At 52.3% G+C, this 979,351-nt stretch overlaps 4 protein-coding genes, 7 long non-coding RNA genes, 3 other non-coding genes and 1 pseudogene across 82 annotated transcripts, besides 121 other annotated features; 6 read left to right on the top strand and 9 right to left on the bottom strand.

Annotated features, from left to right (window-relative positions):
- Positions 10,767-10,826: a silencer, noted in NCBI's record as "silent region_15257". NCBI's record gives its function as "represses an Ori minimal core promoter by ATAC-STARR-seq in GM12878 lymphoblastoid cells {active_cell/tissue: GM12878}" and the evidence as "EXISTENCE:reporter gene assay evidence [ECO:0000049][PMID:35858748]".
- Positions 11,167-11,656: a silencer, noted in NCBI's record as "silent region_15256". NCBI's record gives its function as "represses an Ori minimal core promoter by ATAC-STARR-seq in GM12878 lymphoblastoid cells {active_cell/tissue: GM12878}" and the evidence as "EXISTENCE:reporter gene assay evidence [ECO:0000049][PMID:35858748]".
- Positions 11,373-204,859, top strand: ABLIM2 (actin binding LIM protein family member 2). 51 transcript variants are annotated; one of them, XM_047416299.1, is made up of 24 exons: positions 11,373-11,506; positions 63,549-63,692; positions 72,904-73,087; positions 81,902-82,017; positions 89,384-89,510; positions 92,465-92,558; positions 109,132-109,219; positions 115,940-115,998; positions 124,945-125,022; positions 133,891-134,037; positions 137,506-137,538; positions 140,410-140,530; positions 142,329-142,427; positions 149,883-149,984; positions 150,515-150,568; positions 159,637-159,756; positions 161,084-161,136; positions 161,986-162,127; positions 164,422-164,544; positions 177,259-177,320; positions 185,293-185,347; positions 186,632-186,639; positions 186,842-186,922; positions 203,083-204,859. In XM_047416299.1, the coding sequence occupies exons 1-24, from the start codon at positions 11,497-11,499 to the stop codon at positions 203,194-203,196; spliced, it is 2,214 nt and encodes a 737-aa protein (XP_047272255.1). In that variant the 5' UTR covers positions 11,373-11,496; the 3' UTR covers positions 203,197-204,859. The 51 variants fall into 51 exon arrangements, with proteins under 51 accessions (XP_047272255.1, XP_047272257.1, XP_047272264.1 ...); XM_047416298.1 differs by lacking the exon at positions 11,373-11,506 and adding an exon at positions 42,526-42,639 and having other exon boundaries at positions 161,989-162,127; XM_047416297.1 differs by lacking the exon at positions 11,373-11,506 and adding an exon at positions 42,526-42,639.
- Positions 19,161-20,035: an enhancer, noted in NCBI's record as "H3K4me1 hESC enhancer chr4:8151878-8152752 (GRCh37/hg19 assembly coordinates)". NCBI's record gives its function as "activates a minimal SCP1, AML or CMV promoter by ChIP-STARR-seq in primed H9 embryonic stem cells {active_cell/tissue: H9 hESC(primed)}" and the evidence as "EXISTENCE:reporter gene assay evidence [ECO:0000049][PMID:30033119]".
- Positions 43,343-43,967: an enhancer, noted in NCBI's record as "H3K4me1 hESC enhancer chr4:8127946-8128570 (GRCh37/hg19 assembly coordinates)". NCBI's record gives its function as "activates a minimal SCP1, AML or CMV promoter by ChIP-STARR-seq in naive H9 embryonic stem cells {active_cell/tissue: H9 hESC(naive)}" and the evidence as "EXISTENCE:reporter gene assay evidence [ECO:0000049][PMID:30033119]".
- Positions 59,250-59,544: a silencer, noted in NCBI's record as "tiled region #605; K562 Repressive non-DNase unmatched - State 13:Ctcf". NCBI's record gives its function as "represses a minimal TATA promoter and a strong SV40 promoter by Sharpr-MPRA in K562 cells {active_cell/tissue: K562}" and the evidence as "EXISTENCE:reporter gene assay evidence [ECO:0000049][PMID:27701403]".
- Positions 60,725-61,460: an enhancer, noted in NCBI's record as "H3K27ac-H3K4me1 hESC enhancer chr4:8110453-8111188 (GRCh37/hg19 assembly coordinates)". NCBI's record gives its function as "activates a minimal SCP1, AML or CMV promoter by ChIP-STARR-seq in naive H9 embryonic stem cells {active_cell/tissue: H9 hESC(naive)}" and the evidence as "EXISTENCE:reporter gene assay evidence [ECO:0000049][PMID:30033119]".
- Positions 64,027-64,736: an enhancer, noted in NCBI's record as "H3K4me1 hESC enhancer chr4:8107177-8107886 (GRCh37/hg19 assembly coordinates)". NCBI's record gives its function as "activates a minimal SCP1, AML or CMV promoter by ChIP-STARR-seq in naive H9 embryonic stem cells {active_cell/tissue: H9 hESC(naive)}" and the evidence as "EXISTENCE:reporter gene assay evidence [ECO:0000049][PMID:30033119]".
- Positions 64,737-65,446: an enhancer, noted in NCBI's record as "H3K4me1 hESC enhancer chr4:8106467-8107176 (GRCh37/hg19 assembly coordinates)". NCBI's record gives its function as "activates a minimal SCP1, AML or CMV promoter by ChIP-STARR-seq in naive H9 embryonic stem cells {active_cell/tissue: H9 hESC(naive)}" and the evidence as "EXISTENCE:reporter gene assay evidence [ECO:0000049][PMID:30033119]".
- Positions 65,447-66,156: an enhancer, noted in NCBI's record as "H3K4me1 hESC enhancer chr4:8105757-8106466 (GRCh37/hg19 assembly coordinates)". NCBI's record gives its function as "activates a minimal SCP1, AML or CMV promoter by ChIP-STARR-seq in naive H9 embryonic stem cells {active_cell/tissue: H9 hESC(naive)}" and the evidence as "EXISTENCE:reporter gene assay evidence [ECO:0000049][PMID:30033119]".
- Positions 66,157-66,868: an enhancer, noted in NCBI's record as "H3K4me1 hESC enhancer chr4:8105045-8105756 (GRCh37/hg19 assembly coordinates)". NCBI's record gives its function as "activates a minimal SCP1, AML or CMV promoter by ChIP-STARR-seq in naive H9 embryonic stem cells {active_cell/tissue: H9 hESC(naive)}" and the evidence as "EXISTENCE:reporter gene assay evidence [ECO:0000049][PMID:30033119]".
- Positions 72,414-73,133: an enhancer, noted in NCBI's record as "H3K27ac-H3K4me1 hESC enhancer chr4:8098780-8099499 (GRCh37/hg19 assembly coordinates)". NCBI's record gives its function as "activates a minimal SCP1, AML or CMV promoter by ChIP-STARR-seq in naive H9 embryonic stem cells {active_cell/tissue: H9 hESC(naive)}" and the evidence as "EXISTENCE:reporter gene assay evidence [ECO:0000049][PMID:30033119]".
- Positions 84,025-84,933: an enhancer, noted in NCBI's record as "H3K27ac-H3K4me1 hESC enhancer chr4:8086980-8087888 (GRCh37/hg19 assembly coordinates)". NCBI's record gives its function as "activates a minimal SCP1, AML or CMV promoter by ChIP-STARR-seq in naive H9 embryonic stem cells {active_cell/tissue: H9 hESC(naive)}" and the evidence as "EXISTENCE:reporter gene assay evidence [ECO:0000049][PMID:30033119]".
- Positions 90,961-91,460: an enhancer, noted in NCBI's record as "H3K4me1 hESC enhancer chr4:8080453-8080952 (GRCh37/hg19 assembly coordinates)". NCBI's record gives its function as "activates a minimal SCP1, AML or CMV promoter by ChIP-STARR-seq in naive H9 embryonic stem cells {active_cell/tissue: H9 hESC(naive)}" and the evidence as "EXISTENCE:reporter gene assay evidence [ECO:0000049][PMID:30033119]".
- Positions 98,051-98,914: an enhancer, noted in NCBI's record as "H3K4me1 hESC enhancer chr4:8072999-8073862 (GRCh37/hg19 assembly coordinates)". NCBI's record gives its function as "activates a minimal SCP1, AML or CMV promoter by ChIP-STARR-seq in naive H9 embryonic stem cells {active_cell/tissue: H9 hESC(naive)}" and the evidence as "EXISTENCE:reporter gene assay evidence [ECO:0000049][PMID:30033119]".
- Positions 109,149-109,876: an enhancer, noted in NCBI's record as "H3K4me1 hESC enhancer chr4:8062037-8062764 (GRCh37/hg19 assembly coordinates)". NCBI's record gives its function as "activates a minimal SCP1, AML or CMV promoter by ChIP-STARR-seq in primed H9 embryonic stem cells {active_cell/tissue: H9 hESC(primed)}" and the evidence as "EXISTENCE:reporter gene assay evidence [ECO:0000049][PMID:30033119]".
- Positions 120,341-120,952: an enhancer, noted in NCBI's record as "OCT4-NANOG-H3K27ac-H3K4me1 hESC enhancer chr4:8050961-8051572 (GRCh37/hg19 assembly coordinates)". NCBI's record gives its function as "activates a minimal SCP1, AML or CMV promoter by ChIP-STARR-seq in naive and primed H9 embryonic stem cells {active_cell/tissue: H9 hESC(naive and primed)}" and the evidence as "EXISTENCE:reporter gene assay evidence [ECO:0000049][PMID:30033119]".
- Positions 129,449-130,404: an enhancer, noted in NCBI's record as "H3K4me1 hESC enhancer chr4:8041509-8042464 (GRCh37/hg19 assembly coordinates)". NCBI's record gives its function as "activates a minimal SCP1, AML or CMV promoter by ChIP-STARR-seq in primed H9 embryonic stem cells {active_cell/tissue: H9 hESC(primed)}" and the evidence as "EXISTENCE:reporter gene assay evidence [ECO:0000049][PMID:30033119]".
- Positions 132,241-132,741: an enhancer, noted in NCBI's record as "H3K4me1 hESC enhancer chr4:8039172-8039672 (GRCh37/hg19 assembly coordinates)". NCBI's record gives its function as "activates a minimal SCP1, AML or CMV promoter by ChIP-STARR-seq in primed H9 embryonic stem cells {active_cell/tissue: H9 hESC(primed)}" and the evidence as "EXISTENCE:reporter gene assay evidence [ECO:0000049][PMID:30033119]".
- Positions 144,683-145,183: an enhancer, noted in NCBI's record as "H3K27ac hESC enhancer chr4:8026730-8027230 (GRCh37/hg19 assembly coordinates)". NCBI's record gives its function as "activates a minimal SCP1, AML or CMV promoter by ChIP-STARR-seq in naive H9 embryonic stem cells {active_cell/tissue: H9 hESC(naive)}" and the evidence as "EXISTENCE:reporter gene assay evidence [ECO:0000049][PMID:30033119]".
- Positions 145,192-145,715: an enhancer, noted in NCBI's record as "H3K4me1 hESC enhancer chr4:8026198-8026721 (GRCh37/hg19 assembly coordinates)". NCBI's record gives its function as "activates a minimal SCP1, AML or CMV promoter by ChIP-STARR-seq in primed H9 embryonic stem cells {active_cell/tissue: H9 hESC(primed)}" and the evidence as "EXISTENCE:reporter gene assay evidence [ECO:0000049][PMID:30033119]".
- Positions 156,490-156,784: a silencer, noted in NCBI's record as "tiled region #2931; K562 Repressive non-DNase unmatched - State 21:Repr". NCBI's record gives its function as "represses a minimal TATA promoter and a strong SV40 promoter by Sharpr-MPRA in K562 cells {active_cell/tissue: K562}" and the evidence as "EXISTENCE:reporter gene assay evidence [ECO:0000049][PMID:27701403]".
- Positions 156,490-156,784: an enhancer, noted in NCBI's record as "tiled region #2931; HepG2 Activating DNase matched - State 8:EnhW". NCBI's record gives its function as "activates a minimal TATA promoter and a strong SV40 promoter by Sharpr-MPRA in HepG2 cells {active_cell/tissue: HepG2}" and the evidence as "EXISTENCE:reporter gene assay evidence [ECO:0000049][PMID:27701403]".
- Positions 163,533-164,121: an enhancer, noted in NCBI's record as "H3K4me1 hESC enhancer chr4:8007792-8008380 (GRCh37/hg19 assembly coordinates)". NCBI's record gives its function as "activates a minimal SCP1, AML or CMV promoter by ChIP-STARR-seq in naive H9 embryonic stem cells {active_cell/tissue: H9 hESC(naive)}" and the evidence as "EXISTENCE:reporter gene assay evidence [ECO:0000049][PMID:30033119]".
- MIR95 (microRNA 95) lies at positions 164,805-164,885 on the top strand. The gene has a single exon (NR_029511.1). It is a non-coding gene; the product is annotated as a microRNA 95 (primary transcript).
- Positions 171,082-171,582: an enhancer, noted in NCBI's record as "H3K4me1 hESC enhancer chr4:8000331-8000831 (GRCh37/hg19 assembly coordinates)". NCBI's record gives its function as "activates a minimal SCP1, AML or CMV promoter by ChIP-STARR-seq in naive H9 embryonic stem cells {active_cell/tissue: H9 hESC(naive)}" and the evidence as "EXISTENCE:reporter gene assay evidence [ECO:0000049][PMID:30033119]".
- Positions 176,566-177,106: an enhancer, noted in NCBI's record as "H3K4me1 hESC enhancer chr4:7994807-7995347 (GRCh37/hg19 assembly coordinates)". NCBI's record gives its function as "activates a minimal SCP1, AML or CMV promoter by ChIP-STARR-seq in primed H9 embryonic stem cells {active_cell/tissue: H9 hESC(primed)}" and the evidence as "EXISTENCE:reporter gene assay evidence [ECO:0000049][PMID:30033119]".
- Positions 183,666-184,618: an enhancer, noted in NCBI's record as "H3K4me1 hESC enhancer chr4:7987295-7988247 (GRCh37/hg19 assembly coordinates)". NCBI's record gives its function as "activates a minimal SCP1, AML or CMV promoter by ChIP-STARR-seq in primed H9 embryonic stem cells {active_cell/tissue: H9 hESC(primed)}" and the evidence as "EXISTENCE:reporter gene assay evidence [ECO:0000049][PMID:30033119]".
- Positions 184,619-185,573: an enhancer, noted in NCBI's record as "H3K4me1 hESC enhancer chr4:7986340-7987294 (GRCh37/hg19 assembly coordinates)". NCBI's record gives its function as "activates a minimal SCP1, AML or CMV promoter by ChIP-STARR-seq in primed H9 embryonic stem cells {active_cell/tissue: H9 hESC(primed)}" and the evidence as "EXISTENCE:reporter gene assay evidence [ECO:0000049][PMID:30033119]".
- Positions 190,690-190,984: a silencer, noted in NCBI's record as "tiled region #1176; K562 Repressive non-DNase unmatched - State 22:ReprW". NCBI's record gives its function as "represses a minimal TATA promoter and a strong SV40 promoter by Sharpr-MPRA in K562 cells {active_cell/tissue: K562}" and the evidence as "EXISTENCE:reporter gene assay evidence [ECO:0000049][PMID:27701403]".
- Positions 196,035-200,427, bottom strand: LOC124900657 (uncharacterized). 2 transcript variants are annotated; one of them, XR_007058012.1, is made up of 2 exons: positions 199,987-200,427; positions 196,035-197,232 (listed from the first exon to the last, which is right to left on the bottom strand). It is a non-coding gene; the product is annotated as an uncharacterized LOC124900657 (long non-coding RNA). The 2 variants fall into 2 exon arrangements; XR_007058011.1 differs by having other exon boundaries at positions 199,771-200,418.
- Positions 196,242-196,321: a silencer, noted in NCBI's record as "silent region_15255". NCBI's record gives its function as "represses an Ori minimal core promoter by ATAC-STARR-seq in GM12878 lymphoblastoid cells {active_cell/tissue: GM12878}" and the evidence as "EXISTENCE:reporter gene assay evidence [ECO:0000049][PMID:35858748]".
- Positions 197,567-198,123: an enhancer, noted in NCBI's record as "H3K27ac-H3K4me1 hESC enhancer chr4:7973790-7974346 (GRCh37/hg19 assembly coordinates)". NCBI's record gives its function as "activates a minimal SCP1, AML or CMV promoter by ChIP-STARR-seq in naive H9 embryonic stem cells {active_cell/tissue: H9 hESC(naive)}" and the evidence as "EXISTENCE:reporter gene assay evidence [ECO:0000049][PMID:30033119]".
- Positions 198,124-198,679: an enhancer, noted in NCBI's record as "H3K27ac-H3K4me1 hESC enhancer chr4:7973234-7973789 (GRCh37/hg19 assembly coordinates)". NCBI's record gives its function as "activates a minimal SCP1, AML or CMV promoter by ChIP-STARR-seq in naive H9 embryonic stem cells {active_cell/tissue: H9 hESC(naive)}" and the evidence as "EXISTENCE:reporter gene assay evidence [ECO:0000049][PMID:30033119]".
- Positions 201,330-201,624: an enhancer, noted in NCBI's record as "tiled region #6491; HepG2 Activating non-DNase unmatched - State 23:Low". NCBI's record gives its function as "activates a minimal TATA promoter and a strong SV40 promoter by Sharpr-MPRA in HepG2 cells {active_cell/tissue: HepG2}" and the evidence as "EXISTENCE:reporter gene assay evidence [ECO:0000049][PMID:27701403]".
- Positions 213,079-213,578: an enhancer, noted in NCBI's record as "H3K4me1 hESC enhancer chr4:7958335-7958834 (GRCh37/hg19 assembly coordinates)". NCBI's record gives its function as "activates a minimal SCP1, AML or CMV promoter by ChIP-STARR-seq in naive H9 embryonic stem cells {active_cell/tissue: H9 hESC(naive)}" and the evidence as "EXISTENCE:reporter gene assay evidence [ECO:0000049][PMID:30033119]".
- Positions 213,579-214,080: an enhancer, noted in NCBI's record as "H3K4me1 hESC enhancer chr4:7957833-7958334 (GRCh37/hg19 assembly coordinates)". NCBI's record gives its function as "activates a minimal SCP1, AML or CMV promoter by ChIP-STARR-seq in naive H9 embryonic stem cells {active_cell/tissue: H9 hESC(naive)}" and the evidence as "EXISTENCE:reporter gene assay evidence [ECO:0000049][PMID:30033119]".
- Positions 220,015-220,514: an enhancer, noted in NCBI's record as "H3K4me1 hESC enhancer chr4:7951399-7951898 (GRCh37/hg19 assembly coordinates)". NCBI's record gives its function as "activates a minimal SCP1, AML or CMV promoter by ChIP-STARR-seq in naive H9 embryonic stem cells {active_cell/tissue: H9 hESC(naive)}" and the evidence as "EXISTENCE:reporter gene assay evidence [ECO:0000049][PMID:30033119]".
- LOC389199 (uncharacterized) lies at positions 229,890-231,185 on the bottom strand. The gene has a single exon (NR_172651.1). It is a non-coding gene; the product is annotated as an uncharacterized LOC389199 (long non-coding RNA).
- Positions 230,125-230,554: a silencer, noted in NCBI's record as "silent region_15254". NCBI's record gives its function as "represses an Ori minimal core promoter by ATAC-STARR-seq in GM12878 lymphoblastoid cells {active_cell/tissue: GM12878}" and the evidence as "EXISTENCE:reporter gene assay evidence [ECO:0000049][PMID:35858748]".
- AFAP1 (actin filament associated protein 1) lies at positions 230,325-411,473 on the top strand. Of its 9 annotated transcripts, none has more exons than NM_001371091.1 (18): positions 230,325-230,530; positions 274,344-275,121; positions 298,106-298,234; positions 301,467-301,564; positions 314,612-314,720; positions 326,836-327,047; positions 331,483-331,662; positions 351,015-351,110; positions 354,087-354,168; positions 360,423-360,572; positions 369,533-369,744; positions 376,360-376,505; positions 383,875-383,992; positions 391,310-391,424; positions 395,283-395,447; positions 397,176-397,366; positions 401,178-401,342; positions 406,395-411,473. In NM_001371091.1, exons 3-18 carry the CDS (start codon positions 298,108-298,110, stop codon positions 406,419-406,421), a joined length of 2,193 nt encoding a protein of 730 aa, NP_001358020.1. In that variant the 5' UTR covers positions 230,325-230,530; positions 274,344-275,121; positions 298,106-298,107; the 3' UTR covers positions 406,422-411,473. The 9 variants fall into 9 exon arrangements, with proteins under 9 accessions (NP_001358020.1, NP_001128119.1, NP_940997.1 ...); NM_001134647.2 differs by lacking the exon at positions 274,344-275,121 and adding an exon at positions 388,559-388,810 and having other exon boundaries at positions 406,395-411,472; XM_011513544.4 differs by lacking the exons at positions 230,325-230,530; positions 274,344-275,121 and adding exons at positions 297,878-297,984; positions 388,559-388,810.
- Positions 230,860-231,364: an enhancer, noted in NCBI's record as "H3K27ac hESC enhancer chr4:7940549-7941053 (GRCh37/hg19 assembly coordinates)". NCBI's record gives its function as "activates a minimal SCP1, AML or CMV promoter by ChIP-STARR-seq in primed H9 embryonic stem cells {active_cell/tissue: H9 hESC(primed)}" and the evidence as "EXISTENCE:reporter gene assay evidence [ECO:0000049][PMID:30033119]".
- Positions 250,702-251,511: an enhancer, noted in NCBI's record as "H3K27ac-H3K4me1 hESC enhancer chr4:7920402-7921211 (GRCh37/hg19 assembly coordinates)". NCBI's record gives its function as "activates a minimal SCP1, AML or CMV promoter by ChIP-STARR-seq in primed H9 embryonic stem cells {active_cell/tissue: H9 hESC(primed)}" and the evidence as "EXISTENCE:reporter gene assay evidence [ECO:0000049][PMID:30033119]".
- Positions 251,512-252,322: an enhancer, noted in NCBI's record as "H3K27ac-H3K4me1 hESC enhancer chr4:7919591-7920401 (GRCh37/hg19 assembly coordinates)". NCBI's record gives its function as "activates a minimal SCP1, AML or CMV promoter by ChIP-STARR-seq in primed H9 embryonic stem cells {active_cell/tissue: H9 hESC(primed)}" and the evidence as "EXISTENCE:reporter gene assay evidence [ECO:0000049][PMID:30033119]".
- Positions 254,584-255,550: an enhancer, noted in NCBI's record as "H3K4me1 hESC enhancer chr4:7916363-7917329 (GRCh37/hg19 assembly coordinates)". NCBI's record gives its function as "activates a minimal SCP1, AML or CMV promoter by ChIP-STARR-seq in naive H9 embryonic stem cells {active_cell/tissue: H9 hESC(naive)}" and the evidence as "EXISTENCE:reporter gene assay evidence [ECO:0000049][PMID:30033119]".
- Positions 275,985-276,178: a silencer, noted in NCBI's record as "fragment chr4:7895735-7895928 (GRCh37/hg19 assembly coordinates)". NCBI's record gives its function as "represses an EF-1alpha promoter that drives an FKBP-Casp9 reporter gene in an ReSE screen in HepG2 liver carcinoma cells {active_cell/tissue: HepG2}" and the evidence as "EXISTENCE:reporter gene assay evidence [ECO:0000049][PMID:32094911]".
- Positions 287,339-287,840: an enhancer, noted in NCBI's record as "H3K4me1 hESC enhancer chr4:7884073-7884574 (GRCh37/hg19 assembly coordinates)". NCBI's record gives its function as "activates a minimal SCP1, AML or CMV promoter by ChIP-STARR-seq in primed H9 embryonic stem cells {active_cell/tissue: H9 hESC(primed)}" and the evidence as "EXISTENCE:reporter gene assay evidence [ECO:0000049][PMID:30033119]".
- Positions 316,773-317,273: an enhancer, noted in NCBI's record as "H3K4me1 hESC enhancer chr4:7854640-7855140 (GRCh37/hg19 assembly coordinates)". NCBI's record gives its function as "activates a minimal SCP1, AML or CMV promoter by ChIP-STARR-seq in naive H9 embryonic stem cells {active_cell/tissue: H9 hESC(naive)}" and the evidence as "EXISTENCE:reporter gene assay evidence [ECO:0000049][PMID:30033119]".
- Positions 319,467-319,968: an enhancer, noted in NCBI's record as "H3K4me1 hESC enhancer chr4:7851945-7852446 (GRCh37/hg19 assembly coordinates)". NCBI's record gives its function as "activates a minimal SCP1, AML or CMV promoter by ChIP-STARR-seq in primed H9 embryonic stem cells {active_cell/tissue: H9 hESC(primed)}" and the evidence as "EXISTENCE:reporter gene assay evidence [ECO:0000049][PMID:30033119]".
- Positions 325,722-325,771: a silencer, noted in NCBI's record as "silent region_15253". NCBI's record gives its function as "represses an Ori minimal core promoter by ATAC-STARR-seq in GM12878 lymphoblastoid cells {active_cell/tissue: GM12878}" and the evidence as "EXISTENCE:reporter gene assay evidence [ECO:0000049][PMID:35858748]".
- Positions 326,259-326,439: a silencer, noted in NCBI's record as "fragment chr4:7845474-7845654 (GRCh37/hg19 assembly coordinates)". NCBI's record gives its function as "represses an EF-1alpha promoter that drives an FKBP-Casp9 reporter gene in an ReSE screen in phorbol 12-myristate 13-acetate-treated (for megakaryocytic differentiation) K562 erythroleukemia cells {active_cell/tissue: K562(+PMA)}" and the evidence as "EXISTENCE:reporter gene assay evidence [ECO:0000049][PMID:32094911]".
- Positions 338,490-338,784: an enhancer, noted in NCBI's record as "tiled region #14367; K562 Activating DNase unmatched - State 9:DNaseU". NCBI's record gives its function as "activates a minimal TATA promoter and a strong SV40 promoter by Sharpr-MPRA in K562 cells {active_cell/tissue: K562}" and the evidence as "EXISTENCE:reporter gene assay evidence [ECO:0000049][PMID:27701403]".
- Positions 341,364-341,864: an enhancer, noted in NCBI's record as "H3K27ac hESC enhancer chr4:7830049-7830549 (GRCh37/hg19 assembly coordinates)". NCBI's record gives its function as "activates a minimal SCP1, AML or CMV promoter by ChIP-STARR-seq in naive H9 embryonic stem cells {active_cell/tissue: H9 hESC(naive)}" and the evidence as "EXISTENCE:reporter gene assay evidence [ECO:0000049][PMID:30033119]".
- Positions 341,709-341,818: an enhancer, noted in NCBI's record as "active region_21280". NCBI's record gives its function as "activates an Ori minimal core promoter by ATAC-STARR-seq in GM12878 lymphoblastoid cells {active_cell/tissue: GM12878}" and the evidence as "EXISTENCE:reporter gene assay evidence [ECO:0000049][PMID:35858748]".
- Positions 343,205-343,704: an enhancer, noted in NCBI's record as "NANOG-H3K4me1 hESC enhancer chr4:7828209-7828708 (GRCh37/hg19 assembly coordinates)". NCBI's record gives its function as "activates a minimal SCP1, AML or CMV promoter by ChIP-STARR-seq in naive H9 embryonic stem cells {active_cell/tissue: H9 hESC(naive)}" and the evidence as "EXISTENCE:reporter gene assay evidence [ECO:0000049][PMID:30033119]".
- Positions 343,705-344,206: an enhancer, noted in NCBI's record as "NANOG-H3K4me1 hESC enhancer chr4:7827707-7828208 (GRCh37/hg19 assembly coordinates)". NCBI's record gives its function as "activates a minimal SCP1, AML or CMV promoter by ChIP-STARR-seq in naive H9 embryonic stem cells {active_cell/tissue: H9 hESC(naive)}" and the evidence as "EXISTENCE:reporter gene assay evidence [ECO:0000049][PMID:30033119]".
- Positions 361,796-362,296: an enhancer, noted in NCBI's record as "H3K27ac hESC enhancer chr4:7809617-7810117 (GRCh37/hg19 assembly coordinates)". NCBI's record gives its function as "activates a minimal SCP1, AML or CMV promoter by ChIP-STARR-seq in primed H9 embryonic stem cells {active_cell/tissue: H9 hESC(primed)}" and the evidence as "EXISTENCE:reporter gene assay evidence [ECO:0000049][PMID:30033119]".
- Positions 362,133-371,659, bottom strand: LOC124900656 (uncharacterized). Its single transcript, XR_007058010.1, has 2 exons — positions 371,468-371,659; positions 362,133-362,539 (listed from the first exon to the last, which is right to left on the bottom strand). It is a non-coding gene; the product is annotated as an uncharacterized LOC124900656 (long non-coding RNA).
- Positions 363,305-364,013: an enhancer, noted in NCBI's record as "H3K27ac-H3K4me1 hESC enhancer chr4:7807900-7808608 (GRCh37/hg19 assembly coordinates)". NCBI's record gives its function as "activates a minimal SCP1, AML or CMV promoter by ChIP-STARR-seq in primed H9 embryonic stem cells {active_cell/tissue: H9 hESC(primed)}" and the evidence as "EXISTENCE:reporter gene assay evidence [ECO:0000049][PMID:30033119]".
- Positions 363,305-364,064: a biological region, named in NCBI's record as "Sharpr-MPRA regulatory region 8435".
- Positions 363,770-364,064: a silencer, noted in NCBI's record as "tiled region #8435; K562 Repressive non-DNase unmatched - State 21:Repr". NCBI's record gives its function as "represses a minimal TATA promoter and a strong SV40 promoter by Sharpr-MPRA in K562 cells {active_cell/tissue: K562}" and the evidence as "EXISTENCE:reporter gene assay evidence [ECO:0000049][PMID:27701403]".
- Positions 364,762-365,330: an enhancer, noted in NCBI's record as "H3K27ac-H3K4me1 hESC enhancer chr4:7806583-7807151 (GRCh37/hg19 assembly coordinates)". NCBI's record gives its function as "activates a minimal SCP1, AML or CMV promoter by ChIP-STARR-seq in primed H9 embryonic stem cells {active_cell/tissue: H9 hESC(primed)}" and the evidence as "EXISTENCE:reporter gene assay evidence [ECO:0000049][PMID:30033119]".
- Positions 365,331-365,900: an enhancer, noted in NCBI's record as "H3K27ac-H3K4me1 hESC enhancer chr4:7806013-7806582 (GRCh37/hg19 assembly coordinates)". NCBI's record gives its function as "activates a minimal SCP1, AML or CMV promoter by ChIP-STARR-seq in naive and primed H9 embryonic stem cells {active_cell/tissue: H9 hESC(naive and primed)}" and the evidence as "EXISTENCE:reporter gene assay evidence [ECO:0000049][PMID:30033119]".
- Positions 377,321-377,400: an enhancer, noted in NCBI's record as "active region_21279". NCBI's record gives its function as "activates an Ori minimal core promoter by ATAC-STARR-seq in GM12878 lymphoblastoid cells {active_cell/tissue: GM12878}" and the evidence as "EXISTENCE:reporter gene assay evidence [ECO:0000049][PMID:35858748]".
- Positions 377,511-377,580: an enhancer, noted in NCBI's record as "active region_21278". NCBI's record gives its function as "activates an Ori minimal core promoter by ATAC-STARR-seq in GM12878 lymphoblastoid cells {active_cell/tissue: GM12878}" and the evidence as "EXISTENCE:reporter gene assay evidence [ECO:0000049][PMID:35858748]".
- Positions 387,326-387,486: an enhancer, noted in NCBI's record as "heart enhancer 19". NCBI's record gives its function as "activates a minimal c-fos promoter by transgenic reporter assays in zebrafish embryonic heart {active_cell/tissue: heart(embryonic)}" and the evidence as "EXISTENCE:transgenic organism evidence [ECO:0001131][PMID:20075146]".
- Positions 391,258-416,096, bottom strand: AFAP1-AS1 (AFAP1 antisense RNA 1). Its single transcript, NR_026892.1, has 2 exons — positions 416,027-416,096; positions 391,258-397,982 (listed from the first exon to the last, which is right to left on the bottom strand). It is a non-coding gene; the product is annotated as an AFAP1 antisense RNA 1 (long non-coding RNA).
- Positions 397,749-397,978: an enhancer, noted in NCBI's record as "active region_21277". NCBI's record gives its function as "activates an Ori minimal core promoter by ATAC-STARR-seq in GM12878 lymphoblastoid cells {active_cell/tissue: GM12878}" and the evidence as "EXISTENCE:reporter gene assay evidence [ECO:0000049][PMID:35858748]".
- Positions 398,889-399,088: an enhancer, noted in NCBI's record as "active region_21276". NCBI's record gives its function as "activates an Ori minimal core promoter by ATAC-STARR-seq in GM12878 lymphoblastoid cells {active_cell/tissue: GM12878}" and the evidence as "EXISTENCE:reporter gene assay evidence [ECO:0000049][PMID:35858748]".
- Positions 401,605-402,520: an enhancer, noted in NCBI's record as "H3K4me1 hESC enhancer chr4:7769393-7770308 (GRCh37/hg19 assembly coordinates)". NCBI's record gives its function as "activates a minimal SCP1, AML or CMV promoter by ChIP-STARR-seq in naive H9 embryonic stem cells {active_cell/tissue: H9 hESC(naive)}" and the evidence as "EXISTENCE:reporter gene assay evidence [ECO:0000049][PMID:30033119]".
- Positions 406,418-407,124: an enhancer, noted in NCBI's record as "H3K4me1 hESC enhancer chr4:7764789-7765495 (GRCh37/hg19 assembly coordinates)". NCBI's record gives its function as "activates a minimal SCP1, AML or CMV promoter by ChIP-STARR-seq in primed H9 embryonic stem cells {active_cell/tissue: H9 hESC(primed)}" and the evidence as "EXISTENCE:reporter gene assay evidence [ECO:0000049][PMID:30033119]".
- Positions 407,125-407,833: an enhancer, noted in NCBI's record as "H3K4me1 hESC enhancer chr4:7764080-7764788 (GRCh37/hg19 assembly coordinates)". NCBI's record gives its function as "activates a minimal SCP1, AML or CMV promoter by ChIP-STARR-seq in primed H9 embryonic stem cells {active_cell/tissue: H9 hESC(primed)}" and the evidence as "EXISTENCE:reporter gene assay evidence [ECO:0000049][PMID:30033119]".
- Positions 412,787-413,287: an enhancer, noted in NCBI's record as "H3K4me1 hESC enhancer chr4:7758626-7759126 (GRCh37/hg19 assembly coordinates)". NCBI's record gives its function as "activates a minimal SCP1, AML or CMV promoter by ChIP-STARR-seq in naive H9 embryonic stem cells {active_cell/tissue: H9 hESC(naive)}" and the evidence as "EXISTENCE:reporter gene assay evidence [ECO:0000049][PMID:30033119]".
- Positions 416,080-416,306: a silencer, noted in NCBI's record as "fragment chr4:7755607-7755833 (GRCh37/hg19 assembly coordinates)". NCBI's record gives its function as "represses an EF-1alpha promoter that drives an FKBP-Casp9 reporter gene in an ReSE screen in K562 erythroleukemia cells {active_cell/tissue: K562}" and the evidence as "EXISTENCE:reporter gene assay evidence [ECO:0000049][PMID:32094911]".
- Positions 416,851-417,350: an enhancer, noted in NCBI's record as "H3K4me1 hESC enhancer chr4:7754563-7755062 (GRCh37/hg19 assembly coordinates)". NCBI's record gives its function as "activates a minimal SCP1, AML or CMV promoter by ChIP-STARR-seq in naive H9 embryonic stem cells {active_cell/tissue: H9 hESC(naive)}" and the evidence as "EXISTENCE:reporter gene assay evidence [ECO:0000049][PMID:30033119]".
- Positions 417,351-417,852: an enhancer, noted in NCBI's record as "H3K4me1 hESC enhancer chr4:7754061-7754562 (GRCh37/hg19 assembly coordinates)". NCBI's record gives its function as "activates a minimal SCP1, AML or CMV promoter by ChIP-STARR-seq in naive H9 embryonic stem cells {active_cell/tissue: H9 hESC(naive)}" and the evidence as "EXISTENCE:reporter gene assay evidence [ECO:0000049][PMID:30033119]".
- Positions 424,011-424,511: an enhancer, noted in NCBI's record as "H3K4me1 hESC enhancer chr4:7747402-7747902 (GRCh37/hg19 assembly coordinates)". NCBI's record gives its function as "activates a minimal SCP1, AML or CMV promoter by ChIP-STARR-seq in naive H9 embryonic stem cells {active_cell/tissue: H9 hESC(naive)}" and the evidence as "EXISTENCE:reporter gene assay evidence [ECO:0000049][PMID:30033119]".
- Positions 426,128-426,187: an enhancer, noted in NCBI's record as "active region_21275". NCBI's record gives its function as "activates an Ori minimal core promoter by ATAC-STARR-seq in GM12878 lymphoblastoid cells {active_cell/tissue: GM12878}" and the evidence as "EXISTENCE:reporter gene assay evidence [ECO:0000049][PMID:35858748]".
- Positions 427,359-977,648, bottom strand: SORCS2 (sortilin related VPS10 domain containing receptor 2). Of its 9 annotated transcripts, none has more exons than XM_011513515.3 (28): positions 977,060-977,648; positions 773,831-773,898; positions 638,557-638,656; positions 531,694-531,858; positions 515,979-516,052; positions 508,622-508,686; positions 505,715-505,833; positions 502,973-503,062; positions 493,957-494,136; positions 487,297-487,443; positions 480,598-480,700; positions 472,912-472,988; positions 466,815-466,906; positions 465,902-466,009; positions 457,333-457,453; positions 455,813-455,946; positions 454,875-455,003; positions 452,003-452,174; positions 446,303-446,489; positions 444,899-445,032; positions 443,283-443,406; positions 441,724-441,836; positions 440,474-440,599; positions 436,765-436,864; positions 435,812-435,914; positions 433,014-433,120; positions 430,259-430,338; positions 427,359-429,986 (listed from the first exon to the last, which is right to left on the bottom strand). In XM_011513515.3, the coding sequence occupies exons 1-28, from the start codon at positions 977,537-977,539 to the stop codon at positions 429,963-429,965; spliced, it is 3,522 nt and encodes a 1,173-aa protein (XP_011511817.1). In that variant the 5' UTR covers positions 977,540-977,648; the 3' UTR covers positions 427,359-429,962. The 9 variants fall into 9 exon arrangements, with proteins under 9 accessions (XP_011511817.1, XP_047271962.1, XP_005248044.2 ...); XM_047416006.1 differs by having other exon boundaries at positions 433,014-433,117; XM_005247987.5 differs by lacking the exon at positions 430,259-430,338 and having other exon boundaries at positions 432,972-433,120.
- Positions 435,180-435,972: an enhancer, noted in NCBI's record as "H3K4me1 hESC enhancer chr4:7735941-7736733 (GRCh37/hg19 assembly coordinates)". NCBI's record gives its function as "activates a minimal SCP1, AML or CMV promoter by ChIP-STARR-seq in naive H9 embryonic stem cells {active_cell/tissue: H9 hESC(naive)}" and the evidence as "EXISTENCE:reporter gene assay evidence [ECO:0000049][PMID:30033119]".
- Positions 455,331-456,060: an enhancer, noted in NCBI's record as "H3K4me1 hESC enhancer chr4:7715853-7716582 (GRCh37/hg19 assembly coordinates)". NCBI's record gives its function as "activates a minimal SCP1, AML or CMV promoter by ChIP-STARR-seq in naive H9 embryonic stem cells {active_cell/tissue: H9 hESC(naive)}" and the evidence as "EXISTENCE:reporter gene assay evidence [ECO:0000049][PMID:30033119]".
- Positions 458,700-459,200: an enhancer, noted in NCBI's record as "H3K4me1 hESC enhancer chr4:7712713-7713213 (GRCh37/hg19 assembly coordinates)". NCBI's record gives its function as "activates a minimal SCP1, AML or CMV promoter by ChIP-STARR-seq in naive H9 embryonic stem cells {active_cell/tissue: H9 hESC(naive)}" and the evidence as "EXISTENCE:reporter gene assay evidence [ECO:0000049][PMID:30033119]".
- Positions 460,465-460,981: an enhancer, noted in NCBI's record as "H3K4me1 hESC enhancer chr4:7710932-7711448 (GRCh37/hg19 assembly coordinates)". NCBI's record gives its function as "activates a minimal SCP1, AML or CMV promoter by ChIP-STARR-seq in primed H9 embryonic stem cells {active_cell/tissue: H9 hESC(primed)}" and the evidence as "EXISTENCE:reporter gene assay evidence [ECO:0000049][PMID:30033119]".
- Positions 460,982-461,499: an enhancer, noted in NCBI's record as "H3K4me1 hESC enhancer chr4:7710414-7710931 (GRCh37/hg19 assembly coordinates)". NCBI's record gives its function as "activates a minimal SCP1, AML or CMV promoter by ChIP-STARR-seq in primed H9 embryonic stem cells {active_cell/tissue: H9 hESC(primed)}" and the evidence as "EXISTENCE:reporter gene assay evidence [ECO:0000049][PMID:30033119]".
- Positions 464,075-464,946: an enhancer, noted in NCBI's record as "H3K4me1 hESC enhancer chr4:7706967-7707838 (GRCh37/hg19 assembly coordinates)". NCBI's record gives its function as "activates a minimal SCP1, AML or CMV promoter by ChIP-STARR-seq in naive H9 embryonic stem cells {active_cell/tissue: H9 hESC(naive)}" and the evidence as "EXISTENCE:reporter gene assay evidence [ECO:0000049][PMID:30033119]".
- Positions 467,786-468,454: an enhancer, noted in NCBI's record as "H3K27ac-H3K4me1 hESC enhancer chr4:7703459-7704127 (GRCh37/hg19 assembly coordinates)". NCBI's record gives its function as "activates a minimal SCP1, AML or CMV promoter by ChIP-STARR-seq in naive H9 embryonic stem cells {active_cell/tissue: H9 hESC(naive)}" and the evidence as "EXISTENCE:reporter gene assay evidence [ECO:0000049][PMID:30033119]".
- Positions 472,218-472,760: an enhancer, noted in NCBI's record as "H3K4me1 hESC enhancer chr4:7699153-7699695 (GRCh37/hg19 assembly coordinates)". NCBI's record gives its function as "activates a minimal SCP1, AML or CMV promoter by ChIP-STARR-seq in naive H9 embryonic stem cells {active_cell/tissue: H9 hESC(naive)}" and the evidence as "EXISTENCE:reporter gene assay evidence [ECO:0000049][PMID:30033119]".
- Positions 472,761-473,302: an enhancer, noted in NCBI's record as "H3K4me1 hESC enhancer chr4:7698611-7699152 (GRCh37/hg19 assembly coordinates)". NCBI's record gives its function as "activates a minimal SCP1, AML or CMV promoter by ChIP-STARR-seq in naive H9 embryonic stem cells {active_cell/tissue: H9 hESC(naive)}" and the evidence as "EXISTENCE:reporter gene assay evidence [ECO:0000049][PMID:30033119]".
- Positions 492,449-493,441: an enhancer, noted in NCBI's record as "H3K4me1 hESC enhancer chr4:7678472-7679464 (GRCh37/hg19 assembly coordinates)". NCBI's record gives its function as "activates a minimal SCP1, AML or CMV promoter by ChIP-STARR-seq in primed H9 embryonic stem cells {active_cell/tissue: H9 hESC(primed)}" and the evidence as "EXISTENCE:reporter gene assay evidence [ECO:0000049][PMID:30033119]".
- Positions 496,169-496,669: an enhancer, noted in NCBI's record as "H3K4me1 hESC enhancer chr4:7675244-7675744 (GRCh37/hg19 assembly coordinates)". NCBI's record gives its function as "activates a minimal SCP1, AML or CMV promoter by ChIP-STARR-seq in naive H9 embryonic stem cells {active_cell/tissue: H9 hESC(naive)}" and the evidence as "EXISTENCE:reporter gene assay evidence [ECO:0000049][PMID:30033119]".
- Positions 513,102-513,691: an enhancer, noted in NCBI's record as "H3K4me1 hESC enhancer chr4:7658222-7658811 (GRCh37/hg19 assembly coordinates)". NCBI's record gives its function as "activates a minimal SCP1, AML or CMV promoter by ChIP-STARR-seq in naive H9 embryonic stem cells {active_cell/tissue: H9 hESC(naive)}" and the evidence as "EXISTENCE:reporter gene assay evidence [ECO:0000049][PMID:30033119]".
- Positions 513,692-514,282: an enhancer, noted in NCBI's record as "H3K27ac-H3K4me1 hESC enhancer chr4:7657631-7658221 (GRCh37/hg19 assembly coordinates)". NCBI's record gives its function as "activates a minimal SCP1, AML or CMV promoter by ChIP-STARR-seq in naive H9 embryonic stem cells {active_cell/tissue: H9 hESC(naive)}" and the evidence as "EXISTENCE:reporter gene assay evidence [ECO:0000049][PMID:30033119]".
- Positions 516,646-517,236: an enhancer, noted in NCBI's record as "H3K27ac-H3K4me1 hESC enhancer chr4:7654677-7655267 (GRCh37/hg19 assembly coordinates)". NCBI's record gives its function as "activates a minimal SCP1, AML or CMV promoter by ChIP-STARR-seq in primed H9 embryonic stem cells {active_cell/tissue: H9 hESC(primed)}" and the evidence as "EXISTENCE:reporter gene assay evidence [ECO:0000049][PMID:30033119]".
- Positions 518,418-519,008: an enhancer, noted in NCBI's record as "H3K27ac-H3K4me1 hESC enhancer chr4:7652905-7653495 (GRCh37/hg19 assembly coordinates)". NCBI's record gives its function as "activates a minimal SCP1, AML or CMV promoter by ChIP-STARR-seq in naive and primed H9 embryonic stem cells {active_cell/tissue: H9 hESC(naive and primed)}" and the evidence as "EXISTENCE:reporter gene assay evidence [ECO:0000049][PMID:30033119]".
- Positions 553,515-553,704: a silencer, noted in NCBI's record as "fragment chr4:7618209-7618398 (GRCh37/hg19 assembly coordinates)". NCBI's record gives its function as "represses an EF-1alpha promoter that drives an FKBP-Casp9 reporter gene in an ReSE screen in HepG2 liver carcinoma cells {active_cell/tissue: HepG2}" and the evidence as "EXISTENCE:reporter gene assay evidence [ECO:0000049][PMID:32094911]".
- Positions 576,197-577,094: an enhancer, noted in NCBI's record as "H3K4me1 hESC enhancer chr4:7594819-7595716 (GRCh37/hg19 assembly coordinates)". NCBI's record gives its function as "activates a minimal SCP1, AML or CMV promoter by ChIP-STARR-seq in primed H9 embryonic stem cells {active_cell/tissue: H9 hESC(primed)}" and the evidence as "EXISTENCE:reporter gene assay evidence [ECO:0000049][PMID:30033119]".
- Positions 598,670-599,224: an enhancer, noted in NCBI's record as "H3K4me1 hESC enhancer chr4:7572689-7573243 (GRCh37/hg19 assembly coordinates)". NCBI's record gives its function as "activates a minimal SCP1, AML or CMV promoter by ChIP-STARR-seq in primed H9 embryonic stem cells {active_cell/tissue: H9 hESC(primed)}" and the evidence as "EXISTENCE:reporter gene assay evidence [ECO:0000049][PMID:30033119]".
- Positions 599,225-599,778: an enhancer, noted in NCBI's record as "H3K4me1 hESC enhancer chr4:7572135-7572688 (GRCh37/hg19 assembly coordinates)". NCBI's record gives its function as "activates a minimal SCP1, AML or CMV promoter by ChIP-STARR-seq in naive and primed H9 embryonic stem cells {active_cell/tissue: H9 hESC(naive and primed)}" and the evidence as "EXISTENCE:reporter gene assay evidence [ECO:0000049][PMID:30033119]".
- Positions 629,627-630,133: an enhancer, noted in NCBI's record as "H3K4me1 hESC enhancer chr4:7541780-7542286 (GRCh37/hg19 assembly coordinates)". NCBI's record gives its function as "activates a minimal SCP1, AML or CMV promoter by ChIP-STARR-seq in primed H9 embryonic stem cells {active_cell/tissue: H9 hESC(primed)}" and the evidence as "EXISTENCE:reporter gene assay evidence [ECO:0000049][PMID:30033119]".
- Positions 630,150-630,444: an enhancer, noted in NCBI's record as "tiled region #5388; HepG2 Activating DNase unmatched - State 9:DNaseU, and K562 Activating DNase matched - State 10:DNaseD". NCBI's record gives its function as "activates a minimal TATA promoter and a strong SV40 promoter by Sharpr-MPRA in HepG2 and K562 cells {active_cell/tissue: HepG2 | K562}" and the evidence as "EXISTENCE:reporter gene assay evidence [ECO:0000049][PMID:27701403]".
- LOC124900654 (uncharacterized) lies at positions 647,718-654,949 on the bottom strand. The gene is made up of 2 exons (XR_007058008.1): positions 654,544-654,949; positions 647,718-653,370 (listed from the first exon to the last, which is right to left on the bottom strand). It is a non-coding gene; the product is annotated as an uncharacterized LOC124900654 (long non-coding RNA).
- On the top strand, positions 653,666-661,533 carry LOC124900655 (uncharacterized). Its single transcript, XR_007058009.1, has 2 exons — positions 653,666-654,064; positions 658,311-661,533. It is a non-coding gene; the product is annotated as an uncharacterized LOC124900655 (long non-coding RNA).
- Positions 654,733-655,376: an enhancer, noted in NCBI's record as "H3K4me1 hESC enhancer chr4:7516537-7517180 (GRCh37/hg19 assembly coordinates)". NCBI's record gives its function as "activates a minimal SCP1, AML or CMV promoter by ChIP-STARR-seq in naive H9 embryonic stem cells {active_cell/tissue: H9 hESC(naive)}" and the evidence as "EXISTENCE:reporter gene assay evidence [ECO:0000049][PMID:30033119]".
- Positions 658,017-658,844: an enhancer, noted in NCBI's record as "H3K4me1 hESC enhancer chr4:7513069-7513896 (GRCh37/hg19 assembly coordinates)". NCBI's record gives its function as "activates a minimal SCP1, AML or CMV promoter by ChIP-STARR-seq in primed H9 embryonic stem cells {active_cell/tissue: H9 hESC(primed)}" and the evidence as "EXISTENCE:reporter gene assay evidence [ECO:0000049][PMID:30033119]".
- Positions 660,344-660,844: an enhancer, noted in NCBI's record as "H3K4me1 hESC enhancer chr4:7511069-7511569 (GRCh37/hg19 assembly coordinates)". NCBI's record gives its function as "activates a minimal SCP1, AML or CMV promoter by ChIP-STARR-seq in naive H9 embryonic stem cells {active_cell/tissue: H9 hESC(naive)}" and the evidence as "EXISTENCE:reporter gene assay evidence [ECO:0000049][PMID:30033119]".
- Positions 668,806-669,404: an enhancer, noted in NCBI's record as "H3K4me1 hESC enhancer chr4:7502509-7503107 (GRCh37/hg19 assembly coordinates)". NCBI's record gives its function as "activates a minimal SCP1, AML or CMV promoter by ChIP-STARR-seq in naive H9 embryonic stem cells {active_cell/tissue: H9 hESC(naive)}" and the evidence as "EXISTENCE:reporter gene assay evidence [ECO:0000049][PMID:30033119]".
- Positions 672,405-672,572: a silencer, noted in NCBI's record as "fragment chr4:7499341-7499508 (GRCh37/hg19 assembly coordinates)". NCBI's record gives its function as "represses an EF-1alpha promoter that drives an FKBP-Casp9 reporter gene in an ReSE screen in phorbol 12-myristate 13-acetate-treated (for megakaryocytic differentiation) K562 erythroleukemia cells {active_cell/tissue: K562(+PMA)}" and the evidence as "EXISTENCE:reporter gene assay evidence [ECO:0000049][PMID:32094911]".
- Positions 683,194-684,064: an enhancer, noted in NCBI's record as "H3K4me1 hESC enhancer chr4:7487849-7488719 (GRCh37/hg19 assembly coordinates)". NCBI's record gives its function as "activates a minimal SCP1, AML or CMV promoter by ChIP-STARR-seq in primed H9 embryonic stem cells {active_cell/tissue: H9 hESC(primed)}" and the evidence as "EXISTENCE:reporter gene assay evidence [ECO:0000049][PMID:30033119]".
- On the bottom strand, positions 710,068-710,158 carry MIR4274 (microRNA 4274). Its single transcript, NR_036238.1, has one exon. It is a non-coding gene; the product is annotated as a microRNA 4274 (primary transcript).
- Positions 724,031-724,546: an enhancer, noted in NCBI's record as "H3K4me1 hESC enhancer chr4:7447367-7447882 (GRCh37/hg19 assembly coordinates)". NCBI's record gives its function as "activates a minimal SCP1, AML or CMV promoter by ChIP-STARR-seq in naive and primed H9 embryonic stem cells {active_cell/tissue: H9 hESC(naive and primed)}" and the evidence as "EXISTENCE:reporter gene assay evidence [ECO:0000049][PMID:30033119]".
- Positions 724,547-725,063: an enhancer, noted in NCBI's record as "H3K4me1 hESC enhancer chr4:7446850-7447366 (GRCh37/hg19 assembly coordinates)". NCBI's record gives its function as "activates a minimal SCP1, AML or CMV promoter by ChIP-STARR-seq in naive and primed H9 embryonic stem cells {active_cell/tissue: H9 hESC(naive and primed)}" and the evidence as "EXISTENCE:reporter gene assay evidence [ECO:0000049][PMID:30033119]".
- PSAPL1 (prosaposin like 1) lies at positions 735,256-739,901 on the top strand. The gene has a single exon (NM_001085382.2). It carries the CDS (start codon positions 735,307-735,309, stop codon positions 736,870-736,872), a length of 1,566 nt encoding a protein of 521 aa, NP_001078851.1. The 5' UTR covers positions 735,256-735,306; the 3' UTR covers positions 736,873-739,901.
- Positions 738,787-739,330: an enhancer, noted in NCBI's record as "H3K4me1 hESC enhancer chr4:7432583-7433126 (GRCh37/hg19 assembly coordinates)". NCBI's record gives its function as "activates a minimal SCP1, AML or CMV promoter by ChIP-STARR-seq in naive H9 embryonic stem cells {active_cell/tissue: H9 hESC(naive)}" and the evidence as "EXISTENCE:reporter gene assay evidence [ECO:0000049][PMID:30033119]".
- Positions 740,419-740,962: an enhancer, noted in NCBI's record as "H3K27ac-H3K4me1 hESC enhancer chr4:7430951-7431494 (GRCh37/hg19 assembly coordinates)". NCBI's record gives its function as "activates a minimal SCP1, AML or CMV promoter by ChIP-STARR-seq in naive H9 embryonic stem cells {active_cell/tissue: H9 hESC(naive)}" and the evidence as "EXISTENCE:reporter gene assay evidence [ECO:0000049][PMID:30033119]".
- Positions 740,963-741,506: an enhancer, noted in NCBI's record as "H3K27ac-H3K4me1 hESC enhancer chr4:7430407-7430950 (GRCh37/hg19 assembly coordinates)". NCBI's record gives its function as "activates a minimal SCP1, AML or CMV promoter by ChIP-STARR-seq in naive H9 embryonic stem cells {active_cell/tissue: H9 hESC(naive)}" and the evidence as "EXISTENCE:reporter gene assay evidence [ECO:0000049][PMID:30033119]".
- Positions 741,507-742,050: an enhancer, noted in NCBI's record as "H3K27ac-H3K4me1 hESC enhancer chr4:7429863-7430406 (GRCh37/hg19 assembly coordinates)". NCBI's record gives its function as "activates a minimal SCP1, AML or CMV promoter by ChIP-STARR-seq in naive H9 embryonic stem cells {active_cell/tissue: H9 hESC(naive)}" and the evidence as "EXISTENCE:reporter gene assay evidence [ECO:0000049][PMID:30033119]".
- Positions 742,594-743,137: an enhancer, noted in NCBI's record as "H3K27ac-H3K4me1 hESC enhancer chr4:7428776-7429319 (GRCh37/hg19 assembly coordinates)". NCBI's record gives its function as "activates a minimal SCP1, AML or CMV promoter by ChIP-STARR-seq in naive H9 embryonic stem cells {active_cell/tissue: H9 hESC(naive)}" and the evidence as "EXISTENCE:reporter gene assay evidence [ECO:0000049][PMID:30033119]".
- Positions 747,058-748,023: an enhancer, noted in NCBI's record as "H3K4me1 hESC enhancer chr4:7423890-7424855 (GRCh37/hg19 assembly coordinates)". NCBI's record gives its function as "activates a minimal SCP1, AML or CMV promoter by ChIP-STARR-seq in primed H9 embryonic stem cells {active_cell/tissue: H9 hESC(primed)}" and the evidence as "EXISTENCE:reporter gene assay evidence [ECO:0000049][PMID:30033119]".
- Positions 755,003-755,681: an enhancer, noted in NCBI's record as "OCT4-NANOG-H3K4me1 hESC enhancer chr4:7416232-7416910 (GRCh37/hg19 assembly coordinates)". NCBI's record gives its function as "activates a minimal SCP1, AML or CMV promoter by ChIP-STARR-seq in primed H9 embryonic stem cells {active_cell/tissue: H9 hESC(primed)}" and the evidence as "EXISTENCE:reporter gene assay evidence [ECO:0000049][PMID:30033119]".
- Positions 770,523-771,024: an enhancer, noted in NCBI's record as "H3K4me1 hESC enhancer chr4:7400889-7401390 (GRCh37/hg19 assembly coordinates)". NCBI's record gives its function as "activates a minimal SCP1, AML or CMV promoter by ChIP-STARR-seq in primed H9 embryonic stem cells {active_cell/tissue: H9 hESC(primed)}" and the evidence as "EXISTENCE:reporter gene assay evidence [ECO:0000049][PMID:30033119]".
- Positions 788,539-789,242: an enhancer, noted in NCBI's record as "H3K4me1 hESC enhancer chr4:7382671-7383374 (GRCh37/hg19 assembly coordinates)". NCBI's record gives its function as "activates a minimal SCP1, AML or CMV promoter by ChIP-STARR-seq in primed H9 embryonic stem cells {active_cell/tissue: H9 hESC(primed)}" and the evidence as "EXISTENCE:reporter gene assay evidence [ECO:0000049][PMID:30033119]".
- Positions 834,273-835,062: an enhancer, noted in NCBI's record as "H3K4me1 hESC enhancer chr4:7336851-7337640 (GRCh37/hg19 assembly coordinates)". NCBI's record gives its function as "activates a minimal SCP1, AML or CMV promoter by ChIP-STARR-seq in primed H9 embryonic stem cells {active_cell/tissue: H9 hESC(primed)}" and the evidence as "EXISTENCE:reporter gene assay evidence [ECO:0000049][PMID:30033119]".
- TRSUP-TTA3-1 (tRNA suppressor (anticodon TTA) 3-1) lies at positions 846,004-846,075 on the top strand (annotated as a pseudogene).
- Positions 847,263-847,822: an enhancer, noted in NCBI's record as "H3K27ac-H3K4me1 hESC enhancer chr4:7324091-7324650 (GRCh37/hg19 assembly coordinates)". NCBI's record gives its function as "activates a minimal SCP1, AML or CMV promoter by ChIP-STARR-seq in primed H9 embryonic stem cells {active_cell/tissue: H9 hESC(primed)}" and the evidence as "EXISTENCE:reporter gene assay evidence [ECO:0000049][PMID:30033119]".
- On the bottom strand, positions 859,662-859,736 carry MIR4798 (microRNA 4798). Its single transcript, NR_039961.1, has one exon. It is a non-coding gene; the product is annotated as a microRNA 4798 (primary transcript).
- Positions 862,107-862,606: an enhancer, noted in NCBI's record as "H3K4me1 hESC enhancer chr4:7309307-7309806 (GRCh37/hg19 assembly coordinates)". NCBI's record gives its function as "activates a minimal SCP1, AML or CMV promoter by ChIP-STARR-seq in naive H9 embryonic stem cells {active_cell/tissue: H9 hESC(naive)}" and the evidence as "EXISTENCE:reporter gene assay evidence [ECO:0000049][PMID:30033119]".
- Positions 863,170-863,670: an enhancer, noted in NCBI's record as "H3K4me1 hESC enhancer chr4:7308243-7308743 (GRCh37/hg19 assembly coordinates)". NCBI's record gives its function as "activates a minimal SCP1, AML or CMV promoter by ChIP-STARR-seq in primed H9 embryonic stem cells {active_cell/tissue: H9 hESC(primed)}" and the evidence as "EXISTENCE:reporter gene assay evidence [ECO:0000049][PMID:30033119]".
- Positions 871,052-871,856: an enhancer, noted in NCBI's record as "H3K4me1 hESC enhancer chr4:7300057-7300861 (GRCh37/hg19 assembly coordinates)". NCBI's record gives its function as "activates a minimal SCP1, AML or CMV promoter by ChIP-STARR-seq in naive and primed H9 embryonic stem cells {active_cell/tissue: H9 hESC(naive and primed)}" and the evidence as "EXISTENCE:reporter gene assay evidence [ECO:0000049][PMID:30033119]".
- Positions 871,857-872,662: an enhancer, noted in NCBI's record as "H3K4me1 hESC enhancer chr4:7299251-7300056 (GRCh37/hg19 assembly coordinates)". NCBI's record gives its function as "activates a minimal SCP1, AML or CMV promoter by ChIP-STARR-seq in naive H9 embryonic stem cells {active_cell/tissue: H9 hESC(naive)}" and the evidence as "EXISTENCE:reporter gene assay evidence [ECO:0000049][PMID:30033119]".
- Positions 902,976-903,791: an enhancer, noted in NCBI's record as "H3K27ac-H3K4me1 hESC enhancer chr4:7268122-7268937 (GRCh37/hg19 assembly coordinates)". NCBI's record gives its function as "activates a minimal SCP1, AML or CMV promoter by ChIP-STARR-seq in naive H9 embryonic stem cells {active_cell/tissue: H9 hESC(naive)}" and the evidence as "EXISTENCE:reporter gene assay evidence [ECO:0000049][PMID:30033119]".
- On the bottom strand, positions 906,962-913,374 carry LOC105374371 (uncharacterized). Of its 2 annotated transcripts, none has more exons than XR_925105.2 (3): positions 912,887-913,374; positions 912,396-912,630; positions 906,962-907,349 (listed from the first exon to the last, which is right to left on the bottom strand). It is a non-coding gene; the product is annotated as an uncharacterized LOC105374371 (long non-coding RNA). The 2 variants fall into 2 exon arrangements; XR_925104.2 differs by having other exon boundaries at positions 912,938-913,374.
- Positions 911,864-912,364: an enhancer, noted in NCBI's record as "H3K4me1 hESC enhancer chr4:7259549-7260049 (GRCh37/hg19 assembly coordinates)". NCBI's record gives its function as "activates a minimal SCP1, AML or CMV promoter by ChIP-STARR-seq in naive H9 embryonic stem cells {active_cell/tissue: H9 hESC(naive)}" and the evidence as "EXISTENCE:reporter gene assay evidence [ECO:0000049][PMID:30033119]".
- Positions 912,855-913,016: a silencer, noted in NCBI's record as "fragment chr4:7258897-7259058 (GRCh37/hg19 assembly coordinates)". NCBI's record gives its function as "represses an EF-1alpha promoter that drives an FKBP-Casp9 reporter gene in an ReSE screen in K562 erythroleukemia cells {active_cell/tissue: K562}" and the evidence as "EXISTENCE:reporter gene assay evidence [ECO:0000049][PMID:32094911]".
- Positions 925,013-925,513: an enhancer, noted in NCBI's record as "H3K4me1 hESC enhancer chr4:7246400-7246900 (GRCh37/hg19 assembly coordinates)". NCBI's record gives its function as "activates a minimal SCP1, AML or CMV promoter by ChIP-STARR-seq in primed H9 embryonic stem cells {active_cell/tissue: H9 hESC(primed)}" and the evidence as "EXISTENCE:reporter gene assay evidence [ECO:0000049][PMID:30033119]".
- Positions 930,827-931,326: an enhancer, noted in NCBI's record as "H3K4me1 hESC enhancer chr4:7240587-7241086 (GRCh37/hg19 assembly coordinates)". NCBI's record gives its function as "activates a minimal SCP1, AML or CMV promoter by ChIP-STARR-seq in primed H9 embryonic stem cells {active_cell/tissue: H9 hESC(primed)}" and the evidence as "EXISTENCE:reporter gene assay evidence [ECO:0000049][PMID:30033119]".
- Positions 977,645-977,814: a silencer, noted in NCBI's record as "silent region_15252". NCBI's record gives its function as "represses an Ori minimal core promoter by ATAC-STARR-seq in GM12878 lymphoblastoid cells {active_cell/tissue: GM12878}" and the evidence as "EXISTENCE:reporter gene assay evidence [ECO:0000049][PMID:35858748]".

Genomic DNA, 979,351 nt, shown 5'->3' with positions numbered 1-979,351 from the left:
GTTCAACGGGTTCAACAGATTCAACAGAGACTTTATTCCTTCCCTTGGCAGAAACATCGCCACCCTCCTACCCTGAACCCAGACCTCTGATGCAACAGAGCTCAAGACTGAAGCACAAAGCTTACAAGGAGGTCCCTGCAAAGGACAGAGCTTCTGCCCTTTGCTTCCAGGCCCTGTGCACTGCCTGTTGGCTTGGTGCACGTGCTGAGTCCTGGGAAATAGGACCCAGCCCTCAGCACACAGCTCAGAAGGCTGAGCCTTGGGTGGGTCATTCTAGCACCCGGCAGCTGTCCTGAGATGGGGTGTGTGGAAGGACAAGTGAGCCCCATGGTCAGGAGCTCATTATCTCACTATCTTTGCTGCAAAATGGGACATTTGGTATGAGCCCCCTCCCCAGGAGGCTGCATAGACAATACTATCAATTTTCATTAGTAAATAAGTCCTGATCATGGCCTGCAAGACTTTTTGCCAGCCTGCATTGTGTGAGGAATGGGGGGCCTTGGGAACATTCGGTACTGGACATATTTCTCCTCCATCTTTCAGCGAGGCGGATGCTAAGGAGGCTCCCTCACACAAGGCGGAGATACCTTTCTTCCTGAGTCTTGCCTGAAGTAGAGTTGAGAGGTGTCATCTTTCCTTCCACCTCTGAAGAGGGGTCAGGGAAGCCAGAGGCTCTCAGGAATCCCCCGAGCACAAACCGCCAGACCAGGGAGCAGGTGAGGGGTGAGGGCCCCCTGCAGTGTTCTAAACCAAAAGCAAACCAAATGCCATGGTATTTTGAGGGAGACCATGCCAAGGACACTTAAGCCCACTGGCATTCATTTCAGTGACATCACAAACACTGATGACTTGGGGCTTCGTGGAGTGTTATAAATAATAAAGTACTCAAGTCCACGTGGCTCAAATGAAAAAGTCTTCCTTGGCTCATGGACTGGGAAGTCCATAGGTAGGTGGGCCTCAGGACTGGCTTGATCCAGGGGCTCTGAGACCACTTCTTTACAATTGGGTTCACTCTCAGGCTCACTTCCCACATGGAGACAAAATTGCCCAAGCTGTCCCTGGCATACATCCCACACTGCAATATGCAGAGCAGGAGAGAGGGCAGCTTCCAAACTCTCTCCTGAAGGTCAGGAGATGCCCTTTCCAGCCTTTCTTAGCAAGCCACCTACCACACCCCATTGAGCCGAATTGGGTCATATGCCTTTCCTGGAGCAAATCTTTGTGTCCAGGGATGTTGACTAATGTAGCCTGTCTGTCTCCAGAGATGGGGTCATCCTTAGACTCATTAAAACCTTCTGAGCTGGATGTGGAGTCCAGCTCACTTACTCTCACTTACTGAGAAGTCCATGGACTGCATGGGTAGGTGTTGTGGCTCCTGCACAAAAAACTGCGGTGCTACAAGAAAGCAGGGAGCAGGGGAAATGGGAGTGAAGTAAACAACCCACCCAAAAACAGAGACTACAGCGTGTCTGACTGGCTGCCTCACCTTCTCCACACTCATATGCTTAATGCGATCACAGTTATAAGCCTGCACAGCCTCTGGACCCAAGACCTCAGAAATCAGGAAGGGAGGGTGGTTAAAGATCTTACATGAAACTACCCCTTCCCGTCTGTCTCTTTGTGTTGGCCAAAGGCAGATGTTTGGGTGATCTTTGATGAGGGCAGTGTCTGCCCACTTTTCACAGTCTGGGTGTCACTGGTGGGATGGAGGGGACTTCTGATCCTTGATAGTATGCCTGCAATTAGGGTACTCTGCCATCAGGGGGCAGCAAAATCAAAAAAAAAAAGCTCATTTGCCTTGGCATCCTGAGAAATGTAGATGATCACATATTTTCTCCATGAAATTATAGGTAACTTTTATGTTAAAAATACCACTTCATTATACAACTAGGTTCCTTTTAGATGGTTGCTCATCACCTACTGTATGCACAGTAAGTCCCCTGGTCTCTGCATCCAGTGACAAAAAGGGACAGGAAGGAAGGGATGGTTAGGAGAAGGAGTGCTCTGAGATGCACGCTGTGTTGGCTGTGGGCTGTGGGGGAAGCCAGACTGGCCTCACCCCACAGGACCTAGAGAGGCAGGTTCTTCAAGTCTCAGAGTTGGGAAGCATGCTTCTTCTCAGCAATTCTTCTAATCCTGTGGACACAGAGAATTATGTAACTGACCCTGTTCCTCTCTCTGCTGGGGCTGCTGGGCAGTACAGAGAGGAAGGAGGGGCTGCCCTGGGCTGTGTCACCACCCACGGCAGAGATTCCAGGGCTTGACCTCAGCCCCAACTTCCTCCTAATCTATGTAGTTTTCCTTAACTCTAGTTTTCTTACCAGCTTTTAAAAAGATCTTTCTATAGTAAGGCTTCCTTTGTAAGAAGCCCCATATACTCTTTAGAACAAGATAGGATAAAAGCATTCAATTTTTAATGTTCCAGGTACTGCAATCAAAAAGTCAAGTAAAACACGCAGGCCTTCCTGGATTTTCTCGACCCATCCTTTACCTGTCCCATTACCTTGGCCCTTTTAAATCTCAGCTTTCCTCAGAGAAGCTCATAGTACTCAAAGCTCACTGTTTAGTTAGGGACACAGACAAGGAAACAATCAATGACAATCCCAAGTGACCAGCCTGTAAAAGAGGAAGTCCCAGGACTCATGGAAACCGGGGGTTTGCACAATTTAGCCAGGGGCCAGGGAGGACTTCTAGGAGGAGACGATGCCTGGGCTGATCCTTAAAGAGTGAAGAGAATTTGGCCAGGCAGAGGAGGAGAGGGAGGCCCCTGGCAGGCAGGGGTGTGATGGAGTGGAATTAGCTTTCATTTAGCAAATCCCTCTGGCTGCAGGAGAAGGAATGGGGGTGGGGGGAGTAGGAGCAAAGAGAGCAGGAGAAGGTGCCTGCACTTGTGTCTAACTACGCTGTGGAAGGACTTGGAGGCAGGACCTGGGGTTGGACTAATGTGATGGAGCAGGAAGAGAAGTCTCCCAGAGGGGTTCTCAGGAGTCAGGGAGAGCAATAGGGTGGCAGCAGGTGCCGTTTCTGGAGCTGGGAGGAGCTTAGGACAGGCTGAGCTCAGCCAGGGGCCTTCAAGTCATGGTGCCAGGGAGCCCAGGGAATTATAGATTTGGAAAGTATATCAGTCTGGCTTCTCCAGAGAAATAGTACTGATAGAAACAGATGGATGGTGGGTGGATGGTGGATGGGTGGCAGATGGATGGATGGGTGGATGGGTGGTGGAAGGATGGATAGGTGAATGGATGGTGAATGGGTGGGTGGATGGATGGATGGTAGGTGGATGGATGGGTAGATGGATGGGTAGATGAGTGGTGGATAAACGGGTGGACGAGTGGTGGATGTATAGGTGGATGGACAGATGGATGGAGGGATGAGTGGATCAGTGGTGGATAGATGGGTGAATGGGTGGGAGATGGATGGCCGTATGTGTGAGTGGATGAACAGATAGGTAGACGGATGGATGGGTGGATGGGTGGTAGATGGATGGGTGGATGGACAGACTGACGGATGAATGGGTGGATGGGTGGTGAATGGATGGGTGGATGAGTGGTGGATGGGTAGGTAGATAGATGGATGCATGGATGGGTGAATGGGTGATAGATAGATGGCTGAATGGATACATGGGTGGATGAGTGGTGGATGGATGGCTGTACGGGTGAGTGGATGAATGGATGGGTAAATGGACGGATGGGTGGATGGGTGGTGGATGGTGGGTGAATGGATGGATGGATGGTTGGGTGATGGATGGCTGGATGGGTGAGTGCATGAACAGATAGGTAAATGGATGGATAGGTGGATGGGTGGTGGATGGATGGGTGGATGGATGGTTGGGTGACTGGATGAATGGATAGATGGATGGGTGGATGGGTGGGTAGATAGATGGGTAGATATATGAATGTATGGGTGAAGGGTGGTAGATGGATGGATGGTGGGTGGATGGATGGATGGGAGTGGATGGATGAACGGATGAATGAATGAGTGTGTAGGTAGGTAAGCAGACAGGTACAAAGGGCAACTGATAGATAAACAGGGTTCTATTTTAAGGAATGTTCTCATGGTATTGTGGGGGCTGACAAGTTCAAAATCTGCAGGGCAGGCAGGCAACTCAGGCAGGAGTCGGTGCTATAGTCTTGAGGCAGATCTTCTCCACTGGAAACTGTTTTTGCTCTTAATGCCTTCAACAGATTGGATGAGGGTGATCTCCTTTACTTAAAGTCATTTTATTATTATCAAACCACTAGTGTTATCATCAAACCATGCAATTCCTGCTCCAAGCAGCTTGGCCATAGCCAAAGAAGAAATTCTAGTGGAGACTGCTCTGCTCTGGTCATCTCAGGGAGCCGGGTCCAGCCCCTCCCAGCTGACTGCACATTTCTTAGCCTTGGTGAGCCTACAGTGTCTCGTCTGTCAGACTGAGTAACACTCAGCACCATGACCTCAAGGGAACACCCGATTGGGAGGCCCACAGAACAAGCACTTTGTAAGTTATGCAGGCAAGGGCTCCTGATTAAGCTTCTTCGAAACCTTATCCCTTCCATGCCCACACAGCAGCTCTGGGAAGCACAGCCTGGTGACAAAGTTGCTAAGAAGGGACACGATGTCTTGCTTGATCAGCAGCTGGGGGGCAAGCTTGAGCTTGCCGGTGAGGCCAACAAGGCCAGGCCCAGGCTTCTGGCAGGACCCATCTGCCTTCCCAGGACAAGAGCTGCTCTCACTGTCAGGGATGGCTGCCTTCTGGGTTCCCTGCAGGGCTGTATGCCTGTGTGGTTGTCAACCAAGGGTCAGGTGGCTGGGAGAGCACTGTGGCTTCTGGCCTCCTGGGGACCTGGCTGCATGTGACTTTGTCTCTCTGGGCTTCCATTTCTTCTCCCCAACTGGGAGCCCTCAGACCTGCAGTTTTCCTCCCAGGTCCCACAGACCACAGATCTGGAAGACCATGCCCCTTGTGGGGTCCAATAATGGTGGTCCCCTCTGGTGGGGTGCACTGTACCTTCCAGAAAGATATGTTGAAGTCCTAACCCCAAGATTTAGCCCCCAGGAATATGATCTTATTTGGAAATCAGGTCTTCAAAGACATGACTGGTTAAGATGAAGTCAGACAGTATTGGATTAAGGTGGGCCCTCCATCCTAGGACCAGTGTCCTTATGAGAACAGAAGGGGAACATTCACAGAAGAATGCTGTGTGACAGCAGAGGCAGAATGAAGAGATCGGCCTCCGGCACTGGGAGAGATGCCCTACCCTTTTACAAGCCCCTTCAGCAAAGCCTGCGGTCCTCTGTTCCGCAGCGCGGCTGACTCATGCACCTGCCTGCTCTAGCTGAGCTTCTTCATCTCACTTCCAGCACAGAGGCTGACATGCAGTAGGTGCTGAATAGAGGCGGCACCTCATCTCAGACCTTGCCCCTTGCTCTGCTCTTCCATTCTCGTTCCTTCCCAGGTGTTCCTGACGGTCCTCGTCTGTTTCTGCTGAACAGGAATGAAGTTTAATGGGAGGAAGTGCTTTCAGAAGACCAGCCACATCCAAGCCTTGCACGGTGTGGGTCATATTCCCAAATCAGGCCTATACATTCTACTTCCTTCCATCACTTGTAATGAACCATCTTTTGTGAGTTTTCTGTGATGGCAAAGCATTGCCAAGTCTACAAACCACTCAGAGTTAACTGGGCAGCTGGAACTGTGGCATAGATCCGGTGTTAGGGAGAACAGATACCTGTGTAACCCAGGGCTGCGCTTCCCCTCCTGACCCACCCGGAGGCATCAGGCAAGCCATGGGCATGCGAGGGTGAGGCTGGGCCTGACTTAGCGAGAATCCAGGTGTGTGGACCCGTGCTTGAGAGATAGGCTCCAAGCCATGAGTCACATGCTATTTTTACTCCTGGTTTCGTATGGCGTGGTTTTAAATTATTGAGCGGCTGGAAAGATCCCACAATGAAATCATATTTCATTTGTTTCTCCATTTGGCTGTGAAGTCAATCAATTCCTGGACTGTATTTAGAGATGAAGAAAGGACAAGGAATCCTGCCGCTTTGGTGAGAGAAAGCCTGGAGGCTCCCTTACTGAGCAGAGCCCCTGATGGGCTCAGGACGCCGTCTGCTCTGTCTGCTGCCCTGCGTCTCTGACTTGCAACGTTTCCGTACCGCTGGGTTTCCAGAGCAGGCACCTTCTTTCTAGCTCAGGCCCCAGGTGAGCGCAGCCACACGGTGCTGCTCTCCATAGAAGCAATTTGTGGGAAACCCCAGCAGACCCAGGGAGAGGTCAGGACGGTGGGAAAGGGGCTCAGGCGGGTCTGACCTCTTTCCATTGCTGAGTGAGAGTGGCAGCCGCAGTGCGGGTACCTGCTGATCCCACAGTTCAGTGGGCACTCTCCTCTGTGCTGGAGACCCCCTGGGGGAGTGGAGGTGGCCCCCAACTTCACTAGAGGGCCAGGGAGGCTTATCCAAGGAGAGGATCTCAAAACAAGGTTCAGAGGGTGAGCATGAGCTGTCCGGGAGAAGATGCGGCACTCCCAGCAGCCCAGGGTGGGGGCAGCAGGCCTGGCATTGCTTGGGCCAAGTGGAGCAGGTCCCCTGGCCATGCACCTCACACTGGACCCCACAACTCCCAGCTTCATCCCTTGACTTCTTGAATGCCCCCTGGAGGGGATGACAGATTCCGGAGGGCCATGGGGCTGAAGCCAAGCCCACGGGCTCTCTCTTCAGCAGGGCCTGGGTGTGCGTCCTACCTGCTCCACTTGGTCGTAGTTTTCAATTGGGTAAGTGAATCCCTCAGTTTCCCCATCTGTGACATCGGGATGATGATGATACGATGACAATGATAGGGTCCTCTGAGCCTTGGCGCAGAGCCCTAAGGACACAGCAGTCCTGGCTGTCACTGTTTGACTCATCTGGCCTGGCCCCTGGGAGCTCTCGGGTGCAGTGTCACACATCCCTCCACCTCTGAGCCAGCCCGGAGTTGCTCCCACTGGGACTTAGACAGGACCCCTCCATCAAGGCTCCCCTGCCCCCTAAAGCAGCTGCCAGCCCATGGGGTGCTGGCCCCTCTCCCTCCTGGCCCCTCCTGGCCCAGCCTGAAGAAACCCACAGCCCCACCTGTCCCAGTCCATGCGAGGCCGGCACTGTGGGGTCTGCCTCAGCCCCCAACCCCACCCAGCATGTGTCCTTCTACACTTTCTGAGAGCTTCACACTCTCTGAAAGGGCAATAGCTTTTTCAGGACAAATGATCCTAATTTTGAAGCAATTTAAAGGTCATAGAGCAGTGACAGGTGCCTGTGCTTGTGGTGGGGGCATTTATCATGAAGAGAACAAGTCTCCACCTGCGGTCACAGGACTCACATTTTAGGAAGCCTCACCCAGCTCAGCCATGCAGGAAAAGTATTCCCCAGACACGCCATGGCGCAGCTCTTCACTCGAGCACCTGGCTTTGTTTTCAATAGACATTTGTGAAAGTGCGTGTTTGTGTTGAATTGCCTTTTTGTTATTTCTTTTTTTTTTTTTTTTTTTTTTGGACAGAGTCTCGCTCTGTCACCCAGGCTGGAGTGCAATGGCACGATCTCGGCTCACTGCAACCTCTGCCTCCCAGGTTCAAGCAATTCTCCAGCCTCAGCCTCCCCAGTAGCTGAGATTCCAGGCGTGCACCACCACGCCCGGCTAATTTTTGTGTTTTTAGTAGAGATGGGGTTTCTCCATGTTGGCCAGGCTGGTCTCGAACTCCTGACCTCGTGATCTGCCAGCCTCGGCCTCCCAAAGTGCTGGGATTACAGGAATGAGCCACCGCACCTGGCTGCCTTTTTGTTTTTTTATGGCTGCCTCTATCAGCGGGTCCGGGACCCCACATGTAAACCTGGAGCCCCAGGGAAGCAGCATTTGGCTTCGGATGGTTTGACCTGGGGTGTGATAGGCCACGGACCTGGGGCTGCCCTCTCTGCATTCTGCTCCCTCCATCGCTGGAACAACCAACATCCCATAATAGTGGTTAGGACACTCAGAAGGAGGGGGTGCTCTTGTTTCCCCCAGGGTCCTACTGGGGGTTCTGACCATTGTCTTCTGGCCTCCTGTGGGCCTGTCACCTTCCTGCTGGCCCTGGGCCGGCACCTGGCAGACCCCCATAACACTGCTGTCCTCCCCGAAGCCCAGAGCACCCCATCATAGAGCAGGGGAAAGGTGGACACATCACCTCTAAGTGTCTCCTAATCTCAAAAGAAAGCAGAGTGCCTGAAAGCGCGTCCCAGGGAGGCCAGGCCAGGGGTGCCTCCTGAAGCCTCCAGCCAGGGGCACCAGGAGGGGTGAAGGAAATCCTGCCCTTTACGCTGGTGCCTTGGAAAACTCTAGCTTTCCCCCTAGTGCTTCCCGGAATGAGAAGCCTGGGCCAAGTTTCTTCCCCTGTATAAGACTCCTCTCTGCAGAGCAGAGAAGTCCACAGTCCAGTGAAGCAGGCAGATTCTCAGGCAGGAGCGGTGCAGCCAAGGGCCGTGCTCCAAGTGTGGGTGTGGAAATGGGCAAATGGGGCCTGGGGCCTTCAAGGTCACTGCCTGGGGCACCCGCCTATCAGGGGCTTGATAGGATCCCCACTGAAATGGGATGGGAGCCCCCAGGGAACCTGGATAAGCACTGGAGGTAGAAGGGAGCCCCCGGAGTTCAGGTCTCTACCCGCTGCCTGCTGGAAGGAGGCATGGGTCACTGCAGGGCTTCCCTGTGTGGTGAAGGGCATGTGAGCTGAGGCTGGAGGAGGAGGGCAGGGGCTCCTGCTTCCATGTTGGTACCCTCCAAGGTACCCACCAAGGCCCTCCTCTAAATGCACGTTTAATGATTTTTTTTTTTCATGAGATAGGGTCTGTCACCCAGGCTGGAGTACAGTGGTCCGATCATGGCTCATTGCAACCTCCGCCTCCCAGGTTCAATCAATCATCCCAGCTCAGCCTCCAGAGTAGCTGGGACCACAGGCACACACCACTATACCCAGCTAATTTTTGTATTTTTTATAGAAACAGGGTTTTGCCATGTTGCTCAGGCTGGTCTCAAATTCCTGAGCACAAGCAATCCTCCCACCTTGGCCTCACAAAGTGCTGGGATTACAGGCGCGAGCCACCGCGCCCGGTCCCCTTTTAATAAACCTTTAAAGGACCTTGGTTTGACATATTTGGGGCCTCCCTGTGTCCATGAGCCCCTTGAAGACCCCCTGACACCCCACCAGGCCTGCTAAAAAATAAGAGGGGCAGCATTTTTCTAGAATGAATCTTGTGGCATGTGAAATGATTTCTTGTCTATCTTCTTCACTAGGACTAGAAAGCCCAGCACACTGAAGGTGTTTGAGAATCCTAAGGGGTATGTATGCACTGTGAGTTGAAGGATATAGAAACTGAGGCACACAGAGGGCAAGCAAGTTGCCTGAGGTCACACCTGGCCTGTAGTACCATGGACAGAGAACCAAGTCTGTTTCAATCGATTCAATTCAACCAGCAGATTCGCTGAAGTCCCAGTTCAGCAGACACGGAGCAGGAAGGAAAGAAAAGACCTGGCTCAAGCCCCACCCTGTCACTAACTTGCTGGGTGACTTGAGGCAGTATGTCTTTGGGCCTTGGTTTCTGCCCTTGTGAAAGAAGATGTTGGAACCACATGGCCCCGAGGCCCTTCCAGGTTGAGAACTGTTAAGGCTCCCCAGCCCCTTGTCCTGGGCTCTGGAACCAGTCTGGAATGGGGCACCCACATCCACCCTCTGGCTCACAGGGTCTTGGCAGAGAGGTGTGAGGGCTCCCTGCCGTCCTCACCAGGCTGTGTGGGGGAAATCATGGCACCCCTGGGAGGTTCTCAGGAGCCTTTGGAAACAGAGGGAGGAAACAGAGGCTGCGGGGGAGCCTGACCGAGAGCTCCTTAGAGGGCAAGTGGCAGCAGGGTGTACCTACGGCAGGTGGGTGCCTGGCCTACCTCTCAGGCTATGATCCAGGAGTGCCAGGTGCCAGCACTCTCCCCTCCCCTCTATCCTTCTCTCCGTTTATTCAACAGATATTTGCAGACTGCCTGCTCTGTGCCAGGCCCTATGTTAGCCACAGAGAATAATAATAGCAAAGCAAAGACATTTATTGATCTCAACTCACACTGGGTCATGGCACACATTAGTTCACTGATCCTTAGATCTGGCGCCCCCTCAATTACATGGCACAAGATCCCAGTGGACTGGCATGGGAACCCTGCGGCTGCGGGCAGAATCACCTAGCTGGGCCTCCTGGATTTCTAGGGTGTGTGGGGCTTGGCTGGTTCCCCAGGACTTCAGCTCCCCCACTGAGCCACTGTACTCCTGGCCTCCCATCCTGGCCCCTCTTGGGGGAGATGGCTGCTGCTGAGGGAGGGGGAGGAGTACCTGCTCCTGCCTCAGTGTTCCATTCAGTCTACATTTTCTGTGCCCAATCTTCTTCCACTTGTTGAAAGCATCTCCAAACAGCCCTGGCCCAAGCCAAAAGTCCTTGGCCTCTCTCTCCATGCCAGGTTCCCGCGATTCTGCATCCTAAATGCTCCTCCAGCCCAGGCCCTCCGCGCCTGGTGGGCATCCTTGTGTTTGCCGGCTCCTCCCGACCTCTCTGCAGCTCGCCTTTTGTCGCACCAGGCACACAGTGGGGACCCCTGCTCCTCCCCGTTCCCTGACTCCCTCTCCTGCACCCGCGTCCAGGCCCTGTGCTGGGCGCCTGATGTCACAGGGTAGCCGGTCACCGTGGAGGCTGGGGCCGGGGACTGCGCCGAAGTGAGCCGCGCCACCTCTCCCGGTGCACCCCCCAGCTGGGCGCCAGCCGGCGAGGAGCGACGGGAGCCTGGGGTGGGTGGCGAGGCGCGGACAGCCCAAGCCCGGAGGCAGGAAACCTGCGCACGAATCCCCACCAGTGCAAGCCTCGCCGACGGATGCGGGCTAATCCTGCCCGAGCACCGCCCCCGCCTCAGTTTCCCTCTCTGTAAACTGGTAAAGAAGAGTTGGCCCAGAAGGTCTTCAGGCGCCTTGTAGCTCGACTACTCAAGAAGAGCTGCACCAAGCTCGCTTTTCCCTGCGCCGCTCTCCTAGCGACTCCCGGATTCCGTGAGCGGCAGTCCCCACGTCGCCCCTCAGGCCGTGGCGACAGCTCTGCAGAGATCTAAGAACGATTGCGAAAGGCCTCAGCCGCCGTCGCCCGTCTGCGCCTGCGCTGGCCGCGAAGCGTGCTGGGACTTGTAGTCCGATCGCCCCGCAGCTGGGGAGCCAGGCGGAGCGGTGGCGTCGAGGTGCCTACACTTCCCAGGGTGCTCCCGGGCGGCAGCGGGGGCGCGGGGCGGGGCCGCCAGGAGGGGCGTGAGAGTGGGCGTGGCACGGGCGTGGCCTGCGCGCCGTGGGGCTGCGGCGGCGCTGCCTGGCGTGTGCGCAAGGAGCGGGCGCGGAGCCGGCGGGCGGGCGGAGGATAGCGCGGGCGCGGCACCTGCGGGCCCGAGGGTCTGGCTGTCGCAGCGCCGGGCCGCCCCGACTCCGAGCGGCTGCTGAGATGAGTGCAGGTGGGTGCTGGGGACCGAGGGACCAACGGGTCCCCGCGCTGGCTCGCGGCGCCGCAAGGGCTGGGTGGCATTCGGAGGCTGCACCTGCAACGCCGGGGAAAATCACCCAGCGGCTCCACCCAACTTTTGCTCCAGGATTTTGCAGCCCCGAGGGGCCAGAGCGCAGCCCTCTGCCCTGCGCCCGGAGCGCGTAGCTCAGTGGCGCGGGCCGGGGATCCTTTCCCAGCGCGCCGGCCGGCGTGGCTGCGCCAGGATGTCTGGAAGGCGCCCCTTCTTTGCTTCTCACGGGGGTCCGGGTTGTTCCAGGCTGCAGAAAGCGGTCAGGGTCCGCGCGGGGGCCTGGGGTCCGGGCGAAGGGCCGGGGCCCCAGCAGACCTAGGCACGCAGAGGTGAGATGATAGGCGGGGCTTTGCAGCTGGGGGCGCCGCCCTTGCGCCGCTCTGGCAGCGCCTGGGTTGGGGGCGTCAGGCCGACCCTCGGCGCCCAGGACTCTCCGCAGCAGATCTGGGGACCCGGAGCCCGCATGTGTCAGACCCGGCCCCGACCCGATCTCTGCGCGTCTCCAGCCCCTCGCCCCTGCGCGTCGCACCCCTGCCTTTCCCGCCGCACCCACCCTCCGGGATCTGACAGCCTCTGTGCGGGGCTGGAAAAATCCCACAGCGCTGGAGCCCAGCCGCGCCTTGTGCTGTTGGGGAAACTGAGACCTAGAACTGGAGCCCTTGGCGGTGAGCCCTGGAGGCGGCCTGAGGATGCCCGGATCTGAGAGCCTCCTGGGGCCCGCACCGGGCTGAGGGCTTGTCGTTGCATTCCCGGCAGGGAAGGGCTGTCACCCCATTTTTCAGGGTGTGACCCGAGGCGCACCAGGCTTGAGTCACTTGCTTGGCTCAGGAAGGGGGGGCGGGGATTCGAACCCCGGGCTCACTGACTCTTGTGCTCTTTCCTCTAAGCCTGTCGCGCCAGGGACTGCAGTATGGCCCTTGGCCATGGTGCAGAAACCAATGGGGACAGCCGCTTCCCCTGAGGGAGATCGGACTGGGGAGAGAATGTGAATTTAGTAAGAGCTTCCTGTGGGCTGTAGGCCTAGAAGGGGGCGGGGGCTAAGGGCCAGGGACTCCCCTCCCTGGGGAGATTGTCTCCCTCCCCCTCCAATCCAAGGAAGGAGGGACGGCGTTGCCGGGAGCCTTTGGGAGTAGCTGAGAGCAATGGCAGGCGGTTGGGGAGGTCAGAGGCAGAACCCTTTGGAAGAGGATTTCTGAAATGGCCAACCTAGTTATCTGGGAGTGGCTGGGGAGCAGGGCACCCTGAGACTTGGCAGAACCTCCAGACACATTTATCTAATGGCAGGTGGGGATAATGGCTGGGTGCACACAGAGTAATTTTATGCTTCTTGTGGCCATAATTGATACCTGTGGTCCCCCCTGTCATCAGGGAGAGCCTCAGAAGCAGTGCTGGCATCTCTCCTCTGCATCTGACGAGAAGGGGTGTGGGGGCACTGGGGCAGTTGGGGGCAGAGACTGGGGTTTGAACCATGGTGACTGCCTGGTGGTCTTAGGCATAGGTGGCACCTTCCAGAGCTTGGCTTCCTGACCTGTAAGAGCAGTAGCATTGGTTGCCTGGAGGGGACAAGGTACAACATGAAGAGCCCCACACCTGGGAGGCCCTCGGTAGTTTGGGATGGTCATTGCTGGGTGGCCAGCTCAGCTCAGACCCTCTGAATCAATCCAGCCCTTTGGAACTGGCAATGTGTGCTCTCCGGGCCACCTGTCGCCCCTGCCCAGCCCTGTCCCCAGCCGATGATGCGCACAGCAGGCATTCCACCCACACAGTGGGGGAGAGCAGACAGCATGGTCCCTTGTTCCTGGCATGTGGGCTCTAACGTCCGGCCACTGTGTATGTCTGGCAGGACAGGAGCTTCCATCATCAACAAGGGCAACAAGGGCAGGTCCCCTGTGGCCCTCCCCACACCCGCTGGCATTATTCCAGAGCTCAGCACTGGTAGGAGTGGCTGAGCATCATCTGGTCCAGTCTCCAGCTGCCCAAATGGGCCGAAGGCTTAGAGCCCAGGGCAGCCTGTCTAACCCTCGTGTGCTGCAGGCTCCCTGTTCCTTTGGGCTGTGTCCATGTCTTCAGTTCCTGACACAGGGCACCTCCAGGATGACCCAGGTGTGGATCGAGGCCATGCAGTTGCCTTACTTTTGTTGCCTGTTGATTTCAGGTGGCCAGAGCGATTGTTTATATAGCACATGGCAAGGTGGAAGGAGATGGCATCCCATACCAGACAGGCCTGGATCCGAATCCAATGTCCTAGCTGTGGGGCGCCCCCTGCCTCAGTTTCCCCAGTAGTATGGCCGGCCAGTCCACACATGGTGAGCCCAGCAAGTGACAATCAGTGTGGTGTAGCTTCATCTCACTGCAGCCCATGTGGTCACAAGGGGACCAGTAGGGGGTGGGGTTGAGGAAGGTACCTGAGCTGGGGCAGGGGGTGGGGTGGGGGGATTCCAGTGCCAGGTCTGCCACCAGTGGGCACCAGATCCTTGAGCAAGGCCTGTGCTCCTTCTGAGCCTAAATATCCTCCTGGGCAGCTGCTGGCCTGGCAGATCAGATTCCCCCAGGTGGACAGAGGCTCCTGAGGGGTTGTGTTAATTTGCTCCATAACAAAGTACTAAAGACCAGGTGGCTTAAAGAGAAGACACTTATTTTTTTGCTGATTCTAGAGGCCAGAAGTCTGAGATCAAGGTGTCAGCTGGGTTACTTCCTTCCAAAGCCCCTCTCCTTGGCTTGTGGACGGCCGCCCTCTCCCTGTGTCCTCGCCCCGTCTTCCCTTTGTGTGTGTCTGTGTCCTCGCCCCGTCTTCCCTTTGTGTGTGTCTGTGTCCTCGCCCCGTCTTCCCTTTGTGTGTGTCTGTGTCCTCGTCCCGTCTTCCCTTTGTGTGTGTCTGTGTCCTAATCTGTTCTTATGAAAACCCCAGCCAGACTTGGTTAGAGCCTACCCTCATGACCTCGTTTCACCTTAGTGGTCTCCTTAAAGGTCCTGTCTCCATGCATAGTCACATCCTGGAGTACTGGGGGTTAGGACTTCAGCATATGAATTTAGACAATTCAGTCCATAACAGGGGTGCGGGGCCAAGGGCGGCCTTGTGGCTGGCTCAGCCTTCTGTTTCCATGCTGCTCTTAGGATCATGGAACTGGAAGGGACATGAGGAATGTTCCAGCCCAAACCCACCCACCTGCACAAAGGGGGAAACCAAGGTTTAGGGAAGGAAAAGCAGCTGTCCAGGGCCAAGGAGAGGATGTGGCAGAGCCCGAACCTGAGCCCTAGTCCCCAGACTGTGGACGGTGCAGATCCTAGTATTTGGAACAGAGACACATTTCTTCACCTAATCCAAGAATGGGCAATGATGTAGCCACAGAAACATTCATCTCAGACTTACTAGTAACAACAAAATGTTAGAAACCACCAAACCGTGGAAGCCAGTGATGGAATATGAGCCATCTGTTCCATCTCACTCACTCGTTATTCAGCAAAGATGCACAAAATGCCTACTATGAGCTGATACGGTCTGGCTGTGTCCCCACCCACATCTTACCTTGAGTTGTAATAATCCCCACGTGTCAAGGGCAGGGCCAGGTGGAGATAATTGAATCACAGGGGTGGTTTCCCCCATACTGTTCTCATGGTGGTGATTAAGGCTGGCGATAGCTGGTGGTTTTATAAAGGGCAGTTCCCCTGCACACGCTCTCTTGCCTGCTGCCATGTGAGACGTCCCTTTGCCCCTCCTTCGTCTTCCGCCATGATTGCGAGGCCTCCCTAGCCATGTGGAGCTGTAAGTCCATGAAACCTATTTCCTTTACAAATTACCCAGTCCTGGGTATGTCTTTATTGGCAGCATGAGAACAGACTAATACGTGAGCCCACGCTGCTCCAGGCCCTGGGATTCAGCAACAGACGAGAACAACCCAAAATCTATGTTCTCTTGAACTTACATTCTAATTGGGCGGTGGGGAAGATGTATATGAAGTTACTACCCACATGAAGAATTAACTACATATGTAAAGAATTTCTAATGTTAGGAGAAAATGCTTAAGAAAACAGGTTTAATTGGCCGGGTGCGGTGGCTTACGCCTGTAATCCCAGCACTTTGGGAGGCCGAGGCGGGTGGATCACAAGGTCAGGAGATTGAGACCATCCTGGCCAACATGGTGAAACCCCATCTCTACTAAAAATACAAAAATTAGCTGGGTGTGGTGGTGGGTGCCTGTAATCCCCACTACTCAGGAGGCTGAGGCAGGAGAATCGCTTGAACCAGGGAGTCAGAGGTTGCAGTGAGCTGAGATCGTGCCACTATACTCCAGCCTGGTGACAGAGCAAGACTCTGTCTCCAAAAAAAAAAAAAAAAAAGAAAAGAAAAGAAAATAAGTGGCTGGGTGCGGTGGCTCACGCCTGTAATCCCAGCACTTTGGGAGGCCGAGGCGGGTGGATCACAAGGTCAGGAGATGGAGACCATCCTGGCTAACACAGTGAAACCCCATCTCTACTAAAAATACAAAAAATTAGCTGGGCGTGGTGGCAGGTGCCTGTAGACCCAGCTACTCGGGAGGCTGAGGCAGGAGAATGGCGTGAACCTGGGAGGCAGAGCTTGCAGTGAGCCGAGATCACGCCACTGCACTCCAGCCTGGGCGACAGAGTGAGACTGTATCTCAAAAAAAAAAAAAAAAAGAAAAGAAGTTTAATTTAGAAAACAGCTCAGGACAAAATTGTATTTCATATAGGATGTCAACTCTACAGAAACAGTGAGGGAGGCAATGTCGGGAAGTGCCGTCGGTGCCCATCTGTAAGATGTGGGAGAAGGAACAAAGTTTTCCGTCTTCTGCACCTTTTTACTTTCCATGTGTTTTCCAAGTTTTCTTCATTGTGTGCCCTTTTCTTTTGTACTGAAAGATCAAATGGAAAGAAGAGAGCACACTCTGCCTCCAGCGCTGGTAGAAACCCATCACTCCGGGAGAAGCCCGGCGATTCCGTTCTGCAGGGCCACTATCTGCTGCGTGGGATGGGGGTGTCTCCCAGCATCGAGGGAGCTTAGCACAGGCAGCTGCACTGCTGCAGATTTTCCCTGCCTGACTCCACTCTGAATGAGGTGCAGCAGAAGCCAGACCCCCCTGACCCAGAAATTCATCTGAGATTGTATCTGGAGAGGACTGCCGTTGCCCAGGCATTGGCAGTCTCCGCTTAACCTGGTCACCCCCAAGCTCTGCCCTGTTCTTCCGTGATGTGCAGGGTTCCTTCCTAACCTGGCCACTCAAGATCCTTTGACTCTTTATGGTTTCTGTCAATGAGATGGTTTGGGGGTAGATAGGATATTTTGTAGAATCAAGTCTTGAGTTTGATGAACTCTTGGAAAGTTCAATCTTACTGTCCCAGAAAAAGGTGTGTGTCCCTGACTCATGGAAAAGCTGCCTGGCCCGCACCCTGGGCTTCCAGAGCATCATCTGGGTCACGGGAGACCTCTGAGCTCGAGAGGAAATTGGCAAGACTGGGAGATGAAGGGGCCTGTCTTGTCGCTGGCCCTTTAAGCGGGCACTGCCTATCCTTGAAGCCAGATCAGGCTGCTGGCCTGATGCCATCAACCAACCCCAGAGCCTAGATTCCATAGTCCCTTCCCTGCAAAGATACTTAGGGCCCTTCCTTGCTGCACCCCTTGGCTGTGCCTCTGCCTGGGTAGGGCTCCGTAAAACCTACCTTGAAGTGGGGTCTCAGGCTCACACCCAGCCCTGCCACTTGCTAGCATGATCAAAGATAAGACCTCTGTGTCCTTCTTTCCATTGCTGCCCCTCCCCAGAGTCTTGGTAGGGATTGAGGGTCTCATGAGCTGACCAGTCTCTGCCTGGCACGTGGTAGAGGCTCACAGAGGTTGTTAAAATAGTTGCAATAGGAAAACATGGGTCATGTCCTGGGATAGCTCCTAGTGCTTGAGGCTGATCACATGGGTCCTGCAGTCATCCCCGCATGATGGACGCGGCTGTCCCAGTCCCGGGGAAGCCCCGAAAGAGCAGACCTCCGAGGCTCGCACCCAGCACAGAGCAACCCGAGTCGAGCAGTCTTAATTTACTCAAGGAATTTTTCCATCGCCAGGGCTGCTCAGGGTGTCTAGGGTGTCGGGCAGCACCCAGGTGGGACAGGCTTAAATGTCGCAGAGACTGCGGCTCATCAAGTGCCGCCCTGGGGCCCTGGGCCAGATGCTCGTATAGGTTTCCTCCCGGGGTCCTCGCAGCGCTGCTCGGAGCGGCCGGTGGCATCTCTACCTACGGAGGAAGAAATGCCTGCGAGTCCCGTCTGGTGCCTGGTGTCACGTGATTTGTAAATGGCAGCGCTGGGATTTGAACCCCAGTGTGCCCGACTCAGCCGCAACACGCGTATCCCTGGCTAGGCGGGCGCTGTCTGCCTATCCCCTGCCTGCGTGCTTTAGCCGGTGGCTGTGGGGGATTGGTTGCTGCCTCATAACGCGTGGCTGAGTGTTGGTGTGGATAAAGCCTGGCCCGTTTGGGGGCATCATGATGGCGCTTCTTGGTGAGGGTCTCACACAGCCCATCTTCTCGCCTGGGCCGTGGTGTGTTATTCCCATTTTCCAGCTGCGGGACCTGCCAGCACAGAGCCAGGAGGCAGGACAAGACCCAAACCCGCCTCCTATGGGGGTTCCTGCCTAGCGTCATTGCATGGCCTCTGTGACTCACCCTCAGATAGCCTGGGCCTGAGAAGGACTTTCACCACATTGAGCCCATGTGCCCCCCTGGAACCCTGACCCTCTGCTCCGACTCCCCCACCCCCACCCCAAGTCCTGCAATCCCCCCAGGGCCCATCTGTTCCACTGAAGGCAGTGCCTCTCCCCCTGCTTACACAGCCCAGCCCAGCAGCGTCTCCAGCCCCTCGCCTGGACCTCTGTGACCTTGGACAAGTCATCGTCCCTCTGTGCCTCAGTGTACCCATCTGTAAAAACAGGGCCACTGCCATCCTCGGGGTACAACCCTGCTTTCTTCTGACACCACCGCCCCACCCCGCCCACTGTTTGGGTGTGAGGCCTGGCTGCCATTTTAGGGACCCTGCTGCGCCCACCTTTCTCATCTGGCTCTCGAGATGCTCCCAGCTGGGTGAGCAGTACTTGGGCCTCACGCTGAGGGTCTCTGGCGTGGAGGGAGGTGCCTTGCCGCCTGTGGATTAGCAGCTTCTGTGGATGTCTGCCTGGAGCTCGAGCTAGGAGGGCAGCTGGGTCCCTCGCGTCTGTGGGAAGGACTGGGGCGGAGGAGGGGGCTTTGGATTCTGGGACGCTCACTGGTCCTTGTGGGTGCCAGGGCTGGCTCTGGGGCTTCTCGCCATCAGCAGCTTCCAGGCCTACAACAAACAGGTCTGCTGCGGATAACGAGCTGGGTGGCTTCATGTCACTTCCCTTGGCTGAACATTTCCAAATGTGAGGGGGCCAGTCTGGGTGCCTCAGAAGATGCACTGGCTTTGGGGCTGGGCACACCTGGGCTCCAGCCCCAATCGTCACTTGCTAGTTGTGTGTTTCTCCAAGCGGATTGTTTAAATGCCCTTTGCCTTAGTTTCCCCACATAAAAAGTACAGGTGATGACAGCTGCTTTTGAGGGGTTACTGTAGACTCAGAGATGCTGAGTGAGAGTCAAGGGCCTGGGCACGGCAGGCACCAGGGAACGGGCAGAATGGCCTTTGTCACAGCTGTAAATACCCTTCACAGCTCAGGGACAAACCTGACGTCGTGCCCCGTGGGAGCCGCTTTGGCATCATCAGCCACACCCTAGGCTGGGTTCATAGCTTCCCCTCCCCTTCTCTGGTCCTGCTGTCTCCCCTGCCAGCCCCATCTCAGTCCTGGTTACAAGGCTGCAGCCCAGTGCCAGGAGAAGCACCGTCTCCAGAGAGCCACCCAGCTCCCGGTTTTCTCGGCACAGCATCCTCAGGAGGCGTGGTGTCTTGAGTCATCGGTCTCAGCTCGAAGCTTCATTTTAGCTGCATTCTACTGAGCAGCCCCCATCCCAGGCAGCAGCAGTGGCTCCTCCCGCCTCCGGCACGGAGCTCGCACCCTGTGCTGGAAGTTTGGGACTTTGGTTTCTCTGTGCTTAGAGAGACGAGTTAGAGAGACGATCTGGAAATGTGAGTCCAGCCAGCGCACCAAGAAAAGTGCTCAGTGTCACTGCGGCTAGCATGCTGCCTCTGTCCTCGCTGGCGTCTGTCCTCAGGGCACGATGGGGCCTTGTACTGGCTCCCCTGAAAGCCACTCAGGTAGAATGAGAGGAGGCATTTCGTGAACACCCAAGGAGTGGAGGATGTGTGATGGGTGGAACTCCGTCCCCAGTTCAGCATGGCCTCCTCATCTGTCTGCCGTCATTCCATAAGACAGCCTGGCCTGTCTCTCTGACCCTCTGCTTCTGCAGACCTCAGTGTCCCCGGGATCGCACATGGAAAATGACATCAGTTGATGCTGCAGCTGGACACGAAGTGCCCAGAAGGAAGAATTCCAAGGAGCATCCAGACCTTCAACCTGGCAGCCTAGTTTCAAATGCCCTCATGATGTTCCAACCCCTTTGCCCCACAACTCTCTCCATTTAGGCTCCCTGAGTAGGTGCAGTGGGAACTTGGGTGCAGGTGGTTTACCTAGGAGGTGACCCCAGGAAGCACGAGGGAGGTGTGAGGAGGGTAAGGGGGGAAGGGAGGGGAAGCCAGGAGGGGGCATTTGGATGGGGGCCACCACTCTGGCAAGTGGGGACTCAGTCCCACTGGGAGCCTCTGAATCGTCCCACAGAGGGACCGGCTGTGTGGGGTCTTACTCCATAGGCCCCGTCCTGTCTGGGCGCAGGGCCAGTCCTGAGTGTGAGGTGCTGGGGAAGTCTCAGCCTAGGTCCGGGCCTTCTCTGTGTCCAGCAGTCAACAGCCTCCCAAGGGCTCAGAGCTCTTCCAGAATGTCCCTTCTGTCCCTCCACGACTATTTATTAAGCACCTACTATGTGCTGTCTTTGCCCTGATCCCCCAACAGCCTTGCATTCTTCCTGCCGCCTTCTGCCTGCCCCCGCTCCCCTGGAGTCCCTCCTCCTCTCCCTTTCAAGGCTCTGCCGGACTCCAGGGCCTCTGTGAAGCTTTCTTCCCATCTCTAGGCCCTCTGCTTCCCTCCTTCCTCTGAACCTGTGGACACAGACCAAGCTGGGGTTTCCTGTGGAGATTTGTGCCTGCTCCTGCCTGCTCTGCAGCCTGGAGCTGGGACCTGCCCTCTCTGAAATACCTCCTCTTGGATGGTGTTGGGGGGCTGAACAGTGGACTCAAAGGTGCCCATGTCCTAATCCCAGGCCCTGTGACTATGTGACCTCATGCGGCAAAATGACTGTTCATATGCGACTATGTGAAGGATTTTGCCACAGGGAGACTGCTCTGGATTTCAGGGGGCCTGAGGCTTCTCGCTAACGGGAGGCAGGAGGCAGCAGAGAGGAGAGAGAAGTCTCCACGCCTGGCTCTGAGGATGAAGGGAGGGGCCCCACACCAAGAAACTCGGGTGCCCCTAGAAGCTGGAAGAGGCACGGAAGTGGATCTCCCCCGGAGCCTCCAGATGGCCCCAGCCCTACAGACCCCTTCACACTCTGGCTGGATCTGCCCTGGTATCTGGGGACCCCAGATCTCAGCGTGGCCTGACTCTCCGTAGTGTCTGGGGACCCTGGGCCTTGGCACAGCTGGACTCTCCCTGGTGCCTCCAGATCCCGGGTCCTGGCGTGGCCTGATCTCCCGGGTGCCTGCGGAGCCCAGGTTTCTTGGTACATCAGCAGCTCTGGGAGGAGATAGGGGTGGTCTCATGGAGAGGTGGGGGTCCAGGAACCAGCCCAGGCCATGTACCCCCTGAGCCTTGGCCTCCTCATCTCTGTTGGGGTTGGGCTTGTCCTAGAGGATCTTTCCGACTCTGAGTTCCTGTGTGGTTTGGGGCAATGGACACCTTGGGATGTAGCATTTGCTTCCAGGCAAGCAGGACTCTGCTGTGCATGCCCACGGGGGAACGGCTTACGCGCTTCCCCAGTGTGGACCCAGCACCGCGATGTGCTTTCACCCTATAATCCTTACATCAGAGCTCCTTGCTCGGGACTACCAGTATTCCCACTTCACAGGTGAGCAAACGGAGGCCCAGGGAATTAGGTAACTCTCCCGAGGTGATTCGGCTGAGAAGCACCGTGCCAGCTGCAGAACCCGCACTCCTAACTGTGGTGCGCCATGGCCCCCCCGCGTCCTGAGCGGCTCCCTCACCTCCTGTGGGCCCTGCTTCACTGTAGGCCCAGAGCCCCCTCTGGAATCCAGTGGGGAGGCCTCCGCAGGCCCACAGTGCTGCTTAGGTCACCTGCAGCTGCAGCCCTCTCATCCACCAGCTCATCCTCTCCCCTCCAGACACACTGGGCCCTTCAGAACCTGCCTGGCCCAGGGCCCCCACAGGAGAGCTTCTGCTGCACCGCCGCCACGTCTTCCTTTTCTCCCTCTGCCCCTGCCTCCTGCCACTCCAAACCCCTTCTCTGCCGGGGAAGGTGCGCATGGTGGGCTTTGGTGAGGGGTTTCTCCCCCAGCAAGGTCGGGCCACTATCCCTTGTTGCCTGCCCACCTGGGCCTCAGGGAACCACACCAGAGTTTGGGGTTGGTCTGCAGCTGGGCCCTGACTCGTGCCCCTTCTTCTGGGATATTGGGCCTAGGGCTGACTTCGTGATTAAAGGGCGATTCACCCATTAAAGAAAGGGTTTTGTGCAGGTCCGTGCCTCGCTCAGGGAAGATGGCACAACCAGAGTGCTGGGCAAAGGCCACCTGTGAGTGTCTAGGGGCTGCGGTCACCAGTGACCACAAGCTGGGAGGCTTAAAGCAAGAGAAGGCATTTCCTCCCAGCTCTGGAGGCCAGCAGTTCAATGTCAGTGTCCGAGGCTAAACGGCGCTGGCAGCTCCCTCGGGGGCTCAGGGGAGGCTCAGTCCTCACCCCTGCAGCTTTGGTGGCTGCCAGATTCTGAGGTTTGTGGCCACGTTGCTCCAATCTTCAAGGCAGAGTCTTCAAACCTCCCTCAGCTCCATCTTCATGCTACTTCTCCCCTGTGTGTGTCGTCTCCCGCTCCCTCCTCCCCATAAGGACTCTTGAGATTGCACTCAGAGCCCGCCCATAGCATCCAGAATCATCTCCCAGTCTCTAGACGCTTTATGTAAATCACATCTGCAAAGACCCCTCCCCTTTTAACCATATATGTCACAGGTTTTAGCGATTAGATGGGGATATCTTCTGGGGGAGGCATTACTCAGCCGGGCACAGGTAGTCTCTTGGTGCATCCTGTTTACCGGGTCAATACCTTTTCTTCTCCCTGTGGAGTCTCTAGGATGGATGAGAGAGTGAGAATGACTTCTCATAGGATAAAAAAAATGTTACTCGCTAAATTTAAACGTCCCGGGAGTTAGATCCTGTCACAGACTGTGGATAAGAATATGAATTGGTCTAATCTTTTGAGGAGCAGTTAGGTGAAATGTATGGAGACTTAAATACATTCATGCCTTTTGATGGAATAATGCGACTTCTGGGAATCTCTTCTGAAGAAAGCCTCTGAAACACAGACATGAATTTCAGAAATAAAAAGCCGTTGATTGCAGGGGTTACATGCTCTGCAACGTAAATGTCCAACCGCAGAACACTGGCTAAGGAAATTCCTGTCCATCTATGGCAGCATTTATCAAACTTCTAGGGCCTCAGGGTTCAATTACTGAGGACCCCAGAGAGCTTTTGCTTATGTGCATTATATTTCTTGATATTTATTGTATTCGAAATTAAAACAATTTAAAAAAACATTTGTTGACTGGGCATGGTGGCTCACACCTGTAATCCCAGCGCTTTGGGAGGCCAAGGTGGACAGATCACTTCAGCTCAGGAGTTCAAGGCCAGCCTGGGCAACATAGTGAGATCCCGCCTCTACAAAAAATAAAAAAATTAGCTGGGCATGTGCCTAGTCCCAGCTACTCTGGAGGCTGAGGCAGGAGGATCGCTTGAGCCTGGGAGGTTGAGGCTGCAGTGAGCCATGATTGCACCACTGCACTCCAGCCTGGGTGGCACGGTGAGACCCTGTCTCCAAAAATATATATAAATAAATGAAAATTGAAAAATAAAAAATGTGTTAAACCGCAAAAGGACAATGACTGCTCTGCACGCTAACATAAGAGCATTTTTAGCGAGCCGAGGCACTGCTTTACAGCTTTGCAAATCTCATTAATATCTGACTTTGTAGGTGACGGCTGGATTCTGACGTCTGCCCTGTGTTAAATCAGTTGTGACGTCACATGTCATGCGGCCTCTGCAAAACTCCATTGTACACTCAGGACAGACTGAGAGTGAAAAGGGAAACCATATCTTCGTGTTGTTATTGAAAGGATTTTGACCACCAAACCCTGTGTGAGGTCCTGAGGACTGCCCTAGACCATACTTTGACAGCTGCTGATAAAAGATGGAATATTGTGCATTAAAAATATTATGAAGCATGAATAAAGTCTATGTGAAGGCTGGTGGTAGACGAAGAATACAGGACGCATCATTTCTTACAGTCTGCAAAAGATGCAGAAAAACATCTCAGAAAAAAAATGTGCTAGGATCATGGGCAATTTTCCTTTGTTCCTAATGCTTTGCTGTTCTATGTTTTCACTGCTGATCCATTTTAAGGACATGCTAGTGGCGGGTTTGCTCAATTCTAGTTCTCAAGGACACTCCATTAGGAAGCAGCTGTCAGCCTCCCCGGCGGCTGGCCAGGTCCTCTTGCTCTGAGATACTCTATTTTGAGAGGTGGACTTTCACTGTTGAGCTAGGGCTGTGAGCGGTATTGACATGTTACAAGCACAGGGATCTCGTGTGTGTGTGTGTGTGTGTGTGTGTGTGTGTGTGTGTGTGTGTATGAGTGTGTAGTCTGGGGATAATTTAGTCTACGGTTATAAAAGAGAGGGAGTTCTGCTCTGGAGCAAAATCCATGGTTGCCAATGAGAAATTAGGAGCTGGCCTGAGATTTCATGTCCTCAGCTGGAATGCTAGCACCCAGCAGGGCTCCAGCAGAGAGCTAAATATATCCTGGGTGTGCTGGCAACCTCAGGAACCCCCGGCGCTCACCAGAGTGGGATCCAAAGGGAGTGATTGATTTGTCTAATGAAAATCAATACCTGGCCGGGCGCGGTAGCTCATGCCTGTAATCCCAGCACTTTGGGAAGCCGAGGTGGGCAGATCACCTGAGGTCAGGAGTTCAAGATCAGCCTGGCCAACATGGAGAAACCCCGCCTCTACTAAAAATACAAAAATTAGCTGGGCGTGGTGGTGTGTGCCTGTAATCCCAGCTACTCAGGAGGCTGAAGCAGGAGAATTGCTTGAATCTGGGAGGCGAAGATTGCAGTGAGCTGAGATCATGCCACTGCACTCCAGCCTGGGCGACAGAGCGAGACTCTGTCTGGAAAAAAAAAAAAAATCAATACCTGCCATTTACAGAGCACCTAGCAACACTGGGCACAGGAGCGAGGCTGTAGATTGATCTCCGACACCACAAAGCCCTGTGGGGTGATGTCACTGCTCCCAGTTGGCAGATGAGGGTGCTTGGATAAGACAGGAGGCACGACCCGCCCCAGGTCACACGGCTGGTAAAGATGGGAGGTGGGCTTCCCACTGGCATGCCTGCCTCTCAGAACACCCACTCAGTGCTGCCGCCTCCCCAGAGCGTGTCTCCCCACGGGTTCTTTCAAATTCTCAGGCCAATAGGGAACAAAGAGTTCTGCGCCTGATAAAAAACATCCCTTTTGCGGATGGTGCATTTTTATGCTTTCCAAAGAGCTCACGCTTCTTGATAAAAGGGTGCCCGGTGGCTGGTAGAGAACAGCAGCATAGCGGGGGTCATAACACTGGCTGAGTGTGGGCCGCGTCACCTCTGTGAGTCCTCTTCACACCAGGTGGTGGGGTGGGGAGCTGTGACTCCCCATTTTACAGGCGGGGACATAGAGGCAAAGTGACATGGAGAAGCCTGCCCCGCGTCACCCGCTGGGCTGGCACTGGAGCTCAGGCTGTGTCCTTCCAGACCCTGTGCTCAGCTGAATGGCGCCCTCCCTCCCTCCCTCCATAATCTGCATTAAATGTGGGTCAGCTTCCTGCGAGGCTTTCACAAGCCTTCTCGCAGCTCAGCGCGGGAGTCATTTTATGTGCTGTCTGCGTATTTGTGATTCTCCTCCACGCCTTGCCTTTCAAATAGAACAAGTCCCCCAGCGGCGGCCCTGGGGCATAAGGGGCAGTGTCATCACTGCCATAGGGGGTGGATGCGGATTCTGGAAGGGACTTAGAAACTGTCTCTCTCTCTTCTTCCTTAAAATGTGACCCACAGCCTCCTAGGAGGTTGACAACTTAGAAAGAGTATTTTGCTGGAAATTGGGATTTTACCAGGAATTTCTGGCCGAGCACCAGGGGCTGCTTCCCCGCTGAGGCTCTGCTGGGTGCTTTGATCCCTTCCCTTTCCCCAACTCTGCCAGGCACCCCTGTGGCCCAGCAGGAGATGCCAGCAGGACTTTGCTCTGGACTTGGGAGGAAGAGGACCATCAGGCTACAGCCGGCCCCTCCTTGGCATTGACCTGGGAAGTCCCCAAGGGGCAGCTTTCAGGGTGGGGGCTGGTGGTTTCTCCCAGGACCTAAGTCCTCCCCTCCGAGCGCCAGTTTCCTCGGTGAGGACCTGCCGCTCCCCGAGGAGACCAACACCAGGAAGGATGCCCCTCACAGAAGACCCCCCAGCCTGCTGCAAAGGCCTGGCCCCACCCCAGGGCTGACAGGCAGCCGTGTCCTCTAACATGCAGCCAAGCAGCATCCACAGGCTTGGCAGGGAGGCTAGAGGTGGTATGTTCCCTGGAGCATGTCGATCCTCTTGCTGGGCACTGGAGGCAGTTCTTCCCTCCAGGAGCACCCAGCCAACAAAGAAGGCATGCAGTAAGCGATGACACTCCATGAGAAAGCACTTCTCAGGGAGGCAGGCTGTGGGGCCAGAGAGAAAGTGAACCTGGCCTGAGAGAGAAATCCTGGCAGGCTTCCTGAAGGAGGTGACATCCAACCAAGTAGGAGTTAGCCAGACAAAGCAGTGGGAGAAGGGCACCTGACAGCAGGGACAGCTAGTGCAGAGCCCCCGAGATGGGAGGGAGAGTATGTGTTTGAGGAATTTCATCCGTGCCCTGACCTTAGGCCCTGGGTAGGGTGCAGGGTGCAGGGCTCCACAGTGCTATCTGCCTTTTGTGCACCGTGGTCCTCCGGTACCTCCCATAGCACCTGGCTGGTAGTACGTGCTCAGTGACAGTGTAGGGAACCCAGCCTTGGGGGCCTGGGAGTCAGTGTCTGAAGGAAGCTCCTTCCTTAGAGGGGTGGAGACCGCTGACAGTACAACAGGCAGATGCCTGGGCCTCAGCCTGGGACGCTGTGATAGAGCTGGGCAGGCCCCAGGAGATGCATTTGCAGACGCCCCCCCCCCCCACTCTCGCCCCCGCTCCCAGTATGGGCACTGTTGACACTGACACCCTTTTCAAGACGTTTAGCCATGAAGGAAGGGGAGAAGAAGGACAAGAGCCGGTATTGCCAGGGTCAAGGGAGGACTGGGGCCTTTGCAGATGGGAAGAGGGGGCCTGCAGAGGGGAGGGAAGCTGGCTGAGAGTGTTCAGGGAACAGGTCCCAAGGCCACGTCCCTGTGCCTCCTCTCTCATTCACTGAGCTATCTTCCTCGCCCTCCCACCTTCCCCAGACCTGAGGTTCCTCAAGGGCCGGGCCAGGCTGATGTTCTCATTGAGGGCTCGTTGACCAGAAAGGGATGGTGTTGTCCTTGGGGAGGGCAGGGTCCAGAGAGGGGACAATTGGTGCTGCACAATTGCAGGAAGTGGCACCTTTGTCCAACCGTGCAGGGGAAGAGTGAGGGCCATCAAGGGCAAGGCCGCTGATTCAGGAGCCCTGGTCCCCCTCTGTGCCCACCTCGTGGCTGCGAGCACACATCAAGGATGCCAGCGCCCACCATGCACCATTCAGCAGCTGACCCCAGTGAGCCCATGCAGCACACCCACAGCCCTTGTCATAATTTCACTCAAGAGCAGCAGAGGGCTGGGGTGGGCACTTGTTTTGAGGCTTAGCAGCATCTTGTTCAAGCTAGTGGCTCTTTAACTCCTGGGCCAGGGAGGGCAATGGGGAAGCCGGGTGACCAGGACATGTGCCCTCTGTGCCCGAAGGTGGAGAGTCATCGTAATGCAGTCTGCCAGTGCACCCCCTGGGCTGCACCTCGGTGCTGGCCCCAGGGGTGATGTTGGGGCAGTGAGGTGAGGCAGAGTCCATGCCCTCGGGCAGTGCGGGCAGCAGGAGAGACCAGCTGGGAGCAGGCAGTTACAGCAGTGGGGGTCAGTGCCATAGAGACTGTGAGACCCAGACACTCTGGGAGGGGCTCGAGCCGATGTGGAGACCTGGACAGTGTCCTGGCCCTTGCTGTCCCAGATCCAGGAAAGAGGGTTAGTTATGCCAGGAATAGAACCCTCTATCTCCCATGGTGCCACCTGACTCAGGACAACTCGAACAGCTGCGCCACTAGAGGCTGGGCTTGCAGCTGGAGGGAGGTGGGCTGGTCACGGCGCCCCGCTGGCCCCAGGATGACATGGCCAAGCAGCTTGTTCCCCTGTGCACCCATGGTTAGGTTTTCTGGTGGGCTCCTGCATGGAGCTGGGGGGGCCCTCCCCCTCTTCTCAGATCCAGGGTGCATGTATTCGCTCTCTACTCAAAGTGCAGGCGGAGCATTTGGCCCCACCCAGGTGGACATATGAAATTTAAGATGGGACCCTAGATACAGTGTGGCAAGTAGCACTGGTTGCAAATTCTCCTTTACTTAGAACTCACAGGCGCCCTCCCAAATAGGTCTCCTGTGGATAGATCTGCACGTGAACCTGCTCCTAATATCAAGCATAACTGGCTGATACTAGGAGCAGAACTGTGTGCTCATTCCTGTAATCCCAGCACTTTGGGAGACCAAAGCAGGAGGATCATTTGAGGTCAGGAATTTGAGACTAGCCTAGGCAACATAGCGATACTCCATCTCTACAAAATAAAAAATAAAAAAGCATAGTCTGCTTAATATTAAGCATAACCTCCCTTCCCCTTTTATGGAAGTTGAATTATTCAAATGTTGGTGCATGTGTTTGGCAAAGATCATTCCCTGGGTGCCTGTGAGCTTCAGGCCAACGGAAGCTAGCTGCGGGGAAAGCTGTGAAGGAGGCATGTGTGGCTGTGATTTGCCGAGGAGGAAGAGGGGCTGGTAATTAACTGCAGGTCATGTCTGGGGCTTGGACTTGTGGGTCTTATAATCCATAAGATTATAGCTTTTGTTTGCTTAGGGCCAGGCACTTCGATGTTTGTGATCTCTTTAGAGTGATTCCAGAATTCTTAGAAATACTTAGGGCTCCGGGGGGTGGGGAGAGGGGGTGGCCAAGGTCACATGGCCGGGAAGAGACAAGGCTATGATTTGAGCTCAGGGCTGTCTGTTCCCAGTCCCAGTCCCTTCCCGCTACCTGGAGATGACTTGCAGGATGGCGAGAATATCTATACAGGTGAGGCTAAGGCAAGGGCAGCTCAGGGGCCTGGAGACAGGGGCAGGGTCCACCTGAGCCTGAGGTCAGGTTCAGTGGCCTTGGAGACCAGCCCACAGCTGCAGGCTTTACCGTGGATTTTAATGAGTAAGGAGTTCTAGAAAAACACCGTTCACACCACCCAGGCCTCCTCTGCATTGGTCCAGCTTCTAATTCTTCATAGCTCTTCTTGGCAGCCACCTCCCTGCCCTGAACCCCACCCTGACTCAGGAGCTGGGGTAAATGCACTCTTTTCTGAATATCGTCAGCCCTTTCCCTCCTTCCACATGTGTCTGGGTGCTACTCTCTGCTGGCCTCCGTGGGACCTTCAGGAGGCCCCAGCTCCCCTGGGTCACTGCCCTCTTGTGTATTCTCTGGGGTCGATTTTATCATCATTGCTTCCATCATCAGTAGCAGTGGCCATGGGAGTAACGGTATCACAGACAGAATGCGCGTTTGTTTTTGAAGGGGCATTGAAGCCGGTTAAAGAGAGGCCACGTGTGGCTCCCACATGCAGGCAAGGCCCCCGTGTCACTGCCCCCTTTCCCCCATGCTCCCCGCCAGGTTTCCAAGCCTCCAGGTGGTGCACGATGCGGTCCTCCTCTGGCACTGTTTCACGAAGTTCCTGCCTGGCATGAAATCCCCTGCCATGGCTGATTCCTTAGCTGCCGTGTAGGATCCCACTGCATGGCTCCCTGTGGTGTGTTTGACCACATTCTCTGTTTCCTTCACCAGATGGGGAGCATTGCTTTTGTTTTGTATTTTTTTCTTAATTTTATTTTACTTTAAGTTCTGGGATACATGTGCAGGACATGCAGGTTTGTTACACAGGTAAACGTGTGCCATGGTGGTTTGCCGCACCTGTTAACCCACACCAAGGTATTGAGCCCTGCGTGCATTAGCTATTTATCCTGATGCTCTCCCTCCCCCCACCCCTCTGACAGGCCCTAGTGTGTGTTGTTCGTCTCCCCGTTTCCATGTGTTCTCACTGTTCAGCTCCCACTTGTAAGTGAGAACATGTAGTGTTTGGTTTTCTGTTCCTGTGTTAGTTTGCTAAGGATAATGGCTTCCAGTTCTATCCATGTCCTTGCAAAGGACACGATCTCTTTCCTTTTTTATGGCTGCATAGTATTCCACGGTGTATATGTGCTACATTTTCTTTATCCATTCTATCAGTGATGGGCATTTGGGTTGATTTCATGCCTTTGCTATTGTGTATAGTGCTGCAATGAATATACACATGCATGTATCTTTATAATAGAATGATTTATATTCCTTTGGGTATATACCCACTAATGGGATTGCCGGTTCAAATGGTATTTCTGGTTCTGGATCTTTGAAGAATCAGCACACTATCTTTCACAATGGTGGAACTAATGTATATTCCCACCAACAGAGTAAAAGCATTCCTGTTTCTCCACAGCCTCGCAAGCATTTGTCGTTTCTTGACTTTTTAATAATCGCCATTCTGACTGGTGTGAGATGGTATCTCATCGTGGTTTTGATCTGCACTTCTCTAATGATCATTGACGTTGAGCTTTTTTCATATGTTTGTTGGCTGTGTAAATGTCTTCTTTTGTGAAGTGTCTCTTCATGGCTTTTGCCCACTTTTTGATGGGGTTGTTTTTTTCTTGTAAATATGTTTAAGTTCCTTGTAGATTCTGGATATTAGATCTTTGTCAGAAGGATAGATTGCAAAAATTTTCTCCCATTTCATAGGTTGTCTGTTCACTCTGATAATAGTTTCTTTTCTTTTTTTCTCCCTTCCCTTCCCTTCCCTTCCATTCCCCTCCCCTCCCCTCCCTTCCCTTTTCCCTTTTCCCTTTTCCGTTTTCTCTTTTCAAGACAGAGTTTCACTGTTGTTGCCCAGGCTGGAGCGTAATGGTGCAATCTCGGCTCCCTGCAACCTCCGCCTCCTGGGTTCAAGCAATTCTCCTGCCCTCAGCCTCCCAAGGAGCTGGGATTACAAGTGTCTGCCACCATGTCCGGCAATTTTTGTATTTTTATTAGAGACGGCGTTTCGCCATGTTGGCCAGGCTGGTCTTGAACTCCTGACCTCAGGTGATCCACCCACCTAGGCCTCCCAAAGTGCTGGGATTACAGGCGTGAGCCACTGCACCCAGTCTCTGATGATAGTTTCTTTTGCTGTGCAGAAGCTCTTTAGTTTAATTAGGTCCCATTTGTCAATTTCTGCTTCTGTTGCAATTGCTTTTGATGTTTTTGTCATGAAATCTTTGCCCATACCTGTGTCCTGAATGGTATTGCCTAGATTTTCTTCTAGGGTTTTTATTGTTTTGGGTTTTACGTTTAAGTCTTTAATCCATCTTGAGTTAATTTTTGTATAAGGTATAAGGAAGGGGTCCAGTTTCAATTTTCTGCATATGGCTAGCCAGTTTTTCCAAAACCATTCATTAAATCCTTTTCCCATTGCTTGTTTTCTCAAGTTTGTTGAAGATCAGATGGTTGTGTATGTGTGGTCTAATTTCTGAGATCTCTATTCTGTTCCATTGGTCTGTGAGTCTGTTTTTGTACCAGTACCATGCTGTTTTGGTTACTGTAGCCTCATAGTATAGTTTGAAGTCAGGTAGCATGATGCCTCCAGCTTTGGTCTTTTTGCTCAGGTTTGTCTTGGCTATATGAGCTCTTTTTTGGTTCCATATGATTGTTTTGTATTTTTAAATTTTATTTTTTATTGTGATTAAATACACTCACCCTAAAATTTACCATTTTAACCATTTTTAAGCATACCATTCAGTGACATTAAGTCCATTCACACGGTTGAATGATGATGTAGCCATCATCACTGTCTATCCATAGAACCTTTTTCATCTCCCTCAACTGAGGTTCTGTCCCCCTTAAACACTCACTCCCCATTCTCCCACACCCAGCCCCTGTCACTCCCATTCCTTCTGTCTCTGTGGATTCAACAACTCTAGGGGCCTCCTATCAGTGGAATCCTGCACTATTTGCCCTCTGTGACTGGGATCTCACTCAGCGTAATGTCTTCAAGGGTCATCCATGTCATAGCCTGTGTCAGAATTCCTCTCCTTTTTAAGGCTGAATAATATTCCACTGAATGGCTGGGCCACATTTTGTTTATCAGTTCATTTGCCGGAGGGCACCTGGGCGGCTTCTGCCTCTTGGCTGATGTGACTAAGGCTGCTGTGAACGTGGGTGTGTAGGTATCTCCTAGGGAGCCTGCTTTCTGTTCTTTGGGGTAAATACCCAGAAAGTGGGACTGCCGGATCAAATGGCCATTCTATCTCTAAGTTTTCGAGGGCCCACCCTACTTTTCCACAGTGGCTGCACCATTTGACACTTGGTGGGGGCATTTTGAGGGCAGGACCCTGTCAGGCTGGCCTGTGAGCCCTGTGCTCAGGGAGCGACTCCACAGCTTGGCTGAGGGGCTGCGACGTGGCTGCCTCTCGCCAACTGCACCTCCCATCCCTTCTTCACCACCGCCTGTGCCCGGCCAGGCTGAGCTCTTAGGGGCTCCCATGAGGGCCAGGCCCTTCCCCAGCCCTGTGTCTTTGCACAGGCGGTTCCCCTCATGGGACGCCCCCGCTCCCCTGCCCCTTCACCCAAATCCACCAGAGGCCTGCCCCATGGGGCACGATGTCTGTGGCCACTCCCCAGGCCCTTGGCCGCCCCCACTGTCTTTGTCCCTGTGAGGCATGGGCTTGTCCACTTGTCCGGGGTTCATGCCCTTTCTGTCTGTCTTCCTTGACCAGGGACTCCCAGAGCAGGGACTGTCTCACCCAGCTCAGGATCCCTTGAGCCAGTGAGCCCCTAAAGCAGAGTGGGGGGGTCCTAGCGCCTGCTGGGGACTAAGGGCCTGAGGAGTGCCCAGGTCAGTGTATGAGTCAGCCCGGCTGCCGTGACAAATACCACAGCCTGGGCGGCTTACAAAGACAGACGTTGAACTCTCACACTTCTGGAGGCTGGAAGTCCCAGAGGGAGGCACGGAGAGTGGGCTCTGTTGGGGGCCGCCTCCTCATAGATGGGGCCTTCTCACTGTGTCCTCCTATGGAAGGGGACAATGAGCTCTTTGGGCCCCACCCTCATGACCTAATCACCTCCCAAGGGCCCAGCTCCTAATACATTGCCTTGTGAGTTAGGATTTTCTCACACAAATTTGGAGGGGGAGCCACAAACATTCAGACCATAGTAGCGAGTGACAGGACTTGGTTTCCTGAGGCCTGAGCGGGGAGGCCCCGCTGTGTGCTCTGGAAGGTTGCAGCTGGACCCGAGGCCACGTGGCAGGACATGGCACTAGGCAGTGAGGTGTACATTTAGCCACACTGAGTGGGAAAATGTCATGCACCTTCCTTCCTCCGCTTCCCTCGGCCTTGTCGGCATGACTCAGACAGTGGTGCTGTTGGCAGATGCCCTGCAGACCACGAGTTGTCTGGTGGGTCCCGGGTACTCAGGTGGGCAACAGGCCACTGACAAACAAAGTCAGCCACGTGGGGTGCAGAAGGCGAGGCCCCCACCTGGTACTGCAGAGCCCTTCCCCCATGTCTAGTTTTGGATTTTTGCTGCCCTGGGTACAGAGAGCATCTATTGGCATCATTTTTTAAAACAGTGGTACTATGTATACATTATATTTCCATCTAGACCATTCTTAAGTGTGCCATCCTGTGGCACTAAACACATACACTTACACGGTGCTGTGCAACCAGCAATGCCATCCATCCACAGGACCCTCTCATCTTCCCAAACAGAAGCCGTGTCCCCCTTCAACACTAACTCCCCGGCCCCTGCCACCCACCCTTCTACTTTCCATCTCTATGAAGTTGACGACTCTTGGGACCTCATATAAGTGGCATCCTGTGATATTTGTCCTTCTGGGACTGGGCATGGTGTCCTCAAGAGCCATCCATGCTGTAGCCTCTGTCGGGATTTTATTTCTTCTTAGGGCTGAGTGCTATTTCATCGTCCGTATAGACCACGTTTTGCTCATCTGTTCATGTCTATGGATGCAAGGATCGTCTCCAATGCTTGGCTGGTGGAGATTCTGCTGCTGTGAATGTGGGTGAGCACTTGCACAATTGTGTTTTTAATGGTCCTGTCAGCAGCTCCGTGGCAGGTGACCTCAGAGCAGGGACCGGTTGCCAGGCCTCATGCACAGCACTTTCCACGAGCTGCTTTATTCATTCTTCACCACGTTGGCTCTTCACCACCTGTGAAGTGGGAGCTCTTATTGTCCTGATGTGCTGATGAGGAAACAGGTCAGCCGTGAGAGGCCCCTTGCCCATGTTGCCGGCCTCCGGGCTGGGTGCCGAGTCCTTCGGAACCCGCGTCATCTGCGCTCCTTGAGAGCATCTGTCTTCATCCACTGGGGCCACTCTCACAGGATATCACAGCCCGGCGGCTTATAAACAGCAGACATTGATTTCTCACAGTCCTGGAGGCTGGAGGTCCCAGATGAAGGCACCAGCAGATGCAGTGTCTGGAAAGGACTGCTTCCTGGTTCATCAATGACGTCTTCTCACTGTGTCCTCACACTCAGAAGGGGCGAGGGAGCTCTCTGAGGTCTCTTTTGAAAGGGCACTAATCCCATTCATGAAGCTTCCACACTCATGAACTAATCACCTTCCGAAGGCCTCACGTCCTAACACCCTCACACTGGGGGCAAGGACTTCGACACATGAATTTGGGGAACGCAGGCATTCAGACATAGCAATACATTAGTACCTATCGATAGCAAAACATCGCCTGTGCAATGTCCACTTTCTGGCTGCCCCGGTTACCCCTAGTTGTCTGTTGCGGGTATTTGCTTACCTTTTCTCCTCCAGGATCCGACCCAGAATCATGCATTGCAGTTGGTTATCATGTGTCGTTGTCCTTAGTAGCTTTTATTCTGGAATGTTCTCCCTACCTTTTTTCCTTTTCTATCTTTCTTTTGTGCCACGGACACACTTGAAAAGTCCAGACCTGTGGCCTTGTGGCATGTCCCACCATCAGGACTGGTCTGTTTCTTCATGTCTGGGTTTGGCTGAGCATTTTGGACAAGGGCCTGCCTCGGTGACGCTGGGTCCTTGCCACTGTGCCCATCAGAAGCGCATGGGACGCACTGGCTCCCAAGTACTTTCAGATTTTAGCACACCTTGTGTGCACCTAGTGGAGATGAAAATTCTCACACGTATGTCTTTGCACCCACATGCAAATAGACATGTAAGGGATATTCCTGGAAGAGGAATTGTTGGATAGAAATGCCTTCTGCCAAGCCACCCTCCCCAGTGGCTGTCCTGATTTGTACCTGTACCAAAAGGGCACAAGTCCCTCGTCCCTGGTCCCTCCGAGCCCAGCTCAGGACACTGTCAGTCTTTTAAATATTTGCCAGACCATGGGAAAAGGGGGCCTTCCTGGCACTGTGGAGCCTGAGAGCGTTTTCATACATTTCCGGCACATTTGTGTCTCTGTGAATTTCCTGTCCCTTTCTTTGCTTATTTTTCTGTTGGATTATTTGTCTTTATTGATTCAGGAGGCAGACGGGGCATGTGGTCTGCATTTTGCAGGCAGGGAGATGGATCGCTATTGGTTTTAGCATGCGTTCTTCTTGCCGACGGGGGCTGGGCCGAGCTGTGTGTGGAGGGGCTGTGGGTGTGGAGAGGGAGGGGCAGCAGGAGACGGCCCAGTTTCCGGCCTGGGCGAGTGCCTCCTTGGGGACAGAAGGCAGGGAGTGGTGGAGGAGCGGCACCTCCCAACAGGGAGACGCAGCACCATCCCCTCCGATCCGCCCTGGTGGATTTTCTCACTGCATCTCTGTGCTCACCCTGCCCTGGGGCTGCCTGAGAGCTCAGGAAGGGAGTTGGCATGCTTAGTCCTGGCCTTCGAGGCTTCCCTCATGGCCGCTCAACATCCTCCGCTTGCCTTTGTTTCCGCCTGGCCTCGGAGCCTCTGTACCTCCATCCCCTCTTCAGCTGTGTCCTTCAGTGCTTGGTGCAGATGTCCTGTCCTCATGAGGCCCATCCGCCCGCCTGTGCCCATGGCAGCCGTAGCAGCTGCAGAGGGCACTCACCTCGCTGTTCACTGTTCGTCACCCCCCCCTGCAACCTGCCAGCTTCATGCATGACGAGACCCCCATGTCCCCACGTGCCTTGCTCTGGTGCCTGACAGGTGCTCCCCCCATGGACGAATGCACTGGTGTTAGTGGCACTCAGGACTGTGGTGTGGGCAGGGACACTGCCTAACTAGCCCAGCCATTGGCTGCCTGGGTTGTTTCCATGGTGGCCAGCTCCCTGTTGACACCTCAGGGGGCTCTGGGAATCGCTGTCTCAAGGGGCATTTGCAATGCTCATTGTCCTGCAGAGATGCTGTCGGAGGGCCGGGGCATGGACCCAGGTGGAGCTGGGCAGCCTAGGTGTGTGCAGAGCACAGAGGGGTGAGGGGCGAGGAGAGCGGGACCCGGGGAGGAGCTCCAGCCGGGCTGGGATCTTCAGATCCGAAACCAGGGGTTTGCTCTCAACCTGGGAGGCCTAGTGCGCCCCAAAGAGGACACTGTGTGCTGGAGACTGGGAGGCTAGTTTGCCAAGGAGTGGAGGGCCCATGAGGGTGGGGTGGGGACCTCCCGTCTCTACCAGGAGAGATATGGACCGGCAGGCAGGAGGGAGCAGGAGAAGAGATACCCCGCAGGGGACGGGGAGAAAACTCCCTTAATGGGGACATGTTGTGCCAGGGCACCCGGGGTGTAGGTCCCCTGATGAAAAGAGGAAAGCCGCCGCTGTGGGTTGAATTGCATTCCCGCTAAGTGAAGCCCTGACCCCTCTGCATGTGACCTTACTTGGTGGTAGGGTCATTGCGGGATGGAACTCGTCCAGATGAGGTCATGCTGGATTTGGGAAGGGAGAAGAGGGAAGGTGATGTGAACTCACGCAGGGAGGAGGCCACGTGACATCGGAGGCAGAGATTGGAGTGACGCGGCTGCAGGCTGAGGCTCGGGAGGATTGCCGGCTGCCAGCAGAAGCGGGAAGAGGCCAGGAAGGTCCTTCCCAGAGCCCCAGAGCCTGCGTTGTCCTCACAACCCCTGATCTGGGACTTCTGGTCTCCAGAACCGGGGAGAGTAAATGCCTGTTGTTAAGCTGCCGTCTGTGGCACTGTGTCACAGCAGCCACGGGACACCCATCGAGTCAGGAACTGGGGAACAAAGATGCCAATTACCGAGTGCCCACCACGTGCCCGGGTAGGGGCTGGACACTTTCAGAGGCATCATCTCATTTAGTCTCCCTGCAGCCCAGTCCGTGGTATCCCCATTTACAGATGAGGAAACTGAGGCTCTAAGAGGTTCAGTCGCTGGGCCCAGGTCCCAGGGCTCTGGAGTGTTGGGGCCTGTTGCAGGCCCAGGACTGAGTCACCCGAGGGAAGACAGCGGGGTAGGGGCCGTGCTTCATGATGTGCAGCATTGCTGGGGAGCAGGAGTGGCGGTGAGGGAGGGTGGCAGTGAGCAGGCCTTCCGCATTCTGTTTTCTGACCGTGAGGTGCCTGGAGCATCCCCACGGAGGCATCCAGCACTCAGAGGGAGCTGGGGGCCCAGTGCTCAGGAAAGGCCAGGGCTGGGCGTCCTTCTCCAGGGACTGGATGGTCTCAGATCCCTCTAAACCTAAGTTTTACAATCCTGAAAAAGCACTGGTGTCTTCCTCGCTTTAAGTCTCAGTGAAAATCTCTCTCACCTGTCCCATGTGTCAGGGCCTGATCTCATTACTTCTCAGCTTTTAAGCAGCATTCAGAAATGAAGATGTGAGTAATTATACCCCATCCATGCCCCCGTGATGGGTGGCAGCCACAGCGCTGGGCTGTCAGGGAGTGAGGGGTTCTGTGCAGGGGAGGGGGTGAGCATGAGTGAGCAGGGGGGTGATTGCAGCCTCGTGGGACCATGTACGCTGTTTCCTTTCCAACCAGGTCGTTCCTGTGCCACTTGAGCCATCCCGCTAGTACACCACACCCCACGGAGGGATGTCCAGGCACCCCGAGGCCTGAGCTCGGCCGGCACAGCTGTGCTCGGGGATGCAGGCTGCCGTGCAGGGGATGCGGGCTGCTGTGCAGGGGATGCGGGCTGCCGTGCAGGGGATGCGGGCTGCTGTGCTCAGGGATGCAGGCTGATGTTCTGGGGATGCTGGCTGCTGTGCTGGAGATGCGGGCTGCTGTGCAGGGGATGCGGGCTGCTGTGCAGGGGATGCGGGCTGCTGTGCTCAGGGATGCGGGCTGCTGTGCTGGGGATGCGGGCTGCTGTGCTCAGGGATGCGGGCTGCTGTGCAGGGGATGCGGGCTGCTGTGCTCAGGGATGCGGGCTGCTGTGCTGGGGATGCGGGCTGCTGTGCTCAGGGATGCGGGCTGCTGTGCTGGGGATGCGGGCTGCTGTGCTCAGGGATGCGGGATGCTGTGCTGGGGATGCGGGCTGCTGTGCTCAGGGATGCAGGCTTCTGTGCCCAGGCCAGCAGAGGGTGGCTGAGAGCATGTGAGAGAGTCAGGGAGGGGTCGGGGGTCCTCCCAGGCCCTTGTCAGTCCCATCTGCCCTCCGCATGCAGAAACAGCTCATCCCCCTCTTTTACTAAAGTCATCATAGTTCTCGTCCCGGTCCCCACCCTGGCAGGATGCAGCTGCAGAGGTTAGGATATAATTTTCTGCACTGCAGGTGGCGACCCAGTCCCTGGCAGGAAATCAGTTTAGTGGGTCGCAGCAGTGTGCGTTATATAAGAAGGTGAGTTGAGTAGAAAATAGTAGAGCACATCACAAGGAATGAAGGTGTTTTCTGTGAATTTTTTGTTCGCCATTTACATATAGTATCAGTTAAGCTGCTGCTGCATGTGGTTGGCTGAGAAATTGTGCCCCACCTCAGCATATCAGGTCCTGATCCCTGTGACCTGTGAATATTGCCTTATGTGGAAAAAGGGTCTTTACAGATGGGCTTACACCAGGATGCTGAGATGGGGAGCTGATCCTGGATGATCTGAGTGGGCCCTCAGTGCCATCACAGTTATTCTAAGAGAGAGGCAGAGTGGGGTGACCACAGAGCCAGAGGCTGGAGTGATGCTGCCATCACCAGGAAATGCAGGCTGCCCCAAGAGCAGGGCGAGGTAACGGCAGCCTCCCCTAGAGCCTTTGGGGGAGCTCAGCCCTGGGGCCACCTTGCCGTCCACAAGTCAGGAAATGCAGGCCGCCCCAGCAGCCAGGCAAGGCAAGGACAGCCTGCCCTAGAGCCTTCGGGGAGCTCGGCCTTGGGGCTGCCTTGACATCAGCCCAGTGATACCGATTTTGTATTCCTGTCCTTGTTGTACTGCTCTCTGCCCAGACCGTCTCTCCCCTCCCTGGGCCTGGCTAATTCCTCCTCCATCTCACAGCTGGACTTTGATACCCCCTCCTCCAGGAAGCCCCTCTGCTCCCTCCAGGCCAGGTCAGATCACCCTGTGCTCCCCTGGGTGCCGTCAAGCACACCCTGGACTCGGGCCAGGCTGCCTCCCTTCAAGTCCCAGTAATGCGGGGCCAAGCGTGGCGCCACCTCACAGTGTCTCGGGGAAGCTTAGACAACTTGATATTCTAAAAAGCTGTGGAAAGGCCCAGATCAGTGCCCGGCGCCGGCGTCCACTCTCCCTGCCATAGCCCCTGCAGTTGTTGGTCTTGAGCCAAGAGGACCCTGAGGGCCCAGGCAGGACTCAGAAGGCCAACCTCTCCACATGGCCCTCTCCTGAACATTACAGAGAATCCCCTTAAGATGATGGCCTCAAAGCAACGTGATGTTTCCCAGCATGGGCCATCCCGGAACTGGTGACAGATGCGGCCGGGCCTCAGCCATCCAGCACCACCCTGGCCACCCTGCGTCTCCATCCCTGGCCCTGTGAGCCATCAGTACCTGCTGGCTGAGTTCCTTCAAGACTTGAGTGTTCCCCTTCCAGGCTGAGACCACCAGGGCCTTTCTTGGGGGCTGCCTTTGAATAAACTAGATGCTTAGGGGTGAACAGCAGGCTGGAGGCCAGGGGAATCTGAGGCTCCTTCTCCGTGGGAACCCCAGGCAGTGCTGAGTGCTGGGAGCCCGCAGGGCACCAGCTGTGCTGACTAGCAGAAGCCTGGCTCCAGCAGCCTCCCTGGCCCACGTCCTGGGCTGGTGCAGTTGGCTCCCCAGTGTCTCTGAGCATGGAAGAGGTCTCCTCTCAGGATTAGGTACAGAACTCTCCAGACTGCCCCTGCACTCCCATCCGTACAATGGCGGGGAGGGGGTGGCCGGTGATCATTATGGCCTCTTCTAGCCCTGACACTTCTCAACGCCAGCCCTCCCAGGGCCCCAGAGCCACAGAGAGAGAGAGAGAGAGGGAGCATACCTGTCTCTGCTCCCAGCCCCACTGGCTGCTGCTGAAAGGTGTGTCCGCAGGGGACTCATCTGTGCATATACTTGTCTTGCAAACACAGTCATGATGACAGCACAGTGTGGTGGGCTTTGGGATGGGGTGTCAAGTTTTCAGGTTCTGTGCCCCGGATTTCTCCCTGAATCTTAGAAACACCATCTTTAAACACCTGTCTTACAGCGTGTCTTAGTCTTATTGCATGAAACAATATGGTAGCTACTGGCCACATGTGTTTATTTAAATTAAAATGAATTAAAATCAAATAAAAGCTAAAACTCTGTTTCGCATGGTGCTGGCCGTGTTTCGGGCGCGCAGGGGCCGCGCAAGCTGGAGGCAGCTGAGCTGGGTGTGCAGGTGGGATGCATCCTACGATGGGGTGCTGGCCTCTGATTCACTTGTGCAGGGGATTTGAGTGAGTCACAGAGGGGGCGGGGCATACGTATTTCTGCTTTTTATTCCTTTTCCCTTAAAGATGGCATTGAGAGTGTTTCCTCTGATGTCAAATTATAAATGTCAAAAGCTTGGGGAAATGTTAAAAGGAAACATTTCCTGCCCCTAGTGCCTAGACAAGCCCACCATGTGTGGTCTTCCAGGGCCTCTGCCCCCAGCCTCAGGTTCCTGGATGGGCACAACCTATGGGGGTGCTGGCAGCCCAGTTGGGGGAAAGCTGGGGGCAGCCAGGTAGGATGTGTGGTCTCGGTGCAGCTCAACGAAGCCTCATAGACTGGTGGCTTCTGAATAATAGACATTTATTTTTCTCAGTTCTGGAGGCTGGAAGTCCAAGATCAGAGTGCCAGCATGGTCGGGCTCTGGGTGGGCCCTCTTCTGAGCTGCAGACAGCCGCCTTTTCCTCGCACCCTCATGTGGTAGAAAGAGCGAGGCAGCCTCTGGCCTCTTCTTACAAGGGCACTCATCCCATGATGAGGGCTCCACCTGCAAGACCTAATTCCTCCCAAAGGTCCCGCCTCCAAATCCTGTCACACTGGGGTTTAGGATATCAGCATGTGAGTCTGGGGAGGGGACACCACATTCAATCCACGGCAGTGGCCTTGGGCTAGACAATGACTTCATCGCTTTCCTGCCTTAGAGCCAGGGCAAGGAGACCTGCTGTGCAAGGTCACTGGAGGTTTAGTGCATTCGTGTTTTAGAGCCTGGGAGTACATCTGGTAACCAGCAGGTCCCCTGGTTGAATTAAAATTAAATAAAATCTAAAACTCTGTTCTGCGTGGTGCTAGCCATGTTTCGGTATGCAGGGGCCTTGCGAGCTGCAGGCAGCTGTACTGGGTGTGCAGGTGCAACGCATCCTATGACGGGGTGCTGGACTCTGATTCGCTAGATAGAGACACGTCTTCTTGTGGCCCCACCCACCTGGAAGCTCTGAATGTGACCTTGTTTGGGTGTTTCCGTATGTAATTATGGTAAAGATGGAGATGAGGTCATTGTGGATGAGGGCGGACCCCAAATGCAGTGACTGGTGTCCTCATAAGAGACTAAAAAGGACACGCAGAGACACACAGGGAAGACGGCCTGTGAAGGTGGGGGCAGAAACAGGAGCCCTGAAGCCACATACCAAAGGGCGCCTGGAGCCACCAGCAGCGGGAAGAGGCAGCCTGAGCTCCCTATACCCCTGTGAAGAGCAGGGTCCTGCTGGCACCTTCATGTCAGACTTCTGGCCCCCAGAACTGCGAGAGAATCCGTATCTGTTGTTTGAAGCCCCCATTTCAGGGAACCCTGGTGCAGGCTGTCACTCCCAGCACGCGGGGCTGTGGGGGTTGTGAGCTCACTATTGCTGCCCCTACACATGGAGGAAGGGTCAGCAGATGCTCCCCACCCCCACCACTCCTCCCCCACCCCGAGTGCCTTTTCAGAGCCCCTTTCCCGGATGCCTGGGAGACAGGTGTGTCTCTGGCGCATAGTGTGGCGGGAGTCTATTTCAGTGTGCCGGGAAGGGCTTGGCTCTGCCCCTCCCCGGGCAGAGGGTGGCAGCTGCCACGTGACCTTGTGGGAGCCCTGTGGGCCACAGAGGCTCTTCCCCGGTCCACTCCTGCCCGATCCTCCGTGGGTGCCAGGCCCAGCCACGCAGAGGGAGAGCCGCCGACCCGCTGGCCCTTTGCAAGCAGCCACGCTCCATGGGGGTGCCAGGGGGAGACACAGGTAAATCCCCAAACTGCGCTTTTGCCCAGACCATCCGGCTGGGAGCCGTGAGCTCCATGAGTCAGCTTCAGGGGACTGGGAGCTGTGAGCTCCATGAATCAGCTTCAGGGGTCTGGTGGGAAAGGACGGGTCCAGTCAAGTTGTGCCCTGCGTGAAGGTCATGAGCGCCGGCACCACGAGCGCCAGTGGGTGCAGGCTTCGGGGACACTCTCTATGGACAGCACTGTGGGGTGAGGAGGGTGACCCCATTGTACAGGTCAGCTAAGGCTGGGGACGGGAAGAGTCTGATCCAACCTCACACGGTGCTGGTATCGGAGCTGCGTCTGGACTCCAGCACCCACTGACCACAGCGTCTGGGCCTCCCTCCCTCCCTTTTCTTTTTTCCTTTAAGGTGGTGATTCTCACCCACAGGCAGCTGTGCTCCTGTGCTCCCAGGGGGACATGTGGCAATGTCTGCAGGCATTTTTTTTTTTTTTTTCTGGAGGCAGGGACTCACTCTGTCACCCAGGCTGGAGTGCAGTGGCATGAACATGGCTTACTGCAGCCTCAACCTCCTGAGCTCAAGTAATCCTCACAGCTCAGCCTCCCGGGTAGCTGAAACTAAGGTGCACGCCACCAGACCTGGCTAATTTTTAATTTTTTTAGTAGAGACGGGGTCTCACTTTGTTGCCCAGGTGGGTCTTGAACTCCCGGGTGTAAGCAGTTCTCCCATCTCAGCCTCTCAAAGTGCTGGGATTACAGGTGTGAGCCACACGCCCGGCCATCTGGAGACATTTTTGATGGTCACAGCTCAGGAGGGTGTGCCTCTGGCATCTGGCAGGAAGGGGTCAGGCCACGGCTGAGCGTCCTGTGGTGCACAGGACACCACGCAGTAGCACCTGCCTGGCCCGGTGTCCTGCTCGGGGGACAGCATGAATGCCGCAGTTCCCTGATATTAACATAAAAGACAGGGCCCATCAAGCTCCTTAGATACGAACAACCAGCAATTCCAATAGCTCCAATCCTGCGTGTTGACCAGGCGGCCTGTGGGGTGAAGGTGATGGCAAAATCTGGGGGGCTAGGGAGAGAGGAGAAAAGGGAGGCAGGGGGAGTGAGATGAGGGGAGAGGGAAGGGAGGGGAGGGAGAACAGTGGGGAGGCAGCCCAGACCCCTGGAAGCAGAGCAGGGGGTACACAGGGGAGGGGGCCTGACACAGTGCCAGGGCCTCCAGCGGCTCCCTCCTCCCCCTGAAATGTTCCCCACTCTGTGTGGGCACGAGGCCTGGTGCCCAGCAGGGCCTCATCTCTGGGCAGCCAGACCAGAGTCTTCCCTCCCTGGTGCCCTCCTTCTGGCCTGTGGGTTCTGCCCTGCACAGAGGAACTGGGACTCTTGTCCATAGCCCCCCCTCAGCGCCTCACACTCTGAAACTCCGTGGAATGTTACTGAAGGGAGCAGCCCTGGCTCAGGCAGTGACAGTGGCCCTGGAGTCCAACCCATGAAGCTTCGAGCCCTGATTCTGCCTGACCTCACCGTGGGGCTTGGAGGAGACACTGCCCTGCCCATGAGGCCCCCAGAAAAAGCGGGTTGGCTGTGTGGCTTCCCCCTCCCAGGGTGTTGTGAACCAAAAAAGGAGACATGCAGGTGTGTTCCCAAAAGCGGCGGGTCCCCCAAGGCTGCCCACGCACAGCCGAGTGTGAGTTCGCCCTCCTGCCCAGGAGGACGAGCTGGCATGGCTGGGGTGCTGGAGCATTCTGAGGACAGCCGTGGATGCCCAGAGCAGACAGCAGGTGACGATGTCCGTGTCCCAGATGGAGTTTCCATGGCAGAGGCTGGGCGGGCCTCTCCAGCTCAGCTGAGTCTGCGATGCCTTCTCAGGCCCACTGTGCTTCCACCAACTGTGGACAACTGTGCTGGACGGACCGTCACACTGATGGCAGAGCCAACCACGACCATCCCAGAAGCAGCCCCGGCACCGAGGCCCCATGCAAACCTGTGGCCATCAGCACTGCAGATCGACTGTGGTAGATGGACCAGACCGTCAACGCTGATGGCAGAGCCATCCCAGAAGCAGTCTGGCACCAAGGCCCCAGGCAAACCTGCGGCCATCAGCACTGCAGATCGCGATTCACATGCGAAGCAAGGGTATCCACAATTAAAACTAGCAGTCACATAGATGCAATTCTATTTGTGTAAAATTATTCATGTAAAATTACAGTAAAACCAAAAAACCCGTAAATCTCTTAGAAGAACACTCAGAAGCGCATCTTCATGACGGTGGATCAGGCGATGGTTTCTTAGAAAAGACACCAAAGCCCAAGCCGTCATAACAAGATATAGACGACTGGATTTCATCAAAAACCTCTGTGATGCCAAAGACATCGTGAGGAAAGTGAAAACACAACTCACAAAATAGGAGAAAATATTTGCAAATTAGCAAGCTGACACGGGACTTGTATCTCGAATATACGAATAACTCTCATCCCTCAATCCTATCAAGACAACCAAGCTGAAAAATGGGCAAAGCATCTGCATCGACATTTTTACAAAGAAGACTCCCAGAGGGAGAATCTACACATGAACCATGCCCAGCATCATTCGCCCACAGGGAACGGCACATCAGAATCCCAGTGAGACGCGATTACAGATCCGCTAGAATGGCTGGATCAAAATCGCAGGCACACCCAGAGCAGGCTGTGGGGATGCGTAGAAATCAGAACCCGGTGTGGAAAATAGTCTGACTGTTCCTTGAAAGGTGGCACACAGAGTGACCACAGGACCCAGCAACTCCACTCCTGGGTATCTACCCAAAAAGCATGCAAACCTATGTCCACACGAATATTCACACTCGAATGTTCATAGCCGTGTTATTCACAATCACCAAAAAGTAGACACAGCCCCAAAGTTCATCCACTGACTAATGGATGAGCCAAATAGGGTCTGTCTGTACAACGGAATATTTCTCAGCCATCAAAAGGAAAGAGGCACTGACGCCCACCACACCACGGACACTCCCTGAAAACATGACGCCGAGTGAAAGAAGCCAGTCGCGAAGGACCACGCAGTGTGGGATTCCGTTCGCATGAAATGCCCAGAGCAGGCAAATCCACAGAGACAGACCAGTTGTTACCAGGGGCTGCGGAGGGAAAACGGGAGTGACAGTAAAGGATGCAGCATTTCTTTTTGGGGTGATGGAAATTTTCTAAAATGGATTATGGTGATCAGCACGCAGCTCTGTGAAATACCAAAAGCCATTGAGTGTGCATTCCAAACAGGCAAATTGTACGGCTATGTGAATTATATCTCAATGAAGTTATGATTTTCAGATGTGTGCACCGAGCACTTCTGCAGAGCTGGCTAGGCTCTGTGGAGGTGCTGAGAATATTGTTTCTGAAAGCACATCGAGGTGCTGCCTTATGAGAAGATAGATGAATTATTCTAGGTTGTGATGTCATATCATATGTCCCAGGTGTGTGAGAGTGTGTGGTTTTTGTTTGTGGCCTACAGAAGCACATGGTAGAGCAGCCGCTGAGCTGTTAAGAGTGGTCGTCTCAGTAAAAGGGAAGCAGGGGATTTTAAATTTTCCTTCATCTTTGATGTACTGTTTGGGTTTCTAGCCATGAGTAGCATTCCTTAGGTCATCAAAATGAAGTTATTTTTGTCATTGAACCCAAAGGAACCGTGTCTCCAGAGGTTAGCAAGGATCCCAGGCAGGGCTCCCACCCCGTGCCACCTCCTGCCCCTCCTCTTGGCCTGTCCGGGTGGAGCCAGGACCTTGTCACCCCAGTTGGGCTGTGTGACCCAATGCCGGCACACCCCTGCCTGCCCATGTGTAGACCCACAGGCTTTGGTGTGTGAGCCGGACCCTGTCAGTACAAGGATGACGCCCCCAGGAGACCCGCTTTAAGGCAGGGGCTGGCTGCCTCTGTCATGCAGGTGGTTAGTGAATGTCACAGAGCCTCTGCAGCCAGTTTCCCCTGCCTGGCCTGGCTTTCCCTGGGCTCCAGGCCAGCCATCCCGACGACCAGTTTTAATTAGACATGCCGGAAATGCTTCCCTCACACCAGCCTCCCTTGAATCAGCAGATCAGGAGAACATGAGAAGGGTCAGGAATTTGAGGGGGAGACGGGAGGGCAGACAGGCAGAAAACCAGTTCCCTGACATAGAGGCCCAGGCTCCAGGCCCCACCCTGCCAGTTGAAGGCTGTGTGATCTAGACAGGTTACTGAGCATCTCTGAGATGGGGTTCCCTTGCCTGCAGCCTGAGGGTGACAACGCCTCTCATGCCAGTTGGAGATGGGGCTGGTGCTGTTGTGCCCACACCATGCCTGCACAGGGGAGGGCCAGGCAGGGATTAGAGACCCCAAGTAAGGGGCACCAGCTGCCAGGGAAGAATGCTCTGAGGACCGCAATTAGGATTAAGGAGTCCAGACCCGGGCAAAGAGGTCTTCCTCCAGCAGTGCTGGGACACAGTGCTGGGCTTTGAGGGCATTAACCACGCACAGGGGACTGCTTCATGCCAGGAAGAGCAGCAGCAGATAGGAAGGAGGCTTGCAGAGTGGGAACGCCAGGGGAGGCAGGCACGACCTCCGGGAAGACGTCCCACACTGGTCAGGTCCCAGACAGATTTGCCACCCCTAGGGCTGGTTCGCCCCTCACCCCTCTCCCTCTCCCATCCCCTCATCCACGCGGTGGGGCATGGTGGAAAAGGCCAGGGTCAGAGAGGCCTGGGTCCCAGTGGCCTGGGGAGGTGCATTCCTGCTTGGAACCTCTGTTTGCCCATCCGTAAATGGTGAAGAGAGGACAGGTCCCAGCTGTGCAGGATGAAAAGAACTAAAGTGGCAAGTGGACTAAAGTGGCAAGTACCATGTAGGGTCTGACAGTGGATGGTGTTAAGAAGTGAATGTTCATGTTCCCCTAGCATTCACACTTGGAAGCCCAAACCCCCAGGGTGACGCTATTTGGAGGAGGGGCCTTGGGGAGGTGATGGGGTTTAGATGAGGTCGTGAGGGTGGGGTCCTCATGATGGGACTCCTGCCCAGAGCGCGCTCTCTGCCTTGTGAGGACACAGTAAGAAGGCGGCTGTCTGCAAGCCAGGAAGGGAGCCCTCACCAGGGACCGAGCATGCTGCTGCCCTAATATCAGACTCTTAGGCTCCAGAACTGTGGGAGATAAGTGTCAGTCTTTTAAGCCACCACATCTGGTATTGTTCTGGCAGCCCACATGGACCAGGACAGAGGGTGTCCCCTGGGAAATGGAGGATGGGAGCCGAGGACAAAGTGGGGGACCTCTCCAGCTCTCTGTGGCCATCCTTACCAGGCCATTCGGATATGATGGAGATGCACAGGGGGCAGCGAGACTCCCCATCCAGGCTGGTGTGGTGTCTCCAGGTCAAGGCTGTGGCCCCATCTTCAAAGGCCTGGGGAGGAGTGGGTTGCAGCTGAGGTGTGGCCAGTATATGCTTGGGGGCATATTGTCAGGTCCCCTAGCCTGCCAGGTCCCTGCACTGGGGACATGTACCACAGCAGCTGCCTGGAGAGAGAGTGGGGTCCCTGGTGGGACTAGCTCAGCCCCTCAGCTCCTCCCAGAGAGGGAGTTGAGAGCTGGCTTGAGGTCTGGGCAGGTCTGGGTCCGGTGCCCAACTGTGTGGTTTTGCCATTTGCAGCTCTGTGACCTGGGTTGTGGGTGGAGGTGCTGAGTGCAGTCCCTGGTGTTTGCCTGGACACAGGAACTGAAAGATGATGTGACATGGGTTATTCATCATCACCCCCCCATCCACTGGACAGTGCCCTGCAGTCACTCAGCGCATTTCCTGTTTCCTATTAGATTTGAGAAATATTCACTGGGCATCTGCTGTACGCTGAAGGCCTAGAGGAGGTCACCTGTTGGACCAGCGTGGCCACTCTGGCTCAAGGCAATGAGACCCTGGGGGACAAGCCCTGGGCTGGGAGCCTGCAGACCCGAGCCTTGGTGTTGGCCTGGCCACAGACTTGCTGCGTGACCTGGGCTGGGCCGCCCTGTCTGCCTCTGTGTGGGGGGTGGCAGGGGAGTCAGTGTACATGCTCTGAGCCCTGACCCTCCGGGACACCTCCCATGAGCTCCTCAGATGCTCCTCGCTCTGGAACGGCTGCACTCTTCTGGTGATGGAATAACACCCTCCAGGAATGTGGGTGCCGGGGGCGCCTGGGCCAGCGACTGGAGGCCTGGAGAGTCCTGGAAGCAGCAGGAGCTGGGCTGGCGTCTGCCCGGAGCCCACAGCCAGCCTGAGCGGGGGTGGCTGCCCAGTACCGTCTCTCCCAGCTCTGCCCCTGGAAGGAAGCCCCCACCTGACACTCACACAAACTCCTGCCAGCCCCGTGTGGTCACCGTCACATCACCGTTCTCCAAAAGCCCAGCCTTGGGTAGGATCAGTGTCCCACTTTGCAGATGGAAAACAGGCTCGGGGAAGTGACCAGGGAGCCAGCCAGTCCCCAGCTGGGCTCTGAGGCCAGCTCTGGCTCTTCCCACCTGCAGGGATGGCGTGTGGACAGGCCCCCACTTACCATGATTGGACTATCGTTTTTTGATTTTATAATGTTGCAAAAACAATATGCATTCAGTAGAAACCATACTTTGAATTTTGAATTTCGATCTTTCTCTGAGCTAGCAATCTGCGGTACAGTACTCTTACGTGAGACGGTCAACATTGTATTATAAAACAGGCTTTGCGTTAGATGTGTGTGCCCAGCTGTAGGCTGGCGTAGGTGTTCTGAGCATGTTTCCGGTAGGCTGGGCTGAGCTGTGATGGTCGCTAGGTTAGGTGAAGTCAGTGAAGTCTCAACTTAGTGATGTCACGAGCTTGCCCCGGGTTCATCAGGACGGACCTGCACTGTAAGCTGAGAAGTGCTCCTGCTGGTTTCCCATGCTCCCACGACAGAGCACACAGATGGGGGCTGGACTGGCAGATGTGCATCCTCCCACAGTTCTGGAGGCCAGAAGTCCCAGATCAAGGTGCGGGCAGGGCTGGCTCCTTCTGAGGCTGCAAGGAAGGACCCGTCCCAGGGCCCCTCTCCTGGCATCTAAGTCGCCATCTTCTCCCGCGTCTTCATGTTGGGTTCCCTCTGGTTTCCCATGCTGCCACGACAAAACACACAGACGGGGGATTGTCTGGGGTTGTCTCTGTGTCCACATTTCCCCTTTTTCTGACACCAGTCAGACTGGATGAGGACCCACCCTCCAGATCACCTTGCTTTACCATAACGACACCTTTGAAGGCCCCGTCTCCGAACACAGTCACTTGCCGAGGTCCGGGGGTTAGGACTTCAACGTGGGCATCTGGGGGTCCCGGTTCAGCCCACAGAGATGGCTCGAGCTCCCCGCTGGCACCGCTCTTGCTTCCTGCCACGTCCTCTTCTGGGAGGAAGGGGCAGCGTGGCCGCTGGGCTGTTTTTCTCTTCCTGCCTCCCAGAGGAGAGGCTCCTCTCAGGCTCTGGGGGCCGCCAGGGACCCTGCCGCCCGACGTCTGTGCCTGTCGCTCTGTGAACAGAGCCTATTTGTGGCCAAGAGTGACTTTGTCCTCATGGACCCCTGCCTCAAAATAGGGAAATCACAGGGATTTCATGCCGGAAGGAGCTGTAGGACACCTCCACCCGCAGGACTTGAGCACGCACCCCAGATCTGAGCGGAGGCGAAGGGTCTGCTCTTCCCACTGGGCTGGGAACCCCTCCCCTGACCCCTTAGGCTCACTCAGGGCTAGTGGAGTTTCAGCCTCGCAAAAGCCCCAACTTCACAAAGGGTCCAAGCAACCAAGCCCTCGAGCCAGGGCCCAAGAGGAAATTGTTTGTTTGATTGTTTGTTTGTTTTTTAAAAGACAGTGTCACTGTTATTTGCAGCACTGTGCAAAGTATCAAGAAAATGGAATCATTTTCTTTGGTGATTTTAAGATTGTTTAGTAAGAAGGAAGCCCAGTCTGGGCACGGTGGCTCACGCCTATAATCCCAGCACTTTGGGAGACCCAGGTGGGCGGATCATGAGGTCAGGCGTTCAAGACCAGCCTGACCAACATGGTGAAACCCCATCTCTACTAGAAATACAAAAATTATCCCGGTGTGGTGGCACGCACCTATAATCCCAGCTACTCAGGAGGCTAAGGGAGGCAAATCACTTGAACCCATGAAGCGGAGGTTGCACTGAGCCAAGATCATGCCACTGCACTCCAGCCTGGGCAACAGAGCGAGACTCTGTCTCAAAAAAAAAAAAAAAAAAAAAGAAGGAAGCCCGAGACCTGTGCCACAAGACTACACGCCCTCTCCAGCCTCCTTTGGGCTTCTAGATCCTTCCATACCCAGCATCCCCAACTCACCTCACCTCAGAAGTGAGATTGGGGCTCTCTTCAGCCCCACACCCCACCCTGAGACACGTTTGAGACCAGTGATCGTGCCAGGACAAAAGTGTCCTGGGACAGCCTGAGGCTTGCTGGGCCACTTGTTCCCCAGGCCCAGCACAGGTCTCTAGAGGATCCCTGGCACCATGGGACTGTAGACAAAGCCAGAGGCTTGTCCTGTTTCAGAGAGGTGCCCTGACTTGCTCAAGGTCACCCCATCAGTGGGCCCAGGTGGACAACAGACAGATCCCCTCACCTGGTGAGCTTTTGCGTCTGTAAAATAAGGACAATTTTCTTAAAGTTAGGGTGCAAAGAAGGGCGCTTAGGTCCTGAAGCCTCCAGTGCAGAGCTCAGCACAAGAGTGAATCATTGTCTGTGAATACGCTGTCGGTACAGAGGGGGCATTTGACGTGGGCCTGGAAGGACAAGTAGGGTCTTCCCAGGTGAGATGGGCACACAGTGCTCCCCGGAGCAGGAATGGTGGGAGCCCAGGCTGGTGCCAGGACTATCGAGGACAACTTTGGGAAAGAGTGTGGGATCAGAGGGCAGTGAGGAAGTCAGGCAACCAGGTGGGTACCAGGCTTAGAGTGCTGGTTTAGGGGCTGGGCTGTGTTCTGTGGGGAGCCATGGAAGGTTCTTGAATGGGGGAGGGACCTAAGCAGAGGGGTGCAGCTTGTGCTGGAGGCCACCCTCCCAGATCTTGCCACCTTGCCAACTTGGAGAGCTTGTCTTGGAGACTCCATCATGCTGACGGCCCCCTCGCAGTGAGGCCGACTCAGATTAGAAACTGGGCTGGAGGGAAAAGGGACCTACCCCAAGTTTTCCAGCAAGACAGAGGCCTCCCTACAACCCTGTGGGATTGGAGGACGAGTCTCATGGGGCCAGCTCCTGCCTGAGCTCTCAAGGGCCTCTAGACATGAGTGTGGAGTGCTCTTCTGGAACTGTCCTCTGGCGTCTCCCCAGATGGCAGTCAGTGTGCAAGGATCCCTAAGCCCTGGCGTGTGTTGAGCTCATGCTGTGTGCTGGGCTCAGGGTCCAGCCTCGGCCTCTGAGTCTCACCACACCACCAAAAGCTCAGTACAGCCGCAGCCTTCCTGCGCAGATGGCAGGGAGAGGCTCCAGAGGTGGTGACTTTCCTGGGAGAATGTGGCCTGGAGCTAGCAGGGCTGGCCTGGATCATAACACAGGCCTCTGAAAATCACCAGGGCTCCTCTTCCTGGGGCTGTGTTTGGCTGTGATGTCCTGCATGAAGCCCAGAGAATGTGGGGCTTGATTCCCTTGAACTGTCCTGAGCTTTACAGTTGATCACTGGGGTGGGGACAACCCATCATCTCTTCCCACAGTGAGCAGCTGGGCCAACAGGACGCTGCGTGGGGGGATAGGAGAGAGGCCCACATGGGAATTGGCCAGGACACCCTGCTTGAATTTAGAGTAAGCGGAGCTGGCTTCTGGAAACATGCCCAGGAGATAATAAAGTCATCCCAGTACGGTTAGGTCTTCTCGGTCGAGCCTAGGAGAATGATGATCACAGGGTATGGGAGAAGAAGCAGTCTTTGGGGCCAGAGGAAAAGTGGGTGGATCCCAGGCAAGGCTGAGAGGAAGGAAGGCTGCAGTGGTGGCACTGCAGTGGGTGGAGTCTGCTGGGGGTGGAGCCTCTGGTGGGTGGAGTCTTAGTAGAGCCTGTGGTGGGTGGAGTCTGCAGCGGGTGGAGTCTGCAGTGGGTGGAGTCTTAGTGCGTGGAGCCTGTGGTAGGTGGAGTCTGCAGTGGGTGGAGTCTGGTGAGTGGAGCCTGAAGCAGGAGAATCTGCTGTGGGTGGAGTCTGTGGTGGGTGGAGTCTGTAGGTGTGACTTGCAGTGGGCAGGGGCAGTGGGCTGCAAATCGGTTAGTCGCAGCTTTCTTTGGAAATGGGTAGCTGAAGAAAGGCAGACTTGGGCTTGAATCCTTGCTCTGCCACTCCTCACGGTGTGGCTTTGGGCTGGTCACTAAACCTCAATAAGCTTCCAACTCTGCCAAATGGGCAAAAGAATATCTACCTCCAAGAGTGGCTGTGAAGATTCCAGGCAAGGTCACGCCAGGATTTGAAGGGCATTTCCCTTCTTGGATCAAAACGGCAAGTGCCTCCTCTTGGGACTTTGGCTGTGGAGAAAGTGACTTTACTGTCTCTAGAGAGGTCTGGAGCCAGGCTGTGCAGAGATGGTGAGGAGACCAGGCGTCGCCACTGAGTCCCCTCTCCTACTGTCTATACCAGGGAGTTTTTGTATGAGCAGAGATAAAATGCATAAGGCTTATTTGTAAACTATAAACTGCTATCCTCATCAAACCTAACTTTTTGCTTGGTGGGCAAGTTCCAGAAATTAGATCAGGAACAGTTTGGGACCTAGTATTTTTTTTGGAGCTGTTTCTCCAGAGCAGGGAAGCTGCTGTGATCTGTGTTATGAGCCACCTAACCTTCCAGAGAGTGAAGACCCCTTTCTCAATGAACTCACATCCTCGTGCTATATCCAATCCTTATTTTGCTTAAGAACTATTCAGTAACAAAGGCAACTGAGGATTTTGTAACACTTTCTAGCAGCCTTCATTTTTTAAAAATCCCTTGAGCATCTACCTGCAACTGGAAACCATAGTCCCCGGATGTGCAACATAGATGGAGCCATTTGTCTGCAGACAATCATGGTGTGCAAATGCATTTACAGACCCCTTGCAAAATCCCCAGGGTCCCCAAGTGGAAACCCACGGATTTAGAGAACCCGTTCCTGGGCATCTTGTGTAAGCCCATGTGTGCGATAGCAGAAGTGGGATCGGAGAGTGAGGAGGAGGTGGCCAGCCTTGGGTTTGGAGGGGGAGCTTCTCAGCAGGGTGGGATGGGGTTCCTGCCCTTGGGGGGCATGCACAGAGAGAGCTGCATAGAAACGATGTGAGCAAAAGCTTTGCAAAGAGGTCTTTTGATGTCTGGGGCCATCACTGTGGTGGCATTCTGGTTTTCAATGGCTGCCTAACAAACCACCCCAAGCCTCAGTGGCATAAGACAAACATCCTGTTACATTCACGGGTTGGGAGGGGCTGCCATTCAGAAAGGGCACAGTGGGTATGCCTTGTCTCCTCTCCACAATGTCTGTGGTTTCACTGGGCCGACCCAAAGGCTGAGAGTGACTCAAGAGCTGGGAGCCAGAATCCTCCACAGGCGTCTTTGCTGAAACTTCTTGCTGGCCATCCGTGGGGACTTCTGTGGTCCTTCTGCCAGAATAGCGGCATGTGGGCTCCATGCGTGGTCACAGCGTGGAGTGGTTTGAGCTTCGTCCCAGCATGGCCGCCGGGTTCCCAGAATGAGCATCCTAAGAAAGCAAGGCAGAAGCTGGGGGTACTTGATGACCCAGCTTGGAAGCTGCCTGGTGTCTTTTCTGTCATATCCTTTTGGTCAAAGCAGTTGCAGAGGTCCACCCAGGTTCAAGGTGAGGGGCTTTAGACCCCATCAGGTAATAGGAGAAGGGTCGACATAGTGTTGTAGGAGAGCATGTAAGAACGGTTGTTGTGATCGTCACCTTTGAAGATGCAGCATGCCACAGGGCTTTGCTCAGACAGCCCGTGGGGAGCTCAGAGGGATAAGCTCAGAGGCTTCCAGAAGGACACCATGGGAGGTGCTGAGATGGCTGGATGCTACTGTCACATGCTGAGGGGAAGGTGGTTGCGGGTCAGAGTGAGATGCATAGGTTCATCCTGTTCCCCAAGCACATCTTAGGGTTCAGGCACTGGCAGGGGGCTGGGCCTCCAGGTGAGCCCAGCAGGCATGGAGCCCACTGGCCCTACAGAGGAGATGGATGTCAAAGGATGTGTTCTGTGCAGCAGGCAGGCGCGAAAGGAGGAGTGGCTCATGGGCTCAAGTGATTCCCCTCATGAGCTGGTTCGCTGGACAGAAAGAGGAGTTTGGCTGCTGATGTCCGGGCCAGCCCTGAGCAGGGCACTGAGGGCCAGGGTGGATGACATCCCAGGAGGTCGTAGTTTGGGGTGACAGTGATGCTGAGAGGGGCATGTGGAGGTCAGGAGCCTGAGGTATTTTCCCATAATCAGTTTCATCTGCACACATCTGCACACAAGCCCTGCGTCCATCCTCAGGACCCCAAAGCAGAGCCAAGCTGTTTGCGGTCCTCAGGGACCCGTGGTCTGGCCATGGGCAGGTCAAGGACTCAGATGGGAGAAGCCAGACTGCACTCCTGGGGAACTGGAAGAGGGCCAGGTCGTCTCCTGGTGGGCGTTCCAGGGCGCCCCGCAGGTGTCTCATGTCACCACTGAAATAAAGCTGGGTGGGCCCCGGGAGGAGTGTCCCTGGGCCTGGGGTCCCACAGCACTGGCACCATGAGCTTCCTGTGTGCTCTTGTGCCCAGAACTGTCTGGTGACTGTTTGGGGACGGGGCGGTGGCTGCCCAACATCGGCCCGGTGCTGGCCTAGCTCTTGGCAAGGAGAGAGTGCCCAGTGCATCTTTGCTTAATGGGGGATTGAACAGAGGGCCGCCCTGTCTGGACCTGCAGAGCTCCCTTGCCAAGCCCAGGCAGTGATGGCCGTGGTGAGAATGGGGCCGGCTCCAGAGAGCAGCGTCCTCGGTTCATGGTTATAATCAGCAGCCAGCCCTTAAGTAGGTTAGGAAGGAAGTGCCCGCCTGTGATCCGGCATGATTTTCTAACAAGTAACACTTGGGCGGGGCAGTAGGGAGGCCTGGACCTGCTCTTAAACCGAGGCATGACCTATAAAGTGAGAACCTGAGGGAGGGGACACACTGTAAGGCACGGGCGGGGGTTTGTAAGTCCCCGAAAAGACAGTGTGGCAGGATCCATGAGGATGCAAAGTGTGCGTGCCTGTACGCTTTAATTCCATATTCATAAAATTAGCCCAAAGAAAGCCCTGTGCCCCAGGGCAGAGCTGGCACAGGGTGTGTGTGGCCCCATGGTGTGTGAGAGCCATGCCTGTCTCCCGGCAAGGACTGGCTGAGCACACATCAGCACAGGGCCAGCATCAGCTCTGGTCTCCTCAGCACCTGGCCCTAGGGAGACAAATCCCTCGGGCACAGCCCCCGCCCATGAGGGCTTCCAGGCCAGGGGAGGCAGGCAGGCCAGTGGACAGCAGCCACCCATGTGTCAGGGCTGTGCCGCAATGAAGGTGAGCTGAGCACTGTGATGTGTGCTTGCTCCTGTCCCAGAAGGTGCCTGTCCATCCTCTGAGCTTCTAGTTTATGTCACCTCCTCCCAGAAGCCCTCCCTGATTGTACACAGGTTCATCTCCCTGCTGTGCCTGCACACAGCCCTGTGCCCCTCTCTGTATTGCTCTGCTCGTTGCCATGGTCAGAAGGAAAGGTGTGAAAGGGAAGCTGGAACTGTGTGTCCTGTGACCCGCTCTGGGTGAGCCGGGACCTCTGGAGTTCATGTGTGCGTGTGTAGGCTTAGAAAACTGAATATTATTAGAACATCCTTAGGACATTTGGAAACCCCAAGCCAGCCGTTTGGATGATACAAACAGCAGACGGGGAGCTTTCTGAAATCATCTTGGCGGATGGAGCGGGCCTCCGATGAGAACCCCTGCCATGGGTGGACCCCAAGTTTTCCCCTGTGTGAGTACACAAGGGGGTCCCCTGCCCATTCTCAAGGTGGATTTACCTCCAGAGCAAATGAGGAAAGCAAGAGAACAAGGCGAGCACAGCTGCTGGTCTTTGGCCAAACCAGGAATACATGCTCAGAGGTCCAAAGTTCACTGGGCCCTTAGAGAAGGGTGGAACTAAATATAGATCCGTGGGCACAGATCGGAAATAAACAGTCAAGCAAATCCCCAGCCAGGCACGGTGGCTCATGCCTGTAATCCCAGCACTTTGGGAGGCTGACATGGGAGGATCACTTGAGCCCAGGAGTGTGAGACCAGCCTGAGCAAGATAGCGACATCCCGTGTCTACAAAAAATACAAAAATTAGCTGGGTGTGGTGGCACACACTTGTGGTCCCAGCTACTCGGGAGGCTGAGGTGGGAGGATGGCTTGATCCCGGGAGGTTGAGGCTGCAGTGAGCTGAGACTGCGCCACTGCACTCCAGCCTGGTTGACAGAGCGAGACCCTGCCTCAGGAGAAGAAAAAAGATTCCCAGAGATCACGGAATGATGAGGACTCTGCTGTCTGGGTCGTGAGAGCTGGTTCGCTGGACAGAAAGAGGAGTTTGCCCCCCTGCCTATGCCCTTTTGGCCTGGCATGTCCCTCTTCCTGTGCCTGTCACGCTGGTGTGGTGCTGAATGGCACACCTCTCTCCCCAGTACCTGACAGTGCGTCTGCTCCCGTGTCTGTTGAACAAGTGAACACATGGTTTGCAGCCCAGCAGGTGATGGAAGGGGTGGGAGGAGGAGCCTCGGACACACCTGAGCTGGGCCTCAGTCTCTTAGCCGTGTGACCATCTCCTAGCCTTGGCATCCTCATCCGTGAGATGAGGATGACTGACCATTCCTGTGGGGCATGGTATGGAACAAACAAGAGAATGTCGAGGGCTGGGACCGTGGCTGTTGTGTTCACTGTGGTGTCCCTGGGGCCTACACTGTATTTACTGTCTTGCCTTTTCCTGAAAATGCTTGTGGACTCCCGCTCTGGACTGGGAAACCTCGAGTAGACCTCAGAGTCATCGTTTTTCCTCTTTCTGATAGCCACCCCTGATCTGACCCCTCCATCCTGCGGCCTGCAAGTCTGGTCTCTGAGCCTTGGAGAGGATTCAGCTAACAGCTACTGTTCACGGCCACCTGTCAGACCTTGCACGTGGAGCTTTCTCTACTTCAATGGACATTTAAAACATCCTCCTAAGATCAAGCCCTGATTTACAGATGTGAAAACTGAGGCTTTGCAGAGTTAAATCCATTCACCAAGGTCACACCGCTGCCCCTGGATGGTGGGTCCAAACCGGACCCTGCTGGCTCCCATTCTGGCTGGCTGGTGGCAGACCAGGAGTTCAGCCTGGAGGGGGAGGCAGGGGGATTTCCTGAGAGAGCCACGTCCCTTTGTTGTGAAGGTTGTGTGTTAACGACACCAGCAATCATTTTTGTTATTCCCGGTGGGGCTTCCCAAGGCTGGGGTTTCATTATCATGAGGGATTAAATACTCTCAGCCCCTGTGTGATAGATTCTTAGCACTTGAGTTTATGTTCTATGTTATTATCACAGTTAGAGACTTGTTAAGCCAAATTATTGGAGCCAATCTTGAAACTGCAGTGAAATGAACCTGCCGCAATTGTGGTTAGTTCCTTTTTAAATTTTTTTTTTTTTTTTTTTTGAGACAGAGTCTTATTCTGTCACCCAGGCTGGAGTGCTGTGGCACAATCTTGGCTCACTGCGACCTCTGCCTCCCGGGTTTCAAGTGATTCTCCTGCCTCAGCCTCTCGAGTAGCTGGGATTACAGGTGTGTACCACCACACCCGGCTAATTTTTGTATTTTTAGTAGAAACAGGGTTTTGCCATGTTGGCCATGCTGATCTCAAACTCCTGACCTCAGTAACCCACCCACCTCAGCTTCCCAAAGTGCTGGGATTACAGGCGTGAGCCATAGCGCCTGGCCTAGAATTTTTAAATTTTTTGATAGATTTTATTTCTCAGAGCATCTCTTGGTTTCTAGATAAGACACAGAGAGTTCCGATGTGCTCCCATCCCGTCTTCCCTATGATTAACACCTTGCACTGGTGAGGTGCATTTGTTGTAACTGTACCAACGTTGATGTATTCTTAAGCGAAGTTCATACTTTACAGTGGGGGCCACTCTTAGTGTTATAGGTTCTATGGGTTTGGACAAATGTACAGTGTCGTGGATCCACCATTACAGTATTGCCCAGAGCAGCGTCACTGCTAAAAACGCCCTGTGCTCCGTTGATCCCAGCCCTGGCAACCATCAATCCTCTTACTGTCTCCTTCATTTTGCCTTTTCCAGCATGTCACATAATTGGAATCCTGCAGGGCATAGCCTTTCCAGGCTTCTTCCAGCTAGCAGTATTCATTGAGGGTCCCTCCATGCCTTCTCATGGTGTGATGGCATGCTTCTTTTTGTTGGTGAATAATATTTCATCGTCTGGATACACCCCAGCTCGTTTATCCATTCACCTGCTGAAGGACCACTTGAAACTTCTCTTTTTAATGTAAAACACGTGGCTGACTTTGGGCCAGGTTTAGGGGAACAGAGAATGCCACTTGGCCCCTGCTTTTGCATGGTTTGGCTGTTGCCCCCCTAGCCGTCCTCACAATTTGGCAGCTGCAGCCAGGTGAGGAATGAACCCTCTTGGGAGGCAAGCGCATACCCACTTACCTACCTGTGTTCCCAGGGCCTGGCAGGAAGGGCCAGCTGGAGGGAAGCCTGTAGGAGCGGCACCTGCATGGAGGCAGCGGCGTCCCCACGGCGCAATGTCTATCTCCCATCGCGAGAGGGCAGCGCCTCCGCCATGACCCTGCAGCCCCCGGACGCCTCGGAGGCGGCCCCAGCAGGCGAGATTGGGGCCTCCAAGCAAATCCATGCTCTTAGCAGCTTCCCTCAACCCTCACCCCCACACCCCACCCCCGCCACCCCCGACCAAGTATATTTCCAGTCACCTGGAAACAGTGATGTCAGGCCAGTGTTCTTGAAAATAACCATGACAATTGTGTATTGAGCACTTGTTGTTTGCTGGGTTGGTTGCTATGGGAACATTATTGCTCATGGTCCTGGCATCCTTGGGGCCAGGTAACACAAGAAGAAGATGGATGCCTGGGTGGAGAGACAGACAGACACACAGACAGAAGACCAGGAGTTTCAGGGCCTCACCTGAGGTCACAGCATGCAGAAGGCCAGCTAAGCCTGCATCCCAGGCCAGCTGACCCCACCACCCGCGCTGTCCCCCGGGAATCTGAAGCTGACACTTCCCTCAGGCTGGATTTGGGCCAGATTCCAGCAGCGTGAACCTCTCCCTTGTCGGATCATGAAGAGACGCTTGTGCATTTTTCTCTTTGTTGCCAATAGATGAGAACATAAGCGTCTTGAAGATGCACGGCCCCCACCCCTGTGAGCTCTGACTGAGCCTCAGATGTGGACTGGGTGCATCACCCGTGTGGCAGCCTACAGGGGCCCCCATGGCCTGGGCCATGCGTGGCCGAGAGAGGCACCATTTGAAGTTCAGTCCACAATTCTAATCCTCGTTCTGCACTGGGAGGCTTCGATTCCAGCCCAGAAAGCCTTCACCTGCTGTACCCTCCCCACCATCTTTATTAAATAACGGATGAGGTGGTTTCTACAATGACTCCGCAGGCAAAAGGCGCGTGGGACAAGCCTGCTGTGGATTCAACCAGAGTGAGAAAGGCCACGGTGGCCTCCAGCGGCTGCAGACTGAGCCCACAGGGACCCTCACTGGGCTGTGCCCCGTCCAGTTTGCAAAACCGGAGGCAGGCCCAGGGTGATGCTGAGTTATTTTTCATGCCATTCATCTCCTTTCCCATGCCTGCTTCCCAGGCCAACCCCTCTCCCTCATCCCCAGACAGCTGATACCCACCGCCCTTGGTCTGTTTGGAACCCCTGGCCTGGAAAGACCTGCGGCCCCAGCATGACCCAGGTTCCTCCTTTGCGCTGTCCTGTCACAGTTCCATCCGTGGGCAGGGACCCTAGGCGAGGATGGGTGGCCAGATCGGTGGCTTCCGGGATGTGGGGTTCTGGGAACGCTTAGGGGCAGGTTGGAACTGGATGGGGAAATGGCCTCCTCTGTCTGAGATGCAGTCACTCGATTTTTACCAGGGAGATGAGGAGACCTTCCAGGCTCAGAGCTCAATCAGCGCTGGCATTTAGCAATTGGGTAAATAGATGTGAGTGAGTACGTCTGTGCGTGAATACGCTTAGCCCTCAAATGAAGGGGGGCAGGTGTTTTCTGGGCCTGTGCCACATCCCTCGGCCCACCTGTGGTTTCGACTGCAACCAGGTGGGCCATGCCCCATCACCTGCAGGCTGCCCAGCCCTGGCATCTGCAGCACCCCTGGCTCTGTGCCTCAGAAACTCACTCAGCCTATACGCCAGGCAGACCAGAAGAGGGGGCTGGGAGTTCCGCCTTGGAGCAGCTCTTGCACTCAGGGGACAGGCGGTGGGGGGCCAGTGCCGCGGCCTCCCTTCCTTCCACGGGATGAGCTGGGACATGCTACGCGGGGTTTCCTGGACGGCCCCAGTGAGTTCCCTCTCCCACATGGGGAGCAGCTCAACAACACACCTGCCACCAGCTTTCATCTTTCCCACTCCTCGCTCTGGCCTGGTGCCTGGGGTCCCCGAAATAGACCATCGCACCCACAGCCTGGTCTCAAGGCCGGCTTCATGGGAACCCAGACCAAGACAGGGGGAGCTGGCGTTAGACTGCTGTGGAAATAAAGGAAGACGTGAGGACAAGTGGAGGCAACTTTCTCAGAGCCGCTGTGGCAAGGGAGTTGCCCACACAGGCAGGCAAGTGGTTGGGAAGCCTCTGAGGGGAAAGGATGGCTCCTGGTGAGCCCCCATGGAGGCTGTCGGCCTCGGGGGACTGGAGGCGGCTCCCAGAAGGGGGGCGTCCCGTGTGATTGGTTAGGGATGTATTTGGCTTTCTCCAAATGATCCTAACTGGAAAGCGGGGGCACGAATTAGGACGGCTATCAGTTGTGAGTCAAGTCCTGGCCATGTGGGACCGAGTTATTGTTTAACCTCCTGGTTGTCGAGGGAGAGTAGTCGCCTCCCCGCGAGTCTGCCATGCAGCTGGCTTCCCGGCTGGGTACCGTGGCCGGACTTGACTCCTGGGCCGGCAGCTGCAGGTGTTGTCTGAGCTCTGCCTTTCTCTGGGCCCGGCCATTGTCTGTGTGTTCAGTCTGTCAATGAGATCATTCGGGGTGAACTTGGCATGAGCAGAAGGCATGGGGCGCAGCCCTAGCCGAGTGAAAGCCCGCCCTGGGCTGCCGCACTGCGGTGGTCCTTGCTGTTGGTGGCTCTCACTCCCAAACAAGGAGTGGCTGGCAGAATGCAGAGGGGAGGGGCTTGGTGCCTCTGCCCCTGCGTCCCCCACCTATCTGACAGGTTGACCACTGCATTACCTTCCCTGGCTTCTGTAACAAGTGACCACAAACTGAATACAACACAAGTTTATTAGCTTCCAGTTCCAGAGGTCACGGTGCCCACCAGGTCTTGCTGGGCTAAAATCAAGGTGTGAGAAGGGCTGGTTTCTTCTGAGGACTCTGGAGGAGAATCCTTTCCTTGCCTTTTCTAGTTCCCAAGGCTCCCACATTCCTTGGCTTGTGGCCCCTTCCTCTGCCTTCAAAGCCAGCAATGTGTCATCTCCCTGACCTTCTTCCACAGTCACGCCTCCCTCTGGCCACAGCCGCATAATGATCTGATTTTAAGGCCCCCGTGATGATGTTGGGCTCAGCTAGACGATCACATCATATCCCATCGAAGCCCTTAACTTAGTCACAACTGCAAGCCCCTCTGGCCATGTCAGAAAGCATATGCACAGGTTCCGGGGATTAGAAAGGGGACATCTTGGGAGCATTGTTCTGCCGACTGCAGCACTAGCTACAGAACCTCCTGCCCACCGCCTGTGCCTGCCCTGGGGTCTGAGCCTTCAGTCCCCACGCTGATTCACTCTCACAGGCCAGCACTTGCCTCCACTTGTCCGGGCAGCTGGGTCCTGCCCGGGTCCTGTGTGGCTGGCTCTGTGCCTGCCAGAGCTCCACATCCAGATCCTGCACCTCCATCTACCAACTCCTCCTCAAGCTTCAAAGCGATGCCAGCTCGGCCACCTGGTGGTCACTGTTGCTCACCTGGCCATCCCTAATGCCCACTGGGAGCCCCTCAAAGGGCAGACCTGAGGCTTCTGGGCCGTGGCCCTCTGTCCTGGGCGCTGGTCTCTGCAGATGCTTTGGGAAGATGGGGATGAGGAGTGTGTCCCCCTGCCCGGTCCCCGGGAGCCCCACAGTCAGGCCCTGTGACCATCCATCCTGACCTGTCCATCCATCCACTCCTTAAATGTCCTGTACTGTGGTGGCTTTAAGGGAGATTTAAGGGGACCGCAGCAATATTCAGCTCCATGTCCCAGGACCCAGAGGAAATTTGAAGTGAGCTCCCCTGAGGACCGTGGCTGCTGTACTGGCAGAAGAGAGGATGTTGGTCCCTGCTGCTGAGGGTTACTGAGCTCACAGAGGGGTGCCTTGTCCCTGAGACCCCTGAGGGTAAGGTCGTGCCAGGTTAAGGCAGCAGTGGTTGGGCCATCTTCCAGGTGGGGAGGTGATGGCCTCATTGCCGCAGTTGTGCATGTGGATGAGAAGCACGGGCCCCTCCCTGCATGGGGCTACTGTAGACAGGAGCCCACACTGGGGCTTGACCAGATGACCTTCTCCCTCTGGCCCCTAACCCCTGCATAATCTGACTCCTGTGGGTCCCCAGGCAAAAGGAGACAACAGACCGACCCCGATGCCCCGTGCGGCTCGTGCTGGTGGGTGCGGGGCCCGCTGGCAGGGTCAGCTGTGCGTCCTCACACGCCTGCTTTGCTCACCTTTGTGCCTCACACATCCACCCTTGAACGCTGCTCTTCTCTCTTTCCCAACAGTGTCGCAGCCCCAGGCTGCTCCCAGCCCGCTGGAGAAGTCGCCCAGCACGGCGATCCTGTGCAACACGTGTGGGAATGTGTGCAAGGGCGAGGTGCTGCGGGTGCAGGACAAGTACTTCCACATCAAGTGCTTCGTCTGTAAAGGTGAGTGTCCCCCGGTCCCCTGCAGTGTGGCCCCTGAAACGGGCCTCCCAGCGGCGATCCTGGGCCCGCAAAGCCTCCTGGGAAGCTCTGCCTGGGCCTGGGATACTGGAGAACACTCCAGATACAGAATCTTCAGAGGAGAGTGGGATCTTTTCAACATAGCCTTGTCACTTGTGGATGTGATGGAGAAATCACCAGATTGGGGAGGGTCAGGGGATGAGGGTCCAGGTCCCTAGGGGTGTCCTCGTGTGGCTGCACCCAGCCTCAGAGAATTCTGGTCCTGCGGCCAGAGGAAGGTGGCCACCTGAGCACTGTAGCCACACAGGTAAATAAACGGTCATGGTCAGCCGCATGAACTCAGTAGTGGGGGACACGCGGGACCTTTGCTGGATCCCAGGCACGCGGGGACCCCCACCCGAAGTAGCACTGCGAACACTACCATTACTCCAGACTAAAATCACTTCAATTTCTCTATGACTATAAACCAATAATGTAAATAATCTACTAAATTCCAATCATCCTGAAAAGTTGAGAAAAAAGGAAAACAAAAAAAAAATCACGTGAGGCCCCACCAACCGGGCCCGGCCAACGGAGATGGCCTGTGCCGAGTCTCCCTCCAGCCTGTTCCTCCTTCCTATACAAAGATAACGCATGTGCCCTTGCTAATTTTCTAAAAATAGATTAAAAATAGCACTGGAGGAAGGGATGTGCAAATCAAACCAATTTGATGGATGTCGACCCGAGGAGTTTGCAGTTTTAAAGGAATCACATTAAGGACACTGCAAATCCCTGCTGCGGTGTGCGGCCCCGTGCCTGCCTGCCTTCTGCGGGTTCGGTATGACGGCCCCCTGGGCCATTTGGAGATTCACACTCGCTTAACCATAACGACCCTCGATGAACCCTAGTGCGCTGACGGTTTGCTTTTTTCTGGGCAAACAAAACTAGGAAATGTGCCACAAGCCGATAATTGAGCATGATGATTTTCATCAGGCGTTGCACGGCCCCCATCCAATGGCTGCGGGCTGCATTCATCCGCTCCACAAAGGCTCTAGGAGGCCCTGCTGTGCGCCAGGCTCTTGAATGTTCTAAAGACCAGGAAGGCGCAAGCTTTAGCATGGACACATTCGCTGTCTGCTGAGGGAGATAATGTTAGGTAAGGTGTGCAACACGATTTGAAAAGGTGGCTTTTTATAGTAAAAACCAAGTATATGTGTGTAGGGGGGGATGCCCACAGGGAAGGATTTCGAAGACTCCAGAAAGGACTTCGCAGAGGAGGTGGCGTGCTGGCTAGAACCTCGGGAGTAGAAATCTGCCTGGCAGAAGCAAGGCTGCTCCAGACAGAAGGGAATCCTCCCGACGCCAGCAGCCCAGGGAGACATGTGACTGTGTTTCAGAAAGAGGGACACTGAGGTCTGGAAGCGCGAGGAGCTTGCCCAGGGTTTGCATTCCAGGCGTGTCTGCAGCCCTGGGCCAGGGTCTTCCCTCCTGGGTTTCTGTGGAGGCGCCTTGAGGGTCTCCTGGGTGTGAGTGGGAGCAGGAGGGGAGCAGGTGCTGTCTCCAGTGCTGCCCATCGGAGTGCAGACATTGTCCACTAGTCCGGTTCATGTCTGCAGGCGCAGTCTAAAGACTGTGTGTAGAGTCCTGTTGCTTGAAAAGGAAGCTTGAAAACCAATGGTCTAGAGTCTTCTGCTGCTAAAAGGGGACCATCTGAGAACCGACCCTGGTGCCGCTGGCCCTGGAGGAGGTCAGAGGCCACAGCGCGGCACTTGGAGCCCTGCAGGGGGTCGGTGACTTAGGGAAGACGCTGAGCTCAGCCAGCTCTCCACTGGCCCTGGGACCCCAAGGGGGCTGCACCATTTCTGGCAGGAGTGGGAGTGCCCTGAATCCCTTGGGCTAAGGCAGACCCCAGCCCCGACCTTCAGAGATGCTGAGACTCTGTCCAAGGACGTGGGTGACTATCAGGGACATCACCGGGGGCACTTGATGCCCCAAGAATCACCTGGATCCAGGGATTCCCTGTACATCCACAGCCTGGCTCAGCCCTCAGTGAATTCTCCCCATAGCACCCTGGCATCCCAGGTACCCCAATACCACTGCCCTGACAAAGGCAGCGTGAAGCCCAGTCCTCATGGGGGGACCCAGGGACACCCCCAGGATGGCAGTTCTGGGGGCTACTTTGGAAGAACAACGAAGTGAACAGCACGCTCTCCGGCACACGCGGGGAAGGATTTGTTTTCTGGGAGTGAGTGCACGAGCTGTGGGTGTGAGTGTGGCCGGCCTCCATCCTCCCACATTTCCAAAAACAAGCAGGTGGTCCACCTGCCTTCCTGAGCCTCGGGATCCCCCGCCCAGGCTGCAAAGCAAAGGGGGCGTGTCAGCGCCAGGGAGCGATTGCCTGGGAGAAGGGGTGGCCTCCACCCTGGCCTTTCTCTCCCTGCAGCTAGTGGATTTCATGCTTTTCATTAGGGCTTTCCAGGGCATCGTGGGATTTAGCTGGTGCAATTTTTTCAGCTCTCCCTGAAGATACATTTGCCACATTTCTGGAAAGCAAAATCCATTAGATGCCTCTTTTTAAAAGCCTATTTTAAAAGACAAAGGGGAAGCTTGCACTTTATTTGAAAGGATTTCCATAAGCACAGACCTTGGGCATGCAGCAAAATGCATCAGACCCGAGTCAAGCTCATCACCTCCTGTGACCCAGCGGACTCATAGCTGGCGGAAACTGCCCCGGGTCCCCCTCCTCTGTCACCTGGGCAGGCCATTTCAGCCTCCTTCAGTGGATGTGGGAATAACCATAACCTCTTCCTCGCCAGCGACAGGCGATGGGATGAGACAGTGTCAATGGCAGGCTGACCCAGGGCTGGGGACTCACACTCCATCACCCAAGATGATTAGTGACCATGGACTCCAGCAGTAGCAGGGGTCTGAGGGCAGGCCCAGTGCCAAGATCCACCACATACCCACCCACAGCCAGTTAGAGTCTCACTCTGTGCCAGGCACCTGTGCCAGGCCTGTTGGCCCTGCAGATGTGGCAGCCAGGGCAGTGACCACCCCTTCTCCTGGGAAAGCTCTGCCTTCAGTGGGTGGCCTCTGTGCTGGAGAATGGCATGGAGTAACTACGATTTCCTGCAAGCTTTCAAATGAGCTGCACTTGTTTAAGCATGAGGACCTTGCAGTCTTGCATTAATCTTCTCTCCAGGCTCTCATGAGAGTGCAGCGTATGAATCATTGAGGGTGCTTTGGGATGAATAAAAAGAAGACCCAACTCATAAATATCCAACATGGATATTTGTCATCTTAACACGAAGTCTGGAGGTAGCCCCACACCCCTACCCCAGGGCTGGCTAATTAAACAACTCACCAGGGTCATGATGGATGCCCAAATGTTCCCTCTCCCACACTGCACCCTGTGCGTGTCAGCAGTGCCTCTCCTCATGGTCTCAGATGGCTGCCGTTGCTCCAACATCACGTTCTCACCGCATGGCATGCAGCCTGGAGATGTGCACAGGCAAAGCCTGTCTCCTCGCATAACCCTCCCTCTCATTAGGGAGGAGAACCCTTTCCTGAAGTCCCCATAGACTCCCCATATGACTCATTGGCCAGAACTCGGTCACACGTTCACCCCCACCGGCAAAGAGGAACGGGGGGCTCGTGGCTGACTTAGCCCAATCATGGCCGTCCTCAGGTGGGCACATTACCAGTTGAGCCAAAGCAGGATCTGTTAGCAGGGAAGACAATTCAAGAGCTCCTACTGTGTTGGGTTCCCACTACCCAGGCACTTACTTGTGCCTCAGTTTACCTGGGAAAATCTGTGAAATCATATGATTATCCTCTTGTCCGTGGCTGCCCCAGGCTTGGGCATTCGAATTCCACCTCTGCCACCCACAGCTCATGTGGATCTTAGGCAGGTGTCTCAACCCAGTTTTTCTAAGTAAAAGTCATTCAATAACTATTTATTGAGCACCTACTATGTGCCAGGCACTGTTCAGGGTATTTGGGAGATAGCCATGAACAAGACAGACATCCCGTTATGGGGATGGGGACCAGGTCTAATGCAAGGAGACAGATAATAAACATGATAAAGAATAAATAAGCAAATTTCATCATGTGCTAGAAAGTGAGCCCTGCTAGGGAAGGAAAGATGCAAACTGGGTGGTCAGGCTGGGCCTCACGGAGGAGGTGACCTTTGGGCAAAGCCTGGTGGAAGGAGGTGAGGAAGTTAATGAGGGAAGAGCATTCCCACCAGAGGGAACAGCCAGTGCAGAGACCCGGAAGCAGGCAGGCTTGGGAAACAGCAGGAGGCCCATGTGGCTGAAGCAGAATGACCAAGGGGATTAGGGAGATAGAGCCTCTACATCCCTGCAAAGACCGTGGCTTTGACACTAGCAAGGAAACACAGAGGAGGGTCCTGCTCCATCCTTGTAGGTTTCCATGGATCTCTGGGTGCTTGCTTGTGCAGGGAGGCCAGGGTGGGAGTCGGGAGGAGGCTAGAGGCAGGTGCGGGCACCTAGGCTGGAGCCAATGGCGGCTGGGATGAGGGGTGTGAAGGTGTCTCATTCTGGATGTCTTTGAGATCCAGCTGGCTCTGTCCTTACTCTACAAATGGGAATACATGCAGAACATAAATACGTCAAACGCATAGCACAGAATGCCTGGAAAAACAAATCTGGTTTACTTGGCCTTCAAAGGGTGGCTGAGCTCTGTGCTTTGGGAATATGTTTTAACTGTGATGTGTTGTTAATGCAATGATGAAAAGATGAGGCCACACCCATGTGTGCCCTCGGGAGAGCGGGCATTTTCTGGTCCTATTGGAAGTGGAACTGAGCAAGTCCACAATGTTAGCAAGAGCCAAGAAAACAGGCAGGGAGGGAAGGACGTGTGTCCGGGAGGAGAGCCCGTGAGCTGCGCATGTAAGGCAGGTGGAGTTGTCCCTGAGGATGCATCCATCTGGGACTATAAATAGCCGCCTGTTCTAGGCGGTCTGGGAGGAATGAAGGAATGGTGCAAGATGCCTGCACACGTGCTTCCTGGGCGTTCCAGGCGTTTATGAGAAACAGCCCTGGGCCTCCAGCATCAAAGGGAAGCTCTAGACAGGTGGGCCTTGGCCCTGGCCCAGGGCACTCCTTGTTCCGCACAGCCTAAGCCGCACAGGGCACGAGTGTCAAGATCACATGGCAGAGTTGTGAAAGTCCCGGCAGGAGGAATCTCAGATGACGTCTGCCTCATCCCCCTGTTATTCACAGAAGGGGATCCTGAGCCGGGCTGGGCCAAGACTCGGAGCTGCGATGCCCGGCCAGCCCTGGAGCCCTCGCCCAGGTTAAGGCTCACTCAGGCCCCTGGGGTTCTCTGTTTTCTTGTGTTTTGATGTGAATTGGCATCTCCGTCTTCCACTCACCAATATAGAAAAATAGCAGCGGGTGGACAGCACCTTGGGTGGTCCCTGTTCCCATCTGGGTGTATATTCCTCCCAGCTTTCCCCTGGTCTGAGTCTCTTTAAAATGTGAAGGCATGCCGTATACCTGATTCGTTCGCTTCAATTTAGTGTGTGGGCACTTTCCTCACCATGCAGATTCCTCACATTCATGTCAATATCCTCCCAAATTCCTTCCAATGCATGCCCCACAGTAAATGTAGTCGTCACTCTTGCACTGTTGGATGTCAACATCATTTCCAGGCAGACACTGGGCTAATCAGCTTGTTAGACCTCATCTCATTGATTTCTTTTTTTTTTTTTTTTTTTTTTTCCTGAGATGGAGTTTCATTCTTGTTGCCCAGGCTGGAGTGCAGTGGCGCGATCTTGGCTCACCGCAATCTCCGCCTTCCAGGTTCAAGTGATTCTCCTGCCGCAGCCTCCCGAGTAGCTGGGATTATAGGCATGCACCACCACACCCAGCTAGTTTTGCATTTTTAGTGGAGTCGAGGTTCCTCCATGTTGGTCAGGCTAGTCTCGAACTCCTGACCTCAGGTGATCCGCCCCCCTCAGCCTCCCAAAGTGCTGGTATTTCAGGTGTGAGCCACCGCACCCTGCCTTCATCTCACTGATTTCTTACAGCCACCATGCAAGATCAGTATTGCTAACTCTATTTTACACATGAGGACTCTGAGGTTCAGAGAGGGTAAGTAACTTGGTCAAGGTCACACAGCTGGGAAGTGGAAGAAGCAAGGACTCAAGCCCAGGCTGCCTGACTCTAAAGCCCAGGCATCTATTTACAACATTTTACTGTACCCATAATGCAGGGAACATTGTTGCAACTGAATTTCTGTGACAGTCATGGTCATTTCCTTGGGACAATCCCAGGAGAGGGACTGCTGGGTCAAAGGGCGGGAAAAGTTTTCACATTCCTTAGAGTCAGTGCCAAATGATATTCCAGAAAGTGATGTTGATTCATCTTTTCCCCCCAGCCGCCACCCTCTCCTGCCTGTTTCTCGTAAATGAACACAGCGTGTGCCCAAAGGATGGTGCTCCCATCACCCCCACCTGCCCTGCCTCCTGCCAGTGTCTGTGCTAGTTTGATAAATTGCAAAATGCAATATAAGAACAATGTGTTGTCTCCATAAGGATTTCTAAAATGACCAGGGAACTTGAACATTTTATTTTTAGCACACAGAGGCCTGGGGTTTTTGTTGTTGCTGTTTTGTTTTTTGTTTTGAGATGGAGTCTCACTCTGTCACCCAGGCTGGAGTGCAGTGGCGCGATCTCGGATCACTGCAAGCTCCGCCTCCCAGGTTCATGCCATCCTCCTGCCTCAGCCTCCCGAGTAGCCAGGACTACAGGCGCCCGCCACCACGCCCGGATAATTTTTTGTATTTTTAGTAGAGACGGGGTTTCACCATGTTAGCCAGGATGGTCTCGATCTCCTGACCTCGTGATCTGCCTGCCTCAGCCTCCCAAAGTGTTGGGATTACGGGTGTGAGCCACCGTGCCCAGTCAGAGGTCTGGGTTTTAACCACCTTGTGGTGACCTTGGCATACTCAGGACAGCTAGAATCTGACCAGCAACCTCCCAGATAACGGCTGGGGCTGGACATGCTCACTTGCCTGGTGCTCCCGGGAGTGGACTCACAGCACTGGAGTGGGGCACCAGAACCACTGCCACATGTTTCTCCTTCAAGGAACAGCTCACGCCGTCACGTCTTTAAGAAGAATAGAGAAATACAGAAATGCCAGAGCCATGAGTGCTGTGAGCCCAGTCACCATCCAGCTACTGTCTTGGGGCAGGTGGCGCTGACATCAGAATACTATAATGCTCCAAAGTGAGGCCCCCAAGTCTCTGCTTCTCCCCAGTTGGGATGTATTTGCTTGGTCTACGCTATGGTGCAAGATCGGACAAAGCATTTTCATCCTCAGCCCAGGTTTCCTTCTGGATTTTCATGAGCCAGAGCATGGAGTGCAGAGCAAGGGCACCCTGGCCCAGGGCTGAGGCCCACCTGTCTGGAGCTTCCCTTTGATGCTGGGAGTCCTTGGCTGTTTCTCATAAACGCCCCGGAACGCCCAGGAGGAGCGAGTGCAGGCATCTTATACCATGCCCTCATCCCTCCCAGACCATCTAGATGGGATTTCGTTCTGAGTTTTCATTTTTACCTTGAGACAGAATTCAGAATCAGCATCTCTGGCCTTGGGCCTCTTAGGAGCAGCCATTAGAGCAGCAGCCAGGGCCTCGACACTGAGCCAGGCAGGACTCAGGTCTCACATCGCACTGGCTCACGGGATGCTCATCTGTGCTGCCGTGTACCCCTCTGAAGTAGGTTCTGTGTGCTAGATGAGGACAAGGAGGCCCAGAGAGGTTAAGGAACTTGCCCAGGGACACACAGCACACTACGCGGGTAGAGCTGGGATTCGAATCCCGGCAGCTCCGGCATCTGGAATCTAAGCTGCTCGGTTGACGTCTCACCATATCAGAAGAGCTAACATCTCTTTGGAGAAATGGAGACAAGTAAACCCTGGAATGTAGGCGTTCCAGCCACTCTGGTGCTTCCAGCCAGTTTGTTCCCAGAGCTCTGTTGGGGGTTTTGTAGGCAAATGTTGAGGGTCTTGCTTTGGCCTCGATATCCCACTGGATGCCCTCAAAGGAATGATGTAACAGTTAACTTTAAAGGTGCCCATATTCACAATGTGCAGAAACGACGTCCTTTGCAAGCAATTAACATTGTGATGAAAACTTTTAGATGTCAGGTTTAAAATGTATGAGGGCTACATGGTTTCTCAAAGCCCTTCCTTGGTGGCTGTAAGCTGCATTGACCCAGCAGGCAGGACCCAGGACTGACCAGGCCAGAGGGGCTGGGGCTGCAGGGGGTTCCTCTGTGACTCTAGCAGGGAGGGCCTGGGCCAGCTGGGTCAGGGGAGGCTGTGGGCTGCTCCCTCTGAAACCATGCATGGCCTGGGCACTGGAGGGGAAGCTTGTGGGAGGAATGCGATCGGGTCTCAGGACATGGACTGGGGGCCTCTGAGCTGGTGGTGACCAGCAAGTTGTCCTGAGGGCGAGTGTTCCCTTCCCTACCTGGCAGAGATCCCTCAGCCCTCCATGGAGCTCCAGGGCTTCAGCTTCCTGGGCCGGGTGTGTGTTGGGAAAAGAGACAAAGTGCTTCCCTTTCAGGAGTCCACAGGCTCTCTCCTCCTGCAGGTCTGGCCTTGTTCACACTGTGGGGAGACAGGCGTCGAGGGCCATGAGGGCATGGAGACCCAGAGGAGTGGGGGAGGGGGTGGGAAGCCTAGAGGTGGGCTGGAGGCACCGACCACAAGGACCTGGTCTGTCCTCCTGGGAACCTTCGGCCCCCAGCACAGAGTCTAGCACACAGTAGGTGATCAGGCATTAGCCCCTTCCTGATCTGTATGCCCAGTGCTGGAAACAGCCCACTGGAGGACAGCAGGGGCTCAGGGACCATCCCTGGCGGGGTCACAGAGGCTGGGGGCACTCTAGCGAGGGTGGGAGGCTGGGCAGCCCCTCAAGAGAGCCTGGCTCTTGTCCCGGTCAGTGCCCTTTCCCAAGCTTCTGTAAGGAAAGTCCACTCACCACCAGGCCAGGGGCCAGAGCTGGAGTCTGTCCCAGGAGCCCGGCCCGCCGAGAGTTGAGCAAGCCACCCCAAGTGTGTGCCGAGGCCTCAGTGCCTGTGTCAGGTGGTGGTGTGTGTGTGGAGGGGGGTGCACCTCGGGCCTGGGGGACGTGGAGATGGTCCCCTCTGCCGCTAACGCCACCTCGCCCGTCCTCCCCCAGCATGTGGCTGCGACCTGGCCGAGGGCGGCTTCTTCGTGCGGCAGGGCGAGTACATCTGCACGCTGGACTACCAGAGGCTCTACGGCACCCGCTGCTTCAGCTGCGACCAGTTCATTGAGGGTGAGGTGGTGTCGGCGCTGGGCAAGACCTACCACCCCGACTGCTTCGTGTGTGCCGTCTGCCGGTGAGTAAGTGGGCACCTGGCCTCTGCTTCCCCTGCCTCTCTGGGCCTTTTCTCCTTCCCTCCCTCCCTTCCCTTCTTCCTCCTGCTCCCTCCCGTGACCCGCCCTCTGCATCCTGCAGCGAGGCTGTTCCAGGCCCCACAGTCTGCACCCTTCTGTCTTGGTGCATACAGAGGCCTCCTCACAGGGAGCTCCGTGAGGGCAGGGGTGGGCTGCCCCGCTTTGGGTCTGGTGCATGGCACAGAGCAAGCATGCAGCAAGTGCTGGCTGCGGAGACTGGGTCCTCATCCCGGCAACAGGACTGCACCGGCCCCGCTCCGCCTGCACCTCCTGGGGCTGAGCAGGAGCCTTCCTACGTGGTCCCTGCCTCCCCCTTCCCTCCCCAGCCCCTGACTCGTTCCTCCCAGAGGAAATGTTCTGTTTCTAGAAAACAAAGAAGAGAAACATGAAAAACAGTTTGTTTTCTGTTCTGTACTCCCTGTCTCACCACACCGTGTTTGCAGGGGACGTTTTCAATGTTGTTTCCAAAGCAGTTCCCTGTGGTTACAGCGTGTGCCGGAGACAGAAATGGAACCTTCGTCAGAGGATGCTAAGGACAGGAGGTGACGATGACAAGGAGTATGTCTAGGGAGAGTCGCTCTGTGTCATCGTAGCGTGACCTGAGTCAGACCTCTCTCTCCCAGGGATTATCCGAGTGTTTGATTTTTGTGTACGTGGCTTAGAGATGAGGGTTGACATCTCACAGTTGGTTTGAAAGATCGCCTCTGGTTAATCCATTATTTTAAAAAATAATAACAGACAGCCCTGGTCGCATTGGAGTCACTGGAGCTGGACTTGTCCAGCCACCATCAACAACTAGGAAACTGGACAAAATGTATGAAACAACCATTTCCAGACTCTGGAGCTCAGAACTAAGAGAAAGGAACAAGTTAAGCGAGGCGAGGCCTGTGATTGCCCCAGCTTCCTTCCTGGAGGCAGTTTCCGGAAGGATAGCGTGGGGTTGGGGGAGAGACCCAAGGGGAGCGTGGCATCGTCCTGAGGCAGGAGACAGTGACTAGAAAGGCAGGCACAGCTGGAACATGTTGGGCAGAATACCAGAGGGGCAGGGGCACCACAGAGCAAGAGCGCCGAACTGCACAGGTACCTTGGAGTCTTTGACCAAATATGAAGCCCTGTAGTCGCAGAGGAATTTCACACAGTGGGGCAGAGAATGACCAGGTTGCTGCAAGCGAAACAATTCCTGGATTTGGGAAACATCTGAGTCCTGTCCAGGGCAGAGATTCCTCGTCGAACCCCAGGGCATGCAGTGTGGACACCAAAAGGTCGCGTCTCATCCAGAAGACAAAACAGCCCTAGAGCGAAGGCTACAGTGAACCTGCTCTACCAAAGCACAAAACGAGCCTCAGGAAGATCATGCTGGCTGGGCGCGGAGGCTCACACCCGTAATCCAGCACCTCGGGAGGCCAAGGTAGGAGGATCGCTTGAGACCAGGAACTGGAGACCAGCTTGGGAAACATAAAGAGACCCCATCTCTATTTTTTAATTAATTATTTTTTAAAAAAGATCATGTTGATCTGCAAATAAACTGTCTGCCAGAGCAAAGCCCAACACTTTTCACAAGAAGATTTTTAAAAATCCAGCATTCAACAACGTAAAATTTATAAGTGTTCAGTGTCCAATCAAAACTTGCTGGTGATGGCTGGGCACAGCAGCTCATGCCTATAATCCCTCCACTTTGGGAGGCCGAGGTGCGAGGATCACTTGAGGCTGGGAGTTCAAGATCAGCCTGCGTGACATAGCAAGACCCTGTCTCTACAAAAAATTTAAAAATTAGTCTGGCATGGTGGTGCATGCCTGTAGTCCCAGCTATGTGAGAGGCTGAGATGGGAGGATTGCTTGGGCCCAGGATTTTGAGGCTGCAGTGAGCTATGATTGCACCACTGCTCTCCAGCCTGGGTAACAGAGCAAGACCCTGTAGAAAGAAAAGAAAGAAAAGGAAAGAGAAAGAAAGAAAGAGAGAGAGAGAGAAAGAAAGAAAGAGAAAGAAAGAAAGAAGGAAGGAAGGAAAGAAGTGGGGGGAGAGAGAGAGAGAAAGAAAGAAAAAGGAAAAGAAAGAGAAAGAAAGGGAGGGAAGGAGGGAGGGAAAGGAAGGGAGGAAAGGAAGAAAGGGAGGGAGGGAGGGAAGAGAGGGAGGGAGGGAAGGAATTACTAGTTGTATTAGGTTGTTGCAAAAGTAATTGTGGGTTTTGTCATTAAAAGTAATAGTAAAAATCAGCAACCTAATAAAAGGAAACTAGAAAATGTGACCCAAAGCCAGAAGAAAAGTCAGTAGCAATAAGGGAGGAGACCACCCCTCATATTGTCTTATGCCCAATTTCTGCCTCCAAAGAAAGAAGAAGTAAAACCTAAAAGGCAGAAATGAAATACACGGGCAGACAGCCCGGCACCACACCCTGGGCCTGGTAGTTAAAGATCGACCCCTGACCTAATCAGTTATGTTATCTGTAGATTCCAGATATTGTATAGAAAAGCACTGTGAAAATCCCTGTCCTGTTCTGTTCCTGTCTGATTACCGGTGCATGCAGCCCCCAGTCACGTATACCCTGCTTGCTCGATCGATCACGACCTTCTCATGCAGACCCCCTTAGAGTTGTGAGCCCTTAAAAGGGACAGGAATTGCGCACTTGGAGAGCTCAGTTGTTGGAGACGTGAGTCTTGCCGAAGCTCCTGGCTGAATAAAGACCTTCCTTCTTTAACTCGGTGTTTGAGGAGTTTTGTCTGTGGCTTGTCCTGCTGCAGCAATAGGCCCAGAAATGACAGGAATGGTGAAATGAGCAAATAATGACTTTAAAATAGCTACTGTAAATATGTTTAAGTATTTTAAGGAAATATGAACATAATAGGAGAGTTATGGAAGATATAAAAAGAAACCACTGGTACTTGTAGAAATGAAAAATACAATGGCCGAAGTGGAAAATCTCCTGAAAGGAATTAGCAGTAGATTGGGTATTTTGGAAGAAAATATCAGTAAACTTGAAGACACAGCATTAAAAAGAATTCAAACTTAAGCAGAGAGACAAAAAAACTGAAAAACACAAAAAGCACCTCAGGGATCTGTGGATGTAGATCTATTTCTCTATCTAGGTGGATAAGGGAGACCAACAAGTGTTTAAGGAAGTAATTGCTGAACATTTTGCAAATTTGGTGAAAACTATAAACAAATGAATCCAAGTATTTCAATGAACTTCAAGCAGAATAAACACATCAGAATCTACCAAATCTATCCTAATCAAATTGCTGAAAACCAGTGCTAAAAAGAAATCTTAAAAGCAGCCAGACGAACAAAAATTATTTACAGAGGAACAAATGTATGACTCCAGACTTCTCATCAGAAACTATGTATGCTAGGAGACAATAGAACAACATTTCTTAAATGCTGAGAAAAATATCTATCAAATAATTCTAGACTAAGCACAAAAAACTTCCAAAAATGAAGGCAAGACTGCTAAAGGGTATGGGATTTCTTTTGTGGGTGATAAGATTGTTCTAAAATTGATTATGGTGATAGTTGCACAACTCTGAATATGCTAAAAGCTGCTGGATTGTACATTACATTGTATGTGAATAAAGTGTCAAAACTGTTACTGAGAAACGAAGGCACGATAAAGACTTTTTTAGACACGCAAAGCTAAGAGAATTTGTTGCCAGCCAATCTGCACCAAAATAAACTTACAGGAAGTTTTGTGGGCTGAAGGAAACGCAAAATGAGAAACTGCAAAAGCAAGCCATCAGCTGGCAGAGAGTGCCATGTTAGATATGAGTTCAAGGTTGCACCCTCACACCTGTGTCTGATGAAGCGCTGCTCTACAAAATATTGATTATTTACAAAATATTGATTATTCACAACTCAATAATAATAAGACCCAAAATACTGTTAAAAATGGGCAAAAGAGACTGGGTGCGGTGGCTCACGCCTGTAATCCCAGCACTTTGGGAGGCTGAGCCGGGTAGATCACTTGAGCTCAGGAGTTTGAGACCAGCCTGGCCAACGTGGTGAAACCCTGTCTCTACTAAAAATACAAAAATGAGCCAGGCGTGGTGGTGGGCGCCTGTAATCCCAGCTACTTGGAAGGCCGAGGCAGGAGAATCTCTTGAACCCAGGAAGTGGAGGTTGCAGAGAGCCAAGATCACGCCACTGCACTCCAGCCTGGGTGACAGAGGGAGCCTCCATCTCAAAAAAACTTTTAAAAAAATGGACAAAAGAGTTTAATAGAGATGACTATAAACCAAAAAGAGATTGAGGCAGGGCTCAATCAACAGAGGTTTATTTAGCCAAGGTTGAGGATGTGCCTGGGGTCAAACGCAAGCCGCAGGAGCACTTGTGAGCTGTGCTTTTTCCAAAGGGGGTTTGGGACACTTCAGTGTTTAAGGGGGAAAGAGCAAGAAGGAGAGAAAAAAGGGGAGGAGGAGGAGGACCATGAGGCAGATAGCTACAGTCTTTATAGTTACATCTCATATGCTAATCAGAGCCTCAGTAAATCTATGTTTTACATGTGAAAAGAGGGAGTCCAGGAAACAGTTAAGACTAACCCTCTGTAAATCTACATTTTACATTTGTCATACGCCATTCTGTTTTACATTTTACATGTGACATGGGGTTGTGAAACTACAGTTCTCTGGAAACAAAAGGAAAGCAGTTTTTGCATGATTCCGTTCCCAGCTTAACTTTCCCTTTGGCATAGTGAGTTTGGGGTCCTGAGATTCTATTGTCTTTCACACTTCACTAAAGAACATATACAAATGGGCCAGGTGTGGTGACTCACGCCTGTAATCCCAGCACTTTGGGAGGCTGAGGTGGGCAGATTGCTTGAGGTCAGGAGTTCGAGACCAGCCCGGCTAACATGGTGAAACCCCATCTCTACTAAAAATATAAAAATTAGCCAGGTGTAGTGGCAGGCACCTGTAATCTCAGCTACTCAGGAGGCTGAGGCAGGAGGATCACTTGAACCCAGGAGGCAGAGGTTGCAGTGAGCCAACATTGTGCCAGTGCACTCCAGCCTGGGTGACAGAGCAAGACTCTGTCTCAAAAAATATATATATATTATATTATATATTATAATATATATAAAAATATGTATTCTATATTATAATATGTATTATATATTATAATATACATTATATATTATAACAATATATTATATATATTATGTTATATATTATAATATATATTGTATATATAATATATTGTATAAATAATATATTATATTATTTATATAATATATTATATAATATATAATATATTAATTCTATAATTATTAATATATAAATGCATAATAAATATATAATATTAATATATAATACATATTAATATAATATATATTATATAATTATATTATGTATATTATATAATATATAATTATATATAATTTTATATAATATATAATTATATAATATATAAAATTATATATATAATTTTATATAAAATTATACATAATATATATAATTATATATATAATTTTATATAAAATTATATATAATATATATAATTATAAATATTATATATAATTTTATATATAATATATATTTTATATTTTATACAAAATATATAAAATATAAAATATTATATATTATATATAATTATATAATTATATATAATACATAATTAATTATATATAATATATAATATATAATTATATATTACATATAATTATATATAATATAATTATATGTAATATAATATATATATAATTATATATATATTATATATATAATATATATATAATTATATATATATAATATAATATATAATATTATATATAATTATATATATACACACAAATGACCAACAGCATACATGAAACAGTGTTTACCATCATTAGTCACAGGGGTATGCAAATGAAAACTACAAAGAAATGCCATTACGCCTCCATGAGAACGACTAAAACTGAAAAGATGGACCATGGCAAGTGCTGGTGAGGATGTGAAGCCAGAGGAGTGTCCCTCCAGTGCCGTTGTGAATGCAGAATGGCACAACGGCCATGGAAACCGGCTTGGCAGTTTCTGATAAAGTTAAACACACACTTAGCATATGATCAGAAAATCCATCTTCTGTATTCACCCAAAAGGAAAGCTTGTGTCCGCGGAGAGGCTGGTTGGCAACCGTGCTTAACAGCTTTATTTGTAACAGTCCCAAACTGGAAACAGCCCAGAAGCCCCCAGCAGTTGCATGGAATGGCTGTTGTGATTTATCCATGGGATGGACACTGCTCCGTCCTCAAAGGAACAAAGGATCGATATTGGCAAATAGCATGAGTGGACCTGAAAAACGCGAGGCTGACAAAACACCAAAGACTATGTGCTCTGTGATCCCGCAAAAAAATAAAAATAAAAAAAAAGACAAATCTAATGCACGGTGACAGTGACAATCACAGTGTCTGGGGCCATGGTGACAATGATGATCACGGTGCCTGGGGCCAGAGGTCGTGAGCAGCATGATTGTAGACAGCCACAGGGGGCTTTTTGCAGTGGAAAGAATGTTCCATATCATGACTGTGGTGGTGGCAGTTATATGGGTGTGTACATTTGTCACAAGGTACCTCAATAAAGTTGAGGAAATACAATCATAGCTGCCATTGAGTCAGCCCCTCCCAGGTCCAGGCAATAAGCCAGAGCTTCCTAGGCAGGATGTCCTGTGGGCGAATGAATGTATGAATACAAACCTGGAATGCAGGCATTCTCAGTCCTACTTTATAGGTGGGAAGTGTTTCAGAGAGGCTGAGTAGCTTGTTCCAGGTTAAACAGCCAGAGATTCGCTCCAAGCACATCCAGGGATGGGGAGGGGCTCCCACTCTGTCTCAAGATCCCCCATGACAGGGAGGGTGCAAGACACGGAGACCCAGGTGGCAGCAGACCATAGCATTGACACGGTGGCAACACGGGCATGGGAGAGCCGTGCAGGCTCCTGGGCAGTGGATGGGAGGGGAGGGCCCTGGGTTCAGCTCAGCCTGTATTTGTCCTGGATCCCCAGAAGGTACTGGCCCAGTGGGAACCCAGGAACACACCTGCTGCATGGACCGAGGGTACTGGATGCCAGCCCCACAGGTGGGTGCTCTGGCAGGCCTTCAGCAGGGGAAGGCACGGTGGTCTCCAGCTTCAGGGAGCTCCATCTGGCAGGCCCTGGTGGGAGGCCAGGCAGGGACTTGGCAGGAGAGAGTAGACCAAGCGTGGCCCCCTAGGAGAGCTTCAGTCCTTCACTTATTCACCCATTCATTCATTCAACAATGAATGCATTGTCTCCTCCCTGAAGAAGACAGACAGAACCCAACAAAGGTGTTTGAGCAGGGGCTTTTTTTTTTTTTTTTTTTTTTTGATATGAATCTCACTCTTTGGCCCAGCCTGGAGTGCAGTGGTGCAATCTCGGCTCACTGCAACCTCCACCTCCCAGTTCAAGCGATTGTCCTGCCTCACCCTCTCAAGTAGCTGGGATTACAAGTGCACACCACCATGCATGGCTAATTTTTGTGTTTTTAGTAGAGACCAGGTTTCACCACACTGGCCAGGCTGGTCTCAAACTCCTGACCTCAAGTGATCCTCCCACCTCAGCCTCCCAAAGTGCTGGGATTACAAGTGTGAGCCACTGCGCCTGGCCACACAGGGGATTTAAGGGGCACCCGTGGTCTGACACTTCCACGGGCTTCTGCCTGAAAAGCACCTGGTTCTCTGGCCAGGCTCAGATGGGGAAGGAAAGTGGCCCGGTGGCTGCTGGGAGCTTGATGGCAGCAGGTGTCGAGGGCAGACATGGCAGCATTCTCAGGCTGTGCTTCTGGCCCTGTCTGCAGGTGGCCTGGCCTTAGCTTGCTAGATGCAGCTACTTGAGCCATCCCTCAGTTTCCAAAGACATCCCCGGACTGCAGGAGGATGGGCCAGCTCTCTGCGGTCCCTCACCTGGCCTCACTCCAGGCACTTGCTGCGGAGGCGGACTTTAAGGTGGTGCCAAAAAACTCAGTAGTCAAGTAAATGATATTTTAATGCGATACTTTAAAAAATTGAAATAAATGCAAAAAATCCATTTAGAGCAAAATGGCAGAATTTTAAATAAAGACAGGATCCGATTGTCCAGCATCTTCCTGTCTACGAGGTGTGCTTTTATAGACACTGCCCTCTTAGAGGCCCAGGTAGTTAAATCGTGGAACTTTGAAGCCAGACAGGTCTTGGTTTGATTCTGGTTCTGACTCGTATCCATGTGTCCTTGGAAAAGTTACATATCCTCTCTGAACTCCAGTTTCTCACCTATAGAGAAAACATGAAGCAAATACCAACTAGGTTGAATGGCGTGGGGTTACTCATGAGGCATGCCTATAGGGCACCTATCACAGTAGTGGGCCCTGGGCACACAGGAGATGCCCAGTGTACATAGCTGCTGTCCTTGCTGCTGAGCTGATATGAAGAAAGCATCCCATGTGACTGGGAAGGCAGGGTGGGCTGGAGGGGCCGGTGGCCCAGGCAGCCTGGCATGTTGCCATGTGCCAAGCACTGGGCTGGCCCTCAGCTGGTCCTCACCACCACCTTAGGTGCTATGATTCTGCCTGTTGGTACAGATGAGGAAACTGAGGCTCAGGTGTCGATGACTACCTGAGGTCCTATTGCGGGGACGCAGCAGTGCCTGGGTGGAGAGGCCCTGCATTTCCTCAGCCTGTGAGTGGTACCTTTGCAAGATCCTGGGGAGACATTGGCCCTGGTCTCCTGCACTGGGACAGGGCTCCCCCAGAGAGGAGCCAGAAGGTGGGCCTGGCTGGTAACGAGCTCTCTTGTTTCAGGCTGCCCTTCCCCCCCGGGGACCGAGTGACCTTCAACGGGAAGGAATGCATGTGCCAGAAGTGTTCCCTGCCCGTATCGGTGGGCAGCAGCGCGCACCTGTCCCAGGGCCTCCGAAGTAAGTGGGCGCTGAGTGGGGGCATGTTGAGTGGGGGCATGCTGAGTGGGGGGTGCTAAATGGGTGGGTATGCTGAGTTGGGGGGCGCTGAGTGGGGCGTACTGAGTGGGAGGTGCTGGGGGGCGCTGAGTGGGGGCGGTGCTGAGTATAGGGCATGCTAAGTGGGGGCTTGCTGGTTGTGGGGGGGGTGCTGAGTTGGGGGCTTGGTCTCTGCAGTGCCCAGGGACAGAGCCTGAGAAACGGGGACCCAGAGCAGCAGCAGCTGCAGTGAACGCTGTGAATAAATGTGAGGAGGCAGCCAGGGATGGAAGTTTCTGGGGCTCTCGTGCCGCCAAGTCTTTGCACTGGCTGTTTCCTCCACCCCATGTGCCACTCCTGCTTTCCCATCTAATGCCCACTGCTGCTTTCCCATCTAATGCCCACTGCTGCTTTCCCATCTAATGTCCACTGCTGCTTTCCCATCTAATGCCCACTGCTGCTTTCCCATCTAATGTCCACTGCTGCTTTTGCCCAGCTCTAGCATACCTCCTCCAGGAAGCCTTCCAGGTCTCCTTCAGGTCCTCTCCCTCTGGCATTCACTCCCCTCAGCTCCCCTCTGTTAATTCCAGGCCACCCGGGACCCCTTTGGGGGAACCTGTAGAGGAACACTGAGCTCCGGGCTCCCGCAGTCAGGGGCCCTTGGGTTCACTGCTCCACCTCCCAGGAGTTAGGCCAGGTGTGTATGCAGTGGGGGCTCAAGATGCTTCCTGAATTAGGAAGCAGGAGGTTGTTAGTGTGGAAAAAAAACAAATGCCAGCCGAAGTGTCAGGGGTTTGCAGGTGTGGGGCCAAGTATCAGCAAGGAGTGGGCAGCCAGGTGGCCTTTCCCAGCTGGGGTGGCTCTGCCGGATCATGAGATGGCACACAGGCTCTGGGAGGGAAGCCCAGCAAACCAGGCCCCGCCGCTGCCAGGCACCTGGTGCAGAAGCCCACTCTGAGCACCGTGGTCACTGGGGTGTCCCCAGACAGAGGAGGGGTTTCTCCTGATTTCTGGGGTCAACATCTTGCCCGCAATTAATTTCCTCTCCTGTGTCAAATGCCTCCTTTCTCCCCCACCTTGTCTGCTGCGTTGAGAGTCTCTACAGAGGCGATTCCACTTCCAGCCTCCCCGAGGTGCAGCACTGGCCCTGGGAGCTGGTTATAATTTGACTCTGTGAGCCAAAGCAAAGCCTTCATCCCTTGGGATGAAGTTCACAGCCCCACCGGGTCGGGAGGGCGCTGCTTCCGGGCTTGCTAGGAGAGTCCTCCATTCAAAAATTTCTCTCCAGCTGGGGCCTGGATTGACTGCTTTTTTTTTTTAATGTAAACGTGGTTTTATTTAATGCCTTTTATCTATCTTTGAGAATTTGGCTTCACAAACAGTAGTACTGTTATAATTAAATTCAGATAGTAATCAAAAGCTCTATGGCAAATTTTAAAAGGGGGAGATCAGTTTTGAACAGTTTGTCCACAGCTTCCTGGCAGCCAAATTAAAAAGGGAAACATGGGCTGGGTGTGGTGGCTCATGCCTGTAATCCCAGCACTTTGGGAGGCCGGGGCGGGTGGATCACCTGAGGCCAGGAGTCCGAGACCAGCCTGGACATGGTGAGGCCCTGTCTCTAATAAAAGTACAAAAATTAGCCTGGTGTGGTAGTGCCCACCTGTAGTCCCAGCTACTCAGGATGCCGAGGCAGGAGAATCGCTTGAACTTGGGAGGCAGAGATTGCAGTGAGCTGGGATTGCACCACTGCACTCCAGCCTGAGTGACAGAGTGAGAATGTCAAAAAAAAAAAAAAAAAAAAGTGGGAGGGGATGGAAATATGACCAACCACAGAATCACTGTCTGAGATTTTTTTTTTTTTTTTTTGAGGTTTTCAAAAATACCCTTGGCAGAAAGGCTGTGCCCTCTCCAAATGTAAATTTATTTTGAAATATCAAATTTGCATTTTCAAAGAACAAATGTTCCCCGGACCCCTAGATAACTAATAATGTAACCTGCCCCTTCCCCCAGCCTGTGGTGAGAATCCTGAGCTTAGAACCATTTCTGTGCCTAGAAAGCATTGAGCAGCAGTCCTGGTTCCTGCGTGGATGTCTGCAGTCTTCCCAGTCCAGCCTCCTTTAGTTTTCTCAGCAGCTGTGCCTGGAGGAGCTCTTCTGCAGGTGCAGGAGTGCCCTGTACCTGGCAGGGGTGGGTGTGCTGGGTGCTCTGTCCATCAGGGGGCGGAAGTGCCGAGGGGTGGGCCAAGGCCTTTCAACTCCAAAGCAAGTGAGCTCACCCCACTAGGACTAGAGGCTGTCCAAGGTGGCCTTGGTTCTGAAACTGGAGACGCAGGCTGAATTCCAGCAGGTGGGTCTGGAAGGGGGAGGATGCTACAGATGAGTACAAAGACTAAACACCTGTGAAATGTGCTGGGTGCACCCCCCAGACCCGCGTGAGTGGACGGGGCTGCAGCGTGGGCACCCCCAGACCCACGTGAGTGGACGGGGCTGCAGCGTGGGCACCCCCAGACCTGCGTGAGTGGACAGGGCTGCAGCGTGGGCACCCCCCAGACCCGCGTGAGTGGACGGGGCTGCAGCGTGGGCACCCCCAGAGCCATGTGAGTGGACGGGGCTGCAGCGTGGGCACCCCCAGAGCCGTGTGAGTGGACGGGACTGCAGCGTGGGCACCCCCAGACCCGTGTGAGTGGACGGGGCTGCAGCGTGGGGGCGGGGAATGGGAATGGCACTGAGACACCAACACCAGATGGCAGCTTCCTCCAAAGCCACGCCGTGGTGTTCTCGGTACATCTGGAGGCCGTGAGGAGCAATAGATGGTTGTGGAGTGGGGTAGAGTCAAGTCAGTCCAGAATGTAGGAAGCAGCACCGTCTGCCTGGCCAGCTTGCTGGGCCGGGGGGCAGCAGGGTGGGGCCTCACATGGCTGCCTGTGTGGCTGCCCCTCCCTGGGGAGGGGAGAGTGGCTGGCTCTTGAGGCAGAGCTCAAGCTTGAGTCCCGTGGCCCTGAGCTTCCCTCTGCTGCCCCAAGCAGGCCACTTAGGAACAAGAAATCCTTTAGGGTGGGCCGCACAGGCTTCTTCCAGAAGGAGCAGCGAACACCCCGCATGCCTCAGCTTCCCCACCACTCTCGTTGGGAGGTCCCCTGTGTCCCTGAAGCTCTGCCCCTTCCCGTGAGGCCCCCAGCTCTCCAGTGCTGACCCATTGCTGGTCACGAGCCTGTCACAGGGCGGCCGTCGCAGAGTGCGAGCGCCGTGCCGAACCAGAGGCAGCTCTGAGCCCAGATACCCTGGGTGGACCCTGCATTCACCACTGTGTGCCGAGGGCAAGAGGTGTCCCCTCTCTGGGCCTTTGATGTGGGTGTGGGGCCAGCAGGGGCGTGGGCGGCAGGCTGGCAATTGGGAAAAATGGGCTTGGCCTGGGGAAAAGGGATGGCAAGCAGCTCCATCCGTGCTGAGGAGACCCCACAGCCACTTCTTGGGCCTGGCCGCCCCTGGCTCTTTAGCTCCATCCCCTGGACCTGGGGAGGCCCCACCAGAGTGAGGGATGAAGAGGCAGGAAGGGATGTATGCAGTTCTAAGGTCCCAGGCCCAGGAATGGGGCTTTGGGGTCCTCCACTCTTCCAGCAACAGGGCTTGACCACCTGGGCTGTGGCACGTGGAGCCCCTGTGTCCTTTGCTCCTGCAAGGGTAGTGCTAAGAGGGTGGGTGCCCAAACCAGAGCCCCCGCCCCCTTGCTGGCTGCCTGGGAAACAGGAGAGCCTCGAGGTGAGGCCGGGGTTAAACCCAGGAGCTCCCACTGCTCCCGGGCTGCCTAGGAAACAGGAGAACCCCTGGGTGCGCCTGGGAGGTAAACCCAGGATCCTCGCAGGAGCCCCCGTCCCGCTCTGGGCCCATGGCAGGCCTGTCCCGGTCTAGTCCTGACCGCAGTGCGCTGGGGCCGAACTTGAACGTGTTTTATCTTTTCCAGCGGCTTTTCTTCCTCAGTACAGGTTCCTAAATGAAGCTGCAAGCCAAGTTCGTGGATTTTCAATCACTCTCAAGTTTTGGAGCTCGGTCAGAGTCCTTGTTTCCAAAACTCAGTCTCAGATTTGATCTAGAATCTGAGACTCCCCCCTACTCCCCTGACCCCCAGTTAGACCTGAGGTGCTGCAGAGGGGGTCTGGCTCCTGCACCTGCACCCCCTGAGCTCCAGCTGAGGCTCCAGGAGGCTGCCTGGCACATCCTAGCCACCCCCCAACAACCACCCCCACCATGACCACATCTTGTGGAAGAGGGAGCCTTTTGGGGAAAATAGGAAAGTGGAAGGTTCTAGGAGGGTTATGCCATTGCTGCTGATGGCAGTGCCAACCAGGATGTACGGGCACGTGGCCAGCTGACATTGGGGGGTCCTGGGGCCCCTTCTGCCCTGCTAGGGACATCCTGCCGCTGACAGCTCTAGTCCACAGCCTGTGTCACACAGGACTCTGAGCTGCCATGCGCAGAGCCCGCAAAGCAATGTGGAGCTCCGGATGTGTTTAGAAAGTGAGGATGTGGTTTCCATGGCAACGCTCCTTTTGCACCTTGCTCTCATCTCCACGTGTACTGCTGATAGGAGAATGAGGGGGCCGAGGCAGGTGTGAGGTTCACATCCCCTCTGCAGTTTGGAGCTCAAGGTCAAGGGAGCTTCTTGGCAGGGGAGGGCGCCGGCCAATATGGTAGGAGGCAGAGTGGCGGAGATGCCCATAAAGGCATCACAGAGGGAGCAGGCCACCCGTGAGGGGACCACCTGGCAACAACAGCAGTGGCAGTGAGAGCAGAGGTGGGCCCACCTCACCGGTCAACGTGTGTGCATTTATTCACGGATCACACGTGCCCTCATTCCAGGGGCACAGAGAGGTGAAGTGACTTCCCCAGGTCACAGCCGGTGGGGGGCATTGCTGGGATCTGACCGCTGCTGTCTGCTGTCTGTCCTCTGGTCGACACACAGCCCCATGTGCTGTGCTCCCTTGACATGCAGAGAAGCCAACAGAGGCTTGGAGCCGGGGATCTCAGCTCCAGCACCATTCACATGTGGGGCCAGAGAGCCCTGTTGAGGGCGGCTGTCCTGGCACGGTTAGCATCCTGTGTCCACTGCCCACTAGATGCCTGGAACCCCCTCCAAGTTATGACAATCAAAAGGGTCGCCAGACATTGCCAAATGTCTCTTGGGCAAAAGTGCCCCAAGTTGAGAGCCACTGATGCAGAGCTTTGCAAAATGTGCCTCATCACCTGCTAAGTGGGGGAAGCCAGGAGGCTAAGTCAGGGCTGTGCGTCGTCTGACTCTGCAGAGACACAGGAAGGAGCGCGGCAGATTGGGTGATGTGGGGGTCGCCTCCTGGACTTGAGAAGGGCGGAGGCATCCTCTCACTTTGGTTCCCATTCATTCATTCATTCATTCCCCACGTGTTTCTCAAGCCCACAGCCTCTGCTGGGCATCCAGGGTCCTGAAATGAGTAAGAGGCCCCCCTTTCCCTCAGAGTTTGAATCTGCTCTCTGGCTGTTTTCCAAAGTAGCATGTGAATGTGCACAGTGTGGTCACTTAGGAAATCCTGAGCTTGACCAACGGCTTTGTGAGTGTTCGTTTGTTTTAATTGTTAAAAACAATATGACTCAGGTCTCTGCCAAAAGAAACTAATGAAGCCACGCAGGGAAGCAGCCTCTGCTGAGCTCTCACCGCACAGCAGGCCCACAGGGGGTCTCGCCGATGCTCACTGTTCACCCGGGATGCGCAAGGCTTTGGGCCAGGTCTTCTGTGTAAATTAGCACTGGATCCGGGCAGGCACCAAGTGAGGAGGTGATCACCCCACCCCACGATGAGGAAATGGGGGCTCCCGCAGGAGGAATACGCTCAGTGTGACCCAGCGCATAGTGGGGGCCAGGATTTGTACCCAGCACGTCGGGCCCTGGGGCCACCTTCTTTCCATCTTGGGTAGAGGTTTCCTTGGGCACGAGGGGTCCCTGCTTGGTCTGTGAATTACTCAGGGGCTCCTGCAGGCGGCAAGGCCCTGTTTGTCAGACACCCTCTTCCTCCCTGTCCATTACGGGGTCCGAGGCCCTTCCCTTGTCATGCCCCCAACACACAACCACACCCTTAAACACACGCAGACACACACTTCGACAAACACACAGACACACTCTCACGTGCAGACATATTCGCACATGCAGACACAAACACATACGTAGACACACTCACGCACCAGTCACACACACTGACGCACATTCAGCTATGACAGGTGCAGGTCCCTGGAGTGAGGACGTGTGTGATCCATGAATCAATGCACACCTGGGTGGTTGACTCAGTGGGCCCTGCTCCGTCCCAGTTGCTGCTGTTGTCACCAGGTGTTCACCTTGTGAGAGGCCCTTTCCCTTGGGGATGCTGTCACAGCGTCTCTGCCGCTCTGCCTCCCACTCCCCGCCCCTGACCTCATATATTCACAGGAAGACTCACAGGAAGACTCAGGTGACATACAAATGCTCACAGTCCCATAAGACACATCCACATACTTAGACAGTCACACCCTATGCACACAGATGCACATGCACTCACACGCACCCCGCTCAGGCTCGTGCACCAGGCTCTCCCCAGCTCCCCAGCCTGCTCCACCCGCTCTGCCAGGGGAGCATGCCCATGATGCTGGCTGTGGAGCCCCCGGTATGGTGGCTCATAGGGTGGAGGGATTGTGGGCCGCTGGCTCAGGGCAGGGCCAAAACCTGGAGGCCCTGTGCACAAAGACCAGGCCCTGGGACACAGGACAAGTGAGCAGGGCAGGCACGGCTGGGAAGGACAGAGAGGGCACCAGGAGGCCAGGCAGGGTCCCACGAGGCTGGTGGCCACGGGGTGGAGAGCGCCAGTCACCGTAGGGATGGCAGAAAGAGAGAAGGTGGGTTTGGCTGGCTGGGTGTGGCGGGAGAGCTCCCAGGGCTGACGGGGTTGGGGGCTGGGGGCTGGCTCGGCCCTCTCTAATATGGTCCATTTCCCTTTGGGGGGCACATCGAGTCACAGTTGGGTTCAACCTGGTACGTCTCGGTGCCAGGAGCCAACTCCGCTCTCCTGCAAGACAGGACCTCTGTTTCTTCATCTAGGTTTCCCCAGCTCATAGCCCAGGCTGCATGCAGTCAGTGCTCAATGCATGCAGGGTCAAACTTCCCCAGTTGCCTTCCCTATGCTCCAGAGACTGCTGTGTAAGAGACTCCTCCAAGCACACTCGCTGTGGCTGCTGGTCTGTCCCGCCCCTCCCGGCTGCCCCAGGGGCCTTCACGGAGTGTGGAGAGCAGGAGGCCTCCCCAACACCTCTCACAATGGTGGGGGTGTCTGTGTTCTCTTCTCTTTCTTCCAGGTTGTGGGGGCTGCGGCACAGAAATCAAGAATGGCCAGGCCCTGGTAGCCTTGGACAAGCACTGGCACTTGGGCTGTTTTAAGTGCAAGAGCTGTGGGAAGCTCCTGAATGCCGAGTACATCAGCAAGTAAGTGGGGGGAGGGCTCTAGTGAGAGCCTCCGCTCAGGCTTCCCTACTCTGTGGGGGTCCCACACTCTGCACGTGTCCCCAGCGCCACCCTCTCTGTGTCTCTCCTATTCCTCACACAGCTACTACTGCCCTGCTGCTGGGTGAGAAGCATGGCTCAGAGCTCAGCGAATTTGTCCCAACAGCCTTATGTCCCCCTTCCCTGGCCAGCCCTGGCTTCTCTAACGGCATTTGCAGCATCCGGCTCCTTTTTTTGGATGAGAAGCAGAGCTACCAGGGCTGCCAGTGCTGAGTTTTTGAAGTGCCTTCCCTCCCCGTCGCAGTCCCCCTCCACCATCCCCATGGGATCAGCTGCCTTTCCGGCGCCTGGATGTCCTGCAGGAGGTGAAGCAATGTCAGCAGAAGCCAGCATGGAGATGAGGAGAGGGGGCTGACCCATCCCAGGTGTCAGGGCTGGGGCCCCACAGCCACGCACTCTGTCTTCTGCAGAGCGGGGGCCCCTGGGGCAGCTGCCATCGACACCAAACATGTCCCACAAATGTGCAGTCACACTGGGGTGGTGGCCGATTTGGGAACCAGGGAAGGCTTCTGGGAAGATAATGGCCTTGAATGGAGGCAGCTCAGGGCCAGGAGCTGGGGGTCGGTTTTAACCCTGGGGGATTGGGGACCTGAGGCAGGCAAGCCTTCCGCATGGTGCAGGTGAGGGGCGAATATGTGGACGAGCTGAAGGCGGGCAGCTCCTCTGAGCGCAGAGGGCCCCTTCCTGGGAGCTAGAGGGTCTTCTGGCCACTTTTATCTATGCTGTGCTTGTTCTCAATGCCCAATGGGAACAAAATCATCACAGGAATTGATGGGGATGAAAAACGCCCTGTGATAAAACTGCATGGAGTGAGGCGCGCGCACACACACACACACGCACGCACGCATATGCATGCACATTCGAGCACATGTCACACGGAACCTGAATCACGTCGGTGGATGTGCCCGTGTTGACTTCCTGGCTGAGGGTGTATACTAATTCTGCATCACCACTGGGGGAAACTAGGCGAAGGGTACATGGGACCTCTCTGTATTGTTTCTTACAACTGCTGGGGAATCTGCAATGATCTTCAAGACATCATTTTAAGTAAAACCTCCAAACCAAGGTGAGCTTGCACCCAGGGTGAGGGACCTGTGCGGTGCATGAGTTTCCCCGCCTGTGTCACGGTCATCCAGGGACCGCCCGGTGTGGTGCACGCAGCACTTTAATATAAAATGAAAATGCCCAGCCCCGTGCAGGCGGCAGGCCCCTCCCGCAGCGTTGGCAGCTCACCCACACCGTGCATGTTACTTAGCAGCCTCCAGAGCTGTCCCAGAATTGACAAGGAGGGCGTTGGTGTTGCCATGGAGATGTTATCTTTAACTTCCCATTTGCTGCAAATAACACTCGTTTGTGGGTTATTACGGGAGTCCTGAGGTCAGCGGCATTTGGAAGTAAGCCTGAGGACTCATTGTATGTCTCCCCCTCACATGGAAGGAAGGGCTGCCACTCTCTGAGCGATGGCTTATCCCAGCTGTGGGCCACTTCCAGGCCGCAGCCAGAGAGGGGCACCCAGGCCCGGGGCTCATGACCCCACATCCTGGGGACCTAGCAACAGCCCGGAGCTTGGAGGAAAAGAACGTGAGCTGGGGTCTAATCCATGACAGCCTGAGAAATCCTCCCTTCTCTAGTAGCTGTGCAAAAACTCAAACCAAATTTGGAACACTACAGCAACTTCAGCGATGCTGGAAGGGGCGCATTGGAGTGGCAGGTACCTCGCTCTGTGCCAGTCACCCCCACACGTGCTGGGTCTGGCCGGGGCTGAGAGGACAGCCCTGGTTAGTAATGACAATGCTTCAGCCACCTTGGAGAGTGCCTGCCATTCTCTTCATTAGTCCTTACTATTATTTCCCCCATTATGCAGTTGGGGAAGCTGAGGCTCAGAGAGGTTAAGTGAGTTGCCCAGGGTCACACAGCTGGGATGTGGCATTTGAGCACAGGCCTGTTCACTCAACCACGGCTCAGCAGAGCAGCGCCTCCCCACACCGAGTGTGGCCACTGCTGACCTGCTGTCCCCACATCTGCACAGCCATCCATCTTGGCATGTTGATCTCTTAATAATCATGATAACGGGTGTGAAGGTCAGCTCAGGAGCTGTGCCAGGGATGACCCCGCAGACGGCTTTTCTCTGTAGCTCATTTATGGAGACTCGGAGGAAGCCTCTGCTGGAGGGGCAGGCCCAGGATGATGGGCATTCGACACCAATTCCCTGAGCCCTATGCACCTGGCACATAGCAGGCAGGCCGCACGTGTGCGTGGGGAGAGGGGATGGACGCATACGTGCAGCCCTCCTGCTCTTTCCTGCACTGCGGAAGGCCAGGCCTCTCCAAGTGTGGCCAGAGCCAGCCTTTGTCACCCCTCATATTCGGGGGCTGTGATGCAGGCCAGGATGCAGGGGGGACAGTAAAGTCTTGTCCTAACCTACCACACCCTCATCTGGGCTTTCTGTCATTCTCCAGCCCTGTTCCCAATGTGGGTGCCCTTACTGTCCCCCCTCTTTGGCTCACAGTTTTCTAAGGCACCCCAGATGTTGAACTTTGGATGGAAGGAGCCAGAAAGAAGAGCCAGGTCTACAGAAGCAGCTCTCGTTTCCCAGAAGCTGCTGCTGTCAGCCCCTCCCACCCACTGGGCAGGTGGTCTGGCCTGTGCTCCTCAGTTTCTCCGTCTGTGAAATGGGACCATTGTCATCATATTTCTCATGGGGCTGGTGTCTGTGAGAGCCCAATGACACTGCCTGTTGGAAGCATTGTTACCTGAGCAGGAGGAGGTGGGCATTCCCCCACTTTGAGGGCAGACTCTCTTGTTGGTGAGGGTTGTTAGATCTCAAGGGTCCTCGGGCGACACCCGCCCTGTGTTGACTGCCTGTCTCATTGCAGGGATGGGCTGCCCTACTGCGAAGCTGACTATCACGCCAAGTTCGGCATCCGCTGTGACAGCTGTGAGAAATACATCACGGGGCGCGTGCTGGAGGTAAGCGCGGCGGGCCGGGCCCCTGCCCGCTCTGAGCTAGGGCCTAACTGCCCCCCTGGGAGTTGACTGGGAGATTTGTGTGTGTTTGTGCAAGAATCTGTCTGGCTGCAGCTTCACCTCCCTATTCCTGCCAGCTCAGCCAATGGACACCCTCATCAGCTGTCCAGGGCCTGCCCAGTGCCACCTCCTCCAGGAAGCCTGCCTTGTGATGCTCTCTTCTGTGCCTCTTGACAAATTCAGAGCATGTGGGAAGTGCCTTGAGATGTTTTGGCCCAGCCGTTTGCTGTCTAGATTGGGACTCAGAGGCACGGAAGATGGAAGAGAGCCCACACCAGGACCTCGTCCCCATAGGAGGCACAGCGGGGTCGCCCGGGAGGCAGGGCAGATAGCAATTATGCAGGGGGAGCTTCTGAGGTGCTGATAGCTTTGTGTGCCTTGGTCTGGGAGGTAGTCATGTGGGCATGTTCCCTGTGTGAAAATTACACATTATGCCCTTTTCTGCGTTTTGTTCAATAAGATAAATCCCATGGGGCAACTAGGACCAAACCCCACCCTCCAGATTCACAGACCCCCAACCCCCATCCTGCAGCCCACCCTTCGGATTCACAGACCCCCAACCCCCATCCTGCAGCCCACCCTCCGGATTCACAGATCCCACCATCCTGCAGCCCACCTTCTCTGGGTTCACAGACCCCCCCACCCTGTAGCCCACCCTCTCTGGGTTCACAGACCCCCCCACCCTGTAGCCCACCCTCTCTGGGTTCACAGACCCCCCCACCCTGTAGCCCACCCTCTCTGGGTTCACAGACCCCCCACCCTGCAGCCCACCCTCTCTGGGTTCACAGACCCCCCCACCCTGCAGCCCACCCTCTGGATTCACAGACCCCCCCCAACCCTGCAGCCCCTCCTTGCCTCAGTGCTGTGGTGCTGGTCAGGCAGGTGGACTGTCCCCATCCCTGGATTGGCCCATGGTCCATGGGGGAAGCGACAGGTGACCAGGGGGGTCTCGAGAATGGAGAGGGGCTGTGCCTGGTGTGGGAGCCCCTCTCGAGGAGGTTGCAGGAGCTGGCCTCTGGGGTTTGGCTGGGAGGATAGGGTGGGGCTGGGGATGAGGCTGTAGGGAGGGGCACTGAGGAAGGCCTTGGTGCAGGGAATGCTGGGCCACATTGGAGTTTTAGAGAGCTCCCACTGGCTGCCGCAGAGGCCAGTCTGGAGAGGGTGGAATGGGGTGTACCCTTGGATCCCCAAGGCTCCCCTCTGCAGCTCCCACAGCTGGTACCCAGGACCCAAAAGCATTCAGAATGCGGAGGGGAATGGAACAGTGAGCGCAGAGTGGCTTTTCTGGCAAGAAAAAGGCAGCTGGCGGAGAGCTGGACCTGGCCTCAGGCCACCTTCTTTCAAACCCGCATCCAGCAACTCTACCTGGCGGGGAGACGGGTGGCCACACCCATCCCAGTCCCAGTCACTGTGTCTCACTTCCCCAGCTGCAGACTCCAGGGGGCTGGATGCCCCCACGGGAAGGGTCCTGGCCCTGCAGAGAGCTCTGCACTCCTCTGTGGAGTGGCTCTGAGAGGGATGTCCTCCATTCTCATTGATGTGAGGAAGTTTGCAAAGTCCAGAGAGGTGCTAAGAAGAAAATAAAACCACTGACTATGCAATCATAGTTAGCCTAACTTTCTGGCCAGTTTTCTTTCGTTTTTTCTTTCCATGTAATCATAGTTGATCTCAAACCATCTGTGCCATGTTGTATCCCAAACATCCCTGTGTTTCCCAACTCATATTTCCTATTTAGCAGATTTCCAGTTTATTATAAACTCCCCATAAGCATTTCTTCTTTTGGTATTGTGGGGTCTTTTTAAATAGCTTCATTGAGATAGAGTTCACAATTTGCCCATTTAAAGGGCACAAGTCAATGGTTTTCTTTTTTTTCTTTTTTTGGAGAGGTTCTCACTCAGTTGCCCAGGCTGGAGTGCGGTGGTGTCATCACAGCTCACTGCAGCCTCACTTCCCAGGCTTAAGTGATCCTTCCACCTCAGCCTCCCGACCAGCTGGGACTACAGGTGTGCGCCACCACACCTGGCTAATTTTTGTAGTTTTTGTAGAGACAGGGTCTCACTATGTCACCCAAGCTGGTCTCGAGCTCCTGAACTTAAGCAATTCACCTGCCTTCACCGCCCAAAGTGCTGGGATTACAGGTGTGAGTCACCATACCCAGCCCATTCAATGGTTTTCTTTATCAATAACCATAGATATTTGCAGCCATCTCCACAGTCAATTTTAGAACAGTTTCCTCACCTTAGAAAGAACCCCATACCTTTTAGCTGTCACTCCCCGTACCCGCAAGCCCTCGGCAACCACCATTCTACTTTCTACTTTCTGTCTCCATAGACTTCTCTTCTGGACGTTTCATATGAATGGAATCATGAAATATGTAGTCTTTCATGACCGGCTTCTTTCACATAGCTTGATGTTTTCAAGGTTCGTTCGGACATAAGCTTTACTCTCGCATCATATTTCATCATGACTCTCAGAATTGTCAGGCTGGGCCGGGAGCGGTGGCTCATGCCTGTAATCCCAGCACTTTGGGAGGCTGAGGCAGGCGGATCACGAGGTCAGGAGTTCAAGACCAGCCTGGCCAACATGGTGAAACCCCGTCTCTACTACAACTACAAAAATTAGCTGGGCATGGTGGTGGGTGCCTGTAATCCCAGCTACTCAGGGGGCTGAGGCAGGAGAATTGCTTGAACCAGGACCAGGAGGTGGAGGTTGCAGTGAGCCGAGACTGCGCCACTGCACTCCAGCCTGGGCTACAGAGCGAGACTCTGTCTCAAAAAAAAAAAAAAAAAAAAAAGAATTACCAGGCTGATCATTTATGGCTGGACACAATGCCGCCTTCCAGTTTTTTACAACCATCAGTAACATTGCAGCGAACACCCTTTAAAAATAATGCTTTGTTTGCATTTCTAATTTTTCCTAAGATATATTCACAGAAATGTAGAAGTTGAGTCAAAAACTAGGAACATTTTTAGTGTTCTTGATGGTTACTATAAATTGCTTTCTAGAAAGATTATTCTGATTTACAATCTTGTCAACAAGATATAGTATTTCTCCTCTAAACCTTTGCCAATTTGATAGGTGGAAACATGGGATCTTGCTTTTTTAAATTTCTTTTTTTAGAGATGGGGTCTTGCTCTGTCACCCAGGCTGGAGCGCAGTGATGAAGTCATAGCTCCCTGTAGCCTCGACCTCTTGAGCTCAAGCAATACTTCCTCAGGCTCCCACGTAGCCGGGACTACAGGCATGCAATACCATGCTTGGATAGTATTTAAAATTTTCTTAGAGACAGGGATCTTGCTGTATTGCCCCAGCTGGCCTGGAACTCTTGGCCTCAAGTGATCCTTCCACCTCAGCCTCCCAAAGTGCTGGGATTAGGGGTGTGAGCCACCGCACCCTGCAGGGTCTAGCTTTAATTTGCCTTTCTTCCATCCCTAGTGAGGCTGAGTCTTGTCTTTTTTTTTTTTTTTTTTTTTTTTTTTTTGTGAGACAGAGTTTTACTCTTGTCATTCAGGCTAGAGTGCAGTGGCGCAATCTCGGCTCACTGCAACCTCCACCTCCTGGGTTCAAGCCATTCTCCTGCTTCAGCCTCCCAAGTAGCTGGGATTACAGGCGTGAGCCACCACGCCTGGCTGATTTTTGTATTTTTGGTAGAGATAGAATGTCACCATGTTGGCAGGCTGGTCTCGAACTCCCGACCTCAGGTGATCTGCCTACCTCAGCCTCCCAAAATGCCGGGGTTACAGGCGTGAGCCACCATGCCCAACCTTTTGTCATTTGTAGCCATTCCTAATTCTTGTATTTCAGTTATCTGTTGTAAATGTTGCCTGCTTATCTATTTAGGGTCTTTGTGCCTTCTGTGCGGGTGGATCACATAAGGCTGCAGATGTTCTGTCTGTCCTATAAGTATTTTCCTGGGTGGCGATCATATCTGATATTTACAGCCAGTGATGCATCCCAGGGACGACGTCCTGCCTGGCCCTCTCCTCTCTCCCCTTCTCCTGGGGCCGTGGCCTCTCCCTCCCTCACCCCTCCCCTTGCTCAGCCCTTGCTGGCACACCCCACCCTGTAGGAGGTGGTGAGGGCTCTGGAGGAGCCTGCAGGATAGGATGGAGCCTGGCCTGATGCACTGCCTGGCAGTCCAAAGCCACGTTTCCGTTCTCCGCGAAGAACAGCCCAGACCTTCCACACTGTCCTGGACTGCGCTCCCTGCCCACACAGCGGCCTTGTCTTCTGCTTGACAAAGAGTTGGCAGCCAGACCTCAGCGAGGACGGCCTGGGTGGCTCACTCTCTATGAGACCCCATTTCTATCCTGACTCTCTCCCTTGCCCTGCTGCTTCCCGCACACCACCCCCACCCCTACCACGCCTGTGCCTGGGTCCAGCCGCTCTGGCCATCGCCCCCTCTGCCGTGCTTGATCCTGTCTCCTCCCATCTTCCCCACCTTACCTGCCAGGGCTTCCCCTCCAGTGGCGTTTTAGAGAGTGTTCATCTCTCCCGTTAAAAACAGCAGCCTGGTATGGAAGTCCCCACTGCAGAGACTCAGCCTCTCCTCTCCCTTCGCACCGGCCCCACTGCCTCTCAGAGACCCTCTCTGTGCTCCTCCACCTGTACTCTCCCTGCTCTTCTGCAGATCCGGGGGCTTTGTGTGCAGGAAACCCTAAGGCCTTTAAGCCTCCTCTTACCGACCCCTCCCTACTTCCCCAGGGGCCTTGCAGGGCCTGCGTTCCCCACTCAGGTGCTGTCCCTGACCCTGCTCCTCTTATGCGCTGGTGGCTCTGATGCTCAGCCAGGCCAACACCACATGCAGGCACTCTCCCTCCGCCACATACACACTGCCTCCCACCACTCACCTGGGCGTCCAGCTGGATCCACCCACGTGCCCGGCCATCAGCCACTGAGAGTCGGTGGCAGAGCCAGACTGGAGCCCGGGGTGCGCAGGTTTCCCCCAACCCTTTGTCTTCTCCTGGTGCACAGATGCAGGTTTGCATTTTTGGCTTAATAGCATAGCCACGTTGGAACATCTGGTGGCCTAAAGTGGGGTGTATCTTGGGTGCAGTCAGCTGCGGCTGTTGCTGCTGCTGGTGCAGGAGCCTCACCTGCCCCGCGTTTCTGACACCCATGGGCAGCAGCCCCCACACCAGAGAGGCCCTGGCCTGGGGTCGGGGGCAGACCCCACCCAAACTGGGGCTGCTCTGCCTCAGGCACGCTCCGCACTGGGCGAGCAAAGTGGGTTTCATCAGGCAGCCCCCCCTCCCCTTGATGGATTGGGAGGCAAGCGTCCCATGTCTGCAATGTAAGCATCCCTGATATTTAATGCCAAATACAGAATTTGGGGTGCGCCCTGGTTCATCGGGAAGGAACCATCCTAATTCGAGGAACAGGAGCAAAACAGGTCTGGGTTTTTTCCTCCTCCTCTGCTGTGGAGGAGAAAGGGCCTCCTGGGGAAGATTAATGCTTTTGTTTTCGCCTCTGCCGGGGAGGCGAGTCTGTGGCGGCGTGGCTGAGTCGGCGGGCTCTGCACAGCTCTGAGCATCCTCCCCGGGTGCAAGGTGGGAACTGCGGGCGGGGACAAGCCTGGCTCCGCAGAAGGGGAGCTGCCGCCGCCGCGGTGGCACTGCCTGATGCTCGGCCCAGTGTGCCGGTGCCCCGCTGGGTGACAGTGGACTCCCAGGGCGCAGCAGGAGCAGGTGACAGACTGTTGGCTGAAGGTGAGGGTGTCCACCCTCGCAGGCACACGTTCCAGGGAGCACGGCACTCAAGCAGGGCCGTCAGACTGGGCTCTGGTGCCCAGAAGCTGTGCAGGTAGGAAACCTGGCCCGCAACTCCAAGGGGCTGATGGGGGCTCACAGGGGCCAGGAGGGGCTGCGGGTGGGTGGGTTTTTGGGGACAGAGCAGTCAGGTGTGAGACCTCGGAGCCACCTGTTCCCCCACCCCCGTTTTGCCCCCTAAGGCGCTTGGCAGTGCCCCTGGCTTCCCTCTGCAGGACCCAAGCACAGAGCATCCCAGGCTCCCACTGCCAGCCGAGCCCTCGCCTGTGCTGTGTCTGCGTGTGGTGGGCATGGTGCCATCCTAAGTGCTGGCGCCCGCAGTGCCCGCCTGCCCGCGAAATGTGCATTTGGTGGTGACAGTGGGGTTTTCCTTCCCCGTCTCTCCCTCAGTTTCTCCTAAACGTGCAGCACCCTCATGCATGTTGGCCTGCATCCCACCCATCTCTGGGTGTCTGTCCTGATGAGCCGGCTCCTTGCTGGGGTCCTGTGGGGGCATGGGAGGGGCTGATATCTGTGTCCCACTCCTGGGCCGGGATGGCTGGCTAGGGATGGGGGAGGCACTGGGCTGGGGCAGCAGAGGTGGGTGGCGCCTGGCAGCAACTGTGGCAGAGCCAGCTGCTGGGGACGGATGGCGCTGCCCCCACAGAGGGAGCTGGGACTCAGCTGGCGAATCCACGGGGACAGCGGTGTGACCAGCCTCTAGACCAGGGCTGCATAAAGGGAGGAGGTGTGGATGAGGAGAAGCCACTGGCCATGTGTTCAGAGCCCCACCTTCCAGGAACCCCATCCCTCCCTCGCCCTGTCAACACCTCCTGAAGAGGTGGGCGGGAGTGGGGGTGCCTGTTTCCAGCCCCACCCTCTGTTAACCCTGTCAGGGCTGAGGTCTGGACCGGTGTGCCTCGTGCAGTCTGTGCAGGGGCCGTCTCCCCGGTAACAAGAAGCCCAGCGTCCCCCTGGTTCTGCGAATCAATTCCTCCTCCCTTTACTCCTCCCCTCCTCCTTCCCTCCCTCTGCCCCTCCTCTCTTTCCTTCCCCAGTCAACCACTCCCTTCTAGACCCTTCCTGGCCTCACTGTGTGTTCCACCCTGGGCTAGATGCTGGGTTCACAGAGACGCAGGTGACAGATCCCTGCCACAGGGGAGGCTGGCAGGAAAGGGGGTGCCGAGGCTCTCTCTGCCCTGGGTCAGGGACCAGTTGAACATCATTCTTGCAATTGCGGGACATTTGTTCTTTGCTTCCTCCTGTCTGTCTTGGGGCAGGAAGCACGGATGACTCTCGTCACTGGGAGAAAACAAACCGTGTTTCCAAATAAATACAGCATTTCTGATGGGTAGAGGTGATAGCGACTTCTCAAGTCCCCAACTTCTCTCACTCAAAAGGAATACCTGTTTATCATAAAATAAGCCAAAACATTCATAGTGCCACCCCCACAGCTAACTACTGCTGGCATCTAGAAGTCATCCTTTCAGATTTTGCACACGTGCAGATACACACATCCACAGACACACACGAGATATACACACACATGCACAACCCACAGACAACACACGTGGACACAGAGACACAGGACAAAACACAGACACACGCGGTCACACACACAAGACAGACACAGCACAGACAGACACACAGGCCACACACATACACACACAGACGTACACACACAGACACAGATTGTAGACATACATAGACACATGCAGACACACAAACACACAGAAAGACACAGATGACACAGACACACTCAGATACACAGATACATACACACACAAAGCACATAGACACACACAAACACACAAAAGGACACACAGATCACATACACATACAAGACGTGCAGACAGCACGCTTAGGCACACAAACAACACACATGGAAATAAACACACAGAAAGAAACACATGACACACACAACCAACATAAACACAGGGACACAGACATCGACAACGCAGACACACAGAAAACACACACGGCACCCACAGACACGTACACACAGACAACACATAGAGACACACAAGCACACGGAGAGACACAGACAACATGCATGGACACACCGAAACGTACACAGACAACACAAGGACACATGGACACAGAGACTGCACATAGCAACACACAGACAACACACAAACACACACAGAGACACACAGAAATGCACACAGACAACCAAGACAGCACACACGATGCACACACAGACACACGGAAAGACATCCACACAGACACCAGGCAAAACACAGAGACACACAGACACGCACATGCGCACACACCCTTTGCCGCATCTCTGCCTTCCTGCCTTGCCTCATGCCGGCAGCGCATCAGAGCCCCTGGTCCTACCCTTCCACGCTGGCCTGTCGTGTCCTCCCTTGCGTCCCCTGGTCCCCGGGCAATGTGCTCATCACTGTCTTCGTGGTGGGACCCTCCGAGCCTGGACACGCTGCAGTGCGTGTGAACATCCACAGGCGGGATTCTGCCCTAGCCTTTCCCAAACTTAGTCAAGTTCTCTGGTCCTCTAGGGCCGCTCAGGCTGGCCTCCTGGGCACCGTGTTGCCTTGTTCAGAACGTCCCCACTGGACGGCTCGTCTGCCAGTGCCACTGCTGGAGGGGACGCCGGGGTACAGCAGAGAATGAGGCCGCTGGGCCAAGCGCTCCTGAGGCTCACGCCTTAACGGGAGCTGGGTAGAGAGGAAGAGGCAGTGGGGCCAGGAGTGAGTGTGCTAGACAGGCCTGGGGCCAAGAGGAGCTGTGTTCCAGAGGGTGTGGAAGGTCTGGGGAGGGCCCAGATCTCAAGGGGCCTTGCTGGGCACTGCTCAGAGTGGGGCCCTTCTTTCTGGGATGCAGTGGCCCCTGGGGATTCTGGGGATTCTGTCCTGGCCGCCAAACACCCCCAGGGGGATCCCCTGCTCACAGCTTTCATTTGTTTCTTTGTAAATTTCATTTTGTTTGTGCATCATGGTGATTAGGTCTTTTAAGACCTGGACTCAGTTCTGGAAGTTCAGAAAGGAAACTAGAGCTCTGAACTGGGCCGATGACTGTGAGGAGCAGCTGCTGGGAGCTGCCTGCTGCAGGGAGGTGCAGCCCGCAGGCCCAGCCCTGGCCCTCGGCTGAGCGGGAGCCCGCAGCGGGGAAGAAGCAAGGGGAAGTGTGGCAGCTCTCCAGTGGGCAGAGGAGGCCTTTGCACCCGGATTCCGTGGTTGGATTCAGGGAGGAAAGGGGCCTCCTGCCTCAGGTGTGAGGGGCTCATGGCAGAGAGGGCTGATCCATTCTCCAGAAGCCCAAAGACGGGGGACCACTAGCTCTCCTCTGCTGGGACAGGAGGGGTTTCTGGAGGCGGGACAGCTTTGCCACACCTCTGTCCTGCTGGCCCTATTCTGCACGTCACAGTGGGGACGTCCCTTAAACCGCTGCCCTCTGACCCAGCACTGGCTGAGGACCTGTGGTCACCCTGAGCCACCACAGGCTGTGGGTGTGCTTCCCTGGCACCTCGTTCTGCCTTATTAAAGATGACAGCCACCCTTCAGAAGGCACAAGATGTCTTCCTAAAACCACTCACTGCAAAGTCTTTCAGTTGCTCATATATTTTGAAATCCGAGCCATCATGAGCCCCACGCGGGCGAGGGTGGGACTTCCGCCTGCCTGGGGAGCCGTGCGCCCACTGGAACAACCAGCGGCCGAGGTTTCAGGCACTCCTCGGGTGGCAATTGGGAGGATGTGGCCACTGTACCGATGACTGGGACGCCCCAGTCACTATGAGAGAATGGGAATGACAACAGGAGGTGACACAGGGAATGAGGACACTTCTAATTTTTGACTCCATCAGCCCATCGATGGCCGCCTGTGACCCACTGGTTCTCAGCAGGAAGTATGGGGTAGGGAGGGGGTGACCTGTGCCATGCCGGTACCTTCCAGCTAAATGTCCTCTGGAATCACAGAGCCCGGTTATACTACCCCAGCCTGAGAGGGAGGGACAGTCCTCTCCATCTTATACACGGGGACACTGAACCCCAGCACGTGACACAGGGCCTGAGTCACACAGCCAGGAAGAGAGAATCTCAGGCTGGAATCTGTCACCTCCATGGCTTTGGCCACGAGCCTGGGACAGGCCTGAGCACCGGCAGGCACATTTGCTCCGTCCACTTGACGGCCCCGTGGTGTTCCTCAGAGCCTGAAGACACAGGCCCTCCAGCCCTGCCCCTCCACCATGGGTGGATTGTTCCAGAACATGGAGCGTCCTTAAAATGTAAGGGTTTGGCTGTTGACTCTCATACTTTATGAGTGGCCCGAACTGTGAGTGAGGGTGCCGGCTGCCCCTGGCCACGCGGCTGTGCCATCACTGGAAAGGGTGCAGAGCTGGCACTGGCTCAGACTTGGCTCTAACTCTGCTGTGTGACTTCTCAGACCCCAGGCTGCTCCTCTGTGCCATGGGCCAGGCCGTGGCGTGTACAGCGTGGAAGGCTTCCGTCTCTGCCCCCAGCTCACTAGGAGCTCTGCGACCCTTCCTTTTCCTGTGTCTGTGCGTTGGGTGTGGGAGGAGGGCTGTTGACAGGGAGCCGGTGAGCTGAGGATGCAGTTAATTCCGTGCTCTGAGGCCCCGGACCTGCAGGGGCTCAGCCACAAATGTCCCCGATTGTCCCCATGGCCCATGGAGTCTTCCCAGGAGGTAGCATCCAGCCTGCCTTCTTTGGATCCTGGCTCCTCATTCTCTCAATGACATGGCCTTGGGTAGGCCCCCCTCGCCTCTCTGAGCCTCGACCTCCTCCTCTGGAAAACAAGGATAGACAAGAGTGTTCACCCCAAGGGGCTGCTGTGAGGATGAACTTGAGGCAGGCAGAGCACCTGACACAATGCTTGGTATGTGGTTGGTCATTCAAAAGTTGGCCATTTGGGGATCAGCTCTTCTTTAAAAAGTTGAGGTGACATTCACGTAACGTACAATTAACCATTTAAAATGTTCGGTGGCATTTGGTGCATTCACAATATCATGCAACTTCCAGTTCTCTCTAGTTCCAAAACTTTTTCGTCACCCCGAGAGGAAACCTCACCCCCACTAGGCAGTTACTCCCCATTCCCTCCTCCCCCAGCCTCTGGCAGCCACTCACCTGCTTTCTGTCTCCATGGATTTGCCTGCTCCGGATTTTCCATAGTGAAGGAATCCTCTACCCCGTGGCTTTGCGTCTGGCATCTTTCACTGCACACGTTTTCAGAGTTCATCCATGTTGTAGCAGGATCAGTGCTTTCATTCCTGTCTGTGGCTGAATAATACTCCCTGGCATAGATACGCCACTATTTCTTCATCCACGATGGACACCGGGGCTGTTTCTATCCTTTCGCTGTTATATAGAATGCTTCTGTGAACATCATGTACAGGTTTTTATGTGGAACCACCCCTCCCTTCCTTCCTTCCTTCCTTCCTTCCTTCCTTCCTTCCTTCCTTCCTTCCTTCCTTCCTTCCTTCCTTCCCTCCCTCCCTCCCTCTCTCCCTCCCTCCTTTCTTTTTTCTTTTTTTTTTTTTTTTGAGACATAGTCTCTCTCTGTTGCCCAGGCTGGAGTGCACTGGCGCTATCTCGGCTCACTGCAAGCTCTGCCTCCCGGGTTCACGCCATTCTCCTGCCTCAGCCTCCTGATTAGCTGGGACTACAGACACCTGCCACCATGCCCAGCTAATTTTTTGTAATTTTTTTTTAGTAGAGACAGGGTTTCACCGTGTTAGCCAGGATGGTCTCCATCTCCTGACCTCATGATCCGCCCGCCTCAGCCTCCCAAAGTGCTGGGATTACGGGCATGAGCCACCGCACCCGGCCCCCTCCCTCCCTCCTTTCTCCCTCCCCTCCCCTGCCCTCCCCTCCCCTCCATTCCCTTTCCTTCCCTTCCATTCCCTTCTTTCCTTCCTTTCCTTCTTTCTGGAGTCTTGCACTGTTGCTTAGGCTGGAGTACAGTGGCGCGATCTCAGCTCACTGCAACCTCCGCCTCCCAAGTTCAAGCAATTCTCCTGTCTCAGCCTCCTGAGTAGCTGGGATTACAGGCACCCGCCACCAAGCCTAGCTAATTTTTGTATTTTTAGTAGAGATGGCGTTTCACCATGTTGGTCAAGCTGGTCTCAAACTCCTGACCTCTGGTGATCTGCCCATCTTAGCCTTCCAAAGTGCTGGGATTACAGGCTTGAGCCACTGTGCCCAGCCAAGTTTTCATTTCTCTTGTTCTTTTCTCTTCATTTTCTTTAAATGCCAAAGAGTGAATTTCCTGGCTCCTGGTAATTCTGTGTTTAACTTCTTGAAAAACCAATACACTGTCTTCCACAGTAGCTGCACTGTTTTGTGTTTCCATCAGCAGCGCACGAGGGCTCCTGTGTCTTGACATCCTCACCAACACCTTTTCTTTTCCTTTCTGTGTTGTTATTATTGTAGCTACCCTCATGGGTATGAAGTGGTGTCTCCTATGGTTTTGATTTGCAATTTCTTAATGACAAGGATGTTGAGCATCTTTTCATGTACCAGTTGGCCATTTGTATATTTTCATTGAAGAAGTGTCTATTCAGGTCCTTTGCCCACCTTTTTAAAACGTTTCTGTAAGAGTCTGGGTTTCACTCTGTCATCCAGGCTGGAGTGCAGTGGCATGATCAGAGCTCACTGTAACTTAGAGCTCCTGAGCTCAAAGTATCCTCCCACCTCAGCCTCCTGAGTAGCTGGGACTACAGGTGCAAGCCACCATGCCTGGCTAATTTTTCAATTTTTTTTGTAGAGACCATGTCTCACTATGTTGCCCAGGCTGGTCTTGAACTCCTGGCCTCAAGTGATCCTCTTGCCTTGACCTCTGAGAGCACTTGGATTACAGGTGTGAGCCACTGCACCTGTCCTCTTAACAGCATGTTTTCTTCTAATCGTTTTTCAGTTTTAGCTCTTGCGTTTAGGTCTTTGCTTTGTTGGCATGTAATACACACAGAGGGGTGCGTGAATTATACCTGTGCATCTTGGTACATTTTTACAAACTGGACACACCCATGGAACCAGTACCGAGTCAAGAAAGAGAACAGGTCTGGTGCCCCAGACTCCCCCGTGAGTCCCCAAGGGCACCCTAGCCAGGTAGATCGCTTTGCCTGGTTTTGAACATCCTAAACCTGGGGCCTGTTCTCTTGTGTCCGACTTCTTGGCTTGGATCAGTTCACCAGCATCCTCCATGTTGTTCGTTCAGGACACGAGGGTGCGGCGTGTGTTAGTTCACTCCTGTGACATGTAACAGAATACCTGAAACTCCTGGGGAATTTATAAAGAAAAGGATGGATTTCCTAAAGTGATGGAGGCTGTGAAGTCCAGCGTGAAGGGGGCACATCCTGTGGCTGTTGGGAACTTTCTGCAGAGTCCCATGGTGAGGGGCCGAGCATGCTGGCTGGCTCAGAGCTTTCCTCCTGTCTTCAGAGCCACCCGTCCTGTTCCCATGATGGCCTGTTAATCCATGAATGTATCAGTCCATCCTGATGGCAGGACCTTCACGGTCTGCTCCCCTCTTAAGGGCCCCCCTCTCAATACTGCCACACAGGTGATTAGATTTCAACATGAGTTTTGAAGGGGATGTTGAAAACAAATGCTCGGTGCCACAAAGAAGAATGAGCACTGGACAAAGGACAAAGGGTTTCTCAGCAAGGCAAATTTATTTCTGCAGAAGAGCATGTCTCGCTTGTGGAGCAATGGCGAGAGCACACAGAACAAAGGAAATCAGGGTTTTTATTATCTCTAACGCAGCTTCTGCTTCTGTGTCTTTCCTCTATTGGCTAGGATCGGACTGCACAGTCTAAACTAGTCCCAATGGGCTAAACATTTAAACTTTCTTAGATAAGGTAGGCATGTAAGGGAGGTGAGAAGAGAGAGAAAGGGGGTCATTTATGGAGCGACTAGGAAGGTAACTTATTCCCTGGTAACGAAAGGAATGTGGACTGGGGCTGTAGCAAGTCCAGGCATGCCTAGGCTTATTCAGACAAGTTGGGGCACAGCAAAGGCAAGGGGGGTATTTGGAATTATAGTACAGAGAATGGGGAAACTGGATAAGCTGTTTGAAGAGGGAACATAACTGTATCTAACAGGGACAAACATTCAAGCCTTAGCAGTGAGCATGTGAGCAGGGGGTGCACACCCCAGACCTGAGATCTGTACCAGGACTTGCGGACAGCCAGGCTGGGGGTTGAGTGCCTGCCAGGCCTGGGCATGGGCTTAAGCTCTGCACTCGGGGGCCAGGCTCCTGGACTGTAACCGCAGCTCTACCACCTGCTGCTGTGTGACCTTGCTCAAGCTCTTCCACCTCTCTGTGCCTGTTATGGTCAGTGAGAGTAATAATATACCCATAGCACTGCTGCAAGGACTTGACAAGTTAATGTGTGTAACAGGCTTCTTGGCCCGAGCTGTGGAGACCATAGCCACTGCTGCTGTGGAGGGCTCAAGCCCATCGTCTTAGAAACTGTCCCAGAAGGCTGGACACGGTGGCTCACGCCTATAATCTCAGCACTTTGGGAAGCCAAGGGGGGCAGATCACAAGGTCAAGAGATTGAGACCATCCTGGCCAACAATGGTGAAACCCCATCTCTACTAAAAATACAAAAATTAGCTGGGCGTGGTGGCGTGTGCCTGCAGTCCCAGCTACTCGGGAGGCTGAGGCAGGAGAATCACTTGAACCCGGGAGGCAGAGGTTGCAGTGAGCTGAGATTGCACCACTGCACTCCAGCCTGGGCAACAGAGCGAGACTCTGTCTCAAAAAAAAGAAGCTGTCCCAGCAGTGTTCTCCCTTGATTCACATGTGGACGTGCCATGTAGACATGCTGTGTAGACAGCAGGGTTTGTTTGCCCTGCAGGGTTGCTTTCTGTCCCCTGTGGCTGTCACAGAACTCCTGCTGTTAGAGGAAGTCAGTGTGAAGTGGGGGCACCTGGATTTAAGCAGGTGTGAGGACAGGTCACAGGCCACAAACTCAGGAATACTCATTATGAATGCAGTGAGCCAGCAGTTGACAACTGTGACGTTGATACCTGGTGACTTTTATTTTTAAAAATACAGAGCTGTCTCAATCTCTGATTTACACTTAAGAGTGCTACTCAGACCAGGCCGGGCGTGGTGGCTCATGCCTGTAATCCCAACACTTTGGGAGGCTGAGGCGGGCGGATCACGAGGTCAGGAGATCGAGACCATCCTGGCTAACACAGTGAAACCCCGTCTCTACTAAAAATACAAAAAAATTAGCCAGGCGTGGTGGTGGGGGTCTGTAGTCCCAGCTACTCGGAGGCTGAGGCAGGAGAATGGTGTGAACCTGGGGGGCAGAGCTTGCAGTGATCCAAGATCGCGCCACTGCACTCCATCCAGCCAGGGCGACAGAGTGAGACTCCGTCTCAAAAAAAAAAAAAAAGAGTGCTACCCAGACCACTGGGCATTTGAATAATTGTGATCAGCGAAATGATTGTTTCACCCACATTCTGGGGCCAGATGCTGTGGTGTGACCTGCTATCCAGAGAGATCCCTGCACCTGGTACTCCCTGACGTGGCCCAGGTGCCAGGCCCTGCGCTTGAGAGACTGGCCATCTAGTGGGGAAGAATACACCCAAGTAATCCCTGAACAGTGTGGAAATGGGGCTGTGAATGCCCAGATTGGGGAAGGGTTCAGAGAAAGCTCCCGAGTGGAGGTGGCAGGTGGGATGAGATAGCAGTCAGGGTGGCAGGGGTGGGAGTGTGGGAGGGCTGCTCCAGTGGAGGGGACAGCTGGTGCCGAGGCCTGGGCCCTGCGGGAAGAGCCCCTTTGCTGGAAGATTCACGGCCTTATCACCTGGCCCGGAGGTTGGCAGAGGAGGCCACACCAGGCTCTGCGCAGGAGAAAAGCCTGCTCTGGGCTCTTCCTCCCAATACACAGGGGCCATCTCGGGGCTGTTTTCATCCTAGGGAAGGCACAGGACAGGGAAAACGGGATGCTCAAAATGACATTTCAGCCCTTTACTTACTGATTCAGGAAACTGGTTATTATAAATTCAGATGTAGGTAGGGATTAGGAAACTTCTTCCCGTTTTAGGAAAGAATGAGCCACGGGGATTTAGCATCCACATTTAGCAATAGGCTGCACCCGCCGTGCCCTCAGGGTAGGAAGTGTGTGCTGGAACGTGGGGGTAAAGGGAGCATTTCGGGGTGATTTTTTTTTTTTTTGCTCCAGGCAAAAATAAGCCAAACCAGGCAATGTGGTTTGTTTGGGTTATTTCAGTATTAGCATTTGTAGTCTAATTTAATAAACTTCAAGAATGATAAAAACAAAATGCTCATTGAACATACTGAGCAATACAGAGATGTGAAAAGGAAAGTATTCATCCTTTTTCACCCCACTCCCCTAATTCTTGCACCTAGGGAAATCATATTATCTTTCCCTCCCCTCCCTCTCCCCTTTTCTTCCTCCTCCTGTCCCTCCCGCTCCCTCTGGAAATACCAAGACCTCTCTCTGGATGCCGCCTGGTAAAGGAGGCTGACCCCTCCTGGACTACCCCGGCAGGGAGCTGCATGCTGGGCTCCTGCAGGCTGGGCAAGTGCAGCCAGGTCTCCCCCTGCCTCCCCACAGGGCGCCTTGGACAGCCCGGGGGCACCCCCGGGTCTGGGCTCTGCTCAGGGGTCTTGGGTCCCGATGGTGGGGGCTGGCCCTTCCAGTATCCCCTGAGTACCTGTGCTCAGGGCATGCTGTATCCATGCCGGGCGCTGGGACCCAGCCGACCTTTCTGGCTTTAGTAGAAACATTCTGCTTTGTGCTTTTCTTACAGGCCGGAGAGAAGCACTACCACCCTTCCTGCGCGCTATGTGTCAGGTGCGGCCAGATGTTTGCAGAAGGCGAAGAGATGTATCTTCAAGGTACAAATTAAAATGTGTTGTTTGGTCCCCTAGAGCAAGGAACTACCCTCTTCGATGTCCACACACATGCTGGGTGTGAACAGGTTGGTGACAGTGTCATCTCGCTAGGTCACGAGCAGCCCAGCCACAGCGGGGAGCCGGCAGGGCAGGGCGGTGGCACGTGCCAGGCCAGCCTCGTCAGCCTGCCTTGTCTGTCCAATGATCTCAGCGAGCCCGAGACCAGCAAGAAAGGAAAAGGGCCGAGCCAAAGACCAGCACCCAGAAGTGCTGGCTATTTGGCTCCAAGTAGCAAAGCTTAAACAAATACGGCCTGATCACATCCGTCGCCACTTTAGGCCCCTTCTAGAAAGCCGCCCCAGCTCAGGGAGTCCAAGTTAGGAGTTTTAGGTGTTTCCCGCCCCAGCCACCCCAGCCTGCTGCAACCCCTCTGTCCACAAAGGAGGTTGGTAATGAGGTACTGAGGGTCACTGGCAGCAGCCGAGGCTTTCTTCCAGGAGCAAGGGAAGAGCCAGCCCCACAGAGCATTGACGAAAGGAGGATTTGGAGGAAAATGTAGCGGACTTCTAACAGGCCCCATGGGAAATGGCCCAGGCCCCCTCACCATTAAAAATAAGTGTCATCACAAAGGCGGGGCGTCCTGTGGGCTGCCAGACCTGAAGAAAGGGCGAGACTTGAGGACTGGTCGTCTCTCCTCCTCCCAGATTAACCCTTTTTAGCTCATAGCTTCTCATTTTCACAATTAAATTAAGCTTCTGATGGCGGCATTCGGCTACCCTTTATACCTTCACAATGCAGGTATCCAGTGGCAGGGGAGGAGGGAGACAACGACTCTTATAAGGGGAAGAAACACAATTTTCTACCTTTTATAGGTCTTAGTTGGGACAGATCCCTGTAACAAGACAGATTAACAAGATAAGGATGAACAGAAGCTTATTAACATGTGCACCTTGTGTACGTGCAAAGGGTGGCCCAGAGAAATGAGGACACACAGGACACGCAGGGGCAGATCTCCAAGAGGCAGCTTTGGGGTTTTTTGGGGTTTTTTTTTTTTTTTTTTTTTGAAACAGAGTCTTGCTCTGTTGCCCAGGCTGGAAGTGCAGTGGCAAGATCTTGGCTCACTGCAACCTCCACCTCCTGGGTTCAAGCAATTCTCCTGCCTCAGCCTTCCAAGTAGCTGGGATTACAGGCATGCACCACCATACCCGGCTAATTTTTTTTTGTATTTTTAGTACAGATGGGGTTTCATCATGTTGGTCGGGCTAGTCTCAAACTCCTGACCTCAGGCAATCTGCCCGCCTCGGCCTCCCAAAGTGCTGAGATTACAGGTATGATCCACCATGCCCCGGCCATCAAAGAGGCAGTTTTGACCTCAGGCTGAGACAACGGCATCCCCTACAACAAAGAAGAAAGGTGTGGGGAGGCATAGTTATGTCAAGTGGGGGGGCCGGGGGACAGGGGGCACCTTAGGCAAGGGGGAGGAGTGCTGTGTGCCTTCTCCACTGAGAAGAGACCCAGGGACTTCCGGTCATCCTCATCTTCCTGGTGCAGAGAGGAGACACCGTTAGAGTTGGAGGTTTCCTTTGGAGATCTCAGTTCCCCTTACAAAATGGTCACTTCTGCTTGGTTTTCAATGCTTTTCTGAGTCTGCTGTTTCCCCCAGTAATCAACTCAAAATAACCCTTATGCCAGAGGGGCATGTCAGGGGCAGCAAATTCTGGCCTGCTAGTCCTGTTTGGGGTGGCATGTTCTGAGCCCCATCACTCTCCTTGCAGACAGGCACCTAGAGTTATGCTTCATCTTATCACTCTGACCACCCCGCTATGTATTGCTTATTCATTCCCTGAGCACTCCCTGCTAAGGAAAATTATTGTGGCACTCATTAAAACCGGTAAGGAAGACTCTTCCCAACAGGAGTCAGGACCATCGCAATGGATGAGAGAGGGGGTGAGATTTTGAATATGGCAGACAGTGGGGGTTGCAGCCAATGAGCAGGGTTGGGGCAGCAGGTGGAAAGTCGCTCGAGGTACTGGGCTTCTTGCTGAACTGACCCCACAAGATGGTTGCCGAAGACAGGCTAAGGACTGAGTCGTCAAAGATGGGATGAGGAACTCAATCAGAAGTGGAGGGAGATTAGGCTTCTAGGCCAGGGGATTCCTGCCAGACTGATTTTGCAGTATTCTCGCTGAAACTGAGCCAGGCAGGCCTAAGACTGGATGGGTTGGGAGGGTGATGGTGGAGACCTGGGCAAAGTTCGAGGCCTAATTGAGAAGAGGGTTCAGAGGAGCCTGACCCAAGGGTCTGGTCCCAGCGAGCACTGGTGGGACAGGGGCCATGTGCTGGAGTGCAGCCCCCAGACTTGATGATGGATTGGACGGGGCATAGGGGCCCCGGCGAGGACAGGTCTGCTATTGTGACTTCATCTCTTTAGCCACAGCTCCCTTTTGAAGATTCTCTGTCACCAGTGCTCCCAGAGGCCAGCTGGGCCCGGCCAGGTCTGGGAGAGCTGCTGTCAGAGCGTCTGCCGTGCAGGTGCCTGCGGGCTGTTGAATGACCTCATGCGGCCATTGTCACAGGGCCGTGGATCACACAGGCCTGCCTTTCTCAGGCCGAACCCAGCGGGGTGATGTCAGACAGGACAGCCTCGTCCCCGGTGTCGCCTGTTCCTTGAGTCTCTGCTCGAGAGCCCGTCAAAGGGTCCTTTGGGACCGTCCCAGCAGTGCCAGGCTGTCTGGGCAGGGGCCTTGCTCTGCATGGGGTTTGGCCCCCACAGTAAAGGGCACCCTTAGACAGTGGGGCACGGTGGACACTGAGCACAATGGCCTTGGGACAGCAGCTCGGGGACACGAGTTCACATCAAGGGTAACCTCATCTCAGGAACAAAGGCGCCCTTCAGGACTGGCCTGAGGCCAGCCCCCGCTTCTGCTGTGAGGTTCTGTGGGATGTCGAACCCAGGCCTGTCCCCTCTCCTAACTTGGATTTCTCAGTCTGAATCATGACAGGTCTGACCAGCTGTGTGGCTTTGAGGCTCTGCTCCCTGGCACAGGCCTCCTTGGGGCACCCACCCTGCCTGGTCATCCTGAGACCCTCTGTGTGGCCTCCAGGGATGTCGGGGCTCCATGCAGATGTTATTTGGCTGGCAAATCCTGCTGCAATAAAGGCTCTGAAAAGCATGGGCCCCAGCGACCCCCACGGTCTCCTGGGCGATGAGGCAGGCCAACCCCCGCAATGCCACCACCGTTCCTGCCGCGGACTTTCCCATAAACATGGGGTGGGGCATTAGATCCTGCTAATTGTTAAGATGCCCGTATTAAAATAATGAGATACTCCTTTTTCCCACTGGGGTGAAAAGATAAAAAGGAAGTGTGAGCCCCATGTTGGTGAGAAGTCAAGGACACAGGCCTCTTATGCAGCTAGTAGGGGCGAAAATTGGGAAACTGACAGAAAAATCTCAAGAGCCCTAAACATGACCCCACTCTTTGAGCCAAGACTCCATTTCTAGGAAGTATGTGCCAGTTGTGTGCAGTGGAGCCCCTGCAATGTCATTTAGAAATAAATAAAACGTTAGAAAGATCAAAAGAGGAGGCCAGGTGCAGTGGCTCATGCCTGTAATTCCAGCACTTTGGGAGGCAGAGGTGGATGGATCACCCGAAGTCGGAAGTTCAAGACCAGCCTGGCCAACATGGCGAAACCCCATCTCTACTAAAACTGGGTGTGGTGGCGCATGCCTGTAATCCCAGCTACTCAGAAGGCTGAGGCATGAGAGTCTCTTGAACCTGGGAGGCAGAGGTTGCAGTGAGCTGAGATTGCATAACTGCACTCTAGCCTGGACAACAGAGTGAGACTTTGTCTTAAAAAAAAAAAAAAAAAAGAAAGAAAGAAAAGAAAAGGAAAGAAAAAAGAAAGATCAGGAGAGGAGTAGAGAGATAAAATTCTTATCTGTCCACATTGTATAGCCCTTAAAGTTGCATGTTTTGATATTTAATTTAATTAACTGGGAAATGTTCAAGACTTTTTTTTTTTTTTTTTTTTTTTTTTGAGACGGAGTTTCGCTCTGTCGCCCAGGGTGGAGTGCAGTGGTGCGATCTTGGCTCACTGCAAGCTCCGCCTCCCGAGTTCACGCCATTCTCCTGCCTCAGCCTCCCGAGCAGCTGGGACTACAGGCGCCCGCCACCATGCCCAGCTAATTTTTTGTATTTTTAGTAGAGACGGGGTTTCACCATGTTAGCCAGAATGGTCTCGATCTCCTGACCTCGTGATCCGCCTGCCTCAGCCTCCCAAAGTGCTGGGATTACAGGTGTGAGCCACAGCACCCGGCCTGTTCAAGACATTTTTAAGCAAATATGTAGGATATGAAATTGTGTCTGTAGCCTGGGTGTGGTGGCTCATGCCTGTAATCCCAGCACTTTGGGAGGCCAAGGCAGGCAGATTGCTTGAGCCCAGGAGTTTGAGACCAGCCTAGTCAATATAGTGAGACCCCATCTCTACAAAAAAATGAAAAATTAGCTGGGCATGGTGCTATGCTTCTGTAGTCCCAGTTACTTGGGAGGCTGAGGCAGGAGGATTGCTTGAGACCAAGAGGTGGGGGCTGCAGTGAGCTATATTTGCACCACTGCCATGCTGGGTAACAGAGTGAGACCCTGTCTCAAAAAAAAAAAAAAAAAGAAAGAAAGAAAGAAGAAACTGTGTATTACACTGAACCCCTTCCATTTGTAGGTACACCTGTACTATAAGGCAGCCAACAAAAAGTGGGTGAGAGATTAGAAATGATTTTAATTTCATTTACATTTTTTAAGGTTTCTATAATTTTTAATAAGAGACATCTGTTACTTTTTTTTTTTTTTTTTTTTTTTTTTTGAGACAGAGTCTTGCTCTGTTACCCAGGCTGGAATGCAATGGTGCAATCTCAGCTCACTGCAACCTCTGCCTCCCAAGTTCAAGCGATTCTCCTGCCTCAGCCTCCTGAGTAGCTGGGACTACAGGTAGCCACCACAATGCCTGGCTAATTTTTCTATTTTTGATAGAGATGGGGTTTCACCATGTTGGCCAGGCTGGTCTTAAACTCCTGACCTCGAGTGATCCACCCACCTTGGCCTCCTGAAGTGCTGGGATTACAGGCGTGAGCCACCGCGCCCAGCCCTATTACTTTTATGGTCATAATTTATTTTTAATTTATAAACAAGAAATGTTTTCTATGCACTCACACACACATGTAGTCCAATCACCATCTCTCAGAGCTTCGAGTTGCTGCTATGTCCCTAGAAACGAGCCGCCATGAAATCCACATGACCCAGAGGGCTTTGCAGGCAGGAGATGGGATAAGTTCCCTCATTGCACACACACTTTTCAGCCCCTACCATGTGCTAGCCTGTGTGGCTTTTTTGTGGGATACACAAGTCAGCCACAGCCCTCACCTTCGTGGGAGCAAAGGGTGAGAGATGGAGACACAGCCATGCACCTAGCAGAGGGTGTGTGAGTGCAGTGCCAGCCCATCACAGGGAGTGGCGGGTCAGGCTGGATGTGTGAGTGCAGTGCCAGCCCCTCGCAGGGAGTGGCGGGTCAGGCTGGGTGTGTGAGTGCAGTGCCAGCCCATCGCAGGGGGCAGCAGGTCAGGCTGGGTGTGTGAGCACAGTGCCAGCCCATCACAGGGAGCGGCAGGTCAGGCTGAGGTTCAGGGAGGCCCCAGGAGGAGCAAGTGCCCCAGATCCTGAAGGATGGGAAGGTGGGCAGAGAGAGTTGACATTCACTGAGTCCCCCATGCACAAGAAGGATCGCACTAATGCAACTAACATTTGTATGCAGCAACTCACAAAGCACTTTTCTGATACTTTATTACCTCTGCTTGATTTTATTAAATTCACCCAGTGACCTGACAAGGTAGAATTCTTATTAGCTCTATTCTTAGGTGGAAAAAAAAAAAACAAAAACAAAGACTTGGGGTAGTTTGAGGTTGAATTAGTAGAGACCAGAGTGCCAGGGATGCTGGGGGCACTTGGTGCCGGGTGGCCTTGTTATGTTGATGGTAGTGGCTGTTGACATGGGTGACTGGGCAGAACTGACAGCTAGAGAAACTGAGACACAAGAAGCCACAGAGACTGAGTAAATTAGTAACAGGGTGGGGCTGGTGTTTGAGCCTTGTGCCCAGCTCCCACCGAACACACCTGTTCTTCACCCCATACCCTAAGGAGCAGGCCCACTTCCCAGCTGAGGTTCTCTCTTCCTACCTCTCAGCTTAGAGCCCTGCCCTGCAAGTCCTCCTCCCCAAGGCTGGCTCCCACCCAGGTTGCAGCACCAGCTGTCTCTGCAGGTGGGCCCAGCCATTGCCCTCAACATGCAGGCAGCCAATCCTACATCCTAGGCAGGGACTTGAAACCCCTTCAAATACCCCCTCCTCAGAGAAGAATCTTCCAGCTGCCCCCCAGGTTCCTCAAGACCCTATGCCTCCTCCTGTGGGAGCAGTTAGTGCACAGCAGCCATTTCCCTGTTTGTTTGCTGCCTCCGTCCCACAACTGGGCTGTGAGCCCCTGAGGGGCGGGGACTGTGATCTGGGTACCCCCTGCCCGGCACTAACTCCAGCACAGAGAGGATGCTCAGGGCCGCTTGGAGGGTGGAGTCCGAGTGCACGTCTGTGCATGGACCAGCTCCCTCCTCTGCGTTTCCACACAGGCCCCTGCAACATGGGAAATAACTCTAATCATTTCCCTCTTGGGAATTTGTCAACAGGTTCCTCCATCTGGCATCCGGCGTGTCGACAAGCAGCCAGAACTGAAGACAGAAACAAGGTTGGTGGCATTCACTGGTGTCTCTGATGTACCCTTCACTGCTCCTGCACCATCTTTGTACAGTTAAGAGGACACTGACCAGATTCTACAGGCTCATTGTCCAGTCCCACGGGCTGCAGGATGGGGGCAGCCAGGCTTAGGAGGTGGGGAGGGTAAACAAGTAGACTGGTGAGCAATAATACAGATGGAACAAGGGCATCTTTGTTTTCTGTTGATATCACAGAATACCACAGGCAAGGTAATCTACGTAAAAAGAAGTTAATTCAGCTCATGGTTCTGGAGGTGGGGAAATCCAGGAGCAGGGTGCGGCATCTGATGAGAGCCGTCCCGTGGCAGGACGGGGAGAGAAGGCGGGAACTCATGAACAAAGAGGAAAAAGGGGCCAAACTCCCGAGATAACTAACCCACTCCCACAGTAATGGCATCAGTCCATTCAGGAAGGCAGAGCCCTCATGAACAGTCACTTCCCAAACGCCCCACCTCCAACACTGTCACAAAGGACACCAAGTTTCCAACACACAAATTTTGGAGTGTACATAGCAAAGAGGCATCTAAGAGCCTTTGTGGACTGGCCTGCTGAGCTTTTCTCTCATTTGGTGAACTCCAATGGCTGTGAAAATTTGAGAACAACTACAGTGTTAGGGGGCCCAAACAGTCCCCAAGACCCCCCTCATGTCTGTGAACCCCGAAAATCCCAGACAGGTCTCAGTTAATTTAGAAAGTTTATTTTGCCAAGATTAAGGATGTGCACCCGTGACACAGCCTCAGGAGGTCCTGGTGATATGTGTGCAAGGTGGTCAGAGCACAGTTTGGTTTTATACATTTTAGGCAGACATGAGACATCAATCAACATATGCAAGATGAACATTGGTTCAGTCTGGAAAGGCGGGAAAACTTGAAGCAAAGGCAGGATGACTCAAAGCGTGGAGGGGGCTTCCAGGTCATGGGTAGATAGGAGACAAGTGATTGCATTCTTTTGAGTTCTGAAAGGAGGCAATCAGATCTGCACTTATCTCAGTGAGCAGAGGGGTGACTTTGAATAGAATGGGAGGCAGGTTGGCCCCAAGCAGTTTCCAGCTGGACTTTTCCCTTTAGCTTAGTGATTTGGGGCAGTCCCCATCTGGCTGGTGGTCTGTGACCCAAGGGTGGTCTATGGCCCCATCTGGCTGGTGGTCCAGGACCTGAGGACACCCCTAAGGCCCACAGGCCAGGCCATGTCCTCATCCTGCTGCGGATCTCAGCAACCCCTGGCCTCCCACTTACTCTCGAATGTGGGGTATCCCGTAGACCTCATCCATTCCACCAAGCAGGCTACCTTGGGGGTCCTGAGTGACTCTGATGTCCTGTAGCGGCAAGTCTGGGCTCTTGTTTGAGCAGCTGTGCCTGCAGGGAACAAAGTGGGGCATTCAGAGTGTCTGATGGGGTTCAGGACAGCATTCCGATGCAGGCCCGTCTGAGCGAAGCTGCAGGATGCCCAGCATCTGGACCCTTCCTGGAAGGCCAGCTCCCCTGCTGGCCAGCAGAGCAGGCAGGGCTGGAGGCCTGCACGGGGGCAGGCAGGGGCCCTGGCTTCCCACCTGTGTCCCTGATGCTCTCCTAGCAGCTCTGCTTTTGGCAGGGGAGGGGGTCCCAGGGGAAGTCTGCCCTTTTCTGCCTTCCACAGTGGCAGAAGAGTCACGCGATGAAATCCCGCTGTGAGCTTGGCCAGGATCGCAGCAGCTAGCTGGCACATTGTGAATTTTGTTGTCCTCTCAAATAGCTGCTGCAGTCCATGATTCATTCTACAAGCTACCCTGAGGCTGCGCTGGGTCTCAGGGATGAGCAAGGCAGCAGCCCTTCCCTCAGCAAGCCACAGTGTGTGACTCCGAAGTGACCACAGGGCCCGCACCATTTGTGAGATCCTTCCATGCCCACCAAAGGCCTGTGGAAGGGACCTGAGTGAGGGAGCCTCTCACGCCAAGGCCACCAGACCACACTGTGGCTTGCATGTGTGCATGGGAACACCACCCTGTCTCCTGATGATGTGGCTCCGATGAGTGGAGAAACACCAGGGTCTTCATCTCTAGTAGAATTAGAAAAAACAACGCGGACACACGTGGTGTAGTCTTAAAGAGCGGAGAGTTTAATAGGCAAGAAAGAAGAAAGGCAGAAGGAAGAAGCTCCCTGGTAGAGAGAAAGAGGGAGGGGGGGCTCCAAAGCCAAGACAGGGAACCCCAAGTGGGGTGGATACCAGTCAGGTATATACACGGGCTCGAGGTGGCAGTGTCTGATTTGCATAGGGCTTAGGCGATTGGTTTGACCAGGCGTGTCATTCACATAGCCCATGGAAAAGCTGGCCCTCCCACCCTAGTCTTTTAATATGCAAATGCAGGGCGCCCTGATGTTCCACATACATGTGGATATGTGGGGGTGGCCATGGTGCCAGGGACATGTGGGGCAAGGGCAAGAAGGCCACAGGAATCGCCATGTTTGGGTGGACCCAGTTTCTAGTGGCCTGCATTTGCATATCAAACGGTGCCTGCCTGGTTCTAAGAGCTGCTTTGAAAACGAAAACTGCCCAAGGACCCCTTTTCCTTTCTATCTGCCTAAAATAATTTCTTTTCTTTTCTTTTTTTTTTTTTTTTTGAGATGGAATCTCGCTCTGTCTTCAGGCTGGAGTGCAGTGGCCAGTGGCGTGATCTCAGCTCACTGCAACCTCTGCTTCCCAGATTCAAGCTATTCTTCAGCCGCAGCCTCCCAAGTAGCTGGGACTACAGCCACGCACCACCACGTCCAGCTAATTTTTGTATTTTCTTTTTTTTTTAGTAGAGACAGGGTTTCATTATGTTGACCAGGATGGTCTCAATCTCTTGACCTCGGGATCCGCCCGCCTCGGCCTCCCAAAGTGCTGGGATTACAGGCGTGAGCTACCACGCCCGGCCCCTAAAATAATTTCTTAATAACTCCTACCACACTGAAACCGACCAGGGCTAGAAAAGGGAGCTCCGCGGCCACAGCCAGGTCCCCGCAAGGGCGGGGTGGGGGGTGGCTGGCGACAGCTCCCGGGTTCTGACCCCTACTGTGGAGCGGCCATGAGACCTGCAGGAGGCCTGACTGGCCAGGCGGCAGCAACAGCTTCACTGTCCCCACTGATGCCAGCCCGTGCTGACCTCCGGGTCACTGGCCTAGCGGGCAGGGGTCACTTAACCACCGGATGCTGCCAGCAGAGGAGGAAGGAGTCCTTGTGCTCGGGGGCCTGTGCAGGCGTCCTTGTTTCCTGGGCTCTGTTTGAAGTTGCTTTTGAAGCAGTTATTTTTAACAGAGGGCTAGTTGGCCTCTGGCCAACACAGGGAGGAGGCGGCGCAGGCTGAGAGCGGCTGGCCTCTTAGCGCCGAGTCCAGGGACTGGCGTGGCTCCCGGCCTAATGGTTCTCATACACATCTCGGTCCCCTTGGAGCTAACTGTCCGGAGGGCCTGGCGCTTCCTGGCCTGGGGGTGGGAGGGAGAGCCCTCCTGCTCTGTTTTGTTCCGTCAGGTGCAAGCCAGTTAAGGAGAGAATATGCAGAAGGCAGGCAGACCTGGCCGGCTCCCGGCAGCATCAACCTCACTTGTTTTTGGAAACCCGACACCCAGGTGGAAGTAGCTTCTCAGTGCTACCTGCTAGTCAAGAGGAGAAATGACTCCCGGTCCTAGCCCCTCTGTGCCAGCTCCTGGGGGACTCCAGGACCCTCACAGGAGCCAGTCCATCCCTGCCTCAGGGTTGCTCTTCAGCAAGAGGCCAACCCCTGAGCACCTGGCCCCAGGAAAGGTTGCAGTAGGGAGGAGGGAGCACTCACTATTCTCTGCAGCCTGGAAGGTGGCCCTGATCGCATGGCTGCCCCTTCTGCACCATGGGGATGGGAGCTCTCCCAGGACAAGGACCTGTCCACGGAAAGAGTGAAACTGTAAAATACTGGAAGAGATTCATTCTGAGTCAAATATGAGTGACCATGACACAGCCCTCATGTGACCCTGAGAACAGGCGCCCAAGGTGTTGGGGTGCAGCTTGATTTTATACATGTCAGGAAGACACGAGACATCAATCAGAATACATGTAAGATTGACATTGGTTTGGTCGAGAAAGTGGGACAACTCAAAGCAGGAGCTTCCAAGTTATAGGTAGATTTTAAAACATTCTGACTGGCCGTGCGCAGTGGCTCACACCTGTAATCCTAGCACCTTGGGAGGCTGAGGTTGGTGGATCATTTGAGGTCAGGAGTTCGAGACCAGCCTGGCCAACATGGTGAAACCCGCTCTCTACCAAAAATACAAAACTTAGCCAGGCATGGTGGCACTTGCCTGTAATCTCATCTATTCAGGTGGCTGAGGCACGAGAATCGCTTGAGACGGGAGGCAGAGGTTGCAGTGAGTCAAGATCATGGCACTGCACTCCAGCCTGGGCAACAGAGTGAGACCCTGTCTCAAAAAAAATAAAATAAAATGTTCTGATTGGCAGTTGGTTGAAAGAGTTAATATCTGTAGAAAGGAATGTCTCTGTGGAGTGTAAGGTTTTGTCATGCAAATGAAGCTGCCAGGTAGCAGGCTTCAGAGAGAATAGACTGTAAATGTTTCTCATCAGACTTAAGGTCTGCGTTGATGTTAAATGCTGGTGAGCTTTTCCTGAATTCCAAAGGGAGGCGGGCATAGTGAGGCATGTCTGACCCCCGCTTCCCATCATGGCCTGAACCAGTCTTTCAGGTTAACTTTGGCATGCCCTGGCCAAGTGGATAGAGTCCATTGAGATGGCTGGGGAGCCCCAGCATTTAATTTTTGGTTTACAGACAGCATGTCAGACGTCCCTGGCATCTGGCCAGGGTGCTCAGCGGAGGTGAGAAGGATGTGGTCCTAGCTGCCCTGTCCCCAGTGCAAATGCCCCCGCCTCAGGCGTTTGATCATATGGTCACTCAACACACAAGCCACGAAGCACCTACTGTGTGTGCTCTGGGATTGAGCACTGTGAACATAGAGGTGAATAAGACCTGAGGGGTCCCTGCCCACAAGGAGCCCCCTGTCTGGTGGGGGAGACAAACGTGGATGGGCAGCCTCCGATGTGCAGGATGCTCAGAGGCGCCGTGACCGAGAGGGGCCCGGGCCCAGCTGGCAGTGGTCACAGGCGGCTTCCTGGAGCTGCGGCTGATGGTCCAGTCTGGTTCTGGCTCTGGGTGGTGTGTCTGAGGAACCAGTGATCTTCAGGGGACTGAATGTGGGTTTCAGGACCTTGGGGTGAGAAGGGGGTGGCCCTGTGCCTGTGGGTAGCCCAAGGTAAGCCCCGAGAACGGTGAAGGTGGCCACAGGGACAGCTCAGCTCAGAGGGGTCCCTGCTCTGGCCAGGGGCTGGGTGACTTCAGTGGAGGGAGCCTGGACTGGCCGGGCTGGTCCTGTAGGTTGTGGGTTTCCAAGGTGGGTCTCCTTTGGAAAAGTTAAGACTGAGGCCTCAGTGGTGGCTACTGTGGGTGGGAGTCCAGGAGGAAGCTGGAGACTGTTGGGGCCATTGAGGAACGAGGAAACAGGCTTGTGGAGACCAAACGCGGGGCCGTTCCGGCTGAATGGGAGCGAGACGGTCCCGGCAATTCTCCACGGTGGCCAAGGGCGGTAGAGCGAGGCTTGGCATTGGAGTTCTGCTCTGCCTCCTCCCAGCTGTGTGACCTGGTGCAAGTCACTAGCCCTCTCTGAGCCTCAGCCCCTCAGCTTTCACATGGAGATGAGAGGGGTCAGACCATGTGACCGTAATGGCAGGCCTCCCCAGTGACTGTTGAAGGACAGCTGCCTCCCTGGGGCCAGGCAAAGCCGGTGGGGATTGGAGCCAGGTGAGCTCCCAGCCCTTCCATTTCTGTGGGTCTGAACAAGGCGCTTGTACTGGGGCCTGGGAGAACATATGGATATTGAGTTCCATTGCCAAGCACCTTTGTGCGATTGGAGTTGGGTAGGGAGAAAGTCAGAAAAAGCTCCAGCCTCCTCCCACTGGGGAAAATCAGGCCTACTCAGCTCCCTTCTGACTCATCCCCACCCATCGCAGAGCTGGGGACTGAGCCCAGAGAAGGGAATGAGGACAATGACCTGGCTGCCCCGCCTAGACCCCCTCAAACATGCAGAGAGCAAACCTGGCCCCTGGCCCCGTGCTGAAACCAGCCAACGCTCCCTCCCTCCCATATGTACCAAGGCACAGTTGGAGGCTGTGAAACATTCCTCGGGAGCCTGGGAGACTTTCCTGTGCTGCTGTTGGTGTGCTCGGCTTCAGAGAATCTTTCTTCTAAAACACCCAATGTTCATCTGCTTTGCAGAGGAGAGGGTTCTCTGTCAAGGTCATCTCCTGAGCCCACCTTGAGCTGAAATAATAGTGGGGAGAATTTTTCAGTGCTAAGCACCTCACGTGCCTCATCCCTGATCTAATCCTCAGAAACGGTAAGCCCGTTCAGGGAGCTGTTGCCGGGGGATGGACGAGGATGCTGAGACTCAAAGGGTGTTTCAATGTATTCATATAAAATGTATGCAGCCATCATTTTGGCCAGTAAAACATTCGACCTGGCCCAGGAACAGTGGGAACAGCAGATCCTATGTCACATACCTCAGAACTAGCTGTCTACTTTGCAAACAGCAGGTGGTATTGGGCCATCGTGGGCATGACTGAGGACCCAGCCCCTGCCAGCCTGCAGAAATCCGTGGTCCCAGGAGGCAGGCAGACCCCAGAGTTGATGCCCACCTGGTGTGTTGCACCAGGGCTGAGGGAAGCCCAAGGAAGCTGGGCAGGCCTCATAGAGGAGGAAGAGGAGGAGGAGGAGAAAGAGGAGGAGGAGGAGGAGGAGGAGGAGGAAGAGGCGGTGGCAGCGGCAGTTGCCAAGCTTAGGATATAAGGAGACACGGGGCATGGAGAGGACCTGGGCCGGTGGAGCGGAGGCGAGTGCAGAGGTGGCGGACAGGTGGTGGAGTGTCATGCCCACTCCCTCCTCTCCTTCCTTTCTAGATACAGAATCAAGTTTGCACTCAGGGTTGCCCAGGCGCCACCCACATGCCGCACAGGGTTGTCCTCCTGCTGCTGCACGTGGCCCCACATCCGGCGCTGATGTTGCCCATCCTCGCTGGTGTGCGCTGAGTGTAGGAGGTGCTGACTGTCACCCACGCCAGCCGCTGCACGATGCCCAGCCTGAGTCAGGCAGCTGGGGCTTCCCCGATAAAGGCACCCGGCCTGGGTGGCCTGCACAGCAGAAACCCACCTTCCCACAGCTCTGGAGCCCAAAAGGCCAAGATCACGGGGTTAGCTGGGGTGGTTTCTCCCTCGTTGGCTCGTAGATGCTGCCTTCTCCCTGTGCCTCCACATGGACTCCCTGTGTGTGTCTGTGTCCTGATCCCTGCTCGTAGAAACCCCAGGCATAACAGATTAGGGCCCATCCTAGTGACCTTTTAAAAACCCTGTCTCCAAATACAGCCACATTCTGAGGTCCTGGGGGTTAGGATTCAACCTACGAATGTGGACACAGATCAGCCCATCCACTGTGGTGCCTCCTGGGCTGCAGGCACCGCTGCATGGATGGGCCCCTGAAATGGGCAGGACAGAATTGTTGGGGGTGGCAAGAAAAGGGTCTACTCAGAAAATGAGAGGAGGGAGCTGCAGTGGGGGCTGTGGTCGGGGTGGGAAACCATCGAAGCAGCAGAGGACGTGGGGGCCGTGGGGAGAGTGAGGGCTGAGCTCTTGGCTGCTGAGGGCTGGGGAGGCCTCTGTGGATATGGGCTTCTTTTGGACAGGGTGAATAGGAGGCGTGGGGAAGGCCAGGCAGGTGGCCCAGGAGTGAGGGCTGAACCAGGAGAGGGGTGTGCAGCTCCAGTGAGAGCTGAACCAGGAGAGGCCCCTGCCCTGCAGGTGGGGAGGGACAGCAGGTGCAGCCAGAGGTGTGGGGACCACAGAAGGAGTGTGTCCGCAGGGCTGGAGGGGGCTGAGGTGGGGGGAGAGGCAGGACAGTCACAAAAACCATCAGCCCAGGGGACACAGCGGGTGTGGTCCGGAAGGGAGGAGTGGCCCCAGACAGCAGCGAGCATGTAAGGAGGACACAGGTCCCAGGCGTGACAGCAGCAAAAAGGCCAGGACAAGCCCACAGGTGCAGTTGGGAGAGTGGCTGCCAGGGGGCTCCGAAGGGCCATTTCTAAGTTGTGTGTCAGGTGGGAGCAGGTGCTCTTTGAGCTGAGAAAGGCTTGGGGGCCCATGGAGGGTCAGAGGGCATGGAGGACAGAGCCGGGGGCCAAGCTAGAGAGGGTCTTCAGGGTGACCAAGATGGTCCCGTGTTCCCAGGAACCTGGGCCAGTGGACTAAGCTGCAGCGAGTCCCCATAATCCCGGTGGAAAATGACGCCTCTGAGCATAACCGGAGCTTGCAGAATGGCTTGGCCTGTGCATCACTCTGGTCTCATGTGGCCCACCATGTCTGCCTGATGCTAGCTTTTCAGTCATTCATCCAAGCCTGTGTGTTTATTCCAAGAATTCCTTCAGCCCCAACTTTATTTATTTATTTATTTATTCATTCATTCATTCATTGAGATGGAGTCTCTCTCTGTCACCCAGGCTGGAGTGCAGTGGCGCGATCTTGGCTCACTGAGCACCGCCTCCCAGGTTTAAGCGATTCTCCTGCCTCAGCCTCCTGAGTAGCTGGGATTACAGGTGCCCGCCACCACACCCGGCTAATTTTTGTATTTTTAGTAGAGACAGGGTTTCACCATGTTGGTCAGACTGATCTCGAACTCCTGACCTCGTGATCCGCCCACCTCAGCCTCCCAAAGTGCTGGGATTATAGGCGTGAGCCGCCGTGCCCGGCCCAGCCCCAACTTTAAAGAAACACCGCAGTGCGCTGGCGTGGCTGCTGGAGTGGAACTCCTGACAGTCGCCTCTGAAGGCCCCGAATGTTGGTACCTGCCTTCAATCTCTTCCTCTCTCCTTTCTCAGGAAACCAGAACTTCCTCAGAGAGCATCATTTCTGTCCCTGCTTCCAGCACCTCAGGGTCTCCGAGCCGTGTGATTTATGTAAGTCAGGGCCTTTTTATGGGGACGGCGGTGGGAGGGTGGAGAGAGAAGGGGGGCCCGGTGGCCGTGGCTAAGCCCACCCCTAAGAGAGTTTTCCGAGAACTATCATCTGGGGCCTGAGGTACGGCCATTGCTCTTGTCCCTGCTTCGGGGTGGAGGTTGGTACAGGCTTTATGAGTCTGAAACACAGACATGTTTGTTTGACCCGGCAATTCCCCTGGGAACCTGTCCCCAATTATCTGGTGACAAGAGCCACACAGTGGTGTGTACACAGCTGTTGTTTATAGTGGTGCAGACACGTCACATCAACAGCCGACAGTTGGGGCTTGCCAGACACCCAGGCGGGACCCTGCAGAGTTTGCAAATAACGGCACGGATCTGTGTACATCAACACGCACGCTCTCCCAGCGTGTTCCCTAAAAGAAGCAAGTTAAGGGTGATGTAAATTATGTGATCCCGTTTTCGTTCGTTCGAGAGAGAGAGAGAGAGAGAGACTCTGTGTGTGTGTGTGTGTGTGTGTGTCTGTGCGCCTCACACGCTTCCATAATCACATACAAATATAAAAATGATTGAAAACATTTTAACAAGTTGTTACCAGAAATTTCCTCTGGGTGGTGGGATTCGAGATGGGAGATTATTCTATTTAATATTTAATACATTTAATATTGTATATTTAAATTTATATATGTATACATACATATACATATGTATATGTAAATTTAATATTTAATATTGTATTTAATGTTTGCTAATATTGCTTGTGTAAATACCAAAATTCCTTATCTAGGCGAGGACCCCCAGGCGCCAGGTGAGGGATGGCTTATGCGGTGGTGGCCAGGGGTCACCCGGGACTGCCATGTAGGCTGCCCCTGCACCAGAACCCAGCACTGGAATGGCTGGTGACTGGGACAAGCCCCTTCTCCCCTCCCCGTCCCCGCCAGGCCAGGACCTGGGTTCTTCATGCCTCAGCGGAGGCTGGATCCACTGGGTTTCTAGGCTCCAGAACTTTAAGACAGTTTATTGGATCTGCTGTCTGCTGTGCTTCTTTTCGACCCTCCTCTCTCATAGTGGTTGGACACAGGGTCCTTCCTGACCTTAATCCTGACAGTGCCACTGAGGGGTGCACGAGTCCTCAGTTACCATGACGCACTGCTGGCCTGGAGAGTGAGTGGCACTGTGGCGCTTGGGATGTGCACTCTGAAGCTTAGGCGGGCGCATGAAGGCACCAGGTTGGCTGCATGCCCTGGGCGAGGTGCCGCCCGCCTGGAGCCTCTGGGAGCCCCTCAGTAATCCACGGAGACCCCCAGGCACCTTCGGTCCAGGGCTCACTGAGGCGCTGCCTGGGTGGCAGTGAGCACAGCGCCTGCCCAGAAGAAGGCTGTGGGAAACGCTTGCTGCCGTTACTGTTACCATCATCTGTGTCAGCCTCCTGGGGGCTTGAACAACAGAAATAAATTGTCTCAAAGTTCCAGAGCCTGGAAACCCAGGATCAAGGAGTCAGCAGGGTTGGCTCCCCATCCCTGGCCCGCAGGCGGCCGTCCTCTCCTTGCATCATCACGGGTCATCTGTGTGCATCCGGGTCCTGATTTCTTCCCATAAGGACACCAGGCAGATTGGATTGGATCCACCCTAACGGTCTTGTTTTAACTTGATGACCTCTCTTAAGGCCCTGCATCCAAATGCAGTCACATTCTGAGGTCCTGAGGGTTAGGACTTTACCAACACAGGAATTCGGGGAGACACAGTTCAGTCCATAATACCATCATCATCCTCATGAATAATGATTATGACAATTATCATGTGAATGAGATCATGTTTGTGTAGGCGCACAAAGGTATGGTCTGTTTCCTCACCCATTGAAAGGGTCACAGCTGACACTCCTATAACGAGAGACAAGTTCACAAGAGAAAAGCATGACAGACGTATTTAATCAAAGTTTTAGGTGACACAGGAGCCTTCAGGGACGCAGGTCCAAAGACCCAGGGAGGACTGTCCTTTTTAGTTTTGGTTTTGAGACAAGGTCTGGCTCTGTCGCCCAGGCTGGAGTGCAGTGGTGAGATCATGGCTCATGGCAGCCTCAACCTCCCCGGGCTCAGGCGATCCTCCCACCTCAGCATCCCGAGTAGCTGGGACTACAGGCATGCACCATCACACCTGGCTAATTTTTGTATTTTTTGTTGAGATGAGGTCTTTTTATGTTGCCCGGGCTGGTCTTGAACTCCTGGCCTCAAGCAATCCACCTGCCTCAGCCTCCCAAAGTGCTGGGATTATAGGTTTGAGTCATCACGTCTGGCCAACACTGTTCTTTTTTTTTTTTTTTTTTTGAGTTGGAGTTTCGCTCTTGTTGCCCAGGCTGGAGTGCCACGGCTCCATCTCAGCTCACTGCAACCTCCACCCCCTGGGTTCAAGCGATTCTCCTGCCTCAGCCTCTCAAGTAGCTAGGATTATAGACATGTGCCACCACACCCAGCTAAGTTTGTATTTTTAGTAGAGACGGGGTTTCTCCATGTTGGTCAGGCTGGTCTCAAACTCCCGACCTCAGGTGATCCACTCGCCTGGCCTGCCACAGTGCTGGGGTTACAGGCGTGAGCCGCTGTGCCTGGCCTATTTTTATGCTTAGATTGGATGATAACTGGGTGGCCATGTAGAAATATGATTGGACAAAATGTGTGTGATCTGATGGGAACAGACTGAGTGGGGAAACAGCAGGGCCGTCTGCTCAGATGCTCCTTGGCCTCTCTGGGGAGTCCTTCTTCCTCCAGGTATAGGGCACAGGGGGTCTTAGGACCTACTCTCAGGCAAGCTAGGTCAGAGAATGGCTCCATGGCCAGGTTGTGCACAGAATGAGGGAAAGGTTAGACTCATGTTTCTAGGCTTCATGGCTGGCTTTGGGGAGGAACTTCTAGTTTCTATGACCCGCCTTGGGGAAGAGGAACTCTGGTTGGTATGGCTCACTTCAGCGGGGGTAGGAAGGAAGAGGGTGAGAGACAGGAGGGCAGGAGGCGGTCAGAGAGACCCTGCTTCCGAGGCCTTCCACTCTCCCTTAGGTCAAAGTCCTCAGCATGCTGTGGCTCCGTACTTTGGGGTATTGTTTTCTGAGCGCCAACATTTGCAAAGCACTTGGCATCCGGCTTGGTGCCTGCTAAGCGCTCATTCGTGGTAGCTGTTGCTGTTGCTGTTGTTGCTGCTGTTGTTGTTGGAACCTGCACGGCACATAGTAACTGCTCATTAAATATGAGCTCTTTTTTTTTTCTTTTTTTGAAGTGGAGTCTCACTGTGTCGCCCAGGCTGGAGTGCAGTGGTGCAATCTCAGCTCACTGCAAGCTGCGCCTCCCAGGTTCACGCCATTCTCCTGCCTCGGCCTCCCGAGTAGCTGGGACAACAGGCACCCGCCACCATGCATGGCTAATTTTTTTTGTATTTTTAATAGAGACGGGGTTTCACCGTGTTAGCCAGGATGGTCTCAATCTCCTAACCTGGTGATCCACCCACCTTGGCCTCCCAAAGTGCTGGGATTACAGGCGTGAGCCACCGTGCCCAGCCTCTTTTTTTTTTTTTTTTTAAACAAACTGGCATTTGCAAGGAGCGTGGGATGGTAGTGACTGTGTGTGCATGCAGTGAGCAGTGACAGCGGCCTCTGTTGTCATGGTCCCACTTTCAAGGCCATGCAACACTTTCAAGGCAGAGCTGGGCTTGGAGCCCACAGGTCTCCGTGACTCCGAGGCTTAGGTTTTTTCCAGGAGACCCTGCTGCTCAGTGCTGTAAACAGCCATGGTGGCTCCTTTCTTCTTGCATCAGGCAGTTACAAGCATGGGTGAGCACAAGCTCCCTGTGGAGCCCTGGGGACCCAGCCACGATCAGGCCAGATGGCATCCCTGTTCTGGGTAGGGGAAGGAGTTCCCGTCCACAGGAGAGATCGGGGCAGACCCAAGTGGGGGTTTCAGGTGGGACGCCTGCCAAGGGATGTTGGTGGGCAAAGAATTTCTGCACCAGTGGGGCATGCACTTGACCCAGGTCAACTGCAGCGTGGTGCACTGTGTCTCAGCTTTGATGGACTTCCTGCTCGGCCAAGTAGGTGTGCTCACAATTCCAGTTTTAAACAGAAGGCCTCGAACAAATTAATCCAGTCTCCCGGCTCTTAGTTTGACACAAGGGAGAATGTGTGGGGTGCCATGCTGCTTCCTCTTGGCCTCAGAGCTGCCCAGGGACCTGCCATCAGTGTGCCCACGTCGCTGATGCCACTCTGAGATATGAGCTGACTTTGCAGCCTCTAAGTAATGGAGCCACAATGCAAGGACACGTGCTCCCAATTCTGACACGTGCTCCAAGCACCATGGTCAGCACCCAGCCTGGCTGCATCCCAGCCCTCCCAGGGGCCAGACAGGCCAGAAGCCCGAACAGCCCTGCTCTCTCTCCCACCTTGGGGTTGGTGCCACATGAGTGGGCACTGCACACGGTCCGGCTCTTCACCAAGATGATGTGATGTGGTGGGCAAGCCCTCCTTATCCCAGGGTTCTGCCCTGCTTTTCTTTTCTTTTCTTTTTTTTTTTTTTGAAATGGAGTCTCGCTCTGTCGCCCAGGCTGGAGTGCAGTGGCACGATCTTGGCTCACTGCAACTTCTGCCTCCCGGGTTCAAGCAACTCTCCTGCCTCAGCCTCCCAAGTCTGTGAGATTACAGGCGCCCACCACCATGCCTGGCTAACTTTTGTATTTTTAGTAGAGACAGGGTCTCACCATGTTGGCCAGGCTGGTCTCAAACTCCTGGCCTCAGGTGACCCACCTACCTTGGCCTCCCAAAGTGCTGGGGGTACAGGTGTGAGCCACTGCGCCTGGCCACCCTGCTTTTTATCTCACCTCTGCTGGTGTCTGTCATCAACCTACTGTGCGCCTGGCCCCCTGCTCTGTGCTGAGCACCCCCACGGTCTCAGAAAGGGGCCGTTCCATGTCCCCGTCGGGTGCTTTGCAGGTTGCAGCTGCCCACCCCTGCCTGCTGTGGGTGGTTGTCAAATGCAGCATCCCCTTCCTTCACCGTGAGGAAGAGACCGGCTCCCCCTGCCATTCACGTGCACAGGAATGCACCAGAATCCACCAAGTGGCTGCATCTCCTCCACGGACCGTGAGGGCTTGGCGGGCAGGGACTGGGCCTCGTTCATCTTAGTTTCCAGGATAAAATGTGCACACAGTAGACCCTCCATAAACCATGGGGCTTTTGGACATCACCTATTTTACTGCTCTTTTCTTTCTGCCAAAAGCAATCTGCATTTATTAAAAAAAAAAAAAAAAAAAAAACAGTAATCAGCACACCAGAGGAAATTAAAGCATTTACATCCTGCCAGCCACAGTGGCCCTGCCGATGCTTCTGAGATACCCTTCAGGTCTCGCTTCTGTGTGTGTGTAATTTTTATAACATGGGGTCACACTGAACATATTATTTTGTAACCTTTATTTCAACATGGCAATAGTGCAGAGTATAAAAGCAACGTTCTTCCATTCTGTGTTATCATTGACTGGGTTATATGGTAATGATACTGTTGTAAGTGGCCATATTAGTGTGTATTATGCTGGGTGGAGTGTGGGAAGGAAGAAGGCAAAGAGGAAAAACCCTTTACACACACTCCAGAGACCTTCCGCCAATTAGAGAGTGCAGCCCGTTGTCATGGCAACCACCCAAGGACTTGGCATGGGGGAAAGTGGATCTGCAAGGCCACTTAGCAACCTGTCTGAGGGGTCGGGCAGGGGCTGTTGGCATCGTGCAGGCTGCCCTCTCTGACCCCTGCTGTCAGGGCTGGGTGGTTCAGGGAAGCCTGAGGAAGGCTGGGAGCTAACCCAGGGCAAGGCGGCCCCCTATGCTGTGGGGCTGGACAGGTGAATGCTGTGATCATCGCTGCTTGGAGGGGACGGAGGTGGGGAAGGGAGGATGCAAAACACACCCCGCCAGGCATCTGGCTGAGAGTTCACCTGACTTTTGCAAATGCTTGATTGGCTTTTGTTCAATTCACAAGCCTGCTGTCAACCTCACAGCTGGGCAAGGGTCTCAGTGATGAATCCTGGGCCTCTAGGAGCCACAGTCTTGAGGGGATAAGGGACAACTCAACAGATGAAGATCAACACTAACTTGTTGCGGGGGTGTGGGGAAGGAAGCCTCGAGGAGGGGCCTTCGCTGAGCCTGGAAGGACCAGAGGCAGAGCTTAGGGAAGAGGTGTGGGAGGGGCACATCCCAGAGAGGGAACAGCAGGTGCAAAGCCCCCAGGCTGTGAGTGACTGGGAGCTGAAAGGACTTGAGTGCTAAGTGGCATGGATAAGTGGGTAAACAAGCGCCAGAGTTCCAATTTCCCAGAAGGCAGAGGGGAGCTGCTGAAAATCCTGCAGGATCAGATCTCATGATTACAAATGGCTGGCTCGGGATTGGATCTCGGGTCTTTTGAACCCTGCCCCAGGCTCCAAAGGGGCAGCCAGAGGTCTGAGATGTCAGAACTTCTTTCTCTTCATGCATATCACAAATGTCAGGGTTCACCCCAAGACCCAACATCTCAGGAGAACCCTCAAGCCTGGTGATCAGGGAAGACTTCGTGGAGGAGGTGGGCTGGAGGCTAACAGACCCTGAAGAATACAGGAAAGCTGGAGTAGGGGGCTGAACCTGGCACACCTGGGGACATGGGGAAGAGACAGCTTAGGGTGAAGCTGCCAGGAACAGGAAGGCCAAGTTTGGGGGCCATAATGAGGGCTTACATTGTCCAGCTGAAGAGGGGGCTCCCAGAGGGTTTGAGCTGAGACCACTGGGATGCATCTGGGCCTGAGAGGCATTCCCCCCAGCAGTGAAGCCTGGAAAGGGGAGAGCTGTGGTGGGGAGCATGGGCTTTAGAGTCAGACAGCCAGGGTCATGTGCTGCCCTGCACCCTCCTGGCTCTGTGAGTCTGGGCAAGTTACCCAACCTCTCTGGGCTCTGGCTTCTACATTGTGAAAAGGAGCTTCTGTGAGCACCCCTTTGTGGCATCATTGTGTTTTGCGAGCAGATGATGGAGGGCTCAGCCCAGTGCATGTCTCGGGGTAGACAGCTCATCATGTCCAGAGGAGGCTGAGGCAGAATCGAGAAGCAGCAACAGGGATCTCCACCAGAGTCACCTGTGGCTGGAAAATGCCCCCGGCAGCTCCTGGGGAGCCCAGAGCCAGGGAGAAGGGGACAGGCAGGGGCAAGAGCACGTGCACAGTGCACAGTGGGGTACCGCGGAGGAAGGCTGGGCAGAATCAGAGCAGAGGGCAGCACACACCAGCTGGACCTCCCTGAGCAAACACAGGGGTTCTCCCAGCGTCCCGCATTCATTCAGCAAGGGCAGGAGCGCCACTGTGGGCCAGGGTAGGCCAGAGGTAGACAGGACAGAAGGGCCCCCGACCCTGCTGAGGGGTGTCCCAGCTGGCCTGTCAAATGCCAGGTGCTTTGCTGCAGGCAGCATGTGAATGTGTGTGAGTGCGTGTGGGCATGGGGGGTGGTGAATGTGAACTTGCTTGGTAGGGGTGGGGTGATTGTGTGCAAGTATGTGTGGGCAGATGTGCATGCACGTTTGTGGGTGAATCTGGGTGTGCAGGTGTGTGCCAGTGTGTGGGGGTGTGCCGGTTGTGTGTGAGTGAGCCATGGGCCTGGGGAGTGATTGCATGTGTGAGCACGTGTCAGTGTGTGGGTGTGGGCATGTGTGTGCTAGTATGTGGGAGTGGGCCAGGATGTGAGGGGGGTCTATACCTCCACAGTCTCAGACAGGCATGTTCTCTGTGTGGAGGTATACATGCACATGTGTGTAGTGCATGTGTGTGCCTTATGTGTGTGTGTGCCTGCATGTGTGTGCATGTGTGCGCATGCATGTGCGTGTGTGTGTGCATGTGTGCGTATGTGTGTGCACATGTATGTGTAGGTATGTATCATCACCCTTTGTATCCATGCATTCCACATCTGCAGATTCAACCAACCTCAGATTGAAAATATTCTTAAAAAACAATAAAAATAGCAAACAACAATAAAAAATAATACAAATAAAATAATATAAAAATAATACACTATTTTATTTATGTAAGTTAAATAATACAGTATAACATCGATTTACCCAACATTTGCATTGTGTTAGGCATTACAAATCACCAAGAGATGGTTTTAAGCAAATGGGAGGATGTGCACAGGCTACAGGCAAGAACCACATAATTTTACTTAACAACCTGAGCATATGAGGATTTGGGGATTTGAGGAGGGTCCTGGGGCCAATCCCACATGAATAGTAAGGGATGCGTGTGTGTTTGCCTATATGTGTGTTTGTGTGTGCAGTGTGTGTGTTTGCATGTGTGCGTGTCTGTGTTTGTACGTGTGCGTGCATGTACACATGTTTAAGCCATGGACTGAGTCTCACTGCCTGCCAGACCCCATGCCAGGTACATCACAGGCATGGCCTCCTTAACCCCAGAGCCTTCGGGTGTGATCATTTCCCTCATTTTGTACAGAAGGAAACTGAGGCTTAGAGAAGACACTTCCGCAAGGCCTACTGGCTCTTTTGTGGCTGGGCCTCAGGACCCAAGCCTGCCTGCTCTGGAGTTCCCTGTGCTTTTGACCCCGTCCCCATTTCACCTATACCAGGAGCTGGGGGTGAGCTCAGACTCTGCCCAAAGCGCTGTGACCCCAGCACCCTCTTCACGGCTGCTGGAGCAGCCACTGCCCTCTGGCTTTGGGGGCACTGTCCTGTGGGATGCATCTGGCTTTGGGGGCACTGTCCTGTGGGATGCATCTGGCTTTGGGGGCACTGTCCTGTGGGATGCATCCGGCTTTGGGGGTGCTGCCCTCTGGGGTGCATCTGGTGACTGTCCCCTCCCCAATTCTCTTTCCCCTCTCAGGCCAAGCTTGGTGGTGAGATCCTGGACTACAGGGACTTGGCAGCCCTTCCTAAAAGTAAGGCCATCTATGACATCGACCGCCCCGACATGATCTCCTACTCACCCTACATCAGCCACTCTGCAGGGGACAGGCAGAGCTACGGCGAGGTATGGACCCTGCCCACATGGCCCTGGACACCTGTGTCCCCAAGTGCTGCCCTGCAGGACAGGCGTCATCCCTAGCATGTGTCCTATGGGGCCAGAGCCACTTCCATCTTCACCACTCACCCACACGCTCAGCCTCTTCACGCCCATCAGATAGCCATGTGCACATCCTATTTCAGTAATGCCCAAGGCACTGTGGCCCCAAAGCTGCCGTTGCTGAAGGAGTGAGCCTGGAATGCCTCCTTAAATGGAGTAGAAAGTAGGAAGCATGCTGGTTTGTAGGAAAGATGATAGTGACTCAGTGAAAATCTCCTAATTTTCTTAAGTATTAGATTATTTTCATAAAGCATGAGATGCATTTCCTCTGTAGCGGACTCTTGGCCCGTGCCACCCTCGCTGCCATGGCTCTGCCCCATGCTCCTCTGCCCCATGAATTCATGAGCCAATGTAACCGACCTGGTTGAACCACAGATTATTTATTTCCTGGCCTGCCTGTGGACGGCGTTCCTACTCCTCAGAGGTTTCTTATTCAGAGCTGCTCTGTCCATTTCCCGTGGAATGCCTTGTTGGTTTTTGCTTTTCCTCTTGTGGTTCTGAGGTTTCAACATGACCGCAGCTGCCTGAGGTAGGAGGAGGCGTTGCCAGGCTGTTGGCCCGAGTGTGTGTGCTCTTGACATGCGTGCCGCCAGGCATGGGGGGCTCCCCGGGGTGGGGAAGCTCAGTCCTTTCAAACACGTTTCCCTTGGGCCTTCTCATTTTGAGACTTCAACAAGGGCCTCCAGGGAAGCAAGAGCTGAGACTCCAGGGCAGCGCGTTCGATGCGGATGGTGTGGGGCGAGAAAGTCATGGCTGCTGGGTGCACCTGCCAAGCTCAAGGGCTGTGCAGGGAGGGTGAGAAGAGCTCAGGGCCAGCAGGTGCCCTCCTGACTTGCTTCTGCCCCTGTGGATCACAGAATTTGAGGATGTGGGTGACAAGCCCCACTGACAATGAGAGGGACCAGTGGGGGGAGCTGAGGGAAGGCATCACGACCCACACCCACCTACCAACCACCCATCTGCACCCACCTACCTGCCACCCACTCACCTGCACCCACCTACCTACCACCCATCACCCACCTGCACCCACCTACCTACCACCCACCACCCACCCGCACTGACCTACCTACCACCCACCACCCACCCGTACCCACCTACCTACCACCCACCACCCATCCGCACCCACCTACCTACCACCCACCACCCACCCGCACCCACCTACCTACCACCCACCGACCTGAACCCACCTACCACCCACCACCCACCTGCACCCACCTACCTACCACCCACCACCCACCTGCACCCACCTACCTACCACCCACCACCCACCTGCACCCACCACCCACCTACCCACCTGCACCCACCTACCTACTACCCACCCACCTGCACCCACCTACCTACCACCCACTACCCACCTGTACCCACCTACCACCCACCTGCACCCACCCACCTGCACCCACCTACCTACCACCCACCACCCACCTGCACCCACCTACCTACCACCCACCCACCTGCACCCACCTACCACACACCCACCCACCTGCCCCTACCTACCACCCACCACCCACCTGCACCCACCTACCTACCACCCACCCACCTGCACCCACCTACCTACCACCCACCCACCTGCACCCACCTACCACCCACCAGCACCTACCTACCACACACCCTCCCACCTGCACTCACCTGCACCTGTCTACCACCCACCTACCTGCACCTTGCCTGCACCCACTTACCACACACCCCCCTGCACCCATCTGCAACCACCTACCTGCACCCATGTGCATCCACCTACACCCACCTACCTGTACCTACCTACACCCATCTACCTGCACTCACCTGCACCCACCCACTGCACCCACCTGTACCCACCTACCACATGCCCAGGCTGTGTGTTGGCTTTATTGTCCAACATCTGGTCTGCACCTGGACCAGATGCTGGAAGAGAGTCCGTGAGGACTCGCGTCTCGGCCACAGGGCTAAGACCCAAATCCAGTCCCTTCTTCCCCGCAAAGACCACAGGATGTGCTGGCTATTTTCTCAGCACATCCTGGCGCTCTCTCTGGGACGTGCGATTCAAGCCTAGAGGACTGGCCTCACGATCCTCCTCCACCTCCTGGCAGCCTTGGGGCATCGGGCACACCCCTTCCTGGTTTGAGTGCGTGTGTCCCTGTGGGAGGGCTCTGTGGCCATGAAGGGCCACATGCAGAGGTGATGTGTGTTGGGGTGGGCTGGTATCTCTCCCTGTCCTGCTCCAGGGTCTCATGGTATGACCAGGACACAGCTTCCAGGCCCAAGTGGACACGGGCCCTTAGCTGTTGTCACTGAGGTTTCTTTCAGCCTCTCTGGGGCTGCGCCTCTCAAATGGCAGGACATCTGTGAACCATGGATGATCCTGACCCCAGGACCTGTCCCCAGAGGGCAGAGAAGGGGCAGGAAGGGAGGGACTGTGGCTCGGGAGTCACCCCCTCCCTCTGGGGAGACCTGGGTTGGCCTCCCGCTCTGCTAAACAGTGGCACCTGTGTGTGAGCTTCCGCTCTCAGCCATAAAGTGCGACCCCATGGGGCCTGCCTCGGCAGGTGGACAGGGCTGGGCTCCTGGGTCAGGTGTGTCCATACAGAGCTTCCTCTATGCCGATGGCCGGGAGCAGCCTGAGGGTTTCTCCCTTGATTCCATCATTCCACCCATGGCCTTCAGCTTCCCACCTCCCATGGCACAGGGCTTCACAGGGCCCGTGGCAGCCTCCCAGAGGCCGTCGAGTTATTGCGCTGTAATAACCATGGTTCCTGTGAACAGAGTGCCTCCCCGCTCTGCTGTGGGAACGGCGTTCTCTTTCCCAATGCTTGCTCACCTCACAAGGGCTGTGCTCTTTCTGGGCCCCTCCCACCTCCATGCTCCTCACTGAACATATGTGCAGGTGGTGGTGGATGGGGTGCCAGCCTGGGAAGACGGGTCAGCCTGCTGTCTAGGGCCCCAGGACCCCCACGGCAGAGCCGTCTCCAACCCAAAGGCTTCTGGTCACCCTCTGTCTCTGCTGAGCACCTTTTCTCTCTTGTCCAGAGAAAACCGAGGTGATGGGCCCTCAGGATGTTGCTGCCTGTGCCCTGAGCCAGTGTCTTCCTTTTGGGAAAACACATCTTTGTGGGAGAACAGTGGGACGTGGGGGTGGCCAGGTAGAGACAAGCTCTGGGCTCATTGGCACGAAATCAGTTTCCCCGGGGGCCTCTTTCTCTGGGAAGAATTAACCATGTTTCTCCAAAGAGAAGGTTCTGGAACCCTGACTTGTGTCTCTCGGGGTAGAGTTCTTTTCCTGTCTGGAGGATCAGGGCTCTGTGTGGGTGTTTGCGCCTGTGTTGCCTGCCAGTCACGGAACTGCCCTCCTCCCTCTCTGCCTGGCGCCAGCACTAATGGCCACTTTGTGTGTTGTGTCCACAGTCCCCTCAGTTGCTCTCGCCAACGCCGACCGAGGTAACCACCACCCTCTCGCCTGTCCCCGCTTGCCGTGGCGCTGCTGCCTGGGTTATAAACATAACCACCCAGCCGCACTCCCGGGAAGGGCCTCCTCGGTGGCTCTTCACCATGGGGCCCGGGGCCACGGCCCTTGTGACATGGGGCACCCTCCTGGCTGCTGGTTATTTTTATGATCACCCCGCACTTGCATGCCTCCCCGATATGTCTGCCAGCCCTGCGGATGTGGCCGCCTGGGACGCGGGTCTACCCTGAGCAGATCGTGGTCTGGGCCGTGGCTTCCTTTAGGGGAAAATTCAGGATCCTGGCTGAGCCTGGGAGCGCTTCCTGCCTCCTGCCCCTCCACGTGGGTTGTGTGGAAGCACCCAGTCCTCGTGGAGAAACACTGGACGTGTCTCTCTACAAAAGAGCTTTTACTGTTAGTGGTCTAGTTTTTTTTTTTTTTTTCTGTTTCTCAAAATTAATCAGTGACATAGAGAGCTGCCAATCAGACTGCAGTCTGTGCGGCCGCACGGGTGGCCACAGCAGAAAGGTGTCATGGTAGCCAGGAATAGACAGCCTGGGCAGTGACCGTGCCCTGAGCTCTTCCCCTGTGCTTGATGCCATTGTAAACATTTCATAGGCTGGGCGTGGTGGCTCACACCTGTAATCCCAGCACTTTGGGAGGCCGAGGTGGGCGGATCACCAGAGGTCAGGAGTTCGAGACCAGCCTGGCCAAAACATAGTGAAACCCCGTCTCCACTAAAAATACAAAAATTACCCAGGCATGGGTGACACACACCTGTAATCCCAGCTAGTCGGAAGCTGAGGCAGGAGAATCGCTTGAACCCGGAAGACGGAGGTTGCAGTGAGCTGAGGTCACGCCACTGCACTGCAGCCTGGGTGACAGAGCGAGACTCCATCTCAAAAAAAAAAAAAAAATGTATATTTATTCATCCCCCACCACGACACCCAGAGGCAAGTTCTGTGATTTTCCCCAGGTTACCGCAGAGAAACTGAGGCACAGGGAAGTCACATAACCTTTCCAGGGTCACGCACTATGAGGTGCAGGAGGATTTCAGCCCAGCGGTCGGCTCAGAGCCTATGCTCACCCACTGGGATCTCCAGCCTCCTGCTCCAGACAACCTGCCCCATGGGAGCTGTGACGGCCATGGTACCTGGGTGCTGTATCCCTAGAGCAGTGATTCCTATGTACCGGTGACTTTTGATGTCCCAGGCCTGGGGCCGGGCATCTTTTCATCTCCTCATTTACCTGCACAGGGAACCCCTGAGGGAGGGATGTCAGCTTCCCTTCCAGATGAGGTGCAGGGTCTGCCTGACACAGAGCACACTCCTGGGAAGAGCCTGGTCTCCCTGCAGAGGCCCCTGTCTCAGGCTGTACCCCAGAGTGGGGCACAAAATCATGCACACTTGCTCAGTGGGAGGGTGCACAGCCATGCACAGCCTGCAGGCTTCTGGTCCAGAGGTGGTCACAGGACCTCGGCCAACCTTACTGGGACTTGCCTGCTTCCTTCCTTCCCTGCACACAGCCAGGATTCCCAGTCCAGCCCTTAGGAGTGGTCCGAGGCTGAGGCCCTCCCCAGGTCCTGACAGCTTTGGAGAACCGGAATCTTCTGCAGAGCCCCTTCCGTGGCTTCTCCGCTTGGCTCCTTAGCCTGTCCCCATAGACACAGTGCTGGGGGATGGTAGAGGAACAGGGCAAGTGTGGGCCTTGGTGGTGCTGTTCTGCTGGAAGAACATGGCCCACCTGCAGAGCCAGCAGCAGCTGGGCATCAAACTCTTGGATCCAACGATGTGACGGCCAAACACACAAGGGGCCACTTGCACCGAGCTGCCAAACCCACATGTAGCTGGAAGCCCTGAGTCCAAGCTGAACAAGGAGCCAGGACACCTGTAAGGTGGACAGGGCTGTGCAGAGGACGCCCGGGGTAGAGAGGCAGGGCACTAGCCGGCCCGAGAGAGTGCGCCCCGGGCTGGGGTTAGACAGTCGCCAAAGGGAGCAGGGTGAAGCGCAGGTAGGAACCTAGCATGAGGGCTGGCCTGAGCGCATGGAGGTGGCGCACCAGGCAGGCGTTAGGGACAGCACACCTCGGGGTGGGAGACGTGCTCTGACAGGCCAGGGGAGCCATGGGCCCAGACCGGGAATTCCTTTGCTCATCACTGTGCTGGCCTTGAGGGCAAAACTGCAACCTCCACCCTGCAGCAGGACACTGGGCTGGGCCATGTAATGACCCGGGACAGCATGCCAAGCTGTGGTGGGCCAGGCAGCCTGCTCTCCCCCGTGCCATGGTGCCACGCCACCCCACACCACCTGCCTCCCACTCTGCCTGCTGCAAACAGCTGCTCCTGCTTGGATGAAGTCTGCCATGTCGGTGCTTGTGGGTCTGACTCAACTGGGCTTCCCGGCCTGGGGTGGAGTAACTTTCTACCTCCAAATGTGCCTCCAGGGCCGTTAGAGCCCCCAGTTCACACGTGAGAAACCCCCATAGGGACTGGGGGAGTCTCCGTGGTTCTCACACTGTGTTCTAAGAGCTGGGCGCTGGCGAGGGTCAGGCAGGAGGAGACCTGGAGGATGAAGCTGGAGCCCCCACCGGCAGGAGGGGAAGATGGGGGATCCCCGCCAGTGGGTCCCTGTACCACACCCTGTGGCAAGGATCCAGCAGGCACAGCGGGGAGTGTGTCTGCACCACACCAGCCCCACTCGGCTCTTCAGACCTGCCCTGACAGGTGCAGGAGATTCCCACATGGGGCCATGTTGAGTCATCCACTTGGGTCAGGAGGGCAAACACCAAATGGTGTCGGGGGATGGGTGGACAAGGGGTGGGAAGTGCTCCCGGCTCCAGTGTTCACAAGCTGCATCTTCCCTCCCAGGGGGATCAGGATGACCGGTCCTACAAGCAGTGTCGGACCTCCAGCCCAAGCTCCACTGGGTCGGTTAGCCTCGGGCGCTACACTCCGACCTCACGGTCACCACAGCACTACAGCCGTCCAGGTACTTGGCCCCCTGGTTCCTCTGAGCCCCCAGGATGCTGTCCTTTTCCTTTTTTTTTTTTTTTTTTTTAGTTTTTTTTTTCGGTTATAAGTGGCATTTTTCTTATACAACTGGAAATATGATGGAAATGGGTGGGATTGCCAGCGGGTGGGTGGCTGAGAACCTGTTCATTTAGTGGCATAAAGAAAAGGACCTCCTCATGCCTTGGGGCGAGGTGAGCTGCAGAGGCTGCCCTGCTGGTTAGCGGAGCCCTCCGTGGAGCACACAGCCTAGGGGGCACACGCTGAGCGCTTAGATTCCAGCTAATGATTGGGTGGCAAGAGACGTCAGGAAGATAAGACAGCATATGTGTCAGGAGAGCAGACGTTGGCCGGCTGCAAGCTCATGTGGGTCTCGGAAGATGTGAGCTGGGAAAGCAAAGTCAGTGGTGGAAAAATGAAGCCCATTAACATTTCACCTGTGGCTAGGTTGATCACCCAGTGACAGCTGTCCTCACGGGAGAATGGGTGAGAGGTCCCCGCCAGTCAGGAGAGAGCCCCGAGACAGGTCCTTTCCACACGTGTCACCTTGTCCCCTGCCTGGCGCCCAGCTGTGTATCAATCCCTGTAGCTGTGAAACTCCTCGACCCCCTGAGCGTGTCAAAGCCACAGCAGGGACGCTCCACACGGACACTGCCTTTCGAGGGATTTTTCCAAGCTGCTTCCTTCCTGGCCAGCTGCTGCATGCCTCCATTTATACATCCATGGACTATGGCTCTTATTTTTGCAGCCTTTGTGGAAAAATCAAAACTCATTCATTTGCAAAGTTATTTCCATTGACTCCTTGCAATGTGCCTGGTACATTCTGCTCAATAAATGTTGAGAAAGTGGGTAAAGGAGTGAGTGCATGAGTGAATGAGAGAGTGAATGAGTGAATGAGTGAGTGAGTGCATGAATGACTGAATTAGTGAGTGAAGGAATGCGTGACCAAGTGAATGAATGAGTGAGTGAACAAGTGAATGGGTCAGTGAGTGAATGAGTGATTGAATGAGTGAGCAAGTAAGGGAATGAGTGAGTGAGTGAATGAGTGATTGAATGAGTGAGTGAGCAAGTGAATGAGTGAATTGGTGAGTGAATGAATTAATGAATGAGTCAGCGAGTAAATGAGTGATTGAATGAATGAGCAAATAAGGGAATGAGAGAGTGAGTGAATGAGTGATTGAGTGAGCAAGTAAGTGAGTGAATGAATGAGTGAGTGAGTGAGTGAATGAGTGAATAAATGAGTGAGTGAGTGAGCAGGTGAGCAGGTGAGCTAAGGGCAGTCAACTTTATTGAGCTCCTCGTCCTAAGGGCCCTTTGCTGGCTCAATCCCCATAGCACAAGGACAGCCTGGGCTTGTTGACTGCGCTTGGCCCAGGCTAACCCAAGAGCCAAGCTTGCATCTCGCCGGACGAGTCCGGTGACGATGTCTGGTGGCAGACCACTCCCTGAACTGCTCTCCAGCTGAGTCCTTGATCCCCAGGAGACCCCAAATGCTAAGCGACAGGCCTGGCTAGGGGCCTAACCCCCCCTGGGGAACCCCAGCCCAAGGCTCCTATGCAGCACCCTGGGCCTCTGCCTGGTCCTCTGAGGTCCGGTTTCCTCGCTCCTGGAGGAGAGTGGTCTAAAGCATGTTTGGTGACCACCTTCAGGTGCAAAAAGTTGTGCATTCCTCAAGAGAGGAAGCAACAGTGTTCGTAGCAGAGTGGGGATGAGGAATATGTGTGGCGTTGCACCAGCCAGCCCAGGTTGACTCTGACTTGCTCTCTGTTACCCCGTAGCTGGTACTGTGAGTGTGGGTACCAGTAGCTGCCTCTCCCTGTCCCAACACCCAAGCCCTACATCCGTGTTCAGACATCATTACATCCCCTACTTCCGAGGTAAGGCACGCAGTGATGTGGGCTGTGGGTGCTCATGGGTGTCCACGCCCGGCGTCTGTGTGCTCGCTGTCCATGTCTGCCGCATGGCTTCACCGGAGCCCCTGTTTCATGCCCTGTGCCCCTCTCTGTGTGTGTCTTGTGTGTCTGGCTCCGTGTGTCCATGAGCAAATGTTCCTGGAAGGAAAACTTAGGTACCTTGTTACATAAAGGAACAGAAGGGAGAGAGGGCTTGGAAAGCTACAGGAAGAGGGGACCCGGGTTCCTGCACACCCGCCCACAGGCTTTGTCCTCAGAACCCCTACCCAAGTCACCACCTCTGATTTCATGTGTCAGCCGGGGGGCACAGGTGCTCTCAGGGTTTGTGTTCAGGAGCAGAAGCTACGCTGTACGGAGGGCCCTGACTCTTCCACAGCCCCAGAGCTCCTGGGGCCCAGGGCAGGGTTCACACCCAGTGTGGCTCCAACTCTCGGCTCTTCCAGGAGTGGATGAGCCATCCACATCCCTGCACGGGCACCCACATGCTGGTCACGCAGGGAAACGGCCACGCTCATGTTTTCCTGTATGCTGTGGACTGAAAAATGCATCCCCCACATTCATAGAGCCCTAATTCCTGACGTGACTGTATCTGTAGAGGGGGCCTTTAAAGAGGTGATCAGTTAGATGAGGTCCTCAGGGTGGGCACAGATCCCATAGTACTGACATCTTTATAAGAAGAGAAGAGACGCCAAAGCTCGCTCCCTCTCCACACACACTCAGGTAAAAGGCCACTGCAGACACACACTCAGATAAAAGGCCACTGCAGACACACACACTCAGGTAAAAGGCCACTGCAGACACACACACTCAGGTAAAAGGCCACTGCAGACACACACACTCAGGTAAAAGGCCACTGCAGACACACACACTCAGGTAAAAGGCCACTGCAGACACAGCGATGTCTGCAAGCCAGGAAAAACAGTCTCAGGAGAAGCCACACCCTGCCAGACCTGGCTCAGAGATGTGCAGCCTCCAGCACTGTGAGAGGAAATATGCCTGTTGTTTAAGCCACACAGGCTGTGGTATTTTGTGACACAGCCCAGCTGACTGGTGCACCACAGAAAGACACTCAGAACATTAGAGGAGGCAGCAATGATGTTCTTGCCAATTCCCCAAGCAATGCAATAATTCCCCATCCTGAGCAGCTGCTGAGTGGGAATGTCTCTGGAAAAGCCTCCCAGGCCGCAGGCAGCGAGAAGGTGGGGCAGGCAGCTGGACTCTCCATCACTGGATGGTCACCAAACAGGGTTCATTCAGACCTGCACACCTCTCCGTGTACCTCATCATCATTGCTTTGGGCGGGCCCCGTGGCCTACTGAGAGTTCCTGGCCATTGATGGACATGGCCGTCCTCATTTTTCTGAGGGCCTGTCCCTACAGCTTTGGGATGATCTGACTCCTTTGAGAAGAAGCAAAGTCTTCACCTGGGTGCAATGGCTCATACCTGTAATCCCACTGCTTTGGGAGGCCCAAGCAGGAGAATCACTTGAGGCCAAGAGTTTAAGACCAGCCTGGGAAACCTGGTGAGACCCTTTGTCTGAAAAAAGAAAAACGCCGGGCATGGTGGTGCATGCCTGTAATCCCAACTCCTCGGAAGGCTGAGGCAGGAGGATTGCTTCGGCCAGCAGTTTGAAGCTGCAGTGAGCTACGATTGTGCCACTGCACTCCAGCCTGGACAACAGAGTAAGACCCTGTCTCAGACAACAACAAACAAACAAGCAAAGCCAGAAAGGGCCCCTCCCCAGAACAGAAGCATGGCCAGCAGGGGCTTTGCTGCGTGTGGTCCACGGCAGTCGTGTGGCAGGGGGCGGTCCTGAAACCCAGAGTGAATCAACCATTTGGGTGAGTCACGGCAGGGCACCCAAGGAGATGCCGCTTCTCCTGTTGCTCCATGCCAGGAGGCCCTGGACACCCGGCTCTCCTCCCACCTTCAGCCCTCCTTCTGGTGTGGCTGTCCCAACTGTGAGTCCCTGAGAGGGAAGTGGCCAGAGCCGAGGGCAGGCTCACCCCGCTCCCCAGGCAGCCCCTGTGAGCAGCCTCTGTGGGTCCTAGAGCCAGAGCCAGCCCTGGCGACCCTCCCCTCCTCTGCCCCGTCCTGAGTGTCCACCGTCTAATTCTTACCACTTCAGGGTGAAGAAGGCCCAGGACAGGCCCCCTGGGGAGCAGCCCCCTCCTCAGCTCCCGAGACAGCCAAGGAGAGAGCCCAAGGACTGGCAGCCCTCTCCCCTTCCTTCCACGCCTTGTAGCAGAGGAGGGTGCCCACCTACCCACCACCAGTTTGGAGGCTACCCACCTACCCACCACCCCCCACCACAATGTGGCTCCGAAGCCGTCTATGCCACAGCCCCTCCAAGGGCATCTCCCGGGGCCAGGAGGCACCTTCCCTTTGAGACCTCCCCTGGGTGGGGCCAGGTTTTTGCCTCTTTGATGCCCATCTCTGCCCTGGTTCCCCCGGCCACATTGCCTGCCAGTGCCCTTCGTTCAGAAATCACATGAGGCCAGGCGTGGTGGCTCACCCCTGTAATCCCAGCACTTTGGGAGGCCAAGGTGGGCGGATCACCTGAGGTCAGGAGTTCGAGACCAGCCTGGCCAACATGGTGAAACCACGTCTCTACTAAAAATACAAAAATTAGCCGGGTGTGGTGGCGCACCTGTGGTCCCAGCTATTAGGGAGGCTGAGGCGGGAGGATTGCTTGAATCCAGGAGGCGGAGGTTGCAGTGAGCTGAGACTGAGCCACTGCACTCCATCCAGCCTGGGCAACAGAGCGAGACTACATCTCAAAAAAAGAGAAAAAAGAAATCACAAAAAGCCACCTGGCCACCTCTCTGGTGTCTGGTGTGGGGGAGCCTGGCACCCATGCTCTGCCCCTACTAGACTCCCCTGGCTGTCCGTAACCTTGGGAACACCCAGCCTCTTTCCAGAATGTACTCCTGAGGGAACTGAGGCTCAGAAGAGAAGCCACTGGCCAAGATCCCAAAGCTCCTTCTGGCAGAGCCCAAGGTCAGGCTTCTACCCGGGGTCCCGTTCACAAATTGTGTTCACCCTCAGGTCCTGGGTCGACCTCGGAGGCCACACGAAGGTGCCTGTCCTCCTCTGCAGCCATGGGCTCCAGTGTGTCCCAGCCTAGGACCTCTTGGTGGCAGCCCCCAGGGGTCAGCTGGACACCAGGCAGCGTCGCCTGCCCTCTGGGAAAGCCCTTCCTGTTTGCTCCCCGGGCTCCTCTGGCGTCTCTGGCCCCTCTCAGTGGACATTTCCCTCCGGACGGCACTGTACGGGGGCGGCTGCCCGAGGCAAGGCCTGGCCCCACCCCCCACCGAATGCTGGCAGGGCCTCACCCCCGGCACACCTTCCCACCAAGACCCAGCTTCCAGAGTGGTGCTGGCCACAGCCATGGGCACTTTTGTGTGAATTTCAGTTTGGCGTGTCCCCTGTGGAGGAGCCGACAGCGGGGGCAGGAAGTGCAGGCTGGGAGGGGAGTCGGTGCTGCTGAAGCCTCTGGCCAGGCAGCCTCCATGTGCTGAGCGGTGGGCCCACTCTGAACCCCTGGCCTGAGAAGGAAGGAGGGAGGGGCCCTGGGATGGAGCCTCAGGTCCAGGCCCGCACCCTCCACTGCCCAGACCCCGGCAGCGCCTCTTCATCTTGCTGAGCGGCCATTCCTTCAGCTGCAAAAGGTCCTCATAACTGAAGCATCGTCCTCAGGGTGATTGTGGTTGAGGACCCAGGATGTGGCTGTGCATTGCAGCATGGGCATCATCCTACCTGGCCTGCCCGTGGCCACCAGCTGGCCTCTCTGCGGTGTCACCTGGAGGAGGCTCCACAGGAGCCAGCTGAGCCAGCACCAGGCACACACTGGGCCACTGGGAGCACCACGATGAAGGATGTGTCATTGGATTGTAAACTAGAGTATAATAGCAAGAGCCGTCAGTCCACAAGGATCTACATAAATGTTGAGTAAACAAATAAATGGAGAGAAAGCGAGATCTCCCACACAGAGGAATTCCAAATAACGGGAGTAGATGCCTCGTCCTCCAGGAGGGGGTCGTAACTCCCACTCCTGACATGTGGACAAGTGTGGGCTACACAGAGTGGCTCCTTCCCGAGAGCGCCATGTGGGAGGGGAGAGAAGGAGCAAGTCCACCGTGGAGCAGGCCACCATGGCTGACGAGCATGACCCGGTCAGCAAGGCCGCCACGGCCAGTGATCCGCTCTGCTGACAGCAGGTGCCCTTGATAGGATGTGGTGAGGACACTTCACCTCATGGGCTTCCTTCTCAACCCCATAAGCCCAGTATCGCCATGAGAAAACATCAGGCAAAAACCCTCAGCAGCCCTCCTCAAAACTGCCAGAGTCCTCAGACACAAGGAACGTCTGCAAAAGGTCGCAGCCGAGAGGAGCCTTGGGAGACGTGCCGACAGAACGTCATGTTTCCTGGGTGGGATCCTGGAGCGGAAGAACATCAGGTGACACCCGGGGAAACCCGAATCCCGTGCGGCGTGCAGGTGGCACCAATCTGTGGGCACCCTAGTGATGGGAGAGGGGACGGCAGGGACGCGGGCCGGGAGGGTGCGGGAGCCCCCTGGACTACCTGAAGCTGTTCCTAATGAAACATTTACTGAAATTTTTAAAAATGGAAGAGGAGAGGAGGGGGAGGAGGAAGAGGAAAAAGTAGAGAAGAAGGAGGAGGAGGAGGAGAAAGAGGAAAAAGTGAAGGAGGAAGAGGAGGAGGAGAAAGGAAAAAGAGGAAGAGGAGGCAGAGGAGGAAGAGGAAAAAGAAGAGGAGGAGGAGGAGGAAGAGGAAAAAGTGGAGGAGGAAGAAGAGGAGAAGGAAGACTTTTCGAAAGGGCTGAAGCTGCTCCTCTCCTAACAGGCAGCATCCCAGGTTAAAGGATGCTGAAGCATCCCCGTCTGTAGCATATCAGAAGCCCCCTGGGATGTGAGCCTAGCAGCACAGTGCTCCAGGTGGGAGCTGGCGATGCATTTTGTTCCAACGAAGCCTCACAGGCAGCAGGCAGGCATGAGTGCAGAGGAGGGAGAGGTCCTCAGAGACCAAGTCCTACCAGAAGGCTGAGCAGAGGAGGCAGAGCCTGAACCTGGACCCAGGAAGGGTCCGGACAGGTGGGAAGCCCTGGAGAGGACACTCGTCAAGGGGCGGGGTGCTGGGAGGGAGGGACCGAGGTGGCAGGACTCGGGCTGGTGTTAGAGGGCCCTGGGGGGCCAGAATGAGGTGGGCCAACATGGCTGTGTCCCCAGCTTCCCTGCGGCCTCAGGCCCCTCCAAGTATCTGATGAAAGCTGATGAGTCTCCGGACCCTCCTCAAATAGACGTGCACATGTGTCCACAGACTCTGGTTTGAAACTTCAGGGGATGCTGCCCTGTGGCTGGGAACTGGGGAGGGACAGGTACACTGTGATGTGTTAGATCCTCGGCCCACTGAGTGGGGGCTGAGGCAGATCAGGGGCCATGATTCCAGATAGGAAGAAACCAGCCCTTCCTGGCCTCCCAGGTCCACGAGCTGTGCCAAGAGCACACACAGCTTAGAGATGGTGCCTGAAGCAAACCGTCTTCCTCTGTTCAGAGTTCGTGTGGGTGCAGTTTTTAAAACCTGCCCTGTTTTGCTGCCAGTGGGGATGGGTCCAGCACAGCCGTAGTCGGTAGGAGGGATCCGCGGTGTCCTTTCCGGGCACGTGAGTCCAGTCTCCCTGCTGTGAGGCCCCTGCTGCCACCAGGAGGTGCAGGAGTCCACCGTGGAGCATCCTGACGAGCGTGACCTGACCAGCAAGGGTGCCACGGCCAGCAAGGGCACCTGTAGAGCCAACTGAGGCTCTAGAAGGTTCCATGCTGTTCTGGAGGGAGGTTGCTAAGGGAAGGGCAGTTATCTGACGCTCCATCAGCATTGACAGGCAAAATCAGCACCCATGCCCAAGCACGAGAAAATGCTCAAAGTTAGAGCCTGCAGTCCTTTCTACGGCATCAGCCTGGCTGGGGCCACCCTGCTCCTAGGTGACCTCCCGCTGCATGCAGCCCACCACCAGGCAAGAGCCCCCTCTGGGCCAGTGTCTGTCGAGCCCTCCTCACGAGTCCACTGTGGGGTCCCTGGCCAGTCCACCTTCAGGCCCAGCACATCACTCACCCACCGCAGAAGTTCTATTTCTGTTTCATTTCGATGTCACCGCAGGGTCCTGCTGCTCTGAAAGGCTGTGCAGCTTGAGGGAACGTTCTCAGGTGAAGAGCGCCTTACCCCTTGCAGCCCATTGCCTAGTGCTGAGGGGGCTTCCTGGGGCTGGCAGGTGGGAGGAACGGGGCCTTGGGAGTGTCTTCTGCAGGGAGCGTACACCTTCTCTCATCACAAGCATTCAATACCCTGCATCTGTCTGTCACCTCATTCCCCAAACAGGTGTGGGGGGAGGGGCGTCACCCAGGTCACCTCGGCCCTCTGGATGCGTGACTTGATAATCCAACCTTGTTCGCAAAACAGAATTATAGTTCCAGGTGAGCTCAGCAATTGAAGCAGGGTCAGAGGATGCTTTCCATTTAATTTGCCAAAAAGCAGTTGTATTTAAGAATGTGGCCAGGGTGCGGTGGCTCATGCCTGTAATCCCAGCACCTTGGGAGGTAGAGGTGGGCAGATTGCTTGAGCCCAGGAGTTCAAGACCAGCCAGGGCAACGTGGCAAAACCCCATCTTTACAAAATTAAAAAAATTAGCCAGGCGTGGTAGTGCACACCTGTGGTCCCAGCAACTTGGGAGGCCGAGGTGGGAGGATGGCTTGAGCCCAGAAGGTGGAGTCTGCACCCTGCAGAGCCGTGATTGTGCCACTGCATTCCAGCCTGGGTGACAGAGTGAGACACTGTCCCAAAAAAAAAAAAAAAAAAAAAAAGAATGTGGTAATGGATGGATACTACTCTTTTCTTATCTTCTGCAGCTGGCAAAATTTTACTCAATGGCTTTTAAAGGACAATTTTGATCATTTTAGTGCTTTAATCCTATTCTGAGCAGCTAATTTTTAGATTCTCAAGGAAAACAGCATGTTTATATACAAGGATAATTAGGAAGAGGGGCCTTTGTTTTGGCGAATTTGCAGTTGGTTGGATTCAAACACCAGCCAGGATGCAGAGGCGCAGATGGAGTGAGCCCCCTAAGGTGTTCTTAGTTCACCGCCCAGCCCTCTGCCCTCAGCAATGTCGCTCCTCTGCCTTGGGACTCTGGACAGACTTCAACTCAGGGTTGGATTAGCAAGTCCTTGGACACAGTCTGGGAACGTGGATGAGGCCCACACTCCTTCCCCTGGGCAGGGGATCTGGGCTGCTCCACCAGACAGGAGAGATGGGGCTCGCTGCAAATAAGCTTTTCATGCTTGAAATATTCTACTTTGCTTTCCCGTTTCCCCTTCTATCTGCTGCCTTTGCCCTTCCGTCTGGAGGCAGTGAAAGTGGCCGGAGCACCCCCAGCCTCTCCGTGCTCTCTGACAGCAAGCCGCCCCCCTCCACCTACCAGCAGGCACCTCGCCACTTCCACGTCCCAGGTAGGCTCCGGGACACGCTGGCTGGGCTCCTTACACTGAAACTGTCCACACCGAAACTGGCCACACCCAAACTGTCAGCTTGCCTTGACTCAGCAGGCGCCAGACGACACTCCAGGCTCCTCCACTGCTCCCCAGGCACTGAGATTTCTTTAAAACCATCAGACGGGTTTTCACAACCCCAAACCGATGTGTGTTTGAGTTTCTTCCAAATTCCCACAAACGGCAGGGAGATACACCTGTCCTCCTGGGAATGGGGTGAAGGAAAAGGGCTGTCTGAGCTGGCTACACTTCCCGGGGGACCACAAGGTTCCTGGCTGCTGCCCCATCTCCTGCAGATGAGGGTGGCATCTGGAGTCAGGGAGGCTTGATCTGGGGCCTGGGTGTCTGTCGCTCGCTGGGTGCCAGTTCCTGCCTGATGATTCTAAATCTGGGTGAGTGCTTGTTGCTTACAAAAAGCTGTAGAACAGAAACCATCACAACTTGCTGCTTACCCTCCTGTTCTCTCCTTTTTTTTCTTTCTTCTTCCCCAGACACTGGCGTAAAAGATAACATCTATAGGAAACCCCCTATCTACAGACAGCATGGTACGGTTGGATTCCTCCCGCTGCTGTGGTTTGCCCCGCATGCCTGTCAATACCCATCTGCTTCTGAATGCATCCTTTTGTTGTGTTCTGATAAATGCAGTGAAGGCACCACCAAGGCCCTTAGCAGTCTGACTATTAAATGCAAATTCACTAGCAGCCTCCCGAGAGTCCTGTTCTGATAAATTACGATGAAGGGTATGTCTGAGTAAGGAACTTCTGTGCGTTACGACGCCGAGGCTAATGCACATCAGCCAGGGCTTGGGATGGGGGTTTATAGCCAAGAGCCTGGTGGTGGCGCCTTCAATTATGCAGCCAGAGAGACTTTAGCCAAGATGGTGAGGGACAGAGGCTCCTAGAACCACAATCTGATCCAGGCCCGATCTTTGGAATATAGAACAAACTTGAATCGGTCGTTTATTCCTCAGGGAGACTTTAGTCTTGAGTTTTGAGAATTTCTGATGATGGGATGGGTGACCTTGCCTTCCGTTACGGAGATTTCTTGCATAAGCAAATAGGAGCTGACGCCCAGCTCTGCTCCACGTGAACCTGCCTGGGAGGTGCGCAGGGAGCAGCTTGCGTGGGCCATGGAGCAGGAATCGGGGCCACATGGTCTCCCCTCTCTTTCCTCCTGGGATTTCTGGGTGATTGACAGCAGGTTGCTTCACCATCCTGAGCCTCGGTTTACTCATCTGCAAAACAGGACCGATCCCCTCCACCCCGCCCTTTCCACAGGCTGACCGTGGGAACTTCATGGGATATCGAATAGGGAAGTGCATTCTAAACTGTAAAGTGCTGTGCACATGATGGGAATTGTATCAAGTCACTAGCGATGGGAAAAGGCATTTCCATATTAAACGTTCTTGTCCAGATGTACCTAAAGCAAATAGCCACATCCCACATTGACAACTGGATGGACACTTTTAGATGGAATCTCATAAAAAGTGTGTTTCCTGTGACTTGCTGACAAATCAGTGATCAGGTTATACAAACTTTTAAAATACTTTCTCCATCATGGCAATAGGTCCTGTACTTTGTGCATTTTTTTCCTCTTTCCAAGAAGGAAAAAAGTGAATGAAATGTCTTGAGTTTCCAGAAATGATGGCTTCTACCATTGCCTTTCCACCAGAGAAGCGTAGAGCATGAACCTCCAAGAGGGATCAGAGCGGGATGGGCTAGATAGACTCTAGGGCCCTTAGAAATTGTCCAGACCAGTTCCCTTGGGTTACAAGTGGGGAAACTGAGGCCTGGCCAAAAGAAGGAGCAGCCACAGTAAGTGACTGGCTTTCCATCATGGCACCCAGCCTGAACAGCCTGCCTGGAGTGCTGTGTATTCTGTGCTGGTGGGGCTACAAGATTGGGATTGACTACCTTGGCCTTTTATTAACCCCCCATTTTGTCTCAGATTGGTGCCTTAAAATGTGTGATTAACATGTGCAGGACAGGAGGGGGTCTGCCCCTTAGAAAGGGGAAGAGAGCAAACCAGGTTATGAAATTGTTCATTGTCATCCAACAGACCCAGATCTAAGACAAAGAGTTTCGACCTCAGTCCTTTACCTGAACCATCCAGTGGAGAGATTAGATTTTACTGTCTCCAGTGATCGTCTTTGTGCTTTTTTTTTTTTTTTTGAGACGGAGTCTCGCTCTGTCACCAGGCTGGAGTGCAGTGGTGCGATCTTGGCTTACTGCAACCTCCGCCTCTTGGCTTCAAGCAATTCTCCTGCCTCAGCTTCCCAAGTACCTGGGACTACAGGAGCAAACCATCGTGCCAGCTAATTTTTTTGTATTTTTAGTAAAGGTGGGGTTTCACCATGTTGGCCAGGATGATCTCAATCTTTTGACCTTGTGATCCACCCGCTTCAGCCTCCCAAAGTGCTAGGATTATAGGGGTGAGCCGCTGCACCTGGCCATCTTTGTGTATTTTTAAAAATCTGGCTATATATGATTCTCCTATGCAAAGGCAAGTTAATTCCTGTTTGATTAAACCCTAAGCAAGGACCAAAATTCTTTTATCATTCCAAAATTTTGCTGTAAGCCGGGTGTGGTGGCTCACACCTGTAATCCTAGCGCTTTGGGAAGCACAGGCGGGCCGATTGCCTGAGCTCAGGAGTTCGAGACCAGCCTGGGCAACACAGTGAAACCCCATCTCTACTAAAATACAAAAAAAATAGCCAGGTGTGGCAATGTGCACCTGTAGTCCCAGCTACTCGGGAGGCTGAGGCAGGAGAATGGCTTGAACCCAGGAGGCGGAAGTTGCAGTGAGCCGGGATTGCGCCACTGCCTGGGTGACAGAGTGAGACTCTCTCTGAAAAAAAAAAATAATAATAATAATAATAATAAATAGGGAATTAGGAACACAAGACAGGCAAGAATAGAGCACCTCCCTGAACAGTCAGGAATGGTCATGAAGCAGGGCTAGTTGTATGAGGGCCTGGGAGGAGGCGGCGCAGGAGGCCTCGCACCCACCAGCATGTCATCTACTCAAGGGCTGAACGTTGAGGAAGTTTAACAGGTCAGGAATAAGTGTGGACATTTTTGTGTTTCCACACACCATCTAGGGTCACTCATGGTATTAAACCCAGTTACTTTTAGGAGTGTTGACCTAAAAAACCGGAGAGAAGTATCTCCAAATATGTTGAAAGTACTGAGGAATTAGAAAAGAGGATTCTAATCCGAGATGCATGGCTGTGGCAAGCCATATATGCACCCGAAGAGGAGAGGGTAAAGGGAAGCTCTTCTTAGCAAAAGCGTTTCACATAAGCTGCCTAGAAACAGAGTTCATCGGCGGCAGAGGCTCGAGGCTGGAGCTGGCGTCCGTTCATTGGTAGAGACGCCAACACTGGGCAGGTGTTCTGTGGAGAGCATCTTATCTTGGTTTCTGCGGTCCTTGAGAAGGAATTTCTGGTGAGGTTACTGTGGAAAGTCCTCGAGACAGTCTTTATCTCCAGCACGCAGGCAGGAGCTGTCCTGCCTCATGCTTTCCTGGCTCTAGTTTGTCTGGTCTGAGAAAAAGTGATTTCTTCCTGGGACCTGCAACCCTCCCAGGAGGCAGACCCAGTGCAAACCACAGCCCCTGGCTTCCAGCTACATCGTGGGGAGCTTCCTTTCTCAGAGTCTGTCTCCCCTGGAAAATGGGACTCAAGGCCATATAACCCGTGGGGCTTTGAGGCTGTTTCAGGGAGATGACACACGACACTTGATATCGGGCAGGGACCTTCTGTGGATCGATTCCCTCAGGGGAGGGAAGCTGTGCGCAGTTTAAAATGAATTCATGACCGGCCAGGCACAGTGGCTCATGCCTGTAATCCCAGCACTTTGGGAGGCCAAGGCAGGTGGATCACGTGAGGTCAGGAGTTTGAGACCAGCCTGGCCAACATGGCAAAACCCCATCTCTACTAAAAATACCAAAATTAACCTGGCATGGTGGTGCATGCCTGTAATCCCAGCTACTTGGGAGGTGAGGCAGGAGAATCGCTTGAACCCGGGAGGCAGAGGTTGCAGTGAGCCGAGATCGCACCACTGCACTCCAGCCTGGGCGACAGAGTGAGACTCCATCTCAAAAAAAAAAAAAAAAAAATACAACAACAAAAAAGAAATCACCTCTTATTACAGACAGGAATAGTAGCTTACGATCGTCTCATATCTGATTTGAACTTATAAAATGAGGAAGTGTGGTGATTTTATCATCGATTTGCTATATAAAATTTAGGAAAATATGCATAAAAGATGAAAAACTCAAAAATAAAAATAAATAAATAAAAGGATTTCATGAGGGAAAAATGATGGCTCCCCAACATTTCCCAGTAAGTTCGACTCTCCAGATGCAGGGACAGTCCTCATAGTTCACCAGATTTGCTGTTTCATTTCTAAGCAAACATGAGCCACCAGATGGCAATGCAGCTCTCTCCTCACCCCCCAACACACACCTCCCACCACTTGTCCGGCAGGTGGGGGCTGTCACTCCTGCCCACCCAAAGCCAACAGTGGAAGTGACCCCACGGGACACACGTTGTTCCCTGTGTCTTTGTGCCCTGGTTTAAAGCAGGAATTAATCACTCCTTGCTGTGTCTCTGGGATTCCAGATTCTAGTGGGGTTGAGTTTCATTTTGGTTTTGGGTCCTTTTTGACCTCAAAGGGTGGAGTCTCATTTTGGTTTGGGGACCGGCGGGATGGGGAGGAACGGCAGGCTGTGTCCAGAGTGCGGATTGCACTGGGAAGCCCCCACTGAGGCTCCCCAGGGGAGCCGGGGAGTAGGAACTCAGCCTCTCCCTAGAGGGTTCCTCATGGCCGACGCATTTTGGGGCTCTGAAGGAACTGTCTGTGTGATACAAAAGACACGCTAACCTCTCCTTCTGCAGTGCAGTGAATGCAGAGAGGCTGTCCTAGAAAGGTGGAAGACAAGCCGGGCACGGTGGCTCACACCTGTAATCCCAGCACTTTGGGAGGCTGAGGTGAATGGATCACCTGAGGTCAAGCATTCGAGACCAGCCTGGCCAACATGGTGAAACCCCGTCTCCACTAACAATATAAAAATTAGCCAAGTGTGGTGGCCGGCGCCTGTAATCCCAGCTACTCGGGAGGCTGAAGTACGAGAATTGCTTGAACCTGGGAGGCGGAGGTTGCAGTGAGCCGAGTTAGTGCCATTGCACTCCAACCTGGGTGACAGAACGAGACTCTGTCAAAAAAAAAAAAAAAAGAAAGAAAGGAAGGAAGGAAGAAAAGTGGAAGAGAGGGAGGCCGGAAGGAGAGAGGGAGGGAGGCAAAGGCGCTGGCTGGGGCCGAGACTGCAGGCCCACTTTCCTTGTCCTCTGCAGTCTTTTTCCATCCTGACAACCAGGGAGCAGAGGTTCTTATTCTGACTCAAGAGAGGAGAAACCCCAGCATGGAGGGATTTAAGTGACTTTTTCATTAATTTGTCCAAGGGATGTTTTTCAAGCACCCACCCCACTATGTGCTAGGCTTGTCCCAGTGCTGGGGATACATGGGTGACCCTGCATTCCCCCGATCCTGTGGAGCTGAGATTCTAGCGGATTTGCCCACGGCCAGACAGGTGAGAGGCTCAGCAAGGTTTCTAGTTTCCAACGCCCATGCTGTGGGCCCTGCCCACATACTCACTCACATACACACACACACACATTCTCTCCCTCCCTCTGCCTCTCTCTCTTCCTCTCAATGTCATTCCAATTCAATGTGAATTGTAGAGATAGAGATTATTCTGAGAAGAACAGAAAAAAATCCTGTTGATGGGTCAACTCCTTAGAGGCTAAGTCTGGAAGACGTAGGAGGGGACAAATCCTCAAAGCCTCCTGCACAGCTATTCGAAGTCCCAGGAGTGGAGAGGGCGTCTCTCTCTGGCCTAAGGGATGAAACCCCGGGCACCTTCCCCAGTTGCTATCAGCTCCTTCCCTTGTCAGAGAGAGCACCTGCCGGGGTGCCGGTCCTGGCTCCTGGCTGCCAGAGTCCCAGACTTGCCTCAGGTTCTTGCAGTCTCAGGAATGATTCTGCACTGGAGGCAGAGAAAACTGGTGAGGAGCATGGCATAGACCACTTGCTGGCTGCAGAGCCTTGGCTGGCACCCCTGGCACAGTGGTGGAACAGCCCCCACACCTCTGCTGGCCCCCTGGACATGGGCAAGAGATCCTTGGAGGTTAGAGCTGTCGGTGTGTTGATGCCGCCAAAGAGGGAGCTGGTAGGGCCCTCTCTTGGAAACACGGGGCCCCTGTGCCATGTCCATCTCACTCACTTCCTCCGTGCACCTGAGGCTGCAGGTTGGCACATCAGTTACTGAAGGGAGTGCAGAGACTCATCAGATGCGGCCCTTTCCCTGGAAGCATCTCTCTTCAGCTGCTCCGTGGGAAAGTGGATTTGTACAAGTCACAGGAAGCAAAGTCAGTGGCGATGCAGCCCTGAGTCTGAAAATTTACACGTGTGACGTGGAGGACAAAGTGGCTCCAGCTCTGGCTTCAGGGTCAGACAGACAAGGTTCCAATCACCAGCTATGTGACCTTAGACTCCGGACCTCGGTCTCCTCATCTGTAAATGAGGTTCATAGCATCTATTATTATCTGTTAACATGCTTTACAAATGTTTACCCAAGGGCTGGGCGCAGTGACTCACACCTGTAATCCCAGCACTTTGTGAGGCTGAGGCAGGTGGATCATTTGAGGTCAGGAGTTCAAGACCAGCCTGACCAACATGGTGAAACCCTGTCTCAACTAAAAATGCAAAAAATTAGCCGGGCATGGTGGTGGTCACCTGTAATCCCAGCTACGCGGGAGGCTGAGGCAGGAGAATTGCTTGAACCCAGGAGGCAAAGGTTGCAGTGAGCCGAGATTGCGCCATTGCACTCCAGCCTGGGCAACAGAGTGAGAATCCATCTCAAAAAAAAAAAAAAAAAAAAAGGAAAAATGTTTATCCAGACCACAATACAGTGCTTATCTGATGAGTAGGTATTCAGTAAGTGTTTATCACATGCATGTTCTCAGGGAAGTGTCTCTGTGTTGACTTTGCTCCTCCCATCAAAGTTCTTGTTATGTATAGAAACCCTCTCATCCACCTCTGCCTCGACTTCACTGGCCTGTGAGCTTCTGAAAGACAAGGGTCATGTCTGAGTTTTTTCTGCATCCCCCATTCTTAAGACAGTACAGTGCACAGTAGGCACTCAGCACAGGGAGATGGGGATAAAGGTTGAGGGGCTAAGGGTGAACAGAGGGTAGATGGACTGATCGATGGATTAAGGGCTACATGGATGAATGGATGCATCAGTGGGCAAAGAAATGAAGTGGACAAAGAGAGGAATGGATGAATGGATGGGTGGATGAGTGGGTAGATGGATGCGTGAGTGTGGGTGAGTGGGTGGATGGATGGATGGATGGATAGATGAGTAGGTGAGTGAGTAGATAAGTGGAAGCTGGATGAATAAATATCAAAATAAGTGAAGGCACAAGTGGATGGATAGATGGATGGATGGGTGGTGGGTGGATGGATGGGTAGATGGATGGTTGGGTGGCTGGCTCGATGGATGGGTGAAGAATGGGTGGATGGATGGGCAGTGGATAGATGGGTGAGTGGGTAGATGGATGGATTAATAGATGGGTGGATGGGTGGGTGGGTAGATGGATGGATGGATGGATGAGTGAAGGATGGATGGATCAATGGGTAAATGAACGAATGGGTGGGTTGATGGGTGGGCGGGTAGATGAATGTATGAATGGACAGATGGATGTATAGGTGGGTGGATGGGTAGATGGACAGATGGGTAGATAGATGAATAGATGGGTGGATGGGTGGGTGGATGGATGGATGGATGGGTGAAGGATGGGTGGATGGATGGTTAGATGGATGGGTGGTGGGTGGATGGATCAGTGGATGGGTGCCTGGCTGGCTGGATGAATGGACAGATGGATGTATAGGCGGGTGAATGGGTAGATGGATGGATGAGTAGTTAGATGAATAGATGGGTGGATGAGTGGGTGGGTGGATGGATGGATGGATGGGTGAAGGATGGGTGGATGGATGGGCAGATGGATGATGGGTGGTGGCTGGATGGATGGGTGGATGGCTGGCTGGCTGGATGAATGGACAGATAGTTAAAGGAGTGGGTGCATGGATAAGTAGGTAAAAGGGTGAATGAATAAGTATATGGAAAGGAATAAAGCAGTAAGGGATGCACACAGGCTGGCATGGATGTTCAGATATGAATGAATTATAAGATGGGGTTTGGGAAGGAGGAAAGGCAGGCCAGTTCTGTATCCAGAAAAAAAAATTTGAGACCTCTTACTTTCATTCAGATGCCTCCAACCAAAGATTTCCCAAGGAATACAGGGAGTAGAAAGCCAGCCTTTCCCAAGAGGGTTCCTCACTGGCAAATGCATTCCAGAACTCAGAAGGAGCTGCCTGTGTGATACAAAAGACATATTAAACTCTCTTTCTCTGATTGTCCTGAGTTGATCTTTTTCTGACATCCCAAAGCAGCATGCTGCAAATTAGCCTCAAAGTTAGCCTCTTGTTTATTCCTAATTTTTCAAACCTGTAAGCTGAGTTTCCTATTATGTTCCAGCATCCATGCAGGTTATCTCATGTGATCCTCACAACGTGGAGGGGTGGGCATCCTTTGCCCATTTTACAGATGAGGAAACTGAGGCTCAGAGCTGTTATGGAAGCAAGCCACCAATAATCCGAAGTGCCAGTTTCCTGTCTTTTCCTACCCAAGCTCCTAGTTCTCAAGAGACTCGGTCATCTGTTCTGTGGGCTAGCAAACTGGTTTTTAAAAAAGCCGTTGGTACAAGTCTGGTTAAACTGTGCACATCTGGAGGAGCTGGCAGTGTTTGCAAAGGAAACTTGGTAAATCTTGGCAGAGCATCCCTCTCTCAGATGGCGGAGGCTGTTTTTGAGACCTGAGATGGCTTTTCAGCCAGAATGTGTCAGTCAACCCATCTTCCATGGCCAAGGAAAGTCCCTGAAGCCAGGCTGACCTCTGGGGACCCAGGCCTGAATTCCAAGGGCTGGGATTTCAGGTCCCCAAGGGCCCTTCAGCTGGAGCGACGACTTAATTGTCCATGCACGTGCAGATTATTCCAAGAGTGGTGATCCACTTTCCAACCTCCTGGCTTTTCAGGAAACGATGCACTTATTTTTGCCAGCCAACTCAGCCCCAGGGCCCTTCTCTGGCTTGGACAATGGTTGTGCTCTTAGAGCTCCAAGCAGCCCCTAGCCTGCCTTCTCCCTGGGACTTGCTGGGCAGCTGCCAAGAGTCATCGCTGATGTATGGCTGCACACTCAAGGGCTCCGCTGCCGGGTGACGGCTGTTGTCTGGGCAACAGGAGAGTCCAGCTGCGGGCATGCGTCCCCCGGAGCTCCCTGCCCCCTCTGCCTCTCCATTAAGCGCTTCTTGAGCAGGCTTGGCGTTGATTTGCCTCTGTGAGTGGGGAGAGCAGGGCTTTGTATTTTCACGCTGAAAATCACTGTCTCTCCTGGAAGAAGGAGAAACAGGTAGCCGTTGAGAGTAACGAGATGTTAGTGTATTCGGAACGGAACTGCTCAGTCTTCAATTTTGGCCTTATCTTGTCAAGGTCCTGTAGCCCAATCCCAAATTTCCAAGCTCTCTGGCCTGGTATCAGTCTTGTCCTTGGTGGTGCAGGAGGCAGGGTACGGCAAAAGACAGACGGGCCCGAGCCCGCCGCCCGCTGCAGGTAAGAAGCCCACCTCGGCGTGTCCTTCCTGAGGCCTGGGTCTTCGTGGCGGGCTGGGGACGGAGACGGGTTTTTGTGTAATTGTTCAGTGCATGGGGTCAGTGTTTCTGTAAGGGATACACAAGGTGTGGGTGTTTACCTACTAAGTTGGATGCCGAGAAATGTCAGCATGGCCTTGTGTGATTTATTTGCTCATTCTTCGCTGGAAATGTCAGCCCAGCTGGGTGACAACCCCCCAGAAAAAGGCAAATGGAAAATCCAGATGCCTCGTTGCTCAGCTGCAGATGGTATTCTTGGTAAAGGAACTGTTGCAAAATGAACTTTTGCTTGTTCTATTTCATTGAGTCCATTTCTGGTTGCATTCTGTAATTTTGTCATTTCCTGACTGCTCTTCGTGGATGTCTTCCAGTAGCAGAACTCGTCACCATTTTGCAGTTTGCCAGCAGCAGTTAGCCAGGTGTGGCAGACAGGGAAGGACTTTGGACTCAGAAGGCCTGGGCTCATGTTGGCCCCTACCGCCCACTTGCCCGTGACCTTGGGCGAGGTATACCATGTCCCTGAGCCTCAGTCTCCCGATCTGTGAAATGGTGCAAAGCTTCTTCCTGCGGGGGTGGGCGGGGTAGTCAGTGGCGTATCCAGAGCCCCTCGCCCAAGTCAGACACGTAGGCCTCCACGACTGAGACCTTGTGTTACGTGGGAGGTTTTTAAAATGCTTGTTCTCAAAAGGCCAAGTGGGCCAGGTGCGGTGGCTCATGCCTGTAATCCCAGCAGTTTGGGAGGCTGAGGCACGTGGATTACTTGAGATCAAGAGTTCAAGACCAGCCTGGCCAACATGGCAAAACCCCATCTCTTCCAAAAATATAAAACTTACCCAGGCATGGTGATGCACACCTGTAATCCCAGCTACCGGGTGGCTGAGGCAGGAGAATCGCTTGAACCTGGGAGGCGGAAGTTGCAGTGAGCCGAGATCACACCATGGCACTCCAGCCTGGGTGACAGAGCGAGACTCCATCTCAAAAAAACAAAAAACAAAACAAAATCAAAAGGCCAAGTGGCTACATCTGAAAACATTACTCTGTGTGGGTGTTTGGCTAGAACTGAAATCAGGCCTCACTTCACACCCCTGCTGCTGATGCTCCCTGGGTCGTGATCCCTGGGGACCTCCTCCAGCTTACCTTGTTCCTTGCCCTTTGAAAGGCACTCGTACTACTGACCTTCTCTTTGATTGATTTTTCATTTTTGAGCATAACTGTAACATGGGAAACCATGAGGCAGAAACCCACAAGCAATGGTGTGTGGCCTTTACAAATGGATTTTTCCCTTCCAGCTGCCAGGCGATCGGATGGGGAGGATGGAAGCTTGGACCAGGATAACAGGAAGGTAATGCCAGGGAGCAGATCTGGCTGAGAACAGCCTTGCTCAGAAAGAAATTGCTTTTGTGAGGGCTTCTCCGATTGAGACTTCGAATCTTCCTCTTACATTCTGTTCCTTAGGGGCCCTGCGAGGCCAAAGGTAGGAGGCCCTTCCATCAGTTTCCTTCCTACATTTAGGATGCACACGTCTCCTACCGAGGTCCTGGGTATATGCCCGTGTGACTTGGTTATGGTTCTGTGACTGAAGAGATGTGTACCGTGAAAGGGAAATAAATCAAAGTGCATCCCTGGGGCATCCATTATTCTAGGACAGGTTCATCAGACGTTCTTCATAAAGGGCCAGAGAGTAAGTACTTTTGGCTTTGTGGGCTGAACCATCTCCGATGCAGCTACCGAACTCTGTGAACGCAGCCGGAGCCAGGGCACGAACAGGCATCTCCGTGTTCCAACAACGTATTCATGACAAAAGGAGGCTGCAGGCTGGGCTTTACCTGTGCTAGGGCTGGAAAGCAGGGCTGTGCATAGGGAGAGCCCGAGGCTGGACTTGGGCAGCAGCCCTCATTCTCCCCGTGCAGAGCCCTGTGGGCCCCTGGCCTCCCAGAGCCTCAGTGGCTGTGTCCGTAAGATGGGGCAGCTCCGTTTCCCCCAGATGCTCCATGTACCTGTATAGCGTCTGGATAGGTCTCACTAAATGGCAAGATTTTTATTGAAAGCTGCATCTCTCACATATTGAGTTTTCTCACAGTGGGGTCAGCTCGTATGTTAGAAGTAAGGAAGCTACAAGAAGGGTCCAGTGAGATGTTCCCACCATTGCAGATGACCTTGACATTTGCATGACTTTGTTTTTTACCTTCAGCAGAAGAGCAGCTGGCTGATGCTCAAGGGGGATGCAGACACAAGGACCAATTCTCCAGACCTGGACACCCAGTCCTTGTCCCACAGCAGCGGGACCGACAGAGACCCTCTCCAAAGGATGGCAGGGGACAGCTTTCACTCACGTGAGTGGTTCTTTTGAAGAAGGAGCCGTGATGTGCACAAAATGCCTCGCGGCAAAGAGGCCCCAGAACTCAGAGCTATCCCCCTACATCTAAGCCTTGCCTGTTAAAAAGCATGAAAGCAAAGCCCACAAATCTAAGGACCGACCGGAAGGAAATATGGGGCTTTTGCAGTTTGCCGGCTTCCCAAGAACTGTCCCCGAGCCAGTGTGCTAACGAGGGCCACGCCTGCATGTCCCCTCACAGATTTCCAAGGTGTGCAAGAATGCAGAAACCCAGACCTGCTCCTGGGCTGTTTAGGAGAAAGGCGTCCGGGCTGCCGGGTGGAAGTCAGGGCCTGTTCCCTCCAGAGCAGACATGGGCATGGTCCGGCTGATGAGTGCAGACTTGGAGTTGGTGATGGGCACCATCCCTGTCCCCTGTGACTCATCCTGAACGAGGCACAGCCTCAGGCTTCATAGAGAGACAGTGATGGTGTCTGCCTGACCCTAGGGGTGTTTTGAAGACTGAATCAGGAGTGATTTTCAAATGTAGAGAAAACTCCAGATAATGCTGTTTGCTTCCGGCCGCTGTAAATCATAGGTGAAAACCAGTAGCAAGTGCTCACTCAGTGCCTCCCAGAAGCGGTCTGCGGGTCTCAGCTGGGCTGGGGGCAGTTTTCATTGGGCAAGGCTTGGGCTTAGCTTCGAAGCAGGGGCTGGGAGAGGATGGATGGGGGTGTGAGAGCAGAAGAAAGACCTGGCTTTGCAGTGAGGCAGTCCCAAGTTCAAATCTGAGCTCACCACTGACCCGTCGTGTGATGGGCGCCAGGTGTTAGGAGACTGGAACTGGGTATGTGTGTGGCATTCGGCCGGCCATAGTAGCTGCTCAGTAAACAGAAACTGTTTCTCATCCTCATCCTCATCCTCATGCCTGCAAACTGTAAACCGTCCTACTTAACAATGAAAGTAGAAAAGTGTTTCAATGTGACAGGAAAGAGTGAAGACACAGAAGCTTGGAAATGATGATGTGTTAAAGAATCACTTTAAACAAAGAAAGGTGTGTTGCTTGTGTATGATCTCTGTAAGCAGGTGTCTGTGCACCCCTCAGGCCTCTGCCCCCGCCTGGGGTGCAGCTTTGTAAATACCAGGATCCCAGCATTCAGGCACAAGGCTGATGTCACCATGGGAAAGCCACCCCCCCCCTGCAAAAATCCCCCAGAGGGAGAGGGGTTCACCCCAGATGGCAGCCTGCTCCTTCCGGAGGAACTGCCCACCTCATCTGCAGGCAGGGCAAGGGGGCTATGGGGCTGGTCCACGCGCGCCTGCCTGTGCCCCCGTGGGCAGCTGCATGCCAGTCCTCCGGTCCCTCTCTCTCGGATCCTAGGAATCCCTGCCCCTGGCTGGTGTAGCACCTGCCCACGGGCCAGGGAACATTGGCCTGGCTCATGGCCCATCTGCCCTGCACTCACGTGTCAGATGCCGTTGTGTTTAGAGGAGGAGAGCTCCTCTTGCACCAGCTCGGCAGCTTCCCCAGCACCCTCCCTACTTTGCTCAGTGTCCCGGCATCAAGGCATTTGCCCTGGGAACCAGGAAATCAGTGTTTAGGGATCTCAAGGTGGCATCGTTCAGTGTTCAGTTCTTCCCTTGCCAGGTGGCCGGCAGAACTCTGCAAGGCTGGGGCCATACTGATGACCTCCCCCACTTGATGACCTCCCCACAGACTCTTCAGGGAGGCCAACTACTGTCCCCAGAATTTCTACTGACGTTTGTGGCCTGCCTGTGGCTCAGGACTAAGAGAGGGGGGTGCTGTGTGGGAGAAGCCGGACTAGAGACGGGCTGCCCCCTGTGACCCCCGTGCCCCTGATACTCTCTGTGACCTGCACATGTGGCCTTCACCTCGTGCACTGCTTCCTCGTTTGAAAATGCCAGAATGTAGGTGCCCTGGAGTTGCCCCAGGAGAACACGAGCCTGGTGGGTGGCCAGCCTTGCGAGGCCCAGAGGCCATGTCAGGTGTGTGGATGTCAGGTGGTCACTCAGCGGCAAGGGCATGTGTGCCAGCCCCACCCCTTGTCGTCACATTCTTCTCCCAGGCTGCCTGTGCAGATGCACGCAGGCTGCGGCTGCCTCCATCCTGGCATGCTGGGTCTGCAGGACTCCAATGGCCCGTGCTGCACTCATGAATTCCCCGGGGAGATTCTGCTCCAGCACAGACATATGTGTCCTTCCCCTGGCCATGCCTGCTTATGAAGATGTGGCTATGATGCTGTCCTTCCTTCGCTTTCTCCTGGTGTGCTAACATCCACTTCCTCTGAGCAGGAAACCCGCTGTGTCTAACCATTCTGATTGTGCCTTTACTTCTGTCCCGATGGCATTGCCTTGTTTCCCGATTTGCATGGAAATGGCAGCGAGGACCCAGACTGCCGGCTGTGCCTGGATCAGGTGAGCCTTGCCGTCTGCGGCCTCCTGAGGAATCCAGGCGGGAAGGGGAGCACATGGAGATTGAGAGGGAGCCACCCTTTTTTTTCTCTCGGGGTTCTTTTGATTGTCACCAAGTAGCCCCCAGACCTGAGTCCGTGGGCACCAGTTCCATTTGCACACAGCTTTTACTGAACAAAGCATTTGCACACAGCAAGGCACGCCACCTGCACCCCGGGACGTCCATCTGTAGCGCGCCCAAGGAAGGTAGGATTGTGACACCCAACACAGTGGGCACTCAATAAATGTCTGTTGAATTGAAATGCGTTACATTCAACGGGTATTTATTGAGCACCCACTCTGTGCCAGACGCTGAGCGGGGCGCCGAGGGGGACAGAGAAGACAAGAGCAGCCCCTGACCTGGAGAAGCGTGCAGGGAGCTGAGAGAGGCAGAGACGCCGACAGAGCGAGCGCACACGCATCCCGCCGCCGCCTGCCCGCCGGGCACCTCTTTGGCTTCGCAAGGGCCCGATCACAAACTCATCTCACCCACAACACCATCTGCACATCTCACCCGGGACTGAGTTCATCATTCAGTCATTCATCCATCCCTCCACCAGATACTTACTGAGCACCTACTATGTGCTGGACATGGTGCTAGGCAGTGGTGAGCATGGCCCAGTCCCTGTTCCCCAGCAGGGAAGCCAGAGGACTTTATGGCGGTGACAAACCCGGGAGCCATCCCCATTCCATTAGTTCCCAGCAGGCATTGCCACCCCTCCAAAGAGGGCGTCATAGTGAAATCTATATTTTATTATTGACTGCTTTTCTGTTCCTGTTTATATTACACATAGGGCATTATCTGGACTATGTGCAGAGTAGTTTATATTATCAGTGCACCTGATTTCTGCACAGGAAGGGAGGCTATTGATTTTATGTTATAGGAAGTTTTCTAGAACAAGACTCGCTGCCTTGGGGGAGGAACACAAGGTGGTGTGGACTCCGTGTCCCCGGCAGTAGGGCCTGCTGCTGCTTGGGGTCCCACATTCCTAGCCCCTTGAGGCCCCATCCTCTCTTTTGAGGTCTCTCACGTCCCACCCTCGAAGGTCAGAGGCGTGTCAGCATAATACAAACCCCCGGGCAGCTTGAGGCACTGCCCAGAGGACTCAGTGGCCCCTAGAAAGGACCCAGCACTTCCGAAGGGAATAAGACCCTTTCCTCCAATCCCAGCACATGAGGCATGTGTGAGAGGTGGGATAGTGGGAGCCAAGGGTGGTCTGGCCAGGTGGGAGTGGGGGTGAGGAAAGCTCTGAATTAACTGCTGCAGCAGCACAGGGGAGGCCCCAGTTGGGGGCACTTCACCCCCAACCTGCCTGTGGCTTGGCATTTTCTGTCACTTTCTGTGTGTCCTCTCGCTGTGGGACCGGGCGGAGTCCCATGTCTGGTGGGAGGTGCTTGTCTCTGCTTGTCTCTCTGCTGCCTGGTCTCGGAGCCCGTTGGGAGGGAGGGTTAGGAGACAGCGACCCTGCTGCAGCTTTTCTGTGGAAGGGAAGGTGGTGGGTGGGGACCAGGGCAGAGGTGGTCTTCCTCCTTTCCCTTTTTACTCCTCTGGAGCTGCAAGATGGGGCAGAAGAGTTCTTCTCGCGTTCCTTAGTCCGTGGTCGAAGGAAGAGCCTCCCTGACGTGCTACTGTCAATCTCGTGAGGATATCTGGTGGGACGGGCAGGGCACCTGGCCTCAGGCTTAGAGACGTGAGACCCCCTAGGTATGGAATATGCAGACATCAGAACTGGAAGAAGAGGGCCAGGCACAGTGGCTCATGCCTGTAATCCCAGCACTTTGGGAGGCCGAGGCGGGCAGATCACCTGAGGTCAGGAGTTCGAGACCAGCCTGACCAACATGGTGAAACCCCGTCTCTACTAAACACAAAAAATCAGCCAGGCATGGTGGAGGATACCTGTAATCTCAGCTACTTGGGAGGCTGAGGCAGGAGAATCACTTGATCCCAGGAGGCAGAGGTTGCAGTAAGCCGAGATTGCACCATTGCACTCCAGCCTGGGCGACAGAGCGAGACTCCATCTCCAAAAAAAAAAAAAAAAAAAAAGAAAACTGGAAGAAGAGCGTAGTGGTCCAGAGACAGTGGGTGGGAGCTGCCAGTCAACAGATTCAGGCAGTCCCCAACTTCTGACATGGGACCGTGTGACTTTCCGCTGGCGTGAAAGCGATGTATATTGGGTAGAAAGCGAACCTCAGTACCCACACACCCTCCAGTATCCACACACCCATTCTGTTTCTCACTCTCAGTACAGCATTCAGCGAATGACATGAGACGGCCAGCCCTCTATGATGCACCAGGCTGTGTGCTAGATGACTCTGCCTGGCCGAAGGCTAATGCAGGTTTCTGAGCATGTTTAAGGCAGGCTGGGCTAAGCCATGGTGTTTGCTAGGTTAGGTGCATTCAATGCATTTTTGACTTTTGATCTTCTCATCTTACTGGGTTTATGGGATATGATGAGCCCGTGGTAAGCCAAGGGGCATCTCTCTGTATTTCATGAGTGCTTGGTGTGTTCCGGTGCTGTCCTGGGTGCTGGGGACAGAGCAGAGGCCAAAACAGACAAAGTTCCCTGTCTGGGGAGCCGACATTCTACTAGGGGCTGGGAGACAAAGAGAAACAAGCTGAAAGTGAGTTATATCAGTGCCCTGTGCTAAGAGGGCTAGAGAGGGCTGGGGGAAGGGTGCACTTTCAAATACAGTAAGTAGTCAGTGCAGAGAGACGGTACCTGGCACGGCTTGAAGTGGGTGTACACTTGAATAGGGCCGGTATATGGGGGAGAGCATTCCGCATCACCCAGGGCGGAGGCCGGGCCGTGGGTTGGAAGAACAGTGAGGGCCATGCGTCAGGTCACAGAGCAGTTTGTGTGCCCTTGGGAGGACTCAAGCCTGGCCTGACTCAGGATTTAAGCAGCACAGACAGCCTGTAGACAGGTCTGGAGGCAGGAGCAGGGCGGCCTTGGGAAACCGAGACGGTGAGGGTGGCGGAGCTGGGACTCGCCAGAAGCTGGTGGAAGCAGGCCGAGGTCCAATCAGGAAAGGTCTGGAGCGCAGTGCCAGGGAGGGGAACGTCAGCACGACACGAGCGTGACAGGAGATGTTGCATTTTCTGTGTTTAAAACATCAGAAGGCAGCTGCATAGACGGTGGACTGGAGGCTGCCCAGTCAGGGCGAGAGGAAAAGGGCTCCCACAAAAGCAGTGGGGGGCCCTGGAAGGATCTCACTGGCAGGGCCCACATGGTGGCAGCTCAGGAACCACTGGCTGCGGGGGTGACGGAATCAAAGAAGACACTGGGTTGGCTCTGGTGCAGGCCGGCAGAGGCCACCTTTATTCAGAGATGGGATGAGAACAGGTGGGTGTCTTCATGTTGGCTTGGAGAGCCTGAGACGTCCGGGGGGTTGCCAGGGGGCAGACGGAGCTCAGAGGAGAGGTCCAGGCTGGAGGCAGAGACTGAGGGTCCCCGGCTCCCAGATGGGACTGGAACCGTGGGAGTTGGTAGCCCCAGCCACTCCAACTGTGAGTACGTGGCTGTGTCCTGAGTTTGTGTTCCTTTCTCAAGAGGGTCTGAGACTCAAATCAGGTGTGATCTCCTGCCTGGCCCCCAGCCTACTCTTTGTCAGTGTCCTCCCATCTCCCCATCTCAGCAAAATGCTGGGAGGAGAGAGAGCAAGAAAAAGAGAGAGAGAGCACGCACATGTGTGTGCTGACAAGCGGGCAGGTGGGAAGGTGCCATCGGGGGGCAGGAGATTCCACAGAGGAAGTGGGGAGGAGCGCCCAGGAGGGAGAAAGCCAGGAGAGGAAGTGGGCCAGGGAAGTGGGGAAGGGGGCAGCCAGCAGGGCTGATCCTGCAGAAAGGGCGTGGAGGGACAGCCCAGGGAGAGCTGGGGGCTCAGGCGTGGCCACCTTGGCATCCAGCTAGTGGCTGGAGGGTCCCTCTATACAGAGGCTGTTAGGGAGGAGTGGCCAGCTGGGGCCACAGTGATGACCTTTCTGGAAGGCCTGGCCTCCTGCTGGGCAGGCAGGGTGCTCTCTGAGCCCCCAGAGAGAGCAGAGGGAGCTCCAGAGGTCAGGGCGAGGACCCCAGCCCAGGAGAAGATGCTGTGGCTGGAGGTATACACCACCCCGAGGACAGTGGCCCCAGGCAGAGCATGCTGGGCTCTGGAGCCCCAGGGAGCAGCCGCTGCCGTTGGGTTGCCTGGGGACTAGCCTTCAGCCGGAATCCCCACACCTCCCCCTGCCCAGCAGGCTTATCCACACCTAGGGACTGAACAGGGTGTGGCCTCCCAGTTCTGCGGGTAGCAGCACAGGCCCTGGGTGGCACCCCGTGTCCCTCTGAGAGCTCATGTTGTCTCATAGCCACAGCCCCAGGGCCTCCTCTGTCCTCCTCCAATGCTGCCTGGGCCCCGACACCGGAAGCTCTGCCTCCCCTCCCCAGTCCAGCTGAACCAGCATTTCATTCACCGCTGCTCAGGGATGAGGGGTGCCCGTCTTCCTCAGATGGACACACCAAGGCTCAGAGAGGGGACCCGAACCTGTGCAGTGCCACAGCCTCCAAACCTCCTGCCCGTGCACCCAGGAGCGGATGGGAACTGCCCAAGCGAGTGGCTCACGGGTCAGGTGCCCACAAAGCAGACCCGGACGCTGTGTGAGCCACAGTCCTCTGCCCATAAGGTGCCCGGCCTTGAATGTCCAGCGGTGACTTTGACCTCTGATGAGCCAGCCTGGAAGAGGACAGACCCGCAGAGAACAGGCTCAGGGCCCTGGATCACAGATCTGTCACCTGTGTGCTTTTCTCCCCATGGACTCTTAGTGCCTGGGAGCAGCGTAAGAGTCTGGTGCCTCCCGTTCCCAGGCAGCAGCCTCGCCATCCGTGCTTGTGATTGGCCGCATCTTCCCAAAGCCTCCGGGGACAGCTCCCTGAGCAGCAGCCTTCTTTCCTGGGACCCAGCATTCATTCTGTGGGGTGGGGGACATGAAGGTGGCTACCCAGAATACAAAGCCGCAGAACTGTCCAGAAGAGCACCTGAGGGGGCCCCAGAGAGTGCTGCCTGAGGGTGCTGCTCCACCCACAATTCAATCCCAGCCCGTCACTTGCTGTGTGACCTTGGGCACTGCATGCGGGCGCTAGTCCACCCATGATTCAATCTCAGCCCGTCCCTTGCTGTGTGACCTTGTGCACAAGAGAAACCTCTCTGAGTTTGAAGTTCCCTCATCTGTAAGAACAGGGATGATCCAGTCCTGCCAGGGAGCATGTGGGGGTTGAGGAGCTTGCACGTGAGCACACGGGGATCCTGTGGCCTGACTCTGAGGGTTGTTGAGGCTCAGCATCTCGAGTCTACAAGCCAGGCCATGGCAAGCCCTCTGTGGACATCTTGGGCCCATCTCACTTGCTTCTGAAGTCTGCAGCTCAGACCAGCCAAGGGGCCTCTCATTCACCACTGCTCAGGGATGAAGGGTGCCCCCCTTCCTCAGATGGAGACACCAAGACTCAGAGAGGGGACCTGAACCCGTGCAGTGCCACAGCCTCCAAGCCTCCTGCCCGTGCACCCAGGAGCGGATGGGAACTGCCCAAGTGAGTGGTTCATGGGTCAGGTGTCCACAAAGCAGACCCGGATGCTGTGTGAGCCACAGTCCTCTGCCCACAAGGTGCCCGGCCTTGAATGTCCAGCGGTGACTTTGACCTCTGATGAGCCAGCCTGGAAGAGGACAGACCTGTGGAGAAGAGGCTCAGGGCCCCAAGAGCAGGCCTGGCGGGGTGCTGAGGGCAAGGTGGCTATGGCAGGCTTCATGGAGGGGAGGCGGCCAGGAGCCTGGTTTGGCTGAGCCTGGGCATGGAGTGGGTAGGCCTCTGGTGCCTGCAGAGCCTCATGTAACTGGCATCAGGACTACCCAGTTGCCGCCATGCTCCTGGCCCCCTACCTGCCTTCTCCCTGTGGGTCTCTCTCTGTACTACACACACCCCGCCTCTTGAAGGCTGTCTGCTTCCATCTGACATGCATTAGACCCCACATGCCTGCAAACCCACACCAGGGCACACTGGCTTGGGAGCAGATAGGGTTACTGGTTCCTGAAGCTAGGGAGCCCTCCTCATCTCAGCCTCTCTAGTTAGTAACTGTTTGACCTTGAACAGATCGCTTGATATCATTAGGTCTCAGCTTCCTCATCTGTAAAATGGGTTCATGTTTAGTGTGTAGGCTGGTGAGAGTCAAGTGAAATCTCTGAATATGTAAAGGGACTTTTTAAACCAGTGATTCTTGGCCGGGCGCAGTGGCTCACGCCTGTAATCTCAGCATTTTTGGAGGCCGAGGCAGGCAGATCACCTGAGGTCGGGAGTTCGAGATAGCCTGACCAACATGGAGAAACCTTGTCTCTACTAAAAATACAAAATTAGCTGGGCGCAGTGGTACATGCCTGTAATCCCAGCTACTCAGGAGGCTGAGGCAGGAGAATCGCTTGAACCCAGGAGGTTGCAGTGAGCCAAGATCACGCCATTGTACTCCAGCCCGGGGAACAAGAACAAAACTCCGTCTCAAAAAATAAAATAAATAAACCAGTGATTCTCAGCGCTGGTTGTGCACAGCATCCCTGGGACCTTTAACATCTACAGATTGCTGGTCCACCCCAACAGAGACCAACTTCAGGAGTCCAGACAGCAGTCCAGGGGGTGAGATAGTGTCGCCTCGTCTCTCTCTGCTCTTCTCTGCTACATACAGCTAAACGGACCTGCAAATGATACGGCAGACGGTTGGTCACAGGACAACTCTAAAGGTGGGAACAGCAAAGTGGCCTGGCGAGGCAGCCTCGGGACCTCAAGGGACAGCAGCCCTGCCTGCCCACTCCCACCCCCACCCAGCAGCAGGAGGTGGCCCAGGCCAGCAGACTCCCAGCCTCCCATGCAGTGGCAGGAGGTGGCCCAGACCTGCAGACTCCCAGCCTCCCATGTGGTGGCAAAAGGTGACGAGGCAGGTGTTTTCCTCCTGCAGCCACACTAGCAGATGGGCAGGTGGCCAGCAGGCACCCCGCAGTCCTGGGAGTGAACCCAGGGGCATGGTCTCCACCCGTGGCAGGCATCTCCCACCCCCACCCAGCGACACAGGACACCCCAAGAAGGGCATTTTATCCCCACAGGCAGCACCGGCAGGGACCCAGGTGGGCAGACCGGCAGCTCCAGGTGAATTTAGCAGACCAGAATAGCACTTCAGCAAGCATTCTGAAAAGCAAATTGTCATTGGAACCGTAGCCTCCAAAAGAACAGGCTGTACACGCGAAACCTAAACAGGGTGACAGCCTGCTCAAATAGAGGATTTAACACTTAACAAGATCAGTCTTCTAACATAATATCCAAAATGCCCAGGATACTGCAGAAAAATTACCCGTCACACCAAGAACACCGAAGATCAATGATTTGAATGAAAAAAGACAGCAGAAGGCCCGGCGCAGTGGCTCACACCTGTAATCCCAGCACTTTGGGAGGCCGAGGAGGACGGATCAGATCACCTGAGATCAGGAGTTGAAGACGAGCCCGATCAACATGGAGAAACCCCGTCTCTACTAAAAATACAAAATCAGCCGGGCATGGTGGCACATTCCTGTAATCCCAGCTACTAGGGAGGGTGAGGCAGGAGAGTCACTTGAACCCGGGAGGCGGAGGTTGTGGTGAGCCGAGATGGTGCCATTGCACTCCAGCCTGGGCAACAAGAGTGAAACTCCATCTCAAAAAAAAAAGAAAAAAAGAAAAAAAAGACAGCAGATACTAACACTGAGAAGAATCAGATGGTGGAATTGTCTGACAAGGATTTTAAGGCATTTATCACTAAAAAATGCTTCAACAAGCAATTACAAATAGTTTAGAAACAGTAGCTGATGAGGGGGTCTCAGGACTCGGGGAAATACGCAGCAACCCCACATCTCCCACCCAGCAGCAGCAGGAGACCCGGGCCTGGAGTCTAGAACACGCAATTGCAGATACTTTTGAAACTGAAAAGGAAGCCTCACCAAAGAAATATAAGCTATATGAAAATGGAAATTATAGAACTGAAAAAATAACCAAAATTAAAAATTTGACAGGAGAGAATCCATGAACTTGAAGACAGAGCAGAAATTATCCTACATGAACAAAAGAGAAAATAGGGGGAAAAATTAACAGAGCCTCAGGGACCTGTGGGACAATATTTGTTTCATTCAATTCCTAGGAAGAGAGGAGGAAGAAAATGGGTTTGAAAAACTATTCAAAGAAATAATAGCGGCTGGGCGCAGTGGCTCATGCCTGTAATCCCAGCACTTTAGGAGGCCGAGGTGGGCGGATCACGAGATCAAGAGATCAAGACCATCCTGGCCAACATGGTGAAACCCTGTCTCTACTAAAAACACAAAAGTTAGCTGGACATGATGGCGTGCACCCATAGTCTCAGTTACTTGGGAGGCTGAGGCAGGAGAATCGCTTGAACCTGGGAGACGGAGGTTGCAGTGAGCCAAGATCGTGCCACTGTGCTCCAGCCTGGGCAACAGAGCAAGACTCCGTCTCAAAAAAATAAATAAATATGTAAAAAATAATGTCTGAAAACCTAACAATTTTGGCAAAAGAAAGACATAAACCTACAAGTTCCAGAAACCAAGTGAGTCCCAAAGAAAGAGGATAAACCCCAAAAATCTGCACCAAGACACATCATAATTAAATTTCTGAAAATTAAGGACAAAGAAAAAAATGTTGAAAGCAACCAGAGAGAAAAAACAGAGGGGAAACACCAATTCAAGCGATAGCAGATTTCTCATCAGAAGCCACAGAGGCCAGCAGGAAGTGTCCTGACGTCTTTCACGTGCTGAAAGAGCAGAACTGTCCGCATGAATCCTGTGTTCAGTGAGATATCCTGCAGAGCTACCCGTAAGGAATCTTCTCCAAACAGAAAGGAAATGATAATAGAAGAAGGCTTGGAACTTCAGAAAGGAAAGAAGAACGTCGGAATAGGTAAAACCGGGGACAAAACATAATAGCCCTCTTCTTGGAAAGAATCATATTCTTATATCACATTGGATGGTTGAAGCAGAATTTCTAGCACCATCTGATACGGGTGCTCAGGGGAAACAGAAGACGTCCCTGAGACTATCATAGTCAAAGTGGGGAGGATAAAATGGCCTTCGCGGAAGCAAGGTTTCCACCTGCATGTGAAGTGGTTAAAAGTTGAGACCGGTCGGCGGCAGCCTGGGCACTGGGAACCTGGCACGCTGTCCAGGTGACTCCAGGGGCAGGCAGGTAGAGGCCTTCGGGCTTAAGAGGGGTGCAGGACACCACCAAGGGTGTTCTCTGTTCTCGAGGCAGTAGGCCAGTGTGCATCGGAATGGTCCAGAAGCCTTGTAAAAACACAGATCCCTGGACCCCAGCCCCAGAATTCTGACACAGGAGGTCTAGGGTAGGGCCCACTAATTTGCATTTCTGACGAGTTCCCTGGCAAGGTTGGGGCTGCTAGCTGGGGATGCCAGTTTGAGAACCACCCCTCTAGCACCTTTGCTGATAAGGAGCTCCCGCTGCAGCTGGAGGGGCCCTCGGGCTCCCAGAGCATGCCTGGCTCTGGGCATGAAGGAGGAGGAAGGTGTCTCCTGGAGGACCCCAGGACTGCAAGGCAGGAGGCCTTGTCTGGCATCCTGGGGCTGCCGCTACCTGGCTGGGTGACCTCAGGCAGGTTCCTGCACGTCTCGGGGCCTTGACTCTCCTTCTGTGACATGAGAAGAGCTGGCTAGGCCATTTACTTGGGGGTGCCGAGGAGGGGCTGGGAGGGGGAGGAATAGCCCGAAGGTCTGGCCCCCGACCCCCGCCCCTCTCACATGTCTGTCTTCCCAGCTCCTCGTTTGCCTGTTTTGCATATCGGGGTTCACATAAAAGCTCATGCGTCGAGGGAGTTCCTCCGCTAGGAGAAGTTTGAGGACCTTGATCTTGATGTTTAAAACACCTTCCTGACCCCCATGTGGAACCTTTCCACTGGCTACCGTGTTGCAAACAAGTCCCCAGCTGAGGCTCCTCCCACAGGCTTCTCTGTGTCCCCATGTGACCTTCATGGAATTTCTTCTCTGTCCTCATTGAGTCCATGAGGAACCCCCAAATGAAAGGCCCCCGGAGAAGCATCTTTTGCTCAGAAGTGAGGTCCCCGGAGAGAGCGGGTGGGCAGTTCTGTGCACAGAACCTGCCTTGCCCCTGGAGGCATGGTCCTTGCTACAGACATGTGGCCTTGTGAGCCACCTTCCCCTCGGAGGCCTCGTGGGCAGCTTGGAAGCTCCCATGAGTGAATGTGGGCATCTGGCCCTGTACCTGGCCGATCTCCGCCACCAGGGCCCAGTACTGGGGTGACACCCCCAGATGAGGCAGGTGTGAGCCATGCTCTTTAAGGCCCCATAGGCTAGTGGAAAGACAGACAGTTTAGGGACCCAGGACAGGTCTTTTAAGAATGCTTCCCTGACTTTTTAATGATTGCCATTCTAACTGGTGTGAGATGATATCTCATAGTGGTTTTGATTTGCATTTCTCTGATGGCCAGTGATGATGAGCATTTCTTCATGTGTTTTTTGGCTGCATAAATGTCTTCTTTTGAGAAGTGTCTGTTCATGTCCTTCGCCCACTTTTTGATGGGGTTGTTTGTTTTTTTCTTGTAAATTTGTTTGAGTTCATTGTAGATTCTGGATATTAGCCCTTTGTCAGATGAGTAGGTTGCAAAAATTTTCTCCCATGTTGTAGGTTGCCTGTTCACTCTGATGGTAGTTTCTTTTGCTGTGCAGAAGCTCTTTAGTTTAATTAGATCCCATTTGTCAATTTTGTCTTTTGTTGCCATTGCTTTTGGTGTTTTGGACATGAAGTCAGGAAACAACAGGTGCTGGAGAGGATGCGGAGAAATAGGAACACTTTTACACTGTTGGTGGGACTGTAAACTAGTTCAACCATTGTGGAAGTCAGTGTGGCGATTCCTCAGGGATCTAGAACTAGAAATACCATTTGACCCAGCCATCCCATTACTGGGTATATACCCAAATGAGTATAAATCATGCTGCTATAAAGACACATGCACACGTATGTTTATTGCGGCACTATTCACAATAGCAAAGACTTGGAACCAACCCAAATGTCCAACAATGATAGACTGGATTAAGAAAATGTGGCACATATACACCATGGAATACTATGCAGCCATAAAAAATGATGAGTTCATATCCTTTGTAGGGACATGGATGAAATTGGAAACCATCATTCTCAGTAAACTATCGCAAGAACAAAAAACCAAACACCGCATATTCTCACTCATAGGTGGGAATTGAACAATGAGATCACATGGACACAGGAAGGGGAATATCACACTCTGGGGACTGTGGTGGGGTCGGGGGAGGGGGGAGGGATAGCATTGGGAGATATACCTAATGCTAGATGACACATTAGTGGGTGCAGCGCACCAGCATGGCACATGTATACATATGTAACTAACCTGCACAATGTGCACATGTACCCTAAAACTTAGAGTATAATAAAAAAAAAAAAAAAAAAAAAAAAAAAAAAGAATGCTTCCCTGGGTGTGGAGGGTCCTGCCCCTCCAGGGTCCAGGCTCTGCCCCTTCCTTTCCAGAATGCAACCACACCACCTCTGAGCCAGGCAGGCGTTCACTTCCTCCCTGCTCTCCCATCACGTGGTATTGAAGAGGTTACTTCGGAGGTCTCAAACTCCCAGCAAGCTCCCAGGCCCACCCAGGGCCAGCCAGGGACATGAGTGATGGAGGGAGCTCGGTGGGGGCTGGGAAAGGCTGCCCCCTCCTGACAGCCCCAGCGAGCCTTGCCCCACAGGGAATCCAGAGTTCATTGTCTCAGACCAGCCCTCTATTATTTCACGAGAAGCTAGAAATTTGGATTTTAATATGAAGCCCCCCAATTGCAAGCAACTCAGGATTTTTTTTATTTATTTTTTTAGAGACAGGATCTCACTCTGTCTCCCAGGCTGCAGTGCAGTGGTGTGAGCATAGCTCACTGCAGCCTCGAACTCCTGGGCTCAAGGGATCCTCCCACCTCAGCCTCCCAAATAGCTGGGACCACAGGCGTGCACCACCACAGCTGGCTAATTGCTTTTTGTAGGGGTGGTCTTGCTATGTTGCCCAGGATGGTCTTGAACTCCTGGCCTCAAGTGATTTTCCCACCTTGGCCTCCCAAAGCTCTAAGATTACAGGCATGAGCCAACATGCCCAGCCAAGAAGTTTATTAAAATAAGATTGCCTCCAGGCCCCATGTGCTTGGTGGTGGGCCTCCATTTGCCACCTCTGGCACAGGATGGCACAGCTCTGCTGTTCCTCCAGGGTTCCAGAGACTGCGCCCCTTCCTGACTCTGCTCAGCTCCCCTGTCTGTAAAGTGAGGGGCTTGGCCCAGGTGCCAGGTGGTGCCCAGGCCCGAGCCTGTCCCTGAACACAGGGGCCAGCTGGGCTGAGGTTCTGTGGCATTTCCGGTGTCACGGGCAGGCTCAGGACATTACCCCTCTGTGGCTTCCTCCTCGGTCAGCGCCCTGGGAACAGAAGGTCACCACTGAGGCAGGTCATGGTCCTCAGGGGGCCTCCCCTGTGTTGCTTGCCCAGCCTTGCCCACCCCGGTGGGAAGCCCCCCCAGGGCTGCACCCCCATTGCTGCACCGAGTCTGCGCGCGTGACAAAGCTGTGCTGTGTCTGTTTCAGGATTCCCCTATTCCAAATCTGACCCTCTCCCAGGACATGGAAAGAATGGCTTGGACCAGCGGGTAGGTACTGACCCCTCCCTGGCCACAGGGTACTAACGATTGCTGTGAGGCTGAGCACGTTTCCCACAGCTTCTTGACCACACAGCAGGAGGAGAGGCCCCGGGGACCCCGCGGCCCACCTGCCTCTGCCTGATGCCCTTCCCAGGGGCTGCCACTGCCACCACTGCTTTTTCCCTAGCAGGACCGAACCAGACCTGGGCAACACCCTCCCCACTCTGCCTCCCTGCCCCCGACCCCAGGGAGAGCTCAGTGTGTGGGAGCAGGGGAGACAAGGGCCACCCAGAGTGATCAGGCGCAGCTCCAAGATGCCCCTCCTAACCGTCTTCGTCCTCCTATGGCACAGAGCCTGATAACCAAGGGCTGTTGCATTTGGTGAGCCAGTGTGAGCCAAGTGCCCACCTCCTTCTCGGGGATGCCCTGGCCTTCCCTGCTATTACTGTTACCGTGATGACACCAAATAATCCTTAGCGTCCAAGGCTGTTACTTGAGGCTGCACGGAGATTGGATTAACTTGAAGTCAGGCTCTTTGGCTGCCCCTAGCTGAAGACTGGTGCCACCTCCTACCCTGAGTTTTCTGATGCTTGGGACATCTGAATATGAGCCCAGACAATCTGGGGGCTGATTGCCTTGCAGAGGGGCCAGGCCCTGTGCCCCAGGACAGTGAACGCCTTAGGAAGAGCGGCTTATGTTTGTTCCTCTGCCCACAGCGTCACAGGGGTCCCCAGTGAGGATCCTTAGGGTGGGGCAGGCTTGCTGGTCCCAGACCCCCCAACACACAGACACACACACACAGCCCAGGGGTCTCCCCATTGCGCAAGGCAGCCTCGTCCCAGTCTGGAAATTTGTTCATAAATAGAGGCAATTCACCTCTCAACCGAGGCCACTAAAAAACTGGCCCCCTCTTTGTTGCGCTGGAGCAGCCGTGGCTGTGTGTAACCCTGGGATGGCATCCCTAAGCAGGTACTCTCCCCAGGGGCAAGGCCACAGGACACCATCTCCAGAAGCCGTGGGTGTCCTCTTGGGCTGGCATTTGTTCTCTCCGTCTCCTTCAGGCTCTGTCAGACCTGCTGCTGTGTTTTTGTCCAAGGCCCAGCCTCCCCGGATCTCCCCCAGGGCCCAGGCACCTCTGCATGGTTTGAATCTAGCAAACCACACCCCTCACCCCACGAACTGCTCTTCCCATTCTGGAATGGGCCTAACTGGGGACCATGCATGTGGCACGCTTCTTTGAATTTTCTCCAAGGGAATTCTCCATTTTTCATCTTCCACATGGAAAGCAGGGGAGATAAGAGAGCTGGACCAATGTCCACAGGACTCCTACGACACCAAAAGACGTGCAAATCCCTGAGCTCAATGTTAGGGGTCCTGGGGACAGTGGGAAAACTGTCTAGAATGTTCCCTTCTCACCTGGAACAGCTGTTCTCTGACAGCCCTGGGGCTGGTGAGCACAGTGTTCACAGTCCGACCAAGCCAAGGTGTTCCACCATCCGAGTGAGGTCCTGGAGACTTTCCTCAATATATAGAAGGAAAGCGAGAGAGCAGCACACTCTGCATTTGTAGTCTTGCGTCACTGACGCCTGGGCTGTGCATCCTCTGGGAAGGTTCTTCTCTAGGCTCACATGCTAAAATGATGCAAATTGATGCCTCTCAGCATCTGCAGAGAAGGTCATGGTCTCCAGAAGCCACACTCTTTTGAGAACAGCCTATTCAGACTTTCTGGCAGGGATGGTCCTCACTCCCTCTCCTAGAACTATTGAGAGCAGAACCTCAAACTTTACAGAATTAAGAACTAAACTTTCTGTGAATATGTTTCTCCTGCAGACTAAGGGGTGGGAAGGAGAGCGTTAGCTGGCGTGCTCTCTGCATGTGCTTGGAGAGCTGATATGCGCAGAACTCATCATCACGTGGAGATTCTTAGCTTTTCACATTGCTTCTGGGGGAGATTGGTGAATATTATTAATGACTTTGCTTTGGGATTCTCTTTTCCCTGCTAATGTTCTTTCCTATTGTTTCACTCTTTCTACGACTTTTATGTACTGTTATGCCTTTTTCTCAGTGAGAAGGCCAGATACTTGATCTTTCACATGACCAGCCTTTTTCAGGGCGGCCCTGCTCAGCACCTGGACTCATGACCTTCCCCTGGAGATGCCCTGGGAGTGCGTGCCCCTGCCCTGTTGCTGATGGCCTACAGTGCTCCTAAGTCATTTCCTAGGCCGTTTCTTGATTTGCCTTTACTTCCAGAAAGGGTTCTGGGTGGCCTCAAGCATAGGTGCAGTGAGACCAAAATCCCATGAACACCAAATCACAAAGGAGGAGAGGAGGAAACTATGGAGAAAATTACATCAAAACAAACAAACAAACAAACAAATATTACATGAGAGGTGGGGCGTGGTTGCTCATACCTGTAATCTCAGCACTTTGGGAGGCCGAGGCAGGCAGATCACTTGAGGTCAGGAGTTCAAGACCAGCCTGCCTCCCTGTCTCTACTAAAAATACAAAAATTAGCAAGGTATGGTGGCGGGCATCCTATAGTCCCAGCCACTCGGGAGGCTGAGGCAGGAGAATTGCTTGAACCTCGGAGGCAGAGGTTGCAGTGAGCTATTATGCCGCTGCACTCCAGCCTGGGTGACAGAGCGAGACTTCATCTCAAAAAATATATATATTACATAAGAAAAGCTGTCAAAGCTTATCTCTGAGCTTCCTGGTGGCCAAGGCATAGAGGCAATCATGTCAGTGATGTAGGCCTCACTGTCTGATGGAAGAGGGGAAATTAGTTCATCATGGGAGGCAAAGGCTTTCCTGGGTGTTCTTCCAGAAGGATTTGTTACAAGGGCCCAGTGACCTAAAGCACAATATGTCCTAAAGGTCATTAAAACGTCCTAATAGCCAAGCCTGCCACAGTGCCTGATGCATGGTAGATGCTCATAACCTACCCTTGAAGTGAATGGAGCAACAGAGGCCTGCTGCTTCTCTCCCTGTGGGTAAGGCAGTAATGACTCTGATGCATACCATGTGTCTGTTATTCAGAGAGTGACGACTGGTGGCAGCAGGTCCTTGTGGTAGCTCCCTGGAAGAAGTCCCATTCTGAAAAAGCATGATGCCAAATGTGAAGAGACTGAGCTGTCCTATTAAAAGACAGAGACTGTCAGATTAGATTTTTAAAATCAGATGTGTTATCATAAGATGCACACTTAAAAACTACTTTTAAAGGATAAGCAAAAGGATAAGAAAGATACTAAAATCACAAAAGGCAAGCAAGAGTGACAATAGTAATATCAAATAGGGTGAAAGTTAAGATTAAAAGGAATTAATAAAATTAATAGTATAAAAGGAGAACACTAATTCATTATGGAGGCATAATGGAATAAAGCAGTTATAGCATTCATCAACTTAAATGCACCAAGCAACATGGCAATGCCAGACACCTTGATTAAATACAAGTATGGTGGGTGATTTGAATATGACTCTTTTGAAATAAAACAAATGGGGCCAGGCAAAGTGGTTCAGGCCTATAATCCCAGCACTCTGCGAGGCCGAGGTGGGTGGATCACTTGAGGCCAGGAGTTTGAGACCATCCTGGCCAACATGGTGAAACCCCATCTCTACTAAAAATAGAAAAATTAGCCAGTCATGGTAGCACATGCCTAATATCCCAGCTACTTGAGCACAAGAATAAAGAATGCTTGAACCTGGGAGGCAGAGGTTGCAGTGAGCTGCTGAAGTTGTTCCACTGCACTCCAGCCTGGGGCAACAGAGCAAAACTCTGTCTCAAAAAAAAAAAAAAAAAAAAAAAGACTAATGTGTCTAGTGAACAAAAAATTAAATGTACACAGAAAAATTAAATAGTACAAATAGCAAACAATCAAATAGGTATATGAAAAATATATCTCTTGAATGAGATTTTCACATGTTTGGAAAATATTTATTAAAATGTTTATGCATGTGACTACAAGACAAGCATTAACAAATTTTAAAAGTTTGGTATTTCCAAACTGTAATGCTGAAAAGAACACATGTGTTAGCATCAGACAGTCCTGAGTTCAAATCCCAGCTCTGTTTTTGGGCAAGTTACTTAAATTTTCTGAGTCTCTCTTTTCTAGTCTTTAAAAAATTATCCTTACCTCTTGAGGTCTTTTTGAGGACAAATAACATTAGAGTTGTGAAATCTTTTATAAGCTCCATAGCATGGTTCCCACATGAGTAATTATTTAAAAAGCAATTCCTGCTCTATCTTGCTTCCATGTCGCTAGCTGCTGAGTAAAGTAACACATTCCAATGTGAGCTTTAGCAAGGAAAGAAGGGTGACCAGTGGCAAATGGCCATAATCTCAATTCCTATTAGCAATTTCAGTACAGTTTTTGGAAAATAAAACACATGGGCTCAAATATTTACAGTCCCATGTATTTGTCATATGATCTCAGGCAAGTTATTTAATCTCTCTAAGGCTCATCTGTAAAGTGATAATCATGCCCACCTCCTGGAGTTGCAGCAAAGGTTAGAGAATGTACCTATAGAGCCACAGGCACGTAAGAAGTGCTAAACAGGCCGGGCGTGGTGGTTCACGCCTGTAATCCCAGCACTTTGGGAGGCCAAGGCGGGCAGATCACTTGAGGTCAGGAGTTCGAGACCAGCCTGGCCAACGTGGTGAAACCCTGTCTCTACTAAAATTACAAAAATTAGCCAGGCATGGTGACGCATGCCTGTAATCCCAGCTACTCAGGAGGCTGAGGCAGGAGAATTGCTTGAACCCAGGGACGGAGGTTGCAGTGAGCCGAGATCACACCACTGCACTCCAGCCTGGGTGACAGAGCGAGACTCTGGCTCAAAAATAAAATAAAAATAGGTAGTAAACAAATGGGACAGCTAAATCATTTGTTGCTTTTAAAATCCCTGGTGCCTGCACTGAGCGGCGTAGGGGAGTCAGCCAGGAATATGCCAGGCAGTGCTGTCTTTGTGGTGCCCTCTGGCCACTTAGCTCTCCTGCTGGTCCACACATAAAGGCAGTAACTGAAGACCCCTTGCACCTTAGAGGCCTTGCACACCCCATCCCCACTTCGCACTTACAAGACCGGAAGTAGACCCCACTTTCCCTGCTCTAGACCTAAAAAGTATTCCCCCTTCTCCACCTGGTAGATGCCTCATCTCCGTCCTAGAGTCTCCACCTTATCTCAGATCCTGGAATACCAAAGGAAGCTGGTTTTGCTGCTGGAGAGTGAGTTTCCAACCGTCCAAGGTGAAGGTGGTGCCCTGCGAGTTTTGGAAGCCCGTTATGCAGAGCGATGGGCACTAGGGGGCAGCATTTCTCTTTCACATCAGACATGCCAGGTGGCAAAGACAAGGCCATGGCTGGTTGCCTTGCTTTATACTGGGGGTTCCCTGACCAGAACAGGTGCACCTGGGATGGTAGTCTGAGACTAAGAAAATGTATCAAAACATTGTTCTTGAGTGGACATGGTGGCTCACACCTGTAATCCCAGTGCTTTGGGAGGCTGAGGTGAGAGGATTGCTTGAAGCCAAGAGTTTGAGACCAGCCTGGGCAACACAGCAAGACCCCATATCTACTTTTTTTTTTTTAATTAGCCAGGCATGGCCAGGCGCAGTGGCTCATACCTGTAATCCCAGTGCTTTGGGAGGCTGAGGTGGGCAGATAGCTTGAAACCAGGAGTTTAAGACCAGCCAGGGCAACCAAGGGAGACTCCATCTCTACCAAAAAATACAAAAATTAGCCAAGTGTGATGGCATGCGCCTGTAGTCCCACCTACCCAGAAGGCTGAGGTGGGAGGATTGCCCAGGAAGCAGAGGTTGCAATGAGCTGAGATCGTGCCACTGCACTCCAGTCTGGGTGACAGAGCCAGACTCTGTCTCTTAAAATAAAAAATTAAAAATTATTTGCATGACCGGGCGCAGTGGCTTATGCCTATAATCCCAGCACTTTGGGAGGCCAACGCGGGTGGATCACCTGAGGTCAGGAGTTCGAGACCAGCTTAGCCAACATGTGAAACCCATCTCTACTAAAAATACAAAAATTATCTCGCCGTGGTGGTAGGCGCCTGTAATCCCAGCTGCTCAGGAGGCTGAGGCAGGAGAATCACTTGAACCCGGGAGGTGGAGTTTGCATTGAGCCGAGATCACGCCATTGCACTCCAGCTTGGCTGACAGAGCAAGACTCTGTCTCAAAGAAAAAAAAGAAATTCTTTGTGAATACCCCTGAAGGCAAGAATTATTTTGTGAAGTGGTGGAGGCAAGAGGACCCTGGCTCAGGGTCCAGGCCCAGAACTAGAGTGAGGGAGCAAGGCACTAAAGAAGAAAATGCAGTCAGGATAAGTTTAATGCAATAGTTTTAGAAATCCAAATTAATGTAAAAAATTTCACGATAAACAAAATAGCAAAAATGTAAATAGAGACCAGTTCCAGTCCTCTGCCTGGGTGCTTACCCCACTCGTGAGCCTGACTCTAGCCCTCTGACTCCAGCTCTGCATCAGGAAGAAGGTCCAGCTTCCCTCGGGGCCTCGGTTTTCCTGTTTCAGATAAAGGGCTTTGGACTCGGTGCCCTCTGAGGTCTTCCTGCTCTCGTGCTCTCTAGGCTGTAACCAGCTCCTCACTGATTTCCTACTGCAAAGCTCGCGTTGAAAACACTTTGCCCTGTGACAGACCCGCTGGGCTGAGCATACCGTCTCTCCTTTGGCTGCAGAACTCTCCCTGCTGAAATGTGATCCCTGTACCCAGTTTCAGCAGCACTGGCCGAGAGCCCTGACCCCGTTTGAGACCCCGTTCCAGGTGCTGGGGAACGAAGCGTGAATAAGACATTTTCTTCAACAGGCTCCGTCCACCGCGGGCAGCCAAGGCACAACCGCAACAGAGCATGGCTCAGGGCTCATAGTGCGAACCCCGGGCCCCAGCAAGGGGCAGGAAGTGGGCAGGGGCAGGACTGCCCGACCCCTGTGGGGGTTCAATGCATGCTTTACAGGTTGGGGAACCCTCCATAGAGGTTTGCAGGACGTGTCGATGATGCTTCCAGGTGGACAGAAGGGAAAGCGTTCCAGACACTAATGGTCTCAATGCGCTAAAATGGCAGAGTTTGCTGATGAATGCCACGGGCACCTGAGACAGGTGCAGGAGCTCTCGGGCCCATCCCCCTCAGAGTGTCACCCTTAGTCATTGTCAGAGACACAGCCACCCTGTATGGGTACTTACAACATGCCAGGTGACATGCCAGGGGCCTTACAGACACGGGGCTCCTTTAACCTTTGAAACAGTCACACGCAGAGCTGCCGTGAGTACCACGGTTTCCAGGGAGGTAGGAGCCCCCTCATTTTGGAGCATTTGGGGTGGATGGACTTTGACTCGCACGCACAGCCACGTGCGTCCGCGTAGCTCTGAGAATACCCTAGGAGTTCCACAACCGTGCACAGTGCCAGAAGACGGCAGCCAGTCTTCCCCCTTGGCCATCTTGCAGGGAACAGAGGGCCCAGGGTGGACCCTGGGGCTCCCTGAGCACCTGGGACAGCAGGTTCTAGGCGCTGTGCTCAGGAACCCACCATGTGGAGGGGACAGATCACCAACGGGGAACCGCAGAGCGCTGTGCCTAGCGCAGCGTGCGCAAAGAAATGGTGCTGAGCCCCCAGTGGTCGTCTGTGCCAGCTGCAGAGTGGGGAACTCAGGCACCTGGGAGCAGCTTTCAAATGGGGTTGGAGCTGTCCACACAGGAAGGGTCTGTGGAGACCGCCCAGGCAGTGGGCATCCTATGAGCAAGAAAGCTGGCCAGTCCCACGGGCACAGCATCCTGGACTCTCCCCTTCCCAAGCCACTGTTGCTGTCCTTCTGTCACGCCCCACTGCTGTGCTAAGGACACCCTACTCCCCAGGCAGCACGAGGACCTCGGCCTCCAAGGGGCCACATCTCCTGGTCCCTGCCCATCCACACACCCTCGTGCCGCCTGTCTCTTGCCGCCCAACCTCTCTTTCTCTTCCAGAATGCCAATCTGGCCCCCTGTGGAGCAGACCCGGATGCCAGCTGGGGCATGCGAGGTACACAGAGCGGGGACCCTGTGGGTCTCTGGCTGGGGCAGGGGTCGCTAACACATTCCACAAGACTTGTTCTGAAACCACCCCATCCGCAGCCTGCAGAAGGCTCCGGGAGTGCCGGGCGGGGACACCTCGGGGGAGGGCGTGCTGGTTTCCCTGCCTCTCCTGGCCAAAAGTCAGTTCCACTCCAAGCTAGCTTTACCCGCGATGCTCCCTCTGTCCCATCCATGGCCACGGCGGCCCTGTCCTGCATTGTATGGCACTCTGTGTCACTTGGGAAAGCAGAGTCACAGGCACAAGGCTTCCAGGGTCTGAGCGGGACGGCGCTGGGCCAAACCCTGCCTGCGCCTTGCTCCCCGTGTGGCTGCCGGCACGCCGCGTGAACTCTCCGGGTTCAGCAGGGCTACTAGGAGGTTTGTGTTACCAGAGCGGCCACCTGGTCGTGTGGCAGGTGCCTGACACCTCCCACAGGCTCACCTCCTGTCAGCCTCTGTGCCCGCGAGTGGCGGGGGAGCCTTGCTCTGCTGGACTGGGTTGCATGGGGACGGAGAGCATCAGTGCACCACAGCCTGCTCCCTCTAAGTGGCCTTCAGTCCCCGGGCCTCAGAGCCAGCAGGTCCAGAACCACACGGGGCAAGTGGTGAAACTCAGGGACCGGCTCCCGACACGGGGTCTCCCTTCCGAGACTGGCTTGAGGACCAGGTTCTGTAGATACTGCTTTCTGTGGGTTCTGTGTGCGTGGAGGCCCTACGATCCACACTATTTCATTTTCGTGATAAGACGCTTTCAGTCTGGAAGTAAGACATTAGGGGGCAGAGCTCAGTAGTTTGAAAAAGAGAAAATGTAGAGTTAATAAGGTAAGACGGTGAGAGATGGGAGAGGCTCAGAACATAGCAAGATGTCAGTCTCCACAACACCCTCTAAAAGTTTCCCCTGAAATGCCCGCTGTACAGGCAGGTAAACTGAGGCTGGCATCTTTCTCAGGGTGGCCCAGACCACCAGAGAGACAGCATCACAGCTGAAAAGCACAGTGCCGCCCTCCGGCTTCCAGCCTGGCCTGCAGCCTGACCATGCCTCCTGCTCTGGTTTCCCGGGGGAGGCCCTCAGGGCCCCTCTGCCTGCAGCTCTGAGATTAGGGCCTCAGTGCAGGCTGCTCGGGGACCATGCATGGCCCAGGTGACTGCAGGGGGGAGACAGGGGTACCCCAGGGCAGGGATTGCACTCACCTTGGACGACATCTTGCACTTTCTAAACCATTTCGTGGTCTCCGCTCTCTCTCTCTTACAGAATACAAGGTAAGCGGGGCCGCTCCCACACTGACCTCCGTGCCGCGCCACACCTGCCCAGGTTAAAAGTCCTTTCTGTTGTGCTTTACCTATGAAATGTGTGTGTCAGGTGCAGACGCAAGTATGTATTCTCGGTGACCTTCTGCTCAGTTCTTTGGTGCCAGCATACACTTGCTTCGTGAGGTGACCCTGTGGTTTCCTCCCCCAACAGATCTATCCGTATGACTCCCTCATCGTCACAAACCGAATTCGCGTGAAACTGCCCAAAGACGTGGACCGGACGAGACTGGAGGTAAGCGGGGGACTGCCGGGGCAGGGGACTCATTTCCCATGCGAGAGTCCCCGCAGATGCCTCCTCCGTGGTGTCAAGGTCGTTGCCCAAGGGGCCACCGTGGGGGACAGTGCAGAGCCTTGCCGTGATGCAGAGTCAGGCCCACATTGCCTCAAAGGCCAAACGATGTGGTGATGTTCCCCAGCCTTGATGGCTTTGCAAAGAAGACCACCCTGGTTTGTGGATGAGGCAGGGAAGGCTTTGTAAGAATAATGAGCTCTGGGCTGGGCACAGTGGCTCACGCCTGTAATCCCAGCACTTTGGGAGGCTGAAGCAGGCAGTTCACCAGAGATCAGGAGTTCGAGACCAGCCTGGCCAACATGGTGAAACCCCTCTCTACTAAAAATACAAAACTTAGGTGGGCGTGGTGGCAGGTGCCTGTAATCCCAGCTACTCAGGATGCTAAGGTGAGAGAATCACTTGAACCCGGGAGGCAGAGGTTGCAGTGAGCCGAGATGGCGCCACTGCACTCCAGCCTGGGTGACAGAGAGACTCCATCTCAAATAATAATAATAATAATAATGAGCTCTGCAGGAGGTGCCTGTTCTCTCCTACTGAGGTTGAGTAAACTGCCCCAGCTTCCCACCCGACCACACTTACACCCATCTAAAATAACCGGACAAATGCAGAAAGCAAGTATGTGTTTCTAAGCACCGGCAAGGTGTCAGCAAGGAATAGGTGTTTGAATACGATCTGTTGACTGAGAGAACTGACTTAGTTGAGTAACTACTACGTGCCAAAGTGGCACGTGCAATCCTCTGTTACTCCTCACAACCGCCCTACGGTGTCCCAGCATCCAGCCCGGGGGTTTCATCTCCTGAGCCCTGTCATGAATGTGCTGCTGCCTTTCAGTAGACTCTCTTGCTAGAGTGAAGGGTCTTGAGGCTCCTGAAGGAAAGGGGACACCCAGCACCATCTGAGCCCCAAGGCTGGAGAGTGTGTATGACCCCATGTGCACAGGGCCAGCTGCCAGGCTATGCCCAAACTGCCCACCAGGCAGTGGCTCCCTCTGCAGCTGGGGAAGGAGTTGGAGGGGCGTGGATGCCGCTGAGGGGCGGTGGCTCAGTCTGCTGCTGGGGAGGGAGTTGGAGGGGCGTGGATGCAGCTGAGGGGCAGTGGCTCAGTCTCCTGCTGGGGAGGGAGTTGGAGGGGCATGGGTGCAGCTGAGGGGCACTCAGCAGTACCCTAGTGCTGGGGCCAGAGAGGGGAGAAGGCACCAGGCTGCTCCTCAGAAGGGGAAGTCTGGAAAGGCATTCCAGGCCCGGGGAAGCCCCTGAGCAAAGGCTGGCAGGGAGCAGGTGCTACAGGCTGTGTCCCCAGATAGGAAGTACGTCCTTACCAGGAACACTGAGCACGCACCCACTGCCCTGCACTAGCTGGCTGGGTGCTCTTGAGCTGTGGTTTCTGCACCTCTAAGATGAGGATATTGATTCCATTTGACCAAGCTGCTCTGCAGACGAGAGGCTGCATAAAGCCCTTTGCCCAGGGCCTGGAAAATAGCACTCCCTCGGTACAGGGAGGGGACCAGGACACTGGTGTGACTGTAGCACTGGGGATGGGATGCATCCATTTTGACCTGTTTGTTGCAAATGGTAGGAACTTGACCTAAAGTGACTTAAGCAGAGAAGGAATTTACTGTGTCCATGAAAAGTGTCAAACTGTAAAATACATCAAGAGGTTTCATCTGAGCCAAATGTGAGTGACCACCCAAGAGGTGCAGTCTAAAGAGCTCCTGAGAACACGGGCCCACGGTGGTTGGGTTACAGCTTGGTTTATATGTTTCCGGAAGATAGAAGACATCAATCAATACATGTAAGGTACACATTGGTTCGGTCTGGAAAGGTGGGACAACTCGAGGTGGGGGCTTACAGGTCATAGGTGGATTCAAAGATTTTCTGATTGGCACTTGGTTGAAAGAGTTAAGTTATTAAGACCTGTAATCAATAGAAAGGAGCATCTGGGTTAAGACAAGGGGTTGTTTGCACTGGGCGTGGTGGCTCATGCCTGTAATCCCAGCACTTTGGGAGGCTGAGGTGGGCAGATCATGAGGTCAGGAGACCGAGACCATCCTGGCTAACATGGTGAAACCCCATCTCTACTAAAAATACAAAAAATTAGCCAGGCATTGTGGTGGGCACCTATAGTCCCAGCTACTTGGGAGGCTAAGGCAGGAGAATGGCGTGAACCTGGGAGGTGGAGCTTGCAGTGAGCCGAGATCGTGCCACAGCACTCCGGCCTGGGCGACAGAGCAAGACTCCATCTCAAAAAAAAAAAAAAAAAAAATAAGGGGTTGTGGAGACCATGGTTCTTATTACGTAGATGAAGTCTCATAGGTGGCCTTCCTTAGAGGCAATAGATGGCAAATGTTTCCTATTCGGACTTTTAAAAGGTGCTAGACTCTCAGCTAATCTCTTCAGGATCAGAAAAAGAGCTAGAAAGGGAAAGGGATTCTGGAATGTAAATTTCCCCCACAAGAGACAGCTCTGCAGAGTCTTTTTTTTTTTTTCTTTGAGACAGAGTCTCACTCTGTCACTCAGGTTGGAGTGCAGTGGCACAATCTTGGCTCACTGCAACCCCCACTTCCCAGACTCAAGTGATTCTTCTGCCTCAGCCTCCTGAGTAGCTGGGACTACAGGCACCCACCACCACGCCTGGCTAATTTTTTTATTTTTAGTAGAGATGGGGTTTCACCACGTTGGCCAGGCTGTTCTCAAACTCCCAACCTCAGGTAATCTGCCCACCTCTGCCTCCCAAAGTGCTGGGATTACAGGTGTGAGCCACTATGCCTGGCCTGCAGAGCCATTTTAAAATATGCCAAAAAATATATATTTAGGGGTACAATATTTGTATTTCTTTCAGGGCCTGCTCTCTGTCATGTGATGCTATACTAGAGTCATACAGGAATTTGGTATCTTATGGCTACAGTTTTAAGATCTCTGTTTTAATGTTAATGTTATCAGTTGTGCCTGAATTCCGAAGGGAGGAGGGTAGAATGAGACATGTCTGACTCGCCCCCTCTTCCCTTCATGGCCTGAACTAGGTTTGTAGGTTTCTTTGAAATCCCCTTGGCAGAGAGGGGGGGTTCATTCCTCCTCAATCAGCCATTGCAGGGCTTAGAATTAATTTTTGGCTTACAGCTGGCTCTCATGACTGAATGTCTCCTTCAGGTGTGGCTTAATCAAGGGCTAAATTATGTCTCCAGCACCCAGTTTCCTTCCTTCTATCTTTTGACTGTGCTTTTTCTGTGCTGGCTCCATTGATAGACTTTTACCTCACCTCTCTCAGGCTCTAAATCTGCGGGGAAGAGACCCACATCTTTCTCTCTCTCAGCAGTCCCAGAAAAAGCCCCATCTCTGCCCTTGAGTAGGTAATATGACCACCCTTTAATCAGCTAGTTTGACCCAAGGAATGCAATGCCCTAATTGGCCAGGCTCAGCCATAGGCCCGTGCCTGGGCTAACAGGGCTGCTGACATCACCTGAGCTGGGTGGCGTATTTAACACTCCATCTTAGATAACCGGGAGAGAGGAAAGAAGGAAGTGAATCTACAATGAAGGTGAATGGTTATGAGGAAAGGGGTCTTCTCTGGTGCCCTTTGGTCATTTACAACGTTTTACAAAACAATGTAGGTAAGGAAAAAGACTAATCTGTAATCAGAGAAACAAAGGTGACAGCTGCTTAGGTTACAGCTGCCTGTCACATGACTCAGGTCCTATAATCATATTCTCTTAAGGCTCAAAATATGTTAAATTTCCAACAGCTTAGATTTTGAACAGCAACTTGTTTTCACATTCCTAAAGATGGGGAAGAGAATGCCGGGCCACAGGCAGCGAGTGTTTGCCTGCGGGAGGGTGGGAGATGGGGCTGAGCAGGAGGGAGAAGCCACATGGCAAGCCCTTGACTGCCGTGGCCAGTCAGTGCGGTCAGTCCTCCAGGGTGTGCCGAGCACCCAGATGTGTGGGGATCGTGCTAGCAAAGGAACCGCAGAGCCAGATAGCACAAGGGCCTTTGCCGGGGGGAGCTGGCAGCTTGTGGGACATTTGGACTTAACCCCACAGAAGAGGAAAGGCCACCAAAAGGTTCTGATGTGTTAGGATGTGCATGGGTCATCAGTAGGAGGACGCCAGGCAGCAGGAACTGGCTAGGAAGCTGGCATGTGGGTCCAGACAGCACCAGGTGGGTGGAGAAGCCCAGCATCTGCGCAGAGTGAGTGTGCAGGTGAGGCTGTGAATCCAGTGAGTGCGCAGATGAGGCTGCAAATCCAGTACGGCCCGCCTCACACTCAGGAGGCGCCCCTGCCGTCTCATCCTCAAGACCTCTCTTGGGTAGCCTCTGCCTACCATCACATGGGACCATCCCCCAGTGGCCAGAGAAGGCACCCCAAAAGGAACTCCAACACTGCTAGCAGCCTGCGGGGACGCATTCTTCAGCTCCTGTTGAAGTTGTTTCCTTGAGTTCTGTGGTCAGGTCCCATCCCAAGCACGAATACTACTGACCTTTGTAAAATGGTTATCACTGGTGGGGTGGGTGGCTCACCCAGTCAGGAACTGCTGGGAGGGTTCCTGCTGGCTGTGTTTCTTTGTTCCTCAAAGGGCGTGTCCCCTCTGGGCTGTCTAATGGTGCTGGAGTTAATTGCTCTCACCACAAAAGGTGAGCTCAGCCAGCAGGTCTGGCAGCTCCTGGCCCAGCAGCAGCGTCCAGGGGCCTGTTGGGACTCACAGCAACCCTCTTGGAACTGTAGTATGCTTGACAGGACTTCTATTTCACTTTTTTTTGGCAATAATACAACATGAAAATTGTAAAATACAAGTGGTTAACATTTGTAAATGTATCCTTTTAAAACACCCTCTGACAGCTGGGTAATGGTTTTAATCACTCAGATTTCCAAGAACACACCCAAGGGTGCGACCCTAGTCCTCCTTCCTCCTCAGGCTCAGCCAAGCCAGGAGGCAACTGGAAATGTTACTACATATGGGGAATGCCCCTCTTTTCTCAGCAGCGGCTGCCTGTCTGCCTCGGGCTGAGAGTGGGACGTGAGCCAGAGGGGGTGCAGGAGCGGCCACCTCCCAGCAGGAGAGAAAGGGACCCCTGGTGTTTTTCTTTCAGAGGAAAGAGCTTTATTTTTAATATATATTTAAAAAATCTTAACTGTCATAAAAGTCCAGAAAAATACAAAGAAGGACATAAACCTCTTAAGGAATTCCCCCACCCAGTCACAGCTGATAACTCAGTGGGAGATATGCTTCTGGAAATCTCTTGCACATCATCTCAGAGCTAACTGAATCCTATTTTGGATCAAGAGGGCTCATACTGTATATCCAGGTTTGACATCCTGCTTTTTGCTTTCAAATTTGACACGGATATTTCTAGGCCAGTCAATGCTGATCTGCCCCACCTTTTATTTATTTATTTATTTATTTATTTATTTATTTATTGAGACAGAGTCTCCCTCAGTCTCCCAGGCTGGAGGGCAGTGGCGCAATCTCAGCTCACTGCAGCCTCCACCTCCTGGGTTCAAGCGATTCTCCTGCCCCAGCCTCCTGAGTAGCTGGGACTACAGGCACCCACCACCACACCCGGCTAATTTTTTGTGTTTTTAATAGAGATGGGGTTTCACCATGGTGGCCAGGCTGGTCTCAAACTCCCGACCTCTGGTGATCCCCCCACTTCAGCCTCCCAAAGTGCTAGGATTACAGGCATGAGCCACCACACCGGCCTACCCTACCTTTTAAATGGCAATATGGTGGCCCACTGGGAATGTGGTTCCCACAGGGGACGTTTGTGTGCCTGTGTGCATGCATGTGTGTGTATGTGTGTATACCTGTGTGCATGTGTGATATGTGCATATACATGTGGGTATGTGTGTGTATTCATCCATTTTTACACTGCTATAAAGAAATACCCGAGACTGGGTATTTTATAAAAGGAAGAGGTTTAATTTGCTCACAGTTCTGCATGACTAGGGAGGCCTCTGGAAACTTACAATCATGGTGGAAGGCAAAGGGGAAGCAAGGCACATCTTACATGGTGGCAGGAGAGAAAGAGAGTGTGAAGGAGGACCTGTCAAACACTTAAAATACCATCAGATCTCGTGAGAACTCACTCTCTATCACGAGAACAGCATGGGGGAAACCACCCCCAGGACCCAATCACCTCCCACCAGGTCCCTCCCTCCACATGTGGGGATTATGGGGATTACAATTTGAGATGAGATTTGAGTGAGGACACAGCCAAACCATATCAGTGTGTGTGTGTGTATACACGTGACTGTGTGTATGTATGTATGTGGATATGTGTGTATGTGTGTATGTGTGTGTGTACATGTATGTGTGTATATGCGTGTGTGTATGTTTATGTATGTATACGTGTATGTGTGTATATGTGTGTGCATGTGTGTATGTGCGTCTATGTGTGTATACATGTGTATGTGTGTATACTTGTGTGTATGTGTATATGTGTCTGTATATGTGTGTGCATATTTGCATATGTGTATGTGTGTGTATGCATATGGATATACGTGTGTGTGCATGTGTGTGCATGCACATGTGTGTGTGTGCATGTGTTGTGTAAGATGAGGGATGGCAGGTAGGAAATGAATTCCAGGAACAACAAAGTACCCGTGCAAAGGACCTGGGACAGGAGGGAGCCTTAGCTGCTGGAGGAAGTATACGAAAGCTGAGGTGTCTGGACCTGAGCCCGGATAGGCCCTGCAGGGCCCTGGATTGTGTTAAGCAGTTTGGTTTTTAGCCTAAGAGCAATGGCATTTATGACCAGGTGTGCAATTGAAAACAACCCCTGTGGCTACATGGTGAAGCCCAGATTGGCTGCGTAGAGGCAGGGAGACTGTTTCAGGGCCATTTGGGTCTGGGGCAAAGCATGATGGCATCTTGGACACTGTTTGTGGACTGGTGAGTGTGAGAAGTGGATGGATGCAGATGATCTGTGGGAAGTCGAAGGGGCGGAACTTGGTGATGGAAAAGTACCCCAGGTGTCGCTGCAGGCTGTGCGGGTGCGATGGTGACACCCAGCCAGATGCTCTGTGCCCATGAGCAGCAGCCAGTCACTGTGACAGTGGATTTCACAAAAGAGGAAAAATTTATTCACAAGACTGCTGAGCAAGGAGACTGCAGAACAAATCTCAAACTTGCCTCCCAGAAGAGTAGGGCCTAGGGAGGAATAAGAAGTGGGTGGTCTAAGGCGTGGGAAAGATGACTGCTGGTGGGAAAGGTGAGGGCATGGGGACTTTGCCTGAACACGATTGAGCTACATGGTTCTTCGTGGGACATATGTTTAAGAAAAAGACATTGTTAGCGTGATCCGAGAAAGGTGTTTTTGGCCCTCTGAAGTCGGGCATTCGCTCAGGCCTACTTGAAGGGCTCATGGTCTCTACTGGCTTAAAATGGACAAGAGCTAACTCTAAGTTCCCAAAACACAACTTTAAGCAACCGTTACTATAGCGACGCACACATCAGAGATGTTATCCGTAAGGGAGCTAGTGGGAATTTAGTTAGATATTGTTTGGCCACGTGACTTTTAGCTATATATGTTAAAAAATTAAGGAGCAAGTGACTAGAAGCAAGCAGGCAGATTAAGTTTGGAGGCCCAATCAGATGAGTCCCTTGGTTTCAAGGGGGATGGAGCGGACATCATTTAGTGGAGCAGCATGTGGGCAGATGTGATTAACACTCACTGATGGGGCATGGCCAAGGGGATGCAGGATGTCCAGCCACGCAGCAGTGAAAGGTGCCACGCGGCACATAGTAGGTGTTCAGTTAGAGTGGATAAGTACGCAGGAGTGTGGAGAAGCTGTGATCATCCTCTTCCACTCTGGGAGGGCTGTCCCATGGAAGAGGGTCAGATGAATCAGGTGGTGCCAACATGCAGAGCGGGGTTCAGCACACAGAGCTCATAAGAGGCAGAGCTGAGGTTCAAACTAAGGTGTTGCTGAGAGCCACTGCAATATGCTGTCTTCTGAGTTAATTGCAGTGTGGAAAATGAATTTTTTTTTGAGACAGGGTCTCACTCTGTCACCTAGGGTGGAGTGCAGTGGCACAGTCACAACTCACCACAGCCTCAACCTCCTGAGCTTAAGTGATCCTCTCACCTCAGCCTCCTGAGTAGCTGGGACTACAGGCATGTGCCACCACGCCCAGCTAATTTTTTACTTTTTGTAGAGACAGGGTCTTACTATGTTGCCCTGGCTGGTCTCAAATTCCTGGGCTCAAGTGATCCTCCCACCTCAGCCTCCCAAAGTGCTGGGATTTCAGTCATGAGCCACTGCGTCCAGCCTGAAAATGAATTTCTAACCTGTCTTAGGTGTCCCCAACTTCCCAGTACAGACAGGCATATTGCTCCTTAGATAGGAAAGTCTATCAACCAGGGTTTTCCAGAGAAACAGAACCATTAGGTGGATGGATGGTGGTGGATGAATGGAGGGATGCATGGATGGATAGATAGATGGATGGATAGATGGATGAGTGGATGCATGGGTGGGTGGATGGATGGGTGGATAGATGCATGGGTGGGTGGATGGATGGGTTGGTGGATGGATGGGTGGATGGATAGGTGGGTAGGTGGGTGGATGGATGCATGGATGGGTGGATGGATGGATGGATGGATTGGATGGTAGGATTGGATGGATGGATTGGTGGATGGGTGGATGGGTAGGCGGTTAGGTGGATTGATGGGTGGATTAATGCATGGGTGGACAGATGAATGGATTAATGGGTGGATAGATACATGAGTGGATGGATGGGTGTGTGGGTGGATGGATGAGTGGGTGGGTGGGTGGAAGGGTGGGTGGATGGATTGGTGGATGGATGGGTGGATGGATGGGTGGATGGGTGGATGGATGGATGAATGGAGGAGTGGATGGATTGGTGGATGGGTGGATGGATTGGTGGGTGGATGGATTGGTGGATGGGTGGATGGGTAGGTGGGCAGGTGGGTGGATGAATGCATGGGTGGATAGGTGAATGGATGGATAGATGGATGAGTGGATGGATGGGTAGGTAGGTGGGTGGATGGATGGATGGATAGATAGATAGATAGACAGACAGACAGATAGCCACAGCCATATACTAAGAAATTTATTTTAAGAACTTGGCCCACACAATTGTGCAGGCTGGCAATTCTGCAATGTGAAGGGCAAGCCAGCAAGCCGGGGACTCAGGCAGGAGTTGATATTCCAGGCTGGGTTTCTTCTCTGGGAAACCTCAGTATTTACTCTTCAGGCTGCCAACAGACTTCATGAGGCTCCTGCATTATTGAGGGCGATCTCCTTCTCTTGCAGTCAGCTGACTGTCAGTGTGAGCCGCATCTGCAGCACACTTTCACAGCAGCATCTAGACTAATGCATGACCAAACAACTGGGCCCCACAGCCCAGCCACGGCGACACATACAGCTCAGCCATCTCAGAACGCAAGGTGGATGGGTGGAAAGGGACTTGTTGTCTGGCCTGAGGCCCTCCCGGTCCATGGCTCGTGGATTCACACTCTGAGACCTTTCTGCTTGCTTGGCAGGGCAGGGCTTAGCAGGAAAACAACCCCGTAGCCACAGGAGTTTTTGTAAATTGCACACTTAGTCATAAATGCCATTGCTCTTAGGCTAAAAACCAAACTGCTTAACACGGTCCAGGGCCCTGCAGGGCCTATCCTGTCCTCACCTTTCCCGGCTCAGGTCCAGACACCTCAGCTTTCTTTTTTTTCTCTCTTTTTTTTTTTTCAAGACGTAGTCTCACTCTGTCACCCAGACTGGAGTGCAGTGGCACAATCTCAGCTTACTGCAACCTCCACCTCCTGGATTTAAGTGATTCTCCTGCCTCAGCCTCCCGGGTAGCTGGGACTACAGGCATGTACCACCACGCCTGGTTAATTTTTGTATTTTTAGTAGAGACGGGGTTTTGCCATGTTGGCCAGGCTGGTCACGAACTCCTGATCTACCCGTCTCAGCCCCCCAAACTGCTGGGATTACAGGCATGAGCCACTGTGCCCAGCCGACACCTCAGCTTTCTTATGCTTCCTCCAGCAGCCAAGGCTCCTCCTGCCCCAGGGCCTTTGCACATGCACTTTATTCTTCCTGGAATTCCTTTCCTACTTGCCATCCCTCACCCTACACACACACACACACACACACACACACACACACACAGCAAGGGGAGCAGCTCATTGCTGGAGTCCTGTGGTTTCTTGAACTGTCGTCTTCCAGGCCCTGAGGCCAAATGCACACCAGGGTTTGCTCAAGCAGTGAGAGCCCAAATTGTTGGAATGCGCCTGAAAAATAAGGGCCCCACAGTGAAAGAATATCTCCTTTGTTTAAACTCATCCAACTGGTCTGATGAGAGGGTGTGTCCTGGTAGACTGAGGGTGACAATAGGAGGTTTGGAGCCACATGGGTGTGTCTGAGAGATGGGTTTGCACCAGAATCCCAGCCTCCCTGGCCAAGACAAGGAAGAGAAACACAAGCAGAACTGTGTGGCTGGGAGAAAGCGTCGGGAGTCAGGAGAGTGGCAGGCAGAGGCCAAATGCAGGGGCCTCGTAGGCCAGGACAGTGGCGGGGGAGCCCCCGTGGCGCCACAGCAGAGAGCAGGACAGGCAGTGGAAGCTGGAGGTGTTGGGAGGCAGCACTGCAGAGGGGACAGCCCAGATTCAGATTCACAATGCAGACCAGACATCTTGTCCCTCAGTGAGGATGGGACAGTGCTGTGAGCAGACAGGCCTGTGCCCACCCTCATGGTGCTGAGAGCCAGAGAAGGTCAGCACTGACTCAGCCTTGAGGGACACAGCATAGCCCCAGGGCCTGCTTGGTGAGCGCAATCTAGGAGGGCCTCCAGGAGGAGGGGACACTTGAGTCAGGACCAGTAGGATGACGAAGAGCTGCTGGTGAATGGGAGAGGGAGCACTGCATGGTGCTTCCCCTGGGCTTTCACAGTACACCACGCAGCAGAGGAGTGGAGAAGAGGCGTGCAAGGCTGTGGAGGGGCAGGGCCCTGGGGCCACCTGACAGCCACGTCATTGCCCCGCTAAGCCGCTGTCCCCTCTGTGCCCCATAGGCTGTGGAAGAGGTCCCGGGGTATGGAGGGAAGGCTCTCCTGGAGGGGCAATGGCCACCGTCATTATGACAGTGATGTCACTGTAGGTCCTGCAGGGACCTCCTGCTGGGAGGGCTGGAGCTTCCGGGCCTGGGCCCGGCTTAAGCAAGACTCACCCCTGTATGCAGGGCCTCCTTGTGCAGGCCAAGGCAGTGTGAGCCGGTGGAATGCACCACGGAGCCCAGGCCTTGGGAGAAAAGTGGCCCCTTGCTGGCCCTGGGGGCCCAGGCTGAGCAGGGCTAGGACCTGAGGCCCACCCGGTCAGCCAGCCCTGTGCTGGTACAGAGGGGTGGCTGTGACTGGTGGGCTGTGTGGAGGAAGGAGGTGTCAGAGTCCCTCCCAGGGGTACCTCTGAGCTTGGTGGGGTCAGGGAAGCTGGGAGTACCCTGAGGGGACTTAGGGCTGGAGGTTGGTAGGGGGGTAGGCCAGGGCAACCTGTCCCTGATGGAGTGGAGGTGGCATAGGTCCCTGAGGCTTCACCGCAAACCTGAGATGGCCCTGGAGGTCCAGGTGGGAGGCAGGAAGTAAGGGTGGAGGAAAGGTCAAGCCACCTAACCTGGCTCCCAGGTCTGGCTCTGCCACTTCCTGGCTATGTGACCTTGGGCAAGTCACACAACCTCTCTGAGCCTGAGCCTCCTGAGGCAGTCCCCCTGCCATGCTGCAAAAATGCCTCCCTGCAGGATGTTCCCTGGGGAAACCAGTGCACCTCAGCAGTGAGGCTGCCCCACCCTCTGCAAAGACCCCCACCCCAGGCTTCCTTCCTTCCAGCTGTGCTTGTCCTGCGCGGGCCCTGGGGGTGAGGTGCACTCCTGCAGGGCCTTCAGGAACCTGGGGTCAGAGGAGCTGGCTTGAGGCCAGAAAGCTGGCCCAGTCTCTGGGGTCAGCTGGGCCTCACCCACCCTGCCTGCCCTGGCAGACCCATGGAGAAAGCCTGCCTGCCTCTGGCCCTGAGTGAGATTGAATGCCAGTTTTGCAGCTGGCCACAGAGTAAGGACCTTTGAGCCCCTCTCACCTAGGAGGCAGTGGAGACTCAGCCAGGTGAGGTGTGACACTCAGAATTCCACAGCTGGAGCCCAGAGTTATGAACAGACCCCCTGCTGCGGAGAGCCCCTCATGTGACCCTCACCCAGCCTTCCGGATACCCAGGCAACCAAGTTCTCTCACGCTGCAGACAGAAAACAGGACTGGAGCCTGCGGGGAGGTGGTCCCTGTCAGCCCCCTAGACCCCTGGCCCCAAGTCCTGGGCCCTGTAGGCCACATACGAGTGGCCTGGCCCAGCCCACATGCTCGGGACACCCCCGGCCCCTCCCTGTTGCTGTGGTCTGCCCAACCAGGCTGCTCCCCAGGGCCTCTGGTGATGGAGCGTCCCAGTCCCAGTGCCACACTCCCAGAGAAGGTAACCATTCCCAGCAACTTCAGAAGCCACCCAGATGCTCCCTCCACCGCCCCCCCACAGTCATCCCCAAGGGCACCTCTGCTTCCCACACCCACCTCCCAACACCCTGCCAGCCTTCCTGCTTGCCCGCCAGCTCCAAGTCTTCCTCGAATCGCCCTCCCCAGAGGCTCCCACAGCCTGGAGCACATGGTGTCATCCTCAAGCCTGCCCTTCTCTCCTTCCCCAGCATGCGGGGCACGCCTGCCCACCATCCGCTCCCTCTCCACTCCTCCCTCCTCCAGCAAAGACCTGATGCCAGCTAAACCCAAGAGACCACTCACTCACCAGTCCTCCTCCCTTTAAGTACACGATTGCAGATGGCAGGGGGCACACCACCCCCTTGACACCTTCCCTCTGCCCACCAGCACCTTTGCGCCCCTCCCTTAGCCTCCCCCAGCAGGAAGCAGGAATGTGGCCACAGGGAGGCCTGCCCCAGGCACCAGCACTGAACTCTCCTCGCCCTTCCGGTGTCAGCCTCCCCTCCTTTACATATTTACTTACGTGTCAGTTCACCACCCCAGCCTACCCCTGCCAGGGGCCTTGTGTCTCTGACTTTCCATGTCTGGAACAAGGTCTGGTATCACCAGGTCTTGGATAAAGCTAGAAATGATTTTCCTTTTTCTTTCCTTTGATCTCATCCGTCTTGATTGTTCCACCATAATTCAGAAGATGGTGATTTTGTACCTGTAAGTGCAGGGCTGCTATCTTAAATGACACATTGAGTGTCAAATGTCTTAAGAGACGCGGTCTGAAATGACAATTCTAAGTTTCTGTGGACTGGCTGATGGATTTCTCAGCACCAAGAAACCCTGATCTCAGCACCACGCAAGTGGTTCATTTCTGGCAAGCACCAGGATTCTTTTCCTCTTTGCAAACTCGAGATAGCAGCAGGCGGCTGAGGGCCTCTTCCTGGCAGACTTGCTGGATAGGCTGTGTGTGTGTGTGTGTGTGTGTGTGTGTGTGTGTGTGTCAGAGAGAGAGAGAAAGAGAGACTGACTCTGAGCCCAGATTCAACTAAAACATGGCATTCTGGGGGATTTCCTGAGTCCCTCCTCCAGATCACCCCAACTACTGGGGCTGCAAAATCCAGGGCATACCACACAGATTTGGTGATTCTTGTGAAATGCGTGAGTGGCAATGGTTTACACTTTTCATAGTTGACCAGATGTCTCCACTTCCATTTTCTCTTTTGCTAATCACAGTGATTCTAATATAGCACTTGAGTTTTTTGTTTGTTTGTTTGTTTGAGACAGGGTCTCACTGTGTCACCCAGGTTTGAAGTGCAGTGGTGTGATCACAGCTCACTGCAGCTTCAACCCCCTGGCTTCAAGAGATCCTCCCACCTCAGCCTCCTCAGTAACTGGGACTACAGGTACACGCCAGCGCACCCAGCTAATTTTTGTAATTTTTGTAGAGATGGAGTCTCACCATGTTGCCCAGGTTGATCTCAAACTCCTGAGCTCAAGTGATCTGCCCGCCTTGGCCTCCCAAAGTGCTGGGATTACAGGTGTGAGCCACCACACCCATCCAAATTGACCATTTTAACTATTTTATTTTATTTATTTTTTTGAGATGGAGTCTTACTCTGTCACCCAGGCTGGAATGCAATGGTGTGATCTCAGCTCACTGCAACCTCCACCTCCTGGGTTCAAGCGATTCTCCTGCCTCAGCCTCTCGAGTAGCTGGGATTACAGGCATGTGCCACCATGCCTGGCTAATTTTTGTATTTTTAGTAGAGATGGGGTTTGCCATGGCTGGTCTTGAACTCCTGACCTAAGGTGATCCACACGCCTCAACCTCCCAAAGTGCTGGGATTACAGGCGTGAGCTGCCACCCCCGGCCCATTTTAACCATTTTAAAGTGTACCATTCAGTACAGTTCAGTGTATTCACAACATTGTGCCACCAACCCCACTCTCCAGCTCCGGAACATTCCAACTCCGGAACATTCCAGCTCCGGAACATTTTCTTCACCACAAGAGGAAACCCCATATCCGTTAAACAGTCCCTCCCCATTCCTCTCTCCCCCAGTCCCTGGCGACCACGAATCCATGCTCTGTCTCTATGGACTTGCCTGTTCCGGACACTTCAGAGAAGTGGAATCATATACTATGTGGTCTTTGGTGTCTGGCTTCCTTCATGGAGCCAGTGTGTTTGGGGCTCATCCATGCTGTGGCATGTGTCGGAACTTCACGACCTTTTAAGGCTGAAGGCTATTCCGTCACATGGACATGTCACATTCTGTGTATCTATTCGTCCATTGATGGACACCTGGTTTGTTTCCACATTGCAGTGATTTAGAGTAATGCTGCTAGGAACATGGGCGACCATCATCTCTCTGAGTCCCTGTTTTCCATTCCTCCGGGTGTCTGTCCAAGAGTGGATGGCTGGGGCATATGATAACTGTGTGGAGTGTGTCGCAGAACTACAGAAAACTCCCCACAGAGCTGCACTGAAGCCACGCTTTTCAGAAGGCAGCAGATGGTGATTCAGGGCAGAGCCTGGCCTCTTCCTGTCACTGGCCTTCTCCAGCCTCTTTCCAGTTCCTCCTCTCAGCCCCGCCCAGGCGAGGCGAGGGGAGCAAAGGGAAGCATCCCCGTGGATGGAAAGTCCCAGGCTCCCTAGAAAAGCTCCTTAGGGGAGGGGACGCCTGAGCCAGCTCTGAGGGATGCGGGGTTTCTCAGAGCCTGCTGAGGAAGACAGGCAGGAGAGTAGGGGTTGCAGGCCCTGCAAGGCAGAGCTAGAAGGCAGGTGGCTGCTTGGCAAGGAGCTCCACAGAGCTTGCGGTGGCTGAGGTCATACTAACACATGCAGCCAGCACCCACGGGTACAGTCCACAGCCAGTGCTGACCTATGTCCACGCCTTCCTCCCCACAGCTCCAGGGTGTGGGCTCTAGGGGACCCCATTACACAGATGAGCAGACTGAGGCTCCAGGGTCTAACTCACTCCTATGGCATCCCAGAAGCACTGGTATCCACGCCCTGACCACCAAGCTGTGTGCCTTTCCACGGTGACCACAGACAAGAAGCTGAGCTCAGAGAGGCACAACAGCTCTCTCACGCTTACACACCAGGGGCTTCCGGTGGAGGGAGGATTTGCGCCTGGGCCTGGGCCGTGCCTGGCATTCTTGCTCACTGTCCGCGCCCCACCCTCCTGGGCTACGAAGTCCCGGGGGTAAACCTTCCACCTCCTGCTCTCGGATGGCAGCTGTGACCACTCACTGAAGTAACAAATATGACCACTGAAGGAAATCTATAAAAGCTCAGACATTTGCACGCAGGTGGGGGTCCTGCTCTGGGACATGTTAATGAACTTGGTCCACAGCAGCAGATACCTTTGTAGGAGTCAAGAGCAGAAGATTCTGGCTCCAGCTCCACCACTGGGTGCTGTGTGTCCCTGGCAGGGTCGCTGTCCTCTGAGCTCAGTTCTTTCACTGCAGAGAGGGTGTCAGGAACCGCCAGGAGGCCGAGCACGCTGAGGGCCACCCCATCCTCAATGCAATCCTGCCCCTGGATTGCTTGGCGGCAGCAAACTGCCCAATGGTGTCCCTTGCTGCGTGGCTAACTGGTCCCTTCTGTTTTGCCTTTTTGTTTGAAGAGACACTTGTCGCCCGAGGAGTTCCAGGAAGTGTTTGGGATGAGCATCGAGGAGTTTGACCGCCTGGCCCTCTGGAAGAGGAATGACCTTAAGAAGAAAGCCCTTTTGTTCTGACGGCTGCCAGCCTGCCCCACTGGTGTGTGCCGGGCGCCGAGGCCAGGGGCCCCTGGCGAGAACCGCACACACCCCTCCCACACACCTTGCTCTGGCTTCTCTGTGTCCATGGGGTGGGCGGGAGGGGGTCCCCCAGCAGGTGCGGCCCCTGCACCTGCCGGCGACACTCCTGCCGGTAGTTTAGGGCCGAGACGGCTAGCTTCACGCCACCCTTCCCCGCTGTGGCTTGGTGTCAGGGAGAGGCTGTAGAGTGGCTGTGTCGGGCATCAGATGGAGCACACAGGTGGCTGCAGCCCAGCCCACCTTCCCAGCGTTCTCGAGGTGCCCTGGCCCCGGTGCTGGGCACGTGGGGGACAGAGGTGGCCGGGACGTGAGCTGTGAGGCTTGTTGATGATGGTTGCTGACACCATCATCGGGGGTGGGCACACGGCCCTTCGGAGCCTGGGCAGCCTGGCCTCACAGGCAGACTCGCAGACGGGGCAGTGAGCGTCTGGGACAGTGCCAAGAGTGGGGTGTGTGATTTTTGCAGGCGTCTGTGATGGGTCTCTTTAGGGACAAATGTCAACAAGGGACAAGACAGGGCACCTTCCGCCAGCGCCCCTCCATGCGCTGCGTTCCTCCTCCAGATCGACCCCTAGATGCCTACACAATATCTTTAAAGTAACACAGAAGTTTTTATTTTATTAAAAAGTATAGCCTACTTAAACGCGAGATGACATATATAGAGTTTAATTTTACGGTCCCTCCGCAGGGGAGCGGCCTCCAGCCTTATTCTCCACCGCTCGGATCTGTGTGGTTTCAGTCTGTTCTTGGTGTGGTCCTCATACACAGAGCTCCCTGTCTAGTTTCTTTTCTTTTTCTTTTTTCTTTTTCTCGTCACACAGGTAACCTTAAAGACAGACCCCTCTAAAGAACGCTTTGTAAATACATGTGAGGTATAGCCACCACTGTTTTCCTTGCTGTTATTTTTCCAAGTCTTGGGGAGAAAACATCCTCCTCTGATGGCCAAAGCCCTGGAATCAAGGGTTTCCACGTACCCTGCCTAATACCCGACGTAGCTCTTGATGCACCGTCCTTGTGCTGTGGCTGGCGGTGTCTCAGCCTGAAACATAAACCCCACATGCCCCAGGAGCGATGTGCTCCCTGAAACAGACAACCACACGCTGTTGGGGAGAGAAGGATGGAGATAGGATGGAGATAGGATGGAGATGTGGCTCTTCTCATCTTTGAAGCCAGCAGGGCATCCCGGAGCAGGAGGCTGGCCGGGCTCCCCAAGCGAAGGCGTTGGTGTCTGTCATTAGGTGTGTGTTAGGGTGCAGCACCGGCCGTCACAGGATGCTGATAAGCGCGCTGAGAGGTGGATGAAACACCAAAGTCTGTTTCCCCGTCCGCAGTGGGTGTTGCCTCTTTGTGTGTGTCCCGATGTTCCTGCCTGTGAGTCGGCCTTACTCCGTTTCCTTAGCGCCCATGACACGCCAAGTCCCGTTTCGCACTCGGCTTCTCACCCGCCCAGCTCGGCTAGGGAGGGGGAGTTTTTAGCACCTAATATGCTTCCTGCCATTGCGCAATCTGAGCCTGAGCAACTGGAAACCCCCATTTCTCATTAGTGCAATGTCATATCTGATCCCAGGAAGCCTGGAAAATAAAAGACGATGCATTATAACTTGCGGAAGTACAAGATCACTTGTTATGAACTTGTGTGATTTTAAAGGCAAGGCCCCTTCTGCAAGCAGTGCTTGCGGAGGGCACCCGCTCCAGGCTCAATGCTGGGTGTGCGCATGGGGCAGGTGAGGCCTTGGGGAGGGGCCAAGTGTCTGCATTAGGGCCCTGTAGGACATTCCCCAGAGGCAGCTTGCACTGACACATTCCTGGGCCCTCACCAGGGCCAGGCCCTCTGCTGATGGCAGTGATGAGGGAAACCTGATACGCACCTGCCCCGGAGGCTGGGGAGACAAGGGCAGCCAGGCTGATCGCTGCTCTGTGGAGCTGGCCCCAAATACACCCCTAGGTCAGGGGAGGCTTTCTGGGCAAGATGCTGCCCAAACTAAGTCTTGATAAATGGGAGGTAAGGGAATAAATACCTCCCCAGTAAGGGAAGGGCATCCCGGGCAGCTGGAACAGCAGTAGCGGAGGCGCTGAGGCTGGAAACAGCCTCCCAGGTTCTGGAAAATTCGGTGGCTGGTTATGGCTGAGCACAGGGCCAAGGAAAAGAGTGGAAGGAAAGTCCCCATGGTCACAGCCCCAAACTGTGGCTCTCTCTGAGTTCTGCAGACACCAAGCCTTCCGGCTTTCACCCATGATCTCCCTCCTGGGGGAGCTCTGCTTCTTCTCAACACAGGGCCCCTCCCTTCCTTCTCAGTTCGACTCAGAAACTCCCCTGTCATACAGGGCCCTCTGCTGACTTTCCAAATTGCCACCCATCCCCACCCTCCTCACAGTACCTCCTCATGCCCTCTGTGTATCAGCAGTTTCTTCTATTTTATTTTATTTATGTATTTATTTGAGAGAGTCTCGCTCTGTCACCCAGCCTTGAGTGCAATGACACGATCTCCGCTCACTGCAACCTCCACCTCCCAGGTTCAAACAATTCTCCTGCCTCAGCCTCCCGAGTAGCTGGGATTACAGGCGTGCACCACCACACCTGGCTAATTTTTTGTATTTTCGGAGAGATGGGTTTCACCATGTTGGCCAGGAATGGTCTGGAACTCCTGACCTCAGGTGATCCTCCTTCCTCAGCCTCCCAAAGTGCTGGGATTACAGATGTGAGCCACCGCGCCCGGCCCACAGTTTATTCTTTCTCACTTTATTGACCGTTTCCCTCCATCAAACCCTAAGCCCGAGAGGACTGACGATTTTGTAACCACGCTCTATGAACTGGGAATATCTTTGGAGTATTTCGTAGCAAGGCTGGAGTCCATCTGGTTTCTGTGCTTTCCCCAAAGAGTCTTATGGCGTTCGTGCTTCTAGCATGGCACCGTCCTATCGCACTGCCTGTGATGACGAGGACATTCTACATCCACACTGTCCAACACGGCAGCCACCAGCGCTTGAAATGCAGCCAATGCGAGTGGAACGGAGATTTCAATGTAACTCATTTAGAGTTAAGGAGCCACGTGTGGCTACTGGCTGCATACTAGACAGTGCAGCACCCTGAGGATTAGAAACCGCTGCTGCCCTAAGCTGAGACATGCATGTCCACAGGCCTTGGGATCTGTCACTCTTGTCTCGCAACAAGTGTTCATTGGTGCCTGGTCTATAGGATCAATTGAGAATGCACTTGCTGAGCATGCATCTGTGCCTGGCACTGTCCTGGGTGCAGGGGTGTGCTTGGCACAGTTCTTGCCCTCCAGGCCCATGACGTCTGCCATCTGAATCTCAGAGCCCCAGGTTCTAAGCCGGTTTGGCTCAGTCTTCCATGCCAGTCTTCATGTCTGACGGTGGCACCAACCTTCCCGGATCAGCACCAACCTGGGCCTGTGTGAGGAACTCCCGAGAGAGATGGGCAGGGAGACATCGGTGCCTGCAGGGCCTCCATCCTCAGCCCTTCTCCCCAGGGCAGCTGTGCATTCCAAGCTACTTAAATCTGAACCAAAAGCTTCAGAATTCACTGCAGCCAGGCAAGAGAACGTGACAAATCTCACACGGGTCTTAGTGTTTGGTTCAAAAGTGACACATGTCACCTCTAGTGGTTGGAACTAGTCACATGACCCTGCCCAGCTGCAAAAGGGTCTAGGGAGCACAGGCATTCGTCTGTCTGAGAAGAGGGAGGATGAAAACCGGGAGCAAGCCTTACCAGCTACAGCCGAGGCTACACGGGTATCTTCTCTTCCCCAAGTCCAAGCCCCAGTGCCTTCGGTGGCTCTTGGTGTGAACTCACTTGGAGCCCTCCCCTGCCCTGGCCACCGTCCTCTGTGGGTGAGCCATTCACTTATTCATCCACGCAGATCTGCACGCTGGCTCCAGCCTGGCCCCCATACCCCCCAAGTCTCTGTTATGTTCAGTGCCCCCTCCTGGAGGGCTTTCACCCACACAGCACCATGTTCTCCTCTGTGACCTGCTGTCCCCAGCACAGGTGATCAGATCAAGGATGGCCCCTGAGCCATCGGCAGAGTGGATCCCTAGTGGCCCAGGGCAACAGCTGTGCCCCATGGAGAGACTTTGCTCTATGTGGACATTGATCTACCCGATCCGAAGCCCTCCCAGGGAGGTCATGAAACACTCAGGGAGTTGATGGGGGGGTGGGCAAAGCAGGGAACACTCAGCCAGAAGCCTGAGCCAGCAGAGGCCATGGGTAAAGAGAAGCGGGAGGAGAGATGCTCGCCAGGAGAGGAGGAAGAGGGGGAGCCCAGAGGGCATCAGGGCTGGCAGAGTCTGGTGGACTTTGCTGACCACTTGGGCTGCACTTAAGCCCATCCTGCCTCCCCTCTGGGTTCTTTTTTTTTTTTTTTTTTTTTGAGATGGAATCTCGCTCTGTCGCCCAGGCTGGAGTGCAGTGGCGTGATCTCAGGTCACTGCAAGCTCCACCTCCCAGGTTCACGCCATCCTTCTGCCTCAGCCTCCCAAGTAGCTGGGACTACAGGCACCTGCCACCACGCCCGGCTAATTTTTTGTATTTTTAGTAGAGACGGGGTTTCACCGTGTTAGCCAGGATGGTCTCGATCTCCTGAGCTCATGATCCGCCCACCTCGGCCTCTCAAAGTGCTGGGATTATAGGCGTGAGCCACCGTGCCCGGCCTTTTTTTTTCTTTCTTTCTGAGACAGAGTTTCGCTCTTGTCACACAGGCTGGAGTGCAATGGTGAGATCTTGGCTCACTGCAACCTCTGCCTCCCAGGTTCAAGTGATTCTCTTGCCTGAGCCTCCCAAGTAGCTGGAACTACAGTCTTGAGCCACCATGCCCAGCTAATTTTTTGTATTTTTCATAGAGACGGGGTTTCACCATGTTGGCCAGGCTGGCCTCAAACTCCTGACCTCAGGCGATTCACCCACCTCAGCCTCCCAAAGTGCTGGGATTACAGGTGTGAGCCACCGCACTTGGCCCCCTCTGGGTTCTGAGCTGAGAACCAGCATGAGGAGAGGGATCATGGCCCAGGGAAAGGATCAGTTTCCCTAATGCACCAGTCCCCAAATCCTGAAATGCAGAGCTTCCGGAATGACTGAGTTGGAAGATATTGCTCAGTGTATTTTATTTTATTTTTCGGTTATTAATTTATTTATTTTGAGACAGTCTCACTCTGTTGCCTGGGCTGGAGTGCAGTGGCACGACCTCGGCTCACTGCAAACCTCCTCCTCCCAGGTTCAAGCAATTCTTGTGCCTTAGCCTCCTGAGTAGCTGGGATTACAGGCATGCACCACTACACCCAGGCATTTTTTTCTATTTTTAGAAAAGACGGGGTTTCACTGTGTTGGCCAGGCTGGTCTTGAACCCCTTGCTTCAAGTGATCCTCCTGCCTCGGCCTCCCAAAGTGCTAGGATTACAAGCGTGAGCCACCACGCCCGGCCCCTGCTCAGTGTATTTTAGATCAGAAAAGTTTTCCACTGTGGCCCACCCCCATCCTCGTCCCAAACCTGGACCTAGGTCCTTCCAGGGTCATAGCTGGCCGTGCGGGGTGAAGAAGAGGCAGCTGCATGGGACAAAGTCTGCTTGTGAGCCCAGGGGCATGGGTCTCCAGGCCCACCTCCAGCCCAGGCCTGGGGCCTGGCCCGGGAGCCCCCATGGGAGGTGAAGAAGAGAATCATCACAGCAGGCATTTCTTCCTCTCTGACCACGTGGGGCCTGTTTCCTGAAAAGGCCGTATATGCAAATTGGTCCCCAAATGCAGAGGGAGCCAAGAAACCAAAGAAAGAGGCAGACAAATCCAGTTTCTCAGTAAAGGGTGATTTATGAGGGGGAACTTAACAAACAGAAATGTGGTCTCGGGCAGCCACAAGACAGCAGATCTCTGCACCACAACCGCACAGACCCACAGATTGGAGAAAAAGTATACGTGCTCTGGAAGGAATGTGTAGGTGGCTGCAGGCGTCACAGCCCATCGTGTATGCAACACCAAGGGTTGTTTTGGAGGAAAGGCTGGTGAAGAGGTGTTTCTACATAAAGAGCAATACATCAACTCGACATCTTGGAGGCATTCCCGGACTTGGGTTAGTCAGGAGTCACATGCTGGATTAGGATTTAAAATAAAGTCGCTCTTATCCCCACAGGGTCCTCAGAGAATCCTAGGAGGCCAATCCTTCCTGAGTCCCCACTTTATGAATGAGGAAACTGAGGCACAGAGAGAGGCTATGTAACTTGCTCAGGATTACCCAGCTGTCAACGACTGGGTGAGAGACCCAGTCACTCATGCCACTCCACACCCCACACTCTGGCTTGTGATAAGATGCATCATCTTGCCTGGGAGTGTTTCTGAGCAAGCCTGCCCAGAGGCCAGGAGCAGAGCTTGGTGTGCAGGTCACCTTACAGTGGGCCACCGGCAGCCGGGTATCTTACCAATCAGAGAAGCCCCTCATGTGCCTGGGAGGAGCAGGTGGCAGGTTGGACGGGGGACCAGGGGTGGTCCTGCAAGGCTACCTCCTTCCAAATACCCACCTCCCTCAATAGGTCACCAGGACTGACACTGGACCCCTGGGCTCCAACTGTGTGGACAGGTGGGTCCAACTGTGTGGACAGGACTGTGTGGACAGCACTCCACCGTGCTAGTGAGGGTAACAGCTGGCTGTGTCCTAGATGGTGGAGCCCGGTGTTCCCTGTCGGGGAGGCTGCTTCCTGTCAGCCTTGGTTCTCGAGGCTCCCCAGATGGTCTCCGTCCCCCTGGGAACACTGCGTGTGCTCCATTGCTTCTGGCCATGCCTTTAGCAGGTACACTTCTTTCTGGCCCCGAAGGAAGGCCAGCTGGGTCCCTTCCCTTGTCCCTCCCAAAGCAGCCATCCCTAAGCTGCCTTCATTTTGTGCCTGTGGAGGGCCCTCCCCTACCCTGTTTTTTTTTGGCCTCTCCTTGCTGTGATCCACCTCACTCCCCTTTCTGGGTTCCCAGGCTGCCCCACTGCCTGGAGATGAGACCCATTTTATTTATTTATTTGTTTATTTGAGAGGGAGTCTCACTCTGTCACCAGGCTGGAGTACAGTGGCACAACCTCGGCTCACCGCAATCTCCGAGCCTGGTTCAGGCTCGGAGAATCTCCCTGGTTCAGGCAATTCTCCTGCCTCAGCCTCCTGAGTAGCTGGGATTACAGGCACCCGCCACCATGCCCAGCTAATTTTTGTATTTTTAGTAGAGACAGGGTTTCACCATGTTGGCCAGGATGGTCTCAATCTCCTGACCTCGTGATCCGCCCACCCTCGGCCTCCCAAAGTGCTGGGATTACAGGCGTGAACCACCACGCCCGGCCGGAGACCCATGTATTACTTAAGCTAATGCAATTTACACAAGTTAAAGGTGCATCATTCCAGAATCTGGTCCCCACTGCCCTCCTCCCAACTCCACCTTCCAGAGGGGATGAAGGCTGGGGTCGGGGGAGTAGCCCACCCATTCAAGCAGACTGGCTGGGGTTAGGGCGGGTGCTCTGTGGAGAAGCCTGGGATTCAGCAGTTTCTGTACCACAGAGCCGAGAGGGGCAAGTCCCTAAGCATAAAAGCCCTTCCGAGCAATTAAACGGGAGAGGAAATCAGTGCTTCCCTGGGGTACCAGCAGAGGCTGCCGGGCCTATTGCTGAACTGGGTTTCATAAAGAGAAGAGCTTTCCTTTTCTCATGTCTGAATTGTGAGGCTCATTCCTCAGCCAGACGTCACTTCTGAGAGCTCCATTAGCAAACCCTACCTGCTACCAGCTTCCCCTTCCGCTAACACCCTGAGTCTCTCTCAATTGTAACATTTATATACCATGCCACTCCTTTGCAGGGGCCATGGGGACCCTTCACCCACAGAAGACTCACTGAAAGTCGACAGACAAAGGCAGACTGATAGGGGAAAAGGCATACATGTTTATTCATATGAATGGGGTGGCTGGGAGGAGCAACAGAGTGAGGGGTGCAGAAGCTTTTCTACCCTTTTTCATAGGGGAGGGTGGAGATAAAGAATGTAGGGATTTTTTTTTTTTTTTTTTTTTTTTTTGTGAGACGGAATCTCACTCTGTTGCCCAGGCTGAAGTGCAGTGGCACAATCTCGGCTCACTGCAACCTCCACTTCCTGGGTTCAAGCGATTCTCCTGCCTCAGCCTCCCAAGTAGATGGGATTACAGGCACATGCCACCACGCCGGGCTAATTTTTGTATTTTTAGTAGAGACCGGGTTTCACCATGTTGTTCAGGCTGGTCTCGAACTCCTGACCTCAGGTGATCCCCTCCCACCCCCCACCCTCGGCCTCCCAAAGTGCTGGGATTACAGGCGTGAGTCACCGTGCCTGGCCTGTAGGGGATTTTTAGAGGAGCAGTACTTGAATATGAGGGAGAATAAAATCAACTTGTAAATGATTCTCCTATTTGTATAGTGCTGAGTATCCCCACCTGTTAAAACAATTAAAATAAAAGACACTAACTTGTAAAGGGTTCTCTTTGGAATTTGAATGGGCCTGAGAGGCAAACATTATCTTGTGGAGCAAAATATAAGCTCTCAAAGAAAGGAAAGATAGTTGATGTTTTTATACCATCTTGAAGTTACAGAAAAAATAAGGGCTTGGATCTCAGCAAAAGAGGTTATGGAAGGGAAGAGGAGGAAACCTTGCAGGTAGCAGTCCTCAGGATAGATGGGAAATGTTTCTTTCAGGCTCTAAAGGCGTCCGACTTAGTTAACCTTTCCTAGATCCGGACCAAGGAAGGCCTCAGAGAAAGCTGGACTGCATCAATGCAGGTTTCCCTACAGATGCAAATCTCCCCAACAAAAGATAGTTTTCTGGCTGGGCGTGGTGGCTCACACCTGTAATCCCAGCACTTTGGGAGGCCGAGGCAGGCTAGATCACGAGGTCAGTAGTTGAAGACCACCCTGGCCAACATGGTGAAACCCCGTCTCTACTAAAAATACAAAAATTAGCTGGATGTGGTGGCGGTCACCTGTAATCCCAGCTACTTGGGAGGCTGAGGCAGGAGAATCACTTGAACCCAAGAGGCTGAGGTTGCAGTGAGCCGAGATCATGCCATTGCACTCCAGCTCTGGGCAACAGAGCAACACTCTGTCTGAAAAAAAAAGTTTTCTGGCTATTCTTACAGCTCCATCCCTTCCAAATAGCAATCTTGAAATGTGTCAAAGATGTATATTTTGGGGTGAAATATCTCGGTTTCTTTCACCCTCCAGTCTATCGTCTGCTCAGCAGCCCACAGCAATATGTATTGCAGACTTGATTGGCACTACTGGGGGCACTTCACGAATTTCTTCCCTGCTGAGGCCCCAGCTCCTTCACCGGCCATCATCTGGCCACTGCCTCCCTCTCCAGCCTCTTCCTGGCCCTTCCCTCTTGCACCCTTCCTTGCTGAGCAGCACCGTCTCACCTGCTTTTCAAACACCATGTCCTTTGCAAAGGCTCTTCCCTCTGCCTGGAATGCCCCCTCTGGCAAATTCCTATTCATCCTTCAGTACCCAGCTGAGACACAACTCCCCCTCCCACAACTGTTATACCCAAATAATCTGGTTGCGAAACTAAATAATTCAAATTTAAGATAATTTGAATTTACGGCTGTTGGAACTTAAATTTTCCTAAGCCTCGAAGAAATGTGACTATGCAGCCTGCGTCATGCTCATGCAGCTGCACCTTTTACCCTTTTTTTTCTGTAAATAATTACGACCAAATGGCGCCAGAGATAAGACCTCCCTCAGATCACTACCCCTCCTTACAGAGTAATAAAGTAATCTTGCTGGGAATGTAGCAACTTGTAACCAACTAAATCACTGTGGCATATGCACCTGGTCTTGCATGGAAAATGCTGTAACCCTACTGGAACTTCTCCGTCTCTGGAAGTGACAGATTTCACTCTGGAAGTGAAATCTTAACTCCTCCACTTTGGAAACATTGACTCCATTCATCTAGAGTCGGTGCCTTCCTGGGTGGCCATACCCAAGCTTTGTGCTCAAATAAACTCTGTACTTGATCGTATTTTCTGAATCTCATTATTTAAGGTTGACACAATTCATCAACAAATATTTACTGAACTGAGTGCTAATAATGCAGATCAATAAGCCACCATCCCTGACCTCAAGGACTGATCACAGACTGGTGGAGGAGACATCCAAGGAGCAGACACCAGCGCGACAGGGCAGCCGGTGCTGGTGTAGACAGAGCTGGTGTGGAAAGACCCTCGTCAGGAGGGAAGCCGGGTGTCTGGGAGGAGTCCAGCACCAAGTTCCAATGGAGCCTCATCCAAAGGGGCAAGCAGGGGTCAGCCAGCCAAGGCCCCAGCCAGGAAGGGATGGGAAGGGGCCTTCCAGGCAGAGGAAATGGCACAGGCAAAGGCCTCAGGACAGGAAGTTTCATGGCCCATCCAGGAGCCATGCCAGAGTGGCCGGAGGGTGAGTCAGTCCCTCCTCAGGGCTCCACAATGCCCTGATTGTGCCTGATTAGGACATTTTCTGTATCAGCTCAGAATTCCCTGTACACACCACCATGCCTGCAGCCCCAGGGCACTCAACATTGCTGTGTGTCCTATAGGCTTCTCATGCAGACATCTGCGTCTCCAGCTGTGGGATCTTGCTCAACCTGCATGTAGGGCAGGCCTGGAGTACCAGGGAGGTAGCACGTTCCAGAATAGGTCTCAGCTAATGAACTCCTAGACTCAAGAGTTCCTCTCAACTCAGCCTGCTGAGCACACACCATCATGCTGGCTAATGTTTTTATTTATTTTTTATTTTTATTTTTATTTTTTGAGACGGAGTCTTGCTCTCTTGCCCAGGCTAGAGTGCAGTGGCATGATCTCGGCTCACTGCAACCTCCGTCTCCTGGGTTCAAGCAATTCTCCTGCCTCAGCCTCTAGAGTAGCTGGGATTACAGGCCCCTGCCACCACGCCCAGCTAATTTTTGTATTTTTAGTAGAAACAGAGTTTCACCATATTGGCCAGGCTAGTCATGAACTCCTGACCTCTGGCGATCCACCCGCCTCGGCCTCCCAAAGTGCTGGGATTAGAGGTATAAGCCACCATGCCCGGCCTATTTTTATTCTTGTAGAGACAAGGTTTTGCTATGTTGCTCAGGCTGGTCTGGAACCCCTGGCCTGAAGCAATCTTCCCACCTCAGCCTCCCAAAATGTTGGGATTACAGGCGTGAGCCACTGTGCCCAGCCAACACTCTTTCTTATATTCCTGACGATAACCCACCTTGTTCTTCCACCCGTCTCCAGTCTTATCTCTGGTTCAACAGTACAGCTCAAGTGCAATTTTAAATAGAGGTGATGTTGATGGGTTTCAGTAGGAATCCTTCTACAAGTCCCTGCCTAAAGTCTAATGCTGGCTTGGCTTTGCTTTTTTTTTTTTTTTTTTTTTTGCAGAGTCTCACTCTGTCACCCAGGTGAGAGTACAGTGGCATGATCTTGGCTCACTGCAACCTCTGGCTCCCATGTAAAGTGATTTTCGTGTCTCAGCCTCTTGAGTAGCTGGGATAACAGGCCTGCACCACCATGTCTGGCTTTTTTTTTTTTTTTTTTTGTATTTTTAGTAGAGACAGGGTTTCACTACGTTGGCCAGGCTGATCTCAAACTCCTGGCCTCAAGTGATCCACCCGCCTCAGCCTCCCAAAGTGCTGGTATTACAAGTGTGGACCACTGTGCCCAAACTGATGCTGGCTTTTGAGTGCTATATTGTACCAGGCTAGGGGAACATTCATGTGCATCCAGTTCTATTTTATTGATTTTTTTTTTTTTTTTTTTTTTTACAAAGTCTCGCTCTGTTGCCCAGGCTGGAGTGCAGTGGCACGATCTTGGCTTACCGCAACCTCCACCTCCTGGGTTCAAGTAATTTTCTTGCCTCAGCCTCCTGAGTAGCTGGGATTACAGGTGCACACCACCACACTTGGCTAATTTTTGTTTATTTTAGTAGAGACAGGGTTTCGCCATGTTGGCCAGGCTGGTCTCAAACTCCTGACCTCAAATGATCCACCTGCCTCAGCCTCCCCAAGTGCTGGGAGTATAGGCATGAGCCACCATGCCCAGCCTTATTGAATTTTTTTAAACATCAATAATGAATATTGAACTTTTGGATATGATTGCATGATTTTTCTCCTTGAAAGACCTGTTACTATGATCTAATATATTAATAAATTTTCTTTTCTTTGTTTATGTTTTTGAATCAGGGTCTTACTGTGTGTCACCCAGCCTTTACTGCAGTGGTGCAATCATCATAGCACATTGTAACCTCAAACTTCTGGGTTCAAGAGGTCCTCCCAACTCAGTCTCCCAAGTAACTAGGACTGCAGGTGCATGCCACCACACTCAGCTATTTTTTAAAAAGTATTTTTGTAGAGTCAGGGTCTTGCTATGTTGCCCAGGCTGGTCTTGAACTCCTGGCCACAAGCGATTCTGCCTCTGCCTCCCAAAGCACTGGCATTACAGGTGTGAGCCACTGTGCCCAGCCTGAATTTACTAATATTGAGCCATCTTTGCATTCCTGGTATAAACTACCTGGTCAGAGTTTATTGGTTTTTTTTAATCATTATAGGCTGGGTGTGGTGGCTCACACCTGTAATCCCAGGACTTTGGAAGGCTGAGATGGGCGCATCATCTGAGGTCAGGAGTTCAAGACCAGCCTGACCAACATGGAGAAATCCCGTCTCTACTAAAAATACAAAATTAGCCAAGCGTGGTGGCGCATGCCTATAATCCCAGCTACTTGGGAGGCTGAGGCAGGAGAATCGCTTGAACCTGGGAGGGGGAGGGTGCAGTGAGCTGAGATTGCACCATTGCACTCCATCCTGGGCAACAAAAGTGAAACCCCATCTCAAAAAAATATTATTATTATAGAATATAATAATAGATACAATAATCGAGTATCTTATTAGATTTTTTTTTGATGTCCTGTTGAATTCTCTTTGTTGATGTTTTATCGAAGAGTTTTACTTTAACAACCATAGGCAAGATTGGTGTATAGTAAAATGTTTTTCACAGAAGTCTCTAGAGGAAGTGCCTATATTATCTACACATTTTTGGGAAATCATGAAACTCTGCAAAAAAATATGGGAAGTGGAATTATATAAATAAACTCAACATACACATATTGCTGAAATTAGAAAAACAGAGACATTGTCTTTCATTGTTCTAGATAGCATTTAAGCAGGATATGTTTTTTGCCAGTACTTAAAGGAGTCCCATTGAAATCAATGGGAGTTTCACATAAAATATAATTAAAGGAAAACAATATGTACAGAGAATTAGAATCTGAAGAGAACCAGAAGTGGAAATGTTGCCTTAAGGAAATTGTTTTGCAGAAGGCAAAAAAAAAAAAAAAAAAAATTCTCTTGAGATGAGGCATCTAAAAGCTAAGTAAGCCTTACCATTTTCTTTTTTAATTTTTCCTTTTTTTTTTTTTTTGAGACAGACTCTTGCTCTGTCACCCAGGTTGGAGTGCAGTGGCACAATCTCAGCTGACTGCAACCTCCACTTCCTGGGTTCAAGTGATTCTCCTGCCTCAGCCTCCCGAGTAGCTGGGATTACAGGCGCCTACCACCACACCTGGCTAATTTTTGTATTTTTAGTAGAGACGTGATTTTACCATGTTGGCCAGGTTGGTCTCGAACTCCTGACCTCAGGTGATCCGCCCGCCTCGGCCTCTCAAAGTGCTAGGATTACAGGCATGAGCCGCCACACCCAGCCACCTTACCACTTTCAATCAAGGCCTACCCATATTTCATTTATCAGAAGTATTCACCCTCCTCTTCTTTCTCCTCCTCCTCCTCATCTTTATGTATCAGCAACTACCATTAATTCAGTGCTTGCTCTGTGCCAGAAACCAGGCTAGGTATTTTACAGCATTGTACAGTTCAATTCCCAGAATAGCTTTGTAAGACAGGTATTATTATCTCTACTTTACAGATGAGGAGACTGAGGCTCAGCAAAGCTAAGTAAACAGCCTGAGATCATGCAGCTAGTACGTGGCAGATCTGGGATTCAAAGCAAAGAGTCTTTGATGCCAACAGCCATGTTTTTAAGCTCTATAGTCACCGTGTTTGAGAATGGGCCACATGTCAGGCCCAGTACTGGGAGTTTTTGTGACTCATCACGTAACAGAACCAGCACACGCATTCCATTTTACATACGAGCAAACGGAGGCTCAGAGACACAAGGCAACGTCTGCAGTTGTAGAGTTGGTGAATGGCGGCATGGGATTTAAGCCCAGGATCATGGAGCTCTAAGCCCACACATTCTCCAGTTCCTGGGACCCTCCTCCTCTCCATCTTCCTCACACGGGGCCACATTCTGCAGCCCTGGATGATGCTCATTGTGCAGCCATTTTTTTTCAGTAAAGAGCTCTAAAGGAAGCTAGTTGCTAGCACAGGTGCTGTATGAATCATTTTCTTTCTTTTTTTTTTTTTTGAGATGGATTCTCACTCTGTCACTCAGGCTGGTGGAGTGTGTAGTGGGGCGGTCTCGGCTCGTCGCAACCTCCACCTCCCAGGTTCAAGCAATTCTCTGCCTCAGCCTCCTGGGTAGCTGGAATTACAGGGGCATGCCCAACTAATTTTTGTATTTTTACTAGAGACAGGGTTTTCCCATGTTGGACAGGCTGGTCTCGAACTCCTGACCTCAGGTGATCCTCAGGTGATCCTCAGGTGGCATCCCAAAGGGCTGGGATTACAGGCATGAGCCACCGTGCCTGGCCTCATTGTCTTGTGTCAAGATGCACAGCTCACCTATCACTGCCAAAAGATAAACATTGAATGAATGGATGGATGGATGGATGGATGGATGGATGGATGGATGGATGAATGGAAGGATAGATGGATGGAGAGCTTAATTAAAATAATCATATTCATCACAGACCAGACTGGGAGCAGTGCCTGTGGTATAGGAGGCCTTAGAAATCATCCAGTCCCATGTCCCGACTCTGCAGGAGGAAAACCTAAGGCCAAAGGAAGCAGAGAGAGACTACTCCAGCCCCAAGCCCAGGAAGGAGCCCTAATGCCACCTCCCAGGTTTTCTAAGCTGGTTCAGACCCCATGTGAGAACTTAAATGCATGAGTCCTTGTGCAGAGGACCCAAATTTTTTTAAACAAGATATTGGTGTGAGCTGTGAGCTGTTCTGGAAGGAAATATCATTAGGGTTTTGGGGGCAGGAGTTCCACACCTGCATTTTGTCACTGTTAGGCTGGCTAGTCAGAATGCCATGTATGTACCAACCCTACGACCTCAGAAAAGCCAGTAGTGAAATAGGGTTTGATGGCTTTGATTGAACTGGTTTAATCCACTTATTGGGTAATAGTGTGTGAAATTCTGAAGGATTTGGTGAGAACACTGAGGTGTTATTTCCCGCAGCCAGCCCCTCTCCCAGCTCCAAGCTGACCCAGACATGAACCAGGCCCCCTGTATTAGTACGTTTTCATGCTGCTGATAAAGACGTTCCCAAGACCGGACAATTTACAAAAGAAAGAAGTTTATTGGACTTACAGTTCCACATGGCTGGGGAGACCTCACAATCATGAAGGAAAGTGAAAGGCACATCTCACATGGCAGCAGACAAGAGAAGAGAACTTGTGCAGGGAAACTCCTGTTTTTAAAACCATCAGATCTCGTGAGACTTATTAACTATCAATCATGAGAATAGCATGGGAAAGACCTGCCCCCATGATTCAGTTACCTCCCACTGGGTCCCTCCGACAACACATGAGAATGATGGGAGCTACAACATGAGATTTGAGTGGGGACACAGAGCCAAACCATATCACCCCCCTTTTATGTACTAGAACCCTCCCAGTATGGCTCACGAAAGTCAGGCCTGTGACGGCCTAGAGGAGGAGGTTACCACACAGCTGGGAGAGCACAAGACTGATCTTTAGATATCCTTGTTCTCAAAATGCCCCAGGCAATTCCCACCAGGGAACTGTCCCGCAAGCCCCTTCCTCTTCCTCCCTGCTCCCCACCCTTCCCCTTGTCCTCTGCTCCCTGTGTTGCTCCCCATCCCTGGCGGCCGGCATGTCCCTCCAGAGTAGCTCCGCTGTCTATCTGCTTCTCTGCCCCAGCCCATCCTCCTGTAATCGGAGAGGCTTCCCCATCAAAGGCGTCCTTCAAGGCAGCTTCCCAGACCTAGACAGGTGCTTTCCTCAAGGAAAGGACTTTTGAGATTTGTTCTTGAAGGATGACTAGCATCCCTCTTCCTTTGCTCTGGGCTGTCCTGAGGAGGATGGGTTGGAGGGGCCAGGTCTGGAGACGGGGAGACTGAGGGATGCTTCTGTCATACCTCTGTGGAGAGAAGCAAAGGCCTAGAGAAGTGCCAAGGGCTGGGGAGGAGGACGCAGATCCAGAGGACAGATTCACCCGGCCTCACAGTGATGTGGAACGGGGACAGGGAGGGGGCCGAGGGCTGGGGAGGAGGACATGGATCCAGAGGACAGATTCACCCGGCCTCACAGTGATGTGGAATGGGGACAGGGAGGGGGCCGAGGGCTGGGGAGGAGGACGTGGATCCAGAGGACAGATTCACCCGGCCTCACAGTGATGTGGAACGGGGACAGGGAGCGGGAGGGGTGCAGCCTCCCTCTGCACCCCTGAATATTGTTTCCAATCAAATAACAAATATTCACTGGGCCCTGCCTTCTGGTGTGAGCAAGGGGATGGATGGTGGGGCTGTTTAGAGAGCCGGAACCCAGGAAGAGTAGCCTGGGGTGGGCGGAAGGAGATGTGTTCTGTCTGCTGGGTGTTGTGTTTGATGTACCCGCCCATGTCTGCCCAGGTGGAGGTCCCCAAGAGAGACTGAGCCACAGGCTGGAGGCCCAATAGACAGGGGTGGGTGGGCACAGCTGCCTGGGAGGGATGGCCAGTGTCATCACCTGTGTGAGATTGCTCAGGGAGACAGAGCTCAGCAAGCAGAGCTGAGGGCCTGGAGCAGCTTAGAGGAATGCAGGGCCTTTCTGAGCTTCGTGGAGGATGGGCAGAGGCCTGAGGAGGAAGCTCAAGAGGGCATATGGCACAACAGAGGGCAAGGGAGTCGCAGGTGTGAAAAGGAGGGACCCAGAGAGCAATGGTGAGGTGAGATCAAGCCAGCTAGGACCAAAGTGTGTCCTTTGGATTTCGTCCTAAAGAGTTTCAGTGACCTTGGCAAGGAGAGTTTTGTCAAGTGGAGTGGCAGAACCCAGGCAGAAGAGATGGAGGATCCGGGGCTACAGAAGAGCCCACCAGGGCATACATGCCTGCATCGGGGTGAGTGGAGAGGCTGGGGCAGCTGACGGGGGCAGAGGGGAGGCGGAGGGCCTGTTCATATGGGTGATGCGTGGCTGATGTAGAATCTTGTAATGAGAGAGACCTGAGCACACAAGTACCAAGGGGAAAGAGGAAGAGGAAGGATGGAGAGAGGGAAGGCAGGAGGAAGAAGAGGAAGAAAAACCAGCAAGTGCTTAGAGCCTGAGGGCATAGTCCCGCCAGGCACTATTGTGAAGACTTAGACCTCTAGACAGCCGCATAAGATTGATTGATTAATTCAACACAGAACTGCTGAGTGCCTGCCAGGTGCCAGGCACTCCTCCAGAATCTTCAGATATGACAGCGAATAAGACAGATAAAACCCTGGAGCTTCTATCCAGGGTGTGGGGAGCAGACAGACGATCCCTGTGCAGGATGCAAGCTATGGAAAAACATTCAGGATAAGGGAGAGAGTGACGAGAGGTGCTGTTTAACACACGGTGGTCAGTGAAAGTGACAACCAAGTCAAACCTGGGGAGGGGAAGTCCCTCCTTCCATGATAACAGGGAAGGGAGTTGGAAAGGATGGCTGGGAGGCTGGTGAGTTTGCAGCATAGAAATACTCAGCATACAATCATTTTAACCCCCAACTGTTTCCAATCAAATGAGAAACATTCATGGAGTGTACTATGGAGCCAGGCACCTCGTGGGTGCCAGCCAGGAAGATAAGGATGAGTCTCTGCCCTGGATGAGTTCCCTGTTGCATGGGAGAGACAGATCTAGAAACAGACTGTGATCGTATGGGGTGTTAAGTATGATAAGATAGGGCAGCTGTGAGATGGTGGAGAGGCAGAGATGCCCTCCTGAGGAGCTGGGACAGCTTTGGGGAAGAGGTGACATTTGAACTGGGTCTTGAAGAATGGGTAGGAGTTTGCTTGCCAGAAAAAAGCAAAAGCTTGGCTGGGTGTGGTGGCTCATGCCTGTAATCCCAGCACTTTGGGAGGCCGAGGCAGGGAGATCACTTGAGGTCGGAAGTTCAAGACTAGCCTGGCCAACATGGTGAAACCCCTGTCTCTACTAAAAATACAACAGTTAGCCAGGCATGGTGGCAGGTGCCTGTAGTCCCAGCTACTTGGGAGGCTGGAGCAAGGGAAATGGGAATCACTTGAATCTGGGAGGGGGAGCTTGCAGTGAGCCCTTATCGCCACTGCACCCCAACCTGAGTGACACAGCGAGATTCCGTCTCAAAAAAAACCCCAAAAAACCAAAACCAAAAACTTACGTCTATGAGGTGACTACTATGTGATAGGCAATTTACCTATACAATGTCATTTAATTCTAAGAAAACTCCGGCATGGCAGGTATTATACATATTTTACTGATGTAGCTGCTGAGGCTCAGAGAAGCAAAGAGACGCTCAAGGTCATAGAGGTGTTACAGCTAGGTTCCAAAACACGATTGTTTTTACTCTCAAACTTATGCCAAGACACCACACCACCATAATAACCTGATAGACCAGAGTTTGCCACGAAGTAGTGCAAAATTTGTGAGCTGCTTGGGGCCAGCCAGGAAGTGGCTCTTTTCATATTACGTCATGTGCACAAAGGGGACTGAAGACAGTGTGTGTGAGTGATAGTAGAGATTGTAGATTTTGCAGATGGATTGACAAGGGTTTTTTCTTTCTATTTCAACATGACAAGACTGTTGTTATTCCATTACCTTTGGCTTCCATTATTTCTTTTCTTTCTTTCTTTTTTTTTTTTTTTTTTCAGATGGAGTCTTGCTCTGTCACCCAGGCTGGAATGCAATGGCACGATCTTGGCTCACTGCAACCTCTGCCTCCCGGGTTCAAGCGATTCTTGTGCCTCAGCCTCCCGAATAGCTGGGATTACAGGCATGCACCACCACGCCCGGCTAATTTTTGTATTTTTAGTAGAGAGGGGGTTTCGCCATGTTGGCCAGGCTGGTCTTGAACTCCTGACCTCTGGTGATCTGCCTGCCCTGGCCTCCCAAAGTGTTAGGATTACAGGTATGAGCCACTGTGCCCAGCCGGCTTCCATTATTTCTACTGAGAAATCCCTTGTATTTCCTTTGGTTATCACCTAGAATGATGTGATGTTTGTTTCCTATGGCTGCTTTTAAGATTTTTTTTTTTTTTTTGACATGGAGTCTCACTCTGTTGCCCAGACTGGGAGTGCAGTGGCGTGATCTCAGCTCACTGCAACCTCTGTCTCCCAGCTTCAAGCGATTCTCCTGCCTCAGCCTTCTGAGTAGCTGGGATTACAGGCATATGCCATGACACCAGGGTAATTTTTGTATTTTTAGTAGAGACGGGGTTTCATCATGTTGGTCAGGCTGGTCTCGAACTCCTGACCTCGTGATCCACCTGCCTCAGCCTCCTAAAATGCTGGAATTGCAGGCATGAGCCATCCAGCCTGGCTGATTTTTTTTATTTTTTATTTTTTATTTTCATTTTTACTTTTTGAGACAGGGTCTGGCTCTGTAGCCCAGGCTGGAACGCATTCACGCAGTGTCAGCTCACTGCAACCTCTGCCTCCTGGGGCTCAAGCCATCCTCCCATCTCAGCCTTTCGCGTAGCTGGGACCACAGGCACTTGCCACAGTGCCTGGCTGATTTTTGTAATTTTTTGTAGAGATGGGATTTCACCGTGTTGCCAAGGGTGGTCTTGAACTCCTGAGCTCAAACGATCTGCTCGCCTTGGCCTCCCAAAGTGCTGGGATTACAGGCGTGAGCCACCATGTCAAGCCAAGATTTTTTTTTTACACACTGGTTTTCAGCAGCTGTGGCAGGCAGCCCCTGCGATGATCCCCACTCCCCGGTATTTTTGCCCTTGCGTGGTCTTCTTCCCTTGAGTGTGGGCTGGACCTACTGACTTACTTCTAAGGAACAGAAGACAGCAAAAGTGATGGAATGTCACTTTCAGTACTGGGTTATAAGAAGACAATGGTTTCCATCTCAGGCGCTTTCTCTTGCTGCCCCACCTGCTTGTGCTGAGGGGAGGTGGGCTGCCTTCTTGTGTTACCCTATGTAGGGTTCATGCAGTAAGGAACTGATAGAGTTTGGATGTGTGTTCCCACTCTTATCTCATATTGAAATACAATCCCTAGTGTTGGATGTGGAGTTCTGGTGAAGGTGATTGGCTTATGGGGGGAGTGGATTTCTCATGAATGGTTTAGCACTAACTCCCTGGGTACTGTCGTGATATGGAGTGAGTTCTCGTGAAATCCGGTCATTTAAAAGGGTGCAGTGCCTCTCCCCTCATCCTTCTGCTCCTGCTTTCATCCTGTGATGTGACTGCTCCCCCTTTACCTACCACCATAATTGGAAGCCGCCTAAGCTCTCCCCAAAAGCAGATGCTGCTTTGCTTCCTGTACAGACTGCAGAGCTAGGAGCCAATTAAACCTCTTCTCTTGGAAGTGACCCCGCATCAGTTATTTCTTCCTAGCAATGCGAGATTGGAGTAATCCAGCAATGGAAGAAGGCCAGCAGCTGGTGAGAAAATATGGCCTGCGTACAGCCACGCGAATGAGCTTGGAAACATTCCTCTGAGTCCAGACTTTTCATGGGACCGCATCCCCAGCTCATGGATTGATTGCAGCCTTGGGAGAAATCTTAAGCCACAGGCACCCGGTTAAGCTTCTGATCCACAGAAACTATGAGATAATAAATGTGAGTTGTTTTAAGCCTTTAGGTGGGGTGGGGCAATAAAAGTTCGCAAGGCTGCTGCATGCATTATCGATACTAACGCAATTATTGATAACTGTGGTTATTGATTAGTTATCGATAATGCATGCAGCAGCCTTGCGAGCTCTGATTGCACTGGCAAACTGACAGCACATCCTAAACTGGGCCCAGAATCTCCACCAGGTGCCCAGGTGCCAAAGGCGAGCTTTGCTCCCTCAAAAAGGACTGCAACAAAGGTGTCATGGAAATGAAGCTTTCTTTGGCATATAAATAGTTTGTGATTATTTTTTTTCCTCAACAGATGTGTTAATGGAAAAGCCTGGGAAGAAGTCTCCAGTTGGTCACTCATTCCAGCAACTAGTCCTTCATAGTATCAAACTAGGTCAGGAGTTTCCATGAACTGGGTTGGTCCAACTCTTGGATCAATAAACCCTGATTTGTTTTTCCAGAGAACAAAAACTCTCTTTACATCAGAAGGGCTACGGTGGAAAAGAAGGGTTTGACTTATTTTCTGAGGTCCCAAGAGATCAGAAAATTTCAGTTTCAGCTGGGCATGGTAGCTCACACCTATAATCCCAACACTTTGGGAGGCTGAGGCAGGAGGATTGCTTGAGCTCAGGAGTTTGAGGCCAGCCTGGGCAACATGGCAAGACCCTATCTCTACAAAAAAATAAAAACAAAAAAAAATTAACCGGGCTTGGTGGCAGGCACCTGTAGTCCCAGCTACTCAGGAGGCTAAGGTAGGAATATTGCTTGAGCCTGGGAGATCAAGGCTGCAGCGATCCATATTCATACCACTGCACTCCAGCCTGAGCAACACAGTGAGACCTTGTCTCAAAAAAAAAAAAAAAAAAGACAGAAAAAGAAAATGTCAGTTTCATAAGCGGAAAAATTTCCTGCTAATCAGAGCTGTCATACTGTGCCTGGACTGGTTCATTGGGTGGTTAGCTTCTTGCTAGTAGACATAGGCCTGGATGTCTCAGCAGGAATGTTGTGAGAAGTTTCCAAGTATGTGTTCAAGAATCAGGCCGAGTTTATTCATTTACTAATTCAACAAATATTAATTCTACATGCTTCAGTTACAGAATCCTGTAAGTGTAGAATTTATGACCAGAGGCTTCGATAAAAAGGGATTTGTTTTTTCTACCTAACAGAGAATCTGGGGGTAGGTGATTGCTGGTGTTGTTTCACTGGGTCAATAGTGCAAGGTTCAGTATCTCTCTGATTCTCTTGCCTGTAGTGTAGGAGATGGCTGCACAATGGCCACTATAGCTGCAGATATCACACCCATGTTCATGATCATAATCCCTGCTGCTGAGAAAAAGACAGCGTCTGCTGTGTCTTTTCCTTTTCCAAGAGAGCAAAAACTTCCCTCAAAATCAGGGGTGTGCTGGTATTTTGGGGGAGAGGAGGGAGAGGGAAAGTCCTGATTTTTAACAGTTGCCAATTTCTTTATAAGTTCCCCTACTATGTCTGATTTCAAGCTACCACCATGACATTGCTGACTACGGCGTTGGAGAGAGAAGTCAGCAGCACACCATGATTTAGGATTTCCACCTACTGACGCGGGAGATGCAAATCTTTAAGAACATAGTAAGAGTAAAACAATCAGGAAATAATGCATTTTGATGATTTATTATCTTTGTTTTATATTTATATTTACATTTAATTATATAAAATTAATATATAATTTTATAAAATTAATATATATAATTATATAAATATCTAACATAGGCTGGGCACAGTGGCTTACACCTGTAATCCCAGCACTTTGGGAGGCCGAGGTGGGCAGATCACCTGAGGTCGGGCGCTTGAGACCAGCCTGACCAACATGGAGAAACCCCATCTCTACTAAAAATACAAAATTAGCCAGGTGTGGTGGTGCAAGCCTGTAATCCCAGCTACTGAAGAGACTGAGGCAGGAAAATCACTTGAACCTGGGAGGTGGAGGTTGTGGTGAGCCCAGATCACGTCATTGCACTCCAGCCTGGGCAACAAGAGTGAAACTTCATCTTGAAATAAATAAATAAATAAATAAATAAATAAAAATACATATTTATGTATAAATATATAATTATATACATAAATGTATATATTAATATATATTTATTATATATTTATTAATATATAAAATATGTTTATTTATTTCTGAGACAGGGTCTGGCTCTGTCACCCAGGTTGGAGTGCAGTGGCACTATCATAGCTCATTGGAGCCTTGAACAGATGGCTCAAGCGATCCTCCCACCTCAGCCTCCTGAGTGGCTAGGATTGCACGCACACACCACCACGCCTAGCTAATTTTAAAATTTTTTGTAGAGACAGCGTCTTCCTTTTTTGCCTAGGCTGGTCTTGAACTCCTGGGCTCAAGTGATCTTCCTGCCTCAGCCTTCCAATGTGTTGGGATTACATACGTGGGCCACTGCACCCGGTCTAATGCATTTTTTAATTTGCAAGTTTATATTATTTAATATTTTTAAGTACTGAATGTGTTGAACACCAACTCGCAGAATTCCCGAACAATGGACGGTCAGCTCTCATGTTCTGGTTCAAACAGCCCCAGCACACCACGGCTAGAAACCTGTCAGCCAACTTCCACTTATATCTCCCTGGGCAGGACAATGTTGCTTGGCCAATCCCCACTAAGAGGAACTCTGGAAAGGCAAGAAACTATTCTGTTCTCTATAATGGAACGTGACCAGGGAGAAGGCAGCTGGCAGGGCCAGTTGGGCCCTCCAACCAGCAGCATCCACCATCGACCAACTGCCCTAGAACTTCACTGTGCTGGGCATTTGGGGCACTGTTATGAGTAAGAGTTTTCATTTTTCTTCTCATGGGGCCTTCATGCAAGAGACAATTTTTTTTTTTTTTTGGAGACAAAGTTTTGTTCTTGTTACTCAGGCTGGAGTGCAATGGTGCAATCTTGGCTCACTGCAACCTCTGCCTCCTAGGTTCAAGTAATTCTCCTGCCTCGGCCTCTCGAGTAGCTGGGATTACAGGCATGCACCACCATGCCTAGCTAATTTTTGTATTTTTAGTAGAGATGGGGTTTCAACATGTTGGCCAGGCTGGTCTGGAACTCCTGAGCCACCATGCCCAGCCAAGAGGCAGATTTTAAATCAATAAGTATAGTTGTGATGAATGCCAGAAAGAAGAAAGTGTGTGATGGGGAGGGGACCTACGTTATTGTCTTATATTTTAACACTTTCATAGGCAATAACTAAAAACTTAGAAGCTTAAAACAACACACACATTTAACCCAGTTTTGGCAAGCGAGGAGTTGAGCACATTTTAGCAGGTCCTCTGCTTGGGGTCTCACGCTAAGGAGCTGGGCTACATCCTCATCTGAGGCTCAACCAGGGCAGAATCCATTTCCAGGTCCACTGAGGTTATTGGCAGAATTCATTTCCTTGGACCCGCTTGGCAAGGGCCCAGCTTTTTGCTTCCTTGCTTACGGGGCCCCTCCAAAGGTCCTTTCTCAGCATGGCATCTCCCTCCTGCAGGGCCTGCAGGTGGAACCTCTCTCTCTAGTGTGCAAAGGTGATGCACTGTGACAGTGACATCCATTGCTTTTGCCAGAGGCTCTGTGGGTTAGAAGCCAGTCACAGGTTCTGCTCATACCCAAGGTCAGGAAGATTATGCAAGGGCATAGGTCATCGGTCACTGGGGGGGTTAGTCACTTTAGGGTGTGGCTGCCACCACTGAACTTGGTGAGACTTTAAGGGTTGGTAGGAGCTGGCCAGGTACAGGGGTGAGGGTGTGTTAGGCAGCGGTGAGGGCATGGAGGGGGATGCAGAGGCCTGCACCCTGGAATGTCCTTTCACTCCCTGAGGTTGTGTTCTCCTGATCCCTGAGTACATCCCAGAACACAGTGGGGCCCTAGCTGGGGAGAGGTAGGGAAGCATGTGATGTTCATCGGGGGACCTTGTTAGGCAAATCAGATTAGGGGCCAGGCTTTCAGTGGTGGGTGCGAGTGTGCAAGTGAGTGAGTGTGCAGGTGTGTGTGGGAAGGGAGATGGGGATAGGGTCAGCCCCAGCCATCATCAAGACCTCACCTGTGCATCCACCCATCCCAGCAGCATCCCTGAGTGAGTGCCTTCAGGGCGCAGGTCCTGTTTTGCACATGGAAGTGAATCAGAGTGGGACACTGCCTTGCCTTAGAGAGGTCACACTTCTTTTTTTTTTTTTAACTTGTGATAGAGTCTCGCTCTGTTGCCCAGGCTGGAGTGCAGCGGCGTGACTTTGGCTCACTGCAACCTCCGCCTCCTAGGTTCAAGCAATTTTCCTGCCTCAGCCTCCTGGGTAGCTGGGATTATAGGCACGTGTTACCATGCCTGGCTAATTGTTGTATTTTAGTTTCACCATATTGGCCAGGCTGGTCCCAGACTCCTGGCCTCAAGTGATCTGCCCCCCTTGGCCTCCCAAAGTGCTGGGATTACAGGCGTGAGTCACTGCACTGGGCAAGAGGTCACACTTCATGCCAAGTGGGAGGCAGCCACTCAGACAGCACCCCAGCTGGCGCTGGGAGTGAGGGGTGCTCAGCGTCCTAGGAAGGCAGAGGGCTGCGTGAGAGGTTTGGGGAGGAAGGACTGGAGGAGGATTTGAGATTTTCACCTGAGCAGCTAGGTGGATGGAGGGGCTGTTTACTGAGAATCACAAGAATGTGGATGAGCAGGTTGGGGCACTGATAAAGCACTCTGTTTTGGCCCGCAGAAAATTTGAGATGCCTCCCTGGTGTCCAGCTAGGCCTTTGGGAGAGGTCAGGGCTGGGCATCTGACTTGGATGGATGTCTCTGGCAGGCAGCAGAGCATGTGGATGGTTTGTGAAGCCCAGAAGGGCATGAGATTTCCTGTAGCAGTGCCCACTGTGAATGGAAGGGCATTTGGCCTGAGCCCAGACATGTACAAGTTGGGCAGAGAAGGGGGTGGGTCCCTGGGACCCACAGAGGAGCAGCTATGGAGGTACAGAAAAACCAAGTGTGTGGGGGTCACATGATGCAGGAAGCTCAAATAAGATGAGGAAAGAGGTTTTAAAGATGATCAGGGTTGGGGACAGTAGTTCATGCCTGTAATCCCAACACTTTGAGAGGCTGAGATGAGACGATAGCTTGAGGCCAGGAGTTTGAGACCAGCCTGGGCAACATAGGGAGACCCCATTTCTAGAAATAAATAAATACATTGGTACTTGGCATTTCAGGTGGGGAACAGCAAACACGTGAAAGCTCTGAGGCAGGAAAGCGAAGTGATTAGTGCTTGCTTGCTCCTGGTTCCTTTATCAGGCCTTAAAGAGATGCAGAGACATCTCAGGTACTCCTTGGCCGAGCTCCTTCAGGGAGGGCCTAAGTTCGCTTCTACTTCACATCTTTAAAAAAAAATTTTTTTTTTGGAGACAGAGTCTCACTCTGTCGCCCAGGCTGGAGTGCACGCAGTGGCACGATCTCGGCTCACTGCAACCTCCACCTCCTGGGTTCAAGCGATTCTCCTGCCTCAGCCTCCCCAGTAGCTGGGACTACAGGTACGCGCCACCACAATCGGCAAAGTTTTTGTATTTTTAGTAGAGACGGGGTTTCATCTTGTTGGCCAGGCTGGTTTCGAACTCCTGACCTCAAGTGATCCACCTGCCTCGGCCTCCCAAAGTGCTGGGATTACAGGTGTGAGCCACCGTGCCCGGCCCTACTTCACTCCTAACGCCCGCCATACGTGCTTCCAAATGTTTGCTGAATGACTACAAGATGAACGAGTGAATGGGATTACGTTTCTTCGAGCGGCAGGCAATCCTATTCCTTGGACCTCAGTTTCCCTTTCTGTAAAGCAAGCCTTTCTCTCGCTCTCTGCCCTAAAAGCCTGAGCTCTGGGTTTGAGATGAGCGCGTCCTGTAGAGCCGACTCCAGGTAGACGTTGAGCTGGGTATTCTAGGAGGCGATGATCGGGCCGGCTCTTTGAGGCGGGTCCTCCCGCGGGACCCCGCAAGCCCAGTCCCAGCACCGCCCCGCCCAACCTCCCTTTGTTCCCTCAGGCCCCGCCCACTCCGCGCAGCTCGCTTCCCATTGGCCGGGGGGCGGGCCCTGGGCGCCCGGCTCCGCTGGGGGCGGGACGGCGGGCGGCGGGCGGGGCCGTGTGCGCCTGCGTGGTGTCTGTCCCGGCCGCAGCCCCACGCCGGCTGCAGCTCCGCGAGCCGAGCCGGATCTCGAGCGGGGTACACGGGCTGAGGCGGCGGCGGCGGCCCCGCCCCGGGGCTCCATTGTTAAGGCGGCTGCGGCTCTGTCGGCTGTTCAGCTGCGCTCCAGTCGGCCCAGGCGCCGCGGCGAGGAGCGAGCGCTGCGAGGTGGCGGCCTGAGGTGAGACGGCGCGACTGGCGGCAGGGTCTCCGGACCCGGCGGGGGTCTCTGCCCCGGGCGTGGAAGCTCCGAGCGGGGCTCCGCAGGGTCCGGGGTCCGTGCGCCTGGGCTTTGTCTCGGCCTCGGGTGGTACCGGGGGCTCCGCGCCTGCTGCGACGCCGCGTGGGCCCGCGCGGGGGTCCCGGTCGTCCTGCGGGTGGGGGCCGGTCCCCACTGCTCCCCAGCTCCCCGCGTCTGCCCGGAGGGGACTGCGTGGACCCGGGCGCTGGCTCCTGCCCGGTGCCCCCGCGGCGTGGCTGGTCCCCGTGTGCGTCAGAGGGGGCCCTGCGAAGACCCACTCGTGGGGCGGGGTCCGGGTCACCAAGAGTGGGAGGCTCCGCCGCCCTCCCCCGTAGCGAGACTGCTTCGTCCGACTTACCGAGGGGACTGCGCGGACCCTCGGACGAGGGGGTCCGTGACTCTGGATGGGGGCTCTTTCTTGGCCCCGCATGACGGCTTCCTGAGTGTTTTGTCACCTATAGGTTGTTGCGTGGACCCACGCGCGTGGGTCCCGGCCGCCCTGCGAGTGGGGCTCTGCGCCGCCCCGTGGCTCGTCTGGGTCGACCCCGCCTGGGACGCGAGTGTAATGGGGGTCCGTGCGCGGGGGGCGCGGTTGGTGGGGGCGCACTGCCCCGCCCCGTGATTTATCCTCTCACCTGCCCGGCGGGTGGAAGCGAGAGGCGCGGGCCCGGAGCTGTCGCGCAGCGGCCGCACCGTCCTCTCCCCTGGCCGGCGGGCCCCGGGGGGCGCGGGGCTGTCACCGCGCGTCCCACCGCCGCGCTTCCTGCTCTGGCCCCGGGCTGGGCTCTGATTGGAGGGAGCAGGGCCCTACTGCCCGGAGCTTCTTGATTTCTTCCGTTAGTAATGGGAAGAAAAAAAAAATCTGGAAAGCCAGATTGAACTTTGTAGCTCTCAGCGCCTGGAGAGTGGAAGAAACTCTCCCAAGAATTTGGCGGGCTGGAAAATGCGTTTCAAGCAGGAGCATCCACACCCACGGAATGAGGCCAAGGCAGTTACAGTTAGAGGTCAGATTTATGAGGGGAGAGCGAGGGTGAGGTCCGTGGGTGGGGAGACTCCGACCTCAGCTTGATGGGAAGACCTGATGCTGCCCCTCAGACGCTGTATTTCTCAGCCACCAAAGAAAGTGGAATCACTCCTTAGTGAATGCTTTCATCAAACTTTTGAAAAACCTGTTATGTCCCAGGAAGCAAAATCGAACTGGACAGTTTTCCCCTTTTAGGAGAGTTAAAGATCCCGGAGACAAACAGCAGAAGGCTCAAGGAGTCCAAATACCCAACCTGAAGTTCTTTCTGAACAAGAGATGGTGTTTAAGTAACAGGCATACAAGACAAAACTGAGCTAATTACCGCAGCTGTGGCTCCTAGCCCTCTAGCGTGTCATGCGGGCCCTTTTGCTTTCTCTGCCCTCCGCTGCCCCAGACCCCCACTCTACGCCGCACCTCCAGTCATCAGCTCATGCCGACCCATTGCTATGGACTCTGTTGAGGTGGCTCCCTTCTCTCTGAAGCTTTGCTTGTTCTCCTGAAGTCCTGGTCTTTAAGAGCTTATGATCTGCCAGGACAGATTGGCTTTGGGTAATACATGGTTAACTGTAGCACAGCTTGAAAAATGCTCTGATAGAGGTGGGCAGGCGCAGTTTGTGCATGCGGGTAAATGCGAGCTCCTTTTTCAATACCATGAATCCAAGTATTCATGCTATTTTAAATCTGCAATTCTTTGACTCTCCAGAGGGTTTTTAGATTAATCTTTTTCTATTACTTCCTAATGTTTGTTGCATAGTGCAGAGTACTTGATTAAAACTTAGCAGGTCGGCCGGGCGCGGTGGCTCACGCCTGTAATCCCAGAACTTTGGGAGGTCGAGGCAGGCGGATCATTTGAGGTCAGGAGTTCGAGACCAGCCTGGCCAACATGGTGAAACCCCGTCTCTACTAAAAATACAAAAATTAGCCGGGCATGGTGGTGGGTGCCTGTAATCGCAGCTACTCATGAGGCTGAGGCAGGAGAATAGCTTGAACCCAGGAGGCGGAGGTTGCAGTGAGTTGAAATAACTCCACTGCACTCCAGCCTGGGCGATAGAGTAAGACTTCGTCTCAAAATAAAAACAGAAACAATGTACTGGGTCTACGTCCGGCTCTGGAATTTTCCTGGAAGGCCTTCTCTTCTGGGCTTCATTTTTCTCACCTTTGAGGATCGTAAACTACATAATTTCTAAGAATCTTTTCAGCCCTACACCTTTAATTCTTTCAAGCAAATATAGTAGAGAAAAATTCTCTTACCAGCAATGGTGTAAATAACGGAAGCCTTTGAAAATGTGGATTCTAAAGTGGAAGTTTCTTTTCTTCTTCCCCTTTTTTTCCTTTTAAACAAGTTGAGTTACATGTGTATATACTTTATCTCAGAGTTAAGGACAAGTATCTATGATGAAACCTTAAGCAACTTTTTGGCAATATCTTTCATATTCTTCATAATTGTTTTATGTGCAACATCTTCACTATATCCAATTGGTTTGTTTTTTTCTCATTAATGGAGTTGTTGAGCTCAGATCTTTTTTTCAGGAGCATTTTGTTGATCTTTTAAGTGTCATGTGAAGTATGTTTCAACCTAACATTTTATTTTGGAGAGTAAAATGGGAGTAAATGGAATTTTGAGAGTGCCTTGAGTAGATGTACTTGGCTTTGTGTAATGGTTTGAAGCCTAGTTTAAAATTACCACTTGTGGCCAGGTGTGGTGGCTCACGCCTGTAATCCCAACACTTTGGGAGGCCGAGGCAGGCAGATCACGAGGTTAGAAGATGGAGACCATCCTGGCTAACACGGTGAAACCCTATCTCCACTAAAAATACAAAAAGTTAGCCGGGTGTGGTGGCACATGCCTGTTGTCCCAGCTACTCGGGAAGCTGAGGCAGGAGAATTACTTGAACCTGGGAGGCAGAGATTGCAGTGAGCCGATATTGTACCACTGCACTCCAGCCTGGGTGACAGAGTGAGACTCCATCTCAAAAAAAAAAAAAAAAATTACCGCTTGTAAAAAATTGCATCACATGTTGAATGACCTATAGAGGAGCTATAGTTCTAAGGAATATGGTAATTAATTCTTTCAAACAGTAAGGCCAGGTGCTGTGGTTTACACCTGTAATGCCAGCACTTTGGGAGACTGAGGTAGGAGGATCACTTGAGCCCAAGATTAGAGACTGCAGTGAGCTATAATCATGCTACTGCACTCCAGTCTGGGTGACGGAGTGAAACCCTTTCTGTAAAAAATAAAAAGGTAAATAAATAGTTTAAAAATAAAATATTAAGCTCCTTTCCAATTTATCTGTTTGGTAAGGTGGGAATTGGATGTGCCTGAGTTTGTTAAAGCCACGTGTCTCTGTAGAAAGGAGACACAATTTTCTCTGCTATTCCTAGTTATTTGGATGATTATAGGGATTAAAAATAGCCATTTGGTCAAGTCGTGAGCTACTGAATTACAATTTTTGCTTCACTCAGTAGGATTTTGCCTGTATTTTGATTTGCATTCTTAATTTAGGAAAAGTTCTTTGTTATATGCTCCATGTACTTTGTTCTTTTGGGGAATGTGATCTTAGGAGAGGGCTTCAAAACGCGACCAGATTTTCTTTATGGTTTTCTAGATTTTATTAATGTTTTAATAAAACTTAACTAGTTAATTCTGCTTCTGTGTCGAGGTGTTTTTCATTTACAGCAGGCTTGATTTTTATGTGGATTAAATGAAAGGGAGGGGATGCATGGGTATGGAGAACACAGAGGATATATTTTTGAGCTCTGCATTTCAGAGTTCTTTTCTCTAGCCCTGGCCGGGGTCCCAAACAGGGAACTTAATTCGCTCTATCACTGAAGTATACCCTTGCTTTGATGCCATTGGTATTGTATCCTAGAGATTTGCTGTGGCTGCTAGGAGTGTTTCATAGTAAGGACTGATGCGACTTCTCTTTTGTCAGCTTATGAGTCTGTAAGCCATCTTGTTCCCTTTAGTATTATCTGCCTGGAACTGGAAGGTCAGAGATGAAGTTTTCTTAGATTATAAGTCTCAAGTCTTTGCTGTCTACCTTCCTCTCTCTCCCATGTCACCTGCTGTTTTATTTTCTGTTTTTCATTTTAATGTTTTTATTGTATAGGTGTCTATTATTTCAGGCTACCTCAAAACAGTTTTGGATATTGACAGGATATAAGTATGAATAAAATGTGAAAGATAACTTTAGTTCTTTTTAGCAGAGGACTGGAATTCGATATGTGGCCCTACTAAAGCTTTTGTTAAGTCCAAGTACTTTTCTGAACTTCAGTTCCCTTACCTGTAAAATGGAGTTAATTGCTAGTAACACCTGTTCTGCCTAACTCAGGAGATTGTTTTGAGGATCAAATGAAATCATGAATGTAATGGAATTTTGTAAATTTTAAATAAAATATTGTATTACCTAAGATTTAAAAAAAAACCCATTAAGAATGGAATGAATCTGAGTTTTCCTTTGAAATCCCAAATGTTTAATGTACAGAGAAGTCTTAATGTGTCTGTTGGGGAGCTTGATTAGGGTTTTTTCTATCTTTAATTGGCCAGTATTGTTTTATATTTTAGCATTTTTGGGGAACATCAAATTTGTGTTTCAGTTATCATTAATATTTTGCAAAGGTATTGAATGTGCATGATTTAGTCTTTAACAATCTCTTCAATTATTTACATTCCCGTGTAAAAAATGAAGTAATGAATGTCCACGTAAATAGCATTCCCATGCTTTAGCGAAGCGTAATTTCTTGACATTGCAGTTTCTAAGTGCCCTGTCTTGAGGCTGGGAAAACTAAAGGGCAGTCAGAGGTCAAGGTCAGCAAAGCATCACATTTTGACATTTGAAATCCAGCAGCAGCATCACAGTGAACCCCAGTCCAGCACCCAGGAAGTTTCTCTGCACCTGCCTCTCCTCCAGCCACCTCAGAAGCTGTGTGTGCGGTGTCGGGCCTGCTTTCCTCTCTCTCCTCTGCCTTTTCTTTCTCGTCACCAACTTCTCCTGAGTGCCCCTGATATCCCAGACAGTGGTAGTGGGAGTACAAAGGCTAATAAACCCGGCCCTGGTCCTCGAAGAATTTATGTTTTCTGTGCACATACTAAGTTATACTGTCATATATAGTGTTGACAAACACGGATACAGATTTCCTGTGAAGTGCAGGGGCACCGTTCTAGAAGCAGAGATGCAGAAGTGGGACTCGTGACTCACACGTGGAGAGCTGGAGTTCGTGGTCCAGTGGGAAAAACCGACCTGGACATCATTTCAGTGCAGCAGAGTGAGTGCTGGGTTGGGCTCCCTCGGGGCATCTGGAGCCGGGTTAGTCTGGTGTTTAGTCTTCTGTGTGGTACTTAGAGCTTATCAGTAAGACAAGCATTGGGAGGTTTCTAAGTGAAAGGAAAGGCAATCACTTACCTGAAACCTAAAATTTGTAGGTGTTCTGGGCCATTTATAATTCACTGTATCTGTTCTGTCAGAACAAGTCTATCATCTGTTGTTTTGGATGGAGTGTGGCCAGCCCTGCCTTTGGATGTAAGGAAATCAGGAAACGCTTGTCAGATGTCAACACCGTGCCAGACACTCCGCTAGGGATTTCCACGTAAATCACTATATTCATTTCTGTTGCTGCTTTAACACATTTCCACAAATTTAGTGGCTTAAAATAATTGAAATTGTATCATCTCACAGTTCTGTGGGGTAGAAGTCTGACGTGGGTGTCACTGGGCAAAAATCACCATGTGGGCTGGGCTGCATTCCTCACTGGAGAATTGTTTCCAAGCACTTTTGGCCAAATATAGTTCCTTGTGGTTGCAGGACTGAGGTGTCCCCTTGCTGGCCATCTGTTGGGGGCTGTCCTCAGCTCCTGAGGCCTCTATCTGGTCTTTGCATGTGGTCCCATCAGCTCAGGACTAGCTAGGCCAGGGACCTGGTCAGGCCCTCCAATTCCCCTGGGCGCATTTCTCTTCTTCACTCAGAGAAAGTTCTATACCCTTTTTTTAAATATTTTTTTTGAGACGGAGTCTCGCACTGTTGCCCAGGCTGGAGTGCAGTGGTGTGATCACAGCTCACTGCAACGTCTGCCTCTGGGGTTCAAGTGATTCTCCTGCCTCAGCCTCCTGAGTAGCTGGGATTACAGGTGCTTGCCACTGTGCCCGACTAATTTTTGTATTTTTAGTAGAGATGGGGTTTCACCATGTTGGCCAGGATGGTCTCGATCTCTTGACCTCGTGATCGGCCCAACTTGGCCTCCCAAAGTGCTGTGATTACAGGCGTGAGCCACCGTGCTCGGCCAGTTCTGTGCTCTTAAAGGCTCATGGGATTAGATTGGACCTCCCTGGTTAGCCCAGGATACTCTTCCTAAGGCCTGTGGCAAAGCCCTTTGGCCATGCCGTGTGACGTAGTCACAGGTCTCGGGGGTTAGAATCTCCCACCGCGGTTACCAATCCACTTACTACAGCAGCCTGGGAGGTGGTTTTCAATGCCTCTGGTTAACAGATACCAATTTTTTTTTGCAAATCGTCAGGAACGTGAAGATCCCCCCCCTTTTTTTTTTTTTTTTTTTTTGAGAGGGAGTCTCACTCTGTTGCCCAGGCTGGAGTGCAGTGGCGCGATCTCGGCTCACCACAACTTCCACCTCCCAGGTTCAAGGGATTCTCCTGCCTCAGCCTCCTGAGTAGCTGGGACTACAGGCACGTGCCACCAAGCCTGGCTAATTTTTGTATTTTTTGTAGAGACAGGGTTTCACTGTGTTGGCGAGGCTGGTCAAAAACTCCTGACCTTATGATCTGCCGGCCTTGGCCTTCCAAAATGCTGGAATTACAGGCGTGAGCCACTGCCATGAAGATCCTTCTTAAATGGAAAATCTGTTCCTCTGACTTGATGTGAGGCTGTTGGTGAGGTTTATAGCAGTGGAGACAGGTCCTTCAGAAATGGAGCTAAACTTTGTGTTTTGGAGTATTTTGATGGCCTGCCCTGATTACATAAGTTTTGCTAAGAAGTCATTAGAGTAATTCCTCTATTGGAAGAAACACCCATATGGGGAATTTGGGACCTTGCCTTTTCAAGTTTTACACAAAGAACTCTTCATGGGGTGAAAAGTACATGATTCCAGGTCCATTTCTAGAATGGAAACAGCTGAATCAACCCAACAGCGATTCACATTCCTGAGTTTTAGAGAATCTGATTGTTTCAAGGCTGAAGCAAAAAGCCCAATAAACAATGTTTGTACCTTTATTAATAGTTAGGAATTAGGTGCATCCTGTGGTCAAGAAAACAACTGATGGTGGTCACCAAGTAGTTTAAAACCAAGCAGGACCTCGTTTTATCATGTGGGTGTTTTTGATTTTTTTTTATGAAGTTTTTTTTCCTGTGCAATAAATGACAAGCTCTGACTTGAAATACATTTCCTTTAAGAAACCAGAATCTAGGGCCAGGCGTGGTGGCTCACACCTGTAATCCAAGACTTTGGGAGGCCTAGGAGGGTGGATCACGAGGTCAGGAGATCGAGACCATCCTGGTTATGGTGAAACCCCATCTCTACTAAAAAATACAAAAAATTAGCCGGGCATGGTGGCGGGTGCCTGTAGTCCCAGCTACTCAGGAGGCTGAGGCAGGAGAATGGCGTGGACCCTGGAGGTGGAGCTTGCAGTGAGCCAAGATCGCGCCACTGCACTCCAGCCTGGGCGACAAAGTGAGACTCCGTCTCAAAAAAAAGAAAAAGAAACCAGAATCTATAATCCTAAGGTTTTTAACCTGGCTTTCAGAAATTTATGAACTCCTCAAAATCCTGTGCAAAAATTTTGTGTATATGCATCCATGTGTGTTTATGGGGAGATGATTTATAGCTCTCCATACATTTTCAAAGTGGTTGCATTCCAGAAAATTTTAGAACACACCACTTGGTCCTGGTGTGGTGGCTCACACCCGTAATCCCAGCACTTAGGGAGGCTGAGGCAGTAGGATCCACTGAGGTCAGCAGTTCAAGACCATCCTAGGCAACATAGCGAGACCTCCACCTCTACCAAAAAAAAAAAAAAATGCTGGGCGTGGTGGTGCACACCTGTGATTCTAGCTACTCAGGAGGTTGATCACCTGATCCCAATAATTTGAGGCTGCAGTAAGCTACAATTGCACCACAGCACTCCAGCCTGAGCAACAGAGCAAGACCCTCTCTCTGAAAAACAAAAACAAAAAACCATATCACTTAATATACTATTCTTGTTGGTCAAGTATCAGATTTTGTTTAAAAATTAAATACTCATTTTTAGCAAAGGTGTACAGGCATACAGTTCTAAGAGTCAGAAATTAACAAGGCTTAGAACAAAACCCAGCAATTCCCTACCTTACCCTTTTCCACCCTGATCCCTGTTCCTTGGAGGTTACTGCGTTTATGTTTTAGCTCATTCTTCTAGATTGTGTGAAAGACAGGGAGATGTCCTGTGGAAGACAAGGACTCAGGTGGCTTACCCTCCCCGCTCCTCCTGTTGCCCACGTTTTTCTCCCCTATCCTCTCAGTATAATTATTGTGATAGTGAGGCCAGGCACGGTAGCTCATGACTTATCCCAGATTTTTGGGAGGCCGAGGCAGGCAGATCACTTGAGGCCAGGAGTTGGAGGCCAGCCTGGCCAACACAGTGAAACCTCGTCTCTACTAAAAAATACAAAAATTAGTCGGTTGTAGTGTTGCACACCTGTAGTCTCAGCTACTCAGGAGGGTGAGGCACAAGAATTGCTTGAACCTGGGAGGTGGAGGTTGCAGTGAGCTGAGATTGCACCACTGCACTCCAGCCTGGGCAACAGAGGTAGACTCTGTCTCAAAAAAAATTATTGTGATAGTGGGATACATAGTACAATAGTGTATATATTTAGTATTCATCCTGGTTTTTGGCCCAGAGCTTCTAAAACCCTTGTAATTTCCTGATAGGAACATCATTGGTTATAATATTTGGTCTTAGGTTTCAATTCCTGACACAAGAGCTTCTAAGACTTTTGGAATCTCTGGAGTGATAGGAGTGTCTTTTGTATGATAATGAGATGACAGGTGGCTTTGGGCCCCTAGACAGGTTCAGGATTAGGGCTGGTTGCCAGAAAGACCGAGGTATGATTAAAGAGTTGGACATACCAGCCCTACCCCTACCTCCGGGGAGGGGAGACGAGATGGGCTGGAGATTGAGCTAGCCACCGGTGGCCAATGAGAGATTGAGCTAGCCACCGGTGGCCAATGACTTAATCATGTCTATGTTATGAAAACTCCATAAAACCCTCTAAATATTGGGTTTGGAGAGCTTCTGGTTTGGCGAACTCATTTGGTGCTGGGGAGGTGGCACTCCCAGGGGCATGGGAGCCCCGACCTCCCTGCCCCGTGGTGTGCCCTGTGCGTCTCTTGCATTTGGCTGTTCCCGTGTTCTATTCTTTGTAATAAACCATAAGAGTAAGTAAGTGCCAAGCACTTTGTGTGTCACCTCTCTTACTTTTTCAGCAACACTGTGTGGCAGATAATGTCCTCATTTTGCCGGTGACAAAATGAGATTGATGCATTGAGTAACTTGCTCAAGGTCACATAATAAGAATTCAAGCTCTGACTCCGAAGCCTGTGCTTTTAACCAGCATGCTGCATACATGGCCTCTTTATTTGTTAGGATTTTTGGTGTGTCTAGGTCCTGACACCAAGTTGACCGTTGTGGCCTGAAGCTATTATAACGGTCCTGCTGAGAACAGAGCCGGCACCTCCGGATTGGCAGGGCAGGGGCTGTTCCTGCTGTGAGTTGCAGGCCACTCCCTGTAGCCCTTGGCTGATCTTCCTCATCCACTCCCTCCCTCATTCAGTAGTTCCTGAGTGCCGCCTCTGTGTGGTGAAGAAGGCAGCATTCCAGCCCAGGTGGGGCCTGCAGGTACACACAGGAAGAGGCAGCTGTGCACTGAGCTGACTGTAGGCTGGGACAGTGTGGCTCCAGAGGTGCAGATAGAATACCGTGGGAGTGCAGAGGGAGCACATGCTTCTGGAAGGGAGGAAGGGGGGCAGGCATCACAGAGGAGGTGTATTTGAGTTGGACTTTGAGGGAGGAGTTGGATTTCCACAGTGGAACCGAGCAGCTGAGGCTTTTTCAGCAGCTGAAGATTACAGCCAGCCAGCCCCAAATGTTCAGCTTTTCCTGAATTCTCTTTGTTTTTTAGGACAGTGCAGTAAATTTTCAACAGAGGAAAAGCAGTCACCTCCATGTCATTAATGTTCTGCAAATTCTGTGTGTAGTTTTTGATGCTTGGCAGATGGGGGCAGCCTGGGCCATAAAAGAAGAGCCTGTGTGTCCACCTGTTTGGACATCAGTCAGCTGTGGCACAGGGCAGTGATCACTGCCTGCTCCTGAGGAACTCAGTTGTACTTTTATGTGGAGAGGACAAAGAAAGCTGTTGTACAGGGGGCAGGAGACATTTCATCTGCAAAGCAAGGCACAAAATACTTAGTCTGTGCCCTGCATGAGAAATGTAGCAGAACTGTGTGCTGATTCCCACCCCTGCCTCCTCTCCTGAGAGCAAACCATCCTTGGTACCACGGTGGAAGGCATTTCCGAAGCCTCTGCGATCGGAGTGATCTGTTACTTGCCCATTGAGCCTTAGGGGCAGCAACCAGGTGCTGTGGCTGAAACACAGGCCTTGGCCACACCTGGCTGGGCATGCTGGCTCTGCCACTGACTGTGAATTACAGAACCTTGGAGAAGTCATTGTCTTTCTCTGTGCCCCTCATGTAAGATGGGGAACACCGCGGCCATTGCAGGAGGGCAGACAGGTGGGACGAGTATGAAGTGCTTTGTATGTGTGTGGCATATGGTGAATGAAATGGCACTGATTGACATTATTGATAGTAATAACAGGTTTAATTCAGGAATAAAACTGGTAAAGTAGGCCAGGCGTGGTGGCTCACGCCTGTAATCCCAGCACTTTGGGAGGCCAAGGTGGGCGAATCATGAGGTCAGGAGTTTGAGACCAGCCTGGCCAATATGGTGAAACCCCATCTTTACTAAAAACACAAAAATTAGCTGGGTGTGGTGGTGCGTGCCTGTAGTCCCAGCTACTTGGGAGGCTGAAGCAGGAGAATCGCTTGAACCCGGGAGGCGGAGGTTGCAGTGAGCCGAGATGGCGTCACTGCACTCCAGCCTGGGCGACAGAGAGAGAGACTGTCTCAAAAAAAACCAAAAAAACAAAACCTAGTAAAGTATTTTACCCAGCCTGGGTACGTGTGGTAGAGCTGAATGAAAGAGCTTAGAAAAAGATGACTTGAGAACTAGCTCAGCGGAGGAATCAGGTGGGATTTGTTGTTGTTGAGTAAGTGAAATTTGCACCTGCTTTCTCCCAGGCCTCATTGAGTTGTGTAAAATAGAGAGCTCAGGTGGCTGTGCTGGAGTGGGGTTGGGGCAGTTTACATTTAGCCAAAGGCACCGGTTGAAGAATGCATTGCTATTACGTGAGGAACACTGGGCTTTGAAGCAGAACTGGGTCCATGTTCTTGCCTAGTAACTCTAACTACCATCTAGTTTGTAAAGGGACTGAAAATTCTTATCATGATTGGGGTATCTGCATTGGTTTGTATAGTATAGATCATACGAAAGAGCATTTAGGCCGGAGGGAGGCTTTTCATCTCTATGACTTGACTTTCACAGAACAATTCCATCATGATTTGAAGATTTTTGAGCCAAAATTACATTGTTCTGCTATGTGTTTGGGGCAACTTTATACATACACATTGGCTTAAATATTTCAGATGATACAAGAATATATGTGTGGGGTAAAAAGCTGAAATTTTTATCCCCCCTTCTCTAGAAGTAACCATTCTGCATAGTTAAGTCTGTATTCCAGCTATTTTGTATATTATAAATACACTGTGAATATATGAGTGTATATATACATATATGTTACACAAACAAATTTTTAGAGATGGAATATTGCTGTGTTGCCCACACTGGTCTTAAACTCCTGGGCTCAAGTGATCCTCCTGCCTCGGCCTCCCAAAGTTTTGGAATTACAGGCGTGAGCCACCGCGCCTGGCCTGTGTGAGTGTATTTACTAATTGCTAAGTTACTGTGTTCAATACGTGTCCGTTGAACTCCTCCATGTGCCGGGCATTGTTCTGAATGCCTTATATGCACTAATTCACTTAATTTTTAGAGCAGCTCTATTATTGTGATCCTTTTACAGCGAAGAAACTGAACCACAGAGAGGCTGGGGACGTTGTCCAACATCACACAGCCAGTGCTGTTGGAATTGAGGTTTGAACCCGGACAGCTGGCTTCGGAGCTCTTAGCTGTTATCATAGATGGCACACCCAAACCTTAGGGCTGCCTCCCAAGCCTTGCGTCTGATATGGGCTCACCTGAGCTCTGCTAGAGCTGTGTATGTGAGGTTTCTTTCCCCTTTAAGAACACAAGTCTTGGAATTGTCCCAAACCCTGGTAGGACCTCTTGAGGACCAAAAACAGGGATTCTTCAAGCCTGCCCCAAGGCCACATCTCTGATTTAGCTACTTGGAAGGTAGACGTGGAAGGGAGTCATTTTGCCAGGACAAAAGGTCAGGATGCCTGAGCTGACTCAGCACTTTGGGAGGCCGAGGCAGGTGGATCACCTGAGGTCGGGAGTTTGAGACCAGCCTGGCCAACAAGTTGAAACCCCTTCTCTACTAAAAATGCAAAAATTAGCTGGGCATGGTGGCGGGGGCCTGTAATCCCAGGTACTTGGGAGGCTGAGGCGGGAGAATCGCTTGAACCAGGAGGCGGAGGTTGCAGTGAGCTAATAGTGCGCTGCTGCACTCCAGCTTGGGCGACACAGGGAGACTCCGTATCAAAAAATAAAAAGAAAGAAGGGGAAGGGGAATGGCTGGGCTGACTCATTCTAGGGAAGAGGCCCTACAGCAGCCATAGGACCTTGGCCACTTGGGTGGAAAAGGAGGAAGAGCTTCACCCATGGCAGTGTCCTGGACTGCAGAAACTACACTCTAAATAGTCCACGTCCTGGAACCTGGCCTCCCCATTTGCTTCTCTCCTCCTTGGGTAGAGGGTGTGGGGAACTTTCTACCCTGGAGGCTGAGCAGTGCGTCTTCTAACCACGGTAGGCATTTGTCCGTCCCTGGGAATACAAACAGTATTCTCATAACCAGCCCTAATACTCCTGAACAGCTTTTTGTAGGATGGGGTGGGGCAGGGCAGAGGTTCATTTTGACTCATAGGTACCTTTTCCACTTTTACTGCTGATAACTGCGTTACGGATTAAAGTTTTGTTTTTGATGCTGAAGAGGGCTTAAGAGAGTTAGATATTATGGCACATGTAAGTCTGCTAAAATAGAACTGTGGGGTAGTGTAGGAGAATCTCCTCTTAATTATGGATCATATATTGTGAGCATTAGAAGCCATGTGTACCTAAGTTGAAAAATCAAAACATATCTTGTATTTGGGTGACCCCGGTAAGTCAGGATACCACTGCGCCTTGTGTGAACACAGGATGCTAAGGTGTAGGGATCAACAGCCTTTTTCTCGACATTTTGCGCTTCTCCCTCGGGGTAAAGTGGGGCGGCAGTAGGAACTCACAGCTGTTGGGCAGCTAATATTTGTCAGCTATTTTACATGTGGGATTCCATTTAATGCAATCTTGGAGGTAAAATTATTTTATTAAAGATGAAGATAGAGGCTTAGAGAAGTTAAGAAAATTGTTCAAGTTCACATCATTGCTTTCTTTCTTTCTTTCTTTTTTTTTTTGAGACAGAGTTTCGCTCTTATTGCCTAGGCTGGAGTGCATGGGCACGATCTCCACTCACCATAACCTCTGCTTCCCAGGTTCAAGCGATTCTCCTGCCTCAGCCTGCCAAGTAGCTGGGATTACAGGCATGCGCCACCATGCCTGGCTAATTTTGTATTTTTAGTAGGGACGGAGTTTTCCTTGTTGGTCAGGCTGGTCTTGAACTCCCAACCTCAGGTAATCCGCCTGACTCGGCCACCCAAAGTGCTGGGATTACAGGCGTGAGCCACCACGCCTAGCTAATTTTGTATTTTTAGTAAGAATGGGGTTTTTCCTTGTTGGTCAGGCTGGTCTTGAACTCCCAACCTCAGGTAATCCACCTGACTCGGCCTCCCAAAGTGCTGGGATTACAGGTGTGAGCCACCATGCCCAGCCAAGGCCACGTAATTGCTAAAGTGGAAAGATGAAGTACTGGATGAACTCAGAAGTTTGACTTCAAGGCCCTTGATCTTTCCATAACATGTGGTTCCTTCCCTGGTTGGTGGGGAGTGACTGAAGAACTCAAGGAAGCCGCGTTTTGTGGAAAGAGGACCTGAGGGGTATATGGTCTCTCCAGGCTTGGAATCTGCCACGCTGGGCTTCTGAATTCTATAGCTTGGTCATACAGAGAGAAGCCCCTCATTTAAGACTTATTCTTTGGGGGAAATAAAGGAAGGCCGACCCTATGAGGACAGGCAGAGTTGACTTTCTCAGAGCTGCTGTGGCAAGGGAGTCGGTGTCGTCACTTGCATGTGGCAGAGACTCACATGCAAGTGAGTGGCAGATGAGGAGTGGGGAAGCTTCAGGATGGAAAAGAACGGCTCCCGGTGGAGGCTGTTGTGGGGGCTGGAGGTGGCTCTGCAGAAGTGGGGTGTCCTATGTGATTGGTTAGGGGCGTATTTGGCTTTCTCTGAATGATCCTAACTGGGAAACAGGGGCCAAAATTAGGGTGGCTGTTGGTTTTGAGTCAAGTCCTGGCCACGTGGGACAGAGTTGTCATTTAGCTTTCTGGGTTGTCGAGAGAGAAGAGTCTGGCTTCCTGTCTGATGTGCTAGCCTGGCTGGCCTCCTGGCTGTTTACTGTAGATAGGGGGTTGGTGTCCTGGGCGGGCAGCTGCAGGTTGTGGTCTGAGTTCTGTCTTTATACACATGGTCAGGCATGGTCTGTTTGGATATTCAGTCCCTCATTTTTCTTGTCAGTAAAAATATCAAATGACAAATTGGATACACTGGGAATTTTTTAGATGTCTGTGTCCCCTGGAAGCAGTTTTCACGTTCACATTTAATCAGAGTGAATAGAAACAACTGGGCCATTTATCTTGAAGATTTAAAATAGGAAATCTTCAACAATAGTACCTAGGCGCCATTGCCTGTCTGTCCATCGTTAGGGAATCTGTTTTGATCCACCGCTGGCTCATCGTCCACCAGTATGTGGTTGATCCAGTTCTCTATACATCTTGTCTTTTGTGCATCTCATTGTTTGTTAGTGTTAGCTTTTCCACTTCATCAGTGTAGTTTATTTGTGTAACCTTTGTTGGTAGGAAGTTATTTGTGGAATTTGTGAATGGAAGGGACCTTGGAGGTTTGCTAGGTCAGCCCAGTGATTTTAAAGATAAACGGAACTACAGGGAAACGTTCCAGCTTTTTTGGTGGCAAAACCAGGAATAGAAAGCAGTATTCTTTCTGCCACAATGTCATTGAAAGACAACTAAATGTGGGCCTAAAATGCAGCATCACTAACTTTCATTTATCTCTGCTTCTGACTCTTGCTATCAGACATTTTAAATTGACCTTAATGTGTTAGCAGAAATATAAAAAGTACTGACTTGTTTGCATATAAGGTACCTTTTCTCCTGCTCATTTGGTTGTTTGTTTAACAGGATTGAAAAGACATTGTTATAAACTGAATGTTTATGTCTCCCCCAGATTCTCGTACTGGAGCCCTCACCCCCAGTGTGATGGTATTAGGGGATGGGACCTTTGGGAGGTGATTAGGGTTAGATGAGGTCATGAGCGTGGGCCCTGGTCTGACAGGATCAGTGGCCTTAGAAGAAGAGAAACCAGGCCGGGTGCGGTGGCTCACACCTGTAATCCCAGCACTTTGGGAGGCCGAGATGGGCAGATCACAAGGTCAGGAGATTGAGACCATCCTGAAACCCTGTTTCTACTAAAAATACAAAAATTAGTTGGGCGTGGTGGCATGTGCCTGTAATCCCAGCTACTTGGGAGGCTGAGGCAGGAGAATTGCTTGAACTAGGGAGTCGGAGGTTGCAGTGAGCCAAGATCGTGCCACTGTACTCCAGCCTGGTGACAGAGCGAGACTCCATCTCAAATAAAAAAGAAGAGGAGAAAGCAGAGAGCTCCTACTGCCCTGGTGTGAGGAAAAGAAGAAAGGTGGCTGTCTGCAAGCCAGGAAGAGGTCCTTGTCCTGGAACTGAGTTGGCCGACACCTTGATCTTGGACTTCCAGCCTCCAGAGCTGTGGGAAATAAACTAACGTTTAAGCCACACAGCCTATGGTATTTGCCTATGGTATTATGGCCATCTGAGCTGACTGATACAGAGATGGTTCCAGAATACTATAGCCTGTATTTAAGTTGGTGATGCCATGAAAATAAATGTGGTAGTCCATTCCTTTATATAAAGATAGTGCTGTGAGCCCAGGGCCTTTGCTTATGTCTTAATTGAGTCTTGTCTTCTTATAATAGCTTCCTAATTTCTCTTTTCCCTCTCTCATTTACCTTATATATCTGGATTAAATCATATATGGTATGATTTTCTGCTTTATGTCTATACAAATTCTTAGTGATTTTTTGCTCATTTTATTTTATTTTTGAGACATGTCCTTGCTCTGTTGCTCAGGCTGGAATGCAGGAGTGCCATCATAGCTCACTGTAACCCTAAATTCCTGGGCTCAAGTGATCCTCCTGCCCCAGCCTCCTGAGTAGCTCCTGAGTAGCTGGGACTACAGGTGTGCTACCATGCCTAGCTAATTTTTAAATTTTTTTGTAAGGACAGGGTCTTGCTGTGTTGTCCAGAGTGGTTTCAAACTCCTGGCCTCAAGCAGTCCTCTCACCTCAGCCTCTGAAAGCGCTGGGATTACAGGCATGAGCCGCCGCACCCGGCCCAGTGATTTTTCATTGTTAAGATCAAGGACAGGTTCCCCGGCTTGGCATTCAAGGCTCATGATCTGGGCATGATATGCAAGTTTGGGTTTCAGTGTTTCCATTCCTGTCATCAACCTTGCACTCCAGCTTGTTGCCTAAGCCCTGTTCTGAAGCCCAGCCTGAGAGCTGCACTTAGAATTTATACTTTCTCGTCTCTTCATCTTCTTCGCCTATGTTCTTATCTCCATCTGGGACATCATCTCCACACTTCTACCTCCTTAAATCTTCTCCATCCTTCAAGACTTGAAATACTCACTTCCTTTACATGATCCCTGCTCTGACATCCAAGCTAGAATTAATTTTTCTTCCTTTGAACTCTGATAGTACTTAATGTTTTTTGTCCTTTAATTACACAGCAGTCCTGTGTGTTAGGTATTATTATTCCCCCATTTTTTCATAGTTACATTGAAAATATGTACTATAGTCGTATATTTTGAATATGTAATATGAGCGATGGAGCAACATTCAAAAGGTCCTGGAGAGTGAAAGGAAGTCCTACTCCCATCATTGCCCTGTGACCACTGTTGCCAGTTTTTTTTCTTTTTTTTCCAAGATGGAGTCTCACTCTGTCGCCAGGCTGGCGTGATCTTGGCTCACTGCAACCTCCGCTTCCTGGGTTCAAGCGATTCTGCTGCCTCAGCCTCCCGAGTAGCTGGGACCACAGGCATGCACCACCATGCCCAGATAATTTTTGTATTTTTAGTAGAGACGGGGTTTCACCATGTTGGCCAGGATGGTCTCGATCTGTTGGCCTCGTGATCGCCTGCCTCAGCCTCCCAAAGTGCTGGGATTACAGGCGTGAGCCACCGCGCCCGGCCTATGTGTCTTCTTTTTAAAAACACAGATGTTGGCATAAGATAAACACTGTTCTCCACCAGTTCCCCATTGCTAAGTATTTAGGTTGTTCCCAACCGTTTGGATTAATCAATGCTGAGTTGTATGTAATTCTTGCATATTTGCGTGAATATGTGCATAGGATGCATTGCTAGAAATGGAATTGTAGGATCCAAGGTTCTGCGCATTTTAAATGTTGATGGGTATTGCTGGATTCCCTTCCGTTAGGATTGTACCATTATCTCACTGTCAATGTGTAAGGGCGCCTATTTCTATTTCCTTGCCAACAGTTTCTTCTCAGATGTTTTGTTTGTCAGTCTAATAGATAGGTTAAAAAAAAAGTGGCCAGGTGCGGTGGCTCATGCCTGTAATCCTAGCGCTTTGAGAGGCGGAGACAGGCGGATCACCTGAGGTCAGGAGTTTGAGACCAGCCTGGCCAACGTGGTGAAACCCCTGTCTCTGCTAAAAATAAAAAAATTAGCCAGGCGTGGTGGCGGGCGCCTGTAATCCCAGCTACCCAGGAGGCTGAGGCAGGAGAATCACTAGAACCTGGGAGGCAGAGGCTGCAGTGAGCCAAGAGTGCACCACTGCACTCTAGCCTGGGCAACAGAGCAAGACTCCATCTCAAAAAAAAAAAAAAAAAAAAGTTTTGCTCTCATTTTATAGGGTAGGAAACTGAAGCTGAGAGAGATTAGATAGGTCATCTACCTGGTCTCATAGGATGTGTGGTTCACTCAGGACCTGAATTTAGTCTTCTAATTTGAAAATGCATTTTCTTTGGAGGCAAACTGGTATTAAAAAAACCCATATTTATTTATTTATTTATGGATATATAGGTATACCTACAAAAATATATATAATATATAGTTTATATATTTAGCTTTTGACAAGTTAATACTGTAATTATGTACTATTTAGTCCCTCTCCTAGCCTATAAACCTTTTCTGTAGAAGATATTTTTCAGGTTTAGGGAATTTTTTTCTTGAGAGTCTGGGACAGACCTGTAAACAGTTTAGATTATGAAACAATATACATTTCTGTTTTTTAGTCTCAAACATATCGAAATTGTCTTTCGACTTTTCAGACCTTTCAAAATAGAGATTCGAAGGAAGAAGCCCAGGCTATTTGTCTTTTAGGGATTGCAGTTTCTTTGGTAAGAGAAAGGTTGGTAGCTTTGTTAGTAACCCTTTGACCTTGTGAATGTCTTTTGTGTTTAGTTAATTATATTTTCCGTATAACTTTGAAGATTGGGGAAGCAAGTGTAGTTTAGCAGTTAGCTCTCTTCCTTGATAATTATCTTTCCTTCTTTCATTTATTATAGTTACAGCATTAAAAACTGCCCATAAGGCCACTAGTTTTTGTCGTCACCAGAGAAAGATGACCCCAAATACGGACCTTTGCATTAGAAGTTACAAATTTTATCCAAAAAGTTAGCGCACAATAATTTGGATATTGTTAAACTTTCCAGATAGAGTATATGGGTTGAATATGAATTGTGTGTGTATATAAATATATTTATGATCTAGGAATTAACACCATTCAATTCAAAATGGCCAAATTCAAATACTGTTGGTGGGAATGTAAATTAGTTCAACTGTTGTGGAAGACAGTGTGGCGATTCCTCAAAGATCTAGAACCAGAAATACCATTTGACTCAGCAATCCCATTACCGGGTATATATCCAAAGGAATACAAGTCATTATGTTACAAAGATACATGTACGCGTATGTTCATTGCAGCACTGTTCACAGTAGCAAAGACAGGGAATCAACCCAAACGCCCATCAATGATAGACTAAAGAAAATGTGGTACATACACACCATGGAATACTATTCACCCATCAAAAGGAACAAGATCATGTCCTTTGCAGGGACATGGATGGAGCTGGAAGCCATTATCCTCAGCAAACTAAGGCAGAAACGGAAAACCAAACACCATGTGTTCTTACTTATAAGTGGGAGCTGAACAATGAGAACACATGGACACAGGGAGGGGAACAACACACTCTGGGGCCTGTTGGGGGTGGGGCGAGGGGAGGGAGAGTGTTAGGAAAAACAGCTAATGCATGCTGGCTGGGCTCAATACCTAGGTGATGGGTTGATAGGTGCAGCAAACCACCATGGCACACATTTACCTATGTAACAAACCTGCACATCCTGCACGTGTACCCCAGAACTTAAAAATTAAAAAAAAATAAAAGACTAAACAAAAAATCCGCAGGTTTCATTCAGTGAAACAGAAAATCCCAAAGCTCTTTCGCACATGGCTTGTTTATTGTTCTTAGGGCTGGATATTCGTATGTTCTGATAAGAACTCAATCGGCTCAGAAATGTCATTTCTTAGATTCTACTAAACGTTTGTGTAGGACCTGTTTAATGAAAACACAGGTTCCATTCAGCCATATAAAATGACACATCACACACCACAAAAATAGCCCCCTTGTTCCAAAAACACAGACATTTTACATTTCTACCTGAAGTGTACAGACGCTGACTGAAGCTCTGTGTTGCAGTGATGCGTGCTGCTAGGATTGTGGCTCTGTTTTGCATTTGCTAGCCAGGCTTCGGCTTTCCAGTCAGGTATTTTTTGTTTTGTTGATGTTGTTGCCGCCGTTGGGCCGGGATAATCTGTGTGAATTTCCCTCCACTGCTCAGTCAGATTCCCTTTCCGGGGGCCGGGCTGAGTGTCTCATCTGCAGCCCTGTTTTTCTAGTGATCTGGGCCTAGTGTCTCATCTGGCAGCCCTGTTTCTTGGTGACCTGGGCCGAGTGTCTCTTCCGGCAGCCCTGTTTCCTGGTGACCTGGGCCGAGTGTCTCATCCGCAGCCCTGTTTCCTGGTGACCTGGGCCGAGTGTCTCTTCCAACAGCCCTGTTTCCTGGTGACCTGGGCCGAGTGTCTCATCCGGCAGCCCTGTTTCCTGGTGACCTGGGCCGAGTGTCTCTTCCGGCAGCCCTGTTTCCTGGTGACCTGGGCCGAGCGTCTCAGCCCTGTTTGCGGGTGACCTGGGCCGAGTGTCTCTTCCAACAGCCCTGTTTCCTGGTGACCTGGGCCGAGTGTCTCTTCTGGCAGCCCTGTTTCTTGGTGACCTGGGCTGAGTGTCTCATCCACAGCCCTGTTTCCTGGTGACCTGGGCCGAGTGTCTTATCCGCAGCCCTGTTTGCGGGTGACCTGGGCCGAGTGTCTCATCCGGCAGCCCTGTTTCCTGGTGACCTGGGCCGAGTGTCTCTTCCGGCAGCCCTGTTTGCGGGTGATCTGGGCCGAGTGTCTCATCTGGCAGCCCTGTTTCTTGGTGACCTGGGCCGAGTGTCTCTTCCGGCAGCCCTGTTTGCGGGTGACCTGGGCCGAATGTCTCATCCGGCAGCCCTGTTTGTGGGTGACCTGGGCCGAGTGTCTCTTCCGGCAGCCCTGTTTGCGGGTGACCTGGGCCGAGTGTCTCATCCGGCAGCCCTGTTTCCTGGTGACCTGGGCTGAGTGTCTCTTCCGGCAGCCCTGTTTGCGGGTGACCTGGGCTGAGTGTCTCATCCACAGCCCTGTTTCCTGGTGACCTGGGCCGAATGTCTCATCTGGCAGCCCTGTTTCCTGGTGACCTGGGCCGAGTGTCTCATCCGGCAGCAGCCCTGTTTCCTGGTGACCTGGGCCGAGTGTCTCTTCTGGCAGCCCGGTTTCCTGGTGATCTGGGCCGAGTGGCTCCATGAGAAGTTGCACCCATCTTCTCCAGTAGTGCATCTTTTCACAGCAAGCAAAACATTTCCACCATGTTTCTAGGGGGCTGTGCACTAGTTCTTTTCTGGGCATCAGGAGACCTGGCTTTGTTCTGGTTCAAGCAACAGCTGGTGAGTTACCAAAGACAAGTCCCATCTATCCCGTGGTCCTTTGCTTTATAAGTAGAATGACAGTCGGAGTGGGCATCACTGCCCTGGTCTCTTTGCGGTGCTGAGTGTTGTGGGGATGATGACTAAGTGTCAGGTTGCGTTTCCACCTCTAGGGGATTGCAGTGCAGTGAAAGACGCAGGAGGAAAGCTAATAGCCCCGGGCAGGTACACAGAACCAGAGGAGTTTGGAAGGGTGGTTCCAAACTCCTTGGTGGGATTGATGTGATCACAATAGACATTTTATCTCTAAGTTTTGGGCCATTGGACCAAGAGAAGAGAGAGCTGGTGTTGAGTTGTAGTGAGAGGTACGTGGTTCATGTGCATGCTGAGCCTGGCCTGGATTCTGAGGCTCATTCCATTTTACCTTCTGTTTCGGCCTTCTTCATGCATCTGCTTGTTTCTCCAGAAAAATTGCAATAAATTCCTTTCAAAAACTTTACAAAAGCAATAGATGCTCATTAAAAATAGTTCAAATGATATGGAAGACAGAAAGTGAGTGTGTTTCTTTTGTGTTTGGATGAATGTGTCTTTGGGGTAGTCACTAATAACACTGGGTGTATTTCCTTCCAGATCTTTTCCAGTGTACCTACAAATATATATGTACACTTTGTAAAAAACAAAATAGTACTGATAAACATTGAGTCCCCCTACCCCCACTCAGCAGTCTACATGGATATCCTTTCATGACGATACAGTGAGACCTGATTGACTCCTTTTGTTCGCTGGAGTGCTAGGTAATGATAGCTAAAGATAACTCACCTTCAGTGGGCATTTACCATGTGACAGGGTCTGTGCGCCAGGCGGGCTACATGAAATGAGTCTTAAGGCTTTTTACAACAGTGCTATGGGTGAACACAGTAATTGTTAACATTTTGCAAATGATAGAATTGCAGTAGAGAGAAGCAAAGCTGCTTGCTCAAACTCATGGCACTATTCCTGAGAGAGAGAGAGAGAACACTTTTAAAACAGTTGTTATAATCAGGTGATTTACGATCATTTCAAGAAATAGTGCATTCAGTGAATACATTCAGTGTCTGGTACAGTCCGGGAGCTGTTCCTGAAAATGCACTGGGCTAGAGGTAAAGGGAGTGGTCCACTGGCCCTGGGCCCCTAGTGCAAGGAGGGAGGTCCCAGGGAGAGAGGGCATGAAGAGGAGGTCTCTGGACAAACCTTGCAACATCCCTTTCTGCTGAGTCTGGTCCGAGGTCTGGTTCTTGACATGTACACTTTTCAGAGATGCTTGGTTTTGATTTTTATCATGGCTCACCTGAGCAGCCATGGTTTCAAACTGCCTGGAGGTGTGGTCTGGAAGGCCAGTGCTATGCCCACCCTTCCCACTCCTGCAGGAGGGGGAGGGGAGTCATCCTGGGACTAGAGGGCTTCACGTATAATCAGCTATCATAGTAAGTGGACTTGATGCTGGTTTCGCTGGGTCAGGAAATTTCCCATTTGGAAGGAAAATTGATACTTGTTTTTGGGTTTTGCTGAGGAGCCACAGGGTTTAGAGCAGGGGCTGGAAGCTTTTTGAGACGCAAGTGAGTGCAATCAGACATCCTCCATGAAACTTGGAAATAAAGACGGTGTCCCAGAGAGGTCCCTGCCTTTGGGATATAAATATTTCTGTAACAGAATGGCACTGGATGTCTGCTGTATTGTTTTCTCTGCTATTTTGGCAAGTTTTATTTGGGTATGTGTCTCCTGTACAGAAGGCACGACATCGGTTTTTGCCACCAAGTATTTACAGCAGTTGGTACCTCCTTTGTGGGTCACTTTTGTGCCGTGGTTTCTTTGGGGAAATTGCAGGTCTCCTACCCAAAGCACATTGCCCATTTCAAGGTGCTCCTGGTATCTGAACACCTAAGGCAGTGCCTTCCAGGTGGGTGAAGCCAGCCGAGGAAGTGCCTCTCCCCAGCAGGTGGGGACTGGTGATTGCGTAAGTGAGGAGGCCGGGGATGAGCCCTGGACTAGAACTTGTGACTGGCTGCTTTTCTTTCCCGTCCTCTCCCTCCTATTTTTCCACCACCCCCACTTTTAAAAAAATTCTTATTAAAAATTAAGTAATTATTTTGGTTTCCTTTATCCGCTATTCCTTGCTAATTGTATGTAGAGTGAGCCTGGGAAAGTGAGAAAGAAAGTTGTACTTAGTTTCAAATGATCATACCAGCTACTCTCCATTGAGGGGCTTGCCGCAGGGCGGCTTTGTGAAGTGGTTTTGTGGGGGTTCTCCTTTCAGTCCTCAGCCTTAACCAGCAGAAGCAGGTGGTACTTATTCCTGGTTAATGTTGAGGAAGTTGAGCTCAAAGTGGTTAAGGGACCTTCCCAAAGTCACATTAGAAAGTAGCAGCATAGAACTAAACACAGATTGTCTCTGAATCAGGCAGGTCGTCTGGTTCCAAAATGGGCTCTTAACTTTTGGAGGTCAAAAAGCTGAACAGACACAGATATTTCTTTTTCCTTCTTCTTCTTCTTTTTTTTTTTAGATGGGGTTTTGCTCTGTTGCCTGGGCTGGTCTAGGCTCAAGCAGTCCTGCTTTCTCAGCGTTCTGAGTACCTGGGCTTACAGGTTGGAGTCACCACACCCAACCGAACAGACGTTTCTTGAAAGAAGATGTACAAATGGCCAAAAAATATGTGGAAAAAAATGCTCAGTATCATAATCAGAGAAATGCAAATCAAAACCACAGTGAGAAGACAAAAAATAACAAGTGCTGGCGAGGATATGGAGAAAAGGGAACTCTTACGCACCGTAGGGGGGAATGTAAACTAGAGCAGCTGGCTGGGCGCGGGGGCGCACACTGACATCCCAGCACTTTGGGAGGCCGAGGCGGGCAGATCACCGGATGTCAGGAGTTTGAAACCAGCCTGGCCAACATAGTGAAACCCTGTCTCTACTAAAAATACAAAAATTAGCTGGGTCGGTGGATCACGCCTGTAATCCCAGCACTTTTGGGAGGCTGAAGTGGGCGGATCATTTGAGGTCAGGAGTTCAAGACCAGCCTGGCCAACGTGGTAAAACCGCATCTCTACTAAAAAATACAAAAATTTGCTGGGTGTGGTGGTGGGCGCCCATAATCCCAGCTACTTGGGAGGCTGAGGTATGAGAACCTCTGGAACCTGGGAGGTGGAGGCTACAGTGAGCGAGCTGAGATCGCGCCACTGTACTCCAGCCTGGGCAACAGTGAGACTGTCTCAGAGAAAAAGAATAAGAGTAAGCTAGTGCAGCCACTATGGAAAACAGTATGGAGGTTCCTGAGAAAACTACAAATAAAACCACAGTGTGATCCAGCAGCCCCACTACTGTGTAGATACCCAGAGAAAAGGAAATCAGTGTCGGAGGGGCATCTGTACCTCTGTGTTACCTGCAGCGCTGTTCACCGTAGCCAAGATATGGAATCAGCCTCGGTGTCCAGCAGCACATGATGGATAGAGAAAATGTGGTCTTTATACACAGTGGAGTACTATTCAGCCGTAACACAGGATGAAGTCCTGTTATTCTCAGCAACGTGGGTGGAACTGGAGGACATTATGTGAAATAAGCCAGGGACAGAAAGTTAAACACCGCATGTTCTCTTATGTGGATAACAAGAATATATATAGTTTCAGGCTGGGCACGGTGGCTCATGCCTGTAATCCCAGCACTGTGGGAGGCCGAGGTGGGTGGATCACCTGAGGTCAGGAGTTAGAGACCAGCCTGGCCAACGTGGCGAAACCCCGTCTCTACTAAAAATACAAAAATTAGCTGGGCGTGGTGGTGGGTGCCTGTAACCCCAGCTACCAGGGAAGCTGAGGCAGGAGAATCGCTTGAACCTGGGAAGCAGAGGTTGCGGTGAGCTGAGATCGCGCCACTGCACTCCAGCCTGGGCGACAGAGTGTGACTTTGTCTCAAAAAAAAAAAAAAGAATATATAGTTCCAGATACTTGAAGGAAGGGTATTGAACGTTACCAACACAAAGAAATGATAAATGTTTGAGATGGTGGATATGCTAATTACTCTGATCACATACATTACATGTATTATAACATCACTGTATGTACCCCTTACATATGTACAGTATACAATTATGTGTCAATTAGAAAAAGCTGAACTTAGATTGGAATGGCTATGAAGCAGCTAGCTTTTTCATATTTTTGATATAGACCCTAGGCATTTATTTTAACTAAACTTGGCTTCAGGAAATGTGTAGTATTTGAATTTTAGCTTTGCATTTTATAATATAGAGAAGTAAAACTTTAGGCTTGCTTTAGATACAGTCACAGGGGTTTGCAGTGATGACTTTTTTATGTAATAAGTGGGAAATATACCTTAATTAATAGGCATACATGCTCATTTTCTTCCTCTTACACATTTTTAGTTGTTGTCCAGGCATTGTGATACTTATGTAAACAGTATGTGATATCTTAGGTAGGAATCAGAATTTTAAGGTAAGGATACTTAGAGTTATATGTTTTTCAAACTTTCAAGCTGGACATTTTACATGTCCATTATATAATTGTAATTAAAGTTTCACAAAGACAATACCCATCTTTAATATGGGTGATGCGCTAGCATTTTTTTTTTTTTTTTTTTTGGAGACAGGGTCTTACTGTCTCCCAGGCTGGAGTGTAGTGGTGCGATCATGGCTCACTGCAGCCTCAGCCTCATAGGCTCAAGAGATCCTCCCACCTCAGCCTCCCAAGTAGCTGGGACCACAGGTGTGCAACACCATGCCTAGCTAATGTTTAAAATTTTTTGCAGAGACAGGGCCTCCCTGTGTTGCTCAGGCTGGTCTGGAATTCCTGGGTTCAAGTGATTCTCCTGCTTCATCTTCCCACAGTGCTGTGATTACAGGCATGCGCCACTGTGCCTGGCCCCATATAAGTGGGATGATGACTTGAGCCTAGGAGTTGCAGACCAGCCTGGATAACATGGCACAAGATCCTATCTCTACAAAAACTAAAAAAATTAACTGGGCATGGTGCCACCTGCCTGTGGTCCCAGCTACTCCAGGAGGCTGAGGCAGGAGGATAACTTGAGCCCAAGAGTCAAGGCTGCAGTGAGCTATGATCTTGTCATTGCATTCCAGCCTGGGTGACAGAGTGAGACCTTGTCTCTTAAAAAAAATTGCTGTCTACCTGATTATTCATAGAAAAAAAACCTGAACTCTGATCTAAACCTCATACCTCATACAAAAATTAACTCAAAATGGGTCATGGACTAAAATGTAAAATGCAAAATAAAGATGAAAAGAGGAGCTACAGACTGGGAGAAACTAATTGCAAGCCACATGTCTGATAAAGGACTTACATCTGTAATACATAAAGAACTATCAAAATTTAGCAGTAAAACCAAACCATCTACTTTGAAAATGAGTAAAAGACATGAAGAGACATTTCAGATAACATATAAGCAAGTGAAAAGATGTTCAACATCATTAGCCGTCAGAAAAATGCACGCTAAAGCCACATCACTATACACCTATCAGAATGGCTAAAATAAAAAGTAATAACAAAACCAAATGCTGGTGAGGATGCAGGGAAACGGAATCACTCACACTTGGCTGGCAGGAATGGAAGATGGCACAGCCATTCTGGAAAACAGTTTGACAGTTTCTTAAAAAACTAAATGTGCAATTGCCATAGGACGCAGCACTCACATTCATGGGCAGTTATCCCAGAGAAATGAAGACTTAACCTTCACACAAAAGCCATATGTATCTGTTCATAGCAGCATTATTTATAAAACGCCAGAAACTGGAAACAGCCCGGACACCACTCAGCAGGTGAATGGTTAAACAAACTGGTGCACCCAGGTCCCGGATACCACTTTGCAATAGTTAATGACGTCCTTGTTCATCGGTCTTTCAAACTAGAAACCACCATCATGCATAATACCCTTTTTTCCATCCTGGGTCTGTGTGGACTTCATTTTGCATTTCTTTCAAATGCATTTTCTCTCTGTCCTTTCTGGTTGCGCCTCATGCTGCATTTGAACTGTTGTAAGAGCCACCTAATAACTCTGCCTTATCATGGAATCCTTTCTATATTTCATTCCCCGTGTTGCCATTGGAACAATCTTTCCAAAACATGAACAAACTAACTTAAAAGAAATATCCCAGGTAGCCTTCCAAATAAGTGTAAGCTTTCTCTTAGAAGATTTACTTCTTGTCTATGGAGAACCCCAGGACTCTAGAGAGATGGATTTGCTGTCTGCATTTTAATATCAGGCAGAAATCCCTGGAGGGACCCGTGTGGAATAGTGACACAAGTACTGGTTCTAGAATCAGAGGCCCTTATATCCTGGTTCTAATACTAGCTGGATATTCTTGGGAAAGTTTTGGTTTCATAAACTCAGAAACTCCATTTCTTAAAAAATGGAGATGAGGAAGCATACTCAAGGGATCACGCAAGGCTGCTGGGAGGAGCGGATGAGGGGCATGGTGAAAATGCTGTGCAATCCGTAAAGCATGTCATTTGTGTGAGAAGTGGAGCTGTGTGAATAGCGGCTCTGGAATCATTGTATGAAAATGATAGAAAGCACATTCATAGTTCTGCCTGATGATATCACTGGGCGCCTGTGTTGTACATGCCTGCAACATGGGCGAGGCCCGGGTCAGTACAGCTCACAGTTTGGTTTTCATGCACTTAGAAAGGCCCAAGAGGACCCTTCCCCCCTCCGGCTGTAGGAAGGAGGCGGCTGGCTCCTGCCTATATTTGGTGGGATTGTCTCTGGCTCCTTAGGGACAGGAATGCAGGGAGTGGGGGAAGAAAGCCGTCCTGGCTCGCTAGTCAGCCTTCCCCCAGGGAGGAGTGGAGGGGTCATTTCGTGGTAACTTGCCAAGTCTTTCTCAACCCATCTGCTCATAGAAATGACCAGCATGACAAGTAAAAGACCCGTTGGAGACAGATGGGCTGTGTGTCCCGTGCGTTTATGGCTTTGTGGCCTCAGAGCTGCCAGGACTCGATAGCTTTCTGGGGAATGCTGGGTCAGCCAAGGGGCTGAAAAAAGTGAGAGGAAGAAGATCCACCCCTCGGTGCTCTGGTCTGGGAGTGATTACTGAGGAGAGTGGCATGGAGGGCCCAGTCGTGGGGTGCCTCTCAAGCACGCCCTCACCGCAGTGGGAATACGTGTCTCAACCTCCCTAGGCCTCCGTGATTTTCGTCTATCACATACTCACCTCCAGCAGAGATGTCTATGGTGACGAGATGAGACAGCATCATAGCACATGTGGCCACTTAGTAGGCTCGCAGTGAGTGGACGCTGGAGTCAGTGGAACAGGAGACTGGGTGCTGCCTGTGGATGCACTCACGTGCTCGTGGCACGGGTGAACGGGGGAGAGAGGGATGCTCTGCAGTTCTTCTTTTGGTCTGTTACTCCCGCTGTTGTGAGCAGAATCCGTGAGTGTAGTCTGTTGCCCCACTTGACTTGGTAGGCTGATTGCTCAATTTTCTGCTTCCACTTTTGATTTCTTAAGAATGGGAAAAGGAATACTTCAGTTACTTTTCTGGTTGATGGCATAAATTCCTTGATATCACCTTAATGTTTTTTTATTTCTATGTATTTTGAATTCTGGAGGTTGCCTAACATCTCTTGTTTTTATGCCTCACCCTCTCTGTAACTGTTGGCCACACCAAGACCAGAGAGAAGTGACCAGGCCGGTTGGTAGCAGGGCTAGGACTGGAATTCCCCAGTCTTTTGACTCCCAGCAGGCTCTGTTTTCTGTATTGCACTGCTTTTCCCTGTTTCGACTCCTGTTAGGACAGTGGATGTGAAATGTAGCTGGGCGCTTTTGGGGGTGTGCTAGGAGTGTGGCAGATGCCTCAGACTGGCATTTTTCCCTGATTCTGAATTTTCATGGCTCAGAGTCAGTCCCTAGGCCACTGACCGGGAAGATACAAGAAGTTGTTTTGTATGGCAGCCTATACCAGGGTATTTTTTTCACCCGGCAATTTATTTGGTTTGGACTGGAATAAATCTCTGAGATTGGCTTCTTTGCCAATATTATTAGGGAGTGGAGCCTGATTTGTTTTAGCCCGATTCGTAGTGCTTAGCATCTCAATGAATGTGTGTTGAACTGAGCCAAGGTGTGAGAGCGTCTTGGACAGTGGTTTGCAACCCTAGCTGCATCTGGGGGGCTGTGAAAAAAGCATGCATGCTGACTCCAGACCAGTTGAAATAGAATCTGCAGGAATGGAGCCTGGGCAGCTATAGTTCTGTTAAAAACCCCCAGATGGTTCTGATATACAGTAAAAATTGAGATCCACTGATCCACGGTGAATTGGAGTCCTGAATCATACACATGCCTTATGCTTTCACTAGCTTAGAATGGCTCTTGCGCTTTGGAACCATGAAAAAAATGTTATGCAAACAAATGTGGAAATTGCCTAAATGCCACATCCTGTTACTACCTGCCGTGAAGTATATTTGCCGGTTATTCACTCTATTCCGATCTCTACCCATTCCACCTTTTCTTCATGAAACAATAATTTGACAGTTGGTTATGCAGAACCAGAGTAAGTCTAGTTTGATTGGCAGGAAACGATTTTGGGTATGAAGTACTCTTTAGGTATTTATTGAACTCTTGTTTGTACCACTGCTGTGCTGGACAGTTTATAAATAATACTTCTTTAAGCAAGGGCTATGGAGTCAGGCTGCCTGGGTTTTGCTAACTAGCTGTGTAATTTGGGGCAAGTTTTTAAACTTATATAAACCTGACTTTCATCTATGAAATGGGATGACAAGGGGTCATCATCTAACAGGATTGTGCAAATATGTGTGCAAAGTGCTTAGTTTGGTGCCTAACACATAGTAACTGCTCAGTAAAGTTATTATGACACCACCATCATCATATTTAAATGTAAATATTAAGAGCTAATGAATTTGTAAAAGGTAGTATACCCTTACCCCTCGAACCAAAGACTACTTTAGTTTTAAGTGATTGGGTTAATTTATCACTTAAATATTGGCCTCTTGAATACCTTGAATTTCAATTGAATGTAGCCAGAGGATTTTATAATTGGACCGTTGCCTCTAGAAGTTGGAGCTTTGTTTGTTTGGTTTCACTTCCTACACTAAGCACGTGGCTATGTGCACCTTTATGGTGACTTCTGGTACTGGGGCATCAAAGCTTCATTAGCTTCTTTGGAGGAGATGATCTTATGCTATACGAAGCACTCAGACTTCGTTAACTATGCATCATCCAGACAAGAACAGGTGCTTCCTATGGCAGCCTGTCCTTTTCTTAGCTCTCTCATCAATCTAGCCTGTTCCTTCTATTCCTCTTTATACTAGAATTTCTCTTTGAACAAGGAATGTTGTTTTGCCACTGCTAGGTCCCCAGCAATTAGTGATGAATTAGGCACCTAGTATGTGCCTCCTAAATATTAATAGATGATAATCTAGCAGAACACAAGATAAATCCACAAGTTGAGATTTAAGCTGTGTGGTATCAAAGCTGCATTGGTAAACTTATTAAATCAATTAAATCAATTTTGTTAATACAAGTTTAAAATATCTTAGTAACTGACTTAATTCAGTAATCATTTACTGAGTGTCTTCTAGGCTAGACATTGGGGACAGAAAAGTGATAATATATGATCCCTGCCTCATGCACAGGAAGCCTAGTGTGATGCCAAGGGCTGCCATGGAATATGGCGAGTATTAAGATAAAGGGGCACCCTGTGTGCCCTTGGAGCATAGAGCAGGGCTTGTGTTCTGGGAACTTGGGCTCCATGTTAAAACACAATTTAAATTAATTTTTTTTTTTTTGAGACAGAGTCTTGCTCTGTCGCCCAGGCTGGAGTACAGTGGTGTGATCTCGGCTTACTGCAACGTGCTCCCCCCAGGTTCAAGCGATTCTCGTGCCTCAGCCTCCTGAGTAGCTGGGATAACAGGTGTGTGCCACCACGCCCGGCTAATTTTTGCATTTTTAGTAAAGACGGGGTTTCACCGCATTGGCCGGGCTGGTCTTGAACGTCTGACATCAGGTGATCCTCCCGCCTCAGCCTTCCAGAGTTCTGGGATTATAGGCGTGTATGTATTCATGCTTTTAAATATCTGTGGGTAGCACTTAACTTTAAATGGGTGCTAATTAAACTATTGAATGGCTTTAGTATGGATTAAATGGCTTTGCTCAGGCCTCATTTTTAATTTCCTTCATTAGAGGAAAAAAAACAATGCAGATTGAATATCCCTTATCTAAACTGCTTGGAACCAGAAGTGTTTCAGATTTTTTTACATTTTTGGATTTTTGAATATGTATTATACTTGCTGGTTGAGTATCCTGAATTCAAAAATCCAAAATCTGAGCTGCTCCAATGAAGATTTCATTGGGCGTCACGTCAGCGCTCAAAAAGTTATAGATTTCGGAGTTTCTGGTTAGGGAGACTGGTCCTGTATGGGTGCTGGGTTGTTGCAGGAGTTCTGGACCAGAGGTTAGGTGACTAGGCTTTGGTTTTCACTTTGTTACTAAACAGGCTATTTTCTTCCATAATCTCAGCTTTAGATCCCTCGGTTGTCAAAGAAGGGGTTGGGCCATCTGATGTTTAAGGCCTCTGTTAGTTCTGACTTTGAGATATCTGGTTTCAATTCATCTTCCTTAGGCATGGACAAAGAACATGGGAATTTTGAAATTGTTAGTCAACATTTACAGGGACGTTGCAGCCTAGTTTTGGGTAAAGGTCATCTTTAGTGAGCCCAGGGAGAAGCAGTGGTTTAGCTGTCAGCTGAGGGGTAAGTGGTCCTATAAATTTTCCTCTGTTTTAGCAAAAGCATTGTTAAGGTCACAGCATTAGTGGAATTAGCTGGAAAGAGGAGGGGAACTCACTGTTACAAGTTGTATTGAATGTCTTTTAAGTCGCTAAATGCTTTTTATGAATATGTTTTTCAGGATTTCAACGTTGTAGCATTTCTCTGTGTTGCATAGCACAGGAAATTTAATATCATCATGTGACATTTGAATTTTTTTTTTTTTTTTTTGAGGTGGAGTTTTGCTTTTGTCACCCAGGCTGGAGTGCAGTGGCGCGACCTCAGCTCACTGCAACCTCCGCCTCCCGAGTTCAAGCGGTTCTTCCTCCTCAGCCTCCCGAATAGCTGGGATTACAGGCGCCCGCCAGCATTCTTAGTAGAGATGGGGCTTCGCCATATTGGCCAGGCTGTTCTTGAACTTCCGACCTCAGGTGATCCACCCGCCTTGGCTTCCCAAAGTGCTGGGATTACAGGCGTGAGCCACCGCGCCTGGCCTTGAATGTTCTTTCTGTGGGAATCTACAAAAGCCAGCTTTTGAGTCTAGTGGCAGAAAACCTCTTCGTTGTTTAGCTGTGCTGTGAGTTTGGAGGGCTTCAAGCCCATCTGAAAAAGCTGTAGTATTTTATGTCAGTTGGCTGTCTTGGAGAACTTAATGAGCACTGGGCCGGAGTGATACTGTCAGAGTTCATGAGCTGTCTGAGGCTCTCGAAGCCTAGATACTGCGGTTGCCCAAATACATTGGCTGGACTCACTATTTTTCTCCGGAATAGGGGGGTGGAAAATGCTGTAGTCTTAACTCTGCTCTTAATTTTGCAGTGCTGTTATTAATGATAAGAATGATTTCATACGTTTGTTTTTTGCTTCGTAATTCACAGAGAATTTTAAAATCCATTATCTGATTTTATTCCCTCAGCAGTTCTGTGAAAAAGGCAGGGCAGCTTTCATATCTTCTGTTGCCCCCTGATTCTCTTGTGGCTCACAGAAGCTAAGAGCCTTCAGCGAGGTCATAGGGTGAATGAGTCGCAGAGCTGGGAGTAGAGGCTCGGGCTTCTAGTAACCCTGTTTCTTTCTCGATAGGTCACTCTCATGGCGCTTTGCTCAGGTAACTCTGCATGCTGGGTTTGGTCTTTTGTAAATCCCTGCCCTGTTTGGAGAGAGGTTCTTGGGAGGTTTCTATTCATTTTGGAGCATTGAGGTATCTTGTCCTCTCTCCCTCCTCCCACATGCATGGGCATTTCAGCAGGCCCCCAGGCTGGCCCTTGTGCGTGGGGGTGTCTCCTGCCTCCACGTTGCATGCGTGTCCCCCTGCGGAAGGTGCTCTTCCCGGCATGGAGCCCCCTTATGCCTGCCTCCACACTGCAGGCTGTTTGGTAAATGTTACTGACTCAGCATCGTTGTTCTAGAAATGGGACGGGGTATGGATGCCAAGTTCTTTTCTGTGTGAAGGTTGTGATTGTATCATCTTGCCTTCCCTGTGTGTGCTTCTTGAGGAGGGTGTCACTGTGCTGCGGTCATCTGTGTTCCCTAGGGTGCTTCCCTTGGAGTCCTGGCTGCAGCAGACATGCAGTCAGTGCTCATGGCCTAAATGAGAGAAAGGCCAACAGAGCCATTAAATCTGGAAAATGACAAGTGAGGGAAAGGAATTTTTATTTAAGGCATGTGAAAAAGAAATCTTTTTAGAAAAGTTGACCTGTTTCTCAACTGGAGTTGAATTTCAGCTCAGAAAAGCAGCTGTGCGCCCAGAGGGCTTTGGGATTTCAGTTTGTGACAGATGAATTTAATTTGTTGTTGTATGAATGTATTATCCTTTTGTGGTTTTATTAGACCTTTCTCCCAAATGGAATAGATTTTTCTATAAAAGTCACACTTCCTTTTTGAGAAGTATAACACTAATTTTATGGGATGGTCTCCCAAAAGATTACCTGCTAGGAACCAAACACGCTGCCTCAGAATCATGGCCCCTGGTTTCTGCCTGTGCAGCTGCAGGGGAGAGAGGCACGCTTGATTTCAGCTTGAGCTGAAATCAAGACACATGTATGCATCTTGCTCTTTCTTTCCTTCTGTTTAGTCTCTGAGCTGGCATGCCTTCAACTTCTAGGAGCTTGGTGGGTGTAGACACATTACGGTATGGAGGAGGGATATGGTGTTGCAACAGCCAGGAGACTCGCTGCAGTCTCTGTTCTCTCCCTGCTCACTGCTCTGATTTTGTATAAGTCACATTTGTAGGGCTGGGCACAGTGGCCTAAACCTGTAATCCCAGCCCTTTGGGAGGCCGAGCTGGGAGGATCGCTTGAGCCCAGAGTTCGGGACCAGTCTGGGCAACATAGCAAAACCCCATCCCTACAAAACATAAAAATTAAAAATTAGCCAGGTGTGGTGGCTCATGCCTGTAATCCCAGCTTGAGAGGCTGAGGTGCGAGAATCTCTTGAGCCCAGGAAGTCAAGGCTGCAGTGAACCATCATCGCGCCACTGCACTCCAGCCTGGTCAGAGCAAGACCCCGTCCTAAAACAAAACAAACAAACAAACAAACAAACAAACCATTTGTAATAGTGGCAGTAGTTAACTTTTGAAAGTTTGGAGAAAAGTTACTAAATAACCTGTGACCATGGACAACTTACTTAATCTTTCTATGCCTCAGTTAACTCATCTATGAAAAATGAGAGAATATGGTACTGATCTTACAGGATTTCAGCGAGAACTAGACGAGATAAAACTCAGAGCCTGGCACCTCGTGAGTGCACACTAAATGTTATTATTTCAACATTTTAGAGGAAAAAGAACGCTAATGGGTCATTATGGCTAAACATAGTCTATCACTGGCGTTACTCATGGTATTGGAAGGAACTTGAATTCCATATAGATAGTGTGATGGAGAAAGTATTTTGGGCATTGGCAGTATTAATTCAAAGAACAAAGGACCTGTCTGTCATGTGTGGAGAGCCGTTTCCGCTTGTTTCTTTAAACGCTATGGGAAAAGCAGTCGGCCCCGTGCACTCTGCTGGACAGCTTCAGTCTCCACGTATTGGTTTGGCCAATTGTCATTCGCTGTCATCATGGCAGCAGCAGTTGAAGGGACAGCTTGTCTTGATTTGCATTTTTGGGTGTTTGTGCTATTTATAGACAATTAAGAAAAGACATGGAAGCCTGTTTATGGCAAGCTGGCAAATTCAGCAAAACATGGAAAAATCTGTTAGCACAGTTTGCACGTGTGCAGGCACAGAACAGCCAAATAAACACACACATTTTCCTGTATTTTAAAAACTCTCTGGAAAAAAAAAAAAAAGACATTAAACCATTGCCCAGATGGCTTACAGAGCTTTTTCCTTGAAGTACATGAGTATGGCTGTCAGACATCTGAAACCCGAAGCCATCTTAAAACATCACCATCATTTTGATGCTGCCCGCCCGCCTCCTTTTTTTCCATTTGTGAGGGACAAGGATCCAGGAAGGAAAGTATCAGCTTACAAAGGCTTTTGTTACAATTAATCTTTCATGTTCTTTCTTTTGGTATCTTATTCTCTGCTTATATTTTATTTTTATTTTTTATTTTTTTGAGACACAGTCTTGCTGTGTCACCCAGGCTGGAGTGCAGTGGCACTTTCTCGGCTCACTGCAACCTCTACCTCCCAGGTTCAAGTGATTCTTGTGCCTCAGCTTCCTGAGTAACTGGGATTACAGGTGTGCACCACCATGCCCAGCTAATTTTTGTATTTTTAGTAGAGACGGGGTTTCCCCGTGTTGGTCGGCTGATCTTGAACTCCTGAACTCAGGTGATCTGCATGCCTAAGCCTCCCAAAGTGCTGAGATTACAGGTGTGAGCCACCGCGCCTGGTCGCTGTTTCCACTTTGTAACGCTAGCGTCACCCCAGTGTAGGGTGGCTAGGGGTATTCTTCTTTCCAGTTTCCTGGTGTATTTTCTTCTACAGCATTGATTGCTCTTTAACATACTTTTTGCTTGTCTGTCTCTACCTACAAAAATATATGTTCCCTGTTATATGACCAGTGCCTGGCACCTAGATAGTTAGTCAATATTTGTTGAATGAATGAATGAATCAATTGGCTGAAAGAACCTTATTCTTCTTTCTTCTGTCACTTCATGACAGATGCTTTTGGAAAATGCTCTGTGAATAGGGATCATAAGCAGGAGAGATTACACACATTGTTGTGGGATAGCCCATCATCCTCAGATACTTGCCTGGAGGGAGGTGGCGCAGATACTTGCCGGGAAGGAGGTGGAGTACTTGAGTAGAAATGATACAAGATAACCTCTTCAGGAAATCAGCCAAGTATCATAGCTTTTCACATAGGTGTGTAATGTTTGTGTATGTGTGTATGAAGAGCTGTTGTGGCCTAGAATCAGGGGCCTTTAGATCCCTTGTACAGATAGAAAAGTAAAGGCTGAGGCCCAGGAGCGCTCCAGGCCACTGCGGTAGAGTCCCTGTCTGCCCCTCCCAGTGCCTGGTCACTTCTCACTGCACTCCCTGCCTTACTGCTAAAGCCATCTTCCCCGACTCTGAATGTGTAACCGCAATGGAGAATATGTACTCCAGGGTCACAGTTTGTGGAGAAAAAGCCCAGCAGATGAAAATTATGTTCACAAGGTTTGTACCTAGAAAGAGTGGCCATTTCTATGATGTCTTTAAATGTCCCTGTTTCTCATACATTTTATAAACACGACAATAGAAGGAGATTCGGAAACAGCAACTTTAGAACAAGGGGAAAAAAATCAAACCTAGAGCATTCCAGTTTCTGTTTTCTTCTCAGTCTAGGGCTGAGGCACTTTAGCTTCCTGTCTAAGGGACCACTCAAATCTGATTAGCAGCCATTGTGGGCTGATAATTACCCATAATTTTAGGAAGACAGATGCAGCACCAACTCTGTTCTCTAATAGCAGGCTTATTAATTTTAAATTTGCATGGCAGGAGAAGCAGATGGCGAGGTGGGATAAGCGTTCAGATGCTTGGTCATTGATAGCTTTTTACTTCCACGCATCACATGGGGATTTGGGACCCGGGAAGCCCGCTGAGAACTGATTATTATCTGTCCCCTAACCAGCTGGGTTCTTTTTCATCCTGAGCTCAGAAAGATTGCTCCTATTGCAGTCAGAGAAGACGGGTTGTTGACTGGTTAGAAATCATGGCAGGTTATTTGCTCCACCCGCAGTTCGAAAGCAGAGCTATCAAAAGTTGTCTTCTCTATTGTGTTTCAAATATGGGTGTTTAAAAAATTATATAAGCAAATTAAGCATTTCTTTAATGGTAGTTGTGTGTGTTGTTGATGCAAATGAGGGGTGCATTCCACTATAAAATCTCTGGGACTTTATAGGAAGATGTGAGCCTTAGAACAGAAGTTGGTTTTCTAGATGATCACGTAGATATGATGCTGAACACCAGACAAAGATGCTGATTGAAGTGATTTTAAAAAATTGTGTCTGAGTTCAGATTTTACATCAATATTTAGAAAAACAGCAAAGGAACTTGGAGGAATGTTCTCATGCATCCAGTTCAGCCCCCTGTCCACATCTTCATAAAATCCGAGTGTGTGTACAGGGAGGCGCATTCCTTTCCGTTCTCATCACAGGTCCTTCCCTGGCTCTGCACCTGCCCTCTTCCCTACCTTCCCTATCTTTTCCCTCCTGTGCGGTTCTCTCACAAAGTGAATGGCCTCAGCCACAGCTTCTCTGCAGCTGCATCAGACTGTGGCGACAGGAGTGGGGCTGCTGCAGGGGCTGCTGTCCCCACGGAGACCGGTCTTGCTTGCCGCTGCAGCCTGGTGATCATTTAGCACCGGAAGTATGTAATTCCGCACAGTGAGAGCCAACATGCTGGTGATGGAGGCGTCTTTATCATGGTGCTCTGCATATTTTAATCTTCGGTGGAAAGTATGGAAAAGTATGTGATACCTGTGATTTGATGTCAGAAGGACGTTGTGAACTTGATGTGGAGTGAGGATGTTAAGGTGCAATAGGCACCCTTGGCTTCATTAAATGAGACTTCCCCATCTCCCTGCTAGGCACGCACAGGCATATGGCCACATCTTATGTGTTATCCTTATTTAGAGTATGCCTTGTGGTCATGCTTAAAGTTACATGATTATATTCTTCCTCATAGGGTAGGTCCCAAACTGCATTCAACACAGAAATGTACTCTTGCTGTTATACATAGAAAGTGCTTTCATATACCAAGTGGGAGAGCAGTCCTAAAATCTGCGCTGGAATCGCAGAAGGAAGGCATTGGAAAGCAACAGATTCCCTAGCCCAAAGCTGTTTTTTGATGAACATAGAAACAGGACCAAGAGAAGTGAATTTGCCTGAGGCCCTGACGGTGTCTCAGGGTAGCATTTGAACCTAGCAGTTTCTTGACCTATTTCTTTAAATGATTAGTCGTGCTTCCTCTGATTCCTATATAAACGTATTCCTCACTCATTCTTTTGTTTCAGTGAATTATTGCAATGCTACCACGTAACAGTATTTGAGTCAAAATGTTGCAGTGTTTATCCGTTTCCAAGGTTTTTAGTTGTACAGTTTTTCAAAGTTGTGCTTATAGTTTCTTGTTGGTTACAAGGTACCCTTTCAGAAGCCAATTGTGTGGTGTATTTAAGTTGATTGTTAGAGGTAGTTTGGTTATAACCTACTTGGAGTCGCTGGCGTGGGCCTGGGGGACAATGACAGCTGCCTGCTTCATGGGCAGAGATGAAGTAATTGCTTCCTGGGAAGCACCATCCTCCTGGCCACACTGTCCAGCCGACTTAGTTTGTGTTGGTTTCCTCACATCTGCACGTTTCTGGCTTCATTTGAGTCTCATTTATTTTAGCATACAACTTCAGGCTGTGGGGAAGAATGGCCATTTTAGCTGTGCTAAATGCGCAGCTAAATGTGCTAAATGCTAAATGTGCTAGATGCGCACAAAGGAACAATTGGCTAAATGTGAGCAAAGACATTCTTGGGGGGGTTTCATTTCTTTTATTCTGTAACAGGCAGTCTTGGAAGCATTCTGGATGTGTGGCCTCCTCTGTCACAGTTCCTTCTTGCAGGATCGCAGATTTTTGGAGATTTTAGTGATAACTGTTATCATTGAGAATGGCATTCTTGCAGGCTCTAATAAGTCAGGATTTATTTGGTGTTAATTTGTTAAAGACAACTGTATTTCTAGCCAAATACATGTTGGATGTTCTCCTTGCAGAGTTGCTGGGGGTATTTGCCATGGCTTAGTCTTAGGGAAGCACATGCCTTTGAATGCTGTTGAAGCTGTGAGTAACCAAAACGCACCTGAGTACTTTTGCCATATGAGGTGTTAGTCACTGATACACTTCTCATTCAGACCTGATGGATTCTTGACCCCTTCCTTTTTTATTTATTTATTTATTTATTTATTTTTAAAGAGCACAACCCCTCAGGTGGCCAGTATGAATCTTTGGTGTTTTCAGTTGGTTGAAGCCTATTTGCCATCTCTGGTTCAAACATATTCGAAGCCTGCTGATGCTTCCCTTTGTTATTCTTCTGCTGTCTAACCTCGGCTCCTGTAGGGTTCAAGACTGTCAGAGCTGGGAGCCACCTTCACAATTAACAGGGTTTTCAGAATCTCCTTTATCTAGCCCTGGGGATGGAAGAGATGTTATCAGAGGTGGAGGCTTATTAGGTTTACATGCCATTGATAATGAATGAGGAGGTTTTCTTTTATATAAGCGGAGCTTCTTATAATGTGCTTTAGTAGGGTAAAGAAGTTTTTGAGGTCTGCCTTTCTCGAGGGAAGATAATTTGTGATCCTGCCCTTGTTTTCAACAAAAATATAATTTGCATACCAGTGCATGTTGTATTATTGAGCACTGACTGACAAACGGTTCTTAACTCGTCATTCACCCAGCCACTGTTTCTTGAATGGCATATGTGTGACAGCTGTAGTAGGAACTTGCTAGGCTCCAGGACTAACCCTTATGAAACGGGGGTCCTGGGGGAAGCAAATGCGTATAACTGTAAAAGTTTGTGAGGATATCAGTGGGGGCGCCTATAGGTGCAAAACTTAGTTCATTCATTGCCCTATCTAGGAGGTTATGTGTCTTAGCAGCATGTTCCATACCAATGCATCTGTCTATTAAAATATTCATCATATTATTTTGAAATTCTCTGCTTAGGTATGTATTTTTCCCACTAAGTTTAGAACTCGTTAAGGACAGGCTGTGGGGTATGTATTACTTATATATATATATACACACACATATATTTATATATATACATTTGTGTATATACAATACCATTGTATATACACAAATGTGTATATATACACATTATATATACATTTATATGTTTTTATATATACACACATATATATTTCTCCCTCTCTGTATATACACACACCACACACACATATATATACACATACATATATATGAAATAGACACACACACACACACACACACACACACACTTCTACTGCCCAGCACAGAAAGACAAAACTAGGCAAGGGTTCTTTTAGTGTTCGTGAAAAAATAGATGTGCTTAGTTGAGAGCGTCCTTAAGTTGCCAGGGGAAAGACAGGATGGGTTCACAAAGGGAGAGAGTGTTTTTTTTTTTTTTTTCTTCTTTTTCTTTGTTTAACTCTTGAATTTGAAATAATCCAGACTTATGGAGAAGTTGCAAAAATAGTACAGAGAATTCCCGTATGCTCTTCCCTCAGATTGCCCAAACATTTCACCCCATTTGCACTTTCTCTTTCTGTGGATATAATTTTTTTTTCCTGAAATGTTTGAGAGTGGAAGGTAGAATGCAGGGTAGGGTGAAAGGCGGAAGGAGAGAGGTGGGTTGGGAGGCTTTTTTTTTCCCCTTCTGAGATGGAGTTTCACTCTTGTCACCCAGGCTGGAGTGCAATGGCATGATTTTGGCTCACTGCAACCTCTGCCTTCTGGGTTCAAGCGATTCTCCTGCCTCAGCCTCCCGAATAGCTGGGATTACAGGTGCCTACCACCATGCTCGGCTAATTTTTTGTATTTTTATTAGAGGGGTTTCACCATGTTGGCCAGGCTGGTCTCGAACTCCTGACCTCTGGTGATCCACCCGCCTTGGCCTACCAAAGTGCTGGGATTACAGGCGTGAGCCACTGTCCCCGGTGATTGGGAGGCTTTTCCAGTAACCCAGAGCACTATGATGAAGGCTGGACCTGGTTGGGAAGGATGAGGAAGGTGAGGAGTGGTTAGGTCTGGCACATACTTTGAAAGGAGAGTTTAAGTGGTTTGGATGATTAAGGATGATGTCAAGGATTTTGGCCTGAGTAACTAGAAGACTAGAGATGCTGTTATTGGGATGGGGAAGACTATGGGAGGAGTGGGTTATAGCAGGGGGAATCAAAAGTGCGTTTTGGGCATGCTAAATTTGAGGTCCAAAAAGAGATGCCACGAAGTGTTGCCTGGGTGCGGTGGCTCATGCCTGTAATTCCAGCACTTATTCCAGCACTTTGGGAGGCCGAGGCAGGCGGATCACCTGAGGTCAGGAGTTCGAGACCAGCCTGGCCAACATGGTGAAGCCCCATCTCTACTAAAAATACAAAAACTAGTCAGATGTGGCAGTGCACGCTGGTGTTCCCAGCTGCTCTGGAGGCTGAGGCAGGAGAATTGCTTGAACCTGGGAGGCTGAGGTGCATTGAGCCAAGATCACGCCATTGCCCTCCAGCCTGGGTGACAGAGTGAGACTCCATGTCAAAAAAACCACAAAAACAAACAAACAAAAAAAACAAGCGCTGGGGAGAAAAAGCAGAATGCAAGAGACTCCAAAGAAGATGAGTAGTTCCCAAGATAGGATTAGCGGATTCTGTGATCAAGGAGAAGAAGCATCTGAATGCACACAGGGCTAGCAAGAGGCTGTAGCTGTAGTTGTGTGTTCAGCTCATTTATATGGAATTGAGCCTACAGTTCTTACATGTTTTCCTACCGTTTGTTCGTAAACAGCAGGTCCTCAGTTTGCATAACTGAATTTACTCTGATGTCCTGTTTTTCAAAATTCATCATCAACAGCTTCCTTGAAGGTGTGTTTTCATTATTTTTCATCACCTCTTTGACCCTCTGTAAGATGAGATTGAGCTCAGCCTACCCAAAGAAGGCAGTTGGAAATGGTTTGGAGTTGAGGGTAGAGGGCCAAACTGAAGATAAACATCATGGGATTGGAGGAAATCACCTTGGGAGTGGATAGAATTAGGAGAAGAAAAGAGTCTCTAGACCAAACATCTTCAGAGGTTGGGAAGAGAAGGGGAGCCAGCAGAGACCAGCCACGTAGGTGACAAAACCAAAGGAACTGTTTCCAGAGGAATGGGCCATAGATACACCGTGTCACACCGTGTCACATGCTGCCAGGCATCATGTGCTGCCGGGCGGTTGGGGGCTGGGGTGGGGAATGGGGACTGAGCATTGGGTGTGGGGGAAGTGAGGACTGAGCCCTGGGTGTGGGGGGAGTGAGGACTGAGCCCTGGGTGTGGGGGGGAATGAGGACTGAGCATTGGGTGTGGGGAAGTGAGGACTGAGCCCTGGGTGTGGGGGGAATGAGGACTGAGCCCTGGGTGTGTGGGGAGTGAGGACTGAGCCCTGGGTGTGGGGGGAGTGAGGACTGAGCCCTGGGTGTGTGGGGAGTGAGGACTGAGCCCTGGGTGTGGGGGGAGTGAGGACTGAGCCCTGGGTGTGTGGGGAGTGAGGACTGAGCCCTGGGTGTGGGGGGAGTGAGGACTGAGCCTTGATAGCTGGACTTGGCAACAGGGATGTCATCAAGTGACTTGAGAAGAGCTGTTTTACAGACCATGGGGTTGGGGAGGGAGTAGGCAGAGGTGGGAGGAAGGAAGTCGAGAGTGATCAGACCCCTCGTTGGAGGTGCTTGCTTTATTTTAGGAGGTTCGTCATGTCGGTGTTCAGTATTATTTAGTTTGTCTTGTAACTTCTGAGTCCTCATTCTGGGGAGCAGATTGACATTCCTTAGCTGGAAAACCAAAGGTGTATGTAAAAAACCTCTTTTAATGGTGGGTTATACTGTGTTTTAGGCATTACAAAGAAAATTTGCTCCATAGAAATTGGACCATTTGGATTAGTTCTATAAAAAATACTTTCTGAGCCAGGCATGGTGGCTGTAATCCCAGTTTGGGAGGCCGAGGCGGGCGGATCACCTGAAGTCGGGAGTTCGAGACCAGCCTGACCAACATGGAGAAACCCAGTCTCTACTAAAAGTACAAAAATTAGCCGGGTGTGGTGGCACATGCCTGTAATACCAGCTGCTCAGGAGGCTGAGGCAGGAGAATCGCTTCAACGTGGGAGGCACAGAGGTTGTGGTGAGCCAAGATCGCGCCACTGCACTCCAGCCTGGGCATAAGAGTGAAACTCCCGTCTTAAAAAAAAAAAAAAAAAAAAAAACTTTCTGAAGAACACACACTTCCATGTAGAAGTGGTAAAGTGTGAATGTGGTCTTTTTGCTTTTTTGAAGCAAAGATCACTGAGCTGCTAATTCCTAAAACCGCTGATATTTTTGGATGGCAGCTATTGTTCACTGAGCAGAGCTCGCTCTGTCATTCATTAGGTTTCTGTCCTTGAGTCCTGAGAGTTAGTTTTCTCACCTGTAAAATGATAGTATCTACTCTGGAGACATTATTTTAAAAAACTCGAGTGACTTGTTTGGAAAGTTGATTGGCATTGCATGAAACATGTAAGGGAGGCCAGATTTGGTTTCTTTGGGGTGGGGAATAGCTACAGATTTTGAGCACTTACTATGTGTTATGCTGGGGAGTAGACAAAGTTACAGATTATCTTTGGTTAATCCTCATAACCGCTCTTTAAAGTGGAGATTATCCTTTAAGAGCTTTTTTTAAAAAAATCTTTAACAGATAATAATTATACTGATAATGACCGTAGTAATTTATTGGAGACTTCTTACGAGCTAAGGACTGTGCTAAATTTAAATTCTTCACATAATGACATTTAAAGAACTGACCGACAAGCCTCTGATGATCCTCGTTTTTAGAGGTGAGGTAGCACAGCACTGTACTCAAGGCCATGCCTGGCAAGTGCTGGAGCAGAGTTCCAGCCTCAACCCTCCACCACCGAAGTCTGTGTTCATTCGCTGTGTCCAGATCGTTCTATCATCACATCCTCCTGGAGTCTGGATTTCATCCATTCCCTGTGGCAGCCCCAGCCCTGCGAAGCGGGTGTGTGAGACCAACGATGTTCTTAATTTGCTTCCATTAGCACACTGACATATGTTACCCAGAGCCTGGTGCCACCTGCCCCTCCGTCTGTACCCACATGCATAGCGGCGGAGCCATCTGCCTGGGGAGCCAGGGGCAGAGAGACAGCAGGCCTTCCAGCATCCCCCTCCCTGGAGATCAGCCCATGGCCCTTCCTTCCCCTCGTGGTTGGAGCTTCAATCCTAGGCCTCCTGTCAGGAGCCCTCGAGGCTTTTCCTCTTTGGCAGCAGAACCTAGGGCCCCCATCTTTCCAGAGATGACGGCAGCCAGATAACGCAAGAGCCTCATTTCAGACCTACCTCTTCATCGGTGGGTCACATGATGCGAAGGGCTGGTGAAGAGAAGGGTGGTGAAGTGGGTGTATAGAAGGAGCCAACACAGTTATGGTGGTTGGTGGGGCAGACACAGATGGACCAGGCCCCCTCTGTCTCCCTGATTCTGCATTCTGAAAGGAGCATGGTCACCCTTCACAAAGCGGGCTGGCCTCTCATAGCTAACAGAGTCCCGGGGTTGCCGCCGTCACCAGGCTTGTCTTGACATGTACGTCTCTTCTGCCTCAGAATTCACGCTCCTCTGTGCTAAATGCTTCTTCTGTGTTAGCGTCATATCCTTTGTCTTCAGGTTTTCCTTTTTCGAGTTTTGTCCCCTAAAGACCCAGAACAGAGGTAAGCAAGCTTTTTCTGTAACAGAGCAGAGAGTACATATTGTAGGCTTTAGACTCTTGTTGCGACACTCATCCCTGCTGTTGGAGTGTGAACACGGCTGTAGGTGATACATAAATGAATGGACGTGTCTGTGTTCCGATAAAACATTATTGACAAAAATAGGCTTTGGGCCAGGTGTGGGCTGCAGTCTCCCCTGCTGTGGATGGTTGAGGACATGGGTGAACCTGTGCACAGATTTAACCCCCACTGTTCCCAAGTCATTTCAGATATTTTTGAACTTGACAGTGTGAACGTCAGCCAGAGGCCAAGTGCAGCGTTTGGGGGCATTGTTCTTACTGTGCTGTCTCCCTTCTTGAGGTCTTTGCTGGTGATTTGAACTCAGCCTCTGTTGAAGCCTCCAGGGCTCGCTGAGGCTGTGGGTAGAGGCGAGGGAGGCGGCAGCGTTTGCATTATTTCCTTAAGGAGCATTATTGCTGGTTCCCTTCTACACTGGAAACACCCTCGCCCTGGTGTACCAAAGTCAGTGTGGCTTAGGGCCTGGCTTCTCAAAGTGCGACCCATGGCCAGCAGCGTTGACACCACCTGGGAGCATGTTAGAATGCAGATATCAGGCCCGTCCCAGAAGAGTGAGTCAGAATCTGCCTTTAACAAGAACCCCCGGTGGTGAGTTGTGTCCCCAGGAAAGGTTGAGAAGCACAGGTTTAGGGTGTTCCAAGCTGGAGGACAGAAAGTACTTTTTGAAAATCCTTTAACCCTTAACCTTTTTTTTTTTTTTTTTTTGAGACAGAGTCCCACTCTGTCGCCCAGGCTGAAGTGCAGTGGCGTGATCTCGGCTCACTGCAAGGTCCGCCTCCCAGGTTCACGCCATTCTCCTGCCTCAGCCTCCCAAGTAGCTGGGACTACAGGCGCCCGCCACCACGCCTGGCTAATTTTTTGTATTTTTTAGTAGAGACGGGGTTTCACCATGTTAGCCAGGATGGTCTGGATCTCCTAACGTCGTGATCCGCCCGCCTCGGCCTCCCAAAGTGTTGGGATTACAGGCGTGAGCCACCGCACCCAGCCAATCCTTAGCTTTTTTACGTTAAAAGTGTAATGTAACTTTAGAGCGTGAAGGCAGTTTTATGTCTTTTTAGACATCTTACAAGAGTCATGATTCAACATGATTTTCCTGATGGAAAGGGGATGTTGCTAGCCACTGATCTGGAATAGTGTAAAAAGCCATAGACCAGTTAGAAGAGACCAGGAGAAACGGGGTGGTTTCTGCCCCCCCGGCACCGGGGCTGGTAAAAATCCCTTGATTTCAGTCTTTGTGTCTTCTTCATTTTCTCATATATGTTATGAGATATACTGAGAGGTAAGAGTTCAAGTTCTTATGGTTGAAATGCTCCAGTTTATCTTTTTCTGGTTGTGTGTTTTGATGTTCTCTTGATGGTCTTTTTCTCCGTCTGCCCTCTGCCATCTCAAGGAGGGTATTTTCATCCGCCTTTTTCCTATAGGATCCCCCACCCCGCTGCTCCCCCACCACATCCCACGTTTGACTCATGGGCTGCAATTTCATCCCAGCTGGCTGAGGTCAGGGTGCAGTCTCAAATGCGTCATGGAATAGTTTGGGGTGTTACCAATGATGGTGGTTTGTTCGGTGGGAAAGGCTGAGTCTTGGGGGTTCGTGTTCTAGGCACCCTGGAAGCTGCTGTCTCCACTCTACCCACCAGATCCCGTGTTAATCAGGGTCAGCTTTTTATTTAAATCATGGCTGAGAGATGCATATAATCAAGTTCAAGTGCAAAAAGATGGAGGTGAATGGGGAATGTCTGTTCTCTTAGTTGCTGGACATGTGGCATCTCACAGCTGGCAGCATGCAGGTCCAATGATTCCCACCTCCCCGTTTCTGTGGGCTGCCCCTCCCCCAGTGTCTCCTTGGGGAATGCAGAGGTCTGTGAACTGCTCTCTCAGTCTGGAACCTCCCACTGCTCCTCTGCAGAGCCTGCTGTCCCTGTGGTCAGGAGCCCATCTGTCACTCTGGACATCTGCAGAGCCTTAGATGTTCTGATGGGGCAGTTGGCAGCTGGCCGGGTCATCTTTCATTCCATGTCGAGAGGCCTGTGTAGTTCTTAAGTGATGCTTCTGTACTTAGAAATGGTGCCGGAGCCTCTTTTGTCCCCTACTGAAATTTGCCCATCCCTGCAGTGATTTAGGAGAAATTTGCTCCTGACCTTCCTAGCCTGTGGGCTCTTCACCTCTCTAAACTTCATTTACTTCACCCATAAAGTGAACATAGTTTGCTTTTTTCTTTTTTTTCTTTTTTTGAGTCGGAATTTTGTTCTTGCTGCCCAGGCTGGAGTGCAATGGCACCTTCTTGGCTTACTGCAACCTCCGCTTCCCGGGTTCAAGCCATTCTCCTGCCTCAGCATCCTGAGTAGCTGGGATTACAAGTGCCTACCACCACACCCAGCTAATTTATTTTGTATTTTTAGTAGAGATGGGGTTTCACCATGTTGGCCACGCTGGTCTTGTGAACTCCTGACCCCAGGTGATCCACCCGCCTTGGCATCCCAAAGTGCTGGGATTATAGGTGTAAGCCACCACGCCCGGCCTTTTTTTTTTTTTTTTTTTTTTTAATGAGACCATATTTATAAGTTCAACCTTCCTTTTCTTTCCCCTTTGTTTTTTATTCCTTCCTTTGGATTAGAAGACTCACTCATGAATATCAAGATGTAACACAGCTTTATGATAATGAAGAGAATACAATTCATTAGAGCCTGTGATTAGGAATTCTGCTGTCTTCCTTATGAAAAACAGAATTAGCTCTTAATATGCTCAGCCAGTCTGATGCTATTATTACCTAAGTTTAATGCTGTTGTGTAGCAAAATCTCTTAAAGTTCTATTTACCTAGATCTAGTATTATCAGTTAGAATATATAGTGTTTCCTGTTGAATTTTACGTGACCTTGACCAGTTAGGTTTTCTCTCTGGTCCTTGGTTCTCTACCTCGGATGTGCTTCTTCAGCCCACAGAATCCTAGTCCGTGAAGACGGAGAACATTCTCCACCCTGAATTCACTCACAGCCCCTGCTGTCAGTCCTCTCCCAGGACACAGACCCGGGCAACCGCTCATCTGCTTCCTGGCCCTGCAGATTCCTTTGCCAGTTCTAGAATTTCACCAAAACAGAGTCAGATAGCATGCCTTTTGGGCTTGTGTTAGCTTCTTTTGCATGGCTTTTCTTGAGATTAATCTGAGTTATGTGTGTGAGTAGTTTATTTATTTTTTTTTTTGGTAATTTATTTTTCTTGCTGAAAAAGATTCCATTGTGTGAACATATTGCAATCTGTTTATCCACATGCTTATTAGTGGCTGCTTAGGCTGTGCTCAGTTTTGGGCTGTTATGAAGAAAGCTGCCATTGTTTTTATGTAGACACATGCAGTAATGTCTCTTAGGTAAATAGCCAGGAGTGGCATTACTGGATCTCATGGTACGTGTACATTTAAATTTACAAAAAACTGCCAAACTCTGCCTTCCCACCGGGAAAGTGGGAGGATTCTAGTTGCTCTCCTGTTTTGCTAAGGCTTGATATGATGAGTCATTTGAATTTTAATCATTCTGGTGGATGTATCAGGGCATCTCATTGTGATTTTAATTTGCATTAACCTGATGACTCATGATATTAGCATATTTTTATGTGCTTATTGGCCATTCCTGAAATGTCTGTAACCACTTTGCCCATTTTTTATTAGGTTGTTTGTCTTCATGTGTTTTTGGTATTCAGTGTGTTGTTACAAGTGCTGTGTCATGAAATGTGTATTGCAGATATTTTCTTCTGATTTTCTTAAAGATTAAAAAGTTCAATTTATTTTTTTCTTATATATTAGTACTTCTGCTGTAAGAAATCTCAGCCTATCTCCAGAGTCATAAATATTTTTGCCTATGTTTTCATTGAGACGTCTTATAGTTTTATCTTTTATGTTTAGGTCTGATCTATTTAAGGTAATTCTTGTATTTGGTACGACGTAAGGAGTAGAGTTTAGTTTTCCCCATACTGACATCCAGTTGTTCAGCAGCATTTGTTCCAAGGACTGTTTTTTTTCCCCATTGCATTATCTTGGCATCTTTGTCAAAAGTCAGTTGACCGTTTATGTGTGGGTGAATTTCTGGACTTTGTTCACCAATCTATCCTAACACCAATACCACACTGTATTGATAATTGTAGCTTTATTGTAAGCCTTGAAGCTAGGTAATAGAAGTGTTCCAACATTGTTCTTTTTTTCTCCACCTCGTTTGGCCAATTTGTGTTCTAGTTCTTTGTTCTTTTTGTTTTTGTCTATTTTAGAATTGGCTTCTTTTTTTTTTTTTTTTTTTTAACAAAAATTGCTCCTGGGATCTTGATTGAGATTGTGTTGCATCTATAGATGGATTTGGGGCAGAGTTATTATTTTAGCAGTAGGGATTCTTCTAAATATAGTATCTCTCTTTTTATTTATGGTCCTCCCACCAGACATAGACTGGTGTTTTCTTAACAGCATCTCATAGTTGTCAGTTTATAGATTGTTTACATACTTTGTTAAATTTATCCTAATATATTTAACATATTTTAATACTATTGGAAGTGGTACTAGGTTGCTTTTTTCCTTTTCTTTCATTTTTCAATTGTTCTTTTTTTAAAAAAAAAAAAAACGCTTCATTGAGGTACAGTTGATGTACAATAAACCTCACATGTTTAAAGAATAGTTTGATGAGTTTTAATCGTAAAGTGAGATAAAGAATATGAAAAACTTTAGTTTTTATATGTATGCCTTTTTTTTTTTCTTTTTTTTTTTTTTTTGGGATGGAGTTGCCCAGGCTGGAGTGCAGTGGTGCGATCTTGGCTCACTGCAACCTCCACCTCCTGGGTTCAAATGATTCTCCTGCCTCAGCCTCCTCTCCCGAGTAGCTGGGGCTACAGGCACGTGCCACCACGCCTGGCTAATTTTTTGTAATTTTAGTAGAGATGGGGTTTCACCATGTTAGCCAGGATGATCTGGATCTCCTGACCTCGTGATCCGTCCCCCTTGGCCTCCCAAAGTGCTGGGATTACAGGCAGATGCCTTTTATTAGATTTACTAGAAAACAACCCCCCTGTATTCCTCATTTTAGTATCTGCTAATATGGTGAATTATACTTAATGATTTTCCAGTGTTAAACCAACCTTGAATTCCAAGGGTAAACTCCATTTGGTCTTAATGTGTTATCCTTTTTGGATATTATTTAATTTAATTTGCTAAAAATTTTGTTAATGGCAGGCACAATGGCTCATGCCTGTAATCCCAGCATGTTGGGAGGCTGAGGCGGGCAGATCACTTGAGGTCAGGAGTTCGAGACCAGTCTGGCCAACATGGTGAAACCCCGTCTTTACTAAAAAATACAAACATTAGATGGGGGTGGTGGTGGGCACCTGTAATCCCAGCTACTTGGGAGGCTGAGTCTGGAGAGTCTCTTGAACTTGGGAGGCGGAGGTTGCAGTGAGCCGAGATCATGCCACTGCACTCCAGCCTGAGCAACAGAGTGAGACTCTGTTTCAAAAAACAACAACAACAAAAAAAAACTGTTAACAATTTTTCTGTCTGTGTTCATGAGGTGTGTTAGTCTGTTTTTGGTTCCTTGTAATGTCTTTTTTCTGAGTTATTTGCTGGCCCTTCCCTTTAATTTTCTGCAAGAGTTTGTAGAAAATTGTATTACCTCTCCTGAAATATTTGCTAGAATTCACTAGTGAAGCTGCCTGGGGCTGGAGTTTTCTTTAATATAGAGCTGTTCAGATAGTCTGTTTATTCTTTTCCGTTTCTGAAAGTTTGCATCTTTTAAGGAATTTGCCCATTTCATCCATGTTTTTGAATTTGTGGGCATAAAGCTATTCATAATATTTCCTTATGGTCATATTAATGTCTGTACCTGTGTGACCCATGTCCCCTCTCTCCTTACTGATCCTTGTAATAGGAGGAGTTCAGAATTTATTGGTGGGTAGCCTCCTAGCCACACATTCAGAGCAGGTGGAAGTGTATTTATAACAGAAGGGGTGAGGAGAGTTGCTGGGGAAGGAAGAGCAGTTAAGACACTTTGTGTTTTGGTGCGTTTAGGTGAATCATAATGTCCTTTCTGTAGATTAAATAACTTGTTTTTCTAAAATGTCACAATTTCATTTTTGAAAATCCAAGTTTTTGTGTTGAAACAAAGCATTCCTGAAATTAATAATTGTTCTTTATGGGGCTGGGCGTGGTGGCTCACGCCTGTAATCCCAGCACTTTGTGAGGCCGAGGTGGGCAGATAACTTGAGGCCAGGAATGAAAGACCAGCCTGGCCAACATGGTGAAACCATGTCACTACCAAAAATACAAAACTTAGCCGGGCGTGGTGGCGCGTGCCTGTAATCCCAGCTACTTGGGAGGCTGAGGCAGGAGTATCGCTTGAACCTGTGAGACAGAGGTTATGGTGAGCTGAGATTGTGCCACTGCACTCTAGCCTGGGCAATGGAGCGAGACTCCATCTCAAAAAAAAAAAAATTGTTCTTTATGAAATAAAAACAAATAGTATGACAATTTAAAAAACTATAATAGCATAATCGTACTAAGCCAGAAGAAAGACAAATTCCTCCTTTGTGTCTAAGAAAATACTGAAACCATGTGTTGCCCAGTAAGAGTATATGCGTACGTGAATATTCTGAGTTTAAGTTTGCAGTGCTGGCAGTGCTGATCCTTAAAATAGTAATATAAAAATGATTTAAAGCCTCATAAATGCTCATTCCAAATGGTTACATCATTATGCTATTTTTGGCTCAATTGGTTTTACATTTGAATACTTTTTAACATTATATTGGTGGCTTTGTTCCAACTTTGATTTATTTTAGCTTAATTGATTTGTCAGAGTAGAAAATCAGAGATTTTGAAAATTTGACATAAAATTGTTGGTTAGATGCATTTTCCTGTAACACCCATCGTCATTTCTGTGTGTTTATATTTATTTGCGTACTGCTTGTCTCTAACTTGGGATCACGTTTGCTTTGCTTATTATTGGGTACCCCACACTTAGATACCCAAATATTTTGCAGTGACTTAATTGTTCTTGTTTTTAGTGAATGTTCAAAATATGTGACAATAAATAGAGTGTAAATTTGCATTTCCTCTTTCCATTCTCCTGTTCCTATCATTCTTTGCCCTCTCTTGACTGGTGTGCCCCTTCCTACTCCAGTCTCCCACTCCACCAGTTCATCTTTAAAGCTGCCTCTGGAAGGGTCTTTACAAAAGTGGAGATCCATCAATGCCATTTTTTCTAGAAACCTTTTGTGATTCTTCCTTTCCTAGAATAAGGGTTCTGTGAGTCCAGGTATGTGTCTGCTGTTCTAGGTTGTGAGCCCTTGGATGTCAGGGGTAACATCTCACTTGTCTTTAAATTCTGAGTTCAGTGTTGTGAACATAGTGTTTAATAACTTGTTACTGAACTAAATTGACCTTCTGTAAATGGAAGGGAAACACTGTGCTTTCGATATCATATTTAAAGCTTTTGTTAGCAACCAGCCTGGTTTATGTCAATAACCTTCTCCCAGCCTAGGCATCAGGAGGTCTGGCTTCTGTAACCCATTATCACGTTCTGTATATTATTATGATAAGCAAAAAACATACCCAGATCTAGGTCCTGTTTTTTGCCTTCTACAGAACAATAGAAGGATATTTTCCATCAGGGCTTGTATGTCCATCCATTAATTAATCTGACTTTTAAGGGTCAGGCTAATTTCCCGAAGTAAAGTGTTCTGTGGAGTTTACACCAGTTCCTTTGAAGACTCCTTGCTGGCTCCTTAGAATTCAGAAAGGAACATTCCCAGGACCTAGAATATACACACATGCACAGATCCCTTTTATAAACACAGGCTTTCCTTTGGGATATTGAGAAATCTTTTAAAGATCCCACTTTCAGAGTTGAAACTGCACAGCGATTGTCATAGGTTCTGTTGAGACACTGGAGAGCTATAAATAGATTTGATTTGCTTTCCCTTTTTAGGTGCAAATTAAACTACTGTAAATTGAGTGTCCCCAAAGCCAGAGGTTTTTATTTACAGCAGTCCTTAGACGTTCATTGCAGCCTTGGTAGGCACATAACTGTTATTATCCCCACATTATACATTACGGAACTGGGAATCAAAGAAGTTTAATGACTTGTATTCAAAATCATCCAGTCGTTCAAATAATGGTCATCAAAAAGAATTTTAGATGCAGTCCAGCTGAGGGAAGCTTTCCAACCAGACAGTGCCTAAAGCTATGCTGCTTTTTCTGAGATTTCTTAGATCTACCTTTAAGCAGCGCATTTGGATGATCTGCGGAGGCCTGTGGAAATAATTGGAAGAGTCTGCATGGAGAGTCTGAGCTGTAACCCTATAAGGGAAAATATGCAAGGACCATGCTCGAACACAGCTCCTTTGCTTCAGTGCCACTCGAGTTCTGATACCCTTTGGAACACCGAGTATTCTCACACAGAGAGGACCCTGAACAGGTGGTGATCAACTTGCTCGAGAAAAGGAATTCATCAGAATTAGTCTTTCACCACGAATTTTTGTATGTTCTGAGACTATCACAAAAGACATGGTTACTAAGTATGAGAGGACAAGCCATGGCATCTTTCTCTGCAATTTTCTCTTTGAAGCAGATCTCAGGAATGTTGTCTATTATGGAGAACTGGAAACATAAAAGTGAATTAATTCAACAAACATATACTGAGTGTCATGTTCTTGTTTCCACATCAGGCATCGTGCTTGACATTCTGGGCAAAGAGAGAAGTCACACAGTGGTCCCTGTCTTCCAACTGTCTACTGGCTAGTGGAGGAGACAGACAAATTAGCCTGTTATTACAGCATAGCGGGAGAGAGGCGGTGATGGTCGGCCTGAGGCGGGGGAGACGCAGCTGAGTCTTGAAGTGTAGCACCTCAGTGAGACAGCCAGGTGAAGGAAGGTGTGGTAGTGATGTGTGTGTGGGACGACGCAGGGACACACAGGGTTAAGCATACCGGGCAGAGAGCAGTGGCACGTGCAGAGGCCTGGGGCAGAAGCAGGCGTGATATTTGTGGGAAACTGAGGGATTGAGAAGGCCTGAAGTGTGACACATAAGCAGAGTGGAAAGAGACAATCTAGAAAATAAGCACAGTCCAGGTTAATTAAGATTTTTATACAGGATCCGGAGAAGTCACTGAGAAGAGTGTAGCAAACCAGGGTGATTTTTCTGAAAAGCAGGTTGGTCATGGTTTGGGAACTGTTTCTTAATTGGAGCCTGAAATCTAGAGAGCGATGAGATGAGCTTTTGTGAAACAGTTCTCCAGCGTCCTGCCTTTGTCAAAGAAAGGTGTAACCATTGACCCAGCCTCTCCTCTGCAGAGAGTCAGCATAAAGCACAGAGGTGTGGTGGGCCAAGAAGTTTAGGGAATGCACCGTGTGTATGAGTTCACTGCTAGGCAGGGCAGGGGATAGGAGTCCGTAATCCATGTTTGTCATTCTCCAGGAGCTCATACTTTTTGTAGGCACATTGATCAGTCTTTTCTTTTTACGTCTGATTTTGAGTCAGAATTAGAAAATCTTTTTCCACACCCAGGTTATAAAAGAATTCATCTGTTTCTTCTAGAACTTGAGTTGTTTCATTTTTTTCTGTTTGGGTTTTCAAGTATCTTTAGAGTTTTTCTGGTGTACGTAAGGTAAGGAGTTTCATCTTTTCTTTTTCCCAAATAGTTACCAGTTGTCCCAACCCCAGTTATTAAGGTGACAATTTTTCTTATATTTCTGTGTGTATTTGGGTCTATTACTGGACTTTTTATTCTGTTCTATGGATCCGACTGGGAATTTAAATATGTTAGTATCAAATGGTTTTAATGATGAGCCTTTATTATTTTTAAATAGTTGGCAGGGCTGGCTATTCTCTCTTCATTGTTCTTAGACATCTCTGCATTCTTATTTTTTCCATATGAAATTTAGAATCAATTTGTTTAGTTCCAGAAACAAAACAAAACAAAATTTGTTGATATACGGGTTAGGCCTATCTTGCATTGCTATAAAGAAATACCTGAACTTGGGTAATTTCTAAAGAAAAGAGATTTAATTGGCTCATAGTTCTGCAGGCTTTACAAGCATGGTGCCGACATTTGCTCCGCTTTTGGGAAGGCCTCAGGAAGTTTCCAGTCATGGTGGAAGGTGAAGGGGGGAGCAGGTGTCTCACATGACAGAGCAGGAGCAAGAGAGGGAGTGGGGGAGTTGCCCCACACTTAAACAACCACTTTTCCTGAGTGGGACTCACTCACTATTGCAAGGACAGCACCAAGCCATGAGGGATCCACCCCCGTGACCCAACACCTCCCACCAGCCAGGCCCCATCCCCAACACTGGGGATTACATCTCAACATGAGATTTGGAGGGGACATCCAAATGATTTCAGTGTATTATTGCTATTGCTCGAAATATATTTGTTAACTTGGGGAGAATTGACATCTTTTTGATGTTAAGTTGTCCTATCCAAAGGCAAGGGGACATCTTTCCATTTGTTCACATTTACTTCTTCATCTTTCAATCAAGTTTTAAGTTTTCCCTATGTAAGTTTTGCGCATTTCTTGCTAAATTATTTAAAGTAGTTTACTTTTTTATTGTTTTATAAATGGGTGCTGATATTCCATGATATCTTCTAGCTATTTATTGTTTGATATAAAATAAGCATGCAGAAAGCTACAGTTTTCACGTCTCCTGCTTTACCAGGTTTACTTTCACATCAGCTGCCAATAGAAATAATTTTTTTTAAGTTTCTGATTGTTTTCTCTTTTCTTATTGCTTTGACTAACACTTCTCCTACAGTGTTAAAAAGTAGTGGGGGAAATGGGCCTCTTTGACTTGTTTCTGACCCTACTGGGAATTCTTGAAGTGTTTCCTCATTAAATAAGATGCTGTTTTTTTGGGTGTGGGTGTTTTAATCTTAGTACATGTATTTTATCAAGTTAAGTGCCTATCAATTCCAAGTGTATTGACTTAAAAATATCAGGAATGATTATTAAATTTTGTTGAAGGCTTTTTCATGATCTGTGGAACAATTGCATTATCTTCTCATTAGATAATAATATGGTGAATATATCAGTAGATTTTCTTTCTGTCTTTCCTCCTCCTCCTCTTTTTTTTTTTTTTTTTTTTTTGAGATAGGGTTTCACTCTGTTGCCCAGGCTGGAGTGCAGTGATGCGCTTATGGCTCACCGTAACCTCAACCTCCCTGGGCTCAGGTGATCCTCCTGCCTCAGCCTCCTAAGTAGCTGAGACTACAGGTGTGTGCCATCACATCTGGCTAATTTTTGTATTTTTTATAGAGATGGGGTTTTACCATGTTGTCTGGGCTGGTCTCAAACTCGCTGGCTCAAGCAATCTGCCTGACTAGGCCTCCCAGAGTGCTGGGATTACAGGTGTGAGTCACTGTGCCTGGCCTATTAGTAGATTTTCTAATATTGAATCACCTTTGCATTTCTTTTTGAGATGGAGTCTTGCTCTGTCACCAGGCTGGAGTGCAGTGGCTCTATCTCGGCTCACTGCAGCCTCCGCCTCCCAGGTTCAAGCGATTCTCCTGCCTCAGCCTCCTGAGTAGCTGGGATTACAAGCACGTGCCACCACGCCCTGCTAATTTTTGTATTTTTAGTAGAGACAGGGTTTCGCCATGTTGGCCAGGATGGTCTTGATCTCCTGACCTTGTGCTCTGCCTGCCTCGGCCTTCCAAAGTGCTGAGATGACAGGTGTGAGCCACCGCACCCACCCTGCATTTCTAGAGTGAATCTCATTTGGTAAGGGCATGGTAGTAATGTGTAGGCTTCTGTTTGCTAAAATTTTATTTAGGATATTTGCACTGATGTAAGGAAAAGTGGTCTTTGGTTTTCTTTTTTGTGCTATCTCTATTCGGTTTAGATATCACATTTATATTTGCTTCAAAAAAAAAAAAAGAATTTGGTTATGTTCTGTGTATTTTATCCTCTGGAACAATTTATGCAGTAGCCTTGGTGTTTAAGGTTTGGTAGAATTCCCCTGTAAAACTACCTGGGTCTGGTGTTTTTTTGTTTTTTGTTTTTTTGTGAGGGTAATTCTGGTAAATTATTTTTTTCTTACGAAATTTCTTATGAAATGAATTATCTATTTAACCTAGTTTCAAGCGTATCTGCATAGAGTTGCACAGAGGAGTGTGTCATGACTTTTCTTGTGGAGGGTGTGGTACTTACTTTAGGACTTCATAGTTTTAGAGGACAGGAGGTATGGGGTCGTGTTCATTGACTGCATTCATGGATCCCGTGTCTTAAAGTGAAGTTCCAACAAGATGAACATGTGCTAATAATGACGGTTGTAGTTACCACTGATGAAATGCTTGGCTGTGCATGTGTGTTAGCTCATTTAATCCTCATGATGATGCTGAGATATATAATATCCATCTCGCTTTAAGGATGAGATAATTTGGGGGGGCTACTTACCCAAGGTCACACAACTAGGAAGAATCAGCTGGGATGTGGATCCAGGTTTATGTGGTGACAGAGTCCAGGTTTCTTTTACTTTTTCTTTTTTTTTTTTGAGATGGAGTCTCACTCTGTCGCCCAGGCTGAAGTGCAGTGGCGTGATCTTGGCACACTGCAATCCACCACCCGGATTCAAGTGATTCTCCTGCCTTGGTCTCCTGAGTAGCTGGGACTACAGGCGTGTGCCACCATGCCCGGCTAATTTTTGTATTTTTAGTAGAGATGGAGTTTCGCCATCTTAGCCAGGCTAATCTCGAACTCCTGACCTCAGGTGATCTGCCCACCTTGGCCTCCCAAAGTGTTGGGATTACAGGTGGGAGCCACCGCGCCTGGCCCAGAGTCCGGGTTTCTAAGGAGCAGTGGAGGATGAGGGCCAAATGAGTGGCATTGGCAGGGATAGAATGATCAGGGACGGCTTCACCAAGAGGTGGGATGTGAGCTGTGCTCATTGGCATTGGCAGAATTCAGAGGGGTGAGGAGAGGTCAGGGAGGTGATGCCATGTGGGGGTGCCTGGCAGGAGAGGTAGCCTTGACTCAAGTGGCGGGTGCTATCAGAGGGTCACCCCATGAGGGCCAGCAGGTTGGAATGCTGGGGGATGAGTGGTGTAGACTAGACAGGGGAGCGGGGACGTACAGAGGGAGCAGGAAAATTGGGAAAATGCACATACTGTTCCCACCCCCCAATTTAGATTAGATAATGGGGAGTTGCCTGGGTCTAGGTCCTGGGAGTTTCTATAGCGGGTTAGAAATTTGAAGGGAAGAACCATATGGGAAGGATCACAGATAAAAATAGAAAGGAAATCAAAAGGCCACCAGCAACTGTGTTGGTTGTAGCAAGGCCCTTGAGTGTAATTCAGGATGCAAATAGCAATAGGTGTTTTGCACATCAGTAAAGTGTGAAGCCTGTGGGGAATATGGATGTGGCAGCCTCTGCAGAGCCTGTCGCCCGTGGCAACTTTCCCCGTGTTTCTCAGATGCAGCAGGAAGTGATGGGTAGTTCATAGTGTTTTCTCAGAGCCAGTAACAGTAGACATTTCTTTCTCAGGTTTGTAGGAGAGCGGAGACAGACAATGCTTTAGCCTCCTCAGTCTTGGAGTTCCTGTGTGAGGAAGACAGTTCCGTGCACAGCAAGGAACGCTTTGACTGGCGGTCTGGTCACCCCGTTCCCGGCTCTCACCCCTTTACCAATGCTTTGTGACTCCAGGCCGCCTTTCTTCTCTGGGCCTCAGTTACCACACTTGTGAAATAAAGGCATTTGGGCCGGGTGCGGTGGCTCACGCCTGTAATCCCAGCACTTTGGGAGGCCTAGGTGGGTGGATCATCAGGTCAGGGGTTCCAGACCAGCCTGACCAACATGGTGAAACCCCGTCTCTACTAAAAATACAAAAATTAGCCGGGTGTGGTGGTGGGTGCCTATAATACCAGCTACTCAGGAGGCTGAGGCAGGAGAATTGCTTGAACCCAGAAGGCAGAGATTGCAGTGAGCCAAGATTATGCCACTGTACTCCAGCCTGGGTGACAGAGTGAGACTCCGTCTCAAAAAAAAAAAAAAAAAAAGGCATTTGGGTTCCAGGGTCCCTCCTAGCTTTCAAATCCATGATTGAGTCATGAAGGTAAATAAAGAAAATGCCTTTAAAGTAGTTTTGGTTCCCACAAACCATAAGTCATTTCTTTGATTTTGTTGAAATAAATGAACTCACTGCCCGGCCTGAGCCAGAGAGATTTTCTGTAAATAGTGAAGGGATTGGTTAAGCAGGAAGTGTGTTTGCTTTGTTGAATTCTTTGTCTCCTGGGATGTCTAGTTCTAATTCTTATTTCCCTTGCTTCTTTAGGGCTGTGGGATATACCACTTGAGTGAAAGAAAGCAGAAAGGCTGGGCGGCGGGGCGCATGTCTGGAATCCCAGCACTTTGGGAGGCCGAGGCAGGCCGATCAATTTAGCCCAGGAGTTCAAGACCAGTCTGGCAAATAGTGAGACCCTGTCTCTTCAAAAAATTTAAAAAATTAGTTGGGCGTCGTGGTGCGTGCCTGCAGTCCCAGCTGTTTGGGAGTGTGAGGTGTGATATGTGATCGCATCACTGCACTCCAGCCTGGGCAACAGAGAGAGACCCTGTCTCACAAAAAAAAAAAAAAAAAAGCAAGCAAGCAGAGATAATTAATTAGTCCAAAGAGGCCTTTTGCTAGGAAGAAGGGAGTTTTGCTTTTCTAATGTATAAAATATATGCAGAAACGCCTCCAGGTAATTTTGCCGTCACTTTGGGAATGCTAAATTCCGTGGTCAGATCTTTTGTTTGGTGTCGGTGTTTGGGGAAGATTTTTTCTTCTGGAATTCAGTGATTTATTCCTGTGTCCTTGATGCCAGTCTGTGTTTGGTGACCTCGCCATTCTGTCCAGAACAGGGCAGCAGGTGTCGGGGCTGGGGTGTCGAACAGAGGAGGTGGTTCACGTGTAGATATGGCTCTTGTTAGCTTGCTGCCTTGGGGCAGCCACATCACCTCTGTTCATTTGATTCCTACCGTCTGTAATATCTCAATGATGATTAGATTGTGAGGCTCAGATGAGATAAAATGCAGACAGTTATTTTGGATATTGGAATGTGACTGGTTATTGTCCTGTGTGCAGAACCCTCTGGCCAGTCTTTGGGCTGTGCAGACGGGAGAGGTGAGTGGGCTGGGCCCTTGCTTCAGTCTTTCCAGTTCCCTGAGCCTCAGTTTCTCCTCAGTACATTGAGGAAGTTGGGTGAACTATCTACAGCTGTTCTTCCAATTCAAAGATTTCATTTTTTAGTGTAAGAACTATTAGTAAAATAAACATGTCAAACACAATTTGAGTAATGACCTTGAGGGATATAACTTGTGTAGCTAGCCTGTCCTGTGTGGTGGGAGATAGGTTATTTGAACGTAACCTATGAGGGATGTAACCTAAGAGGCATTAGGAGCTTCTTCCACCGGGAGCAAAATTTAGAGAGTCAGTGTTACGGTATAAAAAGTAGTGACAGCTGGTTCTGATTCCCATTCTGGCTCTTATTTTTAACTGTGTGACCTTAGGCAAAAACGTAACCTTTCTTAGTACCAGTTTCTCCACTTGTAAAAATGGTGAAAACAGTGTCTATCTTGAAAGGTTATTATGAAGATTAGTTAAGATGTCTGTAAAGCACTTAGCCTATTGCCTGGTACATGGTCAGTACTTAACGGTAGCTGGAGATTTCTATTAAACATCGGTAAGGAGCTTCAGAGACCACGGTACTTTCTAGGGGAAAATAGGAGAGCCTGTATTGTAAAGGGAGATTTGGCTGGAGGCCCTGGAGGAAAACAAGGGCACCTGTTGTTCTTGACCTTGGAGAAGCAGCTCCTCCTCCTGATAGAAGGATAGAGCCTGTGTCGGGCAGTGGAAAGGTGGATGGTGAAGATAAGTCTGAGGTGGTATAAGGGGAAGGCCACTCTCGGAATACATCAGTGGAAACTGGATCCGAATGCCTGGACTCCTGGATCTTCCAGAGAGCCTGCTGCACAGCTGGTAAGAAACAGCAATAGCTCTGGAGGGTGGAGAGGAGACGTGGGTGTCCTACACCTGCTGCGTGTCCACAGACCAGAGTAGTACGATGCCACCCCCTGCTCAGGCACACATATTTCACCAGACCTTTATTTATAGGAAAATCTCCAGAGTGTGTGTTGGTTATTACCCTTAGATCTTAAGGGGAAAGACATGTTTGTATTAAAAGTTTAAAATGGAGAATTGGTTGCAAGAACTTCTTCCCTTCTTGCTTTGGCGCCGTAGTGAGATTTTGGTACGCCATGCCCACCAGCCATGTGTGTTTGTGCTCACTGCTTCCATGTGTGTGTTCTGAGCACTTGGTTTATGTTGAACGTAGTCAGGCACCAGCAGAGATACAGAGATGCACCAGGAGCTGCACCTGCGTCCTGGGAACTGGCGATATGGGGGAGCCAGGCAGCTCAACGAAGAATTGTGCTACCTCTAAGGTTACTCTGTAGTCTATGTTGACATTTCTTGTTCATTTTCCTAATTTTTTTCGAGGACTAAATTTTATTTGGTCACACTATTGCTCTTTTTAAATACAAAATGGGTATAACGTCTCATCAGACTAGGGTTATCTCTGAAAACAGTCTGTGGAATTATTATTATGAAATGTTCAAAGCAGGGCTTTTGGACTCAGGTTTGAGTTCAGATTCTTACTGTGTTATTTATGTTCTAGCTATATGACTGTGAGCAGATTATCAACTGGAGAGGCTTGGTGACCGTAGGCAGCCTTTCTGTGTCTGTTTCCTCACCTACAACACGGGGATAATAACAGTACGTGCCTCCTAGCAATGTTGTGAAGAGCACATGAGTTCATATATGTAACAGGCTTAGAACAGTGCCTGGCACTTGTAATCACTATGTGAGGATTTGCTTAAAGAAAAGCAGACTAAAAGCTGACACAGGAGTTCTTATTCCTCTGCTGTAGATGGGGCGCAGTGCGTCTTCGCTGCATTCTTGTGAGAATCAAATGAGCTATTTTATGTAGATGCCAGCACAGTGCCTTTCACAGGACCCGTTGTGAGAAAATGGTCATTCTCTTCCTGTGGAAGTCACTCATTTGAAAACCTTTGCATGCTTTCTGTGCAGAATGTACTGCTAGGCTGCTGTCAGGTGTTAGGAGATAAACATAGGATGACACCTGCCTTTAACCAGTTGACTAGCTACCTTGAGGGAAAAAAACCCCACAAAAACCCAAGTAAACCTTAAGATCACTAAGTATCCAGTCATCAGTACAGCTGCTACAGGAGGAATGGATTTTGGTAATTAGGGAAGACTTCAGTGAGGGGGAGCCAACTGGGGTGTTTAATTAGAGAAGGCTGGAAGGCTGGAAGAAAGAGGGGATGAGTATTAAGTATTTGGAAAGACTGTCAAGTAGAAAATATGGTTTATTTAGTCTGTGAATATCCCAAAAAGGAGGAGCTTTTCTAACAATTACAACTGTCTGCTATGGGAGTATTTCGCTTTCTGAGGCGCTAGAGAGCTGTGTTTTGAGAATCTTTTGGTTACAGTTTCAGGTGAACAGAAAACCACACAGATTAGCTTAACAACAATACAATGAAATGAAAATTTATTAGAATGATACAAATATTTCTTGGAATTCAAGTGCAGCCCAGTTTTCCGAGTAGCTAACAACAGGCCCGGGAAAGCCTCGGAGCATGGTCGGCGTCTGAGACACTTCCTCTCTTGCGGGGCTGCCTGCCTCTGAGTGTGCCAGCTTCTGAGGGTGTCACCTCTGTGTGTTCGTCCTCCAGTGCTGGCTTCTGTCCTTTGCACCCGTGTACTTGCACTTGCCCTGGTTGCTGCATTTCTATATTTTCAGTTCAAGAGACCATCCCAACCGAATCCTGTTTCTTAGTCTTCAGGCAAAAGATAGAGGAATGGAAGATCTGATTGACTGTCTTGGAATCCGGCCGTCCAATTAACCATAACCTAGTAGTGGGAGGCAGTGTGCAGGACCTTGCAGTATAGCAGTGGCTGCTGAAAGTCCCCCTTGTGGTTGAGGCTGCTGTTCTCAGAGGAGAGGATGGGCAGATACCTTGGCCAGGGCCACGACAAACTCCCAGGCTCTGGAGGGTTTTGCACAGCGGCCTCATGGTCGCACTGTAGAGGGAGCTCAGGTTTTAGGTGGCAAGTTAGGATCGATGCATCCTTAGGTTCTCTTCAGATAGTTCCATGCTGTTAGGTGGAACCCAAGCAAATTCTCTTTCCTTTTTTAAATTAAATATGCATAGCATACATTTTACCTTTTTAACCCTTTTTGAGTATAAAATTTAGTGTCATTAGGTATATTCACCATCCATTTCCAGAACATTTTCATCATCCCAAACTGTTAACTCTGAACCCCATTAAATAATAACCCTACATTCTCCCCACCACTAGCCCCTAGTAACCACTGTTCTACTTTCTGCCTCTATGAATTTGACTACTCTAAGTACTTTATATAAGTAGACTCGTAATATTTGCCTCTTTTTGTCTATTTTAACATAATGTTTTCAAGGTTTGTTCATGTTGCAGCATTTATCTGAATTTTTTTCTTTTTAATGGATGAATTATATTTCATTGTATGTATATACCACATTTCATTTATCCATTCATTTGTCATTCATTTTCTATCTTTTGACATTCTGAATAATGCTATCAGCCCCCCGTCCCGCCCCCCACCTCCATTTTTTTTTTGAGAGTCAGGGTCTCACTCTGTTACCCAGGCTGGAGTGCATTGACTCAGTCATGGCTCACTGCAGCCTCGAACTCCTGGGCTCAAGTGATCCTTCTGCCTCAGCCTCTCAAAGTGCTGGGATTACAGACGTGAGCCAACATGCCTCGTCCATTTTTAAAGTATAGATGAGATTGCTTAGAATCAAGAAATTGATTAATGAAAAAGACCTTAATTGAAAGGTGTACTTAGTCCAACTTCTTCATTTCATAGAAGGGAAAATCGCCCAGCTGGAAAGAGTGAACTGCTGGTGCCACATCCACCTACTTAAGCTCATTTACCATTTCTCTCCCGCTTACCTAAAATGATGAGAGCCTTGATGGTGCACGGCAGCCTCAGTATGGATCTTTAATCCCGAAGGATGTTGTAGACTTACAGAATAGTAGATTTGGAAGAATCCCACAGACGAGCAGCTCTCAAACTTTTTTGCTTAGGCTTTTTGCATGAATCATTTTCATTATGCTTTTGTCAGTTGAGCTGCATGACCTATATGACTGACAATAGGTAAGTGACGAATAAATGAATGAAGATCTTAAAGTAATTGCCTACATCAGCAGATCTCAGATCTGAAACTTTTTGGTCTCAAAATATATTTTGAAGACCTTAAAGAGCTTTATTTATATGATTATATCTGTAGGTACTTACCATATTAGAATTAAAATTGGCAAATTTGAAGATATTTATTCATTAAAATATCAATAAACCTATTATGTTAACATAAATAATATATATTTATGAAAAGTAACTGCATTTACCAAAACATGATAATTAGAAGAGTAGCATTGTTTTAGACTTTTGCAAGTATCTTTTGTATCTGGCCTAGAAGATAGCTGATTCTCATATTTACTTCTTCACTCAGACTGTGTGAGATATTATGGTGGAAGTATGTGAAGAAAATCTAGGCTGGGTGTGGTGGCTCATGCCTGTAATCCCAGCACTTTGGGAGGCCGAGGTGGGCAGATCATGAGGTCAGGAGATCGAGACCATCCCGGCTAACATGGTGAAACCCTGTTTCTACTAAAAAAAAAAAAAAAAAAAAAAAAAAAAAAAAAATTAGCTGGGCATGGTGGTAGGTGCCTGTAGTCCCAGCTGCTCAGGAGGCTGAGGCAGGAGAATGGCGTGAGCCCAGGAGGCAGAACTTGCAGTGAGCCGAGATTGCACCACTGCACTCCAGCCTGGGTGACAAAGGAAGACTCTGTCTCAAAAAAAAAAAAAAAAAAAAAAAAAGAAAAAGGCAATCTGACCTCCCACAGATAGGTAGTTGGGAAGTTTTTCAGTAGCCTTTTCAGAAAATTGTAGACATTCTTCTTTGATACTACACCAAAACTTGACAAGTGGCGGTTTCCTAACTGTTAGTTGTGATGTGGCATCTGAAGCTGTGCCATCCTCTGTTACATTAGAATAGTTTAGTTTATTTTGCTCTTTAGGTGGATCTTTTACCCATACATGACTTTGTTACATCATGGTTCACTGAGTTGTGCAGATCTTCCAAATAAATGTCAACATATGACATTAGGCAATATAAATCACATTTGTTCATGTCACTGCTGATCTCAGTAGAAAAGCCTCCAGTATTAGGAGGCAGTAAGCTCTTATGGGGTGGATACAAAGTTTCAAAAATTATTTTTTCACTTGGAAGCTCAACTTTTGTTCTTGGCCACAAATGGTATCAGTTGTTTACCTTGAAGTGATGAGCTCATGTGTTCATTCTTGAGAACATGTCTGCCAGGTACTCAAGTCTAAGTCATTGCAGTTTGCCTGTCATTCACTCTCTCCAGTAAAGATAGTGCTGTGTGCAACAAGTGGCTTCGGGTGGCTTGGAACTCAAACACTCACAAGAGTGATTTTTCTCTAGACGACTGTGGTATTTCGTGTGCAGGAGGGCTTCATGCGTGCTTCCCATGTCATTCAATGATACGTTAAAAAGGTGTGTGTTGGTCGGGTGTGGTGGCTCACGTCTGTAATCCCAGTGCTTTGGGAGGCCCAGATGGGTGGATCACGAGGTCAGGAGATCGAGACTATCCTGGCTAACACGGTGAAACCCCGTCTCTACTAAAAATACAAAAAATTAGCTGGGCGTGGTGGCGGGCGCCTGTAGTCCCAGCTACTCAGGAGGCTGAGGCAGGAGAATGGCATGAACCCAGGAGGCGGAGCTTTCAGTGAGCCCAGATCGTGCCACTGCACTCCAGCCTGGGCGACAGTGAGACTCCGTCTCAAAAAAAAAAAAAAAAAAAAAAAAAAGGTGTGTCTTCAAAGGTTAGATTTAAGAAAAGCCATTATTTTTTACTGCTTTCTCAAAGACACTCCTAAGTGAAAGTGGGGTTTTTTTTTTTTTTTTTTTGAGACAGAGTCTCCCACTGTCGCCCAGGCTGGAGTGCAGTGGTGCAATCTTGGCTCACTGAAACCTCCGCCTCCCAGGTTCAAGCGATTCTTGTGCCCCAGCCTCCTCAGTAGCTGGGATTACAGGCACATGCCACCACGCCCGGCTACTTTTTGTATTTTTAATAGAGATGGCCATGTTGGCCAGGCTGGTCTCGAACTTCTGACCTTAGGTGATCCGCCTGCCTGGGTCTCCCAAAGTGCTGGGATTACAGACGTGAGCCACCGCGCCCAGCCCAAGTAGTTTTTTTTTTTTTTTTTTTTTAAAAAAAAAAAAAGGAAAAAAAACCTGTGAGTATATGGTGAAGGATATCATGACCGCTAGGATAGTTTGGTGTCACTTCCTTGATTCGTGCTAAGATGCTAGCAGTTTTACCTTGGCATTTACACCATTAATGCAGAAAAAGGTGAATAATGTCTTAGCATTCTGAAAATAGTTTGGGCCTCGGGCCTTGTGGGCTCCCTGAAAGGAGGAGTTCACATCCCCAGAGGCTAAGATCATCATCTACAAACTGCTGACCTAAGCCAGCATTCCAGTCTTGTGGATATCAGAGGAAAAGTCAAGTCTACCATCATTCTAGAAGGAAAAGGCATGGTGGGAATTCAGCACCTGAACTTGTATTTACACCAGCCTCGGCATCTGGCCTCCTTTGTGCTAACTGCATAAACATGCTCACAGTTGTCCTGGGCTGGAGCCAGCTTTGCAAAAGCAGAGAGCTGGGTGTTGAGTTTCTGAAACCATGCCCTACTGGTTATTAGAAAACTCTTTGGCATTTTAAACTCCCATCTCCTTCTTGACATTGAAATTTAATATCGTGGAATTGACACCAAATGATGACGTCAGGCCTTTGGGTTGTCACACCATCTGTTGGCAGCCTGGCTTTGGAGCTTCTCCCAGTTGAATTTTGCTGCCTTAAAGCAGAAGCAAAGGAGTAGTGCATTTGTTAAGAAGAAGACGCCTGAATCTTTTAGTGGACCTGCTTTCAGCAAACTTGTTTTTTAGGTCAGAATACTATATCCAATGATCAAGCTAAACATGAAATGCTTCGAGTAAGACTCAGTATTCATACTTTGACATTTGCAAATCACTGGGTCTAATAATACTCTTCCTCTTTTGTTGTCAGCAATGGAAGAGTTAATAGTTGAACTTCGTCTCTTTCTTGAACTCCTGGACCATGAATATCTAACCTCAACTGTCAGGGAGAAAAAGGCAGTGATAACCAACATTCTGCTAAGAATACAGTCATCCAAAGGTGAGTCTCATTCTGACGCCTGCTTTTCCTTCTTACAGTGTCTTGGCTTCTAAATCGTCTTTAATTTTACCACCTTTCTAAAATATATTTATTTGTTCTTTAACTTACAAGCTTATTTATTCATCAAGTTTTCATTGAGGGTTTACACTTGTGCCAAGTTCTGTGTTAGCCTCCAGGTGTAGAAAGATAAAGCTTTGAAGGAGCTAATGGAATCGTGTTTTGGGAGTCCTCAGGGCAACCCCAGCGTTTGGAGATTACCTGGAAGGACTCACGGGACTTGGCATCAGGTTGTTCTTCCTCGTGTGCAGGACGCACTGCAGCCGTAGTGAGGATGCACAGTCCGACTGGCAGATCGGAAGGGAGAAGATGTAGGCGGAACATGGAGGAACCCATATGCCAGCGTCTGTGTGCTCTGTCCCTCCCACGAGGGTCACACAGAGCACACGCTGTCCTCAGCAATAAAAACGCAGCAAGCTCTGTGCGACATTTCCATTCAGGCTCATCAGAGACTCGGTGTCCAGGGTTTTTACTTGGGTCCGGTCCTCTAGGCACCCTCTGCCTATCACACACCAGAATTCCAGGACAGGCAGGGTTTCAGCACAACTGTGTTGTTTACACAAACAGTACAGGCACAGTGAACCACCCTTGTCCATCAGGGAATGGTGGGATCACTTCTGAAATCCACGTTCCCAGAGGCCAGCCAGGGCCAGCCTTGCCAGCAGGCCCCTCTAGAGAGAGCAGCTTTGGGCCTGCTACATTAACTCTTTGATGCACAGTGAGCAGGACAATAAAAAGCAGGCAATAAGAAAGCCTGCTAAGTGCTGCTGTGGAGAGCATCAGAGCCTTATGAGAGCACCTGAGAAGCAAGTCCACACCAGTTGAGTGAGAGACCGGGGTGGTGGAAGGTCCGAGGGGCAGTTCCTGGATGATGGGATGTGAGAATCTTGAGGACTCTATGGAGATAGTCTGCCGGATGAGATGGAGGATTTTTCTTTTAAACCTCTTTATTGAGATGTGATTCACAGGCCATACACTTCACCATTTAAAGTGTACAGTTCATTTATACTTTTACATGAATTCTTTTAGTATATGAAGCCATGTATGACACGATTAGATTTGCATTCTGGAAAGCTCACCTGGCCAGTCTGGAAGATGGGCTGAAGGATTTGGTGGCAGTTTGAACGTGGGTGGCTTGGGGAAACCTGGGTGGGCGATGGGGCCTGCCACTTAGATAAGAAAGCAGGATAGGGACCCTATTCTGGGGTAATATGAAATATTAACTTTTTTTTTTCTTTGAGACAGGGTCTCACTGTGTCACACAGGCTGGAGTGCAGTGGTGTGATCACTGCTCACTGCAGTATTAACCTCCCAGGCTCAGGTGATCCTCCCACTGCAGCCTCCCTAGTAGCTGGGACTACATTTGTGCACACCACAACACCCAGCTAGGTTATTTTTGTAGAGACAGGGTTTTGCCATGTTGTCCACGCTGGTCTCAAACTCCTAGGCTCAAGCAGTCTGCCTGCCTCGGCCTCCAAAAGTGCTGACATTATAGGCATGAACCATTGCGCCTGGCCTGAAATGTTCACTTCTGAAGTAATTTTGTTACTTCCCTGCTCAGACTCTTGGATCTGTCAGCCTTTGCCTCTGGTCACAATCCAGACTCCTTCGGCCATCCCACAAGGCCCTTTATCATAGGTGGTTATGAGTATGAACTTCAAAGTTAAACTGCCTTTTTGATTCTGGCCCTACCTGTTACCAAACATGCAACCTTTCACGGGTTACTTAAGCTTTTTATACTTCAGTTTCCTCCGTGTATAAAAAGGGCTAATGGTAGTATTGACCTCATGGGATGTTGTGAGGATTGAATGAGACGGTATAAAATATTTCAAAACAGTGCCTGATGCATAGTAAACACGTCAGGTATTGATGACCACTTGCTTTCCCCTGATTTCCTGTCTTTTCCCTCCGCCCAGTGAGCTCCAGCACTGGTCTCTTCATGCCTCCTTCTGGATGAATCTCCTGATATTTTTCAATTCATGAATTCTTTCTTCAGCTCTTTAATTTGCTTTAAACCTATCTATTGATTTTGTGTGTGTGTGTGTGTCATTTATCCTTTTCCTTTCTTGCTTTTGTTTGTTTGCAGTTCTCTAACGAAGTTCTTTTCTCCATTGCAGCTCCTGGAGGTCAGGCACTGGGGCTTTTCATGTTTCAATGCCTGGCCTCTAGTGTAGTACTGGACCCATTATAGGTGATCGTTGTTAAGTCAGTATTTTTACAGGCCTTTCCAAATGAGTGTTAGGCATACAAATAGTACTGTGCCCAAATTAAAACTTGTTTCTTCCTCTTTCCTGCCTGCACTGGTATCGTGTTCATCACCTTTCCTAGTAGTTTGTTGTGTATCTGTTTGTCTTTCCAACTTAAATCTGAGTGCCCAAGACATGTGAGCTTGTATCAGTCATGTCTTCCATACAGTATGTCTATTACAGTATCTGACTTTAAGAAGATACTTAATAAAAATTTATTGATTCCCAGGAAGGTGTCTGTCCTATTACTACATGGGTAAGTCCTGCCTGCCCTGAGTAGAAGTTGAGGGGGAGCAGCTTTCCCTTTGAGGTGCAGCACGGCACTGAGGAGCATGCAGGCTCTGGCACTAGTGCCGCCATTTCCATCTATGAGTGCTTTCATTCATTTCTTACACCCCTTCCCCTTCCTCCTTCCCCTTCCTCCTTCCCTCCATCCATCCCTCCCTTCCTTCCTTCCTCTTTTCTTTTCTCTTTTCTTTTCTTTTCCCTTTCCCTTTCCCTTTCTCTTTTATTCTTTTTTCTCTTTTCTTTCCGTTTCCCTTTCCCTTTCTCTTTTTCTTTCTCTTTTCTTTTTTCTTTTCTCTTTCCCTTTCTCTTTCTCTTTTCTTTTCTTTCTTTTTTCTTTCCCTTTCCCTTTCCCTTTCTCTTTCTCTTTTCTTTTCTTTTTTCTTTTTTCTTTTCTCTTTTCTTTCCCTTTCCCTTTCTCTTTCTCTTTCTCTTTTCTTTTCTTTCACTTTATTTAAGCTGTCGGTTCTTCACCTGTAAAATGGAGAAGAATAATACCTAACCTTGCAGGACTGTTGTAAAGGATTAGAGAAAATAAATATTTGCAAAGTGTTCAACACAGGGTTCAGGAACTGATAGATGCTAGTGGTACCCTTCTCATCCCCATCCTCATCCAGTTCTGTGGTTCTGGTTAATTCTTACAGGTTTTGATGTGAAGGACCATGCTCAGAAGCAGGAGACCGCTAACAGCCTGCCAGCCCCTCCTCAGATGCCCCTGCCGGAGATCCCTCAGCCCTGGCTGGTGAGTCAAGGTCCCACCATCTCAGTGGTCATCGCTGGAGGCCTGGGGGTACTTACGGGCTCCAGGGGCCTGTGATGGAAGCCCGGTGTGGAAGAATGGAGCCCTTATTTGTCTCGAGGCACTCCTTTGAGTATATTTCTAGGGCTGAGAAGCTGTGAGTGATAGCTAGTTGGTAGACTCTAGGTGTAGCCTCCCCTTAGGAAGCTAGCATTTCTTTGCACTGCCTCACACCACCATAAATTACCTATAGCAGGAGCTACAGGGCCACAGACATCTTTTCTTACGTCAGATTAAGAAAAACAAAAATTAGGGGATTTAGCAGACAAAAGTATCTGTAGACCTTGTGGACTTGACTCTCTTCTGAGTTAATTCTGAAGTTGAATACCTTATTGTGAAACTTTAATAGTCATTGTTAGACTTCTTCTGGGGTTAACTATCCATATTGTTTCCAAGAGAGAAAAATATGTACATATTTCGGGAATGTATACTTTAGTTTTATGCATTCAAATTCAAATTTGTTGTTTTTTTTTTTTTAATCTGGCGATTCCCTCATTTGCAAACTTTTATGTACCATTCAGCTTTTTCTATATTTGGCTGTTTTCTAACTTGTTTACTCGAGGAATTCAGAGTGTCATTCAAAGTTAGGGCAAAATCAGTAGCAATTCTCTTTCTGTGTTTGCTTTCAGTGTGAATCATCTGATGATCTCTCTGCCAGGATACGAACGGTGGGAAGGCAGGGCCGTTTCTTGATCACCCCCGCTCTGCCTGGGCCTGCCACAGTGCTCAAGAGTCTTGGAGGGACTCAGGGCTTCTCACTGCAGTGGGCACAGAGGGAAACAAGCACTTACTGGGTTCCTGGCACACAGCACCATAAATTACAACTCATTAACTCCCACAACTTGGCCTCAAAGAACCCCTAACGCTTCTTATCAGGGGAAGTGTACGTACACCCATTTTTCAGAGAAGGAAGCTGAGGCTCAGTGAAGGTGTGTGGTTTGCTCAACATCATAAAATAAGTAGAGGGGGCAGAGATTGCAACATTTATTTCAAATTCACACTTTTCTCAACAATACTAGTTCAGAGGTGTGGCAGCAAATCAGATGCAAGCATGCCTCAGACAGGAGAAGACTGTTAGCATTGAGCCTGTCCACCGAAGTGGAGTCCAGGGTGGCTGTAGGCTGCAGGGGCAGTTCAGGAGGAAGGCCGCCTGCTTCCCGCCCCCGCGCTGCCTCAGGCTCCTCATATGATTTGGGGAGATTAATGTAACCTCTGTGCCTCAGGATTATCCAGGAGATGGAAAGAGCAAATATATCTCAAGTGCTTAGGATATATTTAAGTCCTGCACTCTAATCCCTCCTCAGAGCAGCGCTTCTCAAACTTTAGCCTTCAGCCAACCACCCGGCCATCTGAAAGTGCAGATTCTGGTTCACTAGGTGTGGATGGGGGCTTTGATGCTGCCCTTCTCTGTTCCCTCCCCTCCCCTCCCCTCCGCTCCCCTACCCTCCCCTCCCCTCTACTCCCCTCTCCTCCCCTCTCCTCCCCTCCCTTCTCCTCCCCTCCCCTCTTTCATCTTTCCTCTTTCCTCCACAGGGTCTTGCTCTGTCACCCAGGCTGGAGTGCATTGGCACATTCATAGCTCACTACAGCCTCAACATCTTGGACTCAAGCAATCCTCTCTCCTCAGCCTCCCAAGTAGCTGGGATTGCAGGTGTGAGCCACCATGCCCAGCCAAATGTTTAATTTTTTTTTTTTTTAATAGAGAAAGGGTCTCACTGTGTTGCTGTCTTGCACTCCAGGCCTTCAGTGATCCTCCTGCCTTGGTCCCCCAAAATGCTAGGATTACAGGTGTGACCCACCCCACCTGGCCTCATTTGCTGTTTTTAGATATAATGTGATATTAAAGTCCAGAAATATAGCATTGTTATTTTAAAAGATGAAGAGCTAGATGGGAAATCAGCAGTTCTTCCATTTTCTGGCTTCCTCTTCTGGCTTATTTTCATTTTTTCTTTGTAAGATTGTCTGGAATCTCTGGCTCCCCTGTGATGGGTCTTATATTTCATCACATTTCATATTGGGAAAGATGTTCTGAGATGGAGCGGGAACTGAGAACAGTTAGAAGCAGCTGGGGCCAGGTGCGGTGGCTCACGCCTGTCATCCCAGCACTTTGGGAGGCTGAGGCGGGTGGATCGCCTGAGCTCAGGAGTTCAAGACTAGCCTGGGCAACATAGCGAAACCCCATCTGTAGAGGAAATACAAAAATTAGCCGGGTGTGGTGGTGTGCAGCTGTAGTCCAGCTACTTGGGAGGCTGAGGTGGGAGGATCACTTGAGCCCGGGACGCAGAGGTTGCCATAAGCCAAGATTGCGCCACTGCACTACAGCCTGGGTGACAGAGCGAGACTCTGTCTCAAAAAAAAACAAAAAACCTGCTGGGCGCAGTGGCTCACACTTGTAATCCCAGCACTTTGGGAGGCCGAGGTGGGTGGATCACCTGAGGTCAGGAGTTTGAGACCAGCCTGGCCACCATGGTGAAACCCCCGTCTCTACTAAAAATAAAAAATTGGCTGGGCATGGTGTTGGGTGCCCGTAGTCCCAGCTACTTGGGAGGCTGAGGCAGGAGAATCGCTTGAACCCAGGAGGCGGAGGTTGCAGTGAGCTGAGATCGAGCCACTGCACTCCAGCCTGCGTAACAAGACCGAGACTCCGTCTCAAAAAATAAAACAAAACAAAACAAGACCACAGAACCAAACCAAAACAAAAGAAGCAGCTGGAAGAGTAGCAGTGGTCCTGTGACTGTCATGGACTCTTCTCTAGTGCTGCTGCAGTGCCCTCCCACCTGCTTTGGACCAAACTGCATGTCCCTCACGTGCCAGCTGGGTGTAGCAGAGGGATGCCAGTTTCAGATGAAGAGTTCTCATGACTAGTCAGCATTTTCTACCATTTTCAACCATCGAATGATTGATTCACTTCTGTGTTGTCTTCTTCCAGTATAGTTTATTACTTATTCATCCTCTTTCTCCCTCTCTCGTCCTCTCTCCTTGTCTCTTGCTTTCCCTGGCCTATGATCTGCTCCTGCCTTTGGTAGGAAAATGGTTATGGCAAACTAGTCTGGGTTAAGGTATTTATGAGGCCCTTCTACTGGCATAGTCAGAACTGGTCAATCAAAAATGTTGGTTAAGGTGAGAAAATTTTAAAAAGGTATACATTACATGTGCTTTAAATATGTTAAATTTAAGTGAATGATTTAAGTGTTGGAATTACAGGCGTGAGCTACCATACCCAGCCTAAATGAATCCTTTTTGAGTGACAGTTTGCCAGTGGGTAATTTCTCCCTCCTGGTGCTTAATGCATGAGTATCAAGGTAATTTTTCCCTGGACACCTAAGCCATGCTTAATTGCTATAAAAATCACTGTGTTTTGATGTAGGACCGAGGGCCACATTCTTTGGTGTGTTGCTACCTATGGGGTTCTGTTTGTCTTTTCTGTGTAATCTATACATATGATTACTTTGTAATTTCCAGTTTTTGTAACACAATCTGAGTTTAGAATTCCTAGAATTTTATGAATGTTGCCCTGTCTTTTTTTTTAATAGTTGATGTCCCCACATCTAATTGTATAGCTTTTTAAGGTACTTTTGTTTGTTTAAGAGTCAGGTCCTTACTTTGTTGCCCAGGCTGGAGTGCAGTGGCACGATCATAGCTCACTGCAGCCTTGAACTCCTGTGCTCAAGCAATCCTCCTGCCTAGGCCTCCCAAACTGCTGGAATTACAGGCATGAGCCACTGTGCCCTGCCTAGTTTGTTTTGACTGAACCTTTCTAAAGCATCTCAGAGAATCATCAACTCGGCTTTGGCACTCATTTTTTTCATTGGTTTATTATGTAATGGTCAAATTAAAGTAAATAATTATGGTAATAAGAATTTAAAGAACAAAGCTGACTCTTGGTAAATACACAACTCAACAGGTGGGACAGTTTTTGTGGGCACCCCAGGGAGGAGCCTGTTGCCCTGAATGTTTAGCCTTTTAGGGATTTCAGGGTATTTTACAGAGGGAATAGAGAACAGCTGTCAACTCCATGAGTCAAGGAGGTAGAGCTTTGGTTAAGCTAGCTGGACTGTAGTTTTCTGATAGTTTTTTAGTGAATTTGGGATTCAGCAAGTCAGCTAGTCACTAAGTACATTAAGTTTGCCTTAATGAATTGGCTTTGGGCTAGTTGGCCGTTTCGCTATTGATGAATTGACTTTCAAGAGAATTTGCTTATTGTGGGGTCAGGACGGGACTGGTAGGCAGCTGTGCCAGGCAGAGGGTGTGCTGTAAATTAAAGCAAAAGCCAGAAAAACAGCCAGCTATACTAGGAGCGTTGCAGGTAGCTCTGCCTTGCTGGGTCATGGGATTTGGGCAGGAAATCCACACATGAGGCCAGAATTGTCTGCAGGGGTTAAATTACAAAGGACCTGTGGGTTGTGATGAGAAGTTGGGAATGTGTTGTGATGGGAAGTTGGGAATGGGTTGTGATGGGAAGTTGGGAATGGGTTGTGATGGGAAGTTGGGAATGGGTTGTGATGGGAAGTTGGGAATGGGTTGTGATGGGAAGTTGGGAATGGGTTGTGATGGGAAGTTGGGAAGGTGTTGTGATGGGAAGTTGGGAATGGGTTGTGATGGGAAGTTGGGAATGGGTTGTGAAAGCAACAGTAAGCCATTGAAGGGCTCTTTTAGTGTACAATTTACTTCAGCTAGGTTCTATTTCCCATGCGTTGAAGCACAACCGCACTTTATTTTTACCTCTTTTGTGGCATGAATTGAATATTGCCTTTTGTTATAGTGTTTTGTATTATAAACTCTTTAACAAATAAGGTTGTCTTTTACTTTTTTATCCTTTTTAGTGTCTAATAGTGCTTCATACCTTTATTCAATAGTTAATAAAGCCTGAGATGCCCTGTGTGACATGGTGCGTCTTTCCACCTGGCTAATGTGTCTTTGGAAGTGCTTGCAGGAGAGTAGATGTGTGTGTAGTGTGGAAATCTTGAACTTCTGAATTTTTGAAGTCACACGTGTGGGATGTAGCATGTTTCACACTCTGCTTTATCTCCCTGGCTTTTCAAGGGGAGACTCGGATAGGCTAAAATATGCATCTATTCAAAAAACTGTGGAAAGAGCTGTGCTTTTATTTTCTTTCCTTCTTTCTTTCTTTCGTTCTTTCGTTCTTTCTTGGCAGTCTCGCTTTGTCGCCCAGGCTGGAGTGCAGTGGCACGATCTGGGCTCACTGCAGCCTCCGCTTCCCTGGTTCATGCAATTTTCCCACCTCACCCTCCCAAGTAGCTGAGACTACAGGCACGCACCATCATGTCTGGCTAATTTTTTTGTCTTTTTAATAGAGACAGGGTTTTCACCATGTTGCCCAGGCTGCTTTCAAACTCCTGGGCTCAGGCAGTCCACACACCCCGGCCTCCTAAACTGTTAGGATTATAGGCGTGAGCCACCGCGCCTGGCTTTTCAAAAGATTGTTCTCTTTGTTTCAAGGGCGACCTGTGCAGCTATCAGACTGATTGCATTTCGTTTGCAGCAAGTGCTAAAAGAGTGTTTGAGAAGGCGAGCCCCAGGTCCTGGGAAATGGATCCCATCTGTGCTGACGCTGGCTGCCGTGACCCACTGCCCAGCTCGCAAGCAGCCGGCTTGCTAAAGGGGTCTAAATGGATAAGCGCCGTTTGTGCTGCTCCCCCACCCTTCTTCAGCATAGCATTGTGTCTAAACATAGGGGTATCTCAGATCTTCATGGCTCAGGAGAAAAAAGGGCAAGCTAGACTCCTTTTGGGGCTGTCATGCAGTACATACAACTCTAGATCAAGGCATTTTCTGGACATATTTTCATTTGGTAGACAGCCTGAGGTTATATCATGTTTCAAGGGATAGCAGAGGGAGCAACTTAATTCGCTGGTATTTTAGGGCCAGAACTTATGTAAATGTGATGCCTTTTTATGCCAGCAGATTATAGCCAAGTTTCCTTTTATTGTGGTAAAATATCCGTAACATAAAATTTACCATTTTAACCATTTTTAGTGTACGGTTCAATACACTTAAAATGACAGTTAAGTATCATGAAGTACATTCGTAGTATTGTGGAGCCATCACCACCATCCAGCTCCATACTTTATCCCAAATGGAAACTCTGTCCCCCTTAAACACTAACTTCCCATTCTCCCGCCGCCGGCGCCCCCCCCCCCCCCCGCCCCCAACTCCTGCCCCTGGCATCCACTGTCTCTAGGAAATCGTGAAGTTTTTTGTTTGTTTTTTTGAGACAGAGTCTCATTCTGTTGCTTAGGCTGGAGTGCAGTGGCATGATCACAGCTCACTGCAGCCTTGACCTCCCAGGCTCAAGTGATCCTCTTACCTCAGCCTCCCGAGTAGCTGGGACTACAGATGTACACCATCACACCTGGCTAATTTTTGTATTTTTTGTGGAGACGGGGTTTTTCCATGTTTCCCAGGCTAGTCTTGAACTCCTGGGCTTAAGTGATTCTCCCACCTCACCCTCCTGAGTAGCGGGGACTACAGATGTGAGCCACCACACTCGGCCTGAAACAGTGAAGTTTTGATACCAGGCGTTACCATCTTCCCATCGATGCATTTCGCCCTTTCTCAGGTACCTTCACAGTAACCTTGTTATCTCTGTTTCACAGATGACATTACGAGGCTCTTTGAGATTATGTGACAACGTTGGCTCTTTTACCAGTTGTAGAGCTGGGGCTAAAGCCCACGATTTAAAACAAGAAAATCATTCATTTTCCTGTGGCGTAAGATGTGACCCTTTGGTGGATGTGAGCCATCTTGTTTGCCTTTTTCATCATCTTTGAGGAATCTCAGAGTTTTGGCTCATGTATAATCCCAGTGGCATCTTTGTTTTCAATTCGCTTTATGGCTGGATTCCACTCTATCCTGTTTCCGCCCCTGGTGGGCTGCCTCGCCTTCCATCTGGATGCCTGCCTGCTGATGGAAAAGGGAGGGGAGATGACATGTCCCCACAGGGCTTTCATTCTTTGTCATGCATAAGTAAAAGGAGAGAAACTTTAAGAAAATATGTGAGACAATCTTCCCAGTGTTTACTCAAGCGCTGTGTGGAATGCAGACTTAACAGTGATCACAATGGAATGGGGTGTAATTTGGATAAAGACTTGCATTTTGCCAAGAAGAGTATGTACTCAGAATTCTTAGTGTTAGGATTGAAACCATTTTCGCAGCTTAAACTATAAAATTTTATTATCCTCAGTTTCCTTCAGCGGCATGGATTCCTTCCTGCAGATGAGCAGCAAGCGGCACAGGAAGTTTAGATGATGGCATGAATGCCGTAGGGTGCTGCTGAAATACATCAGTTAGAAAAGGGTTTCGCCAATATGTGATAGAAATGGAACTGGAGCCCTGATTTTCTTATTTCAAATTATATATTTTTTGGCTGTTACTCCTAACAGATTTTAATCCCTCTTACCAGAAAAACAGAATCTGGAGGTGTCACTGTAGATATAAAATTAAAGTCAGAAAGGGATTCCAAATCCTAGGTGTATGTATTTCTCAGCTAAGATCAGCTCTCGTCATTTATTGGTGTTTCCCTGGAAAGGACTAAGCAACAGATGGGGCAGGGGTAGGGAAGAAGGTGGGGAGCAGCAGACAGAGGGCGGAGTGCCAGCCACGAGGCGAGGCGAGCGAGGCAGGCGAGGCAAGCGGCAGTGGAAGGCATGAAGGTGCTGGGTCTGCCTTGGGCGCGGGGAGGAGAGTCTTCCTAAGAAATGATGCGTCTGCTTGTGCTGTGTGATATGGGAGCAAAAGGTCTGGACCCGTGCAGTCTTGGTTGTTCGGTTTGTTGGTTCCCTCCTTACATCTTGTCCGCTCAGCCCGCTGTGTGGTAGGTGCTGAGGCTGCAGGAGCAACGGATGCCGTGCAGTTGTGCCACAGTTTCCAGGTCAGCAGGCCGTGCCCACTCTGGCTGACTTCTGTGGATAAGCATGTCCAGCCCCGGGCAGTGTCTTTAATCTCTTGAGCCTCAGTTTCCTCATCTGTGAAATCACAATTGAGAGGCTGACATCTGACTGTTATTTTCTGAACGAGAGAAAATATGTATCAAGCATCCCAGGACAGTGCCTGACACCTTGTAGGCAAGTGGTCAGTACAGGTTGAACATCCTGAATCTGGAAATTGGAAATGGTCCAATGAACATGTCCTTTGAGCATCATGTCAGTGCTAAAAAAAGTTTTGGATTTTGGAGCATTCTAGATTTTGGATTTTTGGATTTGGGATGCTCAAGCAGTAAGTACATAATGCACATATTCCAAATCCACCCCCCTGTCACACATATACACACACACACACAAAATCAAAATCAGAAACATTTCTGGTCCCAAGCATTTTGCAGAAGAGATCCTCAACCTGTAGTAATAACAATAATAATTATTACTGTATTTATAACATATCATTTTACAAACAATTATTTATTTGAGATAGCATCTCACTCTGTCACCCAGGCTGGAGTGCAATGCATGATCATGGCTCACTGCAGCCTCGACTTCCCGGGCTCGAGCAGTCCTCCCACCTCAGCCTCCCTAGCAGTTGGGACTATAGGCATGCACCATCATGCCTGGCTAATTTTTGTATTTTTTTGTAGAGATGGGATTTTGCCATGTTGCCCAGGCTGGTCTTGAGCTCCTGGCTTTAAGCAGTCCTCCCACCATGGCTATTTTTATTATTATTGGAAAGAGAATTCTCTGTGAATTCTTTTTGTTTAAAGAATTCACTTTTCCTTAAAGTAGCAAAGACAGATACCAATGGGCTTTCCTTTCCAAAAGACGAGAATTAAAATTACGGCCAGTACTGTAAGCCCACGAGCCTAGGTTATATTACTGTGGTGTTGTGTAAGTACTAGTTTTCTCTAATGCAAGATGGAGACCTTACAGCAGAAATGTACGATTCCTGAAGGTAGATAAGATCTTCTAAACTAAAAGTTTAGGAGCTTTTACTTAAGTATTAATTTGAGGGAGAAATATTTTAGTGAATTTGAGAATTACCTAGTCACTGGCACAGTGTCAGTTCTTTCTTATTTCTAGGTCACAGCAGGGGTGAAGATCAGTCATTCTCTGAGGAGGGTAGTTTCTCATACTTCTTTTTAAGTGTCTAAAGATGCCATGGTGGTTAGACTTTGGACCCTTGTTTTATTTTTTTTCGAGACAGAGTCTTGCTCTGTTGCCCAGGCTGGAGTGCAGTGTGGCGATCTTGGCTCACTGCAGCCTCTGCCTCCCGGGTTTAAGCAATTCTCCTGCCTCAGCCTCCTGAGTAGCTGGGATTACAGGTGCCCACCACCACACTCGGCTAATTTTTGTATTCTTAGTAGAGATGGGGTTTCATCATGTTGGCCAGGCTGGTCTTGAACTCTTGACCTTGTGATCTGCCTGCCTCCGTCTCCCAAAGTGCTGGGATTACAGGCGTGAGCCACCGCGCCCAACCCAAGGACCCTTGTTGCCTTAGCTTGTGTTTTGTGAGTGGTAGCCCAGGAAACAGTGGGGACAGATGCAGGCCGTGTTAGGGGCATGTGCACGGACTGGGTCTCTCCTGATAGTGACGGAGAGTTGAGTGATTCCACAGTGGTGTGTGGGGCTGCCATTCAGTGGTACATTTGAGGGACTTGCTCTGCCCAGAGATTCGCACGTCCTTTATCCTTTGGGAGGACATGGGGTCAGCTCTCAATGGAATTTTGGAAGAGGTAAAGTTGGCTTTGTTGTCTGTGGACCTGTAACTTTATAAGAATGCTGGAATTGGACTCTCAGAGCTGGGGTGGGCACTGAAGGTTGTTCTGATGCGATGCCCTTGTTTTAGGTGAGGGAATGGGCACGTGGAGTCTTGGCAAGGTTGCAGAGGTGCAGGAACAAGCCAGCCTTGGATGTGAGTGGCTGTGCGCCTGCGTCTTCCTCCCTTTGCCAGACTCTCTTATTTCCTGCCTGGCCTCTGCTTTCCCGTGGCCCCTATTGGAAACCTACCTTCCCTGTTGTGTACCTTTTACAATTCCATTAATTGTGCTCTCAGTGAATTCTTATTGGAAAGGATTGGAAAGACTTGATCCTCTAAAAGCAGTGGTGGTGACAGTTTGCTCATCATTTCGGCCCTTCTCCTGTTTGACTTTAACAAGCCTGAAGTGTCTGAAACCCCTGTGGCCGATTTCAAGGATAAGTGGTATTTGAGAGTGGAGTGATTCTTTAGCAGTATTATTTTCTGAGGGGGTATTATTTCAAAGTGAAAGTAGTTTTATTTTTTAAAATGATTTTTAAAATGACAACTATGCAGAAAAGTCAAGCAGTCCAGATTGCATGTAGAAAGAGACAACCGCTATGAACACTTTTGGTGAATGACCTTCTGCCTCTGTGTATATGTAAGCACAAACACTCACCTTTTATGTAAAGGGATCATAGTACACCTTTGTTCTTTGATGCAGCAGTATCTCGTAGAGGTTAATAAAGTAAATGGCTGTACACATGCACTGGCCTTTTAAATGTTTGTCTGTGGATGTAGCAGTACATCTGAGCATTCTTCTCTTGAAAATTTAGATTGTTTTTAGATTTTACTAAACAAACTTTTATTGAACATCCTTATGTGGTTTTTTTCATATGTGGTTTTTGACATATGTTTCTAGAAGTGGAATTATTGGATCTAAGGGGATACGCAAAAGGTTGTGCCAAGTACATGACCACCAATAGGGTTTGAAAGTGTCTGCTCAGAACCCCATCGATTCAGAGAGTAAGTTCCTTGGGGCACTGAGGAAAGGAGTCTGACCTGTACTAGTTCACAAACGTTTGTTTGATTCAGCTATTTGTCGTGCTTTTCCAGGACATGAATAGTTTGTTTGACCATGCTAAAAGGAATTTGGAATACCCTGCGTTTCAGGAATAAAAGATACTCAGTGAATCAAGCAGCTGTTTTCCAAAAGCAGCCAGCAGAGATTTTAACTTGGATGTGGACTCCTGTACAGACCTTGCCTGGTGCTGGGCCCCATGTATCAGGTTCTGTTGCGTCTGTAGGAAGATATGAAGGACCTGGAGATGGTCCAGCCTAACGCCACACTAAGATGACAGTTTGGGAAGCCAGCCTTCTGATAGGAGTGCAAAGGAATTGAAGTTATTTAGCCTCGGGAACAAGGACGGGGGGCGGGAGGGAGGTAACTCTCTGTAAGTCCCTGAAGGAATATTGTGCAGATGGTCTGGAGTGAGTTCTCTTCTTCATCTGGTGAGAGGAAGGAGTGGGTTGAATCTGCAGTGGGTGATTAGTCATTCACAAAGGACTTCTTGGCTTCAGAGATGAGTTACATAGAAAGCGATGGAGTCGTACTTTCTGGAGAGTTTACATTAAAAAAACGCAACAGCCCCATACTTTCAATAGAACCTTTTTCTACTTGGAACTGTAACTGAGTAGATTTCAATTTGGGGCCTCTGCTCTGTTCCATTCCTTGTGAACATACCTCTTCCCAGGTTGTTTACAGAATCTAGGTAGTGGGAAATTGTTGCATGCTATTCATAGGAAAAAGGGGAGAGAGAAAGAATATGAATATTAAAAAGGTCTTTAGCAGGCAGACGTGGTGTTTGAAAACTCCAGCTGGCAGTTACTAGTGTCTGATTTTGAGCAGATTTAGATTCTGAGCTTCAACTTCTGTATCTGTAAAATATAAGGTAATAGAATACATGCCCTGAAGGATTCCTGCATGGATTGATTGACGTTCATGTGGCAAGTGCAGAAGTGTCTAGCACAGTGCTGGGCAGATTGCAGATGCTGGGCGAATGCTGGCTTTCCTGCCACTCAGCCACCTCTTTTGGCAGAAGGACCAGTGAGAGACACACCAGCAAGTCCTGTAGATGGTCTTAGGAGGGAGAGGCTGGGGTGGATTAGAGCCGTCAGGAACATTTAAGAAAAGAGGGGACTTGAGCACAGTCCTGAAGGCCAGGTGGGACGTAGGTTGTCCCGAGGCGCGGAGTGAGCCCCCAGCTCGTCCATATTCTAAGGCTATGGCTTCACAACCAGAGAGAGTTTCGGTCTCTGAGTTTGTTAAAAAATTGTGATGGGCCAGGTGCGGTGGCTGACACCTGTAATCCCAGCACTTTGGGAGGCCAAGGCGGGCTGATCACGAGGTCAGGAGTTCGAGACCATCCTGGCTAAACGGTGAAACCCTGTCTCTACTAAAAATACAAAAATTAGCCGGGTGTGGTGGTGGGCGCCTGTAGTCCCAGTTACTTGGGAGGCTGAGGCAGGAGAATGGCATGAACCCAGGAGGCAGAGCTTGCAGTGAGCAGAGATTGCGCCACTGCACTCCAGCCTGGGTGACAAAGCAAGACTCCAACTCAAAAAAAAAAATTGTGACATGATTGGTTTTAATAAGGAGTGGATTCCATCTCTAGAGAATAATTTCTACTTTGTTTTAGAAAGTGGCTCCCAGGTGATTTGCTTTTTTAAAGTTTTCCTAGCACACAATAGGGATATGGTGAGAATGTGGGCAAGCCTCACTCGTGCACTCAGCCAGTGTGGCTCACCAACTCACTCTGTGATGAGTGCTGGGTGCGCCTGAGCATCTGTGTCCCAGGAGCCCACCGCCTGTGGCAGGGCCATGGAGTCCCAGAGTCTGCGTCTGAGGCCTGCGAGGGTTGGTGTGTGTGGAGTGTGTGGGGATGAAGGGGAGTGCAGACACTGTCTCAGACCCCTGGGGCAGCATCTGAACAGGCCCAGTCCTGCGTGGGGGAAGGGGCATTCTGTGTCGTGGATGCTCCAGTGAGACTGCTGCACACACCGAACCTGGAGATTTGGTGTGAACTGGACGGCATGTGGCCAGGGCTGGGGCAAGAATGTGCGCAGGAAAGTAAGAGAGACACATCAGGGCTGGCCTTCCAAGCCTCTTCGTAGGATGAGGTTCTCTTTTGCCGAAGACTTTACAAAGGAAAGAGGAAAAGACTGGCCACACCTGTTAATTGGAAATCCAGAATTTCCTTCTAATGGTCATGCTAATTTCTGTGTCACTTTTCCTTTCTTCCTCAGCCTCCTGACAGTGGGCCTCCACCATTGCCAACATCCTCCCTCCCAGAAGGTTATTATGAGGAAGCTGTGCCGCTGAGCCCCGGAAAAGCTCCGGAATACATCACATCAAGTGAGTGGCCAGCCCTGCCCAGCCATGCTGCCTTTGTGATTGGCAGGACTGTTGCAGAGCCTGTCCCCTTTCTGGGTAGGAAGGGCAACAGGGTATTATAAAACACTGTGGGCCAAGTACTTTTTGAACCCAAAGAGATTGTCAGTACAGGAAAGGTTTTGAGAAGGACACCGAGTGCCTCACACACAAGCCTCTCTTCCGATTGCTGTCTTCCTTGTGACTCAGAGGTAGTGAAAGCTTATTGCTGTGGCAACAGGTATCAGCAGTGCGGAAGAGAAATGGCTCTTTGTGGTATATTTTTTGGGTGCGTGCTACAGCCCCCACTTCCTTAGTCTTTGATGCTCTTGGGCTGCACCCATTCTGCCACGATTAAAGCAGTTTCCACCAGGTTGGCTGTTGGGCCAGAAATAATTGGGTACAGCACAAACAGGCGTCTCTGTCATAGACTTTTGGTTTTTTCTTTTTTGGGGGTACAGGTTCTATTAGATGATTTTTGCCTAAGTTCTGGTTCTCCTGGCCCCAGTTAGTGGCCTGCTGGTAGCACTCAGAAGTACCTGTTTGTTACTACCCAGCTTCAAGTGCGGATGAAGCATGACATGATGTTGAGTCTCCGGAATTCATTTCTGAATTGGTGGCTCTATGTCTCCTTTCAGTATCTGTCAGGCGGGGGGCTACCATCTCATAAGAAAGTTGAATACCTGAATGTATGTCAACTAATGGAATCCAGCTTGCTTTTTTTAAAAAGAAAGGTAGATAAGTGGATAGTGACAGAGCAGTTGCTGACTGTACTCAGGAGGCTCCTGGTGCATTGATCTTCTTTGCGTGGTCTCCGGCCTTCGCTGTCTCCTAAGGAAAATGCTCTCCCTTTCCCCAAAGTTGTTATACTGTTACCTGCCACATAGAGACTTTGCATTTCAGATCTTTCTCTCCTTGGCAGTCTACGAGCGCGGCTATTCCACCAAAGCAGGATCCGTCTTGATGATTGGAAGGAGGTTGTTATGGGAGATTCCCCCGTTGGCATGCTTCTCTGAGTGTGGAGAAGGGCTGTGGAGAAGCCAGGCCAGCTGGACTGCGTGCCCCTGAGGGTGCCAGCTGCTCCCGCTTGCCTGTCTCCTCAGCTTCTGGAGCAGTCGGGGCACAGACTGGGCCAAATGTCAATACTTAGTTGTGCTCTGGATGAGAAAAGGGATAGTTCTGATAAGGTGGTCATGGATTTTTCGATTTTGAGAATAATTTACCAACTCTTTAAGAAGACAGTAGATTAATTAGAAAACAAATTAAATGCCTCGATATAACTCAGAACGTCATTGGGTTCCTTTATTTTTAATGGCAGTGAGTAAAGACAAGTATGTTTTCTTATTGAGGGTATTTTCTAGCATTTGGAACGTTTGTCTCTGGCCCTTCCCCTGCAGTGTACTTTCAAGGCTGGAAACAGAGTGATTGTTTGATTTTGGGGGCTGTTGGTCATTTTTATTCTGAGGAGCTGCACGTAGCTGGCAGGTCACGGCCCCTTCAGTGGGGCTGTTCCTTAGCCGCTGACTCCAGAAGAAGAGGTGACTGAGGAACTCACGCCTGGGGAATGAGGAGACAGCAGTGATGGCGCACAGTGGCTTCTCCAATCACACGTCTGCCGTGGGACTCTCAGTTGATGGCCCCAGGACACAGCCGCCCCTCCCTTGAAGAGCAACAGCCATGGGTTGACTTGTCAGCTCAGTTAAGGATTGTACCACCTTCAGTTAGATACGAACTTTGAGATGGTTTTGTGAAACCTGCGTGGGTTATGGTCTTATCGGAGAAGCCAAAGCATTTTGAATGTCATGGAGGGAAGAGTTTATTGAAGGAATTGAGGGCGTGTGCAGTTGTGAGAACTTCTTCCCTGGAAGAAGCACGGGCAGTTTCTGCTGTGTCTGGTCGGGCCGGCAGCCGGGAAGAAAGCTGGATGAGGACTGGGGAAGAGGAGGGACAGACAGACGGGAGCCTGCGTCTCTCCTGATGGCACAGGTGACCAGCAACAGCCCACGTGAGCTGCGGCAGTCCCTGTCCCCGCGTCCACCTGCAGAGTCTGGGGCCACTGCTCCCCTCTGCCCTATCACTCCCAGATTTCTCTCAGGGCCACCCTAGCCCAGAATCATCTAAGAAAGGGAATTTTGGGAAGTGTGATTCCAGTCTTGCTAGGCTGATACAGTAGAAAACTACCACAGTTTATCTTTGGTCAACTTGGCACCCATGCAGAGTCTGGGGCCACTGCTCCCCTCTGCCCTATCACTCCCAGATTTCTCTCAGGGCCACCCTAGCCCAGAATCATCTAAGAAAGGGAATTTTGGGAAGTGTGATTCCAGCCTTGCTAGGCTGATACAGTAGAAAACTACCACAGTTTATCTTTGGTCACCTTGGCACCCATGCATACCTCTTCTAGCCACACTGAGTTTCCAAGTAGAGACGAGCAGCGCACGCTTGAGCCTAACGTGATTCACCATTGCCCGGGTGACGGGAAATTCCCCAACTCCCCGCAGAGGAGACAGAGCCCCTTTGTCCAACATTTGGGTCACATCCATTCTCTTCTAGAGCCTGTAACCTAAATTCCGAGATATTCATACAAGGTTGACTCCTGTTAGCCCTTCTTATGTGAGATGGTGGGGGCCTGGGAGAGGGGGAAGAAGAATTCGTTTCTGTGTACACAGTTATATTCTTATCAAAACAAGGAAGAAAAGCCTGTAACAGGTTCCGTCTCCACACCTGGTCAGTGTTCATGGCTAGAATTTACCACCTCCATCTACTGCCCCTTTTGTATTCCCGGTGCCCCCAGCAAACCCCTTGGTTGGTCGTGGTTTTTTCTTGGTGGGTGATTCAGCTTCCTTTCTTGAAAGGTCTGGACCTTCAGTAGCACTTCTGTATTGGATGGTCATGACTTTTCATTAACTTTAATCAGAGGGTGTGAGAACACAGAGGGGCACTCAGGGGGTCTTCCAGGTCCCCTGCGTGTTCTTCCTTACTCCCACTGTGGGGTAGTGGCTTCCTCACAATTGGGGTCCGTCACCTCAGCCACTGCAGGAGCCACTTCTTTGCCTGTTACTGACACGAGGAGCCCAGTGTGGCCAGGTGGCAGCTTCTGCTTCCAGTTTAATGAAACCATTGCCATATCTTGCCCTTAGACCAGTGCAGTCCAGCATTTTAGGGAAGGAAAGCAAGCATTTTGTTAGTGGGTCACTGGGGGTAATAGTGGGAGGAGGCTCCTCTCGTTTCACCCCTTGATTCTTGGGCTGTGAATCTGGGCTGTGGGAGAAACAGTACCACCAAGTCAGAACATATAGTGCCAGAAGATACTCTGAAGTCTCTTGCCCCCAAGCCTACAAGGTATCACCAGTTGGCTGGCACTATAATTGGATATTCAAAAAAAATTATTTTGACCTATTGGGTAAGTGACTTCAGCGTGCTGGAGTCTGTGGCAAGATCAGTGAATTTCCTGAGCACAGACCCATTATTGTGTACTTGATTTGCTGTAAATGAGTTCCCTGGTCAGAAGCAATGGTGTGGGGATCCCATCATGGAGAACAGGACATTCTTTAAGGCCCTGTGGACCTAGAAGGCAAATTTATTTTAATGATCTCTTCATGATGGAAGTGGACCAGTGATAACAACCTGCCATTAGGTGCCAGCTGATATCCCAGGGATGGTGTCAGGGCGTGGGGATGGGGTAAGGAGGTTGATGTTGCCGTCTGCTGTTGGCAGGTAGGGTACTCGGAAGTACCTGGAGTCGGATTTTCCATGAGTGAAGTCCGTGTTGCTGAGTTCATGCATAACCTCTATTCCTGCCATCATGTCCACATATACGTGAGCCCATTTGGACAAGAAGTCTGGGGAATGAGGATGACTGATGCAGCTACAGTGGGTCGTGGTATTTACCCGAGTATCAAGATCCTCTTCTGCTGAGGTCTGTTTACATCATGTGCCCATTTGTGAAGGTCTGTTGACAGCATCTTCTGCAGACCAGTTGTTTGTTACCTGTTTTTTAATCATATTCCTCTCCATTGTCGATCATCCAACCAAACCATTAGGCAGTGTTCATGAATGGTTGTTGAGGGAAGAGGCAGCGCACAGGACTAAGGGCTGCTTGCTCGCTCACATCTTCTGGAGTGGATGGAGCCTGCTGTCACACACCCGCTTTGACTTGAGGATGGAGTGCCCCTTCATGGGTCAGAGAGACTGTGGGCCATGCAGGGCGGCTCAGGTTTCCTCTTCTCTTGGTGTCTCATGGTGAAGCATTACGTCTCTGCCAGGGCTTCACTAGCTGAAAGTAGTTCCTCAGAAGTAAGATGGTTCTCTCTAAAGGATGGTGTAGCCGTGCTCCAAACTCCCAGAGGTCCACCCTCGCCTTGCCTGGGTGAGCCTGCCAGAGTGTCCATACCAACCTGCGGAGCAGTGAGGGTTTCATCAGAACAGCAGAAATTACAATGGGGATAGAAGACTTATTCTAGATTAGCCGTGCACACTTGCGGGAGCTGTTGAAGTCAGTGGTTGGCTGTGGCCTGAGCACCTGGTAGGACCTGCCACCTGGAAGGAAAGCTGGCCGTGAAGCGCAGGAGGTCAAGGGTAAACGATAATCCATGAGGTCAAACTGCAACTCATCTATGACTTCCTCCAGACTCAGTGACACAAGTGACCCGCACAAGATGCGGATGCCCTTGGCTCTGGAGTTGTACAAAACACCGAAGCGGGAGAGCCTGCAGCAAGCAGCTGGGGGACCTGAGCCCATGGCTGCCCCACACCAGCAGGGTGCGCAACATGCCACAGCTTCTGCAGGGCCTGGCGCCCTGTGCTGGCCTCGGAGATGGGCCTGCTGTTTCCTTCTCTCCTTCCAGGTTCCTCAGTTTCTCCTGTAGCCAGACCATGCAGAGCAATGGAAGTGGCGTTCCAGTTAGCTACGGTGACATAGCATAAACTCACTACAACGCTCATTGGCTGTTTTGGTTTCAGACACAGATTTCAGTTTTATTTTCAGCTTTCTAATTCCTCTGTTTTGCCCTCTTCCCTCTCCCTCCTCCAGGGGGATTGGTTGAAATGGCATTTCTGATGTTATGGGGTGTGGGTGTGTGTGTAAACGAAATACATTATGTAATGCTGCTGGTGTTTGGAGATGAGCACTCACTTCCTCAGGCCCCGATGTTGGATGGTCATGTGCACAGGTAGTTACACCTGCTTCTAGAGTTTCAGGTTCACAGGGAGCTATCTTGTGTCCTTCATTTTATCCTCATAGTAACTCTCAGAGAGACAAGATTATCTTAAAGACACTGAGTCTCAAATAAGTTCAATGACTTACTATATTTCTCTAGAGTGAGATCTCGGACTTAGACTGGCCATTTTCAAACATAAGTCAGATCTCTGCTCTATTCACAACCTTCTCGTGGCATCCCATCCCACTCAAAAGTTAAAGCCAAAGTTCGTCTGAGGGCTTCTCTCCTCGTCCCTTTACCTACCACGTGTTCCTCCCCTGCTCACTGCCCTCCACCCCCCATCCCCAGCCCCTTTTACATGGTCACAGCAGCATGAAAGAGTGGAGAATCTGTGATGCAGAAGGAGAGTCAGTGTTCAAAACTTTGTGACCCTCTTGCATTTTGTATTTTGTAGCTCTTGTATTTTGATCCTGTAAGAATCGCAAGTAGAAAAGTGTTGAATGATATTGCCAAAGTGAGGATGTGAGATGGAGAACCTTTCTCTGCACTCCAAATGCCTTGCCTTCCACAGAGTTGTGTGGGGCAGCTGGAAGGATCGAGGGGAAAGCCCTTTGTGAGTCTGAAAACGCTAGACACAGCTGCAAAGCACCATCATCATTCTTATGAAATGACATTGAGACCTGAAAGAGCAGCTCCAGAAAGTAGCCATACTTCATCATTGTGTTACTTGGACACATCCCTACTCTCCAATAGGCCGTTTGTCATCTCTTTCCCCCTCACCCGAGTGTGAGAACAAAGAGGGCCAAGGCTTTTGTCTGTTTTGCATCTGGCAGGTAATATGTGCTCAATAAACACTTACTGAGTAGATGAAGGCTGTGCTTTTTCCACTCCTTTCCTTTGTTGATTTTTCTATGCTGAATTTCAAGTTTTTTTTTTAATTGTGAAACATCTAATATTGTGCTTGCTCAGCCTTGTGCCCAGAACTAGAACTCCAAGAGAAATGAGGGCCACAGCTCCTGCCCTAGAGGAGCCGTGTTTTCTGCCAGCCTCTCACTCTCCCCTCCCTCTGAAAAGTGAGGTCAGAAACCAAGAGAGACGCCTGGTGGGTCTCCTGCTTATGGCCTCAGCAAAGCCAGTGCATTGAAACGAAAAGGCAGGGTCTGCGTGGCGCTCCAGTCCCCTTGAGAACACTTGCTTGTCACTTAACCTTTGTCTGTGGTTCCTGTGCCTTTTAAAGATAGATTCTTGTGTCATTTGGGTGGAGAGAAGGCATGGCCCCTTGGAAAGTCGTGACGCCCTAACCGCCTTCTCAGGGCACCGTTGCTGGCTCTGATGTGCCTGATGTGCAGTGTGTGTGGTATTGCCGTTGCTTTTATGCAGTTTTTTTCTGGAATAAACATTTTACAGTTAAAAATAGTAGTTTACTGGAGTGTTCCTTAATTTCATCAGAATGACACTATGATAGCAATTCCTGCCCATGAAACTAGTTTCTGGTGAAGAAGAGTGTGGTGGTGAATTTGAGGTGTGAAGTTGACTAGATGAGGGGGACCTAGGGAACTGGTGAAGCATTATTTTTGGGTGTATCTGTGAGGTGTTTCCAGAGGACACTGGACACTGGCATGTGGGTCTGAGTGGTCCACACGGGGAAGACCCACCCTCAGTGTAGGCAGTACCATCCGATAGGCTGGAGGCCCAGAGAGAACAGAAACAGAGGAGAGGCACGTGGGCCTCTCTTTTCCGTGAGCTGGGAGACTTCTTTCTCCCTTGGACGTTAGAACTTCAGGCATCCCGGCCTTGGGACCCCAGGACTTATACCAGCACCACTGCCCTCCCGCACTTCCCCACCTCCTGGATTCTCAGACCTCCCTCTCAGACGGAGAGTTTCACCATCTGCCTCCCTGGTGCTGAGGCTTTTGGACTCGGACTGAGCCACGCTTTGCGCATCCCAGGGTCTCCAGGTGGTAGACAGCTTTTTGTGAGATTTCTCAGTCTCCATAATAGCATGAGCCATCCCCCCTAATAAATCACCTCCCTTCCTTCCCTCCCTCCCTTCCTCCCTCCATCCGTCCCTCCCTCCCTCCCTCCCTCCCTTGCTTCCTTCCTTCCTTCCTCCCTCCCTCCCTCCCTCCCACTTACCCATCTACCTGTTCACTCCCTCACTCACTCCCTTCCTTCCTTCCTTCCTTCCTTCCTTCTTTCCTTCCCTCCCTCCTTCCGTCCACCCACTCACCCATCCACCTGTCCATCCATCCATACATCGATCCATCTGTCTGCCTGAGCATCTGTCTATCCATCCATGTATCTAATCTGTCAATCTCCTATGGCTTCTGTTTCCCTAGAGAGTCCTGACTGATACAAAGAGCATTTCCTAATCAACAACGTCCTTTCAACAGAGTTCACACGGTTCTGTTGTTGGCCCTTTGGTCTGCTGCCTTACTCTACACAAAGTGTAGACATCTGAATGGGTCGGGCCTGATGGTATCTAATCAATGCCCCACCCCGAGTACCCCTGAAATAGAACCTTCCTGTTCCTCTCTCTGTGAATACCTGTACCACTTACTACAAGACTAGAAGGCAATCAGGAATTCTTTTCCCTGCTCCCCATTTCTGAGTTGTTCATAATTTTTCACAAAACGTTTATGACCTCTTAATGTAATCCAAAACCCCAGGCCTCCAGACGGTGAACTTCTCAAAGTCCTAGACCACAGCTCTGGCTGGTGGAGCTACCAAGTGATATCCTGAGCAAGAGTCTCTTCTCTTGATTGGGTCATCACTAAGCATACTTTCCAGAGAGTTCTTTTGATTGGGTCATCGCTAAGCATACTTTCCGGAGAGTTCTCTTGATTGGGTCATTGCTAAGCATACTTTCCGGAGAGTTCTCTTGATTGGGACACTGCTAAGCATACTTTCCGGAGAGTTCTCTTGATTAGGGACACTGCTAAGCATACTTTCTGGAGAGTTCTCTTGATTGGACCATCACTAAGCATACTTTCCGGAGAGTTCTCTTGATTGGGTCATTGCTAAGCATACTTTCTGGAGAGTTCTCTTGATTGGGTCATCGCTAAGCATACTTTCTGGAGAGTTCTCTTGATTGGGACACGGCTAAGCATACTTTCCAGAGAGTTCTCTTGTTTGGGTCATTGCTAAGCATACTTTCTGGAGAGTTCATTATCCTTTGTGCTCGGTGACTTCTGGCTGTTCCTTGTTTGCTGCTAAGTTGGCTGGTTTTTCTAAAAATGTCATTTCTACACTCTTAGAAGAAGGCAAGACAATGAACTTAATTGTCTTTTTCATAACTGTAGACCTCAACTCATTCCCAAGGATGAAAGGGCTACTAGAACATAGTTTACTTTTTCCGTTTAAAATACAAAGGCACGGGTTCATGTTTCAGTCCTGTCATTCACCAAGCCTATGCTCCTGGATGAATCTCGTAGTCTTCGAGACTCATTCTTCCTTTTCTCTGAATAAGACTAATGTCTTATGTGCCCCATCTCCAAGTGGCTGGGAGGTCCGGTGAGATGGTGGATGTGAGAAACCTTTGTAAATTTGGAGCAGGCCCGGCTTTTCATGGCTTTATCCTAGCACCTGCTGTGTAAATATAGATAGTTTTTAAAAAGTGCCTGGCATAGAGTAGAGCTCACAACATATTTGTGGAATGAGTGAAATTAAAGGTAGTTTTCCCATTTATAACTAACTGACTCATTAAATCTTTACTTCATTATTTACTGAACTTGATGTTCCAGCAAGTGGGCCGAGCCCTGAGGGCTGTGTGGTCCTCCAGGCCGCTATGAGAATCATCTTTCTGAAATAAAGCTAGGATGATGTCCATGGCCCCTCCAGAACCCCTCAGTTTACGTTGGATCGTAGCACAGCACGCGATCTGCGGTCTGGCCTCTGCCCATCTTCTCGTTCCATATTCCATCGTTTCCTTCCACATACCCTTGTTCTAGCCACGCTTACTGTTTTAAAAACCCTCTTGTTGTAAAATACATTTACCAGAAAGTGCATAAAATATGAGTATATGCTCAGTGATTTATCATAAAGAAGCCATCTGTGTAACCACCATTCAAGTCAAGGGTAGAACACTGTCAGTCCCTGAAGCCCCCTGCTCCTTCCTAGCACAGCCAAGCGTAACCACGGACGTCGTTTTGTGGCCTCGCTCACGTCCTGTCCAGAAGCTGAAAGGACCCCCTGTGCCTTGGCAGCATTTGATGCTTGTCAGTGCTTTCGCTCATCGCGTTTCTCCTTCTCAGACTTTTTCCTTTGGTTGGCAATAGCTTGTCTCAAGGCCTGGCTCTAAAGTGACATCTTCTGTGCTGTCTTCCCTGTGCCCCTGCATATGCTGCCCCCTCGTGCCCGGCTCCATGACAGCTTGCATTTTGCCCTAGATTGTAAAGATCTTGCCCCCCCCACCCCTGTGCCGTCCAGCAGAGCTTTGGCAGCAGGGGGAGTGTTTTTCCTCTGGGCCCCGGTATCCAGTTGACATGTGGGACTTGAATGAAAATTGAAATGTAAGTAACCCCCTGTGGCTGCCCTGTGAAGCAGGGGGTGCTTGGTGAGTGTAGGTGCTGATGGGTGTGTGGGGTGTGTTGGAGGGGGATGTGGAGCCAGTGAGAACGACCCACCTGTGGGCGGAGGGTGATGTGAAGCAGGGGCAGAAGCGGGGCAGAGACCTGTGACCCAGACCAGGGTGTTCTGTTCGCCTCTCACCTTTGAGTCAGCCCCTCATTGCATCCCTCGTGGCCTCTGAGCTGCTCCTGTCTCTTACCTCGTCCCTTCTTCAGCCCATTCCTAGTGCCATTGCCAAAGTTACCTCTTCAATCTCCTTAGCTTTTGCCTAAAATCCTTCCTGGACTTAAAGTAATAATAATAATAATAATAATCTTGTTCTGTTGCCCAGGCTGGAGTGTAGTGGCAGGATCACAGCTCACTGCAGCCTCGGACTCCTGGGCTCAAGTGATCCTCCTGCCTCAGCCTCTTGAGTAGTTGGGACCACAGGCGTGCCCTACCATGCCTGGCTAGCCTTTTACTTTTTATAGAGATAGGGTCTCGCTATGTTGCCCAGGCTTGGTCTTGAACTCCTGGGCTCAAGTGATTCGCCCGCCTTGGCCTCCCAAAGGGCTGCGATTACAGGTGTGAGCCACCACACCTGGCCTCCTGGACAACTTTTCATTGTTGAAAATTCAACTTAAACTCTAAATCTTTCTGTTCCTCCCTGCTAGTATTGAATCTTTGCAAGGAAATTATAAGGCAAACATGATTACTGAGTACAACTTAAACTCCAGTTTCCAGCAAGTAAAAATATGAGTTCTCTTCTGTGCAGACTCTGCCATTTTGCACAGTATTGCAACCGCATTGGCCATTGTTCTCCTTATCTCTCATTCATCTATCATTTAGGTGTTCATCCCTTAAGTATGTTTTGAAAAAGAAACGTGTTCCAGATGATTCTGGGGGCTGAGGGGAATTTGGAGATGAATCAGATCCTGTCTCAGGGAGCTTATCATCCAGCGCAGCTGAAAGTAATGAGAGGAATGACGGGCGCTGGTATTTAGGAAGACCTTTTACTACGCCATTGGCCCTTCCAAGGGCTTTGCCAGTTTAATTTAAAGACATTTAACGCGCTTCCTTCTACAGTTATTTGGGCACTTGCCCTGTGCCAGGTACTTTGTTAGGTGCCGGGGAGATCACCGCCAACGAGATGGTCTCCTTTTCTTCAGGGGGCTTACAGCCTGCAGTGGGGGCCAGTGTTGAGGTGTGCTGCGATCCGCTCTGTGTTGGGCCGTGTGGAGGCTCAGAGGAAGGGCATTTGACCTAGTGTATTAGTCTGCTCATGCCGCAGTGACAAATGCCACCACTGGGGGGCTTCCACAGCAGAAGCTCGTCAGTCCGGGAGTCCAGGTTAGACTGCCAGCACGGTTGGGTTCTGGCGAGGCCTCTTCCTGGCTTTTAGATGGCTAAGTCCTCACTGTGTCCTCACATGGTGGGGACAGAGCTCTCTCTCTCTCTCTCTCTTCTTAAAAGACCACCAGACCTATGGGATTAGGACCCCACCCTTAGGACCTCATTTAACTTTAGTAACCTCCTAAAAGTCCTATCTCTACATATAGTCATATGGTTAGAGCTTCAACACTTGAATTTCCGGGAGGGACACAGTTCAGTCCATAGCACCCAGCTTTGGTGATTCAGGGAGGGTTTGCTGGAGGTGTCAGGAAGTTAAACCCCAAAAGATGAGAGCATTTACCAGGCAAAGGCAGGAGGGCGAGTGGATGGACAGGAAGCTTGTTAGAGGGCGTGGCACATGCAGAGACCCTGAGGTGGCAGAGGGGTGATGTGTTTGGGAAACTGTCAGTCACAGCAGTATACATGCCAGTGTGTCACAGAGTGAGGTGGGCACCATTAGAAGGACAGGTGTACATTTCTGTCAAAGTTCCAAGGATGCCCCAGAAGGGAGAGGTGGCCCTTGGTTGCATATTGAGTGTCAGAGATGTTGTGCACGTGGGGATGCCAGCAGGGAGAAGCAGATTGCAGCCTTGGGAGGTCTTTGACATAAAGGTGCGGACGTGGGAGGGCAAGGGACCTCCATGGGCAAGAGTTCTGTATGGCGGAACACTCTGCAGAATGAGGATGGCGCTCGTCCTGCAAGAATGTGGTGAGGAGTCAGTGTCGGGTCAGCGTGGGGTCCCGTCCATATGAAACAGTCTAGAAACAGTTTTTATAAACACAGAATTTGTAGGCACTTCACCTTGTCATTGAGTTTCCACTGCCCAAGTCTTAGCATTGTTTTTTTATTTTTGTTTTTGTTTTTGTTTTTTCCCTTAAGGAGCAGAGGTCCCTTTCTCATTCAGTTACTTGGTGATTAAAAATAAGAGGACGTGCTCTTGAGCCCACGGGTAAACTTCAAGGTAAAGAAGTCCTTTTTACCAGTGTATGTTTATTTTTTACAGATTATGATTCCGATGCGATGAGCAGCTCTTATGAGTCGTATGATGAAGAGGAGGAGGATGGGAAGGGGAAGAAAACCCGGCACCAGTGGCCCTCCGAGGAGGCCTCCATGGACCTGGTCAAGGACGCCAAAATCTGCGCCTTCCTGCTGCGGAAGAAGCGGTTCGGCCAGTGGACCAAGTTGCTCTGCGTCATCAAAGACACCAAACTGCTGGTAAGACATTTGGAATCGCTTGCATTTTTTGTAAGATTGCTGCACTCAGAAGCCATGGCGTTTATATCCAGTCACCATTAACATCAGCTGTGCAGGAAGGGCAGCACTCAGGTGTCAGCCAGGTGCCCTGAGCTAGCCGCAGTACCATGCCAGGGGCCCCCACATGCCATCAGGGAGCACTCGCCCGTGTTGTGTGTTCAAGGTTGCCGGTTTCCCAGCTCCAAAAGCAGCCAGCGAACAAAATCATTCCCATTCCCGGGCAGGGCCTGTGGTTTGCGTCTGTGGAAATGCACAAGATTTTAACTTGCCAGGAGTTGCAAGATGGATTTTCTCATTTGTAGTGAGTCAGTGGATTCCTCAAAGCCAGCTCATAGAAGTGGGACGGGGAGCAGCCAGGAAAGGAAATTCTTCTGGAAAGCTTGGGGCCAATTCCCATTTTTTTTTTTTTTTTTAAATTTGAGAGGCAGAGCAGGAAGACAAGTAAGGAACAGAGAAGCAGGGAAGGCGAGAACCTGGACCTTGCTGTGGGATTATTCCAGTGGAGACCCCAGCAGGAAGGCTGCATTCCGGGAGGACGGTGTGGCGTCCCTTCCTCCTCCCCACTCCCTCCCCACCTTCCTTCTTTTCCTCCTGCCTTTTTTTTAGAAACCATGGTTGGTTATTAGAATTATGAACTTTAAAGTATGTTTTTGCCTTTTGTTCTTCCTTCAGATTAACCTTGGGGGAATCATTGCTCAAAATTATATCATTAATTAGAAAACAAGAATTTATGTTTCTGTAGAGCACTCTAGTGGAGCAGATAATCCTTTTTTTATCTTTTTTTTTTTTTTTTTTTTTGTAAATCCAGGTTTCATCTTTGAATTGTGGGAATCTTTTTTTGTTTTACTAAGTTCCTAGGATATTATATATTTTTTAATGTTTTTGTTCAGTTTTTTAAAACAGAGTACATATTTTTTCCACAAATGTGGCCTGAATTTCTCCCAGATTTAGAATGTGCCAAAAATGATGCCATGGGGAATATTAAAAAATGAAAAAAAGAAGATTAATGTGGTCCTTATTTCCAGTCTGATATAATGGCTACAAGATGTGGATATATTATATGAATGTTTTAGAAATACATAATCAACTTTCATTTAAAAGAGAAGCTTCCAAATCCAGTGAGGGAAGCTTCGCGGTTGTGTGTAGGGATTAGCAGTTTGGGGTTCTGAGTCCCTGGTCCCTCTCCCCTGCCCTCCTCTCCCTCACCCCCTAACTTCTTAACTTCTTCCCCCCTCCCCTGCTTTGTCTTCCATTTGGGCCCCTGCCAGCTTTCCCCCTTCAAAACCAGGATGATAATACCTACTACTAAGAGTAGTTGTGAATAAGAAGAAATTAGTGGAAAAGCAGGTGAAAGCACTGTTTGGTCAAATGCAGAATCAAAGTTATTGACTTTTATTACGAAGCTTTTTTCCTTTCAAAAATGACCTATCATTCAGGGCCCAGATGACCCCCATTGGCATAAAAAATAATGAACAGTGATCAAAGCAAATACTTTCCAAGTTTAAACAGCACAGAAAAGGAAAAGCCATGTTCTTCCCCTAAATGTTCCCAGTCTGTCTTCCCACAAGTTACCGCCATTAACAGCTTTTTTTCCATCTCCTTCTGGAACTTGTTCCTTCTGTGCTCAGGTAGCTCTGGGGTGGGTACTGTGATGTACCTAGATTCCCGCTTCAGGACTGAAGGTTGCATTTCCTTGGCAGGGCTGGTGAGCCCACCTCGGGGACTGTCTGCATTGAAGAGGGGCCTAGAGCCCAAGGCAGAGCTCCCTCCCCAGGGGTCTGCATTCAGTGTGTGTGTGTGGGAGGTATAGACCCAGACTCACTGGGCAGCTGTGATGGGGCCTTCCAGCCCCAGAGCTCTCATGGTGGTATCCCTGAGGCCACTCAAACTGGGCGTCTTTGCCCACCCCACTCCTCCCTCTCCTTGCTCCTGGTGTTGTCTTCAGGACGCCCATTCATAAACCTCCTGCATGCTGCTGCCTGCTATAGAGGCGGCTTCCCAGGAAATCCCGCCTGCTAGGACTGCCAGATTGCAGCCTGTCCCTATTGCTGATTGCATATCTCTCGTGAGGCATTTAACTTAAGGAAGAATATGTTATAAAGTTCCCTTTCTGAAATGATAAGCGTTTGAGATGTGGGGTTTGCTAATTATCTGATCTGATCACTATACATTTTCTGTATCAAAGCATCACTCTGTACCCCATAAATATGTACAGTTATTACATGTCGATTAAAAAGGTTTACACAATTTAAAATCAAAAAATAAAATTCCCTTTCCGATTCCTTCCATTGTACGATTAGTTGCTTTTCACCTTTCTTTTTATACATACTCAAAATGCAGAAAATCTCAAATGGTCAACATTCATAAAAATCTGAGGTTAGTTGAGGTATTTTTTTCTTCCTTTTCAGATCAGTTGAGTTTTTAAAAAGGGGATGTATTTCTTATCTGTGTACTTCAAAGTCCTGGATTTAGAAGACCAAAACAGGAAGGCTGGGCGCTGTGGCTCAGGCCTGTAATCCCAGCACTTTGGGAGGCTGAGGCGGGCGGATCATGAAGTCAGGAGTTCGAGACCAGCCTGGCCAATCTGGTGAAACCCTGTCTCTACTAAAAATACAAAAATTAGCCGAGTGTGGTGGTGCACGCCTGTACTCCCAGTTACTCAGGAGGCTGAGGCAGGAGAATCGCTTGAACCCAGGAGGGGGAGGTTGCAGTGAGCCAAGATCGTGCCACTGAACTTCAGCCTGGGCACCGGAGAGAGACTTCATCTCAAACACACACACACACACACACACACCCCAAAAACAAACCAGGAACACACACACACACACACACACACATCCCAAAAACAAACCAGAAAGGACTCTAGAAATCACTTCTGAAAATAACTATCTATTCATTCCTTCCTACATCAGTGAATGTTTAGAGTCAAGATGCAGGCTCTGCACGTGCACAATTGGGGCTGGAGTCCTGGTCTGGTCCTGGTCTGTCACTTTTCAGGTTGCCTGACTCTTCAGGCAGGTGACTTAACCAGCTGCACCTCGGTTTCATAATCTGCAGAATGAGCCACCATGCTGATTGAGGTGCTTGAAATGCCTCATATGATGTCGACATTCAGCACTTGGTAGCAGATGTTATTGTTGCTAATAACTTAATTCCATAAAATAATAATAACAATAACTGCAAAACACATTTTGCAAACGAGGAAACAGACTCAGGAAGTTTAAGAAACTCCCTGGGATGCAGATAAATTAGTAGTAGATCTAGGACCCAGATCTGCCCTCTTGGACTGTTAGGAGGTATGCTTTGGCCCCAAGTAGTACAGGTAAACAAACGGGGGTAAGGGAAGCTTTGGGCAATGATTTGATTCTCAGTTTTACAGATAAAGATTAAGCAAGAGCCATTTGAGTTAAGTCTCAGTTCTAACCTTACCAGTCGAAATCTTTAGAGTGAATGTCAGTTGTGTAGATGGATCAGCTTTGTATATTATACATTGCTGTTATCCTCTTACTAAAATAATTTGTGTCTTTCAGAAAGAGAAGATGAGATAGGCAGATAACAAGCAATATAGGTTATTAGATAAAGTATCCAAATTATTCCATTTTCTCTCATTAGGGCTGTGGAGTTGCAACAAATCTAATAGTATATTTTATATATTATTCACATAAATATAAATGTATTTTATATATACATTTAAATAAACATTTATGTTAAATATATATTTGTGTGTGTTGGGTTTTTTTGTTTTGTTTTGTTTTTCTTTGTTAGTTGGAGACAGAGTCTCTGTCACCCAGGATGGTGTGCAGTGGTGGTATTATGGCTCACTGCAGCCTCGGGCTCCCAGGCTCAAGGGATCCTCCTGCCTCAGCCTCCCAAGCAGCTGGGACTATAGGAACACGCCACCATGCCTGGCTAATTTTTTATGTTTTTGGTAGAGATGGGGTTTCTTCATGTTGCCCAGGCTGGTCTTGAACTCCTGGGCTCAAGTGATCCACCTGCCTCAGCCTCCCAAAGTGTTGGGATTACAGGCGTGAGCCATCGTGCCCAGCCTATGTTTTTATTTATGTAAATACATTCATGTAATTTAATGAAGAAGCCCCACCGGATCATAAACTGTATCAGAGTAGGGACTTTTGGTGTTTGTTGAATCCTGTGATAGATGCTCAGTAAGTTTTTCTGAATCAGTGAATGGATGTACTTTTTCACACTTGGAGGCGAAGTGTCTGTGAAGAGCACTGTGTGTATGTGTGTGTGTGTGTGTGTGTGTGAACCTGCTCATCTGCAGATTCAGACTTTCAGATGCCTTGCCCGCACTCAGGTTTTCATGATGCTAGAGCTTCCTCAGTGTTTCTGTTCGAACTCCCTTATAATATCAGTTGATTTGTTGTGTTGAATGCAGTGCTATAAAAGTTCCAAGGACCAGCAGCCTCAGATGGAACTGCCACTCCAAGGCTGTAACATTACGTACATCCCGAAAGACAGCAAAAAGAAGAAGCACGAGCTGAAGATTACTCAGCAGGGCACGGACCCGCTTGTTCTCGCCGTCCAGAGCAAGGAACAGGCCGAGCAGTGGCTGAAGGTAGGTTGTCTGCTGTGTTTCACAGCCATTTCAGTTCCACATGCCTTTCTGAGATCCATTTTAATTTTAATTTTAATTTTAATTTTGTTCAAGCATAGGCAAGATGGATTCACCCAAAGAGTTTTGTCTTTAATAGCTAAATATTCTGATGACATGGAGGTTAATCAGAAACCCCGCGTCACTTTCACTCTTATCTTTAAAAGGCAGCTTGTCTCTGTTTGTAGGCTGCTTCGACGACTTTCTCTTTTATTTTCCACAGTGTCACTTTATTGTGTCTGCATATGAATTCTTTTTAAATTTTATTCTGGTTGGGATTGGCTGGGCTTCTGAAATCTTGTGGATTTTTATCTTTCTAAGTTTGGGAAAATTTTTTCAGCCATTTTCTTAAAATACAGCTTTTCCCCATTTCTCCTTCTTCCCTGAGACTACATTTAAATATATGTTAGACTTTCTCACTATATTTACTTCTGGTTTCTTTTTGTATTTACCAACCTTTTTTCTTTGTTTGTTGAAACAAGGCTTGGCTCTGTTGCCCAGGCTGGAATGTAGCGGTATGATCGTGGTTCACTGCAACCTCTGCCTCCTGGGCTCAATCGATCCTCCCACCTCAGCCTCCCAAGTTAGCTCGCATGACATGCCACCATTCCTGGCTAGTTTTTGTATCTTTTCTAGAGACAGCATTTCTCCATGTGGCCCAGGCTGGTCTCAAACTCATGAGCTCAAGTGATCCGCCCACCTTGGCCTCCCAAAGTGCTGGGATTACAAGTGTGAGCCATCGTGTCCAGCCCTAACCATTCTTTTTTCTTCTTTAGTCTGGTTTATTTTTCTTGTTCCTTTCCAGCCCATTATTTCTGTCTTTGGCTGCTTCTAATCTGCTATTAAATGTGTTCCTGTTCACTGGGTTCTTAATTTTGGTGATGGTAGTTGTCTTAGTCTACTTGGATTGCTCTGATGAAATATGATAAACTGAGTGGCTTATTTATAACAAATGTATTTCTCACGGTTCTGGAGTCTGAGAAGTCCAAGATCAAGGGACCGTTCTATTCAGTGTCTGGTGAGGGCCTGCTTCCTGGTTCACAGATGGCATCTTCCATCTGTGTCCTCATGTGGCGGAAGGGACAAGGCAGGTCTCTGGGGCCTCTTTTATAAGGGTACCAATCCCATTCATGGGGGCTCTGCCCTCATGACCTAGTCACCTCCCAGAGGTTCTGCGTCATAACACCATCCTCTTGAGGGTTAGGATTTCAGGATATGAATTTGGGGGAACACATTCCGTCCATGGCAGTAGTGTTCAGTCCTAGAGTCTCTAATCTTTTTGGTTTGTTTTTGTTTTAGAGTTCATTTTGGCTTGTATCTAGAATTTCTAGTTGTTTCTTCTTCAGGCTGGAAATACTATTTGTACATTGTTAAATTTCTTTTAGAAACGTTTACTTGACGTTTATCTTCATAAATGTCATCAGCATGGTGGTTTGACAGTGGTTTTGGTGGAGTTTGAACCTGGTTCTGTTGTCTGTTGTGCTGTACTTGTTCATGTCATTTTTGTCATCCTTGTGCCAGGTTATCTCAAGTTCACGCTAGGCATTATATTAGGGGAAAAATTATTGAAATCTTTTTTTATAACAGCTTTATTGAGGGATAATTCACATACCATAAATTCACCCTTTTCAAGTCCAATTCAGTGGTTTGTGTTTTTTTTTTTGGTATATTCACTGAGTTGTGCAGCCATCACCATAGTCTAGATGCTGAATTTCGTCGCTCCAAAAAGAACACTGTACTGGCTGGGCGCAGCGGCTCATGCCTGTAATCCCAGCACTTTGGGAGCCAAGGTGGGCCGATAGCTTGAGCCTGGGAGATTGAGACCAGCCTAGACAACATGCAGAAACCCTGTCTCTGCTAAAAGATACAGAAAATCAGCCAGGCATGGTGACACGTTCCTGTAGTCCCAGCTACTCTGGAGACTGAGGTGGGAGAATCACCTGAGCCTGGGAGGTTGAGGCTGCAGTGAGTTGTGACTGCGCCACTGTACTCCAGCCTGGGTGATAGGAGCGAGACCCTGTCTCAAAAACAAAGAACGCCATACCCATTAGCAGTCATTGCCCTTTTGCCACCACCCCTGTTCTTCTTAGGCAGCCACTTACCTGCTTTCTGTCTCCGTAGAGCTGCCTGTTGTCAGCATTTCACAGAAGTGGCTCTTACAGTACTTGGGCTTTCGTGGCTGGCTTCTTTCATTTAGCGTCGTGTTTTCAAGGTCCGTCCATGTTGAAGCAGATTTCAGTTCTTCCTTGCTCTTTATTGCTTCTTGGGTCATATGTAAGAACTGATTACTTGGATCCAGGGTCCTGAAGGTTTACATGTGTATTTTATTCTGAGAAGTTTACAGTGTTAGCTCTTACATTTAGATTTTTGATCCACTTTGATTTAATTTTTTGCATACACTGTGAAGTAGGGGTCCAACTTCATTCTTTTTCACGGGGGTCCCCAGTTGTTCCTATGGAAATAACTTGATTCCTAGAACTCTGCTTTCCACTACCAAGGAGCATTTTCCCTTGCCTCTCCCGCACACTTGGGGGTGTTAGCGCTCCAAAATTAGTTTATTCTCAATTCAGGGTTTGAGGTTTTCAGCCACCCAGGTAACCTTAAGGCAGCCCTCAGTCCATTCAAGAGCCACCCAGGTAACCTCAAGACAGCCCACAGTCCATTCAAGAGCCACCCAGGTAACCTTGAGGCCGCCCGCAGTCCATTCAAGAGCCACCCAGGTAACCTTAAGGCAGCCCGCAGTCCATTCAAGAGCCACCCAGGTAACCTTAAGGCCGCCCGCAGTCCATTCAAGAGCCACCCAGGTAACCTTAAGGCAGCCCGCAGTCCATTCAAGAGCCACCCAGGTAACCTTAAGGCAGCCCGCAGTCCATTCAAGAGCCACCCAGGTAACCTTAAGGCAGCCCGCAGTCCATTCAAGAGCCACCCAGGTAACCTTAAGGCAGCCCGCAGTCCATTCAAGAGCCACCCAGGTAACCTTAAGGCAGCCCGCAGTCCATTCAAGAGCCACCCAGGTAACCTTAAGGCAGCCCACAGTCCATTCAAGAGCCACCCAGGTAACTGTAAGGCAGCCCGCAGTCCATTCAAGAGCCACCCAGGTAACCTCAAGACAGCCCACAGTCCATTCAAGAGCCACCCAGGTAACCTTGAGGCCGCCCGCAGTCCATTCAAGAGCCACCCAGGTAACCTTAAGGCAGCCCACAGTCCATTCAAGAGCCACCCAGGTAACCTTAAGGCCGCCCGCAGTCCATTCAAGAGCCACCCAGGTAACCTTAAGGCAGCCCGCAGTCCATTCAAGAGCCACCCAGGTAACCTTAAGGCAGCCCGCAGTCCATTCAAGAGCCACCCAGGTAACCTTAAGGCCGCCCGCAGTCCATTCAAGAGCCACCCAGGTAACCTTAAGGCAGCCCGCAGTCCATTCAAGAGCCACCCAGGTAACCTTAAGGCAGCCCACAGTCCATTCAGGAGCCACCCAGGTAACTGTAAGGCAGCCCGCAGTCCATTCAAGAGCCACCCAGGTAACTTTAAGGCAGCCCGCAGTCCATTCAAGAGCCACCCAGGTAACCTTAAGGCTGCCCGCAGTCCATTCAAGAGCCACCCAGGTAACCTTAAGGCCACCCGCAGTCCATTCAAAGGCAGGTTTATATTTGTTTCAGTTCACTCTTAACTCCAAGTTACATTCCGTTGGGGTCTCCATCCTGCTTATGGGTATTTTGCCAGGGACCCCCTCTTTGGCATGCCCTGGACTACAGCTTGGATCTCTCTTCCCACTGAGCCATTGGAGGTTCTGCCTTGCCCCTCAGCTGCCCCCTTGGGGTAGCAAGGCAGTCCCAGCCACCAGGCTTCCCTTCTGAATTTCCATCTTCTTCTGGATTTTGGCCCAGGCCTTGCTTACTATCATAGTAGCTGCCTTATGCTTTCGGAAAGATGCTTCCTCTATTTTATCTTGCTTTTTTTTGAAAAAAATTTTTTTTAAATTTCCATAGGTTATTGGGGAACAGGTGGTGTTTGGTGACATGAGTAAGTTCTTTAGTGTTGATTCGTGAGATTTTGGTGCACCCAACAGCGAAGCAGTATACACTGCACCCAGTTGGTAGTCTTTTATCCCTTACCTCCTTCCCACCCTTTTTCCCTGAATCCCCAAAGTCTATTGTGTCATTCCCCACAGTCCACTGTGTCATTCTTATGCCTTTGCATCCTCATAGCTTAGCTCCCACTTATGAGTGAGAACATACAATGTTTGGTTTTCCATTCCTGAGTTACTTCACTTAGAATAATAGTCTCCAATCTCATCCAGGTTGCTGCAAATGCCATTAATGTATTCCTTTTTATGGCTGAGTAGTATTCCATTGTATATATGTGTGTGTGTGTGTGTGTGTGTGTGTGTGTGTGTGTATGCCACAGTTTCTTTATCAACTTGTTGATTGATGGGCATTTGGGTTGGTTCCACATTTTTGCAATTGTGGATTGTGCTGTTATAAACATGTGTGTGCAAGTGTATTTTTTTTATAATGCCTTCTTTTCCTCTGGGTAGACACCCAGTAGTGGGATTGCCTGATTGAATGGTGCTTCTACTTTTAATTATTTTAAGAAACCTCCAGGTCGGGCGCAGTGGCTTGTGCCTGTAATCCCAGCACTTTGGGAGGCCGAGGCAGGCAGATCACAAGGTCAGGAGATCGGGACTATCCTGGATAACACGGTGAAACCCTGTGTCTACTAAAAATACAAAAAACTAGCCAGGCATGGTGGCACGTGCCTGTAGTCCCAGCTGCTTGGGTGGCTGAGGCAGGAGAATTGCTTGAACCTGAGAGGAGGAGGTTGCAGTGAGCCAAGATTGCACCACTGCACTCCAGCCTGGGTGACAGGGCAAGACTCCATCTAAAAAAAAAAAAAAAAAAGACATCTCCACACTGTTTTCCATAGTGGTTGTACTAGTTTACATTCCCACCAGCAGTGTAGAAGTGTTCCCTGTTCACCGCATCCACACCAACATCTACTATTTTTTGATTCTGGTCGTTCTTGCAGGAGTAAGGTGGTATCACATTGTGGTTTTGATTTGCTTTCCCTGATCATTGGTGATATTGAGCATTTTTTTGTATGTTTGTTGGCCATTTCTATAACTTCTTTTGAGAATTGTCTGTTCATGTCCTTAGCCCACTTTTGATGGGATTGTTTGGTTTCTTGTTGCTAATTTGTTTGAGTTCGTTGTAGATTCTGGATATTAGTCCTTTGTGGGATATATAGATTGTGAAGGTTTTCTCTCACTCTGTGGGTTGTCTGTTTACTCTGCTGACTGGTTTTGCCATGAAAAAGCTCCTTAGTTTAATTAAGTCCCAGCTATTTAACTTTGTTTTTATCACATTTGCTTTTGTGTTCTTGGTCATGAAGTCCTTGCCTAAGCCAATGTCTAGAAGGGTTTTTCTGATGTTATCTTCTAGAATTTTTATAGTTTCAGGTCTTAGGTTTAAGTCGTTCATCCATCTTGAGTTGGTTTTTGTACAAGGTGAGAGATGAGGATCCAGTTTCATTCTCCTACATGAGGCTAGCCAATTATCCCAGCACCATTTGTTGAAAAGGGTGTCTTTTCCCCACTTTATGTTTTTGTTTGCTTTGTTGAAGGTCAGTTGACTGTAAGTATTTGGGTTCTCTATTCTGTTCCCTAGGCCTATTTGCCTATTTTTATACCAGTACCATGCTGTTTTGTTTTGATGACTATGGCCTTATACTGTAGTTTGAAATCAGGTAATGTGATGCCTTCCTTTGTTTGTTCTTTTTGCTTAGTCCTGCTTTGGCTATGTGGGCTCTTTTTTTTTTTTTAACATATGAATTTTAGGATTGTTTTTTCTAGTTCTGTGAAGAGTGACGGTTATCTTGCTTTTCTAATTGTCTTCATCAGGAAGATTGGCCCAACCCACCTAGTCCATCGTTGCCGGCAAGTACCTGTTGTGAGAAAAGGGCTCAGGAGTGGGGTGGGAAAACCTGGTAGAACACTTCATAGCAGAAGGTCTTATACTACACAGGTCTCCCTCCATCAAACCTTCAGTCTCTTTCGCTGTCATCCGCAGGAAAGCATGTGGTTCTGACCCCATGACAAGAGCAGTGGCTCCCACCGCTGTCTGCCAGCTGCTCAGGACACACAGATGCTTTTTTTTTTTCATGTTATTGGCAGTGGCTGAGGCTCTTCCCACATCTGTATCATACGGGAGATTCAGGAGAGCTTTTTTCCCCTCCAGATGATCCTTCTGGAAGTCCTGTGATTGGAAGTTTCTACTGTCGAGCTTACTTAGCCTTCCCAGCATGGAACTTTAATATGTTATACATCAGCCACCACCATTACCAATTTCACTAAAGCCCTTTACACTCACAAGGGACTTCTCTGCCATCATTGCTTCTTAACCTCAAAGCAGGCGTGTGTAGTTTCATTTGTCAGCTGACAGCCTGAGTCTCAGGTGGGCGAAGTGCTACCATGATCCATAGCGATCAAGCAGGGGGTCTAAGTCAGGGTTTCCTGGCTTCACATTTCATTCTCACTGTGTTGGGCCATCTGACAGTTTGCCGTTCCCTCTTTTATTCCACATTTCTATGACCATAGTGCCATCCCTTCCGTAAGGAGGGAACGACAATTATGGAATTCAGTGTGAAGCTTTCTGTATGATTCTGTTTTCTTCACCCGATCCCATGCTTTTGGTCACCTGTACCCATCCTTCTGCGTTCTGTGCTTAGCTCTTCCTCAGTGGAAACCCAAAAAAGGCCGCTCTGAAATTTCAGCTTTCTTCTTTTTCTCCTCTGTCCTTACAGTTAGTTAAGTATTTCCTGCACACTGAAGAGCAGCCCCCTTCTTGCTGGTGCTGGTCTGACATGAAGTCATCCTGGAGTGTCACTGGGAGAGGGCGTAGAGCCGACAGTGCGCTGACAAACAGACCAGTAAAAACAAAACTTTCTCAAGATGTCAGACGCTGATGGGGTGAAATAATCTTGTATCGTGTTTCACCAGATGGGAGCTACTTATAGATCAGAGGCACTTAGCTAATTATAGAATGATGACTCCATTTATGAACGGAAGTTAATTGCAAGAATTTTTTTTTTTTTTTTTTAGCATTTGCTGATTTTTCTTAAAAGGAAAGTAAATAATACGGGGTAAAGTATCTTTTCTAAAGAGTTTAAATTGTTCAGTTACTCTATTTTTCATGTCTGTGATGTTACTTCCAGTACATATAATGGTACAGGAATCTAAGAAGTCTTGATTAGAAAGGAAAGTCAGATGACAAAACTAGTTTCAAGCAGTTACAGAATTATCTTGGGCCAGCAGAGACTTGAGATGGGCTAGTGTAGTTTCTTCCAGATACTGTCATTAGATCAGAAACACTTAGAGATGTAAAAAACATTGATTCCCAGTGATTCAGATTTATTAGGGACTTAAGAATCTTTTTTTCCCTTTTTACTTTGTATTATTTTTATATCCTTTTAAGGTCTAAAATGCTACAGATAGAATTGAAACATGCCTCCCCTATTTAAGTCTCTCTCCCTTCCCAAAGGCGACTTTTATCTGAATTTGGTCTTTATTATTATCTTGGTATGCTTTTAAAAAAATACTTTCACTTCTGTAATCCCAGTGCTTTGGGAGGGCAAGGCGGGAGGATCACTTGAGGCCAGGAGTTCAAGACCAGCCTGGGAAAAATAGCAAGAGGCTATCTCTATAAAACATTAAAAAATTATCTGAGCATGGTGGCATAGCCTATAGTCCCAGCTTCTTGAGGGGCAGAGGCAGGAGGATCGCTGGAGCCCCAGGAGTTTGAGGTTTCAGTGAGCTGTGATTGGGCCACTGCACTCCAGCCTGGGTGACAGAATGAGACCTTGTCTCTAAAGATAAATAATAATAATAATAATAAAACCTTTCACTTATATGTGTATATAACCATTCAAGGTAAATGATACTTTATTCATGTTTTAGAATTTCTGTGTAAATGGCTTCAAACTCCACAAACCCTGCAGCTGTTTTTTCTCACTCAGAATTATCTGCTTCTGATGGCCACTTTTTGTGCTCACGGGCTGTTGCTACTGCAGGCCGAGGTGCCGTGAGGTCTTCCAGCACATGTCCCACAGCCTCGCGTTTCTTGTCTTCTCTAGGACGCTCCTGTTACATTGGAATTGCCTTATTTAGTATGTGCACACCTTCAGCATCACCAACTCTGCCAGATTGTCTTCCAAGATTATTTGTACAATTCCCTTCTCCCAGCGGTGCAGGAGAGTTACTATTTTGTATGTATTCTTTCAGAGTTTCCTTGTACATAGGCAAGCAAATAGCAATGCAGATTTCATCTGCTTCCCCCTCGCCCCGCCCCATAGAAAGGGTGCAGCATTTTGGACCTTGTTTTTTTTTTTCCACCTAAACAAAGTATCCTGGAGATTTTTGCAATTTAGAGAATAGAGCACTTCCTCTTTCTTTATTACAGGCTATAACATTTTATTGTATGAATAGACCATACTTCAAAAAGATAGTCTGTCTCCCATTTATGGACATTGGGTTGCTTTCAGTCTTTTGATATTACAGACAATTCTGTATTAGATAACCTTATGCTTATCTCATCTCACACTTTTGCTGGTCTGTAGCCTAAATTCTCAGAAAGAGTAATCACTTCCATGAAGGTTATCAGCATTCGTATTATAATTTTGATGTATAGCTAAGGCACTCTCCTAGGAGGTTTACCAATTTTCCCTCCCACCAACAATATATCAGAGTGCCTTTTCTTCCTGTAGCCTTGCCAATAGAGTGTGTTAGCCAACTTGTGAGTTTTTGCTAGTCTGATGTGGAAGGATGGTATCTCAGTCTAGTTGTAATCTGCACTCCTCTTATTGTGAATGACACTGAGTATTTTTTATAGGGTTTAAGAGCCTACAGTTGTATCAGTATTTCTGTGAACTGTGTTTATATCCTTTGCTGTTTTTGTCTGTATTCTTTGCTTATAATTCTCTTTTTAAGGAGTTCTCAGATGACTGAGGCAAAGCCAGGTTTGGTAATAACTACCCTTGCTCAGCACCCCCATTTCCTTTTAAGAGGAGGCCTCAGGGAAGTGGTAGGATATCAGAGAAAATAAGTCTTTTTGTAGTCAGATAGGCAGTTAGGGTAAATGGCATCCCACAACCACTTTGAATAAAGTTTTACTTGATTTTTATAATTGCTTCTTAAGTTCAGCATAATATAACACAGCCAGGAAAAGGACTTGGGAGCCAGTATTGTGTGGAGAGATAGTGTATTAGTCTTCTCATGCCGCTATGAAGAAATACCTTAGACTGGGTAATTTATAAAGGAAAGAGGTTACATTGACTCACAGTTCCACATGGCTGGGGAGGCCTTGGGAAACTTACAATCTTGGCAGAAGGGGAAGCAAACACGTCCTTCTTCACATGGCAGCAGGAGAGAAGTGCGGAGCAAAAGAGGGGAAAGCCCCTTATAAAAGCATCAGATCTCCTGAGAGCTCAGTAACTATCACGAGAACAGCATGAAGGTAACCGCCCCCATGATTCAATTACCTCCCACTGGGTCCCTCCCATGAGACATGGGGATTATGGGAACTACAATTCAAGATGAGACTTGGGTGGGGACACAGCTAAACCATTTCAGACGGTATAGGTAGAGCACAGACTGGAGTCAGACTCCTGGGACTATGACCTGAGCCCTAGCTGTTAGGCACTGTGTTTCTTGGACAAGCTATGTGACTTCTCAGTGCCTCTGTTTCTTCATCTGTAAAGGTGGGTATAATAATGGTATCTGCTTTCTAGAGCTATTGTGAGGACGAGATGCTAAGACAGAGTGTTCACAATGGCAGAAAGCATGTCATGAGCCTTACATAAGTAAAAGCTGCTCTTACCACTGTTGCTTTTCCTCTGCCACCACCTCTGCATCTCATTAGGCTCCGCATACGCCTGCAGAGAACAGGCCGGATAGCTGATGACAGCAGGATGTTTCTGGGGGCAAGAACTGGACTTACATCACCGCTTCCCACACTCCTTTGGCCAAACTGTGGGGGAGGCTGAGAGACAGACTCTTCCTGTGTCTGCTGAAAGAAGAAACCACATGGTGAATAAGCTGCTGTCTCGAATTTCAAAATAAACCAAAACACCCTAAGGCAACCATCTTAAGCAGTTTTGAAAATGCTGCTTTCCTTTTCTCATCAGGACGTAGCAGAGTCCTGGTGCTGGTGGATCCCAAGTTCACATAGCCAGCCGGGGGGCGTGGGGGCGACGCTATAGGGATTTCTTAGCATCTTGTGGTTTCAAGCAGCCCTAGGTGAACACAGAGTGGCTTTAATGTGCTGTGCAGGTACCATAGTGGCTTTGCCAGAGTTCTCAAGGAAGAACCACAATATGTTTACTGTATCCATTGTCCTTGCAGAACCTGAATCCTGTGGACACCCACATTTGAAGCCACGTCTTTAATATTCACCGGGCTGAATTCACCTTCCACATGCCCTTCATTTCCTCCTGAAGATTTGGGTGTTCAGTCACTTTCATTTCCTTTTACCCCAAAGAAGTTATTAAAACAAAATTTTAAGAAACCTTTTTTTATACAGCGAATCTTCTGGAAGTCAACTCTCGGAGCCTTGACTGTCTGGAAGGGTCTTCATTTCTCCCTCGCTCGGATGAGACGTCACCCGCCCTTTGTGCCCATTGGTCCTCCGGGTGTGGAGTGTCCTTTCCCGCCTTCCTCCTCTTAAGATTTGTTCTCCACATCTGGTTTTCAGCAGCTGACTGCGATGTGTCTCAGTGCGGTGGTGTGGGTTTTTCTCTTTCTCAGGGTTGGTTGTGCTTCTTTGTTCTATGGGTTGGTGTCTCTCAAAAGCTTCACTTGGGGAAGCTTTTGGCCGTCCTCTCTTGCCTCATTTTTCTCTCCTCTCCCTTTTTTTTTTTTTTTTTTTTTGGAGACAGAGTTTCACTCTTGTTCATGCTGGAGTGCAATGGCACTATCTCTGCTCACCGCAACCTCCACCTCCCGGGTTCAAGCGATTCTCCTGCCTCAGCCTCCCAAGTAGCTGGGATTACAGGCGTGTGCCACCACCTGCAGCTAATTTTGTATTTTTAGTAGAGACGGGGTTTCTCTATGTTGGTCAGGCTGGTCTCGAACTCCTGACCTCAGGTGATCCGCCTGCCTCAGCCTCCCAAAGTGCTGGGATGACAGGCATGAGCCACCGTGCCCGGCCTCTCCTCTCCTTTTGAAGTTGCATCTGTAGGTATGTTGGGTCCTCTGATACTTCCCGTAGATTGTGGATACTCCGTTGTGGTTTCCTTCACTCCTTCCGTGCCTCAGCTTGGGTGGACGCTTCTATTTACCTGTACTCGGGCTTACGGGTCCTCTTCTCTCCTGTGGGCTCTTCAGCCCAGCTGATGACGTCATCTTTTCTGAGATCCATTTTTCACTTCTGGCATTTCTTTCTTTCTTTTTTAAATCGTTTCCATCTCTGCTGAAGTTCTCCATCTCTTTATGTCGCCTGCCTTTTCATGAGCTATTTCAGCATGTTTTATTTTAGTTATTTTAACATCTTTGGTCATTCCAATATTGGGCCCAGCTCTTGGGCTGCCTCTGTTGAATTTGTCTCAGGAGTTTCCATGACATTCCATGCGTTTTGTGTAGAAGAACAGCAGAGACTGACAAGAGTCCTATTTCCCTGGAGAAGGGTGTGCCCGCCTCCTACCCTGCTCCCCACTGGCAGCCTGTATCTGGCTCTCCTGCAGGTGGGGAGGGGCTGCACGTTGTTGCAGCTTCACCTTGCCTCACTCTCACTCCCCTACTGCCTTCCAAACCATTGACGTGTTGGATCAGGAGTTTCCTGTCGTTGGCATGGCATGGCCCAGGACCCAAGACCCGTGGTGAAAATCTGAAGATCTCTTTTGTGTGCTACAGACAAGTGCCAGCTTTCTAAACCAGCTTGATTTTGTTTTTGTTTTTGGCCTACCGGCCAGCTTTTTCACTTGCTAAGTGGTCTCTTTTCTCTGCAGTCTTGCCTCTGGCTTTTTGTGCCTTGGGCGAAATCCCTCTGTGCTGTGCTCTGTCTCCAGCTGTGGATGCTCTGGGAAGCCTGGGCCTCCTGGGAGGGGCGTCTCTCTGCTTCCCTGCCTTCCCCTGTAGGGCAACTGCCTTGCACCTGGGAGAAGGGCTGTGCCTCTGGGGGCGGCGGGGTGGGGTGGGGACTCTCCAAACTCTGTTTCCTTGCCTCCAGCTTCTGTTCTGTACCTGCATACCCAGTAAAGACCTTGGAGAGAGTTGGCAGGTGACTGTGGACTCATTCTGTCACCGGGGCACCTTGAATTGTCAACAGGTATGCCAGCCCACACAGTGAGAACTTGGCTGGCTTCTTCCCTGTCCCAAATATGGTGGGTTCCCCCTTCACCCACCATTCTACCAGTTAGAAGGGGGCCTGTGGGTCACTTTTTTCCTGCAAAGGAGCCTTCACTTTTAGGATTTAGTTCATGTAGGTTTTTTGCATCTTCATTGCTCAGAACGGTTCAGACGTACTAGGACTTTTTTTTTTTTTTTTAAGCATATCCACTTGTTTTATTTGTCAGGGTGGGAGTGATGGTCTTGCATGCTCTTCTGTGTGGTAACTGGAGTAAAAATGCCCTGTGCCTGCTGCCTTTTCTTCTTCACAGTCTTGCCAGAAGTTTATCAATTTTATTAGTTCTCTCAAAAAATATCTTTCTGGGCTATGTTAATTTTTTTTCCTGTAGTGTGATTATTTTCTACTTTATGTAGTTCTTTTTCTTTATTATTTTGCTTCTACTTTTTTTTAGCTTAATTTGCTGTAATTATCGCAACTTCCTGAAGCGTACACTTAGATAATTGAGTTTTTAGCCTTTTTTCCTTATGCATGCATTGAAGGCTACATGTCTCATTCTACACACAGTGTTAACGGCACCCTCTACGTTTTGATATTTTGTACTTTTATTATTCAGCTCAAAATATTTTCTAATTTCTGTCTTGATTTCTTCTTTGACTAATGGTTTATTTGGGAATATAGTGCTTACTTTCCAAATAGTTGATGTCTTTAAAATTATCTGTTTTTAATTTGAAAGAAGTCAGTGTTGTTATAGCTCTTTATTTCACCTTGTAAAGGCCACGTCTTGGTGACTGAGGTAGATTTTTTTTAAAAACTAAAGAACTGCCGCATAAAAGGAACAACCCCTGGTGAGCCAGAAGGTAGTGCGCTAGAGTGATGGAAAGGTGGGTGAGAGTCGGGAAGCATAGGGTACATTCCTGGAATACCATTAACTCGTTATGATATTTTGGGGCAATAAACCCTTTCCCGTTTATCTATCAAGTGGAAATAATCATCAGAATTTTCAAAGGGGTAGAATGAAATCATGATATAAATGCATTCTTAGAACTATAATAAACAGTGAAAATATGAATGATAATATTTGTATTACCCCTTAGGGTTAACAAGTCTCTAACATGAATTGTTTTATAATACAAATGCCAAGTCTTTTATTAATATAAACTGCTGTTATCCCATATTGTTCAGTACTAATGAACCAGACTTTCAGTCTTTTGAAACACAGCTTTGGAAAAGATCTGTATAAATTTATATTCATAGATTGCATAGTGGTCAAATCAGAGATTTCAGGGTATCCATCACCCAAATAATGTACACTGTACCCTTCACCAGTTCCTCACCATCCTTCCTCCCATTCCCTCAGTGCCCATTAACCAATTTCTCGCCATCCCCCTTCCTCCCGTTCCCTCAGCCTTCCCGGCCTCCATTGCTGTCATTCTCCACTCTCCATTCACGTGTAGGCATTATTTAGCACCCACATGAGTGAGAACATGTGAGATTTGACTTTCTGTGAAACGTAATTTTAATGTAACCATTAAAAATCTTTAATGAAGTTGCACACGCCCTTTGTCAAGTCTAAAAAAACCATGAGAACTGTGTTTAACCAGTGCTTGACTTTGCACATACTCGTGCAAGAATTACTGCCAAATTTGTTTCTGCTCTCTGTCTCCAATTTCCATTACTAGTGGTTCTTGACAGAATTAACTGACTGTCTCTGTGTGTGTGTGTGTGTGTACACAAATGCTGAAAACATGAGCCTTTGTGTAGGGGTCAAACAGAAGACAAGAGCCAATATTCCCAGAAACGGAGTGGTCAGATTTCCTTAAAAAATGTGCAGAGATTGTGTTTCTGGAGTCGAGGGCTCAAGTTAAAAGCAAACAAAATACCACAAAATATATAACAATTTGTTTTTTTGGAGGATTTGCGATTCTGAATTTGGATCCAGTTCTCTTAAATACACATTGAACCTCATAGGACATGGCTCTTCAAGTAGAAATGTATTAATAGAAGCCTCATTTATAGCTGTTCAAAGAATTGGAGTGATCAGTGCTTTACTTATTACTTCTGACTAAACTCTGCAGGTGCAGCTTGGCAATCAACAGAGATCCAAAGTAGAAAGACAGTTTCATGAAAATAACCTGACCTCTCCGACTGGTTGAAAAACTTTGTGGGAATAAAGACTGGTTTATGCTGATGCATGTTTTTAGCAATGCCTTTCTTCGTACCTTGGACATAGTTATTATGCCTGGGGGAAGAGAGTCCCACGAAGCTGGGATGCCATGAGCCACCCCCTTGCTGGGCACCAGGTTGATCCTGGGCCTGCTCTGGGTTGCTGAATGCGATCCTCCCAAGCACTGTTGGAGATGCTGTTATTTTCCTGGGGCAATGTGAGTTCTAGCTGGGAGAGAAGTTAATGATTAGAGAGCAAACGTGGCTGGCTTGTCTGTGTTCCCCATTCTAAGCATTCAGATTACATGGTTGGGTGTACCAGGAAAGCTTCTTGGAAAGGCGATTACGTGAGGTGCTTTGATGCTGGGCAGCGTCGTCTGTCTGCTAGAAAGTCGGAGCTGATGGGAACAGGAGAGGGATGGGGACACTCCAGGGACCAGGCGAGTCTGCCAGGAGCTTAGCCAGGGTGTGTGTGTTAGGGTAGGGCTGAGTGGGGAAGTGCGTATGTGCCAGATGGCTTTTATCTACTTTCCTTTAAAAAACACACAAAACAACACTTTTTCCTCTTGAGGATTTTAGAAACCAGTGCCGAGGACTGGGGAAGCTTGGTCATGAGGCTCTTCTTATTTTAGTGATGGCCTACGTTTCTTTCCTTCTGTTTTTCTTTCCTTCTTTTTTTTCTTCATAGAAATCTTAATTCCAGTTTCTTTCCTCATTCCCTCATTGTTTTCCCTTTAATCAAACTTTTGGTTGCTGTTTCGAAGTAGACATTGGGAACAGTGACAAAAGCAAGGCCCAGCCCCTCCCATGAACACGAGCACAACTTAGTAGGAGACACAGGCCTCTGTGGGCATGTGTGGAGGGGGAGCCCTGCCTTATGGACCACACAGAAGGGCCAGAGCAGGCTTCCTGAAGATGGGAGACCTCAGCTGAATCTTGAAAGATGAGTTCTATTTAGCTATATAAAAAAAAGCACAGCTCCTCCAGAAGACACCATTCACACAGCCAGCCCCTCCACCCTACCCAAGAGGCTGCTGGGAATAATTGGAGTAGTGCTGCCAAAGAAGTTCCCCTGTTGAAAAAAAAAAAGAAAGAGGGGCCGGGCGCAGTGGCTCACGCCTGTAATCCCAGCACTTTGGGAGGCCGATGCGGGCGGATCACAAGGTCCGGAGTTCAAGACCATCCTGGCTAACACGGTGAAACCCCGTCTCTACTAAAAATACAAAAAAAAAAAAAAATTAGCCGGGCGCAGTGGCGGGCGCCTATAGTCCCAGCTACTCAGGAGGCTGAGGCAGGAGAATGGCATGAACCCAGGAGGCGGAGCTTGCAGTGAGCCGAGATCGTGCCACTGCACTCCAGCCTGGGCGACAGAGCGAGACTCTGTCTCAAAAAAAAAAAAAAAAGAAAAAAGAAAAAGAAAGAAGACAACCGTTTTTTTTGAATAAAAACATTTGCCAGAGATCATGGGTTTTGGCAGGTTATGTTTTATGGGGTACAGCCTTTTAGTGTAAAATGAAGAGCATGTCAGGTGCGTTTGTATAATGGAAGCACATTTTCATTTATTTAACACTATTAAATATAATCGTGGGGAGAGTTCAGGTTTCCTTAATGCCTGTTAGGGGAGAAATACTGGGCTGGATACTTCACATTTGTTTTAACGTTTAGTTTTCACAATGACCCCCTGAGGTATTATTTTGTGCGTGTTATTGAGGAAGGAAGCAAGGCTCTGAGAATTGCTCAGCTTCACATAAACAGCAAGTGGTCCACCTGGGGTTTAAACCCAGGTGGGTTTGACGTAGAAGCTCAGGAGTTTTCCATTGCGTGAACATGCCTTCCCTAGTGAAAAGAAAGTCTTGTCCTCAAATCAAATAAAAATTTGCCTTGTCATTTGGAGACTTAATAAACACCTTAGGGTAGGTGAGGGAGTAAAGACCAAAAAAGCAATTAGCATGAAAGCGAGAGAAACAAGAGAGATCAGACACACAGATCACTGCATTGAGGTTCAGGTTTGCTCATGCTTCCACACCTCGGCATTAGCAAAGAGGAGATATGACAGCGAGCTCTCTGGGTTTCTTCTTTCATTTTCTTTCTCTCTTTTGTAGTCTCAACTGTGGACATCACTCTGTTGTTTTTTCATAAAACAGCTGAGGAGCAAAATGGCTGGAAACACTATCCTGGTCTCTTGTCAGGCCTTGGATTTAATCCCAGCACCAGCACAAGCTGAGGGAATTTGGATCTGTCTGTGGAGGCCCAATTGCAAAATTACTACACACATATCTGGGACTTTGGTGTTTCTTTTTTGCCCAGAAGAAGCTTGAGTTTAACTGAAATTGCAGCTTAGTCCTAAAAAGAATAGAAGACATTTTGAAAATTTTGCCTGCTAACTTTTCAGTTTTAAGAATGTAAGTTTTGCAAGTGCTGGAACCTTGTCTGTCTTATTTGCTGCACGTCCCCCGTGATCACAGTGGGCCTGGTTGCTGATGAGCTCAGTAGGGGTTGGAGAAACATGTGGTGACTGCATGTAGGGGGCGGCTGGGAAAGCCCTCGTGCACGGAATCCTGTCCTGCAGGCTCACCATCCCTGCATCTGGAAGTCTAGTCCAGAATCATTTTCTGAGCTCTTATCATAGGTCATCAAAATGCTGACAGTAATGACGGTGTTGCTTCCATGGTTTGAATGTACACGTGCCACATGCTGGCTTAGACTTCTTCCATAGCGGATCTCACTGTCTCAGTTTAACCATAGTCCTGCAAGACAGGTAATCTTCACACTTATTCCCTCGCTGGGGAGGAAACTGAAGCTCTGAGAGATTAAATACTTTCCCCCAAGGCCACACAGCTGGTAACAGATATATGTATATATATATTTTTGGAGATGGAGTTTCACTCTTGTCGCCCAGGCTGGAGTGCAGTGGTGCGATCTCGGCTCACCGCAACCTCTGCCTCCTGGGTTCAAGAGATTCTTCTGCCTCAGCCTCCTGAGTTGCTGGGATTACAGGCGTGTACCACCACACCCGGCTAATTTTGTATTTTTAGTAGAGATGGGGCTTCTCCATGTTGGTCAGGCTGGTATTGAGCTCCCGACCTCTGGTGATCCGCCCACCTCAGCCTCCCAAAGCATTGGGATTACAGGTGTGAGCCACTGCGCCTGGCCTGGTAACAGATAGTCTTACTGAGAAAGTGGACTCTGTCAGACAGGATGTGCTAGCCTCTCTGCCTCCTCCCTCTTCCCTCCACATCCTCACTCTGCCTTTCATTAAAATGGAACCATCCTTCAGCAGGAGAAGGAACACTTTGGAAACGCCTTCCTTTGCTCATCTCCTCCTCCCCCACTCCTAGTCTCTCCGCTTCCCTTAGGGAGTCACGGCTGTCTCTCTCTCTCTCGGCTCATCTCCCTCCGTGGAGCTCTCTTCTCCCTCTCCTTGGAGACTGTGCTCTCCTGGTTTTCTGCCTGCTTTCCCGTGCCTTCCAGCTCAGCATCTTTTACCAGCTTCTCTCCTTTAACTCTACTCCTTGACGCCAACGGGCTCCAGGTCCTTCTCCCTGATCTCTGTTCTTCTCTGTCTTGCCATCTTCCCTGGTAAACTCATCCAGACCAAGGCTGTGAGCATCATCCTTTTGCCAGTGGCTCCCAGTTTATTTCTAGCACTGACTAGAAGTTTGCTGTTGACTTCAAACTGGCTTCTCTCCACCCAGCCCATTTCTCTGTCCAGTCTTCCTCTGAGTAAATAGCACCACCCAGTTGCTAAGAATCCAGGAGTCACCTTGGAGTCAGTTCTTTCCCTCAAGTCCCATGTCCAATCCAGCTGGGCCTGGCGATTCTCCCTCGGGTACCTCCTGACTCCCTGTCTGTCCTTCTGTCTTCAGTGGGGTCACTCCAGCCTCTGCTGCCACCTGCACTGCTACAGCAATGTCCTCTCATGGATTTCCCTATGCTTTTTCGTTGTTGTTGTCCCTGTATAATTATTTCTTCCCACAGCAACTAGAGTGTTTTCTACAGCCTTTTAACAATCAAGTGCTGGTTATGCTTTAGGCCCTGTCTTGGGGCATTTAACCTTCAGAAGGTAGGCACTGTTGCACCTGCACTTTTCAGATGAGGAAGCTGAAGCACAGGGCAGTTAATTGATTTGTCCAAGGCTAAAGCCAGGATTAAACCCAGGCACTAGGTCCTGAGCCAATGCTCTTGAATCCAGTCCCTCCTCTCCTTGAAATGCTCCTAGGGTCTGTCTTCTCCTGGGCCTGAAGTCTCCTACTGGCCTCCTGCCTCATCTCCTACCACGTTCTCCCTCTCCCGTCCTGCCAGTTTGCACTCCGGGTTATTCCCAACTCTTCACATCCACCGCAGGGCTTTTTCACCAGCTGTTCCTGCTGCCCAGAGCCCTTTCCCGCCAGTTGTTCGCATGGCTGGACCCTTCAGCATCATTGCATAAGGCCCCCTGGTCTCTTGATCTAAAGTAGCCACCCACTATCTTTTGTTCTTTGTGGCACTTACTGCGGTCTCGTGTTGCTGTCATTCTTTTGGTGACCCTTATTGTTCATGGCGATAAATAAATTACATGGAATGAAACTCCATGCCAGCAGGAAACGTAGTTGCATGTTCCATGCCCTATGTTAGTACCAGCGTTGATAGACTTTGGGTGAATGAATGCATGGGTGAGTGAACAAATGAGTACCTGGCACGCTGGAACTCAGAGCCAGGTGCTTTGAGCCCATGAATTTCCCTACCACGCCATGTGCCTCTGTCTGTACAACTCACAGTTCAAGCCTTTAAGTATCTCTGCCTTTGGGCATACTCACAAAGTGTCTGTGCTTTTTATAGGTGATCAAAGAAGCCTACAGTGGTTGTAGTGGCCCCGTGGATTCAGAGTGTCCTCCTCCACCAAGCTCCCCGGTGCACAAGGCAGAACTGGAGAAGGTAAGGGCGCTGCTCTTGCTGGGTGGGGACGGTGACCTTGCAGTGGATTGGGGTCTCTTTCAAAGTTTGATAACAATCTCTGAGAATTTCAGCGCTTCCAGTTAAAAAAGAAAAAGTGCAGTCGTGCTTCCCATCTTTTTAACTGCCTGCTTTGCGCTAAGCTTGAATTAGTCATTTTACAGACTGTGTAGTTAGTGTTGTTACTCCCAGCTACAGATGAAGCAATGGATTTAAATGTGTGAGGGCCTTGTTCAAGGTCACATAGCTATTAAATGGCAGAGCTGAAGTCTGAAGGCAAGCCTGTCTACTTCCGGAATACAGCAGGCGTTTCATAAATGTACCTTCCCAAAGGTCTCTTCCCAGCAGACCAGGATGTGTCTCTGTCTCCCTTTGCTTTGCACTCTTGTTGCTTGTTGGAAGGCAGAGGGGCACAGCAGTGGGCGGGGATGGCCTGTCATCTGTACACCCCTTTTTGCCAGAAATGTATGGAGCCCATCACTGTGACGCCGCAGGCCCTGCTCTGCATGCACTTTGCTTGTCTAAATCCAACTGATATTGTTTCCTTGGAGACCCCTGGCTTCCTGCCATGAAACCTTCTGTTGGCAGCTTGTGTCCCTGGGACTTTCTGAGCCCTCCCTCTCTAACCTCCTGCCATTGAAGAGACAGATCCCTTTTTGCCTGTCCTCATATAAGTCAGGATTCTCCAGAGGAACAGAATTAATGGGATGTATGTATGTAGAAGCAGATTTCTTAGAAGGCATTGGTTCACATGATTATGGAGCCTGCAAGTCTGAAACCTGCAGTGTGGGCCGCAGGCGGAGACCCAGGAGAGCCGATGGTGCAGGTGAAGTGTGAAGGCGTCTGCAGGAATTTAGGGAGATTTCACTGGCTCAGGGAGGACAGTGTTTTTCTTCCACTGAGGCCCTGAAATGATTGGAGGAGGCCCACCCACATTACAGAGGGCAGGCTGCTTACTCACAGCTCCCTAATTTAAATGTTAATCTCATCCCCAGATGCCCCCCACATTGACACGTGAAATTAAACATCACAGTCCTCATCCTCATACCGTAATGGAACAGGCTGTTTTTCTCCTTGACTACAAAACTAATCTCTGCTCACTTTAGAAAATTCAGAAAGCTCATAGAAACATAAATGGGATGAAAAAAGTCACTCATTACAACAGCACATAGAGGATGCAGCTCGTCTTAACACTACTGATATATTAACCACTCTTTCCTGAGTTCAAGGTTTTTTTTTAATGGTTTGGATAAGCTTATGCATAAAGTTTCTTATACTGCTTTTTTTTTTTTACTTAACCTTTATATTATTAGCAAATTTCCAGGTTTTTAACAACTCTTAAGCCACAAACATTTTTACATTTTCATTAGCTTAATGTCAAATTTGTATGACTCCATTATCACTTATGTAACTGCCCCCCCCATTAGTTGTTTTGTCCTTTTGTTTTGTCTTTTTGTTTGTTTTCTGAGATGGAGTTTTGCCCTTGTTGCCCAGGCTGGAGTGCAATGGCACCATCTTGGCTCACTGCAGCCTCCACCTCCTGAGTTCAAGTCATTCTCCTGTCTCAGCCTCCTGAGTAACTGGGATTCCACCAAGCCTGGCTAATTTTTGTATTTTTAGTGGAGACGGGGGTTTCACCATGTTGGTCAGGCTGGTCTCGAACTCCTGACCTCGTGATACATCTGCCTTGGCCTCCCAAAGTGCTGGGATTACAGGTGTGAGCCACCGTACCTGTCCTGTTTTGTCCTTTTTTGGCCATCTAAAATAAAATAGTACTTGACATCTTTTGCATAATTTTTGCTGATTCTCTGCCTATTACCTGAGAATAGATTTCTGGAAGCTGAATTACTAGACCAAAGGATAGACCTCTTTTTCTTTTTTAAGATCTCGATTCATGTTGAAAATCAAATTGCTTTCCCAAAAGGTTGATGCAATTTTATTTCCCACCATACTGCATCCAAGTTCCTCATCCACGCACTCACACCAGAATTGGCAATTCTGCTTTACTTATGTTGGTTTCTAAGGCAGTACCGTGAGCACCTGGCTGGACCTGTTGCCCTGGATTCCCCCAGCTGTTCCTGGTGTGAGAGCCAGGGCGGTGCCAGCTCTAGGTCATTGTATCCCTGGAACTCAGCTTCCCACTAAGTGGCACTGGTTTCTTCACTGCAGCTCTTAAGGGATTGCCCCTCGAATTCCGAGTTGAACACACATGTTCCTTTGTGCCTGGGAACTGCTCACATATCTCATCTGTGTCCCAGTCTCCAAGGCCCTCGTGGAAGGCACAGGCTCTGAGGACGGTGTTTGGAGGCCACTCCCTCCGCTATGACCCCACAGGTTCTTGGGTGGCAATGGAAGGGGTCTAGCTGTAAACACTCTACCTCATTCAGATACTGACGTGGAATCCTAATTACTCATTAAATCCAGACGTTAGGACTGAGATAGTGACAGTCCCCCATCCCCCTCCAAGGGTTTTGATAGCAACCTTGCCCTCACTCTGTGTACATTCTGAGTGTATTGTTACAAGCAGATACTTGACACTCACCCAATTAATTATTGGTGAATGACAGGAAGAAATTAAATGGACTATGGAATATTTACTTCTGCGAGGATAATATGGCTTGGTGAGGGAAATATTTTTTGTAATCATAATATTTTTTTCAAAATCATTTACAAGAAGTGATTTGAATGAAATAGGCATGAGACAGTATATATATAGGTTAGTATAATTATAGCCTCAGTGAGGTTTTTCTTTTTTTTTCCCCCTCTGGATGTTTTTAAAGCGGTTGTGGCCACCTAACCAGCCAGTCTTTGTTATAGTTAAGCTCTAACCACTTCTGGATTGCTATGAATTTGGCCTGTGTTTTCTTTCACTTTTGAGATAACTTTTGGTTGATCCATCACACATCACTGGGTCCAAGTGACCACTGTAAGAATAACTTAATCTTTTTCTCCTTACAGAAACTGTCTTCAGAGAGACCCAGCTCAGATGGGGAGGGTGTTGTGGAAAATGGAATTACCACATGTAATGGAAAGGAGCAAGGTGAGTTCTGCTTGTGCCAAAAACATATATACACTAAAAAAAAAAACAAAAACAAAAATCTACAGCCAGGTTTGTAAAGTCTGATTGTACGAAAAATGTCCTGGGTGATTCAGATGTGTAGATATCGTCATCATGGCAGAGGATACTGATGGGAGTGCCGGAAAACCCTTTGGTTAACATCAACCCTGCAGGTCTTCTTTTTCCATCCTGCCAGACCTTGGCCGAGGTTGCCATCTGTTGTCTTTTTCTGCCCTGCATATGTTTTGAACTTATGACTCACAGCTGGTTATTTCTTCACTCGATCTGTCACTGAGACAAATTTGCATTGGTGAGCAGCCGGCATGTTGCTTAGGGACCTGGTGTCCAGTGAAAAGCACTTTGGATAATGAGGCAAGAAACCCACTTTCCCATTCAAGCTCTGCCTTTGCTGAGCCCCATGATCTTGAGCAGGTATTCCCTCTTGATGAGCCTCAGTTTCCCCATCTTTAAAATGAGGAGGCCAGACCTGCCGATTTCTGAGGTTCTTAAAAGTGATTTTCTGAAAATGTCTTTATTTTGCCTTCATTTGAAACATTTTTAAAAATGTACATTATATAAAAATATACATAATATAAAATATACCATATTAACCATGTCTCAGTGTACAGTTCAGTGCATTAAGTACATTTATATTGTACTGTCATCACCGCCATCAGTCTCCAGAACTCTTTTAATGTTGCAAGAGCGAAGCTCTGTCCCTTTTAAACACTGACTCCCCATTCCCTCCTCCCCCAGCCCCTGGCACCCGATTTTGCTTCCTGTCTCATGAATCTGACTCCTCTAGGGACCTCATTGAAGTGGAGTCCTACAGGCCGTGTCCTTCTGTGAGTGCTTATTCCACTTAGTTCCATGTGCTTAAGGTTCATCTGTGGTGTGGCCTGTGTCAGAATTTCTTTCCTTTTTAAGGCTGAATAATATTCCATTGGATAGATGGACCACATTTTGTTTTCCCATTTATCTGTCGATGAACACTTGGGTGGTTCCCACCTTCGGGCTAGTGTGAAAGATGCTGCCGTGAGCATGGATGTGCAAATAAGCCTGTCTTACTTTTTCAGGCCAGCTTTCTGGAGACAGAAATTAAATGCCATAAAATTCACCCTGTTTGCCATACTGTTGGTGAGTTTTGACAAACACTGACAGGCACAGAACCATCACCACAATCAAGACACGGAGCACGGCTCTAACCCCCCAGCCCCTGTGCTCTTTCTCCCCCGTCTGCCTCTGCCTCTACCCGAGGCCCTGGCAGCTGCTGATCTGTTTCTTATCCTTTACCAGAATGTCATAACGTGGAAGCATCTCGGTTGCAGACTTTTGAGTGTGGCTTCTTTCACTCAGCACGCTGCGTCGGAGAGTCGTCCGTGTTTGTGGCTAGTGTCACTAGTTGGTTCTTTGCTGCTGCTGGAGGCATTCCACTGTGTGGATGGACCGTAGTCAGCCCATTCACCTCTTGAAGAACATTTGAGCTGTTTCCACTTTGGAGCGACGGTTGAAAAATCTGTTCTGTGCATTCAGAGACAGGTTTTTGCGTGGACATATGTTTTCATTTCCCTCGGGTAAATACCTAGGAGTGGATTGCTTGGTCATAGGCTTCTCTCCAGCCTCAGTATTGTCACTTTTGTTTTGTTCTTTCTATTTGAGCCATTTTAATAGGGGTGTAGTGGTATGTGATTGTGTTTTAATTTGCATTTCCCTAATAACTAACAATGTTGAACATTTTTAAATATGTTTATGTGCCATCAGTATATCTTCTTTGGTGAAATGTCTCCAGATATTTTGCTCATATTTTTATTGGATTATTTGTGCTTATTGAGTTTTGAGAGTTCTTTGTCTTTTCTGAATACAAGTCCTTTATCAGATGTGTTTTGGATGTATAGTCTCCCAATCTGTGGCTGGACTTTTAATTTTCCTTAGCAGTATGTGGACGGAGGTGAAGGGCAGGACTTGTGGCTGTGGAGGGAGAGTTCCCACTGCAAAACCAGACAGCCTGTTTGCTCATTGAACCTGTGACCTTGGCTGCTCAGCTGAGTAATCCAACCACCCAAATCCACCTGCCCACTCCTGGAGGGAGCCAAGTGTTTCCTGTCTCTGTGGTGAAATCACCTTAAACCAAGTAGCAATCCAGCCCACTAAGAATCTTGGAGCTCAAAGAATCTGGACTGTTATGACATTACAGAGTTCACTCTCAGAGGTCACGATACCCACTTTTTTCATATGTGGTTTTCTAAGTCTGTCCTATCTGAGTGCAATTTTGGTTCTGTCCATCGGAAGTTATTCAGTGGAAAGTATTATCTGTGTCTTCCACAGGGCACACATTATGTGTAATCAAAACCAGGAAAGCTATCTTTAAGTTTTGCCCTGAAATAAAATAACATACAATCTCAATGTTCCTGCTTAGAAGTTGAGGCACAGCAGACGTTGGTTTGGTTGGTTCATTTTCTGGTTTGCTGTTTCTTCTCCCAGTGCATCTATTAGGTTCTACAGAATAATATGTGTGTCTGGATGCACTTGTAAGCAAATATATCTGTATTTAAAATTCTCCTGTTTCCTCTTAACAAGAACAACCTTCTATGCTTTGGAATTAAACGGTGGTGACCTTGGTTTACACATTTTCTTTTTGTCTGGCATGGTGCTTTGCATGTAGCAGACGCTCGTTAGTTACTGGAGAAAGTTAAGGTTGAAGTACATTCTAACCTTCTCTCTTAGCTTTTATCCTTGCCTCTCACTCTTGACCAGTTTGCACCTGAGAGATTTGAGTTAAGCTCCTTTTATCCCAGCCATGTGGTAACTCAGACACATTTCTCTGCGGGCTGCATAGAGAAAATCCTGAACTCATACAGCTTTTTCTTAGTGTTAGAATCTCAGATGAAGAAAGAGACAGTCCAGGCTCCATGCGGTCAAAGCCACAGGGAACGACTCTGGAACTCCTGTTTCTTCTCTCAAGGCGGAATCCCTCCTGTCTAATAAACCGACACAGTATGGTTGATCCTGCAGCAGGTGTGAGGAGTGTGGGCTGAGAAGGTCCTGGGACCTTCTGTTTGGGGGCTGTGAGGCTCCTCAGCCCCACTTCACATCTGTAAGATGTGATCATTTGTGAATGTGTCTGTTGGTAAAAGTCATTGAATAAATAGTCTGACAGTATTAATTTCTCATGCCCCTATTCCTCCCAGTAGCCTAAATAATAATACTAAAAAGCACCTGAATTCCCGTTTCCGTCGGTTACTGGGAAACTCTCTGGGTTTATGATACTCATGGTTTTAGAGAATGCCCGGCGTTAGTCTTGCTCCAGTGGCGTGCGCCAGTGCCTGCCCACCTCATGGGCCAGCGTGTGCCTGGATACTCCAGCTTTTCTACCCTCTAGCTGCAGGGGGCTGAGCGTTCTGAGTGTTGAGTTTTTCTTCCTGGTTCTGTGATCTGTGCTCATCTCTGCCTTTTGTTTGATACATAGCATCAAGTTGTTCTCGATGGTTTTCTCCTCATGTTCCCATATACTTGGATTTTTTCGCCCCAGGATTACCATATGTCTGCCTTTGTAAAAAACTGATCAGGGAGTATTCAAGGAATTCCAAGTTTTAATTATGATCTCATTTCTTTGCAGTCAGAGTCGAGCAAGCACTTTGTCGGTCAAGTTGGGCGTTCATCTGACACCCCAGCTCACCGCGATGAGCTGCATTTTCTGGGGGGGGCCACATTATCTGTGGGGGATACCTCTTGCTCCACCAGCCTTTCTGAGGGTGCCCCGGGCACTCGGGCTGTCCTGGCCAACAGGTTATTCTTTGTAAAGCTCACGGGAATGCGGCTGTGGTGAAACATCCTCCTCTGGGTCTTCAGAAACAGCTGGGAGGGGCCGTCCGCTGTTGCTGTCCCTCTTGGTTTGGTTGAAGTAACATTGAAGTGATACAGCTGTCCTAGCCGCCGCTCCCTGTCTGATGGTAGCTGGGAGGGGCTGTGCCTTCAGACTTAGGGATCGAAAGCCAGTCTCGGCGCTTTATTTTAAAAGAGGGTGTGTACGTGTTGGGAGAGTGGAAGGAGGGGTGGGGGTGGCATTCCTGGGTTCTTTGTTTCTAATATCACAGGAGGCCTAAGTCTGATTTGTTTAAAGTCACACAGAAATGCTGGGACTGTGTTGCGTTAGTCAGCTTGGGCTGCCATAACAGAATACCACAGACTGCGTGGCTGAAACAACATGCATTTAGACGGCCCTGGAGGCTGGAAGTCCAAGACCCGGGTGCCGCCAGGGTTGGTGTCTAGCGAGGGCTGTCTTCCTCCAAGGCGGCTCCCCTCCCGCGCCTTCACACGGCCTTTCTTCTGTGCCTGTGCCGTCTCTTCTTAGAAGGGCACTAACGCTATAGGACCAGGACCTAAGCGGGAGGGTGGAGTGTGGGAGGGCAAGGCCCGAGGCAGGAGACACCAGGGGTATGTTCTGCCGCCCTAGCGTGTTTGGCTGTGGTGGGGGCACCAGGGTGGAGGCAGAAAGAGGACCACTTCCCGCTCCCCAGCAGAGAGAGGCGGAGATTGGGAAGGATAAGGGGACTGCGTGTGAGTGTGTGCGTGTGCAGAGGAAGGGTTTAGGAGTTAGGCCAGGGCGCGTCGTCTTGTGTCCCTGGCCGCTCTTCCTCTGCAGTTCTTCCGTGGGATGTGTGTGGGTTCATTTGTTCCTGCGGTGGGGGTGGGAGGGAGTCCTTGACTCTCATCACCTTCTGAAGTGTCTGTGATCTCCGCAGCCAGCGGGTTGAGGGATTCATGCTGGAGATGAAGGGGAAAGGGTCGGGCGCTGGGGTTTGCCCACGACACTGAGAATCTCTCTGTCCCCTCAGCTCCAGTGAGCCCTGCAGTGCAGCTGTGTCCCGAGCGCCTCGCCGGCCTCCCCTCAGCTCCAGTGCTGGGCACATAACGGCCCTCAGGAGATGAGACGGGCAGACAGCTCACCTTCTCCGAGGGTCGCTCTCTGGCCCAAAGGATCTTGTCACTCGGTTCTGGTGCTGTCTCACACGCACGTTCTGATTTCTTGCCTGATCCCTGCCCCTGCAATTCCGCCGGAGGTCACGGACAGAGCCCTCGGCAGTGGAGAGAGGTGCCAGTGACGGGATGGGGCAGACATAGGATGCCAGCTGGCAGCTGACTCTGGGCCTCCATCGTGGGAGATGATGGGGAGTGATGAGAACCGCCCCGTGTTGTCCCTCACCGGCCCGTCTGCATGGAGACTGCTTCTGTGGTCCTGCCGCTGTTGCTTGCCCACATGCGGGTCCAGAGTTGCTAGACTTCCATCTTTCAAAGGAAGCCAGGCATCATTTTTATGCACAATGTGTATGAGTTCTATGTTTCAAAAATTAACTCCAATTTAACACTGTCCTGGCTAAACCGAATATGAGGGGCTGGAAGGCAGGCCCCTGGTCTGAGAGCTCTGCATAGGGCCGAGTCAGGTGTCTCACAGATGGCCGAGGGGCTCCTGAGGAAGAGTCAATTCCCCTTCCTTTCCTGGGCCTCCCCTTGCCAGCCAGGCCAGAGCTGCACTAGCTGCCTTCTGTTCCTCAGACACTTGGGGCTGCTTTCAGCCTCACAGCTTTTGCGTCAGTGATGTTTTTCTTACCTGGACGGTTTTCTCCCTGAGATGTGCATGGCTAATTATTAACTTAAGTCAACTCCTGGACAGGCTTTCTCTGACCGCCCGGCTGCTCTTCCACATAACCCTATCTTAGATCTCCATGTGGTCCTTGTTACAAGCTTCCTACCAGCAGCCCTGTGTTGTGCTGAAATCCCAGCATCTAGACCAACAGCCAGCACGTAGCAAGTGCTCATTAAGTAAAAGTTGAGGGAAAGGCCGGGCACGGTGGCTCACACCTGTAATCCCAGCACTTTGGGAGGCCAAGGTGGGTGGATCACTTGAGTCCAGGAGTTTGAGACCAGCCTGGGCAACATGGGGAAACCCCATTTCTACAAAAAGTACAAAAATTAACCAGGCCTACGTAGTGACACGCACCTGTGGTCCCAGCTACTCCGGAGGCCAAGGTGGGAGGATCAGTTGTGCCCAGGAGTTCAAGGCTGCATTGAGCTGTGATCACAACACTGCACTCCAGCCAGGGGACAGAGTGAGACCCTGTCTTTAATAAAAGAAAAAAATGCCAAGGGAAAGAAGAAATGGGTTTTGATGTATGTTTTTTTTTTCAATTAATATCTACAATTAAAACATGCTTTTTTGCTGTTGTTACTCTTGACAGTGAAGAGGAAGAAAAGTTCCAAATCAGAGGCCAAGGGCACTGTGTCGAAAGTCACTGGGAAAAAAATCACCAAGATCATCAGTCTGGGAAAGAAAAAGCCGTCCACAGACGAGCAGACCTCCTCAGCTGAGGAAGATGTTCCCACCTGCGGTAAGACTGCGCTTCCCGGAGACGAGCAGCGTGCACCTAAGTGGGTTTCATTTTCTCCTGCAGTGGTGTCGGTACCCAGTTCATCCAAGGCTCGTTAATTTGAGCTCTTTTGCATTGGACTTGGAATCATTCAGATAGTGGGAAATGTATTAAATGTTTACATTTTTGCCTCTTATTCATACAAGACTTTGCAGGCCTTTTAGATGATCTCTAAGGTTCTTTCAAGGAAAAAAAAAAATTTCCCTTTAATCCTCTGAAGTTCCCCCAAATCCCTTGGAAGTGTTTTTAAAGGACAACATACGCAGGGGCTGCTGGTAAAGAAAGGATTATGGGAAAACCTTTACAGAACTAAGGCCAGTTCTTTCCCTTGGGCAAAGTGATAAAACTAAGTGGGGTGGGGGGAGTGGGGAGGGATAGCATTAGGAGATATACCTAATGCTAAATGATGAGTTAATGGGTGCAGCACGCCAGCATGGCACATGTATACATATGTAACTAACCTGCGCATTGTGCACATGTACCCTAAAACTTAAAGTATAAAAAAAAAAAACAAAAACAAAACTAAGCTTCCTTATCACGTCACTGTTAGTCACTTTCCTGTTGCTGCCAAAGGAATGCCTGAGGCTGGGTAATTCATAAAGAGAGAGGTTTATCTGGCTTATGGTTCTGCAGGCTATACAAGTATGGTGCCAGCATCTGCGCAGCTTGTGATGAGGCCTCAGGAAGCTTTTACTCGTGGCAAGGGCAGAGGGGGAGCTGGTGTGTGTCACATGGCAGGAGAAAGAGGAGCAGGTGCCAGGGTCCTTTAAACCATCAGATCTCGCAGGAACCACAGGTGTGAGAACTCCCTCATTACTACAGGGAAGGCAGCAAGCCATTTATAAGAGATCTGCTCCCATGACCCAAGCACCTCCCACCAGGCCAGCCCCCCACACTGGGGATCACATTTCAACATGAGATTTGGAGGGGAGAAATATCCAAACTATACCAATGACCGAACCAATTTCTCAAACCGAAGTTTCAAATCCAGTCTAACACACAGACCATCTCCCCGGTCAGTCTTTCATCCAGTAAGTCATCTTTGAGCAGCTACCTTTTGGTCATCTTTGAGCAGCTACCTTTTGGTGACCACAACAGCCCTGGCCCCCCATGGCTTCCAGTCTGGTAGCAAAAGATAAGTACAAGCCCAGTTACCACAGAAACATGTATGTAATAATTGGCTCTGGTTGGCGATAGGAGGGAAAACCCAAGAGGCCGTGAGAGGATCATAGGAACCTCAGTGGGCCGGGGGGATCCAGCATTGTGGGGTGGTCTCCATGAAGACATGGGTGAGAGTTTCCATCCGGAATGCCTTCTAGGCAATCAAGTTCAGAAGAACCGTGCAGCTCTTCCTAGGAGGAAAACTTGATGAGCTACGTTTTCGAGAAATTATAGGAATGTGCTGTCATTTTCCTTGTGTACTATTGCGGCTCACTCAGCTCCCTGCAGTGTGAGCCCATCATTCCTTCTATTTGAATAGTCATTCTAGTTGCCCCCACCCCTTATTGAGCACCCGTTATATCCAAGGTGTTGGGTTTTATTTTGAGATGCCAAAAGATACCTCATTTAGTTCCTGCCCCACAGCGCCTAAATGGGGCTATACACACAAAGATAAATGTATTCAACAGATCTCACGTCCCAGCGGTGTGGGCTCATGCCACAAGGATAATACAGAGGATGGGCCATGGTGGTCAGGAGGAGGGATGGATTGCAGGGGCAGATGCGAGGACCCAGCAGGCACTATGGCGTGCACTGTCTTGAAGGGAGGACAGGCAAAGTCTCAGCTCCTCGGCAGCTTTCACAGTGTGATCTGGGAAGTTGCGTCATACTGACTTCTGGTGGACACAATGAAGTTGTCTGGGCAGACAGCAGTGAAGGCGTCATGTGGTTGAAGGAGTCTTGCAGAGGGGTCCTGTTGAAACAGCTGCCTGTGGGGTTGAGTTAGGAGGGAAGGCTATCACCATAAGGGTAACCGAGGAGCCTGGTGCGTTCCAAGCTCCCTGAACTTGGTCAAATGGCAGTTGAGTCACAGAAGCAGGCCAGTTGGTACTGATGTTTTTCCACTACCCTCCCTTCCCTCCCTAAATAAGGCTAGAGCTGAAAGGGCGGCCACCCTGCCGAAGTGCTGTCAGAGGAAACAGCTGTAGCACGGAATGGGGAGGGTGAATGTGTTGGTGCCCCAGTGCTGGGCCCGCTGACCTCTGCCTTTCTTGGAGCGCATGGAAGGTGGGACTGCCTCACATCAGCCCTTGAGAGTTATCGATTAACAATAGAAAGCGGGAATTAGGGATTCAATACAGGAGTTATGGATTAAAAACAGAAAGCAGGAATTAGCCAACAAGAAGGAAACTACTCTTTTGTTTTTGTTTTTTAATGCTCCAGGTCAGTGGAGGAAATAGAAATTCTTCCTTGAAAAACAATTAAACATTAATATGAAAGGCAATTGAGAGACTTTGGCCCAAACCCGTCCATTTACAAAGGAGAGCACTGAAGCTCAGAGAGCTTGTATGGCTTGCTCGGAGCCACACAGCGAGCTGAGAACAGAGACAGCCTCTGACCCAACTGTGCTGGTTCCCTGTCCCACAGGCCTTCCCCTTATCCCTTCCCCCGAAAGATCTGAACACTCCCGTGGCTCCTGATAAATAGCTGCATTTGTGCTGGTGACTAGACACTGCGGTAAACCCTCTTCTTGGGCACTTTCTTGGAAGCACAGTTGGTCGCTCAGGGAGCAGGAATACTGAATCCACAGCATCTAATTAGACACATGGATTCCTATCAAACTGCTTAGTGGACAGCTTTTGCCTCAATATTAACAGAACATCCTCTGTCCACAAGATTTTAAAGCTGTCATCTAATTCCTTGCAGGGGAAAGGGGAGAGGGGAGGGGCTTTTAGAAAAATAAAGGGGCAACAGTGACCATTTTCAGTTATTTTAGTACAGCTGCAAAGTTTCAGGCAGAAAAAAGGAGCTGGACAAAGGCCCTTGAGACTGAGCCTGCCAAGTTGAGTCTCCGCAGCTGCTGCTCTCTGTTCCAGGGAGATGAAGGGCCGAGCTGGACTGGCCGGAAGTGCAGTGCTGCTGAGCCCATAGGACAGAGCTCCCAGGAGCCACTGAAAGCGGAGTTCAAATGCCAGCCCTTCCACACAGTGCAGCTGGGTCAGCCGTTCCCCTAAATGCAGGACAGAGCTGCTGTGAGGGCCTTGTTTGTGGGGGCAGGGGAGGGAAGGCTCTCTGCAGGTGCTTGCCGGCTGGAAAGGTTTAGGGGGGTTTGGGCCAAAGTCTCTCAATTGCCTTTCATATTAATGTGGCGAGGATTGCAGCCTGGCTGGCCAGGTCCGCCCGCCTAACCCTGCAACGCCTATTGAGTGACGTTGACTGACGCATTTAGCATTGGGCAGGTCAGCTCAGCACACAGCCGCGTAGATAATATGATCTGAGACATGCGCAAAGGCCCCTGACCAAAATTTATCTCTTATTTGCCCTTCTCCTGGGCTTACAAGTCCTGGAATTATTGTCACCGTATGAATTAAGCCGTTGTTACCAGGAAATGCGTTTCCACCTTTTTCTCTCTTCCCCATCCCTATTTCCGCCTGTGGCTGGGACTGTGGCACCTTTTGACTGGCTCACCTCATTCTACTCTGCTTCCCCCTCCCCAGGCCACCAGATGGAAGTTTTGAAACGTTAGACTAACCGTATCACATTCTGCATTGAGAAAAACCAAAAGTGCCTCCTTTGTTGCCAGTTCAGGGCCTCTAACACTGCTGTCCCCGCTTCACTTTTCCGCCTTCTACATGACTGGCGTAAGAACAGGGGCTCATTGGCTCACTGCCTGTGTCCACAGCACCGTGCAGAGCTTGGCAGACGATACCAGCTCAGTAAATACTTGTTGAATGCCATGCATTCCTTTAAGCAAATTGCTTCACCTCTGGATGTCAGGCTCCTCCATCTAGGAAATGGCTCAATACTTCAATTCCTTTGTTTTCATAAAAACTGAGGATAAAATACATGAAACACTGAGCTCAGTGCCTAGCCCATCATTTATGCTCAGTACCTGGTCACTGTGATTATCCATGTATTCATCCGACATGTTTTTTAAAAACATCACCTAAGCATACCAGACCTATCCAAGGCACAGTAAATGCAACGTCAGACAAGTAAATCATGAGAAACGGAGAGACTGAGAGAAAGGAAAGGCCCCAGGGGGCAAGTCGGAGGCTTCATGGAGCCTGGGTAGCCATTCCCAGGGTCCCTTCCAGCTGAAATGTTCTGTCACTTTATGAAGCTCTTTCAATGGCAGGATTTTTTAGTAGATATTCAGGAAAGCTAGATACGTCTCATTTGGTATCATAATCCACCTCCACGAAAAGTAGACGAAGCCAGGCACTGTAGCATGCAGCTGGAATCCCCACGACTCGGGAGGCCAAGGGGAGAGGACCGCTTGATGCCAGGAGTTTAAGACCAGCCTCAGCAACATAGCAAGGCCCCACCTCAAAAAAAGAAATCAGATGCAGTCTGATGAAAGGGCAGGAAGGCATTCTTAGTCCAGGAGCCACCATGACAGGCTGTTAGTGTACCAGCTCCTCTGCCCCTGGCCTCGTCGAGGACACACTGCGAAGAGTGGGAAGGAGGCGTTTGGCTTCGGCAGGCCTGTGATCAGCTGCCAGCAGTTTCCTGACATTTGGTTTCTCCGAAAGCTGCTTCTTGATGCCCCTCTTGCAGGCCCCTCTCCTCCTAGCTGATCAGAAACAAATACTTGCTAAGATATAATGAACAGTTACATTGGGATAAAACGTCTCTCAAAAGTGTTGAACGTTTTGGCCACATGTAACCAAAGCACAGTAGCCTCTGGGGTGGGCAGGCACTATCATTTCCCTTCCTAAAGAGAATAAATACATGGAAACGTGGCCACTCTTCTAAAAGGCTCTGCCTGCCTGCTCTTCTGCAGCTGCCGGAATTCGAGAGCCACCCGGCACTGAGACCCGCGACGCCCCATATCCGGACCAGCTGACCGGGAGGGTTTATATCTGTTCCCCTCCATCTGTATTTTTTGTTTGTTTAATCTTCGAGCTGTAAAGTTAGTTTTCTATTTCTAGCATGATCCTCTTGCCACAGTGTTGTTGCAAGAAACTGCACTCTTTATTTTGAATTTGGAGCAGAAATTAGCAGAAAACATTAAACTCAGAAATTTTTAAAATTCAGTAACACCCTACCATAATATGATAAGTGAGATTCAAAAATAAAATCAGTTCTATCTGGACCTGCCTTGTTAAGTGGTTAAATCTTGAGACGCCCTGGGTGAGCCTTGAAGCTCCCGCCTGCAGTTCTTGATCCAGGAGCCAAGTTGGCCCCGTCCTGGCTGCACTCTGGCACCACCTGGTGGTGGATGTTGCTCCAGCGTAACCTTTCCTGGACATGACTTGGGGTCCGGGTCAGCACTGATTTCATCAGCCAGGCTAGAGGTGTCAGATTGGGAGAATATTGGGGGGTCCAGAGGACCCCCTGACTCTAGACTCCTTAGATGAGGTTGTCTGCCATTTCCTTCGTGGCCTCTTCATGTTCCCCAGCCAGAAAATAGGAACTTTGGGCCTCCCCATTTTGAGAAATGGTGGCAGGGGGCTGGATGGGGTAGGGGCAGTCGCTGAAAACAGACAGGTGACTGTGGATTTACCTGCTGTTGTGAACAGGTCTGTTATCCCAGGGGATTTTTTTGGGGGGAAAATTGGGGGTATTACGATAATTGCATATAAAATCATGTTCTAAATAAAATGTGGATCTGTCCAATATAATCATCCCTTTTACAGCTGAAATGTCAAGAAATTCATAGTATCTGGTGGCCTTGGCCAGATTCTGTCAGGGAAGAAGACACCATGAGAGTCCATGTCCCTTTTCGGGACCAGGTCCCCTGTGGTTGGGAATCGGGGCCAGGTCTCCTGTGGCTGGGGATCAGGACTGGACCCCCTGTGGTTGGGAATTGCCGCCCCACTGCAGAGTCCATGCCCTCTTGGGGACTGGGTCCTCTGTGGTTGGGGATCGGGGCCGGGTCCCCTGTGGTTGGGGATCAGGGCCGGTCCCCCTGTGGCTAGGAATTGCCCTCTTGGGGACTGGGTCCCCTGTGGTTTTGGGGATCGGGACTGGGTCCTCTGTGGTTGGGAACTGCTGCCCTGCTGCACTGTGTGGTCTCTGTCATTGAGGTCACTGGCATTTCAATTCTTGGTTTCTTCTGCTCCTTATCACGGCCTCGTGAAGGGTTGCCTGGGCCCTGACCACTCCAGAGCACGGGCTGTTTTCCTTGCCCTGTAGCTTACTGCTCCTTTTCAGAAGCCATTTTTGGGCATGTTATCTTAATGCACCTCAGTATGTGAAGTTATTTGAGGGGACTCCTTGCCTTCCTCTTCCTTTCAGATACACCATTACATTTGTCAACTCATGCTCAAAACATACTTAGGATTGATACAGTTGGCTGTCATTGTATGGAAGTCTAAAAATGTAAAAGTGTCGGCTTTCAGCATGAGTGGTTACTCTAGATGGTGTCAGAGCCATGGCGAGCACGTGGTTCCCAGCGCTGTTACTCGGGTGCTCAGATATGATAGTTGATTCTCTTTTTAAGTAGAGGTTTCTTTTTTCTTTTTAAAGACTAAATGTATTGGCCTATAATTCCAGCACTTTGGGAGGCCGAGGCGGGTGGATCACAAGGTCAGGAGATCGAGACCTTCCTGGCTAACACAGTGAAACCCCTTCTCTACTAAAAATACAAAAAATTAGCCAGGTGTGGTGGCGGGCGCCTGTAGTCCCAGCTGCTTGGGAGGCTGAGGCGGGAGAATGGCGTGAACCCGGGAGGCAGAGCTTGCAGTGAGCTGAGATCACGCCACTGCACTCCAGCCTGCCAGCCTGGGCTACAGAGCAAGACTCCTGTCTCAAAAAAAAAAAAAAAAAAAGAATAAATGTATTGGAACTACATCATTTACAAATAGCATTTTGCAGAACAAAAATAGTAATGTAAGGCCCCAGTTGTATTCATATTAACAGCTCTTTATCTGCCGTCTTTAACTCCCAACAGGGGTTCAGGTCTTGCTTTGCTGTGTGGTCTTGGACAAGATACTTCACATTATCTGGGAGTTAACGTCCTCCTTCAAGAAGTAAAGCCTCTGAGACTCTTTCCTACTTTAATTCTAGGGCCTCTTCACCTCCCTGCAGCCCTCCTAAGTGTCTGAAATACAAGGAGCTTGGATCGAGTGTAGTTTGCTCTCTGAACACAAGAGGGCGGCCACGGCACAGGCCTTGGAGCCTCAGCCTGGCTCCTCCTTTCTCTGTCACTCCCTAACAACATCAGCCCACACCCCAGATGAAAGTTTTAGTTCCAGAAGAAGCAGTGTGCATTTCTCTTCAGTGTGTGTTGGTAGAAATGACATCATATTCAGCCAATGAAAATTTAGACTTTATAAGTGTGTACCTAGTAAGTCACTGAACCAATAGTTATAAGTAATAAAGCATCATTCTGGGTCCTGAACATACCTCTCTTTTTTTGTCTTTATAGCATTTATCAATTGCTAATAAGGTGTGTAAGATTGAGAACATAAAAGCAGTAAGAAACATCCTCCAAAACCCTTTTGGAAAGGCATTTTAATTGATTAGTTTTTTTTTTTTTTTTTTTTTTTTTTTTGTGATAGGGTCTCACTGTGTTGCTCAGGCTGATCTTGAACTCCTAACCTCAGGTGACCTTCCTGCCCCGGCCTCCCAAGTAGCTGGGACTACTATTGGCTGGAAAAGGAATCTGAAAAATCAGAATTGGAAAGGATGTATTTTGTTTTGTTTCTTAACATTTTTGAGGTAGGGGTATGTGTGACATTTTTGAGGCAGGGGTATGTGTGTGTGTGCATGTGTGAATTGAAGGAGTAGCTGAACTTGAGTTAGGAATCTGGTACTTCCTTTTCTGCCACTATCAACATTTTCTATGCTATTTATCTCGCTTTCTAAATCTTAAAGGAAGGGGGCAGTAATTTACTAGCATTATGGTGTGGTTGGAAGGTACAGCCACCCTGGTATCTATTTTTTCATGTCTTGTTATTTCTAGAAGAATTCATTTTATGTTTGTAACAAGTGAAAAGTGTCCATTTCCTGTATTTGAGGAGGTTTTTTTTTTTAAATGAGGATAATAATTTTTCCTGTCATTCTACCACTCCTCTATCTGTGATATACTGAAGATGTTGTGCCATACCAGAGACACGGATCACAAACTTTCATGAAGATTCAGACTTTAGAGTTTAGATTTCCTCCGGGCAGCTTCACCCGTCGCTTTGCAGTTTGAGGAGCAGGAAGGCGGCAGGTGCGTCCTCAGCCTCAGGTGGGAACCTGCACTCAGGGCCTCTGCCATCTGCGGGCTGCTTCCAGCGCTGGGGATCTTAGTGCCTCCCAGGGCCTCCTATTTCTTGGAAAGTTTTCATTTTTAGATAGTTTTTGTTTCTTCATGTTAAGCCAAAATCTGCCTGCCTGTGACTCTTACTCTACTTGTATCATTTGCAGCTCCTCAAAATAAGTGAAATCGGTTTCCAGTTTGAAGGCAGCTGTCGTGCCCCCATCCTGGCCATCCGAAACCTGATGGCTTGCTAACTTCTCACGTGCTTTAGGTGAATTCCATAGTCCCACATCAACACCAGGCATCTGGTAACTGGTTCGTTGCACATGTTAAATGAGGGGCTTCCAGATACGGCCTGTGTGGTGTCATGAAAAGCCCCCAAAACTTGTGATGCCGTAGCCACGGCTCTCCTAGTTTATGCGAATTTGCATTTAAAGCTTGATCGATCGTGTGAAGGATTTGTTTTATCCACACTCCCATCCCTGGGCCTCCTCAGTGTGACCCTAGACGTCTTCACCTCGCCTGGTCTTGTCCGAGGCGGCTGACCTGTGGCCTTGTGTCTCCGCAGGCTATCTGAACGTGCTCTCCAACAGCCGCTGGCGAGAGCGCTGGTGCCGAGTGAAAGATAACAAGCTCATTTTCCACAAGGACAGGACCGACCTGAAGACCCATATTGTGTCTATTCCGCTCCGTGGCTGCGAGGTGATCCCGGGTTTGGATTCTAAACATCCTCTGACGTTCCGGCTGCTGCGCAACGGCCAGGAGGTTGCAGTATTGGAGGTAGGATATTTCCCAGGGGCTGTACTCCACAGAGGGACACACGCGGTGATCTTCCTTTCAAAAGGCGAATGCTGACTCCTCTATCAAAATTCCTCCCATCTCGCTGACAGTACCTCTTTTGGGCCCACCCTCTTTTCTCTCACTGCCCAGTCCATGAGTCTTTGCTTTACTTCTTGCCTCAGTTTTTTTTCTGGGAGATACGACAATGACGGCACCCCAGCACCACTTTCTACCCATTTGTACACATCAGATTGACTTGCCTCCTTGTCTGAGTTCCTCTTTATGCCTGGTTGCAGGGAAATTAAATACACAATCCCATAGAGTACATTGCTTTTCTAAAGCACCTGGAAAATAACTTGTTTTAAAATTTCCAGGAAAGCTCTTTCCCCCAGGAGCTCTTTGAAATGGTGGTAAATGTTTCCTTTGGAATGTTCTGGACTTCTTTACAGATGGAAGACTTTTTGGGGCCATCTGAATGCCTTATAGACGGCGGCCAGTGAGCCACATGACACAGACACTGAAAGAGCGCCTTTGCTGTTTCGGAGCCCTGGGCTTGGTGCACGCTTTGTTATTTATTTGGCTGCTTCACTAGAATTTCTTACTCATGAAAGCAGAAAAGACAGTTAAAACTCATAGCTACATACTCAAAACTTTCATTATTGAAAGTTTTTAATTTTTCATCATAGAAAACATTCTGTTGATGTTTTCTACCCAGTTTTAGACCTTTTTTTCCTGTGATTTTTCCCTTTATTTCTGAGTCTTTTCCCCCACTTAGTGTTATTATGACCAAGATGCAAACATACACACACAGACAGATCTGTGCATTCACACGCCAGATGGTCGCATCCATGTCACGCACCTTGTGCTGTAGAATCGATAGAAACCAGTTCATGTGAGGCGTGCTGGGTGGCCGGTGTGTGGCAGAAACTCACCTGGTGTGGGAGCCGGCTCTACATGCGTGCACAGTGACACTCATCGGCAGAGGAGAGAGTGCCTGGGGCTGCGACCTAAGCCACGGCTGCCCAGTCAGGCAGTCTTTCTGAAGATCTTGAATTTCATACATAGGAGTTCATTGCAGGGACTGTTTTCATAGAGGCTGCTTTTTTTTTTGGTGGGGATGAAAAATAGATGAACACTGTCTTTTTCCTGCAGGGCTCAGGACGTAAGGGAAGGTCAGAAGCACGCATTGCTGCCCCCGTGGCTGGTTTTGCAGCAGTGTGATCTAACAGAGAGGGCTGGGCTCAGATGGGCTTGGGACAGCTGGGTTCCAGTCTCAGCTCTGTGCAGACCCTGACCACGGCCAAAGCTTTTGTTCTCTCTCAGCTTCTTTACCCACCGTAAAACACGAATGCTGAGCTAGAGTCAGTGTACCTTGTAAACATTTATGTAGGCTGAAAACTGGAGGGTGGATGGCGGTGGAAAAAAGCTGAAAACTTAAATAAAGAAACTGTACTCTTGATGTAACAATGCGGGTCTCCCATGAGAGCTCTGACAGCAGATCTGAGAAGGGTTGCAAGGAGAAGGAGGCATGAATTGGCACGGGTAAGATACAGGAATGAAGAGGGAGATGCTGGGCAAGTGCCCAGACAGAGAAGCTCGGGGTGCGGTGGGGGTGGGTGGAAGTCAGGAGCTGTTTGGTGAAGAAGTCACCTGCCCTGCCATTGCTGGGGGCACAGTAGCTGTGTGCCCCGAGTCCTGGAGAGAAAGTGGTAGCATTTCATACCTTCACAAACGCTTGGACCACTGAGGAAGGTGCTTATTCCTTGAGAGAGCTGAAGTGAGTAGACGCAGTTTCCTGAATGACACGACAGCAAGAATTGGAAATTTACCCAGTATCACTTCGTGTACAACTATTTTTACAGCTGAAAAGTGACTTCACTTACAAGTGACACATAAACATCTACAGCCTTCCAATGTAAGCAAGAAGCCTGACCTCATCAGTGGTGAAATGCCGTGAGCCAGCCAATAGAGTTGCAATGCCGTGAGCCAGCCAATAGGGTTGCAATGCTGTGAGCCAGCCAATAGAGTTGCAGTGCTGTGAGCCAGCCAATAGGGTTGCAGTGCCGTGAGCCAGCCAATAGAGTTGCAGTGCTGTGAGCCAGCCAATAGAGTTGCAATGCCGTGAGCCAGCCAATAGGGTTGCAATGCCGTGAGCCAGCCAGTAGAGTTGCAGTGCCGTGAGCCAGCCAATAGAGTTGCAGTGCCGTGAGCCAGCCAATAGAGTTGCAGTGCCGTGAGCCAGCCAATAGAGTTGCAGTGCCGTGAGCCAGCCAGTAGAGTTGCAGTGCCGTGAGCCAGCCAATAGAGTTGCAGTGCTGTGAGCCAGCCAATAGAGTTGCAATGCCGTGAGCCAGCCAATAGAGTTGCAATCTATACTTTTTCCAAGATCCTTTTATTTTAACTTTTGTTTTGAGATAATTTCAGAGTTACCGAAAAGTTGCAAGGATAGCACGAAGGATGCCTGTGCGCCCTTCACCCATATCCACCAAAGACCAACATTCCGCATGCTTGCTGTCTCTTGCACAGCCCTGCGTGTGTACTCTCCCCCGTGCCCCTTTCTCTCTACGTCTGTATGTCTTTGTGTAGGATTTTTTTCAGAACCTTTTGCAGGTATGTTGTGCTTTTATCCCTAAATACTTTGATGTATATTTGCTGAAAACACCTTACCAGAACCACAGTGTAATATGATCACAGTCAGGAAACTACCATGCATACAGCATGCTGGTCTGAGTCCTAGATCTTCGTCAGGTTTTTCTAGTTATTCCTATCATGTCCTTCAGGAGCTCAAGGAAACCCCAGCCTGTGTGTTGTAGTCCGCTGCCGCGTCTCTTTAGCCTGCTCCCTCTGCCTCGACAACATCATTGACACTTAGGAAGGAGACTGCTTTTCTGTAGAAGGCTCCCAGGTTTGGGCGCGTCTGCTGTTACCTCTCCTTGGGATCCAGCAGAGAATTATAGCGGGAGCCCATGGAGGTGGCGGCATGTTTCATGCTGCGTTACATCAGGAGGCCCACAGCGTCTGTGTGTCTCACTGCTCATGATGTTAATTTTGATCCCTTGGGTAAGGTTTCCCCACTGTAAATTGACTGCATTTTTCCCCTCTAAGTCTCATGTGGGAAGATGCTTTGAAACTATGTAACTATCCTATTATTACTCACAATTTCACCCACTGGTTCCAGCATCCATTAATGACTCTTTGCCTGTAACAATCATAATGACAGTTTCTAAATGGTGACGTTCTAATTCCGTTATTCCTTCTACATTTATTAGCTAGCATCGACTGCGAGACCATTTTCCTTTATTCCCATTTAATTATTCGTTTGTTTATATATGTATGTATATCAGTGGGAATTCATAGATTATTATTATTAATTATTATTTTTGAGACAAGGTCTCACTCTGTCATCCAGGCTGGAGTGCAGTGGCGCAATCTCGGCTTACTGTAACCTCCACGTCCCAGGTTCAAGCGATTCTCCTGCCTCAGCCTCCCGAGCAGCTGGGATTACAGGTGTGCCACCACACCTGGCTAATTTTTTTTACTTTTTAGTAGAGACGGGGTTTCACCATGTTAGCCAGGCTGGTCTCAAACTCCTGACTTCAAGTGAACTGCCCGCCTTGGTCTCCCAAAGTGCTGAGATTACAGGCATGAGCCACCGTGCCCAACCCATAGTTTTTTTTTGTTTTTTTTTTTTTGAGACAAGTCTCACTCTGTTGCCCAGGCTGGAGTGCAGTGGTGTGATCTCAGCTCACTGCAAGCTCCGTCTCCCGGGTTCACGCCATTCTCCTGCTTCAGCCTCCTGAGTAGCTGGGATTACAGGTGCCCGCCACCATGCCTGGCTAATTTTTTTTTATTTTTTAGTAGAGACAGGGTTTCACCGTGTTAGCCAGGATGGTCTCGATCTCCTGACCTCATGATCCGCCCGCCTCGGCCTCCCAAAGTGCTGGGATTACAGGCGTGAGCCACTGCGCCTGGCCCAGCCTATAGATTTTTAATCAGTGATTATATCCTTTACTGTCGTGACTTATTTTGGTCAAACTATCACAGATTTGGTCAGCAGGAGGCCCTCGGAGCTGGCTGTTTGTCCTTTGCCATGTCCCTGTAATAAAGAGATTATATAGTCCATCATGCTTGGAGCACTTTCCTTACTTTGTGGCACAAGGAGATGCCCCAGGCTCATCCTGTACTTTTCCCTGCTCCAGACCTGGAGTCAGCCGTTCCCCAAAAGCATGTGATTCCTTTTAGTGGAGAATGGCGGAGAGTTGAGAAGCCAGGATCTGGGGGCCAGATGTGCTCACTTCTGCCGGCGGGCCAGAGCTCCTGGGTCTTTTCAGTAGACAAACGCTAGAAACAGATGTGTGGATGTGGATACATACACACACATTCACACGTTTATATGTTATACATATGACAGATACTTACAAGTGTATATATACACGTACATGCATACATACATATATGCACCCACACACGTCTCTATGTCTATACCTATCTATGTATTAAAAGCTGTGAGAACTAATACCTCCAACACCACAGTATTATTTTTTAAAAGCCTCTGAGGACATTTCATACAATGAACTGTGAAGAAAACAATTGGTAAACTCTAAAGTAATAATATCAATTACATCTTAGATATTAATTGTATTAAAACATTTTTAAAATGCTTTGATGAAATGGTTATAGTGACATAGGTATAGATTAATCATGGATACATTCTCAATATAGATTTTGTTTGCCGGGTGCTGTAATCCCAGCACTTTGGGAGGCCGAGGTGGGCAGATCACAAGGTCAGGAGATCGAGACCATCCTGGCTAACACAGTGAAAACCCCATCTCTACTAAAAATACAAAAAATTATCCGGGCGTGGTGGTGGGCACCTGTAGTCCCAGCTACTCGGGAGGCTGAGGCAGGAGACTGGCGTGATCCGGGAGGCAGAGCTTGCAGTGAGCCGAGATCACACCACTGCACTCCAGTCTGAGTGACAGAGCAAGACTCTGTCTCAAAAAAAAAAAAAAAAAAAAAAAAAAAAAAAAAAAAAAGATTTTGTTTTAGGAAGGACATAAGACCTGTGAAGAGAACACATTTGTGGTTTTTTTTGTTTTAATCCAGGTATTCAAATCAGTTCATTTTAATTTGGCAAACACTGATTCTCTTTTACTCTCTGTAAGGTACTTAATGGGCACTCCTTCCCTTTGTCCTCATGGCCTCATTGTGTATATGGTTAGTAATGATTTGTTATATGGAAAATATCACTAGCCAATTTCTCAACATAAAAAGTAGCTGCTTGTTTGTTAACATCCCTTCCTTTAGAGAGGCCTTTATACATTGCATGGAATATTTACAATTACTTATATTATGATCAGTGTTAAACTTGTCAAGGTTATAATTATAAAACCCAATTTTCTTTAAGCTCAACTTAGAGATCTTTATTTAAATTAGTAATTTTTATAAGCAATAAATTTTTTTCTTCAACATTCAGTTAACTCATAGATTTGATAGCTTAATTTCTCCTAAACTTTAACCATTATTTGCATATTTGATTAATCAAAATTTTTAAAGATTTCAAATACCACTAAAAATGTAACTGATTTTCTAAATCACTTTAAAACAATGGCTTAAAGCTGGGCATGGTGGCTCACAACTGTAATCCTAGCACTTTGGGAGGGTGAGGTAGGAGAATCGCTTGAGCCTGGGAGTTCAAGACCAGCCTGGGCAAGATGGTGAGACCCTGTCTCTACAAATAAAAAATAAAAAAATTAGCTGGACTTGGTGGTGAGCACCTGTAGTCCCAGCTGCTTGGGAGGCTGAGGCAGGAGGATTGCTTGAGCCTAGGAGTTGGAGGCTGCAGTGAGCTATGATCACACCACTGCACTCCAGCCTGGGTAACAGAGCGAGACCCTGTCTCAAAAAAAAATAAATAAATAAAAGGATGGCTTAAAAATTGAACGAACATAATCTTAAAGACATATTTCAGACTTGCAAATTAAGCAGACCAAATGGAGGAGATAGCAAACATCTTAAAAAATGGTGTGCCTAAAGCAGCCCAGTGATTACAGAGTGTCATTTCCCCTGTGGAAACACAATTGATATCAAAGGAAATTACTTTTTTATATCATCTAATCAAGAAACTAAATGACCATTTCAGGCCCATGTAGGGGGGCTCACCCAGGGCTCCTGGTATAAAAAAGTTTGCGACCAGTAAAGGGCCTGGAGCTTGGTCACGCTTCCCAAGTCAGGCAGCAGCAGCTGGGACGTGCCCCTTCTCATGGTCAGGTGGTGTTGCCAAAGGCACCCCAGCAACTTCCTTCAGCCGGGATGCAATTAATCCTGTTAATTTTCCTGTCTTACACCCTAGTGCCTTTCCCCACAGTAATGGGAAGGCAGTTTAGGACCTCAGAGTTTCATTCACCTTTGGTGTAATCGGGATGACACTTCCTAAATTAAGGCCTGCTGCGAACGTGACGTTAATCCCATCGCTCAGCCATCTTCCTTTTCGTTTCTTCTTAGGGACATCATGTTTCATCGCCTTTCCTATTATGTGGTCTCTTTATTGACACATTTATGAAAATGTAAAAATCTTTAGTTAAATACAGCCTACCTTTTTTCCCACTTCAACAGGCATCTTCTTCTGAAGACATGGGCAGGTGGATTGGGATTTTACTCGCAGAGACGGGATCGTCCACAGACCCGGAGGCTCTGCACTATGACTACATTGATGTGGAGATGTCTGCAAGTGTCATTCAGACAGCCAAACAGACCTTCTGGTAAGACCCACTGCCATGTGAAATGGCACCACAGTTCAGTAACTGTCTTTTCCCTAACTTAGCTTAACTTAGTTTTTGTGTGAGGATATAGACCCAGAAGAAAAACTAAAGACTTTCCCTTTTGCATTATCTTAAGCCAAATTTTGCAGAAATGTTTTTGTCGTGTCAGCCCACTGGGTTTTCTATTCGAGCAGCGTGTGGCAAACTTGCATGAAGGACTTAGATAGTAAATATTTTTGGTTTTGTGGGCCACACGTTTCCTGTTAATAACCACTCAGCTCCCGCTGCAGCTGGACACCGTACATAAACGAATGGGTGTGTCTGTGTTCTAATAAAACTTTATTTGCAAAAACAGGCCGTGGCCTGGATTTGGCCAATAGTTTGCTGACCCCTGTATTAGGGGAACAGTTCTACGAAGCAGAAATGATTCTACATATTGCTGTAATGAGGACTGAGTTTTCAAAGCTATCCGTCAAGTACTTTGTAAATTTAAATTGTGATTTTTTTAAAAAAAAAAATGCTGCAGTCATCTATAAAAACGTCCTTTTGAACAGTGAATATTTCTTTAACATAATGATGGCAGAATATTTGTAGCAGCAGTTCTTGGTATGGTCCACAGAACCCCTGGAGATTTTCCAGACCCTTTCTGGCAGTCTGCGGGGTTAAATTATTTTCATAATATACTAAGACATTGTTTCCTTTTTCCACTGTTGGGACATTTGCATTAGTGATCACTGGCTGGCAGCTTCGCACCAATAGTCGCCCTTCGCCGTATGAATAATCATTGTCACTGCCAATGTAAATAGTCAAAGAATTTTACCATTTGCGATAGTAAAAGAAAATGCTGGTTTCACTTAAGATGTCCTTGAGGAAGCAGTAAAAATGATGACTTTTTCTATAAAGGATCAGATAGTAGACATTTGCATGAAGGCTCTGAAGCCCGTGGGTTTTTCCTGTTCTGCGTAGCGTGATGAGAGGCCACAGAGAGCATGCAGGTGTGTCCAATGACAGTGGTCCTGTTGAGGAACAGCTCAGACAAGTGAGGTGCTCATAGAACTAGCTGCCTTGATTTTTTTTTATTTTTACTTTAAAAAGCAACAGACAAACTAGTTATTTGCACATAGGCATTTGCAGATGTTTTCTTGAAAATGAGCTAGCTACACCCATCATCTCTAGGCAAACAGTTGGCAGTATTTGTTGCTTATGATACATTTAAGCTTTCCTTAGAAATTAGAATTCTGGAAAATTTGCATCTGCCGTGGTGAGCTTGCCGGCTACTCAGCACCCATAGACTCCTGCTGAGATCTGTAGTCATGTCAGTGAGCAGTTTTTTTTGATGTTGTATAATGAAGGGGTCAACATTTGAAAGATCGGCAGAAGTCATGCTTGGGGAAAGATCTATTCCTAGTGCAAGATAAACGACTGGATTTTAATGTGAGTCGATTGATCTGCTTTCCGACTCCATGGCAGTTGGCGGTAAGAGACCACCACTTGCTGCGTTTTGGTGTAGTCCCGAAGAAGTGTCACTACAGCTCAGAAAAAGCAATTAAAATGTGCCCCACTTGTCCGGCTTACATGTGTTTGAGGCTGGATTTTCTTCACATACTTCAACCAAAAGAGCATTTTGTGACAGAGGGCAGAAGCAGGTGTGAGAATCCAGCCACCTTCTATTAAGCTGGACATTAACTGGGTTTACAAACATGTGAACACTCTGCCACTTTCTGGTTCGTTATTGGCGTTGCTGGACATTAACTGGGTTTACAGACGTGAACACTCTGCCACGTTTTGGTTTGTTATTAGGGTTTTGTTGTTGTTGTTTTTTGTTTTTGTTTTTTTTTGATTAAGGGTTGCCCAGGCTGGAGTGCAGTGGCACAATTATGACTCATTGCAGCCTCAACCTCCTGGGCTCAAGGGATCCTCCCATCTCAGCCTCCTAAGCAAATGGGACTACAGGCATGTGCCACCATGCCTGGCTAATTTTTTTTTTTTTTGGTAGAGACGGGGTCTTATTATGTTGCCCAGGCTGGTCTCAAACTCCTGGACTCCTGGGTTCAAGTGATCTTCCTGTCTTGGCCTCCCAAAGTGCTAGGATTCCAGGCATGACCCGCGATGCTACTTTTAAGTGAATAACAATGAATGCATTTCTCAGGTTTTAATTTCAAATCCAGCAGGTATTAGGTAGGGCATCTTGGCTTGGGTCCTGCTGTGGTATTTACTAATTAGAACAATTTGGACAAGTCATTCATTACCTGTTAGTACCTCTGCTGCCTTCTGTAGAAAATAGAGATGGTGGGTGAGATAATCTCTGAAACTTGCAGCTCCAGCATCTTTCACCCCTTGACTGCTGCATATGTTTCTCTCATCCTTAGAGAGTTGGGACTGGGGTGAGGGAAGTGAATGAAAACAAAGCTGGTCATGAATTCCATCATCAGCAAGTGAGGAGAAACATACAGACAGCTGCTGGCAGACCTGCCAGTGCTGAGATTACACGACCTTTCAAGTGTGAAGAAGATGGGCTCAGATGCCTGTGCTGTTGTGTTGTGCCCGTTTAATATGAACTCCACCATCTAGTTTTTCCACACAAGTGCTATTTATGGGGAATTGGAGCAGTCTTCCTTTGTGTCTTGAATGGTGAATGGATACTCATTTAATGCTTAGCTAGGACATTCTGGGGCTAAGAAATAGTTCTCAAAGTGAAGATAACTTGGCCCATTTTAGGACTCAAGCCACATGTTACATACACCCAGCTAAGGTCAATAGCCTTGACAAGTGGAACTAGTCTTGCACAGATTGTCCATAAAATCCCCAGTAATACTGGAGGTTTTCTACAGTGCACACTGTTCTCACCACTGTCCTTTTGTGTGGAAATCAGGATAGATGTAGTCTAGTACTTACCGTTCTGTTTATACTAATTATTGTTTAATTATATTCTTTCTAATCAGCAAAATATAGGTAAATTATAATGATTCTCCAATTCTTTAAGTACTATGCAGTAAAGAAAGCACATTTAAAGTGTTTTTAAAGAGATATAAGATCCGTAAGTCTATTTTTGCAAAATCTGCCCAACTAGCAGACATAAAAGTGGTTATGGTTGTTCACTATATTTATTTGGAAGATACTAAATTTCCATAAAAACCTATCCTACGTCCACATGTAATTGCAAGTATAATCAGCACGCCGATAACCACATTTAAGAGAAACCCTGAATTAAAATCGTTGCCCTAGAATACAGCTTGGCTTTTACTTTATAAATGACTAGAGTATTAATCTAAATCAAATGTGGCAAGGTCACATTTTTGAGAAAGGAATGTAGATTATAACACTAAAAATATTTATTAAAAATATGCATGTAATGAATTTATGGCTGCAGGAATCTTTTCTACCTCGTTAAAGTCTTTATAGGAGCTGTCAGTTAGCAATAAAGCTTATTTTCAAGTTTTCTAGCCAAACACTCCTGTAACACTTAAGAGAGATGAGATGTGACAAGGAAACAGTGTTCAAAATATGGTTGCTTGCCAGTGTGATGAATATTCTAAGATTAAATGTTTTGCTTTTATATAAACTGGCAGCCAGTTAATGAATCTTTTCAAGGTTCTTAGGAGAATTCTTTGTGCATTGTACATGACTGAGGAAGAGACGGCAGTAATATATTTTGAAAAGAGGAAAGTGTAAGATAATAATGGAGATTCTCCCAGGAAAAGTGGGATACTTAGGAACTTTAATAATGGTAAACAATCGAAACATATTTTCCTGAAAACCTATTTACAATGAGATACATAAATTATACAACACAGGAAAATACTCCAGAGTTTTCCTGAAACTCTCTTCAAGTCACACTCAGCTGGGAGCCCCTCAGGAAGCAGTTGGGAGGATGAAGAGAACGGAAAGCAGGGGCTGGTGCGGAGCATGGGGAGATGCACGGATGGGGTGGTGAGGATGAAGAGGATGGAAAGCAGGGGCTGGTGCAGAGCGTGGGGAGATGCATGGATGGGGTGGTGAGGATAAAGAGGATGGAAAGCGGGCTGGTGCAGAGTGTGGGGAGATGCACGGATGGGATGGTGAGGATGAAGAGGATGGAAAGCAGCGGCTGGTGCGGAGCGTGGGGAGATGCACGGATGGGATGGTGATGATGAAAAGGATGGAAAGCAGGGGCTTGTGCGGAGCATGGGGAGATGCACGGATGGGGTGGTGAGGATGAAGAGGATGGAAAGCAGGGGCTGGTGCGGAGCGTGGGGAGATGCACGGATGGGGTGGTGAGGATGAAGAGGATGGAAAGCCGGGGCTGGTGCGGAGCATGGAGAGATTCACAGATGGGAGGCAGTTCTCTTGGCCACCCTTTCCTCGGAGTCCCGGGAGGTTATTGTGAAATAGCTCCACTTGACTCTCTCCTGGTTTTGGTGTAACAAGTGGCATGTGGCCTCTTACTTCATTTCCACTTCTGTCTTTGGCTGCAAATCCTATTGTGGAAAGACACCAAGCACAAGACCGAGGCCTCGTGTTTAGTTGCGACCTCAGGCCCTGCCCTCTTGGGGACTGGGCAGAGTTGTCCTCACTGGGCCAGGTCCCTCTCTGTAGGGTGAAGGGTGACTAGCTGCTGGCTGAGGCCTCCTCCACTTAGGACATTCTGTGTGCCTGTGACCCCTAATCCCTGTGCTCCCAGGTCCTGCCAGATGAGCCTGTCAGAGGCATCCTGCAGTGGCTCTTCCCAGCACAGAAGCAGGAGTGGAGCCCCCCAGGGCCTCTGTTCTGACCCCATCCTTTGTCCCTGCTGCAGCAGGGTGAGTGCAGGGCATATGCTGGAAACTGAAGATGCAAGCCCGTGAGAGACGTGCCTGCCGCTGGAAGGAGAAAGACCCAAGGCAGTACGGCCCAGGGCACAGGGGAGGGGATGGTCCCTGTGGCCAGGCTTTATTCATTCCTCCATTTACTGCCTCTCGCTGACAGAAAGTATACATAGCGCTGTCTCCCTAAAAGCCTTCCAATGAGGCATTTAATTAGAAAACCTTAAATATGTATTTTTTAAAAATCAAAATCTTTTACTGTGGAACTCTTAAATGTTCAAGTTTTGCTGTGCCTTTCCTTCTTGTATGTTTTCTTCTTCATTTTATTTTCCTACGTATACTTTTATGTACTTTAAGTTTAGCATATATTAATTTTTTATAAGCAAAGGAAAAAGTTTATAAATTATAATTGAAGAATGTGTCCAGGCAGCAAGCCGTGCATGGCGTCCCTCCCCAGCATGGGGCGCACACGCGCTCTGTGAGGAGCCATTTCCGCGGCCCGCACTGCTGAAGCCCAGCCCGGAGCCCCAAGCCCGGTACCTCCCGAGGCTACGCTGCCAGACTTCTTACCAAAGAGGCGGGCTTCACTTGCCCCTGTGTTTCTCTCCCCGGTTTTCACTTACGCTGTGTTTTCTTCATCTGGTGATCACAGAAGCGCAGGATCCTATGAAATACCCACACTAGCAGGAAATGCTGTCAGGGTGGTCCCTTCCCTGGGATTTACATTATTAGTCCTGACCCGTGGCTTCGGAACCCGGCCGAGGCTCTAGGCACCTGCCCCTGCGTGAGGACCCCTGTGTGTGCCCGCATGGTCCCTGCGCTCCTGAGGCCGACCCTCCAGTGGGGAGAGCAGGCAGGACGCAGATGCAGGGCGGTTGCCCTGGGCCCGGAGGGGAGGGAGGGGCCGCTGTGGGGCTGCGGGACGGGCCGCCTCCTGGGGGGCAGCACCCACGCGGAGACCTGGGTGCGAGGGGTGTCAGGAGAGGAGTTCGGCAGGCAGAGTGGCTGGGGGAGCCGCGAGAGCCAGGGGAGTGCCGGGGCACCCAGGAGACTGACCGAGCGCAGGAAGCCACAGCGCAGGGACGGAGCAGAAACCCAGTCCCTCGGAGCCCCGAGGCCCTGGGCAGCACCTTGCGACTTCAGAAGCCCCTGGGGGTGTTGGGCGGAGGCTGGCGTGGCCCGGCCTGCCCTCCTTGAAGGGGAGTGAGCCGTTCCCTCACCACAGGCTCCACACTGTTGGGCCTCACCTCTGGCCACTAAACGGGCAGGTCTTTCCCATGCCCAGCAATTCTCTAGGTTTCTGTGGGCACCAGCTGGGTGTCCTAATACATGAACTCAACCCTCAGTGGTCTTCCGGGAGGCAGCGTCAGGCTCCCCAGGTTAAGGGCCCAGTCCACAAAGCTGACTCCACTTCAGATGCCAGTCACAGGTCCAGGATATCACCTGTGCGTCTAACCAATAGGTTGTGAGTTGGAGGTTCCCACGACCCCTCCCCTCCAGTTCAGTCATTGCTAGAACGCTCACAGAACTCAGGAAGAGCTTGCTTACTGGATTACCAGTTTACTATGAAAGGACACAGTTCAGAAGCAGTGAGGGAAGAGGTGCGCCGGGCAAAGCATGTGGGGCACAGCGCTCCCGTGCCCTCGCTGGGCGCACCACGCTCCCGGCACCGCCGCATACACACAGTCCAGAAGCTCCGGGAACCCCATCCTCTTGGGTTTTTATGGAAAGTTCCAGCCGTAATCACAGGGTTGGTTTCCCTGGCAACCAGCTCTCATCCTACTCTTCATGTATGAAATTCCAAGAGTTTTAGGAGCCCTGACCAGGAACTTGGGACAAAGACCAAAATACATATTTATTACGCCACAGTAGCACACCTTCTAAAGGATTTCTCGGGCCGCTGTCAGCGGCTCTCAGAAGTTGAGGAAATTTCAGGGAAGAGGTGAAGAGATGTGGGGTGGCAGTGGTGCTGATTGACTACTAAGAACTCCATAAATATTTGTTGAATGAGTGTTCCAGAAAGCTTATAGAACAGGGGTCCACGAACTTTTTCCAAAAGAGACCAGACAGTAACTTTCAGCTTTGCAGGCCATGTTGTCCTTCTGGAAGTAACACACTTGTGAAAGAGGCATGTGTTCCAATAAAACTTTATTATGAACACAAGCTGTGAGAGGAGTTGGCCACTGTGAAAGACGGATGATAATCAAAACGCTTGGTATTTCTGAACACCTGTTATTTGCAGACTTTGCTGCGTGTACCTAGCGTTGGGGCCACAGTGAGAGACGGATGATAATCAAAACGCTTGGTATTTCTGAACACCTGTTATTTGCAGGCTTTGCTGCGTGTACCTGGTGTTGGTTACTGGCGATCTGTGCCGCAGTTCTGCAGATTATGTGCCATCCTAATTTTATAGGACAGTCCCTCCAGCGCATCATCTCATTTCTGCCGAGATTCTGTCTAGTATTTCTTCTCTGCCCCTGTGACCTCTGACATAGCCTTGGGCATAAAGTCAGAACTCATTAAAGACTTGACTGATTGGAGTAAAAGGTGGTCAGGTTATGGATTTTAACGCATTTCCTTTCTTTCAGTTTCATGAACAGGCGTGTTATATCTGCTAACCCATATCTAGGGGGCACCTCCAACGGCTATGCCCACCCCAGCGGGACGGCACTTCATTATGACGATGTCCCGTGCATCAACGGCTCGGTGAGTGCCCTTTTTTTGGAGTAATGGTTGGTTTTGTTAGAGGCCGAGGCTGTGAAAATTCTGTGCTTCAGTTCCCCTGGTTTCAGGTCTGAATAAGGTCAGCTTTTTAATGCTCTGAGGCAAGGAGACTCCATCTCATCTCTGTTCTCCTGGTTTCTGACATGCTGTTTATCTGAATCTGCATTTGAACAAGTGGATAGTTTGAGGCTAGTAGACAGTTTGTCATTTAATGTCACTGTCATTTTTCTGTTGGTGTTGAGGTAGGGTCCCAATCTGTTGCCCAGGCTGGAGTGCAGTGGTGCAGTCACAACTCACTATAGCTCAACCTCCCCAGCTCAGTCGATCCTCCCACCTCAGCCTCCCAAGTAGCTGGGACCGTAGGTGCACACCACCACATCCCACTCATTTGTTTTATTTTTAGTAGAGATGGGATCTCCCTATATTGGCAAGGCCAGTCTTGAACTCCTGGGCTCAAGTGATCCTCCCACCTCAGACTTTCAAAGTGTTGGGATTACAGATGTGAGCCACTGTGCCTGGCCTAATGTCGCTGTCACTAATTAAATGTGTCAGCCCACTAAAATATTGACTAAAGGAGAACATGTTAGAGTAATACTTGGATAACTTGTTAAATCAAAACATAGCACAGTATAGGTTATCAATGAGTAGTTATTTCCCGATGGGATTAAAATGCTGTGAAATCCCCTCAGGAAGGAAATGATGACATAGAGGAATGACCACATTACAAATTCGACAGCTTACCTTGGGGTGGATTTGGAGGAGCCAGGCTCCTGGCTCCTGGCACAGCGCTATCTGTATATCCATCTATCCATCTATCCATGCAGGAGGTGTTTAGTAACAGCTTTCCCTGTTACGCTGGCCTCGGGGGTCTGTCTGGCCTTAGGAGTCCTGAAGTCTGTTCTCAGTGTGTTGTGTCTGTGTCGTACGTGTAATCAGCAGGCCTCATCAAGTGCTGGTTCTACGGTGTCTGCCTGTTACTCATCTCACAACCGCGTATTGAGCATCCTGCCTGATCCAGGCACGGTGCCCGGCCCTGGGCGTTCAGAGATGAGGCCTTCACAGTTAGCAGATGAATGAAGGAGGCTTGTGAGAAACCAGTATGCCATTTGTCTCCCAGTACTGGGAGGGTTTGAAATTGGCATCTATGTTAAGATAATTTTCAAAGGTAGACATAAAGTAAATTTATTGTTATGTTTTCCAAGGCTATGAAATAGACTTGGAAGGTATTTCAGACTTTTTTCTTACTGTTTTGATTCTCCATTCTTTTCCCCGATATCCTGATGAATGTCCTCAATCAGCCCTGGCATCGTAAATTCATAGCTGCCCCACAGCAGGAACCAAGAGACAACAGCCTCCTTGAGGGAAGAGAGGGGCTGAGGACCCCCAGTGCTCAGGAGCATAAACAAACTGAAAGCAGGTTCTAGTGGCCGGGGTCGGAAGTGGGTGGCCCATCCCTCAGGAGCCACGATGGACGCAGTGTGTCCCTGGGGCTCGGTTGCCTTCCCATTGGCCGCCTCCTCCTTCCTGCTGCTCTGGACCTGCCCTGGGGTTCCTGTGGGGGAGGCCGCCCTTTCTGTGCGAGGCCCCCACCTGATTCTAAAGAGGGATCTTCTCATCACTTGATCTGCCCCCTTCCCTCCTCAGTCCTCTCTCCCTTGCCTTATTGGCTGGGTGTCTCCCAGTGGCCAGACTCTGTGCCAGGAGTTGAAGAAGAAATGGTGAAGCGATTGTCTTTGTCCTGAAAGGGCCTTTGAGTCTCATGGGGGTGAGTGGACCTGGGAGGGAAACAGACATAGGAGCGGGGAGAGCTTCCTGGGCCCTGGGCAGGGCAGGGCCCGCTTGTAGGTCCCATGTTAGGACAGGGTGGCACGGGGCAAACAGAGCCACTTTAGGATCCCATCCTAGCTTCAGAGTCCATCCAGTAGAGCCCCCCATCTTAGGCGGAGGGGTATCAGGTCCAGTGAATCTCCTCCTTTCCCCCTCAGCCAATCCTCCCTGGGGTGTCTCTGGGTGCCCACAGTCACCACAGCACTCCACCCCTGGGTAGGGGCTTGTGCGAGTTCTTCCTGCTTAAGATGGCACCATACCAGCCTGTGGCAGGCTCTCAGGCTAGTTCCTGCCCTAGATTCCAGCCCCTGAGCCCTTCTTCAGGTGGGACCTGCTCTTCTGCCTCCATTTGCCCTGTGTCACCCCAGTGTCTCTTGACAGCACAGTCTTACCACTGGATTTAGACTCCAGTTACCACACTCATCTGCATCCTGAGAACCATCCACTTCTCTGAGCCTGTGTCTAGCCCGTCCCCCCCAAAGACCCTTTCACACGCCTTTTCCTCAAAGGCGTTTCTCCACATGCACGCCTTACACACGAACCTGTGACTGTGAACCGGATGCTGTCTTCACCCTGTGGAACCACACACGTGATCATCCAGCTCCACCCAGCCCGTTTTATTCAGACTTTTATGACACTCTACAGGCCACCCCCAGGAGCAAGTGTTCTTTAGGCTATTCACAGCTTCATCTGTTGTAGAAACAAAGGTCTGCCATTCCTAAAGGGCTCTGCATGTAGGAATTGTTTGTGTGTGTGTATTGCTGGGCTACATGTTTGTGGCTTCCTTGCTTATTAGGCCTTCCTCTGCCCAGGCCCTTCCTGAAACTATTTTCTGTGTGTTCGGCTCTGTTACCAGCTCATCTCTTTTTGGAGGGCCTCATTTCTAGATTCTTAAAAGTTCATACTTATAGCCAGGCGCGATGGCTCAGGCCTGTAATCCCAGCACTTTGGAAGGCAGAGGTGGGCAGATCACTTAAGGCCAGGAGTTCGAGACCAGCCTGGCCAACATGGTGAAACCCTGTCTCTACTAAAAATACAAAAATTAGCCGGGCATGGTGGTGGGTATCTGTAATCCTAGCTACTCAGGAGGCTGAGGCAGGAGAATTGCTTGAGCCTGGGAGGCGGAGGCTGCAGTGAGCTGAGATTGTGCCACTGCACTGCAGCCTGGGCAACAGAGCAAGACTCCATCTCAAAAAAAAAAAGTTCATATTTATGACCTAATATCTGGCATCGTGGCACTGTTTCAGCTTTAGTAATGTTTACCCAACGTTCCCCCTGATGCTTAGACTAAGATGAAAGTGTGCACACTCACATACTTTAAACTAGAAACTTCTGTGAGGTCTCTGTAGGTGTTTTTCTGAGTCTTCCGTGTGACTTAATCTTTGGTATTTTAGGAAAATGATAGTCTCGTCTAGACCGTTTTAATAACTCTGGACAAATATATGCTAGGTTGTCATTATGAAACTCTCATATCCGAGTTTATCTGCAGGAGCCGTTATTTTTAGATCACAAAAATAGACACATTGAAGTGATTGCGGAGGAATACAGACACTCCTACTGCAGAATTTTAAGTCTTCTCTATTTTTATAACAAAAGGTTGTAATTACCGTCTGGCAGAAAGGACTATGCAGGAAGACTATCAACGGGGTAAAAGGAATATAAGAGAGGAATTAATACTGCCTTTCTTGTCATGCCAGGCGATTTATAAAGACCTTTACCCCTGAAAAGGCCCTGGCTGTGGTTATCAGTTTTTGAGTTAATACTTTAATACCCATGTTCTCAGATTCCTCTGTCCCATGCAGTGGCATGTAGCTATTTTAGTCCTTTGTTAGAGATTTTCTGCTAAAATAAAACCATTATATCCATTAGATTTGGAAGCATCTAATTTTCTATGAGGATTTGATTTCTCTTTTCACAGACGGTTTTGCTTGTGTTGGTTGTGGCACTTTCTTCAGTACAGAGCAGGGGACAGAGGGGGTTTGTGTTGACAGTTCCCATAGGACTTGGGTCACTGACTCCTGCACAGGGGCTTGGAGGAGCCTGCAGGTGGTCTCATGTCCCCAGAAGGAGCGCGAGGCTTAGCGGGAGCACCGCGTGGGGATGAGCGCGCCCTTCCCTCCGCTCTGCCACTCACCGGCTCCAGGCCCTGTCTCTGCTTCCATTTCCCCCTTTTTCCCCGGATGACTGTGAGACGAAGTCAGCGTCCAGGACGTGAGAAGTGCTGTGTAAAGCATCGGGTGCTCTGCTAGGACCTCGTGTGTCTTTATGTAGACCCAGAGCACCAGGCCCCTGGTCCCATGCTCATTCCTCCCCTTCCATCCACGCCCTGCGCTAGGAGAACTTCTGAACCCCAGGTTCTCTAAAGAAGGAAATGCCAAATCAACATTGCTTTTTCCTTTAAAAGAAAGGACAAAACAAAAACTTCATAATCCAAGAGTTCTGGGAATGGTTTAAGGAAAAAAAAATTTTTTCCATAAGGCTTCAGAAGTCAAGTCCTTTTGAATCCACCTGCATGCTTGTGTTGGGTCTGTGTGTGTATGTGTGTGGGAGGGGGGTGGTGGGTGCATGCCTTATTGATAACAACTGCAGTCTGTGTGCAGGAGAGTGTTGGGGTGCCAATGTATGCTAAATGCCGTACTATTAATAAATGACATCTCACTGTGCTAAAAGCTGCTGTTTCCTGTGTCCAAGTCACTAACCACAAAGCTATGTGTGTTGCAGTGGGAACCGGAAGACGGCTTTCCTGCTTCCTGCAGCAGAGGCTTGGGAGAAGAGGTGCTTTATGATAACGCAGGCCTGTACGATAACTTGCCGCCTCCGCACATCTTTGCCCGCTACTCTCCTGCTGACAGAAAGGCCTCTAGGCTGTCTGCTGACAAGCTGTCCTCTAACCATTACAAATACCCTGCCTCCGCTCAGTCTGTCACTAATACCTCTTCTGTGGGGAGGGCGTCTCTCGGGCTCAACTCGCAGGTACGGCATCTTCTTCTGTAAGATTCTAGAACCACCTTCAAGTCACATTGCTCCAACAGAGTTTTGCAACTTGTAGTAAATGGGACTCATCAAAGGCAAAGCATAATGTGTTTTTTTTTTCTCAACTAGAATATAATTTGCAGCCTGACTACCAAGGAACTGATGAGATATTTCTAACGAGCTCATGGTTTATCTGAGCACTGTGTTTCTTTGCCCACATCTGGCTCTCTTTCTGTTCTTGGAAAATTCCCCAGTGAAATTTTGTGAATTATGTCAACTAAAGGCAGAGAAGTTAAAAAGAAACGGGTAATAAAACTTTCCAGAAGATTCTTGAACAGCAAGTTTCTTTACTATGTTTCCATTACACTTAATGAGGAAGGGTTGACTCCGTGTAGTCATTGCTTTTGATCTTTAAACATGAAATAGATTATTCAGAGTGTGGTAGTGTTTCTCCATGACAAGTCTAAAGGTATACTCCCAAAAACTAGATGATGATAATAAGGACTTTTTAAACATGAAATAGATTATTCAGAGTACGGTGGTGTTTCTCCATGACAAGTCTAAAGGTATACTCCCAAAAACTAGATAACGATAATAAGGACTTTTGATGACCATTGAACAATAATAACCGTGATGTTGAACTACTGTCCATTGCACACCCTGTATCTATGGCAAACAGTAACATTTCAGAGTAATTTTGTGGTGTTAGGCCTTTTTAAAAAAAAAAAAAAAGATGAAGTCTCACTATGTTGCCCAGGCAGGACTTGAACTGTGGGCTCAAGTGATCCTCCTTCCTTGGCCTCCCAAGTAGCTGGGACAACAGGCACATGCCACCGTGCCCAGCTTATCATGCATATTTAACCTAAGAATTGTTCATGCTTTGCCTAAAGACCTAAGCCCATATGTAAGAATATGAATATATAGCAAATGGGCATGTTTTAAATATTTGTTTTTTCTCCATTCTTTGGATAATCTTAAGAAAATAACCAGATAAAATTGTAGAATTATAGATAGTAGTGACTTAGAACAGTAGCTCCCAATAGGTCGGCTTCATCAAAAATCAAATGCACAGGTTGGTGTTGCTTTTTGATTTTTCATGACGGTTGTTCAGATCCCATCCCTGGGGATTCCCATTCAGTGAGTCTGAGTGGCCCTGAGCTAAGTGTAGTTGGGGACCGGGGGTAGGGGAGCCGTTGGCCTCTTTTGAGGACTTATGCCAAAAAGTTGTCAGGTTATGTGTTGCACTCACTAAGCGAAAGTTTCTCCCTCTATGTTTCTACATGTCTTTTTATTGGCATTAGAGTTGCCTTAGGTAAAACCCTGCCACACAGTTTGCCATCTTGCACTCTTGGATTGTCCCCACATTGGTTGGGAATCATTTGATGTATGGTTCCCCTGTGGAGTGTTTGTTACTATTGTCCCCTTTTGTTTTGTTTTTGTTGAAATAGGAAACATTTTTGCAAGTTAAATTACATGACCTCTGGGTTTCCTGTCCTCATTTGGTCATTTTAATGGGAACCTGTTTTTAATGGCGAGACCTTGCACTTTCTGAGCACTTATGTGCCATATGCTCTATCCATGTATGGCACGTCATCTGATCTTTTTAGGAACACTGTGGGGAGGTATCTCTTTATGTTTTTAAATGATCAAATGGCGGCTCAGAAAGTTTAAATAACTTGCTCAACTTCTCCTAAATGATTGATAGAGCCAGAATTTGGAGCTAGATCTCTCTGCCTCCCAAAAAGTGAGGCCTGCAACAGAAGGAAGCTGTATCGTGGAAAAAAGCGTGGGCGTGGATGCTGGAGTGAGCCTTTGCTGTCATGCTGAATTAATTACACAGCTAAGCTGCACATAAGGTCACTTCAGCAAAATGCAAAACGTGTTGGCCTGTATCAGTCTCAGGAGTAGAGTACTATTTCACTTTTTCAGAAACCTGTAGTTAGTGGAAGTTCAGTTTCCATAGTGTTGCTGCTGTGCCTGTGTTATGCTTCTCTTGCTTCCTTCTGCGGACTCCGTCGGCGATAAGAAGGCGGTCACTTATCCCAGTAGGATGTCACTCAGTGTCAAAGCACTTGGAGCAGCAGAACTCACACTGCAGGGTCGTGCTCCTCTCCTAAAAGGCATCCCACTGAAATAAAAGCTGCTTATCCTCAGAAACACAAACTACTCCTCTCATCTGAGTGCTCTGGGGTAGTCAGCTGCCTGCGCCAGCTTGGTTAGCATTTGTGGTCTGCCAGTAGAAAGGGGCCACTTCTGCAGTGTTCCAGCGGAACACATCCTACAGAGCCTCTGCCGTACCCTCCTTAGCCATTCCCCAGAATCCCAGCAGCCCAGTGTTTGGAAACCATCTTGGTTTTCTTTCACTTTCGATTTTTCCTCCATCTATGCCAGTTTCTACAATACTTAGAGACTGAAAGAAATGACTCCAGAAAAAAAAAAGACCAAGATTTGTTTGACTTTGTGTTTATTTTTAATGTTCTTATATGTTTATTTCAACAGCTCAAGGGTAAAAAGCCCCCCGTGGCGTCTAATGGGGTCACAGGAAAAGGGAAGACTCTGAGCAGTCAGCCAAAGAAAGCGGATCCCGCGGCTGTTGTGAAAAGGACGGGTTCGAGTAAGTATACCATCGGATGTCTTGCATTCCGGCTTCAAGTGCACTTGGTGGAGCTGGGCCTGTCTGAGCCTGCCCACCCGTGAGTGCCAGCTTGGGGTCAGCTGGAGAGATGGAGCGGTGGGCACCGTCATCCTTCCTCATCAGCCACATAGAAGGACAGTGGCGATTTCAACCCAGCTTTTCTGACTGCTTGTAAATTGAAGCCCAGAACTGGTTTGCCACCTGTGGGATCGACTCAGCATTTTAAAATAGGAGGCAGTTGTGAGTGCAGGTTTCTTGCAGCTCCGGGTGGCCCTGGGCTCCAGGTCAGGAGACCTCAGCTCCTGTCCCTGATCTGTGGTTGTCAAGCCTTGCAGACTCTAAACTCAGCATCTTTATCTGTCAGACGTAGACACGTGGCTCCCGTGGTTGGTGCGGTTGGAATAGCTGAGGTAATACACGGACCTCCAAGCACTAGAGCAGTATGAGGAGTTCTGAGGAATGGTTATCCTGCGGTGCCTGTGGTCCACAGCAAGCCATTCTTATCCCATCCGGTTTACTTCCCACAGCCACTTTGTAAGCATAGGCATTATCCTCTACCCCATCATAGAAATGAGAAAAGAATCACCAAGAGAGTAAGCAGCTCCCCCAAGGCTCACAGCTGGTAAATCACAGAGCCAGAGTGGGTGCCAGGCCTTCAGACTCCACATCCAGCCGGAAATAGATTGGGCAGAGAAGCATTAAGACATGAGACACTCAGCCTGCCTGGACCCAGCACCCTCTTCCCTTCCCTGTAGTAGATCCAGCTAGGGCGATATGTCATCTCTTAAGTGTTTGTATTGGTGTTAGTCCTCATTATGTTGGATGTCTAATCAGGGAGCCAGCCAGGCAGCATTTTTTCACTCAAGGGGCTCAAAGATACACCAAAGTGGTCCAGCGGACCCACACATGCAGACAAGCAAGTGGCAGGGCTGCAGTGTGGGGATTTACAGGTGATGGGCTCCTGAGTCCATCTGGGCATGTCCAGGAAGATTTCCCAGAGAAAGAAGGTGGGAGTTAGGTGCAGATGTTGAGTTTGATGTGGTTACATGCCATCGCCACTTGGGATTTGCACCTGAGATTTTCAAATCTGAATCTGTGCAACTGGTAGACCAGTCTCAGTGCTAACGAAGATGAGGCCAGCTAGCCCCAGGTGGTAACCCCCACACCAGCTGTCGAAGAGCGAGGCTGCCATACCGACACGTGCCGACATTCATTTGCCCTGTGGTTCCACTTTTGGAGTTGGAGCATCCACACAGGGGAATGAAGAGGCTGGCAGTGTCCTTGGCCATGTTCGTGAACGAGGCTTGAAATCGCTCCGCAGGGCCAGGCTGCGTCTGCCCCAAGGAAGCGTATACATCCCTGATCTAGGCTTTTCTCCACCTCTGTTCTACCCAACATACGTGTTGACCAGATAGGTTGGAGCCAGTTGGGCCAAATCCTCCCTCCTACCACCATTTGTTTAATGTACTAACTTCCTTTGACCTTATCTGGCAAATCTTATTTCCTGAATGTATCAGGTGTATTTACTTTCACCTCTTTTAGTGTTGTTTCTTTGAGGAGGGGCAGATGGGGGAGAGGAGCAGCTCACACCTGGAAAGCTTTGTTACAAGCAAAATCGGAGTCCCACGGAGTCTCAATCGCCATGGTGTTTCTCTGTCAGTACCTGTGCTGACTTTATTTCCTAGATGATTTATTCCTTTATTTTATGGGATGTTCTGTAGGGAGTTTTTATTAACTGTGGTGACGTCTAATGGTGACAAAAGAGAAAAATAATGGCATTCCGTGTTTTTGCTTGAATCCAGCCGGTTGCATTATAGATTAGATGGGATTTATTACATGGGGACCAAAAGATGTGGAAATTTATAGGTGATTGCATTGAGTTCATTGGGGAAACAGCTTAGTTTAGAAATAAGCGAGTAGAGTTTGGACTTGGCCCTGTTTGCCAAATATGTTGTTAACCTTAGCTGCAAACAGCGATCCTTTTGTTTCAGATTGTCGAATGCTTCGCCTCTCCTCAGGCTGCCGACGCTTTTGCTGTCATTCTATGTGGTTCTTTTGATTAGGGGAAAATTGACTGGGGAGTGATCACTTTTTATGCCTTCATAAATGCAGTATTTCATTGAAATCATGATAACTTACGTTGCAAGAATTGGCAAATCCAGCATTTAGGACAGGTGCTAGAAATGGCTCCCTGCTGTCCCTGAGTGGACAAGGCTCTGGGAATCACTTATCGCTGATATGGTAAGAATTGTCAGTGAATGTCCACTACATCAGGCGTCGTATCATTTTGTTAGATTTTTTTCAGATATAACGTTCTAATTTAAAACACGCATGCACACGCACGCACACACACATACACACACACAGGATTCCTTCTCGTTTCTGCTTTAGAGAGGGTGAAGCTGAGCTTCTCCGGAGGTTGCTTGCAGAGTCATGGAGCAAGGGAGGGTGGAGTGTGGGTTTCTAGCCACCTCTCTGAGTCCAGTGTTTTTATTCTTAATCATTATGCCACCCCTGTGGCTTCTACCTGAAGTAGTTTCTAGCCTTGTGAGGGAGTCAGACACTTGGGGTGTGCAGTCAGGAAGGCCTGGGAGTTGCCTTCAGGCGTGAGTGATTGTTAGAAGCGACTGGGAGACCACGGAAGCTTTGAAATCGGTGATCCTCCATCCGAGTTTTGTTAGAACCTTCATCTCTTCCATGTGTCTTAACAAAGAGGTGTTGTCCTAAATTACTGTTATTGAAAAGCCAACATAATAGGAGAGAGCATGGGGTCAGGTTTTGAAAGCTGTTTTCACTGGTGATGTGAAGTTGCCAAGTCTGTAAATTTTCCCTACAGCTAGTTTCCTCTTCATTTATTCATTTTATGAAATAAGCATTTATGTGTTGCCCATTTGTGTTTGTTCTAAGTGCTTTATAAATATTTAATCCTCGTAACCACTCAGTGAATTGCCTGCTCTTACTATCCCCATTTCACGGATGAGGGAAACTGAGGCACAGAGGGATTCGTGCCCTGTTCCAGGTCATGCAGCTACAAGTGTAAGCTGGGACTCCTTCCTAGACAGTCAGGCTCCAGATACCGCTCCTGGTTGCCTCTTCATGTATCCGTTGTTCATTTATTCACTAAACAAGCATTTATTGTGCCACACTCCGTGCCGGGTGCTAATCTCAGTGCTGGGGGTGTAGCAGCAATTCAGAGCCAGTCAGATGACATGGCCATAAGGAACAGATACTGCGGTGTTAGGGAAGGATTTGAAGACGTAGAGAAGGAAGCAAATTTCAGACATTATTTTTGATATTACTCCTGTCTTTTCCGATTATAGAATGTTCATTCTCCACCTTGTTGCAGATTAATTATAAGCCGTGTGCCTCAAAGGGAAGTGAATTAAAGGAATTTCCTAATATTCTGTTTTCGTTTTTAAGAATTTGATTCAAAGAATATTGGAGAATTTGAACTAGTCACTTTTCTGCTTGGTTCATACCAGCCCTGTCCTTTTCTTGTTGAATTAGCAAAATAATGCTTTGTGTTTGTTTACTGAGTTGGCTGATTCAACAGGCTTTTTGAGTTACCCCATTATCTGCTTGAATAAACCTAATTTTTTTTTGACACGGGGTCTCACTGTCATCCAGGCTGGAGCACAGTGGCAGGATCACAGCTCACTGCAGCCTCAAGCTCCCAAGCTCAAGCGATTCTCCCACCTCAGCTTCCTGAGTAGCTGGGACTATAGGCATGTGCCGCCATGCCTGGCTAATTTTGTATTTTTTGTGGAGAAGGGATCGTCCCATATTTCCCAGGCTAGTAAACCTAATTTTTAATTGCTGCTTTTTTTTCTTCTCAAGATGCTGCCCAGTACAAGTATGGCAAGAACCGGGTAGAAGCAGATGCCAAGCGGCTACAGACCAAAGAGGAGGAGCTGCTGAAGAGGAAAGAGGCCCTGCGGAATAGGCTGGCCCAGCTCCGCAAGGAAAGAAAAGACCTTCGAGCGGCTATTGAAGTGAACGCCGGTATGAAGGGTGTGGGTGACTGCCCAGGGTGCATGTTTGTATTAGAGACTGGAGATTTCATTCTGCTTTGCCCAAAGGACCTATTGCTCACCAAGGCTGTCATTTTATTTAGTAAGAGTGGGTTATCTCACAGTGTTTCTTGGGGCTTGGAAACATTGCTGGTAACCCCGAGGCAGGTGCCTGTGTGGTCAAACATGCGGCGTGCAGGCAGAGGCCAGGGCCAGACCCACACGCTGCTCACCGAGGCAGGGGAGGTGCTGGGGGACCTGTTCCGGCTTCTGGCGCTGACAACAGAGATTGTCTGGAGGATGGCCCCTGTATCCGCAGGACGCAGTAGATTCTGGTCACCGGGTAGGAGGGATCAGCTGGATTTCTCTACAGAGGGTAGCCCACAGGGGTCAGTAATATTCAGAAGTCCAGACAAGGGTAGAAGCAGCCCCTCGTTTGTTGAGAAGGGACAGGCGAGAGCAAGGCAGCATCTGTCTTGGGATGCATCAGGGAAGAGGCCAGGCTAATGGAATACAGACACCAGAGAGGGACTGAAGTCACAGAAACTGAGTTTGCAGCCAGAGTGGCAGCCCTGGGCCAGGCGCGTGCAATTCCTGCTGGCGGGAGCTGGCGCTCAGCTCCTGAGCCTGGGGTGGCACCGCTTACCTACGCATGGCCTCCCTTCCAGCCCGGTGCTTAGACTACGGAAGACTGGCTCCTTAGATTGAGATTGTACTGGCCTGGGCTGGGACGGGGGCTTCAGATGCCTCAGAGCCCTGGGTGGTCCAGAGAAGAGGCTGTGGCCTTCCCATGGCTCGCCGCGCGGGGAGGAGCTGACGCACACCCAGCAGGTGGTTAGCAGCTCCAGCCTTGCTGGACTTTGTGCCTCAATGATCTGATGAAGGGAAATGCTTTTGGAGTTTAGAGGAGGGAAGGCAGGTGTTGGCAGGGCAGGTCGGGCTGACCCTATAGGAGGCCCAGGATGTGGCCTGCAGTCTGAGGCTGACCCTACGGGAGGAGGCTGTGCCAGAGAATGGGACGGGGCATGGAGTTTAATGAGACAGAAGTAGCATTTCTCCCGTGTTCCCAGCTTGCAGGATAGTGAAGATGCAGGAGGGCCAGGAGTGCTTTTGGCTTTGAAAAAGAGAACCTCGCCTGCCGGCCACCACCGGCCCAGGCCCTGGGCACAAGTCCGTTCACCTCTTGGGATTGGTGTTCTCATCTGCCCAGTGGGTGCATCTTAGGTCACTGCAGCAAACCTCAAATAAAATAAGTGAATGTGCCTTAAAGAAATGTGTGCCATGTCCAGTAGAGATGCAAGCTGAGCTACTGTTCATTGCCTCGGGCGCAAATAAGATGACTGAAGGATCGGCGGAGCGTTAGGGGAGGACAGGGTTCACACTCCAAGAAGGTGGCAGCTTTGGGAACTGTGGAGTTTAGGGTCCACGTTTTAAAATGAGAACATTGAGGCCCAGAGCCAGGAGCTCCTGGCCTTCGTCAGAATCAGCATCTCCTCTTTCCTGGTCCGAGTCCTCAACGGCTGCAGCAAAGGGAAATGGTAGGAGAAGGACTCTGATCCCTTAGAGAACTGCTGAATTTAAGTTTCACAACGAGGACCTAAGTCAGGGGAGCTCGACCTCAGACGTTTTGTGGAAGTTCTTCTTGGGGACCAGGTGCCTTCTCTGTTGTTTGGAGAACCTGTGCCTGCCGCGGGAGTAACGGCGTTTCTGGGAATTCCAGGCAGGAAGCCGCAGGCGATCCTGGAGGAGAAGCTGAAGCAGCTGGAGGAGGAGTGCCGGCAGAAGGAGGCGGAGCGTGTCAGCCTGGAGCTGGAGCTGACGGAGGTCAAGGAGAGCCTGAAGAAAGCGCTGGCGGGCGGAGTCACCCTGGGGCTGGCCATCGAGCCCAAGTCAGGGACATCGAGTCCACAGGTGTGTGTCCTTCTGGCTCACCTCGGAGGCTGGCGCGGCCTTGCGTGGCCGAGGGCCAGTGCACCCAGAGAGAATGTGGAGTGGCTCTGGGGCGTAGCTTGCTTGTGGCCCCTTAGTGTGCCCAGCAGAAGACAGTTCATGTGTTAGCATCAGACACTTTCATCGGCCGGGCCTGTGTTCCTGACATGCTTTCTCACCTCTCGCTGAAATGTTAAAAGCTGTGGAAATGCTGAGTCTGTGTCTTTCCCCTTTGCACAATCTGTTTAGAACAGATCCAGTCCTCGTGTCTCTTCTGAACCAGGTCATGATTTGATGCCAGTTCAGTAGAGCCGGTGCTTACAAACCGTCTAACATGTCTGAGAGTTAAGCCAGGTGCTGGGGAAACTGAAATGAATGAAGCAGTCTGTGTCCTCTTAGAATCAAACAGAACAAAGTGGGGTCCTCTTCCCATGTGAGTCATCCCTGTCCCTGGTTCCTCTTCAGTCATTCGGCTGAGACCGCTGAGAACTTAGACGTCTTCTCCACTTGGTCATTCTGTTGAGTCTCCTGTCTTGTGAGTTGGATGCCGTCACTCCATTGAGCGAGGGAGGCACTGGGCCCAGAGCAGTAAACACGCCTGCAGGGCAGACAGAACAGGCAGCCAGTGAGGGACGGCTGGACTTCAGCCCCTGTTCCAGCCGAAACACCGTGGGTGCCCCTGGGTCCCCACCCACTGCGTCCCGAACGCTCCCCTTCTAGGTCCTTCTTTCCAAACCCCTCAGTAAAATGCTGAGCCTGGTTGAACCCACCGCTGCTCTTCCACATGAGCCCTGGGCGGGTTTGTGGGGAAGATTGACACATTTATGGGTTGACGGCAGCCCTGAGTTTCAGTCACTTGCTGGCCCCTACCGGGCACCACCCGCACAGCCTGTTCTTCCTTACTCTCCCCTTCTCCTCCAAGCCTCTCCCATCCCCCCATCCCTGCCCCAGTCTCCTGTGGCACCCCAGCGATCACCTCCAACCCAGAGGACAACCTCCCTCCCGCCTGCAGAGCTGAGCAAGCAGCCAGGTCACTGCTCTGTCCCCAAACCACAAACCCAGCCACTCATGCATGGTTCTTTCAGGTGTTCAAGAGGTGGCTCTGGGGTCACACAGGCCAGGGCTTGAAATGACTTGACTTCTCTAGGCCCTGAGTTTTTCATCTGTAAATAATAACGGTCGCTGCATAGACTGTGTGTGGACGCTTTTGGCACAGTGCCCACCGAAGCGCCTGTGTTCATTCACATCATTCACATCTTCCCAAACATACACATGCATTCATTCATTCATTCCACTCATCCAACAATTGCTTGTTGATATCATTATATACATTACTGTTATATATTACATAAAATCATATATTCATTCAACATTTATCTATTATATATAAAATACAATTATATATTTATACGATACATACTATTTAATATGTAAAGGTGTGTGTGTGTGTACATACACACATATGCATATGCTGTGTTCCTTCTTGAACTCCTGGGCTCAGGTGATCCTCCCACCTCACTTCCTGAGTCACTGTGGTTACCGGCGGGGGCCGCCATGCCCAGCCCACATTCTGTGTTCCCTCTGTGTGCTACAAACTGTTCCAGGCCTGCAGTTATGAACAAGATAGGTGAGAATCCCTGTTTCATGGAGCTTATCTTCTCATGAGGGAGGCAAACCAATAAAACACGTTGGTGTCAGATGCGGACAGATCTGTGGAGAACAGTGAAACAGTGCTGAGGAGGAGGGGTGCAGGGGGAATTGGAATCCAAGGGCTAGGAGGTGCCTTGGACAACCCCAGTCCCTCATCCAGCATAAATGGGGACAAGAGCATGGTGGGGTCAGGTGCAGTGAGAGTGGCAGTGAGGCTGTAGGCATTGGCTGGGACAGGGCAGGGGTCTTCCCTTGCTTCATGGAGCCCTGTGCCCCTCCCTCTGTGATCTGAGGCAGGAGTGCACACAGTCCCCCACGCTGCTTGTCTTTTGTCCTGCGTGGAGGGTGGTGGCAGGGCAGGAGTGCTCTGAGGAGCTGTCCCGCCCCCGTCCTCTGGTTCTGTTTGAGTGGAGGGGCTGGGCTTCCTGGGCTCTGGTCAGTGCCTCGATCTCATCCTTCCTGACCTCCAGACACCTGGGAGGATCCTTCTCCTGTGTCTTCAGCTTTTCTGTCAGCTTTTTCCAAGCATTTAAGGATTCTCTAGTTGAATCCATCCTTAAAAAAAAGAAGGTTCTGCCTGGCCTCCTGCTCCCCCTGGTGACTGTCCCCTTGCCCTGCGTTCTTGCCTTTCCTTCCAGGGTGAACTTTGGAAGCAGTTGTCCATGCTTGCAGCATGCTTGCAGTGTCCTCTGCCCCTCCTACAGCTTCACTTTCTGGATGTGGCTTCCCATTGCACCTGCTTTCATCATGGTGACCCCCGGCATTCCCATCCAGTGGACATGTTAGTCCTCACTCCCCGGTTCCGGTGCCCTTCGGCACAGCTGCCCACTCTCTTCTATGGTGGCTCCACATTCTTCCACCCCCATGGCTCGAGCTTCCCTCTGGCCCCTTCTCCAGCTCCTGCCTTGCCACCCCCCGCCTCGCTTCTCCTTTGTCCCAAGTATCCTTTGGGGGCCCACGCCTGGCTTGCTGCCTCTGCTTCCCCGCTCCCAGTCCACTGTGCTTTGCGACTTCCCCTCTGTTTTGAGGGAGGATGTCCTTGGTGCCATCCTCTGTCCCCGCATCTGGGGAAGCACTCTGCACCGCTGCAGCCCAGGCCGTCCTCGGGAGAGTGGCTTATTCGGTGGACCCCTCTTGAGATGCAGGTCTTTGGGTCACCTGCCCCTTTACTCACAGCCTAGCCTGGCCTCTGCCAGACACAGATGTCCTGATCATCATTCCATTGTATTCACTCACTACTACCCTAAGCTCCCTCCCGGCAGCCAGGGGCTGCCACTGCATAGGTCAAGTTGGCTGCCTGGGGATTGTGGCCAGTAAAGCCCACAGGGGACCCCGAGCTGCCCATTTTCATGGTAATTGAAACACTGTTCTAAAACAATATTCCATATACCCTGAGCAATATTTTTTACATAACAAACACATTTTGGCAGGAATCCTAGGAAGCGTCTCTTCCTTGGAGACTTCATTTGAGAGAAGGCTCAGCAGACTGTGGCGTTTTTTTCCCCCCAGAGAGCAGTTTGGGATCCCATATGGAAGAGCCAGCAATGGGGGCCTCGGCAGCTCAGGACACATGTTGTTCTATTTTCAGCCTTCCTGAACACCTCCTCCTTTGGCATATGGAAGCTGCCGTAAACACTAGGAAGGCCTCTGTGCTCATGGAGCCTGCTTTTCTCCAGCGAGCCCCGCGCAGTGGGGCTGCATCCCGTTAGCCAGTGCTGCCGTGAGTGCCGCCACTTTCTGCTACCTGAGCATCTCTAGGGCGCTGACCCCAGAAAAGCTCAAAACCTTAAAGCACTGCACAAAGGGACCAGCTAGAGGCGGCAGCAGCTGCATGCAAGAGCCCAGCTTTGAATGCAAAAGACTAGGGCAGGAATCCCACCCTCACTGCTTCCCAGGCACAGCCGGGAGTCAGAGCACCCCTTGGAGCCTCCACCTGCCCGTCGGAGCCTCTGCCCCCCGGCCGTGAATGCCAGGAGACGCTCTGGGGGTGAGGCACTGACCACGTGGCAGTCCTTGCTGCTACTGCTGTTATTTTTGCCCATTTCCAAAACTTATTTCTTCCTTGAAATAAATCATTTTCCTGCTGGAGAATACCAGTGGCCCAGAAACCGCTCATCACATGGGGTTCTCTCTCTCCGTTAAGTCTCCAGTGTTCCGGCACCGGACCCTGGAAAACTCGCCCATCTCCAGCTGTGACACCAGTGACACCGAGGGCCCCGTGCCGGTGAACAGCGCGGCCGTCTTGAAGAAGAGCCAGGCTGCCCCGGGCAGCTCCCCCTGCCGAGGGCATGTGCTGCGGAAGGCCAAGGTAAGCCCTGATGTCCGGGGGTGTCTGGGTGTCCTGGGCAGGCACTTTAAGCTCCCAGCATTCTCGGGTGTGAGTAGGGAGCCCATTCTTCTTCCTACTGCATCCACTTGGCACTCAGCCTTCAGTAGACATCTGGGAATGGGTGCTTATCGAGTTCTCACCACCCCGCAGATCCTGTTAGGAACCGGGTTCTCAAAGGTGAACAGTGACTGGAAGGTGCTGACCGTTTAGCCCCAGTGCCAACAATTGGCTCCAGAGTCATCTCAGATGCAGGCAAGCCCTGGGCTCCTCTGGACTCGTTTTCTCAGTGGTGCGGTGGAGATTAGACCAGGAGACCGCTGAAGTCCTCTTCAGCACTCAGATGTGTGATTCTTTAGAAAAACAAAGGAAAGGGTCCAGGAATAAGCTTTCCCCCAGCCCCTTCCCTAGCACCGCCAGCTGCATGAATCGGGCTCTGAGGGCCTCGGAGGAACCTGTTTACTCCCTCCTGGGGCAGCTTCCGGTCTTCTCATGGGATTAGCCACTAGCAAGTTTTGATGCTAACCTTTGAAACCTCAGAAATCTTTAAAACACAGTAGTTGATCAAAGCAAACGGGTCCTGGCGGCAGCAGCGGAAAGTGCTGTGTGTGGAAGTGCACGGAGTGCGATGGTGTGAGCTGGGGAGCCACAGGAGTGTGGCCGGCCCCGCCCCGAGGGGCTGGAACACGGGAGTCCTCCTGTACCGGCTCTGTGGGTTCCTCTCATTGCCGGAATTAACTTTTCTTTTTTTGAGGCAGGGCCTCGCTCCCTGGCCCAGGCTGAGTATAGTGGTGCCATCACAGCTCACCACAGCCTTGATCTCCTGGGCTCAGGTGATCCTCCCACCTCAGCCTCCCAAGTAGCTGGGACTGCAGGTGTACACCATTATGCCCAGCTAACTTACTGTATTCTTTATAGAGATGAGGTTTGGCCAGTATCGCCCAGGCTGGTATCAAACTCCTGGGCTCAAGTGATCCTCCTACCTCCCAAAGTGCTGGGATTACAGTCGTGAGCCACTGCGCCCAGCTTGGCATTCTTTGCAGCTTTTGGAGCCCCCTCCGAGTTGACTGGGGATAGGTGTTTCCTGCGAGATGGGAATGAGTGCCGCCCCCCTGCTGTGCTCTCTGGGGTGCTCACAGGAGGGCCCCTGAGAAACATGGTTGTCCCCAGCCTCCCAGAACAGTGGTCCTCCATAGCAGATCCGTGTACTGAAGACCGTGTGTGTCGGTGAGTCTGGGGAAGGGAGGAATGGCTGGCTGTCATCTCCATTGCTTTTCTTAGTGTTTACCAAGTGTTCTCAGCTGGTGACCACTGAGCTCACTGATGGAGGAATATGTTTTGCCTGGGGGATGTTTAGAATTGAGCTGCCCAATGACATCCCACTTAGGACTCGCAGATGAGAGATGCTGTAAATGTACTTCATCTATTTAGTTTCTTTATCATCAAAGAAATTGGACTGAAAATTCTGTGGTCCCGACCCTCAAAAGGGCTCCCATCACCGTGTGTGCTTCCGTCATACAGAGGTTCAGGCCCCCCGCTCCCTTTTGCTCCCTCTTGGTGAATGGGAAGCGAGTGATCCTGGGCCACCTCAGATGCACAGCCAGCTGTCCAGATGGGTCCCCACTGATAGGTCCAGAAAACAGCGGAAGCTGCTCTCGTCCCTCCAGCTGAGAATCTTGTGCAGAAATCAGAAGGGGACGGACTGAGCAGGGTTCCCCAGGATTTCTGAGAACAGTGACAGGGGACCCCTGGCTGGAGGTGGTGGGGCCTGTAGACCCTGAGAACATGAATGCACTTGTGTATCGTAAACTTGGTCTCATCTGCCTCCCGCCTTTTTCTGGGGACCAAGGGGTCTGACGTATTCCGGATGTGGGAAGCGCTATGCCCGCTGCGGTATTCCTGAAATACCTTCCAACTCTCGGTGAGGAGCATTGAGCGCAAGAGAGGGTTCTGGAAAGTCAGACGGCTTCCAATCCCGTGCCCCAGGGCTTCCTGGCTCATAACCACCCACCAGGCACAGCTCCAGGTCAGATTTCCCTTCCCTTCATCTGGGCAGGCCGTGTGCCAAGGGCCATCCAGGCATGGAAACTGTGGCTCTGCTCTGGGAGGTGCCCGAGGGGCAGGCGCTGGGCTGCTCCAGGTTTCGTGCCCCTGCCTCTCGTGACACATTCACCTGGAGATTCTGTTACCCTCTCGTGACACAGTCACCTGGAGATTCTGTTTCCCTCCCGTGACACAGTCACCTGGAGATTCTGTTTCCCTCCCGTGACACAGTCACCTGGAGATTCTGTTTCCTGCCCTGCTCCGAGTTGAGTGGAGGATACAGGTTCTCATCCTGTCGCTTATTCTGTGGCCAGTGTGACCTAGGCTTGGAATGTTACCATTTCCTCGGCTTGTTTGCTAAACATATGTGGCACCACGCGGAGGTAACATGGGGTCCTCCCTCTCTGAAAACCCCACTGCCTGGGAGGAAATGGGGGACCTGTACAACAGAGGACTGCCCTTGAGCGCCGACCTTGTGATGCTGTCCCCTGGGCACCTTCTCTGCTTACAACGGCCCACATAGCTGTCCCAGGGAGGCTGAAGGGGCAAGAAGGCACGAAGCGTACCCAGCTACCCATCCTCCCCTTTGCAGAACACTTCCGCCGAGTCTGAGAGGGCCTCAGCATAGTGTTGTCGGCATTGTGGCTTGGTGTTTGTTTCTGCCAGATTTGCTAGTGCTGTGAATTTAACCATGAGTTGAACTCGAGCTTTTGATTTAGACAAAGTGAGAAATTGTTCATTGTATGCAGCATGCGGAGACGTGCAGTGTACTCATGACCCAGTTAATGAGCCCCTGGAAATAGTGGGAGTCAGGCGTCTGCATCCTGGCGCAGGGTCACTGGGCGGGCGCAGAGAAGAAAGTCCCTCTTTGGTGGCCGGGCGCTGTGGTCGGGGCTTTCACAGACCCTGTCTCCTTTGATCTTCCCAATTGCTCTTTGAAGTCCTTGGTGGGACTCACGTTGTACCATGGCTCAGAGAGATGAAGCAACCTCTCCAAGGCCCCTCAGTGGCTGAGGCACAGAAGGTCTGGCCCTGGCGTCTGTGCCTTCTGCTGTCCTCCAGAGCCATCCATGCCAGGGAACCAAGGGCCTCTGTCCTGCATGGTGTCTGCCGCTGCTCTGACCTGGGTCTGCTCTTTTGCCTCCTCTTTCTGGAACTCAATCCCATGGCCAAACCCCATTTCAAATCCACGTAGCTCCAGAGACCATGAGTAGCCCAGGCTTCTGCCTCTGTGCAGCTGCACTGGGTGCTGAGGACCCAGAGATGAATGGATGGAAAGGAAGAGGTGAGGAAGAGCACGGAGGGCGCTGTCCAGTAGGGAGGGGCAGGTACATCTATTGCTGTGACATGGCTTGTTGAAAAGCACAAAAACTGCACAGAAGATGGGAGCATTGCCTCCCTGAGTCAGGACGAGGGGCACAGGGTGGTGGGGAATCACTGAAGCCTGGTCCTCAGGATGCATGAGGCTGGCCAGGTGACATCAGGTGGAGAACAGGCATGGGTGTGTGTAGAGAGAAGCAGATACAAAAGCCAGAGTGTGGCCTGTTGGGAGGCAGCAGGGCAGAGTGGAGATGGGAGGCCTTTGCTGTGGACCCAGTGGTTTTGGGGCCCAGCTTCATCACTTTGGACCTAAGGCAAGTCATTAAGCCTCTGTCTCCTTAGCGATTGATTGATTGATTGAGACAGGGTCTTGCTCTGTTGACCACGCTCGAGTGCAGTGGCGATCATGGCTTACTGCAGCCTCAAACTCCTGGGCTCAAGCAATCCTCTCGCCTCAGCCTACCGAGTAGCTGGGACTATGGGTGTGCGCCACCACACCCAGCTAATTTTTGTATTTTTTGTAGAGTTGGGGTCTCCCTAAGTTGCTCAGGCTGGTCTTAAACTCCTGGCATCACACAATCCTCCCACCTCACTCAGCCTCTCCAAGTGCTGGGATTCCAGGCATGAGCCCTGCACCTACCTGTCTCTTCACTTATGAAGTGGGGGTACTGTCCACCTTGCAGGGCTGTTGTCAGACCAGACATAGCCGCACCCAGTGCATGGCACAGTGCCTGCCCAGTGCCCACTGTCCCTGCTTTCACAGTGCTGGCACTGCGTAGACCACAGCCATCTGCAGCCAGCACTCAGGGCCTGTGGATGGAACCAGTCCAGCTGCTCTGCTGACTGGATTTAAGCATCTACATATTTAAAAAAATTTTTTTCTATTAGAGTAAAATAAACACGATGTAAAATTGACCATTTTAAGCATTTTTAAGTCTACAGTTCAGTGGCATTAAGCACATTCCCATTGTTGCACAGCCATCGCCGCCATCCTTCTCCAGAACTTTCTCATCTTCCCAAACTTCCCACCCCAGCCCTTGATACCCACTATTCTACTTCCTTTTTTTTTTATATTTTTTGAAATAGACATGATGCGGTCTCGCTACGTTGCCTAGGCTGGTCTCAAACTCCTAGCCTCACGCCATCCTCCTGTCTGTGTGTCCCACAGTGCTGGGATTCCAGGCGTGAGCCACTGCACCCAGCCCACTTTCTGTCCTTGTTAGACTTCTCCAGGTCCCTCACATAAGTGAAATCGTTACAGGATTTATCCTTTTGTCATCGGCCTGTTTCTGATCATGTCCTCAAGGTTCATCCAGGTTGCAGCGTGTGTCAGAAGGCCCTTCCTTTTTCAGGCCGAATACGTGGTGTTGTCTGTACTCGCCATGTTTTACATGTCTATCCATCGGTGGACACTGGGTTTCCTCTGCCTCCTGGCTGGTGTGAGTCATGCTGCTGTGAACGGGGTGTGTGGTATCTGCTGGAGACCATGCTCTCCATTCTGATAGGTGAATACCTAGCAGTGGAATTGCCGGGTCATTGGTCATTGATTCTGTTGAGTTTTCTGCAGTAGCCGAGCACCCACCCCCTCTGAGTTGAATGTGGATGGTGGCGTGGCTTGTCCCAGCCTGATCCTCTTGCCCTGTCCACTTACAAGACTCTCCTTTCCTCTAGGAATGGGAATTGAAGAACGGGACCTAGGGGACAGCAGCACCACTCCAGCCTCAGAGACTGCACACCCCCTTGCCTGTATCCTCATCTGTGTGACGGCAGGAAGCTCTGCCCAGAGTGGCCTCAGCTGCACGACTCCAGAGGCTCCACGACTGAGCTCTGAGGCCAGTGCCTGTCCCCCAGGCCCACTTGTATTCTTTCTACTGTAAAATGGCGCCTTTAAAAAAGATGTAAGACTTTGGTTCCCAACTTTGTTAAAAAACAAAAAAAGTGATGGAAAGGTGTTTGAAAGGATGCTATCAGGCGAAGTGACATCTTTCTAACCAGATAGGCCATTGCTTTCACCGATTCCAACCCAGCCCTGGACTGAGGATGGATGGTTCCATGAGCCCCCAGATGAAAACCTGGATTCGACAGGGAAGAGCTTGGATCCCCGGCTGCCCCGGGCATGAGTGTGGCTGGCCATGGGCACTGGGCTCGCCTTGCACGCCCACCAGGAGGGCCAGGGGCATACGCAGTCCTGACGTGGACTTTGTGTCTTGGCGTACCCTCTCCACGTGCCCGTCCCCCTCGTCATCAGAGGTAAAGGCATGAGAAAATCGCGCTGTGAAACGTTTTTTACCTTTTATTATTATTTTTTGGACAGATGCTTTTGTCACCAAGACATGAAAAGCTGCCATTCTTCTTAACCTGTTTTTTAGGAATGTCTTTTTACTGTGTGTCACACTTAGATCAAGGAGTTTTCAGAGGTTCCTTATTTTATTAATTAATTATTTGTGCTGCTTTTGACAGGTAGCAGAGGGTTTTAATACTTCACTAACAGTACACCCTCCTCCCCCTTGGGCTAGCATCCCCAGCCCTTAATCCACGTCGGAGCCGGCAGGTGCTTCTCACACCAGGAGCCTCTGGGGGCAGGGGCTGGCTCCTCGCCGCTGTACAGGACGTTTACTGCTGCTTGGGGCCAGGGCAGTCCTTTGAAAGGGAAGCAAGTTCCGGAATTTGTTCGCTCATGGAACTATAACACCTTAGAGCAAGAGGCAGGAATTCCAGGGCCTCCTGCCCCTCCCCTTCCTCCAGCTTGTCAAGTTAAACCACTAATGTGTTGGTGGGCCTGGCCGTGCTGCCTCTCCTGAGTAGGGTGGGTGCAAGTAGGGCCTCTTTCCCAGCTTTCTTGCTTGCCTTCTGTGCAATATTTCTTGGAGAATTTGGATGCCTAAGGCATAAAGGAAAAAAACAGAGTTCATAGTTTGAGCTGGTATTTACCCCCTGGGTTTAAAAATCAGATTAACTTCTTGGTCTCCCGGAGGCTGCTGTCAGGAATTCTCCAGTACGGGAAGATGCAGTCACTTATGACGAAATAAGTCACCCCTGAACGCCTCCGCAGGCAGATTCATGGAGACCAGTCCCAGTAGCAACCGCCCCTTCCCCAAGCATAGAATACAGAGGTGCCATACTTGGTGTAAGCCTTCCTTCTGTCCACTGTCCAGAATGTCCTTTTTCACACAGAGGAAGAGATGGCGGGAAAACACTGACTGACTCCTTGGGTTTCCCCCAGACATACTTTCAGAGCGCTAGCTGTGTGGTGCACGGGACTTTACAGTTAGGATTCATGTTTAAGGTGGTGGCGCTTGAGGCCTGCAAGGGCCACGTTGGATTACTGAAGCGGAAAGCGGTCTCCCATGTATAAGAAAAAGTTTTACAACACGAATTGGAAGCTGCTTGAGTCCACCTGAACTTGAATTGATTGCAAAGCCATCTGCTGGGAACGGTTTTGGGTTCCTGAGCCATCAGCCAGCCTTTCTTTCCCCTCTGATGCACGTTCCTCCCGGCCTAGTCCGTGGAGGCCCATCACACCAGCATCCGTGACGCCAGCTTCCCACTAGGACATCCAGGCAGGTCGGGCGGGGACGCCACACACCTCAGGGCCGTCCGCTGCATTGCCATAGAGGAGCCCTCCCTCCAGTGGTCACTTCCCACCATTGCAGGCAGACTTCCCACCATTGCAGGCAGCTGGGCCCACTTCATATCACACAAAATGAATTTTCTATAAAGGGAAAAAAGTTTGCTCCTCCATAGATTTTTGCTGCCTTCGGGTCAAATAGTTTCCCTGGTTGACACTCTTGGGCCACTCTGATTGGCAGCCTGCTTTGCCAAAGAGAACTGTGTGAGGTTTTGGTGGTTAGTAAGAGAAGGGGGAGATGGCCAGCCTGAAGTCACGGTCCTGGCCCAGCACAGGTGGGCAGCAGCGAGCTGGCAGGTGAAGTGTGAGCAGCACGCAAAGTGTCACGTGGGCCTTAGCCGTCACCCACCAGCTTCCTCACCAGGCAAGGAGGCCCCGGAGCCTTAGCAGGGACTTGCCCAACGGCACAGCTGATTGGTGCTCGACTCCCAGCATGCATATTTTGTTGTAAAAACCCAGGTTTGTAATTCACATCCACAACCCTAAGCCTTTTAAAGCGGAGGCAAACGTTAACAAACCCCATCGTGGTCCATGGAGCCTTTCAAAATGGGTGCCCTGGAGGGGCCTGACAGTGGGTTCCTTCCATGGCGGATACTCCCTTGAAATTTCACATTCCATCAAAGTTTAAAGCATTTACTTCAGAATAAGTTATTTATGTGTATATGTTCAATAAATATAGTTTTTAATTTATATCTGTACATATTAGACACACGCGAGCCATCTTGCCAGAATTCTGACAGTGATGTCATTTTATTCCCCTCCCAAAACATGCCCCAGGAACAAGCACCCCTTGCCTCTGTGGCAGCTGCGAGTGTGTCTGATTTCATAACGAAGCCAGGCTGAGGGCAAGAGGCCCGACAGGCAGGCCAGGGTCCCCGGAGAAGCCGGATTTCTTCGCAATGTCACTGGTACTTAGCAGATGGTCGTGTTCACAGGGGCTAGCCACCTGTACTACGGTGCCGACCGCAATGCGAGGAATGTGGTGGCCACGCGATGGAGCTGGCCGGAGGACAGGTCAGGTGAGGGGGCCGACCCCTGCGGGGCTCAGGGCTCCTTCCATTCTAACCTTGAGCCACAGTGTCACTCTTCAGGGCTCTGCTCCTGGCTCTATTTTGTTAAGGTGTCATCAGCCTTCAACCTCCATTTATATATTTTTATAATGTTAAGCCACTGACCAACTTTTTCATAGAAACAACTATCAGATTCGAGGGCTCCCTTTGTCCCCCTGACCTGGGCACAGGCATGGGCGATGGCTCCCTCTTCCCAGAATCTGCGGGGAACTGGGGCAAGGCCCATCTGTCTGCAAGGCTGGTAGCTCTCTCCCTCGGCTTCCAGAGTCCACGGCAGTTGCAAGGTAACCAGTGTGGATCTGCTGAGTCACCCCAGGCACCAGACTTACCCCAGGAGCATGGGCCACTGTCCATGGGGCCTTCCTTGAGACCTTCCCTTGGGGCTGGCGGGCGGCGGCTTACCAGCTGGGTCAGTCCCATCTCGCCCCTCTGTGCCTATGCCCTGGCGTTGCCAGGCTTAACCTTCCCCTGTATCTTACTCATCCCAGAATTATTACTGGCCATTTCTAAATAGACAAAAACTACCCTAAAATGTGGAGATTTACTCCTTTTGAAAAGTCTGTTTCAAAAAGTGTGGCCTCAGCTCTGGAGGCCACCCCCAGGAAGGAGTTTGAGGTTCATTGTCATTATGGCCACAGTTTGGTGCTTGTGCACGGGACTCAAAGGGCAGCGTCGAAGCTGGGGTTAGGTGTAGGGTTGTGAGCAAAGCTCCCCTGTTTGTGGCCACACCTTCCCTTTCCAAAAAGGCTATTAATTCTACTCACCCACTATTTGGGGGGATGTAAATTTTGCCCACAGACTTTGCCACCCAGGTGAGGTGCTGTGTTCATGCACGGAACTGATGTCATTAGACACCATCCAAGGATGGGCAGCCTGCAGTGTGGCCGGCGACTGCCATCCAGAGAAAAGGCACCTTGTGCCACAGGGCGGGGCCGACACCCTGAGCTCACAGGTGGCCCCTGCATTCAGGTGGATGTCCATCCTTGAAACAGCCTCTTCTGGGAACACAGCACTGGAGGTCTCCAGGCATCAGGGTTGGCCGGCAGGGTGCCCTGCAGCTTACATAAAGGTCGTGGCAATGTTTCAATGTTAAACTAAACTATTGCCTTCCTCTTACTTTTCCTAAAATGATTTTCTAATGGGAACAGTCACTTCAAGTTCATGACATAGTTTGAAGGAGGATAATTCATTTTTTCCTGGTTGTCACTGTCTTCTTATCCCCTTGGTGGGCTGGGTTCATACTGTGAAATAAACTAAAATGAAACCAAAACGTTCCTGCCGTAAATACGTGGCACAGCACTGCAGAAAAAGCAGTCACCTCTATTCGTGAGTCCCCAAGCCATAGCAGGGCGTCTGTAAAAGAAGGGAAACTGCACCCAGGAAGTGGTGGGCGTCAGACGCATCCTTTCGCCCGTAGTTCATGAAATAGTTCCGGCTTTGGTCTTCCAGAAAATCTCAACTTCACCGTGCACAAGTGTTACCGGGTCTTTTTAGTGTAGCCATGGAAGATACTTTCAAAAGGACATCTTCAGATCATAAGTCTTAGGACCAAAGGTGTTTTTAATGAGATAATCTTTTTGATTTTCTAACAAGAAAGGAAATATTCACTTTACATTTTAACATCAACTTTTAAGTGATATTCAGAATTAATTGACCATGGTGATACGTTGTAAAATGTTTTCATATTAAGAATGTAATTATTTCCTTATTGTATTTTTTAAAAGCTAAAGTCATATTTAAAATTCTCTTTGAAAGAAACAGGCAAAGAAACAGCAAAGATTTTTTTAAATTAAATATGTTAGTAGTGCCCACTTCAAATGACTGTAAATATATTTTCACTGTTTCTCAATGTATTTAATTCATAAAGTAAAAATTTTATGAAAAGAAACTTGCAAGGAAAATCCTAGTTTTCAGTCCACTCGCCCCACTTTGTAGTAGCTTCACTGAATTTCCTGCTTTCCTGGTTGAATTTTCTACTGTTTCACGTGGTGTAACCCTAGACTGGCGCCCTTGGCGTGCCCCTTTGTGTATGAATAAACTTCTCTCCCCCAGCCCCGGTGTCTTCACTGCCCTTGGTGTGTGCTGCACACTGAGAAGTGGCTGCTTTTCCTGAAGTCCTTGCTGTCAGGTGGGTGGGGGTCTCTCGCTGACATTTGGCCACCTACCGGGGAGAGAGGGGTGAGGAGTGACACATGAAGGGAGGACGTAGGCAGATGAAGGAGCCGTGGTTTATATTAAAAAGTAGCTTCGAGTCCACAGACCTGAACATCCAGTTCAAGAGACGTTTTGCGCACCTGCTGTGAGGCCAACTCTGTGCCAGGTGCTAGAAATAGAAATGGGTCAGCTACAACTCCTGCCCTCAGGGAGCTTGCTCCAGGCAAGACGACATGGAAAGAGATCCTGGATGCGCCTTTTGTGTAGAGGACTGTACGCAGATTTCTGGAATCACAGAGCTCCTAAGTTTGAGGCTGTTGGGTGGGGTTTTTGCAGAGGAGTGGGGGTTATTTGAACTAGGCTCTCATGTTTAAATAGGAGTTCTGCAAGGAGAGAAGTCATTTTCCAAGCGCCCTCGGCCTGCCCTTTGACACTGTGAGCAGCGTGTCCTCCCAGGCAGCGTCTGAGAAGGCTGAGCGTCCCCTGCTGCACCGTTAATTGTTCCCTGGTGGGCGGTTAGTCTTGCTGGGAAAGTCTGGTTAAAGCTTTTAATAGGCCATTTTTAAAGTAACGCTCCTTGTTGGCTTTTGAACAGAGGTCATGCCCTGGTAGGCTGCCAAATGGAAAGGAAGGGCCTCTAATTTCCTTTTGAACTTAGGGAGAGGACACCGGGACTCCTGGCTTTGCTTTTTAACACCATGGAGAGTGCTCAGCGATATTCATCATGTGAGTTATAATTTTGGGAACAGGCGACACGAAGCCTCAAGAACATAAATCAGGAGCCCAGCTCCTTAATGGGAAGCAGGGAAAACATGAGCTGATGTCTGTGATCCAGAAATTTTATGATGGAAACTTCATCTGTTTTATGAGGCTGTTAAAAGTGGCTATCCTTTCATACAAAGGGACCGATTGGAAAGTAGGGCAGGAGACCTGGCAGGACGAAGGAAGGAGTCAGGCGTACCCACCTCCTGCACAGGGGGCGGGGGTGGGGCCGCAGGCACGTTCAGACCGTCCCCTGCACTCAGAGGGTCTGGTGCATCTAGAACCCTCTCTGAGGTCAGGGGCTCCTCACAGCTGAGCCACTGCCTCCTTCTTTGGGGCACCAACCTGCCTCGGAGGGCTGCCCATAACATCTTTTTTTCCTGATGCTTTAACTTAGGACACCTTGCTGACCCTGGAGGGACGGCCCCTCCCAGGGCTGGCCAGTTCCTAGAGATAGTAACCCCTAGCCTGGCGCACACCTTACAGAAAAACCAAGCAGTCTAGAGCCACACCCGCCCTCACTATCGGGGGCTTGGGGATCTCACACTCCAGCCCACTACACCCCGGCCCTAATCACCCCAGGGCCAGGCAGCAGACCACAAGACACAGCCAATGTCAGGAGCCCACAGAAGTGATTCAGGCCACCCAGCCCCAAGCCCTCTTCCCTGGCCTCAGCTGTTCCTTCCCGCAGAAACCACAGCAAAGGTTCCTGGATTTGCCCGTACTTTCCCCTTGCTCCCCCGGCCTCTCAGCTGGCCTGCACTTCCCTGTGTGGCCTGGCATGGCCTAGTGTGGTGTGGCGTGGCGTGGCGTGACCAGTCCTACTGAGAACCTTAACAAACTAGCTTGTCAGCGACAGTAGGGCCTCGCCATACCTGAAGGTTAATTGAACGGATGTTTCCAAACGCCCCAGTCCTGTGGAAAGGACACGGACCTTGGCACCAGCCTGTCTCAGGCCTACATCCTGCCTGCTCTCCCATAGGACAGATAATGACAACTCGCAGGCTGTTCTGAGAATTCAGGGAGCCGCATGAAATACCCAACATGAGCCTGGCCCCGACGGGCAGGTGCGAGTCACCCCACGTGGGATGCGGCCCGGCTCCTCGGCGCAGTCCCCGAAGGCACTGGGATGACAGCCCTGCCGCCACTCTGCTCTCAGGGCCGTCCTGATTGTGCACAGACCAAGCCAACCTTCTCGCCCTCAGGTCGATTGTGCACAGACCAAGCCCACCTTCTGGCCCTCGGGTCGATGGTGCACAGACCAAGCCCACCTTCTGGCCCTCGGGTCGATGGTGCACAGACCAAGCCCACCTTCTGGCCCTCGGGTCAATTGTGCACAGACCAAGCCAACCTTCTGGCCCTCGGGTCGATGGTGCACAGACCAAGCCAATCTCCTGGCCCTCGGGTGAGATCCTAAGTCGCAGCAGGAGGGCAGCACGCAGCCGACTGCCCCCAGGGGAAGTAAGTGCCTCAGAGCAAGACCAAGAGCAAGCACAATTGCCTCTTCCTGCTGCTCCACTCCTCCTGGGGCAGCTTTGTGCAGGACCTACTGCCCGGGACAACTGCGACAGACAAGTTTGACAGCAAAGCGCAGGCCGAAAGCTGCTGGGGCCTGCTGTGGAAAGCACGGGTGCCGTGGCTGCCGTGGGTGCCGTGGCCCCTGGGGTCACTGGGCTCCCTCCCTCCACGGGTCCTGACCCGCCAACCCCAGAAGGAGGAGCTGGGGGAGCAGGTGCTGCATTTTGCTGTTACAGTTTTAGGCCCTGACATTATTCTGAAAATCACTACACAAATGATTCCCAAGCCCCTTCTAGCTGTCAGGCCCCGGAGCACAAAAATGAATTCCACCTGCTCTGCCCTCGAGTTCACAGCCAAGCAATGACCATTTAGAGCAAGAGAGCACATTTATTCACTCAGCAAACATTGACGGAGCACCTTCTCTGTGCTGAGAACGTTCTGTGTGACCTTCACACGTGTAAAACAGCGCTCTGGCGACTCCCCAGAGGAGGCGCCGGGAAGTCAGCGGGACCCGGGCATCCCCCCCAGGCAGAGTCCCCGCTCTCCCAGCCCCTACCCTCTGACGCCCCGAGCATGGCTCCTCCAACCCCCACTCCTGGCACCCCCCTGCCAGGACGGTCTCATCCATTCCCAGGGCTTCACTGTGTGGCTCCTGCTGAGCCATGCAGGGGACAGAGCCCATCCGGAGCCACGCACCAATTGCCCCTTCCCAGGAAGGTGACTGCAGGGCACAGCTCCTTCTTTAAGCCCTGATGCTGAGCTGGGAAGCGGCCCTGGGCTGTGCAAGCCTGAGCTTCCATCAGGGTGCTGCCCAACAGGAGGGAAGGCATTTGGGAACTGGGGTGGCTGTTGAAGGCAGGAAGCCAACGCTGTTGGCAGAGGGCAGAGAGAGCAGGAGCCGGGGAAGCAGGGGTGAGGCCTGCAGGGTGGGCATAAGCCGGCCTGGGATGGGAGCTGCTGTGGGGCCTGGGCTGTTGGCTTTGGTGGGTTTCCCCAACTCCCAGGTGTAACCTCACAGTAAAACCCTATTCCTAGGCACAACCCAAGAAGTCCAGTGAGGCCAGGCTCCAGCCCATGTCCACCCAGACCTCTCTCTTCCTTCACCCCAAGCCGGGCATCTGCAGGTGCCCTCCGCAGAGCTCATCAGGAATCCCCTCCCCTTGCCACTGCCCAATGCAGAACTCCCCATCTACCTCCCCCTCCAGCCCCCACCCTGCCGCCCCTGCTGGCCTCCTTGCCACCCCCAGCCAGGCCCTGGCCACCTGGGAGTCAGCCTTCAACATCCTCTCCCTCACCGCGGTCGGCCGAGTCCCGCTCAGCTCGCCTCCTCCTCATCTCCAGCCTCTGTCCACTCTCCCATCCCCACCGCCATTCCCAGGTTCAGGCTCCTGGTCCCCTACCCACTTCACTGCCCCAGTCTCTCCAGGGTGACCCAGCCTCGCAGGGAAGCCCTTGGCAGTTTCTGAAACCCAAATCTGACCATGTTCCTGGCGTGCTCCCCATTCCGTGGGGGATGAGGGCCACGTCTGCAGCCACGTTCACCAGCCCGGCTTTACCTCTCTCCTTCCACCCTCCACACCTGCCCCTCCTCCTGCCTTATGTCTGTCAGCAGATCTAGACGCCTTGGGGACGGTTCTGACCCTACCAGCCCTGTGCCTCCTGGGAGAGGCGTCTGGGCCTTTACAGTGGGTGGGACTCACTGTGCTGTGCAGACCACTACTCCCATGGCGCCCGTGGGCCTTTGCATCCCACCTGTAATGAGGCACCTTGGGGAGGACCAGACCAGGTGGTCCTCCATGTTAAAGAAACAGTGGAAAGAGTGACACTTCCCCTCCCAACCTCCTCACCTTCCTCTTGGGCCTGACAGTTTTCCTGCCCAGGGCCCTGCGCACAGCAGCCCCCCTCCTGCACTGTCTCGGAGCTCTCCGGACACTGCCCGTGAAATGGGGGTAATGCTCCTGGTTGGTATTACCCTCGGGGGATGCATTGCCAGGATTCACTGTGTGTCCCCTTCCTTTTTTGCTTTTACCAAGAATCAGCCGGGACAGCCCTGCTTCCCAAGTGTGCCGCACAGCTGCTTGGCCCAATTCCTCCTGTATTAGTTTGTTTTCACGCTGCTGATAAAGACATACCCCAGACTGGGAAGAAAATAAAGGCTTAACTGGACTTACAGTTGCACATGGCTGGGGAGGCCTCAGAATCATGGCGGGAGGCGAAAGACACTTCTTACGTGGCAGCAGCAAAAGAAAACGAGGAAGCAGCAAAAGCAGGAACCCTTGATAAACCCTCCAGGTATCGTGAGACTTACTCACTATCACGAGAATAACGGGGAAGACCAGCCCCCATGATTCAATTACCTTCCCCTGGGTCCCTCCCACAATGCATGGGAATTCTGGGAAATATAATTCAAGCTGAGATTTGGATGGGGATACAGCCAAACCATATCACCTCCTTCCCTGCCTCTCTAATGCCTCTCTCCCTGCACAGGTGTGTGTCCCAATGCCTCTCTCTTCCTGCACAGGTGCGTGTTCTGATGCTTATCTCCCTGCACAGGTGCGTGTTCTGATGCTTCTCTCCCTGCACAGGTCTGCTTCTTCTGCAATCAATATGCACAATGCTTTCAGGTCCCATCGCTCTGGATGAATCCATCAGGAGAATCCTTTCCTTGCACTTTTCCTATGATATTACCCCTGGTTTTAAGCCTGTTTCACATTCCCAGAGACTGGGAACTCTTTGGGGGCAGGCGCTGGCTGCCTGTTGCTGCCTTGTTGCTGTCTAGCACTGGCTTGGCCCAGGAAGCTTTTCAGAAACACTCATTTAACCGCAGCAGCAGCGGCGGATCCTCTCACGGCGTCCGCTCTGTGCCAGGCTTTGTTCCAGGTGCTTTCCATGAGTCAGCTCACCGGCCGAGCATTCAAGGTCTGTTTTTCTTTTTTTAGACGGAGTTTCGCTCTTGTTGCCCAGGCTGGAGTGCAATGGCGTGATCTCGGCTCACACCAACCTCCGCCTCCCGGCTTCAAGCCATTCTCCTGCCTCAGCCTCTGGAGTAGCTGGATTACAGGCACCTGCCACCACGCCCGGCTAATTTTGTATTTGTAGTAGAGACAGGTTTCTCCATGTTGGCCAGGCTGGTCTCGAACTCCGGACCTCAGGTGATCCGCCTGCCTCAGCCTCCCAAAGTGCTGGGATTACAGGCGTGAGCCACTGCACCCGGCCCAAGGTCTGTTTTACACTCGTCAAGTATTGGGCACGTACTGATCCGTGACTTATCCCACGACACCCGTAAGACTTTAATCGAGCAGAAATCCTTTCTCTGTGGGTTATCTTTTCAGCTTTAGAGACTGTCCCATTTTCTTTGACTAATCATTCAATTATAAGTCATGGAGAGGATATAGAGGACTTGGGCTTCTGGCTGTGGCGGATTGCAAAGTGAAGCAGGCCTCCCATGGGCACATGGGGAGGAAACCGTCAGGCATGGGGGGGATGGGCGTGTCACGTGGGTCTGGTGGTCATGTGCTGCAGCCTCACCCTCTGTGTCATCATGCACTTGCAGGGCCCAGAGGACACTCCATTGGCTAAGGTGTTGGGAGGCGTCCACTGGTTCCAAGATCTTTCTTGAAAAGCTCTATGATGACTGCTTTTTCAACTCAGAGCTGAGAACAGGAGCCATCCCCACTGAAACTGGGTTCTCGCATTCCATAGGTATAATGGCAGCTCTTAATTTCCAGAGACAAAGTGGGCTTGTGTATTGGGATGGGAAACAAGAGCTCAGCCATAATCATCATGGTTGAACCCACAGAGTGTCAGTGGTGATGAAGGGATCAGGGTGTCTCTGGGATTGAGGTCCCCACACAGGCCACTAAGGTCTTCCCTTGATCTGCACAAAGCAAACAGAGAAACAAAGATGCCCTATCTGGCTCTGGGAATTAGAGACCCTGCTTGAGTCACCGAGAAACTTAGGGCCCTTATCAATCCATCCCCAGACCTGAGCCAGGTGGCAGACCCGAAGGCCCTTGAATACGGGGGGATGTTATAGCCCCTTAGGCATGGTCCTGGCATGAATTTATAACAAAGATTTCCTCCTAACCTTCCCCAAAGACACTTACTGGAGTGATGTGCACCAAGGAAGACTCCTCACAGTTTTGGGGGAGTGAATGGACGCTGTCTCTGACCTCGAGCAAATTCCTTGGGCAACCAGACCATGTGGCTCACCAATCATAGCAAGGGTTTGTGGTGGTCAGGATATTGATGGGGTTTTGGCCCCTGTTCGAGTTACAGTGGGCCTGGCATGTTACTGAACCACCTTGTGATCATTCCCTCCTGCCTGAATGTGTAGGTGGGACACACACATGGTAACAGGCAGAATCCCTGCATGATTTCCAGACCCAACGGCTCATCATGGTAGAAAGGGCCAAGCGGAAGGCCCCTGCAAAGTCTTCTACCTACTAAAACAGTAAACAAAAGCAATATGGCATGATCAGGAGAACTGCAGAGATTAGTGCCATGATCCAAGCAAGGCCTGAAGGATGCAGGGGTGGTGATCTGGTTTGGATCTGTGGCCCCACCCAAATCTCATGTTCAGTTGTAATCTCCCATGTTGGAAGTGGGGCCTGGTGGGAGGTGACTGGATCATTTGGTACGTCCTTGTGATAATGAGTGAGTTCTTGTGAAATCTGATTAAAAGTGTGCAGCACCTCCCCACCCCCTCTCTCTTGCTCTTTTTTTTCTCCATGTGACGTGCCTGCTCCCCGTTAGCTTCTGCCATGATTAGAAGCTTCCTGAGCCCTCCCCAGAAGCAGAGGCCACCATGCTTTCTGTATAGCCTGCAGAACCGTGAGCCCATTAAACCTCTTTCTTATAAGTTACACAGTCTCAGGTATTTCTTTATAGTAATGTGAGAACGGCCTAATACAGGTGGTGGTTTCTATTGCATCTCCATAAACACTTCTGTTTTCCCTAGGTAAAAGATTGAGCTTGTGAATTTTGAAGGTGGTGATTACAATGGCAGCTTCAGTTTCAGATTCAATTTCACTGAAATAAACACAGTTCCTAGTGCCTGGTGTGCAGATCATCTGGTGAACACCTTTTAAGGTGTTTGGTGGTAATGAAGTATGATTCTCTACCTATTAGTAAGGACACCATAAGCAAGTTGCTTTCACCTGGCAGGAATAGCAGTGCACCTTTACAGCTCCTCCTCAGGTCAATGTCATTGCTCCAGCTCTTTCAGTCTCCAGGGATGCTTGTCTCACTGTTACACAGAACATGATGCTGACCCACTACCTCCATGATATGACATCAATTGGGCCTGGTGAGGAGAAAATTGCAGATTCTCTAGAAGCCTTGGTAAGAGACAAATGTGCTAAATCCCAAATACTAGGTCAGTCAGCTTTGGTCAGGAATCTAGAAGCTGCTGTGGTTATTCCAACTAGGAAAGACTTAATAAAGGGAATTCAAGGCTTATGCACCATTGCAAGGGCCGGTGAAGTGAAGGGCTGGAGAGCTGCCATGAAAATCCTGTTCACTCATGGGGGTGGCTCCCAACAACTTTGCCAGAAGGGGCTGCAAATCTCAGGAACTGCTTGGAAATTTCCAGGAGCCAGTTCAGTTTGTAACTGCAAAGTAAATGGCTCACAAGGGCTCTCCTGGGAGCTGCGTCCACCCTTGCTCCTGCCCACATGCCTAACTGAACTGCCTCTGTGAACAGCGGCCTCTCCTTCCTGTCTGCTGTTGGCATCCACATCGGTGCCTCTTATTTGGTTGATTTTACTCCTGAAACACGGGGAAGTCGGTTCTGGGAAATAAAATTTTCGGGGTCTCCTTTCCATTAAGAGAACTTCAGAGGAGACATAAGTAATGCTGAGTTGACAACAGACACCACAGCTTGTGCGGTGAGAAATAAATAAATGACCAGCAACCCTGCAGTCATCCTTTGGGGATTTCTGGTCAGAAGCCATGTGGAATCGATGTAATTACCCAAATCTCATCTTGCAGTTGTCTCAAAACAAATACCAAACCTCTCTTTGGTTTTCAGAGCCGTGCACAGGGATTTTTAACTTTTACTCTATTTTACTTCCACATTTATTTAGGTGAACACTGTTTAGCAGTGTTGATGCTACTACAATCCTTTCATACCCTCCAAATGCCCCATTACTGAAGTGCTTGCGTTTGAATCGCCGCTTGATGGATAAGGGGATATCTTTGAGGATTTTTTTTCTTTCTTGAAAGGTGCATGAATCACACATTTTCAAATACCTACAAATCCTTCTGTTTGCTTTACAAGTGAGTAACAGAGACTGAAACTGAGCCACAGACTTTTCCTCTCCATATCCCTCTACAGTTGTCTTCTGGCAATTCAGAACCGTGGAGGACCCTCAGCCCTACCTTCTATTCCCTCGTAAGCATTCTGTTTATTCTGCTGAGAAGCCTGTAGATTTTTTAATCTTTATCTTTCAAATGCCAGAATGTTTATAGGATGGACTTTCGCCTATTACCGTGTAAGCCTCTTTGATCTGCAAGCAGGTAATTTTCAGCTCAGTTTGTGTTGACTTATTCCCCAGGAATGCCTGGTTTTCACTGCTGAGCTTATGCAGTCTTTTATGTATCTTTTACTTTCTCTGTTCCTCACTCCTCTGCTCTTCTTAGAGACATTTCATCAGTCTTATTTGATGGTGACACAGTTTTGCCTCATCCTCTGTGGTCTCTTTCATGCACAATTTTTTTTTTTTTTTTGAGATGGAGTCTCGCTCTGTCACCAGGGTGGAGTGCAGTGGCGCAATCTTGGCTGACTGCAAGCTCCGCCTCCCGGGTTCACGCCATTCTCCTGCCTCAGCCTCCCGAGTAGCTGGGACTACAGGCGCCCGCCACCATGCCTGGCTAATTTCTTTTTGTATTTTTAGTAGAGACGGGGTTTCACCTTGTTAGCCAGGATGGTCTCGATCTCCTGACCTCGTGATCCGCCCGCCTTGGCCTCCCAAAGTGCTGGGATTACAGGTGTGAGCCACTGCGCCTAGCCTTTTCATGCACATTTTAATTCTGCTCATACATCAGCACTTTCCTTGCTCCTCTTACTTCAAAGACTTTCCTTTCTACTCAGCCTGCAGATTTGTACAATCTTGTTTCAAAGAGGGCATATTTTCTTACATTTTACATCAAGGCAAAATGCATATCATTTCCAAAATTCTCTCCGGCTGCCTTTAATAAACTCTTCCATACAGCATACCTTTTCTCCGAATCCACGGGGCAGACTTCCAGCTGCCTTAGACTGTGGGGTTGTTTTTCCGGCCCCTCGGTACTGTGGTTGTTTCTCGTTTGAGTTACTTATCCCCGAATGAGGAGGGCTCCCTTCAGACCAGGTGTTTTCCAGTTCATGAGCTGTGTCCTGTCTCCTGCCTGCTGCATTCTTAGAGCTGATCAAGCCCTTCTTTCCTGCATTCATCTTGGAGGCAGCCTGGCGTGCAAGGCCCCCCGACAAACCTCTGTATCCAGCAGGCCATTGCCCTGCATCTACCTCTGGGATTAAGAAGGGGTCGTCCCCGATCCCACCGTCTGATTTTAAACCCATGCCACCCGAGACCTCCGGGATTGAGAAGGGGTCGTCCCCGATCCCACCGTCTGATTTTAAACCCATGCCACCCGAGACCTCCGGGATTGAGACAGAGTCGTCTGGGGACGACTGATTTTAAAATCCCACCGTCTGATTTTAAACCCATGCCACCTGAGCATTTATTTCTGGCTGCATTTTGTAGTTGTTCCTTGTCCCAAGTGCAGAGCCACGTGGTAGCTGTCTGTCTCTTGGTGCCCTGGCTGTCTTGCCTTCCTAGTCTATGTGTGGAAGCAGTCTTCCTGTTTCTCAGCTGCCAGGGTGAGACCCTACCTGTGGCTTAGGGGGTTGGGGGAGCATGTGATTTTAGAGTAAGACAGTGAGCCACAGGGATTCTTTTTGGGATGGCCATGTGACCTGATCAGTGTCTGTAGACTTTACGAGAGGAAGATGTTGAGTCTGGAGCTGCTGCAGCAGTTTTGGGACCTGAGGACACCTACTTGCCCCTGTACCCGAGAGGTGGACTGTGGCTGGGAGAAACAGAGCCACACTGAAGGCTTTGAATTAAACCCTGTGACCCAAATCTCCAGTGGGGGCTTCACCCTGCCGGCAATTTTATTGCCTCCCTTGGTCTATCCATTTTCTCACTTTTCCTAATGACAATTTCACACCTCCTCCTGTTTCCTCGGCCCTCTCCCGCCTCACTTTCAGCAACGCTGGTGCTTCTCACTTTCCTGAGAACACAGAGCCATCTGAAGAGAAGCCACTGACCCAGTGCTTCCTGGGCCCCTGTTCCGAGGGATGCAGCCCCTGCTTCCACCTTCCTGGGTGGGTTCCCAGGGCTGCAGCCCCCTGCTTCTGCCTTCCTGGGCCTGTTCCGAGGGATGTAGCCCCTGCTTCTGTCTTGGCCAGCCCCTCTGCTTGTTTGCGGGCTCTGTCCCACTCGCCCCTCCAGGACCCGCGCTGGGATAGGACCACACCCTCCTGCACCACCTGTCTCTCCATGTCTGCTGGGTCAGTCCCCTCCACACACCACTCTCTTCCCAAAACCATCCACAGCCACAGACTCCCAGCTGCTGCCCCGATTCTCTGCTCCTGAGTTATAAGAAACTTCTAGATAGTGTTAGCATGCATGCTGGCTGTCTTCTTCCTCGCCTTCCATGATTCCCTCCACCCGCCCTGAGCCGTCTCTGTCCTCACGCCCCCTGAAGGCCTCGTCTGGCTGGATCATCCACTCAGCTTCTCTGCAGCCTGGAGCACCCCTCACTCGGCAGTGTGGCTTCACTGCCCCCTGGACGCCACATTCTCCCCTGGGCGCCCTCTCTGCAGGGTGGCCGCTCCTTCTCAGCTCAGACCTCTCCTTACTGAGGGCTACTCACACAGCCAGTGGCTCCGGAGGCTTCTCCACGTAGGCATCTGACAGGCAGGCACCCCCATCATAACAACTCCAAAAGAGAAGTTTCAATTTCTCACCCAGGCCTGCTCCTTCCTTCCCTGCTCTTGCCTGTGTCAGTTCATGGGGCCTCTGACCGCCTGGTTTCTCAGGCCCTGGTCCAGGCAGTGTCCTCAACTTCCCTCTTTCCATCTACCCATGGGTTCTGGCAGCTCCACGTCTCACCCGCTCACCCTGACCACAGCGCTCGGGACACCAGCTCAGACTGGCCTCCTGCCGGTCACCCAGCTTCCTCTCTTGATGCACAAGTGACACTTTATAAAAGATCAGTGAGGTCCTGCCCCTCTATTGCCTGACCTTGTCTGTGACGGGCTGCCCACTTTGCCCCTTCCGTGGGTCCCTGCCCCCTTCCGTGGGTCCTCGCCCCCTTCCGTGGTTCCTTGCCAATCTTCCTGCTGAGACTCACATTGAGCTCCCCCACAGAGGCGCGGTGGTGACGGGAGGGCCCGGGTATTCTGCGGTGCTCACTTTGGTCCTGGCTGTTGGTTTCTGTGGGCCCTGCTTCCCTGGACTATGAGACAGGGATGGAGGCATCTATTCCAGGGAGTTGCCACCAGCGTGTTGCAGGAGGGGCATGAAAAGTGCCCGACATTAGGCTGGGTGCACCACAGAGACTAATTGAGGGGGTCACAAGGACTGCCATCCCACTGGGCTCCACACTCTGCTGCCTGGCACAGCCTCTCTGTGCCTCCAAAGCCTGAGCGCTTGTTGGATCACACACAGCGCTGAACACTTGGGCCAATGCAAGCTGCAGAAGACGCGACTGGCACTGTTCTTCCAGCGCTGAGCCAGGAAGAATTCTAGAACCCTAGAAGGAGCACAGCAGGCCGTCCGCTGGGCCTGGTGCTGCCTGTGATTAACAATCGAATTGTAATGATATGGAATTGGCTGTGGGTTCTGGGCACACATTATTAAATGCCTGGGCTGGTGCCACTGAGAGCCTGGAACTGGCAAGTCTGAACTCACTCAACTGCAAAAAGACCCCAGGCTGTGCAGTCTGCAGGAGACGTCCCTGTGGATTGGAACATGATGCCAGGCCCAGCAGAGGCTGGGGACCGCTGTGAAGGGCCACTGCCACCGAGCCCCGTTGGAAATGGCAGTGCTTGGCAATCATTCCAGCAGTCCCAGACTCATGCCACGTTTCCCTGCCTAAAGACTCTGGGTGTGGCTGGGACAGGTGGGGAAGTCAAAGACCGCCACCCGCCCCATGTGTGCAGGGATGGCTGCGTCTCCCCAGCTTTTCCCCAGCTTTTGTTAGAACTGAGCTTGGGCTGGCGTGGGTTTCCATGTGGCTACTCCTGCTGAGAGGGTCTGTGCTGCCCACCTGCAGACACTGGTTCCTCCCCAGTGCCACCCCACCCCACTAAAAGAGGACTCTGTTAGTGCCCCCCAGCCTGGGACCCCCCCGGAGCTCACCTGTAGCTGAGCAAGCTGGGTTACCACTCAGTGCAGCGAGGAGAACCTGGGCGTCTCAGCGGGGTTAGAAGGGCCTGATGATTGTCAGGTGTGGGCAGTGAGAGGTGATTTGGCAGGGGACTCAAGGAAGCTGGGCTTGGCTCTGGATTGGGGGCTGTGAGGAGGCGGGGTCGTGCTAGGATCTGGCATCTCAATCAATCTTCTCTAGAGGGAGGGGTGACTCAGGGGAGGCAGGAGCCCGGCCAGTGACACCGCGGCCCTCACCCGTCTCGGCAGGGAGAGGTGTCTACACATTTCTGGGAGGTTGGACAATGTTCCTGTGTGGTCTGATTGCACAGTGGTCTCACTTTTGTCTTGACTCATCTTGATCCTGGAGCGGCCTTGTCTTATGTTGGTGCTCGATGACATTGGGTGTGTTGGACGGGGGAAAAGCCCAGGCACCGCTGGGAGTGCCCAGTGACTCTGGATGCCAAGGGCCACTTCCTCTTGGCCACCAACCCTGATTTTGCACAAATCCCCATGGAAATAGGTGACATTCTTGACAGCAGCCTCAGAAGCAGCGTCCCCACAGTGCCTTCTGGGGGCATATCCCTGCATGCTGGGGCTGGAACTGCTGGGGAGTCCTCTGGAGAGATCACGGGTGTGCCACAGAAGGGGCCTCTGGGGACGTGTGACTGAGAAATGAGGTGGCTGCCCTTCTCTGGGCCTAATGGGCACACAGAGTGCTCCTTTCCCAGCCCCTTCTCTGAGAGCCACCCCACGGCCCTGGTGGCCAATTCCCCTGCTGCAAGGAGGCCTCGGGAGCAGCCACTGTGATTGACTACTGGAGCATTCCATCATCGGCCATTTCTGTTTCCCCCATTGAACCAAAGGAATGAACATGTCGGATCTTTGAGGTGAGGGGTTTTGTCCTTGTAATGCAACATGTCCATGACATTGCATGTTTCTCTCTGTTCCTTTGAGATTTGTTGTTTCCCAAATGACTCTGGACACTAAATTCAAGGCTACCTCGAATTTGGGGTTTAGCTGGAGCTTTCAAACAGTGCCCCATATTTCAGTTAAAAGTTGTTTCCCCCTTCCCAGCCGCCTGGGATGTCTTGGTCTCCTTATCTGTGATCTGGCTGCTTGTACCTGCCCTGTCTACATGAAGCTCAGGTTGGAGAAGAGGCCAAATAGCATCTTGTGGCAGGTTACAAACGCAGAGCCAATGGGCATGCTTTGCTGCTGTCACCTGAACAGGTGACGCCTCCGTTAGCTCCGTCATCCGAACAGGTAACTCCTCCATTAGCTCCGTCAGCTGAACAGGTGACGTCTCCGTTAGCTCCGTCATCTGAACAGGTGATGCCTCCATTAGCTCCATCATCTGAACACGTGAAGCCTCCGTTAGCTCCATCGTGGGCCTTCCCGTTGTCTAGACATGGCCTCCTGCTGCCAGCTGGGGAGATCATTCCAGCAAAAGGTTCCAGATGAATGCTGTGGGAGCGTGAAGCCTTCACCACACTCACTAGCTTTTCCCAGGGAGAAGACACTCACAGAGCCTGGTGCACTGAAGTGAGAATGGAAACTGTCAAACAGGGTGGCTGAGGGATTCTCACTTCCTCCCTGAGTCCTGGCAGTCAGCAAAAGGGAATAAAATGGTCACATGCAAAGGGCTCTGAAGTACACTGCTGTGTTCACACTATCTCTCTCTGTCACTGGTCACACACAAGCACAAACACACCCCCCTTGCTGGCCTCTGCACTGCACCAACCCTGGACATCCGTCTCCTTTGCGTCTTCTCATGAGCACCTGCACTCGGCCTGCACCCAGCTCAACCATGGCTTCGGACTAGGGATTTTTAGCTGGGCCAGGTGCTCCCTGGTTGAGCTGTGCAGTCATCATCCACCTCACCCAGGCTGAGTCTCCTTCAAGGTCCAGGGGCCGGAGCCTGGTCGCATTCATTCGCTGCCCCAGGCCCAGAGCCCAGCCCAGGGCCTGGCACAAGTTCAAAGAGGCATCAGATCTGGCAGGAAGTTGATGTTGAAATCCAGTTTTTACTCCACAAGAACATGTCATGGCCCAGAGAAGGAGGTGTGTGTGTGTGTGTGTGTGTGTGTGTGTGTGTGTGTGTGTGTGCGCGCGCGCGTGAGGGGTGCCGCTCTACCCAACCTTAGTGGGTCTATTTTATCCCTGCCAACTGGACATGGTTCAGCGGTCACACCTGGGGGCAATTCCCTGCTCCCCACCCTGCACTGACTTGTGTGCAAGTCAAAAACAGAATCGCCATCACTCCATGCTGTGAAAAGAATGCCTTGTTTTATTACAGCTCTTAAAATACTTTCACGCGCAAGTTGACCATATTTGGGGACAACAGTTCCAGGCACAGCAGACGCTCACTGGGATGCCAGGGTGTCTGCTGTCAGCCCCTTGCCAGCTCTCTCCCCCTGAGCAGCCACTAGGCAATTGCAACCTCATTCTTTCCAGAAATGGCTTGGGGACCACTTAGCAAATGTGAACACATCTGTAAAGTATGTTCATCCACCTCTCTCTCTCTCTCTCTCTCTCTAACCATGTGAGAGTGAGAAGAAAGAGTGTTCTTTTCCAGCTATTAGAGTTGAAGTTTCAGAGAAGGTGTGGACACTCAGTGGCTAGCTATAGTGAATGCACAGCTTTTGAGGCTGGAGCATCAATTGGGATAGACAAGTCCATGCCTCTTTCTGTCAACTCAAAGACTAAAGCAAATGGCCTTTCAGAAATAAAGGAGCCCCATCAGATGTGGGACTGTGCTGCACCACCTCCAGGCCCTCAGCCTCTGGGAGTCTCTGTTTCTCTTCTGGAAAATTGGCTGACACTTCTGGTTCCCCTTCTGCTGGCCTTGAGTGACAGAACGAGCCCACATGTGTGAAAGTGCTTGAGAGCCGACCGGGGAGATCATTACTTTGAAGGCCACTGCCATGTGCAGCCTTCCTCAACGTCCCAACGTGTAGGGCCTGGTCCTTGTCCCTCGCACGAGGTCCTCAGCCACCTCACCTCTGGGACCACGATCCTAGGGGCCTGTGTGTGCACCCACATGCATTTCAGGAAAGGAGGAAAGTATCTTCACAATAAGGCAAAAGCTGATCAAATTCATTTAATCTTTGTTAAAAGCATCACAAATGATTCATCGATTTTTAAAAAGGAAAAATAAGAAGGAATGCATTGTCTCTTTGTTATGTGCATGGCAGCTGATGGCCTCGTTCCCAGGCGCCCAGGTCTACCTGAACATCAGATATGCAGACCCTCGAATTTACAACCAGGGACAGACACGGGCCCACGCCTGGATCTCCATGGGTGCACAGACGGGAACGTATCAGGCTGTCTCAGATGCCACCTCCTTCCCAGGTGCTTGGGTCCACATGCCCAACATGTTCTTAATAGAAATATTAACATAAAATACAGGAAACCCACAGATAACTAAGGGGAAAAACCCAACCCAAACAGCAGAGAGAATTAAATGGAGTGGTCAAGGAAGGCCAACGACCTAGAGTGGCTACCGCAGGCACTGTGAGCTAAGGGGGAGGGCAGTTCCCAGGGTTCCATGTTGCCCGTGGGCCCCGGGCCTGCACTGTGCTCGCCATGTCTGTCCCTGTGTGCCTGACGCTTGCAGGCGGCCTGCTGGCCAGGGACAGGTGTGGGTGGGGTGGCCAGCAGGACAAGAATCCCTGCAAAGGTGTCCTTGCAGACTGCAAGCAGGGGAATGGGGGCTGTGGCAAGGTCCCAGAGAGTCATGGCCCCACGTCCTGGATCCCATCTCCAGGATGACCTTGAGGACAACTTGTAGGGTGGCCTCTGGAGTGGGGAGGGGGCACAGGAGCCCCAGGTGGGCAGGTAGGGTGGGGAGAGAGCTTTGGGTCTGGGGGACAGGTGGAAGGGGTGGGGACACCTCCACGCCTGTGTGGCCCAGGGTGCTCCCCTTGTCCTGTGGCCTTGAACACCCCCCGACCCAGGGAGATGAGGTTCCAGTCTCCATGGGTGGTTTTACTCAACAAGGAGCGGGTGCCTCCTCCCCACCGGGCACTGTTTGGGGCGTGAAGATTCACCCCTGGGCTTTCCCCTCTAATGGACCATGTTTCTTTTCCAGGGGAAATGAGGCAATTCCCCCAAGCTCAGACATGGTGGATGGGAGAACGTCTGCACTGTCATTCGGATTCACCCCCAGCCAGCATGTCACCAGCCAGGGCTCTGGCGTTCTCCCTTTCTGAGAGGGACCCTCATTGGGATTCACCCCCAGCCAGCGCATCACCATCCAGGGCTCTGGCGTTCTCCCGCTCTGAGAGGGACCCTCATTGGGATTCACCCCCAGCCAGCACATCACCAGCCAGGGCTCTGGCGTTCTCCCCCTCTGAGAGGGAGGCCACGGTCATCTGAGATCCCTGCCAGAGAGGAGGGGGAGGAGGGAGGAGGAGGAAGGGGCTACTGACTTCCCATTTCAAGGCAAAAGGTGACCCCCCCACCCCCCTATATTCCTATAGACTTACACTAACATCCCTGATTCTAGGAAACCGTAAGGGTGTGGAGACCGCACAGCACTGGCGCGCAGAGGGCTGGGTTCGGCCACCTCTGCTGTGACCGTGCTGTGACCTTCAGTTACTCTCCTCCCTGGGCCTCAGTTTCCCCTTCTTGAAAATGAGGGTCACGCTGATGGCCCTTCCAGCCCTGCCATCCTCAGCCTCTCCCAGCTTGGTTTCCACCCGGTTCCCTTCGCCTATAAGGAACTGCAGAAAACTGGTACATCTGGTGCCGTCTCCACCACCCACCTTTCTGGGGGCATCTGGCTCCTTCCAGAGCCCAGACCCGGTGGGAGAACAGCCATCAGGTGGGAGAAGCCTGCGGGATGGTGCTGCTTGCTGGTAGGAGTGAGGAACCATGGGCACTGGGTCCTGAGCCCGCCCTACCCCGTCTGCCCTGGGGAGAACCAGGGAGAGCTGCTGCCCCTCTGGGCAGAGGAGACACCCTGGGCACTCAGGGAAAGGGGCTCCCGAGTACGGAACTCTGACAGAGCCACCCCGGTGGCTACCGCCGGCTATAAAGACAGAGAGTGAGACACCCCCACCACCGCCAGCAGCTACCTAGAGAGGCATTTACAGAGCTGCAGTTTCCAGCCGGAGGGCAGGGGGGCCTGGAGGGTGGTGTGGTGTTGGGAGGGCCTGGCACCCGGGCTCCCACAGAGGGACTGGGTGGCCGCACAGGTGGGAGTGAAGAAGCAAAGTCAGGGAGGCCCCGGCCTCTGCGGGGAAGGAGCCCGCAACGCAGTGTCTGAACGGGTCTGCAGCTCTTGCAGCCCGAGGTACTGGGAGGGCTCCAGGACGACCAGCCTCAGCCCAGAGAAGTCAGGCCTCGGGCTGAGCGACAGCACGTGGGGCGGCCGTGTGTGGGGTCTGGGGGGCAGAACCTGCCTGAGTCAGGCCTGGTGTCCCATAGGGGCAGGGCCATGTCCGGGGAGTCCCGGGGGGTCCCGTGGGCCCCCCGTGGGCCTGGGCGGGCTTGGATTTATCAGAGGGGGTGGTGCCTGTCGCCTGGTGTGGCGACGACTCAGGGAGGGGGCTTTCCGCAGGTCTCTGAGGGGCGCCAGTCCAGCCGCCGGCTTTGCTGGTGGTTCTGTGCCCTCCGTGGGTGAAAAGACAGATGCTGGGGTGGCATCAGCTCACCAGGTAGCTGTGCATCTCTCGGGAGTTGATGCTCAGGACCACGCCTGAGTGGTTGCCTAGGAAACAGAAGAGACGCAGGTCCCGTGAGCACAAGCCCGGGACTGGAGACAGGGCCACAGGGGACACGGTCGTGGCCTCAGGCAGTGCCTCGAGCCAACGTGCAGTGGGCCTCCCTGGCTTCCTTCAGCCCGTGCAGGTGCAGGGGGTCTCCGCGGTTCCTAGGTGGGTGCCTGAGGAGTGGGCTCTCCCGGTGCCATCACAAGCAGTGGGCCCCAGAGGGCCTGAGAGGTGAGGCCCAGGCCGGCCCCAACCCGCCACAGCCACTGACCTGCGTGGGGATCGCCCCCGGCATCGGCAGCAAGGGGGTGCGAGAGGGGCTGAGGCTCCGCCCCCTCCTGGCAGTGGGCGCTGCAGGGCGTAGAGTGGCGAGGCCCCGGGAGGCGAGAGTGGGAGAGAGGGGGGCATAGGGATGTCAGTGCCAAGGGGTGAGCCGGGTGTCCCGGGTGGGGGCTGGTTAGGAGTCAAGGAGACAGGTCGAGGACCCAGGACCCAGAGCTGCCCCGCCTCAAGGGCACCGGGAGACACGGCTGGGAGCACCCGCGGCACAGCCCAGACACACCTGAGTCCTTGCCTGAGTCCTCGCCCATCCTTCACCTGGCTGGGCCTTGGCTTCTTCATCTCTAACGTGAGGGTCAACCGCACCCCTCAAAGGACTGGCGTGGGTCAGACGGGGAAGTGCGGCTGCTGCATTGGCAAGGCTGGCGTGGACCAAGGGCTTGGCTGCATGAATCTTACTACCCCACTAGGATTACTCTTTAGGGGCTTGGAAGCAAAAAGCCATCGGGGGCTGGGGAGCCGAGCCCTGTCTTCCTGAGACCCTGTGACCTCTGTCCACTCGAGAAGGCCTGGGGGTGAGCATGGGGGTGATGCCGCCTGCAGGAGAGGGAGCCCCAAAACCACCTCCTGCCCCAGCAGGAGCAAGACCAGTGGAGGGGTCTTTAGAGTTGTAGGACGCTCACCCGCGGCCCGGGGCCTTCGGGGGGCACACAGCTGTATAGCCACTGAGTCAGGCTTGAGCCCGGCTCCACCTCTTTTCACTAAGTGACCTGGGGAGGTTGAGTAACAGCTCTGACCCTCAGCTTTCTCATCTGTGCAGTGGGCGCAATGTCGATGACTGCCTCCGGGAAGTCAGACGGTGTCTGGGAGGCGCTGAGCTGGGGCTGACACAGAGCGAGCGCTCCGTGAAGTACCTGGGTCCTGTGATGTTTCCAAGTCTACAGACGCATCACGCCATGAGGAACACACCTGGGCTGGCGATGCTGGAGACAAGGGACCCCCACCGGGGGTGGGGCAGACAGGCCTGGTGAGGGGCTGGAGAGCGCGCAGGGGAGGCAGAGAGGGACCGTGGCCAGTCCATTCAGCTGCCCTGACCCCTCTCAAGACAGTGTGAAGGTCACAGGCTTTGGGGTCTGGCTGGCCGGGGTGAGCGACTTCTCCTTTTTGAGCCTCACTTTCAATAATTTGCACAGTGGGGACAGTGGTTTCCGCCGCTCACGTTCTGAGGATGTCCCGGATGCAGAGTGTGAGTGACGCTCGAAGCCGGATCATCAGAACGGCAGTGGCAGCAGCTGGTGGTGCCAAGACCTCCGTGGCTTCCTGTGTGCCGTTCTCTGCTCCAGAAGCTACCGCAGAACCCCGCAGCAACGGTGAGAGGTGTGTGCCGACGTCACCATAAAATCAGGCCCAGATGGGGATTAAGAGAGAACAGGAACTGTAGGGGAGACGCCGGGTCCCTGGGGTCTGCCAAGATGTGACTTCCAGCTCCGTTCACCACCAGCTGTGACCTTGGGCAAGGACAGTCCATGTCTTTGCACTTCCATGTCCTCAGCTCTAGGGAAGAGCCTGCCTCCTCGGCTGCTGAGCTGAGACAGGCATGGAAAGTGCCCACACCGCCTGGCTGCCGGCGGCACTTGCCCGACACGGCATGCAGGGCTGGTGCCACGGCCCTGGCAGCACAGGCTCCCAGCCCTCTGGCAAGTCTCAGAGCCTCCTGGGCCTCAGTTTCCCCCCTCATCCAGAGAAAGAACTATAGTGCCTGTTGCGCTGGATGGCATCATGCTCTGACTGCGGCTGAGGGATGCAGTCCGTGTCCCCTCCCCTCAAACATGGACAGGGCAAGACACAAGTGACAGCGTATGACTTCAAGGCCAGGCCCTGAAAGGGGTGTGGCTCCTGCCTGGCCACCTCCCTCCACATGCTCTTGGAAGTCAGCCGCCATGCTGGGAGGAAGCCCAAGCCACACAGCGAGACCATGTGCAGGTGTCCCGGTCGATGGTCCAGGTGAGGGGTTAGCTGACTGCCTGCATTAATTGCTGGCCATCTGAGTGAGGCAAGCTTTGAGATGACTGCTGCACCAGCCATTGACTGCAGCCTCATGAGAGACCCTGACAGCGAGCAGCCCGGCTGAGCCCAGTCAGCTCCCAGACACCAGAAGAGAAAACGGCCATAAACGATGCTACGCCGCTGAGGTGGGCGGTTTGTCATGCAGCTGTAGATGACTGATCTTCTCCTTGCTGGGCATGACCAGGAGCGAAGGGGATCCCATCAGTGGAAATGCTTCATAAACTGTAAAGTGCAGTGCCGCAGGTCCATGTGTGGCGTGCTCCCTAGATCACCACTGCAGTGAAGTGGAGGACTGGGAGTGTTGAGGGAGCGGCTGTGGGGGAAAGGCCTCCCACGTCCTGAGGCCCGAGTCAGGCTTCCTTTCAAAGCCAGCCCTGTTTCCCGTCCTTTCCCTGCCTTGATGGGGCTGTCGGGGGCTTTTGGTCATTGCCAGGGATGGGGCCCTCAGCGTCCACATGTCTCAGATTTCATCTCTGCCGGCAGCCCTGTCAGGTCCCGTCATCCCCTCATCAGATGGAGGGGACACAGTGGGCCCGACCGACCCGCTGGCAAGGGCTGCTGGGCCAGCGTTTTGCTGGCCCCAGCGGCCCAGCGGGGTGGCCTGTGGGAGGGCGGGGTGGGTTTGGGGCGGACGTTACCTAGAGTCTGCGAGTCGAGATCATCATCTATAAACTCCTCACCCTGGACAGCGCCCTGGACGTCCTCACTGTGACTCACAGGGCTGGTCATCTCCTGCTCCTTCTCGTTGTGCATTTGGGCGTACACGGTCCTGCCTGGCCGTTTCCTGCTGGACAGAGGCAAGGGCGGCTCAGCTTGGAGGGGCTTCCCAGGCCGCCTGTCCCTGGAGCCTTCCGCTGGCCGCCTGACCACACCGAGTGTGGTGCACGGTGCCCACAGCACTCCAGAGGTGCCTACCCCAGCCCCAAGTTTTGCCTCCTGCCCCATCTCTGCTCAAAGCCACTTCCTCCAGGAAGCCCTCCCTCCTGCATGCTCCCTTGGCCCTGGGATTCCCTCTGCCCTGACACATTGGGTGATCACTGTGTATCTGTCATCTCCCCTGAGAATCGAAGCGTGGGCATGTGGTGGGGAGAGGGCATGATATCCTCTTTCCCCCGACCCCCCATGCCTGGCCACCCTGCCACTGGGCTGGGCACACATTCCCGCAGGAGGCACGAGCCGGCCCAGCTCTGAGAGGCACTTGCTGAGCCCCATCCAGGCGTCCTGGGGGAGTACTGTCCTCGATTTCCCAGCGAGGAAAGGGAGAGGGTGGGCACAGCCCCGCTGCCTCCACTGGGACCCGGCTCAGGACCCGCCCTGGGCCAGGCTCCTTCATGCACGACACCCCACTTAGTCCAATCAAAACCCAGGGTCAGGGTCCCATTTCACAGATGAGGGGACTGAGACTCAGTGGGAGAGGGGGGCTTTCTCAGATGCAGCTGATGAACATCGCCAGCCCTCTGGAAACATTTTAACGGCAGGATGGGGTGGGGCGGGACCTGTGACTAGCTCTGAGGGTGACAGAGGGTGGCCAGTATCACCTATAAGCTGCAACACTTCACCACTGGATTTATATGCTCAAAGCAGCGCTGCTGCCTCAGTCTAGAGCCTTGAGAGACGAGGGCCAAGCCCCTGCCGGGCCCCAGGGGCATGTGGCTGAGGGCTTTGACTGGGTTGTCAGTGCTGCCCAGCCCAGCCCTTGAGCAAGCCGGGAGCTCCCGAGGGCACAGGCCGCACCAGAGCCTAAAGCCTCAGGCCACTGGGGACAAACGGGCGTTGCTCTGCTGTGAGATGGAGCCTTGAAGTATATTGGGCACTTCTGCCTATGCCCAATACATTCAAGCTCCCAGAGACTGGAGTCACAGCCCTGGGGTTTGTCAGCACCAACTTTAAGCTGCTTTTGTTTCCAGGGCAGTCGGGTGCCTGGTTTCAGGACCTGAAAGCCTGGGCTCGAAGGCCGCCCCTGCCACCTCCTAGCTGTGACAAACCCCAGTTGCAGTGGCCATGGGATATAGGCTGGAGGGGGAGCACACAGGAAGGAGGTGGGATTCCTGACCTGGGCACCTGGTAGAGGACAGTGTCATTTGCTCAGCACCAGCTTTGGGGGAAGAAGATGCTGAGTTTGATTTAAATTTGCAGTGCCTACGGAACCCCTGGATAGACCTGTTCGGAAGCCAGTGCCTCTCTGAGTTTGGAACTTGGGAAAGACCACAGGACAGACCCTATTTTACTTCTTTGCCCCACAGACTCCTATTCATCCTTCAGGATCCCCACCAGAAGTCACTTCCTCAGGGAAGTCCTCCCAGATTCTCCAGTTCAGCTCTGAGTGCCTCAGGCCAACCCTTTGGGTGGAATTGAGTAACAAGGTGGGTAAGGAGCTCCTGGACGCGCTCCCAGACAATTAATGCTGTGTCCCAGAGCCTGGGCCAGCCTGTGGAACGGGGGCACACATGAAACTACTACTCAAAAGACCCGCAGTGCATAAAACAGTGGGACCGGGAGCAGGAGGAGGGGTTGGGGGAGTCCAGGGCCCATGAAAGGCTGGGGCTTGGCATCGGGGAAGGGCCCGAGGCTCCAAATAAGCCGAAAGGAAGGGGTGAGCTGTGGCATTTGATGATCCTCAAGGGTGACCCCGATGGGGAGACTGGGGCCCCCGGAGCTGAACCAGCAGGCAGGGGAGAAACAATAGGGCCAAATCTGGGAGCTGCGTTTGCAGGGAAGGAGTCTGGTGATGCTGCCGGGGCCGGGTCACTTTGCTCATTCCAGGTCTAGCGTCCAGGGAACTTCAAGTTGTCCAGCCCCTGCAGGGTGGCCATGACGCGTCCCAGCGTCGGGGGATCACACCCATTTCACAGCCAGGGAACAGGCTCAGAAGGAAAGAGAGGTATGAAAGCCCCTCCCAATAGACAAACACTGTTCTTGCCACCTCACCCCAGCCTCGGCACAAGCAGCTCCCTCACGGGGACACCCAGAGCCCTCCCCACGGGAGCGCCTGGCAGGAAGCTCAGCAGCTCTCAAGTGCTCTCGAGGGGAGGGAAGGGATGGGCGGGCGGCCGAGGAACCCTGGGATGTGGGCGGGCCTGGGTCAGGTCCCAGTTCTGAGGCTGGCCGTCTGTGTTACCTTGGGCACACTGCTTAACCTCTCTGAGCCTGGTTTCCTCATCTGTGAGATGGGCAGTGTCCTCCCTGTGAGGTGGGTGGGGCTGAACAGCATGATGGCTGGGATGTCCTGGGGAGAGTGGAGGAGTGGGAGGGTGATGCTCTCTGGGTTGCGAGTGGCGGCCGTCTCTTCCAGGGACCCCACAGGTGGTACAGAGCCAGGCAAGCACCTCCCCCTGCAGCCCATCACAGGCACAAACTCTCACCACTCCCTTCTGAGGCCCTGCTGGGGCCCTTTCTAGATCTGCCTGAGTGAGTTGGGCCTGGCTTCCTACGGCCCCATGGTCAGAGCCCCGCAGAGGAGGGCAGCCAAGGGCCTTGCCTTTTGAACTTGTAGAGGATGAAGGCTCCCGCTGCGAAGAGCCCGATGACAAACAGCACCACTACCGCCCAGTAGCCGCCACCGCCGCCCAGCTGCTCAGCACCTGCAAGCAAAGCGGTTGTCAGTGGAGGACCTCGGGCACCGCCCATCCCTGTCCCATCCCCAGCCCATCCCGTCTGTCCCCCACCCGTCCCCAGCCTGTCCCCCGCCCATCCCCAGCTTGTCCCCTGCCTGTCCCTGGCCCATTTCCTGCCTGTCTTCAGCCCATTCCCATTCCCTCCCCAGCCCTTCCCCAGCCCATTCCCGGCTTGACCTCTTCCTGTCCCCCACCTGTTCCTGCCCGTCCCCTGCCTGTCCCTGCCTATCCCCTGCCTGTCCCTGCCACAGCCTCCTTGGTGTGGAGGCTGTTCCATGCCCGTGGCCGGCGCTCCTGATGTGGCTGAGAGGGGCCAGAGGCCATAAATGACCAGGAGTGCGTCCTGTGTGGCCTTGGAGAGGTCCCCGCCCCTTGACCTGGCTCCCACTGGGGATGGAGGCTGTGGGCAGAGCTCCCCGGCTATGTTGATGCTGGTGTGGGGCGAACCTGCCGAGTTTCAAGGGCACGGTGTCTTTACAGAGCAGAGCAAAACTCATCGGCTTCTGCAAAGGCTTTTGCCCCAAAGGGGAAAGGATGACTGACAGCCGAGGAGACAGCTCTGTGGGTTGGGGAAGGGGCAGAGATTATCCGAGACCCGAAGCGTGGGTATCAGGTAAGAGCAGTGCTCCATGGGGCATCCGCAGAGGGAGAGCGCGGTCCTGCGTCTGACCTGGGTGGGTTCTCAGTTCCATCAGAGGCGAACACCCACCAGGAGGGGGATACGGGCCATCTGCCCGAGGGCCCTGCAGGGACATGGCTTCTCCAGGGCCCGGATGCCTCCTCCACCCATTCCGCAGGGGAGCTCCCAGTGGCTCACCTGTGCCTGTGTCCCGCAGGGCCACCAGGACCCGGACTCCGCCTCGCAGGAGGAAGCTGATCTTCTGTGCGTTCAGCACCTGCTGGATGGCGGCGAGCCTCTGCAAGCACAGAGGGGACAGTGAGTGAGGCCTCCATGGAGGCTCCTCTGCCAAAAGGGAAGGGGGATGGGGTCCTCCTCCAGGAGGGGAGTGAGGGGTCTCCACGTGTTGGGGGGGTCTTCTACCAGGAGGAGAGTGAAGGGGTCCTCCATGGGGGGTGGGGGAGAGGGTCTGCTACAGGTGAAAGGGGAGGAAGGGCCCTCCTCTGGTGGAGAGAGTGAGGGGGTGTCCTCCACTAGGGGGGAGGGGAGCAAGGTCTGCTGGGATCCACCAGAGGGGTGGGGAGAGGGAGGGGGATCTGGTGGGATCTACCGGAAGTAGGGGAGAGTTGGGGGGTGGCTCTGGGATCCACCAGAGGGGGATGGGAGAGCTGGGTGGACCAGTGTGAGTCCTGCTTGGACCCTCTGGAGCCATGGGGCTGGGCAGGCCACCTGGCCTCGCTGAGCCTCGGTGTCCTCCTTTGTACCACGGGAATAATCACCCACAAGGGAACTTTCACCAAGAACCATGGAAGGGACACAAAGGCGACCGAGACATGGCTCTGGCCTTCATGAGCTCTTGTTTTAGTCGGGAATGTAAAAGACACAGGCTACGGAGTGTGCCAAGTTGGGGAAATGCAGGGGTGCTCCAGGAGGCTCCATCCCCCAGTGGTGGTCAGGGAAGGCCTCCTGGAGGCGGAAGACCAAGAAGAGAATGAGACAGGGCAGGACAGGAGAATCAGACCCCCTACCTGAGGGAGGGATATCCCAGGAGGTGGTGCTGGGTTGTAGGGTGAGGGATGCAGGGTCGGGGGCACCTATAGCTGGAGAGGGCAGGGGCCAAAAGGCAGCCAGCCTTGTGGGCCACGGGCATCCTCCTCCAGGGTCTGCGTGACGTGACAAATGCGTGAGGTGCCCGGCGCAGAGGAGGGCTTCCTCCTCACCCCTCTCACTCCCTCCCGGCCCCTCTCACTACTTCCCAGGTCCAAGCATCAGTCATCACCCAGGGCTGGGTGGGCTCAGAGACCAGCCACCTTTCACAGCACTGGTCAGCTCTGTTATTTTGACAATAGCCATTCTAACAGGTGTGAGGCCATGTCTCACTGTGGCTTCAATGAGCATTTCCCTGATGATTCGAGATGGTGAGCATGTTTTCCACATACCTGTTGGCCATTTGTGTGTCTCCCTTTGAGAAATGTCTACTTGGCTCCTTTGCCCGTTTTTTAATCGAGTCACCTGTTTTCTGGCTATGGAGCTGGGTTTCTTACGTATTCTGGATGTGAACCCTTGTCAGAGGTATGCTTCATGAATCTTTTCTCCTATTCTGTGGGCCATCTCTTCACTCCACTGATTGTTTCTCTGGCTGTGCAAGGGTCTCTTGGTTTGACATCCTGTTTGTCTATTTTTGCGTTTGTTGCATGTACTTTTGGGATCATCTGCAAAACAGCATTGCTCAAACTGATGCATAGTTTTTCACTATGTTTTCTTTTGGTGTTTTTACAGATTCAGGTCTTACGTTTGTCTTTAATCCACTCTGAGCTGGATTTTGTAGAGGGTGTAAGAATCTAATTGCATTCTTCTGCATGTGGATATTCAGTTTCCCAACAATATTTATGGGAGATATTCTCTTTTCTCCATTGTGTCTTCTTGACAGCTTTATTGAAAATCAATTGACCGTACATGTATGGATTTATTTCTGGGCTCTATTCTGTTCCATGGGTCTGTGTCTGTTTTTATGCCAGTACTGTGCTATTTGGATTACTGTAACTTTGTAACGCATTGTGAAGTCAGGGAGTGTGACGCTTCCAGCTTTTTTCTTTTTGCTCAAAATGGCTTTGGCTATTTCAGGCCTTTTGTAGTTCCATACAAATTTTAGGATTTTTTTTTCTATTTCTGTGAAAAACATCATTGAAATTTTGATAGACCTTGCATTAAATCTGTAGATCACTTTAGGTAGTATGGACATCTTAATAATATAAATTCTTCTAATCCAGGAACACAGGGTATCTTTCCGTCGATTTGTGTCTTCTTCAAATTCTTGTACTGGTGTTTTATGGTTTTTAGTGCACAAGCTTTTCACCACCTTGGTTTAATTTGTTCCTAAGTTTTTCACAAGTTTTTCACCTCCTTGGTTCAATTTTTTTCCTAAGTAGTTTATTCTGCTTTTAATTTTTGATGCTATTGTTAGTGGGATTGTTTTCTTGATTTCTTTTCCAGGTAGCTTGCTGTTAGTGTGTAGAAGCGCTTCTGCTGTTTGATTGCCTCCGGTCCTTTCTGACGGTGGCCCTCGCCAAGCCTCACTTCTCATGTCTGTAAAATGGGACGTGGCACCACGTGGGCATGCTGGAGTGTGCACTGTCCTTCCCCTGCACGGGCCACGCCTTCCAGATCACCTGAGTGAGCATCAGTCTCCCTGACCAGTGCAGGCTATGTGAGCTTCTGGTTCATTTTTAGAAACTGATAATAACATTTACTCTTTTAAAGTGTACAATTTAATGCATTGTAGTATATTCCCTAAGTTGTGCAAGCATTACCACTATCTAATTCCTGCACGTTTTCATCCTCTCCCAAAGAATCCCCTAGCCTTAGCAGTCACTCGCCATGCGCCCTCCCCCAGCCCCTGGCAACAACTCATCTATTTCTGTCTCCATGGATTTGCCTGTTCTGGGCATTTCATGTGAATGGAATTGTACGCTACGTGGTCTTTTGCAACTGGCCTCTTTCACTTAGCATCATGTTTTCAAGGTTCGTCCATGCTGTCAGAGGTGTCAAGGGCTTCGTTCCTTTTGGTGGTCAAAGAATATTCCATTGTAAGGTTGGACCACAATTTGTTTCTTCAGCAGCCGATGAGCACTTTTTGGCTACGATGAGTAATGCTGCTGTGAATCCATGTACTGTGGATGTATGTTTTTGTTTCTCTTGGGTATATACCCATAAGTGGACTTGCTGGGTCATGCGGTAACTTAGGTATAACTTACTGAGGAATTTCCAGCCCGTTTTGCACAGCAGCTGAACCCTTTCCACCAGCAGTGTGAGAGGTTCCAAGTTCTCTGCTTCCTTGGCAACACTTGGAATTGTCTGATTTTTAATGTTAGCCACCCTAGTGGGTGTGAAGGGATTCTGGTTCATCTTTGAGTCCCCTTCCCACACCTGTCACATGGCAGGTCTTTTATCCCCTCCATGAGGGCTATTACTTAGAAGTTGTCCTGTGCAATAAAGACATTTGCTAACTGCATGGGGGCTGACTTCTGCTCGGCCCCGAAACCCACACCCTTGGGTGTCTCCCTGACAGTGCTTAGCCTCATTTCCCAGTGCTCCTGGCAGTCAGGTTGGGGCCATGTGACCATCTCCAGCCAATGACACGGGAGAAGAAATGAGCGAGCCCCCTGGGAGGTGGTCCAGCCTGTGCCCTCCCCCCGACTACCTCTGCCGCAGTGACCTTAGAGGCTGTGTGACTTCCAGAGGGCGTAGCCACAGGTGGACGAGGTCAAGCCACCCTGAGTCAGACTGAGATGCAGCGAGAAAGACGCCTTTATGCCATGAGCCACTGAGACGTCCCTGCTTGTTGTAAATGACCCGAGCCCTGGGATGTGCAGGGAGGACCTGGGAGTGCAGCGGCCACAGGACATACCTTATCACTCGAGAGGCTCCTCTTCCTTGTGGGCCTGGGAGGGGGCAGGAGCACGTACAGATCGGCCAAAGTGGGCAGCCCCGGCTTCACCACAGTCACCAGAAGCTCCTGAGGGACGCTGGTCTCCTGCGGGGAGAGTTAAGCCACTTTGGTCCGCCTGTCTTCCTCATTCCCTGCCTCATACTGGGGCCCCCAGGAACACCCTCTCTCCCTTCTTGGCCTGTACACCTGTCTCACAGGCCGTTCCTGACCCCTGCATGGCGTGGGGATCCTTCCAGGGTCCCAGGGTACCCTGAGCTACCCCCTGCACCCAGCTACCCAGGGCCCTCAGCCCTGCTATTCAGGACCTGTGCCGTCACACTGGCCTCCCCTTGGCCAGGCCTGGCCCTCAGTCCATTCTTCAGACCATGACTAGAGTGAGCACCAGCACCTTCCTCCCTGGCTAATGTCCTCCATCACAAGGCTCCTTACCACACCATTCCAGGTCTGTGACCGGGCCCCACTGACTCCAGCTGCCTCCCCCTTCCCACTCCCTAACACCCCAGGCCCAGCCAGGGCCATACACCCACAGAGAATATGCTCTCAGCCCATAGGCACTGCTCATGTAGGTGCCTCTGCCTCCTGGAAGTCCCGTTCCATGCACTTCCATCTGGCAAACCCTGATTCAACCTTCAGTGCCCAGGACCCTTTTACCAGCATTATTCACGGGAGGGGAAGCCTGGTCAGAGTAGGCCTCAGCCTGTGATAGCCTCAGGTGGCTCCAGAGGACTGGTCCTCTCTCACTTGGGGGCCAAGGGCCTTGGGTGTGCTACAGCCCGCCCTGATGTCTGCCACCCGGGAGCTCCTGAGGCCAGTGAGCACACTGGGTTCTTCTCTCTGTCTTGTGTCCAGCCCAGAAGAGAAGTTCAGTGAATGAAGGAAAATTGCTTTAAAGAGACTCTGGAGCACTGGAGGACGACAGTGGGGTCTCCTGCAAACAGCAGGTGGTCCCTGGACTGTGTGCATGGAGGGTGCCTGTGGTCCCTCCCCTGTGAGGTGGTGCTCCAGCTGCAGGTCCTCCTAAATAAGGGCAGTGTGCCTGCCCCCCATCCATAGCTTTCAACATCCCCAGCTGGCCCGAAGACCAGAGCATCGTGTGCGGGGGCAGTGCCACCCGCCTCTCCTTTCCCTGAGCACCCCGGGGCCCTTGGGCTTCTCTGGATGCCGGAAGCACCGTGGGGCTGGGGAGGCTCTAGGCTCTGGGTGGACACCTTGGAGAGCAGCCGGGTGACCACCAGGCCCACGTCTTCCCTCCACTCAGGGGTGTTGGGGTTGTAGGCATCCAGCTCCTTGGAAAACTGCAGAGGCATGACTTGAAATTGATCTGGAAAGACGCAGAGAAGGGAGACTGGTCAGTTCTGGACAGCCTGGCTCTGACGGCTCCAGGGTGGGGGTCGGGGGCAGCCACATGCCCTGGATGGTCCCGGGAGGCCTTTGATTCAGATCCCAGGGCCCAGCAGCCCCATCGTCTTCTCAAGCAGGCCGACAGCAGTCCTGATTTAGTGTTTGGAAACCAGCTCCTTCCCTGGATGCCAGCAGTGGTGGTCTGTCCCAGGCAGGACCCATGTCACTGGCTGCCATCTCATAACAGCAGTGACAAAGATGCCAGTGATGATGATAAAGATGCGCTGACCCAGGAGGGAGGCCTAGTGTGCACCAAGCCTGCTCTGTGAGATTTGCCTCCTTGACTCACAAGCATGAACACACCCTATGAGGTCAGCCTCTCATCCATCAGGGATCCATGGACTTCAACTTGCTGGTCCTCCCACCAGATTAAGAGTCCCTTGAGAGCAGAGGCCCTGTCTTCTTCTCTTTCTCCCACATTTCCCATAGTCCATGGCTCAAAGCCCAATTCTAAAGTCACCAGGGGCTCCAGAGATAAACTTTAACCTCTCCACTTCTCAGGCCTCAGTTTTCTCACATGTAAAGTGGGAGGAGGCTGTGCAGGGCTGACGGGCTCAAGGGACAAGTGCTTTGAGGACTGCAAACCCAACATCTTACAATGAGGGTGGTGATGGCATTTGCAAAGCTCCCAGCCCAACAATGAATGAAGAATAGCCAAGGGCAGCCTCCTCCAGGGTGTGAAGGGCCTGTGTGGGCAGCCCAACCCTCCGCACACTTGTCCAACTAAATATTTAACTGATGGCTGCTGTCCACAGTAGAGGCTGTTCTTAAAGCAAAATGAGGGTTTATTGCTGTGATGTTGGTGGCAATGAGCTCTGCCTCCTTGACAAGGGGGGGGGGGGTCTCCTTCAGTCTTAGGACCAGTTGGTATTGTATATATCTCCCACGAGGGACTAAGAGCCCCCAGTGAGCACAGATAAATGAGGATGCAGATTCAGAAAAGGAGGCTCAGCGTTTCTCTAGACAGGAGTCCTCTTTAAGCTGCCATCATGAGACAATGCTCAGGCTTGGCCAGAGGTGCCAAGAGGACAGGGGCCCTGGAGGCAGGCACAGCCAGTGCCCAAACCTGGCTGTCTTGCTGCTGGGTGACCTTGTCCCTGGTGTGTTCTGTCCCATGAGTGTCTTGGGACACAGGATTTGTCAGTATTTATTTTACAGATGGGGAAACTGAGGCCAGAGAGACCGGGAGACTTTGCCCAGGCCACACAGCCAGGGCAGGGCTCTGTTTATCCAGCCCCTCCCTCCCCACCCCAGGGCCACTCAGGGTGACCAGGACATCCATGGCTTACGCGACCCATGTGGCCTGGCTTCCTGGACTGCAGCAGAGATGCAGAGGCCGTGCTGCCAGACCCCAGGAAGTACTTACCCAGCACACGGAGGACCCTGGAGTCCTGCAGCACCGAGTTCCCACAGGCGGCCTGCACCGTCACACGCACGTCGCCCGTGTCCGAAAACCGCGTTGTCACAGAATTATCCAGGGAAAGGAGGGGCTGCAGGGGCACAGCAGGGCTTAGGGGCCTGGCCGAGTGAGGCAGCGGCCGTGGGGGACGCTGGCCTATGGTCGCTGCCTCACTGAGAGCATTGCTGTCCCCTTGTTCCCATCAGCAAATGGGCCCATTATGGACATCCTGTGGTGGCAGCACCCAGGGAGGCATGGGGCGGGCAGCCGGTTCTTTATTTTATTTTATTTTATTTTGAGACAGAGTCTTGTTCTGTTGCCCAGGCTGGAGTGCAGTGGCGCAATCTTGGCTCACTGCAACCTCTGCCTCCTGGGTTCAAGTATTCTCCCACCTCAGCCTCCCATGTAGCTGGGCCTACACATGTATGCACCCCCATGCCCAGCTAATTTTTGTATTTTTAGTAGAGACGGGGTTTCACCATGTTAGCCAGGTTGGTCTCAAACTCCTGATCTCATGGGCACCTGGTTGTAAGCCAACACAGCACGAACTTGAGGTCCCAGCACCCCCTTCCTTCTCAACAGCTCCCCAGGCCTGCCCCCCACGGGCATTTAGGAGGCCTGATGTGGCTGCCGGGCTGGGCCTTCACTCCCTGCCCATGTGATCTCCCATCTCCACACATGGCCACCGCAGCTGTGGATGAGCCATGGCTCTGTCATCCATGGCACCAAGCCAGTGCCCAGCTCAGGACCCAGCCATGGGGATGGTGCACACTCAGCCGGGTGGGCGCCATGTTGCCGCAGAGACAGGAGAGGCCACCCCCATGGGTGTGGATGTGGAGGCAGAGGCTCTGCCAGGTGAAGGGACATGTGTGGAGCATTCAGCTGGAAGTGGCGGAGCCGAGGCCTGAACCCAGACCCTGAGCTCCTTCTCAGACCCTCCCCATTCTAGAGAAACACAATCCAGAGCCCACAGGCCCTCCCCTTGCTGGGGCTCTGTGTCAGGGCCGTCAGCTGCTGGTAGGGGGCTTCCTGCCTGGTGGTGCTGGGCTGTTTGCTGAATGAGTGGAGGATGCCCTTCACTGGGTCTTGCCCCCAGTCCAGGCATTCTGCTAATTTGGGCTCTCTCCTGCTCAAGAACTATCTGTGGCTCCCCACTGCAGACAGGGTACAACCCAGGCCTCTGAGGGAGGCTTCTGAGCCCCCTTGACCTCTTCTTCTGTAAAGCCTTCCCTGAGCCTCTCACTGCAAATGCTCTCTCCTTTCCGGGAGCTCTCATGCAGCCCACCTACCTGCCTCTGTGACTTCTACCACCCCCAACTCAGGTAATCCACTGCGTTCCCATCTCTTTCCCGGGAAAAGGCAGGGTCTAGTCTGACTCATCTGGCACCATTGAGCAGATGGGCCCTGAAAAGGCACCCACGGAGGGTGTGCCCCTCTCAACTGCCCCAGGAGGGGCCCAAGGGTGAGGAGTGCACCCTACACTGGTTCCTTCTGCTGAAAACCTGGGGCCATGCTCTGCCCCACTGTGCAGCTTGTGGGGAGCCTGCGGGAAGAAGGGCTGAGTTGGGGCAAAGCCAGCGCACCTGCAGGCTGTGGCCGATCCACCAGTAGAAGACGGTGAGGTTAGGGTTCAAGGGAAGCAGCACAGCTGTGAGGTTCACCTCCTGGTTGAGGCCAATGACAGGAACCACCTCCAGGTAGAGGGCCTGCAGGGGGGCTGTGGGGACCCAAAAAGGCCAGGGTTAGATGATATCAGGGCATGGGGCATTTCAGAGGCTGCTTAGTGATCACTGTCACCAGCAACTTCATTGCTATCATCACCACCACCACTACCACTATCATCACCACCACCACCACCACCACCATCACCACTACTACCACCATCCATTCCCACCAACACTATCACCACCATCACCAACACCACCACCATCACCACTACTACCACCATCCATTCCCACCAATACTATCACCACCATCACCAACACCACCACCATCACCACTACCACCACCATCACCACTACCACCATCACCTCCACCATCATCACTGCCATCACCACCACCATCACCACCATCACCATCCTCACCAGCACCATCACCACCATCATCACCAACACCACCACCATCACCACTACTACCACCATCCATTCCCACCAATACTATCACCACCATCACCAACACCACCACCATCACCACTACCACCATTATCACCATAACTACCACCATCACCTCCACCATCACCACCATCACCATCCTCACCAGCACTATCACCACCATCACCAACACCACCACCATCACCATCACCACCACCATCCATTCCCACCACTACTATCACCATCACCACCACCCTATCACCACCATCACCACCACCATTGTCACCACCACCACCATCACCACCATCACCATCACCACCACCATCACCACCACCATTGTCACCATTATCACCACCACCATCCATTCCCACCACTACTATCACCATCACCAACACCCTATCACCACCATCATCACCATTACTACCACTACTGTTACCATCATCACCATCACCCTATCACCACCACCACCACCACCATTGTCACCATTATCACCACCACCACCACCACCATCATCACCATCACCAACACCAACGTCACCATCATCACTACCACCTCCACTATAATCATCATTAGTACCATCACCACCACCACCAGTACTGCTATCACCATCACCACCATCACCACCACCACCACGACCATCACCACCACCACCACCACCACCACCATCACCACCACTATCATCAATATCACCACCAGCTACCAGCTCTGCCCTACTATTGTATGGGTCATCAGGGGTGCGGGTTTGAGCCCAGCCTCCCTGCCTCCCTGCCCTCGGGTTCACCGTCCTGAGTACCAGGGGCCTAGAGCAATCCCGGGGGCTTCCCTGTGTTTCCCCCAAAGCCAGGTTCTCTCTCTCAAAGGGAGTGACCTTTGGCCTCAAAGGGGCAATAAACTTACAGTTGACCTGGACAAAGAGCACCGCCTCATCGTGGCCTGCCGTGTTCTCTGCCCTGACGGACACGCGGTAGATGCCGGGGCTCTCGTAGCGGTGCCGGATGGGCTCCCCGGTCAGTGTAAGGTTCACGTACATGGCCTTGAAGCCGTCCCCAAGGTCTACCTGGTACTTGGTAGTCAGGACATCACCCTGCAGAGAAACACCATGTGGCCACTCAGGAGTGGGCCTTGAAGCTGAGGGGCCAGAGTGGTTCATTCACTCACTCACTCACTCACTCATTCATTCATTGCCGCCCTCCCTTCCTTGACATGAGTGGGCTCTGGGGACCCACAGGAGACCGGGCCTGGTTCTGCCCTGGAGATTCTTCCTGGAGTATGGGGCTGACCAAGGCAGCTGGTTTAACTAGGGGCTGTGGCCAAGGGATATTTCAGAACAATCACCCAGCGGCAGAGAGGGAGAGGGAGAGGCCCAAGGGTGTCATCAGAGAGCAGCTGGGGGGCAGTCAGGGCCCGGGGGAGACCCACAGAGGCCCGTGCTAGGGATGGAGCCAGGAAGGTGAGGGGCCTCCCACTGCGAGGAGGGTTTCGGCAGGGGAGAGGAACACATCTGGAAGTGCCTAAGCCGCCTGCCTGGAAACCAAGCAGGATTTTCCTTTCTGGGAAGCTGCGGTTCTTAATTTTCTCTTTCTCAGACCATGCGGTACCAGGAGTGACGCTGAGATGGGGCAGGGTGAGTGCAGAGAGGAGCTCCCACCAACTGCCATCCCCGCGTGGCACCGAGTCACCCAGAGAGGCCGCTCCACCATCTCCTTCCACCTTCCAATAACCGCATTTCCCTCGCAGAGGTGGGGGATTGAGTGAAGGAAACAGGAACTTCTTCGATTTATGGCTCATGATCACATTCTCCCTCCCTCCCTTCCTCCTCTCCTCCCCTTCCCTCTTCCTCCCTCGCCGGCACCAGGGGCACGAGGAAACCGTTTCCTAGTGATGATGGAGGAAACAGCGTGATTACTAACCACTTAGCCATCTTCTCAGTTTATACCAGCCAAACGTTGTAAGTTGATAGAAAACTTTTACGTAAATTCTGTTCACTTAACTTTCTCCACAGATGTGGTAAATTGAGCTGGTCAGTGTCTCCCCAAAATTCACGTCTACCGGGAACCTCAGAATGTGACCTCATTTGGAAATAGGGTCTTTACAGGTGTCATTAGCTAAGATGAGGTCATACTGGATTAGGGTGGGCCCTAAATCCAGTGACAGGCATCTGTGTAAGAGAAAGGAGAGGGAGATTTGGGCACGGACAGAGGCTGCGTGGAGGTGAAGGCAAAGGCAGGAGTGACTCTGTCAGGGGCCAAGGAGTGCCGGGAGCCCTGGAAGCTGGAGGAGGTGCAAATGGATTCTCCTTCGGAGACTTGTGTGGGTTCAGGCCACCCGGCATGAGATAATTTGTTATGGGGTCCCTAGGAAGGAGGCTGCAGGGTGCTCCGTTCTCCCCATTTGACAGGTTAGAAGACTGAGGCTCTCCAAAGCCCAGGACCCAGGAGGCTGCTCGCTGGTTGTGGTTCTTTCTGTTTAAAGGCAGCCTCTCAGGGAGGGGCGGGGAATGAGGGGAAGCGCTCAAGTCTGAGCTGCTTCCACGGAGGGAAGTGTTTCCTGTGCTAATCCTGGGAAGGAGAAGGCATGTGTGACCCAGAGTCAGGACTCGTGATCCGCTCAACCTGGGTGAGGCGCCACCTCTCGGGGCCTTGTGTTCCTGCCTTCAAGGGCTGCGCTGATGCACATTTAACTTCTTAAACATTTCAGTTGGTTAAAATAACTTGTCTTTTTCTCCTGACCACAAAAGTAGTATATTCTCAAGGTAGAAAATAATATAAAATACAAATAGTAAAGCAAAGAAAAAGAACAAAACTAAATCTCACCATAATACCCTCCATTCACATCCTGGTATATTTCATTTATATCCATTATTATTACTGGTGCTTAAAGAAAAATTAAACATTGTCTTCTGAGATAATGGTAGGCTCCTATGTAGTTGTACGGAATGATACAGATCCACCCTGTGTGCCCCGTACCCGGCTCTCCCCAAGGCTAACATCTTGCCAAATGATAGTATCACGACTAGGAGGTTAACACTGATACAGGAAAGAGACAGGACAATTCAGCCAGCACTAGGACCCCACCGGGTGCCCTTTGCAGACACACCCACTTCCGCACATTAGCCCAACTCCATGGTAACCATTAGTCTTTCTCCATTTCTATAACTTTGATAATTTCTATTCTCTTTCTCCATTTCTGTATTTCAGGAGTGTTATATGAATGAGTGGCACAGCAGGGGATCATGTGGGAGTGGCTTTTTTCACTCGGCATAATCCACTTGAGGCTCATCCAGGTTGAAGCAGGTATTACTATTATTTTTTTTTTAAGACGGGATCTCACTCTGTTGCCCAGGCTGGAGTACAGTGGTGGGATCTTGGCTCACTGCAACCTCCGACTCCCAGGTTCAAGTGATTCTTGAGCCTCAGCCTCCCAAGTAGCTGGGATTACAGGCATGCATCACCACACCTGGCTAAGTTTTGTTTTTTTTAGCAGAGACAGGGTTTCGTCATGTTGGCCAGGCTGGTCTCGAACTCCCGACCTCAGCTGATCCACCCACCTCGGCCTCCCAAACTGCTGGGATCACAGGCGTGAGACACCGTGCTGGGCCCTGCTGCAGGTATTAATAATGGATTCCTTCTCACTGCAGCATGGTATCTCAGCATGGGGGCACCCCAGCCTGTGCATTCACCCACTGCAGGGCACCTGGGCGGTTTGAGTTTCTGGCCTTTGTGAATAACACTGCTATGAACAGACACATACAGGTTTTTGTGTGAACAGAAGTCTTCATTACTCTGATATGACCGCCATGAGTGCAAGTGCTCAGTCCTCTGGTCGTTGCATGTTGAGTTCGTTAAGAAACTGCTGAAGTGTTTTCCAGAACACCTGTGGCATTCTCCAGTCTCCCCAGCCATGCGTAAGTGATCCAGTGTCCTTCCCTGCATCCTCACCGGTACTTCATGCTGGCGCTATTTTTAATGTCAGCCATTCTGATAGGTGCGCAGTGATGTCTGGCTGTGGGCTTCCCTGGCGGCTGATGGCGTTTGTCATCTTTTCGTGTGCTTACCTGTCATTTGTCCATTCTCCTGGTGAAACGTCTTTTCAGTTCTGCTCATTTCCTAACTGGACGGTTTGTTTCCTTGCTGTTGAGTGTTCTTCCTCTAGTCTAGGTACTGGTCCTTGTTGGATATGTGGTTTGCAAATACTTTCTCTCACTCTGTAGCTTGCCTTTCATCTTCTTAACATGGGTGTTTCACAGAGCGAAAGTGGCTGATCCTGATGAAGCCCAATTTATCAACTTTCCTTTTGACTGGCTTTCAGTGTGAAGTCTGAGGACTCCTCTCCTAGCCCTAGATATTCTCTCCTGTGGTTTTTCTAAAAGGTTTATGATTTTTACATGCGACATTTAAATCTAGGCAATTTTGAGCTCATTTTTCTATCGGGTGTGAGGTTTAGGTTGAGGTTCATTTTTATTGCATGAATAAGCCCTCCCCTCAGTGAGTTGTTTTGGCACCGACGTCAAACATCCCTCGGCCATATTTATATGGGTTTATTCCTGGGGCCTCTATCAGACCTTATTTTTAATTCTTAAGATATTTACAAAACTTAGACTCCCCTAAACCCAGTGCTGTTTGCAAGATAGGTTGGCCTGTGTGTGTGAGACAGTGTGTGAGTGTGTACAAATCTGCGAGTTTGAGAGTGAATACATGAGCGTGTAAGCATGTGTGTGTCTGTGTGTTTGTGTGTATGTGTGAGCGTGTGTACCAGTGAGTGTGTGCCTCGGACCTGGATCCTACACTCCCACCAGCTTCCCTAGCGTAGCGGGTGGCCTCTTCCCGACAGTAGGTGCACAGTGGGGTGGGGGTTGACTCTCCCCACCAAGAGCATCTTTTGATCACTCTCTTCACTTCCGCCAACTCCAGCTCCTGCCAGCAGAGCAGGCCCAGCAAGGGTCCCGGCCCCCTGGGCGGTGGTAGACTGGCTCCCATAGAGACACTCCGCAGATGCGACTGCACTGCCGAGACGCCAGGCTCTAGGGGGCAGCAGAGGGCCATTTTTTTCCTGGAAGTCGGCCCCGGACGGGCAGCCGCAGCGGGGTCTACTCTGAGGGTCCAAGCGGGACAGGCGGGGCAGCGGCTCTGTCCTCCTGCCGCCCCAAGATGCTGCTGCGAACAGAGGCGCCCCAGGGCTGCCCCTGGCTCCGAGGAGTGTGGGTCCTAGGCCCCATCTCCGTCAGCAGCCTGCACCAGGGAACGGCTCAGGTCTAGGGGCCCCAGACTCAGTCTCTGTCCACGTAGAGTCTAGGGGCCAGGGACCCCAACGCCAGCCCTGCCACTCATTCCCGTGTGGCCTTGGGAGAGTGACTTCTCTGTCCGAGCCTCAGTTTCCCCAGCTATAAAGCAGGTTGGCAAGAGGACGCCACTTGAGGTGGGGCCAGGAGTACAGGCAGTGGCTCGTGCACAGCGCCCGCCACGGAGGCGCTGGGCAAGCACTGCTCTGCGTCGTCTTGGGCCTCAGTTTCCATGTTTGCCTTAGACCAGGCTCCCTGCTTTCCAACTCCAAAGACCTTTGTCACCAACATCCCACCCCACCTTGGCACCGTATTTTGAAGGACATTTAAACAGGACACACATCACTGTGAAGCCGCACTAGCTGCATCTCCCGTACTGTTCACCGGAGAGCCAAGTGTCCAGGAAAGCTGCGTGCCGGGAGAGAGCCCAGGGTCCTAGGCGCTCACCCTCCGGGTGCGACACGGATGCATCGAACCCTCTTTTGCCCTTTTCTGTCATCTCGAATTTTCTGCAATGCTTGTAAGTTTTTCTAGGTTTTGTTTTTGAATTTGCTACAATGAGCATTAGTTTATTCAACAATCAGAAAAATAAGCATGTTACAAATTAATTTAAAAGGACTAGAAGGAAATACAAAAAACTAACAGTTGTTACCACGGAGGACTGGGGGGCTTTTTGAGACATATTTATACTCTTGATATTTTGTGTGTGTTTTCCAAATGTTCTACAATGAACATTCATTATTTTTAACGTCAGAAGAAAATATAACACTTGTTCTAAAGCAAAAAAAGCAAGCCTGGGAGGCTGGGAGGAAATTTCTATCTGTGTTTGTGTGAGTATTTATATCTGTATCTGTCCATGCACACACAGGATTTATTTTTGGTTGTGTAATTATAAGTAATAGCGTTTTTAACTTTCTGTTTTTCATAAGATCCCAAATTAACTAAATCAATATAATTACAGGCTTTAAAAATGTATTACCACCCACGGGAATGAATACATTTTATACCAAGGCCAGTAACTACACCCTCCCCCACCCGATGTGTGAAACCACGTCTCCTTCTGCTCTGCGGGGACCCTAATACCCCCTACGTCCTACTCTATTCTCCTTCATGTCTCTTTCATTGTTAAATGCTGGTCTCGACTCGGGAAGCGGATTTCCAGCCCCCTGCTGCCTCCTTCAGTCTGGACAGGCTGGCTGATGACGATGCCCTGAGCCACTTCTAGGTGGAGGAGACACCCTCACCGTGCCTTCTGCGTGCCCAGTTGGAGCCGCCCCTGCCCGACAGTCCCAGGAGCCTGCTGGGAGGTGCTCACTCACCTGCTCCTGCCGCACCACAAACAGGACGTCCTCTCCAGGCCGCACGGCCACCGCCTCGCCTTGAATGCTGACCTGCAGGCCCCGGGGCGGCGTGAGGGGGCACTGCAGCTGCACCTGACTCTGCTGCATGTCCACCCCACCCTCACACACGTTGGACACCACTTTCCGGTACCTGGATTGACAAGAGAGGGTCAGGGTCCGCTTCAGACAGGTGGCAAGGGATGGGGCCCCATAGTCTGGGGAGGGACGTGCTTGCCACCCAGAGGTGGCACTTGGCTTCCCACCCCTAGGACTCTACTTGCTAACTCCCAGTCACCTCCTGACTCCACCTGATTGCTGTTACAGCCCCATTTTAGAGATGAGAACACTGAGGCTCAGAGGAAGAAGGACTGATGGTGGCAGGATGTGCTTCGGAGGCGCTGGCATCTCCGTGGTCTGATCATATTACTCACAGTAACAGTAACAGCCACCGTTAGTGCTGCAGAGGGGCTGTTTAAGCAGCCAGTTTCAATTTCACGGTCTTGCTGAGAAAGGTGGAGGACAGAGTGCCCAAGAGGGCCTGGGGTCCTGCCTCCACCTCGCCACTGGCTCACAGTGTGGCCGTAACCATGGGCACACACACCCCTCCTCCTGGGCTCCGTCTCCCTGTTCCCTTGAGAGAACTGGATTGGGCGATTCGTGACTAATCACTGCGTTCATGAGAAACCTATTTACTGAGCATCTATTATGGGCCAGGTAGTGGGAATGGGGGTGATCGCATGCAGCCCCTAGATGCTGTGCAGAGCAGACCCTCTAGTGGAGAGGCAGAGGCGGACCTGAGCAGATCACGTCAGAGTGAAACCACAGCTGTGATGGCGCTGGCTGGGGCATCCCTGGGGACCTGGACCCTGACAAAGGGGCTTTCAGCGAGAATGGGAGGATGAGCAGGAGAAGAAAGAGCATCCCAGGCCATGGGAACAACATGTGCAAAGGCCCTAGGGTGGGTCTGAGCCTGGAGGAGGAGCGGGTGTGGCACGAGGCTGGAGAGAGGCCCTGGGCAACCTTTTAGGAGATCCCTAAAAGGGGTGGCCTCATCCAGCTTGCTACTTGTGAAGCTCCCTCAGGCTACACTATGCGTCTGTGAAAGTGGCATTGCTGCCAAGGTGCTGGGGGTACCTGTCTCCCCAAGGCTGATCCCCCCTCTTGCCCTCAGGGCCAAATTCTCCCAGATGGCTCTGCCACTGAATAAGCATTCAGAAGTTGATCATGCACAGGCCCATTTCATTAGTGCTTTGAAAGAAAATACCCTTCTCTAAGGGCCACCCACCCATGGCACCTACAGCGTGCAGATGGTATGAGATGAAATCCTTTGTCTTGATCAAGATCCTGGCTCTGACACTTCAGACAAGAGTCCCTGTTGTCAAGCCCAGGTGGATGTGCAACCACTGCAGCTTCATGATACATAGGTGCATGGGTAGACAGATGGGTAGATAAGTAGATGGATGGATGGATGGATGGACGGTGAATGAATGAATAGATAGATGGTGGATGGATAGATGGATGGGTAGATGGATGGATGGACAGATGGGTGGGTGGATAGTGGATGAATTGATGGGTAGATAGATGGATAGGTGAATGGATGGATAGATTGATGGATGGTGAATGAATAGATGGATGGTGGATGGATAGATGAATGGATGGATGGGTAACTGAATGGATAGATGGATGCATGGATAGTAGTTGAATGCCTGGGAGAATGGAAGGATGAATGGAAAGACGTATGGATGAATGAATGGATGGAGAAATGAACAGATGATGGCTAACTGGATGATGGGTGGATAAATGGGTAGATGGGAGATGAACGAGTGATTGCATGGATGGGTGGGTGGATGGCAGGAGACATGCTGGTGAGGCCAAAGCCTGCAATTTCTGGTCCTGCCTCCTGTTTCCTCAAGTTCCCTCAGGGGAAGTAATGGGGATTTTCTAACAAGCCCAAGGGCTTTTCTCTTCCTCTCTGAAAAATGTCCTCAAAGAGAAATGAGGAAATTGGGACTTTCTGACGGAGCACGTTTGGGACCTCCTAAAGCTGAAGGCTCACAGCTTTTATGTACCTAACATTTTACATGAATTGAATCCTTCATAGCAGTATGTCCAGCCTCTGGTGGAGGAAAAGCATCGTAACTGCTTGCACTTGGTGATGCCTTCCCCTCATGCACAGCTTGTATTCAGCAAACCACAGACTGAAGGAACACCTACTGTGTGTTGTGGAGCTTACAGTTCAGCAAGGAGGACAATTAGGTGAGTGATGACAATAACTGGGATTTGTGCTGTGACAGAGGCAGGCTCGGGGTCAGGAGTGGGTGGTCAGGGAAGGCTTCCTGGAGGAAGTGCCATTTAAGCTGAGACCTGCAGGCAGCAGGAGCACCTCCAGCACCCAAGCCTTGGTGAATGGGGAGAGCCTGGCTTACTGGGCACCGGTAAATGGAGAAGGGTCCTAGCACTGCAGAGGCTCAGAAAGACCAGGGGAAGACGTGCTGCAGCAGGTGTGAGCCATGGGCACCTTGGACCTTTTCTGTCTATTGTTCTCTGTCCAGAGCCAACTCAAGGCAGCTTTCTCCTGGCACTGGCCCATGTGGGCTCAGATGGGAGAACCCTGTGGGTTCCTTTGGCCTGGGAGCTAAGGTCATTCACTCATGATGTCTGGTGACTCATATGAGCACCGCAGCCAGGCTCTGTGCTGTGAGCGTGGGGCATCCTCAACTTTGACCTCTCTTTCCCCGACTCCACTTGGGAGTTGGGAGCTGCAGGCACCAGCCAGGAAGGCGTGGTTTCGGGGCTGCACCACAGCTCTGCCCCCGGATTTAGGCAGGGAGAGGCCCGCACCCACACTCACCCAAGGCTGCTGGTGTAGGTCTGGCCCAGGGCACAGTCGTCAGGCGGGGACAATGGGTTAAACCAGAAGTTGGCAGAGCACTTGTTGGTGCTGGACTCTGAGGAGGAGGAGCGCTCAAATCCGTAGTCGCTGGGAGGAGGGAAGAGTAGTGGTAAGTGACGGGCACAGGTGGGAACCGGAGTCACCCAGGGTTGGGGTGAAATCTGGGGGAGCTGAGAAGGGAACCTCATGTCAAGGGCCTGCTATGCACCCATCTGTGAGGACATCAAGGAACACCCACAGCCCCATCCCAGATGGGCACACAGGGTAACAAGGGAGGCAAAGGGATGCTGTGAACTCAGAGAAACCTGGAGGGCTGCCTGGAGGAGGTGAGCAAATCTCAAAGGATGGACAGAGACAGGTAGGGAAAGAGAGGGAGAGGCACTGCTGGCAGGGCCCAGCCTGAGCAGCACCAGTACAGGTGGAGGAGGCTGCAATGCCAGGGGGCATGATGAGGAGGGGTGAGGTGGCAGGTGGGTGAGCTGTTAGCCAAATTGTCCTGTGGGCACTGGGCAGTCACAGGCAGCTTTTGAGAATAGCAGGGGACAGGTCGGGTGGCTTTCAGCAGAGTCCCTGGATGGAGAAGGGCTGGGGTGGGTGCAGCACGTCCCCAAGATGCCCTGACCTGTTCCTCACTTTCTCCTCCTGCCTGTGAGCAGCCACTGAGAAGGTTTAAAAATGCACCCACAAATTCCTTAAAGCTCCTTCCTGGAGTGTGGGCTGGTCTTGGTGACTTGGTTCTAACAGATGGAATGAGGCAGAAGTGGCAGTGTGCGACTGTGACACCAGGTTATAAAAGGCGCTGAGGCTTCCTCCCTCACTCTGAGGGAAGTGGCCGCCATGCTGTGAGGATGCTCAAGCAGCGCCTGAGGCCTCGTGGCCAGGAGCCCGTCGCTCACCACAGGAAGTCCGAGTCCCGGCACTCGCACACGCGGGACGTGAGCGCCGACGTGAAGCTCCTCCCCTTGATGCACCAGGACGTGGACTTTCTTTTCCGGAAACTTCTCTGCTGGCCCATGATACAGCGGTCGCCCTGCAGCAGGAACATCAGGGTAAGGAGCTGCCTGAGACAGGGCAACTGCTCTACAAGGCCTTGTGCCGCTGAGGCTGCCAGAGCCTGAAGATGGCTGATGGCTCAGGTTACAGATGGGGAAACTGAGGCCCATAATGGGGCGTGACATGTCTGCAGTCAAGTTGGGGAAGCCTCCCTCTCATCCCAACCCATGGGCATTCACTGAGCCCCTCCTGTGTGCAGCCCTGGCTGGGCCCGAGGGGTCGCAGAGCTGCTGGAAGTGCAGCCCTTTTGAGGTTCCCCTCGTCCCCTCAGCTGCTGTGTGGGAGCTGGGCTGAGCCACGCCCTCGAGGGCTCACAGGCACACAGTGGGTCCTCAGGGGACAATCAGGACAAGACAGGCCTACCCCCATCTCCCTGCAACAGCTGCTGTGGCAGTGACAGGGGTGGGGCCAGTGAGGATGCCCGGTGGCCTGTATTCAAGCTCCTAAACCTCCTCCTAGGCCCATCTGAGCACTTCCTTGTGAAATCCAGCTTAAGCAATGCACCCTGCTAAGGCAGTTTGGCAGGCACCGCCCACCCTTGATATCCGATCGCCCTCCCTATCCGATAGGCTTCCTCATCCCCCACTGCCCCCCAGGTGATGTCAAATTCTCTGATGCCTGGTGTTTCCTCTTAGTCAGTTTCCACCCACTGACCTTGGCTTTGAACTCCCATTTGCCCATGCTGAATTCAAGTTGAGCCCAATCTCTCCTTTGAGAGGGTCCCTGTACCCACCGTGATGGTCTTGAGTAAAGTCTTCCACCCCGCGCTTTAACAAGTACCATTAAATCATTTCTTCAACAGGGCCACCCACCCCCGAGCAGTTCCAGGCCCCCACACTCTGAAATCCCAGGCTTCCCCACCACACTGCCAGCAGCACAGCCTGATTGGAACTACAGATGGGCCACTGATGGTCTTTATACTCCTCTTAGTGTCCATATTACACATTTGCTGTAGAAACAGTTATGTGTCTCAATTACAGTGTGGGCTTGCCCCAGACCCCACTCCACACCCAGACCCCAATGTCATGTATGGTACAGGCCTGTGTTACCTTCCTAAGATCTGAACATCCTGAACCCCAAGCATACTGGACTCCATGGGCTGGAGTAGAGACTGTAGCCCCTGTAGCCCCACACTCCCCGAGTGTGGCTGAGGACCCTCAGCCCAGGTAGCTCCATGACCGAGAAGGGTCTGGAAAAGCCCACAGGAGGCCTGGACATCTCAAGGCGCTGGGGATTCCCTGAAGACTTCTTGGAGGCGGGGAGGTGCCCTGCGGCCTTGCAGGGGAGGACTTTGGCAGGCAGAGTGGGCCTGTGTTTGCAGTCTGTACCCCACCTGCCCGATCCCAGCCTCATGCCGGCCCACCTGCAGGTTGGAGAGCTCCCAGGAGCTGTAGTCCTCCTCGCCGCACTGCCTGGAGAATGAGGGCCGGAAGTCCACCTTGACCAGCTCCCAATCGGAGCGGAAGCTGATGTGGCCAAAGACCCTGGGGTGGGAAGAGGAGGGAAGGGAGAGAAAACCACCTTCATTAGGCCTTGTCCTACTGTGCAAATCATGTCCCCTCTGGACTCTGTTCCTACCTGTACCATGGGCACAGATATCCTTCTCCTGCCCTTGCTGGAGATCAGAGCGAGGCTGCCCCGGTCACCGAGCCTGGCCCTGCACACGTGCTCTGTAGGCTTCGGCGTGAATATTCCCACAACTACCACCTGTGATCTATGACTTGTCAATTGCACTGCGTGAGTCGCTCTGGTTGGCCCCCAGTGGCCCCGCTTGATGGACAGGGAAGGAGGCCCAGATCCACAGCAGAGTTGGGAGCCCTTCCACGGCCCCCACAGTGGTCCTTGCATTGTTTTGCGGAATGATCTGTGGTCAGGTGGCTGCATCTGCAGCTGTCTGGCTTCTCCCTGGCTTTCTCCCAGCCTGACCGTGTGAGGGTTCCGTGCTGCAGAAACCCAGCTTTCTATCGCTGGGCCACAGGGCATTTGCTCCCTAGTAGAGGTGGCGATTCAAAGAGAAATAACAAGTCAGCAGGCTCAGCGCAGAGCCCACAGGATGAGCAAGGTTGGCCCGTCGCAGCCTAGGTGGGTGGGGGAAGAGGCGGAAGACAGAATAGGGAGGCTGGCCACTTAGGGTGTCATGTATGGTACAGGCCTGTGTTACCTTCCTAAGATCTGAACATCCTGAACCCCAAGCACACTGGACTCCATGGGCTGGGGTAGAGCCTGTGGCCCCACACTCCCTGAGTGTGGCTGAGGACCCTCAGCCCAGGTAGCTCCATGACCGAGAAGGGTCTAGAAAAGCCCACAGGAGGCCTGGACATCTAAAGGTGCTGGGGATTCCCTGAAGACTTCTTGGAGGTGGGGAGGCACCCTGCGGCATCCATGGGTGCTGGAAGCTATGCATGCACAGCCTGGTAGGCCGGGTCCGCCCGTTTTACAGAATGGAAAGCCGAGGCACAGAGAGGTTGAGTAACTTGCCCAAGGTCACACAGCTTGTTTGTGCTGTTCCTTCTCCCTCCTTGCAGTCAGCAGTCATTGCTGTGTGCCCATCACTCAGAATGGCACTCAGGTGCCTCGCTTTCTCCCTCTCTGGGAGGGCTGCTGCCTGAGTGCCTTCCACTCCATCCCTCAGTACCACACACTTAGGCTCCAAAGACCACCCAGAAGGTGGGCCCAGCCTGCTCTTCCCTGGGCCTTCTCCAGTCCAGCTTGTGGTGCTCCGGCCATATTACCAGAGGCCAAGCATCTGGGTCGGGGAGGTGATGCACGCTGCTCCAGTCTGGTCCCTGTCTGAGCACCCCCAACTGGGGATGGATACTTGGGGTGGCCCATGATGAGCTGAAAGGACAACCCCATTCTAGGGAGGTGTTGAAAGAGGTTTTGTAGGGTATTTCTGAGACATGACAGCTGGGTCTGAGCATCTGAGGCTGATATTTGAAGATTTGGCTCCACGGGGCACCTCTCAGCCAGGCAAGCCTGCGGCGGTCCATGCTTGAATTACATCTGTGACCTCGCATTTGCCTCCACTCTCCAGAACAGTCCCAAGAGGCAGACACTATTGTCTTTGTTTGATGAAACCCTAAGCCTCTGCAAGCTGAGCATGGGGCCTCCCTCTGTCTTAGCTGGACCTTCCCCCCAGGGACCCTGCCTCCCTGTGCTCCCTAAGGCCAGCTCGTCGAGGGAGCAGCCAGGCTGGTTCCATCCCGCATTCCTGCCACGTCGCTGCCAGGCCTCATTCCAGCCAGGCCCCTGGTTCTGGGCTCACAGTCCCATCTGCTTTCTTCTCTGTGCGTGGGGTTCAGGAGCCCCAGACCATTCTTTCTCAGAGGAGTGGGGAAATGGGGCTTGAGCCCTCGGCCTGGGAGCCCTCCTAGCTGCTAGTGGCAACACCCACCAAGGACAGGGGAAGGCCCCCAGGTACGGCTGTGACTCTGCCGCGTCCGTCCGCTTCTGCAGACACTGTTTCCAACAGAGGAATCTTGTGGGCCTGCACGGTGGCCCCGGCTGTGAGTGGTCTTGGCTCCAGGGCACCCGTGATTGGGATGAGGGTGCCATCTGTCTCCAGATGGACCCCACTTGGACGGCCTCAACATTGGAGAGCCCCAACTCAACACACTGGGATCTTCCTTCAACATCGCTGTCCAAACAATGCCTGGGGCATTGGTCTCTTAAACAGCATCTGAGGGTCTTCTCTCACTTAAGAAATGATTTTTTAGGGGAAACTTCTGGATCCCTGAGAGCATCCTCACACTCTCCTGTGGCCTGTGGCATTATGGAAGGTATAGCAGCAGCAACAGCCACTGGTGCATACGGAGCACCCACTGCAGGCCGGGCCCAGGCGTGACCTTGTATTCCCCCATTTCCTCCTTGCCAAGCCCCCTTTTACAGACAAGGAAACTGAGGCTGAGGCAAGGGACCCGGCCAGGGCAGCACAGCTTCAGGCCACCTCCTGGAGGGGCGGCGTTGGAACCCGGGCTGGTGGCTCTGGAGCTGTGAGGCTTTGCGCAGAAACATGGCGGGTACAGAAACATGACACTGGGGCTCCATTGGTCGCAGAGACCCCCAGGAGGCCTCAGTCTCACCGCTGTTCTGAGCTGGGGCAGAGCAGAGAGGCTGGTTTGGTTGACTAATTAACCCCCTGCATGTCCCTGAAGCCCTGCCTTTTATGAAACCTCAACCCTCAGCTGATACCATGAGAAAGAGCTGCCATCTAGTTAATTCTGGGTCTTAGGAAAGAGGTGCCGAAGGGGTCTAGATATTACTTTGCAGGTAACGAGGAAAAAATGGGCCACGCTGCGAGGGGTGAACCATGTAGCCAGGGAAGGCTCTGGGAGCCTCCACTCCACCTCTCGCCCAAGCCCAGGGCCTGGGGACCCCTCCCTGCTCTGAGGCTGCACTGTGGGGAAAGAGAGGCAGGTGAAAGTGACTGGTGCCAGGAAAGTGTCCCAAAAGTTGCCTCTGGCCAGGTTAGAGGTGGCCTTTGGGCAGATTTGTACCAAACAGTTATCCGGGAAGGACAGAGTGGCCGAAAGCTGAGCCTGTGGCTGTGGGAACTCTCCGGCAGGGCAGCTCCCGTACAGACCCCTGCAGAGGGACTTTGAGTCTGACCTGCCAGCGTGTTCCCTCTCCTGCAGTTTGAGTTATTTGTATGTCACTGGGACTGGGAAGCTGTCTGAAGATGCAGCACTGTGAACCAGGGGGTCTGGAGGAACTGTTCTGTTGCTTGAAAAATAACTTAAAAGGTTATAGCACCTGGCTGTGAATTCGGCCATTATCCTTCTGGGATAAAATGCCTCACCTGTGGGTGGGGGATGAAGGCTGGGTCATCTCTGGGGCCTAACCAAGGCTCAGACCTCATGACAGCCGGGGCGAAGGGCTTGGCACCCTGCAGAGACAGGCTCATTCACGGCTCCCGGATGGACAGCACTCCCATCTCTTGGCCAGGTAAGCTGAGGCCCGGAGAAGGCTGTCAACCTCTGTGTGAGGAGTAAGGGCCGCCCTCACCCCTGCACTGCTGGCCCCCCGCGGCTCTGCGGGTTCTGGCCTCAGGAACGGCTTGACCACATGAAAGGCCCACAACACAAACAGAGTGCAGGCAGAGTGCCTGGTGGCGGGACTCCCTTCCTCCCTCACTCCCCATCCCCGTAAAGGCCACAGGAGGTCCTGCAGCTGCAGGAAAAGGCAGGACCATCCCATTCTGTCCCAGACCACGGCCTCCGGGGGCACGAGACTGGGCAAAAGTCATGAAGGATTTTATGCATCCAGGGCCTGGCCAGAGCAGGAATTAACTGTTCAGGGAAAACGGCAAACATCAGGACCCTTAAAGAACAGGAAGGGTGATTATCCCCACCCAATTTTTACAGGACAGGCTCCCAGGGTCCCCATCCTCCCACCACTCCCTCAGGGATGAATTCTTTGAGACGTGTTGGCACCTCTAAAAACGGAGGAATAAATCAATCTGTCTACATTTCTTATGAGAATGGCCTGAAGTCACGTATGAAAACAGCCCGTAGTATGCAGTGGGGCGCTCACTAAAGCTGCGTTGCAGCCCCTGTCGCAGGAGGCCATATTGGTAAAGACGGAGGGAGGACTTGGGGCAGAGGGTCCAGGAAGGGGAAGACGCCCCCCAGACTGTGGGAGGGGAAGGGGCTCACTGTTCTCCCGGGGCGCTGAAGGACAAGACCACCCAGAAGCACCATCGCATGCCATCGAGAACACACGGATACAGGATCAAAGGTCGGCCGGCCAGCGGGACCCACCCGTGGCGGGTACTGGATGTTCAGTGAGACCAGTGAAGGGGGCCCTCGCCTTCTTGGGAATAACGCTCCCACCCACCCGGGACCCCAGCTGGGAAGCAGAGCTGTCCCAAGCATCCCCTCAATCCCACCACAATGCATGGCCTGGGAAGGCCAGCCGGGACCTGTCTGTCTGCTGTGGAGTGGGCGGAAGCCAGGCCTCTATACTAGAATCAGAGTCTAAGCAGGTGATTTCTTGCTCATCACCCAGGAAGCAAGAAGGCCCCAAGCATCACAGGTGAGCATCAGTTGAGGGCTCATTTGCGGCGACCTCGTGGAGTTTAAGTCCCCATGCTACAGACAAGGAAGCCCAGGTCTCTGGAAGGGAAATGTCATTTCCTGGGCACAGACGTTCTGCTTCCCGGAATCCTCCTGACAGCTCCTCAAGCCGACTCATTTCCCAGTTTCGGGGCTGTGGAAACCAAGGTGCAGCGTGTGCAGTCCACTGTCCAGGGACACCAGCCTGGCGAGAAGCATCCTGATTTGGAGACGGGGGCGGAGCTGTGTGAGCTGTGCTGGCTGGGCCCTGGTCCTGGGGGTGATGGGCCCAGCTCACCTCTCCCCAGCCAGGCCCCTGCAGGCGGTGCTTGCACAAGCTCATCCCCATGAGCGTCTGTCTCCACCCCTGTGTCATCCTCACAGGTGCATCACCACCCATTTATTCAAGCCACATTCACTGAGCATCAAGCGCCTCTTCCATGCCTGGTGCTGTGCGTGGCCTGGGGACGCACCAGTGAAGCCAGCAGAACCAGTCCCTCCTGGAGCCTGGGGCAGGGCACAGCCACCAGCAAGGGCAACCCTGCAGATGGGATCAGATCCTCGAAGGGGTGAGGGCCAGGCAGCCCAGGCCTGGTGGCAGGGAAGGCCCTTCTGGGCTGGGACTGAATTGAAGGCGGCAGGAATTCGCGCTGTTGCTGACCCGCTCATCTTAAATACCCTGAGAGGGGTCCACACTCACCACTTCTTCCCTGTCCTTGTGCCCCACGCAATCTCAGTTTCCCGAAACCTGGTTTCCCACCCTGGCTCAGCTGGAACTGATGGCTTCTTGTTGCTAAATCCGACGTCCAGCTTCCATCCTCCTTGGCCAGGAGCTGGGAGGCAGACTAGGTGTCCTCTGAGTGTGAGGACAAGTTCCCGTTCTCCATGATCAGAGGTCCCTAAAGCCAGGGCTGAGTGTGCTGTGTTGCCAACACTCCTGGCACCTCAAACAGCACCTGGCACATAATAGGTGCTCAATAAACGTGCATTGGATGATGGCAGAGCAGAAGAGCATCCTCATAGGGGGTCCCACCTCTGCTCGGCCCGGAGAGGACAGGCTGCTGCCCACAGAGCTGCCCTGGAGTGCCCACATGGGCTGGACTTGGCCACAGGTTTTGCTCAAGGTACCTCCCCTCTCAGAGCCTCAGTTTCTTTAATTGTCAAGCAGCAGAGCTGGTTGAGGGTGGGTGGGGGTGACGGGTGGTGAGCAGGAAAGCAGCAGGGGTCAGTGGTGGTGTCTCCCAGCCACAGCAGCCAGGGGAGCTCAGGGGTTGCGTCTGCCCAACCTCCCCAACAAACGAGGGGACATACTCTAGCCCTGCAGAGTCCAGCCTCATCCCTGCCCAGACAGAGCCCAGCCTCATCCCTGCCCAGACAGAGCCCAGCCTCATCTCTGTCCAGGCAGAGCCCAGCCTCATCCCTGCCCAGGCAGAGCCCAGCCTCATCTCTGTCCAGGCAGAGCCCAGCCTCATCCCTGCCCAGGAGGAGCCCAGCCTCATCCCTGCCCAGGCAGAGCCCAGCCTCATCCCTGTCCAGGCAGAGGCCAGCCTCATCCCTGCCCAGCCTCATCCCTGCCCAGACAGAGCCCAGCCTCATGTCTGTCCAGGCAGAGCCCAGCCTCATCCCTGCCCAGACAGAGCCCAGCCTCATCCCTGCCCAGGCGGAGCCCAGCCTCATCTCTGTCCAGGCAGAGCCCAGCCTCATCCCTGCCCAGCCTCATCCCTGCCCAGACAGAGCCCAGCCTCATCTCTGTCCAGGCAGAGCCCAGCCTCATCCCTGCCCAGACAGAGCCCAGCCTCATCCCTGCCCAGACGGAGCCCAGCCTCATCCCTGCCCAGACGGAGCCCAGCCTCATCCCTGCCCAGACGGAGCCCAGCCTCATCCCTGCCCAGGCGGAGCCCAGCCTCATCCCTGCCCAGGCGGAGCGCAGCCTCATCCCTGCCCAGACGGAGCCCAGCCTCATCCCTGCCCAGACGGAGCCCAGCCTCATCCCTGCCCAGACGGAGCCCAGCCTCTTCTCTGTCCAGGCGGAGCCCAGCCTCATCCCTGCCCAGACAGAGCCCAGCCTCATCTCTGTCCAGGCAGAGCCCAGCCTCATCCCTGCCCAGGCGGAGCCCAGCCTCATCCCTGCCCAGACAGAGCCCAGCCTCATCCCTGTCCAGGCAGAGGCCAGCCTGGGCAGGATGGGCAGCATTGTCCCAGCTGGGCAGTTTCTTTCCAAAACCAGGCCTGCTCCCCACAGCCTGGAGCTGTCCTCCCGTGGCCTCCTGGGAGCTGTGCGCCTGCTGGGGAGGGTGGGGCACATGGAGGGAGATAGAGGCTGGGGTCAGGCACTCTTGGGCGGCTTATCCACGTGGGCCCCTCTGGGGCATTCAGGGGCCAGTGGAAGAGCCACTCAGGGTCGAGGGTGTGAAGGCCCATTGCCAGCTGGAAGGGAAAACTCAGGGTGTGAACTGGTGAATGAGCCAGGCCAGCACTTCCTGCTGAACCCAGCCAGAGTGTAGTCCCAGTCCATAGATCCACACCTGCCACAGAGCACATGGCCACTCCAGCCGAGTGGGCGAGGGTGAGGGGCACAGTGCCCAGCTCTTCTGTGGGAAATGGGTAGGGCAGGTCCTGCCTGCTCTAGAAGGGACAGAGCAGAGGACAAGGTGTTCAAAGTCCAGGTGTCCAATCTCCCTGTGCCTAGGCCTTGAGGTGGAAGAGCTGTGGGCTGTCGCGGCAGCCTCGTGGGGCTACTGTGGCAAATTACCATGAACTCTGCTGGCTTCAGTCATCACACACATGCTCTCCCACCCTGAAGCATTGCTCACATGCTCTCTCAGCGCTCTGGAGGCCAGAAGGCTGAAATCCAGGGGTCGGCAGGGCTGAGCTCCCTCTAGAGGCTCTAGAGGCGGAGGCTTCCTGCCCCTTCCAGCTCCTGGGGGCCCTGGGTGTTCCTGGGCTTGCAGCTGCACAGCTCCACTCCATGCCTCCTCCCTCCCCGGCCTCCTCCCCCAAGGCCTGTGTCTCTGTGTCCTCTTGTAAGGACACAGTCATTGGATCAGGGTCCGCCCTACTCCATGGCCTCATCTTGGCTTAATTACATTGACAATAACCCCATTTCCAAATAAGGTCCCATTCATGGTTCCGGGAAACAGGAATTTGGGACACACTATTCAGATATCTCAGGCATCACCGTGAAAGGCAGGAAGAGGACACGGTGGCCTCACCGTGCCACAGCGCGGGGTCGCAGGAGCCGTTAGACACACAGGCCTCGCCCAGCCTGTGAATCAGCTGGGCTCACAGGGGCCCATGTTCGAGGGCACCCAGAGGAACCTTCACTTCACTGGTTTCTGGGCACGGCTGTCTCCCATTGCGGCCGCAGCGGTGCAGTCGAACGCCGCATGTCCCCACTGTCCTAAGCGTCTCTGCTCCTGGGCCAGAGAGGCTCTGAACGACAGAGGCTCCTGAGGCCCCTTTGCCCCTCATGGTGCCTTTTTTGGCCCAAGCTGGGGCTGAGCAGAAGGAAGCCGGGCAGGGCCAGTGCTGCAGCCTCAGACCCCGGGATGGGTGACGAGAGGGTCACAGCCAGCTCTGCCCTATGATGATCTGTCTGGGTGTCAGGCCCTAAGCCATATGACCTTCATGCCATATGGCTGAGAAAGGTGCCAGTAGATAGCAATACTCATGATATAATCACCGGCTCAAGAGGTGCCGTGGCCATGGTGGAGCCGGCCTGGAGCCTCGGTCCTGTCCTCACCAGCAAGGGGACCTGGGGCAGGTGGCAGATGTCCCTGATTCCCAGGTGGCTGGGGGGTGAAGGACACAGTAGGCCCAGGGAGGCCCAGCATGGCTCTGCCCTGCCACCAGTGCCCACTCCCCGGTCCCCGCACTCACGTCATGACCAGCGTCTCGTCCCCTGGCTCACTCAGCAGCCCGTCCACAAACACCGAGGTGCTGGTGAAGTTGTGCGTGCTCCAGGTGAGGCCCTCGTCCACACTGAACCTGCCAGGAGAAGATCGTCAGCATCTCTGGGGTGGGCTGGAAAGCTCCCTGTGTCTGGGACTCTGCCCGGCGGGTCCAGCTGGAGGGGCGGAGGCTGCACTAGCCAACCTTGCCAGTGCAGGTGATACCACATCTGCTTATGTCACATCTGCTCATATCACATCTGCTTATGTTACATCTGCTTATCTGCATTGTACTGCCCTGGGGGTGTTTTCTGGGAACCACACAGACACTTTGCCTCCCCTGAATGGCCACACCCATGGCCTGAGCTTGGCCTAGGCGTTGCCAGGCCCGTGGTAGGGCCGGTATTGTAGTGCCACCATCTGGCAGTTGAGTAATCTCTTTTTCAGACTACAGTGATACTGGCTTCCTGGCAGCTGCTCCGGCTGTGCCTTCTGGGTCCCGAGTTCACGCCTGCCCTCCCTTCCCCACGACGGCCTTCAGCTGCCAACCCTCTCACCTGGGCATATGCTGCTGGCTTCCTTGTCTGGGTCACCTGGTCCCAATCCCTGCACTTTACTAATTCCTCACCTCCTCGGGGAAGGCCCTCCCTGCTCCCCAGGCTGGGGTGGGGCCTCCCTCTGTGCCTGTCTCCCGATGGCAAGACGAAGTCCATCTCCACGACCCCTCAGGAAAGGTTTGTGAGGTGTGTCCCAGCCCCGGTCTTTAGGATTTAGTGCAGTTGCTCTGTGATCATGTGTCCCCGAGGGGAGGACATTCTGGGGACTAGTCTGAGAGGGTTCCCAGGTGGAAAGAAAGAGCCCCAGCCTGCCCTCCCTGCCCCGGGGCTAGCAGACGCCATTACTTGAGGATCTTCAAAGGGATGGAGGTGTCTTTGATGGCCACGATCACGCCGCCGTGGTCCAGGTACAGGATGTGATGCTCTTCCTCAAACACCTGCAGAGGAGAGTGGTGTGGCTGAGGGCAGGGCCTGAGAAGGTCGGAGGTTGTTCCAGGCTGAGCGGCTCCTGGGAGGAGGGTTGTCAATGTGCAGCCGGGGGTTGTTGGCAGAGGCCAAGGCCGGTCTGAGGGTTCCCTGCATGTCCCGGGCCATCCCCGAGCTTTCCCAGCCCACGCGGACTCAGCGCACCCTGGATGACTGAATGGCGGACAGCAACTTCTACCCTATCGACCTGAACAAGGAAACTGCAAATGAGCACAGCACGCAGCCCTCTCTATGTGAAAACCCAGGCACAAAGAGTGCCAGCAACATGAAGATGAGAAAGAAACAGAAAAATATTTACGATACACAGCCTCAGTCAAAGCAAACCCCAATTTGACATGAAGACTCAGCTCAAGTGCCATTTCCTCCAGGAAGCCCTCCCTGATGCCAGACTGAGTGGGGAGTGGCCTCTGGGCTCCAAGCCCCTGGCCCAACACTTACTATGCTCATCTGTCATTGTCTCTTCAGTCCAAAGCTCCTCAAAGACAGGGCCACTTGTGAGCCTTCTGTGCCCCACAGAGCTCAGCTCAGACCTTGGTGCCAGGGAGTATGTGTGGAATGAATCAGTGAACAAGTGAATGAATGGCCGACCACCAGATCCCCAAGGGACAAAAGGCTGAGTAGCCTGGACAGGGCTTACCCAGGAGTGGATACTGAGGGTGGCCTGGACAGGGCTCACCCGGGAGGGGACACTGAGGGTGGCCTCGCTTGGCAAACAGCCCCAGGATGGGGTCCCATTGTACACATGAGGAGGCTGAGGCTCTGAGGGGTGGAGGGTATGCTAAGGCCTCACAGCTGGAAGGTGGCAGAGCCGGTGGTGGCTCCAAAGTCACACCAGGACACAAGGGGCCTGCCCCAAATCTCCAGTGAACATGCATGTGTGGGCGGCCAGCGCATGTCTCAACATGCCCAGTAAGGGCACAGCCATCTCCAACACATCGCCCTCGCCCCATACCGCCCCTCCTCGAAAGTGGCCCCCTTTGCCCTCCCACCCTTGCCCATCTGTCTCCCAGGCCTGTGGCCCACAGCAGGACACAGGAAAGCCCAGGAGGGGACAGAGGACAGCCACCCCAGGCAGACCCCACTAGGGCCAGCACGCTCATCCGTCTCAGTGTGCTCAGAGACTCAGCGAGCCCTTGGGGACCGTGGACAAGTCCACATGAGCTGGGCTCCTGGGCCTCCCGGGAAGGCACAGCTGTGCAGAGCTTCCAGGAACAAGCATGCAGCAACTTCGTGCCATGTGGGGCGGGATAAGGAAGGAGGCTCGGCTGACCCCTTCCTAGCAGGTGCAGAGCCTAACGGGGCCTCATGTGCACTGTGCCCAGGGGGCTGGGCTGGGGGTACCCCAGGCTCCAGGGGGACATTCAAGGGCAGCTGGGGAACAATCATGGGGACGCTGGAAAGAGAAGCATCTGCGCCCGTCTTCCCTCTGCCCCTCCATATGGAGTCTCCCTCAGAGTCTGAATGCTGGGTTTTCCAGGAGCCAGCAGAAGGCCCTGGGGAGGACATGGACTGAGAATCCACACTGCAAGAACATGAACCCCAGCAGACCTGGGTGGGGGCCGGCAGGCCACACCCTTGGCCCTGGTGTCCAGCAGGTACCCTGACCCCCATGCTCCTCAACCCCACCAGAACTTTCCAATGCTTCCGTGACACTTACAGTCAAGCCCAAATCCTACCACGGCCTCAGGGCCCCGAAGGAGGGGCCCCTGCCCACCTTGACCTTGCTTCCTTTCCCTGAATACACCCAGGCTCTCTGCATGTGCCGTTGCCCTCCCTGCAAAGCCCTTCCCCAGGCGTTTCCTCCTGGTTATCACAGTCGGCTGCCATTTCCCACTGCTCTTAGGAATTCTCCAGGAAGCACTTTTACCTTGGATAAAGAAGAGAGGATCCTTATGAAAAATGATGGAGGGTGAGCAGCTATGTCCCAAAACCTTCCCTCCCTCTTCCCGTCTCCCTCCCTCCCTCTTCTTCCCTCCCTCCTCTCTCCTTTTTTCTCTCTCTCCCTCCCTTCCCCCTTCTCTCCCTCTTCCCCTCTCCCTCCCTTCCTCCTTTCTCCTTCCTGTTTAGAGTGGGGGTCTGTCAGGTGATGCCAAATGACACAGAGGGGTGGTGCCACCAGGGCCAAGAAGGATTAAGCCCCTCCCTGGTGGGGGTGCTGCTGCCCATCAGGGACTTGCAGGATCCAGGCAGGCACCTTGTGCCGTGAGGCGTGCTGCACACAGGATCTCACTGAAGAGCAGCCAGGCTCACAGGTTATTTCCCCACTTTCCAGAGACACTGAGGCTCAGAGACACAGTGACTTGCCTGAAGCCACACAGCTGGTGACTGCCAGACACCAACCCCTGCCCCTTCCACGGGGACTCTGTCTGTGGACATCTTGCCCCCACACAGGTGGAGACACACTCTTGTGGGTGGTGGGGTCGCAGGCTGGAGTGGGGATTCAGAGTTAACCTGGGGGCTCCCCAGATGTCCCCCAATGCTCTGTGCTCCCTCCGAGGTTCACGGCCCTGTCTGCCCCCGGGGGTGGAGCGGGGGCAGGGGAGTTGTCATGCCGGGATCCTCTGTCCTAATGCTAGCTCAGGAAAGTGCTTGGAGAAGCACAATGCCTATGGCTACATTCATAGAAATTGTTTCCTGGACAAGGGAGCTGATGGCCTGTAGGCTTTAGGGTGTCACAGGCACAGATTTTAGGGGACTATGAAGAAGAACGTTCCACAGTTCTCCTCCCCATTGATCTACCCATCCGACAGACCCATTGGTCTGGGTCCTCTCTGTTGGGGATGCCAGCATAGATGCAGGCCTGGCCCCTACAGATTCATAGCCTAGGGAGAGACCCCCAAGGAGGCAGATCATCCCTGCACAGTGACAGTGACTTGCCCACTGGGTACCAGCAAAGAGAGGGGGCCCTGTCATCTTTACCCTCGAGCCCAGTTTCAGGCCCTGCCACAGGACGAGGGGCTCAGCCAATGTTTTGTGGACAAATGACATTTTGTTTTAGGGAAAGTCCAGATTTGAGTCAGCGGGCAGCCCAGGGAGGGGTTCACAGGGCAAGTGGAACTTGGGGAAACCTTCGGAGGCACAAGGGCATCACAGGCTGGAGACAGAGGGGCAAAGGCCTGGAGGGCAGGAGGGCAGCTGTGTCCAGGGAGCAGGAAGCACGTGGCTGGGGCGGGAGCCCTGGGGGCACACGGAGAGGCCCCGGGACAGATGAGCAGCTTGGAGGCCGGTGTGACACCTAAGGCTTGATTGGGGAGTCACAAGAGCACATTCCCTTTCAGAAGATTCCTCGGATGCTGGGAGAGACGGACAAGAGGGGCAGGGGCTCGTTAGAGGCTCCCACAATGATTTAGGAGGAAAATGAATTCCCAAGCAAAGGGCTCCCCTCCAGGAAGGAGTGAGCTCTCTGTCTCGGGGAACATCTGAGGAGAAGCGAGTCTCCCTCACCAGGACAGCAGTGGAACGCGTGCATGGCCAGGCGGGTGGCGGAGACCACGCTGGGTCCTGTGAGGCTGGAGGAGAGGGGCCTCGTGGATAAGCCCACCTGCCATGCCCGAGCATGATTCCCCACCCTTTGAGGGCGTGGCTGCAGCCCCCTTCCCTGGCTCCACCAGGAGCCTAAACGACTGCTTTGGGGGTCCCCCGAGAGAGATGGGGCTGCTGAACAGCAGGGTGTGGTGCAGTGAGAGGAGAGTGGGCTTCCCAGAGCCCAACAGTCCTGGAGTGCAATTTCCCTTTGGTACTGAGCTGGCCCCCTGAGCCGGTGCACACCAGGGCTCTGCACTGGGACACCTGGACGCCTGCCCCAGCCACCCTCCTCTCCAAGCGTGGGCAGGAGGGCGATGCTGCATCCACCCAGGAGGAGACGAATGGAGTGCCTCCTGGCCATCCTGGGAATGACGTCTGCTCTCATTAGCTTGGGGCTCTGGGAAAAGGTGGCTCCAGGGTTTTCCAAACCCCACTGGCAGGCTGCAGGCTCTTCAGACGCCCATTCCTGTGGTTTCCTGCGCCTTGAGCAAGCAGCAGGGCCGGGTGGGGAGAGCAGAGAGCCTGTCCCCACTTCACCCTTTTCCTGCCTCCCCCACACACTGAGTTTCAGCCAGGGGCTCTGTAATGTTTTCTGGCTTTAAACAAAACATCCTAGGAAACTCATGTTTTTGAAAGGTTATGTCGATTAAACCAGATGCACTCTGGCATTCCACATTCGTATTCTGAGTTCTCTCTCAGACGCATCTCACTGCATCCCTGGCAACCTGGGCACGATAGGAAGCCACGGAGACCGTCCTGGGCTCACCACCCTGCCCTCCCTGCCTCTGTCCCACTCTGCCCCTGCCTGGACATCCTTCCTCCTCAGCCCACCCCAAGAAACTTAAAAAAAAACCCACAGGAGCATCTCTCCCTCCCCTGCCACACGCACAGGCCTGCCCCTTGGGCGCCTGTCCTGTACCGCCAGCCAGGCAAGCCCCTCTCCTTCCTGCACTGCGCCATCTTTCGGGAAGCACCAAGCACTGCCCTGGCCAGGCCTCGGCTCAGCACTTTCCCAGATGCTCTCCCATTTAATTCTGATATTCCCAAGTTTGAAATCTAAGCAAATTCCTCGGCAAAAGCGACTGCTATGACTATCTTGCAATCCGTTTCTATAAAATCAGAACACCTTCTATTTCACCCTGTCTATTGAATCTAATACGGGGGAATCTTCTCTAATAAATGGACAGATGTGACCTTTAAGAAGCTTCAAACATGTTTCACTAGTTTTAGTGAAATAGAAATATTAAAATACAATAAATCGCCTTTGCCCTTTTGAAAGTTCTATGTTTCTTGCATATTTTTAAAAAACGTCAAGGCCTTCAACCCAGGCTGCAGGTGAAGCCTGCACTTTGGGATCAACACGTGTGCCCAGAGCATTGCTGTGTGGGAGGGGGGCCGTGGCTGGGGTACTCGGGCGTGTAAAACACTGACCTCAAACAGAACGTCTTGTCTGGAAGGAGATAGCCATATGTAAGTTTGATTCATTTCCCCAGTATATAAAGCAGACACTGCCACTCCATGAGGTTGGCAGGCCAGCTTCAGCCAGAAAGACCATGTTCCCCGCCCCCTGGAAAGAAACAGCCAGTGTACAGTGAGGCGGTGCCCCCTCCTGGGGTGGGGAGCCCAGGCGTGGATCCTAGAGCTGCCTGGACCACGCAGGACACGTGGTACCGACTGGCATCCCTCCCTCAGCCTCGCTTTCTCCACACCCTGAGGGCCATCAGCACCATTGCCTCTGGTCTGCGAATCTGAGCTCCACGTGGGGCTGCATGGAGCACAGAGGGACCCTGCCCAGGCCATCCTGTGCTGGTGGGAGTGGCCGCATCCTGCGTAAGTGTGCACTTCCTCTCCGCTCCTCACTTCCTTTCTCTTCTCGGGCCCTGGGATAGCCCCCAGACACCCCAACCCAGACTCACAATGACCCCCACAACCTGCTCCTCCCCCCATATTCTCTTTCACTGCTGTGTCCACAGCCCCTGCCAGGAACCCGGAGTCCCCCGTAGCCCCCTCCTGGCCTCTCTCTGGGCTCCCAAAAGAGCCCAAGTCAAGGCTCAGAAGCACCATGTGGCTCCCTGGCTGGGACCTCCTCCCTGTGCTGTTCCCTGGCATTTATCCCCGTTTCTCAGATGTTCGCAGTGACACGTCCAACTGTGTGGAGACGTTTCTTGCATCTGTCACTCCCTATCAGTGGCCATGGGAAGAGCAGCTGGGTGGTCCGAGCCATCTGCCTGGACTTGCTTTTCAAACCCAGCAGATGCACATCTGCTAAAGTGAGCCCTGGCTCCAGCCACTTTGGCTGCAAGATGGGAGACATGGCTCAGAGCTTCTCCCACAGAGCCTCTGGAATGGACGGGATGACAGAACAGAAGTGTCTCCTGAGGGTCCCGGCTGGATGGGGTGGGGGGTACCAGGCACCTCCCAGCCAGCTTACCTGCCGCCAGGTGTGACCACAGTCTGACGTGATGTACATTTCTTCTTTATATTCCACCAGCTGTGAGCCCAGGTTACCTGGTCCAAAAGAAAAGGGGCAGTACTACCCTTAGGATCGTCCAGCTTTACCCCTTTAACAAGTCTGAGCATGGAAAAACCTCAAGCAACGGTGGCCAGTGCCCCGGGTCTCCATATCCCCCACAGACCTGCTGTGGCTGCTGCGCTGGGGCCCTGGGTCTGGGTCTATGCAGTGAAGGATCAGCCCTGCCCAAAGACAGCCACATTCAGGGGACTCCAGCAGAGGCCCGGGACAGGTGGAGCTCAGGTACCTCAGAGAACCCACCAGTGTGGTCCACAAATAAGAAGCATGGAGTGTGGCTAGGGATGGGCTGGAGAGGACGTGGGCCAGGTGGGCCAATCATGGGCAGCCCCTGTGGGGCTTGAAAGCAGGGCAGGACATGGCCGAGTTTGTGTTTGGAGACAGCTCCTGGGCACCGGGTGCAGAGGAGCCAGAGGCAGGTGCAGGAGAGAAGGCAGGTGGGCACACACCAGGGTCTCACTATCTGCTGGGTGGACATTTGGGAGGAAGGTGAGGTGGGCACCAAACCAACTGGGGGTGCAGAATGTGGTTTGGGTTTACTGGAGCCCCAGCACTGGGCTGATTGGGTCCATCTCCAGCCTTGATGCCTACTCGGAGGGGCTCAGACTTAATGCTGTGGGCAGTGTCAGAATGGGAAGAACTCATGGCCAGCATCCAAGCCAACCTCATGTTACAGATGAGGAAGCTGAACCCACGTGAGTCTCCTGTAGAAAGAACAACGGCCGTGCATAACAGCACAAGCACCAGGAAAATCATCACAGCCTCTGGTGCTGCACCTGGCCCACCCTAACCAGCATCCTGAAATAGCTTGAACAAAGGATTTCTGATGAGACAGATTTGGGACTTCCACTGTACCCAATGGCTGTGGCAGAGACAGGGGTCCAAGTCTCCAGGATGATGGGGACCCTGATGACGGCATTGAAGCTGTTCTGGGGCCCCAGAGGCCCCACCCTGGGTGACTTGTATATCATTTGCCCTTTGAAGCTTTATTTAGGTGGCACTTTCAGAAGTACTTTATCCAGGGTCAAGTTTAGAAGTCACTGGAAAATTCCAAAGAAGATGGATTGTCCTCAAATAGATGAATTAAAAGTTAGTTCTCAGAGTGGCAGGGTGTTTGTGTGCCTGTCTTATTAAGTTCATTTACCTAGCTACTCGTAAATCCACCCATCTACCCACTCACCCACCTACCTATTCATCCATCTGTCCATCCATCCATCCATCCATCCATCCATCCACCCACCCACCCACCAATCCATCCATCCATCCATCCATCCATCCATCCATCCATCCATCCATCCACCCACCCACCCATCCACCCATCCACCCATCCATCCACCCACCCACCAATCCATCCATCCATCCATCCACCCACCCACCCACCAATCCATCCATCCATCCATCCATCCATCCATCCATCCATCCATCCATCCATCCACCCACCAATCCATCCATCCATCCATCCATCCATCCACCCACCCACCAATCCACCCATCCATCCATCCATCCATCCATCCATCCATCCATCCATCCATCCATCCACCCACCCATCCATCCATCCATCCATCCATCCATCCACCCACCCACCCACCAATCCATCCATCCATCCATCCATGCATCCATCCATCCATCCATCCACCCACCCACCCATCCACTCACCCACCCACCCATCCACTCACCCACCCACCCATCCACTCACCCATCCACCCACCCATCCAACCATCCACCCACCCACCCACCAATCCATCCATCCATCCAACCATCCACCCACCCACCCAACCACCCACCCACCAATCCATCCATCCATCCATCCATCCATCCACCCACCAATCCATCCATCCATCCATCCATCCATCCACCCACCCACCCATTCACTCACCCATCCAACCATCCATCCATCCATCCACCCACCCATCCATCTAACCATCCACCCATCCACTCATCCATCCATCTATGCATCCTCCCATCCATCTTTTATTAATCTAATATCCATCCAATTGATCATCCCTCCATCTACCTATTATCTGAGTTCCACCACTCACTCTCTCCTGCATGTATTCAATGGCATTTACTGAGTGTCTACTCTCTGCACAGCCCTGTGCTGAGCTCTGGTGAGCTGAGCTGAATGAGCTGTGGCCCATGCTCCCTGAGGGCTCTGAATCTAGCAGACAAGGGTGGCCGTGCAGGTGAACACAGAGCCAGGACGGTGGACCTGTGAGGAGAGCCTCAAGGAGAGCCTCAAGGAGAGACTCAGGCAGGAAAGAGCCTCCGAGTGGAGCCTGGAGAGCTGAACGTGGCTGTCCAAGGGAAAGGGGACTGGGTGTCCAAGGAAGAGGGAGCAGCCTGGGCAGAAATGTGGACCCGGGCAGGTGCAAGACAGATAGGATGGGTGGGGCAGAGGGGCAGGTGTGGAATCTGTGCAGTGTGGTGCCTGGCAAACAAAAGGTGCTGAGCGATGGCTGCTGAATGAATGAAGTGAGTGAGGTGAATGAATGAACAGAAGAAGCAGCAGGGAGGAGAGAAAGAAAAGATGCCTTTTATCTTTCTGCTATCCCAGGCGCCAGCAGCCACTCTGGGACACACGCATCACAGGCGGAGCCGGGCAGGGAGTGTTGCCGCGTCAGCACACTGCGCGGGCCAATTTGCAGTTTGTAATTTCAAATGTGCACACGTCTGTCTTTTAAGAAATGCTATCTGTTTTCCTTGCTCTGTCTACCAAAGCTGTCAGGCTGCCTGTCACCTAACAGTCTCGGGGGAAAGAAGGAGCGATTCACGGAACACGTTGCAGGCTGTCAGAGTGGAAGGGCCTCCAGAAAGCTGAGGCTGACACCCTCATTTTATGGATGGGAAACTGAGGTCCCAGGGTGGAGGGAGGTGATGAGGGGAGAAGCTTCTCTGCTGCCTCCCTGCCTGGGTGTTCTGGTGTCTCTTTGGGCCTCCTCTCCTCAGGCCCAGGACCCCTGCCCTTCCTTGATGCCAGCAGAGTGGTAGGAGTCAGTGCTCACTGAATGAAGACATGCTTCCTCTCCATCCTTCCTCTGCCCCTGCAGCCAGAAAACAGAGCAAAGCCACACACCAAAATCTACCCCACCCACACTTCACCAAGGAGGACTGCGGGGCAGACGCCAATGGCTCCCGAGACAGGGAGCACCGGCGATCACCAAGACACAGCCGGGGCCCAGGTGAGTGGGCTGCCCCATAGTCTTCCAGGTTCCGCCGGTGCTCCCATCTCTAGAAGGGCCCGGTGAGTGTCCACAGAACTGGTGGGGCTCAGTTCAGCTCCCAACCCCACCCAGGCCCCTCAGCCAGGCCCAAGGGCTTCTCGCCCTCACATCTAGACATGTCCTGACATTGATGGGCCCTTGACTGGCCGAGTCGCCAAAAAAGGGACTGTGCTAGGGAGGGCTGGGCCTGCAACTGGCTCTGAGACTCAGTTCCCTGAGTCAAGCCAGCAGCACAGGGCAGGCTGTGGTGCTCCCAGCTCCCAAACGGCCCCCTCAAGCTTTTCTTGGCTAAATGCTACCATCACCTCTGCCAGGGCTAGGGATGGAGAAGTGTTCACTGGCCTCTGCTCTGTGTTGGATCCTGAGGACGTCTGGATGATCAGCTGGGACACAGACCAGTGACCAGGATGGGGCAAAGGACAGTGCAGGGAGCAGGCTCCATAATCACCTGGGGCACCCACAGCATCTGAGGAGCAGGTGGGGGTTGGCACACACTCTGCACTCTTTGGCTTTCTAGGGGAGGCACAAGAGCTGGAGCAGGAACCCGAGGACCTGCCCTGGGCATGGAGAGCAGCCTTGGCAAAGGGGTGGTGGGAGGCAGCTGGCCACAGGCCGTGCAGGGTCCGGGAACACTGGCTCGCTGGGATCCCCGAAGGTGTGGAGCAGGAAACATTGATCTCACAGGGTATAACTCAGTGTGAGGATTCCTATCCTAGTCTATTGAAAGGAAGAAAGGATGAAGATGAGGAAGAAAGGGTGAAGATGAGGAAGAAAGGGTGAAGATGAGGTATCCTTCAGATGCCACTCACTCCAACACAGGAGCACTCAGAAGGGAGCCAGCCGTTCAGTCCTGCAACACGCCCAGTCGGGAAGAACCCGCCACCGGCACCCTCGGCCAGGGCTGGGTTGATTTCTGGGATCAACATGGCTGATTCTCCACCGGGGGGTTAAAAGTCAAGTTTTTGTCTTTGCTTCTCAAATCCATCCCCTTCTATTAGTAGCTGGAGCCATGGCTCCACTTTCTGGGTCCCTCTGCAGTCTGACCTCTGGAGGCTGGACCTGAGGATGGGCCCCAGAGACTGGAATGCATCTCCTCGAGCTCGAGACCCCAGCGCGGCACTCCCCCACCTCCACCCTGCACACGCGGTGCCCTCTGCCTAGAGTGTCCTCCCTGTGTGTCGGCTTGGCAGATGCCCATTTGCCCAGCAGACTCAATCCAAACCCCAGGGAAGAATCGAGTGCCCATACCCTGTGTCCCTCTGGACCATCTTGTAGGAACACTCGGCATCAGGATGCTTCTGGCCCTGCGGTCATCATCCCTTTGCTCCTCTGTTCAACCCCGAGCAGCTGAGTCTTAGCTCCTTCATTTCCAGTACCCAGTGCAGTGCCTGGCATGGGGGCAGGAGTGCCCAGTGTCCCCTTGGATGAGAGGACAGCCTGGCAGACCACACCTGCCTTGAAGGTTTCCTGCCATACCCTGTCTCATCCTTACAGTGGAGGTTTTATCCTCTCATTTTGCAGATGAAACTGAGGCTCAGAGAAGTGCAGTGAAATCTCAGAGTCCTACAGCTGGGAGGCATAGAGCCTGGGGCTTTTCCCTCTTGTCTGCCTGCCTCTGGGATGGAATTCAGGAATGAACGGCGGGGTGGGCAGGGGAGCGACCCTGTGGAAACAGGTAGCCATCATCCCCAGCCACCTCCAGCAGTGCGGTCACGTGGCACTGGGACCTGTGCCAGGGCAGGCAGCCATGTCGGGCCAGCAGATGTGAAGCCAGCCCACGCGCCTTTTCCTCCTGCTCCCAGCAGATGCTCAGGGCTGGAGAGGAGGCTGGAAACAATGGACACATCAATTGGCCCACCTTGCATGCCTGGCTCCACCTTCCAGGAAAGCCCTGGCCAAGACTGAATAGAAGTGGATAAAATAGAAGTGTAGTCTCCTGCCCTTGTAGGGACAGTGGGGGGCAAGCAGGGAGGGAGGAAGGCTGTGACTGACACCCCCACAGAGTGAGGGGGGCTGCTCTCGGTGCTTTGCATGACTCCTGCACAATTCAGGGGTGCACTGAGAGATGTTGGGAGACCGAGACCCTCATTCTGGGCTCTCAGGGCCTTTGAGCAGTGGAAACATTGGAAATCATGCCTTTTTGCACTTTGGTCAAGAATTTGGGGTTTCAGCGAATCAAGACAGTGCATTTTAAATACCCTGTCATTGAGGAGCCCGGGAAACCAAGTGTACAGGATTGGGGGTGTCTAACGTGGGTGGTGAGCCTGTCTGTGCGTGGAAGCTGATAGGCAGTCAGCGGCTTCACATTGATGCTGATGGGTCACATTTTCGTTGATCATTGTGGGGGCAGACAGAGGCTGTCCAGATGGGCTGTCACTGCCTAGGACCCCGGGCATATAGAGCATGCAGAGGAACTCCGGAAGCTGAAGGGCTTTGTTCACAATCCCCTCCCTTCCCAGGTGCAAAGCTCCAAGCTCCCCAGACAGGCCAGGTCTCTGCCGTCAGACCCAGCCCTGCACGTAGGCTTCACCTCCAGCCACTCCCTGCACTCTGGTCTGGTCCTTTGGGGTCCCCACGTTCCCCCTTCCACCCAGAAGGCCATTCCTGCCATCACAACATGGCCGCTCTTTCACTTGTCCCTTCACTCACTCATTCACAAACAGCCTTGGAGGGCCCACCCTGGGCCAGGCCCCAGCTCGGTGCTGCGATATAGTGAAGGGTAAGATGTGGTGTCCAGCTCAGAGTCTGGGGTCCACATCCATATGGTCCTTGGCCACTGGCCACACAGCCACCCCCTCTGTGTGGCAGATGGTGCTGGGGGAAATGGAGGGAAGGGGTCCTGGGTTCAGGAAGTGTGAACTCTGGGCCTGTGCCTCTGCTGTTCAGTGTCTGCAGGAGATGCTGCCTGTCTGACTGTCACAGACCCCATGTGCAAAGTATTCCCCGATTCTCCCACACACCAGCCAAGCGACCTCAGACAGGTGGCTCTACTTTGTATTTTGAATGGTTCTTCTAAAGCAAATCAACCTCATTTTATGGTATTATTTAATCAGTACACCAGGATTCTTGGATGTTCTAGTTTAGTGGAAGAGACAAACACAAAAATTATAATTTTGGGTTTTTTAAAAAGTGCTAGTTGTATACTTGTTTTTCTCCCCCCACTAAACTAGAACTTTCTTCAGGGGCCAATAAATATCAACCATGATATAAATCATCCATCCATTGATCCACCTACCCATCTATCAGTTTTTCTATCCATTCATCATTCATTCGTCATCCATCCATCCATTCACCATCTATCCATCACCCATCATCCGTCTATCATCCACCCATCCACTCATCCATCCATCCACTCACCCATCCACCTATCCATCTGCCTATCCACCACCCATCCACCGCCATCCATCCATCATGCATCATCCATCCATTCATCTATCCATCCATCCATTCAGCATCTATCCATCATCCATCATCCATCCACCCACTCATCCATTCATCCACTCATCCATCCATCCATCCACCCACCCACACACCCACCATCATCCATCCATCAATTCAGCATCTATCCATCATTCATCATCCATCCACCCACTCATCCATCCATCCACACACCCACCCACCCACCCGTCCACCTATCCACCACCCATTCACCATCATCCATCCATCATGCATCATTCATACATTCATCTATCCATCTATCAATTCAGCATCTATCCATCATCCATCATCCATCCACCCACTCATCCTTTCATCCACTCATCCATCCATCTACTCGTCTATCCACTCATCCATCCACCCACCCACCCATCCACGTATCCACCACCCATCCACCATCATCCATCCATCATGTATCATCCATCCATTCATCTATCTATCCATTCATCTATCCATCCATCAATTCAGCATCTATCCATCATACATCATCCATGAACCCACTCATCCATCCACTCATCCATCCATCTACCACCCATCCACCATCATCCATCCATCATCCATCCATTGATCTGTCCATCCTCCATCCATCCATTCACCATCTGTCCATCATCCAGCCAGCCATCATTCATCCACCATCCACCTATCCATCATTCATCATCTATCAATTTGTCTGTCCATCCATCCATTCATCCACTCTTCCATCTGTCCATCTTTCCATTCTGCCAACACATACCATATGCCCACCCTGGGCCATGCATTCATTTCTCGGAATTTGCCATGAGAGCTGAGCTTCCTGGAGATGCAGTGGTACTGCCTCCTAAAGGACATACTATGGCCTCAGGCTCATGACCATCCCTTTTTACCCTTAAGATTGGAGGTACTCTTGGGCTGTAATGGCACCTGCCAGCCACCTGTGATGGAAGCCACCTACCTGCACCCATGATGAGGCCTGGGGCGGTGTCCTTGGTGTGCACGGTGCCTGATACGTAGGGGTTGTCTGCCCAGCGCAGGTGCAGGTGCAGGTGGCAGTCTGGCTGCAAGGAAGAGAAAGGACGCAACTGTCAACACATGAGTAGGAGCATCCTTAGGAAAACTAAGCCTGATGACAAATCTGCCCCTGTGGCTTTTTGGGAGAGAAGGCTGGGCCAGGAGTGCCTTGGAGGAACGGATGGAGGATGGGAAGCAGGTGTGAGGCTGACCTTTAGGGAAAGGGTGGGAAGTACAAGGGAAGCTTCAGCAGGTGCTGTGCTGACAGCCTGGGAGGGGGAAGTGGGCACAAGTGAGGCACCTGGGAGGATCTGTTGGTTCCCTAATCTAGATTAGGGACTCCTACAGCCCCTGGGTGTGGTGCCTCTGCTCACGGATGCAGCTGCTGGGGCTTCTCCCACTGAGGGCTCTTGGGCATCGGTCAAGAGCCCAAGTGCCGGGTCAAGTGCCGGGCCATGGGATGTGATTCCTGGAGCCTGCACAGCCCAAGCTCATACTTATTCATTCACCTACCCAGAACCTTTATTGGGAGCCTCTTATGTGACCACAGTATCCCTGGCATCAGAGGACAGCTGGGGTCACCCCGTAAGACCCTCTCACTTTGAGATACAGAGGGGTGGGTTAAGTGTGCAAGAGCTCCAGGGGGTTGTCTCTGGAGACCCCATTCCTCCTGATCTCTCTCTGGCAGCCTGAGATACTGGGTCCCAGAGGTCTGGCTGGCCGAGCCCTCCTTGGGTGCACCACGAGAGACCCCACTGAACCAACAGATGCCAAAAGGCTTTGTGGGGTAATGACTCTGGGCTCAGCCTTCCTAATTTCCCCAAGTCAGGGAACTCCATAGGGTGAAGTGAGGCAGCGCAATCCTCAGGCTGGTCACAGAAAGGGCAGGGCTTGGACTCCTCGTACCTCCTCTAAATGGCAGTGTGGCCTTATGAAAAATGCTTAGCCTCTCTGTGCCTTTCTTTCTTCTCTGTGAGATGGGGCAATAACCTCTGCTTCACAGGATATTGGATTACTATGGCACAGCTCTGGGGTCCAGCCCTTCCCCTGGGCAAGATACTGCCCAATTGTTTACTGATAAGAATGGTAAACATTGTATTTGCCACCTTAAAATTACTTTTTTCTGTTAAAAATCTCCAGCTTAGAAGTACGCTAGAACTGGGTACTCAGAGATCCAAATTGTAACTTAGGAGACACCACTAATTTTCTGGGCAGCCTTGGGACTCAGTTTCCTCATCTGCAAAATGAAGACAGTGACGGTGAGGCCTGCTGACCCGCTCTGCAGGGGTCATTCCAGAATCCCCTCGTCATTGCGGTATCATATCATCTACTAACATCACGTCAGAGGTATCCTCTCTCTTCATTTCATGTCTTTATAACACTTTCTTCTGGCCCATGAATTGCTTACGTTTTACACAGGTGACTCTAACTTAAAAGTTAAACCATTCAGGAAATTGGATATTGACTTGGATAAGATGCGACCAGGTGGTGGCCGCAGTTGGCAGACAGGCTTTATTTGTCTGCTCAAGGGTTTAACAGATGTACTGGTTGTATTACATGTTGTACGATTCACCCATGAGCAATGCCCGGAGCAGGGAATCTACAGAGCCAGGAACGGACAGTTGGTTGCTAGGGGCTGGAGGCTGATGGGGGATAGCGAGGTGACAGCTAAGGATCGGGGCCTTCCTTTTTTGGGTGGTGAAAATGTCCTAAAAGGGACAGTGGTGATGGTGGCACAACTCTGTGAATAGACTAAAAGCCACTGAACTATGCATTTGAAAGGTGAACTGTGCAGGATGTGACATCTCAACAAAGCTGTTAAAAACCAAAAAAAGAAAGGTTGAAAATTCAGCTGAAAGGTGGCCCTGTGTCCATTGCAGACGCACATCCTGAAGATGACTGAGGGACTGAGACCATCCCCAGTGGAACCTGGGGAGCCCGGAGCTGAATACCACAGGGCCTCGGGTGGCAGGAGCCTGGGCACTGTGTCACCCCTGGAGAGCCATCTGAGGGTTCCGGAAACACCTGGATCCAATAGTGACAAATGGGCCCCAATGAAAACCTGTGAGGTGTTAAGACGTTGCCCGCTGCAATAGATTTTTCTGATTTCTTACAGTGGAAAAGCAGGCCTACGAGTGAATAGACTTGCTGGCACCTTTCAGTCCTACCCTCCTGCCCCACCCCAGATAGCTCAGGCAGAAAGACAGAGGCGACTTGCTGAGGAGGGAGGCTGCTGTGATCTTGGTAGGCAGGGTTGGGCTTCTGCGCTGCAGAAGGGAGCTCTAATCAGGAGAAGGAGAAGGTGTAGTGCAGGAGTCCCCAGCAGCAGTGTGCCCGGCAGAGGACGCCCTGGCTCTGCCATGCTTTGCTGTTCTAGGTTTCCTAGAAGGCCAGAGCTCATGGGTTGGTCTCCGTCAACCTCTCCCGTTCCCCCGATGAGCTGTGCACATCTGGTCACTTGCTGCGTGCACAGTGGTTAGAGTTGAATTAGAGGGTGCTGCTTCACAAACCCTAGCTACCTCTCCCCACCCCTCGCCACTAGTGGCCTATTCTGGTTGCCTGGCACTCAGGCCAGAGAAGTGGAACCCTCCTCAGGGTTCCCTGTGGGGTGGCCAGTTACGGCCTGCAGGCCACTGGTGAACACAGGCGGCTCTATGAACCCTTTTGCATTCGCCTTGCGGCCTGCTGACGGCCAAACAGACGGCTCCCCCTTCTCCTGGGGCAGCTGCAGGTGCCATGCTGGTGTCTGACACACGCACTCCCACGCAAGCCTGGGACACCAGGTGAAAAGAAGGGCAATGCCGGCAGGCTTGGAGGTGCCTGCCCATGGGGCACCAGGATGTCCTGCACAGGTGGCAGGCCAGTGCGCATCAGGAGCCCCAGAACCCGCCTTGGGTGCATGTGGTCAGAGACAGGGCTTCCTCTGAGGCCACCCAGGGACGAGGACAGGAGAACCCCGGGGCAGGCTGTGGCCCTGGGAGTGCATGCAGAATGCTCCAGTGTTGACCGAGGTGGGCCCGGGTTCCTGCAGGGCTGGAGGCAGGCCAAGCTGGGGACTCACACTGCTCCAGGACTCTCCCTTCTCTGTCCGTTTGGCACATAGGGGCCAGAGGGTGCCCTAAAGAAGTGTCTAGCAAATCATCAAAGCCTACCAGATGGACCAGGGCCGGGAGATGCAGCACCAGCCACCTGGACGCCTGGCACTCACTGCAGCCTCACGCCTTAGAAGAGTGACCATGGACTGCACGGTGAATGAAGTTTTATGCTGAATTCAAGATGCAAACAGATTCAAACCACTTTCCAATGAAGCTGAATCATCCTAAAACAGATCTGATCACACCACTCCTGTTAAAGCCATCCCTGCATTTCCCCATTGAGGGAAGGAGGTATCCCCAGACGGGAAGCTGGTCAAGTGGCCTGAGCAAAGATTTGTGACCCAGAGTTCAGAGAAAAACAGAGGGCTGAAAAATCACGCACGTGTGGGATCCCAATGACAACTTCATAACGTGTGTATGAGCGAAAAGATTGTAAAGAACAAAAATGCCCAGTTATTGTTTTTCTGGATGGTGTGATTCTGGTGATACCTTATTTCCCTTTTTATACCTTTCTGTATCTTCCAAGCATTCTGCAATAATCAGGCATCACTTTTATGAGCGCTAAGTCCTCAGGTACAGTTTGCCCATTCATTGAGAGGCTGTGTGGCTGCAGGAGGGACACAGTCAGGAGGTGCTGTGAGTGGCCCAACTTGTCCTGCCCCTGCACTTTCACCCTTGGAGATGCCATGGCCACACACACAGGATAGCCCAGGCCTTCTGAGCCATACGGCTGTCATATATATATATATTTATTTATTTTAATTTTTGAGGTGGAATCTCGCTCTGTCACCCAGGCTAGAGTGCAGTGGCACGATCTCAGCTCACTGCAACTTCCACCTCCCAGGTTCAAGCGATTCTCCTGCCTCAGCCTCCCAAGTAGGTGGGATTATAGGCATGTGCCACCATGCCTGGCTAATTTTTGTATTTTTAGTAGAGACGGGGTTTCATCATGTTGGCCAGGCTGGTCTCAAACCTGACCTCAGGTGATCTGCCTGCCTCGGCCTCCCAAAGTGCTGGGATTCCAGGTGTGAGCCACTGTGCCCAGCCCGTGAGGCTGTAATTTGATGTCTGTTGTACCCACGTGGGCTCCATGCACTTGGCTCTGCATTTCCCCGTGCCCAGTCGGGTTCCCACATGCCTGCCTGAGGCCACACGCTCACCAGTTTGCTCCCATTTCATTATTTCAAGGCCAGGACATAAATCTCACCGAGGTTATCTCCTCACTGAGCTGCATAATCGCAGACAAGAGTCTATTCTTAGCAAAAACTTGCTTTGACAGATTAATATGGCTTAACTTTGCCAATGATGATACAAAAATTAGCCCTTTCACAGCAATTCTGTTCTGGGAAGCGTTTTTACAAAGGGCTGGTAATTAATTCTCCACACAGGTCGACAGGTGTTATCAGCAGGAGCGGGGCTTGAGCAGAGGCGGGCAGCCGGCCCCTGAGAGGTGAGTGTTCACGAGTCAGAGCTCAAGCCTCAGCTTAGAGCAAGGGGTTGCCCTGGGGGCCACAGAGTCCCACCCTGGCCCCAGGGTCAGGGCTCTCTGGGAGGAGGAATTCCTCCCCTCTTAGTACCACGGCCTCCATGGGCCAACACTGGGGCTGGTGGTGGTGGTGGGGAGGGGGCTCACCATTTTCTGAGCCCTGCTGTGTGCCAGGTGGAATCCCAGGAAGACAGGGAATTGTCTTCTGTTTTGCTGGTTGGTGTGTTCTGAGCCTGCAGAACAGTGCCTGGCACATTGCAAGTGCTCACGCAGATTTGCTGAATATAAACCTGTCAAACGGGTACTTTTGTTCTTTCTATTTTACACATGAGGAAGCTGAGGAAGAGTGATGGGTGGTTTCAGGTGTCCCCAGGGTGCAGTCTCTAAGAAGGGCTTATGGGTGACAGTGGGAAACAGACAGAGAAGCAGTATGCCCAGTGAAGGGCTCCTCAGTGGAAGGAACATGTGGGTAGGGTTTTCAGGTGTTAGTAGGAGCTTGCTGGATGAGGAAAAGGGAAAGGGCATTCTAGGCCTTGGGGACAGCGTAGAAAGAGGGAGAGCTTGAAAGGGAAGGGATTGGCTCTTCCTTGCAGATTGCTCCATGTCAGGCATAGGCCAGTCTCTGCATTCTTTCATCTCATCCTCACTCCAATGCCAAAGGGATGTTTATCATCTTCCTCCGTTTTCAACAGAGGCTCAGAGGCACTGGTTGATGTAGCCAAGATCACATAGTCAGGGGGCTAAGACTGCAGCTCTGTGCGGCTCTAACACTAGACCCTTCTCCCACCCTGAGTTGCCCAGCACCTAGGAAGGGGCAGGGATGCTGGTGGTGGTGAGCTCCCTGCGGTATGCAAGGAGAGAAGCCCCGGGAGAGGCCGTGTCTCACAGGGGTGTTGGAAGGGGAGTGAGAAGCCTGGTCAGATTCTCTTGGCCCATTTCGCCTCTTCCTCCCTTGCATCCACTGGTCCCTGGCAGCTGAGTGCTCACCTTAGCTAGGACCAGGGCTCCTTACAGCTCTGTCTCTCCTTCCTCACCAGCATGGGCCTGTGCACCACCTGGATCCCTGGTAGCCACATGAGAGCGGGCAAGAGTCCCAGCTACTTTGAGAGATTCTCCACTCTAGGCAACCAAGGACTCAGGCAGTCGATACTTCTATTCATGTAGAAAGGTGCCCCTGGGATAGTGGACCAGCTTTGGGGCTCAGGATGTCTGAACTCTGGCCCAGCTCTATCACTTACTGGCAGTGCGATGGTACACTGCCCTCCATGGCAGATTAGAAGCAAGTGTCTGCTCCTCAGCCCTCACTCCCATGGGCAGAGTACAATTCCCAGGTCCTTGATGTTGACCAGTAAGATTTAGCAGATGTACCAGCAGGCTTGAATTGTACTTGCCTGTTTCTGTTTATCCTCTTGTACTTCTGGTATCACCATGAGAATTAAGCTGGTTCCAGGAGAAGGATGCAAGATGTGCAGAGCAGAGACCAGCCTAAATCAGTCCATTCCCTGACATGAGCAAGCCCAGACAAGATCAGCAGAGCCACCCAGCTGAGCCCAGACAAGATCAGCAGAGCCACCCAGCTGAGCCCAGACAAGATCAGCAGAGCCGCTCAGCGGAGCCCAGCCAAGGTCAGCAGAGCCACTCAGCTGAGCCCAGCCAAGGTCAGCAGAGCCGCTCAGCTGAGCCCAGCCAAGGTCAGCAGAGCCGCTCAGCTGATCCCAGCCAAGGTCAGCAGAGCTGCCCAGCTCAGCCCAGACAAGATCAGCAGAGCCGCCCAGCTGAGCCCACCTGTAGATCTGGGGAGTAAATGTTGTTGTTTTGGGTGGTTTATTGCACAGCAATTCTGTGTCAAAAACTGATATACTTCCCTCTCTGACCTCCAATTAACTTTTCTGTAAAACAAGGAGTTTCATTTGACCCTCTCTACCACACCCAGCAGAAATAGGTGGTTCATGTGTCTCAGATGGTCCTTCTCAGACATCACCACCTCTGACCTTCTTGATTACTGAAGTTATATCTAGCATCCACGCCAAGGATGGTGTGTGATGTGAGCAGAGGTACTTACAGGCTTGCAGTTGGTTGGTTTTCCATTCATGTCCATGCTGGGTGGCCTCAGGTAATCCCAGTCGCGGCCCTTGTTGTAGGTTATAAGCGTCATCACTTTCCCATCAATTTTTTGGTTTGCCAGGAAGACTCCTTTCACCCCTCTGACCTGGGACAAAAATAAAAGAAGGACTGTAAACTTACACTGGAGCACTCTGATGACCAAGTATCCACCATGCTCCAGCCCCTTGCTAAAGTGCTCTGCACATGTGGCCTCATTTCACAGTCACAATGTCCAGCAGCTGAGACACATTCTAGAGGTGAGTGAGGTTTAGAGGGGCCAGGGATTCAAGACTCTGGCCCCAGTTTTAGTGGGAAGCTAGTTCTGTCTAGCTCTGAAGCCTGAATGATTTTCATGGTGCTGAGCTGTTCTCCCAGGTCCAGACACCAACCATCAGATGGCAAGTGGGGTTCTGGAGCCCTGACCTGCCTGTCCCTCAGAGTCACCCCATCCTTGCCTCAGAGGTCCTGATTCAGAGCTCAGATCCTCCCAGTGCCTCTTCTTTCTATTGGACCACACATCCTGGACCAATAGAATTGCCTCTGGGCTTGCCTCTGCGGACCCCCAGCTCAATCCCCATACAAACATGCCAAGGAATGAAGACAGGAGGGTCCATGCTTACCCTAGAACACCCGGGACAGGGCTCCACTTGCCTTCATTGCTCAGGGCTAACCTGGTCCCTTTCTCAAGGTTTCCTAAGAGGCCCATGGCAGTGACCCAAACATATCCAAGAGTGGTTACTAAGTTGACCTATAAGAAACGTGCAACTATCAGCAACTTCACATAGTTCAACCGAGTGGTTTGCTCCCAGAGAGGGTCTTTTCCTGCAAGTTCCTTATTTCATGGAGGGTTTTGACCCGTATTTATCAAGACCCACTAGTGTGGTGTGAAGAGGCACGGGAATGCCCACCACTTATCAAGGCCTCCTGTGTGCCAGGCCAGAAGCTGTTTCTGCACCTGTATATGCAGCATGCACCATGGGAAACTGAGGCTCAGAGGGGGTGCAACCTGCCCAAAGGCCCATAACCAAAGATTCCCTCTAGGATAGTAACGGCATACAGTTATTAAGTGCTTCTATGTTACAGGCACTGAGCTTAAAATGTGTCCTCTCACTGAATTCTCACAACTCCAGCAGGTCCTTATGGGGAGAACAACAGCAGCCATGATGATGAAACCAGCAGACTGGGGTCTGAGCTTCCAGCAGCTGCTATAACAGATGGTCACAAACCCAGTGGCTTCAGACAACACACACGTATTCTCCCACAGCTCTGGAGGGCAGAAGCCTGGCATGCGGCTACAGTTAAGTGTCAGTGGAATCGCATTCCTTTCTGGAGGCTCCAGAGGAGCTTCCCTTTCCTTGCCTTTTCCAGCTTCTAGAGGCACCGGCATTCCTTGGCTCATGGCCCCTTCCTTCATCTTCAAAGCTAGCAACGCTGCATCTCTCTGACCGTGTTTCCACCATCACATCTTCTCTGACTCTCTCTCCTGCCTACCTCTTCCAATGTTAAGGATCCATGTGCTGACACTAGGCCCCTCCAGATAACCCAGGTCATCTTCCTGTCTGCTGATGAGCAGCCTTAATTCCTTCTGCAACCTCACTCCTCCTCTGCCACATAAGGTAACATACATGCAGGTTCTGGGGCTCGGGATGTGGCCATCTTTGAGGGGGTCACTATTCTCTCCAGTGCAGTCCCTCCCCTGACCCCCAAGGACACGCATCAGTCTTCAAGTAAAATACATTCACCCCATCAAGGTTTCCAAAGTTCTCATCTCATTACAGCATTCATTCAAAGTCAAAAGTCTCATCTAAATATCACCAGATCAAAAGTTCCAAACCTTATCATCTGAGTCATCTAAACCAGATGTGGGTGAGCTCTGGGTAAAATCCATCTGTGGAGCTGGGAAACTAGCAAACAAATTATCTGTTTCAAAGTGCAAGGTTGGGACAGGCACATGGTGGTACAGATCTTTTGCCTCCCACTGATGGCTGTGGCTTGTTTAGGTTACCCTCGGAGTTGGCTCTCAGAGACTCAGGGCTGCCTTCATTGGATGTGGGAGTTGGGGGGCAGGGCAGGCTCTTTTCCTTGGGACCCACCAGGTCTTATCAACACAGGCAGACAGAGTCAGGAGCCAAGGGGATCACACTGCGAGCAGCCTCCCAGAGTTTCTAGGGAACGCCATACATGTGGCAAATCCATGCACAGAGCATTCAGCTGCCTGTATTATCTGCATAGGATGCTGTGGTCTAGAGGGTAGCCTTCCTCTCTGCAGAAGAAGCTTCATCAATGGTCCTGTTGGGCAGACAGTCCCAGGGGCCGGGAGGAGCCAGCTCCTTCTTGCCCATGTGGCATCACTCTGTCTCCTGCTCACTCGACTCAGTGACTACAGATGGGGCCCCTGGCCCAGAGTCCAGCTTCTTTGTGAGATGTGGTACCAAGAGCAGGCCCTGCAGAAACCCAGGACTCCATGTCACAGGGGTCTCGAGTTCTCCCCAGACTCTGGCCTTGGTCTGCAGGAGAGGAGCTGCCGGCGGCTGGGAGAGGGTGGGGCACGTGCATGGGTGTGAGCCTGTGTCTCTGTGTGTGAGTATGAGTGTGAGTGTTGCCTATAGATTGGCTGCAGACAGGTCCCTCTGTGCTAGACTTCGGACAAGCCGCACACCCAGCAAATGGCTGCACATCGTTTGCTGTGTGGTCTGGAGCTGAAGGGAGGCCCGGGGAATGTGCCGCAAGTCTTTGTGTCTTACAAGCTCATAGAACCCTGACAAGGCAGGCAGGATGGGGACCCAGGGACATCACCCAGAGGGCTTCTGCCCTGTCTAGTGCTTGGTGCAGATGCCTTTCTGCTGTCCTCAGGGCAGGTAGAAGGATGATTTTCCCATGATGGTTTGTGTTATTGGGTAACTGCCATTTTATATCCCAGCTGGGTCTCCATGAAAATGCTCAGCAATAAATAACACGGATCCAGATATAGGCCAAGGCCCCCGGGTGGGTCTGATTGGCTGAGCATCAGCTTAGAATATCAGTGTGTCTCTGCATAACTGCCCATATCACAGCTATATTCATTCCCTGCATCTGCTGTAAAAAAAAAAAAAAAAAAAAGTCCCACAAGTTGTGTGGCTTCAGACAACAGAAATTCATTCTCTTGGAGGCTAGAGTCCAAATTCAAGGCGTGGGCAGGGCTGCGCTCCCTCTGCAGACTCCAGGGAAGCATCCTTCCTGCCCCTTCCACCTCCGCGCCTCCAGCCCTCCCTGGCGTGCGGCCGCGGTCTCTGCCTCTGTCTCCATGGGGCCTCTCTGTGTGCCTGTGGCTCCTCTCCTGTCTCTGATAAGGACACTTGTGATTGCATTTAGAGTCCCTTGGATAATATGGGATGATCTCTTGAGTGCTTGAGTCTTTCACTTCATGACGCTGCAAAAATCCCTTTTCAAATAAGGTCACATTGCAGGGCCTGGGTATTAGCATGTGAGCCACCATTTCGATGTCTATTTCGGGGCCACCATTCAGCCCATTAGGATGCCTTGTGGCCAGGGCTCCTTGGGGGCAGGGGACAGGGCTATGTCCCCTAAGTCCCCATTCATAACCCAAGCTCCAGCAAAAGAGGAGCCTAGGAAATGTTTGCTGTCTTGCCTCACACCTGGGTTGTGCCCTGCTGGGGGAGAGACCCCTGCAGCCTTCCGAGGCAGTACCTGGCTCTGCCGTCTGTACCAAACATTTTTTTCCTGGATGTGCTGCTGGGTGCACAACAACCACGACAGCAACAGTACTGGCCGTGGGCAGTGAGACTCAGGTGCCAGCCCCACCATGAATTATCCCTGATCCCCAGAAAGGGCAAGTGCTGGGAAAACAAAGTGAGTGCTCACTTGGAAACAGGCGCTGCTCTGCCTGTTTAATAGGAATGACAGCCTTAAACCTCACAGCAACCCTGTGAGGAAGGTGCCACTACCATTCCTGTTGCACATAGGGAAGCCCAGAGAGGTTAAGAAACCCACCTACGGCCACACAGCAAATACATACCAGTTCATGGACCTGACCCTCGGGAAGTCAGGCTCCAGAGTTGTGCTTGTAACCACCAGCTGTGACCCATGTTTGATGGTTTTCAGAGAAGGGACATCCCTTGGGAGGGCACCCAGCTGGTGGATGGTGGGTGTCACCTTTGAACCGGGCCACTGCGAACCTCTTCTGGCTTCTTGCTTCCTCTCACCTTGAGGCCTGTGTGTGTGGCTCTGAGCTCCTTCCTCACCTGGCTAACTCCTGCTCAGCCTCTTCCAGGAAACACTCCCTGACTCCTGCCCCAGGCCGGCCAACCGCCCCTGTGCTGTGTCTCCAGGAAGCACAGAGAGGTTAAGAAACCCACCTATGGCCACACAGCAAATACATACCAGTTCATGGACCTGAACCCCGGGCAGTCAGGCTCCAGAGTTGTGCTTGTAACCACCAGCTGTGACCCATGTTTGATGGTTTTCAGAGAAGGGCCATCCCTTGGGAGGGCACCCAGCTGGTGGACGGTGGGTGTCGCCTTTGGACCGGGCCACTGCGAACTTCTTCTGGCTCCTTGCTTCCTCTCGCCTTGATGCCTGTGTGTGTGGCTCTGAGTTCCTTCCTCACCTGGCTAACTCCTGCTCAGCCGCCTCCAGGAAGCACTCCCTGACTCCTGCCCCAGGCTGGCCAACCGCCCCTGTGCTGTGTCTCCAGGCCCCAGCACTCTCACTCAGAGCCACAGCTGGGAGCCGTCTTCCTGCTTCATGAGGGGTGAATGGTGCGTGTTGTACCCAGCCTGTGTCCCGAGGGCAGGGACCAGAGCATGGCATGCGGTGGTGCAGGCATCACAGATGCCTGTGGACAGGTTGGCCGTGGAGTCCCACCCCACCCTGTTCTTGGCACCCTTCCCATCCCATCACCACCCACCCACTGCCTTCCGGAGGCAGGTCTGTGCTGGAACTAGTCCCCTCCTAGAGGCTCAGAGGGCAGGGCCTTTGGGACACTAGGGGTGGGGGTGGGCGCTGCCTAGCAGGTGGAGGAGGGCCGCCTGCAGGGGGCTTTTGGCAGTGAGGCTGCATCTGCATCGTCTGCTGGGGAGATGAACCCTGACAAATGGGTTATTATTGCAAACAAATGGTTCCATTTGTGATTTTCCTGGGGACCACAGTTCTGCTGCTGCTGTCAAGGGAGGGATGAATGCTGAGCCTGCTGCCTCCCACTCACAAGCTTGTCAATGCCACTGCCTGCCCAGGGTCTACTGGCCACCCACGGGACACTCTCCCAGCCTGCATCAATGGGCCACTGGGGGGTGTCCCCACAGGCAAGAGGAAGGAGCTTGGAGGTGAACAACTGAGAGGGGTCCCAAGAGGAGGGCACCAGGCTCAAAGCAGACAGGCCTGGGCCGGTCCTGGTTTTCCTGCTTATGTCTGCGTCTGCCTGGGCAGGTCATTTGCCTTCTCTGAGCCTCAGTTTTCTGGCCTGTACATGGGTCAAGTAGCCCCCCTCGCTGGCCATGGCATCTCAGGAACAAAGGAGAGGCCTGTGAGCGGCCTGGCCGGGGCGGGGCTGCTGCAGGGATCCAGATGGAAATGGAGCCACATTGGTGCGATGCACGGGGCGTTCTCTGGGGTCAGTGGAGGCTCACGCGGGAGGCCGAGGGGGACCCAGGAGGGCAGCGAGGAAGGCTCCCATCTGAGCTCAGACGGCAACTGAGGAGGGGAGGCCAGAGCTTCGTAGGTGGTGAGAGAAGTGGCAGCAGGGAGGGTGGAGGGCTGGGTTCCAGGGAGACAGAGAGCGAGAGCAAGCAAGTGAAAGCAAGCGAGTGTGAGAGAGAGACAGAGAGAGAGAGAGGCCAACTTCACACACAGAGAGGGAGAGGAAGGAGGAGATGAAGGGGCTGGGGTGGAGAGAGGAAGGCAGAGGGAGAGAGGGAGAGAGGGAGAGAGGGAGAGAGGGAGAGAGGGAGAGAGAGAGAGAGGCCAACTTCAGACACAGAGAGGGAGAGGAAGGAGGAGATGACAGGGCTGGGGTGGAGAGAGGGAGAGAGAGAGAGAGAGAGAGAGAGACAGAAAGGCAGACTTCAGACACACAGAGGGAGAGGAAGGAGGAGATGACAGGGCGGGGGTGGAGAGAGGGAGAGGGAGAGAGAGAGAAAGGCAGATTTCAGACACACAGAGGGAGAGGAAGGAGGAGACGAAGGGGCTGGGGTAGAGAGAGAGAGGGAGAGAGGGAGAGAGATGGGGCACTCAGAGAGAAGCACTGCCCTCAGGGGTGACCCCAGCCCAGGACGTCTGATGAGGGCTTGTGAGAGAGCTGGCAGAGAACACTCAGGCTGAACCCAAGTCAGTAAAATGTTATTCCCTCAAAGAATTCCATTCTTCTCATGACAAGAACTTATACTTGATGATCATTGTATTTCGAATTTCCTCAAGAAGGAAATTCTCTTTCTCTAAAAATACCTACATAATAGCCTCTTGGCCTGCAAAGCCTAAAATATTTGGCTGTGTACAGAAGATGTGTGCAGACCCTTGAGACAGCTATATAGACAGGCGGGAGGGGAGGGGGGAGGAAGAGGTGGGGTGAGAGGGCAGAGGGCAGGGGGTCGGCGGCAGACCTGGCCCACATCCACCCTGGACCCACCTCCAGGATGTCGATGAGCACGCTCTCCTCCGCCTGCCGTGAGCTGCGCACGTCCTGCAGCACCAGCGCGTAGCGCACGCCCCGTGGGTCCGACTGGTACAGGTTGTAGGTGTCCATCTGGTACCACTCCTGCACCGCCACGAACACCTGACTCTCGTCCGTGCTGATGATCTGCAGATCCTGTGGGGATGTGCAGGGAGCACAGGGTCAGAGCCAGGCTGGGGGCTGCACGAGGGAGGAAGAAGCAGGCTGCACAGGCCGTGAGGGTGCAGAAGACCCCTGGCTCTCCTGGAGCCAGCCTGGCCTAGGTTTGCCTCCTGGCTCGGCTGCTCTGGGCTCTGTGGCCTTGCACAAGTCTCCTCACCTCCTTGGGCCTCCATTTCCCCATCTCTAAAATGGGGATGGCGTTGGGATGCTCTACGCCGGGTTATGGGAGGGTGGCCTGGGGACACCTCCTCCTCCTGGTCCCACATCAGGCCGTCCATCCATCCGTCCAACAGTGGGGAGGCGGAGTTCTTCCTCTATGCACCCCCAGATGGTTGATTCCAGGGGGTGAGGGCTGGAGCCCCTCCCTCTCCTCCTATCCACAGCCCAGGTGAGTCTCTGCTCCCTCCTTCATTCAAGACACATTTGGGAAGTACCAACTCCATGCCAGAAACTTTCCAGCCACTGGATGCCTAGAAAGGCCCTGAGTGCAGTGGGGAGCCAGGTGTGGCCCTGTCCTCTGCGACCTGCAGGGAGGCACCGTGGATTCATCCACTCAAGCTTCATTGTCTGGGGACAATATCCCCACCTGTACATGTGCCAGACTTCTTTCCAGTCCCCCTGTGCCGGTCCCTGCCAGCCCTGAGCCCTGGGGGCACAGTCTGGAGGGGGAGGCAGAGAAGGAGCCCCACCAGGACCCTGTAAGCTAGTCTCAGAGGTTGAAGGGCAGCCAGGGCAAAGTCCCCAGCCTCGGTTTCCACTCAGAAGCAGGTGTGTTGGGCAGCTCTGGAGTGGGCTCAGCGCTTCGGGTTCAGCCCCAGGTTTTTAAATTCAGGAAGCAGCCAAAACCCAAAAGAATAAAAAGGAAAACTGGGAATACCTCAGTTTCTTGTTTTCTTTTCTTGCCCAGCCAGCAACAAATGCTATGTGGGAGGCAAGAGTAAAAGGGTCCAGACAGGCCCATATTGAAGCCCTAACCAGCTTCCCTCCCACCTCTGTTCCTTTGCCTTCTCTCACTCTGGAGCTTCATCACCCTCTGAGAACACAGTGCCAAGGTCCAGGGGCAGAGGACAGGTGGCAGAGGAGGGTCCGGCTGGCCCCACCTGCGGAGCCGCCCCTCCCAATTACGGTGTAGCTGTGGCTGGGATGCTTGGGGATGGCTCCCTTCGCATGTTCTCATCTGATAGGAGGGCCTAGGGAAGGGCTTTTTTTTTTTTTTTCTGTACAATAACAGATCAAATCCCGATTCTGTCCAGTGGAGCTCAGTTTTCAGTGGAGAATGAGGAAGAAGCTGCCCTGGCAGGTGGCTCAGGGTCGGGCTGGACTCCTGAACGCTGAGGCCCGGCCCCTTCCCCTCACTGCCCTGCCTGTTCCCTGTGCTATGCAGCCCCAAGGGCTGTGCAGAAAAGGAGAGGGTTGCTTTTTTTTTTTTTTTTTTTTTTTTTTTATTTTGAGACAGAGTCTCGCTCTGTCGCCCAGGCTGGAGTGCAATGGCGCAATCTCAGCTCACTGCAAGCTCTGCCCCCCCGGGTTCACACCATTCTCCTGCCTCAGCCTCCCGAGTAGCTGGGATTACAGGCGCCTGCCACTATGCCCAGCTAATTTTTTGTATTTTTAGTAGAGACGGGGTTTCACTGTGTTAGCCAGGATGGTCTCAATCTCCTGAACTCGTGATCCGCCTTCCTCCCAAAGTGCTGGGATTACAGGCGTGAGCCACCGCGCCCGGCCGAGTGTTGCTATTTTGGAGCTACCATGCAGCCCACAGGCAGAGAGGACCCCACAGTGGCAGGAGCCACAGTCCTGTGTCTATGGACCGAAATTCAACACACAGAAATGACTGGCACCGAGACACACAGAACCAGGGAAGGATGATGGGGCAGGGTGCCAGAGCCTGGCCGTCCCCATGTGTGAAGTGGGACCATGGGTGATGCAGAGCCCACGGAGGCATGTGAAGTGCCCGGAGGCAGCAGGCTTGTGGCTGTTCTGCCCTCCTCACCTCAGCTCCCCCTTCCTCCCTGCTCAGCGCCATGGGCCAAAATGCACTCTGTCATCCGGGCGTTGGTCATTCTGCTGCCTGACTAGGGGAAGGTTTGTCCACCAGCCTGGGCCGTGGCAGGGAATTAGACCGTGCAGTCAGATTGTCAGGGAGGATGTGAGACTCCTGCAGGGGTGGTGGGGGGACTGAGATTATGGGTGCTTTGAGCTCGGGGGCTTGGCGTCAACCATGTCGTCAGGATGCCGTATTTACAGCGATTGCAGCAAGTCACATGGTGCCTCCTATGCCCCTGGGTAAATGTTTACATAACCTGGGTAAATGCATTGGGTAAATGTGTTCTACAATCTAGGAAACAAAGAAAAATGCATAAAGTGACTCGAGGTTATGACTGGTGCCCCCTAGAGAGACCTCGCACCAGCGTTTTCAAATGTTTACGTTTGGGCTTTCTCTCAAGTGTGGTGCACATATTTTTTTCATGTGTAGTTTATAGTCTGCCCCTTTACATCACAGGCAGAGCATTTTCTCTGCCATTAAAGTGATCTATACACAGCACTTTTAATGACTGCATGATATTCCATTTTGTGGACGGGCCATATTCCACTGAGCTGCTTCCCTACGGGGAAACCGTCAGCGTTCTCAACATAACTGCGAGATGGTCATGAACATTTCTAGACACAGATCTCTGGCTCTCTGGTTATTTCCATGACATAAACTCCTAAGAAGGGAAATTGCCACATCGCAACATTTCGAAAGCTCTTGTTATCTGCTGTTAATTTGCTGTCCTGAAAATTTACATTAGTATCTCCCCCACCAGCAGTAGTAGAGGGCACGTATTTCGTTTTATGTATTCCAATATTGAGAATGGTCTTTTAAAAATATTTGCTGATTAGAGTTATAAATAACAGGCAATTTTCGCTTCATGTTGCATTTACTGTCTTCTTTGAGAAAAGGTAGAAGCAGAGACATTTTGATATTTTTACATGAAGGATGTAAGACACATTCAAATATACATATAGTATATGTGATTGTACATATTTGTATGACCTGGAGAAATATGCGGAAGGAAACACCAACGTTGCCAATATTTGTTATTAGGTAGAATTAGGTTTGCTTGTGAGTAACAGAAACAGGAAAAAGCTCTCTTTATTAGAGAGCTCTAAGAAGCCACGTAGGACAATTCCACTAGCATCTCACTGGCTAGATTTTACAAGCATGACCACATGTAGTTGCAAAGAAAGCTGGGCAATGCAGTCTTTTAGCTGGGAAGCAATGTACTAGCCAAAGTCTGGGGTTTGTTGAACTAAGACGAAGGGGCAGAATGGATATGAGGGGTATCCAGGACTTTCAACAATACCTCCTTGAGGAGTGAGGAAGTGAGACTGTCAGGGAAGGGAGGACTAGAGAGGCAAGCAGGTAGAAAGGGTATCTACACATATACATAGTATTGTTTATTATGTTGTATTATAAGGTAAATAGATGTATTCTTCCATTAGTTGTAGTGAATGCATTTTAAATGAGTAATTTTGGAAAAGTTTAAAAACATTTTTAATAGACATGACAGAGGAAATTTCTTCATAGATGTTTATATAAAATTCATGAAAGAGTCTAATGAACCAACACCTTCATCAAATTCTTTCAGCGCTTTGAATGTATCAGCTCGCTGCCTTCTGAACTCCGGGGTTCCTGATGAGACATCTGTTGATGATCATATTGATTATTGCTTGTATGTAATAAGTCATTTCTCTCTTGCTGCTTTCAAGATTCTCTCTTAAGAGTTTCTGACTTTTTGCCAGGCATGGTGGATCACGGCTGTAGTCCCAGCACTTTGGGAGGCTGAGGCAGGTGGATCACTTGAGGTCAGGAGTTCTAGACCAGCCTAGCCAACATGGTGAAACCCTGTCTCTATTAAAAATACAAAATTAGCTGGGTATGGTGGCAGGCACCTGTAATCCCAACTACTCAGGAGGCTGAGGCAGGAGAATTGCTTGAACCCAGGAGGTGGAGGTTGCAGTGAGCTGAGATTGTACCACTGAACTCCAGCCTGGGTGACAGAGGGAGATTCTATCTCAAAAAAAAAAAAAAAAAAAAGTTTCTGTCTTTTGACAGTTTGGTTATGTGTCTTGGTGTGGATCTCTTTGTGTTTATCATTCTTAGAGTTTGTTGAAATTTTAGATACTTATATTCATGTCTTTCATCAATATAAATTGATGGGGGAGTTTTGGGCCATTATTTCTTCAAATAGTCTCTCTGCCTTTATCTCTCTTCTGTTCCTTCTGGGACTCCCACAATCATATGTTGGTCTGCTTGATGATGTCCAAAAGCTCCCATAGACTGCGTTCACTTTCAATCCTTATTCTTTCTGCTCCTCAGCTTGATATTGTTTTAATTGTCTTATCTTTAAGTTCTCAGATTCCTTCTTCTGCCTTTCAATTCTGCTTTCGAATCCCTCTAGTAAATTTTTCTTTTCAATTATTCTTTTTAGCTCCAGAATTTCTTTTGGTTCCTTTTTATTTTTTCTATCTCTTTATTGCTATTTCCATTTTGTCCATACATCATTTTCTTGTTTTTCTCTATTTTTCCTTTCAGTTCTTTGAGCCTCTGTAAGACACTCATATTGAAGTCTTTGTCTAGTAGATCTGCCATCTGGTCTTTCTCAGGGAAGGTTTATGTTAATTTATTTTTTTTTTCTTTTGAATGCTCATACTTTCCTGTTTCTTTGTATGCCTCGTAACTTTTTTATGTCAAAAACTGGACAGTTGAGTCTAATGTCCAGTTAGATTGGACATTAATAATATGGTAACTCTGGAAATTAGCTTGTCCCCTTTCCATAGAGCTTGCCATGTTTTGTTCTTATTTTTTGATGGTTGTTGGCTATCTCTTTACCAAGAATCAGCCTTACATGTAAGCTTAACATCTTCCTAGGCCTTTTCTGAGCCTCTGCTTTTCCCTGGGCATGCCTGCTGATTTTCTACATTGTCCCATATATACAGTTGCTTTTGAATGTCTGGCTCCCAAAAGGGAAAAGGGGGAAAAATAAAAGAGAGGAAAATAGGCTGTAACCCTTTAAATCTCCTGGAAGCTGTTTCAACTCATGGTGGTTGCAATAATGACTGCTTGTCTGGGTATCTGCATGTCTATCATCAGAAGCAGTCAGTAATCAGAGCACAGATCCTCAGTGTTTGGAAGACAAGGTCCTTATGGCACCCCTGCACCCTCCCGCTCCTTCAAGCTCTGTGCACGCTGCTCTAGGGACACACGCACATTTGCCTGCCATGGGGCCGGGGTGGGGGATGGGAAGCCTCTACCAGGCTAAGAGCTGACATTATCCAAATCGACTTTGATATGCCATCCATGCCTTGCCCTGGAAACTGCAAGCTCTCAAATAGACTTGAGAATTCCAAAGCAGTTACACTGGATGGGTTCTGCCCGTGTCGTTGCCTTCTAGGTGGGAAGATGGATTCTGGGGCATCCTGCTCTGCCATCTTACCTGATCCTGATGTCACTTCTTTCTTTATTCATACGGCTTAGAAATTTTATTTTACTTTAAATACATTTATGGCAAATACAGGAATATTTCACTTTAAATTTGCATTTACCCATTCTTGTGAATGCTTTTATATAATTGATAGTTATTTGGATTTTTCTTCTCTTTTCTCTATTTATAGCTTTGGCCTATTGTTTACCTCTGTTAGGGAAAATGAATATTTAAAAAAAATGATGACAAGTAAATAAGCAAAAGATATTGACAAATATAAAAACGGCCCACCCTTTATAGTTTTCACAGACAGGTAAATTAAAACAGCAGGACGGTATCATTTATACCCTTTAACACAGAAGGAAAATAGAAAAACATGGCAAAGCTATGTTGAAGCTGATCTATTCCAACTTTGTTTGTGACAGCAGCCCAGCTTGCCCAAGCAACTAAGCTACACAAATATTTATATCCTTTGTTCTGAAGTTGTTCTTCTTAGACTTTAACATGAGAAAATTAAAAAGAAATACCTGTGGGCACACATAGATTCATTGCAGCACTGTTTATAATTATAAAAAAATGGAAACAACCCAAATGTCCAAGCAACAAGACTCTGGCTTAGCTCAACAAGGTACACTCTCCTCAATAAAAAGCTTCACAGTCATTTAAAGTAGATATCACGCATCATTCAAGAAACAGTCTCATGCTATAGTGTCCTGTGAAAGCAGGCTGGAGACCCAGGACTGCTCATAATTCAGCTACGTAAAAGCCCTTTTGCATATGGCTGAGGAATGCCGGGAGACCAAGAACTGGGGGAGAAGACATTGGGTGGATGAGGTGAGAGGTTTGCGGGTGAGTCCCCTGCTCCAATGTCTATGATTTTCATGATGTTAATTAAGCAATTAAAAATATAAAAAGAAAAAAAAGAGAGAGTTGAGTCTGTGGGAAGAGGAAACAGGCAAGTTACAAATTCACCATAAAACAACAACATCTGATGAGGAAATTCAATTAGCCACTTCTATAAGTTGTTGGTGGGAAACACTGGGCAGGCTGCTGTCCTGACCTGGGTGGAGAGGAAGCAGGCTAGCTGGCTGGCTGGGCAAAGGTCTCAGCAACATGAGATGTGGTATTGAAGACCCCGTAGGGCTCTGGGGGCCCCATTCTCCTGACAGCAGCCCAGCTTGCCCACTTCTTGATGAGGAAGTGACCATCATCTTCAACTGCTGGTCACTGGGTCCTGTGCATGGACCCCTGAGGGAGGACATCGATAGTCACAGCACATGCCACCTGCCCTGGATGGCTCCCTGGTATGCCCTTGAAACTGAATGACCTGAGGCTGGGTGTGTGTCTGTCACTGCTGTGAGAGTCTCTTGAGTCTTTTCAATGACCTCCAATTTCCATGGAAATGCAAGAAGAAGAAAACCAGTGTAAAATGCACACTGTCAAGGGTCCACAGCGGGAGACATGACCTGGTGCTTCCTGCAAATCTCACTGACATTGCATCTGCAGGTCCAGGGAGCAGACGCCCAGGGAGCCATCGCTCAAGGTCACAGAGGTCATGACTTATAGCCATAGGCTCCTTAGAGCACCCTTGGCAGCAGGCTGACTGCTGGCCCAGCTACCCCAGCCTCCAATGCTAGAGGGGAGCAGAGAGGGTCCCTGTATGGGCCTAATTCTCGGCTGTGCACTTTCCTCTCCCCTACACCAGGACAAAGAGCCCAGGACACAGGAGCTTCTAATGCTGTAGCCCCCAAAGGTCGAGGGAAGGCTTCCCAGATGCTGAAAAGGTCCCTCACCTCAGAGGGACAGACACCTACTGCCTTTGCCTGAAATGAAACCATTAGCTTTTAATTTACATACTCAGCCAAGCCTGGAGTTCAGTCTATTAAGCTCACTCCTTTTTTCCTTTTATTTTTTTCTTGTTTTTAAAGCGAAGGTTTTAAAAGGCCTCCTAGACTTTTCCCATTTCTGGCTCAGGAGAGGTCTGAGGGTGCCCAGTGCAGAAGCTCCCATGTGCAAGCACTTTACATTAAGCCACAGCCTGGGTTTGGAGGGCCCAGAGCTGCTGGCCCCTCCCACTCCACTCTCACTCTCTACCTCAGGGTCTTAGCGCCTGCTCTGCCCTCCACCCGAACCATTTTCTCCCTTGCTCTTCTTGGAGCTGCCTTGGGGCTTTGGATAAAGAGTCCCTCCCCATCCCAGCCCCAGAGGGGCCTCCATAGCTGCCTGGCCTAAATCAGCCACACACACAAGCACTCGAGCACACACACACATACACACTCATACACACGCCCTCCATCACTCTGTGTCTCTCCCTCCTGTTCCCTTCTTAGCAGAAACCACAACTTGCAATTATTTTATGCATTTGTCTGTCTACTGGATCTCCTGCCTGTTCCCCGTCTGTAAAGCCCACAGGAGCAGGAACCTGGGGCTTCTGATTCACAGCATGGCCTCCTAGCACACATTCTGGTTTATATTTGGTGCTCAGTAAATAAATGTGGAGGAAGGGAAGCTTCATCTGTTTCTCAACTATGCATGTGGGACAGAGATCTTCAGAAGGTGTCATCTCAATGTCCTCACGAGGGAGGTGTGGCATGAGGCTGGGCTGACTCACCTGGACCTCAGTTTGAGATCTGCCTTTGTTTCTAACTAGATGTGTGATCTCAGACAGGTTAGTGTCTCTCTGAACTTCCATCACCTCCTCTGTTAGGTGGGAATAATATATTAATAGGGTGGAGAGAGGCCCCAAGGCAGGGGCAGGGGCAGAGTTGGGCAATCCCCAGCTCCCCTGGTCCCCCTTCTTCGCCTTCTAAGGCAAGGGAAAGGCAATAGCAATAACTGAGCACCTACTATATGCCAGGCAGCATACTAGGTGGCTGGAATGCAGAGGTGAGTACAGCAGAGATCATCCCCACCCCAGCAATATCAGAGGAGAGCAGGAGATGGACACTGGAGGGAGGGGTCCCTGGCACCCTGGGCACCAGCAAGGAGAAGAGAGGGATGGGACCAGAAAACAGAGGACTGGGCCCGCCTGGGGGGCCTTTAGCAAGTGATATTTCTCCTCAAATACCACATGTGCAAGGGTTCCGGGGAAAGATGAACCAGGCAGAGGGAAGAGCCTGGCAGAGGCCTAGGATGAAGCTGGGCACAGCTGAGTCTGGAAGGGCTGGGTGGGCTGGAATGGAGGGTGTGAGGGGTGAGCAGCTGGACGAAGCGTGGCCACACTGTTCTTGTCCATCCTGACCTGGGACCGCCAAGCACCTGTGTGTGAGTCCTGTTGCCCCATGAGTCAGGATAAGCTTAGGGTCTGGCCACAGGACCAGGCGGAATGGGGAGCACCTTACCTTTGGCAATGCATACTTCGGCAGCTTCATCAGGACAAATTCATTTCGACGATAAGAGACGTAGTATTTTGTCTGGTTTGCTGATGTTGCCTAACCGGGGGAAGAAACACATTTTTGAGAGGCTTGATTCCCTCTCCAGCCACAGTCTCATGAATGAAAAACTACATGTTATATTCAGCAAGTGAAAATGCCCTTTTACTTTCCTTCTACCTGTTCTGCTTGAAATGAACAGACTCCTATTCATCCTTCAAAGCCCCAAATTAACACCCCTCCTCTGGGAAGTTGTCTTCTGCTTCCTTCAGTCAGAACTAACTTCTTTCCCTATGCTCTCTCAGCACCTTGCTGCTCTGCATCCAACTTATGGAACAAGGTGGAGAAAGTTCCGATGGAGAAGGAGACAGGCCAAAGATGCGCTCGTTACCAAAGGTGATCACTGAACCTCGAGGCATGACAAACAAAGCCGGCACCATCTCGAGTGCTTTTCCCAGGCAGCTCATTTGACCTCATAACAATCAACCCCATGAACTGTGGCCATGGGCATCTGTTCCCAGAGACAGAAAGGCCCGTCAGGACAGGACTGTGGCAGGTCTCTGATTACAGAGGCCACATATCCTCACTGCCACAGAACAGGAGGTGCAGCTTCCTGAGCCACCAGCACCGCCACCTTGTTGGTGGTGAGGTGGGGCTGGAAGGGCTGAGGTTTCTCCCATCCCAGCACAGGCTCCCAGATCCTCTGAGGACCAGGGTGGGAGGAGGGAGGAAGGGAGAGGGCAGGGGAGGCCTGGGCTGGGGTAGGGAGAGCTTTCCTCTGCAGTTGTTGAGAATGACGGAAACCAGGATAGAAACTGGATGGAGTCGGTGGCCCCCACCTTCTCCTGCCCCTCACAAACAATGTCGCGAGCACCGACACCAGACAAGCTAAGTCTGTGACCTTGTGCAGAACGAGACCACCCTGCGATCGGGTCTGAACACAGACCAGACGTGGACGTCGTTCAAACCCCCAAGATGCCCAGACACCCACCCTGGCTGAGATGAGCAAGGGCTGCTGCTTTACTGCCCGGCTCCTGCCTCCCCCTGAGTCTCCTGCCTCCCCTGAATCGCCCCTCCCTTTAGAGAAGATTGATTGAGATGCCCAATCCTAGCAGGACCTCACCTCCTCACATCCCTCAATCCAGAGTCACACCCGGTTTCCTCGCAAGCCCCCCAAATCACCTCCTGCAGCCCACACCTGACAATCAGGCCCTCCTAACCTCTCTGAGATGCCCAGGTTCCCCAGGGCATGTGTTCCCTCTTGCTGCACTGAGTGATAACCCAGCCTGCTCGGCCATAGGTGAGCTCCGGGGGTCTTAGGCTGCAGGGCTTTGACAGGCGAGCCTGTCTAACGTTTAGAAACCACTCAACATGGGAGATGGTTGCCCAGAGAGCTGACACTGTCTTTGCTCTGGTACTTAGTGGACATCTGCAGAAATGCAATGCTAGGAGCTGGGAAAGCAGGTGGGGGGTTCAGACCTAGAGCCCAGCCTCAGCTTGCCTGAGTCAGGTGTAGGGACAAAAGGAGTAAATGGTACGGAATGACACAGTGGGGCCTGGACTGTGATGGAGGAAGGCACAGGGCTGGGGGTCTTCAGAGGAGGCACCAGTGACCCTGAATTGGAGGCAGAAGTCAGGGAAGACTTCCTGGAGGAGGAAGTGCATGATTGAGTCTTTGAGAAGGAGCAGGAATCAGCCAGTGGAGAAGCGAGGCACAGCACAGGGAACAGTACGAGCAAATGCATGGACTGAGGATCAAAAGCCAGGGGCTGGGGCTCAGCAGAGAGCAGTGGAGACTGGGCAGGGCTGGAGGTTAGGATCAGTGGCAGCAGCAGCCTCCTGTCTGGCCTGCTTTAACAGTGGGGGATGGGATGCCCACTGCCTGCCCTAGCGCCTAACTCCTTGGTGGCCCTTGGCACAGACTGAGTGTAGAGTGGGCTGCTGGGGTGACCAAGTGTGGCTGAGACATGGAAAGGAGGAGGCTGGGAAGCACGGAGGCCCTTCTGGGGAGAGGGCACCCAGCAGCTGCTCTCAAGGGGCTTCCTTGGGGGAAACTTTGGATTTGTTTTACAGGGTCCCAGAGGGCAGAACAGAACCCAGTGGATGGGAGTCCGATGACGCAGACTCTGTCTCAGGGCCAGAAGAAACAGGCCAGTGACGGGCTACTCAGCAGAGGGCTAGGCTGTTTCGGGAGGGCTGAGCTCCCCATCCATGAAGGTGAAGAAAAGCTGGATGGATTGGTTGTGTGCTAGAGTTTCTGAATTAGCTGGGACCACATGGCTGCTGAGGGTGGGCCCACTTGTGACCTGAGGGCACAGGCAGCAGAGTCCTGGTCACAGGGCTGTGGATAGCCGGTGCCTGGTGGCCAAGAGCCGGGACCAGAAGCAGTCCTGGTCAGTTCCAAAGTCACTGATAAAGCCAAATGGGGCTAAATGGGCTTAGGTTTGGGGACCCCGAGTGGCTGGGAGGTTCGTGGTGGCCAGAAGGGAGGTGGAGCCTCAGTGTCCCTGAGCCACAGTTCTGGGCTTGCGAGGGCTTCTGTGGATGGCTGCAGCCACAGCCACGGTCAGAAACCGTGACCTGCGAAGTAGCATTTGAGAGTGAAATACCCGTTTTATTGCCTCTTTTCTGAGCGATGCCATTTTTGCCGCGAACGGGTCATCCGCCACGTCACCTGTTGCCAATTTCCAAAAGCCCCAGAAGCAACCTTACCTTAAAGAAGATGTAATCGTCCTGCACGGTCAGAGACCCGTGGTCAATGGGGCCTGCGAATGGGGCTGTCAGCATCTTCTCGGAGCAATTGTGGATTGCGCAGGTGACGTACCGAAAATCTACAGGAGAGAGGCGCCGACCCAGGCGGTCAGACTCCAGCCGGAGCCAGAGACGGCCCGAGACATGTGCTGGACTCCATCTTCCTCCAATACCGCTGTGGTGTGGCTTCATGGGCTTGAATTCTAAAGGCCACCGTGATGACACCTGCGGCTGAGGGTGTCATCCTCGCTCACTGTGGGCCACCTGCACTCTGACACGAGCTCCTTCAACCCTCAGGAAGGTGTTCGTGCTACTCTGGAGCCTGCCATCCCCTGCAGGAGGGGTCAGCACAGGCGACGGTGGGTACCTCGCCACACCCAGACATGCACGGCCCCCATACCCTCCTGAAGTCTCTCACACCTAAGCAGGGATGGGGGCGGGTGGGGCTCAAGGGTTCTTTTCCCCCAAATTTTAAGCAACTGCTTCTACCCTTTTCCAAATATTTATGGTTGAGCAATACTGAATGCATGCTTTGTCAGGGAGCTGCTAATTTGAAGTTCTTCTGTTTCCCCGGGGCAAATTTATGTGGAGGGGCTAGATCCTGGAGGCCTCAGGAAGCTCTGCGTTCCAGCTTGTGAGCCAGGAGGAAGATTTATCCAAGGGGACCAAGGGAAGGGTGCCTCCTCCTCCTCCTCTTCCTCCTCTTCCTTTTCCTCCTCCTCCTGCCCCCAGCCTTGGGTGACCCGGCAGCATGGAGAATGGTTAAGGGAAGACGTTTAGAAACCAGAAAAGCCCACCCCTAAGCTCAGCCTCAGGTTTCTGCACTGAACAATGGGGTGGGCCCACCTGCCCGGTCTGTTCAGAGGAGGCAGAAGGCAGTGTACACAGAGGGTACGTGGGCAGCAGCACCAGGCCACTGCCAAGCCCTCCTGAGCCACATCCATGTTCCCTTGAAACTGACTGGTGTGCCCGGCACTCAACACTGAACCACTGAACTTCCTGCAGTGGGGCTGCCTGGCTGGAGATGCAGTGAAATGACTAGCTCAGGGGCAGGATCAGTCAACAGTCTACTGACTGACTGACTCACTCACTCACTCACTCAATCACTCACTCACTCATTCATTCACTCAGTCACTCATTCACTCACTCACTTATTCATTCACTCACTCACTTATTCACTCTTCACTCACTCACTTATTCACTCTTCACTCACTCATTCACTCACTCATTCACTCTTCACTCACTCACTCATTCACTCATCACTCATTCACTCACTCACTCTTTCAATTACTCACTCACTTATTCACCCACTCACTCATTCTCTCATTCACTTACTCATTCACTCACTCACTCACTCATTCACCCACTCTTTCACTCAATCATTCCTTCACTCACACACCTATTCACTCATTCACCCACTCACTCATCCACTCACTCGCTCACTCACTCACTCACTCACTCACCTATTCATTCATTCATTCCCTCAATCACTCACTCATTCATCCATCTCACCATGGTCAGGCTCTCAGTGTTCCAGGCCTGGAGCCAACACAACAGACCAGGGCCACCTCTCAGGCTGATGGGTTGTGCGCTGGGTATAGTAGCCCTGATGATAGTGCTTGCCAATTTCTGTGGTATAAACAACCCCACATGGCCATGCAGGAGCCACCTAGATGAAATTGGTGAATATGGAGTTGAAAAGAGCTGTGGACAGTGGGTGCTCATGAGCCAGGGCCAGCTGAAGCTCTGGAAAGGGCAGACAGCTAACCCTGACAACGTGGTGTGATGCGGACAGTGAATCTTTCTCTCTGTAGCACATGTTATTTTGCAATGTTTTGCCCAGTAGGCTACTCAGGGGCAACCCTGGCATCTGGCTAGGTGCTTATTCATTCAGCAGCCTTACTGGGGACACAGGTGATCAGTAGCCCCCACTGGTACTCAAGGAGTTGCAGGCCCTGGAGAGTGCAGAGCTGGGATGGTGGAGCCCAGCAGAGGTGGCTGGCAGGGTGCCTGAGGTCAAAGGTAAGAAATTCAGAAAGGGAGGAGCATTCCCAGCAGGGGTGGTGAGAGGTGCACCAGCTGGGACCTTGTGACCCCAGGCAAACCTGGACTGCCCCTGAGCTGTTGCCCTGGTTATCAACACAGAACGGTAATAGCACTGGCCCCGCCTGCCCAAGTGTGGCAGGGTGGGGGTGGGGGAGGGGGGGGAGGGTGGGGAGCCACACCTAGCAACTGACCCTGCCCCCGAAAGCTTGGCCATGATGACCCCGCGTTGAGGACTCTGCATTCACTTATTTCATATCACTATCCATTTCACAGGCCAGGAGACTGGGGTGACTGGCCTCGGGCCCCGAGGTTGGCCAGCGGCAGGGCTGGGAGCTGATGCCGGCATTTCTGTTTTAATGGGGACACATCCTGGCTCAGGTGATCCTGCACAGAGGATGTCTCTGTGGGGATTCAGCTGCTCTGCCCTCCTCAGAGCACCCTCCTGTCACACAGCATGTACGGCCCTGGGCAGGAAGTTGGCTGGGTCCGGTGTGCACACCCGTGCCCCCACCCCCGCCCCCCACCTCCACACTTAGCACATGCCAGGGGTGGTGGGCTGAGTGAGTGGGAAACACTCAATGCTCAGGAGCCAGAACAAATCGCCCCCTTAATAGACTTTTCCACTGGAGTGGAGCTCCCTGACTTCGATTCCTCCCCAGCTGGAAAACAAGCACATTTAAAATCATGCCACATCGAGACACAGTGAGGCCGGCTGTGTAGGGCCAGCCATTGCGGACAAGCGACTGAACACACGTGCAGCCGAGCTGTGTCGGGTGCGAGGTGACTCAGGGATACCCGGTGCCTGTGCACTGCCCGGCTTACCTCCACCGAGGTCTTGGGCTTCCACGTGGACCAAGTCAGGGTCAGCGTCCACCCCAGACACAGACCTGGAAAAGAAGAGCTGAGGCTGGGGTCGGGAATGGAGTCACCATGCCCGTCCCCCAGCTGCTCCCCACACTCCCTGCAGCCACGTGGCCTCCCTGGTTCTGAAGCCGCCCTTGCTCTGTGGGTCCGGAGGGCATCACCACCCCAGGACCCCACCTGCTCCTGAGGTGCTTGGAGTCTCTGCGTTTTCCTTGAGTGAGCTGAGGGGGTTGGAGTCTCTGCGTTTTCCTTGAGTGAGCTGAGGGGGTTGGAGTCTCTGCATCTTCCTTACGTGAGCTGAGGGGGTTGGGTTTCTTCCTGCCATGGGAGTGTTTGTAAAAGACTTTCTTCTTCATAAAAGACTTTCACGTTGCTTTTTCATTTTTGTTTGTTTTGTTTTATTTTGATCATCTAAAATGACTACAGGAGGCAGGCAGGCCTGGGACTCCCATCCTATCCTAGTTTTATAAATATGGAAACTGTGGCTCAGAGAAGCAAAATGACTCTCCCAGAGCCATACAGTGCTAAGGGCTGACCTGTGATTCAAGCCAGGCTCACCTGAGCTGTTGCTCCGTCTCCTGCTCCCCATGACCTGGTCAAGTGTGGCCTTGGGAAGATTGCTCTCTCAGCCATCAGCCCTCCCCCTGGTGCTGCCTCCAGGGATTTGCCTGAATCCTTTCGTGAGGTGGCGAAGGCTCCAGCAAGAGGAATGCACCCCCTACCCCATCACTCGACAGTTTGCACCAGGCTGTCCCCACACATGGGCCTGGACTGTACATTGTGAGGTAGGTGCCTTCATCTGCATTCATAGGTGACCCCACTAGGGACAGAACGGGTCTGTGACTTGCCTGAGGCAACATGGCTCAGACCAGGGCAGTCTCAGGCTCCTGCCCAGGTCTGCTGGATCCCAAAATGCATGCTCTCCTCAGACCGCACACACTGCCCTGCTCACAACCAAGGCCTTCTCCTAATACCACGAGTCTAGATGTCCCATCTGTTATGGGACTCTGCCTCCTTTGGGGGTGGTCCCAGCTTCAGAGAAGCCGTGAAGGAAATGCAGGAGTTTTGCCAAGTGGCTGAGTTCCATAGATATCTCTAAGAGCCCAGTGGGACAAACCTACGGTGTCCAAGGCCCGCTGCGGGCCTTGGGGACAGAGATAAAGGAGACACTGTAGCTGCCCTGTGGGCTCCTGGGTCAGGACACTCAGGCGGGGGCTGTGGTTCTCCCACTCCACCCTCAATCCACCCACACCTCATCCCTGTCTGACTCCCCTCCCCGTTTCATTGCCCTGCTGGGCGAAGTCTTTAACTGGGCAGGAGGAGAGGGAGGAAGCTTCTGTCTTGAGAGGCAAAAGCCAGGTCCTGAGTCTGTGCTGCACACAGCATGTCACTTGAACTCATTTAATACCTCCATTTGGTGGCAGGTGCTCAGGTACAGGGAACGTCCTAGGTGCTCTAGTTGCCTTATCATACTTATCTTGAATGATCCCGAATGGTTTGATTATACCCATTTTACAGACGAGGAAACCAAGGCCCAGACAGGTGAAAACAGATCAAAGCTCATAAAGCTAGTAGAGCAAGATCCACTACCCAGGTTCTGTCATTTCCAAAGCAACATCTTTTCATCACACAGGTTGTTTCCTAGCTATGCACAGCATTGCGTACCAAATAATACAGTGAAGGGACAGTGGTGGGGGGGAGAAGTACAGCTGCCCCACCCTCAGTCCAGGGTCTCAGCTGGAGTCTACATGTGCCCTGGCCCCTTTGTCCAAGGCTCTTCCCTGTGCTCTCACAGACTGCCCACCTGCATGGGGCTGGCTGGAGGTGGAAAGCCTCGCTTGCCCTCTTGGACACTCTCTCCTGGCTTTTCCAGTAAGTACTCTGGCACCAATTCTGCCTTGAATTTATGCAGTACTCGTCCTCTCAGTGCTGCAGAGGCAGCAATGACAGGGCAAAGGCTGCTGCTCAGGGTTGGCAAGTCTGAAAGCCTCGCCTTTGAGGGACATCCACCCATCCATTCACCACCTGGCTCACAGGGGTTCTGTGAGGGGCCAAGCCTATGAAGCACCTGGAATGAGGCCTGAGACGGGACAGAAGACATGTCCTAGGGTCACGGCTTCATACGCTGGTCCTCCAGGGAAGGCAGGGATGGAGTCCAATTTTGGTGTCATATTCAATATATGCCCAGTGTTGGGCCTGGCTCCCAGGAGGGGAGTACGGATTTTTTTTTTTTCTTTTTTTTTTTTGATGAAAGGAACCTTAGTGAGGACCTGGTCCAGGGTTTCTCAAACCAAGCACCGCATCCCATCTCCCAGATTTCACCATCTCCATGTGCCCACTGAACTGTCATCTACCTGCCACTTTCTTCACACTGAAAACTTCCACCTGCTTTAGCCTTCTGCAAAGCAAGACTCCCTGGGAACTCCTGGATTTGGTGGCTGGTCATGTTTGTTATCACACACATTCCAACTAATATGACTGTTAAAGCCGCTTATCCATTTACCACACCAGTCCCTCTCATGGACACTGCCCAAGAGCAAACTGAGCCTCAAGATGAGGAAGTCACTTCCTGGTATCAGTGGCCACTCAGCGTTGGGGGCAGGAGCACCCACATAGCCTGCTTGCAAGTGGTTGAGATGTCTCAGGCACAGTGCCCAGTCCCCCATGGCCTCTCCCCACCACTGACAGTTTCCCATCCAGACTTGGCCCCGTTCGGTTCCCAACCTTCCTCCCAACCTGCCTGGCACCAGGATCCCCATTTGCCTCACCTTCTCCAGGGACCAGGTCTACCCAAGTGGCCCCAGGTGGACAGGGGAAATCCATAAATGGGTTTGAGTGGCACAGACCCCACATATGTGCCATGTGGCAGGAGCCAGCTGGGACTCCCCTGTAGTCTATTGAGATTTCAAACACAGGGGCACCAGCATCAATCATTTTGACCCTAGTTAAAGAGCTCTCCCTTTCAAGGTGGAGTGTTGATTTCGGCTTTTGTGAATAGACCATTTGTAAGCTCCTTGGAAAGGAGGTCTCAGGCCTGACATTGCTCTCTCCTGAATACAGACAGGCATTGTTCCCTTCAGCAGCAGGCCCTCCACCAGCAATACAGAATTTTAGCCTCATCATCCATCATCTGTGAAGAGGGGCAATGACACCTGGGGCACAGGCTCCCTCTGCCCTCACTCATTCATTCACCCACTCACCCAGTCACAGACTCACTCACTCACCCACTCACTCATTCACTTGCTCAATCACAGACTCATTCACTCACTCACTCATTCTCTCAGTCACTCATTCACTTACTCAGTCACAGACTCACTTATTCATTTAACCACTCAGTCAATCACAGACTCACTCACTCACCCACTCAGTCACTCACTCAGTCACTCACTCAGTCACTCAATCACCGACTCACTCACTTACCCACTCGCTCATTCATTCACTCACTCAGTCACTCATTTGCTCAATCAGACTCACTCATTCACTCACTCAGTCACAGACTCGCTCACTCAGCCACTCAGCCCCTCATTCACTCAATCACAGACTCACTCAGTCACTCATTCACTAATCACTCGTCCACTCACTCGGTCACTTATTCACTCACTCAACCATAGACTCACTCATTCACTCACTCACTCATTCACTCAGTGACTCACTCACTCATTCACTTACTCATTCACTCACTCACTCAGTCACAGACTCACCCACTCACTCATTCACTCACTCACTCATTCACTCACCCAGTCACAGACTCACTCACTCAGCCACTCACTCACTCATTCACTCACAGTCACAGACTCACTCACTCAGCTACTCACTCATTCACTCAATCACAGACTCAGTCACTCATTCACTAATTACTCATTCACTCAGTCACTCATTCACTCACTCACTAACTCATTCAGTGACTCACTCACCCACTCACTCACCCGCTCATTCATTCATTCAGTCAGTTACTTGCTCACTCATTCATTCACTCATTCATTCTTTCACTCAATCACACTCAGCTATTTACTCATTCATTTACTCATTCATTCATTGACTCACCTACTCATTTATTCACTCATTTATTACCTAACTCACCACTCAGTCATTCACTCGTTCATTCCCTCACTCAATCACACACTCAGTTATTTACTCATCCATTTACTCACTCAGTTGTTACTCATTCACTCATTCACTCACTCACCTACTCATTCACTCATTTATTCACTCATTCATTCATTACCTAACTCATCACTCACTGAGCCATTTACTCATTCATTTCCTGAGTCACTCACCCTATAAATTCATTTATTTACCACGTTTGTTCCTTTAGTCTCTTGCTCTGAGCACTTCCCACAGCCATTTCTCAGTGTACTGGCGAAGGCCCTGGGCTAGACACCGGTGTACAGGTGGCCTGAGGCCTGGTGCCTGCTCCAGGCCCCTCAGTCATAGGTTTTGAAGACTCTGTTAGACCGTATTTCTAACAACTCAGATAAAGCCCCACTCCCCGCAGGAAATGGCAAGCCTGACACACAGGACTTCTTGCTTGTTGAGGTCTCCACTGCTTAGAAATGGCAGGCCAGTGAGCTGGCCGGGGGCAGGCGGCCCTCAGGGAGTGAGTGTTTTGGGGAGGTGGGAACTGACTTTCACCCCATTTGTGCTGAGGGCAGCTCCAGTGCAAATGGTTCTGTTAAGCCCAGAAAGGTGTGATCATCAAGGCTGTAGTGGGGAGACCTCCACCTCTTCCTTCTATGGACAGAGGCCCTGCCACCCCCATGCCCTGCACCAGGGCCAGGCCTGGAGCGAATGGAGAGGAAGGCTGAGGCTTTCCCTGGGTGAGCGTGGGGCTGAGCAAGGAGGCAGATGCAGGAACACCCGGTGAAGCCCAAGCGGCCAGACCACCCAGCAGAGTGGGCAAGGGCCCTGGCCACAGCCAGAGGTGGACCGAGTCTCAGGGCCACAGCTTGGGGGCAGCAGGACTTAGAATGTGGGCCCGAGCCTATCCAAGCCTCAGTTCCCTCCTGTGACATGAGACCTAGAATGCGTGCCCGAGCCTCAGTTCTTCCCTGTGACATGAGGGAGACCCGCATGGGCTGCTGTGGGGATGCCGTGGAATGGTGCACTCAGAGCCTCCACGTGCTGCCCAGCGGACACTCAGTATTCAAAGCAGGATGGCTGCGGGGCAGCTGCTGTTATGATTCTGTTCTGGGGCGTGGAGACACTGAGGGCAGGGTGGGGGGCGGGTACCCGCGGCCCTGCCCAGGAGGCAGCAGGTATCAGGGCACCTGGGGCTGCTCCCTCTCGCTTGCAGGCCACTCTAATGAGCTTGCTTGCTGTGTAGCTTCACAAAACGTTAATGAGTCTGAGCTTCAGACAGAACACGGGGCTTTGGCAATTCCCGCTGTCAGTTCAAGGACAAAGAGCTCCTTGGAAATGCTGTCAAAACAGCATTATTCACCGCTTACAAGGGGAGGGGAGATATCCCCACCGCTGTCACCACGCTCCAGGAGAGATCCCAGGGCCGGGGCCGTGGTGGTCAGTGTCTGCTGTGATTCCCTCGAGTAACAGCAGGGAAACTTGGGGGAGGAAACAATTTGATTTGCCTGAGATAATAACACGTTTGAATTATCGCCAATTTCCCTCTGGGCGCTGTGGGTCGGTTTCTTTCTCTGGCTGGAGAGCTGTCCATGAGCCCGGCCTGGCCCGGGAGTGAACAGAGCTCTACCAATCCCCCAGAGCGACCTGGCTCAGAAATCGCACCTCCTGGCTCTGCTCCCCACCTCTGCGAGCGCTCAGGCCCAGGCAGGGCAGCTCTGGCTGCTGACAGTTGACAGCAATGACAAGGCCAGTGATGGATGGCTGTGCTCTGGTTTCCGAGGGAGGAACCGGGCCCTCCCGTGGGCAATCCGCAGACAGACGGCCGTCGCCTCTCCCCATGAGCCAACGGCGTGTACACCAGCCATCGGCATTCCAGAGGAAAAAGGCTTCCTTCAGCCTGTGGGGTGGCCAGGACGCCAGTCTCCTGCCACGGTCAGCGTGACATTACGAAGGGCCCTTGCCCACTCTGCAGCCGCCAACTTGAACCTCTTAATAATATTGTTTTTAATTGGAGCTTTGGAACGGAAGGCTGAGGGGGCAAGAGAGTGTGTGTAGGGCTGATAGCCCGGGCTCCCCTTCCAGCCCTGAGCCCTCGGGACGGGTAGGAAGCCCTTTCCGTGTGTTTTTCTGTTGCGGAGACCAGGCTGTGGCCTGCGCAGGAGGCCCGTGCAATGGTCTGTTCCACACGTGGGATAAGAAAGAGAAAGGCTAGCACTGTGTGTGTGTGTGTGTGTGTGTGTACACGCACAAGAAAGAGGAATGCCATGGAATCAGCACATCAAGGAGCGGTGTAACATGAAAGGCAGTGTGACCAGAAGGACGGGATATGGCCCCAGCAGGAGAGAGGCAGGCCTGAGTTCTGAACGGCTGCACTGGCTCCTGGCCCCATGCTGCTGCCTAAGACCCTGGGCAAGCCCTCATCCTCCACAGCCCTCATAGATGCATCCCACAGACATTTCTCAAGGAAAGCCGAGTGCCCCCCGTGCAGTGAGGCTGGGGTGCTCAGGGGGCACACTGAGAGGCTCCCCTGAGGATGCACTCGAGTGGCTGGTACCCACCATCGGAACACAGGGGCCCCCAGTGGCCCTCTGCCTGGGACAGGAGCCTCCTTTCTCGGGTCTGGCTCCTCAGGAGGCCAGGGTGGGGGCTTGTCTGGGGTACAACCCCAAACTTATCCTGCTCATTGGCACCCAGTAGGGGCTGGGAAGGGTGACAGGCTGAGCAGTGGAAGGGGGGCCCAGGTGTGGATAAGCAGGAGAGCAGGGCTGAGGCAGGCCGGGTCGGCACCCACGGGGTCTGTCAGTCAGGGGCTGAGTCAGGGCCTGGGGTCGGGCAGGGAGTGCGGAGTGGTGGGCCGGGTGCTGCGCTGGGGACATGTGTACATCAGCACCTCTCTCCACTGGGGATGCTGTGAGGCTCGGGGAGGGAACAGCAGTGGCACAGGGCCACATAGCTGGTTCATGGGTAAAAACGTGGCCTGAGGGACACCAACCCCTGGACTCTACGATTTCTGATACCACCCAATGCGGAGCAGGAAGAACGACTGCGGGTTCCCCTGGGATGAGGAGGGTGTGGGGCTGCAGGCAGAGGCAGTGGACGGTGGGGACCCAGCCCCGGGATGGGGAGGGTCCAGAGGAGGAAAGGGAGCTGCAGGGATGGGCTCCCAAGGGTTTGGGGGAAGTGCTCTCACCAGAGCTGCGGGCCCCATGGGTTTGGGGTGGGGAAGTGCTCTCACCAGAACACGTGGTCTTTGGTCACTCGCTCTTGCAGAAGTGTCCACTTTTTCCCCAAGTCAGATGACACGTAGAGCTTTAGGGCAGAAAAAAGAAACAAAAGCTTGGTCAGGACGTCAGGAATAAGCTGCTTCTGAGAGAGGGTGATGTCTTCACCACAGCAGATCCCCCAGGAGAAGTCATCCTTGTCCAGCGGACACGCGGAGGCGCTGTGCTCATGCTGGGATGCAGACCAAACCCCACCGCCTCCAGGAGGAACCATTCCTGTCCCCGGGCCAGCTGGCAGGAGCCAGGAGATGAGGTTCTCCAGGGTGAAATCCAGAGGGGTCTCACAGAGGAGGTGTGTCTGAGCCTCAAAGGTGGGAGGGACTTTATAATCCTGTGTGAGGATGGGAGGAAGGGCGTTTGGGAGGAAGGAGCCACGTGTTGCCAGGGCTGGAGCAGTGAACGGATGGCAGAGCAGGACACAGCAGTGGCCTCGAGCAGGGGTGTGGCATCTACCGCAGGGGTCAGTGCAGGCGCAGGTGGGCTGGGGCCTGACACCAGGGCCAGCCTCACAGCGTATGACCAGTGCCATCGCCCAGGGACCTAGCTCAGAAGGGCCCCACATCTGGGGCTTAATTCTCTGCAGCTGCCAACTTGAACTTCTTAATAATTGTGTCTTTAGGGCCAGGTGCGGTGGCTCACGCCTGTAATCCCAGCACCTTGGGAGGTCGAGGCGGGCGGATCACATGAGGTTGGGAGTTCGAGACCAGCCTGACCAACATGGAGAAACCCCGCCTCTACTAAAAATACAAAATTAGCTGGGCATGGTGGCGCATGCCTGTAATCCCAGCTACTCGGGAGGCTGAGTCAGGAGAATCACTTGAACCCAGGAGGCGGAGGTTGCAGTGAGCCAAGATCACACCACTGCACTCCAGCCCTAGCAACAAGAGCAAAACTCCACCTGAAAAAAAAAATTGTGTCTTTAGTTGGAGCTTTGGAAGTGAAGGCTGAGGGGGCAAGAGAGCATGGGTTGGGCTGATTGCCCAGGCTCCCTCTCCAGCCCTGTGCCCTCGGGAGGGGTTCTCAGCTGCCTGTGCCTGTGGTCCTGTCTCCACACAGTGACCACCACTGTCCTTGTCCCTGGTGAGTGCCAGGGTCAGGCCTGGGCCCAGGAAGGGGCAGGGGTGGGCGCCCAGAGCACTGTCTTGAGGCTGGTCCTGGGGGCCTGGGAGGGTGTCCCTGTGGGCCAGGGAGCACAATGTTAAATGGCTCATAAAGAACATGGTGACAGGCCCAGAGAGAGAGCGCAGAAGAAAGGAAAAGCATTTGACCTGATTGTCAACATTTTTCACTTTGCACTGCACCCTGCAAATCACACAGCTGGCCCTGCCCAAAACCACCAACCAAGGCCGGATAAGATGAGGCGCTCAGGGGGTCCGTGGTCAGACAGCGTTTCAAGTAGCCCACACCAGAGGCTGTGGGTGGAGGCAGGGAGCCCTGAGGAGGCCAGGCCTGGGCCCAGCTGGGGGCAGCAGCAGAATGGAGAGGAGGACAGGGCCTGAGAGAGGCCTGTGCAGGCAGCTGGACAGGTCCTCTGAGGGGTAAGCAGAGCAAAGAGGGTGAGAGGGTTCTTGGATCTGTGCCCCGGAACCTGGGAGGAGTGAATGGGGCCAGGGATACTCAGGGAGCCCACTCCTAGACCTGGGAGGAGTGGGCGGGGTCGGGGGCCCACGGGTCAGTGCCCCAGGTCTGGGAGGAATGAATGGAGCCAGGGGCTCCTTGGGTCAGTGCCCCAGGCCTGGGGAGAAGGGAAGGGGCCAGCTGATCCTCAGGTTCACACCCAGTGCTCTGGCCTGGAGATCTCAGGTAGAGACAGGACCTTGATCAAGCTATGAGTTTTGGAAATGCCAGGTGAAGTTGCCAGGGCCACGGGCAAGGCCCAGAGCCGCTCCCCTTTCCACAGTGGCCCGTGGGAAAGGGCCTCCCCCTCCTTCATGGAAGAGACAGTCCTGGAGGGAGCCGAGATCTCCTCTGGCAGGAGGGAAGCCAGCTCTTGGGCACAGCAGCGTGTCGGGTGGGGAAGGCATCTCTATCAGAGCTCTCCTCTTGGCCACACCAAGCCCCACCATGCCAGGGGGTGGGACTTCATAGTGCCATTCTCCATATGAGAAACTGGTTATGGGTGCTGGCAACGCTACCGCAAATGTGGCATCTTGGAAACCGAGAAAACAGCAGAAGCAGGAAGCCTATTCTCCGCTCCCTTCCCTTTCTTCCCTGAAGCAGCCCCTAAACCGATGAAGGTCACCAAAGCACACCCAGAGAATGTTTCCATGGCCTAAGAAGAATGTGCCTTCCGAGTCCCCGGCTAAGGAATCCAGGAGTGGCCAACCCAGAGATTCACCTCTTACCCATGAGGAACAGGCCCTGGCCCATCCCTTGGAATGCAGGCCCTGCGGGGGTCAAGGCCCTCTGTTCTGGGTTGGGAGGAGGTTGCTAGGGGGAGGGTGCGGAGGGAAAAAGCTACATAAACTGCAGGCTTCTTACAAACTGGAGCGGCTCCCCTGTCCAGCCCACTGCCAGCAGACTGTCCCTGCATGTAACTTCCTCCAATAAACCCTGTGTCTCATTCGCTGTTTCTAGGTCTCTTCTGTGGCCTCTTGGGCACGGTGCCATCCCTTCTGGAGTCAACAGGGGTCTGGCACAGCAACTGGGAAAAGCCTCTGTCCACTCCAGAGGAGATTAACGGGATAGCAGAGGGGCCTTGTGGAGGCAGTCTGTCCTCCTCTTCTCTCTCCAGAGTGGCCAGGCCAATCTCTTAACAGCAATGCCAGGAAGCCTGGGCTCCCATCCTCACCTGGAACCAGCTACCGGGGCAGGCCTCAGTTTTCCCCAGCCATAAAACTGGGCTGACAATCCTCATCCTCACTCAGAAGGTCGGGATGATTCAACCCGATCATGTGCTTTGGAAGTCTAGCCCGTGTCTGACACGCAGCCTATCCACAACACGCGTTTGCCTTTCCCCATCCTGGACAACAGGAGACTCTGTCCCTTTTCCCTTGCCTCTCCTCTGACTCTGGCTCGGTGTTCATTTGCATTTCAATATGTTTCATCCCTAACTCCTAGGTGATGAGTGAACACAGACATCGGGGCTGGGCCAGTGATTCTATAACTGATGTCCCCAGTTCATCTTTGATTTGCGTTATGTTTTTGCCAGCTGCCCCTCTGGGGGTAGGGGCTGTATTGGTGCAATACGGTCCGCACTGCATTTCTCAAGGGAGGATGGACTATGTGGTGTTTAGGGGATCCTTTGCACCCCAGAAGCATCATATGCTGAAGTCCTTGTTATAGAAGCAAAGCTCAGAGCTCACCGTGTTTTGTTGCAGATTCAGGCCTGGGCCAGGAGAGGTCGCTGGCGCCGCCTCACAGGTGCAGCTGATGGAGGAGGCAGGCTGGGCTGGGCTGGGCTGGGCTGGGCTGGGCTGGGCTGGGCTGGGCTGGGCGGGGCGGGGAGAGAGGGCTGGAGAGGGAGGCGGGGACCCGGGTCTGCGGAGCTGGCGTCTGCCTCCCTGTCATGGCCTCTGAGTCAGTTTCTTGCCTCAGTTTCCCCATCTATAAAATGATGCCCCAGCTGTAGTGTTTCAAAGGGGAGCGTCTGTGAGTCTAGGGTTCTTGGGCTCCGGCAGGCCTGGCTCCACTAGCGCCCACCGTGCACAGCAGGAGACCTTGCGTGCGCTCCAACGCTGTTCTGAGCCTCAGTTTCACCACTTCTTAAAATGGGAATCTGGCCTCCCGCTTTGAGGGATGTTGGGGATTATCCAGGCACGCTGCAAAGTGGTTGCACTTGCCACGCACACAGCACGTTCTGTCGCGATCACCGCCTGATAACACCCGTAATAGCAGGATCCGCTCCAGGTGCGAGCACCAGCCGGGCCCTTTGCCTCTCAAGGTGCCCCCACAACATCGCCAGGAAGTAGATGCTTCTAACAATACCTCGTGCAGACGGAAGATGGAGGCTCGCAGCAATTGAGTGATTCACCCAGGGTCACCCCCTGTCAGACCTGCACTTGAATTATCTGTGGTTTGAATGCACTTCTCTTTATTTCTTCTGTGATCAGCATCTGTCTAGAATGAATCATTTGACCACAGCAATTTCCGTCACTGGCCCAGGAAGGAAGGAAGGCTCAAGCCGACCACTCAACCCAAATTCTTCATCTGCATAACGGGCACATCATTCACACTAATAGCCGCCAGGATCAGAGGCCACATCTGCTGGCTCTGAGGGCCGCCACAACTGACTTCTTCTGTGCCGCGTGCTTCTTTTCTGTTCCCACGTGTCCTTGTCACGGGCACCACCTTATGACGAACCAACGACATCATGGATGTCACTGCTGTTGCAGACACCGCTGCCACCACTGCTGTTCACCAAAGAAGGATGTGCAGAATCTCAGAAGGGAAACAGGTCATCAAGCCCAACCCTGTGCAGCCCTGCCTCTCAGCACAGGCAGGTGTGCCCCCTCCTCCTGGAAGCCCGCCTGGGCCTAATCACCCTCTGCTCCTGACCCAGCCTCCAAGCCCAGTGCCCAGGGCCTTTTCCTCCCTGGGTTCCTGTCCTCACCTTCCTGCTGCCATGTCTAATAAGTCACCACGCTTCAGATGCAACTGTGTACCCTGCACCAGCTGCACACTGCACCCCTCTCCACCCAGGGCCATGGCCCAGCTGGGCCACACCATCTCCGTGGACCCCTGCTCTCAGCCCTCGGTCCTGCAGCTGCAGAGCACACCTGGTCCTGCCACTCTCCACGCAGACCTTCCAGGAGAGGTGTGGCCTCCAAAAAAGCCCACACCCTCACATGGGTACACAGCCCCCCCGATACCATTGGACCCCCCTCTGGCTGCCATCCTGCTCACTCCCTGCATGCCCCCACCCCAGGCACGCTCGGCTCAGGGCTCACTCACACATGTGGCACTAATATGTGCACAGGGTCCTCTGAGCATCTGCGCGTGCTGTGCCCCCTGCCTGGAATGCCCTTCCTCATCCCCAGCCGGTGTTCAAGACTCACTTTAAAGTCTCCCCCGGGTCAGGCCTTTGCTAAGGCCGCTGGCTCAGAGGCCCTGCCCCTGCTATTGCAAAGCCAGGGTTAGAGCCCTGTCTGTGAAGTCAGAGTCTGTGCTCAGGGCCCAGGTGCCAGAGAGGACGGGGCTGCAGTGCCTTCGTCCGCCACACCCTCATGTCCTGGTGCCAGTGCCAGCTGGGCTCGGGGGAGGGATCCCCAGGCGTGTCCCCTCATGCTACGCTCAGAACTCTGGTTCTCTGGCCTCTAGCTCCTCAGATCCAGGACATCCTGTGTCACTCAGTCCACTCCCATTGCTCCCTAGGCCTGCCCTGGCACCTGTCCCTGGTTTCTAGCCTCTCTTCCTCTACCACGGCACTCAGTCCACTCCCATTGCTCCCCGGGGCCGCCCTGGTGCCTGTCCCTGGTTTCTAGCCTCTCTTCCTCCACCATGGCAGGTCCAAGCTCACATTCTGAGCTCTCCAACCATGCAGAGGCCAAGCCGCTTGGCAGCCCCCTCACTCCCCGCCCGCCCTCAGTAGACCCAGCAGCTTCTAACCCATCCCTCGTCATCTGCTCTGCGCCCCCATCCTCATCTAGAAAGGAGGCCCCACGAGGGCAGGGGTTGGTCTGTTTTGTTCCCAGCAGTTGCCCCAGCTCCTGAAACCTAGAAGGCCCTCTATAAATACTCCCAGGCAGAGGAAGGCGGGGGCTGAGTCCCAAGGTCGCTGCTGCCTGGGGGTGACATCAGGCCTACTCTGAGGCTCATGCCACACATCCCCCTTCCAGGATCCTCTCCTGCCAGGAAGTGACTCAGTCCCCATTTCTGCCCTGATGACCCCTGACTCCTTGACACCCTCTCCACGGTCACTTCCTCCCTGCACCACCCCCAACTTAGCAGGGCCCAGCAGAAGCTGGCTCCTTTCTCAACCAGCCCTGCTCCTCCAGCCTCCGTGTCTTCCTCCTCCTCCTCCTCCTCCTCCTCTGCGGTCTCAGTAAATGGCCTCCCTCCTTCCCACCATCCACCAGGTCCTGCAACCACAATCCCAGAGGTGCCCGCCACCCCACCTGCCCCACCGTAAGCAGAGCCCTCAGGGGCCGGCACCCCATTCCATCTCAGGCCACCCCACTTCCCCACTCCACCTCGGCTGCTCCTGCCTCCCCTAGTCTCCCATCTCGGAAACTTCAGCGATGAGACACTATGCAAGCTACCGCAGTGAAGCTCAGATGCTCAAGCTGCCAATTAGCCGGTCCTGCAGCAGCAAAGCTTTACCACGGTTCACGCTTCAGAGTCGAGATGAACACACCCGGAGCTCTCATGCAGGCTTCCCATGGCAGGTTCCCTGAGGATGAGCAGATCAGAAGAACCAGCCGAGGGCTGAGCCCACTGCAAGACTGGCCAGGATGTTGCCCAAGGAACCACGGCCAGGAGACTGCAGGTGTGAAACGTAGCAAATCCTGGGTGGCTGGCGACCCCCCTGCCCTCCTCGTCCATATCAGAACTGGATCTTCCTCACACAGCCTTTATTCCCTTACCAAAGTGGATGAATTCCTGAACTCGCCTTGAAAACTACAGACCCCACCACTGTCACAAGGGCAATTGCAGCAAACGTCCCTTCTCTCTTCCCCTCAGCTGAAGAAAAGCAGACAGGGCCCTGCATCATGGAACTGTCCTGGCAAAGGTGTCCCGCCTCCACGGTGTCTTCAGGGATGAAGGCTCCACCCGTGACGCTGACAGTGAGCGGTGAGAAAGGCAGCTGTGAGTGTGGCTGTCTGGTAATACTTTGCGCTCCTGGTACCATGAGTGAAATCATCTCTTTCTCTTCAGCAATCCTGGGAGTTCACGTTGTTAAGCCACCCTCCTTTGCTGCCACATGCATGGAGAAAGCACCCACGATTGCTAAATTGTCTTAAAGAAGGAGGTTGAGAGTCTGTCTTGCTCAGCCCATCTAAACCCTGGCTAACCCCACTCCCACGGTTCCCCAAGCTCAATCATCTGGAATGGGGGTCATTTTGCTCTCTCACCTCCAGGCCTTTGCGCAAGCTGTGTCCTCTGCCTGGAGCATCCCTACTTCCCTCTCGTCCCCTGGCTACCTCCTGTTTTTCGGGACAGCGTCATTCCCAGCTCCACATCTCCACAGGTAAGAGTCCGGGTCTCCCGGCCTGACAGACGAGGCCCTGAGTGGTTGCCCTGGGCCCTGTTCCCACCAAACCCCCTCTGGTGTAGCATAAGTCACACTCCACCAACAGGATGCACCCTGATCCCAAAACGCGCATGTGCCTCCCGCCCCTGGGTTTTTGTCCAGGATGTTCTGTTCACACAGGAAGCTGTATTAGCTGACGTGGGCTTCCGTAACAACGTACCCCAGAGGGCTCAGCTTAAACCACAGAAACAGATTCTCACACCGTTCTGAGGCCAGAAGTCCAAGATCAAGGTATCGGCAGGGTTGGTTTCTCCCTCCTCGGCTTGCAAACGCCGCCTTCTCCCTCGTCTTTATGTGGTCTTCCCTCTGTGCCTGTCTTTTTTTTGTAGTTTGATTTTTTGAAACAGAGTCTTGCTCCATCACCCAGGCTGGAATGCAGTGGTGCAATCATAGCTCTCTGCAGCCCTGAAACTCCTGGGCTCAATCGATCCTCCTGCCTGGGAGTATCAGTGTGCACCACCACTCCCGCCTCTGTCTGTGTCCTGATCTCCTCTTCTTATAAGGACACCAGTCAAATGGGATTGGAGCCCACCCTAATAGTCTAATGATCATTTAAGGGCCCTATCTGTGAATATGGTCACATTCTTTTGTACCAGGGGTTAGAATTTCAACATAGGAATTTTGGGGGACACAATCCAGCCATACGGATGCGTACCTTCCACCCCCACCCCTGAAGTCCTCCCAGCCCAGCCCCGGCTCAGCTGCCTGCATCTTGGCGGCACTGTCCCCAGCCTGCCGGCCCCGTGTGCGCTGTGCGGAGCTCACGCCTGCACAGCTGTTTGCTGACTTCCTTGCGTCCTGGGAGTTTATCTCCTGCTCCTCGGCTAAGCCGCTCACAGCCCGGGGGCACACACCTGCCTCGCTCACCTGCGGCACCAGCGGTAGCCCGGAATCCGTGGCTGCCGGGTGCGCAAGGCCCATTTGCTGACCGAATGAACACGTTTGACTCTAGGGCAGGGGCTGGTAAGTGCATTCTGTAAAGGGCCAGGTAGTAAATATTTTCAGCCGGGTGGGCTGTGTGGTCTCTGTAGCAACCACTCACCACGGCCTTGGGAGCAGGAAGGCAGCCAGGGATAGTGGTGCACAGAGATGGTGTACCATACACCCTGGAGCAGGTGTCAGCAAGCCATGGGCTGTCACCTGGGTTTGTAAACGGAGCTTCACTGGCACACAGCTATGGTAAGAAGCCATCACCTTTCATATTCAGAAAGGACTTTTTAAAGAAAGTTTTCATCCCCTAGAACATAAGCTTCATGAGGGCAAGGAGCTTTTAATAAGCTTGTGGAGCAGTGCCTGGCATGCAGTATGTGTTCAACAAATACCTGCAGCTCCAGCCATTGGTTGTACTTCTTTTTCTGTCTGGGCCTGACAGACAGTGTGAGAGAGCCTGGCAGCAGCTGTGGCCTTTTACGGAGCCAGGCACTGAGCTGTGCTTGTTGAATGCCACCTCACTTCACACTCACACACCCACACACACTCACACACACATGTACACACATACATGCATATACATACTCACAAACACACCCATAAGCTGGCAATTTTCCCTCTTGACAAATGAAAGAACTGAAGCTCAGAGAGGTTAGGTAAGTTACTCAAGGTCACACAGCACTCCCTTATGTCAGCAATTCCCATCTCACAGACTTGAGCTCACAGGACTGTACCAGGGGCTGAGGAGTCACCCTTGCCTTCAAGAAGGATGGTTGGTCACCTCTAGCCCTTTCTCTGGGTCATCCGAGTGACTCAGGCCAGGCACCCTTCTATCTCATGTCTCAGTTTACCATATCAGGAGGGCACTGCTCATACCCACAGTCAATAGATGCCTAAAAAGCGAGTCGTCACCGTGGGTTCCTGTGAGCAAGGTAATAAAGCCTCCACATTAATGGATGGCGTTACCATTGGCATCACTGCCTCATGCGCTTGCGTTTACGACGCCTGCCCTGGAGCTTTATGAAGCCTTTCCAACTCACTCTCCTGGGAGGCGCTTTTACTATCCACCATCAATTGCTGCAGAAATAGAACATTTCTGCTTAATAAAAGACAAACACCAGCAAATAAACAAGAATAAACACATCCGGGACAGCCCAGTTACTGCAGCTGAAACCTGCATGGGTGCATCCTGTGGAAGGGTGAATTTCATCACTCAACATCTCAGAAAGCAGTGGAGGTGGTGAGTGAGGACACGCCTCCCACTCTCATATGAAGATAAAAAGTCAGAGTGAAGCAAGACAGGAGGGAGGGAAAGGAGCAGCTTGAGGGCCCAGGAAGGGCACATAGAAGAGTGTGCCAGTGTCTTCTATGGTTTCTGGAGGTGCTTCGAGTCTGCCCTGGACTCTTAGTGGCAGTTGGATGTGATTGGTGGCACTCAACATGCTTTCATCCCTCACTCCAGGGTGCCTCGTTTCACTGCAGAGGCCTGAAAGCTGCAGCCCAGCATCACTTGGACTCCCTTGCAGCTAGATTTCCAGGTCAGGTGGATGCACTCGTGCCAATTTTGGAAGATGAAAGTGAGGCAGAGACTTTTTCCTGCCCCACTGGGCCATGTCTGCTGCCAGCAAGGTCACAGGACATGGTGCTGTGTCCACCCTCCACCTCTGGAGGGTGGAGACGTGGTGGTGGTGAAGGCAGCAGCTGGACTCCACATTCCGGTGTCCAGTCACTGGCTTTATGGAAGTTACCAGGTGCAGGCTGCAGCAATGGCAACATCAGCTGCACCAGCCACATGTTTTTGAGCTTGATAAGTCTGGGAGGTTCTGGTCCCCACCTTCCTGATGGGCAGAGGTAGAAACTTCCTGGTGGGTCTACACTGCAGGCTTTCAGGAGGCATCCTGGGAAGGGGGGTCTAGTGTAAAACCCTCTCCCTTATCTCCCAACAATTTAGAAAGCACTGATCCCTCCTGTTAAATCCCTTTTCTGCTTACATATCCAGAGGGGAGTATTGTTCCTGCCCTGAGCCCCAGCAGATGAAAATTCTTAGAGCAAAATGAACACATGCTGAGTGAGGGCTTCTCATTGCTAAGAGAATTGTTCTGTTACTCAAGAGATGCCCAATCTTTTCCCTGTTCTCAAGTCTGAGGTCAGAGCGAGCCATCAACGTGGTATCGAAGCTTGTAGCTCTGCTGGGCAGTTCATGAACCTGCTGATATTCACAGCAGCCAACGCGAAGGCTGCACCTCTGTTCACTCAATATTAGGGCTCTCCTCACACCCACTGCCAGCAATTTCTACTATTTCTTTAATATGGATCAATGCAAACACTGCTTTACTTAAGGCTGGGGGACTGTGAGGGTTTTTCTTTTTCTTGTCATATGTGATCATCTTTATTGCCCTGAAGATGTATTACAAATTAAAGATACATTCTGATCCATTCTTTAAGCCCCTGTTCGAACATTCCTCCTCCAGGAAGTCTTCCCTGATTGCCCACCCAAAGGTGTCTTCTCTGCCCTACTAAGTTTCTAAAAGGCAATCCTGGGCTCAGATCAATTTCTCACCATGCTGGGAAGCAGAAGAAGTGCTTGATGGGGAATAAAATTCAATAAAATATAAAAGTGAGTTTATGCTTTTAGAAGTAAGTGCCCAGGGTTCTGCCTCAGCAAGCAGGTCTGAAGACCAGGCACAGAGGAAACAGGCTGGTCAGTTTCATGTCAGCAGCCCCCAGGAAGCTGGCGTGGGAAGGGACTGCTGGGCTCTCACTTCCTACCAATCCCAAGAGCCTACTGCAGTCGGCTGAGCCTTGGAAGAAATGCATATTATGCTGTCACCCAGGAAGGCTGTCCAGGATCCAAGTAAGGCAGACTCACAGTGACCCAAATTATAACGAGGATAAGGGAAGCATTGTAAAGTCATGGAACAGGGCAGTCTGAGGGTAGGTGGATAGGTGTTTGCTGGAGGCAGGGCGGGCGTATGGGAAGGAAGAGGTAGGGAAGGAAAGGGAGGCAAGCCTTTGGCTTTGCACAAATCTGCAAATCCTTAGAGCAGGGCAATTGTGTCCACTCCATTGACTCTGGGCTTGTCATGTGACTTGCTTTGGCCGATGCTGTGTGAGTAGATGTGATGTTTTCCAGGTCAAAGCTGTTATGCTAAAGCTGCTTGTGTGGTTTGCAACCCCTGGAGCCTCTGCCCCCTCATCATGAGAATAGTGTGCTCTCAGCATAAGAGTCGTATGGGGACGCAAACTCCACCAGTAACCAGGAGCCTCATATAGCCAATCGCAGCAAAGCCCAGCAGAGCCTCTGGGCACCCACAGAGCCCCAGGAAGAAGAAATAATGCTTGTTTCTGTAAGCCATTGAGGCTTGGAGCTGTGTGTTACTCAGTATGATTGTTGCAGATACCTGCCTAATACACCAGATTTGTTGGAGTCAAAGCTGACGTTGTTCCACCACACCACCCTGCTTCTTGAGAATTAGCTTTGAAAAACTGCATAGCCTCCTCAAAAACTAAAGCCCTCTTGTCATTGTTATTAATTTCCTCACATTCCTCATTCCTTTTACAACTGCAACTAAGCCTTTTTCTCCCCTTATAGTCACAGAAAAGAACCAAAGCAAATAACTGAGATTTCAGCTCCATTAATTTTTCAGGGCACCATAAATTAGAGAGCAATTGCAATGCAGTCAATTTCTGCGGGAAAATAAGTCTCCGTGATTGTGCTTTAGTCTAATTACATGGAAGGCTAAGTAGTGCTATTAATACCCAGAAGCACAAGCCATCCCCAAGGAAGGGGCCAGGAGCAAAGAGGTAGCCCAGGAGGCTGAGAAATGCAGGGACGCCAGTCAGGGAGGACCCAACCTTGGCAAGGAGGCCAGGTCCTGTCGAGAGCCATGGCAAAGGACAGCCAGGAATCTCCATTTGGAGGTCCCTGACCTGGACTGTCCCTGTTGGTAGAAATTTATCATTCATTCATCTAACCAACCATCCCCATCCATCCACCACCCACCCATCCATCCATTCATCTCCATCCACCCATCCATCCATCTACCCATTCATCCATCCACCATCCACCCATCCATCTACCATCCATCCATTCATCCATCCATCATCTATCCATCCATCTGTCCACACATCCATCCAACCACCCATCCATCCATCCCCATCCATCCACCCACCCACCCATCCATCCATTCATCCCCATCCACCCATCCATCCATCCACCCACCCATCCATCCATCCATCCATCCATCCATCCATCCATCCATTTATCCATCCATCCATCATCTATACATCTATTCATCCATTTATTCATCTGTCCATCCCTCCTCACCCATCCACCCACCCACCCAACCTCGATCTGTCCATCCAACTAATATTTTCAGCCGGGCACTTTAGATTAAAATGGTGAAAAAGACCAGACACTTTCCCTGCCCTCAAAGAGCTTACCCCAATTGCATGTATTGGGTGTAGACAATAATCAAATGACTTCACAAAGATAGAGTTACCTGACATGGTTTGGCTCTGTGTTCCCACCCAAATCTCATCTCAAATTGTAATCCCCACATGTGGAGGGAGGAACCTGGTGGGAAGTGATTGGATCATGGGGCAGTTTCCCCCATGCTGTTCTTGTGTGATAATGAGTGAGTTCTCATGAGATCTGATGGTTTAAAAGTATTTTGCATTTCCCAACTTGTGCTCTCTCTCCTGATGCCTTGTGAAGATGATGCCTGCTTCCCCTTCACCTTCCACCATGACTGTAAGTTTCCTGAGGCCTCCCCACCCATGTGGAACTTTGAGTCAATTAAACCTCTTTCTTCATAAATTAATCAGTCTCAGGTAGTTCTTAATAGCAGTGTGACAATGGGCTAATAGATACCCATTGTGATCAGTGTTGAGAAAGAGAGGCACAGGAATATGGAAGAGTGTGAAATACTGGGGCCCAAGCTGGCCTGCGGTGGCACAGGGAAGGCTGCTGATTTGGGCAGCTTGTGTTTGCCTTCCAGGTCCATGCTGCCTCTTTCCAACCCTTCTCTGACCCTGGGAGCTGACCTACGTAGACAGATCCACCCTTCTCTGGCCCTGAGACTGACCTGTGTAGACAGTTCCACAGCCTCTTTCCTCTAGCCTCTGATTGGATTCCATCTGTGGGAAGCCTCAGTGCATTGGAGAGAGAAAGAGGCATGTGCTATTCCTCTCGTTCCCTGACCAGCCACAGTTTGGCTCAGTTGCTCTACCCAGAGCCAGGCCTCCTACTGGGACCCTTCCTGCAACTGTGGAGCCCACACCTCCTGTTGGGCAGAGGTTCTAGGTTCAGAGTGGCCCCCAAAATGTATCTATGTCCTAATCCTTAGAACCTGGGACCATCACCTCACAGGGCAGAAAGGGAGCCTGCAGTTGGGATTGCTGAGGTCTCCAGATGTGAAGATCACCCCAGGCTATCTGTGTGGGCCCTAAACGAAGGCCCGAGTCCTTACAGAAAGCAGGCGCAGAGGGAGATCTACACACACCCACGCACGTCCACATACACTCACACACTCTCACATACGCTCACATAGGCTCTCTCTCACACACACACACACGCTCATACACACCCACACACTCATGTAGACTCACACACACGATCACACACACTCACCCACACACACTCACACACCCACACACTCATGTACATTCACACATGCTCACATAGGCTCTCACACTCTCACACACCCACACATGCTCATACACACCCACACACTCATGTAGACTCACATGCTCACACACACCCACACATGCTCACATACATACACACTCACATAGGTTCTCACACACACACGCTCATACACACCCATACATGTACACACTCACACTCACATAGGCTCTCACACTCACCCACACATGCCCATACACACCACACACTCATGTACACTCACACTCGCTAACATAGCTTCTTACACACACCTACAAGCACACACTGACATGCTGTTTCACACTCATAAACACACACACTCACACTCTCACACATGCACACTCACGTACACACTCCCACAGACATGCACTTTCACACTCGCACACGTGCTCACATCTACACTCAGATTCACACCCACACTCATTCTCACAAACACAGACATATTCTCACAAACACACACACACCCACAAACACACTTTCACGTGCACACCCATGCACTCATACACGCAATCACACACACCCTCACACCCACACATTTACACACTAAAACACACCCTCACACTCAAACACAACCTCACCCATACATACCCACACACACACACGTTCACACCCACATACACTCATACATTCACAGTCTCACACCCACACCCACTCACAGGTGAACACACATTCACACACAGACACCCACACCCTCACACTCACACACATTTGCACACACTCACATTCATATACACACTCCCACACACCCACACATTCACACGCACATATACACTCACACCCACACTCGCATTCCCACACACATTCACATGCACCCACAGTCACACACATTCACACTAACACCCCCCCACATCCCACAAACCCACACATTCACACCCACCCCCACACACATTCACACCCATTCACACTGACACACCCACACACATGCACTCACACACTTACAAGTGTGCATACACACACACACTTATGCAGTAGGCAGCATGGAGATGGGGCAGAGGAGATTTGAAGCCTGAAGGTGCAGAGATGTGGCCACAGCCAGGAGATACTGGCAGCTGCCAGCAGCTGAGAGAGGCAGGGTTGGACTCCTCCCTAGAGCCCAGGGGGAAGTGCAGCTCCACTGACACTTTGATCTTCGCTGGTTTTGGACTGTGGGCCTCCAGAATTGTGACAGAATAAGTTTCTGTTGCTTAAGCTAGAGCCTGTGGCCATTTGTTCCCACGGCTGCAGAAAAGGAACAAAGTCCTTTCCTACTGGGCCCTCCCCAGCCCCCAGGCCCTCTCCCTCCACAGCCTCAGAACCCAGGTGGGCCCCTCCCTGCAGATGCAGCCCAATGCTCCTCACCAGGCTGGCCCCCCGCTCCCCCACTCACCGGGGGACAAAGCCTCAGTTCCCTGCTGAACCCCATGGACACAGCTCCCAGAGGAGGAGATGCTGATCTGGGGAAGAACAAGCCACCGCTCTTGGCGAGGGGAGAAGAACATTCCACACTGAGGGAAAGGCCTAGTGAGGTCTGATGAGGGTGTGCGCAATGTTCTGGAAGTGGAGAAAGGCCCTTGTGACTGGTGTGCAGAAAGGGATGGCGAGTGGCATGATCCTAATCGCCTGCTACTCACTGGTTCCTCTCTTGAGCCTCTGAGCCTGGTGCACTGCCCACCACCACCTCGCTCAGCTCCCACAGCACAGCCAAGTGGGCACGGTCCCTTGAGGGGGCACCAAGGAGAGGGCGATGACGGGGTCCAGCATCCCGGCCCCCAGCCCCGGGAGGCTCCTCCTCAGCCAGCCCAGGGGTTCCGGGTCCCACTTGCTCCAAGTGGGCACTCACCTCCAGGTGGGTCGAGCAGACCCCAGCCCCACAGACCAGGCGACTGGCACCCATATATCTTACCTTGCTCTCCTTTGTGTAGGCGAGGACCTTGTCCTCCTCCTTAGGGTGGAAAATCAGAGTTTCCACGAAGAAGGGAATGGGCTGCTTCTGAAAGGTGGCGCCTTCGTCTGCGCTGAGGAATAGGCTCTGGTCCCGGTCACTGAGTGAGGAGCTGACAAGGATGACCTGAAACACAAAGCGGGTTGTGAGGCCTGGGCCAGGTGCCCCTCTCCCCCGACACCAGAAAGGTGTTGTGAGGCCTGGGCCAGGTGCGCCTCTCTCCCTCACACCAGAAAGGGGGTTGTGAGGCCTGGGCCGGGTGTGCCTCTCCCCTTCACCTCCTGATACCAGGGAGGAGTGCCCAGAAATGGCGGGCCCGCCCCCAGCCCGGCCAGCTCAGCCTAACTATAGCCATCCATTCATGGAGTGTCTGGGCCAGACCCTCGCCCCTGCACACCAGTGAGGAGATGTCCAGAAATGGCAGGTCCAGCCCCAACCTGACCGGCTCAGTGTGAATCTTAGCTATTCACTCATTCGTCTGTTCATTCATGGGGTGCCTGGGCCAAGTTTCTCCACACACCAGGGAGGGGTGCCCAGAAATGGTGGGTCCACTCTCAACCCAGCCGGCTCAATGCAAATCATAGCCATTCACTGATTCATTTATTCATTCATGGAGTGCCTGGGTCAGGCTTCTCCTTACACCAGGGAGGGGTGCCCAGAAATGGCAGGTTCACCCCCAACTCAGCCGGCTCAGCCTAACTGTAGCCATCCATTCATGCATGCATGCATTCATTCATTCACTCATTCATTCATTCATGAGTGCCTGGGCTGGGCCCCCCCACACACCAGGGAGGGGGTGCTGCAGAAATGGCAGCTTCCTCCCAAACCCAGCTGGCTCAGTGCTAATCATAGCCATTCATTCATTCATTCATGGAGTGCGGGGCACTGTTCTGGGCACTGTTCTGGGCACTGAGGCTCCACCGTAAACTCAGGGTTCACAGCCTCTGCCATGAACGTGAATCCATTCCAGAGAGCCAAGACAGGTGAGCGCTCAAAGACCCTGTCTAAAATTCTGTTTCAGGGACAACTGCTCCAAAGCAGGACCAGGGACGGACGGGGAGAGAGTGACGGGGTGGGGCCCACTACCTTCAGCAGAGGAGAACGCTGAGCCGGGGGTCCCCAGGGAACTCAGGGCAGGCCCGAGGTGCTGATGTAGGGGACTGAGCAGGAGGCAGATATGGGGCTGGAGCAGCAGCCAGGTGTTGGGTCTGCAAGGCCTCGGACAGCAGCACAGTGGGTTGTTTAGTGACCCCAAAAAGATTCGTCAACATCCCTATCCCCAGTACTCGCGACTGTGATCTTACTTGGAAATAGGGTCATTGGAGACGTGGCTAAGCATCTCAGGATGAAGCCATCTGGATTTAGGGTAGACCGTAAATTCAATGACTGGCATCCTTATAAGGAGAGGGGAGGTAGGGACGCAGAGAGAAGGCAACACACAGGCAGAGGCAGAGACAGGGGACACATCTGCACATCACCACGGCCATGAATTGCTGGCAGCTCAGGAAGCTGGGAGCGGCACAGAACGAAGGGTCCCTCTGAGCCCCTAGAAGGAACCAGCCTGGCCGACACCTTGGACTCCCAGCCTCCAGACTGAGAGAGGATACATTGCTGCTGTTTTCAGCTCCCCAGGTTGTGGGTCTTTGCAACGGCAACCCCAAGAAACACACACAATAGCTCCTCCAACCGGGAATCGTGTTATTCGGGCTGGGAGGTCTCTAGGGAGGCGTGAGGAAGGGAGGGGGTGGCCTGGTTTAGGTTTTCAAAGGGGCCCACAAAGGAGTGGGCCATTTAGGAGGAGACACCCTTATCCCGGCTGGGTTTGGTGGCTTGGTCAGATTCGGGACATCGCATCTCTACATTTGGAATGACAGACACCCAGACACTCACAGGTGGCCCCGGGGCCATTTTGCTTTGCAATTGGCAGACAAGGCGGCAGACAAAACTTACCTGAGGTCGCACAGCCATGGAATTTGAACCAGGTTACCCAGAGACTGAGTGTGCACCCCCCGCTCCGATCCTACAAGCACACAGTGTTCGTTCGTTCCTTCATTAATTCATTCATTCACTCATTCATTCATTCCCTCATTCGACAAACTTGTAGAGTCCTGGCTTACACAGGCACCGGGCGCCGCAGAGATGCGGGTGAGGCAGGAGAGCAGTTGTGGCTGTACCGGACGTGGTTCTCATCCTAACAGGGGACCCAAAGCAAGTCCCAAAGGAAGTCTCCCTTTGGAGCCAAGCATTTGACTCCAGAGCCCTGTTCTTAGCCACACACTGCAGGGTGCGCCTACGCAGAATGGGGCATTTAAGCTGGGCCTCGCGTGGGGCTGGATAGGACCAGCCCTGCTGAAGATGAGCACAGCTTTCCTGGGGAGGGCAGTGGGCAATGGCACGAGGCGACTATGGTGGCCTTGCTAGACCCCAAAATATCTCCAGAAGACAATTAAGCTCATGGAGCAAAAATCAATAGTCTGCAAGGAGTGCCTGCGTTTAAGTGAATGAATGGTGATCCCATAGATTCTTTCTTTCCAGGGAAAGCTTCATGCACTTCCCAGCTACGGTCATTAATCTCCGCTAGCACAAAACCCTGCTCTGCCAGCACACCAAGGGCCTGACGGAGAAAGATGTGGCCTCCGTGGAGAGCGATTCCTTGGACGACTTTTGTCCCTGAAATGCGGACGAAGGTGTGTGCTCAGAGCTGTGCTTCTTGGTGTGGTTTATCCGTAGGAAAAAAACAAGGAAGAACCGAGGGCTGGTTAGGGGAGGCTTTGATTACATAATAACGTTGGCAAAGAACAGCTAACGACTGGGGAGCTTATGTGCTCATGAATAAAAGCAAGGTGCAAAATTACAAGGAAGTACGCTTACTGTACATACCACGCTGACACGGCGATGAAGCAGTCTATTATGATTCTGTTAATGACAAATGAGTGGACAAATAGGTATAATTTTATCAATGGGAAGTGGCCAGAAATAAGAATGGAAGGCAGCTTGGCGGGACGTAAGAGTGATTGGTCTTAAGTGGTGGCGCTAGAAGGAATTTACTTTTTTACTTTGATAGAATAGTTTCAGATTTACAGAAAAGTTGCAGAGATAGCCTAGCGAGTTCCTGCTTGCTAGATGGAGACAGTGAGGCACAGGGAGGTCACACGGATGGTCAGGATAGAGCCGAGGTCAGGAGCCGAGTGTTTGACTCCAGAGCCCTGTTCTCAGCCACACACTGCAGGATGCACCCACGCAGGATGGGGCATTTTAGCTGAGCCTCCCAGTTCCTGTCTGTACCACACCCAGTTCCCCAGTTATTAACACTTTACATTAGCCTGGGACACTCACCACGAGGAGGATGCCAGCATCAGCACCTTAGTGTTCTCCAAATGCCACGCTTTGTTCAGCTTCCACCAGTATTTCCTCTTCCTGTCCCAGGATCCCACCAGGACACCACAGTACATCTTAGGCTGGGGCAGTCTGGGGACTTTCCTTGTGCTGGATGACCTAGTGAGCTCTGAGGGCTGGCCAGGCACGCTGGAGGATGCCTCTCAACGTGGGTCTGTCTGATGTTTTTCTGGGCATCGGATGGGGTTGTGGGTTCTTGGGAGGAAGGCTGCAGGGGTGAGTGAGGTACATCAGACCGAGTGCCAGCTGTCAGCAGACTTGTCACTGATGGCACTGCCCTTCCCGGCCAGGATCCTGCGTGTCAGACCCTCCCTGGTGGAGTCACTCTTCTCCTTTCCACACTGTCCTCTTGGAAGGAAGTCACCACGCACAGCCCGCGCTTGAGGGGTGTGGGAGTTACCCCCCTCCTCGAAGATGGAAGAGCCACATCTATGATTTGGAATTCATTAGCATGGGAGAGGTTTGTCTCTTCCCCTCCATTGTTTACTCATTCAATCATTTATTTATATCACTATGAGCTAATAAATATTTATTTTATACTTTAGTTGTAATTGGAGACTGTTCTGATATTTTGTTGCTCAAATAGCTCCAGCTCTGGCCCCAGGGAGCCCTTTTAGCTGGGCTTTGTGTCTCTGTGACACACCCTCATCATCCTCCTCCCTCCCTAGGTTCTTTTTTTTTTTTTTGAGACACAGTCTCGCTCTGTTTTCAGGCTGGAGTGCAGCGGCACGATCTCGTCTTACCGCAAACTCTGCCTCCCAAGTTCAAGTGATTCTTTGCCTCAGCCTCCTCAGTAGCTGGGATTACAGGTGCCCGCCACCATGCCTGGCTAATTTTTGTATTTTTAGTAGAGATGGGGTTTCACCATGTTGGCCAGACTGGTCTCAAACTCCTGACCTCAGGTGATCCAACCGCCTTGGCCTCCCAAAGTGCTAGGATTAAGGCATGAGCCACGGTGCCCGGCCTGTCCCTCCCAAAGTTCTGCATACACTGCACGTGGATTCCCTGGATAACCAGGAAGAAGGAAGGAAGTCCTCAGGACTTCTTGGTTCATTCATCATCCATTCAACTTTGACCCACACGTCTGTGCCATTTGGCCAGGGAAGCCCAAATCCCCCTCATTAAAGCACTTTTTCCATGATACAGTTTTTCAAACGTTCTTACGACGCAACTGTGTGTCCACCATCCTCACTGGCCCATGTGCCATTTTTGTACCTCGAGCAAAACAGGACACGGAGCTGGCCGTTAATCCCGCCTGACGGACACATGAAGGAGCGCATGCAGGAATGAGTGAATGAACAATGCCATCTCAGTCTGCGACTCCTAAGGGAATTGTTTGTTTGCTTTTCACCTCTGGGAGGAAAACAACCTTACGAACATTTAAGTAGCCTGGAGAGCAAAACGCATAGAAAAAACTCATCCACTTATGCGTCTTCACCACTCAAAGTTTTGCACATGAATGAAGGCTCATTCATTCATTCTTTCACATTGCAAAACCACATGGTCCAAGCAAGGATTCAGGTAAACACAGGGCTCCGCTGGAGCACAGAAGAGGGAAAATGGCACCCAGGTGTTGGGCAGGTACAAAGGCAGGTAGGACGGCTTCCTGGAGGTGATGACACCCAGATGAGCCCTGAAGAATGAATGGAAATTTGACTGGTAGACCTGGGGGACGGGGCTTCAGGCAGAGAGGACGGCATGACCCCAAAGGCAAGCAGGTGGGGGTCCCTGCTCCGCCTCTCGTCCAGCTTCACCTCCCACCCCTCAGGCTCCTGGCATCAGCCACGGCAAACTCCTTGTGTGTCTCCAGTTAGCGGAGGATGTTTGCATCCTGACAACCACTTGTGTGTGTACTGTTCCCTCTGGGTGGAATGCACAGTGGGACCAAGACACCCCCACTCCTGCCACTGGTGACTCAGAACTAAACCTTCACTTTTCAAAATGACACAAAATCCATGTGTGATCAAATCAAAATAGCTTCTTTCAAATTTTCTGAGTACAAAATTCTGAACAACCTCAACAAACCTAAATGCTTCTCATTTATACATGTGAGCCTGTTTTGATGATGGGATGCCCTTCCCCTTGTTATCTGCTTGTTGAGCACCCTGTTCTGCAAGACTCATTTCAAAGGGCACCTTTTCCAGGAAGCCCTCTATGATAGGGAGTTATTCCACTCCTTCCTCTGCCCCCTCCAGCATCTTGTGCATACACAGGCTAACAGCCTGGTGGCCCTAGGGTCCTCTTGGTGGGTCTGCTTCTGCTGCCAGCCTCTCAGCCTGGCAGTGCTCATGTCTTCAGCGCTGCCATTTCTCCCAGCACCGTGATCCCAATGAATGGGCATTGGTGTTATTCACACACAGCCGGGGGGCTCTGGGTACAGGGCTTGCTTCTCCATCACAGGCCCTTTCTGCGGCAGTCCGCACCCTCCATTAGGCCCTGGGCTTTGCAGGTGGTGACACGGAGGCGAGAGGAGAAAAAGCCCGAGGAAATGATTACAACCTGGGGCCCAGCAATCTGGGCCGGGGCTATTTTTGGTGCCGAGTTGGGAGAGTGAGCCAGGAAAGACGGGGGAGAGGAAGGTGCTGACAGGGAAGGATTATTGGAGCAAAGAAAACAAATCAATTAGCATCGTGCCAGGCGGAGCTGGCAGTGGTTCCTCCAAATTGGGCAGCAGCCTCTATTTTAAATGGTGTATTTTTACTGCTTACTATTCTGGGGGAGACATATGGTACCTGCACTGGGTTCTGGGGGCCCAGGAGGCTGGTTTTTTGAAATTAGAGACGACATTCTAAAACATGGTAAAGAGAAATGCTTGACAGATTCATTTCACTAATGGCCAGTTATTTGAAGCCTAATTCTGAGAAACGGGTGCACAGTTTACGGGGACCAGCAAATGGTCAGGGGCAGACACATGGTCAGGTGAGTCCCTTATTTTAATACATATTCACAGCATACCTGCTAGGTAGGTGTGATTATCCCCATTTCTCAGGTGGGAAAAGTGAGGCCAGGGAGCCTGTGTGCCAAGTGGGTGATCACACAGACGGCTTTTCTCCCCTGATGTCTGTGTCACCTCTACAAATACTGCAGCCAATGGTATCCTTGCACCTGCCCAGAAGGCAGCTGGCTAACATGGGGGTCCTGATGCAACAGGCTTGGAAGAGTCTAGGGAGATCCCTCCCACCCTCAAAGACAGGAAATGGCTTCCAGAAGTCTGCAGCGGCAGCTCTGTCCAGGGCTTTCACGATGGATTTCCGACCCTGTGAAGAGGGAAGGGAGGGCTGGGAGGGACTCCCATTCATTCTTCCCTCTTGGCCCCTCAGCCCATTCTGGAGGGGACTGACTGACTCATTCAGTCCATAGGTGTGGACCCCCCGGGATAGGAGCTGAACCCCATGGGATTTCTGCCCCCCCGGGGGGGTCACAGCAGACAGAAACATCACCGAGTAGGTCTGAGAGGTGTACTAGTCAGGGCAGCCCCGAGCAGAGAGGGCCCCTCACCCAGGCTGGGCCAAAGTGGAGGAGAGGCTGTCCATCAGGAGCATTTCTGCAGATGAGACACAGCTCACACAGGGTGGGCCAGAGTCGACACTGTGCAAAAAGATGCCCCAGAGGGACCAAGGGCAGACACCGGGAGATGCTGAGCTGGCCCTCCCACCCCCTCCCTGCCTGGCCAGGAGGTCTGCCTGAAGCCGAGGCCTGGATGCCCTTCTCTGGCTCTTCAAAATGAGTCCACACCTCCCTGCCTCCCTGACCTGCATCCCATCTGGTCTCCTGCTTGGACCTGCTTGTCAGAAGCACCCCTGTGACTGAGCCCTGCAGGAGCCAGCGGTGACTCTTCCCCGGCCCGCGGGACGCTGCCAAGTTCCCTTCCCTGGTCCACGTCATCTTCCTCTGGCAGGGCTCCAACCCATCTCCTCCAAAAGGTGGTGCCAATGTCCCAGTCTGCCTGGCAGCTAAGCTCATCATATCCTAACTCTCAACTCTCCAAGTTAAAAAAAAAAAAAAAAAAAGAAAAGGAAAACAAACAGCATCCAGAAACCACTTCTCGCCTCGCTAGAGCTCTGGATCACACTCGCCTCTGCAGAACTCTGGTTTCCATTCACAAATCTCTGTCCTGGGGAGGATGCTTTTATTCTGCCCTTTACCAAGTTTAGCCCTAAGGATTGGTGTCATTTGGATTTGACTTTCTATTTAAAACCCAATTGCCCAGTCTACTCCTGGCCAGACAGATGCACCCAGCTCAGGGTACAGACAACTTGGCTTTGATGCTGAGAGAGGCAAACAGCGGAGGCGAACAAACACTGCAGCCTCCACCCCCGGATCTGAAATTAGAATCTTCCCAGAGTGTCTCATCCAAGCTTGTGTGAGTCACAATGAGCAGAAAGCATTCTTCCACCCGGCGCTTCCCCTGTGGCTGAATGCACACAGCTCGCTGGATGTTCAGCACACACTCCGGCGGCTAGCCTGGTGTTTCAGGAGAAAGTCACTCCCGTGATGGTCATGTCTGGGTGACCCTGAGGGCTGTAGAGGTCCCAGGATACAGAGTCCCACTGAGATGTGGCCTTGGACAAGTCCCTCTCCTCACCTTCAAATTGGAGATAATAATTTCTTCTGTGCTGAGGTTCCCAATGAGGCAAAACATTTGCAAGTGTTGTAGAAATATGAGGGGTCTTCATTCTTTTTGTTGCTTTCTTCAACCAGAAAGAAAGATCTACTCTTGGAGAAATCGCAGGTGGTCTGCAGGTTCGTTCCTGCTGGGGCCCTTTAGGGTCTCCCAGGTGCTCCTGGGATTCAAGCTTTTTTCACTCACTCCCAGCCTCACCTGTGGACATGGCTCCCACGCATCCTGAGCTCAAGCAGTCCTGGGCTGTGTCCAGGTCCCAGAGGCCCACCACACCCTCACAGTCTGCGTATGAACAAGCCTCACTTTGCCAGATGCCTTGGTCAACTTCTGACTGCCTGCAGGGTAGGGCCCAGGGGGACATGCCGGTGGCTGCTGTGGTGGTTAACCAAGTGAGATAACCTGGTGACCTGGCCTTGGGCAGAGGTAGGAGAACTGGAGGGGAGAGGGCAGATGTCAAGGACATCTTGGAGTTACAGTTCAGAGGCTTTGCTGGGGAATAAATAAAACGGGGAAATACAAGAGCACACTAAGTTTCAGGCTTGGGTCAAAGGGTGGCCGACAGCGCGTTGCAGAGATGGGGATGCAGTAGGAAGAACTGGTTTGGGGGAGATGAAGCTGAGGTCAGTTTGAGCTGCTGAGGTTCCTGAGGTACACCCAAGTAGAGGGAGGGTGGGGTTTGATATATGGGGCTGGGCTCGGAGAGGAAATCTGCACGGTGGCTAGGCATTTGGAAGCTCCATGCACAGACTCCTGGCTGGGGGTGCCGGAAAGGAACAGCTCATCCAGGCATGGCAGGAAGTGGGAAAAAGAACTGGCCTAGGATGGAGATCAGAGGGACCCTGCAGAGATCAGCGGGTGGGGAGCGAGGGGGGTTGGGGGGTAGGGCGCTGGAGAGTGGCCAGGGGTGAGGGGCTTCAGCAGGCCAGGAGGAGAGAGCTTGGCCTTCCCACCTCCTGACTCCCACCTCCTCCCTCCCTCACCTCTCAGCTGGGCCTGCCCTGCCACAGCCTCTCTGACTTGTTTCACACCCATGTTTGTTCCACATCCGAGGTCCCTCTCACCTGGCTCTGGCCACCCCAGCCTCAGGCTCACTCTATGTTCTGGCTCCGGAGAGCCCCTTCCCGGAGGCTGTGTGGCTGGCTCCTTCTTTTTAAAAATTTATTTTTATTTTTATTAATATCACTTCTAATGGACCAATCATAATTGTATACACTTGTGGTTACGATGTGCTATTTTGATATATGTATGTGTATATACATACATACGACACACAACATGCAATGATTAAATCAAGCCAATCAACACAGCCGTCGCCTCACCCACTTGTTTTCTGAGGTGAGACATTTGAAATTTCAAAACAGCGAGGGAAGGGAACTCCAGATGACCAGCTCCTCCTAACCCACAGCTGGTAGCTCCGAGGCCACCGTCTCAGAGGCCCTTCCTCAGCACACCATCTAAGTGGGCCCTGACTCCTGATTATCCTTTGTCTTAAAAAGCAATTATTAAGCCTCTCTGAAAACATCCTTTTATATTATTATTTCTTATTGTGGCAAAACAGACATATCATAAAATTTCCCTTGTGAGCCCTTCTCGAGTGTACAGTTCAGTGGCATTAGGCATCCACACTGCCCTAGAACCATCACCACTGTCCTTCTCTGGAGCTTTACCATCACCCCAAAGTGCAGCTCCCACCGCGGGAAGCCCCAGCTCCCCACCCCCTCCATTTGTGTTATTGTGCTCACTTCCTGGCCGATCCCGCACGAGGCCACATGGTCAGGGAACAGGGTTGCCTTGTTCACTGCTAGATCCCAAGCCCTACCTGGCATGTAGTCGGTGCTCAGGCCACGAGCTCAGTGCTGCTGAACATGCTGATGGGATATATTTAACTCTCACTTCTAGCTTTTTTTTTTTTTTCGAGACGGAGTCTCACTCTTTTGCCCAGGCTGGAGTGCAGTGGCACAATCTCAGCTCACTGCAAGCTCCATCTCCCGGGTTCATGCCATTCTCCTGCCTCAGCCTCCCTAGTAGCTGGGACTACAGGCGCCCGCCACCACGCCAGGCTAATTTTTTGTATTTTTAGTAGAGATGGGGTTTCTCCATTCACAGGATGGTCTGGATCTCCTGACCTCGTGATCCGCCCGCCTCGGCCTCCGAAGGTGCTGGGATTACAGGCATGAGCCACCGCGCCTGGCCGAACTTTTAACATTTAATGGAGGTGGCGTTCTGTTCTGTTGTGTTCTGTTCTGTTCTGTGTGCTGATGTCTCAGCCCTTCTAAGCCCCACCTGAAGCCCAGGAGCCTGGAAGCCCAGAGACCACACACCCCCGCCTCCCTTAGACTCTACCCCCAAGCTGCCTTCACATGACCGCTGACAGGCACAAGAGTGGAGACACCTTGTTCTCCAGCAGCTGCTGCAGGCAGGCCCGGGGCTGTGCCAGGGTCTCTGGCGTCCTCGCCAGGCCCCCGCTTGGGTGCAGCAGGAGCTGAGAATTGGCAGCTGTTTCTCAAGGTTCCTGCGTGCCTGACCTCCTGATACTTGCAGTGTCTACTATGTAAGGAAGCCTCTAAGTCCTTGTGTCAAACCCCTTCCTCCACCAGATACCGAAAGTGGTTTCTAACCAACACTGGTGAATGGCTGGATCTAGAACTATTTTACCAAATAAAACGAGTTGATCTGAAACCTTCTCTTGTGTGGACCGAGGGCACGCCTTCATTCCAGCCTGCCCAAGGTCTTAAGACTGCCTAACCTCTTCCCTGCCAAGACCCAGGAATTTTGCTAAGGCATTTTTCATGGCTCCTCAGCCAACAGAGGCACATTATGAGTTAATGAGAGCTTTGCCCCTCAAATAAAAGCTCTCTGCCAAATGGGAATCAGGGCAAGGCCAAGGTGGAGAGATCTGTCAGCATTCATGGTTCCTAAAAGAGATTTTCTCAACTAGGCGGACGAGGGCCCCATTCACCCCCCATGGCATGGGAGTTCATGCACAATTCTGAGAAACATGTTGGGAGGCAAGCAGACTGATGCCAGGGCTTGGGCAGGCAGCATCACCCATCCATCCTGAGTAGGGATATGTAAGGCCTGGCATTCTCAGCAGGACGCCTCCCACTGTCCTCTGCTTAGCTGAGGGAATTTTTAAAAACCCACGAAAAGGCTGGGTACAGAGGCACATACCTGTAATCCCAGCATTTTGAGAGGCCGAGGTGGGTGAATCGCTTGAGTCCAGGAGTTTGAGACCAGCCTGGGCAACAAGGCGAAACCCTGTCTCTCCAAGTATAGAAAAATTAGCCGGGCTTGGTGGCACGCACGTGTAGTCCCAGCTACTTGGGAAGCTGAGGCAGGAGGATCTCTTGAGCCTGGGAGGCAGAGGTTGCAGTGAGCTGAGGTCATGCCACTGCACTCCAGCCTGGGTGAAAGAGCCAGACCCTGTCTCAAAAAATAAAACAAAATAAAATAAATGAATAAAAAATAAATAAAATCTTACAAAGGAGAAAAGTCAAGAGAATCATTATCATCGAGGATGAGGATGGGGAACAGTACCATACTGGGACTCGAATTTTTCATTCATTGAGCCAGCACCTAGGCACTGAGCACCAGGGACTGTATTACATGTTGGGTTATGACTGTGGACAGGACAAGACGGGACAGGATGAAATCACCCTCCCATGGCCTTACAGCTGAGTGCAAAAGACAGGAAGGAAAACAAACGCAGGAACACGATCATTTCAGATGGTAGTGAGTTCCATGAACAAGATAAAATCAGGTAATTCAATGACTAATGTGGATGTGTTTATGTGTTTATATACATGCATTCGTACATAAATACGTACACACATATGATACACACAAATATATGTATGTGCTATAGAAAGAGATGTACATATGTAGGAATGAATCTATAGAGACAGAGGCATGAAGCAGCCCGGAAGGTTAACAGCACTGTTTGTTTCTGGGTGACGAGACGATAGTACATTTTTCTTTCTTTGGAGAATGTTTCTGGCTACATTTCCTAGTCTGTACCACATGGCCTAGTGTGAAACACCTATGGAATGACTAAATACATTTTTGTTAAGTCAATATTTTAAAATGAAAGTGTTACATTTGTAATTAGGAAAAAATCCAATAAATAATGTACTTTTATGAAAGAGGAATGTGTTTATAAGCAAAAGCTTAAGAAAGTCTGTTAGCAAGACACCTGTTACAAACTAAGGTTTCCTGCTAGGTCATCTATGAATGGTCGGTATTTCATACTTTTATTTATTTATTTATTTATATTTATTTATTTATTTTGAGACAGGGTCTTGCCCTGTCACCCAGGCTGGAGTGCAGTGGTGTGATCTCAGCTCACTGCAGCCTCTGCCTCCTGGACTTAAGCCATCCTCCCGCCTCAGCCTTCTGAGTCGCTGGGAACCACAGGCGCGTGTGTACCACCATGCCTGGCTAATTTTGTTTAATTTTTTTGTAGAGACAGGGTCTCCCTACATTGCCCAGGCTGGTCTTAAACTCCTGGGCCCAAGCAATCCGCCTGCCTTGGCCTTACACAGTGCTGAGATCACAGATGTGAGCCACCGCGCCCAGCCTATAAATACTTTCAGTCCAACTCTTTCTTTTCCTCTCTCCTCCCCTCCTTCCTCCGTTCCTTCTTTCCTGCCTCTCTACCTTCTTTCTTCCCTCCCTCCCTCCTTCTCTTCCTCCCTGCTCTTTTCCTTCTCTCCTTCCTTCATCTCACCCCTCCATCCGTCCTTCCATCCATCCATCCACTGGGGAGTGACTGTAAGGGTTAATGAAGAGTGCTGGGTGCTTTGAGTCCAGTGACCATCGTACCCACCTGCTGTAACCATCTCCATGCAACCCGGCTCCTGCACCTACCTCCTTGGCATGGGTACCAGTGGCTTCTGGCTCCCGGGCTCGTCTCTGCTTGAACTTGAACTCCTTCTAGTGGGTTGAGAGACGGTGACTGTGTGCCTGGCTCTGTGCTAGGCACTAGCCCCCACAGTCCTCATTATATTCTCACAATGCTACATGTGGGAGATGTTCTTGTCTCTCTTTTACAGACAAAGAAACAGAAGCCTGGAGTGGTGAGATGACCCACTCAAGACCAAACAATTTGTGAGCCATGATGTTGGCATGAGACCCAGCTCTGTCTGACTCGGAGCTGGCGTCCAGCCTCTGCACCAGGGCTTGAGCTGACAAGCATCCAATATAATTTAGTAAAACAGCCACTCAAACACGATTACAGAATTGACTGTCAGGAAAGAGCTGGTTCTGTTTTAATTACTGGCCTGACAATTGCTAAAATGCCAGGAAACATCCTTGAGAACATTTGTAAATTTAATGGCAAGGCAAACCTTTTCTCTTTGGCCAGAAGGCTAACTTGGAAAATCTTGGGTCTGATCGATAATAACTAAATAAGGCAAATACATTTCAGAGCATATAAAATAACTCATCATCGATATTTTGTAGCCTTGATTTATTAATGATCTTGTGTGTAGCATTTGTGAGACGAGAGCCCCCGCCGTCCTCCTCCTCCATGATCACTGATGATCTCAGTTCTCTTAAGGGGTTTTGCGCTGAGGCTCTAGAGTGAATACGGTTTAATCGTGTTTTGTTTGCCTGTCTGAGGACATTTTGCAGACAATGCTAAAAAGCCTGTTTGCTTGGGCAGAGTGCAGCAGACGGCTAATTCTCTGGAGTGATGGTGTTTTGGAAGATTGTCTTTTATCAGGATGGTTGCATTAACTATGTACGGTTGGACGTGTGAACAATTTGTTCATTTATCTGCCCCCTAATTGAACAGTGGAAGGCAAGGGAATGTATCTCAGTAGCTTTGTGTTAGGCCTTTTCAACAGCAGTGCTGGCAGCCTCCTGGGTGAAGATGACAGCTTTCGGAAATAACTGTGGAATCTCCTAAGACTGTCTCTTCAAATATTTGTGATGAGAAGCCAAGATAGTATTGTGGCTGCTGGTCAAATTGGTTAAAATCTTGCATCAGCTTCAACTAGAAGCCATTCTTAATGTTTTCTTATCATTCCCTTATCGTTCCCATGAAGCAGGTGTCTGAAGCCAAAACATGAGACAAGGTCTGCATTGAATGGCCAAGGTCATGGTCATCCATTTAGGGACCATTTGTATTCCGTGGTCATAGACTCCAATAAGAAAGGCCCGTGAATGTAAGCTCCTCAGAGTTGGGTGGGGAAGCTACACTTCTGTCTGGAGAAGCCCCAGTCAGGGTCTGCAGTGATAGCAGCTTGAATCACGGTGGGCATGAATGAAGAACTTCTACTGCATAGAGTATACAGCAATACTGGTAACAAATAGTTGTGCATAGCATTTATTGAGCACTTCTGTATGCCGGGCACTGGACCAAATGCTTTCTTCATATTTTCAACCACCCTCTGATGAAGTAGTTGTTATTATTATCCTTGTTGAATGGCCCCAAGCAAGTGAGTCCCAGAGAGGGCAGTCACCACCCAGTGGCTTAGGGGTTGGTGGGGTAGAGCCCTGACAGCTGCTGCAGAGGTGGATATGGGACGCGCGCTGCTCTTCCTCTGCTCTTGATTTCAGCCTCCATTGAACCTGCATGAACCAGGGCTGGGGGTGGAGCAAGGAACAACCTCGTTGTCTTTGGCTCCATGGAGCACACAGTCTAGTGAACAGGCAAAGACCGACAAAGCGCATAAGCGGCAGCCGTGAACCCCAGCAAGGGCTCGGTCACTGAACAAGAGGGGGAGTGGGGTAAGACCATAGAGACAGCGAGGTGCCCAGGTGACCAATCCAGCAGGAAGGGAACGAGGACGCCGTGGGATGGGGAGGAGGAGACAGCCGCAGGAGATGTGAAAAGGTGGAAGGAGCAGGACTGGATGCCACAGGTCGGGCAACAGGGAGTTTGGAAGGCCCCCGGCTCCTACCTTGGGCATTGGGGGAAAAACAGTGAACCAAAGACACCTGGTACTTTCCTCATGGCTGAGAAGAGACTGAGAAGGAGTGGCCAGAGAGGCAGGGGGAGGACCAGACAGCAAAGTGCTGCAGAAGTCACGGGCCAGCCACCGAGAGCTCAAGCATGGTGAGCTTTCAAAGCCCCACTGATTGACAAAGATGGGGTACTGGTGTCTCTGAGTGTGACTGATTACTGATGGTGGGAAATGGATGTCTCCAGGCACCAGTAATCACCAATGGCAGGAATATTGGTGTCTCCCGAAGGTACCATTGATTGTCAAAGGTGGGGCATCAGTGTCTCTGAGTGTCACTGATTGTAAAAGGCAGGGCATTGGTGTGTCTGAGGACTACTGATTATCAGCGATGGGGTATCGGTGTCCCTGGGCACCACTGGCTGCCAGTCGGGGGGGTAATGGTCCCTAGAAAGGGATGGGGTGGGAGGTAGCACCGTCTTCTGTCCTTCATCTGCCCTCTAACCATATGCCATCGGTCATCAGTCAGTCCTAGCGTTTCCACTCCTCAGTGGCAGGGAGTGGCTCTGGGGTCTGGACAGGGCGGACCCCAGAGCAGACGCATCATGAGCAGTGGGTGAACTGAACAATGGCACAGCAGGAAAAATGAGTGTCTGTTTTGTCAAGTTATTCTCCTCCTTCCTACCACAGATGAAAGATGATTTAATTAAGGTTCTCGGGGAAAGAGCTCTGGAGTGGGAGATTTCCCAGGGGTTCTCTACAATCTCGTGGAGGCCACTGTGACCTGAAGCTCTGGTTTCCTGTGAGAAGCATCAGCACTGGTTCTTCCAGATCTGGAAGAACAGATATCCGTCCTGCATGAAGCCCCCTGGGACTCCGTGCCAGAGCACTCATGACAGAGCCCGGCCAGGCGCCCTCCCACAGGCAAAGAGGAAGGTGGGCAGGGAAGGCAGGGTAGGGCAGTCCAGCCCCTGCCTGGGACTCCAGACACAGTGATGCCTGGAAGCAGGACGCAGCAGCAGAGGGGCCGGCTGGACCAGCACATCTTCTGATGCTGGAATCACTGCAGTTGTGCCCCGGCCTCTCTGCTTGGATACCTCCAGTGGCAAGAGGCTCCCTACCTCGCTGCCTGTGCAAGTGTTTTCTTTATAACAAGCTCAACCCTGCAAGGCACAGAATAAAAGGCTTCAGAGCCCTGCAAAGCTACAAGGAATTCTGGCCATGCACATACAGTGGCGAGACCGCGAGTCACTTCTGTAGTCTATGGGGGCCTCGATCCTGCCCCTTTTGAAGTGGGTCACCCTCCTCCTTCTTGCTCCCTGTCTTCCTCCCACCCGAGCTACAGGTTGGAGTAGGGGCTGGGTGAGGGGAGAAGGAGGTGCCTCAGGCCTGCTGAGGAGCGCAGGGATCCTGGCTTTTTTGTGGCTACTCTGTGGCAATTCCCCCAGGGGCCGTGCTCTGGGGCAGGACGTGGGTATTTCCAGGCCTTACTGAGGCCAGAATGTCAGTAAAATCGCACACCCGGATATCAGTCCTGATAGTACTGATTAATAACTCACAGCGCTGTTGTCACAAGCAGATAGAGCTCACCAAGCCAGGCAGTGATCATCTCAACCATCATAGCTGGGCAGCAGCACCAGCAGGCTCTCGCCAGGCTGGACACCGCCCCAGAGGCCAGGCTGCTGCCAGCCCCGCTTTTCAGAGAGGTGAGCATCTTACCCAGAGGTCGCCTGTCTCAGACAGAGCCGAGCTGGTGACAGGGAAGCTCGGTGGACAGTGTGCCACACCCCGGCAACCTGTCTTTGATTAGATTTATTGACTGGGTTTCTGTGTGGGATTTTGTTCAGCAAAAGTGTTTTCATGTTTTAAAAATATGTTTCACCACCTCTGATTTCATCTGATCACCACCACCCCCAAAATACACACACATAGACACACACATAAACACACACATATACACACACAGACACACAAACACACACACACACATACTCACACATAGACACACACATAAACATACAGACACACATAGACACACATATAAACACACACAGACACACACATAAACACTCACACAGACACACACATAGACACACACTCACACACACACACAAACATGCACACAGACACACACATAAACACTCACACATAGACACACAAACATAACACTCACACATAGACACACACATAAACACTCACACATAGACACATACACAGACACACACATTTGTAGATGCAGGGAGGGGTGTGAGATGCCGGGAGGGAGTGGGAGAGGAAGGCTTCGGAACCCAGGAAAGACCCTGTGCCCCTACTTCCCACACACCACCCTGGGCGGGGCTCAGGGCTGGGCGGGCTGCCACATCTCCGCTGGGCCTGGTCACACTGCCCAGGATGGACATGACCTACCCCCAGCAGGGGAGGTGCCTGAGGTCAAGAGGCCCTGGGAGCCCCCTCCTTGTGGTCAGCAGCTGTGGTCTCAGAGCCAGCTGGGACCTCATGGCCGGCAACCCCCCCGTGCCTGCCAGCCACTGCCTCCCTGGGCCTCTTGGTGGTGGGCTAACACAGGGGTCGCAGCAGGAGAAGGGCACTTGGGGGGCACTCGGGGGCCTGGAATACTCAGGGCTGACCTCGTGGCCGAGGAGCAGGAGAAGAGGAGACCGATCTGCCCTCCCGTCCAGGTCGGAGACAATGCCCTGAGTGCAGGGGAGACCCCCCACCGTGAGACCCTCAGCGCCTTCACCACTAGCCCTGGCCTCAGCTTCAGCTTCAGTTTCTAGTCTGCAAGAAGAAGGCAAAGAGCTCCTGCCCCACAGCCTTCCAGGCCAACCTATGGGGAGCTGCACAAACCCAGCTTTGTCAGGGACATGGAGTGTGTGTACCCAACACCCACCGCCTCCATAGTGACAAGTGCCTGGAGCCTGGCATTGTGGCTGCCGCACATCCTGCTACTGTTTTTGTTGGTTGCCCACAACTCAGCTGCCCGCTTCCCCAGGAATCTGCTTCGGTTGACAGGAGCCCCTCGCCTGGGAAGTTGCACCCTCCCCCAGGCAGTCCACAGATGGACAGATGCCTGATGGATGTGGGGGTGAATGGCCAGGGCTGTATCCCCAGGGTGGGACTCCACAGCGTGGGCTGCAGGCAGGAGCAGGATGTCTTGTGAAAGCTGGGACCCTAAAAAGCTGAGAGACTGCCGGACACTCGCAGCCACACATGGGCCACATCCACGTAACACAGCAAGATGCCTTGTTCCCAACAAAGCCCAACTGTGCGTCTCCTATTTTTAGACCAAAGAAAACAATGCATGGTGATATTGTGGGAGGGATGGCTGATTAGGGAAACCTGTAAGAATCCCGTATCATTCTGCTCCAAAAGATCGCAATCCGCAGAAGAGGTGCTGGGGGTGCTCAGGAGAAACGCCCAGTGGTCCCCAGCCCAGCAGATGAAGGAGGAAGAGGAGGAAGAAGAGGAGGAAGAGGAAGGAGGAGGAGGAGGAAGGAGGAGGAGGAGGAAGGAGGAGGAGGAGAAAAAAGAGGTGTAACTAGATGCAGCTGTTTCTAGAGTGAGCGAGACCAGGTGCCTGGGGACAGGGCAGGGGCAGGGGCAGGGGCTGACGAATCTGTGCCGAGACCCTCTTTATTTCTCATGGCAACATCCTGGCGTTTCACGTCACACACGCATGAACACGTGCACAGACGTGTACATGCGTGTGCTCCTAAAGGCCGTCCCTTCCCACTCGGGCACTATGCCACGTGAGTATCGGCCTGATACCTGTGTGTTGGGCTCACTGCAGAGCCTCCGAGCCTCCTTGAGAGAGAAGGCAGGGAAACCCACTGAAGGTTGTTGTCCTAAGGACTTGGGAGAGGGAGGGCACATCAAGTCCAACCTCTGTCGGGACACTGGCACCCAAGGAGGCAGGGCCGCTTCTCCAGGGACCACAGTCATTGGGCACCAAGCTGGGACCCCTGCCTGCCTAATACCAATTCCAGGGCAGAAGACCCTGCACATCTGGAAACTGTCCCTCATGTCCCTGAGTGTGGACTGAAGAGGTGGAGTGGGCAGGGTAGAGTGAGGTTTTACTGGCCAGAAGCTTCCGGACTGTTTTAAGGGAAATGTCTGGGGAAGCCACGCTCCCAGACTTCCAGAAGGACACACAAGCCCTCTGCTCCCTGGACTTACTGGATAAGCTTCCCAATAAAAATGCTCCAAGATGCCTTGCCCTAATGGAGGGAAACAATGTTGGATCTTCCCAGACTGGCCAGATGAATCCCTTACGCCTGGCCATCATTCGCTGCCACTGGCTTAAGGGTAGCTAAGTATTGGGTAGCCTCTATTAGCCAGGTGCCGAGTGGCACACGCATCTTGTCTCATGAACCCTCGTAGCTGACCCTCGAGAGGGGTGATAGCTTCCTGGAGCTCTGAGAGGCTCACCAACTTGCCCAGAGACACGTAGCACAGGCGCAGGACCTGGGTGCACATCACAGATTGTGTGTCTGACACCTGTACTTTTCAGAGAAAAGCATCTACTCTCACATTTGCCGGTTAGAAATTTCAGGTGCTTCCGAGGACCTATGGGTGCCAGCAGTCTCCCCCGCACTGTGCACACAGGCATGGATGGCACAGGTGAGCTTCCTGCCCCCGCCCGAGACTTCCAGGACGGTGGTGTGTGTGTTTGTGTGTGTGTGTGTGTGTGTTTGCGCACATGGCTCAGACAATAAGTAAAAGCAATAATATACTCTCAAATAGTGAAAAAAACCACGGCAAATATAAAGCAAGGTAATAAGATGCAAGTCCTAGGGTGGGGTGGGGGTTGTGACCTGGGAAAGGAGGGTAAGGAAAAATGTTCCTGAGGCAGAAAAGCCTCCTAGGCACAGGGGAGGGCACATGCTAGGGAGGGTGGCAGCATGCACAAAGGTCCTGAGGCACCAAACTTGGCGTTTGGAGAAACCACAGGAGTCCCGAAGCTGGAGGCATGAAGGGGCGAGCAGAACGTGCTGGGGGCGGAGAGGCAGGCAGAGTGCGGGCCCGGGAGCCTCGTGAGGAGTCTGATTGCAATGTGGGATGGGGAACCATTGGGGGCCTTGAACAGAGGAGATGCAACCTGATTTCCCTGGTGAATGCCCCTCCGGGTGCAGAGTGGAGGGCAGACAGAGGGGCTGGGGTCCTGGAAAAAGCCCTGGAAGATGGGCGTGCTTGGGCCCTGGGGCTGAAATGTGGACAAAGGTCTCGTGGTTTGGAGAACTCACTGTGCAGCACAGACCTCACTAGTGCATCTGAGGTGGGGTGAGGGGATAGAGGGGGAATGGATGACCCCTGAGTTTTTAGCGTGAAGGGGGATGGGACCACTTCCTGAGAGGAGCCTGCGGAGGAGGCTTCTGTGAAGCAGGTGGAAGAGTTCCGATGGCAACGCGATGAATCAGGGATGCCTGTCCACCCTCCGAGGGGGTGTCATGGGGCAGCAGGAGATCTGAGTTTGGACTTTGATTGGGGCATCAGGGCTGGGGAGTGGTGGGGGTGCAGACATAATATCTGAAGCCATGACATTGGGTAGGGTCATGGAGGAAGAGGGAAAAACGGAGGGATGGGCGAGCATCCCACTCCTGACTGCGAATCCCAGAAAGAAAGCCCCAGCTGGAAGGTGAGGCAGAGCTGGGGCGGCACCGGTAGGCGGCTCAGAGGAAGCACACTTCTTCCCCCTTCTCCCCCTTTCTCAGATGAGGAAACTGAGCTCCAAAATCACCAAGGCTTGTCCCTAGAAACACAGCCCATGAGGGGCAAGTCAGATTCTGAGCTTCAGGATTTTGAACTTGAACTAAAAGTTGCTCGGAATATCTGACCCTTCTTCCACATGGCCAACTCCTATACACCCTCCAAAGGCCAACTCAAATGTCTCCTCCTCTATGAAGCACTCCTTGCTCCACGCTTGTGCCCAATCCCCCACCATGGTTCCATGGCAGTTTCTACACACCTCCACTTAGAACTTACTCTACGTCAGGATAGTAGTTTCAGAGTCTCATTGGGCTGTGAGCTCCTTGACGTCAGACAGCAGATTCTATGCACACCCCACACCCCTGCTTGCCCAGAAACTAGGCATATGAGGAGCTCTATAAAGCCTTTCTGGATGGATGGAAGGAAAGGGTGTATGCATGCACGGGTGGGTGGGTGGATGGGTAGGTGCATATATTGATGGATAACCAATGGAGAGACGAATACCATATAGATCAATGGCACATGGATAGGTGGGTGGATGGATAATGGGGTGAGTGGGTGTGTGTATAGATAGATGGATGGATGGGTGAGTAGGTGGATGGATAGATGAGATAACCAATGGATAGATAAATATATAGATCAATGGCACTTGGATAGATGGATGGTGGATGGCGGGTGGACGGATAGAATACTACAGGGTTTGTAGTCAAAATATTCAGAATTCTGGCCTGGCCACAATTTGGACTAGCTGCTGGACCAGGCACCACGAGGTCCATGTTGCTGAACCCTGGGCTCCTCACCTTTGGTGTGGAGAGAAGAGTGACCAATTGTCCACCTGCTGGAGCCCTGCAAAGCTCAAAAGGGCCAAGAGAGGGCTCAGGGGCCTTGTGGGGCTGTGCAAATGTCAGGCAGCCCCAGGGAGCCTGGAGCAGTCTGCACCATCGCAGAGTTCTCTGCCAGAAATCACCTCCAAACGTCCATCGAGGGAACATAATTTCCACATGGCTGGTTTTAAAACCAAGTAATTAAATGGTTTTATAGTCAGTTTTTAAAACAAGCTCTTTAAGTTATGAGTATAAAGCATGTCCCTGTAATAGCCAAGTTGTTCTGTTTTGTGATTTCTATTGCAATGTATTTTTATAATTAGGCAGAAAAAACATCCATTCAGGGCTGAGGCCACTTTATTGCACTCACTTTTGGGCTTGGTGTGACCCAACCAACCCACAGAGATCGGGGCTCCTTAGGGTCTGTCTGTCTGGGTCCTTGCGGGAGGAGATCACCTTGAGGGTGGTGGGTGTCTGACAAAGACACATGACCACCCCACTTGGATGAAGGGTAGCTCAGGGGCTAGAGGATGGATGAATGAATGGTAGATGGGTGGATGGATGGATGGAGGATAAGTGGATGGATGGATGGATAGATGGATTATGGATGAGTGGATGGTGAATGGGTAGATAGGTGGATGAATAGGTGGATGGTGGATGGGTGAATGGACAGATGACAGATGGATGGATGGATGGATGTGTGTGTATGTATATGTGAGTGGGTTGGCTAGCGGCACTCAGAGGAGGCACCTTTTTCAGCCAGGAGTGGGAGGATCAAAGAAGCCTCCAGATGAAGGTAATTATTTGGCTAGGTATGAGATGTAGGGCTCAGGGAGATGATTCCAGCTATACTGGCTTTAGGGCCACCTGCCAGGCTCCATCCCTTATTGAAAACCTGTTCCTATAGGCTAGAGTCCAGCTGAAGCTAGGGATGCCAGAAAATATAGGACACCCAGTTATATTTGAATTTCCAATAAAGAAGTAACTTTTTTTAGTAATAAGTATGCCCCAAACATCACATAATTTTAGTATAAGTATGCAATATTTGTGATATACTAAACTAACTGGTTGATATATAAAATTCAAATTTAACTGTGCATCCTTTAAAAAGTTCTTTGTTTAAGCTGGCAGCCCTATGAGAGAATGGAGCCACTGAAGTGGGTTTGGAGGCTGTTGGTCACCCCTGGTCAGCTGTGAGGCCAGCAGAGGCTCCTTGCTGTCTACTGTTAAGTGATGAGCACCGTGAAGAGGGAAGCTCAGGTCTGCGGGAGCACAGAGGAGCCACCTAGTCCCCAGGGATCTGTAGTTTCCTGGAAGTATCACTGGAAGGATGAAGAACAGTTGGGGAAATCTACCGTGGGAGGAAGTTATTTCAGGTGATGGAAAAGCACGGGCAGGCACAGGAACACCTGATGTGGCAAGAGTGGAGGTGGAGGTGGTGGGACTGGGGAGAGGGCAGGTATGTAACCATGTCCCTCTTAGATCACCCCAGGGTGCAACAGTGCTGCTGCTCTCCTGGTCAAAGACTTTACCCACATTTTAAAAGGCACCTCTCCCTCCCTGGCACATGCCTGGAGAATGGTTAACCCCCTTATACCAGGAAAAAGATTTTCCTTTCTCCAGGCCAAGGCACCTCACTCCATAGCCCCATTTGTCCTCAGCTAATTGCCCCTGTGCAGTACACAACTTGTCCAATGCCCTGACTTCAAGCTTAAGTTCCAGATAGGAGGGTCTTGTCTCTCTTGCTCACTGTTATATCTCCAGAAACTACAGCAGTGCCAGGTAAATCTCTGACAAATCAATATGGAGTGAAGGAAGGCAGATGGATGAATGAATGAATGAATGAATGAGTGAATGGATGGCAGATGGATGAACAGATGGAGGACAATGGATGAGTAGATGAATGGATGGATGGATGGGTAGACAGAGAGATGGTGGATGGGTGAATAGGTGGATGGATGAATAAATGGATGGATGAATGGATAAGCAGATGAACAGATGGGTGGAGCACTGGCTCGAGAGCTAGTCCCTGGATTATGGGTGAATGGATGGTGAATGGGGTGGGTAGGTGGATTAATAGGTGGATGGATGAATGGATTGATGGGTGGATGGCAGATGGGTGGATGAGTAGAGGGATGGATGGACAGTGGATAAGAGATGGATGGATGGATGAATGGATGGTGGTTGGTGGATAGGTGGATGGATGAATGGATTATGGGTGAATGATGGTGAATGGGTGTATGGTTGGATGAATAGGTGGATGGATAGATGGATTGATGGGTGGGTGGTGGATGGGTGGATAGGTGGATGGATAGATGGATTGATGGGTGGGTGGTGGATGGGTGGATAGGTGGATGGATAAATGGATTGATGGGTGGATGGTGGATAGGTGGATAGGTGGATGGGTGGATGGATTCATGATGGATGGATGGATGGACAGTGGATGAGAGGATGGATAAATGCATGGTGGAAGAGTGGATGAATAGATGGGTGGGTGGATGAATGGATGGTGGATGCGTGGATGGGTTATGGATTATGGGTGAATGGATGGATTATGGGTGAATGGATGGTAAATAGGTGGATGGATGAATGGATTGATGGGTGGATGGTGGAAAGGTGGATGGGTGGATGGATTCATGGTGGATGGATGGATGAACAGTAGATGAGAGGATGGATAAGTGGATGGTGGAAGAGTGGATGAATAGATGGATGGGTGAGTGGATGGGTGGATGGATGAGTGGATGGGTGGACGGATAGGTGGATTATGGGGGAATGGATGGTGAATAGGTGGATGAATAGGTGGATGGATGAATGGATTGATGGGTGGATGGTGGATGGGTGGATGGGTAGAGGGATGGATGGGATGGATGGACAGTGGGTAAGAGGATGGATGAATGGATGGTGATGGGTGGGTGGATGAATGGATCGTGGTTGGTGGATAGGTGGATGGATAAATGGATTATGGGTGAATGATGGTGAATGGGTGTATGATTGATGAATAGGTGGATGGATAGATGGATTGATGGATGGCTGGTGGATGGGTGGATAATGAATGAATGAATGGATGAGTGAACGGATGTTTGATGAGTGGATAGGTGGATAGATGGATGGTGAATGAATGGATGGTGAATGGGTATATGGGTAGATGGCGGATGAGTGAATGGATAGGTGGATGGATAAATGGATGGAAAGATAGATTGGTAGACACATGGTAGATGGGTGGATGGATGAACTGCAAGTGTAAGGATGGTAGGGCTTAGGCTGGCCATCCAGGGCCTCACACCTGGGCATTCAGTAGCAGCTTACACTAGGAAATCGATGAGAGAGTGTGGAATCGGTTGTCCAGTGTGGGAGATATCTCCACAAGCAGTGTCTCCACGGGTCATTCTTGGTGAGCCATGTGAGGTGCATGTGCTTCTTTGTTCTTTAGTGGGCCACTTTCTCCAAGGCTAACTTTGGAGTTATCCTCACATGGGGCCCAGAGTGCTCCTTAGTTGCTAGACATGCCTTATTACACCTCAGTGAATGGGGACTTATTGCTTCTGGGTGGAGGGCGGCCCAGGCCTACCCTGCTTCCCTTGACATTCTCAGCTGGGTCCCTGCAGTGCTGGCAGCTTCCTGGCACCTGGCCACGCAGAGCCCCGCTGAACAGACAGCGCCCGCGACTCTTCCTCAATCACTCTCATCTGTCTCATTCGTTAGTTTATTGGGCCTCCTTGCATTTTTTTCTGCAGACGTAGAGTATCAACAAATGTATTTAATTTCTCAGTGGGAACCAGGAAGACCTATTTTGGGCAGCAGACCTAGGCTGGGATGCCCCGATGCTTGTTCAGCCCTTCACCAAATGCTCCCTCTGCCTGGAAGGCTGACACCTCCTTCAGAGGAGAGATGTCTGTGAGCTCTGCAGGCCTACAGGCCTGGGACCTCAAGTTCCTGGTAGGCAGAGCCTGTGGCTCCTCCCCGCAGAAAGAGGTGGAGAGAGAGGGGCTTGCAGTCAGTTGGGGAGAGCACTGGCCCGAGAGCCAGTCCCTGCTGTTGGCCTTGGCCCTTGCCCGGCTCGAAGAATGGCGTCTCCTCCCCCAGCCCTTCTTCTTGTTCCCCTCCCATCTCCTCCCACTACCTGTCCCCTCCAAAGCTAAGCAGTCACTTTTCAGGTGCCTGCTGTGGGCCAGGCTTTGTACCAGGCCTAACGTTCATTCTCTCCCACGTCCGCGAAGCTCCTGTGGGGTGGGATTATACAGCATAATAGAGTGTGCATGGATTGGAATTCTCTGTGGCAACATGAACAGTTGTTATTGACATTGATCCCTTCCAGCAGACCAGGCCCCAGAAAGAAGGCTGAGGCAGGTGGCAAGAGCTCCTGCAGGAGCCGAGCACACCCAGCCGAGTCACTGCGTGGGGCCCAGGGGAGCAGGGCAGGCTGGGGTCTTAGTGGGTTCAAGTAGAGGCCCCTGGTGGGCTGGGGACTGGTTCCCCCAGCCCAAGCCCGGCCACACCCCATGTAGTGTTACCGGTGACTCAGGCAGAGGCCTGTCCTTAAGGAGATGGAGATGAACCCAGACCCCCGACCCCCATCGTGGCCAGAAGGACCGAGGGAGCAGGCAGCCGGAGGGCACGGCAGGGTGCCTGGGATGTGGCGGAGGCGTGTGTCCTAGCTCTACTGGGAGAGTTGTCCCACCCTGTCTCCATGCCCTTCTCCTTCCCCCCAGACCCAAGCCACCGTCCTTTCACCCCTGTGACCTCCCAAAAGCCATTTTGGATTCCTGTTGTGTCCTGTCTGAGTGATCTCATTGTTTTCAGGATGAAACTCCCGCATCCTGGCTGATGATGCTCAGTTTTACCTCCCCAGCCTTCTGAGCTCCGGAAACTCGGCCCGTCAGCCTCCAGCACCTCCACCCAGGCCCCATGACTCCTCCCACAGCCCCTGCAAAGCTACATGTGTCACCTTCCGCTGTCCTCTTCTGTCCCACACCACATTCCCCATCACATCAGATGAAACCGGAACCCACGGCAGAGCCCAGAGCTGGGCATGGGGCCGATCCTTCCTCAGCACCTCACTGGCCTCCCTGGCCTCTCGGCATGGATCCACAGAGCCTGAGCCAGGGCTCGGCAAGCCTGTCTGGAGAGGACCAGCTTTGCAGGCCTATGGCCTCTGTCCTAACAGCACCAGTGCAGCCCCTGACAATGTGTAAGCAAGTGTATGAGGCTGGGTGCCAGCAAGAGGCATTCACGGGCACTGAAACTGAATTCCATGTCATTTTCATGTGCCATGGAGGATTCCTATTCTTCTCATTTTTGCAACTATTGAATTTTTCCCCAAGCATTTAAAAACCTAACAACCAGTTTTACCTGCGGCTACGTGGAAACAAATCCTGACATATTGGGCAGTGGACAAAGCCATGAGGGTCCCCACTTCTTGGGGCTCACCTTCAGGGGGCCCTGAAGGCTGACACCTTGGGTGATGTTTCAGATCCACATGAAGACATGAACAATGGATGACAAACCAGAGACCTGCTCCCAACAGCTCCTGGGCTGGGCACCGTGCTGGGCAGTCTCAGGGTGCTGGTCGGCCGGTTTCCCTTGGGGCTGAGAGGGCGGAAGGAATCTATGTGCAGGTAGGTCCCATGACTGTCCAACTGCACCCAACCCCACTCATCTCAGCCAGGACTTGAGCCTGGTCTCTCTGGCTTCATGGTCTACACTCCTTGGATTTTGCTAACTTCCAAGCTGCAGCTTCATCCAACACCCAGAAGAAGGCCAGGAAGCCCCAGCTCCACCTGCAAGGTGCTGAGGTCATGGTTTCTGCCTTTACCAGCTAAAGTCTTTCAGAAAGAGCTGTCACTGGCTCCATGTGGGCTTTTGCTTTTCACAGCCTCAGTAGCTGCAGTGGGCGCCCATGTAGACGTGTGGGTGCTGGGCTGCATGGTGGCTGCAGGCCATCCTGCTTAGTTCTGTGGTGCCAGATGGGCAGTGCCACCCTCCGTTCTCAGTGTCTGTGTGTCTGCACGCGTGCGGGAGTGGGCTGATGCCTGGAGATGTTGATGAATGGCCAGTAACTAAATGACTGAATCTGAAAGTCCCTGGCACCAAGACCTGCCCATCACGGGGAGCCCCTGCTTGGAAATCCTCCTTGCCTTCCCCTTCCCCATCCCCGTCCACAGGATCGGGGCTGCTCTTCCACCCACCTTGGCTCCCGGGACTTTACCAATCGTAGTGCTGACTGCACTGGACTATCCTCTACTTACTTGTTGGCCCCTTTGTTAGATCAATTGCTCCTGACCCTTTTGGTTCTAAACCATTTAAGAATCTGATGGAATCAACAGATTTGCTGCCTAGAAAAACCGAGCACAGAATGTGCCCCCTCCACACCACTCTGCCTGCATTTTTAAGGTACTTAAGGACCCCCCCAAGCCCCACCCCAGGTGGAAAGACCTCAGCTATGGCCCGGCTGTTTCTTGAGACAAGGGCAGGTCTGCTCGTCTGCGTCCCCGGCCCGGTGTTGACTCTGCCAATGTGCCATGCAATGAACCCGGGGGGCCTCGTGCAGAGCTCCCCTGGAGTGACAGTGGAGGTATGCACAGACAGGGGTGGGCTGGGGGCCCTGGTGGAGGACAGGGTCCCATGGAGATAAGGAAACACCAGTCCTCTGGAGCTCAGCCCACATCCTCGTCCCTCATGAGTGTCCTCATTTAACTGGCAACTTGACACCAGCATCTCACGTGTGGAGAGGACACATGTGGCAGGGAGGGGTGGGCGTGACTCCCACAAAGTCCCTCTCCAACAATCTCCCATTCCAACCGCGGCTAATTGCATCTTCGGAACACATTTGCTGTTCAGTAGTTTCAGAGCTGATAAGATTTCCCCCCAATTCCCTGGCATTGTGAACTTTACTCAGCGCGTCCTGCAGTAATTAGTCTGGGGGCCCCAAGGTGACGGTCTGGGGAGAGGGTGTTAGTGAGCTAATCATCAACCTCATGATTGAAAACTGGCCTGTGGATGATTACGGTCAGACATTCACTGGCGCTATCCGCCCCGAGCACAACTGCCAAGGAATGAAGGAAAATAGGGTGCCCGGCTGCATTCGCTAAAAATAAAATGCAAAGTGCAGGGCAGATGGCATTGGAGTTTGGGGTTAGGCAGACTCCACACACTGAGCAGAGGGGCTGACCACTGATACACAAGAGACAAGTCACCATGAGAGTGCGCAGCGGAGACCCTTGTCATCCCAAGGCCCATCCGGAGGTCCCGGGTCATGGGGGCGGTGGGGGTGGGTGGCTTGAACAGTTCCTGAGCCGCTCTCTGGAGCTCACGTCCACCTTCCCCGTCACACTGGCCCTGGGACCCTTCCATTCTGGTCATTTATGTGCCAGGCCCTAGGCCAAGGACACAGAGCAGGACGTGTTCCCTGCCTTCTGCAAGGCTCACAGTCTGGAGGAGGAGGAAAACCTTTCTCACATGGCAGAGAGAGGACTGACCAAGGAGAAACCACAGGGGCTGGACGGGGGAGGTCACAGAGGAGGGTCTGAATTGGCAGTTGACGAGGGCTGAGGATGGCTGAGAACAGGTCTGGCCGGGTGGGCTGTATAGAGGCGCCTTGACTGCCACATTGATCCACAGGGCAGTGCCTCCAGGTAAGCACGGAGCTATGAGGAAGAGAAACGGTGCTAACAGAAACTTTGGCTGGTTTAGAATTTACTGTATGTAAGGCACTGAAAGATTTTAACCAATGTATTCCTTTCAAAGTTCTGCAAGGCAAGGATTGTTACTCACCTTGAAAAGGAAAAACAAACAAATGAAAAACAACAACAACAACAAAACCAAGTTCAGAGAGGTTAAGCATCAGAGCCCAAGCCCACACAGCCAGTGAGTAGAGTCTGACCCCACGCCTGTGCCCTTAACCCTTCACCAGCCCCTCATGCAGCCTGAGTGTTAGTGCTTTTAGTGGGACTGCCTGAGACTCCCCAGGACCGCTCAGAACCTCATGTTCACCCCTATTGTCCACTGCAGGCCTGGGCACAGAGGGATTTGGGAAGTGACTTTGGAAAGGATGACTAGTGCTCGGCTAGTGCCTGATGCTGGCCCTGGTGTGTTCACATATGAGCGGCTCCCTTTGAATGGGAGCTCCCTGAGGGCAGGACTGTGACAAATCCTGCCCGGCCCCAAGCAGAATCTGGTACAGATCAGATGCTCGGCAAATGCTGAGCCACAGACAACAGAAGGTGTGCAAGCCAAGTTGATGTGATGTCCCTGGAGCGGGAAGCCTGTGGGCATGACCGGAGGGCAGCCCACAGATGGCACAGAAGCCTGGCATCAGGTCCTGGGGACTGGGGCTGCCAGTGGGCACCTCCAGGTGCTGGCTGCCTCTGTCCCTGTCACTGAGTGCCCTGTCCCTGGCTGGCAAGCATCTTGAACACCTCTTCCTGGGAGCCTGTGTGGGATGCCCACTTCCCTCATGTTTGTCAGAAAGGATCTGGGCTTCTGCTGAACTGATATTTTTCAGTGACAGCTACATGCCAGGTGTTGTCCTGGGAAACAAGGGGCTCAGCAAGTAAGTGACAGAGATGGCCCCTGGTATGTGGAGCTTGAGTTCTGTGTCAATAAGCCAGGGCACGGTAATGAGCAAGGTAGCTTCAGGTGGTCAAAGGGCCCTGACGATGATGAAACTGAGTGACGTGGTCCGGAGATCCTGGGGTGTGCAATCCGGCAGCCTTCTCTGAGGAGTGGCAATTGAACCTTATCATTTCCATTTCCTGCCAGCCCCACTGCCATCTGCTAGGTGGCAGCTCTGCCAGGGAGCATGGCAGGCAGGAAGTGACGAGGGAGGCTGGTGTGTAAATACCCACACTCCTGCTCTGGTGGGACAACTGCGTGTGCCATACACTAGCTCCCAGGGGTGCCCAGAGGGACTAAGTGCTGACTATTGGGCACTGTGGAGGCCTCCTTCTCTTCTTGGTGCCATGCCCTGGCAGGGCATGGCATGTCCTAAACACGGTATTTGTCTGCAAATCCTCATTTCAGGTTCTGCTTCTGCGAGAGCCCAAACCAAAGCACAGGGGAACCGCAACTCACTCACGGCCAGCCGGGGACTGTGACTTCAAGGATGCCACCAAGACGCTCTGGGGTCCAGGCTGATGCGGTAGAGACAGCCCTGGGGCTGGGGGCTGAGGAGCACCTATCTCTGCTACTCATTGGCCATGTGATCCTGGGAATGTGACTTTCCTCTTGAACACTGACCCCCTCATCAACAAGCATGGGAACTATGCTGCTCTGAGATTCCATCTGCTCTGAACTCCTGGGTGGCCCAGGGAAGAGAGCCAGAAAGACTTGGCAGGATTCTCAGGACTACCCATGACTGGATGCAGTTGCCTTGGGGAAAAGGCTGCTTCCTTCCATGAGCCCCAATCTTGTCTGTGAGGTGGACAAAATTGTTATTAATTATTGACACTCAGGGCTGTTGTAAGGATGAGATGGGCCATCGCTGTAACACCAGGTGCCCAAGAAGCGCTCAATGACAGGCAGGTGGGGCGGGAGGTCAAAGGGGGCTTATGGAGGGCTTCACGGAGGAAGAGTGGTAGGCGTTGAATCTGGAAGGTGGCGGGGCAGGCTGCAGAACAAAAATTCCCCGACGCACCCTCTCCACCTCCCCAGGAGGATCCACGTGGCTTCAGGACACAGCAAGTCTCCAAAAGCGTCTGCGTGGAGCATCTGTCTCAGATCCAAGTATTGAAATGCTGAACACATATTTTTATTTTCATGATTAAAAGGCCAAGGAGAGACAAATGATAACACAAGAAAGACAGAGAGATCAATTTTGAAGGTGGGAACCTGCAGCTTCATAAGCGTAACTCTTGTGGCCAGACCATGAAGTCAATGAAATACTAAAAGTTGATATCCATCATCAGGGTTTTATGTCGGCAAAGAGATGGCAGAAAAATTGACGGGGGCTTTCTGCCTCTGAGCTGAAGGCTGGTAGTGAAATCGCTTCAGAGAAAAAGCTTCATATAAAGTGTAGGACTTATCAGGTAACAAATTCAGAAACAGCTGTTGTCCCCACTCTGTTTATCTAGGAATGAAGTCAAAGGATCCTCAACAGCTCAGGGCCCTGTGACACTATTAGGTTGGTGCAAAAGTAATTATGGGTGCATTATTATAAAAATTGCCTGCCCGCATGTGCTACCCCTGGGGTCATCCACAGGGGCTCTGCCCTTGCTTCCTGATGGCATCGTCACCCACCCTCCTCTGCTTGAAGAATATAACTCCCAATACAGTCACACAGAATGGAGACCACACCGTCTAGCCTTCCCTGAAGCTCAGGGTGAACATATGCCCAAGAGCACAGGATAATGCAGACCCAAACAGGGCAAGTCCAGCCAGTACCCACAGAGGCGGCCCTCAAGGCACAGGACGCACCTCCCTGTTCCTGAGGAGGTTCAGGAGCTACATGTTCTTAGCAGCCCGACATCTGACAGAGGAGCTCTGGAAACTTCTGAGAGGAACAGGTGAAGCTTACAGGTCTGGGAGGTGACCGTTTGCAGCAGAAACGAAGGACAAGGAGTCGGAACGAGAAGCCAGGATACTGTGTAACTGTTTCAACAGTGGAATCAAAGTCGCTGGAGTCTGACGGCCACAGAGACGATCGTTGAATAAGTATTTAAGAATGCAATCCACAGTCAAATGGGTTTGAGTGGATATTCTCCATCGCTAAAAACAACCCTAGCTCTATTCTCCGGCAGGTTGTAAAGAGCAAATTGTTATTTACAGGAGCTCCTCACTGCAATAACTCTCCTGTAGCTCACCTTCAAAGAGTTGTCAGGTAAGATCTTTCCATCTAAGGCACTGAAACTCAGTCTTAAAGAGTAAGTTATTATCAAGAAGGGGTGGTTCATGGGAGCAGAAATGTTCAATGCTCGGAATTCAAGGAGTCCCCGTCTCCACTCATGCAACCGGCCAGAGCACCTCTCCCTGACGTGGTGTCCCCACGCTCCGGTGGCTCTTCTGTTCCCCCGTGTGGCTGCATGTGCATCCTTTCAGCATCTGTAACTTCACTGGTGCAGGTCCTGGGGGTCACCTCCACAGAGACCACCACCTGGGGGACTGTCTGTGGGCTTTGGAGGGTGTTCTCTGCTCACCACCCACTGGCTGCAGCCTCTGCTGGGGTGGGTCTCTGTAATCCAGCTGTTCCCCCTGCTCCTCACCCCCAAGACCCCCTCCCAGGACCAGCACCAAGCCACAGGTATGTGATGAATGTGTGGGGGAATGAAATGGAACAGAGAGCAGAGGCAGATGTGAAACAGCAAGGGATCCCAAAACATCCACCAGGGAGACGGCCTCTTTCTGGCAATATGGCAGCCTAAATACCATGCAGATCCTTCCCATGGGAAGGGAGCAATAGGGAAACAGCAATAAAGCTGGATTAAACACACCTTCAGATATTTCAAGGTGCACTGTTAAGCTTGCAAGAAAACAGGATTCTTTGGAGACCAAAACCCCAAGTGGAGGCAGAAATCCAGAGAGCTGAGCTAGCCCTGGGCCAGTGTCCTCTCCCTGCACCCCTGGAGTAGCAGGTGGCAGGTGCCCCCCAACACCTATCCTTTCCTCGAAGAACAGAACTCCCAATACAGCCATGTGGAATAGAGACTGCACCGTCTAACCTCCCCCGAAACTCAGGGTGAACATACACTCAATATGACCAAAGAATGCAAGCAGGAGTTCTGTGTGAAACACCTGAGAAGTGTCCTCAAAACCACCACCATGCCTTTCTTCACCCCTTTTCCTCCTTTCCAACGACTGGGATATGCAGACAATGGCTGGCACAGCTGCAGCTACTCTGGACCTTGTTGGAAGTGGAAGCCAGGCAGAGTGAGGTATAAAGAAGAAACATGGATCCCTCACACGAAGGAACATCAAACCAGTCCCATGCTGACCTCCTCCAGATTTCTGGATCCTGAGAGAGAAATACGCTTCTATCCTGATTAAGTCACTCTGGTTTGAGATTTTACATTATTCGTGGCTGAAATGAATCCTAACTCAGCGGGATATCTTGAAACTCTCTTTTGACATCTGCATGGGGTGTAGGGGTCAGGAGACAAATCCAAGGAGAGGAGCCAGCTTAGAAGAATCCCTCTGCCTGAAGCTGGGACCCCAGGGGGTGACATCTTTGTTGTAAGGATGAACTGGCCTTGTATTAGTCTGTTCTCACACTGCTATAAAGAAATACCCGAGACCAGGTAATTTATAAAGGAAAAAGTTTTAATTGACTCACAGTTCTGCATGGCTGGGCAGGCCTCGGGAAACTTACAGTCATGGCAGAAGGGGAAGCAGGCACCTTCTTCACAAGGCGACAGAAGAGAGAATGAATGTGGGCATAGGAACAACTATCGCTTTTAAAACCATCACCATAGGCCGGGCGCGGCGGCTCATGCCTGTAATCCCAGCACTTTGGGAGGCCGAGGCGGGGATGGAGACCATCCTGGCTAACACAGTGAAACCCCGTCTCTACTAAAAATACAAAAAATGAGCCGTGCGTGGTGGCGGGCACCTGTAGTGCCAGCTACTCAGGAGGCTGAGGCAGGAGAATGGCATAAACCCGGGAGGCGGAGCTTGCAGTGAGCCGAGATCGCGCCACTGCACTCCAGCCTGGGCGACAGAGCGAGACTCCGTCTCAAAAACAAACCAACAAACAAACATCACCATAGTGATCTTGTGAAACTCTCTCACTACCACGAGAACAGCATGGGGGAAACCACCCCTATGATCCACTCACTTCCCTCCCTCAACACGTGGGGATTCCAGGTTGAGATGAGATTTGGGTGGGGACACAGAGCCAAACCATATCAGTCCCTAAAGCCACCCTGTGGCCAGAGACCTGCCCATCTCTGCCTTGTTTGTGGTAGGAGGAGAAAAGTACACACACACACACCAGAGCCTCACACGACACACACACAGCAGTCACACACACCGTACAAGTCACACACAACACACAACAAACACACAACAGAGTCACACGCAACATAGTCACACATATGAATTTTACTAAAACTTAGTAAGTTTTTATTTATTAAAACTAAAAATATCTCCCAAAGATGTGTAAACTCGAGGCAGCCTTCTTACAGCTGCATGTGAGATCTAAAAACGCCAGGCTAGGAATTCCCTTTACCAGACCCCATGTTAGCAATGCTCCCAGGATTCCCCCAGAGGAGCACAGGTGTGACCCAGGCCTCAGAGAATCCCCGCAGATCAGGTTTCAAAGAGCATGATGACCTCACTATGAAAAATGACAAAATATACCAGGAAATGAGGCTCTGTAAGCAAGAACCACAGAAACAATAGAGAGAGGAATTAATTAGGCCCCCAAAGACTTTAAATATTGGACTTATCAGATAATGATGTTCACATGTTTAAAGAAATAAAGGTGAGAATAAAATATGAATAGGAACCAAAGACTTTAAAATAAACAGCTCTGAAAATGAGCCAAATATTGTTTCTAAAAATTAAGGACATCATAATTGAGGTTGAAAACAAAGGAAGCCAGGGAGAATTCTTGAGTGATATGGTACAGCTGAAGACATAACCAAGAATCACAGCACAGAAAACAGACGGAGAAAATCGGTCCACAAATCAGAACAGAGGATTTGCCATTTCAGAACCTCATTACAATCAATTTCAAAAGTTAAAGGAAACTTTTACAGAAAGATATCTGCATGCAAGAAGGAACAGGGAGAAAAGGTGTTAGGAAATATGGAGTGATCTAAACAAACACTGAGTTACAAATCAATAATAATGACGTTTAGCTCTCCCTCTCCCCCTCCCCCTCCCCCTCTCTTTCCATGGTCTCCCTCTCCCTCTCTCTCCATGGTCTCCCTCTGATGCCGAGCGGAGGCTGAACTGTAGTGCCGCCATCTCTGCTCACTGCAACCTCCCTGCCTGATTCTCCTGCCTCAGCCTGCGGAGTGCCTGCGATTGCAGGCGCACACCACCACGCCTGACTGGTTTTTGTATTTTTTTGGTGGAGACGGGGTTTTGCCATGTTGGTCGGGCTGGTCTCCAGCTCCTGACCGCGAGTGATCTGCCAGCTTCGGCCTCCCGAGGTGCCGGGATTGCAGACGGAGTCTCGCTCACTCAGTGCTCAATGTTGCCCAGGCTGGAGTGCAGTGGCGTGATCTCGGTTGGCTACAACCTCCACCTCCCAGCCGCCTGCCTTGGCCTCCCAAAGTGCCGAGATTGCAGCCTCTGCCCGGCCGCCACCCCGTCTGGGAAGTGAGGAGCGTCTCTGCCTGGCCGCCCATCGTCTGGGATGTGAGGAGCCCCTCTGCCCGGCCGCCCAGCCTGGGAAGTGAGGAGTGCCTCTTCCCGGCAGTCATCCCGTCAAGGAAGTGAGGAGCGCCTCTTCCCGGCAGTCATCCCGTCAAGGAAGTGAGGAGCGCCTCTTCCCGGCCGCCGCCATCCCATCTAGGAAGTGAGGAGCGTCTCTGCCCGGCCGCCCATCGTCTGAGATGTGGGGAGCGCCTCTGCCCCGCCGCCCCGTCTGGGATGTGAGGAGCGCCTCTGCCTGGCCGCGACCCTGTCTGGGAACTGAGGAGTGTCTCTGCCCGGCCGCCCCGTCTGAGAAGTGAGGAGCCCCTCCGCCCAGCAGCCGCCCCGTCTGGGAAGTGAGGAGCGTCTCCGCCCAGCAGCCGCCCCCTCCAGGAGGTGGGGGACAGCCCCCGCCCGGCCAGCCACCCCGTCCGGGAGGGAGGTGGGGGGCGCCTCTGCCTGGCCACCCCGTCTGGGAGGTGAGGGCCCCTCTGCCCGGCAGCCACCCCGTCTGGGAGGTGTACCCAGCAGCCCATTGAGAACGGGCCATGATGACGATGGCGGTTTTGTCGAGTGGAAGTGGGGGAAGTGTGGGGAAAGGAAAGAGAAACCAGATTGTTGCTGTGTCTGTGTAGAAAGAAGTAGACATGGGAGACTCCATTTTGTTCTGTACTAAGAAAAATTCTTCTGCCTTGGGATGCTGTTAATCTATGGCCTTACCCCCAACCCCGTGCTCTCTGAAACATGTGCTGTGTCCACTCAGGGTTAGATGGATTAAGGGCGGTGCAAGATGTGCTTTGTTAAACAGATGCTTGAAGGCAGCATGCTCGTTAAGAGTCATCACCGCTCCCTAATCTCACATACTCAGGGACACAAACACTGCGGAAGGCGGCAGGGTCCTCCGCCTAGGAAAACCAGAGACCTTTGTTCACATGTTTATCTGCTGACCTTCCCTCCACTATTGTCCTATGACCCTGCCAAATCCCCCTCTCCGAGAAACACCCAAGAATGATCAATAAATACTAAAAAAACAAACAAACAAACAAAAAACAAAGCTATGTTAAACTTTTTTTTTTTTTTTTTTTTTTTTGAGAGAGTCTTGCTTTGTCGCCCAGGCTAGAGTGCAGTGGTGTGATCTCAGCTCGCTGCAACCTGTGGCTCCTTAGCTAAAGCAATCCTCCCACCTCAGCCTCCTGAGTAGCTGGGACTACGGGCATGCAGCACCATACCCAGCTAAACATATGAGGTTAAAATGTAGAGAGTATAATAATGACCCTGCTTTTTTGAATAGCTCACTATCTAGTGAAAAACAACCTTAAAAGAGTTCTACAAATGTTTAAGTTGCACTACTACTGTTTGAATAAAGATATTGCTTGATAACTTAAAAAAAAAAATGAGGTTTAATTTGGGGAGTTTAAAAAAAGATACAACTAAAATCCTAGGCAAAACAGCATCTAAATCAAAGCTGGTTTTTTGGAGTTAAAATATCCTAAGGGAGGCCTTTGCATTATTTAAGAGGAAGATAAAGATACTTATTCACTCCAAACTTCATTAAGCAGTCTATTAAAACTTCTAGGATAAAACTAAAAGACTAGGTCAGGAGTTCGAGACCAGGAAACACGGCGAAACCCTGTTCCTGCTAAAAATACAAAAATTAGCCAGGCATGGTGGCAGGCACCTGTAATCCCAGCTACTCAGGAGGCTGAGGCAGGAGGATCACTTGAACCCGGGAGATGGAGGTTGCAGTGAGCTGAGACCATGCCATTGCCCACCAGCCTGGGCTGTTAATTAGAGCAAACCCTAAAATATAAGGACAGAGGAACATTAAAACTGAAAAGATAGGGAAAGTTATACCAGGCAAAAACTAACAAAGTAAACTAGTGTATCTCCATAAGTCTCATACGAAAGAGATTTGAAGACAAAATATTTGCTAGGGAGATAAAAGTTGCTAATATAATGACAGAACGATTTGATTTACAAGAAATACATAATATATAGCATTTTAATCGTGTGTGTGTGTGTGTGTGTGTGTGTGTGTGTGTGTGTGTGTATATATATATGTATATCGTAATCTAAAAACGCCAGGCTAGGAATTCCCTCTACCGGACCCCGGGTTAGCAATGCTCCCAGGTTTCCCCAGAGGAGCACAGGTGCAACCCAGGCCTCTGCCTCCCCTGCCAGCCGGGACTGGGAGCCGATTGGTGTGGCCCCTCCTAAACCTGTCTCCCGCGATCAACATCCACGCAGAGCACAGCGGGCTTGGGTGGGGACGGTGCTGTTTCTGAGGCTGCACAGAAGCACTCGTGCCAAGCGCCTGGCATGTGGATCACTGCTTCTAGAGGGAAGCCTCCACGCTGTGGGGGTTCCTCGTACTGTAGCAGCGACACCTTGATTTTGGCCCAGTGACACCCATTTTGGACAACTGACTCCAGCATGGTAAGATAAATGCGTGTTGTTTCAAGCCCCTAAGCTTGTGGTAAGCTGTGACAGCAGCTGGTTCCACCTTTGATCAAATTAGAAGCTAAAGAAAGAGGGTTACACAAACACCCTCATGCTTTTAAACCTTTAGAAAACCTACTCCACCAGGCTGGGTGTGGTGGCTCATGGCTGTAATCCCAGCAGTTTGGGAGGCCAAGGTGGGTGGATCACTTGAGGTCAGGAGTTCAAGATCAGCCTGGTCAACATGATGAAACCCTGTCTCTACTAAATATAAAAATTAGCTGGTTGTGGTGGCACAGACCTGTAACCCCAGCTCCTTGGGAGGCTGAGGCGTGAGAATTGCTTGAACTTGGGAGGCGGAGGCTGTAGTGAGCTGATATCATGCTACTTCACTCTAGCCTGGGTGACACAGCAAGACTCTGTCTCAATAAAAAAAAAAAAAAAGAAAAAAGAAAACCCACCCCACAGCTCTTAGGATGAAGCTCTAGGGCAAAGATCCCACGCCCTGCACACCCAGCCCACACCTGCCCTGCAATTTCACCTCTCACAGCCCCTCGTCATCCATGCTGTATTCCAGGGACACTCAGAGGGAGGCGAGACCTGCCCCCGCTGTGCCAGAATCACAGGAAGAGACACCTGAATGGAACCGGGTGTGTGGGACACGTGTGCAGTTTGCAGGGAAGCAGGGACAGACGTCAACAGCAGCCAAGGTGTTCGTGGTGTCAGGAGCTGGCTTCGTGATCCAGGCATGGGGCCTGGGGTTATCCAACTTCCCCTTTGAAGGCACCAGCGGCCACCCGTCTCTGCATGACAGCACCACCTCCTAAACCTGTCTCCCAAAGATCAACATCTGCACGGAGCACACCGGGCTTGGCGGGGGACGGTGCTGTTTCTGAGGCTGCAGAGAAGCACCCGTGCCAAGTGCCTGGCACGTGGATCACCGCCACTTCAGTCCTCACCCGTGCTCTAGGGGAGACCACACCAGTTGGCTCCCAGTCCTGGCTGGCAGGGGAGCAGAGGCTGAAGGGCAGAAGGGGCCTTCTGGGGTCAGGCTGACTTCACTCAGGAACTCAAGAGCTGTGGAGATCTCGGGTGAGCTGGGGCCGCCGTCTTGCAGGGCGGCCATGAGAAGCCTGCGGAAGGAAGGACTTGTTCCCTCTTGACTTAACAGCCCTTGTGTTCTTGGAGGATGGGTCTCAACAAGGCTCCACTCAGGCAAGCAACCTCTCATCGGCCCACTTCTCCCGGCTGCCTCCTCAAGAGCCCTTGCTTCAACCCTGCCGCCTGCAAGGGCATCGGCACCGTGCAATGGAAAACAACAGCCAGGCTGTGGCCAGCAAGGCCCCCATGGCACACTGCAGGGCTCCTCGTGCTGCGGCAGTGACACCTTAACCATAGGACACAGAGCTCAGCATGAGCACAGCCTGGGGGGGAGAACACAGCCCCTGTCCCCACCCCCAACACCATCACCTTATGTGTGGATTATGGTGGCCTTTGGACTGCACTTCTGGAGGTTGAAGAATATTATGTCTATTGGAAGACAGAAGCCATTGCGTGAGGTTTTCATGGGGAAAGCTTAGGTAAGATTGGCAAGAAGGAGGTTTCTATGGCAGAAAAGCACAAGCGAGGGGCACACAGCCACCACCCGCCTCCTCTTCCCATGCCTCCTGCATTGCCCCCCACACAGCCGCCATGCCTTGCCCAAGGTAGGAGTTTTTCATGGACATCTATCCATCCACCCATAGGAGGAGTTTCCCACATGTGGAGTTGTGACACATGATCACAGCGGAGGGAGAAGGGGCTAATCAGCTCCTACATCAATGCAGGGACTAGATAAAGACATGTCCCCACTGTGACCTTATTGCTTTGGCAGCAAGGTGAGCCCCTCAGAAGCCCCTGCCTCTCAGAAGCACGGAACCTCTCTGGGGCATCATCGGGCAGCCTAGGACAAAGCCAGCCCCAGCCCTCCACCTCCTCACTCTGTTTCATAAAAGCTTAGCTGGCCTGGCACAGTGGCTCACGCCTGTAATCCCAGCACTTTGGAAGGCTGAGGCAGGCAGATCACGAGGTCAGGAGTTCAAGACCAGCCTGGCCAACATGGTGAAACCCCGTCTCTTCTAAAAATACAAAAATTAGCCGGGCAGGGTGGCTTACGCCTGTAATCCCAACTACTCAGAAGGCTGAGGCAGGAGAATCATTTGAACCTGGGAGACAGAGGTTGCAGTGAGCCAAGATCGTGCCATTGCACTCCAGCCTGGGCAACAGGGCAAGACTCCATATTAAAAAAAAAAAAAAAAAAAAAAAAGATTAGCTGAACTGTCATCCCCACTGACCATCCTGGACACCAGTTCCCCTCCTCAATGGCCCTTCCTGGGAATCCGCTGACCACAGAGCAGAACGCAGCTCTCACCCCTCCTCCCTCACCAGTTCCACGGAGCTTTTGCTTCCCAATGAAAGAAAACTCCTTTCTGCCTGACCTTTGAGCTGCTTATAGATCTCAATGTCGAATGTTCCTCTTACTGCAATAGCCCCCTCTTCCATTGCAATAGCCTCTCCCCCCTTGCAATATCCTCCTTCCCATTGTGTAGCCCCTCCCTCTATGGCAGAGCCCCCTCCCATTACAATAGCCCCCTTCCCTTTAACAATAACCACCTGCCCCAGTTGCAAAAGCCCCTCCCTTATTGCAACAGCCCCTTCCCCTATTGCAACAGCTCCTTCCCTATTGCAATAGCCCCCCGCCATTGTGTAACCTCTCATTGCATGTCCCCCTCCCCTATTGCAATAGCCCCCTCCTATTGCGATAGTCCTCTTCCCTATTGCAGTAACCTCCTCCCCACTGCAATAGCCCTCTCCTATTGCAACAGCCCCTCCTCTATTGCACAGCCTCTCCTATTGCACAGCCCCCTCTCTCATTTCAATAGTCCCCTTCCCTATTACAACAGTCCCTTCCCCATTGCAAGAGCCCCATCTCCGATTGCAATCGCCCCTCCTCTATTGCGTAGTCCCTCCCCCTATTGCGTAGCCTCCTTCCCTATTGCAATAGCCTCCTTCCCTATTGCAATAGCCCCCTCTTCCATTGTAATAGCCCCTCCCCTACTACCATAACCCCCTCCCCTATTGGATAGTCCCCTCCCCTATTGCAATAGCCTCCTCCCTTATTTCAACAGTCTTTTCAAGTCTTTCCTTACCTAAGCCTGCATTGATTTTTTATCTCACGGAGGAAGCCAGCCCCCAGGCACAGAGAGGTGGCACTTTCACGATTGCACAACCGCATCATGGCTCTTGGTGGTTTTCTGCTTAGCTTTTTCCAGATTCAAAGAGCTGAGCCCCTTACTCTTTCACCCCCAACCCCAGGATTTCCTGTGAGACCTTCATGATCTGAATGTGGCTGCTTTCTAGGTCTCTCCACTGAAGTCCCTCTGCCTGCTCACTGCGTGGCCTGAGCAGTCCAAGCCCCTCCTAGGCTCCATTTCCTGAAACATGAAAGCCCCTTGCACCTCAAGGGTACCTGGTGGGTGCTCAGAGAACAGAGAGCCCTGGGTGCCCAATGGAGAAACTTCCACCCTCGCCCTGCCAGGAGGTGCTAAAGGAAGCTGGCTCTTGACCGATTTCCAAAGGAACGCAGATTTCTCCTGGAATGTCCTTTGCAAATTACGTTAAAAGAAATTAACTAGCTTGTCTGAAGGGGATGGAAATGGGTTTTAGCACGAAAGGAGATAAATTTTGAAAGAACAGTTTCTTCTAGCCCAATTTAACTCATAATTGGGTATCTTTTTGAGCCTGCTAATTAAACAGCATTTTCCCTGAGTCAAAAAATGGAGTCTTGGCACCTGAAGGGCACTTTGCAGACAGAATCTGACATGCAGGTCTAGCGAGTCCCTATAAAAAGCAGCATGAGTCAAAAGCACACTGTCGGCACTTCAACCAGAAAATGAAGCTCTCTTTGCAGAGGGGAGCCGCTAACCACACCGTCTACCATGCCAGCCAAGCTGGCCATTGTGAATCTCACCGGAATCCTCAAAGCTCTCTTCCCTATTTTTGGACATCCTAGATTGCATATCTCTATACAAGGCTCACAAATCTATTCTATCGTATACTTATTTCTGCCTCACACAGTGTGGCATTGTCTTATGTCTTCCGATAGCAGCAGACACTGGATCCAAAGACACAACAGGATGCTGAGTCAAATTTGTGAGGATGAGTGCTGCCTCACGCCAGCTAGAACCATGGTTTGTGAGGATGCAGTCTCAATGAGAAACCGCGGGTTGCCGTGGCAGGAATGCAGGCTGGGGAAAGGGAAAGAGCAGCTGTCAGGCATGTTCCCATTCCCCATGGGGCCAGGGGACTGCAGACCCCAGACCAAGAGCCCCACTGAGGTCAGAGTCCGCGTCGGGCTTGTCCACCACAGAATATTCAGGTGACGGTGCCTGGTGCCTAGAAAGTGCTTGAGAAACATTCTTAATGCATTAATACTAGAGTCAGAACCACTGTCCCTACCCATCCAGGTTGATGAAATCACAGAACCAGGGCAGCAAATCTGAACTGAACACTGAGTAAGTGCCAGGCCCTGTGCACAGGACATCCCTGGCCTGTGGCAAAAGAAGAAATAGATATTTGGTCTCTGGTCTCTGTCCCGGTTCCTGGCACACAGCTCCTAGGACCCTTGGAATCTCCAGAGTGACAAGAGTGACAAGAACGTCTTTCGTATGGTAATGAGATGGCTGGTGCGGGGCGGGGGTGGGGAGTGGTGGAGACAGCTTTGGGATGGGGATTGGTACCCAGAAGGACCAAGGCAGGGTTAGAGTTTTGGGGCTTTCAGCCCTAACCCCTGACCTCTGGGGAGGGAAGAGGGGTTGGAGATGGAGTTAGTCACCAATGGCCAGTGACTTAATCCACCGTGCCTACGTAATGAAGCCCCCACAAACCCCCTAGATGAGGGGGTTGGAGAGCTTCTGGGTTGGTGAACACAGATGTGCTTCGAGGGTGGCACGGCTGGAGAGGATGTGGCAGCTTTCACCCCATGCCCTGCCTCGTGCCTCTCTTCCTCTGTTGCTGAGTTGTATCCATAATAAACCGGTAATAGCAAGGAAACTGCTCTCCTGAGTTCTGTGTGGCGAATTACTACACACGAGGAGGAGGCCGTGAAACCCCCTGAGTTTTGACCCAATCCAGCAGAAGTGCCAGCCTGGACTTGTGACTGGCATCTGCAGCGGGAACAGTCATGGGGGACCGAGCCTGGATCTGATAGTAAGTCAAGGTGGATGGTGTCAGAATTGAACTGAGCTGTGGGACACCCAGCTGGCATTGCAGAGGTGGAGATGTGTTGCAAAAGACATTTTGGTATCAGAGTGTTGTGAGTAAACGCAGTTGAGGCACCACCTCAAGTTCAGAGCCAATCAATGGATTTGCTGCTACTATTATGCTGGTTTACAGATGAGGAAATTGAGGCACACCGAGACTGTGACCCTCGCCCCATCGTGGATGAGCATTGAACAGCGGTGGAAGCGTGGTCCAGACCCAGATGTTGAACTCCAAGACACCCACTCATAGACACTAAGACTCTGCCCCAAACACCTGTGTGTGGCCAGAGTTGAAGAGGAAGCCCCTCTTGACACTGTAAATTAGGGGCTTCCTAAATTAGGAAGGGAGGGAGAGAAGGAGGAAGGGCACTGAGCCCAGAGTCCTAGAGCCAGGATGCGCCCTGGGCAGGTCTGTTTGCTGTGGGTCCCATCCTATGAATCTCTGATCTCACACCCACCCCGGAGCAGGCAGGACAGTGCCAAGGAGGGGAGCAGGCCCACCCGGGGCTTCCAGCCAAGCAAGAAGCTTACCCTTCCTCGGGCAGCAGCTGCCTGCTGGCTATGTGTGTGTGCTGAGGGAGAGGGAAAGACCTCCATCCATTCTGTAATTTCCAAAAGTTGCATTCCCGTTATTTCCCACTCCAGGCCACTTGCAGACACTGTGGCACACACCGTGGCAGGTGACAAGCTTTTATGATCGCGGGACCTGCCACAGCCGCAGAGGTAGCTGATGGCCCTCATCCTACAGACAGGAATACACCGAGGCCAGAGCACTTCCCGAGGCAGCAGGGGGCAGAGTACCAGCTCTCGCCCTGACAGCCTAGTCCACCCTTCACTGTGTTGTTTATTCCTCTAGAGCCTGGGGGCATTGTGAGGGCAGGAATTGGGTGCTTTCATTTTGGTATCACCAGACCTAGCCCAGGTCCTGGCAGACAGACGTGCTCAAGAGAGGCTCAATAAATGAACTAACTAAAAATGGCCTCCCAGTGGAGGGTGTCAGGATGGATTTCAATAAATGCCCATTTGGTCTTCATTTCCCATAACAAGAGCACTTTGGTTGATGACTAATGAGTCTCCGAGTAGCGCCTTCTTCTGCCAGGGCTCCCGAGAGGGGCAGAGGTATCGCCGGAGTTGATGAGTTTAACCATAATGACAATATTATTCATTCGAAATTGGGCAATTTCTGTAAAGTAAGTTACAGCCGCTCAGCTGCAGTGGTCCTGTGCTGGCTGGCAAGCGGCACCCCTGCCTGTAACTGCCAACATCTGCTCCGGCTTCCCATTACCCGCCTGGGGCCGCCCCCACCCCCGCCCCCAGGTTGGCCAGGTTTCGGCTGGGCTCTGAGCAGCAGCAGCACCACCTGGAACACAGCAGCCACTGAGGCTCGGCCAGGCACGAAGACGGAAGAGCCACTGCCTGGAACATGAGAGTGTGGGGACAGGGGAGGAAGGGCCTTGGAAGGGGAGCAGGACATCCGGGTCTCTCATGGCCCTTGCTAGATGGACAGTCCCTCTGCCAGGAGGCGGTCCTGCCCTTTGACTGCAGGCACCTGTCACAGCCTGCTTTCCAATGAAGACTGCAACAGTACCTCCCGCCTCACCTGCTCTGCTGCAGGTGACCTGGCTGCTCCCCTGTTAAACAGCAGAGTCTATTTCCATTCCAGATTCTAGGCTGATCTTAGCTACTTCTTTGGCCAAAAGATTGCAGCAGAAAGTGATGCCCTGGGACTCCCGAGGCTCCACTGGCCATAAGAAGCCTTGCACTTCTACCTGACCCTGTTGGTTTTGTTTGTTTGTTTTTTGAAACAGGGCCTTGCTCTGTTGTCCAGGCTGGAGTGCAGGGGTGCGATCATGGCTCACTGCAACCTCAACCTCCTGACTGCCACCATATGTGAGACCCCAAGCAAAAGCCTTCTGGCTGAGCCCTATCAACCCATAAATTATATAGGTTTTAACAATAAATTGGTGTTTCAAGCCAGTAGGGTTTGGGATACGTTGTCACACACACAGCAGTAGATTAACCCAAGCAGCACCTCCATAGCATGCACCTTCAAGTGGAGAAATTATTAGCATTTGCTTTACAACTACTATGAGCCAGGCATTCTGGTTGGTGGTTTATGTCATTCATTCATTCATTCATTCAATCATTCAACAAATCTCAATGTTGTGAGGTAGGGATTACATTTGAGAATGCATAGGCTAGGTTTTGCTGCCAATCCACCCTGAAGTCCCAGCAACCCATCACCACAATGGCTTCTGTCTCACTCATGCTATTTGTCCATAGTGGGTTGGCACAGCCCTGCTCCACACAGTCATTCGGGGACCCCATGTAACAGAAGCTCCATCTCAGTTGTTGAGACGGGGAGAGACCGCAGATTTGCATGTGGACTTTTCATGGTCCTAGCCTGAAGTGACTGTCACCACTGACTCCCCCGTGGCACTGGCCAGAGCTAGTCACATGGCCATGCCTTGCTGTAAGGGGGCTGGGGAAGACGGTTGTTCAGATAGCCAGAAAGAAGGGAGCTGGGTGCTGGTGAGCACTGGTCATGCTGTCCACTGAGACTTTCTCCCGTTTCTTGAATGAGGACACCAACGCTCAGAGCCTAAGCTCATTACTGCAGTCACCAGGGCGAGTAAGGCAACTGTAGAACCGGCCTATTTGGTTCCAAAATACCAGCGTGCCCAGATCCAGCCTGGATTTGTTAAAAAAAATAATAATAATTAGAGCAGCAGCTGTGGATGAAAGTGGGTAGTTGGGGGAGCCCACAAAAATAATGACCAGGCAAGGCCGCCATAAACAACAGAGACTTGAATAAAATGAAAGGGGCTTTGTCGAGAGAGCCAAACTCGAAGCGTATCTTTTTCAAGTATAAAGGGGAGAAGCTCAGGGCTCATGTGGTGCTTAAAAGCCCCCAAATGAAAGCCTCGGCGCTTTCCTAGCTGCTCTGCCAATTTAAAGGGGGATTTTTTTTTTCTCATCTGCAACCTGCTGGGATTTTCTGTTGGTCGGCTGAAATGGCCCCATATAATCCTTTGAGGAGGTCCCCAATATCCCATGGAGGCTGACACACAAGCACAGAAAAGCGTAATCCCAGATAAGCACAAACACCGCAGAGCGCAGGCAGCGGGACTCAAGGAAACCCATCCATCCGTGCGGCGGGCACCCCTGACGACAGGCCCGCCGGGGTCAGAGGCCTCTGCCGGGATTCATCACTGCCGTGGGGCGCTTTAGAAAGCTCTCCCGGGCTCTACGGGGGCGATGGGGAAGGATTGGGGTTTTCTTCAGAGCTAACACCCCCCTCGTCATCGTTAATCCTCGTGAGCCGGAATTCAAAAGAGCTACTGCCAAGAGCCAGAGAGATTGCCCAGGGTTGAGTGTGCTGAGTGGCTGACCCCGTGACCACCCGGGAGAGCATGAGCGTTGGCTCTGCCACAGCCAAAAGTCCACACTTCCCATTCGGTGGATCAGGCCCCACCAGCCTGCCAGCACCACCTGTCTCCCCAAAACCCTTCCCAGTGCCCCCTTGGTCCACCCTGGATGGCCTGATGGAGCTCGCAGGGGGTAGCACCAGGCTTGGAGGGAGGCAACACTGGCTCTGGCCCTAATCCAGCCCCTCCCAGCCCTGGGACTCTGGCAGGACAGCTTGTAGGTTCTGGCTGTAAAACGGGACCATAACTGATGGGAGAGGTGAGACACCTTGTTAGGAAGGAGAGAGGAGGCAGCAGCAGGTGGAGGGGAGAGCGCGAGGAGGCTGAGCACAAGAGAAGAAGGAGAAGGTGGGAGGAGGAAGAGGAAGTGGAAGAAGGACACAGAAAGAAGCAGGAAGAGTGAGCTAAGGATGCACGCGCTGGCCCGGTGCCCACTTCATCCCATCTGCTGGGCGCTATGAGCGTCAGTTTCCTCCATTGAGACCCGCCAAGTGTGCTGTGGGGAGATGACAGCCATGCAGCCATGTGGCCACCATACCTGCAAATCCCTTTCCTGACTGGAAGCTGCCAGCAAGCCTACAAAGATATTTTCTACATTTTAAGGACAAGAAAGCTCACCCCTATATAGATATGGTGATGTGTAGCTATCTATGGTTTCTGTAACAAATAACCACAACCTCAGTGGTCTAACACAAGACACATTTGTCCTCTTACAATTCTGGAGGCCAGAAGTCTCACATCAGTCTTACTGGGCTAAAATCAAGGTGTCAGCAGTAGCCGGCGCAGTGGCTCACACCTGAACTTCATGAATCTTAGGAATGAAGTCTCCCAGGGCAGGGATGGGACCATGGGTGGGCCCAGCCCCATTCCCTATTAGCCGTTGTGACCTTGCCCCTTTGTCTCTGGGCCTCAGTTTCCACATCTCAAAAATGGAGACGTCTACCTCCATCCTCACCCACAGAACCTTTGAGGCTCAAATTTGACAAAGCACATGAGAATGCTGCCTGACACCCAACGTCCCAGCCCGGCTCCCGAGGGGAGAAGTCCACTCTCTAGACTCTCCAGCCAGAGCTCATTCTTGCCCTGGAGGCATTTCTCTCCCTGGGAGAGGACCTGAGAAGCCAGGCCACCTTCACAGTCTTCACAAGCCCTTTCCTTCTTAAAGTTAGCAAATAACAAAGGGGACCCGATTGGCAAGATGAAAGCACAGCTATGAATATGCATGACTCATTCGGTAATCAAACACCCTGAACCCTTTCCAGAGGAAGGGATCGGAGCATAATTTTCCGCCACATATTTAAATTCAAACTAGTCATTATTTAATGTTGGGACAAATCACTGGAGGTCATGTTTTCAGTTTACTGTTTCTTCTTCATAAACAAGGCAGTACCCTGGCAGGGTGTCTGTGCGGCCAGAATGCACTAGCTTCCTTCTCTTATTCGACTCGGGTTTTAAGAGACAGACCTTTGCAACAGCAATAAATAGCCATTCCCCTTCTCGGCTGTCTTTTATAAATGCATCCTCCAGCCCTTTCTCTCTCATGTCTCCTTGCTGCTCCAATAGCCCCGCCATTCCGTGCCCCAGGCAGTCACATGGAAAGCTCTTGGTTCACACACAGACCTGGTGAGTCTCCATATTTGCGCTGCTCTAGATATGACAGATCCAGGTGTCTGGGTTCAAATTTGGCTCTGCCATTTCCCCTGCTGTGTGACCTCAGACACATTACTTAAACTCTCTGAGCCTCAGGTTCCTCTCTGTAGAATGGGGATAAAAATAGTTCCTACCATCCATGTCCTCATGGTATTACTACACACAGGGCACTTAGAACGGGACTCAGCTGGCCAAGTGCGGTGGCTCACGCCTGTAATCCCAGCACTTTGGGAGGCTGAGGTGGGCAGATCATGAGGTCAGGAGTTCGAGACAAGCCTGGCCAATATGGTGAAACCCCTTCTTTACTAAAAATACAAAAGTTAGCCGGGCATGGTGGCAGGCGCCTATAGTCCCAGCTACTTGGGAGGCTGAGGCAGAAGAATCGCTTGAACCCGGGAGGTAGAGGTTGCAATGAGCCGAGATCGTGCCACTGCACACCAACCTGGGCCACAGAGCGAGACTCTGTCTCAAAACAAAACAAACAAACAAACAAAAAAAACGGGTCTCAGCCAAGAGGGCATGCCTATAAAGGTCGTTATTCTCACTACTGCTGCTGTTGGTATCATCGCTAACAACCAGCCACCAAATACCATATGTTCTATGCCCGAAGTCCCTCCCAAACCTGACCCCTCCTTCCATTCTCACTGTTGATGTCATATTTCACCTCTGGGTTGCCACAAGGATCTCCTAACTGGCCTCCCAGATAGACTTTGCAGGCTTCTACCAGGAAACGCCAAACTCTTGGCACTGCATTTGAGAGCACTCAGAACCAACTCCGAGCCTGCTGAACCCCTTCGCCCCACACCTCCTGTGCACCAGGGTCACCCGGCAGCTCACTGTGTCCCCAGTAGGCTGGGCTCTCTCAGTCTGCTGTGTCTCTGCACATGCTGTTCCCTGGGCCCGCAGCCCATATCCATTTTTCTCTGAATTGCCCCAAATCCCTATAAAACCAACTTGATGTCCACGTCCTCTGTGAAGCGGTTCCGATAGGAGCCACCTGCTCTGTGCTTAGAAAAATAACCAAACCAAACAAAAGCAAGAAAGCAAAATATACCAAAAAAAGTCTTGCTCATACCATGATGTGAGCATTCACTGCACTGTATTGTGAATGCATGAATGAATGAATGCATGTCAGTGTTCTCTCCCAGCGCCCTTCCTCTTCCAGGACAGGAAGCCCAGCTAGTTTTTCCTTGAAGGTATGTCCAACTCCAGTTTTCCAGGAAGGATACAAAACGCCTTTACAAGGATTCTTAGATCCCAGTTGCCACATCTGCTGGTAAGGCCAGCCCACGTGATTCCCCTGAACCAAGGTCAGAGGGGGGCTCTTCAACCTCAGAGGGAACTTGATCCTCCAAGTGCCATTCAGCAGATTCAAAACTGGGTCTCCTGCTGTGGCTTCCCTGACCTTCAATGCTCCAAAGGCCAGTTCCCCAGATCCTCCTCCAACGTGGCCTTGGCAGAAACCCAGCCCCCAAGGAGAAATGTAGGGATTTCCAATTACAAGAGGACACCTACCAGAGGCCAGGTGAAAATACAGCCATTCCTCCTCATCCGAAACAAAACCAACAACCGCATGAAAGTTCCATCAGCCTCAAGAAAACCAAGGGCAGCTTTGTGGGAGACATTTCACAGCCCGAAGCCGGCTCCAAAGTGACACTTGAGAAATGGGCTCTCAATGCGGTTTGGCGGCCCAGAGAACAGAAAGGATTTGCCGACCGCAGAAGATGTTCTGGTTAACAAGCCATTTGCTTATTCAGAGGGACCCAGATGGGCGGCGTTTCTCACTTTAATGACCGCTGATCTCCTCTCTCCAGGGACCCAGCGACTGGAGGACCAAGGACACTGTAGGCTGTCAAACAGACAAAAAACTCTGCCCCTGGGTGTTCTGATTAATCCTTTGGGACCACTTTTACAGTTAGAGAAATTGGTTTTAAAGGCCTGAAAAAATGCATTCCGTTGTCACAGGAAAGCAATCCATCTTTTTGTTGTTGCTACAGAGATGACAAATGGACTCTAAAAACAAATTCCCTGGATGGGCCGGCCTAACGGGGTGCTCCAGAGGCATGGCCAGGACTGTGGAGGTGACTGTCATACTGACAGGCCCTGCAGCTGGAAAGAGGGGGCAAACAGTCCCTGACGGGCCAGTTTACATATTTAAAGTGACGGGAGGTGGGCAGACACGCCTGGGCCCAGCCTGCAGCTGTGCCCCCTACCTCCCCTGGGAGGCGAAGACGCTGCTGTGGGTGCCAGAGTTGGGGACTAGAGAGGCGACTCCAGGTGGCCTGGTCTCTATGGAAACCCCATGGGCCTTTCTGCTACCAGACCCTGGGCCTGCCTTGGGCCTAATCAAGGCGCTGCCCAGAACCAAGCACATTCGTCAGTCTCATCTCCAACCCTGATGACAGTCTCCTGGCAGAATGCAAACTCCTAGGAGCCTGGCTCTTCTCTGGCCTGTCTCACTGTATTCCCAGGACAGGGGTGGCAGGTGTGTGAGGGTCAATGAAAACGCCAACATGGCCACGTAGGCACTACGGTCCCCGATTGTCAGAAGATGGGACCCAGGTTCAGCCAACATCACAGAGCTGCAGAGCAGAGTGGCAGCCAGGCTGTGGCTTAGCGCAAGATCTGAGTGGCCAAATATTACCTAAAACCCCTCAACTCTCTTCCTCTTCTAATCCAGACTGGCACCAAGATCTAGAAACTCCACATCAGACAACTGAAGGGCATCCAAGGCAGGACTCACTGCAATTATGTTCTTCCTGGTGGTTGTCCAGCTTCTGCTTGCGCACCTCTCATGACAGGGAGCTCCCTACCTCCCAGGGCAGCCCCGCCCATCTCCGATCATCTGTAGCTAAGAGGTCATTCTTAATTTTTAGCTGACGTCTGCTTCTCTGTCACTCTCCTGCATGTACTCTGAGCTCTACAGTCCAACACAGAACATCCAAGCAGAAAAGAATGCTAACCCAAAGACTCAGTGAAAGATGCTGTCTCTGAAAAGGACTTGTCTTCAACACCTCGAGAAAATGCAAACTCTGGCTGATCTCCGAGGAGTATATAAGAAGATACAGGTTTCAAGGACAAAAGACTGAAAGAAACATATCTGAGTAAAAGTGGCACTAAAATTGTCCATGGCATGGAATCAAACCAAATGCCCATCCATGATAGACTGGGTAAAGAAAATGTGGTACATATACACCATGGAATACTATGCTGCCATAAAAAAGGAATGAGTTCATGTCCTTTGCCGGGACACGGATGGAGCTGGAAGCCATTATCCTCAGCAAACTAACACAGGAACAGAAAAACCAAACACCACATGTTCTCACTTACAAGGAGGAGCTGAGTGATGAGAACACATGGACACAGTGTGGGGGAAATAACACATATAGAGGCCTGTTGGGAGAATGGGGCAAGGAGAGCATCAGGAAAAATAGCTTATGGATGCTGGGCTTAATACCTGGGTGATGGGTTCATCTGTGCAGCAAACCACTATGGCACACATTTACCTATGTAACAAACCTGTACATCCTGCACATGTACCTTGGAACTTAAAATAAATGTTGAAGAAAAAACATCGTCATTGGGGGCAGTGAAAGGCAGAATGAAAACGTAGAAACAGAATCAGGGACCAGACAGACAGACTTGCAAAGCTCTCCCAGAAGGTGGCAGAAGGAAGCAAATCAGTCAAATTAATGGGAGGGAAAAAATGGCCCTAAAGATGAGAGCACAGATATCAAGCCCCAAATCATAGGCGTTCCCAACAGAGAAGCCAGAACAATTGGAACAGAGTGGCTGCCAAAGAGAGAGCAATGCCTTTAGAGTGAGGCAGCTCAGCATGTCCAAGACAAGGTCAACATGAAAAGGAGGCAAACATCAGACCCATCCCAGTGAAAATATTTAACTAGAAGGAGGAAGAAAACCAGGCGAGATAAATGAACTGCCAAATTGGCATGGCTCCCTCTATAAGGCTAAGTATTAAGCAAATAGAGCAACCCCTTCAGATGTCTGCAAGGAAGAGAGATGACTCAGAAATCTCACCTTCAGTCAAGCTGTCCTTCAACAGGGATGGAGTCAATAAAAGGAAAATCCTAGGGGCAAGGCTGCTCCCCCACATGCGTCCTCCCAAACAGTCCTTGGAGATGTACCCTAGCCAGCTGAGAGGTGAATCAGAATTACTAACTCAAGGATGGAAGAGGCTGTGAGCATTGAAACCATTCGCATAAAACAATGAAAATGGTACAGTTAGTTCATGAACACAAAAGATAGAAGATGAAATGGTGATAAGTTAGTGACTAGTCTATAAGTTGTTTCTACAATACCTTGAAGTGGTAGACGAGAGATATCCTGGTCCCCTGATAGTCCTGTGATTTGTTCTGCAGTTTCAGCAAGGTGAGGCCACAGGTGGATTTCGGAAATGTGGTGGGAGGGACTTGCCTGACACAGGGGACCAGGTCACCTCCTGAGGGCCCCAGAGGCAGCCTCAGGCTGGGTTCCCTTTTCTGGTGTACTTCAGTGATCCACATTCCACTCCTACACCGCAGCCCAAACCACCCCTTGGAAGTCCGGCGGGTTTTGAGATACTGGTGCAGGAATGCAGGCCGCACTAGAGCTGACGGTTTTAGCCCAACTCATTCTTCCTGTGATAGCTCAGGCCCCGATGGACCTGCTTCAGGGAGATGCAAGAGGCTTCCCCGACCATCCTGCCCATTCCCCACTAAAGAAAATAAGTCCCAGAGAGGAAATTATATTCTTCAGTTTTATATGCTTGTCTCAGATCTTTTCTCCCTTCACCTCTTCCTCCTGTCCATCAACAGAGCAATTTCTGAGACTCTGACATGTCAGACAGAACGGCTGCTCTTTCTCTCCCTCTCAGGGCGTGCATGTTGAGAAATGCAGTCACGCCGGGAATCACAACAAGAGATTCACATCACCCGCTGCAACCCCCTTTGTGTTTTGCAATGTGCTTGCTTTATTTTGACATCCCCCAGAGCCTAGCATGGGAGTCTATAAACACAGCGCACACAATTAGGCTAATGACATCGATATTCTCAGTTCAACTGGGTAATGGGAGCATTTATTTCACTTTGGAAATCTCACACACAGTCTGTTGAGGGCTGCAGAATTATGATGCTCTTGGAACTGTGCCTGCAAAACTGCTCAATCTTAGATGCAACCTCCCCCCAGCTGAGCCCCGCTGTGGTTTAGGCTCTGCGTTAGGAAGGGATGCAGGAGCAAGACCTCCTCTGCATGTGTTTATCTACTGTGGAGGCAGCCTGGTTTCTTAGAGTGAGAGTAGTAGAGAGACTCGTCACTCAGAAAAACCTTTGTCCCTATTTCTGTCATGGTGCGACCTTGGGTAAGTTCCTTGCATTCACCAGACCTCAGGTTTCTTCCCTGTGAGGTGGAGGGGTCTCACTAGAGAGTGTCTAAGTTCCTTTCTAGACCTAAATGTCTACTGAGTATCTGTGCCTTCAGCCCATCATGGAAGCAACTTTTTCTTAAATGTACTCTTTCAGTTTCCAAAGCACAGCCAGTACTGGGCACAGACCCAACTGTAGGGTCAAGAAACTGGGCCTCTGGGGTTCCCAACTCTCTGTTTCATCCACATTTCCTCCCTGCTCCAACTCAGAGGCCACTGGGATTCCCATGCTCTTGGACTCCTTTCCTCTTATCCATGACAATTATTTGTTACTACTACTAATAATGATTTAGCAAACCAGCATTTATGGAACACCTGCTATGCAACAGATTCTATATTAGGATCCAACATGTGGACTGTGAATGAAGACGAAGATGCTGTCCTCATATAAAACCTTATGTTAGTGTCCGCAAGACACAGTCACATGCATCATCTCAGTCTTCAAAGGTTCTAGCCTCTGGGAGCAGGTCTTATTCATCCTGTTTTACAGATGAGGAAATTGAGACAAGGGGTAAAGGCTGCATATAAGACGTAGCACATTAGAGGCAGGACTCTGGTCTTCCTGACCCCAGACCTAAGCTCTCTGTGCTGTGCTGAAGCTGGGAATAAAACTGAACCACATTTGAGCTTCATGGGTGTAAAGTGCTCATATGTATTAGTCTGTTTTCACGCTGCTGATGAAGACATGCTAGAGACTGGGTAATTTATAAAGAAAAAGAGGTTTAATGGACTCACAGTTCCATGTGGCTGGGGAAGCCTCACAATCATGGCAGAAAGTGAAAAGCACATCTTACGTGGCAGCAGATGAAAGAATGAGAGCCAAGTGAGAGGGGTTTCCACTCATAAAACCATCAGATCTTGTGAGACTTATTCACTACCATGAGAACAGTATGGGGGAAACTGCCCCCATGATTCAGTTATCTCCCACTGGGCCCCTCCCACAACTTGAGGGAATTATGGGAGCTACAATTAAAGATGAGATTTGGGTGGGGACACAGCCAAACCATATCTGAGGATAAACCTGGGTGGGAGGCCTACTTTATTATTACGAGGTGGTATGACTTCGGTAAGTTGAGTTCCTGTTTTAGCTCCAGGGTTTTTTTCTAGCAGGAGTGTAGGGGGGTTGGAATACATGATCCTTAAGGTCTTTTCTGGAGCAAACCATCAGTGACATCTTCCCTCTCTCGAAAGTGGGCATGCCTTCCAATGGTGCCTTTAAGCTCATGAGAAAAGGAACACTGGATGCTTGGGAATTCTTTCAGGCACTAGAAGGCACCTGAAATGGGGTCAGAAAGACAAAGTACTAGAACTTTTTGCAACCCTCACTTCCTCCCACAGAGGTGGCTGCTGTCCCAGGCTGACCTGGGCAGGGCCTTTTCTGGGCAATTTTCTAGACTTGGGTTTCAGCCCGTTTGCCAAAGTCCTAAGGAATGCTGACCCAATTTTCTTCATTTCAACAAATGTGAATTGAACAGCTACTATGTGCCAAGTCCTAGGAAGCCACAGCCCTGTGTTCAAGGAATAAGCCCACGGTGGGTGGGGATCTGACCCAAGAGAAGCCAATCAGTAGAGAGGGCAGTGATGAGTGACAGGGTGGGCATGACCAGCTGGGCCAATCAGGCTGCTTGCAGGTTAAAATTGCTGCTACGGCTGCTAAGGGAACTGGCTGACCCAGGTGGAAGGAGGCATTCAAATAGGGGCAGACGCTCTTGCTGGATGTGGTGTGGCCATAGAGAAAGAGGTTGCAAGACACTGATTATGTCTCAGGGGTCTTCATTTTTTATATCCTTTAATTGCTTTTTTTTGTTTTTTGTTTTATTTATTTATTTTTTTACAAACCCTTGTGTCGAGGGCTGACTTTCAATAGATTGCAGCGAGGGAGCTGCTCTGCTACATATGAAACCCCGAGCCAGAAGCAGGTCATCTACGAATGGCTTAGCGCCAGGTTCCCCACGAATGTGCATTGCATGATGGGCGAGGGGGCGGCCGCCTTTCCGGCCGCACCCTGTTTTATCCTTTAATTGTTAACAACCTTGTATTTGACGATGTAAAATCATCCAGATGTTCAACTACCTGGAGAAGGGTAAGTGAAGTGTGACATAATCATGATGTATTTAATCATTTCACACAAAGGGCTTCAGGAGACAGTGCAGTGCAGTGGTGAGATCATGGCCTTTGTCGTCAGACATCCATTGATTCAAAACCATCTTTGCCCCTATTGTCCTGTATGGCCTCGGGCAACTTAACCTCTCTGAGCTTCAGTTTCAGCATCTGTAAAATTGGGAATAATAACGCCTTCATTTCAAAGTTCTTTTGCATATTGGAATTAATGCCTATAAATGGCATAATATTCTCAGAATATAATATGTCTCCAATAAGTGGTAGGTGACCACAAAAATGGCCAAATCATCGTTATCTAAATCATAGACTATTTTGAAGCCATTAAAATGATGCTTACAAAGCATTCCTGATAATGTGGGTAGATACTTATATGATAAAAATTCAGAGTATAAAATTGTCTCGACTATGAAATAAAGATATATAGAAAAAGACAAGAAGGAGATATATTAAGAAATTTAAAAACACCATTTCTAGGTGGTAAATTTACAGGTGAGTAACCTGCTTTTTGATATTTTAGTTGTCTCTAATGAGCAAGCACTGGGGCAGAGCTAGGGCCTAGCATCCAGACTCTGGACGGGTTTCTGGCAGCAAGAGTCCACACTGTGTACAGAGGGCTGGGCTAGAGCTGTGGGGGACCCTAAGCAACCTGAGAGGCGTAGCTAGGTCAGCACCACGGACAGCACCCACAGCAGCCAAGACCCAATCTGCGTGAGGGCTCCTGTCCTGGGTGGAGTTTGCTGGGCCTCAAATGACCAGGCCTAGCTACAGTTAGGTACCCCCGCCCCTGCCACCATACTCACAACGGGGGCTCCTCCTCCACCCCAGATGTCATAGCAGCCACATGCGTAACATACGCCTTGATTTTTGTCTGGGATGGGGTCTACTGTGGTCTGTGATCAAAAGGCCATGGACTTTTTATTTTAAAAATAACAGCAATATATGCAATAAGATGAATAGAAGCATGCTCATTTCCTTATATCCTCACCAAACTGGATATTATTATTATTTATCTTAGTATTTTTTTGCCAATGTAAAAAGTAAAAATGACACATAGTTGTTTTTCATTAAGAGTGAGGCTGAGCCTCTTTTCATGTATTAATTAGAATTTATATTATAATTTATATTTTTCTGTACATAGTTTTAATACCCTTTTTCCTTTTTCATTAAAAAACTTATTGTAGCTTTTTTTTTTTCAAAAAAATTAAGGACATATGCAGGTTTTTGAATTAGACATATCACTTTTCATTTCTCAGGTGCACCTTTTCTAGCTTCATAATCTTGGGCAAACCACCTTTCTTCTATGAGCCTCAGTTTCCTCATCTGTAAAATGATGACATCATGTCTTCCTTATAAGATTGTTGTAAGGATTTTAGAAAATGTATATAAAACAAAGAATAAACACCCCAGGGCATATCTATTATTATAATCCCAGGGCATATCTATTATTATAATTTGGGGGAGGCCTCCCAGTAAACTTTCGTCAGACTTTTACTCCTCCATTGATTTTCACCCCCTAAAACTGAGATGCACATTCTGACTAGTCTAACTTTTACACGATGGAAGAAATTCTCCCTACTCAAGGGTTCAGGATTCATATTCTTGCCACACATTGCTCCTGCAAAACTCTTCCCACATCTCCCCCAAGGACAGCTCCATTGTTCTTAGGGGATGCTTGCTGCTGCCCATAGTAGCTCCCAAACAGGTAGATGTGAAACACTGTTTTTGGAGTGTTGTTACTGTAAGAATATTGTTACCATTAATATATCCCTGAAACTTTCTGTGAGAGGAATTTTAAAAGGCCAATAAATACTTTGTATAAAAGTAGATCACTATGCAAAACAATTTCTTTTTCCTTTTTTTTTTTCTGAGTCTTGCTGTGTCACATAGGCTGGAGTGTGGTGGCATGATCTCTGCTCTTTGCAACCGCCGCCTCCCAGGTTCAAGCGATTCTCATGGCTCAGCCTCCTGAGTAGCTGGGATTACAAACGTGCACCACCATGCTTAGCTATTTTTGTTTTCTGCATCTTTTTAGTAGAGATGGGGTTTCACCACATTGGCCAGGCTGGTCTCAAACTCCTGGCCTCAAGTTAACTGTCCCCCTTGGTCTCCCAAAGTGCTGGGATTACAGGCATGAGCCACCACACCCATTTGTGCAAAGCAATTTCTATCAGTTAATAAAAGTATTGCATTATCTATTTGTGTAGAAAATGACAAGTTACTATATGAATTGGAAAGGTTTTGCAGTAAGCCTGGGTTTTGCCTACATAGCCTGTACAGTGATTGCTTTAGCCAAATACCCATTTACAATTTATATACCCTCATAAACAAACACATCTACTTGCAGACTCCAAGCATGTCCCCACTTCCTTGCCTATGCTCACATCCTTCCCTCTGCCTGGACTCACTCCACTCTGCATGAACACATCATGCCAGCTCTTAACTGTGAGCACAGTTGCCTCTGCTTCCAGGAAGCCTTCCTGGATCCCTCTAGGTAGAAGACTTCTTTCTACGTGTATAATTTCCTGGCATTGTGTGTCTTGACGTGCTAGGAGCCCCAGATGTGCATAGGTTTTTTATCTCTGACAGAAGGCAGACTCCTTAACACAGGACACATCTCATCCACCTCTGCACACTGAATGCTTCACACAAGGCCCAGAGCAGAACAAGCACCCACTGAAAGTACATTCAGTGTCAGTGATAAAGAAGATAGCAGAAGTGGCTTGATTCCATGTCTTACTGGCCCTGAGGCTTCAGGGATACTTGGACCAGGCCCTACAAGATGAGTAGAATCCAGGAGAGCAGCCAAAGGAGGTCGGAGGACCAAGGGGAGGGTTCCAGTCCTGGCTCCTCCACTTGATGGCCATGGAATCTTGGGGGAGAATCAGTTCTCTGAGCCTCAGTTTGCTCAGCTATACATGGATTTAATAACACCTACCTCCTAATACTGTGAGACTATGATGATATTGCACACAGGTGCGTGCACACACACACACGGGTGGGTGTGGCCTAGCCCAGCGCATGGGATTTTGTAGGTACTCAGCTACTCAGTATATGGTTATTATGAAATAGAATTAAAATAATCATAATAATACAAATATATATTAAAATGATCCATGCATCATTATTTATGGATGGGAAAAATAACGACAGATTAAGAGACTTTCTCATTGAAGAAACACAAAAGTATGTGATATAGCCTAGGAACCAAGGCAGCCCCAAGTGTGAGTCTGGGGATTGATGGGTTTGTGTTGGGGGTAGCTAGAGAGAGGACATGTGGGCATTACCAGCCTCCATAAATACTGAAATGAAATTATAGCCATCTGCCCATTCACACATCCCAGTCTGTGAGATGCACAGACTTGTGTGCAGGGGGCATCATGGGAAGACAAGTGGAAGCTCCCTGACATCCACCCACAGCCAGACCTCGGAAGTAGTGAGAAGTAGTAAACTTAGGGATAAGGTGGGCTTCTATCCAGCAAACAGAAAGGTTTCAATCACTAACATTTGCAGAAATGAAATTGAGTAGAATTCCAAAACTGGGAGAAACCACAAGATCAAATCCTCCGTGTGTTTTATTTTACAGATGGGGAAACTGAGTCCCAGAGAGGTCATGTGACCTGTCAAAGCCGTCAAGTCGGGGTGGGAACAAGCCTGTCATGAAACTGGAACTGCAGCCCAGGCGGCCTGCCCCAGCTGCGCAGGCACTCAACACTCATTCTCGGCTTTGTTTGCCATTAGACACACTTTACATGTAAAAGAAGTAAACGTTCCCTTGAGCAAATGATCAAAATTAAGGAAACTCATCAACTGGCTCAGGCTTAGCAGGACAAATTAACTGGAAGTAATTGTGATGGATAATTTGGTTGTAATTCACAGGGACAGACAAGAGCTGCTGGCAGGTGACCAGAAAAACTTTCAAAGGACTTTAGGTCAAGAGTCCCTTCATTTGCCCACCTGACTTCACCTGTCTGCCCACCTGTCTTAGTCCATTTTGTGTTGCCATAAACAGAATATCTGACACCGGGTAATTTATTAAGGAAAGTGATTTATTTGGCTCATGATTATGGTGACTGGAAAATCCAAGATCAGGCAGCCCATCTGGTAAGGGTCTCAGGCTACTTCAACTCATGGTGGAAATAGAAGTAGAAATGATCGTTCGCAAAGAGACCAAACATGAAAGGTACAACCTGCTCTCGTGGTAACCAATCTGGTTCTGAGAGAGCAAGAACTCAATCCTGAGAGGACATTAATCTATTCATGAGGGATCCATCCTCATGAGCCTAACATCTCCCACTAGGCCTCCCTCCCAACATGGCCACTTTGGTCACCAAATTTCAACACGAGTTTTGGCAGGGACAAATAATCTCCAAACCATGGCACTAGCTGACTTCGCCAGTATGCTATATGACTTCTCCAAACCATGGCACTAGCTGACTTCGCCTGTATGCTATATGACCTCCAAACCATGGCACTAGCTGACTTCGCCTATATGCTATATAACTTCTCCAAACAATGGCACTAGCTGACTTCGCCTGTATGCTATATAACTTCCCCAAACCATGGCACTAGCTGACTTCACCTGTATGCTATATGACTTCTCCAAACCATGGCACTAGCTGACTTCGCCTGTATGCTATATAACTTCTCCAAACCATGGCACTAGCTGACCTCACCTGTATGCTATATGACTTCTCCAAACCATGGCACTAGCTGACTTCGCCTGTATGCTATATGACTTCTCCAAACCATGGCACTAGCTGACTTCGCCTGTATGCTATATAACTTCTCCAAACCATCCACTAGCTGACTTCGCCTGTATGCTATATAACTTCTCCAAACCATGGCACTAGCTGACTTCACCTGTATGCTACATAACTTCTCCAAACCATGGCACTAGCTGACTTCGCCTGTATGCTATATGACTTCTCCAAACCATGGCACTAGCTGACTTCGCCTGTATGCTATATGACTCCATCTGTACACCCACCTGACTATACCTGTATCACCTGACTTCACCTGTCTGCCCACCTGGCTTTACCTGTCTACCCACCTGCCTTCACCTGTCTCCCCACCAGGGAACTGGTGCTGAGAGATGTGCCATGTCTTTAAGGAACCCTCTCCTTATTTCCATCAGTTTCATCCTCTCTCCCCTCCCTGCTCTGGACAAACCTCACACTCCCTTATGTGGACCCACCTCCAGCTCACACCCTCCACATGAGCGTTCTTGTCACAGCAGCTGTGATCTCTCTAAAACAGGAACTCAACTCTGACAGGACTGTGCCTAAACCTCTCCTTGCCGAATTCTAATAAACATGGCAGAGGGGTGGCCAGAAGACCACATCTGTCCTCATGGGGATTCAACAACCATGACATTTCACGTGAATATCCACCCTGCTCATTTCCCATGCAATCTCAGAAGACTGCGATAACCCGGCCCCATTTCCAGATGGTAAAATTGAATAGAACTGAGTTGCTGTGGTCCGCTGGGTGGGGCACGCATGAGTTCATGTGCCATGAGCCAGGCTGGCTCCAGTTCTTACAGCACCTGTCTGGCCCCTGTGGCCGCTTGAGCAGGCAGCCCTTTGCTGTCTATGACAGACTCTCAACCCCCTACCATGGCATTCCAGGAACCTCCCCGCCCACAGTAGCTTCGTTTTCCACATTCCATTCTCCCTCACCACCTCTCCACGTCCACACCTTCCACATGTGTCCCTCTGTCACCACGTCTTAGATCAACAGGCCTTTGAGCACCAGCTCTTTGGGTCTTTTCCCAGCCAACTCCTATTCATTCCTCAATACCCAACACAAATGTCACCTTTTGTAGTAAGATGCACACAGGGGTGAATCCAACCCCTTCTCAGTCCCACAGGGCTTGGCTCTAGCAGGCACTCGATGGCTGTTGTGACTTGCTTTGTCGTTTCCTATCGCTTTCTTTTCCTAAATCCAAAGATATGCTATTAGTTAATGGAATCAGCTCATTTTTGAAAATGGTCTTCTAAAAGTGATTGCTGGAAGGGTGCTCTTATCTTTAGGATGCAATTGCTCATTAGTAGATCCCTACTGACTTTTGACTTTACACAGCCAACCCACGCCTCCCGATGACTCCCGGGGCCAGGAAACATGGCTTTGTCTTTGCTGGAACAGCAATTCAGCTGAGCACATGGCTTTGGTCAGAAGGAGAATGTTAGTGGTGTTGACCTTTCTCTCCCTCGCACGCTAATTAATCCTGCTTTCTAAGAACACTCTGCCATTGGAGCTCTTCCTCGTCCTCACACACACAGCTGTGCACCAGTTGCTGAAGTCTTGTTTGTTCACTGATATGTGACATCTCCTAGAAAGCTGACAGTCCCAACTTCATCAATTCAAGAATCAACCGACCCTTTCAAAAAACTAATTTCTTAATTATGAACTCAGATCATTCAGTTGTCAAATTACTGAACAGAAACAGAAACAACAGATAATTCACCTTCCTTCGCCCACTACAAATATTGGACCCTAAACCTCTCATAGCCAGACACAGACCTTCTCCTGGGTTCAACTTGGAAAAGAAGAAACAACAAGAACATCTGTTAACCTCTCTGATCCTGATGCGTAAACACACCGGTCAGCACTAAGCCATGGGTAAACAAGGACACAGGAGCAAGTGTCCAGTCCAGCGGCTCCCAGCCACGTGTGGTCATCAAGCCTTCAAAGTGTGACTGGGGTACTACCATTCTAGTTTCAATTAATTTAAATTTAATTTTAAAAACTGATACTTGGCACTGTTATTGCGAAACTTAAGTGTCTTTGGAACAATGTGCGTATGTGAACCTACTTTTACAACTGTCAATGTTATGAAATCTAAATATAGAACAAGTAATTCCCAATAAAAATGTAGCAGTTGAATTCAGAGCTATATGCATCTATACATATAGATGCAGCTAAATTATACACTGGATTTCAAAGGCTTAGTATGGAAAAAAGGACATAAAAGATCTCAAAAATTTTCACATTAATTATTTGTTGACATGATAATATTTTGGATATACTGGGTTAAATAAAATATACTGCTAAAATCAACTTTGGCTGTTTCTCCTTACTTTTTGAATAGGGTTAATGAACATTAAAATTACACACACGGCTCGTATATTTCTGTGGAACTGAGCCCAGAGAGTGCCAGGATGGGTGAAGTAGGAGGAGAGTCTCATCTGAGGACTGAACAGGCTGCGGCCAGGTTCTAGGGATGCCGGTTATGGCAATGAAGCCCAGAGGGCCACGTGGAGCCCCAGTCCTCCCACCGCCAGTCCCCCGATCTTCACCAAGTGTCCTCATAGCAGAGACCCTCTCATATTCTGAAGATATCTCTCTGTCCCCTTCACTGAGGTGAGACAATGGGGCTCTCAGGCATCTGGAGTGCTCTTGCAGGAGGGCCCAGGAGTCGGGACATGGCGACTTTTCTGCCCTGCAGAATGGGCGGTGTAAAGAGGAGCTGGGCTAACAGACACAGAGGCCTTGCTCAGTGGCTCCTTCACTCAAGTCATCCCTGGGGACAGCATGCCACACGGCATCTTTCAGATGAATGAGGCAGCCCCACAGATGCAGTCAGAGGAGCCGCCCTTCCTCCTGCTCATGGGGGTTGACCTAAAAGGCCCTGCCCTGGTGACTTCCTTATGATTTTTCACTCTGATTCCTCAGTAAATACTCAGCCATCTCCTCTCTCTCCCTCCCTTCCTCCCTTCTCTCCTTCCTTCCTTCCTCCCTCCTTGCCTCCCTGCCTCTCTCCCTCCCTCCTTCCCCTCTCTTCCTCCTTCCCCCTGTCTCTCTCCTTTAACGAGGCATGGTCCCACCTGCTGCGCTGACCTGACATTCTGCATAACACACACGTAGCTGAAACGGCAGGCAATCCCATGCCAAGCAAGGCAGGGGCGAGAGCTGGAAGAACACGTCATCACTCTCTAAGACATGGCTGTAAACAACTCCCTGTTTTCTATGTTAAAAAATGCACTTGGCTGTAAACAGGCAAGCTGTTCTCAGGGAGTACCTCTCTTCACTGCAGTCCATCTCTGTGACAGGGGAAGCCAGTCATCAAGGTGATCCCGTGGGAGAAGGGACCACACCCTCGCTGCACCTCACCTCCGAGGGTGGGGAACACAGTCCCGTCCTGGGGCCGCAAAGGCGCACGGGACCCAACCCGCTTCTCTGAGCTGATGCTCGAGCTTCTGGGGGGAACTGACTGAGAACAAGGAAACATACAAATAAGGCAATTTCTAAAATGACAAATGCTGTGAAGAGAATAAAGCAATGCCAAAGGGCTCAGGAGAAACGAGGAGGAGGGGACGGTTCTAGACGGTGCACAAGGGCTGCCTTCTGAGAAGGTGACATTCAGGAAGAGCCAAGGATTTCTGGGACCAAGTACCCTGAGTGGACGCGTGTGCCAGCAGGAATGGGCCTGCTGCTTCCCAAGCACAGCGAGGAGGCCAGGGAGGCAGTGGGCGCAGGACAGCCACTTGAAATTCACCCTGCATGGGGAGCCCCTGAAGTTAAGGACTGAAGCCACAGGGTCCACTGTGTACCCTAAAGATGCACAAAGGGGAGTAGCCTGGCAGGGGCTCTGGCCTCTGGCCCCTAGTCCTATGTGCTGTGTAAAGATTTTTCCCCTTCACCCCTCCTTTTGTCCTAATTCCTTAAAGCAGAGTGCGGTGGTGCATGCCTGTAATCCCAGCTACTCAGGGGGCTGAGGCAGGAGAATCACTTGAGCCTGGGAGGCAGAGGTTGCAGTGAGCCGAGATTGCACCATTGCACTTCAGCCTGGGCGACAGAGCGAGATGCTGTCTCAAAAACAAAAAACAAGAAACAAACAAACAAAAAATCAGAACACACCAAGAAACTAATAGAACTCTATTTATGCCTCTATTTTATCTGAAAAATAAGGAAACCTTTGCCTTTACTTTTACTTAGGAACCAGACTGACATTGGCACCGTCTACCTGCATTGCCACACAGTAACCGAGGTCTTGCCACTGGGACCTGTCAACATTTGTATGCAAAGGGATGTCTCTGGAGTGGCTAATTTTATGAAGACAACACCTTTCAATAGGAGACTTTTGAAATGAGTTGGATATCATGCCGCAGGGATCTTGTGTGCTTGTTGAAGTTGGAGGAGTATCTTATAAACAATATGCTTTCAAGAGCTGTTGAACTCAAAGGTGGATTGCGCATTTTTCTTTTACCAAAAGACGCAAGTTCTGAATGGGAATTGAAGGCAGGCTGTTCTCATGTCTGCCACTCACCTTACATTTTCAAAAAGCAGCAACACACGCAGCTTGTCCATTCAAGATCAACAGCCACTTTGATAATAAGTGAGAAAAAGCTCTCCTTTCCAAAGGGATTTAGACTATGACGGGGCACTTTAGAAATGGATGTTTGGAAATATTTCCAATGTTATGAAATGTTGTCCGTCGCTTATAAAATCTCTCAAACGTGCAGTCCTTAAAATCCTGGAAATAAAAATTTCTTAACCTCTTTAAAAGTCTTCCAAACCAAGGGGCTTCAGATGTGTTAGCCAATGTGTTAAAAACATTAAAAATGCAACACCTTTCAGTGAGTTTGCAAGAAAATTGATTGACAATTGATGGAGCTGTAGCAGCTGAACTTCAACATAAAATTTTGCAGTCCTGTTAAATGAAATTGAAAAATGATGCTGATGATTTAGGAAGTGATGGTAACAAGCCCTTCCTCCCACATACCCTACACATCTTTGTGCAGAATGCTTTTCATCTTTGAAGGCCACGAGCATCAAGTATTGAAGCAAACTAACATGGGCTAAGTCTTGCTGTAGCACAAAGAATGAAAGTTCTCAAAAAACAAGACAGTGTTGAATATCTTATTGCTCTCACTAATATGCCTTAATATTACAGTTTAAATTCCAAAAAAAATTCACGTAAAGAAACTTACGTTTAAATGATTAAACGTAAATGATTAAATGATTTCATCTTGAGCTCATTTAAAAAAATGTGTAAACTGTGTGTATGTTTACAAAGATTATACTAGCAGAGTATGTTAATATCATATATATATATGTAAATAAAGAAACAGTAGGGGTGCATATCCCATATTTTTTAGTAATGGGGAAAGTGACTGAAAAAGCTTGGGGCCTCAGCCTCAGCTTTGGACGCCCTGTGCTATTGTCTTGCACCTTGTATATTTGGCCCCAAGGAAGACCCAGCTCACAGGGAACTGAGGAGCTTCAAGACCAGGAGGCTGCTTGAATTTCACGGAGCATGAGATGGCAGAGAGAAGATGAGGATGCTTTGATCAAACCCAGCAGCTGCCCCCAGACATACGTAGGGGCAAAGCACAGACTGTCAGGTTCTTCCTGCAGGCCCAGGATGGAGCCTGGTGCCTGGAGGACAGGCAGCTGGTAGGGCACGTTTGCTGAGTTGAGCGGATGACACTGTCAGCAGCTAAGTGTCAGCTCTGGCACCGCGAGGGGGGTCGACAAGTCCCAGGAAGCTAACGAGCTGGACTTGTTACTGGGATGTGTTTGTCCTTTTTCATCGCTGATGATAATCACCATGATTAACACTGAATGACGTCCATAATTCAACGTCGCTTGGTGCTGAGGCTTTGAAGCTGCTGGCCTTGGCCCCTTTTCCTGGTGACATGCTCTGCTAGCACAGGCCCCCAATTTCTTCGGGCTCCCTCCCTCTCGGCCCCAGTCCCTGCCTCAGCCCTCCTCCACTTGCTCAGGGAATGGGCAGACCACCTCTGCCCACTGTCACCTCCTCCAGGAAGCCTTCCATGACCCACTTTCCATTTCTCATAGTAGTCCCACGGGACTGCCCAGGTAGAATTTTGCGGGTCCCTCATCTCATCCCCTGAGTCTACCCCACCCACACGGGGCATGGCCAGAGCTATTCTCATCAAACACTGGGGGAGTGAACTCAATTTCCCGTCCCCAACCCATCCAGGGTCCTGCCATGTGGTTTCCCACCTCTGAGTCTTTGCCCTTGTCATACCCACCACCCAGGATGCCCTTTCCCTTCTTCTCCACCGGGCACAGGGGTCCTGCTTCTCCAGCCAGCCCTCTGCTAAGGCTGGGCCATGTCTGGCTAGACTCTGTGGTTGCAGCACCCAATACAAGGCTTGGCCCAGGGGCGATGCGCAGAGAGCATCTGCGGAAAAACCTAACGAGTAAATGCTGCCCAGGTTCACTGCATTCTTTCTGTTTCTTGAACAAACACCAGCATGAGAGGTGTCCAGGGCTGGGGGCTGCTGTAACTGCTTATTTTACTAAATCCAGGACGCTCCAGCTGGGGAGATGGGGACAGTGTGATGGGGTTCTCACTAAAGCCACAGGCAGGGATTTCCTTGGAGAGTGGCTGCGCCTCTGAAGTCTCCCTGGGCTGCCATGGGCTGGAAAAGGGGCAGAACAGCAAAGCCAACAGCCAGGAGACTCGGCCCCTCCCCCAGCTTGTTGGATGACAATGAACTCATGGTGTTATTTTCTCAAATTCATAGCTGTCACCCTCCCACCCCCATCCCCTGCCAATAGTTGAGGCCTGGACCCTGGCTTCGGGCACTGATTAAAACCCTCCCCTCTGGATGAGAACTGGGGGTTCCTGGAGATGAAAAGGCTTGCTGACAGGACATGGCAGATGGGGTCTGGCAGGGAGGGAAGGGGACAAAAGCAGAACCAGGAAGCCACTTTCCAAGTCACAATGCCTCCCTGGGCACTCTCACTTCAACCCTGGGCCCCACCTCCCATTTCCATGGGCACCGCCCTCTATGCAGGGTGGCGGATCTACAGGGCGGTGTGGGAGGCAGGTGGGAGCAGATTGGCTTCCCTTTGAAAACAGTGACATGCAGATGGGGACACACACCAAGGTCCTGTTAGCTGCTGGGGGCGCCTCCAGCCTGCAGGGCAGAGCACCCAGCGAACCCTCAGTGACTAGTGACAGGGCCCACCCGGAAGCAGCCTCTGGCAGCGGGAGTGGGAGGGTCTGCGTCCCAGGAGGCCCTAGCGAGGAGGCACCGTCATGAGTGGAGGTTGCCTCGAGGCTGTGAGTACAAAGTGGGACACAGGCTCAGCGGCCTGCCTGTGCCTGGGCTCCACCGGCCTCTGCTTTATGGGCCTATAAATCGGAACTCCACAGCAGACGGGCTGCGTTCTAATCCATCACTCACTACCCTCCCCTCCGCAGCCACTGAAATCCAAAATAATGAATCTCCTCGCTCCCCTCTCCGGCTCTATCAATAACACCTTAGACCAAGCAATTAGCATTTAGAGCCAGGATCCGATTTATGGGGGCCCTGCTCTCAGCTGCAGTGGATTGCATCTCCTCCCCTTGAAAACGCTGGGAGCCCTCGTCCCCTGCCCAGGAGAGCTGAAGAACAAAGCACCTCATCCAGCCGCTACCAGAGCAGCCCTGAGTGTCTCTAAAAGCCACATCCACAGGGGTGGGGAGGAGGAAGTTCCGGAGAGGCCACATCCACCCAGTGGCTCCGAAGGACATTTATTTGGGCTGAGGACACTTAGTGCCTCACAGTTTTGCAGAAGCATCTATTTCACACTGCACCTCACTGCATTCATCAGACGTGTGTTGTGTATACATGTACATGTTGTATTATATGTGTAGAGAAGACGTGCACCCATATGCAGACGGCCCCGCCCTGTGGTGGCTGGACTTATGATTCCACGTCCTGATAAACCCATGGCGAAGTCACGGAGCATCTGCACCCGTGCCCTCCACACACACATGTTCTCTGCACATAGGATAGGCTATTGTAAAATGGGCATATTGTACACACACAGCACTATCCTCCTCCTTCTGTAGATATTTCTTTTTTCTTTTTTGCGACGGAGTCTTGCCCTGTCTGTCCCCCAGGCTGGAGTGAAGTAATGCGATCTCAGCTCACCGCAACCTCCGCCTCCCAGGTTCAAGCAATTCTCCTGCCCCAGCCTCCCAAGTAGCTGGGATTACAGGTGTGCCCCACCATGCCCAGCTAATTTTTTGTATCTTTAGTAGAGACGGGGTTTCACCATGTTGGCCAGGCTGGTCTCAAACTCCTGACCTTGTGATCTGCCCACCTCAGCCTCCCAAAGTGCTGGGATTACAGGCATGAGCCACCACACCCAGCCTCTGTGGATATTTCTAAAGGCTCTTCAAGGCACAGGCCTTCTCACCTCTCACTTCCTGCCGTAATCACTTCTGCCTGGGAGGTGGCCCAAGAGCTGGGCAACAGCAATGGCACAGTCCTGGAAAACACCCTGGAAATGGAAGCAGCTTCCAGAGCTCCTGTAGCTTGCCACACAGCTACTGATACAGACATCCCCAAGAAACACAGATCCCTGATAGGATGGCAGGAGTTGACACAGATCCAAGAGAGGTGAGGTGGGAGTTCTGAGCCAAGGTAGAGTCCAGCCTTGGGGAGCTGTTCCCATACCACCTTTGAGATTCTGAGGAATAGGCCTAGGAATGGTTTACATCTTGTGCCATGCTCATCTCTGACCCCTACGGGAAGAGATGAACTAGATCAGTCACTTTCCACGGAATTCCTTCCCACTACCTTGTAATTGCAATAGACTTCTACTGGATAGCACTATGGTTCCCAAACTGTGGGTTGAGCATCCTAGCCATAGTCAACTCACAGGAACCTGGTGGGATATTTTAAGTTTTTGAGGGAAACACAGTGACCAACATTTCTTGGATCCTGCACCAATTACCAGTCAGGTTGTTCACGGTTTCCACCTTAGATCATGCCACATCCCTCTCAGTGATACCAACTCTTTGCAAAGTCAGGTTTTTGGTGGTCGCTGTGATAAAAAGGAAAATCAATGTGGAACATGAAATGAGGATGGAAGCATCTAACTGAGTCTGGTTCCAAGGTCTGGAGAGAGTATGTAGCACATCGCAAGTGCACAGCCTGTCATTAAGCAGTGGTGAAGAATGAAAGAAAAACACTATTTTCCTTTTGATTTATGTGTACCATTTTAAAAGAATACCTACGCTATTAGGTATCAGGACATAAATACTTATGCTATTAGGACATAGATACTTGCTAACTTGTTTGAACCTAATTGCTTCACAAGTGAAGCTTTTAGGTTTTGGTTGTTGCTGTTGTTTCTTGTTTGGCCTAGGTGTGCTGTGAAAGATTTTTGAGCCACGAAGGGCACTGTGAGCTGAGAAAGTTTTGGAACCTCTGGTGTAGTGGGGATAATTAGGGATGTTGCCTAGCATCTTGACCTTGGTTTCTAATACCATTCTCCAATAAAAGCAGTCAGAGCTCCTTGGAGAAATGGTTGATGCTTGGACTGGGTAGGAAATATATCAGATGAGCCTGGAGCATCTTGTAGCGCCAGAAAGCAAGGACGTGCTCATAAACAAAATAAAAATTACAGTGATCGGAATATGTCAAAGAGACACAGCAGCCAACTGAAAGTGCTCCCAATGACCAAAGCTGGAATGGCTTAAACAATAAAATAAGGTACTATTGGATTATAGCTGAAAGGAGAAAATAAATATTCATGAGTTCATCCTCATATAAATACATGATTAAATAAATAAATGGGGGGAAGAGACACACCTCCCATGCAGAGGAATTCCAAATAATTTATGCAGGTCCTCTGCTCTCAAGGGGAGGGAGACTCACTCCTTAAACATGGGCTGCCCATAGCAACCTTCTTCCAAAGAGGGCAGTGTGCAAAGGGCGCCAAAGAGAAACTCTATGGTGGAGAAGCCTGGCAAACATCCCTCAGCCAGTGACAAGGGTCAGTGTCAACAGTGGTAAGTCCTGTTGGCAGGGTGTGGCCTTGGTGTGATGCGATGGGGACAGCACTGCACCTCTGTGGTCTTCCTCCCAGGAATAATCCCAGTGCAATCATGAGGAAAACACTATACAAATTCCAACAGAGGAACATTCTTTAAAAAACACCTGACCAGCACTCTTCAAAAATGTCAAAGTTATCACAAACAAGGGAAGTCTGAGAAACTGTCACAGCCAGGCGGAGCCGAAGCAGACATAATGACTACATGTAACGTGGAGTCCTGGGTGGGATCCTGAGATCGATGAAGGCATTAGGTAAAGACTAAGGAAATCTGAATACAGTTTGCACTTGTAACATTAACGCATCCATATTGGTTCCTTAGTCATGACAAATGTACATACCAATGTCAGATGTTAATAACAGGAAATTGTGGGCAAGGGATATAGGAACTCTATACTACCTTCACAGGTTTTCTGTAAACCTAAAACAGTTATAAAATTTTAAACTATTTTAAAATGCACTTGAAAAATAAATACAAAAATAAATAGGGGTGTTGGAGTCAGTAGACCTATGTCCAAATCTAAGTTCAGGTCCTTCCTAACTGGGTGACAGAGAGCACTCACCCAATACTCATGTGCCCCCTCTGCATTTCCCAGCATCCACTAAGGTAAGCCAGGCCATGTGACTAGCTCTAGCCAGTTGTAAGCATTCACCAGATACCCATGTGCCCCCTCTGCATTTCCCAGCATCCACTAAGGTAAGACAGGCCATGTGACTAGCTCTAGCCAGTTGTAAGCATTCACCAGATACCCATGTGCCCCCTCTGCATTTCCCAGCATCCACTAAGGTAAGCCAGGCCATGTGACTAGCTCTAGCCAGTTGGCTGTGAGCAAGAGCAATGCACGTCACTTCCTAAGGGAGCTCAGAACCAGAGTGTCTCCTCCAAGCCAAAGGGGGGACCACCCACAGGCCTGGGGCTTCCCTGAGTGAGAAGTGATCTTGTGTTGTGTTGAACAACTGAGATTTGGGGTTTTGCTTGTCACTGCAGCTGGTATGAATTATTCCAACTCTAACCTGCTGTGTGGCCTCTGATAGTCAGTTTCCTCATCTGTAAAGTGGTGGTAAAAATAAGAATGTTATGTGGCATCCATTAGAGGCTCAGTAAATATTAACTGTGATGGCCATCACTATCTTCATCATCAATCCGTCATCTTCATCTTCAGCAGCAGCAGTAGCAGAGTCATCATCATCATCATCACCTCATCATCACATCATCACCATCACCATTATCACCATCATCACCATCACCATTAACACATTATCATCATCTCTATCACCATTATCACTATCATCACCATCACCATTAACACATTATCATCATCTCTGTCATCATCACCACCATCACCATCACCATTATCAATATCACTACCATCACCATCACCAATATCACATTATCATCTCTATCATCACCACCATCATCACCATCACCATTACCATTATCACATTATCATCATCTCTGTCATCATTACCGTCATCACCATCATCATCATCACCATCGCCATCATCACTATCATTATCACCATCATCACCATCATTATCACCATCATCACCATTACCATTATCATCACCATCATCACAGCATCACCATCACTACCATCACCATCATCACTATCATTGCCATCATCACCATCACCACCATAATCACTATCACCACCATCATCATCTCCATCATCACATCATCACCATCATCACCATCATCACCATCACCATCATCATCACCATTGCCATCATCACATCATCACCATCATCATCATATCCATCATCACATCATCACCACCGACACCATCACCATCACTTTCACATCATCATCATCATCACCATCACAGCACCATCACCACCGTCATCATCATAAACATCACCATCATCACATCATCAGCATCATCACATCATCACCATAAAAATCACCATCATCACCATCATTATCATCATTATATCATCATCATTACCATCACCATCATCACTTCATCACCATCATCATCGTGATTGGTATCATCATCATCACGTCACCATCATCTTCTTTATCATAATCATCATCTTTATCATCATTATGCTAATCATATTTTCCTAATCATTTTCATCATCATTATTATAGCATCATCATATCATCCTAATCACTATGATCTCCTTTATCATCATCTTCATCTTCATAATTCTAATCACCATACTACTATCAGCACAATATCACCATCTGCATTATCCTCATCATCTTCTGGTCAGGATGGAACCCACAGCTTTTATTCCAAGAGCAGAATAATCCTCTCACTTCTGAGCCCAGGAGCAGGGTGGGAGTTTCTGTCTCAGGGTCAGCCGGGGAAGTTGTTTGGAAACAGTACTTCTTCAGGGACTAGTCATTTATTTTTAAAATCATGTCTTATCGATCCTCGGTCAGAGGAAACAAACGCAGCCTGAGCGAGTGGAGTCTCCACAGAATCCAGAAATGCCAGGAAGCCCTTGCTCCCCCTCCCTCTGAGCACCTTTGGCTCGAGGTAGCTAACACACGGGCCTCAATCGTAACATGAGGAGGAGCATCCAAAGGAAATTAATTTCCAAAGCCTGCCGGTGCACCGCATCTCATTCAGAGTGGCCAGTGGCCACTTCCAAAGTTCAGCTCCTGTGGTGAGGTCAGAAAAAGTAAGCCTGTTGATACAGGTAACTAAGGCAAGCAATGACAAAAAAAAGCCAGACAGCTGCCTAGAAATCAGGGAATTATTGGGACCATTTGCTTCTTTTCTTTCTCGAATAAAATGTTTGTAATACTCATTGTAACAGCGACTGTGGCATGGGGCCTGTCTTCTGTAGAGCTTTTGTGCTGTGGCTGCCGTGGAAACAAGCACAGCATGAAAACTGGGATGGATGCTGGGTTCAAATCCCAGCACAGCAGCCACCTCCCGGCTGGTGAGCTCGGGCCCAGCTCCTCATCGCTCCCATAGCTGCCTTCCTTCCATGTGAAGCAGGCATGCCACCACCCAGTACACTGGGAGCAATGTGCCCAGACTCACATGCTGAGTTGTAACCTCCACTCCCTCAGAACATGACCCTATTTGCAGTCTTTATAGCAGTAACTGAGTAAACAAGGTCATCGGAGTGGGCCCCAATCCAACATGACTAGTGTCCTTACAGAAAGGGGAAATTTGGACACAGAGACACACACGGGGCTGACACCATGTGACAATGAAGGCAGAGAGCTCTCCGGAGAGGAAGGGCAGGGACAGTCAGCCAGCCACCAGAACCAGGAGAGGCAAGGAAGGACCTTGTCCTAGAGGGGGCCACAGGGGCAGCGTGGCTGGAGAAGTAGAGAGAATATGAATGTCCACTTCATAGAGGGACAAATGGCCTCAAGTGTGTGTGTGACAGTAGAAAAGCAGCGATTTAAAGCTGGGCCTGCAGCCTCATGGCCCACAAGCCAACCTCTCTCAGTGAAGCCGGGAGACACCTGTCCCTCCATCCCCATTAGAAATGTCTTCCTGGGCTGAAGCTAACAACTGTGCAATTTCCCTGGCAGGCTTCTTTTGCGGGAATGCAAAAATACCCAATGTGGAAAGCAAAGGAGGAAGGTGTTCTCACATAAATTAACCTGACATCTTATGTTTCATAAAGTAATTTCTAACAAGTACCATTTTCCTGGAATTAGGTTGTTTAAATTTTAGCCCAATTGTTCTCACTTACATTGCTTAGCGATAGTCAAAAGCAACAAGGCCCTCGGAATTCACAGCAGTTAAAAGAATGACTAGACCACTTTGAATTCTAGAACAGTACGTGCACATGAGATAAACAAGCATGATTCTCTGATTATGCCCAGAGAGGGAATAAACTCCATCTGTGCAATCTGGAACCTGCAGCACAGAGCTAACCAGCTGAGCTGTGTATTAGAGTCAGTGAGGCTCCCATCAATGGAGGTATGTAAGCAGAAGCAGATGGCATCTTGTCAAGGAACGTGCTCCCAGAAAGGGAGCTGGGTCAGATTCCCCTCCAAACCCCAGAGTTCTGAGATGGCACTCCTCTCATTCAGCCATGACCATCTAGTGGCATGGAAGAGTCCAAGTGGCAGGGAAAATAATGCCCCCACGAAACTCCTGCTTGATTTGCGAATGTGGGAAATTCTGGCAGACAGAGAGATGGCTGTTGCACTAGACTTGCCCTGGGTAGGTCACTTACTCCCCCGGGCCTCAGTTTTATTTCCAGGAAAATGGAAATGAAGGATGAAGTCTTCCTGAGGGCCTCTTGCTGGTGATGTTATCTGCTACACGCCCAAGACCAAGAACAGTCCCTGGCCCACGGTGGTGGCATGCAGTCATTGTTTGAAGAGTCCCTCAACAAAGGAAGAGAAGAGCTCTGCACATCTGGGCATGCCTGGTGTGGGACCTTCTCCTTTTCCTCCCCACTCTGCCATCTCACCCTTCACCCCCAGCCAATGCAGAGAGAGGGCCAGGGGTCAGCAGACTCCCATCCACAGAACGGATTTTGGTATGACCAGGGAACTAGGAATTTCTTTGTACATTTTTAAAGCATGGCATATTGGGTTAAATGGTGCTCCACACATGCAAATTTATGCTCACCTCGAACCTCAGAATGTGACCTTATTTGGGAATAGAGACTTTGCAGATATAATTAGTGAAGACAAGGTCATCCTGGAATAGGCTAGACCCTAAATCCAATGGCTGTGTTCTTATAAGAAGCAGGAAACTTGGACAAACACACACAGAGAAGTCCATACAAAAAGGCAGCTGCAGAGATGGAGTGGGGTGGCCAAGAAGAAGCCAAGGACTGCCAGTAACCATCAGAGGCTGGAAGAGGCAAGGAAGGAAACTGCCCTGGGCTTGGGGCCTGCCCACACCTTGATGTCAGACTCTGGTCCAGAGCAGTGTGAGAATACGTTTCTGTTACTTTAAGCCATCCAATCTGTGGTCCTTCATTATGGCAGCCATGGGACACAGATGCAGGTTGTATATTAAAGCAATACCAACCAAAATGAAACAAAACCAAGTAGAACATGCAACAGAGACAGCGTATGCCCCTAAAGCTTAAAGTATGTACCATCTAGCCCTTTACAGAAAACGTTTGCCAACCCCTGTTCTTGAGTAGAATCCAAACTCCCTATCACTATCCCAGCGTTCACAGCCTACTGTCTCCCCAGCCTCATCCCAGGCCATCCCTCCTCCTTGTAGCCACCACTCTTGCCATGCTCAGTCTCACTCACTGACCATCCACCTTTTTTTTGCCTCAGGGCCTTTGTGTACGCAGCTGATCACAGCTCATGCACCACTTCCTCAGGGCAGCCTCTTTCCCATCTCCCCACAGCCTGGGTCGAGCACATTGTGACACTACTTCAGAGAACCCTGACCTCCCTTTTCCCAACACAATCATGGGGTAATTAAGTACAATTACTAGCTAGTGATAATGAATTATAATCAATCGAGAAGTTCAATTAACTGGGTGATCATTCACTTACTGCCTGCCCCCATACTAAGTTGTCAACTCCATGGGGTAGGGGCTAAGTCACCAGTAACCACCACAGTGCTTTGTACAGATCAAGTACGTCCTCTAGAAATATTTGTGGGACGGATGGGTAGATGGATAAATGAATACATGGATTAAGAGGTAGATGGATAGATGGATGGATAGGTAGATGGATGCATGAGTAGATTGATGGATAGGTAGATGGATGAATGGATGAGTAGACTGATGGATGGGTAGATGGATGGATGGAAGGATGGATGGGCAGATGAATGGATGTATAGATGGGTAGACAGATGGGCAAATGGACAGATGGACAGATGGATTGAGGGAGAGATGGGTGGATGAGTAGGTGGATGGATGGATAGATGGATGGGTAGATGAATGGATGGTAGATAAATGGATGGGTAGGTGGATGGATAGATGGATGAATGGGTAGACGGATGGATGGGTAGATGAATGGGTAGATAGACGGATGGGTAGATAGATGGATAGATGGATGAATGGATAGATGGATTGGTAGGTAGATGAATAGGTAGATGCATGAATGGATACATGGATGGATGGGTAGATGGATGGATAGATGGATGAATGGGTAGATGGATGGACAGGTAGATGGATGAATGGATAGATGGATTGGTAGGTGGATGAATAGGTAGATGGATGAATGGATACATGGATGGATGGGTAGATGGATGTATGGATGAACAAACATAATTTCAGGAGCTCCCCAGGCTAGTCTGGACTTCCAGCCGCTCCCCTCCATGTCTGTAGTTAGTCCTAGGTTCCTACCTGGCCTGGAGTCCCACCTAGACCTCAGATCCAATAGATAAAAGTGATTCTCTTGTTCCCATGTCTCAGTAGCCCTGTATGACAAATTAAAAACTGAGTGGGTTTGAATAAAGGGCCACGAAGCCCCCATTTGGGCCCAGATCTATACTGAGTAGGACTCTAGACACCCAGGGATGAATGACACCCAGCTTCTGACCTTGATCTCCTAAAGCTATGGAGAGGAGGTGACATCGAAAGACACAGCATCAGAGGGCCTGGGGTCCAGTCAAGATGCCCCAACTGCCACCCCCATACATTAACTGCAGTCCCCAAATATGGCGGCAAGCTCCATCTTGCTTCTGCAGCCATGGACAAGAGTGTTCCATCCCATCTCGCTTGGCAAACCTGATTTCCCTACCTCCCAAGGCTACATTTGCACCCACAGGAACCTCTGTCGATAGGGAAACAAGTGTCTAACTCTCAGAGATTATCAACATGCTAATGGAGACCTCATTACCCAGCCTTACAAGAATCAATATCCAAAGAAGAATGGAATGTCGGGCAAAGCTCCCCTCCCCTCTCCAGCAGGCTTGAGGATGGGTAAGAAGACAACAGTGTGAGGGTTTCAGGTGCTGAGTGGTCCTGACATCTGAGCCCCATGTACCCAGAGCCGTCCCTATTTCTTTACTGTCCTTCAAAGATGTCAGTGCAGGGGCCAGGGGTGGAAGAGCCTGTGGTTTGCTGGGGGCGCATCTTGGGCTGGCACAGTCTCAGACACCCTACGAGCACTTCTCCTATGCTCTTCCACATGGTTCCCGGGAGCAGCACTGTCACCTCCACCTTAGAGATGGCCACTGTCACCTGCCCAAGCCATTGAGAGACAAAGCACAGCCCCTGTCTACCTGACAGCGGGGTCTGTCTTCTTTCTTTCTACCACCACCTGCCTCCAGTAGAGGGATTCCTCAGAAATGACCTTCCAGGTGAAAATCCATTCATCCCTCGCCCTCCATCCCACCCCATAATACAGTGTATTCTCTGAGGCTCTTTTTAGGAGCTGAGTTAATAAAGACTGTCAAATCCCGAGAGTCTGCCAGAAGCTTCCTGGCCCCAGCCACCTCGGATAGGAATGAGTGAGACAGAACAAACAGATCAATAAAGGTAATTACAAGCCATTTCCGTGGGCTTGGCAGCCGGCATTTTTCCTGTGCTCCTAACCTGCGAGGATGTGAGCATTTGTTCAGACTGTCGCCTATCCCCAGAATTCAGGCCAGGGCCTCCACAGAAGCCTCCCCGCCTTTAATTCAGCGGGTGGCCACCGGCACACATCTAAAGGACAGTGGTTCGGGTAGGTCCCCTCCCTGCTCCCCAACCAGAATAGTGAGAAATAAAGTCTCAACTCCATAGCGCCTGGCTCCGGCCCTGCAGTATGAATGCAGGTCATGCCTCCCAATGGGTGACAATGATGACAGCAATGGGTATTTGCGAGTGGTCAGTGGGCACCTGTGCTGGGCTATGCCCTTGTGGAGAGCCGTTTGTTCATCTTGTACAACCACCCGGAGGGGGAAACTATTGTCATCCCATTTCACAGGTGAGGAAATTGAGGCATGGAGAGGGATGAGGACTTGCCCCAGATGGCACAGTGGGCAGGTGCAAGACAGGCTCAGACCCAGGCCCCCTTGGACCTGTGCCTCCTCCAGCTGATGCCTCGATCCCAGCCACATTTGTTGCTCCAGAGGCTGGAGCTCATGATACAGGTCAGGACTGCCTAACCTGGGCCCCCGCTGGCACCACTCCCTAGAGCCTCTGATGCCCCCATCAGCTCCTGTCTGTCCAAGAACACACACCCACCAACGGGGTCGGCCTCCACGACATCCTGCATAATTTCTCAGCTAGGAGAGCTCTGGGCCTCCTCCAGGTGCGCCCTGACCTCTGTGTGCCCATGTCACCATCGGTCCCCTAGAGTGGCTCAGGATGCTTCAATCCAGCTTCACAGAGCTGGGCCAGGCTCGAGATAAACCAGGTGTGGTTGGATCTGTGGGGAGCTTGTAGGGGCTTCAGGGTCCCAAACAAAAAGCCATGGAAGCCCGAGGCACTGCGGGCACGGGGGCCACAGCCCTCTTGGAGGGGGGCACGTAGCTGCTCAGAGGCCAGGGCAGAGTGCAGCAGTGGGTGATGGGAGAAGACCATTCCAGGCAGAGGGAACCCCTCCCCGGGAAAGTGAGGGCTGGGCCAGAGTACTGGGGACTCATCCCCCAACAAGAGCAAATGATGCAGAGGAAGCGAGTAGTGGCTCAAAACACAGAGAAGACCAGGAATGCTGAGGCCCAGATAGGGGCAGGAGGGACATCGGGCAGGGCAAAAACCAAGGGCAGACAGGGCAGGGCACAGGAGGACAGAAAAGGTCCTCGGAGGTTAGCCATGTGGGGGCCTGGGAAGGTGAGCCACAGCTCTATGGGCCGGCTTTGGGGTAAAGCCAGAGGCCCGTGGACTAGAGGCCCTAGGGTGAGGCGGGGCCAGGGACAGCCCCCTTGGGAAAGCTGAACCTGAGGGGGTGTATGAGTTGGCCTCCTGGGCCAGACCAAAAGCCCCCTGGGGTAGGCACCAGGTGAACTTGCAGACCCACCATGCAGGCACAGGATAGCGGTGCAGGGCGTGGGTGTCCCTGTGCCGGTCATAGGCTTGGCACATCACTCACGTCAGCTCATGTGCGTGGGAATGAACTGACCAGGCAGCACTGTCAGATGCTCAAGGTCACCGCACCAGCACAGAGGGAGCTGGCATCTCACCTGTAGTTATGACCCAAGCCAGGTTCTTCCCCTGTTACAGGAGAGTGGGGCCCCAATTGCCTGGGGCAGGATCATCTGGGTCTTCCTCAGCCCAAAGTGGTAGTTTTCCACCCCAGTAGGTTTTGCCCCCAAGGGACACTTGGCAATGTCTGGGTACATTTTTGGTTGTCACAACTGATAGAGGGGTACTATTGGCATCTAGTGGGCCAAGGCCAAGGCCACCCTACGATGCATAGGACAGCTCTGTCCCACAACACAGAATCCCTCAGCCCCAAATATTAACAGTGCCAAAGTCAAGAGAGCCTGGTCTAAGAGAATCTGTTTCTCAAATGGAGTCAGTTATGCATTCCTCTCCCATATAAGTGTTTCTGGACACCTTGGCCACTTGAAGAAGAGGTGACTGATTACAGGACCCCAAAGCAGCCCTGGGGGCACAGTGGGCAGTGACAGAGCTCCAGGACCCCTCCTCACTCAACACCTCCTCCGGCTCTAGTGTTGTAGGAAACCTCAGAGGCTTCACTGTGAACTGCATCTGGCTGAACTGTTAGTCCATGTCTTGTCTTCTTGGTGTCTGTGAGTAGGTCGCTCTGCCTCTCTGAGCCTCATTTTCTTCATCTGCGAAGCAGGTGTCAGAGCATGAAATGTGCTGGTGGGTATAGGTCATTTGGAACGTGGGTGCAGGGCTACTCTTCACGTCGGCATGGGGCACCGTGCCCCCACTTCCATTTCCTCCCCAAGGAAGGCATCACATCGGGGCAGGCCAAGTCTCAGCTCAAACCACTGCCCCTTTCAGAGGCCTTGGGGATTGCCTGTGTACTTTTCCCTGGGCATTTGCAAAGCAACGTGCTTCAAATGACTCATACATAGGAATGATCCTTTTTAAAGGCACTGGAGATGGAAAAGCCCTGGGTAAAAACTCATTGGATGAATCAGTGATGATCACTATGATAACAGAATCTAGTCCAGAGCAGTTAATCCAATTCTCAGTCTCCATAGTTGGTTATTCATCTCTATCTACTTAAAAGTGTGATAAAGAGAACGAATCCTTGCGTGGCTAGGACATTTTGCAGTCTATAAAGCACACAATCATCTTCAAAGCCTTTTCTTATCCTTATGTAATTTAGATCTCACAATAATCAAATGCCAGAGCAGTGTCACCAACCCCAATTTACAGATGAAGTAATTGAGGCTCAGATATGAGAAACCATTTGCCACTCTCCCCAATCTGCCCGTGCCCCCAGCCATCCCTGCCACCGTCCCTCCACCCAACTGGGTAATGAAGCTAAGATCACTATAAGAGAAAGGAAGAGGAAAAGACCTTGGGCACTTTCTTGGTTGACTGAACAAAGGTAAATTCAACCGCCCTTTCCTCAGTGTCCCCATAAGAAGCATTTGCATTGTGACAACAACTGCCCTCCTTGTGTGTTTTGCACACTTGTCTTCCCACTGAGAGGAGAGCATATCATGGTATGCCTGGTACAAGGGAGGAAAGTAAAGGGATGGATGGATGAGTGGACAGATGGATGGATAAATGGATAGATGGACGGATGGACAGGTGGGTGGTTGGATGAATGGATATGTGAGTGAGTGGGTGGATGGATGGGTGGGTGGGTGGGTGGATGGATGGATGGATGGATGGTGGGTGGGTGGATGGTGGATGGATGGATGGTGGGTGACTGGATGGATGGGTGGTAGGTGGATGGATGGGTAGATGGATGGATGATGGGCAGGTAAGTGGATGGATGTGTGGGTGGGTAGGTGGTGGGTGAATGGGTGGTAGGTAGATGGGTGGACACATGGATGGTGGGTGGGTGGATGAATGGTGGATGGGTAGGTGGAAGGGTAGGTGGGTGACTGGATGGATGGATGGATAGATGGATGGGCAGATGGGTACATGGAAAAAAATCTAGATCCTAGTTACATGACTACATGTTTCAAGCATACATATACTCTTATGAAAAGTGAACTTTGTGCAGATTTCCCATGAGCCCAAGACTGGGTCTCAGCCTCCTGGGTCTTTCCATGTGTCCAGCTGAGTCCGTGCCAGTGATAGGACCAGTCCTCCTTCTCTTTTTGCTCCCCATATTCCCTCTGGGTGGGCTCCTCTGGGCCCAGGTTACAGCCACAGAGGCTGCGCGAGTGTCTCCAGCCCAGCGCCCCCTGGAGCTCTTTGCTAATATACCAAACGTCAGCTCCCCACTCAGATGCCTCGAGGCACCTTTAAAATCAACATCCTCAGAGGAAACTCATTATGGGTCCTCACAAGCCCACTCTTCCTCCAGTGTCTCAGGCTTCAGGAAGGAGGACGGGAACTCCACTCTCCCCATTGCCAAAACCCAGCCCCACTGTCCAGACCCCCATCACCCCTCACCTGGATGGTGGCAATGGCCTCCAGTGGGTCCCCTCCTATCCAGCCATAGAGGATCATTCCAAATACAACCCTAACGTTGGCATCCTGTGTTTAAAATCCTTTACTGGCTCCCCATTTCTCCCAGGAGTCAATGAGCATCGCGATGTGAGTTGAGTGTTGAATATCGGCACTGTTTCCAGGACTCTTACCCACTGCAGAAGCACCCTGTGCTGGACTAGTGGGCACTTGTTATGTCAGCTCCACACCTTTCTCATCTGTCCCTGTGAACAGCTTTCCTGGGGGCTCTGCCTCTGCCACCTGCTGTCACACTGACCTTCTTCAAGTCTCTCCAGCCTCAGGACCTTTGCACCTGCTCCCTTCACCTATGTAGCTCTTACCTTCAGGTTTAGGCTCAAATGCCACTTTTGCAGGGAAAAATCCCCCATGATCCCCTTCTAGAGCAACTTTTAAACCCGTGCCTTTTCCTGACACTTTGCACATTTCCTTTACCAAACCAAGGTTTGCAATTTGATGCATTTTTTTAAATCAACGTCAGTTTCCCTCAGGGAATGAGAGCAGGGGCTATGTCTGTTTTCATCCGATACCCAACCCTGACACTAAATAGTTGCACGCGTAAATGAAGAAATGAGGGCTTCTCCCCAGTTGTGGGTGTGGGGTAGAGAGATGAGCTGAGGCACCACAGCCTGGGCTGTGTCTCAGATGCCTCCTCATTCCTCTGCCAGCAAGGGCTGGTGGAGGGCATTTGTGCTCCTGCACAGGCTACATGGGCTCACACAGGTGGGTAGGGACCATGGCTGGGGGTGTCTTTGGAAATGGCCCCTGCCAGAAAGTGCCCTCAGGATGCTGCCTGCTTTTAGCTACTTGCAGGCAATTTCACAGCGATTGCACCTAACTGCTCTTTGGGAAAGTGGCCATTAAAACAAGACAGTTTAATAGCAACTGGCTCACACAGCCAGAGGTTCTGGAATGGTCCATCTCATGCAATTACCATCACTTTCACATAGAGGGAGTGTTTACCCTGAAGAGGTCTTTGGAGGTTGCCTGCATAGGTTAGACCTGAACTCCAGTATCCAGAGAGAAACCTGAACAAGGACACCTTGTGGACAGTGCTGCTCCCATCCTCAGGAGTTTTGCCAGGTGAACGGCTGGGCTGAGCAGCTGATTCCAGACACAACCTCGACTGTGATGACTTTGATGCACTTGCACCTGAGCCTCCATGCCTTGGACTTCACCTGCCCTACTTCCTCAGCTCTCCTGAGAACTCTGCCCTAGTGTTCTGGAGGCAGGTGTTCCAATATGCCTTTACATTTGGAGCCAGCATGTTTCTCACGGGGTCCTGTGTGCACCCCTTCCTGCTTTCCTGTGCATTGCCCTCTCTGGAGGGTTCAGCCCACACAGCATTTCTCTTTGGGATGTTCTTCCTCGGGGCTCCCGCTGTGCTCTACAAATCTCAATCCTGGCACTCCTCTTACCTTGCAGAATCTTTATGCATCTCTGACAGGCATCAAAGATGCCCTGAGCACAAGGAAGTCATCTTTTTCATCATTCTACCTACACATATTCTTAACACTTCACCTCCAAACACTTTAATGGTGTTTGCTGAATTTATGGGGGGACTTAATATCCTAATGGTGGGCTGTCTAGCACCAGGACTGTCTCATAGGGAAGGTATTCTTGGTCAGGAGTAGGGCCTCTGGGGGAGGGCCAATGAGTGTCAGCACAGAGAGGACATGGGAGCAGGAAGAGGAAGGTCCCACATGTAGTGTCTCCAAGTATACCATGATGTCATTCACTTATGTGGTCTATACTCCTAGGTGGCCTCCTCCTCAATAATAATAAACAACTCTCCTATGTTACAGCTCGCAAAGCACTTTTGGGTTCATCACAGTCAATCCTCCAGCACTGGGAGTGCATCCTGCCAGACTCTGGGGAGTATTTGAAAGTGGGTGCAGCTCCCCTCTGGCACCGTCCTCCCTGGTCCTGTCCTCCCCATGATATGTAGTGCCCCCTTAGGAGATCAAGGCAAGGAATCAGCATCTCCTTATGGCCTTTCCGTATGATTTTTTGGCCTTGCATTTGTTCCCTCGTTTCATGAACATTCTGATTTGTGACACTTCCTGGTTGTTTCATAGGCCCTGAGTCTCTCGCCCATGGCTGTTTTCCTTGCATGTTCTTTTCCAGCAATGTGGGCGATGAACCTCCTAATTGGATTTAACTAAAGATTGTTTGGGATTTCTCAAAATATTCCTCAACTTCAAGTTCACATCAACTAATGTGATGAAGTTGTGCCTCTGACCTCCCTCTGTATCAGGAAAGGGGCCCAGCTGTCTCTCCTCCCACCTTCACCTTCCTCTCCCCTTCCCGAATATCAGTCATGATTGACATACACCAGGTTTGAGACAATAGCTTTTCTTTTCCAGAAACATGTTTTTGATATGTGTGCTGGGCTTCCATCCATTCTCACAACAACAGCTGTTGAAGCTGAACCTGGTGCCCACCTGGTCTCCATCCATACCTGGGCTCGTACACCTCCACCTTCCCCACATGGAGCCTCACTCATCTCTCTGTTGGCAAGAGATGTTTTCCAGGCAGTCTCATTTGAAGACAAGTCCCTGGACATACAGTTCATGATGTTCTGCTATCTGAAGTTGCCTTTATCTCAGTCTGCAGATGACAGCTTAGCTGGGTATAAAATTCTGAGATCAGACTTTTTCTGCACCTATCTACAGACATTCAAATCCATTTTATCATTTTGAAATTCAGTACTGAAAATATGTTTGTAATGGCCCATTTTTATCTTTTATACAGAATGTTTCCTTTTTTGATGAAAAATTACATGGTTTTTTTTCCCCCCTCTCATAATTAAAGAAAAAAAATCAGAATATGAGGATTGGCTTAACCAGGGCTTTGTTCCCCTTCAGGAACTCTCCCCTGACCACCCCACCACCCACACATCTGTGACTTGGTCTGGATCTCACTAGGACCTTGTGGATCTCAGGCTGGCTCTGTTGCCCTCCCAGCCCAGCATCTTCATACTGCTACCCAGCCATCCAGACCCCTGCTTAGCGCCCCCTCCACATCACTGACTCTTTCCTGCAGTGTCCATTTTGTGCTCTCAGGCTTCCAAAATGGCCTCTAGTTCTATGGTTGAAACTTTTATTGTCTTACGATCACTCCACCCCCACTCCTCGCTCCCTTCCTAGTTCTGCCTTCCTCTCTGAGAGCTGCCTCTCCTCTCCATCCATTTTTCTAACCTTCCATCCATTCTCCTCACCACTATACTTCTACAGAGACCACACATTGCAGGGAATAAGCTCTCTCCAGAGGCCCCTCCACACCCTGATTCCTCCCTTATAGACTGTACAAATACAGAGCTCATACAGAGCTCAGGGGTGCTGGAGTGGAGAGGCAGGAAGGTGGGGAGGAAAAGTCATCTAGTTGTCCCAGGACCAGCGTGCATGAGTGAGGAGATGCCCACCCCACTGAGGGCAGCCACGGCCATGGCAGGAGGTTGAAGCACTGTTCCTGATCCCTGTGGGGGGCCAGGGTATCCCTGCTCCATGAGCTTTCTCTACCTACCTAGTGGGAGGCCTCAGCTGCTGGCATGGTCTCTCTCTTTGTTTCTGGCTGTTTATTTTATGCTCTGCCTTCATCGTCAGTTTAGAGGGAACCTGGGGAAGCTTGGACTGGGGCCAGTGCTTTTTTGTCAGAGAAATCAGAGCTACCCTCTAGTGGAGCCTCTGTGTGGGCAGCCCTCCACATCCTGGTCCAGATTTTAGGGCCAAGCCACCCTCTTTGCCCTGCTGAAAGTGCTGGTGCCCCAGGGGACAGAGACACCTTCCTGGGATTCTTTCTCTTCCAGCCATGACCAGGAAAATAGTCAACGCTGAGTTCAGAGATCCCAAAGATACCACAGCCAAGGACCCTCAGCAATATACCTGCCCCACCTCGCATGGGCCCTGGATCTTGGGAAACAGGTTTCTGTTTCCCTGTCAGGGAGGGAGGGAGCCACATTTTGTTCAAAGTGTAGCAGGACTTTGGAGGATGCATAATGGCTAATTGATATGGGACAAATAACTAATTGCTCTCTAATTACATGACAATTAGGATTCATATCTCGGCAGCATCCTTAGGCATCTATTTATGAGCCGTGTGGAGCACAGTGATGTGGTTGCAACCATTAAGGACGCCATGATTTGCAGAGCAGGCAACGCTGCCGATTACGACACACAATTACCCATGTAATTATTCTCTTACACCAGAGTAATTACACGGTGGTATTATTTGTATATTACAATTTGTTCATATACCTAGTCAAAGTCTCCTTTCACAAACTGGGACCCAGCCCAGGAGGCACTGATCAATGTTTTTAAATAACATAAAAGTCATCTGATAAAGAGCTTGGCTCGCGTGCTGCCTGGAGTTCGATGCTGAATGGAGAGCCAGGGAAGGCTCCGGGTGAGGGTGTTGTGGATACATGCCTCACCTTGTGGCCCTGACAGCAGAGAAGACCCAGCTCATGTCACGGGTAGAGTAAGAAACCATCACAGTGACACTCAGAGCTGTCCCTACTCCAGTGGGCTCTTTGCTTCTCTCCTGGGGCAGTGGCCTCAGCCCAGGGCATCATCTCCTCTGCATCAGCTTGGGTCAAGGCCTCTCTGCATCTCATAGCCCTTGACTGCCCTCTGGCTCAGCATGCACAGCCGATGTGGCATAAGGATCACCCATTTTCTTGCCTGTCTTCCCCGCTGGACTTTGAATTTCTCAATGGTAGGATCCCTAGCTGGTCCTTATTTCTACAGTAGCACAAGGGAGCTGATGCCAAGTCAGAATAGGGGCTCAGGAAATGTCTGATGAACCAAACTGGAAGAAGAAGACCCATGGAACTCTGGCCTGAGGATTACATTGATAAAAGCAATCCTTTTATTTGCAGTGAGATGGGGAGGAGGCTCCGCTGAGAGATCTTGACCAACAATATCAAACCAATTTTCCCTTAAGAATTTCAATCACTTTGGAAAATACAGCTCCAGCATATTTTGCCATGACAAATGGCAAGCAATCAATGGGCTAGGCAGAACTTCTAGGAACAAAGTGGCCTTCCCTGGACAAATCCAGAGCAGGAAAGATCAGGCCAAGGCACTAGCGGTCACTGCACCCTTTTGTGCAGTAAACCAAGCCTGGCTTTGAAATGAGATGGGCTTACCAAAAAGACACCCGCAGGAAAGCCAAGCTCAGCTGGTTCACAGCCCTGGGAGGGAAGAAAAGGCCAAGACAGCAGATGAGCGGGTGAGACAGATGGAAAAAGGGCTCAGAGACTTGGACACTTTGTTTTACCTCAAGTGGTAATGAACATATGAGCACTGAGCACACACTCCCCACTTTGTTTGGTAAAATGACTCCATTTTCCTCGTGAAGGATAACCTCTCCCCTACAGTGGATTGTCCTGTTGGAAGAGTCCATCAAGTTTCCTGCCTTCATAAGGGACAAGTCCATGATCTACTAGAGACACAGGGTGGGCAGACATTGGGTTCTTTGTAACAGCAGCTGTGTGGCTACTAAGATTCCTGAAGCCTCTGTGTCCCCTGCCCTCTGCCAGCTGGGTTCCCCAGACACACCTGTTTTCAATTCTATCTCATGTCTTTCCAAGAAAACCCCTTTCTGCGGCTGTGAGCCTGCGTTGGTGTCTGCCGATCACCACCAAAGCCGCCTGGCTGCCCACCACACAAAGCAGTGGTGCCAGAGCACCTTGGAGTCCCAGGAGGCTCCATTTCCTTTTGCAGAAGCAGAAACTGAGGCCCTGGGAAGTGTTGTCCTCTGCAGATGGCCCCCAGCGGGAGCAAACAGGGACAGGCCCAGAACTCAGGCCCCCAGTGCCTTGCTGGGCACCCCCATCTTTGCCCAGGGAGACAAGCTCCCTGATAGCACAGTCTCAGGGCGGTTCACAGGCAGGGAGGCAACTGCAGTTGACCATCAAACATTTGCAGCCTCAGCTGCTTGAAATACACACACACACACACACACACACACACATACACACATACACACACACACACGGAAAAAAAAAAACACCAGCTCCCGGCAGGTGTGAAGAGGAGCTGCTATTTCCAGTTGCCACCAGCTCTCCCCGGCCCTGCTCTGTTCATCCGCCTGTGGATTCATATTTTAGTTACATCGAATTCCTTTCAGTCCTCGGGAGCAAATATGAGAACTCATCTCCCTCTGCCCTAACCCATCCCACTGTCTAGGGCCAGCTTTCACAGGCCCTGTGGCATGGGGGTGGGACTCATGTGTTTCATTCTAGTGAATTCACTGGTACTGTTATATGGTTGCCCTTGGTGTGTCCTGGGGGCAAAGAGGGATAAGATACGGTGCTGGTCCCCAAGGGGTTCGAACTCATTCAGGAGAGAATTCGTGAGATAAGGAGGAACTCTGTGTGTGCGCAGCGGGCTGTGGGCAGGCAGAAAGGAACAAGAATTAACTGAGCACCAACTATGTGCTTGCACCAGTGCTGGGTTCATCATAAGCATTACTGAATTTCTCCCTTTCTGTGCAGAAAGCATCCATGTCCCAATAAGAACACAGAGTCTTGGAGAAGCCCAGTGGCCCATGGCCAGCAGGTTAAGGGGAAGGAGGCCAGCCCTTAGGCGACCAGTGACTGGTGGATTATCAGTGCCCTGTAGCCTGGCCTGGCCTCAGGGGCCTCTGGCTTGGGGGATCCACTCCCTGCCCCAGTCCCCCACCCAATGCCCCACCACATCAATAAAAGGCCAACATCTAGAATGCTGTCCAAGCTGGGACATCTCCCCCGGAAAGCAGGTGGGTTGAAAAGGCAGGCTGGGAGTTCCTTTCAAGCTTCAAATCGATAGACTTGCTGCTGAGTTGAAAGAAGCAGGAAGGAGGAGTTTGAGATTTTTTTGAAGTCCTAAAATAAGGAATGTTTTCTTTTTTTAATAAAAAACCAGTAGAGATAGAAGAAATGTACCAAGAGCAGCATCGCTTGCTGGGCTCCTCTGTGGATGCAGGGACACAAGCTGCTCTCATTCCCCAACCTGCCCTTGCTGGGGGCACGCTCCTGCCCTCCCCAGGCTTGGAGAACCCTCCTTCCCTGACTCCTGCCATGGCCATGTGGGTGGGTGGACCCCACCCTATGTTCTATGGATAACATGCGACCCAAGCCCAGCCAATGAGAGCATCAGCTCCCCAGGCTATGCTGATGCCTCGGGAATGGGGCATCTTGGCTCAGAAAGTGGCCTGCTGGGTGTTGAAGGCCAGCTCTTTTGTCAATCCGGCAGAGTAGGATTTTAGGCTATTGCCTTCCTCAGTGTCTCATGTTAGATGTGGCTGCTCTTTGCTTGTCTGGTGAAAAATGGCAGCTGAAAGGCATCTGATGGCCTCCTCCCTGGGTCACCGTGGATGCTGGCCAGCCCACTGGGTGTGACCATTCCTGTTGCTGTGCCCTCTCTGCTTGGACACATGGCCCTTGCCTCACACCCACCATTCCACGGTGAGGCACACTGTCACATGACTGTGAGCCGCCCTCTGGCACAAGATGCCCAGGGTTCAAAGCCCAGCTCCCATGTGTGTCACTGAAGGAGCCACTTCCCTGTGCTGGGCCTCCCTTTGTCTGTAGGTGGGGATGATAACGCTTGTATGCCACCAACCCCCCTGACATGAAGCACTCCACAGAGTGCCTGGCTTCAGCTTCCAGCGGGCACTTAGTACATGGCGGCTCTCATTAGTGAGCTCCATTTTGACTTCAGCTCCGTGATAAGGAAGGACCCCACCTTGCACCAAAGTGGATGGCAGACCTCAGGCTTGGCCAGAGCATCCAAGGAATGGGACTCACTGCCCACGAGGCCAAGGATTAGCCCTGCAGAGACTCCTCACCTGTAAAATCAAAGGTGACTTCCCAATGTATTCCAGACAAATGGTCGCGGGAGCATTCCTCTTTGCTGGCGATGGGGGTCACTTTGAAAAAGCAAGGTTGGTAATATGTGTTGGAGCCCTCAAAGGCCTTCCTCTTTCAGCCCAGCAATTCTAACCAAGGAAAAGTATCTGGAGGAATGTTCTCCTCCTTGCTTTCAGAAAATATAATTACTATTCTTGGCACAAAGGAGTGTGATCCTACATTGCTCATGATGAAAGAAATCAGGAAGAAAGCTCACTGCCCAAAGCAGAATCCACAGATGTTGGCCTGCAGTGAACATTTCAGACATGTGGGCCGTGGCATGTTGAGATTGGGTTTCATTAATGATTGCTCTTTAATCAGTTTGTTTGTGCATGCGTTTGTTTGTTCAAATTGATGTTCCAGGCAGGGTGCCAGGTGCCGGTGGACAGAAAGGCAAGAGACAGAGTTCCTGCCCTGGGGTGCATCTGTGGGGTAAGGAAGACAGATGCAGAGCCCCAGACAGGCACATGCAGGTCTCACGGCAAACTGGTCTGTGCATGCAGGGAAGAGCAGAGATCCCGTGACTGGGGTCCTGAGCTGATCTGGGGTTGGGAGGGAGGTGGGTGGAAGGAGGCAGGATCTGAACCAAAAGCTGCAGGGTAAACAGGAATTGGCCACAAAGAATGGGGTGGGGAAGGTGGGGCCAGATGTGTCGGAGCATGGGCCAAGGCCCCAGTCTGGAAAGGACCCACCTCTGATGGCTGGTTAGTCAGCGGGCACAGGCCTGCAGGCATGGAGATGAATTTGCAGAGGTGAGCAGGCACAGCACAGGCAGCCTGGATTTTGCAGTAACCGACATCAGAAGGCTGGCAAAAGGCTCCAAGTATGCGACCGGGGATGGCAGTGGCCCAGGCAGAGCTGGGCTCTGGAAGTGGAGGGAAGTGGGCTAGGGAAGACCAGGGTGACCGTGGGGAGGCTGCTGGAGTCAGCTTGGTGAGAGGAGACAGTAGCGAAGGTAGTGTGGGCTGGCAGCAGTGAGGAAATGGAGACAGGCCCAGTATTAAGACTCTTGGGTGTCCAGGATGAATGAGATTTAGAGGGCAATGCTGAAGCCCTGTGTCCCCATGTAGATGTGGCACTGTTCATGTGATAAATGCCTGGAGAAGCCCAGTTGTAAGAGCCTGGGGATGAGTGGATTTGCAGTGTTGGGGTGGTGTTTCTCGGCACCAGAAAGCAGGGGTTGTTAAAAAACAGGCAGCAGCATCTGGAACTACACTTGTCCTAACCAGGGCCTCCCTGGACCTGGGGATTCCCCATTGCAGAAATCACTTTGGAATTTAAGCTATTTTTACCAGGCAATGATCTTTCGGGCTTTCTAAGAGTCCCTACTGCACAAGGGATAAGAAAGTGATTTGTCAGTTTTCTAATATGTGTTTTTGCAGGGAAGAGGGATGAAATTCTGGCTACGGCAAGCACAGCCTATCAGAGGGAGCTCCCTTAAATCCCACTTCTTGCTTAACAGGGAAGCTGCGTGACCACAGTGTTGGAAAATGGAATCAGGCTACACGTGCTCTTGTGGGAATCCCACGGCAGCGTCCCCATGAGGAGGCAGGGGCCCACCATCACCGGCTGCACCTCTGACCTTCGATGACCTTGGGGGCCAGGTGTCACGGTCACCCTGCACACGTGGGTTCCCTCAGCTGCTCTCAGGAACAAGAGAATGAACCTGTCACCTCCTCTCCCGCTTGAAGGACAGCACCATTTATTGTTTACTGTGGGCTGAGACAGCTGGGGATTCCTCACTGCGATGGAGCCGACATGCAATATTGAGGCAAAGATGGCAGGGAGGTGGGGGGCAGCGCAGAGGAGAAGAGGAGAGAGCCCTCCCACAGCAGGCCTCCCTCTGGGCAGGCTGAGCTTTGCCACTAGCAAGCCCCGCCGGTGCCGGGGAAGGGGAGAAGACACAGGACCTGGAGGGAGGCCTTGGTGAATTGAGCCTTGGCTTTGCTGGGTGACCCAGGCTTGGTCCCTGGATGCCTCTGAGCTGTTGCTGGAACGTGACCTCCCACCTCCCACGATAGAAGAAAAGTGGTCTGGACAAAGGAGGCTGCAATGGACTGAATGTTGTATTCCTCCCCAGTTCACAGGCTGAACCCCTAATCCCAAGGTGATGGGATTTGGAGGCAGGACCTTTGGGAGGAATTAGGTCATGAGGGTGGAGCCCTTGTGATGAGATTAGTGCCCTGGTAAGAAGAGGCCAGAGAGCTGGCTAGCTCTTTTTCTGCCACGTGAAGATAACGAGAAGGCAGCCACCTGTAAACTAGGAAGACAGCCCTCACCAGAACCTGACCTTGCTGGAACCTTGATGTTGGACTTTCAAACCCCAGAGCTATGAGAAATAAATGTCTGTTGTTTAAGTCACCCAGTTTGGAGTGTTTCGTGAGAGCCATCCGAGCTGACGGAGGCAGAGCGTGCACTCTGGTTTTCCCTGAAGACAGAGGCAGCAGAAGGTTTACTTTATAAATCACAGAAAGGCAGGCAGGTGCCCACAAACACCAGGCTCTCCAGGGCCTGTGGGGTGAGATTGGAGTCTGCTGATGCAGCGGGGTGGGTCTGGGTTTGGGTCTCAGAGAGTCGTGGGTCCAAATCTCACTCACCACCCAGTCCCTTGCTGACTTGGGATCCTGAATGGGTCCCTGAGCCTTGGTGAGCCTGTGTTCTTGTCTCTAACATGGTGGCCACAGTCACTGTCCTGGGGGATGCTGCTTACGCCCATGGGCAGGTCCCTGTCTCTCTTAGGTCCCCCTGCCACTCCCTCCAGCCCTGATGGATGACACAGGTGAAGAGCCATTGAGCTCAGCACCCAGCACATGGTAAGTCTCCATCAGGTGGGTCCCCAGAGCACTTGAGGAAGAGGCCTGGAGCTCCCCGACCTCTGTATGTGTGCCCCTGAGCCTGGGGGCCTTTGCACTTTCTATTTTATTTTTTGGCTCTGGTGTTTTGGTTCAGTTCTGCATGCTCTTCAGAAGAGGGAGGAACTCCAGAGTCCCTTCCTCTCTGTTTTATTAGTTCCAGGGGCAGGAGATTCAGGAGACTTGTTTTCTGAAAAGCTCGAGTTTTTTTTTTTTTTTCTTTTCCCTCCTCTCCTACAATAACCTATTGACTTTAAGAGGGAATAATTTTCCATGTATTAGGGCTGAAGTTTCCAGGGTTCACTCTATTTCTGAGACAAAAGCTCTGTATACCAACAAGCCCAATTGAGCCATTTTTCTCCTGCACAGGGGAGGCTGCCTGGCTATCAAGGGAAATGGAGAACATCGCTGATTGGAAGGGATGGCCCATTTAGCCCCAGCTCTGTTTCCCAGCCCTCCTCAGGGCTCCACACTCAGGCTTCTGTTCCCACCAGGCAGGGGCTCCCACCCCTCACAGGAACAGCCCTCAGAGGAACCAGCCACACCCTGAGTGTTCAGCCATGGGGGAGACTGGGGATGGCAGGTGACTTCCAGGAGCCTGGCTTCGTTCTCAGGGAGCTGTGGGTGCTCAGAGCCTGCAAGGGCCCTGAACTAGCTCACCCATAGCTAGGGGGTCAATACCCCAGCTCCCTCTGTCTCTTGTTTTGTGCTGAGCTGAACAGAGAATTCAGGGTGGAGCCAGGAAAGAGACCAGGGAGCCTGTCCCAGGCTGGAGGAAGCATCCCCTGAGAGCTCACCCCTGGAATCTGCAATGGCAGGGGGCACATATAGCTCTTCTTCCTGCTGGCCGCCCTGAGCCTGTTGGATGTTGCCTTGGATGCTCAGGCTGGTGAACTCTGCCTGTCCCATCCTAGAGCCTCCATATGCTCCCACTAAGGTCTGCCATCTCTCCAGGGCTCTCCATCTCAGGGAACAGCATCCCCTTCACCCACAGCTAACACATCACCTAATCAACAAGGAATATCCTAACCCTGTCCCTGCTCACCAATTCATCATCTCTCACCTTGATGTCACCTCACAGGTGTCAGCAGCAGCATAGATGGCCATGGGATAGATATTAGTTGAATGAATAAATAAGTTGATGCATGATGAATGCACGAGTGGATGGATGAAGGGATGGAGGATGGGTGAGTGGATGGATGAGTGGATGGATGGGCAGATGGGTAGATGCATGAGTGGATGGGTGGATGGATGGGTGGATGCATGCATGGGTGGATGGATGGATGGATGGGTGGATGGATGGGTGGGTGGCTGGATGGATGGGTGGGTGGCTGGATGGATGGATGGGTGGATGGATGGATGGATGAGTGGATGGATGGACGGATGGGTGGATGGATGGATGGATGGATGGATGGATGGATGGGTGGATGGGTGGATGGGTGGATGGGTGGATGGGTGGATGGATGGATGGGTGGGTGGGTGGGTGGCTGGATGGATGGGTGGATGGATGGACGGATGAGTGGATGGATGGACAGATGGGTAGATGGATGGATGGATGGATGGATGGATGGATGGATGAGTGGATGGATGGACGGATGGGTGGGTGGATGGGTGGATGGGTGGATGGGTGGATGGGTGGATGGGTGGATGGGTGGATGGATGGATGGGTGGATGGGTGGATGGGTGGATGGATGGATGGGTGGGTGGATGGATGGACGGATGGACGGATGGGTGGATGGATGGGTGGATGGACGGATGGATGGATGGAATGGATGGATGGATGAGTGGGTGAATGGATGGGTGGGTGCATGGATGGACGGATGGATAAGTGGATGGATGGACGGATGGATGGATGGATGGATGGATGGATGGATGAGTGGGTGAATGGATGGGTGGGTGGATGGATGGATGGATGGATGAGTGGATGGATGGACGGATGGATGGATAGATGGATGGGTGGATGGATGGATGGGTGGGTGGATGTATGAATCAACGGATAGGTGGGTGGGAGGATGGATAAGTGGATAGATGAATGAATGAATTAGTGGACTGATGAATGAATGAGTCAACAGATGAACGGAGGGATGCATGGATGGGTGACCCTCCCTGCCTCTCACTCTCTGTCACCCCGTTTGTCTCCCAACTGCAGCAAGTGGACTTTCTTAAAAGGCAAACCAACCAACCAGCACATGTGATCTCATCACCCACCATGTGGAAGCCTCCAGGGCTCTGTGCCATCCTGTGTCCTTCAGCCTGGTTTCCAAGGCCCCCCAAAACCTGGGCTGTCCACTGCCATGTGCTGGCCACTGACACGTGCTGGCCAGCCCAGCCCTCCTTGTCCATGTAGGCCACTCCTCCATCAAGAGGACCATCTTCTCCCTCCTGCAAATGGCCTGGCCCTGTGGGTCACTGGGCCGGTGAGTGTCTGAAGGGGGCTGGCATCTCCTGCTTTCATCCCTCCTAAGAGGGAAGAGGAAGCGTGGGTGGAGCGTAAGAGGCAGTGCTGTGCTCACAGGTGGGAACCTGGATCCCCAGCCACCCACCCTGAGCAAATTACTCAGCCCCTGTGAGCCTTGGCCTCCCCATCTGCAAAACTGGGCAACCACATCGCTGATCATTGCTCTGAGGATCACGTGAGCGACTCCATTCTCATCAGCGTCTGGGGCTTCCGAGACAAAGTGTCACACACTGGTGCCTTCAAACAGTGGAAATGTGTCCTCTCACAATTCGGGAGACTGTGAGTTCAAAATGAAGGTGTCAACAATGCTTCCCGAAGGCTCTGGGAGAGAATCCATTCCAAGCTTTCCTTTTAGTTTTTGGTGTCGTGGGCTCCAAGGCCTCCCCTTCCTGCAGCTGCCTCACTCCCCTCAGCCTCTGTCATCCTGGCCCTCTCCTCTTCCCCATATGTCTTCGTGTCACCTGCCCTCTGTCTTGTCTGTCTCTGAGTCTCTTCTCGTTTTCTTATAAAAATACCAGTCATGTTGGAAATGACCTCATTTTACCTCGATTACAGCTGCAAAGACCCTATTCCCAAAGAAGGACACATTGGCAGGGATGAGGAGTTATGACACGGACATATTTTTTTGGGGGGCACAATTCAGCCCAAAGCACTGCATGCAGCCCCAGGAGCAGGGCTGTCTTAATAATTGATAATCACTGATTGTTTAAGATAGGGCAGGCGGGGCAGGAACACCCCCCAACCCTCCGCCCATGAGGGGTGAGGAGGAGGGGCTGCCAATGGGCCCCTTTGGTTTGGCTGAAGCAGGCAAAGCTCCTTCTCTCTGGAGCTCTCCTGGTCTTGGAGCTCTGCTGGGCAATTGCCTTGCCCTCACCCCTGTTACAAAAGGGGAATGGGGCCAAAAAGTGGGGAGCTGGCAGGGGGTCCTGCACATGGCTGGGGGGCCAGAAGCACCCAAAGTATGCTCATTGGTGAGCTGCCTTGCTGCTGGCCACGCTTAGACCTTCAAGCTGGAGTCCTGGAATCAAAACAGTTGACTCCGGCTTTCCTGTTGGTTTCTATCTGCGTTTTTCTTTGGTGTAGCTGCACCATCATGTCCACACGCCCCGTGTGCTGCATGTTTAAGGCTGAAACTAGGGCTCCGTGTGGAGGCGCTGACCCTGCACACTCTCCCCACCTCTCAGCCTGGCTGTGCCTCTGGTCTGCAACATGATGCTTAAAAGGTGGTCTTTCAGCCATGTCCGCAGATGGTTCTGATGTCCACTCTTCAAGAAAAAGGGCAGACCACTTGAGGGAGAGGCCTGGCTGCCTGGGCGCCCCCGAGCAAGGCCCTGGCCACAGCTGTGAGCCACTGCCCATAAGCAAGCCTGGCTCAGGGCTCCTGAGTGATCGCCCCTCCTGAGGAGGCTAGGGATACCCCTCCTCTGATGGCCAGTCTTGCCCAGAGACCATCATCAGAGAATGATCTCAATTTGCAAATGCATGTCCATACAGAGCACTGGGAATCCTCCCTGGCAGCCCAAATTACCAGCAGAATGGAAAGTTAGCAAGGCTTCCCATGATGGTGGCAGCCCCAGCATGTGCCCAGGTCCTGGGGTCCCACGAGGCACCCTGAGCTTGAGCACCATGGATGAGACTGTGTGCAAGGGTGCCACAATGGCGCCCACACCCCTACACCACCGGAGGCCACAGGTGCACGCATGGCAGCCCTGCAGCAGCCCAGGCCCAGACATGGCACCCTTTGGCTCCCCTCCCGAAGTGTAATGCCAGTCTCACCCTCACTTCCCATCACAGGGAGACAGAAAGGATGGGTTGGCTTTCAGGAGTGTCAGTCCATGGTCATGACAGATGGCAGGTCCAGGGTAAGAGACAGAAGGGATAGTTTGGTCCTGTCTGAGCCCCAGCTGTGTGCCTGGCATTGTACCCCCATGCCTCACGCACTGGCTCTGACCTGAGGGCAGCCTCGTGGGTGGGGCGCTGGCCGGTTCCCTTGGCCACTTTACGACACTGATTGCCAGGGCCAGGCCTGAGCTGCTGAGTCAGGCATCCTCCCATTTAACAGTCCACATGACCAGATGAGGTGGGTAATGTTCATCCCCACTTCACACCCGGGGTGCGGGGGGCAGGGGGGTCGGAAAGCCAGGAAATAGGGAACCTGGGGTTGAGTCTCCGTAAAGCCTGTTCTCCCCACTCTGTCTCCCCCGCCCTCCCTCATGACTCTCTTCATCAGATGTGTGGGCCGGGGAGCGGGTGATGCTGGCCAGACCCTCGGGAGGAAGAACTGCGCAGCAGGATGCAGCGCAGCGCCAAAGCATCTCGGCACCATGGGACCATGCAGCCTGGCTCTCGCTGCTCAGAACGCCTTAAGGGCAAAGCCGTGAAGCGCAAGGGCAGATTCTGGGACTTCCCAAGCTACTGCACACAGAGTGTGGGTCCCACAAAGCACAGGCGGTGGCAAAGCAGCCACAGGGTGCTGCCATCCCCCGCTGGACATAGTACATGACTCACAGGGTTTCCTAGCCACAGAAGAAGGCTGGGGTCCTATGTCCACGGGACCCGGGCTAATCTCAGCTGCCTCTGAGCACCATCATGCACAGCTCAGGTCCAGAAGGAGAGGAAGGAAAACCCTAGGCGGGCCAAGAGGTCAGCAGTTGGCAGGAAGGAGAGGCAGGGGCAGGGAGAGGCAGAGGCAGGGGCAGGGAGGGGCAGGGAGGGGCAGGGAGGGGCAGGGAGGGGCAGGGAGAGGCAGGGGCGGGGAGGGGCAGGGCCCTCATAGCAGGGAGGGAGTGGGGCCCCACAGCACAAAGGGGGCGGGGCCTCCATAACAGGAGGGGCGGGGCCTCCACGACAGGCAGGGGGTGGGGCCTCCACAGCAGAAAGGGGGCGGGGCCTCCATAACAGGGAGGGAGTGGGGCCTTTGCAACAGGAAGGGGCGGTGCCATCACAGCAGGGAGGGGGTGAGACCTTCACAGCAGGAAGGGGGTGGGGCCTCCACAACAGGGAGTGGGCGTGGCCCCCACAGCAGGGAGGGGATGGGGCTTCCACAGCAGGAATGGGGCGGAGCAGCCACAACAGGAAGGGGTGGGGCCTCCACAGCAGGAAGGAGGCAGAGCATCCACAACAGGAAGGGGTGGGGCCCTCACAGCAGGGATGGGGTGGGGCCGCCACAGCAGGAAGGGGCGGGGCCTCCACAGCAGGAAGGGGCGGGGCCTCCATAACGGGGGTCGGGGCCTTGCAGCTGGGAAGGAGTTTGTAGGGCTGAAGGCAGGGGTTCAGAGTGGAGGGAAGAGAGTGAGACAGAGAGAGTGAGAGACAAAGAGAAGGAAGAAAACAAGGAGGGAGGGAGAGGGAGCCATTAGAGCCCAGTGTGGTGGGGAAGCCAGCCAGCTACCCTACACATGGGTGGGAGAGAGACCCACAGACAAAGAGCAGAACAAAGTACTGGACTTCTGTGTTCTGGCAAGCACACAGAGTCCACAGGAAGCGGACATGGGCACAGCCTCAAGAGGAGCCTGGGACTTGGCTCGGCCTGAATGGCACAGTCCTGTGAAGCTGGGGCCTGGAGAGCAGGTGGTACCACCACCCCGTGTTCCTGGTGAGGACTATGAGGTCCAGAGAACTTGGGAACCTGTCTTAGTGGGTCCACAGCTCCAGGATCTGTGCCCCATCCCTCAGGTTTCCTCCTGGGGGGCAGGGCCCTGTGCCCAAAGCACAGGCTTTTGGTGTCTGTACAGAGCTGCTGGAAGGCTTTGGGGGGTGGTGACAGGGCAGCACTGATGGGGCCCTTAGACCTGGGGCGCGTCCTGGTTCAGCAGCCCACCGGCTATGGGGCCTGGGGGAAACAACTTGGCCTCTCTGGGCCTCAATTTCTTTCACCTGTGCAATGGCCCATGAGCATCCTTACCCTGCAGGGCTGCTGTAGAGATTAGAGAACAGGGCTGAACTTTCATAAAAGGCCTTCAGGACACAGGGCCATGCTTTATCATGACCACACCGCCTCTGCCAAGTGGAGGTTTTCACTTTCCGCAATACTTTGAGCTTCTTAAAAACAAAATTTTCACTTGATTCATTGCTCAGTCCTGAGTGCTTACTAACACGTGGCAGTTCCCCTACGAAGACACGGGCGAGTGAGCGGAATGAGGGAAGAGGTGAACTCAGGGAGATTTTGTCCTAACCCTGTGCTTCTCATATCTGGGGTCAAGGGCCCGGGTGATATGGTGGGTGGGCCAGGGTGTCCCAGGACTTGGCCTTCTCCCAGATCACCAGCTTGACATAAAGATTTTTTGGTGAAAATGTGTGTGTGTGTGTGTGTGTGTGATTTTAATATTCAAGCCAACACTGATATATAATGGAGTAAGATGCCCATTCACATAAATTTTTCATATAAAACACAATGCTTGGAAGAAATTCCATGCCTGGGCCAGCTCCTCTGGGCCGTGCCTTCACACTTCCCCATGCCACAGGGCTCCTGGGGCCAAGTGGGAAGGAAACCTGCTGTCGGCCCGAAGCTGATCTGAGCATTGCAGGGGATGTGTGGGGGTCGTCAGGGCCCCCAGGGCCTTGGGTCCAGCCATGACAATAGTAGGCTGCCTGGCCAGGAGCAGCAAGGCCAGGGACTGCTGATTCTGCTGCAGGCGAGACAAAAATAAAAGGGAATTCATTCCCTAAGACAGGTTGCAAAGTGGTCTCCAAGAAGCTATAAAGTGCTGCTCGGCCTGTAATTGTTGCTAAATGGAGTCCTAATAGTATTCACGTCTTCCTGCAAAACCTATCCATTATCCAATAACAGAGAGGCAGACCTGGCAAGGCACACACTCATGCAACTGCCCCTGTAAACAAAGTGATCTTTTCCCAATCAGAGTCACCCGGGTCAATCCTCTATTGGCTAAAGGCTGACTTTGCCCCCTTTTCTTTCTTTTGAGACAGTGTCTCACTGTGTCGCCCAACCTGGAGTGTAGTGGTGGGATCATAGATCACGGCAGGCTCAACCTCTTGGGCTCAATCCATCTTCCCACCTCAGCCTCCTGAGTAGCTGGGACCATACGTGCCAGGCCTGGCTATTTTTTATTTTTATGTTTTTATGTTGGCCAGGCTGGTCTCAAACTCCTGGGCTCAAGCGATGCTCCAGCCTCTGCTCCCAAAGTGCTGGGATCACAGGTGTGAGACACTGCATCCGGCCGCCCTTTTCTCATTCTTTCTATAAACTTGCAGCAGAGAGATTCAGTTTCTCAGGGCCCCACCAGACCCTCAGAGGCTCTAGAAGGTTAGAGCTGTTTGTCCAGTTCACCTTTGCTCCCCAGTGCCCAGCAAGGGACCCAGTGCATAGTAGGTACATAATCTGTATCTGCTCTCTATAAGACTGGACAAAGCAAAGGGCTCTCTCTCTCTAGCACCAAGCACACAGCCCAGCACCTAGTAGGGTCTCACCCCCATTTCTGCTGAATGGGTGGGTGTGGGTGTTGGGAGGGGCTTAGAGACCCCGTTCAAGCTGCCCTCTCACCACGAAGATGGCCTGGGCACAGGGTAGATGGAGCCAAGTCAGGATCTGCCCACAGGCATCCTCTTTCATGGCTGCTACTCTTCCCAGAGGATCGCCCTGGGAGACCAGGAGAAGCTAGGATAGTGGAGCTTGAAGGGGGTTTGGAGAGCCTTCAATTCAGCTGCTTCATCTAAGGGATGGGGAAACTGAGGCCCAGAGAGGAAATGGGATCTGCCCAGAGTTACACAGCTCAGCAGCCCCCAGACTGCGCCCGGTGTGCAGTAAGGAGCTGCTGATTTCTAGCCCCCAGCCAAGCGGGCCGGGCTGTGCTTGCGCAGACACAGGGAGCCCCATCAGCTTGCTAGAACTTAGCTGCAAGGGTGCCTCAGGAGCCCGGAGCATGACAAGGGGTACTCTAGGGGCTGGCAGGCCTGGGTTCAAGCACCATGTGTCAGTGATTGCTTCTGTTCTCTCTACCGGCTGGGTGACCTTGGAAGACTCTCCGAGCTTCCCTGAGCCTCCATTTTCTGCTCTGGCTAATGGAAGTGAACAAATGGTGACCTCGAGGTGGGCCCTGCCCGCCCCCCCCCCCCACATCTGAGTATGGGGACATCCGCTTCTGGCCGAAAGTGTGATACACCAAAAATGATCACCGAGGGGGTAGCAGAAGGGATCAAGAAACTCCAAGTAGATAAGTTTCATGCAATGATAAAGGCCATTTTTGCTTCATATTACATTGAAATATCTTTCCCAGAAGTGTCCCAGCCCAGCCCATCACATCCTTCTCTCGTGAGTTCTGTTTGAGTGCCAGGGGCCGTGCACGGCTGAGGAGTAGGGAGGAATCACGCCTGACCTCTGCCCCACAGTCATGGGCTGCTCTTGTTCCCTAGGACCACCATGCAGGTGTCTGAAGACCAGCCCTGTACCTCCTGAGTCTCTTCTTCTGCCTTAACCAGCTTCTCTGGCTTGCCCCACTCCTTACTTGACATGTAAAGTCAAATTTGTTTTATGTGGAATCGTAACTATGGCTTTTCAGCATCTAAATGCATTTAAAACCAAATCAGCCCGAGTTCCCACTTGTTGCAAAGACCACTATCAAACTGTGTGCCGGGCTTGATTCTAGGTACCGTATATGCATTAACCCAGGTAATCCTTATTCACCACCGCAACCCCACTCTACAGACAAGGAACTGAGGTGCAGGCAGATTAGGAACTTGCCTACAGTTTGTACCACTAGAGAAGGAACAGTGGAGCCTGCTGCCTAGAGCTTGGGCCCTCTGATGCCCTCGGCCTCTGAGTCCACGTGCTCTCTGGCCCTCCCTGACCTGCGTCCCTAGCCCCACTCAGCACGTGGCCCGTCCACACCTCTGCAGACAGGAGCCAATGTTTCATTCTCCTGAGGCAGAAGCGCACTGCCAGCAGCATCACAGGGAAACATATGCCGCCCTGTTAGTTAGATAACAAATCGCTGCCCCGGTTCCCATCACTGATAATTAATTTGTTCTCTAAACACAGAGGTGTGGGCGGGACATGCCACGAGCAAGCAGCCTGACCCGGGCCTGAGGGAACCAGGTGGGTGCAGATCAGCAGGGCCAGGGCAATGCCCCCCATGCCTGGCACAGCCACCAGGTGAGGCCTCTGTTCCATGGCCATGTGTGGTCCCTCCAACAGACACAGCCCACTGGGGCCACACGTGTGAGGCTTTGTCACCCTGCAGCCAGTTCCTAACCTAAAGTCTCAGATGGCTGGCCAGGAGGGCGTCAGTGTTTCCCTCTAAGGATAACGGTGGGTCACACGAGTAACTCATGGGGTCTTCCCTCGGGCCAGGCCCGGATCTGAGCACTTGACAAGGAGCACCTCATTAATTCCATCAGCCTTACAGTATAGATGCTGCTACTACCCCCATTTCACCAATGAGGAAGCCCAGAACAAGGGCGGTTCACACTTGCTCAAGGTCTCAGAGCGGGTAGGCTACAGGGCCAGACTCAGACCCAGGAACAGGCCCCTATGCCCCAGCCAGAGAAGCCAGGGGGTCAGCCTCTCATCCCATTCCCCTGCCGCTCCCCGGTGCCCCACATCCGCTGCACTCCTGGCCCCGCACCGTAACTGCCCTGCCTGCCTCCGAGACAGCAGTTCCTGCAGCATCAGGGGCTTTGGAAGCAACAAGTTCAGATTCAGCAAGGCCCTTGGTGGGCCTCCTGGTGCCTCCAACCTAGGGGATCATGGCCTTCCGGAGAGAGATCAGTTTTGTCCTGTGGTGAGGAGGTGGGCAGGGAGAGGTGAGAACAGGCCCAAACCGGGGCACCCAGAAGCCCAGCCCTGTCTGCACCTGTGACTTTGCTCCTGCCACCTGGGGTCCAACAGGAATCAGGATCGGTGTGTCAGCAGGAGGAGGAGGGCCCACGGGAGGCCAGTTCCATCTGGGTGGCTGTGGGGTGGGCAGAACAATGTGGGTGAGGGGAGAGCAGGAGCCTCGGCCTCCCTACTCCCAGCCCCAACCCCTGCAGCCCCTCCTCAAAACAGCAGCTGTGTCAGCCTCCTGTGGCTGCTGCAACAAATCACCATGCACTCCGTGGCTTGAAGCAATAGAAATTCATTTTCCTCTGGCCATGGAGGGCACAAAGCTGAAGGCAAGGTGTTGGCAGGGCTGGTTCCTCTGGAGGCTCCAGTGGCAAGTCCATTTCCTTGGCTTTTCCAACTTCTTTCCGGAGGCGCCTGCTTTCCTTGGCTTGTGGCCCCAACCAGGCCCTGCCCCAGCCTCTGCTCCATCTCCCAGCTCCCCCTGCAGGCCTGGCCCTCCTGCTGCCCTCCACAAGGACCCTGTGATGACACTGAGCTGATCCCACTCAGACAACCCAGGAGAACCTTCCCATCACAACATCCTCCACTTAATCCCATTTGCAAAGTCCCTTTTGCCATAGAGGTGACATTCACACGTTCCAGGGGTCGGGACTGGGACATCTTTGGGGGCTTCTCTTCAGCTGACAGTAAATGGTAATTTTGAGTGAGGCTCTGCCAGGCACTCACCTGTCAAGCCCACCCTTGATCACTGTCCCCTTTACAGGTGAGACACCTGTGGCTCCCTGATGGGGGGGGACCTGGCAGAGCTGGACTGAGGATAGGGACTCCCCAGCACAGGCACTGTCCTCTACACCACCCTGCAAATCCAGTGTCTGCACCCAGGCAAACCTGATGCGGCTACAGTGTCCACTCGGCAGCACACACTGTTTGTGACACTCATTCATTCACTCATTCATTCATCCCATTCCTTTAAAGTCAGCTGAGCCTCTGTGCTGGGTGCCAGGCCACCATCAGACCCAATCCTGTACCCGCAGTGATATTTCTAGGCTAAATGTCCAAACTCCTGGCTCTGAAATCCAGCCTGTGCCCAGGGATTCAAATAACCTGTCTCAGGGCTTGTCTGCTTTCAAGACTGCAGATACCTCCCCGGTGCTGCCTGTAGAGGAAGTTCTATTGAGCACCCCACATCGCAGCCCCAGCCTTTGGCCCGCACAGAAGGCCCAGTGCTGCCTAGGAACCCCTCTGCTGATCCCCTGTGCATTCTATGTATCATCTCATGGGCCCTTCCACCTGCCCGCTTTACAGGCCAGGAAACTGAGGCTCAGCGGAGGTCACGGCCATGTCCCCAGGTTGCTGCATGCAGAAGCAGCTCTGTCTGACCTCACACTGTCTGACCCAGTCTCCATGTGACACCTTGCCTGACCTCAGGGCCTCAGAGTCTCTCTTGGTTCCGTTACTGCCCCTGTTGCCTTGCCCTTCACATTTCCAAACACAGACGTGGCCTGCAGGGCTGACCCTGGAGGTACCATCACATCCCAGGTGCCTGTGGACCCTCCCAGCTGGTGACCAGAAAGACAGGAGCGGAGTGTCCCCTGCATGGAGTGGAGAAGGGCAGCCGCTGGAAGGCCACCAGGACCAGATCGGCTGGATGGACAGGAACTCGAAGCTGGGCCAGGAGGTGGGGGGCGTGGCCTCCTCTATTGCCAGCTGGAATCTGGGGTCAGTGTGGGCCCTCATCTGGGTCAGCGCCAGCCCCCAGCCACTCATCTTTGTCTCAAATTTGAATCACAGCAACCCCAGGAAGAAGGGGTGATGGTCGGGCTGGAAGGCAGAGTGTCTGCCCCTGCTTCCATAGGGTTTGGGTTTTCCAGCAGGTACAGGCCTCACTGCTGCCAAGCCTGGACAACACCCTCCACCCTCAGCTTTGGGCTCGGTGAAGCTGGGTTCAAATCCAGGCCCCCTGCACCACCAGGTGTGAGACTGAGCAAATCTCACCTCTCTCGTCCAATGTCCTGCCCTGGAAAGGGGGATAATGATGCCTCCCTCTTTGGGCTGCTGTGGGATGGAAAGAGATCGGGTGTGTGAATCCCCAGGGCTGGGGCTGGGAAGAAGCAGGGGCTGGCTCAGGTCAACCCACCTCTCTTCCCTACACGCCGAGACATGGCCTTCCAGCAGGCGCCTCTCGTGTCCCCAGGGCCAGGTCTCCCTCACCTCCCCTCTGTAGCCCTCCCCACCTCTGCATTCCAAGTCTGTCCAGCTGGAAGCTCCTACAGCAGAAATCAAGAAGAGAAAAAAACGAAACAAAACAAAACAAAAACAGCAAAGCAACCTGCTTTAGGAAGAGAGAGGACATCCCATGAACAAACGTGGCTGAGACCACCGAGACGGCCCAATCAAGGCTGCACGCATCTCAGCCCCCTCGTTCCATAGACTGCTGCTGCCAGGCCTGTGGTCTCAGCAGAAGCTGCCAAGCTCCAGTGCGCCCAGCTCCTCTGAGCCCCTGTGAACCTGCCACCAGCGCAACCATCGAAACACTCCAGCACCCTTGGAATCATCACCATCCCGCACAACTCCCTTTCTGGATGTTCTGTTGATTCATGGACATTCTCACAGACTCCAAGCTGCTCAGATTTCTCCTTCAAAGTCACCATTAGAGCTGAGCACAGGGGCCTGTGTGCCCACCTCATGCCGAGCATCATGCAGGGGCTCTGGGTGCCTGATCCTAGAGCTCACAATTCCCTGTGCGAGGTGTGGGTGACATCCCATTTGAGGAAACTGGGGCACAGAGAGGGGAGCTGGGATGCAAACACTGGTCTGAGTCCCTTTCTGTGACCGTGAACTGCTTTGCTGAATGGAGTCAGGTTCACAGGACAGCTTTGCCCTGGTGCCTCTGCCGACCTTGATCTGGGCTCAGGGGGTGGGCCAGGACACAAACACACGTTTGCAGGAGGGCTCTTCTCACGGAACCCACGGTGGGTAGCCTCGGAAAGACCCCTCTCTCCTATTGTACAGCCAGCCAGAGAGCAAAGTCAGGAAGTTCCCCCAGACCCAGGAAACAGCAAGGAGAGCTCAGATGGAAATCATAGCATAATCAAAACCGGATCAACAACTAACTTCCGAAGAACGGGCCTGCTCAGCACTGCCTTCCGAGGGCTCCCAGCCCAAGAGAGCTGCTGCTGTCTCTGCTTCCAGGCCCACAGCTCCTCCCTGCTGTGCTCTGATGGATGCATGCCCCCACCCCAACCAGCGGGAAGACAAATGTGCCCTAGGTATGCAGGCGGTGCCTTCCTCCAAAGCCTGGCCTCTGGTTTAAAGCACAGAATGGTGTCAGGTAGCACCGGGAAGGGTGGCAGTGAGAGCTGGGAGGGAAACATCTCACACTCCGGCCTGGGCCAAAGTAGGAGACAGCAGGGCAGGGCAGCAGCTTCCTTGCTCTGCAGAGTGAGCGGCACAAGGCGAGAGCCAGAGTGGCGGCCACCCCCAGCCAGCACCTACCTTCCTCTTGTTGGTCGGGCAGATGTAGAAATTGTCGATGACGGTGGTGACACCAGGCTGGAGGGTGAGCTTGGTGTAGGACGTCCCGAAATCTGATGACCTGGGGGAAAAGGGGGACAGCCGTCAGCCATGTACCCTCCAAGTGTGGCCTTCGTCAGCCCACACGGTGTCCAGCCCCTGCCCTGTGCCCGTGCGGGCCGAGTGCCCCAGACACCCTGAGTACAGTCCTGGGCACTCTGCCTGGGGGCAGTGTATGCCGACAAGGCAGGAGAGGAGACTGGGCTCTCTCAGGAACACTGAGGACTCACACAGGTGTGGAGCTTAGGTCCAGAGCTAGGATCCAAAGTCAGGTCCTTCTGACTCCAAATCCCAGCCAGTCATTCCTCCCCCATGCCTCCTATGAGCCGGGCAGCTCTAGGTTACCACATGCATCTCACAGGTGACCAGAGAAGCCTCCAAAGGGATAGTTCACTGCCTGAAATCACTTAGTTAATAAGTGGCTGACTCAGGATTTGACTGGCCCGTCTGATTTCAGGCTGGTGGCTGTGCCGAGGCATTCCTGTGGCCTATCTGCTTGCCTCTTTCCCTCTCTGGACTCTGAGCTCCTCCAGGGAGCCCCATCCTCCACCCTGGCCACCACCTGCAGCACAGGATGGTAGGAGACCGCAGGCAGGTACCAGAGTTCGGGCAGCTGCTGGAAATCAGACCCCAAGCACTATGCCCGCCCTGGAGTGGCATCTGCTGGACTCGTGCTGGGAGACAGGGCTGTCCACTCGGTACCTCCTTGGGCAAGGCCCTCCTGGCCAAGTGAGAATCTGAGAGTACACTGAGCTTTAAAGCGCCTTGGCTGCCCAGCAAGAAGAGGGAGATAAGCCACAAAGGCAACTTCATATCTGTTGTTTGGAAGCCATCCATCCATCAGGATATGGAATTAATTCTCCATTGAAGATTAAGTCCCAGAGATCCTGAAACCAACACCTCTTATCATCAGCCATTAAAATATACTGGGATTGCAGGATATGCCCCGACTGTACTGGAGAGGATCAGAGGTGCTCGGGGAAGCATTTCACATCTCACCCCTGCTCTATCGATGCAGAATCCAGACACAGACCCAAGGTGGGGAGAGGCACAGGGGTGGAACACACGGCCGTGGGGCTCCTGTCGTGGGCAGCATGCCTTGTGGGGCTTCCCCATGTCTGATCACTGCTGAGCTATGCTGAGCTCAGGGGACTGGGGGCAACTCTCCAGCTTGGGCAAGGGGGCCTTGGGCTGGAGCCAGGCTTCAGTGCTCCTGCCTCAGACCCCAGCACCTGGCTCTGAGCCCGGCCTGCACTGACGTGTGTGGCCTGACTGTGGGGCCAGTGCTTCTCAGACTCACCTAGTTTGTCCTCTGGGGGCCGAGGGGACAGGCCTGGAGCTGCTTTAGCATAAAGGCCCCACCCCACTGGGAGCTATTTCACGCCCTTCTAGAACACATCTTTGGTGGTTTCTACTTGGAGACGTTTCCTCCCTACATCTTCAAGTGAACCTGAGGCTCCAGAAAAATGGACTGTTTATCATCTCTGGGCATGCTGGCCACGTGGCCACAGGTCCCCAGAATGTGTGTCCCTCACAGTCCTCAGGGTCACAAGGTTTCTCCTAGGCCAGGACAAAGAGCAGACCCCCAACCCCCAGCCCTCTAACTCCCAGGGGCCAGCCCCTCCCCAGGATGGCGGGGGGCCTCAGGACCTGTCTGGCCTCTGTCTGCCCCTGGTCTCCCCAGGGAGGACCAGGCTGGAGTGAACAAAGAAGCCCAGTGGAGGTATAATTAGGACGCACTTACTCTCAAATCTCAGAGAATTGATTTTCTTTGGGAAGGACGCAGAGAGAGGCCCATTAGCAGAGGATCGATCTGATCCAGAGACCCAGAAAATTCCAAGGCCCTTGCAGAAACAAATGGTTGTGTTTACGAGCCTGACACAGGGGAAGCCTCCCCTTCCTTCCCCACCCTGCTGAGCCATCTCCAAGACCTGCCTATCGATCCCGCCTCCCAAATACCTCTCAATCCTCTCTTCCCTTCACTCCCAGCTCTGCTCGCCTTAGCCCAGCATCCAGCCTGGCCTCAGTCCTGCTCCCCGCCCTGGGCCAGAGGAGCCTGCTCATACCTGCAAACTCCAGAGCTCCTGCCAGGAGTGGCCTGCAGCTAGGAGCCCATGAGCAAAGCCCCTGCTCTCTAGGAACGTCTGTTCTAGGAGGGGAGATGGAAGGAGGCAGATGGACGATAAGGAAAGAAGCAAAAATACAACAGCATCAAATGTGATGAGGGTGGGAAGAAGAATCAACGGTGTAGGGGTGCGGGTGGAGGGTGAGGGAGGGGTGGTGGGGCCGCTGGGTTGCAGACAGAGTGGTAGAAAGTCCCCTTAGACAAGGTGATGTTTGCACAGAGTCTGGAAGGAAGGAGAGAGGTTGTGCCTGGCTGGGGAAAGGCATTTGGACGGGCTTGAGTAGTGTTCCCCAAATTCCTGTGCACCCAGAACCCATGAGTGTGGATTTATTTGGAAACAGGGTCTCTGCAGATGCAATTAGTTAAGATGAGGTCATGCTGGGTGAGGGTGGGCCCTGAGTCCTGTATGGCTGGTGTTATAAGAATTTGGAAATTGGGACACAGACACAGAGAAGGCCGCGCACAGACAGAGGCAAAGTGAGGTGATGTGGCCGCAGGCCAAGGGTACCAAGGACCTGGGCAGCCACCGGATGCTGGGAGAGAGGCAGGGGGCAGAGGCTCCCTCAGAGCCTCTGAAAAAAACACTCTCAGATTTCTGACCTCCAGGACCCCGAGAGAGAGTTCGCCACAGTGGTACTTTATGATGGCAGCTGCGTTCCAGGTACAAGGGCCCTGAGGACAAGGAAGTCAGGTCCATTTAAAACACAGTCCAGGCCAGGCACGGCGCCTCATGCCTGTAATCCCAGCACTTCAGGAGGCTGAGGCCTGAGGTCAGGAGTTTCAGACCAGACTGGCCAACATGGTGAAACCTCGTCTCTACTAAAAATACAAAAATTGGCCGGGCGAGGTGGCAGGCGCCTGTAATCCCAGGTACTCAGGAGGCTGAGGCACGAGAATCTCTTGAACCCAGGAGGTGGAGGTTGCAGTGAGCTGAGATCGCACCACTGCACTACAGCCTAGGTGACAGAGCAAGACTCCGTCTAAAAACAAACAAACAAACAAAAAACAACAACAAAAAAAAAAACGTAGCAGCTGCCAGTGCCTAGGAAGCCCCTCACCCTGCAGACAATGCAAACCCAATTCCTCAGATATCCACGACTCCCAAGTCCAACTCCTGCAGACACTAGGAACATTGATTCACCCACTCACCCATTCATTCCATTTGTTTAAATTTTTATGCTTTAAGGCCCATACTACGGGCCTAGGAATTCAAATTCACCCCCTCATTCAAATTCTTTCACATGATGTGTGCATACTGAGTACCTGCTGTGTGTCCCATCACTACACTGAGGCTGGAATCCATGGGCAGCGTGGACACTGTGCCCTGCTATCATGGGGGTGACAGGCTGGCTGGTGTTGGGGGGAGAGAGAGACAGAGAGAGACAGAGAGAGAGACAGAGACAGAGAGAGCACAAGGAGACAGACACTGCAGCCGGGAGCAGCGATGCCAACAGGCACGTCCAGAGAGTCCTGGGAGACGCTAAGGGGAACATCAAACTGAGGGGGTCCAGGTGCCATCCTCAGCCCCCCAGGCTGCCCCCACTGCCAGGTCTAATCCAGCACTGACCAGCTGACATTTCCTCCTAAAGCTTTTAAATTCCACCCCTACATCTCCCTGCTCACCTTAGTCTGGGTACCCTTCCTCTCTCATCTGTGCATAAGGAGCACCTGGCATGAGGGCCCCAGGCTCAGCGGAGGGGGCACAAACACTGGCAGGCTGACTTCACCTGGTGGGGGGGCCTGTGAGATTCCCATGGCTGCTGTAACAAAGGCCCACAGACTCAGCAGCTTAAAACCAGCCACATTCATTATCTACAGTTCTGGAGGGCAGGAGTCTGCAGGGGGTCTTACAGGGCTAATCAAGGTGTAGGCACCTCCTGGAAGCTCCAGAGGAGAACCCATGCCCTGTCTCTCCCACCTGCTAGCGACCTCCTGCAGTCCTCGCCCCGAGGCCCCGAGGCCCACTGCAGAGTCTATCGCTCCACTCTGCTTCCCGTCACAGCCTCCCGTCACAGCGCCGACTACCACAGTCTCACGTCCCTCTGGCTCCCTCCTTGTGATTACAAAGGCCCCACGAGGACAATCCAGGATAATCCCAAGATCCTTCATTTAATCCATCTGCAAAGTCCCCTTTGCCATGTAAGGTAGCATAGTCACAGTTTCCGGGGATTAGGACGTGGACGTCTGTGGGAGGCATTGCTCTGCCGACCACAAGTGGGCATTTGAGCCGGGTCCGAGGTATGTGTAGGAGCTGGTTCGGGAGCAGTGTCCCCACGTGAGCTGTGAGAGACAACAGGGCGGCCGGAGGTGGGTGGGGCGGGCGGTCCCCAGGGCCACAGAGAGGGCTGGACCCGCATTGTCGGGCAGCACCACTGACCCGCAGGGCCGCCTAGCACTAGAAATAGGGTGAATTCATTCGAATGGAGATGCCCTGGGACTATGAAATATACACTGATTTCAAAGACTTAGCATTAAAAAGAATGTAAAATATTTCATTATAATGTTTATATTGATTACATGTTGACATCATCTTTTGGATATATTGAGTTAATTAAAAGCTGTGATTAAAATTAATTTCACCTGTTCTTTATTTTAAACCCATAGGCTTTATTTCTTACAGCAGTTTTAGGTTCACAGCAAATGGAGTAGAAATGAGAGCATCCCCATACACCTTCGGCCCCCACCGTCAGCGCCCCCAGCTGAGAGACTCGCTCTTACAATCAGTGAGGGAGGCCGCCCTGACGCGACATTACCACCAGAGTGCAGAGTTCAGGTCAGGGCCAGCTGGGGGGCTCCTGAACTCTATGGGTCTGGGCACCTGTAGAATGACAGGGCCCCCCCAACTGTGGTATCATACGGAGCAGCGTCACTGCCCCAAGAATCCCCTGTTCTCCGCCGATTCATCCCCCTCACCCCGCCCGCCTCCTGGCAACCACCGATCCTTTTATCATCGTCATAGTTACGCCTTTTCCACAAGGTGATCTACCAGGAATCCTAGAGTTCACAGCCTTTTCATTTGGTTCCGTTCGCTTAGTGATAGCATTAAGGTCCTTCCACGCTTTTCCATGCCACCTGTTTCTCTTCACTTTTTAATGTGGCCACTAGAACATTTAGAAAGACCCCAATGGCTCCGATTCTATTCCTAAGGGACACGCCGGTCTGGACAACGTGCCAAGGCGATGGGCGTCTTCTGAAGGTGTGGGGCTCTGCAGTGGATGGGCACGTGACCCCTGGAAAATGCGGTCCCAGCAGATGAGCAAGTGACCATGTGGAATCTGCCTGAATGGCGCCTGGGTCGTGGCACCTGCATAGCAGGGCTCATCATTACTGCTGTTTGGGAAGAGTGCTGCAGTTGCAGGTGGGGACAGGTGACTGAGGAGGAGACAGGTGTGAGGAGGGGACAGGTGACTGAGGAGGGGACAGGTGACTGCAGGGGACAGGTGTGAGGAGGGGACAGGTGACTGAGAAGGGGACAGGTGACTGAGGAGGGGACAGGTGTGAGGAGGGGACAGGTGACTGCAGGAGGAGACAGGTGACTGAGGAGGGGACAGGTGACTGAGGAGGGGACAGGTGACTGCAGGAGGGCCCAGGTGACTGAGGGGACAGGTGACTGCAGGGAACAGGTATGAGGAGGGGACAGGTGACTGCAGGAGGGGACAGGTGATTGCAGGAGGGCACAGGTGACTGCAGGAGGGGACAGGTGACTGCAAGAAGGGACAAGTGACTGAGGTGGGGACAGGTGACTGAGTTGGGGACAGGTGACTGAGGAGGTGGAGGAGTGAGAGGAAGAATAGGATGTAGGCCCAGGAAGTGGAGTTGGCATGACTTGGGGCTGCCCGAGGTGTCAGGCTGAAGGAGGGGACACCAGGTGACATGGAAGATGGAGTGACACTGCTCAGGTGCCATGCTGCTTGGGGGAAGGTGGAGGGCTGGGCTGGGAGTCAGGACTGCCCCCGGGTGAAGCACGGTTGGGGGGTCTGGGCTCATGTCCGCCCACTGCTGCTCCCTGGGCAGCCCACTGTGGATTTTAACATTAGTTTTCTTCTTTGAGGCATCAGAGGATTGGAATCAGGCATCTTCAGGGTCCTTATCAACAAAAAAGGCTGTGACCACACATCCTTAACCTGCAGGCACCCCGCAAGTGTCCCTGTTGTCTAGCCTCCCAGAACCCCTTTCAAGAGACCTGAAAGGGATCCGTTCTTCCCAGAAGCCTCTTGCCCGGACTGTGTTTTCCTGGTGGGCAACTCAAGAGTCTCTCTCTCACTGCATTATTTCCTCTGAGCATCTGCTTCTCAGATAAGTAAGTGCAGCCATGATGATATCTAATGATGAAGATTTATTGCAAGGAACAAAGCTGGAGAACGCCCAGTGGGCGTGCCCGGCCTTTGCCTCTCCCCGCGCTGTGTCCGAGAAAAGGAGGACCCGAGTTAAGCTCCCGCTCTCTGGAACCTGCCAGGTTTCTGTTGCAGACCAGGGGTGCTCGGGGGACAGGATCCTCAATGATGGATGCCCTCGTCTTTCTATGGGGAGCATGTTTCTCTCTGCGGTGCACTCGCCAAGCTTGGACTCTTGGAAGAGTTCAGACTCTTGGATCGTGGTTAGAAAACCTGAAACTGGCTGGCAAGCAGTGGCGGCGGGGTGGGGAGGGGGACCACCCGACTCCAGCAGACAGCTCAGGGTGCTGCGGAGGCCAGGCCGGTGGGAAGAGAGATGCGGTTAAGGAGGCACTGCCGCACCCCACTTCCTTTCCTGGGGAAAGAACAAGGGCGGCGGCGCTGCTTATCTGGCCATTATTCTAAACTCTAAACATCACTCCTTCAAAGAACATGAAAAAAAAAAAACAAAACCCACAGCAGCCTGTTGACCTCTTCCTGTGTGTTTTCAATGTTGTGCAAGCAACAAGACTCAACCAGACAAGGCAATTCTAGAGGGGCGCTGGGGAGGGCAGGGCCAGGGCGTGAGTTGAGGTGATGGGTTAGGGTCCCAGGCTGCTGTGCAAATACCACAACCCGCGTGGCTTGTCCCCTCACAGTTCTGGAGGTCAGAAGTCCAAAGTCAAGGTGCTAGCAGGGCCCTGAGCTCCCTCTGGAGGCTCCAGGGGAGGATCCTCCTGCCTCTTCCAGCTGCTGAGGGCTCCAGGCGTCCCTGAGATTGAGGCTGCATTGCGCCACTCTCTGCCTCGATTTCACATTGGATATAGTGCCCACCCTAAAGCCAGGCTGATTTCACCTCTATCCTTAGCTAATGACATCTGCAAAGGCCCTGGACCCAATAGCGTCACCCCTGAGGTTCCTGGTGGACAGAGATTTTGGGGGCGACTCTATTCACCTCTCTATAGGCAGTTGCACTGACTGAGCTTCTATTCTACATGAGGAAGACTCTGAATTAGCACCTCACCTGCCTACTTCATTAAATCTCCCTGAATCCCCTGGGGAGCTCCTGGTTTTCAGTGAAGAAATGGAGACAGGCAGCTTCCAGTGCGTCATCCCCAGGAAGAGTTTGAGGCCAGTGGGAAGCCCCAGGGGCCCAAGGAGGGAGGGGGCCTCTTGCTGGGACCACTGGAGGGCATGGTAGGAGTTAAGTGTACGGCTTCGAGGAACACGGTGGAGCAGTGAGGGGCCTGTGTGACCCCCAGTGACGGGCTGAGTGTCTGCGGGGCGCCGGGCTCAGTGCTGGGTGTTGGACGCAGCTAGGGGTCGATAGTCCAATCACATAACAGCGGCCTGTGGGCAGGGACACTGAGGGCCGGTCAGCAGGGTCAGTGTGATGGATGCTGTGGCCCATTCAGTTGCTGCCCCGGCTCATGGTGGACTGAGCAGAGGGAGGGAAGGGGTGCTGCCACCACCCCATATCAGACAGCTGGGCCTGTCTCTTAGCAGTTCACCAGAGCACAGGACCCTCAGATCAACTCCAAACCCAGTACTACCCCCTCCTGAAGCCCACACAGATCTCCCGGCCAGAGTGGGGACGCAAGCCTCTACTGGCCAGGCACACAGCTGGCACTCAATAAATGCTTGTTGGATTCCTTTGGAGGTGCTCTGGGTGCCAGACCTGAAGGCTCTGTGACCTCAGGTGAACAGGTTTCCCTCCCTGGGCCACAGTTTCCCGCTGAACATGTGGGAACTGGATTTGAGTATTTGAGTCTAAGCACTAGCACTGACACTCGTGGATCGAATTCCTGTACATCTTCCTTAGCGGTCCTAGTGGCTCCTGAGCCTGCCCTTCTGGGGAGGAATTCTCCCTAGAATCTGTGGATGGTGTCAAAATCCCTGGGAGAACTCAGCCTGTCTGGAAGGAAGAAAGGGAGGAGGCAGAGGGAGGAGGCAGAGGGAGGAGGGAAATGGGAAGAGGAAGGAAAGGGGAGAGAAGGGGAGGAAGGAGGGAGGAGGGAGGGAAGAGGGAGGGAGTGACAAAGAGGGAAGAGTGGGAGGAAGGAGAAGAAAGGAAGGAAGGAGGGAAAAAGGGAGAAGGGGAAGGATGGGGGAAGAGGGAGGGGGAACAGGGAGGAGAGAAGAGGGAGGAGGGAGGAGAGAAGAGGGAGGAGGGAAGAGGGGAGAAAGGGAGGGAAAAGGGAGGAAGAAGTGGGGGGAGGAGGGAGGGAGAAGGGAGACAGGGAGAGAAAAGGGAGGAGGAAGGGAGGGAGGATAAAGGAGGGAAGGAAGAGGAAAAGGAGGGAGAGGAAAGAAAGGAAGGAAGGAGGGAAAACGGGAGAAGGGGAAGGATGGGGGAAAAGGGAGGAAGAAGAGGGAAGAAAGGGAGGAGGAAAGAAGGAGGGAGAAAAGGAGGGAGGAGGAGGGAGGGAAAAGGGGAAGGGGAAGAGGCAGGAGAGGAGTAGGACGACAGCGCTTACTGAGCGCCTCCTCTCTCTGTGCCTGGTGCCGTCCCGCAGGTGACCTCCCCAGCATTCAGTAGCTGCACCATCACCAAGTTCTTTAACTGCACCCAGCAACTCAGGAGCTGATCATTCCAATCTACATTTATTCCAATTAAAAATAAAAAACCAGAGTCTAAAAACGGGCAAATAGAAACATGGAAGGCAAGCGCAGTTGGAAAATTGCTGTCTGCAAATCGGCTGCTTAACTGCTGAGTGTTTGTACATATTCACTTCTTAAAAATGATTTAATGAAGCCATTTTCCTCCCCTATAATTACTCCATTGGCGGGGACGTATGTGCAGTGCCCACCCCTCCTCCTCAGGGTGAGGAGCCCCTGCTCGCCCCACTCCCACTTGCGAACACGGAAGTCACACGCGCAGGTGTGAAAGGCAGCACCCGCCTGCAAGCTCTGGCCTTGGGCAAGGTTTACACCTTTCTGAGACTTAGGATTTTTTTCTATCTGAACAAAGGGTTAATGAAGCGGACCTCCTGTGCCTGTCCTGAGGATTCCAGAGGTGTGTGTAGAACATGCACGAAGCAGGAACAGAGTGGTGGGCAGGTGGCACTGCCTGTGTCACTGTGCCACTGAAGGGAAGCCGGTGTGCTCCAGCTTGTCCCCTGCTTACGGCATGGACCACCCCTTGCTTGAAGACGCAGCCGCTGTGTCCCTAACAGCTGCGAGGCTGAGTGCCAGCACCTGTTCTGCACTTGGCAGCTGCAAGGCCCCTTGAGTGGACCCCAGAACCCCTCTTGAGGGTACATGTATTCACACCTGCACTTTATATATGGGGAAACTGAGGCCCAGTGGGAAAGGGACTTGCCCAAAGGGAACCCCAGACTGGAACCTCAGTCTCAGCAGAGGTGACAGGTGCTGCAGATGTGTTTTCCCAGGGGAATTCATTCTGAGCTTCGGTCACGTTCCAGTTCAGGCTAGGTCTGTGCTGTGAGATGAGAAGACACACAGACCGCTGTGGCGCCCAGGACCCGATGGCTCCACAGAACCCGCGAAGAGGTACCCAGACTTTCTAACAAACCCTCCCAGGATCAGAGAGGAAGAGGGAACTAAGGTGACACAGGGCAATTGTGGGACAGTGAAGTTGTTCAATAAAATTCCAGAAGGCGCTCCAGATTCTGAGTGTGAAAGGGGGCATCAGGCGCCAGCGAGGTGGGTGAACAGAGGGGAAGGAAGTGCAGCCCGGTGCCGGAGGGGGTGCCCAGTGTTAGGGACGAGGAGACCCTGCCAGGCAAGTCACCCAAATACGCAGCAGCGAAGGCAGCAGGATCTGAACCCACGACCCACAGAGATACAGGGAGAGAGCAGGATGCCCTTCAGCACGAAAGCTGTTTGGGGAGGAGTTAGCGAGATCATTGCCCACCATGCTCTGGACACCAGCAGAGGACAGAGTGAAGGGAACCTCACCGAGACCTTACTATCACTTCAGAACAGGAGGACACCTTCCCATTTCGCTGACCAGGAAACTGAGTCCCAAGGAACATTAAGTAACTCGCCCAAGATTATAGCAACATCAGAAAACTCAGTGTTGGGCCACGCAGTGGCTCCAGGCTTGTCTTCTCTGAGCTTCCCAGGCTGTCCCCTGATCCGTGCACCAATGCCCCAGAGGGGTTGGGGTGGCATGGCACCCACCCTGCACGTCCTGGGCACCTCTGACATTCTCCAATGCCAGCAGCTGGACCTTGACTGCAGCCCGACCCAGTGCAGGAGCTGTGTCATTTCACCTGTGCGTTACCCATGGGCTTGGGCATCTCCTTAACTCCACCTCACCCCCAGACTCAGCCCTGGCAGTGTGCCCTGTGGGCGGAGAGGGCTGGCGGCAACAGAGGCAACTGATTTTCTGTGTCTGAACCCACAGGGGCAGCACCCCTAGGGCCACCCCCGGTGCCTGTGCCCACCTCTCTGCATCCACGCCCTGAGCCGCGTCTCCCAACCAGCCCTTCCACATGTGGGTTCAGCTGCCTGCCACGGCTTGCTGGTATTCTGAGCCCACTGGTGCTGGGGGCTGTGACACTCACTAGCAGATCGTTCCAGAATGAAGCTGGGCTGGGCGCAATCCCAGAGGACCCCTCCTCCACCATCAGTGCCCCTGCCTGCAGCTTTTACTGACACCTTAGGGATGGAAATAGGGGCATGACCTCGGACCTGACCCACGGAAAACCAGCACACACCTCCTCAATTTACTCTTCGCCAACTGTGTCTCACTGACTGCATGAGAATTGGTCCTTTTCAGCGAATCCCTCGCTATCTATAAACTCCTGCAGTAACTGAACCCCTCCAGTGCCAGAGTTCCTTTCCAGACCTCTCCTGAGCATCGGCGCGATGCCAGGCTGCATCCAGACCAGGCGTGCACGTGGCTGGGCGGGGAACTTCTGCAGCCAGCGGTGCCGTGCAACTGTACGAGTGGCTCAAACTGGGAAGTGAGTCCACCCTGGTCAGCCAACAGCGCCACCCTACAGCCCCCAAGGGCCCTCATCACCAGGGCTCTCCTCCTCCAGGCTGACCCGGCACCTCCTCAGGGGCCAGCACTGAAGGGGGTAAGCCTGGAACTGGCAGAGCAGGAGCCCTGGGGCCTAACTCCAGGCTGCCCCAGCTCCTTTACAAGTGACTGATGCTCCCTGCCCCGCCTGCTTAACAGGGGAGCCCAGGATCCTGTGGGGCTGAGAGCAGGCACAGAGACCACTGAAATGCAGCTGCTGCTCTAGCACGGCAGAAGCCCCCATGTGCGCCCTCTGGGAGGCCGGGCCAAGGAGCTGCAGGAGCTGAGGGGGAAGGAGGGGCAGAATGGGTCAGACTAAGAGGTGTGGGTGCTGCGGGGACCTCCCCTGAGATCAGCCAGTGCTGGCTAAGGAAGCAGGTTGCTCCATGCCAGCAGCAATGAAGGGATGAGGGCAGAAGTTCTAGAAAGGTGATGAGCAGCCAAGTTTTACAGGCACAGGCAGCAGCGCTGGAAGGTGAAAATGGCAGACACAGCTTCACCGTGGCCGCCACGTGCTGGGTCTCTTCCAGACACTGGCTGGGTTGCTTCTTTAATCCCCATTCCAGCTGTTCCCGTGCAGACAGGGAGACTGAGACTCACGACGTGAACTCACTTGTCTGGGGTCAGAAAGGATGAAACGAGACTCTATTTGACTTGAGTTCCAAACTATGCATCTGCTGTGGGCTTCCAGCTCTGTGGGAGGGAAGTGGCATTGTGGTTCTCGCTGGTTTTATGTCTGGAGGTCTTAAAATGGCACAAGGTGGGATGTTTGCAATGGCTCTTGTCCCAACTGATGGAGTCTTTAGAATTTGTGTATAACCATCCACGGTGAACGAGGCCGAGCTCCTGGAAGCTCCCTGGTCATGCTCCCGGCACAGGCAGAGCTGCCGGTGCTCCCCTCGGCATGCAGAGCCTTGTCAACCTCCAGCAGATATGCCTGCTCTACAGCTGCTCTGCGAGCCCTCCGCCGGGCACACTTCCAAGAGCCACGGCGGGTGACAGAGCCACCCTCCAGTCCCATGCCAGCCAGCTGGGATGCCAGAGCCTGCAAGCCCGAGGCTGCCAGCAGCAGCAGGTATGGGTGAAGGAGGTGCCAGTTACCTTGGCAGCTCCCACAGGCAGCAGGTGCGAGGCTGAAGCTGTACTTGGCACTGTGTTGTTCCTCACTGTGAAGCAGCCGTCCGATGATCCGGACACAGCCCGCGACTTCTGGGTTAATTGGGGGAAGCTGCGTTTGATGGGGGGCCGGGGGGGCAGGCTGAGTTTATGGCCAGGTAGAGGTGAGTCTCTGGCCTGACATGGTGGAGAGTACACATGGGCTGAGAGAAAACCGGCACTTGCCCATCGCTTTGCACTTGGTCAGGAAGGACACACGAGCACCTCCTGTGAATGGACCAGGGTAGTTACCTCTTTCTCCCGCTGCTGGGCATGAGTCACACTGGCCCCACGTTGTCCCCAGGAACCAACCTATTTGGGAGGATGGAAACCACTCTAAAACCCAGAGTGTTACTTCAAACAGGAGACCCAAATAGAATGAGGCAAAGAACAACACAATGGAATTAGCTGGACTCTGCAGTCCCCACGAGACACACAGCAAAAGAACTTTTGCACCCAGCAGCTGCCTTCTGTGGAGAGGACTTGCCTAGGAATTCCCAGCAGGAGTGAAGTGGGACGGGCTGATGGACAGGGCAGAGCTGGAGAAGCCCAAAGAGGGTGCGTGTGAGCCGCCAAGTTACAGACCAGAGACTGGGCTTGAGATCAAGCCCAGTGGGTTAACCCACCCTGTGACCTGGAATCTATCTTAGATAGAAACGTAGCAATCCACATACGATCAATAAATGCCCTTCCTGATACGCTAATGTATCCTCAGTTCTTCTTGGAATCCTTTAAAAATAATGAAACAATTGAGAACAACAACGCTAAGAAGAAGAAAAGAAGCTGCACCTTAACCATCCACCAGGTCCACTGCCTCCTCTGTTCCTGTCTAGCCCTGGTCCCTGTGTGAGCATATTTGCAGTATTTCAGTTACAAGGCACACACAGACCTGTGTTCTGATTTTATCACAAAATACTCAGCATGTTCTGCCTGCTGTGTAATATTCCGTCCAGCGTGTGTGGCATTATTGACAGGTCATTCCTTAGGCTGAACTTTTTCAAATCTGTTCTGCAAACAGAGTGCCTACCACGTGCTGTGCGTGGTGGAAATCCACTTTTTTCTCTTCATTGCTGTGACAAGCAATGGTGCCCTTCGTGAACAACATTTTCATTATTTTAACTCCTCCCCAGCCTCTGTGTCCTGGGTAATTTCCCAGGGTTAAGCTCTAGGAGGGAGGCTCATCAGTGGGATGCTCTGAGCCTCCATGCAGCTTTTTAAAAAATGTCTTCTTAGATCCAAGTAACTCTTACAACTCAATATTTTTCAAAGGAGAGCCTCCGTTTACTCTTAGGGGGTCCTGGAACAAAATGATAACATTTTCGTATGCCAGTTCGCAGATTATAGAATCTGACACTCTAAACTGATTTTTCGAGGCACTGTTGACTGTATTCGGTTTCTGCTGAAGGCAGTCCAAATGACGTATTGAGTGTTTTCAAAGAGAAGGAAAAAATGCCCAAGACACAAGTAGATGAGGTCAGAGCCATCTGAAAGGGAATTCTACTTTAAAACATGCATGATAATATTTACATATAAGATACAAAAATTCATTAGGAAATAAGACACAATTAACACAAACAACTGCCCCTCTCTGGAAAGCTTAGAGGATGCTTCGAGTCGTGCGATTGTGGAAACCCGGCTGAAAGTTTTGAGTGGGAAGATGTTATGGAATCCAAAACAAGGGATAAGTCAACGGCAACACTGACTAGCTAACACTAACACTGACCCACAGACATAATCACCATGCGTGTCCTCAGTGTGTCTGATCAGAAAACTCCTAAAGACAGCAGTAAATCGGGTGGCTGTAGTAGTAATCATGGCGATGACAAATCCCCTCAGTCACGCCTGTGTCGACTTCCAAGCGCTGGGTATGCTGGACGCGTTAGCTCGTTGAGTCCCTTCAACACCCAGCCGGAGGACTAGCACATTCTCACCAACCAGAGGAGGAGGGAGGAGGTAGAGGGGCTGAGCTTGAACACTGCAGCCTGGCTCCCAAGCTGTGAATGGGGCCCTCACAACATGCGGCCCCAACTCCTCAGCAGTAGCTGCTGCCTGAAGGGGATGATGAGGGAGGAGACTTCTCACACCTGTACCTGCAAACGTGGATGAGAGTGACAATTCAACGGCAGCTAGGACCATGCCGAGAAGGGGAGGCTCCCTTCCTGGTTCAGCTGCAGGCAGGGGATGAGTGTGGCCCAGTTCCTTCTGGGAACTTCATGCCGTGTTCCTGGAAAGCACCCTCTCCCCACACTCCCAGACTCCGTGCAGCCCCGACGCCTGTCCTGCATAAAAAGGCCAGGGCATTCCACCAAGGAAAAGCAGCACCGCCCCCACCCCTCCAGGTCCCTGCCCACATGGAACTGTGTTTTGCAAGCGGATAAAATCTGCAGACGCAACAGCCAAACACCCGGCGTTCTCTGTTCCTCAGCCCACTCTAGGTGCCTCTCCTCCCACGTGGTGCAAATCAGCCTCTGAACAACCTGCAGGGTCCCAGCACCTTCAGGATGAAGCCAGAGCCCCTAACAACAGGCCAGATGGGAGGGAAGGGAGGTTCAGAGAGGAGAGGCAGAGCCTTAGGAAGGTGAAAACAAGAGCAAGAGGCCTGCCGTCCCTCCCCACGCCCAGCTGGGCCTTCTCATTCCCTTTCTGCATGCTTGAAATGACCTGTGACGCCTGTCTCATCATTGATGGATTTCCTCTCCTTGGAGCTGCCTGTGAGCTCCAGGAGGACCAGGACTGCATCTGACCAGCTCTCTAGCCACCTCTCAGCCCAATGCCCAGCATGGAGTGAGTACCGGTAAATGCGGGTGGAATGAATGCTTGAATGAATAAATGAATGAGCACCACAGTGCCCACCCAGACACCATCACGGGTACTGCTAACGCCCACTTGAGGTCCCAGCCCCTAAACCCTGCTGCGAGAGCCGAGAGCACCCTTGAGACTTCTGGGCCTCCATTGGACCCCTCCCATGAGTGAGGACACAGGCCCAGAGAAGTGGAGTCACTTGCTCGAGGTGACACGGCAACCAAGCAGCCCCGTGGGTGATCTTAACTGAGGTCTCCTGGCCCTGAGGTCAGTGTTTCTTTGCCAGGGCTACTCCAGCCTGTGTTAGGCAGAGAGCTGCAGGGCAGATGTGAAAATCATTCCCCACTCTGACCTATGGTCAAGATGATGAAACAGACTGAGCCCCACCCCCACCTTGCATGCAGCAGAAACTGGTCCGTGAATGCTGCTGGAGAGAAAAGCAATCAATAGCAAAGGCTTACGTCTGCAGGGCACGGGTGGGTTCCGAGCGGCAGCATCTGCCCCACAGCCTGGGAAGTCAGCAGGATGGACGGTGTCCAGGCCTCCTCAATGTGCTGAGGAAGCTGCTCCTCCTCCTCCATCCGGCTGCCCGCTGAGCCCTCGTGCCAGGCGCTGGGAGGGCCCAGGGCCAAGGCTACAGCTCTGAGAAGGTACCAGCTTGCCCAAGGCCACCCAGCAGAGCTCGCAGACCTGCTCCAGTGCCCTGCCCAGCCCCAGCAGGTGGCCAGCCCTAGGGAAGGCCTCATCCGCCCCTGACCCAGTCTCCCACTGGGCACCTCCATGGTTAATGATATTACTCCAAGACAGCCGTGCGTGCCCGAGGCCCATGTCAGGCTCCCGTGGAGGAAGTATGGTGACAAGCTGTGTGACCTTGAGCTGGCCACTGTACTCACTGGACCTCAGGCGTCCCTTCTGTACAGAGGAGGGAGCCACGCCTCCCACTCAGAGTTATCTCCAGGGTGAGAGGCAGGGAGCGTCCCCACACAGTGACTGGCTGGGATGTGGTGGGTCCCCTTCCTGCCCATCCCTCCCAGAAGCAGAAGGCCTCTGGCAGCTGAGCAGTAAAGGGTTAACTAACGCCACAAGTCTGGGTTGTCCATGCCCTTCACATTCCAAAGGCTGGCTGGCCCCTGACCATTCCTGGGGGGTGACCTCTGAGCCCTTGGACACATCCTGCCAGTTAAGAGTAGCTTTGCTTACCAGGGCCCCAGGCCATGCGGACAGTCTATGCCAGCAGTCCCATTGATGGTGGGGGCCCTGAGCTGCCTGGCATACAGCCTCACCTCTGGAGGGGCTGAGATCAAGGTCAGCCACATGGGCCTACGTGACTGACCTGAAGTAAAAACCCCGACACCAAGGCTCACAGGGGTGTCCCTGGTTGGCAGGTACCTCATGGTGTCATCAACATCACTGCTTCAAGTTAAGCACTGTCCATTGTACACCCCAGGAAACGTGACCTCCACACAGGGTCCCACCTCAGGGCCTTTGCGTGTGCTCCTCTCCTTCCCAGACACCCCGTGGGAAGCCCCTCACTGCATGCCAGTGTCTGCCCTGCCATGACTCTATAACCAGCCCTGCCATGACTCTACCAGGGATTCTGCTTGGCCTCTATTCATAGCACATATCGCTACCTGACAACAGGCCTGGATTTTGTTTTGCTATTATCTGTCTGCCCCTCTACAGTGTCAGGTTCCCAGGGGCAGGAGTGCTGGTGTCTGGTCACCCCACACCCCAGGAAGCAGCAGCAGCCTCTTCCCGCCCTGAAGGACCAATTGCTGACAGCTCCCTTTGGGTTTTGTATTAGGTGTGAGCCAGGCCCACCCAAGGGTGCCTGAACCACCTAGTCAAGTCTTCCTTCCTTCGATGCTGTACGCAGCAACCCTGGTCACAAGTCAGGTGGCCATAGCTGTGGCCTGGTCTGGACCTGCTGAGTGGCCCCCGCTTCATGCCATGGAGCTGTCGGCTCCAGCTTCCAACATCAGCCACCCCTTGCAGCTTGTGGGTCTGTCCACTGGCCCCACCTGTGTCCTCGGCTCCCAGCCCAAGCAGTCAGTGAAAGTTTGCTGAAATGCACGCACGATGCCCAAACAGGCTCCATAAAGGCAACAAATGACAGTAAAAGTACGGGGAAAGCCACCCACATTCCACAGCCCTGATTCAGTCTCTGCACGACCACGTCACCCGCCTCCAGCCACAGCACCATAATAACTTAATGCGCTCTGCTCTCCAGGCAAGCAAACCAAAGGCGGGGAAATTGGCAGAACGTATTTCTCCAATTCTTAAGAATCCCATTTGAGAGTTAAATAATGACAAGATGCCTTTAAGCGCTTGAAAATTACGAGTTAAGTCGTTCCCAAGGAAGGCTGTCATTTAGCAAGCAGGCAGAATTGATTGTTCCAGCCACAGATCTGAGGATCTGGGGCAGGTGGGAGGCAGAACGCTGGGTTTGGGGTACTGCAGGGATCCATCTCTCTGGAAGCACGTGGGAGTCCTCAGGGCCAGGGAACCTCATTCTACCAGCAGGACCTGCCCCCTTTCTACCGAGTGGGTCTCTGTTGGCTCCCCAGCACCCAGGCTGTGGACCAACCTCCACATGGGGGCCAGCAGTCCCGGCTCTGGCCTGGCTTAGGAGCCAAGTGTCCTGGCTGGGCTGCAGGTGAATCCTAAACTCCAGGCCCTGCCAAGCCCTCACTCCTGAATCCAAGGTGAAGCCCCGTTTTCCCTCTGGGGAGCTTCTTCCAGCAGCCCCACCTCTGCAGGGTTGGGGGGCAGGTGCTTTGCCAGCTGTTGACCAGTGAGCCAGGGGGCTGTGGCTATGGCTTCCACTCATCCACGGCAATAACCCAGTCTAATGTGTAACTGACACCTGTAGCGCACGGTATTTTCTGTAGCGCTCTCTCACATTATGGCTACATACGGTCCCATTCTAGAGATTCGAAAACTGAGGCTCAGAGAGGCGAAAGGACTTGCACAGAATCCCACAGCGAGTAGTGTGAGGCAGGGGTACCTGGGTCTGTCTGATTCTTCAGGCTGCGACCCTCTCCTTCTGCCCTCAGAGAAGGCAGTGGTTATGGTCCTTTGAGCACCTCCTGTATTCCAGGAACAATGATGTGGGCTTTTCCTACAGCCTCTCCTTTCCCCTGCGGCCTGGAGGGAGGTGTGAAAATGTGCCAAGAAAAAGGAAGAAATACGGCTCCAAGGCCATGGAGGGGCAGGGCCCGCAGGGCAGCCTGGGCTTTGGAAGGAAGCTGCCCTCCGCAGGGTTTCTGGCCTTACAGAGATGAAGGGGCCCATGTGTCCACTGGTGGGGGTCACACAAGGACAGTGACACCTGAGGGAGTGGAGCCAAGCAGAGGTCCCCATAGTGAGGAGGCGGCTGACTCCTCCCACGAGGACAGGAGTGAGGAGGAGATGGGACTGAGCAGGGCGGGGAGGGGTATGGTGGGGAGGGGCAGGCCTTCTCTGCTGTCCTGCCTGTTGAAAGCCAGAGGGAAGTAGAGGTTAAGGATGGAGTCTGGGGGCCTGAGGTTGGGGGAGGGGCCCAATCCGGAGGATCTATGCTGTAGACCAGTGAGTGGCACCCGTGGCACTAAGGGTTCCTTGCTGGTTGGCCACCCCAGCCCTCTAGGGACACTTCCTACCTGCCTCCTTCAGTGACTGTCCTCCCTCCCTTCCCCCTCCTCCCTCCCTCCCTTCTTTCCTTCCTTCCTTCTTCCCTCCTTCTTCCCTCCCTCCCTCCATCCCTCCCTCCCTCCTTCCATTCCTTGCTTTTTCTTCCAACCATTGATCAAACTCAAATCCCACCATTACTGGGTAGCTATTATGAGCCTGGCCCTGGGCTGGACTTCGAGATGCGGCCACAGAGATGCCTTGGGCATGGCTGATGGGTTGATGAGTGACTGTGCGAGCCTCTCAGATGCTCTCCCTTAACGACACCGCCTGGAGAACTGCTCACCTCTGATATCTGTTTCTGCCATGATGTGGTCTCCTAGATCCCAGGACCTGTTAACTAGGTTGATTCCAGAATGTGACTCAACTTTTCTATTCTAAAGGCACCAGTGTGCTGTCTGTGTATTGCGCAGGAACAGACCTGCGGTGTCCACACTGCTGCCTCCTGGGGAGGGCACCGTGTCTCCCACAGCAGCGCGTGCCCCTCCAGGACCTGCAAAGGGAGAAAGGGTGGGATTTGGGCCCTGGGTAATGTCAGTTCTGTTTTCCTTTCCATTAGGGACATTTCCCCCCTGAAGACAGAGTCTTAACTGGAAACAGGCCAGGCCAAAGCTTGCCTGAATTTTCTGCATCTGAGCGTCTGGGTGGGCAGCAGACAGCTGACGGGCTGGAATTCCAGACGGGGAAGCCAGAGGAGCTGCTTTCTCAGCAACAGGAGGAAACAAGCTGCAGCAGCCTTCACCCAGCCCTGTCCCCACCTGTCCCCAGCCCCCAGAGGTACCATAGGCCTTCACGGGGCCACGCCCAGGCCAGCTCTGCAGAAACACGCACCCAGCGTCCATCTCTCTGCCCCCACCCCAGGCTCACTCTCTCTTCAACCCCTGGGCCTTCTGTCTCTGTCTCTCTGTTGCTCTGTCTCTTTCTCTGTTTCTCTGTCTCTCTCTCCACCCCCCCTCCCCCAAGTTGTGTGTGTATCTGTGTGTGTGTGTGTGTGTCTCCCCAACCCCGCCCCTCTCTCCCTCCCCCTCTCTCTCTGCAGGGATCTCTGGCTTTTTGTGTGTACCTCTCACTCTCTCTCTCTCTCTCCCTCCCTCTCTCTAGTTGTGTATTTGTGTGTGTCTCCCCTCCCATCCATCTCCCTCCTTCTCTCTCTCTCTGCACAGACCTGGCTCTCTGTCTGGCCTGTCATTCTGTCCCTGTACTTCTCCATGTCCATGTCTCTGGGCGTGTCATTCCTCCATCTCACTGTGACTTGGAGGGCTCTGCGTGGATGTAGTCTGTCATTGTCTCTCTTGATCTGTCCTTCTCTACATGTCTCTGAATTTCTGTGTGAGCCATTCTCTCCCTCATTCATCCTCTTCCGCCCTGAGATAGTGTCAAGAGTGGACGTCCCACAACAGAAAGGTCTGGGGACCATATGTGGCCTTCTCTTCCCCACCACAGGGAAAGCAGGGGACCTAGTTCCGGCCTCGAACCTCCCTGGTAGGTAACCAGCTCCCGGGGCGCTGCCCACTACGGGACAGTCAGATGTTAGAAAGGAGGAAAGTGTGAAGTCAGGCGGCCAATGTGCTGTGAATAAAGGAGGACAGAGCATGATGTTGGGTGCAGAGTGGCCCGGAGGCTCCACTCTGACGTTGAGCAGAGACCTGGATGCGCAAGCGTCGGTCCATGCGGGTATCTGGGAAGGCGAACAGCACGTGCCCAGGCCCCGGGGTCGCATTTCCTGGACATGCCGCGCCCAGAACAAGGTGCCGGCCCCGGGGTCGCATTTCCAGGACATGCCGCACCCAGAACAAGGCGCCGGCCCCGGGGTGGCATTTCCTGGACATGCCGCGCACAGAACAAGCCGCTGGCCCCGGGGTCGCATTTCCTGGACATGCCGCGCACAGAACAGGGCACTGCCCCTCCCTGGCTGCACTGCCCATGGCCGCTGTCCTCTGGGGACCTGGAACTGGCCGAAACCATGAAGCCAGGTTTTAACCTCGGCTGTCCTGGCCAACCTGGTGTGTGAGGAGTGCCCTTCCCTGACGGCCGGGTGACAGGACAGGGCGCCCTCCTGGAGTAAGTCAGCTCGGAGGACACCACACGGACAAGGCTGCCCACAGCTGGGGAGGGCAGGGCGCTCACCCCGAATCGGGGGCCGGCGCAGGACTCTCCAGTTCAGGACCCACCCGGACACTCAGCGGAGGGAGCCTCAGCCCCGCCGGCCGCTCCACCCGACGGGAAGGGAAGGCGTTTGCATCCACATCGGTTTCAATCTGGGACTGCCGAGGCAGCAATGCCGAAACCCGCGCAGGTCAAAACCCACTTCACAAGACATCGCCACACTTTCTCCAATCATCGAGTCCATTCTAACGAGGCAAATAAACATGGCATTTAAAGATCAGAGGCAGCACAGTTACAGTCTATTAAATTAAATTCACCGTCAAGGGTGAGAGAGAAGACAGAGTGGGATTATTCTACTCATGGCAATTAGAAGAAAGAAAGGGGTATTTTGAGAGAGATGTAATTTCGTGCCCCTGAAGCAGCTGCCTGTGGAGCTTGTGATTTGGACAGCTGGGGCAAAGGGGCCACCCCCAACCCCCTATGTCAGGGCCCCTCCTGAGACAGGAGCCAGAGCCTATCCTCAGTGGGTCCCCAAGCCCCAGAACACAGCCCCGGTGGGCGGTGGAGGCTGAACCACCCCAGCCTTCTCTCCAGAGCCCAGATGGGGCATAGCCTGGCAGCAGAATGGCTTCCCCTCAACACCAGCTCCTTCCATCCCACTCTACGTGGCCTTCCTCGCCCCACAAGGCCCCTTCTTCCTGGTGGTTCACCCCAGCCCCCTGTGGGCTGTGCACTTCCCATCTGGAAAATGGGGATGATGGAGGCCCCAGCGTCGACCGCAGAGTCCTCCCGTGAGTGGCGAGTGCGGGTGAGTATGGACATGGAAATGTCTCATGGGCAACACATGCGTCCTGGCTGTGCCGTCATCCCCCTGCTGCCCCCAGCCCATTCTGTGCTCCGGCCTGCTGAGCACTTACAAGTGGCCCCTATGACTGCCTGGCCCAGGACTCCCACCGGACTCCACAATGGGAGGCTCCAGCAGGGGGAAGAGAGGCTGTGGGTATCCCTCCCTTTCTCCCTCTCCATCCCCTCTGTGGCCCACACTGATTCTAGTTCCTGCTAGGTGGCCCTGGCCCCCAGGCTGCAGGGACCTCACCATCTCCCTTTGTCCCCTTGCTCTGGGGGGGCAGCGAATGCTCCCAGCTCTAATGTGGGCTGCCTCACCGCCCTGGGCAGCCCCAGGGTCTCTTCCGCCACGTGTAACTGACTCTGTTCTATGTACAGAAGCAGGTACTGATCTCCTGTTTGAGCCCTGAAATTTGCTGTCTGCACTCAGATGAATGGTTACCCACGAAAGGTCGCCGTGCCGAGGCAGCGTGACCCTGTGGCCCCAGTCTCCGCGAGGTTCACAGTGTGGCTGCATCTCCCGAGCCACCCTTGTCCCCAGGGAAAGCAGCTTGCAGCCGGGCCCCCTCCAGAACTTCTGCTCACTCCCTCCAGATTTTAGCCTTCCCTTTTTTGGTCTATTTTATTTTCTTTCCACAGTATTCTTTGCTCCTATTTATCAATATTGAGTTTAATTTCAGTCCTCTGGGCCTCTTCTCTGAGCACTGATGCGTGCTACAGCCATTTTTAAAAATGCAACAAAAATAGATCTGTGGCTTTATTTCTGGTTATATAATCAAACGCATGCACTGTAAAAGCTTGAGTAATGAATAAACATAGAAGAAAAATAAGTATAAAGAGTCTGAGTCCAGGCGCGGTGGCTCGTGCCTGTAATCCCAGCACTTTGGGAGGCCAAGGTGGATGGATCACCTGAGGTCAGGAGTTTGAGACCAGCCTGGCCAACATGGTGAAACCCCGTCTCTACTAAAAATACAAAAATTAGCGGATGCCAGTAGTCCCAGCTACTTGGGAAACTGAGTCAGGAGAATCACTTGAACCCGGGAGGTGGAGGTTGCAGTGAGCCAAGATCATGCCACTGTACTCCAGCATGAGCCAAAGTGAGACTGTGTCAAAAAAAAAAAAAAAAAAAAAAGCCTGAGATCTCAGCATCCTCAGGTAACCATTGTCACAGATAAGTGGGAAAGAGGTGATGGGTGCTAGGGCCACCCTCTGTTTTTCCCTCTCCCCCTCCCTCCCTCCTGACCTTCATCCCTCCTCACCCCCTTCCCTCCCTCCTTCTCCCCCTTCCCTTCCTCCCTACATGCTTTATTAAAATTCAATCTTATTTTTTACCACAAAGCTTCTCCCACCCACTCCCAGGTGGCTAAACCAAACCAAACACCCCAGCCGGGACCACTTCCTCCAGGCTCGCAGACACGCGACACGGACAGACACCTGCACCTGTACCCGTCGTGAGTCCACTTTACCCACTGATTTTTGTAGTGTTTTTGCCTTACAAACAATTACATTTTACATCTCAAAAGTGCCCACATTTTCTTTTGGCAGCTATGAGTTTTTTGTCACTGAAGTGGTTATACATATTCTCATTTTTCTAATAATATTTGGATTTTTAAAATTTTTATGTCTTGGATCTGCCTAAAATTTATTTTGGCGCATGGCTCGAACACAGAGACCCAACCCCGTGTTCCAGCCAGCTCCCTCATGAGAGACACAGCATGCCTTAACTTTTCCCCCCATTGGAAGTACAAAATGGACCACTGACATTTTTCCCCACTGATTGGAAAAACCACCTTTCCCGTGATTCCTTCCCAGCGTCTGTCCGTCAGTGTGTGTGTCACGGTGCTGAGTGGAATCACTCCACTGATTCACCGTCTACTTTCGTGCCACTTGGTTTAGAGCATATTTAGTGGCTTCTAAGACAAGTTCTCTTTCTTTGGTTTTTCTATTTTTAGAAAATTTTTCTATTCTTAGACACTTATTCTTCTACACAAACTTTAAAAGAATTTATCGGCCAGGCACAGTGGCTCACGCCTGTAATCTCAGCACTTTGGGAGGCCGAGGGGGGCGGACCCAGGAGGTCAGAAGATCGAGACCATCCTGGCTAACACGGTGAAACCCTGTCTCTACTAAAATACAAAAAATTAGCCTGGCGTGGTGGCACGCGCCTGTAATCCCAGCTACTCAGGAGGCTGAGGCAGGGGAATCACTTGAATCCAGGAGGCAGAGGTTGCAGTGAACTGAGATCACGCCACTGCACTCCAGCCTGGCCACAGAGCAAGACTCCTTCTCAAAAATAAATAAATAATAATAAAAAAGAATTTATCCACTTTCATTTTTATACATGTAAATATCTAAACCTAAGGATAAAGGTTGGGTCTAAAATACCACAATTCTGGATGAAGCCAATAAATGCTCAGAAACACAACTCTAACAGTCACAACCTCCTGCCACTGATCACAGTGAGGGGTTCCTGTGACAGCTGCTGGCTCATTTACTGGCTCAAGGGGTCTAGTAAAAACCAGCTGACCTTTGTGGAAATCTTCCTACACTCTTTCTACATGTCTTAATAGGTTGGTATCATTTTAATTTATGGCACTTACCTATGCTGCTTTGTTTCATTTGTTTGTTGTTTTGTATCTGTGTATTGAGGGACAAGTGTCTACTTATTCCCTTGACATCTGTTTCAGGGTCTGCTACCTCCAGGAAGCCCTCCCTGACTACATCCAGTCTCCGGCAACGTTTATTGGGCTACTAGTCAATGCACAGCCTATGTCCTTTAAAGATGTTTAATTTATGCCTCCCCACAGCCCTACCAGTTCAGTGACAAGGACCTGCCCTTTAGGGAAAGAAGCACTGAGGCCCAGAGCAGGGGGAAATGACAAGCCAAGGGCCATGCGGCCAGTTTGTGACTTACGGGTTCCACTGTTCATCTTGCTTCCCTAGCAGAGTAGATCTCGGGATGTCAGCTAATGAACAAATGAATGAATGAGTGGGTGGGTGGGTGGATGGGTGGATGAATGGATGGACAGACAAGCAGATTAAGCAATTCTGCCTGCAGCTGCTGGCAACTTCTAATTGGAGAACGACAAATCCATCACCATGGCAAACAGAGAGTTATTTTTTCCCCCAATGGAGCAAATATAACCATGCCAAATGGAGCTGGACGCCAAATATTTACCACAAGCAGCAGCCTCCACTGTTGACAGATTTAGGCCTCATTAAGCCCAGACTATGGCAGCGCCCCTGGCAGAGGAGGCCCGCTCAGACTAAAAGAAGTTCCTTTTCTCACGCGCTGTTCACTGGGACTCTCGCACACAGGACGCTGTGGCTGTCAGCAGACACAGACCCCGGAGTGTCCCTACCACTGGGATCACCTTGATGGTTCCTGCTGGCTTCCACAGCCTCCCCACCCCAGATTAGTGCCCCTATAGAGAGAGGGACTGAACCCCTCACTAGGCTACTGCACGGCTATGCGTTCCCCCTGCCAGGGCTCCTCACAATGACTCTGGGAGTTGGGTGTTTTATAGCCGCGGAAGTGGAGGCACAGAAGACTAGGGGCTTGGCACGTCCCACACCAGGCCTGATTCTCAGTTTTGTCCATCGACTGCCACTGAATCTTCACTCCAGCTCTATGAGGGCCCCGCGACAATTATCCCCATTCGTCCTACGGGAAAACTGAGGCTCATGGAGTTCATCACTCTCGAAGGTCACAGAGTCAGGAAGAGGAAGGGCCAGGCTTCTCACTGGCGCTGCCCAGCTCTGGGGCCTTGCTGCTGCGTCCTCGTGTTCCCGCTGGCAGAGCCAGGCTCTCGGGGGTATCTGAGTACCCTCTCCGTGCCAGGCCCTGGGTGTGCACTGCTTTGTACATGTGACTTCTCTGTCTCCAGAACACCCATGAGGAGGGCATCAATATCACTATTATGCAGAAAGGAGAGACAGTGAGAGGGCTCCAATGCCACCCAGACTCACTGGGGGACCCCCAGATGTCTCTGGGCTCAACTTCCATGCCTGTGAGCTGGAGCCATCCTCCCATCTCAGGGGTGGTCCCATCTCCTGATGCGGGGACTGAGGTGTCTCTGTGCACACGGAGCTCTCCTGAGCTGTTCTCGGGGTCAGTGAGACAATTCAGTGAGACCTTCTGAGAACAGCCCCCAGCCCCGTGCCTGGCTCCCCGCCGGCCACCTATGTCCCTCCGTGGAAGCCCCAGCTGCCCCACTGGATCTCCCTATACCACATCCGCACCCCTTTCCCATCACGAAGCATTTTCCACGGATGCTGTCCAAGCTTATTTTAAAATTCAGAAGCCACAACGCTAGCCTCATCACCCATCCCGCCCTGGAGGGCTCCATGATATCGGGCTTTCTTAGCACATTTGACTCACCCGTTCCACCATGGGCTGCACAGTCCTGCTCCCCATCCCTCCCGGCGCTCCAGGTTTCCATCCTTTTCACCCCTATTGACTTTGGTTTACCAGGAGGAGGTGGAGGGTTCGGTCCCCTGGCTCAGAGGTGGACTTTTTCCAGTTCAAGAAGCATCATGCATGACAGGTGGCCGGGGGGCATCAGCGCCTACGGCCATCAGACGGCTCCCGAGCTTCTCTGCTCACCATGGACCTTTTGTGGCCCCCAACAGTCGGGTCCCAGCTAGACCAGAGCAGGAAGGCACTAAATTGTGGCAGACATACCATGGTTCAGGCAGGACTGGGTATGTCATTTGTGAGGCCCAAGACAAAATGAAAATGCGGTCCCCGTGTTCAAGCTTCCTGGTTTGTACTTACTACTCGTGATAGCGACAGCATATAGCATTTAACAAGCTCAGAGCCCTCCTAAATGTGGCTCTGTGTGACCAACCACCCAGGCCACATGGCTGGGAAGCCAGCCCTGGGGTCCAGAGCCAGATGGATGTGGGTTCAAATCCCACCACAGCCATGGGCGAACTGAGTGACACTGGCACCACTTCACCTCTCTGAGTTTGGTTTCCTAGCTCATAAAATGAGCAGGATTTAAGGATTCTTACTAAGAAGAAATGAATTGCTCTGCATCCGAGGGCCCAGTGCAGTGCCCAGCACCCAGCAGGGACTTCGTGTCTCTCCACTTCCCCCACTCTCGGGCTCTACAAAGTCACAGGAGCTCTGGGGGTGCTGAGCTGAACACCAAAACCACCCAGATCCTCTGAATTCCACACTCCTGGTTCTCCAGGCAAAGGCATTTGAGTTTGAATTACAGTGATGGCCGCCAGATGTCCGTTTCAATTGTACGCACAGGAGAAAAGGGCTTGAGCTGGGAGTGAGGATCCCGGTGTGTGATTCCCAAGGGTCCCTGAGCAAGGAGCTTCTGAGAGCGCAGCTGTGAGCTGCGACAGAGGCCCCTGCCCTACCCCTGGCACCCAGGCTGCAGTGAGTGACCAGGGTGAGGCCTGTAAGGGTTTGAGGTCAGGGGTGGGAAAGCACAAGCTCCTCCTCTGCTCCAGGCCTGCTCTCCGGGTGGAGTAGCAGGGGAGCAGGTTACCTAGAGACCAAGTCCGACAGGGAGGGGCTGGCAGAGGAAAGCTCTTCTCCTCTAGGGCACCAAAACCTCAGCCCCCCGACGCTGCCAACCCAGAGGCTGCTTACGCTTGGCATCTAGCCTGTGGTTCTTGGTGAAGTTTGCAACGAGAAAGATTGAAATGTGATAGCCAGCAAGCCAGGGGCCAGCGGTCTCCTTTGTTCCATACACGTTGCAGGAACATCATTCTGGGCCTGCATTAGCCTCTGGGGAGCACACGGCCCATCAATCTGCATCAGCATCTGCATGTCTGTTTCTAGCTGTGTCTCCATCCATCTGCACCCCCACCTCCATCTGCACCTGTGCCTCTCCCTGCATCCTGGGTATACCCTCTCCAGCTGTTACTGTTTCTGCAGGTGTATCTGGGTCTCCGTCTGCATAGAGATCTCCAGCTCCTGCACCATCTCTACCTCTGTCTCTCTCTGTCTCCATCTCTGTCTCTCTATGTCTCTGCCCCTCTATGTCTCCGTCTCTGTCTCTCTATGTCTCTATCTCCATCTCGGTCTCTAGCTCATCTCCATGTGGTTGCAGCTGAAGACTGTGTGTAGCAGACGTGAGTCAAAGTCACTGCCAACCTCAAACTTCTGGGAGACAAACTTTTTACAGACAACTCTGTTACTCATTTCTAACTCGGCAGCCTCACCACTTTCTTTAACTAGGCCAGGAACTCCAGGGCCGTGAGTGTGGGTGACATATATATGTGTGGCTTTTTCCCCTTTTGAGTTCAGATTTTGAAAGCCCTATGAAGGAGAATTTTCCATGTTTGGGGCTTCTGGAAAGATGACACATATATACACATACAGATGGATATATTTTAGGCCTCTGATATATATTCCCCAGATATATTCCCCAGCCCCTGTGCACCTGTGCTCCCGGAGGCAGGATGCTACCGCTGGCAGGGCCTCTCTGCTCGGCTGGTTAATTTTAAAACGTGAAATCGGGTGGAACTTGTCCAATAAATGCACCAAGAAATAAAGGAGTAGACAGATTCTTAAAGTGAAATAGCATTTAAATCAGCCCCACTTTCCCTGGGTCACTGACACCCTAACAGTTTTATAATATTCTCCTCTCCCTCAGTCGCCACAGCGGAAGAAATGAATCTGGTGTGCAGCGTGGAAGTGGGCATGCCGTGGGGGCAAGGCCGGCTTCCCTGCTCCCCGCACAGTGGTCTCTGAGCACAGAGGTCATGTTGGCAGATGGAGCGTCGTGAGACCTGGCTTTAGATTGGAACCTTGCAGCTTCTGTCCACATGGCCTTAAGCAAGTCACGCCCGTTCTCTGCATCTCACGTGTACTCCTGTCCCAGACAGACGGGAAGTGGGAGTTATGGGAAGGGACAAGGTGATCAAGGGAGCCAGGACATCAAGAGGAGGAGCAACAAAGGCGGCTGGGGATGAGGCCCACAGTCAGACCAGCCATGTCCACACAGCTCCTATTTATAAATGGTAGTAGCCGCTCTGACCAGACCCTTGAATGTCCCCATCTCCACCTTTTGATGGCTTTCCTTCGCATTCACACAAATTATCCCCTTGAGAACAGAGATCACTGCCCAGCCCAAGGTGAAGAATCATCAATCAGCCCCATGGGGACCACCATGACCACAGAATCCTCTTCCCCCACCAGGGAGATGTCATCCTCAGACAGTGGTGCTGAGCCTGGCGAAGCCTCGTGCTGGCTTCCAAGGACTTCTTCCCTCCCTCCGGCTCTCACGGGGCACATTCCTTGTTTTAATGGACAAGTAGATCTTGAGCACCAGAGGCCGTCTAGAGGCCACCTCCTCCCTTCTGATGGCCCCAGCCATGAAATGAGACAACCACCCCAGCCACTCCAGGGTGTCCCTGTGACAGAAACGCCCTCCCCTCCCTGCCTGGGCACATGTGACTGGCGCTCAGGAAGCCTTGGTTGAACAGAGAAGGACTGCACTGTAGGGGCGGGACCACGACCCATTCAGCGTCCACAGAAGCCGGGAGTGCGCCCACAAGTCTGCAGATCAGGAGCTCCACTGCAGATGCCTCAGAAGCTGTGCTCGTTGTGGGAGCCCTCCTTCCAGAGAGATCAGGGGTGACTGTTCTTCCAATGTAATTACAGTAGAAATTAAGAAAATCACTAATCCTGCTGTCAGGTACATAATTAATTCAGGAAACTTAATTGTGTCTTAGTGGGGAAAGATTTCCCTGGTCGAGACACATTTTAAAAAGAGAGAGCAGGAGAAGGAAAAATACACCTGCCGATTCCTTCAGTCTCCAGACACACAGGGACAATGAGACCAACGCAAAGGGCAGCAACAGCAGCATCTTGAACGTCCTGCCTTGTACACAGGAAGACCGGGTGCGAGAAGCCTCTGCCTTGCCAGGGTTCAGTTTGATGTATTTGGCATGAAGCAAAGTGCTAAGCCAGGAGGCTGAGGGAGGCCCATTCTGTTACCAGCGCCAGCCCTGGTGCCTTCGCCCTGGAACTGGATCATCAAAACACGTAAATCCTGCCCCCTGGGAGCTCATGGCACCGTGTCCTACAGTAAGGAGCCCTACTGACTTGAAAGGGGACTGGATCAGCACAAATGTCTGGTAACGTCATCACGGATGTGTGCTGCTTCTGTTTTTCACTCCAAGAAAGAACAATAAAAAGCTCAGGATTGATTGCAACCAAGGAACCAAGAACAGAGCAAGGTTCTTTGTAAAGAGCATTGGGCTTTACTGGCCCACGAGGGCGTGGGACCGAGCGGGTGACGGGAGCAGGGCTGTGGGGCGGACACTGCAGGGATGGGGACAGTGTCCAAACAGGGAGTGCTGAGGCAGTTGGTGGGGTAGGGCAAGATTCGTCTCACCCGCGCCTTCACAGGTCAGCACCCTGAGAAAAACATAGGTGCTTTTTCCAGGGCTCACGGTCCCAAGATGAAATCACCTGTGCGAGATGCTACAGCTGTAGCGGCTCAGAGGGCACGTGGGGTGGAGCTGGATCCACGCTGGCTTGAGCCGAGCTCCCTGGGAAGGCCAAACCTCCCGGCAGAATCACAGGAGTCGGGGCTGGTGGAGCCTGGGGCTCTGTCCTGGGTTTCATTCTGCGGGGGCTGCCCGCAGGCTGGCTCCCAGCATCGAGGTGAGAGGCAACTTGCAACCCTCAGGGGTACATGGAGGTCGCTGAGGCTCCCACTCGTTACCGCCCTCCAGCAGCCAGGGCCTCCCTGAGTTACAGCCTCAGCTCAGAGAGGTCCTCTTGGACGACGTGCGATGTAAAAGCCGGTTCCTCTCTATCACACCCACAGTCTCCAGCCGGCACACTGGTGCTCTCTGTGGTTATTTCTCCAGCCGGCACACTGGTGCTTTCTGTGGTTATTTCTCCAGCCGGCACACTGGTGCTTTCTGTGGTTATTTCTCCAGCCGGCACACTGACATCCTCTGTGGTTATTTCTTAACTTGAATACTGGCTATCTCCTCAGATCTGAGGCCCAGACCACCCAGAAGCAGATGAGGCCTTCAGTGTGGGTAGCACCCACAGAAAAGCAGGACATTAGGACAGAGGAGGGAAGCCCCCATTCCAGGGCCTGTTTGCAGGAGGTCCTCAATGCAGGCAGAGGGTTTGGCGCTGCCAGGGACCTCCAAGAGCCGGCACAGAGCATGCCTGGAGTAAGGAAGGCGAGTATTGATCCACCTTATCCTGCCCACCACTGCTCGGGGCTCCTCCAGGCGTGACCTCCCACACTCCCGGGGGCTCCACGGGCAGGCTGGGCAGCTCGTGCAGGGGACCGAGAGTGGAGGGAGCTGATAGGTGGGAGCTGGACGTACCACCGGGCAGGGGTGTGCTCCGGGTGATGGTGAGTGGGTTACAGGCAGGATGGGGGTGCCAGAAGCCGGAAAGAAAGCCCGTGAGGTCAGAGCTTGTGTCCATCTGGGGCCGCAGCTGGGTCCCCACGGTGCTGGGTGCACAGCAGACACACGAATGCCCAGTGAATGGACTGATGCGGCCTAGAAACCAGGATTCCAAGGAGGACAGCTGGCTCCCCAGCCGCCTGCCTCCCCTGGGACCTGACACACCCAGCACCCTCCTCCTCACGGCCCTTCTCCACTGCGCGCTGCCTGGGAGGGGGTCCACCCACCTGTGCCGGCTCGGTCCCCGATTGTTTGCTCTCAGCATCACCACAGCACGAACCTTGCCAAGCAGTGATTTAATGACTTGTGGGGTTTCTCTCCAGATGCCAGCGTTTGAGGAGCGAGGAAGGCAGACGAGAGGATCTTTCCAGGAAGGGTCTCCCGGGGCATGGCTCAGCTGGGGCAAAATGAGGGGGGATGGCCAGTGTCCCTGTGTGGTTCTCCATCTTGGAGAACAGAGCCCAGCCCCATGGCCTGTCTCCCATGCCGGCCCCCACCCGCCAGCCAGTGTCGAGTTCCAGGTACCACCTGCGATCCTCCTCTCAAAACTATCCTTTTCAGTCCGCCCCACGCCATCTCCCCTGACCAGGCCCCCACCTCTGGGCCCACTTCCTCACTGGTGCCCCTGCAGTGGCATCCCTGGAACCTCTCCTGCATGCAACTCCCACAGGGTCCTTGGGAAAGAACAAGTCTGTGCCCTTCCCTGCTCAAGCACCTTCCATAGCTCCCCATGGCCTCCAGCATCACACTCCCTCCTGAGTTAGGCTCCCATGTCCTCCAGAGTCCGGCTTCGTCTCACTGTCCCCCGACCTGCCCCATGTGGTGCACACCGCAGACATGCCACTCCTGGGGGTGACGTGCACACACTCAGACACATGTACACACACATGCATACACATACATGCACTCACATGCACATACTCGTGCTACATTTGCCCACTCATACACACTCAGACACAAATACACACACCCATCTCCACATGCACAGACACACACTCCCACATATGCACACGTGATTGTGCACACACATGCACCCTGTGCCGTGTCCCTCCCGTCTCCACGGTGCTGCCCCCTGCCCCCCTTTCCCCAGCCTCAGCCGGCTCCCTCTTGCAGCCTTCAAGATACTGGCCCCGGAGCTGCCCTCCAGGAAGCCACTCCACGCTCAGCTTGACATGTTCCCCTGCTGGGGGTGACAGGGCTCTGGGCTCCCTGGGCACTCGTCCCTCTCCTCTATGGCACTGCACTCCCATGGACACCCGCAGAGGGAGGGCCAGGGGTTGCTCATGCTGGCATTCCCAGCTCCCGGGCAGCCCTGACACCCAGTAGGCACTCTGTGGTGTAGACACCTCTGCTCCAGGCATCAGCCTTGGTCCACGTGGCTTCATTTCCTCCTCATATGATCTTGGGATCAGGGGCTTAGAGCAATGAGGCTGGCAGCTGTGCTGATCCCCTGCTGCCCAGGCCCTGCGTCCCTAGGAGGTGGGGCCTCACCCAGCTCTGCCTGGCCGCCTTGGCAGGGCGTGCTCTCTGCACCCTTTCCAGAGCTAGGGAGGGGTTGGGATTTTGGTACATGGGTCTCAATTTTGTGGCAGAGCAGCTCTGCACCACACTCAGAGGTGTTGTCGCCCAGCAGTGATTTGCTGCTGGCGTCTTGCCTGTACATTCTGGAAACTGTTCTCTATGTAATTTAAGTTACTTAAGGAACACAGCCTCTGGGCAGGTGCTCCCACTCTGGGCCTCCCCTTTACCCGTAGCAAAGGGTTGCGATCCCCACATCAGCCAAGGCAGGGGACTGGGTCACCCATGTCCACAGAACCTCTTGAGTCCTGGGCGTGAGAGGTTGGCCCACAGCCATCAGGGGTCCACATCTCACTGATGTCCTCAACCTCACTGGCTAAGGGAGGACTAGGAGGAACCCCAATCCTTCCCTTTCCAGGACTCCAGACTCATCCTGGCCCCCCAGTGGAAGGGCAGCCATTTGAAATGTGGGTGCGTGGATGTCATCCAGGAAGAGGGTCCCGAAACGGAGGCCTGGTCAAACTGGAGGAGATGAATCTCCAAGCCCAGGGAAACAGGCTGTGGGCACCAGCACCTTCCTTCTCCATCACCCGCTTCCAGTGAAATGCATTTCTTCACCCCCTTCAGTGAAACGCATTTCTTAAAAACGTTCCTTCCACTATGCACGTTATCTGGCCTTTTCCACAAAGCTCCTGCTGGTCCTCTGCCTTCGGCATTTTAGGCCATGGATTTTCTGGAAAGGGGACAGTATCTGGGTCCAGGCCTGGTTCTCCCACAAGGGAGTCACCTTGGGCAACTCACTCACCCTTGTGGATCCTCCGTTTCCCAACCTGTGCGGTGGGGACCATGACAGCACCTACCTCCCTGGGTCATGTGGAGATGAAGCGAGTGAAACGTGTGGTTCCTTGTGCAGGACCAGGCACAGAGCTGGTGCTCAACATACAGCAGGGACCAGAATTACAAACTCCTGGGGAAGTCCTAACTGTGGGCTCCTTTGGGAATGGCGGTGTGACTTGCCTGACCCCTGGTTGGGCCCCCACGGGGCAAGGAATCTCCACAGGTCCATCTCCTGCCAAGGAGCTGGGCTGCTCCTAGGAGGAGGGGGTAAGAGACAGCCTCACCCTTCACTGGGTGTGGGTTTGGGAGGGGACTTGGATTTAGAAGCTGCTCAGCCCTGGACAAGTCTCCCACATCCCATCCCAGAGCCCCAGTCCTCCTCTGGCAACAGCACCAACCCTGCCACGCTGTGCTGCGGGGAAGGCTGAATGAGGCCCTCCTCAGGGGAGGCCCAGACATGGTAAGAGGCACACAGTGGGTCTCCTGACACGTTCCTTTCTCTTTAGCCCTTAAATGCACCAACACCAGAGTGTGGCAGGGGCAGGGAAGAGAGCGCCATGCGGATCCTCAAGCCTGAGGCTTCGGCCACTGCCACCACCCACCTGACCCTGGCCATCTCTCTTTGCCACTCTGACCCTCAGTTTCCTCTTCTGCAGAATAGCCAACATCCATCCACAACACTATTGTTTGGAGTCAATTAGCTCACGTGTGTCAGCGCAAGAGCACCCACCCTAGCTTCATCCTGCCCTCCTACATGCCAGGCAATCACAGAAGGCTAAACCTCTGCACGGGCACTGGGTTGCTGACACAGGGCACCTGGCCTCGCCTGGAGAAGCAGCTCTGGCTTCTTTGATAAGCTGAGTTGTGCCCGGAGCCCTGTGCCTTCCCCAGCCGCTCACCACTTTCTTGGATGGGAAGGTCCTTTGTTTTGTCATCTCCCGCCTGGTGAAGGCGCCTTGGATTCCGCCGTGGACTTTCCCACCCACGCCTCGCTCCCTTCTGTAGCTTTGGCCTTTTCAGATGTGGCCCATGAATAATGAATCCCTGCTATAAATTTAGAAACTGTCCTTTCTCCCGGCCACTCTCCTTTCTCTTTATTTTTATCATGCTGGTTTGTAAGAAAACTAATCCCTTGAAAACACATTTTCCCCTCAACTGATTTCCTGACACCCAAAATTAAGTTGCTAATTTTACAGCCTCCGTGCAGAGCACCACAGGCTCACTGCCCTGAGATGGGGGATGGGGGACGGGGGACGGGGGACGGGGAACGGGTGGGGAGTGGGGGGGGGGGGCTCCAGTAGCTTTCCAGAAAGTTCTAATTCCTGGGGGCTGGGTGGTGTGGTAGGAAGCGCAAGGGCCTTGGAGTCAGACCCAGGCGCGAATCCTCATTCCTCTCCAGCTTGAGCAGCCGGACCTTGGATCTCACTTCTCCAGGCTTCTAGCTCCTTATCTACACAGCAGGGAGGACAGAAGTTCTTTGCAGGTTCCAGGAGGGTGTCGTGAGATGAGGGTGATAGACAGGGAGTCAGGTTGCTTTGGTCTCCTCCCTCCCTTCCCAAGACACACTTCACAAGGCATGAGAAGAACCTTCTGGAAGCAAGACAGGTTCACTCTCAAGAGAGCTCCAAATCCCCACCCCCGTCCATTCTCTTCTGCACCGCTTTGGAACTGACAGCTAGCCTGGCCTTCCAAGTCCTTCTGTGACCAGGCCTCCCCATCCTTCCACCCTCGGCCCACATTCTGTCCCTCGCCCAGGCAACATTCCCAACAGTCTTGCTAGGCCAGGCCGGCAGGTGCCTCCCTGTTTCTCTGGGTGGCCCAGGTAAAGCATGCAGGCACCCTGGGCCTCAGCTCCTCCCTGGGTGGGTGGGGGCTGCGGCCCCTGGTCTGGAGCTCCTCTGAGGGGTCACCACGCAGCTCAGACTCAATCAGGGGGCTGAGGGAGAAGTGCAGAGGGCCTGCATTGTTCAAGAGCCTAGGCCCAGGCATCAGGATCATGGAGACGAGAGGCCGCTCCCTTCTTCGTGACCTCAGTTTCCCCATCTGCACAATGAGGTGACTGACGTCCATGGCCCTCCCAGCTGTGAGATGACATGAGCCTGTGAGCTCTAGGACAACTGCTCATTTCCATGATGTACAAGGAGGCCCCGGGCTTGGGGCCTGACGAGGGTGCCAAGGAGAAAATCGCCACCAGTGTAGCCTGTGCTGACCTCACAACAATGCTCTGTGGAAGGAGCTCTGTTCTCACTGATGGATGGGGAAAGCAAGGCCCAGAGAACATAGAAGAGCTGCCGGAGGACACACAGCTGGTGGGGGAGGCAGAGATTTGCACCCAGTTCTTCCTTGGCACACATGGATTAAGCAGAACCTTCAAAAGGCAACGCTGGGCGCATTGAACCCAGCCTGGCCTCGCTTTCTGCCGTAGCCTCCTTTAGCCAGCGTGGGTCCCCAGGACAGGCTCTGGAGCCTGAGTTGATGCAGCTCCAAGGGGAGGCAGAGTTCTGGCAAATTCATCTCCCCCAGCATTTAGTCTGGGGCAAGCGAGGCTTTGACGCTGAGGCTGCAGTGATGGCCACACGGTTTCTAAGCTGACTGTAGTACCAGCACCGCTGACAGGCACCGTTGCTAGAGGAGAACAATCCATTTCGACGTCGCAGGGCCTTGCTCTGCCTCTCTGTTTCTTCAGCTGTTCCTTACCAAAGCCAGACTAGGCCAAGGACCCAGGAGAAATGGTGTGTTCACAAGCGCTCCACTCTGCCCCCAGCCGGGCAGCTCCAAGCCCAGGGAAACAGGCTGTGGGCACCAGCACCTTCCTGCTCCATCACCCACTTCCAGTTCAGAGCGGCAGAGACGAGCCGGAGCCCAAAGATCCAATCCCCTGCTCCTTGCTGCAGAAGTCAGGAGCTGTGGACCGGATGACACCCCTTACCGCCAACCACTGCATGTCTAAGGATGTGGTTTAAGGAAACAGCCCAGAAATCAGGCAGGGACTGATGTCCAAAGCTGTTCCCTGTTTCATGGACTGAATGTTTGTAGCCTCCCAGAATGCACATGCTGAGGCCCTAACCCCCAATTTAATGGTATTTGGAGATGGGGCCTTTGGGAGGTGATTAGGGTTGGATGAGGTCATGAGGGTAGGGCCCTGGTCCAAGGGGATCAGTGCCCTTATAAAAGGAGACACCAGAGAGCTTTCTCTCTCTCTCTACACCATGAGACGACACAGCGAGGAGGCAGACATCTGCAAGCCAGGAAGAGGCCCACACCAGAACCTGACCTTGATCTTGGACTTCCAGCCTCCAGAATTAAGAAACAAATGGCTGTTGTTTAAGCCTTGCAGTCTGCATATTTTGTTATAGCAGCTCACATGGACTAAGCCATTCGCCACAAGATTGCTTAAAGGACTAAAACATGGAAACCACACCGATATAAAACACCGGGAAACAGCTCGATCAGTCACTACAGGCTCATGGCGTGGACCACTCATGGGGAAGCTCATGCAAAGTCTGTCATCGTATGGGAAGTGACGCCAAGAAGAGCAGGTTACAAAACTATATTTGTACAAAAGATACGAACTATATTCGGAATAAGATCTCAGCTATAGAAATACACTCACGTGCATCCATGCATCTGTCCATATGTGAACGTATGAGTGTGTGTGTGAGCATGTGAGTGTATGTGTGTGTGTCTGTGTGTGTGTGTGAATGTGTGTGTGTGTTTGTGTGTATAGGTCTTGCTGTCTGTATGTTAAGTGGGCACTGAACATAATGCACCAGATGGAAACTAAAAGGCTTGTGTCCCAGTGTTAACACACTTTTACTTCCTGGTTTATTTCGAGGGTGTATCACGTCATTTAATATCCACACAATGCATGTGCATTACTATTAAAATCATAAAAAGGAATGTTTTTAAAAATGACATCTAGCTAGACCCATCCAGGCTGAGCAGCGGTGTCTTCCATATGGCATTGTGTCCACTTTCCTGACATGGCTCCGCGTGTTCTCTCTCTGACCAGCTGGAGCCCAGCCCTTCTGGGACACACACATGCACCCACAAGAGCTCAGGTCACCCTGGGCAGAGCTCAGCAAGGGTACAGCAGGGTAGCCAGCCGGTAATCGGAGGTTATCTGGTCCAAACACTTTATCCTCCAGCTGGGGAAACTGAAGCCCAAGGCAGTGGCTTAGAAAGTTGAACCACGACCACCAACAGATCCAACACTGCGACTCAGATGTACCCACAGAGATACCCACAGTCACAAGCAGCTGCTTAGACACCAAGGGTCAGGCAGATCCGGTAGGATCCAGGCCTCGGGAAGCTGCTGTGCCCCTCCACGAACCTCTTTCCTTTTCTGAAGAATCAGAGGGAAAATCTGGCAAGAGACCACATGGGATTCGCCAACCCATCTCCTCTCTTCTCTGGGCTGCCACAGCATTTTCTAAACTCCACTAAACTTAGGTCCTGAGACTGGGTTGGTCCCATCCAGGGTCACATGCACAGAAATGGTATGTGCTACTTCCAGGCTGGGTCCCAAACCCTCCCACCTGAGATTCTCATCCTCTTTCCCCTCTACCAATACAGATGGGCACTTTGAAACATCCATTTGTTTCTTAATTCTGGATGGGCATGGTGACCTCAGAAGGCAGGAGCATGGCCACACCCCAGATGGAAGGAGCCTGGGTCCCTGAGTCACTGCCTGGAGGACAGGCTGCTGCTGAGGAGCATCATTTAGACTTTATGGGGGTGAGAAATGAACTTCTGTTGCCTTTGAGCAATTATGTATTTGGGGGGCTCTTATGTTGCAGTGGTTAGCATTGCTTTCCTAAGGTAATATGGGAGATGAGGAGTCCGGGCCTGCCCTGGGGTCAGAGGCTCCGCAGGTGCACGGGAAATGGTACCTTCTTCCTCCCTGGTGCTGTTAACTCCTGGAAGCCTGGCTGTATTAAGAAGAAAGGATTTTGACTTCCTTATTAAATAAAACATTCATTTACATTTTTAAAACCATTTCCTTCAGGTATGCTTGTCAGCAGCCAGTCTCCAAGGGGCTGGGGAAGGACTCATTCATTAATTATTTACAGAACTACAGCCACTGTGGAAAATAGTACAGACGTTCCTCAAAATTAGAAATAGAACTATTATAAAATGCAGCAATCCCACTGCTGGGTACATAGCAAAAGGAAATAAAATCAGAATGTGGAAGAGGTCCCTGTACTCCTGCGTTCACCCGGAATCCTCCTGGGGATCACCAACAGATGATGCATGAAGAACCCTGGTGTATCCACACCGCGGAATCCTAGTCAGCCTTTACGAAGAAGGGACGACCCCTGTCATTCCCAGCAACATGGATGGGCCTGGTGGACATGGTGCTAAGTGAAACAAGCCAGGCACAGAAAGACAAATACCGCGCGACCTCATAGGTTCAACTTCTTAAAGAGCAGAATCCATAGAAGCAGAGAGTAGAATGGTAGTTACCGGGGGCTGGGCGAGGCAGGGAGGACTCGGGAGATGTCAAGAAAAATCATGTATTTACAGGTGGCGGGAGGTGGGCAGCCCTGCTCTGGAGAGAGGGCCAGGCTGTCGGGCCTGCTGGGAGCAGCAGCGTGCACCTGTCTCTTGAGAGGGACCTAATTCCTTGCCCATGGGGCTCAGCCTGGGGTGAAACTGGAGGCAGAAGATAGGCCAGAAAAGGAGGGAGGAGGAAGAGGCCCTGGATCTCTAGCCCCTGCCCTGCCCAGCCTCCAGGAGGCAAAGACTGGATGGAAAGGGTGGTGGCCAACATTCATGGTGCTCAGGCACTGCACTGGGCTTGCTCCAGGCAGCCCCTGCTGTCTGCCTTCCCACAGCTGGGAGCACAGCCCTGGACAGCCACTGTGGCATCTGGGCCAGTTCTACCCCTCCTGACCTGATGGGTGCCCTGAGCCAGCCCTCACCCTCCCACTTACCCAACAAATGGGGATCAAGCCACAGCTGCCTTAACGGGGGGTGGGTGGGCTGCTGTGCAGAGGGGCTCAGAGGAGCATGGGTCACGCAGACTTAATACAGGTTTCATAACCACAAGCCTTGTCCGCTATCATCTCCTGTTACAAATGAGATCACAGAAGCTCAGAGAGGTCAAGGGACCTGCTGGCCAGGTGGTCAAAGTGAAGAAGTCAATCCAGAGAGGTCCTAGCCAAGGTGTTCCCTCTGCATGGATTCAGTCAGCAGCGTGAAATGAGCAGCTGCTTACGCCATGCCGCGTGCTGGTGCCTGGGCATCTGGGGACACCAGCATGAAAAGTGCAGCCGCTGCACCTGCCTGCAGAGAGGGGCATGCTCATGCAGGGTCCTTGAGACCGGGACTCCATGACAGGGGCATAGAGCTGCTGCAGGAGTAGGGGTGGGGTGCCCCAGCCCAGTGCAGCCTCAGGGCCACCCAGCACCACAACTGGCTTCCTGGAGGATGGGTTAGCTACGAGTAACCCATGCTGGAGGCTGAGCATGGGTTACTCAGGTGAGAGGGCAAAGGGAACAGCATGTGCCAAGGCCTGGAAGGGAAAATCAGTGCCCTGTGTTCAGAGGACATCAGGAAGGCTCAGGGTACAGGGAACTTAGAACTGGAGGAGGGGAGAGGAGAGAGATGGCAGGAGAGCCGGGGAGTGGATATGGTTTATGTCCCAAGGGAAGGCAAAGGGAAAAGAGCAGAAGGTTTCAGGAAGCCACAGGAAGGGCGGCAGGGCAGGGACAGAGAGGAGGGGCGAGACCAGCCGCTGGGCAGCTGGTAAGAACAAAGACCAGCCTTTGTGGAGCCTTTGCCACGTGCCAGGTACGTCCCTAGGAGGAGACGGTGGTCTGGAGGCTAAGGCATGGGCAGAGGGCACAGAGGAAGCAGGGCAGTGCCCAGGGAGAAGCAGGCCTGGGAGGAGTGCAGCGGGGACACCCCGAGGGAGATGACCTGGGGCACGGAGATGCCAGCCAGCCGGAGAGAGGGCCTCACAGGCATAGCCATTACACACACTGGCCAGTGTTCACCTGCAAACAACCTGCCCCCATTTCACTGGATACCCCTGCTGGGGCCAGGACGGACGGTGCATGGAACTGGGAACTGAGCTATCTGAGGAGCCATCTGTCTGTCTGTTTTCTCTGCATGTCTGCCATCCTCACCCCTGCCGGTCCTCCCTCTCCCTCCTTCAAGGAAAGGTGGTCTCTAAGCTCCAAGGCAGCCCCACCTCCCTGGCAGTGGCAATTCTGGGGTGCTAGCATGGTCCCTAGGACAAAGGCTCTAAAAGACCAAATCCTCCTGGGGCAGAGACCTTTCTTATGGTTGAGCTCCGTGATCTAGGGTAGTCCTCAGCTCTGCCCTTCCCTCAAGGAAGGCTGCCCTTGACAGCCTCACCCCCTACACTGGACCAGGCCTGGCAGAGGGAGGCAGGCTGGGACCCCGCACTGTCCTGAGCTGTGTTGAGCTCCCCCCAGGCCGAGTCAGAAGGGAGATGGTCTTTTCCACAAGAGGAGGGTGAAGAAGGAGCTCCCAAAGCCACCTCAGAGGCAGGCGATGCTTAGAGCATCGAGAAGCCGGGAGAGGCCCCTGGGCCCTTCTGCAGAAGGCAACAAGGCCAGCACCCCTCCCCAGCCAGCCAGGCCCCTGGGGTGTCAGCCCAGGGCCCTCCCGCTGATCTCCAGGCCTGTGATCTTGTGCCCTTTTATCAGACTCCTCCTGTTGTCTGGAGATCTTTCTAGACCTGAAATACAACACCAGCCTCCTGTTCCAACCCTCCACCTATAGAAGGAGAACCCAGCCTGGCATTCACCATCCGCCTAGCCACAGGACACCCTTCTCTGCTGGAATGCCCCTCCTTGTGGCTCCAGAGCCCTGTCAGTGTCCTGGTCACCACTCACCCAGCCCCAGTCACACCAGAGAATAGGAACCACAACTCACAAGTATTTTCCTGATGAACAGGGCTTTTGACAGGGGTTTGTCAGGCATTTGTGTTTTCCAAAACACAGACTCCGTCTGTGAACATCAGAAATGCAGCATTTACTTAAATTATGTGCGATTATTTTGATTCACAAATTACATGCATTGATTTTCATGCACAGACAGGATTTTCAAACTCTAAATAACAGACTTGTCACCTTGTTTGCATTAGAACACTGTCTGGGACCATTTAAAATACAGATATCCAGATACCAGATAACATCTGCAGGGGCCAGGAGGGCCGGGGACAGTTTACATGGATTATTTACCACCGAGAGACATCTTGAGAAATTATTCACACCTTCAAGAGATCCTTTGAAATTGTAAATGCTTCCTAGACACCAGCAACGACTGAGAACTCAAGCAGCCAAGGAACTCGAAAAGCAACACAGGGAGCGGCAAATCAATTCAAGAAGGCACCAGCGACGACGCAGCCACAAATTAGGAAGTGGGTTTAGGGTGCTTGGAAATGGCAGCATCTGAAAGAGTGGAAGGAATTTAAGGAGTAAGAGCCCAGAGAACATGACTCTAGGCAACCAGTTCCAGCTTCCTGCCACCCAGCACCCAAAGACAGAAGGTCAAGGAACCAAATGAGAGGGTCCAGGGAACCAGCTTTTGGCTCCAGCGTTGCACGGATTTCAGCCTCCATCTTGCTGTCTGTGCAACCATTTGGTTAGCGACCATATCCCCAACTGAAATGTGGGTTCATGAAGGTATCCCCAGCCTTAGCATGCTGCTGACCATATAGGAGGTGCTCCTTAAATGATTAGTAAACGTTGAATGAATGAATGAAAAAGCACGAATACGTAAATGTAGCTAGTGACCATTTATGGTAGTCCAAGCAAGTGCGGACCTGTCAAATGGCACAGGGGGACTTAGCTGCCTCAGAAGTTTAAGCATGTAAACCAGGCTCATTTATGAAACAGCTTTATAAACGAATTTAAGATGCAAGGATCTCATCTCATCCAAGTGCTCAGAAGACAGGAGCAACAGGAAGCAGTCAGGATGTATTTGACTGCGGACAATAGGGCGGCCATGTCTGCCATGGCCAGTGACGGACACGTGCCCGTCTTGGCTGAGACACTCATGGGTCCCTCCACCTCATGGATCCCCCATTTCCACATCTGTCAATGAGATGGCCGTTCCTGTCCTGGTGAGTGGAAGGAGGTCCTGGGGACAGAGGCAGGGAAGGTCTGGGAAAGTCGCTGTGGAGGATGCTCTGGGAAATGTGGTAGAGGGTCTGCAGGAGGCAGGGTCTGCACCAGCAAGAGTGGGTGTGTCGAGCCCAGGTAGAGGGGGCACCTGCACCACATGCAGTAGCCAGGCGGCGCTCATGGGGACAAGTGCTCCTTCTCTGACCTCATCCCTCAGCCTGAGACTGAGGCTGATCCCCAGGATCTCAGCCCTTGACCCAGCTCAGAGTCCTCTGTTTGTCAGGAGCAGGACTCTCTCCACAGACTGCACAACTGCGGCCGCTTTCTGAACCTCATTGAGCTTTTCTGGGCTGGAAACAATGCCTTGGCAACTGCAAAACAGGACAGCAGAACTGAAGGACTTGACAGGGGAGAGCAGACAGCCGGCCCACGGGAGCCTGGCCCTTGCCTGAGACCATGGCAGACTGGTCACTAGTTGATGACCACACTCCTGGCTGCCAAGATTGCCTTAATTTCCGAACCTCTCCTAGCACAGGGCTCAGGTACCGGGAGATGCGCATTACCTTAAATGCTGAAACCTACTGGCCATCGCAGGGCTACGCTCCTGGAGGCGGTGACAGGGAAGAAAGCCCAGCACTTGCTGATGAGCGAGCGGCTCTGCCCCGGATTCCTGCTTCCTTCGTTCCTTTGTAGACATCAGGCTATGCCTGATGTCTACAAAAGAAAATTTTAATAGAATCATGGCAAGCCTGGGAAATAATACTGTTCACAGTGACCCCTAATTAAAGCGCAGAGAGCACACAGCCAGAGCCCTCGGTACCGTAGCTGCTGGGGATTAATTGAGAGAAAGAGATGCAGAGAAGAGGATGGCCAGGCAGCATGGGGCTGGAGGCGGGGGAGCCAAGTCCCACCAAGGCGGCTCTGAGGTCCTCAGAAGAGGCCCCGTCTATCACCGCTACGTGAGTCTAGGGGAAGCTGAGATTAGCATGCAGCTGCCCTGCAGGCTGGTGATCCCCAGATGGTAGAAGTGCAGAGGCCAGGTGCATGCAGCGCGCTCTCTCTAGTGCAGGCAAAGGAGAGAGAATTTAAAGAGCTCCATGTCATATTTTTCCTTACAATTTACATTGCATTCAACAAGCCACCACCCTGGTGTCCATGCTAGAGACAATTCTGAGGGCAGCCCAGACAAGGGGAGGGGGAAGTGGAGGTCTGGGCCCCACTCCCCAACAGGGAGTCACAGCCTTATCCAGGAGCCACCCCTTCTGCTGTAGGATGGGGATAACACAGCCCACTTCAGGATCCTCTGGTGACTGTGGGCCAAGGGAATGTAACAGACAGCTTGTGAAAACAGAACTTCGATTTATTACCCAGAGAAGGCTTCCATAGCTGATCAATGCCAGTGGCTTTGCAGATCTCCTTAGGGTGGGCTTCTTGGTGCAGGGAGGGGTCCTGCAGGGGTCCCCTGAGCACGCACATGGAGGGTGAGTCACATCGTTACCACCCGGGAGGGTGGGCTTTGTGCTCTGCAGGGCTGGCCCTCGGAGAGGTAGGAGACAGGGCTGCACTGGGGCTGGGAACACCCCGTAGACAGGCAGCCTGCAAATGCAGCCGCTTCCCGCTGAGGTCGGTAGAGGGTTGAATAGTGACCCACCCAAAAGACCTGTCCACATCCCAATCAGAGTTTCTGAATGTGACCTTATTTGGAGAAAGGATCTTAGCAGATGTAATTAAGTTAAAGATCTTAATGATGAGATTATATCATGGACTATCCAAGTGGGCTCTAAATCCAAGCACATGTGTCCTCACGAGAGACAGACGAGATGATCCAGGAAGAAAACACCATGGGAGGGCAGCTGTAGAGGCTGGGGGCACGCACACCTGGAGCCACTAGAAGCCGGAAGAGCCAGGAGGGATCCTCCTTTGGAGGCTCCAGGGGGAGCATGCCTTGCAGACACCGTGATTTCCGACTTCCAGGCTTCTGGGAGAGAATAATTCTCTACTGTTTGAAGCAGTCAGGTCTGGGGTCATCTGTTCTGGCAGCCCCGGGAAGCTACCGCAGGCTCCACATTATCAGCGCTCTCAGCTGGGGTACAAGGAGATAGCTCAGCCTCGGGTCCCGCAGGAACAGGCATCAGGGTCCCTGAATGGGACCTTCTTGCAAGACACGGGACTCAGGCCCAGTGACCCTGTCCAGGGCCAGGGGGTCGTGGAGGCCGCATCCTGCCCCGTGTGTGGTGGAGGCTGGAAGACCCCTCCATCTGTCCACCTGGTTCTGCAAATAGTGGCCCAGCCGGCCTGCGGGCGCTCCAACAGCAGCAGTGAGGACCCAGCTGACTGTGGGCCAGCCCTCAGGTTGGGCTGTGACCTGGGACAGGAGGGCAGGGCCACTGGAGGGCCCCCCTCCACTGGACGGGGCTTGTTCCCAACAGCAGAAGAACCTATGGGAGAGGCCTCAGGAGGCAGGTGCTGCAGGTCCCTGTCACGCGCACGAGGGGCTCCAGCAACCAACAGAGACAAAGGGACGCTTCAGTCTGGAGTTGCCATCCCCAGGCTGTGCTGTGGGTGACATCCGTGGGCTTCGGTATGCAGGGCCTGATGTCAGGCTCAAGCTAACAGGCCACCACAGTGAGGGTGCCAGGATGCAGGCATGGGGTGCCCCCAGCCCGCTGGGTTTAGGGCATTTCCCTGTGGCCAGCACAGAGGAAGCCCCATGGTGCCACATCCCAGAGCCTGTCTACCCGCCCTGAGCCTCCCTACTCAGTCCTTTCTCTCCCAGGTTCCTTTCACCCTGGCATCCTCCCTCCACACGTCTCTCCCTCCTGCCACTGGGAGCCTCATCGGGCTCCCCTGGGCCCACAGTGGGCACCTGCTAGCTGCATCTAGCCACCCCCAGGGAAGCTGCCCTTCTAGGGGTGCCAGGCCTGAGCCTCAGCTCCCACCCTCTGCTGGGTCCACACGGCCTGGCCGGTACAACCTGAAGCCACCCGACCCCACAACCTCCGTTTCCTTCCCGTGTTTTCCATTGTTAGGAAAAATAACAAGAGTGTGTTGTTGATATCAAATAACAAGAGCCGCCAGGGAGAAGCTAGAGGAGATGGCTTCCCATGGGGCCCCAAAGGCAGACATGAGGCCCGGCAGGGGGCCCTGGGGCTCCAGGTGAGGGGTGGGGCCCACAGAGCCAACCTGGTGTGGGTGGAGTAGCCTCAGCAGAGCCTGAGCCAGCCCTGGTGTGACGGGATAGTTGTGGAGGCAACTCCGGGGCCTTGGCTGGGATGGCCCAGGGGCTCTGCCTGGGAACTATCCACCCTAAGCAGCATGCTCCTGGTAATGTGGAGTCTGAGTGACTGAGACACAGCTGCCCAGGGCGATGGGAGGGGCATGCTGGCTTAGACCAGACCTGGATCTCATCTGGGGACCGAAGGCTGCAGGAGCCCCAGGAGGGCTGTGATGTCCTGGAAGGTGAGCAAACGAAAGTGGGAGTGTGTGCCGTGTGGAGTGAGACCCTCAGGAGGGTGTGTGGGCACAGGACAGGTGACCAGACTCCTACATCTCTTGTTCATTCACTCAACAAACGCCCCCTGAGGATGAACAGACAGTCTGCCCTGCAGGAATCAGCCAGAAGTCCTGACATGTTGGGGAGGGCCGGGACAGCAGGCAACGCACAGGGGTGCAAATAAATGAAAAAGAAGGAAAGCCAGGAGGCCTTAAGGAGGCAGGCTGTGTGGAGGAGGTGGGCTGGATGCAGGAGACAGGCCGCATGGAGGAGGTGGGCTGCGTGGAGGAGGCAGGCTGGGTACAGGAGCGGGGCTGGGTGCAGGAGGGAGGCTGGGTGCAGGAGGGCTGGGTGCAGGAGGTGGTGTGTGTTGTGAAGATGGCCTCAGGCTGTCGTTTAACTTGTAAATGCCCGCCCAGCTCAGAGTTCTCTAAAGAGAGGATCATTTTGTTTTTTAGCTTTTAAACTGGGATCAGAACGGAGGAGGTTAGAAAGGAGAGGAATTGCTTGCAGAGCTCCCCAGGTGCAGAGGCCTTCCTGTTCCTGGTATTTCCACACTGGAGTCAGCACCTTCTGCCCAAAGCCCTTTCTATCCTTATAAGCCCGGCCTCCTCTCTGTTCCACAAATCTTGCTAGAGACTGGCTTCCCTGGACAGCGTTCCTTCCCACGGCAACACCACCTTGATCCCCAGCAGGCCGCTCCGGCTGGGCCCTGTGACAAAGGAATTCATAAAATAGGAGGAAGATAAACTTGATACCACGCAGGTTACTTTGGTTCTCCAAATGAAGAAATGTGAAAATGTAAAAGTCGGGTGACAGATACAGTGGCCTTTTGTGGGAAGACAGAGATGTAATTCTCAGCACACCTAAATCGATCACCTCGGAAAATACGTTCAGACTCAGCGGCGATCTGCCGGCGCAGGGACGCGAGCTGTGGGAAGGTTTTTGAGAGTAGATTACCGGGACCGCTGGGATGGATAACTTTAAGCTGCCTCCCATCATATGTTGATACTTATTGCACTGTGTTTTCTAGGAAACACCAGGCAAGCAAAGAGAGGTAAAAACACTTAAATGCTCGAAGAAAGTAAGTCAGAAAATAACATCTGTAGATACAGGAGAGCCTGGGCTTTGAAGACGTGCATTTGAATTTTGAATCGGCTACTTTCTGAAAGACTCGTTTTTGTTTTTGTTTGGTTTTTTGTTTGTTTGTTTTTTCACTTTAAGTTCTGGGATACATGTGCAGAACGTGCAGGTTTGTTACATAGGTATACATGTGCCATGGTGGTTTGCTGCACCCATCAACCCGTCATCTAGGATTTAAGCCCTGCATTCATTAGGTATTTGTCGTAATGCTCTCCCTCCCCTGGCCCCCCACCCCCTGGAGACTCTAATTCTTTTGGCCTCAGTTTCCCAAGAGGGTACGGAAACACAGGAATACTCCCTCCCAGGACGTTGTAAGCCCCTTGGAAGACACGTGGGCATTGCTGGCCTGGGACCCCATGTACAGTAGGTGCTTTTTTCCGTCCCTCAGGCTGCCATAACAAAGCACCCCGCACAGTGTGGCTTATAAACAGTAGGCATTTATTCTCTCAGTTCAGGAGATGGAAGTCCCAAATCGAGGCGTCAACAGTACCACGTGCCTCCCAAAGGCTCCAGGACAGAGTCTGTTCATGCTTTTCTTTTAGCATCTGGCATGGTGGGCAAACTCCTGCGTTCTTTGGCTGGCAGCTGCCTCACGCTACTCTCTGCCCACTTCATCCGTCACGTGGCTTTCTCCTCACTGTCTTTTTTTTTTTTTTTTTTGAGATGGAGTCTCGCTCTGTCACCCAGGCTGGAATGCAGTGGCCCAATCTCGGTTCACTTCAACCTCCGTCTCCCGGGTTCACGCCATCCTCCTGCCTCAGCCTCCCGAGTAGCTGGGACTACAGGTGCCCGCCACCAAGCCTGGCTAATTTTTTGTATTTTGTTTAGTAGAGACGGGGTTTCACCGTGTTAGCCAGGATGGTCTCGATCTCCTGACCTCATGATCCCCCCGTCTCAGCCTCCCAAAGTGCTGGGATTACAGGCACGAGCCACCGCGCCCGGCCTCTCCTTTTTTTCATAAGGACATCAGTCATAGGATTTAGGGCCCACCCTGCTCCAGTAGGACCTGCCCTTAATTCCATCCACAAAGACCCTACTTCCAAAGAAGGTCCCTTTCTGAGGTTCTGAGTGGTGTGAATTTCAGAGGGAGCCTCTCCAGCCCACCACAGCAGCCAGGGGTGTCCGCGGCGGGGATACAGGTCTGAACAGCAGCCAGGGGTGTCCGCAGTGGGGATACAGGTCTGAACAGCAGCCAGGGGTGTCCGCAGCGGGGATACAGGTCTGAACAGCGTCAGGGGTGTCCGCAGCGGGGATACAGGTCTGAACAGCGTCAGGGGTGTCCGCAGTGGGGATACAGGTCTGAACTGCAGCCAGGGGTGTCCGCAGCGGGGATACAGGTCTAAACAGCGTCAGGGGTGTCCGCAGTGGGGATACAGGTCTGAACAGCAGCCAGGGGTGTCCGCAGTGGGGATACAGGTCTGAACAGCGTCAGGGGTGTCCGCAGTGGGGATACAGGTCTGAACAGCGTCAGGGGTGTCCGCGGTGGGGATACAGGTCTGAACAGCGTCAGGGGTGTCCGCAGCGGGGATACAGGTCTGAACAGCGTCAGGGGTGTCCGCAGTGGGGATACAGGTCTGAACAGTAGCCAGGGGTGTCCGCGGTGGGGATACAGGTCTGAACGGCGTCAGGGGTGTCCGCAGTGGGGATACAGGTCTGAACAGCAGCCAGGGGTGTCCGCAGTGGGGATACAGGTCTGAACGGCGTCAGGGGTGTCCGCAGCGGGGATACAGGTCTGAACAGCGTCAGGGGTGTCCGCAGCGGGGATACAGGTCTGAACAGCGTCAGGGGTGTCCGCAGTGGGGATACAGGTCTGAACAGCGTCAGGGGTGTCCGCAGCGGGGATACAGGTCTGAACAGCGTCAGGGGTGTCCGCAGTGGGGATACAGGTCTGAACAGTAGCCAGGGGTGTCCACGGTGGGGATACAGGTCTGAACGGCGTCAGGGGTGTCCGCAGTGGGGATACAGGTCTGAACAGCAGCCAGGGGTGTCCGCAGTGGGGATACAGGTCTGAACAGCGTCAGGGGTGTCCGCAGTGGGGATACAGGTCTGAACAACGTCAGGGGTGTCCGCAGTGGGGATACAGGTCTGAACGGCGTCAGGTGGATGAGCGGGGAGAGGCAGAACCATCCAGCGTGACAAAGGTCGCCGTTGCCAGCGTTCTCTCTCGTTGCTGGGCACACCCTCCTCTGTTCTGGCAGCATCCAGCATTTCCCTGGGTTCTCTCCAGGACACCCAGCTCTGTGTTCCCACAAGGATGTCAGTTTCTCAGTAGTGCCCTCCCCACCACCGAGGCTCAGGAGACCCTTCCCTACGGCTCCAGGGAAGCCCCTGAGTGCTGGCCCAAAGTTAAACTTTCAAATATGGACAGGCAGAGCCTCAGCAGACTCCTCTCTGGCTCACCAATGGTCAACGTTACATTCAGGACCATCCCTCTCGGCTCCCCCGACCTCTCCAAACTCTCCAGAGCCCTTGATCCCTGCCGGATGCCGACTCCACATGTCCAGATCTCCCCAGATGCCACCCAGGTTTCCTGGGCCTCCCGGCCGACCTCCGCCTAGAGGCCACCGTTCTCCAGGCAGAATCCCACCACCCAGCTCTTTCCTTCCCTGCTGACCGAGCCCAGCCCTGCCTGGCAGCATTCTTGTGCCCTAGCTCCCTCCCGGGGCTGTGCCATCCCTGTGCAGCGAAGACCCCTGTGTGGTGAGCACAATGAGTGGACTATTCATTCTGTAAGAGGAGCGCACGCTCCTGTTCTCAGGGTCGCAGACGCTGTGTCCTTGCCACACCTGCCACTCAGGAAAGTCTGTGGCTCCCACTCAGGTGCATGCTGGGTAAAGAGGATGCCATGTGTGGCCAAGGCTTGGCTCACAGGGCCCTCCAGGCAGGGCCACTAGAATGCCTCTTAGGGCTACTTAGCAGGAGTCAGATGGGCTCTCTTGATTTCAAAGAAAAGGGAGGACAGTCGGTCTAGGAGGAGAAGCCCCTCAGGATTTCGCCACCTCTCCTGTCACCTCACAGGCCTATCTTTTCTGTTTTTCTTCCTAAAAACCCCACATATCACCTGTTTCTCCAGAAAAGGGAACACTCATTTCGTCAATGAAATATCAAGACTGTGAACCCACCCAGGGAGGCCACGCTGTGGGGTACACCTGCTCTCCACTCCTGTCCCAGCCAAGCCTCCAAGGCACCGGCCTGCGGCCCTGGCGAGCTGGGGAGCCTGGGGCGGGTGGAGGGGATGCGTCTGCACGGTCAGCGCCCTCCCCACAACTCCAGGTGGACTCACAACCACCGCAATATCACACATGGTTCTGGCCGCGGCTCTGGGCTACCCGGGGCACCTGCCATCCCAGTTTCACTGTGGCAGGTGGAACTGTTTCCTCACTCTGTTGAGGCCAACAGCAGCCTGAGGGTGGAGCGAGGGCTGGGTCCCCTCCAGTCGCCCCCTTGGCGGGTGCCTGTTCTGAACACAGCCTGCACTCCCAGCACGCTGCCCAGCTTCAGAGCATGGTCTCCCACCTGCAGTGGGTCAGGTTCCTCCAACCCCCCGGGCTGTATTTTTGTGAATTGCTGTGCTGGCTCTGTGGGTACCAGAGGGGAAGGAGTGGCTGGAAGAGTTTGGGAATGTCACTTCTCCATGTCCATCTCTAGTCTAAATAATGCAGCCACAGGCCTCTCTCAAGCACCAGCATCCATCCTCTCTGCACACAGTCCCAGACGCTGCAGTCACTCCAAAGCCCACGTGCCATCAGAGACTCTCGGGCTCAACACCTGGTCACAGACATGTCCCTGCTTCAGGGCAAAGCCCAGAATACCACCACACTTCAGACCCCTGTGAGCCACAGCCGCTCCACTCCAGGCCCACCCTGACCCATCTGCAGCACGCAGAAGGGGGCTTCCTGCCCAAAGGAGGAGTTCAGCTCATAGGTCAGACTCAGCTCAGGCTCAGCCACATGGCGAGGCTGGCAGGTGCCTAAGCAGACCCTGAGCTTCTCCCAGCAGCATTCACTACCAGGTGTCACGGAATAAATGGCGCCCAGGGCTGGACACTGAGCCCGGAGGACAGGGCTGCCTCTTTCTTGTGCATCGCAGCATCCCCAGTCCTAACAGAGCACACGTGGGTACCAAATAATTGCTCATTAAAATGGGGAGTCAGAGAGTGAGAGGCTGACTCTGCTCACTGCACCCACCACTGGACATTCACATTCACATTCATTTGCAGAGCATCTGTATCCTAGAACCATGCAGAGTTGGGGCTCAGCGTCCTGGGGCCTGTCCCAAGACCTCATGGAGAGGAGGAGAAGAGGGACACGGCCCCCCGATGCAAACATTGCCAGGCCCTGAACAAGGAACGAGGGGAGCCCAGCAGAGGCCCAAGCCCTGCCAAGCCAAGCATGCACAGCAGGGGTAGGGGGCTCCAGCGCAGAGCCCTCTCCCTGGCAGCGGTGTGCAGAAGGGGCTAATGCCTCAGGGCTGGGTTGTCCAAACTCTGCACATTGCAAAGAAAGGTTTGGCCCTTGATTGTCTTCTGGGAGATGACCTCTAAGCCTTAGGATGTCCTGTCTAATTGGAGCAGGTTTGTTTATCTGGGGGCTTTAGGGCACGTGGTCTCAGCTTGGCCTCTGGAGGGAGGGCTGGAGGCTCAGGGCGGCACGTGGAGAGTGAGCCACACTGATGTGGCTCAGCCCAGGGAAAGGCCCAGACATTGAGGCTCAGCTGAGCTTCCCTGGTTAGCAACATGTCCTGTGTCCTGTGTGCGGTCACATACCCTCGCCCAGAGAAGGAAACGGCACCCACAGAAGTCCACCGAGAGAGAGGGCAGCTGGCTGCTGGCGTTTGGCTCCTCCCGACTCTGCCCTGTGTGCCTTTCTCCCTTTACTGATCCTAACCTGTAACCTTTCCTGGTAATGAGCCATTGCCATGAGGAACACAGCTTATCAGACTTCTGTGAATCCTTCTAGAGAAGCTTTGACCCTGGAGGCTCGTGGGGAACCCTCGGAAGTCATTTTTATTAGGTGACACAAAGCTATCAGGAGAGCCCGTCAGGAGAGGAGAAACCAGGCCACGGAGGCTTTGAGTGACTTGGCCGAGGCCCCCTGCCAACACAGAGCCGAAGGGTCCCCGACCCAGGCCTCGGTGCCCAGCTGTGTGAGAGGTCTCCCCTGTCATGGGCCGAGTGCCTATGCCATGTGCCCACTCTGTCCCCTTCCCAGTGATCACAGAAAGCAGGAACCCCCACACCACTGTCTCCATGTTATAGACACTCTCATTCATTGGTCAAATATTGATCGGGCACCCACACTCAGGAAGCCGTGTGCAAAGTTCAGGGGATACAGTGGTGACCAGGTCAGAGCAGGGGGAGGTCCACATGGCTCAATCATTGGGGAAAAGGCAGTGGGGGCTGCCAGGCGCCAGGCTCTGTCCTAGCTCTGGAGACTCAGCGGAGAACATGACAGACTCTACCCCTGCCTCAAGGGAAAGAGTAATGGACAGTGAATAGCTGAATTACAGGGTTCAGCAGGGGTCGGGGCCAGGAAAGAGAGGCAGCTGAGGTACGGGTGGGGACGGTGGGGGTGGCGGTACTCTTTTAAATAAGGGGGTGTGGGAGGCCTCACCTGGAAGGCACATTTCAACAAAGCCCTGGAGGAGGGGGAGCTGGTGACGCAGACCATGGGGAGGGGTCTCCTGGGCTGCCCATAGCCCCTGAAAGGAAGCGAGCCTCCTTCGCAGGCTGAGTGTTTCACCTTCCTCCTGCCTGCAGCGCCCACATCACTGCATACTCACTGCACCCTACACGCCCGGCCTTTTTCAAACTGCCTCACTGGGCAAATGGCTCCCGTTATGGGTGGTCTGCTGCGGGACCCCAGCCTCTGGAGGGGCTGCTTAACACACTGTCCCTTTGCCACACCCTGTGTCTAACTTTCTAAGGGCTCAAGAGGCCCCCGGTGGCTGGGGATGGGCCCTGGGGCTCCAGCAGCCTAGAAGCAGGAAGAAATGTCCCAGGCACCATTCTGAGACACACATCTGAGGGCAGGTGTGCGCGATAGCCAACACGATGACTTTGTGCATCAGTTTACCTCACTGTGAAATGGGTGCAATGGCCACCACCCTCTACTCGGGGACTCTGGAAGGGAAAGTGGCCCAGGTCATCCAGCAATTAAGCCCAGTCTGTTCCACGCTTGTCTCACTCATTTGGAGACAGAATTCTGGGATGGATCTTCATGTTCCTACACACATTTTCTCTCCGGCTTCACTGGGCTCCATGCAGTGGGACAGGAAATCTCATCTCACGGCCATTTGTCTCCATCCATGTCCTCCCGCCTTCTGTGCCCCCTCGGGAATAGACTCCAGTTCTTGACACTGAGCTTTGCTCTGGGGGTCAGACAAGCAGAGGGGAGCCTCAGACCCCGGCTTTGCAGAGCTCTTAGCCAATCCAACTTTGAGCATGTGCAGGCTTGAAGAGCACTGGATCTGGAATGGGAGCCAGCTCACTGGGCCGCTCTGTTCTCCTCAGGAGGCCCTTGCCCTTGGTCAGCCCCAGTCAGCCATGGTCAGCCCCGATCAGCCACGGTCAGCCCCAGTCAGCCATGTCAGCCCCAATCAGCCACGGTCAGCCACGGTCAGCCCCAGTCAGCTGTGGTCAGTCCTGGACAGCCCCAGTCAGCCATGGTCATCCTCAGTCAGACCCCACTGTTATCCATGAGTCTGTCCTAGAAGCTGTCCCCATAGCCAGAAGGATGACTCTGAATGACTCAGGCTATTCCCAAGATTTGGACCTGCCTTGGTGCCGGAGGCCACGTCTTATCTAGAGACCTGTCCACAGCACTGCCCTGCCACGGACTCAGCCCCACAGAGCCCCCTCCCCACGGCCCAGGTGGAACCCTGTGGGCTGTTTCTCCTCCACTGAGGTCACTGACAGCTGCAAGGCCTTGAGTGGGAGGAGTCAGAACCTGGCCGTGTCTGCAGCTGGGGCCCTGGGGGTGACATAAAGGAGGTCAATAAGTTCAGAGCGCCTTGGGGAATTTGCCTGGACAGCAAGGGAGCTCAGCAGGTGTGAGTTTCTTAGACCACATAGCACTGAGTTGGAGATTTGAACCTGGCTGTCTAAGGAAGACCTGCCCCTTCTAGTAAGAGACACAGACAGTAGGCAATGCTGGTGGGATAGGATGTCAAATGATGACCAGAGTCGTGGAGAAAATGGAAGCAGAGGGAGAGCGTGGAGCAGGTGCTGGGCCATGTCCCTGCTTAGAGAGGTGTGGCAAGAGAGGGTTCATGATTGGAGAGGGACTCCTAGCAGGAGGCATGGCCGCCCTGCTGACTTGGGGACTGCTGGCCCAGTGCTGTTCCTCTTGGGGGCATTTTCTACTTGGCTTTTCATCAGGAAAAGGTCTGTGTCACCTTTATTGGCAGAGAAAGGTGACAGGTTTTATGTGTCAACCTGTCTAGGCTATGGTTCCCAGTGATCCAATCAAGCAGTCATCCAGGCGCTGCTATGGAGGACTTTGGTAAAGGAGACCACCCAAAATAACATGAGGCCTTATCCAATCCATTGAAGGCATTGAGAGCAAACACCGACACATCCCAGAGAAGAAGAAACTCTGCCCAGCCAGCCCCAGTCAGACGTGGGCTGCACCCACTCCTGCCTCAGTTACCAGCCTGCAGGCCTGACCTACAGGTTCCTGACTTATAAACCCCAACAATTGCATGAGCCAAGTTCTTAAATGTATCAATCTGTGTCTATGTGTATATCTGTCTATCGACTTCCCTCCATCTGTATCTCTCCTTGAGTACCTGTCCTCTAGCTTCCTGGCTATCCTTCCTAACCATCCATGTCCTATGATTCTGTTTTCCTGGAGCACACGGGCTGGCACATGGCTGAGCCCACCAGCCTGTGGCTCTCAGGAGAGAGAAGCGCCTGGGTATAGGCCAGCGAGAGCCTTCAGCCCCTGCCTGTCTTCCTTCCGCTTGGGCCCACAGTGCCCACTCACTCTCCTAGGCAGCCGAGGGAAGCCCCCAGCCCCAGCCAAGGAGACTGGAGTCCTTCGTCACAGCCGAAGGGACAAGAACATGGACGACAGTGGCACCAGATCCAAGAACCCAGTGTCCTTCAGAGTGGTATCTTCAGATGATGGAGGCCTGGCCTGAGTGCATTCTCTGACTTTGAGTCTGTCACTGGACATGCAGTCTTCCAAAGGCCTGGGCCAGGCCCCAGACCACAGCACCACAGTAAGAGCGGGGAGCAGGGGTCATGTATATGTGCATGTGTGTGTATGTGTGTTGTGTGTGAACATGAACATGCATGAGTGCATGTATGCACATGTACAGGTGCACACACAGTCACGAGTTCTGATTCCTCTTCAGATGTATTCTTCATGTCTGCAGCCACAGGGAAGGGGCTCCAGGATCCTGGGTTCCCTGGGAGACAAGTGGCAGGAGGGGGGCAGCTGGGCTGGCCATGCTCTGTCTCAGCCTCCTGCTTGCTCTGCTCCCAGGCTGGGACACTCCTGTGGCTGCTGCACAGGGAGGTTTCTCAGGCCCTCGGGGGGCCGGCCGAGCCTACCACATGCAGGATGGACCTCAGAGGCATCCGGGCCTCCTCACACTTGGACTTCCTCCTTGCTCGCCCCCTCACCCTTGTGGCAGGTGTTCCACACACTGATCTGCCCTTGTCTTCCCACCATGACCAGCTCTCCATAGTCCCCACTGTTGCCACTCCTTGGCCTGTCTTCCAGGTCCTTCCTTCCTGCCTGGGACTTTCCACCTGCCAAGTCCCAGGCACGGCGGCACCCTATGCCCCCAACCTCCAGCCATAAGGATCCACTTCTCAAAGGAATGTTTTTGGTGGAATCGGGTGCCCCTAAAAGGTATGTTTAAGGCCTTACCCCTGGCATTGGCAAATGGAAACAGGGTCTTTGCAGATGGAACCAAGTTAAGAGGAGGCCAGAGTGGGCCCTAAGTCCAAGGCTGGGTGTCCTTATAAGAAAGTCATGTGGACAAAGACACACACAGCAGGGACAGTCATGTGAAGATGGAGACAGTGACTGGGGGAGGAGTCTGTAAGCCACAGACTGCCAGGGCCACCAGGAGGTGGGACAGCCAGAAGGGAACTCCCCAGGAGCCCATAGAGGGAGCCTGGCCCTGCAGACCCCCTGGTTCCGGGCTTCGGGCTCCCAGAGCTGTAGAGGATAAATGTCTGTTGCTTTAAGCTCCCAGCTGGCAGTCGTTTATTATAGCAGCCCCAGGAAGCAAAGACAGAGACTTCTGGAACTTCCAGACCCCAGTCTCGCTCCACGAGGCTCCCCAGGGTGTTTGTCCACACTCCCCCTCATCTGCTGACTCTGTTCCCAGCTACCTTCTTGGTGACACTGTGGACTGGGCTTCCGAACTGGGCCCACCCAGCACCCCATGCAGAATTCACAGAGCTGGGGACTCTGTGACACTTGCTCCGAGCCCCCTGCTGGCCCATGCCCTCCTGCAGCCAGGGACCGTGCTGCGGACATCAGCCCTAGGGCTGGCCCAGAGTCTTCACCTGGTAAAGACGTGTCCAATATCTGAAGAGTGGGGTTTTGACATTTGCATAAGAGCTCCCTGACATTGAAGGGAGGGATGCCTGTCAGCCCATCAGGCCATAAAGAGAGGCTGGAGAGGGGACAGGAGCCACTCAGGCAGAGCCAACCGCAGAGGGGGCTCTGCCCGCTGACCTCACTGCCCAGCCTGCTGTTTCTGGAGATGTTGCCTCCAACCCATTTTCAAATCTGGCCCTTCCCACATTCATTCATTAATTCATCCATCCACTCATTCATTCATCCAACACCCATCTACTGAGCGCTGAGCAGGTGCCAGGCTCTGGGAGGCCCTGGAGACACGGGGGTGAGCAAAGACAACCACAGAGTCCCCAGCTCTGAGGGGGAGGCCATCAACCGACCAGGGAGCAGACATGGGGCATCTCAGCACATGCCAAGGCACAGAGCTTCATTAGGAGCTTCAGATGGGTGCAGCAGAGGACACCGGATGAAGTTTTTAAAGCTGGGTAACGACATCACCAATGAGCTACTTTTGAAACACCCTCTGGCTGCTGTGTGCAGAATGCACTGGAAGGAGGTGAAGTGGGCATGGGGAACCCCTCTCCCCCCAGACCCCGCCAGAGCCAGGCCTCTTCAATCCTGCCTAGCAGTGACTGCACCAGCCTCCGGGTCCCTGGTGACCCCATGCCAGGACCGCGCCCACCCTCCCACCTCCCCATTGCCAAGTCACAGCCTCCCAGCCAGGAGCAGTTCCTCCCAAAAGGCCCTTCTAGTCCTGCTACCGCCCAGCCATCATCACTGCCTCCAGGGTGACGGACACGCCTATGCTTGGCATTCGGGGCCCTTTGTGACCCGATTCTGTCTTGGGTTTCCAGTCTCACCCCCACACCAGGATTCTTAGGCTTCCACCTGCCAAGCTGCTAGAAGGTTCCATGGGCATCCTGCCTCTGAATGTCTGCATCTCCTGCTGCCTCTGCCTGGAGTGCACGCCCCTCAGCCCTTCCCAACCGCAGGGTGAAGCCCCTCTTCTGGAGCCGCTCCCTGCGAGGAGGTCAGCTGTCCTGATGGGCATCCGTATACCCAATCCCACATTACCAGGGTCCCTGTAGGCACCCAATTGCCCCTGGGCTGAGGGCTCCCTGGGAACACGCCATCTCCCTCTCCTCTCCTCTCAGCCCCTCCCGCATGGGCAGACCCACCCCGCAGGCTCCCGGCTGCAGCCCGAGCCCTTACATTCAACTTGGCAAACACATATTTGTGGATGTTTTATTGATGGGATGTTTGTTCTGGAAGCAGTTTCTGATGTTTGGTCATTAGCATTTGTCTTCCTAAGAATATTCCCTCTTTTGATGCTTTAACATTACAAATATTAATAATCAATGGCCACAAGGAAGGTCGGCCGATATCCTGAGCAAACTCTACCGTGTCTAGCATGCAAAACCCCACAGGCCAGGGGCTCCATACCATTTTTGTTAAAGGAATCAATGAAATAAGATGTAGTATTGACAGTAACGGTCTCCAGGGCTATTTTGTTTTTTTTTTTATGATGAACACTTTGGCCCCATCCACTCAGGCTGTGATTTCTTCTTCACCATCTGAGCGAAGGCAGTTTTGTTCTGTTAATTCCGCCCTCGCCCCAATCAAACCAGGTTCTAGAGTGGGAGCCTCACAGCGGGGAGTCAATTACAAACATAATGAGGCCCCTCCAGCGGGGACCAGTCTCAGCGGAGCCTCGTCTTAATGGGATGGGGCCAGCGGGATGTGACCAGATCCCCTTGCCGCCTCCCACTTCTTCCGGCTTTAGTCTGCCCTCCCGTGTCCTTCCCAGAAGCGCGGCGTGTGTGAAAGAAACATTCGGCAGGGGGCAGGAGGGAGAGGGTCTTTGTCCACTCCTGCCCAGGGCCCTCCCGGAGGGCAGCAGCTGTGCATTCAGGCGTCAAAGCCACAGTCCTTTGTGATCTTGTCCCCCGCTTGCCACAACCCACTAGGCCTGTAGTGCCTGTCCCTGACCAGCTGCAGGCTCTGTGGACACTCCACGCCATCCCCTCATCCCCCTGAGGCGGGGAACATGCCGTCCACTTTGCCTGGACCCCTGCTCCTCTGCCCTTTCCCACTCAGTAAACTCCCGCTCAGCTGTTGCCTCCTCCTAGAAGCCTGCCCTGAATCATCCCCAACCCAGCAGGTGGGGAAAGTGCCCCTGTGCAGCCAGCCCCAGGCCCTTCCCTCCATCCCGATGCATCCATGGACCTGTCTGTCCCTTCTGCTCTTTGGGTCTGAGGCCCCTCTGTGCCTGCAGCAGCCTGCCCAGGGCAGTGCCAGGGACACGAGCTAACAGCACAGAGCACTCCTGAGTGTCCTGGGCCACAGGCTGGTGGTCACAGCCCCCCAGTGCAGGGAGCACTCATCCCCGAGGCATAGACCCCATCTCAGAGAGGTCAGGGTCGAAGCACTAGGGAATGATGCCGCTGAATCGGGTCCTGGGCCTTTCTCCAGAGGGAGGCCAGGTTCTAATCCACTAGGCTACAGGGCTTAGAAGGGCAGCTGGGGGCAGTGCTATGACTGCTTGGACCTAGGCCAGTGCAGTGGAGACTCCAGCAAAGCCTGTGCAGGGGCTGCCCCACTGTGGGTGACTCCGCCTGGGCGTCCTGAAGGTTGCATTCCGCAGACATCACCTCCAAAGCAGGTGGGCTTCCAGGCCCAGAGACAGGGGCCTGATCCCCAGCCAGGGCCAGCAGCACCGAGGGTCCCTCTTCCACACCTGCCTACTCCCGGAACAGGCCTTCACTCGGAACCTGGGCTCTGGGTACAAGGGACGCACCTGGTTCCACCCTCTCCCTGTGTCCCGGACAGTTTGCTCTGATGAGTCCAGGAACCGAGAACGGGGTAGGGGCGGCGAGCCCCGCTGGAGGGCCACTGCTGATCTTCGTTCTGCTCCCTCTTCCCTGGAACGAAGGGGACGTGGCCCAGCTGTCCAGCCTGCACTGTATCATTTAAAATTGCCATTTAGAGCAAATTAGGGCCTGGACAGCCACCGCAGGTCTGTAGGCTTTTCTTATGAATTTATAAATGGAGACCTGGCCGCGTCTGAGGATTTAATTGAAAAGATAATCACAGGGGACCACAGAGCCACTGTCTCCTCATGAGGGGAGAAGGCCACAACATTGCCCTTTGAGAGCAGAAATGTGTTCCGTGAAATCTGAAGATGGCATTGCGCGAGGCAGGAGCTGAGCGGAGCGGGGAAGCGGGGCCGGCGGGGAAGGATGCAGGATGCTGGCCCCGATAGCGGGCGGGTGCAACGCTGACCTGTTCCCAACGCATCTGTCCCTGCAGGAACCCTGTCCTGGGGTGAGAAAAAGATGCCCTTGCCTTTCCCTAGCTGTTCCCTCCACCTAGAAATCTCCTCCCTTGGGTTTTCGCAGGCAGCCCCCTCATTTGGGTCTCAGCTCAGACTGTTGCTCCTGGTAGAGACCCCATGACTACTCTGTCTGACATGGCACCTTCTTGTCACTACTCCCACCCACTCTCATCTGCCTCCTCCTCATCACTCTGACATCACCTCCCTGCAAGCGTGAGATGTTTGCAGAGAACCCTCCAGGTCCTGGGCACTGCTTTAGGTGAGGATGCAGCAATGAGCTCATGCAGGTGAAGCAGTGGGGTGGTCAGAGCGTCACAGGCCTGCCTCCCACTGCCTTGTGGGCTCCATGCAGGCTGGGGCTGGGGCCAGGGCTTTGTCTGTCCCCAAGCTCAGTCCTGACTGTTCTTCCACTGTTTTTCCTCCGAGCCCTGTCTCTCCAATCATCGCCCAGATCATCACCTGTGTCTCTCCAATCCTCGCCCAGACCATCACCTGTGTCTCTCCAAGCATCGCCCAGACCATCACAGCAGCTACCGGGTTCTCCTTCCTAGAATAGCTCACATGGGTCTCCTTGGCCACAAGGCAGAGCCAACCTCTTGCCTGGCAGTTAAAGCCTCCATGAAGAACCCATGCAGCTGTCCATCCCTATCCCACCTGGATGAATGGATGAGTGAAATAATGGGAGGATGGCTGGATGGCTGGATGGATGGATGGAAGGATAGATGGATGGATGGAAGGATGGATGGATGGATCGATAAGTGAGAGGATGGATGTGTGGGTGGATGGGAAGGTGGGAGAATATGTAGATGGATGGAAGGGAGGACGGGAGGATGGCAGGATGGGAGGATGGGAGGATGGGAGGATGGATGGGTGGATGGACCGAGGGATGGGAGGATGAGAGGATGGATGGGAGGGATGGGAGGATGGGAGGATGGATGGATGACTGGATAGATATATTAACTCACTGTTTGACCCTGGACAGTTCAATGAAACAATCTGGGCCCCCTTTCCTCATTTATTAGAAAATGCTCAAGAGGGAGGAGCGTTTTCCCTTGGCCATGAACTTCCCTGGAGGACACACTGGACCTGCTGGCCCTGTGACTTCAGTACATCTTTGTGGCCTCTGGCCTCCACTCTTCTTTCTTTTTAAGAGTGCTGAGCATGAAGACCCATTGTTTGATAACAATTGTCTTCCTGTCTCTGATGACAAACTGAGGAGCCCACTCTCTGTGCCACTGATCTCAGAAGCCTGTTCGCCTCCCCATGAGATGCCAGGCAGTGATTGTTTTTAAACAGCCCTGCAATGAGAAGGAAAGAAATTCTTTGCAGGGGTTCTCAGCCTTGGCTGCAGATTGGAATCACCTGGGGAGCTTTTTAAGCAGACACAGGAGCTCCACTCCAATCCAATTTAATCAGAATCTCTGGAGGCAGGGTCCAGGCTTCATAATCTGTAGGCCTGCCCAGGAGACTCATGTGCAGCTAGGACTGGGGATCTGTTGGCAAGAGACTTGGAAGCCTCAGTGGGGCTGGAAGGAAGCTACAGACTCAGGCAGGCATTTTGAGAGCAGGCTCTGCCTGGATAAACAGGGCTCCTTTTGGAGGTTCTGATACATCACCTCCTGCTCTTAACCTGCCAGGGAGCCTGAGGGAAGATACATGAACCGCACATTCCAACCACAGCTTAGGATTAGGGTTTGCACAGAAGCAACCAATGCATTCCCAAAGCACTGAATTTCGGGGAGAAAGAACTTTTGTGAGCACTGTCTCTGCGTTCTATTTTCCAGTCCCTTGCTATGAGGTACATCATTGTCATCATCATCATCATCATCATCACCAACACCACCATTACCATCACCTCCATCACCATCATCACTATCACCACCGCCATCAACAGCATCATCACCACCACCACCATCATCGACATCACCACCATCACCAGGACCATCACCACCATCATCATCATCACCACCATGACCACTATCAGCACCATCACCACCACCACCATCACAGCCAGCCTCACTATAATCACCATCATGTCTTAACTCCTTGTCAGGCTCTGTGTGAAGCACTTTAGGAGTGTTCCTCATTTCTACCCTCACAACAACTCTTCAGAGTAGTGCTGTTCATTTTTCCTATTTTACAAATGAGCACATTGCAGTTCAGAGAGGTTAAGTGACTTGTCCAAGGTCACACGGCCACCAGATGTGGAGCAGGGAGAGAAACACAGAGCTGCCTGACAACAGATACGGCGTTTTGGATAGGAAGGGGAAGATCAAATGCAACGTCCAGACCCAAACCCCCGAATGTCAGAGAGCATCCTCACCTTTCAAAAACCTAATCTCCCCCAAACAATGCTGACAATAAGAATCTGTCAACAGATGGAAGAGATGGTTAGGATCCAAAATAAGCAGCTGGGACTAGAGAGTGCCTTTCAAGTGATCAAGATGAAGCTGGGTGAAGCGCCATGCCAGGCCTTGCTGTTGCACTGTGAAAGCACAAGAACGCTTATTCATTCACTCTACGCGTTGATGCATTCAACAAACCTTTCCAAGTGCCCCCACTGCACCCAGAACCATGAGGCTTCTTGGCTGTTACACAGAAGGAAAGTAACCCCCATCCTCGACGCTATGCACACATCTTTTTTCAGTGTATTCTTCTCAAATAGATAGTCCCAGGCAACTGCCATGTTCCAGGCCCTGGGCTGATCCCATGAGTACTGCGAGGATGGAGACATAGCGTGAGGGGGATGGGAGCAGCTGAGTGACAGCCATGCATACGAGGCTTCGGGTGCTGCAGGACTCAGTCACCATCAACAAGGTTGCGACCCATGACGATGTTAATAGTGGTAGCTCCATACCTGGAAGGAGGACGGTGGAGTCCCACTTAGACCTGGGGCTATTCACACAGAAGCCTTGTAATCAGTACTTAGGGGGAACAAGGAGAACCAGAGCCTGCTCAGAAGAGGGTGGCAGAGTGATGTAGGGGCAGAGAACAACTGTGCCTTGCAGGGGACAGTTGAGATGGAAACAGATGCGGGAGCTGGGGGCACTGAGGGAGAACCCGCTGCCATCCTCATACCTCGGTGTGGCTCCATGGGGCAGAAAGGTACAGATCTTGCTTCTGAAGCCAGGAGGACAGAGCCAGCCCCTTGGGCAGGAGCCCACTCAAACCCAACCTGGCAGCTATCTCCTGTGATAAAGAGGCCAAGGGGCTTGAGCCTCCCAGGGACACACCAGCAGAACAAATTCCTGAGATGTAGAAAAGCACCCAGGAAAGCTGCAGAGGAACCCTTGTGCGGGGACCGGCTCCGGGAGCCACAGCAGCCAGGGCTAAAGAGTACTTTGGAATGCAGCCCCTCATTTTGTGGCAGTGGCCGCTGAGACCAAGAGCTGGGTGGCATCTCCCCCAGAGGCCAGAGCTGGGACTGGAGCCTAGGGCTGAGGGAGCCGGAGCCCTGGCTCCTTCAAGATTCAGGAGGCCTCTGAAGCTTAGTGCAGGCCCCGCTGAGCTGTGAGCAGCAGGCAGCCTCCAAGTGGCATAGACTGCCCAGGCCCACACTCAGGAGCTGGGTGGCTCCAGCCCAGCTGCCCTCTGACTTCTGTCACCTTATGAATGAGATGTCACTTGACTCGGAGGCCAGAGTGATGATGAGAGCTGTGAGGACAAGGTGACCTGGCAGTCGCCACCTCCTTGATCACCCAACCCAGAGGCCAACCGAAGGCCCCAGGGTGAGCTCCTCATCCCAGGGCCCCAAGAAGAAAGGACAGCAGATCTGAGTGGGAGCCCTAGGGACCCTTCCACTCTCTGCTGCTGTCCTGGCCACAGTGGATACGGACAAAGGCAGCAGCGTGGGGGCTGTGGATGACACGTCATTCGCCCATGTCTGGCAGCTTCCAACAGCAGCACACAGGCCTTGCTGCCTCCTGGACATCCAGGGGACCACTTGTGGCATGCTCTGGCCAGGAAAACTGCAGCTGCCAAACGCCTGGGGGGACGCCAGGCTGGACCGTGGTGGGAGTTTTAGATGCTGAGACAAAACCACACAATGCTTCAGTGTCTTCCCTCCAAACACTCTGCCTCTGTGTGGGCTGTGTGCTCCAAGCCAAAGAGCCACAGAGCCACTGAGCCACCTGCATACATACAAGCCCCACCCATCTCCAAAGAGAAAGGCAGCAGGGTGCCTCCCCTGGCATTTAGGTCCATTTCCATCCCAGCCCTGTCCAAGCACATGGCAAATAGAGGTCAAGTGACAGCGTCCAACCAGGTTCCAGGACCTCCCAAGTGCCTATGCCTCCCAGCACCCCTGGGCCGATTCTGGAACCACTTAGGGAATCGCCCAGCCAGAAAGCTGGGAGTCTGCCTGGATTTGCCGTCTTCCACACCCTGTATGTAGTGGGCCACCCACTGGTTCTGCCTCCCACCTGTATTCCCTGCTCCCCGGGCTCAGTCCTCACCAGCTACTGCCTGGGCCAAGGTGCCCACCTCCTACAGGACCCCGTGTTTCCAGGCTGCCCCTTTCCATGGGTTTCCACTGCAGCCAGAGGGAGAATGGGGTATGGACGTGAGGCCAGGTGAGTGTGTGCCTGTGTTAGAGATGACACAGTCTCCAGAACTGGCTCATTAAACTGCTTCTCTCCATGCACCCCCTGCCCCCATACCAAGACCACATTTCCCAGCCTCCTCTGAGTGGGGCGTGGCCACGTGACTGAGCTCTGGCCAGCGGAATGTGGGCAGAGTCCTGGGTGCCATGGTGGACCAGCCCATAACACCCTCCCCCGTGGAATCCCGCCAGCCTCTCCTTGTCTCCTAGATCTGGAGGAGGGCAGAGCCACAAGGAGGCAGGAGCCTGGGCCCCTGATTGACTGCAGGGGCGTGAACCAGATGTACTCTCACCCCCACCTGCCCTGAAGTTCTCATCAGACTGAGACAAGACCAGGAAACACCTTTTGGTTTGGGGACGTTTGTTCCAGCAGAAACCACTCAGAGAATGCTTGCACATTCATATCCCTTTGTGTGGAAAAAATCTGGATAAATGAATACCCATGATGTGGATAGCAATAGTCTTCGAGCTGTGAGATTTGGGGCAATTAATAAAAAATTTCTATCAACCTGGAGCCCTGGGTTCCCACCCTGGCCCTGCCCCTGCCCCAGGCCTTCTGCCTTGCATGGATCCTTGGCCTGTCTGCACCTCTGTTTCCTCATCTGCAAAACGGGAATGATGAGAGAACCCACCTCCCAGGGTCATCATGGTTTACTCCTGTAAACACTTAGCCCCCCACTAAAAAACAGCAGCGGCTAATAAGCCATGCCTTTGTCTGGGCTTGCGTTCTATTCACCATCTTGATGGAGATTACATATCAACCTCTTGTACATGTGTAACTATTAGAAGCGGGGAAGCCTTATTGTCCTTGGTGAGTAGGACCATGTATGAATTTTCTTTTCAATATTTTCTACATGTTCTAGAATGTCTACGTATCTTTATAAAGGAGAAAAAACGAACTTAAAAGAAAAGTGCACACATATCTCCAGCACAAGCCCCTGGAGAGGGGGACACACATTACTATAAACACCAAAAACAGCAGAAAGGAGATGGCTCCAGCTCCTGGCTCCTCACAGTGCCTGTGCCCACCCTGGCGCCTTGCACAGGGAAGCCTGTCACCTCCAGCCACCGGGAAAAGCCCACTCACCCTCCCCTCCCAGCCAGCTCCCACAGCAGCTTGGATAAAGCCCGAATACCACATATTTTACATATAAAGAAACTCGCAAGATGTGTGCCCTTCTGCTAAATTAAAAAGGAAAAGCAGTATTAACAGTGCAAAGACAAATGGCAACCGCTGAGATTAAATATTCATGCCCTGGCAGCTCCTGAGGGCTAAATGCAGGAGAATGTTGCCATGGAGCAGAGGCCTCCTGCTCGGGGCTGCCTGGTCCGCGCCCATCCCCTGGCCCCAGCAGAGCATCCTGGGCCTTCTTTCGCCCAGCGGCCCCGGGTGTCATTCACCCATGAGAAGCTAATACTGTCCTCACTTCACCACAAAAACCCTGCAAGGGGGGTGCTTTGTCATCCTCATTTTCTAGAGAGGTGACATAACCTGGGCAGAACCCCCAGCACTTAGGGCAAAGGTCAGGACACCACGTGGCCTCAGGCTGCAGCGAGGAGCCGCCGTGGAGGCCGGGCTGTGCTGCCGGGACCCATGGCCGGAGGCGCCGGCTTTTAGAAGGAAGGCAGCATCACCCACCTCTCCCATTCCCCATCTGCATTTCTCAGGCCCCTCCTCTGTGCTAGGCACTATCCCGATGCCCAGCACAAACAAGTACATTCCATAGTGCCGGAAGTTCAGAAAGTCTGGACTATGGAGGAAATTCAAGGTGAGCTTTCTGTTTTTTATTTGTCATTGATCCCAATGGAAATGGTCAGAGTACACCATTTTTTGGGATCCCCAAAAGTACAGCAGCCCCTAGTCCTACCTTTGAATGGGTACAAACTCTCACCCTAAAATAATCCATTCTTGATGCAACACACACCGTTCTAGACTACAAACCTAACCACATAGCCCTTCTCTGCTGCAAATCCCTCTGCAGCACACTTCCCCTCGGGGCTCAGTCCAAGCTAGTTAGTGTGGCATTCCAGGCCCTGCATCTGCCAACCACCGCTCCCACCAGCCCTCCACAGGCTGCGGCTCCCTTTTCCCTGAATAGACCACAGCCCCTCCCTCAGGGCATCCAGAGCTCGGGCAGCCTCTCCTAGAGTGCATTCTTTTTCCCCCTGGTGAACTTCTATTCATCCCTCAATGTCCATCACAAAAGAGCCCACCTGTTCCACCTCCATGGAGACTTCTACTGGCTTCTCCAGCTAGAGTTAGGGGCTCACTCATGGGTAGTTGGGTGGGTTCTGCAGGTTGAATCCCAGCACTGTGACATCGCCTGATGGTGAAGCTGCCTGGCCCATTTTGTTCCTCTACAGTGGAAAGTTCCAGGCTGACCAGGTGTGTTCAGTCCACTGCGGCATCCAGCTCTTAGCTCACTGCCAGCCCAGTGTAGAAGCTCAACACACGCTTCCTGACTGAATGAGTTAATGAATACTTGGGTTCACAGTCAGTTCCAAAAACCAAAAAAGGAGAGGAGCCACTCGTGCCAATTCTCGATCCAACGTCCCAGACTCATCAGTGTGGGGACTCAGGGGTGCCTGTTTGAAATCACCAGCCTCCGCACCTCCCCAGTCTCTGCTACTGTATCTTGGTTCCCAGTGTGACAGCTGGGAAACCAATTCCACACCAGTCCGGCACGCATCAGTATGTAGGCGGCGCAGGGCTCCTGCTGAAACACTAATCAGGGCCGTTAGTATGCACGGCGCGGTGCTCCAGAGCGGTGCAGGAGAGTGGCACCACCGTCTCCCCAAGCCCGCCCAACTTTCCTCCCTACTATTTCCAAATTCAGCAAGCACAAATCACTGATCTTATTTTTCCACTAAAGTTAAGCAACAAATTGCTTTGCCAGCCTCCAGCGTTGATTGTTTTAACAGAGACGTGGAGAAGGATAAGGCCTTTTCCAAGGATGGGGGTCTGTTCCTGGAGGCCCTGGAGTCGAGAGCTTCTGCGCCCCCACCCCCAGGGATTTTCAACAAATAAAACTCACACCTCCACTCTGGGAAGGAAACATTTACTAAGTACCTACTATGCGCTGGAGTCTCCTTTTTAAATCCCCTTTTCAGAATATGTGAGTGAAGCTTCAGGGAAGTCAAATAACCATTCCCTTCCTATCCCCAAGGTCACACAGCTGGACTATGTCCAGTTTCAAAGCCGGGTCTGATACCACAGCCCCATTTTCTGAGTAACGGGCTGTGCAGCAAATCCTATAACATGGACCAAATCCAGCAGTGCCCCCTCTTAATCCCGTAGTCATTCATTCAGGAGGCTTCTCAACAGAGTGGTCAGCACCAGGCTTCGGGGCCAGGCTCCCTGGCCCACTGCCCCTTTATCCCTAGGCTCTAGACAGTGACTCAGTTTCCTCACCTGTACAATGAGGATGATAACAAGAACACTGAACTGGAGGGGCCTTTGTGGGGCTGTTGTCACACTGGGAGCTGAGATACGGTGGCAGAGACCAGGGAGGTGTGGTGGCTAGTGATCTCAAACAGGCACTCCTCAGTCCCCATATTGGCAAGCCTGGCACACGGGATGGGGAATTGGCAAGAGTGGCTCATTTCTTTATTTGTTTTTTGGAACTCACTGGGAAATGATAATAGCATGTTGTGAGCGCTCCCTCTGGCGAGTGCACCGTGACAGCAGATAGTGAGTGCTCACAACATGCTGTTGTTATTCATTCACTCTGCAAGTGTGCACCGGCTTCTTCCGTGCACAGGGGCTGGGGCCCAGCTGGCCTCCTTTATTCACTTAGCTCCTCCTGCGTGCCAGACCCAGAGCCAGGGACTGAGGTCGCCAGGATGAACAAGAGGCTCCATCCCTGGAAAAGGTCACTCTGACAGCAGAGGGCACTCTGGAAACAGATGACAGTGCCACGCATGCTTGGACTGTGAGTCGCCTCCAGGTGCACCAGGAGGGGAGGAATCCAGGCTTTAGAGCCAACGTCTCTGGAGTACACTGAGGGCACTGCCTGCTTTTATCTGGGCTTCTGCACATCAGGGACCCCTGGCCTACTGATAGGCTTATAAAAAGCATAAAACAAAGGCCAAAGTTCTTAGTCCCACTCCCAGCCTCCCGAAGCCCGTCTTTAGATCCTTCGTGCTGCCCTTTGCCCCATTACATAGATGAACAAGCTGAGGCTCATGAAGGTACGTGATTTGCTCACATCTCCCGCTCACAGGTGAGACATTTGGGATTAAAGTCCCAGGCTGACTCCAAAGTCTCCCCATCCACCTGTCCCTGCGTGAAGCACCGGGCAGGAGAGCTGGCGCCCAGCACAGCCTTAACAAATGTCAGCTCGTCTCCCCACCTCGGAGCCCAGGGAAGAGCGAAGCACACAGGCCGGGCTCCAAGGCACTCTGGGTGGCTCTCTGGGCATCCTCTCCCTTACACTCACTTGCACTGTGGCTTCTCTTGACAGTTCCAATAATTCCTTAGAACTTTGGGCACAGAGACAGGTGAGCCTGATGCGGTGCCTTTCAGATGCCAGCTGTGTCCAGCTGCCGTGGGACAGCAGAGGCACTGAAGCCTGCAGGACAGCAGAGGCACTGAAGCCTGCGGGACAGCACCTCCCAGGTGTGCCTGGAAGCTCCAGGGGTCTTGTTAATATGCAGATGACAGGTGGGCAGATGTGGGGTGGGGCTTGATGTGTGGGTTCCCAGGCCATATTTTGGGCAGCAGGGGTTGGGGAGCTAAGAAGGGGTCAGAGGTGAGGCACCCAGAACGCCCTGTCCAAGCCTCTGGGCTATATCCTGAGGATGGCTGCAGACCGTGGAAGGGCCGGGGAGAGAGCTCCTCGCTGGGTTTTCTCTGTCACCCCAGCAGCGAGGCTGCTGCTACGCTCCTCGGATCATGCAAACATGCTACAGTGCCACTTCATTTCTCATTATGTCCTTGGAAATTTTCTGTGTGGGATGTGATTTTGTCACGTGCATGAAAATCCCAGCACAGTGCGGCGTGAGTCCATGTACACATGTTGCTCGCGGGGGTGCTACAGGTTTCCCCACTGATCACACGCAGTGTGCAGCCACCATGCAGAGGCGGCCTTGGCGCGGCCAGGCTGACAGCCCAGAGGTCAAGCTGGAAGCTCGGCCATCCCCCTGCTGGTGAGGCGGGACTTTGGGGGAGGAAGATAAAGGCAGAGGGGAAGGAGGGCGGGGGCTCCAGCTCCAGGGGCTGCAGACGCCCCCACAGCATCTTTCACGTTCAGAGATGGAAGCAAGTCCTGTGACGGCAGAGGGAAAGAGCGAAGGCAGTAATTATTTTATTAAGGACCAGGAAATGATGAATAATTTAATTTGGGGAGAGAGCTCATCACTGATCGAATCACCGCATCCTCAGTCCTGACATGGCCTCCTCTCTAATGTCCTCTGATGTTTGTGGCAGGGCATCTTGAAGAAGCTTCCAGCAAGCTTCAGGTCTGCCTGCAGCCTGGCATTTCTGACACTCCCCGGGCAGCAGGTGGCAAGGAGCAGCACGAGGATGATGGAAAGAGAGGGGGGAGAAATGAAATCCTCGATGGAAACCGGGTGCCTGTGTTGAGTGTGGTCCCATGAAAAATTCAAGCTGCGAGCTTGGCCGTGTGTAGCCGATGCACGGCCCAGGCTTCAGGAGGCGACTGTGAGTTCACGGCAGGGTCACGGCCACAGATGTGAAAATGCAACATCGAGCTGTCACGTGACCGCTGAAAAGTGACCTCATGGGACACCCAGGATTAGGGAGCGTGTTGAGTTACTCCCAAGAGCTGAATATCCAGCCAGGTCCTATTCCCTTTCCCTCCACATTCCCACCTACAAGAAACTAATGTCACCAAATCTCGATTACACAGCTCTCGGCATGCAATTCCGACATGCCTGCAGCTGTTCCCACAGACACGGATGCCACTCCAGTCATGGAAATGCACCATGGGGTCTAAGCGGCCAGAGGGCCTTGGAGCGGCTCTAGACACAATGGCGCAAGGTGGGCTTGGGAAAGCTGTGGGGGTACGTTGGAATTCACTGAGGCTGCAACTCCAGGCTGCCTTTTGACCACCGAGCTGTTCTGAAGCTGGGGGAGTCTGGCACCCCGAATGTCTGGACCTTAGAAGTGTGCAGGGGCCCGTGGAAGCTGCGTTGGCCACCGACTGGGGTTGGCTGGTTAGTGCCCAGGTGGGCCCCATCAGAAAGATGGCAGCATCGGGGACCATGTCCTCTGGGGCTTAGGGCATGGCATCGCTCAGTGTGAGGACCCCAAGGTACCACTGCCTCATTTCCCTTGGGCCCGCCCAGGATTCTACTAGCTGGCACGCTGGGTGGGGAGCGGGGGTACTCTCAACCCATTGGCTGGCTCAGACCCTCAAATAGCACTGGGCACCATGCAGGGGGAGGGACTGCTGGGTCACCTGACAAGGTAGAGGAGCGCCAGGCCCCGGCAGCAGCTCAGTTACCCTAAATGCCCCTCGCCTACCAGATTGGATGCTCAGGGCCACTGGGCTCTGCAGGGGTGGCCCTGGATGACATGAAGGACGTGGTCTCCCCCACCACCCACTCTGCCAATGCTCCCAGCTGCTCCTTGCCTCTCTCCCTCCCTACCAATTGGGGGCAGAAGCCACCTGCCCGGGTACTTCTCCCCAAAGTGGATGGCCCTGGCTAATGCCCTCAATGTGACCAGGCTGGCTTCACAGGACCCTCAAGGCTCCTGAACCCAACCAGGCGACATCCCAGAGGGTGATGGGAGCAGGGCTGGCCATGGAGAGGCTTGTCTGGAGATGGGACACTTGAGGCCATGCTGGGAAGTCCTCCTGAGCACTCTGAGACCAGAGAGACCAGTGGCCTGGACACCCCAGGCTGGGCCAGGACAGATGCCCGGGGAATTCAGAGCTCTGAGAGGCGGCTGCCTCACTTCCCGGGGCCAGGCATCGTGGCATCATCATCATGGGCTTCACTAACCACCATGGGGCCCGGCCATCATGGGTGTCACCTTATTCAACTCTCACGTCCACCTGGGAGAGAGGAACTGAATGGTAAAGCCCATTTTACAGATAAGGAAACTGAGCCAGACAGGGGCTCAAACTCAGCAGCTGGGCTCAAGCCTGCAGCCTCAACACCACCGCCTTTCTGTGCCTGACCCCCACCTCATGTCTCCCTAGTACAAGGCCTGCCATATGCTTGGGGTTGGGAGAGATGCCTTCTCCATAGCAATACTTAGGGGTGCAAAGGATCCTCCCTCTTCTATAGTTGAGGAAACAGAGACTCGGAGAAGGGTGGAGAGACTCGCCAGCGTCCCATGGTGGGGCAGGGAGGGCTCGGATCTGAGCTCTGTGTGGCTGGGTGAGTCCAAAGCCACACGGTCTTCACTGCACCCCTCAGGGCCACACCTTTGCGCACACAGAAGAGTGTGCCCCCAGCCCAGGGGAGCAATATCGGGGAGGACGTGGCCTTTGCCACGCGCCTTAGGAGCCCAGCAGGCTTCTCTCTGACCCCTCCATGCACCCCCTGCCGGCCCCCACACTCCACCAGGCCCAAGCCCAGTCCCCGCAGCCAGCAGAGAAGCCTTTGCACACATGGTCCCACAGCCAGTTATACCCTTTTCTCCTGGTCCCAAAGGCCAACTTCTGCTCATTCCTTAGGGCTCCATTAAGCATTGCCTCCACCAAGAAGACTCCCCTGACCCCTGGGGACACCACCACTGCTCCCGCTATGGTGCCCGGGACCCCCTTGGGGTGGCCTGAGCCCCAGGCTGTCCCACAGGACAGTGGGCTCCTCCTGGCTGGGACCTTGTCTCGGTCACCTGAGTCTCCTGTCCAGCCTAGGCCCTAGAGAAAGGACACTCAGGTCAAGTTTGATGAGCAAATAAATGAAAGCGAGATCATCCCACATCAATCTCATTAGGCAAAGGTGTTTAACAAGTTTTAAGCAGCAGGAAGTTTTGTCCAAAATGAAGTCTAACCTGAAAGGGCTATGTAGGAGTGAAGCATGAATGTCAGGCTGCTTGGTTTGGGGAATGGGGACCATGGGGGAATTCTCCACGGTTTCCCCACATCCTTCTTTGCTCAGGGGCCCCCAAAGGACTCAGGGGAGCACAGCTGGAAAACTACTAGCATTAACACGCAAGACCAGACCTGCACCCAGCCCTGCTCCGCTGAGGCACAGCCCTCCCCCTGCTCAACAACCCTCAGTGTCTCCCTAGTACCTACAGTAGTGAGTACCGTCTCCCTGCCTCCAACCTACAGCCTGTGCCAGCCTCTGGCGTCAAACTTCCCTGCCAGCCCCGCCTCCCCCCGCCCCACAGGAGGACTCAGCAATGCCTTCCCAGGCCTCGGTGCTGCCCACAAGATCTTCCCTCTTTCCGGAAGACCCTTCCCTCCCTCAAACTTTTCGCAGAAGTACTGTGTCACCTATGGCACCCCTGAGGGGAGTTGGGCACCCACTCAACCAGGTCAATGGGCAGTTTTGTTTTGGGGTAACCAGGACATCCCAGGAGCTGCAGACCAAATGCCCCTGCCCTACGGCCTCTCGGGCTAACAGTGTGGACGTCCCTGCCCCGCAGCCTCTCGGGCTAGTGGTGTGGACACCCCCGCCCTGCAGCCCTCCTGACCTCTCCAGAGGCCCAACAGGCAGCTGTGTCAGCTCAAAAAACTAAAACCCCCAGGGCCTTCCAGTTTCCCTTTCTGGCCTCTTCCCCAGAGGCCATGAAGCAGAGCAGCTCAGGCAGAGACACAAAAGGAAAACACCCCTGATGCTGTTCCTGGTGTGAACCAGGCCCTCTGGCCACAGCTCACACCTGTCAGCTTGCAGTGTTCACTGGGGCATGCTCCCTGGTGTGAACCAGGCCCTCTGGCCACGGCTTATACCTGTCAGCTTGCAATGCTCACTAGGGCACACTCCCTGGTGTGAACCAGGCCCTCTGACCGCAGCTCACACCTGTCAGCTTTGTGATGTTCACTGGGGCACGCTCCCTGGTGTGAACCAGGCCCTCTGGCTGCGGCTCACACCTGTCAGCTTGCAGTGTTCACTGGGGCACGCTCCCTGGTGTGAGCCAGGCCCTCTGGCTGCAGCTCACACCTGCCAGCTTGCGATGTTCACTGGGGCACGCGGCTCCCTGGCCAAAAGCCACTCGGGGCCCAGGTGCTGTTGTCCCTCCCCACCTGCAGTCCTGGCCTCTGCCTCCAGGCCTGGCTGCATGTCCTTTCAGGGATAAAGTCACCTCACCCAGCACTGAGGCCATCTACATGGAGATGACAGGCTGGGATTCAGGTCCAGTGCATGGCGGCTGGGAAGACAGAATATGCCTTGGGAAAAGCTAACTGGTGGCGGGGAATCTGTCCGGGGGCTGTCGTGTGCTGTTCACTCTGGTTGACTGATGTCAGTCAATCAACATGCATTTTTGACACCTACTGTGTGCTGGGTCCTGAGGAATTCTGGAATGTCAAGGAGCAGGGATGGACAGAAAGGTCTCTGCCAGCACCATGCCCAGTGTCAGGCTCGGCCTTCACCCTGACCTCGTCGACTCACCCCTCACCACAACCCTGGAGGTGGCTGCGTGCACCCAACCAGGGGTGAAATGGAGCGTGGAGCAGTGAAGCCTTGCCCAGGGCCAACCACTTCTAAATGCCAGGGTAGGGTGGGGTGGGGTGGAATTCTGCAGGCCCCAAAGCCTGTGATCCTTCCCTCCACACTGATCGTCGAGAGATGACCCTCCACCCCCCTACCCCTGCCACAGGGGGACAAGCAGCAGGCACCCAAGGTCTGGCTCAAAGCCACTGAGCAGCAGTTCCCTCTGTTCAGATCTCCTCTGTGCCCAGAGCAAAAATCCAAGGGTTTGCTCTTGACAGCCCCTTCCTGCGTTACCCTCTCTCCCAGGTGGGGACAGAGCTGCTGGTCACAGAAGCCACCTTCTTCTCCAAGCATCCCCCAAGCTCCAAACACCATTGTTGTCCTCAGGTGGGGAGGGACAACAGTGCCCGGACCATTTTATGTTTCTGTCCTCAAAAGGAGGCCCCCCCCCTCTCACCCTTCAGGCTTATGGGTGGGAAACAGAGGAAAAAAATGCATGTAAAGGTGGATGGGCAGCTTGTCCTGAATGTGAAACAGAGACCAACTCTTTGGTGGCTGTGATTTCCCTCAGCAGAAGGGAAATGCCTCATTCGCATAATTTCATTCATTCATTCATTCATTCATTCACATCACAAACACCAGTGAGCTCCTGTCATGGGCAGAATTGTGTCCACCTGAAATGCCTGTGTTGAAGCCCAATACCTGATGTGACTGTCATTGGAACTAGGACATTTAAAGTAACTAAGGTCAAATGAGGACATTTGGGTGGCCCCCTAGTCCAACTGGACTGATGTCCTTATAAGAAGAGGAGATCAGGAAACAGACACATAGAGGGACGACCACGTGAGGACACAGGGAGATAGCGGCCATCTGCAAGCCGGGGAGGGAGGCCTCAGGAGAAACCAACCCTGCCTACACCTTGGTCTCAAGCTTTCAGCCTCCAGAACTGTGAGAAAAGGAATTACTCTTGTTTAAGCCCCTAGTCCCAGGTATTTTGTTTTGGCAGCCTGAGTGGACTAACACAGCATCTGATGCTAACCCGGCGCCTGATACCAGCACAGCATGTGACGCTAACACAGAATCTGAACCCAGTACAGAGCATGACCCCAACACAGAGCCTGACCCTAACACTGCGTCTGACCCTAAAGTGGCTCATGACACTAACACGGAGCCTGACCCCAAGACGGAGCCTGACCCCAAGATGGTGCCTGACCCCAACAAAGCTCCTGACCCAAACACAGCACCTGACCCCAACACGGAGCCTGACCCCAACACGAAGCCTGACCCCAACACGGCGCCTGACCCCAACACAGAGCCTGACCCCAACACACAGCACCTGACCCCAACACACAGCTCCTGACCCCAACACAGTGCCTGACCCTAACGTGGCGCATGACACTAACACGGAGGCTGACCCCAACACGGAGCCTGACCCCAACACGGAGCCTGACCCCAATACAGCACCTGACCCCAACACACAGCTCCTGACCCCAACACACAGCACTGACCCCAACACAGTGCCTGACCCCAACACAGCACCTGACCCCAACACACAGCTCCTGACCCCAACATAGCGCCTGACCCCAACACGGAGCCTGACCCCAACACAGAGCCTGACCCCAACACAGTGCCTGACCCCAACACACAGCACCTGACCCCAACACACAGTGCCTGACCCCAACACAGCGCCTGACCCCAACACGGAGCCTGACCCCAACACAGAGCCTGACCCCAACACAGTGCCTGACCCCAACACACAGCACCTGACCCCAACACACAGTGCCTGACCGCAACACAGCACCTGACCCCAACACACAGCTCCTGACCCCAACACAGTGCCTGACCCCAACACAGCAGCTGACCCCAACACAGCATCTGACCCCAACACACAGCACCTGACCCCAACACACTGCCTGACCCTAACGTGGCGCATGACACTAACACGGAGCCTGACCCCAATACAGCACCTGACCCCAACACACAGCTCCTGACCCCAACACACAGCACCTGACCCCAACACAGTGCCTGACCCCAACACAGCACCTGACCCCAACACACAGCACCTGACCCCAACACAGCACCTGACCCCAACACACAGCACCAGACCCCAACACAGTGCCTGACCCCAACACAGCACCAGACCCCAACACACAGCACTGACCCCAACACAGTGCCTGACCCCAACACAGCACCTGACCCCAACACACAGCTCCTGACCCCAACATAGCGCCTGACCCCAACACGGAGCCTGACCCCAACACAGAGCCTGACCCCAACACAGTGCCTGACCCCAACACACAGCACCTGACCCCAACACACAGTGCCTGACCCCAACACAGCACCTGACCCCAACACACAGCTCCTGACCCCAACACAGTGCCTGACCCCAACACAGCAGCTGACCCCAACACAGCATCTGACCCCAACACACAGCACCTGACCCCAACACACTGCCTGACCCTAACGTGGCGCATTACACTAACACGGAGCCTGACTCCAACACGGAGCCTGACCCCAACACAGCACCTGACCCCAACACACAGCACCTGACCCCAACACACAGCTCCTGACCCCAACACAGTGCCTGACCCCAACACAGCACCTGACCCCAACACACAGCTCCTAACCCCAACACAGCGCCTGACCCCAACACGGAGCCTGACCCCAACACAGAGCCTGACCCCAACACACAGCACCTGACCCCAACACACAGCACCTGACCCCAACACACAGCACCTGACCCCAACACAGCGCCTGACCCCAACACACAGCACCTGACCCCAACACACAGCTCCTGACCCCAACACAGTGCCTGACCCCAACACAGCACCTGACCCCAACACACAGCACCTGACCCCAACACACAGCTCCTGACCCCAACACAGTGCCTGGCCCCAACACAGCACCTGACCCTAACACAGAGCTCCTGACCCCAACACACAGCACCTGACCCCAACACACAGCACCTGACCCCAACACACAGCTCCTGACCCCAACACAGTGCCTGACCCCAACACAGCACCTGAACCCAACACACACCTCCTGACCCCAACACACAGCACCTGACCCCAACACACAGCTCCTGACCCCAACACAGTGCCTGGCCCCAACACAGCACCTGACCCTAACACACAGCTCCTGACCCCAACACACAGCACCTGACCCCAACACACAGCTCCTGACCCCAACACACAGCTCCTGACCCCAACACAGTGCCTGACCCCAACACAGTGCCTGACCCCAACACAGCACCTGAACCCAACACACAGCTCCTGACCCCAACACAGTGCCTGACCCCAACACAGCACCTGACCCCAACACACAGCTCCTGACCCCAACACAGTGCCTGACCCCAACACAGCAGCTGACCCCAACACACAGCACCTGACCCCAACACAGTGCCTGACCCTAACGTGGCGCATGACACTAACATGGAGCCTGACCCCAAGACGGAGCCTGACCCCAACACGGAGCCTGACCCCAACACAGCACCTGACCCCAACACACAGCTCCTGACCCCAACACACAGCTCCTGACCCCAACACAGTGCCTGACCCCAACACACAGCTCCTGACCCCAGCACAGTGCCTGACCCCAACACAGTGCCTGACCCCAACACACAGCACCTGACCCCAACACACAGCTCCTGACCCCAACACAGTGCCTGACCCCAACACAGCACCTGACCCCAACACACAGCTCCTAACCCCAACACAGCGCCTGACCCCAACACGGAGCCTGACCCCAACACAGAGCCTGACCCCAACACAGCACCTGACCCCAACACACAGCACCTGACCCCAACACACAGCTCCTGAACCCAACACAGTGCCTGACCCCAACACAGCACGTGACCCCAACACACAGCTCCTGACCCCAACACACAGCACCTGACCCCAACATGGAGCCTGACCCCAACACGGCGCCTGACCCCAACACGGAGCCTGACCCCAACACACAGCACCTGACCCCAACACACAGCACCTGACCCCAACACACAGCTCCTGACCTCAACACAGCACCTGACCCCAACACAGCGCCTGACCCCAACACGGCACCTGACCCCAACACAGCACCTGACCCCAACACAGCACCTGACCCCAACACGGAGCCTGACCCCAACATGGCGCCTGACACTAACACGTCCAAGCTCTTACGCTCTGCTGGACGCTGCTCACCTCATCTTTCCGGCAATCCTAGGAGCTGAGTCCTTTTACTGACATATTCTACAGAGGCAGAAACTGAGGCACAGAGTGGTAAGCCAGCTGCTGGGCATGTGGCTAGAGAGAGGCCCGGACATTGCCCGTGCCCTCGTGGGTCCAGATCCTCTGGTCCAGGAGTCAGCAGGAGAGCACATAGCTTACAGAAGGCTGGGGCAGGGCTCCCGGAAAACTGCATGCAGTTGGGGGTGATGTGTGTTTGAGGTGAAAACGGAAAAGCATCATAGACTTTGGCCAGCAGAAAAGAGGGGGAACAGAAGAACCTTCCAGGCCGAGCACAGTGGCTCATGCCTGTAATCCCAGCACTTTGGGAGGCCAAGGCAGGTGGATCACCTGAGGTCAGGAGTTAGAGACCAGCCTGGCCAATGTGGTGAAACTCTGTCTCTACTAAAAAATACAAAAATTACCCAGGCATGGTGGCATATGCCTGTAATCCCAGCCACTCAGGAGGCTGAGGCAGGCGAATTGCCTGAACATAGGAGGCAGAGGTTGCAGTGAGCCAAGATCGTGCCACTGCACTCCAGCCTGGGTGACAGAGCAAGTCTCCATCTCAAAAAAAAAAAAAGAAGAGCCTTCCATCTGGAAGGCAGAGTGGGAGCTGTGGGTCAGTGGTATCGGGTGTGTGGCACAAGGAGGAACATTCATGGTGGTGAGGGGAAGGCTGTGCAGAGCAGGAGGAGCCGGGCAGCTGGGGAGAGAAGGCACAGAATAGGGCCTGGGTCACACTGTGAAGGGCACTTCCTGCCTTGGCCAAATGTGCACTCGCGCAAGCACCTCAGGGGATCTCGCTCCTGTCCTGGGAGGAGGAAGGTGCTGCCTGCCAGGTGTCAGGGAATGTTCAGACCCAGCCTTGGCCCTGAGAAGCCTGGAGGGGCTTCAGCATCCTCTCTGAGCTCCCCGCTTCAGTCTGGCCCTCACTCCTCTGCAATCCTGCACCAGTGGGGTCTGGGACTCACAAAACCAGCCTGGCACACTCCTGCTCTGAACACTTCTATAGCCCCCCCACCACCCCAGTGGCAAAGCCCAGAATCCCTATGGTGGCAGTTGAGGGTCTCAACCCCACCTGTGCCCATGGGCAGACTGCATGCCACTAAGGCTTGCCCTGCCCTGTGTGCCCACAGCACGTGAATGGCCCAGTGGGGGCATGTCAGGTGTGTGGAAGGCTGGTCCCCCATGTCACCACTGAACACTCTTCAGGAGTAGGGACAGGTCTGAGAGCTGGGTATTCCCAGCACCCAGCACTGGGCTGACAAAGAGGTGTGCCTCGTGGATATCTGCCAGCTGCTAAGAGGGTGGAATCTGGAAACCATTTCTCATCCCTTGATGGGAAACTGAGGCCAAGGGAGGGCAGTGGCTTGGCCTCGGGGCTCCCAGCTGGGGTGTGGCAGGGGCTCCCAGAGACCAGGCCCCACTGCCGCTGCTGCTGCTGCTGCTGAAGACCTAGGCCCAGGCCCCAGGCCACTTCATTCATTCACTTACTCATTTATTCATTCATTCACTCACTCACTCCATCATGCATTCATTCACGCATTTATTCACTTGCTTGCTGATTCACTCACTCATTCTTTCACTCCCTCACTCACTCATTCGTTCATTCACTCACTCATTCACTCACTCAGTCACTCATGCATTCACTCACTCTCCCATCCATTCACTTATTCACTCACTCATTCACTCACTCATTCCCTCACTTCCTCATTCATTCACTCCCTCATTCACCCACTCAGTCACTCATGCATTCACTCACTCTCCCATCCACTCACTCATTTACTCACTCATTCCCTCACTTCCTCATTCATTCATTCACTCCCTCACTCATTCACCCACTCAGTCACTCATGCGTTCACTCACTCTCCCATCCATTCACTCATTCACTCACTCATTCACACACTCATTCCTCATTCCTTCCCTCATTCATTCATTCCCTCATTCACTCTCTCATTTACTCACTCACTCTCTCACTCATTCATTCAGTCACTCATTCATGCACTCACTCCCTCATTCACTCACTCAGATTCATTCAGTCTGCTGCGGATGTACATGTCCCATGTGCCAGGCCTCATACAGGTGCTGGAGCTCAGGGCAGGAGAGCCCTGGACAGCTGGGGAACATATGTGTGTGAGAGAAGGCACGGATGCATCCTTACACACAGCACCTACAGCTGTGGTGAGTCCTGCGGGGCAAGGTTGGGAGCCTGACCTGGAATGGGGGCATTGGCATGTGGGTCACAGTTACCCAGAAGCTGCTGAGCAGACACAAAGATGATGGGGCCTCGCCTGACACTCAACCGTGATGGTTGACAACTTCTGGAGGACCTGGGGGCCCAAGAAAGGGCTGGAGAGCAGGTGTAGGGGCTGCAGCTGCCCCCTCCAGCTTGGCAGCCAAGTGATGATTTCCCTGGCTCCTTTAATTCCTCCCACAGCCTAGAGGGTCACACACCGTGTCACTCCAGAGAGCCTGTCACCACCAGGCAGAGCTCATGAGTCACAGACAGGGGGTCCTTAAAGACCCTGCCAGAAAGTACCCCAGACACAGATGAGGACACTGAGGCTGAGGCACTGGGGGCTGCCTGCCTGAAGCCACATGCAGTCTGCAGAGCCCAGGTCCCGAAGGCACCAAGGGCCTTGCCCACATCCATCCTGGGACCCTCCTTTCTGGAGAAACCCTGACAAGACACAGGAAAACGCCCAGCCCCACGTGTCCCAGGGGCCCCATTCTTCAGGTTGTTGGAGGGTAAGCAGGAAAGCAAACATTATTTGTTTAACTAATTTCAAGGATCGAGAATTTTCCAGATGTCTCCCCAGCTCCCACCTCTCCCGCCAGCCCCAAGTACCTTCCTCATGAACCTCTCTGGGAGGGCGGGGTGGCTCCTGGGAACCCTAGGCATGAAGAAATGTCTGGCTAGTGGGGATGCCATTGGATTCCGGGAACACTGGAGCGATTTCCGAGGCCAAAGATGGCTGGAGACAGCACAGACTCTGTCTTCTGAGAAGCCGCTTCCCTCCAGGGCCAACATGGAAGAGGAGGATGTGGGGGCTCCGGAGGACCTTGCACAGAGCCAAGCCCACCCAACGTGAATCCATGAACAAACACATGGCAGCCCCCAGCATCTACCAAGGGCCAGGTGCATCCTGAACCTGGTGCTGGGTCGCAGAAGCCCTGTCAGGCAGGAAGTGTCATCCCCATCTCACAGGCAGGGAGACCAGAGGCACAACGTCACGTGGTAACTTGCCCAAATTCACCCATAGGTGGGAAGAAAAGCAAGGGTTTGTTTCCTGGTCAGTCTGTACGTTCCATCCTGGGCTATTGTGAAGGTGCTGGGAGGGAGGGAGGGAGGGGAGAGAAAGGAAGGAAGGAAAGGAGGGAAGAAGGAAGGGAGAAGGGAAGGAAGAGAGAAGGGAAGAAAGGGGAGGAAGGGAGGGAGGAAGGGAGGGAGGAAGGGAGGGAGGGAGGGAGGGAGGGAGGGAGGGAGGGAGGGAGGGAGGGAGGGAGGAAGAGAGGGAGGAAGGGAGGGAGGGAGGGAGGGAGGAAGAGAGGGAAAAGAGGAAGGGAGGGAGAGAGGGAAAAGAGGAAGGGAGGGAGGGAGGGAGGGAGGAAGGGAGGGAGGAAGGGAGGGAGGAAGGGAGGGAGGGAGGGAGGAAGGGAGGGAGGGAGGGAGGGAGGGAGGGAGGAAGAGAGGGAGGAAGGGAGGGAGGGAGGGAGGAAGAGAGGGAAAAGAGGAAGGGAGGGAGAGAGGGAAAAGACAGGAAGGGAGGGAGAGAGGGAAAAGAGGGAGGGAGGGAGGGAGGGAGGGAGGCAGGGAGGGAGGGAGGGAGGGAGGGAGGGAGGGAGGAAGAGAGGGAGGAAGGGAGGGAGGGAGGGAGGAAGAGAGGGAAAAGAGAGAAAGGGAGGGAGGGAGGGAGGGAAAAGAGGAAGGGAGGGAGGGCGGGATGGAGGGGAGAGAAAGGAAAAGAGGGAGGGAGGGGAGAGGAAGTACGGAAGGGAGGGAGGAAGAAGGGAGGGGAGAGGAAGGCAGAGAGAGGAAGGAAGGGAAGGAGGAAGGCAGGGACGGAGGAAGTCAGGAAGGCAGGCAAGAAATAAGGAAGGAAGGAAGGAAGGAAGGAAGGGATAGAGGAAGAGAGGGAAAGGAGAGGAAGGAAGCAAGGGAGGGTAGAGAAAGGGAGGGAGGAAGGAAGGAAGGAAGAGAGGAAGGGAGGGAGGGAGATGGAAAGGAAAGGAAGGGAGACATGGAAGAAGGAAGGGAGAGAGGGAGGGAAGGAGACGAGGGAGGGGAGAAGAGAAGGAATGAAGGAGGGAGGGAATGAAGAGGAAGGAAGGGAGGAAGACAGGCAGGCAAAACCCTTCCTTGGACTACAGGAACCTAGAGTCCAGCATCTCTCTCTGTGCCTGGCCGGCGCAGGGCCCTAAGCACGCCTTGGCCACACTGGGTGACGTGGGAGATGCCCCTTGCCCTGCGCCGCAGTTCCACCTCCAGGCGCCACACTCCGGCCACTCTCCCTGCTTGCTTGCACGCCACAGGGCCCGGAGCAGCAGGACAGTGGGGGGCACGAAACACAACTGTGCCTCAGAAAGAAAGCAGCCACACTGCTGGTTCTTCCCACAGTGGACTCTCGCCTACGTACAGGGATGTGTTTCCTGGACGTAACACAGGGTGAAGAAGAGCGAGCCTCCGCTGACCCCAGCACGAGCCGCTCATACACATTCAAGGCCGGCAGCACAGCGGCATATGTGGCAAAACCGAGCAGGCGTGGATGGGAAGGGAGCGCATCAGCCTGCGTGTGAAGGCCACATCTAGGGGCGGAGGGAGGGGAGAAACACCTCTGCCGTATCTGCAGTGTTTCACTTCTCTCAGTAACCCAAAACGCACATGCAGAATGCTCCCATCTGTGGGACATCCTGGGATGCACAGGCTCCGTTCCATCCTGGGTCGTAGTTTGTTTCATAATTCCAGTTTCGAAATGCCCGGCTCCGTCTTCCAAGAGCAGCAGCCTCCTCGGGGTCCTGCCCCGAGCCTGTCCCCATGGCTGCTGAGCCTGGAGGACCCCCGTGCTCTGGCAGCCAAGTTTTGAGGTCCACAGTCCCAATGCATGGATGGACTTATTTGTGAGTTGCATATCTATCTCTCCCTGCAAAACAGAACCCTTTCCAGAATAGAAGAAAAATCCAAATAGAAATGATGGATCTACTATGATCCAAGTGCACATACTGGCTTCATCGGAAGTGTAAATTCAGGTCAACCCTGGCTCTGAACTTCCCTAAGCCTCAGTGTTCCCATCTGGAAAATGGACACTATATTGAGGGTTTACCATGTGCCAGGGACTTAGCCGGATGTTCTAACTTGTGACCCTTGTCAGGCACTAGTAGGATCCTCTCTTTACACACAAGGCAAGGCACGGAGGCAGAAGTCAGCTCACACAGGCAGGGGATGCTCAGGATGACATGATCCACTCTCAGACACCAGGGCCTAGGCACCCTTCCCCTCAGCAACCCAGTAACCTCCCTGCAGGGAGTTACAAGGAGGATGCAACTGCTTTCACAGCCTCGGAAGGAACCAACTCTGCCCATACCTTGATCTAGGACTTCCAGCCCCCAGAACTGAGCACACGGGGTCCTTTTGGGACCTGCTTCTATAAGAAAAGTACTTGTCAGTAAAGGTGACATGGCTTCTTCTCTGTGCTGGGAGAGCCAGCCCCGGATGTATCTCAGCACAGTGGGGTGAGGAGGTGAGCCAGGCTCAGAGACAGCCCGGCTGAAGGTGAAGGAAACCTTAGTCCTGCAGCAGGCTGCCATGACCTAGGGTGAGCCTCAGTTTCTGCAATGGGAAATGGGGCTAACCCTGCAGACTTGACATTCACAATGGCTTAGTGGTTTCTCCAGGAAGGACACAGGTCCTATCTCCATGTCCCGGGGTTTCCCCACGACACTGCACGTACAATTGCCCCTGGTGGCCACTGCTAAGGGATGCCTGGCACAGCTGGCATTAAAACTAGGGTGCACCCCCTTGTATGCCAGGAACAGGGGCTCAAAGGAAGCATGGCCCCTGCACTCAAGCCCCAACTCCAGGCCTGGATTCCACCCCTCATCACCCCAACAAGGCTGCTCAGGGTCATGCTGGGGACAAAGGAGCAGGCTCAGTCCCTCCCGAGGGCTCAGGAAAGGCCAGCTGCAGAGGCAGCCCCTCAGCAGTGTCCCAGGCATCTGAGTTGATTGGAACGATCCTACAGCACCCCAGCTTGTACCCCAACACTCACAAATACTCAATGATGACCCTATGGGTAGAATTGTGTCCCCTAAAATTCATATATTGAAGCCCCAATCCCTAGTGAAGCTACCTGTAGCCCCTGATGCTGCGGACGCCACTGCGAGGTGCCATGGCAGGGGCGGTGCTGAAAGCCACCCACAGCTCCTGGGGTGGGTGGGGCATAGGGCCGAGTGCTTGTGTCCCTCCAACTCACTGTGCGACATCAGAGGCTTACTGATGCTCAGCTCTGCTGGGAAATAAGGTTCTTTTCTTCCCTCCCCTCCCCTCCCCTCCCTACCTCCTTCCTTTATCCCCATCCCTCCAACCCCCAGTCTGACCTCTTTCATTGGCTTTAAGCTCAACCAAAAGGGAAGGGAAAAGAAGAGAAGACAGGGAGGAAGGAAGGAAGGGGGAAGAAATGAAAGGAAAGGAATGAAAGAGGGAGAGAAGGAAGGAAAAAAAAGAAAAGACAAAGGAAAGAAAGCAGCTTCGAGGCATTTGGCTCTGGCCTGAGGAACTGTGCAGGTGTGAGGGGTGGGCCTGGGCAGGTGAGCACCTGTCCCCCATCCCTCTACTCTCAGGGCCAGTGGGGATGCTGCCTGTGGCCCCAGGGATGACAGCTCTGACCAGGAAAAGCAGCTGGCCATCCCTGGGCCTCTCTGGAGTCCTGTACTTCCCGACGTATCCAGCCCCCAGCAACCCAGGAGGGTTGGGTCTGCCTCAACCCTGACAAAAGGGCAGCCTGACAGGTGAGTGACTGGCCCAGGGCCACAACATCCTGAGCAATGCCACTTAGAGAAGCGTTTAGGCCCTTGCCTCCTCCTCTGGCCTCCCTGCAGCCCCCATCCTGGCCTCCATCCCGCCCTGTTCTGCCTTCAGCGCCCAGCTTCTGAACAGAAGCCAAGGAGTCCAGCCCTGGTGCTTCCCCTCGGCCCCGCTCCATCCACAGGACCTGCTGCCGCGCCCCAGGCCTTCTTCCACTCATGGAGGGCAGCTGTGATTCAAAATCACCCAAATTCCTCCCTCCAGGAGGCCTCATGCTCTTCCCAGGATGCCCTCCCACATCTTGGGCTGTGAATCCAGCAGCCCCCTCCAGACCCGGCTCTCCCCCATCAACCCTGGCTCCTCTCCCCCGGCTTTCCCTCTGGATGTCCCCAACCTCAGAACCTCAAACACCAGCCAGAGCCTGTGACTTCTGTACTTGCTCCTCAGGTCTGGCCCTTACTGCCAAGTCCCAAGTATCTGTTGCAAGGGTGCCTCTGCAGGCATGTCCCAGAGACTCTCACCCTCACCAGGTTGGCCCTGAGGTCTCCATCTGCCTCCCACAACCCAGTCCTGACCTCCTGGGAGAAGAGACAGCCAGCCCATCTTGCAAGTCTGGGCCTCCCCCAATCCCTCCCTCTTGCCACCCGCAGCAATGGTCCAGTCCTATATCCCTCCCCGCCCTCCCTCTGCTCCCCGCCCTGGATCAGGCCACCTGGGTGTTGCAACCACAGCCCAACAGGTCTGCCTGCCTGGGTCGCCTCCTCCGGTTCATCGTCCAAGTGGCCCAGGCCAAACGTTCGGTGTGTTCCTGACTCTTCTCTTTCTCGCACATGCCACATTCAAACCAACTACAAATCCTGTTTATTGGCTCTAACTTCAAGCAGATGCTGAATCTGCAGCCTGTCACCTACGGTCGCCACCTGAGGCCCTGTGGCTTCTCCTCTAGACCACCACAGTCGCCTCTGACTCCTCCTCGGCATGCTCCCTGCTTCCACCCTGGCCCCAGATCCATCCTTTTAGAAGCACCATGGGATCATGTCAGCCCTCTGCTCAAAACCCTGCTATGGCTCCCCACTACCCTCAGAGGAAGAAGCAGAGTCCACCTACATGATCCCTCTGACCGTGGCGCCTTCTGCTCCTGCCCCCATCACTCCGCTCAAGTCTCCTGGCCCCTGTTCTTCCTGCACCCAGCTGCCACAGGACCTTTGCACAGGCTGGCCTTGCTGCTTGGTGCACACTCAGACACTGACCTCTCTCAACTCCTCCAAGTTTACACTCAAATGTTTTGTTGAATCACAGAGGCCTCCCCTGAACACACATGCTCCTGTCCCCAGGCCCCTTACAACCTATACAATGTCTCCACCTCTCCACCTCACTCATCACTTTCCTCCATATTGTAACACTTATTATGTGTTGTTTAATTTCTGCTTCCTCCGCTAGAATATAAGTTCCAAGAGTACAGGGTTTCTGTCTGTTTTGTTAACTCAAATATTCCCAGGACCTAGAATAGCACTCAGCACATAGTAGGCTCTTAGTAAATAATTGCTGAATACGCGTATGAAAATAAAGCCAAATAAACATGGTACAAGTGTTTGCTTTTAGGATCTGCCTATTTCCCCTCTTCTAACAGGGAAGGAGAGATTCTGCCTATTTCACCAGCCCTCAACCTTCACCTGTGGGGATAAGACAGCCCCTTTACCTGTGGGTGAGGCACTCCCAACTCGCTCAAGGAGCTTTTGGGGTCAGGTGGACATGTGGGGCCCATTGTGTTAAGATCGGCCAGCAGCGGCAGCCAGGCCAGGGAGGTGGAGGCTGGCATGCCCACATTGGGGAGGACCCCTGTTGGAAACCACCTATGGGCCTTCTGATGCCGTGGGAGGAGCCACAGACTCAGGAACGAGGAGGCCAGGCCACATGGGAGATGCTTGGCCAGTTCAGCATTCTGTACTTTTCCCTCTAACGCCAAGGTGCTGAGGCCTCGGAAAGAAGGTTTCTGACTCTGGAGGTGTGGCCTCAAGGCCCCAAAGTCCTGAGTCTCAACACCTAAGTTTCTGTGGTCTCCGGTCCTTATGCCGTGGACCCTGGGTCTCTGCACCTTATGATAAGGCTAAGCCTTAGGACACGGCTTCTAAATGTCTGGAGTTGGGGCCACTGTGGCTGGAAGTTTCAGCGTCTCTCAAGGTTTCGGGTTGTAGGGACTAAGGAACCAGGGTTCTGGCTCCCAAAACTCCCTGCGTCTCAGGCCTGTGTGATCTCAGGGGGTTGAGGCTCCATTCGCGGCTGTGCGCTCAGAAGGGCTTTAGAGGCAGCAGCCAGAGACTGGTGAGTCCTAGGTGCTCCACAAACACCCGGGTGCCCGCCCTAAGATGCTGTGCACCACAGGTGGCCTCCCCTTCCAGACTTCTTAGGGCCAAGGCTGGATCTGAACCACAGTTGAGTTTAAGGTCAAGGTCACCAGCGCCCAGAATCCATCAGTGGAGGGTGGAACTGTGCCCCCTTCCTCCCAAAAAAAGATATGTTCAAGTCCTAACCCTGGTACCTGTGATCTGACATAATTTGGAGCTAGGGTTTTTACAGATGTAATTAGTTGAGATGAGGTCATATTCAATTCAGATGGGCCCTAAATCCAATGACTGGTATTCTCATAGGAAGAAGGAAATTTGGACACAGAGAAGAAAGCCACAACAGAGGCAGAGGCTAGAGCAAGGCGGCTGCAAACCCCGGCCCGGGGAAGATTGCTGGCCCCCACCAGAACCTGGGAGGAAGCAGGAAGGAGCCTCCCCGCAGCCTTCGGAGGGAGCACGGCCCCGCCAACACTCTGATTTTGGACGTCAGACCCCCAGAACTGCAAAAGGAGTTCCGGTTGTTTTCGGCCACCCCGTCTGTGGTACACTGTTTTGTCAGCCTGAGGAACCTCCATACTGTTCACATGAGTTCCAGGGCACCTGCGAAAGCCCACGTGCTGGGGCTGGGCTGGGGGTGCTGCTCTCCGCTTTGTTGATATCATGAAACAGGGCAGAAACCACAGCCTCAGAGCTGACCTCTGCGGCAGGGCAGAGCTGGGGGAGGGGGTGGAGGGTCATCTGGGCTGGGGGAGGGGGTGGATGGTGACCTGGGCTGTGACAGGAGGTGGATGACGACCTGGGCTGGGAGAGGGGGTGGAGGGTGATCTGGGCTGGGGGAGGGGGTGGAGGGTGATCTGGGCTGGGGGAGGGGGTGGAGGGTGATCTGGGCTGGGGGAGGGGATGGAGGGTGATCTGGGCTGGGGGAGGGGGTGGAGGGTGATCTGGGCTCGGGGAGGGGGTGGATGGTGACCTGGGCTGTGAGAGGAGGTGGATGACGACCTGGGCTGGGAGAGGGGGTAGAGGGTGATCTGGGATGGGGGAGGGGGTGGAGGGTGATCTGGGCTCAGGGAGGGGGTGGAGGGTGATCTGGGCTGGGGGAGGGGGTGGAGGGTGATCTGGGCTGAAGGAGGGGGTGGAGGGTGATCTGGGCTGGGGGAGGGGGTGGATGGTGACCTGGGCTGTGAGAGGAGGTGGATGACGACCTGGGCTGGGGGAGGGGGTGGAGGGTGATCTGGGCTGGGGGAGGGGGTGGAGGGTGATCTGGGCTGAAGGAGGGGGTGGAGGGTGATCTGGGCTGGGGGAGGGGATGGAGGGTGATCTGGGCTGGGGGAGGGGGTGGATGGTGACCTGGGCTGTGAGAGGAGGTGGAGGGTGATCTGGGCTGGGGGAGGGGGTGGAGGGTGATCTGGGCTGGGGGAGGGGGTGGAGGGTGATCTGGGCTGGGGGAGGGGGTGGAGGGTGATCTGGGCTGGGGGAGGGGGTGGAGGGTGATCTGGGCTGGGGGAGGGGGTGGAGGGTGATCTGGGCTGGGGGAGGGGGTGGAGGGTGATCTGGGCTGGGGGAGGGGGTGGAGGGTGATCTGGGCTGGGGGAGGGGGTGGAGGGTGATCTGGGCTGGGGGAGGGGGTGGAGGGTAATCTGGGTTAGGGGAGGAGGTGGATGACAACCTGGGCTGGGGCAGGAGGTGGAGGGTGATCTGGGCTAGGGGAGGGGGTAGATGGTGATCTGGGCTGGAGGAAGGGGTGGATGATGATCTGGGCTGGGTAGCTCCCAGGCTCTACCCTTCCTTGGCTTCTCAAATCTCTGAGTGGAAAGGGGTTATGGCAAGGGCGCTTCCCTCTCCTGCCGGCCTGCGCCTCCCCTGCACCCTGCCCAGCCCTCGGCACCCACACTCAGCTCAGGTATGAGTCAGGGCATCCCACTCAGCCTCCAGCCACCCTCACCCAGCTCATCAGGCTGTCCCCACTCACTGCCCGGCTCTGCCAGGCAGAAGCAGGCCTCTGTATGCAGTGCCTTTCCCACAACTGCTGCTCACCTGGAAGCAGCCCCGACCCTGGCCTCAGGCTGCCCCTCACCTGGGGTGCGGCTCTTTCCAGCTTTTGCAAAGGCAGTATTTGGGAAATGCCACCTCCACCTTCCCAGAAGCAGCCAACAACTCCTTCTAGCCTCACTCTTCACCTGCCCTCTGACCCTCCCTGCTACTCAGTTGGCAGCTCGTGCCCACACTGGGGCCTTCGCCCTTGCCGAGTCCCCCTCTTGGGGTGCTATCCCCTGGGTACCCACTTCATCCCAGTGCTGAGCTCACACCTGCTTCCCAGGGACCGACAGCACCACCTCTCCCCAAATCTCCACCTTCCCCCACGGTCTCACCCCACGAAACTCCCTTCTGCCTGCCATTTGAGTGCTCACTCATTCATGGTCTGTCTCTCCACCGCAAAGAGCCACTCCTCATCCGTCTTCATCCCCATTGAGCCCCTAGTACCCAGCAGCCCTCACCCCGCAGCTCCCAGCAGGGCTTGGAAAATGATCGTGAAATGAGTGACCCGTGATGCCCACCCTCGAGGCCCCATGTGGCCGGGCAATGAAGCTGGGCCCCAGAGAGGGACAGGAGGGTCCCCCAGGAGACTTGGGAAGGGCAGAGGGGAGGAGAGGCAGCATGAGGGTGGGCAGGGAGCAAGTGGCAGCAGTTGGTGACCAGGCAGAGGGGATGGGAGACAGGTAAGATGGTGCTGTCTAGGCCCCCAAGTTCCAGAGCAGGCTGGGCAAGCCCCACTGGGCTTCAGGAGAAGGAGGCAACTCTGTTACCCTGCCCCTCCTCATTCAGAGAGAGGAACGGTAGCGTGTGGCACTGTGTACACAAGGTAACCCCTTCCCTTCTGCATGGCAGGGCCACAAGGGCCAATGGTGAAATGGGGGTGAAAGGGCCAAAGCCTCAGAAATTGGAGGTAAGCATGTTGTTCCTATTCGTGCTCTCCCTTGGTCAGCATCAAACCCTCCCTTACACTCTCTGAAAGATGGCTGTCCTTGAAGCAAGCCGCAGGCAGACTCTGTCCCCCCAGAACAATTATTTGGGGAGAGAGCTCCCCTCTTTGTTCCCTCCTCCCCGGTCCCAGACTCCAGGTCAGGGTCCTACCTGCAACGCAGCCTCCTCCCCCGCTCCCTAATTCCATTGTGGCCAGGCTCGTCTTTACTTGGGGAGAAAATGTGAATACCTTGCATGTAGCTTTTTGAAACAAATGGGGTTTACAATAAAAAAATAAATACAGCCAATGGTAGCATTTGTTAAAGTGTGGGTGGAGGATGAATGTCTGTGATACCATTCTCTGCATTTTCTGAAGGGGTGAAATCAGAGCCACAGGCAGCAATCAGCACCAGCAACATGGGTGGTTGACAGCAGCTGCTGTGGTCACTTCGGAGAAGTCCTGGGGAATCTGCTCAGCACATACCCACCTGCCCCCACAGGTGCACACCCTACAGAAACATTCTGCACACCATCTGACGTCACCAAGATGTTTGGAGCAGCCATGTTTGAATAACCCCAAACTGGAAACCACCCCATGCCAGCTCATGGTGGATAAATAGAGTGTGAGAAAGCCACACAATGAAGCACTGCCCAGCAAGGTGAAGAAACAGCCTACAGTTGTGGGAACAACATGCCTGGATCTCATAACATCAAGCGAAAGAGGCAGGGACGGAGGACATCCTTTCCCTCCTGTTCAACTCCACCAATGCGAGGTTCAAGAACAGGCAAAATTAATCTGTGGGAGAAAAGTGTTTGCTCTCATTGACAAGTAACTGGGAAGGAGCACTCAGGACCATTCTGCCCCTTGACTAGGGTGTGCGTTCTGCAGGTGTGTGAAGATGTGTGTGTTTAGCTGTAGGTGAAATTTATCTCAGCAGAATAAAAAGAAATGTGTAGCAAGAGAGAGCTCTAGTTAGCAGGGTTTGCATTTCACAGTGCTATGGATTGGTGTTTCTAAAATGTCTTGGGTATATTCTAGGGTTCAGTAAGGGGTAAATAGGTTAAAAATCATGGGAGCCAAGCCTCTCACTGTTGGGCAGGGGAGTTACACTGCACTGAGTGTTGGAAGTATCAGTATGAACTCGTAGTCTTGTGAAGATGGATGGATGAATATGTTACATATACACACGTGTGTGTTTGTATATATATATATACAAACTCCTTCCTTCCTTCCTTCCTCTTTCACCCCATGTCAGGAAGAGGTAAGGTTTTCACTCAGAGGGCCTAAAAGGCACGACAGCACAGGAGCAATGAGCACATTTCATATCCAGATCTTGGTTTCTAAACACCATGTTCCCTGGAGAACAGGCTGATTCCAGGGCTGGCTCAAGGAATAAAAAAGATGAGCCTGGAACATGCCCTGTGCTGGAAAGTACAGAAGTGCCAAAGAAGGATGCCTGAGGGGACTCCCACAGATCACATCTGGGACAATTTAGGCATCAAAAACAATGAATGATATGAAAAAAGCATGTGCAAATATATACATGTGTGGGGACAGATGGGTAGGTGACTAGGTAGGTGGACAGGTGAGAGGAAAGGAGGGAGGGGTAGTGAGAACCTCGAAGCAAGTGGGACAGGTGTGTTGGATTATAGTCTATTAAATAAACTTTTTTTAAAAAAACATAAGTAAAAAATAATTCTGAGTCTTTTAAAAAAGAAAAAAGGAAAGAGGAAGGAAGGAAAAAGAGAGGCAGGGAGGGAGAGAGGAGAAAGGGAACAGAAGGAAGGAGAGAGGAAGGGGAGATAAAGCTTTTTTATTCACAGAAGAATACAAACTAATCAATAGAGAAGGAAGACAGAGCTAGAAAATGATGGGCAGGTGCGCAAATAAATGCATAAACATTTGATGAGGAACAAGATAGTTACATATTTTCAGAATACCTTTCTAAATGTTGCTTATTAATTACAAGTGGGAAATAACTTTACAGAGAAGGAAGCTGGTAGATCTTCTCCAAGTGATCAAAGATCACACATGCTGATAAATCAACAATGGCCCCCCACACGATGCATGACCTGGGTCTGGTCAAGAGGAAAGCCCAGTCAGACCTGCACAGAGGGACATTCTACAAAATAACCAGCTGGTTCCCCAGTGCTACAAAAGAAAACACAAAGCTGCCATCAGCTCCCGATGGAAGGCCTCTGAGGCACCATGACCAGGAATTGCATCGTGTGAGCCTGGACTGGGGCTGGACCTGGGAAATCAATGCCACATGGGGCAGCACTGGGGCTGCTGGTAAAGCTGAACTGGGCTGTGGGTTAAATTCTAGTATTGTATCCACACTACAGTTCTTTATTTTCATAAATGCACCGTGGTTATGAGAGAATGTCCTGGTCCTTAGGAAATAGGCACCAAAGTAACTGGGGTAAAGAGATACAATGTCTCCACCTACGCTCGAAGGTTATAAAAAAATTACGTGCAAATATATACATGTGTGTGGACAGACAGGTAGGTGGCTAGGTAGGTGGACAGACAGGTGAGAGGAAAGGAGGGAGGGGCAGTGAGAACCTCGAAACAAGTGGGGCAGGTGTGTCTGGGCAAAGGTACTCGGGAGTGCCTTGTACCCTTCTTGCAGCCATCCTTTAAGTAATCCAACATCATCCCCGCCATGGGATAAAAAAAAAAGTGTTTGGTTTTGTCCCCACTTTCTGGCACAGAGCTCCAACCCTTGGAATTTGCTGAGTGACAGAAGTGTATTTCGTTATTCATAATGACCCCCTCTGACCACACCTGAGTTTATGCTAATGAGGTGACCTACAGTGGGGTCCCTAGATGGCCTCTGATGGGGCTGGTCACCAGAAAGACCAAGCCATTCGAGGACTGGAACTTCCAGCCCCACCCCCTGGCCTCTGGGAAGGGGTGGGGGCTGCTGGAGATTAAACTCTGGAAAAACTCTTGGACAATGAGGTTTGATGAGCTTCTGGGTTGGTGAACACATGGGGGCGTGAGGAGGGTGGCACACCCAGAGGGTGTGGAAGCCCTGCACCCCGGCCCCTAGTCCTTGCCTTGTACACAGCCTCCTGAGTCATATCTTTCATGATAAATAAGAAATGTAAGCAAACGGTCTCCTGAGTCCTATGAGCCACCCTAGAGAATTATCAAACCCGAGGAGGGGGTCTCAGGACCCTGGTTTATAGCCACTTCGTCAGAAGTACAGGTGCCAACCTCGGACCTGTGATTATTAGCATCTACAGTGGGGGCTGAGCCCTTAACGTGTGGGGTCTGTGCTAACTCCAGGTAGTTGGTGTCAGAACTGAAAGGAATTACAGGGCTCCCAGTTGGCGTCTGTAAGAATCGGTCGTTGGTGTTGGAAAACACCCCAGTCCCCGAAACAAAACAGACATGGAGCAATCAGAATTCCTCAAATGCTGCTGAGGGGAGTGGGAACGGGCACAACCACTTTGGAAAGCGATCCAGCAGTACCTGCTCAACACACACGACGCATGCCCAATCCGTGCCGCTCCTCCATAAGACCCAGCAGAGAAGGGAAGACACGTGTGCATCCAAGACATACACAGAAGTGTTCGGGGCAGCGTTACTTCTACTGGCTCCCAAGTGGAATTGTTCCAAAGGCCCATCAAGGGTCGAGTAGACAAATCCACCATGGTGCACTGACCTAATTAATACACACCCAGGGCCCAGTGGGGCATTCCACCTGCCCAGTGGAATTCTACCCAGAAACGACAATGTCGGCTCTACAGCTAAACACAGCAGCGTGGGTCAATCATACAAAGACAATGCCGAGCCAAGAAGTCCTTCATTATCGGGATGTTGTGCCAGGCTCAAGGGATGTCAGGATGAGGAGGACATTCTGGCCTCCTGGGTCGCACCCCCTCAGTGCAAGAGACCAAGGCAGCGCCGTGGGGGTGGGGTCTCAAGAGACTCGCAGGAAGTCTGGCACACAGCTGCGTTCACGCCAAGGGGCAGGCCCTTCTGTTTGCTTCAGCCTGGTGCCCAAAGTCCTGGTGGGATGCGAGTGGGTGCCCTGGGAATGTCAGGCGATGGACTGAATGAATGGCAGGCCCATCATAAGCCCATAGAAATGTATCAACACGTGCTTGGCTGAGCCAAGTCCAGGTAAGGACACCCACGTCTCCAGCCCCACCTGGGGTATGACCTGGAGGTGCTGGCCAGCTGCCATCCTGCAGCTGAGCACACCCAGGCTCACCTGTTCCCTAAGACTGTCCCCTCCACTGGTCCCCAGCAACCAGAGTCCTTGGAAGTCACTGCAAGAACTCAGCAAATCCTATTTTCCGTCTTCTCTTCCTGACCCCTGTACCCAGCAGGAGGGCTGGCGGGAAGCACCCTGCACTATTGCATTCCTCATGTGTGGCTGTTGCAATTTCAGGCCAGGCTGCCCGACCCACATAACTGGGAAGTGTGTTCCTACAGAGCACCCAAGCCCAGGAAGCTGAGCTGAGGACACCCACATGTGGGGCTAGGGGAGCCCCCTGCCATCAAACCTCTGGCCTGCCCACTCCATGGCTGTTTGGCAATTAGGCCAGAGGTGAGGCTGACTCCAGATTTCTCCATTTAATGAACAGGACCCGACGCAAGGCGCCTGTGCGTGCTCACCCAGCTGACTCTCTTGCCTAAGAACTATTTTAAAAACTAAGGAAGAAGAAAAAGATAAGATAACAGATGACACAGAAACGAAACAAACCTCTTTTGTGTGTGTGTACCTTCAACAAACATTTAATCTACGCCTACTACAGACCAGCCCACACTCAGCCTTTGATTGACATTTCTAGAATGAAGAGACCGGCTGGGCTCGAGGACCTGAGTTTGCAAGTGGCTTTTGCGGTGTGGCAGTGAGGTCCACAGCTCTCCCACTTCACAGTTTAAGACCTGAAGCTCAAAGAGACTAACTCCCCAAACAGCACAGCCAGGGGCAGAACCCCAGCTGGGCACGTGGCCCTGAGGCCACGTTAGAAAACAGTGGCATCCAGGGGGTGGCCAGTCATTGGGAACACTCGATCTTCAGCAAATAAGGCAGAGGGTGCCTTTCCGTACCTCCCAGAATGGGGGCAGAGACTCCTCGGGGTGTGAGGGGGGCTCACATTCCAGGAGGGGACCCAGGCCACACAAGTCAGGAGAGGACAGTGAGCTGCAGGGAAGGGAACCCCAGGAACTACTGCAGCAGGGGGAGGGTGGGGGACACAGCCCAGGGGCCAGGAGGGCTTCCTAGGAGCCGAGCTTCATTCACGTATCAGCTAGGCTCAGAAAACTGCTAAGAGTTTATCTTATCCAGGGGAAAAGAGGGGAGGGATAGTGTTCCAGGCACTCCAAGAGCAAAGGCGAAGAGGCCAGGAATCCCCGGGCACAGGGTGTGAGTCAGGCTGTGGGAGTGGCCAGGAGGTGGGGCCGCCCTTCCGTGCCTCCTCTGGGGCCAGGCAGGAGAGCCAGGTTTATAGCAGCAGCCACTGCTGGGTACTCTGGAGCCAGAGAGTCCCTGGGCAGCATGCTGTGTGCCCTGCTCCTCCTGCCCAGCCTCCTGGGGGCCACCAGGGCCAGCCCCACCTCAGGCCCCCAGGAGTGTGCAAAGGGCTCCACGGTGTGGTGTCAGGATCTGCAGACAGCTGCCAGGTGCGGGGCTGTGGGGTACTGCCAAGGGGCCGTATGGAACAAACCCACCGCGAAGTCTCTGCCCTGCGACGTATGCCAGGACATAGCAGCCGCCGCTGGCAATGGGCTGAACCCTGACGCCACGGAGTCTGACATCCTGGCTTTGGTGATGAAGACCTGTGAGTGGCTCCCCAGCCAGGAGTCTTCAGCCGGATGCAAGTGGATGGTGGATGCCCACAGTTCGGCCATCCTGAGCATGCTCCGTGGGGCCCCGGACAGTGCCCCGGCACAGGTGTGCACAGCGCTCAGCCTCTGTGAGCCGCTGCAGAGGCACCTGGCCACCCTGAGGCCACTCTCCAAAGAGGACACCTTTGAGGCTGTGGCTCCGTTCATGGCCAATGGGCCCCTTACCTTCCACCCCCGCCAGGCGCCTGAAGGAGCTCTGTGCCAAGACTGTGTACGGCAGGTCTCCCGACTCCAGGAGGCTGTCCGGTCCAACTTGACCTTGGCCGACTTGAACATCCAGGAGCAGTGTGAGTCCTTGGGGCCTGGCCTGGCCGTCCTCTGCAAGAACTACCTCTTCCAGTTTTTTGTCCCTGCTGACCAAGCACTGAGGCTTCTCCCCCCGCAGGAGCTCTGCAGGAAGGGGGGATTCTGTGAGGAGCTAGGGGCACCTGCCCGTTTGACTCAAGTAGTGGCCATGGACGGGGTCCCCTCCCTGGAGCTGGGGTTGCCAAGGAAACAGAGCGAGATGCAGATGAAGGCCGGTGTGACCTGTGAGGTGTGCATGAACGTGGTGCAGAAGCTGGACCACTGGCTCATGTCCAACAGCTCTGAGCTCATGATCACCCATGCCCTGGAGCGCGTGTGCTCGGTAATGCCTGCCTCTATCACGAAGGAGTGCATCATCTTGGTGGACACCTACAGCCCCTCCTTGGTGCAGCTTGTGGCCAAAATCACCCCAGAGAAGGTGTGCAAGTTCATCCGTCTGTGTGGCAACCGGAGGCGGGCCCGGGCAGTCCATGATGCCTATGCCATCGTGCCGTCCCCAGAGTGGGACGCGGAGAACCAGGGCAGCTTCTGCAATGGGTGCAAGAGGCTGCTCACGGTGTCCTCCCACAACTTGGAGAGCAAGAGCACCAAGCGAGACATCCTGGTGGCCTTCAAGGGTGGCTGCAGCATCCTGCCGCTGCCCTATATGATCCAGTGCAAGCACTTCGTCACCCAGTACGAGCCCGTGCTCATTGAGAGTCTCAAGGACATGATGGACCCCGTGGCTGTGTGCAAGAAGGTGGGGGCCTGCCACGGCCCCAGGACCCCACTGCTGGGCACCGACCAGTGTGCCCTGGGCCCAAGCTTCTGGTGCAGGAGCCAGGAGGCCGCCAAGCTGTGCAACGCTGTGCAACACTGCCAGAAGCATGTATGGAAAGAGATGCACCTCCACGCTGGGGAACACGCGTGACCGTGGCTGCCAGAGACCCAGAGCCTGCTAGCGAGGCCCATGAGGTGGGTGCTTTCCCCATCCCCATTTCACAAATGAAAAACTGAAGCTCTGAGGAGGGAGGCTGGGAAGGAGCAGAGCTGAAGTTCAAAACCAAGTATTCCTGATCCCGAAAGCCTCTCTCTTAACAACGGTGCCGCACAGCTTTGCCCTTGAAAGCATCTCTACTGGACCGGAACACACTCATGTGCCCCGCTCCCTGACCCAGCCAAGGCTGCCCTCTCATCTCCAAGGCTGAGATGTTGCCGGTGGTCCCATGAGAGCCTGCCCATGGGCTCAGGTGCCCCTTTACCTTCTGCTGGATGGACATCTGGCTGTGAGCCAGGCTGGGGTCATGGCCGGGGTGAGCGGAGGCAGGGGTGGACGGAGGCTTCGAGGGCCCATCACTAGTAGGGTCATTACCTCTTGCCAACAGCCGGGGGTGGGAGTCTGGGTCTCGCTCAGGCCAGAGCTTCTCAACCTGGAGTCCCTGGGGGTGGCTGCCAAAGGTGTGTATGACAAGCACGTATCCCTGGACATTTCCGGGGAGAGGTCTGGGGCTTTGGTCACATTCTCCAAGGGCTGCTGGGCTTCGGAGCAGTCCCCCCCCATGTCTCAGCCACTACAGGGTCCCTCTCTCTCCTTGCACCCCAGACCCTCCGCTGCCCTGGTAATGAGCAGAAGGAAAGTCTTGGGGTGTGCTCAAAGTCAGGAGAGCAAAATATGCCAGGCAAAAGCTCCCGGGAAAAGCCGGAGGAGTCTGGGGTGGCCACCGGGATGTGGAGCAGCGAGGGCAAAGACGGTGAACACAGCCCTCCAGCTGTCTGAGCCTCAGTTTTCTAATCTGTAGAATGGGGATGATCATACCTGCCTCACAAGAATGTTGAGACAATTCACAGAGACGTTCTGGAGCCCCTTTCCCCCGAGACCGGCATTCATGAGTCTGCTGGGACCAGAAAACCCATCTCAGGGGCCCAGCGGGGCACCCAGGAGAGTCTGGCGGTGCAAGCGCTGTATAAACCACAAGCGTTCTCCAAATGCCGTGTGCCGTGTTTTTATTCTCAGGGAAGGCGCAGATCCCAGAGCTGCTACAACAGCCTCCACCTTACCCTGGTGCCTCCACCTCGCCCCGGTGCCCCCTCTGGCAGAAAGCCTCCGGGGGGGGTTTCCATCTGGGTTCAAGTGCTCCTGTGGTTTCTGCTCCTGCTGTTTGGCCCCCCTAAGACACTGTGCCCCCTCCAGGAGAGCCCCTGGGCATGACCCTGCAGTGTCCTTGCAGCTGGCCCAGCATCTGCACGCAGCAGGTGCTCACACATCTGGGAGCCGCACACATGAGTCCCGGGGGTGGAAGCTGGTATTTCACCTGAGGCCCATGGATTAATTCTCCTCTTGAGTAAGAGGTGCGCCAGGCCTGGATGGACGGGATGTGAGCGGGTGCTGTTTTCCAAGAGGCCACACCCGAGCTCTTAAGTAAACGTCGCAGACCTGGGCCACCGCCCCAGGAACACAGGCACACTGGGCCTGAGATTCTGGATGCCTCAGAAGTGGCCCCTATTGGCTGGGCAGGCCTGGGCCCGCTGGGCAGTCCCACAAAAGATAAGGCCAGCAAGGGGTGGTGGTCGTGCCTGGCCACCGGATGGGCCATGGGAAGGCAGCTCTGCACCAGACTCCAAAACACAGGGGCCCGAAGTTGTTGGCCTCAGTATCTGCCTCTTCCCCTGAGACCACCCACCCTCTCCAGGAGCAGCCCCAGAGGCTCTCTGTCTGCCTGCCGGTAGGTGTTCCCACCTGACACACTCTCTGGGACAGGATGGAGCCATAGGCCCTCCTCTGGCTTGGCTGTGAGTCGGGAGGATGCCTACCGGGAAGTATGTGTGACATGACCTGAAATCCCCCGACAGGTCACCTGGGAGAGGCCGGGAGAGGGCAAGCGCCACACCTGCCAGGTGGCCCAGCTCAGCCCACCTGCCCCCACCCCAGAGCTACCTGCAGTGGGTGGTCAGGGTGGGGTGTCCCCACACCCTCTTCCCTACCCACCCCTTGGGCCTGGGTACCAGCTGCTCCCACAGACCCACTGAGCACATGCGTCTCCACTAGATGGTTGCCCGTGATGAACGGAGCTCACTGGCCATGACCCCACAGGCCCAGCTGCACACCCAGGTCATGAGCACGGCCCTGCCCCACCCCCATAGGGGCCCTCTGACCCCTCCACTCACTCATCCGCCACCAAAGCTGTGGAGGCCTGTGGCAGGGTCTCAGTCACCTCCATCCCCTGTGCCCGGAACCAAGCCCGGAACACAGGAGGTGCTCTGCAAGTGCTCGTGGGGAGTGGCTGCCTTGGGGTCTAAAGGCAGAGAGGCAGGAGGAGCAAGGGACGGGCCCACTGGTGCTGACGGCAGCACCACCATTCAGCACTGAGACTGAGGCTTAAGGAGTCCATCCAAATGACTCCATAGCCGCCGCGTTCAGGCTGGAAAAGGCTTTTCAGCGGAGGGTGCTGTAACTGTCCAGCTGTGGGAGAGGAGATACCAGCCCAGGAGAAGAGCAGCTGGCCCTACTGGGCCTAGAAGTTTGGGAGACCCATCCCAGCAAGGATGGGAAATCAAGACAGATGTTGAGCATGGATTTCCCAGAGGTGGTGACTGCGCCGCACAGAGGAGCATCTCTGCCTGGGAGGAGGGAGAGGGCTCCCGCCGGGCTGCCAGAGCCGAGCAAGTACCTGCACCTTCAGCCAGACACATGCTGGGCATTCTTCAGATGCCATCGTAAGGCGGAGGCCTGGGACGTCCCAGAACACCTATGGATGCTGCCCCTCGGGCTTTCTCGGCCACACCAGATGCAGAGGGGCTGTGGGAGCCTGGAAAAGGGCTTGGTGGTCCAGCTGCTTTGTTGTTGTTGTTTTTGTTTTGTTTGTTTGTTTGTTTGTTTGTTTTGGCTTGGGGCTTTTCTTAGAAGTGATGTGTTGTTAGAAACTTCAAACCAGATACAAATATACCCAACGATGTTCTCTCTCTCTGTCTCTTTTTTTTTTTTGGTGAATAATTTATACAAACTCAGGGCTCTCCTGGAAAGCATGGAAGAGCAGTCCGTGGGGACAGCCACCTTCAATGTGGGAACAGTGAGCCCTGAGCCCTGGAGGGGCACGTCAGGGACAGCCCATGCTGTCCACGCTCCCTCCCCCACTTTCACTTCCCGTGACCTCCAGGGATGAAAGTCAAATCTATTCCTTACAACGAGAAGCGGGCCTGGAAAAGCTTCCCCAGCACACCCGAGTGCCAGGCACCACAGGGCCCAGGACAGTGGCCCCTGTGCACCGGACGGGGGTTGCCAGCCTGCCGGGCATGGCTCCAGGAGCTGGGCTGGCTTCCCTCATGGCCCACCTCCCACAGTCACCGTGAGACAGGGACTATTCTTATTCTATTCCCCAGAGGTGGATGCTGAAACCAGAGAGGTTAAATAACTTGCCCGAGGCCACACAGCCAGTAGTGGAGGGAGCAGCAGGCTCAGGGCGTGTGTTCTCTGTCCTCACACCCGCGACCCACGATATGTCCACGTGCAAGTCCTGACCCCACCACTCTGTGGCCTTGGTTCAGGGTCCTCATCCCTAACCTGGGTGACCCCACCTCCCCGGGTCCTCCGCAGGATGGAGGGTGCCCTGTGGGAGGGGCCCGCCGGGTGCATGCACAGAGGAAGGGGCTTTTCTAGGCAAGTCCTTCCATGACACCTCTGTCTTTTCTGTTCTTCCAGCTAGCCTCTGAAAATGCATTTTCATTGTTATATTTTTACAGATCTTTAAGTTACACTGTGATTTCCAGGTCTGGTAAGGCAGATTCACTTTCCCAGAGTACCTTAACCACTCTCTGCTGCTGTTTTCTTCATGTCTTCCTCACCAAATGCCCTTAGGGCGGAAGAGGCGATGGGACCTGGTAAATTAGCCAAATGCTGATGCCAAGGCCCTGAGAGCACGTATGGGTGCAGGGATGCCCAGCTGCTGTGAGCCCCCAGCCACATCTCCGGGGAGCTGGGGTGGAATAGAGCAGCACCAGGGAAGCCCACGCTCAGCTCCAGCCATGCCGCAGGGACATCGTGATGTCACAGGCACCTTCCCCAAAGCCCTAGGCAGGGGGTGTGCCGGCCCAACCCCATGCACACACTCACGCATGTGCCTCAATGCAGTGCACCAAGTCAAAAGTCAACAACTCTGCCACCCCTGGACAAACCCTTACATTCTCCTTTCCTCATTTTCCTCGTCTGTGAAATGGTCACAGCAGCCCCACATCCCTATCCAGCAGCATGGTTACCAGGTTACAGTGACAACTAATCCTGCTAGTGGACATACCCTGTGAGCCAGCCACTCGGCTCACTCAGACTGGTGAAGAGGTGCCTTCCTGGGGTCTGGGCTCCCCTGCGCCACCACCCCCTCCTGTCTAGTCTCATCACAGCAGTGATCCTGACAAAATCTAAGTCCGGGCCAGCTCACAACCTCCTCACTCCCAGTAAAAGCAGATAAAAGCTGAGGCCCTTACCAACCCACCACCAGCCGGGTGGACCCCACCCTGGTGCAGCCCAGCCCCTCCCCTTGTTCTTTCCTCTCCAGCCACCCCGGCCTGGCCTTGCACACACCCCAGGCCCACCCCAGGGCCTTTGTTTGGCCCTAGACATGCTCCTCTCAGTCCCTCCTGCGGTTCAGGCCTTCCCTGCAGAACCCTGCCCAGCATCACCTCCGGCCCCCACCTGCTATTCCCACCACCACTCCACACTTGTCTTAGTCTCTGCTGCCCTCACTGCCCTCGGCCCCATAACTGACTCTACTCGGCTATCTGGCTGTGGCCTGGCTTCCCTTGGAATGCGAGCTGCAGGAGGCAGGAATTCGTCTCAGTGGTCTCTGCCACAGTCCTGTCACCAAGACAGAGCCCAGCATGGAACAGGCTCCATGAGCACAGGATGAGCGAATGAACGCTGGCTCTTCTGGGACCACTTTCAGCCCTCTGGTCTGCCCTTTGTGCTGATGCCGCCCTGCGGTTGTGTGTTTCTGACAAGGCCTAGCTGTGGCCATACCTTCCAGTTATACAATATGGAGCCCATCTTTCAATAAATGAATATGAATCCGTTGTGCTCAGTTCCAGCAGCCGCCCCAGGGACGCTGTGCAAAACAAGGTTGTCCTCCATGGTCCAGGTGAAGCCACGGGCAGATGGGCCCCACCCCAGGACCCACAGATGACGGCTGGATGGAGTCTGGGTATGGAAACTCAGGGAGATGGGTGCCCCCAGAAGAGCCCACAGAGCAGACCCCAGGTGAGCGAACCTGTTCCTGCCCTCTGGCTGCAGTGCAACCTCCATCCCCCCGCCCTCAGGGGTGGTGATATGGTTCGGATGCCTGCCCCCTCCAAAGCTGGTGTTGAAATGTGATTCCCAGCGTTGCAGTCGGGCCTGGTGCGGGGGGGCGGGGGGGCGGTGGTGTGGGATCGTTGGGGAGGGGCCCTCAGGAAAGGCTCTCCGTGCCATCCCCTGCTGATGAATGAGTCCTCCCCTCAGTTCACGTGAGATCTGCCTCCCACTCTCTTGCCCCCTGCCTCCATGTGACACTCCTGCTTCCTCCTTCCCTCCCATCATGACTGGAAGCTTCCCGAGTCTCACACGAAGCAGATCCCAGCACCCCACCTCCTGGGGTGTCCTGCATAACCAATGAAACCCAGACTCGGGCATTTCTTTATAGCAACCCAAGAACGCACTAACACAGATGGTCAGCTGCCAAAGGCAGGAGGAAGTATGCTCCAAGTCCCAGGCGCAGCCCAGCTCCTCGGCCCCTGCCACCGTCTCATCCCGTCCCCATGAGGTGCTCTGGCCCATCCTCCCACTGCTGAAGCTCAGGAGTGAAGTCGGGGACAGTTGGCCCCCCTCTCTTTCCAAACCTCTACAGCCCAGGGAGGGACAGTGCTCTTGCCCGAGGCCCCAGGCCTATGCTTAGATCACATTTAGAGTCTGGCTCCGAAGCAAGGGATGGGATAAAAACAGCCATGTTCAGTGACTCAAAGCCCCCCCCAGAGCCTGAGTCCAGCCACACAAGACTTTGCTCTTCTACCGAGAGGCCCCCTAGGTCACCCTCCATGTGCCCACAATGGATATGCTGCCATTAACGCTACCCTGGAGCTCCGGCTGCGCCAGGATTCTCCCCAGCACCTCTCAAACTCTCCAGATCCAGGCTGTCACCCTGGGAGGCCGTGGCCCAAGGCAGGCGAGGGCTCAATGGAACCACCGCTCTTTCCCTGTGCCCCCCACCACTAAGCCCTTCCTTGGTGGGAGGGGCCCAGCCTCCATGGCTGCCCCAGGAAGCCTGTCCTCAGGGCCCCATCGCTCCAAAACACATCCCCCACTGTTATCCGGGTTCAGGCCCCGCTCAGCACAACTGGGCATTGCCGGAGCAGATGTGGATTCTGGGAGGCCAGACGTTAATGCAGAGAAACACGGGCTTCACTGCCGGTGCGGGAGGGCCTCGCCTCACCACTCGCTACCTGTGTGACCCTGGGCAAGCCACTGACCAGCCCACAGCCTCAGGCATCCCATAAGTACACAAAGAGGGTAAAGGTACCCTCTCTTGTGGGGTTTGTCCAGGGAGGAAATGAGGTGACCGCATCGAGCACACCCCAGGGCCCGGCACACACAAGACACCCAGTACATGTGCTATTTCCATCGGGCTGATGACACCAACCCTCCCTGAGCTTCCTACAGAGGGAGAATGCTGGAGGGTCTTGCTACATTGCTCAGGCTGGTCTCAAGTTACTGGCTTCAACCAATCCTCCTGCTTCAGCCTCCCGAAGTATTGGGATTACAAGTGTGAGCCACACCTGGCCTACAACACTTTGCAACATGGTTCTTAGTAATGGGCCCCCAGGGGCCACCCTCAGCGGGGCAGTGTGTGCTGGGAAGGCCTCTTCAGGAGCTGGACTGTCTCCCTGACCTGCAAAGCCAGCAAAGCCGTCCTCGGGCCTCCCCTGGCTCAAAGCCACCAGCCCCGGGATCCGATGGGCCACTCATTGAGGGTGGGGAAAAATGTCTCAGGAACAGCAGACCCAGGGCTTCCCCCCACAAGGTAAAACACAGGCCCTGGCCCGCAACTCCCGGCCTCCCCACCTTCTCCTCTGGGTCTACAGCCACAGGGCGGCCTTGTGAGTGCATCTGTTTCGGGAGGACATACACTGATGAACAGCAAGCGATGGAGAATGAAAACCACAACACTGCCCACGCCTCCAGCATCCCGGGGCAGAAGACCCAGGGGCTGGCCCTCCTGAGACCTGTGCTCCGGGTCTAACTCCCCAGGACGGGATCATGATGCCTTTGTGCCTCAGTTTCCCTTCTGTAACCAGAAGAGGCTGGACTAGATTGGGGCACAAGCTCAGAGAGCGCCAGGGCCCGGAAGTGTGGACGAGGCAGAGCCTAGGCCCCATCCAATGGGCCGTCCCTGCCTCGGGATGCTTGCCTGCTGCCGCCCCTTCCTCGTTTCTCCAGCGAGGTGGGGACCCCAGGCTGGTCATGTGAGAACTCGCAATTCCTAAATGCTGACAGCTCGGTCCACTGCGGGCCGGGCCAAACCAAACCCACCTGAAGACTGAGCTGGGCCCTCTGCAGGCCTTGAATTTCCCGCTGTAAAATGAGTGTGATTTGGCACCTGGGCCTCCTGACAACCATTTGACGGCTCAGAAGCCTCTGACGTTTCTCTGTGAGACCAAGGAAAGGAGCAGAGCCGCTCAGGTGTCGGGCTTCTAATCCAGGAGGGGTTAGGTATCATTTATTTAGGACAGTGGGAGTAACTGCAAAATGAAGGGGAACGTCTCGCCACTCCCAAACCAGTTTCTCAGACTGCCATTCCCAGGACACGGGGGAAACCGAAACCAGGACAGCAGAAGCGAGTGCACCTTCCACAGGCAAGGCCCTTTATCGGGGTCATCTCATCTCAAGGGGACGTCTCTTGCCCAGGCTGCGGCTGTGGAGACAGAGAGCAGGTGCTTGCCAAAGGCCACACAGGCCAGTCCTGGGGTCTCTGGAGCCGAAGGTCACCCCACAGCGATCAAGGGCCAGGGATTTGGGACATTCAGCAAAACCGAAAACGGAGGCTCCTGCGTGGTGTGCTGTTCCTAGTGGATTCTGGTGTGGGAGGATCTGAGGCTCTGGGTCGTGAGAGGCTGGAGAGAGCAGGACAGGGGAGGCACCCCTGCAGCCTGTGGAATCTGGCACCTCCCGGAACTGCACCAACATCCTGTGTCCCTGAGCTCGGCCCACAGATGGGGCAAGGTCACAGAAGGCCAGGGATCCATTCCACCTTCCTGCTGACCCCGCGGCCCTCCGGGGCACAGCACCCATGCCAGTGTCCTGGGAGCAGAGTGCCTGCCCCTCGGGAGGTGGTGCCGGGCACTGTGTGGTCCAATGTCCCTCAGGCCTTGATTTTAGGGCAGGCCCCAACACGCACTCACTGGGCAGCCTTCCTTGGGCATGTGGGGGCCTGTGTGTGCTGAAGGCATGGTAGGGAGGGCTTAAGGAGATCTCCCATGCAGAACACCCACCACGGTGCCCGCACGCCCTCACTGCTTTGTCCTGCTGAGAGCCCCGGCACAGGGACTCTGGGCTGGGGAGCTGCTGTGAGCCCTGCGGAGTGCGGGGGTCACACGTCACGTTAGCAGAGGGGGGCGCTCCTGCCACCATGAGGAGGTGAGGAGCGGCAAAGAGGAGGGCTCTGTTACCCACACACTGGGTGACTTGGGAAAGCCTCTAGATCTTTCCAAGCCTGCATTTCCTCCCCCAATTCAGAGGACTGTGTGGACCCGGATTTTATAGCCAAGGGGCTGGGCACAGCGTTCACACTGGGTGGACAGAGGCAGTGATGCCAGAGGGACAACGGGATGTTTCCACGGTCACACACAGCTCAGGCCCAGAGAGCCCAGGCTGGAGACAGAGCTTGCCAGTCCTTCCTGCCTGCCACTGCCTGCCATCGTGGGGTTTCCTGAAGGATCTACAATGGCCACCCCACCCTACCCTTCAGACGAGGAGCCAGAGGCTCAGAGGGAGCTTAGAGCTTGCCCAGAGTCACACAGCTAATGACAGCAGAGTCCCCTCGCTGGGCCAAGCCTGCAGCTCTGTCCCACCACCCGCTTTTCACACATGGCCAGGAACAATGTGAGACCCAGGGTGACAGGCCAGGGACCAAGGTCCTGGGAATAGCTGGCAACATCCCACTCTCCGCTGGGTAAGCAGCATCCTCCCAGCTGTGCACAGACCCACGGATGCCAGGACACGGAGCGCCCTGCCATCCTCCTAAGCCACAGCATGCCTGGGCCCTTGCTGAGGAGCAAGGAGTGTGCCTCTTCCCAACACCGCGTGTGATGATGTCACTTTGGCAGCTTGACGCTGGCCGCCACGGTGGGAGAACTTACACCATGAAAACTGGCCAACATTACAAATCAGTGTTGCTGGGTTTGTTTGTTTGTTTTCCTGGAGAGCTGGTTGTTCAACATTCATCAGCACACCACTGTTTCTAAAGAAACAAGCTGAAGAAAGTCATCCACCCCAGAGCTCACCGTGGGGCAGCCTGGGTCTCCCTGAGCACCGACTCATGCCAGGTGCTAGGCCAGGGTAGGGCTGGTCCTGGGCACGAAACTGACCTGTCCCCCAAAGAGTGATCACAAGCCAGCATCTCAGACAGGACAAATGAAATGTCCAGTCTCAGCTGGGTGTGGTGGTGCACACCAGTAACACCAGCACTTAGGGAGGCTGGGATGGGAGCACTGCTTGGGGCCAGGAGTTCGAGCCTCCAGTGAGTTATAAGCATCACTGCACTCCAGCCTGGGTGACAGAGTGAGACCCTGTTTCTAAAAAGCAAAAACCTCCGGCCCCTGCTTTCCACACCACAGGAGAGCTCTAGGCACTGGAATCCAACAGTGAACCACATAGCCAGGGATGCTGCTCCCTTGAGCCTGTCACCTAATGGAGCAGACACACAGGCCACAGATAAAGAAATAATAACAATTATAATGTTCTAACAGGAAACTGCATTAAAATAATATCATCAGCAATAATGCATTTAAGGCCTGAGCGGTTATGATCAGTGCAATGAAGAGAAAACAGCACGGAGTCAGAGCCTCCAACAGGGAGGGCACCTTCCCCTAGCGTGGATGGGTGCGGGGAGTGGCTCGGAGGAGGTGGCCTTCAGCTGGCATCTGAGGAATCAGAGCCAGCAGATCAGGAGAAGTTCCCTGGGAGGGATGAGCTGGGGTGAAGGCTGAGAAGTGGAGAGAGGGGTGGGGGGTAGGGGAGGGGTGGCAGGTGCTGGGGCGGGTACATACTAGGGCCTTTAGAGATCTGGCCATGGAGAGGGGCCGTGGTCTGCGGATCCCCGCGGGGTGCCCTGGAGGCTGCATGGACCTCCGGGTGTGCTGAGAAGCCCTGGGTCAGTTATTAGCAGGCAGTGACGAGGCCTCTGTGCTCTCTGAAGTTCACTTTGGTGTTGGAACGGACTCTCGGGGACAAGGGCAGGCGCAGGGAGACCTGGGTTGTGGCGTCCAGGCGAGAGACGGCGGTGCCACAGGATGGGAGAGGAGGTCCCTGTTCCGGGACATCCTGGAGGAATTGCAGGTGGATGAGATGAGGGAGACACTAAGGAGTGTGTGGGTCTGAGAGATGGCCTGGATGGCAACCTAGCCCAGCACTCACACACAAGGGGATTAGGGCAGGAGCACCAAGGGGGCCTGGGACCACCCCACCTCTGCCCCCAGCTCTGACTTGCACAGCAGGGGGTCTCAAACTTGAGTGTAGACCCCAGCCCCTACACACCAGCCCGGTCCACACACCTCTCTCCCTAGGCAGCCATTGTGGGCCCACGGGCAGTGTCCACGGAAAGGAAGGCCACGGGAGGGGCCTGCCCAGGCTGTAGAAGCGGGCAGGGCATCCAGGACCTAGAGGAGGCTGCAGGCTCCGGGCAGCACATTCCCCCAGCCTGGGGGCCCCTTGTCCCAGAGAACGGCATGGCCCGAGGAGGCTGAGCTGGGCTCTGAGACAAATCAGCCCAGGTGGCCCACTCAAGAGGGCAGTGACAGGAGAAGGTCAGAGAATGGATGGTGACGGAGGCACAGGTTCTGACATGCTGAACCCAGGTGGCGTGTCTGACCACGTTAGGTGGGTGACGATTAACCCGTACAAGATGGTGGACTTGGTTTTCCGAAATGCAGGGCTCATGGAGGAAAAGTAGCAAAGGGGGCACCGACCAGGCTGGACTGCACCGGTGTGGTTCAACCCCTCCCACTTCAGTTCACAGATGAGGAGGTGGGGGTCGACAAGGGAAGTGAGCATCTCAAGGTCGACCATGGGGGAGGGAGCGTGATGCCCAGCCCCGCCCCAGCCCCTGCCCTCCCTCTCCTGCAAGCCCGCCCCAGCCCCTGCACTCCCTCTCCTGCAAGCCCACTGGATTTCATTTGCAAGGTGGCAGGCAGGAGGCCTCAGTGACAGGAGCCCTCCAGACTGGAGGAGGCCAAAGCAGGAACAGGGAGACCAGAGAGGGGCCGCAGTGGCCGTCCCACAGAGCCAGCGGGGGCTCCAGACCCCAGGGCCGAGCCTGTGCACAGTCACTCGCTGTCCCCGGAGCCACTGGAGAGGGAGGCCAGGCTGTGGCTTAGGAGACACACAAAGGGAGTTATGGGGGGCAAGAACCTCACCCCCCACACTCCCATTGCCAAGAAGTACAGTGCTGCTAAAGAATGACCATGAACGACGATGACGAGTATTCCCTGGCGCTGGCTAGAAGCCAGGCCTGGGCTCTGTGTTTTACATCCATTACCACTGGACCCCGCAACCCAGCAACTCTATTATCACAGATGCAGTAAACCAGGCTCAGAGGGGGAAAGTCACTTCCCGAAAGCCACACAGTTAACAAGAGGCAGAGCCAGGACTGGAACTCAGATCTATCAGGTCCACAAGCCTGCGTTCTTAGCCACCTCTCATGCAATCCCTCTAGAGCAGAGAGGAGACACAGGAGAAGCTGTGGGAACAGGGACTCTCGTGGGAAACGCATGGCGTGGTGCACCAGATGACCCAGGTGGGTGCCCCCTCTGACTCACTGCAGAGCCCAGTGCCTTCCCTGGGGCTTCAGCCAACAGCTTGTGCTGGGGACCCAAGCAGAAGTTTAAATGCAAACACTGTGTGGGCAAGGGATGGAGCGAAACAGCCCTAGGGTCCCTGAGCACCCAAGAGAGAACTGGGAACCAGGCCCGGGTCTCCATCTCCAAGGAGGAGGGCAGAACCAAACACCAGTGATGGCAAACATCTGCTGGTACGCACGTGCTGAGTGGGGCACTGGGCACCCTGCTGTCCCCTGCAACGGCAGGCAGAGGAGACAGGCGGGCAGAGGAGGCAAGCGAGAGGCTCCGCGCCAAGCCGAGAACCTACTTAAGCTTTGAGTGGCATCAAGCATGCCGTGCAGGCTCCAGCTTGTGACGGTGGCAGGCGGGCTGGCTGGTGGGGCATGGTGGATAAGGTCTAAGAAGAAGCCTCAGGACCGTGTGGGTCCTGAATCCCACGGAGTCCTCTCCAGGTATGTGACTGCCACTGCCCTAGCTTGCTAGATGGGGCACGGGGCTCAGGGGAGGCAATGGGCTCAGTGGCGTCAGGAAAGAGGACAAGCAGGCAAGGTGTGCAGCCCCTCCAGTGACACCAGACTTCCTTCCATGGCCACACTGGACACCCTGCCTTCCTGAGTCCCATGAGGTCTGCCTCCAGCTGCACATGAAAGAAGCTGCCAGAACCTCTCCAGTGCCCCCACATGTCCACTGGCTGCTGTGCCAACTGGACCTGAGCCCTGGACACTCTCTGAGTCTCAGCTAGCTCTCCTGGGACCTGTGCCCAGCCAGGATATGGCTTGGTGCTTTCACTGCTTGATCTCATCCAAGGCTCCCACAAACCTGCAAGGTGGAGAATATCACTGTGCCCATTTTACAGATGGGGACTCTGAGGCCCAGAGAGCCCTAGATGGGAGATGGGAGAGCCTGCTTGACACTCAAGTCTGCTGACTCCAAAACTGGCGTTGCTGCAGCCATTTTCTACTGGGGCCAGCTGGGTGTTCACAAGCCAAATCCTTGCCCCCCAGGCACATTGTGGACTACATTTCCCAACCTCCCTTGCAGATGGGAGCAGCCCAGTGGCTGAGATCTGGCTGACAGAGTGTGGCTGGAAGTCCTCTGTGTATAATCCATGCTCTCTTGTCTCCCCGGCCTGCTAGACTGGAGGACTCTTAGGCCCTGGTTAGCGGGAGAGGAGTGTGCAGAGCTACAGGATGGAAGGAATCTGAGTCCCTGCATCACAATGCTCAGAGAAGAGCTGCCCAGGAAGCACCTGGCTAGGAATACCCACATTGGACCATTGCACAAGTGAGAAACTTCATCCTAGGAAGCCACTGAATCACTGGGGCTGTTTGCTACAGCAGCAAGCCTACCCTGACATAGCTTGCTGCCTCTTAGATCCAGAGATCTGGCTTCCATCTACACTGTCCTGCAGACCCAGCATGTCTCAGCCAAGTCCTTGGACCAGTGCAGAGAGGCCTATTTGTCTGAGACGGCTTGCCAATCTGCAGTTCAGATGACACCAGCTCGCCTTGGAAGAAGGCTGACTCAAAACACCAGTGTTTACAGAGGAAAAGTGAGAAACTGATGAGCTTCCACAGGAAGAAATCCATGCACTCGAGAGATTATGGGCTCTTTATTGCAACGCTTTGCAAATAGGCAGAGGATTGGATGCCTGGAGCACTGACTGCAAAGGTCAACCAGAGCATGTGGTCCATTCAATACAAGGCCCATTGCTATAACCTCAGAGGCCACCCTTTCTCTGTAACCTGAGTTCTGGCCATGTGTCTCTCACCAAGGCTCACACAGCCTTTCCTGGTTCCTCCAGTGTCCAAGGCCAGCCAGACCCCATGAGAGACCTCTACCCAGCAAAAAGGTCTTCTCCAGATGGAGTCCTGGATCCTAGCTTTGCCCTCAGGACCCTATGGAACTGCCTGTCTCCTGAACCCCAGAAAGCACTCAGCAGTTGGGAACTAGCCTCATACCTTCTCTTCTCCAAACCAAATACCTCTGTTGAAAAAAATGGCTGCAATTCATCCCCTCCCTGTATCCACACCCATTTGCAAAGGTCCTTCCTTTAATAAGTGGAGTTATTTCCCCACTTTTTGAATAAAGGTCAATCTTTGTGATTTGCTTTGGCCAATGAGATTTGCAGAAGTGATCTTACGTGACTTCCAAGTCCATGCCTTGAGACCTATGTGCTGCCGTTCTTTCTTGAACCTCTGCCCAGGTGCCCTGTGTATATAAGCCCAGGCTAACCTGCTGGAGGATAAGAGTCATTTGGCCCAGTCTTCCCCATTGCCCCAGGCAAAGGCCAGCCAAGCCTCAGAAAGAGAGCCACCAAGATAATTGGCTGCTTACTACAGATGTAAGATTGAGCCCAGTCAATAACCAAAGATCCAGCCAGCTGAGCCCAGCCCACATTGCCCATTCACAGAATCGTAAGCTCAATGAATGACTGTTGTTTTAATCTACAAATCTGGTGGGGGGGGGGGTCATTTGTTACGCAGCAAAAGCTAACTGATATATCACCCTCACTGCAACTTCAATGTTCATCCCGCAGAGGGCACAGCTTCCATCACCTCTAATTTCTGAGCTAGACTTTTTGAGACATGATACTATTTTTATAAGGGTCCTCGTGGAGTGGAGACAATGATCTCTGTGACCCCCACAGTCCTGCGCCCTGCCAACTCCACCTCGCGCTTAATGTCCCATCCATTGTCAGTCTCTCAGACTTTGCATGGGTGGTCTGCTCTGAAATACTCCCTCTAACTGTTGGCTAACTTAGATTCATCCTGAAGTCTTGGCGGGAGAGCACTTCCCCCAGGCCAGCCAGCCTGACCCCTGGGCCTGCATTGCTGCCCCGTCCCGTGCACTTCCGCAGCACTTCCTCCCTATGGGACAGCTCATATCACTGAATGGGCATCACCCAGTGACTTGTCTGCCTCCCTGCTAGAACGCGAGCCCCATGGGGACAGAGGCTGTGTCTGCCTCATTCAACATTGAATCTCCGGAGTCTAGGGTACACCTGAAATGTGCTGAGCGCTCAGAAAAACTCAGAAAAAAGGGAAGGAGGAAGGGAAGGTGGGTGTGGTGAGGAGGAGGAGGAAGAAGTGACAGCGTAACTGGTAAGAGCCTCCAGCTGATGGCACCTGACACAGGCCAAGTGCCTGGTAAGGGCTTCATAAACATCTGATGAGCCAGACACCAGCCATGAAGCTCCACTGACCCCAGGGCCCCTCTAGCCTTCTGCTGGCTCACTCTTATGTTTTCCTGTGGCATCAACTGAAAACTTGTTGCCCCTTGGTGGGGCTGCTCCCCCTCACCCTTCATGTGCCCTGGGAGCCTTCAGCGACCCGTTCCCAACTGGGACTGGCTCAGAGGCCTCCGCTTCTCACTCCCCATTGAATTGAAAAGGGCGACTCAGCTCTCTGCATCTTCTGCAGATAGGAGAGGCCTGATGCAGGGACCAGAGGAGTGCACGCCTGGGCAAGCCGAGGCCCAGCAGGGTCAGGGGAAGTGATAGGGGCCAAGGGCCACGTTCCGGGAAGAGCGGGTCCCACAGTCACTGAGGACCTCACAAAGCACCTTTGCCCCATCTCAGCAGACCCGTTTTAAAGGTGGGAGAACAGGATTAGAAACAGCAGAAGACTTGCCCAAGGTCACTCATAAATGGCAGAGCTGAGACTTCCAGAATTAGGGTGCCCATGCTTCTCCCAAACTCAGACAAACACTAGCTTCTACCCCCAAGCTACCATCCGTAGCATAATAAAAACTGCTCCCTGTGTTAGCCCCTGTGCTAAGCAAACTCCATCCAGAGTGGCCCATATGCAATCCTGTCAGCTCCCATTTTGTGGACAGGAAAAGCAGGGCTCCAAGAAAGGCAGGACTTGGGCTTCCTGGCGCTGCCATCTCTCAGCCACTCCACAAGGACCCTTATAAAAAGAGCATCATCCCTGGACAAGTCTAGCTCGCCCTTCATGCCACTCGGCCGCCGGCATAATCCCAGATGCTGCTTGCCCTGTAAACAGGTTTATGGCTCCATCCTTCAGTGCACACTCAAGCGAGGTTTACTACATAACAGAAAACAAAGACAGTTTCCTCGTGTTTCCCACCCCGGGGTGGGGGGCTTCATTAAAATGCATCATATCCCCAGGGCAGAATGTCACTTTAATGCAAAGAGCAGGAGACCCCGCTCTGCTCTTCTGCAGACCACAGGCAGAGGCATGGGTGTGTGGGTGTGTGTGTGCGAGAGTATGTGTGCGTGTGTGTGAATGTGTCAGTGTGTCTGCACACGTGTGTGTGCATGCATATGTGTGTGTCTGAGCATGCACAAGTGTGTGTGTGCATGCATGCATGTTTGTGTGTGTTCACAAGTGTGTACATGCATGCATGTTTGTGTGTGCACAAGCGTGTGTGTACATGCATGCATGTGTCTGTGTGCGCACAAGTGTGTGTGCATGCGTGTGTGTCTGAGTGTGTGCACAAGTGTGAGTGAGTGCATGCATGCGTGTCTGAGTGTGCACACAAGTGTGTGCATGCATGCATGTGTGTGCTTGTGTGTGAATGTGTCCATATGCGTGTCTGTGTATACGCACAAGTGTGAGCATGTGTCTGCATGTGTGTGTGTGTGCATGTGCACATGCATGCACGTGTGGGCGTGTGTGAGTGTGTCAGTATGGAGGAGGAAGCGTGCGTGTCTGTGTGAGCGTGCATGAGTGTGTGTATGCACCGTACACAGGGCATCAGTGGGAGTGGGAGAATGCAAAGTACTGAGTCCTGCCCCAGACTCAGCCCCTCCAGGAACACACATGCTTGGACTTTGCACTCAACTGTGTCCTGGAGGGCAAGGAGGGGGAGCTCTGTGGGCCAAGCACCCTATTGAATACCACGCCTCCTTTGCCCACTGGCTGAAAAAGTGCCTCCCTAAACCCCTGCAATTTCCTCCTCCCTGTCCCCTACGAACGCTGCAGCCAAATGTTTGCTCGAGTCCACAAGCCTAACTTACTGAAATCCCAGGCCTAACTCCCCATCACCTACAGAACAGAGTCCAGGCCCCTCCGGCCGGCACATGAGGCCTCCTTAATCCAACCCTGGCTAGATCACTAGTGCACTCCCCTGCCATCCTCCTCCCACCTAACGCTTTAGCCGCTCTAAACTCCTTAGGGTCCCTCCACACCAGGCTGCTACATGCCTCTGTGTTTCTGCACATCATGTTTCCCTTGTCTGCCTGAAAACTCCTATCCATCCTTCAAAGTCCAGTTCAGACATCATCTCCTCTGAAATGCCCAATTGCCCTCTTCTGCAGGGCCCTCAACACTGGATGTTGGGCCCCTATCCATCCCTTCCTCTTTGTCAAGGTTGGTCAATCCTAAGACCTGGCAAAGTGCCTAGCACAGAGGGCATGCTCAAGAATGTTTACAAAATTAGGTTATCGAGAAACGATTCTTCACATCTTGTGTTCAATCTTGGTGCCCCAGCAAGGCCTTCAACTGATAACTTCTGACCATCGTTCTAGATGCCTTCATGCCTGTGTGTTCAACAAAATAAAGGTCCCCAAAACAGGTCCACATCCTAATGCTCACAGCGCAAGCATATTACCTTACCTGGCCAAAGGGACTTTGCAGGTCTGATTAAGGACCTAGAAATGGGAAGATTATCCTAGATTATCCAGGTGGGCCCAGTGTCACCCCAGGGGTCCCTAAAAGGCAGAACCTTTTCTGGCTGTGGTCAGAGAACAATGTGGGACAACAAAAAAAGGGTCAGAGGGAGGTGACGCTGCTGGCTTGGGAGGGAAGGCCTGAGCCACGGATGGCAGGCAGCCTCTGCATTCCAACTCTAGAAGCTGGAGAAGGCAAGAGAATGGATTCTTTCCTAGAGCCCTGGGAGAGAAACGACCCGGTCCACATCTTGACTGGAGCCCAGTAGGACCTGGTTGAACTTGTGGCCTCCAGAGCTGTAAGATGACACACCTGTGTTGCTTCAAGTCCTATGTTTGTGGTCATTTTTACGGCAGCCATGGAAAACAGGACATCCTGGCCACCAGCCTATGCACTTACCAAGGCGTGCCCCAAAACCCCGGCAGCTCCCAGCCTCCTGAAATGCCTACCTCGTTTTTACTTTAACTCATTACTTTGAATTTTGTCCTGCTTGTCTCTTTAATCACCTAGCCTTGCTTCTCATGTAAATAAGACTCTCTCTAGCTAGGAAAGCCGGACAAACTCCAACTGACCCCTTAATTTACAAGACACTAAGGGCTCCTCACCCAACCCCGTTTTGTGAGGAGTTGGCCTGGGTAAACAGATCCTCAGCATTTCAAAGGAGCGCAATTAACTGATAAGGTACCAACACCAACCATGTATGAAGTTCCCAGGAATTTTCTCCAAAAAATAACAACATAAAACCTTGAGTTCGTGTCCAGCATAGACCCTATATCTAATTATAATGAAAGATTTAGAACCTTGCACCTGGTACCGTTGCTCTTCTTGTAACCATTTGTCTTTTAAGTTGTTTATCACTCTGTAACCATTTTGATTCTTTTGATTCTTGCATGTTTTTACTTCTGTAGAATTATTACATTTGAGTCCCCCTCCCCTTCCTAAACCTAGGTATAAAAGTTAATCGAGCCCCTTCCTCGTGGCCGAGAGAATTTTGAGCATTAGCTGTCTCTTTGGCCGCCGGCTTAATAAAAGACTCTTAATTCATCTCAAAGTGTGGTGTTTCCTTAACTTGCCTGGGTACAACACTCCAAGCCATTGCCCCGCGGCTCCCACTGCCTAGACTGCCTTCCTCTGTTCCACTTGCCCTTCCCTGCCTGGAAAACTTCTATTCATCCCTCAGAAGCTATTTCCAAAGTCCCTCCTAGGGGAACCTATCCCAGCATGCCCGGGGGTAGGACGGGGCTCCTTACCACCTAAGTGCAGCCAGGTCTTGCCATGTGCAACTGTGGGCTACCACCCTGGGTCCTCTGTTCTTCTGCTGGTTGGCAGGATCCTGGTTGGCTGGCCCCAGTGTTCTGTGCAGTCTGAATTGTTGATGCCTAAAGCAGCGCCTGCATCCGTTAATGGGATTTACAGAATAGCAAGCGTATCCTTGTCTCGCCTTGTCGAGCTTTCCTTTAGCTGGAGATACATTCACACCAGGAAAGGAGGCTGATCTCACATGTATCTTACTACCTCTTCCCTAAATGGCTCTTTCGTCTCTACATCCTCCAGTAACATCAGCAACAGCCTCAGAGACAGGCCCTCCACACACCCAAAGCCACGCCAGAATCCCAGCACCCTGCAATCCGATAGGCAGGAGGAAAAGGGCACACAGAAGAGCTTACCCTAAGAACATAGAGACGTGGGGCAGGGTATGTACAAGGACACCCACCACAGCTCCCTTTACATCTCGGCATTAGTGAAAATCAGAAATGACTCAGAGGTCTAAAAATGAGGACTTGGTTAAATAATTAACACCTCCTTCATGTGAAACTATATTATACAGCCATTAAAAAATAGCAGTTGTGGGTCAGGTGCAGTGGCTCACGCCTGTAATCCCAGCACTTTGGGAGGCCGAGGCAGGCAGATTACCTGAGGCCAAGAGTTTGAGACCATCCTTGCCAATGTGGCAAAACCCCATCTCCACTAAAAACACAAAAATTAGCCAGGCATGGTGGCGGGCGCATGTAGCTACTCCGAAGGCTGAGGCAGGGGAATCACTTGAACCCAGGAGGTGGAGGTTGCAGTGAGCCAAGATCACACCACTGAACTCCAGCCTGGGTGACAGAATGAGACTCTATCTCAAAAAAAAAAAAAAAAAAAAGCAGCTGTGAAAATACGGAGGATCATAAGAACATGTTTAATACATAATTCAATTGGAATTCTAAATTTATAAATCACGTACATATTTGCATCTTAAGACTAGTGAGAATATTTATCTCAAATATGAATAGTTCGAATCTCATGAGGTGGGGTTAACACAGGGGATTGTTTTTACGCCGTGTTTATGATGATCACAAATTATAATTACAGTATATAAAGATGTGGTACTTTTTGAGGGAGAATTTTTCTGGAGAGGGATTTGGCCCTGCCCATATTAAGAATGTCTTTAAGAAGAGATTCTTAAAGCACTACCCAGTACCTTAAGGCACTACCCAGTACCTTGGTTTGAGGAAATGGGAGGCGGTTAACACTGAAATTCACGCATGATGCCTCGTGGATGTGGATTCCATTCTGAAAGCCCCTGGGCTCATGGTGGTCCCAGAGCTTCTGCCAGGTGCAGAGAACACAAAAACCCAGACCCTAGAGACAAGGAGGTGCCTGCCATGGTGGGGACAGGATGGGGGCTGTGGCGGAGGCCCTGGGAGAGCCCAGGGGTGGGGCAAGACCCAGCCTGGGTGGGAGGAGGGATCCAAAAGGGCTCCCATGGGGAAAGGACAGCTGAGCCCAGGGGGACAGGTGAAGCAGCAAGGGTGCTTGGGGAGACCCAGCAGGAGGAGCAAGACCTGCAGGGAGGGCCCCCGCCCCAGGGGTGGGGAGGGGCTGATGGGAGAACTCTGGAGGGAGAATCCTCTAGAGCTGGGAGGACCAACCCTGAGAGACGATTCTCAGCTGATCACAGGTGCAGAATCAAATCATCACCCGACATTTCAGGCTCCCCATCTCCACTGAGCATCTGTCCCCCAGTTCTTAAAAAAGCATCTGAGACGATCTTATGGGCTAGGAAGCTGGCTGTGAGCTCAGAATGCACGGGGTCGTCTGGATGGGCAGGGCTGTCACTCTGCCAGGGAGAGAAGCCAGACCCCCCTGCACACTGTCAGAAAGCTAAATTCAGAACAAACGCTCTGGCTGGAGCAGAAGCTGCCAGCCTCACTCAGAAGAAGTTGAGACCCCTTTCTGCCCCAGTTTGCTTTTTCCCTGAGAACTAACTCCAGGGGGTGGCCATCGGCCTGCAGGAGCAAGGCCGAGTGAGCAGGATGCAGGGGAGGAAAGGAGAGTGACACGCGGGTGGCACACAACACCAGGGTGAGCCCCGATGGGCCGTGACACACTCCGGGCAGCTCCTACAGCAGAAGCTGGGACCCAGGCCCAGCCAGAGTACAGAGGGGCAGAGTGTCCCTACCACCTCCTGGGCCAGCAGCTGCATTTCTGCCACACAGCCTAGGATTACAGAAGGATGGCTGGCATCTGCTGCACAGACTTGATAGACCTTGGCAGCATACATGCTAGGGATGGTGGGGGTGTGCTGGGCTGGGAGCAGACACAAAGAGGCATCGTGGCTGTAGCAGTGTTGAAAGCACTATGTAGGGAGGGCAGCTTTAAGAGAAGGGAGGCTGTGGTGTCTGGGAACCAGGGGTGAATCTCCTTCCAGGAAGTCTTACATGACTACCACTTCCTCTGCTCCAATGGAGTAGGGGTGTCTAAGGCTTCCCTGGTTCTTTCAGCCCCACCATACGGTAGATTACATGCCACTGTCATGGATTGGTTCCTTGTCTGTACCCCTACTAAACTCTGAGTCTTAGATATCAGTTATCATAGCTCACCCCACCCCAGAGCCTAAATGGATGGAGGGAGGAAAGGCAGGTAGGTGGATGGAGGGGTGGATGATGGGTGGATGGTTAAGATGATGGATGAGTGAATGAAGAAATGGATGGGTGGATGGATAGCAAATGGAAGGAAGAATGAGAAGGAGGGAGAGAGGAGCAAAGGTGGGAAGGGTGGATAGAAATGAGGAGAGAAGATAGAGGAATGGAAGGAAGGAAGAAAGCATTGATGGTTGATCAGATAGGTGGATGGATACATGGGAAAGGGGGAGCAAGGGAAGGAAAAAGGCAGAAGGGAAGAGAGGAAAGAGAAAAAGAAGGAAAGTCAGTAGGCAGAGAAGCTAGAAGCAGTGACAGAGGGGTCCCTGGAGCCCGGACCCAAGGGAGGGCAGGTATTAAAGTCAAGATGGAGAGAAGAGGCCAGGCGCAGTGGCTCATGCCTGCAATCCCAGCACTTTGGGAGGCCAAGGTGGGTGGATCACGAGTTCAAGAGACGGAGACCATCCTGGCCAACATGGTGAAACCCTGTCTCTACTAAAAATACAAAAATTAGCTGGGCGTGGTGATGCATGCCTGTAGTCCCAGCTACTCGGGAGGCTGAGGTAGGAGAATCGCTTGAACCCGGGAGGCAGAGGTTGCGGTGAGTCGAGATCACACCACTACACTCTGGCCTGGCGACAGATTCAGACTCCGTCTCAAAAAAAAAAAAAAAAAAAAAAAAAGGATGGAGAGAAGAGGCTGCTGGGCCCAGGGGCTAGGAATGCTGAGAAGTCTCCTCAAATTCTCGTGATTTCTCAGTCACCTCAGATCTTGTCCCAGAACATTTTAAAGGCACCTCAAGGCCTCAGAGCCTAACCTCATCAAATCATTGATTCACAGTGAATTATTTATTGAATACACTGTAACCCTGAAAGCTTTACAGTCAGGGCCTCTCTCTCAATCCCTATCTGCTGTGACTCTTGTTTAAATCAAACTCAGATCTCCATGGTGATGTTAAAGCAAACACTGAGGGAGACTGGCCTGGGAGCAAAAATGCAGCTGGTGAAAAGCCAATGGGACATTTTAGGTAATGGGAGAAGGAAGGAAACAGACCTCTGACATCTACTAAGTGCCCAGCATTTTACACGCATTGTCTGCTGTCATCTTCATAAGAGCCCATGAGGTCTACAATGAGGTCTGAATGTTTAGGCTCATTTTACAGAGGAGACCCAGAGAGGTCACCAAGAAGGGAAATATGGAGCCAGAATTGAAACGAAGGCCTGTCTATGTGCACAGAGGACTTTCCATGCTTGTCATCACCTTAAGGGTAGAGTTCCCCTTACAGTGTAAGACTGTTTCTCTCTGAAGTCCCCCTCTTTCTGGATGACCAAAGGGCAAAGCATATCACCTCTTAAATTTTCCCATCTGAAAACTGGCTATGAACTCTCAGCGTTATCTACCAAGAACAGCCTAATCAGCATGACAGCTCTTTGTTTGCTCCAACATTATGGGGGCACAGAGAGGAATGCTGTGATACCCAGGACAGCCCATAGGCTGGTAAGACACTCTGCAGAAGGCTTTGTCAATTTCAGCATGGTCACACCATGGGGATGTCCCCCAGGGCCATCATTGGCCTCTGCAGAGAAGGACTTTGATGCTTCTTTATATCAGTGAGCGTCAGAGGACGCTGCATTGCTGTTGGGCTTCACTGCTCAAATTCCTCAGACTGCATTCACAACATATGTTAAAATTCTATACATTAAAAGACAGAAAAAAACAAGGAGACTTCCGGTTCCAAAATGGTAGCATAGAAGCAACCTGGCTTCACTCCCACCCACAGAAAACCAAAAACAAATATACAACACTGAGATGATCACCAGCAATATTTCAGAATGCAAATGTGAAGATGAGACTGTTCCCAGAGCCACAGAGAAGTGAAAAGACTCAGAGCAGATGGTAAGAAAATTGGACTTCCACATCCTTGATGCCTCTGTCCCCATCCTGCCTGGCACTGAGCCTGCAGAAAACTTACCACCAACTCACTGTTTCTGCCCTGGAAAAAGTGGGATTGAGGTGGACAACCAGCTTCCCCATCATCTTGGGTTCTCTGGCGGGAGACTGTTCCTGCCATGATCCATAGAAAACAACTCAAGTGCTGAAGGGAGAAATATCCCTGAGGACATCAGAGACAAGGGAGGAAGGACTACCAAGCCCAGCCGTGAAAACTCTGCTCTGTAATTTGGCCAAAGGGGACTCCAAATCAGAGTGTCTGTTCAGCAGCACCATGCTGTTGGAGATTTATTCTACAGGTCTCCTGGGCATGAACCCATGGCTGCCATCCCCACACTACCCAGAAATCCCCTTTGAGACCTCCCCTATTTGGGAAAGGCAGCACTCCAGTCCTTTACTACAGCCAAGGAGAACCTGGGCTTAAGGCACCACTTAGAGTCCAAAAGGAGGCAGTGGCCTAGCAGTAAAGAATCTTTAACCAAAACAAGTCAGACAGAGAAGACTATAGTAAATAATGAATCCTTTAATGCAAAGACACTGACATACATCTACAAGAAACAATAGCAAACAGGGAACCATGATCTCCCAAAATGGACAAAGTAAGAAACCAGTAACTGACTCTAATGAGATGATGATACGTGAGCTCCTTGACCAAGAATTAAAAACTGCATCTTTAAGAAAACTTCAAGATAACACAGAAAAGCAATTCAGATATTTATCAGAGTAATTTAACAGAGAGAAATCTTGGAACTGAGAAAAACACCTGTGGAACTGAAAATTTCACTAGAGGCTCTCAACAGCAGAATGGGTCAAGCAGAGGAAAGAATCAGTGAGCTTAAAGACAGGCTATTTGAAAATACAGTCAGAGGAGAAAAAAGAAAAAAGAATAAAAAGGAACAAAGATCACCTGCAAAATACAGAAAATTACCTCAAAGAGCAAATGTAAGAATTATCGGTGTTCAGGAGAAAGTAGAGGAAGAGCAAGAGTTAGGAATCTTATTCAAAGAAATAATAACAGAAAACTTTCCAAAACTTGAAAAAGATATAAATATCCAGGTACAGGAAGGTCAGAGAACACCAAACAGATTCAACCCAAACAAGACTACCCCCAAGGCATATAATAATCAAACTCTCAAAGGTCAAGGACAAAGAGAGGATTTATAAAGCAGCAAGAGAAAAGAAGCAAATAACCCATACAGGAGCTTCAATTCATCCGGCAACAGACTTCTCAAAGGAAATCATACAGGCCAGGAAGGAGTGGAAAGACATTTTCAAAGTGCTAAAAGAAAAAAAAAACTGTCATCCAAGAATACTATAGCCAGCAAAGTTATCCTTCAAATATGAAAGACAGATATCGTCTTTTCTAGACAAACAAAAGCTGAGGGAATTCACCACCCCCGCATCTGTCTTAGAAGAAAGGTTAAAGGGAGTTTTTCCATCTGAAAGGAAAAAAAATTAAAACGCTAGCATGCAAAAAATACATAAAAAATAAAAAACACCCTGAAGGTTTAGAATCCATTGGTAAAATTAGGGACATGGACAAACCCAGAATACTCTAATACCATAATTGTGATACACAATCCACTCATAACTCTAGTATGAAGCCCAGAAGATACATCTATTGAAAACAGTAATAGCTACAACAACTTGCTGAGAAATAGGTAATATAGAAATACGTAAACTGAAACAACTAAAAGTAAAAATATGGGGGAGATGAGGATAAAGGGCATAATTTTTTTTGTTTCTATTCTTTTCTTTGTGATCTAAATTATTATCACTTTAAAATAACATGCTATATGATTTTATAAGCCTCATGATAACCATAATGCAAAAACCTATAATAGATTTAATAAAAATAAGTATCAATGGATTTAAACATACTCCTAGAGAAAAAGCACTTAACCACAAAGAAAAATAGTAAGAAAGGAAGAGGGGATATACAAAATAAACAGAAAACAAGCAACAAAATGGCAATAGTAAGTCCTTACTTATGAATAATAGTACTGAATGTAAGTGACCTCGATTTTCCAATGAAAAGGTATAGAGTGGCTGAATGAATAAAGAAACAAATCTCAACTATATCATGCCTATGAGAAACCCACTTCACCTATAATGACACATAGACTGAAAGTGATGGGCTGGAAAAAGTTATTCCATGCAACTTGAAACCAAAAAAGAGCAGGAGTAGCTCTATTTATAGCCAATGAAATAGGCTGCAAATCAAAGCCTGTAAAAAGACACAAAGCAGGTCACTATATAATGATAAAGGGGTCAATGCACCATGAGGATATAACAATTCTAAATACCTATGCCCTCAACACGAATCTCCCAAGTATATAAAGCAAACATTAATAAATCTAAAGGAAGAGATAGACTGAAATACAGTAACAGCAGGGGACTTTAACACTCCTCTCAGTTATGAGCAGCTATGGACAGATCACCCAGACAGAAGATCAACAAAGGAACATCAGAGTTAAACTACACACCAGACCTAATAGGCCTAACTGGCATTTATGGAACATTTCACCCAAATGCTATAGAATTCATCAGCACATAGAACATTCTCCAGAATAGACCATATCTTAGGCCACGAAACAGGTCTGAACAAATTTTTAAAAGTAGAAATCATATCAAGTATCTTTTCTGACCGCAAATAAATAAAACTAGAAATCAATTACAAGAAGAACATCAGAAACTCCACAAACACATGGAAATTAAACAACATGCTCCTGAACGGCCAATGGGTCAATAAAGAAATTGAGAAAGAAATTATAAAATTTCTTGAAACAAACTAAAATGGAAACACAACACACCCAAATCTATGGGATACAGCAAGGAAATACGAAGAGGAAAGTTTATAGCAATAAACATAAACTTTAAAAAATCAAGGAACTAGAAAAAACAAACCAAATCCAAAATTAATAGAAAGAAATACTAATAATCGGAGCAGAAATAAATGAAATTGAGACTACCAAACTATACAGAAAATCAATGAAATGAAAAGTTGGTCTTTTGAAAAGATAAACAAAATCAACAAAGTAGACCGACTAGAAAAGAAGAGAGAAAACTCAAAATAAATAAAATCAGAAATGAAAAAGAGACATAACAACTGAGACCACAGAAATACGAAGAGTTACTAGGACAAGTATAAACAACTATATGCCAACAAACTGAAAAACCTGGAAGAAATGGATAAATTCCTGGACACATACAACCCACCAAGATTGAACCATGAGAAAACAGAAAACCTCAATAAGTCAACAATTAGTAACAAAATCAAAGCTGTCATAAAGTCTCCTATCAAAAAAAAAAAAGCCTAGGATCCAATGGTTTCACCACTCAATTCTACCAAACATTTAAAGAAGAACTGATACCAATCCTACTCAAACTGCTCAAAAATAACTGAAGAGGAGGGAATACTTCCAAACTCATTCTATGAAGCCAGCGTTTCCCTGATATCAAAACCAGAAAAGGACACAACAAAAAAAAACGACAGGTCAATATGAATAATGATCCAACAATCCTCAACACAACACTAGCAAACTGAACCCAACAACACACCACAAAGATAATACACCACAATCAAGTGGATTTTGTACCAAGGATACAATGATGGTTTAACATATGCAAATCAATAAATATGATACATCACATACAAACTAGGCAAAGAAGGAATATACTCCAAAATAATAAAGGCTATATACAACAAACCCACAGCCAACATTATACTGAATGGAGAAAAGTTGGAAGTATTTCCTTTAAGAACTGGAGTGAGACCAAGATGCTCACTTTCACCACTCGTATTCAACATGGTACTGGAAGTCTTGGCCACAGCAATCAGCCAAGAGAAAGAAATGAAAGGCATCCAAATTGGAAAAGAGGAAGTAAAATTATCCCTGTTTACTGATGACATGATCTTATAGCTGGAAAAACTAAAGAGTCCATGAAAAAACAGATTTGATAAATGAATTTAGTAAAGTTGCAGGATACCAAATCAGTGCCACAAAAATCAGCAGTGTTTCTTTATACCAATATTGATCTAGCTAAGAATGAAATCAAGAAGGCAATCCCATTTAAAATAGCTACCAGAAAAATACCTACAAATAAATTTAACCAAGGAAGTGAAAGATCTCTACAAGGAAAACTACAAACGCCTCCTTAGAAATTGTAGATGACACAAATGAAAAAACATTTCATACTCATGGATTAGAAGAATTAATACTGTTAAAATGACCATACATTCCAAAGCAATCTACAGGTTCAATGTAATTCCTACCAAAATACCAACTCATTTTTCACAGAATTGGAAAAAATAACCCTAAATTCAAATGGAACCCAAAAAGAGCCCACATAGCAAAAGAAATCCTAAGCAAGAAGAACAAAGCTGGAGGCACCACGTTACCTAACTTCAAATTATATTACAAGGCTACAGTGACTAAAACAGCATGGTACTGTTATACAAATAGACACATAAACCAATGGAACAGAATGGAGAACCCAGAAATAAAGCCACGTATTTACAGCCAACTCATTTTTGCCAAAGCTGACAAAAACATAATTAGGAAAAACACACACTCTTCAATAATGGGTGCTGGGAAAAATGAATTGTCCTATGCAGAAGAATGAAAACGGACCCCTATCTCTCACCATATACAAAAATCAACTCAAGATGGATTAAAGACTTTAATGTAAGGCCCAAAACTATAAAAATGCTAGAAGAAAACCTAGGGAAAGCTCTTCTGAATATTTGTCTAGGCAAAGAATTTATGACTCAGACCAGAAAAGCACAGGCAACTAAAACAAAAATAGGCAAACAGGCCTTAATTAAACTGAAAAGCTTCCACACAGCAAAAGAAATAACCAACAGCATGGACAGACAACCTACACAACGGGAGAAAATATTTGCAAACTATTCATCCAACAGGGGATTAATATCCAGACTTTATAAGGAACTCAAACAACTCAACAACAACAAAAAACAAATAATCATATTTAAAAGTGGGCAAAGGACACAAATAGACATTTTTCAAAAGAAGACATACACATGGTCGACAGGCAGATGAAAAAATGCTCAACATCACCAATCATCAGAGAAATGCAAATTAGATCCACAATAAGATATCATCTTACACCAGTCAGAAGGGTATTAATAAAAAGACAAAAAAATAACAGATGTTGGTGAGGATGTGGAACAGTGCAACTCTTGTACACTGTTCATGGAAATATAAGTTAGTACAGACTCTACGGAAAACAGTTCAGAGATTGCTCAAATACCTAAAAATAGAATGACCATTAGATCCAGCAGTCCCACTACTAGGTACCTACCCAGAGGAAAAGGGAAAAGAAATTAGGATATCAAAAAGACACCTGCACTCATATGTTTATCGCAGCACTATTCACAATAGAAAAGATGTGGAATCAACTCAAGTGTCTATCAATGGATGACTGGATAAAGAAAATGTGGCGTATATACACAATGAAAGACTACTCAGCCATGAACATGAATGAGATCATGTCTTCTGCAGCAACATAAATAGAACTGGAGGTTGTTACCTTAAGTGAAACGAGGCAGACACAGAAAGACAATGGAACAGAACGTAGAACCCAGAAATAAAGCCACATATTTACAGCCAACAAATACCACATGTTCTCACTCATAAATGGATACTAAAAAAAAAAAAAAAATATATATATATATATATATATATATATATATATATACACACATGGAGGCAGAGAAAATGACAGGCAGTGGAGACTTGGAATTGTGATGGGGTACGGGGGGGTGGAGTATTCAAAATTACTTCGTGCATACAGTGTACATTATTCGGGTGATGAATACTCCAAAAGCCCTGACTTCACCATTATGCAATCTACACATGTAACAAAATTATACTTGTACCTCATAAATTTATATATATATAAATCATAATAAAATTTAAAGAAAAATTAAAGATTATGGAATTAAATGAGATTAAGAAATGTTGTGTAACCTTCTCCTGGAGAAGTATAATGTGTATTAGTGTATCAGAGACGCTGATAAATCCTACCGTAAAGAAATCTGAAACTTTCTTCCCTAAAATATATTTATCAAATATGACCACACCATATGTATTCTCTGGAATCAGCTATTACTTGAAATACCTTAAATTACCATTCAGGAAGCATTCCCTTCCCTCCACCCCACCAACCTCCTCAAACTGTACTCCCCCTGCCCCACTGAGGTTGAACCTGACCATGGCTTGGCAAATGGAACCCTAGCAAATGTGAGTTGAGCAGAAGTCTTAAAATGTGCTTGTGTGGTTGAGCTTGGTTCCTGAGCTCTGGTGTTCTGCATAAGAAGAACATGTCCTGGTGGCCTCAGTCCTGTTCCTGTCAGCTCGAGTCCCAGTATAAACAGATATGAAGCAGACCCAAGCCCATCAGCCAACAGCCTGAACACCCAGCCAAGCCTTGGCCAAAGTAACCAAACCACAGTCAACACAGTGATGTGAGAATAAATGCTGAGTGCATGCCACTGGGTTCGTTATTGCCATATAGCTGACTAATACACCATCCATCAGAATTGCTATTCTAACAATTGCACTTCGAGACATGAATGTGGTATGGCAAAACATTCTTAGGAGGAAACCTCCTTAGAAGGTGTTGGGAAAGAATGAATGGTACCTGGCAGGAGTTCAAGACACATTTGGAGGGCACATCTTAAAATTAAGGGGCCTGGAAATGACATGGGCTTTTTAGAGTAGAGAGGTACGGGTCAAGAAAAAGTTAAGCAACCCAATGTAAAAAGACAGGCACGAGATATGAGCAGGTGAGTCACAGAGGACGAGACCCAAAAAGTCAATAAACACAGAAAAATATGTTCCATCTTACCAGGTATGAGGGAGATGCAAAATAACAAGATTAAGCTGTAATCTCACACCCACTTGAGTGCAAACATGGAAAGTCTGATGACTCCAAGGTGTGGAGCAGTGAGTCACCTCACAGATAAGCTGGCAATAGGTAGAGAAAAAGAAAGTTGTGCACACATCTTCCACCCTATCCAAGCATCTGACTGGAGACGTGTTCACAGGTGCTCGCTGCAGCCCTGATTGGAGTGGCAAAATCTCAGGATAGAAATCCTAGCTCTCCCACAGCAGGGGAATACATAAATCAAATAGATTACACGTGCTACATGGACAAATTACCTAAACAAAGTTGGGCACATAAAGCAAACTTCAAAAGGCAAAGTAATGCCATTCTTTGCAAAACAAGCTAAGCAGCAGAACATATTGATTGCAGGGAGACATACATATATACATACAGACAGACAATCAAGATACATTATGATGTGTATATTGTGTTTTATGTTTTTAATATAAAAGGGGGATGACCCACACCAATTTCAGGGTAGAGGTTACTTCCAGGTGGGTGGTGAGGGTGGGTGTGAGAGGATGGAGGAGAGAAGCTATCATAGTGTATTTCTTTGAGAGAGAGCAATTCCAAACATATATGGAAAAAGTTGACATTGATGACAGCTAGATTACAGGCATTGAGCTGGACTCGGCTCTGGTGTGGTAAAAACTGAAGCCCTAAATTTCAATGGCACCTACATTATTCCTGCTCACCATCCACTGGCCCACACTAATCATGCGACCCCAAATTAACCACAGGGGAGGCCGGGAAGAAGGCAATGATGGATTATTTAGTGAACATTCATTTGGCTCTGTTTCATGAGTACCTGGGCATGTGTCCTACCATGGTAGGTACTTTTCAGGATATGTTCAAGATTTCTTAATTAAAGTGAAGATAACGAAAAAGAATCACTTCCTATCCCTAACAAAAAGGAGAGGATTCAACCAAGTCATTCTAGAGAAAACCTGAGACCAGCTCCACCCCCAATTATCCTGAGACTGCCCCTGGATGAAGGTCCTGCTTGAGGTCAAATGCACCCAGGAAGTGGTAGGGTTGGCCCAGCATTAGTGTGGTCCTTGTTCAGGGATGGCACAGGCACAGAGTCCCCTGGTCTATAGGACTGTCCCTCTGTTTCAAATCCACTCTGCCCAACAGCCGTGCTCAGTGTGAAGCAAGGGTGATCCCTGAGGCTGCATCACAGCAGGAGGCAGGACATAGGGAGCAGCCCAAGGTAAGCTTTCTCTCCAGCTCAGAATGCTTGCAGAACCCTGTTGCTCCTCCTGACAGAATCAGAGCCAACTCTGATTTCCTGGCTTCCACAGCATCCCCTAAGATGACCCTGTAAATGTAAAGGGTCTTCTCGGTCTCAGCAGTGTTTCCCAAAAACCACATCACCATCCATCCTTTCTTCCATCCACCCATCCATCTGTCCATCCATCAGTCCATCCACCCATCTATTTATCCAGCCATCTGTCTGCCTATCCATCCATTTATCAATCCATCAATCCATTCATCTGTCTATCCATCCATCAATCCATTCATTCATCTGTCCATCCATCCATCCATCCACCCACCCATCCATCCATATATCCATCTATTCATCCATCCATCCATCAATCCACTCATCCATCTGTCCATCTATCAGTCCATCCATCTATCCATCCATTCATCCACCCATCTATCCATCCATTCATCTATCCATGTATCCATCCATTCATCCATCCATCAATCCATTCATCCATCTGTCCGTCCATCCATCCACCTGTCCATCAATTCATCTATCCACCTATCAATCCATTCATTCATCTATCCATTCATCCATCCATCCATTCATCTATCCATCTATCTATCCATTCATCCATCTCTCCATTCATCTATCCATCCATATGTCCATCCATTAATCTATCCACCTATTCTTCCATTCATCCATCCATCCATCCATCTCCCCATCCACCCATCCATCCATCCATTCTTCTATCCATCTATCAATCCATTCATCTATCTGTCCATCCATCCATACATCCATCCATCAATCCATCAATCCATTCATCCATCTGTCCATCCATCCATTCATCCATCCATCCATTCATCCATCCATCTGTCAAGCCATTCGTCCATCTGTCCATCCATCCATCTGTCCATTCATCCATCCACCCGGCTGTCCATCTGTCAATCCATTCATCCAATGCCCAACATGTATCTCCTATGCCAGATCTGAGTTTGGTTCCAGGGATCTGGTGATCAATAAGATAAACCTGGCAGGTCTCCATCCTCGCATCCTCAACCAGCCTATGTTCTAGTGGTGGTGGTGGTGGTGGTGGTGGTGGGGCAAACCATAAACAGGAACTCCCACATTTCAATGAGAGAGGTTATAAAGAATGCCTGGGGGCCTCTTTGCACTGAGTAGTGAGGGAAGCTTCTTTGAAGAAAAGAGGTTTATGGGGAGACTGAATGGGGGGCAGGATCCAGTACCTGGGGTTGGTGCCACATGCACTCCAGGCAGCAGCCGTAGCATGCACAAGCCCTTACAGGGACTGAGCTTAGTGTAGTCCAGGGTCAGCCAAGAGGCTACTGTCACTGGACACTGAACAGTAAGAGGTAGAGTGGGAGGAGCTGAGACTGGGGATGGGGTAGGAGCCGGGGGTGGGGTTTTTGCAGGGGGTATGGCTTGTATGTTATTTCAAGTACCCTGGAAGGATTTTAAACCTCGGTCCTAACCAGCCCAACCTCTGGCTACTTGAAGTGTGGTCCCCAGACCAGCAGCATGGGCAGCACTCGGGAGCTTGTTAGAAATGCAAAGTCTTGGGTTGCCCTCCAGACCCTAGACCGGTGGAATCTGACCATGTGTCCCTTGCAGGAAGATCCCAGGAGATTCGAGTGCCCGTGGAGTCTGAGAAGTGCTGTACCAGATCCTCTCCCGGGGAAAACCTCTGGGAGGACCTACCTTGAACTCACGCCTTCCCTGGCTGGCCCAAACTGCAGCACTTTATAAGGGCTTTTCTAAGTGACTTTCTTGTGCCTCTGGTGAGACCCCGCAGTCTACACATTGGGCTTTGCTCAACCCTCTGTGGCTTCTGTGGCTTGTGAGGGCAAGACCACGTGGAGGAGCACGCCCTGCACACTTCAAACCCTGATGCCAACCAGGGGCTTTCCAGGGAAGAATGGTGCTTCCCTCCTCACCCCCAGCCTTTTGCACCGATTCAAGGGGGCCTGAGATTGAGCAGGAGACCCCCATCACCACCACAAGAAGAAAGGGGCAGAGCACTGGATCATCAGGGAAGCCAGGAGGGGGTGCCGCTGACATGCGGCCCGTCAAATGCAGGACAATTAAAAACACATTCAGCTTCGAGCCACTTTCAGAATGAAAAGACCATACTTGTCATTAAAAGTGTATTTATTGCAATTACACAGAAGGATTCTTAGGAGACTCAGTGCACATTCATTAATTGTGTCTTTAATAGCCCTATTTAATATGTGCTCTCCAGACGAGGGCACCGCCAGCCTTCCATCCACAGGGGCCTCAAATGCAGACAGAGGGTGGGGGTGGGAGGAAGCAGCATCTTGAAGAGAGAGTGATGGCAAGCTCTCAACTCTTAGCACCATCTTCCGGCGTGAGTCCCAAAACAGAGGGTGAGGACAGGAGCAGGTAATGTGCAAAGGAGAAAATGTGAGTAGTAATTAAAACAGAAAACTGTTCCTCCTTACTAGGAAACAAACAACAAAAAAAAAGCAAATTAAAGCAATGATGCCGTCCCCTTCCTGCCCTCAGCTCCTCCTGTCAAATGAGCAGGAGTTAGAAAAGTCGCCAGCAGGATGCAGGGCACTGCCCAGGTGGGAATGCACATTCGTCTTGAGGAAGAATTGAATGCCACTGCGCACCAGCTGTAAATCCATTCACACTCCCTGGCTCAGTCATGTAACTGATTCATTCCAGGGAACAAAATGAAAATGAAAACTACCTGCTTAAATTTTTTATGGCAGCATCAATAAGGGGACAGCTAAGTATTAGAGTGAACCAACTCCAGGGGCTCGTAACAGCCATAAAAGAAATGATGACGCAGACCCTGTCACTACATGGAAAAACTAGAAACATATTTTAAAAATGATAAAAAGAATATAAAACTGCATTCTGTGTCTCTACCTATATAAATATGTTAGCATCAGAAAAGATAATATAAACAAAGAAAGTAATTGCTCCGATGGGTAGGGATGTGGGTGAACTTTGGTGAGATGACTAATGTCTCTGCAAGCATTTTTAATAAAGGCGAAGAAACATCTGGGTATAGAGACAGTGATGAGAAGGGAACACGGAAAATTAAAATCTGTCAATTTGCTTTGGAGAAAAACTGAATTTAGATCACGTACTGTTCTAGGGACATTTCACACATTTCCTCATTCAGTTCTCACAACTTCCCCTCAGGGGCATCTTATCCCCATTTAACAGACATGGAGACGGAGGCTCTCTGGAGCAGAAGGAAGTCCCCACCACCCCACCCTTGGAGCAGCTGTGAGTGGGTGGTTTGGCCTCTCTGCTGCCACCTGCTTCTGAGGAATCCTGTCTGGAGCCTGTAAGTGGTTTTGGGCCCCATGCCAGGGGGCCAGACACAGTCAGTCCCACCCCACCCCCACCGCACAAGGACTCCAGCAAACGTAAACTAAGCCGGCAACTCCGTCGTATAAGTGCAGATCACACCGGGAAAGAAAAGATCGTTCCCTGTTCAGAAGACACTTCACACAGTCTCATTGCCTCCACATCCAGCCATGCTGAGAGGCTGCAGTGAGGGGAGGGAAGCGGGTACTCTGGAAACTTGTGAGGCGGGTATCCCCAGGCAGATCCCTCCATGCCAAGGAGGACTGCAGCCCAGCACTTGACAGACATACTGGAGTTGGGGCAAATCAGCTAACTGAGGGCCTTTGCTGGAAGAAGACTTGACCATCTCCGTCCGCTTTGTCACCGAGGAACCCACCCTGAGACCCTCTGCCCAGCAGTGAAGGCGCCCTCCCTGGGCCTGCCCTGTCCAGGAGTGTTGCCTCCAAAACCTGCCTTGGAACATACATTTTCAAAGAGCAGCAATGACATTTCACAGGGCCCACGGAGCTTACACTTTTCTGCTCTCGTCTCGAAGTAGTGAACACTGCTGAGCCCAGCACCGGAGGAACGAGACATTTTTAAAGCAACCCCACCAGCACACAAAGCAACGGGGGGCCGTGGCAGGGAACATCTGTCCTCTACACAGGGATACGACCCATCACTCACCCCCCGTTTTCTGGTGGTGACGACGGAATTAGAAGAGACCAGTGGGTCTGGGGAGTGAATCCACACCGAGAAGAGCTTCTAGGAAAAGCGTTTTTGCTGGGAGCGGCTGAGGACTACTCGGGGGACTGTGAGTGTCTTAAACCCTGAGCTTGGCCTCATTTAGCAGCACAGATGACCAGGCCTGTGGGCTCCAGGTGATGCCATTCCTTCTACCACAAAGAAAGAACCCAACTCCAGACATGTTTCAACAACTTCCCAGAGCATTGCAGAAATCCCTCCGTAAGAACCAACAGAATGAATCACCAAACCCCTTAGCTAAAAGCAAAGCCAAAAATGGAAAATAAACCAACTCGAGGTCCTGATCAGCAGGTAGAGGCATCTTTTTATGGATTTCAAATAGAAAAAATGAATTAATTATTACTTGAGAAACATATGTTGGAAACCAAAATGGTTTCACACCCAGAGAACATGGAGGTGGTAATCGGTACATGGAAGAAAGAGAATCTTTTGCAGGAGAAAAGCTTTGAAACCACAGCCCAGAGGCTGGGGACCATCTGTACCCTTCCTGGGTGAGTGGATGTAAATATTGAGGAGGATGATAACCAAAATGGGTTCTCAAATCCTCCTTCTTTCTCATCTCATTTAAAACATCAAAGGGGCAATCTAATGTTCCTGGACTGAATTCACATTTCACACATAAAGAGATATCCCCCATCGCCAGTGGCTTATTTATTTACCAAGCTCTTTGGCTAAGCCTGGAAGAAAGAAAAACGCCCAAACAATGAGGATAATCAGAGCCTTTGGTGGGCTCCAGGAGCTGCGTGTGAAGTTCTGAGCACAAGTGAAGGGAAATTGTGCACTGACCTGAATTCACAATGCAAACCCTCCTCCTCCGGGGAGGAAAAAAAGGAAGCGGGGAGAAAAACAGAAAGAAAAGAAAGCCAAGACGCTTTCTGAACAGTTGTCTATTCTGCAGTGCAGTTTATACCCACTGCCCAAACTGTTAAGCTACTTTCAACTTTTCCTTTATGCATTTTCTAGCCAAAGAAAAGTTGCGAGGCCACTGACTCACAGGGGCTGCCACAGTGAGGTGTTTGGATCTCGGTCCTCAGCTGAGAGCCTGGGAAGATGGCACGCAGGTGCATAAGAGAAAGGCCTGCCATCGGGCTGACTTACCGCCACAGAGAACTTTCCAGAACCTTCCCCATGTCTGCGTGGTAGTACTTCGTCAGGATCAAGATCACCTGTGGTGTTAACAGAAAGTAAAAGGCAGAAATCAGTGGGTGCCAAGGTTCTCAAAGAGAGGTACAGTGACACCACTCCGTGCCAGAATTTGGGGTCTCTAAATAACAGCCGCCCAGGGGCCTCTCTTAGTCAGTATCCCTGAGAGGCTCTGGGCCACCCTACATGAGAGCCCTTAGACGTGGGCTTATTTCTGCTCTGAGGACTTGCTTGTGCTCTGCAGAATGACTCTGGGAACATCTGAATCCAGTGACATCCACACAGTAGCTGCCATTTGTTGGAAATAATTCAAACCCAGCCCTGGACAATCCCAAACTGTGGCAAAGGGAGTGCCAGGGCAGTGGTCCCTATGTGAGGATGGAGCGCATTTGGCAAGGCTTCTGGAGACAGGGCTCTGTCTCCACCAGCGCGTTAGAGGATCCCCTAAGCCTGCTGGAAACAGCTGCTGGGGCTGCCACCCAAGACCAGAGCAGGTCCCTGTGGTCCGTCTGTCATTACTTGTCCTGGAGTGGTGCCTGGGGAGGCACAGCCAAGATGCTTGGGGGCCCAGGAGTCCTCTGTGGCGCACACACGTTTTTCTTGTTGTTGAGACCATTCATTCATTCATTCATTCATCACACACGGGGCCCACCTGACCACGCTGTTTGCATTTCAGGCCTGTGCAGAAAATGCAACTATTTATAAAAATGAAAATAAAAGTGTTTAGGAGCACCTAACTGTCTTTTGAAATAACTGTGTAAACAAAAAAAGTTGGGGGGTGGGGAATAAGGATGCACCGGCCCTGATGGGAAAAAGATTTTCCCAATTACTGCACCAGCCACTGCGTTTTCATGTACATCAAATTTCATTTCACTCACTGCCAGTCCCTGTTAGCTGTTCCTAACACTCCCATGGCTAGGGTAGCCCCCGGGAGGTAAGATGGGAACAGCTTTGGGTTTTGGAGCAGCTGTTAGCCTCGTTATTTGGGGTCACCACCCTGGTCATCCCCAACGGTCGGGCTCCTCCGTGGAAGCAGAGCTCCCTGCGCTCGGTCCTAAGGTGCCGTTTCCACAGATGGCAGCTGGGCTGACCTAGTATCTTTCTTTCCCTGGTGATTTGAGCAGGGAGGACATGAGGAGGGGCTGTTGCCCGAGATGGGACAGTGTGCATCTTACAGGCGGCGATGATTTAAAAAAGCGAGGCCTTGTCAATCAAGGCCAGATTGGCTATGCCATGCTCAGGAACAAAGCGATTTTCTCTTGTCAGCTCACAGCCTGCCGTCAGAGCCAGGTCCCTCCGAGGAGTGGGGAGCTGACAGGGTGTGGACTTTAACCCATTGATTCATATTTGATATAGTCACGCTGTTCCCAGAGGGGATTTTGTACAGCCTAGAGTGGCAGCTGGAAGGGACCTCAAAGTCTGTTTGATCCGGCCCCATCCAGGAGGAAATCCCTGCCCCCTCCCAATCTGATCTTGGAGCAGTGAGATCCAGGCTCTGCCCTGGCCTCGGGGGGTGGAGCTCGGCTCTGGAGGGCACCCTGCCTTTCTGCAGACTGCTGGGTTTGGGGCGCACCCTGCTGTGAGGCTGGCTTCACATCCCCGTCACTCCTGCCTGTACCTTCCAGCTCTGCCACTGTGGACAGTCACCCAATCACCCAGCAAGACTGCTTCCTCCTCCCCCTCCCTCGAGGGGAGAGTCCCCACCAGTCCACCCCCTCATTCTAAACCCCAGCATTTGGGGCCTTTGCACAAGGCGTTCCTCACCCTGGGATGCTCTTCCCCAAATCCCCCAGCCCTATTTCCTCGGTGAATTCCTGCTGAACCTTCAGATCTCAGCCTGACTCACACCACCCCCAGGAAGGCCCCCGACACTGGGCTCAATGCCCCCTCCATACACCCCCCCTCCAACCCTGCCGGACCTCCCTGCAACCCCACACAGCTCACAGGGTCTGCTTCTACTGCTGAGGGATAAACTGTTAAGGGTGGGGACCTTATTTATCTCCCCAGTGCGGGGCACAGCACCTGCCATATAACAAGCACTCACACCACTCACTGAAAGAAATACAGGTGACTTTACCCAAAGGAAGGATCGTTTATGCAGTGAAGTCGGGCAGAGGCCAGTGCCCACCTCCCCACCACCACCGCACTCCTTCCATCAAGAGGACCCCCTTCCACTCTGTCTTGGGGACAGAATCGTTCTACTGGCTTCAACCGACCAAGCCAAATGGGACTTTGGGTTCCTGCGGCGTTGGCTTTGCCCAGGGCTGAAACAAGGAGGTCGCCCAGGAAGGGCCAGTGCTGGAGAAGCCAGACAGCAAGGCAGCCCCACCACGCCCTGACTCGGCAGTCATCAAGGAGAAGGACCTGACTCGGCAGTCATCAAGGAGAAGGACCCTGAAGTGAGGTCAGACCACCCGGGTTCCACGCTTGGCTCTGCACTAGCAGACCGTCGACCTCAACACAGCTCAGTTTTCCAGTCCATGATGATGCCACGGTGACGATTAAATATTCAGTAGCAAACGTGAAATGACCCATAAGCCATAGGAGCCGTCGTCATTCAGAATAATGATAGCTAATAACCACTGGTTTCAGCCCTGCCACCGACGAGCCCCACAGTTACAGCAACCCCCGCAATGCCCCAGGGATACCGAAGAGGTGCTGCCCCCATGCCCCCAGGAGCCACATGTTATTATCCCTGTTTTACAGATGAAGGAACTAAAGCAGAGAGCGCTTCAATATTTTGCCAAAAACTACACACTCAGCAAGCGGCAGAGCTAGAATTTGATCCCAGGCAATTCGACGTCAAGCTTGGGCTCTTCACTGCCACACTGAAAGCCTGTGTTTTCAGAAGAAACTTCCATTAAAAGTAGTTTCAAAGAACCAACACTTACGACATGCCCTTCTGGGGCCCTCAGCTAACAGCTTTGGAAATGAAATATCCCCGGGACAGTTTTTTTCAGTGGCTGACGTGTTAGCCTTGGGGCTCTTTGATCTGGGTGGGAGAAAAATCGGGAATGTGAGTCAGGGCCACACAGCTCCGGCCATTGCCAAGGGTCTCCTCCCATCCAGAGGCTGCCTGAGCCCGCAGCCCACAGGGATCTTTCCCAGACGGCCAGGAATGTCCAAGCAACAGACGAGGAAAGAAGAGCTACTGCTGTCCACAAGAGGTCGGCCGCGGCTGCCACTCATCACTTCAAAGGCTCGTCAGGATGCACGCATCACCCCACGTCTCATCCTCTTGCCTCCCGTCCTCCCGGCCGTGGGGAAGGCAGTGCACGAATCTGTTCCTATTCTCCCAAAGCCATGTCACCAAATGGGCCAGGGAGCCAGGGTGCTGGGTTCCAAATCTATGCCAGCTCAGCCTGTGACAAGCATCGACTCATCCACTCTCTCGCAGCACCCCCCCCCCCCCGACTGGGAGGGGCCCATATTACTGTTCTCACATTACGGCTGAGGAAACTGAGGCACAGAACCGCCCAGTGACCTGTGGCATCGCACACAGCAGAGCCAGGAGCTCTTGTGCCCAGGCCCAGGGCTTTTATGGGTTTGCACTTCATTGCTGCCCTCCCCCCTCTGTGATGCCTGCCTCCTAAGCACGGGACAAGCAGATGCCCAGGGCTCCTCCGATGCACTACCACCCAGGACCAGCCCAGCAGCCCTGCACCCTGAAAGGTCAACCCGGGACCCCAGGCGGAGACCTCAGCTTCTTTGGAATTCCCGAACCTGCCCGCCCCTGAGGCTGCCAGGCAGTAAGCTCCATGACAGTGGGGACTCACCCACCCCTAAACCCCCGTGAGCCCAGCACAGAGCGGAAAAATCCATCAGTCTTTCCTTGAGTAAATCAATGAGTGGGTGAGTCCATGAGGACATGAATGAGCATCCATACAGCAGCTGATGCAGACAGGAGGGAGAACCTGTCCTTCAGGCCCAGTCCCAGCCAACCCCAAAGCCCCTGATGTCCGGGGGCTCCCCGCAGAGCCCATCACCCGCTCCTCCTGACACCTAAGGGTGGGGAACATGCCCTGTCCTGGAGGCCCAGGGCTCCTTCACAGCAATGCCCATCCTAACCCTCAGGGGACGGGCTCCAGAACCCTGGGAGACACAAGGCTTCACCTTCCTTAGCCCAGTGAGAGCCCACACGAGGAGTTCCACAGCGTGGAGTGTTCCAGATAGCCAGGACCAGGGCCAGGTCTGCAACCTGCGCAGCCACGAAGCCCCTGAGCTTGGTTTCATGCTCTGCTGTTGCTGTCTTGAAATTCTTGAGAATGTCTGAACGAGGGCTTTGTGTTTTCACTTTGTGCTGAACCCTGTAAATAACAGGGCCGGTCCGGCAGCAGCTGCCACTCCTCTAGCTTCTGCGAGTTTCAACGCTCCTCCAGCCCTGCTAATGGTTAGGGACTGTGTGTCTGCAGGGCACCCCGATTTTATTCACCCATTGTGCACCCACCTCCCTTGCAAGTGAGGGCGGATCTGGGTGAGGGGCTGGAAGGAGGTGTGTCAGATTCAACAACAGAGCTCACAGGAACTCAGGATGCCATCACCACTGCTTCATTTTAGAAATAAGGAAACTGAGGTTCAGAGAAAAGAAAGGGTTTGGCGGGGACAGACCCTGGTCCTGGTAGATCCACATCCACAGCCCAGCCCCCACGTCCACTGACTCTCGCTTTATTCCAGGGAAGGGCCTGCTCGCTCCCTCAGAGGGACTGAGGGTACCCTTCCCCAGAAGGAAAAGAACCCTGAAGTCCACACTCAGTTCCTGGAGAGACCCTAGGCCGGCCATGGAGCCCCACCCCCTGATCACCACAGCCGGCCCCACCTCCACCACACAACTCAGTGCCAAGCCCTGTGCTGGGCTCATAGGAGGGTCCTCTGCTCTGTGCTGAGCCGTCCAACTTGCCTGGAGATGAGGGGCCTGGGCTACGTCTCAAAGCTCCGGCAGTGGGAGGGAGCCGAGGCTAACCAGCCTCGGACCCACAACGGCATTAACAGGACTTTCTGCTGCTCTGGGGAAAGGGGGCTGGCTCAGAGGAAGTCTCAGCTCCAGGGCTGATGGGCCAGCAGCAAAGTCGTCAGCGTCTTCACCTGTGAACAGCATGAACTGGGAGGTCAATGCTGTCCTTACCAGGTGGCCCTGGCAGAGTGGGCACTTCTCAGATGGATTAAAATAAAACAAAGAGGGTGTGATGCAGGGTGGCCAGGCTCACTGAGCCTCGGTTTCCTGATCTGAGAAATGGTGCTAACTTGGAGACTGCGGGAGGGTCTCCCCATGTCTTTGTGTCCATCCACACAAACTTAGACCAGAAATCAGAACATAGACGCCCAAGGCTCAGCCCCTCCTCCCTGAGTGGTCACTGGCACGTTTCTGAGTTCGCAGAGTTCGCGGTTTCTCCACCTGTCAATTGGAGGAGTTGCTCCCTTCCAAAAACTAGAGCCGATCGATGCCTTTAGAACCCCCAAACATCATGAAATCTGTTCAATTCCAAACCTAATAACATGCCCTGGGAGTTTCTAAAAGACCATTTTCATAAACTGCTCCACCAAATCCTTTCCCCAATGTAACCAGCATCCACCAGGAACGAGGTCAGCTGTTCCATAATCCGGGGGTCAGGTTCACCATTCACCATCCAAGGGAAGTTCACGGTGCCTCCTCTGAGACCCTGGGCCACTTCCCTCTGCTCTTGTGCAGTGGGGCCTGATTCAGCAGCACGGCAATGGCCCCGGGTACAAGCTCCTTACGGAGAGACGCGCAATAATCCCTTTGGAGAGACACACACTGAGGTTTTCTGAGCCAGCCTGAACCCTGGCCCTGCATGAGCGCCCAGTTCCCCCAAGCTTCGTCTTTACCAGGTTTGCTCTTCAGGAGCACTCGGCATCGCCTCTTCAAATGTGCCCCTCTTAAGACAAGAAGCAAGAAACGTTCTGAGCACCTCCAACTTAGGACACTGAGTCTTCCACACAGCCAGTGGGAAATGATTGTGAAGCAGCCTGACACATGGCTGCCTTTCGGAGGCTCAAGAATCATCAAAAAGACAGACAGACTCAGGCCCAATTCAGTTGTCAATCAATACACATAAAGCACCAAATACTACTACTAAAAGACTGCAAGAACTTAGTGTTGATTGCCAACTCCAAAATCAATACCCCATTGAAAAAGGGAGAACTTAAGGTCAGTGTCCAAGGCCCCTGAAAGCCCGCAGTGTCACTGAGGTCTCCCTGGCTAAGCTGCACAGCCGTGGGCCTCCCCCTCACAGTGGGGACTGGCCATGCAGCTTCCCGGGAGCTCCTGGAAATGCAGACCCACAGGCAGCCCCACCCCAGGCCTGCAGAAGCTTCATTTCGTCGCTCACATTTGAGGGGCTACCCTGGCAAGGCATCCCCAGGAGGGAGGCCCGCACCCCTGCTCACTGTCCTTCAGCCTCATCAGGAAGCCGGGGCTCCTCCCATCCCTCAGCAGTCTGGTTCCCTCCACTCTCACTACCGCGGACTGCACTCCAAACACACCCCCTTGGCCATGAGCTCCGGCCTTGACTCTGTCACCCACCCCGCAGGCATTTGCATACTTGGATCGCTATGCTCTCCCCTTTCTCACTTCTCCACTGCCTCCCTCCTGCTCATTCTCAAGGCCACCACCTCCTAGAAGCCTTCCCTGACCACCCTGTGCACCCCAGGAGGGGAGGAACTGCGTCAGCCTCAGACACCTCCATCTCCTGAGCCTCACCAGGGCCGGCACACAGGGAGTGTCAGAATGATCATTGCTGAGTGAATTCATCAGCAGCAGGCTGACTCAGAAAAGCCAAGACCCACTCCTGGTGAGGTCTTTCCTCACCCCCGCCCCATCTGTGTACTCGTCCAGGTGTGGACATGGACCCTGGAATCTGTAAGAAGTCCCATCAGTGGGGCCCACGGGCAGTGGCCGGCCTGAGTCTCAGACATGCCTCGCTGGTACGGGTCACGTCACTCAGGCCCAACTCAGACCCTCGCCTGTCCCGGGATCACACAGGATTTGGCCAAATTCACTCCACATCAGTAACTCCACACTCACCAACTGGAGCTGTTCTTAAAGAGTTACACTGGTCTGGAGACCACCTCACCCGCCAGCCAACATGGACGAAGACCTCCAGCCAGACAAGCTCCACTGCCAGGGACTGAGGGAAAGAGCGCAGGCAGGATGGGCAGGAACAGAATTTGTTCACCAACAAGCCGCTTTCCAAGACCTCCACACGCACTGCCCGTGGGGGCAGGAATGATCCACCCGCAGTGGGGCACGGGCAGAACCGCCAAGTTAAGCACGAGCCCATGTGCCTTTTGGCCTGGAGATCCCATTTCAGGGAAGCTATTCCATCGAAGTGCTGTGCATGGGAAATGAGGGATGCCTAAAGTCCTTCACCACAACACCACAACACCACAACACCACAACAACCAGAGACCAGAAATAACCCACGCATCCACCAGCAGGGCCTGGGGGGATCGCCGGGGGTGCTCACCACTCAAGGCAGCCCCGGGCACCTGTGTGGATGGGAAGGACGAAAAAGGATGTGTCGGAGCCGATGCAGGGAGATCTCCCGTGCCCACTCTTACGTTCACAAGCGGGAGAGGTCAAGGGCACTTCAAAATGGCTAAAGAGGTGAGTTTCGTGTGACATGAATTTTATCTCAATTTAAAAACAATCTGTATTCACCTCTGCTTGAAGAAACATGGTGAAATGCTGGAAGGAAACACAGGAAATGTGATCAGGTGGACACCTGTGGGTGGGGAAGCGGGGAGGGATAACAGGAGGGAGACTGGGAGATTTCAACTAGAGACCCTTTAGTAGTCATGACATTTGGAACCATTTGGCTGTATTACCTATTTCAAAAACATTTTTCAAATAAAATAAAGAAGACTCCTCCTTTCAAAGCCTCCATTTCCCCTCCCCCATCGGGCGGGTCCCAGAACACAGGTGGCTTTTCTCATCTGGCCAAAACCACCCAGGACCAGCTCTCTGCTGGTTAAGATTCTACCAAGAGCAGCCAGAGGGGATTCAGGCTGAGTCTGTCATTGGGGTTTTGTTTGTCCTCCCAGTCACTGCAGCTGCTCTAGTTAGGAGCAGGAGCCAGGCCAACACGGAGCCGACTTCTGCAGGCCGTCTACCTGTCTCCCAGCTTCAGGTGTGGGGGCATCTGTGCGCATGTGTGCATCTGTGTGCACATGTGTGTGCATGTGTCTGTGCATGCATGTGTGTGCATGTGTGTGTGTATCTCTGTGTAACTGTATGTGTGTGCATGTGTGTGTGCATGTGTGCGTATCTGTGTATCTGTATGCATGTGCATGTGTGTGCATGTGTGCATGTGTATCTCTGTGTATCTGTGTGTGTGTGCATGTGTGTATGTGTATCGGTGTGTGCATGTGGGTGTGTGCATGTGTGTATATCTCTGTGTGCCTGTGTGTGCATCTGTGTGTATCTCTGTGTACCTGTATGTGTGTGCATGTGTATGTATGTGCATGTGTATCTCTGTATCTGTGTGTGCATGTGAGCATGCATGTACCTATGTGTGTGTGCATGTGTGTATTTCTGTGTATCTGTGTGTGCATGTGTGCAAATGTGTATGTGTGTGCATGTGTGTGCATGTGCGTGTGTATCTCTGTGTACCTGTATGTGTGTGCATGTGTGCATGTGTATGGTGGGCATGTGTGTGCGTGTGTGCAAATGTGTATGTGTGTGCATGTGCGTTTCTCTGTGTACCTGTATGTGTGTGCATGTGTGCGTGTGTACATATGTGTATGTGCATGTGTGTGCATGTGTGCATATGTATCTCTGTGTACCTGTATTTGTGTGCATGTGTATGTATGTGCATGTGTATCTCTGTATCTGTGTGTGCATGTGTGCATGCATGTACCTATGTGTGTGTGCATGTGTGTATTTCTGTGTATCTGTGTGTGCATGTGTGCATGTGTATGGTGGGCATGTGTGTGCATGTGTGTGTGCATGTGTGCATATGTGTGTATCTCTGTGTACCTGTATGTGTGTGCATATGTGTATGTATGTGCATGTGTATCTCTGTATCTGTGTGTGCATGTGTGCATGCATGTACCTATGTGTGTGTGCATGTGTGTATTTCTGTGTATCTGTGTGTGCATGTGTGCATGTGTATGGTGGGCATGTGTGTGTGCATGTGTGCATATGTGTGTATCTCTGTGTACCTGTATGTGTGTGCATATGTGTATGTATGTGCATGTGTATCTCTGTATCTGTGTGTGCATGTGTGCATGCATGTACCTATGTGTGTGTGCATGTGTGTATTTCTGTGTATCTGTGTGTGCATGTGTGCATGTGTATGGTGGGCATGTGTGTGCATGTGTGTGTGCATGTGTGCATATGTGTGTATCTCTGTGTACCTGTATGTGTGTGCATATGTGTATGTATGTGCATGTGTATCTCTGTATCTGTGTGTGCATGTGTGCATGCATGTACCTATGTGTGTGTGCATGTGTGTATTTCTGTGTATCTGTGTGTGCATGTGTGCATGTGTATGGTGGGCATGTGTGTGTGCATGTGTGCATATGTGTGTATCTCTGTGTACCTGTATGTGTGTGCATATGTGTATGTATGTGCATGTGTATCTCTGTATCTGTGTGTGCATGTGTGCATGCATGTACCTATGTGTGTGTGCATGTATTTCTGTGTATCTGTGTGTGCATGTGTTCATGTGTATGGTGGGCATATGTGTGCGTGTGTGCAAATGTGTATGTGTGTGCATGTGTGTGCATGTGCGTGTGTATCTCTGTGTACCTGTATGTGTGTGCATGTGTGCATGTGTATGGTGGGCATGTGTGTGCGTGTGTGCAAATGTGTATGTGTGTGCATGTGTGTGCGTGCACATGTGTATCTCTGTGTACCTGTATGTGTGTGCATGTGTGCGTGTGTACATATGTGTATGTCCATGTGTGTGTGCATGTATTTCTGTGTATCTGTGTGTGCATGTGTTCATGTGTATGGTGGGCATATGTGTGCGTGTGTGCAAATGTGTATGTGTGTGCATGTGTGTGCATGTGCGTGTGTATCTCTGTGTACCTGTATGTGTGTGCACGTGTGCATGTGTATGGTGGGCATGTGTGTGCGTGTGTGCAAATGTGTATGTGTGTGCATGTGTGTGCGTGCGCATGTGTATCTCTGTGTACCTGTATGTGTGTGCATGTGTGCGTGTGTACATATGTGTATGTCCATGTGTGTGTGCATGTGTGCATATGTGTATGTGTATGCGCAGGCAACAGAGCCACTCCAAAGTGTGGCTGCTCCACTTGGCAAAGTGGATGTACCCCAGTCTGGCCACAGCCTCCCTCCTTTCTGGCCTCCAAAACATGAGGAAGATGCTCATTTTCATGCCAGTGGGGCTGGTACACACAGCAAAGGGGAAGACTAGATGCTGGTGGAAGCATTCGGTCAGTGCTCAATAAGTGTGCATTTCCTTTCTCCCCCAGCAAGGGCCACTTCAGACATCTGGTCCCAATCGAGGCAGGTGGCCAAGGCTGGCTTGGCAGTGCCCTGCCCCTTCAGGTGGTACTGAACAAAGGTTGGATCAGTGTTATACCCCCGAGGCAGGAGCCTGGAGCTGGCGTCTGTCCCTCACCACATGGGAACGGTGGTGGCTCAAGCTGCCCACCTCTCAGGAGGGTCACCCTCACCCAGGCCCAGCTTTGCTTCCCAATGTGGGGCAGGGCGTCAGACCCCATGGAAGAGCACAGGCCTTCCTCCCGAGTGCAGAGTGGCACTCTTCAAGCCCCAGCTGTGATGGACTCAAACCACATCAGCCTGAGGCCAAGACCAGCCCCCAGGGAGCTAGGACAACAGGCTCGGAAGCTCTCTCCAGCCCGCATGAAAGAGAGGACTTCCTGCTGGCCCCTTCCCTTCAACAGTGCTGGCTGGGCTGGCCCATCCTGTGGTCCCTGAGGAAGCCAGCTGGCTCAGTGCTGGGCATCCCCATTGCACCCTCATCCTCTATGAAGAAATCAATTCCATTTCAAAGACACTGATCCTGCATTTATTTACCAGGGAGAGGAATATCGTTTCTTTCTACTAAAGACCCCTGAGGGGAGGGGTGGGTATCACATTAGGCTCAAAAAGCCACAGGAGGTGCTGGCTCTCCAAGGGATGCGGCCTCACTCAACACTGCTGCCAATGCCGCTGCCCACCCTGCAGACCCTAGGGCTTTGGCTCAGTCCTACCCATACACCCCTGAGTGCCACCCACCCTGGCCCCTGCTCCACAGAGCCCTCCTGGATTCTCCAAGCTTGGGATCCACAAATGCCCGCAGAGCATCCCTGAAGGCTCTCCCTCCAAAGTGGAGCCATCAGAGCTGCAGTGAGTACAGGCCTTTCCCTCTAAGAATCTTCTGCTGAAGCTGAGCCGGCGAGCCTGGACCTCCACCTGCCTGATTCCTCCTCGAATGCAGTGTCCGCGCCCCCTGCCCTCAGGCATCTCCGCAAAGGGCTCTCCTCTGAGTCCTGGCCCTTCTACGTGCCCGTGCCTGCTGTGCAGTCCTGGGCAAGCCACTGAGCCTCACAGAGCTGAAGCGAGGATGCAGGGAGTTGGCCGTGCAGTGTGTCCAGAGGGAGCAACCGGCACAGTGTGAGGGTCAGCCAGGAAGGAGGTGGGAACCCAGAACACACTGTCTCCCAAGAAGGGTCTTGGGTGGAGCCGGACGTTCAGCTGGGTTGAGAGATGTCCTCCAGCCCTGTGGTGTGGACACGGGTGGTTTGCCTTAAGCCACCTCACTGACACCTGTTACCCAGCGCGGTTGAGGCAGAGACATTTGCAGGGCCCCGTGTACGCACCTTAACCCCGTCTCCTTCCCACAGCCAGCCCCAGTCCCCCGAGGTCTGACCTGCAGTGGAGGTGCACTGTGGGCAGGCAGGATGCCTCACCCAAGATGCCTGGACCAGAAAACCTGCCACTTCTCGTCACCGTCTCATTAAAATAAATGACTTCCTCTGTCCTGAGCCGCATGCTGAGCACTCTATGGACGTTATCTCTTTCAGTCCCCCCACAGGCCTTGTCCCTGGGAACCATGTTGTCCCCATTTGGGGGAAGTTGAGGCACCGAGAGGCATTACCTGCCCCAAGTCTTGCCACTCACGCAAGGAGGGCTGGATGGCAGCTTTGGCCTCAGACTCCACCATGCAGCCCTTGGGCCTCCACCAAGGGCCTCTGCAGGGACTGTGGGAGGAAGAAGGCCCTTCATGCACAGGCATTGGACACCTTCACAGGCACGAAACCCAGTGTCTGAAATAAAGAGAGCTAAGAACGAAGCTAAGAAAGGGCCTCATAAATCAAAATCAGTCAGCAGCAAATAAATGGACGGGTGCTGCTGATCTGTGGAAAATTGCATTTTTACATTAAATCTGTTTAAGGGATAATGTATATTTTAATAGGTGGGTCTTGGTAGACTTTTCCACCTCAGCTGTCCTTTGAAAATATTATTTACTCTCCATTTCTCATAACCTGATTGAATTTTAATTTCACCCGTCACTCCTTTTTAATAGTCACTGTAAGTAAAATTATTAATGAAATTACAAGCTGCTGTTTTGGTTTTTTTGTTTTGTTTTTTGTCGTTGCTATTCAAAATGTGCTTCTACCTGGAAGGGTTGGCATTGCTCAGGTCTATTTATGGCAATAAAAGGTAATCGGATAAGCTGTGATGTTGTTAGTGCTGAGCGTCTTTCGACATAAAAAGTGCCCGGGTATCTCCGGGAGGTGGGTGGAAATTGCTGATCCTGTTTTTAAAGCAGAAATCCCTCCCCAGGCTCCAATGCTCTCCCCCTCCCTGCTGGTGCCCAGCCAGACAACCATATGTTCATTACCTCCAAGAATTTCTCTTTAGAAACAACGCTGTCATGTCTGAACAGAGGTGCCAGGCACAAAGGAAGCGCTGCCTCTTGCAGGGGGAGGAGGGGCGGGTGGAAGAAGTCACTGTCTGCATCCAACTGCAAAGACCCAGATTTGGGCACAGCAGCCTCTGAACAATGTCCCTTGGCCTTAGGGAACCCAAGCAGGCTGTGGACCTCTAAAGGCCTACCCCTCAGAATTGTCAGGAAGGTAGAGGTTGGAGGTTCTGATGCCAACTTGGGAAGAAGCCACACAGAGCCCTCTTGAGCTCCGTACCAAATTATCTTCTCAAGAAAGCTGCTGGGAGAAGCATCCATGACACGAGGCCCTGTTTTGAAATCCGCCCCTCAGCAGCCCCGCGGGGCATGAGGACTCCGTGGGATCGAAGCGCTGGAGTCTTCATGGCCTTTTCCTCCATTAAAAAATATCAGAAGGTGTATTTTATGGCTGTGTTGGTATTTAAAAAATAGCATATCTTCATATTATAGATCAAAACATTTTCTCCACCTAAAAGTTCATTTTTTCTTCTTCTGATCTTAAAGGAAATTAAAGCATGTGTGTGGGTCCGTTGATGTTGTGCGGACCCTGGCACGGAGCCCTGTGCCAGCAGGAGGCGTGGGCCCCGCAGCTGTTTACACCCACCGTCCCCAGTTCTGGCCCCTTCTTCTCTCCCTGGGCCACTGGACAGCCCCAGCCCTGCCCCCCAGACCTGCAGACCATCCCCTCCAGCCCCCGTACGCTGATTCTCAAATTGAAAAGGATCATGATGCCCCTCCCCTTACCCAGGGCAGGAGTTTTGTCATTTTCTCCAGCTGTGGACCCTGTTAAGAATTTCGGGAAAGTACTAAACATACAGGCATGTCAGCATCATTTTCTACCCCCTTTCAGGATTTGCAGTCCAGTCTGGGACCCAATCTATGGAGTCAATAAGGCCTTCCCGGCTCCCTGGCAGGGAGGACTGGCAATCAGCTTCAAACTCAACTCGGGGATCTGGTGCAGCCCTGGGGCTGTCTCAGGAGGGGCCTGTTCTCTGCACCTTACAGGGGCATTAACCCTGGGGCAGCCGGAGATGTCACTTGGGAACTCACTGTACAACCAGGGATGTTATATAAATACCAGTGAGGATGATGGCAATGTCACTCCCAGGCTCAAACATGATCAGGGTCTCCCACTGCCCAGATGCTAAAGTTCAAACCCCATCCCTGTGGTCAAGACCTTTGGAGACCAAGACCCCCATTGCTCCCCGCTCAGCTCCAGGCACCATCAGCTTTGCCCTGCTCTGAGGGCTGGCTCACCCCACACCCAACCCAAAATGCCTCCCCGCTCCACCAGCAGCACCACCCACCCTTCAAGGTCCTTCTGGAGGCCTTGGAGCCCCTCATGCCTGGGCCTTTCCCGAACGAGGTCCCATCTTTGACCCGACTCCCTTCCTTCCTTGTGTCCCTGGTCCTGTTCACCTGCCTGTTTCCTCTGGAGACTCCACAGGCCTGGCCCAGAGAGGCTAGTGGAATGGAGAGCTTGGTGCCTGGTCATTCTGCTGTCTGCCTGCTCTGCTGGTTGAAGGCTGTGGCCTGCCCCACTGTACTGCCCATCCTGGAGCCTAAGGCTCTCTGGCCCTGGCTCCTGGCACATGGTGGCCTTCAGGCTGCACATGGCTGCAGTCCAGGGTTTGTGCACTGGGGCTGGAATGTCAGTGGGCTGGGTGGGGGCGGGAGTCAGGAATGACCCTGTCCCTTCCAGAGGACATCTGGGGAGGCTTGGGATTAGAAGAGCCTGCTCTTCTGGGAAATTGTTTCAAAGAGAAGGTTTACATCATTCTGTGAGTAAGAGAGTTGGCTGCCTGAGGGGTTCCTCTTATCCATCCACACCTGCACAGCCACCCTCCCTCCGCCAGGGACACCACACTCACGGGGGACAGCCTTCACCAGGGAGGAGGAGGAAGAGCCTTTGGGAAACTGGGCTTCCTGCAGGGAGGGACCCTTTCAGGGGCAGCCCCCACAGGGCAGCCTCTGATGTCAGCTTCGGGGAAGGCTGGCCTCTAACACTGCGTGGCTTTGGACACAGTGTGCTCTTCTTCTGGGGAAGCACCCTCCAGCTCTGTGCTCCGCCCTCCAGCTCTGTGCTCCGTGTGTCTCACTGGCAGCCCTGTGCTGGAATGCTCTCTCAGCTGGACCTGCGAGTCAAAGCGGCCATCCCCTCCAAAGAGAGCCAGGAGTCACTGTCATGTCATCGACCAAACAGCTCAAGAAACCCAATATCTGATCATTCAGGGACTATCTTCAAACATCTGCACCAGAATCACCCACCAGGAGGATACATCATGAAGCTGTCATTGTTAATTAACCCACTCCTTTTTTTTTTTTTTTTGGAGACAGAGTCTTGCTCTATCACCCAGGCTGGAGTGCAGTGGCGCAATCTCAGCTCACTGAAACCTCTGCCTCCCGGGTTCAAGCGATTCTCCTGCCTCAGCCTCCCGAGTAGCTGGGACTACAGGCACCTGCCACCACACCCAGCTAATTTTTGTATTTTTAGTAGAGACGGGGTTTCACCGTGTTGGCCAGGCTGGCCTTGATCTCAACATCGTGATCTGCCCGCCTTGGCCTCCCAAAGTGTTGGGATTACAGGCGTGAGCCACCGCACCTAATTAACCCACTTCTTTAACACAAGTAAGCAAATTTCACATCACGGCCATAAATAGAAAACAAACATTACTTGTCATCCATAGAAGGTAACTACAAAAATAAACAGCAATAGCTTGCAGAAGACAAGCTTGAGGCCTACGCCCCGCCCTGACTTTATTAAGGAGGAACGAGGGGGCTGCCACAGGCAGTCTAGCCACGGGTCAGCAGAGGATGACGGAAACCACATTGACGTCCTTGCCCTGGGCTTTAAAGCCATCAGATGCTCTACTCCAGCCCCTCCTCAGCAACAGAACTACCTCACTTTGGAAAACACTCAGTTTCTCTTGAATTTGAATTCAGAATCTCCAACACCAGCTTCCTCACCAGTCCCCAGTAATAGCCCAGGAGTCCGGTGACGGGGAGCTCGCTACCTGTCCAGTGCAATTCCAACATGGCAGGAAACAGCTGTGAGACTGTTGGCAGGACTCAGCACCTTCAGCTTCTCTATGAAACCACAAAAGCCTGTCCCCTGTGAATGTTACTTGTTTAAAGCCAGACACCTCTTGGGGCCCCCAGACAAGCTCCCTATGCTCAGACAGCAGAGATCTCAGAACCAGGCTCCTGTGGAGGCTCCAGGTAAGCCCCCAAACCCCAGGCTGGGGCTGAGCACGTCTCTGACAGCAGCACCCCATGGCTTCTGTCTACCCATCTCCGGGCTTTCTGAGGCATGAGCAACCATAACCCAGCCCATTTTGAAGAAATGGCCATTGTTGAGCAACCTTTGGTGACCCGTGGCTCTTCCAAGCCTGTCCTCAGCCAGGCTCTGGGCATCAGGAAAGCAGAACGGAACCGGCAGACTGGGGATGGGGAGCCAGGGACCAGGAGGAGACAAATCATCACACTCACGCACTGAATGTCTGAGCTGAAGTATTTTAAGAAAAGTATTTTAAAAATAGCATTTGGTGATGTCTAAAAAGCAAGTTTCTGCAGCTGCCTTCAGCGTGTTTTCTAGGCATGCCACAGCCTGAAGGAATACAGGCCCTTCATAGAGGTCTTGGAATAAATCTGACAAACAAAGCAACATATTTCCCAGTGAGTCCCTTGCCTCTGCTTAGAGAACGAATCTAAAAAGCCACAGGGTCTGGAAGGTTCTCCTTCATTTGGGCTATGTGGCTTTGGGCAGGTTACCCATCCCTCTGCAATCATACCATCTGCAAAATGGACACCCATAGTATCCGCGTGTCTATTGTGAAGGGTGTTTAGTGGGGGAACTGATAACACAAGAAACTCATTTGTGAACGGGAAAGCCTCAGCCATACATCACTGTAATTGCAGCAGCCCAGCCAACAGCCTTTCCATGTGCACAACTCACACGATGGGGCGCCCCCACTCCCGAAGGCCCTCCTCACGCTTATCTGAATACGCCTCTCGTGCTTCCACCCATCCACCCCAGCTCTGCCTGGTGCAACCTCGCAGGCTGTGTTTGCTCCCCAAGGCAGCCCTGCAGATGCCCAGTGGTGATCCTGCCCTCCCTCCTGCCCTCCCAAGGCTCAGGATGCCCCAACTCTTGCTGAACCTGCTGCACCCTGGGGAGTCAACTGCAGCACAGGTGCGATTTCTGAAAGGATCCTCCTTTTAAAGGCAGGCCCACACGGAGAGCTGGCCCATACTCGGATGTGCCTCCCTCCAACCTGGCATCCTTAGCCACATCCCAAGCACAGGATCTAGGAGGCAACAGAATCTCACAATAACCCAGGACATCTGCTTTAGATGTGCGTGATCAGCGTGTAAATCACACGCATAAAACAAAGGCCGGGGTATGCATATTACCCGAGAATGAAGGTGCATCTAGGGAGAGGCTGTCTTTTGCTGTCCATCCCACTCAGCCAGGGTCAATTAAAAAGGCCAAGAATGCATCCGTGTCCATGGTGGCCAATAGGGCAAGAAGAGGAAATGTGGTCTTTCCTCTCATTCAGGGTCACAGAATGGGCCTGGACCTGATGCGGGCAGACTTGGGATAACTCTCAGCTGCCCACGGTGGTCTGAGGGAGGTGGGCAGGGTGGAGATGGGGAGCAATGCCTCAGGGATGACACATGCAAAGCCTGGCACACAGGTGTTCTGGTAGCAGTGTGGGGGGGAGGAACCTGCTATGGTTGGGCTCTGTGTCCCCACCTAAATCTCACCTTGAATTGCAATAATCTCCACGTGTCAAGGGCGGGACCAGGTGGAGATAATTGAATCACGGGGGTGGATTCCCCCATGCCATTCTCGTGATAGGTGATAGTGAGTGAGTTCCCATGAGATCTGAGGGTTTTATAAAGGGCTTCCCCCTTCGCTTGGCACTTCTCTCTCCTGATGCCATGTGAAGAAGGACGTGTTTGCTTCCTCTTCCACCATGATTATAAGTTTCCTGAGGCCTCCCCAGCCATGTGGAACTGTATCATCCCTCTTTTCTTTATAAATTACCCAGTCTCGGGTATTTCTTCATAGCAGTGTGAGAACAGACTAATACAGAGCCCCAAAAAGGTGCCTTAAATTATCTGAATGGACCCCTCCGATGATACACATTAGCCTGAAGAGAAGCAATGGAGTCAATTTCAACAGAGATGTTAGTCTCACCCGAGGTTACTTTCAGACACCAAATTCATTTCATTTTCATGGCCATGAAGAGTCACAAGCCTACCCACCCCATCTGTATTTGATATAAATATGCCTGTAACAAATAAATGCAGCTTTAGCTTCTCCATGTAGTTCAGCTAGTCTAATTATAACTAAAAGCAGAAGAAAAAAACCATATATCCTTCTTCATGAAAATCGGGGTATATTGTGACTTATTTGGAGAGAAGAAAATCATGGAAGGGTTAAGTTTCTGGACACAAAAAACAAGATCTTCATTTCTGAAATCTAATTTAAAAGATCTCCCCAGGGTGAACTCAATGTATCTTCCACGGAAGGACGAGGACGGGAACGATTCTGCTGGGACCCAAACATATGGCTGAATTCTGCCTTAAGTATATCAAATAGAAGGCTCCCTTCACTGGCCCGACTTGTTATAAAACAGACCTGTCAAATCAGGCTCCCCATGTAAACTTCCTGAGCTGATTGAGCTAAATCACACGCCTGGCATTTCATTACCAGCTGTGGCGGAGGGCATTCTGCCATCCTGGGTGAAGGAGAGCCCTGCCGCCATCACATCAGGGCTAAAAACAGAGCCATCTCCATCAACTTGACAAAGACAAAAAACTTGAATTAAGAGCCCTGTCTAAAATTAACAGTGATTGAAAGTTAATGATGGAACAAATTTGGCAGAACTATTTAAACATGCATCAGGATGTGGTCTCGGCTTTCAGAGGGGAAGCTGAAGTGATGAATGTCTGTTGAGCGCCTGCTGGGAACGTGGCATGTGGCTTCATGCGGTGTTCCCTTCCACCGGAATCAGACCCTTGGCAGAAGGTCCGATCTGTCCCCCCCGTCACAGCCCCAGTTCTGGAACTGGGCAAACACATCTGCTTGTCAACATTCGAAGCTGTATCTAGGTGCTCGTCAGCAGCATTTCTTTATAACAAGCCAGAAACAACCCCTACTGGGGAATGGTTCCATAAACCATAGCATAACCATTTCATTCAATCAACGATACAAATCCGGAGGAAAAAAAAAGACAAACAATGTTATGAGAAAATACCCATGGTACAATGTGACATGAACAAATATTTGAAATTACAGACACAACATGTCCTCCCTATACTTCCACACGCATACAGAAAACACATGCTTATATGCCTCTTTCCTCCATGAGACTATAAACTCTTTGCAGGCACAAACCACTTTCACAGCCCGAATCCCAGTGCAGAGCCGGTCTTCAGGCTGCACGTGACTGCAGGCCAGGGTTTGTGCACTGGGGCTGGAACATCCGTGGGCTGGGTGGGGGTGGGGGTCAGGAATGACCCTGCCCCTTCCAGAGGACATCTGGGGAGGCTTGAGATTAGAAATGCCTGCTGTTTTGGGAAATTCTAGACACTATATGAGCAGCAAATACCTGTTTAACTCAATTGGAGTGTTGGTCACGATCCCTTCTTTGTAAGTCGTAAAAAGTTTATTCAGGCATACCTATGTATAAACCCACAAAGACATGCATATGTATGGACACATAGACATGCGCAGAAAATGAACCAGAAAAAAATATGCCTGAGTGAGAAAATAATGACCTCTGGGTATTAGTGAATTGGTTTTGTTTGTTTTTATTTTTGTTTTGAGACAGAGTCTTGCTTTGTCACCCAGGCTGGAGTAAAGTGGCGCAATCTTGGCTCATTGCAACCTCCACCTCCTGGGTTCAAGCGATTCTCCTGCCTCAGCCTCCGGAGTAGCTGGGATTATAGGCGCCCACCACCACACCCGGCTAATTTTTGTATTTTTCGTAAAGACGGGGTTTCACCCTGTTGGCCAGGCTGCTCTCAAAGTCCTGACCTCAAATGATCCACCAGCCTTGGCTTCCCAAAGTGCTGGGATTACAGGCATGAGCCACCGTGCCCAGCCAGTATTTTTTTTTTTTTTTTACTCTTTGCATATTTTCCAGCTTTTCTATAATAAGCATGCTTTATATTTACAACCAGGGAAAAATTGTACTACAAAAGAGATCCTGTTTGCTCCCATGGCACACAGAAGCAGAGTCCTGCCCAGGCAGGCTTCAGCGTGAATGGAGATGCAGAGGTCAATTGTCACCAACTGCACTCCTACCATGTGCCAAGGACTGCTTCCAGACCTGCCTGCATTGGATTCTCACAGTCACCTAGCTTATGTGTTTGTATCACAAGCATTTACCTAGAACTTTCTAAGCTATAAGCATTCACCTCATTTAATCTCCATAACAACCTCTGATTAGGTATTACTATCCTCATTTGCCACTGAGGCCCAGAGAGGCAAGTAACCTGCGCACGAATAACAAGCGGCCGATGGTAGGGAAAGTGACTTGAATGAGACACAGGAAGAAGCCACTTGCACTCGACACAAACCCCAGACATTTGTCCTTGTCCACTCCTCTGTGGACACACAGTGCCGGCAGCCAATAATCCTCACAGTCACTTCTAATAGGCTTTGGGGTGGATGTGTATTGCAGTATTGCACATGCATTTTTGTTTTGGTTTCTCTTTTTTAACTGCTTTCAGCTGCTATTACCAGTGACACAAAGCTGGCTCAGGCTGGTTCTGGGCAGCCAAGCCTGAACTCAGATGTTCCTCCATGCAATCGAGGAAGTGCAATCTGGCATCTCATCCATGCACACGGGCATCGCTCCCATGACTGGACATGCGTGAGAAAAGGCTTCTCACTGGCTGGGCCCAGCCATACCAGATCTTGCTTCAGAAATCCCACCGCGGTATCCTGCTGATGGCCCCGCAACGCTGCAAGGCCCAGGGAACTGAGATCTCTCACCCAACACGGGATGTAGCATGAGAGTTTCCATGCCCAGAGACAGAGGCGCATGGAGCTGCCTTGATGATTCTAGAATTTCCATTTATCATCTGAATGAGACACTGATATAAATGTCCAACACCCTTATTCAATGATTCTGTATCCCCATGCCTGACTCAAGGGACTAGGAAAGGACACAGAGGTTCTGTCAGAGGCGGACTTTCCCTCTGATCAGAGTAGGGAGCTCCACTTCATGGGGATGACCCAGAGAGGGTGATGCAGGGGAGAGTCCCAGAAGCCAGAGTTAGACAAGGCAGCCTCCAAGTCCCTTTCTCATCGAATCACCATGACTTACCCTGCACATTCCACACCCTCGTCACTATGCCAGGGACCCCAGTGATCAGTGGATTTGCTCAGACATTGCCCTCTGAGGATACAAATGTCAATTTGCCTGAAACAAAATCCCAACCCCAACAGCAAAGTGTCCACTGTAAAGGTGAGCTCCAGCCCAGCTCCAGGCCTTGCCCGCAAGCCCATGCAGACCACACACCCAGCACAGGGTCACCTGCAGCAAAAAAGCCTCCCCCCACCCGCGGTCTACCCAGGCAGAGAGGCTGGAGGGAGCACAAGATGGCTGTGGGGCCAGGTGACGCTGTGGGACTCTAAGCCTGAGCCTGCCAGGGAGGTGACCGAGACACTGTACAAGCCACCTCTGACTAGTTCCTGCAAATGTGTGGGCTGTTCAGCGATCGGGGACCCCAGCTCTTGGTCGTTACTGAGAAAGCAACCTTGGCTTCGGGAAGGATGGGGGCAAGGCCTGGACGTGGCACAGACAAAGGTGAGTTTGGCTAGATGGTGTGAATCGAGTAGAAGTGGGCAGGCCAAGCCACTGCACCCGGAAAAGCAACACGCAGACAATGTCTGGGGAACGTCCCAGGGCTGCTGCCAATGCTGCCAGCGTGGCACCCGATTTTCATTGCAACGGGAGAAATCCACCTTGCTCATGATGTGAGCACGCCACTTTCAGACCCGGGCTGGTACGAGCTCAGCTTTGCACTGCCCTTCTCCCTCTCTCACATGGGGGAGGAGCATTTCCCCACAAGCCTTGCTGGGCCAACTCAGTCCCTCTCCCAAGAAATTATCCCACATCTCTCTTTCCAATACCTTAGTCATTATAGTGGTTCCCACAAATGGTGCTGATCAATTGAACGTCTCTCTGCAAAAAAGAAAGAAAGAAAGAAAGAAAGAAAGAAAGAAAGAAAGAAAGAAAGAAAGAAAGAAAGAAAGAAAGAGGGAAAGAAAGAAAGAAAGAATCTCAATCCTAACCTTGCACCACAGACAAAAATCAACTTAAAAGGGATCCTAGACCTAAATGTAGACTCTGAAACTGTAAAACTTCTAGAAGAAAACAAGGGGGAAGAAATCTTTGTGCCTTTGGATTAGTCAAAGAATCTTAGATAAGGCATAAAAGCAGGAATCATAAAAAATATTAATCTATAGATAAACGGAATTCATCAACATTTAAAACTTAAGTTCTAAGGATGCTAAGAAATGGAAAAGCCACAGACTGGGAGGAAATTTTTGCAAAGTACACATCCAGCAATGGATTTGCAGTCAGAATATATAAAGGGGCCAGGTGTGGTGGCTTACACCTGTAATCCCAGCACTTTGGGAGGCCGAGGCGGGTGGATCACTTGAGGTCAGGAGTTCGAGACCAGCCTGGCCAACATGGTGAAACCCCATCTCTACTAAAAATACAAAAATTAATTGGACATGGTAGTGTGGCCTGTAATCCCAGCTACTTGGGAGGCTGAGGCAGGAGAATCACTTGAACCTGGGAGGTGGAGGTTGCAGTAAACAGAGATCATGACACTGCATTCCGGCATTCCAGGGTGACAGAGCGAGACCCCGACTCAAAAAAAAAAAAAAAAAAAAAAAAAAAATATATATATATATATATATAAAAGTTTCTCACAATTCAATACAACAAAGACAAACAACGTACTATAAAATGACCCCCAAATTTGAATATTTGCTTTACCAAAGAAAACAGATGGGTGGCAAATAAGCATATGAAAAGATGCTCAGTATCATTTCTTATTAGGGAAATGCAAATTAAATCACAATGCAATGTCACTACACACTTATTAGAATGACTAAAATTTAGAAGTTGAAAAAAGTGCTGAAGAGGACGTGGAGCAACCAGAACTCTCATACCTTGGTGTTGGGAATGCAAAAGGACACAGCTTCTTCGGAAACAACTTGGCAGTCTCTTATAAAGTTAAACATATATTTATCATATCCAGCCATGTCACGGCTACGTATTTAAGAGCAATGAAGCATACATCCACACCAAGACCTGCACACAAACATTCAGAGCACTTTATGCATGATAGGGGAAAAAAAAAAAAAAAACAGAAACCACCAAGATGTCCTGCAGCTGGCGACGGATCAGCAGCAAACTGTGCCTCATTCACACGATGGAAGACTGCGTTGCACCAAAGAGGCACGAACTCCTGACGTCACGAACAGACATGCCAGCACCAACAAATCACAACAGGACTGCGGGAGTGAAAGCAGCCAGGCCCGGAAGGTCACAGATGCTGTGTGATTCCATGTATACGGCACTCCGGACAGGCGGAAAACAGACTCAGGGGGTCCAGGGCTTGGGGGTGGGGGCGTTGACCACAAAGGGCACAGGGGAACTTCTGGGGGGTGAGGGAAATGTTCTTTATCTCAACTGTGGTGTTGCGTCCATGAGTGTATGCATTTATCGAAACTTACTGAGAAATATGCTTTAAAAAGTGAATTTCAGGCTGGGCGCAGTGGCTCACGCCTGTAATTCCAGCACTTTGGGAGGCCCAGGTGGATGGATCACCCGAGGTCAGGAGTTCAAGATCAGCCTGGCCAACATGGTGAAACCCCGTCTCTACTGAAAATACAAAAAATTAGCCAGGCGTGGTAGCAGGTGCCTGTAATCCCAGCTACTTGGGAGGCTGAGGCAGGAGAATCCCTTAAACCCAGGGGACGGAGGTTGCAGTGAGCTGAGATCCCGCCACTGCCCTCCAGCCTGGGCAACAAGAGTGAAACTCTGTCTCAAACAAACAAACAAAAAAAAAGTGAATTTTACTACATGTAATTTATACCTCCATAAACCTAACTTTAAAGAAAACTTAATCATTATTACTGCATTCAACCACTGACTTACAAACACCCAACTTATAAACACCAGATTCACACGCATCATCCACACACCTTCTGGCTTCTGGGGTGCCCAGATCCAAAGCCAACTGACCCATATCAGCAAGGGCCGCAATGAAAGGAACCCATGTCCTGCCTGTTTCTAGACTGAATATCCCAAGACCCACTTGTTCACCCTGTCCACACAAGTCGCCCATACTGCTCTCGTCCTTTCCTCTCCACTCTGCCCAGCTGCCAGGATAGGCATCTTCCCTCACTCCCCCACCGGCCCCACGAGCTTCCTGCCAGAGCCAACACAGCCCTTCTAGAGGCCACCAGCATGCAGGCGTCCTCTTTATCTCAGCTGTGGCCATCACAGCTGGTGGAAACCAAGGCTCGAAGTGAAATCCAACACAGCGCCTCCGTCAGAGGCCTGGGCGTGCAGCTACTGAGGGACCCACAGCGAGCTGACACCAAAGCTCAGCTCCCGACACACACCCGCCTCCACGTGGCTCCCGGGGTCAGTGTGTAGGTGGCTATGCGGCAGCTCAGTTCATCCACAAGTAATTAAAACCTACAGCTCCAGAACCCACGTGTACCACAGGGAATTCCAGATCACGATGCCGGCATGTCACAGTGTGCTGGCTCCTCTGTGGACACAGCAATCCTTGGGCTCCGGGAAAAAGAAACAACCTAGGCTCTGACTCACTCATTTTTTTCTGTATCAGATAATATATGAAGAATGTCCTACCAACACAACGAAATGTGGAAGCAGAGCAAGGCGGAGCGTGAGGCCTAAGTATGAAATAATGAATTTATAATCCCTCTGAAGAGCATTCAGAATGGGAAACGGACATCGCCATGGAAACCAGGGGAGTGCGGCAAGGTTCTCAAGAAGGGCCCGGCAGCGTCACTTCAGATGTGCTCCAGGTTAGAAGCAGAGGCCGATCCACCACCACACAGGGCGCAGGCAGCTGCGGGACGGGCCCGATGCTCTCAGACCTGCAGCGGGTACACACGTGGGCACGATCCCCATAGACCTTCGCAGGAATGCAGCAGGTTGAGGGGGACACCTGCACCCACGTTTCCACCTCTGGACAAACATCCTGTGCCCCAACTCTCCATGTGAAGTGCTCCCTTCACTCTACAGAGACCTGCTCCCGATGTGGCACTGAAGAGACCTCAGCTCTGCCATCCAGGGGCCCTGAGAGCCGGGGAGAAAGGCAAGATCGTACCCCGTGCTGTGGGGCCCAGCAGGGACCCACATTAGACTGGGGTCCAGGGCAGGCTCCTAGACAGGGGGACCCCACAGGCAAGTCTTCAAGAATCAGCAGCAGCTGCCTAGGGGATTGAGGGGACGTGCTAGGCAGGCAGCTGGGGATAAGAGAGCAAAGCAAAAGCCGGTAAGCATGGAAGCCACAGGCCCCTGTGTGCAAAGGCAGGGACCAGCCAGAGAGGACCAGTAAAGGGGGCCCAGTCCCTCCACCCAGAGAAATGTCACACAGGATCAAGGCACAGGAGGGCATTGTCAGGGCTGTGGAGCCTCGTGGGGACACCAGCTCGGGATAGCACCCCGCCACCGGCAGGCAGGGGCCGCGCCAGGGGAAGAGCCCCACAAGGATGATGGGCAACGTTATTTCTCTTTGGAAGATCATTGAGCGTGTTGATGTGTAATTTTTCAATAAAATATTAGTCAGCCAAGCTGCCAAGGACCTTATTTTTAAATAAAGTCTTAGTTGAGTTGTTAATTCTCTACTCAGCTTTGCTGCAACTAATTATGAAGAACTATAATGATGACGATCCCAGATGGACCAGGCTGTCCTCTGAATACAAACTTCTCCTCCTGTTCCTGCTTCTCTGCAGAGCCGAGCCGCACGCTCAGAGCAGGTAGCCCAGGGGCCCAGATCTCCTCTGCCTCTGCCCCCGTCCGGGCTCAGACAACCAAACAGAAGGAAAGTCCTGAGCAGCTCTCAGCCCTTTTGGTGCTGTGAGCAGAGCCTGGGCTGGAGGTCAGGGAGCCCAAGCGCCTTGCCCAGCCTGGTGGTTATGCCCTCTCTGGGCACAGTCTCCCCCAGGAAGAGCCCAGGGATTGAGCAAAAAAAAGGGCCTCTCCTGGGTCCCCTGCACACACCCCACCCAGGAGCAGAGCCGCAAACAGCTAAGCTGGGGGGGCACTGAGGCCATTCCTACATGATCCCAGCACTCACGTGGCTGCTTCTTCTTATCTCTATTTTATCGAGGAGGAAACTGAGGCTCAGAGAGGGAGAATAACCTACCCAAGGTCACACAGCTCCTATTTCCTGCCTTCCAGAAGGGAAGGGGGCAGGAACATGGGGAGGGGGAGCTGGAGAAGACACTGTGTGCGAAAGCTCCGGAAGTGGGTGAGAGCTGATGTGTGTGAGCATCGGGGTAGGGAGGCTGCCCTGCCACGTGCCCATGGTGGGGAGGCTGAAGATGCGCTGACGAAATCCACGGGTGGATCTGCTCCACGGGGAGGGAGAACCTGCAAAGCCGACCAGAGGCATGTGCGAGGGGCTGGCCAGGACCTCCAGGACTAATGCACTGGGAGAGCACTCAGCAAAGCTGGGGCCAGGCCACTCCCCGAGTCCTGCTGTGTCAGCTTCCCAGACTGAGCACTCCAAACTGAACTCTCTATCTCAGAAATTCCAAACAGGGTCTCCGGGGTAGACACGCCCCCAAGTCAAGCCTCTGGAGCCTGTGTGGCTTAGCAAATACGGCTCTGTGCCTCAGTTTCCTCATCCATGCAATGGGGCTGCTGCAGGGAATTGATATGTACTTAGGAGAGACCAGCTCATAGTGGGCACTTACTTATTGTATTCATCCATTTTCATGCTGCTGATAAAGACATACCCGAGACTGAGCAATCTATAAAAGAAAGAGGTTTTTGGTGTTTTGGTTTGGTTTGGTTTTCAGACAGAGTCTGGCTCTGTTGCTCAGGCTGGAGTGCAGCAGTGTGATCTTGGATCACTGCAACCTCCACCTCCCAGGTTCAAGCAATTCTCCTGCCTCAGCTTCCCGACTAGCTGGGATTACAGGTGCACGCCACCACTTCCAGCTAATTTTTTTTGTATTTTTTAGTGGAGACAGGGTTTCACCATGTTAGCCAGGCTGGTCTTGAACTCCTGACCTCAAGTGATCCACCCGCCTTGACCTCCCAAAGTACTGAGATTATAGGTGTGAGCCACCACACCAGCCTAAGAAAGAGGTTTAATGGACTCACAATTCCACATGGCTGGGGAGGCCTCACCATGATGGCGGAAAGCTCACATGATGCACACAGAGAAGAGCACGTGCAAGGGAAACTCCAGTTTTTAAAACCATCAGATCTCGTGAGACTCTCACTATCAAGAGAACAATGCAGGAAAGACCTGCCCCCATAATTCAATCACCTCCCACCGGGTTTCTCCCAGGACACCTGGGAATTGTGGAAGTTCCCATTCAAGATGAGATTTGGGTGGGGACACAGCCAAACCACATCACTTATGCATTCGTTTTCATGATCCTCTTGGCCAACTTCAAACTTAAAACTGCTTCCAGGGACTGAGCCACTCAGGGAACATGTCTTGGCCCCTCCCATGAACCAGGGAGGTGGTCCCCTCCATGGGGGCAGGCCTCTCTAGGAGTTACACCTGGGGTTGTGACCAGGACCAGCCCCTAAAGAGAGGCGTGGCTGGGCCTGCAGCTCCTGGCACCCAGCATGGTGATGGGGTGCGCTGGCTGCTGGGGGGACCCAGTGGATTGGCAGGCGTGACCCTGAAGGCCAGGACTCCCGGCAGGCAGCAGGTCCGGGCAGTCAAGGTGGAAGATGTGCACCTGGGCAGTGACCAGGCCCGTGGGAGGGTGGGCTTGAGAGGTTTTCACCAATGCCACTTGGCAGCCCTTCTCTCCGGCTTTATTAGTTAACATGCTTTTGGCCACATTGCTTTTTTCACTGCCTAGGAATTCACTGCTATGGATTGCTGATGCCAGCTCCAGCCTCCCTGGAGAGTCTGGCTCACTTTAGAGCACACCAGGGCGGTTCCCCTTCATCTGTGTCCACTCTTCATGGCCACCCGGTTTTGGAACAGGATTCCGGCACATTCATCAACCCAGCACCACCACCCGCCTCACCACCACACGTGAACAGGGGTGGGTGGAGTGAGGGTGGTAAGTCCTCTGTAAAAAAAGGAGCTTATGGTATTTAAACAGTGCTCCAATCCCCTAAGTCTCCATGAAGCCCAGCGCTGAGGACTTAGGTGCATGGGAAGCCCAAGCACTCAGAGGGAGAGCTGAAACCCCAGGCTGACACACAGCACTGGACTGGCCCGGGTGGCAGGAGGGCTGGGGGCTGTCTCCGCCTGTGCTCCTGAGCTGGGATTTGGGGTCAGATTTTGGGCCTCTGCCAAAGTCTTCTTTACACTCGGAGAACATTCCTTTTAAGTTGTCTCTTTTTGTTTGCCCACTTCCCCGAGTTTATTTAAAAATAAACTGCGTGAATTCAATGCACGCTTTCACAGACCCATAATAAGCAATTTCCTAGGGAGAGTCGGAGCCAACACGGGCTCCTGAGTATGCAAGCGTCAGGCCTGGCAGGGGCTTCCCCATGGGGGCAAATCCTACTGATGCAGAGCTCAGCCTGAACAGCCCAGCCCTGAGCGAGAAGAGCCGGCACCCTGGCAACCATAGCTCTAGCTCTTGCATCCCGGGCGCCGTTGCTGTGTGAACCGCCTTGACTGAGGTCATCTGTTTAATGCTCCCACAACCACCCTGCAGCACCGACAGGCTCACATTCCCACTTTACAGAGGAGGAACTGGAGACTCAGAGACATTACATGACTTACCCACGGTCACACAGCTAGCAAATGGCAGAGGAGAAACTCAAGCCCAGGCTGTGAGGGTCCAAATGGCCTGTGCTTCCCCACTCTGTTTGACGTGAATTTGCCGGGTCACCATTCTCTGGACACACTCAAGTTTGTTGCTGCTGCTTGTGAAGTAGTGTGACCTCACCTGAACGGTGTTCCAAGGATGGCCAAGTCATTGCCAAGTACGAGACTACCACCTCCCTTGCCACAGACCCTATACTTCTGTTAATGCAGCCAAGGTGATAATGTCATTGCTGGGGCCACATCACGGGGCTCCCCTTTGGGGATCTTGTACTCCGAGGAGACCCAGAGGCTATTTTAACATCCACCACTGCTTGGTGTCTTCCTCTGGGGCAGCCGGCTTGGGAAGCTCACTGCACTAGCCTATATCCATCTGATAAGATTGCTCCTCTGAATTTAAGTCCTTCCGACCTGGCCTCTCAGGCGTAGGCACTCAGTACACCTGACAGAATAAATGAACAAAGGAGCAAAGGAATGCCTTCATTCAACAAGGACTTCCTGAGAACCTGCCATGCACCTAGCTGTGAGCCAGGGACACACTTGAGGAGGAAGTGGGCAGGTCCCTGGCCCTGTGAAGCTGTTGGGGGTTGGGGGGGTAGACATGAAACACATGTGGTGAGCACACAGGCCATCTGATGGTGACAAACATCATGGAGGTGCCGGGGCAGGGGACATGGAAGGTCTCCCAGAAGTGGTGACAAGGAGCTGAGACCTTGGAGCAGCTGCATGGGAGGCTGGAGGAGGAGGTTCCAGGCAGATGGAACTGCCAGTGCAAAGACAGAAACTAGCAAGGCTGATGAGGATGGAGGAGGGGGTGAGGCTGGAGGGAAGGGAAGGGAGGGAGGAGGGGAAGCCTGGAGGAGTGTTGGGGGAGAGAGGGGGGGAGGGGCACGCTAAAGGGGGCATCCACCGTGAGGACTGACCTATGGGATGGAAACGCCTCCTGTGCTGAGCCAGGGGAGCAGGATCCCCCCGCAGGCTGCCCGGGAGCAGGGAACTCGACCCTGCTGCAGCTCCAGCCACCACGCACTCACCGCAAGGCCAGGTGGAGCCACTACTGTCCACACAGGTTTAAAAAAGAGGGCAGGGGCAGGACTGAGAGAGAGAGAGGAAGGGAAGGACGGAAGGGAGGAAAGGGAAGAGAGGGAGGAAGGAAGGATCCCAGCCTCTCCTTCCTCACCTTCGAGATGACGGGGCCTGCCAAGGAGGAGGAGGGTGGCAGGGATGTGCGGGGAGCCTGTGCCACCACCCCCCACCCCCCGGCACTCCTCCTGCATTTGCCTCTGGCACAGAACTGAGGTGCCTGCGCTGACGGATGTCACTGTGACAAATAAAAACAGGGGACAGAGATCCCGCTTGTTGCAGCTGGCAAGGACTCCCCATACTGACTGTCTTCCCGGGCTCGTTTTGCTGGGTGCTGTTTTGTTTTCACAGGGGGCAGGGACAGCCCAGTCCTGGCAATGACACCCTTGGTCCCTGCCAAGTAAGACAGATGGCGGTGGCTGTGAGTTTATCTGACACTTTGCAAAGAAGGTGCCTGGCTCGCTCTCTCAAGGAGGCTCAGCAAAATGACACACGTGTTGTTTATTATCATTAGCGCAGCCCTGGCAAAAAGAGTGACCATAAATTGCAGGTGTGCCAGGTTCGACAGGCACAAAGCCTGCACGCCGGGGTGCCCATTGTCTGCACCAACCCTGAGTGTCAGCAGCTGTTGGGCGGGCAGGCGGGCGGTGTCTCTTATTCCACACTGATGGCAGGGACCCCACGTGTCTCTGTTTTACACATCAGCGTGCTGTCTGATGATCCTTTCTTGAAAAATTGTTCTGGATTGTAAAAACATTTGAAAGCAACAACCCCCACATACAAAACTGAACTCTCGACAGCTCTGGTGGACACCCCAGACCAGGCTCTTGTCCCAGCTCCCCATCTCAGCCTGCACCCCAACCCTCCTGGTGCCCCAAACAAAATCCTAGGGGTCCTCCTCGCCACACACCCCTTCCCCACCCACATGCATGCCTAAGTGACCCCCAAACCTTGCGCCCTCCTGAACTCCCCACACACCCTGCACTGCCCTCCAGCTCTGCTGACAGCAATCCAGCCACCTCTCCTTCCTCCATCCTCCATGCTGCAGCCAGGGCCATGTTTTCAAAATACCAGTCCTATCAGCTCACCTCCGTGGCCTCTCACTGCTGGTAGCACAGCTGGCAAAGCCCCAACTGCCTGGACCCACTCAGCTCTCTAACAATACAAATCATAGCTAACGCTAAGAACCCTTGTGATGGGCTGGCCACAGTGCTCAGCGCTGGACATGAATCCACTCATTTGGGCCTGACAGCAACTCTATGAGGCAGGGGCCAGCCTTACCTACACTCCACAGATGAGATCCTGGAGACACAAAGGGTTATGAAGCTCCCAGCTGGGATGTGGCAGAGCCAGGTCCTGAACCCCGGTAGGCTAGCTCCTTGAGCCACATGCAAGAGCTCAAGTGCCCCCGTTATGAATGCTTTTTGAACACAGGCTCTGTCATCCGTGCACTCTGTGATGTCAGGCAAGGTTACTACTGGGCTCTGGGAACTGAAGTTTTCTCTTCTGTGACATGGAGATAACACCCATAGCTTTGGACTTCATGTGACATGAGGTCCTCACAACAGCTCCTAGCACCTGCCAAGTGCTCAAGCCAATGTTAGCTTGCTCCCTGACTTGCATTCTGTTTTGTGGAGGGAAATGAACAAAAATCATTCTCAAAGGGAGACAGTGCCACCCTCAAGACCCTTTACCTCATCCTGACCCATGAGCATTGCCCCAAGGAAGGAGGAGACTGCCCAGAAACAGGCCTCCTTCAGGAGTACACCCCATTGAAGCCCCCGAAGCCCACAGCTGCCCACTGCCACCCCCATAGCAGCCTTGCTGACAAGTCATATTTGCAAGAACTCTGGATCCAGCCCAGAGAGAAAATGTCAGTCACATTGCTTTCTATCACATTGAGAGAAACAAGAGCAAGATGTCACCGAAAAGACAGGTGCATTTCCCTGTCCAAAGACAACTCAGAACCTCCCCACTTGGAAAGAAAGCTGCCTGAGAGTGGATTCAGTTCACTTCAGACTATCCAGGGTGGGTTGGGTACCTACTGCCAACAAGACCTGGGCTGGACCTGGATTCTAATCCCCAGCCTGTGCATATGGCTTCACAAATTGTACAGATGATGACAATAATGATGATGATGATGTGGTGGTGGTGGTGGTGATGGTGACAATGATGATGGTAGTAACAATGGTGGTGATGGTGATGATGATGGTGAGGCATGGTTATGGTGACGGTGATGGTAATGGTGATACACCACAATGGTGGTGATGGTGATGATGATGGTGAGGCATGGTTATGGTGACGGTGATGGTAATGGTGATACACCACAATGGTGGTGATGGTGATGATGATGGTGAGGCATGGTTATGGTGACGGTGATGGTAATGGTGATACACCACAATGGTGGTGATGGTGATGATGATGGTGAGGCATGGTTATGGTGACGGTGATGGTAATGGTGATACACCACAATGGTGGTGATGGTGATGATGATGGTGAGGCATGGTTATGGTGACGGTGATGGTAATGGTGATACACCACAATGGTGGTGATGGTGATGATGATGGTGAGGCATGGTTATGGTGACGGTGATGGTAATGGTGATACACCACAATGGTGGTGATGGTGATGATGATGGTGAGGCATGGTTATGGTGACGGTGATGGTAATGGTGATACACCACAATGGTGGTGATGGTGATGATGATGGTGAGGCATGGTTATGGTGACGGTGATGGTAATGGTGATACACCACAATGGTGGTGATGGTGATGATGATGGTGAGGCATGGTTATGGTGACGGTGATGGTAATGGTGATACACCACAATGGTGGTGATGGTGATGATAATGGTGATGCACAGTTATGGTGACAGTGATGGTGTTGGTAGCAATGACGGTGGTGATAGTGGTGATAGTAATGATGGTGGTGGTGGTGATAGTATTGATGGTGATGGTAGTAATGATGGCAGTGAAGGTAGTGGTGGTAATGATGATAATGATCATGGTAATGGTAGTAATGATGGTGATGATGGTGATGGTGGTGATGATGGTAGTAATGGTGGTGGTGGTGGTGGTGACGGTGAAGGTGGTGATGAGGGTAGTAATGGTGGTAGTGGTGGTGGCAGTGTTGATGGTGATGGTTATGGTGACGGTGATGGTTATGATGGTGATGGTAGTGGTGATGGTGATGATGATGATGATGTATGACGGTAGTGATGGTGGTGGTGGTGATGATGTTAATGATGGTTATGGTGATGGTGATGATGATAGCAGTAGGATGGCAGTGGTGGTAATGATGGTGATGATTGCAGTAATGATGGTGGTGATGGTGATGTTGGTAGTAATGATGGTGATGGTGATGATGATAGTAATAGTGCTGGTAGGAATGATGGTAGAGGTGGTTGGTGATGGTGGTGGTGATGATGGTGATAATGATGATGGTAGTAATGATGGTGGTGTTGGTGGTAATGATGGTGATGGCATGATGGTAATAGTCCTGGTAGTAATGACGGTGGAGGTGGTGATGTTAGTGGTGATGATGGTGATAGTGCTGGTGGTAATGATGGTGGTAGTGATGGTGGAGATGGTGATGGCAGTCATGGTAGCACTGCCCTCACCCTGCCACAGGCAAAGTCAGCCTCCCTGGTCAGGTTCCCCCTGGAACCGCAGCTTTCCAGGGGCAGAGCCCTCTTCCTGGGGTCTAGGCCTTCAGCACCAACACATTTGTCCAGTAGCCTGGGCACTGGTCCAATGGCCAGATGGGTGTTGAGCACATACTACCAGCTCAGTGAGTGCCTAGCAATGGATTCGTCTTGAAAAACCAAATACAGCAGAAAATGCTGGCAACAACTTTTCCAGGGCTTGAGATCAGGGCCTGAGATTCTCCACTAGGTAGATAAAATTATCTGCCTGGAAGAGGTATGAGGGTGAGGTAGGATGCGGCGTGGAAGGACTCTAGTATGTAGGGATGCCCACTTCTTAGCAAGCCTTGAAGCTCGTCTATGAAAACACCAGGGATCCTTATGTCACCTGGCTTAGGCATTCAGAGGACGACTGGCGGCTATGGATATTTGGAATACAAGTTTGTCCCACCTCAAATCCCATCTTGCCATCTTGTTCTCTCACAGCCCCCTGCCTTTGCACAGGCTGTTCCCTAGGCCCTTCCATGCTCTGTCTCTCTGGACCAAGATCACAGAGCCCATCCCAGAGGCAAGGACAAATCCACGCTTCCTGGACCCAAGTTTGCTGTCCTTTGTCCCCACCACTTTACTCCACCTCTCAAACATGAGAATAGACTGTCATAAAACCAAGAGAAGTGAGCATGCCCCCTCCTGGGGTAGGACTACCCCACCGCCCTCCCCGCGTCCTCCCCCCCACCGCTTCTCACTGTGCTCTGTGCCTGTCCGGGGCCACACTCAGAAGCTTCTCTGAGCACCTGGAGACCCTGGAGGCTGCTTTAGCCTTGCCCGGCATTAGCATTCCACCTGCGTTCGTTGTGTTTTTTTTTTTCTTAGCCACTGTGTGAAGGTCAGTTTAATAAAAGCCTTACAGCTGCCTGCAGTGGGGTCCCCAGCCCTTCCCCGGGCCCCCACACCCCTTCTCTCACTGTGGGCGTGTCTCCTGCTGGACTGTTGGAGTCAGGCAAGCAGACTCTCTTTTTTCCCATTATAACAGAGTGTTATTCACCATCACTGACTCCCAGGGATTATGATAACAGAGGCAGGGGGCCTGCAGCTGCTATTATGGTGTCCAGCCCATGTCAGGCGGCCCAGCGTGAGAAGCCCAGATCCTCTCTCTCCCGGCTGCACTGAGGCCAGGGCTGCCAAGTCGTGCTCCCAAGGAGGAGCTGCTAATTTGGGCAACAGCTGTAGGCGTTCACTTCCCAAGGAGTGCGCTGTCACCAAATCAGATCTCGCTGCCTTGCCCCTCTCCTTCTTGTCAAGGGGTGACATTAATGGGGGAAGCAGCGTCAGGGACACAGGCTCATTTTCAAAGTCATTGCCTTGACAATATTTCCACGAGGAGTCTCATACACAATCATCATTGAAAAATCCACTTGGCATCTATGTGGCACAATTAGGCATAACGAAGTTACCTCCAAATTATGTATTTTGTTCACTAAATAACGAAGCTACTGACAGGGCCTATGTGAGGAAGACAGGGAAGTGGTGGAGGAGGAGGCTGCCGGGCAGAGCTTGACAAAAACGCTAAGGAACAGAACAGGTTCCTCAAAGCTGCATAGCTGTCACAGAAGCTCCAGGGAGCTTCCAGTTGCAAGGGGATGGAGAAGCCTGATGCAAGAGCCACAGGGGAGGAGGCAGGGGCGAACCCAGCATGGCCAAGACTTGTGCTCCTGCCTCCAAAGAGGAGTAAAAAGATGCATGAAGAAGGGACTGGGCGGGCCGGGCAGTGGCTGTAATCCCAGCACTTTAGGAGGCAGAGGCAGGAGCATCGCTTGAGCTCAGGAGTTCGAGACCAGGCTTGGCAACATGGTGAAACCCCGTCTCTATAAAAAAAATACAAAAATTAGCCAAGTGTGGTGGTGTGTGCCTATAGTCCCAGCTACTCGGGAGGCTGAGGTGGAAGGATCGATCGCTTGAGCCTGGGAGGTCGAAGCAACAGTGAGCCATAATCATACCACTGCACTCCAGCCTGGGAGACAGAGTGAGACCCTGTCTCAAAAAAAAAAAAAAAAAAAAAAAAAGAAGGGACTGGGAGGGTATTTAGGGAAGCAGCACAGTGCAGGATGCCACAGAGCCTGGACTGGGACTCAGAGGGGCAGCAGCAAGAGCCACAGCCTCAGGGAGAGCCATCCCAGGATGGAATGGCTCACAGGGGCCTAAGCTCCGGTCATGGGAGGTAGGACCTGCTGGGGTGTGGCAAAGGACCTCCCAGAAGGAACAGCAGTGTTTCGTGTCAGGCAGGGTTGGGACCCCTTCCCTGCCACCGTCCTGCTGTGAAATTTGGGGCATGTCACCTCACCTCTCTGAGTCTCAGTTTCTTTATCTGCAAAATGGAAAGAATGCCTCTTCGACAATAACATGATATGATTCCGAAGACTGTATAAGTGAATGCAGAAAGAAAACCTGCCCGGTATTCTGTGGGGCACAGAGTAGGCGGATCAATGATGCTTAATATTCAATCAACGTTGGCAACATTAAAAAGATAATTATCTGCCTCAGGGGCCTTCGTTAAAACAATAAAATACTATAAGGATTCATTAAAATAATGCATGTAATTGTTTTAGGGCATGGCTGCTACCGGGCAAGCTCTCAGAATGACAGCGACTGTGACCTCTACTACTCTGCTGTGATTATTATTACTGTTGGGTTCCTTTCCCCGTGAAGAGCAGCAGCAAACCCTCCCTTGCCCCAGGCTGCCCTCCTCACTTGTCCCTGGGCCACTTCCTGCAGTGCCAGTTGCTTGAGATCACCCTCTTGAGATCTGAAGGGCTGCCTCTTAGTGGCCCATATGTATTCTTCAGGTTAAAGTGCTATTTACTTTCAATCCTGTTGACCTGATTTTAATCCCAGCTACATTAATGCCTACAGCCACGGAATGGAATACATTCAGTAGAAAAATAAATTCACTCTCACTGAATGATGCTCTAACAGCAGCAGGCAAAGGTCAAAGACAGAATGCATTGGCTGCCAGCTGCCGGGATCTTGGGAGCGAATCGTTGGAACCTCCACGGGGCCTCTGGATGCGGGGTGCAGACAAGGACGTCGGCCCAGGGATTTTTAGATCCCGCCATGGCTTCTGCTTACACAAAGTCAATTAAACAAACAGCAGCTCCCCTGAGCACATTTCCTGAATGCCTTTTCCTGAAAATAAATTACTTGGGCCAGGCACGTTGGCTCATGCCTGTAGTTTCAGCACTTTGGGAGGCCCAGATGGGAGGATCACTTGAGGTCAGGAGTCTGAGACCAGCCTGGGTGACAAAGTAAGTCTTTGTTTTTTTTGTTTATTTGCTTGTTTGCTTAACAGAGTCTCGCTCTGTTGCCCAGGCTGGAATGCAGTGGCGCCATCTTGGCTCACTGCAACCTCCACCTCCTGGGTTCAAGCAATTCTCCTGCCTCAGCCTCCTGAGTAGCTGGGACTACAGGCATGCACCATCACACTTGGCTAATTTTTGTATTTTTAGTAGAGGCAGGATTTCGCCATGTTGGCCAGGCTGGTCTTGAACTCCTAACCTCAGATGATCCCCCTGCCTCGGCCTCCCGAAGTACTAGGATTACAGCCACTGCACCTGGCCACAAAATTTTTTTGATTAGCCGAGTGTTGTGGTATGCACCTGTAGTTCCAGCTATTCAGTAGGTTTGGGTAGAAGGATCACTTGAGCCCAGGAGTTTGAGACTGCAGTGAGCTGTGATCACATCACTATACTCCAGCCTGGGTGACAGAGTGAAACCCTGTCTCTAAAAGAAATAAAGATAAAAAATAAAAACATAGTGGTAACCTATAACTTAAAGCAAAATAAACCATCTTTTCTATTGCCCATGGGACATTCCCCCAAAATCGCTCATGAAGAAAATCTCAACACATTCCAAAAACTGTATTTAGGAAAATTAATTTCTCTATTTTCATGCTGATCCCCACACTCAGCAGATGGTCAGATTGAGATCCGCATCTGTGACTTAACAAATAGAAACGCTACTTAGAGGACACGAGTCATGCATGGTGGGTCAAAGGCGCAATACTTCAAGAGTTGAAAGTTAGACTGTGAGTCACCATCTGGGACGGGAATGCATCCAGCTACAGGAGCTCACTGGCACGTGGGCCTGGCAAGCTCAGTACTCTGGCATCCCAATCTCTTCTTCTGTGAAATGGAATAATTATCATCATCATAACAAGAATGCCAGCCTCTCAGGAGTGTGACTTTGGGAACTAACGCTAACCTCTCTGAGCCTCAATTCCTGCATCAATAAAATAAGGTTAATGGGATCACTGACAGCAGCCTAGGAGGCTACTGTTAGAATCGGTGATCATGTAAGCAAGTGCCTGGCATGCAGCAGGTGCCCCGCAAATGGCCATCAACGGCCCCTCTTCTTAACCAGGTGAAACCAGCTGGCCTGTTCACCCACACTATGGGCATGTACTCTGAGCAGCTCTGAAATTACACTGCTGTTAGGAAAAATTCATTCTCTGTGCCCTTTCCTGTGAAAACAGATTCCGCATCCATGAGACCAGATGTATTATTTTCTCTCCAGCCACTCTTAGAAACTTGAGCCAGCGCACTCCTCTCCTTGGGAATGGGGGGTACACAAATATTTTCAGGAGGAAGCATGCACAGAGGTGCAGACCCCAGAGGCCCACCTGCAAATGGCCTCAAACCAAAGGAACCATGGTCTTCTGCTCCTTTTCATTTGAACCGTGTTTAGACAGACAGAATCTGCTGCTTTCAGACTGGAGTGTGCACAGAAGCCCCCACCCACGCCAAACACAAGGCAGGATGGGGAGAAGGCCCGAGGCCCTCAGGGATTGAAATGAGAAACCTCCCCCCACCCCAGCATTCATTCCCCAGCCAGGCCCCGAGTGGGTGAGTGTATGGCAGGCATCACACCAAAATGAAATCTCTCCTCTCAACCAAGAAAGGTATTTGACTTCTCTCCATTTCCCCCAGTAGAGCTTGTATTATCTCACGTAATCTTCCTAAAAGCCTGGGCCTCTGACAGGTTAAATCACCTTGAAAGGGCAGAATTATCACTCAATTAGCACTGTTGAAGATTAGCAATTATTTCCGCGTGAAGTGCGTAATCAACGCCTCCGGAAACTTAGTCCATTAGCAGACGCCTCCATCTCCAGAGCTCCAGCAGCCAGGCTTCTCTGCCAACATGGGAACCTGTAGGCCAACGTTCCCAGTCTCAGACAAGCTGCCAGTGCCTACGAGTCTGTCATCTGCTCTCTCCCTTCATTAGAAAAATCCAAATTCTCACATCTGGGATTAGGAACCACTGGTCATGTCGATCTGGTCATATTTCATATTTTTTATTGGATTTTTTTCAAGTAAAGGAACAAAGGTCAAGCGCTGGAGGCAGAGTTGAGCTGGTCCCTCCCGAGTCCCCGGGGCAGGCATCAGAGACACGTGGCTGGAGACACCCCAGCTGTACACTCAAGGTCACGGGTGGAGGAGGAAGTGTGGCTGCACCACCTGGGCCCAGCAAGAGCTCCAGCCGGACCCCAGGCCGTAGTGAGCAGGGAAGGAGACAGGGTGCAAGTCCAGCTCCAGCCCCTCCCTGCAGCCCACCGTCCCCAGCTCTACAGTGAGGCTCCTCTGCTCTGCTCATTGGGAAGGATGAGATGAGAAAAGGGGAGATAAAAGGTCTGGCCAAGCACTCAGCACATTGTTTCTGCAGAGCAAGTGGCTGGCTGGTCGCCCCAGGACAAGCCTGGCCCCAGCCAGCAGGCCAGGCCCGGAGCCCTCTCCAGAGATCCAGGGATCATTCATTCATCAACGTGTTCATTCATTCAACAAAGAGTCACTAGGTGCCAGGTGCCCTGTAAGGCTCTGAAGACATGGCTTTGAACAGGACAGCCAGGCCTGCACTTATGAAGCCTATGTTACAGCACAGAGAGGGGCTGCTGCAGACTGGATGTCTGCATCCCCCGACCCAAATCCACATGTTGAAATCCTAATTCCCAGTGTAACGGTATTTGGAGGTGAGGGCTTTGTGGGGTGAGTGGGTGCAGAAGTAGTCACGAGGGTGGGGGCCTCACAGTGGATCTGTGCCCTCATAAGTGGAGGAAGAGATTGATCTCTCTCTCTCTCTCTCCATCTCTCTCCATCTCTCTCCATGCTCACACACTGAGCCAACGCCATGTGAGGATATGGTGGGAAGATAGCCATCGGCAAGCCAGGAAAAGAGCCCTCACCAGAAACCAGAAACTCAGCCAGAGCCTTGACCTTGGACTTCCCAGCCCCCAAACATATGTCTGTTGTTGAAGCCCTCAGTCTGTGATATTCTGTTACAGCAGCCCAGGCAAACTAACGCAGGGGCCAAGACAGAAAACAAACCGAATAAGGCAGCAAAATGCATACTGTATCTGGTGGTGAGAAGCCACAGGGACAAATACAGCTAAGAAGGGGGACCTGTCCTGGGTGAGTGGCCCTGAGGGCCAGGGGGCAGGAGAAAGAGCCTCTCTGACAGATGATCATTGAGACCTGCAGGGAGGAGCCAGCCATGTGAAGATGGGGAACAATGCTCCAAACAGCTGGTGCAAAGGCCCTGGGGCAGCAACAAGCGTGGACATCTCAAAGGACAGAAAGAGGGCCAGAGTGGCTGCAGCCGAGAAACCCAGGGAAGAGTGGAAGGAAGGGAGGGCAGAGGGCAGGTGGAGCATTGCAGGATCCCAGCCAAGGAAGCTTTGCCTCCTGCCAGTGGGCCTGCCATCACCCAGGAAGCCCCATGGCCCTTGATTCCTGGATCTCACTCAGAAAAGCAGCACAGCACATTTGGAAGCAAAGAAATCCTGTGCGTTCCACAGAGGCACTTCCTGTTCCTCGGGCTCACAGCGAGAGGGCGTTTCCCAGCGCCGCTGAAGTCAAGTTCATATTTTCCTCATTTACCCAAGGTTTCATGCGCTCTGGGGGCCCAGACCCTAGGCTCCAAAGCTGCCATCAACTCAATCTTTCACTTCCTTGTTGCAAACCTCCTCAGCCCTCCGTGCTCTCTCCCTCGGACCCACACAGGAGAAGTGAAGGACTCTGAGGCCCCTGGGGACGGCAGAGCCACGCGGTGAAGGCACCTGGGGCCCTGCGTCACCACCTGCAGGAGATCCACCCACCTGGACCCTCCACTCTGACTGACCGCGTTAACAAAAAAAATAAATATTTATAGCATAAGCCATTAACTTTGGGGGGATTTTTGTTGTAGCAGTTAGCCTCTTCTGACAAATATAGGTTGTGTATCAGAAGTATTTGTCCAAAGAGGTTCTAAGATTGTCTCAAGCCAGAGAGATCTGTGCGATGGTGGGGCGGGGTGGGATGCCATAAACCCGGAAGGGCACAGAGGGGTTAGGCTAAAATCAGACAGAGAAGGAGAAGGGAGAGTGAAGGGGACCCTCTCTCTGGTGCTGGTGCCTGGGCTCCAGCTCGTGAGGACAGAGTGGTGATTCAGGCCCAGTTTCCTCCCAGCGAGCCCAGGGTTCCTTCCACAAATCCAGAATTATGCAAACAAATGAACAACACATCATTAGCTGGACCAACATACAGAACAGATTGGGTGTTGTCAGTAAAATGTGGGGTGTTTTTTTTTCTGTGTATGTATGTGCTTTTCTATCACTTGATACTGTTTGGAAACAAAAGATGAGATTGGGATAAATAAAATATTGATAAAAGCCACCTAATATTCTATGAAATATAAGAAGTGCTAAATATCACCATGGATAAACCTTCCTTATCATGTAAAAGAGTCCACCCATGGGGTGGCCAAGAAATTATGTCAAGTCTGGGTTTCACTTACTCTGGGGTTCGGATTTTCAGTGCAGAGCCCCAGGGCTCCTCGTGCTGTGGGGACCAGGCCCCCAGTTTCAGAGATGCTCCCTGTGCTGCCCTCCTCTCTCTCTCTTTCTCTCTCTCACTTTTCCACCCCACGCTAGCAGAGCTCTCTTACTTAATTAGTGCCCTTCCCCGATTTGGTGTGCAGAAGCTCCCAGATGGCCTCTGGTGCTTTTGCAGAGGTGACATGAAGAGAAACCCCAAAAGAGGACACGAGCTCAGAGACGTGTGGGCCTTAGCCGGGGCTGCACGGTAGCCTCTGAGTAGGGCTGGGACTCGCCCCAATCTCCTGAATCCTACGCTGATGCTTACCCCTGCACCTTGTTGTCTCTCTTTCACTGGGAGCTGGGGCTGGCTGTATTTGGTGGTGGGGGGTCTTTCTTGGGGGAGAAAGCCAGGGGGCTGAGCCCCCAGCGGGTACCTGGCAGGCTCTGGACCTGGGAGCCGGAAGGCAGCGCTGGGTAGGTCCTCTTGCCTTACCATGGGGGGATACGTCCAAGGTCAGAGCTCACATTGAGGTGAGTGTGTCCTGTCCTCCTACTGACCCTCTCTACTGCCCTGGCCTTTCCCCGAGAGATGCTGGACCAGGACAGGCTAAGCAGAAACCAGGGACTCTTTCCAAGGTCATTACAATGCCACAGGGTGGGGTCCGTGCAGAGAACAAAACAGAAGAAAGAGATCTCAACTCATGCTCGCAACATGGCACAAAGCCAGTGCCGAGAACTGTTCTTATATTTCAGAGAGAGAGAAGTGGTGCGGGTAAAGGTGGTGCAGGTAATGGGGTGCACACTTACTTCTTGGGCTGCCAGTAGGGAACAGGGAGGGGCTTCTTGCCGGGAAGCTGTGATTGGCATCCTTGAGTTTTAAATATTTATCTGATGAAACCATTATGCTTTCCCAAGGAGACCTTCACCGGTGCTGAGCTTCCCTGCTAATGAAAAATTCATTACTGAAAGTCCTGCTAAAATATCATAAGGGTCGGACTTAAACTGCTCAAACCCCTGTCTAGTTCCAGCAACCCCACCCCTAGCCAGCCAGCCCCTGGGCTCCCTGACAAACACGACCCAGAAAAGCCATAAAGCAGTCAGGGCTGCCTTCCCAAAGCCATCGGGGGCCATCGTTTCACCTGTGCCACCGGAGCAAAGAGAGCACGCTCAGGGCAGGAGGCCCAGGGAACAGATTGGAGGTACACACTCACACCCATCTTCTGCTCCAGAGTCCACAGTGATTTACTGAGCATCTACTAAGTGCCAGGCCTCATGCTGGGCCATGGACTGTCATCACAGAGCCCCACCACCAGGCCCTGCAGACCCTTCACACAGGAACCCGCATATCAGGCTGAACCTCCCACCTCTGGGTGCCTGTCTCCTTCTAATCCTAGGTTCAGTGTGGAACCAGGAGCTCCTAGTAGCTGACTACAGGTCCCACTTGGCACCAAGGCTGGAAGTGGACTTCCCTCTGGGCCCTGGGAGAATCCCTGCCAGCCCACTTGGGTCCCAGCATCCTGGGGACCTGCCATGAGACACCCCCACTTTTTTGCCTTAGCCAGTGCTTACTGGCACCTCCAACACCACCTCTGCAGGGATGGCCCTGCCCTCGCTGGCAGTTCACTCTCTGGGCCCCTAGATTTTGGTCCCCACCTCTGGTGGCTGACTCCATCCTCCTCTACCCCCTCCCAGTGAGAACCATTGCCAGGCACAGTCCCTGTGTCACAGAGCTGGGTGATGACCTCTAGAACCAGGGAGACAGGGCCTCAGACACAACCTCAGGTTGAACAAGAACCCTCATCTCTCTGAGCCTGTTTCCTAATCTGGAAAGGAGAGTACATCATGATTTCTCCCTGCCCTTGTGCAGGGTGTTAGGAGGTTCCAAGGAACCGTGGTTATAAGATTCAGCCACCTACATGGGGGTCAGAGTTATACGCACCCCAGGATGACAAAGGCCGTGACTTCACCAAAGTTTTCTTTCTGAAACACACAGTCCCTGGCCCATAAAGACATGCAGCCTCTCCCTCCCTGTTGACAGCTTCAAAGACTCCCCACCTTCCTGCCGTTCCAGCTGCAGCAGGTGTGAGGCTGTGAGGTGTCCTCTGAGGATGCACTGCCAAGTGAGCTCACTAAGTGAGCATGTGACGCAGAGCCTGGAGCCCAAGCAGATGTGCCCAACGCTGCCTTCCACTCCCAGCTCGAGAGCCCACTAGACATCTGCTAAGAGCTCAGCCCACTGGCTTTCTCTAACAGGACTAAGCCCAAGAAAGACCTCCTGCAACACACACCCAACCCCAGCTCACAATTTGAGAGACAGCAAGATGCAGGGGTAAGCTCCAAAATGGCATCCAGGAGATTGGGGTGAGTCCCAGCACTGCCCAAAGCCACCGTGTAGCACTGGCCCACACACCTCTGAGCTCATGTCCTCATTGTAAAACTGAATGACTGGACTAGGTCATTGCCTCATTCACTCATTCATTCAAACTTGAATGTGTTGGAAACCTACAATACGCCAGGCACCTCAGTTCTTAGCACTGAGAGATAAAGAAGACACAGCCCAAGCTCTGGAAGCTTTCACAATCCCATGAGGGAGGCAGAGCTGCAGAGAACACTTCACAATTTAGAGGGATGAAAATTCTGAAAGATGGATACACAGAGGCTTCTGTGAGCCCAGAAGAAGCAACTAACCCCACCTGACTTGTCCATCACTGCATCCCAGCACATATACAGAGCAAGTATTGGGTGGGTGGACGGGTAGATAAATGGATTAATGGATTAAGGGGTGGATGGGTAAGTGGTGGATGGATGATAGATGGACAGGCGAGGGAGTAGGCAAATAGATGGGTGATTGAATGGATAGATGAGTGGCTGAGTAGGTAGATGGACAGTAGACAGTTGGGTGGACAAGTGGGTGAATGGATGGGGGATGAATGGATTGATGGGTGGGGTAGATGGGTGAATGGGTAGATGATGGATGAATGGATGGGTGATGGATAGATGGATGGATGATAAATGGGTGGGTGGATGAGTGCATGGATTGGGGAGAGAGAGAGGAATAGATGGGAAGATGGATGGGTAGAAGGATGGATGGATGGATGGATGGATGGACGGATGGAAGAGAGGGAGAGGAAGGGAGAGGAAGGGATAGGAGGAGGGACAAGGGCCTCTGATTTTTCAGAGGAGCATGAACTGTCCCCTCTTCGGTGTCCCTATAAAAGCTCACTCAGTCAGCAAGGGCCTGACCCAGAGAACTGTTGTCCAGAAGCCATTTAACAAGAGACAGATGGACAGAGATAAGCCAAGGACAGAAAGAAAGGAGAGAAGGATGTGATGAGAACAGACAGAAGAAGACAGTGTGGAGAAGACCCTGTCAGGCAGACAGAGCAGAGCTGGAAGGAGAGCAGAGAACAGGCAAGTGCCAGCCACGGGGATGGGGAGAGGAGGGAGAAAGGCTGTGGCAGGGGTCGTGATGAACACAAAGGGAGCTATAACACCCGCTGTGACAAGGTTCCGTTGTGAGCAGGTCTCTGTTCTGCCGCTTTATGAATATGTGCCAGTAAACAGCAGATGTGAAGTCCCTGCGCTCACAATTACACTGCGGTGACAGTGACTCAGGCAGCAGAGGGCCAGGGGCTTCCACCAGCCAATGGGCAAGGGGCTGAGGGGCTAAGTGGGGGGGCGTGTAGCGTGTGTTGGTCACCCTTGCAGCCTGGTCCGTGGAGCGGAGCAAGCATGGTATCCGTGAGCACAGTGGGACAATATGGGCAGCCTGGTTTGTAAACACCAGCTTTCGACAGCCCCACCCCGACCACGTGTGCCCCAGGGAGCGCATTCCTTCCCTTGCCCTAACCCTAGACAGTAGCACAGGGAAGAGAAGATGAAGTTGGGTGGGCCCCTGTCCCAAGCAGCCACGAAGAGTGGACACAGATGAAGGGGACCCGCCCTGGTGTGCTCCAAAGTGAGCCAGACTCTCCAAGGAGGCTGGAGCTGGCATCAGCAATCAATAGCAGTGAACTCCTAGGCAATGAAAAAAGCAGTGTGACCAACAGCATGTTAATTAATAAAGCCCAAGAGAAGGACTGCCAAGTGGCATCGGTGAAAATCTCAGGCCTCCCACGGGCCTGGTCACTGCCCAGGTGCACATCTCCCACCTTGACTGCCTGGACCTGCCGCCTGCCGGGAGTCCTGGCCTTCAGGGTCATGCCTGCCAATCCACTGGGTCCCCCCAGCAGCCAGCACACCCCATCAGCATGCTAGGTGCCAGGAGCTGCAGGCCCAGCCACGCTGCCCTTTGGGAGTGTCCCATCTAGCAGGATTTTGGACATCAAAGGTCAAAATTCCTAAGCAGGGCACCCGAGGCCCTCCCTAGATCCAGCTGTCTATGTATTGCTAAGTTCTGTTCCACACTGGTCTTCAAAATTATATCTGATGATTTAACATGGTTCATAACGGGAGGTGGCCTGACTGAACTGAACTGTAGCCCCACTCTGGAACGCTGACACTGTCCCCTAATTGTGGATGCTGTAAATAACATTGCTGCAAACACCTGCATGTGGGGAGTGCTTTCCTGGTTTGGAAGGACAGATTCCCTTCAGGGAAATTCGCACAGAGTGGGTTCCGCAGCCATGGGGTGGGTTGTGCTTTTTAAAACAAGAGTCGTGTCCATTTACAACACTGGCAGAAAAATGCATGAAAATACCCTTTTCGCCAGACTTTGGCTAGCATTGGACACTACTTTTCGTTCATGGCTATTTTTTTGAATGTCCCAGATATTTCTTGGTGACAACTGGGGCCAGGGGTAAAACAGAATCCTAACTGATTCCTGGGGACTGAAATTGTCCAGTGGTGGGAAAAACAGGAGAACAGCAGATCAGCGTCTGCTCGGAACACCAAACACTTGGGAGAGTTGTTTCATCCCTTGTTTGGAGATGCAGCTCTAGGGGCGTTATGTCCAGTTAGAGTGAAGTTCACAGCTGAGCTGTAAAGAAACAACAGAGCGTCCAGTCCAACAGTTCTCCGGCCCATGCACTGAAACCCAGTGAGGAATGCCAACAAAAGGCCAGGCCTGGACCTCCGCAGCACCTGGGCACTGGTGTGGCCCAAAAGCCACCCACTGGGTGAGCCTCACGTCCATCTGGCTTGAGGTCTGCTCACTTTGTCCAAGCCCTCACTGGGTGGCGAAGGACATGCCAGAGCACGGTAGGCAGGGGAGCCCATCTCCTGACCCTGCTTGACTGCTCTTTCTACCACATCACCCAGCCCCCACCTCACCCAGCCCCCTGCCCCATGACCCGGTGACCTCCTGGGCCTCTCCAGGGCCTGGGGATAAAGTCTAGGCAGCCTGGCGCAGGACACCCAGCCCACACCCACCCCACTGGCCCTGTGCTCCAGCGGCACGGGGCCAGTGGCAGCCCGCAGAAGACCCCACACCTTGACTCAGCAAGATATTTACAATGAGAATGCTGAGACACCTGCAGGACTGACCTGCAGCCGTCCAGAATCATCACTGGGGCAGAGGGGCCTTCTGCTCCCTACGGCAGGGGTGGACAGGGCATGAGTGTTGCAATGAGACAGACTGGAGTTCCAGCACCAGCCATGCTGCCCCTGGTCCCCAGCTTCCTCGTAGACACAGCGCCCACTCCAAACCTTGCGCAATGATGAAGTATGCTAACATACTGCAAGCACCAAGCTCAGTGACTGGCATAAGAGGTAGGTGTGCAATTAAGTTGAATTCCCCCTTGGTAGCCATCAATCAATGTCAAATAAGTGTATGGAAGCCAGAGGGGGGAAGGGGTGTCTCTGTCTTTTCTGTCTATAACGAAGGAGAATGCTGCTATCATGCTCCAAATGTGTTTCCAACAAAGTGAGGCCGCTCACATGATGGGTCGCTTTCCGACAGCAAAACAGTAGAAAACACAGCCATTAAAAACACAAGATTCGGCCTGGTGCAGTGGCTCATGCCTGTAATCCCTGCACTTTGGGAGACTGACGTGGGTGGATCACCTTAGGTCAGGAGTTCAAGACCAGCCTGGCCAACATGGTGAAACCCCATCTCTACCAAAAATACAAAAAATTAGCCAGACATGGTGGTGCGCCCCTGTAAACCCAGCTACTCTGGAGGCTGAGGCAGGAGAATCTCTTGAACCCAGGAGGCAGAGGTTGCAGTGAGCCGAGATTGCGCCACTGCACTCCAGCCTGGGCAACAAGAGTGAAACTCCATCTCAAAATACAAAAAACAACAACACAAGATTGAAATTTGTTCCTAATGAGCCACATGGTCTTCGCCAGGGCACTTAGCATCCTCAAACCTCAGTTTCATCATCTATAAAGTGGAGGCTGATGACAGTAGTGGGGCCATTGTGGGGAAGCAGGTGAACAAATGCATGCCACAAGAAAGAGCCTCTAAGAGCGGTGTCCGACACAGCATAAGCCCTCAAGAAATCAGAGTTGTTTTTATTATTCTTCAAGTTCACAGAACAGTTTCCTCGCACAATATGCTTTCTCTGAATGAACTCTAATTTCATAATCCTTGTGAGAAAGCTGGAAGAATGAAGTGCCTGAAGGACGTAGAGTTAATGGTGAGTAATTTCCCCAGGAATTCCAAAAGGCTGACCCAGGGAGAAATTCACAAGATGACCTGTCTCACATCGGCTCCTCCGGCTCCTTGGCCTGACACGAGGGACTCTCTTAATTAACTCTATCTTTATTGCTAATCTTAGTAAATCATTAGACAAGATCATCCTCAGAAATCATTCTCACTTCCGTTCATCAAAATTGTGGTTGCCTGTGCCTGTTCATTTCATGTGATTCACGAAAAGTTGTCCTTTTGAACTAGCATGGTTTGTGGGTATTAATCGCAAGTCTATTAGTGCAGACATTGTAATAATGAATTGAAATTTACATCATGTGTAATCTCATTAATTGTGCGATCATATCGGGCCTGACAGTTGTAATGCATTACTAAGGGAAAATAGTCTAATACATGACATTAAAGATGTTATCAAGGTTAATTTGCCTTAAAATGTACTAACTACAGAAAATTTCCCCTTTCCTTTGAGATACTGTGGTTTAAACACATGGTGGTTTAATATCAGAGGAAAGTGTCCACACAAATCCACAGGATCAGAATGGCATGCCTCACCTCTCTGGGGAGAAGGGAGGAGTGGAGATAGGCGTGGGATTTGGAACCACTCAGGTGAGTTTTTCAGCTCTACCACGTAAGTGCTGTGTGATCTTGAACAAACTGCTTAACCTCCCTGGGCCTCACTCAAGTTCTTTGTCTGCAAGGAGCTATGGGAGTCCCTATGCCTCACTGGGTCATCACGAGGCTGAAACAGGCATATAGAGGGCCCAGCAGAATGCCTGGCACACAATAGGTGCTTTTTATTCTTATTCACTGATATGTCCTTGACATCCGGCACGAGGCGTGGCCCATGGGAATTCTATCGTAAATGGATTCAGGGTTGCCAAGGAGAATGCTTGCAGAGAAACAGGTGGACAATAACAACATATGAGCCAATGCCAGATCCAATCCAAAGAGAAAGTAGGACTGGCACAGGTGCCCCACCTGAGACAGGTGACCCCGTGTGGTCCCAAACACAAAGGCTTGAAGGAGCTGCCTGACAGCTTCCCTTGGGCAAAGGCATTGTCCCAACTCAATTATGTTCAGAAATCCTGATATGATACCTAAGTGGGCTGGGTCATAGCCATCCTCAAGCACTAAATTTTTTAAATAATCATTATTAATATAATTCATAGATATGACCTTATTCTTCATTCAATCAGCAAATATTTACAGAGCACCTACTACTATGTATGTATAGTCTTTGTGTTAAGTGCTGACCATAAAGAGCTAAATAGGCTTGACATGCTCCCTGATCTCATGAAATTTTCAAGCAATTATAGTACAGTTTGATGAATGTTATGATGGACATTAAGACACCCTGGGAACTCATGGTAGAAGAAACTAGCATTGTCTGACATCTGGGAAGATTGGTTTAAGTGTGGCTGAAGAAAGAGAAGGAAGATCAATCCTTCAGGAAGATATAACAAGTACAAATATATATGCACCTAACAACATAGCCCTAAAGTACATGAAGCAAAACTGACAGAATTGAAAGAAGGAAAAGACAATTCTACATCTGCAGTTGAAGACTTCAGTGTCCTACTCTCAATAATTATTAGTGCAAGTAGGTGGAAGATCAGTAGCTCTTGACTTGAGCAACATTATCAACTGACTTAACCTAGTTGACATTTATAAAATACTCCACCCAATAACAGTTGAGTACAGATTATTTTCAAGTGCACATAAAACATTCTCCTGGATAGATCACATGCTAGGCTGTAAAACAAGTCTCGGTAAATATTAAAGGGTTGGAATCATTCTAAGTATGTTCTCTGATCATAATGGAGCCAAATTGGAAATCAATATTAGAAAGAAATTTGGGAAAATCTCAAATATTTGAAAAATAAACAAAAGATTTCCAAATAATCCATGGCTCAAAGAAGAAATCACTAAGGAAATTAGAAAATAAACTGAATAAAACTGAAGCACAACATATCATAATGCAGCTAAAGCAGTGCAAAGGGGGAAATTTATAGCTTTAAACGCTGGTATTAAAAAGGGAGAAAACCCTAACATCAATTATCTAAGCTCCACCTCAAGAAGCTAGAAAAAGAAAAATAAGCCTGGAGTAAGTAGAAGAAAGGAAATAACAAAGATCAGAGCAGAAATAAATGAAACAGATGGCAGAAAAACTACACAGAAAAATAAATGGAACCAAGAGTTGGTTCTTTGAGAAAATCAACAGAAATGGTAGACCTTTTGGCTAGACTGAGCATGAAGGAAGAGAAGAAGTTGGCCAGAGACAAGATGGCAGATGAGGAAGAAAGTGTTCTAAGGGCAGGTACCCACCGGAGGGAAAACTCAGAGAAAAGAGAGGACAGGGGACACAGAGGAACTCCAGAAACTGGAGCATGGAGTTGGGGAGAGAGGGCGGCAGGAAGGAAGACTGGGTCTGCTGCAGAAGGGTTACCAAAGATCTTTTGAGCTTCGCTGATGTGCTTGGATTCCACCCCAAGAGCATTAAGCCATCACTGGAAGATTTTAAGCAGAAAAGAGATACTATGATCAAAGGTTTTAAAGGTCATTGCATCTCACAGATGGGAAACGGAGGTTTGGAGAGGTCCTAGGACTTGTCTATGGAGAGGTCCTAGGACTTGTCTAGAGTGATGCAGCTAGCCAGCAGCATTACTGGAGTCATACTCAGCTATTTTCAGCAAAATAGCCTGGAAGAGCACTGGAGAGGAAGCCAGGAGACCCCCAAGTTACTGCCCCTCACTGAGGTCCATGACCTCGTTTGTAAACTGATGGAACCATTTGTAAAGCTCCTGCAGCCCCTTCCAACAACAGCATGAAGGATTCTAAACAAACAGACAAGTTAAGGTCCTTCAGCTGTCCTGAAGTCACACCCAATGTGCACTTTCTATGCTTAATATTGGTCTTAGGAGTACAGCACTGCTCAGTCTGTCCTGTGCCCCAACATTAAGAAGTTTTAAGATTTCATGGCAGACACTGAGAAGATGTAAACAGCACAGCCTCTGCTCTCTGGAACAAGCTTCTACCGCTCCAAAGTTTTGCTTTGAAAATTGGGGCCCAGCATAGTACGAGTGACATTTTCATCACAAGGTAAAATCCTTCCCCCTCTAATCCATCCAAGTCCCTGGGAGGAAACTTGTGGCAAACAGCCTACCCTTCCAGCCAGCAGCAGGAGGGACAACAGGCCGAGGCTCCCCAGGGGTCATCTGCGAGTCAAAAGCAGACTGGAGGGGCCTGGAGAATGAGACTGGGGTCTGGGTGGCCCCCAGAGCTGCACAGCACAGCCAAAAGCTTCCAGACTCCCCCTCCGATCCACTGTGCTCCTCACGCAGACTCCCAGCCGTGTAGTCTGCTGTTTTCAAGGATAAACAGTGAGTCAGTACACGGGGGAATCAGGGGTGAGGTGCAGTATGGGGTTTATTCGCTTTCCCATTTAGGCCTCAGTCCCCAAAACCAACCCATTCACCAGGCTTCCTGTCCAGCACGGTGCTTCCTCTTCACCTCCTGGCCCAGTGTGGGAGGACTCGGCTGGTCCCAGGCATGTTTCTGCCCCTCACCTCAGTGTCCACTCTCTGCTCAAACTGCCCTATCCTCTCCCATGCAAGGAAACTCCCCACTGCCCTACTCCCCTTCTGGAATTCCCAGCCCCTGATGGGGGCACATTGCCCTCCAGTGGGTCTCACTAGGGCTGTTCTGTGGACCCAGGTGATGAAGGAGCAGAGCAGAGGCTGCAAGGTAACAGCACATAGACTCGGCCCTCCATCCACCCATCTCCCTTCCAGCCAGCAGTGAAGGCCTGAGTGCTAGGCAGGGCGCCTGGTTTCCTGTCATTTCTGGAAGCCTCCATGGGATAAACTAGCCCCGGCTCCTGGGGACCTGTGACCCTCCTCATCTGGACAACTGCTCAGCATCTGCAAAGAAGGCTCCATGACATGGGACTCAGCAGATGAGGAAGCCACTGAGACCTTCCATCCCAGGCCCTGCACTGGGGGCATGGCGGGGGCAAATGGCACTGCCTGATAGTTAGTTAAGTCAAAGGACAGCAGACACGTGCACCTCTAGGTGCGTAGGCAGAGCAGGGTGTCAGGTTCCACGTCCACACCGCACCCACCCCATACCTCCCGTGTCAGTATTCACTTGCAGGCCAAGGAGAAAGAACATCTTGGGGCAACTTGGATCTGTACCAGGGCCTAGAAGCCAACTAATCCTCCCAACCACACATCATGGCCACGCCTTACAGGGGAGCACAGGAAGCACCCCCGGCACTGCCACCTCCCAGCTGCAGGGCCTCGGGCCACTCACAGAAACTGGAAGCCTTGGGCTCCCCTCCAACAGGGCCTGTCAACCTTCCTCGTGGAGCAGAGCTAGAAGGAAGTCAGGTGCTTTGGGTGTGGAGAGCTGCCCCCATCTTGAGGACTTATTCTACGCCGTGTACCAACCCACTCAACACTAGGTGGGTGCTAGTGGCGGCCCCATCTGCCACAGTGCTTCCTCTTGACCTCCTAAGGGCTATTTTCCAGATGGGGAAACTGAGGCAGGCAGGGTCACCCAGGTAGAAAACAGCCGCACTGGGTCTGAAGCCAGGCATCTGCCCCAGAGCCTGAGCTCTCAGTGGCTGAGCTTCCCGCCTGCACTTACGGAGGTCAAGGCTCTGTGCAGAGGGAGCAGGTGCCAGGATGGGGAGATCCACTCATCAAAGCCCTTCCCGTGCTGAACCCGGGGCTGTGCACGTCACCTGCACCAAGCCTGCCCTGTTCCAGTGTGGGGACAGGGACGCCGACCTTACATGTGAAGAAGCTGAGGCTCAGACATGTCATCGGCTTTGCCCGGTGTCACTCACTGAGCGAGTGGTCAGGCAGGAAGCTGAACCCAAACCCAGCTGATTCCAACGTCCCAGGCCTTCACTTTGGCATGACACCCAAATGCAGGAGGCCCCAGCAACGATGTGGTATGGGCCCTTGTGACTCCCTGAGGCCCATGCTGCCAACCAGCCCACCTCACGTCTGAGGGCGACTGGCACGTTTGCCAATGTTGCAGACAGGAGGACCAGGACCTCTGCCCTCCTAATGCTCCTGTTGCCGTGCCCGGAAGAACACAGGCAGAGGATCACGAGCTACTCGGGGCCCACAGGGTCGGGGACTACGTCAACGTTGCTCTGTCCCCTTTTCCACCCTCCCTTTCCCAGGCCTGTCTGCAGCCACCCTATGTCCCTCAGTTCCATGTACCTCTGAAGGCCACACAGCCAGGACAGAGACCTTGGCCAGCACCCAGGGAAGCAGGCATCACCACCTTCAAGGTAATGACTGCTTCCTTCCACCTTGGCAACTGAAATTTACAACGGAAGAGATCAAATTAGTCCCATCTGCCTGCTCACAGCTCTGCGGGTTAACAACCGTTATAATTACCGCCCATGCCAGCGGCCAATTACCCCTCTCAGGCCATTCTTTAAGGCAGATTATTTTACATGAAACTTTATAGGGGACACACCATTACCCTGGCCTCGGAAGTCCTGAAGGGAGGGCTGCTGGAAGCTTTGCAGGGCTTCTTCCCTGTGTTTAGCTAGGGGGTGCAAGCAGGCCGGGCCCCAAGGTCCCTGCAAGGTTCGCCTCCACCTCCCTTTCACGCCGCACCTCCAAGGGTGAAAGGACACATCTTGGCCCCCAAGACAGCCCCCAGAGGCCCCTCCAGCCCTGAATAAAGAAAGAAGAAAGGTAGGAGGGCATGCTTCCCCCTCGGATTCACCAGGGCCGGCTGTGGAATCTGCAAGGCTAAATGCCAAATGAAATGAATGGAATCATTCAGAAATGATTAAGAAGGGCAAGATGGCGGCAGCAGCAACAAACCCAGCACAGGCTCTTCCAGGCACAGGGCCCGGGGCAACGTCAGAGGCAGCCCTCCGCCGACAGTGTCAGGACACAGTGAGTAGCTCAGGGGAGGAGGCAGACCCATGTCCACATCACTGTCACTGGCCCTTAGGAGCTGCAGCCCCTTGTTCCCAGCACTAGAATAGCCTGGCACCCAGTGGGCACTCAGTCCTTGAATGGGCGAGGCCTTTCCCAAATACCCGAGATGGACAACACAATTGTTCATCAACAAATGAAGGAATACACAAAATGTGGTCTATTCACACCACGGAATATTACTCAGCCATGAAAAAGGAATGGGGTATTGACACATGGTATGACGTGACTGGACCTTGAAAATATTGTGCTTTGTAAAGGAAGGCAGAAGCAAAAGACCACATCATATATGATTCTATCAACATAAAATATCTAGAACAGGCAAACCCGTAGAGACAGAAAGCAGCTTGGTGGCTGCCAGGGACTAGAAGGAGGAGAAATGGGAAGTGCCTAATGGGTCTGGAGTTTCCTTTTGGGGAGATGAAAATGCTTTAGACCAGGCTGAGGTGGTGACTGCACACACTGTGAATGCACTGAATACCACTGAAGCCACACTTCAAAATGATCGATTGTATGCTGTGTGAATTTCATGTCAATAAAGAAGAAAAGCTGCCTGGGAGATTGAATGATGTCATGCACATGTGGTCCCTGGCCCTGCATGGAACCTCAGGAAATGGTGGCTGGGTCATCACAGAGCCCTCTGGCCTCACACTTCAGAAAACAGTTCCTGGTCCCTTGTTCATCCAGGCAGCATGGGCACCTCCTGCTGCCAGGCCTCTTACAGCCTGAAGAGTAGAGAGAAAATGAGCAAAGAAAGCTCAGAATCCAGCCAGGAAGGCCAAACCTGGCCACAAACAGCCAACACAAGACGAGGAGAGGGACAAAGCCCCGCAGGGTTCAGGGCTGGGAGGATTGCTCCATTTGCAGGACTAGGAAGGCTTTCTGGAGGAGGAGCTTAGAGCTGGGCCTTGAACAGGCCAAGGCAGAAGGGCACCCAAGAGAGAAAGAACAGCATGTGCAAAGGCCCAGGGGCTGGAACAGAGCAGCGTGAGCAGAAGGTTCACCAGCTCCCCACAGATACTCCCAGGGTCTACTCCACACCACTGATATGCTTCCATCCGCCAACATTTCCTGCACGCAGACCTCGGGCCAGACCTACAGCCAAGGACTGAGACGCTGCAGTCAACAAGACCATCCTCCCCACCATGCACATCTGTATTTTCCTTTCTGAGATGTGGCATGCTTCCTGCTCACTCCTCACGCTTCCTTTGCTGCTCATGCTGTGGCCTGCAGGCAGGGTTTGTTCCAGCTGCTCTGGCCATGCAGCAGGGATGGGTGCAATTGTCCAGCCTGGCCAATGATGGGGCTCAGGGATGAGGGAGGAGCAATTTCTCCTGGCTGCAGACCTAGAGCCACCCTTGCCAATAGTAAAGCCGACCTTTGATCTCTAAAGTTTGGCTTGTGCGTCTTATTTCTCAATGGGTCCCAAGCGCAGGATGGGAATAGGGGGCGTCACTAAATGCCCCCTGGGGCCCCATGTTTCCCCTTGACTGACAGCTTCTCTTTTCCTCGGTCTTGCCTTCTAGCTGCAAGTGGGGCCTGCAGCTGGAGCTCAGGGAGTTTCCACCCACAGGTGTGCAAGCGTGCTCACGTGCAAGAGTGCAGAGGAGTATTCAAAGCCATTTCCTCAGAAAGAGGCTGTTTCAGACCCCGCAGTGAGGGACGGGCCTGGAGGAGACTGTGGCACGCAGCCTGAGCTGATTCACAGAAGCCACCTGGGGGGCGCCTTTCCCAGAGGAAGCTGGCACCTTCCAGGGTAGGCGCTGGCCAGGATCCGGGCTGCCCTCCACAAAACGCCAGGACACGCAGAGGCTCTGCCCTGCTATGGTGACCAGCCATCCCTGTCTGCCTGGACTGTCTTGGTTTTAGCAGCAAACATCTCACATCCTGACACCCTCAGTCCCAGCTCCTACCCAGTCTCCCTGCCCCACTGTGTGCAATGGCATGGCCACACTCCATCACATGGGGCAGGGCCATGGTCAGCGGAGTGTGAGGGTCGTACAGGCCTGGGTTGTGGTGCTGGCTCAGCCTCTTACTAACTGTGGGGCCTCGGGCCTTTCAAATCCACTTCTCCCAGCCTCATTGTCAACCTGTGTAGAATGAAGGTAAGGACACTCATCTTGTGAGCCCTTCTGGGTCCTGAACATGCGGCCTGGCAGCCCCAGCACCTGGGCCAGTGCCCCACAGGCCCTTCATACGTGGCCTCCTAATTATCAGCATCTCTGACCCCGGACAAGCCCCCAGCCTCTCCTCGCCTCAAGGTCCTAGTCTGTAAAGTGTGGCAAGTCCTCATGGAAAGCAGCCCTGATGCATGGCAGCTGCTGCTTGGCAGAGCCTGGGTTGGGGCCTTCTCCCTTGACATCTTCCTGGAGACCCTCCCTTTTAGGAGACACTCCTCCCAGGACTTCCCAAACCCAGGATTTGCAAATATGAACACGTCTGAGCTGGTTCTTCGCTTTCTCCCTCTTATGGGTTGAACTGTGCTCCCCAAAATTCCTATGTTGAAGTCCTAACCCCCAGGACCTACGAATGTGCCCTTATTTGGAGATAGGGCCTTTACAGAAGGGATCAAGGTAAAATGAGGTCATTTGGTGAGCCCAATATGACTGGGTGTCCTGACAAAAATGGCCACAGAGACGCTATCCGGGAGAACACCGTGTGAAGATGCAGGCAGAGACCAGGGTGGGGCATCTACAGGCCATGCACGCCAAGGATGGCCAGCAGCCCCCAGAAGTTGCAGAGCAGCCTGGGACAGTTGCCCCCACCCAGCTGCAGATGAACCCAGCCAACCTTGCAGGCACCTCGATCTCAGGCTTCCGGCCTCCAGAACTGCCCGTGGTACTTTGTTACGCAGCTGTGGCTGACTCATACAACTTTCCTACACCAGCTGTTGCACTGCAGTCAGGAGTCCTCCTTCCTGTGCACATCCTTGGATCAAGCTGTCTTGTCACTCATACTGGTGCCTCCTGTCCCACAGATGGCCATTTCTCAAAGAGAAAGCCTTGGTTCCTACCCAAGAGTAGCTGTGCACACGGAGGGGTGAGAAAAAGGGCAGCGCTCCATGGGCTGGTTTTCTCTATTAGGAAAGCAGCCCTCCTGTCCCCACCCTCACGGGCCACAGTTCACATCCAGGCCACGGCGAAATGGCAGGTGATACCACATCTGTGTGAATTTCCAGGCAGAATGGAAGAGCCCGTCTTGGCCAAGAGGTGCAGTTCCCCTGGCAGGCTCTGCCCTGCCAGAAGTGTGTCAGGGGGTTGCTGGGTATCCTGGGGTTTACTGTAAAGACCAACAGCTCCCTGGTGCGGGTATGGCTTCACGGCCCCAGCACGACCACGTGCCTTCCACAGTACTGCCGTCCACAGAGCCTTGGAGGCCCAGGAGCAACAGCTTTGAAACAGGCCTCTGGGCCAGAGGAATTATAACAATTATGGAAGCTGTCTGGTGTCCTGCCACTTGGGATTAATTAAATGGTTTCCAACTGTGATGGAGGCACCACATAAAATACTTTTAAATTAATTTTTAAAGAATAAATGAGAGCATTAACATTTTATGCCCTAGCTGAGGGATGGGGACAGGGGTGTGGGCAAAGCTGGAGAGGGCAGGAGACTGAACAGAAAGAGCACTGTATCAAGAGTCCCAGAACCCCTTAGCCAGCCCCACCCTGGCTGGCCCTGCTGGGTGCCTCTGGGCCTCAGTTTGCCCACCAATACAGAGAGACAGGGACAGATGACCTCTTCATCTATGGGCTCTGTTCGGCGGTGGGTAGGCAGCCTGGCAGGCCATTCATCCATCCATCCATCCATCCATCCTTCCATCCAACCGACATCCAACCATCCATCCATCCAACCGACATCCATCCATCCATCCATCCATCCAACTGACATCCATCCAGCCAGCCATCCTTCCATCCAACCGACATCCATCCATCCATCCATCCATCCATCCTTCCATCCAACCGACATCCATGCATCCATCCATCCATCCATCCATCCTTCCATCCGACATCCATCCATCCATCCATCCAACCAACATCCATCCAACATCCAACATCCATCCATCCATCCATCCAACCAACATCCATCCATGCAACCAACATCCATCCATCCATCCATCCATCCAACATCCATCCAACATCCATCCAGCCAGCCAGCCAACATCTTCTAGGTGCCAGACCTGATGCTGTCACTATAGAGCTCAAAACCCAGCAGGTACGCAATGCCCAGGTGATGGGGATGCAACAGTAGGGTTAGGGCATCTGTGGGGACCACAGAGAGGGCAGCAGGTCCGCAGAGGAACCCTGGGCTTGCAGGGCAGGGCTGGGTGTTTCCAGCAAGGGGGCAGCATGTGGGAGCATGTGTGGGTGGCAGGCTTGCTCTGGAAGCTCTCAGGAGCTGGGAGTGGCAGGGGGAAGGTGCAGGTGGAAGGCACAGGGCCGGCTCACAGGTGGCCAGACAAACCCTGGTAGGGAGTAAGAACTTCACTGCACGCATTGGCTAAGGGCGGCTGGGATTCCTTGTCTTCCATTAGACTCTGCAGCCAGGGAGCAATGCTGCCCCAGCGTGCGGGTGTAGAGCTCTCCCTGGCTTCCCACCATCTTCAACATCCAACCCTCTGGCCGTGGCTGCAAGGCCCACATGGCCTACTACCACCAGCCTTGTCTTGTCAGCCACCTGACCTCCTGCCAGCTCCTCCAACAAGCCAGGTCTCCGCTGCCCTCAGGGCCGGTGCACCTGCGCTCCCTGCTACCTGGAACTCTCCCCGACCTCTGCCTGAACTTCCACCAAGTATGAGTCTGAAGGTCGCCTGCTCAGGAAGGCCTCCTGATCCAGTGCGGGCACCTTCTCCCGGCATGAAGCCTGACCACTCCTGCCCCCTGACAACCACCCATGCCATTATTTGCAGAGTGCTTCTCTCGGCCAGCAGACCGCACGTTGCAGGTGGGCTGGGACACATCCCTCCCCGTCAGGTCTCCCCATAAGGCCCCGCACACAGTAGGTGTTTGACTAATCGTCATGAGTAAATGAACGCAGGGATCAGTGAATGGATTCACTCTAAAATCCCTTCCAGCCCCACCTTCTGCAATTCTAGACTAAACATCTGCCCTCGGTGAGGCTCCAGACGGGAGTGGGTCATGACATGGACTCTGACACGGAGAACTGGACCTCGGCACAAAAAGCCAGCCTCTCTCTTCTCAGCCACGATTGTGTGTGATTCCCAGCACTCTGACGTAAGTCAGCTCAATCAATCCTCACCACCGCGCTGAAAGGAGAGTCATGGCTCCCACTCTCAGATGAGAACTTGGGGCTCAGGGCGGCTCAGGGACAAGTCCAGGATCTCACGGAACCTGGACTCAGACCCAGGGCCTTCTGTTCCCAGCTCCGTGGGGACACAGCCTCTGCCAACTGGGCCCCGAGCCCAAAGTGCCAACTCCAATAGCCTCTGGAGCCTGCCACCCAAGCTGCTCAGGGATTGCGTCTGGGCACGGCTCACCCAAGGTGCTACTGGCGCTTCCACCAAGATGCGAACAGGAGGTCCTGGGACCCTAGAAACCCCATCCTTGGAGACAAGAGTCCTTCATCCATCTGTTCTGGGCACGGCTCACCCAAGGTGCTACTGGCGCTTCCACCAAGATGCGAACAGGAGGTCCTGGGACCCTAGAAACCCCATCTTTGGAGACAAGAGTCCTTCATCCATCTGTTCTGGGCACGGCTCACCCAAGGTGCTACTGGCGCTTCCACCAAGATGCGAACAGGAGGTCCTGGGACCCTAGAAACCCCATCCTTGGAGACAAGAGTCCTTCATCCATCTGTTCGCATTGATCTCAGCCGGGGCCAAGGGCCTCCGGGGAGTTGGGGGTCTCTGGGAAGGAGGACAGCAGTCGCAGTCTCAGAGCTCTCCACTGGGAGACACCGCCACCCAGAAGCCAGCAGCATCCCCAAGCTGCCCGCTGGATGCTTCTCCTCCCTTCAGCAGAGCAGACGGCTCCCTGAAACCCCAGTGAGGGAGAGTAGGGGCCATCTCCACCACGAGCAATCGACCAGGACGCAGGGCAGGGGCAGCGGGGCCTCAGCTATCAGTGCCCTCCTTCCTTCCAGCACCCTCGAATCACAGCACACATGGGGACGCGGAAGCTGGCAATTGTCACCTGACACTCCAGGAGGGCAAGTGAGCCCCTGCACACAGCGCTTATGGTGACAGGAAGTCACCTTACCATCATCCCCCAAGTCACAAAGGACAGACTCAGGCGCATGCCAAGCCCCGGCCAGGAGGGGGCAGAGCTGAGACACGAGCTGGGTCTGTGCCCTAACCCTGGCAGCTCAGGTCACCGGTAGGCCCTGCCAAGCCAGCTTGGGTCTCCAGGCCTCACCCCCGCACCCGCACTCCATGCCAGGCATCCCTCCTTGCAGCAGAGGATCTAAGCCACTTGGGCCTGTTCCAGTCGCCACGCCACACCCCCCAGCCGGGAGCCCGAGCAAGTCTTTCAACCTCCTTGAGCTTCAACCTCCTGGAAGGTAAAATGGGCCAAATGCCATTCTTGAGAGCAGTGGGTGAGCTCAGAAAGCCTGAAGGGGCTGTGTGCGTGGAGGGATGGGAGCTGCCAGTGAACAGCCCTGGAAAACCACCCCAGCCCGCCTCCAGCAAGACTGCAGCTGCCTCCTGAACTGGCCGTCCTCGGGTGCCCCGACAGATGAGGCCTCGGGCCGGAGCAAGAGGCGGGGCAGGGTGAGGCCCGCCCAGAGAGAAAGAAAAGGCGTCCTGGGAAGGCAGCGCTCAGCACGTGTGGGGTCTGTCGGGCCTGGAGGAATTCCTCTCCCATGTTTGGGTTCTCTGCAAAATGTTTGGGTTATCAAAGCATCTCCCCTCCCCATAAAATTCCCTTCACTCCCCAGGGAGGGCCCAGAACAGAAACACTTTCTCTTTTTTCTGATTTCCCAGACTAAGGGGAGACTTGTACAAAGACAATGAAAAACAAGACATCTCTTGCCCTGTGGTTGGAATTGAACAGGTGAAAACTTGAACGTAGAGAGGAAAACTAGGCGTGTGCCCCGGACGAGGATACTCAGAATTTCTAACACAAATTTGGATCTGACCACGGCACAGATTCCCAGCTCTGGGCCGGGTGCTGCAGAATGGGAGCTGAAGGGACACAGATGCCCTCTGTGTAAAACTCTCCATGGCTCCCCACTGCTACTGAGATCAGGTTCAAAGCCCATGGCCCAGCCGACTGCATCTCAGTCCATCCCTTTAGCTTTATTTCCCTCCCTCCCTCCACACCCGTCTCCTAATCCTCAGCCTCAGAGCACTTCCCTCCGCTCCCAGAAGATGCCTGATACTGACACTCGCTGTTCTCACCAAGAACTCCCACCCTGCCAGCTCCACAGGCCAACTCCTATCATCCTACAGGGCCTGCTCACACGTCACCTCTTCCATGAAGCCGGCCAGGAGGACAGGTCTCCCCTCTCTGGGCCCAGGCACTTTGTCCGTGGCAACCTCCCCACCTGATCATTATGGGCTGCCTTGGGTTGGTCGGTGACCACAGGAAGGCAGTGACCGTGTCCACCTCCCCTGTGTCCTCAGCGCATGTGCACACTCCCCGCCTCTGAATCCCTGTTGCTGCAGGAACTGACAAGGTCCAGGTGACCCTACTGTCTGCTCCTAATTACCCACAAACAAAAGTTCAGCTGCCACCCCTCAAGCATGCTCACTGAGCACCCCCCAGGTGTCAGGTTCTGTGCTAGGCCTGGCCCTCAGAGCTCACTGTCTGGGGTTGGCAGACACAACAAGGAACGGGAGGAATGGGAGGGGGGACCAGCCCCTGGGGGGCTGTGGAATCTGGGGAAGGAGGGGCGGGTGAGAGGACTGACCAGGGGGACAGGGAGGAGTGTAGGGGAGCGCCAGGTGCCAGGTGATGGGGAAGGAAGGCAGGCTGGGGAAGGAGGAGGTCCAAGGTGGCTGCTGCGGGAAGGGGCTGAGAGCAGGGCCAGGACCCGGGGTGCGCAAAGTTTGGGGAGAGCCTCACTGCCAGGCCCAGCCCTGCACCCAACATGCCTGTGTGGGCACCTTCTTAAACTCTGCACCCTGGACGTTTCACTTGTGCCGCCCTCGTGGGCTCTTGAGAGGAGGGTGAGGGGCCGGGGGACTAAGGTGGGGAGGAGCTTGGTTGTCACCCCAGAGTTGACGCGGAGCCTCAGGAAGCTGTGAGGCTGGACAAGGTCCCAGTCGGCTCTGGCAGCAGGGGACGCTGTCCCCAGCTGAGTATGGAGGCTAGGCCCAAGGGGCAGAGATGGGAGAAGCGGGATCAGAGGCCAGCCCTGCCTTCTTCCTGCCTTCTTAGTCAACAGCCAGCTCCCACTGTGAGTTCCAGCTGGAGAAATGCGGCTTCCCTGGCCCCTTTCCCCAGCCCAGCTCAGCGAGGCAAAATGTTTTGACAGAAAGCACTGACCACAAGATACAACTTCATGTTAAATGTATCTCACCCACAGCTGCCTTCTTATAACTTTCAGATGAAAATAACAGGCTTGGAACCTGTGGGGAGACCTGGGCCCCTGGGCTTGGGCTAAGTCAGGGTCTGGGGGAAGCAATGGCACACGCAGTCAGGGGCCTGGCCAGTCCCCAGGTGAGGCAGGGAGGTGGACGACGAGGGCCCTGGGCACCCAGTGGCCCCTCTCTGGACATCAGTCTCCCGATCTTGAAACTCAGAGGCTGGGCCAGAAAGTCCCCCGAGTGAGCCCCTCCTGCAGGCTGGGCCCTGTGCAGTTTAGGGAGCACGTCCCACCAAAACACCCCCACAACAGAGCAGAAGAGGATGTCCCATCTGGGCTGCCGCACCGGCCAACATCACACACGGGAACACGTTTAACACCTTCAGCAGCTTCATGGGTAACTGCAGTGGGTCCCATCAGCCAGCTAGGCAGAAAGTGAGAGGGGGACTCAGCTAGGAAGTCACTCCAGCCCCGGGGCAGAGGAAGCAACACCCAACGCAAGAGGCAGGTGTGGGCACCAGGGTTCTGCCTTGGCTGCTCCTCCGAAACTCAGCCAGTCAGAAATGGGATGCCCTAGTGGGGTGGGGTCAGAGGCAGAGGTGGGGCAGGCTGCCTTCCTGCCTGCACGGCCACACCGCCTTGTCCCATCCACTTGCTCTCCTGCTGTGACGACCACAGCCAACAAGCTACACACTCTGTGAATAAAGACCAGCCCCCAGGAGCCTGTTCCGTGCCAGGTGCCTTCCACGTGGAACACCTATTCTAACCCTCCTCAAAACTCCGCTGGGTAAATATGGCTCTCCCTGTTTTGCTGATGTGGAAACAGAGACTGGTCCAAGGCCACATCTGGTAAAAGGCTGAGCTGGGACGTAAGCCTGGGGGTGGCAGAGTCCACATCCTGCCCTCCTCCTGCCTCACCCACACTCTGCCCCATCCCCAGTGGCCAGGCCACCATGTCCCCATCAGAGGCTGAGGTCATGTCATCCACAGGCAGCGCTGGGAGCCAAGAGGGGCTTGTGCTCACTCGGGTTTGTTTGGATTTGGAGGCTCCAGCCCTGCACAGGGTGTGACTTCCCCATCTGCCTCTAGACAGGTGGCCCAGTGGATTGGGTGAGTTTTGAGTCCTTCAGGGTGAGCACCCCTCATATGCTTCTAGATGCTTTGCTTCATGGGGCTGAAGTCTGCCGTCAACATGCCCAGCCCGGAGAGTGTTGCCTAGGCCAGGGTCGGGGGTCACAGTGGGTCGGGGGAAGCTGATTTCTCCAGGCTCAGTGTGACTCCTCCATCCTCCCCTGGACAGAAGCAGAGGCAGTTGTATCATGGGAGCTGGCTGTGGGCCACCACATTCCTATCTGGAGAACACCCACTGTCTGCAGGAGGCTGCGGGTGCCTCTGTGGTCCTGTTCTTGGAGAGCAGCCTCAGAGGAGCTGAGACGTGGACAGAGCCTGCGGACAGGGCCCCCGGGATTGCCTGCATGTGGCAAACCATCCCACACCCAGCTGGCACTTCTCGGTCACCTTGGCCTGGCTGAGAGCCCCCCACATCAGGGCAGCAGGCCCTTCCTGAGCTCCTGGCACTGAAGGAGCAAAGATAAGGATGCTCTCCTGTAGCAAGGACAAAGGAAATGCCAGGCACACAGTTGGTGCTCACTAAACATGCGTTCTCTCCCTCTCCTCTGAGCCATGACTGGCCTGTGGATGCTCCTCCATTAACAAGCTGTACCCCTAATCTCACCCCCAGAAAGAGCCTTAGCTGGGAGTCTTCAGCTCTCAGGACGGCCTGGCAGAGGGCGGACGCTGGATACAGACCCAGGCTCCAGCCCCAGTCATACCCTGTAGGAATGCCTGCGACATCTCAGACAGCTCCTTTCGCTCTTGCAGCCTCAGTGTCCCCACCTGTCACTTGGGGCGCCTGCCATCCTCCCAGCAGGGGTCCAGGGCTCACAGGAGGTAAAGGACTGAAGCCACTGACCCCTGCCTTCCAAGGCGCTCTGCAGACCCGCTTCGTCAGCCACCTGGGGGCTCGTTAGAAACAGACTTTCCTGCTTCACCCCGACCCACTGAATCAGAATGTGCATTTTAACAAGATCCCCGGGGGCGTGGGTGGACAGGAGTCTCAGACCTGCTGCTGTAGAGGATCTTAAAGACAGGCCCTTCCCTCCCACACCCCACTGGGTTTCTCAATCCCTCACTTGCTCTGACTCTAAAGCCCTTTCCTCCCACCTGTGGCTGAACTGAGGCATCAGCTCTACCAGGGTCTCTTAGGGGACCGCAGTCCGTACCTCCTTCCCGCGTGGGTACTGTCACTCCCAGCTTCATGAAAACACACAGTGTGGGGTCCATACCTGCAGCAAGGGTCGATCACCCACCCCCACTTCTGCCTTGCTGTAGGGTGACTCCAAGCTGTCTCAGCCAAGGATCACCCTGCCAGGAGTGAAGACCTGCACCCCAACCACCCCAGCCCCAAGAACCTGCCCCAGCCCAGGCCCAGGTCACGTGAGGTGCATGCCGAGCCCCACAGCAGTCTCCAGCCCACGGAAAATGAAACCCAGACTCCTCTATGGGGGTGAAGCCCCCCCACCATGTGACACAGCCTCCTCCTCACCAGTTCCTCCACCCTGTCCCCACCCCCAGCCTCTCGCCGCCCCTAGCCCTCCCTGGCCCTGGAGCACACCAAGCGCAGACTCCCTCAGGCCTCTGCTTCTGCCATTCCTTCTGCCTGGAGCCCTCACCCTGGATCTTCTCACCCCCAGCCTCAGCACCCACATTCCTCTCCCTCGCAGGAGGGTGAGCGCCTGCAGGCTGTGGCAGCGAGCCTTGTTCACAGATGTGCCAGCACTGAGGACAGCGTCCTGTCCATGGCGGCCGCGAGTCCACGTCTGTGGAACACACGTGGTGGGAGAGGTGTTGGGGGTGTGCCTAGGGGGCACCCTAGCTTGCCAAGCGTTCACTGAGAGACCTCAGGAATGTTCCTTCCCTGGAAGTCTCCGTTTCCTTGATCACCTGAGCAAAGGTAGACATCCTGCCTCTGAGGGCAGGTGCGAAGTTCCAAGGTGAGCATGGATGTAAGTTGCACTGCAGAGCACAGCGGGCATTGACTTTCACTTCTAAATTCTAGCCGTTGTTTCTAAATGTCCATTTCATTTCTAAATTCCAGAGGTGCCATGCCAAGCAGAAGGAGCCAGGAGAGCTGAGGACTCGCCCCAGCCACAAGCCCCAGGGTGACACAGACTCGCTCTTTCCCCATCAGTCAGGCAGCATTGGACTTGGACGTCAGGGGTGTGCGTGGGGGTGGATGGTAGGAATCGCAGCTCAACCAGACTCATCCTCCAGAGAGGGCGCAGGCACCTTTGGGCACAGCTGCCCTGACCTGAAATTTGCCGAGAAGCTCTTTGTGATACGCTGAATCACAGCCCCTAAAAGGTGTCCATGTCCTAATTCCCTAAACCTGGGAACGTCGCCTCACGTGGTCAAAGGGCTTTTGCAGATGTGATTAGGTGAAGGCTCTCGGGATGGGGAGATTATCCTGGATTATCCAGATGGCCCTAATGCAATCACACGTGTCCCTGTAGAGCAGGAGGAAGAGGGAGATTGGACGACCAAGCAGGAGCCAGGACAGGCGGCAATGGAAGCGGGAGGCTGGAGTGATGTGAGGGAAGGGGTTGGAATGCGGGTGGCCCCTAAGAAGCTGGGGGAGGCAAGGGACCAGATTTTCCCCTAGAGCCTCCAGAAGGAACCGCACCTGCCAACACCTTGAGCTTAGTCCCTTAAGACTCATCTCAGACTTCTGACCTCTCAAAGTGTAAGACCAAACAGGTGCTCCTCGACCCAAGATGGGGCCACATCCAGATAAATGCAACATAATTGCAAATATCCTGAGTCAAAAATGCATTTACTCCCCCTAACCACCAAACACCGTGGCTGAGCCTGGCTGACCTGGAAAGGTTGTATGGGTATTCAAAGTACAGTTTCTGCAGGATGGATGTCACTTTCACACTGTTGTGAAGTCAAAACATGTTAAGTTGAGCCATTGTAAGTTGGGGGCTGTCTGTACATTTGTGCTGTCTCAAGCCAGTAAGTTTGCGGGCATTTGTTACAGCAGCGGTGGGAAACTTACATATGCTTCTTCGTGTTTCTCTCCTGCAATGTGTTTGGCAGGAGAACTGGGCTGAAGGTCTTCACCAAAGAAACCTGCCATGAAGAGGCCTCTCCCCCAGACTGAGCTACCTGCAGCTGCTGTGTGTTCAGGGTAGGGGCCACGTCCAGCATCTCAGGGGACCCCCTCAGCGGCACACATGACTATCAGCGCAGACACTAACCATTGCCACCGTGGCTCAGGGTGGCTGGCCCGGGAGGTGTCCTCCATGGGTGGGAAGAGTCTTCTTTTACGACGTTTGCTCTGCCTGAAGCTCCTCCTGGCTCCCACATACCCAGACCCTGGTGGCTGTCCTCTTGCCAAGTGTGAATGCTGCTGGGTCCACGTAGGCAGACTGACACCATGCCCTCCCAGGCCCCGGGCCCGCCTGTAAGCCAGGGCTCTGTGGGCCATTCGGAGCCCCTACTGAGTGGAGGAAGCTGGCCCTGTGCTCTCGGCTTGGGAGCTCTGAGTCACCGGACTTGGAGAATGCCTGTGGATTCTTTCCCAGGGCTGGGGCACAGGCTTGGCAGGGATTCAGAGCCACGGTCGCCTCCGTGTGGCCTTCACACATGGCCTTCCTGCATGAGGGCTCCGCATGGGCCTGGCCTCGGGGGGCCACACACCTCACCTGACCAGCCGTTGTCAGCCAAGAGCGGTCTGCGGAGGGTGCTTGGGACTCAGGAGCCCAGTCCCTCCCCTGAGCTAACTGCCAAGGGTGCCGGCAAGTGGGGCTGCTGGACATGGATGCTCATCCTCAGGCCGGAAGGGACGGTAGAGATGGGCTGGCTGAGGCAACTCTGCCAGCAAGTGCTGAGGGTAGCCCCTGGTCGGGGCCACAGACTGGGTGAGTGGCAAGACCAGGACTTGTCTCCAAGGCCCCTTGCAGCTGTGAGGAGCAGGGAAGCATCTGTCTTGCTTCTCTGACATACCCAAGTCCGTGAGGCCAGGGCAGGGCTGTCGGTGGGCAGCTAGGTACCTGAGGCAGAGCACGAGAAGGTGCTCCAGAAACGCTTCTCGCATGAATCAATGGATGGATGAATGAACGAACTCCACTCTGGCTACCTGGGGCTTGTACCTGGGCAGCCCTCAAGGAGCCCTCACTAAAACAAACCTGTGCAGATCTGTGCCTCAGTCCCAGCTTTGAAGCCCTGGCCAAGCGATTTAACATCTAGGTGCCTCCGTTTACTCTCCTGCAAATGGAAATGGTCACAGCTCCTGCCTCCTAGAAGAGCCCTGAGGATTCAGTGACAAACATCTATCAGAAGCCTAGCACGGGCCGGGTGCGGTGGCTCATGCCTGTAAACCCAGCACTTTGGGAGGCCAAGGTGGGTGGATCACTTGAAGCCAGGAGTTCAAGACCAGCCTGGCCAACATGGTAAAACCCCATCTCTACTAAAAATGAAAAAAAAAAAAAAAATTAGCCAGGCATGGTGGTGGGTGCCTGTAATCCCAGCTACTCCGGAGGCTGAGGTGGGAGAATAACTTGAACCTGTGAGGCAGAGGTTGAAGTGAGCTGAGATCATGCCACTTCACTCCAGCCTGGGTGATAGAGCAAGACTTGGTCTCAAAAAAAAAAAAAAAAAAAAAAAAAGCCTAGCACGAGGCTCAGCACACAGTAGGTCCTCAAACTCTGATGATGAGGAAGAGAAGGAAGTTCCTGAGACGTGTCATAGTAGAGTCCGCAACCTCAGGAGCCCTTGGTCTGGAGGGGGACAAGAACAGGCATCAAATGCCCTGGCCAGGACAGCACGGTCAGCAGCCCCAGAGCAGCCAAAGCAACGTTGCCGGGGGCGGGGTTGGGGGGGGCGGTCACACAAGCCAAGCCCTCATGCACTCAGGAAGGGAAAAGAGGCTTCTTGGGGAAGCCACAGAGAGGCTGGGCCTCGAAGGACACCAAAGGGTCTGACGGGTCTGCACAAGAGACAAGAGACGTCCCGGGAGACACTGCAGGGGCAAAGGCCTGGAGGGACCCAGAAAGCATGAGCACAGGACAGTTCTGGGACAGGGACACACGCTGGGGCAGAAGCAGCCACGCAGCCGGGAGACCAGCAGGGACTCTGGTCAGGAGGCTGAGTGCAGGGTGGCAGCTGCCATCTATCCAGGACCCAAAACGTGACCTTACTTGGAAATGGGGTCTTTGCAGATGTAACCACATAAAGATGAGCTCATACTAATCCCGTCCCTGTGTCTTTAGACAAGAGAGGAGCGGAGGTCTGGACACAGAGACACACAGGGAGGGGCCACGTGAAGACAGAGCCAGACGGAGGGATGTGGTGCAAGCCGAGGAGCACAGAGCCTCGCCAGGAGCCACCGGAGGTGGGACAGGTGAGGAGGATCCTCCCCCAAAGCCTCCTGACTCCTGGGAGGCCCAGTGGCCCAATAACTCCCTTGATTATAGACCTCTGCCTCCAGAACAGGAAGAGGATGCATTTCTGTTGTTTGACGCCCCCAGCTCGGTGGAACGTTGCGGCGGCAGCTGCAGGAGGCTCATCCAGCACCTAACTCTGCAGGCCTGCCAGCCCCCCGTGAAGCAGATCAGAACAGGGACAGGGGAGAGCTGGATCCAGGTCACAGTGACACAGCCTGGGAGGACTTGCCAAGCAGCTGTGGGCAGGGGTGGAGGCCCGGAGGCCCTCAGCCACGGGTGACCAGGGGACAACAGGAGAGGCCACTGCACCCTGACTGCCCGCTGCCTGCCCATCAATGGGGCTGTTCAGCAGCAAGGGCGTGCTGGCCTTGTGCCAGCCTCTCCCCAGCCCTGGAGCTGCCCTGTCCCACCTCCGGCCGGCAGCGCTTCCTGCCCCGGACACTGGGCCTGCGGAAGCTTGGCTGGCCCCTGACCAGGGCCTGGGTCACAGCGCCTCCAGCCTCTCCGCTGTCCCAGGCTTGGGAGGGTGACAAGAGGGTGAAAAGGACATCATGCCCTGGCGGCGAGGCTGTCATCACTGTGGTGTGTACCCAGCACCAGGCCGGGGTCCCTGCTGAGCCTCCACACCCCTTGGGTGCTTGGCACCAGCTCCAAATTGACCTGGACGAAGAGATTCCCCAATGTTCAGTTCAGGTGATGAGTCTGCCTAAGAAAACAGACCTCGGCAAGGTTCCCATGCCGGCAGCCCCATGCTTCACGCTTAGGCTTGGGGAGGGGAAGGCAGATCCACGGCTGGGGCGGCAGGGCTGTGGGCACCAGGCCGGGTGTGGCATCACCACTGCAGTCTCACAACCAAGAGGGGGGCACTGCTGTACCCACTTTACAGACGAGGAGACAGAAGCAAGCAGCCACCCGATGCCAGGGTCACACTATGACCTGTGGACTCAAGGACTCTGTAAACCAGATCCTGACACCCCTGCTGAGCACCCCCACACCCTCCTGCCAGCAGGACAGAACCCTCTGTCTTAGGCCCTCAGTGATCCTAACTCCCCTGGAGCCTCCCATCCCCACTATTTATCTTGTGATGTGGTCAAACCCCTATCCAGAAGCTCCCAGAACACAGCCCCTCACCACCTGCCTCTGAGCCTCTGTAAATGCTGATCTCTCCATCCTGACACCCTTCCCTGCTGCCCCATTCCCTGAAATCCACTGGAACATCAAAACATCAAAGACCCTTCCCATGAGAAGCCCTCCCTGCTCACTCCCACGCCCTCCACTCAGGGACATTGAGGTTCCCACTCTCTTGGCTCCCCCTGTACCGCGTACCAACCCCCCAACTCCGCCCCGCCCGCCAGTGCATGGATCCCGCTGGGTTATCACTGCCTATGTCTGGTGCTCAACAGATGCTTAGAGGATGGTAACGGGTGTCTCTGTGCCTGAAGAGCAAGAAGACCGGAGGGTGGGCGTGGGGGGAGGGAAGGTCCCAGAGCTCAGGCTGCAGGGAAATTTCATAGTCACTTGATTCCCTCATCTGAGAAGGGCCAGGCCTGGAAAAGCCCTGCCAAGGGGCCTTCCAGAGCGCCGTGCATGTCCCCAAGGTATAGTGAACTCATTACCTCGCAGCAAAGTACAGTCCAGATCCATAGAGTTAAAACCATTGAGTTCCACGGAGCTGCCCCCAGCCCCATTTAGGCCCTTAGGGTGCCCAGTGAAAGCCCCGAGTGCCCTGCAGCTGTGTGAGACCAACAGTTTTCCCCAAATTTCTCCTTTCAGGAATAAAGATAACCAGTTAGCTTTTCCAGCTGTTCCTTCTTGCCTGCTTCATTCATTCATTCATTCATTATTTCCTAGGGGTCTGTGATGTGCTGGGCACCACGGGAGGTAGGTTTTTGCCAACATTTAATTTAAACCTCAAAGCAATCACCCCCACTTAACAGACGCAGACACTGAGGCTCATGGAGGTGAAGCGCGCTGCCTGGCTGGCAGGTGTTGGAGCCACACCTGAAGTGCCTTTGTCCAGAGGGAAAGAGCCAAGATGAAAAGCCCCCCACCTACTCCCCAGTGCCCTGCACCTCCTCATCTGCAGATGGGGCCAACACCCGCCCCACCCAAGGGGGCCTGGGGACCTGGGGAGATGATGCAGATGAGCTTGGTGCGTGCACTCAGCAGCAGGATGACAGCCTCGTCTGCAGCCCAAGGTCCTGTGCGCCACCCACATCCCCACTGCCTTCTGCCCTCCCATCTCACGGAGAGGTTGAGAGACTCCTTCCAGGCCAGGGCGCTCAGCAGAGCCAGAGTCAAATCCAGGAGCTGCCGCCAGCTTCTGTGGGCTCAACCAGCACCCCACGCTGCCACCAGCAGCATCGACTGGGGAAGTGACAAAACCGCCCTCGGTTTGAAAGGAAAATGACAGCTCTTGCACCTCCACTTACACGTGATGGGTTTTGTGTCTTTTTCACCCCTGGCTTCCCCACCTCACACCCACACTTTCCGTCTGCTTTTAAAAGCACATGGGACTCAAGGTGGAGTTTTTTGTTTTGTTTTGTTTTTTGCAGGGTGGAGGAGGTCTCCTGGCAAAAAGCCCATCGCCTGGCCTGGTGGCCCAGGCTGCAGCCAGCTAGGACAAGCCCAGGAGCCACAGGACCAGTCTCTCCCCTGCTTTTCACTGTAATTAAAGTGTGCCGGGAGAGTGAGCACGGCAGGGGTGAATCACAGTCCCACCTGTCAAGGACTAACCCCGCGCAGTTCCCACATCCTCTCATGACAGCTGGGCTGGGCGGAGATGGTGACGCCGGCAGACGGTCCCTTCCCCGGCCTGTTGCCCAGTTGGAGCTGCAGGGGCACCTGTTAGATTCCAGGTGGGCAGCATTTAGGAGTCCTGTGCATCCACCCCAAGAGGCTCTGGCACTCCAAATTCCTCCTCCAACTGCAGCCCTGTCTCAGCTCCCTGCAGCCACCTGCCTCACCACCAGCTACGTGATAGGCCACCATTGCAAGACACCCAGGTGGGAGAACAAGCAGAGCAAAACCCAAAGCCATCTCGTCAGGGAGGCTGCCGAGGCAGCCTGGCTTAGTGGAAAGGGAATAGGCTTTAGAGCCAGACTGCCTGGGTTTGAATCCCAGCCCCGCCACCTGCTGGTTGTGGGATCTGGGCACCCTCCTCCCCAAGCCTGCAAGACCCTGGCTGGGAAACAGGAGATCCCTGTGAGAGACCCATCGCGTAAGGATGGTGTGGGCCTCAGATCCTAGGACCCAGGTAGCCCATGTGGTATACAGTGGGGTCTCTGCAAATGTTAGTCCCCGTCCCCTCCCATGAGATGTGTGGTGTATACCAGTGTCAAGAGTGCAGTCCTTCAAATAACTGAAGCTGGAATGACGTGCCCAGCTCTCCAGGGGCTTGGAATAAGTTCTCCCTCCCAGGATTCCTGGGAGATGGGGGTTCTGTTCCCATTTCTCGGGGGTGGAGGGGAAACTGGGAAATGGGGAGAATCCAGGGTAGAGTGATAGTGGCAAACCAGGACCTGACCCCAGGAGGGACAGGGAAAGATGGGGCTGACTCTGAACGCCACCCTCTACCCCTAGCCACGTGGCAGTGGGCCTGCCTGTGACTGAAGGGATTCCTGAGTGGGAACCCAGCCCTCAACCCCCACAGACTGAGTAGGCAAGGGCACAGGTGCTACCTCCTAGGAGCCTCCCCACATCCTCCCAGCCCTCCTGGTGCTCTGACCCCCCTCAGAGCCATGGGTGTGGGAGTCTGAACGTGGTCTCCTCAGGATCAAGGTCTACCTCTTGGTTCCTTAGGCCAGCAGGGCATTACTGTGCAGTTTTACACCAGCCACTAAGGAGGCCCGTGGGCTGTATTTCACTCGATCCCAGCATCCACAGAAAGCCATGATTCTCCTGGGAAACCAACTTGCTTTATCTCTGGGTCGCAGGACTACTGTAACCAATCCAGTTCTCCTTTTCACTTTGGCTGCTAGGATGCTCCTCATCTTACATTCAGTTTTGTTCTTTTGCTATCATTATGTGCTCTTTGTGCTAATTCCCTCAACTATTTGTTATCTTAGTGAAGTGTAAGTACACAAGTAAGCTACCTAAGGCCATTTGCAAAACTGGCGGTTATTAATACATAAATAATATTTGACCCCATTGCTGAGTGATACTTATGTAATAATGCACAGTTCATAAAGGCATTTCCTATGTGTGATAACACCCATTGAGGGCAGAACTGGGAACTAGAGCTACTGGAATACAGAAAAAGATAAAAAACGGGCAGGGCCGTCCTCAAGGCCCTAGTAGATTTCAGCAGAAACTGAAACAGTCTGGATGGGGGTGGGGAGGCAGGCTCTAGGCAGGCAGGGGCTGAGGAGCCGCAGCTGGTCAGTGCTCTTGAGGCCCCAATCATCTCTGCAGAGGGCACTGGAATTTCAGCCCCTCCTCTCAGCACCTCATTTGAAAGTCAGAATAGGTCCTCCCCCATTTGAATCCAAAGCACAAACTCTCCCGAGAAGGAAATCTCTTTGCCAAGCTTGTAGTCCACGGAGTGTGTGCAGCCCAGGGACGGCTTAGGGGCTGAGACTCTTGAGCGGCTGGACAAGGGGGTTGGGCTGTCCCGGCCTCTCAGGGTGTCTGCGCCCCTCCTCCTGCATTTCCGACTTCTGTTCTGTGTGAGTCAATCAACAGTATTCACCCAGTGAACCCCCTGGGCACCATCTACTTTGCCAGCCCTGCCAGGCCCCTGGTAGAGCGGAGATGAGGCCAACTCTGGCCTTCCCGTGCAGCGGGACGCGGTACACCTTAGGCCCCAGTGCATGAGGCCCCGGGAAAGTGAGAGCAGGCTCAGCAAGTGCAGCTGGGCTGGGCCAGGAGGCAGATAGAGGGAGCACATTGTGTCCAGAGACAGCAGCTGCATGCCAGGGCCCAGGACAGAGGGGGCATGGCCACCACGAGGCTCCTCCTTCATCCTCACCGCCCCCTCTGCTCCCACTCTCAGGCCTGGGCACCCACTTCATCCCTGCCCCTAGGACAAGCACTGGGTCTCCAGGCCCTGGCCATGTGGGGGTGGGGCTTGGCCCACATCCCGGCCCCCTCTGGTCAAGCAGCATCTGGTCTAATGAGCACACCGTCGGACAGCCTGCTATAAACCCCACCTGTCTGATGGCAGAGGCCCTCTACGAGCCTCATGGCTCAGGAGGAAAAAGCCTGTTTCTTGGAGGAGCCTCACTAGGACCAAGTCAACCAGCCCCAGCTGCTATGGAAGGAACACGGTCAATACAGCCACCCGGGCTAAATGCACACCAAGCCACGCCAACTCCCCCATGGCTGCCCCTTGCAGGTAAAGTAAAATCGAACACCTTTCCAGCCCTCAGGGCCCCAGAGGGTGGGAACTATCCTCAGGCCCTGGCTCATTCCATGCCCCCTCACGGGGCACTTGAATCCACAAAGCACATTCCCACCTCAGAGATATGCCCCAGCTGTCCCCTGCCCACAATGTTCTTCCCCCAGGGGGCTCAACCACGCCATCCAAAAGCACATGCCCATCACCCTCCTCACCCAGCCCAGCCCTCTTTAGGCCTGGAGCCCACCTGGTCTTGTGCCCACTCAGAATTCTCTTGTTCTCTGGCCTGTCTCCTTTGGTACTGTCCGCCCCCCTGTGAGATGTCAGCTGCATGAGAGCAGGCATCTTCTTTCATCCACCGGTGTCTTCCCAGTGCCAGAAAGAGTCCCGGGATTGAGTTCTTGATTTGATTCTCAGCCTGGGCATTGTTGGTGTAGAGCAGTGCTACTGATTTGTGGACACTGGTTTTATAACCTGAGACTTCACTGAATTCATTTATCAAATCTAGGAGTCTTTTGGTGGAGTCTTAAGGTTTTCTAACCACCCTAAGTGCCCATCAACCAATGAGTGAATAAAGAAAATATGGTATACATACACCATGGAATACTACTCAGCCATAAAAAGGAATAAAATTGTGTATTTTGCAGCAACTTGGATGGAGCCTGAGGCCATTATTCTAAGTGAAGTAACTTAGGAACAGAAAACCAAATACTCTATGTTCTCACTTATAAATGGGAGCTAAGCTATGGGTAGGCAAAGGCACGCACAGGAGTATCATGGACATTAAAGACTCAGGAGGGAGACAGGAGTGACGGGCTTGAGGGATAAAAAATTACATATTGGATACAATGTCCACTGCTCAGGTGAGGGGTGCTGATAAAATCTCAGACTTCCCCACTATACAATTCATCCATGTAACCAAAAACCACTTATACCCCCAAAAGCTATTGAAATTTTATATATATAAGGAAAAAGAAAGGAGAAAGAGGAAAGAAGGAAGGGAGGGAGGGAGGGGAGGGGAAGGGAGGAAGGGAGGAATGGAGGAAGGGAGGGTGGGTCCCATCACCTTCTTTAAGTGAATGCATGAACTGAGCGAGTGTGAATGACAAAGGAGTAGGAGCATCCTGGCTCTCCAATCACGCTTTCCATCTCACCCTTGACCTTTCCCCAGCCTTCCATGGACAACTGAGAGTGACAGGAAGGGCCCCACCTCCAAGGTGTACAGAATGACTCTGGCCAACCTCATCAAAGAGTCACGGGGCCCTGCCTTCCACTGGGAAACAGCCTCCATCCAGACGTGTGGCTGTGTTTGTGTTTCTAAACCCCCACCTGCAGCCGTCTGGCAGACATCAGCTGTCACACCAGCCATCTGGCAACAGACTCAGAAAGCTGTGTCCTCAAAGTAAAATGTCAAATGTGAATCTTCCCAGCAGGTAATATCACTCTCCAGGTGGATGTAAGAAAACCTGGCCTCTTCTATGTTCATCCTTTCTAGACATCAGTACAATGCCTTCTCCTCTGTGGGGATCCATTGTCCATCATTAAAACCACATCTCTGGATGGTAGAAGGCACACAATCACCTATGCTATTCACACTATCTAGAAAAGCAAGCCTTTCTCTGAGCTTACTTTTATGAAAAGTAGTGTTCCCCAGCGTTTGATTTTTTTGATTATCAGTTTAATTCTAACCATTGAGGTAGAAATATATTTTTAAGTGATGCATATATTTCCGTATCTTTTTAAAATCTTATTTTCATTTTTTTTGTAGAGACAAAGTCTTGCTATTTTGCCCAGGCTGGTGTTGAACTCCTTGTCTCAAGGGATACACCCTCCTCGGCCTCCCAAAGTGCTGGGATTACAGGCATGGGCCACCATGCCTGGCCCTTCCTGTCTTTTTAAAAAAGAGTACACTGAATATCATTCAGGATCTCCACACCACCAACTCAACCATCTGTAAGAACAAGGAAAATAACATAAAAGAAAGAGGCAGGGTGGGGGGAATCATTAAGGATTAGAGGAGCCTGCAGAAAAGCAGAGTACAGGCCCCGGCCAAGGTGGGCAGCCACTTGTCCATAAAAGCCAACTGCTAACATGTGTAACACAGAACCACCAGTGACAGCAAAACTTCTATATTTTTAAAGAAGCCATTCCAGATTTTAGGTTAAATGTCATGTGTTTTTTGTTTTTTTAGAGGTGGGGTCTTACTTTGTTGCCCAGACTGGAGTACAGTGGCATGATCATAGTTCACTGCAGCCTCAATCTTCTGGACTCAAGGGATCCTCCTGCCTCAGCCTCCAGAGTAGCTAGGACCACAAGCATGCACCACTATGCCTAAGTTTTTTGTTTTTTGTCTTTTTTTAATGTAGAGATAGGATCTCACTATGTTGTCCAGACTGGTCTCAAACTCCTGGTCTCAAGCAATTTTCCCACCTTGGCCTCCCCAAGTGCTAGGATTACAGGTGTGAGCCACCATGCCCAGCCTCATGCTTTTATGTGATGGAAAATGCCATGTAAGTCAGACGAGACAAGTCGGAGGGTCCAATTTGTTCCTTAGGCAACAAAAGCCAAACCCAGCTCGATTCATGATTAGAAGGACTGAACTTGCCACACTCAGAGCCTGATGAAAGAGGAAGCCGGCCCATTTCCAGGCATAATATTATTTATAGCTCTTCTATACACAATGTCCAACAATCAACCAAAAATTACAAGACATGTTAAAAAAAAATACACCTCATTTATAATCACCAAAAACTGGAAACAGCCTAAATGCTGAATATGAAAATACAAACTGTGGTTTATTCATACAATGGAATACTGCTCCTCAGTAAAAAAGAACAAACTACTGACCCACACTACAACATGGATGAATTGCAAATGCATTATGCTAAGTGGAAGATGCCAGACCCAAAAGGCTCTATGCTATGTGATTCCACTTACCTGGCGTCCTGGAAAAGGCAAAACTATACAGACCAAAACCAGATCGGTAGTTGTCAGAGATTAAGATGGCAGGAGAAGACTGGCTACTAAGGCACGCAAGGGATTCTGGGGAGTGATAAAATTATTCTATATCTTGATGGTGATGGTATTGATATGATTATATAAGTTTGTCAAAATTCATAGTACTGTACACCTAAAACGGCACATTTTCTGGTATGGAAATTCAACCTCAATAAACCTGGAAGGGAAAAAAGAATGGTCAGGCTGTGGATAAGGGGCTGTGTGGGTAACAGCTGAGTAGCTGCGATGATTGAGACAGTACTAGCCATGCACCAGTTACTGAACTAATGGCTTAGCTCGTTTAATCTTTCTCCCAACATAGGCATAGATGCGATAGACATTTTACCATCAAAACTGGGCACGAAGAGTTAAAGTGAGTTGCACAGGCAAGTGGAAGAGCCAGGTTTGCTCAGGTGTGTCTGACTCCCAGTGTGTGCTCTGGATAAAATGACACCAGGCCCTAGGGTTTGCAATGTGAGGTCTGTGGGCCCCTGAGGGCAGGATGGGGTTCCCTATCAAGTATCTGGCATCCAGTATGGTGCATTCGCCTTGCAAGGAGTGGCACACCAACAGCCCTGCCCAGCTAGAACCACATTTGAGCACTAGCACCTCGGGACCAGGTGACCAGGGTGCAGCACCTAGCTCTGCCACCTCTTAGCTGGATAATCTTCAGGGACTTACCTCCCTGAGCCTTGGTTTCCCTGTCTGTAAAGTACAGATACCTACCAACAGGATCACAAGAGGACCAAACCAAGTATATATGCAAAATGGCCGCCAAAGTGTGGCACATAGTAGGTACTCAATAATGAGGTTCCAGTTATGTCTGCTGCTGTATCACCTTGCACGATACGCGACTGTCTGCCCTGCGTCCTTCACATCAAACAGGCTGGACAGTTGTATGAACACGTGCTCGTGGTTCCTGCCTCCAGACGTTTGCTGGAAGTTTCTGTCACATTCTGAAGTGCTAGGGGTTCGGACTTCAACATTTAAATTCCGGGGGCAGGGGCGCCTGCTCAGCGTTCAATGGGCCTTCCTGTGGCCCTCACCGGGTTCTCGGGTTTCTGTACATTTGTAGAATCAGCTGAATGGTGGAGGTGGCCTGTGACTGTCGGAAGCCCCTTCTCACCTTCAGATGGTACTTCTGGGAGCCTGGAAGTGATATGGGTGAAATTCACATGTCACTGCCTCACAGCTGGTTTAAGACAAAGGGAGGCTTAGGCCCCCAAGTCCTAAGCCTCAGCCCTGGAAAACAGAGGTGAAGAAACATTGATTCCTCCAGTGGGACAGGAAGGCAGACTGAGCCAGAGGTGCCGCAGGCCCATGGGGAAGAGGAAGGGCTCCTTGGAGGGAGGCGGGGGCTGTGATAGAGGAGGAAGAAGTGGCCACCTGGGCTCAGGAGCAAAAAGCACAGGGCGGTGGCAGGCCCGCCCAGAGGGGGCCCAGATTGGACATGCCTGGAACATCGCACCAATCACTGTGCCAGGCATGGAACAAGACCCATGTCTGCACTGAGGATGCCTCCGTTGACGCAGAGGTACCCTTGAGGGCTCATCCAGCCTTACACATAGGCCCAGGCCCTGTCAGCTCCTTATTCATCTTTTGGGTCTTGGTTTAACAGCCCCCTCCATGCCCCCAGGCTAGGTGCCTCATCTGGGTTCCCATAGCCCCCAGCACTCTGTATGATCACTATAGTCACCGGCAGCTTTGTCACTGTAGGGTTCCCATCCTTCAACACTACACCAGGCACACCATGGCCATTTATTAATGTTGACTGAGCAAGCTCTTGATCTGCACACATTGACGCTTCTGGACACTGGGGACCTTGAAGCTTTATTCTGGTGTCCCAACAGTCTCTGACTCTATGGCTGCTTGGAGAGAGTAACAGGGTCTCCATGCAACCTTCTGACCCCGGGCGCTTGCATTCAGAACTTGTGGAAGTCTGTCTGCTGTCAGGGGAGATGGTTCTGGTAACAAAACCAGAAGCCACAAGAGACTCAAATCCCTTCACTCAAAAACTCAGGAGCTTGAGAGTGGTCACCAGCCCCTGGGGTCTCACTTCTTCCTCAGGAGGTGGCAACATGCCTCTAGCCAGCTATGATTCCTCCACGGGGGAGTGTGGGCTAGTGCTTTTGGTAACACATTCAGAATGGCTGCGAACTGTACAAGAACTCAGCCTTCCAGTCCCCATTTATTTCTACTATGAACAGAACATTTCAGCACTCTTCCATAATTCACCCTTGTCATCCTTAATAGCTAATAATAAGAGTTAACATTTTCTAAGCCAAGCACTTTAAATTCGTTATCACATTTAATCTGTGTAAAGGCACGGGAAGGTCAGATAACTTGTCCAGGGTCGTGATGCCAGTAATAATGACGACATGAGAGCCAACTCTTGCAGAGCACATACTGGGTACCATGCTGAGTCCTTAGTTTGTATCCACTTACTTGTCCCAAACATTTTGTGCTTGGGCTGAGGCTAAACTGGCATATAGAAGATTGTCAATGGAAGTTCATGGAATGAAATCCTTTCTGTGTTTCTTCCTATATCCCAGACACACAGCACAGTGTCTGGGATATGAGAGATGTCCAAAAAAATTTTTTTTGTTTGTTTGGATGGATACATGAATGGAAGGATGGATGCACGAATGGATGCATGGATGGATGGATGGATGGATGGATGGATGGATGGATGGAAGGAAAGCTAGCTGGATGGGTGGATGGATGAATGGGTGAATAGGAGGGATAGATGGATGGATGAATGGATGGATGAATAGATAAATGGATGGTAGATAGAAGGAAAAAAGGATGGATGGATAGATGGATGGACAGATGCACAGATGGATGGAAGGAAGGAAAGCTAGCTGGATGGTTGGATGGATGAATGGGTGGATAGAAAGGATAGATGAATATATGAATGGATGGATGGATGGATAAATAGATGGGTAGATGGAAGGAAGATAGGATGGATGGGTGGATGAATGGATGGTGACAGATGGAGGCAGAAATGGTAGGTTGGGTGATGTGTACCAGGCTTCTCCCCTCTTCCTCCCCCACTCCCCCACACTGCTGGGGAAGACAAAGAGGTAGAGACATGGAGCCCACAGCTAGTCACTGGGGAGAGAAGCTATGGACATAAGTAACCAGAGCAGATGGCAGAAGCAGCCAAGGACCTTCAGAGGTGAGAGAGTCCTCACAGGGAGAAAGGAAGGCTTCATGGAAGAGGTGACATTTGGGCTGTCCTTGCAAAAATCACCATAGGAGGGGCAGGGAGGATCCTCCTGGGAGGAAAGAGGACATGAGCAAATCACAGGGTGGGAGAGAGGTGGCGCACCACAGCAAAGTCCTCACGTTCCTGGTCTGTGTCTCCCCAGACCCTGGGCTACTCCAGGTCCAGGACCAGTGGTGTCCCTCTCCTCCACCGCACCAGCCCTGGCCTGCCCCAGAGCAGACAGCCAGTCAGTGTTCATTGCCTGGATTGATTCAGGCCATGCTGCCTGGCCATTGGCCAGAGCCAAGAATGTGAGTGGCAAGAATGGAAATGAGAATGAGCATGTATTGAGCACCTACTACACACCAAGTACTGACACCATGATCTCAGGAACCTTGTGACCAGCCGATCATGGTCAGACTTGATATTTCACAAAGAGGGAGGCCCACCTGGCCATCATCACCCAACCAGGGGCTGCAGAGGCTGGTTTGGAGCCTGGGGAGGCTCACTCGAAGCTCAGGGCTCTCCACAGTGGAGGGGAGAGCTACAAGAAGAACAGCGGACAAGGCCAGGTGCAGTGGCTCATGCCTGTAATCCCAGCACTTTGGGAGGCCGAGGTCGGTGGATGGCCTAAGGTCAGGAGTTCGAGACCAGCCTGGCCAATATAATGAAACCCTGTCTCTACTAAAAATACAAAAAATTAACTGGGCATGGTGGCGAGCACCTGTAATTCCAGCTACTTGGGAGGCTGAGGCAGGAGAATCGCTTGAACCCTGGAGGCAGAGGTTGCAGTGAGTCAAGATTGCACCACTGCACTCCAACCTGGGCAACTCCATCTCAAAAACAACAACAAAAACAACAACAACAATAAAAAAAAAAAAAAAAAAAAAAAAAAAAACAGAACAGTGGGCAGGCTCCTGGGAGCCCGGCTATGCCCTGGGTCTTCACACCCGTGGTCACAGCAAAGCCAAGTGACAAGACCTGGTCCCTCCTTGCTCTCCACTTCACATTTCTTAACAATTAATCAATTAATCCAGATGTATTAAGAAAGTCCATGATTGGCCGGGTGCGGTGGCTCACGCCTGTAATCCCAACACTTTGGGAGGCAGAGGCAGGTGGATCACAAGGTCAGGAGATGGAGAACATCCTGGCTAACACGGTGAAACCCCATCTCCACTAAAAATACAAAAATGTAGCCGGGCGTGGTGGCGGGCGCCTGTAGTCCCAGCTACTCGGGAGGCTGAGGTAGGAGAATGGCGTGAACCCAGGAGACGACGCTTGCAGGGAGTCAAGATCACGCCACTGCACTCCAGCCTGGGCAACTGAGCAAGACTCCGTCTCAAAAAATAAAAAAAAATAAAAAAAATAAAAAAAAGGCCATGATTTTCTTAGGAACTCTGGGGAGAGTCCCTGTGAATGCGGAGCCCTGCATGTCGCATCCCGCTGCCTCGTTCTCCGTGTGCCACTGAGGAGTGGAGCTTGAGAGCAAGGCCCCTGCCCAGCCTCTCCTCCGACCCCACTTGGCTTGGCAGCTGGCACCCCCTCACCGCACGGCACAGAGGCAGGGAGGATCCCGACTCCAGGCAAAAAAGAGAAGCAGATGTGCTGCTGGAAGCACCACGGGTTGGGGATCTGGGGGCTCCAGCCTCTGGGAAAGTTTCTGGAAGTTTCCTGGACAAAATCCCAGCTGCCACACAGGCATGTCCCCGAATGTCACTCCTGTACTCTGAGCACCTGTGGCATGGTGGGCTCTGGGGTCTGCAGCAGATGAAGATGCCACCACTCCTGCCCTCAATGGGACAGGGCCTCCCAGGCTAAGGGAACAGAAGAGATAGGGCCCCTGAAAACAGGATGGACCAAGTCACAGAGGCTGGGATTTGATCTCACAGCACAGGGGAGCTGCTGGAGGGTTCTGAGCAGGGGGGTGACATCATCCAGCCCGTCTCTGAACACATCCTTCCGGGACAGCATTACTGTCAGACCAGAGACAAGGGGAGGCGAGAGGCAGTGAAGCCGGCAGTGCGGCCATCCAAAACAGACAAGGCCAGGCAAGTTTCTGGAAAAGAGACATTGTCCAGGCCAGTTTCATCTATGGCCCTTCCACAATCCCTGGCATGGCCCAAAGAGGTCTTTCTGTCTGTCCCCGGGCTCAGCCCCTCCTTCCTCCCCGTGCCTGGAACACCCTCTCCCCGACCTCCGCTCCAGTGACCACCCCAGCATGTCCGCTCCTCCTCCCTTTACCCTCTCGTTCTTCTCTTGCGCAACCCAGAGAGCAGCCTGACATTTGCATTCCCCTCTTCTGGGCCTGTCTTCCCCCAGACGGTGAGGGCTTTAGGAGGAGGACTGCGCCTTCCCTGCTGTGTGTCCCCAGAGCCCAGCACTCAGGAGGCACTCCATGATTTTCTAACAACTGAATGAATGATGCATGAGCATCCAAACCAGATCATGCCCACAGCGCACGTTTAGCTAAATCCATCATATTTGTATTCCCATTGCTTTCCTACACGTTGGTGCACAATGAATGCATCGGAAATGGAATCCATCATTGAGGTAGCTCATTTGCTTGGGTGAAATTAACCATGTTGTACTCCCACAGTCTGGGCCATGAGCACAGCAGGGAATCCATATACACAGGCTGACTCTCAGGGGTCCTAGAGGACCCCCAGTCCTCGCAGGCCTCTGCCCAGCTACACATGCTGTTCCCGAGGCCTTGGAAGATCAGCAGGTCCCCTGGAGCCAGCTATCAGGACAGTCGCTGCTCAGCCAGCTGCAGCTCTGCAGGGAGCCCTGGAGATCCACCAGGCCCTTCTGCTGGTCTAGAAGTCCCATGACACCCAATATCACACTTGTTGCAAAGAAAAGGCCCCTGACCTGCAGAGCAGCCAGCTCAGAGGGCTGGGGACCTCCTCCTGAACTGCAGTGGAAGCCAGAGCTCCTCTGTAAGCAGGGGCGTGACATTTGCTCCGTCTTGTCCCCGGGCACTCTGCAACGTACCTGGCACACAGCAGGGTAACCCCAAGGTAATGGACAGGAGCCCTTTCTGCATAGCCTGGCTCCACAAATGTCCACACTCACAGCACAGAACAGAGGGCAAGCTTGACATAGGAGGGAGGGCAGAGGATGCTGACCCAGGCTAGAAACTGAGAGACCCAGAAAGAAGCTCCAGGCCTTGCTAACACCAGAGACAGGTAGGTACTAGAGAAGGGGGAGCCAGGATGAGAAACAGAACAGAAAGGGGGCCAAGGGAGAAATGGGCAGAGGCATCAGAGGGGTCATTGTGCCCTGATCCGAGCAAAACCCATGAGGGGCATCCCAGCTTGGGTGCAGAGCCAGGACAAGATCAATAGACCGGAGTGGGAGCTTCTCAGGGTCCAGCTGAGGGTTGATCGGTGCTTGAGTGTGAGAAGCTTTCTTAGCTATAACACCAAATGCACAATGCACAGACAAAAACACTGATAAATTATACTTCACCAAATGAAGTACTTACGCTCTTCAGCAGCCACCGTTAAGAGAATGAAAAAGACGGCTGGGTGCGGTGGCTCATGCCTATAATCCCAGCACTTTGGGAGGCCAAGGTGGGCGGATCACAGGGTCAAGATATAGAGACCATCCTGGCCAACATGGTGAAACTCCATCTCTACTAAAAATACAAAACATTAGCTGGCTGTGGTGGTGCGTGCCTGTAATCCCAGCTACTTGGGAGGCTGAGGTAGGAGAATCACTTGAACCCAGGAGGCGCCAATTGCAGTGAGCTGAGATTGTGCCACTCCACTCCAGCCTGGCAACAGAGTGAGGCTCCGTCTCAAAATAAAAATAATAAAAATAAAAATAAACTAAAAAAAGAATGAAAAAGACAAGCCACAAACTGGGAGAAAATATTTGCAAATCACATACATGATAAAGGACGCATATCCTGCATGTATACAAAATTCTCGAAACACTATAACCATGACAAAAGCAAACTCTTTTAAAATGACAAAGGATTCTAATAGACATTTCACCAAAGAATATACATGGATGGGAAATAAGCCCCCATAAAGAAGCTCGACATCATTCATCATCACGGAAATGCAAACCAAAACCGTAATGAGATCCACTCCACACCTACTGGGGGACTAAAACTAAAAACACGACTCTAAAGTCTTCACGAGGACACAGAGGAATTGAGACTCCCATTCATTGCTGGTGGAGATATAAAAGGGTAAGTCTGGCAGTCTTTGAAAAACCTAAACATATCCCGGAGATGATTCAGCCATTCCACTCCCAGATATTTACCCGAGAGAAATGAAGACAGGTGTCTCCACGAAAGCTCGTATAGGAGTGTTGGCAGCAGCTTCATTTGTTATAGCCAAAGCCTAGAAACATCCCAGACAGCCATCAACAAGCAAATGGATAAGCAAATTGTGGTCTGTAGAAAGGATGGAATAAAAGGGAACGAACAATTGATTGACTGATGTGACAACATGTCTGAATCTGAAAACAGCGATGCTGAGTAGAGGAGGCCAGACAAGGAGGAGGATACTGCAGAGACGAAATTCTAGGAAAGGCCAACTGATCTATAGTGGCGGGAAGGAGACAGTGGGTGTCTGGGAGGAGGCCAAGGAGGGAGGGAAGACAGAGATAATCAAGGGGCAAGAGGAGACTTTTAGGGGTAATGTATGTGGCCCCTACCTATTGTGGCTAAAGTTTCAAGAGAAATAAACACACGTCAAAATTCAGCACATCGTGCACTTTGAATCTGCGTGATTTATTATATCTCTATTATACCTCAATAAAACTGTTCTTTTGAAACCCTGCAGAAAGCTGGTATGTTGTTCTAGCTGATGGTGAGTGCTTTGCTCTGAAATACGCTGACCTGCATTACTGACTCATGGGAGCAGTTTCATTCACATCTTTCTCTTTGCAGATTGGCCAAGATTTGCTGATACAATTCTATCTTCGCAGCCTAGAATCTTCAGGGACAAACTCAAATCCAAGGTCAGAACCGTGGAAGACTCTGCAGACTCAGCTCCAGCTCCCGTCTGCCTTGTGCCCCCGCCCTGGGGTGTGTGCATCAGGCTGAGCAGATCTCCGGGCTGCGTTTTAGCGTTTCTGGAAGTGGAACTTGATCCTGTCCGAGGGGGCCTCATGGGGCAACTAGTATGGTGGTTCACAAACCATTTTTAGTTGTAATCAAGTATGACTTCGGTATACTTCGTGAGTTGGTCTTTTGTAAAAGCCAATTCACAAAGTATACCGAAGTTGTACTTCATTATTATGAAAATGTATTTAATAAATGCCATTTTTAAAGCCGGTCAATGTGGATAGGGAGGCTGCTCTGAGGAACACACACCTCTGGCCCTGCTGGTGTCACTCCCCGCATTCAAGGCTGTGTAACCTTGGACAACTGTCTTAACTTCTCTGTGACTGAGTTTCCTCATTTCTAAAATGGGGGTGATGATAGTGTCTACCTCCATGAGTTGTGGAGGAGATTAAATGTGATGACACAGTTATGCTGCCCAGCGGAGGCCCAGCCAGGGCAGGACTCCAGAGCCGTCAGCTCTCCACGCACAAGCATGACTGCTGGCTCTCCATCCCCCAGGGTCTTCCCTGCTGCTCCTGTTCCTGGGAGCTCTTTCTCCCCAGTTCCAAATTCCCCAAATCCACCCATTCCTTACCCTTCTCTAAGAAGCCTTTCAGAATGGAAAACTCATAGCCTTTGAGTTTGAATCCCCCCATTTCCCAGCGCCTGCTCCTTGAACCCCCATTCTGAGCCCTGCCTACTGCGGGTGACACCCCTGGCTTGCAGAGCTGCTCCGGAGAGGGCATAAGCTCGCAGAACATCCAGCTGCCACCTACCAAGGCCTGGCGACCACAGCACTCACTGGGTATCTCCTCTCCCGGTGGGTTACGCGGGCCTCAGGCCCTCTCCCCAGCCTGGACACAGCTACACAAGGGCACAGCTGGGCCAACTCTCGTCCCCGCCCACGCTTGACCCCAGCAGGTAGCCCAGAGCCTCGAGGAAAGAAGGTGTATGGTAACCACTCCTCAAACCGAATTCCATTCCCACTGCTTGGCAGCTCCATTTCAGAGGCACTAAAAAAGCTGAAAATACCTCAAAAATCTTCAGCAGCAAGCCAAAGCCACATGCCTGTGTGGAGGGCAGGTTCTCACTCCTCCATTTCAAATGCTTCCGACAAAGAGCCCATCGTCTGTGTCGCCCGGTGTCAACCAGGCCCCTCTGCTCAAGTCCAAACTAGCTTTTGATCGGGACCTGCCTCAAGGGAAAGGCCTCAGCGTTCTCACACTTGCTAAAGATAGATTTGGCTGCCAGACGGGCTGAGGCTCCCGTGTGGTTTACAGGTACATAAAAAGAGCTCTGGGTCCCTGAGTCCTGCGTTGCTAGGAAACGAGACCAGAAGTCAGGAAGCCTGAGCTCCATCACCAGTGGCATCTCCGATTCACTGGGCGACCGAGGGCCAATCACTTAACCTCTCTGGAGCTTCCACACTTGCACACAGGAGAGAAAACACCTGCAGCACGGGAGGTGCCACAGAAGTGCCAGCGTGCGCCCGGTGATTTAGACCTTTCCAAGTGCTGACAACCCTGACAACCAAGGGGCTCCCAGCCCGCCTGGTGCTAGACCCAGGCACCACGGTCCAGTGTGCAGGGCAGGATGGGAAGTTGCAGAGGAGAGAGAATTCTGCCCAGGGCTCTGAAAAGCTCCAAAATACCAGAACCATGGGCCCCAGAACTCTTCTCAGTAGGAGAGGGCCAGAGAGCAGGAGGTCTTGGCATGGAGGGTGCCACACCAGAGGTGTGTCTCTGCTGCTGCTGCTGTGCACGGGCAGGGTCTGTGGCTTTATCCTGGGGAGGCACAAGGAAGAGCAGAAAGAGGACAGACAGGGTGCTGGAGAGAGAAGACAGGGTGCTAGAGAGAGAGGACAGGGTGCTGGAGCGAGACGACAGGGTGCTGGAGAGAGAGGACAGGGTGCTGGAGAGAGAGGACAGGGTGCTGGTGGGAAGAGGGGGAGTGAAGAAGAGATGTGTGGGGTGGGCAAGGAGCTGTGGGTGGCCAGTGGGCACCTTTAGGAACTGCCCTGAGGTTGCTGGCATGTCTGCAATATCAACTCCAACTGGTCACGCCCTTCATTCAAGTTACCAAACCCACCAGTGCTCAGTGTAACAGGCCAGTCTGACACCGCTCTAGAAACCCAGGAAGGGGATGGGTTTCATGTAAGGGTCAACCTGGCATCGGAAGAAGAGCAGGTGTCCACCCCAAATACGGAGCCCATCTACCCCCACCCCAAACACACAGGCCAGAAAAGTCCCCAGCTGCCCCCTGGAAAGGTGACCAGAGGAGAAGCTGCTCAACAAAGCCCAAGGTAGCCAGCCAGGCTGGAGCAGCAGAAGGGGCAGGGGGTTGGAGGCGGTGGTGGGGGTGCTCCTACTGCCTTGAGGCCCCACCGGGCACTGACCTCCATCCTGGAGTGGAAAACACTGATCCCTAAAGGAGTTTCACGCAGGGACTCGGCCTGGGGTGGAGTCAAGAAAGTGCCCCTGAGAGGGAGAGGGATGAAAGCAGCTGGAGGCTCCCAACACCTCTGACTTGGAACAGGGTTCCAGGCATCCTGACTATGCCAGCAGCACAAACAGAGGGTCCATAGGGAGCCAAAGATGGCCTCTAGAAAAAGACAGTGGGCAGGAGCCTACCTCCCACTCTGTGCACACACACAGGCCTGCGCACACACACTCAGACACACACTGTGTACACATACCACCCCATGCATGCACACTCATGCACACACACTCATGCACAGACATATACACAAACCCATGCACATACACTCACTCATACACACACCAAGCACACACACTCATGCACACACCAGGCCTGTGCATGCACACTCATACACACACCATGCACACACACACTCATGCACAAACTCATGGGCACACACACTCATGAACAAACACACCACTCACAGCTTCTCAGTCTGCCCCTGTGGACCCCATTGAAGCCCTGTTCTCCCTCAGTGCTTACAGAACAGTTGTCAGCACCCACCCTCAGCCGCTTCCCTCTGATGGCAAATGCCAGAAATGATGACCTCAATCCAAAAGGAAGGAATTGCTGCCAAGCTCGACAGGCATGGCGGCGGAGCCCTGACCTGCCCCAGCCTGGCTCTGCTGCCCTTCCCCACCCCCAAGCGGCCAGGGCAGGCATTTGCTCCTCCTCTCTGAGCCTCTGTTTCCCCATCTGTAAAATGAGGGACAGCCTCCCCTGTGGACCCTGGCCTGGATGGACCACAGCAATGGTAGGAAAAGGGACAGGACTCTGTACACATCCAAGGGGCTGCTTTTCTTCTTTTCTGGAAGAATCATTTACGAAAGGAACTTCCAGGTGGCTCAGAAGTGAAGGAGAGGAGAGTCATGCATGGAATCTTCCAGAATCCCCTCCCAGGACCCGTGAACGATCCCTCCCGGGCACAGCAGTGCCTTTATCTGGCTCTGAACGTCGCCTGGGGAGAGGGGAGGGGAAGAGAATGTGAGGGCCGATGAGGCTGGCGTCGCCTTCAGGGTTGTCCAGCACAGGCTTCTAATCCAGGCACAGAAGCTTTTAGTCTCTCCCCAGCCTCGGTTTCTCCCAATCACAGCAGGACCCCTTGAGAACTGGATGTCTGGAGAAACCTGGGGAGCTGCACACTGTGGACTTGCAGACTCTCCCAGGCACCGAATCAGCTCCGGGACACACGGCAGGGGAGACCCTTCTTTGTCAAATAACTAATTCTAGGTGCTCTGCATGGAAATGTCACCCAGTCCAGCCCTCCAGCCCCATTTTAGGGGGTCGCCCACAACGCTGCCTGCCTGCCGTCCCACTGACCCCAAAAGCAGCATGTGTTGCTTGCCACTTGTGCCTGCACCCCTCCAGGGACGGGGCCACACTCCAGCCTCCAGGCGACTCTGCACGGTGCACTGCATGGAGATCCGTCCACAGGAATGATCCCCTGCCAGCCTCTGGACAGCAACTGGAGAGCACAGAGCACTTCCCACCCTCCTTCCCCAGGACCAGCTTTGGGAACTGAAGGCGATTCCCAGGCATGCCTAGCCCCACGGGAACCGCCCTTCAGTGGCCTGAGAGCCATATTCCTTAGAGTGTCGCTTAGACAACAGTTTACACCCCCCAACCCAGCCCCTCTGTTCTGAACTCCCTCTGCTCCAACAGCCATCCTCAGAACAAAATGCAGCAGCCACACCGCAAACCCTCAGACACAGCAGGGCCACCGCCACCCTCATCCTCTCTGATCCCCTTCCTCTGTTCTGGCTCCTTCAGACCTGATCCTGCTACACACCCACCCCCACCAGAAGCCAGAACTCTGGACTTCCTTCCAGATGCCGCCCTCCCCCTCCACCCTCGGACCATCAACAAGCCTACCCCGGAGCCCACTGCCCCAGCACAGTGCCCTGAGCCAGCCAGCCGACTGTGGGCTCTGGAGGGGAGCCCGGGCTTAGGTGTCTGTGCCCCCAGTGCCCACCGCTGCACCTGCTCCCAAGCCCACATGCAGCTGTCTGGGGATACTCATTTTCAGGGAGCGTGGGATGGGGACAGGGTGGAACAGAGCACCGGGACCCTGCCACTAGCCTCTCCCCAGCTCACAGCAAGCCCAAGAGTGTGTCGAGGAAGGGAGTGACTGCAGGCAGGGGGACACCACATGTGTCCTACTCCTCAGCCATCCTGCTCAAGGCACACAGGATCTTCTGCCTCACTGTGTTTCAGCAGCATAGCCCCCAGCCTCACCCCTCCGTGTTTGCACCCATAAGTGTTTGTCCAGTGAACTGGAGGATGTAGTGAGTTGCCAGAGGCAGCATCTGGGGGGATGATCGGGGAGGGGACTGTGCTCTGGGCAGCAGAGTATGGGCGTGCCCGGGCCCAGCCCAGGGACACCTCCAAATGATTCTGCATACCCCTCCCTTCCACTTCCACCAAGCGGCATCGAGAAGGTCTCCCTAGACCTGGGAGTGGACGGAGCCCAGGGTATTGGACCACCTTGGAAGCCACCAGTTGAACCCCAGTTGTGACCATTCATATGAGCAAAAACAGCTTCTCTCACACTAAGCCCCTGAGATGCTGGGGGGGCCTTAGAGCCATGAGCGTTCTCCCTGATAAATGCATCCCCCAACCTAGTCCACCACCTGCTATGCCACTGCAAGAAGCAGACGACGGAGAGGGGAGCTGAGCGCCATGTGGGAGGATGGGTGAGGGCCACGCCATGTCTCCACTTTTAGCACTGGCCGGGCACCCCTCCTTCTCAGGATTGTATTCCATAGAAATAGTGTTCCAAGAAAAAAAAAAAAAAAAACTAAAGTAGAAATGGGACAAGAGCCAGAATGGGCCGTGCGTGGTGGCTCACGCCTGTGATCCCAGCACTTTGGGAGGCCGAGGCGGGCAGATCACGAGGTCAGCAGATCGAGACCATCCTGGCTAACACGGTGAAACCCCATCTCTACTAAAAATACAAAAAATTAGCCGGGCGCGGTGGCAGGCGCCTGCAGTCCCAGCTACTCGGGAGGCTGAGGCAGGAGAATGGCACGAACCCGGGAGGCGGAGCTTGCAGTGAGCTGAGATCACTCACTGCACTCCAGCCTGGGCAAAAGAGCCAGACTCTGTCTCAAAAAAAAAAAAAAAAAGAAGAGCCAGAATGTCGGCCTGAGTAAGGAACGACTCTGGAGCCGACAGCAAGGGTGGTGTCACCCCGCCAGAAGCCCTCACGAGCAGGAACCGGGATGCCTCCAGCATGAAGCCTCAGTGGCGTTGCCCCCAGGACAACCCAGCCCCAAACATTGGAAATGCTCTGACTTCACTGTGAGTTTCTTCTTAGGAAGGAGAAGAGGGAGCAGGAAGCAATGAATGGGGCTTGATTCTGCAGCTGGAGCCCTTTGCTACAGGGCTGAGGCCCCCCACCAAGCTCTGCACAGACCAGGTCTCTGCCAGCCTCCAAGCTCTTGTCCAGCTGAGCCGCCCACCAGGAGCTCAGGCCTGTTCGCCTCCACGGCTTCTGCTCCCTCCACTCAGCTCAAGGTGCAGCTCTGAGAGGAAGAATCGAGGGCTAAGAAGGGACACAGGTTTACTGAGCACTGATGAGGCTCATGAACGCTACCTGGCTCTCACAGGCCCAGAGGATATCAGGGAGCCCAGGCTCAATGCACATTTGTTCAACAAACACACTGGATGGACGGGAGGCAGGAGGGCCGCCGACCCACCCGCATCCGCCTCTTCTCCATCAGTTCTCCTGCAAAAGAGATGCTAAATAGATGCTTGTGGATGATGCATAAAAGGGGGGAAGGAGGCAGGAAAGAGGGAGGGAAGGGCAGAAGGACAGACAGAGGGAGCACCAACCATCACCTGCCCCCGTCGCTAATGAAAAAGGGGGTTTTGAGCCTCACAGACCCATGTCTGTCGAGCTGTTTGTTATTCCTCATCGTCTCTGGGTTTGTGTCTGTCTCCCCGACCCCCAGGCAAGAACATAAGGCCAGAAGGAAAGAGCGAAGACTCAGGGTTTGGTCTTTTGCTCTTTGCTGTTATCTCCAGCGTGGGGACCACACATGCCTGGCACATATAGGCGTCAACAAGTATTGGTTAAATAAATGAATGACGTGAAGGTGTGGAAAAGAAACTCCACATCGGGTTTCCATCTGTAAATTGAGGCTGACAATAGCACCTGCTTCTCACAGTTCTTAGGAGGATCCCACAAAATCACACATGTGCAGGGCCTGGTAAACAGGCACACAGCCGTGGTGACCCCTTGGCCCCTCAGGCCCCTGCCATCCTTTCTCTCCCCACACTCTCAGGACAGGTCCACAGGGAACATCGCTCTCTCCTGCCTGGACGGTGAGCTCTGTGGCAGCCGGACAGAGACGCGCCGAGGTCTGCGTCCTGCGCTCTGACTTGGCCTTAGAAGGTGTTTTCCTTCACCCACAATTCAGCAAGTGATGACTGAGCACCCACTGTTTGAGACCCCAGAAATGGGGAGCAGGCTGGTGGGCAGCTCGCCAACTCAACAGATACCCTGACACTCAGCACCATATACCTCAGCTCCCAGAATGGTTTGCAGGGTGCCAAGACCATCACCAAACGCCGAAATTCACTCTTCCTTTAAGCCCTACGTCACTCAAGCGTAGATAAAAACACTGAAAGAAAGAACCAGAGTTGACCTGGAGAATTTGATTGCATGTCAAATGAAGTCAGTTCATACTTAATGCATCTCAAGAACTAAAAAGGGGCATAGAGGAATTATGAAACAGCAAAAAGGGATGAGACGGGTTTCTTTTTAGAAAAGGGAGGACTGGAAACGCATAAAAAACATTCATTGTCATCGTCACCAGCAGAGAGCATCCATTAATAACTCCTTGAAAGCTGAGTTCCTGACACAATTAAAAAGTTGCCATCCTTTACTTAATGAAGCCAGGAACGCCTCAGTGGTTTAGATATTGGGTTTCCCTCGGGAGTTTACTTCCCACACTATGGCTGTCTCTCGGCTGACCCCATGCCGGCTTCTTTTTAAAAAGGTCCTCTGGGCGCACTAATTTTGAAAAATCAAATTAGGTTTGCTTTTTATTACCTCGTCTGAGCTCTGTTTTGTGTGCATGGAGGAGTGGCCCAGAGCACTGGCCGCATTAACATTCCACTGTGCACACAGCACCCCAGGGGCGCAGAGACCCTCCACGGAGGCTTGGAGGTGAAATCGCCGCTTGGCTGCGGCCCCCACGCAGCTAGGGGCACACAAACCTCAATTACGAATGTGTGATCAGGGGAACTTTGAGGTGCTAATTAGATGATATTCTTGTTTATTGATACCATAAAATGCTATACAATACCCTTGTGCGTAAAAAGGTATAGGAGAACACTCCTACAAACACACACACACGCGCGCGCACACACACACACACACACATATGTGGACTGTCTACTAGATGCCGGACACTGCTCTCAAAGCTGGGGGCACAGCAGTGAACAAACGGACAAAATGAGCTTAGCTTTACTGAGAAGACAGATGAGAGACAAAATAAATGGGAAATTACATGGTTAAGTCCAACTGTGGTCATTGCCATGGAGAAAAACAGGTCCAAGTCAGGGCACAGGGCCTACAGGGAGGGCCCTGGGTTGCAGTTTTAAATAAGGTGGTCAGGGAGACCTCACTGGAAAGTGGGGACCGTGCAGCTCCCGAAGGAGGGGCAGAGAGCCAGGCAGACATCTGGCTGCAGGGAGGGCGTTCTGGGCAGACGAAGTGGCAAGTACAAAGGCCCCGAGGCAGGAGTGTGCCCACAGCCATGGACCAGCATGGAGGATCCGGTCGTGACCTTGGCTTTTCTTCTGAGTGAGATGGGAACCACTGCACAGCCACTAGTCACTTACCTGTCATTTCTCCAGCAACGTGCAAGCTACTTGCGGGCAGGCACTGCGTCTGACTCCTGTCTGCACCTGGCATCCCTGCAAACGCCCACCACACAAATATTAGAGATACAAGATGGTGCCTGCCTGTGAGGATCTCACCATCAGACCAGGAGCTCAGGTATCACGGATGAGACCAGAGACAAGAACTAGTGAGCAAAATAAAATGTCGTGTCATCAAGTGCTAAGACCGGCAAGCCGGGATGCAGGTACGGACACTTTGGCCTACCCACCCACTGCCCAACCAGGTGGGATGCTGCCTGTGCGTCCCGGTGGGACACAGAGGCCACTGTAGGGGACAGTGATTTTTATAGAGGATGTAGGAGTGCAGCAAGAGCTGGAAGGGAAGGAGAGGCGCCATGGCACTGATGTGTTTCTCTGAATATTGGATTTATCCAAGAAAGAGCCCTGCAGGAGAACGGAACCTTAGTGTTAACCCCGTCCTTCCAGCTCAGGAGAATGTAATCCAGAAACATGCAGAGCGACATCATTTGGGAGGCCAGCGCAGCTCATGGAAAAAGGAGAGCAATTGCCCATCTTCACCTCATTTTGGTAGTTTCAGGAAATGCATTTTCTGCTGGGGCCACAAAGATTCACGACACTCAGTCTGGGTTGCTGAGGAACACAGAGGGTTTGGGCCGCCCGGCTTCCAGCTGGCAGCAGGCGCCAACCTAGGCCTCTGCCCCGTGGGGAGAAGGGTCGAGGGTGCTCTGCCTGCCGTGCTCCCAGCCAATGTGGGCCCATACTCAGGGGTCAGCCCAGCGCCTGAGCGCTGGACTGAGTTCTCTGGTGCATAAAGACAGCTGCTGAGAACTTTGTGTGATATTGATCCGAGATCATTCCTTCACTCATTCATTTGAGCACACAGGTGCCCTGGCCACCCTCGTCCCTCCCTGGGCCTGTGCTGAGGGTGGGTGGGCTTCAGCACCTCCTCGGCAGCTCCCCCACCAGGCTGTGGCTCCATGAGAGTGGCAGTGTTTCTGTTTCGATAGCTGCTGTGTCTTCAACGTCTAGCACAGTGACTGGCACATAGGTGGTGCTAAGCAAACCCTGGCAGAATGAAGGAAGGAAATGAGTGGAGGAAAAGCGACTGCCAAGATCGGGGCTGTGCTGTGGGATCCAGAGGCAGCCAGAAAGGCCTAAGCAGGGACAGAAGGACACAGTCCCGCCAGGGCTGGGCCGAGGAAACAAGGAGAAGATGGGGCCCACGGAGATGCTGCTAAACCAGCTCTGGAAGACTGAGGCTTGACCTTAGACTGAGCACCTCACAGACAGCTGGGCCACACAGAAGAGGCAGGAAGGCACGAGAAGGGTGTCTGCAGAGGGAGCTGCCCAGGCACGGAGGCAGGAAGGAGACAGCCGGGACATGCAACAGGACCCTGAGAGGCCGAGTGGCCAGACACAGATGGCTCTCAAACAGGGCTCTTCCACAGGACTGGCTCAGGTCCCCATGCCAGGTCAAGGCTGGCTGCAGACAGAAATCAAGCAAGGCCTGGAGATGAGGAAGGCCAGCGGGACCAGGGTCACGGGAGGGTAGCCTCAGGCTATGGCAGCATTGCCTGCGGTGGTTGAAGGGCATGGATGCTGGACCAGGGGAATTCACAGACTGGCAAGTTCTTTCTCCACTCTCTGCCCCAGTGTCCTCATCTGTCAAACGGGCATAATGACAGTACCTACTCCAAAGGTCGCCGTGAGAACCTACTGTGTCAACGCGTGCACGTTGCTTACAATAGTGCCGTGGTGGCGGGGACTCATGCCACCGCTTCATCACTGAAAGCAGAGGCAGGGGTGCCTCTCTTCACAGGAGAGGCTCAGCAGGGCTTGGTGAGAGTGGTGCAGAAGCTAGAGAGGCAAAGAACACCTCTCTGCATCACTGCACGGTGAGTTCACGGAAGTCCTTCGCTTTTTCTCTCTGCCCTGGACTCTGCTGGGTTCCCAGAAAAGTACCCCCCACCCTCCGCCCGCTTTTCTGCCCAGAGTACTTCCCACCCCATCCCCGAGATTAGACCCTCACTCCTCCCTCCAGACCTCTCACTCCTGGGCCACCTCCTCCAGGAAGCTCTCCTGGCAGTGACTGTGCCTTCGTTGCACCCTCAGTGCAAGAACCCAGCTCGGCTCCTGCATCTCCCACTTATCAGTAGCTACGAAGGGTGGGACGATGCCTGTTCCACCTCCCGGTCCTCAGCAGGCGGAGGGCGCGCCATCCTCTCTCGTCCTGATTCTGCCAGGCTTTAGTTTTCTTATCAACCCCCAAAGACAAAGAGCAGCTTTGACCAAGCCCTGACTCCTGCCTGTCACAGCTCAGCAGGGGCTAGAATTTGGCTGCCTCAGCTCAGAAGGCAGCCGCAGTTGGAGCAGGGTGCAGTGTCCAGCGGGCTCTGGGAGAAGGACAAGCGGAGGCCAACGCCAGCTTTCCTGCCTACATGCCTGGCTGGACGGTAAGATGGGAACACAGAGAGCTCAGGGGTCCGTTGCAGAGCTTGAAGTCCCAGGAAGCAGAAACGCCCCGCAGGCAGCGGGCCCCAGGAAAATGGGATGGGAAGTTGGAGGAAGACACAGGCCTGGACCACGGCTTCCCCATCTCCCTTGTTTTCAGATAATAGGACAATTAGGGTGAGCACAGCCTTTCAGGGATGAGACGTGCTCCCTTCCCATACAGCTTTAAGAAGAAAGGACAACAGAAACCAACCAAGTAGAAAATGCCCCAGGATCTAACATGCTCTCGCTTCCTAGAGGTGTGGGTGCTTTCGCTTTGTTTTTTAAAAGGAAGGGGAAAGAAGATATCTCCAGCTGTTCTTTGATGTTCCAGGCCAGATGGTCCCCGAGAGATGTATCCGAGGCCATGCGATCCATACAGAAAGGAACTTAGCACCGCTGAGGGGCAGAGCCATCTGAGGGGAAGACAAGCGGTGGAGAGCGGATTGGGATCCAGGGCCCTGGACTGCTGCTCAGTGGGCCATGCCTGATTGGCAGCACCAATTTCTCATTAGGGCACAGCCCGCCATCCACTCAGACGCATTCCACACCCGCTCACAGCCTCGGCCCCCACCTCGCCTGGCTCCGGCTGCCAGGGGGCCCACCCCCAGCCCCGGACAGGCCGCCCTGACTGCAAAGCATCCCTATTCATCCCACCTCACGCTAATTCCTCCTACTTTCCTCCCCCAGCCTGTCTCACCACCAACCCCCGGCTTTATGTGCCCAGCTGGGGGAGCTGGGGGACCCAAGAGGGGGTGGCGGGGCCAGAACGGCCCTTTTGTGAGGCCTCCCGCTAATGCCCCACTAATCCTGCAATTTGCACAACTCTGCGATGCTGGGTCACTTTTAATTATCTTCCCACCGGCCTTGTCCCAGAAGAGGACAAACACTTGTTTGAATGGAGGCGGGCTTGCGGGCTGATTCCGCCAGGCTCTGCAGTGGGGCACCGGATGCAGCATGAGGATCCCAGGGATGTTTGCAGAACAGGGGCCCAGCACCCGGCCTGGGCACAGCTAGGCCCGGGGACCTCAGGCTCACAAATGTTTGCTCAGGTCTTTGGTTAGCATGGACATGAGCCCCGCTCCCTATACTACGGCGGGAGTGCTGGCTTCCTCCTCCTCCATGACACCAGCGGCATGGCTGCTGCAGAAGCTGGAAATCAGACAGGCAGCCCTCTCCCGTCACCGTGGGAGCGGCAGAAACCTGGGTCCTTCACAGCCGCCAGTGGCTCCAAGAAACATGCTGTCCACAAAGAAGCCTGCTCTGAAGCTGCTGGGGCACCCTGGTCAGTAGTTCTACCCTTGCCTGGGTCGCTGACCGATCAGAGGCCAAAGGAAGCTCCCGGCACCCTCTCCAGAAAAGTCTGCACTGTTGCTTGTATGTCAGGGCATCCTGGCCTCTGAAATTACTCCAGAAACCAAACTAAGACCCCAGGAAAGACAAGGCCCACCTCCAACTTCCCATACTCCCTTTCCTATACCCCAACCCTTCCTCACTCACCCCTGCTGGGGTGCCTTGCCCTCATATGTGCAGAGCCCTGGAGAGTACAAACGGATGTCCCCAAACTGCCCCTTTCTCTTCTCACCATGGTCATGTCCTGGACCCCAGGGGGTCTTGCATGCCTGCGGTGCACACAGCCTCCAAGGCCACGCTCTGTTCCCCTCTGTCCCCAGCCCCGTCGCCTCCTTGTCCCACCCCTGGGACTCCAAGTGCACACACTGGCTGTGCAGCCCACTCTGGGAGGACGGACCTGGGGAAGAGGTGGCTCAGGCCCTAGAAACAAGCTCAGGCCAGCAGGGCACAGAACTACAGGGTCCTGGGTATCCAGATGTGGCCTGCAAGGCGGATACCAGCCCCAGGGGGCTCAGTCTCGGCTCCACAGATTCTCTGGCCCTTGCAGAGAGTCACAGCCAGAGGACAGACAGGGCTGGGCCCTCTGGACGGTGGGGCCAGCACAAAGCCCCAGACACCTGGGCTCCAGGCAGTGCCATGACCCCAGGCAGCACCACTGGCCCAAAAGTGCTGCCTGAGGCCAGCCTGAGTGTGAGCCAGCCTTGCTCCTGGAGTTGCATGAGACACGTCTAAGTCCCTTCTACACGGCAGCTCTTTCGTCTCAGGTTGGGAACCATAGAGCACGGTTCTCATTTTATAGAAACTTCAGACGAGGATCTAGGAACAGCAGCCCTTGAACTCGGGGACAGGAAGGGAGCTTACAGTCACTGAGCACAGCCCTCTCTGCCCCACGTTCACCCAGGGAGACTCAGCAGGGGGCAGGGCATGGCCAGGGCCCAGGCTGTCTGGACAGAAGGAGCAGAGGCAGCTTCCCAACCCCCAGAGCTCTTCCGATCCCCCACCCAGCAAGATCCCTGGGGTGGGGGTGGGGGAGGGGCGGGGGCCTGCAGAAAAAGCACAAAAGTGGTATTCATGCAGGGGACAGGGCTGCAGACTGAGGACAGGCAGAGGCAGAAGGGGGCGTGGCTCTTCCCTCCAGCCCCACCGACTCTGGGGGCTCATTCACCGATTCCTCCCTCAGGCTCTGAGCACGGTGTGGAACCCCGAGCTGGGAGTGCCGGGGTGACTCAGACAGGGCCTCTGGCCTCCAGGAAGGGAAGGGGGCATACTGAGGAATCCCAGCCCCCTCCACCTAATGCAGAGGAGATGCCCAGAGAGGGAACCCATGGGCATCCAGGGGAGGTGGGGAGGACCCCCCCAGGCACTCTGAGGAGAGAGGTCAACTGAGTCTTGAGACAGAAGACAGGGGGCATGGCTGTCCCAGGTGTTCGGCTGCAAGTTCAAATCCCCAGAGGCCGGAAGATGCTGGTGTCTGGGGAGGGGGAAGGAGCACGAAGCTGGCCTGGGCACCTCGGACACCAGGCCGGGCACGCGGACCTTGGCCAGAGGGGGCTGGGGAGTCGAGGCACCCATGCCTCTTCTGTCCCCGAGAGCCAAGGACTACCGAGCGATAGAGGGAAGCCACGCAGTGTGTGTATGTGTGTTGGGGGGTCACCTCTCCGGAAAGAGTCTGATGTCTTCTCTGCTGACCTGCAAAGAACAGGCCCGGTGCTGGCCCCGTGTTAGTGAATATTAACTTGTTCACCCCTCCCCGCACTTCTCAGTGGCTGGGGCTACTCCGATTCCCAAATGATGGAGAGGAAAACTGGGGCTTGGAGCAATGAGGTTAGCTGCCCAAGGTCCATGCTTGTAGCCACCCCTCCATCGGTGCCTCGCAGGAGCGAGTGGCCTCAACCAGGGCTGAACCCTGAGTCCTTGGTGGGGTGGGTGGGGAGAGGAGAGGTGGAGTCCCGCAGAGGGCCCCAACCCTCTCTGTCTCTGCCACCCTGCCCGTGATTTGGGTTGTCCCCAGGAGTCCCACCTCAGGGTCTACGGAGAGGAGGCAGAGCTTCCTGCCAGCAAGCCCAACCTCGGCTCCTAAAACCTCGCTGAGGCATGAGCCTGCCCGCTAACACGAGCTCACCACTGAGGCCAGAGAGAAAATCAGGGTACACAGTGCTTGCTCCGGGGAAAAGAGACTTCCAGCTCCCGGAGGCTGTGAGGGCAGGGGCAGGGGTTCCGGGTGTTTTCATGGGTGTCCAGGAAGATGGGGGCACCCCAGAGGGAGCACCCCAAGGAGCCACAGAAACAAGGTCAGCATGGGGCGACCAGCAGGTGTCACTGCAGCCAAGAGGAAGAGGCCAGGCAGGCTGGCAGGTGCTGGGTTCCAACACTCTGCATCGCATTTCTCCCTGTGGCCCCCAGCACGGACCCCCAGCCACACACGCAGCCATGACGCAGCTCCCACAGGGCTCTGCTCCACGACTCCTGGCTCTGACATGTCAACCTCAGGGAAGCCCCTGCAACAGGCTTCTCCATTAGCCCCAGCCATGGGAAAGCAGCCGTCCTGGCGTTCTCCACACTGATCACCTACTGTGTGCTGGGCATGCTGCTCCATCAGCCTGGCCAATCCCAGGTGGGAGAGGTGTGGGAATGCCCATTGGACAGGTGAGGAAACCAAGGCTCCATCCCAGGAGGCCACACCTCAAATGGTGGGTGCCATATCCAATGCTGGGCATGTCCCCACCCCACATGGTGGCAACAATAAGGCTGAGAGTGCCGTCCCGTTCACACCAGTAACCCTATGGGTGCCTACAGTAGGGCTGCCCTCCAGGGTTCCCAGGCACAGGGCCAGAGGACATGGACGTGAGGCTGGAGTCCAGCCCCCACCAGCGCTTCCCATCCACGGACCCTGGGCAAGGGCTCTGGCCCCTCTCGGCTGCTCCCAGGGCTGGGCGGCTCGAGCCAACGGCCAGGCTCCACTGCCGGCCCCATCTCCCCACCCTATTGCCGAGGAACAGGGCACCAAGCCAGGGGCTCTTCATCCCTGGACAAAGCCCAGTAGCAACGCACCCGGCCGGCCGGCAGAGCTCAGGGTGCTGCCTGCTGCGGTCCTGGCCAGGAGTCTGATTATTCATGAAAATCAGGCCTGCGCCATGTTTCTGGGCTCAGAGGGGCTGCTGTGCACAATCGCCTCATTGTGTGGGCGGCCATAATGGTGTCTCCTCTGGAGGGGAAGGAGGAGAGAGAGAGAGGAGGAGCCGGGGGAAGAAGAGGGGGCTGGGGCTAGAGGGGGGAGAAAATAAAAGGGAGGAGGAGGGAGAGGAGGAGGGGGAGGAGGAAGAGGAGGAGGGAGAGGAAGGAGCTGGGGAGAAGGGAGAGGGGGAGGAGGGGGAGGAGGGAGAGGAGGAGGGGAGGAGGGAGAGGAGGGGGGAGGAGGGAGAGGAGAAGGGGGAGGAGGGAGAGGAGGGAGAGGAGGGAGAGGAGGAGGGGAGGAGGAAGAGGAGGGGAGGGGGAGGGGGGAGCTGGGGAGAAGGGAGAGGATGAGGGGGAGGAGGAGGAGGAGGGAGAGGAGGAGGGAGAGGAATGAGCTGGGGAGAAGGGAGAGGAGGAGGAGGGGGAGGAGGGAGAGGAGGGGGAGGGGGAGGAGGGAGAGGAGGGAGAGGAGGAGGGGAGGAGGGAGGGGAGGGGGAGGGGGAGGAGGGAGCTGGGGAGAAGAGAGAGGATGAGGGGGAGGAGGAGGAGGAGGGAGAGGAGGAGGGGAGGGAGAGGATGAGGGGGAGGAGGAGGAGGAGGAGGGAGAGGAAGAGGGAGAGGGGGAGGAAAGGTGAACTAGGAGGATTTGCCCACGGCAAGTACTGGCTGGGCCCAGAGGACAAAAACAGTCCTCTCTCCAGAGTCCCAGAGCACCCCCTGCACCCCTGGGGCATGGAGGAGGAGCTCCCTGGGGCATGGAGGAGGAGCTCCCTGGGGCAGGTGCTCTGCACACTGTCAGAGGCCTCTCTGATGATCTGAAGGTCTGCAGGCCGCAGTTCCCAGAAGGTCGGCTGCGGGGAGACACAGCCTCCTGCCCTACCTCTGGCCTCATAGTCCTTCCACCCCTGCACCACCTAGCCCCGTCCTGGTTACACCAGAGGATGCCTGTTCTCACATCTGTCCCCCAAATAGGCCTTGGCCCCAGTTTTACCCTCTATTAGAAATTGCCCCACCCCAAATCTGCCCACAGAAACCCTCCTCTCCCCTACGCCCCGGCACTGCCTCATCATGGGCTCTTTCCTAATTGCCAGGCATCACCGGTGCGTATGCACATAGGACGCTCAGAACCTCTCAGCTGATGAGACGTAACTAACCAGAAGCCACTCCTTCCCCAGCCTCTGAGGCAACTTTGGCTTCAGTCATACCTGACCTTCCGGAAGGTAGGACACGCCACTAGAGCCAGGGGGAGTCTCAGGAGCGTGGGTAAAAATAAAAGGAAAAGGGTACGGCAATAATTTGGATACATCAAAATGCTCTTGGTGGAAAGGGAAAATCCCAGCAAGCAATACCATCCAAATGCGCCCTGCTGGACAGCGCCTCGGAATAGCCAAGTCCTGGCTGAAAAGTTATCACCAAAAGCACTAATGAAAGAGAGACGCTAATTTGGAAGAAGCCAATGCAGGCATGCCCTACTGTGACCAAAGGAAGCCTCTAGGCTCCCCCAGGCAGCTGCACATCGCTGGGCACCACGCACTGAGACACCTTCTGCATAGGGATCGCCAGTAGAGAATCCAAGGCATTGACTGTGTCCCCCAGCACAGCCCACCTGTCTATGCCATCCCTGCCTACAGAAAGCAACAGGTTGGCTTTACCCAGTTCCCCAAAACCATTCACTACCTTCAACAAATGATGCCACTTCCAGGAATCTCTCCTAGGGAAAAGATCTTAAACTCTGCAAACGGTGCATTCACACTCAGGGGAGCCAAAAATAACCAACAGCAGAGGGATCATTGGAGACATTCTGGGGTATCCACTCCATGGAGATGTAGGCTGCTATACAAAGCCATGTCTACAAGGACCGCAGGAGGTCGTGAGATTGTGTATGACAGAAGCCAAGAGAGAAGTCGGTCAGGGGACAAAGGTGGTGGCTGGGACATCTCAAGCACCATTTCTTTTTTTTTTTTTTTTAGATGGAGTCTTGCTCTTTCGCCCAGGCTAGAGTGCAGTGGCGCGATCTCGGCTCACTGCAAGCTCCACCTCCTGGGTTCACGCCATTCTCCTGCCTTAGCCTCCCGAGTAGCTGGGACTACAGGTGCCCGCCACCATGCCTGGCTAATTTTTTGTATTTTTAGTAGAGACAGGGTTTCACCATGTTAGCCAGGATAGTCTCGATCTCCTGACCTCATGATCCGCCCGCCTCGGGCCTCCCAAAGTGCTGGGATTGCAGGTGTGAGCCACCACGCCCAGCCTCAAGCACCATTTTCAATGTCACAGACTCCTCAATAGAGAAAGAGAAAAGGAAATCAGCAGAGGTAACCCAGCAGACACTATCTGCATGGACCACTCTTCTTCTCTCTGCTTTTCTGTATTTTCTAATAAGCATGGGCTATTTTTCCTTTTTAATTAGTAAATGCCTTCTGGAAAAGAAATTCAGCACACTGCCCAAGTTCACAGCAAGGCGTGCAATCTGTGCTCGTAGCATCTTCATCAAGGGCATCATGGCAACGTCTCCAAAACAGCAGGGGATTCCCGACCCAGGCCCCAAGCCCTGCCCTGCCTGACTCTAGCCATCCCAGCTGGACACAGGCAGACAGATGTCACCAAACCCCCTTGAACCTTTAGATTTGCTCCCAGTCAGTGATCCAGGTCTTCTCTCCCTTTAACAAGCAGCAGCCAATGTTAAAAGAGCAAATAAAGGAGAACCCCAAAGAAATACAATCTTTTTCTCCTGTGCACCCTAAAGTTACATTGATTCTCCCTGCCCAGGCCAAGCCCAGGTCCCCAGAGCACACTAACTGTGAACACAACCACCACCACGATCCACACCAGTGCATCTTCCTGAGATCCAGTGCCCGGATCAGATCTCTGGGTTCCTCTTATCTCCCGAGCACTCAATGCAGTGATGGGAGCTGTGGGGTGGGGAGCCTCCTTGGTGAACAGACTGCGAATGGTGGGGAGCCTCCTTGGTGAACAGACTGCGAATGGTGGGGAGCCTCCTTGGTGAACGGACCGTGAATGCGGGGGAGCCTCCTTGGTGAACGGACTGCGAATGGTGGGGAGCCTCCTTGGTGAACAGACTGTCAATGGTGGGGGGAGCCTCCTTGGTGAACGGACTGTGAAGCGGCAACCCAGCTTTTCTCCCCAGGAGATCAGCGGGAGAGAGCTGAGATCCAGGCCGAGCTCAGTTTCTGTGAGGCTGGTCTGGTTTCCCATGACGGTCCCCTCCAGGGCCAGCCCCAAGGGACCCTCCCCCAGACAACAGTCACAGTTAGGAGCACCATCTCCCTACACCATCTCCTACCATCCCTGCCTTGGCCCCGTGAGACCTGTGTGGCCGCATTCCCAGTTTTACTGTGGGGATGTTTACGGTTGAGGGGCTTGTCCCACTTGAATGGGAACAAGCTGTGTCATTTATGGGCTAGGTGACCTTGGAAAACCCTGGAGACCTTCCTCTTTGCATATCGGCTTCCGTGTCCATAAAGATGAATTCTCTGGTGAGAATCACAAGGGAGCAGGGAGGGATAGATGAGACATAAGACAGGGATGGGCCCACAGGACTTGCTGGTGGCATCTCAGTCCCCTTCCTTGGTTTCTCCTGTCTCGGAGACTCTTTCACACACCAGGCTCTCCTGGCAGGCAGCCCTGACCCAGCCGTGCAGTTGACCGAGCACTGACGCTCACGCTGAGGCATTTCTGCTGCTGTAGAAGAAACGCTGGCCTAGATCCCACAGCCCGGGGCCCAAAACGCCATGTGATCTCTCTCTCCCAGGAAGGGCACCACCATCCACCACCGAGCCAGAACCCTGGGAGCCCTCATGATGAAAGCCTTCTTGCTCACGGCACCACCAGCCCCTCGCTGGCCCGACCACCAGCACTGATGTGGGTGGCAGAGGCCTCCCATGGGCCAGGCGTGGACTCCTCCAGGCTCCGTGGCCCGTCTGCACCTGCAGTCATGAAGCTGCTGTGAAAAGCAAACGACCACACCCCTGTCCTGCTTTTAAACCCTCTCCTGGCCCCCCACAGCTGTTCAGTTAAAGTCCCTCTCACCTGCTATGTGGCCTCAGCTCTGCCCCCACCGCCGCCTCATCCGAGCCCCTTCTCTCACCTCTATTCATGTCACAGGTGCCTCTGCCTTAGACACCCAGGGTCCCTCCCACCTCAGGACCTTTGCACATGCTGTCCCCCCTGCTCCATGCCCTGTGCTCCACTTAGCCATCTCCCTAAGATGTCCCCACCTCAGAGAGACCTTGTCCAACCCCTGGGTAAAACATGGTCCCAGGACTGTCTCCCTTCTAGGAGTGATCAGGTTGGGGCAATTAAATAAAGAACCGTGTAATTCATTCTTTAACTACAGCTTCCCCAGCCAGCCAGCCAGGGACTATGTCTGCTCCATTCCTCACTGTCTCCTCAGCCCTGCCTGGAGCATAGCAGGCCCTTAACCTACATTCACTGAATGAATGAATGAATGAATGAAAGAATGCAGCCTCTGCAGTCATTACAGTCAACAAATCAACTGAGAGCTAGCCCTGCCCTACATTCCCCAAAACACATACACACATCTGCACGCACACACGCACATACATAATGCACATGTGTGCATACATGGATGAGGGGCAGGAGGAACACTCCCCAGGAGCTCAAAGACCTGGGTTCAAGTCTCCATGCTCCTTTGCAGAGTATGGTTCACTGCAAACCCTTTTCCTTTCTAGGCCTCAATTTCCCCACCTGGGCAATAGGTATAAAGACCTGGAGAAATGAAGGGAGGATTCTGTTGGCAGCATGGGGAAGGGAGAAAAATCCAGGAAGGGAAAAAAATCAACTAGGTTCCTCTGTGATTCACACCAGAAGACCCTGGGTCTGGGGGACAGTCAAAGCCCTGAGCACCCCGTGGGAGCATCTGTGTTTTTCTTCCTGTCACACACTGAAGTTAAGGTTACAGATAGTGGCGCCCACAGCTGAAGGGGTCCAGATGGCAGGTCACTACTCAGAGAGCAGCCAGCCCACTGAGAGCCAGGTAGACGGGCGCTGTGTTAGACCCTGAGATGTGTTCGTTACAAGAGCTGCCACGGGTTGTCCTGACAAATACATAAGGGCGCTGGGCCATGTGGTGTGAACCCACCTCCCCTGGGGCCAGCCATCAGCTTCCTGCCAGCCCAGGGTCACTCAGCTACTTGCAGTCTCCCCCATATTTGGCCCCTGGTACAGAGCCACTCAGAGGCAGCAAAGGTCTCCCCAGCCCTCCCGTGTGGAGTCCTCCCTCGCAGCCTGGGAGTGCCAAGGCCAACTCAGAGGATGGCTTTTCAGGCAATCGGAAGGGGACTCTTGTCCTTGTCCCCTGGCTGCGATCAGGGTGCTGCAGGTGACAATGGCGATGCAGAATGTTTTAGGGTCCTTTGAAAGCATGAGCAAAGGGGAGGCCCTGCAGCGTCTCGGGAGGAAGGGCCGCAAGCCGAGCGCCGTCTCTATTTGGGATGTGCAAATAGCCTGTGTTTGTTCACCCACGTCCGCCTCTGCAGCTCACAGCTTTTATCCTCGAAGCGCTGCTGATAGGAGAGTCTGAAAAATGCTAATACTGGAGAAAACTCCCCGCAGAGCTTTAATGAAAAGCTTTCCATGAATTGTGATATTTTACCTTTGCCCTGGGCCTGGGAGGGCTTTATTAACTGCAGCTCGGTCTCTGTGGCAGCTGCTGCCAATCCACAGTGCTGACTTCAATGAATTCATCAAACATTTACCACGTGCCCCCAGCATCCAGCACTGTTCCAGGCACTAGGAGCCTGTATCCTATCAGCAGATATTGACTGAGCACCCACTCAGTGCTAGGCAGGGTGGCAGGCTCTGCAAAACAATGGGGATGACAGCCGGGCCTTGCCTGCAAGGGACCAGACACTAATATGTGATGTCAGAGTTGGCACAGTGGGCTCCAAGCTGTGAAATCCAGGAAGGCTTCCTGGAGGAGGAAACCCCAGCCTGATTCCCAGGGAGAAGAAGTGAGCCAGACAAAGGCAAAGGAGGGTCTTCCAGGTAGAGAGACCTCCATCTGCAGAGGGCCACAGGGAAGGAACTTCAGTCATAACCTGAAAGCACCCAACTACTGGAATAATGCTTCCTCAACTGTATCTGGGCTCCCTGGATGACAGATATCCATATGTCACCTACACCTGGATGAACTGAACAGGTGTTTTCCATTGCTAGCTCTGCCAAAATCTAGTGCCAAGCCCAAGGGAGAGGGATGATTGATCAATAGAGTCAACCTAGAAGACTGTGACCCAGGGCAGCATGACACAAACACTGTGGAAACTCAAAGGAAAGATAGGAAGGCTTCCTGGAGGAGGTGGCACAGACACCATGGAAACCCAGAGGAGAGACAGGAAGGCTTCCTGGAGGAGGTGGTACCTGGGCTGGGCAGCAGCCACCTCAAACAAAAAGGGTTCATGCTGAGGACAGACTGAACTGTGCCCTCCCCAACTCCCCCCCCCACCCCACATGAATTCCTGTATTGATGCCCTCGCTGCCAATGTGACTGTATCTGGAGACAGGGACTGTAAGAAGGTGATTAAGGTTAAAGAGGTCACAGGAGTAGGGACCTAATCCAATAGGACTGTGGCCTTGGAAGAAGAGGAAGTGGGGATGCAATCTCTCTCTCTCTCTTCTCTCCCCTCTCCTCTCTCCTCTCTCTTCTCCTCCTCCCACCCCCTCTCCCCCCGCCCCCCGCCCCCCGCCCCTGGGAGAAGAGGCTGCCATCCCATCTACAAGCCAGGAAGATGTCCTCACCAGACGCCAGTTCTGCCTCTCCCTGATCTTGGACATCCAGCCTCCAGGACCGTGAGAAATACTGTTATTGAAGCCTCCTGGTCTGTGGTGTTTCCTTACAGCAGCCCCAGTTGACAAATACAGAGCCCCTCACTCCCCTATGGGCCTCTATAGCCTCCAAAACAAAAGAAGTTCACCGTGGAGGTAGGACCACGGGGCCCCCACGTCTCAGCAAGGCCCCGAATTTCAGATCGCAGTGTGGTGTGAGGTTCAAGTTCTCGTGGTCCAGCTGGCCTGCTCCTTCAGGTGCTCATCCTGAGGACATGGGTGGCAGTTCTGGCTGAGCCACCGCACGTCCCACAGATTAACTCCTTCATTAAGCAGCCGAGCTCTCGAGTGCTTAAACACTGCATCGAAACCCCGGGGAGCCCCATCTGAAATCACCGGAGGAGGCCGCATGGCATGAGCTGGCTTTCAGGACGCCTCCTGCCATCGACGGCGGGGACAGCAACGCCAGCAACGGGCTCTCCCATCCCACAGGGGCTGGGTGAAGCTGTCAGAAGAGGCTCAGAGGGTGGGCTCCAATCGGCCTGCATGTGGAGGATTTACATGCTTTTTCTCCAAACCAGAAAACTGTTTTTACCATAGCGGAAGAAACAGCCTTTCCTTCAAAGTAAAAACCACCTTTAAACAAATCAAGTCTGTCCGTGGCACTGCATTCCCTCAGACAGGAAGCCGCAGACCCACGCCCGCCCACAGCACGGGATCAATACACCAGAGCCACTAAGGAGCTGGGCTGTTCTCTCAGTCAAATGTCAAATTAAAGACAGTCAATGCCAGTATTGTCATCTCCTTTTAAAATAAAAGACACAAACAGTCCACTGGCTGAACTCTAAACTTGTAAAATTAGACTTTCTCTCCCGAGGGCGGCACAAAGCCCCTTCCCCAAGTCCGAACGTGCTCCCTCCTGCCAAATGCAAGTGGCCATGAAGTAGGGGCTCCTGCTGCCAAAAGAGACAAGGTTCCCGTCTCCCCACCCATCCAGCCTGGGGGCCGTGGCAAGGGCGATGTGCCCCCACGCCCAGCTCCCAGTAGGAACGGTTTCCATTCCTGGCTCGAACCTTTCTGGAAAAGACTGCCAGACTGAGAACCCGTTGGGACGCACCCAGACGGGAGGACCCAGGAGGGACAGGGTACAGCTGCCTGGGGGCCTCAGAGCCTCTCGGACACCCCACCTTTCCCAGGGTCTCGCCTTGTGGTCTGTGGCACCCAGAGCCTTCTCTTCTTCCCAAGTGGGTCCTTGATCTTTCTCATCTGGGATTTTCCAGTTGGTCGGTCATTAAGGACACTTTGCACCCCTCATTGGGCAAGGCAGGAGACCCCCCAAGGGAACCCCAAATCCTGCCCTCAGGGAGTGCACAGATGAAGTCAACACAGAAGGCTGTGACCCAGGGCAGCACAGGGAGCCCTGGAAACCCAGAAGAGAGAAAGGAAGGCTTCCTGGAGGAGGAGGCAACTCCCAGGCCGGGCTGCAGCCACCTGATGCAAGAAGCGTTCGTACCAGTGGCCCTGGTCCCTCTCTCTGCCTCTGCTGACTTGTGTCTCCTCACTCGGACCCACTTTCAGCTACTGAAGCTCCGTCAGGACACTTTCCTCTTGGGACCTTCCATAGCTCCTGTACCCTGAAAAGCAGCACCCAGGTTCCACGGTCTGGGACCCAAGACGCCTCCCAGTCTGCCTCAGTTATCATCTGCTCTGGTTAACCGAGGCCCGTGAACATGTGCAACCTCTGAGGCATTGTGGAAAAAGTGCCAGGCCAGAAGGCAGGAGGCCCAGAGTCGAGTCCCAGCTCTCTCTCACCCTTGCAACCATGAGCACCTCCCTCCCTGGGCCTGTGTCCTCCATCCGTAAGATACGGGGGGCTGGCCTGGGACCGAATGGGACCATGTCCCTTCTGGTCCTGGGACCGACCCCAGCTCCAGTGCCAGGCCCAGCCAGCCTGCCACCCTTTGTCTTGGAAACCTCAGGAGAAGAAGAGAAACAGGGCTGAGAGGATGGTGCATCTCCAACGTCAGGCCTCGTGGCTGCCTTCCAGGACGTCTCCCTTCGCCCACACCCTGCTCCGTTCTGGCCAAAGTAGGTAGCTCCCCAACCCAGCCCCAGAGCCACCCCAGGCTCTTCCGCTGCTCCCACAACAGGCCTGCTCTCTCCAGCGGTGGCTCCAGCTGGCCAGGCTCCCACATCCTCTATCTTCTTTCTACGGAGACACCATGAGGCTGTGCCCACTTCCCACGCGAGGAGACTCAGGGTCCGAGTCGTGCAGTGAGGACCGGCACAGGCCTGGAGACCCAGCTGGAGACTCTAGGAGACTGTTTACCAGCTCATCAGGGGACTGAGGGGGACAGCAAGGATGCTGACAGTTACACCCACCACAAAGAGGCACCGGGAAGATGGATGGGAGGCAGGCAGGGAGCCCCCGGCGGGGCAGCTGGCTCTCGGCAGGGCACGGAGCACGGTGCCGGCCGCCGTGCTGATTAATGGTGGTGCTGGTCCCCGCACTGGGCCTCCACGCTACACTGCAGCCCCAGGCTGTCGGCCTCACGCCAGGCTCCTAAATCAGGGCTGCACCGAACATCAGAGAACGGCCCCCTCAGCAGGAGCATCTGAACTCACTCAGTTCTGCTCTAACAGCCCAGGGCCCACACACTCCCGCACCCTCGGACTTAGCAGCCCACGCCAGACTAAAAGAAACGGGGATCTGCCTTGGCCCAGCATGCTCCGGAAGCTTCTGTTGGCGGTCTGGTCCTCCAGCGAGAAGGAAGAACGAGGCCCCAGGAAAATCCTCCTGGGAGCATAGGCGCCTCCCCATCCCCTCTGCCAGCTGTCTGGAGGGCAGAGCTGGATGCCAAATGGCAGAAAGCATGGGAAGGAGGGGCTCGCGCCTTGGCTGGCAGAGGCCATGTCTTCCAGGGAGGAACACCGGAAAATTAAAATCAACCGCCCACTGCAGCCAGGCGCTCCGTGCAGTGGTGAGTGGGGCATGAGATAGTGAACAGTGTGGGGGAGTGCATGGTGGCCTCCTACATGACTGGTCCACATCCTAATGTCTCCACTCTGCCATGTGGCCTTATCTAGAAGCAGCATCTTTGAAGCTGTAATGAAGTAATGTCAACATGAGGAGATGGGGCCGGGCGTGGTGGCTCACACCTGTAATCCCAACAATTTGGGAGGCCGAGGTGGGTGGATCACCAGAGGTCAGGAGTTCGAGACCAGCCTGACCAACATGGTGAAACCTCATCTCTACTAAAAATACAAAAATTAGCCAGGCGTGGTGGCAGGCACCTGTAATTCCAGCTCCTCGGGAGGCTGAGGCACGAGAATCGTTTGAACCCAGGAGGTGGAGGTTGCGGTGAACCAAGATCATGCCACTGCACTCGAGTCTGGGCAACAAGAGTGAAACTCCATCTCAAAAAAAAAAAAATATATATATATATATGGGATGGTCCCAGGTGAGCGGGTAGGTCTTAAATCCAATGACAGGTGTCCTGATAAGAGACACACAAGAAAGAAGCCCATATGGAGACAAAGGCAGAGAGTGAAACGACACAGCCACAAGCCAAGAGATACCTGGGGCCACCAGAAACCAGAAGAGGCCGGAAGGATCTTCCCCCAGAGCCTTCAGAGGGAGCACAGCCATGTGGACCCCTGAATTTTAGACTTCTGGCCCCCTGGACTGTGAGAGAATATTTCTACTGTTTTAAGCCACCCGGTTGTAGCAATTTGTTATGGTGGGCAGGAGCCAGCTGACCTGAGTTCTAGAACCATCTCTGCCATAAACAGCCTGTATGAGCTCCAAGGCATGGCACCCTCTAGACTTCAGAACATGAGTGGATGGGGAGACATGACCCCTTCAGGCCTCTGTGTCAAATGCTGTCCTCACCTCCTGGAGCACCTGCTGAGGGATGGACTGAGGGTCATGGAGCTGCCAGGTCATAACCTCGAGCTCTCCTGAGGTCTGCACAGCGAGAAAGTCCTGGGTTCCCACAGTGAATGGCTGCCATTTCTTGAGCACCTACTATGTGCAGGCACTGTACTGAAGGCTGTGCACAGCTTGCTTCATCTCACAGGCAAGGAAACAGGCTCAGGGAGGTTGATAAAGTGGCTCAAGGCCAAGCAGTGGGTGTGCAGGGAAGCCAGGACCCGAACACAGACCGTCTGACCCCAGCCTCGGCTCTTTCCCTTCACACCTCCCAGACTCTGGAGAAAGAAACAACTGGATGGGGAAATTGTACATCCTTCCTCAGTAGGATGCCCTCCTGCCCTGTCCCAGTTGAAAATGGCCAGGGAAGGAGCTTCGTGCTTGAGTGAAGGGGGCGCGGTCCTGCCTTCTCTGTGGGTGTTCACAGGTTCCCTGGGCGCAATCCTGCAAGCTGATCCTCTGACTTTGTGATGGCTCAAAATGGTTTACTCCAGGTGTCCCCAGATCAGACGCTGTAGTAACGTTGTACATCCCCATCCCTGGTGATCCCATCAGGGCTGCCAGTGAAGGATCCTACAAACTCAGATTCCTAGAGGCCAAGGGGCAAGATCAAAACACAAAGGATCCCTCGCTCCTATGGCCCAAGTCCTCAAGTGGCTCCCAGCACAGGCAGGAGAAGCCAAAACTGCCCAAGGCTCCCCAGGTTCTGGTCCTGCCCCCTCCTCCATCTCCTCTCTCCCCAGGACCCCCTCACCTGGATGCTGTAGCCAGACCCAACTCCTCCCAACTCCTGCTTGGGCCCCACCTATGTTTGGTGGAAACCCTGGCCTTGAACTGCCCACCGCACAGTGCTTTTCTGAGCTGCTGTGCTGCAGAAACTGCCGCCAACCCAATGTCACCCCACAAGGGCAGGCACAGGTCAGAGACCACTTTGCAAAACTCTAAGCAGTGGCCGAAATCAAATGACCCCAGAGTAGGGGAACACTGTTCCTGGAGTGAATGGCTGAGACTCTGAATCCAGGAGCTGGGAAACCTGGAATCACTCCAGACCCCCGCCCTGAGGCTCTGCAGCAGTTTCAAGCACTCTCCATTCAATCCACAAACACCTACCGAAGCCCTACTGAGTGCCAGGCACTTTGCCCCGGTCTTGCTTCCAGCCAACACCCACCTTCTGCTCCCCTGCAAAGCAGCCCAGGAAAGAACTGCCTACATTCACGTCTCCTCTTCCTCAAGTCATTCTCTCCTCGACCCTCTCCCGCAGGGAAACTGTCCTCGAACTTCCTCCAACTCTCAGCTGCTTTATGTCATATCACACATGCATGCTCAGTATCTGTCTCCCCCACTGGACACGAAGCCCAAAGAGGCAGGGTCTTGCTCACCATGGTGTCCTAGAAAGGTGCCTGGAACATGGTGGATACTCCACAGATGTTTCAGGAGGGAGGGAGTGAATGAGTGAAGAAATGAGTGAATGAATGAATGGGTGAATGAATGAGTGAATGAATGGATGAATAAATGAGTGAATGGGTGAATGAGTGAATTAATGGATGAATGAATGAATGAATGAGTGAATGAATGAATTAATGAGTGTGAATGAATCAGTGAATGAGTAAATTCTTACCTAGATTTCCCTCCCCAGATGCTGAACCCCCCACTTCCCAGCCATCCTGGCACAGACAAGCATCTTAGTGGGTGGCGTTTGCTGATGACAGCCCTGGGTCCCACAGGGCAAGACCCCCTAGAGTGTGAATCCCAACTCTACCACCTGCCGCTGGCTGAGCCTCGCGGTGAGACTATCACACCACTCTCAGCCCCAGTTTCCTTCCTCATCTGTGTGTTATGGACCAAATCACCTCCAACCTAGGGTCCTACAGCCACTGGCGTGACTGACACCACCCAAAGACCAGCTGTGCTATCCTTTCCCACCGGCTCCCACCCAGGCTCACCCCATGATTAGTGGGGGAGCTAAGAATAGATTCTCAGATCTAGGCTGCTTTGGTGATCCTTATAATATACAGCTACATCCTCATTAAGTCAGAACAGCATATGGCACAAAACACTCCAACAATACAAACTGAGTTCATTTATACCCTGTGATCCTGAGTTCTTTGCATTCGGAATGAATAAGGTATTATACAGGCTTATGCATTGAAATCATGAGATTTTCCCCAAACATCATAATGTGATCTACTTTTTAAAGGGGTGGAGGAAAAGATCCTGTCTTAAAAACATGTCTATCACTCTGGTAAACCTTCAAAGAAGTCCTTGAATAACTGCATGTTGATATTTAAACATCGTTAGGGAGCAAAGGCCCCATAGGCCAGAGAGACGGTAACAGCAGCAGCCGGCACTGATAGGATCTTCCCATCTGTAATGACAGCCTCCCTCCCAGGAACCAAGCCATGAAGGTGGCCCGGGGCTGAGTTCCGTGGGAAAAACCACAGTAGTGAAACCAGGCCCTGTGGTTAGAATGAGTCTGGAGTGCGGTGGGGGCCAAAGTGAGGTTCCCCTTCCCCTTAGGAGCTCCACGAGGCAGAGTGGCGAGGGAAGCAATTTCAGGAGTGGGTGCGTGGAGTTTCCATCACACACTGGCGTGTGCCCAGGCAGCTGGGAGTGCAAGATGGCCACCATGTCACGAGTCCTGGAAAATGCGGTCCCTCGGCACTCATCTCTGGCATGCAAAGGAATAAGAAGGAACCCAGCCCCCACCCACAGACGGCACTGAAACTTCAGAGGCCCCGGCTGTGATTAGCACACAGGATCATCCCAGAAGGGAAGGCAGGAGGTGAGAGGAAAGAGGGACCGCAACACAATTATTCTCATGGGGGAGCCTGCGGCCCCCAGGCTGCCATCAAGGCTAGGGTTTGGCCACTCACTGCCCACACAAACGGCCCAATGGAGGCTCGCAGTTTCACCGGGTTTGCAAGAAACAGATGGCAATGACATGAGTGAGTCTGGTGGTGACCAGAGACACACAGAGGATGGAACGCTCTTGTTTGGCTCCAGAATAAGACCAGGATGACTGGACGCACGCACAGCCCAGCAACAGGACAGAAAGGCCCACGTGCTGGAGGCGGAGGGGACGCAGCAGGCAGGAGAAAGGGCAAGGTCTCCAGAGCGCAGCTGCAGGACACAGCCCCTTGTGAGTCAGATGCCTGGAGGAGGGGACACCCCGAATGAAGGGGCTACGGAGAAATGAGACAGTTTTGCCAACATGTCAGCCACCATCACCGACAAGCGGAGATGGGCAAAATGGTCCCCCCGAGAGAGAATGATTTCTCGCTGAAACAGCAGCCTCTTCTCAAGAACACGGCTGTGGCAAGAGTGACCCCATGCTCTGCTTCCATCAGTGAGCCTGACAAGAAAAAACTTTTGTGCAGCATGAATAACACTGAAGGCCTCCGGGTGTTTTCTGCTGGGTTTTATCATAGCTCTCCTTTTATGAGGCCGTGCTTCAAAAATGTAGAGATACCGTGGGCAGGGCACGTTCAGACACGCGACTCGCATTTGTGGTGTGGCAGGGCTGTACTCAACTAATTAAGTCCTCACACTGGGCTCTTTGGGCAGTGGGAGAAAGGGCTTTGAGTATTTATTCACATATTAACTCATTTGTGCAGCTTGGCCTCATGCCTACCGAGTGCTGGATAATGACGCTTCCTAAGCCCTCACCGGGTACCAGGTGCTGACTGAGCACTGTACTTGGGTTATATCATTCATGCATTCATTCATTCATTGTAGCGCATCCATCCCTTGCTACAATCATCGTATGCAGTACTAGTCATCTCTGTATTTTACAAAAGGGGAAACTGAGGCAGGACCCTAAACACAAAATGCTGGCGAGGATGCGGAGCAAAAAGAACTGTCATTCATTGATGGTGGGAATTGAAATCAGTACAGCCACTTTGGAAGACAGTTTGGCAGTTCCTGACAGAGCTACGTATATTCTTACCACGCCATCCAAACATCATGTCTAAACACTGGCCCTCCCAGAATGACAGGCAGTACTTCCTCTCATGAGCGAACGATGATGGGGTTATCCTTCTGCAAGAAGTAAAAGAGATGGGCTCCCCAAATGCCCACCCTGCCATGGTTTAAATAAGAAGGAACACACTCTTTCACACAAATTCTGGAAATGTTAACAACAGTTTCAAAACCCTGGCATTTTCCAACAGTCAATTTTGGTCCAGTCCTCCCATCCTCGCCTCTCGAGAGTGCAGTCATTTTTTTAAATGGCTGATATGAGCCCTGGGAGAGACCCAGTGCCCCTCTTCCTACCGGAGCACAGAAATCCACGTGTGATTTCCTGGGTGTTGAGTCCCTGTTTCTCTGTGGGTACCCGGGATGAAGTTGCAGTAGAAGATATGACCAGGTAGGCTGCTTTGCCTGAGTCTTGACTCTTTTGTCCTTAGGAAATATGAGTCATGCCACCCAAAAAGGAGACAGAGAGGCCTGAATTCCAGACTGATCACTTCACAGCACCGTGAATGATCCCAAATTATCAGAAGCTGCAGCCGACACCATTTGATCTGAGTCCAGTCAGTTTTTGGAAGGACAGCTTTGAGGTCTGAAGTTTAAGGTCAGCTGGGAGTTGGGATGTAACTGGAAGGGTCTCCCTAGCGATGGTGACACCTTTGCCTGAGAGTTGCAAAAATGTAACACAGTGGATTAATTGGGGGGCGGGGGAGGGGAGGTGCGTCCAGAAATAGATATTTTGCCCAAATTTATAGTTTGTCCTGTTAACTGTAAATACAAATGTTACCCACAACAGGTACAAAATGTTCCCTTCGTCTGTTTCTGCAAACACAGCAGACCTATGAATGGACTCCACCCTCCTTCCCACGTACCTCCCTGTAATTCCGCGGCTGGACACTCAATCTCGTACTTCCCGCTTTACAGAGGCAAACCTAAGGCCTGCGCCATGCCTTGATAATGCAGGGAAGATCGCCCTTGAACTGGCTGTCTTGGTTTCTGTGAGAGACATCTTAGTGAACTAGGCTTGGGGATGAAGCCATCAAACTGCATTTTGAGCCGTTACAAGTAACAGTGAAATGGAACTGACCACCGCATTTATTGTAACAGCATGAGACCAGCCCAGTGGCCACTGACATCACCATCCGGTTCAGGAAGGCTCTCCTGAGCAACTGGTTTACTTTGACTGCTTCATCTTTTCCTTATTACTTTGGCTGTGGGGAAGCTCACAGACACATTTTGCCCCACCTTTAGCAACGCTGCAAGTATTTTATCTGCTAAGCCTGTCCCTAGCTCCATCTGATGTTTTTCCTTTTTTTCTTGCTGATTTTATTTTTACACTGTTTTTACATCTTTGTAAGCCATTCAATTCCTCTTTTTGAACCACCACCAAAAAAGGGAGGAGGGGTGTATCAATACAGAAAAATGTGTAAACTGTATTTCCAGAACTCCCTCACAGACAGCTAGGATCACAGCTGTGATTTCAGTTCTCCCATAGGAAGCACTGGAGCAAAACTTAAATTAGGTGGTGGGTGGGGTATTCGTTTGCAGGGGTAGATGGTGGCTTCAAGGGTCGTTCCCTGGACGAGGACTTGCAATGGCTGGCCTCCTGACTGTGGCCAGCCCTGTGGGGTTTTCTGGATGCCCAATGTAGGAGATCCAGGCTTCAGCTTGCTTCTCAAGCCTTTCTAAGCTCTAAGAGAGCATGTCATTCCTGTGTCAGATCCCTTCTGGGTAAGCCAGTTAAAGGGGTCTCCTTTATCTGCACCTGCATCCCAACTGATCCATTTTGCTTGAAAACAGGGAGCATTGGGTGGCAGCAAACACAGAACACAAAGCAAGGCTGCTCTCTGTGCTGGATGTCCCCGTCCCATCCAAGGACAGCTGGCCCCATAAGCGCATGTGCTGGGCCCACACATTAGGGGCGCTCAGAGACACCTGCTGAAGGAAGGCCAGGAGGAATGTCCCTGGGTCTATGAAACAGATGTACACTGGGCACGCTACCACTGCAGAGCCGGCACCTTGCCCTGTGTCAACATCACCCAACAGACAGAGCTGGACCTGTGGGAAAGGGAGGGCTAAGCAGACCCTGGGCTGTTTGTGCTGTGTGGAAATTGCCTTCCTCATGAACAACTCTTGGGACATCGCAATAGTCTGCCCCCCACCCCCTCTCACAAAACAGAGGCAAAGCCCTGTGATGCCTGAGGAGTTGATGATGAAGAAGAACGAAGACCCCGTCACGCTCAGTGAACTCGTCCCAACCAGGCAGACATCAGTGCTGGCAATGCGCTTAGACTCCAGGCTGCTCAGAGGAGAGAGGGATGCCCATGTTAGAGGCTGTGATGCCCATGCAGCTCCTCCCACCAGGTGGGGACTTACACGCTATTGATGAACACAGCTCCTGCTGGGCCCAGGGTGCAGCGTGGGGCTGTAGATGAATAAGAGGGCACCGGGGAGCCCTGGGATAGGGACCTGGCTCTGCTGCTGCTCTGCAATCTTCAGCCAATTGCTGAGCCTCTCTGTGCCTCAATTTCTTCATCTGTCACAGGCATAATGATCAGGCCCACTACCAATGACAAGGTATCCACAAGCGAAGCCAAGACGTGCTCAGACACTCCCCTGTACACCGCAATGTCCAGGGCCAGTGGGTACAGCCTCCCCCGGAGCTGTCCCTGAACTCTGCAGAGCTGCAGAATCTCCTGCTAGGCACTCCTAGCCACCATCAGGTCCAAAGCCCCAGTGCACAGATGAGGAGCTTCAGGCGGATGAATGTCTGCACCCAGCGCTCTGCAGGAGGACGGGCACGGTAGGCAGGCTGGCTCTGAGCATCCCAGGATGGGCCCTCCAGAGGCTGACTGGCCAGGGCAGACGGCCACCCCCAAATTATTTTGCTCCCAGAAGCTCAGAGTCCGGAGGGAGTGGTGTTCCGAGCACAGGCAGCAATTCATCTCCCCCGTCTAATCCAATCATCTCTCCCCCTGACTTTCAAGTAAATCAACAGTTTCTGCCGGCATGTCATGAAACTTTAGCTTACCCCAGAAATTCCCAAGCCCAAAGGACCTTGCTGACCCTAGAAGTTCTACTGTCTCCGCAGGACTCCTGGTTACCTTACTGGGCCACGTTTCTCATCTTCGTCACGGAAAGCCCGTCTGTATTGAGGAGAAGCTGCACACACACACAAACACACTCATCCCTGCTGCTGTGTGGGGCACACACAGGCAGAGACCCCCGCTCAGCGAGCTGGGGATAGGGATGACCATTTGCAGCCAGGGTCACAGAAACCTTTGGCTTAAAGCTCCTTCCGAAAGAAATGAGCCCCCTTCTTTCCTCTGCCTTCACCTCCTCTCCCACTCCACAAGCCCCTGCCTCCTTCCTCACAGCAGGAAAGTTTACACTGAGCTTTTGGAAGCAAAAAAGAATCCCCACCCACCCACCCTCCATACACAGCCAAAGGAGCCCAGGAGAGACCCTCACAGGACGTGGGGGCAGGGAGAGCCTCCTGAAGGAGCTTTCTCCTGTCCTGGGGCTGGACAGTTAACATAGCCAAGGTGTTTAAAAGCCCAGAAGCAGGAAACAGCTACAGGGTCACTCTAGTGTGGACAGAACGGCCCACTGGTCATGAGATTCAGAGCCACATGGCTTCCCTTCCAATCCTGGCCCTACCACTGAGCGGAGCTCTGTGCCTCAGTTTCCCCACGGGGTTGGATGCACCCACACACATCAACTCTGAGCACAGGGTCTGCCGCGTGATGAATGGAAGCTCTTCTGCTCCACTAGGTGTGGCTGGAGAGAAAGTTCCGGAGGGGAAGTAGACAGAGATGAGGTCAGCTCTGGCCTGCCTTCTAAATCGCATTCAGGAGCTTAGATTTCATCTGGAAGTCCGGAAGGGCTGGAAGCTCCCAAGCAGGGAAGTGGTTTTAGGAAGCTCCCTGGGTGCAAAGTGCTGTAGGCCAAGAATTAGGCCCACCTGAGTTTCCAGTGCGTTTCCCGGGGCCTGGAGCGGGGGAGGCAGGAAGCGGCAGCAATAAGGGGGCCTCACAGCCCTCTCAGATACAGGGGCCTCCTCTACATCAGGACAAGGGAGCTGGCCAGGAAGAGATGGCTTGGGTTTGGGGGCTGAACAGAACAGACTGAACATGAAGCCCGTTCCAGCGAGTGGAAGGACGCCTGCCCCAAGGTGGAGCTGGGGACGTATCTTGTCTGCCGGAGGGAACAGCTTGAGATGGGGGTCCCAGGCCTCCCGCACTCCAGGCACTCCCTCAGCACAGGGCATGGGCAGGCTGCCTTCCCAGGAAGAGCAATCTCTTCCAAAGCCCCATGACATCTCAGCAGCACCCTGAGGATGATCCACACACTGACCTGCAACAGGGACCAAAGTGCAACAGCCCCCAAGCCCCTTCCCAGGGCTTCTATGGAGCCACGGAGGCTATGAGCGGGGCTGGTGGCTGGAAGGAAACTTGCAACAGTGGCTGCTCAGCTCACACAGAGGGACCTGTGTTACCTTCCAGTAACTGGCAGAAACTGCCCCCGTTACGCATTATGAGCAGAGCAACTCCCCACTGAGCCCGAAGTTTTCACTCTACCGTCTCACACTCTCCAAGCCTCGGTCCAGGCACTTGCCTGGATGCACTTCATTTGCATTCTTTTTTCGGACACTAGGAGTCCCGGGTTTTTGACACAGAGTGTGTACTCGATATAAATTTGATGAATGAATGGTTGAATAAATGAGACAGGAGAGAGTCAGACCCTCCATAGAAGTGCAGTAGCATCACGACACTACACATCAAAGCTCATGCACCTTGCTGGAGAACTGCCTCCATTCCTTACTCAGACTGTTTACTTAGTCTGCTTGCAACACTAGTAAGAATAGCAATCCAGGTTTCTGGACCACAGGACAACAGAAGCATAAAATCACCAGGGGAAGAAATTCTAGAACCAGGTACACAAGCAGCAACAGGAAGTGACAGCTGAAAGTCTGGCCTCCAAATTCTAAAGGAAAGGAGATCTGCAAACTGCACCCACGTTGACCCAAGGCCTCTCAGCCTGGGGACATTCAGCCTCTACAAAGTCGCCCCTTTACCCAGTCCAGTCTCCTCTGGCAACATCGCAGAGCAGACACGGGTGATTCCAGGCACCATCCAGTGTCCAGCCCTGAGCCAGACACATGATAGGTACTCTATCAAGGATCAATAAATTGATTGCTCAGGTTTATTTGGATACATTTCATTGGAAAGTACTCTGTGATCAGACCTGTCTGCAGAGCCCTCAACCCTACAGCCCTGTCCTCATGCTCTTGACCATGACTTCGAGTCATGGAGAAACATAACAATTCTATTTGTTTTCTGAGTGGGTGCCTGCCAGATGCAGCTATATCATCTTTCTAATGCCTCCAACAACCCACAAACTAGAGACACTTATGCCCAACTAGGACACGCTTGGCAACCACGAAGATGCCCGTTTACTCCCAGAAAATTATATGATGCATTTTGGAGAGATTCTCATCAAAAATCATTAACAGAAAAGGCAATGTGTTTGCATTAAAAGGTGTCAGGCTTAGGTGGTGACAGCCCAGGTGCTGATACACCCATCATCTTGTTAAACACACGGACAACCCCACAGAGCGCGTGTTGTGGGCATGCCACATTGGAGACATGGGCGCTGCAGCTGTCAGAGCCAGGAAGCACCACGTGATGGGGGAGCAGGGTGTTGAACCCAAGACTCCCCATCTCCCTTCAAGTCAGCCTGACACCCCTCCCCCAGAAGACACTGATGTGGGATACACCAGGCCCACACAGAGTAGGCTCCACACACACAATTTTAGAATGAACAAATGAACAAACAAACCTTCTCGACATGGTTTGGATCTGTGTCCCCACCCAAATCTCATGCTGAATTGTAATCCCCAATGTTGGAGGTGGGGCCTGGTGGGAGCTGATTGGATCATGGGGACAGATCTCCCCGTTGCTGCCATTCTTGTGATAGTGAGCTCTCATACGATCTGGTTGTTTAAAAGTGTGTAGCACCACTCTCCACTCCTCCTCTTCCTCCCACTCCAGCCAGGTGAGGTACTGGCTCCCTGTTTGCCTTCCACCATGATTGTACGTTTCCTGAGGCCTCCCCAGAAGCCAAGCAGATGCCCGGCATCATGCTTCCTGTACAGCCTGCAAAACTGTGAGCCAATTAAACCTCTTTTCTTTACAAATTACCCAGCCTCAGGCATTTCCTTATAGCAGCACAGGAAAGGACTAATACACCTCCCTCACCCATGATGGATAAATGAGGCGGAGCCCTCTTCCAACAATTCCAAACCAGTGCACCCGAAGTTCCCCACTTCAGTATTTTCAGTACTTCACAGCATCTGCCTATGGGGAAAGGGGTTCCCAGTCTAACGTCTGTCCAGCCGGATCTGTTTTTGGGCTAGCTGGACAGACTGGATGCCAGGAAGAGAGGAGAAAGGGTGAAAGGTCACAGGAGGGAACATTGCTGAGTTCATAAAATCCAGGCTGAGGGCAGGAGAGAGAGATCCACATGTGTTTGCAAACCTAGAGTCAGGGATGTTAAAATGCAGTGCACGAGGCAGAGGGAGGGCTCTGTTCCGCCTGTGAGGGATGTGCGGAGGCCACATTGTCTCCATGTCAGAGCCCCAGCATGGTCCCCTGGACACCATGACCCACTTAACAAGCTCACTTCTGAACCAATCCCTGGGGCACTAAATGCATCCAAGCAGCCTGGGGGAGGGAGGCATGGCCTCCAAGCTCCATTCCCAGCTGGGCACACTGAGGTTCAACGCCACAGAGCTTTCTAATGACAGAGCCAGCTTTTACCCCTGGATGTCCAGTTCCAAATCCACATTGAAGTCACAGTCTGCATTCACTCTTCAGGATGCTGTCTCCTGCAAGCTGCATGCCTCCCAGAAATCCCTAGCCAGCCCCATTCCTTTCCAGAAGCTTCAGTCTCTCAGTAGGGGTGCAAAGGTGGAAGGATGGGGCCCTCCATGTCCACTTACCCCTGGACGTCCACCCCCACATGCTGAGGGCTGATTACTGGGCACACCTGAGTCTCTCTCTCTCCCTCTGCCTCAGCCTCCTTTCTGGCCATGGAGACAGTCTCAGCCCACTCCTGGCAGACACCCGTGTTCCAGAAGCAGCCCTCCAGCAATGATGGATGCAAGTGGCTTTCAGCTGGGTTATGCCATGGTCCCCAAGACAGAGGGAGGACCGAGACAAGGATTGAGGTGCTTCCTGCTGGGCACACCAGGGAAAGAGGGCTAGATTTTCTTCTCTCCATCCACCTTCCTCAGCCTTCCATTGACAGATCCTCTCTCCCTGATTGGGATAAGACTGCCAGTTACTCTTCATTTTCCTTGATATGCATTTGTGTCTGTTTTGTGTCTTTGTAAATATTCATAAGGGATGCTGAGGGGCCTCATTGGAAGCTGCTAGCCAGATGTTGTTGAAAACTAGAAGTCCTTCCCCACCTCTGCAAGCTCATGTTCTAAAGCCCACTGAGGCACATGGAGAGGTAGCAGCCCCCTACTCAGAAACAACCCTGCAGCCTCCTGCTCTGTAGCTCTGTTCCATGTGGCAAATCCCTGAACTCCACCACATTGGTCCAGGGCCCACTGTGTGGGACACACCAGCCCTCAGGGGTGAGAAGAAATGATTACAGAGCAAAGAGGGTCTTGGAGAGCCTGTGCTGGTGGGGAAAGTTGGAGCAGGAATGCTCTGGAAATTTTTGCAGGGTTCTATTTGAAGAAACATTCCTTTCCACCTCCACCAGAGTTCAGCTTACGCCCTGAAGCGCGAGATCTGATTGCGATTATTGATGGCTGCAATGCCGCGGATGGTATTGTTCCTTCGCAAATTGTCCATCCCCTGGAAATTCCCAAGCCCCATCTCACGCTGGTGGGGTGCCCCACTCCCCTGCAAGATGCTTCCCAGGCCAGCTCTCCAGAATGAACCGGAAGGTCTCACCTCTGAGGAAGCCTGCATGGGCACGTGCCTAGTGATTTACAGCAGGTCCTAGCCTGTTTCACTTAAGCCCCCAGAACATAAATTTGACTGGATGCATTTACAAAAAGAAACTGGCATGCTATAGCACATATCTGTACATTCCATTATTACCACATTTCATTGATTCTAAGACCTCCATTTATTTTCCACAACTTAACATCTCTAAAATCAGAGTGTGGCTTATAATCAACGCCATTCTTCAGGGGTGAATAAAGTAATGATGCAACTTAGAGTGCATCCAAGAGAGTTTTTAGATGATATGAAATATACGCTTTGAAATTTTTGAAGACAGCAAAGCAAAGATGGCGCCTCTTTATTGTTGTGATGCTACCTCTCCTAGCCTGGAGAAACTTGCCGCAGCCTTTTAATACTATCTTATCGTAATGAGGATGGAGTCCTTGAAGATAAATTTGCACTAGAGGTAAGAAATTGTGCTCAGCGGTTAATCAAAGTTATCCAAGATGAGTCTCACGAGTCCTCAAAAGCACCTCCCATTGGAAACCCCATCCACGTTACCCCGCCCAAGCATGTGAGTGTGCACACACACCCTTCCCATATGCCAGTCATGTTGTCTCTGTTCTTAAACAGCCCGCAGAGCTCCCTGCTGCCCCTGGCTGAGGACAGGACTCCTTAGCGAACACCCAGAGCCCATCGCCCACCTGGGACCTGCCTCTGCAGCCTGGGGCTCCCATCCAGGGCCCATCCTTCCTGCCCCCAAACACCCACTCTCTCTGCTGTCTCGGGCCCCGGCATAGGCCGTACTTGCAGCTCTTCTCCACCTGGAAAACTCTTATTCATCCTCCAAGAACTTGGGCAGCCCACTCATGCCATCATTGTGGACTTAGCTCCTGCCACACACTGAATCCCACCCCAGGTACTGAGGACACCACAGCAAACGCACCCCTCCTGTGGCAGACGGGAGCCACAAGATGGACAGGATGATGAAGTCGATGGCATTTTAGATAACACGTGTCCCGGAGGGAAATGCCATTGGAAAGAAACGTGAGAAAGGGCTGGGGGTGTTGACATCTTAGATGAGTAGCTGGGGAGGCCTTCCTGTGAAGGTGGGATTAAAATATAGGCCTGAAGGAAGTGGGGAAGGGTATTCCAGGCAAGGGCAACAGCAGACACGAAAGGTGCCATGGCTGGAGCACGCCTAGCAGGTTCAAGGGGCAGCAGGGAGGCCAACATAGTTGGGAGGGAGAGAGGAACAGGAGATGAGGCTGAATAGGAACAGGGGCTGAATTGTTAGGGCCGTGTGGGGCCACTGGGATCATTAGACTCTTTCTCTGAGAGCAGTGGGGAGTGGTGAGAGGGCTCAGAGTGGAGGAGCGACATCCCCAGGGCAGAGGGTGATGTTTTGACAGGGTCCTTCTGGCTGCTGCTGGGCACAGAGGAGATAGAAGCAGCAGGGTGGGAGCAGGGGACCAGCTGGGAGGTTGTCCAAGTACCACCTACCTCCATGATCAAGCTTCCCACAGTAGCCTCATCGCTTGGGGGCTGGCTTGTGGTTGTCATGGAAATGTCCCCTTCCCTTAGCAAGAGCTGTGCTCCACTCTTTCATATGCCTGCCCAGTGCATACAGCAGCATCAAGCATGGGCATGAATGAATGGATGAACCAACAAACGAACAAGCGAGAACTGGAGAGAACGTAAGTATCCTAAACAACCCCTTGTTTCATTTCGGTGGGGCTGGGTTTCTAACCAGGAACTTCATTCCCCAGTGGGGTGTGTGGTTCTAACTCAGAAAAATAAAGTGTTTTTCTTCCTTGATGTTCTTTAAGTCCTGAAATTTCTATTTATTTCACATTTGGTAAATGCTTCACAAAAAGAAAACGAAATCTGTATTTTGGTCTTCACCTCCTTGACAGTGGCTTGAAGGGCAACGGATGGATCTAGGAGGGATCTTTTTTTAGTGGAAAGGCACATTTTAATTTTAGGTTAAGTGTTCTAAGCAACAATCTTCTTAGCAACAATTAGTCCCCAGACATGACTTTTCAAACATCCAGCTTCAGGGGGATGTGGTGTGAGGACCCGTAGCTGCGGGGCCAGATCCCACCAAACTCCCTCAGAGGAAGCGCTGGAGGGAACCAGACCCCAGGCCAGATCCAAATCATAATCAGGTGGTGCAAACAGAAAGGCCAGCACAGGTGGCTTCCCGGAGCCGGGGTTTAGACAGGACCAGCGCAGCTCCCCCTGCAAGGGTGAACGCAGCCGTGGGGAGCTGCCACTTGACGTTTATTTCTGGAACGCAGCACACTGGCGGGTGCTGCACCCACACGCGTGCTGTCAGCTCCTGGTGCCGCCTGCTCTGCGGCCCCGTTCACAGGTAGCATCCCCAAGCATCACATATGCCTCTGGATGAGATTTAAAATCCACATCATGGGCACGGTGGCTCATGCCTGTGATCCCAGCACTTTGGGAGGCCAAGGCGGGAGGATCACTTGAGGCCAGGAGTTCAAGACCAGCCTGGCCAACACAGTAAAACCCTGTGCCTACTAACAAATACAAAAATTAGCCACACATGGTGGCAGGCACTTGTAGTCTCAGCTACTTGGGAGGCTGAGGCAGGAAAATCGCTTGACCCCAGGAGGCAGAGGTTGCAGTGAGCCAAGATCTCGCCACTGCACTCCAGCCTGGGTGACAAAGTGAGACTCCATCTCAAAAATAAAAAATAAGTAGTACAATCCACATCATATTCATTTCCCAGGCTGCCCTACAAATCACCACACAGTGGGTGGCTCACAGCAACAAAAATTTATTTTCATCACAGTTCTGGGCACCAGAGGTCCCAAATCAGTATCACTGGGCTGAGATTAAGGTGTTGGGGGCTGGGGGGCTTGTTCCTTCTGGAGGCTCAGAGACAAAGCCATTCAGGCCTCTCACCCTGGCTTCTGGCGGCTCCCAGCCATCACTGGCATACCTTGGCTTGGGGATACATCGCTCTGATCTGGCCTGTCTTCACATAGCCTTCTCCTTCGTGTGACGAATGTCTCAAAGCTCCCTTTCCTTTCCCTCATAAGGCTCAAGCCATTGGATTTAGGGCCCACCCTAAGTCCAGGATGATCTCATCGCAAGATCCTTCACTGGATTCCATCCATAAAGATCTGATTTCAAATAAGATCGTGTTCACAGATACTGGGAGGGGTTAGGATACGGACATCTCTTTTTGGAGGACACCACTAAACCCTCAACACACATCACCTGGCCGCATGTCATGGTGCAACCGGGGGCCCTGGCGGCCCTGCACAACGGCAGCTCCCTTCCTGCCGGTCACTTGCCTGTCTCACTCAGGACCTTTGCTGTTCCAGAGAATGACAGTGCCATCCTCCTGGGACACCACCAGCACCCTGGCATCACCGGCCCTCATCCCAGCACTGGAATGTAAGCTCCTCCAGGCCCTCAGGCCTCTTGCCCAGCCCAGCACAGCACAGGGCCTGGCAGAGGTGACGCCCTGCAACGCTGATGCTGAATCGGCTGCCTGTGGGGCTCCTAGACCTACTCCCGTCAACCTCAACCCCCGCTCTGCCAACCACCAGGCCCCAGCCCATGTGCTTCTAGAAGTCTCCTTCCCAGGCCAGGCCTCCTCCCTGGAGCCTGGGTCTCCAGTCCTGCCACCTCCCTCCTTCCCTCTGCCTTATGAATTCCCACTCAATCCTAAAATGCCCTGAGTATCAGCCTCCTCCATCTGTGGCATCTCACTCACCCTAAGCTGAGGTCCCCTCCAGGCCCTCTCCCTGGGATGCCCATGGGCCTGCTACCTGCTGCACCTGCTTTAAGATGGAAGCAGTTCCAGCATCACCTCCTCCTGGAAGCCCTCCCTGCTCCTCCTCCACTCCCTGGCCAGGTTGTTGTCTCCTTTATGCTCCCTCCACCCTGGGCACTCCCTTCACTCACAGGTGGTCACCCACTCGTGTGTGCAAAGCCCTGCAGGCTGCCCTGGGCTTTACTGTCTGCATGGCCCCTGATACCCAGCAGGACACACATGGGCCCTCGGAGGTTTGCAGTTACCACTAATAACAGCAGTGCCTGATCCTGGCAGCCTCATTAACGACGGCACCTGATCTGGGGTGGCCATCGGCACAGCTTCCTTCAGTTTGACGGCCCCATTGCATGCTGGATGACGAGGGATGGGAGAGGGGTTGAGGGATTGTTAAGTGGCCGACAGGAAGCTCCCTGTCTCCCTCCTTGTCAATTACTTTCCAGGAAAAGGCCTTTGACAACTCCCCACATGCTCCCCACTAAGGTAAAGGGTTGAAAAACTCAAGGAAGCATCCTTTAGACAATGTGGCAGGAACCACAGGGATGTTCACCAAAGGACAGAAACCTTCATCCCTTCACTCCCACTTACTTACAGCTCCCTCTCACAGATGCAATGAATTCAGCCCAGAGGGTCCTCTGAATCCAGGGATCCTCCAAGGCCATGGACTGCCCCACAAGGGGAGAAGGGAGCTCCAGGGGCCCGGGGCCCACCACTCAGTTCACACCTCAGGCTGTGTAGACAACCAGAACCCCACCCACAAACCCCAAACCCCACACAGCCGGCACCAGCGGGCCTGCATCTTCCGGCTCCAGCTTCCTCAAGGTGTGCAGACTTCCCTGAGCATAAAGGTCACCTACCTGTGCCATTGTCACCTCATTCTACAACAGGAGCTGCTCGTCTCATCACTCACTGACGGGTTGACTGACAGACCCCCGATGACCCAGACAAGCTGGTATTTTTTTTCTTGAGACGGAGTCTCGCTTTGTTGCCCAGGCTGGAGTGCAGTGGCGCAATCTCGGCTCACTGCAACCTCCGTCTCCCAGATTCAAGCAATTCTCCCTGATTCAGCCTCCTGAGAAGCTGGGATTACAGGCACCTGCCACCACGCCTGGCTAATTTTTGTATTTTTAGTACAGACGGGGTTTTACCATGTTAGCCAGGCTGGTCTCGAACTCCTGACCTCGGGTGATCTGCCTGCCTCAGCCTCCCAAAGTGCTGGGACTACAGACATGAGCCACGGTGCCTGGCTGGCTGAGCTGGTGTTGTCATCCATTCCATCTTTCCTCCATGTATCCAGCGAGTTCTGCTTACGGGCCAGGGCTGGGGTGGCCAGGAGGAGATCTGCAGAGACCTCGCCCCAGCCTGCTTGGGTAGGGGCGGGGAAATAGACGCCCTACTCGACCCATCCTCGGAGCTGCGGCAAGTCCTTACTCTACCACCACGGGGGTTTCTCCAGGATCTCCCAGGCTCTGCCCTCAAGTAAGCAGGTGTTTTGTGCTAAGAATTGAAAATCAGCATCCACGAATTTAACGCTTAGGTAAAACAGGGAAGAAGTAGTTATACCAGAAGGGTAAGAAAGGCTTAGGAGAAAGGAAGATGCCTACTCATCTCTAATCATCACTCTTGTCTGTCCCGTCCCTGGTGGTCATAGTGTTTCCGCTGAATTAGAAAGTTTGATTCACTGATTCATGCAATAAATATTTATTGAGAAACTATTTCGTGCTTTGTGGGGGCTGCAGCGATCCAGGCTGGTACCAATAGCAGCCTGCGTTCAGAGGGCTTCCTTCCCTCTCTGTGGCCCTCCCCTGCCACACCTCCCCCACCCCCCACTGATTCTTCCAGACTGCCCAAAAAGCTGGCACTGTGATGAGCCACCGTCTGCAGAGGAAACACGCTGGGAGGCAGTTATGGCGTGGCGACAGGGGGCCGAGCTGGGACTCGAGCCCGGCAGCCTGACCCTGGTGTTTTAGGCTTAGCACAGCAATGCTGGAGCCACTGAGGCAGAACGTGGCCAGAGTCTTAGCTGAGGTCCAAAGCAGCAGAGTGAGAGGCAGCGTTCCCATAGATGCTGGGCAATCAGAGAGGGCCTCCTGGGGGAGGGGGTATCTGAGCTGGCCTTGCAGGAATGCTGAGGGCAGGGCTGAGTCCGCTTCATCCTCACACTGTGGGAAACCACCGGAGTGCTTGATGAATGAATGGATGACTCACAGCTAACAGGCTGTGGAGAGAGTAAAGACAGGGGCCCCAGATGCTTTGGGTAGGAACTACTGTTCCCAAATGATCTTCAGAAAATCCCTGGAGATGATCAGAGACATCCCGGGAAAGCTCAGAGCACAGAAGGTGGCACAGGGAAGGTGTTCAACGGGTCTCCTGAAAGAAAGAAGGGAGGAGGGCAGGACGGAAATGAGGGGCGCTTCAGCCCTCCACTCCCTTCACAGCTGCTCCCGAAACAAGCCAGGGCTCGGGTAGGAAGCTCCGACACTTCACCAGAGGAGTCCAGCATCTTCTCCCAACTTCCACGGAGGGACTCTGAATTGTTCCACCAAGCTGTGCCCTCCCAGGCCAGGCCACCCGCTGGCCTGCACAGCCCTATTGGCTGGGAGCTCCAGGGAGCTCATGATTTGGGGTGAGCTGGACCCAACTCGTGAGGGACAGAAAAGGGTCCCTCAGCTCTGTGGCACCAGGGCCCAGGCAAGAAACACCTCGGGCTCCAGAAAAAAGGGAAATTTAGGGTCAGGTCTGAGTCTTGTGGAAGTGCAGGGCCGGGAAAGGAGAACAGGGAGACAGGTAGGATGACACGGAGGAAGAGTAGGAGTCTGGGGAAGTGGAGGAGGATGAGCCGGAGGCTGTTTTTCGACAAACAACTTCAGCCTGAGCCCTGGTCCTGGGCTGAATTTGGGGACTGCAAACAGAGAGCAGAGCCAGCCCCTCCCTCTGCAGGAAGGGAATGGGGCCCAGCAGTGGACGGCACCACAGCCCCCAGGAAGAGATGTCCGTGTCCTGATACCTGCCCCTGCGAACGTGGCCTCATTTGGAAAAGGGGTCTTTGCAGATGTGATTAAAGATCTCCAGATGAGCTCACACTGGATTACACTGGGCGGCCCTAAAGCCAGCGATGAATGTCTTCATAGGAGACACAGACAAGAAGACAGGGGAGGAGGCCGTGTGTCCACAGGGCACAGACTGGGATGATGCCACTGCAGCCTGGGAACATCTGGAGCCATCAGTGGCTGGGAGAGGCAGGAGCCACCCCTGCAGCCTTCATGGGGAACGAGCCCTGCCCACACCTTGCTTTTATTTATTTTTTTGAGATGGAGTCTCACTCTGTCACCAGGCTGGAGTGCAGTGGTGCAATCTCGGCTCACTGCACCCTCTGCCTCCCAGGTTCAAGCGATTCCCCTGCCTCAGCCTCCTGAGTAGCTGGGACCACAGGCACACACCAGCATGCCCAGCTAATTTTTGTATTTTTAGTAGAGACAGGTTTTCACCATGTTGGCCAGGATGGTCTCAATCTCTTGACCTCGTGATCCACCTGCCTCGGCCTCCCAAAGTGCTTGGATTACAGACATGAGCCATCGTGCCCAGCCTACACCTTGCTTTCTGACTTCCAGCCTCCAGGACTGTGGGAGAATAAAGTTCTGTTGTTTTAAGCCACCCAGTCTGTGGTCCTTAGTTACGGCAGCCACGGGACATTAACACACCCCCGAATGGAGCAGAAGTCCCATGCAGAGCATGGCCCCAACTCCAGAGGCATCGGGGAAGCCTGGCGCCAGGGCGGCATAGAAGCTGGTGTCAGGGCCTGGGAAGGATTCTGAGGGACAGCAATGCTGGAGGAGCGGCCAGGCGGGAATGATGGCATGAGGCGGGCACCGCAGGGGAATGAGCAGCTTCAGGCTGGGGTCTGGCATGGCAGGGTGAGGGCAGGACTGGACATCGCCGGGGGCCTCTGGCTCCAGCCAGCAGCAGGGCTGCACGGAGAGGGTGCATCTCCCCTGCACCCTCAGGGTCTGGCCTGCAGCTGGAAGGGAGTGGGGGTCAGGACTGCAGAGAGCAGACCCAGGCATGGTGAGGGGCTTTCCATAGGGAGGCCAGCCCCTGCCTGCTCCCAGCACCCAATGCCCCAGGGCCGGCAAGAGCTCCGCCTAGTTTCAATCACAGGAGAAGAACAGCACCCTCAATTAAACGGGCCACACAGCACCTTCCCGAGAAGGACATCACCTCACCATCACTCCACGGAGAAGCCTTCCCAGACCAGGGGCTGAGTGCCCACCTGTGATTTCCTGTGGATAGCCGGTGGTCGGGAGACACTCGACGGGGTCCAGGCAGTGGTGGTGGCAGCTTGGTGCTTTGGGGGACACCTAAGGCCAGGCCAGCTAGGGGACAGATGCCCACACCTGCAGTCACTCATCCCATGCCCCTGGACAAGCAGGAGAGGGCCAGGGTCTAGGAGATCAGGGCATCCAACCCCTCACTGCACAGACAGGCACCCAGGTGCTGAGGGAGGTGCGGGACATGGGCTGCACAGAGCCAGGTCTGTTCTCTTCTCGCTTTGCTGGAGAAATACCTGCCCTCTGATGACTGACATCTGCCAGAACCTGCCCCCAGCCAATCACATCTCTTAGGCAGGGGACTTAGGGATTTCACCTCTGAGTCCCGCAGTCTCCACTGCTTCCCGTAACCTCAGCGCAGTGACCCTGTGTGGTCACTGTCTCTCTACTTCTCTGCTCCCCCATCCAAAGGGAGGGGGGCCTCTGTGACCTCAGGACCTGGCACTCGGCCTGGCACACACTGGATCCTCAGGACATGTGAGGAGAGGGAGTGAATGAATGAGTCAGTGAGTGAATGAGTGAGTGAGTGAATGAATGAAGTTCACCAGCTTGCCAACACCACGGCCCACGGTGGGAACGAGACGCACCAAGGTCCATGGTGCCCAGCAAGCTCCGTGGATGAACCAGTGTCCACGTCGGGGTGGAACTTGACCATGAAGGCACTTGCCCAGCCCTGGCTGTTTTGAGACACCATGAGGTGGGTGTCCACAGTGGAGTCTTGCCAGCCCCACACCAGCATGGAGGAGGAGCCTGCCAAGCAGCAGTCCCCAGGAGAGTCAGCAGCCTTGCTGGACAGCCCTGTGCCCCAGCCACTTTGACATACAGGCAGCAGAGACCACGGGCTTAGCTGAAGCCAGCTGCTGAACAAGGCTTCTTGGCCAAATGCAGGAGAACCTGGAGCCAGGAAGGAGTCCGTGGGAACTCCACACCAAGTTCACACACACAGCAGGTTCGCAATCAGGTCGGACACGCCCGGCTCCTTCCCAGGACAATGAGGCAGACGATGATGAACACCCGGCCAGCGTCCTGCCCAGCCTGTGCCACCAGCATCACAGAACCAGAATGACGGGTGCTTTCTTTGACAAGGTCCTTCCTGCTCCTCCAGGCTGGGCTTTTTCACAGGTGAGTTCAGGGAAACCAGGGAGGGGACCGGGACTCCTCAGCCTCCCAACTCTCAGTCCATTTTCCTTCCATTACACCAGGTGACCTCTCTACAGATTTCAACAATGACTCAAAGTCCTCTTATTACTAATACAACCGTCATTTATTGAGTATTTAAAACAATCTGGTTACTTCCCACACCTGCATTTGCCCATGAGGAATGGAGGGTGGTAATTTCACAGGTAAAGACACCAAGGCTCACTGGGGTGACATGATTCCAGATTTAATCGCAGGTCTCTGGTTCCAAAGCCCCTGTTCTTTCCTCTGCAGCAGTCGGGAAGCAGAAGGCAGGCATATAAACTGTTAGGATGAGTCCCTGAGACCAAACTGGGCAGAGACCTCAGTCGTAGGACTCCCAGAGCTCCTCAAACCTGGACCACGAGGTCCCACATTGGCCGTCTGAGCCCTGCGGTGATTTTCCCAAGAATGTCTGGGCTGTGTCCTGAGTCCCTCCACCTTCACCAGACACAGCCTAAAGAAAAAGCAGTGCCTAAATCCTGGCTGGAAGGCACACAAGACCCAGGAGGCATGGAAAGGGAGTCCCTGCTGAGGGCTGTGTGGAGGTCGTGTCAGTGTGCCCAGTGTTCCCCATGGGAACCCTCAGCAGGATGGCTGCACACTCCCAGCCCCCTCCTCAGAGGCCCTCCTTGAACCCCTCACCAAAGTGCCCCAGTCAGCTTCTTGCCGATCATCTTGTATATATTTCCCTAATAGAACCTATTGCTACCAGCAATTACCTGGGAATCATATTTGTTGATTTGCTTCTCATCTGGTGTCCTCCACACTACACTGGAAGCTCTGAGAGGACAGGGGCCTATGTCTGTCTTGTTACCACACTATCCCAGTGCTTAAGCAGTGGCCTACAGGAATAGGCCATGGATGGATGGATGGATGGATGGATGGATGGATGGATGGATGGATGGATGGATGGATAGATGGATAGGTGGGTGGATGGATGGATGGATGGATGGATAGATGGATGGATGGATGGATAGGTGGTTGGATGGATGGATGGGTGGGTGGATAGATGGATAGGTGGGTGGATGGATAGGTGGGTGGATGGATGAATCGATGGATGTGTTGGTGGATGGGTGGGTGGGTGGATGGATGGATAGATGGATGCATAGATGGGTGGGTGGGTGGGAGAATGGATGGGTAGATGGGCAGATCAGATCTTTCATTTCTGCTGAGACCTTTTGCCACCTCCATTATCTTCCCCCTGTATGAATGCCATGTTTACAAAGCTAATTTCATCACACACACTTCCACACCCAGAACCCCCATATCTTGCTCAAATCTATTTTGTATACACATAAAATGTATTTATCAATATTGTTCAGGGTTTTCCTTAGAATGAAATGCAAATGGCAAATTTCATACATAATGCAAATTTCCCAGTCGACACAAATCACATGGAAAGGATCCTCGGTCATCTGGCTCACTAATTTCTTTACAGTCAGAAGGCATCAGGGACCATGCCCACAGGGCCCCTTCCCCAGGCAAAGCCCAGGGCACAGCCTCTGAGCTCTCTCACCAGCAGGGAATGTTGGTGGAAAGGCCGGTCCCGAGGTGTTTTTTCCTTTTATTAGTACTCAATCCAGTGCCTCAGGCAGCTTGCCGAGCAGCCTGATTCCCGATCTGCTGTAATTGAATAATCAATTGCAGCTTCCTTAATAACTGAATTTATTAAATGCAGGATATGTACAGCTGATCATTCAAGGAACTAATTTGCAAGCCAGGGCTTTTGAGGGATTGTTTAAAGAGAGGATCCATATGTTTCATAAATCTGGGCTGGAGAGAAAGGAAGGAGTAAACAGCAAGGCAGAGAAATAAATGTCCATGGCATGATTTGCATTCAGTAAATATAATCTCATGCCTTGGCCACGCAGGCATGGCAGACAAACAGCACATTTACTAATGAAGCAACACCGTCTGCCTGACCACAGAGCTAAATATGACACATTTATGGCCGTCGCAGAGCCCTGTCTGGGCTGCTCTGGGAGACCCGTCTCTTCCCTTTGAAGGGTCTCCAAATTCTCTCGAGAGAATCACCAGCCCCTCTGGCCTCCACAAGCTGGATCAAACGCCTGCCTGCCAAAATGTAATGTTAGACGACAGAGCTGTTGACATTTGCCAATTATACAAGGTCATAAGGGGACAGAAAGCAAGAGAATTCCCAGGCTGGTTCCAGCACCCATCACAGTGTCTGACCATACAGGGGAAAGCCAGCATGACCATAAGTTAGAACTTCAATTCTCTGAGATGGCTTTTCCCAAGCATCATCCGACAGATGTTGACGAGTGCTCTAAGGTAAAAACAACAACAAAACAGGGATCCGTGATCAACTAAGTTCAGTGCTATGAGCGCCTCAAGGATGACTCTCCACCTCTCTGAGCCTCGGTGTCCCCATTGTGAAAGGGCTCACAGACCCTGCTCGGGGGAGGTTGTAAGAACACGAGCAGCAGCAGGAGGAAGAGGGTCACACCATGTCTTCCCGGCTTTCACCACTGTGTCTCCAGCGCTAGTGGGCCTTCAAGGCCCTGCTGAAATGCCACCTCCTCCAGGAAGTCTCTCTGGTTCTGCCCTCCTTACCACCCTGAGTTGCCACTGACTTTCCTTCCCCTGAAGCTGCCCCTTAACTCTCTGTGTGTGTCTCTTAAGAGGCAGAGAGCTTTCCTACCTGGTTTACGTTCCCATATTTGGCATGTCACCTCCAACACAGCCCATGATCATTTGGGGTAGTAACCACAGCTCCCGTTCACTCATTCATTCATTCATTCCACAAACAACTGTTAAAAGCCCACTGGCCCAGAGTCAGTAAAGCAAATGACATGTTTGTTGAGTGACTCCTAGACCAGCCCATCAGTCAATCCATTGATGGATCAATCATAGCAATTTGTTGCTCAACATTCCTGGGAGGGGGGAGGTGGGAGGAGGCTTGGAGGCAGATAGAGGAGCCCAGGCAGAGAGTAAGTGTGGCTCCTCTGACCCTCCTATGATAAACCCACACAGCAGACCCCTTTGAGTGGCCACAGAGAGGAGGAAATCCAGCCCCTCAGGGGGCAACTGGCCAGAAGGCTCTGGGCATCCAGAGCAGCTGCCTCCTACCCATTCTTTGGATGCCCAGTCCCCTGACACCCACAGGGAAAAGAAAAGTTCCCACACATGGGTTCTCACTTGGCTGCCGAGTTCTGAAAGGGAAAAGGGGAGAAGGTGTCTCTATTCTGCCTTTCTCCAACCCAAGCCTGGGAGGGCAGGAGAGGGGAGTGAGAGGGGTATGGTGGGCAGCAGCAGCGCAGATGCAGGAGCTTCTGTCATTCCCCCAAATCACCCTCAGCCCCTGCCTGCACCAGCCTGGGCTGTCAGAGGAAACTCTGTCCTGCCCAACAGGCTGGGTGGCCCAATGGTGAACACACAGGCTTTGGCGTCAGCTCCACGCATGAGCAAATCTCCAGTCCTCCACCTCATCCACAGCAGTGCAGGGGGCCGACTTCTCCTCTCAGAGTCTCAGGTCCTCATCTGTAAGATGGGGAGATGCTGTGAACCCCAAGGGCATGTGATGTGTGAATGAGATGATGACTAGAAGAGAAACAGGAAATGGAAGACAGCGTGGGGCCTATGACCACCTCCTCCTCGGGCACAGCCAAGGTAGGGCGGGAGGCAGGAGGGGAGGCGGGTACTGCTACATCAAAGGATGGGCTGGCCTGGACAGGGCATGAGGAGCAAGAGGGCTCCTGGGAGGGGCCACACCAAGGGCCACCCCTGGGCCTGACGTCAGGGACAGCTCCTGTTCCAGGGAAAGCACAGTGCTCTCACCAGGAAGAGCGCCCTCAGCACAGCAACCATTTCTCAAACACCTGCCACATACCCTGGGCCTACGAGTACAGAGTACAACCCCTGTGAGCCCCGTGATTCTATCTGTGCTTGAGAATGTGGGTTCTGAGGAGATCCTGAGTCCCACAACCTGGGTTCAAATCCCCCAGTCATGGAATTGAACTCTGCGGACCTCAGCTTCCACGTCTGTAAAATGAGGATGATTGCATCACTTTTTAATTGAGTATGGTAAGGATTAAATGAGATACATCTGTGTCAGCCAGGCTCTGCACAAGAAACCACATGGTTAATAGAATTTAAAGAAACGGTGGCAACAAAAGCCAAAACAGAGAAAAGGGATCTAATTAAACGAAAGAGCTTCTACACAGCAAAAGAAACTATCATCAGAGTGAACAGGCAACCTACGGAATAGGAGAAAATTTTTGCAATCTATCCATCTGACAAAGGGCTAATATCCAGAATCTACAAAGAACTTAAACACATTTATAAGAAAAAAACAAACAACCCCATCAAAAAGTGGGAGAAGGATATGAACAGACACTTCTCAAAAGAAGACACTTATGCAGCCAACAAACGTATGAAAAAAATGCTCATCATCACTGGTCATCAGAGAAATGCAGATCAAAACCACAATGAGATACCATCTCAGGCCAGTTAGAATGGCCATCATTAAAATGTCAGGAAACATGCTGGAGAGGATGTTTCCCACCGTTGGCGGGAGTGTAAATTAGTTCAACCATTGTGGAAGACAGTGTGGCTATTTCTCAAGGATCTAGAACTAGAAATACCATTTGACCCAGCAATCCCATTACTGGGTATATACCCAAAGGATTATAAATCATTCTACTATAAAGACACATGAACACATAGATTTATTGCAGCACTGTTCACAATAGCAAAGACTTGGAACCAGCCCAAATGCCCATCAGTGATAGACTGGATAAAGAAAATGTGGCACATATACACCATGGGATACTATGCAGCCATAAAAAAGGAATGAGTTCATGTCCTTTGCAGGACATGGATGAAGCTAGAAACCATCATTCTCAGCAAACTATCACAAGATCAGAAAACCAAACACCGCATGTTCTCACTCATAAATGGGAGCTGAACAATGAGAACACATGGACAGAGAGGGGAACATCACACACCGGGGCCTGTCGGTGGGTGTGGTGTTAGGGAAGGGATAGCACTAGGAGAAACACCTGATGTAGATGACAAGTTGATGGGTGCAGCAAACCACCATGGCATATGTGTACCTACGTAACAAACCTGCACGTTCTGCACATATGCCCCAGAACTTAAAGTATAATTTTAAAAAAAAATTTTTTTAAAAAGAAAGGGATAATCACAGAGGTGTGGACAGAGCCAAGGAGTCAGCAGGGGACACAGCGGAAGCACTCCGCCCCTGCTGGAAGCCACCACTCCCCCAACACTGAAGGAGGAAGAGGACAGAGCAGAGGTACCTGGGCGGGTGAGAGCTGTAGCCATGGGCCAGGGCTGGCCAGTGGAGCTGTGGACAGAGGAAAGCAGCAAACACAGCAACCCCAGACCTCAAAGAGAAAGTTGCAGGAACCCATCCCCCATCCTCGCCTTCCTCCCATCTCCTGTCGGCGCCTCTCGTTGACTGAACCCAATGGGAGGCCAGGGCCAGGGAGGCCAGGTAAGCAAGCTGTGGACTCACCTCCAGGGCACAGAGCAGGCAGAGAAGGACAAGGGGCTGGGGGAGGCCAGAGGAGAGTGGGCACACATGGGGTAGAGCACATGGCACCTTTCGGGAGCTTCCCACATGTGCACTTCTCTTCCTGTCACCACCTTTTACGGGTGACAAGCCTGGAGCTCAGGGAGGTGAAGGGACTTGTCAAGGACACACTCTCAGTCAGTGTGCAGGACACAAGCTATTTGAACATCTGGGAGACCTGTGGGGCAGGAGAGGGAGAAGGGGCATTATTAAAATGTGCGAATCTTGGCCGGGCTCCCTGCCTGGAAGAGCCACTGTGACCATCGCGATGCGGAGAGGCTCTCCCTGCCCTGCCGCCTCTCAGGGTCCATACTTACACTGGTTTCTCTTGGAGCCCCGGGGAGTTCCCCACCCCCACCACCCCCAGGCCTGGGTCTCCCTGCCCTCACACAGCCTTCCCCAAGGTCGGTGCTGAGCAAAACCAGCCCCCTCACCCATTTAAGGTTCTTGGTGGGCACTCCTGGCGCCAGGCACACGAGCCTCACCTCACCGCCGATCCGTCCTGCTGGTTTGCAGAGGCCTGGAGAGGCCACCATCTGTGTGAAATATCACTTCTGTCCTCTGGCCACCTGCCCACTCCAGGGCCCGAGGGAGCCCGGCCAAGATTCACACATTCTAATAATATCCCTTCTCTCTCTCCTGCCCCACAGGTCTCCCAGATGTTAAAATAGCAAAACTTGTCCTGTTCTAGAAATACTGAGAAGTTCCTATTGAGCTTCTCAAATCACCAGTGAATGCCCAGGAGCCATAAATTAATGACCCCCGAGTCTCTACCGATGACACCTACATCCAAAGGATGCTAGGAATGGGTGGCTGGGGCCGGTGCCCACACTCTGCCTGGAGATTCAATTCACTTGGATCCCAAACCCATCCAGCCCTATCCGGCTCTGCCAGACCGAGCTCCCCACTCTTCCCCCAACAGACCTCACACTCTGCCCCCAGCATGTCTGCTCATGCTGGACGCCCCCTTTCCCGACACCCCCATAGTCCCAACCCCCCATCATGCGAGACGCAGCTGATTTCTGCCAGGCTTAGCTGTCACAGCTCCCCCACTATTGATGGTAACCACATTACGTTCGCATCCGAGATTTGGGGTTTTCCTGCCTCCCGGGCTCCGAGCCGGAGGGCATAATCCATTTCCAGTTCAGCTCTGTAATCCCCCAGTTCCTAGCAAGGGCCTTTGCATTTGTGGGTATTCAATGAATAAATGAATGAGTGAATGAATGACTGAATATATCCCCACAGTTTAGAGTTCCTGCCCAGAGGCTGCAAACTGCCATCTGAGGAGCCAAGTCTCGGCCAGAGGTGGCTTTTATTTGTCACACATGGTGTTTTGTTTTTTGTTTTTTAATTTTTAATTGGTTGTCAACATTTAAAACCAGGAAAGCCCCCTACAATACAGACTTCCAGATTCTCTAGAATAATCAAAAGATCTGGAAATGCCACTCCCTGGTCCCTCGTGGCGGCCCTGGCTGGAGCAAAGAAGTGCTGTCCCCTCTGAGCGGGCATGTGCTCACCAGGCACGCTCTCCCCACTCTCAAGAGCCTCTCCCTGCCCCAGGGCTGTTCTTCAGGACACTTGCCCCAGACACCCATGGCCTCCTGGCACCTGAAGAGGTCCGAGTTTGTAGACCCTAGGCAAGTGAGGAGGCAGAGACCTGGAGAGACAGCACGACCTGCCCAGCAAGGCCAGCCCCAGTGGGGCCAGACCTAGGACCCCACACTCCAGCCCAGGGTCCCCATGCACCAATCCCGGGTCCCCACGCTCCAGCCCCAGGGCCCCACGCTCCAGCCCCGGGTCCCCACGCTCCAGCCCCGGGGCCCCACGCTCCAGCCCCGGGTCCCCACGCTCCAGCCCCGGGGCCCCACGCTCCAGCCCCGGGTCCCCACGCACCAACCCCGGGTCCCCACGCTCCAACCCCGGGGCTCCAGTGGCCCCACTGCACAGCCGCTCTGCCCAGGGCATGCCCTGGCCTGTCTGTGGCAGGTGGACAGATAACACCACAGGCCTAGTTAGATGAAAGATTGGAACAGATGGTTTCTCAGTTATGGCTGTGAGCAGAAGCTCCCCAGGAGCCGGCCCCCGCCTGACCTCTGATCCAAGCCTGAGAAGACGAGGCTAACCAGCTTCTTGAGCCCCGGAACTCAGGCCTGTCTCTGGACCACGTGGACAGGGAGAAGGCATCAGGCTTCAGGCTCAAGCAATCCATCCACTCAGAAGGGCTGGACCCCCATCACAGCCGCCTCCCCAGCACACCCTCTCTCCAACGCCATCTCCCATTCCTGCCTCCCACACTCCCTGACAATTCGCTCCAACTCACTTCAGTTCTATTTCACTGAGCCCATTCATACTGAGGCTCCTGCGTCTGCCAGGAACTACGGCACAATATGAAGATGAACAAGGATCTCCCTTTAGGTCCCAGATGAAAGCCGCCTCCTCCAGGAAGCTCTCCCTGCTTAGCCACCTGTTAGATTCTCCCAAGGCCCACGGAAACTGCCCGGGAAGCACTGGTTACACTTGCCTTCTTCTGCATGGGACTGTCACCTCCGCTAGGGCAGGAACCTGACCTGACCGCTCAGTGCCTTGCTGAGTGAATGGGTGGGTGAATGGAAGCCTGAAAAGGCTTGAGAAAGCCAATTCCTGCCTTCTGGACTCTGTCACACTCTCTCACGCACGCTCACACACTCACTCTCACACACTCATGCTCACACACATGCTCACATACTCATCTGTGCACAGCAGACACCTCCCACCCATGCTCTCCCCGTTGCCCATGCTTGGGCTGCAGATGTAGCATCGGATGCCCTGGGACCTCATGGGAACACAGCCGGCCCAAACCTGCTGAGTCAGATCTGCACTCTGACAGGTCCCCGGGGGCTGTGTGCATGGAGATGTGAGAGACTCTGCTCTCAACAGCACTGCACAGTCACTGTTATTAGAATCCTCCTGATGCAGAACCCGAGGTCCAAGCAGGCCCAGTCACCGGCCCAAGCCCATACAGCCAGCACTGCTCAGAGCATCCAAAGTCACGTCCATGGAATTCCCAAGGCCCTGGGTGTCAGCCCGCCCCTCTTTTTTTCCTTTTTATTTGTACAGATTTATAGGGCACATGTGCAATTTTGTTATACACATAGATGGTATAGTGGGTGTATCCATCACCCAAATAATGTACATTATACCCATTGACCAACTTGTCATCATGCTCCTGCCACCCATCCGAGTCTCCACTGTCTATCACTCCACACTCATAAGTCCATGGACACACACTTCTTAGTACCCACTTATGAGTGAGATCATGCTATATCTGACTCTCTGTACCTTGCTTGTTTCACTTAAGATAATGATTTCCAGCTCCATCTATGTTGCTGCAAAAGATATGCTTTCATACTTTTTTATGGCAGAATAGTATTCCATGGTGTGTCTAGACCACATTTCCTTTATCCATTCATCATGGATGGACACTTAGTTTGATTCTATATCTTTGCTGCTGTGAACAGTGCTGCAATACACATACGAATAGGTATATTTTTGATGCACTGATCCTTTCCTTCGGGTAGATGCTCAATAGTAGCATTGCTGGAGCTAATGATTGTTCTATTTTTAGCACTTTGAGAAATCCCCATACTGTTTTCCACAGTGGCTGAACTAATTTACATTCCCACCAACGGTGCCTAAGAGTTCCCTCTTCTCTGCATCCATGCCAACATCTGTTACTTTTTGTCTTTTTAATACTAGCCATTCTGACTGGGGTGAGATGATATCTTATTGTGGTTTTGATTTGGATTTCTCTGATGAAGAGCAATGCTGAGATTTTTTTCATATAACTCTTACCCTGGAGAACAAAGCTGCCTGGGACCCGGGTCACAAGGAACCAGCACCTAGCTGCAGGAAGAGGCAAATTCCATCCACGGAATCCCGTGACTTCTTCAGGAGGTGGATTCAGTGCGTGTACCCTCCTGCAAGGCAGGGGCCTCCTGCCCACCTGGAGGGGCTGCCTTGCCAGCACATCCTCCCTGGCCCCTCAGGAGCTGGGCACCTCTCACCATAGAGCACTGCCTTCACAGCCTGGCTCATGCCACCTCCTCCCCAGTGACCCTGTGGGCCCCTGAATCCTTCCTATGACACCACCTCATCTGGGAGGGAGCTGGGGGCGCCCTGGCCACCTGCCCCCTGGACACCTCCTCCGCCCCGGCACTCAGTGGGGGAACAAAGGCAGGCACCAGAGGGGTCCTCGTGCACCCCTGCAGGGAACACCATCCCTCTTCTGTAGTGCCTTCGCTGGGCCTGGAATGAGCTACAGATCCCTAATGAGAACAGGGGGACGGCCCGTGTCACTGCTCAGAATAAACTGAATATGTCATAGGCAATGGACCAGAGGCAGGCAGGGACACAGGGCCACAGATTCAGGATGGAGCCTTGGGGCCCTGGACCCCAGAGCTGCCCCAGGGTCTCTCCTCCCCGGCGAGGCTCAGGTTGTCCCTGCAGCAAACCTTGTTGGGAGGGCTCCTGGGGACAAGGGAGTCTGAGACAGGGATGGCGATAAGACCTGGCATCCTTAGCCCGGCTGCTCAGGAGACCTCAAAGGCCGGGACGGCCAGGCTTTGTGATCACCAGGACACCCTTGATCCTCCAGGTGCCTCTTGAATTAGGAAAAACCAGCCATGGGGGGCTGAGCCCAGCTGGGGGATTCAGGGGCTGAGTCCAGGCAGTGTCAGGGGTCCAAGCTGTGGCCTCTGTCCCAAATGCTGGCTCTGAGCTGGGACAGTCATGCAGCTTCCTGAGGCTCCATCTGGGGAACAGAGATAACGCCACGTACCCAGCCAGCTAAGGGGGATTTTCCATTCGACAGTTTCAATTTTTTCTAAACGGAATGCAATAATGATTTTGGATTGCCACTCATGAGGAACCAGGCTGGTTGGAGATTTTCATCTATAATAATTTTTAGAAGCCTCATCTGTTTGGGGTTTAGGTGAGGAAGGGCCCTCCATGCCTGCAACAGTCCTGGCTGACGCCTGTCAGACCGGCACAATGCCAATCCCTCCCGCACCCCCAGCCCCTCTCAGAAGCATCCTGGTTTGGGTGATGAATTGCACGGTCACTCAGGGCTTGTGAAGGTGGAGCTAATAAAGAGTCGCTGTCTGGTGCAAAGACATTTGGGGAAGTATGTAGAGCCTTTATTTTCAAAAGTCAAATCACTCTATTATTTCTTTTGTGTTATAAAAGTAACACATGTTCAATGAAAAAGTTCAACCATCATAGGAACATTCCAAAAAAAGAGAAGGGGGTGAGAAGCACGGACCACCCTCCTGGCCAGCCCCCAGAGTCTTGCGGTTTGCTCTAAACCCATGCACTGCCGGCCCCTGAGCTCTGCCCTGCCCCACCCGGGCCCATCCTGCCCACACCTGGCCCCAGCATGCCCTCCCTCCCAGCCACACTGGCCCCTCAGTTCCTGCAGTTTCCTCCCCCAGAGCCCCTGCTCACCCTCTCTCTGGAAGACCCTGCCCTCCCACTCTCCTGCCTCGGGCCTCCTTGGCGACTCCCCAGCCTCCACAAGTGCTGAGGCCCCCCAGATGCCAGGTAGTATCTCAGCTCTGCAACATGACTCAGGCCAGGGGTGAGGGGCTCACTGCTGAGGGTGGTACTGCAGGGGTCAGGGAGTTGAGTGACTCGAGGCCTTCCCAGACCCTTTTCCACCTTGCAAGTGATATGACTGGCACCATACGTTTAGAGGAGGCTCAGCCAGAGGGGTGTGTGTCATAAGTACTGGCCGCTGTCATCATTAGGTCCTGCCCCCAGAATGTGGGATGCCCAGTCCCTGCTTTCCCCTTTCTCCTTGCCACCCAAACCCAATTCTGTCCCGGATGCAATGTGCTCAGCTGAGACACCTGCTTCCTGGACTCCAAAGGAGCTGTAGAGGTGGCCATGTGATCCAGCTGCGACCAACAAGACATAAGCAAAGTCACATGGTGGGGGTTCTGGGATCGCTTTTTAAAAAACCTTGTCTCTGGAGGACTTCTCACCTCCCCATCCCCTTCTTCCTGCCTGGAATGCAGACGTGATGCCTGGGAGTGTGGCAGATCCTATCATACCCATTTACCCAAAGGGACACTGAGGCTTAGGCAGGAGCGCACTCCCTCCCAGAGCCACAGAACCTGTGAAAGTGTCAGAGCCAAGGTCAGAATCCTGGTCATCTTGATCCAGTACTTGCTTGCTATCATGTTGCAATAACTCCTAGTCTTGAGAACAGCACATTACGGCTTACAGTGAGCCCTCCTGTACACTACAATGTGAGATGTTCTAACAACTGGACAAGGTGAAAATCAGTCCTGGTCCCCCCAACCCTCTCTCCACGTTTTGAATATTCGTATGTATATTTGTTTTAATTTAAAAAATTTGTTCAATTCCCTAATAAAATTTTATGATGACTCCTTACTACCTCCAGAGCAAATCCCTTAGCAGAGACCAGAGAGCAAGAAAAGAGGCAGAGCTCAGAAGGCATTGTTTGAGCCCCTGGAACAAGCCACACCTGAAGCTGGCCACTACCCTTGAAACTTTCCATGATGCAAAGTCATATATAGTCCTCTTTTCTTCTCATGCTACTTTGAATTGGGCTTCAGTCACCTGCAAATCAAAGGCTATTATCCCAATGCACCCATTTTACAGACAAGGATACTGGGACCCACAGAGCTCTGTCTTAGCCCAAGTCACCCAGTCTTTGGTGGCAGACAGGGACAAGAATTCTACCCTCCTAATGCCCACTCCAGCGTCCTCACCAGAATTCCTCGTTGCCTCTGGTGGCTGGCCCTGCGCCCACTGGCCAGCCTGCCCTGGTGTCGTGGCGGTTCCGGCAACGAGTCCATATTAAAAGGCCCCGTTCTTCTCGCCTTCAGCGAAAGCCTGGGTTTCTCCTATTAAGTAACAAAGTGAAAGGGAACCCACTGTTCTTGGCAGACACAGTCCACTTTCAAGCAGCCCCAACTGCAGCCGCAAAAGCGCTGCCTGCCCAGCTGTTCCTCGGCCTCGCCTCTTTGTACCCTGACACCTCGCACTCCCCGAATACATGAAAGACCCCAAGGCCGGTTGAGTCTGTCCTTTTCTTGTTCATACACAAATGGCCTCAACATCTGCCTCTCAGCCGGGGAGACCTGCAGAATATCACGGGACGCTGGGAACGTAGTTATTCCACAGGATCCAACGATATGTCTCAGGGACATAAATCTTGGAAAGTCTCTATGGAAACATACAAAAATGCATGTTGTTTTTATTAATACTCACAACGAAATGTCTCTGGAATAAGCTGGCTGACTTGAAACCACACCAGAAGAGCCAGCGTGTTTCCCGTTAAAGGGGATCCGTGGGGGTTTTTTAAATGACGCATAGAGCAGCCTGCAGAAAAGAAACCTTCAAAGACAAAGAGGCCCAGGTGGTGGGAGAATTGCTGATGGAAGCAGGCCTTCACCTTCTTTCTTTCTTTCTTTCTTTCTTTCTTTTTAGACAGAGCCCTCGCTCAATCACCCAGGCTGGAGGGCAGTGGCGCGATCTCAGGTCACTGCAACCTCCGCCTCCCGGGTTCAAGTGATTTTCCTGCCTCAGCCTCCTGAGAAGCTGGGACAACAGGTGCATGCCACCACACCTGGCTAATTTTTGTATTTTTAGTAGAGATGGGGTTTCACCATGTTGGCCAGACTGGTCTCAAACTCCTGGCCTCAAGTGATTCACCCGCCTCGGCCTCCCAAAGTGTTAGGATTACAAGCACGAGCCACCGCGTCCAGCCTACCCCTCTTTCTTAGAGAAGACTCACTCCTGCCTCAGCCTGCTGAGGGCATGCTCACACGCACCGTGGGCCCTGCTCAGGGGCCACATAGAGCAAATCTGAGTGGATAAATCCAGCTTTTACCAGAGAGAGGAAACCTGCGGGTCCTGGCATCTTTTTTCTTGTCGTCTATACTGCACATGTCAATACCGCAGGAGGGGAAGGGAGTTCTGTGTTTGAATCCAGCTCCACCACGTGCTTTGTGCGAGGGCTTGAGCAAGTTACTTCCCCGTCCACCTTTAGTTCCTCATCTGTAAAATGGGGACTGTGATAGTCCCATCTACCAGGATGTCACAGAGGCATGAATGAAGTGACACAGAAAAGCCCCTAGACAAGGACCTGGCGCCCTAGAAGCCCTCACAAATGACAGTGGCACAGTAAGGATGGCCACAAATTCTCTGATACTCCTCTCATCAAAAGGTGAATATGTCCCCTCCCCTTGAACCTGGGCTTGCTCTGCAACTTCTCGGCCCACAGAAGACAGCTGAAGGGACACTGTGCCAGCTTCTGGTTTCAGCCTTAAGACATAGGTGGCTTCCACTTTTTTTTCCACTTCCACTCTTGGAACAGTCACTCTTGGGACCACCATGCTGTGAGGAAGCCCAAGCCACATGAAGAGGCTGCAGGAGAGAGAGTGACACCAGCCAGTCCCAAGCTCTTCCAGCCATTCCAGCCCAGGTACTTAAAATGTCAGTGAAGAAACCAGCTTGGACACCCAGCCCGGTTGAGCCTCAAAGGACTCCAGTCCCAGCCACCATCTGAACACAAGCAAGCAAGAACTATTCAGGGGATCCAGTTAACCCATATAACCATGAGATAATAGAATATGATTCTTTTAAGCCACTGAGATTTGGGGCTGTTTGTTACTGCAGCACTATCTACCTATCCTGACTGATACAAACTGCATAATCCCACATACCAGTGCCAAACTGACTTACAGTAAAAATCAAGGGGCCCATGATACTTCTGGCTAAAACCCTGCTGGCCTAATCCAATGGCTCATCAAGTCCCCATCCCTACAGTGCCAGACACAAGCTCTCAGGGTTCCCACCCCCTGAGCTATCCTCATACCCTGGCCTAACACAGAAGCCAGCCTTTCTCAGGCCACGAATGGAATTCTCCAATCTCTGGAACATTTGTCTTCTTAAGGTGATCAGTTATTTTTGCCAAAGTCTGATTAAAGCATTGGGCTTCAAATATTATAATTACTAAAAAAGTAGTGTACACCCGGAAAGAGGAATAAAATCGAATAAAGAACAAGGACCTTAAAAAATAGACTAGTCAAATTCTGTCCTTTCACAGATGAGAAAACTGAGAATGAGACAAGACAGGCACACAGCCCAGGGTCACACACGATGACAGTGATCATCACTACTGTTCCAGAAGGCTTTTGGCAGGCCAGGCACTTCACAGATTCTGTCTTCAATTCTCACAGGACACTGGCACGGAAAGGTCATCATCTTCTTTATTACAGATGAGGAATTGGAGGTCCAGAGAGGTTAAGTAACTTGACCAAAGTCACACAGCTAGGACACGCACCTGGTGTGGTGATTATAATGTCTGAATCCATCCCAGGGCCCCCCCACGGTGACCTGTACACCTGCAGAAGGAGTTGCCGGCCTGGAACCTTAGCGTGTGTAGAGCACTCTCCAACTGACAAAACACCCTCCACACACAGCCTCTCAGCTGAGCCCCGCAAGGACCCCATGCGATCATGGAATCACCAGCTTTCCCGAGAGCAGCCTGGGGTTGTGTAGCCTCCCTCGGTAGGGGGGCCACACACAGTCGGTGGCTAAGCTGGGATCCGGGCTCAGGCCCGGCCAGACCTTTCATGAAACCCATGGCCCCCGGGGCTGTGTGTATGATGGGGCTCGGCTCTCAGGTGGGGAAGACACCCTGCTCCCTTGACACCCCTTCCCAGGGCTGTCCCTTCCCCAGAGGGACTCTTCCTGTCATACATGGAGTAAGGAGTTTGGGGGGATCCCGTTGCTGACAGGACAGAGTCGCGCCCTCCTAGGATCTGAGTGGGAGCTGTCACCAGGGTGCAGGCCTTCCGCCTCTGCTCAGCACTTTCCCACCCACCAGCTTATCTGACCACGCAGTGGTCCTCCAAGGCGGCTTCCCCAGGAAACATCACCTGCATCCCCAGTTCAAAGATGAGGAGCTGGGGCTCAGCAAAGAAGCAGGCCCCTCGCCAGGGTCGCCAGGTCCCCCAGGCCGCGCCCCGCTGCCCACCTCCAGCACTCTCGTAGCCTTGGCTTTGACATCCACCAAAACAAAAAGCGCTGCCCCTCCCGTCCCTCCAGCAACCCTAACACGCCCTGTTTATGTTCCAAATCCTCCACAGAAAACGCACAGGAATAGTCCTCATGAAGATTAACAAACTTGCTTCTTTGCTTTGTTTTACGATGCCGTTTATGGTTGGCCAAACAACCAAAACCCTGCAAGTGTTGACAAAATGTTTTTCATTATATTTTAAAGGAATGTTTAGGTACAAATATTGCATTGTTTATTCATTCCAATAATTTTCTCTTCTAAGTATTCCACTGAAAACCAGATAATGGATTTCATTACCCAGAAACAGTAAAGCCTCCAATAAAGGCAAAAAAAAAAAAATTAAAGATAGAAACATCCGTTTACAGTATGTAATTCTTAGTCACATTGGGCTGCAATGAAAACACATCATGGGTGGTTGAAGCCTTCCTAATTCTGTACTCAGGCCACACCACACTCCCGTGCTCCTACCTGCCACACCTGGGGTCTTGTTGGTGACCCCTGGGCTCAGAAAGCAACTGTGGACATGTGAAGGCCTAATCAGGTCAGGTAGGCCCACTGCTCCCCTCACCAAACATCTCACTGGCCTTCTCACCTTGGCTTGTTATGCAGACACTTCCTGAGCCCCTGTAAAGGCACAGAGGGCCAGGAGGGAGAGGAACCCACTTCTAGCTGGGGAATAAGGAAGGGGACCCTGGAGGAGGAGGCAAGCGGGTAGAGCCTGGACGGAGGGAGGACTGTGCCTCCAGAGATGGCAGGAGGCTGTGGGGAGGTGGAGAGTTGCTGGTGGAAGGCACAGCCGAGTCACGGCGAAAGAGTTCCAGGCCCTCATCATGGCCATCGTGTGCACACTCCACATCCAAAGCGCACGCTCACAGCTCATGAGGAGCATCTCTCACCAGGGAAGGGAAGGCTCGGATCTCAGAGTGCAGATTCCCCAGCCCCATCTCCCTCCAGATGCTACCTGGCTCTTCCCATCACTGCTCCTTTGGATTAGAGCAGCAAAGGCCCAAGGCAACATGGGAACAGAAACCCCAGTCCCTGGCACCAACACTTTGGCTTTGAGCCACAGACAAGATCTGTGGTTCATTTAAGCCCTGAGTGAGATCTGTGGGTTCATTTAAGCCCCAGGTGAGATGTGTGGGTTCATTTAAGCCCCAGGTGAGACGTGTGGGTTCATTTAAGCCCCAGGTGAGATGTGTGGGTTCATTTAAGCCCCGAGTGAGATGTGTGGGTTCATTTAAGCCCCGGGTGAGATCTGCGGGTTCATTTAAGCCCTGGGTGAGATCTGTGGGTTCATTTAAGCCATAATAACACCCTGGAGGGATCCGGATGTGTTTGGTCAGAGTGCCAAAGGGCACAGGTGGATGGGGGTTCCTTACATGGATGTGACCAGGTACCCAGAATCCAGGGGAACATGTGTTGGGACACAGAGGACCCAGGCCATAGAATGATGCAGCACTCACGTGTGCATTTTCTGCACGGCTGTGGCTGCTGTCAGTACTCACCCAGGACTGAAATTGCATAGTGTGGAATGACTGCTAAGTTGCATGAAGCCCCCTTAAACTGGAGTCTCAGGGAATTCCCAGATACCCAGGGATTTGGCACAATCCCTTTCTGACTGACAGAACCAGGCATCAAGGCAAAATGCACCCCGGGAGTATCACGGCAAGGCTGGGTACCAAACGCCGCCAGTCTGTGACATGCAACATTGCATTTACTCTTAGCACTTGAGCCCAGCTGGGCAACCCTGAACAAGTCAGTTGCCATCTCTGAAAGTCAGTTTCCTCATCTGTAAAGGGGGAGTTGTCCTGCCTGCCCTTCACTCCTCACGGCAGGGACAGCACCCATGTCCCTAAACCCCAGGCTGGGACTCATCTCTCCACCCAGCAGAGGGTCACTGATTTCAGTTCTACACTCACCAAGCGCTTGCCCCACATCAGGCTCCGCTCTGGGCACTGGAGCTGGGGGCGACCATAACACCACCACCACCAATAGCAATGGCTGACACTCTCGCGTCTGTGCACATTTGAAATCTTCACCACGACCTTGCACTGGGAGGCACTAACATTGGTCCCACTTCACAGATGGAGAAACCAAAGACCCTGAGGAATCATCCGAGGCCACGCAACTAGCAAGAGCCAGAGTGGAATCCAGGTCTTTCTGACTCTAAAGCCCAAGTTATTTCAGAAAGAAATTACATCAGACTGTGCTAACCTAATTGTTCCACCAGAAAAATTCCATATCAGTCCTGAAACGGGCATCCCGGAGGAGCAAGGAGCTCCAGGCCACCTCCGGTGTGCAGCAGGGATGAGAACCGCATGTCCACATCCATGGCGCACCAGGTCCAGGTAAGCCAAGCCGGGGTGGGGGGTGGACCACTGTGGCTTTGCCTGTTTTCTACCCAAAGAGACCCTGTTGGAGGAGGTAACCAGCTGGGGAGGGTAGGGAGGTGACTGGGACCAGAAGGGACCTGCATCCAGGCTCCTGCAGCTTCCAGGGGGAAGGGGGAAGAAGCGGCCCAGCCTCCCGCCCACTCTCACTGTCCACACCCCATTGGTTTGCCAGGAGACAGGACCCTCGGCCCCATCCACGCTTGCTGAACTCTGAGCTCACTGGGCCCAGGTAGGCGGCCACCTTGGGTTCCCATGGTGGCTTACTCCACCCCCCTCCAGCCACCCCCCTTCCAACTGCCCACTTCTCAGCCAATTGGCCAAGGAAGGGGCGGCGGGCTGGGCTGGGTACTCAGGTCCAGCCTCGCTGACTGGCATATTAAGCACACACTCCCTCACCAAGATTCTGAAAACCCTGCTCTTGAGCAGAACAAAAGCTGCTGAGCAGCCTGTCCCGGCTGCAGCCTCCTTTTCCCAATGGCCGAAAACAGTTCACCCCTAATTGTTTAAACAAGAGTTGGGGGAGGTAGGTGGGAGTCAGGGTAGGAATGGGTGAGAGTGTCAGAGTAGGGGCAACCGCACAGAGTGGGGTCTGCTGGGCCTTCAGTCTTCCCAGGGGGATTCCAGGGGGCCCTCAGTGCTTGGAACCAGGGGTGCAGTGCCAAGGCCAACCCACACCACGCCTGCTTCACGCTTTTCATCTCCCCTGAGAACACATGGGCCCTGAAAAGGCCTTGGCAGGCCTGCCGGGCACCCTGCACTTAATATGCAACAGCGACCGAGGGGCAGGGACGGAGCAGCGGGTGTGGTGGCGAAGATGGAACGCCGTCCACTCCTGCAGGAGCAGCGCCGCGTTCCACCAGGCAGGCTGGCATCTGCGGGGAATAGGAGGCCGCTGAAAGCCCTTACCCATGAATCTTCGGAATGACTTTGGGGATAAATAACCACTCGGGGGGAGTGCATGAGCTGGAGAAACTCACCCCCCAAGCTTGTTCCAAGTGGAGAAGCCTTCGCAGTGCTGCTGGGGTTTAGCCAAGCTGGGAGTTGTCAGCTCCAAGAACGGAGATTGGCAGGTTCTGGAGGCTGGGAGGAGCACAGCCCCTGTTCCCAGGGGAGCCGCCCCTTCCTATGTGCTTCAGAAGTGGGGACCCTCTTTCCCGTTCCATGCAGGAAAGGCTGCAGTGAGTCAACGACAAATAGGGGCAAAGAGACAGAGGTGACTCCGCTGAGCAGAGGAGACGACTCAACACCAAGAACAGGGCGAGCATTTCCTTCTGGCCATGGCCCTCCCGGTCCACCTGGTGCACACCCAGCTCCACCGGAATCCCACCATCGGGCCAGGCCTGCTGCGTGCCAGGGAGAGGGGAATGCATGTGAAGACAGAGAGCAGGGAAGGGTTTGGCCTGGTGCCCTGGTGAGGTGCTGACCCAGAGGCCGGCCTGCCCTCGCAGGGAAGCTACCTGCTTGCCTGGCGTCTGCGAACTTGGGTTTGTGGGGGGGGATCCCCACGCCCTAACTGAGAAGCAGGGCTCAGTGTGCCTTTGCTGTTTGTGCAAACCACATGATTCATGCCAACGACCACCCGCTGGCCTTCTGAGAGTCTGGAGTTTTGGTGTGTGTCTGGCGAGGGAGCCTGTGCAGCCAGTTCCTTCCCTGATAGACGGTGTTTCACGGGTGTCATCATGAGATGCCAGAGGAATCAGGCCTGTGCCGTGTGGCTCTGCCGGGAGAGGGTTCTGGAAGCTGGAGCCCGGGCTCCTCCAGCCTTCACTCCCCGCACCTTTCCCTCAGCTGGTCTGGCCTTGTCTCTCTCCTCTCACTGCCAAGGCCTGGGAGTTCCCCTAGCAAATCACCACTCCTAGGGGTGGTCTTGGAGACCATCACGCAGGGGACAAATCACACCACTTTCTCTGAACCTCGGTTCTCAGCTTAGCCTAGCAGGGAGGAGAATGGCCAAGATCTCCTCAACCCTAGCCCCTTCTTTGCCCAAAATCCAAAACCTACCTCCTAAATCCAGCCCTTGCCATTTCTATAGCTCAGAGAGCATCTCAATGCTGGCGAGACCAGAACATCCCACGTGACAACTAAGTGCAATCCCCCAGAGCTTGTGCGTGGATGGGGAGGGGGAACTCAGATCCCTCATGGAGAAAGAAAGCCTGTGGGGTGGGGTCAGCACCTCACCAGGGCGCCGAGCCAACCCTCAACCCCCAGGGGCCCTGCAGCCAATGACGCACTCAAGGAGGACCAGGGCTGACCGTCCTCTGGAAACTCACCAGCATGTGTCACTGCTAGCCCACCATGGGCGCCCCAGTGCCTCCCATCCAACCAGCGTTTTCCCGGTGCTGAGCCCTGGGCCAAGCGATTGTGACGGCAACTTGGGAATGGTAAGGTGTGATCCCTGCCCACTGCAGGCGACAAGCTGGGGCGCTCATAGACATGTTTGCAGCTAACTCTGGTATAAGACTGACCGAGCATCAGCTCAAATCCTGGGGGAAGTAATGGCCACGGAGTCTGGACCAGGGGAAAGCCACTTTGGAGGGGGCTGGGAAAGCTTCACCCAAAAGCTAACATTTGAATTGGGCCTGGAAGTGTGGGCGGGCTTGGGAAAGCAGGATGAATAGGGAGAAATTCACTCCAGAAAGAGAGAGCAAAGGACATGATAGCCCAGGTGTCCAGCCAAGGTGGAGAGGAAGGGGAAGAGACGGGCTTGGGGATGACGCAGTGAGCTAAAGATTCAGGGATTGATTCAGAAGACCAGTGCAGTGGCTCACACTATAATCCCAGCACTTTGGGAGGCCGGGGTGGGAGGACTGCTTGAGCCTAGGAGTTTGAGACCAGCCTGGGCAACATAGTGAGACCCCAACTCTACAAAAATAAAATTTAAAAAAAAAATCATCCAGGCGTGGTGGTGCATGCCTGTAGTTGCAGCTACTCAGGAGGCTGAGTTGGATAATCCCTTGAGCCTAGGAGTTCAAGGCTGCAGTGATTTGTGATCATACCACTGCACTCTTGGATGACAGAATGAGACCCTGTCTTTTAAAAAAAGAAGAAGACAACAGGGCTCTGAAAGGCTCCGAGGGAACACTCATGTGACTCTCACGCAGCCGCTTTCCTAAGGACCAGCCACAGCAGGAGGAAGGCCCTACCGAATCAGTGCGGCAGCCAGGGTGGGTCTGAGGGTCCTGAAGCTGCCTAGGTGATGTAATAACAGAGAGGTAGGTAGCTTCCTCGCCAGTCAAACGGCAGCCTCTGCCCGGTACCCCCAACAGTCAAGCTGCACTCAGCTGCAGCCAGGGATGCTGTGAACTCCACCTGTCCCTGCACTCCCACTGCCAGGCACGGAGTAGACGCTCAACACCGTCAGCTAAACAGCCTGCGGAGCAAGCATCCCAGCGCCCAGCAAGGCCACACACACACGCACACAGATGTTTGCTCATTTCCCCAAGTGCTCACTCAGTCGCTCTGCAGCACTTTCAGCAAACGGATGTGAGGCACTCAGAAGCACCCAGAATCGGAACGGAAAAGAAAATGAAAACCACCTTAACCAGGGAGAGACTACGGAATGGCATCGTGTGCTGGCAACTGTCAGAGTTCTCAGTGCGTCTCCTGTGGATTCTTTTGTTTCTCACTGCAAATTGCCTCCTCCAACCAAACCATGCACCCCAGAAGGGCAGGGAGGGGCATCATCTGACGCCATCACAACCATGCACCAGGCCTCTCACAGTGCCTGACATGGAAGAGTGCACAGTAAGTAAAAAACTGAGTGAAGAGGAGGGACTCAGGCTGGACCCTCATTCCACGTCCAGGTGAGGAAAAGGAGGAGAAAGGAGGTCTATAGGGCCACTGGGAGCGTTCATGCTGGACCACACAACAACCGGGGCCCATGTCCCACCCCTTCTCCACAGCACTAACCAGGGACACAGAGGGCAGTGAGGCCTGGACAAGCAGGGACCTTAAAACACTGGGTGTCCTCTGCCCACCAGCCAAGCCCCACCGGCCCCCCAGGAAATGGGGGCCTTTAGTGAGGTGGCTCATGCCTGTAATCCCAGCACTTTGGGAGGCCAAGGCAGGCAGATCATGTGAGGTCAAGAGTTCGAAACCAGCCTGGCCAACATGGTGAAACCCTGTCTCTACTAAAAATACAAAAAAAATTTAGCCAGGCATGGTGGCACAAGCCTGTAATCCCAGCTACTCGGGAGGCTGAGGCAGGAGAATCTCTTGATCCCGGGAGGCAGAGGTTGCAGTGAGCCGAGATCGTGCCATTGCACTCCAGCCTGGGCAACAAGAATGAGACTCTGCCTCAAAAAATAATAATAATAATAATAAATTATTTGTTGCTTATCTAAAATTCAAATTGAGCTGAGAATCCTATGTTTTATCTGGCAACTGCAAATGAAGGTCGACCGGGGTGTAAACCACCCGACTTCAGCCACCAGCCCTACTCTCAGGGTGTTTTGGAGACAGCACCACAGCGGGCAGTTGCTCTTACTGTCACTGTCATGGTCACTCTCACTGCCCCTTCAGGGGGAGGTTTACAAGTTGCAGCTTCAGGATTCCAACAGGATCCGGGGCTAGAAAGTGAAGGCCATTTTCAAAGACAGCCCTTCAACATGCAGACACAGCCCAGCCCAGAAAACAAGGACAGGACCAAGCTCTCAGGGCGGCTGGGCCTCAGGGCAGTCACAACCTTTCCCAGCATTGCGCAGTTCCCACCTCCACCACGAGGACGGGGAAACGTTCGGCAGAATCAGAGGAAGATAATCACTTCTAATTATCATCACTCCAGCCTCCAAGCTCCCCGGCAAATTAGAGTGTATCTTTCATTCCAGCTGACACCCTGGATGGCCCCGCGTTACGTATCAAACAAATTACAAATCCCCAGGAAGGACTCATCGAGGTAATTTGCTGGTGAAACATTTTTTACAGAAGTAAAACCTGATAAGAACAAAGCTCAGCAGGGTTCTCAGCTTCTCTCTTCTTCCGGAGGAGGTGACAAGGTGGTACGTGCAAGCAACACCCGCAGGTACCTGGTGTTTTGTTCTCTGCCCCTGCAGCAAGCTCCCCTGACACCATCTCCTTCGGGGATCACGACAGCCCCGTGGGGCCGGGGTCATCACAGCCCAGAACACGGAGGCCCAACAACGTCAGGTGGACTCTCCCAGGCCCCAGCTTTGAAGGGCAAGAGCTGAAATTAGAAACCGGGTCTACAGTGAGGAAGCTCAGATTCCCTTCTGTGGAGAGCAGAGCTTTCCTGTGCTCCCCACAGACAAGAAGCCACCACGAGACACTCAGGGCTGTGCTCGCCAAACAGACGGCACAAGATTCCGACCCTTCCAGGAACAACGTCCACCTTCCCCAAAGCAGTTTCAACAAAGATGAAGGCAGCTCTGGGCTGTTCACCCTCATTGACAAATTCTTGGGCTTTTATCTTCAAAGATAAAGAAATCAAAGAGTTAGTTCTTTTCTCTTTTATTCACTTCCCTAACATCCGAAAGGGCAAAAGTGGTCTTTTCAGAACTTTTCGGCCAGAACCCCTGCTTTTTGCTTTACAAGAAGGAAATGACCCATAAGAGGCCTATCCTGGGGGCCAAGTGCGAGACTCGCCCAGCGACCCAGCCGGGCCCAGCCCCAGCTCCCCAGGGGCTGTTTTAGCAAACAAACCAGCCCTCCCTAAGGCCCTTCTCCAGATCCCAGGCTCACAGTCAGCAGTCAGCAGCCTGGTGACAGTAGCTTTCACCCAGGGAAGGGTCTGGGACCAGGAAGATTCAAAAAAGAAAACTGAAGCCCTCCAGGAAAGCAAGAGAGAGAGGAAGAGGAGGGCCGCTGAGCGTGGTTATTGGAGCCACTGTCCCGGCCACGGGGACTCCAACCAGGTATAGAGACCAGCAGGGGAGCTGCTCCTGGCAGTCCAAAGGAGGTCGGGGGCCCTCCCGGCCACAGCCCTGCCCCAGATCCCTCGGTGCTGGGCCCCAGCCTTTCTGCAGAAGCTCAGAAGCTGCCAACATAGCCACGGGCAGCCCGTGAGTGAGGAGGAGGTCCCCCTTCAACTGATAGCAGCATCCTGGGCACAAAGGAACCTTCTGCAGAGAGTGGCAGGAGCAGAGGGCAGTGGGGAGGAAGGAGGGACAGGGACTTTGAAGGAGCCTCTGGGGAGCACAGGAAGGAGCCACAGAGGCCAAGAGGACGGGGGAGTCTCCTGCTGAGTCCAGTGCTGTGCCCAGCTCCCTGCTGAACTCCACAGGGACGTGGGCCATGCCTAGTGCTCCCAGTGGTGGAGCTGCTGGGGCAGATGCAGCCACGGATGGCCCAGATGAAGAGGCTGCAGCGAGGGCACAGGGGTGATGGGGGTGACAGGCCAGCAGTGGTAAAGAGTGCCACAGCCACATGGCCGGGACAGACCTCAGAGGGCTCACTGGCCCAGCCCAACCCAGGGAGGCCGTGTGCACCAGGAGCTGGCGGACAGGGGTCAGCCACAGACTCCAGAGAGGGAGCAGAGGCGAAAACAGAAGCACCAAGCTAGTGACAGGAGGAGCTGGATTCAAACCCAGACACACGCAGGGCAGCAGCTCACGCTCCTAATCACACCACAGATTAACACAAACACAACCACGTGAGGGTGCAGGCCTGGCTTCCACCATCCCCACTGATGCCACTTGCACACACACACAGGCACACACATATATGCACACACGTGAGCACACGCACACAGGCCCCTCACTCCTGAGAGCAACCAAGCTGCTCTGAGCTCACAGCGCCACCCAGTGACCAGTGAGAACTGTCTGGCTTAAGGCTGCTACCAGCCATCTTCCTAGCTAGGCAAGGACCTAGGAGCCCTACCAGCAGCATGGCTGCTATACCTTAAAAAAAATTTAACAACAGCCTCAGTCTGGATTTGACTTTCTGCACAGCAAAAAGCATCATTAGCAACACACAAAGCTGTATGCAGTACCAGCAACCCCCCCCAGACTCCCTCTACCTCCCCAGCCTCTTCTAATTAAATCTAATTAAATCTGTTTTTCCTCAAGCACCAGCATCCAAAATTAATAAAATCATTGTTTATTCTTTTGAGTACATCTGGTTCATGGAAGAGTTGGATTACAGTCATGTCATTCGGCCTCTGCAAACGTGGCCTCTTCATTCCCACCATGAGTCAAATAGAATGCTGTCTCCCTCTTGCCAGCGCATCGGAAAGAACATTGTTTCCGAAAGAAGATGCACTTCACATTGCAGATGACAGCCATCCAACAGCACCCCTGGCCCACAGTCCACTGGTATCCCAAGAACTCCTGAGCACTCTGGCACCATGCTCCTTGATAGTTCTCTAATTTAGAAGCAAAAGGAAAACGGCACACACATTTCAGATGGATCATGGTACAAATCCTAGAGAAATCACACTCTAAAAAACATCCACAATAGAGTATGTCAAGCAGAAGGAGAAAACGAAACTCCCCTCCTTGGGCCCATCGTTCTGCCTGTTCCAAAGAGCTTTGTCAATCAGGATCTGACGTAAACTCATGGCCCTCCCCACTGGGTATTATTATTCCCACTTTATAGATGGGATAACAGAGGCCCAGAGAGGCTGAAACATAAGACTTAACATTTCAGGACATAGAATCCCGTCTGCTTTCCTCAATAAGGCACCCGTTGCAGCAAGCTCAATACCTGGTCCATAATAGGTCCTTTTCAAAAGATGCTGAATAAATAAATAAATAGATAGATAAATAAAAGTATTAAATGCTAGAGTCAGTGCCTAGTCTTGCGGCCCAGGGTTCACTCCCTGGCTGCAACTATATTGAGAAGGATGTGAACAGGGTCCCCTTGGGAGGAGCCACTGTGGGTCACTGTGGCCACCTGAGACCAGCAGCCAAGAGGGGTCTCTTCTAAAAACAGCAGCCCAGCGGACACAGACCAGAAGGCCACCAGGAGCATAAAGCCTTTCTTCAAATAACAAGTTAAGATTGTTTTCAGCAGGAATCCCTTTGGCTTAGGAGGTTTTCCTGGGCATCTTGAAAAGGCTGTCTATTTTTATTGCAATCAATTTTGTTAAAGTTGGATTTACTAAAGAAGAAGATGAAAATTGCCCATGTTATCTGCTGCTTGTCAGAAACTTCACATTCCAATTTCTGTTCTCGGCCGGACTTGAGGCCCCAAACTCCTCCTGCACCACTGCCAGGAACTAAAAATAGCTGCCAGTGACCATGTGCGCTGGCACAGAGGCCCAGCATCTCAGGATGGCTGCCTCAGAGCCCCACCCGACCAGTCTTTCCCAGGTGGGCTCAGCAGAGCCCTGGGACTCCCCCAAGGCCAGGTCTCCATCTGGAAAATAACAGAAGTTTCTCCTGTGAGATGAGACAGCATTAAAACAATAAAAATGACTGGGCATGGTGGCTCAGGCCTGCAATCCCAGCACTTTGGGAGGCCGAAGTGGGCAGATCACCTGAGGTGAGGAGTTCGAGACCAGCCTGGCCAACATGGTGAAACCCTGTCTCTAATAAAATACAAAAATTAGCCAGGCATGGTGGCACGTGCCTGTAGTCCCAGCTACTCAGGAGGCTGAGGAAGGAGAATCGCTTAAACCCAGGAGGCAGAAGTTGTAGTGAGCCGAGATTGTGCCACTGCACTCCAGCCTGGGTGACAGAGCGAGACTCCACCTCAAAAAATAATTAATAAATAATAAAACCATGGTAAGAAACCGGTAACAGTGGCTCTACTAGGCAGCAACACAGCACAGCGGCAGAGAATATTCTCTCCGATGCCCCTCACCTACGCCATCAACCCCTCCTGCCCCAGCACCTCCTGTCTTTTCTCCCGTGACTCTCAGACTCCCCTCACTCTCCTGCTGCCAATAGACACACTCCCAGTCCTCAGCCTGGCAACACACTCCTGCCCCAGGGCCCCTGCACTGGCCGTTCTGCTGCCTGGAATGCTCAGGCCTCAGATACCCACGTGGCTCCTGCCCTCACTTCCCTCCCAGAATCTCTCAAAAGTCACCTGCAGTGAGACCTCCTCTGGCCACCCTACCTAAAACGCCAAGCTCCTCCATTTCCAGACACTTCATATTCCCCTTCTGTATTTATTTTCTCCTTTTCACACTCACATACATGAATGCATTTCTGTGCAGGTATAGGTACCCACATGAACGTCCATACGTGCAAGTGTCTGAAGGCCAACAGGCACGTGTTTACCCATCAGAAGCTATTACATGCCTCCTCCCCACTAGAATGCCAGCAGGCAGGGATTTTCAACTTTTTTGTTTTCTGCTCCATCTTCAGCATCTAGTAAAGATTTATGAGTGCGTGGAGACTCTTTCAAGGCTTGGCAACCCTTACACTCGCACCTAGAGTTTCACGGGTGCTCACACCTGTCTAAATGGAATTGCAGCGCTAGCAACATCGCCTGCCACGATAAGCTGCCCGGGAATCCAGAAGGGAGGCATCTCACCTTTGCAGCAAACGGAACCAGCACTCGCCTGCTCTTCCAAGCCTCTCTGCCCACTAAGTGCTCATCAGAGTGGGCATGGATAGACTCAGGCAGCACAATCAGTCCCCTCTGACAATCAAGGCCTGGCCTCTCAACGGCCACACAAACAGCCAGAATGGGCCCCAAGTACACAGGGCGCTCTACCCTAGTGCCTATCACCCCCTTCCCAGGAAGCCACCCCTCAGGGGCCAGGCCACAAACACCTCCCCGCTAATCACCTCTGGGGGCTCCCCATCCACCCGCTCTGTGTTCTCTGCAGTCGCAGAAACCTGGGTAGCCTACAGTCAAGACACAGTCACTCAAGGCTAAGGGGACCAGGATTGGACCCTCTGTGTGACCTCAGGCCAGTGGCCATGCCTCTCTGAGCCTCCATTTCTTGCTCTAGAAAATGAGGGTCTTACCAGTTCCTGCCCCAAAGATCTGCTGTGGGGATGAAGGTAGAGGCTGCCTAAGAAGGAGGGTCCTGGCGATGAGGCCACGCCCAGTTTCCCTGCCTCAGCTGAGCCTGGCGCGGGCAGCAGAAGGGTGGGGTACTAACTGGTGCGGCTGCACAAGGCGCCCTCATGCAAGCCGGCACAGTGCTGTGTGCTCGCCACCTCCCGCCTATCTGCTGTTAGTACCATTCACCGGCAAGGACACCGAGGCTCCAGGAGGGGAAATCACTGGAGAACGCCAGATAGACACAGAGTTCAGACCCTCACGGGATGCAACGCAGAGCCCAGCTCCAGATGCTCAGCCTCAGTTTCCACCCTGTGCCCAACTCGCTCCTGCTCTGCCTTCCCCAGGCCTAAGTTCCCCTGCCACGCACTCCACAAGACTTCAGGCCCAGCCTAGCCCCTGTCTCCTCGGCGAGGCCTTCCCCGGCCTCCTGGCCCCAGCACTGCCTGCCCCTGAGTCTGTCCCCTGAACTGCAGCAGCCGTGGACAGGCTGCCTGGAGGGGCACAGCCTGGGGCAGCCATCATCAGGCTCCTGGAGAGGGTGGCAGGCTGCGCTGTCAGGGCCTAAGAACAGCAGAGTCCTCCAAGCATGTGCTAAGCTCTTACTGTATGCCAGGCACCGTGACAGCAAAGACAGAAGCCTACGTGAGCTGCTGGGAGCTGGCCAAGGAGACAGATCCTAGAGGACAATGGCCAGGGAGGCCGCCTAGACCTGCAGAGCCCAGGACTGGAACTGAAGCTGGATCTCCTCCAAGCTCAGGGACCCAAGGGCGAGAGCATCAGCCTCCCAGCCCTGGGCTATGTGGCCACGTCGGCCGCCCAGTGATACCCCAGAGAGGCCACCATGCTGGGTCACTGGGCCACAGAGTGTTCCTGGAAGTCCTTGGGCCAACAACCCTTGCACAGCACAGGATGCAATTCAAAGTAATACTTCCTTCCTAAAAGTAATGAAAGACCAATAGCATGGCAATGACTGGAAACTTCTGGGAGAACTCAGCACCCTTGCTTCTGCAGCAGCAGAACAGGCCTGCTGGCAGCTGGAGGGTGGAGAAGGCAGTGTCCCCACAACTGCAAAGCCCACGCTACTATTCTCGGCCCCAGGCAGCTCAGACCCAGCACATCTCGAAATCAAGGTATCAAAAGAATCAATACATTTCAGGGCGAGGGAAGAACCTGCCACTGTGATGACAGCCCAAATCCCAAGCATCTTTCTGGTGGGGGATCAAGGTCCTTGTCCTAGTAACTCCAGCACCTGGGGAGATGGGGCTGCCAGGATCAAGGGCTCGGTGGGAGTGGGTGGTCCATTAACCCCTATGCCTGCACAGATGCATGGGCTCCCTGGAGAGGCTCGGGGATACGGTCCTCCCCCACCCCCTTTCCATCTTGCTCCTGAGCCCAACAGCCTCCTTTTACAGATGCGGAAACTGAGACCAGAGAAGGGGATGGGATAGCGGACAGGACAGTGTATTACAAGTGCAAACCTCAGACTCCTCCCCACCACCCTCTGATGTTTGCACCACGGCACCCATTTTACAGACAGGAAAACTGAGGCGTGCAGGAGTACAGGCTCGCCTGAGGCCCAGGTGGGCAGAGCCAGAGACAGGACTCAGATGCAGGATGGCCTGGCTCTGACACTCAGAAGTCCACCCTGCAGCATCAGACGGGGGACCAGGCCAGTATTACCTGGGGACCTTAGAACGTCCCACCTGAGAAGCGCTGCACTCCACGGTGACCGCCAGCCTCATTCCTGAGTCCTCGTCCCAGCACCCACCCCGTCCACCCACCACCACAGCTGCCAGTGTCTGCTCACCCTGAACCCAGCAAGTGTCTGCTCACCCTGAGCCCAGCGAGGGTCTGTACTGCACTGTGGCCCAGTGTCCGGGCCCCTGGATGGAAACAGGATGGCAACCTGCGGGCTGCTGTGGAGGCTGTGGAGGACGTGATGAGGGCTACGTCTGCCCTGGAGCAGGTGCTCAGCGGTGGCCAGGAGACGTCATCATGATGACACCCTGGATGTGCTCCTGTCCCCACCGTGGCTTCTGCAGGCATAGTCCACAGTTGGTGTCTGGGTCCCACACCACCCTTCCTAGTTCTCAGGGCTGGCCGACGCCTCCCCCTGCTCTGGAAGGCTCCCTCTGCCGTGCCGTTCCTGCTGCCTGCAGTGACAGTACCTGGCCTCCCTCGGGTACCTTGGGGACTCGCCTGTGCCCAGCCCAGCCTCCTCCATCAGGAAGGCAGTAGTTGAACATGCGGGTGCCGAAGCCTGACTCCTGGGCTCAGCTGACCCATGCCCCAGAAAGCCTCTGGGAGGTTCCTAGTGCAGAGGAGCAGGGAGCTCTGGTGATGGCCATCCTACACTGCGCCCATCACTGACACCTTGTCTCTGACAGTGCAGCAGTGTCTCTATGGGACCAAACACTCCCCAAGGGTGGGGGTCCCCCAGTGCCTTACCAAATCTTGACTTTGAGACCATGCTCGGCCCCCAGAGGCTGACACATGACAGTCTGTTGGGCAGAATTGAACCGGGTGCCCTGGGCACCCCCATGGCATCCCTGTCCACAGAGTGGGACCCACAGTGTCGCTGCCTACTGAGGGGGCCCAGGGCAGCTCCCAGCAGGGTGCGGGAGGGGCACGCATCGACACAGTGTGGCATCCCTCACAGAAATGGCACAGCTGGCGCGGGCAGGAGCCCCCACATTATGCAAAGCCCCAGCACCGAGGGCTCAGATTGAAATGTAGGAGCTGAGCGGGAGTCTAAAGGTCACGGACCACGAGGCTTGGCAGGAAAGCGAATTAAGAGCTTGGGTCCAGAACCCCAGGGGGCTGTAGAGATGATGAAAAGAATAAATCCGCCATCCTGGGCTGCCGTGGGGGGTGACATAATGAGGCTGGCATACCATGCCTTGCTCGCTAACTAGCGCTCTCCGGCGTCCAGGCGCCGGGCCCTGGGTCCTAGGAGTCTGGCAGCACCAGGAGCAGAGCCCACAGGGAACAGGCACTGGGCTGGCTCAGACCTCAGCAGCCTCCCCAGGAAAAGGCCACAGGGTCACTGGGGTGTCCCCCTTCCTCCTGGCCACCAGGCAGCTTTCCCCTCATCCATCCTGCCAAAGCCCAGGCCTCCCCACTGCTCCCCTAGGCTACTCCCACAGCCCATGCTTCCCCCAGGGCCCGCAGCCTCCATTCCCCCAATCCTGCTCCACGCTGTGCCCCAAGCTATGCAAGACAGTGACTCTCCCACCACCCTCCGCAGAAGCCATCCGCAACTCCGTCATCTCAGCTCCGCTGCCCAGATGTCAGCATCCTCAGCAATCACGGGGCCCTTGTCAGAACACAGCTCCAGGATGGGCCAGGACATCTGCATCTCCAGCAGCACCCAAGTGCACCCTGTGAGTGACCCTCCATGATCCAGCCCAAGCCCCACCCCAGTCTCATCCCCACCCCGAGAGCCTGGGTCTCTCCCAATCCCCCCAGATGCCACACTTATATCCTTGTCCTCGTGCCCTCAGTCTGGAATGCCTCCTCTGCTGACCACCCACACCATGGCAGTCACATTCATTCCTAAAGTGCAAAGGCCACCTCCATCATGAAGTCTTCCCAAATCTTACCCCACAAAAAGAACGACCCTCTCCTCTGTGTCCCCACCGGATGCTGCCTGGCCCCTGGTGCAGGATGGTCCACTTTCTGCTTCAGTAGGCTGCCCCGTTCATCTGGGGGTCCCCAGTGCACCACACAGTGTAGAGTTCCATAAACATTTGCTAAGTGAATGAACAAATGAGTGGATGGATGGATGGATGGATGAATGGATGGATGGATGGATGGACAGATGCAGACAAACGGATGAGTGATGGGTGGATGGGTGGATGGTATTACCAGGTGTGATGGTTAATTTCATGTGCCAACTTGACTGGGCCATGGGGTGCCCAGATATTTGGTCAAACATTATTCTGGGTATTTCTGCAGGGGTGTATTTGAATGAGATTAATGTATACATCAGAAGACTGAGTGAAGCACATTGCCCTCCACAATGCAGGCCAGCCTCATCCAATCAGTTAAAGGTCTGAATAGAAGACAAAGCTGACCCTCCCCCCAATTAAAAGAGAATTCTCTTGCTGACAGCCTTCAACCTGGAGCATCAGCTCTTCCAGGCTCTACAGCAGCCTGCCAGCCTTCAGATCAAACTGGGACATTGGCTTTGCAGATTCTGGACCTGCCAGCCTCCATCTTTATGTGAGCCAGTTCCTTATAACAAACCTCTGTCATAGATATGAAAATATATACATTAAAATCTCTAGATATAGACAGATACAGATATGGATATGGATATGGATATGGATATAGATACAGATAGAGATCTAGACACACACTTCCTACTGGCTCTGTTTCTCTGGAGAACCCTGACCAATGCACTGGGTGTCTTCATCTCCTTCATACAAGAGCACATGACACTGCTCCTGCCCAGAGACTCGAAGGCTTGACCATCTTCATCTCCTTCATACATGAGCACACCACACTGCTCCTGCCCAGACACTCGAAGACTTTACCATCTTCATCTCCATCATACATGAGCACATCACACTGCTCCTGCCCAGAGACTCAAAGACTTGACCATCTTCATCTCCTTCATACATGAGCACATGACACTGCTCCTGCCCAGAGACTCGAAGACTTGACCATCTTCATCTCCTTCATACATGAGCACATGACACTGCTCCAGACACTGCTCCGGCCCAGAGACTCAAAGACTTGACCATCTTCATCTCCTTCATACATGAGCACATGACACTACTCCTGCCCAGACACTGGAAGACTTGACCATCTTCATCTCCTTCATACATGAGCACATGACACTGCTCCTGCCCAGAGACTCGAAGACTTGACCATCTTCATCTCCTTCATGCATGAGCAAATGACACTGCTTCAGACACTGCTCCGGCCCAGAGACTCAAAGACTTGACCATCTTCATCTCCTTCATACATGAGCACATGACACTAGTCCTGCCCAGACACTGGAAGACTTGACCATCTTCATCTCCTTCATACATGAGCACATGACACTGCTCCTGCCCAGCGACTAGAAGACTTGACCATCTTCATCTCCTTCATACATGAGCACATGACACTGCTCCAGACACTGCTCCGGCCCAGAGACTCAAAGACTTGACCATCTTCATCTCCTTCATACATGAGCACATGACACTACTCCTGCCCAGACACTGGAAGACTTGACCATCTTCATCTCCTTCATACATGAGCACATGACACTGCTCCTGCCCAGAGACTCGAAGACTTGACCAACTTCATCTCCTTCATACATGAGCACATGACACTGCTCCTGCCCAGAGACTCGAAGACTTGACCATCTTCATCTCCTTCATACATGAGCACATGACACTGCTCCTGCCCAGAGACTCGAAGACTTGACCATCTTCATCTCCTTCATACATGAGCACACCACACTGCTCCTGCCCAGACACTCGAAGACTTGACCATCTTCATCTCCTTCATACACGAGCATGACACTGCTCCTGCCCAGACACTGGAAGACTGGACCATCTTCATCTCCTTCATACATGAGCACATGACACTGCTCCTGCCCAGAGACTCGAAGACTTGACCACGGAACACCATGCAGATCTAACACCCACGACCCTGGAACACCCACGACCGTGACAGAAGCTCTTAGGCCCTTTTTCAGCCTCGGAGTGACCTCAGCCCTCTATGCCCTGGGCATGAGCCAAGTAAGGTTTGGTCCAGATCATGACAGGAGGGATTCCAGGCAAGCTCCGGAAGGAGGAAATTCAGACGATCTGTGCTGGAAGCCTGGGTGCTCTCCAGCGTGGACTCTCCCTGGGAAGGCAGGCCAACTTTACAAGACAGAGGCTCTCTTTCTGGAAAGGTTCTAGAGCCCTTGGAGCAAGGGAAGAGGATGGAGTCCTTAGACCCTCTTGATTCTCAGTCCCGGGTGCTAAGAAATTGGCACCGAGATCCTCCCAGGGAGAGGGGCTCCTGTCAGCTGGTGGCAGGGACATTCTTTAGGGGGTCATGGCATGGCAGAGTTGGAAAGCTTTCACTGTGTGGGAATTATGGGGGAAGGAGATGTTCTGGGGGAGGAAACAGGGTATGCAGAGATGGGGCCACCCTTGGAGGAGAGGCTCCTGCCTGTGGGTTCCGAGCACGGCAAGCTACCCCTATACCCAAAAGTAGAAAGGACACCCTCACAGGCAGACCCAGAACAGGGCCCAGGGAATAGCAAGAGGAACAAAATCAAAGGGGCCTGGGTGCACGGGGACCCCTCAACACAGACCAGGCCACGAAGCAGAGCAAGGCGCGGCAGGCCTCACGCAAGTCCACTCGGGGCAGGGACGGGACGGCCTGGCCACGGGAATGGGCCCTTCCAGCCCTGGACTGGCCAGCAGGACTGGGATCCCATGCAGTCCATCCAGGGGGCACCAGCCCGGCTGCTGATGCCATGGAGGAACACCATGGGGCACTCCCCTGTTTTAGATGGTGGCCCTGGTCGCATGGACTGAAGGTCCCAGAGGGTGGGCCCAGCCACCCAGCACATGCCTGTGGCCACAGCAGCCCCAGAGCAGCTGGACAGAGTCGTAGGCCCCAAGCCCTGACCACAGAGAAGCTGCGGGTCCTGAAGTGGATCCAGGAGTGGATCAGGTCCTGAGTGCCCTCAGCTCCCACAGCTGGACCTGGAGATGGCCCCTTCTCCACTCCTCACCATGCAGGGGCCAGGCCAAGTCCATGTCCTCTGCATAATTCTCACCGTGAGCCTGTGTAGGCAGGACGATCACCTTCATCTTCAAGAGAGGACGCAGAAGGCAAGGAATATGCCAAGTTTTAGGCTCAGTAGAGACTGGAGAGGGAATCCGCACCTCATCCACCCTTGCTGAGATTCTGCTTCTAGGCCTCCCCACAGCACCGGACACATGCAGGTGACTGTTACATGTTGAACTGTGTCCCCTCAAAACCCACCTGTTGAAGCCCTAGTTAACACCCTGCACCCCAGGATGCGTCTGTATTTATTTGGAGACAGGACCTTTAAAAGAAGGTGGTCAGAATGGGCCCTGACCCAACGTGACTGGTATCTTCACAGGAAGAGGAGATTAGGACACAGGCACATACGAGGATGCCGGGAGAAGACAGCATCTGCGAGCCAAGGAGCGGGGCCTCGGAAGAAAACCAACCCTGCCTACATCTTGTCTTAGCTTCCAGCCTCCAGGACTGTGAAGAATCAGCCTCTGCTGTGGAAGCCCCCAGCCTGCAGTCCTTTGTCACAGCAGCCCAGGCAAAGGACACTGTGGCCAAGAAATGCCACCCATGAGCTCCCGCTTGCTCCCGTTCAGTCATCCTCAGCTCCCGCCACCCCCTGCCTCACAGCTGGATGAGGAGCCCCAGAGAAGGAGAAAGCAGGTGTCCATGCCCTCCCCGGCACCCTGAGCCCACCGCACCTCCAGGGAGGGAGCTGCCCTCCTCTAGGAAAACCCCAACAGGAAGATTTTGGAAGAGGGGACAGCAGGCACCACAGCCACAAAACTGCGTTTAGCCGCTCTGCCTGAGGACCCAGAGGGTTTGGTTTCACTGCTCTTGGGACTGGGGAGAAGAAACAGGAGAGAGGGGTGAAAGGCGAGGAAGGAGGGAGGAAGCAGCGCGGTGGGTGAGGCTGGGAAACGACTCCCTGGCAATGGGGCTGGAGGGAACTCTTCACCCCAGGCCACCACACAGAGGGGCGCCAGGTGTGTCTGCCTGGAAGGGATGCAACGTGCCCCCTGCCACCTTCCACCAAATCTCAAGAAAGCCCACCTCACCCACAAGGCCCCAGAAGAGCACAGGATCACAACCTGCAGGCTGCTGTGGAGGCTGTGGAGGACGTGATGAGGGCTACGTCTGCTCTGGAGCAGGCGCTCAGCAGTTTTCTGGAGAAGTCGAGAAGAAAGCGGCTCCCTCGCCTCGGTTAATGCAGAGAGGATCAGAGCCAGAGCACAGGAAAGGGGAACCCAGGGCCAGCGGTGATAAGCACAGATGCGAGGGAAACACAGACCTCAGCCAGGCCTCAGGCTGCAAGTGGGGGTGTGGAGCCAGGCTGGAGCCTATCCTGGCAGGTCTCGAGAGGCCTGAAGCACTGCTGGCCTCTGGGTTCCAACCCAGCATTGCTCAAGCCTGATGTTCCTTCCTGTCCCGCAGGGCCTCCTGCATGTGTGTGAGCACGCACAAGTGCATAAGAGTACCCACAAGTGCGTAAGAGTACCCACAGGTGCATAAGAGTACCCACAGGTGCATAAGAGCAGGTGTGCTGGTGTGGATGAAATGTGAGGGGTGCTGGTCACAGCTGCTACCGCGGTGGCACCATCAGGGATGGCCCCACTGCCCTTCAGCCACATGGCGGCATCGAGGAACTCACTTGCTAGCAAGGCATCATTCAATTTGTGCGTGTGATCCCAGAGATGAGGAGACCCAGAAGGGAAAAAACAAAAACAGAAACAGGCCACGCCCTGGTGCTTCCCGGCGGTGCTTGAAGATGTGGCCTGGGGAGCAGGCGTGCCCCCCTTCCATCCCCCACCAACGGAGCAGGGTCTGCCCATGAGCTCTGGCACAGTGACAGCTCCACACCGAGCCGCCGCAGGGCCACTGCATCTTAACCTCAGCGGTGACTCTGAGGGAGGTGGCCTATGAAAGCTGGGGACAGATGGCGGTCTGGATTAGTGGCCTCGGGGGAAGGGGCCGGGGTTTTCTTTGTCTTGCATGGCGTGTGTTAGTGTGCCTGGAAAAAACAGCCCCTCTGCCCGCCGCCTGTTCCGGATGAGTCCCCTCATACATTCCCCCCAACCCCCACTCACCCGGCCGTCACAGACGTCTGGACTTAACCCTCGAGCAAACGGAACGGCACTGACCGTGAGCTATGGGGCACACACTGCAGTTCAACAGGGCTCCATCAGCTCCTGCCCTGGAAGGACACGCAGAGGTCCAGCAAGGCCAGGCTTGAGGTCAGACAGGCCCAGGTTCCAATCCAGGCTCTGCTCCTTGGGCTTTGTGACCTCAGGCTGGCTGCATACCTCTCCAAGCCTCAGTCCCAAAGGGGCTCAGTGAGGCCACCTCCCAGGTCTGGGAGCAGAAAAGGTAATGCATGCCTGGTGCCTGCCACCATAGACACTCCCTCAGTGGTGGCATTGCAGCTTCCAGCCCTCCCAGCAGCAAGGAAAGCCATCCCTGGAGATCAGAGGCCCCCAGGCTATAGAGGCTGCTTTGGGGGTCCAGACCCTCCGGAGCCACGTTTTCTCACGGTGGCGGAGTTCAAACACAGCCCCAAGTGCTTTGACATTGCTCTCAGTGAGAGACAGGGCCTTTGTTGCCTCCCCTTGAACCCAGACAGGCTTCTGACAGGTTCACAGTGGAAGTGATACTCTGTGGCTTCCAAGGCTGGGACCCAAAAGGCCACACAGCCTCTGCCTTCTCTGCAGGAACCCCCTCGCCACAGCACAGGCCTCATGGCAGCAGTCCCACTGCTGTACGGACACCACGCTGGAAGGAAGCCCCAACTGGTCCACAGCAGAGAACCACCACAGGGGCCCCGAGAGCACAAGAGGAGAGAGAGAGATGTCTGCACAGCCTGGTGGGCCAGCTCACAGGGTGCGGATAGAGACATCCATGCAGCCCCCGTGCACCAGCTCCAGCCCAGTCTAGCAGCAACCACACTGGAGCTCAAGTGGAAATCACCCCCAACCCCCAGCTGGGCCTGAACCACAAAGTGAGCAGCAGTGAGCCCCGGTCCCAGCCCCTTCCCAGGACTGCAGCCATCATCAAGCGTTGGCCGTGCCATGCTGGTTCAGAACAACAGAGAGAGGAGAAGCCAGAGGAAGAGTTCAATGAGGTGATGCAGTAAACATTTCTGTCATGCTTCGGATTTCGCAAAATGCTGTTCTCAGTGCTCCTTTGCATTCAACAGAGAACGATTCCGGTCTGCTCTGAGCCAAGAGCAGGGCTGGGTACAGCACACAAAGATGAAGAGGACTTGGTCCCTTCGCTCACAGTTCACAGTCCAGTGGGCTGGACGCAGGCATCCAGGAGCCATGACTATAGCCACGATCACAGTACCCACAGTTCCCACCATAAATAAAAGCTCCCTGAGACCTCCCCTGAAGCAGAAATGTGTGTGCAGCACAGCACGGGTAGGGGAAGATGGGAGTAACTCTGTAACTCTGTCAGGGTAATCAAGAAAGTCTACATGGAGGAGGCAATACTGCATTAGGGTTTTGAAGGATCAATAGGAGTCTGCCAACATATTTTGTATAATTGGATCACATTCTCTTTCTCTCTCCCTTGGAAGCATTTTATGGAACATACATTGCATACATCACTCTCCATGAGGTAGAGAGAAGACCGGTCTGTTTACACCAAAGCAAAGATGTCACAGATGAAATGTCCTTGGCAAAAACAACTCATAATTAATGAAGCTCAGGGTCCTCCAGGTCCGTTCGGCCCCCAGTGAGCTCATGAGAGAGGACCAAGCCCCAGGACTGTCCTGGAAGGGGAAGGATCGGAGGGAGTGGGAGGTCCACAGGGGCCCCTGATCCCCACCCAGTGCCACACCTCCTCCTCCTTGATATGGTTTGACTCTGTCCCCACCCAAGCCTCACTGTATTCCCCAGTGTTGGCGGTGGGGCCTGGGGGGAGGTCACGGGGATGGAGTTCTCATGAATGGTTTAGTGCCACCCTCCTTTGCACTGTACAGGAAGTGAGTTCTCATAAGATCTGGTTATTTAAAAGTGTGTAGCACCTAATACACTCCCCCAGCCATGGACCACCATGGGTCACAGGTGTGGGCAGAAGCAGCAGCTGACCAAAGCAAAAGGCCAGATGGCGAGGTTTCTGAGACCAGAGGACACGACTTGGCCAAAGCCTGCTGCTGCAGCTTCCCAGGGGTGGCAGTCCCAGCCCCGCCTCCTCTCACCCTTAACACTCATCGCAAATTATTAAAAAGCCACTCCACCTCCCTGTTTGGTGCCTTAATGGTGCATTTGTCTTCACACTTGAGGAGGATTAAGCTAGAGGCAGATTTCAAGGAGAAAATTAAATGTTGTCAGACCTTCCTTCCCCAGCCTGGCTCAGCCCCCTGGGGCTCAGCCCTGCAAGGTTCCCAAGCCACCTGGGCAGAGCCAAGCTTCCTGGAGACTTCCCAGCAGATGGATCTGGATCTGCATCCTGCTGCGGTGCCTAGAGGGGCCCTGGAAACCAGCACGCCAGGCCACACAGCCTTCCCCCACCAGCCCTGGGACCCCCAGCTCACTCAGCAGCCCCACCCTCTCTGCATTGCTATTTTAATTTGCTAATACAATTAATAATATGCAACAGCCATTGAGTTCCTACTCTGTGCCTGGTAGGTATCAGTCATCCCTCTGAACAGACGAGAAAACTGAGGCCCAGAGGACTGACTCTGGGCCTTAACAGCACTTAACAGCCACTTAACAGCATGGACTTCAGAATGAGGCAGGCAGGGTCAGATTCCAGGGGTGGATAACTGCACAGGCGACAGGTGTGGGCCACAGGCCAGACCAGGCATCTTCCCAGATGCCCTTCCCAAGCCCAGCCCTTCCCAGGAAGGCACCAGGAGGCCCCTGAGGCACCTGCACTGAGAGCTTAAGCACACACGGGCCATGCTGTGATTCTGGGGAGTCTTGGTGGACATGTCTAGAGAACATCCGTATGGGCACTGAGTACACGCCCCATTCCTGACTTTTGACCTTGTGACTTCATTTCAGAGAGAATTCATCCTAGGAAACCACCAGACACACAGATAAAGAGTTGTATCCAAGGGTATTAATTGGGTTAATGCACATCAGCATAATTATTTATAATGTAAAAATTAGCATCATTCCAAGGACACAGTGATACAAAAATAAAGAAATGACCGTGTGGCCACCTGTCCTTTCCAAAGGATTTTCACCAAGGTAGGAAAATGCATACAATATAACATTAGGTGCACAAAGAATAATTCCAAACTCTGTGTGTGAGTGTGTGTGTGTGTGTGTGTGTGCGCATATACACTAAGGTCCTTTTCTTTGCACAGAAGAAAAATGCAATGAGAAGGCACCAAAAGCTGGCCATTGGTATCTGTGAGGAATCAGAATGTGGGTCATGTCCAGTTTCTTTTTCCTTAGGCCTTTCCTCTTGCAAGATCTAAAACGAGTATGAGTCCCGTCCTTCATCAGAACACGAGTCTGGGTTTTTTTGTTGCTCAGTTGGTTGTTGTTTTTAATACAATACAAATCTTGGCAAATTCAGGGCTCAGGAAGTCTGGGATTTCAGCATCCTGGGGTCCAGTTAGGATCCAGGCAGAGGAGCCCTCCCTCCACCGACGCAGCCAGGGCCTGCCTGAAAAAAGCAAAGAAGTCTTTGCGTGTTCTTGAGTGAATGAGTCAAGGTGGAGTGGAGGGAGAAGAGGAATGGTTTCCAGCCTCCCTGCAGCTCCTCTGCAGAAAACCCTCCCCAGGCCAGCCCCATGACCACCCCAGGGAGACCACAGCTGCCGTGCCCAGCACCCACACCCCACACAGATCTGTACGCCCCAGCCCTCCCTACACCTGCCCTTTCCAGATCCTCCCGCTCTCTCCTGCCACAGCCTGGGAAGCCTGACCACAGCACGTGGCCTCCCTCCCTGCACCAGCCCTCTGCCCCGGCCGCACTACCCTTCTCTTGAAACAGCTCTACTGGAATCTCATTCGCATGCCAGCCAGTGCACCAAGCCAGTGGCTGTCAGCATATTCACAGACCCCCGCACACACCACCAGTCCATTTTAGACGAGTGCTTCATCACCATGCCCGTTAGCTACCACCCCCATGCCCCGCTCTCTGCCAGTCCCAAGCAACACTGACCTGCTTTCCGTCCCTATGGCTGTCTCTATTCTAGACATTCCATAGACATGCAGCCATACAGTATGTGGCTGTTCGTGGCTGGCTTCTTTGACTGAGTGTCCTGTTTTCAAGGTTCATCACGTATCAGGTGTCAGAGCTCCATTCCTGTCCATGGCTGAATAATATTCTACCACGTGGATGGGCCACATTTTGTTCATCCGTGTCTGTTGCTGGACATTTGGGTTGTCTCACCTTTAGGTACCATGAATCTTGCTGCAGCAGAGACACGGGTTTTCGTCTCTCTGGGGTTTATGCCTAGGAGGGGACTGCTGGGTCACATGACACTTTCTGTCCCCCATACATGCCCAGTTCATTCCATCATCTGAGGTCCCAAAACGCCCTTTCCCCTTGTCTGGTGGGCTCCAAAGCCAATCCCATCCACCCTGGCCCGGGTGGGTCATCACTTGCTCCATTTTCTCCATAGCACTCAGCCCCATCTGAACTTGTTTCACTGTTTTTAGGTTTTCTGTCTCTCTCCCATGCTAAAAAATATAAGCTCCGTGAAGGTAAGGATCTGAATGGCTTGGTCCATATTGAACCAGTGCCTCCTACCACAGGGCCAAACACTCAGAAAATACTCCTTAAATATATGCTTAACTTAATATCTTTCTCCAAGAGTCAGTGAAGTGCTTCCTCTTCCAGGAAGCCTGCCTGGGCCTCCTACAGAATGAGCTGCCCGCTCCACGGCCCAGCAGCTCTGGAAGATGAGTGTTGGCTTTTGCCTCCCATCCCTGGACTGTGGGCTTCAGGAGGGAAAGCTTCTGTCTTTCCTTCGCTGTTTCTCCGGTGCCCTCACGGGCCCAAAGCATGTTAAGGGCTGGGTGGATTTTGCCAAACCACTGCTCCACCCGACATCCCTGTGGCTGCAACAGTTCTGCTCAGAGGTGGGTGACTTGGGGTAATCCGAACCTGCCCCCAGTTCAATTCCAGCTCTTGCACACCTTGAATGAGAAGAGCGCCAGCCACACAGAAGGTCACTACGGCGGTCTCTGGTTCCGCTGGTCACGCAGCCTGAAAAAGGCTCACCTGGGGACATATGCATGTAATACCCAGAGAGCTCATTCAAACTACAGACACTGGGTCCACCCGTAGGCCCAGGGTCTGGTGGGACCGGGATGTTTGCAGCGAGCTCCCATCTCACCTTTACAACAAGTCCTCAGGAGATTCTGACACACACCAAAGTCTGCGAATAACTCCTCAAGGACATCAAATCAAAAACTCAGGGGAAAGAAAGGTGATAATATTTGCCCACAAGAACCTGGGGACATCTTGTCAACCCACAGGGGCATGGTCGGCTCTGTGAGTATGAAGGGCAAAGTCAACATGATTGTATGTTTAATTGGGTGCCGTCACTGAGCTGACACGTTTGCCCACAAAAATAATTATGATTTATTAAACAGCATTCTGCTTATTAAAGCTTTCTTCCCTCTCTCTCTCTGACAAACCACTGGGGCATTACTTTGTTTTGAAAAATCATTCCTTTTTTAAACAACCTGTGTGGGTGCTGCTTAATTAATCATGTTCTTTCTATGGCAACCTGGAGACAGAAAAGGAATTAAACGTGGGGTGTGCTGGAAATTTCTCACAAACTCATCCCCAAGTCACTTCCCACTGCTCGGTGACCAAGCTTGGCCTTGGGAAGGAGCTGGAAAGTGGCATGTTTCACACCTGGGACGCACCTGGAGAGGCCACCCCACAGCGTGCAAAATGGGGCCGGAAATGGGAGCCACGAGCACTTCATTCAGGTCCCCACACATGGAACTTTCCAAAACTGGGGAAATATCAACTGTCCCCACTCCCTCTGAGCTAGACAGCAGCCCCTTGCCTGAATCAACCTCACCCATCTAAACCAATGCTTACTAGATATTTCCAGAAATCAGCTTGAAAATCACGCAAGCCCCTGGCTCCATCTGGCCCTGCTTGGCATCAGGAATTAAGAGAATGGCATCTTCCTTCTCCCCCTGCCAGGACTTCATCCACTCATTCCTTTTCTTTCCATTACTCCACCATGCCTTGAATCCAGTAGTGGGGTGCAGAGAAGACTCAGACGAGGCCCCTAGACCCCATGTTGCACACTCAGCGGCAGGAGCTCACCCGTAAACAATTCATGCCACACACTAGAGAGAGGGTGGCCGTCCCCCACCCCCTCCCCCAAGCCTTGGTTAATGCCTCGGGAGGCCAGGAGGACAGCTCCTCACTAGGCCCCATGGCACCCAGCTGGCTCCCTCAGTGCAGGGCCGCCTCGCACATCAGAGCTGCCTGCCACCAGCCCAGCACACAGACAGCTCAGGCCTCAGAATGTGAAGTCTCAGCCCAACTCCAGTAAAACCAAGTCTTCTGCTTTGAGGGGTCAGTCGGCAGCTGTTGTTCTAAACTGTATGTACTCTTGGTGGAACTAGTTCTGAAATCCATGACACAAATTCCTGGCCTCTTAAATCCAGCAAACCCAACACTCCTTTATTTTCACAACGACATGGAGTCATCACGGTGGAACACGAGGGTGCAGAAGACAGGGGTGCAAGTGTGAGGCTCTCACAGTGCGGCTGCTGCGGGCAAGGTCTGTGCCCTGCACATCAGGGTCCTCCTGCCCTGCGGGCCACCCACAGGCCCTCCAAATTCCCAGCCTGATATGGTTTGGCTGTGTCCCCACCCAAATCTCATCTTGAATTGTAGTTCCCACGATCCCCACGTGTCATGGGAGGGACCCAGCAGGAAGTGGTTGGATCATGGGGTGGTTTCCCCCATGCTATTCTCGGATTAGTGAGTGAGTTCTCACGAGATCTGATGGTTTTATAAGCATCTGGCATTTCCCCTGCTGTACTTCTTCCTGCCGCCTTGTGAAGAAGTCGCCTTGCTTCCCCTTCCACCATGATCGTAAGTTTCCTGAGGCCTCCCCAGCCATGCCAAACTGTGAGTCAATTAAACCTCTTTCCTTTATAAATTACCTAGTCTCAGGTATGTCCTTATAGCAGCGTGAGAATGGACTCATCCACAGCCCTCGACAGTGAATCATCTGGGTGCCCAGGCTGCAGGCCAGACCCCTTAAACCAGGCTCCTTAGAATGCGGCCTAGATAGCAGATATTCTAAAGCCAAGTTAGAGAAACCAGAGTCTGGGTTTGGGGGATATTGACACAGGCTGTCGCATGGGTTACCTCAAACTCAACATGGCCCTGAAGTCTGACATTGTCTCTGCCTTCAGAAAGCTGTTATTTCTCATAGACATGAACAGACACACACACACACACAGCATAGACAAAAAGATCAGCTAAATCCAATTAGCAGAATATAATTAAGGAAACAAGCAGGAGGCATAGGTGGTGCAGAGAAGAAAGACATAGTGGTCCCCAAAATGAGTAGGAGCCAGCTGTGCATGCCAAGCAGAGGGAGTCACCCAGGCATGGGCTCTGAGGTAGGAAGGGCCTAGCATATTCCAGAAGCTACAAGAACACAGCATGGCCGAGTGCACGGGAGCACTGTGTTTCAGGGCAGAGTGCCTGCGGGCAGTGCAGTAAGATCTGTGGAATGAGAAAGGGCCAGAGAAAGAGTTTGGGTTTTATCTTGAGTGTGCTGGGAAAGCCACAGCACAGCATTTCCCGGACATGAACTAAGGTGGCATAGTACGGGCATCATAGAGGCAAGTCCTGACATTCCTATCGGGATTCATCGTTATGATATTGAAGGGTTGCCTTCTTGCCCTTTGCCCTCAAATTCCCACTGGCTTCAGAGATCTGAAAACACACATGTAGTCTGGAATCAATCTTTAGTTAAATGCAGAAAAGGCATCTAATCGTGCTCACATCCCCAATGTCCTGTTTCCATCCCATACACTGAGCATAAATAGAGACAAAGAATATGCAGTAGGCTTCTCAAGGAATCATTTTTTAAATGCCTTTAATCTCTTGAGAGAGGAATTATTTCAGTGGGCTAAAGCCAATATCTATAATTAATATCTATGAAAAGTTAAACCCAAGAAAAAAACTTTTCAGGCAAAAATCCTCATGCAATTTCCAGGTAATTAACAGTTTGGTCTCTGCCACGGTAAAAATAAGGCTTCCACCTGAAACTAATTTCCTTTATGGCTACCGAGGCCATTCTTGAAGTGATCGAGGAGAAGAAGGCGATTAGAATCCATTTACGCAGCACAAATAGGAGGTGACAACTGCCTGGATGGGAGGTGAGCCGGCCAAGTGCAGTGAGGAATGCAGGATCTACTCGTTGGGGATTTCTCTAATTGCTCAATCTGACCTTCTACTCGGGCCAAGTCCGCCCACTCGGAAACCTCCAAAGATAAACTTTGGCTTCAGGAGGGCCCCTCCTGACCCCCAACCCATCCGGCAGCTCTGCCCACCCTGGCCATTCACGCACATGCATGAAGAGCACCCCCCGCCAGCATACCTGGGGAAGCCCGGCCACAGAGGTGCAATGGCCTGTCCAGCATCACCCAGCTGCACAGTGGGAAAGGCAGCCTGGGACCGTGCACTGTGACCCCGGCCAGCACAGCTGTCCCCTCTCCTGGACTCTCGACCCTCGCCACCCTAAAAATACACAATCCCTTCAAGAACCTTGCCCCTATGAGCCCAGCTCAGGTCCCCACGGCTCCCACAGGTCGGAGCTTCACCCCACAGGCTTCCCACGTGGCTTCATCCTCACGCTGTATTTAACAGTTGGAGACTTTTCCTCTTTGTGTGTGCGTGTTGTCACACACCCCCACACACAGCTACATAACGAGTCAAGGAGAGCCGAAGGCCCCAGCTGTGGGCATTTTTGTGGAGGGTGTGGCGGCCGCACCACTCTGCCCCACCCTGGGGAACTGCCTTCCACTCATAGATGCTCAGTAAATATTTGCTGGTTTGAGAGTGGTGGAAGTTTTGCCAAATTTTGCTTCCAGGTGGCTTTAAAACCTTCATCCTAAGTAAAAGCATGTAGCCTGCGAGCCTCCTGCTGCAGGCTCTGGCCCCTGGAACCAGCAGGCAGGATGGACCCAGAGGCCACGAGCCAGGCGAGTTGGTTACATGTGCTTTAAAAATAATGTTCCTTTGTCTGCAGCTCAGTGTCCACTCATCCATCCACTCATCCACCCCACAGACATCACTGAGCACTGTGATGCCTGAGGGCCAGGGCACCAGCAAGCTGCGGGGTCCTCGGGTCTCATGGAGGGGTGGCAGTGGGGCAAGCGCCAGAAAGGCGGGGGTGAGATGGAAGGTTCCAGGCCGGGCGGAGGAACCTGACAAGGAGGGGACCCAATGAGGCTGGTCAGGCTGCAGCAAGCAGCCAGCATGGAGTAGGTGAAGGGGAAAGAGGAGCCCCATGGAGCAGGGCCGGACTTGCTCTGAAAGACTTTAGGCTAAGAAGTGAGGCCAGACCCAAGCATCCAAAGGAGCGCAGCTGTAGTGCGGTCGGAGGATTGGAAGAGCCACGGGAACCGCCACACAGTGCGGATGGGGGATCAGAAGAGCCACGGGAACCGCCACGCAGTGCGGACGGAGAATTGGAAGAGTCACTCCGCTTCTGCATCCCCGGGAGAGGAACCATGGAAACCACCATCTCAACTGGCTTTGCGGCTCGAGGGCAGGGCAGGCTGATCTCAGCCCCCAAGAAGACATCCCCATCCAAATCCCAGAACCTGTGCATGGGTTCCCTTGTAGAAACGTTGCAGGTGTGATTAAGGCTCTAGGGAAGGGAGAGGAGCCTGTATTGTCTGGTGGCCCTAAAGTCATTAGGAGGGTCCTTAAAAGAGGGAGGCAGGAGGGTCAGAGCCAGAGAAGGAGACGCGAAGGCAGAGATTGGAGGGATGGGAGTAAGGAGCATGAGGCAAGGCATGTGGGCACCTCTGGATGTTGAAAAAGGCAAAGACAGGCAATCTCCCCTGGAGCCTCCTGAAGGAGCCAGTCCCACTGACACCTTGACCTTAGCCCACACCACTGAGTTTGGACTTCTGGCCTCCAGAACCATAAGACAATGAAGCTGTGTTGCTTCAAGCCACTGAGTTTGTGCAGTTTGTTACAGCAGCCACAGGATTAAAACAAGAAGATGTGGCCTTGAGTGAATTGTCTGTGGCCATGGACCCCTACGTCTACCACTGAAGACCCCAGGTGGAGCAGTGCTGGGCTGGGCGGTGGAGCTCACCATTCCCACATACAAGGCAAGCCCACCTCCCCTCACTGCTGCTTTTGTGTCCGGAATTGGTGGGTTCTTGGTCTCACTGACTTCAAGAATGAAGCCGCAGACCTTTGCGGTGAGTGTCACAGTTCTTAAGGCGGCGCGTCTGGAGTTGTTTGTTCCTCCCCGTGGGCTCGTGGTCTCTCTGGCTTCAGGAGTGAAGCTGCAGACCTTCGTGGTGAGTGTTACAGCTCATAAAAGCAGTGTGGACCCAAAGAGTGAGCAGTAGCAAGATTTATTGCAAAGAGCGAAAGAACAAAGCTTCCACAGTGTGGAAGGGGACCCGAGCGGGTTGCCACTGCTGGCTCCGGCAGCCTGCTTTTATTCTCTTATCTGGCCCCACCCACATCCTGCTGATTGGTAGAGCTGAGTGGCCTGTTTTGACAGGGTGCTGATTGGTGCGTTTACAATCCCTGAGCTAGATACAAAGGTTCTCCACGTCCCCATCAGATTAGTTAGATACACAGTTTCGACACACAGGTTCTCCAAGACCCCACCAGAGCAGCTAGATACAGAGTGTCCATTGGTGCACTCACAAACCCTGAGCTAGACACAGGGTGCTGATTGGTGTGTTTACAAACCTTGAGCTGGATACAGAGTGCCGATTGGTGTATTTACAATCCCTGAGCTAGACATAAAGATTCTCCACGTCCCCACCAGACTCAGGAGCCCAGCTGGCTTCACCCAGTGGATCCCGCACCGGGGCTGCAGGTGGAGCTGCCTGCCAGTCCGGCGCCATGCACTCGCACTCCTCAGCCCTTGGGTGGTCGATGGGACTGGGAGCCGTGGAGCAGGGGGTCGCGCTCGTCAGGGAGGCTCGGGCAGCACAGGAACCCACGGAGTCGGGGGAAGGCTCAGGCATGGCGGGCTGCAGGTCCCGAGCCCTGCCCCGCGGAAAGGCAGCTAAGGCCCGGTGAGAAATCGAGCGCAGCGCCGGTAGGCTGGCACTGCTGGGGGACCCAGTACACCCTCCACAGCCGCTGGCCCGGGTGCTAAGTCCCTCCTTGCCCGGGGCCAGCAGGGCCGGCCTGCTGCTCGGAATGCAGGGCCCTCCAAGCCCACGCCCACCCGGAACTCCAGCTGGCCCGCAAGCGCCGCACACAGCCCCGGTTCCCGCTCGCGCCTCTCCCTCCACACCTCCCTGCAAGCTGAGGGAGTGGGCTCCTGCCTTGGCCAGCCCAGGAAGGGGCTCCCACAGTGCAGCGGTGGGCTGAAGGGCTCCTCAAGTGCCGCCAAAGTGGGAGCCCAGGCAGAGGACGCACCGAGAGCAAGCGAGGGCCGTGAGGACTGCCAGCACGCTGTCACCTCTCACTTTCTAAAGATTACCCTGGAATAAAGCAAAGTTGGCACCACACCCACAACCCCACTGTCCCTCAAGTCCATGAGCAGAACAGACCTACAGCCTGGAAACCCAACAGCAAAGACAGGCGTCCTTCGTGTCCACCAGAAAAGCAGCCCCACTGGCAGCTTCATCACCTTCTTTCCACAGCCTCAGCTAGGTGCTGACCTCACTGGCTCTCTGCAGAAACCAGATATGCCGGAATGTGCTGTCTCTACAAGGGGTGAGCCTCCCATCACTGGAGGTATCCCAGCTGGAACACAGTGACCTATGAGCACCCTGGGAACTGAGATCCTGTGAGTCTATCCCAGGGCTACTCCTTAGCAACCTTCCTGCACGCAGTCAGTGCCATGTGGAATTTTGGCACTGGGTTGAATGAATCTGCCCAGCCTCTGCCTTAGACCTCTTTCTGTAACAGAATACCACAGACTGAGTCATTTATAAAGAACAGAAGTTTATTTGGTTCTGGAGGCTGGGAAGTCCAAGAGCACAGCACTGGCATCTGGTGAGGATGATCCTATGGTGGGAGGCAGAAAGGCTAGGGTGAGAAAGAGGAAAAGGGGAGCTGAAATTCATCCCCTCATCAGGATCCCACTCCCATGAGAACTAACCCACTCCTGAAACAACAGCATTAATCCATTCCCCAGGGCAGAGAGCTCATGACCTAATCACTTCTTCAAGGTCCCACCTCCCAATACTGTTACATTGCCAATTAAATTTCAGCATTGAGTTTAGGAGGGTTTCAAGCCACAGCAGCCTCCCCACCCACCAGCTGTCCCCAGTGGGGAGAGCTGCAAGCAAAGGCTGGCTTCCTTTTTGGAAGACAAGAGGAGCCCCAACTGTGACTCACCTTCTCTCCCACAATTCCTGTAAACAGACACCCCAGACCTGGAGGCTGGAGGCAAAGGCACAAAAACAAACACTCCCAGCTGACCCAACCTGTACCCATGGCTCACTCGCTGCAGGGAACCTCACAGCTCTGGGGCAGGGACATGGAATAAAGCCCCAGGAAGCCAGCTTCCAGCCCAGCCCAGCTCCTGGAGACATGTGGCTGAGTCCACTACAGCCAGAGCTGGCTCGTGGCATCCAAGTACCTTTCCAGGGGTGGGCCCTTGGGAGGCCAGTCTCTCTAGGTCTCCATCTGGAAAGGGGACTGGCCTGAGAATACTGAGACCTGGCTCTAGACCCAGCTCTGCTGTTCCCAGGGGGAGAACTCTGCCCAACCCACTCACCTCCTGGGCCTCGGCTTTCTCATCTGTAAAATGAGACCCCAGCGAGGCTCCCGAGGTCCTTGCAATGCCAGCAGTCCCTGAGTTAACACAGTGGTTCTTGACTTATTTGGGTTCAGATTGGGGCAGCAAGCTTGAGGGCACTGGAAGACTCAGATCAACACTGAATGAGTGTGGCCACAGAGCACCTCCGCCTCCAAGGCTACGACAACCACCATCGGTGGTCTGCACCATTTGCTGTCTGCACCATTTCCCTGACTGCCTTCAGTCCACAACACCATGTGATAGGGCCATCTCCAGCCCTCCCCAGGCTGCCCTCCATGCCCTGGACACAAAGGTCCCAGCTCTCCCAAGACAGCTTGCCTCTGTGCCTCCCAGTGCCCTTCATCCCATAACCCGTCACTGTAGTGGCTCCATGGGCACAGTGACTAAAAATGGCACAAGCACCCATGGAGGAGGTGCCACAGCCCACAGGCGAGATGGCGGTGGGACCACATGCCAGGGGTTGTGTTTACTCATGAGCCAGATTATTGTGGATATGGCTTAAGCAGTTCTGAGGATTGGGGATTTATGGACAGCAAACCATAAAAGCAGAAGGAGGGGATGGGTGTGGCCCTGCCACATGAATGGCAGTGGCTCTGCCACCTTTTCCAGTAGAAGTCACACCGCCCAGAGCTGACACCTCTGAAGACCCGGGCAGCACAAGGTGGGAAGGGTATTTTCCAATGGCCACGGGTTGTTCCCCCCAGGTGGGCAGATGACCCCCCAATGACGAGACCAGAAGAGGTTCAAGACTGCTGCTAAGCCCTCCTCCAACTCCTCACCCTGCCCTCCATGGGCTCCTGCCCAGAACCTGCACTCTCTTCTTCCAGTAACAGCTCTTGATCTTCATCTGGAGACGAAACTCCTCGCCCTGGCTGCAGGGTTGGGTGTGTGGGCCTAGCCAGGCAATGGAAGCGTTTCAGCTCCCTGGCCAACATGATGGGTTTGTGTGGGCATGTGACCCAAGTAGGCCAGGGGGCCTCAGCTCTGGCTTCCCTCAGGAGCAGGGACAAACAGCAACTCTCTTTAGCCTGTTTCCCATGGACCAGGACCTGGGAGGACTGCCTGAGAAGGAAGCCAACATGCAGTGAAAACAGAACCCAGAGATGGAGACAGACAAGGAACCAAGCCTGGTGCCTATGTTAGAACGCCTAGAGCCAGTCATGCCTGAAGCCAGCCCCCTGGACATTCTGGTTCTGTGAGCTTAGGAATTCCCATTTTTCACTTCAGCTAGTTGGAGTGGGGTTTCTGTGACCTGCCACCAAAGTCCTGCTTAACACATCCTTTTGTACACAGCATTGCAGGAGACACAAAGGCAGAGACAGGAAACAGGAACGTGTTCCCCGCCCTCCAGTAACTTTAAACCAACTGGGAAGATCTGCCCAACCAGCCATTGCACAACCACATGCTGACCTGTGCCGTGTGGGCTACAATTCCGGCAGGGTCTGGGAAGAGAGGAGAACCCCAGAGGGCCAGGTGAGAGGAGGCAACTTCCAAAGGCAGAGTCAAGGAAAGACTTCCTCTGCAGCCCTCCTACACTCCGCTCCCATCTTTTCTTTTCAGAAGAATATCTCTCCCCATCCTCTGTATCAACAGGGACCTGGGGTGGGGCAGCCATGGAAATTCAGGCCACCGAGGGGATTTAGCCACACAGATGACTGGGAACATTCCTGATAGAATTATGCAGAAACAGACACCAGATAACATTCACGATCTCCTTCCACTACTACAAAAAACACTTCTATGGCATTTTCCTCCAGGTGGGGAGAGAGTAAAAGGGATGAGGGATTAGCCGACAGAGTGAGGCCCGCTCCCACCCCTCCTCTCCCAGGGGCCCCCCGCCTCTCCTCTCATGGGAGCCCCCAACCCCTCCTCTCACAGGGGCCCCCACCTTGTCACACCTGCATCTTCCCTAATGGTCTGTATGTCCTTGATGGAACTTCACGTGGACAATCTGTCTTTAAAAGGCATCCTAGGCCGGACATGGTGGCTCACACCTGTAATCCCAGCACTTTGGGAGGCCGAGGCAGGGGGATCACTTGAGATCAGGAGTTCGAGACCAGCCTGGCCAATATGGTGAAACTCCATCTCTACCAAAAATACAAAAATTAGCTAGGTGTGGTGGTAGGTGCTTGTAATCCCAGCTACCAGGAGGCTGAGGCAGGAGAATTGCTTGAACCCAGGAGGCGGAGATCGCGCCACTGCACTCCAGCCTGGGCAACAGAGTGAGACTCCATCTCGAAATAAATAAATAAATAATCAATCAATCAATGGTATCCTGAAAAATGTCAGGGAGTGACCGTCCCAGCGCCATGGCCTGCCCCCCGTCGTGGACGCTCCCTCCTGGCTCTTCTTGCCATCCCTGAACTCTGCCACAGCTCTGGTCTGCGCCCTGGCAATGCCTCCCTCCCTCCCTCCCTCCCTCCCGCTCTCCTGCTCCTCCCGCCACCTCTGAGAAGCTTTTCCAAATTTCTCCAGGCAGGAAGGTTTAAGCGAAATTTTTGCTTCTTGCAGTAGAATGAGAACTCAAAGTCAGAATTTATTGACTTAAGAAAAAAATGCAAAAATGCAAAAATTTCTTGCACAAGTGATTTTGTGTCCATGACTCAGCCCTGCTTACAAACCCTCAGGCATTCCAAGGAGCAGTGGAGCCTGGGCCCACTCCACCCAGGCCAGGTCACCGTTCCACTCCCAGAAGAGCCCTGTGGGGTCACTGAGGTATTGGCAGCTGGCTGACTACCCCCTGCCTGCCTTTCCCAAAAGCTTCTCTTGTTGGGGGCTCAGGAATGAATGCTGGGGGTTGGTAGGTGATGGATGACTGGGCCTCCTTCCTGGAATAAGAGAAGTGGACACTGCTTGGTGCAAGCTCGGTGCCCAGCACTTTTGCCCTCATTGTATCACAGCCACATCAGTCTCATCAGGTGGGCACCATACACCTGCATTTTACAGGGGAAGACTTGACTCTCAGAACATAGGCAAGGCAGCTGTTAGCAGCAGAGTTGGGATTGTCACCAACCACCCACCTGCAGCCAACCATCTTGGGCACTGCATCAAGGTCAAGCGTTTGATCCAGGCATGGCGGCTCACACCTGTAATCCCAGCACTTTGGGAGGCTAAGGTGGATAGATCCCTCGAGCCCAGGAGTTCAACACCAGCCTGGGCAACACAGCGAGATCTCATCTCTACAAAAAAATTAAAATTAGCCAGGCATGGTAGCGCGTGCCTATAGTCCTAGTTACTCGGAAGGCCGAGGCAGGAGGAGGGCGTGAGCCCAGGGGTTGGAGGCTGCAGTGAGCCAAGATCGCAGCATTGCACTCCAGCCTGAGCCACAGAGAAGCCCCGCCTCTATTTTAAATAATGGTGATAATAAGGGTCAAGGGTAGAAAGCCCAGCCCTCAGCACACAGAGGAAGTGAGTGGGTGGGCGCCAAAGATGACCGGGGGCCCAGCCTTCACATTATCCACAAACGTCCCCACCCACCTGGCCCCACACAAGGCTGATGACGTCCTTCTCTGGGGAATGCCACCTCCTCTGAGAGACCCTCCCTGATGCCACCCCAGTCAGAGGCCCCCATCACACATGCATCCTTCATAGCCTCCCCGACATGGGCTCTTGCCCTGGGGCCCCCAAGTCACCATCTGCTCCCGTCCCAGAGGGCTGTAACCTCACCAGGACATGGACCATGCTCGGTCCCAACCATGGACTTCACCCCTTCCCCCGGCAGAGGATCTGGCCCAGAGCCATAGCTCACTGCTAAATACGTGAGTCGCTCCAAGAACACCTCCCAAAATGCTCTCTGGGGCAAACACAAATTTGGGCCAAAGCCCTGTAGATGTCAGCAATCCATGATGTCAACAAAAACTCATGGTTGGTCGGTAGGTTCTGCCTGGTCTTCGTCCCTTCTCTGATCATGCCAAAAACCCGACCCCACAGCAGGGAGGTGAGTGAAAAGATTAAAAAAAAAAAAACAGATTGGAAGTGATCTCAAAATTCAAAGATCAGCACCTGCACTTCAGGAACTCTGTGCCTGACTGCTCCAAACATGCAGTCGAGAAGGGGACGAGCCCACCCACCAAAAACAGTCTACGAAGGGGATAGGCTTCAGCACCATGGAGCCGGCCACAGAAGCCAGCCTCACGCTGGGGTCCCGGCAGGGACCGTTTCCGGAAGGGGATGCTGGTAGCTTCCTAAAGAGAGAGGTGCCTGGCCTGACTCTCTACACAGCCTCCCAAGTCCTCCCACCCCAGAGGCCACAAGTATCTCAAGACCCCAGAATGGGCCAGGCCATCCAGAAGCTGGGATGGAGTCCGAGCCCTGGGATACAAAGATATGAAGACAAGCAAGGCCCAAGGTGAGCGGCACAGCAGCAAGTCCTCACAGACGGGGGCGGGGCGTGCTCTCGGGCGCTGAAGGACAGGGTGACAGAGCCAGCTGAGGAGGGGGCATCTGAGCATATGCTGGCTGTCCGGCACCGGGGCAAGACCTCCACATGTGATGTGCTCCCATCTACAACAAGGCCAGTTCAGTGTCCTTTCCCTCCTAGGGAAGAGAAAGATGAAGTTTCACGAGGTCTGCAGCTTGCAGGGCCACATGAAGCCAGGAGGCAGCAGAGCAGAGGGGCTCCCTCCATGGAGGGCAGAAGTGTGGTCCGGGGTGAGGGACGCAGGCAGGGGCCCCCTGAGGCAGGCCAGGCTGTCTGCTGGAAAGGTGGGGCCCTCCACACGCTGCCCACCCCCCAGCAGGGCTAGGTGAGCCAGGTTGGCGTCACACAGACCAGGCTGGCCTTGCAAACAGGTCATGCAGCCTCTCAGAGTCCCTCTCTGTGCTCAGAAGACTCGGACCAGGGCCCGGGGCAGAGGCAGCTCTCTGCAGGGTTCCCCTATAGGACTAGAGAGAGGGGTGCCTGGTGAGCAGGAGACAAGGCAGTGCATCCCCTAGAAAAACTTGGGGGACCCTATGCAAGGGAGGGCTGAGGGAGACACAACCAGAGCCAAGCCAAGCCAAGCCAAGCCCTGGCATCCCGCTGGGACCAGGACTGGGGCAGACAGAGGATGGAGCTGCAGCCTCTCGCCCTTGAAACAGCCGTGGTCATCCCTTGCCTGCGGCTGCCGGGGTGTACAAAGGGAATCATTCACTAGTCTGTCCAGTGTGCCTAGCACACAGTCTGGCACACAGGGGGTCTTAGAAAATGTGTCTGCAGAGAAAGAAAGGGCAGAGGGCAGAAGACCAGCCCTGCCTCCCTCCCCGCCAATCCCCTGCCTGCCAGTAATCCCCAAAGTCTTCAGCACACAGTGCCCACCAGAGGCCATTTGGAAATGCCATAGGAAGTAGAAACCCTGTGGGGGCTGGAGGGCTGGGGGCAAGGCGAGTTCAGTCCCGACATGCCCCGTGGACGGTCTCTAACCCCCACCTGCCCCAGCTCAGAAGCCAAGATGGCCAGCACCAAGCCCCTTCTGCATGTCCCAGGGGGTGAGGAGGCCAGGCCAGGGAGGGAGCTGGGGGCCGCCTCGGTGGTCTTCTTTGCCTTCCTGAGACAGGAAGGTGGGCCCCAGCTGATCTTCTTTGCCTTCATAGGCCAAGCTGGCTCCCACCCAGGGCCAAGGGACACTGGGGGAGGTGGGATCCTGGGAGAAGGCGCCCGAAAACTCCCTTCCCGCCCCAGACAAGTCCCAGAAGTTCCCGGGTTTTGGATTTCCCCGTCATTGCCCAGCCCTCTGCTCGGCCACAGGCAAGATGGAAAGAAATTCTGACTTGATCTTAGAGGTGAGAATTCCAGGCAATAATTCATATCAGGAAACTTGTGAAAAACCAGATGTCAACGAGAAATACTTTCTTTAAAAGTAAACTGGAGTCGCTGAATGTTCATGAAATATGCTGGGCTTTGTTCCACTTTAGCAAACTATTCAGGAAATGGGAAGAAATTGGAACCACATAAAATCCCCCTAGAGAAAGAAGGCACATTCTGATTAGGGGACAACAGTGCAGTCTTCCCTGGGACTGAAGAAGCTCGCTCCTGCATCGCTAGACATCTGCCCTGCTCCCTGTACCTTTACTTATATGTGCCATAAGGAGGGATCCTGCCAGCCCCAGTGCAGATGAGGGAACCCAGGCCTGGAGGACTGGGGAGCCGGCCCCAGCTCAGAGCTCGGGGCAGCCCACTGAACCTGCCCGCCTCCAGGAGCCTGAATTGTCTGGCCACGGTGGCCGCCACACTCCAGCCCAGCAGCTGGGCCCTGGCCAGGCGCTGGGTGAACGCAGAGAGCAGCCCGGTGACTCACGTCGGCTCCCGGCCCAGGCTGTGTGGGCGGGAGGGGCTCGGAGGGGCCAGCAGCAAGCCTTCCCAGACACAGCTCAGCACTGCACCTTTCCAGCCCTCCTCAAAGGGACATGTGGATGTGGATTGGAAGAAAAGACATTCACAGACAAAGAATGAAAAGCGAGGCCCCACATGTGGACAAAGGCCATTTTCGGGGCTCCCTCCATTAGAAGGCCCCCTGAGAACTCAGAAACTGGTGATTCCTCTGAAGCTGGCCCAGAGAGAAGGCTCAGCACAGGGCTGGCGTGTACATGGATGGATGAGCACGTTAGCAGTGGGTGATGCTAGGTGCGGGGCTGGTTTGTAGATAGATGGATGAGTGAGCGAGCAGGTGGGTGATGCTGCAAAGTCATTTCCGTCAGAAAGCCCAGGTTTCTCGAATCCTGCTCTCCCCTGGGAAAGCCCTCCCATGGTTCAACCTACCCCAGAGTCATTTGTCTTTGTTGAAAGCTGAGCAAACCCATCTCATGGGTTTCTTGTTTTGTCTTGTTTTGTTTTGTTTTACTGGGTGAGATGAGGCTGGGATCATCAAGGATGCTATTTAAATGCCCTAATTCAATTTGGGAATGGGTGTTTTCTCACCACGGAGTACCCTGGCTCCTGGCTGACCCAGTGGCCCCACCATGGAGGCGTGGGTGTCACCAGGACCTGGCTGCACAGCCACGACCATGAGTCAGCAGCTGCTAGACTGCTTCCCCTCTGCCCAGGACTCCTCTCAGGCAAGAAACAAATCTGTCTGTCTCTCTGGCAGCCAGCTCTTTTCTCTGCAGATATGTGCCATAATCCCCACCCCACGGGGTGGAGATTAATTAGTGCGTTAAAGAGCTTCCCAGGTTACTCGTGGAGCCGGCAGTGGGCCAGGGAGCCCAGATCCTCACTTACCAGCTTTGCGAGGACAGAGGGACTCGACTCTCCCCAGATTCCCCAGCAGGAAAGCTAGGCCTCTGAGCTTCAGGATCCATGACCTCCTGCTAGCTCCTCCTTTCAGAAGTCCTCGGATGTTTACTGAGCATCTACTAAGCACCAGGCGCTTGGGGAGCAACAGGGAATGAAACAGACCAAAGCCCCTGAGCCCCTGGAGTCCATACCCTTAGTGGGCTGGAGGAGACCAGAGAGGAGGCCTGGGGAAGACGCGGACACTGGGGCAGGGCAGAGGGGACAGGACTGCAGAGGGATGCATCATTCCCATGGGGTCCATCTGTCCCCATCTCATCCCTCCAGCCGAGTCCTACCTCGCATGGTGTTTTTGTTTTTTTGTTTTTTGTTTTTGTTTTTGTTTTTGTTTTGAGATGGAGTCTCATTCTGTCACCCAGGCTGGAGTGCAGTGGCGTGATCTCAGCTCACTGCAACCTCCACATCCCAGGTTCAAGCAATTCTCCTGCCTCAGCCTCCCGGGTAGCTGGGATTATAGGCGTCTGCCACCATGCCCAGCTAATTTCTTTGTATTTTTAGTAGAGACGGGGTTTCACCATGTTGCCCAGACTGGTCTCAAACTTCCTGACCTCACGTGATCCACCCGCCTCTGCCTCCCAAAGTGCTGGGATTCCGGGCGTGAGCCACCGCGTCCGGCCTCAGGGCATTATTTCTACATGCTCCTGATTCTCTCTGCCTGCTGTTTCTTCAGGAACCCATGAACTTGGATGCAGAAACAATGGCCTCTTTGTTTTCAACCAGCCCCAGCTGAAATTAGGCATTTCCTCCATTATGAAGTAGGCAACAAGTCACAAATGTATCATCAGTACCTGAGTGTCACCAACAGAAATCACAGCTATCTCCAAGACCAGATCACAGTTGTTATCGATCTCAAAGTATGGCTTACACTCAGCACAACTTCAAAACTATGGAAATCATCACACCTGCTGCTAGTTCTTACGGAAGTGTTACTGAAGAAATACTAAAACTGTATTTTGATAACTTCATTGCCATGAAATTGGTTTCCTCTGGATCTATACTTTGTTTTATGCTAATTATAAAATCCTCATTCTGAGAAAGTTTCATCAGCTTCTCCAGGATTGGGATGGGCAGGAGTCTAGGGCACAGAGAGAGCTAAGAGCCCCTGTGCCAGTTTGGGGTCCTCAAAGCCAGAAAACCCCTGGGTGTGTGTCCTTGGTCCACCCAAGGAGCCTAACCCACAGCCAGGTACACAGCAGCCGCCTGACGTCATAGCTGCTGCAGGACTCAAAGTGGATGCCCAGAAGGCCTATTTGATGGTCAAATGAAAAATCAGAAAATAAACTTGGCTGGGGTTAAGTGGTATTGATGGGAATAATTGAGAAAAACATAGGGTTTTTATTGAGTGCTTTATTTTTACAGAGTGCAAATTGAATTACTTAACTGGTCAATGAGGTAGTCAATTGGGAAAAGTGCCTAAAAGCAGAGGAGGAAGAGAAATGGGCTTGAACTTGGAAGGCAAACGGTTACCCTTAGCAAGCGCGGCCGCGCCGAGCAATGCCTCCGGGAATGGTCTCCTTTTCCACCCTTGGCGCAGCACCAGACCAGCCTATTTCTGACTTCCCAAAATTGACAGATCTGGATTTCCTGGGCTCAGAGAGATACCCCCTCCTTGGGTCACAAGTGGCAGAATTCAGAGGTTATGAGAACAGAACAGGGAAAGGTGACTCCCACGACGCAGCCTTGCCACCGTGTCCCTTCTAGGCACGGGATTGTCCTAATGCCACACATGTTTCTCCTCCTGTGGATTTCCTTGGGGGTTGCAATTGTGCTACTGACCGGCAAGTGGGTACAACACAAGGCAGCCACAAGAGTGACTTCTGATGCAGATAAAACCTCAGGCTCAATCAAAAACTTAACATAAGCCAGGCATGGTGGCTCACGCCTACAATCTCAACACTTTTGGAGGCTGAGGCGGGTGGATTGCTTGAGCTTAGGAGTTTAAGACCAGCCTGGGCAATACAGCAAAACCCCCATCTCTACTAAAAAATACAAAAATTAGCCAGGTGTGGTGGCGTGCACCTGCACTCCCAGCTATTTGGGAGGCTGAGGTGAGAGAATCGCTTAGTCAGAGGAGGTTGAGGCTGCAGTGAGCTGTGACCACATCACTGCACTCCAGCCTAGGCAACAGAGCAAGACCCAGTCTCAAGAAGAAAAAAAACTGACGTAGGATTACCATAAGATCTAGCAATCCCACTTCTGGGCATTTACCCAAAAGGACTGAAAGCAGGGATTTGAAAAAATATCTGCACACCCATGTTCACAGCAGCCTAATTCACACTACCCAAAAGGTGGAAACAACCCAAACGCCCATCCACAGATGCATGAAGAAAGGAAATGTGTGGTGTCCATACAGTGGAATATTACTCAGCCGTAAAAAAAGGAAGGAAATTCTGGCACCTGCTACAGCCTGGGCAAACCTTCAGGACATCATGCTGAGTGAAATAAACCAGACACAAAATGACAAATGTGTATGGTTCCACCCATATGAGGCCATTAGAGCATCAAATTCATAGAGACAGAAAGTAGACTGTGAGTGGCGGGGGTGGAGGAGGGTGATGGGGGTTAGTGTTTAAGAGGGGCAGAGTTTCCATTTGGGAAGATGAGAACGTTCTGGAGAAGAATGGTGGTCACAGCTGCACAACACTGTGAATGCATTGAATGCCCCCAGAACCATACACTGAAAAAGCATTAAAACAGTGAATTTATGTTACATATATTTTACCACAATTTTAAAAATAGTAATAAAGAAAAAAGAATTTTTTTTTAGGCAGAGTCTTGCTCTGTCGCCCAGGCCAGAGTGCAGTGGCACGATCTCGGCTCACTGCAATCTCCGTCTCTAAAGAAAAAAGAATTTTTTTTGAGGCAGAGTCTTGCTCTGTCGCCCAGGCCAGAGTGCAGTGGCACGATCTCGGCTCACTGCAATCTCCGTCTCTAAAGAAAAAAGAATTTTTTTTGAGGCGGAGTCTTGCTCTGTCGCCCAGGCCAGAGTGCAGTGGCACAATCTCGGCTCACTACAATCTCCGTCTCCCTGATTCAAGCGATTCTTCTGCCTCAGCCTTCCAAGCAGCTGGGATTACAGGCATGTGCCATCACGCCCGGCTAATTTTGTATTTTTACAAATTTTCACCATGTTGGCCAGGCTGATCTCAAACTCCTGGCCTTAGGTAATCCACCTGCCTCGGCCTCCCAAAGTGTTGGGATTACAGGCGTGAGCCACCACGCCCAGCCAGCAAAAAGAATTTTAAAAAGAACTCAGGCTCAAGAGTGAAGGAATTCAAACCACAGCTCAGATCCTCACTAGCTGTGTGACTGGGGGCAAGTCCTCCTGCCACACCGAACCTTATTTTCCATTGCTGCAAAATGCATATAACCATGATATCTACTGTGTAGGTCTCTGTTCAGGAGCAAATGAGACAAATGGGCATGACGTGCCTGACGCAGCATCCGGCACGTAGATAGGGGCTGTGATTATTAACTTTATTATTACTAATCAGCAGTTCCATGTAAATAGTGAGGGATTATTATTATAAGGTAAAATTACATCAGAAGCAGAAGCTGGGAGGTGATCCTAACTGCTGGATCTCCCCGGCTGAGGCCTAGGAGATGTTATCACTACGTCTGATGCTTCAGAAATATGCACGGCAAAGAAGCCTCATAAAGAATTCTTTCTGAATTAAAATTGATCTGAATGGAAGCGGCCACACTCTGCCTGGCTCTTTTCTTTCTCTAATTTGAACTTCATTTATCTGAGCGTCAGGAAATGGTGACTTGCAAGAAATGTGCTCGGTGTGAGTCAAGGCGAGCTCAACATTGCAGGAAATTATCTGCTTTTGCAAGAAAATTACTAAGGAAGGAGAGTGCTGTTATTTTAAGATCTTCGAGCTGGTGTGAGAAGAAACTAATTAAATGATTGTAATTTTCTGTGCAAATACAGTAACTGACTGCTATAGAAATGCAAAATAAGAAGGAGATTTTCCACCTCAAAAGGACACTGGAGTTTTACCTTTTATTCCAGTCTTCCAAGGAGAGTCCTCACTCACTCAAGTATCCCTATTCCATTTTTTTAATGACAAATGGAGCTTAATTGGAATAGAGGTGACAAGCACCATAGGCCTTCTGGGAAGCGGTCCCGAGTCATGAGGCTGAATGGAAAAGACGTTGCTGTTGCCCTCAGCGGGCTGCATATCAATCAGCAGTGAGCAAATTGCCTAAGTCTGTGTTTTACAGCCTTGCAGAGCAGGTCAGGGATGGTCTGTGCTTGTGGGAACCTGCTGGGAGCGGGGAGAGAGGTACAGGGCATTCCCCACCCCCACCACCCACTTAGACTGACAGCCCCATGTCTGCACTTCTTCTACACCCAGAATCCAAGCTCACATCCAGGACGGCGCTTTCCAAGAAAAAGCAGGATGTGAACCAATGCAGAACACATGCCTTCACCTTTCCAAAGCTACAGACGGAGACCTTGCCCTCCCGGTGGCCAGAGCCAGGGATCTCTGCTCCCTGGACTTCCAAAAGGGGAGGACGTCGGTCAGGAACAGCAGCTGCAGCACAGCCAGGCTTCTCAGGTCATCGGCATCCCTGCAATCCACAGAGCACCCACCCAAACTAGCGACTAAGGAGGGGCGAGGACAAAGTGGGCCATTCGTAAGAACCTATAAATAACTCATCCTTTGGAGTCTGAAAAAAGAAAGACAAGGCGGCCCCAAAAGAGGAGGCAACGTACAAGCTTCCCCTCCATTTCTTCCTGCACCGGAAAAGGCACAGGGGTTCTCGGCAGCGTCCCAGCTGATTCGCCCGTCACTCCAGTCTGCTCTCCATCGAATCATCTGCACAAGTCTTAGCCTGACTCTGAAAAATCACCATAAAATAAAGTAACGGCTACGCCGAGAGGCCCACGCAAGCTCTGGGCTGCCTTCTCATCTGAGGGGCGTGCCGAGGAATGAGGCTAATTTATGACCTCTTTAGAATACTCTCAGGAACCTTCACGCAACTACAAATTAAATCGCCCTTTATTAAAGTAAAAGTGGATTTGTGAAATGTGCTCAGCAACTTTATTAACAGGGCTGTCTCTATGACTTCGAGCCAGGCTTCTTGATCAACGCACGAGTCTCTCCTGTGCCCATGAGCGCTCCAGGCTGCTCCAGCCCCTAGGCCTCTCCTTCAGCCTTAATATTCTCACCATTCCAACCTCCTCCTCAGCCCGGGACTCTACTCATCCTGCAGAGCAGCTCCATCTTCACCTCCTCCAGGAAATCTTCCCAGACTTCCCCAGCGCAGATTCACACGGCACCTAGAACGCGCTGGGGTGAATTCCTGTCCAGACCAAACATTTCACCCGCGCAGGGGCCAAGTTTGACTTGGCCCCTCACTGAATCCTCAGCAGCTAACAGCGCTAGGCACACAGAGAAGCTCGGTAAAGAGCTGAGGCCAACAGCCACCACGAGCCGGGCCTTGAGCTAGTTTCAAGAAGACAGTGAAGATGCAAGTGAGGTCGACACTCTTAGGAAATAAGATGAAGGAGGACATTGGTGGCTCTGCTGGCCAGGCCCCCATCCATGGAGTGTGTGGCCCCAGCACTGGCCTGACACACAGGAACCATGATCCTCATTTGATAAATGAGGAAAAAGGCTCAGAGAGGTTCAGTCCTCATCCAAGCGTGAACAGCAGGCACGGGTGAGACCAGCTGTGCCTGAAGCTCAACTCTCATGGAAATCTGCCTCCTTCATTACTACTTGAAAGAGGCTGCGGTGAGGTTCTTGGGCTGGGCATTCCAAAGTCTCTTCTACTTCATTCCCGGTCTCCATTCATATAAATAAAATACAAATAAATTAGCAAATGTGTACTAAGCATAAACAACGTCCGGGTTGGTAGTGACCTTGGAGATGGTCTGGTCCTGACGCTCACCTTACAGATGGGGAAACTGAGGCCTGGGGAAGACTGGCTACATGGGTGGCCAGCATGATGGGAAGGGAGGAGTGAGTGCCCAGCTGAGCGCTGCAGGGAGAGAACCCAGGGCTCCCCAGGGAGGAGAGGGAAGGCAGCACTAATGTGTTGGAGGGCAGGGGAGGGACCCCGGGGTCAGAGCCAGAGGCCATGTGGAACAGCATGGAGTGCACCCCTGGGTCCGGCTGGGAATCTGGGCTCACAACCACAACTCTGGACCCCTCAGTCGGCCCCTGGTGGTCCCGCTTCCCACCCCAAACCGAAAGTCCCTGCAGTGGCCTGGAGCATGGACATGGAGCCTCCTTTTGAGCACTTCCAGCGAGGGGGGATCAGGGCCTCCAGAGCAGCACGAGAGCCCATCCACGCTGCTGCCCTGCACGCGGGGCAACCGAAGACAATCCAGCCTCCCCCACCTCTGCGCTTCCCCACTGTGCACCAGAGGGGTGGACTTCCAGCCCAAAGCCAGTTTCTATCCCATAACCCCTCCTGCTCGCATTCCCCGGGAGTGTCGGTCCCTCAGGCAAGGACCCAGCAAGGCAGGGCACCTTAGGTCAGGTGAACTGATTTTGGGGAGTGGGAGAGTGGGTTTGGGAGCTTCTCAGGGGTCCTCAGAGGCAACAGGAACAGACCAGCACTTGAGGGGGTGCAGAGAGAGGACAGAACATGGGGGATCCACAGTCAAGGTCTCATCTGTTGAACTTGGATGAGAATACAAACGAAGGCAGAGTTTGTATTCTGCCTTCCCAGAATGGCCCGCCCCACCCAGGCCAGGGAAGCGGGTCTACGCAGCTCCCCATCCCAGAGCGGCCCGCCCCACCCAGGCCACAGAGTGAGTCTGTGAAGGCCAGACCACAGCAACAGCCTCCCTCGGACCCCAGCCAGGAAACACCATGGGCAGGAGCCCTGCTCAGGGAGCCCCTGCTTCACAGCACAGGCAATGGCCACGGGCAGCCCCTCCACCAGGCTCACCTGCCCTCTACACCTCAGAGATCTCTGCTGCTCCCCTCAGCCACACCTCCCCAGCCTTGCCAGTCATCCTCATCCTCCTCCACCTGTGGCCCATGTGACCCCCTCCCCAGGTGAACTGAGCTTCCCCTGCCCCACCTTGCTCTCCCTGCACTGTGCCTCCACACCGGCCCCACTTCGCTCCTCCTGAATTGCATCCCTGGGGCTCTCTGCCCCCACCCCGCTTTGGACCACAAGCACTTCAAGAGAAGGAGCCCATCCCACTGGCTCCAGGCCCTTCCTCTGCACCCCAGGGCTGACACCCGAAACACGATGACGAAACTAGGGCCCAGGTCGAGAGAGAGCACGGCTCCCCATCCTCCCGGCTCACAGGAGAATCAGAAGGATGGGGACTTCCGCAAAGTGCACCCAGCAGACCCCATGGGTAAGCACCCAGGAAACAAGGCCTGCCGGCTGCTTTGGAGGCAAATATGAGGCCACGTGGAGGGTTCTGGGCACAACACCCTCCCCTTCCTGCTGGGAGCTCTCAACCCATGCTCTGAGTGTCGAGTGACTGGGGCAAGGGCAGAAGCCCTGGGTCACCGTGCGAGCCTGTGGTTTGCACGCCGAGACTTCCCTAGACTCAGCCCGCCCTCTGCATGTCCCCATGTGCTGCCGCCTCTCTCCACACAGAGTCCCCGGCTCCCTCATGGTTCTTCATCCAGCTGCCAGGCCCAGGGTCCCGGACAGGCTTGCCCCACCAGCAGCCAGCTCCTGACAGCAAGTATGACAGGCACTCACCCCTGGTCACCACATCCCTTGACCTCTGCCTGCTTCTGTCTCTCTCCAGGTGGCCGCTGGACACCCTTGGTGATGAGCTATCACGACAGAGATGCACTTCCTCTGGACGGAGGCCCAGCACTCACAGGCCGACCAGCCACAGCTCAGCCACCGGGGGCCACACCTCAGGCTCCAATCCAGCCTCCACCCCAAATGCTGGGAGGCCCACACCATGTGGGCCTAGAATTCCAGAGTAACGCACAGCAAGTTCAGCATACTTAAATACAAAACCCCAAGCTTGGAGCCACCAAGCTGTCCTCTAAGGTGGACTGGAGTTGACATCACAAAACCACAAGCATCGGACACGAGGCTTCAAGTCAGCTTTGTCGTGGATTTGAACCCGTTCATTTAAGAACTCACATGGTCTCTGCACTCTGGAGGCTGGCCTGGAGCCTAGAAGCCCAGCACCACCCAGGACAGAGAGGCCTGCAGAGCCGGGGCAGCCACGTCCTGTGCGCCCAGCCACGCACCTCTCTCCAGCCCACTCTCCTCTCCCTCAGCCCCCTCCACAGCCTTGGTCCAAGCCTCCCTCTGGCAGCAGCTCCTCCCTGAGCCTCTGTCCAGATGTCTCACCCTGCAGCCCTCACCAGCCCCATCCCCCACAGTGCCTCCAGGGCTGTTTCTTGATATCATTCTCTGAGCTCCTGCTGTGGGCCAGGCTCTGATCTGAGCATTTGACATGGAAGATCTCACTTCACCTGCACCACAAACCTATGAGCCTTTACTTCTCCCATTTTCAAGATATGGTCACTGAAGTCCAGAGAATTTAGTCCATTTGACCTGGATCCCAGAGCCAGAGAGTGGCAGGGCCAGGATACAGACCCGGGCAGGCTGCCTCTGAAGCTCAATTGCAATGTCCACCACTCGTCACTGCGACACGGACTCTTCAGCCTCACATCTGGGGTCCATCGGGAGCTGACTTTTTAATCTATTTTTTCCAAACTTCTTTTCTATGGTTTGTCTCCATGCACAATGCATTCACTCTCACTTTATATAACACACACATACCTTCAAAATTCCTACCCCCCAGACCTTGCTCAAGTTGGAATGTTGTTTTCTGGAATGTTCTCCATCTCCTATACACTCCACCTACTCATTCTTTAGGTCAGCCTTGATGCCCTCTTCCATGCAGTCTTCCCTGATTTCCCCATCAGCATTATCGGGGGAGGGTGACACTTGCCCCCTCATATCCTAGCTGTTCATGTCCATCTGCTGTCTCCCACTAGACTACTCTAAGATCCACTTCTAAACTCAGGAGATGCAAAGGAAGCTGAGACCCCTTCCCTGCTATTAGGGTCTGAACTGTGTCCCCCCACCAAAATCCATACGTTGAAGTCCTTAGCACTTCAAAATGTGACTGTATTTGGAAGCAGGGCCTTTAAAGAGGTAACTAAGTTAAAATGAGGTGGTTAGAATAAGCCCTGATCCAATATGACTGGTGCCCTTACAAGAAATGGAGATGAGGACACAGACACACACAGAGGGAAGACCATGTGGAGACATGGGAGAAGGTGGCATCTGCGAGCCCAGGAGAGAGGCCGCAGAAGGAATCAACCTGGACAATACCTTGATCTCTGACTTCCAGCTTCCAGGACTGCAAGAAAATACATTTCTGTTGCTTCAGCCACATAGTCTGTGGCACTTTGCCCTGGCAGCCCTAGAAAGAGAATTCACCTGCCCTCCAGGAACTCGACACCTGGCAGATGTCATGATGGAATTCTCACGCAAACTTGGGGAGAGGCCATGGGTAGTATAGTAGAAGCTGCCACATACCATTAGTTCTTGACCTCTTAACTCAGAGAAACAAGTTTCAGAAGCTCTTCTGATGTGTAGCTCTAGCTCTCTGGGTATAAAATATACACAAATATCGGGTTCATCAAGATTGCAGAACAGAGAGTGTGGGTAGTCTGCTCAGAATCACCTCTGCATTCAACTGCCTTGGATACCACTAACCATGTAGGCGCAGCACAGAGCAGATTTGGAAAATGGGCAGAGGGAGGGGAGGGAGAGGGAAGGGGGAGGGGAGGGGAAGGGAGGGCAGGGGAGGGAGGTGCTGATCTTCTCGGGGAACAATGACAGAGGTGAACAAACTGGACCAGGCTGCAGGAAGCTCACGTTCAAGTCAAATGATACATTCAGCTTCAAAGTTGAGGATCAAGTGCCTTGTGGGAAGGAGCCCAGGTGAGCTGTGCTTAAAATAAGCACAATAAGCCCACGATTTCCCAGAAACATTAAGAACAGGACGGGGCACAGCACATTCCCCATAGGAATAACATGAAACCGCAACCCCAGAGGCTGAGAGCCACACTCTGTAATATTTATCCACCTTCAAATAGCACCGCTGCCTCCAAGGGCAGCTCCGGAGATGCAAAACCCAGAGCTGTGTGTGCACAGCCCACTCTAGATCCATAAAAACGCAATACCTCTTGGTTTCAATGAAACATTAATTTCACACATAACAATTTGTTTCTACAGCTAAACGTCAGACAGGGAGGCGGTGTTTGAACTTCCAAGCAAGTCCCCTTCTCTATCTCCATGGGAGCAGGCAGAACCAAGCCGTTGGAAGGAAAACCCACATAATGTTAAACGGAGCTGTAGCAATGAGGGCTTAAATCCTGGGACTGCTTCTTGTGGGATGCTCTCAAAAGCCATGTTTTAAAGTCCATCTCCCTCATCAAATGCTCCTTTTAATTTTGAAGAACACCTGATATGGTAAAGTAAACACGCTCTCTGTTCATGTTGACCACATCTGCAGAGGGCGGCAAGCAAGTTGAGGAAAGAAAACGTTAAGAAGACTGCTCAGCAAACCAGCCGTGTGAGTTTCTGTCTGGTTGTAGCTTTCAAAGATGGTGCTTTCAAGCAGACGTGAAACCCACTGCCAAATCCTGGCTGAAATCTTTAGTCCTGTGGTTGCAAGATGAGACTAGAGGGAGCAGAGTACATTTCTAAGACACGGCGTGTGCTGAGAAAACAATACTACGCATGCAACAAGCACTAAGGCAATGATTTTTTCTTTTAAAGCAGTTTTACTTAGTTAGCTCAAGATAACAGCCTTCTTGCCTCTTCTGAGTTTTCTCAGGCAAGGTCAAACTCCTGCAGCCTCGCCTGCTCCCTGAGGTTCAGGATGATCAGGTCTTCCCTGACTGCCCAGTCCAGAGAATGGGTGTGTGAGAGAGGCAGGAGTGGAAGGTGTTGAAGCCCAATGCCTGGTCCAGCATCTGACCCCACGGACACCCACACCCACTACTCACAATGAGGGTGTCCTGGCTTCTACTCCCCGAGTGTTTGCTAAGTGTCAGGCTATGCCCGGTGTGCCACACCTCACCCCTGCCCCTCGCCTCATGCTGACCAGAGGACATCCATCCCTTAAAGCTCCTCTCTGGTTCCTTGGACTTGCTGTCCTCACTAAAGAGAAGCCAACATTGGCCCCCACCCACAATCCTCCCCCCACAACACACACACACACACACACACACACCTGCCAGCAGTGAGGACGCAAGCCCACCCAGTCACAGAGGAGTCACCCAACCCAGCTGCCGCCCTCAAGGAGCAAAGCCACATGGGCTCCTCTGACAGCCCCCCACCCCCAGTGCCCCATCCCTGCTGGCCCAAGCTCCCTCCTCAACTCTCTCCCAGGAAGCTGCCCTGCACCCAGACTGTGAGGTCAGGACAGGGGCAGGCTGGATGTCAGCCTATCCCCTCACATGGGGCTCCTCTACCCCCTCCCCAGGAAGCTAAATGACAAAGGGGCAGGAGCAAGCTTCAGGATCAACCACCTCGGCAGATGGGGTAGGGGATTAGAGCTTTCTGGCCCTGCGGGATTTGCTTTTTGTATTTATGTGGTCCTTTGAGCTCTCAGTTTCTGGGTTGCCTTTCCACCTGAGTTAGAGCTTATGGTAGAGCACACACCGTTTGTTCACAAGTACCTGGCATCTGACCCCTCTCTCAAGGTGCAGATGGAGAGAACTCTTCTAGGGCTCTTCTAGGGAGGTGGCACCTGCCACCTCTGCAAGTCACCCCAGCCGGCACCCTGACTGCCCCCTGCTGGCCCACTGCACCCAGGGAGCCAGCTCTCCCCTCCAAGGGCTGCTAGTCAGGCTGGAGATGCCAGGAATGACCCAAGACCAGACACTTGGCACCTGTACCCTGATAGATGCTGGCTGGTTGGGGAGCTGGGCTCTAGGCCGACTAAATTCATTCAGTGCTGCCCCTACCCCTGCCCCAACATATTCATCTGCCCACCTCATCCCTCCTCCAGCACAAATCACAGCTGGCTGGGAGTAGCCCAGCAAAGCTGGACAGAGGAGATGGGCACAAGTGACCACCCAGATTATGCCCTTTCCTGGCTCCAGAGGCCAGTGCTCCCCACCCATGCCACTGCCAGTGCATATAGGAACCCTGGCCCTTTGGGAAGCGAGAAGAGGTCTCCTAGGGGACCCCAGGAGACAGCAAGGCACAGAAATGAGGGGAGGCTTCCATCTCCCCTCCCCATACAAATGTACCCTCCTCTGGGGATTCATGGCTGCCACCTCCCTATCCCAATCCTTCTCTGGAACCTGCAAAACTAGAGCCCCACCAGGGGCTGCCCCAGGGTGACTTCAGAGTGGCCCTTGGCCCTTTTGTGGGGGTGGGGGGAAGTGGGGAGTGAGGTTGAGGCAGCCCCCAGGGGAATAATCTAAAGGGACCCTCTGCCTCCTGCATGCACCACCAAAGGCCAGAGGAGGCAGGATTTGGGAAGGGTGGGAGCCCCAGGCTGTGGGTGGAGGAACAGGAGGTCCCCAACAGAGGTGGCAAACTTCCAGCTGGAGCAAAGCCAGAGTAGCCGGGAAGGTGGGGGGAGGGCAGGGAGTTTGCTGTGCCAGCGCCACACAGGTCTCCAGCACAGTGTGGGTATGAACCCAAGGGGGTACGCGGGTCCCAGTGCATCCAGGCGGGGCGACCGGCAGCAAGAGCTCAAGACAGCCGCGGGTCGCACTAGAGTACCCCGGGGAGAGGGGTAACCCAGAAATCCCAGAGTCCCAGAACAGGATTCGAGCTGACCGGGGAAGTCCCGGAGCCTGCGGAGGCGCCACCGCGGAGTCCCTGGTAGACCAGGGAGGGAAGGATCCCGGAGCCCAAAATCCCAGAACGCGACGCTCAGCTGGTGGAGTCTGGGGGCAGGGGAGGTAACGCCGAGCTGGGGTACCCTCAAGGACCTGCAGGCTTCCGAAGGTTCTGGGGTCCTCCTCCGTAACCCAAGACCTGGAGGCCAGTGGGGGAGTATCGGAGGTGGCCCAGGATCCCGAAATCTGCGGGAATGTCCCCTGCGGTGAGACAAGCGTACGAATCTGAGGACCTCTCCCCAAGTAACCAGTGACCAGAGGCCAGTAGGGGCGCGGCCGAGGTGACCCAAGTGCCCAAGTCGCCAAGAACCCGCCCCTGATGACCATAGTGGGGATCTGGGGTGGGGGCCGTGGCGGTCCCGCCCGGGTGTCCCGCGGTGTCCCGGGTAGGGGCCGCGGCGAGCGCGTGGAGGTCACTTACGCTGCTGTTCTCGCCCGTCCAGTGCACCATCGCCTGGTTGTGCGTCGCGTCCCCCTTGAGCACGAACGACGTGCTGATGAGCGAGACCTGCGCCCGCGAAGCCACTCCGGCCAGCGGCGCCGCCCGCTCCCAGCGCCGGTAGCCCGCGGCGGGGGCGCCGTCCTCGCCGGGACCAGGAGCGGGACCGGGACTCGGACCCGGGGCGCCTGGCTCCGTGCCGCGCGCCTGCCGGTCCTCGCCGCCACCGGGCTCCGCGCGCCCCGCGGGAGGGCTCCGCGGCACCCGGGTCAGTTGGGCGTGAGGACCCAGGCGCCCGGGCTCAGGGGAGCGCCCCGCCGCCCCGCAGGCGCCCAGCAGCAGCAGCAGCAGCAGGAGCGGCCGCGAGCGCGGCGAGCGCGGCGGCGGCGGAGCCCCGGGGCTCGGGGCTCGGGCGGTGGGGCCGGGGCCCTTCGAGGCGCGCGAGGGCCCCCGGTGCGCCATGGTCGCCAGGGGCGGCAGCGGAGCCGGCGGCGGGGCGGCGCGGACGAGGGGACCGCGGCCGGGAGAGCAGGAGGGCGCTGGGGAGCGCGAGCGAGAGCGCAGAGAAAGGAGCCGGCGAGGGGAGGGAGCGGCGGGAGGAGGGGACTCGGCGGCCCCGGCGCCACCCGCGACGCCGAGCGCGCACCGCCACCTGCCGGCCGGCCCGCCGCCCAGGCGCTCGTGGGAAGCCCGGCGTACCCGAGCGCGGCCCCACCTCCAGGCCAGGATCCCCTTCCCAGCTCGGTGGTTCCTCCGGTCCTCCTTCCCGGCTCTCCCACCTCTTCCCGTCCTCCCTCCCTCTCTCCAGGTCCAGCCACGGTTCTGCGGCTCTGGGCTCCCGCTGGGAACAGCCAGGTCCCTGTCCGGGAGCTGACAGCCTGAGGGAGACAGACCAACCCAGGAGGACACATATATAGGCAAAAGAACTCTGAGCTAGAACCAGGGCTCCCGGCGCAGATTATAAAGGGTTCTCCTCAAGGGGCCTCTGAAGAGGTGGCAGTGGAGAGGGGGTGAAGCCCGTGAAGGTCCCTGGGGAGGCCTGCTAGGCGGCCGGAGCGGGGTGGGGGGGTGCAGTGCAGAGGCCCCTAAGGTGTCCTCAGCAGAACTGCCCCAAGGACTGCCAGGCCTCTGGCTCAGACATCGGGACGTGCAGTGGCTTCATCTCCCAACCCAGGGGCCACGAGGGAGCTACCCTGAACAGGACAAGCTCCTGTGTGGGGAGGCGTGGGGAGGGGGCAGGGGGTGAGGTCCTAGGGACCTGGCAGGCGCAGTGAGGAATGTGGAAACTGAGGCTCGGAGCACAGCAAGTCCCCACCCAAGGTCTCGTGGCCACTTTAGTTCAGTAGCGATAAAAATGACTTCACAGAGCAGCCACCCTGAGTGTCAGACGGGCCTCCAGGAACAAGCACGGCAGGCGCTTCCCGAGGCAAGGCCAGGGTCAGAGCCTCTGCCAGGCCAGGGCCACCCTGCCCATGGCCTTCCCCCAGAGGCCCCGCGCCAGATAGGAGCCCTTGGGCCGGGGTCCCAGTCATACCCCACCTCCCAGCTGGGTCCCTTGGCTCCAGAGAGAGCCTACTGGGGCAGAGGGGCAAGGCCTCGAACATTTGGGAAAGATGGAGAATTGGGGGTTCCCTCTGGCTCCCAGAGAATTGGAGCACCCATCTCCCTCCCCAGGAAATCATATCCCAAAGCACTGGGCACAGGCTACCTGCATTCACGCTGTACCCAGCGCTGGGACTTGGGGAGGAGGAGGTCTGGCCAGATGCCTAAGAAGGCCCCACACTCCGAATGTGCCGTTCCCTCTCACCCCACCATGTAAATCCTGAACCTGTCAGCTTCAAACCCAATGGGAAGAGGGAAGGGAGGACTCTGCAGCTGTGGGAACATCTGGTCTCACACAGGAAGCAGAGAAGAACAGAGTGGGGTCAGTGAAGGGTGGAGGGGAGGGGAGATGAGGAAAAGTGGGGGACCAAAAGAGGGCTGCAGACCGTGGCTGGCAGGAGATCACTGAACATGGAGTTAGAAATGAGATGGTTCGGTTCCTCCCAGCTTAGACAGGAACCATCACAGGGCCTTCCCCAAACTCCCGAGCCTCCATTTTGCCAACTGTAAAAGAAGAGGCTGCACAATCTCTGCGGTCTCTCTCAGTGTTAACTGGTTTTGTTTTGTTTTAAATAAAGAAGGCCTCCAAGTACTATCCTCAAGAAACTTGGCCAGGTGCAGTGGCTCACACTGTAATCCCAACACTGTGGGCGGCCAAGTTGGGAGGAATGC

The sequence above is a fragment of the Homo sapiens genome, chromosome 4, assembly GCF_000001405.40.
Source record: "Homo sapiens chromosome 4, GRCh38.p14 Primary Assembly".
Classification (NCBI taxonomy): domain Eukaryota; kingdom Metazoa; phylum Chordata; class Mammalia; order Primates; family Hominidae; genus Homo; species Homo sapiens.
Note: the sequence above shows the minus strand (reverse complement) of the source record. Positions and strands in the feature narration are given on the sequence as shown.

Excerpts from the sequence above, each read along its gene's own strand:
- SORCS2 (XM_005247987.5), bottom strand. The coding sequence starts at position 977,539 with ATGGCGCACCGGGGGCCCTCGCGCGCCTCGAAGGGCCCCGGCCCCACC. Across the intron at positions 466,907-472,911 it reads GTGGTCACACCTGGCGGCAG|GTGTTTGAGGAAGAGCATCA; the intron begins GTAAGCTGGCTG and ends TCTCCTCTGCAG. Across the intron at positions 466,010-466,814 it reads ATCCCTTTGAAGATCCTCAA|GTTCAGTGTGGACGAGGGCC; the intron begins GTAATGGCGTCT and ends TTCTCCTGGCAG.
- AFAP1 (XM_011513544.4), top strand. The coding sequence starts at position 298,108 with ATGGAAGAGTTAATAGTTGAACTTCGTCTCTTTCTTGAACTCCTGGAC. Across the intron at positions 395,448-397,175 it reads GGCTATTGAAGTGAACGCCG|GCAGGAAGCCGCAGGCGATC; the intron begins GTATGAAGGGTG and ends TGGGAATTCCAG. Across the intron at positions 397,367-401,177 it reads CAGGGACATCGAGTCCACAG|TCTCCAGTGTTCCGGCACCG; the intron begins GTGTGTGTCCTT and ends CTCTCCGTTAAG.
- ABLIM2 (XM_047416297.1), top strand. The coding sequence starts at position 42,615 with ATGGGGGTGCCAGGGGGAGACACAG. Across the intron at positions 42,640-63,548 it reads GGTGCCAGGGGGAGACACAG|TGTCGCAGCCCCAGGCTGCT; the intron begins GTAAATCCCCAA and ends CTTTCCCAACAG. Across the intron at positions 177,321-185,292 it reads AGAATGGCTTGGACCAGCGG|AATGCCAATCTGGCCCCCTG; the intron begins GTAGGTACTGAC and ends TTTCTCTTCCAG.
- PSAPL1 (NM_001085382.2), top strand. The coding sequence starts at position 735,307 with ATGCTGTGTGCCCTGCTCCTCCTGCCCAGCCTCCTGGGGGCCACCAGG.